This window comes from Lissotriton helveticus, chromosome 2_1, assembly GCF_964261635.1.
Source record: "Lissotriton helveticus chromosome 2_1, aLisHel1.1, whole genome shotgun sequence".
NCBI lineage: Eukaryota > Metazoa > Chordata > Amphibia > Caudata > Salamandridae > Lissotriton > Lissotriton helveticus.
Window position 1 is genome coordinate 2,111,370,658 of NC_136059.1, and position 986,129 is coordinate 2,112,356,786.

The window sequence follows — 986,129 nt, forward strand, 5'->3', positions numbered from 1 at the left end:
ATAAGACTAGGAAAATAAGGGGTCTATTTTGGGATAACCTCGCCAAAGGCTATGACATCCTTTTAGCTGAAAAAGACTGGCCACCGGAGTTTGTCAGGGAGTGCCCTCATGGCGAAGAAATGATTATGCCTGCCTTCTCAAATCACATTTCAATTCATAAAAAATATACATTTGCAAGAAAGTGGGCAGTAGCCCAAGCTCCTGCATTATATAAAAACCATGTTGGATGGGATGAGGACTCTCCTCCTCACAAAATCCAGTTAAAATCTCAACCAACTGCACATAGGCAGTACCCAATTAAGCAAGAAGCTAAAAAACAGCTCAGGGAGATCTTAGACCAACTTGAATACCAGGGGGTGATTGAAACATGCACCTCACAAATGAACAATCCTTTGTTTCCTGTCTCCAAACCAGACGAGTCATATCGTCTAGTTTTTTTTTTTTTGTAAAATTTTTATTTTCAGTTTGCAGAACACAATAGAAAACAATACAGAGAGCGACACCCCTGGATACAAACTACATACGGGTAGAGCACGGTAGTAGGAGGAGTCCCAACAGCAGTATAGCATAGACAATTCAAAGTAAAAATCTGATGTCCTGCCAAGGAGGGCAGCCGGAGCTGAAGCTAGCAGTCTTATGCACAAAGCGCTAAACCCTTCTAAAGGTGCAATGGATGTCGCCTAACAGGATCAACCCTAAAGAAAAAACCCCTCCCCCCATCCCTCCCATCCCACCCCCCCCGTGGTGATGACAGCCATTCATACATACAGACAGACTTCCCTAATTAAAGTTGAAAGAGGTGGAGCGCGCGCACAGAGGGAGGACAAACTGCTGAGGGCAATCCACGGGAAAGGAATCGGACTAGGGGGCCCCAGCGGAAGATGAAGCTCTTAAAGTTCCCCAGAAAGATGTCCGCCACTCGTTCCACACTCAGGAGTCTCCACAATCTCGCGTGCCAGAGGGAGATCGCTGGAGCAGCTGACTTCTTCCACGCCGCAGCAAGGGTGAGTTTAACTGCACCGAGGCAGAGCCAAAGAATCTGCTTGTCGGCTCTCGTCTGATGTTCAAGATCCGGGTCCCGGAGCCCGAGTAGGACATGTTCTAGTGAGGTAGATATCGGGTAGCCAAGTATGTCCTTGATGTGGGACAAAATCTCCTTCCAATAAGGGCGAATGATCGGACAGTCCCACCAGATGTGGCGGAAATCCCCCAGGAGGCCACAGCCTCTCCAGCAGCGGTCCGATGAGGACGGTGCAGTTTGGACGGATACAAGTACCAGTCCATCATTGTTTTGAGATGGGCTTCCCGCAGAGCCACAGAGCGATTGTGCGCCGTGATGTCCCGCCAGAGGCCTGTCCATTCGACATCGGTGATGTCTCTTCCGAGCGTTCCTTCCCAGTGCTCCATATAGCGTGGGCGGGGCGATGCCGCAGTAGTGAGCAGCAACTTGTAAAGAAAGGAGATGGCCCCCTTCATGGTGGTAGTGCGCAGGAGGAAGGCCTCGAAGGTGGACGGCGGTCTCGTAGCAGCATCGCTCCTCTCAGCGGAGGTAGCCCAGTGGAGGAGCTGGAGATGGTGATACCTTTCAGACGGGGGGACCCCATAGTCTCTCATGCAGTTAGCGAAGGTAAGCGGAACGGTACCGTGGAAAAGATGAGTAAGTGCTCGACAGCCTCCCTCGCGCCACAGTCGGAAGGGACCCTCATGCAACGCAGGGGGGAAAGCCGGGTTGAAAGGAATGGGGGTGAAGGGTGATGGGAACGTCGTCCACCGATCATCGCCAGAGACCGTGTCCCATACCTTCAGCACCGTGCTGGTGGGGGTACTGATATAGGCATTTCTGGGCCTATCTCCTTTAGGCTTCCAAGCTAGATCCCATATGGACCGACCCGCGACACTCCTGTCCGTGTGCAACCAGTGTTTTTCTGAGAGTTGTTGGGACCATTCCACTATGACTCGCAGTTGTGCCGCCTTATAATACAGGTGCATATCAGGAAGACCCACTCCCCCCTCCGACCGCAATCGATGTAATGTGAAAAAGGAGAAACGAGCGCGCCTGTCCTGCCAGATGAAGCGGAGCATCAAAGTTTTGAGGCGTCTAAAAAAGTCTATATCCAGCGGAATGGGAAGGGCCTGGAAAAGGTAGAGGAATCTAGGGAGGAGAACCATCTTAATGGCGTGTATTCTGCCTAGCCATGAGATGTATTTGGGCCTCCAGCGGGCTAAGTCAGCCCGTATGGACGTCAGCAGCGGGGGGAAATTTGCAGTGAATAGGCCCCCTACGGTAGGTGTCAAGTGGATCCCCAGATACAGGAGAGAGACGGTCGCCCAGGACAAGGGGGACAGAAGCCGTATTCGCTCCATTTCAGTCTGTGACAGCGTGAGGTTTAGGATGTACGATTTCCCAAAATTAACCTTAAATCCGGCTACCTCCTCAAAATCGGTCAGGACCTTCTGGACGTGTGGGAGCGAACGTGCAGGTTCCGCTAAAGACAGCAGAACATCATCTGCGAAGAGTGAAATCTTGTGTTGCTCTCCAGTGAAGGGGAGGCCCCGAATCCCCTCGTGCTCCCTCACCACCAACGCCAGTGGTTCAATGCTCAGCGCAAAGAGCAGAGGGGAAAGGGGACAGCCCTGCCTGGTTCCGCGGGAGTGGGCGAAAAAAGGGGACAAGTGGCCATTAACAGACACCCTGGATCGGGGAGTACTGTAGTTCGCCCGGATCATCGTGATGAATTTATCCGAAAATCCGAAGGCCACTAGGGTTCTGAACAAAAACCCTCAATCCACCCGATCGAAGGCCTTCTCCGCATCCAGACCCACTAGTACCGCCGGGATGCGGAATCTATTGGCTTTTTCGATCAAATGGATCACCCGATGAAAGTTATCGTGGGTCTGTCGTCCTGTGATAAAACCCGATTGATCTGGGTGGATGAGGGCTGGCATCAGGTCCTGGAGTCGGCGTGCAATAATAGCTGAATACAGTTTCGCGTAGATATTTAAAAGGGCAATCGGTCGGTAGGAAGAGCAACTAACGGGATCCTTCCCGGGTTTGGGGATGACCGAGATCACCGCCTCGGCCATGGAGCCAGAAATGCAGCCAGTCCCGGCCATCGCGTTGAAGAGATCAACTAGGTAGTCACAGATCTCGGCGGAGAAGGTCTGGTAAAAGAGGGCGGTATAACCATCTGGCCCCGGAGCCTTGTGGGGCTTCAGGGCTTTAATGGCGTCTAGAATTCCCTCCCGGGAGAAGGGGGCCGTTAAGAGCTCGTTCCGGTCAGCAGAGACTTGAGGTAGTGATAAGCCTGCCAGATAACGCCTCTGTGCTTCAGGATCGTGATCGTCGCCTCTATATAGGTCGACGTAAAAGCGACCAAACAAGGCCGCCTTTTCCTCGGCACGATGGAGTGGGTCCCCCGGTCCATCCCGCATGCTCCCAATGTTTTCTCTTTCTCGTTTATCTCGAAGCTGTCGGGCCAAATGTCTCCCCACCTTGTCTCCCTGTGCGTATGAAGCGTGGCTCAGTCGTAGTAGAGTAAATTCGGCCCTGTTGTTGTAGTGGGCCCTCAGCTTCCCCCTTACCGCCGTAAGAGGACGAAGGGTGAGGCGGGAGGGGTTCAATTTATGCGCCGATTCCAGGGAGGTCAGCTCAGCCTCCAGACTCTCCCGTTCCGCCCTCCGCAATCTGTTAAGGTTAGCGTTTAGGGCGAGGCATGTGCCTCTCAAGGAAGCCTTGCAGGCATCCCAAGTAGTGAAAATAGAGGTGTCCGAAACCGGGTTGAGGGCTCAGAAATCTCGGATGGCCGTCCGCAGTGCCTTACAGGAAGTGTCATCTCGGATTAAAGCAGCCGGAAAATACCATTTGCGTAATCCGTCCCCCCTCGCCGACCAGCGCAGCCCCAGGACCAGCAGGCTATGATCTGAGACCGAGAGTGGAAAGATGCTGGAGTTGCGGACATCGCCCCGGAGGGCCTGGCTTAGAAAGATATGGTCTAGCCGGGAATAGGAGCGGTGGACAGCAGAGAAGAAAGTGTAATCTCGTGAGTGGGGGTGCAGCGCGCGCCAACTATCAATCAGGCCCATTTCACCAATCTTATTCTGCGTGGCTGCAGAGAACGAGCCGGCCTCGGCTCTAAGAGTGCCAGAGCTATCCAGGCTTTTGTCCCACACCAGGTTAAAATCTCCGAGAAGGATCAAATGGCCCTCAACAAAATTATCAATTTTACGCAGCAGATCCTGGAGAAAGCCATTCTGCCCTGAATTAGGAGCATACACCACCACAAACGTACAAATCCTTTCATGCAGCAAACCTTTAACCATCAACCAGCGGCCTTCCCTGTCACTCTGCATCCCCATTGGTTGAAAATGAAGGGCCGCTCGAAACAGAAGGGCCACCCCTCTATGTTTGGTGGAGGCCGAAGACCTATAAATAAGAGGAAAGTGCCTATGCTTAAGACGGAGCTCATCCCTACGCGCTAAGTGGGTTTCCTGCAGGCCCACCACATCCAGCTGATGATCAGTCAGGTATTTCCAAATTTTTTGGCGCTTTTGTGGAGAGTTTAAGCCCTTTACATTCCAAGTAGCAATATTAAGTGGCATAGAGATAAATTAGATACACTCGCACTGCAATCATCACCTCTATTCGCCTCCCCGGACCAGCCAGCGTGCCAGCCCAATCCTGCAGTCTCCAGTTCCTATCCTCCCCCTCCCTCCAGGGGCCCCCCAAGAGCCTCCCACCGTCGTGGTCAGTAGAATCAAGAGACGATGTACAACCTCCGCAGTACCCCAATTCCTCGGACCCAGGGAAGGGTACCCCAGCAGAATCAGCACACACAACAATCCACGCATCCCTGTCATCACCACCCCTTCGAACAACCCAACTGACCACCCCATCCCCCAACCCCACCATCCCTTCAACAACCCCTCCCTCATTCAACCCTTTGAAACCCCAACAACCCTCAAAACGGACAACCAGACCCTGAGCCCAACAGTCCCCCCCCCTGCGGTAGCCCTCCAGGACTCACCCACCCCTCCCCTTCCCAACCCCAAACCAAAAACAAAAACAATGTACTTAGCAGTCCCAGCGGGGAACAGTTCGTAGTGGTCCTCTTGGGCTGGGGATGTGGTATCCAATATGGGACCCCACAGGCCACAGTACGGGGTGTCTTCTCCAAAAGTACACTGAAACCCACGGTACCTGGCAACAAGCGCCCCTCCGGCACTAGCCCACTGGCGGCTCAAGGGTCAAGCGGCACCGGAGCTTTGCTGGGACGACGCCAACGTCGCTGAGGCCACCGATGCCACTGCATTCCCTCTCTCTTGTAAGCTGGCTGCACGATCAGGCCGCCCACGCTCTGTGGCCGGGCCCACTCTCTGCCATGAGGAGGAACGTCGGCGTCGTCTCTGCGGTGATCTGCCAGACCCCTGTAAGGGAGTCTCATCATCCAAGGCCAACAGTTCTTTTGCCGCCTGGAGAGATCGAATCTGTGCAAGTCTGTTCTCCCACCGGAAGATGATGCGAAAGGGATGAACCCACGAATAGGAGATGTTGCGTTCCCGGAGGAAGGTGGTCACCGGGCGGAACTCCCGCCGCTTCTGAAGGGTCGTTGCCGCTAAGTCCTGGTACAGCTGCGGGTGATGTTCTCTGAATTGCAAGGAAGAGATAGTTCGCGCCTTCCATAAGATCCGCTCTTTTAGCTGGAAATCGTGCACACAGGCTAGGATGTCCGGGGGCGGCCCCCCACCCCGTCTAGGGAGACCGACCCTGTGTACTCTGTCCATTTTGATTTCCTGAACATCAGCGTCGTCTAGAACGTGCAAGAAAAGAGCTTGGACGTAACTCCGCAGATCGCCTGCCTCCCCGTCCCAGGGTACCGCCCGAATACGGATGTTGTTCCGGCGGGAACGGTTTTCCAGGTCCTCCGTATGGGCCTGAAGATCCAAGTTCTGCTCCGTGAGCCTAATTATATCTTGCTGCAGCTGATGGATATCGTTTGCCCGGTTTAGGTCATGGTCCTCCAGCGTTGCAACTCTCTCTCCGAGGTCGTCCACGTCTCTCCGCACTTCACGGAGGTCCGACGCTAGTTGTGCGCGAAGCTCAGAGATGTCTTCCTTGATAGAGGCAAAGAGCTCCATCATGAAGGCCTTGGTAGCAGGGGCCTCATCGTCCGAGGTCTTGGGCGAAACGCTTGGTCCAGGGGACGGTGGTTGTTGTGAATTCTTTGCTGCGCCATCCTTTCCGGGCTTCCCCTTGCGCAGCGTGGAGGACATTGCGACACCTCCGGGGAGGGTAGCCGTCACCACTCCGGTATTCACAAGGGCGCCTCAGCACCAGCGCCGGGGAAGCAGGACTTTTACCGGCCCTCTCACAGTCGGGGCTCACCAAAATGCAGGTCCCAGTCCGTAACCCAGGTGTCCGCCTCTGGCACTCCGCCCCTGGGGGTTGCGCTGTCGATATCACTGCTAGCGTCCCAAGGGCATGGCCTCCCCGGGCTCACGGTCCCGGCCTATGTCCGGCCTCGCCACGGCCAGCCACCGCCACACAGCGCGTGCCACTCACCACTCGAGTCACGTAGCTCTCTAGCCGGGCCCCCAATGAAGGGCACCTCCACGATGGTCCAGTACCACAGGGGGCACAGGCGTGACGCAATCAGGGGGACGCCGGGACCCCTCCGGAGGTCCCTTCCGGGCGCTCAAGTCTCAGGGGCCTGTTCTCCTGGATGGCAGTCCCAGCCTCCCTCGCACTTCAGGGACGAGGCCGGGGAAAGATAGCGCTGCTGCTGGAGCCCCCAGTGGCTGCTGATCCCTCTTTACGGACTTCCCTCTCCGGTTACCCTGCCCCTCCACCTTCCGCTCAGAGCTTCTCCCCAGAGCTGCGGGGGGTAGGCGCTAGCCCAGAGGACTGGAGACCCCTCTCTGCCGCTGCTCCACCTCCGCGTCCTCGTCCTTCACCTGCAGTGGCCAGAGCCCGAGCCCGTCAAGCTCCCAGGGCTCGGGGGCCCGAAATACAAGCAGCAAATGCTCCGGGGCCCTCTTCCAGGCCTCTTTCGATCGGGTGCGATCTCCGACGTCCCCCACTCCAATGCAGGGCGCGCTTCAGGAGTAGATGCAGAAGGGGAGATCGCGGCCGGGCTGCAGTGCCAGGTCCGCCGAAGCGTGGTCGGGGGGAGGGGAAGCAGCGAGGCCGCCGCACTCACCAGGGCCCACCGATCCTTCCTATCGGCGCCCCCCTCCAGTCGTCGCCTCCGGTGGGATGCAGGGGTAGTGCGCTGCGGGTCAAGGGCCGGCCGCCCCTCCTTGTCCCGTCTCCGTCAGTGCTGGCTCCGCGCCGCCGCGGACCGGAAGTCCGGTGCCCCTCTCTACGCAAGGCCGGGGATTGCAAGGCCGCAGACCGCCGCCGCGGCAATGTCCGCCCTTGGGTCTCCACGGCCACAACTGAAGCTCCGGGCCGGACCCCTCGACCCCAGGGATCACTGCAGTCCCAATCGGGTGAAAAAGCAGGCCGCCTCTGGTGCTATAACAATGCTTAGCTGGGCTTGGCGCCGGAGGGACTCGAAAAAGCGTCTCACTCCGTCGTCATCTTGGCCACGCCCCCATATCGTCTAGTTTTGGACTACAGACACCTTAACTCATGTTGCAAAACTTTTGCAGTACAAAACTCACACAGTGCAGCACTAATGAATAACATAGTGCGCAAAAAATACAAAACAAGATTAGATATCTCTAATGGATTCTTTTGTCAAAACATAGCACCTGAAAGCAGGTATTTGACCGCTTTCTCAATAATGGGCTCGCAGAAAAATTCTGTCGACTCCCACAGGGGTTCAAGAACAGCCCAGGATTATTCTCAGCAAGAGTAACAGAGTTAGTACAAATTTATGATGATGAGGCATTATCTTATGTCGATGACATCTATCTAACAGATGATGACTTGGATACTCACTTGAAAAGAGTGACACCATAATACTTGGGTTCGCAGCAGAGGGTTACAAATTCAACTTTAAAAAGTCACGAATTGCCCATCTAACGGTCCTGTTTTAGGATATGAATTATCAAGTGAAGGCAAAAGCCTGGCAGACAATTTCTTAGAAAAATGCGCTGTAATCCAAGCACCAAGAATGCTGAAAAACTTACAATAAATTCTAGGTTTCCGGAATTTCGGAAGAACTTACATTCTAAATTATGCAGAGAGGGTTAAACCGCTCTATGAACTAATAAAACCAGATTTTAAAACAATCAATTGGACTCAAAAACACACAGAAATTTTGAGATCATTGCAAACAGACATGTTAGCTAAAACAAAATTGCAAACTCGCGATAACACACGCAACCTTGTGATCCGGGTCATCCCAGGAAGATGCGGATTCACATACCTAACCTCTAATGAGGGAGAAACGGTACCAATAGCATACAAATCACATTTGTACACAAAAGCTCAAATGAAATTCAGCTCAATTGAAAAAATTCTAACTGCGGTAGCAAAAGAAAGAGCCCTTGCACAAGGTAAACGAATAATCATCGTTACACCAGTACCAGCTCTAGAAGCGGTAACAAAGGTAAGCATTCCAAATGCTAAAGCACTACATCCGAGATGAATACAATGGGTTAATTCTCTTGCTGTAACAGACGTGGTCTTGGAATTTGATCCTAATTTAAAAACACAAGAATTTCTCCAATATGAATTTGAATGTCCTCTGCCGACCAAAATCTTGCCTCTTGAACACTACGGCTGTATAATATATACAGACGGATCAGCACAGCCCGCAGTTGGGGGTAAACAAGCTTACAGTGCTGCGTGCGCGATTGTTAAAGGTCGTTGGCACGAAGGGAAATTTAGACCACTGGTCACTAAAACACAATCTCTAGGAGATTGTACAGCTCAGCGAGCTGAACTACTAGCATTTAAGATGGCGCTTGAAAATACCGATCGCGAATTCCCCACACTCATAGTGTGCGTTTCATATTATTGCGTTCAGTCTTATAATGAATACTTGCAAAATTGAGTTCAAAATGGTTTCAAAGATGCAAAGGGTGGCACAATCAAGCATAAGATGCTTTGGGAACAAGTAGTTCTTTTACAAAAGGAACTACAAAAGACTCACGTGATACATACACTGAGTCATCAACGTGATGGCGTTCACGTTGCAGGGAATTCATTGGCTGATGAGGCCGCGAAGGCAGCTGTGCAAACGGCTTCCGTAGCTGCTATCACCCGGTCAAAAACAAAAATAGACAGCGAGATATTGCAAGTTGTCAGCGCTACAGTAAAAAATGCGATGAAAACACTCCCGAAAGGCTTTCCAGTAAAGTACTCATACATAACTGATGCGAATAACGTTCCATTTGCTCGAATCCCTGGAGTGGGGGATAGGGCAATTCCAAACATAGAACCTAGATTAGGACTAATTATAGCGGCACACGAAGGGCTCGCCTCTGCACACGCTGGTGTCTCGGCCACAGTATCGTTATTAAAACAGAGATACTGGTGGCCACAAATGAGAAGACAAACTAGGAACTATGTTCTAGATTGTGAAATATGCCAAACAATGAAAGTTTCGACAGTGAAAAGACCAGCACAGACGCCCCTTCTAATCTCAGATAAACCATTAGCATGTATTTACCTGGACCACTGTGGTCCCTTACAAAGGGATGGTAACTATAAATATATCATGGTCGCAGTGGATTCATGCACGAGATTCATTTGGATGTGGCCCCAGCGCTCGGCTGACGCCAGAACTGTTATAAAAGATTTGCGAGTCTTTATCGGCACATACGCAATTGGCATGCTACATTCTGACCAGGGTCCTGCTTTTAGCTCTTGAGCTTATAAGGAGGCCATGACCAGCATGGGCATTGCATTGCGGTATTCTTGTCCCTTCCATCCTGAGGGAAACGGGCTTGTGGAAAGAAAAAACCGAGACATAAAGCAATCTATAACGGCGAAGGTATTAGGTTCGGGGGTTGGGTGGGTCAAACATTTAACAAGTGTCCAACGTAGTCTTAATAATCTGCCAAGAAATTCTCTAAAAGGTTTCAGTCCGTACGAACTATTGTTCGGGACTAGAATGCATATCCAGGATCTCGATAGTCTAACTTCAGTGGTAGAAGGAAAATGCTTTGATATCAAAGATCGTTTGGCTATTTTACAGGACTTAAATGAAACAAAAAAAAAGACCTGAGCAACATAAAGTTGAAACAACAGCCAACAGCCACTGAAGAGAAACCACCTGTCCCAGCAAGGCCTGTCTGGATTCCAAAGATTGGGGATCTGGTCAGAGAGAAAATCGCGGTGAAGAAGGAATTTGGGCCTTCTTACAGAAAAGCAGTACCTGTCTTAGCTGTCAACGGAACAAGATCAGTTGTACTACCGCCCCTTGCTGGTAAAAAGGAGAACCGAGTTGTATCCATCAACCTGGTTAAACCACAATCATGTGGCCAATAATAAGTAGTAGGCCAAGTGGACTCCCAAGAAATAGCAGAACACCAAAGTTTGCTACAAATCAAGAGGTTCAAACTGAGAGACTAATCACATTTGATAAACCTACAGTAAATCAACAAGGACTATGCAACAAAGCCATGAAACTTATGCCTCTTGAAACCCAAATTACAACAATTCGTCAAGAAACACCTGTCTACAACGATGTAGCCACAGACTATGCTAATGAAACAAAGAAAATTCCAAAAGCAAAGAAAAATCCAGAAGCAATTCCAACAATTGACAGAACTGCATCAGGCTACTTCATCAATTTCGATGACTTTTCTGAGGATCCTGAAGAACAGCCAACAACAAAAACTTTTAAAGACAAAGCTAAAGAACTCTTTCATCAACTACAAGAAACCTATCTGATTTCCCCATGGATTGAATTTTGGGTGGTGCTAGGTGTACTTTTCCTCCTGCTTTGGCTCATCATGGTACTATGCTTGGGACACTTCATTGAAGGAAAATATGTTACAATGGACACAGCAAGCCAGAATATCAACCTGGTCCTAAAGCCACACAAGTCTTCACACATCGAGAAAAGAGAACTTTCTTCAGTAAACTTCACAGCCAATCCGATACCCGGTGGGGTAGCATGGGACAAAACAGATCACGATATATATGGCCCGGTAGAGCTCTTGAAGTATCCTCATCAATTTAAGGTTTCATTAAGTGACTTTGTAAAACTGAGTACATTCTCTGATGATTGGGACTTTGAAAGTATTAATGATATGATGTCAGACTTAGTTATGTCAGCAAAATTTAAAGACCATGATTATTTACAAGGTTCATCAAATTATGAACAGATGTATTGCTACAACCACTATGCTAACCATTATTTGCATAAATCTGCTCAACCTAGAAATGTTTTAAAGTATAATCAATGGGAACATTGTGCAACTCCACCAAAAGGTAGTTCAAAAACATTTTATGAGAAATTCCCATACTTCCCAGGGTTTAACACAAGTGAAGCAGAAACATTTTATTTCAAACTGTTAAATAAGACAGGAATGAAAACCATGCTGACAAATACAAAATTAATCTATTCAGAAACATTTTTTGAAAAAATGAACACATTTGGTTTTGATTTTTGGAATAAAAACATTGAAACGAAAACGATCTGGGGTACCAGAGACTGGCAAGTCCAAGGTATAGAATCATTATTCAGAGCCTGCATGATCCCAGAACAAATTATATTTTTGAATGACACAATTCAACAAACAACCTGTTTTGGCCTAGCCAAAATTAAAGACTTAAACAAACCGTCTATTCCAAAGCCCAACACCTGACATTAATAGCACTACAGATGTTGAGATAGACGTATCCCATATTTTAAACCAAAACAGAACACATCCTGATTGGAAAAAATGGTTGATCTGGCCCACAGACACAAATAACTGTCAAGATAGATTCCTGAACAAATACAGGGGTTCAAATTGACCAGGCCAGACCCTAGATACTCCCAGCGACAACATCCAGGGATAGTAACAACATACAGTGTAGGAAAACTCTGCCTCGAATGGCTACATACATCCACACTGGCAGAAATTAAGCAACACTTAACTTTACTTAAGAAGGTGCTGACTTGCGTGATTTCATAATGGGACAGCGCAAACAACGTCAAAAACGTTTCGTAGCGGCCTCTATATATGCAGCTTATAACGAAGCTTGGAAAGTAACTCAAATTGAAACAGCAGAGAAAATACGGGAAATTGACCGTATCAATTTGGAAAAATCACTTTCTGTTGTGGACAATGGGTTAATGACTCTGTCTTCCAGAATATATTCACTGGACAGTATTGTATCATCTGCAATTGATATAATAGAGCAGGACTTACTAATGTTACAACATGGTCAGTCCCAATTGCGTTCTATTGTACAGCTTGGCTGGACGTTACAAAATCTGCGTTCAGGCTACGTGCCTTGGCGTTTAATCAACACAACGTCACTGTTCTCTATCTTTAACCTTACTGATATACAAATCTGCTTGGCACAAAAAGGAGCAGAGTATACAATTATGAGCATTGAAAAACTTGAGAGATTATCATTGACAATGTCAGAACGACCTGTCATTGAATGGATAATACACGGAATCATAAGTATTCCGATAACAACTTTCCAATTTCGATACTGCCAAAAGTGTATATACAGGCAGGCCAGTATGAAAGGTTGGGTAAAGGATACATTAAGTCATCATGGAAATTACCTTACACACACACATGTTATAGTGAACAAGGACAGAATGTATTTCTTAGTGGTGATAATTGTGAAAAATCACTAAGTGGTATACTTCTGTGTCAGGGTATAAATTTACATGGGGCCTGTGAGGGGACTTCAAATAACCTTTCATGTCACCAGCTTGGCACACCTGCAACTCAAATAGAGCCATTCTTTAGACGGCTTTCTAACGGGAGCTACATTCTAATTGTGGACCACAGATGTTGTGGCTTGGTGCCAGGAAAAGCTTATCTCGTAAGCGTTTCGTCCATGGTCACTTGTTGTATGCAAGTATTGTATCCGAACGACACTCCAGACAGGGAGGGTAGAATTTGGCCCAGTCTGAAAATCTCTTCTATTCGAATTGATACTTTAAGCAGAATAAAGTCTGTTCTTCTACAGACGCCTGTGCCCTTGACGTCATCGAAAGAAACGTATGATCTCCAAGTTGCAAGGACAACGACAGAGATACATGCATTATTATCAACAAATTGCCCCCTACACTTCGCAGAAATGCTAAACGAAATCTAAAACATTTCTGATACGAATGGTATCGCGAGTGTATTTAAGTCAATTTTTTCGGGACTGTTGACACCTTTCAAAGCAGTCCTGGGCATCTTTCCTAATTTTGTCCATTCAATTTTTGGTGGCCTTCCACTCCTGTTGGGACTCGTAGCAGGCATTTTATTTTTGATTCTCTTGCTTCGTTATGGCAAGCCAAAACGCAGACAAGACTCCTGCAACAATGGAAGAAACGATCCTAGCTATACGCTATCGGGACCGCATAACTAAAGTCCTTGGATTAGCCCGGCTAAGAGATCTGAATATGACCTGGTTTCTTTCATTCAGACCCATCTGGCAGAATTGTATCTTACCTGTGTTAAGATGTATGCTGTGCGGAGAAGAATGCGTGTTAGACGTATGTCTTATACTACAATCAGAAGTACCAATGGATACAGATACTTTGCTCAGTCCAGTAACGGCTCATGCATCGTGTTGTCCCCAGCGGTTACCCATCCTGATGACGGCATTCGTGGAAACTTCACCACTGCGATTAAAGGGTAGTGAAGTACAAGATGAGAGCAGCATCAACCAGGTACGACCTTCTGTGAGCAATGCTGATCAGTACATCGATTATAGCAATCATTCTCACGACTGCACAGTTGCGGCATTTTCCAACTTGGTCGAACTTTCACCTGAAGCGGTAAATTGCTTTTTTGAAAGTCTGTCTGAAATGATGTTTTCCCCCGAACAAAAATAATAACTTTAAGCATACGAGCACACAGCGTTCCCTGAACTCTGAAATTTGGCCTTCAGCTTTGAAAAACAAAAGCTTCTGAAAATATTTGGAACTATTTTGACTTTCTTCCCCTGAAGAACGAAATTGTTTTTTCCCCGAATCCAAAAATATTTACCTTTTTTTTGGCACTCATCCTCTGCTTAAAGTAGAACTATTCTTAGAGAACAGAGCTTCTATTTTTAGGAACTCTAGACACAATATATTACCTCAGCCTCTAGCATATTTACAAATACTGTATTTATATGTGATGGAATGGTCTCGCACTTTTCTTTTCTGTATTAAGAGCCATTTCATGTGTAGTTTTCGCAAATCATTCATGCTGATATATATATGCATCCTTTTAATGAATGATTACACTGCTTGAAAGCATACAGTACCTATACTCATTTTTCGTGTATTTCGCATATGCCATTTCAGATGCAAAACATGTATTTTGGGGTGGATCGGTATACACATGCTCCGTTAGATATGTTTACTATTGCTTAGTTTAGTAATTATGGACATGAATTCGTGGAGTGGGTATAGTGTGTTTATCGAGGTACCTGAATCGATATTCCTATTCTTTGCCCTTGTCTGGTTATAAATCAATAATATCCCTACAACGGCATAGAAACCCATTTCATAATTCGGTCATAGCGCATGCTGTCACATTAAGCAAGCCTATTCCTCCAGCCCCCTAGAAAGCACACCGAGTTCTTAAACAAATCCAAGCCTCCAGCAACCTGGGAAATCCCCGCTGCTTTGTTTTGATTTCGTCCGAGAACTCCTGTAAAGCACTGTAAGAACGACCAGTTCTTAGTGACATCTTTATTGACGTCTTATGTCCATCCTTACGTCAAACCCGGCACCTTTCAGGTATAAATATACCAACGTTGCCTTAAGCAAACACACGGTGGTAATCCTGGGGCAGAGCAGCTACTACTTCCGAAGAGCCCAGCTGATGCGAGAGCCCACGGACGCTGCTCCTCCCTTTTGACGTGCTGAGAAAGACGCTGTCTTTTCTCCTGCCGAGAAATCCAGCCTCCGGCGTTTCCAGCTTACCCTTGCGGGTGACTGGGATACCGAGTCCTGCGAGAGAGAGATACCAGCCCTCCTGCCTTCTATTACCCAGGTACTGAACTGACTAAACCCTTACAGAGAATTCTTGAGTCAGATTCTTGGCAAAACAAACTTAACTTAAACTGCTACTTACTTACTCCTTCCCACGTATTAGGCTTAGGTCAGGTACACCGGGGTAGGCGTAGTTAGAAGCACCAGTTGAGTACGATTAGTCAATGAATATATGTATGTATCTATTTTATCCATTTTAAAGTATCATATGGCTAAGAAACCATATCCATGCTTTTACAGTATTATTTCATAATCCTGCTTTTACTGTATGCACTTTACTTTACTACAAGTATTGCAATTGTAGCAATTCATTTCTCTTGTATGAGGAAAGAGACTGCTCAATAAATAACATCTTTTATTGAAAACGCCCGTCTCTCTTTTTCCCTGCAATCTGGTGAAACTAAGTACGCACCTTTGACTGAGTGAAATAGCTGTCTTTTGTTTTCACACGACTCTAGAGATACACTCTTATTCAGGGAGAGCAAAGTTGTCATGTTTTATGGTTGTCAGAAACTAAATCCCTTCTTGTCTATCCAGGGAGGTTAAACTCCTCCTCGCTTATTCGAGAAAGTTTCTAGTGAACTCTGAGCTAGCTGACAAAAACTTAAGTCTAATATAGTCAGCAGAGACCTAGATAACCTCAGTCCTACGTCTACACTACTGAAGATATTATTCCAATGCGCAGAGCCTATTGGGACTATAGGAACTACACTACAATATGAGAGAAGGATCTTCCACCTGCTTTGGCTCTGTGGATGCACGGTGTTTCGGTCAGTGTGAGGTTGGAAAATCAGAGGTTTCTTTTGGGTACGTGGAAGTTGATTCTGTCGTTGAGGTATTTGGGTTCATTGTTGTGTAGGCATTTGTAGGTGTGAGTGAGGATTTTGAAGGTGAATCTTTTCTCCACGGGGAGCCAGTGGAGTCTTCGTATGTGTTGGCTGATGTGTTTGTGTCAGGGGATGCCGAGTACAAGTCTGGCAGCTGTGTTTTGTATTGTCTGGAGTTTGCAGAGTAGGGACTTGTTGATGCCGGCATAGAGTGCTTTTCCAAAGTCCAGTCTGCTGGTGATGAGTGTGTGGGTGACTGTCTTCTGTGACTCAGGGGGGATCCATTTGAAGGTCTTGCCGAGGATGCAGAGGGTGTTGAAGCAGCCCGAGGTGATGCCGTTGGCCTGTTGGTTTATGGTGAGTGATGAGTCGAATACGATGCAGAGGTTTTTGGCATGGTGTGAGGGGGTAGGTAACCTTCCGAGGAAAGTCGGCCAATAGGTGTCGTTCCATGCTAAAGGGGTGGTTCCATGGACGAAGACTTCTGGCTTCTCTGTGTTGAGTTTCGGCAGCTGTTGGTCATCCGGACTGCGACGTCTTGCATTCCTTTCTGGAAGTTGAGTTGGGCTGTGGTGGGTCTTTGGTGAGGGAGAGGAAGAGCTGGATGTCGTCAGGGTAGGAGACGATGTTGAGGCCATGTTGTCCGACGATGGCTGTGAGGGGGCCATGTAGATGCTGAAGAGTGTTGGGCTCAGTGATGACCTCTGTGGGATTAAGCAGGTGATTTTCATGGGATCGGAGAGGAAGGGTGGCAGTCTGGTAATTTGGTTTCTTCCGGAGAGGGAGACACAGCTGAGATTTATGCCGTGTTAAGGCTCGGGGGGTCATTGCTACGTTTTTTAACTGTTTCTATATAATTTGAAAGCTTTTTAAACTAGCTTTTAAAATTTGTTATATTGTGTTTTGCCTGCCTCATACTTTGTGAGTACCTGCACTGACACTTTAACAGAGCTGTGTTATAGCTCCAGGGCGCCATTTTTCCTCTTTGGCACTGAGGTTAGCAGTCTATTCCTAAAGATGCTTCCGCTCTCGCCCAAGATAAAAAGGGCAGATGACGCGACCATGCAGCGGAAGCACGCTGCGGGCATGCCAAAGGCAAGTCCGTCTGCGCCCGTCAGCGTCCGGATCGCGGCCAGCACAAGCCATGCTGCCCGTTTCAGACAACGTGCCAGAGTAGCATGGTCGTATGAACAATTAATGGCCCTCAAGCCACGTAGATGTTCTCACCCATCCTGTATAGACTTCTGTATGGTAGGTCAAGAAGATATAGAATGGGAATTTGGCTGAATATTCTGCTCCTTCAAGTTGGATAAAGGACAAAAGGTAGCAGAAGAAAACAGGGGCACCCCTATAGTACTATCTTCCACTGCATGCACTGTGGAAAACCCATCTATATCTAATTCTACCTATAGGGCCTGCTTAGTCAACTGCAGGTCACTTCCCAAACATGCAGAAGACATCTGGCTTGCCCTTGAGTCTAACTGCTGGGATATAATGTTCTTGACCGAAACATGGTTAAGAGATAGTAATAACCCTGATATATCTTTGGTGATTACACAGGGCTACAGGATAGCCACGATTAAACGGGTGAAAAATAGACTGGGAGGTGGACTTGCTGTAATCTTGAGAGATGACTGGGAGATTACGCAAAAAAAAAGAGAATATAGGGTCAATTGAGGCCCTATTGTTTTGTATAAAAATCTCTCCTGCCTCCTCTATTACTGGAATGCTAGTCTATAGACCACCAGACTCCTCGGTGGCTCACTTGATAGATTTGTATGACATCATAGCAGACCTCTCACTGAGGCATGCCAATTTCTCAGTTTTAGGTGATTTTAATGTTAATATGGATAGTGACAAATGCCCCCTTGCCTCCTAAATGGCTGATACCTTTTTAGGGTTAAACTTAACCCAAAAGGTTGGTTCACCCACCCACGTGGCAGGGCATATACTTGACTTCATTTTTTACTAATGACCAAACTTTAAAAGTTGAGACCCCTCTACAGTTATCCTGGTCGGACCACCAGCTTATTCCATTTAACATGACCTTGATCTCTGGTCCTAATCAGAGCGGGTCAGTATATGAGGCCAGAAGAAACTGTACAAAGATTGTGCCTGAGTCCCTTGGACCGGAACTACAGAATACCTCTCCAGAGCTCACAGGTGATCCAAGCCAGAACGCCTCTGATTTCAATTGCTGGGTTACTACTGCGCTTGATAAACTTGCCCCTATTAAGCCCATGAAGTTGGCCAGGAATAAACCCTCGGCTCCCTTGTTTTCTTCAGAACTTCATTCAGAAAAAAGTGTATGTTAGAAGCTTGAGCGTCCATGGATAATATTATTAAGGCTAAATGCATATATAAAACTGCGTTAATATAATTTCAGAGACTTAAGCGTAATACCATTAGGAATTATATGGCAGAGCAAATTAAGTCCTCTGACAATTCTGCTAAAGAGATCTTTAATATAGTCCAGGGATTTATTAAACCGCTGGCATTGAAGAGCTCGATTGTCCCTTCAGCTACCCTCTGCGAGGAATTAGCCATTTTTTTTCCAAGGGAAAATCTAGGCAATTTACTGCTCCTTTTCCCTGACAGAGCCGTTAGATACGCCTCCACACACACCCCAATTCTCAGACAGTTGGTCAGAGATCTGCCCTTTTAGCCCTGAACCATCCGTGTTGGAATTAAGCAATATTAAATCAGGCTCACCGGCCGATCCATGCCCGGACAGGTTTTTTATGTTATTGGCCTCTTGGTTCAATCCTATACTCAACTCCATTTGGAACTCCTCTCTGAGATCAGGCTCCTTCCCTACCCCCTGGAAAACAGCTTATGTAAGGCCTATCCTCAAGAAGGAGGATGCTGACCCGGCAGAACTAAAACATTTTAGGCCAATCTCTCTTCTCCTAGCACCATCCAAAGTTCTAGAAAAAGAGGTCCAGAAACAATTGTCGGCCTTCCTGGAGTCCAATATTCTTCTACATGACTCCCAGTTAGGTTTCAGGGCAGGTTACAGCACTGAGACAGCTTTACTTGAGGTGGCAGAGACTGTACATGCTACTATGGACCAGGAAAACTGGCAATGCTGGTGCTGCTGGATCTCTCCGCAGCCTTTGATATGGTATCTCACCAGATCTTGTTAAAAAGGCTTGAGCTTATAGGAGTGACGGGAACCATCTTAGCCTGGTTCAAATAATTTCTTGAGGACCGGTCACAACAAGTGTCCCTCCATCCTTTCATCTCAACCACCAGACCTCTGCCATGCGGCGTTCCTCAAGCGTCGGCCTTGAGCCCCACCCTTTTTAATGTTTATCTCACCTCTATAGCCTTGCTAGCTGAACAATGGGGAGTGAAGGTTGTCTCTTATGCTGATGACACTCAGCTGGTGTTCTCCTTTAGGGAACATACTGAGACAGCCTTCACTAATTTCAAGCAGTGTCTTCTTAACATCTCATCTTGGATGACAGACAGCTGATGACACTCAGCTGGTGTTCTCCTTTAGGGAACATACTGAGACAGCCTTCACTAATTTCAAGCAGTGTCTTCTTAACATCTCATCTTGAATGGCAGACAGCTGTTGAAATTGAACACCGAAAAGACTGAGGGGGCATATTATCAAGTAAGGGCGTTACATTATCGCCGCTTTTATCGGCAGGAAACTGTCGATAAAGCGGCGATAATGGCCTTGATAATATGCTCTATGAATTCCAATCGAAGCCCATGTTAGATGTCTTCACATCTAACATGGGTTTCGATTGGAATGCATAGAGCATATTATCAAGCCTATTATCGCCGCTTTATCTGCAGTTTCCTGCCTATAAAAGCGGCGATAATATAACGCCCTTACTTGATAATATGCCCCCTTGTGTTGTTTTTTAATCAGTTGTATCCCCCACAGGCAGAACTTTTGTAGCCTGCAGAGCTAAATCCCCCTCCTCTACCAGTGGAGTCCGCAAGGAAACTGGGATTTAAATTCGATTCTAAGCTTACAGGTAGAGCCCAGATTTGTCATGTCTCCTCCCAGTGCTTTTGGAAACTAAAAGCTCTGCGAAGATTTCTTCATTTCCTCCAAATGGATTGTAGGAAAATGGTAGTTCATGCATTGGTCACATCACAATTAGACGACTATGCTAATAGTTAGTACTTGGGTTTCCCTGCATACCTGATCAAGAAATTGCAGATTATCCAAAATGCGGCAGCAAGGTTAATCAGAAATGTGCCGCTTCGTCATCACATCTCCCCCCCATTTATGGAGCCTTCACTGGCTGCCAGTAAGGAAAATAATAGAATAGAATAGTATCTTAGCCTACAGACCAATGAGGGAGAATGGTCCAAAGTACCTGAAAAAGGGACTACAGAAATACTCTCAGACTAGGGTCCAAAGATCTAACCAATAGGAATTGCTGGTGATTCCACAATCAAAAAGACAGAATTGGTGGGCGCTTGTTCTCAGTAAAAAGTGCTTCCTTATGGAACTCTATGCCTGTACATATTAGGAAGGCCAAGTCGGAACGACTATTTAGAAAAACACTGAAAACTTGGCTGGTCGGCCTAGCCTGAATCCCTTCATTTAGCCTTAAATCCTGGCTGTTGTTGCCATTGCTAGCGCCATCGGAGGTAGCCATGCACTCTATAAATGGTAATAAGAATAATAATAATAATGATCAGATCCATGCCAGGGCTGTTCCTTGTATGCCGACGTTGTGTAGTCTGGGGACTAGTGTGCGGTGGGAGACAGTATCAAAGGCCGCTTATAGGTCGAGTAGGATGAGGGCTGCAGAGTGGCCTTGATCAAGGAGGGTGCGGATGTCATCTGTGGCAGCAAGTAGGGTGGTCTCAGTGCGGTGGTTACTTCGGAATCCAGATTGGGACGGGTCAAGGATGCCGTTCTGAGGTTCCGTGAATCCTGAACCCATTTACAAAAGGTCATGGTTTCGCTACGAATTTGATATTAGCGAACCGTAACCAGTTAGTACGGCAAGCATGAGTGTTTTCGTCGCGTTACACTGATGGCTTCACTACGTATTTAGGGATTCGTTCTGAACCCTTGGGTTCCATTTTGTGTATGGCAGCCATTTTGTGGTTGCCCTCACATAGGCCGATGACTACGGCGAACGAGTCTTTAGCACACGTACACTTTAGCTGACTTCTGAATGACCTGAGCAAATTGACCCTCTTGCCTGAAGCCAAACTTGTTAGGCCAGTTCCTTTCCCAGTAGCTGATCAAGATTGAGGATCAAGGCTCAGGACATTATAAACCTTTATTGCACACAAATATGTCTTATCTTACTCACACCTGTTTCTGCTCCTTTCTTTATGGTCTATTTACGATGGGGATGTGCCCGTTTTTATTATGGGTTCGTTCGACTTGTCTGATGAAGAATGTTGGGTTCGACCAATAATTGATCATGGGCTGGGCAACTAAAAAGTGGGTTTTACCGTCATGAGATACCTCTGATCTGGATGCATGTGATTGGACAGTTTGTAAATGTAAGGTATTTGTCTGGAATGTGATTTTTGGCATAAAAAGGGATGACTTGCTTTGTAAAATTGAGCAGTCTCCTGAGAACTCATACCGTGTTGACTTCTAGGACTTCTGTTACTGGCTGCAGCCAATAAATTCGATCTTTGACGTCACCAAGAAGATTCCGTGTCTCTGTGTTTGAAGACAGGTGATACCCGAAGACTTTGGGTGTGCCCCTGACGCCGCCGGGTCTTAAATAACCCGGTTCTTCAGTTCTCTTCAATGAATTGTGTCAGTTCCCTGTTGACTGTTTTCTCTGCAACTTTGGCTGCGAACGGGAGGAGCGAGATGGGCCGGTAGTTCTTGAGGTCAGTGGGGTCAGCTGTGGGCTTCTTGAGGAGGGACCTGACTCCTGTGCGCTTCCAGTCATCTGGTAAGGTGCCTGTTTTGAAAGGGGTGTTGATGGTGCTTTGTAGTTCGGGTGCGATGGCGACCATGGCTCTGTGGTAGATGGGAAGAGGGCAGGGGTCGGTGGGGGCCCCCGAGAGGATGCCTTTCATGGTTGAGGCAGTGTCTTCGGTCGTGATCGGTGTCCAGATGGATATGTTGGGCTGGCTGGTGTCTGTGGGGGGCGGGGCCCGGCTGGGCGTCTGGTGCAATTCTAGCTCAGAAAGCACAGACTTAACTGTATTTACATCCCAATCGATTCGATTCAAAATCTTTATTCGGATTACAAGAAAAATCCATAAAAGTACAGTCTTAAAATAAAATTCAACATATTCAAAATTACAATTACCTAAGTGCAATAGATGTTTATACAGTGCATATGAGTACAGATAACAAGACATATTTCCAGTCTGGAGTACAAAAGAAGACCAATAGTCATAAAGAGTACAAATAAATAAATCAGGGGCATTCCATACTTCTACGAACATTAAAAATAACTCAAGGGAGATCAATAATCATAAGGAGTACAAATAAATCAAGGGCATCCCATACTTCTATGAACATGAAAAATAACTTCTAGGAAAGTGCTTGTGCGAAATATGGCTTTAAATTGCACAGTTAAAAAGATTAAGCATGCTTTACACAAACCTTTAGGCAACGCTGTAGGTAACAGTGTTCTAAAAGATCTAGTATTTACAATGCATGAAACTGTTATACGACGGTTTGGGACAATTAAAAGCCACTGAAAAAACTACTGCCATTACTTAAATGGGGTCCTTTGCCCACTGAATTGTTGTCAATGCCCCGGGGACTAGGGGAAAGCATGTAGAACGTCTTAGGATAAAAATCATATAGATTCCAAGTAGAAATAAGTCCATCGCCATTTTGAGATAGCCATGTCTGCATGTATGGCACAATGTGTCTGCTCCTAAATCGTATCAAGATCAAATCGCCCAAGATGTCTTTTTTAAGGGGTCCAAGCCAGCCCACCCTCCGGACACTTATTATTCGGCCATCAAGATGGTAGGGCAGGGGTCTGTTTTTGGACAGCCAGAACTTGACCTTGTTCATAAGTTCATATTGTCTCTCAGCTTTACCTTTCGCTAGTTCAGGAACTCCCGAGAGAACAATTACAAAAGGGGCAGCTTCTGGAGGTAGATGAATATGGGTGGTACGCACATGTTGAAATGGAATCTGACGTGCTGTTGACAATTTCGGTGGGGCTTTAGGAGTAGTAGGCAACAAGGAGGTTGGAGTTGGCAATTGAATAGGCACCTCTTCATACGGTGTGATCAAATTAGATGGGTTTGAAGGAGCAGTTGTCGGCGGGCATTGGGTTGTTGCAACATGGGTTGAGTGTTTCAGGAGACATTCAACAGAGTTCTCCAACCCCGTCAGCTTCTCCCCCAACGTAGTGATTTTGTCCATCAAGGGGTGTATTAAAGATGTGATCAGGTGCTCGATCATAGTCAGAAAATCCTGATGGGAGGATGGTGGTGAGTCGTCCAGGTTAGCAACAGGTGGCAAAATAAAGGATGAATTAATTAAAGATGGTATAGGACTTGAAGAAGGTTTGTCAAGTTTGGGTGTTTTAGGAAGACTCCCATTGACTTTGTCCCCAACGAACTTCCTTTTGGCAGGTGTAGCCCTGGGAGGTATTTGTTGAGTATCAGGAAAGGATTCCAGCTCCCTTAGACGTGGTGATAAGCTGCGGCATTTTAACGTGGGGGAAAGTACTGCTGGAACGTACTTAACCTTACACAGGCTATTTAAGTCCTCCAGCCATGAAAAACTGGAAGGAGAATGTGCAAATATGTCATACGGGATTTTATCGGACATATCCCCTGTTTTGGGCTTAAGCATAGTTGAAGAAAGTACAAGTTGGAAAATTACCTCTAAACTGACAAAGGGGGTGGCCCGTCCCCGTCCTCCTCAGTCCGATGAGGGCCGTAGAGGGCCCGCCCTTTGCCCGGGCTTCGCCCGGCGCTCCCGCGACGCGGGAAGAGTCTTGCGCTTTTAGCGCGTCCAGGCGCGGTTGTGGGCGTGGTCCCGCTGCACTCCTCTGGCCGGGAATGCTGGGATTTGTAGTTCCAGCCCCCTCTCGCACAGGTCCTAAGTGCGGTGGCGGTGAGGGTTCGATGCGGCAGCAGCGGGGCTTCCCTACCCAAGGTCAGTGCTCCCCCCACAGATAAGAAGCAGCGTGGTCTGTCCCCCGCTCCACCGGAAGAGTCTCGCGCTTTTAGCGCGTCCAGGCGCGGTTGTGGGCGTGGTCCCGCTGCACTCCTCTGGCCGGGAATGCTGGGATTTGTAGTTCCAGCCCCCTCTCGCACAGGTCCTAAGTGCGGTGGCGGCGAGGGTTCGATGCGGCAGCAGCGGGGCTTCCCTACCCAAGGTCAGTGCTCCCCCCACAGATAAGAAGCAGCGTGGTCTGTCCCCTGCTCCACCGGAAGAGTCTTGCGATTTTAGCGCCTCCAGGCGCGGTTGTGGGCGTGGTCCCGCTGCACTCCTCTGGCCGGGAATGCTGGGATTTGTAGTTCCAGCCCCCTCTCGCACAGGTCCTAAGTGCGGTGGCGGCGAGGGTTCGATGCGGCAGCAGCGGGGCTTCCCTACCCAAGGGCAGTGCTCCCCCCACAGATAAGAAGCAGCGTGGTCTGTCCCCCGCTCCACCGGAAGAGTCTCGCGCTTTTAGCGCGTCCAGGCGCGGTTGTGGGCGTGGTCCCGCTGCACTCCTCTGGCCGGTAATGCTGGGATTTGTAGTTCCAGCCCCCTCTCGCACAGGTCCTAAGTGCGGTGGCGGCGAGGGTTCGATGCGGCAGCAGCGGGGCATCCCTACCCAAGGTCAGTGCTCCCCCCCACAGATAAGAAGCAGCGTGGTACATCCCAATCATCAAACAAGCTGCCAGGGGTAAATGCACCACTCATTGAAATTATGAACACATACATGATCTGTAAAGTCTCTCCAAGCCCAAAAATATCAAATGGGACCTTATCACAAACAATGCCATCTGGTCCAGGTAGTGCAGAAATGTTCACAAGGGACAGATCTCTTCACACTGTATGTGATAAAGAATGAGGCTCCAATACCTCGGCGACCAGTTCAACAGCAGTAAGTTCTGGAAGACAATGTCCATTTAGGAACAAAAATAAAACTGTCACAAATTCAATCCAAATGAAAAGGAAAAGGAATGAAATGGCAATCCAAATATATATCCACTGTGGACTCAAGTAAGTCTGTTTTAGCCCAAAAATAAAATGCATGAATCCCATGCAATGGTATGTCAGACAAATGCGAAGAAAAGTCATCGTTGTCGGCAAAATGGCCAGAGGCAGTCAGTGCAAAAACAGGGATCTCACGGACAGTGAACAGGTTTACACCTCCAAACATGGATCATAATAAACAATGTTGTTGTTAGAAATGGTAGTCGAAGACTGAGTACACATATGGTGAGTGTACAGTATTAGCAGTAGTAACAGCAACAGTAACAGGAAGTAGTAAACACTTCCGTATCTGATATCCCCTTCTGGGGAATAGAAATTTCTCTATTATTCAATGCTTGTAGAGGGGTTTACTGTATGGTAGTAGGGGGAGACAGGTAACTACTCAGGAACCATCCCGGCCTACTGTGTAGGACTGGTCACATGGTGTGGTTTTATAAGATCAATTGAGACAAATCTTCTGCTTTAACAATGACCTGACTGCTTATCGACAATATTTTCTCGAACTAGATACCCAGTCATTGGAATCGAGACAGAAGTTGCTGGTTGCACCTTCACTTCTTCAGTGGCAGAACGCTTCAGTTGTTGATTAGAGCATCATCTTGGAAGTCTTTGAGTTTCTGTAAGAGAGCCAAAAGTTCATTGATGTCAAAATGCATATATGCCCCCACTGTAGCAAGATTATCAAGGTCTAGGTCGCACATCTCGATACCTTTCCACTATCGACTTTCCCTCAGTATTATAGGGGAGGAATAATGTACAGCCATATCCAGAGTGCCCATGGTGCCCTGGTAAGCCCTAGAGGCAAACGCTGGTCCCTGGTCTGAGTGGAATGCGGCAATTGCATCTGTCCAGATGAAAACTTGCAGATCTTTCCTAACAGTTCAACCATCAGCCAATGGTTGTGGCCGCACCCATAGTAATCTAGAACACAGGTCCATTACTAATAGAATGCATTTAAAGGAACCATCTGGGTTTAGTGGTACGCAGTGGTCGAGGTACATACAAGCCAAGGGCTTGTTTGAGACTAGGAGGGGTATCTGTGGAGGTCGTGCTCTGGTGCAAGCTTTTATTTCTTGGCAAATGTCACTGTTAAGGACATACTGTTTAGTCTGTTTGTATAGACCAGGCCACCAATAGCGTTGCTGTAGTGGTGAAACTGTAGTTCCCACACCTTCATGGGCAGAACCTAACCCCTCATGAGCAGCTATTAATAATTTTAGCCTGGGGGTCTGAATTTGGTATCACTCGACTCCGTGAAAATGCACAACAGTTATGTTATATTCCCAAGTTAGGCCCTTGTAGCGCAGCTACATTGTCCACACCAATAACATTTGCAGCTGTGACCATTTGCACATATATGCATGCATGACAAAGTTGGATTAGTTTCCCTGAACTACATTTTTTATTACATCTGGCTTCGCACATTATCACAACGCCCAGAACATCATGGACCAGGTCTCATTTTGCACTATGTACAAATGTCATCTCTATCTTCATCCATGGGCCGACAGGGCTAACCATATATCCATAACATCGCAAATCTAGACACACATCGCAAGGCTGCTTTCTATTACAAAAGATGAGCATCCCAATAGATTAGCAGAGGAGGGACTTCTGCAGACACTTTGGTCCTAGCATGCTGAGAAATCACCACACAGCAGTCTGACATCTTGTGAGGGGTGTCCAGTGTGTGACCAAGATAAAGTCCTTCATTCTATCCCATCAGGTAACTGTGGTGGATCATCCCTTGTGGGGATACTTGGCTCTACACCTACACACACTCTAGGTACACTTAGAATAGAGTTCACATCGCAGGAGCATCCTTGATTACTGCCATGTTTTATATGCCTGCAAATATACATTGTTTTAGCACCATGTGGGAACAATATCTACTATTTACACTTTTGGTGCTGGTAATCACGTTTATCTGCTTCTATCTATAAATAATTGTAGCACATATATTTTATGCAAGAATAACATTGGTTCAATAAATATTAATGAAATGTCCCACTGTGTATTATCTGTATATTTCTCGGAGAACAAGTGAGCACGAGTGACTGAGTGAAAGGTGCTGTACTGTTTCCACGATCCCTAAGGGGACAGGGTTGTGATTTTCAGTGGTTACCAGACACCATTTGCTCCCTGATAGGTTAGGGGGGCTTACAGTGGCACTGTGAGCTAGCTAGTCTATAGGTCAGCATATCCTGTGGTGGTGTCCGAATCAGTCTTGGCACGTAGCCCCTAGTTTATGTTGTTCAAACAATGCGCAGATCCCACTGATTAGTAGGGACTACATGACAGTAATAAGGAGTATTTTGCTGGATTTTTTTTAGGTACTGGAGTCCCACAGCACAGAGCGTCCACCTCCCCCCTTTCCGCTCCGAAGCCACCGAGAACATCTGTGGAGTACCCCAGAGCTCATCCCTCAACCCTCAACCCGACATTGTTCAACATCTACACGGCACAGCTCGCTCACGTCACCCAACTGCACAACCTGAACATCATCTCCTACGCCGATGACACCCAGCTGATCCTCTCCCTCACCAAGGACCCCCTCACTGCCAAAACCAACCTCCACGAAGGAATGAAAGCCATCGCCGAGTGGATGAAGAACAGCTGTCTGAAGCTAAACTCGGACAAGACTGAAGTCCACATCCTCGTCTCCACCCCCTCGGCCTGGGACGACTCCTGGTGGCCTACCGCACTAGGAACAGCACCTACACCCACCAACCAGGCATGCAATCTGGGGTTCATCCTTAACTCCACCCTCTCCATGACAAAGCAAGTCAATGCCGGCTTGTCCTCCTGCTTCAACACCCTTCGCATGCTCCACAAGATCTACAGGTGTATCCCCACCGAAAAAAGAACGGTCACCCAGGCCCTCGTCAGCAGCAGGTTAGACTATGGAAACACCCTCTACGCAGGAGCCTCAGTCAAACTCCTGAAATGACTACAACGCATTCAGAACGCCTCCACACGCCTGATCCTCGACATCCCTCGCCGCAGCCACATCACACCCTACCTGAGAGACCTGCACTGGCTTCCCGTCGACAAGAGGATCACCTTCAAGCTCCTCACCTACGCACACAAGGCACTCCACAACACCGGACCAGCATACCTCAACAGACGACTCACCTTCTACACCCCCAACTGCCAGCTCCGCTCCGCTGACCTCGCCCTCGCCACCATACCCCGCATCCAAAGAGCGATCTCCGGTGGCAGATCATGCTCCCACCTAGCTGCCAAGACCTGGAACACCCTCCCTACCCTCCTACTGCAGACCCAGGACCTGCTTACCGTCAGGAGACTACTCAAGACCTGGCTTTTCAATCAGTAGCAGCCCCCGCCCACCTCCCCCAGCGCCTTGAGACCCTTGCGGGTGAGCAGTGCATTTTACAAATGTTCTGATTGATTGATTGATTGAAAGCAGTGACAGCTACCATGATGTCTACATCCACTCTTGTATGGGAACAAGTAATTGTAGCTACAACAGCATTCTGTACTGCTCCCTTTGAGGATTCATCAACCAGTTAATTCTCAGCAACGTGTATTCTAACATGTTTGTGAATTATATGAGCATGTGGCAAAGATTGTTTTAAATATGCCACATTTCCCCCCAAAAATTTATGCTTTATGGCATTACCTTTTCACTCTCTGAATTCATTCAGTTTAAGTGCTCATTCAAAGACTGGATACAATAATAAAAATCACACAGTTCCAACTGCTGGCTGGGCTGAACCATCATAGTGATCAAGAGGCAACACATCATTGGGCACGGGTATTCTTGTTAATATTGTAGGAATTCTTGTGTTTCTATTCTAGGGTCAAAGAAATAGTCTACGTCAGTAGCTGTTAAGGAAGTGTCCCATCGCATCCATCTAGGATGTAAGGCTTTCTTTTTATGAATGCTGACCTTTGTGACAGTGTCTAAGGCTGGAATGAAATTAACCACAATTACGCTTTTTCCCAGAGCCACAGTTGTTTCCTTTATAAACTGCCGCCTGAACTGCAGTCAGTATTTTTTGAGTAGGTGCAAACCGCATTTCTATATTTGGATAAAAATGCAATTTATAGGTAATCTGTACTGTGTCACCTTCATTGAAAGTGAAATGTGTAACGTGTGGTTCCCGCAATAATGCAGCTCACCAAGTTTGTGGTGTGAACACGTGTGTGCAAATGTTTAGATGCAAGCATGTCAGTTTGCAGTGTTCTCAGAATCTGTGTATAATCCGGTGTCCAATGTATGCTTGAGAATTCAGGATCTATTAAAATATAAAACGTTTTCACTTGTTGTGCATAGTATAATATGTATATTCTACCAAAAATGAGAAAGCCCAAAAGTGATTGTTGCCTTTTTATTGTGTTTGGTGGTTGTAAGAGTGCATATTTCTCCAAGAAGTGTGGCGCTAAGCCTTCACCTTCATTGGATAACTCATATCCCAGGAAGAGGACACTGAGATAGACAATTTTTGTTTTTTGGAAGTTGAATTTGTAGCTATTTTCAGTAAATCCCACGACAATATGATCTTGTCAAGCTAGGTATGTGTTTTAATCATCATCCGTAAGGTATATGTCATCGACATAGGACAATGCTTCTGCGTCAATTTCTTATACTCCTGCGGGAGTCAGCAAAATCTTTTTTGTGACCCCCAACACAGTTAAATCCCTTCTTTCTGGTGCTGTGATTTGGTAGAAGAAGCCATTTGAAATGTCTAATGTTGATTTATATTTTTTACGCACAATTTTCATTAGTACTGCAGCTGTGTGCATTTTGTACTACAAATGTGCATGTATGACTGTTTAAATGTCTGTAGTAAAAGTTGGTTTGTAAAAGTCTGGTTTCGTTACTGTAAACAAAGGGTAGTTCATTAGTAAGACGCAGGGCTCATTTATGCCTTGATATTCAAATTGTGTTAGCATTTCTCTACTGGGCATTTAGCTTCATGTTTAATAAGGTATTGTGGTTGCACTTGTGGGCTGGACCTTATAGGTGTGACATGATAAGGTGAATATTGATCCCAGCCAACATGGTTACAGTATAATGCCAGGGCTTATGCAAGGGCCCACACCATGGCATACACATATTTTACTCCTTCAGGAATGAGGACGGATAAAGGTGGTGTTATTATTTCTTCCCTTTGAGGGACTTTCCGAACAAACTCAAGCGGCCAACCCCTTTCAACCAAGAGAATGTCATATGTAAGTGTTACATTTTCCCCAAAAACGACTTTAATGGTGTGGGGTACTTCCCCCTCAAATTGGATGTGCAGATTATAGAATCTAACTGTAGAAATAGCCCTCTGATCTGATGTTTCCATCTGTACAAAATCATTAGTTGCTCTCACCACCAGATACTCTTGAATATTCTAATGAACTATTGTGACCTCTGCTGTACTGTCTAGAAGTGTTAGTGCCCACTCCTCGTTCCGAAGCAGCATCCTGAATATGTGCGGTATATTTAAGGTAAATAACTTCCACTTTCTTCTTTTTGAATAGAGGTTATTGTTGTGGAAGTTTCTCTTTCTTTTTTATGATGATGTTAGATGAGCATTGTGGTTCCTTTTTCAGTTTCACATATTCTTCTGATCTGCTCTCTGATTGTCCCCGACATCTGAGCATTTTTCTGATGCTCCTGAAGAGAGTGAGAAGGACATGTATCAGTATGCTGATACCTATCAGGCTGTTTAATTGTTTCACGGTTACATATATTGAAGTGATTGTCAGTGGACTCTGGTTGTGGAGATCTACCCTGTGATTTTGTTGTTGCTTTATTTTTCTGTTTCTCCAAGCATTTTTAGAAGAGTCTGATGCCTGTCTCGAGTAATCCTTTTCAGAATTACCTTTAAGTTGTGGTTTATTTGGTCTGGCTGCTAAATTATCTCTACCTATGGATATATAGGTTTCAGTTATAATTTTTTGAAGCTCATGTTCCTGATCCGCTAATGGAACCTGCGCACGGCGTTGGCATACTGCCAAGGCTGCTGCTTCCCCTTTTATGTTACTTATAATAATTGAGGCAATTGTGATGTAGTTGCCAATTAGTTTCATCCCCAAATGCAAGGCACAGGCTGCCCCGTATTCATTTTGAATCTGCTTTAGCACATCAGGCAAAACAGCTATGGAATGTGTACCATGTGTTGCGGTATATATTGCAGCAAAAACGGTGCCCTAAGGGAGACATAAATCTACTGGGGCAACCTCTCCATGTGGTTGACATATTGTGAGAATTCTATGTTTATCTTGGGGTCCCGAGTAAGGAAATACTGCTTTAAGCTGGTTTGTTTTTTGTGATGTGATATACATTTTGTAAAGCGCAACAATCACCCTAAGGCATCAAGGCGCTGAAGACCAGCTGTCCAGAAGAGGATTGAAAATGAGATTACCCCAGATAGATGCTAGACCGAGAAAAGCCAGGTCTTAAGAGCCTTTCTGAATGGTAAAAGAAGTGGAATGGTCCTAACGGCAAGAAAAAGTGAGTTCCAGAGTTTGTTAGCAGCCACCGAGAATGCACTGTCCACCCATTTCCTGTTTTTGGGTCTTTGGTACCACCAGCCGCATTTGAAGTGAAGAGCAAAGGGGTCTACTGGGAGAGTGCCAGCTAAAAATTGCTTTTAATCTTGACGGGTAGGGAAGATAGAGTGGCTTGTGTAACATGCAGAGTGACTTAAAGCTAACACATTTTTTGATAGGGAGCCAGTGCAGGGATTCTAGTCCCTTCCTGGCAGATTGTTTTCTGGGGATGTCTAGAATGGAATTTCCTTCCATTTGGTGGGAACCTTACCCATAATTTCATTAATGGTTACTGGCCTAATTGCAGGCATTGCTAAATGTTGCCATACAGTTTGAACAGCCCTCACTTGTGTTGATGTTATTGTTTGCATGATGAACTGTGATAAATGTCTATTTAGTCTAACTAGACCTGTGTAAGGGGCCCAAAGCCCTACTACAGTGAATGGTCATAATGCTGGATATGATCTGTAGCCAGCTTGGACTGCCCATGCTGCCCCATTATTGCTGATGGTACCTAGTCGTACATTGTTTAGTGGATGTGGCAGGGTGCCTTGAAACTAATTTGTATCTTCCTGAAATATTAATGTTATTTCTAAATCTTGTATTGGCCTGGTATTACAGCTGCTGTGTATGCAAGAAAAGTTTGTATAATGGCATGTGCTACAGGAAAATTGGCCCTTGAATAGAATATCTATGTTTTATATGCTTCGTGGGCCTCTACCACTAGGGTAACGTCTCCCTTGAAGCAGAACATCTGTGTTACTGCATGTCTGCAATTTAGTGGTAAGCCCACTGGTACTGCATTCACCATATTTAATTAGCGGAATTCAGAGAAGGGAAAAACTATAGTGGGCTGATCCTTATTAAAGGTTCAAACTTGAACAATTTACAGAAAAAATAGGGGATGCCTATTTAGCTGGGGAGGATTCTTCCCTAACACCACAGACATTTCGGTATAAGGTGACTAGGGGCTTTGGGCACTCGTAAGAACTATTCAGGAGACCCATTAAAAAAGTACCTGACCTATAGTATTGGTCGTATGGTTCCTATTAATTAAGTGAGACTGTGATTCCGGACAACATAAACGTCAAAATATGGGCACTAAGTCCACTCATTTAATCATAGTATCTTGGCCCAATTCCTGACTACCTCAGATGGTGTCTGCAACCTTAGAGCATACCCACTCTGGCTCCTCGAAGGAAATCGTGGCAACAAATGCTTCTTGGGCAGCCTCACAGGTTACCACAAGAAATACATGAATTGGCATTTCAAACATTAATTGAAGCAAATGTATTCTTGTGGAAAAACATGAGCTTGAGCTGCAATTATTAGCAGAAGGAAATGAAGTATTGTTACCAGCATTACAAGAATGGTGAAGAAGATGAATAATTCAACCATAATAACTTTGCAGTGATGATATGAATATATGTCATACTGATACTCCTGCCTAACACTTCTTGTACTATAGAGATCACAGTGAGATTGTGTTCTGCAGTCTTTTTGTTTTTAAATTTTGGTTCCTCAGCCTCACAGTTTTTAAGCTTACAAGAATGTACTTGTCTGGGCCTCCAAATTAGAAGTAGCCATATAATAGATTGGGAAAATTCTGGATTTCGGGAGTTGAGGCACTTCGTCGTTCAGAATAGACTTATTACATGGCAAGAAGTGATGGCTAGAGCAAGTATTCTTGGGCGACCAACTTTTTTCAAATATTTACAAATCGTCCATTTTCTAAGAAAAGATGTAGGGGGCCTACTTGACTCTACAAGTGAGATGGTAACACTCTTGTATGGAGCCAAAACCAGCGGTATAGGGAACTGGTACAAGAGGGTCCATCGTCCTGGGCAATTAGCCATGATAGATCACCATCTAGACAAAATAAGCCGTTTTTACACAATGCAATTTAATGCGCAAAGACTGGCAAACCTTATGTTTGCTGGGCCATAAATCTTTGCGCGCCGCTAATTTTAAAAGGATGGCTTTTCTGTCTCACTGGTTAGCGTATTGGACTCCGGAGGCACTTGGGAAAAGGTTCCCCGAGGTTGAGAACAAGTGCTTCAGATGTTAAGCTGATGGCCAGGGTGGATGGCTTCAAATTTTTTTCACTTGTCCTCAGCTTAAACCCTTCTGGGAGGCCATTATTGCAGATATTGAGTTGGCTATAGGGAAAACACTTCTGCCCTCGGCCGAATTGGCCCTCTTCGGTATATGTAATGACAGAGGGTTGCTTAAAGAGGCTGAGGAAATGTTTGTATTTGTATCCTGCTCTGTTGCCCGCTCCCTAATACTCCAGAACTGGAAATCAAGAGAAGTTCCATCCCATTTGAAATGGCTTAATAAAATGAGGAGGTCATGGCATTTTGAAAAAGCTTATGCTTGTAGAGTGGGAGCAGTTAGGAGATTCGTCAGGAATTGGAAGTACTTTGAGAATCTTGAGGAAATAAGGAGGGGGTAATCAAGAATTTAAGATTGAATACTGTTACTATGTTTAAACCATTTTTAAGCAGTCATGAAGTGTTGTTAGGTTTAGTTAATAGCCATGAATGCACTTTTTTCTGCGGCACTAGCACTTTTATTCCTGTTGGATTGTATTGTACTGTATTGCACTTGCCCTTTATGCTTGAATATTGCGGATTTTGCACGTTGCTTTTACTCGAAGGAAAGGAAAGGGAAGGGGGGGAAGAAAAGAAGAGAAAAGAAAGAAATCACCCTTTTTTTCCAGGTTTTTATAGAAGAAGCGTTTAAACATTTTCTATACGTTTCCATTATCCAAACTGACTTTTGTATTTTGTATTGTTCTGTCCCTACCTATGCTCTGCTCAATAAAAATAAAAAAAATTAAAAAAAGAGATTGTGTTCTGCAAGATCACCTGAAGCAAACCTAACTCCTCATTACCTGTGTGTGAGGGATCAGAAAGCCAGCCTGGTGAAGAACAGGCCACCATCTTTTGCAGGCTAGGGATTGCAGTCTGCAGGGGATCCATCTCAGTCAAGGGTGATAGTTCCTGGATAATCCATCAAAGTGCTCCTCTGAGTAACTTGGCTCAGAGGCAGTTTAATACAAGCCTGGCTCTATTGGAACTGTGTCAGAGGTGCAATGCAGATGCTTTTATTTGTCTTTCCGTTTAGAGCTATCTCCAAATGGACGACAAAAATGCATGGACAGTGTGCTCAATGTTCTTGGACAGAATTTACAAGTGTTCTGATAAAATGCTTACAGAGAAATGTGTTTGCAAGCAGAACACTTTCTGAGTATGTTATCATGTAACTGCAAAGCATGTAAAAAGTCAATGTGTAAAAAGATTTTGGGGCATATTAGCAAGAACCTCGTTAAATTTATTGCCGTTTTAGTGGCAGGAAACTGCTGCTAAAATGGCGATATGGGCTTGCTAATATGCGTTATAGAATTCCAATAGAAGCCCAGGTTAGATGTCCTGCCCATCTAACCTGAGCTTCTAATGGAATTCTATAACGCATATTAGCAAGCCCATTATTGCCGTTTTAGCGTCCGTTTCCTGCCGCTAAAACGGCGATAATTTTAACGAGGTTCTTGCTAATATGCCCCGTCATTTTTAAATGTGTAAGTCAAGATGGACACTTTTGTGCCCAGGCCCTATTGAACCCAATAACAAGCGTTCCACAAGTCACCCGCAAGACAGCAAAATCCAAAATGTAGTGCTGTGATTGGTCGAGAGGCCCATTTTCCCTCTGAGCCTTCATATTCTCACAGGAGCAGGGCACACCTGTGAGTACAGCGAGAGCAAGTGGTCTAATTGGCTGGTTGTTGGAATGTTAGAAATGAAATGGCTGCCATTACTGTTTACTGTAAAAAAAATTGGAAGTGCTGTGGAAAGGAAGTATAACAGCTATATTAGAGGGAAGCAGAAAAGCATGATTTCAGTCTAGATTTAGAGAGGCGGTGTCTAAGGGATAACTAATGTGAAGAAAATAAATGTTTATTGTTTTTAACTCATATTTACAATCTCACGGGACCCTCACAGTATCACAAATAATAAAAAGGGGTAGATGAGTTCCCCATACACTCCATCAGTAGGAATACATATTGTGGTTGTTGTTTTAGAGAATACGTGTGTAAGAGATAAGTACTGTGATGAGTAGATGGTTAAATCTTATTTTTTTTAAGTCACTATTGCATGTTCTTGAAAAGTAGGAAAGAGTGGGTGATCTTTGAATACACTCTAATATGCACGCTTGTTACTGTAGGAAGGAGTTTTACTGGAGATGGTGTTTATCAGAGTGTACTATTACGTGCATTGGCTTTGTAAGAGTTGTGAGTAGAGTATAGTCTCTTCCCACACCCTACTATGCACACCCATTATCAGAGAGAGGGGTGTTAGCAGGAAGTACTGTCTTTTGACAGAGCATATTATGCACAAATGTACTCCAAAAGAGAGGTTTCAGTAGACAGGCCAGTCTTTCTCCAGATAGTTAAATACCCACATCTGCCATCTGAGACAGAGTTCTGACAGAAGACGCCAGTAGTCCATGTACACACCCTAATACATACACCTGTCATATGAGAGAGAAGACTTACTGGATAGGCCAGTGTTTCTCCATGCACCCTACGACACAACCTCATCATCTGACAGAGAGGTCTGGAAGGAGAGGGCAATCTATGTACACACCTCACTACACACTCCTGTTATCTGAGAGAGGTGTGGAAAGAGAGAGCATTCCCTGCAGACACCGTACTACGCACACCTCTCATGTAAGAGAGAGGCCAGTCTTTCCACAAACCCTTCTATGCACACCCAGCATCTGAGAGATAGGGACTAAGTGGAGAGGCCAGTCCCTCCCAACACCCTACCACACACACCTGTCATCTGAGAGACATGTCTGAAAGGAGAAGCCAGTCCCTCTCCTCATCCTACTATGCACTTCCATAATCTGAAAGAGAGATCTTAAAAGAGAGGCCAGTCCCTCCCCACACCCACCTACACCTACCCATCATGTGAGAGAGGGGTCTGAAAGCAGAGGCCAGGCCTTCCTCACACCCTACCACACACACACACACATCACTCGAGACAGAGGTCTCAGTGGAGAGGTCATCTCTCGCCACAAACCATTCTACGCACATCCGTCATCTGAGAGAAAGATCTTAGTGGAGAGGGCAGTCCCTCAACACTCTCTAATATGCACACCTGTCATTTGTGAAAGAGGGACGTGTGGAGAGGCTAGTCTCCCATAGGACCATTACCTCCTTACAACTCCCTCTTTCTAATTTTAATATCCCCTACTACTCCGCTAATAAAGGGATACCTGGAGTTGGAGGAGTAGTTTAACTATTTAAACCCCCTGGCCTATTTCTTTTAAGTGCTCCCTGAAATACGGCAAACACAACCTGACCTTTAGTAGTCAGTGTGAACCCAATGATGAAGTATGACACTACTAGAGTGTCAGAGGATTATTTAACAAAAAAGAATTGCTTCCTTCCCCACGCATGAGCAGTTGGAGCCCTGTGAATTGAGAATAGTGCCCGACTGTCTCTATACTAGGTGGGATACCATTGTGGACCAATAATTGAATTGGGAGGACCTATCCCCTCTAGGAACCCCTCTCTACCCTTTTGGCTCCGATGAAAGGATCTTCTCCTGTTGCCACAGTACAATAGAGGCTAGTCTCTCCCCACACCCCACTGCACACACCTGCCATGTAAGAGATGGGTCTCACAAGGAGGACACTCTGTCCTACATAATAGCATTCTCTACTATTTTGGCGCGATCTCGCAAGACTTTCGTGAGTGTAGTCCACATGATTCAGAGAGTGAAGCTTGCTTAATGGACACATGCGATCTCGCAAGAGGCTCGCGAAACCATATGGAAAGTTTCTGCACCTGCCACAAGGTGTTTTTATGATCATGCAAGAGTCCCACGAGATCGTAATGGGGAGAAGCAGAAAACAGGGCCAAGGCTCAACCACTAGTTACCTTTCTAATTACAAGGTTGAAGAAATGCAGTGATGTGATTTGGTGCAGAATTGGAGTTAGTTCACATTGCTCTTAGTTTTGGAGAAGAAGGAAGTCTGTTGGAGTTGTGCTCCACAGAAGTGAATGAATATGAAACTGAGACAGACTGGTTTCTTCAGTTGCATATAAGAAACTGCTCTAATTTCAGGTAATTAAAAATATCCTTTACGAACTGTGTTGAGAAGTGTCAGTAAATGCACTACTGTTGGTAAACTTATTCTACACAAGATTTAGTGAGTCAAAAGCTGTTTGTAAATGTGTATGTTTCTTAAAATTGGTTTTGATATATAGACTTTAGAATGCAGCGAGATATCACTAAGTATTGGACGTTGTGTTAAAAAAAGAAATGTTCAATCTGTATGTAGGTGGGCTGGGCAACAGGCTGCAGCCCAGGCAGCAGGTGATCAGTCAGGGTCACATCTGATCTATTGGGAGAATGACCTCCTTTACAGTGAGCCTAAGGTTGCTGAGCCTGGGTCAGCCCATGTGCTGGTGGTACCCCAGTGTGTCAGAGCCTTCCTACTGGGCTTGGCTCATGATGTGCCATTGGCCAGACATCTGGGGCAGACAAGACCTTCAGGAGGCTGGCTACCCACTTTCATTGACCCCAGATGCGCAGGAGCTCAGATGAGAGATTCAACCGGACCCTTAAGGGCATGGTTATAGGCCTAGAGGACCCCTTGAGGCATAAGTGGGACATCCTCTTGCCGTGCCTGCTGTTTGCTTTCTGTGAGGTACCACAGAAGTCCTTAGGGTTCAGTCCCTTTGAACTGCTCTATGGTCACCCGGTAAGAGGACCTCTGACTCTGGTCAAGGAAGGATGGGAGCAATCTCCCAGGAAACCTCCCCAGGATGTGTTTAGTTACATGCTGGCCTTCAGGAACGAGACTCGGCATTTCAGAAAACTTGCTGAGGCAAATCTGGAAGCAAGCCAGGAAGAGATGAAACGCTGGCACGATCAGAATGCCACTCCGATTGAGTTTCAGCCTGGTCAGAAGGTTTGAGTCATAGCCCCAGTGGAGCCCTGTGCGCTCCAGGATAAGTGGACCGGCCCCTTTGAGGTGGTGGAGCTCAAGAGTCCTGTTACCTACATGGTGGACTTGCAGTCTTCCAGGAATCGCTTGCGGGTCCTGCATGTTAACCGCCTTAAGCCCCACTTTGAGAGGTCTGAAGGGGGCATGCTTCTGGCCACAGATGCAGGAATGGAAGAGGAGGGTGAGCCTCTTCCTGACCTCTTGTGTGCAGAGGAACAAGATGGGTCAGTGGAGGGTGTGGCCCTCTCCACCACACTGACCCCTGAGCAGCAGAGCGATTGCCACCGATTGTTGGGGCAATTCAGTGATCTGTTCTCCTTGGTGCCTAGTGTCACTAATTGGTGCGTCCATGATGTAGACACTGGGGACAGTCCTCCTGTCAAGCACAAGGCTTACAGAGTGACTGATCGGGTCAGGGCATACCTTAAGGAGTAGGTCTCCAAAATGTTGGCTTTAGGGGTGATTGAGTACTCTAGCAGCCCTTGGTCCAGCCCTTGGTCCTGGTACCAAAAGCTGCAGTGCCTGGTGCCACCCCAGAACTTCGGTTCTGCATGGACTAACGAGGTCTCAGTTCAGTAACTAAGACTGACGCACACCCCATCCCCAGAGCTGATGAGCTCATAGATCATCTAGGGACTGCACGGTACCTCAGCACGTTTGATTTGATGTCTGGGTATTGGCAGATCACCTTGACTGATGGGGCAAAGGAGAGGTCTGCATTCTCCATACCAGATGGACACTACCAGTTCCGAGTGATGCCCTTTGGGATGAAGAAAGCCCCTGCCACCTTTCAGAGGTTGGTCAACACGGTGTTGGTTGGGCTGGAAGATATCAGTGTCGGCTACCTGGATGACATTGCAGTGTTTAGTTCCTCATGGGAGGACCACCTGCGTCACCTCTGGGAAGTGTTGATGGCCCTGCGAAAGGCAGGCCTCACAATCAAGGCAAGTGAGTGCCAGATTGGGCAGGGTTCTGTGGTGTACTTGGGATACCAGGTGGGGAGCAGCCAGGTGGCACCCCTACAGCCCAAGATTGAAACCATCCTGGCTTGGGAGCCCCCAAAGACCCATACACAGGTGAGAGCCTTTTTAGGACTCACAGGTTATTACAGGAGGTTTGTCAAGGGGTATGGCAACATTGTTGCACCCTTGACTAAGCGGACTTCTAAGAAGCAGCCAAAGATTGTGAACTGGACTGACACCTGTCAGAAAGCTTTTGACACCCTGAAGACCGATATGCGCAAGGCACTGGTCCTTCAGATGCCCAACTTTTTAAAAGAATTTGTTGTCAAGACAGACGCTTCCTAGCATGGTGTGGGGGCCGTTCTGTCACAGATCAATGAGGAGGGCCTAAACCAACCTGCAGTCTTCATTAGTAGGAGGTCACTTCCACGGGAACAGAGGTGGAGTGCAATTGAGCGTGAGGCATTCACTGTGGTCTGGGCACTGAAGAAGCTGAGACCATACTTGTTTGGGACTCACTTCCGGGTTCAGTCAGACCACAGGCCCTTCAGATGGTTGATGTAGATGAGGGGAGAGAATCCAAAGTTGTTGAGGTGGTCCATTCCCCTACAGGGTATGGACTTTTTGGTGGAACACCGCCCTGGTACAGAACACGCCAATGCTGATGGTCTGTCCAGATTTCCCCCCCTTAGTGATGAGAACTCCCAATTGGGTGAGAAGTTCTCCTCACATTTCAGCCTGAGGGGACGCGTGTTAGACCTGGCACCATTGGCGTTGGTCTCCCTTCCATTTTTCACTTTTGTCTCCTCTGTGTTTGCTGGTGTTAGATGCTCTGTTTGCTGGTGTTAGATGCTCTTACATCTGGAAGGCAGCAACACATCGAAAGTCATTAGGTAATAACAGCTGTTCTACAGTACTGTGTTCCTCTAAGACTACCCATAAAAATGGTACCTCACTTGTGTGGATAGGCCTAGTGCCCGCGAAAGGAAACGGCCCAAAACGTAGTGTGGGCACCCCACATTTTTACAGTGAAAACAGAATTATTTTTTGCAAAGTGTCTAGCTGTTGATTTTGAACCCTAGCTCTACCGGCACCGAGGAAAACCTAGCTAACCCATACATTTTTGAAAACTAGACACCCAGAGAAATCCAGGAGGGGATGACTTGTGTGGCTCTCACCAGATTCCGTTACCCAGAATTAAGCATGAGCGCAAAATCCGCTCCGATCGCGGATTTTGCGGATTTTCGGTGAATCCGCGGTCCGCGAACTCTCGCGAATTCACCGAAAATCCGCAATCCGCGATCGGAGCGGATTTTGCGGTCAAAAGTTCAAGCCTAATGCCTAATTTACGATGGCGCCGGCAAGCTGCCAGCGCCATCCTCAAATGGTTACTTAATTAGCTTCAACAGGAAGCTCTAACAGATAAGATAAAGCAGGGGCTCGAGCGCCTGCTTTATTTTATCAGTTGGAGCTTCCTGTTGAAGCTAATTAAGTAACTTTTGCAGGATGGCGCTGGCAGCTTGCCGGCGCCATCGTAAATTATTTACATGGGGAAAAACGGTGGTGTCTTCTTGAATAAATATGAAGGGCAGGGTTCATTCTGGCACGACGGTCCTGGCACAAAAAATAAACCTCAACAGGAAACACTTGCAGATATCAATAACGCATGTGCCCTAGTTGAAGCTTAAATTCAGTGACTCATTCATCAGCCCAAAAATAATCGTGAGCGTTGTGGAGGCTGGGCAGGTGTGCAGACCGCGGTGACGTTGAAAAGACCATGCAGGTCAACCCGGTCCCTGGTGGTGAGTTTGGTCTGTGTGCACACGAGTCACGAACACCATGACAATTTGAGTGGAACTGAAAGTACTGGTTTACTGAGATACACGAGGAAGCTGACAGCGTTCAGCAGCCCTAGATGAAGTGTACTCCCACTTATTATTCCCCATTTTGTAGGTTAAGCATAAATAGCCATACCTGTGGCTCAAAAACCAATGTAAACATCAGGGAGTGGGCAAGGATCATCCTTGGAGTGCCCCTCTCTCTATTTCTTATTCTTCTCATTTTTCCTTGCCAGTTTTCACTGGTTTAGTGTACAGGAGCCAAATCATTTTAATGGACCTGGCGCGTATATCCAAGTGTACCAGACAGTGCCAGAAACAAATATGACGCTTTTTTTCTCTTAAGCCACTGCGTACGCAGTAAACAGCAAAACACGAGATTACAACTGGCCCCCGGAGAGCTCCTAATCCTTCCAGCTCATCACGTTTCAAATAGCAACGGCCACATTAAATATGCAAAGGTTTTTCCACCTGTTCAATTGGAAAGTGGATAAAGTTCATCACAGGACAGCTGTTGCGTTGAAATTATAACAAGAGATTATGCATCCACTGACATTCAGCTCGTGCTCTAGATAGGCAGGTCAGTGTTAACGAGGGGCCGGTGAGGAAAGAAATTAAGCAATTATGTATGAAATTGGCAGTTTGACATCTGTACGCCACGTGACGTACAGGTCATATCAAAATAGTGCACTTCTGACAGTGCTTTCCCTTGTTTGTACATTACTGTTACACGATGAGATGCACTAATGCTTTGATGATCCGAACATATCTGGAGGTTTGTGCTGAATTATGATGTTGTGAGTAGGCTTCTTGGGAGACCTGTAGCCCAACAACATGTCAGGTTTAGGACGATGTCAAAAACTCGGGGTTAAACCAGTGGCTTTAATCTGCATTGCAAAGAGTAATATTGTCAGTATATGTCAAATTAATAGCTGTGGTGAGGTCCAAATAGTATAGAAGTCGGCTGTGGTTGTTAGATGTCATTGAGAGTTGTCTGTTATTGTCTAACAAACCTATATGTGAAGTTCCAGTGCTGGAGGAAGTGCAGGCCTGTTTTGTTGTAGAATAACAGCAGGCGCTTCCTTTTCAATAAGGCACTCACGAGCTGTTCCTGTGACCAGGGGCTTCTGTCTCTTAATCTGCTGCTCTGATCGGTCTCTGACCTTTTATACACACAAGCGGCATGCACGCTCGCATGGAAGCCCCGTCCGTTTGGCCCCGCCCACACACTTGAGGAAGCCCCGCCCCCAAATCCGCCGATCCGTGAATTCGCAAATTCGTGAATCGTGGATCCGCAAAATCCGCCCATGCCTACCCAGAATCCCTTGCAAATCTCAAACTTTGTAAAAAAAACTAATTTTCCTCACATTTCTGTGATGCAAAGTTCTGGAATCTGCATGGATCCACAAAATTCCACGCGCCCCACATTCCCCAAAGTCTTCCAATAAAAGTGGTACCTCACTTGTGTGGGTAGGCCTAGTGCCCTCAACAGGAAATGGCCCAAAACGCAACGTGGGCACACTACATTTTTACAGTGAAAACCGACCCTTTTTTTGCAAAGTGCCTAGTTGTGTAGCTTGAACCCTAGCTCTGTGGAATATCTGGATAATTTGATTTTTTTCAGCTTCATTTGAGGTTTGCAGGGGATTCTGGTCAGGAAAACATTGGGGATCCACGCAAGCCATACCTCCCTGGACTCCCCCGTGTGTCTAGCTTTCATAAACGTGTGGGTTTGTTAGGTTTCCCTAGATGGCTGCTGAGCCTGGATACAAAAACTCAGGTGCCCCCTTGCAAAACCAGGTCATTTTGTGATATGTCATTTTGACTTGGCCGATCCACATGCGTGAAGTACAATTTTTATCGGGAGACCTGGGGGAATGCTGGATGGTAGGAAATTTATATCACCCTGATGATCCCACAACTTTCCCACACAGAAATTTTAGAAAAAAATAGACCTTTTCAGCTAAATGTGAGATTAGCAGGGGATTCTGTGTAGGAAAATATTGATGGGTCCATGCAAGCTATACCTCCCTGGACTCCCTTGGGTGTCTAGTTTTCAGAAATGTGTAGGTTTGGTATGTTTCCCTAGAAGCCTGCGAGCCCAGGGCCCAAATCCCAGGTGACCCCCTTGCAAAACCAGGTTGTTTTGTGATAGGAAATTTTGATGTCTCCACAGTAAATTTTGGGGTGTTTCCTGTTGCGGGCACTAGGCCTACCCATATGAGTGAGGTAATATTTTTATCGGGAATTTGGGGAGAATGTTGGGTGGTAGGAAATTTGTGGCTGTTAGGTGATCCTACAACTTTCCCACACAGAAAAGTGAGGAAAACATGATTTGTTTAGCTTGATTTGAGGGTTACAGGGGATGCTGGGTAGGAAAATGTTGGGATATCCACACAACCCGCACTGCCCTGTACTCCTCTAGGTGTCTAGTTTTCAGAAATGTCTGGGAATGGTAGGTCTCCCTAGATGGCCACTGAGGCCGGGACCAAAACCTTTGGTGACACCCTTGAAAAACCAGGTTGTTTTGTGATAGATATGTGAACATCTGTTTTTTTGGTCCCAGGCTTGCAGACATCACATCTAAGGGAACCTAAAAAACCCAGACATTTCTGAAAACTAGACACCTGTGGGAGTCCAAGGAGGCATAGCTTGTGTTGATCTCTCAATATTTCCTTCTCAGAATCCACTGCAAACCTCAAATTTAGATAATAAGTCATGTTTTCCTCGAATATCTGTGTGGGAAAGTTGTGGGATCACTGCGCAGCACAACTTTCATACCATTCAGCTTTCCCCTGAGTCTCCCGATAAGAATGATACCTTACTTGTGTGGATGGGCCAAGTGTCTATGACATGAAAGGGAAAAAATGTGTAGAGATTGACTGGGGCCCAAGGAGTGTCCAAAAAGGCAGTTTTTTATATGTATTTGGGCTGACAATAATTTGGGCACCCACACAAGTAAGGTCTCATTTTTCTCGGCAGACCAAGGGTAACCCTGGGTGGTATGAAATTTGTGCCTGCGGGGTGATCTTACAACTTAACCACACAGAAATGTGAGGGAAAAGTGACTCTGTAAGTCAATTGGATGTTTGCAGGGGATTCTATGTAAGAAAACACTGGGGGATCTATGCAAGCCCCACCGCCAGCCAAGAGTCAGTAGACACACACCACGATCCACGCACACCAACAGCCAAGCACCATTTACGCATAGTGCCAGCGAAGCGCCATCCACGCACTCTACCAGCCAAGCGCCATCCACACACTTCGCCAGCCAAGCGCCATCCATGCACACTGTCAGCCAAGTGCGGGTCCACATACAGTGTCAGCCAAGTACCACTCCACACACACCACCAGATAAGCACCAATATACACACACAGTCATCAAGCACAAGTCCACACACAGCATTAGCCAAGTGCAAGTCCACACACACTGCCAGCAAAATGCCAGCCAAAAGTCCATCAGTCAAACTCCAGTTCACACACACAAAAACTCTCCCTGGTTTCTTGTAGTTTTTGGGCCCACTCAAAATAATACTGAAACAGCCAAAATGTGTGCCTAAAAAAGGGTAGTGACCTGTGTGGGGCTTCTTCCTGACATGCCCAGAAACATATCCCTGGTTCCTAGTGGGCTTTTCTCCCCCCCCCCCCCGGAGGGACAAATAAGGGGCTGAAATATAAGGGGCTATTGCCCTGATCTGTCTCCCGGGGAGACAAAAAGACTGTGGAATTCGGTGGGGAGCGCGGAACGACTGGAATTTGGGGAGCATTGGCATGCCCATTTTGGGCAGCCCCCACCCCTACAGGTGTAAAAAGCAAAACGAATCCCTGGTGCCTAGTGTGCTTTCTGCCCCCCTGTGGGACAGATTGGGGGCTATTGCCCCATCTGCCTTCCAGTGGGGCAGAAACACTGCGGAATTTGGGGGGTGGGGGCATTGGCATGCCCATTTTGGTCAGCCCCCATCCCTTAAGCGTAAATAGTAATAGAATCCCTGGTGCCTAGTGTGCTTTCTGCCCTCCCAGGGGGACAGATTGAGTGCTATTGCCCCCATCTATCTCCCAGGGGGGCAGAAAGACTGTCTGTGCCCAAAATAATGGGGGAGTAAAAGCCCTTGCCCAAGGGCTCTGCTCCCCCCTCCCTAGTGCCTAGTGGGTGGATCCCTACTAGGGGATCGCCCACTTGAGTCAATCCCCAAGCAGGGATCCACTAGGGACGGGTACCATTGCAAAGGGGTAATTCTTCCCTTTCCAATTATACCGCTCCCGCCTGCCTTGGTGACAGAGGGCTGAGATAGCCCCCTGAGCACTGAGGCAGTAAAACTGAAACTGAGTTTCAGTTTCTCTGAAATGACGTCAGTGCAACTTGCCTGCCAACCGTCATTTCGGAGAAATGATCAGAACACTGTCGGGAGCTGGGGAAGCCTTCCCCAGCTCCTGAGGGTGTTTTGACAAAAAGGAAATCCCTCTGGTGCCTGCACCAGAGGGATTGCCTGTGCCATTTGCGTGCCGTCCGAGGCACATGAGCACTGGTGCGTCAGACGGCTCACGGCCGTCCAACGCACCGAAAGGGTTAATGTATTTGTTGTTTGTAATTTTTTTTAATTGTTTTTTAAATAAAATGTTTAACGTTACTACAGATTTCTTTCCTTACTAGCTTTTAAAAATGTCAATATTATTACAGTCGTCATGAAATGTTAACTTAAAGTGACAGTTCCATATCCAAGAACTGTGACTGTTCTGCTGCATGTATACGTATGTTTAAGGCACTGCATATAGATTAGGGCTTCTTCCCACTGTAGTATAAAGATTTTTATACACAAAACATGTTTTGATGTTTTGGCACAGAGGCAAATGCATTTTCATAGTATACTACACACTGCTGTCGGCTGCTGGAGAGGGCAGTCCTTTTTCACATCTTAGAATATATGCTTGTCACTCCAGAGAGAAGTTTCAGCACAGAGGTCTGTCTCTGTGTACACTTTATTATACATATCTATCCCCATAAGGAGATGTCTGAGAGAGAGGTGTGTCCTTACATTCAAATATGCACACTGGTTGTCCAAAACATAGTTGTCAACAGACAGGATACTCCATTTTCTACTTTACTAATGACATTCAATATCATGAACAGAGGTATGAACAGAGATAGCTGCCCCTACCCACAGCCTATTTTGCGCATGTGTTACTCTGGCGAGATGTCTGGGCTCACCTAGCAGTCTCTCTATGACGTGGTCTGCATGCTTGTCATCCAAGAGAAACATCTGAGTAGAGATCTCATTTCTTCCCCACACCCTGGTTGTAGATCTGTCATTTGACAGATATATTTCAGCAGAGTGGCAGTCCCTCCCAATACCCCACTATGCATGCCCATGATCCAAGAGAGAGATCTAAGGATAGGGGCCAGTCCCTGCCCACACCCTACTTCACACACCCGTCATCCCAGAGAGAGGTCTAATCAGAGAGGCCAGTACCTCCCGACACCCTACTACACACACCTATAATCTAAGAGAGGTCCTAGTTTAGAGGCCAGTTCCTTCCTACATCCTAATACACATATCTTTCATCCAGGAGAGAATTCTTAGTGCTGAGGTTCGTCCTTCCGCACACTGTATTGCACATCCTTGTTATCCCGGAGAGTGGAATGGCCAGCCCCTATTTTACTGTATAATATAGAGTGGTTATCCTGTGGTGAAGTATTTTTGAAGAGTCCAGTCTCTTGTCACTCCCTACTAAATATACTGCTGCCATACTGAGGAAAGTTGGGACTGGAATGGTTGCATTTTCCAAAAGTCCTGGGAGAAGGAACTAAAAGTACTGTAATAAAGTGTACAATATGTGATTTGACAACATTCACGATCTTGTCAGAGTCTTTGGGGTAGAGCATGGAAAAAAGGTAGGGGGTGGTAGAGAAAAGATTTATAGAGAAAGGTGTCAGTGCACAGGCTTATGTGTTTGAATACTCTGCTATCCACACTTAAGGATACAGACATGTTATCCATGAGGAATACACTAAATTCTCAAGCTTGCAAGACTCTTGCGAGACACAGAGAAGGAGTCTTGTGGGATTGTATAAAAAATGGGGTAGCAAAAATCTTGAGCACATTCATTATACGTATTGCAACAGGATATGTTCAGTGAAATTGCAAATTCCAATATAAAAGTACGTTACTGTGAGAAGCTCACCAACGTAAAGCAGCAAGCACTACCCTGTGTTCGGAGGATTGTGTGCCAAGCTCTCACATGTGGCCCGCAAGAGTCAACCTTGCTACGTATGAGAGCATCATGGGTCTTTCGTGTCATCAAGAAGGAAAAAAAAACAGGGTAACAGTACAAACAACATAAATAATGATAGCTTAGGGCAGCTCTGAAAAGACCATTTTTAAATAACATCTTTTAACAACTGTATTTATCAACGTTTTTAACTTTTTTTGCATTTATTTTTTTAAAAGGGTACCACAAAAACAAAAAATTGGAAGTAAACAAAAACAACATCTCCTTCAAAATAAAGAGGAGAAAAACCTATGGGAAGTTTTATTTTTTTAAAACTACTGCCTAGGTAAGCATTTATGATCCTGGACTAGCTTGTCCCTGCAGCCCGCTTGTCTCAGAAGAAAACATGATTGGCTTGCTTGCATAAGCAGCAAGAAAGGGCTTTGTTCAAATAAGCAGAATTTGTATCTGCTTGAGCGGTGAGTACCTGGGCAGATACAGTGTCACCAGGTTGATAAGATGTGGAAGCCACTGATGTGTAATAAAGCTCTGCAACATGAGCTAATCCACCCCGAGCAAGGTGAGGTGTTGAAGGTGCATAGGCCCCAAATGTTGTCACATCTCAGTGGTACTCATGCTGTATTGCTTGTTCCAGCTGCCCCTACTGAACTACTTTTGTATATTTTACATATTATATATTTCACAGATACTTCTTTCTCACCTGGCCTCATTAAAAAAAAATTCATACACTAAGGACTCCTTGGATGGCAGAGGGGGTTAAGTTGTAGGAACAACAGTAGGGTTCTCGTCTGAATCTAAGAATTACATTCGGGCGACAGAAAATCAGCAATGTCATAGAGCTACCTCAAAAGGTCTAAACAAACCAAAACCCAATAGGTAAATGAAGCGGTGTGGCTCACTGGTTAGAGGCGGCAGACCCGAGAGCAGAGAACGGCCTGGGACCAGGGTTCGATTCCCGACGCGGCAGGGTCTTGGACCAGGATCAGCGGACTCGATAATTCTCGCCTCGGTGCCTACTCTAACCAGGGATCACACTCGGCAACTCTGGGCATTAAGCTTGCCTCATCTCCACAACGGCCCCTCACAAATGCCGGGGATGCCTGGTTTCACCTTGGAGACTCCCAGGAGGGACTATCTCACAGGGAAAGCCAGGACGGGTTCCCCAGCGGTCTATAGCGCTACGAGGCCTGCGGTGCGGGTAGACACACTATTTATTTGTTTATTAATTTATAAGCAACAAGAAAGGAATCTTTCGTTGTTAAATAAAGACATCCATATGAACCAATCCCTATCTCTCCTTGGGATGCCTTTCCTCTCCCAGGAATCTTGCGGGTGTCTCACGAGAGGCTCGCAAGATTGTAAAAAAAAAGAGAATTTCCTTAATATCATAAATGCAACAATATATCAACAGTTTTTCTACTATAGACAACACTTCTCATGTCTTACTTTCATCAAAATGACAAAAATACATTGCAATGAACTTAATTCCAAGTGTACGATCTTGCAAATGGATCTCGAGAGCCAGATGGTCATAACTGTGTAGAGGTATTGAATACGTTATAAATTTTGCATTCAAGCGTAACTCTATGTGCAGGTGACAGTTAACTTATATTCATTATACTTCACGCAACATTTTGTTTCTGCAGAAAACTTTTTCAACAGGAGAAAGATTCTACATAGTAGATACTAACTTTTATAAGGAGCCTTGTATTATTAGAGAGAATCGTGTCAGCTTGATAATTTTTACTACACATGAAAGCAGTGTGCGCACCAGGTACTAACCTATGTACGCATGCTTGTTTTTCTTAAGAAGAAGGACTGTTGATGTAGTTTTAATCACAGTATGAAAGGTGCAAGGAGTATGATCTCTAGCAACTTTGGATCGTAGATTCTTTTAGCAAATAGTCTCTTTTTTTATTATAGTTGCATAGAATGTACACTGGTTTAAATAGATTCTTTTGAATACATTTTAGTGTAGTTCTCATGAGATTTTCACTGTTTGCAAACAGGGTGGTATAGAATAATCTCTGTCCACATAGTAAGCACTGTGTAGAGGTACTCAGTTCTCTACTGATATCAACTTCATTTCTTAATGTAGGTTCGGTGTGTGTTAGAGGTTGATACAGATAAAAGATGTCTGTGGTAGGTCATTTGTTTTGGAATTGGCATTTACTATTTTAGCTTTTGCGGAACAGTTGTATACAAATTTAACACCGTACTCAATGAGGGTTTCCTGTATATCTGTGGTTGATTGTTAATGCAAACTATGCTAAGTGTAAAGCCTTAGCAATTTATACATCAATATGCAGGAAAAAGAAGCTTGGGCGATGTCATGAGTGATGCCATAGAACATGTCATGAGTGATGTCATATGTGAGGTGATAAGCAGTGCACAGGGGGGCACAAGTTAAAGTTAGTGCTGTTAACTGGTGAATTTCTGTATTTATTTTAGTTCAAATGTTAACGTTGTCACTGAGAAATTGGACCTAACTGTAACATTACTTTCACCTTTGTTTTTTTCAGTGAATTTCTTTTTACACCTAACTATAACGCTACTTTAACCTTTGTTTTTTTCAAAGGTTATGTGTATATATATATATATTCCAATCATTATATAATTAAATAAATATTTTTGTATGCACGCAAATTCTGTTTTCCATGTGTACAAAAATTAGTTTTTATCAATTTATATGTTATGTTATGTTAATAGGAATTTTTAAAGCGCACGGTCACCTAATGGTTTCATGGCGCTGATTAAGTTAGGCAGGAGGTCAGGGCAGAGAACGGTTAAACAAGTGCCTGTACGTACAGCCAGGTTTTTAACAGCCGTCTGAACTCTAGTAGATTGTTGTATTTCCGGATTGCCAATGGCTGGGAGTTCCAAAGTTTTGGAGCAAGATAAGAGAACCTACAGCCACCCTGGCATTTAAGCCGGAAAGTAGGGGTGGACAAAAGCTGAAGATGGGCGAAACGTAAGTCACGGGATGGGACGTGTCTTACTATCAGGCCATTGATGAATTTGGGGCTTTTCCCATGCAGGGCCTTGAAGATTATACACCCTGACTTGAAAGCCGCACGTTGGGCAATAGGAAGCCAATGAAGCTTATCCAGCAGGGGTCTGGCAGATATCTATTTCGGTTGCTTGTAGATGAGCCTGGCGGTCTGATTTTGTATCATTTGGAGACGTTTAAGTAGGAATGAAGGAAGGCCAAGATAGATTGAATTAGAAAAGTCGAGGCGGGAAAGCACTAAGGCAATAACTACCTGAGTGAGAGCTGAGTGGCTAAGAAGATGGGAGATTTTCCTTATCTTGCGTAGCTGAAATAGGCAGGAAGAGACCACTGTCCCTATCAGGCCACTGAGTGATAGGTCTGCATTAATAATGACCACAAGACTTCTCACAGATAGGGAAGGAACGGGAGGGGGCCCCAGTTCTGCCAGCCAGTAGTGTGGACCCCAAAAAAGTGCACTCTTCCCAGGCAAGACTAATTCAGTCTTGCCTGGGTTGAGCTGCAGATGATTGCGGTCCATCCTGCACTGGATATGCAACATAGTAGTTTGGAATTGATGAATAGAATCAGAAGAATTATCTAATGTAAAGATGAGCTGAAGGTCATCCGCATAATTATAGGTAGTTACCTTCAGCTCTTTGAGAGAATGAATCAAAGGTCGGAGATATAGATTGAAGAGGAGAGGGGAAAGAGAGGAGCCCTGAGGGACTCCGCAAGAAATAGCAATCTCAGGGGCGGTGAAAGGGGCAAGACGAACTGCTTGGGTTCTATCTTCAAGGAAGGATTTGATCCAAAAATAGGCAGGGCCCTGTATGCCAGTTTGTTTGACACGGTCAAGCAGGATTTCATGATCGACTGTGTCAAACACGGCCGATAAATCCAGTAACACCAAAGCCTGTGCGCCCCCTTTATCAGCATTGGCTCTGATGGTGTCAAGTAGGGCCAGGATCACTGACTCAATGGAATGGGAAGGCCGGAATCCTGCCTGGATTGGCTCCAAATATTCAGATTGTTCAATAAAATGAGATAAGCTTGTGGTAACATGGGCCTCCAAACTCTTAGCCAGGTAAGGGAGGAGAGAAATAGGCTGGTAGTTGGAAGGGTCTGTGGAGTCAGCCTCGGGTTTTTTGAGTAGAGGAACCACTACTGCATTCTTCAAGGCGCTAGGGACCTTCCCCTGTATAAGAGACTCGTTAAGAAAAGGTAGCACACTGTGAGGTAGGGTGGAAAAAATATCCCTCATAATGTAGGGGGGGCAAAGGTCGTTAGGAGAGCCAAATTTTACACGCATCAATAACTCCGCAAGAGTCAGAGGGCAAATAGTGGGAAAAAGATCAAAAGTAGATGCATTAGTAGCCAAAGTGTCCGAGGAATTCCTGATTGACGTGATGGCGATATTAGCTTTGATGGTAGATATTTTGTCTATAAAGAAATCGTTCAGGGAATTGCATAGGACTTGGGTGGGCAACTGACTTGGAAGAGTCCTGTTGATGTTACATAGGTCATTGACTATAGAGAAGATTTCCTTAGACTTATTTTGGGCAGCGCATATTCTATGAGAGAAATAAGCCTTTTTAGCTCCCAGGATAGCTATCTTGTATACTCTGCGAGCAAGAAGGAACTGAAGTCTGTCTTCAGGGGAATAGCGTACTCTCCATTTCCTTTCTTTTTGGCGAAGTTCAAGTTTCTGTTTTTTCAGTTCTGCTTGAGAACCATTTGTGAGCATCCGAATGACGGGAATGGGTAAATTTGTTAAGGGGGGCATGAACATTGCTGGCAGCTAGGAGCCATGTAGATAAGTTTGCTTCCATAAGATTGACATCAGGAATAGACAGAGGTGTTGATTTGGCCAATTTGTCGATGAAAGCTTGTTTGTCGAGGGCCCTCCACTTTCTCGACATTCCACCTTTAATGGGGGGGAGCTTAAATTTAAGAGGCAAGGAAATATTGAATTGTATTAAATGGTGATCTGACCATATGCAATGGGAAATAGTCAGACCGGATAACGCCATGTTGGTAGACCAGATTTGATCCAATGCGTGGCCCTTTATATGGGTAGCAGAGAAGACATATATATCTGTATAATTGTATACTATATATATTACATTGAGGATTAAACATTTATATAACATACTTAACATAGACTTTTCAAATATAATGCATAAATATATTATTTAAATATTTTCATATTTAACCAACATATGTATGCATCATATATGAAAATGGACATTAAGGGGCCCATTAGGATGGCGGGCGGATTGCCCCTGCCAGGCTGGCGGTAGCCACCACCGGCCTGGCGGGGGCATCCGCACTGAAATGACCCCCCCGCCACATTAGGATGGCTAGGCGGAAAAGGATTAATATGGTGGCGGTGTCTGTTAGACACCGCCAGCCATATTATGATGGGCCAAAACAGATGCCTTTCTGTAGCGGCATTGGCATGCGGTCTTCACTTCGCCGGAGTGAAGGAGAGGTGGGGGGTGCACACGGGGGGGGGGAGGTACCAGTGTTACCTCACTGCATTTGTATTAACAAAGCGGCAAGCACCCCGCGGTGCCTGCCGCTTTGTTAATGCAAATGCATTCGTGCATTTTTAGCATTGTGGCGGGCATTGCTGAGAGCACCGCCCGCCACAATGTTAAAAATGCAGGATGCGCCCGCCACAGTGGTGGGCGCATCCTAATACCCCCTACGGGACCCCCGCCCTTATGGCGGGCGGTCCCAATGACCGATAGGATAGCGGACGGACTAGGTACGCCCGTCATCCTAATAGGCCCCTAGGTAAGTGTGTATATATAATATACACATAAATATACAATTATTTATATTTTTACATTTAACTAAAAAATAATCACATATGGTTTCGTTAGACTTTGTTAATTGGGAGTACTTTTAGTCCAGATAGAGAGAGAGAGAGTAGGCTGTGAGGAGTGGACACCAAGTCCTGCCTGTTACTGGTATTTAAAAAAATCTTCTCAACGTTGATTGGGGAGTCCCCTATGGGAGTAGCAGCCAGCATGGGACCAGATATGCTTAGGCTTAGGTTGTATGAATTTATGTAGCACCAAGTAGCTGGGTCCTAGGAGACTGCACTACCAGGGCTAGTCACAGATTTAGTGCAGTATATTGCCCACCTCAGGTCAGACCCCCCTGGATATAGCGGCATGGATCAGCAAATTTAGCGGCACAAATATGGAAATTTAGCGGCAAAATATGGAAATTTAGCTGCATTTTTGCGGCACTTTATTTTACTCCGAATCAGTCATTTTCAGCATTATAACAATGGAAACTGTTTTAGTAGAGCATTCCACTTTGAAATAGGCCCTGATGTGAAGTCATTTCCTTTGATGTCCCTTCCACCACCCCTAGCATTTTAGTGAATTGACGCCCATGCTCTAGTTGGCCATGTTACCCCCTCACCTTCCATGTCCAATGTGCCTGTATTTAAAATATATCTTGATGCATTGAGACAACCCAGACTTTCATATATTAAAGCAACTTCTAAATTAGAAAGGTTTATTCAGTCCTACACGGAGAGACGAGCAGCTATGCTCAGGGTCGCCTTACTGGATGTGGCCTAAATGGGATTACTGAAATGACAGTAAAACCCTGTCTCTTGTTTTTAATTACACAACAAACAGCCGCCTTTTGACTCGGGTTGGCGGATTTCCCAACCCCCATGCTGGCAGACTTACTCCCTCTGACAAGGCTGCTGTTGAAAATTCACCTTATGAAGGATTAACCAGCAGTGCACAGGAGGGTTGTCCACCAAAGTTGTAGCATCCGCCATGGGAAGAAATACTTTGGTGGGTTTCATCCTAAATGTTTTATCACCAAAGTGGCTCCTCCCATGGGGGGTGCAGATACTCTGTTGAGTAACATCCAACGCTGAGGAGATTCCACCAGTAACATAGCATAAGTATTTGTAAAGCAGACGTTCACCCAAGGGCATCTTGACGCTGAATAACAGATGTTTATTGTTACCCAACTCTGTGGTTTCATTTTATCGACCTCAGAAAGATGAAAGGCTGAGTGGACCCACCGGGATTTGAACCTGTGACTATGAGGACCCGGCTTAACAATTACTCTTCCCATATATGAATTTAAACTTCATGCCACTGGTTCAAATTCTGCACCATCTGCCATAGCCTTAGAGGAAGACTAAATCAATTGCACCAATATCATTTTAGGACAATAGTACACCCACTGTGGCAATGAAAAGCAGTGTAACTGTGCATAGAGTGCTGATACCAGTCAACACCTGGACCATGCAGGAAAGTAGATTTCCCCTACAATGCAACTATTATAATTACAACAACCACTATAATTTGTTTTTTTTCAAACTGTTAATCTCCGTTGCTGGCATTGTCTCCGAGCATCTACAATTGCTGTACCATGCAGTTTTGGGCTACTCCTATGCTTTTCCAAGGCCTCCTCTGTGATGAATTTTACATTCCTGGTTATTAGGGTTCCAAATGTAAAGATGTTCCTAACGTCGTAGTAAATTAATGGAAAGAGTGCTGTTCCAAAGTTTAGAAGGACACACGCAGCACTGTAACAACTCCAACCCATCCATATTGCGATAATAAACACTGGCCTAACAGGCCATTAGTACATCAAAAGTTGACAGCATGCTGAAAACAAAGTGCACAAACGTCTTTTGTATGAGTCCAGGCATCCCAATATTCGCCCATGAGCCAAATGAGAAATTAGTGATTTTAAACAGATTAATGTGGTTGTGAGCTTCATAAGCTGTCCCATCTTCTACAGCCACAAAAGCAATACATTTGGGCTCCAGCACCAGATGAGTGTCTAATATGAGTCAGACAATAGAAATGAGGATCAAACCTGCAATAAGGGGAGATAGTTGATGACCATAATTGTGGATAACTTCGCCTTTAACTAGTCACTGTGGCCGGAAAATCCTGTCTGAGGTCCAATAGAAGGGGAGTCTGAAGGTATGTGGATTTCGTGGGCAATTAGAAAAGTGCCGATTTCGCGGGTACTTTTGTAAAAATCGCGCATTTTTACAAAAGTGCCGATTTTGCGGCACTTTTGTCAAAATCGCGGCATTTTAACAAAAGTGCCGATTTCGCCGCAAACCGCGAAATTGTCGAAATCCTGGAGGGACTGTCAAGTGGCCTGCTGCTAGTAGACCACAACAAATATCACAAGCTAGTTAGATGAGAGGCAACATATAAGAAACAAAGCAATGTGTAAGCATTCAACAAGACGACATATTCAAGTGCTGTTATTCGTCTTTTATTTTCAGCTGTGCAAAGTACGCAGATGATAAAACCAGCCAACGCATTTCACCCAAACATGGGCTTCTTAAGGGCAAAGAAAATATTTGGCGATGAGTAATCCTTCAAATGTAGTCAATATTGTGGCGAGAATTGTTACTTCTAATTCAAGAATAGAGAAGCTCTCGGGTAGGAAGGGGATTCTCTCTGTGTAAACCCGAATCCCATGCCAACCGCGACGTGTCAAAGGAGCCGTGTCCGGTGGCCGTCTTTAAGGCAGTAAAATGAGCGCGACAATTTTACTGCCTGAAAGACGGCCGCCATAATATTGATGTCTTCAATGTCTTCTTTTTCTTTCTTCTTTTCAGGACAACCAAAAAAGGTTAAGGCCCAGGACTGGAGAAAAGCAGCGAGGTGAACAAGGCCACAGCCACCTCCTCCACCATGCCTGAAGGCATGCTCCTAAATTTTTTACAATATTTTTCTTTGGTTTACCAAATATTTATCCCATCTCATCTCTTTCTATGGTTTCTTTACTTTATATGTTTCTATTTTTTTTACAAATATCTTCTAGCATCCCCCTTTATCTCTATTATTGTCCATTAAATTAACTCAGTACACCTCCTTGTCTTTACTTTAATATTCCTTTCTATTTCTTCTTTTTTTCCCTCCTGTCTCCTTCGGATTTTTCCTGTTCTTTTCCCCTATTTTCTTACTGTGATACAAATCTATTCTTTATCCCTCTGTTTAGTTTTCTCCACACCCTTCCCTTCTTTTCATTCCTTTTCATTATTGTCCTGATCCGTTCCCATCCATTTCGCCTATTTTAAAAACGTAATCTTGCATCATCTTTGTAGCTATTTGAAGTAGAATCAAGCCTTTACTAGGGTTAGGGGTGAAAGGAGCATGTGGCCTTTGGGATAGAGGGTGAATCAGATTTCTTACTCAATGAAAATGGCTGCATTTCGTAAGGCATTTCATCCTTGCCCCTAAACCAACCCACAACACTTATTCACTTAATATGTTTCTGTCCCTGCGCTCAGCCATTTAAATGAAGTTAAGAATAGGTGTGCCGGCCAATGGCCACTCACACCTACCAACACTCAAGTACTGTGCCATCATGGCATGTGCTACATTTCTCCTATGTCGACTTTCTAAGTCCCTTCCGCAACTGTCCCTTACACCAGTCCGTTTTCTACTTTCCATTTTCCATTTTTATTTACAGCCTACCCCGTCAATAGTCAAATATAACCCTAGCCCGCGTCTTTGCTTAAATTCAACAATAACTAACAGTAATTCTCACTTGTTTCCTAATCCAGGACCTGACTGAGAATATTCAACCATGTACTTGCAGTTGTACAATTCATTTATTTTTCTTCTTCCTTTTGACCATCCTGCTGCTCCCACTATAAGACAGCCCCAAGAGACAGAAGACCCCAAGAAAATGGCTCAGTGAGATTTATAAACTCAGCTGCGCCAGGGCAAAATTTAGGCCATAACTGTGGCCTTCCATCAGATGTAGGAGCTGAAGGAAGAGTAAGAGGAAGAGAAAAGCTGATCTTCACCACCCCTAACAACCCCAAGTAGCCAGTCACCCCTCCTTACACACATGGAGGTCTTTCTCCCCAAGGCCCTATAGGATCTAGAGAATCTGAGGCGGCAACAAGAAGATGACCTTATTATTATGGATGGGGTGGGTCAATTAAGGGGATAGTGTAATGGGAAAGTTGGGGAAGGAATAGTTCAGTGTAGGTTTGGTTAAGATTTATGGAAGAGGTGATTGTGTTGAGGGTGGTGTGGTTTGGGTGAGTTGGGGAAGGGGATGAGTACATTTCTCATTTTATGATTTATGGATTTAGGTAGATCTCTTATGTCTGGTTTGAGTGGCAGGGGATTCCCAATAAATATCTTTACGTTATACATAACAGTCTCTACCTTTAGCACTTTAGTGATTATATTCTTTTACAGTTTGTAAATCCATGGCATTCCTGGTAAAACATGGAAGATCCACTCAACTACCAAAAGACCCTAGCCTCAAACATGACCCATCAAATAAGTTCCAATAACTTCTCTCTAAGTCTCTCTATATATGGGCCATCTTGCCAGGTCACCCCAATGCAGCCTTCCCCTCTAGTAATCAGTGTTGAAAGTCTGACTTTTCCCAACCCATAATATCTTATTACTTGAGGTCCTTCCATTAGTAATATCTGTGAACACCTCTCATCTCTGCAATCACTACTAAGCAGTACTGCCCATAGAATCAATGTCACATTATGTTGCCAGCACCAAACCCAAACCACTCCCTCCTCCTCACCTGAGCAGGAATGCCCATGTCTCCTTCAGCTCCTGTGAGTACCAGTTGGTGCAGTGGATTTGCCAAAAGGACTAACAACTGGGGTCCTATAAGGTTTCCTATTCTGAATGCAGCAACTGAACTCGAAAAATGATTCTGCAACATGATTAAACTAAAAGAAGGCAGAGTACACATCCAAGACAGAGGCCATCATAAATCGCCACAGATTGTGTACAGAGTCATTTATTTAATCAAGTGTTATGTATTATAAATCTAAAGCTGCATACAAGTCAGGAAGAGGTTACTATGGCAGCTAGATTCTCTGTGGGGTAAAGATTATGAAATAGGTACATACTAGACGCCCAATGAGTATTATTTTCTGCAGCATGACTGCAAATGGCCACGGGAGCAGGATGGTGTGGGCAATTTTGTTTATGCTGCTACTGTAAAAGTTTAGCATTGCTTACTTCACATCCATCCCACCAAGGGAGAGATCTGTTGATGGTGGAACCAGATTACAGCACAATAGATCTCGCAATTTGAGGGAAGAGTGTTAGGAAATAAATGGACAGATATTACGTAGTATGGAAAAGCTGAGAAAGAAACATTCCTTCACAGCCATGTTCTATGAACACGGCACATCTGTCATGGAAGGAAGATGTCAGTTAAGTTAACCTACACAAACAATCTTTAGCAGCCCATAGATTCCAAGTTAGTTACCTAAGATGCGATGCAAAGCAGGGAGAACATACAGTCAAAAAGTTTATAATTGGTAAACAAAATTGATAGCGCATGAAAATGGTGCAACTGAATTCTGGCATTGACCATCTTGGGAACATGGCTGAAGAACAAAACATGTGTTCCATGGGGGTTCCTTCCAGAAGAGAAGACCTATGGAATGACATAAGACAATGATAATATTTAAGGTTTGCGGTAAGCCTATACAGCTTCGGTCAGGCATTCCATTAACTAAAGGCCAAACTAGTATCAATGTCAGACAACTGGCTGCATGTAACCTAAATTATTGATCATCAAACAATAAAATGTTTTGCTGTGCTCACCATGTCTACAACATTAATCATGTGAGATTTCCCACCTAAGCCACTAGCCTGTATTATAGTAAACAAATCACATCTTTCTATTCTGTAGATATAGGCCTATTTGAAGCTTTTCCCATGGATATATATAGGGTTGGGTTCTGCTTCTGGATGTTGTTGATGGGACCTATTGATCAAGAAATAGATAATAAATTGAGCCTTAGAGTCAAAGTATACTGTGAGGTATCAGAAGAAGCAAGAAATGTTAGTGTGCAGTTAACAAAAGCCCAATCAAGCATCAGTCCCAGAGGCACATAGCAAAAGCTCACCCAGAATTATGATCCAATAAAATAGCAAGTTTATCTAGGCCCCTCCCATCTGTCACATGAATAAGCATTTAGCATTTATTAATGTATGCAAGTTACCTGCTCCAAGTGAGTTGTCTATCGACCTATGCCTCTCTCTTCACAGCGAAGCAACATATTATGCAATGCATTCCTTCAAATCGTCATTGATAACAGACCGCAGGAAAGAATTATTAGGCATGTGAAGTACCTTTTTCTTTCAGAAAATATAAGTGTCCATTGCAAATTTAGAGATCAATGCTCATTGCAAAATCTACACTTGACCAAAAGGTTAAATTAGATTTCTTTCTTTATCACCTTGCCACTCAGTTTTCAGGCCAAAATGTATGTGTCCTGCTTGATTATCTGTCTGTGGCTTTCACACTAGTCCAGTTAGGTTTACATTTCTTAGCACGCCAAATATAAACTTGTCTTTTTATGCTTCTTTTTTGCAGTAGACATTTATTTTGTGTTACTAGTGTATTAAGTTTTAGTCCAGAATGTAGAGTTCATCTTCTTATTTAGGGACTTTGTCTGGGGGACGATCACTCCCCACACTAGATATGTCTGGAAATCACCCTCATCCACTTTTGTGACTTCTGAAACCATATAATTTCTGTTGTTGAAATTTTATTCATTTTGATCAATGTTAGTATCGCCATGTTTTCAAGAAACAGCTTGGACCCTCTTATCATGACAATTGTGCAAGCAGCATTGAACACCCTCCCATAGGATATAATGGCCACAGGGCAACCCAGATGTTTTTTGCTAGCTTGTCAAGTTCTAGTCACCATTCCTTTTTGGCTGCTGTTAGATCAATGGTTCTTGATGCTATTAGAATTCTGCGTCGTCAGACCTTGTTCTATGTCATTCTTGCCAAAGGGTATTTCATCACCTGCACTGTAGCACCTAATTAAACAGTGTGTGCGTCTGCATCTCTTTGTTCTGGTTTGAGTGGCAGGGTATTCGCAATAAATATATTTACGTTATACATAACAGTCTCTTCCTTTAGCAATTTAGTGGTTATATTCTTTTACAGTTTGTAAATCCATGGCATTCCTGGTGAAACATGGAAGATCCACTTAACTACCAAAAGTCCCTAGCCTCAAACATGACCCATCAAATAAGTTCCAATAACCTCTCTCTAACTCTCTATATATGAACTATCTTGCCAGGTCACCCCAATGCAGCCATACCCTCTTGTAATCAGTGTTGAAAGTCTGACTTTGCCCAACCCATAATGACTTATTACTTGAGGTACTTCCATTAGTAATATCTGTGAACAGTGACAAAATGCCTGTCAGCTAGGTAAGAAGTGGTGCAGAGAGACAGGGGCACCCCTGTAAAAAGAAAAATGCAGCAATCACTGCTGGGTAAGCACCAGCATCAGGAGTGTTTGCCCTGAGGTGAAATGTCCACAACTCATTCAAGTAGTCTTATATTATCTTCTCTGTTGCTATAGTTTTTTTATCATTGTTGTTTATGAGTTTCCTGTGCTGTCATAATTGATTTAAACCCTGGACCTGCCATGACCCAACCAATCACAGAGGATGGATTAAGTGATGCTGTTGCTGCTGCCCGTGTTGATTAAGTAGCAGGAGTCTGTTGAAATGGTGACTGTTTCCCCATTGGCATGTGCTGTTGCTACAGTTGTGGCATGCTTCTGCACTCTGAGCCTTCATTGAGCTTTCAAGAGGTTGGTGAAGACAGCTCTTCAGTTCATTTGTACCCTAGAAATTAAAATTTCTGATCTTACAGTGGACGCACTTTCTGGAAAATAAAATATTTCTAAATGGAGACGTTTTTTGCTGGAAATTGAATGGCAGGGGATAGCACGTGTTTGCAGAATGTATCCAGAATGGTGGCACAGATTTGCTCTTGTGAAGACACAATCTCTTGCCTGAGTTCTGTATTCAGTTTCTTCATTTTGTATTTGTATATGATTTTTCTACCTTAAGCAAATGGTCCTGCAGCAAGTGAAACAATGGGATGGCTTGGCTCATGGTATGATCCCTTTTGCAGACTTCCTTTTTCAAAATCTCAAAAGGCACTAGAAGTTTATCGGGCACTCTATTCGCCCCCTTTCGTTTACCACCATTGCCACTGCTTTGGCTGGTGCATGCATGTTCCATTGTAGCACATCATCATTTATAGGCCAGTTCCTCTCAAACAGTATGTAGAAGGTGGAGTTCCAAAGGAATGGGAATCCTGTAATAGTGCTTGTATGGGAACTCTATTAGCAGACTGAATGATCATCAAAAGGTTCTTGGCTGTGAAGGAATGGCAAAAATATGTCCAAATCCTGCGACAGGTGGCTAGTATTTTGAGGAGAATTTCTTCTTTTTTTTAGGAAGTTCTGTACAATTAGGTTGGTGCAATGAGCTAAACATAGTACTCTGGAATATCCTCCATTTGCCATGGCTTTTACAATATTACCACCATTGTTAGTTGCAACAAATCCAATGTTGAAACCTGTGGGTTGAAGACATTTGTAGACATTCTTATTGAATTCTTCCAGGGTGATGGCAACTTTGTGTGCATTCTCCATGGAGAACACTACAACTGTTGCACACCAAAGATTGCCTTAAATGTATGAGTAATGCTGCCACCAGCAGCTAGCTTTTGCTTAAGATGGATGGAATGCACAGCTTTCTTATTGAGTCAGTAACCATCCAGCACATCTTGGTGCATCTGTAGCACAATGACAGGGGAAAACAGGTCTGGCTTGGAACATTGCATTTTGGACAAAGGGCTTCTACGAGTTCTAGAAACCCCTCAACCCCGAGAAAAAGAAAGAGAGGAAGTCATGAATTAACATCCTGGCCTGTTTCCCATGGTATAAAAGGACGTGATTGTTCATTTGGGGACTCCTTGAAGATCATAGCCTTGATTGTGGGTTGTTGTGTTTGTTTGTTTGTGACAATCCAACCTTAAGTGATCTCTGTGGAGGAGGTAGGCTGCTTAGATGGTTTGCAGTGACTTTGGCACTACTCTTTTCTTCGAGCCATCTGAGGTTGCTACAAGTAAGGAGTACAGAATATCTCTGCCAAAAGAAATAATGCTTATTTACCATTGTGGTATAGCACTTGCTAAAAAGAAAACTGCAAGAATTCCATGCCACACCATGCATGTTGTTCAGGACGCAGCAACCATTTTATTTTATTTTGCTATTCAAGATGACAATGGTGGAGTGGCCAGGGAAGAAGGGAGTATATTAAATGCCAAGAGAAGGAGCAACAAAGGAGCTGGGGGGGGGGGTTGTAAATAAAAAAAAACAGCCAAGCAGGACCAGGGGATGCAGGCAAAACAGCCAACAAACTTTGATTGCGGGAGCAATACAGAGTGTGTGTTGGTGGAATGTGAAACAGGAAGCAACACATGGGAAGGGAGAGCAAGAAAATGCATGCACTCTCATGGAGTACTGAATAACAAATAAAATACCTAGTTCCCCAAACAGGAGCAATGGAAAGATACAAGTTATTCTGTCAAAAAGATGATAAAGAAACTAAGCTCCATGGGAGGGATGACACAAGAGAATGAAAAGTTGAATAAGAAGCAATCAAGACAAGACTGACAAGACCGCCATCCAATAGTAACCAATGGCCTGATCCAAAGCCCACTACAAATATGACTTGTCAACAATAATTCTTAAATAAAATACAGCAAAAGAATGTCTGTATGCAAAGCCTAAAAAGGGATCCAACCAAGCAAAAGGTTATTGATAAACCACATGTTAGAGGGAATTCTCCTCACAGGGTGTGATGTACAAATGTAGAGAGCAGGACAAGATGACAAGGGGAGCAGTGAGACACAAGGACTGATAAAGGAATGTAAGTAGAGATTGTGGTTTTGGAAGGAAGTTGCAGAGAGAGAGAGAAGATGAAGTAAGGTTGAGCGGTAGGAGGGGGAATAGTGTAGATGTTGAAAGGAGGTGGTGCACAGAGACTGGGACAGGACCAGTGATGAGGGGGTGAGTGGCAACATAGGAATGGAAGAAAAGATGGGCAGAATCTGTGGAAGGGATGCGTCAGACCGCTCTTACCTTGGATGTGGGGAGTGCTGGCCTGGTAGCCGCAGAGTTTTGCGCATTGTGTTTGGGGACCACGGAGGTGGAACGAGGACTCAGTGATGTTCCTGCGGACCTGGTCTCAAAAGAGTATGGACTCCATATTAGGCGCTGAGGGCTATTTCAGCCACACCTGGCAGTAATGCAGTGCTTGGAGTTCTGGCATCCCTGGCCTCATGCATTTTTTCACTTAAAAGATTTACAGTTATGGGCTTGGTTTCAGTTCCTCATCGGCTGCAATCTTTGGTACCGGGCATCCTCAGCCGCCCTTCATCTTTCCCGAACGGCTGCTTCTTGGCTCAATGGCCAGTTTTGTTTTCATCAGGATATCGGCAAAGAACAATGGGGACATCTCAGTATATAACAGGCGGTAACAGTATGTATACTTATCTGCTGAGTGTTTGTCATGGCGCACTACAGAACCCTGGCATAATGAGTGCCTCAACACTGATTAAACCTGCAAACAAAACAAACAAGAAGAGAAGTATTACTTTGGGACTTTCCCTATCGAAAAGTTGAGACTGTAATGCATTTTTGCTTATGCTAAGTGTTGTTACGACCTATAAAGGGTTGGGTTACTTATATTGTTTAGCTGAAGTGAGTGTCATTAACTCATATAAGTGTTCATGATAGGCCAACTGTGGCAAATACCTTTACAATTGCTCTGAGACTTTACCTATGTATTTTAATTTTGGTTTTATTTGGTAAAGAACTTGGTCTTCTGATTCCAAAGTACTTCACATATGCCTATGGTATGTGTATAGTTGTGTACCCTAAACTATCTATACACCTACTTGAATCTATGACTATATATAAATACATATTTACACTGAATGTCATCAGTTTCAGAAGTTCTCTTTGATGAATATTCCATAGACCTCTCCATATAGATGGGACAGAGGGAATTAACAGGTAGCTGTCTCTACCTCTGGGATAATTAGAGACAGCACCTGACACCACTGAGGGGTAACTCATATCTCTCATCTTCCTTCCAGGAGGCAAGAGCACAGAACCTGCCATAGGCTATTCAGAAGTTCAGAACTAGAGCAGTGTCTTTTTCTTTCAACCATTCCCTTTTCTCCCATGGAGCAGAGGTTGTCTAGATGTTACATAGTCTGGCTGCTGGTGCCTCTTGCTGCAAACTCTTCAGCTTACTCCTGCAGGATCCCAAGGTAAGTGCTTGACAGGAAGTCCCAAAAAGAGGAATGGAAATAAAGACTTTTAAGATACATATTGTGGCAGCATGCACTCTTTTGAATACTTCAGAGCTGTGTCAGGCACTGTAAACATGTAAACAGAAATGTCTAATTCAGATAACATGGATGATTTCAGCAAATAAAATGTGAATCAGTGCAGGAGCAAGGCTTCATGCTAACAGGGTGAATGATCTATAGATTAACCCTGGGCGGTGAACTCCACTCCACTAGCGGAGTTTGAAGAGTTTTCTGCACTCCGCATAAGATGGAGCTCATGGAGTTCCCAAAAACTCCGCTCGCTCACGCTCGTCAACATCAAGTTGGCGAGTGCAAGCTAGGAAAATCCACCGCCTGGCAATATTTTTCCACGTTCGCTATTGTCAATGTCAAGTTGGAGAGCCTGAGCGTGGAAAATCAACCTTCGGCGAGATTTCTCGACGCGGGTGGTCGGATTTCCCATTGCGAGTGGTCGCATGTGCTCGCGACCGCTCGCGTTGAAAAACCGTTCATTCACGTTGCGAATGTTCGCGTTGGTGAGAGGATGTGGTCTGACGGCTAGACTGCCGACTTTGGAAACCGAGCTTTGAGCCTCTGGGTTGGGTCCACATCCTGTGATTCTGGGTAAATCACTTAACCTCCCATGCCTACCAAAAAATAAATGTGTCCTTGTGTAACGTAACTGGTGCTCATGTAAAGTGCTCCAATACCTCTGAGTCGAATTCGCACTATTAAATTAGCAACAAAAAAATGCAGCCGCTTGGGTAAAAAATGTCCTCACGTGTCAGAAAGGAAGGAGCACCCGCTTGCGCTATGCATGGTGTAGTTTGCGATGATTGCATAGTGCGAACAAACACCTGGCACTGAAAATCACCTTGAACAGCATTTATCTAATGCACTCCGCCGCTTGCGGACCTCTGCGTTAGCGGCAGAGGTTTTTTTGCACTTCCTGGAGTTCCATGTAGCGGAACTCCACGAACTCTGCCGAGGCTTACTATAGATGCACTGTAGATTGACATATATTTACAAAAATTTTCAGCACTAAAGGCAATCAGTTCGATCTGATAACCTTCAAATATATAATGTAAGTGAATAAATGCCAAATTTATCTAAGACTTGCATCACCCTTGTGCCACGGAACGGGTGCAGGAGTGATGCAACTCATAAGTTAGATGTATCAAGCCACACAAGGCCACCTTGCGTGGCTTTAAAAGAGTGGAGTAACAACGAAGCGCAAATCGCTGCACTGCATTACTCTGCCCCAGGGAGGCATTACATGGGTGAAGCACGGGTGTTCCCATGCATTCAACCAATGGTTATTGGCGCATTCCCAGGTTTACCATTACTGGTAGACCTGGGAATAGGTAAAAATCCATTTTGCAGCACACACAGAAAGAGGAAAATGCTTCTCAGGATTGTTTTTGTGCAGGAAGGTGTTCCTTCCTGCACAAACAAAATCTAGCTTACAACGGGTGCCTTCATTGGCACTAGGCAGCACATTGTACCCCAGTGCACGGAAAAGACAGGAATGTGTCACATAATGTTATATATGGCGCATTCCTGCCCTCTTCCTATCATGCAGCTCAGCAAGGTGACTTGCAGCCCTGCATGATTTTTTAATAAATATGCCCCTATGTTTACATTTGTATGTACACACACACCAAGCCTTTTTGTTGAGCTGACAAAGAGTATACAATGCAACAAGTATGACTGCACTGATGGCTACATGGACCTGTGGCATAAGAACTCTTCATTTAAAATTAAGTGTGGTCCACCACTGGGCGCTATAGACTGATGAACTGTGTTCCACTACACATTAGTTGAATGTTTACTGGCCTCTTCTGGCTGCTGGTCTGTAGAGAAAGTGCTAAGAAATAACACTGTTCAACGGAATTAGGTAACATCATGGTAGCGGAGTTTGATAGGTGGGCAGATATGACAGCAAAGGAAATAGAGAAAGATTAATGATGAAATGATGAAAATAAGGGAAAACACAGAGAGAGGAACAGATTGAAAAAGTGAGCATGAGAGAGAAATGTAACAAAAAAGTATGTTTGAGAGACAAAAGATGATTAGAGAGAGGTAAGAAAAAAGGGATAAGATAGGATGGATGAAAGGAAGGAAGGAAACAAGGAAGAAAAGGCAAAAAGTAGGACGGAAGGGTTAAAGAATGAATGGTGGGAAAGGTAAAAAAAGATTGATGGATGATGAAAATATCAATAGTTCAAAGTTGTTGACCCTGATGCTGTTGTCCACCCATCAGATACTCACAACCCGGGTGACTGGTGTCCTCTGGCCTTGAAGCTTGTGCCCGTCCTAGAACTTCTCAGAGGAAGTACTGCACATCCGAAGCATGTCAGAGCAAGTGCTGCTGTTTCCACTGTTGTCTCCACCGTCACAGCTGTTGCATATGCCAAGTGTGCCTGACCAGTCTGCCCAATTGAAGCTGGGGGGAACGTTTTTTTTAAATGCATAATTAAATTAGTTAAAAGTCACATGTGTAATGTAATTGTGCAGTTTACACTGAACTGACCCAACATTAAAATGTGCAAAATGTAGTATGTAACTATATCTATTGGTACTAGGCCTCAAAAAGTTTAAACAAGCTTCATTTCACAAAGCAATTAAACTGAATGTGCTGAGACCTGCATACAATGCTTAAAATCCTGACATGTTTTTTATTAAAAAGCTTCACATCATATTGCAGAATGGTTCTGATTAATAATAACATTTTGAAATATTTTCTATAAATGCTTTATTGTTGAATACAATGAAATCTTTATTTCAAACCATGAATACAATGCTTGAATGGAAAATGTTGATCTTTTTACTTCATTTTCATCATTTTATAATAAAGAGACAATGTGGTACTGAATAATATTCTTCGCAGCTGATGTTTCTAATTTGCATAGTCTATTGTTTAGCTAACATACAATGTACAATGCATTTTATAAGAAGGCTGAGAATGTGATCATCCCCATGGGAAAGGAGGTCTAAGAATCAAGAAGGCCTCATACATTGAAATAGTTTAATAATGTTTCAGATTTTTTTTAGAATCTTTGTAATTGCTTTGTGTAAAATCATTAGAAAGAAGGAGAGCCTGTGCTCAGAAGAACTGAAAGCTGGTTGTACATGGGGAAAAGAAGATAAAAGTTCAACTACAACATTTCCTTTTGACAGTGTATATCACTGTGTGTTCCTATAGTAGGTTAACCCTTCTCCCACACACTTTTTCTCATCATGCTCTTACCCATACACCATATTCCTTCTAAAGCTGAATGCTAACAGCTTTCTGCTGAAGGCTGAATGCTGATTTGCTATCCTTCCTGATCTGTTTATGAAAACAGTTGCTGCTGCTACTGCATGATTATTTTGCTTCATTGCTTATTGAGTTGGTGAACCTCTATTTACCTGACAGTTAGCCATTATTGACTGATTGAATTTGAGCTTAATGCGCTATCATGCTCTTCCCTCTCGAACTCTTTATACATTTATGCTACCACCATTGTTGCCCTATTCGCTAGAACAGTGAAGTCTTTCCATTATGGTATACACCTGATGCATTATTGTTATGATTTGCTCTAACCATTTTTTATTGTCAATTCTGTAATTTGACTGATACTTAAACCAACCGAATAAAAAGAAAAAAAACGTACTAAAACCTTTTTAATGAAAATAAAACCCTTAAAACGTACATCTACCTCTCGTTATTGGCTGAACTTAGAAATAGGATTGTGATTTGGATTTATGTGATGCATATCTTCTGATCTTATTATAAACTAATGCAAAGGTCTGTCACAGAAAAAGGGGGAACATGCGAATGAGAATCAGCCCTGTTGGTGTGAAATAGAAGATGCTACACTGTTTCATTTAATTGATTCCTGCTCCACCAGTATCTGTTAGAAGAGAGACGGTATATCATCTTGAGAAGAGTAGGTATAAAATACTTGCCCTAGTCAGAGTAATGCCCAAATCCCAAAGCCCAGTGCCTAGAACTTGAAGGTGTAATTTTGGAAGGCGGTTGCTGTTTTGAAGGTGTGAGTATTAAAAGGGTAAATACGTGATTAATTGTTGTGTTTATTGAGAAAAAAATTGGAGTATATGAGTTGAATGGTTTGATACATTTATAAGTTCATTGTTTTTTATAAAGAAGTTGAAGCATTATCAGGCTCATCGAGCCTAAAATCCAAGGATATTGAGATAAGTGTAGAAAACACTGAACAGATATTGAGTTTCCTTGTCTGCTAAAGGTTTGTGGTGTACATCGAGAGGTACCGGTGACTAAAAAATGGAGATAGGGACATTCATAAACTGTTGTGATTGTAATAATATTGATTGATGTTGGCAGAACAGGAATGAGCAAAGGGTGAAATTATATTGATTAGGATGATTTTTCGCTTTTGAAGATCGCGCTTGCGAATATAAAAATCTTTTTGTGTTTAAAGTCGGAAGGTGTGAAAACCTTAATTTTCCAATTGGTGAATTATTTTTGATTTTCTTTAGTGGAGCAGACAAAGAATGTTTATATTTTTCTATTTAAATTTGTTGAATTGTACGTATGAGAGAAATTGTAAAGTAGGGTGAATTGCTGCAAGGAATTAAATCATACGCCATAGTGTGCTGCGCTGGGATACGTTGGTTAGTGTACTGTCACGCTGTGATTGGTAGATGATGACACAGTGTGTAACGCTGTGATAGGTCAGTTGGTTTGTGTGTATATTGCATTGAGATTCGATAAAAGGTCTTCAGGAATACAAACTGTGACAGGATTGAAGGGAAATATTTGACTTTTACATAACTTAATCACAACACTGAATTACATTGAATTTATTAAAATGATTATTCCTGAACTTTGCGAAAATTATAAAATGCTTTAAAGAATCTAAGAGTTTTGTGAAAGGTGATGTTACGATTCTGATACAGGAAGGTGAAGAGATGCCTCCCGAGCCTACACCGGCACATTATATGATGACCAAATTGGGATTACATACATGATTACGGCTTTGTCAATAGTTCAGGCTATTACCATTGAGAAGCCTGAGAAATCCCCCCAAAAAACTAAGACACAGGAAAGACAAAGGAAAATATGATATGGTGGATGAGACAGATGGTGATTCAGGGGGCGATATTTTGGAAGAAATGTTAGCTGAGGGTCCCACACTTTATGCAAACCTCACCTCTAGTATTGATATTAATGTAACTGCAAGTACTGCAGTGGCTACTGCCCCAGTTGACACAAGTATAATACAATGAGACAAAAGGACCAAAGCAGCAGACCAGGTCAAGCACAACGATTCGTTTAGTTCCTAGTTAATGGTGGTGCAGACTCTTCCAACATCCGCTGCCGTAGGATGCATAATTAATGAGAATATCGAGACAGAATAGAAGGTGCACTCCAAAAAAGTCAGTATCAGGGATTGTTTTTTATATAAATTCTTCTTTATTTTAGAAATTCTTTCAAACAGCATAGGCACAGCCAACGCGTTTCGTTCCTCTCTTTGCCTTTTGGAACTTCGTCAGGGCTGTAACAATTACAAACATATATATACATAAATATTTAATCGACATGGCCAACAAAGTATAAATAAAATTATATTTAACAAAAATTACATTACAAAACATTGCACATACCAAAACCCAAACAAACAGAGACTAAAATAATACCCAATATTTAAAAAAAAAAATTCCAGAGATAATGATGGTATTTTCTCTAGTACAGGAAAAACAGATGACTATAATAACTCACAGTGATTGAATTGTCATTAAAAAACATCATATAACCTAGAGGACAACTCAGAACAGTATCATGTTTACCATAGGTAATAGCATTTTGATGAATAAACAAGAAAGATATATTGTTATAAGGACTCAATCTTACTAGTGCATGAGAAATAACTAACTATAAAGACTCACAATGATAGAAATATCATATGAAACATCCTATAACTGAGAGGACAACTCCGAATAATATCATATTCACATAAGGTAATGCGAGTTTAATCAATAAGCAGAAAAGATAAGTTGTTATAAGAACTCAATCTTTGTGGTGGGGAACACCGTATTAATTCATGTTCTGCAGGAAATGGCTTGCGCAAAAGAAGATTGAAAATTCAGTACTTGGCCAATAATGGCCCTGATCAAAAGAGGGGTTATCCTAACGTTACCCTTTACCTAAAGGTCAATTAAAAACTAAATAGTTGGGGAAAAACCTAAACCAAAGGAATTTGTGAAAATTATATACATAGTACCCGCCAATAAAAAAGAGAAACCCAGAAAGTAAATAGTGCTTACCGATGAGTAATAAACTTGAAAGTCCGAAGAAATAAAGAAGATTCAAAATGAGATGCGGTTCAGCGTAGTGATCTGTACTGTGGAAAAGTCAGCCCATAACGCACCTGATGCCCAGGCTGCTGGCGCAGGACGCCTCTTAGTTCCCATCTTGAACAATTACCAAATAAAGAGACGGGCGCTGGAAGCAGGAAAACAAGAATAGAGTTTTATTTCTCATGAGGAGAGCCTGTCATTTCAGACACTCGCATAGTGTCTTCAGGAGGTGCTCTAAAAAGTGTCTCTGAGGCTTCGTCTTTTATACATATGTTTACGATGCACAAACATTCCTTATTGCAATAAAGACGCTTTGAAGTAGGAAAATCATGCTTGGAATCCAAGCTTCAGGCCTATTCCCATACCAGTCGCTCAGATGTCATCCTCCCCTCCTGAATGTAACAAGAGATCGTGATCTCTCAACCGGACATTCCTACAGGACACGAGGGCAGGAGGGGATGATCAGATCAAAGGTTGGGCAGGCGATATGATCGGGCACTTCGGTTGGTGTATCACGGTTTTGTTATGCTGGGCAGGGAAAGAGGGGGTGTATATCCACGAGGCTTGGTCTTAGGACTTGGGACTGGGTCGAAAGGCCAAGTGCAGCTGGGGGGGGGGGGGCTCGTCAGCAGAGGGGAAGGGTGTTCTTGGGAGGAAATGGGGGGGGTGTGGGTCAAGCAGGAGTGTTACTTCTAGAGCAGGGTCACGCAGAGGGAGAGGGTCTTATGGCCGATGCATGAGCAGTGCGCGCAGGGAGGGGTGACGGGGGTTTAACAAACGGGCAGAGAGGCCATGGAGCCTAAAATGGCTGTCGTGTACGTGTGTGCATGGGTCTATGCTGGCGGGATAATTCAGTCAGTGATTTGCGATATCCGTTCTGCTTACAACAAGGGGTACAGTGAACACAAATGAACGCCGCTTATGTGCATATACATCGCCATTTTCAACAGTCGCCGCTTTTTTACATAAGCTAGTTCATTTCTATACAGTCCATACTATTGGCGGAATGCAGTACATACGTTTTTACATTTGTTGGGTTATCCATACAAGTCTAAAGATCGGCATAGTACCTAGTTGGGGTTAATCAAGAAAAAGGTTCCGACACATTATAAAATCATGTTCTGACTTTCTCTCCGGTGACATCAATATACAGTGAAAAGTGCTCTGATACCTTCGGGTCTTGTCAGTGCTATATGAGACTTTTGGAAAACTAAATACATGAGTGACCGATGAAACACATTTTTTTGAAAGCAATAGGGAGGAATTAAGTTCTATACAAGCAATTTGTTAAGGGGTGGGTAGAAAGTTCAGGAAGGGGGGTCTTCGTCACAATGTCTTTTTAACAGAGTCCGTCTTCTTTTGTTGGCGCTGTTGAGCACCGGCGGTGGAGCTATAGGTCCAGCTCGCATTCATCCTTACGCGTTGCAGGGTGCGATCAGTCCTCTGCTGTTAGATCACAGTCCTGTTTCCTAACTCATCTTCTTAGGGGTGCCTCATGCTGGGCACCTGCGAGTCTTTCTTCTTCAGTGGCAAAACCTTATTCTATCTAAATGTTGCTCTTCTTTTCTGAGTCAAAAGTTATGCAAAAAGGGTGATGTTGTTGAATAATCGAGGGAAGAGAGGGCGGAGTGGGATCAGATCTTTGAACACACCAAGGGACCAAAGGAGCAAAGGATGACGAGCAGGCAGGCCCATCAGTCAGGCTCAAAAGGGACGGGGACTTCAGGCACGAGTGGGTCAGCAAATCGAGGGCTTCAAAGCAGCCCTTCATTCCTTCATCTGCCGAGTTTGAGAGAGGTGCCTCGTCCCGCGTCTGGTTGCTCTGCGACTCCACCTTTGGTCGAGGTCACACGTGCTTCATGATCTGTGGCCAGGCTGTGCGTCACGTCCAGCTCCTCTCCTCCGGTGATTGTATCTTTGAATGAGTACAAAACAAGTTTTAGAAAAACTGGCAGGAGAAGACATTTATACAGCTCAATTCCGTCCCCAATCCTAAGTAGGTGGGGGATATGTTCATTGATCACAGTCAGAAGTCATCACTTATGGAGTATGTAGGAGGGCATTCCCACTGAATTCGTAAGTCTATTTGGCGTCCATTTGTGACGTACGTGGAGAGAAATCGGACTCCTATCAACAGTGTATTATATCAAACTCGAAATCGAGTCCTTAGGTAGAGACTCGCCCTTTTTCTTTTTAACCCAAGTACTGACAATCTTACATTTCCCTTCGGGGTCGGCTAACTCTTGCAAGCAGGGGCGTTATCATCATGAGAGGGGGGCAGATGTTAAACATGCTTTTCTTGGGGAGTGACCGTTAATCAAAGTCATCAATTACGCTTCGGGGATAGCTGATATGGAGCTGGGGTCAATCGGGAGAAGCGAGGACGCTTTGGACAGGGAGCTGGGGTCAATCGGGAGAAGTGAGGACGCTTTGGACATCCGCACGTAAGTGCAGAGGGGTGAGGAAATCTGGGCATTTGGGAATTGCAGTTCTAACGAACTGAAAAACAGAAGACCATTGACGTTATAGTGCCCCTATAAAAAGGCCAGATTAGGGGACATCAGTCGTCTTACCTGTCCTTTCTTTCATTACCAACTCGGGTTCTATCGTTTTGCAGAAAGGAGAGGTAGTAATATGGCAAGTTACAATCGTTTTAGTTCCTGTCAATTTTGCCGAACACCTTTGTGTTCGAAGAGACCCAATTAGGTGTGTGCCGGTGGGGCACAACGTTACCACGCAAGGGAGGAGGGAACAGGGGGACCCTCAGAGAGAGAGAGAGAGAGTCGCCCGTACTCTAAACGAACCATTTGGTACACGTATGACATGGAGAGAGAGAGAGAGAGAGAGAGAGAGAGAGAGAGAGAGAGAGAGAGAGAGAGAGAGAAAGAAACGTGTACAATAATGGGCCATTCAGTGCGCACACAACACAGAACAGCAGGGGTTAAGTAATAGAAAAACACAGGCAGAGGGATGACGTAGATGCATACATTACGTACACACATACTCAGGTGAGGGAGACAGTACATGTATTATATACAAAAATTCAAGACAAAACATAGAACAGTTATTGGCCATAATGATTTCTTTCTGTATGCTGTGCATCCTTAGCATCCTAAGCCCTTTTTACCTTTTACTTCTCTCTTATCGTCGGCTGCCTTTACTGGTGGCTTTGGTTGTACACACTTACGCCTTTGGCAATTGGTCAAGAACTAACCTGATCGGGCTAATGTGTTTCCAGGCTGAGGCAACAGTGGGTGTCAGTTGGGAGAACAATGGGGTAGCTTTGAGTTTCATGCCTATGAGGGTGCGAAAAGGATGTAGTAAATTTAAATGTAAACCTCACCTCAAAATATTCCTTAAACTTTCCCTATTTAGTTAAATGTAGGATGCTTATTCATTAGTGCACGTCATTTTTGGTTGTACTATTCGGGGTGCCAAGCGAAGTCATATTTTGTAGTGTCCGCTTCAGGCTGTCCCCCCAAGCGCTAAGTTCAGGGAGAGAAATAGTCATTGTAGGCACCATAATCAAACCCCTTTTTCCCATCTCTTCGTCCGCTAGATCACCATTTTTTTCTTTCGTACTTTAATCGACGTTCCGATGTGACCTGCAGAAAGAAGGAAAAAGAAGGGGGGCGGGGGCAGCATTTAAAAACACATTAGCGCGCATAAACCCGAAAAGGCTTTTACTTACTACATACTCGGCCTATCTCCACGGAATGCAGTCCCTGCCAACTCGGCATTTAAGCCCAGGTGGACCGCTTAGTGTGGGAGAAATTATTATCGGAAGCCTGTAGATAGCATAGGTCGCCCAAGTGTGGTATTACGGACCGTGTGCAGGGGGGGGTCAGAACAAAGGGCAGTCGGTGTAAAGTGGGGGGCGAGCTCCTGCTCTCCTTTGAGGAAGAGGGATAACCTACAGTGGTACGGGGTCGTTGTCGTTCGTACTAGGGGGTCAGGTGGTACTCCTTCGGGGCGACTTAGGGGCATTTTAAAACAACTTTCCTGATACAGGTAGCATATAAAGTATAGGATAAATACCAGGATCTTTAGCGGTTGCTTTAGACTGTACAAAAATGAAAAACACATACAACAAAAACCTGGACCGTTCATATTTGCAATATTTCTGAGTACTATACTTTTTAACCCTTAACTAATCGAGCCGAGCCATTTCACCTGTATTTTAGTTATATCGGAAATAGTGGTCATTTTATTCGAAACTTACCAATCTACGCGTGACAACTATGTTTGCTTTTTCCAAAAATCTTTAATAAGAATGTCGGTGCACACATACGGGCCTACAACCCCGTGGGCCGGCCACGGAGCAGGCTGGAACTGTACATGTGGGGACACTTATTAGTGGACAACCTAATAGAGTCGGTGGTCGTTAATTTCATAATAAAAAGTGCGACAAGTGCAATAAAATCATATCAAAACTTCAGTGTGAGCGAGTATCATAAGTGTTGAAATTCGAACTTTCAATAATCATGATGCGTCAAAACTTAACAACAATTCATTGTCCGAATGTTCAATCAGTACCCATCCCATATTAATTCATTGTCCGAACACATAATCAGTACCCATCCCATATCAATTCATTGTCCGAACTGACAGTACACATCCCATATCAATTCATTGTCCGAACATATAATCAGTACACATCCTATATCAATCCATGTCCGAACATATAATCAGTTCACATCCTATATCAATCCATGTGTTTAAAAATTGCATACATATCTCATGACACCAAGGCTGAGCAATCGGGGTACAACAAGGAGTTGAAAGTTTCATCTGTACCAGCGCCATTTTGGGTGCAGCCAGGCAGATCCAGGCATAGTCAAAATCTCCACCAACTCGTGGTTGGCCCAGAGCCTCTTTCGGCAGTCCAAAAGTTCTGTTAAAGGGCAACAGAAAGGATCGGCGGTGTGAACCATCAGTCAAAAGGGGGAGGGAGGCAACAATTTTTTCTACCGGGTCATACTGGGTTTTCACCGGAACTGATCCGAACTGTAGTCTGCAGGATTTTAGTCATTCAAACTGAGGCCGGCGCCAGCATGGGAGCGCCAACATCTCGCGGCTACATTTTCATCGTTCCGCGGGCAATCATGGCAGTCATTCCCCATCGAGGGTGTCCGCGGAGGTCTGGGGCCCCCGTGGCTCTTACAGAATCTTCGAAGTCGAGGAGAACACTTATGATGGTGGGACTCACTTCTTAATCAACAAGCAACCGGGCCATCCCTTCACGCCGGGCCCGCTCCTGTAGGGTGGATCGCCATTTTACGAGTGGGCGAACCCTTGTCGGGTGAGTGGAGCGTTGGGGGTGCCACTGGGGGCCTCCACCTGGGGAGGTGGGAGAGGCTCGTTCGCGCCGCCTCTCCCTCCCAGTGCACTCCACGGCGTCTCGCTTGACATTTGTTATGGCCGGACCAGGCGATGAAGAAGAGGGGGGGGGTCGGAGGCATGTGCAAGACATCCCCCCCGTGTTGTCGCAGCCATTATTTAAGAAAGAAGAGGAAGGGGCGCCCAGTACGTTTCGGGCCGGGCCTCCGGTTGATGGCGGCCGGACGCTCTTCGCCACGGCCCCAGGAACGGGTCCCTTGGTTCATCCTGGGGATAGACCTTGGCGTGTGGTGCCGCCTCCGGGCTATTCGCGTAGTGGTCTCTCCATCCCCAGGCCTCTTATGGAAGCCCGACCAGGCGATTAAGAGGGGGGGGGGGTGTGGTTCTGAAAATCTGGACCCTATTGTTATCCCAATATCGAGGTCCAATACCCGTGTCACAAAATATCAACGTACCATGACCATTTTGGTGTCCATGAACCGATAATGATTAGGACATCATTCCTATGTATTTGCGTCACAATCGAGGGTTGCCAACACCCCTAAATCGTAGTTTCCGTCCCAATCCCTTAGACTCCATTTTGTGAACGGCATCCATCTTACGTCTTGCCCTCATGTTAAGTCAATTAAAGGTCGAGCTTGATCAAAAGGGACACGTCCACCTTCCCTGACTTCCCCCTGACCTGTCCCAACTGACTCCATGGCCTTAAGCCAAACCTGTTTGGGCAGCTCCTCGCCCAGTGGCCGAATACGATAGCATCAATGCATAACATTCCACAAACCATTCACCACATACAGACCATGCTTTCTGCAAACATGCACCTGTCCACGTTCCTTGTTTATGGCCAGTTTTATGACTAGGAGGTGCCCTTCTTTATTGAGGTTTCATCGATATCTGATGGGAGTCCCGGGCCTAACTGGGTAATCTATCACGAACTGGACATCTAAAATGTGGGCTTGCTTACATGACTCCGCACTTTGTATTATTGCAGAAATATGTTTATAGCCATATCATAAACTCAAGAATTCTTGCTCGAAGCCATTATATGTGTATATAAGGAGAAGGCTGGTTCTGTAAAAACGAACACGAACAGTCTCCTGAGAATACATGACCCGTGTTTGTCATGCTTCTAGGACACGTGTTACTTGGTAGCTACCAATAAAACCTGATCTCTGACTGCGACTAGAAGACTCATTGTTTCTGTGGTCCGGAACAAGGGAGAACTCAGAGGTCTTCGGGTGTTATCCCCTGGCACCACCGGGTTCCTAAAAACCCGGCACCTCAGTTGGCGCCCAACTCGGGGCGATATCAAGCGGCGACGGTCCAAGCCAGATGTTCGTGAGGAGCTTCGTGTGAAAATTCCGGAGGACGGCCAGCCACTTCAGCGACCCCTGTATGTCGACGTGGTTCCGAAGGTCTTTGCTGCGAGGTTCCCCGCGTCCCGACGGCTACGAAGGACTGCTGCCCTGACTATCGCCTTGTTTTGGACCCAGTGATCCTTGGTAGAGCGAAACGATAGACGAGTCTTCTAGCGACGTCACCGATCTTCAAATACTTCAGTTAAGTATAAGTGGAGCGTCTCCCAGTCCTTAGTTTGTCCTTAGTTTTTGGTATCCTTGAGATACGACTTGATTTGGTACTTGCAAGCCCCAAAGCCGAAGGACTCGTGTTTTCACGAGAAATATCGTAATAGATAAACCTTTGAAGTTTGAAGCTAGACTAGTGAGCGACGATGCCTGGTTTTAGCAGACTTGGAAACTTGTTTTGTCTTGGTTATAATAAGGACTCCCGATTAGAGGATTCTTGTCCGGTTCCTCCAATTGGAACTCCAACGTATGAGCTCTATGTAAAACATGGCGTAGGTCCTATCACATATAATGAAGTGTGGATAAAATACACCCGTAAGGATGGTGTTTTAAAATGGCCCCAATATGGTAGTTTCGACTCAGAAGTTTTAGATAACCTAGAGGTCAAACTGTTCAAGAAGAAAGCCCGACCGGCGATGTTTGACTCTTTTCGCTTATGGCGTAAAGAGGCCAAACAGAAGGAAATTAAATTAGAAAAGAAGAATAAGAGGGAAAGAGGTATTTCAGTAATGCAAGCCGCGATAAAATTTAAAGACAACGAAGAGGATCGAATAAGTGAGCAGTTGCACAGGCAACGTAAAATGGCAATAGGTAAATGCTATCCTGTTTTACCATCTCTTCAGCAAGAGACAGTAAAAGAGCGTGAAAAAGATCCATTAATGGCTCATTTGCTAAGTTCGCCACCACCCTATGCGCAAAATGCCACAGCACCTCCGCAACCTTTAGTTGCACCTCTGGTAGCTGTTATACCAGCTCCTCTACAGCACTCACCAGCTACTCTTCAGCTGGCTTCTATTTCTCTAGTGCAGCCTCACCAATCACATCTACTTCTCCTACTGTTCCTTCTACAACTTCGCCTAGCGCACCTTCTGTTTCTTCTGATACTAGTTCTGCGAATGCTTCTGTTTCTGCTTTGCGTGACTCTGTTCTGCCACCAGTTATTCCTCCGCCTTCACCTTTCGTCTGCCATAAAATGGCCAGCATTGTTACTAACATTCCTTCACCACTGTTTTGGTCGCCTAAAACGACCCCTAATACGGGACAAAGACAGTTACGAAGCCAAATGCCTGATTATCAAGAGAGGGAATCCCTGAATAAGTTAGCACGGAATTGGGCTCTGGATACAGCCAGATATGATGTAGAGTCCGTCATGAACGTTTTCCGTCAATGGGATGAACCGACGCAAAGATATGTTTTTGAACAGATGTGTGTTTTTCTGTGTGAGGATTTGGAAGATAATGGTCAAGAGAGCAACGCTCGAGAGTTGTGTAATGTACGATTTAAATTTGGGAAAGGCATGATTATAGGTCCCGATGTCGACAAAGCAGTTGAGGTATTATTATCATATCGAAGTACAGGTGATAACTCTGGGTCATCGTCTGAATATGGTACGTCTAGTAGGAAAAGAGCGAGACAGTACCCCATGAGAGAGGTTCCTCCAGTTTGGAGGGAAGGTGATGCGAATGCTAATCCACCAATTCTGCCCCATTTCCAGCGTGTATGGGTACATGTCCCATGGAAAAGATCGGAAGTATTAGCACTCAAGCAGTCACTACCTGACCCTCGTAAGAACCCAACTGGGTATTATAAGGAGTTATCGCAAACTGCAAGCTCATGTATAATGAATTTAGCGGATGTAGACATGTTATTTGGGAACTTTGTTCCACATCCTTTATGGAGCAAGATACGTCATACGGATCACGATCAGGAACTAGGTGACTCGTGGGCGAACATTGCGACCACAGATGCTAGACAAATCGGTGGTTTTAAACCTGAGCCGTTAATAGCCGAACTTCCCGGTAGAATTATAGCGTACATGAAGACAATAATGCCTGAAGTACGCGTAAATTGGGACAAGCTATCAGCGTGCAAGCAAAAGAAAGATGAGAATGTGTCTGACTTTTTCACGAGATCTGAGGAAACTTTCACCGACCACAGTGGTCAAGATATGGCTACCGAGGGTGGCCAAAGATTGTTTGTGGATAAGTTTGTACATAATTTGCTCCCTGAACTATGTAATAAACTAAAAGACTCTGAGAGTGCTTGGGCTGTCTCTACGTCAACGCAGATTTTAGCTACGGCCCAGTACTATGAAAATAGGCGTAGGGACGAGCTAGACAAGGCAGATAAAAAGACAAAAGATTTGAAAACTAAGGTTCTCCTCCAGCAGGCCTATCCGCCTCGCACGGCTAGTCAGCCCGACTATCAACCACGACAGCAGTATTCGAGGAACGCGCAAGGTAACGAGTTTTCCCATCAGCGTCCTACATATGGCCCGAATCAATGTGCGTATTGCAAGGAAGAGGGTCATTTTAAAGGTAATTGTCCGGCTCTTGCGCGACGTTTAAACGGTGCTCAAGGTGTAAGGGGAAGAGGTGTTCAGCATGCCCCTAGAGGTAGAGGCCGTGGAAATTTCACTCAGAATACAACTTCTTTTCCGCCTCAGAAGTCCATGAATAGCTTTGACCAACAGAATAATTCATCGTCTAAGTCAGCTCAGTACTATGCCGACGACTATTACGCCGAACACGAGAATGAGGGTAATGATTGCTAGGACAGCCATGGACAAAGAGAGGGAGTTGTTTCAGTTCCGGTAGATCAGAATGGACCTTATGTCGAGGTGATTACCTCAGGAGTGTCAGAGCCATTTCTGCTGGATACTGGTGCTACAAAAAGTTCTATTATGCACTCGAAACTTCCTGGCGCACCTTTGTCTGGCGAAATGAATGTCTCAGTAGGTTTCTCTGGCGCCCCTGTTAGAAACCCGATCTCTAGTCCTATATCCCTTTCTGTTGGCCCATGCGAATTAGAAGCACCCCTCATTTTGACAACAGGTTGTGGTGAAAATTTGTTAGGTTTGGATTTACTAAAAAGGTTATATGCGACCTTGTACTGTTTGATTGATAAAGACGTCATCGAAGAAACAACAGGAAATGTCTGTAACAGTCCGGTTTTGCCCGTCTTAAAACGCACTGATCCTTTACAACCGCCTGCATACAGATTCGTGATCGACCTCAGAGAAGTGAACAAGGTAGTTATTCCACAGTTTCCAGTCGTCCCCGACATTACTGCTTTATTGACAATGATTCCAGCTTCAGCAAATTGGTTCTCGGTGATTGACCTGAAGAACGCTTTCTTCAGCATCCCGATTGCTGAGGAAAGTAGAGACACTTTCGGCTTCAATTTAGGAGGACGAAGCTTCCGCTTCAAGTGCGCTCCTCAAGGCTACTGCGAAAGCCCATCAATATTCAGTCAGGCCCTGAAAACACAACTGGACACGATTATTCTACCAGATGGTTCGACTCTGATTCAGTACGTAGACGATCTGCTGATCGCCGCAGACACTGAAGAAATTTGCAAAAGAGCTACGTTGTCATTATTGCATCACTTATGTGACATGAAGCACAAAGTATCCCTTTCCAAACTACAATTTTGCCGACAAGAAGTAACCTACTTAGGTCACATCTTGTCGAAGGAGGGAAGGAGACTGACACCAGAAAGAATACAGGCAATTGCAGAACTGAGTGCCCCAAGGACACAGAGAGAAGTTCGAGCCTTTTTGGGCATTACATCGTACTGTAGACAATGGATACCAAATTTCTCACTACTAGCTAAACCCTTGCTGGCACTACTCCGTAAAGATACGCCCAATCCTATGCCCTGGTCTGAAGATTGTCAGACAAGTTTCCACAAGTTGCGTGATGCATTGTGTTCGGCTCCTGTGTTGGGAAACCCCAACTACAGTAAGCCTTTCACATTATATGTCCATGAGAAGGAAGGCTGTGCATTATCAGTCTTAACACAACACTTTGGGGACAAACAGCGCCCATGCGCGTATTTTTCGGCAACTCTAGATCCTGTGGCTAAGGCACTACCAAGTTGTCTGAGAGCCACCGCCGCAGCAGCTGTCTGCATTCGACAGTCTGCTGGATTAGTCATGAATAATACTCTGATTGTTATGGTTCCACATGCAGTAGACATTTTACTAAACAGGACAAAGACACAACACCTTACTAGCGCTCGACTATCCAGTTACGAACTTACACTGCTAGCAAGTCACATACACATAAAGAGGTGTGATACACTCAACCCTGCTACACTATTACCCATCCCGACAGAAACCGACACAGACAAGATTGATAAACATGACTGCTGCTTCAAGACAGAAGAAGAGACAAAAGGGAGAGTAGACTTACAGGACACTCCCCTTCCTGAATGCAACGATACTTTATGGGTTGATGGTTCATGTTTCAAGTTACCGAATGGTGATACGACTACCGCATATGCCGTAACAACATTACACACCATTATAGAGACCGCACGTATTTCCCACAACTCTGCACAAGCTGCGGAAATTATTGCACTTACCAGAGCATGCGTGTTAGCAAAAGGAAAGCGAGTGAATGTGTACACTGACAGCCAATACGCCTTTGGCGTGGCTCACAGTTTTGGGAGATTATGGCGTGAACGTGGGTTCCTTACATCACATGGTGCAAAGATACAACATGGTCAGCTAGTTAATGAGCTCCTTGAATCACTGACCATGCCACTACAAGTTGCCATTATAAAATGCAGTGCACACAAGAAAATTCAAGATGATGTTGGCCGCGGGAATGCATTTGCAGACGAGGTGGCGAAAGAGACCGCAAGGAACTCGATGAGTCGAATGTATGTAATGGGTCCCGCTAGATGTATTGCTTATGTGGGAATGAGTGAGGACACCATTGAAAGCGTGAAATCTATACAAGCTGAGGCAACTGAGAATGAGTTGAATGAGTGGAGAGAAAGTAAGGGTAGATTGGATGCGAATGGTTGTTGGGTCGAATTATCGGAACACCAGCGATGGCTGCTACCTAATGCATACGTACTTGCAGTAGTAACAATGGCTCACGGCATGGCACACATCAGTTCGAAAGGAATATGTAAGCTATTGGCCCCAGTATAGCAGAACAGCAATATCCCAAAATATGCAGAAAATGTGGTCAGAAACTGTATGATATGCCTGAAACACAATCCCGGTAAAGGAACTCCAACTCCAGCTGGTCATTTTGCGCCTCCTACGTATCCGTTCGAGGTTTTGCAGCTCGATTTCATCCACATGGAGAGGTGCAACAATCTAAAGTATGTGCTCGTTGTTGTTTGCGCCTTTTCAAGGTGGGTGGAAGCGTACCCCCTTAAGGACAATACCGCCTTGTCAACTGCCAAAGCCCTTGTCAAAGAGTTCTTCCCGAGATTCGGTATGCCTAGAATTGTCTGGAAGTGAATTCATAGGACGAGTGATGAAGAGAGTGTGTGAGTGTCTAGGCATACACCAGAAATTCCACGCTGCAAATCACCCCCAATCAGCTGGATTAGTAGAGTGCTACAATGGCACATTGAAACTCAAGCTAGCCAAGATCCAAGCCAGCACGGGTCTTAAATGGCCTGACGCCTTGCCCCTAGCACTCTTGTCAACTAGGATGACTGTCCATTCCAGATTAGGTCTTAGCCCTCACGAGATAGTGTTTGGCCGCCCAGCCAACGTCTGGGGCGTGCCAAGACCAAAGAAACTCAGTGACATAGAACACCCCGTACTGCTTGATTATTTGTGCGAATTGACAGCTAAATTGCGTGTTTTACACCAACAGGTTCACAGTTCCTCTCCGCCAGCCTCTGACGATCCAGGTCACACCATCGAACCCGGCACGTGGGTCTTGGTGCGGAACTTCCAGCGCACCAGCAACGGACAGCCGAGGTGGACCGGACCATATTTGGGGCTTCTTTCCACGAGGTCAGCGGTTCGGGTGGACGGCAAAAAGAACTGGGTACATGGGACCCATTGCAAACGGGTCCCTCTGCCCCTTCCATACGACCGGTGGGTCGATAAAGGACTTGCCAACTCTGAGACTGAATCCGTACCTCGTTTCATCCCTTTCAGCGATGCACGTTTAAAAGAGACTGGTACCGAAAAGGAGAGTGATCGTATTTTGCAAGGACTTGTGTCACCGTCTATGCAGTTGGACACTACCGAACCTGAGACATTGTTTAAAGACCACACCGTACCTGAGAAGCGACGGTACGACCTGAGATCTAGCCCCAGAGACTAATAAAACTTGATCTAATGTGATTTCCCTTTTTCCCCCCCAAGAACTATTTTTGATCTTTCAGCTCTCTCGTCCCAGGGAACTAGCTCATTTTTGATTTTCGAACCGCCATCCGGTTCCGCTGCTAGGGTCGCGGTTGAAGTGTAGGGAGTGCAACCAAGGAAGTTTTAGGTCCACGGTTCTGGTTGGTCCGAGGGAGTCACCCCGGACTGAACGGAGCGCACTCCCTGGCAGAATCAACCTACCACCGCGGGCAGCAAGTAGAGGATGGAGTTTCCAAGGGTAGAGAGACCTGTCAAACCTACGAACTTTGAAAAACAATTGTGTACTATACTGTCCAAGAGAAGATTTTTAATAATATGTGTTCTAATGCTGTGTAGCACTGTGATGCTTTTGATTGGTTATGCTCTATTCGTATTTCGAGTTTCCCTATTCTCAAATGACACTCTGCCAACGCCTCCTCCCACTCTCTCCCCACACTCTTTTCACCCTCTACCTGAACACAAGTCTGCCAGAAGACTTGAATTTGTAAATAACTCTTTCATCCAACTCCTACACCAACACCAGTCTATAATGAACACATCAAACTGTTGGATATGCGGACTCATGCCGCACACAACTGATAAGGGTATCCCATACTTCATCCTGCCATTTAGTTATTATGGTTCTCTGTGGGCCTTTCAGACCATGTTCCTATTCGCCCTAGAACCATACCCGACCCGTTCCACTGAGAGCGATTCCAGTAACAAGGCACTAATAGCAGGGATAAGAAATATGAGCAGGGATATCGACACATATCTGACTATCCCCAAAGATGAACTGACTCCATACACTCGTTGGAACGTAACCAAACATGGCGTTTACCTGATCAAGAGCCAAGCAGCAAAGAAATCCCGCCCAGTTTGGATAGTGCCCCACCGAGGTCACTTATGTTTACAAGGTATTGGTAGGGATCCCATAGCACAGTTAGGAAAGAGCATTTGCACAGAAACATATGTGTTCGCTTCCCGAACTTCCCCTATACTCTTAGCAGCCAAAGGCACGTATTTCGTCTGCCACGACCAAGCCTATACATGGTTACCCCCTGACTTCTCAGGCACGTGTTTTATCTCATTTCTGCTGCCTCCCACCTACACGGCCCGAGCAGATTACCATCGGACAAGGACAGCTAGAGGTGTTGTGAGTAAAGACGACACCGCGGGTCAGGAATTCGCTGACTTCACAAAAGGTTTTCTGCCATTTTGGGGGCCTATGGTGAACAGCAGGAATATTCGCCAGTTAGCAAGGATAGTTGAATCCGCCGTGACTGCGACGGCCGGTGCACTTGGCAATTTGACAACCGAGCTTCAGTCGGATCGACTTATGACCCTTCAGAACCGAATTGCCCTTGATATCATACACGCTGATCGTGGTGGTGTGTGTAGAGTCATCCAATCCAGTTGTTGCATATTCATCCCTGATAATGCGCCGACAGTATACCAGGCCATCTCTAAACTACATGAAATATCTGGTTCCCTTCACGTTGAGAAAGGGGATTGGTCCTTGCTAGGGTGGTTCTGGGAACTGATCACCGGCTGGTGATGGAAAGCACTGATCTTCATTGGGATGATCTTAACACTTCTGTTTATGTTCTGCCTGTGTGTACAGTGTGCTCCTGCACTCTGTGGCCTCTGTGCTACTTCATGTGTACGGAAGCCTGTGTCAAGGGACGAACTGAGCAACAGAATGATGTTACAGCAGCATCTCCACGAATTCCTTCATACAGATTTGGACTCGGATTAACATGAGTTATTGCCTTACATAAGGGCAAAAGGAGGGTCTGTGGTTCTGAAAATATGGACCCTATTGTTATCCCAATATCGAGGTCCAATACCCGTGTCACAAAATATCAACGTACCATGACGATTTTGGTGTCCATGAACCGATAATGATTAGGACATCATTCCTATGTATTTGCGTCACAATCGAGGGTTGCCAACACCCCTAAATCGTAGTTTCCGTCCCAATCCCTTAGACTCCATTTTGTGAACGGCATCCATCTTACGTCTTGCCCTCATGTTAAGTCAATTAAAGGTCGAGCTTGATCCAAAGGGACACGTCCACCTTCCCTGACTTCCCCCTGACCTGTCCCAACTGACTCCATGGCCTTAAGCCAAACCTGTTTGGGCAGCTCCTCGCCCAGTGGCCGAATACAATAGCATCAATGCATAACATTCCACAAACCATTCACCACATACAGACCATGCTTTCTGCAAACATGCACCTGTCCACGTTCCTTGTTTATGGCCAGTTTTATGACTAGGAGGTGCCCTTCTTTATTGAGGTTTCATCGATATCTGATGGGAGTCCCGGGCCTAACTGGGTAATCTATCACGAACTGGACATCTAAAATGTGGGCTTGCTTACATGACTCCGCACTTTGTATTATTGCAGAAATATGTTTATAGCCATATCATAAACTCAAGAATTCTTGCTCGAAGCCATTATATGTGTATATAAGGAGAAGGCTGGTTCTGTAAAAACGAACACGAACAGTCTCCTGAGAATACATGACCCGTGTTTGTCATGCTTCTAGGACACGTGTTACTTGGTAGCTACCAATAAAACCTGATCTCTGACTGCGACTAGAAGACTCATTGTTTCTGTGGTCCGGAACAAGGGAGAACTCAGAGGTCTTCGGGTGTTATCCCCTGGCACCACCGGGTTCCTAAAAACCCGGCACCTCAGGGGGTCGGAGGCATGCGCAAGACATCCCCCCCCGGTGTTGTCGTAGCCATTATTGAAGAAAGAAGAGGGGACGCCCGGATCCCGTCGGCCTTGGCTCCTTTTCTGGCCCACCTTACGCGTCGACCTCCGGCCGACGGCTGGCAGCAGGACTCGCCCTACACGTGTCGAAGATATCGTCTTCCGGATGGGCGTAGCTGCGAACCTGTTGCACTTCGGGAGTTTCCAGAAAGGGGGTAGGTATCTGCTTATTTGTATCTATCTCATGTTACCGTTGTTAGGGCGTGGCAGGCGGTGGGGCAGACATGTTTGGAGCAGTGAGGGGTGGCGAAGCCTAGTTGCCTCGTGGCTGCCGTGATGTCAAGCTTGGCTTCTCTCACCATTTTCATGTTTCTTATTACGGGCTTATTTCTAACGTTTCTTATTTCTAGCGAAATCATGTGTTTTATCGTGAGCTATTTCTAACGTTTTCTTATTTGTAGCGAAAATCAAAAAAACTCATCAGTGGCCTACTGACTTTACTTGATTCCTTTGGTTTTCCCTAACGATTTTTATATATATTTTTTTTATTTGCTAGCACGATACAGCGGCTAATCCGCATTTTTCTTAATATTTGTCCTTTTTATTAGGGGTGCCTTCCGGCCGAGCCGGATGACCTACCTCTAATAAATGGTCCGGGTGGAACTAGTTTACCAATCAGTGGGGAGTAGATAGGCATGACAGATTACAACGGGGGACAAAGGTCCGCATTACCTACCCTTCATTACTTGCAAAGACTAGACAGAATATTTCTATTCCACGTTATTTGCAAACAGAGAATACCTCAAAAGAACTATTCCTTGAACAATAAATGTCCAGACAATCAATCAATCAGTGGGGAGAAAAACAGGCATGAAGGATTACAACGGGGACAAAAATCTGCATTACCTATCCTTCACTATCTGCAAAGGGGGGCAGAATATTTCTATTCTTCCCTGTTTGTAGACAGGGAATATCTCAAAGAGCAATCTTCGATAAACATTGATAACAAACAATCAGTGGGGAGAAAGATAGGCATGACGGATTACAATGAGGGACAAACGTCTGCATTACCTATCCTTCACTATTTGCAAAGAGAGAGGAACGTTCCTATTCATCGCTGTTTGCAAATAGAGAATATCTCAAAGAGAACCAGTACTTTAAGTACAATCAATCAATCAATCAAATGGATAAAGCCATCCTACCATTCGGACGTAAAGACGTCCTACTTAACCTTACCCGGACCGGACCGTGTGGGCAATTCTTCGCCTTCCCCTTTCCAGCGCCCAATCGTTCTCTTTCTCCATGTTTTTACCGCAGCATTCCTGTGGGATTCCAGTCAGGACAGTAGGTCACTTGAGAGAGGTCCGTTCGGAATCGGTGAAGTTCATTCAATCGGCAGCCGGACGAGGGCCCTCTCAAGGCAGGTATACTCCAATCGTTTAGATGTTCACCCCATCGTCTGGACCTCTCTTACCGGACCTTATGTCGCTGATGGACCCCGCGTTGGGACACCAATTGTGGAAAAGTCAGCCCATAACGCACCTGATGCCCAGGCTGCTGGCGCGGGACGCCTCTTAGTTCCCATCTTGAACAATTACCAAATAAAGAGACGGGCGCTGGAGGCAGGAAAACAAGAATAGAGTTTTATTTCTCATGAGGAGAGCCTGTCATTTCAGACACTCGCATAGTGTCTTCAGGAGGTGCTCTAAAAAGTGTCTCTGAGGCTTCGTCTTTTATACATATGTTTACGATGCACAAACATTCCTTATTGCAATAAAGACGCTTTGAAGTAGGAAAAACATGCTTGGAATCCAAGCTTCAGGCCTATTCCCATACCAGTCGCTCAGATGTCATCCTCCCCTCCTGAATGTAACAAGAGATCGTGATCTCTCAACCGGACATTCCTACAGGACACGAGGGCAGGAGGGGATGATCAGATCAAAGGTTGGGCAGGCGATAAGATCGGGCACTTCGGTTGGTGTATCACGGTTTTGTTATGCTGGGCAGGGAAAGAGGGGGTGTATATCCACGAGGCTTGGTCTTAGGACTTGGGACCGGGTCGAAAGGCCAAGTGCAGCTGGGGGGGGGGGCTCGTCAGCAGAGGGGAAGGGTGTTCTTGGGAGGAAATGGGGGAGGGGTGTGGGTCAAGCAGGAGTGTTACTTCTAGAGCAGGGTCACGCAGAGGGAGAGGGTCTTATGGCCGATGCATGAGCAGTGCGCGCAGGGAGGGGTGACGGGGGTTTAACAAACGGGCAGAGAGGCCATGGAGCCTAAAATGGCTGTCGTGTACGTGTGTGCATGGGTCTATGCTGGCGGGATAATACAGTCAGTGATTTGCGATATCCGTTCTGCTTACAACAAGGGGTACAGTGAACACAAATGAACGCCGCTTATGTGCATATACATCGCCATTTTCAACAGTACCGGCCAGACGTACATTCTAAATGAAGAAATAGAAAAAGTGTATAATGGTTTTTGGATGATAATAAATCAATTAAGGGCCCATGAGGGTAAAACCCATAACCTAAATTATCTGACCTCGGTGTGGTGACACATATTTATGGTCACCTATTACATAACCTAAATTATCTGATCTTGGTGTGGTGACACATATTGATGGTCACCTATTACAATCATATTATTCAAAACATCCGACCATATTTAGTGAGATCCTGAGAAAGAGTTGAATTTTTTAACACTCTTATGCTGTTAAAATAATAAATAATAAACCAAGGCATAAACCTGTATTATATCTATATAGTTACTGATGCCCCCGCTAAGTGTTAATGTACCTTAATAGTTTAAGTAGCGTATATCGGCCTGTGGATTTCTGGAATAACCTTGTTTCTCACGTGGAAAATTCAAAATCCTGGAGGGGTCATAAACGGATCAGATGAATATATAAAGAAGAAAAGGAAATAATAAAAGAAACGCAATAAAACGGAAAATTGAGTCACCTGAAAAATATTAATGCTGTTAGTGTTAAAGAAAAATCTAAGTCAGGCCTCTTCTTTGTTTAATGCGAGTCTCATAGCAAGAAAGGCAATGAGTTAGACCGTGGCGGGAATTGTATCGTTATTATTAAGGTTTATGAAAAATATCTCATAGCGTAGACAAGCATGATGTAACATGAAGGAGTTCAATAATGTAAATAATTATAACGTGCAACCTTACCAATTCTAAAATTGGACCCGCCTTTAATCATACTCCAAACGTCGAGGTCCCCCGGAATGTAGTAACAGCCCAAGTGCTTGAGATCGTTGTAGAAAAAGGACAGTATAAAGTGCCGGACCTAGGGTAACGATTAGAAAGCCCAGTTAGAGTTCATAATTCCGAATGTCAATATGTGCCAACGAAATCCCTCCCGTGCCCCTGTCCATACGACATACCTATGATAGGGTATCGACTGCCAGACCCTCGGCGTGCGCGGCGTTCAGCAAGAAAGCCGTGTTTGCCGTCCTGATTATAAAGGGCAATGTAATGATTGAACACACCTGTTTCCCGGGTGAAATACACCCGCAGCACGTGACATGGTCCTATTCGACCTCAGACGGCGAGGAGCGCCATCTTGGAGTGGTAGTTTCAGCGTAATGGGCAAAATGATGAAAACATAAGGTTACTGCTTGACATTAGAGCGAAACATATCGGGATTAGGAATAAGATGCACAAAAAAAATGAATAACTGGACGTACTAATTCCTTATTTTCGTAAGTCCTATAGCAAAACAAGGCCGTCAATAGGTTCTCATCGGTTGCGATTTATATAGAATAAATCTCAAAAGCGTTTTTAGAAAAAATTAAAAATGAATGAGAAAATCATTTTATATTGTTTTAAAACGAATTATAAACATAATGTGATCTATTTTGCCTGCAGGAATTTGAAGGAAAAGTATATCCGGACCTGCCGAACAGTATGCTATAAGAGTAGAACAATAAAGCCATTTCACAAATGTAATAGGGCTGAGCCATGCATACTTCAACCACGAATTATACTATATTAAAAAATTGGTACATTAGGCAAATTAGCCAATAACATAGTGTGTATAGAAAAAGAGACCCTGTTCAAAGCCCCATGATAGAGATGGAGGTATCATACACAAACACATCAATAAAAACAAATGGAGCATATAGTGGCTGGAAGATATATATAGTGGGTGGCCATTTAGTATCTATATTAAGACTGGCACCATTTTGCAGATTTGGTGATGTCTATATATGTTCACCCTAAGAAACATGTTAGGTACACACAGCATTAGTCCAAGAAGAAATGAAGTTCCCTGTCAGTATTATGCCCCATCTGAGTGGCCTTAAGGCGACAAATCCATTTTGCCTCCCTTTGTCGTAATGCCAACTCACGGTCACCACCCCGAGTATCTTGTGGGATATGGTCAATTCCCAAAAACCAAAAGGTTGAATTATTTGGATGGTGGTCGTTGTAGTGTGTACTGACCGGATAGCGAATGTCCTTGTTAATAATCGCCCTACGATGTTCTTGAATTCTGATCTTTAACGGGCGTGCTGTGCTACCAACATATATTATATTGCAACTACAACCCAAAATGTATACCACATAGGGTGTGTTGCAATTGATGAAGGCATCGATCTTAAATGTTTTGGATGAATTGTGTGTAAACTCACTAGTTTTATGTCGGCCAAAGGGACATATGTTGCAAGTTCCACAAGTGAAGAAACCAAGAGGTTTCGGTGGGAACCATATTTTCTTATCATTTGTGACATAGCTTTTGCATAAAGTATCCCGTAGGGATCTTCCTCTGCGGTATGTTATCTGAGGTCGATCAGTGATAACACTAGATAAGCTATTGATATTTTTGAGGGTTGCCCAATTCTTTTTAAGAATGTTGTACACCTTCTTACTGTTGGTGTTGTACTGGGTGACAAATCTAACCGGGCAGTCCTTTTTTCGGGTTGACTTGGGATTTCTTCTTTTTGTACTAAGGGTGTCTTCCCTATCAAGGTTGATTGCTCTTTCGACTGCTGTCTGCACTATTTTCTTTCTGTAGCCCCTTCTAAGGAATCTGTTGTTTGCTTCCTGGATATTAGTAACAAAAGTATCCTCCTGGCTGCAATTTCTGCGTATCCGTACCATCTCCCCATAGGGGATATTATTAATCACCGACTGCGGATGGGCACTGTCGGCTCGTAATACAGCATTGCAGGCTGTTTCTTTTCTAAACAGTGTACTCTGGACACTATTATTTTCGATGTAAAAGTGAATGTCCAAAAAATCAATATTTTCTTTTCCCTGTTTCATTGTCAATTTGACATTGCAGTTGTTGTCGTTGAGGTAACAATGGAAAGCCTGCAATTGTTCATTTGTCCCGGACCATACGACTATGATGTCGTCTATATACCTCCCCCAGAACACGATGTGATCAGTCCAGGGGGAGGCATAGTTGCACCGTACATGTGACCGTTCGTACCAGCCCATGAATAAACAGGCATAAGACGGCGCAAATTTCGAACCCATGGCCGTCTCACAGGTTTGGTGGTACCAGGTACCGTCATGCAGAAAGAAGTTGTTGTCAAGAATGATATTTATCATTTCCAGGAGCATTTCATTAAAATCGTGCAATTCTGCTCTCTCTTTGTCTAAGAAAGATCGTACCGCAGTTATGCCAAATTTACTCTGGATGCAGGTGTACAAACTTTCCACGTCGAAAGTGACAAAGGACAGTTCTTCAGACCATTGTAAGCCATTAAATTTGGCTAGAATGTCCGTGCTATCACGAATGTAAGATGGGAGGTTAATGACGTACTTCTGTAAATTGAGGTCAACAAACTCTGAAATTTTTTCGGTCACCGATCCAATGCCAGAGATTATGGGGCGCCCTGGTGGAAAGGCGCCCCCTTTGTGAATTTTAGGTAACATATAGATACATGGGTATCTTGGTTTATCTACCCGTAAGTATCTAAATTCATCCTCTGAAATGAGGCAAGTCTCTCGCCACTCCGTAAGTTTGCCAGTAATCAAACTGCTGACCTTATTAACAGGGTTGGCAGATATACGTCGGTAGCAATTGGTGTCATTGAGTTGTCTCAGGATTTCGGCCATGTAATCGTGATGATCCATCACTACCACGTTTCCGCCTTTGTCGGCTTCCTTGATGACGATAGTATTGTCGGTTCTTAAGCTTTCAAGGGCAATTCTCTCCCTGGCAGTAATGTTGTGTGCAACAGAAGTATTACGTTGTACGGATGTTTCTAGTTTGTATAGATCACTAGTTACTTGATCGTAAAAAGTGTCAATACTAGGATGGTAATTATATGAGGGAGTGAATTTTGATCTCGGTTTAAGATGGCTATCAGTTCCAAGATCTTGTTGTATGCCCAATTCACTTAGTATTACCCCCATGTCATATGGGTCTTCGTCATCTAAGTTAAGCAGCAAATGTATGCCTCTGATATCGGCTATTGTGTGTGTCCCCACACCCTCCATTGTGACATTATCCTGGACTTTTGGTGTCTGGCGAGAGAAAAAATCCTTCAATTTTAAAATTCTTACAAATTTGTATAGATCTATATGTACATTCACAAGATCCCCTCCCTGAGTAGGACAAAAATTAAGGCCCTTGCTCAAGACAGAAATCTCATCATTGCTCAACATTTTATTAGACAAGTTGATGACCTTTAAATCAGAAGTACAATCCATTTCACAATTAGACAATTCAGTACAAACAGCATTCATTGTTTCGGTTTTGTCCCCATATTGGGTTTGCTTACCGTATTGTTCGCCTGGTTCTTTCCTGTACCTGTACCTGTACCTGCCCTTGCCCCTCCTCCCACCCCTCCTTGTTTTGTTTGATTTCCCTGGGGGTGAGTCATTTCTCTTTTTTGTTGCAGTCTGTTGCTCATACGTAGCTTGGCCAACTCCTTCTGAAAAGAAGTGGCCGCCTCGGCTAAAGGGATCTCCTGTGTTGTGTTTGAGGTTGTACTGCAGGAAGAGGCAGAAGCTATACTGCTTCCAGATCTTGCATCATCATTATCATCCCTCTCTTCCCGTTGTCTTTTTTTATTATCCTCATTGCCCTGGATATTATCAAATTTCTTGGCGAATGTATATATTCGACCATCCTGATAATCTCTATCGTCTCTTCTTATTTTTCTCATTTTTTTCTCTTTTAGATAAACCTGGTGTTCATTAATTACCTTTTTGAGGATTACAAAGTTTTTTTCAATCAGATCTTTCTGTTCCATCTCATTGATTTCGGAAATAAGGGCCTCAATTTCCTCTCGTAACTTATCTCCCTTTTCACGGGCATGTTTAATCAGTATTTGCATCATGATCTTCGATGCGTGTTCCAAATTGCCCTCCCATTCAGTGAGAAGGACATCATTTAAATCCTCGAATGTTGGAAAAATCAAGATTCTGAGTCCTCTTGGTACTTTCTTGTTATTTAGATATTGTTCTAGGACACCCCCCGCGCCGCACGGCCACCGGCTGCTGCGTGCACCTCCTGCCTGCCTGCCTCGTTGCTCCAGCTACCGCCGTCTGACCACGCCCCCTTCCCGAGCGGCGAGGTCTGTGCTCCTGTGCCCCGCTGTCCTGCCGTGTGCCCCTCTGCATTATTGTGTACTGCTGTTTAATTGTCATTGTTGTTAATTTGTTGTACCTGTAATAGTCTTTTTGTCCCTGTTCCAGTTTTCTCGCTCCCCCGTGTAATCCCTGCCCGCTCCCCGCTTCCCGCCACCGCCGCTGACCACGCCCCCTTTTTCTTTGTGTACCCTCCCCGCTCCCGCCTCCCAGCTGCTCCGCCCTCCCTCGCACTTGGCCATATATGGCGACCGTGCGACGCAGGTGAGTGTGACCTATTCTAGGACACCCCCCGCGCCGCACGGCCACCGGCTGCTGCGTGCACCTCCCGCCTGCCTGCCTCGTTGCTCCAGCTACCGCCGTCTGACCACGCCCCCTTCCCGAGCAGCGTGGTCTGTGCTCCTGTGCCCCGCTGTCCTGCCGTGTGCCCCTCTGCATTATTGTGTACTGCTGTTTAATTGTCATTGTTGTTAATTTGTTGTACCTGTAATAGTCTTTTTGTCCCTGTTCCAGTTTTCTCGCTCCCCCGTGTAATCCCTGCCCGCTCCCCGCTTCCCGCCACCGCCGCTGACCACGCCCCCTTTTTCTTTGTGTACCCTCCCCGCTCCCGCCTCCCAGCTGCTCCGCTCTCCCTCGCACTTGGCCATATATGGGGACCGTGCGACGCAGGTGAGTGTGACCTATTCTAGGACACCCCACGCGCCGCACGGCCACCGGCTGCTGCGTGCACCTCCCGCCTGCCTGCCTCGTTGCTCCAGCTACCGCCGTCTGACCATGCCCCCTTCCCGAGCGGCGTGGTCTGTGCTCCTGTGCCCCGCTGTCCTGCCGTGTGCCCCTCTGCATTATTGTGTACTGCTGTTTAATTGTCATTGTTGTTAATTTCTTGTACCTGTAATAGTCTTTTTGTCCCTGTTCCAGTTTTCTCGCTCCCCCGTGTAATCCCTGCCTTGCTCCCCGCTTCCCGCCACCGCCGCTGACCACGCCCCCTTTTTCTTTGTGTACCCTCCCCGCTCCCGCCTCCCAGCTGCTCCGCCCTCCCTCGCACTTCGCCATATATGGCGACCGTGCGAACGCGCAGCGGGCGCGCCGATTGTGCGCCGAAGGCGCGCCAAAGGTAAGCCCGTCTGCGCCCGTCCGCGCTTGGACCGCGCCCAGTGCCAGGACCCCTGGCCCCCACCGACGGAAGACGACCGACTGTCCTACAGCGCCACCGAACTCATCGCACTCAACACCGACGGAATCCCCGGATGCCACCAAGCCAACCCGAAGCACACCCACGGACCCTTCAGCTGCCACGCCTGCAAGTTCACCTGCATCCGGACCTGCCCTGCACCAGCACCCACCAAGCCGAACACCAGCAGCAACCACCTCAAGTGCATCCTGCTCAACACCCGCTCCGTCCACAGACACGCCATCGAACTCTGGAACCTCCTCGACACCACAGCCCCTGACGTCGCCTTCCTCACGGAGACCTGGATGAACGCCTCCTCAGCGCCCGACATCGCCATCGCCATCCCAGAGGGCTACAAGATCACCCGGAGGGACCGCACCGCCAACCAGATGGGAGGAGGCATCGCCATCATCCACAGGGACACCATCCGCATCACGACCAACACCGACGACACCCTAACCACCGCCGAACACCTGCACTTCCAGATCCACACCGACCCGAGGACCACCCTCAGAGGCACCCTGATCTACCGACCCCCGGGACCACGCACACAATTCAGCGAGGACATCGCCGACTTCATCAGCCCGCTGGCCCTCCCCTCCGCTGACTACATCCTCCTAGGGGACCTCAACTTCCACCTGGAGAACAACAGCGACCGCAACACCATCACCCTGCTCGCCAACCTCGCCAACCTCGGACTCAAGCAGCTGGTGTCCACCCCCACCCACCTAGCCGGACACACACTCGACGCCGTCTTCTCATCCAGCAAAGACATCGCCTTCAGCCACGCCACAGGACTCCACTGGACGGACCACAGCTGCGTCCACTTCACCTTCAAAAGAACGACGATCCACCACCACCAGCAACAGGTTGCCCGAAGAAGCTGGAACAAGATCACAGCCGACCAGCTCACCGCTTCCCTGTGCCAGCACCCTCCTGCCAGCTCAGCGAACCCCAGCCAGGCCACCGACAACCTCACGAAGTGGATCAGCAACTGCGCGGACGAACTCGCCCCTCTGAGGATCCCGCCCAGCAGACCCGGCAGCAAAAAAGCCCCATGGTTCACCGACGAACTCAAGAGCTCCAAGAAGAACTGCCGAGCCCTCGAGAAAGTCTGGAGAAGGGAACCAACACTGGACAACATGACCACCCTCAAGCTTGCCACCCGGAAGCACCACCAACTGATCCGCGCCACCAAGAAAACTGCATACAAGGACCGGCTGGACAACAACGCACACAACTGCAAGGAACTCTTCAACATCGTGAAAGAGCTCTCCAACCCCAACGCCGGAAACAACGACATCACCCCTTCGCAAGACCTCTGCAACTCCCTCGCCTCCTACTTCCACAACAAGATCGCGGACATACACAACAGTTTCAGCATCCAACCGACGCACGCCACGACCGCAGCAACGCCGCCCACCACCACCCTCCGCGCCTGGACTCCGATCAGCACCGAAGACACCGTCCGCACAATGAACTCCGTCCACTCCGGATCTCCGACCAACCCCTGCCCTCACCACGTCTTCAACAAGGCCGACGCTGTCATCGCACCCCACCTGCGGGACATTATCAACACCTCCTTCGACACCGCCACCTTCCCTGAGAGCTGGAAGCACGCCGAACTCAGCGCTCTACTCAAGAAACCTACAGCGGACCCCACCGAACTCAAGAATTACCGCCCCATCTCGCTCCTCCCGTTCCCGGCCAAAGTCATCGAGAAGACCGTCAACAAACAGCTGGCCGCCTTCCTCGAGACGAATGGATCCCTCGACCCCTCACAGTCTGGCTTCCGAGCCAACCACAGCACCGAGACCGCCCTCATCGCTGCCACCGACGACATCCGAGCCCTGATGGACAACGGAGAAACAGCGGCCCTCATCCTCCTAGACCTCTCCGCGGCATTCGACACTGTCTGCCACCGCACCCTAGTGCAACGCCTCAGCAACGTCGGAATCCAGGAGAAGGCACTGGAATGGATCACCTCCTTCCTCGACGGAAGAACACAGAGAGTCCGCCTACCACCGTACAAGTCAGAGGCCACCGAAGTCATCTGCGGCGCCCCTCAAGGATCCTCGCTGAGTCCCACCCTCTTCAACGTCTACATGAGCCCCCTCGCGGCCATCGCACGTCAACACAGCCTCAACATAATCTCCTACGCAGACGACACCCAGCTGATCCTCTCCCTGACCAACGACCCCGCCGCCGCCAGAGCCAACCTGCATGAAGGGATGAAAGATGTAGCCGAGTGGATGACGACCAGCCACCTGAAACTGAACTCAGACAAGACGGAGGTCCTCATCCTGGGCTCCTCGCCCTCCGCCTGGGACGACTCCTGGTGGCCCCCCGCCCTGGGCACCGCACCCAAACCGACGGACCACGCACGCAACCTGGGCTTCATTCTGGACTCCTCCCTCTCCATGACCAGACAAGTCAACGCCGTCTCCTCGTCATGCTTCAACATCCTGCGCATGCTACGGAAGATCTTCTGGTGGATCCCCACCGAGACCAGGAAGACTGTCACCCAGGCCCTCGTCACCAGCCGACTGGACTACGGCAACGCCCTCTACGCCGGAACCACCGCCAAGCTCCAGAAGAGACTCCAGCGGATCCAGAACGCCTCAGCCAGACTCATCCTCGACATCCCACGAAACAGCCACATCTCCGGACATCTGAGAGACCTGCATTGGCTCCCCGTCAACAAAAGAATCACCTACCGTCTCCTCACCCACGCACACAAAGCCCTACACGATCAAGGCCCGAGCTACCTCAACAACTGTATCAACTTCTACGCTCCCAAACGCCACCTCCGATCAGCCAGCCACGCCCTCGCCGCCGTCCCCCGCATCCGAAGAGCGACAACAGGAGGAAGGTCCTTCTCCTCCCTGGCCGCCAAGACCTGGAACTCCCTCCCGACCGACCTGCGCCTGACCCAAGACCACCTCTCCTTCAGGAAGAAGCTCAAGACCTGGCTGTTCGAGCAGTAACGGCACCCCCCCCCCCCCAAGCGCCTTGAGACCCTACGGGTAAGTAGTGCGCTCTATAAATGTCTATGATTGATTGATTGATTCTAAAGTGACCCCATCCCACCATCGGGACAGCTCAAGTTTTTTAAGGCGCTCTAGTTTTAAAAACAAAGCTTTTAAGCTAGGTTTGCCAGTATTGGTTTGTGATGTTGTATCTTTGGGTTTATTGGTGCCAAATAGATTGAGGGCCAGTTCCTCCTTCCCATCATCAAAAGAGGCCATATTTTTTTATATATACAGGTAAAGGAAAGAACCGGTGCAAGACGGTCAAATTTGAACAATGAGACAAAAGGACCAAAGCAGCAGACCAGGTCAAGCACAACGATTCGTTTAGTTCCTAGTTAATGGTGGTGCAGACTCTTCCAACATCCGCTGCCGTAGGATGCGTAATTAATGAGAATATCGAGACAGAATAGAAGGTGCACTCCAAAAAAGTCAGTACCAGGGATTGTTTTTTATATAAATTCTTCTTTATTTTAGAAATTCTTTCAAACAGCATAGGCACAGCCAACGCGTTTCGTTCCTCTCTTTGCCTTTTGGAACTTCGTCAGGGCTGTAACAATTACAAACATATATATACATAAATATTTAATCGACATGGCCAACAAAGTATAAATAAAATTATATTTAACAAAAATTACATTACAAAACATTGCACATACGAAAACCCAAACAAACAGAGACTAAAACAATACCCAATATTTAAAAAAAAAATTCCAAAGATAATGATGGTATTTTCTCTAGTACAGGAAAAACAGATGACTGTAATAACTCACAGTGATTGAATTGTCATTAAAAAACATCATATAACCTAGAGGACAACTCAGAACAGTATCATGTTTACCATAGGTAATAGCATTTTGATGAATAAACAAGAAAGATATATTGTTATAAGGACTCAATCTTACTAGTGCATGAGAAATAACTAACTATAAAGACTCACAATGATAGAAATATCATATGAAACATCCTATAACCGAGAGGACAACTCCGAATAATATCATATTCACATAAGGTAATGCGAGTTTAATCAATAAGCAGAAAAGATAAGTTGTTATAAGAACTCAATCTTTGTGGTGGGGAACACCGTATTAATTCATGTTCTGCAGGAAATGGCTTGCGCAAAAGAAGATTGAATTCAGTACTTGGCCAATAATGGCCCTGATCAAAAGAGGGGTTATCCTAACGTTACCCTTTACCTAAAGGTCAATTAAAAACTAAATAGTTGGGGAAAAACCTAAACCAAAGGAATTTGTGAAAATTATATACATAGTACCCGCCAATAAAAAAGAGAAACCCAGAAAGTAAATAGTGCTTACCGATGAGTAATAAACTTGAAAGTCCGAAGAAATAAAGAAGATTCAAAATTAGATGCGGTTCAGCGTAGTGATCTGTACCGGCCAGACGTACATTCTAAATGAAGAAATAGAAAAAGTGTATAATGGTTTTTGGATGATAATAAATCAATTAAGGGCCCATGAGGGTAAAACCCATAACCTAAATTATCTGACCTCGGTGTGGTGACACATATTTATGGTCACCTATTACATAACCTAAATTATCTGATCTTGGTGTGGTGACACATATTTATGGTCACCTATTACAATCATATTATTCAAAACATCCGACCATATTTAGTGAGATCCTGAGAAAGAGATGAATTTTTTAACACTCTTATGCTGTTAAAATAATAAATAATAAACCAAGGCATAAACCCGTATTATATCTATATAGTTACTGATGCCCCCGCTAAGTGTTAATGTACCTTAATAGTTTAAGTAGCGTATATCGGTCTGTGGATTTCTGGAATAACCTTGTTTCTCACGTGGAAAATTCAAAATCCTGGAGGGGTCATAAACGGATCAGATGAATATATAAAGAAGAAAAGGAAATAATAAAAGAAACGCAATAAAACGGAATATTGAGTCACCTGAAAAATATTAATGCTGTTAGTGTTAAAGAAAAATCTAAGTCAGGCCTCTTCTTTGTTTAATGCGAGTCTCATAGCAAGAAAGGCAATGAGTTAGACCGTGGCGGGAATTGTATCGTTATTATTAAGGTTTATGAAAAATATCTCATAGCGTAGACAAGCATGATGTAACATGAAGGAGTTCAATAATGTAAATAATTATAACGTGCAACCTTACCAATTCTAAAATTGGACCCGCCTTTAATCATACTCCAAATGTCGAGGTCCCCCGGAATGTAGTAACAGCCCAAGTGCTTGAGATCGTTGTAGAAAAAGGACAGTAAAAAAGTGCCGGACCTAGGGTAACGATTAGAAAGCCCAGTTAGAGTTCATAATTCCGAATGTCAATATGTGCCAACGAAATCCCTCGCATGCCCCTGTCCATACGACATACCTATGATAGGGTATCGACTGCCAGACCCTCGGCGTGCGCGGCGTTCAGCAAGAAAGCCGTGTTTGCCGTCCTGATTATAAAGGGCAATGTAATGATTGAACACACCTGTTTCCCGGGTGAAATACACCCGCAGCACGTGACATGGTCCTATTCGACCTCAGACGGCGAGGAGCGCCATCTTGGAGTGGTAGTTTCAGCGTAATGGGCAAAATGATGAAAACATAAGGTTACTGCCTGACATTAGAGCGAAACATATCGGGATTAGGAATAAGATGCACAAAAAAAATGAATAACTGGACGTACTAATTCCTTATTTTTGTAAGTCCTATAGCAAAACAAGGCCGACAATAGGTTCTCATCGGTTGCGATTTATATAGAATAAATCTCAAAAGCGTTTTTAGAAAAAATTTAAAATGAATGAGAAAATCATTTTATATTGTTTTAAAACGAATTATAAACATAATGAGATCTGTTTTGCCTGCAGGAATTTGAAGGAAAAGTATATCCGGACCTGCCGAACAGTATGCTATATGAGTAGAGCAATAAAGCCATTTCACAAATGAAATAGGGCTGAGCCATGCATACTTCAACCACGGATTATACTATATTAAAAAATTGGTACATTAGGCAAATTAGCCAATAACATAGTGTGTATAGAAAAAGAGACCCTGTTCAAAGCCCCATGATAGAGATGGAGGTATCATACACAAACACATCAATAAAAACAAATGGAGCATATAGTGGCTGGAAGATATATATAGTGGGTGGCCATTTAGTATCTATATTAAGACTGGCACCATTTTGCAGATTTGGTGATGTCTATATATGTTCACCCTAAGAAACATGTTAGGTACACACAGCATTAGTCCAAGAAGAAATGAAGTTCCCTGTCAGTATTATGCCCCATCTGAGTGGCCTTAAGGCGACAAATCCATTTTGCCTCCCTTTGTCGTAATGCCAACTCACGGTCACCACCCCGAGTATCTTGTGGGATATGGTCAATTCCCAAAAACCAAAAGGTTGAATCATTTGGATGGTGGTCGTTGTAGTGTGTACTGACCGGATAGCGAATGTCCTTGTTAATAATCGCCCTACGATGTTCTTGAATTCTGATCTTTAACGGGCGTGCTGTGCTACCAACATATATTATATTGCAACTACAACCCAAAATGTATACCACATAGGGTGTGTTGCAATTGATGAAGGCATCGATCTTAAATGTTTTGGATGAATTGTGTGTAAACTCACTAGTTTTATGTCGGCCAAAGGGACATATGTTGCAAGTTCCACAAGTGAAGAAACCAAGAGGTTTCGGTGGGAACCATATTTTCTTATCATTTGTGACATAGCTTTTGCATAAAGTATCCCGTAGGGATCTTCCTCTGCGGTATGTTATCTGAGGTCGATCAGTGATAACACTAGATAAGCTATTGATATTTTTGAGGGTTGCCCAATTCTTTTTAAGAATGTTGTACACCTTCTTACTGTTGGTGTTGTACTGGGTGACAAATCTAACCGGGCAGTCCTTTTTAATAATCGCCCTACGATGTTCTTGAACATACAGATTGAAAGATTTTTTCAAACACTGCAGATTGCCTCACTCCCTCTTGTTCAGACACCAACAGTTATCACACTTGGTGTTACTGCTTCTATTATGACGGTTCCAGTTCAATTTCCACAAATGGCAGATGTACAAACAATGCCTAGGTCTCCTGTGACTGCCCCGATTGTAAACGTCCCACATGTGATTGCCCCGATAAACATTGTGCTAACTCCAGAAGCTCATTAAGCTGTAGGAGGATTGGCTACATCAGGGTTTATCCTGACATTCCAAAATCCACAGATTGTTACTTGGAAACCACCACAAATTATTCAGTCATTGAGCGATAGGAGAACAATTGTGTTTACAAACAACAACATTTACAGGTAGAGGCAATTTGTTTGAGGACAGTATTTTTCCACCATGGTTTGAGGAAGCTGTAAGAAATCAGAAAGACAGAAAGTGCAGAATAATAAGTTACCCCAGAACCTGAAAAGGAGAGTCTACTAAATGTTACAAAATGAAAGGTTGAACTTGAAGAAATTATTAAGGGATATTTAGATCATGAACATTTAAACCAGTATCTGGAGAAAGAATCAATTTACCTGAGTAAGGAAAATACAAGACTTGCAACAATCACACATGATAAATTGACTGATATGGCCCGAAATTATGATGTTGACCTTTCAAAACTCCCAAAAAAATTCTTTGCAGAGAAAAAACAGGGTTCAATTAGATGATGGAGCAATTGAGACAATGAGTTCTTCAGGAATGCGGTTAGACGGAACTGAATTGGCTAAATGCCTTGCTAAATGGAGAGAGTTTGAGAGATTATAAACTAAATGATCTAAGAAGTATGGAAAGAAAACGAAACAATCAGAAGTAGATGGGGAAAATAAAAAGACATGGACTGGTTCACAAGATGTGGAAGACACTTCGGCTTAGCCTCTAAGATAGATAAAGGTTGTATTATATATCCATGTACCATAGAGCAGAAGTAATCTTACAACATTTACAAACAATTTTCCAAAACTGAGAGACAAAGCTCTGCAGTGGTACACACAGGTTAACAGATTTGTAAAAATGTCAAAGGTGCTGTGGATTACTTTGAACACATTCTTTTACACTGTGGTGCCAAATTCTTTGTGAGCTGAATGCAAGGTTGTTCTGCAATGGCCACGTAAAGAACCAACAAGAGAGGTACACACTAATGCGCCATCTACAATAGTTATGGAGAAGTATGAAGCAGTCATTACTTTCCTGAAAGGCAAGGTTCCTCCGAAATATCTTGATTGGGTAAAGATTACCAGAATTTCACAAGAGCAAAACAATCACGCCATCGCACCCATACTACAACGCACCACCAACACCACCTTTGAGACCGGCTCCTTCATCGACGACTGGAAACGCGCAGAAGTCAGGCCCCTTTTCAAAAAGCCCTCAGCAGACCCGACAGACCTCAAGAACTACTGGCTCATCTTGCTCCTACACTTTGTGGCGAAAGTAGCCGAAAAGGTAGTCAACGTAGAACTGACAAGTTTCATCGAAAACAACGCCATCCTTGACCCATCACAATCTGGATTCTGCAGCAACCACAGCACCGAGACCGCCCTACTCGCCGCTACCGATGACATCTGTGCCCTCCCCGACCAAGGCCACACTGCAGCCCTGATTCTACTTGACCTGTCAGCAGCATTCGACACCGTCTCCCACCGCACACTCGCAGTCAGACTACATGACGCCGGCATACAAAGGACCACCCTTGACTGGATCCGATCGTTCCTCACCGGCAGAAGCCAAAGAATCAGACTGCGACCCTTCGTCTCCGAACCCACGGAAAACATCTGTGGAGAGCCACAGGGATCATCACTCAGTCCAACCCTCTTCAACATCTACATGGCTCCCCTCGCCACCATTGTCTGAAAGCATGGCCACAGCATAGTCTCCTACGTCAACAACACCCAGCTCATCCTCTCCCTGATCAGGGACCCCACCACCACCACACTCAACTTCCAGAAAGGAATGCAGGACGTCGCAGCCTGGATGAGCAACAGCTGCCTAAAGCTCATCTCAGAGAGGACCTCCCCATCAGCATGGAACAACACCTGGTGGCCCATCGTCCTCGGCATCCCCCAACCCCCACGGACCTTGCCAAAAACCTTGGCTTCATACTCAACTCCTCCCTCTCCATGTACCGACAGATCAACGCCATCACTTCCAGCTGCTTCAACACCCTCCACATTCTCCGTAAGACTTTCAAATGGATCCCCCCGAGGCAAGGAAGACAGTCACTCATGCACTCATTACCAGCAGGTTGCATTACGGAAATGCCCTCTACGCTGGCATCAACAAGTCCCTACTCCACAAGCTCCAGACGATACAGAACACCTCCGCCAGACTTGTCCTCGGTATCCCTCAACACGAACACGATAGCCAACACCTAGACAAGCTCCCCTGGCTCCTCATCGGGAAAAGAGTCACTTTCTAGATTCTCACCCACGCCTACAAATGCCTACAGAACACCGGACCCCAATAACTCAATGACAGAATCACCCTCCACGTACCCAAAAGAAACCTCAGTTCCGCTGACCTCTTCCTCGCCGAAACCCATGCATACACTGAGCCAGAGCAGGAGGGAGATCCTTCTCCTACAGCACAGCCAAGAACTGGAACGAGCTCCAGACCGACATCAGATGTGCCCCTTCCCTGAACACCTTCAGGAAGGCTCTGAAGACATGGCTCTTCGACTGAACTGAACTGCTGAACCCCCTCCCCCCAGCACTTCGAGACCCTCACGGGCGAGTAGTGCACTTATAATTCCCCTGATTGATTGCTTGATTGATTACTTTGAGCAATTACTTCAGGTGTTTCAACAACACAGTGGTAGAGAATAACCTGATGTCAGTGATAGGGGAGTCATGTATCTCAGTTTGCTATTGGGTTAAGACCAGAGATCAGTAAGCATATACAATAATGTGTGGTTTCCTGTCAGAATAAGTCACTTGATGAGAACCAGAGGTACGCAAAATATTTTAGTGATGAAAAAAAAATTAAGCAGAGAAAGCTAAAAGAGAAATTCATGTTGGACCAGATGAAGTTTGCTCAGAGAGGGCTTCAGAACCATTTTTGTTCCCGGCATTTTATATAGCGCGAACTTTACCCAAAGGTATCAGGTATCAGAGCGCTTTACATGACCACCAGTTGCTTACACAAAGAAATATTCATTTTTGTTAGGCATGGGGAGATTAAGTGATTTGCCCAGAATCACAGGATGTTGAGCGTCATTGCCGAAACTCGAACCTGGTTCCCCAGATTTGAGATCGACCGCCAGTTGTTAGGCTAAATCCTCTCCCCAACTATTCTTTTACAAGAAATGAAGGTGGTATGCAAAGTGTTGGTGCACAATCAGGAGTGCAAGGTACACATGGAGGATTTGGTGTTCTCAGGGTAGAGGTGTTCCGGTTGATCTGAACTCTGGTATGGACGTTGCCACTTTGAAGAAAATGACACTTTGTCTCTATTGTAATAAAATCGGGCTTTGGAAGAGAGAGTCTAGGCTTAATCCTGAGAGAGTGCAAATGCAGGGAGGAAACCAAATGGAAATGCAAAATGTGCCAGTGCAGCAAAAGCAAATGCCAATGCAGAAACAAGGCCAGATGATGCAAGTTCTACAAGCCCAAATGATCCCACCAAGTATGGGAAATCCTATTTTTTATTTGAACCAGTTGCCTATGACAAACATAAAACCCTTCCAGAACCACAATCAAAACACATTTCAACCAGTTTCCTATATTTGATAATGATAGTTTTGGCTCTTACAATTCCAAATGACAGTGCCTGAGGGGGATGGAGATTGTGTGCTTAGCACAGTTTTAGAGGTAGCCCAGAGAGATCCATTAGTAGAAGGTGAGGTGAATGGCCAACCTGTAGCATCACTGATTGATACCGGTGCTACCAAATCCACTCTTAGAACAGCGGACATCACACACCTACTCCTCACAGAAAAGAAGAAAGAAGATACAAGTTGTAGGAGTTTCAAATAAACAGATTACAAATCCAGTTTCAGCAAAAGTTCCTGCAAAAATAGTTTCATTTGTGGAAAGTCATCAATGTGCTGTTTGTGACACATGTCCTGTAAACCTGCTTTGGAAGGATTTATTGTGCAAGCTAAATTGCACAATTTATTGCATACCGGATGGTGTTGAGTTCCAGACTCATGATGAAGATATTGAGTTTAAGATGGCCCAACAAAACTCAGCTATAGGGTTGTTTCCAGTGAGAACAATTGAAGAGTTGCTTTGTGATTTGAAATAAACAATGGACCCAGAAGTATGAGACTTCACAGGAAATGATATTGGACTAAAAAAAGAGGTAGAACCAGTGTGAGTTACACTAAAACAAAACGCAGTATATCCAAGAACACCACCATACAATTTGACACAGGAAACAGTTATAGGAATAACACCTGTAATTGAAGAAATGCTGAGCAAAGTGATTTTGAGGGAATTGGTTGGGAGTCAATGCAACTCTCCAATCAAGGGTTTACAGAAGCCCAATGATAAAGATTGCATTGTGCAGGATTTCCGAAAAAATAATCGCATTGTTGTTCCATGTTGTCCCACAGTTCTGAATCCAGCCACTATACTTTTCCAGACCCCGTGCACTGCAGAATAATTTACCATTATTGACTTTTGGCAAATCATTTTCTCAATGCCACTACATGAAGATAGTCTGCCTTTTTCCCTTTGTGTTTCAACAGAGAATTCTGGCATGATGGCGAGTCCCATAAGTCTATACAGAAAGTCCTTCCATCTTTAACGAGATCTTGAAAAAGAATCTGGAGTCACTGCAATCGCCCTACACGTCTGTACTTGTGCAGTATATTGACGATTTACTTGTGGCATCTGAGACACAAGAAGCCTGAAAGCAGGACACGACTGGTCACTTAAATCACCCGGCTGAAAATGGACACAAGGTGTCTCCAGGAAAATTTAAATACTGTCATAAAGACGTTCAGTATCTGGGACACATCACTAAAGAAGGTGCAAGAAAGGAGAAGGGGTGGCAGCAATTCTTCAGATGAGTCCACCTCAAACACAGAGAAAAGTCAGGATATTTTTGGGAATGGTTGGCTACTGTATACGGTGGATAACAAATGTTTCTCTGGTGGCAAAGCCTTTACTGAGGCTGACAAAAGAAGATGTGCCTGGTCCGACAACGATTGCTTGAAAACATTCCTAGAGAAGAGAGAAAGCCTCTGTCGTGCCCCATGTAGGAAGGTAGGATCCTTCTGCATGGTTACCCCCACTTCTTGCCTGGTACTATGCAGTTTCTGACTAGTCTGAATAGGATCCTGTTAATCAGGACCCCATTCTCTCTGCTTTCTCCCCTAAATTGTTATGGTACGTACTAAGGTACATGCCAGATTGGATGCGGGGGTACACTCATAAGTCCTAGTATATGGTACTATGGTCCCCAGGGCATAGGTACCCCATGGGTCACCAGGGGGCTGAAGCACATATTATGCCCATGGTAGACCATTTAAACTGACACTACACGCCTGCCATTGCAACCTGTGTAAGATGGTACTAACACCACTTATGAAAGATATAGATTCCCTATATCTAGGGTCACTGCACAAAAAACCTATAAGTCACCCCGAAAGCAAGCCTTTTAAATCCTGCAGGGAGGGTGCTTGGTTCTAAGTGTGAGGGTGCCCCTGCATGAGCAGGACACCCCTATAGCCTTTGGAGTCCATTCTCTCCGGACTCTAAGTGAGACAGCCATATCGAATGTAAACAAAACAAATTAGGAAAGTTGAGAATAATTTATGGACCTAAACAGCATACACAATATAATATACATACTCTAAGGCCTACCCAGTGCCGGATTCGTGGAAGGGAGCAGAGGTTGTAACCGTGTATAAGAAGGGGGCGAGAGATGACCTTGCCAACTACAGACCGATCAGTCTAATAGACGTGATCCAGAAGGTGGTGGGCAGGGTCATCATCTCCAGGGTGGGTGTCTGGATGGAAGAGGAGAATATTCTTTCCCATTTTCAAGCGGGTTTTAGACAAAAAGTGGGCACGATGGATCAGGTCTTCCGATTTTTTGCGATCTATTGGAAGGCAGTGACCATAGGTAAGGGCAGCCTGTACCTGGCATTTATAGATCTCAAAACAGCTTTTGATCTAGTTCCCCGTACCAGGCTGTGGGACATCCTAGAGAAGATGGGTTTCCCGGGGTCTCTCCTGGGTTTTATTGCGAAACTTCGCGAGGGGAATTATGCTAGGATCAGATGGGGCTCCCAGGGGCAACTGACAGAGAGGGTGCCTGTGAGGAGTGGAGTCCGCCAGGGATGTGTCATGGCACCGACCCTGTTCTCCCTCTTTGTGAATGGTGTAGTGGATCACCTGAGGGAGGAAGCGGCCGACGCCCCATCCCTGGCAGGGGAGAAAACACCTACCCTGCTCTTCGCGGACGACACCCTGCTGATCTCTAAAACCCCCATAGGCCTTCAAAAGCTCTTGGATTGTTTTAGTGTGTTCTGCAAGGATAGAGGCCTTACCATCAATACCTCCAAGACAAAGCTCATGGCCATCTCACCCTCCAAGAGATTCAGGAACAATGTTTCGCTCAATGGTGCCCCTTTGGAGTTGGTAGATTCATTCGACTATTTGGGGGTCAGGGTTAATAGTCGGATGAATTGGAAAGATCATTTGGCCAAAATGCTTTTAAATCACAAAAGAGTGTCAGGGGCTATTTTGAGGGAACAGCGGGAGTCAATGAGTAAACCGGTGGCACCAGCTCTCGCTGTGTATGAAGGCCAAGCAGTACCATCAGCAATATATGGATCCGAGCTGTGGGGGTTCGAGAACATAACTGATCTAGTTACATCTGAAAATAGGTTCTTGAGAGACCTGGTGTCCCTTCCAGGTTCCACCCTGCTAAATCCACTACGGCAAGACATGGGCAGACGCTCTTTAAAAGATGTAGTCCGCTTGCGGACGCTTCTTTTCTGGGTACGACTCAGAAGGACCCAGGAGCTCCATAACTACGCAGCAGTTCTAGACGAACTCCTTTTGCTCAACTCGGGGAATAAGATCAAGTGGTTGAGTAATTTGAGGCAGCTGGTTTTAAAATTGGGCCTGAGTGTATCATGGACGAGCCAAACACCCCCCTCTAAGCTAGTGATCAAGAAACTTTACTGGGATTGGGTTCAGGAGGAGGCCACATCTAGAGGTGCAGGGGGTCCCCTTACAGAGCAGTTCCTTGAGTTTAAATTGGCAAGGAAATTTGAACCTTTCCTAGATTTTATAGAAAAACCACTGGATTGATCACTCTATCTAAAACTCAGGTTTGGGACCCTCCCGGTGAATGTTCTCACCTCTGGGTGGAACAACCCAGGCAGTGTACCCAAACCCTGTCCTGGGTGTGCAGCCTCCAAAGAGTCTGTGGCCCATCTCCTTTTTGCTTGCCCGGCCTACAGGGGCGCAAGGAAGATATGGTTAAAACCATTATGCTTGGGGCTGGGCCTCAGGTGCCATAAAATGGCCTTGCGGGTCCTCAGCACCGATACGTCTTCCCTTGCCATGGTGTGTGGGGTAGCCACATTTTTGGGTAGTGCTTGGCAGACACGTATGCGGAGGGTAAAATCCACCCCCATAGCAACCTGATTTTTTTGATGGATGCATGTTAGGATGACTTAGACTGTCATGTATCTTTTTTTATTGTATATCTTGTTGCTTTTAGCATTGAGGTTTTAACTTGTTGATGTTTGTACACGAGGATTGGTGGGTTCTTGTTTTTTATTCTTTTAACTGTACAAGACTGTATACTTTTATGATGAAATTTTTTCGCAGAAATTCCTTTTACTACCACATATACATACACCCTATAGGATTGGGTATCAAAAACTCTTTTTTATTGTTATTTTATATTATTGCTGTGGACAGTTATATTTCTGTACAATTTAAAAAGAACATACTGAGAGGATGATGCCCTCTATAATCGAAAATACATTGTATTTATACATTATAATTCTGTTTCCTATCATACATCCTAACACCGCGCTATTAATCTCTTTCCTCTCACAGTGTCAACAGTAAATATTATTGTATATGGAATTATTTAAACATTCATCAAAAAATATACAAATCCTTATTTTATTTCATATAGAGGACATTCATTTCTGGCATGGCTCTGGAGATTCTAAATCCTACAGGCGTTTCCGCTGTACGCCTTCATCAGGAAGCCATGTACATAGGTCATGAAACCTAAACAGGGTGTATGTAAACAAAAAACATATATCAGTGTTGCGGATGTATGACATTACAACGCATGCTTTTACCACGCATGCCTTTACAACGCGGTTTTTACAACGCATGCCTTTACAACGCATAGCGCTTTGGGGTGCTGGATAGTGAATAGTTTAATTTACTATTCCAACTCCAGTCCCCGTGGACACTAGGGAAGGTGTTGGATAGTAAATTAAATCTATTCCCTATCCGAGAGCGCCCCCCAGCGCAATGCGTTGTAATGGTTTGCGTTGTAAAAGTTGCATCGTAAAGGCACTGCGTGGTAAAAGTTGCGTTGTAAAGGATGTTTCCCCAGGTTTGCATGAGGGTCCTATTTACATTATAAGCCCCAAAATGGGCTATACTCAAAGCTTCTACTAACCAAATACAAAAATTAAAACCACTAGTCATGAATCTGCACAAATACATTAAGATCCAAACATGTAGACCATAAATAGTGATCAAAATTAATTTATGTCACCTAAATTCCGTCACCAAGTGTTAGACTTAAGAAATAAAACATAAGAGTGAAAAACAAACTTATTATCTGGAATAACAAAAATCATATAATGGGCCCCCAGGGGGACTTAGCAAAGCAATGTCCCCCTGGGGTATTTCGCGCGAGGGACGACCTCACGCGTCCTGATTGGGTAGCGGGAGGGAGGGAGGGGTTGTAGGACAAGCGCGGGGAGGGGAGGGAGGTTACGTCACTCTGAGCGAGTGATTCACAGCGGTGGCGTCGCTTTTGAGGTGAAGAGCAGCTGAGGTGATTTTTGACAGCGCTGTCACACGTCGGAAAGCCGTTTTTCGACGAAACTGTTTAACGGCGGAAGAATGGCTGAGGAAGAGATTATATTAGAGGCGGTAAGAGCGCTGGTGGCGGTGGGCCGGTCAGACCTACTGCGGCCGGGAGCGGTGATGGACACTTCGGGGGCAGTGAAGCGCCCTCGTCGAGCGGCAGCGGAAGGAGTCGTGCGTGCTGTCGCTGCCTGCAGGTCGGTGCCATTTAGTATGTCTGAGGAGGCGGGAGCTGTTAAAGTTTCCACTGGGAGAGCTAGGAGAGCCCATTCTACAAGCAGAGGTGGCAGGGGTAAGAAGCCCATACCTCCGCGCTCAGCGTCGGCTCCTAATGTGGTGCAGGGTCAAAGACTGTCGGTCACCTCACAAGCCAGAAGACGCGCTGGTCGTCGGGGAGGCAGCGCAGGCGGAGTCTTTGACATGAGGTTGGCGCATATTCAGCTGGCGGACGGAGTAGATAGCGTGGTGTTAGCAGAGCGACTGGACATCACGCCGCATCAGTCAAGAGTAGAGATGGTGCAGGCCAGCATGTCTGGGCATAAGGATGGCCCTCACAGGTCAGAAAGTGCAGCGCTGCCCAGCTGTAGAATTGAAATTGCGCCGGACAATTCCTTGTCAAAGAAAAAACAGACCTTAGTGGATTATTCCAGCGATAGTGAGACTGAGGGATATGGACAAACACGAGTGGAGGAAGTAGAGGATGACAGGGGCAGTGTTCAAGAGTTAGATGAATTCATGCGGCAGGATGATTTTATGGACTGCCAAGACATTATTGTTCCTCAACCTAGAGGCCCGCCAAAACAACTTCTGGATGAAGGAGTTTATGGGGATGTACCTTATGACACATATTTTTCTCATGATGGTCAAATGATGGAGGGGGGGGTGTTTTGTAAACAACGATATGGGCAGTATCGGAGTGGGAGGCGGGGGGATTCGGGTGGCAGAGGTGGTGTGGGGCAACCAAAAGGTAATGGTTCTTTGTTTCCGGAATCTAGGCACCCGCCTAAGCAGACGCAGGTGGTTTTTGATTCAGGGTTTGAGGCTCAACAAGGCCAATGGGTGTGGGTGGAGAATGCGGAGCTGCCGGTAAAACAAAGGTCTGGTAATTCGGCTCTACGGGTGTCAGGTAGGTATGAGACAGTTCCTCGCTGGAGCGGCGAGTACCTTACGGAGGCTGCTGATTTGGTAACGGATGAGCAGTGCTTTTTGTCTCACAATGCGAAGCAAAGTGCGGCTTTGGGGGGTCGGGTTGGTACAACAGGCGAATCTGGTGCGGATTTTATTCCTGCGACTGGGCGCTTCACACGGAGGCTTGAGTCTGAGGTTCATGATCAGTTTCCTAACGTGACATCTGGCAATAGGCCGGATACAAGCTTCATAAGTTCAGAAATTGATAAACATCACGAAGGTGATAATGATGGGTCGGATAAAGAAAATGAGAACTATTCAAGAGGTGTTTTGTTTCCTGAGAGAAGGGTTGGTGTGGGTAAGGGGGTAGGACAATTAACTTCTGCCAGTGTGTTTCAGAGTTCTGGAGCGGTTCTCTCACCGGCACGTAGGAATCAGAACGGACATCATAAGCGTGATGGTCTAGAAGAATTTCGACAACGAGCTTCGCAGTTACCAGCAGGTAAGACAGACTGGTGGGCTGCTTGGACACGGCCGTTGGCAGGTGGTTCAGGTGTTGCGCCTGCAGAGGGGGGTCATGGGGTAAGGGCGGGGGGCGAGGAGTTGGGAACAAATGCAGTTGAAAATGTGCAATCAACAGCAGGGCAAGGAGGGAGGAAGGATAAAGAGGGAGGTGGGAGCCCTATTTCATCGGTAGCTAGTTCTGTACACAGTGACACACCGAGAATGAGTGGTACGAAACTGCCATTTATGGGGGTGTCAATGCCGTTGGGTACTCACTTGTCTCTTAGAATCAAGCAAAGGATTTGGAACCAGGAGTATGTGGATGTTTTCCGTCTACTGCATAGGGAGTTGCAAGCCAAAGAAGGGTCTAAGGAGGAAGAAGTGGAATTGTCTCGTCGTCCAAAAGTGCCAAAAACGATAGAAAATTGGACGGCGGCATTTCTTATTTATGCCAGTGTGTATTCCGAGCGTTACCCTGAAAGGGCGGTTTCGCTGTTTAAATATATTGATGTTATTAGAAGGGCGCATTTGCAGGCGGGCGGGTATGCGTGGTTGAATTACGACGAAGAGTTTCGGGCGAGGATGAGTTTATTTAAAGATAAACCCTGGGGAGAAGTGGATCAAGAGTTGTGGTTACAGTGGTTGTCAGGTCATTCGTCATCTAACACAATTCATACGGCAAGTGGTTTGCCAATACCTTATCGGCCCTTTTCCCAGCGTCCCGCCACAATGGGGGCGGGTGGTTTTGGAAGGGGTCAGTTGCCCACAACAGGAGCATGTTGGGGCTTCAACAGAGGTTCCTGCGCGCGTCAGTACTGTAAATTTAAGCATGAGTGTGCACAGTGTGGGGGCAGACATGCCGTATTTCAGTGCTTTCCCAACCAGCAATTCGGAGAACATGGGAGAGGTCAGAGGGGAAGGGGAGCCTTGCCACCCCTTATTCCGAAAGGCGCCTACTCCAATTAGATTACAAGCAATGTTGAGTTACCTGGAGATTTACACGGACAGGGAGGCGGCGGCTAAGTTGTTTTGGGGCTTTCGGTTGGGTTTTAGAATTGGCTACCAAGGTCCCAGAGTTTTGCGCTGGGCAGATAACCTCAGATCCACAAAAGAACGGCCTATGGTGGTGCGGATGAAGCTGCAGAAAGAATTGGATTTAGGCAGAATAGTTGGACCTTTTGTGAGCTGCCCCTTGCCAAATTTGATAGTGTCACCCCTTGGTGTGATTTCAAAGAAAGCGCAAGGTGAGTTTCGCTTAATTCATCATTTGTCTTGGCCGGAAGGTCAGTCTATAAATGACTTCATTTCCACTACTGATTCAGCGGTATCGTATTCGTCTGTGGATGATGCTCTGCAGATGGTGCGCAAGGTTGGGGTGGGAGCTGATCTTGCGAAATGCGATATTGAAGCAGCTTTCCGCCTTTTACCTATACATCCAGTGGATTTCGAGTTGCTGGGTATGTATTTTGAAGGAGAGTACTATGTAGACAGGGTTTTACCCATGGGTTGTGCTATTTCTTGTTCCTTGTTCGAAACTTTTAGTAAATTTTTGGAATGGTGTATTATACGGCGATCTGAACATGCGGAGGTATGTCACTACTTAGATGATTTTTTGTTTGTAGGAAAAGCTGGTACGGACCAATGTGCAAAAGTTTTGGCATGCTTTCGAGATATGGCTAATGAATTTGGTGTGCCTTTGGCGAAGGACAAGACGGAAGGTCCAACAAAAGCATTGACCTTTTTGGGTATAGAAATAGATACCACGGCAATGGTGGCTCGTTTGCCGTTGGCAAAAGTACAGGAGATCAGGGTTTTCCTTCAAGAAGTATTGGGAGCCAAAAAGGTGCAGCTGAGGCAGGTCCAGAGGCTTCTGGGGTACTTGACTTTCGCATGCAGAGTGGTCAGGGCAGGTAGGACATTTTGTAGGCGGCTTGGTTTTGCAATGGCAGGGGCATTTTTGCCTCATCATCACATAAGATTGACATCAAAAATTAAGGAAGACTTGAGGATATGGTTGAGATTTTTGGAAGATTTCAATGGCGTGTCTGTTAATTTTGTGGCTGAGAACACGGTATGGACAATACAAATTTTTTCAGATGCGGCTGGAGCTATGGGCTTTGGAGTATTCTGGGAAGGAAGATGGTGTGCGGAGCGGTGGCCGCCACTCTGGTTGCAGCAAAGACGTAGCATCGCTTTCCTAGAATTCTTCCCACTTTTGGTGGCACTGCAGGTTTGGGGAGAGGAATTCAGAGACCGCTGCGTGTTATTTCATATAGATAACATGGCAGTGGTGAGCCTGGTTAATGGTCAGAGGGCTAAGGATGTACGGGTGCTACAGTTGTTAAGGGAGTTCATGTTGAGGGTTCTGCAGTTAAATATTGTTTTTAGAGCTCAACACATTCCTGGAGTTAACAACACTATTGCCGACGCTTTATCTCGTTGTCAGTGGCAGAGGTTTCGGGAATTGGCACCGGGAGCAGACAGATGCAAGACACCGATCCCTGCGAACATGTGGGACCTGGGGAACTGAGAATGGCAGAGTTGGTTGAACAGTCATTAGCGGGCTCTACGAGACGCAGTTATCAGCTGGCATGGTCTGGGTTTTTAGGCTATGCTTCTCAGCGCGGCATGAACGGTACAGCGGTGCAAAATGAACAGTTTATGTGGGAGTTTGTTTTATATTTGATTGACAAAGGTTTATCGCACTCGACAATTACAGGCAAGTTGGCGGGTATTTCTTTTTACAGCCAATTGTTTTTGGGGTGTGAGGTCCGGATGGGCTTCCGTTTGCAAAAAATGTTAAAGGGTTTTGGAAGAAGCACTTGGCATGCGAAAAAATTGAGAGACCCTATTACTTTTGCTTTATTACAAAAACTGTTGGGTGTTCTGCCCGGCTGTTGCTATAATGAGTGGGAATGGTTGCGTTTCAAGTTATGTATGGTTTGGTTGTTTTTTTGGTGCATTTCGGATATCGGAGTTACTTGGGTTGCGAAATCAGGTGGGGATACAGTCATCAGACATTGAAGTCTTGGGAAAGGGATTGTTGCAGATTAAATTGAGGCAGTCAAAGACAGACCAGAGAGGGCGTGGGATGCTTGTGAGACTAGGAAGGAGTGGGGTGGGGGATTGTTGCCCGGTGGGGGAATGGGAATCATTTGTTCAGTCATCAGTATTTCAAAAAGGTGTAATATTTTGCCATAAGGATAACACACAGTTGAATTGTTTCCAATTTTTAGCTGTTTTGAGAAAGGCATTAGCATTGGTGGGAGAAAATCCAAAAAGTTTTGGGACGCACTCTTTTAGGATTGGTGCGGCTACCGAAGCAGCCAGGCTGGGATGGGGGAAAGAGGAATTGCAGCAAATAGGGAGATGGAAATCGGATTCTTGTTTTCAATATGTCAGGTTGTAACTGATGTTTTAAAAAAAAAAAAAAAAAAAAAAAGGGGGGGTTTCTGTTGGTATTAATATGAGTTTTTCCATCACAGGTCGAGTGGCGAATTTTCCTTGGAAAAAGAGGACCTGGATTGTTGGGCACTCAATATTAAAATGGGCAGCGAACTTTGCTGAACAGCAGCTGTGTGGGAGAGGTCTTGGTTTGTACAGTAATGACCATGAGGTGATTTGGAAGGGTTTAGGGGGGATGAAATGGAGGTAGCTATATCCTGTTTTAACAAAATTGGCCGCGGCATGGGGTACTCCTGATTTATTGATACTGCACTTGGGGGAAAACGACCTGGTGGAATTGTCTGGATTGGCTTTAATCAAGCAAATGAAACTGGACTTGGCAGTGATAAAGGACAAATGGGTGGGGACGCGGGAAGTATGGACAGAATTTTTATACAGGAGTCAATGGAAAGGTGCCAGGGTACATGCGGCTGTGGAAAGAGCTCGCCGCAAAGTTAATAGGGCTTTGAAAACATTTTGTATGGCAATGGGCATCACGGTAATTGCACATGAGCATTTCAACAACGAAATGCTGCATTTACTGAGGAGTGATGGAGTTCACCTTTCACCGATGGGTCAGTCATATTACTTAATGGAACTAAGAGACACGCTGGCTAATCTGTGGTGCGTTGACCTTTGGTGCTCACCAAGCAAAAACATATCAGCTGAACAATAACAAACAGGCACTGTTTTTTCCTTCAGCGAGACTATACACAAGTATTGGATGGTCCTCTTAGGAAGGGGGGTCTGGGTGGGGCAGGAAAACTCAGAGGGTTTTCCTGGGTGGCGTGTTGGGTTAGGATAATCTAGAACGGATTCATCCTTTCTCTAAGGGGGAGGGCTTGGGAGGGTAGGCGGGGGAAGAAAAAGAAAGAAGGAAAACATACTGATGGTATGAAAACAAGTTATGGTTTGTTTGGAAAATAAAGCATTGGGGAAAAAGTTATGTATTGGAAAGTTCAATGTTGCGGGTCTGTCTTTGGCTGTCCTGGTAATAAAAGTGACCTTTTATGCTATATTCAGAGTTGTGTGAGAGTCCTTATTTGCGCGATGGGCCCCCAGGGGGACTTAGCAAAGCAATGTCCCCCTGGGGTATTTCGCGCGAGTGACGACCTCACGCGTCCTGATTGGGTAGCGGGAGGGAGGGAGGGGTTGTAGGACAAGCGCGGGGAGGGGAGGGAGGTTACGTCACTCTGAGCGAGTGATTCACAGCGGTGGCGTCGCTTTTGACCCACCCTGGTTTTTGAAAAAGTCAAGGGTGTTGGTTGTCCAAATAGTCAGGTGTTTGTGTGTGCTGTTATAAAAAAAAAAAAAAAAAAACACAAAAGAGATGTCCAGGATGTCACCTCAGGGCACTACAGGCAGGCCTTTTTGTTGTTTTGTCGGCGTGTTGGGTTAGGATAATCTAGAGCGGATTCATCCTTTCTCTAAGGGGGAGGGCTTGGGAGGGTAGGCGGGGGAAGAAAAAGAAAGAAGGAAAACATACTGATGGTATGAAAACAAGTTATGGTTTGTTTGGAAAATAAAGCATTGGGGAAAAAGTTATGTATTGGAAAGTTCAATGTTGCGGGTCTGTCTTTGGCTGTCCTGGTAATAAAGGTGACCTTTTATGCTATATTCAGAGTTGTGTGAGAGTCCTTATTTGCGCGAATAGAATATAGCCGGATTTGTCTCCATTACCATTAAGCTCACACTTTATAAACTAGTAAAGTACTCTACTAGGGAAGATGGGAAAATGTTACCTTGTCGTGTGTACTGAGCGCTCTAGCCTCTAGAGAGTTCAGACATTATCGCCCCAGTACTAATGTAGTACAGTGGGTTCTGTAAAGAATCAAAGAGTAGTTTTTAGTTAATTTCATGGAATCGTCCTAAGGCGACGTATATATAAACCTTAATATTATCCATTTACCTCTCAAAGAGAAGGACGAAAAAGTCTGAAGGACGTTAGCGTTATAATTGCCGTTGTCCGAGATGGATCACTAATTAGTCCATAGAGTGTCTTGTAAACCCTACAGGTAATTTTAAGTGCCTGTCCTGTGTGGCGTGCCAGTTTGCAATTGAAACAAAGGTTTTTCCTTTAACAATGTCAATTTACAACTCAAGACATTAACAAATTGCAAAACATCCAATGTCATCTACCTACTCCTGTGCCGATGTAACAAAGGCTACATGGGTGAAACAGCACGCACTATGTCCACACGACTTATGGAACACAGGTCAGCTATCCGCACTCAGAAAATTCAAGCTCCATTAGTTAAACACTATATGGAAGCACAACACACTGTGGACGTCGTACGGTGGCTAATATTGGAAAAAATATGCATTAATTCTGGTACTTCAAGCACAAGTATACGCAAGTGCATAGAAGTATATTGGATTTTTTTCACATCCTGGTTGATAAGGCTATCTGTATTTAATTGTTTAGAAATTTCAGCCAACAAGGGTTTGTTGGTAGTTTTGAGGATCTATTAACAACGTTTGATCCATTTAGTCCTATACCATCATGTGAGTGTGTTCAACACCACGCCAGTTTTTTTACTTTAGTTTGTATTATTACACCATTTTTTCCTTTCCTGTCCCACACTAAGATGACCGCCAGATTCTAAAGTTGCTTTCGACACCCTGCCGAGTGGTGCCGTCCTGTATATGCTGGTGAATCAATTTCCGGTTCACACAGACCGCATCCGCCTATGTTTGGCGCGAGTATTCGCCACTAATGAGGGTTTATATAGCCCAGGTGGTTTGTTATCAGTACCTCCATCTTTTACATACGGCGTCTAAGATGTTAAACGTATTATTTCCAGCTCCGTGAACGAGAGCCTACATACAGACCTCCGGATTTTTATCAAGTTTCCGGTAGTCTGGAGGAGTTTTTTCGTGAGACTAACCCTATAAGACGGTAAGCTTAAATTCGGGAGTTAACATCACGTTTTTGCCACATGCAGCTACCGTCATCTAGATAGAAAGCATTTCCTTCCCTAATACACAGTGGTGAAAACGTTGTATCTTTTCCACCTTCAGGTTCTTGTAAATAGAGCCCATACACGGAACCAAGGACTACTACAGAGTCTCCGGTATTTTCCAAGTGTCGTCTTTTTAGACTCGTCTGAAAAGCTGGTAAGGAGACGTTGGGAGTTAACACTGGACATGATCAAATGCCGATATGTTCTTTGTATAGCAGGAGTGAATATTATCTTAATTTAGTTCACCCACAGCAACCATTGTGAATGCGCTTTGTTGTTTCATTTTCATCATCAGTGGTATACTAACTATCGTCGTTTATCGACATTGAGGTTTGACACAGCAGGTACTTTGCATTTATCTCACATTCTATACATTAGAACTGTGCTATATAAGTCAGTGTCGTCCTTATATCGGACACCAAGAGCTCAATATTCGAACTTCCCTTAGCGTTATGTCTGGGGACATGATCAACTTATTAGGTGGGGCTCACCATAGACCTTACATTAAGCCCTGATGCAAATATCTCTTTACATGCACCCCCTTTTAAACATTAGAGTGACATTTTTCATACATATTGTAGATTTAGATAGGTAGGTCACTGGATAGGTTTTTTACGCTTAGGGTCCCAATGTTGAGGGCTCATCATCACATCATGATTGTTGTTATGTTTTGTCATTGTGAATGAATTCAGATGTGCTGACTATTCAGGCAGACACTCTATGGACTAATTAGTGATCCATCTCGGACTACGGCAATTGAAACGCTAAAGTCCTTTAGACTTTTTCGTCCTTCTCTTTGAGGGGTAAATGGATAATATTAAGGTTTATATATACGTCGCCTTAGAATAGGTCTATCAAATTAACTAAAAACTACTCTTTGATTCTCTGCAGAAACCACTGTACTACATTAGTACTGGGGCGATAAAGTCTGAACTCTCTAGAGGCTAGGGCACTCAGTACACACAACAAGGTAAAATTTCACCTTCTTCCCTAGTAGAGTACTTTACTAGTTTATAAAATCCGGCTATATTCTATTTGTATGATTTGTGTTATTCCAGATAATAAGTTTGTTTTTCAGTCTTATATTTTATTTCTTAAGTCTAACACTTGGTGACGGAAATTAGGTGACATAAATTAATTGTGATCACTATTTATGGTCTGCATGTTTGGATCTTAATGTATTTGTGCAGATTCATGACTAGTGGTTTGAATTTTTCTATTTGTTTAGTAGAAGCTTTTAGAATAGCACATTCTGGGGCTTATAATGTAAATAGAACCCTCATGCAACACTGATATATGTTTTGTTGTTTACATACACCCTGTTTAGGTTTCATGACCTATGTACATGGCTTCCTGATGAGGGCGTACAGCCGAAACGCGTGTAGGATTTAGAACCTCCAGAGCCATGCCAGAAATGAATGTCCTCTTTATAAAATGAAATAAGGATTTGTATATTTTTTGATGAATGTTTAAATAATTCCATATACAATAATATTTACTGTTGACACTGTGAGAGGAAAGAGATTAATAGCGCAGTGTTAGGATGTATGATAGGAAACAGAATTATAATGTATAAATACAATGTATTTTAGATTATAGAAGGCATCATCCTCTCAGTATGTTCTTTTTAAATTGTACAGAAATATAACTGTCCATATCAATAATATAAAATAACAATAAAAAAATAATTTTTGATACCCAATCCTATAGGGTGTATGTATATTAAATGGTGTATGCTGTTTAGGTTTATTCTCAACTTTCCTAATTTGTTTTGTTTACATTCGATTAGCACACCCTGATTTAGGAAATTGTGCCGGTGTACCCCTATTCTTACAAACAGTGAGACAGCCATATAACATATAGAGGGGCATCGCGTCCTTACGCAATGACCATCTTGAAACTGGCTGTAACAAACCCTGTCATGTTTGGTATCAAACATGTTGTAATCATACCCCGCACCATAAGTAGTGTGAGAGGTATGATTCCAAGAACTGTAAAGGCCCTCCATTAAGCCCTCAGTGCTCCCGGTACCAGTTTTCTAGACTCGGACAGCACAACATGGCTGCTGCCGACCAGAGACATGATTCTGCCTTCCCGCTGCTAAGCCAAGGTCGAGCAGGGGAAAGCAGAACAATAGGTATCCTGTCACAAGAAGGTGTGACCACCTACCAGACAGGTTTTAGTGTATTGAGGCCGGGTGGGAGCACTTGCCAGCCCCACTGAGTCTGCTTGAAGGGCACATTTGGTGCCCTCCTTGCATAGTCCCGTTCAAACCAGCTCAGGGAGCCGTTGGTCCCGCTCTGGCATGAAACTGGACAAAGGACATTGGAGTATCCTTCCCACTGCCCAACCCCTCCCCTGGGAGGGAACCATGAATTGTCCCAACCCTTTCCTTAGGGTACTTAAGGGCTTACCTTAGGGTGGGTCCCTAGATTCATCGTGGGACATAATTCATTTCAGACCCCACTTCAACTTAGACATTTGGGAACTCTGGACATCGCTGGACTTTGCTCTGGGGACAAAGGCTGCAACCAGGAAGACTCCTGCTGCTGCGGATCTCTCTGCCCTGCTCGTCTGCTGCAATGTCCGCACCTGTGCTCCATACAGGAAACCTTCCAAGGCCTGAGGGCATCCAAGACACCTGAAGGATTCTCAGTTGAAGTGAAGGAGTCACTTCCCTGCATCTGCAGGCACTGCAACTAAGCTGACAGGTCTGCTGATTCTGGGCTCAAAAGGACTCCAAAAAGCTTAGCAACACAGGGGGTGGTTCTTCACATCCCCTGAGGCCTGCCCTGTCCTCCCACTAAGTTTGAGACCTGAATCCCTCGTCGGAGCTGCAGGAACTGAACCCCTGTGCACTGTGTTAACTTGCAGTTGCAAAGGCTTGTTGGCTTCCTTCCATCAAGATCTTCGGGCTCCACGTAGCCCTAACCTCAAGCATCCCCAGTGACCAGAATCTTTGACCAGACCGCATCGCTTGCACCGTGACCTGCATCTTTTGGTGAGCTGCTCAAGGTAATTTTGTGACTCCAGTGCCTCCGGCCTTAAAGTCTTTTTGAGGTTCACCTTTGAATTCTTTGGGCACCCCTGATTGCTTGGGCCTGCCCTGACTCCCCTGCTTGTGGTAAGTCACTTGTACCTTGCTTGTCCCGACACTGCACTTTCTTCGCTTTCCACATTGGTTGTAGTTGTCAACTCTCAACATCCGATGTGCAACAGCTCGTGACCGGCTCCTGGTCTTCCACAGCGTCGCCTGCTACTCACAGCTGCAGCTCCGAGGTCATCGTCATCTTTCCTGCAGCACCCGACATCGGTGGGCACTTCTCTTCTGGGCCCCCTGGTCACTCTTGAGTGATCTAGACTCTGTCCCCTCTGTTTGCAGGTGCTCTTCACCTCGAATCCATCTTTGGTTTCCACCAGACACGTTCTCCTTCTCCAGCAGCTGCATCTTCCTGAAGTCTCCTATTGAGTTCAACACTGGTTTCCGGCGCCACTTCACACCTATGCACCCGGCTTCCCTGGTGCATGTAACCTGGTTCCAACGTATCCACAGGTGGGGTGGCTTTCCAACCTCCTATTTTCCACAGGGTTTCTTCAGAGTCCACAAGGAAGGGTCCTCTTTCTTTAAATTTGCAACCGCGACTTACACGTTGATTTCTACGGAGAACGCAGTCATGTCTCCACACTGCGCACGACCTCCGTGGGGCTCCTAAATACTCACCTCGGGTGGTTCCTTGGGTCCCCAACACTTCTACATTTTCTGGGTATATGCTTGACTCGAGTCGTGGTTTGCGTACCACTATTTTAGTATATGATTTGGTCTCCCCCTGGGGACCACTGTGTATTCTGTGCTTTTTACGTATTACTATTGCAAAGTATTGTGTGCATTATGTATATCTCTGGGGAGGAGATATCTGTATGTGTTAGTGAGTGTCTTATAATAAATAAATATTTTTGTAAATACCTTGTTTGGTTATTTTTCATTTAATCTATACCTATAATACTATGTTGTGGTAAAACAAGCTGCTTTACACTCCTTCCGCTCTCCACAGCTAGCACTTAGCGAACTTTCCAAGGTTGTCCAAGACCACTAAAATCACCATATGGGTTGTCTGGATTAGTGCAAGGTGTCCACTTACTTAAGTGTACATCATATACTAAGCCAGCCTCCCACACCACAGCACTAGGAATGTTTGATTACAGTAAGTTGTTTAAACTATTTTGCAGTGAGAGGTAGGGTTGTGCTCTGTTAGTGCTTACTCAGACGCATAGAGATGCTGGAAAACCTGTTGCATACTTTGACAGCCCTTGGACTGCCTCGCTGCCTTAATTCAGTCACCACAGTGGGTGTTAGTATCCAGAGGAGTCAGGGCATAGTGATAGAACATCCTTTAACTGTAATAGTCCCACAATCTGTGGAAATTTTGCTGACCCAAACAAAAACCCTTTACATGACCCACAATATACTCACAAATTAGGAACAACAGATCCTCACTGCTAACAATGTGACTTTAAAACGTTGACAGATTTTGGAACCATCAAATGTGTTGCTACAACTGATTCATCTAGTAATGAGGTTTAACATGATTGTGTAGATGTCACAGATATATTCACAAAGCCAACACCTGGCATTAAAGATGAACTCCGGAATGAATCCTATCATATCATTTTTGCTGACAACTCATGTTTGAGAAATGACAAAGGTATCCTGAGAGCAGCTTACTCTGTTTGCACAATCAATGATGTTGTGGAAGCTTCATGGCTTCAAGGAATTACCTCCAAACAGGTTACGGAATTAATTACCCTTACAAGAGCTTGTATTTTGATGACCAAATTGAAAGTGACTATATTAACAGATAGTCATTATGGCTTTGGCATTGTCCATGATTTTGGGCAATTGTGCTCACAAAGAGGTTTCATGACCTCTTCTGGAAACCTGATTAGGAATGGGGAGCATCAGAAAAAAATCTTTTGGAAACTCTCCATTTGCCTGCCGAAATTGCTGTAGTTGTATGTGCAGCACACCAGAGCAGCAATGGTTACATTGTAGTTGGAAACAGATATGCAGATGAAGTTGCACTGTATTGTGCACCAGTAGCCTGCACATTAAATAAAACTTTCTCATGTGAATCTGAGGAGGACATTGTCTTTTCCATCTGGAAGTCAGTAGATGACACATAGGAAGAATTGAAAGGGGTACAAGAAAATGTTTCAGAAGAGGAACAGCAAGGTTGGATCACAGCAATATGTGAGAAAAATGCAGCCTATTGTCGTATCCATCTTCTGGTGATGGGTGGAGGCCTACTGAACCAGAAAAAATTCCAGCCTCCCTGTAGCACAACTGTTATTGCGAGAATTGATTCCACTGTATGGTATGCCGGTTTCTCTTGAATCAGATTGAGTGACACACTTTAATATCGACATACTAAGAATGATATGCCCAGCACTGCAACTTGAACAGAGATTGCATTGTAGCTATCGACCTGAAGCTTCTGGCATTGTAGAGCAGCTAAATGGCACCATTAGGTCTCAAATGACCAAGGTGTGTGCCTCACTTTCACTAAAATGGCCTGATGCTTTGCATTTGGTACTGATGAGTATGCAAATTATTCCAGATCGGATAACTGGCCTATCACCACACGAGATTCCCATGGGACGTGTCATGAGACTGCCAGCTGTACCTTTAAATGCACTTGTGAGCATCACAGATGATATTATACTTGATTACTGAAAGGAATTGGCTGATATGTTGTGTTCTGTCTCTCACCAGGTTGCAGCTGCTACACAAGATCCACATCGAGAACAATGCCACAATCTCAATTCATGGGACGGGAACGTGATCAAGAAGCACATTTGGAAGAGCTGCTTGAAACCAAGATGGCAAGGCCCCTTCCAAGTAATCCTGGTCACAAACACTGCTGTCAAGTGCGCCAGTGTTCCAAACTGGGTGCATGAATCACACACCAGAAAAGTGAGAAATCCATATAAAGAAATTGTGTTCTTTTAGCCTGAACGAAGAGCACTTGTGACTGCACCACCATAAGCTGAATCTCAATAAAGAGCAGTGATGCCAACCCAGAACAGAGAGAGCAGACATTCCCCCTCTCAAGACATCTGGGACAACAACATCATCTTCTTCCACAGCAAGTTCAAGGAGATCTACTACAGCTTCGCAATCCAAGACCCACCCACCCAACCTACTACCACCGCATCCAATGACTCCAGACCCCATCCGACCTTGCCCAACTGGACCACCCTCACCTCTGACGGACCTCAAGAACTACAGACACATCTCTCTGCTCCCCTTCCCAGCAAAAGTAATCAAGAAAGCCTTCAACGTCCAACTCCCAAAACAAACCACATCCTGTACCTCTCCCAATCAGGCTTCAGAAGCAACCACAGCATCGAGACCGCTCTCCTCACCACTACAGATGAGGTGAAACTGATGCCCTCATCCTCCGGCCCTTTCAGCCGCCTTCAATACCGTCTACCACCACACCCTCTGCACAAGACTCCACAATGCCGGTATCCACGACAAAACCGTAGAATAGATCCGCTCCTTCCTCACCAGCCGAACACAGAGAGTCAGATTCCACCGTTCACCTCAGAACCCACAGATATCTGCTGCGGAGTGCCTCAGGGATCCTCCCTGAGCCACACCCTCTTCAACATTTACATGGCCCCACTTGCAGCCATCTTCAGAAGCCACTGACTCAACAATGTTGCCTACGATGACGACACCCAGCTGATTCTCTCCCTCACAGTCGAACCAACAGCCACCAAGAGCAACTTCCACAATGGGATGAAAACCGTCTCCACCTGGATGAAGGACAGCGACCTCAAGCTTAACTAACACAAGACCGAAGTCCTCATCCTGGGCTCCACCTCCTCTGGCTTGGATGATTTCTGCTGGCCAGTAGCACTCTGAACCTCCCCCACACCTAGAGACACCGGCATCATCCTGGACTACTCGCTCTCAAGGAACTGCCAAATCAGCGATGCGTCGTCCTCCTACTTCCACACGCTCTGCCTGCTTCATAAGATCTTCAAGTGGATCCCCACCGAGTCCAGGAAAATGGTCACTAATGTGCTTGTCAGCAGCGGACTCGACTACAGCAACTCACTCTATGCTGGCACTGCCCATACATTCCAAATGAAACTGCAGAACACCCAGCCTCTGCCAGACTCATCCTGAACACCCCACACCACAGCTACATCACCAGCCACCTGAGAGACCTTCAGTGGCTATGTATCAACAAAAGAATTACCTTCACACTCCTAACAGATGCCTACAAAGCCCTCCGCAAGGCCAGACCTGCATACCTCATCCACTACCTCTCCTACTATCCCACCAGACATCTCCGCCCCACCCAACTGGGCCTGGCCACCATCCCACAGATCTGCAAGACCACAGCTGGAGGAAAAATCTTCTCCTACCTCGCTGCAAAGACCTGGAACTCCCTGCCTCTGAACTTTAGGCAACACCATCGCTGATGAAATTCAGGAAGGACTGAACTGCAGATTTACCCCCCCACTCAGCACCTTGAGACCCTCACAGGTGAGTAGTCATGCTTAATAACAACACTGATTGGTTGATTGATTGATTAATTGAGTGACACAGCTATCCTAACTACAGCAAAGAGAAAAAAGGGGTGAAAATCAGCACAAGTGCCTGTCATTTCACAGAGCTGCATTGAGGTGTCAGAAGAAGAAAAAAAGACCAAACCTCACCTTGAGAAAACTACTGAGACAGCATCAGTACAAATAGAAGATCTGGGTGAAGGAACAAGCGCTGTAACAAGAAGAGTCAACCATAAAGTTGAATGGCCATGGAGCAGTAATTGTCACAAACCTGTGTCCCCTGTGGAAAAGTAAATGTTGCTATGTTCTGTGTCCCTACGTGTCATCCATCATATATTATGTATGCATGATTAAATATGCCTATGCATTCCCCATGTTCGATTAATGACGCAATTACAGTTGTGTCCACCTCTAGTATGCCAGTTTCCAGTCCTCGTGAATACTACGAATATCAGGCCTATGTAAAGCTACGTTGCCACGTTTCTCAGTGTGCACGTTATTCTATTATAAAGTCCCCGTTTCTAGGCTTCAAAAGGGCCTGGACACCAGATTCAGCTCCTGTCTCCTGAAGCCTCGCTGAGGAGCGATACAGCCCCCACCTGTATCCTCGACCCTTCACTTACTTCCTGCCTCGCAGTGCCCGGCCCAGCCTGGCTCAGTCTCTGAGTCTGCCAAGAATATGTTATGATTCCAGTTATCAGTTCAGTCCTACTTCTCTGCATTCCTAAGCTACTGAACTGCATCAATAGTTTCCGTCATTGTCTAGCCTTCACGTCTCCACGTTAGAGAAATACTGCATTTAATGGTCATTTAATTTTCTTCATCACGCACTACATGTAGAATAATGCATGCTCCAGTCTTAGTGTCTGTTAGCCTTTCCCCTCTTGACTTCTGGTTTATATCAACATGTTTCCTAAACATCAGATACTAGATAGGGTTTAGGTACATGTCGCTCCGACCCTCCAGACTTCAGTCTCTGCTCCTAGCACAGAGTTCATAGCCCCCAGCTTCTCCTAGTAATACGTCATTGCCAGTTTGCGCGCACCATTAGGTTAGAGGTCCCGGCTCCTCAGGTAGCCCCCTCCATGGTTTCCGCCCCATTCATGACATATTCTGTTACGTTTGCATCACATGTCTATGTATACGCCCTGTTACACCTTCTTCTCACCCTTATCTTTCGCGACTGCTACGCGTCACACCTACTGCTCCACCCACTGCTACGCCCACTGCAATGTAATGCTATGTGTTTGCGTTATGTATATATGCTCATGTATTGTTATTAAAAGTTAGAGCTAGCCATTCCAGATCCGGTCCCCGGCAGCTGCCGGGCCACGCTAGTCCAATCCGGCCCCCCTGCTGGGCCCTGTCATCCTATTCCTATGCAGGTTGTCCTGTTCCTGTCCTTATGCTATATTAAACCTGAAAAACTCCTACTACCTCGAATCTTGACTCTTATTTATTGAGCTATCTGTTATGTTATATGTCTAGTCAAAAAGAGAGGTATTATTTATTTATTTACCACATAATGGCGCCCGAACAGGGACTTGCCCTTTCCCCACGCGTCGGTGAAGCCACGCCGACCCCCTGACCCTCTGCAGTCGTGACGGAACTCCTCTGCGCAGTGGCAGATATTTCTGCTCAAGTATCCCTCAGGCCCACGGAGGAGACGGAGGAGGCGGTCCAGCATCCAGACGAGACGGTGGAGGAACGCGGCGAGTCCCGACCAGAGCCCAAGCCAAGAGTCCAAGGTCCGAGGTATCCGGAGGTCCACCCGTAACTGAAGTCTGAAGTCCGAAGTTCGGCGTCCGTCGTCGTAGCAGTCCAGTCCAGTCCGAGGCCTTCTGTTCTTGCTGCCCGGTGAGTACCGTTACTGGGGTGGTATCTAGACAGGGTCAATTTAATTGACTCTGGTCCGTGGGTTGGTGGTACACAGTCCCACAAACGAAGTGTCCACTTCGGTGGATACGGGTCCTGACGTGTCTCTTTATGAGACCGGTAAGTTTCGTACTGTTTCAGCAGTGCATCTAGTTCCTGTTCTAGTCAGTTCTGTTCTCGAGAAAATTCATGTATTCTGTGTTCCGTATTCCAGGTAGTATTCTGTTCGAACTGTTATTTTAAATGTTCTTCATGTATTTCAATGTCGTGGTATGAATGGGGAATAAGTATCGTGTTCATTGTGTATTGTATTGTGTCTAGATTACAGTTCAGTCATGCCCATATTTTCCAAGTTACGTCAGTTGAAAACTAGAAAGGGTCTGCTGGAAGCAGCAGTTCCCGTCCCGCCCAGGGACAGTCCAGGTCACTTTATGTATCAGAAACATGGCATAAGTGCCATATTATATCTAGATTTATGGGTAGAGTATACCAAACAGTTAGAGGAAAAGTATAGATGGCCCGTATCGGGTACATGGGATGCCGAGTGCATCATGAGAGTAGAAGAGGCATTATGGAAAAAGAAAGCCAGACAATCACAGAAAGATGCCATTGAGTTATGGCGCAAAGAAGCTCATAAAAGAACCGAAAAAGAAATCAGAAAATCAGAATTAAGTAGAGAATCCCAAGAGCGAGCCCAAGAAAAAGAATTAATCGAGATAGGTGAACAAGTCAAAACTGAACAGAGAGACAGACAGAGGAATGCCCTTATTAAGGGTATGTACCCTCTTCTTGCCGAGGGCTTGCCAAAAGCGACCCCGGAGGCATCCAGTAATTTTCCGCCACCATTAGTTCCGACCAAGCTACGTCACAAACCGACCGCAGCTGATATTTTTATTTCGTCCTATCTGGACGACACAGTCCCTGAATATGCAAATCCTGTCCGCGCTCCGCCAGTCCCTGTAAATCAGGCACATCCTGCTCCTCCAGACACCGGGGCACCCCATGCAGTACCTACTACGGTACCCCCGGTCCAGCCAGCATTTCAATTTCCCGCTCCGCCACGAAGAATATCAGTCGACGATTCTAGTCTAGGGGCCACAGGAGGAGGTCCTCCTCAAACCCCGCCGCCACGCAAGCGTTTATCAGCACTCGAATTACATGCTCAAGCATCACAGCGTACTCCCAAGAGTAATAAGTCTGTTGCAGAAATCAGGCAAGCCCTTGGCGAATGTGCCTATGACCCAGTCCCAGGCGAGAATAATATGGTTTTATATTCAGTACGCGTAAGGAGGGTGACCGAGTATCTAGTCACCCTACCCAATATGAAAGAAGATCTAGACAGAATATATCGTTTCATCCGTACAGGGGATGATCCAGAAAGTATTAGTGATGCCATGTCTCAAAGGAAAGCTGAGATCCAGCGTATGATATTAAAGTTTTTAATTAACTGTCTAATAAGAGAACAAGATTACCCGTCTAAAGATCAGGCCGAAATGAAAATCCTGACAAAGTGGAGTGATAATATAGCCGAGGGTAAGCACAATACCATTAGTGCCATGGAGAGTATGTACAAGAAAATCCGTAGAGAAATAATAAAGATACACGAACAACGTAAAGCAGCACAAGTAAGTGAGAAAGAAAGTAACTCTGATCCTGAAGAGGAAGACGACGAGAATACCGCCAGGATAGCGTATGTAGGAAAATCTAGATTTCCAGATCGCCATTTACGCCTAGAACACAAGTCAATTTTCCATCATTCAGCACCAGAACAAGGTTCCCTAGAACAAGTGTTTCAAGCTACCGATCACATTCTGAAATCACGAATCGGTTACAGTGAGTTAAGTACTATGCATGAACAAGAAATAGTCCGATCAGCAGTCCGATGGATTACTGATTCTACCACTTTTCCAGACGAAATAGTGGCACAAATGTTTCTGAAATTGCCCCCAGCCGAGCAACGACTGGTGGGTATGTCTATGATCCAGCACCTCATTACTCTGTATGAGGGTCAGCACTCTGATCCAGGTCCGTTACATGATATCCTGAACGAGTTACTCCAGTATAGATGGAGAGGTCTAGGTACCGATCTGATTAGTGTTATTCTAGAACAGCGCCACAAATATAGAACGTTTCTGAACCCGCATTTTGTTCATGTCTCACCCCCAGAAAGTAAACCCTTTTACATAGAAAGACAGAACCCGTTACGAGAAGTGCATCCAGTTAAGACAGAGGACGGTGAAATGCAACGAGTGTTTGTTTACACCCCGATTACAAAGATGGAACTCCTCGAAATGAAGAAATTAATTCCCTGTCATGACAAAGATCCAGCAGGGTTCCATAGAGAATTAAAAGACATGCTCCGTATGGGAGAATACACTTACCCAGATATCATTAAAATGTTAAAGGTCCTGTTGCCCGCAGGGGTGTATGAAAAGCTAAAGGAAAAAGAATGGGAGGTGGGAGAGAAAAAGATAGATTGGGCAGTTCTAGAAGCAGAAGATAAGTCACGTGTACCAGGTACCGGTCTAGGAGAGAAATGTAAAGAATTACCAGAATTATTGATTCAAGTTTTACCCAGATTATTAACAACGAAAAAGGAAGACTGGGATGCAATCTCAGCCTGTAAACAGAAACAAGAAGAAGACATTAGTGATTTTTATTCTAGGTTTGAAAAATGCTTTAGCATCAATAGTGGTCTCAAGACAAGTAGCGAGTCATACCCTCATCTCTTTGTTACTAAATTAGTCGAGAATTCAAGTCTACAAGTTAAAAATCGAGTTCTGAAAGTCGAAAGTACCTGGCAAGCTAATACCCCGTCCCAGATGTTGCAGATGCTCCAGTACCACCAGAATAGAATCAGGGAAGAACAAGAACACGAGAGAAAACGTATGAAAGACACGAAAATGAAAGTATTAGTTGCACAATCCGTTCCTCAAGACAGTCAGAAGAGGGGTCCGAATCAAGTCAATCATCCTGCGGCTCCCGTTAAAGGGAACTGCAACTATTGTAAACAGCCAGGTCATTTTATAAACGAGTGTGCAGTTCTGAAACACAACATAGCTACCGGCAAAACAAAAGAAAGACCACGTCCGCCTAGACAAGAGCAAGTTTCACAGACTCCTCAGCCACAGAATGCACAACAGACAGTTACAGTACCGCAGCCTATTGCTGCAACACAGCATGTCACACAGCAGATGTACCAGTATGCACAGTCCGAGTATCCAGAGTATCAGCCATATTCATGAAACAGCCTAGAGAGGGAGGTAGGCTTGCCTCTCATCGAGATACCTGTAGATCAAGAGGGTCCCTATGTTCATAGTCAAGTATTAGGGAAAGACAGAAAGTTTTTGATTGATACAGGGGCAAGTAGGACCACAATTAGTCACGCCGAAGTTCCAGGGGCTCCGCTCTCAGGCTCTAGAAATGTTTCCCTTGGATTTTCAGGAAAGCCTATCGTAAATGAGATCTCAAAGCCAGTTACTCTAGAAGTAGGTCCATTGTCCCGTACTACTGATCTGTTACTTACTAAGTCATGTCCAGAAAATCTATTAGGCATTAAAACACTGAAAGAGTTAGGTGCAGTTATATGTTGTTCCCCAGAGGGAATACGTCTGTTCCTACGTGACTTTAAGGGTCACTATGTTTTACGAGATTTTGATCCCAGATTGTTTAATGTTCCGCAGCATTTATGGGCGCAAGGTCCAACTGATGTAGGGTACATGCAAATCACACCCCATCGTGTGACTCTCAAACCAGGTGTAGTGTTACCACGAATCAGACAGTACAGATTGCCACCTGAGGCTGTAGCAGCCTTATCCAAAATTATTGACGAGCTCATCGCTCAAGGAGTAGTTGTAGAAACTGACTCCAACGTATGCAATTCTCCGATCATTCCAGTCATGAAACGTACTGATCCAAATGCACCCCCAGTATATCGATTAGTGATCGACCTACGAGAGCTTAATAAGTGTATTATTCCGCAGTACCCAGTTGTTCCAGACATCTCTTCCCTATTGACAGCCATTGATTCCGAAGCCATGTTCTTTACTGTAATCGACCTCAAGAACGCATTTTTTAGTGTTCCAATTCATCCAGACAGCCAGTTTCTTTTCGGATTCTGTTTAAATGGAAGGAGCTATATGTTCACACGCGCTCCTCAAGGTTTCACAGAAAGTCCTAGTATTTACAGTCAAGCACTTAAGAGACAACTAGACAACATTCACATGCCAACTGACACTGCCCTGCTCCAGTATGTCGATGATCTACTGATCACAGCCCGTTCTGAACGTGCTTGCGAGCGAGCATCCCTGACAGTTTTGTATTTCCTAGCCGAGATGGGGCACAAGGTGTCCCCTTCGAAGCTTCAATTCTGTGTCCAGCAAGTAGTCTACTTAGGACACTTACTGTCCAAGAGGGGTAGGCAGTTGACACCAGACCGTATCCAGTTAATAGCGAGTCTTCCTCAGCCCAAGACCCAGAAGGAGGTACGTGCCTTTATCGGCCTTACTTCTTATTGTAGACAATGGATTCCTCAGTATGCATTTCTAGCCAAGCCACTGATACAGTTAACGACACAGGAGGCAGCCGCACCGACTGTCCTCCCTTGGACATCTGAACATACATTTAGTTTCAACGAGTTAAAGAAAGCTTTATGCCAGGCTCCAGTTCTAGCCACACCGAACTACAGTAAGCCTTTTACACTTTTCGTCACAGAACGTGAAGGTACAGCATTATCTGTTCTTACACAAGATCAAGCAGGACAAAACAAGCCCTGTGCTTATTTTTCGAGCACATTAGATCCAGTCGCCCAGGCGTTGCCTGCGTGCCTCAAGTCAGTTGCAGCCACAGCACTAGCTATTAGGCAAAGTGATTCCATAGTTTTAGGACACTCCCTGACAGTACAGGTTCCACACTCCGTAGAAGTTCTTCTGAACCGAACACAGACCCAGCACTTGACAATTGCACGTCTAACAGGTTATGAATTGACACTGTTCCAGCCACACATAGAAATCAGGCGCTGCAACGTCCTGAACCCTGCTACACTGTTACCATCCGCTAATTCAAATCCTGACACACATGACTGTGTGGAAGTAGTTAACATTACGACAAAACCAAGGCAAGATCTGACAGATATTCCATTACCAGACCCTGACCTGACACTTTATGTGGATGGTTCATGCATGAGAACAAGTACAGGAGATCTAGTCGCCGCGTATGCAGTGACTACTGACACTGACGTTATTAAGACACACCGTATTGACACGCTGTCCGCTCAAGCAGCAGAGCTAGTTGCTCTGACACAAGCCTGCATACACGCCAAGAACCTGAAAGTTAATGTTTACACAGATTCACGCTACGCATTCGGAGTCGTACACGACTTTGGAGTGCTCTGGCAGGAGAGAGGTTTCATGACTTCTCATGGAACCAAGATTCAGCATGGTCTCCTTATCCAAGCTCTATTAGATGCAATACATTTACCGACATCCATTGCCATCATGAAGTGCAAGGCACACACGAAAGTCACTGATATTATATCCCAGGGTAACGATCTAGCAGATCGCACAGCCAAGCTTACAGCCCAGACTCCAGACATTCCAGTTAACATGACACATACTCCAGATCCGATTACATGTATGACAGTTAAGGACCCTACTCAAGATATCATAGACATACAGTTACATGCTACTCCCGATGAAATCAAGAAATGGTACGAACAAGGAGGGGTCCAGACAGATCAAGGATGGTTAACAAAGGGTAGAACCGCATGGTTTCTCCCCGACTCTATGGTTCAAGTCATTATTAATACCGCACATAGTCCAGCACATTTAGGAGAAAAAGCTATGTTAGACAGTATCCAGAACATTTGGTTCAACAAGCATTTATGAGCTGCAGCCAAGCAGAAAGTCCGTACCTGTATGATATGTTGTCAGTTTAATCCAGGTAAAAGTGTCCCGGTGGAACAAGGTGGTTTCCAGCCCCCTGACCACCCTTTTGAAGTCCTCCAGATGGATTATATTCAGATGGAGCGATGTCGAGGTTTCAAGTATGTCCTTGTAGTTGTATGCGCTTTGTCCAGGTGGACAGAAGCATATCCAGTCCCAGATTACACAGCCACGACCACTGCCAAGCAGTTGGTTCGTGAATTCTTCCCTCGTTACGGACTCCCTAGAGTCGTATATTCTGATAACGGCCAGCCATTCTCCTCAGAGGTAATGAAGCACGTTTCCCTTTTGTTAGGGTACCAGTGGAAGTTCCATTGTGTACGCCATCCTGAAGCAGCCGGTCTCGTTGAGAGACATAATCAGACCCTGAAAATCCGCATCGCCAAAGTTTGTAAAGAAAAAGGTGTGGACTGGCTAGTAGCTCTGCCAGTCGCTCTGTTTTACATGCGCATGGTCGCACATTCCAGATCAGGTCTGTCCCCGTACGAGGTCGTTTTCGGCCGCCCCCCAAATATGTGGGGTACTCCTAGACCCCGAAGTATTACCGATGTTTCAAGTAATATGCTGACAGATTACCTAGCTTCCTTGATGTCTGCCCTCAACTCATGTCGTTCACAGGTTGCCGCCGCATTTCCAGACAATACCGAGGTGGCACCGCATGAAATCGTTCCAGGATCCATGGTGATGGTCCGCAACTTTGACAGATCAAGTCCGCTGGAGCCTCGTTGGAAAGAGCCCCGACAAGTCCTCCTCACCACCCGTACAGCCGTGAAGTTGGAAGGACGAAAAGGCTGGGTGCACCTTTCTCATATAAAACAATTTAATGGACTGAAACCCGTCTTTAAGAACATTTCCCAGGATTTGAAGGATTGCCAAAGCATTGTTCTCAAGGACTGTCCCGCAAATGACATTGATTCAAAACCCCCCCTGCTAGAGAAAACTCCGCAGCAGGAGTATAAACAGAAACTACGGTCTAGTAAAATAAGTCAGCCAGTTTGATTGTCTAAGTCCTCCCCTAGGTGAAACGGTTAGACTGTTTCTGACATGTATAAAATAGACCCCCATAGTGAGAGAGTCAGTCAAAACTCAATCCGATGTATCGTTTTTCTATGTTTCATATTGTTTCTCAGCATTCTGATTTCCTGCACTAGTTATGCATTTTATCTGTGTTTCTCAGTTTCACATGTAAATAAGTCTTCTAATGTTACAGCAGAGCACACGTTTAGTGATCTGCCTCCTCATGAACTCTCTTACCGCCTCGCTATGCGTAATAACTCCTTTATCCGTATGTTACATTATTCACACCAGACCAGCAATGCCACTAATTGTTGGGTGTGTGGTCGACTCCCCCCTTTCCAGACACCGAAGGGAGTTCTGCCACTCTTTCCTTATCCATTTTCACATAACGGTTCGTGTGGAGCATGGTCCACGTTAACGTCATCCTCAACAGATATGTCTTTTCTTAACAGTACATGTTTCCCAGACAAGCAAGGTCTTCCCCACAGAACCGGGTTAGATCTAGAAAATGAAGTGTACAATTTAGGTAATTATTCGTCGAATTTTATGGTCCTGAATGTTCAGTCTGATACTACTCCAGACTTACCCGCTATTTCAGTACTACCAGTCAAAGGCGAATTATGTGTCCGAAATAATGGTTCCGTACATATAGGACATAGTGATTGTACTACTATTGTCAAGTATAGTGACAGTGGGAAATCTATTTTCAAAGCTTCACGTCATTCATATTTTATTTGTGGTCAGACCGCATATGTTCGTCTGCCCCTCGATTGGGAGGGAACCTGTTACATTGCCTTCCTACTGCCACCTGTTTTTCTAGCCCCATCTGATTATCATAGAAACACACATCTAGTACACATTAGACATAGAAGGGAGATCGAGTCCCCGATTGTCGATTATACTGAGACTACTCTAGAACAATATACAGATTTCAATAAAGGTTTCTTCTTCTTTATAGGCCCTGTCCAGAATAGTAAGTTAATCCGTAGATTAACCAGAACCCTTGAAGCTGTAGTAAATGAGACTGCCTCTGCTCTAGGTAACCTAACCGAAGAGCAATCTGCTATGAGATTTGTCGTTTTACAGAATCGTCTCGTCCTTGACGTCATACTGGCCGATAGGGGCGGGGCTTGTAGAGTCATCGGATCCAGTTGCTGCATTTTTATTCCAAATAACGCGCCGTCTGTCTATTCCGCTATAACCAGACTCCATAAAATTGCCCATCTGTTACACCAAGATCCAGGCACCTGGACATGGTCCGGTTGGTTCTGGAATATAATTTCCGCCTGGGGATGGAAAGTCTTGTCCTTTCTAGGTATTGCAGTAGCGATCATATTCAGCTGCTGCCTCTGTATACAATGTGGCCCTGCGATTTGCGGCATGTGTGCTACATCCTGTATTCCTAGTATAACTCCTAGTCCCAAGTCCCGTTCTAAATCCCGTTCTAAGAGAATTCGAGATGAGCAAATGATACTGTATGAAATGATAGATGGTATCATGAATATTGATGTTTCCTGATGGAAACGTAGTGACAAGGAGGGAATGTGGAAAAGTAAATTTTGCTATGTTCTGTGTCCCTACGTGTCATCCATCATATATTATGTATGCATGATTAAATATGCCTATGCATTCCCCATGTTCGATTAATGACGCAATTACAGTTGTGTCCACCTCTAGTATGCCAGTTTCCAGTCCTCGTGAATACTACGAATATCAGGCCTATGTAAAGCTACGTTGCCACGTTTCTCAGTGTGCACGTTATTCTATTATAAAGTCCCCGTTTCTAGGCTTCAAAAGGGCCTGGACACCAGATTCAGCTCCTGTCTCCTGAAGCCTCGCTGAGGAGCGATACAGCCCCCACCTGTATCCTCGACCCTTCACTTACTTCCTGCCTCGCAGTGCCCGGCCCAGCCTGGCTCAGTCTCTGAGTCTGCCAAGAATATGTTATGATTCCAGTTATCAGTTCAGTCCTCCTTCTCTGCATTCCTAAGCTACTGAACTGCATCAATAGTTTCCGTCATTGTCTAGCCTTCACGTCTCCACGTTAGAGAAATACTGCATTTAATGGTCATTTAATTTTCTTCATCACGCACTACATGTAGAATAATGCATGCTCCAGTCTTAGTGTCTGTTAGCCTTTCCCCTCTTGACTTCTGGTTTATATCAACATGTTTCCTAAACATCAGATACTAGATAGGGTTTAGGTACATGTCGCTCCGACCCTCCAGACTTCAGTCTCTGCTCCTAGCACAGAGTTCATAGCCCCCAGCTTCTCCTAGTAATACGTCATTGCCAGTTTACGCGCACCATTAGGTTAGAGGTCCCGGCTCCTCAGGTAGCCCCCTCCATGGTTTCCGCCCCATTCATGACATATTCTGTTACGTTTGCATCACATGTCTATGTATACGCCCTGTTACACCTTCTTCTCACCCTTATCTTTCGCGACTGCTACGCGTCACACCTACTGCTCCACCCACTGCTACGCCCACTGCAATGTAATGCTATGTGTTTGCGTTATGTATATATGCTCATGTATTGTTATTAAAAGTTAGAGCTAGCCATTCCAGATCCGGTCCCCGGCAGCTGCCGGGCCACGCTAGTCCAATCCGGCCCCCCTGCTGGGCCCTGTCATCCTATTCCTATGCAGGTTGTCCTGTTCCTGTCCTTATGCTATATTAAACCTGAAAAACTCCTACTACCTCGAATCTTGACTCTTATTTATTGAGCTATCTGTTATGTTATATGTCTAGTCAAAAAGAGAGGTATTATTTATTTATTTACCACACCCCACACAATGGAGCAATATTAGAAAAGGTGGCCGCTCCTCTGTGTTGTTAAGATATATCACTTGGTTTGCATGGGAGGTGGCCCTCCTCCCTGGGAATAAAATGTACTGTTTTTCACTGTTGGACAGCCTTTGGCTTTTGATGGGCGTGGTATTAAATTGACAGTATTATCCCTCAAAAAAATCGTGAGGTCAAAAACAGGATAAAAGGCCATGCCCTATGGTACACCTCGGAACTTCGTGACCTTCGCAGAGAGTGTAAAAAGGCTGAGAGGCAGTGGAGGAAAGACTGGCTCCATAGTGACAAGGAGACAAGGAGACAAGGAGGCCAAGCTCCAACGTGCTCAGAACGCCGCGGCAAGGAGACTTACAATAGCTCGGTAAAAAGATACAAATCAGCCATCAAACTAGCTAAGGCCACATTCTATGACAATAGAATAAAAAATGCGACTAATTCTGCTAAAGAATCTTACCTTATAGTCAAGGAACTACTTAACATTCCTACAACATCGGCTGTTCTTCCCCATCCCCCGGATAGAAGCAAGGACCTAGCGGCTTACTTCAATTCCAAAATTTTGCGGATCTTGGATTCCCTCCCCCCAATCAGCCCGCTCATACAGGATGATACTGACACCTGCACTAACAGCCCGCGGTTGATCTCTTTTAGAACAGTCTCCCTCACAGAGGTCACCGCCACGATGGCCAAATTGAAAAGTGGTTCCCCCCTTGACCCGGCCCCTGTCAGACTCCTAAAAACTGTGTCACCAAGCATATCCCCCACCATCAGGGATCTTATTAACACCTCCTTTCAGCAAGGCTCGGTCCCTTCCAACTGGAAGAGCGCTGTCGTCAAGGCCCTGTTGAAAAAACCTCAAGCAGACCCGGGCGACATGGCTAATTACAGACCCATTTCGCTCCTTCCCTGTATCAGTAAGATGGCTGAGAAATTGGCTAACGTACAACTTTCCCAATTCCTTGAGACCAACAAAATTCTGCGGCAGTCTCAAACAGGATTTCGGCCGGGCCAGGGCACGGACACTGCCCTCCTCTCCGTCATCGAGGAGGCCAGATGTATCCTGGATTCAGGAGGATCAGTGGCAGTGATCCTCCTGGATCTCAGTGCCGCCTTCGACACGGTGGACCACCGTGTCCTACTCCATCGCCTGGCCAGGGCAGGAATTGGGGGAACAGCATATACATGGATTGAATCCTTTCTAGCCGGACGGTCATTTCAGGTGTGGGACGGCAATTTTCGCTCTGACCCCTTCCCTCTCACGTGTGGAGTTCCCCAGGGGTCCTCGCTTAGTCCCACCCTGTTTAATGTTTACATGGCCCCCTTGGAAGATGTCGTGACCCCTTACGGGATTAAAATAGTAAACTATGCTGACGACACACAACTCGTCGTCTCTCTTTCGCACCTTGACAAGCACCCAGATAATCTTTTGAACTGTCTGCAGGATATCCACACCTGGATGTGCGAATCCTCCCTTATGCTCAACGGTGCGAAAACCGAAATCATGCTCCTAGGCAACAAATGGTCTTCCATCCCCCCATCAGTGTGGCCGGAGGCCTTTGGGAACATCCCCACGCCAAAGAAAGAAATTAAAACACTAGGTTTCTGGCTGGAGCAGGACCTCTCCATGAAGACCCAGGCAGCAAAGACCGCTGGAACGTGCTTTGGCCTCATGAGGTCAATCCGTAAGATTCTCCCACTCCTTCCCCCCCCCATCAAGGAAACTATTGGTCCTGGGGCTGATACTTGCCCGGCTTGACTATGGGAACGCCGCCTACCTTGGAGCTCCTGATTTCACCTTGGCCAAGCTCCAACGTGCTCAGAACGCCGCGGCAAGGCTCATTCTGAACCTCCCGCCCAGAGCCTCGACCAAGCCGGCCCTCAAAGCTCTGCACTGGCTCCCTGTGCGCCAGCGTGTAGAGTTCAAGGCCCTGTGCACCACGCATAAACTTATAAACGGGGCTGGTCCAGCTGCCCTTAAAAACCTGATCATCCCCTACAAAGCCCCCAGAAATCTCCGTCTGACAGCGAACACCTGGCCATAGTTCCTAAATTCAAGAAGTCGCGTACTGGTGGCCGCCGCTTCTCGGTCAATGCCTCCGCAAAATGGAACGCTCTCCCTCGCAACTTGCGTCTGGAACCTTGTCTCCCACACTTCCGGAAAAAACTTAAAACCTTCCTCTTCCCTAAATAGTCCCCTCGGTCTTCCTCTCCAGGATCTCACAACTCGATAGCGCGGGGATGCCTTCTGGTCACCAGGCGCTCTACAAAACACAAAAATAAAATAAAAATAAGGGCCTGATGGCAAGTGGTAGGCACGAAGTATGTACTGTTTTACTATTGTGGTTTTATGCATGACACGCCTTTTCGTTTGCAGCCATGTGAGGCAATTGTGTCAACAATCAGCTGTGCCTTCACAGAACTGTGAACCATCACCACATGCTATGTAACAGAAGACATGAGCAGCAACAGTACTGAGCCACAACTTCCGAGTGTCTTTTCTGGTCTTTTTTGGGACAAGACTATTTAAGCAATACTGTCCCAGCATCATTGGCTTCAGTTCGTCTCGCTAATTACCTGGTCTCAAGTCCCACGTAGCAGCAGTCTCCAGTCAGCAGATTCTCCAGGCAACACGATTCTGTCATCGCTGGGTTCCCAACACGCCATCCATCTCCTGGGCAATGCAGCCCAACTCCTCTGCATCGTCTGGCGCTCACACTCCACTCACGTTATCTACAATAGAAAGAGAAGAAATAAGCAAAAAACAGGTATTCCTCTAATCCCCTGCACCCACATCTTGCGGCGACCAAAGCAGAAGATTATGGTAATTACCCTTTTTGCTACTAGTGCGCTGAAAACAAAGGTAATTGCAAATGCACAAGCAAGAGAGCAGTTTTATCAGCCATTACAGTGCATTATTGGCAGCGCTTGTGGAACAGCAACTAAGGCCACAGACAGGTGTACGAACCCATGTGGCCCTGGAACAATCAACGTTTAAAACGAAAGATTGAAGTGCACCAGTCACCAAACTGCCGGTTTTAAAGAACTGCTTATTAAGGACTTTTGGTTAAAGACTCGCAGACTGAGCTTTGACAACTTTGGGAGCACGTTTTTGTATGTAGTGCTTAATATAGGGAATTAGAGCATATTGTTTGGTTATCCAGCCTATCTTTTCTTGGCCATCGGATTGCTAGTTCTCATATTTTTTTAATTGTTCAAGAGGTCTTCCATATACTTAGGATGGTATGTCACAGAAGGCGACTGTCTTGTTCTTAGTTTGAGTACGATGTAATTAAGAATGATAGCTCATGTTTGTGTGTTTTGTATGCCACATTCAATTGTATGTGTTTGCCACAGCTAATTGTAGGTGTTTTCTAAGATTGCACTCAGTGTCTTTCTTTCCCCGAATGTTGACTGCGCACCTGATTTAAAAGCACAGCACATCCTGCTCTCTTGTACTCCTTCCGGACACACTCCACCCAATGACAAGATGTGACGTGGTCCAGTGCGTTTGTGTTCTCTTTTCTCCCTCCAACTCCCCTTCCCCTTGACACCTTGCTTGGTACAGTGTGATCACTCTTGCCATTGATACCACAGTTATGTCTCAGGGGGCGTTGGGTCCAATAGTAACCCACTCGGAACGACCTGGAGTTCAGGTGAGTGGCTTGTGTCAGTAATCACAGAAAATTAAAACCAAGTGTGTCTGTTGATCAAATACCACCAACTACAACTGAAGAGTTGGCGTTGAGCAGTCAAAGTGACGCAGAAGAAGATCAACAAAGACTAAGGAGATCAAAAAGAGCAAGAGTGCCTTGTCAAAGGTATCCTGCACCTGAATGGACTTACTATGTGAACAAGGTACTGAATGTATCATTGGATGAACTGTGTGGTGTGAAAACTGGACTGTTTGAACCTCCATGACATCACCCTAATGTCATTTTTGGATAAAGCTGTTTTGACAAAATCTTTTGAGAATAACTGAAAGACACTCAAGACACCAATAACTGCTTGAAAGTGCTAATAGACTAAAATGCAATATTTATTCTTTTTTTGTTTTAAGAAGACTTACCTAGGCCCAAGGTTGCAGTAGAAGAGATGGGATAAAATTTTAGAAGAACACAGAAAAGGGCTAAGCATAGTGTATATGAAGATTCTGGATTAAGAAGTCTTTGTGAAAAGAAACTGTTTGAAAAAATTTGAAAGAGGCATATTTGAAGAGAACTCCGAATTGAAATCTTAAAACTGTTGTTGTATACTTCGCTTGCAACTACCAGATTTTGGACAAACGTGTTGCCTTAGAAATAGATGAAAACTTATTGTGCTCAGTTTTTATAATATCAGTACTAATCATTATAATAGTGTTAGTAGGGTTCTATTACACATAGAGAAAGATGTTAGGTTTGAGCTTGAGTTACCACATTTGCACACACAACAGATGAGTAACAATTGAAAGCATTGTTTGCAAGATACAAGAGGGATGATTACACTACTAACGTTTATTCTAGGTTAGTGCAAGAATACACTCAAACTATTGACACAAAAGACTGCTATGTCTGTGCCCACTTACAGTCCTCAGAAGCAAAATACGTCACATACCAACACATTCCATTGTCATACGCAGTCCAAAGCAGTATATTGTTTACATTTGTGTATTGGTGAGCACATTTTGAATATTTTTATCCTAACTAGGATCTAATATTTTCCACAGTACCACTAGTACAAAGTATTAATTTACACCCACAGGCAAAAGAAATGGCCATAGATTGGCATTATTTTAGACCATCTATGCCCATAGATAGTGTTAAGGTTTATCAGAATAATCTAACCTCTTTAATGAGACAATTAGTCTTTATCATGGCATTAGAGGAAAGGAGCTCTGACAAATCACATAGTAAAGATAGACAGAATGATGTTTTTAAAAATGCCTGGGAAAAGGAAGAAGATGATTTTAAGAAGAAAATGGTTTACCTAGACCTGAAATTAAACAGATGACAGTAAGGGAACATTTATGTTTATAAAAGGAGAACAAACACAAGAACCAGACATGTGGTAATTAGTTGTCAAGTGAAGATAAACTTTATTCGGCAAAAGGCCATAAAAGCACACAAAAAAAGATCAAGCGGCATATTATCAAGGAACGGTGTTAAAATTATCGCCACTTTCACCAACAGGAAAACTGCCGCCAAAGCGGCGATAATGGGCTTGATAATATGCCCTTGAGAATTCCAATAGAAGTCCATGTTCTGGTGTTAACATGGGCTTCTATTGGAAATCTCTACGGCATATTATCAAGCCCATTATCGACATTTTAGCGGCAGTTTCCTGCCGCTAAAGCAGCGATAATTTTAACGCTGTTCCTTGATAATATGCCCCGAAATATTTATAAAAATAAGGTCAATAAAAATACATATTACTGAGCCAGGTAAAATCAAGGATATTCAGTAAAATTCATAACATTTCATGAGATTAAAAAGCTTTGCTGGTAACAAATGTATACAGAAACTGCATCTTTTAAGGTTCATAACCCCTCCTGATGTGAAATGCTGATTTTATAAAATTGAGTACTGCGCAGCAAACTTCGAAATAACCTAGTGCCTGCATAAACAGTAGCCCTTCCTTGCACTGTCTCACATTGGCCTTCCGTAAAAGGGGTGATGAGAAACAAAGTCTTGGCTCCTGGTACTATAAGTGGCAAAACAAAAATAAGTGCTGATACTTTGAGTTGAACTTTTGTCATACTTACAATAGGGTACTTCTTGAGGCCAGGCGCCCATTGCGGAAGAGACAAATTTAAAGTGCAAAGTGCTTAGTCTAAAAAGGATGAGCCAGTATGATAGGTAGAAGATATAATCCATCTCTGATAAGGCTCCAGGCCAGAGGTTGTTGTTACTTGGGCATGATTTACAATACTTCGCATCTTTTGGCCTGCATCTTAGAGGTTCTTTATGCAATGCTCAAGGTATGCTTTTTTAACACATGGCTTAAAATGTGTTCCAATTAAAAAAGGGGAATAGGAAAAATCGGACAGACCCAAGCATGCAAAAGAAACTTTCATGTACTTAAGCCATGGCGTTTAATCTGCCCCATCTAATAGCAGGCAGTCGAAGATACAAGATCTTGTTAGTCCAGCCTCTTGTGAAGACCACATTTTCATCCAGAGTAATAAGGTTGCTAACCCTGTCACATCTTTCAGAAACAGCATACCAAACTCTTTGTGACAAATTAGAGAGGGAGTGCTTCCCGGAACTGATATAGGTCTACGCATGAAATGATTCTCTATGCGTTGTAACGTTCATACGCTGATATGCCCCCAGAGGCCAGCACCATTAATGCACACTGGCATGCACATGCTCTTGTAAATATTCAGCATTGCTTCAATTGGTTTATTTTGAAGCTTGCTGGCAAATCTAAAAATTGTTTCAATATTACTCCTAAAAATCTGGCCTCTCAGTTTTATGAGTGATGACCAGCTTAAAGACTAATTAAACAAAATCCCCAGATAATTAAATGTTTTAACATTTGATAGGGTGGTATTGCCCATCTTAAAAGACTTTGATTTGGTGCCGGGGCTAACACGAATCATGATGTTGGACTTTGAATAATTAACCTTATGGTCGAGGTCTTCCATATATGTCAAAAACAAGTCTAAGAGGTGCTGGAGGCTATTTGGAGTTCAGGCTATTAGAACTGTGTCGTCCACATATAATAGGATGGGGAGAAGAGTATGGCCCATGCAGGGGACATCTTTACTATTCCTGTTCAAAAACTTGCTAATTCCATTTATGTACAGCAGGAAGATGAAAGGGGCCAAAACACAACTCTGCCTGACACCCCTGCTTGATCTAATGCTCAGCGAACATTCGCCTGAGGGGACAAAACAGATCTTTACTGTGCGGTCCTGATGAAGGTGCATTATAAGAGACAGTAAACCCTGTTCAACCCCCATTTTTCTCATAATCTCCCACAGCTTAGAGTGATGAACAAGGTCGAAAGCTCTCAATAAATAAATGAAAGAACCTGTAAAGATGAGGCGGAGGCAGGAACTTCAATTGGAGATTTATTCAGGAAAAGAGAGCCGTCCAGCATGAAGGGGAGACAGGGCAGCTGCAACTGCCAAACAGGGAACACTGGGAGAGAATGCCTAGTACATGAAGAACCCACAAGTGACATCAATGGAGTTCCAATAGGTATTGCATAATACAGCTCACCAGTATTGCGTAATACAGATCACTACACACCTCCCCCCTTTCTTAAAGGAAAAACAAGAAAAAATAAAAATGAAAGATGAATCAGATGTAGTCACGAAATCTGCTAGGTCTGACAGTCGACCTTGAGCTTCTTCTAGGACCATTGTCAATTGGAACATTCGGGTTAGGAACAGTTGCACGTGGAGCGCGAGAGGGATCTCTGGCAACACGAGAAGTGCTCCACCAATTACCATTAGACAATTTGACAGCATTTTTGCGAACTTCTACAACTTGTTGGGAATCAAGAAACTTGGAAAAGCCTTTTTTAACAGTGATAGGATTTTTGATCCTGACCCAATCACCAACATGAATACTGTGGAAAGACCTTTTAGAATGTCCCATGTCGCAAGGTAGAGAGTTGGAAGATTTTTTGTTGGCGCAATTCCATGCCATTTCCAAGTCACAGCCTTTGTGGAGACTCTTGACCATCCAAAAGGGAAGAGCTTGAGAAGAGGCTTTCCTTCCTCTCATCAATTCAAAAGGGGAAAAACCTGTCGCAACATGTGGAGAAATTCTATAAGACCATACAAGATCTTTTACAGCCTGAAAAATACAGCTATTGGATTTGAAGGCGGCCTGCACACATTCAGCAATAACTCTATTGAACCTTTCGGTTTTGCCATTACTCTGAGGGTGATACAAGGGAGTTCTGATATGTTTGATACAACAATTATTTAAGAAAACACTCATTTCCTTAGAGATGAATTGGACCCCATTGTCGGTGAGGATTTCTTCCGGACAACCTTCCCTTAGGAAAATTTTGGTTAGACAATCAATAACACTTTTTGAATTGGGAACATTGATAGGTTCAACTTCAACCCATCTGGAGAGGTGATCGACAAGAACCAAGAAGTACTTTGAGGTGTTGGGAAGAACATGGAATGGACCCAGAAAGTCCAGGCCAATTTTTTGCCAAGCCCTGGAGGGTGGGGGAACAACAGAATCACAAACACCTTCCAAAATAAGGACTTTGTCACTGGTGTTACAGCGTGTGCAAAGTTTGATAGCATCCACAATTTGATTGTCCATTCTTGGCCACCAGAAATTCGATCTGACATTTCTCTTAGTAATGGTGGCACCTAAATGGCCAGAATGAGCATCAGCAATAATCTTTTCCCGATAAACAGAGGGAGGAATGAATTTATTGCCCCTAACGATTTTGCCACTTTCCAATGAAAGTTCGGAATTGATTTTCCAATAAATTTGGAGTTCAGGAGAAAGGGATTTTTCTTTGGGCCAACCTTTCTGAATGAAGGAGACAACATCCTTAAGTACAGCATCATTCTCAACAGCATTAACCCAATCATTCTCAGCGAAAGAAATGGAAATTTGTGAAATGTTGGCTACGAAACACTCTTCAATTTCTGTTTCCCACTCATTTTCTTTAGGCTCTTGTATAGGTAACCTGGAAAGACAGTCAGCACGTCTGTTCTTGCCCCCAGGAATGTAGATAGCTTTAAAATTGAATTCTAACAGTTTGGTGGAGAGTCTAGCCAACCGTGCAGTTGTGCGTTTGACGTTTCTGCCGGATAGAATGTCAACAAGAGGTCGATGATCAGTTTGAAGGACAAATGGTCTGCCCCATAAGTAGGATTTAAACTTTTCAACACTCCAAGCACAGGCCAGCAGTTCCTTTTCAATAACAGAATACTTACGCTCGACAGGACGGAGAGTCCTGGAGGCAAACCCCACAGTAAATTCTTTACCATGGGCTGTTTGTGAGAGAACTGCCCCAAAGCCATATTCACAGGCGTCAACAGTGACAAATGTTTCTCTGTTCCCATTGAAAGGTTGGAGAGCGGGAGCTTTGGTGATGTGTTCTTTGATGAGTTGGAAACCTTTTTCACACTCATCAGACCAGCTGAAGGTGGCACCTTTTTTGAGTAGGAGTCTGAAGCATTCAGTGGTTTTGGCGTAGTCCCTCATGAATTTGGAGTAGAACTCACAAAGACCGAGAAAGGACAGAAGTTGTTCTTTGTTGGAGGGGGCAGGAGCTTCAATGATACTCTTGACTAGACCTGGTCTGGGTTTAATACCACATTCAGAAATGGTATGGCCAAGGTATTCTACTTCTCTGGTTTTGAACACACATTTATTCTTTTGAAGGGTTACACCTCTTTTTTCTAAGATGTTGAAAACTTTGTCAATGACCAAGTTGTGTTCATGTTCAGTTTGAGTGAAGATAAGGATGTCATCTTGGAAGACAACAACATTAGAGAGTTCCTCAAACATTTCAGACATGATACGCTGGAAAACAGCGGCGGCAGACGCCAATCCAAAGGGTAGACGGCGAAACTGAAAAACTCCATCAGGAGTTACAAAAGCTGTGAGATGACGAGAGAGGGGATGTAACTCTATTTGGTGGTAAGCCGCCTTTAAATCAAGTTTAGAAAACCAAGTGGATGAGCCCACTTTGGCTATCAAATCCTCAATGCGAGGAAGGGGAAAGCCATCGACCCAGATAGCTTCATTGAGACTGCGTAAGTCCACACACATCCTGAGATCGCCAGACCGTTTTCTGGCAAGAACAATGGGAGAAAGCCATAATGTGGATTCTACTTTTTCGATGATTCCTTGCTCGCATAATGACTTAAGGTGTTTGGACAAATCTTCTCTAATACTGAGAGGGACATTCCTAAGTTTGTGTTTAACAGGAGAAACACCATCTTTGACCTTGATGAAGTGTTGAAAATTGGTAATCTTGCCTAGGCGATCTTCAAAAATGTTTTTATATTTGTGCTCCCAGAATTCATTATTGAAGATGTTGTAAACTGGGGTAGTGGATGTAGGGGATTGAGGATTGCATCCTTCAATGAATACAGGGTTGGGTAAACCAGGTTTAATGGTGATACCAAATTCTGCCTGATGTATGAGTCCTAGGACATTGATACCACGTTTGGCAACATAGATCTTCCCCTTGATGGATTTGCCGAAAATTGAGATATCGGCTAAGAAATAACCTAGAAGGTTGATTCTGCTTCCTTCAAAGGCCACAGAAAGGACATCAGGAGGAAGTAAGCATTTATTTTGCCAAAGGTGAGAGTATTTCTCAAAGGAAACAATAGTGATGCGAGCACCTGTATCGACTAGTAGTAGGATATGGTGATTATTGATAGTGGCATCAACTTCAGGATCAGGAACAAGAAACGTAGTATCATTGTCTTTCACTACAACAATATATTCCTGATTGGTCACGTCACATTCAGGATGTTCAGAATGTTCAGACAAAAACTCAAGGGGGTTAGGATCTTGAGAGAAATCATTTTCACACATGACACTACGTACATTGCCTCTTCTACCCCTCATGCAGACTCTAGAAAAATGACCATTTTTTCCACACTGAGTACATTGTTGATTGGCAGCAGGACAATTCTTAAAATTGGAAGCATGGTAAGAGGAGCCACATCTATAACAGAAAGTATTTTGGCTGAATTGTCTATTAGGAGTAAGAGGTCTTCTAAAACTAGTGTTTCCCATTCTTTTGAAATAACCACGAGGGTCACGAGGAGTGAAATTAGGAGTCTTGGTGGGGGGAGGTAATCTAGTGGAAACAGCACCTGAAATGGAAGTGTTAGACAGAGAAACTTCTAATTGTTTGGAGTCTTCTAAAGATGTTTCAATACTTTTGGCTATATCGATAGCCTTGTCGAGAGAAGGATCTTTACAGGACAGTAATTTCCCTTGGATTTGTTTACAGGAACAGCGAGCAACAAGTTGATCTCTAATGAGTTGAGATGTGAAATTGTCAAATTCGCATTTAGACGCAAGTATTTTTAAAGCCGTAACGAATGTGTCAATGCTTTCTTCGGGTTTTTGAGCTCTGGTGAAAAATTTGTAGCGATGTACAACCATGTTTTTAGTTTTAACAAAGTACTTGTCTAATTTGGCTATGGCTATTTCAAATTCATCAGGAGTTTCTCCAGTGGGAGGGACATATATTGGGAGATGATCAAAAACATTTTGCCCTTCCACGCCAAGATGATAGTACATCAGACTCTTCTTCCTTTCAGCACCGTACCTAAGACCGTCAATTGCTCCTAGGTAGGCCATGAAAGATCTCAACCAAAGCTTCCATTCCAGGGGAGGATCTCCAGGAGTCTGAAGAAAAGGAGCAGGTGGAGATACGTTTTGCATGGCAAGATCTTCTATTTTTTCTTATGTAAGAAAAAAAGAAGCGGACAGTAAAATAATTGTGAAATTTTATGATAATCAGAAGAAAAAAATTCTTGTAAATATGGTAGTGTAGAAGTTAGTAGATGAATTTGTTAAGAACAAAAAAAATTAGTGAGTACATATGATGTGCTAAAGCTGTGCACATCAGCGAGTAGATGTAGTGCTGAAAAGCTGTGCACGTCAGCGAGTAGATACTGTGCACATCAGTATTTTGAGGAACAAATGTAAGCAGAAGCTGTGCACGTCAGCGTGCTGTGTACGTCAGCGTGCAGGGATTAAGTACTAGTATGATTTGGTATAGGCTGTGCGCATCAGCGCGAAAATGTAGATGTCTTTTTCTCTTTTTTTAATTTTTTTTTATTTTTTTATTTTTTTTTTTTTTGAAGAAAAATCAGTTGTGTGCTTGAGCTGTGCACATTAGTGTGAAAATGTAGATGTTCTTCTCTTCTTTATTTAGAAGAAAAATTAGCTGTGTGCTTGAGCTGTGCACATCAGCGTAGTGAAATGAAGAAGGAGCTGCGAGCGTCAAGCGGAAAATCTCAGAAGAAGCAGCTGGGATTGTAATTGACGTGAAGCCTCTGTGACGTAGAGCGCTGAAAATGCGGAAGAACGTCGTGATGGCACGGAGAAGGAGCGTTTCGACGTGCAGGTTGCTATGGGCAACAAAGTGCGTGCTGGCGCTGGGCGGAGATGAGAATTCGATTACGTCATCATTTCACGGCGTAGCTTGTGGGAGGAACAACAAGCGGTGAGTTGAAACGCCAAGGAGGTAATGGACGATCGTAGGCAGCGCTAGGGTGGTGAGAGCACACGCGGTGCAGGAAATGAAGAGTGAATCAATGCGCGGTGCTGGTAAGAGTAAAATCAGTCAGTGAAATAGAATTAAGTGAACAGTTTGATGGTGCGCTGCAAGGCACGTAGCAAAGCTCGAAACTGACGATGGCCGGCAAATTGTGTCAAAGGAGACCGGCAGCTGGAACGGCTCTCGGTAGATTGTAGATTTAGAAGAGAACAGCGCGTAGAAAATAAAGGTAAATGTACTCACATGAGAGTGGGTTGACGACAATGTTCATAATATCGAACTGCTTAGCTTGATGAAGTTGACGACAATGTTCATAAAATTGAACTGCTTAGCTTGATGAAGTTGAATTGTAGGTAGCGGTGACAGCTGAATAACAGCTGACCATCCTCAGTCGCCAATGTAAAGATGAGGCGGAGGCAGGAACTTCAATTGGAGATTTATTCAGGAAAAGAGAGCCGTCCAGCATGAAGGGGAGACAGGGCAGCTGCAACTGCCAAACAGGGAACACTGGGAGAGAATGCCTAGTACATGAAGAACCCACAAGTGACATCAATGGAGTTCCAATAGGTATTGCATAATACAGCTCACCAGTATTGCGTAATACAGATCACTACAGAACCCTTCTTGGCTTTCACATACTTTCCCAAATTAGATACAAATTCAGACATTGCTCAACTGTCCCAATACTCTGTCTGAACCCGAATTGCACATCTGACAAAATGTTTTTAGTAATGGCCCAATCTTGGAGGTGGGACAATAGGATATGGTCTAAAACCTCTATGACTAATCTCCTTTTTTAAATATCCGGACCACAATAGCAGACTTCTAAGATTTGGGGAAAGGCCCATGCACCAGTAATCTAAACACATTTGTAAGTAGAGAGGCACACAGTGGAATATTTGATGTTAAAAAGTCCGCTGTGACCACATCTAGTCCTGGTGCTTTACCTGTAATGCACGTGATTAGGGCAGTAATAACCTCCTGAACTTTGAAAGAACGTTGGGGATCATTTGCAAGAACAGGGGAAAGATTAATATCATAGCTAGGGGGGATATCTGCATGGGAAAAGATTTTTGTAAAGTGAGAGACCAGGCCTCCATTGGAATAACTGTGTTATTATTAGATGTATCATGCTTCTTAAAGAAAGGTGTATTGACCACCTCCGAAAACTTACCACTATCTTTCTTTTTACCAGCCTCCTGAAGGTCCTCCCAAGCTTTACTTCTGATTTCAGACTTCCTAGCTTCTAAGGTTAAACTTCAACGGCTACCCTAGGAAATGTTTTCAGTGCAACCATCAGAGTTCTGTGTGCAGTGGAGCATGCCGAGTTAAACCAGCAAAGGTGATGATACAGCCTGAGAAGGAATTAGTAGCTGTGCACACACATTTGAATTAATAGGAGGCCCATGGCACATTTTAAAAGCAGAAAAAACATAATTCCAGGAGTATCTTTTGTTTGTGGACAAGATGCTTATTTCCAGCTCCCTGTTGATTGAGAGGGTATTTGTTACTTAGCTATATTGTTTCTAAAACGGTATCATGAGTATAGCATAGACGCATTAACATTGACACCAGCACACAGACACACCCGTAGTACTGAAGATGGAACACAGTTAGTTGGAGATATTTTTGGTGCAATCATTCCACCTGTTGGAGTCATACTGAATGACAAAACGATTAGAAAACTGTCAACAATTGACGACAAGTTGGTAACTACTACTTCTGGGGCTTTATTTGTTGTGATCACTGAGGTTGTAGCAATTAGATCTATGGTTTTGCAAAATCGCTTAGCATCAGAGATCTTACTTGCAGAAAAAGGCAGAGTCTGGCAAATGCTGAAAACTCAGCATTGCTGCTCATACATACCCAAAGAGAGAGAGGAATTTCAAGAATGTGCAAAACATTTCAGACCTGACCCCTGAATTAGAGGAGTTAGAAACACCTAATATTTTAGAAAACATGGGAAAGGGAATACAAACAATTGGGAACTGGTTTGCAACTTCAGGAGGGGGAATCCTGAAAGCAATTTTGATGCCTATTCAAATTATAGGGCTTTGTTTACTTTTCCTTTGTGTGTTATTCACAGGCTGTAAATACTGCATTAATAGAAGAAGGAGTAGAGAAAAGAGCAAGAGAATGGAAAAAGAATGAGCTCTTTATTTATTTATTTATTTATTTTTTAAATTTCTAAAGCGCGCAAATACCTTTCGGTGTCTCGGCGCTGGAGTTTGCAGATTGCAGGGGTTCCACTGACGTCTTACTGGTTAAAGAGCCAGGTCTTGAGGTGTTTGCGAAATGAGAGTAATGATGATTGATTTTTAACAGAGGAGGGGATCTGATTCCATAGTTTTGATGCTGCCACTACAAAACGTCTGTCTCCCCAAGATACTTTTTTTGTGCATGGGATTTGGAGCTGTTGGGCCGAAGAAGAGCGTAATGTTCGACTGGGTTTGTACAGTTTGAATGCTCTTTTGAAGAAATCAGGTCCATTATTGTTTAAGGCCTTGAGAATGATACACATGGCCTTAAACTTTATCCGGCTTCTTATTGGTAACCAGTGGAGCTCACGAATTGTGGGAGAGATAGAAGCGTGCTTAGGTATACCCGTGAGAATTCTTGCAGCAGCGTTCTGGACAAGCTGTAATTTGCTCAGAACTTGCTCTTGTGCGTTAAGCAGTAGACCATTGCAATAATCCACCCTAGATAACACCAGGGAGGACATTAAGGTTTTACCTGCGGTTGGGGGAAGAAAAGGGAGCAGTTTCTTCACCATTCTCAGGGTAAAGAAGGAGGCTGACACCACCGCGTTGGCATGGCTTAAAAACGTAAGCTTATTATCAAAAAGCACGCCCAAGTTTTTCACCTTGGTCACAGGTGATGGGGGAGCTCCCAACTCCAAGGGCCACCAGACCGGAGACCAAGACGGAGTAAGTTCGCCAAAAACCATCACCTCCGTCTTGTCGGAATTTAGCTTTAAGCAATTCCGGTTCATCCATGAGCTAATGGCCTTCATGCCCTCCTGAAAGTTCGCTGCCACTGCTTCACCGTTTTTGTGTATCTCCAGGACCAGCTGTGTGTCGTCGAAATAAGATGTTAAGCCAATGCCGAACGACTTGATTACCCTCGCCAAGTCCGACACGTAGATATTAAAAAGTGTCGGACTTAGCGAGGAGCCCTGGGGAACACCACACGGGAGTGTGAAATCAGGAGAGCAGAAGCATCCCATCTTAACAGACTGTACTCGGTTGGCCAGGAAAGATGCTAGTGTTGTTCTTGCCCTGCCCTGAATGCCTAGGGCGGCGACACGGTCGATCAAGATGGTGTGATCGACCGTGTCGAAGGCCGCGGATAAATCTAGGAGTATCAGGATGGCTGCACCACCCTTATCCATGATTATCCTGACCTCCTCGGCAGCTTTTATCAAGGCAGTCTCCGTCCCGTGGCCCTTCCTGAAACCGAACTGCGTGTTGTCAAGTAGACCGTTCTGGTCAATAAAGGTCGACAGCTGTTGGTTCATGACCTTTTCAATTATTTTGGAAGGGTAAGGGAGAGAGGCGATAGGGCGGTAGTTTTTTGGCTCTGAAGGATTTAGAGGGTTTTTTTTTAAAAGAGGTGTCACAATAGCTTTTTTCCAGACAAGGGGAAAGACACCTGTCTGGAATACGGAAGAACAGATGTTGCTGAGTACTGGGGCTATTAGGTTGGGTACTAATTTAAGGATACGTGGGGGACATGGGTCCAGTGGCGAGCCTGATTTAACATTATTTATGAGATCCATCATGGACAGGGGTGGAGAGAAGACCTCAAGTTTAGGATTTGACGGCAGAAGAGGGGATTCCGGGATGGTAGGGTCAATGATCGTTATATTAGTAAAATTATTAAAAATATCCAGAACCTTGGCCTGAAAAAAATCTGCCACCTTGTTACAAAATATTTGGGATGGTTCGATTATGACCATCTGTTGGACCTGCGATGGGCAAGCCCAGCACAAAGGGGGTAGCTTGGCTCAAGTGACAAGGCAAGTGAAGGCTGTAGTGTTAAGCCGGCTCTGACCCAATAATAACTCCTTGTACATCCACACCAAAAAGAAGGACACCACACCACTGCTGTAGAAAAATACGATTCCTTTATATAAAAGTTCTTTGTTGTAAATAGGGTTGACTGGGAAAGCACATATACATTTCTTGTGGTCATACAGTTCTGGTAATAAATAGTATTAATAACTAGAATAATTTCAGGAATGAGTATCACAATAAATATCAGAATAAATATCAGAATAAATATTGGTTCATTTAAATAAACAACCACATGTTTCTTCTGGTATCCCTGCCACCAATTAAATACTTTAGAATCATTACATCTGCAATACGTTTCAAATGGGAAAGATAACTCTTACAGTTTATGCTGTTTTCAATGACCGGGTATACAGCTTCTCTGAGCACAAAATAAGGTTTGGGACTCTTTAATAATCACTCAAGGCGTATGCGCGTATATCTAGAAGGCAAGGAAACACAGTAAATACATCATTTGCACTCGGCGGTCACCGGATAGGATCTCTGCTTTGCCGGTGAAGTCTATGCGCGCCTACGGGCTTTAGCACCACTTGAGCACAGGCGGCACCAGTTCAAAGTCATTAGACTGACGAACGGGCTGCCGGAGAGGTCACACAACCTTCGCGCACAGTCAAATAAATGCCGGTTCACAGTTCCTTCACAACGCTGCATTCACTATGAGGAAACGGGCCCACCTCACATCGGCTGCAGTCAAGATACGATTCAGTCGGGCACAGCACTCCTCTCGTTAGCGACGGGGCTCTCAGGGGCTCCACGGACCTCCCTCCGACTTCCGCATACAGGGGGGTTCCCGCCCACAGCTACAGCTCCCGGGTCACTGGGGAGTGGCAGAGATGCTAGTCCCGCCCAACGAAGGCCGGCCTTTCCCCGCCCCGGCGCACCACCTCACCTTCAATCTGCGCAGGAAGCGCTCTACGCTGGTGGGGCTCGGAGACGTCCGAGCTCCCCTCTAGAGGCACCTGTCGCGAAGGGGGCACAGCTGACGGTCGCGGCGAACTTGCTCTCACCTCGCGACTCGATAAATCGATCACAGTTCACCACCGGGGGGGCGGGGAGGCACACGAATCTGGCCACAGTCTTTTGGGGGCAATGAGGTACTCGCTGGGCAGGCGCTGTAGGCGCTAGATCACTTCTCACGTAGCTGACTGGAACGCCAGTCAGACACAACGCCAGCAACCCTTTGCTGCTCTACTGCCTGCGCTACCAGCCACCTCAGGGGTCAACAGGGCAGGTGTCAATCTGGTGTCAAGTCTGAACAATCTTCATCTTCTTCTCAAATCTAATCAAATCAAATCTAATCTCCAAAATGGCCGCCAGGGACTGGGCCTTATATAGCCAGTGCCCAGGGGTACTGGCACGAGCCAGAAGGTTCTAGAACCTTCTCTGGCTGTGACAATGACAAGGCACTCTTGAGGGGTATTTAGGACACTCACAGCCACCGTACTGGGGTTCTAGAGCAGCCATTTTGTGTACCTGAGGAAAATAAAGGAATTCCTGTCAGAAATGCGCGCCAAACAAAGGGCGCCAAAACCTCAAAAGGCCAGGGTTCATGAAGGCTCCAATGGGAGTCACTTCACATGAGGAAAAAGGGTGTCCACCATTTTAGGTTCATTTATACAGGTTGACAATCCCAGTTTGTAATGCCACAGGTTTGGGCCAGGCGCCTTGTAAATAGGTGCCACAAACCTTGTGAGCAACTGGGCATCAAGGAACATCTAACCCCATGAGACAACACATAAAAAGTCCTGGTAGACAAATAAAAAGCGACAAATTTTGGGAGGTACAGGGGAACAAAAGAAATCATAGTGGTGAGGGGACTCTCAGAAGCAGACGGGTCTAACAAGCGTCCCCCCCAGCTGAAAGTGGGGAGAGCTACCCAACCCCTTGGGAGTCCTCAACACTAAGGCAGAAATACCTGGAGAGACCATCTGCATTGGCGTGGTCAACTCCGGGCCGGTGTTCCACCCGAAAGTCCATTCCCTGTAGGGAGATAGACCACCTCAACAGTTTGGGATTTTCCCCCTTCATTTGCATGAGCCAACGAAGGGGTCGGTGGTCTGTCTGAACAAGGAAGTGTGAACCAAACAAATATGGTCGCAGCTTCTTCAGTGCCCAGACTACCGCAAAGGCTTCCCGCTCGATGGTACTCCACCTCTGTTCCCGGGGAAGCAGTCTCCGTGACAGAAAGACCACGGGTTGATCCAGACCCTCTTCATTGAGTTGCGATAGCACCGCCCCAATGCCAATGTCGGATGCATCTGTCTGGACAATGAACTCTTTTGAAAAATCTGGAGCCTTCAGGACTGGAGCTTTACACAATGCTTGTTTCAGAGTGTCGAAGGCTCGCTGGCAAGCCTCCGTCCAAATGACTCTCCTGGGTTGCTTTTTGGCCGTGAGTTCTGTAAGGGGTGCCACGATAGTGCCATACCCCTTCACGAATCGTCTGTAGTAACCTGTGAGGCCCAGGAAGGCTCGGACCTCAGTCTGGGTCTTGGGGGGTTTCCAGGCCATGATTGCCTCAATCTTCGCCTGAAGGGGCTGCACCGTTCCCCGGCCCACCAAGTGTCCTAAGTACACTACCGACCCCTGTCCAATCTGACATTTGCTGGCCTTGATCGTCAAGCCAGCCCGTTCCAGGGCCTGGAGAACGGCTTGCAAGTGCTGCAAGTGATCCTCCCAGCTGCTACTGAAGACAGCTATGTCATCCAAGTAAGCAGCAGAGAATGACTCCATCCCGGTGAGCATCGTGTTCACCAGCCGCTGAAAAGTGGCAGGAGCGTTCTTGAGCCCAAAGGGCATGACGCAAAACTGGTAGTGTCCATCAGGTGTGGAGAAGGCTGACCTTTCCTTGGCTCCATTAGACATGGGAATCTGCCAGTACCCTGCAGTGAGGTCAATGGTACTGAGATATTGGGCAGCTCCCAACTGGTCAATCAATTCATCCGCCCGAGGGATCGGATGAGCATCCGTTTTGGTTACCGAATTTAGTCCTCGGTAGTCCACACAGAATCTCAATTCTGGTGTGGTACCAGGTGGAGCAGCTTTAGGAACTAACACCACCGGGCTAGACCAAGGGCTACTTGAAGGTTCGATGATTCCTAGCTCCAGCATCTTAGCTACTTCGCTTTGGATACTGGCCTTCACCTTATCAGACAGCCGGTAAGACTTTGACTTCACAGGTGGGCTGTCCCCTGTGTCCACGTCATGGGTGCACAGGTGGGTCTTACCCGGGACAAGGGAGAACAGAGGAGCGAATGACCCCAAGACCTGGCGACATTCCTCCTGCTGCTCAGGAGTCAGGGTTGGAAAAGAGCAAACAGGGTAGGAGGACGTCCCATTTCCTCCGCAGGCTTTCGGGTAGACTTCTGATCATACCCTTCAAGGTTTGGTTGAACCTTTCCACAAGACCATTGGTCTGTGGGTGATAAGGAGTGGTGAACCTGTAAGTCACTCCACACTCCTTCCACATGGCCCGCATATATGCTGACAGGAAGTTGGTCCCCCTGTCAGACACAACTTCCTTGGGGAATCCCACTCGGGTAAAGATCCCCATCAGGGCCTTGGCCACTACTGGTGCAGTAATGGTTCTCAGAGGAATTGCCTCTGGATACCTTGTGGCGTGATCCACCAGGACCAGGATAAACCTGTGACCGGATGATGTAGGTGGATCTAGGGGCCCAGCAATGTCGATGCCCACCCTTTCAAAGGGGGTGCCAACGACGGGAAGTGGTTCCAGGGGAGCCTTCAGCTTCGTCCCTGTTTTCCCACTGGCTTGGTGTGACACGCACGACCGACAGTATGTGTCGGACACCACCCTCATTCGAGGCCAATAAAAGTGGAGGACAAGCCGGGCAAAGGTCTTGTCCTGACCCAAGTGTCCTGCCAAGGGAATCTCATGAGCCAACTCTAATAGGAAGGCTCGGTAACACTGTGGGACTACCAGGGCCCGTGACAATCCGTGCACTGGCGCCCTGGGTTCACTGTAGAGGAGACCATCCTCCCAGTAAACACGATAGTTCCCAGACTCGTTACCTGCTGCCTGGGCTTCAGCCTGTTGCCTCAGATCCTCGAGGGTGGGACATTCCCTTTGTCCCTTGCTCAGTTCCTCCCTGGATGGTCCTCCTTCCACTCGCCACTCAGCAGGGATAGGCAAGTCCTCCAACGGAACCATGTCCTCCTCCGCGGACTCCGGGTCCACCTCCACAGGTGGCCTATCAGTCTCACGGGGCATGGACATCGAGGCAGGCTCTTCCTGTCCTCGAAATGTTCCCTCATCAGCAGCTGGGTGGGCCATTGTTCCAGGCTCCAACCCACGCGACTTCTCCTCCCGAGCAGCCGCAGACCTGGTACTCACACAGGCCCAATCAGGTGTACCCAGCATCTCAGTATGAGTCCGGTATTCCACCTCCTTCCAAGCATTGTGCTCCATATCATTGCCCAGCAGAGAATCGACTGGCACGGCGGGGCTTACGGCAACTCGAAGTGAACCTGCAACCCCTCCCCACTCAAAGGGAACCTCGGCCACAGGATAGTGGCCCATTCTGCCGTCAGCCATCGCGGCTGGATGAAGTACGCCTGGAATCACCTGCTCTGAGGACACCAGATGACTCCTTACCATAGTCATACTGGCTCCTGTATCTCTCAGAGCTTCCCCTCTATGGCCATTGATGGTGACCCATTGCCCATACTTGGTAGTATTTGAGGGCACCTGGATCTTTGGAACCACCTCCCGATCACCCAGGGACACTAAGGTGACACCCGCCCACTCCCCCCCCCTTAACTAAGGGCATCTCCTCCCCGAGCGCTACACTAGCGACTCCCGGGTCCTTTCCTCCAGTGGGAGGGGGTGGTCTCTTTGGGCATTTCACGTCTCCCTTATAATGTCCAATACCACCGCACTCATAGCAATGGATAACCCTTGGCTGCTGACTCTGGCCAGGATTAGGGTTCTTCTGCGGGTTAGCCTTAGAAGTGGAGAAGAAACTTTTCCCCTTAAAGGTATTTTGGGGGCCTTTGGAGAACTCCTGCTTCTTGTTATCTCCCCCCTCTTTCTTCTGGGGAGCGCCCTGTCCGGACTTCTGAGAATCTCCTCCCGTCCCCTTCGTGGACACTCGGGTACTTGCCCAAATGTCCGCCTCCTCAGCAAGCTTACGGGGGCAAGTAAGTTTGCTGTCTACCAGGTGTTGCCTCAGCTCGGGAAGACATTTCTCGAGTAGATGTTCCTTGAGTATCAGGTCGTACAACCCTCGATAGTCCTCCACCTCATTACCTTGTACCCACCCATCCAGGGCTTTCTTAGCAAAATCCAGGAAGTCAACCCAATTCTGTGAGCTCAGCTTGTGGCTGCCCCTAAACCTTTGCCGGTATTTCTCGGGGGTCAACCCAAACTTCCTGATGAGCGCCACCTTCATGGCGGGGTAATTAACCTGTTTCTCCCGGTCTAGGGCCAATAGGGCATCCCTACCTGTCGGAGGCATGTACCGGTATAATTCACCACCCCAATGCTTCTCATGGATCCCATGGGCTCTTAAGGAGACCTCATAGGCTGCCAGCCACTTGGCTATGTCGTCTCCAGCGGTATAACTGGCGACTACGTCTTTGGGTAAATGGGGCCTGGGCTCCCTGGCAAATTCCTTTGACTCGACACCCTTCGGAGTGATGTTAGGGGCCTGGAATTCGAGTCCTCGTAGCTTGAACTCGTGTTCCATCCTTTTCCTTTCCATCTCCAGCTTGGACTCATGTTCCAACCTCCTCCCCTCCCTCCTTTCTTCCAACTCCATTTTTGCTATTTCCCACCTTAACAGTCTTTCCTCTCTCCTGTCAGCTAACTCGGTTTCTGACAACCCTCTCGATGACACACTGCTGCCCTCCCGTGAGGTTGCCTTGGGGCTGATTGACATCTCACCCACCCCCGGGGGACATTCCGCAGTCCTATCAATGACAGTACCTCTGTCCGATTCCTCCTCCTCCACCGTTCCCTCCGTGTGTGCTTCCACCCATGCTCGCAGACTAGTACGGAGCTCCTCTCTTTTGGCCCCTCGCCTGACAAACACTCCCCTCTCCTGACAGAAATCCTTGAGCTGTGCCACAGTATAGGTCTCCAGCTCTGACATTTCGAATTCCATCTTGTCAGTGAAAAGTGTGGACAACCACCCCGAAGTAGGTGACCAGGATAAGAACTTTGAGGGTCACTTCCACCCACCTCCAGGAAAGAATTTGGAAAAAACAAAACGTTGAATTGGAGGGCCGCTAGGAGAAAACTCCGGGTGTGTACCTGTGGTGCACACTGAATTATTATGGGGTTCAAAACAAGCACGGCTCGCAATCCCACCCGCTGAGCACCAATTTTATGTTGGACCTGCGATGGGCAAGCCCAGCACAAAGGGGGTAGCTTGGCTCAAGTGACAAGGCAAGTGAAGGCTGTAGTGTTAAGCCGGCTCTGACCCAATAATAACTCCTTGTACATCCACACCAAAAAGAAGGACACCACACCACTGCTGTAGAAAAATACGATTCCTTTATATAAAAGTTCTTTGTTGTAAATAGGGTTGACTGGGAAAGCACATATACATTTCTTGTGGTCATACAGTTCTGGTAATAAATAGTATTAATAACTAGAATAACTTCAGGAATGAGTATCAGAATAAATATCAGAATAAATATCAGAATAAATATCAGAATAAATATTGGTTCATTTAAATAAACAACCACATGTTTCTTCTGGTATCGCTGCCACCAATTAAATACTTTAGAATCATTACATCTGCAATACGTTTCAAATGGGAAAGATAACTCTTACAGTTTATGCTGTTTTCAATGACCGGGTATACGGCTTCTCTGAGCACAAAATAAGGTTTGGGACTCTTAAATAATCACTCAAGGCGTATGCGCGTATATCTAGAAGGCAAGGAAACACAGTAAATACATCATTTGCACTCGGCTGTCACCGGGATAGGATCTCTGCTTTGCCGGTGAAGTCTATGCGCGCCTACGGGCTTTAGCACCACTTGAGCACAGGCGGCACCAGTTCAAAGTCATTAGACTGACGAACGGGCTGCCGGAGAGGTCACACAACCTTCGCGCACAGTCAAATAAATGCCGGTTCACAGTTCCTTCACAACGCTGCATTCACTATGAGGAAACGGGCCCACCTCACATCGGCTGCAGTCAAGATACGATTCAGTCGGGCACAGCACTCCTCTCGTTAGCGACGGGGCTCTCAGGGGCTCCACGGACCTCCCTCCGACTTCCGCATACAGGGGGGTTCCCGCCCACAGCTACAGCTCCCGGGTCACTGGGGAGTGGCAGAGACGCTAGTCCCGCCCAACGAAGGCCGGCCTTTCCCCGCCCCGGCGCACCACCTCACCTTCAATCTGCGCAGGAAGCGCTCTACGCTGGTGGGGCTCGGAGACGTCTGAGCTCCCCTCTAGAGGCACCTGTCGCGAAGGGGGCACAGCTGACGATCCCGGTCGCGGCGAACTTGCTCTCGCCTCGCGACTCGATAAATCGATCATAGTTCACCACCGGGGGGGCGGGGAGGCACACGAATCTGGCCACAGTCTTTTGGGGGCAATGAGGTACTCGCTGGGCAGGCGCTGTAGGCGCTAGATCACTTCTCACGTAGCTGACTGGAACGCCAGTCAGACACAACGCCAGCAACCCTTTGCTGCTCTACTGCCTGCGCTACCAGCCACCTCAGGGGTCAACAGGGCAGGTGTCAATCTGGTGTCAAGTCTGAACAATCTTCATCTTCTTCTCAAATCTAATCAAATCAAATCTAATCTCCAAAATGGCCACCAGGGACTGGGCCTTATATAGCCAGTGCCCTGGGGTACTGGCACGAGCCAGAAGGTTCTAGAACCTTCTCTGGCTGTGACAATGACAAGGCACTCTTGAGGGGTATTTAGGACACTCACAGCCACCGTACTGGGGTTCTAGAGCAGCCATTTTGTGTACCTGAGGAAAATAAAGGAATTCCTGTCAGAAATGCGCACCGAACAAAGGGCGCCAAAACCTCAAAAGGCCAGGGTTCATGAAGGCTCCAATGGGAGTCACTTCACATGAGGAAAAAGGGTGGCCACCATTTTAGGTTCATTTATACAGGTTGACAACCCCAGTTTGTAATGCCACAGGTTTGGGCCAGGCGCCTTGTAAATAGGTGCCACAAACCTTGTGAGCAACTGGGCATCAAGGAACATCTAACCCCATGAGACAACACATAAAAAGTCCTGGTAGACAAATAAAAAGCGACAAATTTTGGGAGGTACAGGGGAACAAAAGAAATCATAGTGGTGAGGGGACTCTCAGAAGCAGACGGGCCTAACACCATCTTAATGACAAGTATAGAAAATCATTACAATTTAAAAGATTAAAAAGAAAGAGACAAGACTCAAATGATGACAAGAGTTCCCTTTGAACAGAAGTTACAAGCGAAAAAGTGATGGTTAAGATAACCATCAGACTGGGGAATTGAGGAAAAGTTTTATTAAAATGCAAAATTAATTTTGTTAAAAGTCACATGTGTAATGTTAATGTGCAATTTACATTAAAGTGACACAACATAAATTGTGTGAAAAGTTGTATGTAACTATACCTATTAGTACTAAGACTCAAGATGTTTAAACAAGCTTCATTTTACAAAGCAATGTAACTGAATGTGCTGAGACATTCACATATAGAAAACAAAAATGATTTGTTTTGTTTTCTGTATGTAAATACCATGTCCCTGATTTGATTGTAAGGGCATCCCCCCTGTTGTTTTCTACTGAGACATTCACAACCTGCTTAAAAATTTACAATCACAGTGACAAGAGCAGTTAAAACAATTATCAGCATGTGGCGCTTATTGACAATGAGGCCAAATACTTTGCCAGTACCATCCTAGAGGAATTAACATCTTAGGCCTCTGACATGTTCATTATCCCGCTAAAACAGTCTGGATTTTGCAAACACATGGGAACCACAACTGAAATCCTGACCCTCTCCCTATTAATAGATGCAGCAAAAGGTGCAACCTTACTCTTGTACCTGTGCTTTATTGACTACCGGGCCGCCTTCGACAATATCGACTGAGGCAAACTGTGGATGAAATGAGTTATCTGGAATATCCCACCTGACCTCCTGAAGCTACTGATTCTGTTGCATACAGATATGTGGGTACAGGTTAAGTTGGAGACAGAGACACACCTCTCAAGCCGAATACCAACCACCAAAGACCTGAAGCAGGGCTACGTCCTCGCCCCTACTCTGTTTAAACTCTTCCTAGGTGACTTAACAACAAGACTGGACAGCTACAATTCTCATGCTTCGAAGCTGGGTGGAATGGTCCTCTGCAGTCTTCTCTACGCAGATGACCATGTGCTAATAAGTCACACTCCAGTTGGTCTACAGCACCTCCTAGATGCTACTCATGCCTACTCAATAGAAAATGCCCTAAAGAGCAACATTGAAATAACAAAAACAATGTCAGTAAAGAGCGTGAAAAAAAATTCACCAAGTCGGTATGTTGCCGACCAACATTTGGAGTCAGTTTTGGAATTCAAATATTTAGGAATCACTATAGATAAAAATGGAACATTTAAATCGCAGAAATAAAGAAAGAAGACCGCTGGATTCGGGACTAGGAGCAAGATGGCGGCCGAGTGAAAACTGCCGAAGTTGGCTTCCGCAGGGGTGATAATCATTGAAATGAAATAGGCAATAAGGTGATAAAACCCCCAGCACCCACATTGGGAAATGCAAGTTAATCGGAAGCGGAGAGATACCCGCATACCAGGCATCGTTGAGTGGGTTGCGGCGTTGACGGCGGCTGCAGAGGTTTTGATTGCTGGCTGCTCGGCGTTTGAGAGCGGTCTCTCGGAGGTGCTGCGGCGGGACCCAGCGCTTTCGAATCGTAGCATAATGCCGCCGAAAGGAGCAGCACGGGGCAGGGGGGGGTCAGTGCAAGCAGGCCCCCTCGGCTCTCCTGGGGGGTGGTGAGCAAGAGAAGACCCCAGTGGCAGTCCAGGAGAAGAAGCGAAAGCTCCGAACTGAGAATCCTGATGGGAAGGGGAGGGGCCCGGCCTTGCAGCCCCAGCAACAGCAGACTGTCATCGATCTACTCCGGCAAACAGGGAGAACAGAGGAGCAGAAAGGGGCTGGCGGCCAGAGAAGGAAGATTCTGGGTAAGCCACGATCAGGATCAGAGGAAGCGGGGCTTGAGGCTGACCCACTACAGGGGTCAATACCTGAGACTGTGCATATACCTGAAAGAGAGCAATTGGGGGACACGGGGCCTTTCAGTGAGCCAGAAGATCAGCGGGGCATAACAACTGGAAATGAAGGTCTCCCTATTAGAGTTGTCAACCCACTTACAGTCTTAACCTCCCCAACACTCATTAACATTCAGAACCCTGACAATTTAGTCCTGGCTGCTTCCAATGCAGAAAGTGAGGGGGGGAGGCCCCCTCAAGAGCCTGGAGATGAGCCTGACGCACAGATGGGTTCTATTAGCATGAGGGAGGCTCAAGAGGCTCAAGAGAAACCCAGGGGGGGGGGCGATTTACTAAATCCAGAACGGATCAGAGTACCCCCAATAGACATGAATCAATGGGCTACGGACCCCAGAAAGAAGCAGTGAAGGATCCCATTGGTCCAAAAAAAATACATAGGATCCCCGGGGAGAAGGATGCAGACTCCCAAGCAAACAACTTCTACTCCATGTCAGATGCTACCTGGTCGGGGTGGATTCAGAGTCAGGCTCCGAATTCGAATCTAGTGAGGACAGTGGGTCGGACAAAGGCTCCAGTGGCAGGCAAGCCTCTCAGGCCACTCGAAAGCTAAATAACAGAGCCCAAAGAGCCGACAACTCGAAATCAAAGGAATCACAGGAGTTAAGGTGGGATTATTCACTGGGGGATCAACTGGTAGGGGTCGAAAAAAGCTCAGAGAAACAACCTAAAAATACGGCGGCTGCTCTGGTTCCTCCTACTCTGGAATCTATCCTTCAGTGTGTCGTGGCGCACCGGGAAGAAGCCAGAATGGAGCAAACGCGCACAAAATGTTGCCAGAAAATTACAGAGGGCTGTGAGGAAAATTGGAAGAACCTGCAGCAACATTTGCGATCGGATGTCTGAAGTGGAAACTAGAACAGCAGCCCTCGAGGAGGATCTCACAGGATCAAAGGGGGTAGTTGAAGCACACGAGGCACAATTGGTAGATATCCAATGGAAGCTTGAGGAGAGCGAGAACCACCAAAGAAGGAATAACTTACAATTTTTGGGGGTACCGGAAGAAAAGAAGGGGCAAGATATGAGAGCATTCATGGTCCAGATGTTGCAATAAGCCTTTCCAGATTTAGAAGGGTGGAGGTAGTCCCATGAAGTTCAAAGGGCGCACCGAGCCCCATTTAATATTCGCCAACCAGTCCGCCCCATGCCAAACCTCGGGCAATTTTAGTCTATTTTGGGAACTTTTTTTTAAGGCAACTGATTTTCGAGAAGGCTAGACCAGATGCACAACGGGCAGTAGATGGGTTCTCCTTCTTCACATGGCCTGATTTCTGCCATCACTGTGGAACGAAGGTGGCGATTTCGTCAAATGATCTCTCAGTTTCAGGAGAAGGGAGCACAAGCCTTCCTATTAAACCCTGCCCGGCTTAAAATTATTTGGAAGGATCGGGTCAGAGTCTTCACATCGGAAATCAAGGCTAAAGAGTTCTTAGATGCTGGTTGTAAATGAATTATGATGGGGCTGGTGGTCAGGGGACAAGTGGTGGATAAGGGATAGTAAGACTGATCAGAATTTTTTTTCAGAATTTTTTGAATATTTTCTTTTTTGGACTTTAGACTGCTTAATACCATGGCCCTTCTGATCTGATGGGAAACCTCTCTATGTACTCGTTTTGCTACCTTCCCCTATTACCTTTGAGCTAAAACAATGGTGATCTAATCTGGAAGGGGTAGGTGTAGGTCTAGATCTGACGAGAGAGCCGGGGGAGGGGGTATCGTCTTTTTTTGTTTTTTTTGTTGTTATTTTTTCCCTTGTATAATGTCACCCTAGCGGGGGATCCACCGTTAACCATCACCCACAGACCAAGTCAGGTCTGTTGCTTCATGATGCGTGGGGGGTGGGGTGTGGGGGTGTGGGGTGTGGGAGAGGAAGGGACAAAAAAACAAAACATTTTCAGGAAAGTAAATCAGTGCATATTGGATAGCTGGGTGGTTAGAGTCGGGGCTCAATATAGCTGGATGGTATGGTACAGGAAGCAGAGCAGGCGAAGGGGGTACCAAGGTAGATTTAGGGATGGGTAAGCTAATTGTCAGTACGATTAACATTGGGGGGCTGAATGACCGAGCTAAGAGAGATAGGATGAGTGAAGCACTGTGAACGTTGGGTTTGGATGTCATTTGTCAGCAGGAGACCCACCTTCCGTGGCAGAAGAGAAGTCTCAACTTTGTCCCGGGCTTCACACAAGTAACCTGCTCTTCACAAACCTCAAATACGAGAGGGGTGGCATTACATGTTTCCAACCGGCTTCCGCCAAGAAATCGCAAACTATCCGATAAATGGGGCCGGTGGGCAATTGCTGTAATTCCCACCCTTGGTACACTCTGCACCATATACGGATCAAATCTAGATGATGCCGATTTATTGATAGAACTAGAGGTAGAGCTCGCCTCCTGGCCTACACCACTGATAATATGTGGAGATTTTAATATTCATATGGATTCAGGGGGGCTAGGGAGGGTCAGGTATCAAGTCAGGAAACCACGAGTTTTTTATGCAGTACAGGCACTGGCCGCAAGCCATGGGCTGGTAGATATTTGGTCTATAACAAAATCTGGGGATCCAGGCTATACATATTATTCGTGTCCACATAGAAAGTATGTTAGGCTGGATTATTTCTACATTTCGAATTCATTAGTAAACAAAGCTCAGATAAGGAAGTTACCCAAGGTTCTTTTGGACCATAACCCCCTTGTTCTGGAGATTGAGATCTCAGGGTATTTAAAACCCCCAGCAAGATGGACATTCGATAGGAAATTGCTAGCTACCAACGGGTTCACCGATCATATCAAACGTTGGACTATACAGTTTTTTGACAGTAATAGGTATAGTACTTCACGGGAGATGATGTGGGATGCATATAAATCCGGGCTTAGAGGGGAGGTATTTAGCTTTGCCGGGTTTCATAGGAAAAAACAACTAGAGCTTTTCAGATCACTGATGCTAGACCTGAGTAGATATGAGACAGAACATATGGCTACTATTGTCCAAAAACAGACTCAGCGGCAATCAGAGATTGAACTAAAAGTTCTTAGTACCAAAGCGAAGATAAATGGCTTGTTTAATCAATCTATAGCTGAAAGATTTCAAACTAGTAGACAGGATCACTATGAATACGGGGAAAAGACAGGCAAACATCTGGCACCAAGGATCAGACAAAAAACAGCGGCAAGTAGCATTGCAAAGCTAAAAAGGAAGGTCGGTACAATGTCCTCGGATCCTAACGAGATAGTAAATATCTTCCAAGACTTTTATCAAGATCTCTATAAGTCCAGGCATCAAACCATGGTTGATCCTGGGACTAGGTCTCCGCCTGTGATACAAGAACTAGAGGGAGACATCTTAATGGAAGAAGTTAACGAAGTATTGCTATCCATGGCCTCCGGAAAGGCGGCAGGCCCAGATGGCCTACCCATGGAGATCTACAAGATATTGCATAAGGAACTTGCCCCTTTGTTGTGGGATTTGTTCTTAGCAGTCCAGCAGAAAGGCACTCCTCCAAAGTCATGGGAGGAGACTAGTATAGTTATTTTTTTGAAAAAGGGGAAGCCGGCTGACGATCCGGCCTCTTATAGGCCCATTACGTTAATAAACACGGACGAGAAGCTTTATTCTAAAATCCTAGCAAGGAGGCTTTCAAAGGTCATAGATTTCTTAGTAAGTCCGTGGCAACACGGCTTCATACCTGGTTGTAGTACAACAGACCATATTAAAAGGGTAATCACATTATTTAACATCGATGAGAGCTCTGGGCAACAAATGTCATTAATATTATTAGATGCTCAAAAAGCGTTCGATCAAGTGGAATGGGGATAAGATCGAATGGCTTTGGACCCCGTATACTTACTGCCCTAAGAGCAATGTATGTACAGTCATACGCAAAAATACAACTGATGGGGCAGCATTCTGGACAGGTAAAGATTGCAAGGGGGACAAGGCAGGGCTGCCCATGCTCCCCAATCCTTTTTTCACTATACATAGATCCGTTATTAGAGCTATTTTAAACGATCCGGTGATTCCTCCGGTGGTGGTCAGGGGTTACTGTACCAAAGTGCTAGCATACGCAGATGACATCGCGGTTGTTACCCCTGACCCCCAGGTGACAGTTAGTAGAATAGAAGATCTTGCCCGGGAGTTTGGGGAGGAATCCGGGTATGGGTTAAACGCGGTTAAAACTAAAATCATCTGTTTAAGCTCATTCTGTGGCAGGATCCCAGGAGGGCAGAGGCAGCAACCTATTTAGGGGTCTCAATAGCAGCCGATATTGACATCATCTGGAATATTAATGTAGACCCTCTTTTGAGTAGAATAAGTGCAGATCTTAAGAGGATGAACAATCTACATTTATCTGTCATAGGTGGGGCAAATGTCATAAAAATGACAATGTTTCCGAAAATATTCTACTTACTCCATTGTATACCATTAGAACCCCCTAACTTCCTGTTTAAAAAAGTTGAAGCGATCTTTTCACAGTTTATCTGAGGATATGGGAAGGTAAGGAGATCCTTGAGATTTATGTCCCTCCCCCAAAACCGAGGGGGGTTGGCAGTGCCAAACATCCTATATTATTACTGGGCTATTATGCTGCAACAAATGACTATATTGTTTAGACCAATCCCGGTAATACACCAGACAGAGACCCCACCATCTGTCTTTGAATTAGCTATGGGTAACCAAGCTCCAGGACTATTATTTAGACAACTGGATAATAGCTATTGTAAAAGAACCCGCTTTAAACCTCTTAGAGCAGTTTGGAGGGTGTTGCAGAAAACCAGTAAATTGCTGAATATCCCTAAATTACATTGTTACCTTTTATTATGGCGGTCTTCATTTTTCCCAGATTTTCTATTTGATAGGATCGGTAGTAAGTGGGAACAGGCGGGAATTAATTCAGTAGGTGATATTATACATTTAACTGGTATTATGACATTTGCAGAGATTCAGGACCGATTTGAGATAGATCCTCGAAGCTTATTTAAGTACTTGCAACTAAGGGAATGCACTAAAACAGCTATGACTCACTCTACTTTTCATTTAAGCTTCCCGCTCTTGGACATTCTGGTTCGGAAACATCCCCAAGTGAAAGAAGTATATGCGATGATGATCGAAGCTAGCGAAGACGATATAGTCAAAGTAGAATGTGCTTGGGCTGCTAAGCTTGGAAACCAGGATGTGGACCTATGTAGGTCCCTTGAATTGTCCAACATGGTCCTTTTATCGGATAACTTAAAGGCACAACACTTCAAGACTATATATAGTCTATATTTTACACCGGCCAAACTTTGGACCTGGGGGAAGAGGGATTCAAACGAATGCCCAAGATGTGGTAAAGGCCCGGCCAACATGATCCATATGTTTGCGGAATGTTCAGAATTGGGGCTGGTTAAAGTGGGGATTGAATGCTTCCTTAGCAAGATTATGGGATGTTCTATCATACTAACTCCCACTCTAATAATGTTGGGATGGGACAAATCCCTGCAGCTAGAAATAACGTAGGTTTATTTTTGTTTCATGGTAACAGCAGCCCTCCGTATAATGATTGCTTCCAAATAGAAAGATAAGGACCCCCCAACATATTAGGCTTGGTATGCCAGACTGCTTCATATATTTAATTTGGAATCTGCGTTATACAAATGCAAGGGGAGCAGAGCGAGGAAAAAAGGGCAGCAAATCTGGGGACCCTTACTGGAGCTGCAGACACAGGGTTAGGAAGGGGGAGAGGAGTTGAGGCGAGGAGGCAGGGGGTGAGAGAGTGGATTGTGGGTATAATGAATTGTATATGTTTGGTTTTTTCTCTTCCTCTCCCTCTGTCTGGGTTCCAACTCCCTCCCTCTACGTGCTTTTGTTTCTTCCATTTTTCTGCTCCCTCTTTCTTTTTTTTCTCTCTCTCTTTTTCTTTTGGGCTCTCTCTTCTTCCGCTGTTCGTTTGGGAATTTTGTTGACCCAAATAATACTTCATTTATGTATTTTGTTGTTATTGTATATGGATCTTTACGTATGGTTATGTATCAGACGTACCTTTCCTGAAAATAATAAATAAAATAAAAAAATAATAAATAAATAAATCACAGAAAGAAGCTCTGAAGATGAAAGGCAATGCCCTAGCTTAAGCACTAACAAATCTGAAGACAAAGTGGCTAGCCTTACTGTCACCCCACTGCTCCAGGAAATAAACGAAAAACCGATACAGACAAAAACCTAACGGAGTAAGCCATTACGAGGAAGAGATGCACTAACTCTGTATGGGATCATTGTCAGAGCATATAGAATGATTTTTGGCCTCCCCAATTACACCTCCCCAGCTCTGATAAGGCTTGAGTTTAGCCTACAGAAACATTCGCTTTCCAGAAGATGCACGTTCATTAAATGCTGGCACAAAAACAAGAATGCAGAATCAAACACACTAAATTTGCATCTTTGGCTGGAACTGATGCAAGGAGTAGCTCTCCTACCAAGCCATACCTCAATTAATCAATAACACAACTTGGGAAACATCTGCAACCCATGCCAACTTTGAAAAACTGTTAAATAAAACTATCAAGCTGGCCTCGCTAATTGAGGACAAGGCAGCACTGGCAGGCAGAGCTTATGGCTGGTTTGTTCTACACAGTACAACATAGCAACACCGAAACCCTACTTCCATACGGGTTATTCCAACTCCATCAGAGAAATATTCTTGAGATATCGTCTCTGCATACTAACTTTGCTGCAACATCAACCACCTTAGAAGCGCAATCCAGCCATGAGTAGCTGCCGCCTGTGTAGAATGGGGAAAGAAGATGTGTTGCATTTAATATGTATTTTTAAGGAACGAATTGAAGAGCGAAGAGCAATGCTACATCCACTCTTCAATTACGGAGCATTCTGAATATGCAGGCAGGCAGTACTGGCATGTTTGACGCCCACAGATTTGCAACTAAATTGCCATTTTGTGAGGTTCTTAAACAAGGCAGAAAAGAAATTAACGGCAACTCACGGCGCCAACGCAGGTGCACAATGAAGAATCTGCTGAACACCTGCACAAATGGAAGTCAGGCAGAGGTTGACATCTGCATGCAGGGAACAGTAAAAAATGCCCCTCTGTACCGATAGTACCTATTCAGATGGTTTGACTACACTGCCCACATGATAGACAGACATGAAGTGGCCTGAACGGGACTCTTCCTTAAATCAAACTTGAATGGAAATATGCTCCTTATGAATGCTGCAGCCACTCTGCATGCTGGTTAGTTGATTGTTAGATTTGGGGGTCTCTGGTTGTCACAGGTAGGTACTTGTGACAAGTAGAGACCCTCTCCTCTAGTCAGGACAAGGGGATTACACACCTAAAATAATCACTGCTCACCCTCTAGGTTGCGTGGCGCGACCATCAAGGCTTATTTCAGAGGCGTTGTAAGTTAAGCAGTTGTGACCACATACAGTAACCCAGTGACAACACTACAAATGGACACCACACAGGTTTTATATAAAAAATAAGTAGACTTTATGTAGAGTTACCACAAGACCATAAAAGACAAAAATACACACTATGATTACTTTAAGATGGTAGATTTAAGCTTAGTTCAGTTCTTAGATGCGACACTCTGCGTCAATGTCCCTTGAGTTGCGTTGCGCTTCCACGTTGCGTTTCCACGACAAGCAATGTCGCATCGATGGGAAATTCGGCAAAGTCAGTTGCAAAGAAATAAAGACGTGAAGATCTTCCAGAATCGGCACGCTTCTCGGGGATGCAAGAAGCTCTCGGTCTGATGCGTGGACTGCAACAGCGACACCCTTACGATGCGACGGCAACAGCTCCAGCGGTGACGCTCTTCTCCCACAATGCGTAAGGCTTCCACTTGAAGCGACAACTACAGCGGCGACATCCAAGATGCGACGGCAGCAGCTCCGAAGGTGGCCCGTTTCTCGGGGATGAGAGGTGCTCTTGATCAATGCGGTGCAGTGAGACAGTTCCAGCGGCGACACCCTCCTTTCTCCGGAGTTGCGACGGCAGGCACATCGACGGCGACATGCTCCAACCTCGTTGTGAGATTCTTCTCCTGATGCGGACCAGTGCGACAACTACAGCGGCAACACCCTCCTTCTTCGGAGTTGCGACGGCAGCAGCAGTGACGGCGACACGCTTCCTCTTCGTTGCGGCACGCTTCTCTCTGATGCGGTGCAGTGCGGCAGTTCCAGCGGCGACACCCTCCTTTCTCCGGAGTTGCGACGGCAGGCACAGCGACGGTGACACGCTTCTTCTCGTTTAGTCGCGCTTCCAGCTCCTTGCGACACGCAGTTCCTCAGAAGGCCCAAAACAGCAACAGACACTTCCAAAAGAACTCTGGGGAGCTGGGGTGAAGTCTGTTGTCCCTGAGACTTCAGCAGGAGGCAAGCTCTTTTCCAAGCCCTTGGAGATCCTTCACAAGTTGAAAGCAAAGTACACAAAGTTCCTTTCTCCTTCCTTTGGTAGTAAGGCAACCACTGCAGGCCAATCCCCCTAACAGCACTTCAGATTGGGAATAGTCTCTCCTCAGTTTCTTCAGTTTCCTCTCCTCAGTAAAGGTTTCTTCTTGTAGTCCAAAAGTGATCTAATTTCATGGGATCAGGGTCCCAATATTTATACCCAGAAATCCTTTGTTATCTGTGAGGAGAGGGGCTTTTGCCCAGTCCAAACCAGTTCTGAAGCACTCTGTTTACCAGACTTCTCCTTTCCTTTCACAGTGCAGGGCAGAAACATCAGACGCCCCACAGGAGGTGGAGTCAGCATTGTGGAAGGCAAGTACAGTCCTGCAGCACTTTATTTACAGGAATCCTTCTCTTCTTTCAGTGTGCAGGGCAGAGACATCAGCCGCTCCCCAGGGGGTGGAGACAGCATTGTGGAAGGCAGGCACAGACCTATTCAAGGTTCAGGTGAACTCCTCCCTCCCATCTAGATGAAGATCTCTCTATTCACCACAGGGTGACTCAGCCTGTCTCCTGGAATTCCCCAGCTCTGTCACTCACAAAACCATACATAGGAATACACAAACTAGCAGAGGCCGGTTTGAATGGTTAGACAAGCAAATACCTACTTTCTAAAAGTGGTATTTTCAAACACAGAATATTAAAATAAACTTCACTAAAATATGTATTTTATTATTCTGAGTTCAGGCATACTAAACTTGAATTTCTACCATGTTCTCTGAGACAGTTAGGATTATAAAATGTAACAATTCTAACAGCCCATTCTGGCCCATGGAGAACAGGTAGCCTTGCAATAGTGAAAAACGAAAATGGCTGTAATTCACTATTAGGACATGCCACACACATCAGGGCTTGTCGTACCTTATACTTACAATGCACCCTGCCCTTGGGCCTACCATAAGGGTAACTGATATGAAGAAAAGGGAAGGTTTAGGGACTGGGAAGTGGGTGTACTTGCCCAGTCAGCATGACAGTACCAGACTGCACGCAGGCTCTGCAATGGCAGACCTTAGACACATTTTACAAGGCTGCTTCTGTGGGTGGCACGACCAGTGCTGCAGGCCCACTAGCAGCATTTGGATTACACGCCCTGGCACACACAGTGCACTAGACTAGGGTCTGACAAGCAAACCAAATAGCCAAACATGGAACCACTGATTAACACATCAATTTACAATAGGGAGCACTTGCACTGTGGCACTGGATAGCAGTGGCACAGTGCCCAAAGCATCTAACACCAGCAAAAACACATGAGGCAACAGCAAAAATGGAAGGGAGACCCACGCCAATGGTGCCAGGTCTAACATTGATCATATATTGTAATGTAAATAACTAACATAGGCGGACGGGGAAAGGTTCTCTCTTTTAACACTGTGCTATTTTGCACATAGGACACACTAACCTATACAGTAATGTCATTGTACTTTTTTAGATTCGTTTTAATATTTCTACTTTTGGAAGTAAAATAACACTTGCTTTGTCAATTTTTATGTCCACTTCTAGATTATGCTGGAATGCCAAACAAAGGTTCAAGTATAACACTTAAAATAATAAAGAAATACAAAATAACCAACCCAAAAGCGTATCTAAATTAGATAAAAGGTGAAGAAAAGAAAGAACACAGGCTTGGTGAAAAATACATTATAAAAGATGGAAAAAAGAGAAAGGAAAAGAATGCCGAGATGCTATTGGGCACAGGATGCCCATGTACAGACTGTTTCATTTATGTAGAAAATGTATTACACAAAATAAACAATCATCAGACAATAATGGCGCTGATTTGATTACACAAACAATACAAAAAGTATAATAGATACAATGTGTAATCAAACAAAGTTGCAGAGGAAAAAATGTACAAAGACAGGGTTCAGGAAGAAACAACAGAAACAACACACAGCAACGAATGCGTCCTCTTCAATTAGGGCCACATTGAGGCATTGACGGCGTTTCAACCAAAATGAACTTAGAAGGTCATCATCAGGACAAAGCAACGAACATAGGAGCACCCAAGCAATTTTCAAGAAAACATCTGTATCAAGTAATGAATCCTCAATAGTATAAAATGAAACTCAAAACACAGAGGGTGCAGAGCTTCAGTGCACAATGAAGAAGTCACACTTTGGTGACATATCAGGAAGCTTGTGGGGATGAATAACAAGCGTAGAGACTAAGGAAGAGAATCTGTTCAACCACAAACTAGCTGTTCCATTGATTTAAACGAAAAGCCCCACTGATATGTGACAATTCTAAGGGCTAGTAATTATGTGCCAGTCTGAAAGGATCTGAAAGATTGGTCCAGGAGAAAGAGCAAAATAAACGGTTATCCAAAGTGAACGGAGATATAAATAGGTCAAGCTGCGTTATTACGGCATAGGGGCCAAGCTGGTATTCGGGATCCAAGTCGGTTTGCTCACCTAGATGCCCTTCTCAAAGGCCGCCCGGTCCCACCAGCATAACAAGCAAAATCACATCCGGACTGTGGAAATGGTTTTACATGTTCAAGTACATACGTGGTTTTAATGATGCAAAGGTTTTAATAGCCATGCAAAATAAAGTAAACTTGAAACATAAAAATTGACCTTATCCTCACTTCTTTAATAAAAAGCTTCACACCATATTGCATAATGTTCCTGATTAATAATAACATTTTGAAATATTTTCTAGAAATACTTCATTGTTGAATAAAATGAAATCCTCATTTCACACACTGAATACAACCCATGTAAAGAAAATGTTGATCTTTTAACTAAATGTTCCTCATTTTATAATAAAGAGATTTGGTGCTGAATAACATTCTTCACAGCTGATGTTTCTAGTTCACATAGCCTATTGTTTAGCTAACATACAACTTATTTTATCAGAAGGTTAAGAATGTGATCATCTCCATGGGGACGGAGGTCTAAGAATAGATAAGGCCTGATACGTAGACATACTTTAATAATGTTTCATACATCATGATAAATCTTTGGAACCACTTTTGCAAGATTGTGAGAAAACAGGAGTGCCTTTTCTCAGAAGAACTGAAAGCTGATTGCACGCGAGAAGAAGGTACAAGTGGAACTACAACATTTCTTTTCACCAGTTTATATTAGTGCGTGTTCCTAGAGTAAGTTAATGCTTTTTCAACGCGTTTTTTCCATTTATGCTCTTACCCATACACCATACTGAACGCTAACGGCATTGGGGTCGATTCTGATTCCGGTCGGAAGGGCTCCGAACCATGTTCAGAGCCCTTCCGACCGAATCGGTCAGTGCCGGCTGGATTCCATTCCGACCGAGCCATTTTGAGGGGCTCGGAGAGCCCATCTGCCATCCGAAAATCCTTCAGTACTCCCCCGGTCGCCTCTTTACAACCGAGAGAGTACGATGGCAGTTTTTCACTGCCTTTTCATGCTGGTCTTTCCGGCACGAAAAGGCAGTCGGAAACTGTCTTTGGGGGCCCCCAGCAGAGCCCCCGTGGGTGCAAGGCTGCCGAATGGCAGCCTGGGGCCACCCATGGTGCCCCTCTGTGAATCCCTGCACCCCTGCTTTTCTCAATGCAGGCATGCATTCCTCTCGGAATGCATGCCTGCATTGTGAAGTATACGAGTGCGACTGAACCCTGTTTAGTCACATCGTATTAGCAGGGCAATAACCGACGACAGCAGATCGGTCGGTTACGGCTCCTGACCGATGTCAGAGGGACCTGAGTCCGTCTGACAACAGAACAGGCCCCTTAATGTTGATTTGCTATCCTGCCTACCGGATTGCTGAATGGAGTTGCTACTGAAACTGCATGATTATTTTGCTTCATTTCTGAGACTTATTGAGTTTGAAAACCTCTCTTTATGGGAAGTTTAGCCATTATTGACTGAATGCATTTAAGCCTTAAGCTCTATCTCACTCTTGCCTCTCAAACTTGCTAGCCCAGCATGGATCAAAGGTTTGCCAATGGACTACATTGCTCCAAAGTATGAAGCTGCTACCTTGAGGCACTCCATGCCAAAGCCATGCCTGCCTGCTATGGATGGTACCAGAGACTTACACACTCAATCGCACTTGGCTGTCATGACCCAAATTACCTCATGGACATTAAGTCAGCGCCGGAGCCCCACATCACACACTTTCTCTGCAAATCGGACCCAGAGGCATGTTTTAATGCTTAAAATAGCTGGACTAAGAAGCTGCTTGCACAAAGTACTGGAAAACTAAAATAGTAAAAAAAATCATGGTAGAAATCAGACGTCACTCATCTTCAGGAACCTTGGTAAAGAGAGGCAGAAGTGAAGCTCTGATCAACAGCCATGCAGTGACCATTCAGTGCATACCTGAATGTATAAAAACCTCACAAAACCTAAGTAGATTCACTTTCAAACCGAGCTAGTATACCACTGTTCTCAGCATGGCTCAGATCCTCTCATTGGAACTGCGGTGACAAAGCCAAAAAAGTGCACTCTGAAATGTGGTACCTGCATTTTAACAGAAGCTGGTACTGAAAGCAAGTCCCTTTACTTCAATGAAAGCAAATGGCAGCATGGAGCAACTGCACTTCAACTGGAGCACACAATAAAAAAAGGAGTACCTACGCTTCAACAGAAATTCTCACTGACGGCAAAACCCGGTGGTTCTATGGAACAAACAACAGCAGGCAGTAACTGCACTTTAACTGACATTTACGCTGACAGCAATTGCAAACACTTCATTGGAATCCTGCATCAACATTGTGTATCTACACTTCAGTGGAAGCATCACTGTATTGAATTCTTGCAATCCACTGAATGTACACACTACTGGTAGTACTTGCACTTTGAAGGATGCACTTCAGTGGAAACTCTGACAGCAAGTGACTGTGCATTGATGGAACCACACACTTACAAGGAGTACATTCATATTGATGGATGCACTCACTGACAACAAGTAATTGCATTGTGTTGGAAGCATACGCTGACTGGGAATTATTGAGTAGAGATTAAGAGGGATACCTGAGCTTTGATGGAAGCTAACACTGGAAGGGCGGAGCAGCTGTACTTCAAGGAAAGACATCAGTCAGTTGGTATCATTTTATAAGGAGCACAAAGTAAACTAAGGTATCAGCACTTTAAAGCAACACGGGCAAAACACAAACGCACTTCAAATGAGGCAGAATTAGCCACAGGAGTTTCCAGACCCAAGGGGGGACATACTGGCAGAGAGTTCCTGCGCTTCAAAGTAAGCAAACAGTAGCAGGAAGTGGTTTCACTTCAACAGAAGCACACAGTCATAAGATGTTCAGCATTTTAACAGGAGTACACAAAGAGGAGTGCCTGCACTTCAGAGGAAATACACAGTCAGATTGTATTTGTACATTTTTCCCATTTCAAGCTCTTTAATCAGCGACCACATACCGTTCTGGAGACAGACATTTTGTTTGTGATGCTACATATAACAATCAACAATATCTTAGATGGTATTGTTTAGTAGCCAATTTATAGGGGAGCACAACTTGCTGATATTAAAAAAGGAAGGGGGAGCAGGGAGACAAAAATAACGGGAGACATATGGTTGAGGAAAAAACTTTCATATATTTAGTCGTATATTCAAAAACACAGATCAATCAGGGAAGCACTGTGCTACATTGAACGTCTTGTAACCTGTGTTGTACTGTGCACAGGTGCTTGTGAAGGGGTGAACGGTGCAGGTGATACATGAAGGAGTAAATACAGCAGAAAGAAGGTGCAAGCAAAACAAAAAAAATTATGTATACAGTGTATATTCTTAGTGATGCCTATACAATGAATACAGTCAGTACAAAGTCGTTTTTGTGGGCAATCACGAGAGAGGGCTCAGCGTTGTCAATGACCCAACAAGTAAACGCCATCTCCTTCTTCAACACCCTCTGCATGCTCCGCAAGATCTACGGATGGATCCCCACCGGAACCAGAAGGATGGTCACCCAAGCCCTCGTTAGCAGCAGCTTGGACTACGGCAACGCTTTCTACACAGGAACCTCAGCCAAACTCCAGAAACGGGTACAACGCTTACAGAACACCTCTGCACGCCTCATCCTTGACATCCCCTACAAAGCCACATCACAGCGCACCTGAAAGTCCTGCACTGGCTCCCCGTCAACAAGAGGACCACCTTCAAACTCCTCACCCACGGTCATAAAGCACTCCACAACACCGGACAAGCGTACCTCAATGAACGACTCACCTTCTACACCCCGAACCGCCAGCTTCGCTCTGCTAACCTCACCCTCGCCACCGTCCCCCGCATCCGACGAACGACCCCCGGCGGCAGGTCATTCTCCCACCTCGCCGCAAAAACCTGGAACACCCTCCCCATTCGCCTGCAACAGACCCATGACCTGCTGGCCTTCAGGAGACTCCTCAAGACCTGGCTGTTCGAGCAGTAAGTAGCAACAACCCCAGCACCTTGAGATCCTCACGGGTGAGTAGTGCGCTCTACAAATGAATTGATCTATTGATTGATTAGTTTGGGGAGCAGTGCTGAGAGGTCAGAAGAAACAAGCCCCAGGGTGATGGGCACTGGAGAGAAGTCACACTACGTCAGGGGATTGCATTGGAATTGAAGGTGGAAACAATCCGGTTGAGGGTAAAAGGAAATCCAGACCGGAGAGGTTTCACGATCCATTCAGGTTCCGCTATTATGCGCAAATTGTGTGGGACGGCTTAGTCCAGAATTGTGGGGAGGCAACAGGGCAGTCTCGAGGACGCCTCAGTGGTTCCTGGAAGCCTGAGAAGCTTCAAGTGGCGTCCATTTGAATTTGAGGGACGTGTCCATGAGGGAAGGATTCATCGGCAGAGATCTGGGGGATTATATCCCTTGGCAGTGGACCGGGGGAGAAGAGAGAGGAAGAACTTGCTGCTCGACCAGCGTGAGTCTACAGCAGGGAACTTTGTCTACCAGAACCTCTTAATATCAAAATAAAAAGGGGAGGAGCTTCGCGCGCAACCAAGATGGTCGCGTGAGCACAGGGCTCCCGGACCCTCGCCACTTCCACCGACTATCCTGACTTTTATCCTGATTTGGACGACGGGTTGTTACTGGCACAGCCCCGCTGATCAATTATCCGTTTACAGACTTTGATTTGGACTTTGGGAGCCGAAGATATGGATCTCTGACTCTTTCAGGCCTGCTCCATGGCACTGCCCCGGGCTCTGTTTCTCTGCCAGCCAGACGGCAATTGAACAACGGACCACCCGAGTCATCTCGGCTCGGTCGTCTACTTTCGGTTTTGTTTCTCACCCAGGGGCCTCATTGACTCTGCCTGAGTGGCCTGTTCCGACTGCCTCCCACCTTATCACTTCTCGGAACGGTGCCTCTGGTTCATTTGGATCACTGCCTGGTAAGAGGCCCGTATTTCCTCCTTCTCATTGCTGCGGGCGACTTGGTTGTAGCCATTTTTACCCGGTATCAGGCTTCCCTCCGGGGCTCCAGATCTAAAATGGCCACCAAGCCTAAGGGTGAAAAACGCAAGACCAAGCCGGGTGTCCGGGGGAATTCCGTGCAACCGAATATCATGGATAGATACACCCTCACTAAGGGCTCTCCTGGAGGACCGACTAAATCCCCGACTATTGCTGCAGACGACTCCTCGATTGGTGAGGACCTGTCGCTACGGGACGTCATGGGCGCCATTTCTGCGATGAAGGCCACAGTGGGACAACAATATGAGGCCCTGTCCCACAAACTGGACACTGTCGCTATTGATGTTAACTTGATCAGGGCTGACCTTGCAAAGACCAATGAAAGGGTCAATTCCCTTGATCTTAAGACATCTAGCCTCACGACCGACGTCTCCGGTCTACAGGCTGAGGTCGGTAACCTACGGACTGCCCAGGCCTACTTTTCTCGACGCCTGGAGGATTTCGAGAGCAGGGCCCGGCGGAACAACGTCCGCCTGATTGGTGTCCCGGAAACGTTGGGGGCCTCTCCGGTGGACTTACTGGTGGAAGACGTTGTATTGAACCATCTAGCACCCAAGGGCCTTAGTAAGTTCTTTGCTGTGGAACGTGCGCATAGGATCCCTGGAGGCGCGCCTAAGTCGGGTGCCGCTCCGCGTCCCATCATCGCTCGGATTTTTAATTTTCGGGACAGGGACGCGATCCTGCAGGCGTCACGCCAGTCGGGTCCAACTGCTTTCGAGAATACTACAGTCAGTTTCTACCCGGACTTTACCCAGCAGGTCCAGAAACAGCGACTTGGTTTCCAGGGAGTGAAGAAGAGGCTGAGGGACAGAGATATGAAATATGCTATGCTTTTCCCGGCCCGTCTACGTGTGGTGTATAAAGAGCGGACATTTTTCTTCCACCATCCTGAGGCCGCAAGTGACTGGCTGGACTCCCTGCCTACGGGGCAGGAACATTCTGAGAACTTTGGACATTCCGGTGGTGCAGAAGGCGGCCCGGTGGAACAAGAATAGAGATCGAGATCGGCCCCCTTTCCATGGACTTGACTTTCAGCTGTGGTTTGATGCCACGATATTATTGCTTGCAAACGTTTCTTCCTTTTGGGGGTGGGCGGGGGGGTGGGTGACCCTTCCTCCTCTGGGGTTCTTTTTGTAGATTAGTTGGGTACTTGGGCGACAGGCACACTGCAAGTTGGGGTGGCTTTTTAGTCTCACGCAGGGGTGCGGGGAGGGGGTGAGATGTATGGGTTTTTTTGGGGGAAGGGGGTTTGAAGTTTAGGTTTCATGTTTATTCACAAGGCACAGTAATGTCGAGCTTTTCTTGTACAGCGTGGCGCTGGGTGTGGGATGTGGGCGGGGCTGCACACTGGGATGGGGGGTAGGGTACTTCGATTGTTGTGTTGGAACGTCAATTGGGTTGGGGGATAGGATTAAACGGGGAGTGGTGTTGCAACTGTTGAGACGTCTATCCCTGATGTTGTTCTGCTCCAGGAGACGCACTTGCTTGGTAATACGTGCCATGCGCTGAATAGGCGTGGCTATCGTCTCCTGGCGCACTCGGGTTTCACTTCTGGATCCAGGGGGGCGGGCATTCTGGTCCGGAACTCCCTCCCTCTTGCTGTTGATGAGACCATCCTTGACGATAGGGGACGATATGCCGCCATTGTTGGGCGTTGGGAGGGGAAGGTGATAACCCTGCTCTCTGTCTACGTACCACCGGGCCTCCAGACTACTACCTATGCTGACCTGGGAAGGGTTATCCTGGGAGTCCCAGAGGGTTTGTTGGTGGTGGGCGGGGACTTTAATTCTGTAGTTTCGGGGATGTGTGATCGCTATCCTCCCCGGGAACTTACGAAGGCTCAATCATGGTTAAGCGACTTCCTCGAGACTCTGGGGCTCACCGATTGTTGGCGATTGCTTCACCCGGGGACTTTGCAGTATACCTTTCATTCTGGGGCACACGGTAGTCTCTCGAGACTCGAATATGTTCTGATGCCCTCTGCCCAGGCCTCCGCAATACGGGAGGTAAAGCATCTTGCTAGAGGTATATCAGATCACTCCCCGATCTGGTTGGTGGTAGACGCGCAGCTGGGGACGGAGGGCCATTTGGCCCCGATTAACCCCTGGTACCACCGTGATCCCAAAGTTAGAGTAGAATTGATCAAGACGCTCGACCATTATTTTGCGGGGAGAATGTCGGATCTGTATCCTCCTCGGTTTCATTATGTGAGGCGTATAATGCTGTTATCCGGGGCCAGGCCCTCTCCCTGATTAGTAACGTTAAGAGGAGTAGTCGAGAGGACATCGTCCGTATTGAGGGTGAAATTACTGCTCTGGAGGGAGAACTGGAGTCCGAGGTCACCCCAGATGGATTACACCTATTGGGTCTTAAGCAATTTGAATATAGAGCGTTGGTCACGGATGCTGCGAAAGTGATGAGCAGGGAACAGCGGGGACGCCTGTATGATGTTGGTGATAAAGCGGGGAAGCTGCTTGCCTGGCTGGATAAAAGGGAGAGTGCGAGTCGAGTGGTTCCTGTTATTGTGGATGTGAATGGTGTGAGTCACACTGAGCCGGTTGCAATAGTTGAATGTTTTGCTGATTATTTCCGGGAAGTGTATTCCCCTGTGTCCGATAGACCTGAACAGGATTCCCGCTTGCTTTTGCGCAATATTGCGCTGCCCTGTCTGTCTGATCCCGAAAGGGAACTTCTTGATGCGCCGCCTATGGTGGAGGAGGTTGCGACTGCTATCCGCTCTGTTAGTTCCGGGAAAGCCGCAGGCCCCAACGGGCTTCCTATTGAGCTCTACAAACTCCGCCCAGATACGATAGCCCCACATTTACGCTCGATGTTTCTAGAATCACTAGAGACAGGTTCCCTCCCTCCTGACCAGAGACTGGCGTCTATAGTGGTGATTCCTAAGGAGGGTAAGCCTCGTGATCGCTGCGCCTCCTTCCGACCTATATCTTTGATCAACGCTGAACCGAAGATCCTGGCTAAATTGCTTGCTAATAGATTGGTCACTGTTATAAGCGACCTGGTTCATCCGGACCAATCGGCTTTATACCGCGTCGCAACACTGCGCTTAACCTCCGGCGATTGCATGGCGTTCTCGCGCGAGCGGGAACGTTGCGTGAACCGGCCATTTTGGCGTCTTTAGATGCCACTATGGCGTTTGATACGCTGGAATGGCCATACTTATGGGCGGTCCTTGCTAAATTTGGTTTCGGTTCGGCCTTCATTGACTGGGTGAAACTGCTTTACACCGACCCCTTGGCTCAAGTGGTTGTGAACGGTCGAGTCTCTGCTTCCTTTGCGCTTGGTAGGGGCACGCGCCAGGGCTGTCCTTTGTCTCCTCTTTTGTTTGCCCTTGCCTTGGAGCCACTGGCGGCCTGGTTGAGGTGGGAGCCATCCTTGAAGGGCATTAGATGGACTCCATAATTTGAAGATCGCATATCCCTATATGCGGATGATATTCTGCTATATCTTACTTCCCCGCGAAAATCTCTGTTAGTCCTCTTTGACGTTTTGACATCGTTTCGCAAGAACTCTGGCCTTGTCATTAACTGGTCGAAGTCTTGTGTCTATGTCCTTTCGGGAGACGCTCCTACTTTGCCCCGCGGCTGTCCCATTACAGTAGTGCGGGAGGGATTTAAATATCTGGGAATCTTTATTACCCTGGACCCAGGACTTCGATATGAACGCAATTTGCTACCTCCTCTCCAGCGCCTCCGTGCCGATGTCCTTGCTTGGGGTAGACTCCCTCTCTCTCCCCTCGGAAGGGCGGCATTGTTCAAGATGATGTCGCTACCCCGTTTCCTCTACGCGTTGCAGAATACATTAGACGCCGTGCCTGCTAGTTATTTCCGAGAGATTGAAAGTTTACAGAGACAATTGGTATGGGGGGGCCGCTCTCGTATTGCTATTGGGAAATTGACGCTTCCGTGGTACGATGGCGGTGTCGCACTCCCTGATATTCGCCGATACTACTGGGCGTCTCAGTTAGGGGCTATTAATCACTGTACCTATGCTCCTTCGCCGAATCCGGCCTTTGAGATGGATAAGTGGCTACTGCCTGGCGGAGATTACAATAGGGATCTCTATTCTAGATCTGCCGGTAGGACTCTCACGGGCCCGACTAGGACGGCAGTCCAGGTCTGGCATCGCGCTACGGTGGCTCTAGGTTGGGCTGATAGGTTGACCCGTGCGACTCCGTTGTACGCATCGGATAAGCTTGGGTCCCTTTGGCGGTCGAAGGGTTTTGACAGGTGGGATGTGATCGGTATTAGCAAGGTGAATGACGTGTGGACCAAGGGGAGAGTTAAGACGTTTGATGAGTTGAGAACTGAATATGATTTGAATGATAGGGAATTTTTTCGGTACTTGCAAATTCGACACGCGGTAATCTCAGTCTTTCCCTCGGGTACGGAAGTACCGGAGGCGTCCCCGCTCGAAGATAGGATACTGGATGGGTACGTTCCTGATAGCACAATCTCGCTTATATATAAAAAATTGATCAACTCCAGGGCTGATCTCTTATGCCACCTTCGAGAGGTGTGGACTAGCGATGGGCTGGAACTTGATGATGAAGATTGGCAGGCTGCGATCTCCTCCCCTAAGGAAGTGGCGATCCCGGCGCGTCTCCGGTTCGTCCAGCTTAAGATTCTACACAGGGTGTATGTGACCGGTCCTCGTCTAGTACGCATGGGCTTTTCTGTTGATGGACTGTGCAGGCGTGGCTGTGGTCTCGTGGGAACGTTTCTCCATATCATTTGGGAGTGTCCTGTAGTGATGCAATATTGGTCTCGTGTGCATGAAGTTATGAGTGAGGTTACGGGTGTGCGGTCGATGCCTGAGGCGAGGCGATGTTTGCTGAATGTTTGGGAACCGAATGATTATAGTGTGGCGCAAATTCGTTGGGTGACCTTAGGAAATATGATTGCCAAGAGAGACATTGCCCAACTATGGGGTGCCCAGAGATCGCCGACAGTTCAGCTCTGGAAACAGAACTTGGACTGGTGTATGTTCAGGGAAAAAACGGTGTATATCTCCCGGGGCACGCCCCGCAAATGGGGGAAGGTATGGACTCAATGGAATGTGTATCGTGGTGAGATATGTACCCCCCCCCCTTCCAGAGCTTGATATTGACCCGCCGTCTCCCCAACCCGATGTTTCCTCCACGCAGACTTAGACATATTTGATTGCTTCTGGTCCCTCTGCCCCCCGCACTTACGAAATGTCTCTACCTCCTCTTTGACATGTGCTTCCCCCCCCGCACGCTGTAACTCTGTGATGATAGTACTGCCTTGTGTTTGTTTTTTGTTTCTGTTTCTGTTTTTTGTACCTTTATATTTAATAAAAAGTTTTAATTAAAAAAAAATTAAAAAAATCAAAATAAAAGAAACATCAATAAAAAAGATGCTGTGAGCAGCTAAAGAATTTTTATAATAAATGGGAATGTCTGTTGTTACCAACAACAAAAAAAAGTGACCTCCGCACCATGGAAGAAAACTGTTAGGTCATTAGAACTTTGTTTTACAGAAAGCAAAACTCTTGCTCTGGAGTTTATTTTTGTGCAAGTTCATTTTTTTCTGAGTGGCCGCATGAAACAAGGCAGCTGCTCAGCAAACTTGTATTGCCTTCATAGAAGCCACAATGGCAGGGGCTCCTTTGACTGCACAGAGGTATATGACAGGCTGGTAAACATCTCTAAATAGGGTGGATGGTAGTCCATCATGGTGGCAGAGGTAAGGCCCTCTGACAGCAATGGATGGTGGGCCACCTGCACTACTATAAATGATGGCCTAAGACTATAAGGTGGCAATGGGAACCTGGCCTATGGCCTACGTGAAGTCGTTCCTCCCATCACTTGACAGTGACAGGACCAACTTGATCATTACTTTTCTTGCAGTGGGTTTGGTCCATGGCAATTTGAAAAATTCAATTATCATGCCTAGAAAAAAAATCAATGGCTGACCCTTTCATATTTCACATTTATTATCCAATATCCACTTTCATCCCCCAGAAAATTCCTAGAAGGAATCATGTCAGAACAGCAACACAAATACTTAGAACAAAACCACCTGCTCCATGGCCACCAGTCATGACTACCAATCATGAATCTGTCCTGTCAAATGTAAGAGAGGGTCTCTTTGTTTCTCTTGATGAATGGCCACAAACATATTTGATTCATTTTGACCTTTCTCCGTTCTATCACACTACTGACCACAATATTGAGGTATCCAGACTAAAGCATGAACTGGGCTAGCTGATCATTTGAAGTGGGTCCCCTCCTTTGTCCTTGATTGTAGCCATCCAGCCTGCATTGGATCTGCTGAATCCTTCAAGCGGGAGGCATCATGTGGAGGTTCCCCGGTGTGCTCCATTTCACCACTATTGTTTGCCAGCAACTGCACCCACCTGGTCAGCTGCTTCAATAGTACCAGGTGCACCGTGGGTGTATGCCAACAATACACACATCCGGTCAGGCTGATATCACCAGATGTCGAATCACATGCATAAATGGATAAGAGCAAGCTTCTCGTGCCTGAAATGAGCCACATGTGATCCAGCGACTTGGAATATGAGAGGCCACGGTTCTTCTGTTCATCCCACTCTATGCCCTGAGAGTTGTACTTGGTGTGCCACAGAAACGCGAGTACCTGTTACTTTAGATATGAATCTCCATTTAACTCTTAAATTTGTTCTATGATGAAAGATGTCATCATGCAGATCTCCAAACTCCAGAAAATCCTTCAACGCCTGAAAATCCTCAACAAGTACAAATGAAAAGATGCGTGGTTATGCCACACTTGGACTACTAGAGTGTGATCTATGCAGGCCTGTCCAAAAAAATGTAATAACAGGCTTCAGACTGTGAAACAGGTTGCCAGGATATGTTTGAACTTAAAGAATCATGGCCAGGTGTAACCAGCCCTGAACAATCCTCCATTGGCTCCCTGTTGAGTGCAGGATTAACTTTAATACACTATGAATATTTTAAACCTGTTGGAACATTGGCCATGGGTACCTGCAAAAGCTGGACTCTCAGGTTGAGCCCCTTTTCCTTGGCCCAACAAGGAACCTGTCAAACAACAGTGGTCCTCATAAGGACCTTCCGAACCGGCACCTCAAATGAAACATAACACGTGTATTTGTAAAGCGCACGTTCACACCTACGAGTATCTAGGCGCTGAATAACAGATGTTTAAAAAATAAATAAAGTGCCCCTGATCTAGGAGACTTCATGAAGACAATTGTTCAGCAAGGATAATGGATTTACTACACGTCGGTCAGGATGGACCCTAATTATATCCTGCTCAGTAATTGTCTCTTGTGGGCTTCTGTGTGCATCTTAGTGCTATGAAGTTGTGAAAGGTGACACGCAGCACCTTACAAAGCACTTACATAGGCAAAAGGTGTCAATGTGAACATGGCACGTATTGGGCAAGCACGCAGTAATGAATACGCTTTTCTTGGTGGTTGCTTCTATGAATGTGCTTATTGGTTTGTTCCTTGTTTACGTCCAAGCAGGCCCGGCTCCAGGAATTTTTATTTGGGTGGGTCAAGGGTGCATTTGGGTGGGCCACTGCGGGCTCGATTTGTCGCATATATGTCAGGACAGGCCTGCTTCAGGGTCCCCCTTTATCACTTCTTAGACTTACAAGGCCCAGTAAAATGCACTTTTCCAAATCTTTTTCTAAATATTCTCACTCTCAAAATGTGTTTTTTCCATGTAATGTTCCTTTGATTGGAAGAGGAGGTTTCTGAGGTGGTAGTATCAGGCAAGTGACACTTCTAGGGCTCCCTCTGTGCGAGCCTTCAGGGAGAATCCCTCTTCATTTCTACCTCCACCTAACCCCGGACTCTGCAACGTACTCCCTTACAGGCTTGATTATCCACTACTCCTCTCCAGTGCACCTTATCTCACAGCTAACCTTGGGCTCCAGCCCCATATCAGGCACCATCGGGCTCCACTTTCATTTTTCCCGGTAAAAACACTAGTAAGATCACCTTCAAACTTAAAACATTGAATATAGCAGTAGATATAATTAGCAAGCACTATAAAGTATGTTCCACAGTAGCCCTTATGACCCGACTGCTAATTAAATAAACAAAAACAGAAAGGCCATGACAGGGCCGGCTTTAGCGTGGAAAGTCTTTTTTGGCGCCACACCAATTACCTCTTTCTCCGTAAATACCTTTACTACCACCTTCCAACAGTGTCCCTCATCCCTCCATGGCCCCCCCTATTGACCTCCTCCTCTGATTCCCTCACTGCCACACGCCACAAGTACCTCTCACCTCCCCATAGCCCCTCCCCCTCATGACCTCCTCCTCAGATTCCCTCACTGCCACCCTCCACCAGTGCCCCTCATCTCTCTGTAGCCCCTCCCCCTCATGACTTCCTCCTCAGACTCCCTCACTACCACCCTCCATCAGTGCCCCTCATCTGTCCCTAGCTCCCCCTCCACCCCATGACCTCTTCCTCGGATTCCCTCACTGTCACCCTCCAACAGTGCCCATCCTTGCTCTATAGCCCCTCCACCTACCTCCTCCTCGGATTCCCTCACTGCCTCCCTCCACCAGCGCCCCTCATCTCTCTGTAGCCCCTCATTGACCTCCTTCTCAAACTCTCTCACTGCCACACTACAACAGTGCCCCTCATATCTCCGAAGCCCCTCCCCCTCATGACCTCCACCCCAGACTCCTTCACTACCACCCTCCTCCAGTGACCCTCATCTCTCCGTAGCCCCTACCCATTATGACCTCCTCTTCAGACTCCTTCACTCCCACCCTCTTCCAGCGCCACTCATCTGTCTGTAGCGCCACCCTCAAATGCATTTCATTTGTTGTATAGCGCTACTCATATCAGTGTAGGGTGTCACAGTACTTTACATCACGCACAAATTATACAGAGACAATCAATCATGCAGGTATGTAAATCAGTCTGCAGTGAATGTCACATAAGCCATTGAGGATTACAAGGTGTGGGAATCACATGTCATCCATACTGGTGGGCAGTATATTTTAAGAGGGCTTGGTCTGGGGAAACACAACCGTAGGATTTAAAGAGTATTTCATGGGGGTCAGCTTTACTGATAAAAATGTATATCTCCCCAAAAATACTCATTTTAGCAACATTAGAATAATGAAAGGCTGTGGAACTTCTAACTATATCACAAAACAAAAAAGCAAAGTTCTAACTCTACCATTTGTTTTGCATGCAGCTCTTTGGTGACTGTTCATTGGTCACTGTCCTATGTTAGGATTGTAACTCCTGAACTGCAAGTAACACAACGATCTCTGTGAAAAAGGCACTAACCCACTGAGCTTCCACATAAAATACAATTCATCTGCATTTAAAAACTACTAACAGACAAATGATTGCTCTCCAGCAGGATCATTAATCACCAGGGTTATCTGGGCATTTTGTATTGTCTTATTGTTGTCCTGCATCAGTCATGATAATGATAAAAACTGTTCAAATGAAGCACACACTTTGACTTTATTTATTAACTCTACAATTAATTAAAATCATTACAGTAAAAAACATATAAGCAAATAGCTAAAAATATAACCGCTGTAAAAAATATGAAGGCATCTAATAAAGTTTAGTTACTGTGCCATGTGTCCTGCTGGGCCTGTGCAGATTTAAAAAAAGAACAACAAATAGTAACACATTCCATAAAACAAACTTTGTGTCACAGCCTGATCTGATAAGCAGCTGCAGGGGTCAGGAAAGGTGAATAGGAATAAACAAACTTAGTTTTTCCTGCACCACATACAAAATGAAATATCTACACAGCAGAATAGTAGGCAAAGGTGACCGTTGTCAAAGAAAGGATGTGTCGCCTTTCGCCATGTGGAGATGAAGGGGTGAAAAAATAAACAAAGTCTCGTTAACATATCAATGGTCTTTTAAAGACCTGTGAAGTATTCGGGTGCGGCTGCGATCTTCTCAAAAACTGTCTGTGTGTGTGCGTCCGGGAAGCTGTCTCAGACCGGGCGCACACACACACACACACACAAACAGCCCTTTGAGCCCAATGCCATTGCGCGCCTGCCTTCAAGCCCTCACTGTGAGGGTCAAGGCTTCTGTGTGCCAGGTTTGGCTCATGTTTGGGTAGGCCTGGCCCACCCGCTAGAACCGGGCCTGAGTCTAAGCGGCACGGGCTATCCCGCAGCCCAAGTGACAGCATCCAGAATCATTTCTACCAGCAGCAGAGGGACAAACAACCTTTCAAACAATCCCTCAAACACACAGCAGCCATGCTAAGGTGAGGAAGGGAACACGGGGCAGCTCGAGCGCCTAGAACCACATAGGAAGGCAAGGCTGCGGAAGTCTGTAAAACTCTTTGACCCTGAATAGTTAGAGCTCCAATACAAGCGACAGTGAGCGGCATAGCAGGGCTACGGAAGCAGTGCGCTGCGCCGAGGAGGAACCAGGCGATGCATGAAGTACAACTCTGAAAGCAAGCTACGAGGCACCGCAGAACAGCGAGACGCGTCAAAGCACCGAAACACCCGCACCAAGCAGTACGTACTATCATGCCGAGACAGATCACGCCCTCGGCGCGACAGCGCCCTTAGTAAGGACCCTTAGTAAGCTCAAAGCACGTGCTAAGAGGTGCAGGGTTCTTTTTGACTGAATATAAAATGTATATCAGAAAAATGTGCTTACAAAGTAATCCGTCTCTGTTTTTCCGCTGTGTGTCACAAATTCACTTCACATCGTGAAAGTCAAAAATAAAGGGGGAGGGGTGCGCTCGTTAGCCCTTGTCGTTCGAATTGATGACCACCAGGTCAAGTTATACATGAAAGCCACTACCAATCAGAAAGCCGCACTCTGCTTCGGACCACCCGACTCACGGAGCACCCACCGTGCCCCACGTTGTTATGCAGCAGAGTCATGTTTATTATGCACCTGCGCTTCGGTTCACCTAGCAGAGATAAAAAAAATTGTTCAAGATTTGAACCCGATCGGGAGGCGAGTGGATAGAGGTCGAATCAAGTGAGATGTTCAATCAGAGCTCGCACTCGTTTGTGTTATTCGGTAGTTTTTCAATGGTGTCTTTGAAATAAGCTAGGTAATATTGGCAAGTTATGTTCTTGTGTCAAAAGCATGTGAAATATTCAGACATTGCTGTACACGAGGAGCAAGCACCATTTTTCTAATGTAAACCGTTGAGTCCAAAACACATCTCCTTCCTACCGAAATCAAAAGTGTCTAGAATTAAACCTAGGGGAAGATATTTTCAAAGAAATATATCAAATAAATCATAAAACAGACCCTGGCTCCAGTCTATTCTCCACAGTTCTTCATGATACATACTGCCCAATGCTTACAGTCACGAAAGTGGTGAGAACATGTGTAAACGTGTGTGACTGTTTAGCGCCTACAGTAGCGACAACAACAGCAAAGGCGCCTGTTCCCGTCACGCGCAAACCTGAAAAACAAGTGTGCCCACGCTTCGTTTCACAGTATCACTGCTCCACAGGGGGCACGGCACACCCAGAGTCCGACCCAATAAAACACAACGAAGAGCCCCTTACAAAATCCCGGGCAGTCTTCCATGGACCGCTGTGACGTGTAAACCCAGCAGGAGACATAGAATATTGTTGTACCTTGAAGTTTAGTTACAGCCTCATTCACGGGAGACCTAGGACTATCATTTAAAAAAAAAGCCTCTATCACTGGAGACGGGGGTGACCACATAACATGACAGTCTTTCTTCCACACGTACTTGCTGCACTGAGACTCCGGAAAAGCTACAAACAAAACTAACTTTGGCAAACACAATGGTCTTGGTCTGCTGGTGTGATGGTTATTATTATTATTATTTTGGAATTGAAAGCACATGCTGAAAAAATAAAAATTTAAAACAAAAATAAAACATAAAAAAGTCACTTCACCGTACAAGCCATATGTTTGCAATACAAATTCAAAGTTACAACCAAATAATCTCTGTATATAAGGTTAATAGCAGGATGTTCCGTTAGGGCCAGAGCTGCAGACTTTAAAGATGGGGAACAACTTGGTTCGAGTCTCGGCGTCACCTCAACATACTGTGATCCTGAGCAAATCACTAGTAGCTTTGAATTACTGTAACCTGGAGACATAGTTTAAAAAACAATTATGCCTACACAAACGAGAATAAAGAATTGAACGAAAAAAACGTTTTCAACATGTAGTATTGTCTCGAGGGGCCCGGCACTGAGTGTATGTCTTTTTGAGAAATAGGTTACTGTGTGATCGGGGAATATAAAAGCTGTCACTCAAAGTGCAAGAGAGCCAATGGCTGGAGTGTGCTGACCATTGTCCCATTGTTAACGCGTTGGTTGATAGAAGCAAAAGGTGTATGCATTTGACAGACCAATGGATGAAGAGGGCTGACCCAAAGCCCCCCGAGGTACGATATTTGTTTACGATTTTTGTTTTTGATTACACGAGAGTGGAGAGAGAGAAGTGTTTGTTACCTTATTTGAAACCAGGATGCTTGGAGTCTGATCTGTATTTGAAAATGGAGATCCCCGGCTTGTTCATTGTCAAATCTGGGATAACTAAACTGATTTCATGTTCGGTTTATCACAGCAGACACAGGCTAATTATCCTGTAAAAAAGAATGTACTCTTATTGTATACATATTCCGTATAGGTAAAGGAATATTTGAAATTTACTGAGAGTTTCAGAGAAGTAATTCTCGTAAACAGCTTTTCTAGAGATCACCGTCGAGACACCGTTGAAACACGGCTTTTCATTTTAGTAACAATGTGCATTACCACTGTAAGCGTAACTATTTTCGTTACGAATTTCACGCTTGCTAAAATTCTGATTTAAAATTCTATAGTTCTAAAATCCGGGTTTGATTAGATTCGAGGTGACAATTCGTGGTTCTTAAAATTCCGGTTTCAAAACAATCATTACTAAAATTTCAAGCTGGAGAAAATTCACTTTTGGAAAAAATATATTGTTTTATAACTACTAAAGTTCGTGTTTGTTACAATTCACGTTTGGAAAAACTCGCGTTTTAAATTAATAACAACTACAATTAATGAAATATTATTCAGGTTTATAATTTATGATTATAAAAATTCGTACATGAACGATATCATTGTACATTTTTTGCAGTTACTTATAAAGTGGCGGCCCCTCCCAGACTGTCCGCTAGCCCCGGATCCACTAGGAGAAACCTCACATGTTCCCGCTAAGCGGCCGACCGGAAACTTCCTTAAACCTCTCATTGAAACGCCTTCCCTCCATTGGACACAGCAGGCGAGGGGGTCCACGTAGAAACCCTCACAGACTTTCAGGATCGCCACTTGTGACACATTTACATACAAAGATTCTGAGTGGGAGTAATTTGCATACTCACGGTTCTCCCAATTGTCTGACAGGTCCTCGACCCTTGTGGACTGAAGTTGGACACCCCGGAAACATTTGTCGACATACTTTTGAACCTAGAATTGCTCTTCAACAGCCACGAAGGGGTAGGGTAGCAACCTGGCTCCAAGCCCTAAGAACACTAAGGGCCATAATAAATGGCCAAGTCACCCAGTGCAGCGCAGCAAGTAAAGTTTTCTAAATCTCGTTTTTAGGTCTCGCCTGTCGATGCGCATGCGCATCGAGCAAGGCGAGAGTATTGCGAGTTATCCACTCTTTATCTGCACTGCAAGGAATCGTGGCGATTCCTTGCAGTGCCCGTGACTTTTAAGGTCAATGCGCATGCGCATTAAGCTTATGCGCATGCGCATTGACCTTAAAAGTCACGGGCGCGTGCATGTCCGTCTTCCCGCCGTCTCGCATTTCCCCTGTCGCACTTCTCCTCCCCCCTCCCCTCTCTTCCCTCCAGCTTGTTTTTTGTTTATTTGACCCGCTCCGCCCCCTCCCCTTCCCGCCGTGTCGCATTTCTCCTCCCCCCTCCCCTCTCTTCCCTCCGGCTTTTTTTTTGTTTATTTTACCCGCCGTGTCGCCGTGTCTCCGATCCTTTCGCTCTCCTCCCCCCTCCCCTCTCTTCCCTCCGGCTTCTTTTTTGTTTATTTTTTCTCCTTAAAACGGGCACCAGGAATAATTTAATTAATCTGTCATATGGATGGGTTTGATTTTTGTTACAGAAGCAGGGGTTTGCCAAAAATTAGCCAGTTATTTACTTTCACCTAGCATCATAAAATTCACGCGTTTTTCAAACAGTCAACGTTTTCCTCCCACACTTACCTGTATGGTGGAATATTTTCTCGCAGCTGGCTGTGTTGTTTTGTCATCTTTTTTTTTTTTTCAATTAAACCGTATACACGTCATGCTTCCTATATTTTTTTTTTGCCACTTTGAAAATGAGGTCATTCCGATGCGCTTGAGCGACATGAGTGACAAATTAGTGTACTCGCGCACAAAAAAACGCATGTTTGCGACACCCCAAAAAAATCTCCTGCAACATTTTTAAAATGCAGGAAAGTGTTTTTGCGTTGAGAAAAATAGCTTGGGCAATATTAATAGTTTCGGTAAAGTACACGTTTTCCGGCGAACGCTTAAACGCACAGAACTTTTTATCTTTTTACCTATTTAAGACTTTTTGCCAAAACGCCACAAGCTTCCCAAAATAACGCACCCCTAGCCCGTGGCATCAGTCGAGGCGGAGAGTGAAATAGCAACTTGTGTTTTGGAAGAGGTGTAAACTGGCTTGTTTACAGTGTGCTGTGTATGTAACATGTTTGGACAACGCACTGTAGAAAACAACAATTGGCAATCCAAATTCTATATCACAATACATGTTACATATATCCAGACATAACGGCCAATCTACACAGGTCTTTAAATAGCCAAATCACAGACCACCAGACTTGCATCAGCGCTAACAAAGCACGTTGGTCTATAGAGGCCAGGACCTTTCATTCAAACAGAAATGCAGCTGCAACACTTGAAATATGCGAAATGACTCACGAGTCCCTTCAAAATACGGGTTTCATCATCATAAGTAGAACCCCTCGAATCACTACTCGGATTTACCATGGGCAGAGCCACTAGGATTATGCGGCAATGCAGGACTGAATCCAGCAGCGTGGTTATATACCTAATGTGCAAGAAGGTAAAATGTTGTGACATTTTGCAGCACATTCTCTGGCAGTATTATTTTGATCTAAGTTAGAACATGTTTTCTTTTTTTAGTTACCAATAATATGTTACGTTATGTGGCAAGTGTGGTCAATCCAAACCTACCATCTCACACGGTGCCCCAGTGTGTCACATGATTTCTGCTCCCTTCGCACAGTCACTGGGTGAGAAACAGAGAATATTCAGTTGCAGAGAAAACCCTCACTCACCCTCACCCACCCTCACCCTCACCCACCCTCACCCTCACTCACTCTCACTCACCCTCACCCACCCTCACCCACCCTCACTCACCCTCACTCACCCTCACTCACCCTCACCCTCACTCACCCTCACCCACCCTCACCCACCCTCACCCACACCCCACCCTCACCCACCCTCACCCTCACTCACCCACCCACCCTCACCCCACCCACCCCACCCCACCCTCACCCTCACCCTCACTCACCCTCACCCTCACTCACCCTCACTCACCACCCACCCTCACTCACCCTCACCCACTCACCCCTTCACCCTCACCCTCACCCCACCCCCACCCTCAACCCTCACCCTCCCTCACCCCTCACCCACCCTCACCCACCCTCCCCACCCTCCTCACTCACCCCACTCACCCTCACTCACCCTCACCCACCCTCACTCACCTACCTCACCCACCCTCACCCACCCTCACTCACCCTCACTCACCCTCCACCACTCACCCTCACCACCCCTCACACTCACCCACCTCACCCACCCTCACCCTCTCCACTCCTCACTCACCCTCTACTCACCCTCACTCCACTCACCCTCACCCACCCTCACCCACCCTCACCTCACCCTCCACCTCACTCACCCTCACCCTCACTCACTCTCACTCCCTACTCACACTCACCCACCCCCTCACCCTCCTCACCCCACCCTCCACCTCACCCACCCTCACTCTCACTCACCCTCACTCTCACCCACTCCCACTCACCCTCACCACCCTCACCTCACTCCCACTCACCCTCACTCCTTCCACCCTCACTCACCTCACCCTCACCCTCAACCCCTCACCCCTCCCTCACCCTCCCCACCCTCACCCTCACCTCACCCTCACTCCTACCCTCACTCACCCTCACCCCCCTCACCCTCCCTCACTCACCCTCACTCACCCTCACTCACCCTCACTCACCCTCACTCACCCTCACTCACCCTCACTCTCCCTCACTCACCCTCACTCACCCTCACTCACCCTCACTCACCCTCACTCTCTCACTCACTCTCACTCACCCTCACTCTCACTCACCCTCACTCTCTCACCCTCACCCTCACTCTCCCTCACTCACCCTCACTCACCCTCACTCACCCTCACTCACCCTCACTCTCACTCACTCTCACTCACCCTCACTCTCACTCACCCTCACTCTCACTCACCCTCACTCTCACCCTCACTCTCACTCACCCTCACCCTCACTCACCCTCACTCACCCTCAACGCCTCACCCTCACCCGCACTCACCCTCATTCTCACTCACCTTCACTCACCCTTAATACCTCACCAACACTCACCCTCAATGCCTCGCCCTCCCTCACCCTCAGCCTCACTCACTCTTACTCACCCTCACCCACCATCACGCTCATCCTCACTCACCCTCACTTACCCTCACTAACCCTCAGTCACACTCAGTCACCCTCAGTCACCCTCACTCAACCCCTCACCCTCACTCACACTCACTCAACCTCTCACTCAACACCTCACTCTCACTCACCCTCAACACCTCACTCACCCTCAATTTCACTCACCCTCAATTTCACTCACCCTCAATTTCACTCACCCTCACTCATCCTCAACACTTCCCCCACCCTCACTAGCCCTCAACACCTCACACACACACCCTCAACACTTCTCCTTCAACTCCTCACTCACCCTCACTCTCACTCAACACTTCAACACCTCAGCCTCAGCCTCACCCTCAACACCTCACTCACCCACAACACCTCATTCTCACTCACCCACACTCACCCTCATCCTCACTCACCCTCACTCACCCTCACCCTCACTCACCCTCACTCACCCTCACTCACCCTCACTCACCCTCACTCACCCTCACACAGTGCAATAGTTCTCAGACCATTTCAGTTAGAGCTTTTAGAAATGTTTATGGCTTTTTTTATTTGTAATACTTTCGCATTGGCTACAGGAAACAAAAATGCTAAACATTTACAAAAAAAACCCATAAACAATTCTAAAAGCACTAACTCTAATGGTGCGAGACCTATTGCATTTCCAATGCTTGTTTAAGTTGCGGCACTCTTGGACCACAGTCTGTGGGCAAGATCGAGGCAAAAGGGCTCATAAATTTGGTCCGTAGGGGAGCTATTTCCGAGCCACTTTGGCATTGCTCTTGCACCACACAACATGGAGTAAGGGCGATGCAAACCTGACGTGAGAGTCATAAAGCCAAGCAAGGCCACTTTGGGTGGCCCTGAGTGGCTCCATAAATCTGGAGTAAAGCATTGCTGTGCAAAACGCTTCATTGCCTTACTCTGCGCAAGGGAGGTGTTCCATGGGCATTCCATGGTTTTTGACGGAATGCACCAAAAAGATACACCTTCCCAGAAGAGGCATAATGAGGAGAAATAGCTTTATTTCTCCATGTTACTTCCGCTTTCAATGTGTGCTGAATTCTAAGGATTTTTTTTTGTGCTGGGAGGTTTCCCTTCCTTCACCAAAACAATCCTGCATGCAACGCAGGCACCCTTGCGCCATTGCGCAACGTTGACTGCGTTAGCGCTAGGTTGCAAAAAGGACGACAGCGCAGGTAGTGCAGTGCTTTAAATGGAAAAAAATAAGTGCAGGTACTCAGCAAATTGAGCTAGGGGTGTGGCTAGTGGACGGCTGTAGGCCGGGCTAGCAGTGGGACACGATGCAAAGGCACTTCTCCCATTTGTTGAGTATTCATTTTGCACGTGCATTGTCCTTGTTTGTACTTTCTACTTTCCCATATGTGCAGATTCCCTGTGAACATGTGGCAAAGCATATGAATACGTTAAACAACAAGAGAGAAAAGGAACAAGGCACTCTAATACCCCCTGTAAACTAGTATTAAACAACAAAAGAGTGACTAGGAGACAACAAAAAAGGGTGTTGCTCTAAACAGTTGAAGAGAAAAAGCACAACAAGTGTTTAAAAAGAACCCTCACTCGGCGACCTGGTCGGTGACATGCTTCCTCATAGGGTTCTACCAATGAAGCCGAATGCTTCCCTGGTATGCTTCCAGCATATGAATAGTCATTAGTAGTCAGGTTGCTGCTGAGACCCACTAAAATATGTATGAGCTCATTGCACTTAAAGTGATCTTGACCTATGCTGTGTGGTCTTTGGCCAGAATTGTGTGCACTTGGCTCAGCACTTTGTGTTTTAAAGTCATCCTTGTCTGATCTTGAGCCATTGCTGTGGTTTAGGCCAGCACTGAGTGATATTGGACCACCAATGTACTATCTTGTGCCAGTGATGTGGGGTCTTGGTTCACCCCTGTATGACTTTGCCTCTGCCATTTCATATCTTTGCTCAGTGCCTTGTTCCTCACAGAGGACACAGACTACGAAAAGATCAGGATGCGCTCATGAAGAGAAGCACTTAGGGGCATATTACCAAGCAATAGCGATAATTATCGCTATTGCTTGGTTAGAGACAAAAATTTACAGCTGAGCTGCGGCGATTTTTATCGCAAAAACACCTTGGTATTACCAAGGTTTATCGCAAATGCGATAAAAATCGGCCGCAATGCATGAATATCGCTGAAAAGTCTGCGATATTCATGCATTACTGAGCTAATGCTCTTAGCCATGTTATCCACCTCCCATTGGATAACATGGCTAAGAACTGCTCAGGGCAGGTGTTAGCTTTTGGAGATATTCGCGCTTAGCGCGTATATCTCCAAAATTTGGTAATAGGAGATAGCGATGTTAGCGACTGTTTCCAGTCGCTAACATCTTGGCACGCCCACTTTGCATGTCATTAGTGATAAATATCACTGACATGCAAAGTGGGGCCCAAGATGGTCGCTATCTCCTACTAGCGGTCGCTAACTGGTGTTAGTGACAGCTAGGTAATAGGGAGATAATTTTATCTCCGCTTTTTTGGCTTTTAAAGCCAAAAAAGCGGAGATAAACCCCCTTGATAATATGCCCCATAGTTCCTAATGGCATGCATGCAAAAACGTGCGAAGTAGGAAGGAGATTTTACCTTAAATTATACTTTAACTCTCTGACCCTTTTTTCCTTTATTCTCATGAAAGCTAACAGAAAATAAAATTGAAATGTATCTCTTTAACCCTACCCTTAGGTATTTCCAACATCTGCTATGTTTACTTTGGGGTCCGTAATGTAAGCGATCGTGGTCCTTCCACCTATCTTTACTACATGGAAGAAGATTGAGGGGGAGCTCCAGCACAGTAGCTTCAACATGCTCACTCACAGACTAGCGTTTTCCTATTGTTTTCTTTTTAACTAGGTAACACCAAACAGTATTTGTGCAGTACTGGGCACCCCTTGGCCCCTCCTTCAGCACAACAATTTCAAGAGATCCTCATTTAAAAGGCTTTTCTTCATTTTCTCTTCTAAGCAAAGGGCATATTCATACAGTCTATTCTATTTATATGCACTGGCCTGACAGACTATGAGAAAAATCCTCAGAACGACTTTGACAAATTAAAAACCGTGCACATTTGTCATCACTGTGGCTGATGTTAGGCCTGCACAGTGTATTTATAAGAGTCCCAGCTCTCAGGGATTTTGGGCATTGGTATTATAGTAGGTTAATTTGGGCCACTGCTGGGTAATGGACAAGCACTGTATCAAACTGAGTCTGCAACAGGTGAGTGGAACAGAGGGGAGGCAGTGATGGGTGTGACCTGCATTTACTTCATGGTTTTTAAGAGTGATGAAAACCAGTCAATGAAAAACGTGTTTAGGGTATGGAAGGGGGATGTCAAATATCTCAACTCTCGCTATTTATGTTCCCTGTACACACCAGGCCAGAGATGGTACAGTCAGGCACAAAGGCAGACGTGTAGCCATATCTATCATCCCATCCGGTCTTCTTGCATCCTTGTTAGTTTGAATCAGGAGGTGAGTAGGTAAATATTCTAAGGTATATCCTTTGAAACACCATAGAAGTCTTATAATCTGAGCTCGATTACTCCTCAAGATACCATCACAATCTATGAACAGTATTACTAGTCATGCATTCCTGTCGCCAGACTATAGAATACATATCTTCCACCCTCTGCTTGAACTCACGGACTTTATAGGACCTTCTAGGGTCCTGGTTTTAAGTATACTACATTACACATGGAAATATGCATGAGGCCTCAAATAACCAAGACTGACTGTGTCCTGATGTCTTCTGGCATGAAAGGAATCTCAGCACACAACCAACAAAATTCATTGTTTTCCAGCTTAGTGATTTAACCTGAGTGTGTTGCCCACAGAGAACTTACAGCCTAGGAAAATAACTCACTGGGTACAACGGACGGATTCTGCAAGTCTCCCTGCTGGCTGCATACGTCTTGGAAAAAACAATACTCAATTCATCCATTGCTCATCTTAAATATTCGTGTAATGACAACATAGAGAACACGATCCTTACCTTATAACCTAATGAACCCCTTAAACACAACCATGCCAGATTCTTTTATTTGCCATCGCCTCGTCCCGCCACACACATATATGCGGGAACTCTAATCCTACCTGAAAATGAGCCCCATCTACCCCTTTTTATTTTTAGGCCTGGTCAGAGACAGCTGTAGCTATCATATGAGCCTTAAGGAATCAAAATACAAGCAAAAATAAAAAATACATACATGGATAGGGAGGCTTGTACTCAACACTCTTCATCCACGGGTATGTTCAACTATCATTCATATTCTGCTTCCACTCGCCACAACATGTAGCATGGGTAGAGGGTCAGTCCTTTAGTCATTGGCCATTTTGCACTCTCATTGACGGCATTTTGTTCTGATTACTTGGGCAAATTTGTCTTAAAAAGTGCACTTCAATGCCTTGCTGGTGGGCCAATGCTTTACTTTGGCAATCCTTTTTGTTTCCACTTTTTATCAATTTTTTCAGTCATTGTGTGTGTTTAAACTAGGTCTTCAGGTTACAGTGGTTGATGGTGAATAGTAGCATTTCCTTCCTCTATTAAGAATCATACTTTTATTTGCTAAAAGCTGGCACTAAACCACATCTAAGTCACCTGTCTGAATAGGTGCACTGGTACTGTGAAATTATATGCAATGGTAAATCCTTTTCTTAATTTACATTTATTATTGTAAGCTTATGGTCCCCAGATATTGGAGGCATGTTTTCTTTCTTGCATCAAATGATTGCAATATTCTTTTTTGAATCAATGATTGCGCCAGCTTGACAAAGGCGACACCTAATGGCTTTGCCAATGCTTGTTTAACTAGTGCAGCTTCTTGATGCTATACTGTTCTTATTTGTTTGCATTGCTCTCAGTTCTCACATCCTTGCATGCTCACACAAACCCACAAAGGCGCAAGCACACAGGCACCTAAAAAGCAATCCACACATTACCTTCAAAAAACCCTCGGAGAGTGTCCAGATTCTCTCTCTTCCTCTTTCGTGTACACACAAACACAATAACACGCAGTCAAACACGCACACAAAAGGCTCACTCAGGATACAATAATTTTGTATTGACTCCTTACCTCCCATGGCTTCCTTAATTCCTGTTCTCAGTGGGTTAACTGGACGCCAGTGCGTGCAAGAATACACACGATAATGTGAATGTGATTGACAGACCATGCCTGAATGAGCACTGATCTGTCAAGCGCAGCCTGAAGGTGATATTCTGAACACCCGCACTGGCAGCTCCTCTGCTAAGGCAGAGGAGCGTTGCCCCACTGCTTTTAAGCAGTGTAACGAAAGAAAAAATAAAATGATAATAACTAAAAGTTATTGTCATATTATTTGTTCCTGCTGCTTTGCGTCAGGGGCTGCTCTGCATTCAGAACTGGGAAGGGGAGGAGTGGTTTGCCCACCCCAAGGACCCCATTCACAGAACTGACTTAAGACAAAATCCTAAACTTACTACTTTTGGTATTCACAGAAGGCATTTAGTAGTAGTAAAGGTAGTATTTTGTCTTAAGTTTGACTTAAGACAAACTGAAGACAGACTTAAGACAGACTTAAGACAGACTTAAGTTAGGATTTTGTCGTAAGTCTGTCTTCATTTTGTCTTAAGTCTGTCTTAAGTCTGTCTTAGGTCTGTCTTAATTTTGTCTTAAGTCTGTCTTAAGTTTGTCTTAAGTTTGTCTTAAGTCAAACTTAATACAAAATCCTAACTTTACTACTACTAAATGCCTTCTGTGAATACCAAAAGTAGTAAGTTTAGGATTTTGTCTTAAGTTAGTTCTGTGAAACGGCCCCCAAATGCGAATGAATGCTTGACCGGCCCTCTTGGGCAGGCAAAACAGTCATGCACACTTTGCATGCTCTGCACACAGGCTGCGTTACAGCCTAGGTGGAGAGCATGCCCAGGCCCCAATTACCTGGCTAATTAGTGAACTATGGGCGGAGACCAATCACAGTACTGTATTGCAGCATTTTAATTGGTCAGGGGAGTCTGGGTGCATCCTGGTTACTGTTTAGGCCGAGTCCTGCCACGGAGGAGAGACTGAAAATATGCAGCGGCGTTAAGGTACGTTTTATTTATTATTATTTATTCTAAATTACCCCCCCCAGAGCTGGCGGGGGCATTTTGCGCATTTCATCACAAGGACATTTTGAGCATGTAGCAGAGCTGGCGGGGGCATTTTACGCATTTCGCAGGGTCATTTTGCGCATGTAGCAGAGCTGGCGGGGGCATTTTACGCATTTCGCAGGGTCATTTTGCGCAAGCAGCAGAGCTGGCGCGGGTCATTAGGTCGAGCTGGCGTTGGAGCGCGAAGCGCTCCCGCCAGCGAGACTATAGTCACCTTCCTCCCTGTCAAGGGAGTAACAGCTGTGAACGAGCCCGATACAGACCTGGGTACGAGCCGACCCAGGTCTGTGAACGTGCTTCAAGGTTGAGCAGCTTGTGCACGTTTGTTGGACGTCAGGCGCTGCAAGCCCGCCAGACCAATTATCCCAGCATGAAACTCTACTTCTTGAGGCGCCACAAGAACAATTATCCCAGCAGGAGTCTCCACTTCCTCAGGCACCGCAACAATTATCACAGCATGAGACCCACTTATCACAGCATGTCAACAGGCGCCCCAGGCTGCTGGAGCACTCAACTATAATTAATGTGCAGTTGAGTGCTCCAGCAGCGTGGGGCGGCTCTCTGCATGCTGTGATAATGATCACTTTGGGGCCTCATGCTGTGATAATTAGGGCGGCATGCTCTATTTGCAGCACTGAACATTTTCAAAGAAGGCGAAGCAGTGACATTCATTGGAGACACTCACCCTCACGCCCTCACCCCCTCACCCCTCACACACCTCCTTACCCTCACACACCTCCTCACCCTCACACCCTCACCTTCACACCCCCTCACACACACCCTCACATACCCTTACCAGCACCGCAAAACACAACACAACACAGCACAGCACAGCAAAACACAGCACAGCACAACACAACACAGTGCAGCAAAACACAACACAGCACAGCACAGCAAAGCACAGCACAGCACAGCAAAACACAGCACAGCACAGCAAAACACAACACAGCACAGCAAAACACAACACAGCACAGCAAAACACAGCACAGCAAAACACAACACAACACAGCAAAACACAACACAACACAGCACAGCAAAACACAGCACAGCAAAGCAAAACACAGCACAGCACAGCAAAACACAACACAACACAGCACAGCACAGCAAAACACAACACAACACAGCACAACACAGCAACGCACAGCACAACACAGCACAGCACAGCAAAACACAGCACAGGACAGCACAGCACAGCAAAACACAGCAAAACACAGCAAAGCACAGCACAGCAAAACACAGCACAGCAAAACACAGCACAGCAAAACAAAACACAGCACAGCAAAACACAGCGCAGCAAAACACAGCGCAGCAAAACACAGCACAGCAAAACACAGCACAGCAAAACACAGCACAGCAAAACACAGCAAAACACAGCAAAACACAGCACAGCAAAACACAGCACAGCAAAACACAGCACAGCAAAACAGCACAGTAAAACACAGCACAGCAAAGCACAGCACAGCAAAGCACAGCAAAGCACAGCACAGCAAAACACAGCACAGCACAGCACAGCAAAACACAGCACAGCAAAACACAGCACAGCAAAACACAGCACAGCAAAGCACAGCACAGAAAAGCACAGCAAAGCACAGCACAGCAAGACACAGCACAGCAAAACACAGCACAGCAAAACACAGCACAGCACAGCAAAACACAGCACAGCAAAACACAGCACAGCAAAACACAGCACAGCAAAACACAGCACAGCAAAACACAGCACAGCAAAACACAGCAAAGCACGGCAAAACACAGCACAACACAGCCCAGCAAAACACAGCACAGCACAACCAAGCACAGCACAGCACAGCACAACCAAGCACAGCACAGCACAACCAAGCACAGCACAACCAAGCACAGCACAACCAAGCACAGCACAACCAAGCACAGCACAACCAAGCACAGCATAACCAAGCACAGCACAACCAAGCACAGCACAGCACAACCAAGCACAGCACAGCACAACCAAGCACAGCACAGCACAACCAAGCACAGCACAGCACAACCAAGCACAGCACAGCACAACCAAGCACAGCACAGCACAACCAAGCACAGCACAACCAAGCACAGCACAACCAAGCACAGCATAACCAAGCACAGCATAACCAAGCACAGCATAACCAAGCACAGCATAACCAAGCACAGCATAACCAAGCACAGCATAACCAAGCACAGCATAACCAAGCACAGCGTAATAAAGCACAACAAAACATAGCATAACAAAAAATAGCATAACAAAACACAACAAAACATAGCATAGCATAACAAAACACAGCATAGCATAACAAAACACAACATAGCATAGCATAACAAAACACAACATAGCATAGGATAGCAAAACTAAACAGAGCATAGCATAACAAAACAAAGCATAGGATAGCAAAACAAAACATGGCATAACAAAACATGGCATAACAAAACATGGCATAACAAAACATATAATAGCATAGCAAAACATAGCATATCAAACACAACAAAACATAGCATAGCAAAACAAAGCATAGCAAAACATAGCATAGCATAACAAAGCATAGCAAAGCACAGCATAACAAAACATAGCATAGCATAACAAAACATAGCATAGCATAACAAAACATAGCATAACAAAACATAGCATAACAAAACATAGCATAACAAAACATAGCATAACAAAACATAGCATAACAAAACATAGCATAGCAAAACAAAGCATAGCATAGCAAAACACAACACAACACAACACAACACAACACAGCATAGCATAGCATAACAAAGCATAGCATAACAAACACAACAAAGCATTGCATAGCATAACAAAACAAAGCATAGGATAGCAAAAAAACATAGCATAGCATAACAAAACAAAGCATAGAATAGCGAAACAAAACATTGCATAGCATAACAAAAATTAGCATAGCAAAACAAAACATATCATAGCCTAGCAAAACATAGTATACCAAACACAACAAAACATAGCATAACAAAACATAGAAAAACAAAGCATAACACACACAACCACACACACACACACAACCACGCACACATAACCACAACCACACACACAACCACAACCACACACAACTATCTATCTATCTATCGCCCTCACTCTATCTGTCTATCGATCTATCGCCCTCACTCTGTCTATCTATCGCCCTCACTCTATCTATTGCCCTCACTCTATCTATCGGCCTCAGTCTATCTGTCTATCTATCGCCCTCACTCTATCTATCTATCGCCCTCACTCTATCTATCTATCGCCTTCACTCTATCTTATCGCCCTCACTCTATCGCCCTCACTCTATCGCCCTCACTCTATCTATCGCCCTCACTCTATCTATCGCCCTCACTCTATCTATCGCCCTCACTCTATCTATCGCCCTCACTCTATCTATCGCCCTCACTCTATCTATCGCCCTCACTCTATCTATCGCCCTCACTCTATCTATCGCCCTCACTCTATCTATCGCCCTCACTCTATCTATCGCCCTCACTCTATCTATCGCCCTCACTCTATCTATCGCCCTCACTCTATCTATCTATTTATTGCCCTCACGCTATCTATCTGTCTAGCTATCTATCGCCCTCACTCCTATCTATCTATCTATCTATCTCGCTCACTCAATCTCTCTATCGCCCTCTATCTATCGCCCTCCCTCTATCTATCTATCGCCCTCACTCTATCTATCTATCCCACTCACTCTATCTATCGCATCACCACAGCATCACTAAGGGGCACAACAACATCACTATGCGCTACCACAGGATCATTGAATGCCATAGCATCACTAGTCGCCACCACAACATCTCTCAGCCCCACCACAGCATCAATCTGTGCAACCATTTACCAACAACTGGGTCAAATATGATCTCTCAATGTTTCAAGCTTTATTACAAATGTCACAAAAAGAGGTTAGTATTTCACTTCTGTTCTTCGATTTTCGTCACAATAAAATACACTGAACATATTCTTCACAAAAGTTATTTACAAAAGTTTAAGCTATTGCCATTATAAATTACAATAACTTTTATTTAAGTATTAATTATTTAAAAAATTCAAAGCCATTGTTATTTGTAATATCAATACATCTAAGTCACGTGAATACAACACATATTGCATTACAAATGCTATAGGTGTCACAAGTTATAACTATTGGCATTGTAAATGACAAAGCTATTATTTTTGCTATTTTCAAAACCAACACATATATAAAAAATGTGTCATATAAAATACCAATAGCTCAAACTTTCCTAATGCGAGACCTTATGCATTGCAAATGCTTGTTTTTACAAGGCTCCTACAAAGTGTCTACGTTCGCCGCAGATGCAAGTAAAGAAAGCATCCAAAAATAAACCCTTCCCCAGTAGATCTCGGTCCATCGCTTGACACCGCAGTCACAATTTAACAACATGCCAGCCAACATATTCACAGCATTTCTTTTTCATGAAGCTTTTCAATCTGCATGTAAAAGGAAAAGAAAGCATTGAGCATCCACGTTCTTCATACCCAGGCCGATCACAGCACTTCATAGCCAAAACTTTTCAGTTCTTTTGCAACACAAAAATAAAGCTCTGAGCACCAGACGTTCAAAACATTAAAACGACCCAGGACAGGGAGGAAGACGAAGATATATAGAACAGTGGGACAGAGAGATTGTGGGAAGGAGAAACACAAGAAAGAGGAAGATCGAGAGACAGTCAATGGACAGAGACAGAGACAGAGAAAGTCATGCAAAGAGAGATAGACATTACAGGGAAATAAGAGAAAGACAGGGAGAGGTATGTGAGAGAGCAACAGGGAAAGAGTGGGAAAGGTAAAGACAGAGAAAGTAATGGTAGGAAGAGAAAGAGAGAGAGACATGGAAAGAGAAACAGAAAGACCGGGGCAGACGTTGAAAGACAGGGAAAGCCAGCGGCAGAGAGAGAGAGACAGGAAAGGGCAGAGAAAGACCCATAGAGAAGGATAAAGACAGGGAAATGTAGAGAGATAGGGAAAACAGAGAGAGAGAGAGAGAGAGAGAGAGAGAGAGAGAGAAATAGAAGAGGAAAAGAAGTTAAACACAAGGAGAAACATAGAAAACCAAAACTATAGACAGAAATAGACAATGAGCGAGAGAGAGAGACGGGGAGAGAGAAAAAAAGATGGACAGAGAAAGCCCGGGATAGCCAGAGAATGACAGGGCGCGACAGTAAGAAATAGAGAGGGAGAGTGACGGGAGAGACAAAGGGCGAGCAATGGGTAGAAACAGAGAAAGACAGGGAGAAATAAAGATAAAGAGACAGGCAAAGAAACAGAAAGAGAGTATCAAGGAGAGAAAGAAACTTGAAGAGAAAGAGTGTGACACTTGTGAACACTTCTTTACATATGAGTGAAATAAAGCACGAATAATAAAAGAGAACACACTCCAACAGAGGACCTTGTTTTCCTATTTAGTTTGTATTTTATTATCACTCTGCCGTAAAGATTTGTTTTTTATTTGCCACTCATATTTGTACAAAAATTATACCGAATGTGTGTCACTCCAAAGTCTGTCTATGTCAGTGGCATTCAAACTTTTTAATGCCACTCCTCCCAATGGAAAAAAATCATTGGGCCCTCCACAGATTTATCACAATTATTCTATTAAATTGGCAATGTTTGAATAAGTCCAGACATAGTTAAACATTGCAGTTAAGTTCTGTTACCGTTTTAAAAATGCAATCAAATACATGATTGTCAAACATACTTATCTGGTCAGGCAGGCCTTACTAAGGCATAAAAGTATTCACAGTGTGATTATTAGAAATGGAGTTGGGAGTTTTGAAAAATACTTGGAGTCACTTCCCTTTTGACACATACTCCCAGCTAGGAAATTCATGACAAAAGATGTTAGTGATGGCCCATTATAGAGCGGCATACTGCCACTCATTCTCTCCCCCTTAAGATAAAGCTCTGCTATCAGCATTATGCTTCTTTTGGCCAGAGCCTGTTGGCCAAACCCCCCCTAGGGGTTTGAAGATCTCTGGTCTATGTGAATATTGCCACTTGAATACTGGCAACATTTCAACTCATGTATATTATTCCATCGGTCATCATCAGGGCAACAAAGGTACGAATAGCATCTACAATAGCTGTAGGACAAGGGCCTCTTAAGGTCCCTACACTTGTTTTCAATCAGATTGTGCTTCACATAGGCGGCTTATGGAAATAGTAGCATCTTTATTTGAGTGTTGGAGTAATGGACTCGCTTAGTAAAGTCAAATCAAAGCATACAGAAATGCTTGTAAACTGCTGAGCACAGTCTGCAGCATCCGTCGTCACTATTTGCACATTATTTTTTCCTTTATTTTTGATTCAAACAGGAACTGACATCATAGGAACAGGCTCTGGTTCATCTTTGATTGGGAACCTCGAATAACATCCTATGGTTATGAGACTTCTCAATGCCCCTTTGCAGAAAATCATGGCACCCTCGCAGTAAAAGAAAAAGAAGCCCAAGTTTGACATATTTCCTTCCACACAGGATTTCAAAGTCCCACCACAACCCCTTTTGCTTGGCACCAAAGATAGCTCACAGAATATTTCATGGAGTGACTGCAAGTGTGGAAGTGCCACAGTGGTCACTGTGGGCCAGATGCTCAGTCATGCTCTGAGCACAGTGTCTCGGAACAGGCTTCCCGGAAGTGTATATAACGCTTCTTTCTTCTTTATTCTTGAATGGGAATGGTCTTTGGTAAGTTCATGGCATTGCTGTTGGCAGGGAGCTAACACTTCCAAGAGCTATACTTCATTCACTTAATGCAGTTAGGATTTTGTCAATGCTGCATCACTTCAACAGCTTTTTCCTCTAAAACCACCGACAGTAGTTGACTTTTCCTAGTTCCAAGGATACAATGGATTCGATGGAAATGGGGGGGGGGGGGGGGGGACACCCTTAAAGCAGGAATTTAAAGAGCAGTATCATAGCAACTCCTGCATAAATTGACACATTCTTTGTGGGGCTTGGTTAAGTGAAGCCTCGCCTAATAACCCCGCCGTTCATCTCCATACCAGGCGGAAGGACTAAATAATCTTGAGATACTGATGTGGGGCACACGGAAGGTCGGGCCAGAGGGGGTTCAACACAGGCACCAATGCAGGGCTCATCCCACACATGGGCCACACGCAGCATTGATGTTAGATGTTTCTTTGTCCATCATGCACAGCTCCTTCGTCACAAGGCAGCTGGGCTGCAGGGCTGCTCTTGTATGCTGCTTCCTTTGACATGGATACATCGAATACTCCCTTCTCCAGTAAGGTGAGACTCCTTTCTTCAAGGCATTTCCAGGCAGTGTTTCCAGTAGGATTCCTGAGTCCCCCGCAGAGCTCCCAGTCTCCACAGGCAGCTGGGCAATATATCTTTAGAGGCAGACCCTCCTCAGAGGGATGTAATGAAGCGATTCCTTTCCTCAACCGGCAACCCTCCTTTCTCAAGTGTACATCACTCTGTGCAATTGTGTTGATGCAAATGTAATTCTCCAACTAGAGTGGATCTGGCAATCAGAGATTCCAGCCTTGCACCTCAATAGGTTTTTTCAGAGACACTGGGGTGTTACTCCTATCCCTAGTCTTGAGTGTTCCTGGCACTCTGAGCAGAACAACTGCTCAGTATTTAGGCACAGGCTAATAAATCAGCTCTGCGCAAATTTCACATTTTAGGAAACGCATGAACATGGACAGCGTCGGATTGGTAACGTGGGCACCTGGGCAATGCCTGAGGGGCCAGTGACTGAGCTCCAGCTGTGAGCTGCTTTTTTTAGCAGCCTGGGGGCCGATTTGCGCGGTGTCTGTGTTCAGATGCCGCAAGCGGCCCAGTGGGTGCCTGAGTGGCCTTTCTGGAGGCGGATGGGTGTCCATTACCTCCCTTTTATTAACAGGCAGAGGTGTCACTCCCTTTCTCTCGCTGGGGTCGGCCCATTAATGTATACATATTGAGCGGGGGAAGGGGGCCTGAGCAAAAATGGTGTCACTTGTTTTCAGGTGTGTTTCACCAGTGTAAACTAACCGATTAACCGGACGTTTAAATGAGTGGGAGGGGCCGCGTTGGCCAACGGAAGTGCGCAGCACTACTGAGGTAGTGCTCACGACGGCCGTTGGCCGCCGCGCGCAGCGAAGGGTCTAATCTGTGCATTTTTTTAACGCCCCCAACGACCTTTTTATAACATTTTGCCGAAGCAGTGTTGTGTGGGAAAGACAGTATGCAAATGTGGGCCACTTTGTTTTGCGTGCCTGGGCCGATTTTTAATCCCAATCCAACCCTGATCACGGCCTGCCAGTGGGTGAGGGGGGCTTCTATGGGAGCTCTTTCCAGGCTGGATTCAGGCAATTCCTGTCTTCTTGTTTATTTCACTTAGACCGGTCCAGTGTGGTCTCTGTTACAAAGATGCTGCAGCAAGAGAGGGTGGAGCTGAGAGGAATGCAGCATTTATGTCTGTCAGATACTGAAACTTATTACAGTAGAAGTCTTGGGGGAAGCGGAACAAACATTCTAGGAAGTCATACTGAAGAAGCCATCTTTGATTTTTGATACCAAATGTTGTAGCTTCAGGCCCTATTAGCTTAGCCTATATCTAAATCCTCCATCTTGGGTAGTTCTGCCCTTTCACAGATCAGAGAAATGCTGCCCTTGCATTTCTCTATGCCCAGACGAGATATGTGACACACCGCTTGCACAATATTCTTTTAGCAATAACAGATTTCACAACATCACTCGTCTCCTTGCTTATGTTGCAGTTTTGGATGGAAATATACCAAGCCATGACAGCTTGCATTTGATTGACTGACCCCAATACTGCCCATTCAGATCACATGGTTAGCTACAGTATGTATGTGTCGGACCTTACAAGGAGATTGCTTGTTACAGATCTTTGTCCATTGGCTGTAATAATCATGGTGGACGGTGCCACGTATAATAATTCTTGCTACGTATCATATGGGTGGTTTTTGTGGTTTATGTCTATAAAGTATTCCAAACACATCAACTCTTTGGACATTCAGACTTCTATGCTGATTGTCTCCCTGTCACACGCATTTGGTGCTTTGTTATTCTTTAATAAATCTACCATCTTCTGAGCTGACAAAGAACTGTGGTCGTGTTATTTCTATTGTTTATTATTTCTTGTATTACAGAGTTCACTTCTACAATACCAAACTACAACTGGGAGAATACGCCATCTCACTCCCAGATCCTGACGTCCATCCATCGTGAGTTCCAACCTACACAAAGGAATCCCCATGTGGATCAATGTTACCTGGCATCTCACACACATAGGCACCTCACTCACTCTTCCTTACACATGCAAAGTGTGCACACACTCTCCACCAATGCTCCCTCCCACGATAGTAGGCAAAGGACCCAGTTGAGATAGACAGGTGTGCCTGTTAACACGAAAACCAAGTAGGTGTCTCTCCTCTGAAGGTGACAAGTAAAACGTTGTGTATTTGCTATTAGAAATCAATGCTTTCACCACCGAAAAGTCTTCCTCAACCCCCTGTGAAAGGTACCTAGGGGGACCCTCTTGGCTTCAGAGCCATCCTCTGGTTCGCAGCCCAATTACACGGTTGTCCATCAGTGAACAAAACTACTGTGATGTTCACAGACAAAAATAAAGAAAAAACCTGTGTGGAATTCAGTGACTTTACCAACAATCGAACTTAGAACAAAAGGAACATGCTCTCTAGAACCAAACGGAGGAATTTCTGTCCCAACAACAACACAGTACTACACATAAACAATGCAGATAAACACAGTAAAAATACACATAGTTCTCTAAGTTCTCTGGCATTAGGATTCTTTGTTCAAACCTTAAACTAGGGTTATACAATATAGTAGTCACTACCTGTGGTTTCTGTCCAGGTTTTGTTATGATACACAGCCCATGCCTATTGTGTTTATCTTAGGGTTTGCTATTACCCAGTTCCTGCCTACTGTCTTTGACAATGTAGTTTTAATATAAAGACAACTGCCTACTGGGTTTTTAACAGGACTGGAATAAGAGAGATTTTTTTTGTTCAAGAGTTGCTCACAAGCGGAGTGTTGCCAATAACATGGCTGAATAGAAGTGCCTGTCGAAGCTCCAATGGCCCGATAATAATCCTGCTCATCATCATGCCTTCCTATAGCGCCATCAACATATGATTTGAGGGCGCAACACCACAGGGACTCATGAGGAACATTATCGGCTGAAACAGATACACGCCGGAGGTTCCTGAACATCGCGGCGAATCAGGGCCGGACTGGGAAACAAAACCGGCCCTGGCAAAGTGCTCGGCCGGCCCCCCACGCGGGAGGGGAGCGAGCACTTCGCCAGGGCCACTTTTCAGCCGATTTTGGTACAGGGCCGATTTTGCAGCTATGCTGCAAAAACGGCTCTGCAACAAAAACGGCCCCCAGGGCCCAAAACCGGCCCCCACCCTTGCGGCCGACCGGGGGATTGCCCGGTGCCCACAACGGCCAGTCCGGGCCTGCAGCGTATGTATCAGAATAGAAACAGTGGCGCCAGGGCTGGGGAGGTAAGCCGGGACGCCGGTGTCAAAACTGTCAATCCTGTCGCAGGTGAGGTATTGGGAGAAACTAGAATACTGATTATCTCCTCCTTGACGTGCGACCCAGCTGCCCCCCTGAGCTGCCCTGTCTTCAAAGCGGCGAAGTGAAGGGCCGCGTCCACAGGCTTGCGTAGGCAGGAGTGGCTGCGTAGCTGTATTGAACCACCGGGCAGTCCAGGCGATCGGGCCGCCCCAGTGAGCGACTGATAGTGGCGATCGCAGGCCGGGGGACGAGCGGATCGGCAGAGGCTGGGCCTCCGGATCAGAAGGAAGCCCATGAACTGCCTGCCGGACTGGGCAATCAGTGAGCGGCTCACAGTGGGAACGATCAGGTGTGCTCCCCTGCTGAGGGTGAGCGCCCAGTTCCCGCCGCTGATGCCAGGAACCGCAACTAAACCTCTGAAGGAAAGGAGAGCCCCAGGAGTCCCCTGAACAGTGAGTAGAGCAGAAAGCATTAGAGGCAGGGAAACGAGAGGGATAGCCCGGACAGACACATATTTTACGGGAAAGGCCCACCATATATTCAACAACAACAATCCCGTGAGGCCCGAACACTGCCAGCTGCTAACTTGAAAGCTCATAATAAACCCAGAAGAAGGGAAGTGGAGACGCTGTAGTGGCCAGAGAAAGCACCTTTGAGCTAGAGCCTGAAGCACCAAGCTTCACTGTGGTACCTTAGGATCTAGGTCCAAAAACCTCAAGTCAGACAAGTTCCACAGTCAGCACTCAGAGTGCTGTGAATGCAGTGCTGCCACGCCAGGACAGGAAGCAGACAGAAGGATAGGCCCTGAAACGAGCAGCCGGATGTGCCGGACGATAACAAACCAGTGTTAAGGTAATCTGGAAGTGGAAGGAACACAGCAGAAAATACAGAGAGTGTATCGAGGAGCAAAAGACTCTTGACATCAGAGAGGCTCCGGTGCACAGTGCTACACACGGTCCAAACTGAGCAACGGACCTCATCGGGCTGCTACCTGGGACGACAGAGAGACTACTGGATGCCGATCGGAAATGAGATCCCAGACTGGACGTGGCACAGAGACATAGCTATTAGGCCACAACACCTCTAGCTACCCATGGCCAGGGACAAGGAGCCTAAGCCACAGGGACAGGGGTAATTGGACAAATACACAAAAATCTCCCCCCCCCCATGGGAGCAGCGAGTGAAACAATACCCATGCCAGACAACAAAGCCCTCCTACAGGCAATACTGTCTTGCAGAGAAGTACTGGATGGGAAAATAGATGAAGTTTGCTTGGATGCTACACTATTGCGACAGGACCTACGCAACATATCAAAAAAAGTAGCTCAACGCCTATCAAAGGTCAAGGGCCTAACACATACATTACGTAAGGAGGTGACAACTGTAACAGCAACAATGAGAGAGATCGCTTGGAAAGTGGATGACGGCGAAAACCATGCATACAGGAACAACTTACGCTTCATAGGTTTCCCCATGAGAATCGAAGGCTCTGATGTGGGTACCTTTTTATACAAGTGGGTAAAGGACTCCCTCCCGAAAGCACAGTTCTAGCATTGTTTGATGATAGAAAGGGCGCACAGAATGCCAACCTCGAAACCACCAGCGGGGGTCCCCCCACGACCAATGATCCCCCGTTTCCTCAACTATCAGGACCAGGACCTAATACTTCGTGAGATGTGACACCCAGGGAGGATTCCCCTTGGCAACTCCAAGATAATGGTGTTTCCTGAATACGCGTGGGAAGTCCAGAAGCAGAGGAGAGCATTTGACTCTGTTAAAAACTACGAAAACTCCACATCCAATACATGAATGAAGGAATTAATGAATACGCACTAATATAGCGCATGGCTACCCATCGGGCATCCCAGCACATAAGGTAACCCCAATAATTCAACAGTGATAAGGCAAAAAGAAAGGTCTTCAATTGTTTCCTGAACCTAAGATGGTCAACTTTAAAGCGGATGGGTTCAGGAAGCTGTTTCCAAAACCTGGCCGCGTCATAGGAGAACAGCCGTCCTCCGGTCCGGGACCGTTTGAAGTAAAGTAAAGTAAAGTCCACATTTGTAAAGCGCACAATCACCCGTAAGGGTCTCTAGGCGCTGGGGGCCGTCGGGAAGATTAAGCGAGCTATTGCCCAGAGTCACATGGTGCTGGGCTAACCTGCCGCCGGAGCCGGGGATCGAACCGTGGTCCCCAGATTCCAGCGTCAGTCGCCCTGGCCGCGGCGCCACACCTTAACCTTCTGGACTAGCAGCAGTTGTTTATTGATAGATGTCAAAGTCCTCTTGGTGTCATATAAATGCACCAGGGGCTGCAGCAAGGCTGGGCCTTTCCCCAAGATGCACTTATGGACAATGCACATTGCCTTAAACCTGACCCTTTCTGCAACAGGAAGCCAATGCAGTTGTCTAAGTGGCAGCTTAACTGACTTATGCCTAGGGATACCCATCAATCGACGAGCCGCACAATTCTGTGCTATCTGAAGTTTCCCGATAGTTCCCAATGGCACACCCAGGTAGACTACATTAGCGTTGTCCAACTGTGATAAGACCAAAGATTGTACCACCATGCGCCTCGCATCAAATGGCAGAAGGGGAAGGATCATCCGCATCATCCTGAGTAGGCCATAGCAATTTGCGGCTACTTTGCCTGCCTGGGCTTTAATATTCAGTTTACAATCCAGCCTGACCCCAAGACTCTTAATTTGTATCTTAGGGACAGGCGGCGCACCAAGGCAGGTTGGCCACAGAGAGTCCAGATTGTGAGGAGCCTCATGACCAAGAATCATGATCTCAGTCTTTGTGCCATTAAGTTTGAGAAAAGATGCATCCATCCATTCAGAGACCTTCGCAAGGCAGGCCCCCAGGCCTGAGTTTGAATTGTCTTGCTGGTTAAGACCCACCACCAGCTGTGTGTCATCGGCATATGTAACAGTGTGAATCCCCCAGGGGAGTACCACCTCAGCCAATGGCCTCATATAGATATTAAATAAAGTGGGACTCAACGAAGAACCCTGAGGGACTCCACACTGCAACGGCCTCTCGTCGGAGAGAACACCCTCCTCAAAGACCACAAAAGACCTGTCAGAAAGAAAGGACTGTAACCATTCTAGTACAGCCCCTCCAACACCCACCTCCCTGAGTCTTTGGATCATTATATGATGGTTGACAGTATCGAAGGCTGCGCTGAGATCTAATAAAATAATTGCAGCGCAGCCTCCGCTATCCAAGATCTTCCTTGACTCTTCAAGAACCGTGAGAAGAGCAGTCTCCGTGCCTTGGCACCGCCTAAAGCCAGTCTGGGTCGGGTGGAGGTGATTATTCTCCTCAAGATAACTTGACAGTACTGAATTGACATGTCTTTCTGCCAGTTTACTCAGTCCGGGCATCAGAGAGATAGGCCAATAATTAGATCAGTCATCGGGGTCTAGATTACTTTTCTTAAGCAAGGCTTTAACTCTGGCTACATGCGTTTTTTCACAGAAAAACTAAAGGTAATCCTCCAGAGCAAAACACTCTTTTTCCAGAAACCAGAGGAGGCATGGAATTGGATAGAGGTGCACCACATCAATCAACAAAAACATGACCGTACCGGGACTCCCCGTACGCAACAGCAATCCAGTTCTGGACTCCAGCCACAAAGATTTAAAACCAAGCATGACTCATGACTGTAAAACAGAATACACCAATATACCCCCCTGAGAAGGGATAGGGATGCAGAGGAAAAAACCCACACATCAGACACTGATGACGGCCAAGCACGGCAACGCCTAAGAAGATGAATCCCAAAGGGAGACCGCAAAGGCAAGCCACCCCATACCTGTCGGTACAGGAACATTCAGTGGGAACAGATATCAACCATCCACTTCTACAAAAGATTACCAGACTGGAAGAACATTACTCTGACACTGTGACCCATGAGACGCTCTTACAAGATGTGCAAGAAAAGAACAAGGAAGGATGGGCTCATTGGAGTCTGAAGGGACAGTAAGACGGCACTTGGTGCCCTCTGAGACTATTACATTACACCTAGCACGCGTTTAGATTGTTAGTTCTTAGATACAATTCACATTAAGTTGGATATTTATTAAGGGGTGAAGGACATGGGGACACACAGACCCCTTAACTTAACCTACGACACAGCTGTCATGTTGACAGTTCAAGGGAAGTTCATGGGCAGTCGGAGAGAGTGGGGTGGTGGAGCGGAAATTGGGAGAACGCAATATAAGGATACATGGGGGATTACTTCAGGGGCAGTTACGGAACACAAAGGTATAGAATCTAAACACATTGAGATTGCTCCACAATCCAGACTCCCAACACACAGGAGTCAAGACATAAATACCGCCACATACACAGGGTGAGGGAGGATACACCATAATGACGTGGAACGTACACAGCCTTGGCCACAAAACTAAGAGGGGCTTGGGCACAAGTTATCTTAAAAGACTGAACCCAGACATAGTCCTCCTCCAGGAGACACATCTCTGTGGTACCCACTGCGCCATCGTGTGTAGAAGCATCTATACAACCCATGCCCATGAGGGGTTCCCCTCTGGCTCCCGGTGGGTTTCTATCCTCATCAGAAAGACATCGCCTTTCTATATACACGTTTGCCGCGGTACAAGGAACATAGGAGCAAAGGGAGCTAATGCTAATCAGTGTCTATGCCCCTCTGGGACTACAGCAACTAACCCTAGATAAAGTAGCGGTAATCCGCCTGGAAACGGACTCCTCTATACACATAGTGGGTGGTAGATTTAATGATGTAGCAGACCCCTATATGTACAAATACATGGAAGTGGGTAAATACACCACAGGCTGAATTCCTACAGACACTAGGCCTGGTAGATCTCTGGTGCAGACATCATCCCATCAAATGTGCCTACTCATACTTCTCTGGGGCACATAAGCTGTTCTCCAGGTTAGATTATCTCCTGACCCCAGCCGGGGGAATAGGGACGATAGCGCGGGTGGAGTATTTGGCACGGGGCTTATCAGATCACTCCCCCCAAGGCTCAAAAGAGAAGGACGCGCCAGTAGGCAACAGACTGGCTGGAGGCTTAATGCTTGGGATCTGAGGGGTACAGAAATTGGCAGAGAAATTAGAATTGACTCAGCGTTATACTTTCATGAGAACGAGGGCTCAGTGTCCTCAGCAGAGGTCCTTTGGGAGGCCTTCAAACCGGTCCTATGTGATAGGGCACAAAATATAATAGCATATAAAAGGAGGAAGGAGGCCCAGGAGAATGAAGGCCTGGAGAACAGACTCTTGCATTTAGAAAATTGGGTGGGCCCCAACTAAGATCAGCTCCTCCTTCGTCAGATCTCGGTCACACACACAGAATACATAGCACTGGCCCGTAAAGAGGCAAAATCCCTCCTCCTGGCTACGCAACACCGCCTCTACAAAACCGGAGATAGGGCTGGAAAGAGAGGGATATGAGATGGGTGAATGCCATAAAAAAGGAGAAAAGGAGATACCACGCTGACTACTGCACAGGAAATAGCAGATATCTTTGCAGATTACTGTGCAGATTTTTACAAGGCTAGGAGCATCACACCCATTTGAGAGCCACGCTGCAAAGGCTGGTGGAGCATGGATTGACCTTGCAACCATCAAAATGTTCGTTTTACCAAGGATTCATCGACTTCTTTGGGTACACATTCACCCGAGAGGGGCTGAAGGTCGACCCTAAAAAGGCTGAGGCGATCCGGACCGTGAGCACCCCGCGGAATCCCACTGAAGTGCGGAGCTTCCTCGGGATGGCCACCTATTCTGGCCGCTTCATCCCAAACCTGGCGGCCCTGGCAGAACCCCTGAGGGCGCTCACTCGACAAGATCACAAGTGGGAATGGACCGGTGCAGGAAATAAGGCATTCCAAGACAGTAAAGCAAGCCTTCTCGATAAGACTGTGATGGCATACTTCCAGCCGCGCTGGAAAACAGAACTGATTGTGGATGCCAGCCCGGTGGGCCTCGGAGCCGTGCTCCTCCAGGAATATGGCATGGATGAATGGAAGCCAGTCGCCTATGCAAGTAAGGCCCTGACCGACACCAAGACAATAAAGTGGGCGTGTCAACACTTCCACCTATATCTATGTGGACAAGAGTTCAGCGTGGTGACAGACCACAAACCTCTGCTGCCTCTGCTTACAGGGTCGTCCAGACTTGCGCCCCCACGGATCGAACGCTGGGCCGTTCAATTACAAGGATACAACTTCAAAATCCTGTTTCGGCCGGGGGCACACAACCCCGCTGATTACCTCTCCCGGCATCCGGACGTAACGAAGCCGGCTCATCCCCTTGCCGATGGGCCAGGTGTGGAGGAATTTGTTCACATGGTCTCGCAAGCCGCATGCCCTGACACGATGACACTGCAGGAGATTGGCGAAGCTACCGCCAAGGACGAGACGCTGTCCCGAGTCCGGCACGCTCTCGAGGGGAATCGCTGGGCGCACTTCCTGGATGGGGCCCAGAGCCTGCGGCCGGAAGTCAGCCATTCGCGGCAGCCACAATGGCAAGTCAGGAGTGAGCTGAGCGTGGGAGACGAAGGGGTCATACTCCGAGGGCATCTGATCATAGTGCCAGAAAGTCTTCAACGTCGGATGCTGGCGATCGCACATACCGGTCATCAGGGCATGGCCAAAACGAAAGCACGTCTGAGATGCAAGGTCTGGGTCCCGGCCATGGACAGCATGGTGGATGAGATGGTACGCTCCTGCCATGCCTGCACCATCACAGGCGGAGACCCGGCACCAGCACCGGTCATAACCGAAGATGCTCCCCAGACGCCGTGGACCCACCTTAGCATCGATTTTGGGAGCTTCCCGGATGGTAGACACACGCTCGTCTTGGTGGATTCATTCTCCAAGTTCCCAGTGGTGGAGGTGATTCAATCAGTTGCTTTTCCCCATGTCAAGAGGGCCCTGAACCGCATCTTCGCCACCATGGGTCTCCCTGAGGAGATCAAGTCAGACAATGGACCGCCCTTCCAAGGGAGAGAATTCCAAAGCTACTTAGAGAACCTCAGGATCAGACATCGGAAAATTACTCCGCTGTGGCCCCAAGCAAACGGGGAGGTCGAAAGACTAATGAGGACACTCAACAGAACTCTAAGGATTGCAGTAGACAGTGGAGAGGACCCTGAAGAAGCTCTGGACCAATTTCTTGGTGCCTATCGGCAGACGCCGCACAGCACCACCAAATGTGCCCCAGCGCACGTGCTGTTTAAGAAGGCGGCTCGGGACAGCATCCCGACTGACCGCACCTGGGCCCCTGAAGCAAGGGATGGTGCCGCTATCCAGGCCCGAAGACAAATTACCAATCAGAAAGCGAGTGAAGCCCGGCGTGCCCAACAACCATCATTACAAGAAGGAGACACTGTGGTGGTCCGAGATCGACACCCAGGCTGGAAATTTCGAACACCCTACGAGCCGGAGGTGTGGACTGTGGACAAGATTCAGGGGACCATGGTCACTGTCCGTATAGGCAGTCAAGTGGTGACACAAAACGTATCATGTTTCAAGAAGACGGGAGGGCCGGCCGCCCCCCCCGCAATGGCCAACGGTCCGGAGCAGGAAGAGGATTACACTCAAGACGTCGAAGGATCATCCTCAAACTCACTCCCACAGGGACAATTCGGAGGAGGCCCATCTGGAGAGGAAAGTCAAAACACCACACGTAACGTCAGTCAGTCGTGCCCTGCCTTCCCTGGAGTGAGTGAGGAGATAACCCCGGCTGGGGTTGCGACATCCCCGGTGGTCCGAAGTCGCCAGTACAACCTGAGACCCAACCCGGGTCCGAGCCAGAGACTAAGAGACTTTGCATGGACATCACCCTGATGGGCCCCCGGCCAGAAGGACAGACTAAATTGAAGGAGGGATGTAGAGAGCCATCCGGGCCTCTCTATACAATGTATCAGTCCCAGCACACGCATCCCTACACCCCCGGGGCGGCTCGCTCGGGGGTATAAAATAAAGAAGCGGAAGACCGCTCGAGGTCTCTTCCGGCACTACATAACTGGTGGTACCTGTGTCGTTACTTGTTGCGTCCTGACCACGTGCGAGGCCCTGTCCCCGCACTCCACAGGCACCAGGAAGCTATTGCAGGTCCTGATATTATGCGCTCAGCCATATTGATACGCTCATGCCGTTTATCTAGTCTCTGTTACATCTCGTCCATTCTGTTCATTAAAGAGTCAATTTTCAAGTCAATTATCTTCCGGCTGACATTCAGTTCCAGGAGCAAGGATATGAGACCCATTTAGGATAGAGGCGCTCTATTTGTGTTGTCTACAGGCTCGTTTTGCAGTGCCTCTTCTACAAGTGGATGTTATTTACTTTTCAAGGCTTTGAAGCAGAGTTGGGGCTGTTTTTCATTTGTTTTACCTATCTTGTCATGTTGTGGTATAATATACTGGGCACTGCACCCGGATGATTATGGTTTGCTTTGTTTCCTTCGCCGGTTTGTTTCGTTTACTATTCGTTTTAATGCACATTTAACCGTTTTTTTTACTGTCTCGCTAAACATCTGCTCTCCTATCCTGTATTAGACTCACCAGAGCACTTTACTTTCACACCAGTTTCAGCTTTACATCGGATCACGCATGCCTTATTTCACCCCCTTTCACTACTCTATGAACCTCGTGGTTGCGAGCTCCTTCCTGATATCAGTGTGTTTATTTTCAGATCAGTCGCTATCCCCTGATGAAGGGCCTAGCCCGAAATGCATAGGGATGATGTACCGATGTACGGATGTAATTAAAAAGTGAAATTCATTTCTACCTCGCAAGACCGTCACTATGATGTAATATGTGACTCCCTGATTAAATATACTTTCAAAAAGGATTACCATTGATCACGTTTATTCTACATTGCCAATATTTTTCTAAGAAAATACAATACAGGAGTCCATACTCCGATTGGAGTGCCATTGGAAACAGTGCAGGACGCCCCTGCACTCCCCCTTTGTTCAATACAATTACCAGTCCCCTACCGGCCGGAAGGGACTATTTCCTGGCACCCGAAAAATACGAATTTTGTTTACACCATTCACATTAGTGGATATTTTCTACCACGAGTGCCGCCACTTCTCTACTGATTTTGATAATATACTGTAACCACCAGACCTTCCTTATGCAGGGATGCCTCACAGTTCCTCACTTCACACTACTCTTAGCAGCTGTTTTAATTTGCTCCCACAGCGATACTTCACTCTGATTTCTTCAGGAGGTCAGCAACGGCAGGCGCCTAGATCAACTGCTGATCGCAATGGTGTTTTAGTGCCAGCGTATATTGGCGTAATATATGTTCCAGAAGCAGTTGTATGTCAGCTATGGTCCAAAAAGAAACTCCTTACATGCAGATGATTGAGGGACATCTAATATGAGCTTTTCGTACGGGCCTCAAAGCTCACCACCAGGCCTTGTCCTTCAGTTCCCGGGCCATGTGGCACTGCTGCTGCACAGCGCCCTTTCCAAAGGCCTCTTCTTTATGTAGCAGGGAGCTATTATTAATTTCCCCTTGCACACAAGCCCTCTTTGCAGGGGCGGTGCCTCATTAGGGCGGAGGAGCGTCGCCTCAATGCTTTCTTTCGGTGCAAGAAGCAGAAACATAAAATGGAATTTTAAATACCATTTTATGTTTCTGCTTCTCCCACTGCGAGAAAGCAGAAAGCAGGGTATGCTTGGTTGGGGGCAGGCAGGAGGGTATGCCTGGTTGGGAGCGGGCGGGGAGGAGTGGCTTGCCCAATGTTGTGGGCCTTGACTGTTTGGTCGGCCCTCTGGAGCCGACCAAAGCAGTCATGCACACTCTACATTTTCTCTATGTAGGGTGTATGCACCAATCACAACGCTGACATTGCAGCGTTGTGATTGGCTTATGGGAAGGGAGGGAGCATGCCTGTTCCTGTTCAGGAGCATGAAAAGTTGAAACGCGGGAACCGGTCCAGGAGCAGAGGTGGCACAGGACACGGTCAGGTAGTTTTTTTTTCTTTGACACCCACCCACCGCCACCCCCTCGCGCGAACCCCAGCTTGACCCCCATTACCTCCCCACCCGCGAGGACTGCGAGCCACAACGGCCTCTTTGCAAGACACCTCCACAAGGACAGACCTTTCCTGCCACTGTACTCACCTCGGAAGTCAAATAGCAGGGGCACAACCGCTGACCTCCTGTCGCCACTCAGGATCTGTGTCCTAACAGGCACAAAATCAGCACAGCAGAGATCTAGGTCTTCCTGGCCGAGTGCCACCTCATGCAGTGACTTACCATTCAGCCAAGGTTAGGTGGTATCCCTTGTTGCTTCTGACAATTCTACTAGCAACTCCAATGCGCTAGTGGAAAGCCAAGGACTACTTTTAATCCTGTCAGTGCCTCTGTCAGTTTGTGCTCACACTTGATGAGGGCCACACGCTCTTCAAACGTGCTCCTTCTCCAGTGTCAGGCCCTAATGTTCCTTGAGGCCACAAGACAGAATGTGCGTCCTCCGGTTAGCAGATGCTTTTGCAATCCTCAGGGCCAGGTTTTGTTATTGGCTGAGTCCCTGCAGCTTGCCAAGATTGATTTCAGGATCTTTAAAGATGGATGATTACTTGCTGATGGAGTGCTGCTCCAGTCTCTGCTCTAATTACCTGCCATCTTATTTCTTGCTCTCTGACCCCCCCACCCAACTATTCTGGATTCTAAGCAGTGAGAGGCACCCAAAATCAACAAGCCTAAACAGGAGAAGATCTCTTCTTCTACTTTTTTGAGGACAAGAAACTGCGTTCCTCTTAAAGTAGGGGACAACCTATGATACTCTCAACAACACAATACTTCTGAAGAAAAAGTGTACTCAGGGCAAGGATCTCAAGTCCAGCACCGCACTAGGTTAAATCATTCTCCAATAGTTACAGCTTAAAACTCAGAATTGGGTCCATCAAATCATCCACATGCCCAGTGATATGCATTGCTCCTTAGGGATGTTGACTCTCATGCCTTCTTTTTAACATCTAATTTCATGCCTTGGCTGTCATTCTTTGGAGGTCCCTGAGGAACCCTAAGAATATCAAACATACAAAAGTTGATGGGAGTAATGCATGGAACGGGTGACTTTTTGCACCCTCTTGCATGGGTGACTTTTGCACCTTGCATTAGGAACAGTGTTCCCTTTTTTGGTATACATTAGTAATGCATGGAAGCCAAAAAAGCCAAAAAGAGTTTTAAGTAACACTTCAGATTTTTTTTTAACACTTTTGAATAAAACATGTTTGAAGAAAATCATTGAAATGTCTCCCAAACACAGAAAGGGAGTTTGTCACATTTTGAGAAGAAAAATCCTTCCTTCACGGGCTGCCACTCTACTTGTAGCCACCACTGTGGAACTGAAGTCCTGAATTCTTGAAGAATGATGGAGCTGTGGAGGTTTGGAGATTTCTTGCTGAACATTTTCTAAGTGCCAACACAGAATGGGACTTCGTTATTTTTTGAAGGTTCTGGGAGCCTTGACCAGGATAAAGCTGAGGTTCAATCCAATACCCTGGAACTGCTGGTCAGATAGTTTTTCCCATTGGTCCTGCTGAAGCCCTGGAAGTTTTCAAAAGTTTCCACCCTTTCTTTTGGTTCCCAAACAGCCACATGAGCTCCTGAAAGGCACTTAGAGACAATCAGGGTGTCAGGCAGAGGCTATCTTCAAAGCTCAGTCCTGATCCAGTTGCCTGTGGTCAGCTGGGCACTTCATGAAACAGGCTTCTTGCAGCTTGTTGTGTCCCTGTAGCCACAAAGCAGGTCTCCAACCGACCCTTAGAGTTCACTTCTTTGTCGTCCTGGGTAAAAGTGGGAGCAGGCTTCGTTCTCAGTTCACTGGCAGCAGGTCCAGACCTCTTTGTATCTTCTGCAGGTCTAGTAAGCAGCTGCGGCCGGTAGTGGGAGTACCGGCCGGGCGGTAACAAAGGGAGGGGGAGGGGCAGGGGGGGTAGTAATGTATGAATTAAGGACTTTAACAGGTAAGTAAACATATAAATACATAAAATGAATTTCGTTGCGCGCACTGCATCGCATTTGGTGATGCAGTGCATGCAACGAAATTCGTTTTATTTATTTATATGTTTACTTACCTGTTAACCCGTTCAGCGCGGCGCGAATTTTCGCGCTGTGTTGAACGTTCTTAAAAACGGGTGTGGTCATGACGGAACGGTTCCGTCATGAGCACAGCTCAACCGACGCTCATGACGGAACCGCTCCGTCATGAGCACCGAAGGGGTTAAAGTGCGTAATCCAGACATTACTACCCCCCACCCTGCCCCTCCCCCTCACCACGTCACCGCCCGGCCGGTACTCCCACTACCGGCCGCGGCTGCTAGTAAGTGTTCTAAGAACCGTGCCTGGGGGTAACACATTTAAGCCTGGCACGCGCTAGTGGGTGGGGCTGACTCTGTGGTACTCCATCACCAGTGGGGTAAATGGTCCTAGTGAAACCCTACCCATTTTTTCGGCAGTTCTTTTTAGCCCTATTGCAACAATCCACAGTGCTCCTCACTCTCAAAACCCAAGATGGGGAAACCCTTCTCCTCTTGTCCAAAGTCAGTGTGCCCAACCAAAGGTGTAGCCAGGGTAATGACCAATCCCCTCCTCTTTGGTCCCTGAAACTCAATGCAGGCACCTTCCACTGGGTTTGGTGCCAGCCTGACTACGGGAACAAAGGCTGGACTTTTACCACTGTCACTAAACATTTGTTTGTGACATGGCAGGCCCCTTCGAAGTTAATGTCCTGGGTCTACCTTATCTAATCTTCCTGCAAGGGGAAGAAAAGACCTCTGATTCTCACAGTTCTGTACATCATGATACACGTTGCCATTGTCCAGCTACACAGGGTAGGCCTGAAGACATGTTTTCACTGTCACTGCAGTGAATGGCACAATAGGTGCTGCAGTCCACAGGTGGCATTTAACTTTCCATAACATGGGTGTATTTCTGCACCATATACTTTGACCTTATATGAAAGTTAGATATGTCAATTAGAAATATGACAATTTACCTATGTTTACAGGGGGAACATAGGCACTGTAGTAGCCCAGCACAGGACACTTTATTGGCACAGGCACTTTTTAAGCCCAGCAAAAACAGTACCCAAAAAAGGTGAGAAATCTTGGCTGACCACGCAGAAAAGGCAGATTTCCTACGCTGTACAATTGACGAACCTAGTGGCTTTGTTAAAACTTCTTCACAATAGATGTGTCCCCAGGAGGAACCCCTCTAACAACACTAGTGAGAATTACGAATCTAAGAAAGAAAATTATCTGGAACTGGTGCTAAAAAACAGAGTATACGCCAAACACAAAGCAGTGCATTAACATGCTGAATTGTCGTGCTTTCAGAGAATGAATTTATCATTTGTTCTTTGATAAGACTAGGATCTATTAACGACTTCACTACTAGAATAACATGTTCACTATGAACCTAAGAGAAATTAAAATCTGAGTCACTCTCCAGCATTAAACTGTTGAGCTTTTCATGTCAGAAGTATATTTCTGTAGAAGACATTAAGCCAAAAGCTATTTAAACAAGTCATGTGGCTCGTTTGTTAGAGGATTAAGGAATACACCACATCCACACAGAAGGCTGCGTCACCAATGTTCTGTACTTGATTCTGAAACACGACTCCTTCCTGTACTGTGTTCACGAGTCATAGAAAAAGAATGCAGGAGCTTAAGAAGTCTATAACTCCACCTCTCCAGCAGGAGATCATCAACGGAGCCAACACCAGAAATCGTACATACTAAGCACACCGCAAATGAAACTAGTCTGAGTTTCACTAATATCGACTTTCATTAACATCTGCAAGCTTGTGAGATGGAAGGGCCATACAGAATGACTTCAACGTTGAATTAAAAGACAGAATGGAAATTACAAGGCATGTAACTTTTATTCCCAAAATACACACTTTGTTATTACCTATTATTTAAATTGAAGCTACTGTATCTGTGTATTTAAAAAATGAAACTGAAAAGTTTATTTTTTATTTTTTAAATGCATTCCGTTTTCCTTTAAGGAAAACGGGCTGCATTAAAAAAAAATAACTACTCTATTTAAAAGCAGTCCCATACATGGTGGTCTGCTGACCCCAGCAGGCCACCATGCCTGGGAGTGCTAGCCATTCGCAATGGGGTCGTAAATTGCGACAGCCTCATTAAAAAGCATGAGCCATGCAATTTGCGACCTCTTTGGGAATCGCAAACAATGTCTGAGACACTGTTGTGCATCCCAAGTTGCGACTCGCAAATTGGTGGGGCATACATCTGGCTCCTAAATACTTTATAGTGCCTAAAAATGAAAAGCGCCAACTTGGAACATCTTGACCAGGACAAAGTCAAATTTTGAGGCTAACCGTGATGGAGCGCGGGTGGGATACACTGACTGGTAGGGCCCGGTCATTTTTTTACCTTTGGACTTAGTTGTTTTTCTGGAGCTTTTTCTCTCGATGTAGGGCAAGGCTGGGTTTTGAGTCGAGGACAGTGGCTTAGTTCACTGCAAGGCCTCAATGAAATCCTGGAAGTCTTGAGCTTCGGAGTTTTCAGCGGGACAAACCTGAAATCCAGTCCGGGTTGTGGTTCGATGTCGGTGGCTTGATTCTCGAAGAGGGGTTAGTCCAGCTTTTTACCAAAAATTCTCCAAACTTCTCCAAAACTTCTGGAACTTCTTCCAAAAGGTTCTTTTGGGGTTCAAAGGTATCCACAACACCAATCCAAGGTTCCAGAAGCTCTGAGCTGCGCCTTAGGTTGTTAGGACTACGTCCCCAACAATGCACCTGGCCAAATCCTTTAAAGTCCAGCTGAAGGTGGCCAGCTGGGTTTGTCTTGCTGGAGATGATGCAGGTGGAGCTCTTTTAACCTGTTGCTTTCAGGGAGGCCACTCCTTTAATTTTCAAAGCAAGCAAAGTCCTTTTTTGGGCTGCAGACCAACGTGTGCAGCAGGTGCAGTCTTCTAGTGCAGTCCAAGGGTCCAGCAGGGCAGTCCTTCTTCTTATAGTTTCAATGCAGGGGTCTGAGTTGCTGGGCAGCTCTCCCATATTTAAACAGTATTCTTGGGTGACAATCAGGAGGAGAATCCTGACCAATGGGGTACAGGGTGCCCCTCAGAAGTATGACAGCTGCCTTCAAGTGTAGCCTATTCTTGTCCCAGATTACATTGTTTGACAAAATCCAAAATGAAGAAACTCTATCCCAAAGCTTAAGATTTGGCTAAGCCAGCCCACTGGTGTGGCGGACATTGCCTAACACTACCCTTCCAACCCCTCTGCTAAGTCACTTACTGGGGCACCTGTCTGTCCAGGGTGAAGCAAGGTGGGGTGAGCCCGTGTCCTGTCCTGTCATTCCCAGTTTGGCTTCTCAACCACCATCCCACCTTGTTCTTTGCAGCTGCAGATTGCCTCCCACCAGATGTCCATTGCTCTTTGCAGGCCTCTTCACACCTCACCAGAGCAGTTTGGCTCTGTCTGTCAAAGGTTGGCCAATCAGGAGAGAGTGCTGCAAGGCTGGATCTTGGCACATCAGAAAAGCAAGTTCTATTACATTTTTCTGTAATAGTTATAAGACATATATAACTATGGCAAGTTGTTGGATTTATCATAACTATTCTTATAAGCCTTTATATTATTATTTTAGCTCACTCCTGTCAATCATTATACTTTATTAAAGTATTCCCAAGTTAGCCTATGGAGCTAACCCACTACAATTGGGACAAATGAAAGTGGCAGTTTTCCCCTCACCAGGGCTTATAAAACATCTTTTAAAATGTCCCTGCTTATAGTTACATTGCATTCTACCCCTGGAGTACCTAGGGGAGACCTTAGGGGTGACTTATATGTAAACATAAGGTAGTTTAAGACTTTGGAAGTACCTTTAATCCCAAAGTCGAATTTGCATATAATTTTATTTTAAAAGCAGCCTGCAAAGCAAGGCTGGCTTTTTAAATAACAGTAGCCCTCAGAGCAGTGCACACTTAAGTGCATTAATACTTCTGGGCCTCGAAACCTACATGCCCTACAATATACTAGGGGCTTACAAGTAGTCTGTCAGTAACAATTGTAATTATACCTATTTACCACACACTTTGGTTTGCAGAGTGTTGTGTGGATCCACGACAAAGTTGGGTCTCGCAGCTGAAGCAATACAGCAGTTCTGAGATACCGAGAGGCTGCGGTGCGTGGTCCTCTTTGCATCGACGTCAAGAATCCCGTTGACAAGGGCGTGCAGTCGGGGTGACACTTCATTTCCATAGAGCTACGAGGCTATGATGCAGAGTTCAGTGTCATCGGCAAGGCTGCCATCAAAGAGAGATATGAGGGCCTGCGCAGAGGATGAGTCACGCAGTAGAGGTTTCAAAGGTGATGCTGGCTGTGTCAGCAATGTGAGTCTTTGCGATGGGTTAAATCCACACAGCAGCAGAGATACAGTGGTTTTTCTCAGGGTTGCGCCATGCAGCAGAGGAGATGTGTTGGTTCCACTGGGCAAAGCACATTAAGCCCACTTCCAAGAGTGGAGCAACATCACTTGGTAGGGTACACTCACAGATGGCAGAGTCCAAGTGCAGATACACAGTTGTTGGAAGCCTGTTGTGACCCTGAGGCTTCAGATTTGGAGGACATCCAACTAACCCTTAGAGTCACTCTGGGTTCTGGGTTCAAGAGATGCAGGTCCATCTCACCGAAGCATTAGGGGTGCAGGCAGAAGGTTAGCATAGGAAAGTAGAAGTCCAGCAGAATGCAGTCCAGCTGAGTGACAGTCCGTAAACAGCATGGTAGTCCTTCTTCCTGGCAGAGTATCCACAGACCAGTGCAGCCTAATATTCTATCAACAATATAAATTACATTCTTGTGCAGGTCAGAGACAGAGCATTTAAGGGAGAAAATAATAATAGTTGAATTTTTAGTCTGAGTCAACAATTAATCTTGCAGAACGTGTGCCGGCCCTTGTAAAGGAGTGCATGTCTCTTCCTGCCTGGACATTAACTTATTCTCTGTATCGTTGGCTCTGAGTAACAGCAGCACTAATCAGGATACCATATAATTGCGATATACCTTTGAATGCATCAAGCAGCACAGTGACGCACTTCCTAAAAAGCAACAAAGGCTGTCTATTTGTTTGCCTGGTCAACACACAAGTGTTATAACGCAGGCTGAGAAGGACACAGTCCTTCGAGCACACGCCGCACAGTTCAGTTACTGGCCCTCAAGGTGTTTCTTTTTACCCTCTGTAGGGCCTGGTAGCAGCCACTCTGCAGTCCTGGTTGAGGTTACACCCAGTCCACGCCCTCTAGTGCTCAACTGTCAATCTAACCACACCCTCGGCTCCCTACAAACTACTTCTTGTGGCCGGTGCTGCCTTCATATAATTAATCAATGGCCTGCATTGTGGTAGAGTAGAGCTTCCACGCTACGGTGTATTTTTAAATCTATTGTAGCAACCAGGCAGCATTTGTTACTCAGGCTGCAGGCAAGCCTTTTACAGACAGATGCTCCATCCAACCCCTATAATTGAGCGCTTCACACTGGCGGGAATGGTGGAGAGCATGAAAATTGAGTGAAGAACGTTACGTTACAGCGCAAGACATAGAAGAACATGACCATTGACTGTATGACTTTCAACATAATAATCAATATGTGCTCCCCAACAAGTTTTCCAAATTAGTAATCCTGCAGAGTAGAAGCCTTGACAAGTTTGTGACTACAGACTTCACTCTCTCCCGGAGGAACCATGAAGCAATAACCATGAATGATTAATAACACAGTGAATTATTGGCAGATAGGTGGTATAAGTATACACATCTTCTAGTAGCATACATTTTCTAGACATTACCATCAAAGTTGAAGAAGAGAAGCTACATACAACACTCTATAGCAGTGGTTCCCAAACTTTTTTGACCCGTGGCTCCCTTGACCTAATTGGCAGTTGGCCGTGGCTCCCCACCATTTCTTTACCCGCGCACCGGGGTGCCGCAGCGCACCCTTTGGGAATCACTGGTCTACATGAAGAATCAAGTCTAGACGTGACGAAGGATTCAGAGAGTAGCCATCATTGTCATAAAACTTTATTTGCAATCACAAAGATCTTATAAAGTACATCTCAATGCATACAACACCATCATAGAGTAGTATAAAGCACTCCCACTAAAAGTAACCAGGCTAGAGAAAGGCTCAAGGAGCTCTTTGGCGTTACAAGAAGTTTACGTGAGGAAGTTTACGTGAGGTGGGCTCTGATCATGGGCATCCGCAGAAATGTTTTCGTGGGGGGGGGGGGCACATTTTAAACTTCATCACCATCCCCCTTGCATCCTTTAACCCTCTGCCTTACGCCCTTCTCCCCCTCCACCTTGCATTCTTCTCTCCCTCCCCCTTGTACCCTACTCCACCTCCGCCTTGCACCCTTTTCTACCTTGCACCCTTCTCCCCTCTGCCTTGCACCCTTCTCCCCTCTGCCTTGCACCCTTTTCCCCTCTGCCTTGCACCCTTCTCCCCTCTGCCTTGCACCCTTCTCCCCTCTGCCTTGCACCCTTCTCCCCTCTGCCTTGTACCCTTCTGCCCTCTGCCTTGCCCTCCTCTCTGCCTTGCACCCTTCTCTACCATGCACCCTTCTCCCCTCTGACTTGCACCCTTCTCCTCTCTGCCTTGCACCCTTCTCTACCTTGCACCCTTCTCCCCTCTGCCTTGCACCCTTCTCCCCTCTGCTTTGCACCCTTCTCCCCTCTGCCGTGCACCCTTCTGCCCTCTGCCTTGCACCCTTCTGCCCTCTGCCTTGCACCCTTCTGCCCTCTGCCTTGCACGCTTCTCCTCTCTGCCTTGCACCCTTCTCCCCTCTGACTTGCACCCTTCTCCTCTCTGCCTTGCTCGAGGGAGCAGAGCAGGAACACAAAACTGAAAGACAACACACCACACTCTCCAACATGCAGCAGTCACGAGTGACGACCCCTCAACGAGGAGTGAGGCAAAGACAGAAGCTGGCAGAGTGCGGCTGCATCAGGGCATAAGGCGCCCACCCAACGCTCTCCACCAGGCCTCTGACCCTCTACCCACCCAACGCTCTCTCCCAGGCCTCTGACCCTGCACCCACCCACCCAACGCTCTCCACCAGGCCTCTCACCCTGCACGCACCCAATGCTCTCCACCAGGCCCCTGACCCTGCACCCACCCAATGCTCTCCACCAGGCCCCTGACCCTGCACCCACCCAACGCTCTGCACCAGGCCCCTGACCCTGCACCCACCCACCCAAAGCTCTCCACCAGGCCCCCCCACCCTGCACTCACCTACCCAATGCTCTCCACCAGGCCCCTGACCCTGCACCCACCCACCCAATGCTCTCCACCAGGCCCCTGACCCTGCACCCACTCACCCAATGCTCTCCACCAGGACCTGACCCTGCACCCACCCACCCAACGCTTTCCACCAGGCCCCTGACCATGCACCCACACAATACATCAAATACAACAGCAAATCTCCAAAATAAATATCCAAAGCGATTAAGTTGAATGCACATAGTCGGGAAAAAAATGGAATTCGTCCTATAATAACCTTACTAAACTTACTAGTCTCTTACTAGTTAGAGTCCAGTTTCAAACAAGTTGCCACACAGAGTTAATCAGATAACAGTTAGTTCATCCAAAGAAATAATAATTCTCAACTCAGAATCTGAAGTATGATTCTGCACTGTAGGACGAAGCACCCAGGTCCGACATAGACATAATTGAATTGATGAGCATAACCATGAATTACCATTCAGATGTTTTTCAAAATCCTCCGTATCCGAACACATTTTTTTGATCCTCATGTACTGCGAGTACGGTAGGTTATTTTTTAGATTTTGTGGATGAAAACTTTGAAACAGTAATGAATTGTTGACATCAGTCTCTTTTCGATAAAGTTCAGTGTGAATTTTAGAGGTTTTGATGCTAACAGCTACATCCAGAAAGGAAATCTCTTTCTCACTGATCGTATGAGTGAATATGATTTGTTCAACACACTCATTTAATATCTCGATTTTTCTTTCCAAACTTTCTCTACTTCCAGACCATAGAATGAAGATATCGTCAATGAACCTTCGGTACACAATAGCTTGATCTTGCCAATCTTTGTCGCTGTAAATAAAGTCAGCCTCGAATTTTGCCAAAAAGGTGTTGGCGTACGCTGGAGCCCCAGCAAACCCCATAGATGTACCATTCTGTTGGAGAAAAAACTTTTCGTTCCACTGAAAATAACTATGGTATAAACAAAAATGAAGAAGTTCCAAAATAAAAACCTTCTCTGCTCTGATAGTAGGTTGGCTGTGGAATGGGCTCTGTACCACAGTACATGAGGATCAAAAGAATTTGTTCGGATACAGAGGATTTTGAAAAACATCTGAATTTTCAACACCAAAAATATGTGGAAAGAGGTTACCCACCGGAAATTTTGGATAAAGCAAAACATCGCATCTTGGCTTGTGACAGAGAGAACTTACTCAAACAAAAACCTAAGAGGATTTTGGAAAGACAAGTATTTGTGTCTACATTTTCTACAAGCACACAAAAGATCAAAAATATCGTGAACAGACATTGGGAATTGTTGCAAAACAAACCAGACTTTCAAGGAATTTTTTCTCAGAAACCCATCTTTGCTTTTACCAGGTCTAAGAACCTCAAAGAAATGCTGATGACACCACTTAGTAAGCATGATACAGTGCATAAAGGAATGAAAAGATGTGCGAATTGTGTACATTGCCACAATGTAATCACTGGGGCAAGTTTACATCACCCACGGACAGGAAAAACTATTCAATTACATTACGATTGTGACTGTAACTCCAATAATTTAATCTATTACATAAAGTGCCCATGTGGTAAACTATATGTAGGGAAAACGGAGATAAAACGTAAAATCCGCATTTCAGAACATAAAAGTACAATTAGGAACCTTAACATTAAGAGCAACTTGGCCAAACACTGGATTGACAATAAACATAACATAGCGCAGATCCAGTTTTCAGTTCTGGAAAAAGTTAAATTCCACGAAGGAGCGGATCTAACCAGATCCCTGCTTCAAAGAGAGATCTTTTGGATTAAGAGACTAGAAACACAGGAGCCCAGGGGGCTAAATGAGAAAGTAGACCTTATATGTTTTCTATAATCCAGAGATGTTATTTCTTACTCACCCATGTGTGCTGTGGGTAGATGTATAAACTCACCATGGAGCATTCAGAATCCTGTTAATATTGTAACTACATATCCCACCAGCCATGTCCACCCGTAAACACACCAATACACTAAAGCATATCTAGAGCACTCTTTCTTTAGTCTTCTTTTGTTTTCTTCCTTTCCTTTTCTTTCCTTCGTTTACGTTTTTATTTCTCTTTTTTTCTTTTACTTTGCCTCCTGTATCGAGTGTGCATCAGTGTCATTTTCGTGCATAGCAGTAGCGCCGAAGGTATTGTAGACAGGTTAAGCACCGGGCCAAGATGGTGCCCGTTTCCATATGAGCGAGTTGTCCATTGTTCATGTTGATTACTTGTGGAGATAGAAGGCGTGCGATATTGGATCGCTCACACAGAGTCTTTCGTGAGCGTAGAGGCTACTGGGCGAAGAGGCGGATTAAGGCGAGCGTTGGTGCAGAGAGATTTGCTTCCCTTGCTGAGGTACGGGTTAGTGTAGTGTGAACTTTGCGGGAAAAACGGTCACGCTCTTCACGATTGACTGACCCCAGGTTCTTGTTACTTTTTCTAAAGGAGCCAAGAGCAGTAAGGAAACGTCACGGTGACGGGTAGCAACTTCGGAAGAGTTTCTTTTCAGAAGAGGTATGGTTGAGCGCCGTTTGTTTAAAATCAAAGTATGCATGAATGAATGGTTTTTACCATAGCCCTCCTATGAGTATCCTCCTCACAGTTTATTGTAATTCCCATGAAGGTCGCGAAGAACCAGAGTCGGAACATACAGGGTAGAGTGGATAGCGAGGTGGACCGATAAAGAGGAGGTGAGCACAATGTTTGAGTTTTTTAAGGGTAGTCAGAGGGTTTGTTATAGGTTCATTTGCGCAAACTGAAGCCAGTTTTGTGTCCAGTTTCTTCATTAGGTTGTGACCGAACGTTTGGAGAGTGAGTATGTTACATGTTGAAACTTTGTGGCAACACACAAGCACTTTCTGGATGGGTGAAGGGCTTCATAAAGCATTAAACTTTCAATTCTTGGGCAGTTATCTGAATATGGTGGCGTTTTGAAGGTGTAACATGGCAGTAATTTTGTTCCCTTGCTAGGCTGTTTTTGGATAGTCCCTTTAGGAGTTCTTGAAAAAATGTGATTTCTCATGCAAATTTTATGTATATGTTAATGCATTGGGCGGGCAAGCTTTGAAGACATCAAGGAAATGCTATGGAAAAATATGTTTGCATAATTGATAATTTGTTTTGAAAATCAATCCTGATTTTTACGTTTTGTATCTAATTTTGTTGAACCAAATAAGAAGAAACTATTGATGTGCTTGTAACTTAAATGGTTTCTTATTGATGATGTGTGTTATTCTGTTGACCATTTCAAGAGTATGATTTTGTAAAAGTTCACTAATGCTAGTAAAGTTTGAGTTGTAAAATACGTGAGTAACAGTGCACAGAGGTCAAGGGCCATGTTCTCTTGATTAAGAAGGTATACAGAATGTAGTGACACACGTGAGCCTTTCTTGAACGGTATTCTGCTTATCCCTAGGTGTTAGAAGAAATTCCCTGTGGTTATACCACGCTCTTTTTTGTGCCTTCTTAAGGAGCCTTTGCTTTTGCCTTTGCGAAATGCATGCATGGGAGGTTCTGACATGATAAGGTCATCAGCAACCATATGCCAGTGTTTGTTAATCGGTTTTTTGATTTGGTTACTTTTGGTACAGAATGTAGTGACACATGTGAGCCTTTCTTGAGCCTTTCTTGTAGGTAGCGGTGTCAATAGCAATGGGCCTAAGGAAGAAATCAATGAATTTACATAGTGGTTCTAAAAGTGAGCCACATCCTGATATGATGGGTCTCCATGGTGGAGTTTCAATTAGTTTGTGGATTAAAATCCAAGAAATACACTTGTGCAATCCTTACTTTCATCCAAAAAGGCGAGCGCCCAGACACACCTTTGGAACATTACTTCCATCAAGGGTCATTACAAGTGTGGGAGCTGTAAGGCCTGTCCCATGACCAAAGAAATACAATCCTTCACCCAAAATAACTACACCTATATCCACAAAGAACACACCAACTGTAACTCCTCTGGAGTTATGTATGCCATCCAGTGTCCCTGTGATTTTCTAAACATAGGACAGACTACACAAAAAGTCAAGTGTCAGATTCTACAGCATTGTAGTAAAATCAGATGCGCCACACAAGGAGCACCTCTTGTCGAGCATTTTACGAAATTTGGACACACTGCAGAAAGCATGAGATGGTGGGTCATCGAGAGGGTACATACTAATCCTAGAGGAGGGTGTCTCTCACACAATTTGAACTATCGCAAATGTAAATGGATTCACATTTTCAACACTATACTCAAGGGATTAAACGAATATGAGGAAATTGCCCGGCAAGCAGCCAATCTGCGTATCTCCTAAAATAGGAATGTACCTTTACCCTCTGGAGATAGGCACACACGGGACCCTTTGGCCTTGCTTATAAGATCCCTTAGCTAACATAGGGCCCCTTCAGTTCACCAGTTATCCATTCCAACCATATAACTACCATGTAGACATATATATAGTGATTACCCCTTGCAATTATTCACCTTGATATTTGGCTTTGGTCCCCGCCTACATACACATGTACATTGAGCCATTCATATGGCCTTTCATAGTGTGACCTCTACTACATATGTGTAGTCATTAGCCATATGGTCTTTCATAGGGTGACTTCTACTACATATGTGTATTCATTAGCCATGCATATAGGATCCCATAGCCAGTGCATGGGTGCTTCTATAATTGTTTTTCATTATGTATATCATTATATATGGTACTTATTCCACCTATGTAATTATCATGTACATATGTATATATTGATGACCACTGGAGTTAATGTTACTATGTTCTTATTGTACACACCTTGTGTTCTATCATTACCTTACTTGTCACATGAATTGTATATATCGCGTCAGTATGTAAATGATGTCTCTGCAGTCATGTGCACTATATTTTGTACATACACCCGCCTTCCATGGCGGACATGAGGCACTCTTCGTACACAATTCTTATGTTATATGTAAGCTGTATATACACTCTCCTTGCAGACATGAGGGCGCATCTTCATAATCTGTTCTCGCTCCCCTCAGTCTGGAACCCGGTATAAAATCTGAGCCTCTGGGCTCTATGTACGGCAACGTGCACGTTGCGTACGTGACAGCACCCGGCTTAAATACCGGCGCATCACTTCCTTCACTCCTTGCCAGCACCTCCACGGAGCAGGATGGAGTGACGAGAGGCGCTTCGATTAAGGTAATTTCACCATCTGCCGCATCGCCTCTGGTTGGTACTGCGAGCGGCTTCCCTGAGTATCTGTGGTAATGTCTGGGGCTTTTTAGAAGAAGGCTCAATGCGGGGGATGCCGACTGAGATTAGCGCTTCAAGTTTGGGTAAATACTTGAATATTGGCAATCGATAATAAGTACATTAGAATCTCCTAGAGGTTTATACGCAGCCTTATCCCCGCTCGATAGTATTCTGTGGTAATATGCTACCGATCCAGCATAACAAGGGTGTCTGATATATGTACAATACTACAACTCCTCCTCCATGATAACGGGGGGTCTAGTCGACGCTTGCCTCTAGGATTGGGTGTACATTTACCAACTCGCTCTTTTGCCAACCCACCTTGTGATGTTTTACCTGACACTTAGGGGCCGATTAGGATGGCGGTGAATCCGCATCCTCCGGGCCGGCGGAAGCCACTGCCGGCCTGGAGGATGCGGATTCACCGCCGCGGACATTGGAAACACCCACCGCCACATTAGGATGGCGGTGGGATCAGCGGCAGACGGCAAGTCCGTCTGCCGCTGATCTGTGGTGTATGCAGTCAAATATGGTGGCGGTGTCTGCAAGACACCGCCAGCCATATTAGGATGCAGACTGAAACATGCTTTTCCACGGCGGCTTTTCCGCCGTGGAAAAGCATGTGGTCTTTTGTGTTTGGGGGCCTGTTGCGGGCCCCCAGGTTGTCGGGGGTGCACATTGGGGGTACCTATGGTACCCCCCTGCATTTATATGCACAAAGCGGCAGACACCGCGCGATGCCTGCCGCTTTGTGCATGTAAATGCAAAACATGCATTCTTAACCTTGCGGCGGGTGCCGCTTCAAGCAGCACCCGCCGCAAGGTTAAAGATACGGGATGTGACCGCCAGGATGGCGGTCACATCCTAATTGGCATGGAGGGACCGCCGCTGCCCCTGCGGACGGTCCCTCCATCTCGGGGTGGCGGACGGACGCAGGTCCGTCCGCCATCCTAATAGGCCTCTTAGTTTTTCATACCTGATAGGAAGGGGGCCTTTAACTTACATCATTCACGGATGAATTAACATACGGTGACGGATGTCCAATTAATTAACTGGAATGCTCGTACCCTTGGCGACAGTGGGCCCTGGATTCACTAATGGATCATATACCTGAGTAGCCAGGCTTGGCACCAGGTTTAGATCAGTAAGAACTGTATCACTTGACCTGTTTACATTCACCACACACACACACAGCGCCTCATCTAACCTAACATTCTCAACCATAGGTTGCCACCTTCTGTCCTGATGAAGACTCGCAGCTGAGGCCCCAAAGTTACCTCCTTGCATCAGCCGAGTCGAAACGTCGACGCTCGCCCTCTGAATAAGACCTGTACCTACATCCTATCTTGTTGTATCATGGAAAATACATTAAATGCACACTGTAATTTACAGAATACATGTAAATGAAAGTTATAACTTGGACAGGTCTGCAAAGTCTGGTCTTGGTTACCAGTGATCCTTAAATATTCTATTGTCTTTATCCTTATCTTCATGATTTGCACTTCCCACTACCCATCACCACTACCCTACTCCTTTTTTCTTTTATCGCACACAACCTATCAGGGGCGGTGGGTGACATTTAAAAGTGGTGGGCCGCAAAGTGATTTGCATACAGCACCGTAGCGAGCGAGCGCAGCGAGCGAGCCTGAACCCCAAAAGGCGGGTTTGGGGGGATAACCCCCCCCAAGAAAATTTTGGAAAAAAAGAAGAAAAATCGTGCATTTTCAAGCAAATTTGAGAAAGCAGGAAGGTTAATAAAGCAATTGTGAAAGTGCAGTTATTACATTAATAGATGGCATAACATAGGTAGCTGCTTATTCAGTATAACCACAGAGCTTCATACATTTCGTCCTATTACGCTCAGGTGCTGAATTCAGACTATAAGACTTTCATGAAAATCTCAGCTCTAAGAGTAGAAGAAGTTGCACAGCAGTTGGGAAACAGCCTTCACAAAGCATTGGGAACCACAGCCCACACAGCTCTCACAGCCCGCACAGCTCTCACAGCCCGCACAGCTCTCACAGCCCGCACAGCTCTCACAGCCCACACAGCTCTCACAGCCCACACAGCTCTCACAGCCCACACAGCTCTCTCAGCCCACACAGCTCTCTCAGCCCACACAGCTCTCTCAGCCCACACAGCTCTCTCAGCCCACACAGCTCTCTCAGCCCACACAGCTCTCTCAGCCCACACAGCTCTCTCAGCCCACACAGCTCTCACAGCCCACACAGCTCTCACAGCCCACACAGCTCTCACAGCCCACACAGCTCTCTCAGCCCACACATCTCTCTCAGCCCACGCAGCTCTCTCAGCCCACACAGCTCTCTCAGCCCACACTGCTCTCACAGCCCACACTGCTCTCACAGCCCACACTGCTCTCACAGCCCACACAGCTCTCTCAGCCCACACAGCTCTCAGCCCACACAGCTCTCTCAGCCCACACAGCTCTCAGCCCACACAGCTCTCTCAGCCCACACAGCTCTCTCAGCCCACACAGCTCTCTCAGCCCACACAGCTCTCTCAGCCCACACAGCTCTCTCAGCCCACACAGCCCACACAGCTCTCTCAGCCCACACAGCTCTCTCAGCCCACACAGCTCTCTCAGCCCACACGGCTCTCTCAGCCCACACAGCTCTCTCAGCCCACACAGCTCTCTCAGCCCACCCAGCTCTCACAGCCCACACAGTTCTCACAGCCCACACAGCTCTCTCAGCCCACACAGCTCTCTCAGCCCACACAGCTCTCTCAGCCCACACAGCCCTCACAGCCCTCACAGCTGTTTCGATTTTGAATAGAAGTCATTACAGATTACACAGAAAATCACGATGGGGTGCGTTTAAGAGGCGTCTTTTCTCTCATGCCTTTTATGACACCTAACTAAATTAAGGTATTTTAACATCATACATCTGGCATTGCTAACGTCAATTGAACCATGGTGCTGTGACCCCACTCTGCCTTGTGCTTCCCGAGTTTCTGTGTTAATGCTATTAAACCTTTAAGTAAGGGTAGAGCCAGTGGGGATCTGAATATCTATCTAACAAAGGCCATGCAATATCACAGGCCTATTTGGGCATATCACAGGGAAAGCAGTCTATTCTCTCCAGACTCCTACCGATAAGTATTTATCTCCAGTCTGACAGTACTATTAAAGCACATACTACAGCGCGCCTTGAAAGAACACTTCGCTCACTACTCAACAGGGAGAGAGATGACTGACCAGTCCTAACAGGGGATTTTAACCTTAACTTGAAATACAATTTGATGGATCATCCATGTCTTACATGCACTGACAATTTCTGGGGTATTCCCAGGACAATAGTTGCACCTCAAAGGCATGAACCCAGGGGTCTTAGACTTCTCAAGACATTACCTTCATTAAATTTTCCTTCTCTGAATGGAAGGTTCCCTGGCAACAGGCCGCTGAAACAGACACATTTCTTGGCACATTATCGAAATGCGGTGTTTGACTATACTTTTCTCCCAGCAGGGTTCTTTGAGATTGTTGATTCATTTGAAATTACACATCTTCTAGAAGAGTGGCTTCCGCAAACAACTTGTGACACTGTTTGTCCTGATCTTACAAAGTTCATGTTAACACTAGGCCCCAACATAGCCTGAAATGTACCTATGCATAGACCTCTTACCAGTAAAATATGGTACATGCAAAAATTGGAACAGCAGAAAATAGAGCTAAACAGGTTCTTGGGCCACACGAAGAAGTCACTATTGAATGCAAGTACGTCAAATTCAAATGTGGCACCAGGGGTGCTCAAAGGCATTCTGGCAATTTATAAATAACCTTAATTGCCAGCATTAAAAGGAACCAGGTAACTCAATTTCTGGTATAAATTGGATTGCCCGCATCACCAGGAGATTAGGCTTCCCCACAGATGCACATGCATTCTTAACCTTGCGGCGGGTGCCGCTTCAAGCAGCACCCGCCGCAAGGTTAAAGATACGGGATGTGACCGCCAGGATGGCGGTCACATCCTAATTGGCATGGAGGGACCGCCGCTGCCCCTGCGGACGGTCCCTCCATCTCGGGGTGGCGGACGGACGCAGGTCCGTCCGCCATCCTAATAGGCCTCTTAGTTTTTCATACCTGATAGGAAGGGGGCCTTTAACTTACATCATTCACGGATGAATTAACATACGGTGACGGATGTCCAATTAATTAACTGGAATGCTCGTACCCTTGGCGACAGTGGGCCCTGGATTCACTAATGGATCATATACCTGAGTAGCCAGGCTTGGCACCAGGTTTAGATCAGTAAGAACTGTATCACTTGACCTGTTTACATTCACCACACACACACACAGCGCCTCATCTAACCTAACATTCTCAACCATAGGTTGCCACCTTCTGTCCTGATGAAGACTCGCAGCTGAGGCCCCAAAGTTACCTCCTTGCATCAGCCGAGTCGAAACGTCGACGCTCGCCCTCTGAATAAGACCTGTACCTACATCCTATCTTGTTGTATCATGGAAAATACATTAAATGCACACTGTAATTTACAGAATACATGTAAATGAAAGTTATAACTTGGACAGGTCTGCAAAGTCTGGTCTTGGTTACCAGTGATCCTTAAATATTCTATTGTCTTTATCCTTATCTTCATGATTTGCACTTCCCACTACCCATCACCACTACCCTACTCCTTTTTTCTTTTATCGCACACAACCTATCAGGGGCGGTGGGTGACATTTAAAAGTGGTGGGCCGCAAAGTGATTTGCATACAGCACCGTAGCGAGCGAGCGCAGCGAGCGAGCCTGAACCCCAAAAGGCGGGTTTGGGGGGATAACCCCCCCCAAGAAAATTTTGGAAAAAAAGAAGAAAAATCGTGCATTTTCAAGCAAATTTGAGAAAGCAGGAAGGTTAATAAAGCAATTGTGAAAGTGCAGTTATTACATTAATAGATGGCATAACATAGGTAGCTGCTTATTCAGTATAACCACAGAGCTTCATACATTTCGTCCTATTACGCTCAGGTGCTGAATTCAGACTATAAGACTTTCATGAAAATCTCAGCTCTAAGAGTAGAAGAAGTTGCACAGCAGTTGGGAAACAGCCTTCACAAAGCATTGGGAACCACAGCCCACACAGCTCTCACAGCCCGCACAGCTCTCACAGCCCGCACAGCTCTCACAGCCCACACAGCTCTCACAGCCCACACAGCTCTCACAGCCCACACAGCTCTCACAGCCCACACAGCTCTCACAGCCCACACAGCTCTCTCAGCCCACACAGCTCTCTCAGCCCACACAGCTCTCTCAGCCCACACAGCTCTCTCAGCCCACACAGTTCTCTCAGCCCACACAGCTCTCTCAGCTCTCTCAGCCCACACAGCTCTCTCAGCCCACACAGCTCTCACAGCCCACACAGCTCTCACAGCCCACACAGCTCTCACAGCCCACACAGCTCTCTCAGCCCACACATCTCTCTCAGCCCACGCAGCTCTCTCAGCCCACACAGCTCTCTCAGCCCACACTGCTCTCACAGCCCACACTGCTCTCACAGCCCACACTGCTCTCACAGCCCACACAGCTCTCTCAGCCCACACAGCTCTCAGCCCACACAGCTCTCTCAGCCCACACAGCTCTCAGCCCACACAGCTCTCTCAGCCCACACAGCTCTCTCAGCCCACACAGCTCTCTCAGCCCACACAGCTCTCTCAGCCCACACAGCTCTCTCAGCCCACACAGCTCTCTCAGCCCACACAGCCCACACAGCTCTCTCAGCCCACACAGCTCTCTCAGCCCACACAGCTCTCTCAGCCCACACGGCTCTCTCAGCCCACACAGCTCTCTCAGCCCACACAGCTCTCTCAGCCCACCCAGCTCTCACAGCCCACACAGTTCTCACAGCCCACACAGCTCTCTCAGCCCACACAGCTCTCTCAGCCCACACAGCTCTCTCAGCCCACACAGCCCTCACAGCTGTTTCGATTTTGAATAGAAGTCATTACAGATTACACAGAAAATCACGATGGGGTGCGTTTAAGAGGCGTCTTTTCTCTCATGCCTTTTATGACACCTAACTAAATTAAGGTATTTTAACATCATACATCTGGCATTGCTAACGTCAATTGAACCATGGTGCTGTGACCCCACTCTGCCTTGTGCTTCCCGAGTTTCTGTGTTAATGCTATTAAACCTTTAAGTAAGGGTAGAGCCAGTGGGGATCTGAATATCTATCTAACAAAGGCCATGCAATATCACAGGCCTATTTGGGCATATCACAGGGAAAGCAGTCTATTCTCTCCAGACTCCTACCGATAAGTATTTATCTCCAGTCTGACAGTACTATTAAAGCACATACTACAGCGCGCCTTGAAAGAACACTTCGCTCACTACTCAACAGGGAGAGAGATGACTGACCAGTCCTAACAGGGGATTTTAACCTTAACTTGAAATACAATTTGATGGATCATCCATGTCTTACATGCACTGACAATTTCTGGGGTATTCCCAGGACAATAGTTGCACCTCAAAGGCATGAACCCAGGGGTCTTAGACTTCTCAAGACATTACCTTCATTAAATTTTCCTTCTCTGAATGGAAGGTTCCCTGGCAACAGGCCGCTGAAACAGACACATTTCTTGGCACATTATCGAAATGCGGTGTTTGACTATACTTTTCTCCCAGCAGGGTTCTTTGAGATTGTTGATTCATTTGAAATTACACATCTTCTAGAAGAGTGGCTTCCGCAAACAACTTGTGACACTGTTTGTCCTGATCTTACAAAGTTCATGTTAACACTAGGCCCCAACATAGCCTGAAATGTACCTATGCATAGACCTCTTACCAGTAAAATATGGTACATGCAAAAATTGGAACAGCAGAAAATAGAGCTAAACAGGTTCTTGGGCCACACGAAGAAGTCACTATTGAATGCAAGTACGTCAAATTCAAATGTGGCACCAGGGGTGCTCAAAGGCATTCTGGCAATTTATAAATAACCTTAATTGCCAGCATTAAAAGGAACCAGGTAACTCAATTTCTGGTATAAATTGGATTGCCCGCATCACCAGGAGATTAGGCTTCCCCACAGATGCTGAATTATCTTGTAGCCATGGTTCACATTATATTCTAAAAACTTCAAGACCAGACAGTTCACCAGGCCCCAATGGCCTCCCCACCGCCCTCTTCAAGTCTAATGTTGATTAATGGGTTCCTACCCTCTCACACTCTATAGCAGTGCATTTGAAACTCAAACAGTCCCTGTATTATGGCAATGATCAATTTTACATCCGATTTATTAAAAGAAAAAGGTGATGTTGGACTGGTCCCAAACTATAGACTGTTTAACAAGAGCTTAAAAAAGAGAAAAACATATGAAAGTTTCCACGTCACAGATAAACAAAGCTGCAAGGTATTTCTCCACAACTGTCATTACGTTTTATTAAAGCTTTGCTAGTTGTCTGACGTTGAAGAAGACTGTAAAGATATGTTTTACAGAAAGTAGGTTCATGGGAAACAACTCCCACAAAGTCTCACATTTAGTGGAAAAAGTTGCTTGCAAAAAAGCTTTTGTGGGAAAATTGTTCTGCAAAGAATGCTTGATGCAATGCTTTGTAACGCTGACAAGCTTCAAAGTGTGCACTTTCTGTCGACCTCATAAAAGTGTGGGGAAACATTCAGTTTTACACTGCCATGATTTTAAAGGGGATATGTCCAACATAGACCCTGTCTACAATTCTTTGTTATAGGGTTTTGCATCTAAAGGCATGCATGGTTGCAAGGGAATTCCCATGTCCCACCCACGTAATAACCCCTTGGTGCCAAGTAATGCAAAGCAGTGCTTACAATCAACCCCAGGAAGTTTGTGGATGTTGAATTGAATTATGTGAAGACGCAATAATCTCTGTAGGGAGGGTCGTCTTCTCGTTTCTGAATTGCATAAGAGCTGGAGCAGTTCTGATGCTGATGGGGTTGTTTTTCCAGGTCCTGGGAGCATAAGTGAAAAGGCATGTCTAGTGATGTCTTGAGGTAATTAATTTCTCTGCCAGATATGGAGAGATGCAGGTTCTGATGCCCATGTATTGCATCTAAAGGCATGCATGGTTGCAAGGGAATTCCCATGTCCCACCACGTAATAACCCCTTGGTGCTAAGTAATGCAAAGCAGTGCTTACAATCAACCCCAGGAAGTTTGTGGATGTTGAATTGAATTATGTGAAGACGCAATAATCTCTGTAGGGAGGGTTGTCTTCTCGTTTCTGAATTGCATAAGAGCTGGAACAGTTCTGATGCTGATGGGGTTGTTTTTCCAGGTCCTGGGAGCATAAGTGAAAAGGCATGTCTAGTAATGTCTTGGATTCTGCTGTGGTACTGTCCACTTGAGGTAATTAATTTCTCTGCCAGATATGGAGAGATGCAGGTTCTGATGCCCATGTATTTGAAAGACCAAACCTGTCAGCTTCATGCCATGCTTCGGTGCCCCTCCTTTCCTCCATGAGCATTATTCACAGATCGATGTTTGCAAACTTTGCAGCATAAAAGATGTCAGGCATGCAAAATGTACATCTCTGGACAGACGATCAGATTCCAAGCTGATTCATACAATTGTGAGGTCTGCAGCAAACTGCACACTTCAGGCACTATGCCAACCAAATATACAGTTTCTTTCCAAAACTAGAGAAAAACGAACAAACGGTTTCACATCAATCATGATAAAGTACAGAGAAGAACTTGGAACGGGCAATCATAGATGCACTTGGTAAGTACCACAACATGCAGTATTGGTATTCATTGGGAGTGGTACTATCACATAAAACAGCAGCCTGGGCCCTGGAATAGAGTCATATGTATCCACTAGGAATACAGAAGTGATGCCTAGACTTCTGTGCCCTTTGCACCACATTACAGTACGCTTTGAATGCCAGCCTCTGCGCATGGATTTACAGGATTCATGCACCACCTCCCTGCCAAGGATCCAAGGTCTGCTTGGAGTATTTAGATGTCCATTAATGCTTCTGCATGCATGCTCGATGTTATATTGAAAATAGATTTATGTCAAGAAATGCTGCCCGAGCAGAGATTAAACTGTAGCCGCCGCTCCCACAAACGCCCGTCCCTCACTAAATAACGTGACCGAGGCGGCCCAGCTTTCCATACAATAAATTGCAACGCAGAACAAGCAGCAGAGAAAGAAAAAAACACACACAAAGAAGCTGGAAGTTAATTAAACTGTACCACAGCTGATCAAAGAACTGCTTAAAATGTATTTTGTCCTTTAAAGTACCAATAATGCCACCTGTTTTTTTGTTTTTTGTAAACCTTGGGGAATCCGTACTGTAGCAAAGAGGGAATTATGCAAAATCATGACTGAAGCGCAAGTAATTAATAATTCTAAATCAATTATGTGGTGCAATTCATGCTAAAAAGGCTCGATTGGTGTGTGGCCTAGTCAATTGTCGCACACTTGTGTTAGGTTCTTGAGGAAAATGTATGGAGCTACGGGGCGACTATGTATAGGGATGTGCAACGTTTTTAGTACATAAGGGTTAATTTTTCGTTGTTGGCAATTATTCTCCTTTCAGTAGTTGCAGGTTCCTGCTTCCCCTTCACACATACGTACCCCAAGAAGAGCATAACCTTTTTTTCCACACTTTCGTGTCCTAGGGCGGTATCATGACCGTGTGTGCTGGCAGCGAGCAGGGCTGTGGGCAATATTTTGATTTCGAGTAATGCATATCAGGCCGAGGGCACTGAGCCGCAACCTCATGCCCCCCGGCGGCCGGCCTTGTTCAATTCTGCGAGCGGGTCCGAGTTGGGTTGCTGGAGGCCGGCCCTCGACGCAGGAAGTGGCCAGCATCCCAGGTACAAGATTTTAGAATTTTACCGTCGAATGTGTGAGCACGCAAGCTTGTGTGGAACAATATATTCCTCTTTAAATTACGCACCTGACAGTTTCACAGCTGATCATTATAGGCACACCACGCACCTGCTTCCAGATAATAATCCGTTAATTATAGGCGAAGATTGCCGTTTCTTGTGGCCATGCTGCACTGCTGTGCTTTGCTGCAGTTATTTTTTTCTTTTTAAATGTGACGATTTGGAGCAAGCAGACTAGCAGACGGAAAAGGCAGCCGGCTCTGCCGTGACCCTCACTGGCAGGGCCCGGTACCACAAGGCAGTGGAGCGAGGGAGCCTCACTTTACTCAGAAAGCGGAAACTCCGCACCTGCAGCCTGGCTCCAACAACAAGGAAGGGAGGGCGGTTTAGGCCAAGCAGGGGCTGGTGACAGCGCGCCAGCCCAACTGGGACACATTCGCCTGCATTGCGCAGTTTCCGGAGGGCAGGCTGTTGGCCTCTCAGGGCAATTTTGGGGCAGCCCGGACTGTGAACAAACCCAGGTGGAAGAGGTCATCACTCACCTCTTGTTGACGGGGTGCCGTATTCGGCCTAATGGGGCACTCATCCCGCCTGAGAGGAGTCTGGGGCAAAGGTCTGTCTGCAGGCCTCATTCAAGTGCTCTCAGCTTAAAAGCATTGCATTTTAAACAAAACTTGGATCTTCAAAGTGCCCGGACACATTTCTTTGTCAGAGAGAAAGGTAAAACTACAGCTTTTACATTAGCTGTCAACTTGCATGACCCACGCATGTTTGCATAACTATTTTTTCACGAGGATTAGCTGTGAGTACATTATGAAAACCTCACACATGGCAATCTGAAACCTTGGCAGCTATGCTCACCGTCTTTCTTCGGCAATCAGGAATCGGCATCTTGCTGGAAACTTTTCCCACGACGTCTGCCAGCGGCTCCTGCTGCTCCTCTCGCAGCCCCTCCAGGCCAGGGACGACTGCTCGCACAGAGAGGCTGGTGATGCTCACACGACCACTGACTCAGGTGACTCCACACACCACCACGAGGAGGGCCCAGAACCGGATCCTACGTCAGCAGCGCGGCATCCAATAATGGATTGCCCTGCCCTGCTGCACGGTGACCAGCCAATCCTGGCGCCAGGATTCGCCAGGATTGGCTCGGGGGGGCACACTAGCTGCTCGCCCTGTCGCCAGCGTAAACGCCGGGGCTCCTGCCTGGTTTAACCAGCACCCCCCTGTCACTAATTTCATGGGGGAACTATCATTGCGCACGCGCGGGCAAGTTTCAGCCCTACCGCAGCATATGCGCATTAGGTATGCCTGCAAGCCCTGACTCTGACGTAGACCTGGTCTGGACTGTCACTCACAGACCAGCCCCGCCGCCCGGCCCAGCCCCCTGCGCATCCCGTTTCAGTCGGGTGCTGCCCGGGCCGGATAATCACTGTAAAATAATTTTAAAAAAACACGACTGAGTTCAGTTCTTTCTGTTTTCACAATTATTAATATACTTGCAGCCGCGGCGGGTCCATGGGCTGGTGGGGCTACGCCCCTACGCCCCAATGGACGCACCGCTGCTGCAACCTATGACTAGTGAAAAAGCAATTCTTGATTAGTCCTAAATAAATATTATACTTTGAAAATTCACTTTACACTGTGGCGCCTTTTCATGTGTGGTCTCTTGACATATGTATGCATAAAAAGAGAGTATTGAATGCATTGAATATAATTTTTGTTTTTGTTTAATTATCAAATAACAGTGTTGTTTAAACTCAACACAACACCAACTGTTTAGATTTGAATTTAATTCGTTATAATATATGGTCACGGACCATTTTTTAATTGCCGTATTGTGCCCAGGTCCGGATTGACTTTTTGGATTACCCCATTATTATAGAATGGCTAGTGATCAGAGGATCGGCAGTTGGGAGTTGGAGTACTGCGATCAGGTAGGATTGAATTGGTTGTCTTTTTTGATTTTTGCTAGTGAAAGTCTTTTGCGCAAATGCCTTTGACAGGTAATGTGAGAATTTTTTCTCATCTTTTGGTGTTGGTATAAGAGTCTCTTAACGCTATTGTTAAGAAGTATTTGGTAAACATGCCTGTTTTGAGCACTCTTCGTGCACTATGTTGTTGTTGCAACAAAAATAATGGTTTAGAAGAAAGACAGCCATCGCCTTTAGAAGGCACTCCGAATTATGAAATGTACATTAAATATGGTATTTCTTCCATACTGTTTAGTGCATTATGGAATAAATATACAAAACCAGATGCTAGTTTACAGTGGCTACTTCATGGTACCTTTGATTCAAATACATTGCAATATAAAGAAGAGCAACTTTTAAAAAAGAAAAGTATGTTTGATGCTTTAGCATTAGCGAAAAAATATATTAATCAGAGACAGATTAAAGAAGACAAAGAAAGGAAGAAAGCTGAAGAGCAAACTATTGTGCACGAGATTAAAGAGTTACAATTAAAAATACACGAAGAAAGTGTAGAAAGTGATGAGAGACAATTTAAACTTCAATTGCAGAAAGCATATGTGGCTATGGAAGATTTAGTGTCTCAGGGTTTAGAAGAGTAGGACTCAGAACTAGAAGAAATGCTTTCCAGGCCAGCCCCGCCTCGTTATGCGCCAAACCCTGTCAGTAATAATGCAGTCCCGATGGCGCCTCCGCAGTTATCCACAGAAGTTCAAATGTATCCTCCATTGCCTGTCTCTGCTGCAACCCATGTCCTTGATAGAAAGATTGGAGCTCATACTCCCACAACTCTGAAACGACTTCATAGATCTACCCTTACAGAAGATGACAAAGTGATATTATTGGTTAAGGCTTGTGAATGGGTTCGGGATGACCATATACGATTAGATGAGGTTTCCACAACTTTAACACAATACCCATAAATGACTCAGCAGTATGTTGTAGGGGAAATGGCTAATGCACTGATAGAGGACTGGAGGACTAATATGGATAAGGAAGCCCCTTGTGAATTAATTAGGGTATGTAAAAGGACAAATGAAGGAGCGCTGAACGCTGCTCCTTTAAAACTTGCGGTAGAAGAGATATTTACTCAGAAAAGAAAACTCAGAGGCTCATGTAGCCCTCAGCTAAAGCTTTTCCTATGCGAGAAGCGACCCCTGTGTTTCAAGCAGCCGTAGGTGATGGTCACGGTGCTAACGTGGCTGGGTTCCGGTTCCAATGGATTTATTCCCCTTGGAAGTGATCGGACATATTGGCCCTTAAAAATTCTTTACCTGACCCTCCAAAAAACCTGAGTGCATTTTGTGAGGAATTGAATGCTGCCGTGTGTTATGACTTTAGTTAATATTGATATGTTTATTGGATTGATATTGCCCCCTGACCTTTGGCGTATGGTCCGCAAACAGGACCATGTGGCTTTTGGTAGTACTTGGGTGCATTTACAAGTGGTGGATATTGATAGGAATGCGGGGGAGAAACCACCACAGCTTATATTAGATTTACCGGGTCACATCATTACTTATTTGAAAGAGAAAGTGACATTTCATGATTACAGTGTTCAAGACACAACTTCTGATACAGGTCAACATTTATTTGTGGACAAATTTGTAGCTAACTTATTACCTGAGATTTCGCAGAAATTACAAATAGCTGAAAGTACGTGACCTTCCTCTACTCTGCCAAAGATTTTGGACATGGCCCAGTATTATGAGAATAAAGTAAATAATGAAAAAGAAAAGAAAGAGGGTAAAACTAAGGAATTAAAAACTAAAATGTTGGTGCAATAGGTTTATGGGTCACAGAGAGTTAGAGGTTGTGGAGTATTTAGAGCTGACCTCCCAAGGAGGACTAATCAAGACTTTCAGACGTTTAGTTCGTTGTGACGGAATCAATGTGTATATTGTAAACAGGACGGACATTGGCGATCCGACTGCCCATTGCTTCACGAACAAGGTAGAGGTACGGGACGGGGTGTGACAAGGGGCACTCAGCAGCGTCCTGGCCCTAGTGTTAGACAGAATTATTTTGACAATCCTGCACCAACGAAAGCCTATTATGCAGATGATTTTAATGCATCTGATATCGCGGGTGTGCATTTTAACTAGGACAGCGTAGGACGAGGGGAGGGATCGGTTTCCATACCGATAGATCAGACAGGCCCATATGTTACTGCTGAAATAGTGGGGACCTCGCAGAAGTTTCTAGTGGATACTGGGGCTACACGAAGTGTGCTTTCTAAAAAATTTATCCCTGGGACTCCCTCGTCTGGGCATAATAACCGGTCCATAGGCTTTGCTGGAAAGCCTACTATTAGTCCCATATCTATACCCCTGGATCTTGCTATTGAACTGTTTACTGTTAGTTCACCCTTCCCTCTTGCACCAAATTGTTCTTACAATTGGCTGGGTCTCGACTTACTCAAACATTTCCATGCATGCATCTATTGTTCTCCGGATGGTGTATATGTTATGTTTGGTAAGCAGATGCATAATAAGCAGTATGTTATTGATGAAGTCTAACATGCATTATCCACTGTACCGCCAACAGTTTGGTCTGAGGGCGATACTGACTTGGGTTTATTATCTATCGAACCGGTGCATATTCAGGTTAAACAAAATGCTGTTTGTAACAGACCTATTTTGCCTGTTTTGAAGCGTTCCATTTCTGAAGATCAAGAAAACGTTTATCGTTTTGTAATCAATTTGCGTGAAATCAATAAAATTGTTGTGCCACCTTTTCCTGTGGTTCCAGATATTACTACTTTATTGACATTGATTCCAGCCACGGCTTTTGTTTTCTCGGTAATTGACCGTTCTTTTCCATTCCCATGGCTCCCTCTAGCAGGTATTTGTTTGGTTTCTCTATTAAGGGGCGATTATTCCAAATCTGTTGTGCTCCCCAGGGGTATACAGAAAGTCCGAGCATTTATTGTCAGGCCCTTCAACGTCAACTTGATACCTTGCAGTTACCCCCGGGCACTTCATTGTTACAATATGTGGCTGATCTACTGATAGCAGCCGACACCACTGAACTTTGTATTGAGGCTACCCTGCTTTTACTGACTCACCTGGCGAAATTGGGCCACAAAGTATTGAGAAATAAGTTGCAGTTTTGTCGACCAGAGGTTATCTATTTAGGTAACCTATTGTCGAAGGAGGGAAGGACACTGACCAAAGAAAGAATTCTCAAATGCAAAAGGATGTTAGGGCATTGATTGTATGGCGTCCTATTGTCGTAATTTGATACCAAATTTTTCACTCATTATTAAAACCCTTCCTGCCCTTACGACCAAAGATACCCCGTTTCCCCTGCCTTGGTCTTTTCAGTGTCAAGATGCATATCAGCAACTCCAAACAGCATTATGTTCTACACCTGTATTGGGAACACCTGATTATACGAAACCATTTTCTCTTTATGTACATGAACGAAAAGGTTGTACATTGTCTGTCCTAACACAGTCACACGGAGACAAACAACCTCCATGGGCATGCTTTTCGGCAGTTCTGGACCCTGTGGCCACGGCACTCCCAGGTTGCCTGAAAGCTGTGGCAGCAACTGCCATTTTGATCAGACAATCAGCAGGACTTGTATTGGGCCACAAATGGATGGTTTTTGTTCCCCACTCTGTCGATGAATTATTGAATCAAACATAGACACTACATTAGACGACTGCTCGTCTTACCGGGTACGAACTCACTCTGTTAGCACCACACATTCCTCTTAAATGATGTCTAACCCTAAATCCTGCCACTTTGTTGCCATTGCCTTCTGAAAAGCCTAGTGATATACACAATTGTATTTTCACCACGGAAGAACAAACTAAGGGTCGGGTGGATCTTACCGATACTCCTTTGTCTGATGCCCAGGGTGATGCTTTAGATGGGTTATGCTTTAAATTGCCTGATGGCACAACGACTGCAACCTATGCTATTACAACGCTGCACACAATTGTGGAGACGGCTCGAATCCCATATAAGTGTGCACAAGCTGCCGAACGTATTGCATTCCTGAGAGCTTGTGAGCTTAGTCAAGGACTGTCTGTAAATATCTATACATACAGTCAGTATGCCTTTGGGGTTGCATATAACTTCGGACGCTTGTGGCAGGAAATGTCACACGGAACAAAGATGCAACATGGAGAATTAATTCAGAATTTATTGACTGCAGTAACGTTACCAAAGCAGGTGGCTATTTTTAAGTGTAGCGCACACCAGGAAGTAGTAGATGATGTGGACAGTACTGCAAAAGCAACAGCACAAAGCCAACAAGGAAAATTGTATGTAATGTATTCCTCTTCAGAAAAAATGTGGGATATCAATGAAGAGATTAGAGAGATTCAACAGATGGCAACAAAGGAGGAAAAAGAACAATGGGAAAAGACAGGAATATTGGACAGTGAAAATTGTTGGGGAAAAGGGCCAGATGGGGACAGGTGGAAATTGTCCAGTCCTTATGTATTGCCGTTTGACACTATGGCACATGGCCTAGCACATGTTACCGCAAAAAGTATAACCACACAGTTAGTGCAAGTATGGGAACATCCAGATATAAGAAAAACAGCTGCGCATCATGTTAGACACTGCATTATCTGTTTGCAACACAATCCTGGGAAAGGAGTGGCTACCCCAAAAGGAGGGTTTTCTCCACCTAGTGCAGCATTTGAAGTCCTGCAGATGGATTTCATTGAACTAGAAAGGTGCAATAAACTTAGGTATACCCTGGTTATTGTATGTGCCTTCAGTAAGTGAGTGGAGGCATATCCTACAAAAGATAATACTGCACTCACCACAGCTAAGATTCTTTTAAAAGAGTATTTCCATAGGTTTGAGATTTGTGGAATTTTATGGAGTGATAATGGACCTCAGTTTATTGCGCAAGTTATTAAATTAATTACTGAGAATTTGGGCATACATCGGAAATTTCATGCTGCTAATCATCCACAATCTGCAGGGTTGGTGGAACATTATAATGAGACTTTGAAGCTTAAATTAGCTAAAGTGCATGCCTCGACGGGGCTTAAGTGGCCTGATGCTTTGCCATTAGCCCTCATGCCCACACGAGCAGAGGCCCATAGCAAGTCAGGCCTTACACCCTATGAGGTGGTATTTGGAAGGCCAATGAATGTATGGGGTCCCCCACGTCCTAAGAAAATGAGAGAACTTGAGTATCCTATTTTGTTAGAGTTTCTAGCACTGATGAAGGGGGTCCTAATAAGAAAGTGAATACAGTATGTTATTCAGGCGATGATGGTAATCCGCAAGCAAGCAAGCAAGCATCGGAATGGGAAACTGAGGAATATCCTAGAGGTACCGCTGTCACGAGATATGTCTTCACAAGGACACAAACCAAATTAGGGAAAGGATTCCCTATTATAACAGTAACAGACACACAAGCTCCCCTATGTGTAAAAAGTTTTGGTCCCATTTCTGTAGGTAATAGTGATTGTAACACTGTATTGACTATAACAGGTCCGACTCGTAGTAGTTTTCTAGCATACCATAATACATATTTTATTTGTGGAAATAAGGGTTATTTTTATCCACCTCCAGGATGGTCAGGCATATTTTATGTATCTTTCCTCCTCCCTTCCATTTATTTAGCTCCAGCTACTTATCATAAGACTGGACTATCGTCTCTCAATCCTTTATTAACTCAGACCAAGAGAATGATAGATATCAAAGCATGGATCAGACTGACACCTCATTGCAAGAATATGTTGACATAAACTTGGGTATGTTTTTCTTCATTGGGCCACCCCTTAATAGTAGGAACATACAAAGAATCACTAGAGTAGTTGAGGCAGTAGTTAATCTGGCTACGACAGCTTTAGGTAACATCACTGAGGAAGTCCAGGCGGCAAGGCTTTTAGTTTTGCAGAACCGCATGGTTCTAGATGTTATTCTTGCAGATCGTAGAGGTGCATGCCGAATTATTGGTGCCAGTTGCTGTGTTTATACACCTGACAACGCACCTTCCGTTTATCAGGCCATTTCTAAATTACATAAGATAGAGGCCGAGATACACCAAGACACTGGAACATGGACCTGGTGTAGTTGGTTTTGGGGCATTGTTATGTCATGGGGATAGAAATTACTTATTATTTCAGCCTGTATAGTAGGTGCTATTCTAGGATGTTGCCTTTACATTTAATGTATGCCTATTATATGCCCCCTCTGTACTTCACACAGCTATCTAATCTGTTAGCCCACCAACACCTGTAACCTCCCTTGCCTATCAACAAAGATGACGTGGGTAGGGGTTTATCAGTATTCAACAGTTCAGCATGTAAGCATTGTATAAAGGGTTGCGTAAGGGGTTCTGTTAGCGTTTTGTAAAAATGCTAAAGAGAGTTATGTAAAGTGTGATGTAATCATGACAAAGCAAAAACAACGGTAGATAGTAGGTTATAAGCTTGCGCTCAATTGTCATATATAATTTTGGAACATGTAAGGCTGCTTCTAGGGATAAAGATGACGTCTATCAAACCGTCACCATTAGATGTAGAGATCCACATCAACAAATATACGCACGTTGTATACCGAGCAAATTAAACAGTGTATCATGCAAATTATGAGTCCAAAAGAGACATTATAGTCCACATGAGTGTTTATCTTCTTCATTAATGTTCAAAACAGCATCCTTATGAGTCCTCGCCGACACGTGTTTCGTATATTTAGCAGTATATGAATACAGACTTCATCAAGGCTAGAATATACAATAAAGACAATACTTACTGACTGAAGTATATATAGAAAACAACTAAAGTAGCAAAAGGAGAAAGCCAAGGCTAACCAAACCCAGTGACAACAGACGAAAAAGAAACAGGAGCACACCGTAGGGCCAACGGTTGTAACATGCGTACACCCAAAGAAATACAAGAATCAGAACCCCAGTGACAAGTACAAAGTGGAAAAAAGGAGCGCAAAAATAAAAATAAAATAAAAGTGGAAAGAAGAGTGAAAAAAGGTAAAAAGTAAAAACCACCACAGGGAACTAAGAGCATCAAGCTCAGAGCCAAAAAGTGAAACATAAGAAAATTATTCAACCAAATAGGTCCGCAAAAAAGCAGTAATCGTGAAAAACCAAAGTGACAAAGAATAATACAAACGCTCACCAACACATGTAGTGAGATCCTGGTATCACTGGTAACTACCAGTTCCTAAAGGCGCGTTTTGAAACTAGAACAAAGGTGAACAAACAGAGGTCCATCTTAGCACAAATATTAGAATGGTGGCCTTAAATTCATAAAGGTCAGAGCAGTAATCATGACATAGGGTTTTTTGGTGAAATCCTATGGGACCCAAAATGTATAAAAGGCAGGTCTCAGACTGTTCTAGTTTGTTCCCTCTCAGGCACTTGCAGTGTCTGTATGATGGAGCCATCTCATGAGATATAATAAACTTGTGATTGTCCCACTCCAGTGTCAATCCTTATTTATTGAAACCGTAGACAAGAGGGTGTCCCCGCACCAGTGAGATTGATAAGACTCTCGCTTCTACAAGGCTGGCCGCAGCAAAACACTAGTTCAGCCTAACATGCACACTTCACTTCTAGCCCTCGCCGGAGGCCTTCCTGCTGCCAGTTAAGCCCCACTTTATCCTTAAGCAGTAAGTTACAATTGGGGCTCCTCCGCTAAGGTGGAGAAGCCTGCCCCACTGCTCAAAGGAACACTAAAATGATAATACCATATTGTTGTTATCATTTTAGTTTTCCTATTGCAGTCAGTGGCTCTAGGGGTGGGGCGGGGCTGGCCAGAGCAGGGAGAGGAGTGGTTTGCACTCCCTAACTGCGTATGACTGCTTGGCTGGCCCTCTTGGGCCAACCAAACAGTCATGAGCACTTTGCATCTTCCCGACCAGGCTGTAATGCACAGCCTGGTGAGGAACATGCACAGCCTCCTATTCCCCATCTGAGTGTCAAACCACAGTGCTCAGACCAATCACAAAGCTGCATTGTAGCGTTGTGATTGGCTCAGGGGAGCCTGGGGGCTTCCTGCTACTGGGACCTGAGACAGAAAGAAGAGGACGGAGGAAAGGCAGCAGCTTGGGATCTCCCATTTACAAAATAAAACACATACCATAGGATCATAAATGTCCACAAAGAAACACACTTACAATTTTGTTCCTACCTGTACTGCATGTCAGCCACTTCCTTTACTGCATCAGCTAGTCAACAGATTGCAATGTAGTACAAAAAAATATTTATGACATATCAAATGGCTACAAGTTTTAGAAAAACATCAAATCAAAACATTTAATTTTTAGGAAGTCAGCAAAAACTTTGTATTTATGAGCAAGGTAGGTTTGTGCAAAAAACGAAGTAAACTTTGTACTTTAAAACATTGGACAACAATCTAAAGCCATTGGGTCCTTCACTACTATAAAAAACCATTAAAGACAAATAAATTATGAAATTAAATTGACATACACTACTTAAAATACTACTTAAAATATAGAAAATATCCATTAAAAACTAATGAAAGAAGGTTCTTATTTTTAACATATTCTAATTACCCACTTTTCAACAACATTACAAAAGAAACTTTAGTTTCACAAAAGCTGAAAGCTATTTTAATTTGACATTGATATAATGTTCCAAGATGTTTAAGTGGATAGTACCACTAGAGAGTGTGCCTAAAAATGCAGCAAACATTCTGTCCTTCTGTCTCGGTTTCCAATTATTTGTCTGCAGGCCTGCTAGTGACTAAATTTAAGCACCGGCCCAGGTGCAGACAAAGTGCGGAATGGATTTTCTCAGTCTGAGAGGGAGGATGTGGCTGAATGAAAAATAAACTGTGTGGTTTGGCAACCATAATTCAGGCAGGAGATTCATGATTTTTTCGGTACAAATGGCTTTAATTTGGCTGTCTCTCATCTTAAAGTGCCTTTGCTTCATTCGAAGTCAACGGAGGAAGTACATTCTAACAATTATATTTTTTAGTTCTCCCACTTTCCTCTTCTAAAATGTTGGCATGTATGTCAGTGACTTTTTATGCATACAGGTAAAGGATGTGTTTTATGTAACTTCCTTTCTCAGCCATCGAGTTCTTCTGTAGTAATTATAGAAGTATAGTTTGTGACTAGGAATGGGCTTACTCGTTGGTGGTTGGGTGCGTGTCCCACCCTACACCCCTTCATAGCCCTTCCTTAACCCACCCTTTCTTCTTCATTAACCCCTAACCCTTAGTGGTAAGCATTCCACTTTTTACAGCCACTCCTCCCTCTCCCTGCCTCATTTTCTACTAAAACATATACTTACGTATGCGGAGACTCCACAGTCATGGCATAGATCTCTGCATCAAAAAGTATAAGCAAAGGGATGCAGAGCCTCTGCATGCAGTTTTGTGAATAGCATTTTGTAGCATGTTAGTAGTACTACTAAATGTTCTACAAATTGCAGCTTGCAAATAGGCCCTTATGAAATTATCCTGAACACTGTACTCAGTACTGCATCAAATCTGTGAGCCATGGAAGCTTACAGAGGTACTTCCATGTGTACTGTGAATGTAAGAAATCATGTAGGACCCTGCATGAGCTTTTTCTGTTCGATGTATAAAAAATGCTTGCATTGCTGCAGCTGTTCTCTTCTAGTTCTGTGTGCTAGCAATACTTAGTACCACATTTGGCTATATCAAAGCAAACTTTCTAGAGTGTTGGGACAAGAATCTTTCCTGCATGGTGAATGGGTGTGTAGCCTTGACCTGAGTGCCTGCCCGTGTGTAAAACGGTTATTTTGGGCCTGCTACTATGCTAATCTAGCATCTGTGCTGAGGCCTAGCCCTATTTAAGACAAAGCAACATCCAAGACCTGTCCTGTGATGTGGAGGTCACAACAAGTATGCCCTTCAAGATACAGTGTGCTGCTGTCTCTGACTTGAGTCTATCACGCACATTGGTTGCAACTGCATACCCTTCTGTTGTGATTTACAGTTTCATCACACCCTTTTTTCTGTGTTTTTGAGAGTATGGTCTGTTAACGCCTCTCATGGAAAGTTCGGCTGTTATGTTATGTGAAATCCCAAATCTTGCGCTGACACCTGGAAAGTTCTGCTGTTATGTGATATCCAGAATCTCACGCTGACGTCTTGGGAGAAGGGTATGTGTGTCTTCGATACCCTTGGTTTAAAATGGCACAAGAAGGAGGATGAGGACATCTTACCCCGGGCAGTAGAACTGTATTGCCTGCATTCCTGTGGCTGGTGGGAGGAGAGCCAGACACTGAAATGAGGAGGATGTAGACAGAGCTATCTTTAGAAATTACAAGATTTTATTATCGAAGGGCTTCTGATTAACTCTTGCAGAGCACTGCCATTTGGTTAATGGTAGGGGTGATGAGTGGGACTGCAGTTTCTTTAGCTCAAGGTAAGAAAGTTTCTATGTCAGCCTTGCCCTTTTGCTGTCCCCGATTACTGCTTCATGAAGGCTTATTACAGCTAGGAGCAGGTGCTGCACATTTCGTTGTGTCCGTGTTTTCCACACTCCTCCCTTTAAACCAGACCCATTGACACTTGCTGTGAGAATTATCACTTTAGAGAAAGGCTGTGACAGGAAAGCACCCTGTCAATATCTGAAAAGGATCCAACCCAATCCGGTTCGGAAGGATGAGACAGTGTCACTACATCCTTTGTCTGAAAAATCTGCATAAAAGTGGGATCCAATCCACCACACTTGGTTCTAGTTCCAAGTCCTTTATGACCAATGAAGAGAGTACTCCATGGACAATGTTATGTCCAAGACTGTGACATTGGTATTATCTCCTGGAAGAGCTGAGGGCATGTCTAGGGCCTAGAAGGTGCTCTGCCTGCAGATAGACTTTGACTTGCAGGAAGAGCGACTGTCAAGGATGAACACCCAGAGAAAGAAGACTACTTGAAAAAGTAAAGCTAGGAGTGACCTGTTCTGTGAGTGGGTCTCCTTATCTGTTTCTATGGTTCCTGCTCAGAATTACACCCTAAATGACTGCACTGGTTCAGCACCCATTGCATCCTCCAGATATGTGCTGCACGCCGCGATATAGCACTGCAAATGGAGGAAAGAGCCACGCCACGACTGAGGTAGAGATTGTCATCCTGAGATGGCTGCAGCTGCCAGGAATACATCCAGCATGACCAAACGGCAGGTGGGGGCCATAACTGGCTTGCTTTAAGACCTGTCTGCAATCAGCCAGTGGAGGGCTACAGTGTCAAAGATGTGATCGCTACGACAGGACCCACTGCGCTGCCTTCACCCGTCACATCTTGTTCCTATGGGTGGCCACCATGGATGCTACAGTGGTGGGATGCACCTGACCTTCCCCCCACGACCACTGCAGAAGCAACAAGCAGATAACGTGGACCTCTGCCTGCGATCAGAACAGACATACTCTAATGGTCACCGAAAACTCAAGGGAGAGTACTTCAAACTTTTTTGACCACATCAATAAAAGGTGTTTGAACAAGCAAACTGATTAGGCATTGAACCTGTGGGAGTTAGTAGGTCAGGACAGAGTCATTTGCATCTGTTCCTAACTCATGCCTCTGCCACAGAATATTGAGAACTGTAAGTGAAAGAGTCATCAAGGTGGAGTTAGTACTGGGGAGTGTAGCACCCATGTGAGGTCGTACCCATAGATACCATCCTGTATTTGGTAATCAAATTGTAGTATTTAGTTATGTTGTGTAATTAAGTGTTTGTGTTTTCCTTGGTACAAACACTGGACAGGAAAATATGTTATTGTGTCTGTTGGCTGGCTGTTGAGTCTTAGCTCTTGTCCCCACACTAACTCTCTCAGAAGCTTGTGACTCTTTACCCTCACTACCCTGACTCTCAAGTGTGGAACAGGCTGTACTTGGTCCAGTTTGCAGAGCCATAGTAGGATGTGCCCCAGGACACCATTGACAAATCACAATCACAGTTGGGTCCCCCCCTCCCCCACCCCAAGAGGTCTGACGGATTAGGAAAGAGCTTTAGAAGTTGTATGCATGACCGCCAGCACGTCCATGGCCTTAATGAGTGGGCCATGAACAATTCTAACACAACAGTATATACAATTTACGAGAACTCTTCAAACTATGACAGAACAAATTACAATTACATTTGTATATAATAGGTTTTAAAGACTGAGGGGTATATTACCAACAACTAGCAATAGTTTTTGTCTCTAACTTGTTTAGAGACAAAAATTATCGCCGCAAACCGGCGATTTTTATCGCAGATAAACCTTGCTATTAGCAAGGTTTATCGCAAATGCGATAAAAAACGGCCGCAATGCATGAATATCGCTGAAAAGTCAGCGATATTCATGCATTATCGAGCAAATGCTCTTAGCCATGTTATCCACCTCCCATTGGATAACATGGCTAAGAACTGCTCAGGGCAGGTGTTAGCTTTTGGAGATATTCGCGCTTAGCGCGAATATCTCCAAAAGTTGGTAATAGGAGATAGCGATGTTAGCGACTGTTTCCAGTCGCTAACACCTTGGCACGCCCACTTTGCATGTCATTAGTGATAAATATCACTGACATGCAAAGTGTGGCCCATGATGGTCGCTATCTCCTATTAGCTGTCGCTAACTGGTGTTAGCGACAGCTTGGTAATAGGGAGATAATTTTATCTCCGCTTTCTTGGCTTTTAAAGCCAAAAAAGCAGAGATAAAACCCCTTGATAATGTACCCCTGAGTTCTAAAATTATGGGTCATAAGGAACATGTTTGTATAATGCATCAAGTTTGTCACTAGCATTTAAAACGTGCGACTGTTACCCAGTTCAACAATGGACAGACTGTCAGCAGTGGATAGACAATATAATTAGCATGTCCCTGGCACTAGTTACTGAGTTCTGTTATTCCCCAAAGTATGTGTTTTGGCGACACAGTGGCGTCCTGGCTTCCCAGGTTGTTGTACTGACAAACTGCAGTGATGCCAACATCCCGGAGTCTGCCAAAACGTCATTAATCATTTTAAATTAAATCCAACCTTCCTGTCTGACCATGGAAAGAAGAAAGTTGAGGTTCGCAAACACAAATAATCAGCTTTGAAAAGATGAAATGCCGTCGTCCTTTTTTGCATTCAACATGAAAGGGGAAAGCCTTGTATTCATAACATCACAAAACCACAACGTATTGATTGTTTAGTTTTCTCACTAAAGAATGCTCTGGTAGCATTTGGAAAATGTAAGATTACCTGGCAGTATTTTAAGAGAGGCTCGGGTATTCTATATATATATATATATATATATATATATATATATATATATATATATATATATATTACCTACTGGCGGTCGCCAGTAGGTATATATAGTTAGGATTTTTTCCCTATGGGTTTTTTGAAAATTCTATGTCTAATAACTTTGGCGTTTGTGGACGGAATTGGCTGAAATTTTCAGGAAAATGGCACATTTTGTTTCTGAGCAGCCCCTGAAAATTTGGGGGGGTTTCGTCAAGGGGGGGCCGAGAAAAAAGGGGGGTCCCAAAACGTGTTTTTAACATTGATTTTTCCATAGGGCGGTTAGCCTCACTTTTAGCCCGAACGGCTGAATAGATTTGCACGAAACTTGGCAAAATTGTAGGGACTGGTAGCCCGATGTGCCTTTTGTAGGTCTCAATATATGTGCTCCAGTGGATTTTGAGAAATTAACGTTTAAAAAAAGATATATATCTGTAGCAGCGGACCGGGAAGCGCTCTAGGACGCGTACTTTTCGCGCAACGGAGCTTTGTGAAGCGAAGCTGATTGGTTCTCTGGCGTCTGTCAACATTCCAAAAAGTCCGTAGCTGCCGCCATCTTGTCTCTCGGTAGGATCGAGAGGCAAGAGGAGGCCAAAACAAAGGGGCAAATAACCATAAGGGGGCATAGTAGATCCTCCCTGACCCCCTAGGTTTAATGTGGAGGCTTTAAAACGGCCCCGCGGGGCAAAAAAAAATAAATTTTTTTTTGTTTTTTTGCGTGGGTAGCGCCCGGTCCGGGAACCGGGAAGCTTTCTGGGCAGCGTACTGCAATGAAAAATGAATGATAGACTTTTATTTTTTAAGGATTGTTTATTGTGTTTAATAATTTATTAAACTTTCTAACGCGGCGCGTCATATGACGCATTACGCGACAACGCAGGTCCAGAATATAGTGAAAATGTCTCCACCAACCAGCGGACGGCACACAACCCCTTTCAGCAGGCTAAATAGTTCTGTTAAATGACAACAGAAGGGACAGGCAACAAGAACCATCAGTCAAAGAGGGGAGGGCAAGTTCTTCTCTACCGGGTCACGTTGGAGCGCTACCGGAACTGATCGAATTGGTAGTCTACAGTGTTTCTGGATGTTTCAGACTGAAGCTGGCGTTAGCATGAGAGCACCACCATTTCGTAGCTCCGTCGTGGCCATTCCACGAGCAATCATGCTAGGCGCTCCCCACCAGAAGCCTGCGGGAGTCGGGGGCCCCCCAAGACTTTTGTAGAATCTTCAAGGATGAGGGGACGCTTTCGAGAATGGAGCCCAAGCTCTAGCAGACAAGCGTCCGAGTTCCAAGGTGTCGCAGGCCCATTTTAGTGGACCACGCCCAAATCTGAAGAGATGGCCGCCATTTTGAGAGTCCTGTGGCAGCCGCCTATCGCTGCGCCGCAAGAGCGGGAGCAACTCAAGTACATGGTGAGCGAGACGCTGTAGTCGAAAGAGCGGGCGGTAAACAGCTGAATAGCGGAAGAGGCACAGTGTAGCAAAAGCGGGCTGAATGGCAAATGAAACGGAAAAGGGGTGCCCCACTACAGCGTGTCTTTAGGTGAAACGGATTGTGGGACAAGGTGAAGAATGGAAGAGTCACCAAAAGGAAAAAAGTTCCGCTTGACCCCGGGAGCCGGCCACCTATGTCGGGGGCGATCTCAGGCCACACCAGGGCAACACGACTTGGGGAGGGGGCCGGAGCCAAGCGCCCCCTCCGAGTCCGCGACATGACACCGTCCCTCGGGGGCCTCCGTCAAGCGGTTCAGGGTGGCACCGCATCACAACAGCCCCCACTTACTTTAAGAATAGTGAAGATGAAGCAATTGCAAATAGGCTTCAGACAATGTTACAAGCACTCCTCAAAACTTTGAACTTTCAGAGTGCATGAGTTGGGACAGCGAGGGGTGATTTGGTTTCTCGGATTTGGTTTCTCGGACTGTTTTTCTGGTCTCTCACCACTGGCATAGTTTAACGTTTTCTTGTTTCTAGGACATTAATAGGTTTTATCATTACGTTATGTTATCGTTTCTTTGTTTGTTGTTTAATAAAAGTTCATGTTCATCAGTGGCCTACTGATTTTCGTTTTCCTATTTTTTTCTTTCCAGGTTGTTTCATGGTAAAGTTTCTGTTAACAGGATACAGTGATCACTTCGTTATTATTGCATATGTCCTTTTCACTAGGGGTGCTCTCTGGTCGGGCCAGATGACGTATCTCTAGTAAATGGTCCGGGTGAAAAAGGTGCATCAATCAGTGGGGAGTAGATAGGCATGACAGATTACAACGGGGGAGAAAGGTCCGCATTACGTACCCTTTCACTACTTGCAAAGATTTTCCTACGTTTATATGCAAACAGGGAATACCTCCAAAAAGAACTAATTCCCAAACAGTCAATGTTCGGACAATCAATCAATCAATGAGGAATGAAATAGGTACGACGTGTTAAAGGCTTGCGTTACCTACCCTTCACTATCTGCAAAGGGAGAGAGAATATTCCTATTCTTCCTCGTTTGCAGGTAGAGAAGATCCTTAAGAGAATTAACTTCGAACAATTCAATGCTCGATTGAAACAATCAACAAGGGGTACTGTGAACACAAATGAACGCCGCTTATGTACATACGCATTGCTATTTTCAACAGGTTGTTCCTAATGTTTCTATTTTAGCGAGGTCAAAAAGAGATCCCATTAGTGGCCTACTGATTTTGCTCGATTCCTTTTGTTTTTTTACACGATTTTTCGCTATCTGCAAAGACTAAACAGAGTATTGCGACTCTGTGCTTGTTTGTAAATAGAGAATGAACCAAAGAGAACAATCAATCAAATGGAGAGAGAAGCAGGCACGACGTATTACAAAGGGGGCAAAGGGCTGCGTTAACTACCCTTCACTATCTGCAAAGAGAGAGTACTCCTAATAGAAATGAGGGGTGGGGGGCAGTATTCAAAGCAGATCAGTGTGCATAAACACGAAAATGTTTTTACTTACCACGTACTTGACATTCGACAGCTTATGATATTTGCTATTAAAAAACCATTGAAATTCACTGAAAAAACCATAGGTTATAGACTATATATAGTTAGGAATTAGCATTTACAAAACCTTGAAAATTCACTGAAAAAACCATAGGTTATACACCATATATAGTTAGGAATTAGCATTTAAAAAACCTTATTTTACTCACACAAAACCATTGAAATTCCATATATAGTTAGTTGCACTAACTATATATCGCGCACCCGCAATCCACTGCTGATCATGTCACATATTACATCATTCATGACATGGTCAGTGACATCACTGATGACATCACTGATGACATCTCAAATGACATCACTGATGACATCACTGATGACATCTCATTTGACATCATTCTTGTGCTAATACGATAAACCTCTTCAGACTCTAATATAACCTTAGATACACTCAGTGTAAACAGACACTCACACACTGCCACTCATCCATGGAGTTACTCACACACCCAGTCAGTCATGCAAAGAAACAATCTCACCTCCATTTCTTCAACTATACAGTTAAACACACCTTACTTATTGAAACATATACTAACACATATTTACTCTCTTATACAATCCCTGATACAAGTTGACAATGATCGATACAACCACTCACTCATTCAGTGGCTCTCATGCACAGTTATTTATATATGCCAACTCTCACATGTACTGTGTTTTACATATGTACTTACTATGACATGTAGCATTGAGATATCCATTCACTCATCAATACACTCATGCACACAGTCAACTGCCCATGTAGCTGTTTCCACATGCACTCTTGAACTCATACACCTAGTGAATAAACTGCTCACACATCTATGCATAGAGTCACACACCTTCCAGCCACCCCCACACAAACTCAATCTCCCATAGAAATACTTGGGCAACCAATTAATAACACATATAGCCTCTCGTATAGCTAATGATCAACACATGCAGCAGTTTACAGAACAACAGACATAATGATGCACAAATTAAGACACTTTAGTCACTAACCCATGCATTCAGTGAGACACATTTAATCACTCACTCATACAGTCAGTCATGCACCTACTAAATCCTTCATCCAGACACTTATACATCCACTCAAGACATATTTTAACTTTACAGAAAAATACAGTCACTGGATGTTGTCATCAGTGATGTCATTTGAGATGTCATCAGTGATGTCATCAGTGATGTCACTGACCATGTCATGAATGATGTAATATGTGACATGATCAGCAGTGGATTGCGGGTGCGCGATATATAGTTAGTGCAACTAACTATATATGGAATTTCAATGGTTTTGTGTGAGTAAAATAAGGTTTTTTAAATGCTAATTCCTAACTATATATGGTGTATAACCTATGGTTTTTTCAGTGAATTTTCAAGGTTTTGTAAATGCTAATTCCTAACTATATATAGTCTATAACCTATGGTTTTTTCAGTGAATATATATATATATATATATATATATAAAAATGTATACCATCTTTATTTTAATACAGAACTGTTTTAGAGAGTGGATTAAGTGGTAAACTGATCACGCATAAAGAAAACGTATATATCATTTCAATATGGTTTTCAGCTAACGTTTAACGTACAGATTAATACCGCTATTTGAGACTACAGTTTTCATATTATTGCTTTCAATCAAAATGAAAGCGTAATGCCCCTAAGGAGAAACAGGAAATCCTTCGCGTCTGTCCTTTGTCTCTCTAATTGTGTTTTCCCGGCGTGAGAGGAAGATTTTAGCAACGCTGGACAAAAACAAGATTGTTTAATTAGTTTCCATGCTTAGAGAAAAGTAAAACAGTGATTTAGTCGTTTACATGCAAAAGTGTCAAGTAAAAAACGTCTATTTTTAACGACCTTAATGAAGGTGAACTATTACAGGATGGTATTTGCTTGGCTGTTTTCATCAGTGCCCCGACCGTGCAGCTACAAATGTTTTTTTTATTCGTAATTCGTGGACAGCAATCCAGGCCCTCCCTGCCCACGACAAACTGAGGGTTGTTTATTTATTAATCATTCGGACCCACCTTACGAGCACACACCCCATTTTGAACTGAGGTAATAGTCATAGAGTTTCAAATGCCTGCGAAGGCATAACATACATTGTCCTGATCAGGAATGCATTTATTTGTGTTATATTATAGCATTGATATAGTGCTTCACACCCTCGATGCATCCATGGATGTTCGGCAGGAGCTGGGGGGTCCATAAAGTGTAAAGATACCCCTAACACATTGTGCAGTGGCGCTGCTGTGTGTGTGCATGTGTCACAAATAGCGTGAGAAAAGAAACATGCGGGCACCTATTTAGGTCTTAATATTGATATTCTGCAATGATTTAGAGCCCGATGTAGGTAAATGTCATTTATCGATTCTAGAATACCGAATTTTACCGATTTGGTATTCTAGATTCGGTAAATGAGATTTAGGAAATAATTTGTTAATTTTCACCGAATCAGTATGATTCGGTAATTACCGAATCGGTATTTACCGATTCGGTAATTGCCATTGATTCCTATGGGCCTTAAGGCCATAGGAATCAATGTCAATTACCGAATCGGTAAATACCGATTCGGTAAAATTACCGAATTGTCAAGGGGGACAGGGTGTCACTTTGACACCCTGTTGCACCCCTGATTCTGGCTTGTGTGCCATGTGACACACATACATGCCCTTAGGCACAAATGTGCATGTACACAGGAATTCGTTATTTACCACAAAATAGTTTTTGGTGGTAAATAACGAATTCTTAAGGGCTTGTGGCACTGTTTTCAGTGCCACCTACATCTAGATTTACAGATTCGGTATATTTACCAAATCAGTACATTTACCGAATCGGTAAATTTTAGGCCCCCTACATTTCAAAAACCAAATACCGGTCGGTAACGGACGAAATCGTCCGTTACGACCGGTATTTGGTGTCCTACATCGGGCCCTTAGGGTCCAAAAGAAGAGGCTGTGATGGTAATTTTTTTTAGATAATTCTTTTCCTCATGAAAAGAAAAAAAAAAAAATTCTCCAAGGTGGCATCCCATAGTGGCATGCCAGGTAGTGTCCTACTTCCTTCTCTGTGGGATTGCACACAATAAGCAACAGGGTGATAATGTGACATATGAAATTCTAGCATTCATAACAGCACTTCGGACATATTAAATAAAATAATTTGTGAGAACACTGCATGGTGGAGTAGCAAGTTATAGTTAGTGAACTCCGGCTAGTGAATGTAGAAATAATTATTACAGTTTCACTAGTTATAACTAAGCTTTAACCTTTGTATTTAGATTGAATTTGAATGGTTTATATTTTGTAAAATAAAAGTTTCAAATCATAGATTACAGTGTCGTTGAATGGAGTGTCATTGAGTGGACTGTCTTGGAGTGTCATTCAGTGGGTTGTCAGAGTATAGAAGAGTAGAGTGTTGTATAGAGTAGTGTCATACAATAGAGTGTTTCAGAATGGAGTAGAGTGGAGTGGCATAGAGTGGAAAAGCATACAGTGTAGTGTCATAGAGTGGAGTAGCGTAGAGTGCAATAGCATAGAGTGGAGTTGCGTACAGTAAAGTGGAATGGAGTGGCAAAGAGTCAAGCAGGGGAGTGGTGTGTCATAGAGTGGAAAAATAGAGTGGAACACCTTAGAGTGGAGTAGATAAGAGTGGAATATTGTAGAGTAGAGGGGCGTACTGTAGAATGGCATAGAGCGGAGTGGCATAGAGGCGACTGACGTAGAGTTTAATAGCATAGAGTTGAGTGGATTAAAGTGGAGTGTGTTAGAGTCGAATAGTGTACAATGGAGTGCCGTAGCGTGGCGTGGCATAGCATGGAGTGGCATAGAGTGGAGTGGCGTAGAGTGGAATGGCATTGAGTGGAGGGTCAAAAAGTGGAGTGGTGTATATTGCAGTGGCATAGCATGGAGTGGCATAGAGGGAAGTGGTGTACAGTGGAGTTGCGTTCAGTAAAATACCATACAGTGGAGTGGTGTAGAGTTAAGTGGCAATGAGTGTAACAACATGGAGTGAAGTGATGTACAATATGGTGGTGTAGAGGGGAGTGGCGTACAGTTGAACAGCATAGAGTAGAGCCGTATGGAGTAGTGTAGAGTACAATAGTGTAGAGTGGAGTGGCATATAGTCGAGTTGCATAGAGTGGAGTGGCATGGAGTGGAGTGGCGTAGAGTGGAATAGCATAGAGTGGAATAGCATAGAGGCATAGACTGGAGTTCCTTTAAGTGGAGTGGGGTAGAGTACAGTGGAGTGACATAGATCGAGTGGCGTAGAGTGCAATTTCGTAGAATGGAGCGGTGTAGAGTGGAGTTGCATACAGTGGTGTGGCATATGGTGGAGTGTCATTAGGGTATAGTGGCGTACAGTAGAATAGCGCAGAGTGAATTTCAGTAGAGTGTAATAGTGTACAGTGTGATGGTGTATACTGGAGTGGATTAGAGTGGAGTGGCATAGAGTTGAATAGCGTATTCTGATGTGACGTAGAGTGGAATAGCTTGCAGTGTCATGTCATACAGTGGCGTGGCGTAGAAGGGACTGGCATAGAATGGAGTGACATAGAGTGGAGTGGTGCACAGTGGAGTGATGTGGAATGCCTTAGAGCTGAGTGGCATAGAGTGGAATAGCACTCAGTGTTGGAGTGAAGCGAAGTGGGGTTACGCAGAGTGGGACAGCGTAGAGTGGAGTGACGTACATCGGAGAGGCATTGAGTGGCGTGGGATAGAGTGGTGTGACAAAGAGTGGAATAGTGTAGAGTGAAGTAGGGTAGAGTGGCATAAAGTCCAGTAGCATACAGTGGAATACCGTGGAGTAAGGTGGATAGGAGTGGCATACAATGGATTGGTGTACAGTGGAACAGCATGGACGTAGAGTGGAATGGCATAGAGTCAAATAGCATAGAGTGTGGTTGAGTGGCATGGAGTGGCAGAGTTGAAAAGCATAGTGTTGTGGCGTACAGTGGAGTTGCATAGAGTGGAATTGCGTTGCTTGGACGCAGAATGGTGTGTCATAGAATGGAGCAGTGTGCAGTGGCATACAGTGAAGTGGTGTACAGTGGAATGGGGTAAAGTGGAGTGGAATAGAGTGGAGTGCCATACAGTGGTGTGCCATAGAGTGGAGTGGCGTAGAGTGAAACAGGGTAGGGTGGCATACAGTGGTGTAGAGTACAGTGTCAAAGAGTGGAATGCTGTAGAGTGGACTGGTGTAGAGAGGAGTGGCAATCAGTTCCCTCCTTAATGAGGTTATAAAATCTGGGATATATCCTCAGTCTTGGAAAAAGGCCTGTATCAGGTCTATCCTGAAGGAAGTCAACTTTGATGCTACAGAGGTGAAAAACTACTACCCTATCTCCTGTCTCCCGTTTCCCTAAAATTTTAGAAAAAGCTATCAATTCAGAATTAATAGATAGCAATCGTATTCTTGATGACACCCAACATGGCTTTAGAGCCCGACATTCCACTGAGTCAGCACTTATCATGGCCGCCGAAGAGATTCATAAAGTGATGGTTGGTGGGGGAAGAGCCGTCTTCATCTTGCTTGACCTATCAGCCGCGTTCAATACTGTTAACCACGAGGTATTGACGCAACGGCCGAGGGCGGCAGGCATTGAGGGGTTGGCTCTAACCCTATTGACATATTTTTTAACACCTCCTGAACAACTGATAGATTGGGATGGTCTCAAGTCTGCAAAATTCGGCCTCCGGTGCGGCGTCCCACAGGGATCCGCGTTGTCTCCCACATTGTTTAACCTTTACGTTACCCCTCTGGTCAGACTAATAAGAGATCATGGTCTGATGCTTGTATTATACGCAGATGATATCCAGATTGTGGTATGAGTAACCCAAAGTGTGAATGAGACGGCAGCTAGGTTTAGGAACTGCCTAAAGAATGTTATGCAATGGATGAGATCTAATTTGTTAAAGCTCAACTCGGAAAAGTCAGAGGTGATTGAATTTGGGCAGAAGCCTTCAATTTGAAGCCAATTATGGTGGCCCACTGAGGCTGGGAACTGCCCCAGTCTCGTAACCAAGGTCAGGAACCTTGGCTTTATGTTTGACAGCAATCTAAAATTTGCGCAACAAACTAATCAGGTGTCATCTGCTTGTTTCTACACGCTGAAAAACCTGAACAAAATCCTTCCGTTCATTCCCTTAACCATGAGGAAAACCTTAATCGGGCGTTGATTCTTTCCAGAATCGATTATGGCAACACTCTTTACCTGGGAGCAGACAAGGGCCAGATTGCCAAACTACAGTCCATTCAGAACGAGGCAGCCCGGGTGCTTTATGGTCTTCCCAAACATCACCCTACTTCACCCACCATTAAACTGCTCCACTGGCTCCCGGGTTGACAGCGTGTGGATTTCACGGCTCTCTGTCTTGTACACAAAGCCTTGTATGGTGGTGGAGCTGTTGACGTGCAGCTGCTATTCTAACGGTACTCTCCTCAATGCTGTCACGGATCATCAAATACAGGTCTGTTCTTGATCCCCAAGATAAAAAAGTCAGATGGGAAGGCAAGGGTTTTCATACCAGTCTGCCAAGCTAAGGAACGCGGTCCCGCACAGCTCAGACTACAATCAAACAGGACCATTTTTAGGAAACAAATATAGACCTGACACTTTCCCAAACCGTCAGATTAATCAGTTTGTTTAGCATTCTTTCACTCAGCGCCAAGTTGCCTCGGCATTCGTGTGCTTAATAAATAAGTCAGTCAGTTGAGGGGCATAGAGTGCAGTGGCATAGAGTGGAAGGGTATACAGTGAAGTGGTGTGGAGTGGAATGGTGTACAGCTGAATACAATGGAGTTGCATAGAGAGGAGTGGCATGCAGTCTAGTGGTGTGGAGTGGCATGGCGTATGGTCCTCGACATTCCTCGCCATAGCCACATCACACCCCACCTTAGAGATCTGCACTAGCTCCCCGTCAACAAGAGAATAACCTTCAAGCTCCTCACCCACGCACACAAGGCACTGCACAACACCGGAACAGCATACCTCAACTCAGCTTCTACACCCCCACCCGCCAGCGCCGCTCCGCCGCCCTTGCCACAGTCCCGCGCATCTGTAGAGCGACCTCCGGTGGCAGATCATTCTCCCACCTTGACGCCAAGACCTGGAACACCCTCCCCACCCACCTACGACAGACCCAAGACCTGCTGGCCTTCAGAAGACTCCTCAAGACCTGGCTTTTCGAGCAGTAGCAGCATTCCACACCCCCCAGCGCCTTGAGACCCTCACGGGTAAGTAGTGCGCTTTACAAATGCTATGATTGATTGATTGATTGTAGTACACTGTTGTTTAAAGAGGTGTGCAGTGAAAGTGGCTGAACAGATGTAAATGAAACTTTTTAAAAAACATCATATTTTCCATTTGGTGCCGCGAGACTCCATTAAGTTATAAGAAACTGAAAATGCACGTAGTATACTGTATTTGTGAACTATAGTGTCAGTAGATTAGATATAGAATAGAATAGATTATGGAAAGCTTGCTCAGATGATTCAGTGGCTGCAATGCAGGATTCAGTAATCTGCAGGTAAGAATTGATATTATTTTCCATTTTCTGTAGGGTTTGATTAATTTGCAATGTAATGTGTTGACTTAAATTGCCTTTCTGATTTCTTTCATCTGGCTTTCACTTTTGTGAGGATTTCAATAAAAGGGAGGAGGTGTATCTTTTATGCATTTCATTGTCTATGTCCTAATGTTTGTTCAATGCAGGAGTTTGTTTCATCATGAAGATCCCAAAGCCCAAATCCATTATGAACGTATTAAGTTAGTTCGTCTGCCTCTTGCCTGTAATGACGGAGCCACCCGGCCCGTCCACGCACACATGCACGCACGCACACACACCCCTAAGGCCTGCTCGCCCGAAAGTATAAATAAAAGGGGCACGAGACCGCACGGGGTCTTCGGCCCAGAATAGTGAACGGAGTCAGTGTCTCTTATTAGAGTAGCAGTAGGCCCGAATCAGTGGCTTAGGTGTTCCCTTGCCTCCAGGTGACTCCAGTCATCACACTGGCGACGAGGGTGGGATCTTCCCCACGCCTCGCCACGCCTCGCCCCCGCGCACGTTAGCTCCTCAGCCTCGTGTCCGCGGTGCTCGCACTCCACGCGCTCGAGCTGTTGCTGTCAGGACAAGATCGCGGGTGCCTACCCCACATGCTGCTCACACCCGTCTGCCGTCGCGCCTGGACTGACGCTCAGATGAGGCCTCCTCGTGTGGAGGCGGTCAGCGGCGTGCGCTGCTGTTCCCTGCACCGCGCCGACCCCGCCTACGGGAGCTGCTCTTTCCTGCGGCCCGGCCGTGCTCGTGCCCACGTGTGCAGCTGGCGGGCAAAGAATGCGCCCAAATCAGCGCGTCTATTGCGTGCTCGCACAGGGGGACAGGGCCGGCCCCGCGAGCTGGGGCCCATGAGAAGCGCGCCCCCACCGCCCTCCATAAGGTGCCACTCTCCGAGCGACGGCCAGGCTCACCATCCGCATGCCGGCCTTCTCCACGTGTCTGCTGAGTGGAAGGCCAGAAGCTGCCCGCCCCATCTGCAGCACAGCTAGAGGGACGCCTGGAAAGGAGGGAGGAGAGGAGACAGCACACAGTCCCCTCCCCATCTCACAGCTTTGGGAGACGCCGGGGACACTTCACTGCATCAGGGGTGCTTAGTCCTGTGCAACGTTGTGAGGGCCCTGACCCACACCTAAGGGCAAGACCAGGCATAGGTGACCGCTGCCTCGGTCACAGGGTGCCTTGTGTACACGCACCCAATCGCATTGAGCCCCCCTCACTGTTGCGTGCCAGCTCATCTGCACCTGCCTGCGAGGAAAGACTGCGTGCTCCTACGCGCAGGGGGTCCCCGCAGCACTACGCGGACAGACACGCCCAGGAAAAATTAGTAACCCTGCCGCCACCGGGGGTGCCGCCCCTTCAACTGCGCCAGTTCCTCTGCAGGCGGCACTCCAGGGCCTTGCTCCTCACCAAGCTGCCGTTCAGGCCCCTGCTCCAGTCCAGGCTGTACCCCACGTTCCTGTCCCTCCTGGCCACCGAATTGCTGCCCCACTGCTGCCTTTTAGCGACTCTCGGACCCGTCCACCGCTGCGGCAAGATGGCGCTCCTGGATCCGTCGCCTCGATCACTATTTCATCGGCGTCAGGGAGACGGATGGGAAGGTAAAGAGGTCGCTCCTCATGTGCTATGGTGGAGCTGAACTTTATGACCTATTTGAGACGCTGCCAGACGGGGGCAACGATGATGACTACGTAGGGGTGGTGGCTGCTCTGAATCACCACTTTGATCTGCAAATCAACCCGGACTACGAATGGTTCAAACTGCGACGGGCGCGGCAAGGAGACACGGAGACCGTTGACGCCTACTACGCCCACTAAAGGAAGCTCGCCACCTCATGTGAACTACCAGATCAGAGACTGGAAATTCGTGCCCAGCTCATTCAAGGCTGCAGGTCCGTCCAGCTTAGGCGTCTCATTCTCCAGCAGCCTCATATTTCCCTTGACGACATACTTGTGCTCGCAAGGTCTCATGAACTGTCCAACGCACGAGCTGACGAGTTGGAGGCGGCCCTAAATTGTCCTGCGGAGGCAGCAAATACACCTGTGATCAAGGAAGAGAGGGTTGACGTGATCCGCAGACGGCCTCAACAGTCGAGGGAAGGTGCAAGGACTCTGCAGAACCCCATGTGCGGCAACTGCGGCATGGACCATCCTGCAGGAGGGAGATGCTCTGCGAAGGGAAAAACGTGCTCACAGTGCAGCAAACTTAACCACTTCGCGAAAGTGTGCCCGAGCAGTGGTGGACGACGCAACAATCCTAGCTCACGCGGGCTCACGCAGGGAGTGCGTCAGCTGATGTTAGAAGATCCAGGACCCTGCAGTGACACGGCACGATCGGCTTTCAATTTCGACGACGACGACGATGATGTGTTTTTTGTGTCGTTTGTTGGCAGGGAATGCTTCTGAAGGCGACCGCCACCAATGTGCGACATCACCGTTGCAGGTTCCCCGGTACATGCCCTGATAAACACCGGGGCCTCGGTCAATGCAATGGACAGTATTCAATACGACAAATTATCGCCTTCCCCCCCCCCCTTCTGCCGTCCAGAGCAAAGATATACACGTATGACAGCGACGAACCACTCCCTTTACGTGGAGTCATGGAGGTAGAAATTGCCAGCAATGGCCAGGTCATGAAAATAAGATTCCACGGAAGGAAAGAGGGGGACTCTCCTCAGCTGTCATACAGCGGAAGACTTCCAGCTAGTGTTCTTTGTGAACCAGATACACGAGCTACATGCGGAGGAAATGCTGAAGGACTTTCCCATGCTCTTTCAGGGTCTAAGCTGCCTCAAAGGAAAGACTTTCAAGCTACACGTGGACCATACAGTCAGGCCAACAGCATTGAGACATAGGAGAGTGCCGTTCCACCTGCGGCCGTAGGTAGAGGAGGAACTTCGAAAGCTGGAAGAATTGGGGGTCATCGAGAAAGTGTCAGGCTCCACACCGTGGGTTTCACCCCTCGTGGTCGCCCCAAAACCGAAGCAGCCAGGAGCCATTCGACTGTGAGTCGACATGCGCCTACCAAATAAGGCCGTGAAGCGAGAACGCCATCTTACGCCTACGATGGATGACATAGTCGCAGACTTAAACGGGGCCCGTGGTTCACCAAATTAGATCTCAACGCGGGATACCACCAACTGGAGCTCCACCCAGACAGCCGCACCATCACCACATTTTCTACACATGTTGGTCTGCGCCGCTACAAGAGGCTAAGCTTCGGGGTCTCTTCAGCAGCAGATGTTTTTCAAAACGCCATAAGGGAGACACTCTCTGGGCTATCAGGTGTAATCAACTTGAGCAATGACATTTTGGTCTTCTCTAAGACCCTTGAAGACCACCACATCCATCTCAGGGTCACTCTGCAGTGCCTGGCAGATCATGGACTCACCCTGCACCGAGCCAAGTGTTCCTTTTACCAAGAATCCGTAGACTTCTTTGGCTACATTTTCTCAAGGGACGGGCTCCGCGTTGACCCAAGAAAAGCAGAAGCCATCTGCTCAGCACCAAGGCTGACAACAGCAACTGAGGTTTCTTGGGGATGGCCACATACTGTGGCCGGTTCATCCCCAACCTCGCGGTTCTCTCCGAGCCCCTTCGGGACCTGACCAAAGCAGGACATGCAAGGGTGTGGTCAGCGAAAGAAGACGCAGCATTTCATGCGGTCAAAAGTGCCCTCATCGACGATAGGGTGATGGCGTACTTTCACCCGAACAAGCGCACGGAGGTCGTCATCGACGCAAGCCCCGTCAGCCTCGGAGCTGTTCTCATGCAGGAGACGGAATCAAGGGATTGGGTGCCCACTGCGTATGCCAGCAGGGCGCTGACCACCACGGAAATGCGCTATGCCTAGATGGAACAAGAGGCATTGGCGATAAAATGGGCATGCCAACACTTTAATCTACACCTCTATGGCCACGAATTACGGGTAATCACAGACCACAAGCCATTTGTGATGCTGTTTGCTGGGACGGCGAGACTTGCCCCTCCTTGGATAGAAAGGTGGGCTGTACAGTTGCAGACTTATCGCTTCGAAGTACACTTCCGACTGGGAGCAGACAATCCGGCGGATTTCCTGTCGCGCCACCCAAATGCAGCCCCACCAGCTCCCCTGCAAGACGAGGTCAAGGAGGTCAAAGAGTTCGTGCAAATGATATCGCAGGAGGCATGCCCTATTGCCCTCACGCTTGAAGACGTAGGAAAAGCCACAGAGTCGGACGAGTGTCTTCTTAAGGTGAAGAACACGCTGGCCAATCGGAGTTGGAAACACTTCCTTGATGGCGTCAGTTCTCTCACAGCAATGGAGCAAGCCTTTAGACAGCAAGTCTGGAGAGCTCAAAGCGAGCTCAGCGAAGGCCCCCATGGAGTAGTGCTACGAGGCACGTCGCTCATGATACCAACAAGTCTGCAAAAGGAGGTAATTCGGCTGGCGCATCAAGGCCACCAAGGTGCGTCCAAGACCAAGGCCCGATTAAGAAGCAAAGTGTGGTTCCCGGGATGGATGCCATGGTGGAGGAGGAGGTGCGTAACTGTCACTCGTGCACCATCACAGGCAATGATACGGGGCCACATCCTGTAATGACGGAAGAACCTTGCCTGGAGCCATGGTCCAAATTGAGCATTGACTTCGAATCATTCCCGGACGGCAGGAACACCCTTGTGCTCATAGACTCGCACTCACGATTCCCTGTAGTGGAGGTGGTACCCTCAACGGCATTCTCACTCATCAAAACGGTACTTGATCGGACATTCGCAATGATGGGTCTGCCGGAAGAGATCCGGTCGGATAACGGGCCACCATTCCAGGGAAAGGACTTTCAAGCTTATCTGACATCCCGAGGCGTCAAACACCGGAAGATCAACCCACAGTGGCCACAGGCAAATGGAGAAGTCGAGTGGTTCATGCGTATGTTGAACCGTGCACTTCGGGGTGAAAAAAGGAGATGATGCGGAAGAGTGTCTCTCTCAGTTCCTTAGTGCATGCCGGCAAACACCCCATTGCACCACCCGGTGTGCCCCGGCACACCTGCTAATCCAGAAAGTCCCCAGGGACTGTGTGCCGGCTGGCCCATCCTGGAGTCCCCTGGAACTCGAACAGAACTCCACCCAGAATAGGAGGAAACTGGCAAAAACCAAAGAAAGCCAAGCTCGAAGAGCCCGACCCATGTCCATCGTGGTTGGGGACACAGTGATACTAAAGGACCGGCATCCAAACTGGAAATACCGTACCACTTACGAGCCGGAGGTGTGGGAAGTAGTCAACATCCATGGAACCATGGTGTCGGTGGAAGGAGGCACCTGAGTGGTCACACGGAACACGTCATGGTTCAAGGGAGTCCCTAGAGAGCAGGGGACAGTAGAACAGCAAGCCGAAGATACCGATCACGGAGAAGGACCAGCCTCCGCTGAGACCTCCTAGTGCCAAAGTGAAGAAATGCAGACACAACCAAGGACCGAACTTGAGACAACAGCCGACCGAAGGAGCGCCGCGGAGAGTTAAAATGTCCCTGTGGAACATCCCGAAGAGTCGGAAGCAAGTGAAAATCCCCGGAGCCAGAGGTACAGTCTCCGGCAAAACCCGACCCCCAGTCAGAGACTAAAGCACTATGCTTGGCGCATGAACAAGATCTAAAGCTCACCCCACTTGGAACTATGTGTCTGTAAGATTGGAGGGATGAAATGACGGAGCCACCCGGCCCGTCCACACACGCGCGCAGGCACACACACCCCGAGGGCGGGCTCGCCCGAGGGTATAAATAAAAGGGGCGCGAGACCGCACAGGGTCTGCAGCCCAGAATAGTGAACGGAGTCAGTGTCTCTTATTACAGTAGCAGTAGGCCTGAATCAGTGGCATAGGTTTTCCCTTGCCCCCGGGCACTCCCGTCACCACATTGCCCATATGTTGCATGTTATTTCCTTTGCAGAACTCGTGACAGCGTCAAAACATCCACACAATGGCTTTGATCAAACTTCCAAGGTGAAATACGTCTGCTACAATTTTGCTGATATCTGCATTGCAAGGTCAGTTATGTATTTTGTCATACTGGTTATGTCTTGAACTAAGTGGAAAGTTCTCTAATGTAGGGTAAAATTCAATAGGCATCCCTATAACACCCCCATGAAGTTACCACTGATTAAAAGAGGTTTTTGTCCCAGGTTATTACGAGAGGACCTGCCAGACTACCGCAGGATGTAGTACACAATGCTGAAAACCAATACGTAGAGAAGCTGAGCCCAGCTGATATGTGTTTACATTCCAAGGAAACAGTTTCCCTCGGCTGAATCTGATAACCACAGTTTCTTTGCTTTGAACAGGAATGCATCGTGCTGCATCCCAAGAAACATTTTAGGCAAGTTATCTACTCTATGCTCTCATAGTGTAGCGCATAGAAGTAGTGTTATGGTGCTAGTCTGCCAAGACCATTGCAACCTTGTTAGAAATGTTGAAATTATTATAGCTGTTGGTGACATGCATTAGTGCTGTTTTAATTATATTCTGTGTGGTTATTACTTATGTACAACGCAACAGAATAAGACTGTTAGAAAACACACTTTTAAAGATATAGTCCCTTTTTCTTAATGCAGTAGTTGTGTGTGCTATTCTAAAGAACTTTGGGTTTGTATTATCACTACGTCCCTGATCCTGCACAGGACTGTTATTAACGCAGAAGACACAGACCCCACATCTACAAGTCTGCTAAGTGGGTTTGTGTGGGGCTACAATATCCTGGACTTTCACGCTCAAGTTCAAGCTTAGGTGTGCTGAATTAAATTCAAAGAGAAGGGAAGTGATTCTGTAAGGGAGTAGGTGGCAGGATCTGTAAATGATCAATACAAAAAGAGAGACCCCCATGCCAAGAATTGTGTAAGAGTTACTTAGGCTGCTTTACCATTCCACTCCTGCTCCTACAAATAAAACAGTTCCTATAACTTTTAAAATTATTTAGACTTCTTTCACACATATGTACCTGCATTAAAACTTATAGTGCGTACATTTAATTCAAAACATGACAAAGTGAACATCTAGTCTGATCACACAAGACTTATTGCATAGTCGCTGTGGTGTATTCACATTAATATTCAACACCGTGAAACAAATAAGTCCATAATCACACAAATGACTTAATGATCAAACATATAAGTTATGTATATACATAATTCACATCTATACATATTAACAAAAACAAGTGTCCAATATAAATGTTATCAACAGAGAGGATAAATCAGTTTCCTCTTTTTGTGTTGGCATGGATACAGCAAGTGGCCCTTTGTGGTTGGGGCACAATGATCTACCCTGAGTTGCTTGTATTTGAGGCTTAAGTCCTCTTGGTTACTAACCTCTGGCTTCTATTAGCCTTTGTAGGGGCGTGCCCTCCAAACACACATGGGTACCCAGATGAATTTCAATCTTCTCTGTAGGCCTGACACTTAATATGCGTAGGTCTTAATCAGGGCTTATGAAATTTTCATTGCGGACACTACATGTTGGACAAAAGATGAGAACTATATGTCACACCTTGGAGGGTAAACCTCTTTGCCATAGATACCTTTATATACAGTCGGTAGCCCTATTATGTTTATGTACCATATGATGTAGTGGGAAGGGGTAAAACAGGTAGTTAGGACCAGGGGGAAATTTTAAAGACCAAGCTCCAATAGGTTCCCTACAAGCTTACAACAACAAATATATCAGAGGGTCTAGCAAACTAAAGTGTACGCACAATGTGACCTAAAAAGGAAACCAGAATAACCTAAACGTGTATGTATCTATTCAGGGTCATCCCCACAGTGGTCATGAAAGGATGCCCATCAGTCACCACACGGAACCGCCCTTCATCATTTGGGGTTCTATCAAGACCACCACTGGGAGAGCCACTCAACTTTCACGATAGAGGGTCCAGATGTAAATAGGGGACTCCTCTGCCGATCAGATAGGTCTTACTGTGGTCTTGCTACTCAATCTTGAGGATCTTAACACACATGACAAAAAGCACTCCGTACTACTTGGGAAGAGTGAAGGAAACGATATGAACACCTAGCAATGTCAGGTGATTTCTGTATCTACCTTTGATTTTGAGCACTTTTCTTCATTATCACAATTTTGCAGTAGCTATCAATATATTTGGTCCTGAAGAAAGCAATGACAAACTGGTCATTAATTGCTGAAACATGTCGACCTTATGAAACATCTGGGCAGTCCATATTACAGTGACTGTCATTGACTACTTTTTAACATTGGACGAGTGGGTAGCACCTTAATAAAATTATTAGTAACCCCCATCCAATTTTATTATCACATTTGTTTATTTTTCACACTTTTTGTGCACTGCAGCGTCAGTCCCCCCTTTTTTTGTCATGTGTGTTAAGATCCTCAAGATTGAGTAGCAAGACCACAGTAAGACCTATCTGATCGGCAGAGGAGTCCCCTATTTACATCTGGACCCTCTATTGTGAAAGTCGAATGGCTCTCCCAGTGGTGGTCTTGATAGAACCCCAAATGATGAAGGGCGGTTTCGTGTGGTGACTGATGGGCATCCTTTCCTGACCACTGTGGGGATGACCCTGAATAGATACATACACGTTTAGGTTATTCTAGTTTCCTTTTTAGGCCATATGATGTAGTGTCATTTGAGGCAAAGGCACCAGCAATGAAAACATGACCATCACCCCATGCTCTGTGACAGACAAGTGAGGGACTCCGATGATTGGAAAAGGGGTTTAAGTGCACAGCATTAATTTGATGCCTCAATTTTCACGAGGCAATTGATGTTAAAGCGGGCACGATCATCTTACTTTTGAAATGTAGCTCACTTTATCACTCAGTTTAGTGGTAGATGGTCCTGGTGTAGAGACATGCATAGTGGTCCATTGCAAGTTGGCACTGTGAATTGTAGTCTCTTAAAAAATACACAAGGCATTTTCTTTTGTGAGGTTCATGTTTGGAAAGAGGAACCACTCTGCATGGTTGACGGTAAGTCCTACCTTATATGTGAACGATGGCAAGTGCTTTATATGTTGCCAGGCTCACAACACTTAGTTTCAAGGCTTTGGATCAGCCTCTGTGCATGAGGCGTAAAAAAATGAAGTCAGAAACTCCTTAGAAGGGTGTATTTGCTGGGATCGGCGCCCAAATGTGTGCTGCCTTATGGAGAGTTGAGCTGATCGGCTTAGCTCGAATTACGGTGCTTGCCAGTTGTGGCTGGTACACGGCAAGTTCGATTGCACGCTGGGCATCTGATTAATTGTGTCTTATTTTTTTTTCTTTATAAATCTTGTTATTGAAGAAGAAAAACAAACATATGACTGCGGATAATAAAGTGACATCGTGCAGAAGTACCATAACCATATAGATTCGTCAGTGTAGTCCAACATTACCATCACATTACATAACGTCAGTTACTACATTGTGACCAATAATTTCACTGAGTCATACAATCTTGTATAGCGGGATCAAGAAATGGTAGACATAACATTCCCCTCGCTTTGTTCCAGTGGCACTAACTTCTGGGGACAACTCCTCCCTTCATAGACCACCCTCTCCATTTGCATACACCAGTCCATATCGGTTTCCCATTCCCGGAGTTTGGGTACCTTGTCTCCCTTCCAAGTTCTGGCTATATTACGTTTCGCAACTACATTCCCAAGGAAGACTCAGATCCTGTCTTTAGCCGTTATGTCAGTTGCCTCCCATATGTTAAGGAGGCAAAGTCAGGGGGTACTTTTCCCACAAACATCCCACATCTGGGAGGTTACTTTCTTCCAGTACAGCAATATAGTTGGGCATTCTCACCACTTGTCTACAACCCCGGGGACACTGCGGGGAGTCCAAAATGCCCATCTTGGCTAATGCGACACTGGTATAATAAACTCTATGGAGGAGCCTAAGCTGGACCAGTTTAAATCTGCGGCGTATTGCGACTTCTCGAGGGGATGCCAGCTCTTCCTGCCACTCTTCATCGTCTAGATCTTCCACATCCTCCACCCATTTGGAAAGGATCTATCCTAAAGCATCGGGGGTATTATTTAAAATCTTTTGATATGCCTGGGAGATTACTTTGTTCTTCAGATAATCATCAAGATTTCTATCTTCCAGTGGCGAGGCTGCTGGAAGGTCATGCCCATATGTACAGCCTTTTATAATGCCCTACGGACCTGCAGGTATCGAAAGGTTTCTCTGAGGTTCAGGTCATAATCCCGTTGTAAGTCACTAAAGGGGACCACCTTGCCTCTCGCCCATAGGTCCCCCACTGTTGAAAATCCGATGAGATCCCACTTGCAAAACCCAGGGCTGTTATCCAAGAGCCCCAATCGATCAGACTCATAGAGGGGGGTGGCAAGGGTAATCTTGTTTTTCCAACCCAAGACGGAGGTTGCAGCGTGCCACAATGCAACTGTAGTAGCAGTTAGGTATACACCGGGGCATTCTACCGCCCTCCATGTAGGGCCCGTTGGTACGAACCAGTTATCATATTATATCTATCCATTCTATAAGCAGGTTCATCAACTGGCCATTGCACCCAGTGGTTAGTGACAGCTAGTTGGGAAGCCCAATAGTAACTCTTGATTGCCGGAAGAGCAATCCTACCATCATAGCAGCTCTTTGTGAGCTTAGTCAAGAAGATATGGCGATTTCCGGCGTTCCACAGAAGGGTCCTGACCTTCGACTCTACAGCTTGAAAGTATTTGGGCGGGACGGGGAAGGGCTTATTTTGTAATTAGTAAACCAATCGGGCTGAGCCATCATTTTATATAAAGCCGCCCTGCCCAATAGTGTGAGGGGCAGTGACTTCCAATGCTGGACACTGGCCTGTAGGCGGCGCAGAGGTGGAGCCAGATTGTTATCATAGAAGGCCACTTGGTCCATCGTAACATAGATTGCCAAATAGCAAAATCCCTCAGTGACAATTTTAGCACTACAATGTGTGGGCAGCCTAATATCTCCCCTAGAAATAATATATATAGAGACCTTATCCCAATTTATTGTGTAACCGGAATATTTCTGAAACATGGTGAATATGTGGAGTACTGGAAGAATTGAAGTGGGGGAGGGTCAAAAAGGGCAATTTTTTACGACCAAGGCTACTTAGGCCCCTATAATAGCAAAACAAACAGAAGAAACCTGGTCAAAGTCACTGTGAGTATGCCATGTTGAGTCTGAGACCATGAGTCCATTAATAACACTATAGTGATAACACTGGGCTAGAAAAAAATCCCATCAGCCCACCCATCTGGTGGAGTATCGTCACGTGGGAGATGTATCATAAATCCAATTCTTAAGGCACCTAGAATTGATGCAAAGATGGATTTTGTAGATTTATAGACCACAGTGGTTCACTAGTGATGCCAATGGAGTGCAGTGCGCGTGAAAAGTGAAAGTGAAAGATAAAATTGACTCAAAGAACCAAAAATCAGTTTATTTGGTATGGTGCTATGGTCAAAACTAAAAACAATGCCCCAATAGTTTTAAATAATAACTATACCAAGGCATGGTGTATTTTGGTCGACATGTTTCAGCTAGATGGACAACTGGTCCTAGCTTTCTTCAGGACCCGGTGAATACTGCGACTGCAAATTAACACAAATGAAAATATAATTCTAGTGCTGAATTTGTACACCAATAATGGATACATCCTACCAGTTGTTCTGAGCCCATATGTATACTGGTGATAATCCAATCATAACGTCTATCCCAGCGTTATGTGGGAAAATGCCTCACCTCACCCGGTCACCCACTCGGGAATAGGGAGGCCCCGCTCTGTCCGTCGGTACCCCTATACCAGCATCATTATTGGTGTACAAATTCAGCACTAGAATTATATTTTCATTTGTGTTAATTTGCAGTCGCAGTATTCACCGGGTCCTGAAGAAAGCTAGGACCAGTTGTCCATCTAGCTGAAACATGTCGACCAAAATACACCATGCCTTGGTATAGTTATTACTTAAAACTATTGGGGCATTGTTTTTAGTTTTGACCATAGCACCATACCAAATAAACTGATTTTTGGTTCTTTGAGTCAATTTTATCTTTCACTTTCACTTTTCACGCGCACTGCACTCCATTGGCATCACTAGTGAACCACTGTGGTCTATAAATCTACAAAATCCATCTTTGCATCAATTCTAGGTGCCTTAAGAATTGGATTTATGATACATCTCCCACGTGACGATACTCCACCAGATGGGTGGGCTGATGAATATGTGGAGTATTCTGTGGATGGAATGATAGGGCCGGGCTAAATACAGTAAAATATCATCTGCACAGAGGAAAATTCTATCTTCCGCATCCGGGAAATGTTTTTTTCCCAATCCGCCGTCCAGTTCAAGCCTCTGATGAGAGGTCTCCCCTGATCCAGATTGCCAATGGTTCATGGACCAAAGCAAATATCAGCGGAGAGAGCGGACAACCCTGCCGCGTTCTTCGGTGCAGGACGAAGGTCGCTGAGTGACCCCTGTTCACTGTCACTCTTGCCAGGAGTTACAAGTACAGCAGTCTCACCAAAGACAGAAACTTCAGGCCAAATCCCTACCGCTGTAGCGCTGCAAAGAGATAAGGGCATTCTATCAGATCAAACATCATTTTTGCATCTAAGGACATAATTACTGCATCTTCTAGTATAGTCTTCGCTCTACCCAAGACCCATGAAGCAATCGCAGATTGAGCGCCATATTTCTGCATGGCATAAAGCCTGACTGGTCGGGATGGATCAATTTATGGAGCAGGGGTATCAATTGTGTGGCCAAGATTTTAGCCACTATTTCCACTTCTGGGTTTAATAACGATATTGGCCAGTATGATCCGCACTGTTCTGGAGGCTTGCCCTGTTTATGAATCACCACCACATTCGCCAGTCTCTGTGCTTCAGGAAGGATACCCTCAACCACACTTTCTTCATACATATCTATTAAATATGGGGCAATGGTAGCCGCATTCATTTTAAACAATTTGATTGGAAGACCACAACGTCCCATCACCTTTCCCAATTGTAAGGCACCGATTCCCTTGGTGACCTAATCTTTGGTCAAGTCCAACTCAAGCTCCTCCCCCTCTGCGTCATCCAACATCGTGAGTCTAACGGTAGATAACAACTCTCTTGTCTCCTCCCCGAAATATACACATGAAGATTTGTATACTGTTTGGAAGTGTTCAGCAAAAGCCCCTGATATGCTTTTCCTGTCCCGGAGGCATTCCCCACCCTCCGTTACAATCTCAAAGACCCACCTAGAGGCCATCTTTTGACGGTCCAACCACGCCAGAAGCTTGCTCGCTTTATTCCCTATCTCATAGATACGACACTGCGTGGCTCAGTAGTGAGCCTTAGCTGCCTCTTCGGCAATATCCCTCTATTCCTTCTGCTTAAGGAGCAATTTATGTTGGAGTTGAGGGGATACTGAAGTCACTTGTTCTTTCTCCAATTGGGCTATTTCGTCGTCTAGGGCAAGTAACTGTTTCTGCTGTTCCTTCTTATGTCCAGTGATCATGGATACTCCCTGCCCCCTAACAACTGTTTTATACGCCACCCATAACAAGGAGGCTGAATCCACTGAGCCCACGTTTTCTTTGAAGTAGTTGTCTGTGGTTTCAATTAAACCTTCCTGAATTGTAGGGAGCCTCAGATGCCAGGGATTAAGCGGCAAGTCCTCTATACGGTCAGAGGGACCATCTCCATATGTAGCTATCACTGGGGCATGATCTGAGATGCCACTATGGAGGTGGCCCACCTCACTAAAGAGAGAGATCTGGTCTGCTCTACAAAATACGTATTCTGCACGAGACAAGCTCCCATGCACACCAGAATGGAAGGTGTATTGAAGGGAGGACGGATTGTATGCTCTCCATAGTTCAAACAGACCCATTGCTGTTAAAAATCCTCCCAGTGCCCTCCCAGCCAGCTCTTCCGGCCTCGCAGATTGTCTATTAATTTCTCAGTTCAATGCAGCATTACAATCACCCCCAAGCAACAACTCTCCTTTCTGTAAATTGAGTAGAAGTGCACCCAAGTCAGTAAGGGTCGGGAGGTGAAGCTGAGGTAGAATGTACAGTGAGGTGATGTTAAGTATTTTGCCCTCCCATGTACCAGTCAACGTCACAAATCTGCCCAGGTGGTCATGAGTGACAGATTGAACCTGAAGAATCGGGAAAGAATCCCCACCCCCTAGAGCCTTTAGTACAGCCTGCATGTGCAACGAACTTGTACATCCATCTGTTCAGGGCGCAGTATGAGGAACCTTGTATATGAGTTTCCTGCAGCAGGACCACATCAGGGGCCTGTCTCTTTAAGTATTGTAGGACTATCCCTCTCTTTATTCTATCCCCAAGTCCATTGACATTCCACATAAGCAGCTTAAGTCAGTCTGGTCGCAAAGGCCATTCCTGATTACTGCCCATTTATGAAATGTACTGGGAGGCTCCAGCCCCGGATACAACACTGATATAAAGTCGTCATGCCCCTCATTACTAGTGAAAAGATCAACAACATGGTCACATGGCATAATGCTGGACAGTCTGCTGTCAGAGTAGGTACCTCTCTTGCACTGTCAGAGAACATCATTGCAAACAAAACTAAACATTGAACGACATAAAAACAAACCCTTTGAGAACCACCCAATCCCTCCGTCCTCCCTGCCTCCCTGCAACGTGGACTCCAAACTACCCACTCCCCAAATGTGCAGAGCGCCTGTATGCCCAACCCCAGAAAACCTTGTAGAGGGAGCGTGGCCCTGTCAGCCCAATTATCGTATAGTACCCCATCTCAAACTTGAAAGCCTGTGTAGTAAGGTTTATAACCACCCCGGCAAGCAGCGGGCCATACCACGTGGTGAACAAAATTAAGCTATAGCACAATAACAATAAGAGTCTCATAGGTCCAACAATCAACAATGTGCCCCTCTTTCCCCGAGCAAATTTACTCAGTAAAGAGCATCTTCCCCGCTGAGCCTCAGGCGGTCTTTAACAACACACAGTCATGACTTCGGGAAGCAGCAATCGAGCAAGAATCTTCCACCCAGACAAACAACAGAAGTCGGCACAGGTCCTACCAAGGACCGCCTCTGGCATCGAGGGCATCACGTCAGTCATCCTGCCCTCATTCCCACGCATCCTCTGGCGACGAGAAGAACAAGACTTTCCCATCTGTCATCACTCTGAGTTTTGCTGGAAAAAGCATGGCATAATTGATATTCTTTTTCCGGACCGCCCTTTTTACTTCCAAGAAGGATCTCCTCATTTTCTGGACCTTGACTGTGAAATCCAGGAAGAATGTGATTGTAGAGTTTTCAAATTTCGTAGGGGGTGAGGAGCACGCAGTTTGAAGAATTACCTCTCTGTCCTTATGTTAAATATTCTAGCTAGGATAGGGCACGGAGGTGTGCCAGGTTTGGGGGGACCTCCTGGAACCCTGTGGGCCCTGTCCACCGAGAAGTAGCGGGAAAGTGAGTGGGGCTAAAGGTGATTCTGTAGTAGATCTTCCATGAAGAGGTCAGCCACTGGACCCTCTGCGCGTTCTGGCACGCCCAAATGCCGATATTTATTCTGCATGCCCTCCATTCATGGTCTTCCAGTCGAGCCTACATATCCCTCGTCGCGACTTGAAGTTTCTTCACCTCCTGTTCCAAGACTTTTACGGAGGATTGAAGATCTGAGACAGAGTTTTCAGCAGTTTTTATCCTCTCCCCCAGCGCTCGCAAGTCTGCATGCATTAAGGTCACTACTGACGTGACAGAGAATATCTTTTGTTCCAGCGCTGCGCGGACCCCCTGTATGGCTTCCATAATGTCCTGGAGGGTAAGGGAACCGTCATCCAACTGCTTCTTTGCGCCCTGATCTTCATTTCTGTCCTCTAGGCTCTCTGCTTTAGAGAGCGTGAACTTGTCCAGCTTGGTCTGGTGCGTTTGTCGAGACCCCTTCGACGTCACCATGTCACAACCGTCTCTACGGGCCTCCTCTGTCCCCTCTCTGGCTCACCCCTCACCAGGCCGCAGCGAGTATGGAGGTTGCGAATATACCTTATATCCGTGGAAGATGTTCGTCTCTCCAAGAGCTTGTCGCATCAACCATCCAATGCAGCCCTGTTAGTCCCCAGATTATAGCATCACCAGAGCAAGCACAGGACGCTATCAAACTCCTGTGGACCACGACTCCTTCACAGCTGGATCACCACTGGCCTCAGGGAGAAAATCTGGCACACTGAAGAAAGCCTAAACCTGGCTCTGCCTTGAATTCTGAGGATCAGGGGGAACCAACAAGATGTAGGTACGAGGGAAAAAGGCCCCAGGATCAAAGATGCCTATATTGAAGCAGGCAAATAGTCATATGGTATCTCCCTCTAATGGCCTGGGGCAATGCTGAACAAGGTTGTGGCACCCGACAGAGATGTCCGGTTCAGCAGCTCTCCGAGTCCCAGGCTGAGCCAGTGCCGCGTCTGCCATGTCCCCCAAATGGCTGCTGTGCCCTACGAAGCTCCAATCCGGAATGAGCAAGATGAAATGGAGACTCCCTCCGACAGTAGAAGGACCAGTGTACCAATGCTTACATTGGGCTTGTGGGGTCAGTCCTGGAGGGAGGGGGAAGATGAGCGGAATACCTCAGCGGGGTCCACTACAGGTGGCGACTCCCCAGGGACTGAGTTCAGGGATCGCACTCTGAGCCCTAATGGTCGCTTTGTCGCAGCTATGACTTCCCCAGGGCTCCCCACCACAGACGCTATTGATCCTAGGGCCGCCCGGTCCTCAATCATTCAGTTTCCGCTGGGTGGCAGTTGCACGGAAGACGCTCCAGCCGCCTCCCAATCGCTCTGGCTCCAACTTCACAGCAAAGGATCACCCCAGTGTTGAGCTACGCTGGTCCCCGGTTTCAGAGGTCCTCCTTCTACGGCGCTGCCCCCTCGCTGTGGCTTTGCTCCAGAAAGGCATTAGCTCGCCGCTCCCCGCTCGAGGCAGTCCGGAGTCCCGGAAGGTACAGGTACACAGTTATCAGGGGCTTTGATCAGATATTTGTGCGGATAGACAGGGTTTTAGGCCGGTGGGACGCGGAGTTCTACTCGAGCGTGGCCATCACAGTTGCCAGTCGGCCAGGCCCCCGCACTTGCATCTTTAAACCAACAATCTCATTTATTTAGGTGAATTCAATCAAAATTTGGACATACAAGGATGTGAGTGTTGGAAAAACCACATTGAAGAGAAAAGTATTTGGGGGACCGAATATTGGCAGGTTCAATGGTAAAGAAACCATATTCAGGGCATGTTTCATAGCCAACGAAATTATTTTTCTGAATTAAACTATCCAGCAGATAGAAATGGCGAGGTGTGGGGGTGACCCCCTGTAGTCAAACTTCGTTAAGGTGGGTACACCACTCAGGTTTTAAATCCTTTCACCTCCATCCTTCATGTTTTTTAATCTAGCCAGAAGACCCCGGAATACATTTGGCAGTGTGTACACATCTGAGCTAGTTTTAACTTTCACTGGCTGCACTTGTTCTTCGTTGATCCCAAGGCATTTCATTGTTTGTATTGTCTTCCCCTCCCTGTTGCTTCACCCCAGGTGTTGGTCTGCGCGGACTGTTCCCATGAGGCACAGGGTCAGACTGATTTGCATATGGCTATGTCTGAACTGGGGTGGCAGAGTGGGCTAAAAAACGGTGATGGATTAAACCCAGATCTGTTGACTGGGTGTGAGTGTTTGATTGGTTCAGATGCTCCGTCCATCACCACCCCCTTTTGTACCGCTTAGCTTGAAGGCAGGATGCACTGTACCCTATGTGTGGGCATATTAGCATGAGCAGATATGTCCCTACAATGTCCTGTCTATTCTGTGATGTTGTAAGCGAACAGGGAAGCCATAAAAAGTACATGGGCTGGATACTTGTCAATATGAGTTTCCTAGCTCCGTGATGGCTTTACTGATTTCTAAGATGTTTGGTACCAAATATCTTGTCTTAATAAATCCTCAATGATGCCAGTGTTGGATTTATGGATACATTCACACAGGAGACCTTTTTAGAGGGTGCCCTGAAACCTAACCAAACACTAGTGGGATCTCTGGCTGGTTTTCACCAGCCTGTGACTACCAGACATGTTTCTGACCTTGTGTGGAGAGAGCCACCGCTCTCAGAGGACAGAAATAATGCCTGCTCTGGACAGGGGTGTTTCACACTTCCTCCGGGTCAGGATGGCCTTCCCAGGCGTGAAGATTCAAAGGCAAGACCGCCTTTGAAATCAAACCCAAGAACCACCAGATAGTGGGGATAGGCCAGGCACCCTTTCCTGCTCCACTATTGACTGGAGTAAAGGCAGGAAAATTAATTACATGAGGAGGTAGTACCCCCCCCCACCAGCCTGTACCACCCCTAGGGTGGGGAAGATGAGGTGAACCGCTCGCCTGAAATTCCACCATCTTCAGATGATGAAAACCTCCAATAAGGGCTAGGATAATGCATTTTCCAACAGGAAGTGGTCACTAGAGGGTGTAGACACCCTTAAGGTAAGTAGCCCATTGGCTACTACCAGTCTCCCCTCGTAATGCCCATAAATTATTTATTTAGATGGTTCCCTGAGAACCGAATCGCAGATTCATCGGACCACAGAAGACCAGGACAAAAGAAGACCTGCTACGCGAGAACAGAAGCCCTGCTGCAGAAAGAAAAAGCACCAAACCCTGACAGCTGAGCAAGAAGGACTGAACATTCGCTACTGCTGTGTCGTCCTGAAACCTGCAAGGACCCCAAGAACCCCTGAGCACCTACAACCTTCACAAAATCACTGACAAACTCCCTTGGAGAGAAGGGATCACTCTCCTGCACGCCGGAAGCACCGATCCCGTGAAGTGCGATTTGTTGACTTGCTGTACCCTGACAACCTCGATGCAGCACTAAAGCAAAAAGAGGTACACCGGCTCAAGAGGGTCAGATCTGCCTCTCCGCCAAGTCTGGAGGCACCAGGACCTACTGGAGCCGTAGTATACCAATACCTGGGGTACCGAACCTAGTGGGAATAACCAAGAATAAGACCCTAAAGCACCAGAAGCAAGCACCATTTGAAGGACACTTGACACCCACGTTCTGAGTGGCCCAGCTGTACCAAGATCGCATCTTAAAGCTGTGCGCTTCTGACCGCGAGGCCTCTAAAGATGCACGATACCCGGCGGACCTGTTCGGTCTGCACCTGGCCCCACTGGCCCTAACACTGACTAACCAGCTCTGCTCTCGTAGTCCCTAGGCCCTTGCAACCCCCTCCCTCCAAGGAGACCCACCGAACGTACCTGTAAGTCCACCTGTGCCGTGCATTATCAAGTGGCCTCCCTTCGTCTTTGTGCTCCAGTTTCTAAGAACCTCAGAACTCTGCTCCCGCCCGATCCGGGATGCTCCCGAATTTCTGCTGCAACTTTGGACCTAGCCCTCACATCAATCTAAAATGAGAAAGTGAACTTTGTGATAGGTGTGCATAATTTTACATGCATTTTTCCTCTTTTTCCCCATTTATTTCTATGGTGCACAAAAGTGATATATTTTCAAAACTTTGAAAAATCCTAAGTCCAAAATACATACCTTAGAACTGTGTTCTTGATCTTAAAAAAAGAAATTTTTTATTTTGTTTCTCTTACAGAGCTGTATATAGCACGAGCTTGACCCAAATCAGGTATCAGAGCGCTTTACATAGCACCAGTTGCATTACATTAGGACACATTCATTTTTGTTAGGCACGGGGAGATTAACAGGTAGATTCTTCAACACAAATTGCGATCGCAATAGCTGCGAAACAGCTATTGCGATCGCAATTCCCTGGTCCACAATTCATGAAAAGAAAAGTAACCAAATTGCGAACTCGTAAAATATATTTTGCGTCTTCGCAAATAAAATCGCAGAATCAAGGTGGAACCCCCTTTGCAATTCTGTATTTGCGATTTCCCAATGATTCTGCGATTCCATTTGCGAAGTCGCATAATAATGGCAAATGAAATGCATGAAAAATCGCAATTAGAGAAAAAGCTGAAAATCGCTATTTGCGAGGCGCAATTTAAGGAGAACCCAAACCAGGTGGTAACCATAAAGTAAAAAAAACAAAAAAAAAAACAAAAAAAATCCTAACTAGCTACAGGTGCGGGCTGAACAAACACACTTAAGGAGACACAGAAGGAGCATGAGGACATTCACAATGCCAGGACTCTACATGGTGGTAAGGCGGCGAAGGCTCCAGGCTGCAGCAAGGAACAGACGCCGGATCCAGGAGCGAATTTTCCGCCAGCGGATCACACTCCTGGGCCAGACTGAGGAGGAAATCTACTCAAATTACAGGCTGAATGGGGCAATGATTACCAAGCTCATCCGGGACCTTGACTCCCTGATGCAGCACCCAACGAGGAGGACCAACGCCGTGCCCACCCATGTCCAGGTCTTGTGCTGCCTGCACCTCCTGGCCTCCGGAAGCTTCCAGGGGATAGTTGCAATTGCAGGGGGGATGTCCCAGAGCACACTGTCCCGCTGCCTAAGGAGTTTCCTGGAGGCCATGCTGACCCGGCTACACCATTACATAACATTCCCAACCACCCAACAGGACTTGGATCAAACCAAGCTACAATTTTACAACATTGCGCAATTCCCCCATGTAATTGGATGCATTGACTGTACCCACATCCACATCTGCCCACCCACTGAGACAGAATACATGTACCGGAACCGCCAGTCCTACCACTCACTGAACATCCAGATGGTCTGCAACGCAAAGACAATCATCACCGACATAGTGGCACAATACCCAGGGAGCAAGCATGATTCCTACATATTCCGGCACAGCGGCATGCACACACGCCTGGCCAGGGGACACTTTGGCGAAGGACACCTTCTAGGTAAGTACACATGCCAACAAACAGTACATCGAGACCATGTAGCTGCGCATAACAGGCACTCACCCTCTGCTCCTTTCATTCAGGTGACAGCGCCTACGGCCTCCGTGAGTACCTCCTCACCTCATACCTCAACCCTGCCATACCACAGCAACGGCGTTCCAATGCTGCACACATTCGCACTAGAATTTGCATTGAGCGGACATTTGGGCTTTTAAAGAGCAGATTCCGCATCCTACACAAGACTGGTGGGGCCCTCAAATTCCAGCCTGAGGTCTGCTGCCCCATCGTGGCCGTGTGTGCAATACTCCACAATATTGCTACCAAGCGGAGGATACCTGTGGAGATCTCTGGCAGTGATTCGGAAGGGGACAACCGCCCACCTGCACATGTGCATCATGCACGCGGGGGGAACCCTGCTGAAGGACACAGGCGCCGCAACCATATCACAATGAACTGTTTCTAGTGCACCCATTCTCCTCACACAACACTGCACTCATGAATGATGAATGAAATAATGACATGAGTCGGATTAACTTGTGACTATAAATTCTTATTGTTATTTTCACAATAATGTGTATTTCAATTTTTTTTCAATTTACATGAGAACTGTATTCCCTCATACAGCCCCGTGTTAGAGAAGAGGGCGTGCTTGTGTAATCAGCATGGCCCTGCTGATACAGTACATTAAGTCACTGGCACCTCTGGCCGGACGCACCCAGTCGCCTTTCAACGTCCTCCACGACACTATTGGCCCGTGATGCTGCAGTGGGCCTGGTGCTGCGGCGGCATTGGGTTACCAGCGGCAAGGACAGGCTGCTGTGACTCGAAGTGCCCTCACTGGCATCATCCCCCCCACTTGCTTGGCCATGGCCAGACGCCTGCAGACTCTGCACAGCTGTGGTGACTTGCTCAAGGGCCCTGGCAACGTCCTGGCAGCATTGCACCATCTGTATCTGCATCACAAGAGAGCGGCGCGAAAGTTGGGAGGTGGCATTTCCTATGAGATGGTTAGATCTCGTGTAGGCTGACAGGCGGGTCAGCAGCTGGCGGTGGTGGCGGCGGGTGATATCCTGCTGGGACACCAGGATCTGGCTGTTCTCACGGACAGCTGCTGTCATGATCTGCATGCATCCTGTGAGCTGGCCCACATTTCGCGCAGTTTTATTCAGCTGCAGGTGGATGGCTGCCAAGTGCCGTGCCTGCTTCTGGTGGACTGCAAGCATCCGGCGTTCTATGGCCAGCCCAGGATCCCGGACATGTACCCCCCTGCCGGCGCGTGTTGGGACGTCGCGCTGCTGCCTCATCAGTCCGCTGGACTGGGATCGCACAGTGGCTGTGCGCCGTGTCTGCCTCCTGGGTGGTGGTGGTGGTGGTGTGGCCTGTACCACTACCATGGGAGTGACATGGGGTGGTTGCTGGGCTCCTGTGGCTGCAGGGGTGGCCCTGTCCACATGGGGAGGTGGTGGTACTGCTGTTGCTGGCTGTGATGGTCCGGGTCATGGGGCAGAATGCCCCTCTCCCTCCGTGGTCCTCAGAGTTCTCCTCTATGTGTAGGGCCATTGCTGTCGGTGCTAAGATGTTCAGACGCACCTGTGATGTAAATGGGTGCATGATTAATGATATGTATCTTGCACATGGGATGTTGCTACATGCATGCAGGCTTGCATTCCCTGACTGGCTTTAGGAATAACTTTCGCTTGACAGATCTGGCTGTGTGTGGCTATCCGGTACTTGTGGTCACACTACAGGTCCCACAATGTAATAGGGCATTTCAGGTGTGCATGGCCTGCATTACTGGGGTTATCAAATAGCTAGCTCTGGAGTCATGGGCATTGTTAGGGGACGGGGTCACAGTCGCATAGCACTTACCTTGGGATTGTTGGGTGGGTCGGGAGGAGTCCAGCCGGGTGACCCCCACGCAGGCTGCAGGATTGAGGGTGTCCTCCACCAGGTCTTCCATTGGAGTGTTGGGTGCAACAGTGGGGTCTCCTCCTCCGGTGGCAAGTCTCTCCCCCAGCCACTCAGCAATGCGTTCTTTGGCACACCCTCTGAGGTCGTACCACCTCTTTTTTAGATCATCGATGGAGCACTGGGTCACTCCGACTGAGTTCACCTTTGCGCGGATGCGCAGCCAAATGCGCCGCTTGTCGGCCTCAGGCACCCTCCGGGACTCCTTTCCAAACAGGTGGTCATGGGCCTTTGAGACTCCCTCAATGAGGTACTCCAGTTCCTGCTCTGAGAATTTTATTTTCCTCTTTCTGCCTGGTGCACTGCTCCCTGCTGCTTCCTGTGACATTTTCAGTTGTTCTTTGTGTCCTGGTGTGGTGCTGCAGGTAGTCTGTTGTGGAGCTCAGGGCTGTGCTGCTTCCACTCTCAGGCTCTGTGTTCTGAATGAGGGAGGGTACTGCCTACTTCCTGGTTGTGATGTCATCATTGTGCTCGAAATGCGACTTCGCGTTTTTGCGATCTCGCAATTAGCGAGATCGCAATTTGCGATTTCGGTAATTGCGGGTTCGCAATTTCTACACGGAAAACGGACGATTCTGCGAATTTTATGTGATTTTGCAAAAATCGCAATCGGCAATTGCGGGCGATTGCGATTCGCTTTTTTAACTCGCTTTTCCTGATGCATCCCATTCTGCGAATTCTAAATTGCGATTCTGTATTTTTCGCAATTTAGAATTCGCAGAATATGGTCTTGATGCATCTGGGGGTTAGTGATTTTCCCAGAATCACAGGATGTTCTGCGTCATTGCTGAGTCTTCAATCCAGTTCCCCAGATTTGAGGTCAACCACCCTAGCCGTTAGGCCAACTCCTCATAAAAATCAACGTTATTTTTACAAATTGGTCTCGGATTTATTCTTGAGTGTGTGTCTCATTTATTGCCTCTGTGAGTACAACAAATGCTTAGCATTACCCTCTTATAAGCCTAACTGCTCACCCACACTACCACAAAAAGAGCATCAGAATTATTTGCTTTTACTTCTGTGTACCGTTTGGGGATTCTCTCTGACTCTCTACACAGAGTACATCTTTTTAGTACACTATATAGAGAGCCAGCTTCCTACACTTATGGACCCCAGTTCTCTGCTAAAGACCTAGCCGGTTGTTCTGGATGCAAAACCGATTTTTATGTTGCCTTTAGATCCACCCACCCCAATTTCAGATCAAGCCTCAGAGCCTTTTAAAATTCCTAAAACCAAAAACATTTTGGTCAAGGCCAAGTAGAAAGTTCAGGCCTGTTTCACTGATTACGCTCCTTGTGAGCCTCTGCCTCCTTCTCAATGGATGAGATATTTAGGTCTGATATTGATTTTATTTCAGTCACATGACATTGTCTACCATGATAAAGATGGCAACAGTGAGGCAAGCAACCTTCTTTCTTCTTCTAACACAGATGGGGTATTTATTTGTCCTTAAAAATGTACTCTTCACAAGAAGTGGCCATTATTGTCTTTCTCCCTGCCTGCAAAGAAACTGCCACCTTTACGGTAGTTCTTTCCAAGCCGGCTGTGGTCCAGGAGCTGCACTAAGCTATCGAGAAAGAGAAGGTTAATACATTTATGGAGATCTTAGAGCCGTAGTGCTCTTTCTGAGATTAATTTGTACTTGTCAGCAAGGTGCTCGTGGATCCCATCTTAGCCACCAAGTTGCATGCCACCATCATTCGCCTTGGGCAACACCAGCTTCTTGTCAGAATACCCTTAGCCTGGTGTTTCAAGCCTCTTCTTGTACCAAACTTAATCCCAACTCATTTCCCTTTGCTTCTCTTATCAGAGTCATAATGTATAGAGGCCATGGGCAAGAAAGAGAAAGGGCGGTCATCAGAAATCTGGCTATTCACACCTCTAAAACCACATGCTTTTTGGAATCATTACTCCATAAAACCACATGTGTTTTGGAATCCTCACTCCATGCCCTTCAGGAAATGGTTCAGTTGATGGTTCCTAATCTTGTAGACAATCTGCATTACTACTACCAGGGCATTCCAAAACCTTATGTTATCTTTGATGCACATATCAAGGAACAGCTCTTTCCAGAGAGCATTCTCCCGAACCCTCTTGGCTCTTGCCAATTCTATTTTATAGTTTGCCCTACAGAGCACAAGCTGGAGCCTATTTTTAGCTTTGGCTGCTGATAAAAGCTCTGTCTTAGCCACCCTACAAGCTTTGATGTACTACGGAACTTCTCTCTGAGTCTTAATAGCGTGCCTGTTATCAGGGGATCCTTTAGCGGCCAGTTGGTTAAAGTGTTCTGGACAGAAATGTAGTATTCTGTCAAGAAGGGTGTGGTTGCAGCCCCACTGTGTGGAGTCATTGCAGCTCTGGTGTTGAGCCAAGGCTCACAATATTTGGCTAACAGTTTATGATCTGGTAGGCAACCTGAAGGTGTGGGCCTCAGACGGCATCACCTTACGAACAATGAGTGATGTCTACATCCTGGGTGGGCACTCCTCCAGTGAATATTGAAAACACCAGTCGCGGCCGGCATGTTGTGTGGTGGGGTGGTTCGCGACGGGAGGGGGGGGTTTAATTAACAAATAGAAATTGACTTACCTTTCCGCCGGCCGGGTCCCACAGTCTTCTTGGCTCCTGCTCTTGCTCTCCTGCCTCCAGCAGGAACAGGAAGCAGGCAGCCAGGCTCCCTCCGGACCCTCCCCAAAGCCAATCACAATGCTGCAAGCAGCGCTATGATTGGTGGGGACGCTGCCCAGCCAGGGGCTTCTGGGGAGGCCATGTTCTCCATGCAGGCTGCATTGCAGCCTGCATGGAGAAGTTCTGAGTGCGCATTACTGGTTTGGGCGGTCCCCGAGGGACATCACACCACTCCTCCCCTGCCCTGACTGCATGCAGAGAAGTCCCGCCCGCCCACCCACCCACACACAACCAAACATAAAATGGTAATAACTTATGTTTCTGCTTCTCACACTGCGAGAAAGCAGTGGGGGCGATGATCCTCTGCTCTAGTGGAGGAGCCGCCCCTGGAAAACACTCACTGTCAGCTGTTCTGCATCCTTCAGTTTTCACTGTAAGGTGCTCTTGGAGATGCAGTCCACCCGAGATAGGAATCTTTTTTTCCCTGAATTTATATAGTGCGAACTTGACTCGACGGCATGGGGTATCAGAGCACTTTACATGAGCACCAGTTTCGTTACAGATGGAAACATTAATTTTCTTTAGGCGTTAAGTGATTTGCCCAGAATCACAGGATGTTGAGCTTCGTTGCCGAACTCTAACCCGTTTCCCCAGATTTGAGGTCGACCACCCTAGCCTTTAGGACGCACATCCTCTTCCCTTTTTGATAAATTCTTAGCCTCAATATGCATTTCCTACCAAAACACTCATTCCTGGTGCTCTGAGGAAGCTCCTCCAGGACCCAAGCGATGATGTCAATTGCGCTGAAATGACAGCACAGTGTGAAATTCAGTCCTGCTATGCCGATCTTTGTGCTCTCCCTTTCCTCTCCCTCTTCCACTTCCAATCAAGATGGATCTTCTCTTTCAGTGGAAGATCCTTCATTTGTTCCTCCAGAGCTACCACTTTCATGCCTGCTGTATGAGAGGGGGCAATCTAATTGCATTTTGTTATGCTCTCAGAAGTGATGGCCATTATCTTAGCTAGGTAAGAAATCGTGCTCTTTATACTTTTGACAGTCTATAACGGCACTGCAACAAATAAATTCTTAAAAAATAGCAAAAACTGTAATGTAAAATAAGACATAAACTTATTACACTTCACAAGTTAAAAAGAGTTCTGAACATACAATTGTTATACAATGCATACATCATATTTTTAACAAATGCTATCGGTTTACACAATAAATTTAAAATTGTTCATGAGAACAGTAGTCGACGCGGCGTTTCGGTTAAAAACCTTCTTCAGGACAGTTTCTCAGAAAGTATATCTTTATGGATATACCGCTCAGTTGTTCCTTCTGGGGTCATACGTTATACTAGTGTCCTGATTTTGGTACACACTCGAGACAACAGAATAACCCGCTTGATCAGACTGGGTATTCTTGTGTTTGATAATATCTTATGTTTAAATCTTTAAATACTGCGCTATGTCGGAGGGGCCACCGGTTCGTTTTGTGGTTGGTTTCCGCATTCAAGTATAATGATATACTTATCGCTGTAGCCGCGTGCTCGATATGCTTCGTCAGCTAGTTCTAGACATGGGGAAATCCTCACGATATCTAGAGCATCTGATTTAAAATAGTCGGCCTTCCTGCTCCTCCGAACACAGCGTCCCGGGGTTCTGTCTGTTTCAATTGAGGAGTAGGAAAAGGAAGAAGTGTATAGAAATCTTTATACAATATATACAATATATATAAAAACATAGAAGACAGTGGCACGTGTTCTCTGGGAAAAAACCGCCCTCCCTCACTTTGTTCGCCATAAGTTGGCAGGGTATGCTCAGACGTGAGTCCCTTGCTCACTTTGCCACTGGATTCAAGCAAGCCTGGCTGAAGATGGCTGAAATGCCAGAAACCGGTCCTAGGAGGCTTGTTTCCGGTTCAGGAAAGGCATGGCTTGGCAGTTCGGGCTGGACTGTTCCCATGAGGCACAGGGTCAGACTGATTTGCATATGGCCATGTCTGAACTGGGGTGGCAGAGTGGGCTAAAGAACGGTGATGGATTAAACCCAGATCTGTTGACTGTGTGTGAGTGTTTGATTGGTTCAGATGCTCCGTCCATCACCACCCCCTTTTGTACCGCTTTGTTCGCCATAAGTTGGCAGGGTATGCTCAGACGTGAGTCCCTTGCTGACTTTGCCATTGGATTCAAGCAAGCCTGGCTGAAGACGGCTGAAATGCCAGAAACCGGTCCTAGGAAGCTTGTTTCCGGTCCAGGGAAGGCATGGCTTGGCACTTCGGGCTGGACTGTTCCCATGAGGCAAAGGGTCAGACTGATTTGCATATGGCCATGTCTGAACTGGGGTGGCAGAGTGGGCTAAAGAACGGTGATGGATTAAACCCAGATCTATTGACTGGGTGTGAGTGTTTGATTGGTTCAGATGCTCCGTCTATCACCACCCCCTTTTGTACCGCTTTGTTCGCCATAAGTTGGCAGGGTATGCTCAGGCGTGAGTCCCTTGCTCACTTTGCCACTGGATTCAAGCAAGCCTGGCTGAAGATGGCTGAAATGCCAGAAACCAGTCCTAGGAAGCTTGTTTCCGGTCCAGGGAAGGCATGGCTTGGCAGTTCGGGCTGGACTGTTCCCATGAGGCACAGGGTCAGACTGATTTGCATATGTCTGAACTGGGGTGGCAGAGTGGGCTAAGGAACGGTGATGGATTGAACCCAGATCTGTTGACTGCGTGTGAGCGTTTGATTGGTACAGATGCTCAGTCCATCACCACCCCCTTTTGTACCGCTTCGAGCTCAAAGGCCTGCAGTTGAGGTGACTTACCTAGATTTTATGCAGTGAAGGAGGCCTGTGTACCATGTTGTCCCTTCAGATTTTCCTGCACCAAAACACACAGTTTGGAATGGCAGAGTGCAGAGCCTTAGTGAAGGGTCCCTGGGGTGGCGCAATCAGTGCTGCAGCCACAGAGGACCCACTTCAGTACCCATGCCCTATACACTAGGGAAACCATTTACTAGGGACTTATAGGGGTAACTGAAGTTGTGCCAATTGTGATATAGTTTTAGGGAGAGAACACTGGTACTGGGAACCTGATTAGCAGGCACCCAGTACACCTCAGTCACAGCTGCATCAAAAGCCAGGCAAAAAGTGGGGATACTGCAACATTCACCCAGTTTCTCACAATATGTGCCGCACCAGCAGCCGAGTTGGGGGAGTGACCACAGAGAGGAAGTGCCCACTTGCAGAGGCACAGTCAAAGGTCCTATAGTTGCTTTGGCGATGTGTAGGAGAAGCATATCAGTTTTTCCAGATCCAGTCAGGCACCTGGAGGAGATTCAAGAGGGGAGGAATCTGTAGGTATCCACCAGAAAGATGGTTACCCAAGGAAAAGCAACTTTTCCATTATCACTGTGTCATGGTCATGGAAACGAGAAATACACCACTCACAGTTAAAAGGGTTAATCGAGTTAAATGGCAATAGATTTTATTCTTTCACAGATAACTTGAATGTATTATGTCAGTGATGTTTATGTTTTTGCCTTAACATTATGTGCTGCATAATATGACTCTCTTGGAGGATTCGTTGATAGGACCTGGTGAACAAGCTTTGACTACTCCTGACAGCGGGGATTCAGAAAGGAAAATATTATATTTTCTTGCAAGAGAACATAATATAAAGCCATGTGTGGAATCGCACACAAAGTATTTGGAACTGTAGGATGGCATTTCGGCGAGATCCTCACTTCCTAAACTTTCCCGATCTGCACCTTTCAGTGTCAGAGATGTTTGGACTCTAGTTTCGTTTTCTGGAATAAGTGAACAAGGTACTTATCTTTGGTAATGCCTTATCTGATAGAGACTTTATCTAGCTGCAGATTACTTACCTTAGATTTATCCCCAGGAGTCAGACTGGTTCCGGAAACATTTTGTGAGGAGTACCCCTTCACGCCGATAGGTACGGTCTTTGGCATCATCTGTGCTGGAAGGGACATACTGCAGACGTCAGTTTCTTTTCGCAAGTGTCCACAACAGGAGCACGGAGCCACGAAGAGGTAAACACATGTGACGAAAAAGCATATGAGTGCAAAAGAAATGCAGGGTAAAATGCATTGTAAACGCCTGCAATGTTTTTACCTGTGGTATTCTGTCATATGACGGATAGAGTCTCCACCAGAGAAGGTGTTACCGAAGGCAATGTAACTTGTTCATCTGACAAAGACTTCTAGCCACAGATTCCTTATCTTAGAATAGATACCCAAGCAATAACTCCCCGGAGGTGGGTCTGCAAAACAATTCCATTCCAGAAAGTCCTGCAGGACTGAACATGCAAAGTGCCCATCCCAATGGACCGGACTGCCTAGGCAGTAGTGTTTTCAAAACGAGATGCCCACTTTACTTCATGGTAGATGTCCAGGAATGGGACTCGCTAACTCAGTGGTCGCAGCCTTGGCTCTGGTGGAAGGAGCATGCAAGCCATCGGGGATGGCTTGTTGGCCAGGCCATAGCAGATTTTAATGCAGAGCATGATCCAGCTGGAGATGGTCTGCTGGTACTGCCTACTTCCTGGTTGTGATGTCATCATTGTGCTCGAAATGCGACTTCGCGTTTTTGCGATCTCGCAATTAGCGAGATCGCAATTTGCGATTTCGGTAATTGCGGGTTCGCAATTTCTACATGGAAAACGGACGATTCTGCGAATTTTATGTCATTTTGCAAAAATCGCAATCGGCAATTGCGGGCGATTGCGATTCGCTTTTTTAACTCGCTTTTCCTGATGCATCCCATTCTGCGAATTCTAAATTGCGATTCTGTATTTTTCGCAATTTAGAATTCGCAGAATATGGTCTTGATGCATCTGGGGGTTAGTGATTTTCCCAGAATCACAGGATGTTCTGCGTCATTGCTGAGTCTTCAATCCAGTTCCCCAGATTTGAGGTCAACCACCCTAGCCATTAGGCCAACTCCTCATAAAAATCAACGTTATTTTTACAAATTGGTCTCGGATTTATTCTTGAGTGTGTGTCTCATTTATTGCCTCTGTGAGTACAACAAATGCTTAGCATTACCCTCTTATAAGCCTAACTGCTCACCCACACTACCACAAAAAGAGCATCAGAATTATTTGCTTTTACTTCTGTGTACCGTTTGGGGATTCTCTCTGACTCTCTACACAGAGTACATCTTTTTAGTACACTATATAGAGAGCCAGCTTCCTACACTTATGGACCCCAGTTCTCTGCTAAAGACCTAGAGGGTTGTCCTGGATGCAAAACCGATTTTTATGTTGCCTTTAGATCCACCCACCCCAATTTCAGATCAAGCCTCAGAGCCTTTTAAAATTCCTAAAACCAAAAACATTTTGGTCAAGGCCAAGTAGAAAGTTCAGGCCTGTTTCACTGATTACGCTCCTTGTGAGCCTCTGCCTCCTTCTCAATGGATGAGATATTTAGGTCTGATATTGATTTTATTTCAGTCACATGACATTGTCTACCATGATAAAGATGGCAACAGTGAGGCAAGCAACCTTCTTTCTTCTTCTAACACAGATGGGGTATTTATTTGTCCTTAAAAATATACTCTTCACAAGAAGTGGCCATTATTGTCTTTCTCCCTGCCTGCAAAGAAACTGCCACCTTTACGGTAGTTCTTTCCAAGCCGGCTGTGGTCCAGGAGCTGCACTAAGCTATCGAGAAAGAGAAGGTTAATACATTTATGGAGATCTTAGAGCCGTAGTGCTCTTTCTGAGATTAATTTGTACTTGTCAGCAAGGTGCTCGTGGATCCCATCTTAGCCACCAAGTTGCATGCCACCATCATTCGCCTTGGGCAACACCAGCTTCTTGTCAGAATACCCTTAGCCTGGTGTTTCAAGCCTCTTCTTGTACCAAACTTAATCCCAACTCATTTCCCTTTGCTTCTCTTATCAGAGTCATAATGTATAGAGGCCATGGGCAAGAAAGAGAAAGGGCGGTCATCAGAAATCTGGCTATTCACACCTCTAAAACCACATGCTTTTTGGAATCATTACTCCATAAAACCACATGTGTTTTGGAATCCTCACTCCATGCCCTTCAGGAAATGGTTCAGTTGATGGTTCCTAATCTTGTAGACCAGGGGTACTCAAAGTACGGCCCGCGGGCCAGTAGCGGCCCGGCAAGCCTTCAGTGGCGGCCCGCGGAGCTTTAGACATCGCACCTGTGTGTGTTTTTTTTTATCTTCAGCAAACACCCCGGGGAGCAGCAGTGCGAGTCAGAGACACTGCTCTGTGGGGGCCCGGGCGATTCCAGCCACAGTCAAGAGTGGAGCTGCAGGGGCGCTAAGAGGTGAACAAAGCCTCATTAACAAACAAATGGTCGTTTAAAGACCTGTTAAGTACTGGGGTGCCCGGGAGGCTGTGTCAGCCAGGCTGACGCACAGGGGAGTGGGGGTGGGAGGGGGAGGACAGCAGGAACTGAGAGCGTGGTGAGGTGGGAGGGCAGAGCAGAGCAGGAACTGAGAGCTGGGTGAGGCGGGAGGTCAGAGCAGGGAGTAAGAGCCGGGTGAGGGAGGTGGAGGGCAGAGCAGGGAGTGAGAGCCGGGTGAGGGAGGTGGAGGGCAGAGCAGGGAGTGAGAGCCCCGTGAGGGAGGTGGAGGGCAGAGCAGGAACTGAGAGCCGGGTGAGGTGGGAGGGCAGAGCAGGGAGTGAGAGCCGGGTGAGGGAGGTGGAGGGCAGAGCAGGGAGTGAGAGCCGGGTGAGGGAGGTGGAGGGTAGAGCAGGGAGTGAGAGCCCGGGTGAGGAAGGTGATGGGCAGCAGGGAGTGAGAGCCTGGGTGAGGGAGGTGGAGGGCAGAGCAGGAACTGAGAGCTGGGTGAGGTGGGAGGGCAGAGCAGGGAGTGAGAGACGGGTGAGGGAGGTGGAGGGCAGCAGGGAGTGAGAGCCCGGGTGAGGGAGGTGGAGGGCAGAGCAGGGAGTGAGAGCCCGGGTGAGGGAGGTGGAGGGCAGAGCAGGGAGTGAGAGCCCGGGTGAGGGAGGTGGAGGGCAGAGTAGGGAGTGAGAGCCCGGAGGTGGAAGGCAGAGCAGGGAGTGAGAGCCCGGGTGAGGGAGGTGGAGGGCAGAGCAGGCCGGGTGAGGGAGGTGGAGGGCAGAGCAGGGAGTGAGAGCCCGGGTGAGGGAGGTGGAGGGCAGAGCAGGGAGGGAGAGCCGGGTGAGGGAGATGGAGGGCAGCAGGGAGTGAGAGCCCGGGTGAGGGAGGTGGAGGGCAGAGCAGGGAGTGAGAGCCCGGGTGAGGGAGGTGGAGGGCAGAGCAGGGAGTGAGAGCCCGGGTGAGGGAGGTGGAGGGCAGAGTAGGGAGTGAGAGCCCGGGTGAGGGAGGTGGAAGGCAGAGCAGGGAGTGAGACAGAGGGAGAGAGGGAGACAGACATAGGAAGGGATGGAGACAGACTGAGAGAGAGACAGACAGAGGGAGACAGACAGAGGAAGAGAGGGAGACAGACAGACGGACAGAGGGAGACAGACAAAGGGAGGGAGACAGACAAAGGGAGGGAGACAGACAGACAGAGGGAGGGAGACAGACAGAGGGAGGGAGAGATGGAGGGAGACAGAGGAAGACAGAGACAGACAGACAGAGGGAGGGAGACAGACAGAGGGAGGGGGGCAGAAAGAGGGAGACAGACAGAGGGAGGGAGACAGACAGAGGGAGGGAGACAGACAGAGGGAGGGAGACAGACAGAGGGAGGTAGACAGAAAGACAGAGTGAGACAGACAGAGGAAGGGAGACAGACGGAGGGAGGGAGACAGACAGACAGAGGGAGGAAGGGAGACAGAGGGAGGGAGGGAAACAGAGGGATGGAGGGAGACAGAGGGAGGGATGGAGACAGACAGAGGGAGGGAGGGAGACAGACAGAGGGAGGGAGACAGAGGGAGAGAGGAAGGGAGACAGAGGGAGACAGACAGAGGGAGACTGAGACAGACAGACAGACAGACAGAGGGAGGGAGACGGACAGAGGGAGGGAGACGGACAGAGGGAGGGAGACGGACAGAGGGAGGGAGACAGACAGACAGAGGGAGGGAGACAGACAGACAGAGGGAGACAGACAGACAGAGGGAGGGAGACAGAAAGACAGAGGGAGACAGACAGAGGGAGGGAGACAGACAGAGGGAGGGAGACGGACAGAGGGAGGGAGACGGACAGAGGGAGGGAGACGGACAGACAGAGGGAGGGAGACAGACAGACAGAGGGAGGGAGACAGACAGACAGAGGGAGGGAGACAGACAGACAGAGGGAGGGAGACAGAAAGACAGAGGGAGACAGACAGAGGGAGGGAGACGGACAGAGTGAGGTAGACAAAGACAGAGTGAGACAGACGGAGGGAGGGAGAGAGACAGAGGGAGGGAGACAGACAGAGGGAGGAAGGGAGACAGGGAGGGAGGGAGGGAGACAGAGGGAGGGATGGAGACAAACAGAGGGAGGGAGGGAGACAGACAGAGGGCAGACGGAGGGAGGGAGACAGAGGGAGATGGACAGTGGGACACAGATAGAGGGAGACAGATGGAGGGAGACGGAGAGAGGGAAGGAAAGAGAGGGAGGGAGACAGAGAGAGAAAGAGAGGTAAGACAGAGAGAGACAGAGGCAGAGAGACAGAGGGAAACAGAGAGGGAAGGAGGGAGCGAGAGAGAGAGATAGAAGGAGGTAGACAGAGGGAGGGAGAGTTAGAGAGAGAGAGAGAGAAAGAGAGATGTGTGTGTATGCTGGTCTGTTGGCTCAGTGGATGAACGCGTCAGCTGCAGGGGCCTGTGTTCAACTTCATGGTCACAGTTTTTTTCTTTCTAGCCCGCCCCTTTCCCCACTGACCCCGCCCCCACCGGTCCGGCCCTCGGCCACAAACCACACTGTAAATTTGGCCCCCGAGAGAAAGTTTGTGAGTACCCATGTTGTAGACAATCTGCATTACTACTACCAGGGCATTCCAAAACCTTATGTTATCTTTGATGCACATATCAAGGAACAGCTCTTTCCAGAGAGCATTCTCCCGAACCCTCTTGGCTCTTGCCAATTCTATTTTATAGTTTGCCCTACAGAGCACAAGCTGGAGCCTATTTTTAGCTTTGGCTGCTGATAAAAGCTCTGTCTTAGCCACCCTACAAGCTTTGATGTACTACGGAACTTCTCTCTGAGTCTTAATAGCGTGCCTGTTATCGGGGGATCCTTTAGCGGCCAGTTGGTTAAAGTGTTCAGGACAGAAATGTAGTATTCTGTCAAGAAGGGTGTGGTTGCAGCCCCACTGTGTGGAGTCATTGCAGCTCTGGTGTTGAGCCAAGGCTCACAATATTTGGCTAACAGTTTATGATCTGGTAGGCAACCTGAAGGTGTGGGCCTCAGACGGCATCACCTTACGAACAATGAGTGATGTCTACATCCTGGGTGGGCACTCCTCCAGTGAATATTGAAAACACCAGTCGCGGCCGGCATGTTGTGTGGTGGGGTGGTTCGCGACGGGAGGGGGGGGGTTTAATTAACAAATAGAAATTGACTTACCTTTCCGCCGGCCGGGTCACACAGTCTTCTTGGCTCCTGCTCTTGCTCTCGTGCCTCCAGCAGGAACAGGAAGCAGGCAGCCAGGCTCCCTCCGGACCCTCCCCAAAGCCAATCACAATGCTGCAAGCAGCGCTATGATTGGTGGGGACGCTGCCCAGCCAGGGGCTTCTGGGGAGGCCATGTTCTCCATGCAGGCTGCATTGCAGCCTGCATGGAGAAGTTCTGAGTGCGCATTACTGGTTTGGGCGGTCCCCGAGGGACATCACACCACTCCTCCCCTGCCCTGACTGCATGCAGAGAAGTCCCGCCCGCCCACCCACCCACACACAACCAAACATAAAATGGTAATAACTTATGTTTCTGCTTCTCACACTGCGAGAAAGCAGTGGGGGCGATGATCCTCTGCTCTAGTGGAGGAGCCGCCCCTGGAAAACACTCACTGTCAGCTGTTCTGCATCCTTCAGTTTTCACTGTAAGGTGCTCTTGGAGATGCAGTCCACCCGAGATAGGAATCTTTTTTTCCCTGAATTTATATAGTGCGAACTTGACTCGACGGCATGGGGTATCAGAGCACTTTACATGAGCACCAGTTTCGTTACAGATGGAAACATTAATTTTCTTTAGGCGTTAAGTGATTTGCCCAGAATCACAGGATGTTGAGCTTCGTTGCCGAACTCTAACCCGTTTCCCCAGATTTGAGGTCGACCACCCTAGCCTTTAGGACGCACATCCTCTTCCCTTTTTGATAAATTCTTAGCCTCAATATGCATTTCCTACCAAAACACTCATTCCTGGTGCTCTGAGGAAGCTCCTCCAGGACCCAAGCGATGATGTCAATTGCGCTGAAATGACAGCACAGTGTGAAATTCAGTCCTGCTATGCCGATCTTTGTGCTCTCCCTTTCCTCTCCCTCTTCCACTTCCAATCAAGATGGATCTTCTCTTTCAGTGGAAGATTCTTCATTTGTTCCTCCAGAGCTACCACTTTCATGCCTGCTGTATGAGAGGGGGCAATCTAATTGCATTTTGTTATGCTCTCAGAAGTGATGGCCAATATCTTAGCTAGGTAAGAAATCGTGCTCTTTATACTTTTGACAGTCTATAACGGCACTGCAACAAATAAATTCTTAAAAAATAGCAAAAACTGTAATGTAAAATAAGACATAAACTTATTACACTTCACAAGTTAAAAAGAGTTCTGAACATACAATTGTTATACAATGCATACATCATATTTTTAACAAATGCTATCGGTTTACACAATAAATTTAAAATTGTTCATGAGAACAGTAGTCGACGCGGCGTTTCGGTTAAAAACCTTCTTCAGGACAGTTTCTCAGAAAGTATATCTTTATGGATATACCGCTCAGTTGTTCCTTCTGGGGTCATACGTTATACTAGTGTCCTGATTTTGGTACACACTCGAGACAACAGAATAACCCGCTTGATCAGACTGGGTATTCTTGTGTTTGATAATATCTTATGTTTAAATCTTTAAATACTGCGCTATGTCGGAGGGGCCACCGGTTCGTTTTGTGGTTGGTTTCCGCATTCAAGTATAATGATATACTTATCGCTGTAGCCGCGTGCTCGATATGCTTCGTCAGCTAGTTCTAGACATGGGGAAATCCTCACGATATCTAGAGCATCTGATTTAAAATAGTCGGCCTTCCTGCTCCTCCGAACACAGCGTCCCGGGGTTCTGTCTGTTTCAATTGAGGAGTAGGAAAAGGAAGAAGTGTATAGAAATCTGTATACAATATATACAATATATATAAAAACATAGAAGACAGTGGCACGTGTTCTCTGGGAAAAACCTGCCCTCACTCACTTTGTTCACCATAAGTTGGCAGGGTATGCTCAGACGTGAGTCCCTTGCTCACTTTGCCACTGGATTCAAGCAAGCCTGGCTGAAGATGGCTGAAATGCCAGAAACCGGTCCTAGGAGGCTTGTTTCCGGTTCAGGAAAGGCATGGCTTGGCAGTTCGGGCTGGACTGTTCCCATGAGGCACAGGGTCAGACTGATTTGCATATGGCCATGTCTGAACTGGGGTGGCAGAGTGGGCTAAAGCACGGTGATGGATTAAACCCAGATCTGTTGACTGTGTGTGAGTGTTTGATTGGTTCAGATGCTCCGTCCATCACCACCCCCTTTTGTACCGCTTTGTTCGCCATAAGTTGGCAGGGTATGCTCAGACGTGAGTCCCTTGCTGACTTTGCCATTGGATTCAAGCAAGCCTGGCTGAAGACGGCTGAAATGCCAGAAACCGGTCCTAGGAAGCTTGTTTCCGGTCCAGGGAAGGCATGGATTGGCACTTCGGGCTGGACTGTTCCCATGAGGCAAAGGGTCAGACTGATTTGCATATGGCCATGTCTGAACTGGGGTGGCAGAGTGGGCTAAAGAACGGTGATGGATTAAACCCAGATCTATTGACTGGGTGTGAGTGTTTGATTGCTTCAGATGCTCAGTCTATCACCACCCCCTTTTGTACCGCTTTGTTCGCCATAAGTTGGCAGGGTATGCTCAGGCGTGAGTCCCTTGCTCACTTTGCCACTGGATTCAAGCAAGCCTGGCTGAAGACGGCTGAAATGCCAGAAACCAGTCCTAGGAAGCTTGTTTCCGGTCCAGGGAAGGCATGGCTTGGCAGTTCGGGCTGGACTGTTCCCATGAGGCACAGGGTCAGACTGATTTGCATATGGCCATGTCTGAACTGGGGTGACAGAGTGGGCTAAAGAACGGTGATGGATTAAACCCAGATCTGTTGACTGCGTGTGAGCGTTTGATTGGTTCAGATGCTCCGTCCATCACCACCCCCTTTTGTACCGCTTCGAGCTCAAAGGCCTGCAGTTGAGGTGACTTACCTAGATTTTATGCAGTGAAGGAGGCCTGTGTACCATGTTGTCCCTTCAGATTTTCCTGCACCAAAACACACAGTTTGCAATGGCAGAGTGCAGAGCCTTAGTGAAGGGTCCCTGGGGTGGCGCAATCAGTGCTGCAGCCACAGAGGACCCACTTCAGTACCCATGCCCTATACACCAGGGAAACCATTTACTAGGAACTTATAGGGGTAACTGAAGTTGTGCCAATTGTGATATAGTTTTAGGGAGAGAACACTGGTACTGGGAACCTGATTAGCAGGCACCCAGTACACCTCAGTCACAGCTGCATCAAAAGCCAGGCAAAAAGTGGGGATACTGCAACATTCACCCAGTTTCTCACAATAAGTGCCGCACCAGCAGCCGAGTTGGGGGAGTGACCACAGAGAGGAAGTGCCCACTTGCAGAGGCACAGTCAAAGGTCCCATAGTTGCTTTGGTGATGTGTAGGAGAAGCATATCCGTTTTTCCAGATCCAGTCAGGCACCTGGAGGAGATTCAAGAGGGGAGAAATCTGTAGGTATCCACCAGAAAGATGGTTACCAAAGGAAAAGCAACTTTTCCATTATCACTGTGTCATGGTCATGGAAACGAGAAATACACCACTCACAGTTAAAAGGGTTAATCGAGTTAAATGGCAATAGATTCTATTCTTTCACAGATAACTTGAATGTATTATGTCAGTGATGTTTATGTTTTTGCCTTAACATTATGTGCTGCATAATATGACTCTCTTGGAGGATTCGTTGATAGGACCTGGTGAACAAGCTTTGACTACTCCTGACAGCGGGGATTCAGAAAGGAAAATATTATATTTTCTTGCAAGAGAACATAATATAAAGCCATGTGTGGAATCGCACACAAAGTATTTGGAACTGTAGGATGGCATTTCGGCGAGATCCTCACTTCCTAAACTTTCCCGATCTGCACCTTTCAGTGTCAGAGATGTTTGGACTCTAGTTTCGTTTTCTGGAATAAGTGAACAAGGTACTTATCTTTGGTAATGCCTTATCTGATAGAGACTTTATCTAGCTGCAGATTACTTACCTTAGATTTATCCCCAGGAGTCAGACTGGTTCCGGAAACATTTTGTGAGGAGTACCCCTTCACGCCGATAGGTACGGTCTTTGGCATCATCTGTGCTGGAAGGGACATACTGCAGATGTCAGTTTCTTTTCGCAAGTTTCCACACCAGGAGCACGGAGCCACGAAGAGGTAAACACATGTGACGAAAAAGCATATGAGTGCAAAAGAAATGCAGGGTAAAATGCATTGTAAACGCCTGCAATGTTTTTACCTGTGGTATTCTGTCATATGACGGATAGAGTCTCCACCAGAGAAGGTGTTACCGAAGGCAATGTAACTTGTTCATCTGACAAAGACTTCTAGCCACAGATTCCTTATCTTAGAATAGATACCCAAGCAATAACTCCCCGGAGGTGGGTCTGCAAAACAATTCCATTCCAGAAAGTCCTGCAGGACTGAACATGCAAAGTGCCCATCCCAATGGACCCGACTGCCTAGGCAGTAGTGTTTTCAAAACGAGATGCCCACTTTACTTCACGGTAGATGTCCAGGAATGGGACTCGCTAACTCAGTGGTCGCAGCCTTGGCTCTGGTGGCATGAGCATGCAAGCCATCGGGGATGGCTTGTTGGCCAGGCCATAGGAGATTTTAATGCAGAGCATGATCCAGCTGGAGATGGTCTGCTTCTGCACGGCCTTTCCATTCTTCTCTAAGACATACTCAATGAAGAGTTGGTCATCCAGCCGAAGTCTCTCTTGTGGTCCAGGAAGAATGACAAAGCTCTTTTTAGGTCGAGTTGGTGCAATCATTCCTCTTCTTTAGAGGGATGTGGTGGAGCATGAAAAGTAGGCAGGGTGATGGACTGGCCTACAGGAAAGGGAGGGATGACTTTCAGCTGAAAGGAAGCTCTAGTTCATAGAACCAGCTTGTCTGGGTAGATGTTAAAGTATGGAGACTTGGATGACAAAGCCTGAAACGCACTGAACCTCTGGGCAGAGGTTATTGCCACCAGGAAGAATGTCCTGATCGTAAGGAGCGTGAGAGGACAGTTGCACAAGGGATCAAAGAAAGTGCATATCAGGAATGAGGACTAGATTAAGGGCCCACTGAGGCATGATGATGGGAGGAGGAAATAGTTGTTGCAAACCTTTTAAGAAACTATGTACAACAGGGGATTTGAAGAGGGATGGCTGGTCAGGCAATCACAGGCTGATATAACAGAAAAGTAGCCCGGAGGAGAGCCCTTCTGGGCAAGGAAAAGAATAAAGAGAAGAACCTGAGACAGGGCAGCAGGTCTGGGGTCAATCTGTTTTTCTGCACACCTTGACACAAACCTGCCCCAATTGCAGGTGTTTACCATTTTGGTGGAGTGATGCCTGGGTGCCAGAATAACATTGCTATCTTTGCGTGGAAGATCAAAGGCTGTCAACTGTCACCGCTCAATCTCTATGCATGAAGGCGTAGAATTGGCAGGTTCGGGTGGAGAACCCACTCCTGACTGATGGCCAAGCTCATCATCTCAAGATACCAAACTCTCCAAGCCCAGGCCAATGCCACAAGAATGAATTGTGCCCAGTTGTTCCTGATCTTCTTGAGAATTCTGGGCAGGAGTGGGATGGGCGAAAAAGCGTACAGAAGGCCTAAGTTACACATTTATTTATTTATTTATAAAGACCAAAAGCATCTCCGAGCGACATCCACCCTGGAAACACCAGAGTTCAGAACTGCTGACATTGCACATTCTCAGCGGTGGCGAACAGGTCTAACCAAAGCTCTCTCCACTGCTGAAAGAGACTTTGCACCACCTCTGGATGCAGACGCCGTTCATGATCCGCTAGGAATCTTCGGCTGAGTTTGTCTGCTCTGACATTCGGAGAGCCCACCAGGTGTTGAACCTCCTGGGAAATGCCATGATGTCCTAGCCATGTCCAGAGACGCAGGGCATTCAGACAAAAGTTCCACAACCCCAACATGCCCGTCTTTTTTGTAATACCACTTGGTGGTGGTGTTGCCCTTAAAATCTGCACTAGTCTTCTCTTGATGGAGGATTTACATTTTACAATTTATAAAGGCTTTTAAAACCAGCCAGACCACCCAAAGCTCCAGAAGTCTGATGTGGAACCTGGATTCTGCTAGAGACCAGAGGCCTCTGATCTCCACCTACCCTAGATGGCTGCACCTTCCCAGGAGTGATGCATCTGTCACCCATCTGGTTGGGGAAGGGAGAGGGGTCTGTCATACACCCAATCGCGGTTTGCTAACCACCACTGCAGAACTTTTGCAGTTCCCTCCAAGATCTGGACAATGTAGGAAATATTCCCCTGATGATGCATCCACTGGAACTTCAGGTCCCACGGCACAGCACAAATTTGCCGAGAGGCATGTGTCACAAGCAGGAAGAAGGACACCATGGGGACATCACCCTCGAGTCGGTCTCACCAAAATCCAGGATAGAGGCTGAAACTCGGTATCATAACCTGATTATCCTGGACTCACCATTAGAGAGGATAAACCATAATTTGCAGTGCCCAGGACAGTTCAGAAGAAGGGGAGTGGCTTAGACGGAGTCTGGTGTGTCTTCGGCACATTGATAGTGAGCCCCAGCGAATACAGGAGGTCTGTCGTAATCTGGAGGTGGGGGTTGCCAGCATGGGGCAAGCCCTTCTTCAAAAACCAATTATCAAGATAAGGGAAGACTGGCACCCTTGATCTCCACAGATGAGCTGCAACCATCCCCATCACCTTGGTGAACACCTAAAGAGCGCTGATAAGGCCAAAATGGACTACTGTGAACTGAAAGTGTTTGTGGCCCACCGTGAACCATAGGTAATGCCTGTGGGGAGGCAGGATGGGAATGTGAAAGTATGCGTCCTGCAAGTCCAACACTACCATCCAGTCTACCAGTTCCAGGGCAGACAGGACTTGAGACAGCATAAGGATTTAAAACTTCTTCTTGAGGAAGAAATTGAGAGAGTGTAGGGCTAGGGTGGGGCGAATGCCTCCATCCTTCTTGGGTACCTGAATGTAGCGGGAATAGCAACCACGACCTACTTCTAGCATTGACACCCTTGCTATAGCTCCCTTGGCCAAGAAACCAATCACTTCCTTGCGGAGCAAGGTAAGATGGTCCTACACCAGCCATGTCGCCATCAGGTGGCATGGGTGGAGGGGGGTCATGGAGGGGAGGAAGTAGCTCCTTCAGACAATTGGTCTCATATTATAGACCTCCAGTTGAGCAGGTGATGGCATTTCCTGCCTCCCACTGGGTGCCCATGGTGGAAAGCAGTGCACAAAGGAAGGTATTGGATCCTACCACAGACTAGCCTGGACCTCAACAATTACTAAACAGAACAAAATGGCTAGTCAGGTTTGTTTTATAATGAATTAATACACACACAGCCAATTTGTGCTGCGTGAACCAGACGTTTTATATTACAAAAAAATTTATTTTCATTTATAATTGAGTTTCATTAATCCATCCATATGTCTTCAAAGGAAACTGCTGTCAAAACAGTTGAATCAATAACATACAATTGTGTGCGCGATATATACAAATGTAGAGGGGTTCACAGTGGATACTCAAAATTCATAACACCAAAAAAACTTTTTACATAACAATTACATTCAAAATAAATTGCAACATGAAAGACATTTCAACAAGAAAAACGGATACACATGAAGAACCAGTCCTTTCACTCAAATACCAGTGGACAGGCGGAAGTAAGGGTGGAATGGGACTGCCTGCCTATCTCACAACACCTGTGATGAATTATTGGTTTAAAGGATTAACAGCGGGTTCCTAAAAAAATTGTATTAGTTATTCCTAGCTGCACCCTTCTTTCTTGTCACAGGCTGGGGGTCAACGCGTTTCGAACCGTAGTGATTAAGGGTTCTCCTCAGGACGGGGACTGGGTATGATCCTCACTGCAAAGGAATTAAAGGTGGGTGTCAAACTCATAGTGCAACAACGTATGTAAGTGCACTCTCTAACTCAAAAAGAACAGAAAAGGTGATTGCAATTTACCTGCCCAACGCGCACAGGGGCTGCGGGAGCGGAGATTAACTGCACATCAAGTGAGTTCGTCTGGAAAAACAAGTGCGGTGGCATTCAGAACTAGTTGGTTTCAAAGGTCACAAAAAATGCAAATTGCAAAGGAAAAGACCCGTGTCATACCTGTACTTGGTTGTTGACGCGGGGTGACAAGCACTCGTGTGTCAAGGCGCCCGCGAAGCGGTGCGCAATCGATCAATGGAACGGCTCGACTTCTCTCATTTGCTAAATAAAGAGAAGCAGACAGCACTGTAGTGCACAGTGTCCCAACGATGGTACACAATCAAGACCACACAGTGTGACATGGAAGATTTTGTCATATCCTACCTTCGCATAAATGCAGATACTGTTTATATTCTTAAAACCTCTCGTTGTCCAAGTTCCATCGTACTTGAGGGACACCATGGACTTCATCAACAAAGTTGAAGGTCTCAAGTTCGATTCTACGTCCCAACTGCTGGCTACCATGGATGTGTCTTCTTTGTACACACAGATACCTCAGCAAGATGGTCTAGATGTCATTGAACTATACTTGGAAACCAGACCTCGCCCCCATAGGGTCCCTACTGATCTCATTGTCTCATTCGCATCTCTGGCTCTGAAAAAAAACTTTTTCACATTTGAGGATGAAATGTTTCTGCAAGTGAAAGGCTCAGCAATGGGCTGCCCGTTTGCGCCCGAAATGGCTATTCTGTACATGGGCCAATATGAAGAGAGGTTTGTGTTCAACAACAACCCCTATAGAGACCATATAGAGCAATGGAAGAGATATATAGACGACGTGTGGTGCGTCTGGAATGGGCCACCAGCCTTACTTGAGGAATTCCACGTCTGGCTTAGTAACAGAAGCCCCGACATCAAATTCAGCCTGAGCTATGATTCTAGATCTCTACCATTCTTGGATGTGGAGGTGTCTGCGACAGCTGATGGATTGTCTTGCTCTTTATATCAAAAGAAGACCGACAAAAACAATGCGCTACACTACAGGAGCTATCATCCCAAGAGTCTCAGGGACCACCTCCCCTACGGGCAATTTCTCCGTGTGCGGTGGAATTGTTCGTCGGTACAGAAGTTTGATTTACATGGACAGGCGTTAACTTCAAAACTGCAGGAAAGAGGCTATCCCCGCAAGCTGTTGAAGCATTCAATGAAAAGAGCCAGATGGACGCCTAGGGAGCATCTCCTGGAAAAAAGATCGAGATCTGCGACCCAAAGGATTGTATGTGTTTCCACTTTTGGTCCTCATACCAATCAGCTCCAAAAAACAATCAGAAAGTGTTGGCACATGGTTGAGGAAATTCTACCAGATGTGGGCCCTCCTTTGTTTGCCCTGAAAAAGAACCGGAGCATTGGCCAGATGATTACATCTACACGGCCCCCCGTCAAAAGAGACACCCAAAGCACCATCTTTGGGGCCACTCCTGTTAAGGGACATCGCAAATGCGGGACATGTACCGTCTGTGACCTCACAATGGAGGTTTCCCTCTTCACAGACGGTATCAAATTTTGGCGTCATGACGAACATACCAACTGCAAAACGAAATACACTGTCTAAGGTGTATATTGGAAAGACCACGCAGGAGGTGCGACAAAGAATCATCCAACATCGTTCAAGGATAAACAATAAGAACCTGACGGCACCACTGGTCTCCCATTTTCTACAACATAAACATTCCCCCAATGATATCAGATGGACTGTGCTTGCTGTTATCAGAGGTGGCAGTGGGGACCCAGATGCACGCCTTTCACAGAAAGAGGCGTACCTCATCCTCAAATTTGATACATCTAACTCTGGCCTCAATGAACTGTCTGAACTTGGGAATTTGTAGACCCCCCTTCTTCATATGCACTGTTTGTGTGCCCACCTCGACGCTGAGCTGTTATGGGCCATGCTGCTTATTCTGACAATGTTTGCAAATCCCCTTTAGGTTGATTTGTCATCATTTTCATAAACAAAAATTTCTCTTGTTCTTACTTTCACACAGCAATTTTTCGTTTGGATTAAATATGGGTGGTGGCAGGCTAGTTTCGCGTCTCTTAGTAAATATTTCATTCCTGATACCTTCCACATCCCTGGGCTTGTCGGTTGCACCTCCAGCCCTTACATTCCCTGGGCACTAACAACACCCACCTGGGCGGCAGTATTTACTTGTATTTACTTGTATTGGCATCGATAGACCCTCCGCTCTTTCAGGCGGAACCACAAGTACCAACAACACTAGCGCCGGACTTGTGTCCATCGTCGCTCTCCATGGCCCCCACCGGGCTTCCTGTTAAACAGCTTGGAGACGGCCCGCGCAGCTACACGCTCGATGTTCGTGGCTGTGTAATGGATTGAATCCAGGCTCCACACGAGTAAGTTTGCTTTTCCTTTGCTTGCAACCGAGTCCCCTTCTGAAAAACACCTTGTCCCTGTATGCATACTTAATGCTCTACGCTTCTTGCAGCGGTGTTTGTGCAGAATAGTCCCGCCCTCTGCAAAATCCAGGATTTTTCCCAGGTGCCGCCGCCTACTAGTATCTGCATTTATGCGCAGGTAGGATATGACAAAATCTTCCATGTCACACTGTGTGGTCTTGATTGTGTACCATCGTTGGGACACCGTGCACTACAGTGCTGTCTGCTTCTCTTTATTTAGCAAATGAGAGAAGTCGAGCCGTTCCATTGATCGATTGCGCACCGCTTCGCGGGCGCCTCGACACACGAGTGCTTGTCACCCCGCGTCAACAACCAAGTACAGGTATGACACGGGTCATTTCCCTTGCAATTTGCATTTTTTGTGACCTTTGAAACCAACTAGTTCTGAATGCCACCGCACTTGTTTTTCCAGACGAACTCACTTGATGTGCAGTTAATCTCCACTCCCGCAGCCCCTGTGCGCGGTGGGCAGGTAAATTGCAATCACCTTTTTTGTTCTTTTCGAGTTAGAGAGTGCACTTACATACGTTGTTGCACTATGAGTTTGACACCCACCTTTAATTCCTTTGCAGTGAGGATCATACCCAGTCCCCGTCCTGAGGAGAACCCTTAATCACTACGGTTCGAAACGCGTTGACCCCCAGCCTGTGACAAGAAAGAAGGGTGCAGTTAGGAATAACTAATACCATTTTTTTGGGAACCCGCTGTTAATCCTTTAAACCAATAATTCATCACAGGTGTTGTGAGATAGGCAGGCAGTCCCATTCCACCCTTACTTCCGCCTGTCCACTGGTATTTGAGTGAAAGGACTGGTTCTTCATGTGTATCAGTTTTTCTTGTTGAAATGTCTTTCATGTTGCAATTTATTTTGAATGTAATTGTTATGTAAAAAGTTATTTTGGTGTTATGAATTTTGAGTATCCACTGTGAACCCCTGTACATTTGTATATATCGCGCACACAATTGTATGTTATTGATTCGACTGTTTTGACAGCAGTTTCCTTTGAAGACATATGGATGGATTAATGAAACTCAATTATAAATGAAAATACATTTTTTTGTAATATAAAACGTCTGGTTCACGCAGCACAAATTGGCTGTGTGTGTATTAATTCATTATAAAACAAACCTGACTAGCCATGGTGGAAAGCCGGCACACTGAAAGGGTTTGGAGACTGCAGCTGCTAGGAGGTGGTAGACCCTCCCAACCTCTGGCTACCTGACCCATGAGATCTGTGGGTACAGCGTCCTTGGCCACACAGAGGCTGGTAAGCTTGAGTGCACATGCTAGGGGGGTATAAATAATGTGACTGGAAGCCCCTTCTGTGGCCACAAAAGGAGCAAAACGCAGATTGGGGTGGCTAGGGGCCCTGGAAAGGCCCAAGGACCTGGGTGTAGCCCTGCTCTTCTTGAAGTGCTTCAGCACTGAATCTGCCTTGTCTCTGCAAAGATGGGAACCATCAAAGGATATGTCCATAATAATCCTGGGCATAGTTCGCGTAGTAGCGCTAGGCTTAGCTACGCGAGATACACTGTGCAAAATGCTGTTCGCACTGATTGCACAGTGCCGGATGCTTGTCCGCACTGTGCAATCAGTGCAAACCGCATCTTGCACAGTGCAAGCGGTCGATTTCTGCCTACTCGAGAGGCAGCTTTCTCAATGCGGACTGGTAGTTTCTCATCGCGAGCGGTCGCGAGCATACACGACCACTCGCAATGAGAAACCTGACCTCCACGTGTTAAGAATCTCTCCGGGAGGTTTATTTTCAACGTTCGCAATCGGCAACTTGATGTTGCTGATTGCCAAGGAGGAAAAAGTCTAGCTGAGATGTCATTTTGCTTGCTCGCGGTCGCCAACTTGCCATTGAGGACCGCGAGCAAGCAAAAAATGACCGCTGCACTATGCTACGCATGTTTGCACTGTGCTACGTGCAATTCGCTTAGTGGGCAGTAGCGCAAACTTCGCAAACTATGCGAGCGTAGCGTAGTACTTCGCCCAGGGTTAGTCCATAAGTGATGCTCCGAAATCCCCTGAAAAGCCAGTTGTCCTCAACCCAGTATGGCACCCTAAGGTCACTGTTGATGAATTTTGCTGCATCTCACCTGTCCTGACCTGTCAGCAAAACCTGGAGGGTATGGCCGGTACTCCTCTTGAACCATGGACAGAATCTACACAACCGAATCCCATATAGCATGGGACCTACAGCCCAAAAGGTATGTGGATTTCTCTGACTACAGTGCCAGACTGGTGGAGCAAAACATCTTCTTCTCTAAGGTGTCCAGCTTCTTGGATTCCCTATCTAGAGGGGTGATAGAGAATGCACCAGGATTTAATTGGGAGGTAGAGGCATGGACCATCAAGCTCTCCGGGGTGGGGTGTTATGTGAGGAAATTGGGGTCCCCTGGGGTAGGGAAGTGGTGGCGGGCAATTGTCCTGTTCACAGGAGCCCCCCTGTGCAGATCTTGGATCAGGTCCCAAGCAGGACGTCATTAGGGGCTTCAATGAATTGGAGAAGCCGTTCTGAGGGGGTCACTCCCGTTCGTCTTGACTGCCACAGAGGGTAGGCTACGGACCAGGACCTTGGCCACCCTTCTCATCACCATTGCAAATGATGGTCCTTCTTCTGTAACCACGGTAGGGGGAGAAAGCATGCCAATATATGGGGAAGTCTCCAGTCTACTGGCCTCTGCAATTTGGGGGTCTAAAGTCTGGTATTCTTCAGGGTCCAGTGACCCCTCCCAATCCTCCCTGAGTCCTGTCCAGTCGGTGCCGAAGTCGGCGTTAGATAATGCCCCTCTGGCTCGGTGTCAGAGTAAGAGATACCAATGTGGATGCTGGCGCCGGCAGAGCAGGGAGCTTTGGGATCGGGACAGGCCTTGTGGAACGTCAAGGTGGTATGATCTGTGCTCGTCCAGATTCATCCTTTGATCCAAGGGCCCTCAATGGTGCAAGGGGTGAAGCCGCCAATGTGGAACCGGTAAGTGCCCCTCCCAAACCCACAGGGCCAAAAGGTGCTTAAGTGGGAGCAGGTCACTCACATGTAAGGCACTGTTGTAGAGCTTAAATATAGTCTCCATTTTAGCTTTCTTTTTTAAATTGCCATCTTTTTTCTAATGGTGGTTTGAACATGTTTTCCTCTGACACGAAAATGTGCCAAACACGCATTTATTCCAGGTAGACATTGTTTCCCTGTTGTCTGCACACTTAGTTCCAGGGTCACACTTATTAGAACGCAATGCCTTGTTTTATATTTGTTCATAGAAGAACATTCTTTATCCCTAGACAAATTACAGATGTTGTTCTGCACCTCTGGCACAGTACGTTAAGCTTGCTTTTTATTATTTAAATAGAGTCTATGCTGAAGTTGGTGAGAGGTACACTTTCCACAGGAGTCATCATGGAAGCTGCTGTGACGAAGGTGCAGCTCCGCAGTCCCCAACCTTCATCTTGAGAAGGAAGATAGCGTGCGAGAGAAGTGTGCAGAAGTGACCAGCTTCCTGACACATTATACCAAGGTATGGAGTTAGATCATTCCAAAAGGCCTGGCAAATAGATACTCCTGACATGCTCTCTTTAGCATGGAGGTATTAGTGCTAGATGGGAGTAATCTTAGTAAGATTATGAACAATTAACATGGCTGAATTATTTGTGTTTTTCACCATTCTAATAATGCTTATAACAATGACGTGTCTCATCTTTCTAATAGCAGTTCATGTTTTTTTTTTACAAAGATTAGAGTATTCAACAAACATTTGAAAATGCATTAACATAGCTTTTCTTTGTGACACTTTGGGCATGCAAAAGTGACAAACAAAAGTGTTATATCCGTTTCCACAAATTCTTTGAGAATCAGAATGGTCATGTTCGAGTTTACTGACAACATCTATAACTCTGGAAGATTAGGGGTTTAGATGTGGTACTGTGAGCTAGCCAAACAAATCAGTGTTTAATGATTATATGAAACTCGGTCTCTGTACTATGAAGGTCTGTTGATCTAAATTTGCAGTCCAACTAAATTTGTAGAACCATATAACATGGCAACACCAACATTTAAGGTTTGGTACCTATTTAACGGGTCTCCTGAATAGTTTTCTTGCATGTGCCCAAGGCTCCTTTATTACCTTCATATGGAGACATGAGTGGTGATAAGGGTTTATCCTCCACAACTTAACAGGAAGCACATATTAATAACTAAGTTAATCAAGCTTGATTTTTTTTAGATTTGATCCCTATAGTGTTTTCCTTTCTATAGCGCAACCAGTGATTATTCCTATTAGTTGCAGGCAAGCAATAACTGCTCACTTAACTAGATATGGGCTTGCCAACGGCAGTGGACGGAATGTTGCACATTGGCAAAACATTCACCCCCAGTCACAGATCTGGGTTTAATCCATCGTTATTTTGTTCACCATGCCACTCCAGTTCAGACATGGCCATATGCAAATCAGTCTTGACCCTATGCCTCATGGAAACAGTCCAACCCCAACTGCCAAGCCATGTCTTCCCTGGACCGGAATCAAGCATCCTAGGACCGGTTTCTGGCTATCAGCCGTTATCAGTCAGGATAGCTTGACTCCAGTGGTGTAGTGAGCATGGGACCCACGTCTGGGCATACCCTTCCCACATAGGACGAACAGCAAAACACACAAGATGATGCATGGAATGTTGCACATTGGCAAAGCATTCACCCCCAGTCACAGATCTGGGTTTAATCCATCGTTATTTTGCTCACCACGCCACCCCAGTTCTGAAATGGCCATATGCAAATCAGTCTTGACCCTGTGCCTCATGGGAACAGTCCAGCCCGATTCCAGTGCTCTCCATGCCACTGGAATCAAGCTATCCTGGCTGATGAGGGCTGAAAGCCCGAAACCGGTCCTAGGATGCCTTTTCCAGTCCAGGGATGACCTGGCTTGGCAGTTCGGGCTGGACTTTTCCCATGGGGCACAGGGTCAAGACTGATTTGCATATGGCTGGGTTCAAACTAGAATGATGTGGTGAGCAAAAAAACGATGGATTTAGGCCCACATCTCTGTACTGGGGTGAATGTATGACATTGTTCTGCATTCTGTCCATCAACTGTTGTTTTTGCATTTGTCACCCCGAGTGGGACGGGTATGCTCAGACGTGAGTCCCGTGCTCTCCATCACTGGAATCAAGCTATCCTGGCTAATGAGGACTGAAAGCCCGAAATCGGTTCGAGGATGCTTGTTTCCAGTCCAGGGATGACCTGGCTTGGCAGTTCGGGATGGACTGTTCCCATGGGGCACAGGGTCAAGACTGATTTGCATATGGCTGGGTTCAAACTGGAATGGCATGGTGAGCAAAAAACTATGGATTTAGGGCCAGATCTCTGTACTGGGGTAAATGTATGACATTGTTCTGCACTCTGTCCAGCAACTGTTGTTTTTACCTTCGTGACTGAGGCACACAAATTGAATTAATGTGAAGTTTTTTCGTTCCTGGGTTGGTGTTTCTGCAATTGAAGCGAATTCACAAACAATCACACATACATTGAGGCTGCAGTCAGGCTGCATATAGACCTCACAAATATTTAGAAATACCGTTAAATTTACCGGCAATATCATACCTAGTTCCAATTCGCCCTCCCACATACAGTTCAAAATGTTTGAATGGGCCCTCTCAGTAACGAAGGGGCAACCTGGCCAGTCTTATTAGGCTATACGCCGAAGGATTAAACCAGCATGATATGCTTGCTTTCTTGAACCATTTGTTTACTCTATATCGACACCTGATGGAGTATATTGTCTGAACATTAATTGCAGCCCCATCAAGGGCTCCTCAAGCTGGCCAGTCTCAGTTCGCTGTGCTTGCAATTAGTCCTATTAACACCATTATGAGTAAAGTTCCTAACAAATGTGATGACATTCTGTTTTGGATTGCACAAATAAAAATAATCCTGGTGCAGTGATTCTCCATACAGGACTCCAAGATAAATTTAGAATTCTCACTGTGTGTCTTCCATGTTCCCTCAGTTAAGGAACTTAACAAACACAGAAATATCTCCAGTATGAATAGGAATACCCCATGTCTGGTGACATTTTGCATCTAAATGAATGTGCTTTTATGGTCTATACAAATGATTCAGCCCAGCAGGCGGTTGTTACTATGTACAAGTACATGTGCTGTAGTGAAAGGTGTCATGAAAGATGGTGTATTTCATGCACAACAACATACACATAAACTTTAGGTGACTGTACTACTCAGCTGGCTGAATTGAAAGCTTGGATTGTGGCTTTGCAGAATAAAGATTCAGAATTCCCCACACTTATAGTGTGTGATTCCTATTATTGTATCCTAGCCTTTAATGATAATCTTCCATATCGGCCCTTGAATAGATTAACTGATCCTAAAGGAAAGGCCTCAAAGCATAAGCTTTTGTGGGGAAATTTGATGGCACTAAAGGGTGCTTTGCCACAGGCTCATGTAATTCACACATTGAGTCATCAATGTGTTAGTGTATACGCTGTAGGGAATTCATTGGCTGATGAGTGCCAAGTAGTCTGTTTTGGTAGCTGCGATTACTCGTTCACAGACAAGAATAAATGATGAAATAATGGCTGCAGTCACTGCTTCGATTACTGGTGAACGCTTACGCAAAGGCTATTCAGCAAAATGCTCCGATCTATCGAATCCACAAAATATTTCCTTTGCCCACATTTCCGGGGTGGGTGATCGAGTAACACCCCCCTGGTATCGCAGATTAGAGCTAATAATGGCTGTTTATGAGGGATTGGCTTCTGCCCATTCTGGTGTGACTGCTGCAGTTTCTATATTACAGAAACGTTACCGATGGCAGTGTTTTGTAAACGGACTAAATAACTTTCCTTAGTTGCGATATTGTCAACAACTTAAAAGTTCTACCATTGCACGCTCACAGCAGACCCCACTTTTAGTTTCCAATAAACTCTTACCATGTTTCTATTCAGATCAATGCAGACCATCCCCCACAGATGGTACCTTTAAATATATCTTAGTGGGTGTTGATGCTTGTTCTCAATTTTTATGAGTGTGACCGCTGCGATCAGATGGGATAGCTCTCTCCGGTTCTGTGCTGACTGGCGCAGAAATAAAAGAACTGATGTCAGCGTGCTGGGATGGCGCCTATATAGGCACTGCATACGTCACTTCAGGCACAGATGACATTGACGCCACGTGAAGCTAATAAAGGCCACCTCCTGGCGCATAGTTGTACTGCTCACAAAAAAGTTCCAGATCCAACCTGACACCTGGGGATAATTCTAAGGTAAGAAATCTGTGGCTAGACGTCTCTATCAGATTGTACACTTAAGTACCTTGGAATCCCTGACCTGTGTACTTTACGTATTGGTTTAGAAAGTAATTGAAAAGGTATGGGTTATGGTGTGTGAAAGAATGCTACAAGAATAATTTAAGGACTGATCCGAAGTTTTCACAGAAGATTTTTAGCATTTTTCGTATATAACACAAATAAAAGAAAAGTTATAGAGTTCATACATAAATTGGATCCATGCTTTCTGACTAATTACAAATGTAGTCAATAAAAAGGAAGCACCCAGCTAAAGCTCATCAGGAAAGGTCCGCAGGCACATTAAATTATGCAAACATTATTGCAGTTAACTGTTAAACTATGTGTACCTTTCCCTCTAAACAAGCAACCACAGGCAACCACGAATGTTATTTGTCCAGACCACATTTCTTGGGCCAGTTTTGCGCTTTCTCTCTGTCTCTCCTAAGTGTGTCCGCTTGTCCATCTGGTTGCCTCGGGAGCAGTTGAACAACTCTGGTGAGAGGGTTGGATTTAACAGAATCCTCCAATGGAATGTCTGCAAAGGTAAGGTAAACCTGAAAACAAGGGTTTCACTCAGTGAACCATGTTGCTGGTGCATCTCTAGCTTGCTTAACAGTAGTTATCCCATAAATGTGGCCAAAGATCTACTGACTGCGTTTTAGAGGCCTTGTCCCCTTAGGCATTCAAAACCAAGTGATGCAACTAATAGTGTAGGGGTAGAGCTATCACTTTGCACAGGTCTGGCAGGTTAAGGTTACAGAGTGCCTGGTACAATTGAAAAATATAGTTTTATTGTAGCATCTTTCACAATTGGTACCCGGCTATTCTATTACTAGTTGTTTAGTCAGAAATAGACTGTGATGGAGATAATTTTAAGTAATTTGCCTCATCAATGAGAAGTCAGATAGCCATGAATGAGTGGTTGTCTATGGATTATCTGCAAGATTCTCAAACAGTATATCTGTTTTACACTGCACCTGTGTATCAATAAATGTGGAATCAATTTACGCAATTATGTACTAAACAGCATTGCAACTTTGAACATCTGCTTATTTTGATCCAGGTTCAACATATAAGGGTTCGGAGACTCATAGAAAATAGCTAGAGTGAGTAAAAAACAGGAGCAAGCACAATGCATAGTGGAAATCTAAGACATGCAAGGCTAGATGATGCCAGACTACAAAGCATCTGTGCAAGACTTCACAGAATATTAAAGAAGGTTAATATAGCTCACAAGAAGGGAAGGATGCAGGGGCAGTGGAAAAATTAATAAGCGGCAACAGGATGCAATGCTTACCCCAAAGCCAATAAAGAGACAATGAAAATGATTATGTCCCCATCTGTATGGCATTAGATATGATAAATGTTGTTGGCATGCACATTTGTTTGGTAGTTAACTCCCACACATGAGTGCAAGGAAATCTCAAGGTTGTGTCGTAAATTGAAGGTGCAGGGGAAAGTATGAAAATACCTCTACGTCAAAGTCAAATTTGTGGCACGGAACATAGCAGTGGCGGGATCTTCCACCAATCATTTTATAATGGATTGCAGCCATTTAGTGTTGTCACTTAGGAGAGGTTGGCAATTGCTATTCACACTCAGCTGTCTAAAGGATCCAGTCCTTTATGCGGCAGTGTCTAGGATGAAAATTGCAGGTACGGCAGCTAAGGTTTCATGACTAGTTCATCATGCTGCTCATCCCCTCTTGTCATGCTGTGTGTGTGGCAGGGTGATGGTGGGGGCTACAGTGCCTGTTATTGCCTCCTTCTGCCTCAAACCTGCCCTATATGTCAGATTAAAAAAAGGTGGAGGAGGGACTTGAAAATATGGTATGGGGTAGCCCAAGGGGCTGCCAGCCACTGTTAGTTGGGTGGGAGGGCCGGAGTATTGTCCACCTTGTCTAACACCACCTCTTCTCTGTGGGCCAGAGAAACTGGAATCACTAGACCCAGAATCAGTCTCTACAGACCAATGTGTCTGAAAAAGGGTAGTTATGAGCTGTGATTGCAATCTTTGTATTCCTGTATTTTCTATTAAAAAAGGGTGGTGTGTATTCATCACTGGTGTAAGGATACACCTTTTCAAGAGTGAACAGGGCAAGGTGCTTCTTGAATTTCTTGACCTTTGCATCCAGGAGGGAGTCTTTATATTCTTTATTAGTTTTGTTGGTTTCTTCTATGAGTTTTTTATGCAAGGAAAACTATGAACTTCTGTTGGGCTGCAAGTATTTAGATCTCAACCAGGATTGCATCAGCAATCAGTTTGGCAGTCCTGACCAGTATAAGCCAGTCCTTGGAGCAATACCATGCACCAGTCCTTCCTGAACACTTTCTCACCAAGGAAGAGCCTTGGAGTATTGATGACCATCAAGCTCATCACAGAACAGCTACCCTGCAAAGTCTTGTTTCGCCACCATACAGCCCAGATTTACCAGATGCTTCTGTTAGCAGGATTGTTCTGTCAGACCCAGGAAACCCGGCAGTGCCAGTCGAGGCTGTAGCTCCAGGGGTAGCCCTGTTGCCTCCTCCAGGAAGCCCTAAATCACATCCCAGAAGTCTTGTATATGGGGACAGCTCCAAAGTGTATCCAAATGTGTGCCTTCCGACCCACAACCTCTGAGGTAGTTTGCATCTTCTGCTCTGCATATCCTACAGAGGAATGTACATGTGTGGTAGGCTCGGTCTATAATTTTGAGTTGAATCAAGCAAAAGTTCACTTTTACGGCCACCTCCGCTGAGAATCCCAGACCCTCCCAGCAGTCATCCTCATCACCCTCAGGTCTTGTTCCCATCTGTCCTGCAATCTCACCAGAGGAGGTGGAGTATTTCTTATTGCGATGCTATAGGTTATCTAGATCAGCTTCCTATCTACCCACCCACTAATAAGTCGTCCTTCCAGTGGGGAATCTTCTTGTGTCGCCTCCTCTAGTGACACACATTACCTGTGCGCATGTCTCAACTGACCATAAAGCAGCCACTGTGTCTCTGGCATCGGATATTCCTTCCTCAAGAAGGCAAATGGAACCGCCCCGGTCACATGACATACATCTGCCAGTGTGGAGATGATGTTATCCCATCCATGAAAACTGTGCAGCGCCACCAATGGGCATACTCTGGAGCCCTCCCACAACTGCTATGCCACCCCATCTCCCTGGTTAATCTCCTCCAGGTATCTACTACGGTCCCTGTTGCCTAGTTTCCTCCAGGCAGCAGTCTGCCCCAGTACAGCCAGTGCAGGTAGCTCCTCTCTCCCATGCCTATCACAATTTGACAGAATGCCGGGTCTGCCTAGTCTGCATATGCCCAATCATTCTTCACACTAGCCTGAACTCCCTCGTAATATTTCCGGATGCTTGGTAGAGCTATGCCTCCCTCGTTCCTAGATCTCTGAAGGACATTCATAGCAATACAGGACTGCCCCACCACGCAGAGTAATGTCCTGACTGGTGTGTCTACTCTAGCAAAGAAGGTGTCCAGGATCCTGTATGGGCTGTTCTGGCGTATGTACAAGAAACCAGGGAGTGCCACCATTTTAAACATCACTGCTCGTCCCAGCAGTGAAAGCGGTACTGACTGCCAGTGTTTAACATCTTATTCCAGCCTTGTTTATCATTGTAGGAGTCTGGATCTTTAGTAAATCAGATCCTCAGATATTTAAACTTTTCTGTTTCTACTCTCAGCGTCAAAGCGAGTGCCTCCCCCTGTTTCCAATCTCCTACTGGGAATAATAATGATTTATTGGAGTTTATGACAAACCCGGAGTGATTCCCGAATATGCGGAAGATGTTTTGCAGTCTGTCCAAAGCTTGGGCTACATTTGCCAGGTATAGTCCAATATCGTCAGCATGTAGTGATATGCACTCATCCTATCCGTTACCCCCCCCCCTACCCCCCCTCCACAATCCCCAGATCTGTGTATCTATCCGCACCCATTCTGCCAAGCCATCTATTGCTAATGTAAACACTATTGGCGATAGTGGACACTCTTGTTGCGTACCACTTCATACTCGAAATGCCAGGGAGTTGTGGCCATTAATCTGCACGCTTGCTTCCAGCCTGTCATATAGCAATCTGAGCCACCTGATGTATTTTGGTCCAAACTCATCTTGGCCAGCATCCCAAAGAGGTATATCCATTCCACAAGGTTAAAGGCTTTATTTGGGTCTAGCAATGCAATCACCAGTCCTGCAGGCGAACAAGTGATTATCAAGCAATCTCATGTTCAACCTGGTCAAGTGACCTGGTATAAAATCCTTCTGGCCCAGGTGTTTCAGCTTAGACACCACTGCCCGCAGACTGGTAGCCAGCAGCTTGGTCTGGCTGTTAAAAAGTGCGTTAAGCAGTGATATTGGCTGTTATGATTTGCACCTATTTCGGGGATTCCCAGCCTTTGGTATACAAACAACCGTCACTTGATGCATATCTTCCAGTACCTCTCCATCTCTAAAAGCCTTCTCGAAGGCCGCGTGGAGAGGGGCCCCCATCCACCTGGTCAATCACTGAAACAGTTCAACTGGGAACCCGTTTCCGCCCGGGGCCTTACCCGACTGCTTCAGACCGATGGCTAAGGAAACTTCCTCCAACATGATGTCTGACTCCAGGTCCCTCATATATTGCATATCCAGCAGTCTCATAGGGCAATCGTCTATAACGGCTAGTACCTCCTTTTCAAAGGGGCCTGCAAGTGCATATTATAAAAGGTCTCGAAGTGTCTGGCAAATTCCTTCGCTATCTCCCAACTATCTCTCACCATGGCACCTGATTCTACCATTGATTCTCTAATTGATATGCTTTCTGTAGGAAAGTAGGATCTGCTTTCATGGTTACTCCTGACTAGTCTAACTGGGATCCTGCTAATCAGGACCCCAGTCTCTGTGCTTTCTCCCCTAAAGTGGTTACAGTAAGTGCTTAGGTAAATCTAAGATTGTATACTGGTGTACCCTTATAGGTCCCTAGTATATGGTACTGAGGTACCCAGGAGTCTCCCATAGGCTAAAGAACGTATTATGCCATCCATGGGAGACCACTCAAACTGTAACTACAGACCTCTCATTTCGGCCTGTGTAAGCTGCTGCTAGCACCACTTACAACAGATGAACAAGTTACTTACCTTCGGTAACGCTTTTTCTGGTAGATACAATATCTGCCTGTGGATTCCTCACCTTGTGAATATCCCCCTTGCGTCAGCAACGTTCGGAAATTTTCTTCGTAGCACGCCGACGTGGACGACGTCACAGGAGTACGACCTCGCGCGTGACTCCGCCTGACGTCACCGACTCCTTATTAGGCCCACGCCGGCGTGATGACGTCAGTTCCGCCCTTTTTTCCGTGCCTTCGAGGCACACGGACGGACCAACGATAGCAAATATGCAAATATACAATGTACACAGTACATATAAAACAAAATCAATACAATAGCATAATCCATATATACAGAAAGACCAGGTATAGCAAAGTGGACAACGGGGAGGCGGGTGGGCATGTGAGGAATCCACAGGCAGATATTGTATCCACCAGAAAAAGCGTTACCGAAGGTAAGTAACTTGTTCTTCTGATAGATACATCTGCCGTGTGGATTCCTCACCTTGTGAATAGAGTCCCACAGCAGTCCCCACTCCCGGAGGAGGGTGTCCACTCCGCTACACCAGGAAATCTTGGAGAACAGAGCGCGCGAAGTGGCCGTCCCTCCTCACCTCGGTATCCAAGCAGTAATGCTTCGCGAAAGTGTGGAGGTCGCGGCTCTGCAAATGTCCTCAACAGGTACACCCCTAGACAAAGCAGATGTTGCAGACTTTGCTCTAGTTGAATGCGCTCTAATACCCTCAGGAGGGTCCTTACCCGCAAGGGAGTAGCAGATCTTGATGCACAGGATTATCCACCTGGAAAGTGTGCGCTTGTGCACCGCTCTGCCCTTCCGACAGCCAGCAAAACCAACAAACAGCTGGTCGTCCACCCGGAAATCTTTAGTCCTGTCCAGATAGAAAGACACCGCCCTCTTAGGGTCCAGACGGTGCAGTCTCTCTTCCTCCTTAGAAGGGTGAGGGGGAGGATAGAAGGTAGGAAGGGTAATGGACTGTCCAAGATGGAAGGGAGTTACCACCTTAGGCAGAAAAGCAGTCCTGGTCCTGAGAACCATCCTTTCAGCATGAATGGTCAGGAATGAGGGCTTGGAACTAAGAGCCTGAAGCTCACTTACCCTCCTTGCCGAGGTGATTGCAACGAGGAAGATCGTTTTAAAAGAAAGAAGCCTCAATGGACACTTGTGCAAGGGTTCAAAGGGAGAACCCATTAAGAAGGTCAGTACAAGATTCAAATCCCAATGAGGAACAACAAAAGGAGTAGGAGGGAACATATTTGTTAGACCCCTCAAGAACCTTAAAACCACCGGAGATTTAAAAAGAGAGGGTTGATCCGGCAAACAGAGAAAAGCCGATAAGGCCGAAAGATACCCCTTGACCGTGGCCACAGCAAAACCTTGCTGCGCCAGAGAAAGAGCAAATTGCAAAATGTCAGATAAATGAGCCTTCAAAGGGTCAACATCCTTCTCCCTGCACCAAGAAACAAATTTAGACCACCTATAGGAATAAATGGACTTAGTGGAGTCACGCCTGGCAGAAAGAATGACATCCACCACATCGTGAGGGAGAGAAAAAGAACTCAAGTTGCCCCGTTCAATCTCCAGGCATGAAGGTGTAATGTCTGGAGGTGGGGGTGTAGAAACTGCCCCTCCATCTGAGAGAGGAGGTCTGCCCTGTGAGGGAGACGGAGCGGCGGGTGAGAGGAGAGGTGGAGAAGGTCTGAGTACCACACCCTTCTTGGCCAATCCGGGGCGATCAATATGACTTGGGCCCGGTCTTGGCGAATCTTCCTCAGAACCCGAGGAATCAAGGGTATGGGAGGAAATGCGTAGAGGAGTTGATCTCCCCAACCCAACTGAAACGCGTCCCCCAAGGCTCCTTGCAACGGATACTGGAGACTGCAGAATGACGGGCAGTGAGCATTCTCGCGAGTGGCAAACAGGTCCACCCGAGGAGCCCCCCACATCCGAAAGATGTGAACCACCTCCGGGTGAAGCCTTCACTCGTGGTCAGCAGAGAACTGCCGACTGAGACTGTCTGCACGAACGTTCAGAACCCCGGCCAGATGATTTGCCATCAGACAAATCTGATGGTCCTGAACCCAGGACCAGAGACGCAGAGCCTCTCTGCAGAGACACTGCGACCCCACTCCTCCCTGCTTGTTGATGTACCACATCGCGGTCGTGTTGTCCGTCAGGACTTGAACCGACCGCGAAGGGAAGGGAGGAAAGCCTTGCGCGCCAAACGTATCGCCCGCAATTCCAGAAGGTTGATGTGAAGCAACCTTTCTTCTGGAGACCAAAGGCCCTTGACCTCCAGGTCCCCCAGATGAGCACCCCACCCGAGAGTGGATGCATCCGATATCACTGTGGCCACTGATGGAGGCAGTTGAAAAGGCTTCCCTTGAGACAGATTGCCTTCCACACCCCACCAAGACAGATCCGCTGCAGCTTCTCTGGAGATCCTCACTGACTCCCTGAGATCTCCGTTGTGTTGATACCACTGCCTGCGGAGGCACCACTGGAGTGCCCTCATGTGCCAGCGTGCATGACTGACCAACAGAATGCAAGAAGCCATCAGACCGAGCAGACGAAGGACCTTCAGGACTGGAACAACCGCTCCATTGAAAAATAAAGGAATCATTTCCTGTATGTCGCGAATCCTTTGAGGTGGAGGGAATGCACGACATACAGTAGTGTCCAGTACCGCCCCTATGAACAGGTTGCGCTGGGAGGGCACCAGGTGAGACTTGGGTACATTTATCGAAAAACCCAAGCTGTACAACAACTGGGTTGTCTCTTGCAGATGATGGAGCACTCTCTCTGACGACTCTGCTTTGATCAGCCAGTCGTCCAGATAGGGGAACACAGGTATCCCCGATCTCCTGAGATGCGCAGCCACCACTGCCATCACCTTGGTGAAAACTCGAGGCGCAGTAGTAAGTCCAAACGGAAGGACCGCAAACTGGTAGTGCTGCGATCCCACCGTAAAACGGAGATACTTTCTGTGCGACTTCAGAATGGGGATGTGAAAATACGCATCCTGCAAGTCGATCGACACCATCCAGTCTTCTTCCATCAGCGCTTGAAGAACCTGAGCAAGGGTGAGCATTTTGAACCTCTCCTGTTTGAGATAGAGGTTCAAAATCCTGAGATCCAGGATTGGCCGAAGCCTGCCATCCTTCTTGGGTATCAAGAAATACCGGGAGTAGCACCCTTGACCCCTCTCCTGCTCTGGAACCACCTCTATTGCACCTTTTCGGAACAGAGCCAGGACTTCTTCCTGCAGGAGCAGCAGGTGGTCCTCTGAACAATAACCTTGGCAAGGAGGGTAATTGGGAGGGAACTCCTGAAAAGGAAGCGCATACCCATTTTCCACGAGATTGAGAACCCAAAGATCTGATGTAACCGATTCCCAATCTCGTAGAAAATGAGTAAGCCGACCCCCTACTGGCCCCACATGATCCAGAATGGTGGATCTAGGGCTGCTTTGCTGATGCGGGTGGGGGTTGGGAATTATTGGAGGAAGTGGAGGAAGAGGAGACTTGACGCCCACGTCCACGACCCTTCTGTCTACCTCTATAGGACTTATACAGAGGGTTCTGCTGTTGCTGCTGTTGTTGTTGGCCTTGTCTGAAGGGACGAAAAGAGGATCTACCAAAGCCTCTAAACTTTCTAGTTGTCGACTCTCTCATCTGGAGACCCAAAGATCTTGCAGTAGCACGGCTATCTTTAAACCTTTCCAAGGCGACATCCACCTTTTTACCAAAAAGGCCAGTCCCTTCAAAAGGCAAGTCCAGCAACGTAGATTGCACATCCGCAGAGAAATCAGAGGATTTTAACCACGCGGCCCTCCTGGTCTCAATAGAAGAGCCCATAATCCTGGCAACAGAATCAACTGTGTCCATGCCGCTCTGAATAACCATGCGTGCAGCAGCCTGAGTGTCTGAGACCACCTCATTAAAGTTCTTTCTATCATCCTCAGGAAGCTTAGGTGATAACTGCTTCACAGAATCCATCAATGCATGGACATACCTTCCTAAAAGGCAAGTAGCATTAGTGGATTTAAGAGCCATGCTCCCTGAAGAGAAAGTCTTCTTTGCAGACTGATCCAACTTTTTTGAGTCTTTGTCCGCTGGTACTTGAGGGAAAGAGCCTGCAGCCCTGTTAGAACATGCCGCCTGCACTACAAGACTTTCAGGAGAGGGGTGAGAAGAGAGAAACTCAGGGTCACCAGGAGCCACCCTGTAGCACCTTGCAACAGATCTTGAAACCGCAGGAGCAGACAACGGTCTCTTCCAGATCTCCTTTATTGGATCCGATAAGGCATCAGTGAACGGCAATGTAGGTTCAACAATAGAAGAGGGAGAGTGCAAAACCTCTGTGAGGATGTTGGGCTTGTACTCAACCGTGGGCAGTTTCAAGTTGAGAAGATCTGCAGCCTTCCTAATAACGACGTGATAGGGTGCCACGTCCCTAGAAGGAGCATCAGAAGCTGAAGGTAAACCCCACTCAGGAGAGAGCTCCAGACCACTAGCATCATGTAGGTCTTCAAAGTCATCATCATGATCAAGAAGCTCACCCTCTTCCACATCTGAATCTTCACCTCTCCTTTCTTCCAGAAGACGCTGAGCCCTTCGTCTCGACCACTCCATTCGGACCGAAGTCGACGGATCCGGTAACGACTCCGACGGAGCCGGATTCGACGTCGAGCGAGGAGCCGGGGCAGCCGGAGGACGAGACTCACGGACAGGTGTGGAACCTCAATCCAAACTACGAGGTCGATCCGGAGTCGGCGAAGCCGCATGCGGAGTCAAAGACCTCGGCGGAGCCGTACCGAGCCAAGGTGTAATAGGCGCCGGCATAAAAGGCATAAATGGAGCTGGGGCGTACGACTGAGGAATGCCCAAATTATATGATAATGCACCCATGGCACCAACAGGTGCTCCAGCGGGCTACATCGCCCTGGAATACACTCCAAACATCGCATTGAGAAAATGCGAGGGGTCCTGACCAGGACCAGGAAAGGGAGGGTACGAACCTACCGGATGCTCTAAAGGAGGCCGTTCCGACACAGGTTCATTCTGACCTTCTTGGTCCACAGGAGTCTCCATCGGAGCCGGAGTTTGAGGAACTACCTCCTCTTCATCCTCATGGTCCGAAGAATGTAAAGATACCGGATCCGGTTCTGGAGTTGGGGAACCTCCGATGGATTGAGCAGGAGAAGGAGAAACGAAGTCCTTATGGTGTTTGCGAGACTTCTTCTTCGAATCTGAAGATTCCTTCCCTGAATGATGCTTTGAGCTGTGCTTTCTCCTCTTGTGCTTCCTCTTCGAGGAGCTCGAAGCATGACCCGAAGCCGACTTGGATCCAGATCTTGATCTCTCCCTGGACCTCGACCTCGCTCTGGATCTCGACCCCGCTCTGGACCTCGACCTCGACTTCGATCGAGACCTTTGCCTCGACTTCGAGCGTCTCGACGTCGACCTCGAAGATCTCCCAGCATCTCTTCCCTTTACCTTCGCGAGAAGTAGTTTTGCTTCACGCTCTCGAAGCGCCTTTGGGTTCATCTTAAAACAAGATCGACAGTTCTTAACGTCGTGGTCTGAACCCAGACACCACAAACAATCGCTATGTGGGTCGGTGATTGACATCATGCGGGCACAAGATCCGCATTGTTTAAATCCTGTCTTCCTCGACGACATCCTCGATGAAGAAATAAGTCGCAAGGGAGAAACAGTAATGATTAAATAATAGCCAGATACTAAGTATCGCAGAAGATCCCGAAAACCGTTAGCGTCGAAGACGCGGAAAAAAGGGAACGGACGTCATCACGCCGGCGTGGGCCTAATAAGGAGTCGGTGACGTCAGGCGGAGTCACGCGCGAGGTCGTACTCCTGTGACGTCGTCCACGTCGGCCTGCTACGAAGAAAATATTCAAACGTTGCTGACGCAAGGGGGATATTCACAAGGTGAGGAATCCACATGGCAGATGTATCTATCAGAAATAGGCTTACCTATATCTGAGGTCATTGCACTTAAAACATATACATCACCCCTAAAGCAGGTCTTTCAATCCTGAAGGCAGGGTGCTCAATTCTAAGTGTGAGGGTGCCCCAGTATGAGCGGGACACCGCTATAGCCTATGGAGTCCATTCTCCCAGGTTATAAGTGAGCCAGCCATATAACATATAGAGTGGCCATGCATCATTAAGCGATGACCATCTCTAGACTGGCTGTAACGAACCCTGTCATGTTTGGTACCAAACATGTTGAAATCATACCTCCCACACTGTAAATGATGAAGAAAGTATGATTCCATGCCCTCCAAAGGTCCTCCAGCAGGCCTTCAGTGCTCCTGGTGCCAGTCTTCCAGAACTGGACAGCAAGCTAAGGCTGCTGCCGACCAGAGACATGTTTCTGCCCTCCTTCTGCTGAGCTAAGTTTGAGCAGTAGAAGGCAGAACAAAAGATATCCTGTCACAGGGAGGTGTGACCAACTCCCAGACAGGATTTAGTGTTTTGGGGCAGGGAGGGGGGGCCACTTGCCAGTGCCTCCAAGTCTGCTTGAGGGGTACATTTGGAGCCCTCCTTATAGTCCAGTTCAAACTAGCTCAGACATGAAACTGGACAAAGGACAGGGGAGCATCCTCCCCACTGTCCAGCCTCTTCTCTGGGAGGGCACCCTGAATTGTCCCAACACTTTCCTTAGGGTACTTAAGGGCTTACCTGTGGGTGGGTCCCTAGATTCATTGGGGGACAAGATCCATATCAAGACACCACTTCATCTTCGACTGTCTGGTCACTCTGGAACTCTCTGGACCTGGCTCTGGGCTCCAAAACTGCAACTGGGAAGACTCCTGCTGCTCTTGGTCTAGTCGTTCTTCAAGTCTTCTGCAAAGTCTGTGCCCATGCTCTATACGGAAACCTTCCATGGCCTGTGGACATCCAAGACACATCTAGGAATCTTCTATGAAGTGAAGGAGTCACTTCCCTGCATCTGCAGGCACCGCAACAAAGCTGACTGGCCTGCTGATCCTCGGCTCCCATGGACTCCAAAAGGCTCAGCAACACGGGTGGTGGTTCTTCACCTCCCTCGAGGCCTGCCGTGGCCTCTCACCAAGTTGTGTCGCAGGAACCGAACCCCTGTGAACTGCGTCGACTTGCCATTGCAAAGGCTCAGTGGCTTCCTTCTCCCAAGATCTTCGGGCTCCAAGTGGTCCCAACCTCAAGCACCTCCTGTGATCATGACCATCATCCTCACCACATCGCTTGCACTGGGGGGCGTATCTTTGGTAAGCTGCTTGAGTTCCACTTGCGACTCCTGTGCCTCTGGCCTGTGGTTCCTCTTGAGGTTCTTCTTTGAATTCCACAGGCTCCCCTGATTGTTTGGGGCCTGCTTTGACTCCCCTGCTTGTGGCGAGTCACATGGACCTTGCTGGTCCCGACACTGCAGCCTTTTCGCTTTCCTCATTGGTTGCAGTTGCCAAGGATTATTGGTGGTCCCAACGGACCACGACCCCTCAACTCTCGATATCTGACATGGGACAGCCCATAAATGGCTCCTAGTCTTCCACAGCATGGCCTGGTCCATACAGCAGCCACTCCAAGGTCACCATCAACTCTCCTGCAACACCCGACATTGATTTTGCCTTTATCTTCAGTGCCTACTGGTCACTCCTGAGTGGCATAGACTCTGACCCCTCTACTTGCAGGTACTTCTCATCTTGAATCCAGCTTTGGTTTCCACCGGACACTTCCACCTCCTCCAGCAGCAGCATCTTCCTGAAGTCCTCCATTGAGTTTGACAGCGGTTTCCGATGCCAATTCACACCTATGCACCCGGCTTCCCTGGTGTAGGTATCCTTGTTCCTACGGTATCCACGGATGGGTTGGCTCTCCAACCTTCTGTCTTCCACAGGATTTCTTCAGGGTCCACTGGAAGAGTACTTCTTTTTTTAAATTGCAAACGCAACTTACCCATTGACTTGAATTGAGTGTGTGGTCGAGCTCCCACTCTGTACACGGCATTCGTGGGGTTCCTGGGTCCCCGGCACATCTACATCTTCTGGGTATAGTCTTGACTTGAGTCAGGGTTTGCATACAGCTATTTTAGTAAATGGATTGGTCTACTTCTGTGTATTGGTGCTACTTACATGCTTTTATTGCAAAGTATAGTGTGCATTGTGTATATCTCCGCGTAGGAGCGATTTGTATGTGTTAGAGACTGTCTTATAATAAATACATATTTTTTAGAAATACACTGTGCGGTTCTTTTTCACTTAATCTATTCCAATAATATTACGTTCTGTTAAACCAAGCTGCTTTACACTCCTTCTGGACTAAGCCTGAAGGCTGCTCTCCACAGCTACCACTTAGAGAGCTTTCTTAGGTTGTCTAAGACCACTAAAATCACCATAAGGGATGTCTGTTTTTGTTTTCCTCAAAGTAATGCTTGGGGGCTTTACCTAAACATTTAACCTCTTGGTCATTTGATAGGCACCATATCTCGATCTTTCACATCTCGCATGGTTTCTGGATATTAGTGGACAGTGTCAGTAGTAGGGGCAAGTGGACACTGATTTCCCGGGCTAGGTATGCAGCCTCACTAAACCAAAGAAAAATGAAGAATCAAGTGTATCTCGTATGCCCCTGATTAAATATGTAAACTCCAAACGTCGCACAACCCTAGTGCATGCGCAAGGCTCTCAAACTTCCCTCTAGTCATCTCCACCTCCACTCTCGAGCTCATTTTATACAGCTGTGCATCAGGTGCGACATGAAAGAACAAGTTACTTACCTTCGGTAACACATTATCTGGTAGAGACTATCTAGCTGCAGACTACCTCTGAATTTCCTAGGCATCAGGCTGGATCCAGAAACTTTTACTGAGCAATACCCCTTGAGCGCGCCGTCGGGTTGCTACATTCATCTCCACGTGACGGCGTTGGTAGCATCAGTTATGACGTCACGGTCACCTATATAGGTGCCACCCAGGCACATGGACGTAAGTACTTTTTGTTTTTTCCACCCCAGAAACGCAGACCCGCAAAAGTAACTGACGCAGTCTTGTGCAAAACTTGACTGTTCCGTTGAGCTAGCGCAAGGTGGGGGCAGCTTGAGACGCTAGACCAGAGACCTGGAGGCCCGGAAAGAAAGTAACAGAAAGGCGATATTAGCCCGGCACCCTGGCTGCAAAATGGCGGTCGAGCAGCCCTGAGACGGGCTGGTAAGCGACAAGAGACCCAGAGTCCCATCGGTACACTGGGGTGCAGCCGGAGGTTCGCGGAAGCCAGTGAGTGCGTGGTTGGCACAGAGTGGCTGGAGCAGGGATGCATGGCCTGCAGAGAAGTTAATAGCCACGCCTTGTCTCCCCAGTCTCCTGCATTGGAGCTGTTCCGCAGAATCCCTCGGGACCCAATTAACTGCCCCACAGCAAGCAGTGATCAATGGTGAGGCAAATCTGCGGCCCAGTGGCAGCTTGATAGCAGCCGATACTCGGAGTGACAATCTCCACATAGCGCTTAGGCCAGTCTGAACATCAGATGGCGGCCAGGCAGCCCCGAATCGAGCAGAGCGATGTGAGGAGATCCCAAGCCAGTGCTGGTGTACAGACACATCCGGATAAGACCGGGAACCCAGAGGGCGTCGGGGGATGCCCGGGTGGTGGTAGAGTGGAGTGAGAGGGTGTGTGGGGCAACAGAGCAGTTGCAGCCAGATATCGTACCCCCGCTCCCAGCACAGCAGTATGGTGAGAACCCTGGGGGTCACAGGACCACTAAGGCACCGGACGGCAGATTGAAGGCGAGGGCGGCCAGTCGATCAAGTGGCAGTCCTGTACTGGAGGACACAGACACTGGGGCACCTTTTTGCAGCCAGTCACAATCCTGGTGATGGGCAGCAGGACCTGAACATAGAGGACGCCAGATAAACGAGAGACCCCTAGGCCAGCGTGCCAATGAGTTGGAGAGCTACCGTTGGATGGATGGAGCCTGGGACGCTGCAGGCCCAAATTGACATAGCGTACGGAGCAAACCCTCGCTTGTCACAACTGAGAGGTGGGGAGGTACCAGATGACACTGAAGTGTACAGGAAAGGAGGTCAACATTGGGGATCATCAGGAACAGGTATACCGTGGAGTCCCCCCTTCTCACTCCTGGCTACTAACTGCCCTGGTCTGGGTAAAACAGGACTGGTGACGAGGGGAAATCTACCAACATTGAACACTAGTGCCCTACCGGAGTGTGGGCGAGGAGCCTCATCAGTCTGCTGGAAGCGAGGACAGAAGCATGTGACGGGAACACTCCTGAGTAAAGACGCCGAAGCAAGATACAATGACTTCAACCAGGCCCAAAAAGGATGCCACCATTAAAGACCTACTCGCCAAGATTTCTACCAACGGACGGAACCGACCTTGGACCTGGCCTCCCTGCACCATGCATGCCACCTCAGGCCCTCTGGAGAAACAAGATGGGAGTGAGGAGGCTCCAATCACTCGTTGATTTATGGAAGCCCTCTCCATCACACTGCTAGACAATATAGCGACCTTGAGGACGGAGGTGGCCAAAGAGGTTAAAGATTTGCATCATGCGATGGGCGAGCTGGAACGTGTCATGATTCTACCACGTCAGATTCTTGGTGCACCTTGTCTGGCACCTGTTTATTGGTTTTTATTGTCTTTGCCAATGCTTGTTGTGACTTTGCCACTTGTCTGTTCCAACGCTTGCTGCAGACTATGATGTTATCAAGGCCTTTTGTCCCTTCTCAGCTCCAGTAGTTTACCTGTGAGCTGGAATCAGGAAGCTAACAGGGACCACACCCTGTTCTAGAAGCTTCATCCTGAGCCCCTGTAAATAGGGGCGACACCCTGTTCTCATTGCTGGTTATTGAGAACCCTGAGTTTGAACAGCAGGTTTTCCTGTTCTCTGGTTGCTGAAAGAAAATTCTGGTTGCAGCAAGAAGACTTCTGTTTTCTTTTCCCAGGTTGTAGATCCTCTCTCAGCTACAATCAGTTAGGTTAGTTCCTTTCTTAACCAACAGCATCGCGAAAGGAACTTTGTGCTGTTTTTGTTATTTTGCATTTTGAAAGAAAGTTGCATATGGCGCTGAGGTGCTTTTGAGCATTTACATGTTTGATAATTTTTGCACTGTTGTACATTGCGCTGAAGAGCTCTTTAGTCATTTACATGTTTGGTCATTTTGGCACTGTTGTACATCGCGCTGAAGCGCTCTTTAGTCATATACATGTTTGGTGATTTAGGCACTGTTTTACATGTTTGGTGATTTTGGCAACTTGGCACATCACTTTGAAGCGCTCTTTGGACATTTACATATTGATGACTGGCATTTTGGGCACATCCCGCTGTAGCGCTCTTAGGGCATTTGCATACCTGATGACTTTGGAATTGTGTCACATCGCGCTGAAGCGCTTCCTGGACATTTGCATATTTTGAACTCTGATACATTAGCGCTGAAGTGCTCCATTGGGCGTTTGAATATTAATCTTCCTCATTAGCATATGTAACGTGTTGTGTATTGCAAAAGGGTTGTTGGAAGCACCACTGTGATATTTAACAGTGGTTAATGCACATCATTACGGAAACATGGTGTCTAAAGAACAAGTTGCTTGCAGTATCTGCCTGTGGATTCCTCACCTTGGGAATATCCCCTGCGCCAGCAGCATTCGGAAATTTTTCGTAGGTCTCCATGCCGACGAGGACAACGTCACAGAAGCATGGCTCCGCTCGCGGCTCCGCTGACGTCACTGGAGCCATAAGAGAGCCTCGTCGGCTTGATGACGTCAGTTCTGCCCTTTTTTTCCACGCCTTCGAGGCACAAGGACGGACTGACACAGATATATACATAATGCATAGTACACAGTATTCAAACCAACACACACAGTGTGAAATCAATGCCTTAAAGCAAAAAGAATAATACAATGCCATTAAAAGAAACAGATAGAAACTATCACCATTGCAGGTATAGAAGGGTGGACAAAGGGGAGGCGGGTGGGTCAGTGAGGAATCCACAGGCAGATACTGTATCCACCAGAGAAAGCTCTACCGAAGGTAAGTTACTTGTTCTTCTGATGGATACATCTGCCAGTGGATTCCTCACCTTGTGAATAGAGACCCACAGCACTCCCCACTCCCGGAGGAGGTTGTCCACCCTTCTATACCAAAAAGTCCTATAGGACGGGACGCGCAAAGTGACCGTCCCTCCTCACTTCGGAATCTCAGCAGTAATGCTTCGCAAAAGTGTGGAGGGACGTCCAAGTTGCCGCTCTACAAATGTCCTCCACAGGAACACCTCTAGATAAGGCAGATGTAGAAGACTTTGCCCTGGCAGAGTGAGCTCTTATACCCTCTGGAGGTTTCTTACCGGCCAAAGAGTAACAGATCTTGATGCATAAAATAAAGCAACTGGAAAGGGTGCGCTTGTGCACCGCTCTGCCTTTCCTGCAGCCAATGAAGCCCACGAAGAGCTGGTCATCCACTCGAAAGTCTTTAGTCCTATCGAGGTAAAAACTCACCACCCTTTTAGGGTCCAAACGGTGAAGCCGCTCCTCCTCCTTGGAAGGGTGAGGAGGAGAAATGAAGGTAGGAAGGGTAACGGACTGCCCCAGATGGAAGGGAGTTACCACCTTAGGAAGAAATGCAGCCCTGGTCCTGAGTACCATTCTATCAGCATGAATGGTCAAGAATGGGGGTTTCGAACTCAGAGCTTGAAGCTCACGTACCCTCCTTGCCGAGGTAATGGCAATAAGAAATACTGTTTTAAAAGACAATAGTCTCAAGGGACACTTGTGCAAGGGTTCAAAGGGAGAACCCATCAAGTAGGTTAAGACAAGATTTAAGTCCTATTGAGGTACAATAAAAGGAGTGGGCGGAAACTTGTTAGTAAGGCCCTTAATGAACCTTAACACAATGGGCGACTTGAACAAAGATGGCTGATCCGGCAAGCAAATGAACACCGACAAAGCCGATAAAGAGCCCTTCAGAGTAGCCACAGCAAAACCCTGCTGGGCTAGAGAATGAGCAAACTGAAGGATGTTGGATAAACGAGCCCTCAAAGGGTCAATAGAATTCTCCCCACACCAAATGACAAATGTAGACCACCTATAGGAATAGATAATTTGGTGGAGTGACGCCGGGCAGACAAAATAACGTCCACCACGTCAGGCGGGAGAGAAAAAAAATCAGATTGCCCTGTTGAATCTCCAGGCATGAAGGTGTAAGCTCTGGAGGTGAAGGTGTAAAACCAGCCCCTGCGACTACAAGAGGAGGTCTGCCCTGAGAGGGAGACGGAGCTGAGGGCACGAAGAGAGGTGGAGAAGATCTGTATACCACACCCTTCTTGGCCAATCCGGGCCGATCAAAATGACTTGGGCCCGGTCTTGGCGAATCTTTCTCAGAACCCGAGGAATCAAGGGTATGGGAGGAAACGCGTAAAGGAGTTGTGAGACCCATCTCAACTGAAACGCGTCCCCCAAAGCTCCCTGCATCAAATACTGGAGACTGCAGATTGACGGGTAGTGAGCGTTCTAGTAAGTGGCAAACAGGTCCACCCGAGGAGTTCCCCATGTCCGAAAGACGTGACGAACCACCTCCGGATGAAGCCTCCACTCGTGGTCAGCAGAGAACTGCAGACTGAGACTGTCTGCAGGCAAGTTCAGAACCCCGGCTAGCTGATTTGCCATCAGGCAAATCTAATGGTCCTGAACCCAGGACCAAAGATGCAGAGCCTCTCTGCAGAGAAAATGCGACCCCACTCCTCCATGCTTGTTGACATACCACATCGCGGCAGTGTTGTCCGTCAGGACTAGAATCGACTGACCGCGAAGGGAAGGGAGGAAGGCCTCGAGCGCCAAACGTATCGCCCTTAACTCCAGACGGCTGATGTGAAGCAACCTTTCCTCTGGAGACCAAAGACCCTTGATCTCCAGGTCCCCCAGATGAGCACCCCACCCTAAAGTGGATGCATCCATTATCACTGTGGCCACCGATGGAGGTAGATGGAAGGACTTCCCTTAAGAGAGATTGCCCTCAACGCTCCACCAAGACAGATCCGCTGCAGCTTCTCTGGAGATCCTCACAGACTCCCTGAGATCAGACAGACAGCCCAGAACCATCGAAAGGGAGGTCAAGTGTTGCCTGCACATCTGGAGAACTCCGACGACTTGAGCCAAGCACTTCTCTTTGTGGCAATTGAACAACCCATAATCCTGGCAACAGAGTCCGCAGTGTCCAAGCCACTCTGAATAACTTGACGTGCAGCTGCTTGAGTGTCCGACAAAACCTCATTAAAATTCTTTTAAAAAATTTTTTATTTGAGTTTTATATAGAGCTGGCTAGACCCGGAGGTATCAGAGCGCTTTACATCGGGTTCCACAAAGTTACAAAATTACATGAGTTACTAGAAAACATTTCAAGAGCGTAAAGACGAGATAAATGGAGCTTATGTGGGAGCGGGGGTAGGGTAAAGGGGTTGGAGGAAATAGGGTGGAGAGACGAGGGAGAGTCTGCCCAAAGTTCGGCTGGGTAGGTGACGGCCGAGGGGGAAGTCCACAGCCCATCTCCTCTATAGCTATCAGGCAGCTCCACCGGGCATCGGCCAAATAGCTAGGTCTCAACGGAAAAACATTTCAAAAGCATAGGGGATGAAACAAAATGGAGGATAGAGGGGAAAAGGGGGTTGGGTAAAGAGGTGGGAGAGAGAATGCGAAGGCGAGACGAAGGAAGGTCTGCCCAAAGTCCGGCTGGGTAGGTGACGGCCAAAGAGGGCCATCTCCTCTATAGCTATCAGGTAGCTCCACCTGGCATCAGCCAAAAAACTAGGTCTAGCGCTTAACATAAGGCAACGTCATGTTACAAATTATGAAAATAATCACATTAGTTACAGAGAGGTTACAAATTCAATACAGGAGTTATTAGCGATCATGAGAAACAAGATCCACAGAAAAAAAGAGGGGAAAAAAAGAAAAAGGTCAGGGACAGCAGGGAGTCCACAGGAGGGAGTCAGCAGCGGAGAAAGAAACAAGACATAAGTCCGAGGTCCCGCTGGGTAGGTGACGGTCATAGTGGTGTGCAGAGCCTGTCTCCCTTATAGCTGTCAGGGGCAGCTCCACTGGGAATCGGTCATACATTTTGGACTTCGCCGGATAAAGATGAGGGTCAGGAAGGGACCAAAAGTCTAGAGTCCAGAGACGGGCTGGTGGAGCTGGCGAGGGTGGTAGGTTAGGAAGGGGAGTGTAGCTTGGCAGCCATCTGAAGGTCAGGCAAATCGAGTCTGTTGATCTGTCTAGATCTTAGGGTTGTTTCCCATTCCAATTATATTGTATGAGTTCCTTCCTGCTTTTTTCAGCTCTCCTGGCATTTAAAAAAAAAAATATTTATTTAATTACCAACTAAACTTCTTACCCCAATAATGACTGGTCTGATAAAATAAGTCAAAGATCCCTAATGATTGGGCCCAGATAGTTAATTGGGTGGACCAAATCACCTAGACTCCTTGGCCTCGACACCGTTCCAATATGGCTTCTTATTTGCTCTAGCAGGAGATCACTTTCATGCAGTCCTGCTTTTGTTTCAGGCATTGTTGTTTGCAGGTCTTCTTTCACTTTCAATTAAATGTATGGCAGAGAATGAGGGTCTCTTTGTAAGTTAGGGAAATGGCCGAAGTTCGGGGAAAAAAATAAAGAAAATATATATATATTGGAGGAGAAAGCTCCCATTCTGGGGACATATCAAGGCCACTTGCCACCCTCAAATCTGCAAATAAGTCCTCTCACTCCTGAAGTTCACCTTCCTCCATTTCTTCCTCTGCACAATAACGCTGCTCCTCCAATATCTTCTGTGCCTCCCGCCTGGATCTTATCCTCGGAGCCGGCGTCGGCAGAGCCAGACATGACTCCGACGGATCCGGAGCCGGCGACGAACACGGATCCGGAGGCACAGCCTAAGTCGAACGAGGCCCGAGCTGACAGCGCCGGAGATGAAGGGAACGGCGCCAGGAAATGCCAGGACGGCGCCGCTGGAAGAAATGACATAAAGGGAGCCTGAGCATAAGCCTGAGGAATCCCCCAGATTAAAGGTCATAGGACCCATGGGAACCGAAGGAGCTCCAGAGGGGCACATAGCTCTTGCAAAGACTCCTTACATTGCATTTAAGTAATGTGATGGATCTTGACCCGGGCCAGGGAAAGGTGGGTAAGCGCCCGACATTGGCTCTGGCTGAGGCATTACCGAACTCAGGCCAATTGGCGCCAGCGGTGGAGCCAATGGAGTCGACGACTCATCAGGTACTGGAGCCTCTTCCACCGGAGTCGGAAAATGAACTGGTGTCGGAGATGGAGCCGGCGTCGGAGAATGCACCGGAGAAGCTGCAGGCGAAGCCGCACGAACAGGAGAACCCTGATTCGATCCAGAAGGAGGAGAGACATAGTCCTTATGATGCCGAGGAGCTGGAGAAGACGATTTCAGAGCCGTGTCCTTATCTGAATGGCGTAGAGAGCCGTGCCTCTTCTTCTTATGCTTCTTTGATTTTGAAGCATGACCCGACGTCGACTTCGAACTCTACCTCGACCTGGATCTCGACCTTGATCTTCTTCGACCTCTCTTCTCCTTCCTCATCTTCGCCATGAACAGCTTGACCTCTCTCTCCCTTAAAGCCTTCTGGTTCATCATGCGACAGCAAGCGCAACCCTCGATGTCGTGATCCAACAACAGGCACCAGACACAATCTTCGTGGGGATCCGTGATTGACATATGTCCTCCGCACTCCCTACAGGGCTTGAACCCTGATTTCCTCGACAAAATCTTCAAGAAAGAAACAAGAGAAGACCAGAAACACAATCCAGAAAAACAATGTAACAAGAAAACCACGGAGAGTACCAAAAAACGTTAGCGTCGAAGGCGCGGAAAAAAGGGAACTGACGTCATCACGCCGCAGAGGTTCTCTAATGGCTCCGGTGACGTCAGCGGACCCGGGAGCCCAGCCATGCTTCTGTGACGTCGTCCTCGTTGGTGTGGAGAGCTACGAAAAATTTCCGAATGCTGCTGGCGCAGGGGATATTCATAAGGTAAGGAATCCACTGACACATGTATCCATCAGAAATCCAGGTGCCTCTTTATATGAGTGTTTGCTTCGTTTTGAAACATGGCTGTTTAGCCATAACATGGTATGCTTAAGAATTATAGGAACAGAAATTGTTAGTGAAGCCTGAGAAGACGTACACAATGACTGTTCTATGCATAACCTGCTTTTCTTTTACAGGTATGTTGTTGTAATTGCATAACCCATATTAAATATAGTCAAAGAGTTTACAAAGCACAAAAGGAAAGTTAATCAAGGACAATGTCTCATTCCAGGTCTCCCTCCCTGCAGTACCCACCCTAATTCCCTTCCCCCCATCCAGCCACTTTGATACTCAGTGCAGTTAAGCTTGAGTCAAGGCTGCTGGAAGATGGGCTTCTTGAGGGTACTGCTCCTGAGGAACCCAACGGAATTTGACCGGTTCTGACACCACGGGTAGACTCTGTGGAAAAGTCTGGTGACACCAGAGAGAAAGAACTAGAGGAGTGTCGCAGGGAGATCCTAGAACTTAAAGATCGTAATGCAGACCTTAACTATCACCTGTAAGACCTGAAAAACATGTCCAACATCTGCATCAAGGGCGTCCTTTTACAGGTAGATGTGGGCTACCTGGAGGAGTACATTCTACGACTGTTCCACCACATTGTGCCTTCTACGACTGTTCCACCACATTGTGCCGGAACTGGAGGGGAAGGATCTCCCTCTGGACTGTACGCATAGGGCAGGTGGCCCCTCTCAAGCGCTCGGCTCCCCAAAAGACAATCTCCCATGCCTCCATGACGAACAACAAAAGAAGCTCATAATGACTGAGGTATGGGATCAATCCCACATATCCTGTGAACGGAACAAGGTCCGCCTATTCCAGGATTTGTACTCTATTACCCTACAGCAACGCGTACCACGAAGCCAGTCACGGAATGCTTAAGAGACAAGGGGGTGCGGTACAAGTGGGGACATCCCTTCCACATTGTCTTTTTCTGGGATGGAGAAACCCATGTGGTCTGCACACAGTCCGAGGCGGAGGCAATTCTGGGGTTGGAACTGGAACAAGGGGCTACGTTTCACCAGAAGAGCTCCCAGGTGGCCCCGCAGGACCCTTGCAACCAGAGGCGCTCCAAGACTCGAACAAAGCAACAATTGAGTAAACCAACTACCACGGATAGCATTAGAGATCAACATTATTGCAACACCTCACTTAGCAAGGTCAGTCTCCAGAACGAGAAGTCGAATGACTAATGTTGGGCTGAAATCCAGAACATAAGAGCTGATCGACACAGAATGCTGAACATTGTAGAGGTGGTGGTGCTGGCTCTTCGACTGGGCCCTCTGTGCCGGTGCTGGGGTGGGGGGGGCGGGTGCTCCCGGGTCTGCCTCCAACCAGATGATAAACCGCTGGCAGCGGCGGTGGCTACTGCCCTTCTTACACATTCCTGAGAACTGTCATGAATGACTGATGACATGGACCCGTAGCTACTAGTTTCACACCAATAGATGCTCTTTTTTTCTTGTTTTAATGTTTATACAGTTGTTATACATCACCATGCTCTAAACTCTGCCACGCTGTCACATCTCAACACATATAAAGGGTGAAGGGGCATTGTCTGCTCTGACCAGAGCCCAAGTAGCCGCCAGTTATTACATTGCTATATGGTGCGGATAATTAGCCTCCATGTGAGGGGCTTGAACTCACCAACTAAGAGAGTAGAATTACTGGCCCAACTCAAGACCGCCCGCTGCGACATATGTGTCCTACAAGAGACTCATCTCTTGAAAAAGGAATGGGGTCAAATGTGGTCTAAATGGTTTGACCGTTCGTTCTGGTCTGCAGGGCCGGGGAAAAAAGCAGGAGTGGCTATTCTTGTTGCCAACCACTTCCAGGGACGAGAACTCCAAACACACTCTGAAATCACGGGTCGAATGTTATCGGTGCACAATTCCCTATCCAATTACACTTTCACAGTTTCATGCATTTACGCACCTAATGACCACCAGGAGCTCTTTACCCATCAAGCAATCGGTACCACCCTCACTACGCCCAATGTAAAAATAGTGGGGGGAGGGCTTTAATTTGGTGACCGATGCTTCCATGAACTGGACTCCCCAATGGGCAGGGCCTACTGGGAACCTGCTTGCTAGCTGATCCAGGGATGGTTAACGTTTGGAAGACACTACACCCTTCCACACAGTCTTACTCCTTTTTCTCAGCCGCACATCAGTCCTAAGCCAGAATCTATTACTTTTCAATCTCAGCATCTCTACTCCCGGTGGTGACACAAGCAGACATCGATTTAGCATCCATTCTGGATCACGCCCCCATTCAGCTCATATTTTATTTGTTTGTTTGTTTGAGTTTTATATAGCACTGGCTAGACCCGGAGGTATCAGAGCGCTTTACATGAGGAGAGTTACATAGGTTACAAGTTACATGTTGTTACAGAAGGTACATCAATTACATGTTAGATCTGTTGGTTCATGGCGTGAAGAAGGGTAAAGGGGTAATGTAAACGGGTAACGGGGAGGGAAATTAAGCAGAGCATAGGCATAAGGATAAACAAAGCAGGCAGGGGAGAGAAATTCAGGAGGGAGAGGGAAGGAATAGGGGAGGTAGGCAAAGAATGAAGGAGGGAAGAGGTGGGGAGGGGGTAGGAGACACAGCGTTGGGACAAGTAAGTAACTGTGTCTGACGTCTGGCTGGGTGGGAGACGGTTCCCCGTGGAAAAGGGATCATTCCCAGACCTCCATTAAGTGTGAATCCTTTGTTGCGGTGGACTATCTCAGCGGTGTCGCTGAGACTCCAGGGCATAGATGCTGGATCCCTCTCCAACGAGGGGAGAGGAGTGTTTTGGTCACAGGAACACTCAGAAGAATGAAGGAGGGAAGAGGTGGGGAGGGGGTAGAAAACCCAGCGGTGAACATATTGCGTCTCCCGGCCTGGAACCAGGGCTCAAGGATGTGGCACCTTAACCCTAAATTGCTATCCTATGATCCTGTGGTTAAAGAGGTAGAAAGTACCATTTTAGACTTCCTTGCGATTAACGACAACCCACACACAGCAATAACTACATAATGGGACACTCTCAAATCAGTGGTGAGGGGAACATTCATTGCCATAGCAGCATGGCTCAATGGGGAGCGCAGGACAAAGAGCGCTGGGTTGGCAACGCAGGTGAGGGAGTTGGAGGAGTCACACAAATGGATAGGCTCCCATAACGGACGACAACAATTGACTATCACCAGGAAACAGCTCAAGGCCCTTGACATGGATGTGGTGGCACCTGCCCTACTCCACATGAGACAGAAATATTATGCAGGGGGAAATATGGCTGGGAAGTTACTGGCTCATAGATTGGGTGCCCAGACACACTCATGTTGCATGCACAGCTTGATAGACCAAGATCATAACTTAAGACGCAAGATGAGGACATTGAAGTGGAATTTGGCCAATTTTATGCTCAAATTTATGGAACGGACTAAGGGCTGCTCCTCCTACATGGAACAGATTCAGCTAACGAAATTACCAGAGCATACTGTAGCACCACAGAGGCTGACATAACAGAGCAGGAGGTTAGGGAGGCGATAGAGAGGATTTGTTGGAGAAGGCCCCTGGCCAAGATGGGTAAATAGCTGCTTTTTATAAGATATAAGCGGAACTTTTGTCCCCCATGCTGGCCCAGTTGTACAACTCCTTTAGCTACTCAGGAGCGCTTACAGAGTCCATGCGAACCACAATAATAACAGTCCTGCCAAAGCCTGGCAAGGACCCCTACTTCGGTGCATCCTACCATCCAATGTAGATGCTTGCTAATATTTTCACAGGGATCCTGGCGCATAGATTAGGGCAATATATGCTTGGGTTGATCAATCCTGACCAGTCAGGGTTTATACCTGGAAGTATCTGTAGGAGACAACACCAAGCGCCTTTTCCATTTGTTAGACAAGACTCAGCGGTCTCTGACACCAACACTGATCCTGTCAATAGATAACGAAAAGTCGTTCAACTGAGTACACTGGCTGTTCTTGCATATAGTTCTGGAAGCTTTTGATCTGGGCCTTCGTTTTCAGCAGTGGTTCTGGGCCAGTTACACGAACCCACTAGCGGTGGTCAGAGTTAATAATTCCCTATCCCCCACATTCCCTGCTCTAGGGGAACACGACAGGGATGTCCACTCTCTCCACTCCTGTTTGTGTTACATATGAAACCATTAGCGGAACACATTTGACGACATCCTCTCATTGAAGGAGTCTGGATGGGTGGGCAATCCCATAAGATAGCCCTATATGTAGACGATGTATTTCTGACTATCATTAAACCCTGACAGTCATTGCCCTCACTGATGGAGAAACTCGCAGCATTTGGTGGTCTCTGGCTTCAAGGTAAACAACACCAAATCCCAAGTACTTAATATCACCATCCCACAGGATGAACAAGCATGCCTTGCAACAGAATTTCATTTCACATGGGCTAGGCAGGGAATCCCAAACTTAGGCATAAACATACTCAATACCATGGACAAATCAGTGTTGCACAAGTACTCCAAATTATTGAATACGGTAAGATCCCTCATCCAGTCCTGGCCTTGGGACCCAATCTCTTGGATGGGACGAATAACAAAATCCTATATCTCATGCAGGTGATGCCACTACAACCACCCGCCTCTACGATCAAAAAGCTTCACTCAACTATAGAGTCCTTTCTCTGGGGCGGTAAACATGGCAGAAATGGCCAAGGATCGCACATATCTCCCGATAGCCATGGGGGGGCTGAGTATACCACACTTGGTACGTAACTACCAGGCTACTCATTTGCGGTTCCTCGTGGTGTGGCAACGCCCACTTACAGAGAAGCACTGGTGTTTTTTAGACCAGGCAGTGGCCGGAATCCATATATGGAAGGTACTGTGGCTCCCACGTAGAAATTGCCTGCCCGGGAGTGGATATCTCCCCAGTGGTTAGGGCCACAATAGGAGTTTGGGATAAGATCTGCACTCTTGAACAGCCCTCCACCTCAATCTGTTCCCTCACCCCGATCATGGGAAACACAGACTTGCCGCAGGCACTGCACAGACGGACATACTCACGATGGCAAGAAGTCAATTGTAAACACATTGGTGGCCTATTTGATGAGCAACGCCTGCTGGACTTTCTGAGGTAAAAGCAGGACGTCGGACTCCCGGACTCCGAGCATTGACACTACATTGTAGTACGACACTGGGTAACAATTCCATGGATACGGTCCCACTCGAGCAGGCCGCTAACTCCATTTGAACACTGGCTCCTGTCCAGACGAGACGATTGCTGCATGCTGTCAGACATATACACATTCCTAAACACCTTAGCAAACCCTTTAAAGCACACCCACTAGGAAACCATGGGAGACAGAATGCAAATGCCGATTCACGGACAAGGAACGGGCAGACATTATACACTGAGCTTGTGAGTCAGCTACCAGCGCTTCTGGAAAGGAAACACTGCTTAAAACTGTCCATTATTGGTATTACACTCTTGCTCGCCCAGCCCAGTGGCAAAGAGGGAGGGATGATAAATGCTGGCTTCATTGCAATCACTCAGGTACACACTTCCACCTGCTATGGAACTGCCCCAAGCTCCACCATTACTGGGCGGAAGTACTGGCAGATGTTGACCAGATGTTTGACACCAAACTACCCCGCTTCCCCAGTTATATTCTACTGGGGTTGCCAAATGCCCCAAAATACCCGCTGCGCTCCTCTAGGGGGAGGGCCATCACCCTGGCACTATGCACAGCAAAACAGGTTTTGCTATCAAAATGGGAAACGGACACAATCCAAACACATATGGACTGGTTGCACAAGATTTACTCGGCATGGAAAAGCTAACAGCGGTTACAAATCGCACCATACCAAAATTTGAGAAAATGTGGGGATCGTGCATAAAACACCTATCCACCACATTTCGTGAACTTTTCTGTCCAATATACATTTTGTGTCCTGCGCCTCACATCCAACATCCAGGCTGGTAATAAATGTGTTAACAGGTGTGGGAGAAGGATTGTTTTGTTTCCCTCCCCCCCCATGGTTTAATCTTGTCCCAAGCCCCCTCCTTCCCCCTGTTTTCTCCTTTTCTTACTGTCTCTTCACCGGCCAATGGATGTAGGCGAATGATGTTTTTACTTTAAAAACAATAACAAATTATACATTCCTAAAACTAGGGGCCTGAAAGGGGAGTAACCCTAATCCTACAATATTAGTCTTCAAGCGGAGAGGCATATGTGGGGCTGTTAGAAATCTGCAGCTAGATAGAGTGTCTACCAAATAATGAGTTACAGAAGGTAAGTAACTTGTTCATCTGATAGAGACTTCTAGCTGCAGATTCCTTACCTTTGAAATAGATAGTCTTTGCGGACCTGACCGTCCAGGCACTAGGGCTTTGCAAACGTGTGCAACAATGCCCACATTGCTGCCTGACAGATATCTTGGACTGGAACACCCTGAGCCAAGGCCGTAGTTGCAGCCTTTCCCCTGATGGTTGGACCCTTAATCCCTCAGGGGGTGGTTTCTTTGCCAGGGCATAGCAGATCTTAATGCAGGGAACAACCCAGCGAGAAATGGTCCTTTTCTGCACTGCCCTTCCCTTCTTTGCTCCCACATAGAGTTGGTTGTCCACCCGGAACTCTTTAGTGCGGGCAAGGTAGAATGCCAACTCTCTTTTTGGGTCCAGTCGGTGGAGACACTTCTCTTCCTTAGAGGGATGCGGAGGAGCAAAGAAGGTGAGCAAAGAAGGTGGGCAAAGTGATGGTTTGAACCAGATAGAATGGTGTCACAATTTCTGGCAAAAAAGAAGCCAGGGTCCGAATCACCACTTTGTACGGAAAGGACATTTATTAGGGAGACGATCGAGATAATGCCTGCAACTCACTCACCCTCCAGGCTGATGTAATCCCCAAAGAAGGCTTTTTGACGGTCATCAGCCGGAGAGGACAATTATATAAGGGCTCAAAGGGTGCACACATCAGGTAGGTGAGGACCAAATTAAGGTCCCACTGTGGCATAACAAAGGCCGTGGGTGGAAACAAGTGAGCCAGCCCTTTCAGAAATCTATGTACAATAGGAGATTCAAAGAGAGGGGGCTGGTGAAGCAGCTGCAAAAAAAAAAGGCAGACAGAGCAGGGATTGCATTTTTAGAGCACAACGGTTACCCTAAGGTGTCCTGGCGCTGTGCAATGCCTGCTGGTTAGCGGAGAAATTATGTTATTGCGTAAACAGCCATGTTTTCAGCCCCCTCCTAAAAGAAAGGAGATCTGCTGCATTCCTCAAATGGAACGGCAGAGCATTCCAGTCCTTAGATGCGCAGGTGATGAAACTCCTACCTCCCCAACTAACTTTTTTAAATGTGGGAACTTGGACTTGTTTTGCTCCTGTAGACCGAAGAGTCCTACCAGGAATATACCATTTAAATCTTTGCCTCAGATGGTCGGGGCCTATTCCATTGAAGGCTTTAAAGGTCGTACAGAGGGCCTTTAAACGTCCCCTTTCTTTCACAGAGAGCCAGTGTAGTTGGATTAGTTCATTTTTGACAGAGACAAATTTAGGTGTCCCTGACAACAACGTAGCCGCCGCGTGTTGTGTGATCTGAAAGCTGTTAATATGCTGTTTTGGGGCATTCAGATTGAGGCTGTTGTAGTAATACAAGCATGCCATAACAAGTACAGTGACTACTGTCCTGAGACTTCCTTCTGGAAGATAGGGCTTTATTTTCCTTATAATTCTAAGTATAATGAAGCAGGCTGACACGACCGTGCTTATGTGGTAACTGAATGTATGTTTGTTATCCACTGACACCCCCAGATTGTTTGCTTTTTGGGTGGGAGCGGGGCAAACCCCCAATTCTTCTGGCCATCAATCTGGTGTCCATAAGTGTGGGTTATTTCCTAATAAAGCTTGAATTTAATTTTAAGTAATTGGTTGACATCCATCCTGAAATAGCTTTCATACAGTTGTGAAAGCGTGCCCCAGTTTCCTTTTCCTCCCCATCTCTGATGGATAGCACAATTTGAGTGTCATCCGCATAGCAGGTGAATTGGAAACCAAAAGATCTATCAAACCTGCCAACGATATCACATACACATTAAAGAGTGTCAAGCTTAATGATGAGCCCTGAGGCACCCCACAAGGGAGAGAAAATGGTTTTGACTTATTGTTGTCCAAGTCTACTGTTTGTGTTCTTTCCGATAGAAAGGACTGCAGGAGGTTCCAGGCATCACCCTGTAGCCCTACTTCGGACAATCAGTCCATCAGAACTTCATGGTGGACCATGTCAAAGGCCGCTGACAGGTCTAACATAATCAGTATTGCCTTGCCTCCATAGTCCAAAGCCCCCCTCACTTCCTCTATGGATTTAATTAAGGCAAGCTCCGTGCTATGTTCCGCTCTAAACCCGTATTGAGACGGTCAAGTGTATTATTAACTCTGAGAAATGCACTGAGCTGGGTGTTCATTGCTTTTTCAGCAATTTTTGCGGGAAGAGGAAGCCGTGAGATTATCCTGTAACTGCTTGGGTCCTTAGGATCCAGAGTCAATTTTTTTAATAGTGGGGAGGATAAAGGCCTTCTTCCAGTCCCTGGCAAATATACCAGTGGTGAATATTTTATTAAGTAATGGGGTAAGAGCTGACCCTATGACTTCCTTAATTAGTTTCAATACAGACGCTGGACATGGGTCCATGGGAGATCCTGATCGAAAAGAGTTCAGATGTTTCATTGGTTCTGATGTTTCAAGCAGCGAGAATTTATCTAGAACTGGTAAAGGGTTGGGTATGTTAGGTTCTGTTGTAGGTGGCTGCATCCTTTCACCCTTCTGGCCTGAAGTAAATGTAGAGAAAAGTAATTCCACCTTTTGTTGAAAGAAAGTGGCCAGTTTTTCACATAGCTCTGGGCTACTTAAGCTCTTAGGGGCCATTGGCGAAGCAAGTTTGGTAATAGTTTAAAAAAGTTATTTGGTATTGGACTTAGCTTGAAGAATTTGTTCTGAGCAGTAGTTTTTTTTTTTTTAAAGTGCAAAACATTTATTTAGCATTGCCAGGAGTACACAGCGTCTCACCAACAACCCGGAGGCCGGACGCCATCAATGTATACAGAAATATAAATCATAGCAGATGTACATGAGTATGATAACAATCACGGCACCAGTACAATCAGAGCGGCAAATGCAGCGTCAGTACAGCGAGATCTAAGAGTCTTGCAATTTTTCAAATTTTACCTTAACCTAAATATGAACAGTAACATGTGCAATGACCATGCGAACCCAAGTAGGAGGGGGGGGGGGGGGGGAACAGGCACATCGGGCGTATCCAATCTTGAGGGGTACGTGGTCAGCAGAGCTACACCACCACAAGCCAATTGCGAGGCGGGTCATATTATCAGAGGCAGTAGGCCGTTCGAGACCTGCGGGAGGATGCCCCGGAGGCCGGGGGCCTTACATAAAGAAAACGTTGCAACGGGGTGACCGGGGGACACAAAGAGGGAGGATGCGGGGGGGGGGGCAGGGGCAAGGAGCAGCTCACCCAGCATGCCAGATACATCAGACCCGGAGTGTCAAGGTGAGATCAAGAAACAACAACCTCTCAATACTTCAATATCACAACCTCAATTGCTATCACCCTCGAGCGGGTCAGTCACCAAATAACATTGTAACGGGGCCCAGATGTCAGTAGGTCTAGAAGTGGGCGGCAGCAGCTCGGAATAGGTATGTAATTGCTCCTGGCAGTACACCATGTCACTCATCCAGTCCTTAAATTTTGGCGCCCTTCCCCTCCCCCATCTACAGGCCACCCTGCGTTTAGCCAGAAGCATAGCCAGCGCCACATATTTGCGGTGAGCCGCCTGGAGAGGTGCAACATACCCCAGAAGCGCTACCAACGGGGATGGATCAATCGTCATGTGTAACATTTTGGAGAGTGCCGCAAAAACCTGAGTCCAGTACAAGTTCACTGCGGCACACCCCCAGGCAAGGTGAAGGAAATCCGCCCCCGGGGCCCCACATCTGTCACATGTATCAGTAGGCCTAAGCTGGAACCTGTGGAGGTGCGCTGGAGTGTGATATAGCCTGTGCAGGAATTTATAATGAAGTATCCGATAACGGCTGTTAGAGGATATGCGCTCGGTTTGTTGCAGGCAAAAATCCCATTGAGTGTCTGTGAGGGTGAAGGCCAGATCATGTTCCCATTTACTCCTAGCGGGCAGATCAGTATAGGTCATGTTAGCCCTGACAGATTTATATAGTGTGGACACCAGTTTAATAGGGTTGTCAAGAAGCAACATATTTTGCAGGGGAGGAAGTACCGAGGGCTCACAAGGGAAGTCAGGCGTGATGGCTTGTAGCCCGTGCCGGAGTCTGACATAGTAAAACACGTCAAGAGGTGTGGGCTGTGTGCTCCCGTAAAACTGATCTCTAGTCCGGAAGACGCCATCCAGATACAGGTCTCCCCATGTATGGACGTTTAGTTTCCTAAGCAATTTTTGAAAGCCAGCCTCTTGCAGGAGTGGCAGTTGCGGGTGATAGGATAACGGCAGCCGCGGGGCATAGAGAAAATCCACGCCAAGCATAGTAACAATGGAGTGCCACGCCGTCACCGTGCTTGACACCGTGGAAGGAGTCTTGTCCCTACCCTCAACCCGGGAGTAGAGGGCACCTTCAATGGGGATCGGATGGGCCAACCAGTGTTCGGCCGCCAATTGCGGCATATACCTCTGCTGGCGTATCCAGAAATACGCATAATGGGCCTGAGCAGCTCGGTAATAAAGCTCAAAGTCCGGACTCCGAAACCTCCCTGGGAGAATGGTTGGATTAGAATATCCCACTTGAGCCTGGGTGACTTACCACCCCATACTAGGCGGAGCAATTCTGAACGCAGTAACCGAAAGAAATGGGATCCGGGGTGAAACGGAATGTTCATAAAGAGGTATAATAACTGAGGGAGTATAACCATTTTGATCAATGAGGCACGCCCCGCCATGGAGAGGGGGAGCGTGATCCATCTAGATATATTGTCTCGCATCTTGTCCATTACAGTGCCATAATTGGCACGAATCAGCTCCTCTCTACTCTTTTCTACATGTATGCCTAGGTATTTGAAATCTCCTGAGCACCATGCAAGTGGGAACTCCAGCGGAAACGGGCTTGTCGAGGCAGTAAGAGGGAAGATACATGACTTCCTCCAGTTAATCTGAATTCCCGAAAGGGCACCAAATCGTATGAACTCCCTAAGTATGGGATGTAGGTTATCGCTAGGGTGGCGAACATAAAGGGTGATGTCGTCTGCATACATAGAGACGAGTAACTGTCTCTGATAACAACGCAGTGCACTATCCCGATGCTTCTGCCTCAGTTTGGCAGCTAGTGGTTCAGTGGCTATGGCAAAGAGGAGGGGGGACAGGGGACAACCCTGCCTCGTCCCTCTGGAGATCGGGAAGGCTGACGACAATTTCCCATTTATGAGGACTCTGGCCTCTGGCTGGGTATATAGTAACCTAATCCAGGATATAAACACAAGCGGGAACCCCATTCGCTCAAGAACCCTGAACACATAATCCCATTCGAGCGAATCGAACGCCTTGGTGGCGTCCCAAAAAATAGCCGCCATTGGGAAGTCTTCATGAACGGAATCATACACAGAAAAAAAAGTGCGGAGATTGTGTGACGTGCCCTACCAGGCACAAACCCGGCCTGATCAGGTAGTATCAGGGTCGGCAGGAGGAGGCTGATGCGTGTTGCAACCAGCTTCGCAAGAATTTTAACGTCACAATTTAGCAGAGACAACGGTCGGTAGGAATCGCAGCTAGAGGCGGGCTTTCCAGGCTTAAGCAGTGACGTGATAAGGGCAATTCTCATGGAGGCCGGTAGGTGTCCCACCTCCAGCGCATCCTCATAAACCTCCCGCAGTACTGGCGCCATGAAGTCAATGAACGTTTTGTAGAACTCAATGGGAATGCCATCTAATCCAGTGGCCTTACCCGATTTCATGCCCATGATAGCCTCCCTGACCTCATCCAGCTCAAAGGGGGCGCTTAAGAATTGTCGCTGTGCATCGCTCAACCACCCTAAAGAGACATCAGTCAGATAGTCGTCGAGTGTGAGCCCGCCAGTACCGTTAGAGGTGTACAGCGTACCGTAATGCTGCACAAATTCATTCAGGATTTGGGTAGTGTCCCTGAGTACCAACCCCTCAGCCGTTTCAAGTTCTAGTATGACCGTCGGCGATCGCATCAGTTTGACCGTCGCCGCCAGAGCCTTCCCAGGCCTCTTGCCTTCCCCATATCGCCTGGCCACCCAGTACTTGTTCCTAAATTTCACCTCACGAGCAGCCTCCTCGGAGAACTCCGGCAACTTCACACGAATGGTAGCAAGGGTAGCACCATCAGGATCAGTCCTAAGGCGGCTCTCAGCACTGCGCAGGTCGTCCTCTATGGAGCGCAATTTAGCCAGTATACTCTTGAGTACTCCCGAGCCCTTTGAAATACACAAGCCCCGGAGCGTGGCCTTGAAGGCGTCCCAAATGGTTTCAACGTCTTGGACAGAGTCCTTATTTCGCTTAAAGAAATCAAGACATTCATCTCGGAGCTCCTCCTGGAATACCGAGTCCAATAGCATAGAGGGTTGCATACGCCACGCCGTTACTGGGGGGCCCAGCTCAGAGCCGGCCAATGTAATAAGAACAGGGGAGTGGTCGGAATATGTCCTAGGGAGGTGTGACGCGTGTGTAAGCGCCGTGTAGAGTTGTGAGGTTAGGAGGAAGTAGTCGAGCCGTGCCCACGACTTGGCCTGTGCCGTAAAGTGTGTACCCTCCTGTCTTGTCCCGCAGTGTGAGCGCCAGGCATCAATGAGATTATTATCGGCAATGGTCGCACTAAGGACTTCTCGCCCATTAGTATAATGGTGTGGGGCAGGGTGTGACCTGTCCAGAGGGGGGCGCAGGGTCATGTTAAAATCTCCCCCCCCAAATGAGGTGTTGTGGCCCCGTCTCAACTATCGCAGCCCATAAGGACGTGAAGAAGTGCGGGTCATCTGAATTGGGTCCATAGCAACATGCTAGTGTCACTGACATATGCCCCAGCCTGCCCCATAACAAACAATACCTCCCCTGCGGATCAGTCTTAGAGCCCAACTGCTGAAATGGTGTGGATCTCTTAACTAGGATGGCTGTACCTCTTGCATACGAGGAGTAATTAGCGAATACCGAGTGAGAGGCCCACCTATTCCCAAATGCGCATGCTCTGTGGGGCGCAAAGTGTGTTTCCTGGAGGAAAGCAATGTGGATGCTATGGCGATCAAGGTACCTCAATATGTGCCTCCTCTTCCTATGGTCCCCCAGCCCTCGCACATTCCAAGTGACAACATTCAGGCGTGTATCAGCCATGTAGGAGGGTAGATGAACAGCAGCAAGAATAGAGTGTGGAAACAGCTAAACAATCTACAGCAAACGACCTGCTATTGGCCAATAGGCCCAGATCAACGACACCCCACGAGATAGCAGAATGGAACAGCAACGAAGCGCCTCCATCTTCCGTGCCCCCCCCAGCCACAAACAACGCACAAACCCCCCACCCCACCCCCATAACCCCCAGCGCTGTCCAAGAAGCCCTCCATAGGGCAGACAATAGAGTTCAGACCATACCATGCACATGTCAAAACTTGAAACCCAACAACCTTCCCAGTATGTCACCCACCCCACCCCCCTCCCAACAGCCTCAACAGCCAGCCGCAGCCGGAAAAAGGACAAACATTTCTCAATACAGAACCACACAGTGCGAACGTCACCAGCTTCTCTAACAGATGCCGAATCTCGCCTATTGCAAGTTTGAGTCTTCCAATAAGTGTCCCACCACCCCCCGCCCACTGAAGCCACCCCAACCAGCCAGTACCGTAGTCCCGCCCCCCACCCACAAACAAAGAAAATACCAAAAACTATCCAATAAACATGAATCCAATTAAATGTCATTGGGGAACACCCAGTAGAGGTCATCAGAGGTGCACGATCCACCACCCCCAGCTATCCCACTCTGTACAAGTCCACCCTTGGAGTCTCCATCCGGAGCAGAGAGGGAAGAAGGGGGTGGGGGCCTGGCATACATTACCACCTGCAGTCCAACACCTGTCCGTGGCACCCCAGAGGCGGCCGCAGCCACCACCAAGGAGAATGAGTCCCCCTCAGCAGGGAGGGAAGTGAAGGCAAATCATTGAAATGCAAGAAGCGTAGCCTGAGCAAGCCAGCGGCGGCCTACTCAACATCAGATGCATTCAAGTCCGCAGCGTCTGCAGCTCTCCTGGGCCTTTTGGGCAAAGTCTTAAGGTAGTCCTCAACCTGTTGCGGGTTAAGAAAGAAGTGTTGCGTACCCTGATGTGTAACACGCAGCTTGGCTGGGTACAGGAGAGCATAGTCAATGTTCAAGTCTCGTAATTTCCTTTTGACCGCAAGAAATTTCCGTCGCTGCTCCTGGACCACCGGGGTAAAGTCTGGGTAAATGGAGAAGGGCACACCATCGTATGTTAGGTTCTGGTTTGCTCTGGCAGCCCTGAGTGCCGCATCCCGATCCCGGTAGTTGAGTAGGCGCGCTATGATGGGCCGCGGCGGGGCACCGGGTTTGGGCTGAGGACCAAGGGAACGATGTGCACGTTCCACAATAAATTGACTCGAGAGTGCGTCCGCCCCCACCGTCGCCGTCAGCAGTTTCTCGATGTAAAGCTCCATCTTCCCAGTGTTGGTCGATTCGGGAATGCCCGTGACGCGAACGTTGTTCCGCCGGCTCCTCGCCTCCAACTCCTCGTTCTTGGCGGCAATCACTCTCAGCACATTGTCCATCCTGGCCAGGCGAGTGTCATGCGCCGCAGTCAAGTCATCAGATACCGAGATCCTGCGCTCTGCCTCAGTTATGCGCTCTTCATGTACGTCCATCTTTTGGACTATGCCATCCATCCTAGATGTTAGCCGGTCTACTTTGTCGACCACCGTTGCGAAGCCCTGGCGCATCTCTTGCAGCATGGTGGCCATATCCGGGGTCAGCGGGGCCGATGTCGAGGCCCCCCGCAATCGGGCTTCTGAGTGGCGCCGCGTCCCCCGTGTGTCGCGTCGTCTTCTTCTGTGCCGCATTGTCAAACTGCAGCTTGGGTTGGCGACTGTCAGGCTTGCCCATCCTGCCAGCAAGGTATGTGAGCCCACTGCGACTATGCGCTGTTTTCACCGCCGCCGAAGGGGAGGTGGAAAGAGGGACAGCTCGCTCTGACTATGTGGCACAGCAGTGTGTGCTCCGCAGCCAAGTCGCCAGTCAATGCGGGGCGGCACAGCAATCCCCAGCGGGGCTGTCCGCAGCGATTAGGAGTGCAGGTCCGGATGAGAGAGCACCAACGCTACAGCGCGGGAAGCGCAGCTAGAGGCGTAGCGCCTAGAGGAGAAGAGGCAGTTTCTGCAACAGAGTCGGCTGCTCACCAGGATACCAGCACAGGCAGTGTCCGAGGCTTTAAAGTAGACGGGATAGCAGTCCCTTGACAGTGCCGACTCCCGCCAGCGTGTGCAGCCAGTCCACAATGGCGCCAAAACAGCGCGCCCAGAAAGGCAATCTCGGAGCGCTTAGGAGCGCGAGTCCAGTGGGAGGCTCACACCGCCTCCCCTCCCGCGCAGTAAGTAGTGTGCCTCACCAGTATCTCACAGCTGCCGCCTTTTGGCAGTCCCAGCGCCACAGCCGGCCGCGCCACCCACTCAGCGTCAGAGGCCTACCTGCCTCGTGGGGATCCCCGGGCTCGCGCACGTCCAAGCGCCGGCTGTAAGCTCCGTCGCAGCAAGGCTCGCGCCGGCCGGGGGGCTCCGCAGCCTGTAACTCCGGGGCACAATGGATTAGCTTCACAGAACTCGCACCGAGTGTGGAGAGTGGCCCGCCGCCCCTCCGTGGGGATTTTCGGGCAGGTGTGCGCAGGGAAAACAGGAGAAATTAAGGATCGTTATGCCAGGCAGCTGGAGCCTCACGTAGGTGCGGCCATTCAGCAAGTGCGCCCTCTAGCGCCCCCTGTTCTGAGCAGTAGTTCCTTATAACATCTGAGACTGTGCTTATAGACTTCTCTATCCTTGTTTTTGTACCCATTCCTCCATGCCAGTTCTAATCTTTTACAGGAAAGTTTCTGTATTTTTAAATCGTCTGAGTACCAGGGGGCGGAGGGTTGGGCCCGCTTGGGGGTCCATTGTTTAGTAGGAACAATTTTGTTGCATGCTCCGTCTATCCAATCTGTATAGGCCGATGTGGCTTTGTCCACCCCAGATGGGAGACGACACAAGGTTCTCTTCAGTGCCCCTTCTAATTCTAGGCCAACTACATCTTTCCAGGCTCTTTTAGTAATCTTCCTTAGGGGTTCCGGTATGGATTGAAGGCCTTTTGACTCCTTTAGTTAAAAAAGAATGGCACTATGATCAGACCATACCAGTGTTAGTATTGGAGTGCAGGTCAGATTTAGATTATTAGAGTAAATCCCATCTAACATATGTCCTTTAAGGTGTGTTGGACCTTCAACCAGCTGTTTGAGTTCCCCGACCTCCATCATTTGCTTTAGTATGATGGTGTCTGGATCAGAGGGGGCCTCAAGATAGAAATTGAAATCTCCTAGTACTGTAAAGGACTCTAAACATAGTCCTTCTTCAAGTAGATTACCTAACAACTCTAAGAACCCTTGAGAGTTCCCAAAGCAGAGACCTGTTGGGCAGGAGTTCAAATGAATAGGACAGTAGAAAGAGAAGCAGATAGAGGGTCAATAGACCTTTCTGTACAGTATAATACACATTTCTGCCAATGGCAGGCATATACAGTCTTAGTGGAGGGCTGCCTGGCTGCCAGAATGACATTACAAACTTCGGGAGGAAGGTCAAAAGCCATCAACTGCTGCCGCTCTATCTCCACGCATGGAGGCGCAGAGTTGACAGATTCGGGTGGAGGACCCTCCACTGTTGCTGCGAAAGAAGATCCTCCCCAAGAGGTAGCCTAATTGGAGGATAGATGCTAATTTTCAGAAGCTCTGGATACCAGATTCTCCTTGCCCAGTCCGAAGCCCCAAGAATGACTTAGGCCCGGTCGCTTCTGATCTTCTTCAGAACGCTGGGCAGGAGTGGTATGGGCGGAAAGGAGTACAGCAGGCCTGAGCTCCACTCGAGATAAAAAGCATTGTCTAGCAATAGCCGCCTTGGAAACTCCAGTGCACAGTATTGCTGGCATTGTGAGTTCTCTTCGGAGGTGAACAAATCTAACCAAAGTTCTCCCCACTGCTGAAAGAGACATTGCGCCCCCTCCGAATGAAGACGCCACTTGTGATCTGCTAGGCATTCGCCTTGGTGTTCAGAAAACCTGCCAGGTGTTGTTGAACCATCAGGGTTATGCCCTGCTGTTCCAGCCATATCCAGAGATGCAGGACCTCTCGACAAAGGGTCCACAACCCGACTCAGCGTTGCTTGTTGCAGTACCACTGTTGTCCATGAACACCTGCACTAGCTTCCCCTTGACAGAGGGAAGAAATGCCTTCAATGCCAATCGAATCGCTCGGGGTTCCAACCAATTTATGTGGCGCCCCGACTCCGCCGGAGACCAGTGTCCCCTGATCTCCACCTCTCCCAGATGGCCACCCCATCCCAGAAGTGACGCATCTGTCACTACTGTGAGCTCTGGTTGGGGAAGGGAGAGGGGTTTCCCGTTGACCCAAACGCGGTTCATCAACCACCACTGCAGATCTCTCGCAATTCCTTCCGAGATCTGGACAATGTCGATGAGATTTCCTAGATGCTGTTCCCACTGAAACTTTAAGTCCCACTGCAGATCCCGCATATGCCACCTGGCATGCTTTACTAACAGGATGCAGGAGGCCATGAGGCCCAACAGACTCAGAGTCAGTCTCACCGAAATCCAGGATAGAGGCTGAAACATCGGAATCATAACCTGAATATCCTAGACTCGCTGCTCTGGAGGATAGGCCCAAAACTGCACTGTGTCCAGAACAGCTCCGATGAAAGGGGGTGTCTGAGAAGAAGTCAGGTGTGACTTCGGCACGTTTATAGAGAACCCCAGTGAATGGAGGAGGTCTGCCGTAGTCTGAAGGTAGGAGACGACAGCCTGGGGCGAGGACGTCTTCAACAGCCAGTCGTTGAGGTAGGGGAAGACTTAAACCCCTAACCTGCGCAGATGAGCTGCGACCACCGCCATCACCTTGGTGAACACCCGAGGGGCACTGGTAAGGCTGAAGGGGAGAACGGTAAACTGAAAGTGCTCATGGCCTACCTTGAATCGCAAGTAAAGCCTGTGGCCCGGCAGGATGTGGATGTGAAAATACGTATCCTACAGGTCCAACGTTACCATCCAGTCTTCCTGGTTCAGGGCAGACCAGACGTGAGCTAGAGTTGGCATCATGAACTTCTCCTTCTTGAGGAAGAGATTGATGACCCGAAGATCTAAAATGGGCAGTAACCCTTTGTTCTTCTTCGGAACCAGAAAGTAGCGGGAATAATAACCACTGCCTACTTCTGAAACTGGGATCTTTTCTATAGCTCCCTTGACCAAGAGATTTTTAACTACCTCTTGGAGCAATTTCATATGATCCTCTGTCAACTGTTCCTGATTTTTGCAAAGTGTGAGGCGGAAAAGAAAGGAAAGGCAGAGAATAGCCCTCCTGAACAATCTGCAAGACTCACGTGTCCGATATTATGGATCACCAGAGGGGGAGAATATGTGGGGGAGAATATGTGGGGAGAGTATGATGAATTCTCCCACCAACTGGGGTGGCCTTGCAAGGTCAGTCTAGAATTGTTTGGAGGCTGATGCTGCCGGGGGCAGAGTAGCAACAGCTTCTGGCCTCCATTCCTGGATCGGAATGCACCATGTCTATGTCCCCACACTTCTTGTGAAATCTGTGCAGGACGTGGCTGGGATAGGGTTGGCGAGGCTCGAACCCCTATCACTGCCACAAAAGGAAGACTGGCCACAAAGGAGTAGAGGAAAGGCCCATGGATCTGGCCGTAGCTCGACAGTCCTTAAACTTGACCAGGGCCGAATCTGCCTTTTCGTCAAACAGACAGTTTCCATCAAAGAGCATGTCGATCAGATTTGCCTGTACATCGCTCGAGAAGCCAGGTGAGGTGTCTTAAGGCCACGGTCATTGAAATCCGTCTGTCTAGGCCACAACGAATGATGAATTTTGCTGCATCTCTCCCATCCTTGACTGCTTGAGAGAGCACAGCTTAGGCCTCCTCCGGGACTTGTGGCAGCACTTGCGCAACAGTCTCCAAAAGGGAGCAGGAGAAACGTCTCAATAAGCATGCCATATTCACCGACCACCATGCCAGGCTGGAGGAAGGAAACTGTGTCTTCCCAAATGCATCCAACCTCTTGGATTCCCTATCCAGAGGGGTTGAAGGGAACACGCCCTGGGAAGTAGAGGCCTGCACCACCCATCTTTCAGAGGTGGGGTGTTGGCTGAAGCCACTCGGATCCCCGGTGCAGGGCATGCCACTGTCCTATTCACAGAAGACCCTGTGCTAGGCTTGGACCGCATGCCTAGAAGGACATCTGTAAATGCTTCATTAAAGGGCAAAAAGGGGTTCGGAAGTAGAAGCCCCAGGTTATAGCACCTTGGTCAGGAGATTAATCCTGACCTGCACTAAGGGTAGTTCTAGTCCAAGGACTTCAGCTGCCCTTTTTACCACCATGTCATAGGATGCCCCCTCCTCTGTAGCCACTGTAGGCAGAGAGCAAGCCAGTGTCTGGAGAAGCATCCAGTCCACTGGCTTCTGCAAGTTCCCTATACCAGTCCAACTACTCCACAGAGTCTTCCTGGTGTTCCAGAGGATCCATATACTCTTCCCATTGCTCCCCTGAGCCTAGAACATCCTTAAAGTGGTTAGGCAACAACATAGACCCCTGGTCTCGGTTGACATCGGAATCAGCGTCAAGCGATGTTGTTCCAACTCCGTGTTGTTGGGATGAGGATGAGGCTGCCACCGCCGGTGGGCATCGGCCACACTGTATGCACTGACTTCGGGTCCGACGTCAAAGGAGGTCATGTTGGCACGAATGGCGTCAGCTTGGATCTGGGATCGGATCTACGATGCCCCACTGGCGCCGTGGCTGGAGCAGACAGCGCCAAACCTGATGGGACTTCTTCCGACCCCGCATTACTAGGGATGTCCCCGACTCTCCCTCGACTGGGCTGGCAGCCTGCAGGACGGAAAATTAAATGAAAACATTTTTTTATTGCCATTTTATTTATGTCCTTTGCCTCTGCTGTCTATCAGCAGGGGACAACGATGCTCCTCCGCCATAACTGAGGAGCCATCCCTGGTGGCTATGCCTTACCTCAGGCAGTCTCTAGCTAGTGAAAAAGCTCCATTGCCCCCCAAGACCTAGCTGCCCATGAGCATCTCTCTCTATTACCAATCCTTGCAATCAATTGGGTCTCTCCTACCCTAAATATTCAGGTGTACCAATATGCAGATGATAATCTTCTGTTTCGTGTTCTGTCTCTGTTAGGCCTGAGTTGCTGTCCTCTTCCTCTGTGACAAGGAATTTCCATCTATTGTTGATAAGGTTGTCACTGAATTGTTTGACCTCTTTAACTGTTTTCTCTTGCGCCACCTTCATCTGTTCTTTGGTTGGGGAGGTTGTGATGTTCTTGGTATTTCTGCGCCACAATGGCGCCAGTTTCCAGCCATCATCATTCCTTGTACCAGGTGGCAGGCCTGACCAGAGACCCTGGTTTTCAAGCCACAAGCAAGCCCTCTATGCCCTTGCCATGAAGTGAGTTTCCCCCGCTTATACTACAAGCACCTTTGTCGGGTAGAGGAGTGTGTACTTGAGATTCAGCTGGTGCAGTACTCTTTGGACCAGCACATTCACCCCTCTCTGTCTTTGAACTAGGTTAGTATAGTCCAATACACATTCACCTCCTGTCCACCAATGATTCAGTGACCGTGTTTTCATGTCACTTGGAGGATGACATCTCAGTCCCTGAAGTTCATCAGCCGCACTAATATCGGGTGCAGGCCCGCTCCAGGTGGTGGTGGGTATGCTGAGATCCTATGCGCATGTTCTACTGAGAAGAACCAGGAGTGATTCCCCTGCAGAACTGTCGTTTCCAGACCATCCTCCACGAATAGTACCATGTATGGGCCCTCCGATTTTTCTGCCACTCCAATCAGTCTGACATTGTGGGAGCAGGACCTGCCCTCCGCATCTTTCAGTCTGTTCGCCAGCAGCTTCACTTCCCTCTCCATGTCAGAGTATTTCTTGGTAAGGTCTTTTAGTTGCACGCAGGGTAACACCCAGTTGCTCTTCCGTCTCCTTGACACGGTCAGTTAGTTTTTGTGGTCTTCCCTTAGTAAACCGTGATAGCACTCTCCTGGAACAAGAGGGGCGACTCCCACATGCACTCAATTCAAGTTCAATCCTTTCTGTTTTGTAGAGTGAATTCTTCACACGATTTAAGTTTCAGGTAAATTGTTTATTTCTCAATTGTTTTAAAAAAATTCCAAAAGTTCAATCCAAAAACATTATTATTACTCCATGATAATGTAGAACAAACAATTCTTTATGCCCAATGCATTTCGGGTGGCAATGACCTTCATTAGGGGCTGTACACTGAAAAGTAGAGGAAACTGAATTATAGCACCCGGCATACAAATACACTGAAGGTCAAACAATGATGCAGATTGAATGTGCGAGGTTGAGTGAATCCTTATTCGGTGATGAATTGATGCCACATGCACAAGAGGTGATGAAAACGTGCTAGATAACATCATGCAGTCAACGTAAATGAGAAGCGAGAACATGTAACGAAGTAGAAATGTGGGAAGTGGGGACAAAAATGAAAAGTGCACAAAGTGTGACCGTGGTGAAGCATAACTACATGTGAGTGAAAATAACCTGGGTGATCAATGTACATGCTCTTAAGCCAAGCGCATAATTGAAAGCTCAAACGTTATCGGAACGTGGGCGCCACGCAGGTGATTTATAAAATTGTGCTTGTGCAGTGAATGCAAGTGTACTCGAAAGTACGAGCAGTCTAAAATACGACTGTGGTGAGACGAGGTTATAGGTGTACTAAAACAGTCAAGGCACCCGTGTAAATAGTATAAAAACGAGTGCGTGGTCGGACGCGTATACAGGTAAAGTTAAACCAAATTTCCAGAAAGTTTGTGCGTGATTATTATGAAATGCGCGTAACTTGTAAGTTCTGAGAGAAGTGTGAATGAACTACCAATACAACAAAAGAGAAAAAAAGACTCGTAGTTTTGGACAGTGGAATCGTGTAACACTTCCTCTCAATTTACAACTCAAAAGTTGATATTATTACAGGAATGTACATGTACGTCATCTGCTAGGTATTCGAGAATCCCCAGCACAACACATCAACTCAAAAGTTGCTGCAATAGTGAAAAACAAGTGACATGGACTCCTTAGTCTTCCTCTCCAGCAGCATCTTTCCTGAAGTCCTCCATTGTGGTCTACGGCGGTTTCTGACATCACTTGACACTTTTGCACCCGGCTTCCCCAGTGTAGGTATCCTGTTTCCTGGGGTATCCATGGGTGGGGCGACCTTCCATCTTCCACAGGATTTCTTCAGGGCACCCTCGGAACCGTCCTTTTCTAAAAATGCAACCACGACTTAACTATTGACTAACATTGAGCACAGAGTCATGTGCCTACTCTGCACACACCCTCCGTGGGGTTCCTAGATACCTTGGGTCCCTGGCTCTTCTACAACTTCTTCTTTACTCGAGTTGAGGTTAATATTCCACTATTTTAGTGTATGGTTTGGGCTCCCCTTGGAGATCACTGTGTATTTGTGCTACTTATGTGCTCTATTTCCTAAGTAGTGTGAGAATTGTTCTTCTATCTCCGGGTACGAGATAATACAATTGTGTTAGTGAGTCTTTGTAATAAAATACATATTTTTATAATTACACTGTGTGATTCTCTTTAACTTAACCTATATCATAAGATTACGTACTGGTAAAACAAGCTGCTTTACACTCCTTATGGACTAAGGCTGAAGGCTGCTCTCCATAGATACCACTTACAGAGCTTTCTAAGGTTGTCTAAAGCCACTAAAATCACCATAAGGGTTGTCTGGATTAGAGCAGGGTGCTACACTTACATAAATTAGCACCATATACTAAGCCAGCCTCTCACAGGCCTCTTTCAGTTAATTAGCCACTCTATGTGCCAAATGCACCGCTGCAGCATCTCGGTCAGGCTCACCTACACCCAGGGGCTTATCTCCAATGTCCTGGCAGGTGAATGTTCTTTTCAGAGGTTACTGCACAGAGTCTTGACTAGTGGCGCAGATGCGTCCCATACTCCCACAGTCTCTGCTCCATGTGGAACTCGCTCATCTGTTGCCTCATTGTGAAAGTCACCGGGCTGCCTACTGCTCAGCCACCTGGCATCACTCTTCGATGTGCCCTGGGCCAGCTCTGCCCCTCTTGCTCACTACCACAATTTTCTACAGGGTTCTCGCCTCTTCTTAAAGCGGGCCTAATCAACATGTTTTTTGTACCCCGTTTTCTCATTTCGTTGAAGGCCAGTAATTTTCAGTGCCGGGAGGTCTCCTTCAGAGCCGCTCAGACAGATTCACCACAGGCACTCAAAGCCTTTTTAGACTTCCAATGCCCCAGTTGGGCCCACCAAGCTCACCCACTGACTGGAGGACCCCGGGCGGTTCACAGCAAACTCTGTTCCTGTCGCCTACAACCGAGGGTTGCGACTGACTTTGACCAAGGGCCGAAATCACCTCCTCCCTGCTCACATCCACCCACTGGTTCCGGGCAGCTGTTTGTTGAGAGTCATCTTGGCTTCTCGGGCACCTCAGTCTGCTCGGCTGCAGTCAATTATTTACTGTCCAGGATGACTAAGTCTCTCCAGATTGCTGTCACTAAGCTCCGTAAGGAGCGTGCCCTGTCTTGTTGCGGGCCCGATCCATACGCTTCCTGGCACTCACTTGCCCTGTTTGCTAAGTGATGGCACTTTCAGTGCCAGGCAGTCTCTGTCTTGGCCGCCTGGTCCACTTCACCACAGGCTTTCAGAGCCCGTCCGGTTACCCAGCTGCAGAAGCCTAACGCTGTCACCAGTGGGCGCACTCCCAGACCCGATTGACCAGGGGTGTCAAGTTGTCTCTGGCTGCATCAGCCCTCTGACTAAGCAGCCGGCAGGGCTACGGTCACTGAGTATGTGGGGTGTTAGAACTGGGGGTCTCTAGTTGGCAGGGGTAGGTACCACTGTCCAAATAGGGACACTTGCTTCTAGTCAGGGCAAGGAGATACCCTCTGAGATGACCCCTGCTTACCCTCTAGGTAGCTTGGCACAAGCAGTCTAGGCTAACCAGAGGCAATGTGTAAAGTATTTGTACCTACACTCACAGTAACACAGTGAAAACACCACAAACTGATCCCACAACAGTTTAGAAAAATAAAGGTATTTAATCTAAACTACACAAGACCAAAACGACAAAAAATCCAACATACACAGTTCAAGAATATGGTTTCAAAAGAGTTCTTATGGTTTGCGATAAAGTTCTTTAGGTTGCGATAAAATAATCCACAGATGCGTGAAAGGTTCACAGTTGCGTCACGTTTACTCACAGTACCTTTTAGTTGCGACAAAGTTCCAAAAGCAGAAGCTGGTGCAGTGGAAAACAAGCGATGCGTTGCTCCTGAGACCCTGGGGAGGCGATGCGACAACCCTGCTGCAGCAGCGGGCGTGTTGCGACGAATCTGGTCTCAGTGGGGGGGAAGGCCACTTGTATGGATTCCGGTGCGTAGGTCCAGTAGGAAGTTTGTTCTCGCAAAGGCACGATGCGACGATCTTTAGAGTTGCGATGATTTCTGGGGCGACGATGCGCGGACCAGTGGTGATGTTCTCTCTCGCAGCTCCTCGACGCGATGGTTTCTGCGATGACACTCACAGTGACGTGATGCGGTCCGCAAGCAAGCGGTGCGGCGATCTCACCCAGCGACGACAGGCTCTGCGACGACACTCGCAGCGATGTTAGACTTTCCCGCACCGGTCTGGTGCGTCCCGCAAACGAAGGATGCGACGGCTCTGGCAGCGGCGTCAGGCTCTGCGACGATCTTGGCCTTCGTAGCGACGGGAATCTTCTCGCACTGTCGGGGATGCGCTCCGCAAGCGAGCGATGCAATATTTTTCAATTGCAAAAGTCTCTCAAGCTTAGTTTCAAGCTTTCCAGCACAGGTACAACTTCCAGGGGGCCCACAACTGGATCAAGCACTCTAGGAAGGACAGAACTCTCTCAGCAGAGTTCAGGGAAGCTGGGGGTGAACTCCTTTTGTTCCTGGGACTTCAGAACAGGGAGCCAGCTCTACTCAGGCCCTTGGAGATTCCTTCAAGACAGGGGACACAGCACAACAGCAAAGTCCTTCCCCTCTCCTTGGCAGCAAAGCAACAGGTCAGTCCAGCAGAGCAACAGCAGGACAGTCTTCCTTCTTCAGATTCAGCTTTCTCCTTGGTAGAGGTTCCTTCTTGATTCCAGGATGATCTAATTTTCTGTTGTCAGGGGTCCTGTACTTATACCCCTAAAAGTCTTTGTTCTCTTTGTGCAAGTGGGCCTGAGCCCGGTCTGAACCAGTTCTGGGTGTCTCCTGAGTACTTTGTTTTCCTGGCTGCTCCTTTCCTTTCAGAGTGAGGGGCAGGGTCGTCAGCCGCACAGCAGAAGGTGGAGCAGGCATTGTGGAAGGCAGGCACAGCCCTATTCAGGCCCAGGTGCCAAATCCTCCCACCACTCCAGTTGCAAATGCAGTCATTCAGCCTAGGGCTGACTCAGCCAGCCTCCTGGGGAATCCCCAGCCCCAGTAACTCTCAAACCAGACAGTCAATCCACAAACAGGCCAAGGCACACAGAAGGGTCAGACAAGAGAACAGCAACTTTCTAAAAGTGCTGTTCTCAAACACAGGATTTAAAAACAACCTTTCCTAAAAGATGTGTTATTAAATTCTGAGTTCAGGGATACTAGATACTTCTGTCCTATCTTGTTACTATGAGAAGAAATGCTGGACGCCACTGTAGCCAGCACCCCCCATGTTAATCTATGGAGCAAGATAGCCTTACAATAGTGAAAAACGAAAATGGCTGTAATTCACTACCAGAACATGTTACATGCTCTACCTTTCACATACACTGCACCCTGCCCAGGGGGGTACCTTGGGCCTTCCATAGGGGTGACTGATGTGCACAAAAAGGGAAGGGTTAGGCCTGGTCAGTGGGGACACTGACCAGGAGGACATGGCAGTTTCTAAACTGCACACAGGCACTGCAGTGGCAGGCCTGAGACACCATTTTAGGGCTACTCATGTGGGTGGCACAATCAGTGCTGCAGGCCCACTAGTAGCATTTGTCATCACCAGCCCTGGCACACCCAGTGCACTTTACTAGGGACTTCATGGTGATACAAATATGCCAAACAGGTATATCCAATCAGAATAGCAATTTCCATAGGGAGCACTTACACTCTGGCACTGATCAGCAGTGGCAAAAGCATCTAAACCAGCAAAAACAAAATCCAGCACAGCATAAAAAATACAGGAGGTAGAGGCAAAAAGATAGGGGAAAACAACGCCAAAGATGCCAGGTCTAACATGGGGCAACTAGGCTGCAGAAGCCCACTCAGTGGTACCAATTGCGAGTTCAGTGGGCAATTTTAATCAGTTTTAGTGGCTACGGGGACTTCCGGTGTGCACAGGAGCACCAACATGCACGCCCTACAACATGGCCAGTCAGGCCACGCCCCCGGAGTAGCAGATCTGAATGGTGATCACAATCCATTGGGAGATGGTTTTCTTCTGCACAGCACAACCTTTTTTCGCTCCAATAAACACCACAAAGAGCAGATCGTCCACAAGATGTTCTCCATAGATCATACCAAAGAAGCTCAGCGCTTTCCTGGGGTCCAAGCAATGGAGTCTCTCCTCCTCCTTAGAGGGGTGAGGTGGAGCTCAGAATGCTGGCGGGGTGATGGTTTGAATGACATGAAACCGCACCACAACTTTTGCCAGAAAGGATGCCGGAGTCTGCAGAACCAGCTTGTCTCCCTTTAAAAATCACATTACAACCATTGACTTAAACAAGGCGGGTTGATCAGATAACCATAAGCAGGTCGAATGATAACTCTTAACCGTGCCCAAAGCAAGTGTTTCGCCAACAGGAAGATTCCATGGCAGTTTAGCTATTTCCAGAGGTGTAGTGCCTCCTGGCACAGGGTCTGTGACCCCTAACCCCCGGTTTACTGTAGTACCACGTTAGTGGTGTTGCTCGCGAGCACCTGTCCCAGCCTCCTCTTGATGGATGGAAGGAAGGAAAGCTTTCAACACCAAACAGATGGCCTTCAGCTCCAAGGGGCTGAAATGAATTCCAGACTCTCCGCAGACCAAAGACCTCTGTTCTCCAGCTATTCCAGATGACCCTTCAACCCAGAGCTACGGTAACCATTGTCAGTTCTGGGTGGGGTCTGCCACTAACCCAATCCATCACTGCATATCTTTTGCAGTCTCCTCTGAAATCTGAACATGGTCATAGAGGTCCCCTTCATGTTGAGCCCACTCAGACTTCAGATCCCACTGCAGAGCCCACATATGCCACATGCCGTGCTCGACCACAAGGGTGCAGGAGACCATCAGCCCCCGTAGCCTCAGTCATCCTCACTGAAATTCAGGGCTGAGGCTAAAAGATCGATCAGGTTTAAAATCTGAATGTACTGGACACTTTCATGAGGTAAAGGCACAAAACAGAACTGTGTCCACAATGGCTCCAATGAAGATAAGCGTCTGCGAAGGAGTCCATTGTGACTTCAGCATGTTGATAGTGAACCCTAAAGATGACAGGAGGTTTGTCATATTTGGAGGTGGTTGACAACTGCCTGGGTGAACTTGCCTCCAACAGAGAGTCGCTGAGGTAGGGAGAAGACTAGCACCCCGAACTCCAAAGGTGTGCAGCCACCACTGCCATAACCTTTGTGAACACCCAAGGGGCACTGGCAACACCAAAGGGTGCAGATTGAAAGGAACATATTCCCGTCCCACCATGAGCTGAAGAATGTGCTGATTTGACAGGAAGACGGGTATATGGAAAATGGAGTCCAACATCTGATTTTGAATTTCTCCTTCCATTGTAAGGCGTTGAGAGTGCAAAAATGTAAAATAGAACAAAGACCTCGGTCCTTCTTGGGCACCAAGAAGTAGCTGGAATAACAGCCAAGGCCTACTTCTGGCATGGACACCCTCTTGATAGCCCCTTTAGCCAAACCGGCTTGAACTTCCTGCCGCAAAACAGTCGATGGGGGGGTCGGGTGGAAGGTGAGGAGGGGCAGAAAGGAAGGGTAGGATATAACCTTTCTCAAGCATCCACTGGAAACAGCCTTACAATGAGATTTGTACCTTGTGCCTTTACCACACAATTTTTAGCTTGCATATTTTTACCACGAATATGCATTTACAACGCATGCCAATACCACGCATTTAAGGTAAGTTGGGGGTGTGGGGTCCCCCCCACAAATACATTGTTTTTAAATATAAAAACAATGTGTGGTATTGGCATACGTTATAAATGCATATTAGCGGCAAAAACATGTGTGCTAAAAAATGCGTGGCAAATGCATGCGATGCGCCTACACCTGTACGATGTAATGCTTTACCAACCCAATAAGTATCATCTGATTCCGCCTCCCACTGAGTAGCCAAGTCCTGTAAGGGCACGCTAACTAGTTCTGCCAGGGGGGCCGCAGGAGGAGGGGTAGACTCGGCGGCCTGATGACAATGGGAAGGATAGGCATCAAGGCCTCGACTAAAAAACTGCAGGGTGGCAGTATGTTGTACCTGTGCCAAAGCCACAAAAGGGGCAGTTGAACGGATGCTGTTGGTGAGGTGGGTGGACAGTCCCATAGAGCGAGCCATAGCCCTGTCCCTACTTAAAGTGCTCCAGCACAGAATAAGGCTTGTCTAATAACAGGCAAATCCTGTCGAAGGGCATGCCCATTAGTGAGGACTGGACATCACCGGAGAACCCAGTCGATTGCAGTCCTGCATGGCAGTGAACGGCAACACTGGTGCCGATGGCCCGCCCAATGGAATAAGTGGTGTCCAAGCCACAACAAATTGTGATCTTGGCCACATCATGACCATCTTAAATCGCCTAAGCAAGAACAGGTCATAAATCATGAGGCACACAAGGGAGGACTAGTGCCACAGAGGCCGAAAGGGCATGAAAACAGCATCCTAAAAAGCAGCTGCCATTGAAAGATCAGAGTGCCAGATTTGTGGAAGAAAAGAGTAGCTTTCCAAATCTATCCATCTGCTTACATCCTCTATCTGGGGATATGGTAGGGAAAATATTAAGGCTAGAATAACTCGTGGAGACTTCAACCACTAAACTTTCCGGAGAAGGGTGGTATGACAAGAAAACAGGCTTGCTCAGAGTAGGACAATGGAACCTGACAATTTGAGGATTGACCAGAGGGCCAGAACAAGGTTTGGCCCAGGCCCACAATAAGGGTTCCGTCAGTGCCTCATTAAATGGGAGGTGGTCCTCAGAATATATTTGCCCCAGGTGCAGGACCTCTGTTAAGTCATTGGTCTTGACTTAGATCGTGCGGAGCTGGAGATCAAGCTCTTAAACCGCCCTATGCAGGACCATTTCATAAGAAGATCGTTCTTCTGTGGCTGGTCCAGTGGGAGAAGAAACCCGTTTCCGGAGAGATATCGAGACAGCTAGCGTTCTGCAAGTTTTCATTCCAGTTATCAACCTGGTAGGGTCGGGCAAACTCATCACTCAGTTCATAGTCATTATTGGAGTAAGTTCTGAAAAGAGAATGCAATGTATTGTGCCTTCCCTGAGGATGTGACAATGCAGGCGGGGGAAGGGGCACTTCAGGTAGCATCAGGTGCAACTTCAGTCGAGGTCAGACCACTGCCAGAGAGGACTACTGGGACCTCATCCTCTGGTGGAGTGTGGGGCCACCATCGGAAGCGGGTTCAGTAGTGAAGCCAGAGGAGAAATGGGCTCAGAGGGTCTTAGCGGCACTGAGGGTGAACCTAGAAAACACATTAAGATGATGGACGGAGCACTAAAACCTTTCAGACACTCACCACCAGTCACTATTAGATCTGGGTTAAATCCATCATCATTCTTCTGCTCACTTCACCACCCAGTTCAGATAGAGCCATATGCAAATCAGTCTTGCCCTTGTTTCTCATGGGAACAGTCTAGCCCGAACTACCAGAGCAGGTCTTTTCTGGACCAGTTACAAGCCTCCTGGGACCTGAGGTCGAACCGGTTTGCGGTAGTTTGGATATTAGGCATTTCGGCTCCTTGGTGCCAGAGAGAATTAGAAGGGATACGAAGAGCCAGAGCATACATGTGCAAAACTCTTCAATCTGCTTAGGTGTGGCTGACAGCCCCGGAAACTCAGGTTGTGCAAGTACCAGCAGTGGAATGGGCTCCAAAGTCGCCAACTTCGAGAGCGAGATCAGGAAGAATGATGCCGCCTCTTGACCTCTCAGGCGGATATGAATGTTGTGAAGGGACAAAATCCCGCTTAGATTTCTTGTGTTTTTTTTTAAACCTACTGGACAATTTTGATCCAGTCTCTGAAAGAACTACATCAGTTTCGAGAGCAAGACCAGAAGCAAACTTTTGCTTCACAACTTAAAGTTTCGCCTCACATTCCCTGATGGTCTTTGGGTTCATGGACATGCAGTCCTACGAGTAGTGACCCAAACCCAGACACCATAAACATACCTGATGGGGATGTTTCCAGACATTTGCTTCCGGCAGTCCCATGAGGATTTAAAACAGGTCATCTTTGGGGGTGACATCCCTTGCACAACAAACATTTGTAAAGGTAATCATCCGTGACAGGCAAGAGGAAGCTCTGGATATGCATTTAGAGGCACGGAGAAAACAAAGAATGGACTTTGTCAAACGGAGGTGCCTATATAGGCTCCACAGGTAATTTCCGGAGAAGAACTGCATCAGGGTGGAGCTGCATGGTGCCAGCTACTGGTGTGCAGAGGTACTGCTGAAAAGTTTCCAGAACCAGTCTGATGCCGGGAGAACATTCAAAAGGTGAGGAATCTGATTCTAAAAGTCTCTATCAGAAAAGATAAACACTGGAGGAGACTCTGCTATCACTTTTGGGCTAAGTAGCTTTATGGAAATTACCCCCACATGCATCAACCTATTTAGGAAGTGCAAACGGTGCGAATCGGTAAATTCGGCCGTTTGCACTTCCTAAATACGTTTTTGGGATGCATGAAACAATTCGCTATTTTTTGCATTTCTTAAAAATGCAAATGCAATTAAGGAATCGCATTTGTGCGATTCCTTAAATGCAATGCATCAATTTGTAAAAAATTAGTGAATTTTGAAATTGGAAGTGCAAATTAACACGAGGTTGACCCTCGTGTTAATTTGCGAAAATTTTTAAAAAAGCAAAAAAAATGCATTTTTTAAACTTGCATGTTACAGACACACATGTCCTTAGGACATGTGTGTGTGAAACATGCACTTGAAAATACATTTCAGGGGTGCAGGGGGGGGGTCCTTTGGACCCCCCTCTGCACCCTTGCAATGCATCAAAAAATTGCGAGTGCAAAAAAAAAAAATGCAAAACGGCATTGATTCCTATGGGCCTCTAGGCCCATAGGAATCAATGTAATGCCATTTCTTAATTGCGATTCGCAATTAAGGAATCGCAATTTCCGAAAATTAAGAAATCCTAAAAACTTTTAGGATTTCTTGATGCATAGGATTTTGCATTTCCTAAATAGCGATTCCTTAATTTTCGCTATTTAAGAAATGCAAAATCCTAGATTGATGCATGTGGGGGATAGTGCTCTAGACTAAAAGTTCAATGGCATACTGTCTCAGCGTCTGAACTGTTTGGCTGCAAAATTCTCATCTGCCTAAAGAATGTCTTTTGGTAAAAAAAAAAAATGCCCACTTGGACTCCTAAGATCAGATGTCATGGCATTCAGGAGGACCAGTGAAGACATCAAGAGTCAGTCTCAGGAGGATCTCAAGTGCATAGAAATATGGCTACCTCTATCATAACTCATTCTACAAGGCTGCACTCAGGCACTATCACCAGCAAATAAGAAACACCAAGCAAAAAGCACTAGTGGATAGAATCAAAGAAAGTTCCAACAGCTGCAAGGAGACCTTCTTGATTGTTAAAGAATTCATTTTGCCTTAGCCACTGTCACCAACATTGTTGTCTCCCATCAGCTCTACAACAACCTATTCAACTTCTTCCACAGCAATATTGCAAATATATACAGCAACTTCGCACACCAACCCAACCCCCCCCAAGAACTCGTTGCTAACCTATTCATCACCAAGCAGCAAACGAAACTGCAGCAATCATGCTGAAAATCCACTCAGGGGCCCCAATGGACCCATGCCCCACTACATACAACCTGGGAACATCACCAATCAGCACCACCCTGACAAACATCATCAGCACCTCCAACACGTCCACCACTTTCCTGTATGAATGGAAAATTGCAAAATTCAATGTCCTTCTCAAGATGCCCACTGTCGACCCGAATCAACTGAGCACCTTCTGACCCATCTACATGCTTCCCTATCTAGCCAAAGTGATTGAGAAGGCCATCAACAAGCAACTCATTACCCACCTTGAACTTCACCATCTTATTGACAATACTCAATCAGGATTCAGAAAGAACCACAGCCTGCAACAGCCCTCATCACTGCCACCGATGACATTTGAATCATCCTGGACCAAGAAGAAACAGTGTGCCTAATCCCACTCGACCTCTATGCAGCCTTCAACACTGTGTTCCATAACACCCTCATCAGAAGAGTCCAGGAGATTGGCATACCAGAATCTGCTCTCAAATTATTTTGTCCATTCTTCACGGGAAAAACCCAAAGGGTGAGGCAGCCACCTGTCACATTAAAGACCAAGAAATTGATATGCAGAGTGCCATCGGTATCGTCCATCAGCCCCACCCTTTTCAACATATACATAACACTGCTCACCAACATCATCCGATCATAAGATATCACAGTCCTATGCTGATAACACGCAACTCGTCTTCTGCCTGACAGACCAAACAACCACTCCCAGAATCATCTTCACCAAATTCATGACCATGGTAGCAGACTGGATGCCAACCAGCTGCTTGTAGACAAGACAGAAGAACTGGTCTTCGGCAACAAGACTTCCAAAAGAAACGCCACTTGGTGGCCCTTGGAGCTAGGACCAACACCCAAACCCAGGGATCATCATAGATCATCATAGACGAAAGGCTCAACATGACAGCTCAAGTCAAAGCAGGGTGTACCTTCAGCTTCCACATCCTACACGTGCAAAAAATGTTTTAATGGTTGTCTACGAAAACCAGAAGGACCATCACGTAAGCACTACTCACCAGCAGGCTGGACTACAGCAACACTCTTCACGCTGGACTCTCCAAAGAACTCCCACACAGAATTCAGAACAATCAGAACATCACTGCTAGACGCATACTCTACCTCCCACGCCGCACCCACATCACACCACACCTCAGCAAGCTCCCCATTTACAATCGTCGCCAATTCAAACTTCTCACGCACACATACAAAGCCCTAAGCAACACAGGACCAGAATACTAGAACAGCTGCATAGACTTTCACCAGTCCACCTACGCTTTGACTCTCTCTCACTCACAAACATTCCCCACATCTGCAAAACTGGAGGTCACTCATTCTCCTACATCGCGTCCAAGACATGGAACAATCTCCCTCCACACCAGAGCTGTCTCCTCACTTTTTGAGTTGCACATGAAACTGAATACCTGGCTCCTTGTATAGGAACCATGGAGACCACAAACCTACACACCTCCCCAAACACCTGAATACCCTCTCAGGTGACTAGTGCGCTACACAAATCAATATAACATAACATTCAGTCACCTCAAAGATTGGCCAAGGGGACCCTCTAAAGAAAGGTGTTGACGAAAAGAAACACGGATACTGAAGGTCAATGTAAAAGATGGGCAGGGCTGCAGCATGCATACCGTCAAGAGCAGATATGCTGTACAGACTCCCTTTGACGTAGAATTATCAGATAAAATCTACATCTAAGTACTCTATGTTGAAATAACTTAATGACGAATGGTACAAGGCTGTGCCAATGTTTGCAATGATTGATAGAATTGATGCATAAAATGAAGCAGTGAGTAGTCATGAACAGAACAGACTATGAATACCTTAGGGATTATTGTCTTTCACAACACAAAATTGTCTCCTGTGTTCTCTTTGTGTCACGTGTCACCAGTGCCTTCTTCTTCTACCCCTACCACTCAGGGTCTACCACCCCTTGCAGTTCCTCAGCCACCGCTTTCTCTGGCTCATCATCCTCTAACATCCCCGCCACCAACTTTACTGACTTTTCAACAACATGGAACACCTATAGTGCCATGAAGATCCATATCTCTTGAACCATCTTCTAGGCACTGTAGATTATCCACAGATATAAAAGATTCCTTGGAAGGAATTACAAGGGTTTTTCCTCTAACAAGGACACTGTCTCCTCCATGAGCACATCATGTAGTGCTCTCAAAGTAGATGAGCCCTCCATTTGAACCAACTCATAAAAGCAACTTTACAACAAATTTTCTAGGAAAGCAGCTTTCCATATAGCAGTCATGTCTGCAGACAGGATTAGTAAGATTGAGGCACTGTGCTGTAAGAACAAGTAACTTACCTTTAGTAACGCATTATCTGGTTGAATCTATCTATCTGCACATTCCTTACCTTTGAAATTCCCAGACGTCAGGCTGGATCTGGAAACTTTTGCTGAGAAAGACCCCTTGTACGCACAATCAGGTGGGTCCATTTGGCCCCGTGTGACGTCATCAGCATCTGTAGAAGCGGGTATGACATTGCAGTACTTATATAGGCGCTATCCAGGCACGCGGACACAAGTACTTTTCGTTTTTTCCATGCCAGAAGAGCAGAGCCAAGAAGTAACTGAAGTAGTCATGTGCAAAACTAGGGCCCTGAAAAGGGGAGTAACCCTAGCCCTAATATAAATCAGTCCGCAAAGCAGGGAGGCGTGGGTAGGACTGTAAGGAATCTGCAACTAGATAAAATCTCTACCAGATAATGTGTTACCAAAGGTAAGTAACTTGTTCATCCAAGCCGTACCAACCCGGCAGTGTGTTGCGGACCAATACCTTATACTAGGAAGTCCTGCAGGACCGAATGGGCAAAATGCCCGTCCCTAAGGACCTGACTGTCCAAGCAGTAGTGCTTGGCAAAAGTGTGCAAAGATGTCCACGTTGCCGCCTGACAGATGTCAAGGACTGGGACACCCCGAGCCAAGGCCGTAGTCACAGCCTTACCCCTGGTGGAATGGGCCCTTAATCCCTCAGGGGGCTGCTTCTTAGCCAGGGCATAGCAGATCTTAATTCAGAGAACAACCCAGCGAGAGACGGTCCTTTTCTGCACAGCCCGCCCCTTCTAAGCTCCCACGTACCCCAAATGTTAGTCATCCACCCGGAACTCTTTTGTGCGGTCAAGGTACAACCCTCTTTTTGGGTCAAGGCAGTAGAGACTCTCCTCTTCCTTAGAGGGATTCGGGGGAACTAAGAAGGTGGGCAGTGTGATGGTGTTAGACCCGGCACCTTGGTGTGAGTCTCCCTTCCACTTTTTGCTGATGTGCCTCAGATGTTTTGCTGGTATTCGATGCTCAGGGCACTGCGCCACGGCCAATTTGTGCCGCCGTGCAAGTGCTCCCAATGTAAAGTGTATCCGTAATTGATTTCCACGATTGGCTTATTTGGTTTACTGTCAGTCCCCAGTAAAGTGCACAAGGAGTGCCGGGGCTTGTAGATACTAATGCCGCTAGTGGGCATGCAGCGCTGGTTGCGCCACCCACAGAAGCGGTCTCGTAACATGTGTCTCGGATCCGCCATTGCAGACCCCGCGTGCAGTCTGGTACTGTCACGCTGACTACGCAAGTGCCCACACTTGCCAGTCCCTAAACCTTCCCTAACCTTCATATCAGTCACCCCTATGGTAGGCCTACGGGCAGGGTGCATTGTAAGCGTGAGGTAGGACAAGCCTAGAGTGTGAGGTGTATTTTAATATCCTGTGTTTGCAAACGCTACTTTTAGAAAGTTAGCCTTTGCTCGCCTAACTATTCGGCCCGCCTCTGCCAGGATGTGTATCTGTTGTCTGGTTTGTATGAGTGACAGGGCTGGGGAATTCATGGAGACAGTCTGGGCCTCCAGGTGGTAAATAGGGTGCTTACACCAGGATGGTTGGGCGGAGTAGTCATTGACTCTGGATAGGGTTGTGCTCCACCACCACAATGCTGGCCCCACCTCCTGCGGAGCGTCTGATGTCCCTGCCCTGCACCCTGAAAAAAGACGGCAGCTTCCTGTAAACAGAGTACTCCAAAACCGGGTTGAACTAGGCTCAGGCCCCCTGGCCTGAAAAGACAAAAGAATCGCCGTATAAATATAGGAGCTCTGCTCCTTACAAATCAGATCCACTTTTGACCCTGACGAACCTCTGCCTGACTAGAAGGACAAAGAGAAGCTGAAGGATGGAAACCATTCTGTATATTGTAAGACTGGCCTGCAGTGGTGCCTTGCTGAGAACGGAGAGGAAAGGACCAGAGAGGACTTTGTAGACTTGTGCCTGAAACGATCTCCAAGGGCTTGATTGCGAGCTTGCCCCCTTTACGGAACCCCAGGACCATTGGGTTCTATTCTGCTTGTGCCCGTCTGCTGTTGGGCCTTAGTTCTTATTCCCTCGCCGGAGTTGTGACTCGGGTGCCTTCACCCTCCAAGGTCGTGACAGCTCGGAGCCTGGTCGCCCCGCCGCAGAGAGCCCCGCTCATCCCCGAGTCGCTCTTCGCTTCAGTGCCGGGCCGCCTGCTCTCCTGACACCTCGCCTGCTACGGAGCGCGTTGTGCGCCTCTCATCTTCCCCAGCCGGAATCTGCAAGGAGCGCATGCCATAGCCTCGGACGGTCCGTACGTCGTAACGTACCTGACTGTCTCGCTTTGCCCTCCTGCATACCAAGGCTCGTGCCGCACCTCAAGAAAGGCTTCCCCGTACAGTGGTACCGGAAGCCCGGTGCTGCACCCGTCTGCCCGAGAACGCGACGCCCCTCACAGATCCACGAGTACGACCTGGCGTGCTAAGAAGTAGTACGCCCCGCAGGACTGAACGGCGCCTCGCCCCATGAGCTGCATCCGACCGCGGATCGCCACAACCCTCCACAGTCCTGCTCCCCCCACCTCGCACCTCGAGGGGGCTCTGAGCCGGAGATCCTCTGGAGAACCGTCGGCCTCGTCCCGGGTCCGCCCTCACCAGTAGCCGTGCCTGAAACGCCTCGGACATCCACAGCAAGGTACACTTGAACTCCGTCTCGAGTTCATATCGGATCCAGGGTCCGCAACGTTCTGTTTTCCCTGTCATCGTACCTTGCCGAACAACAAACATTGAAAGACTAAATTGCCTATTTAAATCTGGTGGCCTCAAATCGCTAAACGTTATATGGTCTTGTGATAACTCTGCAGCTGAAGTATTTTTACATAAAGTCTACGTATTTTTGATACAACCTTACGACTGGTGTCCATTTGTGGTGGGTCAGTGGGTTTACTGTGTATGATCATAAATGCTTAACTTACTATCGCCCTGAAGATTAGCCTTGTCTGCTCGCGCCACACTACCTAGAGGGTAAGCAGGGGTTATTCGAAGGAGTAGTTCCCTTGCCCTGACTAGAGGAGGAGGCCCCTGCTTGTCGCAAGTATGCACTTGTGCCAACCAGAGAGCCCCGAGTCTAACATTGGTGGCAGCAGTGAGGATTCCGAATATGCATTTATGGTTTATGTACAGTAAATTACTGATCACCACGTAGTGAGAGCAGACCTATAACCAAGCCACAGATTTATTGTCTTGCCGAGAGATCTCGTATCGCCGAAACATGCCTAGTTCACTCCCCGCGAGAGCACCCTCTGTCGTCTCCGGATTCGATGATGTTGACTGGGAAGGGCTGGAAAATTACAAAGCCGAGCAGCTGAAAGCCCTCTGCTCAAAGTTCTGAGTCACCCACACCGGGTGCAAAAACAAAACCCAGACCATGAAGGCCCTGAGAGCCTGGAAGGAATCAAGAGAGCCAGAGAACCAGCTGGTGGTGGATCCACCAGATAGTCTTGTCGACGAGGTGCCCCGGGGCCTGTCGTCAGAAGAGCTGGCGGACAGGGCCGCAACCAGAGCGCATGAAGTAGAGATGGCAAGATTGAATGGACAGATGGCGATGGAGGAGAAGAGACTCCAGATGGAGCATGAAATACGCATCAAAGAATTGGACCTGAAAGCAAAGAGCTTGGACTCAGCTCCTGGTGGCAGCACAACGCCAGCGCAGGTAGAGTCAAGGGTCTACGTACCGAAGGATGGGGTAAAGGAGTATTTTAAGGGGGATGACATAGGGCAGTGGTTTCGGGCCTACGAGGTAGCCATGTCCTCCCACCGGGTCCCTGAGAGATTGGGGAGCAGGGTTGTGGGGAAGGTTCCTGACCGAGGGGCGGGATACCCTGCTAGATCTTCCCTCTGAAGAATCTAACTCCTACCAGCACATGAAAGATGCCCTGATGTGCAGATTTGGGTTAACCCCTGAGATGTACCGACAGCGGTTTAGGAATCGGGTAAAGATTCCAGGGGGTACGTATGTGGAATATGTGACCTTTTTCTGCAGAGCGCTGGATGGTTGGGTGAAGGGCAGCAAGGTAAATGATCTTCAAGGGCTGCTTGATTTAATGGCATGGGAGCACTTGTCGCTTAATTGTTTTCCTGAGTTACGCCAGCACCTGATCGATAGCAAGCTGTCCAGCCCGAGGAAACTTGCTGAGGAAGCGGACCGCTGGCTCAGCACCAGGGTCCACAAAGGTCCAGTGGGAGACTCAGCCAAAGGTGGGCAGGGTCCCCTGCAGAAGAGTGGGGGGGACAGGGGAAACCAGAAAGGGTTCCACAAAGGCCCCCAAAGTAATCCCCAAGGGAACCAAGGGAAAGGTTCTCAGCCTCCTCCACCCTCGAAGCCGACCGGGACCCCGACAGGTAAACCTGTTCAGAGAGAGCCCATCACCTGTTTTAGGTGTGGCGACCAGGGTCACGTTGCCTCTGACCCTAAGTGTCGCCTCTTTGCAAAACCCGCACCCACTGGTGCTCCCCCGAGGCAAATAGCTAATGTTAATTTTGGGGAGGAAGTAGCCGTCCAAAAGGGTGGGGATCCCGTCCAGATGACCCTAGTCTCGCTAGGAGACAGTGAAATGGTCCCCGAAAACTACCTACCCAGTAACACTAAGAAATATAGGCAGGTAGTGACCATCAATGGAAAGAAGGCGGAGGCTCTTCGAGATACAGGAGCCAGTGTGACTGCAGTGAGGCAGCACCTGGTGTCTCAAGAGCAGGTAGTACCGCACGCCTACTGTAGGGTTGTCAATGCTGACAATTCTGAGAGCCAGTGTCCGATGGCTCAGGTTCCCTTCGAGTGGAGGGGGGGGGTCTCAGGAACTCTGCAAGTCGCTGTGAGGACCTCCATGCCTGTAGATTGTCTGCTAGGGAACGATTTGGAGAACTCCCCTTGGGAAAAGGTGGAGAAAACGACTCATCTGCGGATGGTGGGTCTACCCGACTGGGCGTGCGTGACCACGCGGTCCATGGCAGCCAGTAGGGGTGTTGAAGAAGTCCTGGAGCCTGAAGGAGAGGCCCAGGAACCGGCCTTAGAGAGAAGGCACGGGAGGCGCGGACAGCCGGCCCCCGAAGTTCCCACGGCCCAGGAGGAAGCAGACCTCGAGGGGGATGCCCTGGAGCCTACCGGGGAACAGATCGCCGAACTGGGAGACCTGCCTGAGCTGACCCAGTGGCAGCAAGAAGGAGGCCCCTCCAGGGAGGAATTCTGCAGGGAGCAGAAAGAATGCCCTTCTCTCGTGGGTATGCAGCAGCAGGCCGCAGACCAGGCCAATGGTGTTCAGTCCGGAAAACACTTGGTCTACTGGGAGAACGATCTCCTGTATTCAGAGCCTAAGGCTGCTGAACCTGGGTCAGCCCGTGCGCTGGTGGTACCCCAGAAGTTCAGAGCCTTCCTACTGGGGTTGGCTCATGATGTACCGTTAGCAGGACATTTGGGGATGGACAAGACCTATGACAGGCTTGTCACCCACTTTTATTGGCCCCAAATGCACAGGAGTTCAGATGCTCACTGTAGGACCTGCCAGACTTGCCAGGCAAGTGGTAGGTGTGGAGGGATGAACAAGGCTCCCCTCCAACCATTCCCCGTCGTCAGTACCCAATTCCAGCGAGTGGGAATTGACATTGTGGGGCCTCTGGACCCCAAGACAGCCCTGGGCAACAGGTTCATCCTGGTCTTGGTGGACCATGCCACCCGGTACCCTGAAGCCATCCCTCTGAGGACAGTGACAGCCCCCGTGGCGGGACGAGCTCTGATGGGAATTTTCTCCCGAGTGGGATTCCCTCTAGAGGTGGTGTCTGACCGGGGCACCAATTTCATATCCAAGTATATGAAGTCCTTTTGGCAAGAGTGTGGTGTAACCTACAAGTTCACCACCCCGTACCACCCCCAAGGAAACGGGTTGGTTGAGAGATTCAACCGAACCCTGAAAGGCATGATCATGGCCCTAGAAGGACCGATGAGGCGTAAGTGGGACGTCCTCTTCCCATGCCTACTCTTTGCGTACCGCGAGGTGCCACAGAAGTCGCTTGGGTTCAGTCCCTTCGAGCTTCTGTACGGTCACCCGGTCCGCGGACCTCTGAGTCTGGTTAGGGAAGGCTGGGAGCAATCTCCCAGGAAACCTCCCCAGTCAGTTACATGCTGGCCTTCCGAAACCAGACCAGGCAATTCAGGCAACTTGCTGAGGCAAACCTGGAAGCCAGCCAGGAGGAGACGAAGCGGTGGTACGACCAGAATGCCACTCTGGTAGAGCTTCAGCCTGGACAAAAGGTGTGGGTCTTGGCCCCAGTGGAGCCCTGTGCACTTCAGGATAAGTGGACGGGTCCATTTGAGGTTGTGGAGCGCAAGAGTCCTGTCACCTACCTGGTGAACTTGCAGACTCCCAGGAACCCTTTGAGGGTCCTACATGTTAACTGCCTTAAGCCCCACTTGGAGAGGTCCGAAGTGGGCATGCTGTTGGCCACCGATGACGGAATGGAGGAGGAGACCGAGCCTCTTCCGGACCTCTTTGTAGCCTCCGAGCGAGATGGGTCAGTGGACGGAGTTCACCTCTCACCCTCCCTGACCCCCGAGCAGCAGAATGATTGCCGCCAGTTGCTGGGGCAATTGTCTGACTTGTTCTCCCTGGTTCCTGGTGTCACAGATTGGTGCGTCCATGATGTGGACACGGTAGACAGTTTGCCGGTGAAGCACAAGGCTTACCGTGTGACTGACAGGGTACGAGCCTGCATCAAGGAGGAAGTCTCGAAGATGTTTGCTCTTGGGGTGATTGAGTCCTCCAGCAGTCCTTGGGCTAGCCCAGTGGTCTTGGTCCCGAAGGCTGCGACGCCGGGAGCCACACCCGAACTACGGTTCTGGGTGGACTATCGAGGACTCAATTCAGTCACGAAGACTGACGCGCACCCCATCTCCAGAGCTGACGAGCTCATCGATCGGTTGGGGGCTGCACGGTATCTCAGTACGTTTGACTTAACGTCTGGATACTGGCAGATCGCCTTAACTGATGGGGCCAAAGAGAGGTCAGCGTTTTCAACACCAGATTGGCATTACCAGTTCCGGGTCATGCCATTTGGGATGAAAAACGCCCCTGCCACCTTCCAGAGGTTGGTCAACCAGGTGTTGGTTGGACTGGACGCGTTCAGTGCCGCCTACCTTGACGACATCGCAGTGTTCAGCGGTACGAGGGAAGAACACTTGCGACACTTGTGGGAAGTGTTGACGGCACTGCACAAAGCAGGCCTCACGATCAAGGCAAGCAAGTGTCAGATCTGGCAGGGTTCCGTGGTGTATTTTGGACACCAAGTTGGGAGCGGCCAGGTGGCGCCCCTTCAGCCCAAAATTCAGACCATCCTGGCTTGGGAACCCCCCAAGACCCAAACGGAGGTGAGGGCCTTCCTCGGCCTCACCGGGTACTACAGGAGGTTCGTCAAGGGGTATGACAGCATTGTTGTCCCCTTGACAGAGCTGACTTCGAATAAGCAGCCCCGGAAAGTGATCTGGACTGACGCCTGTCAGGAAGCATTCGACACCCTGAAGACGGCCATGTGCACGGCGCCTGTGCTCCTGGCACCTGATTTCTCCATAGAGTTCTTAGTGCAGACAGACGCTTCAGAGCATGGGGTAGGGGCTGTCCTTTCACATATGACTGAGGAGGGCTGGGACCAGCCTGTAGCCTTCATCAGTCGGAGGTTACTTCCACGGGAACAAAGGTGGAGTGCGATCGAGAGAGAAGCTTTTGCTGTGGTCTGGGCCCTGAAGAAGCTAAGACCCTACTTGTGTGGGTCTCACTTCCGAGTTCAGACAGACCACAGGCCCCTCAGGTGGTTGATGCAAATGAGGGGTGAGAACCCAAAACTGTTGAGGTGGTCCATTTCTCTACAGAGTATGGACTTCACGGTGGAACACCGCCCTGGCATAGACCACGCCAATGCTGACGGTCTGTCAAGGTTTTTCCGCCTTAGTGATGAGGAATTCCCTGGGCAAGGGTAGTTCCCCCCACATTTCAGCTGGAGGGGACACGTGTTAGACCTGGCACCTTGGCGTGAGTCTCCCTTCATCTTTTTGCTGATGTGCCTCAGATGTTTTGCTGGTATTCGATGCTCAGGGCACTGCGCCACGGCCAATACGTGCCGCAGTGCAAGCGCTCCCAATGTAAAGTGTATCCTAATTGATTTCCACGATTGGCTTATTTGGTTACTGTCAGTCCCCAGTAAAGTGCACGAGGAGTGCCGGGGCTTGTAGATACAAATGCCGCTAGTGGGCCTGCAGCGCTGGTTGCGCCACCCACAGAAGCGGCCTCGTAACATGCGTCTCGGGTCCGCCATTGCAGACCCCGCGTGCAGTCTGGTACTGTCACGCTGACTACGCAAGTGCCCACACTTGCCAGTCCCTAAACCTTCCCTATCCTTCATATCAGTCACCCCTATGGTAGGCCTACGGGCAGGGTGCATTGTAAGCGTGAGGTAGGACAAGCCTAGAGTGTGGCATGTCCTAGTAGTGAATTACCGCCCTTTCTCGTTCTTCACTATTGAAGGGCTACCTGTTCTCTTAGGCCAAGATGGGCTGCCGGAACTATTACACGCTATAGTCCCGGCAGGCTCAGGGAACACGGTGGCACGTCGAGTTCAGTATGCCTGAACTCAGAATAATAAAATACTTCCTTTAGCAAGGTTTATTTTAATATCCTGTGTTTGCAAACTCTACTTTTAGAAAGTTATCCTTTACTCGCCTAACTATTCAGCCCGCCTATGCCAGGATGTGTATCTGCTGTCTGGTTTGTATGAGTGACAGGGTTGGGGAATTCCCGGAGACAGTCTGGGCCTCCAGGTGGTGAATAGTGTGCTTACACCAGGATGAGTGGGCGGAGTAGTCCTTGACTCTGGATAGGGTTGTGCTGCACCACCACAATGCTGGCTCCACCTCCTGCGGAGCGTCTGATGTCCCTGCCCTGCACACTGAAAGAAGACGGCAGCTTCCTGTACACAGAGTACTCCAAAACCGGGTTGAACTAGGCTCAGGCCCCCTGGCCTGCAAAGACAAAAGAATCGCCGTATAAATATAGGAGCTACGCTCCTTACAAATCAGATCCAGTTTTGACCACGACGAACCTCTGCCTGACTAGAAGGACCAAGAGAAGCTGAAGGACGGAAACCAGTCTGTATCCTGTAAGACTGGCCTGCAGTGGTGCCTTGCTGAGAACGGAGAGGAAAGGACCAGAGAGGACTTTGTAGACTTGTGCCTGAAACGATCTCCAAGGGCTTGGTTACAAGCTTGCCCCCTGAATGGAACCCCAGGACCATTGGGTTCTATTCTGCTTGTGCCCGTCTGCTGTTGGGCCTTAGTTCTTATTCCCTCGCCGGAGTTGTGACTCGGGTGCCTTCACCCTCCAAGGTCGTGACAGCTCGGAGCCTGTTCGCCCCGGCGCAGAGAGCCCCGCTCATCCCCGAGTCGCTCTTCGCTTCAGTGCCGGGCCGCCTGCTCTCCTGACACTCGCCTGCTACGGAGCGCGTTGTGCGCCTCTCATCTTCCCCAGCCGGAATCTGCACGGAGCGCATGCCATAGCCTCGGACGGTCCGTACGTCGTAACGTCTCGATTTGCCCTCCTGCATACCAAGGCTCGTGCTGCACCTCAAGAAAGGCTTCCCCGTACAGTGGTACCGGAAGCCTGGTGCTGCACCCGTCTGCCCGAGAACGCGACGCCCCTCACAGATCCACGAGTACGACCTGGTGTGCCAAGAAGTAGTACGCCCCGCAGGCCTGAACGGCGCCTCGCCCCGTGAGCTGCATCCGACCCCGGATCGTCGCAACCCTTTACAGTCCTGCTCCCGAGCCTCGCACCTCGAGGGGGCTCCGAGCCGGAGAGATCCTCAGGAGAACCGTCGGCCTCGTCCCGGGTCCGCCCTCACCAGTAGCCGCGCCTGAAACGCCGCGGACATCCACAGCAAGGTACACTTGAACTCCGTCTCGAGTTCATATCGGATCCAGGGTCCGCAACGTTCTGTTTTCCCTGTCATCGTACCTTGCCGAACAACGAACATTGAAAGACTAAATTGCCTATTTAAATCTGGTGGCCTCAAATCGCTAAACGTTATATGGTCTTGTGATAACTCTGCAGCTGAAGTATTTTTACATAAAGTCTACGTATTTTTGATACAACCTTACGACTGGTGTCCATTTGTGGTGGGTCAGTGGGTTTACTGTGTCTGATCATAAATGCTTAACTTACTATCGCCCTGAAGATTAGCCTTGTCTGCTCGCGCCACACTACCTAGAGGGTGAGCAGGGGTTATTCGAAGGAGTAGTTCCCTTCCCCTGACTAGAGGAGGAGGCCCCTGCTTGTCGCAAGTACGCACTTGTGCCAACCAGAGACCCCCGAGTCTAAAAGATGGATTGACTCAGATGGAATGGGGTCACAACCTTTGGCAAGAATGAAGCACAGGTGTGAAGCACCACTTTGTCTGGAAAAGACATCAGGTAGGGCGGCGTGAAAGATAAAACCTACAACTTACTCACCCTCCAGGCAGATGTAATAGCCACTAAAAAGGCTGTACTGATGGTAAGCAGCTGGAGGGACAGTTTTGGAAAGGCCCAAAGGGAGCACACATAAGATAAGTGAGGATGAAATGAAGGTCCCACTGCAGCATAACAAAGGGAGTGGGTGGAAACAAATGCGCCAGCCCCTTTAAAAACCTACAATCAGAGACCTAAAAAGAGAGGGTTGGTCTAGCAGCCGCAAAAAAGGAGCCAGAACAGAAAGATAACCCTTAAGAGTTCCCAAAGCAGCGCCCTGTTGGGCAAGGGCTAGAACGAATAGAAGAACAGTGGAGAGAGAAGCCGAAAGAGGGTCAATAGGCCCATCACTAAGACGGTATACGCCTGCTGTTGACAGAAATTTGTATTATACTGTACAGCAGGCGTATACCGTCTTAGTGATGGGCCGCCTGACTACCAAAATAACACACTTCGGGAGGAAGGTCAAAAACATCAACTGCTGCCGCTCAATCTCCACTAATGGGGGCGCAGAGTTAACCGTTACGGGTGGAGAACCCTTCCCTGCTGCTGCGATAGAAGATCCTCACGAATGGGCAGCCTGATCAGAGGATTGATGCTCAACTTCAGAATCTCTAAATACCAGACTCCTTGCCCAGTCTGGAGCCACAAGAATGACTTGGGCCCGGTCATTCCTGATATTCTTCAGAACCTTGGGCAGGAGTGGTATGGGCAGAAAGACGTACAACAGGCCTGAGCTCCACACGCGAAGAAAGGTATAGCAGAGCGATAGTTGCCTCGGAAATTCCAGCGCGCAGTATTGCTGACACTGCGCATTCTCTTCGCAGGTGAACAAATCTAACCAAGGTTTTGCCCACTGCCAAAAGAGACCTTGCACCACCTCCGACTGGAGACGGCATTCGTGATCTGCTAGGCATCGACGGCTGAGTTCCTCCACCCCGGCGTTCATGGAACCTGCAAGGTGTTGAGCATCAATGGTTATGCCCTGCTGTTCCAGCCATTTTCAGAGACACAGGGCCTCTCGACAAAGGGCCCACGACCGCACCGTGCCCTGCTTGTTGCAGTACCACATGGTGGTGGTGTTGTAAGTAAACATCTGCGCTAACTTCCCCTTGACAGAGGGAAAAAATGCTTTCAATGACAAACAAATCGCTCGAAGCTCCAACAAATTTATGTGGAGCCCCAACTTCACCTGAGACCAGTGTATCATGATCTCCACCTCTCGCAGATGGGCGTCCCATCCCAGAAGTGACACATTGGTCACAACTGTGAGCTCTGGTTGGGGAAGAGAGGAGCCTACCATTGACCAAATCGCGGTTTGACAACTACCACTGCAGATCTCTCGCAGTTCCTTCAGAGATCTGGACCATATCAGTGAGATTTCATCAATGCTGAACCCACTGGACCTTCAGGCCACACTGAAGAGCCTACATATGCCACCAGGCATGCTTTACCAAAAGGATGCAAGAGGCCATTAGGCACAACAGCCTCAGAGTCAGTCTCAGAGAAATCCATGATAGAAGCTGAAACTTCGGAACCATAACCCGAATATCCTATACTCCAGAACAGCTCAGATGAAAGGGATCATCTGTTAATGTTAATTTCTATTTGTATAGCGCAAAATCACCAGCAGATCTCTAAGCGCTTAGAACAAGACCCTGAACCTGGAGCCTAATATGCCCACTAAAGCTTGGCATGCTCAGATGGGCTTATCCAAATGCCTGAGTGAAAAGAAAGGTCTTGAGACCCTTCCTGAAAGGGAGTAAGGTGACTTCCCTGCGCAGGCTATCCGGAAGCTTATTCCAAAGACGGGGAATCACCACTGAAAAAGCTCAACCCCCAGAGTGTTTTTATCAAAGTGTGGGCATGGCAACTGGCTTGCCTCGGCTGATCGGAGGCATCTAACTGGCACATATTTCTTTAAACGGTGTTTGATCTAACCGAGTGCTGCTCCACAGAGGGCTTTATGTACAATGCACAGACCCTTGAACCTAACCATCTGCTCGATTGGGAGTCAGTGCAGTTGTAGCAGAGGTGTGGCACATGCTTTTCTTGGGAGTTTGAAAATCTGTCTTGACGCGTCATTCATAACCACCTGAAGTTTCCCTAATAGTTTGTCAGGTAGCCCTATGAATACTGCGTTACCGTAATCCAGGCGAGACACAATTAGTGCCGACACAACAGTACCCATGATGGAAAATGACAGAAAGGGTACGAGTCTCTGGAGTTGCCTCATAAGTCCCACATAACTACCCACTAAAGCGGTCACCTGATTATTCAATGTTAACTTGGTATCCAACCTGATGCCCAAGCTCTTCACAACTGGCACTGGAGTCGGGGTAGTACCTAGCTCTTATGGCCAGAAGGAATTAGACCAGGGGTTAGCCCCGACTGTGTCTTGTCAGGGTTTACTTTCAATGAATTGTTGGTCATCCAATTCATACTTAGCCAGAGAATATTTTGCACGTTGGACTGTGCCTGTGAGGAGCTATAAATACGCATGATTAACTGCGTGTCTTCGGCATAGTTGAAAACTTAACATTCCAGTTTTGCCAGAAGATAGATATTAAAAAGCAGGGGAGATAGCACTGAGCCTTGCGGGACCCAACATGGTAGATCATCCTTCCTGGACATACATTCCCCCAGTTGGACCCTTTGTGACCAGTCCTTCAGGAAGGATGCGATCCATTGGAAGACCACTCCAGTCACTCCCAACCGTCGAACATGGGCCATAAGGTGAGCATGGTTCACCATGTTGAACGCGGCTGAGAGATCCAAAAGGATCAGAGCGGACGATTCCTTCTTGTCTGCTGTGAGCCTCAACTCATCCAGCACTGAGAGCATCACCAGCTCTGTGTTGTTATGGGCCCTGAAGCCTGCTTGTCGGGCGTGTAGCAGCTGATGTTCCTCTAGGAAGGATGACAGTGTTCTGAGCACATGTTACTCAAGTATTTTAGCCAGAAATGGAAGTCTGGAAATAGGACGAAAATTCTTCAGGTTGTTAAAATCCGTCCCTGCCATCTTCAGCAGAGGGGTCACCATAGCTTCCTTGAAATTGAGAGGAATCTTCCCAGTTGTCAAGGAAAGGTTTAACAAGGACGGTGCCTCAGGCTCTACCATAGGGAGGACCATTTTGAACACCCTGGGATGGCAGGGGTACTCTGGTGATCCCGATTTAACTTTGGCCAAAATGTGCGCTAAACTGTTTGAGTCCAGAGTAGGAAACACTGCGAGGGTACTGTCCTGAAAGTCGGGTGGATCTGCCACTAAAAGAGGGCAAGGGCTTAAGCTAGGGTTGCCTATTTCTATGAGGATGTCTTTAACTTTGGCTTGAAAGAAGTCCTGCATTTTATTACAGTCATCCGAGTTGGCAGCCATCCTCTGTTCCTTTTTTTGACTCAGCTCCTTAAGCACAATGAAGGTCTCCTCCTGAGTATCAGTGGCCTCCCTAATCTTCTGCTCATAGTACGCAGATTTCGTTGTGATAATTAATGTTTTGTAGAGAGCTAGTTTTGCTTTATATTCCTACCGGGCTTTCGGATTGTATGATTTCCACCAGCGCCTTTCGCACTGGCAAAGGGCCTGTTTTTCCCTCTTAATTTCTCTGAATACTACGGGGCACCCTTCGCTCTATTCAATAACTTTTCCTTCCGGGCGGGAGCCAACTTGTCCTTGGCCATCCTCAAACGGCAGATACATTTCTCATACTCCACGTCCGGGTCCCCAGACTGTTTTCCTGGGAGCATTATCTCGTATGATGCCTCCCTCAAACTGACGTCTTCTATCTTGTGGCAGTTCCGTACCGTCCTCCACACTGGATCGGAGAAGGAGTCAGGTGTGACTTCTGCATGTTTATAGAGAACCCCAGCAAATGCAGGAGGTTTTCCGTACTCTGAAGGTGGGAGACGACAGCCTAAGGCGAGGTCGCCTTCAACAGCCAGTTGTAGAGGTAGGGGAAGACTGAAACTCCTAACCTGCGTAGATGATCTGCAACGACTGCCATCACCTTGGTGAACACCTGAGGGGCACTGGTATGGCTGAAGGGGCGCACGGTAAACTTAGAGTGCCCGCGGCCTACCTTGAACCGCAGGTAACTCCTCTGGCCCGGCAGGATGGGGATGTGAAAATACGCATCCTGCAAGTCAAACACTACCATCCAGCCTCCTTGGTCTAGAGCAGACAAGACTTCAGCTAGAGTAAGCATTTTGAACTTCTCCTTCTTGACGGTCCGAAGATCTAAGATGGATCGCAACCCATTGCTCTCCTTTGGAATCAGAAAGTGGCTGGAATAACAGCCGCTGCCTACTTCTGAAACCGGGACCCTTTCTGTAGCTCCCTTGGCCAAGAGAGCTGTAACTTCCTCCAGGAGCAATTTCAAATGATCCTCTGTCAGCCGTTCCTGATGTGGCAGAATGGGAGGAGGAAAGAATGAAAAGGCAGAGAATAGCCCTCCGGAATGATCTGCAGGACCCACTTGTCCGATGTTATGGACCTCCAGTGGGAGAGATGATGATGGATTCTTGCGCCAACTGGAGGGATGTGGTCTTGCAGACTCAGACTAGATCTGCTTGGAGGCTGCGGCTGCAGAGGGCAGGGTGGCCGACGACTTCTGGCTTCCATTCCTAGGTCAGAATGAATTGCATCCACGTCGCCGCACAGCTTGAGAAGCCTGTGGAGGACGGTGGCTGGGACATGGCTGACGTGAGTGGAAACCCCTTTCGTTGCCATGAAAGAGGCAAAAGGTATTTATTTATTTATTTACTTGCGTTTTATATAGCGCTGGCTAGACCCGGAGGTATCAGAGTGCTTTACATGAGGAGAGTTACATAGCTTACAAGTTACACGTTGTTACAAAAGGTACATCAATTACAAGTTACATCCGTTGGTACATGGCGTGAAGAAAGGTAAGGGGTTAATGTAAATGGGTAACGAGGATGGAGATTAAGCGGAGCATAGGCTTAAGGATAAACAAAGCAGGCAGGGGGAGAGAAATTCAGGGGAGAAAGGAAAGGAATAGGGGAGATAGGCAAAGAATGAAGGAGGGAAGAGGTGGGGAGGGGGTAGGAGACACATTGTGGGGACAAAAGTAACTGTGTCTGACATCTGGCTGGGTGGAAGACAGTTCCCCATGGTTAAGGGATCATTCCCAGACCTTCATTAAGTGTGAATCCCTTGTCGCAGTAGACTCTCTTAGCGGGGTCGCTGAGACTCTAGGGCATAGATGCTGGATCCCTCCCCAACAACGGGAGAGGAGTGCTTTGGTCACGGGCACACTCAGAAGAATGAAAGAGGCAAGAGGTAGGGGAGGGGGTAGAAAACCCCGCGTGAACACTGTGCCCGACGTCCAGCAGGGTAGGAGATGGTTCCCAGTGGGAAGGGGATCAATCCCAGGTCTCCACTATTTGTGACTCCTTTGTCACTGTGGACTCTCTCAGAAGGGTCTCTGAGACCCCAGGGCAAAAATGCTGGATCCATCCCCAACAAGGGGAGTAGGGGTGCTTTGGACGAGGGTAAACATAAGGGGGCCATTTTAGGGAGTCAGGCTGGTAGAGAAAGGTACTCGCTGTAGAAGGGGAAAAGAGATGCGCTGATTCTAGGAATCTGTAGATCCCGGTGACGCTGAGGCAGGACTTGCCACTGTGAGTACTGATTCTCTGTTAAGCCTCTTTTCAGAAGGTACGGCAGGACCCGAAAGCAGGGTCATCCTCTCTCTGTGGCAAATATGTCCCTGGCGGGCCCCATGTTGAGGTCAGGTGAGGCTATCCCTTTCGAAAATATCAAAGTTTTCCATGTGGGCCCAATTTGGGTACCCTCCGGTCCTCAGAACTACCACCACTTCAACACTGAAGATACTAAAGGGGGCCTCCCTTGGGGTGATTGCTTATGACCCCTGACAACAATCTTCAGCAGGCGCCATGTTGGGGTCAGGAGCTTTTAAAAAAAAGAAAAGGCTCTTGGATAATACTGATTTAAATGCCATAAGAGTCTAAGGGGGACAGTGTCGGGAGTCCCCATCCTCCCCAGCTTACCACTGGGACTCTCGGTGCTCCCAGTGATGTTTAAACAATGCCCCGGCTCACCGTGTTTATTCTCGCAGTGAGTGTCAGCAATGGCGGAGCAACAGCTCCGAGCGTCCATGATGGGGCTGGCTCCTCCTCCATGCGGAGCCGAATGGAGACACCCGAGGGCACGCGCAAGGGGTATTGATCAGCAAAAGTTTCCGGCTCTAGCCTGACGTCTGGGAACTTTAAAGGTAAGGAATCTGCACCTAGAAGTCTATCAGATTGAACCATATACGATTTTCCATTATAGGTCTCCCAAAAGGTAGCGTAAGACTGTCATACCAAACAGATTACTTACCTTTCAACCTTTTATTTCAGATGAGAGCTTTTTACAATATTTACGTGTTAAAAGGTTATTAAAGTTTTACCTCAAAAAGACTATGACCATTATTCATTTCTACTATGATTTTGTGTATTATGAGCCTATTCAGGATTAGTAACTTCAAAACGATCTATTTTTAAATGGATTGTTTCTTGCATTCTATTACTATTGTACGTTTAACAAAACTTTGTCTGGTAAGCCCATTTTACAAGGCTTAAAGTGGCTACCACTACATTGCTAAGGAAAGTTTGCATTACTAAAATAAAAAGCAACAAATGGAAGTCTATACGTTCCTTTAACACACACTTATCTTGACCCAGATTTAGAGGAAGAAGCCCAAGTTGCCCAAATATCTATAAGGAATCTTGTTGGGCAGTGTGGTACGTTCTACAACCTGGAATGGGTTTGCTACTCTTTTCAGTGCTTATGGCTATTAATGAAGATCCCCTGGAGGAGAAGGAATAGTGACTGACCTGTAATCTCAGTCTTCATGAAAGACATAAACAATCCTCCCTCTACGGAGAAGAGACAAGGAGATGGAGCAATATTTTCTCTGGGTTCTTAATTGCTGCAAAAGGAGAACTGACATGTCACTGACAAGCATGGTGGGATTCAAATGACGTGCTTTTACTTAAAGGAGCAGTACCAAGTTTCCAGCTTCTGTAGGATATTTAGGTGCAATGCCCCTCTTTTCTCTTGTGCTCCTTCTAAAAAAGGATTTGGAAAGAAGTTTCGTGTCACCTTTCATCAGAAGTGATATTGTCGGATTGCGACAGTGGTTCCTCCTTTTTTAAAGAAAGTTAGTGACAATCAGCCGACAAAAGATTGTTAAAATCTGTTTTGTACTTAAAAATTGGCTTTTCAAAAAGAAAAGTATGGTGTATATTTTTTGTAGTATGTGCTCAGGAATGCTGCACCTGGATGGAAGAATTCAATGCTTATGACTTTAATGACGAACCCCCCTGGAAGGAATTAGGATTAAAGGAAAGTTAAATGTTACATATATGTAAACAATTGGCATTCAACTTGTAGTACTGTAGATTTACATGGTGTGCACTTTCCTTCCTTCTGGTGTTGGGTGCAGACATCGCAAAGTTATTTTATATAGAGGAAAAAGTTTCAGGTTCGAGGGGACTTTATACCTCCACTGAAACCCAAAATATACAACAACAGACTCAACATTAGATTGTATTTTCCAAACAAGCAAGTGTAAGCAGATGCAGAGACGTGAAACTGTATAATCTGTGTTACTGGTAGATGAATACATCATTAGTAAGGCAGTGATTGTCAAATGTCATATCATGACCTCACATCTAGGGAGGTGGGATGGTACATGATTTTCTAGTACAACAAGCTGAAAACCTATTGTTAAAGAATTCTGTCCTTCATTTGTTTTTTGCTTTGTCGCCCTAAGTGAGAAGGGTATACCCAAATGGGAGTCCAGTGTTCACTGTGTCACTGGATTCAAGATAGCGTGGTGATGAGGCGTGATCCCGACACTGGACCCAAATGCTTGTTTCTGGCCCAGCGATGACCTTGGCCTGGCAGATCGGGATGGACGGTTCCCATGGGGAGGAGGATCACGACTGATTTGCAAATGGCTGGGTCTAAACTGGGGTGGCATGATGAGCAAAAACACTATGGATTAAGCCCAAATTTGTGACTGGAGGTGAATGTTTGATTTCTTCAGCATTCCATCCATTCTTTGTTCTTTTTGCTTTTGTCACCCTAAGTGGGATGGGTATGCCGAGATGTGGGTCCTGTGCTCACTGTCCCACAGAATTCAACCTAGCCTGACTGATGAGGGGTGATAACCTGAAACTGGTCCAAGGATGTTTGGTTCCAGTCCATGGAGGACCTGGCCAGGCAGTGTGGACTGGACTGTTCCCATGGAGAGCAGGGTCAAGACTAATTTGCATATGGCTGTGTCCAAACTGGGGTGGCGTGGTGAGCAAAAATAGATGGATTAAACCCAGATCTGTGACTGTGGGTGAATAACTTGTTCAGCATTCCGTCCGTCCATCATTTGTGCATCATTGCAGTTTGTGCTTAACACTGTGCTCCACTATCTCTTGTCAATGCTCAGTCACCTGTGACCATTGATGAATAAGGTACTCTGGTAGAGGGCACATGTGCAAATGTTTGTTCGGGACTAATGCAATGTGAAATGCTATCATTCCCATTGCTTGTTCATGCAACTTTAAAGTACAGTGCTAAAGAACAAAATATACATTATCTAGTTTTGACCAGAGCGCTTAGTAGTGAAGTTTTTTTAAACCAATATACCTGTTGAACAAGTTACTTACCTTCGGTAACGCTTTTTCTGGTAGATACAATATCTGCCTGTGGATTCCTCACCTTGTGAATATCCCCTTGCGTCAGCAACATTCGTCAGCAACATTCGGAAATTCTTTTTCGTAGCCTCGCGCCGACGTGGACTCTGACGTCATAGAGACACAACCTCGCTCGCGACTCCGCTGACGTCACCGACGCCTACAATAGGCCCACGCCGGCGTGATGACATCAGTTCCGCCCTTTTTTCCGTGCCATCGAGGCACACGGACGGACCAATGACAGTAGATATATACAAAGTATACACAGTACACAATAGTCAAGGCAAAACACACAGTGTTAAGCAAATGCAGGAAAGCAATTGAAACATTTCCCTGACAACAAAATATATATACATTACATTACAGTAACTCTGGCATAGAAGAGCGGACAACGGGGAGGCGAGTGGGTCAGTGAGGAATTCACAGGCAGATATTGTATCTACCAGAAAAAGCGTTACCGAAGGTAAGTAACTTGTTCTTCTGATAGATACATCTGCCGTGTGGATTCCTCACCTTGTGAATAGAGTCCCACAGCAGTCCCCACTCCCGGAGGAGGGTGTCCGCTCTCCTATACCAGAAAATCCTGAAGGACAGAGCGCGCAAAGTGACCCTCCCTCCTCACTTCGGAATCCAAGCAGTAATGCTTCGCGAAAGTGTGGAGGGAAGACCAAGTTGCCGCTCTAAAAATATCCCCAACAGGTACGCCTCTAGCCAATGCTGAGGTAGAAGACTTAGCCCTTGTAGAATGAGCCCTTATACCCTCTGGTGGTTCCTTACCGGCCAAAGAGTAGCAGATCTTTATGCAGAGGACGATCCATCTTGACAAGGTTCTTTTATGGACCGCTCTTCCTTTCTTGCAGCCAGCAAACCCAATGAAGAGCTGGTCTTCCAAACGAAAGTCCTTGGATCTGTCCAAGTAAAAGGACACCGCCCTCTTAGGGTCCAGACGGTGCAGTCTCTCTTCCTCCTTAGAAGGGTGAGGGGGAGGATAGAAGGAAGGTAGGGTAATGGACTGTCCTAGATGGAAGAGAGTTACCACCTTAGGCAGAAAAGCAGCCCTGGTCCTAAGAACCATTCGATCAGCATGAATGGTCAAGAAAGGAGGCTTGAAAGTAAGAGCTTGAAGCTCACTTACCCTCCTTGCCGAGGTTATTGCCACGAGGAAGACCGTTTTAAGGGTAAGAAGCCTCATGGGACATTTGTGGAGAGGCTCAAAAGGAGCACCCATCAAAAAGGTCAATACAAGATTCAAGTCCCACTGAGGCATAATAAAAGGAGTAGGAGGGAACTTATTTGTGAGGCCCTTCAAAAACCTTAAAACTACAGGCGATTTAAAAAGAGAGGGCTGGTCAGGCAAACAGATAAAAGCTGACAATGCAGAAAGATAACCCTTAACCGTGGCAACAGCAAGACCCTGTTGAGCCAGGGAAAGGGCAAACTGGAGAACGTCAGACAAATGGGCTCTCAAAGGGTCAATAGACTTTTCCCCACACCACGAGACAAATTTCGACCATCTATAAGAATAGATAGACTTAGTGGAGTCACGCCTGGCTGACAAGATGACATCCACAACGTCAGGTGGGAGGGAAAAGGAAATCAGGTTGCCCCGTTCAATCTCCAGGCATGAAGGTGCAATGTCTGGAGGTGGGGGTGTAGAACCTGCCCCTCCATCTGAGAGAGGAGGTCTGCCCTGAGAGGGAGACGGAGCGGCGGGTGAGAGGAGAGGTGGAGAAGATCTGTATACCACACCCTTCTTGGCCAGTCTGGAGCGACCAATATGACTTGGGCCCGGTCTTGGCGAATCTTCCTCAGAACCCGAAGAATCAAGGGTATGGGGGGAAACGCGTAAAGGAGTTGACGTCTCCAACTCAACTTAAACGCGTCCCCCAAGGCTCCTTGCATCGGATACTGGAGACTGCAGAATGACAGGCAGTGCGCATTCTCGTAAGTGGCGAACAGGTCCAACCGAGGAGTCCCCCACATCTGAAAGATGTCGTGAACCACCTCCGGGTGAAGCCTCCACTCGTGGTCGGCAGAGAACTGCCGACTGAGACTGTCTGCACGAACGTTCTGAACTCCGGCCAGATGATTCGCCATCAGACAAATCTGATGGTCCTGAACCCAGGACCAGAGACGCAGAGCCTCTCTGCAGAGACACTGCGACCCCACTCCTCCCTGCTTGTTGATGTACCACATCGCGGTCGTGTTGTCCGTCAGGACTTGGACCGAACGGCCACGAAGGGAAGGGACGAAGGCCTTGAGCGCCAAACGTATCGCCCGCAATTCTAGAAGGTTGATGTGCAGCAACCTTTCCTCTGGAGACCAAAGGCCCTTGACCTCCAGATCCCCCAGATGAGCACCCCACCTGAGAGTGGATGCATCTGTTATCACTGTGGCCACCGATGGAGGCAGTTGAAAAGGTTTTCCTTGAGACAGGTTGCCTTCCACGCCCCACCAAACCAGATCCGCCGCAGCTTCTCTGGAGATCCTCACTTACTCCCTGAGATCTCCGTTGTGCTGATACCACTGCCTGCGGAGGCACCACTGGAGCACCCTCATGTGCCAGCGTGCATGGCTGACCAACAGAATGCAAGAAGCCATCAGACCGAGCAGGCGAAGGACCTTCAGGACTGGAACGACCGCTCCATTGTAAAATAAAGGAATCATTTCCTGTATGTCGCAAATCCTTTGAGGGGGAGGGAATGCACGACATACAGTTGTGTCCAGTACAGCACCTATGAACAGGTTGCGCTGGTAGGGCACCAGGTGAGACTTGGGTACGTTTATCGAAAAACCCAACCTGTACAACAACTGGGTTGTCTCCTGCAGATGATGAAGCACTCTCTCTGACGACTCCGCTTTGATCAGCCAGTCGTCCAGATACGGGAATACAGGGATCCCCGATCTTCTGAGATGCGCCGCCACCACTGCCATCACCTTGGTGAAGACTCGAGGCGCAGTAGTGAGTCCAAACGGAAGGACCGCAAACTGGAAGTGCTGCGATCCTACCGTAAAACGGAGATACCTCCTCTGCGACTTCATGATTGGAATATGAAAATACGCATCCTGTAAGTCGAGCGACACCATCCAGTCTTCTTCCAGCAGAGCCTGAAGAACCTGTGCAAGGGTGAGCATCTTGAATTTCTCCTGCCTCAGATAAAAATTCAAGAGCCTGAGATCCAGGATTGGACGAAGCCTGCCATCCTTCTTGGGAATCAGGAAATACCGGGAGTAGCATCCATGACCCCTTTCCTGCTCTGGGACCACCTCTATCGCACCTTTTCTCAATAGAGTTTGGACCTCCTCCTGAAGGAGTAACAGATGTTCCTCTGAGCAATACCCCTGGCAAGGAGGGTAATTGGGAGGGAATTCCCGAAAGGGAAGGGCATACCCATTTTCTACGAGATTGAGAACCCAAGGATCTGATGTAACCGATTCCCAATCTCGTAGAAAGTGGGTAAGCCGACCCCCCACTGGACCTACATGATCCTGAATGGCGGATCTAGGGCTGCTTTTCTGTGGCTGGGGGGTAGGAGGAGGTGGAGGAGGAAGAGGCTTGACGCCCTCGGGGACGTGCCCTCTGTTTTCCCCTGTATGACCTATACAAGGTATTCTGCTGCTGCTGTGGTTGCTGCTGCTGACCTTGTCTATACGAACGAAAGGAAGAGCGGCCAAACCCTCTAAATTTCCTGGCCGTAGAACCTCTGACCTGAAGGCCAAGAGATCTAGCAGTTGCCCTGCTGTCCTTGAATCTCTCCAAGGCCGTGTCTGCTTTCTTTCCAAAAAGCCCCTCACCATCGAAAGGCAAATCCAATAAGGCAGACTGCACATCAGCTGAAAAATCAGACGACTTCAACCAGGCTGAACGCCTCGTGGCAACAGCCGTGCCCATGATCCTCGCCACAGAATCCGTAGTATCAAGCCCACTTTGGATGACCTGACGTGCTGCCGCCTGAGAACCAGACAAGGCTTCCTCAAAGTCTTTTCTGCTATCCTCAGGAACCTTAGGGATCAATGCACGCATAGAGTCCATAAGAGCATGAATATATCTTCCCATAAGGCAAGTGGCGTTAGAAGACTTCAAAGCCATACTAGCCGAAGAAAAAACCTTCTTTGCAACTTGATCTTGTTTCTTGGCCTCTTTGTCGCCAGGCACCTGCGGAAAAGCCCCAACTGACTTTTTAGAGCAAGCGGCCTGAATTACCAAGCTCTCAGGGGAAGGATGAGAAGACAAGAAAGCAGGATCCTCGGGAGCCACTCTATACCTCCTAGCCACACTTTTTGAAACCGCAGGAGCATAAAAGGGCTTCTTCCACACCTCCATTATGGGATCCTTTAAAGCATCATTAAATGGCAACAAAGGTTCCACTGACGAGCTTGGAGAATGGAGGACCTCTGTCAATAAATTCGACTTAAACTCGACAGAGGGCAAAACCAAACCCAAAAGTCCTGCCGCCTTCTTCATGACAACATGATAAGGTTGAACATCTCTGGAAGGAGCATCAGATCCTGAAGGCAAAGACCACTCCGGAGAAAACTCGAGACCACTAGCATCCGCCAGGTCTTCAAAATAACTCCCATCCAGTTCACCTTCCTCCACCTCAGAAGATGATTCATCAACCCTCTGTTCATCCAGAAGACGTTGAGCTTCTCTTCGAGATCTCATCTTAACTCGAAGTGCAGCCGAATCCGACACCAGAATTCGACGGCGCCGGAGCCGACTTCGGAATCGAATCCGAGGGCTTGGAAGGCTGCCCCATAGAATCCACAGGAGTCGGTGACGCCGGAACCGGAGTCGTCGACTTCGGTCGAACCGGAGTCGTCGACTTCGGTCGAGCCGGCGTCGACACCGGCGTCGACCTCGGTGGAGCTTGGTACTGCCACAGCGGAGTCGGAGCCGGCATATACGGCATGAAGGGTGCCGGAGCATATGAGTGAGGAACACCCAAATTAAACGCCATAGGACCCATGGGACCCGAAGGTGCTCCAGAGGGGTACCATGACCTCGAGAAAACACCATACCGCGCATTTAAAAACGCAGAGGGGTCCTGACCTGGAGTCGGCAATGGTGGATGCTCAGGCTGATCTCGAGGCAGGTTTGAATCTGTTTCCCCAACAGGATTCAAAGCCTCCTCCTCAACAGGAACTCCATCGGTGTCCTCTGGAGCCGGAGATGGAGCCGGAGATGGAGCCGGAGCCGGAGTCGGATCCGGAACCGGAGTCGGAGAATGGACCATCGACTCCGAAGGCGAAGCCTCACCTTCTCGATCCGACACTTGAGGAGGAATCACCTTCGACTTCATCCTCTTGGGAGACCTCGATCTAGAATGATGACGGGAACCATGTCTCCTTTCTTTATGCTTCTTGTGAGAACCGGAAGCGTGGCCGGACGAAGACTTCGAGGCAGACGCCTCCCGAGACCTCGACCTGGATCTCGACTTCAACCTCTTCGAATGCTTCGAGGATCTTTTAACCTTACTCGCCTTAAGCTTGGCCACAAGAAGCTTAGATTCTCTTTCACGAAGAGCTTTCGGATTCATCTTCTGATATGATGAACATCCATCGACGTCATGATCCGAACTTAAACACCAGATGCAGTCTTGGTGAGGGTCCGTAACGGACATCATATTCCCACATTCTCTACAAGGCTTAAACCTTGTTTTCTTTGTCGACATGACAACAGAACAAAATATCCGAGAATGGAGAATCGAGGAAATAAAGTAACAATGTACTAAAGCTACAGAGTATCCCGAAACCGTTAGCGTCGACGACGCGGAAAAAAGGGAACTGATGTCATCACGCCGGCGGGGCCTATTGTAGGCGTCGGTGACGTCAGCGGAGTCGCGAGCGAGGTCGTGTCTCTATGACGTCAGAGTCCACGTCGGCGCGAGGCTACGAAAAGAATTTCCGAATGTTGCTGACGAATGTTGCTGACGCAAGGGGATATTCACAAGGTGAGGAATCCACACGGCAGATGTATCTATCAGAAATATGGAAAGAAAGCAGACACGGCCTTGGAGAGATTCAAGGACAGCAGGAGTAATGATGTATTTTTATATATTTATAAAAAATTTATAAAAAAATAATTGTTTTTTTTAACCATTATACCTGTTATATCTATGCTATTTACAGAAGCATTGACGGTTGCACCTGAACCCTTCGGGGCATTGCAAAATAAGCAAGAATATAGCCATGGTTGGTTAGCTCCATCGAGGAAACATCCTGAGGAGCCTAAACTATTCCTTGATAGTGGACCTATGTACCACTAACAATGAAGCTAAGCTCAGTCCAAATATGATGGGCAATGCCAACAACTTACCTTGCATAAAGATGGATGCCCTTTGTTTCATGTCAGAAAGAAATGGGAGGTGGGAACTTTTTCCTAGGACATAATTCATCTCTTCTGTCCAGAAATAAACGTGCTAAATTTGAGGTAATAATAGTCCTGCGCCAGATTTAGTACCTACCCATAGGGATCCTCACACATTTGCAGTGATTGAGGAAGCAGCAAGTGAGTGAGTTAAATTAATTACTGCTAATTAGAAAGACTGAAGTCCAAATGCAAGCTTTTGTGACCAGGTGTCTTGCATACTCACTCCCTTACTCTCTTTTCTTCCGACCCCGGGGTTTGTATGAAGTACAGGCCAAAAGACCTTGACATCCTCTATAATTATATAGGATACCTGCACTGTCAATGAAAATGAGATTACAGAAGATAGCAATAGCAGACCATGGCCAAGAAGAAAGGGTGCTTTCTCCTATGTCTATACTTGGCTATGTAATTATGTAACCTGCAATTCGCTGATCCTCATGTAAAGTGCTCTGATACCTCCGGGTCTAGCCAGTGCTATATGCAACTTTGCAATTAAATAAATAAAGAATAAAATCCATATGAAAGCTGTATGTTTAGTGGTATGTGAAGCCCCTTCAACTTTGCTAAATGTTACTGAAAGAGTTTATCCATCTTGCAGTGCTGGAGGTGGGTTTGAGAGCGTCTTGTGCAAGGAAGCTGCTGTCCTCACGATAAACAAGAGAACTGCAGTTCTGAATGCCAAGCATGACTACCATTTATCACGACTGCGGTCTACAGACCAAAAATTAGAATCCTTCCTGCTCAGGCTATCTTCATGAGCTGTGACACCAATGAGAAAATGGTAAGATGGAAGAGGAGAATAGAGGTAAGACCGAACATAGGACACTCATTCTAATGTAACCTAGAAGGTTTTATGGGACTTGGTTGATTAGGTCCAGAACACAGCCAGATGAACTAACCCTCGTCACATTGATCCAAAGAAAATGGAAAGCCCAGTAGAAAGTGGTGGTCCAGGGGCTGATGCAAAGTAACTAGTCATGTACAGAGAAGCTAAACAGGTTGCTTTCTGCAGGGAGAGTTGGTGAGGTGCATCCAATCCCCTCAACTGAAAAAACGAACTTTGGACCCAGAAGGTTTAACTTAGCACAGACAGACTGTATCTAACACTGCAAATAACTACTTGGGCCTTCACGCTGTTTTGACCGATTGGACAGGTGATTTAAGTCCCTTCCCGTTTTAACAAGATGTCCTACTTCTTGAAGAATGGGGACGGAAACAGTTAAATGAAAGCATGGCACTCAAGAACTTGAAACTATAATGTTTAGGCCTAAATTTGCATAGCCCCTTTTCAAAGAATTTAATTTATTGAGGTTAAAATTAAGTGTCTGAGGATTTTCTTCAAAGGGTGGGGGGGGGAATGTTTTCTGAAATCCAAAGCGCAAACAATTTGCATTAAAAAAGCTGGAATTAATCAGTCTTCTGAATTTCAGATGCTAGGCTATTTTAAATCGTTCGAAATCAGGTGACAACATGACGCAACCGAAGAGGCATTACACAAATACCAACATTATATGTACGTCACAGAGTGGGAATCGACCCGATTCTACAAGTAATTACCAGGAGTGAGGGGTTTAGGTAGCAGAATGAGAAGTTCTTGACAAAATAAAAAATTATGGCTCGATTGTAATCAGACTAAAATGGCCTTTAAGCCAATTAGACCTAGTACTTCATCTTCGCTACCTCTACTTTTCACATCTGCATGAGAGCATTTCCCATTCTCTGCCTCTAACAGTCGAACTCTTAGTCAAGTAGCAAGCAAGCATGTATTTTAGTAGAGGCACCAATATTTATTTAGTTCTTTTATGAGGCGCTTGCATGCGACACAACCTGACTTTGTAGTGCTGCTACTATAATATACTATACTATAATTCTACCAACGCAAATAGTAATTAAGTATTGGGTCTAGCCTGAACTGAGAGAACACCAACCTTCTGTTACGTCCTTGTAGGCGAGTGCAAAATAGATTATTTTTAGCATAAACGCCTTTTATATCCAACTCCAAGAACCACTCCCCATGTCCATTTACTATGTTGAACAGGTCTTGACTGTTTAGAAATGTGGGTGTACCTAGTACTAATTGTCATTGCCCTCTGTCCCAATACATAAGCAACAAATGTAATCAACTATTCAGGTCTTATGAGATGACTTCTGTTTAGATGTTCCATTACCTAAGTACTTACTGGCCAATGTGGATATATAATACATTTGTAATAGGTTTCATGTTTCATTAGCTGGTTGGCCTAACGGTGACAAATGTTTCTACTGAGATAGTTCCAGAAGATGTTAGAATATGATGTTACATACAGATGCAATATCACCTGTTATGCAAGGATAACCGAAATATTGGCAAACGAAGAAGACAACAGTACATTAAGACAAAAACCTTGAATTAAAATTGTTGGTACCCCAGTACGTATTAGCTAAACAGTAGTAATCGGGACAAGAAATACTAGACTACAAAAGTCTAAAATGAAAACAGCACACAGCATTATAGAGAAAAAAAAACTTTTGTTAAAATACTTTACATTTTTAATAACTTTATATTATGATTATAAATCTCTTTAGTTAAATATTTACAAATTACATTGCATTTAAAAAAATGAACGGAATCGGTTTTTAAGCAAATCTAATGCTTAAAACCACCACCGTTCGTCAGCCCTAGATTTTTACAATGTCAGTTTAACAGTCTTAAACGGTTGTGTCAGTGTAATGGCACTAAGTGCAAACCATGATTATCAAAATTAAAGAAATAAATTCTGTCAAATATTTCAGTTTTTGTGATAAAATTAGTAAGAAAATGTAGAGCATACACAAACAATTATAGAGGTTAGAATGACCAGCACTAACATAACCCCAATATCTACAACACAAATACCTCCTTGAGTGGTTTTAGTTGTTCTATTCTATAAATGCTATTGTCTAGCAACTGTGCTTCTAGAGAGCAACATGACCAATAAGGTAGATGTTGTCATAAAGGTGCCCTACAAAATCTTCACTAATGTTCTGAGCTGCACGCCGTGTATTTCTGATAAACTCTCTCTTTGACATTTTGTTCTTCACATGAGGGCTGGCGAGATCGATGGAAAGAAGAATCAAAGAATAGCACAGTACATACACTGCATCTAAACAAAAACACAGAAATCCTGAAATTAATGACAAATCCCAAGAAAAAATGCACATTGGAGTTAAACTCCACAACATGAGTAAGAAAAATAAAAGCAGGGCTACAGTAAATGCGGACATAAGCGAACATGTAGGCACACAACATTCTGACAAACTTTGAAAATAAAGTTAAATACAAACATCTGCAATGAACCAAAGGAACCAAGTAAGATGCATTTATAATACACCACATTAAGGTAAATGTTTGCTTTTGTTGCGAGGAATCAGTTGATTTGAAGTTTGAATGCTGTCTAGAAGACATGTGGTCAACAGGAAAGGTAAATTGACGAGGAACAAGGAATATTGAATTTTACTCCTGGCTTCCCAAATTTACCAATTTTTGTGTTGCTTTGAGGATTTATGGGGATCTGGAGACTTTCACGTGCATAGTGGGAGGGGGTTGGACTGGGTTCTCAATCTTCAGACAAACTGTAAGCATTTGCTCAGGCTAGAGGGTTTGTCTTAGAATCCACTCCCTGTTGCATGTGGTGTTCTGTATGAGTCACCTCAAGCAACTATGCTGTTCAATTTGTTTTCAGAGTCACTCAGCTTCTTGATGGAAGAAACACACATAATGATCCAGCTATATGCAGACTGAACACATACTTACCTTACTTGACACTGAGAAAATGCCACTCTAAGCTACAAAACTGGATGCCCACAAATCTCCTCAAGCTGAATATGGAATGCATTAATATGCAACAACCTCAAGACTCAAAATCCAACACAAACTGTCTCACGGAGCTTCAAAAGGGTGGATTCACCCACTCTGGCCACTAGAAGTCAAATCATTGAGCATGTGTGTTTACTCACATTGGACCATGTCAGGACAGAAAGAACAGGGGACAGCAAAGGCCAGAGAGAGCCATGCTTCACACCACAAGGAACCCAAACTATTTCTCGGTTCAACTGACTTTCATCATGTAGCACATGCCTTGGTAATAGTCAAATTGACTATGGAATATTATCTTAGTAGATGCTCTGATGGCCTCTTTAACACCAGAGTTGTTCTTCACTCAGCAAAAAGGCCTATATCTGTCACAAGAAATTATGACCATATTTCGTAGATTCTAAAGGAATCTCTGAGGGCTCCCCTTTGAATCCAGAAAAAGGTTCAAACTGCTCATCCCTCAAGTTAACTTGATTCTAACTTGAACTTCATAAACCTAAGTCTAGAACCTAAAATGAATAAAAAAAATATAAATGTCAGCAGTAACTCACGCCTTACCTGGTGCTGACCCTTGCCTCTCAAACTCCCTCCCAATCTACTGGAGACAAGCAGAGACCCTAATGGTGGACTGAGAAAAAGCTGTAAACCCTTCTGTTTGAACTGAACATTGATTGAACAGCCGACCCTCAGAGCTTCTTTCTAGTTGACCTATAATTATATATCTTCTACTACTACTCTCTCTTTCTCCAATACCATCTCTTCTCCAACATGTACAGAGCTCTTACTCTTCTCTAATGTGCATATTTTTCTTCTGTTACAAATTGTTAAATCTACTTTATGGGCCTGATTCACAAAAGGCCTCCTGACTCGTTGTGGAGTCCCTGCAGTTGTGTTGGAGTCTCCACACTTGGGGCGGAATATCCACAATGAGAATTCTTTCATTCGTTTTACATTTCACTTTGTTCCTGTACAGAACACAGATGTTTTTTGGCTAAGCATTACTCTATACAAATGCAAACAAAAAAAAGAAAGGATAACTACTCCATAACTTCTGGGGGTCACAAAGGAGGTGGAGAAAACATATTTGCAACACATACCTTTACTCAAAGATGCTTCACAAAGAAGCTTGGCCCGCTTGGGAATCGGTTCAGATACCAAACCGATTTTCATAGTCCTGCTACTGGAATGTTTTTAAGAAGAGCCAAAGTGGCAACTTTGCAACTTGGTGAATAGGTCCTCTGCTTTTCTGACAGTGATAACACATTGTGATACAGGATCCTATTCACCTAGCAACAGACAGATTAGAAGTGGCCATTGTGGTGCAAATAGAACCTTGGCTGATAAATAATTGCTCAGCATTTGTAGAGCCCTGTCTAAGTAGTAAATCCAAACCCTTTTTGCAAGACTGCTGTATAAAGCCATTTCTTCTGGAAAATAATGATTGGAGAAACAAGCGCAGAGAGAGACAGCCTGATTGACATGGGAAACTTAAATAACGTTCGAGAGAAACGAGCAATGTAATTTGAAACTACCTTATTCTTACTGAAAACAGTGAATGTCTTGTTTGAGCAAACAAGTGGAATTTCACTAACAGTATGAGCAACAACTATCAAGAAAGACATTTTCGACGATCTATGCTTCTGAGTAGCATTGTGCAAGTGTGAAACTGAGATCTCTTAAGTTTTAGGGGGAACAATATTTAGAACCCTAAAAAAAACAGACCTCTTTATTGCAGGTTAATTCTTTTTAAGACCTTCCAAAAACTTTAAATACTGGAATGGTGAAAAGGTGGGACCTGGGAAAGTATTATGGTTTAGGGGAGCAATGTTTAAGTTACATGGACTTTATGTACCCTTATCTACTACCCATATATTAGAAGGTTGCTCTGGATGTTTTTGAGTGACTAGGAGTAGCTCTCACTACAAAAAATGCTAAAGACCCCTAGTGTAGGCTGTGATTGTTACTAGATTAATCTTTAGGACAGGAAACTGCAATTTGTATCTTTGCAGATGTAAAGGTCATTACAGTTCCATTTCTTGCACACTATTAGATAGATCAACGTCTCTAAACAGATGTAGAATCCCTTTCAGTTTAGGAAGGTCCTGTAGACTACTTTTATGATATCAACAAGTTAATACAAACTGTATTTAAAATCAATTGGCCATTTGTAGAATTGTAAGTGCCAGAGCAGCAGGTACAGCGATAACCAACTGAGGTGTAAGATATAACCTGATACTATAGATAAGAATGTTGCTACGACAATCACCTCTGTTATGGTTCTGCTAGGTAAAGCATATTTTTCATTTACCACTGTCAAGGTTACTACTAGGCAAGCAGTATGGATTTTGTCTGAGCTTGCTTCACTTTGATGACTACATCTGAGAGCAAGGGAAGTAGAGGAAAAAGCCCTTTGAAATGTCTTTGACCAGTTGATCAAGTATGCATTCCCCATGGGTCACAATAAGTATCTGGATATGATGCAAGAAATATGAAATGTAGCTTTGTATTTTATGTTAAGAGACTGTTATAATGTGTATAACAGCTATACATTAGCTGGCATATAATGTATATATTTCCTTTGCCTGTTGGAATGATCGTCCAACCCCGTTTGCTGCTGTCAAATAGAGCAATACAAGTGAAGCCCGAGTTAGAATGTTAAGGTATAATGCCAGTTGGTGAAGCGCAGTTGAGGAGAGTGGAGGAATAAAGAAGATCGTTTACCTCACTTATTTTCTGTGTATTTCTACAAATTTGAATACTGGCGATGATTGGGGCTGTTCAGTCATATCCCCTATTTCTACTCTCTCCTTTAGGATTCCCTTTGTCTGTACCGTTGATCAGCAGCTTTCTGAGAAGGAGATTGAATCAACTACTTTAGCTAGAAGTATATTTCATACACTCCTTTGGAGACGTTACTTCTTGGTTAATTGCTTCTGCAGGAGTTTGTGTTTCAGTAACACCGTAGCTAGAATTAGGCAAATAAAGGAAGAGCTTTAACTTCCATACTAATTCTGCATGAGGCGTGTAACAACATATCCGGTATTGGCTGTGGAAAAGGATTCGTCATCATAACTCTTCTGTGTGGTGAAGTTACTTATTTGCTGCAACGTTCTGCCAGAGGAAGCATTTCTTTAAGGCAAGGTTGAACTGCATTGGAGAGCTCATCGGAGCGATGTGTTGTTCACGCGCTCTTTCAGCTTCAGTATGCCTCAGGACAAAATCCATTGGAGCGTATCGGAGTGCTGTGTTGCTTCACAAGCTCGGTCAGCTCTGGTGTGCCTCAGGATAAGAGCTGATTGTGATCCTATTGCAGCCTTTCAGGACAAGAGGACACACCTTCCTTTCATTCTGTTTGTGGTGTATTCCCCCTTCAGCTGTGTGTCTCAATTTCAGCCCTTGAAGACATAGTGACACACACACCTCAAATTGCAGCCTTTTAGATGTGTGTCTCAATTTCAGCCTTTCAAGACATCGTGACACACACTTACTTTAAATCCAGTACTACAGTACTTTCAAATAGGTAAATCCTTACAGTGCAAGAACATATCCTGATATTATCTACTTTTCAGTATCAGTAACCTTATTTCCTATGTTCATGGTCACACACTCACCAGTAGTTAGTCCATTGGAGTCCTTGCTGATGACCTGTGATGTCACAGTGACACACACAACTTACAGATGATAGTGCTACTACTTTTCACCTGGTAGTTCACTTATTGAAACTGCACCTAAAAATATTCCTAAATATAATTATACAAGTGTAGGATGTTAATAGTGCTCAAGCAGTATTCATATGCAGATTGGGTATGTTGCATTTTGATTTCATATACAGATTAAGTATATTGCGTTCTGTTTATACCTGAAGTTAAGTATTACATTACTCTCCTTTTAAGTATTGTGTTCTGTGTATATGTGAGGATTGTTAACTGTATTCTAAATTATTTCAGTTTTCTACGTATTGCATTCCTATAACAAGGATGGCTGCTGCGAGGATGAACCAGCCTCTTTCCTTTTTTAATGAAATTGGTGAACCCGGCATCCATTTGAAAGATTGGACAAAATTATTTGATACCGATAGGAGGAGAAAGGTTCAGTGCGGAATGTAAGCAACACATACCTTTGCATAATTTAGGTGTACATGGGTGCAAAATGTATGAAACTACCAGAACCAGAGGATCAGGGAGAAGGTGAGCAGGAAGAATTAGATGTAACCTTTATGAAACTTTTTGGAGAAAAAAGAAATGCAGTTTTAAAACGTCATACATTTTCCAATAGAGTACAAGGTAAAAAGGAATCTATTACAAATTACACTGCAGCGTTAACAGGTTTAACAAAGTTATGTGATTTTGTAAATCTCACAGATTCCTTAATAATAGACCAAATAGTTAGATGTACAAATAATTCTCACATTCAAGAAAAGTTACCAAATAAAACCCCTTCAATCAGAGTTAGTGATCGATATAGCAAAATCTATACAACATACAGCACATTGTATCAAGAAAATGAAAATAACAAGTGAGATGGTTGTCCGTGTTCAAAAGGGAAGTTAGGAAATAAGGTTTGTAATGTTATGAATAAAGAAGGAAACAAAGATAGAATAATCAAAGAGGATAGTAAGTTGAAATGTTTTAGATGTGGTGGTAGAAACCACTTAGAAAACCACTTGCAGTGCCAAGTCAGGAATGCTACTTGCAAGAAGTGGAGTAGGAGAATACATTTTGCCAGAGTGTGTAGGGATGGAGAAAGTACTCAAGTTTAATGGACCAGAAGCGAAAAAGTACTTTTTTCAAATGAATGATACAGAGGATGATTACAAACCGAATTAACTAAAGCGTATGCTGATGGTAATCCGGTAATGATGTTTGCTGATTCATGTTCCCCTTTTACACTGTTAAACCAGGAAGAGTTTGACAAAATGTTGGGAAACAATAGGTTGGTACTTGAGAAACCAGATTTTTTGCCTTAGGGGTTATACGAAAGAACCTATACCACTAGTGGGTATGAAAGAAAACGCATGTGTGGTTTAAAGGTAGATCCAATGTCAGGAAAATATTTTTAGTAGAAACGGGCTCCAACCAATTAAGATGGCAACACCAAAAGGAACTAGGAATACCTCTAGATCTTAATCATAGGGAATACGTGCTCCTTATAGACAGAGATTTAGGTCATATGGATATTTGTGGTGGGTTTCCGCAGTAGTTTTCTGACAAACTTGGACAAACACGTGACTACCAACATAAAATTAAATTACGAGAGGGAGCTAAATGAACAAGTTACTTACCTTCGTTAAAACTTTTTCTGGTGGATACAGTATCTGCCGGTGGATTTCTCACCCTCTGAATTATCCCATGCGCAGCATTCCACAGAAACATTTCTCCGTAGCTCTCCCACATTGACGAGGACGTCACAATGGATCGGCTCCACACGCGACTCCGCGTGACGTAATCAGAGTCCTAAGATGACCTCCTCGGTGAGCTTACATCAGTTCCACCTATTTTATATGTGCCTTCGAGGCGAACTGGTTAACCGACAACATTTCACAAGTATACACAACCAATTAAAGCTGGAAATTCTAAAATATAGACATCTCCTAGTGACCAGTATCACAATAATAAAATACATAAATTACATGATAATAATTTCTCAGCATAAAAAGGCAGGAAATGGGGAGGCGGGTGGGTCAGTGAGGAATCCACAGGCAGATACTATATCGACCAGATAAAGCGTTACTGAAGGTAAGTATCTTGTGCTTCTGATGGATACATCTGCCTGTAGATTCCTCTCCTTTTGAAATAAATCCCCAAGCAGTTCCGCACCCGGTGAAGGGTGCCTGGCTACCTATACCAAAAAATCTTGTAGCACTAAACATGCAAAGTGTCAGTCCCTCCTCACCTACGAGTCTAAGCAATAATGCTTTGCGCATGTGTGGAGGCAGGCCAAGTTGCCGCCTTGCAGATATCCACAATAGGGACACCTCTAGGTAAAGACGAAGAAGAAGACTTGGCTCTGGTGGAATGAGCTTGAATACCTTAAGGAGGCTCCTTCTTGGCCAAGGCCTGGCAGATCTTGATGCATAGAATGATCCACCTGGATAGCATTCTTTTGTGGACAGCTCTGCCCTTCATCTTGCCCACTTATCCAATGAAGAGTTGATCGTCCAACCTGAAGGCTTTAGTCCTATCAAGGTAGAAGCTGACAGCCCTCTAAGGGTCCAGGCGGTGAAGTCTCTCCTCCATCTTAGAAGGGTGAGGGGGAGGATAGAAAGTGGGTAGAGTGATAGAGTGCCCTAGTGGAAAGGAGTGACCACCTTTGGCAGGAAAGCAGCTTTGGTCCGGAGAACCATCTTATCCGCATGAAGGCCGGCTAGGAGATAAGAACCTGCAGCTCACTCATCCTTCTAGCGGAAGTGATTGCAATCAGAAATATGATCTTAAACGCTAAGAATCTCAAGGGACAACTATGCAATGGTTCAAAAGCAGACCCCATCAAGAGAGTGAGAACTAAATTCAAATTTCACTGAAGCATGACAAAGGGAGTGGAAAGAAACCTATGGGTGAGACCCTCCTTAATGAATCTCATAACTATGGGAAATTTAAATAGCAAAACAGATAAAAGCCGACAAGCCAGACAAGTAGCATTTAACCGTAGCTACTGGACACACCTGTTGTTCTAGGGAAGAAGAGAAACTCAGGATATCAGACAAATGGGCTCGCAAGGGATCAACCGATCTCTCTCCACATCATTTTACAAACTTGGCCCACGTACCAGAATAGACAGATTTGGTGGAGTGTCTTCACGATGATAAAATAACATCCGCCACATCTGATGGGAGAGAGAAAGAACTCAGGCTGACTGGTTCAATCTCCAGGCATGAAGGTGCAGGCTCTTGAGGGGGGAGTGTTGAACCTGCCCCTGAGACTCGACAGGAGGTCTGCCCTGAGAGGGAGATGGACCAGCGGGTGCGACGAGAGGTAAATGAGATCTGTGTACCACACCCTTCTTAGCCAGTTCTGGGCGATCAATATGACTTGTCAAATCTTCCTCGGAACTCGAGGAATCAAGGTATGGGAGGAAGCACATAAAGAAGCTCTGAACCCAAATCTAACTGAAACGCGTTCCCCAACGCTCCCAGCATCGGATACTGGAGACTGCAGAACAATGTAGTACAAAGACACAGAAAAAACCTCTTATGACCTGAATATTATTCAGCACTATTAGCATTTAAGTCAATTATTTGTACATAGGATGCATTACATGACACAATAGACTTTTCACATATTTGTTATTTCTTTATATAGATTTATTCATCATTATACAAAAAATATATATACTTTTTTAAAATTTTCTACAGTTTTCTTTCACATAAAAAACATAATAAATATAACTAAATACCAGTTAACGTGCGTTTGTTGAGGTGCAACATATTAACTGAAGGTGTTATTCTAGATAGAACCCCTCATTGTTCATTTATGTACAAATATAAGCATTCATCCTAGCATCCATACTCACACTTACTCACATACAAACAACAGTGACAAAAATACATAAATGTTTCCAAACTTTGTGGTAATGTATTATCAGTGTCCAATACAAGACTCCTCGTAGTATGGTTTCAGTATATCTTAACTCATGGACCAATCTATATATTCTTGTTGTGAACTCGATTTATTTTCCAATTTAGTTCTTATGATCTATCAGTTCGTCCTGTTCGAGGGTCTTTGTATGCGTACGGGGTTCTATCTAGAATAACACCTTCAGTTAATATGTTGCACCTCAACAAACGCACGTTAACTGGTATTTAGTTATATTTATTATGTTTTTTATGTGAAAGAAAACTGTAGAAAAATTTAAAAAAGTATATATATTTTTTGTATAATGATGAATAAATCTATATAAAGAAATAACAAATATGTGAAAAGTCTATTGTGTCATGTAATGCATCCTATGTACAAATAATTGACTTAAATGCTAATAGTGCTGAATGATATTCAGGTCATTAGAGGTTTTTTCTGTGTCTTTGTACTACTTGTTACTCCCACCTCTTGACCACAAACATAATACGGAGTACCCCTGTTCTTATTGACTGCAGAACAATGGGCAGTGCACGTTTTTGTGAGTAGCAAACCGGTCCAACCGAAGAAACCCCACACATTCTGAAAATGCGATGGACAACCTCCGGAGGAAGACGCCACTTGTGATTGGCGAAGTACTGCCAACTGAGACTGCCCGCACGCACGCACATTCAGCACTCTGGCCAGATGATTCGCAATCACGCAAATCTGATGGTCCTGAGACCAGGACCAGAGTCGCAGACCCTCTCTGCAGAAAAAATAGGACCCTACTCCTCCAGGTTTGTTGATGTACCACATCACAGTAATGTTGTCCATCAGGACCTGAATCGACTGACTGCGAAAGAAGGGAAAAAAGGCCTTGAGAGCCAAACGTATCGCCCGCAATTCCAGAAGATTGATATGAAACAATCTTTCCTCTGGAGACAAAAGGCCTTTGACCTCCAGATCCCCCAGATGAACTCCCCTAGAGTGGAGGCGTCCGTTATCACTGTAGCCACCGGAGAAGGAGGTTGAAATGGTTTCCCTTGAGACTGGTTGTCGAAAACACTCCACCGTAACAGCTATGCTGCAGTATCTCTAGAGATTCTGACCACCTCCTTGAGATCTCCGTTGTGTTGAAACCATTGCCTGTGGAGGCACCACCGGAGGGCCCTCATGTGCCAGCATGTCAGGTTGACCAACAGGATGCAGGAAGCGAACAGACCGAGCAGGCATAAGACCTTCAGGACAAGAACAGCTGCTCATTTGTGAAAAAGTGGAATCATAGCATGGACGTCCTGAATCCTCTGATGAGGCGGGAAGGCCTGACCCACAGTAGCGTCCAGTACTGCACCTATGAACAGAATGCGCTGAAAGGGCACCAGGTGAAATTTGGTTATGCTTATTAAAAAACTCAATTCGAACAACAGACATATTGTCTCCTGCAAATGATGCAGCACCATCTCTGGAGACTTTGCTTTGAACAGCCAGTCGTCCAGATAGGAGAAAACAGGAACCTTCGACCTTCTGAGATGTGCTGCTATCACCGCCATCACCTTTGTGACGATCCGAGGTGCTGAAGTAAGACCAAACGGAAGGACTGCAAACAGGTTGTGTTGGGACCCCACGGTAAAACGGAGATACTTCCGATGCGATGGGAATGTGAAAATACACATCCTTCAAATCGATCGACACCATCCAGTTTTCCTGCTGCAAAGCCAGAAGAACCTGAGCTAGGGTTAGCATCTTGAACTTCTCCTGCTTGAGATAAAAATAGAGTAGCATCCCGGACCACTTTCCTGCTGCTGAACCACCTCTATCACACCTTTCTGCAGTAAAGACAGAACCTCCAGTTGTAATAGCAACAGGTGCTCCTCTGAGCACAAGCCCTGTCGGGGGGAAAGGAGGAGGAAACTCCTGCAAGGGAAGGGTACACCCATTTTCCATGAGAACCAACACCCAGAGATCCGAAGTAATAGACCTCTAACTTCATAGAAAATGAGACACCCTTCCTCCCTCTGGACTAACATGCTCTAGGATGGAGGATCTATAGCTGCTTCCCTGTGGTAACAGTTGGAGGGGCAAGAGAGGAAGAGAAGGAGGAGGAGGAGACATGACACAGAGCTGTGCCTAGCAGATGACTTCTACCTTTTCCTCTGTATGACCTATACAGAGGGTTTGTCTGCTGCTGCTGTTGTGACTGCTGCTGTTGTTTGGCTTGAAAGGAAGAAGTCCTATCAAACCTGTAAAATTGTCATTACCCAAAACCTCTGGGCTGGGACTGAAGACCCAACAACCTCGTTGTGGCTCTACGATCTTTAAAGCGGTGTAGCATTAAGTCCGCTTTGGCACCAAAAATACGAGAGCCGTCAAGTCCAATAGGGTGGCCTGTACATCAGGTGAATACCCTGAGCCCCTTAGCCAAGCGTGCCTGCTGGTTGCAACCGAAGAACCCCTTACTCTGGCGACAGAGTCTGCAGTATCAAGTCCTGATTGAATGACCTGAAGGGCGGTGACTTGGGTATCAGATAATACGTTTGTGAAATGGCCCTGAAAATGTCTTTGCCGATGGCTCCATTCTCTTGGAGTCTCGATCTACAGGTGTGGATGGGAAAGATCCTGCAGACTGTTTAGATGAGCATGATGCCTGGACCACTAAACTCTCAAGAGACGTGTGTGTGAAAGGAAAGCAGGATCTCCCGAGGCCACCTTATACCTCCTTGCTACCGATCTGGACATCCCAGGGGCAGATATCAGCTTCTGCCACACCTCTAAAAGATTCAGTCAAAGCGTCATTAAAAGGTAGCAGAGGTTCCGAAACAGAAGGGGAATGGAGCACTTCCGTCAAAATGTTGGATTTAAGCTTTGCCGTAGGTAACAGCAAATCCAGCAGATCTGCTGCCTTCCTTATTACATAGTGAAAGAGGAAACCTCCTGCGTTGGAAGGGCTTGTGGTAAAGATAGCTCCCATTCAGGTGATGTGTCCGGTCTGCTAGCCTCCTATAGGCCCTCAAACTCCAGCACAGGGTCAACAAGTTCACCCTCTTCAGCCTCCTCCTTCTGCTCCTGATATTCTTCATCCTCCAGTAGCCTTTGTGCTTCCCACCTAGATCTTATCCTTGGGGTCGGCCAAAGAGGTGCGCTCTGACTTCGGGACCTACCTCGATAGAGGCTCCACAGGAACAGTCGAAGACAAGGCTGATTCGGCACCGGAAAAGACCCATTCAACAACACTCTTCTCTCCAGGGATCGCACCGGTGTAGAGATCCTCGGCATTGGGAAAGGCCAACTCCCCGGAGCAATAGGCATTAAAGGCATGAAGGGTGCACATGAGACGTGAGGTGGCAAACCTTCCAGGGAGTAGGAAAGTAGTCCCATGGGGCCATCCGACACAGCAAGCAGCGTTAGCTGTTCTGGCGGACATGCCAAACATTGCATTCAGGAAATGCGACGGATCCGTACCTGGTGCTGGATAGGCTGAATATCCTGGATCTGGTACCGCCCGTTCAGAGACCGCTCGATAAGGCAGTCTAACTGGCTCCATTTGTGGTGCCAGAGACCCTGGAGCAAGGGGTGGAGTGGCCAAAGGTGAAGGCGTCTCCTCTCTGGGTGCCAGTGAGACTCTTGAAATAGGAGACTGAGCCGGAGTCACCTGAGGCGAAAGGGAAGAAGAGACCTCATCCTTGCGGTGACGTCAGAGTACCCAGACTTTGGTGTTTCATCCTTCGACAAACGACATCTGGATTTTTGGCACAGTGTCTTTTTATGCTTTCTTGATGACTTCAAAGTATTTGGAGTCGGCGACTTGGATCGTGACCTCCTCCAACCCCTTTTTTGCTTCTTCGCCTTGGCCAAAACCAGCTTGGCCTCCCTCTCTTTAAAGGCGTTCGGATTCATGCACCTGCATGGCGAACACCCCTCAATGCCGTGGTCCGATGAGAGGCCCCATAAACAATCCTCATGGGGGTCAGTAATCGACATATGACCCCCTACATTCCCTGCAAGGCTTAAAACTGGGCTACTTTGGGGTAGCCATGACACTGCTACAATTACAGGAAGAACCTTCAACAAAGAAACTCCCAAAAACGTTACACGCCAACGCACAGAAAAAAGGGAACTGATGTTAGCACGCCGACGAGGTCTTCTTATGGCTTCGTTGAAGTCACATGGAGTCGTGTGCAGAGATGTTCCATTGTGACATCCTCATCGACCAGGGAGATCTATGGAGAAAGGTTTCAGTGGAATGCTGCTCATGGGGTAATTCAAAAGGTGAGGAATCCACTGTATCCATCACAGCGTCCTGTACTCAAAATGATGAGAGCCTCGAGAGGAAGAATAAAATGAACTGTGAGAGATGGTGTTCATCCAATGCATACAATCCTCTGAGTGGTTAGCTCCCGTAGTTATTGCATCTAAAGTCAATGGAGAAGGAATTTGTTTATGTGTAGATTTGTGCAGTTTGAATAAGAATATCTGGGTGGAGTGGCGCCCAATTCCCCACATAAATGAGATGTTAGTACAATGGGGGAAGCAAAGTATTTCAGTGTCATCGATCCATCAATGGCTTACCACCACAATGATCTACACCCAGAGTTCAAACCCTTCACAGCAATCATTACACCAATTGAAGCTTTTATGTTCTCAAGAATGCAATTTGGATGTACATCTGCGGCTGCAGTTTTCCACAAAAGTATGCATCAAATTTTAAGAGGTGTAAAAAATACCTTATGTTTCTAAGATAATGGTTCATCCAGCAATGCGTATTGGCTGCTGTGACACGGGAGATGAAGAAGGAATAGGGGGTACCACACCACCCATTACTAAGACTTTGCCCTATGAAGTCACTTTATATGCGACTAGCAGCCCGCCCCGGCGTTGCCCGGGGCAGAAGGGGGCTGGGGGCAGCATTTTGGGCTTTGTGCAGTTCCAACCGGGCCCCCGCCAGCCCCCCCGCCCCGACATTGCCTATATCGCCCCCCCGCCCGACATTGCCTATGCCGCCCCCTGCCCGACATTCCATATACCGCCCCCCGCCTGCCTCCCGCCTCTGTCTTACCTCAGCCGCGCACAGGACTTCACCGCCATTCCCGGGCCCCCGCCCGCCCCGACATTGCCCGAACCGCCTCCCGCCTCGCCTTACCTGAGCCTCCTCGCCGCTCGGAGCCGCCGCGCCACTCCACGCCGCTCGTCACTGCTCCTCCCCGCCTGTCGTCATCACGCAGGTGTAGGTCGAGGTCAGCGCTACGTCGCGGCCGGCGCTAGTTTTGGGACTACTTTGTTTATAAATTTTATTTTTTTAATGTATCTTTTATTTTTATTTTAAGTCGCCTATGTCCATCTACACACCCTGAGGATTCCAACAATGTATTGGGTGTGTGGATTGGCGCTGTGGTTCCCGAGTTTACCTTGCCAAAAGGTTTCTGTTCTCTCTTTATACTAGTAGTATAGATAACATCGTACAAAACATTGGGATAATGGATTGATGGATTGTCTAACCCCGTTGAAGTACTAAGGGACGAAATACCACAGGCTAGTAACACCCCAAGGTGGCATACTCTGGAGTGGACACACCGTTTCAGAAGTGGCCTTCTTTGTGATGGCAAAACTTAGGAATTCTGGGACAGAATTATGCCCACATTTAACAGGAAGTGGCCATATAGGGGTGTAGTGACCCAAGAGTAAATTGCCCATTGGCTATTACCCTACACTCCCATAACACCCTGAAATTCAGTATTTAGAGGGGTCCTGGCATCAGAGAAACAGATCCTGCTGACCTGGAAGAAGAAGACAGAGGTGAAGAGTCGCAACTCCAAAAACAGAAGACCCAGTATCTTACTTAGCACCAACCCTGCTGGCCTGCCTGCTGACTTCGACAATTGTGCCAAAAGACAAATTGATTTTCAACTGCTAAGTCACCAAAGCACGAGAGACCTGCCAACACTTCATTCAGGAACTAAGACCTCCCAAGAAGTAGCAGATCTACTTCCTTGTATCCTGCAGGCAACCAAAGAGTGGACTTTGTGACCGTACATACTCGACACCTAAAGACACTACTACACCCGTGCTGAAGTGGGACAACAGTGTCATTGTGGCCCTCCAGAAACCGAGTCTACTGTGGTTTCTCCCCTAGTGAACTCTTTGATGTCGCCTGCAGCCTCTGCACGCAGTTCCCGTCTACCGCGACTACTCCCGGTTCAAAAACCCAACGCCTAAGCACACCTCTGCACCTGTCGCCCTGGTGCTGTGGAGAAGAGAACCAAAGGTGTCCCTACGTCCCCGTGCATCATGAGTTCTGAGCTCCTTTGTTGGTTCAATCCGACGGGCCTCCCAGTCTGAGTCTGCAGCCTCTTTATGCGACAACGATGCCCATAGAGTAACACTGAGCACCCAAAGCTGTTTTGCACACTTGCACAAGGCTGTCCTAGTGCTGCTGGTGGTGTTCTGCTGGTGGTTACTTGGATCTTGGCCACAACTCACCTTAACTTCTGGAGATTGGTCCCATAAGTAGCTGTACTGTACGTAAATGCTGCATTTGCTTTTCCTCTCATAGGATAACATTGCAGCTTCTTAAAATTGCACTAAATGTAAACTTTTTGAACTCAAAAGTATTTCTTTTGAAAATCGGACTTACCTGAAGAAATCGATTCTGGTGCCCAAACATATATAAAGATACCTGTTATTTTTATAAATTGGTGTGGATCTCCTTATTGAGTAGTGTGTATTACTTATTGACCACTGTGTGTATCTGCTGATGTCTTGCACTCCTCTATGATAAGCCTAAGGCTGCTTGACCAAACTACCCCAAGAAGAGCACCTTGGGATTGCTTGAGCAAGTTCCTGTCCCCTCATAAGGGAACCCCTGGACTCTTTACACGATATATCTCATTTTGACATATCATATGAAGAGCCAGCTTCCTACAGCTAGACAATAGTCTTTCCTCCAAAAGCCAGAAAAGTTACTTACTTGTAATCCTAGTTCTCATTCATGAGAATCTTCACGGAAGACATAAGCTTCAGGTATTAAACCTGAAACCAAATGCTAATAAACAGACTTCAGGTAGTCCTAAACGATGCCGCCAGACTCATCTTTAATCTCCCGAGGAGAGCACATGCCTCTCCATTACTAAAGAGTCTACACTGGCTGCCAATCGGGCAGAGGTCCGTCTTTAAAAGCCTCTGTATAGCCCATAAAGCCATCTACGGGCAGGCCCCGGCTTACATCAAGGAACGGATTGAGATATATAGACCGGAAAGAAAACTCAGGTCTTCAGACGCCCAACTCCTTGTATGCCCACGTTTCAAACTGGCCACAATGGGAGGGAGATCTTTCTCGGTCCTATTACCGAACCTTTGGAACGCCCTGCCTGAGGCACTCCGTAAGGAGGGTAATCTACTCCGCTTCAGGAAAGCCCTGAAAACCAACCTTTTCAGAACAGCACTCAGCTTAGCTTGAGTCCTGCCCCTTCCCTCCTCCCTTTTTTCAGTATGCCGGTTGTTATGTTCTGTGGTCAAAAGCGCCCTGAGACCTGCAGGTGATTCGGCGCTATATAAACCCGCAATAACAATAACAATAACAAGCTTAGAACTGTCCCACTTACTGAGAGGTTTTCACTATTATGCATGTAGTAACTTTCATCACTTGGTATGCTAGTCGGTTTTAGTTACCTTTTACCTGGTGCACGGTTAGGTGTTGTGCTATTCTTTTATGTAATCTGTTTGTGGGCTCTTATTTGATTTCTTGATATCTTGATGATTCTGCACTGCTGTACAATGACGTGATGGCATTTTGAGCTACTAGTAAACTTTAGGAGTAGGATCATATGGGGTATGGCTTCTGCAGGGGTACTGGGGTAGAGATGTTTGGTATGAAACTCACTGTCACACATTAAAATCTTAACAGAAAGATTTAAAAAAAAAATCAGGTTTGCAAAAAAATGTTTGGTTCAAAACAGCTGAATAAGGAGAGCATGTGCTCAAAGAAAAGAGAACTGAGGTAACTCCTACTGCAGACCGTGATGGGATACTGTTGCTGAAGGCGGACTTAAAGGAGGAGTATCAGGTTTTAGGCTTTTTAGGTTTCTGCCCTTCTGGCTACATTACCCCTTTACTCTCGTTGTTTCTTTAAGAGGGTTTGAGAAAGATCCTTTTGATCAATGGGCTTTACACTAGTGACCTTAGTTTCTTATTAAAAGAATAAATTAGGTTTTGCTGCTTTAGTCTGCAGATAGGTAACTAAAATTATTTTCATTCTAAATTATTGCTCCAAGGAAAGTGATACTCCGCATCTCAGATTTACAATAGAAGCACCAGTGTTTTGTTCTTGTTCTTTTTCCTCCTCAAACCAAGCTCTGATGAAATGAAGGCTTCTGATTTCTGATGTAGTTGGTGATGTTGTGGCAGATGTCAATAGCAGAACCAACTGTTGGTGGTTGTACAATCTCCCAGTCAATATGAAAATAGAGTTCTGTGATCATCTCGTTTTTTCAAATCCAGCTGTGTCTGACTCGGCTTTCCTCTTGCATCCTGAAAATTGTAAGCTGAATAGTGTCTTCACACTGAAGGGCAGGACATTTGATGGGTGACCATTGTCAAGGCATGCACATACATTATCAAAATCCATTCAATGCTAAGTTGGCCAAGTTTTAGAAGGAGCAAATAATCTATTTAGAAACCAACATTCCCTTGCCTAGGAACTCCTGGGCAGTCTTCCTAAGCAGCTCATCACAAATATTTGCAAATATTGACTTCAGTAACACTTTACACCATTCAAGAAGGGCATCGGCACTTGAAGGCAACATACAATTTGGTTGGATCTATTTCATCATTAAACCATTTCTCTATGAACTATAATTTAATTTTAAACCATCTTATCGTTTGACATTTTTTGTAAGTAATACAATGGCAAAGCATATACATAATATTCACAAAATATGCATTTAGGATAGGTATAGGATAATGGGTTACAGCAAAGGGCCAAGGGTGAAGGGTATAAAGGCAAAGAGTGAAGGGTTTAGTAGAAAGGATTTTAGGGCGAAGGGTTTATTGCTGATGGTGACTAGTTTGGGGTGAAAGTGAAGAATACGAGGTGACATATTTAGGGCCGAAGGACTAAAGGGTTATACTTTATAGGTAAAGGGTTGGAAGGCTAAAAGGTGAGGGTGAAGCATGAATAGTGAAGAAGTTAAGGGCAAATCGTTTAAGGGTGAAGGGCTTATAGGTGTAGGGTTAAGACATGATAGGAAAAAGGTGAAGGTTTGAGATGTGAAGAGCTAATGAGTTAGGAGGAAATGATAAAGGGTTTAGGGGTGAAGGGCTTAGAGATTGAAGACTTAGGGGTGAACAGTGAAGGATTTAAGGGTGTAGTTTGTAGGGGTGAAGGGTCTACGGGTGAGTGGTTTAGGAGGGAGATCTGAATGGCTTGGGGTGAAAGGTTTAAGGAGGAAGAGTTGAAGAGGGTTTAGGGGTAAATGGTCATGGGTTGAAGGACAAAGGTTTACGTTTTTGGTGTAAACAGTTTAGAGATTAAGGGTAAAGTGTTTAGGAGTGAAGGGTTTAAATGGAGGGGTATGTTGTGAGGGGCTAGTGGTAATGGGCTTAAAGGTAAAGTGAGGTTGGTGAGTGTTGGCTAAATGGCAACATCAACCAAAAACAAGTAAAAGGAAAAGTAACAACGTAAAAAAAAGGGGTAAGGTAAAAGTCACAAATGGGAAATGATGAGACGGTTACGATTAGGCAATAAAAACTGGATTACTGACAGAACAAAGGTGAAATGGCAAACAAGAACTTCGCTCACAAACATGGTAGACAAATAGCAGCTAAGGAAATAGCGTGTATCCAAACAGGATACTTTCATCGATTTGTAAAGTATGCTGCAGACTTCCATCCAGTCTTGTTAATTTCTTGACTTTTTTTCTCTGGTGGGGCAGTTACAGAACATCTATACAAGTATAGATCCCTCAGTATGATCCCTACTGAGTAAGGAACTAAAAATCCCAGGTCTTTGCCAGGTGGTCTGAACTAGCACTTCTGGCTGCAGCAGGATAAAGTCAAAATAGGGTCCTAAAGCACTGCGACCAGTAACATTAATGTGGTCTTTCAGGAACTCTGCGTTAAAGATTTAGCAATGACTAATGCTTTGCTCTAAGAGACGTCAAAAGCATGGTTAAGATGAAATACACTTCCAGGAATGGGCTTAGTTTGCCTGTTATCCAAAGTCAAAATATGAGTCAGGGAAACAAACTCAGTCATGCAAGTGAATGTTTGTGCCACAAGCAGTCTGATTTTGTGCGTGGTGCCTCCTTGGAATAGATGGAATATATTATCACAGTGATGTGTAGACCTCCAAGGAACCATTACTGTCCCTTGCTATTTATTTACGTATTATGTATCACCTTTTGGATGCTTTAGAGCACTGCAGGCCAGCTGAAATGACATTTCCTTGGACAGATGTACCTATGGAAGGAGTGCCTGCACTGACTCAGTTTTCTCCAACTATCTGGAGTCTTTGACTTCCTTATTTTTAGAATCTTTCCGGTAGTAGCTGTACAAACTCCTTTCCCTCCACTAGTTCTCTTCGGGCTGGGATTAAATGTAGATGGCTCTCGTCTTTTAGTTTTTGGAAGTGAATGAGGCGACCAGTCCAATATCAATAAGCAGAATATGGCTTGCCATCACTGGAGTTATTCCTCTTCACATTACTCATGATGGCAAATGATGCCTCTTTAATGTTGTTCTTTTTTAAGTTAATCTCCTCCATCTCAACTAGGTGTGGTCAAATACTGGGACTAGTACTTCTCTTTGCTTTTTATGCGCAACCCCCTTAGAGAGGTCGATGGTGGACGAGAGAGCTGAGCTGGAGGATGATGTATTTAAAGACAAGGTACACCCATAAGTTCATCCGGGACCTGGGATAATTTGGATATGAAGAAACAGAGGTCACATGCTTAATGTAGGTACATATGATCAGGCATAAGAAACAAAACATATTGCCGGGTACTAAAATGCAAGAAAGATGTTTATATATATATATGTAAACATGAACATTTCAATGTCAAAAACGTGCTTGTTACTCAAAAAGTAGCTTACACAATGCATTAACAAAGTTGAGGTGTAAAACAAGAGAAAATCCTAACAACGTAATTAGAATCAGATATTAGTTTCATACCAAATGTTTATAGCTTGTGAAACTACTATGAGCATATCACAATTAAGTTGGTTGCACACTGCGTTTCGACCAAACATGATATACAGGTCGTTATCAGGACTGGTGATTTAAAAGACAGCCTAAAACAAAGGCTATTGAAAAAAAGAAGAGTCAAATTAAACTAGTGCAGCAGTGAAAGAGAAGGAAAGGAATACTACGGCATGGCACATTTTCACATGGTTCGGTCATAGGTCCTAATTCCTAGCGAAGAGGGTATTGTATTGGATTTGTATTTATATAGTGCTTACTACCCCTGATGAGGCGTCAAAGCGCTATTCATTTTCTTAGTATTTAAATGTTGTGAGCAATAGCTTTGATGTGAGGCACTCAAGGAAAGATATATCCTCAAAACAGATGGACAGAGTTAAAGGGGCTACAAGAGCATAAAAGAGGCATCCAAAGTCAATGAACTGAGGTAAAACTAGGATTAGTTGACAACCATTTAAATATGCAGGAACACATCTACAATACCACCAAAGGAGCCAACTTTCAGCTGAGTATCTTAAGGAAACTTAAACCGTTCCTCCCACAGACTGATCTAAAAAATGGCGGTCCAAGCCCTAGTACTACCAAGACTGGACTATGGAAGCACCACTCTTTGTGGTCTTCCAAAATACAAACTAGCACCCATCAGGACATCGCTTAACGCTGCGGCCAGGCTGGTCTCTGGAATAAAAAGAAATAACCACATAACCCCGGCCCTGAAGGCTTTGAACTGGATACCATACGAGGCGAGAATACAACTAAAGATCGCCTGCATGACACATAAAGCCTTACATAGGAACACCCCCAGCTAATTACCACAAACGCTAGAGCGGTCGGGAGGTTGTAGACATTCTCGAAGCGCAAGCTCACTACTACTAAAACCTCAATCCTTCCACAAAAAGAGAACTGGGTGCAGACTTTCTCAGGTATCGCTCCGAAGATTTGGAACAACCTTCCCCCAGACTTACGCAGAATCTCTTCTTTTACCGCCTTTAAAAAGGAAGCAAAAATGTTTCTGATGAACAAATTAGCATCCTAAACCTTTAACTCTCTGAAGCCTACTTGCCACTGTCTTTAATCAAACAGCAATGTCTACCTCATTTGTATTATATGTGATTCCCAATTGTATGTATAACGTGATAATAATGTACTGTAAAGCGCTCTGATACCCCCGTGGGTCAGGACCGCGCTATATAAAACTTTATAAATAAATAAAATAAATTACTAGATGTGAGGCTGGCTACGATCACTTGAGTTGTCGATGGGTAGTGGTGGTTAGGATAAGTAAGGGGTTAAAGTTTGCTTATTACTGTATACATTAAACATGTTAGTACCTGGCAAAGTGCTTTCGTAATACTTTATGCCTCTTCATGTATCTATGCTACGTATGGTATTGCATTAATGACATGCTGTGATAGGTTTACGAGAAGAAATATATGGACTTAATATCACAAAAAAACAAAATGGGCAATAAACGTAGAGCCCAGGCCTCAGGATACACATTGCTCAGAGGAAAGATAATCTGAGGCACCTGCCTAAAAGACAGCATTGTTAGACAATGGGTTTAAAGGCAAAATGCTGTTTCCTCTTTTAATAAGGGTGTACTGTAGATTTGCCCACTTCACTTAATTTTTCTACTCCTAAAATAGATGTTTGTATTAAGGTTTAGTAAAAAAATGCCCGTTGATGGGCATAAATACAAAAGAAGATATTTCTCTTTTGTGAAAAAGTGTTTTAGGATTCTGCACGAACATAGGGAGATTAAGAGTTTATGAATATCTGTTAAGACTTACAAAGAAACGTTTTAATCCACTACCTTTCGAAACAAAAATCTAATTAGGGAAAAAAGTTTAACCTCTTAAGTACCCAATGTATATAGTATATATTACATGTTAAAGGCTTGAAGTTCCCTTGTCACATAATAAAACAATATGGGTGGTTATGCAGGGCAAAGTGAGAACATTTGCGTCTGTGCAAGTAACAGACATACTAACACCACTTATACATTTCTATCAATAACCAAGAAATATTGAACCTATACATATAAAGACGTGTGGATATGTTTTTATGCGTGGGTGAGTCATTTGTCTATGTAACTTAATGATCTACATAAACAAAAGCACACAGAGACGAACAAACCGAACCTGTGTACAAGTGTGCTTGCGTGGAAGGTAAAATACCTCACATATCTGTTACCATACACAAACCTACACACCTTAACAACCTCGTACACCTACTCTTAGTTGTAGAATAAATGTATGTAAATCTATACATTTATAGCTTCAGGAATTCCCAAACCCAAAGAAAAAATGTGTGCGTGTGTGCGTGCTAGACAAAACAAATATTGATACAAGCAAAACCTGCACGTTTTGCTATGTGTATGTAAATAACAAAGGCACTTTTAATTTACATTTGCCAAAAAGGTTATGAATCATGAAAAACATTCTACTAAACAATATGCCACGCCATGCTACTTACATGGAGGTTTCACAACCCTCTTTTGTAAACTTAAAGATCTCTGGTATCCATAAACTAATGAGTCTGTGTAGAATACATACCTGTACGAAGTTTCAATATAATGTTATCTTGCATAAGAGAAATATTGCAGAAATAAAAGTGATTTCGAATTGTGAAGCAAAAACACAAACTGCATTTACAGAGCATTTTCCTGCCATGAAATCAGAAGCGGAAGGTGAAAAGACTGGCCCACAATATTTGTCCTGCCTACATCTGGATACGTATTGTGCTCATTTCTCAAAAGAAAATAGGTATACAAACGACACAGCATGAAAAGAAAGATTAAGAGAAACATCTGTTATGTGCCAGTCAGTATAAGCCAGAATTGCAATACAATTTATAAGTCTTGTGCCCCTACAGTCACGAGGCACAAGACAATCACCATTAATATGAAAACAGAAACATTTCCAGAAGTACAGCGATCTTCAAACACCAACAGAATACACATGTACAAAATAAGAAATATGATATTTTTATAATGTTGACAGTCCTGAAAAATATTGGTCTCCTATGGAGCCTACACGGTTTCTTTGTGAAAGCACTTGCAAGTGACAGTTCTGTAATAGTGACAGTGGAGACTGCAATCATATTCAAAACATATAAGTAAAAGGTATTCCTGCTGTCCCGACATTCTCAATTAAGGGGCATTTCAACAGGAGGTCCTTCTGAAATGGCTTAGCTGTGTTCTATTTTAGCACACCTTCAGAACTCATTTTGTTTGCCTTGGATACTTGCACAAGTGCCACCATTGCCTACGTAACGTTTGTTCTTGTGCCTGAGTGTCTAGCATATATTGCAGTATTATACCTCTAATTGTACTTTGTTTTCTCTTGTAACCTGCACACTTGTCACTTTTTCCTCCTGTGCACTATTTGCTACCTCATGTGTTTGTTTGCTCACAATTGTCACTTTACCTTATGTAACTTAACGTCTGCTTTTGTAAATCTGTTCACGTGTAATGTTTCTCCTCATGTATCAGTTCTGTTCCTATTGTGAAGCGCTCTGACGCCTTCGGGTAAAATCTGCGCTATATAAAAATGCATAAATAAAAAAAATAAAAAAATACGTATAAAAACCAACACGTATGGATTCCCTAGAAACAGGAGACATATGGAAATAACTATGAGGTACACCTTCCCATTTGACATGTAACTCTGTCAAAGAAGCAAGGCAGAAACTATTGTTTTATAGAAACAGACACTTCTTATAAAACCCATCTTTCTCAAAACATGCTTCTTTGACAGGAGTTATGGGCGGCTCATTCATCTGGGGGTATGGCCAATGACCCATCTAATTCTTCTCCACCACTGAGGGCCTGAAGATGTGTGACCAGGTTTCAGATGTGGTGCAGCACATCTCCAGGCCATCAAAGAGAATAAGAGGGGGAAAAAAACTTTAAATATGAGATGGACTAGTGGGTCCACGCTCAGCCCATAATATATGTTCAACTTATATTGTTATGGAGCAAAGGTTATAGCTGTGTGTTATTGGTGGGGCATAAAACAGCAATCCTCACAGCTATATGCATCAGCATTCCAAAGCCAATGACATGCTTAGTGCCATACTTTTAGCATAATTGACACTGTTGGTAATAAAACCAATCACCAAGCCACTTGATCCTGCCATAGATCAATACTGATATAAATTGACCTCTGGCATTATGGCAGTAATTCATGGGATACTGGAAGTATCTGTGGCACAATAACTCTTGTCCACGACATAGTGATGGTGATTACCAGTGGGACTGGGAGAGAACTTCCTGGTATGGACAAAACTGCTGTAGGTATCCAACTGCTAGAGATCACATGGGGAAAACCATATCTACAAAGCACATGGCAAGACTAGGATTGGTTAGGGTTTCCCCTTATCCCCCCTGCTTTTTGCATTGGCCATGGAGCCCTTGGCCAACTATGCACGAACAGATCATAGCTATAGGCGCTTGAGTATTGGGGACCACCAACACTGGTTAGCACGGTATGCAGATGATTTAAAAAAAATCTCTGGGATGCAGGAGAGCAGACAGGCTGGAGAGATTTGGCCTGCTCTCTGGGCTGAAGGTAAATTGGCAGAGGCCCAGCCTCTTCTCTATAGCACTGAAGTGAACAGAGACTCGCCAGAGGGATTGAAGCACCTGTAGTGGGAGCCCTGTTGTTTAGCATACCTGCGAATCAAGGCATACCACGATCATGCTGACCTATTGGATGGCAATGTAGGACAGACTATCAGGCCCTTCCCATCTGCCGCAGATTTTTGTCATGCACTACCGCTCTCAGTAGCGGGCCATGTTGCTCTCCTGAAGATGGTGGTTCTGCCAAACCTCCATTACTTCTTCGGAACACTCCCGGTCTGGATCCCGCAAGAAATGTTTTGAGACTTCGATTCCCCAATTAACGCCTTTATATTAGCGACAGGCCGCAGATGAGTGGCACTAGCCACAGTGCAGTGCTCCACAGACGTATTATATAGCAGCACAGCTTAAATGGCTGGTCCAATGGCTGGTAAGCAGGAGAAACCCTGCCAGGACTATGAGCGTAATTTTGCTGATGTATTGGGATCTCACTAAGGTGTTATTCAGAGTGAGACGATCCCCTATTGGAGATACTTGGGAGTTCAGAGTGGTTGCTCACTGCTGGAATAGATGCTTGCAGAAAAAGCATAGCAACATCCCATACTCACCTGACTTGCCTCTGTCCATGTTAAAACCTCTGCCACATGGTGGATACTATATATTGACACTTGGACTGAAGCAGGGAGACAACGCTGGGGGACCTCTTTAGAGACTCAGAATCGCTGCAGTTTGAGGAGATCTGAGCAGAGTTCGACCCACGACAGGGTCATTTTCTTTCACACAGAGCACCTAAATAGCGCGAAGGAAGAACTGGGGTAGAGACTCTATGGAGCCACGTGCGCTCAAGAGCCGCGAATATGTGGCCCTAACAGCAGACACTATTGAAACAGTCTCCTGCCTATACAAAGCAATGAGCACTGATTACCAGTGACCGCTGTAGCACTTATGAACACAATGGGAGGAGGATTTGAGGATTCCTATCACTGCCAAGGATTGGGACACTATTCTGGAATGAGTGCAGAAAATCCCTATGAATGCATACTTCAAATGAATTAATTATTACATGCTGCATAGATCAAGGCTTACCCTAGAGAGAAATAGAAGATACTTCCACATAGCTGATGCAGCCTGTCTCAGATGCGGGGAGAGGTAACCACATATACATTTTGGGCGTGCCCTTTGCTGCACCCTTTTTTGGAGATCATGACTACAATCGCGACTGTCATTGAGACGGAGGTTCATTGTTCCTGGAGCCACTGCCTACTTGGGTGGCTCCCACATACACCTAAAACTACAAGCAAATTTCAAGACTTTACATATATCCTGGCTAAGCGTGAAATTGCACAAAATTAGTAGTCACCGGGAGGGCCCCGAATAACCACATGGAAAAGAGAAATGGAAAAGTGGGTGAACTGCAAGAGGAGACTCCTACTACAAGAGGCTAGACAGGGGATGGGCACAAAACAGGCAGGAAGGGCTTGGGAAGCACTGGTAGACAGCTTTACCACCCTGGAATCGGACATCTCCTTGGCCGTGGGTCACAGATCCTGAACACATGGTGGGATGCACTGAACCCATCGAGGGTCCCCTGATGCTTGCATGAACTGCCATGCACAGTCCAGAGAATAACACAAATTATTCAACATTTGTCCCTAGGGTACGCAGACATATCACTCTTTGCTACTGATTCTGTATTGATTAATGGGGAGGGGGGAAGGGCAGTGCTTGATGACTTTGGGCCCAGACACATTAGTGCATTATTGCTTTCTTGCCGTCATTTAACTATGTACACTGCACTACCGCGCTGTGATGCACGATTGGTAAAACCCTAATAAAGTTAGTTTAAAAATAAATGATGGTGATTCTCACAATACTTTGATCATACATACCACAACGGGATGCCTACCCTTGGTGGAATGCTTTGTCTGACATAAGGGTGGCAATTCTAAGCAAAATGTAGAAATTCATGCCAATACAGTGCCAAGTGCTTATCCTGAACAATGCTTACCCTGGCAGAAGAGAGTGATACATGGGCATGAAAGTCAGAATCTATCAAATGTGTGGCAATCCTTCATGAAAATAGAATGTTAGTGTTTCATTAAAATAAAACAGCTGTCTTGGCACAAAACAAGCATTGACTAAAAAGGAAGAGGTAGTATTTCAGGGCAGACATATTGATTTGTTTCCAAGCTTGTATTGGGAGGAATTCAGTTTATTTTTTCAAAATGGAATGCATGCATTTCAAAGCAAAAAGAACGCATTTTCATAAACTGTGAAAATGGGGTTTAAGGATAAATGCCTTACATTTAATAATATATTTCAAGCAGATATTTGAGCCGTAATAATTTCCGCAAACCAAGTCTGTACAACTGGTGTAGTAGCCTGTCCAATCCTGTGAAGTCTCCATAATATAAGTAATAGTACTCCTGTGAGAGCCTCTAAATACACCCACTTTTACATTCTAAGGTCTGGGACTGCGAGATATGTGTGAATATTTACTTTAAATCTGTTCCAAGGAGGTTTCCATTTCCAATATATTACGGAGATCTTTTTGGAAGTTCAGGGTTGAAAAATGAAAAGAGTTGAACTGTAGGACCAAAAAAAGAAGCTATACAAATTATACACTATGGGAAATTGTGTTTACTGCTTGTATATCCCATGGCCATATAGACACTTTTTAGGAACGTTATGCTGAAAAGTGATCTGTTTTGCTGTAAAATGCATTGTTAGGCCCAATTGGTTCAATTACCTCAGGTGCAATGTGGTGGGGAATATTGACACCTCACCACAATCAAAGATCACCAGCGGCTCCTTGCAGTAGTTCTAAACCTGTGGTCCAAGGAACCAAGAGGATCTGCAGGCCTACTCAGGGGATCCGCGACAGTTTGACAAAATATTACAATTATTAAAGTAAAATCAAAAAAGCATATACTAATAAATAAGCAAAACTGAAAATCTGAAAACTTTTCTATATTTGATTGTGAATTATACAAAATACTACAATATTTGAGCACTTGCGTTATGGTTGTTTTTGCGTATTTTTTCAATTTCAAATCACATTTTTTACCTCACTTTTTTTTTTTAGTACACATGCTTTTACAACGCATGCCATTACCACACATTATTTATGTTTATAAAAACAATGTATTTGCGGGGGGAAGATCCCCCACACCCTCCAACTTACCTTAAATGTGTTGTAAATGCATATATATGGGAAAATACGCGTGATAAAAAAATGTGTGGTAAAGGTACAACATGGTAAAAACCTTGTTGTAGAGGCCAATTTGCCATAGAAATTGCTTAGAACGAATGTACAAGGCATTTAATAACGACTCTGTTGGGGCACCAGGATTGCAGGATTTCAGTAATGATTCAACAGGGTCCACAGAAGTATCTGTTTACCACCAAAAGATTCTTCAGAGTTTACAATTGTTAAATAGTTGATTTTCAAATGGCTGTCAGGAAAGGAGAAGCATGCCAAGCATTGTACTTCATGTTTCTATTCTCTGGGAATTAAACTGCATGAACAGTCTCTTTATTAGTGCCTGTGTATACCCCAACTATATCGAAAAGTTACAGATTTATGGTCTGTATCCAGTATACTCAGGAGATGAACAAAGCACATACATTTTTTTTAAGAACAATATAAAATACTGCACAGTATTTTCAGGGATGTTATTCCAGACAGGGAACAAGAGGTTAGGACATGCGTGCGCCATAGATTCCTTGTTATTGTACTATATAACGGTTTATCTCAGTCACGAAATGGAAATTAACCATACCCAATTACTTTACGATAAGGTTAGATATTACACAAATGCTTAAACATGAACAAAGGTATTGCACCAATAAAGCCCTGTTTTTGCTTAAGAACGATGAACAGTTTTTAGTGTACTCAATTAAAATATCTGGTTAATTTAACAGAAATTATGTCATTAAGAACCCTGTAGGTGCAATAGTGATATTCATGATGAATTTGTATTCACAATCAAAACACAGAACGTGCAAAGGAGTCGAAAATGCAATCCAAAAAAGGTGACTAAAAGGATGCAAAGTAATAGGTATATATTTTTACTAAAAGAAAGGTTGAAAATCCTTAAAAAATATGTTTATAGACGTTAGCACAACAACTGTTTTAAATTACCATAACATATATTTGAGTTGGAACACTTAAAATGCATTTTAGCTCAAATTGCTACACACAATGTGTAACTATCATGACTTCCCAGAAACGCCTCCAAGAGGAGCTCACAATCAAAAATCAAAAAATACATATGAGCATCATAATAGAATGCACATCCTACTGTCCTCTGACCACGAGATAGCCAGAGAATACACTCCCCCTTAACACCTACCATACCAATCAAAAACATGGAGTGAATTATTTGGAAATTACTGTAGTCCTGTCTTAGCGACTGAATGTATAGTATGCAAGAGTATGTGTACAGAAACGAGGCAACATTCAAATCAACATTAGAAAAATGTTTTAAAGTCAAATTCAAATCCAATTATGTGGATTTGGCATAAGTGCCCATTTTTCTTACCGGGACTAAGGCCAAGATCTCTCGTCAGTCCTGGATTGCAAGCGCAGAATCTGTGTGAGAATTTTGTAATGAGAGTTTCGAGATACTCTCCACGTTCTTCAGGTGCATGAATATGCCGAAAAAAGTTTCTCAGTGCATTTGGCAAGAACTGATTGCTAAAGTTGTGCAACGTCACAAGTTCATCTAAAACATCTCTCCTTTAAAAACAAAAGAAAATAGTCACTTTTCAATATTATATTTTTGACGTCTCAAATGTAAACTGCAACAAAGCAAAATATATGTTCACACATGTACACATAAGCTTAAGAATAGATGGTTATCTACATTTTATAAAGGGGTGTGACATTTTTACTCCTCAAAATAACTCTAAAATGGGCATCCTTGATGCTTTCGCAAAAACGTATCTAATGCAAATCGACAAAGAAAGCCACAGTCTGAGGAATCAGGTAAAAATAACAGCCATTTACAGAGGAAATAAAATACAAACAAGTATAACATTTACTTACTGAAAAGTTAATATCCCCTCAAGAGCTGTCTGGGGTAAACTGCAATATGCCCCAGATTATCCCCTTTCTCACACCAAAGTCACCCCCCCTACCTCCAACTACAGCACCCGTTTAAAATAGTTATACCTGCATTCAATCCTTGCAAACCTTTTCAGGAAAGAGTTTTAACTTTGTCTTATGGAACTCACATTTCTCAGCATTCAAAGTTAAACCTGCATCAGGGAGCAAACAACACATTTGAACGAGAGAGCTTTATCATGCTCCTTATGTGGAGCTCTGAAAACCAATATGTCATCACTATAATTGAAAGCATTCATGACAGGATGTATGATACATTGAATGACATCTTGAAAAAGCTCTGCAGCTGCTGACACACTGAAATGCATTCTTTCATAACAGAACAGACCAATATGTGTAGAAAAGGTTCTCCTCGAGTTCCAACGGAAGATATCCTTTATTCAAATTAAGACGAGAGAAGACCTTTGTACCATTCAATTGTATTATGTCAACAATGTGCGGACCTGGATGTCGTTCTCTTTCAATCGCCTTGTTCGCTTAATGAATGTCAACGCAGATGAATACAGCTCCGGCATTGTCCTTTTTGGGTACTACCACTATTGGAGAAACACATGGCGTTGGACCAGTGGCTCCCTCAATGATATCAAGTTTGAGTAAGGATTCAAGTTCTTTTTCAACAGCTTCCTGTAAATGAAATGCAATTCATCTGTGTCTTTGAGCAATAGAACGGACGTCCTCAGTAATCTGTAATTGCACTTTAATAGTCCTGAGTTTTCCTAACCCATGAAACACTAAAGGGATCTGACTTACTATTTTGTGATGAGTATACACCTTATAGTTCATGGATATCAGTCCCACATCAGCAGCTGTGCTGAAGCAGAGTAGCTTGTACTTGACGCCATACCTTAAAGTACATGAATGGGTGCTTGTACTTTTGTATTCTTGTGTTTCATCATTGCTACAAATGAACCTTGACTTTTTACCGGCATCAATGCAGTTCATGTATACATGTTTTCGATGGCGTAAGTTGTGGCAATGGAGACAGTTCACTGTATTGCTCCTCAGGCATAAGTTTTATGCACCATTGTCAATATTAAAAGGTATTGAGCAACCATTTACTTTTAGTGTAATCTTCTGACAATGTTTGAATGACTTCGGTGCTTTTTCATGTCAACTTTTCTTTGACCTGTATTTTTCTTCACATGTGGCTAGTCCAACATGTACAAGAAGGCCGCGACTTTGTAACCATTTATGAGATTGGCTGACACTGAGGGTGGTGTTCTCTCCGACACTGCCTGCTGTCCACTAGAACCCGCTTCATCCATGCCATCTCTCAAGCCCTGTGCTGGGCTGGCCTTTGGGTCATCTTGGAAAGTCTGTGGAACCTTGACCCTACTCTTAGTCTCCATAGGAGCCAATTACTATTCTGGAAACCTTTGGAGTTGCTCTGAGCCGCCACCCGGCACATTTGGTGGGTGCCGCTTCGTGCATGGATGGCTACGCAAACACAACCCTGAGCACTTCTTCTAGGGCACTGTACCCAGAGCTGTGGTATTATGATTAACTTTACTCAGTTCTGGTAATGAGATGACCGTTTATTGTATTTGAATTACTGTGATTTGTACTATCTGACACCTGCTTGATCTGTACCTCACAGCACTTCTGTTCGCAGCGTTAACTTGCAATTTGCTGTCGCTTTTTGCTGCTCTTTCAAAACCTAGTTGTATTTGCTTTTAACGTTATCACTCGGTATGATGTATAGCTTTAACTTCTGGAGTAGTGATGTACCTCTCTTCACGGTCTTACCAGCAGGTTCGTGCCCAACGATGTGTAGACTTCTCAATGAGGTTTTAGTTATGTTCAAATGCTTCAAGCTGGCTGGAGTTTCGCTTTGACTCCACTTACGGCAAACTCTCTGGGAGAGCACTGTGGATCTTCGGCTTACTTATCTTCTACCTCGTAGCCAGTTGTAACGTTCTCCCGAGCCTGGGTACACGCCAATGACTATGCCACACACAGAGCTTAGTATTACACATCTTTATTCTAAACCTCCATTCACTTCACTACGCTCTAACACTTATCTCACAGTTCTACGGAGTCCATCAGGAGCCAAAAGGGTTCCGTCATTGCTAACTCACACAATACTACAGTGTCCAGATCACTAGCATCTGCCAGTTCCTCATACGAGTTATCTTCAGCCTCATCAAGAGGGCTGGTGTAACGATAAGGATCCTTAGAACCACTCCAAGCCTGTCAAGAAAAAGAGACACTGGACTCAGAAGGTCGCGTTCCGGCTAGTGCTGGAGTAGATGCCATGCAATGCTGATTCAGCGCCGTATTGAAGTCAAGTATGATTACTGGTGCTAGGAATGGCACCACTGGAACAGGCTCCAGGGAAGGTCGTGGGATTCAGAATGGACCTGTCCTACCATTCAGATGCAGACAGACAATTCCACCACCATGCACTACATAAATCGTCAGGGAAAAACTACATCAATCCCTCTGTCATTGCAGGCTCAGACAATATGGAATCAAGCCTTATCCAACAACCTACATTTATCAGCAATTAACATTCTAGGAAAAATGAATGTACAAGCAGATTTTCAAAGCTGGCACTACGAACAGCCCCACGAATGGGTAATGGACAACAAAGTCTTATGCAATATTTTCCAAGAATGGGGAATTCCTTTTGTGGATCTCTTAGCCACAAGAGAAATCAAAAAATGCAGAGACTTCACATACAGGATTCCAAAACATGGATCTCTAGGAAATGTTCCTTTTATTGCATGGTCAAAACCAATACTCTATGCCTTTCACCGATTCCATTAACAGAGTTTCTCAAACTTCAAAGAATTACATCAAAGATGTTTCTAATAGCTTTAGATTGGTTGAGAAAGTGGTGGTACCCGGATTGGTTACAAATGTCTATAAAACCATTGAAGAAGTTGCCATACGGTCTGGACCTATTAATGAGACAACAGGGCCAAATCCAACGCCCAACCCTTTCACAATTGAATCACTGTGATGCTATGCTTTGGATGGGGGCTTTGGAGGCGGGGTCAAGGCCAATAAGCGACGCAGTCTCAGCTCTTTGGTCCGTGCTTACAAGCGGCTCTGCAGGAGGCTGAGTGAGGGTGCGTGGTGTGGCGTGTAGCCCAGTAGCATCTGCTACTGAATGGGGGTGGTGAGTTGGGGGCAGGAAGGTGCATGGGTGAATAAAAAATAAAATAACGAGACTTCCCTAGGTACCGCCGGCCACCACCTCTCCTTCGATGTCTTCTCCACGCAGAAACAGGTAGCACACGGCCTCCCAGAATCCCCTGGCCAATCACAACACTACAATGCTGAATTGTGATTGGTTGGAGTGCCATGGTTCGGCGCTCAGACGGGGACAGGGAGGCTGTGCATGTTCCCTACCAGGCGGTGAAATGCATCCTGGTGGGGAATATGCAAAGTGTGCAGGACGGTTTGGCCGACCCAAGAGGGCCAGCCAAACCGTCCTGCACACTTTAGAGTGTGACTAACACTCATCCCCATGGCCCCAGCTCTGTGTAGCCCAGCTCCACCTGCCCATCCCTGCACCTAAGCAGGAAGGAAAACTAAAATGATAATAATGTTAGTTATTATCATTTTAGTTTTCACTTTTAAACTGCTCCCAGAGCAGAGAGGCAATGCTCCTCCGCCTTAGCAGAGGAGCTGCCGATGGTGTAGCCTAGCTTCCCTTCCCCTGGTTCTCCTGCTGTCAAAGTTTTTAGCCTGCCTTAACTGGAGTTGGTATTTATTTGCCCAGGCCTGCCTACGACTACCACTTCTGCAACCATAGCAGCAACCAGGGCCCAACAGGGTTTCAAATTTGGAGAGACCATCGGGGCTACGAAGAGACTATGGAAAGGGTCCAGAAAATCAGAGAAGAGCCATCTGTGGCAACAGCAATTTCAGAGAAACTACAAAGCAGCTGACAACAGCAGAATTGCAAAGCAGGAGGCCACAGGTTCGGAGAAAAGATGAGGTAAAGCTGTGCTGAGTTTGAGGGGTGTGATGGTTACCAACAGTGCGGTACCCGTCGGAGTGCAGAAGCTGACAGCTTAGTGGTGGGTGCGGCTTGCACCGGGAGCAGCCTGTTTTTACTCGCTCATGACCCTCCCCTTTACTCCACTCTCAAGTTACCTCCAATCTGCCCTGACTTCCCATTCTGTCTCATTTTCTCCTTGAATTGGCTTATTCGGCTGTGACTGATGCTAATGGGAGACGGAGACGCTGCAGAAGCACCTGTAAGCGCTCTTTTTTTAGGCCGGTGTCCCAACCATCGCTCACTGATGGTGGTGCAATTGGTGGACAGTGAACTCCTATTCGCCTATTGCCTGGGAAAGGTTTACCGTGCTTCACCGCCAGTCTTCCAGCAATGTGTGCAGCCCAAAAGATGGGTGCAGCGGATGGTGATACTGTGACTTGGTTAACTGTTCGTGAATTTGGGTAGTAAATCGACTCTTGTGCCATTGCTGGTAATTTCTGATCTTCTGTCTGGCTGCTTGTGGACTGTGCCGGGAGGGTGAGGGGGGGTTGTGAAGGGGACATGGCAGCTGGGTCTTGGGTAAGGGAAGGTTAGCCGTCTAAAGGAGGGTGAGTTTGCCAAAGCGGAGTACCTTGTCTGTTGGGAGCGTGGGGAGGCGGTGGTAGCATACAAAGGGATTTCTGGCGTGACCATAGGTAAATAGGTAATCACAAAGGGATTTTTGTAGTCACCATAGGTAATCACACAGCCCATGTTTAATGTACCTGACATTTTAAGGTGTCTTTGTTTTGTATCATCTAGATTCTGTTACTCCTTGAACTGGCTGTGTTTGGAGGCTGCAATTAGTGCTGGTTAAGGAAGCCGATTTGGCATAGACACATTATAAACTTGGCACCATTCACAACAGTAAGAACCGTATCTGATGAATTCTCGTCCTCCTTTTTCATTGTGTTCGCCCTTAGGTTAGGGCGGTTAATTGCACATAAGTACTTATGGTGTAGAAACTCAAACACAGTAGCACAACACGGAGGTCACGGGGACAAAGAAAAGTTAAAGCAGTTATGGCCCACTGTGCTTCTTCAGCTTTCTGGTGAACAGATTGACACGCCTCAGACCTCATTTGCTTGTGGGGGCTGTGACGGCAACAGTTGGAGAAAGACAGTGGAATGGGGGGATGGACTTTTTTAATAGGCTGTCTCCTAGGATTGCAGCTTTGCCCCCTCTATTTGCCTTTTCAAAACCTGTTTCTATCACGGAGCTCTACTCTCTTGGGGAGCCGAGAGGGTTTGGGCGTATGGATGGGCGGCTATGGAGGATTCATGTCAGTGGCCACGGCCACATATGCTTGCATCATAGTGAATATCCAAGTCACTTGGTTTGCCAGTGGTATTTTGAGGCTCTGTCTGTAAATAAAATTTTTGGCATGTGGTGGAGGCAGCAATCATTACCTGGGTCCAGGAAAAGGTGGCAAGTGCAGGCTGTCCACTATTGCAAGTTTGGATTTAGCAATATTTAATTTATCCCACTCAAAGTGGGAATGGAGAGCGAATCCACTTACTCCCCTCATTTGTTGCGCTCCAAACAAACATATACATTTGTGCAGTAACCACTAAGAGTGTGGAATTGGAGAAAGCCAGTCTGAGAAGCTGGCCTGGTATGAATGTATGATGTTATTCCGCGGGATAAAATCCTGCATACCATTACTCCGCATTTTTTATAACGCAAGTGCGTTTACAACTAAATACCACGACCCCGCAAACATTTACTCCGCATATGCCTTTACCACGCATGCCATCCCAACGCAAAGGCATTCGTGGTGAAGGTAGTACATTATTTAAATATATATATTTTACTTAATTTAAAAAAAACATTTTTTCATTTAAATTGAATTATTTATATATTAAATGTATATAATTGTAAATATATATATACTTTTTTATATATAAATATATATTTGTTTTAGAAATGACCCTGTACACCCTAAAAAATTCACACCTAGGTCCCTTTAAATACCCCTGCACCTCATAATCATAACCCACCCATACTCCTTAAAATACCCCAGCACCCTTAAACAGTAACCCATCCTGACCCTAAAAATACCCCTGTACCCCAAAACCCATACCTAGCCCTGAACCCTAAAAATACCCCTGTACCCCAAAACCCATACCTAGCCCTGAACCCTAAAAATACCCCTGTACCCCAAAACCCATACCTAGCCCTGAACCCTAAGAAAATACCCCTGTACCCCCAAACCTAGCCCTGAACCCTAAAAATACCCCTGTACCCCCAAACCTAGCCCTGAACCCTAAAAATACCCCTGTACCCCAAAACCCAAACCTAGCCGTGAACTCTAGAAATACCCCTGTACACCCAAACCTAGCCCTGAGCCCTAAAATACCACTGTACCCCAAAACCCAAACCTAGCCCTGAACCTTAAAAATACCCCTGCACCCAAAAAACCCAAATCTAGCCCTGAACCCTAAAAATACCCCTGTACCCCAAACCCCATACCTAGCCCTGAACCCTAAAAATACCCATGTACCCCAAAACCCAAACCTAGCCCTGAACCCTAAAAATACCCCTGTACCCCAAAACCCATACCTAGCCCTGAACCCCTAAAATACCCCTGCACCCCAAAACCCAAACCTAGCCCTGAAACCTAAAAATACCCCTGTACTCCAAAACACAAACCTAGCCCTGAACCCTAAAAATACCCCGTACCCTAAAACCAAACCTATAATTTAAAAATACCAAAATCTAAAAATACAGTGTGCACCCCATAACCCAAACCCACCCCTAAACCCCAAAAACATATACCCCAACACCCCCAAAAACCAACCATATACTTACCTTAAACTTGAATATTAAAAACATATACTTTTACCATTCATGCTTTAAAATGAATTTCGTTGTAAAAGCATGCGTGGTAAAAGCATAAAAGATATACTGGCATGCGTTATAAAAGTATTGCGGAGTAATGGTAGTTTAGTTGTAATGGTATGCGGAGGGAATGAATGCGGAAAAAAAGTTGCGTTATAAACATGTTTTACCGCCTGGTATATGCTGTCCACTAGTTAAAGTGGGCACCTTGCACCAGTCCAAATGACTTACTGATAATTAGGTCACAGACAACCTTTAAAGAAAACTATCCTAGTGGTAGCTGTGGAGAGCAGCATTCCGGCTAAGTCTCGAAGGAATGGCGGCTATGGTAGGTGGTGGCAGTACCTACTCGACCCCGTTTGTGTGCTGTGGCAGTCTGTGCATTTGACTCATTTTCCTTTTAACCTTTGCCTATTGCGGATGTTATTAATACTGTGTTCACAGGTTACATGCTAAGGCGCTTGCATTCATTGTTAAAACTAAATCTAAGTTGCACTTGCTAGCGACACCATTTACTTTTTGTTCCCCACTTACCTGTGAAGGAGGTGTGCTCCCCTTCCCCATTCCACCGCGGCTTGTTGTGCCGATTGAGTGGAGGGCAGGGCGCCATCTTGGTGGAAGTGCCGGATCCCGGCGGGACTGTTGGTTGCGGTCTAGCTGGGGGAGGGAGTTTTTACATAAATTGACAGGCTGCTCCCGGCGCTTTGCGGCTATGGTAGGTGGTGGCAGTACCTAATCGACCCCGTTTGTGTGCTGTGGCAGTCTGTGCATTTAACTCATTTTCCTTTTAACCTTTGCCTATTGCGGATGTTATTAATACTGTGTTCACAGGTTACATGCTAAGGCGCTTGCATTCATTTTTAAAACTAAATCTAAGTTGCACTTGCTAGCGACACCATTTACTTTTTGTTCCCCACTTACCTGTGAAGGAGGTGTGACTCCCCTTCCCCATTCCACCGCGGCTTGTTGTGCCGATTGAGTGGAGGGCAGGGCGCCATCTTGGTGGAAGTGCCGGATCCCGGCGGGACTGTTGGTTGCGGTCTAGCTGGGGGAGGGAGTTTTTACATAAATTGACAGGCTGCTCCCGGCGCTTTGCGGCTAGGGTAGGTCGTGGCAGTACCTACTCGACCCCGTTTGCGTGCTGTGGCAGTCTGTGCATTTGACTCATTTTACTTTTAACCTTTGCCTATTGCGGATGTTATTACTACTGTGTTCTCAGGTTACGCGCTAAGGCGATCACATTCATTTTTAAAACTAAATCCAAGTTGCACTTGCTAGAGACAGTATTTTCTTTTTGCTCCCCACTTACCCCGTTCCACCGCGGCCTGTTGTGCCGATTGAGTGGAGGGCAGGGTGCCATTTTGGAGGAAGTCCCGGATCCCGGTGGGACTGTTAGTTGCAGTCTAGCTGGGGGAGGGAATTTTTACATAAAATGCACACGTTATCCCGGACGCAATGCGGGCGCGCCGCCCCGGGAGCGTCCAGCGCCAGACATGCTGCCCGAGCCTCTGTCGAGATGCCTGGTGGCAAGAGGGTGTATAATCGCGAGGAACACATGCCGCTTAACGCCTCAGATTGAAAAGGAGGTATGCAGTGGGAAGTTTTGGACAGTCTTTCTAAGTCGTGTCCCTTCTGCAAATTCTGCCTTCAGCAAAGGCTCTCTGATCCCCCCCAACTAGCTATCAAAGAGACTAGGATTTTAGCGGCTCTTATCAACGCCTGTTCCATGGCTAAACATGCAGCAGATATTTAAGAGCTTCTCTCGGATGGTAAACTTGATGTTTTATTCATAACTGAGACGTGGCTGAATGATTCTTGTGCCCCGGTGGTGGAGTATGCTATTCCCAGGGGCTACAAAATCATCCGAGCCGATCGGAGAACCGGGAGAGGTGGGGGGAAGGAAGTGGTGTTCAGGGATACCTGGTCCTTTTCCAGTGAGGTGTCTGGTGAATTGGGGGAGGGCGAGGCCTTGCATTTTACCCTTATTTTATCCCTTCATTTTACGCTGGGAGGTACGTTGGTGTATCGCCCACCTGGCCCGCCCGGTGCTTTTTTAAAAGCTCTGGATGATGTCATCATTCCTCGCGCCCTTCGCTTCTCCAAGTTTTTACTCCTGGGGGATTTTAATATCCACCTGGATGCACATGAAGCCCCGGATTCTAGAGTCCTCCTGGATTCACTTAACCTGGCTCAGTTGACCCAGTGGGTCAAGATGCCGTCGCACTCAGGGGGCCATCTACTGGATCTAGTCTGTACCAATCTTGATCTGTCTATAAGTGAACCAAGGCAAGTTACCTGGTCTAACCACCATCTGATCAGGTTCTCCTGGTCCATGGGGAAGTCTCCTGGCACTTCTGTCATTTCTTCTGGTACCCGCCCCCCGAAGATTAATCTCCCGGCACTCTCCGAAGCTCTGCTTCAGGCCCGTCCGGCACTGGCTCTTGAACTTGCCGGGGCAGTGGATAGCTTTGACTCCTGGATTAGTCGAGGGGCCAGCTCGACTGCCAAACCAGCTGCTAGTGGGAAACAGCGTTTCCCACCTTCGAAGCCTTGGTTTTCGAACGCCGTAAAAGAGCTGAAACTGGGCTGCAAAAAACTGGAATGCAGCTGGCGTCAGGAGTACTGCCCTTCCGCCAAGTCTGCGCTCCGTACAGCCCAGAGGGAATATTACTCTGCTACTAGGAAAGCTAAAAGTAACTACTATGCTGGGGGGGATCATCAGAGCTAATAACAACAGTAAGGAGATTTTCTCTATTGTTAAGAGCTTCTTATCTCCCTGTCCAGAGCAAATGACGTTACCCACCTCTGCACAATGGTGCGAGGACTTGTCTTCCTTTTTTATTGATAAAATAGCTAAGATTCAGGACAGCTTGGGAACTCCCCTCTTTGAACAGAGGAGTGCTTCTTCAGCACTCCCGCCGACCCTTAGTTCTCCTACCGATCTGTTCATGCATTTTTTGCCGGTGGCTAAGCCCGATATTTTAGCTATCTTGAAATCACTGAAATCTGGCTCACCCACTGATCCGTGCCCGGCCCGAGTTCTAGCTGGGGTAGCAGACGTGGTTTGCTCAGAGGCAGCTGAGATCGTCAATCTCTCCCTTCAGACTGCCACCGTTCCTACGTGCTGGAATCAGGCCAAACTTTTACCCCTTCTCAAAAAACCTGGGTTAGATCCCTCTGTTCCATCAAATTATCGTCCCATCTCCCTTTTGCCAACACTGGCAAAAGTCTGTGAGAAGGTGGTATTCCGGCCAGCTGGAGGCCTTCGTGGAAACATCTAGTGCTCTGCACCCTGCTCAATCCGGGTTTCGAGCCTCCTGTAGTACTGCGCTGGTGGAAATGACTGAGGCGATTAGGGAGTGCTTAGATGGAGGCGGGAGGCGGCAGGGCGGCTCTAATTTTGTTGGACCTCTCCGTTGCCTTCGATACGGTGCCCCATCAACTTTTTCTTGCCCGGCTGTCATCTATTGGAATTGAAGGCTCTGCTCTGGAGTGGATAGAATCGTTTTTAGACAACTGTACTCAGCAGGTCTGGGTGCTCCCCCACTCGTCCTCCATGAGGAAACTCTCCACTGGAGCACCTCAGGGCTCCACGTTGAGCCCCCTGATTTTTTTAGCGGAGGAACTGGGTGCAAAAATTATAGCCTATGCGGATGACACCCAGCTGTTATTTACTTGGAGGGGTTCGGATCTGGACACCAAGATCGCTCAGACCTGCCTTTCATCGGTTTTCCGCTGGCTTCCACATGCCCAACTTAAGCGCAACGAGAAAAAAATCGGAGGTACTCCTGAATGGCCAGTCCCCCACCACCCTCCCCCCTTCAGAGAATCGCTGTGGCCTCCCAATGTTCCTTGCCCCAGCTCCGTGGGTGATCCGGTGAAAACTTGGGGGTATGGTTTGCGGAAGATCTACGGTTTGAAGAACACATTAAAAAACTTACAGGAGTCTGCTTCGGTACCCTCAAGGCCCTACGAAGGCTCTTTCCCCTGCTTCCGAGGGAGGCTAAAGAAATGGTAGCGCGTACCCTCATCCTCTCCCGCCTCGATTATGCCAATGCTCTCTTCATTGGTATTCCGGGCTATCTGGTCAAGAAACTCCAGATCATACAGAACGCCGTGGCCAGACTCCTGTTCAACATCCCTCGGAGATCTAGTGTCCGTCAACATTTGCGCGATCTGCATTGGTTACCGGTGGCCCAGTGTATCTTAGGAGACATTTTGTTCTGTATACGCCGAACCGCCCTCTACGATCAGTCACTTAGCGCCGGCTGGTCATCCCACGATTTCGTAGGGCACGTCTGGGTTGCCAGTCCCTCTCTGTTAAAGCAGCAGCTGCCTGGAATGCCCTCCCCGTGGAGCTACAACCTACACAGGACATGTCTTTTTTAAACAAAATTAAAAACCTATCTCTTTAAAATGGTTATTTAATTTTTCTGTCCGTTCTCCCACAGCCCGCGCAGGCGCCAGGACACTCTAGAGTGTTTGAGCGCGATACAAATCCTTATATAACATACCATAACATGTAAAGCAGCTTGTTTTACCAGAATAGAACCTCCTGAATAACCAAATGAAAGGAGAACCACACAAGCGATATATAGCTGTGGAGAGCAGCCTTCAGGCTAAGTCTCGAAGGAATGTAAAGCTGCTTGTTTTACCAGAATAGAAACTCTTGACTAACCAAATTAAAGGAGAACCACACAAGAGACATACAAAATATTTATATATATATAATATATATATTCACTAGACATAATGGACCCCTAACTGGAGGTCCAAACAGAAGTTCAAAATGGCTGTAACCAACCCCCTTCTGAGGAACCTCTCTGTAGGCAAAGAGAAGGCAGGGCAAAAGTATGTCTCATCTACATCTACGCCTGAGCTTTTTAGGGAGACCTTTAATCGTGCCCTTTAAGGTTTGGGCGAATCTCTCAAGTAACCCTTTGCATTGTGGGTGATAAGGGGTGGTACATTTTTAATTTACTCTACACTCCTTCCACAAAGCAGTCAAGTAACCAGACATAAAGTTTGTACCTCTGTCTGATACTACCTCTTTAGGAAAACCCACTCTGGAAAAGATTCCCAGCAGGGCTCCAGCCACAAGAGGAGCTGTGGTTGTCCTAAGAGGAATTGCCTCTGGATACCTAGTGGCATGGTTCACCACCACTAGTATAAATATGTGCCCAGATGCAGTTTGAGGATCCATGGGACCAACAATTTCAATCCCAACCCTCTCAAAGGGAATCCCCCACCACAGGTAGTGATATTAGGGGGGCCTTTGTAGTAGCACCTGCCTTACCACTGGCTTGGCAAGTGACACAGGAGCAACAAAACTCCTTTGTCTCCTCTGACATATAGGACCAATGAAAGTGAGGGACAAGCCTGTCCCAAGTCTTGTTTTGGCCTAAGTGACCTGCTAATGGGATATCATGTTCCAGTGTCAATAGGAAGCCCCTGAACTTCAGAGGTATAACCAATCTCCTCGTAGCACCAAGCTTGTGGTCTCTGCTCCTTGAGTACAAGAGTCCATCATCCTAATAGATCCTATGGGATCCACTGGCACTCTCAGCAGCAGCTTGCTGTCTGAGGGGTTCAAGAGAGGGGCAGTTCAGCTGCCCTTGACTCAGATCTACTCTGGAAGGGCCCCCTATCCCCAATAACTCAACCTGATCAGGTTCAAGCTCCTCAGGAACAGTTCCTTCTCCAAACTAAGATTATCTCCCTCAAGAAACTGATCTGTATTCTGATGCAGGGGGAAGACACTCCTTTACCCCTACTGCTCCTTCTCCTAGAAGGCACCTGGCCCATTATTCCAGTATCCAGGGCCTGTTCAGTGGAAGACACTTTTGCCTGTGACCTATCATTGCACAGACATCTGCAGGGATGCCCAACAATTATGCATGAGTCCTGAGCACCACTTCAGCCAAAGCTGAAGTTTCTAAATCATTGCCCAACAAGCATTCAACAGGGAGGTCTGCACTTACCACAACCTTATTCGGGCCAGTTACCCCACCCCAGGTACAATTCACAACTGCCAAGGAATGGTCTGTCCTGACATTGCTTGCATTGGTCACTTGGTACATCTCTCCAAGTATGATTTGCTCTGGGCCACAAGATCTTTTGTCACCATGGTGACACATGCACCTGTGTCCCTAAATGCAAGGGTCTCCTTGCCATTAATCAAAGGTTGTTGTCTGTATTTGCAGAGACTACTGGGAGTGACAAATAAGGAGGCAATGTCCATGCCTCCATCACAGACTAACACAGCCTGAGTTAAAATTCTGACTAGGCCAGAATCCATCTCAGATCGCAGGGTTAACCCTACTACACCTTTATTCCGAGTACCACCACTTTGGACTGAACTAGGGGGAACAGTTGCCTTAGGGGCAGTGGTGGCTGGAGTGGATTCCTTGGACTTGGTACAATCATTTGTCCAATTTTGTTTACAGATGGGACACCAAGGTTTCTTCATGCCTTTATTCTTGTTAGATTGTGACTCCCCACCAGATGAAGATCTTTGGGGCCCTTGGGAAGACTTCTGGTCTTTACCTTTCTCCCCACCCTTATCTGTGGATTTAGAATCCTGCTTCTTCGAGTCACCACCTTGGTTCTGAGCTTTCTGCTTCACCCTGGTTCTGACCCAGTAGTCTGCCTTCCTTCCCAGTTCTTGGGGAGAGGTCAGATCAGAGTCCACCAGGTACTGATGCAACAACTGGTTTTGACAATTATTAAGGATCTGCTCCCTCATAATTAAACTGTACAATCCTTCAAAATCCCACAAGTTACTGCCAAGTAACCAGCCTTAGTAGCACAATCTACAAAGTCAACCCAGTCCTGAGTCTGTGCCTTCTGAGTGGCTCCAAACTTAATCCTGTATTTATTCAGTAGTTAAGCCAAACCCATCTATGAGAGCACTTTTAAAGACTTTGTAATTATCAGCATCCTCATCTTTTACAGTGAGGAGCTTGTCTCTACCTTTGTCTGCAAATGAGAGCCACAAGATAGCTGCCCACTGCTCTTGAGGGACACTCTGTACTTTACAGGCACTCTCTAGTGCAGTTATCCATTTGTGGATATCATCCCCACTCTGTTACGGAGTGACTAACTTATTCAGGTTCCTATGATCATGAGTATACTCTCTAGGTCTAGGTGCTCTGTTGACGCCACCATGGGGCTCTAGCCCCAACCTTCTGGAAGCTCTCTGGAGCTCTAGGGATTCCCTGTCTAAGGCCAATTGCTCTCTCTTGATTCTGAGCTTAGCTCTCTCAAACTCAAACAGTTGGCACTTCTCATCATAAGAGGATTCTCTTTTATGAGAAGCAGAGGTCCCTACAGAAGTACCTGAATGATTAGATTCCCTGGAGGGAGATCTTTATCTTCTAGGTAATCTTTGTACCCTTTCTGGGGGAGTAAAGAGAGGGCCCCTGAAGCCTTCTCCTCCACAAAAAGGCAACATTGAATTGTCCAGGTTAGAATCATCTTTTTCATCCTGGCCAGTGGCTGAGTCCAGATCAAAGAAGAATTGTTCACTTCCTGCTCTGTCCTCATCCACTGCCCCAGCCCCTCTACCTAATTCATCAGACCCTGGAGTCTTTCTGAGATCATCTAGCATTAAGATTTCTATTAGGCGTGAAGTGCTGGGGCCTCTCCCTGTCCTCAGCGTCCTGGATGCACACGTTTCTCAATTCTTGGAATGAGATCAGGTCATACCTAGTAGGCAGAGAGCCACTGGTTTCTCCCTTAGAGGACATACTAGTGTTATGTGGTGTAGGCACCCATCTAACCTAGTGGGAACTAAATTCTCTTGAGTTGGAGAAAGGGTGTGCTTAACCCTTTACTACCCAACTCCAAGTTCAGTAGAACATATTTATTCTAGTCTTGATGTATATGTAACTGAATACCTTTAGTGGTTTTCAGTTAATTATCCAATGAGATTATCTGGTAAAACAGTAGCAAGCTTGAATCCCAACTGCTGCACACCAATGTGAGAAGTTGGCCTGGTATATTCTGTCCACTAGTTAAAGTAGGCACCTTGCACCAGTCAAACATCCCTTATTGATGATTAGGTCAAAGACAACCTTTAAAGAAAGCTAACCTAGTGGTAGCTGTGGAGAGCAACCTTCAGGCTAAGTCTCGAAGGAATGTAAAGCAGCTTGTTTTACCAGATTAGAACCTCCTGAATAACCAAATGAAAGGAGAGCCACACGAGATATATAAAATATATGTATTTATTACTAAACACTCTCTACTAACCTCTTTATGAGATTAGAGCACAAAGCACACAATATTAAATCAATACAGTGGGCTCCAGGGGGAGACCAAACCATATACTAAGAAAGTGGTAAAACAACCACGACTTAACTAGACACAGTGCCTAGAGCAGGTAGAATCGCTGGGACCCCAAGGAACCACCCAAAATAGTGACACAGGGGACCCACGGAGGACGGGTTCAGTGTGAGAACACAGACGCGAGCTCTGTACAGCACTTCGGAGAGGACTTCAAGCAAACCCTTCGGTACATAGAAGGTTCTAAGGCCAGCACACTTGTGAGTACTGGAGTACCTGTGTTACTTATCGCAGGGGAGCAGGGTGCATAGGTGTCAAGTGATGTCGGAAATCTTCGGCGTTTTCAATGGCGTGACTCAAAGAAGTGCGGCTGCCGGGAAGATGAAAAGTGTCCGGTGGGATCCAAGCTTGGATCCAAGCAGAGAAGAACCTGAAAGCAGAGGGGACAGAGTCTAGGTCACTTCAGGGTGACCAGGGGCTCAGTAGATGAAAGGCCACCGATGTCGGGAGCTTCAGGTGAGATGATGGGGAGCTTGACTCTGCAGCCACGGGGACCAGGAGACGTCAACCAAAATTCGGAGGTGAGCTGTCCCACAAAGGATGTCGAGTTCTGAGGGGTCCAGATTGAACACCAACAATCCTGGGCAAATGCAACCCTCGCGAGCAGAAGAAAGCATGCCTGGTGTGGACCAGCAAGGTCCAGGAGACTCTCTCCAAGCTAAGGGGAGTCAGGGCACATCTGGAGCAACCAGGGAAGCTCAATAGAAATCAAAGTTACCTTCCAAGGGACCCACAGGCCAACGGACCAGGGATCACAAAGGGACCTCGAGCTGAATCACAAAATACCAGCCCACGGAACACTCGTGGAGGGGAGGACGGAAATCTTCAGTGCAATTACTTGCTCGGGGTCAGGACTACACGTAGCCCAAAGCACAGCCTCAGGAAATGCCAAAAGTACACGGTGCACAGGGGTTTGGGTTGCACTGTCCCCACGAGGGATACTGGTCTCAGAATTGCTGAGAGGGCAGATCGACATCAGGGCGCTCAGGAACCCACCTCCGTTGTTGCCGAAATCTTCGGAGTCCTCAGGAGCTCGGGAGACGCAAACCAGTCAGATGCGTTAAAGGTGCCTGCTTCGCAGGGGAGTAACTCCTTTACTCCATGGGAGGTTCTTCAGTCATCCAGTGTAGGGTAGATCCTCAAAGTACTTGGTTTCTGCTTGCAGTGTTAAATTCTGGTAAAATCTAAAGTCCTGTAGTCAGGGTTCCTACTTTATACCCAAGGAAGGGGTGGGAGAAACTCTGGGGACCCAACTATGGGAGGGTCAGAACAGAGAGGTGGCTACATCTATGTCCTTTGTCCATTTTCACGCCAGAGCAAGAGCTGTTTGAACTGGACTATGCACAGGGACACCAAATGTGCCCCCAGTGCAGACTGCCAGGCACTCTCAGAGTGCACTCACCCAGCCCCAATACACTAAATCCTGCCTGGGAGGTGGTCACACCTCCCTGTGACAGGAAACCTATTGTCAAGCCTTCCCCTGCTCGAGCTCGACTCAGCAGCAGGAGGAGGCCAGACTCGTGTCTGTGGCTGGCAGCATCCATTTTGTGATACCCAGGTCGAGAAAGCTGGTACCGGGTGTACCGGTGTGTCGCATGTGCCCCTTTAGGAGGGTGGAATCATACCTCCCCTGCCAATTACTGGCCGGGAGGTATGATTCCAAGGTGCTTGACCCAAAAACAACATGTTTCCAAACAGCCGTTTTAAATTTAGCATTTACCGCAAGTTTACAATGCACTTTAATATATATGGTTGGCTGCATCACAAACAACCCCAGAAAATAGGTTCCAAATGCTGCAGAGCAGCTCTGCTCGTGCATGTGCACCCTCTCACATAAAACCCAGCACCATGCCTTCAGGATTGATAAGGCCTGCCATAGGGGTGACTGATAGGTTTATATGCGCAGTGATTTAGGATAGATATAGTGAACATATAACCCAGTAAGGAGCGCATGCACAGCCTTACACAGGCTGCAGTAGCAAACCTGTGGTGTCAGTTTGAATGGTCTGTCGGGGGTAGCACAGAATATGAGTAGACCCTGGGAGGCCTTTGGGATACCTATGCCCTGGGTACATAGTATACCATATACTAGGGACTGATAAGGATACCCCAGAATCCAATCTGGAGTGTACCTAAAGTACATGCAATAAATTTAGAGGAGAAAGCAGCTTGACTGGGGTCCTGGATAGTCTAAGTCGAAAACAGTGAAACAGCAGCAAAAAGTGGGGGTAAATGTAAGAAACAGATCCTACTCTCCTACAGCAAGTACAAATAATGATAAAATGGCTCAAGGGATGTCTACTACCGTCTGTGGAAAAAAGGAAGAAGTGTCTCAAAAGTCTCTCCTTCCTGATCTATCTCGAAGTTTATCACCAAACATTTTTAATGCAAAACCTAATTAAACTCAGGGGAATGATTTGGGCAAATTTTCAGGGGGTCATAAACTTACTCCATCTAGTGGAACCTTCGAGGAAAAGGATGAGCTCCCTTTCATAACAGATTTGTTTACCGAAAAGGGCCCCAGCTCATCTCCCATTTCTGTTTAAACATGTCTGTTTTTAATAGTTTGAACAGTGATTCCGCCGACCTTGATGTCAGAGGTAATCAGTCATCCCATATTCCAATTTCTACTTTTCAAATGGATCCTTCCCAAAATGAATTTCATCTAGAGCAGAATGTGCTTGTGCCACCCTCTAGATCATCTTTGATGAATGTCCACTTTACATCTACTTCATCATTGTTAGATTTTGTCTGTTAATGCAAAAACACTGCAGGGTATTTTAGAAGCCTTGGTTGTGGTAAATACTAATCAACAAAATCACACCAGTCTCCTTAACCCCTTCGATGCTCATGACGGAACGGTTCCGTCATGAGCTACGGTTGAGCTGTGCTCATGACGGAACCGTTCCGTCATGAGCCGGTAGGCTCATTAGAACCTTCAGCACAGCGCAGGAATCTGCGCCGCGCTGAAGGTGTTAAGAAAATCTCTGTAGATCTGGGGAAAGTGACCAATTGTCCACCAACATTAATTAGGCTGGTGGAGATACATTCTGTGTTAGTTCACTCTCCAAGTGATAAAACTGTGGTGTATGGCAGGAGGACCCACAGTCCTTCTCCACAGCCTATCCATTCCTCTAGCACAGAGTATATTTCCCGGCAACCAATGCGGGTAAAAAAAGGTATTTCAACAATGGCTGCTTAAAATTCTCATCATTTGATAATTTATCTGTTGATAGGGTAAATAGAAAACTATTATCCAAAAAGAATTGGCAAAGAAAGTGTAGTGCAAATTTGAGGCAGGGTACAAAAGAAATCTAACAAAAATCAAAACAGTGAGAACCCAATCCTTGGATAGTATTAGATCAGCTTGACCCAAAACAAGTTAACTTAAAAAAAAATGAGCAGTGTATTCGCTCTAAAAAACAAAAAGGGCAATTAAAGGCATGGGCTACTGATAATTTGATTAGGCAACCACAACTAAAAGAAGCATTTAATAAATCTTCTTTCTCTCCAGGTAATATGATCTCAGGAGGGTTAAGTGAACAGGGAAAAGCAGTTCACACTAATAGTCCTTTGCGTCAAAAGCTGCCAGGACATGAGAAAAGGGAAAAAGGCCACAAACTTGCATCCATCAAATAGATCAAGGAAGCTTTCGCTATTTAAACTTGGGATGAGGGGAGAGAATTAACAACAGTAAATGTTATCTCTCCCTGCTTGAAAATAGAGTGATGTGTGCCAATGAGGAAACTGTATCATTAGGAGCGAGTATTACTACCCCTCTAGAAGTAGAAAATAAAGAGTGCATTTGAAATGACACCTAAGCCTAACATGAAGGTCTTTTTTAGTATATACAGTGGTTCTGTCAGGTATGCAAGTTAATTACTTCACAAATGCATATACCTTCATTCCAAAGTCATTTCTTAGTTAAACACAAGTTATTTTCAATTACTTCGTACAGTCATTAAGAAACAAAGCTACTTCATAAACAAATCAAAAAGCAAATCCCATATCGAGGAAAAAAACAGAGTACTAATGTACTTTTTAATCTCTGAATTAATTTCATTCATGAATACTTTGTTTGTAATACAGGTAAATCAATTCGGACAATCCATCAATACTTGGTACGAAACGGCGCATATATACAAAAGTGCGTGCAATGTGACATATAGTGCACTCGTGAAAAAGTGAGTTATATACATCAAGTGAGTGAAAAGAAGGGGATTGTGTGAGGTTTCCTATACACACTCTTGCAGGTCAGTTTTCTATTTAATTCTAGAACATTCAATACGCCCTTTCATTTGGCCTTTGTGACTGAATGTCCCGGCCGGCAGGACGGGAATATGGAAATAAGCGTCCTGCAAGTCTAACGCTACCATCCAGTCTCCAGGGTCGAGAGCAGCCAGAACCTGAGCTAAACTCAGCATCTTGAACTTCTTCTTATGAGGAAGACGTTGATGCTCCTGAAGTCAAAGATAGGGCGCATGCCCCCTTTGCCCTTCTTGGGAACCAGAAAGTAGTGGGAGTAACAACCCCCCCTACTTCTGGGCCAGGAACGCGCTTGATGGCCCCATTGGCCAAAAGGGCCGTAACTTCCTCCTGCAGAAGTTGCAAGTGATCTCCCGACATGCGGTAGTACTGCAGTGGCAAGGCTGGAGGGGTCGTCTCGAAGGGGAGGGAGTAGCCCCTTTGGACAATTTGCAGCACCCACCTGTCCGAAGTGATGGTACGCCAGTGGAGCAGGTGATGGTGAACTCTGCCTCCCAGTGGCGTGGAATGGGCCTGAAAGCTCGGTCTAGGAAGGCTTTGAGGCAGATGCTGCGGGAGCGGATGCGGACTGACCGGCTCTCTGACCCCCTGTTCCGCCAAGGTGGAAGGCACGTCCGCGACCGCGCTGAGGCTGGGTCTGCGGCCTCTGGCTGGACGAACGTGCGGGTGGGCCCCTTCCGTGGCCACGAAAGGAGCGAAAGGCGGAAGTCTGCTGGCGCTGGGCAGACAGGCCCAAGGACTTGGCCATAGACCTGGAGTCCTTAAAGCGCTCCAGCGGGCTATCTGCCTTGTCGCCAAAGAGATCGTTCTACCCAGCGAGTCTGTGGTGTCCAGTCCACATCGAATGGAGTACCGTGCTGCATCTCGACCCTCAGCAAGAGCCTGGGCGAGCAGTGTCTAGACCTCCTCCGGACACTGGGGCAGCACGTCCGCCACCGTATCCCACAGAGAGTGGGTGTAACGGCCTAAAAGGCATGCGGTATTAATGGACCGCAGTCCTAGACTGACCGAGGAAAATAGTTTCTTGCCAAACTGTTCCAGCCTTTTGGATTCCCGGTCCGGGGGTGCGGTAGGGAATGCGGTTTGGGAAGTGGAGGCCTGGATAACCAGACTCTCAGGGGTGGGGTGGGTGGACAGAAAGCAGTGGTCTCCTGGAGCTGAGTGGTGGCGCCGGGCCACGTTCCAATCCACAGGAAGAACTGTGGTGGGCTTGGACCAAGTGCCCATCAGAACGTCAGTGAGGGCCTCATTAAACTGCAGTAGAGGTTCCGAAGAGCTTACTGGTGGTTGAAGCATCTCAGTGAGGAGGTTAGTCCTGGCGGGGAGGAGGGGGTAGGATTCCAAAGTGTTTGACAGCAAACACGACCTGTTGCCATGCAGCCATTCCAAAGTTAGCATTTACCGCGAGGTTACAATGCACTTGAGAGTATATGGTCTTGCTGCATCAAAGAACAGCTTCAGAGAATAGATTCCGAAAGCTGCAGAAGGGGTCTGCCTGTCTCACACGAAAACAAGCAACCTGCCTTCAGGATTGATAAGGCCTGCCATAGGGGTGACTGACAGGTTTCTATGTGCAGTGATTTAAGGTAGATATAGGTAACCTATATCTTAGTAAGGTGTGCATGCACCACCTTACCCAGGCTGCAGTAGAAGTCCTGCGGTGTCATTTTGGAAGGCTTTCCAGGGGTGGCATAATACATGCTGCAGCCCCTGGTAGGCCCCTCTGGGGTACCTATGCCCTTGGTACCTAGTGTACCATATACTAGGGACTCACAAGGGTACCCCAGTAACCAAACTGGAGAGTATCTATAGTACATGCAATTAATTTCGAGAGGAAGCAGCTGGGGTCCTGGATAGCAGGGCCCCAGCCAGACTAAAGTCGAAAAACTGTGAAACACCAGCAAAAAGTAGGGGTAACCATAGTAAGCAGATCCTACTCTCCTACAGCCTGCATCAAGGCCTTCTTTTTCCAGTCTTTATGTGTCAGACCTGCCAGGAGTTTAAAAAGCTACTTAGTCCTTCTCACCAAAGATGGTGCATATCCCTGGTGTCCTTTATGCTGACAAACCGCAGTGTACACTTCTCACTATTTATTGTAGAGACAATGCTTTTAAAATAAACCTTGAAAAGACAAGAATAATGATCATTGGGAGAAAGGTAATTAAACACAAATGGTTCTTGAATGAAAGGTGAATTGAGGTGGTTAATTCATATAAATATTAACGATTGCTATTTTCAGAATAACCTGAAATGGGTTGATCATATCAAAATAAAAAAAAGAGCAAAAGCCCCGTTACAAGCAGGGTGTTTAGTACATTTTAACTATACATATGGGGGATTATTATTTGTACCTCTTATGAAAGCCTTTGCAAGTAACATTCCGCCTTTGGTCTTGCGTGGAGCAGAGGTTCTATTGTTAGAAGGTGGGAATATTTAGGAGGCTGTAGAGAGCATAGGGTTAAAACGTATGTTGGGTTTATCTAAATGTTTCATGGCTGAAGGTATATGTCTAGAATTTACCCTCACTTCTTGGTATATCATGGCAGGCTCCTGTCTCCTACGTTTCCTTAATAAGTTGTCCTTTTGTGAAGAATTATCAAAAATGTCACAGTTATGTTGGAAAGAGATTCTTGCAAGTGAAAGGAAATGGTCCACTGGACTTATTAAAAGAGTCAATGCGATTAAGAATATGCATAGTACTCTTGGTATAATAAGTACATGGGTTTCATTCCCAAATAAATTCACTTTGAGAGAATCCTCCTTGATTGCCTCTCACGCTTTGGATATGGAATATGTTCTTACCCAACCTTTGAAAATGTTGACAGTTAAGAATCTTGGTCAGGCAGAGATTTTTCCCTACCGGGCAGATCTTCCAAATCCCCAAATAAGCTTGGCACTACTTAAAATGTAGCTTGACTATAATCCAGTTTTTCTTGATCTGAATGGTATAGTGGGATAAGGGAATATGCAAACGTTTTTTAAAAAAAATTAGATGTTCCATTTGCCATGTTCTTATTGACTGTCCTTATTATCTACTCGCCAGTAAAAAAAAGAGTACAACCTATCTTTTTAAATTATCAGATTTGTCCAAAGTCTGAGACAATCACATTTTTGGCAAATATGTATTTTTTATGTTGCCGTCAGTATTGCATGTTTTTTAATGCTTATTAAATATCAAGGGTGGGTTTTTAATGAGGTTAAGTAAGGATGATGATTTATGTGATTGTCATAAGTTTAAATGATCTTATTATTGATAGTTATGGACATAAGTCTTAATAAACATATTATAATCCTTTTATTATTTAATTAGCTGCATGGCTCCTGAGATCAGACAATATAGCCATCTGAATCGAATACCAGATTGTATAGAGATGTTAAAAGAAGCTGAGCTTCTGTCGCCAAGAGCAAGTTGTGTTGTTACGTGGAAAAGATTCTGTATTTGATGTCATCAGAAATGACAAAGTCCAATCACAAGTCAAGAAGATGTGTTACTTCCCTATTTATGAAAAAAATAAGCTAGAGGAAAACCACTAGTATGCTAGGTGCACTGCTGGATTAAAGTATAAACAGATCTTTGTACTAAACTATTAGTACAAAATATGCATCAAATGATTTGTACATGAAACAGGAATCTGGAGTCTGCTGTGCTTTGCACTAAACATGAATTACTCAGAACACAAAATGAAGAAAACTGTTTGTATTCAACTTGTCACACAAACATTGTGAAGTATTATAAATATTGTCAATCAAACATATGATTAAATCAATAAACAATACTGCTGCATGAATATTTCAAATGTACTACAAACTCAGTTATGCCCAATGCATTTCGGGAGATTTTCCCTTCTTCAGGGGCACTGTTGGAAAAAATGAAAGAAAAACATTGACATATTACTGCATAAAAGACACTGACAATAGAAAAAAATTGAATGAACATCAACAATGTCCAAATTTCAGTTACAGCATGCGGAGAAACTCCTGGTATGAATGTTTACTAGTCAATGAAGAAGACCACCATAGTTAGTTAGCTGAACCACCACCATGTGCAAAATAGACACACAGTCTACACTCCCGAATTCAAAATAAAAACGTTGCAGTAATGCAAGCAACCATGCAGACCATTCACCGAGAAAGTAGAAACAACTACCGTGCTGTGAAAACCAAGGTAAGCCGAGCAACTGTGGATACACGTGACGAAAAAACTCACTAGTGTACTGGGCTGAGTGAAAGAAACTGGATGTAGCATAAAGATCCGAAAACTGGGGACTGCCGAACAATTGTGTGGAATCTTCTGTTTATGACTCCACTTCACTGAAAAAAAAATGTACAGAAAAACTGTATATATGGAAACAAGATTGCGTGAAAAACAAAGACACTAATGCCCAGCCGAACTTACTGGGCCACTATGTGTGGGGCGTCTGGTGCTGATACAGAATACAATCAGGTACACGTGCACTGTAGAAGTAATGTAATGTAGAAATTATTGAGGTGTGATCTCCTGAGGGGACAGTTTTTTGTGTACAATGTGCCAAAAGGTTTACCTGAGAGTGAACAGTTTTGGAGTGCTCAAGCTAGCACAACCGTGCGCTTGGGCAAACAGCTAGGAGTGTTCGCTCAATTCAATAAGCCATCTGTAAGAAATAATTCATGCACAACGCGAAATGTAACAGGGTGTCAACAGAAGATACTGAAGACTAAACGTATAGAACGTAATGACCAATCTGCAACACTAAACTGACCTGATAGAAATCGCCAGCCTCCGTGAAAAACGTGACCGCTGTGCAAGACGCGAAGCGTGTGTTGCTCCCTCGTAGGGGCGGTTAATGGAGGACGCTATAGTAGACAGCGAAAGAGGACAACCGTGATCGCCATCTTTGGAAGTGCAAACGAAGGGATACTGTCTATCTGAACTACTACCAGTATCGGTATTGGTTGTGTGGATGTGAAAAAATGCAGAAGGAGGTGAAAAGCGGATGAATCAAGAAATTGGAAGAAGTGGAAGATATACAAGAGTTCACGCGAAGCGAAAACGAGTGAATGTGAAAAAGTGCCAGACCGTAGGAATAGAGATACTCCCATTGATTCTAATGTCACCCATGACATATAGATAAAAAGTGGTGTAATGAGAACGTGAATGGAAAGGTGTTAATTGAAGAAGGTAAAAAAGTGATGAAACAGAGATATTGACTAAGTAAAAATCACACGTACAGTCTACTAAGGACAAAGCCTGGTGACATCAAAGCTACAGTGTAGATAGAACATCTCTAAAGAAAACATAGTAGCTCTAATCTGCGGTTAATGTCTGCAGGTGCTTGATCCACCAAGCTTCCCTTTGTTATAAAAGTTTGTTGTTGTCCTGACCTACTTTGGCTACTATTGTTTCTAATATGGTAAATCGTAATGGAGCATTATAATGTTGATGTTCTGTCCAGTGTGTTGTAAAGTATATCTTGATGCTTTGATTACGAATTGTGCTTTTATGTTCCGTAATCATCACTTTGACTTTGCGTGTTGTTTTACCTACATACAATAGTCCGCAGGGACATTTAATGGTGTAAATCACATTATTGGAGTTACAGTCTCCATTGTGTCTGAGTGGGATGGTCTTGCCAGAATGTGGGTGTGGAATGACATTGCCTTCAATCACGTTGTTACAATGTACTCAATTGTAGCATTTGCGCATATGTCCTTGGTTTAGTTTGTGAAGCTGTCAGTATTTCTTTCAAATTTTTACTGCGAGTATATGCAAAAAGTGGTGGATCCATGAATAGTCCCTTAAAGTCTGGCTCTTGTTTCAGTACTTCCCATCTGCATTTGATAATGTTTTTGATGACATTTGATCTTGTCGAAAACTTGCTGACAAAAACATGCCTGGGCTTCTCACTCCTGTTTTTAGTTCTCAATAGGTTACTCCTGTCTTGTGACTCTGTTTTAGTAGTGGCCACCGATACTGCAGAGTGAGGATAACCTCGTTGTTTGAATTTGTTAGTCTGTTCACTCATGTTGACTGCAAGTTTGTCCGGATTAGAGGTAATCCGTTTAATCCTGAGCATCTGTGAGTATGGTAAATTTTGCAACACTTTTGGAGGGTGAAAACTGGAGAACAATAATAAATTGTTCTTGTCTGTAGGCTTCGTATAAACAGAAGTTTCAAAACCATCAATGCCTTTTTGTATCGAGACGTCTAGATAAAGAATACACTCATTACTCACAGTGTGTGTGAATTTAATCCTCTCATGTTTCATATTTAATTCAGAAAGAGTAACTCCAGAGATTCACGAGACTTCTTTCAAATCAGAAAAATGTCGTCGATAAACCCCACATAAAATGTCAGGTTGCGACTCCAACACTCTTCTTTGAAAATGTGTTCATTCTCGAAATGAGACATGAAGGTATTAGCAAATGAAGGGGCCCCAGACTTCCCTATTTATTACACTTCGCTCAATCTAAATTCAGTTTTTGTCAACTAAAGTACACCTGGCAGATGTTTTAGATGGATTGAAAAAAGTTTCTCCTGCGGTTCGACATCCCTCTCCACCTTAGGAGTTCAATACAGTACTCTAAATTAATGGGCACACCTTTCGAACCAATACATAAATCTACATGGCATCATTTATCATGGCAAACAGCTATAACTTCAGCTAGGAGAGTGGTTTACGATTCCTTTTCATATTAATGAAACCGTTCTTCCTGTCTGCTTTCCCAGTCCTTCAACACTTGTAGAAAGGGCACTTCACTCTTTAGATGTAAGTGTGGCTTTACGATTCTACCTTGATAGAACAAAAGGTTTGAGAAAAACAACAACTATTTATCAATTATGGTCCAATAAAACAAGGTTTTGTCACTTGTAAACAATCTATAGCTAAATGAATATTATCTTTCATCACACTATGTTATCAACTGGCAAACAAACCATTACCATGCAAACCTACGGTGCCCTCAACCAGAGGAAAAGCAGCTACTATTGGGAGGCTCAGAATTGTACCTATAGCTGAAAAATGTAAGCAACTACTTGGAAGTCCCTTCACACAGTCACACAACAGTGTTTAGATTATGATGCACAGGCTGATGCTAGGTGGGCCAAGAAACATTAAGAAACCTTTTTAAATAACCCTTTTTCCTGCTGCCCAACAGCTGCATTTGAGGCTTGGATAAACTTGCTTTTCTTTTCAGTGTTTATGAATATCAATGAAGAACCTAAGATGCAGAAGAAAAGGTTACTTACTTGTAGTCCTAGTTCTGAATCACAGGAATCTTCACTAAAGCCATAAACAACCCACTGACTCCTCTGCTTTATTGTTCAGCTTTAGGAATGCCACAAAAAAGAACCAGCTCTCTGAGGCAAAGAGCCAGCAGGGTGCACTGGGGGTAGAGAAGCCTTGTGTATTCTTAAGGGTAGTACTGGTTTCATCACTCTAAAATATAGGCCAATAAGACTGCATTTCTTTTTCCCTTCTTCAGACAATTCCAACTTGAGCAATAATGCTGCAATGCAGGTTTTAAACCGGTATTCAGAATAGTTGAATTTTCCCAGGTAAATAAGTTGAGTCTCTGATAAACTATCACAGGATGTGTTTACATCAAGAAATCAGATGGACATCAACCCCTAAAGGAATTTTAGGATGCATTGTATTAATAAAGAAGTGCTTTGAGGTCCACACAGCCAGCGTACAATTCCTACAATGGAGAACCAGGACTACAAGTTACCTTTTCTTTGAATCCATGTGTACACGTTGTTCCAACTTTTAAAAACGATGAATTAATGCAAGACCTTCACTATTAGTGTGATTTCGCTAAGAAAAAGAGTGTGCTCTGAGTTCAGCATGCATTATTGATAGGGATTCCAATACAAAAGTATGTATACATTTCCATAACGTAACAATTTGTGACGGTTTAGAGTGCTGCCTGAGTGCTCCTTGATTAAATACAAATACATGCATAAGAATGAAAGGAAGATTGGCGACTTCTTTTCAATATAAAATACACCCAAATAATAATTGCAAGTTTGAAAACAACATTGATGAAAGAGGATTGTACGCTACGTAGTCAAGGTTGTATCCATAGGTAGAAGTTTTTCAAATTTGCACGAATGGTTCATTAATGCAAAGTCTTTATTATTAGGATGAGACCACTAAGGAAATGCTGTGCGCTGCGCGTTCATTACTGAGAGTATTTCCAACATAAAAAAGTGTGCACGTTTACAAAAATTAACAATTTGAGGATACTTATTATGCTCCAATAATGCTACCCGATTATGTGCAATTTAACGCTTAAGCATAAAAACTAGATCAGGAATTCTTTTCTTTCAAAATATAATGTAGACAAAACTAAATTGCACCTTCAAAAAGAGTGTTTTGCTAAACTATTGCGCAACTTTTTTAAATGTAATTATTTTATTTTTCCTCCAAACCAGCAGGTACATAGCATATAATACAGTACATTTGATCAGATGTATTGTTGCACATGACACTTGTAAATACAATACAAACTATACACATACCATTGGTCACTTTCTCCATATCAGATCCGGCCAACAGCTAGTTAACTCCAGGTGACAGCTAAAGTCATCCTGTATTGTGTCTGCACTCGACCCATTCCGCCTAGCCCCTGTGTGTGCCACTGAGCCGAGTGGTGCGGTAGTGTCTTTGGTAATGTGAAGAAGTTCATGTCTCCGATTCCGTATGAGTCAGTGGGTCCCAGAAATCCCTGGGTCTTGAAGCTTGTGGGTGTCTTCTGCATAAGTCTCTAGGGTTTCTTTGCAATAAGTCATGTCCGTGATCCAGTCTTTAATCCTGGGTGGTCTTTTGCTTCCCCATCTCTTTGCTATGCGTCGTTTCGCAAGTAGTAGTGCTACCGCTAGGAATGTCCTGCGCCTGGCATGTTTGAGCTTCTTGACTCCTAAAATGCATGTCAAGGGAGTGTTAGGGATCTGTTCTGATAGCATATCAGTTAGTGTGGTAGTTACTTCACCCCAGTACGTCTGTAATTGTGGACATGCCCATGAGACATGTAAGAAGTCTGCTCCTGGTGCACCGCACCGCTGGCAAGCGTCTGTCTCCCTAAGACCAAGTTTGTGTAGTTTGGTCAGTGTCTAGTATATTTGGTGAATTAATTCGAAATGTATAATACGTAAGCTGTAATTAGACATGAGGAGCGTAAGTTGTGTGCAGCTGTATTGCCACTCTTGCTCTTCGATTGGCTCCCCCAATGTCTTTTCCCATCTGCCTAGTGCTGTTGTAGGTTTCATAGCCTGCTCATCCTGGGCCGCATTATATAATCGCGTTACCAGGTTTTTCCGAGTAGGGGACGTTAGTAATATTTGTAATGCATTCAATTGTTCAGGTACAGCTGGAAAGGTAGCGTATAGCGACCTGAGTGCTGTGCGTAGTCTTAAATACGCAAATTTCTTCAGGGGAAGTTGGTGCACGCATAGAGAGGGCTCTGTCCAGTTAATGAAAGTATTATGAGGGAATAGTTGTGCCATAGAGGTTAGCCCCATCTCCGTAAACAACGCTTGCATGTTTCTTTCTTGAGTTACTGTGAGCTTAGGGTGTCTCGCCGTTGGCAGCGCTCGTCCGTAGACTGGTAATTTATGTGCTCTATGTGCCTGCGCATACCAAGCCCTCGAGGTGAATTTGGCTGTGTGTATCTTGTCTCTAGGCGTATATCGTATTGGATCTGCTATTAGCGCCGTCAGAGGTAGGGGAGAAATGCGGTCTTTTTCCACTGCAATGTGAGGTATATACTAATGTGGTTTCGTCCAGTAGTGTGCATGTTGAGCTTGTGCACACAGAAAGTATAAATGAAAATCTGGTGCCCCAAAACCTCCCAGGTGGTATGGTTGTGCAAGTACTTTCCAACTGGTCCTATCCTGTTTGCCAGCTCATGTCAGTCTCTGCATGAGAGAGCGTAGTTTGTGGAAGAATGCCTTATTTAGCCATATTGGTATATTCCAGAACAGGTACAGGAACCTAGGCAATACTATCATTTTCTGTAGAGCTATTATGTCTGCCATCGAAAATGGCATTTTTATCCACCTGTCTATCTGTTCTTCTAACCTCGCCATAGCCTTTCCATAGTTCTCCCTGATAACTAGCTCTGGGTCTCGATGAATCCAGACCCCTAGATATTTGACTGGGTCCGTTCGCCACTGCAAAGGGAATTCCAGATTGGGTTCTAGTGTGTCTGCGGTGAGTGGAATCACAACAAATTTGTCCCAATTTATTCGAAGGCCAGCATATTGCTAATTTCTAACATATTCTCTAATGTGCGGGTTTAAGTTCCAAGCCGGGTGTGTGGTGTAGAGAACCATGTCATCAGCATATAATGCTATTCCAATTGGTCGGAGGCTAAATTGTAAGGCTGTGTCAGAGTGTTTCTTGCGGATCTTGCAGGCCAGCGGCTCCAGGATTATAGCAAAAAGCATTGGTGACAATGGGCAGCCCAGTCTAGTGCCTTGTGTGATTTCTATGGGGTTGGATGTGCAGCCATTTATCCTGATACGCGCCTTGGGTGCTGTAGACATTAGGGAGATCCACTTAAAAAAGGGTTCCGGGAATCCTATCTTTCGGAGGTGGCATACAAAGTCCCACTCCACAGGATCGAACGCCTTGGCAGCATCTAAGAGTGCCGCGGCCGCCGGCACCTCTGGGTCTATCTGGTGGAAGAGTGAAAAGATAGTGCATATATTGTGGGTGGTGGACCGTGTCGGCATAAAGCCTGCCTGATCCGGTAGCACCAGATTACAAAGAAGAGGCTGTATTCTATTCGCAATTATTTTAGCTAGGATTTTGGCATCTATATTTATCAGAGACAATGTCCTGTATGAGTCACACTCAGAAGGGTCCTTACCCGGTTTCGGAAGCGCAATCAAGAGTGCCTCGCACAGTGTAGACGGTAGGGCACCCTCCTCATAATCTTCCTCAAGCATTTCTGCGAAGTATGGGATCAGTATATCTCGGAATTCCTTGTAAAACTCTCCTGGGAGACCATCAAGCCCTGGAGCTTTATTGTTGGGAAGTGAATTAAAAGCGTCTATTATTTCATCCTTAGAGACAGGGAGACAGAAGTACTTTCAGTGAGTGTCCGACAGCCACGTCATCTCTATATCATTTAGGTAGCCTGTTATGTCTGGTATAGATGACTTCGACTGGGCAGTATACAGCTGGGAATAATACTTGATTAAGCATTCCAGTATGGCTGGGGTGTCGTGTACTGTTTTATGCTGATCAACCTGGATCTGCGTAATGTACGTCTTGGTGTGAGTCGGTCTGATTTTATATGACAGTGCTCTACCAGGTCTACCCCCTTCACCATAATTTCTAGCAGTGTATTTGCGTGATATGGATTTTACTTCGTCATCTGCAAATTCGTTATATTTATCAATTTGTTTCCTAATTTCAGCCAGTAGTGCGCCACTTTGGGTTCAAGCGAATTCGCGTTCTAATCTATTCATGTCAGCCTCAATTCTTTCCAGCTGTCCCTGTATATCTTCTAGTATGCCAGCGTGTTTACTTATGCAGTGCCCTCGTAGGGTGACTTTGAAAGCCTCCCAGAGAGTCCATGTACTCTGGACCGATCCGGTATTATGTTAAAAAAATCTATCTAGTATTGCCTGATGGAGCTCCTCCCTAAATACCTGGTCTTGTAGCGCCATTTGTCTGAGTCTCCATGTGAACTGCCTATGGGTGTGCGTCGGGATTTCTAAGTGGATTCGGACTGGGGCGTGGTAGGATAGTGTTTTGGGTAAGTGTGCCACACCAACAGTCCACGTGCAAACATCTTGTGATACCAACCAGTAGTCAAGTCTAGACCAAGTGAGGTGTGTGGCTGAGAAGCACATGCCTTCTCTGTTCCCTGGGTGCCTTTGTCTCCATACGTCCACTATATCCCAGTCAGCCATCCCTTCCCTCAGTGCTTTGGCCAACAGCTTACCATATCTGTCAGTTCAAGTTGATCTGTCCAGTGCGGGATCTAGGCAAGTGTTGAAATCCCCACCCCAAAGGTTGGAGAGCAGATAATTGCGCCCAGATTTGGGCATACAAAGAGGGATCATCGGCATTCGGGCCATATACATTCACTATTGTTAATACTGTGCCCCCAAAGCATCCCTGCAGTATCACATATTGTCCTTGGTCATCCCGCACAGACTTTATAAGCGTAACTGGTACAGTTCGCCTTACCCAAATCAGAACCCCCCCATGGGTATGAAGAGTAGGACGAAGTTAGTCTGAATGAGGCCCACTTTGCTCCCACTTGTTTCTCTCTAGTTTCAGTGAGGTGTGTCTCTTGCAGACAAGCCACATCTATCTTGTGTCTGTCTAAGTACGCTAATACCTTACGTATTTCTGTGGGCTGTGCAGCCCTCTAACGTTCCAGGAGAGGAGCGTTAACGATCTACGTTGTCTCAGAACGTCAGCCATCCGTAGAGTCTCCTTCATCTAGCCAATGTATGTGTCTATGGTGTTTGAAAGTGTCTGGTGCAATTCTACTTGCCATTAAGCGCCGGTCGTATTTTTCTGTTTACCCCTTATACCTCCCCCCTCCCACTCCACTGATCCCACACAGGTGGAGACATACCCAACAATAACTGTCAACATATCCCCAAATAAAACTAAAGAGAATACAAAAGTCGGTGTGGTACACACGCAGCGGTCAGAGCTGCCCTCCCGTTTCTTGCAGCATAAGCCACATGGGACAACGCCCTCCCACTTATGTCACAACTTCAACCCTTTATAACAGTACTGTTCAAGGTTATATGAGAGCCTTTCGCCCCGGCACGGGTGCAACCTCAATTTGTATTCAATACTCGTTAAATATGGTTCCACAGTGCGATTACAAGCAAAAAAACATATAACTGATCAACTGACAACTTATCTGAAGCCTGCCCATAATCGAGTTTGGTTGTCCTACGCTTCTCGAAAGAGAGAACTCTTCATAGATTGTGGGTAGGTCACAGCAGTGTCCAATACATGTCCATGAATTTAGCTCATTCAACATCGGATGTCGTGGATTGTTCCCCTTGTTCTCCTCTCGGCGATCTCCTCCGCGTGCCTAGCTGGCCCTTTTGCTGCAGAAGCTTCATGACTTCTGCTAGTTCAGCAAAGATCCACGTCTTGCAGTCGACGGTCATTTTGAGTCTGGCTGGGTATAGCATAGCGTATGGAATGTTCATTTCCCTCAGTTTCTATTTTGCCGTAGTGAACTTCTTCCGCGCTTCTTGCACCGAGAACGTGAAGTCTGGGTAGAGTGATATGTCCATGCCGTCATGTGATAGTTTCCCCATTTCTCTGGCCTTCCGAAGTGCTGCATCCCGGTCCCTGTAATTCAGGATTTTGGCAATAATCGGTCTCTGTCTGGACCCGGCAGGGGGCCTCGGCGCCAGTGATCTGTGGGCCCTTTCGACAATAAAAAACATCAGAGAAGGTGTACCGTCCCATCATGGATACTAGCAGCTTCTCCACGTATTGTTCTATTGGGCCTGTGTTTGTCGTTTCCGAAATCCCCATCAGGCGTATGTTGCATTTACGAGACTGGGCTTCTAAATCTTCGGTTTTCGCCGTCATTGCCGCCAGTTGCTTCTCCATCTTCGACTGTTTCACATCCAGCTGTACCTGTACGTCTTCTGCTTCGGATATTCTACGTTCCGCCATATCTATCCTTTCCGTATGTTTATCAAGTCTTTCGGACATCCTGTCAACCCTGTACGTCAGGGAGTCAATCTTCCCATCGATATTAGACAGTGAGGCTTGGATTGTAGTAAACATGGATTGTATGTCATCATTCAATACTACCCCTGTTGCTCCCGCCGGGGACTGTGACGTAGACTGGTCATCAGTGCATTGGTCTTGTTGCTTCTTCACCTGGTCAAAATTTAGTTTTGGTTGGGTGCGATCCGTTTTCCCCATGTTGCAGTGGTAGAGTTCACTGATTCACAGTTGTGAGTATCACATTGTCTCTGGATAGTCAGTGTCAAAGATCTTGCCTCTCCAGCAAAGTCCGCCCTCCCACGGGTATCTACTCTGCAGCCACAGACACTGCTACACCTACGCCCCCCTGATGCTGAGTCAGTATGATCCTAAGTCTCCGATGCAGTTGTCAGAATTACATCCACTCCAGGGGGCGCCAGAAATACCGCGCTGCAGCACACTCACTGCTAGGCTGGCGAATCCTCAGTATACTCTAGGCCAAATGGGCGCCTCGGCTTTATGGCACTACACTGGCGCTATACGTGGGCGCAGTTACACTTAGTGACCAGTGTTTTATCTTGCAGCTTGACTGCCCCCGCGCATCAGCGCCCAAAGCGTGTAGGCGCAACAGAAAGGAGCCAATTTATCTAGTGGCGCCTATATGTGCAGTAAAACAGAGCTTCCAGTAAGCCTCTCCTGCTGCACCAGATTACACCAGTCTGCAAATGGCTGTGCCACCAATATGTCTTCCCCCTGCAGAGAGCACCGCCTCAGGGTTGCTGCGGGGGCGTACAGCCAATGCAAGCTCTCTTCAAGGGCCCACGTTTTGTCACCGTTATCTTAAGAGAGGTCCAGGCGCCCCTCCTCACGCTCCCTGTCAATCACAGCTCTGTAGCCAAAGTGTACACACAGAGCTCCCTGCGGGTCGCTCACCACTCGAGAAGCAGGAAGGATCAGGGACCCAGATCTCAGCCCGTAGCGTAGTAGTTGCTACCAGATCATCCGCAGCACGCCGGAAGCACCCCCACTGCACTCCGCACCTTCAGCAGCTTATACGGGGATCATGCAGCCATTCTCCTTTGGTCGCGCTCCCGTCTGGTTTCGGTAGTCTTCCGAGGCACAGTTGCAGCGGGTCTACACAGCCTGCCCAGCCGCGCTGCATACCTCACGCCCCGGCCCGTCTCTCTACTGTGGCTTGCGGGTCTACTTTCACTTTCACTGCTTAAGGCCACTGTGAGACTTGGCCCTTTCCCCAAAATTTTTCGCCTTTTATTTCCCTTTCAAATCAGAATGCCCTCATGGTAACAACACTGTATAGACCTTGGGTGGTGGAGAATGCCCTGTGTAGTTTAAAACTAGTGTTAAAATGCAGGTGCCTGATACCCCTAATATGGCTGCCACAGACCCCTGCTGCTGCAGCGTGGTTTAGTGGGCGCATTCTAGTAGCCAGGGGCTGGCTGGAACCCTCAGGCAATGTATCCATATTAGCCTGCCAGCCTGTCCACAGGTAGAATGGTGGAACCTCCTGGAAGCCTCTGGAACCTTCTGGGAGAGGTGAGGTGACACCAACTGCCACTACCAACTGTCAACTGGCAGTATATAAGGAAAGGGAGGGAAACTTTCCTGAGGAGAGGGACTGAGGGAAGACCTGGGGAAGTACCTACGCAGGAGGATAGGCAGTGGGGGTCAGGGCAGGGTCTTATGATGCTGGAATGACAGGGCCTAGTGTGCTGCTTTACAAGTGTTGAGGTATCCTGTTCCCCCCCCACTGACCTAACCCCGCGGAAGGGAACCCCCAGGGATCACTTGAAGGGATTGGCTGAGAAGAACTTGGAACACCAGCCACCAATTTATTCCTCCTTCAAGGAACAAGAAACCAAGCAACTAAATCAAGGAACAAGTAACCAAGCAACTAAACTAAGGGCGCAAGAAACATCACGCCAAGAAGAAACTAAGCAACCACCGGACTTTTTGAGGAACTACCCAGGTATTGGCGCTGTGTCGCTCCCTGTGCCCCCCTGACGCCACCTGGGGTTCCTGCGTTAACCTGCCGCTGCTGTGTGGCTTGTCCTGTGAGCTGCCTCTATTTTAAAGCAACTACTGTTGAAGCGCCAACCTAGAAACTGCCTAAGCGCTACATTGCCCTCCAAGCGCTTGACTGGTGAAGAATTGCTGTGCCCTGTGGGAGCGCTGTGAATTGCCTGCAGGGCTGTGGAAGTTGCCCCCCCTGTAAAGCGCTGGGAAGTTGAGAGACTGTTGCCTGAAAAAGCGCTATAACCTGCCCCTTATCAGCGCTGAGAACTGTGTGTGAAAAGCGCTAGTAATTGCTCCCCTGCTGGGCCCACATTGGAGCGCTGTGAAGTGCTGACGAGCATGCCCTGTCAACTGGCCTGTGAAGCGCCATAACACCTCTCCTCAGAGCGCTTACCTTATTGCTTTAGGAGCGCTGTAACCCCCTGTCCTGTTGGGGATCTGTAGGCTGGTGTGACCCTGTGGCGCTGTGTGGCCAGCGCTGCTGTCGGAATTGCCGCTATTGCCCTGAGGCGCCGCGAAGTCCAAGGGCGGGATCTCTATCTGTAGCGCTGTGAAGGGGAGGAGTGCTGTGTGAGTGCCCCGACGCCGCCATGGAGCGGACCCGATCGCGTGCAGTGGCTGCAGCGGCCCCCGTAGTCTTGAGGAGGCCGCTCCGATTGCCTGGGAGCCTCCTGCCCTGTTTTGTATCCTGTTGCGGTGGCCCCCGGTGTGAGGAGGGAGCCGCCGGAGTTCCAGTCAGGCCGCGCTGGGCCTGACAAGCCTTGAAGCCTCTTAACTCGCGTCACGTGACGGGGGGGCGCCGGAAGAGATTCCGCCCCCCCCACACTGTGACTGGTTCCCCGGGTCCTGCCTCTAATGCGCCTTCCTGACGAGTGGTTTCCAGGCCCCAGACGTGCTTGAAAGCCTGGGGACCGGACACGATACTGCGGAGGGCTCCGAGGAGCAAAGGAGTCCCTCCCTGTTAGGCTGCAACCTCGGGCCAGGCCGTCTGTCAGTGCGGCCCCGCTAAGCCTGGCTGTGCCCTGTGGTCGCCCTCCCTGCAGTACCGGAGACACCTCGGAGGGCCCTGAGAAGAGCGAGGACCCTCCCTGACATCGGAAATCTCCGCAAGGGCCTTGAAAGGGCCGAAGATAAAAGGTAATCCCCCAGGGGAGGAGGGCGGAAGGCCGGTTAAGGCCCCGTGTTCGCCCCTCCCCTGGGGAAGATGTCACTGGGCCCCATTGGCCCCATATAAGGCCTAGAACTAGACAGAGCCCCAAAAGACACCTTGGGATCCCCAATGACAGAAAGTTAACCCCTGACTAGGGGAAGGGGAATTATTAAAGTAACCAGTTGGAATGTAATGTTGATCCTGGCATAAGGGATATGTTGGTTACCTGCTTTAGTGAACGTCTATTGAAAGGCTCATTTTAAAATGCTGTGTTGAATACCTAAAGAAAGGTTCATTTAAAGATGCTTTGAGTAATGCTCTAGGTAATGAAATGTAGCTGAAATGTTTATTCCTGAGAAAGGAAAGGTTTAACGTTGAAGAAATATTTTACTCCTATATAAGACACTATTTATTCCTTCCAGCTAGGAAAGGTTGTTGCTGTGTAAAGAAAAGCTATCTCTTTCCAGACAGGATTACTGAAATGTACTGATGGGAAGCTTTTAAGGAGATAGATATTCATGTTGAAATGTTTACCCCTACTTCACTAAAGGTGTTAATCCGGCTGAAGGAATGGCTAACGCAATGCCTATCCAGGGTTTCTGAAATGGGCATATTTACAATGAACAGGTTACGTCTATTGTTGAACTGCGTAATACCTACTCCTACTAGGGGTAATTCCTAAAATGGTTGTTCCTAATTAAGGAACTAGTTAAACCTGCACAAGGGATGGTTAATCTAGGAAAATGTTCACTCCTACTAGGAATAACTCATAGAATGGTTTAACCTACACAAGGGGTCATTTATTTATAATGAAATGTTTTGCCTCTTGAGTGCTACATTTGTTGAAGCCTAAAGTTATTTATTCACCTATTTATGGTTGGTAAGACATGGGTGAAATACCTGTAGGAACAAATGCCATGTTATTGGGTTGTCTCCTTATTACATTTTTTTGCAGGTGCTATCAAGAAGCAAGGCGGAGGATAGGCCTATGATTTTCTGAAAATGTATTTAACTGACATCTGATATTTATTGAATATTTACTATTTATCTAACTAATATTTATTGATCCAAATATTTAATATCTATTGAACCGTTATTGATTACAAGTTTTGAAACACATGTATTCCAGATGAATTTATGATTTCCCTGATCCTGCTCTATTTAATTATTTATCTTAATACAAATCACTTGTTTTTATACAAGCTCTGGAGTGGAGTCATTTATTGCGTGCCCAGGTTTCTGTCTCAGTGTGAGTTTGTGCTGCATGATCGCTTAACACATGTGCTTTCGGATGCCTACCCGCTCGTGCCATGCTACCCTAGGGGACTGGTGACCCCAGTTCCAACATATTGGTGTCGAGCGGTGGGATCCAGGACCTGTGACCATGCAGCACCCTCCATTGGGACAGGGTGCACAGCAATTGGGCTGCACAATTATTGTGTGTGCAAGCCTTAGTAATTGACCCCTCCACTGTCTAGCCTGTGAGTGTATCAGGGCCTGTTTGACCTATACTGTCACCCACATCCTAGAACCTTTTCCTGAATTATCTGAGTCCTCACCTGGCACTGGAGTGTTGTGTCAGGGGATGGGGGTGCCTGTTGGGCGGAGGGAAGAAGGAACTCCGTACCACTTTGGGGCACGGGTAGGAGCCCACCCAGAGGGGAGAGGGGATGGGGACAGGAGGGGCAGGTCACACCCAGGGAGGCGGTCACACCGGAGAACCTTGGAAGGGGGGGTGTGTCGTCAAAGAGGTTAGAGCAGAAAAGGGAGAGTGTGAGCCTTGCAATGAAGGAAGGGAAGCTGGTGCACAGGCTTCAGCTAACAGAGACAGAGCTGAAGACCTTGAAATCATGTGTGCCAGGTACTTCCATGGTGGCAGCGTACCCGAGGTTCGGGGTTTGGACCAGTCACGGGGTGTAGAACCTGGACTGGGGTTTCAGGTGCAGGGATTGCCTGACCTGGAGGGTGGGGTACCAGTAACTATGGACCCTACCAGTGTGACTTCCAGGGGTACCTATCCGGGGAGGAGGGTGCGGAACCCTAGAAGGGGGTGCAGAGGGAGGAAGGACTCTCCTCTGGCACTGGTCCAGCCACGGGGTTAAAGATCCTGGGTTGGGTGGCCAGGTTCAGGGGTTGCCTGACCTGGCGGGAGGAATCTCTGTATTCAGAGTTCCCCCGGTTGTGACTCTCAGGGGTACTACTCCAGGTGGGAGGGTGCGGAACCCTGGGAGGGGGTGCAGGGAGAGGTAGGTCTCGCCCCTGTCACCAATTCAACTTAAGGGTTTAGACCCTAGGTTGAGGAGGAGAGTGGAAAAAGGTACCACGGGCCTGGGGCGACTGCCCCCCACTCTGAGAGAGAGTAAGAGCCAGAGACATCTGGATTGGAGGTCTGTCCTGGCCGCATCCCACTAGGAACACCAGTGGGGTGGTTGGATTAGCGAGAATGTCATGGTGGTATTGGGCCTGCGTCCACCTTTTTCCGCCCCAAGCAGGGAAGCCCATCAAGGGAATGATCGGTCTACCCTGGCTTTTGGCTGGGGGGGAGATGTGTGAGACTTGGCCCTTTCCCCAAAATTCTTCGCCTTTTATTTCCCTTTCAAATCAGAATGCCCTCATGGTAACAACACTGTATAGACCTTGGGTGGTGGAGAATGCCCTGTGTAGTTTAAAACTAGTGTTAAAATGCAGGTGCCTGATACCCCTAATATGGCTGCCACAGACCCCTGCTGCTGCAGCGTGGTTTAGTGGGCGCATTCTAGTAGCCAGGGCTGGCTGGAACCCTCAGGCAATGTATCCATATTAGCCTGCCAGCCTGTCCACAGGTAGAATGGTGGAACCTCCTGGAAGCCTCTGGAACCTTCTGGGAGAGGTGAGGTGACACCAACTGCCACTACCAACTGTCAACTGGCAGTATATAAGGAAAGGGAGGGAAACTTTCCTGAGGAGAGGGACTGAGGGAAGACCTGGGGAAGTACCTACGCAGGAGGATAGGCAGTGGGGGTCAGGGCAGGGTCTTATGATGCTGGAATGACAGGGCCTAGTGTGCTGCTTTACAAGTGTTGAGGTATCCTGTTCCCCCCCCACTGACCTAACCCCGCGGAAGGGAACCCCCAGGGATCACTTGAAGGGATTGGCTGAGAAGAACTTGGAACACCAGCCACCAATTTATTCCCCCTTCAAGGAACAAGAAACCAAGCAACTAAATCAAGGAACAAGTAACCAAGCAACTAAACTAAGGGCGCAAGAAACATCACGCCAAGAAGAAACTAAGCAACCACCGGACTTTTTGAGGAACTACCCAGGTATTGGCGCTGTGTCGCTCCCTGTGCCCCCCTGACGCCACCTGGGGTTCCTGCGTTAACCTGCCGCTGCTGTGTGGCTTGTCCTGTGAGCTGCCTCTATTTTAAAGCAACTACTGTTGAAGCGCCAACCTAGAAACTGCCTAAGCGCTACATTGCCCTCCAAGCGCTTGACTGGTGAAGAATTGCTGTGCCCTGTGGGAGCGCTGTGAATTGCCTGCAGGGCTGTGGAAGTTGCCCCCCCTGTAAAGCGCTGGGAAGTTGAGACTGTTGCCTGAAAAAGCGCTATAACCTGCCCCTTATCAGCGCTGAGAACTGTGTGTGAAAAGCGCTAGTAATTGCTCCCCTGCTGGGCCCACATTGGAGCGCTGTGAAGTGCTGACGAGCATGCCCTGTCAACTGGCCTGTGAAGCGCCATAACACCTCTCCTCAGAGCGCTTACCTTATTGCTTTAGGAGCGCTGTAACCCCCTGTCCTGTTGGGGATCTGTAGGCTGGTGTGACCCTGTGGCGCTGTGTGGCCAGCGCTGCTGTCGGAATTGCCGCTATTGCCCTGAGGCGCCGCGAAGTCCAAGGGCGGGATCTCTATCTGTAGCGCTGTGAAGGGGAGGAGTGCTGTCTGAGTGCCCCGACGCTGCCATGGAGCGGACCCGATCGCGTGCAGTGGCTGCAGCGGCCCCCGTAGTCTTGAGGAGGCCGCTCCGATTGCCTGGGAGCCTCCTGCCCTGTTTTGTATCCTGCTGCGGTGGCCCCCGGTGTGAGGAGGGAGCCGCCGGAGTTCCAGTCAGGCCGCACTGGGCCTGACAAGCCTTGAAGCCTCTTAACTCGCGTCACGTGACGGGGGGGGGGCGCCGGAAGAGATTCCGCCCCCGCCACACTGTGACTGGTTCCCCGGGTCCTGCCTCTAATGCGCCTTCCTGACGAGTGGTTTCCAGGCCCCAGACGTGCTTGAAAGCCTGGGGACCGGACACGATACTGCGGAGGGCTCCGAGGAGCAAAGGAGTCCCTCCCTGTTAGGCTGCAACCTCGGGCCAGGCCGTCTGTCAGTGCGGCCCCGCTAAGCCTGGCTGTGCCCTGTGGTCGCCCTCCCTGCAGTACCGGAGACACCTCTGAGGGCCCTGAGAAGAGCGAGGACCCTCCCTGACATCGGAAATCTCCACAAGGGCCTTGAAAGGGCCGAAGATAAAAGGTAATCCCCCAGGGGAGGAGGGCGGAAGGCCGGTTAAGGCCCCGTGTTCGCCCCTCCCCTGGGGAAGATGTCACTGGGCCCCATTGGCCCCATATAAGGCCTAGAACTAGACAGAGCCCCAAAAGACACCTTGGGATCCCCAATGACAGAAAGTTAACCCCTGACTAGGGGAAGGGGAATTATTAAAGTAACCAGTTGGAATGTAATGTTGATCCTGGCATAAGGGATATGTTGGTTACCTGCTTTAGTGAACGTCTATTGAAAGGCTCATTTTAAAATGCTGTGTTGAATGCCTAAAGAAAGGTTCATTTAAAGATGCTTTGAGTAATGCTCTAGGTAATGAAATGTAGCTGAAATGTTTATTCCTGAGAAAGGAAAGGCTTAACGTTGAAGAAATATTTTACTCCTATATAAGACACTATTTATTCCTTCCAGCTAGGAAAGGTTGTTGCTGTGTAAAGAAACGCTATCTCTTTCCAGACAGGATTACTGAAATGTACTGATGGGAAGCTTTTAAGGAGATAGATATTCATGTTGAAATGTTTACCCCTACTTCACTAAAGGTGTTAATCCGGCTGAAGGAATGGCTAACGCAATGCCTATCCAGGGTTTCTGAAATGGGCATATTTACAATGAACAGGTTACGTCTATTGTTGAACTGCGTAATACCTACTCCTACTAGGGGTAATTCCTAAAATGGTTGTTCCTAATTAAGGAACTAGTTAAACCTGCACAAGGGATGGTTAATCTAGGAAAATGTTCACTCCTACTAGGAATAACTCATAGAATGGTTTAACCTACACAAGGGGTCATTTATTTATAATGAAATGTTTTGCCTCTTGAGTGCTACATTTGTTGAAGCCTAAAGTTATTTATTCACCTATTTATGGTTGGTAAGACATGGGTGAAATACCTGTAGGAACAAATGCCATGTTATTGGGTTGTCTCCTTATTACATTTTTTTGCAGGTGCTATCAAGAAGCAAGGCGGAGGATAGGCCTATGATTTTCTGAAAATGTATTTAACTGACATCTGATATTTATTGAATATTTACTATTTATCTAACTAATATTTATTGATCCAAATATTTAATATCTATTGAACCGTTATTGATTACAAGTTTTGAAACATGTATTCCAGATGAATTTATGATTTCCCTGATCCTGCTCTATTTAATTATTTATCTTAATACAAATCACTTGTTTTTATACAAGCTCTGGAGTGGAGTCATTTATTGCGTGCCCAGGTTTCTGTCTCAGTGTGAGTTTGTGCTGCATGATCGCTTAACACATGTGCTTTCGGATGCCTACCCGCTCGTGCCATGCTACCCTAGGGGACTGGTGACCCCAGTTCCAACAGCCACAAATCTCCGCTCTCTGTTCTGGGGCCCAGAGTTGCGTATAGGAGATCCTGGGCTCACCGCATCAGGCCCATCGCACTCGGTTCTTTCGCCTATGCAATCAGTTTGGGTTGTTATTAAGGATGGTTCTGCAGAATATTTGGGCGTTTTGCGAGGAGCTCGCTTAACAAGCGGCCATCTCGCTCTTCGGCTAGCTCCGCCCCCAACTATTGTGCAACTTTAAATACTATTTTTCTGAGGAAACATATTAAACATGTTTGATGCATGACAATATTTTTTAAAAAAACGATTAGTATTGGAGAATTTGTGTAAAACCATATTGGGCAACTTTATGAGTAATATGAAAATAAAATAGGAGCCAGATTCTTAAATAAAAAAAAAAGGAAACAAACAAAAAAAGACAAAAAAAGAGCACCTGCAGATATATATGCACTGGTGCAGATTTACGTCTTTGAGGTATTCACAAGAGTTTACAAAAATATGTCTAGCATCCGAAGTCCTCGCAAACTATTGTGACTTCCATATTCTTTTAACCAAATATACCCTAGTGGTGTGCTAAGTTGGCTAGTACTATTTATGTGGAGTACATGTAGTTCATGTGAGAACTACGAGTACTATTTGTATTTCATTTGAATATTGACTCATGCAAAAATCAGTGGTTCACAACATTTTTGGTTGCAAAGTGTGTTGCTTGACTGTTCACAACAAAAAAAAGGATGCGTCTGCCAATCAAAAATCTTAATCGGACAGAAGGCGGTGTTTGCACAACGCAAGTAGAGCATTTCTATTTTGCAGCGAATATATGACAAAAAAGGCCCCACAGACACCAGTTGAACGACGAAAAAGTAACTCATTTAAGTGAAAGAAAAATCCCAAAATACAGATAAACCGTGCATGGAGGTTTATACTAAAAAAAACGTGCGCAATATGAAACTACCCACAGCCCTTGATAAATATTTGCTCATATGAAAATATGGAATTCAATTGCAAATTTACTTTCCCTACACCACTTTTTTCTCACTATGGGGAAATTTGTAGTTCTACCTTTCTCAGGAGTAAACTTCAAACCTTTACCAGAATGGGATGAGATTGGTGGAATTGGTGAATACCCTTAAACATGTTAGTTTGTGGGCATACAGAGATTTGCAGCCCAGGAACTTCGTTTCACACCTACTTCCAGCACTTGGATGTAGATTTTCTGAAAGGCGACAAAATCAGAGCCATGCCACAATCCAAAGCCTGAGAGGCTATTTACAGAGCATGCTTCCATACTCGGTCATCTCACTGCATCATACCAAAATGGGGAAGTGGATTTGTTTATAGAAAAAGTAGATTTCTGAAGCACCCGGTCCTTTGGACAAGTAGAGATTTGAGAAATTTCCACACCCCTGAGAGTAAAAGAACATTCAATTCTCAAGCGAATGATGGTTTAAAAACTGGGGAATGTATGCGCAGTAGCCCATCAAAATTTCTTCTGAAAAGAAGAGCAACCATCCTCAGACTTACTTTGTGCACCTATTTTAAAAAGTGAAGCTCTACCAGCCACCACATGAATATCTGATTTTTGATATGGCGAGAACTGTATGAGGAGCAAGACTTTGATTCATTCTTTTAGTCAACTGCCCATTGATAAGAGGATATTCAGTTGCTTTTAGATTTACTACTTCAAAAATAATTGTCAATATTTCCCCAAGAAAGACCCAGGACCCCATAGGGAAAAGTCTCAGGTAGCTGGCAGGCAAGTTTATTAACAGACTGCAAGTTTGGAGAACAGAAAATTCTCTGCCAGCACTAGATCACAGAGCCAACATCTGATGGGCCACGTAGAAGCATTAGAAAGATCCTGTAAAAGGCTATACTGAAACATCATAGATCACATTTGGAAAACATGGGTTGCAGAGAAAATGACCATTGTTATGCGCTCAAAGGATAAACTTTCCCCTCTCCATTAAGCAAATGACAGGTTTTGTGCACTGCACAAATGGAAGAAGATTCACAAATGGTTCCCATGTGAAAGAGAGACACAATTTAGGTGTATCGTTACCTCCCTAAGAATTATATGTATTATATTTCCTGTTAACTACTGCCAGAAGCATATCACCATTTACAAGTTGCACACAGAAGTAACTAAACCAAGGTATCTGATGACAAAACTGTGCATATTATCAGGCCAAAACATACTTAGACAAAATCTAATTCAAGGTCCTTTGCCATGCTTGACTTTGACGGTTAAATTCATAGGCCTCTATAAACATCACAGGTTGATATCATAGGCCATAGCTTGATGTAATAAGGCACTTTGTACTCAGTGCATTGTGGCTCAATGTCAATTATCTTTCTCAAATGGCAGAAAATCTCTGAAGAACTTGGAAAGGGAAAAAACAAGTTAATTACCTGTACACTGTGGTTCTCCAGTATTGATATCTTTCATAGATTCACATGCTTGTATCTTCCCCGTTGTCATAGTGGGAATCTTGCGGTAGTTAGAAAAGTAGTACCATAAGAGTACATTATAAACCACCAAAGGGAAAGGAAAAACTTTAAATTTCGTCAGCATCTTTATGAAGGTCCAAACTTTGACAAATCAGAGCCGAGCCCTAGACCTCAACTCCCCAGCAGAGCCATCAGACCTTAGATTTCGTGCACAAGTGTGCTAAGGTTAAGAGCAGCATGAGGTAAGAAGTGGCAAGCCTAGACAGGGAGAGCTCCAATTCTTTGGGTTGGACATTGTTCCACCTAATGTTAGGGGAGGCGATCGACTGAGAAGACTCCGCAGGTTAGAGTCAAGGTATATCATAGACCTCTCCACGAAACACCCAGGGGGACTCAATAGTGGGGAAGAAATGTCATTCCACCTGGGTAAGTGAGATGAGAGTCGAACAACTATCTCACTACCTGGATACCTGCATGTGACCGCTTTCACTTGACAAGTGTCGGTTTTTGGTTTTGTGTTTAATACCTGTCGGATTTATGTTTAACACCTGTCTAATACCTGTTTGACATCTGTCTGATACCTGCCTGGTGGGATGCCATGATCTGTTTTCATTTTCATTTTTATTCTCATTTTCATCTCCAACTGTCATGGTAAATTTTGACTGCTATAAGAATATGTACATACGCACATATATTTTTGCACTTTCCTCTATCTAGTTGAAATTCCTTTCTTACCTTATCTCGTGCCCTGCATATATTTTCCACCTATACAGTTTTTTCAGGGCTCACAATTTATGGATATTTGTATATTTTGTAGATATGTGTATATGTATATGTGTAATTCTCACATTTGGTGATATATATAATTCACATCATTGCCATATTCTTCATACAATTGACTGCATTGCTGTTCTCGGTTTGAGTTTTATACAATAATCATGTCTAGACACTTTGTACATAGGACACCAGCCGATCCATGGCTCAATTTACTGTCACGATTTATTGACAATGTATAATTTCCAATACCTTCACATTGGATTTACACCATTCCAATATGGCGCCTATATTGGCGCAAGAGGGTTGAGTCCTATGTCAGTGTCATTGATTTTTCTAAAACTTTATTTAACATGCTGTGTTGTTGGTCACAAATGACACACTGACGAAGGCTCACGCCGAAACGCGTCTTGTGCTTTTTTCCCTGTAAAATAAATCACTGTGCATCCCTTTCCCTTGAGTGCTGCTGATCTTTTCTTCTGACCCGAGAGAAGTGTGAGCGCAATATATATATATATATATATATATATATATATATATATATATACATATAATGTGAACAAATAAATAAATAAATAAATAGACTGTACCTCAAGCGAACAGATGCTTCAGGATTGCTTGACCCACTGCTGCATCTTTCCATGCTGAATATAGGCAGTAGTGCTTGGTGAACGGATGCACATTGAACCATGTTGCGGCTCTACAAATGTCTGGAAGTGATAACCCAGCAAATAGGGCTGTAGAGGCTACCATCTTCCTTGTGGAGTGTGCAGACACCTTTGCGGACAGAGGCTTTCCAGCTTTATTATAGCAGAAAACGATTGCAGAATAGATCCAACGTGATATGCTGCTCCTTGAAAGTACCTGCCCTTTCCTCTGAGAAGTAAAAGATATAAAGAGCGGATCCAATTTCCTGAAAGTCTTTGTCCTATGGATGCAGAATTTGATGCATCTCTTTACTGCAACGGGTTGAAGGATTTCCAAAGTACGTTGTGAGCACTACCGGCTCATTCAAGTGAAAAGAAGTTGGGACCTTTGGTATAAAGTGAGGGTTTGTTCTCAAAATTACTTATTTCTGCTTGCACTGAAGAAAAGGTTCAGCCACAGTGAAAGGCTGAATCTCACTAATTCTTCTGGCCAATGTGAGGGCCAATAGAAGAGCCGTCTTCCACAAAACTTATTTTAAGTCAGCTCTGTGGATCGGCTCAAAGGGCGATTTCATCATTTGGGCTAGGACGGTGTTCAACTCCCAAAGAACTGCAGGGCGCTTTAAGGGTGAAAAAACTCTAAATAGGCCCTTCATTAACTGTTTAACAATTCTTGTTGACCACAGCAAGAGTTTCCCCGGTGTTCTGCGAAGCCTGGAAACTGCAGCCAGGTGTACTTTGATTGATGAATGAGCCAACTTGGACTTCGCTAAATGAAGTAGGTAAGGCAATACTTGTGGGGTCGAGAGTAAAGGATGTATTTCCTTTTGTAAACACCAGTGACATTTCTTCCATTTTGCAGCATATGCCCTATTAGTGGACAAAGCTCTAGCCTGCTGAAGGATGGACTTGCAATCTGGAGCGATGTCTAGATCTGTGAATTCATAGTTGTGAAGTTCCAAGCTGATAAACTCAGAGATTTTATCTGAGGATGAACAATCTGGCAGTTGTCCATGGACAGTGGGTTTGGCAATGGTTGAAAGAGACTGCTGAGATATCAAGCATAGGAGAAACTCTGGGAACCAAAATTGCCTTGACCATGCCGGAGCTATGAAAATGAGATGACATGGTTCTTTTTTCATTTTGCACCAGCCCCCTGGGATGAGTGTAAAAGGCAGGAAAGCATAGGCGAACATCCCCGCCCACTGCATCTGCAGAGCGTTTCCCCAAGAGTTGGCCTGAGGAAACCTGCTGGTGAACCTTTCGCACTTCCTGTTGCTTGCTGTCGCGAAGAGATCCAGCTCTGGAGTGCTCCACAGTTCGAACACTCGCCGCAGCTGCTTCCAATCTAACCCCCATTCGTGACACTGGGAATTCGTACAGCTTAAAGCATCCGCCCAGTCGTTGTCCACACCTGGAAAATGCTCTATCAGCAACGTTATATTGTGCTGAATTAGCCATCTCAAAATTTCCTGGGCCTGGTCCGATAATGTGAGAGACCTGGTGCCCCCTTGTTTGGAGAGATAGAACATTGTTGTGGTGTCGTCTGTTCCTACCAGAACAGAGGAGCCTTGGATCCTCGGAAGGAACGCTTACAGTCCCAGGAAAACTGCTTTCAATTCCAAGAGATTGATGTGCAGTTGTGTTTCTTGCATGGACCATTTTCCGTGGATTTGCAACTCCTGAAGATGAGCCCCCCAAACATCCATTGAGGCATCCGTGGTAATAACGGAACTGGGCTGTATTGTCTGAAACAAGAGACCTGGAGAGTTACTGCATTCTTTCTCCCACCATGACAGAGCCCGTTTCATTGCCGGAGAGATAAGGATGGTGTCTTCAAAGGAGCCCTGTGCCTGAATCTACGGCATGTCTAACTGCTCCTGGAAAGGCTTCATGTGCAGCCAACAATTCAGAATCAACGGGAAGTATGATGACGGCATCCCCAGTAAAGATTTGAACACTATCACAGAAGTGGACTCTCTTGCTCATAGAAGGGTTGCTAAATGTATTATTTTGTGTTTTTGTTCTGAAGTGGGAAACTCCTTTATCAGCCTGGTGTCCAGAATCACTCTGAGAAAAATATGTTTCTAACTTGGAACCAGGCATGACTTCTCTACGTTGAGCTGCAAGCCTAGAGACTTTAACAGTCGTAGACAAGCAGTGTAGATTTTCATGCAGAGTGGAAGGAAGGCCCTTTCACCAACCAATCGTCCGGGTAGGGATAAACCTGGTGGCCCTGCCTTCTCAGAAACGCCGCTACCAGAGCCATGCATTTCGTGAAAACTCTGTGGGCTGAACGAAGGCCGAAGGGCAGAAATTTGAACTGGTAGTTATCCCCAGCCACCTCGAACCACAGGAATTGGCAATGCTTTGCGTGACTCGGAATGTGCAGGTATGCATCCAGAGATTGAGGGACGCTAAAAAATCCCCTTTTTCCACCAATAAGAGAATCTCTTGCAGGGATAACATTTTGAATTATTGTTTTTTGATGTATTGTGCAGCTGCCTGAGGTCCATGACCTGTCTCCATTTCCCAAATGTTTTCTTTATGAGAAAGAAATTGGAATATAAGCCCTTACCTCATTGACTGAAAGGAACTCTTTCTACTGCCCCATTTTTTTAGCAAGGTCGAGATTTCTTGCTTTAACCTAAAGAGAACGCCGTCTCAGTATCCTTTTTGATACCTTGTAGCTCCTCATCCACGTGTTTCCTAAACAGGTTCTCTGTCGAACAGCATGTCTAAAACCTTTGACTTGACTTTAGCATGGAAGGACGTCGCTCTAAGCCAGCCCTGTCTGCACAGCACAGCGGCACCTGCCATCTGTCTGAACGCAATCGAAGACAAAACCATTGCTGCATCAATTACTTCCAAAGAAGCTCTAGTGCCTTCCTGTAGGAGGTCTTTTGCTTCCTTCTTTTTCTCTTTGGGTAGATATTCAAGAAGAGTTGCGAGATCTGACCATAACTAACGGTCGTATCGTCCTAAAATCGCCAAGGCGTTAGAGGCCTTGGCGGAAGTGGTGGCCATTGTAGCAAAACGCCTAACATTGTTGTCAAGCCGCTTGCCTTCTCTGCCTGGAGGCACCAAACAAGGGGATTGTGGATTCCTGGAGCACCTCTGTGCAGCTTACATTATAAACAAATCCATCCAAGGAAAACCAAACACGCCGGAGCAGATCCAGGTGCTTTGTACTTCTTTTCCATCCTCTGCAACACAGCTGGAACTGATGCCGGATTCCTCATAACCTTCAAACCTTTGTTTCATATATAATTCACAATAGGTATGGATCGAACCGATTTCTTAGCTGGGTCCTTAAAATCATAAAGGAAGCATTTAGTTTGCAAAACGGGCAAAGGCAAAACAAATCTTCTAGAGGACCTTTCCAGTAATTTGTGGAAGCCCTGATATCCCCCGGGAGGGAACTCGCTGGGGGAGGAGAAGGCGACGGCGAAGATGGAGCGACTAAGACATTCCATTCCTGGCCAAATAAGTCTGGATCCTGACTGATCTCACCTTCTTGAGGCTGAACATCAGCTTCACTCTCAATGTTATCGTCTTGAATAGTAATGCACCGAGGAGTCTGGTGGTGAAGTAACTTGAAGACCCTGGCCTGGAGAGCGAGAGTCTGGAAATCGTCTATAATAATCATTGAGCATGTGAAGAAAGTCGGTGACCAGGGAGGTCGGCACCAACATGGAATCCATTTGTACCTCTTGACGCTCCTCATAGGCTTCATATGGATAGTGTTCTTCAAAAGATTGTTGGGCCCTTGGACGACCCATGAAAGAATATTCCCCTTCCATATACTCTGAGGTGTCTTGCATATTGTCTCCTTTTCTTCGTCAGTGTCCTGACATTTAACCCGGAGTTGTGAAGGGCTCTAAGCTGGACCAAACAAACTTTCATCTCCTGATTCCTCCGTATCAAGAAGGTGAGAAGGAGGCAAAGGTGATATCTTGGATAAAGATGTCACACCTGGAGACTTTTTGATAAACTGGAGGCGTTTAATGTCCTCTTTCTGATCCGTCGATGACGGAAGATGTCTGATAGTGATCATCGTCGATATCGGTAGTCTAGAGGGAGATTTTAAAACCTTAGTCGACTGAGTGCCCGTAAACGGGGCCATAGACGTCGTCGTCCAAGGAGCTCCTGTCGACAGGGCCGAAGACGTAATTGTCAAGGAAGTGGTGGTCGTCGGTGCCGGCGACAATGCAGTCGACGAGGAAATCGTCGTCACCGTATTCGTCGACGAGGCCATCACCACAGCCGTCTTTGACGCGGTTGTCACCATAGACGTCAATGGGAACTTGGCTGATGTTCTCGACTAAGGGTCCATCGACTCAGCTTTTTTCGATGACTAAGCCAATTTTAAAGGTGTGACAGGCAGAGAAGCAGTAAGCAGTAGAATACTTCTTCAGGCCAGAGTCTAAAGGGCTAGTTTTTCGGCAGAAGATGATTTTTCGGTCTTCAATCTCTTGGAATCAGCCTTTCATGAGGTAGAGCCCTCATTTTTACCTTTCTTCCCAGCTGAAGATGGCCCAGGACTCTCTTCAACATCCGAACCAGAATCCAATTTGGATTTTTTCTTCTGCAGCCATAATGACAATCTTGCTTCTCTATCCTTTAGAGTTTTGGCTGAAGAAGTTCTGCAGTATATACAGTCCTTGGCTTTTCTGCTTGGGATAAAGGCAATAAAGACAATCCTTGAGGGGTCTTCAGAGAAAAGTCTTGCCTTCCCACAAGATCTGCAAGGTTTAAAAAGCATTTTCTTAGATCCCTCTGACATCTTAGAAGCAAAGAATGTAGAAAACCAGTACTTGGAGGTGAATTCTAGCAGGGTCAAAAGTTCACTCACTGACAAACTGAGCAGAGCTCAGGGAGACGGCCTTACATACGACGTGCGGTTAGAAATTTGAGGTCTGATGGCTCTGCTGGGGAGTTGAGGTCTAGGGCTCGTCTCTGATTGGTCAAAGTTTGGACCTACATAAAGATGCTGACGAATGCTAAAGTTTTTCCTTTCCCTTTGGTGGTTTATAATGTACTCTTAACGTACTACATTTCTAACTACCGCAAGACTCCCACCATGACAACGGGGAAGATACAAGCATGTGAATCTATGAAAGATTAAATACTGGAGAATCACAGAGTTCTAGGAGGACTTAAGCACATTTGTGTTTCATGCATTTCACTGGCCCCATGAAACTAATGGGAAAACATGTTGTTTTTGAAGGATCCTTGGCGCACTAGACTAGCAATGGCGATCAATGATTTCTAAACAAGCCAAGACACAAGCTTTCTCCACAAAAGAAAATCCCCCATTTGAACATATCAGTGCCAATATCGTAATTAAAACTACCACTACCACTCAAACCAGCTTCAAATAAATGAGAATATAAATTAAGTTGTTTGGGCAAAAACTTCACTGACACACACTAGCAAGTCAAAAGGGCTGGATCAATGTGAGCTTGGAGTTGAACGTACACTTCTTTTTGGATTATTTTACCAATGAAGTTATTGTTATTGTTGGGACAACAGTTGGCAAAATTATGAGAGTCTAGTGTAGGTTTCTTTGAAAGTGTGAGAACCTGGTCTGTTCTGACAGTTTCTTGGAAGATTCCAAGCATATGGGATGTGTTGCCAATGGCATTTGGCCATAGATTTGTCAGATGAAAGAATAGAGGAAACTGGTAAATGCTAGACGTGAATAGCCAGAAAAAAAGGCATTGAAAGAGATGACACAAAAGATCATAGCGTGGAGCAGAAAATCAGGTCGGGTAAGAATCAGATAAATAGGAGGAAGGAGAAGGAAGATATGAATAGATACTGAAAGAATAGTACAGGCATGGAAAAAATATAGACAAACGTTAGACTCCTCAAGGACAAACATAAGAGAAGACACTGAAAACACAGACAAGCACAAAATCCAGGTTGTCACAAAAAGAAGAGAGAGGGTATGGTAGATGGGATTTAATTACAAATAATAAAAAGGACAAATGAAGAAGTTAAAGTGAAATTCAAAAGTGGAAAAACAGGAAGAAAACAAGGAGAACTTGAAGGAATTCAAGAGGATGAAAGCATATAGCTTTCCTCTACAACACTTAGCCTGCATTAGGCATTGGAGAAAAAGAACAGGAAGGAGGGAGAGCGGCAGGGTTGACAATTTTGAATGGGGGAATTTATGGCAATGCAATTTATTGCAATTAGTAACACAAGGTAAATGGTTTTTCAGTTAGGGACATTTAGATCAGATGGCAGAGGATAGCTTGCATCACTTTGAGGCACTAGGTGTGTGGTTTGTGCTTCGTTTTTTTAACAAGTTTTATTAGGTTTTTCGTTGAAAAGTCAGGCAACAGCCCTACAGTGTCCTGGAGGAGAAAAAGGATTACCATCATGAAAATTCCAGCATGTTTACCAATTTTCAACACCAGCCAAACATGCGGGTGATACAAATACAACAAACTGCAGACAGTTTTTGACTGCAAGACACAACTACATAACATATTTGCATAGGGATCTGGTGACAGACAGTGCGAGAATGGCCAATCAGGGAGCACACAGGGATACGGTGCACCATTTAAGGGTCTGTGGGTGGCAGGGGGAGGGTAGCTCGAATCCTCGGTATGACGCACATCGAGTCCACATTTGCGGGGCATCCACGTGCTAGAAATACTGCAATCTCGGCCCTCATACTTCTATCAAGTTCAATCTTCCATTTGCCCAGGGTCGGGAGAGATGTCACCTTCCATAATTGTTCAATGTCCCTCTTTGCGAAAGTGAGCGCTAAAAACAATAAATGCTGGTTGTACTTATTACCCCCGATGTCGTCAGTGCTGAGGAAGAGGTGTGGGTCAAGAGGAAGCTCCCCTGAAAGTACCTCGCTAAGACAAGACCGAATTCTACGCCAAAAGGGTTGCAACGCTGTGCATAAATGTCCCCTCCACCCTGTCACACCGGAAACATGTAGGGGACTGGATGACACCTATCCGCCAGTCTGGTGCATGTGTAATAAGCCTGGTGTAGGTATTTAAACTGTATCAGGCGGTATTGTGTGGAGACCGCCGCGCCCCGCAGGTCTGGGATATCGGCCTGCCACGCCAGATGCGTCTTGTCGAGTGTCGTCAGTGTGTGAGTCGTCAGGGTCTGGTATATTTGCCTAACCTTATGGAGGCCGAGGTCACCCATTAGTAGGCGGCCCCCGCCAGAGGGTGTAATTCTGGGAGGGTCTCAAGTGTGTGGATCAAAGGAGTAAGTGCATGACGAAGTTGGAGAAATTTGTAAAATTTGTAAAATTGTGATTTGTGTAGGTCAAACCCCGCCTGAAGTTGTTGGAAGGATTTCAGTGTAACACCCCACATCACATCACATCACCCAGGGTCGAGATCTCTACTAGGTCCCATCCCTGGAACCCTCCCAGGGAGGCCACAGGGTGGAGGCATTTGCCCTGCCAGAGTGGAGTCGTCTGGGTATGCTTCCCATTCGAACCCATCTGTCGGACTTTAGCCCGCCACAGCTGTATCCCGACTTTACCAGCGGGAGGCATAAAATCAAAGCATCTGGCACTATAAAGGAGGCGGAGGAGAGGAGCTAGTTGCATTGCTGCATGCTCGATCGCATATGTAGGGGAGTTAGACCACCGTTCATTCACCACGAGTATATGTGATGCAACATAGCAAGAGTACACTGGAGCGATCCCCCAGCAGTATGTGCAACCCTCACCACGCCACCGTTCCAGAGGAATTTATTTTGTATGTCGTCAACCTGTGTGAATCAAGAGCGCGGAATAGGATAGGGGAAGTTTTGGAGGCAATACAAAATCCGGGGCAACGACCGCATCCTAAAGATGGCCGAGCGCCCATATAAGGACAAGGGAAGGGAGGACCATATTGCCGTTTCACTATTGAGACTCTCCAACAATGGAGTGATATTATGAGACTTGGGGGCATGGGGATACAAACACACCGAGATAATTACACCCTTCCGTCGCCCGGGACAGCTGCGAAGCCCAAGCATCGCGTTCCTGATGGCCGCATACGGTAAACAACACAGATTTTGCAGGGATCATGTGTAAGCCTGTAGTTTTCCCAAACACCCTGAGAATTTCCAATATCTGGGCCTCAGAGAACCAGAGGATGTAGTCCGCATATAACCCAATACGGTCCGATCGCGACAGAGACCAGTCAAAGTCGCGGAGCACCGGATCACTTCTAACCCACGCTGCTAGTGGCTCAACCACAAGAGCGAACAGTAGCGGGGACAGGGGACAGCCCTGTCTAATGCATCGATGGATAGGGAAGGGGTGGGAGCGGTGCCCAGCAACGAGCACTGACACAGTTAGCTTATTGTAAAGCAGGCGCATATAGGCAATGAAGCGCAGTCCAAAATTGACCGCCTCGAGCAATTGGAAACTCAATGAATCAAAAGCTTTGTCTATATCTGCCAATAGCGTGGCGGCCGGCCGCCCCCCAACGCTGGGTGCAGCTGTCATAGCGTTATGCAACCTCCTGATATTATTGGCGGGTGCCTCTGTGGGGCATGAATCCCAACTGGTCGAATGGGATGAATAAAGGACCTTCCCCAACAGTTTAGGCTCGAAACTGATGAGGGAAATGGGAAGATGGGAAGATACGAGGAAGGGTCATCTGGAGAGCAACCAGGACTGAGGAACAGCACTATCTCAGCATGGCGCCAGTCTTGGGGCAGTATGGTTTGTTCCTCGGCCTCTTGGATTGCCGCCAATAAATGGGGCCCTAAGAGATGTATGTTCGGCAGCAGGCATTCCATAGGGAATCCATGAGGACCTGGGGCGCGCCCCGGATGTATCGCGTTGAGGGAACCCGTCAGTTCGCCCACTGTAATTGGGGCCTCTAATTGCTCGGGTAGATGGTCCGAAAGCTTCCGTGGTGGTATATCTGTGAGGAATTCCGCTATTAGATCAGTTTGTGTTGTGCATATAGGGTCGGAAAGTGTTGTGCAAATGCCCCGGCAACGCCCTCTGGTGACGTGCATAAGGACCCATCAGCGCCGCAAATAGTGGGGACAATCGCCGGGGAGTTATCAGCCTGACATAGCCGATGGAGCATTTTGCGTGATTTGTCGCCCCATTGATAAACCGGATGTTAAGACACCTCTCAAATTGCCTTTGCCCCCCCCCCATTATATATTGCTGCAGTTCCTGTTGCACCTGCAGCAGGTTGCGCCCTATATTAGGGCTCAGGTCTAGGTTGAGCTGTGTAGCTAGGGCCGACTGGCGTGACTCCAAAGCCTCAAGTTGCTACCGTTGTCCACGTTTTTCTTTGGTGTGATAACTGATTTCAACACCCCGAATGGTAGGCTTGAGAGCCTCCCACAAGGTACAGAAGGATGGGGCCGAGGGGCCATTATCATCTAAGTATGTGGTAGTTGCAGAGTGAAACATATCCTGATAGTCCGGGCACCAAAGATGCCATGGAGACATGAGCCAGCGGAAGGGGGGCTTGCTAATAGTACATACCTCCAATATCTCCACACCCTCCACCCGACACTGCCATAAACTAGGAGTATCCGTCCCGGTGCGTGGACAACCAGTCCGTTAACCGGGGAACCCCGCGCTCCCACACCAAAGGCACCCTACCCACCCAGAAAACATGAAACAAGGGGGCCACAAAGAGTCTGTAGTTCGGCTATCCCATGGCCCTGCATTCACGCCTACCCAGAGGACGATTTATACAGAGAGTCTACACTGAGTAATGAACAATGTCAACTTGCTGTTTTGCTGTCAAAAGTGTGTCGAAGAGATCTAGGGGGCCGCTACGGGCTCGTGAACAGTCTGTCTGATACGGAACCATGCTGCCTCTTGGATTTGGGCCTCCTTGACCTAGGGGGCCATGAGCTACGTGATGAGTATGATTCCAATAATGGTACAAAAGGGGGTGGTGATGGACTGAGCATCTGAACCAATCAAACACTCACACCCAGTCAAAAGATCTGGGCTTGATCCGTCACTGTTCTTTTGCCCACTCTGCCACCCCAGTTCAGACATGGCTATATGCAAATCAGTCTGACCCTGTGCCTCATGGGAACAGTCCAGCCCGAACTGCCAAGCCATGCCTTCCCTGGACCGGAAGAACAAGTTACTTACCTTCGGTAACGCTTTTTCTGGTAGATACTATATCTGCCTGTGGATTCCTCACTTTGTGAATATCCCCTTGCGTCAGCAACATTCGGAAATTCTTTTTGTAGCTTCGCGCCGACGTGGATCCGGACGTCACAGAGGCACGGCACCGCTCGCGACTCCGCTGACGTCACCGACGCCTATAACAGGCCCACGCCGGCGTGATGACATCAGTTCCGCCCTTTTTTCCGTGCCTTCGAAGCACACGGACGGACCGATGACAGTAGACATATACACAGTATACGCAGTATAGAAATCAAGGTAACACACACAGTGTGAAGCAAATGCAATAAAACATTTGAAATAAACAACTCCTTGACTATAATAAAATAATACATTATATAAACACTGGTATAGAAGAATGGACAACGGGGAGGCGGGTGGGTCAGTGAGGAATCCACAGGCAGATATAGTATCTACCAGAAAAACCGTTACCGAAGGTAAGTAACTTGTTCTTCTGATAGATACATCTGCCGTGTGGATTCCTCACCTTGTGAATAGAGTCCCACAGCAGTCCCCACTCCCGGAGGAGGGTGTCCACTCTTCTAGACCAGGAAATCCTGAAGGACAAAGCGCGCAAAGTGACCGTCCCTCCTCACTTCGGAATCCAAGCAGTAATGCTTCGTGGAGGGAAGACCAAGTTGCCGCTCTACAAATATCCTCTACAGGCACACCTCTAGCCAATGCAGAGGTCGAAGATTTAGCTCTAGTAGAATTAGCCCTTATACCCTCTGGTGGTTCCTTACCGGCCAAAGAGTAGCAGATCTTAATGCAGAGGACAATCCATCTCGATAAAGTCCTCTTATGGACCGCTCTTCCTTTCTTGCAGCCAGCAAAGCCAATGAAGAGCTGGTCGTCCACTCGACAGTCTTTAGTCCTGTCCAAGTAAAAAGACACCGCCCTCTTGGGGTCAAGACGGTGTAATCTCTCCTCCTCCTTGGAAGGGTGAGGGGGAGGATAAAAGGTAGGAAGGGTAACGGATTGACCAAGATGGAAAGGAGTCACCACCTTTGGCAGAAAAGCAGCCCTGGTCCTAAGAACCATTCGTTCAGCATGAATGGTCAGGAATGGGGGCTTGGAACTAAGAGCTTGAAGCTCACTTACCCTCCTTGCCGAGGTTATTGCAACGAGGAAAACAGTTTTGAAAGTCAGAAGCCTCATGGGACATTTGTGAAGAGGCTCAAAAGGAGCACCCATTAAAAATGTCAAAACTAGATTCAAATCCCACTGAGGCACAATAAAAGGGGTAGGAGGGAACTTATTAGTGAGGCCCTTCAAAAACCTTAAAACAATAGGAGATTTAAAAAGAGAAGGCTGGTCAGGCAAACAGATAAAAGCCGACAGCGCAGAAAGATAACCCTTCACCGTGGCAACAGCAAGCCCCTGCTGAGCCAGAGAAAGGGCAAACTGAAGCACATCAGATAAATGGGCCCTCAAAGGGTCTATCGACTTCTCCCTGCACCAAGCAACAAATTTAGACCACCTATAGGAATAGATGGACTTAGTGGAGTCACGCCTGGCTGACAAAATGACATCCACCACATCATGAGGGAGAGAAAAAGAAATCAGGTTGCCCCGTTCAATCTCCAGGCATGAAGGTGTAAGGTCTGGAGGTGGGGGTGTAGAACCTGCCCCTCCATCTGAGAGAGGAGGTCTGCCCTGAGAGGGAGACGGAGCGGCGGGTGAGAGGAGAGGTGGAGAAGGTCTGAATACCACACCCTTCTTGGCCAATCCGGGGCGATCAATATGACTTGGGCCCGGTCTTGGCGAATCTTCCTCAGAACACGAGGAATCAAAGGTATGGGAGGAAACGCATAAAGGAGTTGATTTCCCCAACTCAACTGAAACGCGCCCCCCAAGGCTCCTTGCAACGGTAACTGGAGACTGCAGAATGACAGGCAGTGAGCGTTCTCGTGAGTGGCGAACAGGTCCACCCGAGGAGTCCCCCACATCTGAAAGATGTCGAGAACAACCTCCGGGTGAAGCCTCCACTCGTGATCGGCAGAGAACTGCCGACTGAGACTGTCTGCACGAACGTTCTGAACCCCGGCCAGATGATTTGCCATCAGACAAATCTGATGGTCCTGAACCCAGGACCAGAGACGCAGAGCCTCTCTGCATAGACACTGCGACCCTACTCCTCCCTGTTTGTTGATGTACCACATCGCGGTCGTGTTGTCCGTCAGGACCTGAACAGACTGACCGTGAAGGGAAGGGAGGAAGGCTTTGAGCGCCAGACGTATCGCCCGCAATTCTAAAAGGTTGATGTGAAACAACCTTTCCTCTGGAGACCAAAGACCCTTGACCTCCAGGTCCCCCAGATGAGCACCCCACCCGAGAGTGGATGCATCCGATATCACTGTGGCAACCGATGGAGGAATCTGAAAAGGCTTCCCTTGAGACAGATTGCCTTCCACGCTCCACCAAAACAGATCCGCTGCAGTTTCTCTGGAGATCCTCACTGACTCCCTGAGATCTCCGTTGTGCTGATATCACTGCCTGCGGAGGCACCACTGGAGCGCCCTCATGTGCCAGCGTGCATGGTTTACCAATAGAATGCAAGAAGCCATCAGACAGAGCAGGGGAAGGACCTTCAGGACTGGAACGACCGCTCCATTGTAAAACAAAGGAATCATCTCCTGTATGTCGCGAATCCTTTGAGGAGGAGGGAATGCACGACACACAGTAGTGTCCAGTACCGCACCTATGAACAGGTTGCGCTGAGAGGGCACCAGGTGAGACTTGGGTACGTTTATCGAAAAACCCAACCTGTGTAACAACTGAGTTGTCTCTTGCAGATGATGGAGCACCTTCTCCGGCGACTCCGCTTTGATCAGCCAGTCGTCTAGATACGGAAACACATGTATCCCCGTTCTCCTGAGATGAGCTGCCACCACTGCCATCACCTTGGTGAAGACTCGAGGCGCAGTAGTAAGACCAAACGGAAGGACCACAAACTGGTAGTGTTGTGACCCAACCGTAAAACAGAGATACTTTATGTGCGACTTCAAGATGGGAATATGAAAATACGCATCTTGCAAGTCGATCGACACCATACAGTCTTCTTTCAGCAGCGCTTGAAGAACCTGCGCAAGAGTGAGCATCTTGAACTTTTCCTGTTTTAGGTAAAGGTTCAAAATCCTGAGATCCAGGATTGGACGAAGCCTGCCATCTTTCTTGGGGATCAGGAAATACCGGGAGTAGCACCCCTGACCCCTCTCCTGCTCCTGAACCACCTCTATCGCACCTTTTCGGAACAAAGCCAGGACTTCTTCCTGTAGGAGAAGAAGGTGGTCCTCCAAACAATAACCATGGCAAGGAGGGTAATTGGGAGGGAATTCCTGAAAAGGAAGTGCATACCCATTCTCTACAAGATTGAGAACCCAAAGATCCGATGTTATTAATTCCCAATCTTGTAGAAAATGTGTAAGCTGACCCCCCACTGGGCCCACATGATCTGGAATGGCGGATCTAGGGCTGCTTTGCTGTGTTGGCTGGGGGTTGGGAAGGAGAGGAGGAGGAGGAGGAGGAGGAAGCTTGACGACCTCTAGGGCGGGATCTTTGTCTGCCCCTGTACGACTTGTACAGTGTATTCTGCTGCTGCTGAGGCTGCTGCTGGGATGGTCTGTATGAACGAAAGGAAGATCTTCCAAATCCCCTGAAGCGTCTTCCAGTAGTAGCCCTGGACTGAAGACCCAAAGATTTTGCAGTGGCCCTACTGTCCTTAAAACGTTCCAAGGCAGCATCAGCCTTCTTGCCAAACAATCCCGATCCATCAAAAGGCAAGTCCATCAGAACAGACTGGACGTCTGCAGAGAACTCCGACGATTTAAGCCAGGCAGCTCTCCTAGTGGCCACGGATGAACCCATGACCCTTGCCACCGAATCAGCAGTGTCCAGACCACTCTGAATGACCTGTCTCGCAGCTGCCTGAGTGTCCGAAATGACTTCTTGAAAATCCTTCCTGTCATCTTCAGGAATCTTCGGAATTAGCTGCTTGACAGAATCCATCAAGGCATGGATATATCTTCCCATCAGACATGTTGCGTTGGTTGATTTTATCGCCATACTGGCTGATGAGAAAACCTTCTTGGCACTATGGTCTTGTTTTCTGGATTCTTTATCTCCAAGAACTTGTGGAAAAGCACCGGCAGATTTCTTTGAGCAGGCAGCCTGCACCACCAAACTCTCAGGCAGAGGATGTGTTGATAAAAATGCAGGGTCCTGAGGAGCAACTCTATATCTCCTTGCCACTGTCCTAGAAACTGCAGGAGCAGATAAAGGTTTTTTCCAAACCTTATAGATGGGCTCAGATAAAGCTTCGTTGAAGGGTAACATAGGTTCAATAATAGATGAGGGTGAATGAAGCACCTCAGTCAAAATATTAGGCTTATAATCAGCAGTGGGCAGAGTAATATTCAATAAACTTGCTGCCTTCTTAATAACGGTGTGATAAGGCACCACCTCCTTCGAAGGTACATTTGACACTGAAGCCAATTCCCATTCAGGTGACAGTTCAAGCCCACTGGCCTCACACAAGTCTTCAAAAGGATCCTCAGAATCCTGTAACTCCCCTTCTTCAGTATCTGAATACCGATATCTTTCCTCTTCCATAAGTCTCTGGGCCTTTCTCCGAGATCTTTCCTTCACAATGGAAGCCAATGGATTCGGAATCGACTCCGACGGGGTCGGTGCCGGCGTCGAACCCGAAGTCGGATGAGGTTTTTCAACACGAGGTCGGGCAGAATCTTGCCTCGGAGTCGTAGGCATCGGTGTCGATGGGATCGGTGTCGACGGAATCGGCGTCGTGCGCTTCGGCGTCGACGACACCGGTGGTGTCGGAAAATGCCAATGCGGTGGTATAGCCGGCATAAAAGGCATGAAGGGCGCAGGGGCGTAAGCCTGGGGAACACCCAAATTAAAGGCCATCGGGCCCGTGGGACCAACAGGTGCACCAGACGGGAATATTGCCCTAGAATAGACACCAAACATGGCGTTCAGGAACTGAGAAGGATCCTGACCTGGAGTTGGAAATTCAGGATATGGACCTCTGGGATGTTCCTGAGGAGGCGGAGTCGATACGACGTCGACCTCTTCATCGAGTCCAGGAACCGGGGTCGACGAACCCGCAGGAACCGGAACCTCGACTTCACCAGCCCCCTGCTCCTCACCTTCATCCTCCTGACCAGAAGGATTGGATGGAACTGGAGAATGGACCTTCTTCAGAGATTCGGGTGAATCCGGACGTGAATCCTCACCATGCTCCGACTCCGAAATCTCCACTTCCTTGCTCAGAAGTTTGACCTGGGACTTTGGTCTCGAACTAGAGTCCTTTTCAGAGTGATGACGTGACTCATGGCTCCTCTTCTTATGTTTCTTTCTCGAAGACTTTGAAGCGTGAGCCGAAGACGACTCCGAGCGTGACATCGAACGAGACCTCGACCTCGAGCGACGAGGTCGAGACTTCGAAGATTTCTTAACCTTCTTACTTTTCAATTTTGCCACGAGGAGCTTCGTCTCTCTTTCTCTTAAAGCTTTCGGAGTCATTTTCTTGCAGCAAGGACAGTCCTCGACGTCATGGTCGGAGCTTAAACACCAAACACAGCATTCGTGAGGATCAGTGATAGACATAGTCTTGCCACATTCGCCGCAAGCTTTAAATCCAGTCTTCTTCGACGACATTTCGAAGAGTACAGAGATAGACACAATAGAATGATAATAGTAACAAAGTTACTGTAAAGCTACAGTACGATCCCTGAAAACCGTTAGCGTCGACGACGCGGAAAAAAGGGAACTGATGTCATCACGCCGGCGTGGGCCTGTTATAGGCGTCGGTGACGTCAGCGGAGGCGCGAGCGGTGCCGTGCCTCTGTGACGTCCGGATCCACGTCGGCGCGAAGCTACAAAAAGAATTTCCGAATGTTGCTGACGCAAGGGGATATTCACAAGGTGAGGAATCCACACAGCAGATGTATCTATCAGAAACAAGCTTCCGAGGACCGGTTTCTGGCATTACAGCCGTCTTCAGCCCGGCTTGCTTGAATCCAGTGGCAAAGTGAGCAAGGGACTCACGTCTGAGCATACCCCGCCACACTCATGGCGGCCAAAGCGGTACAAAAGGGGGTGGTGATGGACGGAGCATCTGAACCAATCAAACACTCACACCCAGTCAAAAGATCTGGGTTTGATCCGTCACCGTTCTTTAGCCCAATCTGCCACCCCAGTTCAGACATGGCTATATGCAAATCAGTCTGACCCTGTGCCTCATGGGAACAGTCCAGCCCGAACTGCCAAGCCATGCCTTCCCTGGACCGGAAACAAGCTTCCGAGGACCGGTTTCTGGCATTACAGCCGTCTTCAGCCCGGCTTGCTTGAATCCAGTGGCAAAGTGAGCAAGGAACTCATGTCTGAGCATATCCCGCCACACTCATGGCGGCCAAAGCGGTACAAAAGGGGGTGGTGATGGACGGAGCATCTGAACCAATCAAACACTCACACCCAGTCAAAAGATCTGGGTTTGATGAGTCTCCGTTCTTTAGCCCACTCTGCCACCCCAGTACAGACATGGCTATATGCAAATCAGTCTGACCCTGTGCCTTATGGGAACAGTCCAGCCCGAACTGCCAAGCCATGTCTTCCCTGGACCGGAAACAAGCTTCCGAGGACCGGTTTCTGGCATAACAGCCGTCTTCAGCCCGGCTTGCTTGAATCCAGTGGCAAAGTGAGCAAGGGACTCACGTCTGAGCATATCCGCCACACTCATGGCGGCCAAAGCGGTACAAAAGGGGGTGGTGATGGACGGAGCATCTGAACCAATCAAACACTCACACCCAGTCAAAAGATCTGGGTTTGATCCGTCACCGTTCTTTAGCCCACTCTGCCAACCCAGTTCAGACATGGCTATATGCAAATCAGTCTGACCCTGTGCCTCGTGGGAACAGTCCAGCCCGAACTGCCAAGCCATGCCTTCCCTGGACCGGAAACAAGCTTCCGAGGACCGGTTTCTGGCATTACAACTGTCTTCAGCTCGGCTTGCTTGAATCCAGTGGCAAAGTGAGCAAGGGACTCACGTCTGAGCATACCCGCCACACTCATGGCGGCCAAAGCGGTACAAAAGGGGGTGGTGATGGACGGAGCATCTGAACCAATCAAACACTCACACCCAGTCAAAAGATCTGGGTTTGATCCGTCACCGTTCTTTAGCCCACTCTGCCACCCCAGTTCAGACATGGCTATATGCAAATCAGTCTGACCCTGTGCCTCATGGAAACATTCCAGCCCGAACTGCCAAGCCATACCTTCCCTGGACCGGAAACAAGCTTCCGAGGACCGGTTTCTGGCATTACAGCCGTCTTCAGCCAGGCTTGCTTGAATCCAGTGGCAAAGTGAGCAAGGGACTCACGTCTGAGCATACCCCGCCACACTCATGGCGGCCAAAGCGGTACAAAATGGGGTGGTGATGGACGGAGCATCTGAACCAATCAAACACTCACACCCAGTCAAAAGATCTGGGTTTGATCCGTCACCGTTCTTTAGCCCACTCTGCCACCCCAGTTCAGACATGGCTATATGCAAATCAGTCTGACCCTGTGCCTCATGGGAACAGTCCAGCCCGAACTGCCAAGCCATGCCTTCCCTGGACCGGAAACAAGCTTCCGAGGACTGGTTTCTGGCATTACAGCCGTCTTCAGCCCGGCTTGCTTGAATCCAGTGGCAAAGTGAGCAAGGGACTCACGTCTGAGCATACCCCGCCACACTCATGGCGGCCAAAGCGGTACAAAAGGGGGTGGTGATGGACGGAGCATCTGAACCAATCAAACACTCACACCCAGTCAAAAGATCTGGGTTTGATGCGTCTCCGTTCTTTAGCCCACTCTGCCACCCCAGTTCAGACATGGCTATTTGCAAATCAGTCTGACCCTGTGCCTCATGGGAACAGTCCAGCCCGAACTGCCAAGCCATGCCTTCCTTGGACCGGAAACAAGCTTCCGAGGACCGGTTTCTGGCATTACAGCCGTTTTCAGCCCGGCTTGCTTGAATCCAGTGGCAAAGTGAGCAAGGGACTCACGTCTGAGCATACCCCGCCACACTCATGGCGGCCAAAGCGGTACAAAAGGGGGTGGTGATGGACGGAGCCCCCTTTTGTACCGCTATGATTCCAATAATGGCGGAGATCCTGGCCGAAGTTGGGGACGCTCGTCGGTCCAGGCAAATACAGCTTCCGGAGTGTCATATAAGAACGACTTGAAATTGTAGATCACACGCATCCTGGCAGAATATAAGAGCAAGTAAGTTCATGTCGCTCAACTTGCGTTTCGCAGCGGCGAAGGATTGGCGTTGCTGCTGGAACAGGTGCGTATAATCCAGGAACACCATGATGGACCGAGACTCATGTTGAAAGCAGTCTTTGTGTGTCGGGCATATCGCAATATTGCATCTCGGTCAGCATAGTTCTGAATTTTGGCAATCACTGGTCTAGGAGTCGCTCCCGGGGGAGGTTTTTTGAGTCAGGGCCTGGTGAGCCCGTTCCACCACAAAGGTTGAGGACAGGAGATCCCCTGGCATGAGGTCTGTGAGCCACCGAGTGATGAAGCTGATTATGGATGCTCCCTCACACCCTCTGGCATGCCCACAAAGCGTAAGTTGTTGCGTCTCGCACGGCCCTCTGCATCTTCCACCCTGGAGGCCAGTTCCCACGACACTAAAGCAAGTTTATTGACCGGTTTCTGAAGGATGGATACTGTTGAGACCCTCGTCTCCGCTTCTGTAATGCGATTCACGACCATGCCGAGATCCTGATGCAGGAATGAAACCTCCGACACCACTGCTACGATCTTGGCATCTAGCATATCCCTGGCACTGTTTATCGCCGCTAGGCTGGCCGCGGGTATCGAGCTGCTCCCTCGCCGCCTGTGGAGCTCCCCGTGGGCGCAGTGAACTGGTCTCTGGTGCCCTGCTTGGGGCCCGCCCTGCTGGGTTTATCCCTGCCCATCGTTGAAGAGGGCAAGATTACAGTAGTAACGCAAGAAATATGAGTTGGTGACACAGGGCCGTGTGCGCGCCTAGGAAGGTGTTGCTTCAGTGCAGGAGAAAAGTCCGTTAGGTAGTACAGGGATTGCCTCAAGGAAAGGACTCAGGATAGCTGCTTCTTGAGAATGAGGGCCGCTGGCCCGGCAGGGTACAATCGGTCAAGCTATCTGTCCACACACTTATCTCCATCGATGAGCGCCGACTAGGAATGGTGCGCTGCACCTCCTCTGCATGGGCCACGATGGGCGCACCTGGTAATATGGAAACCCAGGGAGGGCCACGAACCGTGCAGCACCGAGCACCTCGGCACCAGGGCGTGCCACGGAATGTGCCTCACTGTGGGGCCAGCTGAGCCCCCTACGGGCGGCCACCGGTTAAGCACAGCGCAGGCTGAGGCACCTCGTCCACACGGGCAGTAGCGAGTTCACAGACGCCGTCGTAATGCTCCCCCTCTGGCGTTTTCAGGAGGCGGGCTGGCGTTGTCAGGGAACCCCTGATTGGGAGTCTATGGAGGAGTCCAAATCCATTATTCCATCCCCAGGTTGGAAGGGGGGAGGAAGCACCTTGGTCCAGCAGGGATGGGGGGCCACGGGCAACAAAGCGGAGGACGTCAGGTAAATATGTGGGCCAGCGCCGCCGCGGATCGTTCACTTCTGGGGGCCGAGGCCCGCCCCCTGCTCTCCCCGATATGTCGTTCACCAAGAATCGAGTCCTGCCGGCAGATATCTAGGCCGCGCACCACATGCGGCCCACCCCGAATCCAGTGGCTGGGAGCCCACACGGCAATGGCGGCCCAGCGACGATCCTGAACTTTAGGCCTCAGCAGCGTAGCTCCGCGACAAGGACCCTGGCACGCCGGCTGCAGATGATGAATCACCGGGCGAGGGGAGGGGCTGGTTCGGTCCGTCGCAGGGTCCAGGCACCTCCGGCCGCCTGCGGGAAGAGGCACAGAGTGTCAAGCCATCCTCCTCCCCACCGCAACTCTCATAGCTAGGCCGGGACCCGCCCTCGAGCACCTCCTCGATGTCTTCGGAGTGCGACCGGGGCACGGAGGGGGAGTTCCGGCCAACGCCTCGCCAGCGCCCACTCTTTGGTAACTCTCCGTCTGCAGTGCGTCAGCCACTGTAGACAGGAACAGCCGGCTTCCTGCACAATCAGGGGCACTGGACGCATCTACAGAGCAACTCAGAGCAGGATTTAAAGCAGGATTGCTACAGGATTATGGCGTGGACGCGCGGAGCCTGATCAGGCTGCATCCGCCATGATGGCTCTCCAAGCCACACCCCCTGGTTTGTGCTTTAATATGAAATACAGCAACAACTAGCTAGAGAGGCATTCAGTGAATAGAGTATGTTAAAGCTGGCATCAGGGTTTCATTTTTAAAAGTAATAATGACAAATATTAGAAATACACTACGCTAGAGGCATTTTTCAGTTTCATAGAGCTGTCTGGAAAAGTTACTAACCTGTAATTTCAGGTCTCCAAAATTTGTATCTTTCATAGATTTACATGCTAGAATTTTCCCAGTTATCAGGCTGGGAATGCTTGGCAGTCAATTTTAACATAGTAGTTACAAATCACCAATGAAGTGAATGAACTCAGAGCACCAACTTCCCACAGAAGTCGAGCTGCTTTGATTTTCACAGCTAGTCAACATAACGCCCAGTAGAAAAGCCTCATAATCAGGGAGGTGGGAGGTTTGTGTGTGATTCTATGAAAGACACCAAAGTTAGATTACTGTATGTTACTAACTTTTTCTTCTCCAATACTGCATCTTTCAAATAATCATTTCCAAAGTGGTAACCATATAGTGCATATTATATGAGGCTTACCTTAATTAAAAAGGCTGTGCAGTACTGCTTGGCCTACTGGCATCTCAGATGTCTTCTGAACATCAAGCCTGAAATGCTTTGTTACAGTAAAGGTGTGCATTAAAAGACCAAATTACCACCTTAAATATGCCGGCAACTGGCATGCCAATAAAGAGTGTAACCATGGCCACCTTGCCTCTGATGGAGTGAGATCGCACGTTTCTTCCTAGATGTCTGCCACACTTATGACAGAAAACAATGTAAACAGGCTAAACTCTGCTTGTTTACACTGCTACATGACCGCTGAGCTGACATTCAGAAAATCTGTCCTGTCAATATAGGATTTTCTACAGTCTTTCAAGTCCAAAGAATGTAGTACCCTCACAGCCGTAGTGGGTGTCAACGGGAAGAAAGTTGGAGGATAAATGTTCTAGTCCAATGAAAAGATGATGATATTTTTTGCATGAAAAATGCATTTGTTTTGAGTCTAACCCTAGACTTTTCTAACTAAAATATGAAAGTTAAATTAATATAACTTGGATATTCCAACTCACCTTGTTTATGTAGTAGAGCAGCAATTTTCCATGACAACATTGCAGAGTGCCTGTGGAACAATATTTAATTCTCAGACAAGACTTATAATCACAAAAAAAAGTTCAAACAAACTTCTTTCAAACTCCTTTATCACTGTGGTGGAGAAAGCAATGGTGCAACACTTCCCAAGATTGCTGCCAAATGAACAAAGATAGAGGAATACTTCAGTACAGTCTGTGCCAAATTTATTAGACACAATCTTATGCGGGTGCACGATTGAAGGTGTTGGACTTTGATTTGGTGCCCCAAATACAGAAACTTTTACATTTCAAAGACTGCCTCTTTTTTCGTTGATCATGATCTTGTCACCTTTAGGATGTTTCAACAGTCAGGTGGGATGGTGAAAAATCCAGAATATACGTCTGCTGTAGCAATCAGTGAGATTGAGTGATTGAGGATTATGGTGCAGAACCTAACCGTGATCTTTGATCAGTAGATACAGGTCTACTCTGAATCAAATTGGGATGCTTATCAACATGACCCACCGATCTGTAAACCAAATCTGCCTGGCCCATACTAGAGCTAACAGGGTCAGCTTGCACACCTCTCTCATTAGTTTTTAGAGAACCCTTGAAATGAGAGAGCTAGAAGAAAAGCTTATGCATAAGTCCCTACTCTGGGTATTGAAAAACCTTCCCCTTGAGTCCATGGAAAGTGTTACTTGTTTGCATAAAGTGGGTATTTTTCATTGTCTAAAGTAGCAGACAGGTCAAGGGGGGTGCACTCATCCTTTTGAAGATTAGTTGCAGCTGTTTCATATCCAACTCTGGCAGTCCCAGTTGCGCCTGTTCTGGCCGATGTGATGTATAATGGAGAGTTGTTGGTTGTGCATAATAATGGTGTGGAAGTAGACAGTAACAGAAATTCCTCATTATTTCCTGAAAAGACTCCAGAAAGTCATCTGGTACCTGAAGCATAGAGGGCTGTGAATAAGGGGGGAGTCGCCATAGAATTGTAGACATTCACACATTTGCTCATTCTCAAAATCATTATGGAGAAGTGGATATACAGGTCATGAGGATTTGTAACTAGCTCATCATATTCATCACCAACATGAGAAGACTCTAAGCATATAATGGATTCCTCATGGTTGGTGACCAGTTCACAGACATCAGTTACCCCAGTGCTAGGTGGAGACTCCTCTAATGTTTGCTTGATAAACAGGCTGGAAGCCAAGGGACTCGGAGGGAACACTAGAAAAACAACTGGCGACCATGATACAATTAAGGAAGGGATCATTGACTGAGGAGCCATGAATATTAGGAAAGTCATTAAAGTCGCTGGCTATAGTCATTGACAAAGTTGAATCCATTGTCAACATTGCCAATGTAGTGGTCGTTGACTAAGTCAATGAGACTTTCAACAGCTGAGCAGACAATAACAGCTCTTTAATCATCAAAAGGTCAGGGCTGCAGCCAAGCGTGGAGGGTGAAGAAATTGATGAGTCATCAAAGGTCTTAGTATATTTCTTCCTGAAAGGAGCCTTGCTTGCAAAAGGACTTTGTCAACTGGGCCATCGACAGTGGAGGATAATCTTCGATGTAGAGGGCTGAGGGGAAGCTGGCAAAGTGTTAACACTTTAAAAAAAAAAACTTTTGTGGACGTCTGCATCTGAAAAACAGGCTCATAGGGCTTTGGAGCAGTGGATGGGAGTCTTCAAAGATGAGGCTCGGACCAGTTCCAATCTGCACTGTTTGGCTTGGAAGGAGACGCACTTCAGGCAGGTTAAAAAGCTTAGCAAAAGTTAATCCAAGAAGAAAAAAAGTTATTGTCCATCTGTCATTCAAAGTTTTAGGACTGACATTTAGGTACATTTTGCAACTTCGTGCCAATTGGCCACGAAAGAGCAGGACATTGTGGAGGAGGTCAACATGGTCCTGGCCCCACAGAATTGACAAGTTTAAGTAAGGCTCTAGCCACGAAAGGGTGTCAGCAAACTGAGAGAATTCCAAGGGATCAGCCAGCCAAATACCAAATGAATACAAATACTACTTACCTCCAATACATGGTGGTGAGAGGACTGCAAGTAACACAGTTGAACACTAAAATTAAGGCAAAAAACACAAACCGAAGAGAAGAGAAGAGAAGAGCAGAGCAATGACTGTTCCTTTCCTATCAGCTTGACTGCAATAGAAAACATTAGCTGCTCAGCCTGGAGTTGTAACTTTGAGCCCTACCTCCACACTGGACAGAGTTTAGGGAACATAATAAGGTGAATGGCTTTTTTACAGTCTAGGGCTCTTTATGGTTATCTGAAGTGTGTGAGACAGTGCTATGATAACATTGACTCCTGTGGATTCCAGGCCTAGTGACATAAAATATTCAAGCATGTGAATCTACGAAACATCAAATGTTGGTAATGCCAGTGAATGGATGGGCCCTTGAAGGATGGATGACTAAGCTTGCCAGATCAAAATGGATGTATGCAACACTGTTTAGTTCGAGTTATCAGGCTTGCAGAAATAGGGAAACACTGAAGACCAAGCAGGAGTTTTCCATCATGACATCTTACGAATTTTTACATCATCAACAGAAGCAAAAAGAAGACATGAGTGGTGGGGAGTAGATAGGCTAGGGAACTGAGCATGCTTGAGTGGGGAAAACTTGCTGTCTGAATACAAGAAGTCTATTCCTCCACCACAGAATCAGGGGTCCTTGTTTGTTCTTAGCTGCTGCTTCACAGAAGGTGTGAATACTGGTATATCGCATTGGTGCTGAAACTCCCAACATTTTCTTCAAGACATTTGAAAATTTGGATCTACAGCCTTAAGTTAACAGAAAATTGAGCCTATGAATTTCCCAAATCTGGAAGCTCTTCCGCATAATTGTTATGTTGTATTCTGCTATATGAAATTCTGAATGCATATTTTAGTAAAGAAAATTACAATTCCCAGATTGGAATCTAAATTGCTCGGTCGGGTGAGTCACTTGTGTATGAACCAGAGAAAGGTCAAAGCTCTTAAGTAATTCTTTGTTTTGTAAGTAGTGGAAGATTTGTGAGTTTGTGAAGTAACATCAGTGCAGTACTAATTCACATATTCTAATTTCCTTGTGAACAGACCCAATAAACGTCAAGATAACTCTAAATTAACGCTTTGGTTTTGGTTGCATCTCGGTTTAATGATCCCTCTTTCAGCTGACATGAAATCTACATTTCATACTTATCTGTATACAACAATATGTGGGCCATTCATGAATGCATGTTTGAGTACGAGTCTAGTGACTTGGTCCAGACAGATTGCAGAGTTTCAAGAGTATTTATTGTAGTAGTTACAAATCCGATAGTTCAGCCCCACCAGGACCAGCCAGCATGCTGCTCAACCCTTCTCAACTGTAGCCTCACACTCCCAACATTACATATTACATCATTCAGGGAGAATTCCACTAGCGCATACATTCTATATCACCTATATGCGGACGACACTCAACTATATATGAAAATCTCCTCACCAGATGATTTCCTCTCCCTCAACGCCATTCTTCATAATACCCAAAGTTGGCTCAATGGCAACCACCTCATGCTTAATACCAAGAAAACTGAGTTCCTCCTCATCTCACCTCCCAATCACACACCCAAGATAGACTTATGACTGAAACATCTTACTTCCTTTCACAGCCTTGTGGGGCGTGAGTATCTTGTGAACCTCCCTGCTGCCCCAGGAGGTTGGTGCTTGAAGGAGAGGATGTCCGTGAGTGCTGGTGGGTGAGATCAGGGCTCCCGCTGCTCACTACACTTCCCAATGACTGGATTGATTCTGTGGAGGATTATTCAGTAGTATATGAGGCCGATGGGGACACCTGTGGCAGTTGTAACGGTATGGTTAGCGTGCAGTACCCAAATCGGTGCGCCGTTCCTTATGCACCGGGGCATAATATACTTGAAGGTAGTGGCTCGCTTTGGTAGCAGGGCACACTGGGTTGCACAGCTGTATGTACATTGGTATTGCCAAATTAATACACATCCACCATAGTAAACCAGTGGTGGAGGTTTGGAAATTCGTCATGTATTCATGTGTAGGCTTCGATGGGCTATACAAGGAATTGGGGGATCCGAGATTGCAATGAGTGATGTGTCTTTTGGCGTGATGGCTTGAACAAAGTGGATGAAGTTTGGCAAAATAACGGAAATAATGTATAGAAAAAAATGTAAAGCGCTCTGATATCCTTCGGGATCAAGTTTGCGCTATATAAAACTTTATAGATAAAAAATCAAATAAATAGCATGAACCACATTAGAACCAGGATACTACATATCCTCCTGTCTTCCAAAAGGAAAACAGAAAAGAGAAAAGCAGAAACTGGACGAACAGAAGAGCGAACCAGAGACTATGAAGAGCAGTGGGATAAAAAAAAAGAAACAAAAAGAGTAATGTGATAAAACAGAAAAACAGAAACCAAAACCCATCCTCCTTCCTATATATAAACAAGGAGAAGAATGAAACAGAATAGAAGGAGAAACCACCAATAACTACCACCTGCACACCAACTGGCCAAACAGGTATGCGGGGAGGCAAATCAGAGGAGAAAGAAACAAGGATACAGAGAAGAAAAGAAATGCAATAGATTACTCACGCTTCTCCATCCTAGACATAAATGGAGACGTATCAGTGCAAGCTGTGCAGCGAAAACAAGCAGCATGTAGAAAAAGCGGGTTATTCTTCGCACAGATCTTCCCCCATAAAGTAAGTAGGCTGGGATGAAAGCTTGTAATTGGAGAAAGACTCCGAACACAGCAGGGCAAGGAAATCAGCTCTCCAAAGGCAAGAGGGCAGGGAGAGGGCAAGTCTAGAGGCAGCAGCGCAGACGGTAGAAGAACATCATGTAGGCAGTAGGCAGGCAGACAGCAAGGCATACCACAAATGGAAACAGCACTTTATAGACAAACTCTCCTAAAGTTGCAGGGCTTGGACAGCTGTCCCAAGGAGCAAGAGAGGTGGAAATGAATCCTTGCAGGTACTAACAAACACTTTGAGTGAGGGGTCTATCAAAGCTCAACACAACCAAGACAAAAGTCCTGTTATTTGTCAATAATAACAAACACGAAACAATACAAACCCGGATCAATGACATAAAGCGCAACAGCTTTGATCCCCATTTTTCACTGAAGGCTAAGTCACGTAAATTCACCCTGGACACCAACCTCACCCTCGAGGACCAAACTGCCACAAAAAAACCAACCAAGACTGCCTAGTGCCAACTGTCTCTTCCAAAGAATGCGAAACACTGTCTCAAAAAAACAACTTCAGAACCGTGGTTCAAGCCCTCGTAGCCTCCATCTGGATGGAGGTAATGCCCTGCTCCACACTATCCCAGATTCCTTAATGGGACCCCTTAAGGACATGCTGCATGTGTCACTCAGGGCAAGTAGAAATATGTTCACAGTGCACATACCAGGTGCCTCTCCTATCACTTTTTGCTTGTCTTTAACACTGTACAACTCCCCTGCCTTTTAGTTTCATATGGCCTATAAACATCCAACATACATATACACAAACGTCCACTTTCTGGGACAAATCTAAGAAAAGATGGTTATATGTTATTGCACAGCGTTTTAATTCCAATTACATAAAAAGTACTTTCTACGTTTTTATTACAGAATCAAGGTACAAAGCTTCTGGCTGCTAGACACAGGGGATATGATGGACTGTGTACATCATTAGCAAAAAGGCATCCACCTCATCAAGTAGGTCTGGAAGGGCTACACAATCAGGTGAACCTTGACTTAGCACTTCAACTATTCTGCATACCTAAACTCGCAGATTCTTGGTTATACCTTTGTTACTCGAGTTGAACCCTCCGAAGGAGCCTCTTGTAACAAGCTGGAAAATGCCTCTGTGAATTAAAGGCACACTGCTGAAATATGCTGGGGGCTGCAGGTCATAAGATCGAACCTAACCCTATTAGCATTCTGAAGTTGAGGAATAATCTTTCTCCTTTGGAAAAAAACACAATCCTCTTGAAAAGGTTTTATTTTAAACTGGTGGCGAAGTGCAGAGTGAGTGACGTTCACGTCACACACACATTCCTGCATGGCAAGCTGAACATTTAGCTCTTGGACAATAGCAATTATGATGATTTTCAGACTTGTGCAGCTCAAACTCTGGACGTTTACCTCCCAAAGTGCTACAAAAAGTCACTAAAGTTGTTAGCCTTGCTTACAATATACCTGAACAAATAGTCGAAGACTTGAGTACAGGCTTTCTTTTCTTATCAGCAACAAGTACATTACCTTTCATCAAGATAGAGTCGCAGTTTCTTCCAATTTAGTGTTCTTGTATAGAAAATAAACTTTGCAATTTCCTTTGGTGAGTCATCAAGTATACCTCTAGACATAAAGTATCCAATGCCCTGAAAGAAAAATTAATTTGCATAAATACTAGCACTCGTCTTTGTGTCTAATCATTTGTTTATTAAGTAATACAAAGTGTGTTTAAAAGATGTACTCCTTCATAGTTCTATACTTTGTAACAACAGGTCCCTTCATACTCTACTACAAATCTACACAGGTGTCTCAAAATCAATTAGAATACATTCTGTAAATACTTTGTCTACGCTCCTATCAGACAAATAATCAAACAAGAAAGCTTAGAGATCACATTAAAGAGCATGAGGCCAATTTAGCCCCCATGGCTGCAGAAAAAAAACAAATCAAAGACATTATTTAATTGTAAAAATATTTTAGCATGAATTAAAAAAGGAAGAGATGACATTAAACATCAAATGAAAAACAGCAGAATGAGCATTTCTACTCCCTCTAACCCCATCAGCCTTCAAAGCTGAGATGAAGTATATACAAAATATTCTGGCAGTTTTAATCCAATACTTTTGTTAACACACGTTTCACGAGAATTACATCTGATGATCCAGACTTCTCTCATAGTGTATCTGGAATGATTTACATTTTTAAGTTTAAATATTTAGATGTAGGCACTTGTAAAAAGATTGTTTATTTATTCTACATGTCCTCATATTTAATTAAATATTTGAAATCTGATCGAATTAGTGTTTTTATATGTGAAGTATGGTCTAGCAAAATATATACCAGTTCATAGTATATATATTTAATAAATTCAGCCCGCTAATCTTCAAACTTCTTCCATAGCGATTCAGTCCTCACGTTAAGCTTTATTTAACTGCTATATGACGATTATGCTCTATGCCGAGGTCCCAACGTCCTCCATGACCTCTGGAATTATCTAATCATTTAATATGTTTGCCAGTACAATGCTGTGAAGAAAGCGTGGATACTATAGCTTGAATTTAGTCCATTTACATTAGATTAAAAGTTAGTTACACATAGTAATAGTTTTAAATATTTGGCATCTTCATAAATGCCTAACACATATGATCACAAAGTGTTTCTAATAAGAGATTTTGGGTCTCATTAGGATGACTGTTGTGTGTAGGGACCGCCTGCCATAAGGGCGGGGGTCCCGTTGGGGGTATTAGGATGCGCCCGCCACATTGGCGGGAGCATCCTGTATCTTTAGCATTGCGGGCGGTGCTGAAAGCACCGCCCGCCACACTGCTAAAGATACATGTTGTGCATTACAAAGCACAACGTGACAGGAACAGTGTAGTGCCTGCCACGTTGTACTTTGCAATGCCCCCATATGCACCACCCCCCCCCCCCCCCCCCCCCCGAGTCCCCGCAGGGTGCATCCGCATGCCTTTCCGTGGCGGTATTGCTGCCATGGAAAGGCATTGGAAAATGCCCCTGCTAATATGGCTGGCAGTGTCTGATAGACACCACCACCATATGACACCTTTTCCGACCCAGCCGCAAGGCGACCGGGGCAGAAAAGCGGCAGACGGTCTTTCCGTCCGCCGCAGTCCCCCCGCCATACTAATATGGCGGGGGGTCATTCCGGGTAGGACGGCGGGCGGATCGCCCCCCCCCAGGACGGCGGTGGCTACCGCCAGCCTGGCGGGGGCGATCCGCCCGCCATCCTAATGGGCCCCTAAATCTCTGCTCAAAAATGTAAATACCATTACAGTTATGGTCTCTCCTTTTCTGCCTGTATGATTTTGCTGGATTTTGTCTGTGTGCTTATCCACTGTTAAACAGAAGCGAAGCAGCGTTGCTACCCCCAAAACGTGCTGTACACAGAAGTTCACTGTTTCGCCTATTTCCTGGAAATCCATTGTAAATGATGCTCAAACTGCATCTACGGCATAAAAGGTTAAATGTCGTATTTGGCCAGCAGTGTTTTTTAATATTCATGAGATCTTTAAAGTATGTCTTGTACGCTCGATATACAAAATAGGACATGCTACATATTCGGAATAGTGTGCTCCCACAGTGAAATGAAACCTAAAAGCAATTTCACAGTATAGGCTTTGCTGAATCTTTTCTAGAACAAGCATGTAGGGGAATACAATCTTTATTTGCTATCTCCACCGGAAAAATCCTTCAGCCATTTCTTCATTTCAAAATCTAATTCAATGGTGAAATCAGATTTTGAAAACTTTAGTGTAGCTTTATAAATATGTACTTTGTGCTCCATGAACCAAAACAGGACTAATGCCAGTTTTACCATTCAGCCCCTTCAGACCTTGAATACACATCTTTGGCTGGGGGAGTTAACAGCTTTGACTCAGAGGATAACAGCCTGTCTTTAAGCACAGGAGGAGCAGATGGGTTTTATCTGCCAACTGCTTTATAGAGATTATCCACCGGGAAGGGCATAGAGACCGTTCCAAAGCAACTGCAGCTTTAGCACTACCTCTTTCGAATTTAGCATGCCACGGAGGACTTCTCCTGCTCTTTCACCAGACCTTCTTAGGCAGTCAGACTCCAGTAACAGTAGGAGGGAGAATCAGGTTGAACTTAACATGCACTGCCTGTTGGTTGAGCCATAGCTACTAATGTTTTAGCAGAGATTCTTCCAGAACTGTGTTTGACCTAATCAGAGTGGATTTATCATGTTGGTAGGAATACCCTCTTGCAAATTAATAACCCCACTCCTTACAGTCACAATGTTCTATAATGTGAAGTATAATGAGGAGGAGAAATTTGCTAACTTTAAATGTAACAGGCATTTTCGGATTATGCGAACCACACCTTCCAGTTCGTGTTCGTCCAAAACATGAAAAACCTTGGTTCCATATTTGGCACTTAGGCAAGAAATTTCAGATTAGCTTGCTCAGTGGCGGTTTGCATTTCTGTATCTATTTGAAGGCTGTCTCTAAATGTTCTCATGATTTCAGAACCTGCAATAACTTTGATTCAATTTCATCCCGGATCTCAATTGGAGCTCAATATATAAAATTCTATGAATGTCTATCTTGTCATTGCTTGTTTAGCTTATGCTCATTTTGTTGTCACCTGGTCCTAGGATTTACAGATCTAGTTTTTTTTTGTTAATAAATATTTTTAGAATACAAACTGGTGAGTGGTCAGAATTTCTTTAACTCACCTGGTGTGTTATGCTGGAAGTGTCTATGCTTGACAAGAAACAAGGAGAGGAGCTGGACCGGACTCCTCACGAAGATCCCATGCCCTGTAGGCAAGAAGGAAGATTCTCCAGGGAGGAACTTAGGTGTAGGAATGGCCAGTGATCAAATCGGATATCGCCAATACACTTTGAAACTTTAGGACATTTGAAGTCTGATTTGGTTAACTGGCTGTAAAATTATTTTAAGAGAACTTTGAAAATTGTCATATGAGCAGGTGATGATGGGATAAATCGGTTTACATTGGTATCGGGATTGGACGGTGCCAGTATACTAGAAGTTAGAAAGGAGATGGTCTAAAGCAGCAAGCTCGAGAAAGGGTTCAGGAGGGTGCAAAGGAGTGTCCATAACACTAAGAACAGTACTTAGTGGATGAATGCATGAATGAAAGAGGGATGCTGATTCGGTTGCATTGGAACCTTTGTACGCCATGAAAGGCTGTGACGAAGAGATTTCAAAATGTAGAGGTGCAGCGGACAAGCGTGAAAGAACTTAAGAAAGGCAGAAGCTAACAAATGTTTTTTTCCTAATCTGGTATGAGGAAGCCAACATACTTAACCAAGAGTCTCAGATGTGGGGCGTAAAAGAAATCCAAGAGAGACTGAAATACTAAATTATCCACTAGAAGGACAGGTTTGGAACTTGCACCTACACTGCTCAGCTTCCTTCTTAGTTCTTTGAACAAATAACACCAGAAAAAAGGAGCTGGCAGAAGGACAGGAGAAGCAAGCCAGCAGAAGACGCCAGGGCTGCATCACAGGTAATGTCCGGAAGGAAGATGAGCAACACTAACAATTCTTCTGGCAGAAACGGCACCAGCAAATACTGTGCAGGTAGATGCAAAGGATGCAGCAAATAACGGCGCAATAAGCAAAGTACAACAGTAAAGCGCAGGATGCGCGAGACAAGAGACTGACTTCTTAACTTCAAACTCAACCTGTAAGGTTCGTTCTCACTCAGCACCCTACTGTTCTGATGCAGAATAGCGGTGTCTAGGGCGAGCAGCCAAACTATAACTTGCGAATGTCTGAGGTGCACAGCTGGGCAGAGAGTGAGAGGAATTTAAAGAAACCTCCAAACTATTTAAAATACAATTTTAACCAGCAATGTTGACAGTGGCAATTCTTAGGATGTCCCATTTCATCCCACATATGTCCTCCTGCCATAAGGAATGTCCTCCTGCCCTTGCAAGAGTAGCCTGGCTCCAAGGCTGTGTCACCATTTATGTCCATTAGTCCTTGCCTGACCTAGGGAATATCAAACAAAATTTTCACAATACTCGTGATAGCCCTCATAAATATGTGAAGAATTATGAACTGTATTTGAATGTTCGGATGTATGACGTTACAACGCATACTTTTACCACGCCTACCATTACCACGCATTTTTTACAACGCAGGATCCATGACAACGCATACCATTACCACGCATGTATTTACAACGCATATACCTTTACAACGCATACAATTACAACGTAAGTATTGGTAAGTATATAATATTTTTTAATATTTAATTTAATTAAAATTAATATAATGTAATTTAATTTAATTTAATTAATTTAATTTAATTTAATTTAATTAATTTAATCAATTTAATTTAATGTAATTTAAATTTAAACCCAAAACTGACCTTGAACCCAAAAAATACCCCTTTTACCCAAAAACTGAAAACTGACCCTGAACCCTAAAAATACCCCTTTACCCAAAAACTGAAAACTGACCCTAAACCCTAAAAATACCCCTTTACCCAAAAACTGAAAACTGACCCTGAACCCTAAAAATACCCCTTTACCCAAAAACCCAAAACTGACCCTGAACCCAAAAAATACCCCTTTACCCAAAAACTAAAAACTGACCCTGAACCCAAAAAATACCCCTTTACAAAAAAAAAACAAATAATATTTTTAATAAAATAATATACTTACCAATACTTACGTTGTAATGGTATGCGTTGTAAAAGTACCTGCGTTGTAAATACATGCGTGGTAATGGTATGCGTTGTCATGGATCCTGCGTTGTAAAAAATGCGTGGTAATGGTAGGTCGTGGTAAAAGTTGCGTTGTAAAGGTTGTATACCGAATGTTCTAATCCTAATTGGGATGATGTGAATAAACTGTCATATCTTATTGCGCCAAGTGAAACCAAAGATGGTTTGCTGGAAAAGAGTAACTGGCCTTGATAGGCCTTTGGTCATGCAGCGACTTTCATTGCAGTTAGGAGGCACTGGTAAATGTGGTCATGGATGTATGTCAGGTGAAGACTGAATGGACCAAAAGGAACAGTTGTGCACAGAATGAGGGTTACAGAAAGTGCTCAGGAACCTACTGTTTCTGCCTTGGTTCAAGGTATGCAGACCAACGTGCAAAGGCAGTTTTGCACTAATTGTAATGGGTGACAAACTAAGAGTCTTGTTGAATTAGTTTATGTTGCTAATAACTGTCACTGTACAAGAGAGAATTAATTAGTCACAGGAATCATACATGATGCCTTTACAAATGCAACTACTTAAGAAACTGCCAAAGGAAGGATTGGGGTGGGAAGAGAGGAGGGCAGTCAGTCTGAGTCAGGGAAGGGCTCAATGTGATTTGACTCCATCCAGTGGTTCCTCATGTGTCAACTCTGGGGAGCCAGCACAATGGAAACTAGATTGTCCAAATTGACAACACATTACCCATTGCCAACCTAAACACCTGATTTTACTAAAGCTTCCCAAAGTCAATACCCAAACGTTTAGACTAACCCATTTTTTGACCTACCAGAGAGGAAACAATTGTGGTGTAAATGTTATGATTCTTAGGCCGTAAATGTAATGTGTTTTTAATGTAAAGTCCACTCATAGCTTACTGACACTGTAGCTAAACATTTTCCTCTAAAAACCTCTGAATTATCCCCCTTACTTACCTCTCTCGCAAATATCCATTAAGGCACTTGACATTTCTGACATTGGATTCCCCCAACACAGCACTGATCAAGCATCAATAAGCATGTGCCCCACTACAGGCCTAAACACTTCTTTGGAACTGTGCTTAGTTCAAGCAATGGTGTTTATACAACTGTATCGACACACAATGAAGCAATAAGTTCTAGCAGTATTATTTGAAACCCAATAATGTACTGAAGGTGTTGGATGTAAAAATGTAATGCCAAAATCTATCACTGACATACTCGATCAAGTGATCTCTCCTTTACGGTGCAAACATGCAAATAATATAGGGTGTCTTAACTGCTGACCCAAAAAAGATTAAGGTAAATCCACTGAAGAAACTCTGAGGCATCCCTCATTACCCATTAATCCCGGAAGCGGGACTCCAACCAGTTATTGATGCTCTAATAAAACAAGTTGTTCTAGTGTTGCCCCTTACTTTAGCGCTCAAAAAGCCTGATAAAGACAGGTACAGATCTGACCAGGCCCAAGGTCAGACTGTGGCAGAAAATAGGCCTGGACACCAATGGGGTACCAATGTGAAAGTGGCCCCTATTAGCGAATCAGATAGCTAAGAAGGTGGTCAAAATGCACAAGTTGGCGTAAATTTGAACTTGTAAAAGTTCTGCAGGTGTTCAGCAAGATATGGAAGACTGTATGTATTATAGGCAATGTTTCGGGTAAGATCAACAAATTCAGCAGTAAAAGCTATTCCAGCAGACCATAAAACAGGCCCACAAAGAACCAAAAAACAGCACACACACACTTATCAGACCAACCACAGAGGGCACGACTAGATTGGCTATAGGTCAGTGAGACTCTACAAGACCTGCTACAATGTTATCTTATTTTACGGCCACTGCCAAATGGCTCACTGTGGTGGATACCTATTCTGCTTTATTTTCAATCCTAATACATCCTGACATTCAATACCTCTTTGCTTTCTCAATTTCGGGAAAACTTCTTACATGGACAAGCATGCCACAAGGCTTTACCAAATCGCCTTCCCTCTTATCCCAAGCGCTCAAGAAAGATCTGGGCATTCTCGTCTTCCCAAGTAGATAAAAATCCAGGTGGATAAACAGCTGCTGGCTGTCTCACGACTTTAAAAAATGCAAGATTGTGTCCCTCGGTCTCTTAGCTGAACCAGCAAAGAAAGGGGACACAGCTTCCAAAGAGGAATTACCATTCTGTTTTCCATCTGTTTGCTATCTCAATCATGAAATCTCAGTGGGTGAGAGGCATCTGTCCAAAGACAGCATTAACGTAATTTGTAAGTTGCCTTGACCAGTCACCGTCTCTAAGGCACTCACTGTGAAAGTCTTCCATCACCAAAAATACACTCATCAGCTTGAACTCAAACTTAAAGCCTTCCGAACCTTAACAGTTCCTCTTAGCTTTAGTAAGTTACACACATGGCATGATGTGCAATCATACATACAGAAGTAAGAGAACTGGAAGAATGCAAGGTATTATTCAAGGAGATGTTCTTCATGAACATGCGGGTCTTTATTTTATTAGTGACTTTGAAACAGCAAACCAACCACATCAGCACTAGTGGATGGGGTTGGCATGCAAGTATCAAGTTGTTAGTATTATGGAGTCATTTAATGTACTCAACCAATATTCCAGTAGAACCACCCCAAGTCAAAAACAGATAATAAAGGTACCTGTTTCAAAGCACGATATGTCCATTATGCTCTTCTAATACACCATGCCAGACTACCAGGCCATCTGAAGCAGATTATCCAAGACTGGGCTACCCCATCCCATAGTTTGAGAGATCAAGGCTATTTATAAAAATACTTTCTACAAAAATACAGAATGTGTTTCACTAAACACTAACTACTGTGTATGTGGTGGGTATTACCTATAAGTACCATTCTAAAGAAGTGATACAAAGTTACAGCAAAAATTGTTCCGCTATCTGCTTTTTCAATGGGTATTGGTTAGCTGAACTCAATACATCGGTCAGTGAATGAATGTACAGACTGTAAAATGGCTACTGTAGGCAACTGGACAACAAAGAGTGAGATGTCCAATAAGCAATGGGAGGATCATTTTTGTAGATTCTGTCTATCCTTGGTTTCGCAATATGTTATTATGGCTGTAAAATAATGACGTATTTGTTATTGCGTAATATAGATTTTATTTGTATTTACTCCAATTAAGAAATTGCTTGGACCCACTTGGCTAGCTCTCAGCGAAGGTGGCCCAATCCTATTTCAAACAGTGTAGTTAACCGTGGTCTTCAGACAAAACATTGAGTCAGTATATGGACTGACACAATTATCGAGTTAGAAATATCATGACACAGAAATTTCATGAGCAAGAATATCATGGACAAGAATATCGATTTTTAAAATGTAGAAGTCATTAATCTCGTTTGCAAAAATAGTTATTTAAAATATCGATTTTTGTAATCAGTGTTATGTATTTTAGTATATATTTTAAATGTATGGGATGCAATTTTTTTGTATAAGTATTGTTTATGTTTTTTAATATATGTGTCAAATATTTAGTAGTTATTACATTTAATTTAATAAAATGTTGCGTCTTTTAGTTCCATAGCGGGTTGTGGGTTTATAGGGGAATAGGGTGGGATGTTATTGAATTATAATAAATTAATGACTATTTTTTAATTATATTTATTTAATTCATATTTAATAGTGTTAATTGTTCTTTTAATTTTTTATGGTACATTTTATGTGTGGGTTGTAGGGTTTATGGGCGTAAAAGGTGAGAAGTAATTCATTGGTAACTAATAATTAGTTGTTAATTTATATTGATGATAATTATGGTAATGGTGTAATTCTTTTAGGTGCGGATTGTGGGGTTTATAGGCGCATAGGGTGGGAAGCAATATATTTTTAATTATTTATTAATTTGTTTAATATTAATTAATTGATAATTATAGTAATTGTGTAATGTGTTTTTAATTAATAATCAGTTGATAATTAATATTAATTAATTGGTAATAATGTTAATCGTTTAATTCCTTTATGCGGTGTGGGTTTTGGGTTTATAAGGGTGAAGGATGGGTAGTAATTTCACTTAATTAGTTGTTAAATACTACTAGTTATTTCATTGAAAATTAAATTTAGTTGTGTAATTAATGTTTCTAAAATTCACTTTGTGGTGTAGGTTGTGGGGATTATTGGGGTAAATGGTGGGAAGTAAATTTTGATGAATTATAACTTGGTTTGTCATAAATAATGTTTAACTGCTAATTTATTATGTTAATTGTGCAAATCAATTATTTTTACATTTTAGATGTGGGTTGTGTAGTGTATGGGGTGGGAAGAAAATCAGTTTTAAACAATTAATATTTTGTTTTACATTGATAATTAATTTAATAATTGTGTTGTGTGTTTTGTGGGGGTATATTGTGGAAGTACATTAATTATAAATATGTAATAATTAATACTTAATAAATGAAAATTAATTTGTTGATGAATATATTATTAGTGTTTTAGGTGCAGATTGTGAGTTTTATTGTGTTGTAAGATGGGAAGTAACTCGGTAAGTAACTAAACTACATTTATGTAATAGTTAATGTTTTTGTTAGTAAATAATTTCAAAATAAAAGTTATTTGTATGAAAATCATCTTTGTATTTTATTTATAATATTTGTAGTTATTTGTGTTCTGTATTTAACATTATAATTTCTTTCTTTTTTAATTTTGTTAATATTAATGATTTTCCCCCCAACATATTTATATATCTATATCTATATCTATATATATATTTTAGCCAAGTTTTGCAGATTAAGCACCACACGCACTCAGAAGACGTACAGCTAGTTGCGTTTATTTTCCAAAATAACGCTACGCGTTTCAACACCGAAGTGCCTTGCTCAACGTGTGAGCAAGGCACTTCGGTGTTGAAACGCGTAGCGTTATTTTGGAAAATAAACGCAACTAGCTGTACGTCTTCTGAGTGCGTGTGGTGCTTAATCTGCAAAACTTGGCTAAATTGAAATTTCTCGGCGGCGGGGGTGCCGAGATTTACACGCCACCTGACTACGGGAACCAGATCCCAGCAACCTACCCCGGTTCTGAACTTACTTATATATATATATATATATATATCACATAACTCCCCTCCAAACAAGAAAGGGCAGAGGCCAGAGGGGATTTCAAAGAAAAGCCGGCTTTATTAGGCAGACAATGCAATGCAGTAGTGGCGTATGCATTTCGGCGTTATGCCTTCCTCAGCGCCTTGCATCGCGTGAACCACCTTCGCTTGAATAGTCCCATTCCTGTGCCTTATTAGAGTTCAAAAGTCCGGTTGCTCCTCCCCCTAGCTGATTTGGCTCACCTGTTGGTTACCGTGGCAACATGGCTTTGAACGGACTCCAACTCCCAGAATGCACAGAGTGAGTGCATCTGGGTTGGCGGTGTGGGGAATGTTTGGTAGACTCACAGGAGCAGAAACCAGTTGGTGCAGGAGGGAAGTGAGGCTGTGCACCGGAATCTGCCAAAGTTCACCAGCTCCTCCTTGGGTCCCCTCGGTCCGCTGCTGCCTCGAAGTCCAGGTAGGCAATGTAGGCAGGGACAGCTGTAGGCTACAGCGTCCTGTTGGAGGTAATGTACCTCACTCCACCCGTGCTGTCCTGAACTGGGGGGCGGACACTGGAGCTCTCGGTACCCCGAGCAAAAACATCGCTGAGCCCAGCGACGGTGTGCCAGTAAATATCTCCAGGTCGCTTGCTGCTGCGGGGCCATCTGCAATGCTCCTCTGGCCGGAGCATAATATATCACATAACTCCCCTCCAAACAAGAAAGGGCAGAGGCCAGAGGGGATTTCAAAGAAAAGCCGGCTTTATTAGGCAGACAATGCAATGCAGTAGTGGCGTATGCATTTCGGCGTTATGCCTTCCTCAGCGCCTTGCATCGCGTGAACCACCTTCGCTTGAATAGTCCCATTCCTGTGCCTTATTAGAGTTCAAAAGTCCGGTTGCTCCTCCCCCTCGCTGATTTGGGTCACCTGTTGGTTACCGTGGCAACATGGCTTTGAACGGACTCCAACTCCCAGAATGCACAGAGTGAGTGCATCTGGGTTGGCGGTGTGGGGAATGTTTGGTAGACTCACAGGAGCAGAAAACACAGGAGCAGAAAACCAGTTGGTGTATATATATATTCCAAAGGAAATCCGGCAGCAAAGCAGACTCCGCTCTACTTGAAAACACGGACCCAAATTTTGTGCAAGGTGGTTTATTCGGTGTTTGTGCTCCCAGCCATCATGACGCGTTTCGCGCTACACAGAGCGCTTGATCACATGACATATATAGATATATATCCCAAATCGCATCCAAGCGTTTCCCTGTAAACGGAGCTCATGGCCCTTCAGGGCGGCCTCACGAAAGGGCACAGGGTAGCCCCCTATCACCTTCTTGGCAAAACAAACGAAGTGAGGCCCAGTGCAGTAGTAACAAGCTTTATTTCCAAAGTGATGAAAGCGCTTGCTTCTGAGAGTCCCTTAAGTCAACGTTTCGGCGTCATGCCTTTTTCACAGACTGGACTTGCAAGCGCCCAGGTGTATTCGAGCTCAATATAAATTGGTGTATCACGTGACTGCAATCACGAACTACTGCTCCCAGTGTGCATCGTGCATGTTGTGATAATGGCAAAGTTCAGTTTTTCAGCACAAGCACACGATCATGTGGATTTTCATTTCAAAACAGTCAGGTGAGGAAAAATTACAGCTGCTCTTGTAAAGATGTTAGGGCTCTGGAAATACCGTTTCCAACTGCAAGATCACGACAGGATGTGCTCCTGTCTGAATCCCTTCCACGCGCCGACAATTTTACCACAGTGGCATTCCTAGTTAGGTTTGAAGGCACGAGTGAGCCAGTCTCCTTATTAACATTTCCCAAATCGCATCCAAGCGTTTCCCTGTAAACGGAGCTCATGGCCCTTCAGGGCGGCCTCACGAAAGGGCACAGGGTAGCCCCCTATCACCTTCTTGGCAAAACAAATGAAGTGAGGCCCAGTGCAGTAGTAACAAGCTTTATTTCCAAAGTGATGAAAGCGCCTGCTTCTGAGAGTCCCTTAGGTCAACGTTTCGGCATCATGCCTTTTTCACAGACTGGACTTGCAAGCGCCCAGGTGTATTCGAGCTCAATATAAATTTGTGCATCACGTGACTGCAATCACGAACTACTGCTCCCAGTGTGCATTGTGCATGTTGTGATAATGGCAAAGTTCAGTTTTTCAGCACAAGCACACGATCATGTGGATTTTAATTTGAAAACAGTCAGGTGAGGAAAAATTACAGCTGCTCTAGTAAAGATGTTAGGGCTCTGGAAATGCCGTTTCCAACGGCAAGATCATGACAGGATGTGCTCCTGTCTGAATCCCTTCCACGCGCCGACAATTTTACCACAGTGGCATTCCTTGTTAGGTTTGAAGGCACGAGTGAGCCAGTCTCCTTATTAACATTTCCCAAATCACATCCAAGCGTTTCCCTGTAAACGGAGCTCATGACCCTTCAGGGCGGCCTCACGAAAGGGCACAGGGTAGCCCCCTATCACCTTCTTGGCAAAACAAACGAAGTGAGGCCCAGTGCAGTAGTAACAAGCTTTATTTCCAAAGTGATGAAAGCGCTTGCTTCTGAGAGTCCCTTAAGTCAACGTTTCGGCGTCATGCCTTTTTCACAGACTGGACTTGCAAGCGCCCAGGTGTATTCGAGCTCAATATAAATTGGTGCATCACGTGACTGCAATCACGAACTACTGCTCCCAGTGTGCATTGTGCATGTTGTGATAATGGCAAAGTTCTGTTTTTCAGCACAAGCACACGATCATGTGGATTTTCATTTCAAAACAGTCAGGTGAGGAAAAATGACCGCTGCTCTTGTAAAGATGTTAGGGCTCTGGAAATGCCGTAACATATACATTATTTTAAAAATATTTTTATTTTGTTGAAGGTATTTAGTTTTTAATGTTCATGTGACTGGAGTGGGAATAGTAATTTTTTCCCCTTTGCAATCAAACACTTTCCCTACTGTTGTACTGACGGGAGTGGGGATAGTAAATGTTACCCCTTCGTAATCCACCACTTTCCCGATTGTTGCACTGACTGGAGTGGGAATAGTCAATTTTACCCCTCCATAATCCAGCGCTTTCCCTACTGTTGCATTTATTGAAGTGAGAATAGTAAATGTTATCCCTCCACAATCCAGCGCTTTCCCTACAGTTGCCTTTATTGAAGTGGGAATAGTACATTTTATCCCTCCACAATACAACACTTTCCCTACTGTCGTACAGATTGGAGTTAGAACAGTAAATTTTAACCCTTTGCAAACCAACACTTTCCCTACTGTTGTAATGACTGGAGAGGAAATAATAGTAAAGTGTACCCCTCTGTAATCCAAAGCTTTCCCTACTGTTGCACGGACTGGATTTGGAATTGTAAATGTTACGCCTCCGCAATCCAGCGCTTTCCCTACCGTTCCACTGACTGGAGTGCGAATAGTAAATTTTACCCTCTGCAATCCAACACTTTCCCTACTGTTGCACTGAGTGAAGTGGGAATTGCTTTTTTTGTTAAAGTGTAGTGGGAATAGTGAATTGGAGTATATTGTGATATTTTATGTAATTTTATATTTATTGTAGTTACAATAGTAAATCTTATTTTTGTGTGGTGTAAAATATTTTGTTACTGTTGGATTTTGTTAGGTGGGAGTAATTATTTTTATATTTATTTAGTAGTAGAAAAATGTTTTCTTTTTAATTTGGTGGGAAACGTAGATGTCATTATTTTAATTTGTATTAATTTATTTTTTGTAATATATATTTAATTATGAATTTGACTATAATAATAATAATATTATACTTTGCAAAATTTATGCTTTTCACTTATTTGTAATTACAGTTTAAAATAAGTGTGTTGTTTAATTTCTATTGTTAATTAAATTGATTCCGTTTTTTAATATTTTATGTTTTTGGTATATTGAAATATGTTTACATATATTTTTGATAATATGCTATTCAAGGTTTTCTAAATTATATACATTAATTAAAATAGTGTATATATATGTATAATTATATATACTATATATATATATATATATATATATATGTGTTTACATTTTTCAAAGGAAGTTTATTTGTTGTATTTGTTTTATTCCATTTAATTATTTTTTATAAATTAAAGTTAGTATTTAATTTATGTTCATTTTAATATGTTAAATTATATATATTTTAATATCGATATTTAATACAACTATATTATTGTAAACAATATTTTTGTACTTACCTTTTTAAGTATAGGGAGTCGATATTTTTGTTTTCTATATTTTTACCTAGATATTTTTACAGCTATATTTCTGTGGTCAATATTCTGTCAGTGAACCCTTAAGCAGGCCCCCCTACAGGCTGCAGATGAAGGGCACTACTGTGTTAAGGTGTGCCAAGGAGAATCAGGGCTATAGATTCGGGGGTGTTAGGCAATCTGTAGAGGATAAACTAGATGAGCCAGTGGGCTGTTTGCAGAAAGAACAAAGAGGCCGCATCACGAGGTGTGTCAGATGTAGTTTCCATTATAGGTGAATGGAATATTTGCAGTGTCAAAGGGTGAATACAGTGCAATCAGGTAATCTAAGATATGTTGGAGGTTTTCACATGAACATGTTCGGGAATACAAGCATGGATCAATTCTGTAAGGCACTCCATAGGAAGCAGAGTCTTAGTTCTTGATATTTGTAGAGAAGAAACTGGAGAGTGAAGTGCTAAAAGGAGAACCAGTCATCTTAGTTGCTCCGATACAGACAAAGTATTTTAGCATAATTTGGCTTTACTGCTTCATTTATAAAAAGCTAGTCCGCTTGGGTGGGACTTCACATTGTGGACATAATACAAACATCTCTTAGGCTAACTGATAGGCAAAACCTGTAAGATATACATTAGATCTGTAAGATATACATTAGATATTTATCAAAAACTGAAAATATGACAGAACGGATAACAACATACCTCATTTGGGTTGGCATTGAAGGTAAGGCTGCCTTCATCCAGCCACATGTAAAGCTTTCTAAATGAAAAGCCTAGAGGTGGTCTCCTTTTGTAAATGGTACAGTGACCCCATGTTGATTTACATAACCTGTAAAATAAATGACACTGCACAACAATTCAAGAGAAGGTCACAATAGGCAATCTTCAATTAACATAATGACTATGTTTAATGCTAACAATGAAAAATTGCTGTACTTTGTCGTCTTCCATAATTAATGACATAAGTAAGATATGCTAATTTCAGTCAGGATAAAGAAAGCTGATGCAACCACACAATTCAAGCACGGAACTGGAACACCTGGTGGTGGCTTATATCATTTAACTTCCACAGTCCCAGGCATGTGGGAAACTGTAGTAAAGGGGACACGTTTGCTTTGGAGGGTCCTGGGCCAGCACCCTCATGCTCCCTTTAACACGTATTTTTTATTGTGCACAATTAACCAAAGGATTCATGGCCCCTATACACAACACTCACAGGACGCCAAGATGGAAGATGCTGGAGTACGAAAGAATCCACAAAGTTCTGGACTCCATTTGTCAACTGGTCACACTATAATGCTACGAAATGACACCATGGGAAACGTGGAATCCCCGAAAAAGCTACACAGTTCTCTCTTAGGGTTCCCCGATTACACAGAGCTAATCTTATCCTGGATTAGATCACACCATGTCGCCATGAGTATTGTTGTTAAGAAACAAATCAAAAGCAATTAGGGCTTGCTGTCTTGAGTCCGTATCTGGGTTCTCGTGGAAGAGCTAGCCCTATTAGACAACCAGGGCGTATAATCATTTTGGATATATCAGTTTAAGAAAGGGAAAGAGTAGAGAAAGTGCAATACAAAGATTTAAACAAACAGTAAAACATAGGTGCTGATTACTATGTCTTTAGGAAAGGTTCCGGATGGGATTAGGTATTTCAGAATCCGATTTGGAACCCTTATTTCTTACTGAATCGTACAGATTTCCCAACAACCGATTACGATGCCTGGAAACTGTACGGGCAGTCCGAATCGGTTTCTTAAGACAATGGGACAGTCCGAGACTTTCGGAGCCGAATCGTACAGCTCTATGGGCAAAGGTTTCCGGATAAACGATTATAATGACAGATTCGGACAGCCGTTCCGATTTGGGTTGCCCGAGATTAAACAACTGTCGAAATCTGTGTTTGAGGGCCCGTTGCGGGCCCCCCTTCACGTGAAGGCATACATATGTAGCCCGTGGGGGTACACAAGGGACCCCTCTTCCTAACCATGCACAATGTGGCAGGCAGCATGGGGTGCCCGCCACAGGATGCAAGATTTCCATCAACCACCCCTTTTTTCATTGGAAGCAGGTGATCGCGTTCGGAACACAGGCTCCCATTGAAGTCACAGCGAATCCGACCGAACGAAGCATCGTAATCGGCCGTCTGGTCTCGCAGGACCCAATTCGTTTGGAAACGAGTCCGGAACCAATTTGTTCAGGACAGTTTGCAAACAAGATCATATTCGGCCCCCTAGTAGTAGGGTTGGGGAGAGGATAATGGGTAGTTACCATGGCTTATAGTATGATATACACACGAGTCCACCCAAAATCTCACATACTCCAACACCCCAAGATGTTATTCAGTAAATAGGAATTGCTTTCCTTAGGATCACATCATGTTTCACTACGCTTAGTTCCCATGAAAGCTGAATACAGGGTAGTGCAGACAAGAAATTCCCATTTTAGATGTTTTGGGGCCAATTTATAAAGGCATTTAAGAGTATGTGCAGTAGTGCTACAGGAGCACTCCTCCACTATAGATTCGCCTAAATTATAAAAGACAATTCTCCCGACCTTGAAGACCCAGTTCACTGAAGTTAGGAACAAAGGACTTTGCCTGATTAGTCCGTAGTTCAAAAACATTCCACATTGGAGCCAGCCATCGTTAGGAATCAAACGCAATAGAAAACTAAACTGCATATAGAAAAAGATGGGTTGATCTCACATTTAATCTTAAAAGACTCTGCCTCTGGGCAGCCATTTTTCACAAGTTGTACTCGTTTGGTCATAGCGATTGCTTGCAAAATCACCACACAAAATGCCTCTAAGACAGAGTACCACCTAATTATACCCAGCAGCTGAATCTTGTTCTGAATAAAATGTAATTTAAAGAAACAAAAGCGCTTATGTAATGTAACTGATCTTTTTGGAAAGTTTCTGGCACCGATTGCGACTGGTTCACGCTATATGAAACTTAAACAAATAAATAAATCACCCACCACGGGATTCGCTGGACTGTCCTGTTTTAAATTATGTATCTTATTGTTTGCAGACCCGGTTGTAAAGGGTGAGCCGGGACCACCAAATTAACATCCCAGGCCCATCATAGGCCATTCAGAACTGGAAACCAGCTTTTGTTCTTTTTACCTAATGTTTCATGGAGGCCTGTAGCATTACAGGCTCTTCATAATCATTTAATTTTATGGATTAACACCATTGACTGTGAACTGCTTTCAGCCCTGGGGACTGGTTTGAAGTGACGTATGAAGATAGCTGAGTTGGTAACTACTATTCTGCATAAATGAACGTAAATCCTGCACATTTTCCCTATAATAAAAGAGGCTGCAAGTGTGCCCAGTTTAAGGTACTTCAGAGTCAAATACAGTGATATGATGTTGCCTTTCAAGAAAAGTAAATGAAAATGTTTATCTTCTTCCTGCTCTAGAGTCATTCCTGACTAGCAGCACTATATGAAAAACAAACTACTGGAAAAATCTAGCAAACAAAGTTGCATCCTATTATTCAGTTAAAAAAATAATATTCGATGCATCATTCCATTAATAACATTCATTTGTATGTAGATGGTTACTTTTTATAGAATGGTGCATTGTACAGTGACCTGTGTGTAACCTGTAGGACACATTTTGATTGCTAGCAGGGTGATGCAAGGATTTCATCCTCATGAGGACGATAAAAAAGGTGTCACCTGCTCAACTAATAGGAACATGCGTTGCTGATAGTGCTAGGAAATGGCAAATTATGCACTAACTGATTCCACATAAAAGATTGATTATATATGAATTCTGAAATAAAGAAACAAAGTTTCAATAGATGTTAAAGTTACATCTCCAGCCTCCTACAACACATAAGTAACAGAATCTAAACATTACTGAAAGATCAGTTGAGGTTCTTTTAAAAAGGAAAACACATTATAGCACTACAAATATACCTTCATTATTCTTAAATGATGCATGAATATTTCTTGTCATTGTGATTTTCATTCACAATCAGACATACATATTGTATACACTATTATAGCCTTATAGCCCGCCGTAGAGGGCTATACCGGCTATTAAAGGCCCTCTCCAGCATTAAAGGCCCCGAGCCGAAGGCGAGGGCCTTTAACAAGGGAGAGGGACTTTAATAGCGGTATAGCCCATCTACGAAGGGCTATAAGGCTATTAGAACATTCTGCCACTAGAGGACAGAATGTTCTAACAAAAAAAACAAAGCCTTTTGGAAGCGTGAGGGGATTGGAATCCCCTCAGGCTCCCTGAAGCCTTTGTTCACAGCCAGAGCTGTGAGCAAAGAAACATTGGAATGTTGGAGCTCTGAATAAAGATTCTTTTATTCTCAGTTCAGTTTGTCATTGTTATGTTTCCAACATCCCATTTTCTATTCCCTCAAAATACTTTAAGAAAATTAATGCTATCCTTTCTACTTTCTTATGGGGTCATAAAAAGTCACGTATGTCCTTGACAAAACTTATGCGTCCTAAGACGGAGGGTGGAGTGAACTTTCCTAATTTTTGTCTATATCATAACTCCTTCCTGCTACACCAAGCATCCAGGTGAATTTTGGATCCTACCTCCTCGTCTCCTCTTTGGTTGGATCTTGAACGTTCTTTCATCTCTCCCTTCTCTTTTAAAGAATATCTTCTGTTCTCCCGAAAACCGCAACTTATATCTACCCCTATTCTCAAGCATACATCCAAAATTCTTCCGTGTTTACCTATCTCATCCTTTTTTGAGCAACCTATATGGAACAATACTGCTATCTTAATCAATAATAGAACTATCTTTTGGAAGGCATGGAGATCTCACGGTCTTATATGGGTTCATCAATTATATCATCAAGGTCAATTCCTTTACTTTTCCTCAGCTGTCTCTTCCTTTCATTTTCCTTCTTTTTTTCGTTCCAAATATACCTTGTTAATCACTGCACTTCAAGAGGCCCAGGCTACATACCTTACTTCTCCTTCTCTTGTTTCCTCAGAACCTTCCAGTATGCCTTTATTATATTCTCTACTCCTCAAAAGAGCTTCAGCTTCCAAAATCTATACCTATCTTTTAACCTCCTCCTTCTCTCGCATTAAAACTAAGACGGAGGAGAAATGGGAAGAGGATTTACGTGTCTCTTGGCCCATTGATATTTGGGATAAAATTTGGTTGAAGTTGCGCAAGTCATCTAGAGCTGCTAATGCGACTCAGACACTAATTTTTATTTACAATCGCCTATTACTATCACCACTCTCTCTCAGCAAACAGTTTCCTGGTTCCACAGATTCATGCTGGTCTTGCTCAGCGCCACATGCAGATCTTTTCCACATGATTTTTGATTGCCCCCTGGTCCATACTTTTTGGGTGCGGGTATGGTCCCAATTAAATCGAATATTTTCCTCCACACATCCTTTCTCTGTTTCACACATTTTCTTGGGGAGCGTTTCTCCTATCTGGAGTCACTGCATAATGCGTACAAAGATAACTGATTTATTGTTAGCAGTAGCATTCCAACAAATCACCAAAAACTGGAAAGATTTTACAAAAATTTCGTATCAGGCTTGGTGGTATGCTGTCTGCTACAATCATAGATTGGACACGACCTTTGTCTATCCACTGACTCTGGCTACAAAACGAAAGGAATTGTGGGATCCTGTTACTTCCCTGTTTAATGATAGTGCCAGTCGCTCTTTGCCTCTATCTCACCGACAGCAAGAAGTCCCTAAACCTCCGTAAATGCCTCTTCATTAATCCACATTGCTTCATATGTTTCATATTTCATATTCTACTTGTGTATTTTACAAATTGTATATTTCATATTACAGTTTTCAACTTCCTAAATAGTTTATGTGTATACATTTTCAGATGTTTCAGTCATGCTCACAGTCTACTGCCTAAAGTCAGCTGTTTTTTATTTTTTAATTTATTTTCCCCTTTTCTTTTTCTTTCTAACTCCTACTTTTATCCAGTCTTATGATTTTTGCTATTGTATTATTGCTTGATCTTATGTAACATCTTTATTGATTTATTGTGCTTATTTTGTTTCAACCTACTTTAATAACATTTCTGAACTTAAAAAAAAAAAGTACCTTTTACACAATTACGAACTAAATAAAAAGCACCCAGCGGATTAAATACTAGCAGTTCAAGCACACTGTTACATCTTGCATTATTAAGGGGTTGATGGGAATACTAGAAGTGTCCCCACTAGAGGTAAGGCTACCAGAGGCTAGAATGGGCACAAAAAGCAATATATTGCTGACATATACTACCTTAATGCTCCACACACAAAAGGAACTGGAAGGCATCAAAGCTAGATATAGAAAGTCATAGGCCCAAAAGACAAGCATTTGCAATGCAATCGGTCTCACATTTGGGCACTTATATGTATTTAGCTATGAAGCACATTAGCCTGGATGTTAAAACATCTATTGTCCTTTAACATGGAGGGAAAGTAAGCACCAAACTGTGTGACACACCAGGTATGGGAACACATGGAGAGAAATATTGCCTTTCAGCGGGAAATGGTGTAGTCCAAAGCTCGGTTTTTAATATAAAATCAGGGCTTCGGTGGTCAGATCACTGAAAATACAAGATTTGAAAAAAAATATTATTGTCTATGGGTGCTCGTAGAAGGCAATTTCTATGGACTGGAATCTAGAGAATGTTAAAGTGATTCTGGTATTTTACTGACCTTAGCTGGTCGTTTTCTATCAAGAAAGTTAAAGGCAGTGCCAGAAAATTTTAAAAAAGATAGTCGCTCAGCAGAACGCAATTCAGGTATTTAACTGACCTCTACTTGTCGTTTTCTATAACAGTTAAATAGAGGCAGTTGAACAAGCAGAAAGCAATTCTGGTATTTTACTGACCTCTACTGGTTGTTTTCTAGCAAGACAGTTAAATAGAGGCAGTTGAATAGAAAAAAAAAGCCCGTAAGCGGAAGCAGACAAGTTCTAGGGTTGATCTCCAGAGCCTACAAAGTACATACACATATAAGTATATAGTAAAGTATATACAAGAAGTCTTGAATGCTCAACCTAAAAATGGGTTATGGTAGGAAGCATGTGCATACACCCCAAGACTGATCAGCAAGATATAATTTTCCCATTTGAAAATTTTCCATAGAACGAAGGGATCAGCTTTGGATATTTGTGTGACCCAATACCAAAATGTGCCTATGAGGTTGTGGCCAAAAGAGTACTTTTTTCCCCAGTTGCTCGATTATTGAATAATACTGGAAGTAAGTTGGTAGGAAGCTGGAGGGGACACTGGGGTTCTCCCAGCAAAGAGAGGTACAGCACTATGATGTGGCATTACCACCAGAGATTGAGTTATCTACACACAAAATGGACTGGTGTATGGCACCGGACAAGGTGGAATGTAAAAGGTAGAGGCTGTCCGAATATATTTAACAAAACAAAAAAAAAAGGAGGGCCTGAGAGGAACATGATGGATTTGGTTAAGTGAGGAGAGCAAGTCAAGTAGAACCGGTAGCAACGTATCTGAAATCAAGCTATCCTGGCTGATGAAGAGTGAAACCCCATAACCGGTCCTAGGATACTGGTTTCCAGTCCAATGAGAACATTCTACTGCTGCATAAGACCGTGATCACGCTGCACACTTTCTGTATCTTAAAGGTCTGACAGACAGTGCTCCTCCCCCTCATCAATGCCAGAACACTGCGGTGCGGGATTTCTCGCAACAGGGAACGCAAAGCATGTAGCTCATTGATGTCAGCATCTGAAATATCAGTTAACCGACACATTTTGTTGTATTCTTTGGATATTGCCACAGCCACTCATCTTCATGACTACTCATGTCCCACCTAGATCATAAATCCTGTTGCCGAGCCCGATTGCTACATTTGCACCAGTGCAAGCTTTCTGGTTAAAATGTGATCAAATAACCGCACCATCTGAGCAAACACCGATTCCCTCTGACTGCTAGTTGGAATTAAACACTGCCAGTCACCCACACTACTTACAACACTGCCACCCTCGCATCACCAGTACAGCACCCAAAAGACTGACTGATTCCTTTCAGTTTCTAGTTGCTCCGGTCACTCGCTGAGCTGGGGACGTTGTGGTCTGTTTACATTGTGGCAAACAAGGTGTGCCAGCAGTGGCCAAACCTAAACAGCTTGCATATACAGCTTTCATTCCTGCCACTAGATGGCAGTGTAACCACAATTTGGGAATAGGAGCAGTACACCATGCGTTAGCTAATTTGCCAGTAGTAAACCTTGAACTAAAAGATGCGCTATGGCTAGAGGTCAAGTTACGCAACAAACAAACAAAAACCTCAAGCCGAGCGCTCAAAGGGAATCTGCATTCGGAGTGCATACACAGCAGTGAGTTCTTAGTAACATCTTATCAGGCAGAAACGTACCCTTGCCAGAGTAGTTCATCATTAGCCAGGTCTTGCCACACACACGAAGCCAAGCATAGGTCAGTTGCATTGAGATATGACAAGATGGAAAAGCTCAGCTCAGGGGGCAGCATCTCCAGGTTGATGAATCCTTGTTTTACTTTAGATTTTCGTGCTTTCAGCAGCTGGTATAGATCTATTCCATTGTGCACTTGTTTGCAGTGGTTCAGGTTACTCTCGTTGTTACTACTAAACCTCCGATCGTTCTCTGCATTAAAATATCCGGTATCCATGTAACCTTCCTGTTGTAGCTGATGGTTCCTTGCCACTCTCCACAACGCCTGACCCATGTGAGAGCCTGAGGAAAGATTTCAATTGAAAATTAAAAACGATCAAGGCAGAGGTTCTTTCAATAATTGTGGGCATGGAATTCAGTTTCATTTCAGTACTAGGCAAGGCCTGCAATAGAAGCGGCTAAAGAATCTGGAAACAACAAGGTATCACAAATTCAGGTAAGTGGTGGTAATAGCAAACACATAAAACCCAACGCAGTCCCTTGACTCTGCAAAGTCATCAGGTTATCAGGATAAGTGACCGAAGTTATTTATATCACGGTTCAAAGTATGCACATTTATCTCACGAATATTCATGCTAAATATCTTTAGAAACGTGTCACCAGTCACGTCCTCTAGGCCAAGAGGTAGCTATCTGCTCCACTAGAAGGGTGTGAATGAAGGAAAACAAAGTGTAAATTATGTTACAGCACTAAAATGTAAACCTGTATTTCCGATATCATACTCCCCCTTTTCAGCTCCATGTGTGCAGAATTATTTGACTAACACTAAATTCTAGACGACTGGGAAAGACTGGAAGGCAACCGAAAACCAAACCTCTTTTTGAACAATCGGCAGAAAGAATGAGTTACAATGCTGTTCATATTCTGGCAACAAACCAAATACATGACTTACTCTCAGCAAAAATGGGGATGTGGCATAAATCAAATGAACATAATAGATAAAAACCCAACAGTTTTTTTTTTACACTTTTAAGCTGTGTAATGCCAGATACTAAGCCATTACAGAATGTTCGAATGCAAAAGTTATCTGCATGGTAATGGATGTGTACCCCTGTTCTGAGTGGCCAACTGTCATGTTGTCTGGCTCCCTAATACTGATAATTGTTGCCAGAGGCAAACACAGATCATGCATGTGTACCAAGACATAGGCCTGTCTCACGGATTGTGGTCTTGTTGAACCGGGAGGGGCACCCACAGCGCCACCCTCATAGTGGTTGAAGGCAACTACCTTCACCAGGATTTAAACAGTACGAGTGCAGTCGTAATAGCATACCAGTTAGTGATAAGTAAGACTGAAAAGGTCTTTTTAGCTTACGCCTGCAGAGCCCTTGCGCTGTGCTTGTGAAACCTATTGTATGTAATATAAATCTAAAAAAGGGGCTTACATCCCGCTCTTACTTTTCATTAATGTATGTGCTTGCCACTTACTTTTCCTACGTTCCTATTGCTTGTATCATACTATTTCATATTGTTCCCGATGTGTTTCTCTTATCAGTGTCCCATGGCCCAAGTACTCCTTGTAATCTGCTTTTGTTGAACTTTCTTTAGGTTTTGAATGCACAGCACTTGCACTGTGCTTACGATTTTTAACATATGCACCGCATCAGTTCGGAACTCAGCTCACAGGAACGGATGTGGCTCTTGCCCAGGATAACAGCACATGAAGCTATTGCTTTTGGTGCTTTTCTCAACCAGATGTAGTAACCAGCGGCTGGCAGGACAAGAGAGCTGTAGCGCCTGTTACCAGAAGGAGATGCATCTCTTATTAATTTTATGTGACAGAAAGTAGAGGAGAAGAGGCACAGTTATAATGATTGAAATTGAAGCAGTGCAATGTAAGTTTTTATAGTGGGGTGTTTTCTTAGGATGAATATATACTCTGAGCGTAGCGTGCATCTTTATTGTTCTCTCCCTCATGTATTTATTTCCCAAACCCCTCCCGCTGTTTGTTCTTTTATTTTTGCAATTTAATTCAAACTCAACCAAAAGGTATTGGAGTGCTTTTGATGAGCTCTAGTTGCTTTACAGTAAAAGACAAACTTCCAGATCGGCCGCTCTAGCCCATGCACCATATAAGAAAGCTGACACTCCTTTGGAATGCACAATTAAAAGGCATTTCCTTTATGCGTTCCACAGCAGCGCGAGCCATCTTAAATGTTGCTCTGTGACTGCATTATTTAGGTCGAGCATAGGCAGCACTTACCGCTGTCTCTTCAGGATATGTTGCAATTCTTTTGTGGGGCAACAGCCAGTCCCTGCTTTTCATTTGTTAGTGTCAGTGTCCTTTACAATTCCTTGCTTGTAAATCGTTAATCTTGTCTCTTTGTGCCACCTTTTAATCAATTGTTGACCCCCATGGAAAATGGCCCCAGTAATCCACTTGCCTCATTTTAGCATCTGTAAATGGGACTACTTTTTTCCTTGTCTAAGCCCACCTCACAGAAGTGCTGGATGTTTTCAGTTGCTTATGTCAGGCAGTCACATATTTCCCCTTTTTGTTTAGAGTTCATCAGGGGAGTTGTTTTCTCAGAATGAAAACCCTTTGCCAGAGAGAATCATGATCACAGCTATTTACATTAATTTCCACTTGGGTGCTGCCAAACCTCACAGACAATTGTTATCTTACGATTTTTTGACTAATGAATGTTTGCCCAATTTAAGATGGAGGCAGCACTTCAAGCGCAAGGACATCAGTAACATCATGTGTCATGACGAGGCCATCCCTCCCGCATTCACCCTCTTGTGCTCCATTGCTGATTACTGCTGCTCCTGGACCCCAGCTTTTAGGACGCTATGCTTTAGAGATATACAAGCAGAGCAATGATAATAAAACAGGCTTCCATTGTATTAATTCAGATTTAACCGCATGCGTGCGGGCGGAATTCCGTTCGTACGCTGAGATTTTTAAAAGCGCACTTTACGTGACGAGCTGGGCTCGTCATCAGCGTGCGAAGAGGCTACCTCATGACGAGCCCAGCTCGTCATCAGCGTGGAAGGGGTTAACCACAGTAGCGGCCGGCACAGGTAAGCACGGTGAGCGAGGCAGGGCGTGGCATAGGGGGAATTCCGACAGATGATGGAGTAGTTATTTATTTATTTATTTATTATACCTATTCCATCATCTGTCCACTCCCCCCACCCATCCCGCCCCTTGTCCCGCCCCATCTCGCTTACCTGTGCCGGCTGCCGCTGTTTAACCAACCTTGTCAGCGAAGTGTTTTGGATCTAAACGGAATGGCAAGGCAATCTCAGAGCTGAGTACTTGCGGGCCACCAGAGATAAGGTCACTAATTCTGAAAGATCAAAAGGCACTCCCACAATGAAAATGCAAAATGTGTAAATGAAGTGGCTGTAATTCTTGTTAGGTTATTTTATGCATTGCAGGGAGCTTTACATTACTCCTTTCAGATTGACACAGCAACTAGTGATGAGACGTGTGATGTGATGAGATGACATCAACAGCACATCTCCATGGTAACATGGCTGGGCCCAATTGTGCTGGACTCTCCAGGGGGGAGGAAGCAGGGAAGCTCTCACGTTTGCCTAATAAAGGTATTTTAGTCAGGCTGTGAAGTGTAGGTTCTCTAAGATTAAGAAGTGTTGCAAACTTTGTTAAAGGTGCACATGCTCCATCGTCAAACATTGCACCTGCTGTTCTCAGACAGGGACATGGCCTTTTCACTAACAACAATGTTTGTTTTGAGAGGAAGTCTGCTGGCCAAATCAGTTAGTATTGGAGATATTCATTCTTATAAAGTAGTTCACTGATGTCCTCAAAATCCCTCGGTTAAAACAGAGGGATGGTTGCATGTCAGTTGAACACGTTTTACATTTTTCAGAGAACTGTGCTGTATAGTGCTGCTGTGATGTGAAGGCACAATTATTACGTTTATTATTTCAGTTCTATATAGCACACATTTTGGCCAAGGACTATACGGTGAATTACATGATGCATTACACTTTTTTTTAGGCACTGGAAGTTTAAGTGGTTCTCCCAGAATGACAGGGTATTGAGCAGAGGCCGGTATTTGAACCTGGTTTGGCAGCACTTGCTGCTAAGCTACAACTTCTCTTGAATAGGGAGCAAAGCGTGCAAGAATTTTGGAGGATTCCCTTTCTAAAGGTGGTTGCTGGCAACAAGCGTCAGCTGCAGACGGGTAACATGTTTGAATCCCAACAAGTCCACATCAGTCTTTTATCTTTGCTAAGCCGATATATACACCTTTGATTATGATTGTTCAGTGCAGTGTTTATTAATAGTTCATATTGGTTTTATGAATAAATGTGATGTGACCAATTCTACCATGGATCTTAGTAGTTTACATATTATGTAGTGGTGTGTACTATAGGATTTAGCAGTTCAAGGGGTGAATTGCTTTAATTTGTCTGCTCAAAGGTGCCTGTGCTGCTGGACTTGATCATTGGACAGTTATATTGCTTTGATCTGTGCTAAAGTGCATATGCTCTCTGTCTAGATTGTATTGGTGATAGATTATCCATGATTGGTATAGTCGATTTACTGGTAAGTGCCTAATAAAGTGCGCTATGTGTGCCCAGGACCCGTAAATCAAATACTTCTAGTGGGTCTGCAGCACTGGTTGTGCCACCCACATGAGTAGCCCTGTAAACATGTCTCAGGTCTGCCATTGCACTGTCTATAGGTGCAGTTTTAAACTGCCATGTCGACCTGGCAAGTGCACCCACTTGCCAGACCCTAACCCTTCCTTTTACTACTTGTAAGGCACCGCTGAGGTAGGCAAAAGGTACCCATCATGGACAAGGTGCAGTGTATGTGAAAGGTTGGACATCTACTGATGTATTTTTATGTCCCGATAGTGACATTCTGCAGATTTCCTTTTTTACTATTGCAATGACTAGCTCTCCCATAGGGTATCATTGAAGCTGCCTTGTAACATTTTACAAGTGTAACTTTCAATTGCAAACAGCTAGAGATTTGGAGTGTGGGCTCCCTGAGCTCAGAATTTAAAAACACCACCACTTTTAAAAAGGGGGCATTTTTTTTAACCACCCTATGCCTCTTCCCACCTGTGGAATGAACATCTGGTTTACACTGACAGGGGCCTGTTTATGAATTCACTCTAGAGAGTCACACAAAGAGTGCCTTGCATATCCTGATGACCCATCACCGGGCTGATGAGTCTTCCTGGAGGTAGGAGGTGCTGTCACCTGCAGTTGAATAGGGCTGTGCCTGTCTTCTCGCAATGCTGTCTCCAAACCCTGGAGTGTGTTTGGAGCCAAGTCCAGGCTAGACAGGAACTTGTAAACTACAAAGACTTCAAAGGCTAAAAGGGGTAGAAGTATTTGTAGTGTTTTCACTGTGTGTGATGCACAAATGCTTTACACATTGTCTCTGAGATAAGCCTGACTACTCGTGGCAATAGACCAAGGGAGTGAGCAGGGGTTATCTGGGTGTGTAAATCCTTTACCCTGACTAGAAGGAAGGGTACCTACTTGGACAGGGCGCATACCACTGCCAACTATAGACCCCCCCATTTCTAACACTGCCCATCTCCTAACATTGATAAACTTCAGAGCCGCTCTAATTTTCTTTGATACTATTCGTCATGGCATGCGGGCGTCATGCCCTCTTTCTTGTGTTTGGCCTTCCCATAGCGCATGGACCAAGTACATGTCTCCTTACACTGCTCCCGGTTTGCAAAGCTATTTTTTTTTCTTTCTTTTCAAGCACTCCATAGGAGTACTTGTGTTTTCAGGCTATCTCCCTTATATCCATAGACACATACCACTAGAACGAATGCACTTATATGTAAACAAATGCATTTCTTAAAAACTTGTCAAAACACAATGTTCGTTTTTTTTGTTTCACGGTCTTCTGTGACCTCCCTTGTGTCCAACAAGCTTCTCCTTCATATCCCTACACTCCTTCCTTAAGTCCTTTTAACCTCCATTCAGGGCTTTTTATTTAATTATTTTTTGGCGCTTTCATGTAACGCAAACTCAACCCCAAGGCGCTGGAGTGCCTTACATGAGCACCACTTACATTAGACAGGGACACTGAATTATTGTTTTTATTATTTTATTGGGAGATTAAATGTTTTGCCCAGAAACACAGGATGTTGAGCAGACGCCGAGAGACTAAAACCAATTCCCCAGTAGCAAGGTCGGCATCTCTGACCTTAGTACTACATAATTTCACTGTTTTACTTGAAGCCATGTTTGACAGTGGCCCGCACTGCTATATAACACGTCTAAAAAACAATGAGAAAGCCAATAGATCTTGCACAGGCAAAATCTATTGCCTTTGCCAATGCTCGTTTAACTGTATTACTAGCATTAGGTCTACAGGCTCACTCGCCTTTTTAAAGTTCCGCTGCTGTGTGATTAACTCACCCTTGGCCCCTTTTTAATCTCGCCAGGAAATTTAGCACAGAACGTTTTAAAAATCGTACTTTGGGGGCTTTTCATTTTAGAACTAAGTGGGAATTTAATTGAGGCATTCTAACACCCTACACACGCTCTCTTTCCTTGCTACCACCGATTTAGACCATTTCAGGCGTCTGGCGGCGGTGGCCGTCATCTTGGGAGTAGCGGGGTCAGCGCTCTAGTCGCGCCGGACTCCCGCCCTCCCAGGATATTTAAAGAAGGTACTTTGGTGGCCGCACTGCCTTAGAAGCTCTCCCCAGTGATTGCTGCAGGGGCTGCGAGCTCATCGCTTGTCACCAGTATATTAGGACACAGAATCAGTATTTTAGAACCTTTTTAATCTCGCCAGGAAATTTAGCGCAGAACGTTTTAAAAATCGTACTTTGGGGGCTTTTCATTTTAGAACTAAGTGGGAATTTAATTGAGGCATTCTAACACCCTACACACGCTCTCTTTCCTTGCTACCACCGATTTAGACCATTTCAGGCGTCTGGCGGCGGTGGGCGTCATCTTGGGAGTAGCGGGGTCAGCGCTCTAGTCGCGCCGGACTCCCACCCTCCTCACCCTATAACATGTGTGTCATGGCCAGACTGTGCAGCGGGCTGGCGCAGCGGGCGCGCCGGGCGCGCGCCGAAGCCGCGCCTAAGCCAAGCTCGTCTGCGCCCGTCCGAGCCTTGACCGAGCCCAGGGCCACCCCCCCTGCACCTTTTTCAAGGTTGGTTTATTCATTTCATGATTTATATTCCTTAAACAACACCTTACATAAGGCACATGCCCCACCGGCGTGCATATACGCTGATCCTATCGGAGGTCCGTTTACTTGTACTTTATGCAAAAATGCCACTCAGGACATACCGACTCCTCACAAACTAATACAGGCAGCACTCGTGAATGTGCGTTCGCTTCCATGCCATAAAATCGATATATTAGAGCTGCTTCACAGTCATGCTATCGACCTCCTGTTTCTGACAGAAACGTGGGGAGACGACGCATCAGGACCAGACTTTAAAGCGGCCATGCCAGAAGACTACTGTGTCCATAGGCAGGATCGTACAGCAAAAAAAAAAAAAAAAGGTGGAGGTATCGCTATAATATATCGCAACAGCTTGCGAGTTAAAGCTATCGACCTAAAACATGCGAGTTGTGAGGCCTTGGCCTTCACTGTCACGCTCACCACCAATCAAACATTTACAGGTACTCTCTTATATCGACCTCCAGGCTCTCGCAACGTATTTCTGTCTCAAATTCATCAATTGAGTGAACTAGTTGCTGAGCACAAACATTTTACCATATTAGGTGATTTCAACTTTCATTTAGAATCATTGACGGATAAAGACACGGCTCAGCTTATTACGGATCTGTCTGCGGTAGAACTTGGACAACTGATAATGGCTCCAACACACGAGGCTGGACACACGCTTGAGGGTATTTTTACTAACAACCCTCATATCATTGTGAACAAAATACTACCCCTTACATGGTCTGACCATTCCGCTATCTTATTTGACATTAAGATCAAAATAACGGTATGTAAAGATACATCATACAATCCTTATCAAACTACCAGAGACTGGAGAAACATAGATTATATTCATCTAGATCAGATTCTCACTGATGCTTTCACGGATATAGATAGGGAAATGGACCCAAACATTGCTGCCACTACATATACTTCCATTCTGGAAGGGGCTTTTCATACACTGGCTCCCCCCAGAACATCCAAACGTAACAGAAAATCTCCATCGGCCCCTTGGTTCACCGAACAACTTAGGTTACAACGTCAATACTGTCGTAACCTAGAACGTCACTGGCGCAAATTCTATAACCCAGCAGATAAAACAACATATAAAGCTGCACTCCTTGACTATAAGAAGAAAATAGTCATAGGAAAAAAATCTATTATACCACCCAAATAAACGAGGCGAAATGCAGCACGAAAAAACTGTTTGAAGTAGTTAACCATCTCGCAGAACCTACAAAACCACCCATTGAATCCTCACAAACTCTATGCAACACATTAGCTGAGTTTTTCTCTGATAAGGTCACATCCATATTTAAGGACTTCACCCTTAACCCCAATGGCATTTCATCCACGAACACGCAAACAAATCTGAACTCATTAACCTTTACAGAATTCACCAAGGTACTTCCACAACGCATTCATAAGCTTATCTCGGAAATCAAATCGGGCTCCCCTATGGACCCTTGCCACCCCTCCATACTACACACGGTCCCAGTCACCATTACTTTACCTCTGACAAACATTTGTAACATCATGTTTTCAACTGGGTTATATCCCAACATCTGGAAAAACACCATAATTAAACCGCTTCTAAAAAAACCATCGCTTGATCCATCTATTTCCTCCAGCTACCGTCCTATTGCATCACTGCCATTTCCAGATAAGATTTTTGAATCTGTCATGAACGAACAACTGTCTGACTACATTCAAATTAATGACCTATTAGATGACACACAGTTCGGTTTCCGACAAGGTCATGGGACAGAAACTGCTCTGATCAAGGCCGCTGACGAAATAAGAACAATAATGGACAACGATGGACAGGCTGTTTTGATTCTGCTGGACTTATCGGCGGCTTTCGACACGGTCGATCACTCTACTCTGATCGGCCGTGTCGAGGCCATCGGTATCAAACACAAGGCCAGGGATCTCATTGCATCCTTCTTGGCCGATCGCAAACAGGCAGTTAAGCTGGGCTCATTCACCTCTCCGACGTTCATTCTCCCCTGCGGTGTCCCACAAGGTTCCTCGCTAAGTCCGACCCTCTTTAATATCTATGTTTCGGACTTAGCGAGGGTAATAAAAGCATATAACATCAACCTAACTACATATGCTGACGACACCCAGTTGGTACTATCCATACATAAAAACGGTTCCACCATAGCGGCAAATTTTAAGGATGGCATGCGGGCCATCAGCAGTTGGATGGCATCTAATTGTCTTAAACTGAACTCTTCAAAGACCGAGGTGATGTTGTTCGGTAAGGTTCAGCCTGTTTGGTCTCCCTTGTGGTGGCCGGAGGAAATGGGTACTCCACCTGAACCGGTCAGCAAAGTCAGAAATTTAGGAGTAATATTTGATGATAAACTCCTTTTTCATCACCATGTGAACTCTGTAGTTTCATCATCATTTAACATTTTGCGTAAAATTAAGAAACTTCTGCCATACCTTTCCACCACTATAGGCAAAACCCTAATTTCAACATTGGTGTTTTCTCGCACTGACTATTGTAATGCCCTTTTCCTCAATGCGCAAGAGAAGGTTATTTCCAAACTTCAAATGATTCAGAACGCCTCAGCTAGAGTTCTACTGGGCATTCCAAAATTTACCTCTGTTTCCAATTACCGGGCTCAACTGCACTGGCTTCCGGTTAGGAGTCGTACTAAGTTCGAGTCCTTATGCATTGTGTATAAGGCAGTAAATAACATAGGACCCAAATTTCTTAGAAACTCCCTCAAGCCTCTACCAGCCCCTAGAACGTTACGTTCTAACACTGCTCACCTGATTCAAATCCCCAGAACTAGGAAAGTTAACTGGGGAGACAGACGCTTTACTATTGCAGCTGCAAAACTATGGAACTCTCTTCCTCTTAACATAAAATCTAGTCCTACATTGATCATTTTTAGAAAGCAACTAAAGACATGGTTGTTTTCTCAATGACTTAATCAGCATCAGCAAACACAAAAATACTGCACTGGATCTCTAAGATACTGACACTAGACCAGCTCATAGCGCCGAGACACCCATGGGTATTTGCAGCGCTTTAAAAATTGCATAAATAAATAAATAAATAAATAAATAATACATCAGTTGATGTGAAGTTCTGCGCAATGCAGGGGAGGTGACTGCACTGGTTGTATGTGTGCCTGAGAATGGTACAGTACAGGGATTAAGCAGTTCTGTGCAGTGCCTGCATGGTGAGTGCATGTACCTGGTGTATGCATTTCTGTGAGAAGTACCTTAAATGAGATATGTAGTGCAGTGCAGTGCAGTGAGTGCATCTTGACTGCCTGTACAGGGTGTATATGTACATGTGCTATGTACAATACAAGAAGAGTGTAGTGTAGTGCAGTGCAGTGCAGTGCATGCAATGTGAATGTGTGTGCTGGCTGAATGTGTGCCTGCAAGTGCCACATTACACAAAGGCTACAGGACTAAACAGTGCATGCAGAGTGAATGTGTGTGCTGAATCTATGTATACCTGGGGTGGCACAATACATAGAGGTAACAGTACTGGACAGTGTCTGGGCTGTGTGCATACACTGAGTTCAGGTGTGCCTTAAATGGCACATTATATGGGAGGACCCTGGGTTCCATATTGGGAAGGCCAGGCGAAGACATGCAGAGGTAGAGGAATCCCCCTATACAGATTTGTGTATTGCTGCATTCCTGTGAGCTGAGTGTGACATATTGCAGGGTAAAGGGCAGGTAGGATAGGAGAGGAGAGGAGAGAGAGACTCTCCTTATACACTTCAAGGGGTGCTCTTTAATTCAGATAGGGATCACAAGGAAAGGGCCTGGACACACCCCAGGAAGGGTTTCCATCACCGATCGCACAGGAAGTTTCATCACTGACTTTCCCATCATCCATATGGACAAGAAGTGATATTACTGGTGTTAGACCTGGCTTCCTTGTCATGGTTTTCCCAGACTTTTTGATTCTACCTCCTGTGTTTTTGATGCTGTGCTGGATTTCGTTTTTGCTGGCTTAGATGCTTTGGGCACTTTGCCACTGCTGATCAGTGTCAAAGTGCAAGTGCTCCCTGTGTAAATTGTGAATGTGACTGGTTCTCCCGTATTGGCAAATTTGATTTACTGGTAGGTCCCTGGTAAAGTGCACTAAGTGTGCCAGGGCTAGAAAATCAAATACTACTAGTGGGCCTGCAGCACTGATTTTGCCACCCATATGAGTAGCCCTGAAAAGATGTCTCAGGACTGCCACCGCGGTGCCTGTGTGCCATGTTGACTTGCAAGTGCCCTCACTTGCCAGGCACTAACCTTCCCTTTTCTTACACATAGGACACCCCTATGGTAGGCCCGAGGTACCTCCCCTGGGCAGGGTGAAGTGTATGTGAAAGGTAGGACATGTATATGTGTGTATATGTGTGTAACGTGTCCCGAGAGTGAATTACCGCCAATTTAGTTTTTCACTGTTGCAAGGCTACCTGTTTTCATAGGACAGAATGGGGAGTTTGTTTATAATTTCTTATAAACATAACTGCCCCTAGGAAACAGGTAGGAAAATATTGTTTAGTATGCCTGAGCTTAGAATGTTAGAATGTTAGAATGTTAAGATGCATCTTTTAGTAAGGGTAATATTTACATTCTGTGTTTGAAAATACCACTTTTAGAAAGTAGGTATTTTCTTGTTCAACCATCCAGTGCGTTGGGGAGGACCCGTGGCTCCAGAGAGCCTGATGAGTCAGGGCTTGGCTGAACAGACCTGGGCTGCATTTAGAGTAGAGGAGAAGATTTCCTTTCACCTGAATGGGCCTGGTCTTCCTTCCACAATGCTGTCTCCATCTCCTGACAGGAAGCTGCACCAGAGAAAACAGAACTGGTTTGGGCTGGGTACACATCTTCTCTGCCACCAGAGAACAAAGGATTTTGTAGTATAAATATTGGGGCCCAAACCCCAGAACTTTAGATCATTCCTGGTATTCAAGCGGGCCCTTTGCCAAGGAGAAGAACTGGAGAAACTGAGGAGAGGTACTGCCCTTGCTGTGTGTCTTGGGTTGGCCTACAGGTGCGGTTTCTGCCAAGGAAAGGAGAAGGACATTGCTGTGTGCTGTGCCCCCTGCTTGAAGAAGATCTCCAAGGGCCTGTGTGTGCTGGCCTCCTGTTCTGAAGTCTCAGGGACACAAAGGCTTCACCCCAGCTCCCCTGAACTCTGCTGTTGTGAGTTCCGACCTGCCTAGAGGTGCCTGGGCTAGTTTTGGACCCTTGGCGGGTAATGCTGCTGTTTGGGAGCTGGAAGAAAGAAGAAACGCGAAGAACTGCTAAAATCGACGAATCCCACTTCTTGCAGCACTTTTCTCAACGCATCTCCACGGCGCGGGAAGGATTTCCATGCATCACCTTGATACTGCGAAAACCATCACAGCGCCTAACGCCGCTGCAAGAATGGACGCATTGAGGGATCGCGGCTGAAGAGGCCCAATGCAGTGCCGCTCGATACCGCCACAACGATCGCCGACGCAACCCAGATTTCCATGCATCGTACCTCTGCCGCCCGTTTTCCCAACGCATCGCCTGCGAACCGGAACCAACACGAACAATCAACGCATTACTCCCCATACAGGCCGGAACCAACGCAACGCATCTTTAGCAGGCCGCAGAACTGTCGCAGCACCTTTCCAAGGTCTCAGGAGTGTTGCAACCCTTTATTTTCCGAATTTGCGGCTGTTTGGCTTGGGAAATTTTCACGCATCTTCAGGTACTTTCGTGAAAAGTCAAGCATCCATAGTTTTCTATGGCACAAGTTCCTGAAACTTTTTTAAAGTCATATTTTTAACTGTGTATGTTGGATTTTTGTCGTTTTGGTCTTGTGTAGTTTAGATAAAGATACTTTATTTTTCTAAACTGGTGTGGTGTCCGTTTGTGGTGTTTTTACTGTGTTACTGTGAGTGTTGGCACAAAAACATGACTCATTGCCTTTGGGATAATCTTGTCTGCTCGTGCCAAGCTACCAAGGGGGTGAGCAGGGGTTATCTGAAGTGTTTCCCCCTTACCCAGACTAGAAGCAAGGGTCCCTGTTTGAACATACCTACCTCTGCCAACAAGAGACCCCCCCATTTCTAACATTGGTGGTCAGTAGTGAGGATTTGAACCTGTATTTGTACTTGACCCACAGTTATTAGTGTACACCACTAGTTTAGTGCAAACCACTATGCAACCACATACTGTGTTTTGTTTTTGGTTCCTTTTTTGAGTGACCCTTCAAGTATCCACGGATCATGTCTCAGAAGGGTAAACTAGCAAGTGAGATGGCAGAACTGGAGTTTGATATTAAGGTTTTGCATACCTAGAGTAGATAAGCTCAAGGAATTTTGCAAATATTTTGGATGCCCCACGAAGAGTAGCTCCAGGAAGGAGGAGCTACAGAAGGCCTTAAGGGCCTGGTGGGGGCCGAAGAGGCTGGGGAGACAGAGGGTGCAGAGGTGGATGAGGATGCACAAAAGGATGGTTTCAGGTCACAGGATTTGTCTGTGTCAAGAGCAGCCTTCAGGGCTGGCAGCAACCATTCCGCTAGGAGCTTTTCCCCAGAGGAGCTGGAGGAAAACCAAAGGGTCATAAATCATGAAGTTCAGCTCTTAAGCTTAAAGATGAAGCAATTGGAACTGGAGAACCAAAAGGCTGCCAAGATGGCAGGGGAGAGAAAGAACGCTCTCGCTTTGGAGGAAACTAAATTGATTTTGGCTCAGGAGTTGAGCATGAGGGTACTGGACATTAAGGCCAAGCAAGTGGAGTCCAGTTCAAATGGTGACAGCGTACAACCAGTGCAAGGGGGTACGTTTTACATACCCAAGGACCTAGTGCAGAATTACCAGAGGGGTGAAGATATTTATGCATGGTTTACGGCGTATGAGATAGCCTTGAGAATGAATGAAGTTCCGGAGAAGAATTGGGGGGCAGGCCTGTGGAAACACTGAGGCCTCTTGGAGGGACACCCTACCACCTTTGGAGCAGTCGGGTAACCCGACCTATCCCCATATGAAGACGGATTTAGGCCTCAGGTATGGGCACACACTAGAGCAGTACAGAGAGAAGTTCAGGAACTTTAAGAAGCTTGATTCTCATAATTGGGTTGAATTTGTTAACATGTATAACCGTGCACTGGAAGGTTGGGTAAAGGGCAGCAAGATAACAGATTACCAGGGGTTGTAGAACTTAATTGGTTGAGAGCACTTGAGTAGTCTGTGTGTTCCAGAGCTGCGCCAGATCTATTGGATAGTAAGCTAACTGACCCCAGGGAGCTTGCTAAGGAGGCAGACGGCTGGACTAGCACCAGGGTCCAAAAGGAGATTGTGGGTAACCCGCCATGGGTGGGGAGTGTCCCCAGCAGAAGAGTGGGGGGGACAAAGGTAACCAAAAGGAGTTCTCAAAGGGCCTCAAAACAGTTCCCAGGGTAAGGAATCCCACCCCCAAGTCTAAAGCGTCCTGCGACTTGACCACCTCAAGTCGCACTTTGAGAGGCCTGAAGTGACAATGCTCCTGGCTACATATGATGGAATGGAAGTGGAGAGTGAGCCTCTTCCTGACCTCCTGTCAGCCAAGGAACATGGGTCAGTGGATGGAGTGAACTGCTCTCCCACCCTGACCCCAGAGCAGCAAAGGGACTGTCGCCGGGTGCTGGGACAGTTCACCTTCCCTGTTCTCCCTGACACCAGGAGTCACCAATTGGTGCGTCCATGATGTGGACACTGAAGACAGTCTACCTGTGAAGCAGTAATTTTACAGGGTAGCTGACAAAGTCAGGGCCAGCATCAAGGAAGAAGTCTCTAAGATGTTGGCGTTCGGGGTGATAGAGTCCTCAAGCAGACCCTGGGTTAGCCCAGTGGTCTTAGTGCTAAAGGCTGCTGAACCCGGTGCCACTGCAGAACTTCGATCTGTGTGGACTACCTTGGGCTCAATGCAGTCACCAAGACTGACGTGCACCCCATCCCCCGAGCTGATGAGCTCGTTGATCGGTTAGGAGCTGCCCAGTACCTCAGTACATTTGATCTAATGTCTGGGTACTGGCAGAATGCCTTAACCGATGGGGACAAAGAGAGGTCAGCGTTTTCAACACCAGAGTGGCACTACCAGTTCCAGGTTATGCCCTATGGGTTGAAGGACGCCCCTGCCACCTTCCAGAGACTGGTCAACCAGGTACTGTCTGGGCTGGAGGATTCAGCACCGCTTACATGGATGACATTTTTGTATTCAGCTCAAGTTAGGAAGAACATTTGCATCACCTCTGTGAAGTGTTAACAGCTCTGGAAAAGGGCAGGCCTCACTATCGAGGCTAGTAAGTTCCAGATAGGGCAGGGGTTTGTAGTGTACTTGGGACTCTAGGTAGGGAGCATCCAGGTGGCACCCCTCAAGCAAACATTGACACCATTCTGGCAAGGGAGCCCCCACGACCCAGACAGAGGTGAGAGCCTTCCTAGGCCTCACCAGGTACTACAGACGGTTTGCCAAAGGGTATGGCACCATTGTTGCCCCCTTGACAGAGCTTACTTCAAGGAAGCAGCCCAGGAAGGTGATCTGGACTGATGCCTGCCAGACTGCTTTTGATGCCTTGAAATCTGTCATGTGCACGCACCCGTGCTCAAGGGACCGGACTTCTCCAAAGAATTTATTGTGCAGACAGATGCTTCAGAACATGATGTGGGAGCAGTACAGTACTCTAACAATTAAATGACGGGGACTTGGACCAACCTGTAGCTTTCATCAGTAGGAGGCTACTTCCCAGGGAACAGAGGTGGAGTGCAACTGAAAGGGAAGCTTTTGCTGTGGTCTGGGCACTGAAGAATCTAAGGCCCTACTTGTTTGGGACTCACTTCAGTGCACAGGTACATCGATGGGATTTTCGGGAGCACTGGCATACGCCAATATCATTATGGCTAAATTTGAAAATTACCATATACTTCACAACCCAGAATGGACCACAGGTATCGCGCAGTATACATGGTACATAGACAATATCTTCTTACTGTGGACAGAATCACAACAACTACAAAAACTCATTGACCAGCTTAACACTCGAGACCCCAGAATCAAGTTTACTAACACAATCAGTCATACACAAATCAACTACTTGGATGTTCTAATAAAAAGAGACATGGATAAGAGGGGTTTTCAAACTGAAGTTTACATCAAACCTACGGACAGAAACAGTTCACTATACGTTACCAGCTTTCATCCACGAAGTTTAATACACAATTTGCCCTATTCTCAATTCATCAGAATCAAAAGAATTTGCTCAGATCCAATAACCGCGACAGCTAAATCATTAGAATTTAAACAAAGGTTCATCGAAAGGGGTTACCCAGAAGAAATCGGGCAAAAGAATTTGGACAGAATGGCGGACAAAGATCGATCGTCATTATTGATAAAACCCAAATCAACTAAATCCAAAACCCCGACATAGGTATCGAAATATTCCACAAGCTCCAATCAATCAATCAATCAATCATAGCATTTGTATAGCGCACTACTCACTCGGGAGGGTCTCAAGGCGCTTGGGGGAAGGGGGCAGCTACTGCTAGAACAGCCAGGTCTTGAATTGTCTCCTGAAGGCGAGATGGTCTTGGGTCAGCTGAAGGTGGATGGGGAGGGAGTTCCATGTCTTGGCCGCCAGGTAGGATAAGGATCTTCCTCCGGCGGTGGCTCTTCGGATGCGTGGTACGGTGGTGAGGGCGAGGCTAGTGGATCGTAGCTGGCGGGTGGGCGTGTAGAAGGTCAGGCGGTCGTTGAGGTACTTGGGGCCCAGGTCGTGGAGAGACTTGTGTGCGTGGGTGAGGAGCCTGAACGTGATCCTCTTGTTGACGGGGAGCCAGTGCAGGTCCCTCAGGTGGCCGGAGATGTGGCTGCGTCGGGGGATGTTCAGGATGAGTCGGGCGGAAGCGTTCTGGATGCGCTGGAGTCTTTTCTGTAGCTTGGCTGTGGTGCCGGCGTAGAGGGTGTTTCCGTAGTCCAGTCGGCTGGTGACGAGTGCCTGGGTGACCGTCTTCCTGGTTTCGGTCGGGATCCATCGGAAGATCTTGCGGAGCATGCGTAGGGTGTGCAAGCATGATGAGGAGACGGCGTTGACTTGTCTGGTCATCGAGAGAGAGGAGTCCAGGATGAAGCCCAGGTTGCGTGCGTGGTCTGTCGGCTTGGTAGTGTTGCCCAGGGCGGGGGGCCACCAGGAGTCGTCCCAGGCGGAGGGTGATGATCCCAGGATGAGGATTTCCGTCTTGTCTGAGTTCAGTTTCAGGCGGCTGTTCTTCATCCACTCGGCGACGTCTTTCATCCCTTCGTGTAGGCTGGTTCTGGCGGTGTCGGGGTCTCTGGTGAGGGAGAGGATCAGCTGGGTGTCGTCGGCGTAGGAGATGATGTTGAGGTTGTGTTGGCGTGCGATGGCTGCAAGAGGTCTCATGTAGACGTTGAAGAGGGTGGGGCTGAGTGATGATCCTTGCGGTACGCCGCAGATGACTTCGGTGGCCTCGATCGAAACGGGGGGAGGCGGACTCTCAGTGTTCTTCCGGCGAGGAACGAGATGATCCACTCCAGTGCCTTCTCTTGGATGCCGGAGTTGCTGAGGCGTTGAACTAGGGTGCGGTGGCAGACAGTGACGAACGCTGCAGAGAGGTCCAGGAGGATGAGTGCTGCTGTTTCTCCGTTGTCGAGCAGGGCTCGGATGTCGTCGGTGGCTGCGATGAGGGCGGTCTCGGTGCTGTGGTTGGCTCTGAAACCGGACTGCGAGGGGTCGAGGGATCCGTTCGTCTCGAGGAAGGCGGCAAGCTGTCTGTTGACGATCTTCTCGATGACTTTAGCAGGAAAAGGGAGGAGCAAGATGGGGCGGAAGTTATTGAGGTCGGTGGGGTCCGATGTTGGTTTCTTCAAGAGGGCGCTGAGCTCGGCGTGCTTCCAGCTCTCCGGGAAGGTGGCGGTGTTGAAGGAGGTGTTGATGATGTTCCGGAGTTGGGGTGCGATGGTGGATTCGGCCTTGTTGAAGACGTGGTGGGGGCAGGGGTCGGTTGGTGATCCGGAGTGGATGGTGTTCATTGTGCAGGCTGTGTCTTCGGTGGTCACCGTGGTCCAGGTGCGGAGGGTGGCAGTGGGGGGCGTTGGTTCGACGGTTGGGTGAGTGGATGGCGCGCCGAAGCTGTTGTGGATGTCTGCGATCTTGCGGTGGAAGAACGAGGCGAGGGAGTCACAGAGGTCATGTGAAGGAGTGATGTCGTTGTTGCCGGTGCTGGGGTTGGAGAACTCCTTGACGATGCTGAAGAGTTCCTTGCTGTCGTGGGCGTTGTTGTCCAGTCGTTCCTTCAGTGATTTCTTTTTGGTGGTGCGCATAAGCTGGTGGTGCTTGCGGGTGGCGTGTTTGAGGGCAGTCATGTTGTCTGTGGTCTGGTCCCGGAGCCAGGCTCTCGAGGGTGCGGCAGTTCTTGTTGGAGTCCTTGAGTTCTTCGGTGAACCAGGAGGCCTTTTTGCTTCTGGGTCTGCTGGGAGGGTTCTTCAGTGGTGCGAGGTCGTCGGCGCTGGCGGCCAGCCACTGCGTGAAGTTGCGGGCTGCTTCGTTGGGGTCCGTTGTGCTGGCGGGTGGGTTCTGGCTGAGGGAGGTGGTGAGCTGGTCGGCGGTGATCTTGCTCCAGCTTCTGTGAGGGGCCTGTTGCGGGTGGTGATGGGACGTGGTTCTTCTGAAGCTGAAGTGGACGCAGCTGTGGTCAGTCCAGTGGAGTCCGGTGGAGTGGCTGAAGGTGATGTGCTTGCTGGATGAGAAGACGGGATCAAGCGTGTAGCCGGCGAGGTGGGTGGGCGTGTTGACCAGTTGCTTGAGTCCGAGGTTGGCGAGGTTGTCCAGCAGGGCGGTGGTGTTGCGGTCCTTGTTGTTCTCCAGGTGGAAGTTGAGGTCCCCTAGGAGGATGTTGTCGGCGGAGGGGAGGGCGTGCGGGCTGATGAAGTCCGTGATGTCTTCGCTGAATTGTGTGCGTGGTCCCGGGGGTCTGTAGATGAGGGTGCTTCTGAGGGTCGTCTTTGGGTCTGTGTGTATCTGGAAGTGGAGGTGCTCGGCGGCTGCGAAGGTGTCGTTGGAGTCGGTCGTGTTGCGGATGGTGTTCTTGTGGACGATGGCGATGCCTCCTCCAGTCTGGTTGACGCGGTCCCTTCTGATGATCTTGTACCCGTCCGGGATGGCGATGTCGGGGGCTGAGGAGGCGTTCATCCAGGTTTCCGTGAGGAAGGAGGCGTCTGGTGATGTTGTGTCGAGGAGGTTCCAGAGTTCCACGGCGAGTCTGTGGACGGAGCGGGTGTTGAGTAGGATGCACTTCAGGTGGTTGCTGCTTGTGCTCGGCTTGGGGGGTGCGGTGCAGGTCCGGGTGCAGGAGAACTTGCAGGATTGGCAGGTGAAGGGTCCGTGGGTGCGTTTCGGGGTGGCCCGGCAGCAAGCGGGGTTCCGGCCGGCATTGAGTGCGTTGAGGGCGTCGTCGTCGTCGTAGGTCCGTCGGATCGTCTTGCATCGGCGGGGGCCAGGGGTCCTGGCACTGGGCGCGGTCCTCCAGGTGGAACAAATACAACAAATTATAAGGAAAAGGTGGAAGTTACTTGAAGCGGAACCTGATTTTAAGGGGCTATTTCATGACAAGCCAACTTTTGGATATACTCGCGGAAAGTACAACACAAGGGTATGATCCGCTGTTAAAACTACATTCGCTGTAATAACATGATTGTTAGTCAATATTCAACTCATCCCCACTCAGGAAAGCAGATTAAGCTACACCATCCAGCTGACTGTAACACGTCAAATGTAGTTTACTGTTTAAAATGCCCTTGCGGCTTAACTTACGTTGGCAAAATTGAACGTAAATTCAAGCTGAGATTGACAGAGCACAAAAGTACGATTCGCACGCAAAACACAACTTCTAGTGTAGCCACACACTGGCATGAGGCTAAGCACAGCATTTCTTAAATACGAAGTCAGATAATTGAGGTAGTAAAACGTCTAGATGGAGTAGACAACCACAAGGGATTACTACAGAGGGAGGTTTATTGGATAGAATCCCTGGGCACTACATTTCCCAAAGGGTTAAATGACCGAGTTGATTACAGCTGTTTTCTGTAAGGGTTGCAGACATAGTTTTTCTGGATTTTTTGGAAAATTGCATTTGTGAAGCGTGTCTTTCATTATGTTTTTGACATGAATGCAATCAAAGTGTAATGTTATATTCAATTCCATGTGTTTCACGGATGTAGTATAATGAATGTACATGTGAGGTTTACTTCATTGCAATTCTCTAGGAACCTGATGTTTGTAACTGGTGCATGAGACATTTTTCACTTTACGAGACACAAACTTTATCATGCATTGTCCCTGGTCAGTGTTATGTGTTTTAACATATACTGTCAAACATGGAAATACCATCATCAGTGTTCTTCATTTACTATTTAATCTGGTTCACATGTCGATGATCTGTATCATCACGATACAACTCAACACCACTATATTTCCACTATTGCACAAACATGTATATATTTTCATTATTGGGCATATACGTGTGTAGGATTTAGAATTATATTGGGTATTATGAAAACTAGGATCACTTTGCGTTGCATTTGCACTTCTTGGAGCAGTCCTGTTTTTCATTTTCACTGTTCATTGCATCGCGCATTCACTTTGACCGTTGGTTCTAATTAGTCCTTTCTTGACATCTAAGACCGCCAGTCCTATTTCACTCACGATTTCACGTTACGTCGGTTTTTTCAGTTTTGAGCGTTCCAGTCGGGTGTTTTGATATTGTCGCAGCATTACCGGTAAGCATAAAACCCACGATACGGTCAACACACTATGCCACTAGCACGCGGGGAAATAATATATAATTGCGCGTGTTATTGTTTTCACAGTTTGCGGCTTGAGATTCCTTATCTGCTTGCACCCCATATTGACATATTAGGTTAGTGTTGGTTTGACCACGGAGAGATTTGTCTGGCGGCACGTAATATACGCTACATGAGAACTTTTGCTCCTTTTTCAGGAGTCCTTATTTAAACACATGGTCGATAAATAGGAGCGGTATATTTCGTGGTAAGAGCTGTTTTAACTTACACAATGGGTGATTTGTACAACTTTAGGCATGGATACACATATTAATATCTAGTATCTTGACTCGCAGAGACAACTTATTCGTAAGTGTGCTGCGGACCTGACTAAGACGGGGAGTTTTGTTGCATTCAACAGCAGGTGAATCACCACATGATTTGTACAGTACCTTCGGCACCTTTTTTGCGTATACAACACTATATTAGTCACTGGATATTTGTATTGTTTCACACTGAATCACTGCTGTACATATGTGTTTCGTGCACATGGATTTTCTTGTGTGAGGCATTGGCACTTAGGATTCTATTCACAGTTTTTCACCGCTGCATGAGCACATCAACATGATCAGATCACCAGCACTATGTGGTATTACCAGATCATATTTTGTTGTTGGGGCAGTTTCCTCCATTCATACATCATAATAGATTGAATTTATTTGCTTCTTTACAGATGCGCCCCTGACGAAAGGACCCCCATGTCCCGAAATGCATTGGGCTGATTTTCTACATGTCTGCTAAAATCTGGAAAAGCACAACAGATGTTGTATAATGTTCATGAAAATGTAGAAAATTTTGAAAAACTGGTTGGAGCTTAGATCCACTTAAATGTTTGTTTATATAGGATTTGCATCATAAGTTCATGTATAATTATTTTTTCTAAATGCTGTGAGGTAAACACAGATAACAGCAAAAAATATTTGTTGGTCTACCTTTATTACAAAATGTTTTTGATACAATTGGTTAATTGTTTGAACACTTTGGGCATTAATGCCTTTGGAACAGTGCTACCCACAGGGATTTATTCCTGTCTTAACACTATTGATTATAGCCTGCGGAGTCCTGACAGGTAGTGGGTACGCACCCCTTGTCAGAAATTATTGAGCACATGATGAGAAAGATTAAACTGACTACAAGGCAGTGCATCCCCGCCCTTATTCTTAGCAGGACAGTACTCTCACAATTAAATGATGAGGGCTTGGACCAACCTGTTGCTTTCATCAGTAGGAGGCTACTTCCCAGGGAACAGAGGTGGAGTGCAACTGAAAGGGAAGCTTTTGCTGTGGTCTGGGCACTGAAGAAGCTACGGCCCAACGTGTTTGGGACTCACTTCAGTGCTCAGACAGACCACAGGCCCTCAAGATGGTTGAAGCAGATGAGGGATGAGAATTGCGATTCTCAGATTAACATGACTAGAGAATCTGGATTTCATTAAAGACTCGGAGGCTGACATTATGCATTGTACCTTTAATGCAGACCCAAGCAGCCGCATACATCACAATATAAAATGTTCCAATTAGAATAAAGGCAACAGATAAAGGCCATGAGGCAACAACAATCAGCCTCTTTTAAATGAACAACAGAAAAGTTCTTAGGAACTTGATACGTCAAACTTCGGAATAGTCTTCAAAAGTAGAACAGAAGAAGGAAGAAGATGAAGGAATCCCTGAATTAAAATCCAACCAAGATGAGGTGGTAAAAACTCGCAATCAGGGATTATCTGAAAAGATAAGGAAATTAGTCCAAGGATAAAAAAAGGTAAAAAAATGCAAATATTCATAAATCCAAATTGATAAAAACACAGAATAAAGAGCATTACAATGAAATGTATAAGATAACAGTGTCAATGGGAGTGCCACCGGAGGTGGGGGGGGGGGGATAATGTCAGCCTCCGAGTCTTTAATAAAATCCAGATTATCTAGTCATGTTAACATGAGAATCACAATTTCATTACAAGACCGGAGGCTACATTATGCATGTTGGTAGCTCTCTAAAACAACATCAGACATGTGTTGAATAGGTTTACAATAGTGACGTGCGAAGGTACTGGCATTAGACCAGTCAGCAGCTTTCAGGTTGTCGTCCAACTTACCTCTAGACCAAAGGGATTTACTGGCCATAGCTCCTCTAAGGGAGTGAGCTTGAAATTTATTTAAATCAATACCAGCTAAGCTCATAGCAATCTTGATCCATCTAGCGACAGAAGAGGAACTAATTCCTTTGTGGAGTTTAACAAAGGAAATAAGCAATTGATTAACACCTTGAGGACGGAGATCAGACATTCGAAGATCATATTCTTTCATGCATTCAACAACGCAGAGGTTGGGACAAAGGACAAAGCGAGGATAAAATATAGAATCAGACATAGAGTTCGTTCTTTTATGGATGTCGAATTTGACACCAAACATATTGTAAGAACGGTTGGTAATATCTATAGCTCTGATATCAGAATATCTTCTGCAAGAAACAAGGCATAAGAGTGTAGCTAGTTTAATACAAAGATTCTTCCTGTTAAGGAGAGAATTGGGGGGCCAATTATTAAAGATATTAAAAATCAAATTAACATCCCAAAGCGTTTTATATCTGGGTTTAGGAGGCCTCTTTAGACGTATACTTTTCATGATTCTACAGATGCTGATATTTTTACCAATAGTCTTGCCGTTGACAAGGGTATGACCAGCAGAAATAGCAGATCTTAAACAGTTGATGGATCGGTGACTAAGTCCCCTTTCAAATTGTTCAACAAGGAAACTGTATATGTCAACAATAGGGGCCTCCAAGGAATCCAGGTCCCTTTCCAAGCACCAACCTACCCCAAAGTTTCCAGATTCTATTGTAACTGTAATGTGTGCCTGGTGCACAAGACTCCCTGAGGAGAGTTGAAGCAGTTTCCGAAAAGGCCTGAGATTTCGTTAGATCTCCTGACACTCTCTAGGCAAGAAGGGATAAACGCCTGTTCTGAATTAGAGGATGAATTTGACCGTCTAAGTCTGTAAGAAGATTCTCTAGGGAAGGAATCAAGAAGGGAATACTGCAAGTCAGTTCTAGAACGGTCGGGAACCACGCCTGGGAAGGCCAGAAGGGGGTTATCAAAAGGAGGAGACACTGTTCTAGTTTTACTTTCTGAAGGACCCTCTGAATCATTGCGAAAGGGGGAAAAGCATATTCTCGGATTTCTTTCCAGGACTGAAGGAAGGCATTGACTGCCAGAGCACCGGGGTCGGGCATCCAGCTGAAATAACTCTGGAGTTGGGAGGTCAGTCTGCTTGCGAAAAAATCTCCCTCCAGAGGTCTCCAAATGTTGTTCAGGGTGTTGAAAACGGAAGGATCCAGTTTCCAATCACTGAAATCTATGAGGAATCTCGAGTTCCAATCCGCAGAGGTGTTCACCGCTCCCGGAAGGTACTCCGCTTTGAGAGCAATTTTGTGCTCCAGACAAAACATCCAAAGCCTCTTTGCCAGATCTGAGTGGTCCGCAGATTTGGTGCCTCCTAGGCGGTTCATATAAGCCACCGCTGACATATTGTCCATCTTTAGAAGGACAGATCTCCCTTGAAGGGAATGTCTGAATCTCATGAGAGCTTAGAGGCCGGCAGTCAGTTCTAGGTAGTTTATATGGTGGAGAGATTCTTCCTGAGACCAGAGACCCCCAGTGTTCTGACCTAGAAGACAGGCACCCCAGCCATGAAGGCTGGCATCTGATTCCAAGACAAATTCTGGAATTGATCCAAAAATAGCTTTCCCATTCCATGCCTCTAGGTTGTTAAGCCACCAATTCAATTCTGAATGAGAATCTTGGTCTAGGCAAATACGATCCCTGTACCAAAGTCCGGATCTGAGAGCTCTTGCTTTGTATCTCTGAAGAGCTCGATAATTGAGGGGACCGGGAAAGATGGCTTGGATGGAAGAAGAGAAAAGGCCTAGGAGTCTGGCCAAGTCCCTGAGAGACAGGTCCTGACGGTTGAGAGCATGTTTTATTTTCTTTTTTTTCTTTGATATTTTCTTTTAGGGAAGAAGGAGGAGGCGAACGAACTGTGTCGACCGTGAAGTCCAGATATTCTAGAGACCTTGAGGGAATCAGGCATGATTTCTCCTTGTTTATGATGAAACCTAGACTCTCTAGGAGATTCACCGTAAAGTTCAGATCCTGGGTCAGTTGTGAGCAATCCTGGGCCATAATGAGAATATCGTCCAGATAAATGATTAGGCGAATGCCCTTTGACCTTAAATAAGAGACAACGGCTCTCATCACCATGGTGAAGCACCAAGGGGCGGAAGAGAGACCAAACGGAAGTGCCTGGAATTGGTACAGGTGACCTTTCCAAAGAAACTGAAGGAAGTGTTGATGGATTTCTGCCATAGGAATGGTAAAATAGGCGTCTTTCAGATCTAGTTTGACTAGCCAATCTCCTTCTAGGAGTAAGTCCCGGAGAAGATGGATGCCTTCCATCTTGAAATGTCTGTACATAAGAAATCTGTTTGATTCTCTCAGGTTTATGACCGGTCTCCAACCTTTGTCCTTTTTTTCGACTAGGTAAAGGTTGCTTATAAAGCCAAGTTGTTCGATAGGAACCTCGAAAATTGCACCTCTCTGAATCATTGATGAGATCTCCTCCTCTATGATACTTTGTTGTTCTGGTGACAGGGGAATTTCCTTTGGAAAGGATTCCTGGGTAGGTGTATGTGAAAAGTCTATTGTGAAGCTCTTTACTGTATTCAGGACCACACAGTCTTGAGTAATTAATTTCCAATTTTCTAGGAAATATTTGAGTCTGCCACCCACATTTAAGGGGAAAGAATGGGGAGGTGGGAGGGGAACACTAACCGAGGGATTGCTTTGATTATTGGATCAGCGCGATCTGAATCCCTTGCTTCGTTGACCTCTACCTCTTTGCGGGTAGAATTGTGGGTTATGGAATTGTTGATTGCCTCTGCCTAACCCACGTCCTCTGAAATTGGCCCTTTGGTTATATCGGCCGGAAGGTAGGCCTCGTCTTCCGGCCCTTCCAAAAAGGTTATCACCGGTGTTAAAGACCTTGCGCATGTTCTGTTGCGCCTTGTCAAGGGCAGTGAATGTGGAAACATATTTGCCCAGTGATTTTATTAGTTCTTCTCCAAAAAGTAGCCCTTTAGGGTTTTTTGAGGCTTTCTTATCAGCAAGGTCGTGGAGTTTAGGGTTGATCCTAGTGAGGACAACACTACGCCTTTCGGCGTTAATACTTGCATTTGCATTACCTAAAAGTATGATGTCCCTCTGGATCCATCCCCTTATCTCTGTATCAAGAAGAGTGCCCTGAGTATGGCTCTCTTCAGCCGAGGCAAGGATCCTTGTCAGAGGACCAAGGACATCAAGGAGACGATCCTGACAGCCTTTAAAGGATTTCTCCATCCCTTTCCTAGGGTCACTCCCTAGCTTAAAAAGGGATTTTATCAAATCGGGGTCGAGGTTTGGGGTGTAACAGGCCTTATCCCCAACAGTAGGTCTTGAACATTCTTCCCTCAGGATGTTGCGTGTTTTCCTTTCCGAAGGGTTCCTAATCCATTTTTTTTACAAACTTCGCAACATGTTCCTGCGGAGACCATTCTGAACTCCGAGGATGTTTGAGATCCTGAGGTGAGAGCATTTCTTCACCTAAGGGATTAAGGATCACGTCCTTTGAGGAAGATGGTGCATCCTCGAATGCATCTCTGAAATCTTCGTTTTCCTCGTTGAGATCGAGGACATATTCGTCTATGAATTCAGAATCGTTTGAATCGCCATCTTCAGTGCCATAATGAGCATTTCTTCCATGTGTGTCGCTTAGGACACCTGTATCTTTTGTGCCGCCAAGGACACCCATACGGTCGAGGTGCGAAGACCTCCGTCACTCCACAAGGTGCTAGGACCTCCTTTATTCAATGAGGTGCCAATACCTCCCATGCTCATGCTCTTGTCTCCATGTTTACTTTTCTTTAACCTCTTACCTCCTAAATTTGACTCATCTTGTAAAGGCTGTGTTAGGTCTTTGTCAGTGCGACGCTTATGAGACATAAAGTGAGAAAAGCTTTCCAACATACAAGATTTAATCTCTAGATGCAGCACTTTTTTGAATGAGTCATTATCTAACTTCGCGGTAGGGACAGAAGCCTCATCTGAGTCCGTGCTGGACATTGTGGGGAGGTAATGGTTAATAAAATATTAATTATAAAGTAGCCAGGTGAAAATGACTAATTAATAATATATTATTTATAAGGTAGTCAAGTAATCTTTGTCTCCTTTTTTTGTTGTATTATTTCATTTAAGGAGATTGCTAATTATTTCATTTAAGGAGATTGATAAGAAACAAAGCGGGGCTAATCGCTGGTCAACTGTCTCCTTAGCGCTGAGAAGCGCTGTGCTCGAGCGCAAAGCCTCCCGGTTGCTATAGAAACCCCCCTCCGGCCTCCGATCGGCTTAGCGAGGGCCGGAGGAGAGAAGAAAAGCACTTGGCAACAGGACGGCGTCACGCCGCCTCTGCCAGTTTACTTTCCTCTAACGGTTAGCTTCGGATTAAAGCGGAGATGAGGTTACCGAAGAGAGGTGCATGTCTCTTCAAACAGTAGCTTGAAACGTTATTAAATTAAACGTTAGTCTTTGGCAATACTTACTTGGGTTAAGCACTAAGCGTCAGATGGGCATACATCACAACGCGCTAAGGAAAAGACAGCAAAATCGCATTATGAAAAACAGATTAGACGCGCTAAGCGTGAGAAAGTAAAATCGGATGTCGGCACAGGAACACACCCAGACAAAGGATAGGGGAAAGTAAGGGGGATAAATCTCCATAAATTGGAGATCAGTAATGGGAAGGGGTTTGTGAGGGAAGGGGATGGAGGGGGGGGTCAAACCGCATAAAAAAACACACACTAAGGATAAAAGAATTAAAGCACATTAAATACAATATAAAACAAAGAAAGGAGATAAAGTAAAGTCCAACGTATCTGCTTGGGAGCCGCATTTAAAAGAGGCTGATTGTTGTTGCCTCATGGCCTTTATCTGTTACCTTTGTTTTAATTGGAACATTTTATATTGTGAAGTATGCGGCTGCTTGGGTCTGCATTAAAGTTACAATGCATATTGTAGCCTCCGGTCTTGTAATGAAATCCAAAACTATTGAGGAGGCCCATCTCCCTACAGGGAATGGACTTTATGATGGAACACTGCCCTGGTACAGAACACGCCAATGCTGATGGTCTGTACAGATTCTTCCACCTTAGTGATGAGAACTCCCAATAGGGTGGGTTGTTCTCCGTACTTTTCAGCTGGAGGGAAGACATGTTAGGCCTGGCTTCCTTGGCATGGTTTTCCCTGACTTTTTGCCTCTACTCCCTGTTTTTGATGCTGTGCTGGATTTTGTTTTTGCTAGCTTAGATGCTTTGGGCACTTTACCACTGCTGATCAGTGTCAAAGTGCAAGTGCTCCCTGTGATTGGTTCTCCCTGATTGGCATATTTGATTTACTGGTAGGTCCCTAGTAAAGTGCACCAAGTGTGCCAGGGCTGGTAAATCAAATGCTACTAGTGGGCCTGCAGCACTGATTGTGCCACCCACATGAGTAGCCCTGAAAAGATGTCTCAGGCCTGCCAACGCAGTGCCTCTGCGCAGTATGTTAACTGCTATGTCGACTTGGCAAGTGCCCCCACTTGTCAGGCCCTACCCTTCCCTTTTCTTACACATAAGACACCCCTATGGTAGGCCAGAGTTAACCCCCTGGGCAGGGTGCAGTGTATGTGAAAGGTAGGACATGTACTGATGTGTGTAACATGTCCTCACAGTAAATAACTGCCAATTTAGTTTTTCACTGTTGCAAGGCTACCTGTTCCTATAGGACAGAATGGGGAGTTTGTTCATAACGTCTTATAAACATAATGGCCCCTGGATAGAAGATAAGAAAATAAAGTTTAGTATGCCTGAGCTCAGAATATGTTAAGATGCATCTTTTAGTAAGGGTGATATATACATTCTGTGTTTGAAAATACCCACTTTTAGAAAGTGGGTATTTTCTTGCTCACCCATCCAGTGTGCTGGGGAGGAGCCATGGATCCAGAGAGCCTGATGAGTCAGGGCTGGGTTGAATAGACCTGGGCTGCATTTAGAGTACGGGGAGGAGATTTCCTTTCACCTGAATGAGCCTGGGCCTCCTTCTACAATGCGGTCTCCACCTCCTGCCAGGAAGCTGCACCAGAGAGGCCAGAACTGGTTTTGACTGGGTACATGTCTTCTCTGCCACCAGAGAACAAATGATTTTGTAGTATAAATACTGGGGCCCAAAGCCCAGAACTTGAGATCATTCCTGGACTTCAAGAGCCCCCTGAGCCAAGGAGAAGAGCTGGAAAAACTGAGAAGTACTGTTATTGCTGTGTGTCTGGGGTTTGGCCTGCAGGTGCTGTTTCTGAAGGACATTGCTGTGTGATGTGCCCTCTGCGTAAAGAAGATCTCCAAGGGCCTGCGTGTGCTGTCCTCCTGTTCTGAAGTCTCAGGGACACTAAGACTTCATCCCAAGCGCCCCTGAACTCTGCTGTTGTGAGTTTAGACCTGCCTAGAGGTGCCTGGACCAGTTTTGGATCCTTGGAGGTTGTTGCTGCTGTTTGGGAGCTAGAAGAAACGTGAAGAACTGCTAAAATCGACACCTTGCTCTTCTTGCGGCTGTTTCTCGACGCAGCTCAATGGCGCGAGAAGGATTTCCACGCATCGCCGTGCCGCTGCGCAAACCATCGCAGCGCCTATCGCTGCTGCAAGAATTGATGCATTGCGGCTGAATAGGACTGACTCAGCGCGGATTGACGCTGCCGCATCGATCGCCGCCGCATCCCTGATTTCCACGCATCGTACCTGTGCGGCACGTTTTCCCGACGCATCGCTTGCGTACAGGAACAGACACGAAGAATCAACGCATCACTCCCCATACAGACCGGAACTGACGCAACTCGTCCTCTGTGGGCCGCAGAACTGTTACAGCGCCTTCCCAAGGTCTCAGAAGTGTGGCATCCCTTTGTTTTCCGAATTTGTAGCCGTTTGGTTTGAGAACTTTTGCGCATCTAAAGGTATTTTGGTGAAAAGTCACGCAGCCATAGCTTTCTATGGTACAAGTTCTTGAAACCTTTTGAAAGTCATATTTTTAACTGTGTATGTTGGATTTGTGCGGTTTTGGTTTTGTTTAGTTTAGATAAATATACTTTATTTTTCTAAACTGATGTGGTGTCCGTTTGTGTGTTTTCACGGTGTTACTGTGAGTATTGGTACAAATACTTTTCACATTGCCTTTGGGATAAGTCTGTCTGCTCATGCCAAGCTACCAAGGGTGTGAGCATGGGTTATCTGAAGTGCATCCCCTTACCCTGACTAGAAGAAAGGATCCCTATTTGGACAAAGGTACCTACCTCTGCCAACTAGAGACCCCCATTTATAACTGGTTTCCTACCAAAGCAGTCTTGAAAACAAAATGCCAAGGAAGAGGACTTCATTTTCCATTACCCATCAGCACACAAAATGACATCACAACACCCTGTGCTCCTCTCCCCTCCGAGGATCTACGTAATAGCAGCTGCAACAAGGACATGCACCGGATGTGCCTAAGGCAAGCCAAAGGCAAGCCAGTCTGAACCCAGCCGTGCCTGGACCCCACCCAGCGCCAGGAACCCTAGTCATGTCACCACCCAGGGTTACTCCGCAGCACTACCTAGGTCGCTAGACCCTGGAGGCTATTCCCCCAACTGCTGCCGCACCTCACATCACAGTAGGAGCTTTCACCTGCACCCACTGCCAGTTCTACTGCAGCCACCCACACGCCCCACGCAAATGCTAACAAAACCTTCAACACCCCACCCAAAACATGAGCCACACAAGCACCAATAATGCCTCCAATACTCTCACCCTACAGCACATGCCACAGCAAACCCACACATCAACACTCACTTCCATGCATGCTTCTCAACACACTATTTCTCAGCAAATACAAATACGCAACCGAAAAATCGGATCTGCTGAGCAGCGATTTATCTTAGATCCTCTTCATCACAGAGACCGATCTTAACCCCTCATCGGCTCCCAAAATCGTAATGGCAGTCCAAGCGGGCAACAAGAATGTACGAAAGGATGGCCTTCACAAGCCAGGAGGAGGACTTGCTGTCATATATGAGGAATACATCAGATACACTACAGCCAGAGAAAAAGACACTCCATTCATGGAATACCTGCACTTAAAACTGTAAATCTCAAAAAACGTAACCCTGAATGGAAAGCTTGCCTACTGATCACTTGGACAACGAGTCACATTTACCAGCCTCATCACAAACTTAGTCTCCCCGCTCACCATCGATTCCGGAGCCTACATTCTCCTGGCGACCTTAACTTTCACCTGGTAGACAAAAACAACCCCTGTTCCACAGCACTCCTAAAATGTTTGAGCAACACTGGACTCACCCAGCTCGTCACAGAACCAACACACACCACAGGACACATACTGGACCCTATCTTTACCACAAGCGACAGCATCAAATACAACTCCACCATGCTACGCACATGGAATGATCAGTCCATCACCCAGTTCCAAATTAACACACCTACCAGGCTCAGAATTCCAAGCCACAGCTGGGAAAAAATATCACACAAGCAGAATGGCTCAGTGCCCTCAACATGGATCGATGTTGCCCCACAGACAGCCTCGACAAGGACATTAACAACTGGATCAAGAACTGTGTGGACTCCCTCGCACCAATCAAACCCAACAAGCATAGTAGATCAAAAAAGTAGGCCAGCTGGTACACAGATGAGACACCAAACACTATAAACAGCTAGAAAGGAAATGGAGAGCCAGACACAACATCACCGACAGAACTACTTACAATGCTGCTCTCAGATGCTATCAACGGCAAATAAGAGGATCAAGGAAAAAGCACTAATGGGCTGCAGCAAAGGGAGCTCCAACACCTGCAAGGAATTCTTCTCGATCAACAAAGATTTCACCTCACCCACGGCTACTGTCAAAAACATCACTGCTTCCCAATAACCCTGAAACAACCTATCCAACTTCTTTCACAGCAGAAGTGCAAAAATCTACTGCAACACTGCACACCAATCCAAACCCAAAGAACTAATCCCTAATCTACCCACCACCAACCAATATAGACACCTGACGGAATAGACAACCCTCACCAGACACACCACAATGGACATCATGCGGACCATCCACTCATGGGGCCCAACGGACCAATGCCTCCACCACATTTACAACCTGGGAACATCACCAATCAGCACCACCCTAACCCACATCATCAACACCTACATCACGTACCAGGGCTCGAAAATTCATAAAAATGTTACTAGATCTGCATGTCTAGTAACTTGAATAATCTACTTGACCAAACTGTAATGTACTTGACCTGTGAACTAGTCTGATTGTGTGAGCCTAGGCAAATATTTTGTCATATGGCACAACGCTTTCTTTATTATCACATAAGGGAGCACCTTCAAATATGAAAGTTCACTATTTCTGCTGTACAAAAAACCTTTTTATGTACTAGACTAAATGTTTGCTCCAGGTATAACAAGAATCGAGCCCATATATAGGGTACACATGATACCTGGCTTGCCTCATTAGGCCAGATGTACAACCGTTTTTTAAGGTTACATACGGGAAATCGGCCCGTTTGCGACCACAAAAAAGGGTGGTGGTACGAACAAACACTATTTTGCAAGTAGGTGACTTGTGAGTCATTATTAGGAAGGGCATGCCAAGGGCTTTCCTTCTAAGAGCAAGTCAGAATGGTATGTACCATTTTTTTGCGAACGCATTTGCGGTTGCAAAACACTCAAAGGTTACTGCCTACTTCAAGTAGGTGGTAAGCCACTCGCAAACAAGAGGGAGTCCCCATGGGACCCCTTCCCCCCTTGGTGAATGGGTGCAAAAATATTTTTAAGAGCAGGCAGTGGGTCCAGGGTCCACTGCTTGCCCTTAAAAGATATATATATATATATTTTTTTACTGTATTTTGTTTTTCTTTAAGGGACACGGCTTGCATTTGGAAAAAAAAGTTGTTTCATTTAAAAATCAAACACAGTCATGGGGGGCAGGCCACCATCCCTGTGATTGCAGGCCATTCCCAATGGGTCACAAATTGAGACCTGCCTCACGAATATTAATGAGGCAGATCCCTTGCGACCCATTTGAAAATCGCGAACAGTGTCTCAGACATGACTGTAAGTTTTATTTTGCGAGTTGCGACATTCGCAAAATGGAATCGTCGTACATCTGGCCCTTAGTTCACTAACAGCACTGTCATTTGGGCAGGAGCAATATTAATTCCCAGTTCATGTTTAAAAACGAACTTTTCATAAATATATTACTAAAGAATGATTAGGGCATTATCATTTACAAATAGCATATTTTCCATTGAAATGGCCACAAACCTTTCCCACTAAAATGTAGTTTCACTGATAATAGCGCATAAACAATGTTTGGAAATTGGGGTTCAACAAAAATATTTAAAATTTGCACATCACCAAGTAAAGTGTTCTAATTTGTTAATTTGTTTTGAGACTATAAAAATATTTTTTTACCACAGCATTACAAAAATGTGTCTTTATAACTAGTGAATATATATTTGAACTGTTTGAACAGTTGACTTAGCTATTTCAGTGTTGTATTAGAAAAAGGGTGACATCTCAAATGTTTTGCACTGGTCCATTTTAACACAGTTCACTTTTCAAAATCCTCTATCTTCAGTCACAGAAAGAAAAATCAATGTAGAAAGACAAACTGACTTTTGACCTCTGTCCAACAAGATATTTATTTTGATAACCAATTTTATTGATTTTATTACAAAAACAAAGGTAAAGCATAAGGCCAGCAATAAACCGAGACATTAATATACAGCAGCCATATGGCATTGTTGCAGCATCGAACATTCCCCTGGAAAAGGCATAAAAAGAAAGAGAGGACAAAGTGAACCCCTACAGTAAGGGTACAGATGTACAAGTGGAGTGTCAATCATCTAGCACCCCTACCCACTTCCCCCCTATTTTGCAATACTTCGCTGGACATCCCCTGGCCTCATACAAGGGGTTTTCCTGTGCTGCGCACCAGTCCACTCCTCTGCGTCATCGTGCCATGGTGGGCGCAGCCGTATTCAACCAGTTAGCCGCAATGTATCTCTTGGCCACCATCATGGCTGTGTTCAGAGAGACTTTGTCTGCTCTCGACCCATCCAACCCTTCGATGACCCCCAGGGGCACATTTAGTGGGTTGTGTGGAACTTCCCAGCCCAGAACCTCGGTGGGTTCCCTTACTATGGAATTCCAGTACCGTGTAATAACTGGGCAGAGCCATACCATGTGGAAGTGTCCGGTCTGAGCCCTGCGTGGTGAAGGTGCCTCGGTGTGAGGTAAGTAGCATGAACATAGTATATTTGGACTAGACGGATTCTCGCGGAGGCTGTGATCGTTTTGGGGGTCATTAGTGTGTCCCTCCAGTCTTCATTTTCCAGGGGTCCGAGCCAGCCCTCCCATTGATCCCTGAGTCGGTGTAGTGCGGTGAGAGTGTTATTCGTTAAGGAACGATAGATGCGTGAAATCACGTCACTGCGGGCAGGGTTCTGGGAATAGCCTCCCCATACAGAATCTGTATGGGGAGGCTATTCCCTGGAATTCAGACAGGCCCAGGGCTTGTAGCTCGACTGTACGCTGGGTCTGACCATCCACCGGTGAACAAGTCATGTATGGTGAGCAGTGGGTTTACCAAATAATATAGGTACAAGTTAGTCATTCCCAGTCCTCCATCAAAGGGAGGGATCCGACACTGGGCAAGAGCCAGACTGGACTTCCGAGTCCCTCAAAAGGAATTTAGTAGCCAGACTGTCCATCTCCCGGAACCAGGTGCGCGAGAAGAGGAAAGGTGCGTTTTGAAGTACATATAAGTACCTGGTTAGAATCATTATTTTGAACAGGGCTATTCTGCCCAAAGTGTTCAGCGGCAGCGCCTGCCATCTGTGGAGGTCAGGTCGGGCTCTTTTCACTAACAGGGTCACGTTAAGCGACCAGGCAAGGCCAGGGAGAAGGCCAAATCCAGATCCTGAGGTATTTAAAGGACTACCTCCGGATAGGTATCGGGGTCTGCCAGTCAAAGCAGTCTCTCAAAATATGGAGGTGGACTAGGACTTAGTAGAGTTCAAGCTCAGGCCAGAAGTTTCTTCAAAGAGACTTAACGCTCAGAGGCATCGGGGTCTGGACTGGGTCGGCTTGGCCAGAAAGAGCAGAACGTTGTCCGCGGAGAGAGAAATGTTGTCCTCGACCAGATCAGGCCATTTCTATCCCACTATCTGCTTGTCAGACCATATGAGGCAAGCCAAGGGCTCCATCGCTAAGGCGAATAGGAGTGGCGGCACCCCTGCCTCGTACCTCTCCTGATAGGAAAGGGCTTTGACAATGCCCATTGACCAGCACCCGAGCCTGCGGACCATTGTAAAGGACCTTAACCAACTTGCAGAAATGAAGGCCCAGCCCCAATTCCTCTAGCACCTCCCCGAGGTACTGCCAGTCTATGGAATCAAAGGCTTTCTCGAAGTCAATGAGAAGGAGCCCCAAGTACGGGGTTAACAACTGGCGGTTCGCTAGGGCTAGGTGAAGACGTCTGAGGCAGTGTCTGGTACCTCTGGCCAGCATGAAGCCGCACTGGTCAGGATGGACCAACTTGCCAGATGCGAGATAACAAGATTTAAAGGCATCTTTATTACTCTTTTGTTATGTGAGCAATAAAGATACCTTTAAATCGTATGTTGTCATATTTGCTCCAATTTCAGAGACATAGGTCAAATGTCAGTTTGTCTTCCACAGAAGTTAGAGGATTTTCAGTGCCAGAAAGAGCGAGTAGTCCCTAAATATAGCTCATCCCGATTAATTCTTGCTCGACAATGCGAGTGGATTTTAAGAGCCCTGTATACGTTACTTTCCCAGATGAATGGAAACTTACAGCAATCAACGTCCTCATTGAGAAGCCCAAAGACCATCAGAATCAACAGATCAACTTCCAACCCACCTGACTGCTCCCATCCCCAGACAAAGTGATCAAGAAGGCCATCAACAAGCAATTCACAACCCACTTTGCGCTTCAACATTTTCTAGAAAACACTCAATCAGGAGCCAGAAATAACCACAGCACCATACCAGTACTCCTCGCAGCCACTGACATTAGAACCATCCAAGACCAAGGAGAAACTGCAGCCCTCATCCCGCTCAACCTCTCTGCAGCCTTCGACACTGTCTCACACAACCTCCTCATCAGAAGACTCCACAAGATTGGCATACAAGGATTTGTTCTCAAACGGATCTATTTATTCCTCATAGGAAGAACCCAAAGGGTCAGACTGCCACCCTTCGTATCAGAGACCAAGAAACTGATATGTGGAGTCCCACAGGCATTGTCCATCAGACCCACCCTTTTCAAAATAAACATGACCCCGCTTGCCAATAACTAGCAGCCAGATGGGGTGTGGGATGAGAGGAAGCTTTACAAGACTTCTTCCTGTGACTAGGACTGGAAACCAAGGTCTGCTAGTCTCTGAGCTGGGTGAGGGGACATCACCCAGGGAAACCAAGACCACCTGGTCTGTAGCCTGCAACACCAGAGCCTGACAGCTTGCCTAGACCAGTGTTCTCTGTGACGAAGAGATGTACAGTGAGGAGCACTATTGAGAGCATCCTTGGTATGAGGTGATGGCGGCTGCACAGATCAGGTTGTTGCCAGTATGCAGATCTAAGTTGGCGACCCCCGTTCCCATATGACCGGAGCAGACAGCTGTGAAGAAAGCCATGAGCTGAGTGTTGTGAGTTGAGCTGAGAGTTATGCCTGCCCAGCATCGTTGTGGCGACCCTGTATGCAAGGAGGGGCTGCTTTAAAAGTTATTGCTGCAAAAGAGTGCTGAAGCATGTGCAGTACCTTAGCGGCGACCCCTTATTCCAGGAAGGACTGTCGCGGTACAGTCTGCCAGAGCCTCATTTGGAAGTGTTGCAGCAACCTCGTATGCCAGGAGGTGTTGCCGGAATGTAATGTGCTGTGAAGACTGGGCTGCCACCCGAAAATTGTAAAGTTGTGTGACCTTTGAATCAAAGGAAGCATAGAAGATTGTGACCGACCTGCTCCTGTTGACTAAGCGGGATGCCGTGGGTGCATCACCACATCGCTGGACGCACCAAATCAGGAGTATCAGAATCAATACCCCTCCCCTGTTGGTAGTGCAGGGCTTACCGTGCAGGAAGAGTACCAGAGTGCCTCTGATCACTGCTGGAACTGGCCACGTAATCTCATGGAGAGCCGGAGCATAGCAGGAGCTGCTGTGTCTCCTCCGTGCAGAACGACGCATGAGCAACACTGGAGCATTGCGAGTGATCATGAAAAAGGCACCCACTGGGAGCTGAAAGCTTACTCGCTGATGGAGCGGATAAGACTGGTTACAGGCCAACCAGGGAGGGAGATACTGAGTTAAGGCCTACTAGTGAGCATTCGATGGATGTGGCCACCTGTGAATAGGGAAGAACTCTAACCACATTATGAGGAGTGGGTGGGATAGAGATTGGCCGGTCAAACACTAAAGCCTTGGCCTCAAGGAGAATGGAGTTATTGCTTATGAATGTCAATCTTTCTTTGAATGTGTAGATTTAGAAATTAGAATACTTCTTTTTATTATAAAAATAGGTATGACTGGACATTGATTTATTGGTACTGCTGTGAGCTCTTTGAGTTATGTTTAATAATCTGGGTCTACACTACTGCCTCCACGACCCCTCACACCGATTCCGAGGGAACCCTCCACTACTCCTCCACAGATACCACAGAGAGTCAAGTACAAAAGGGGTACTTGGTCCAGATGCTGGGACATCAGGAGTATAGGGCCCCAATCACCATGTTGGGCTCCAGTAACCCCTGCAAGCCCAGTGACCCTCCGAAAGGGATTCGGAAACAACAACTTCATACAGTCAAGAAATATGTTATGTTATGTTATGTTAATTTCGATTTATATAGCGCCAAATCACCGACAGGTCTCTTAGCGCTTGCTTTGGGAACCCGTCCTGGCTTTCCCTGCGAGATAACCCCTACTGGGAATCCCCAAGGTGAAGACCAGGCATCCCATCACAGTAGGGTCGTAGTGGAGATTAAGCAAGCTATTGCCCAGAGTTGCAGAGTGTGAACCCATGATTCGAGTAGGCACCGAGGCGAGAATTATCGAGTCCATGGACATTTTGAGCTCAAGACCCTGCCGCGTCGGGAATTGAACTCTGGTCCTGGGTCTGACCTCTGCATCAGGGTCTGCCTCCTCTAACCAGTGAGCCACACTTCTCCACAGAAAAAAATAGCAGGAAACACAGGAAAAATACTAGAAGGCTTTCAGAACGCATCAGTTGCACGTTCCCATTTTTTTTGTCACACAGCCCCAAATATTGATCAAAATTCATTCAGAGTTGATGTTTTAATTGAGAGCACTATTCGGGCAACGTTTTGAACATCAAGTCCATTTTATGTATTTTGCAGAAGTGCCACAGTAGAGGGAGGCCACCAACTTCTTTTTATGTTGTAAAGACTCCTGGAGGGAAAGTATCGCTTGCTCTTTGTCTGCATTCTCTGCAGTATCATCGATCCCATGGACTTTGGGGGCTTATTTGAGAACATCGAATATGTTCAGTTCTCTGCAAATTTCTTTTTGAAATGGCTGAATATTGATAAAGGGTAAGCACCAACATTTTTTGTATATGTCATCATGAAGGGCCTGAAGTATGGTCTCTGGCATGCATGGCAGGACAATGTGGAAAGTATGGGACAAAGGGCCAGATGTAGTAAGCTATTCTATAGTCGCAAAGGCTCCCCTTTGCTAAACTGGAGCCTTTGAGATTGCAAAATACCTTTGGTATGTACCAAACCCAATAAGTTATTTGGTAACATGCTACCGAACCGCAATTTTTTTTATGGGTACATACTAAACCACTATTTGGAAGGGGTGTGATTAGGGAGTCAAATAGTGATTTGTAATGGTATGTATGAATGTTTTGCAACAGTAGGGAGGGGAGGAGGAGGGAACGAGAGAGAGAGACATTTTATAAATGTGCATTTTCTGCAACATTTAAAAAGTCTAAACTGGGATACTTATTGCCTGGGGCTGCTTGCATTAAAGGCGTTTTTACATTTCATTGTAATCAATTGTTTTCCTACTTTCCATGCTTCTCTGCTGCCCTGTCTAACTTATGTGGCCCTTATAGGGATTAAAGATATTATATTGCGTTCAAATGTAAGTGATTTTGTACATTTTAGCTGTGGCTTTACTGGTTGTATATGGGCTTGTCGATGGGCCTAACCACATTTTGGATATAGATCTGTGCAATCCTGGTCTGCAATTCCAGATGTCTTATAGGTGGCGAGGATAAAGGAGACAGGGGCTCAAGGGCATTCACACATTTAAAAACTGTTGGAAAAACAGATGTTGGAAATTTAGAATGAATAAGATCTTGAAGTTCTAGATACATTTAACACATTATAGTGTTTTAGAACACTGAAATCAGCACAGACTATGAATTTAAATAATGATGGTCATATATACCAGAATTGTGGCGCAGGGCAGTGCAGCATGTCAACTTGCTATGCAGCCCTGTGTTACAGTGAATTTCTGTCCTTTCCCCCTGTGTTGACGCTGTTTCTCTAGCCTAGCGCCAATGCGGACACCCTTGGACTATAGTGCAATGCGGACACCCTTGGACTGTGTTGTAGGCAGGGTTGTTTTTGTGCAGTAATGGATTTTCCTCTTTCTCTCAACTGGGAGGTGTAGCATTTTGATGCAATCCCAGGTGTGGAAAACAGTGCTTAATTTGAGAAGGTGCTTTCAGGTACCAAGCACCGGCACTTCTTTCACAATTTCTGACCCTGCAGGTGGTGCTCTCAATATTAATTGTTCAAATTCAAAATGAAAAGAATAACATACATTGGATGGTGACTGGCTGGTAAATGTTCATAGGCAGGCTGGCATACGCCTGTCCAGGCAGGCATGATTGTGTATCCCCAAGTTAGTGAAGATGTCATCACGCTGATCATAAATCCAAGAAGTCATCGACAAACTATGGCTTCCATTCTATTCCCCATGTCTGCTGCATCCTGCCACTGACTGAGCCTAAACCTCCCATTGGATAATTGTAGCTGGGGGCTGGCTCATAACGGAGTTGAGGCAAGGAAGCTGCAAGAGCGCATTTGGAACCTGGGAGTGAGTGAGGCTCTTGAGGAAGAATAAATGAAAGTAAGTGTGGACTTTCCACTTGTTGCGTAGCCAGAGTAGCATATCCGGCAGCCCTGCATTGCTGCTATGCTCAATGTGCATGATGCGGCTGTGGCCCAACACAACTTTTGGGCGCCATGGCGTCACCTGTAGAATCTGTGCACTGCACCCCAGCATGGTAATTGCTGAGCGTGAGTGAGTCCAGTAGGCACCATAGCCATACTTACCAGCATTGGCAGCAATACTGCTGGGGACAATGCCTGTGCTGTAGCAGGCAGGGTCACAGCAAGCTGAGTAGTGGATGCCGATGGCATGGCCATCCCTGGACCCACTAATTACAGGCAGCACTAGCAGTGACATGACCTGCTGTGCTCGAGCAGCCGCCTGTTCCGCAATAAACCCAGTCATACCACACTGACTAATATATGCAAAAAAGCATTTTTAATTGGTGTTTGTTAGACCTGTCTGACTTTTTGGCGAAGTCCCTCCTAATTTTTATTTATTTTGTCCCCTTTTTGCCCCTCATACCCTTATTAATTTTTGTGTCTACTGGATTTTTATAGGTGTTGGCCAGGGGGATAGGTGTTCCCTCTCCCCCTCATAGTTTTTTACCTCAGGTCCAGAGGCCTGTTCTGACAGGAAAGTTGGCACCACCTAAAATGGTGGCCACCAACTGCCCCAACTGTCACCAACAGAACCTGGCTATAGACCAACATAGGGCATTCCAGAACCTTCTGGTCCATTCTGGACCACTGAAGGGCAGCCTATATAAGGCGGAATGCGGGGCAGCCATTTTGTCTACCTGTGGAAGTCAGCTGGAGGACAGGTGGTGGCTAAGGGTGGGAGAAGGTTGGACTTTGGATTGACCTCCTGGACTTGGAAGCTGTCTATTTGGCCCAGCCCACAACTCCCCTGTTGGTTACTTGTCCTGGCCCCGCTGTGGGAAGTTACTGGAGACCCTGGGCGCCTAGCTAGCCCCTTGTCTAAAATTATACAGGGACAGCTTCAGGAGAAGGAGACTGCAGCGCTGCGGTGTGCAGTCCTCTGCCCAGCATAGGGAGTCCAGAGACTGGTAAATGGTTCTAGACTGACCCCTACTTTGTAAACCCCTGGAGAAGATTGAAAAGAAGGACTCTCCTACGGAGAAGGGCTGATCCTGGTGCCCTCCCCTTGTTCTGCTTGTACCCCAGTGCTGCCTATCTGCTGAGATCGCGCCCCCCCTGGTGCCAAACCCCTACCTGCGACCACCAGGGCTGGAGAAGCGGGGACCGCAGGACCACGAGTCGCTCTACACCTGGGTCGGTGTGGAAACGCTGAGGGAGCCGGACCGGTTGTTCAGTTGGCCGTGCTGTCCTTTCATCTGTGCGAGTGAGCGACGCGCTTGTGGAGCTGTGTCAAGGGCTGAGGTGAGGAGCGGAGCCAGGGAAGTCTTCGGCGGCGTGAGGAGTGAGCCGGGAGGAGAGAACAGCATCGGAAGTGCAGCGCGGCCTCCAGCGGCAAGACGCTGATCTTTCGCGCATGCTCTGTGGCGCCGCCGGGCTCCGTGAGGTGGAGCCGGATCGAGGAAGGCGGGAGCAACTGCGGAGGAGCGAGGAGCATTGCGCATGCCCCCCGTGATCAGCGCGTCTCCGACGAGGGAGTTTGAGGCTTCGTTTTCCCCCTTCGCTCAGGCGCTTCAGAAAGGAGCCAGCGCGAGCGGAAAGGGGGCCTTCCTGTGTGCGCTTCACTGATTCTCTGCCCCAGTGACGAGGAGGCGAGTGCGCTTCATTATCCCCCCCCCGCCCCAGCATTAAAAAGGCAGCTGGCTCGGCAGGAGGGTTTGAAGTGAGGCCGGTGGGACCTCGAAGGAGCCGTAACTGACAGTAAGGAGGTCATCTGGAGGGGGAAGGTGGCGCTAGAGCCTGTGATCATCTGGTAATCCGTTAATGGTTGTTGCTCCTCTCAGCTACTGCAGTTTATAAAGTGGTGGGAAGCCTGAGGAAACCCTCCTTGACTCTGGAGATTAGTTAACTGCACTATCAATGTTAAATTAACCTAATATCTCTGAAAGTGCCTGCTGGAGAGGGAAAGGGTGCATGTCCTCTTAGTGAGTTGAGGTTCAACTGTGGCAGAGGGGATTGTACCTACAAATCTGGAATACTAGAGCCTGTTCTAAAGTAAAGTGCTGGTATTATCTCGTTGAGGAGTCATAGGAAGCTATAATTTAACAGATTAAATAAGCACAGTGTTTGATGAGGTAAACTGTTAATCCTGCTGAATGTGGATTTGTTATAATTGAAAGGGTCATTATTGATTAATTGGAAAGTGTAATGCACCTTAGAAACTCTATTGATAAATTGTTTAGTAGCTTCTAAAGTAATTATTGATTCTAAGGTACAGGTTCTCCAAATGCAAAAGTGTGATAAGATTTCAGAAATACAGTGACTGTTAGTAATTGAAAAAGTGACAATCTGCTAGTAACGTACAAAGTGTAATTGTTGACCCTGAAAGTGATCTAAACTGCTTTGAACTATTTATATGTGAGCTACTAATAATTGACAACAAAGAGAATATTATTTTTACATAAAGCAGCACGTATTTTCACATAATTTTGGTGTAGTGTTTTTCTTTTTGAGTGCTATTGCGTGAAGTTACTTTTGGGTGGTCTGCAACCTTTACACTGTGCCTCTAGATGTTAGTCTTGCCCTAGGCCAGGCTACCTAATTCCAACATATTGGTGCCTAGCGGTGGGATTGCGGACTTGGTTGCAGCTACTTACTAGTAATTTGACGTAATACACCTAACCTACACCAGGAGTTTTCTCCTTGCGGCCCTCCCAATTAGTCCTTTTGTTTTTTCTAAATTTATTCCTGGTGGTGGGTGGAGTTGGTTTTAGGTTACCCTTACCCCTCTGAAATTTCTGGTGTGTATCCAGGTTTGCCAGACTCACAATGGAGTTTGCAGTGGAAAACCTGGAAGTCTATTCCGTGCCCCAATTGAGAATGTTCTGCCAACAAATGGGGGTCTTTTTCAAACAGGGTGCCAGGAAGGGGGAGCTCCAGACTAGCCTTAGGGCCTGGGTGGAGGCACACCAAGAGACAAAGGAGGAGGATGAAGAGGTTGACCAGGACATGCTGGGGGAGGTAGAAGAGTTATTCCGCGATAAGGGGGAAAACTTACTCACCAAACCAATGTCCTATTCCAGTAAGGGCAGTAGCATCTCTGGGAGAAGCCTAACAGAAGCCGAGCTCACCGATAGGAGAGAGAAAAGACAGCTAAAGTGGGAGTTGGCTAAGTTGGAGCAGGAGAAAGAGGAGAGGAGGATGGTCCACGAGTTTAGACTGAAGGAACTGGAGCTCCAAAGTCTGCGACGGGGGTCCTCTCCTGTTAGGAATGGTGGCAGCGAACCAAAAGAGTCAGCCAGGGAGACCAAACCCTATATCCCAAAGGACCTGATAGCGAGTTTCAGTCAGGGGGATGATGTAGCTAAGTGGCTGGCCGCTTATGAGGTTTCTTTGAAGGTTCATGGAGTGCAGGAGAAGCACTGGGGGGGTAGTTTGTACAAGTACATGCCTCCTGCTGGTCGGGACACCTTGCTGGCCCTGGATCCAGAGGAACAGACAAACTACCCCACCATGAAGTTGGCGTTATTGAGGAAGTTCGGGCTCACCCCAGAGAGGTACCGACAGAAGTTTAGGGGGAGTCACAAGATGGGCACTCAGAACTGGGTGGACTTCCTTGATTATGCCAGAAAGGCCTTAGAGGGTTGGGTCAAGGGCAGTGAGGTAAAGGATTATGAGGGGCTGTACAATCTATTTTTGAAAGAACACCTCCTCGAGAAATGTTTTCCCGAGCTGCGCCAACACCTGGTAGACAGCAAGCTGACCAATCCCCGGAAGCTTGCAGAGGAGGCGGACATCTGGACAAGTACTCGGGTGTCCTCCAAGGGGACTGGAGGGGAATCTCAAAAAGCCGGACAGGGCGCCCCCCAGAAGAAGGAAGGGGGGGGGGAGAAAAAGAAAGAGTTCTCTAAAGGTCCCCAAAATAACTTCCAAGGGAAGGGAGCAGGTTTCACCCCTAGGGCAAACCCGCCCCGGAACCCTTATCCTGGCCAAAGCCAGCAGCCCAGGGTTCCCCACTGTTTTGAATGCGGTGGCGTTGGACATTATAAGGGAGATGTCAGATGCCCAAAGAGACCACCCCCTCCCACCGGAGGAAAGTCACCGGGAGTAGCTAGTGTAGCGCTCGGGGAGGAGTTGCCCTTAGATAAGGGGGGTGAGTGGGCGGGTGTCACCTTAGTGTCCCTGGGAGAGCGGGAGATGGTGCCAAAGATCCAGGTGCCCCCAAATACTACAAAGTATGGGCAATGGGTTACCATCAATGGCCAGAGAGGGGAGGCTCTGAGGGATACAGGAGCCAGCATGACTATGGTGAGAAGTCAGCTGGTGTCCCCAGAGCAGGTTGTTCCTAATGTACTCCACCCCGCCGCGATGGCTGACGGCAGAATGGGCCACTATCCAGTGGCTGAGGTTCCCTTTGAGTGGGAGGGGGTTGCAGGTTCACTTCGAGTTGCCGTAAGCCCTGCCGTGCCAGTCGATTGTCTGTTGGGGAATGACATGGAACACAACACTTGGAGAGAGGTGGAATACCGGACGCATTCTGCGATGCTGGGTACACCTAACTGGGCCTGTGTCAGCACAAGGTCTGCGACTGCCCGGAGAGGGAGTTCGCCTGGGTTGGAGCCTGGAACAATGGCCCAACCCGCTGCTAAAAAGGGTCAGAAACGGAGACAGGGACAGCCTGCTCCTGCTTCCACGCCCCATGTGACAGATCGGCCACCTGCAGTGGTAGGCCAGGAGTCCGTGGAGGGGGAAGTAGACTCTCTGGAGGATTTGCCCATCCCTGCTGAATGGCATGTGGAGGGAGGCCCTACCAGAGAGGAATTCTGTAGGGGGCAGAGGGAGTGCCCTACCCTTGAGGGACTGAGGCGTCAGGCTGAAGCCCAGGCAGCAGGTGATGCTACGGGACACCACCATATTTACTGGGAGGATGGCCTCCTCTACAGTGAACCTAAGGTTCCTCTACCTGGCTCATCAAGGGCCTTGGTGGTCCCGCAGCAATACCGAGCCTTTCTGCTGGAATTGGCTCATGCGATACCACTGGCAGGACACTTAGGCCAGGACAAGACCTTTGCACGGCTTGTTCTCCACTTTTACTGGCCTCAGATGAAAGCGGCGTCCAACACATACTGTAGGACATGTGTATCCTGCCAGGCCAGTGGGAAGACAGGGGTGAAGCTAAAGGCTCCCCTGGAACCACTTCCTGTCGTTAGCACCCCCTTTGAAAGGGTGGGCATCGACATTGTAGGGCCATTGGATCCACCAACAACAGCTGGTCACAGGTTCATCCTGGTTCTGGTGGATCATGCCACACGGTACCCAGAGGCCATCCCTCTGAGGACTGTTACTGCACCTGTGGTGGCTAGGGCCCTGATGGGAATCTTTACTAGGGTAGGATTCCCAAAGGAGGTTGTGTCTGACAGGGGGACTAACTTCCTGTCTGCTTACATGCGGACTATGTGGAAGGAGTGTGGGGTGACCTACCGGTTCACCACTCCTTATCACCCCCAGTCCAATGGACTGGTTGAGAGGTTCAATAAGACCCTGAAGGGCATGATAAGAAGTCTGCCAGAGAGTTTACGGAGGAAGTGGGACATCCTCCTACCTTGCTTACTGTTCTCCTACAGAGAGGTGCCACAGAAAGGAGTGGGCTTCAGCCCATTTGAATTGTTGTATGGGCATCCAGTGCGTGGGCCTCTCAGCCTGGTGAAGGAAGGATGGGAGAAGTCTCCCAGAAAACCTCCCCAGGATGTGGTGAGCTACATGTTGGCCTTCAGAAGCCAGATGGCCAAGTTGTGGAAGCAGGCTGCTGACAACTTGGAGGCCAGTCAGGCAGTCATGAAGGAATGGTACGATCAGAATGCTCACCCGGTGGAGTTGGAGCCTGGCCAGAAAGTCTGGGTGATGGAACCTGGAGAGCTAAGTGCCCTTCAGGATCGTTGGACAGGCCCCTTTGAGGTGTTGGAGAAAAAGGGTAAGGCCACTTACTTGGTGGATCTTAAGACCCCGAGGCAGCCCCTACGGGTGCTGCATGCCAATCGCCTCAAACCCCACCATGAGAGGCCAGAGGTCATCCTGATGTTGGTGACTGATGGTGCTGAGGAAGCAGAAAGCGAGCCTCTCCCAGACCTCTTTTCATGTCAAGAGAAGGATGGGTCGGTGGAGGGAGTGATTCTCTCCCCGTCTCTCACTCCTGAGCAACGAGAGGACTGCCGACAGGTATTGGGGCAGTACTCTTCCCTGTTTTCCCTTGTCCCAGGCAGAACCCACCTGTGTACCCATGATGTGGACACAGGAGACAGCCCCCCAGTGAAATCCAAGACCTATAGGCTGTCGGACAAGGTGAAGGCTAGCATCCATGGCGAAGTTGCCAAGATGTTGGAGCTAGGAGTGATAGAACCGTCCAGCAGCCCTTGGTCCAGTCCGGTGGTGCTAGTCCCAAAAGCTGCCCCACCGGGCACCACACCAGAACTGAGGTTCTGTGTGGATTACCGAGGACTGAACTCAGTTACCAAAACTGATGCTCATCCCATCCCCAGGGCGGATGAGTTAATTGACCGGCTAGGAGCTGCCCAATACCTAAGTACCTTTGACCTCACTTCAGGGTACTGGCAGATCTCCTTGACAGATGGAGCAAGGGAAAGGTCAGCCTTCTCCACGCCTGAGGGACACTTCCAGTTCTGTGTGATGCCCTTTGGGCTCAAGAACGCCCCTGCCACATTTCAGCGACTGGTGAACCAGGTCCTCTCTGGAATGGAGGGTTTCTCGGCTGCTTACCTGGATGACATTGCTGTCTTCAGTAGCAGTTGGGAGGACCACTTGCAACATTTGCAAGCAGTTCTCCAGGCGCTGAAACAAGCTGGATTGACCATCAAAGCCAGCAAATGCCAGATTGGGCAGGGGTCGGTTGTGTACCTTGGACACTTGGTGGGTAGGGGGTCCGTGCAACCCCTACAGGCGAAGATTGAGGCAATCATGGCCTGGGAACCCCCCAAGACACAGACTGAGGTCCGAGCTTTCCTGGGCCTCACAGGTTACTACCGTCGCTTTGTGAAGGGGTATGGCACTATTGTAGCGCCCCTCACAGAGCTCACCTCCAAGAAACAACCTCGACGGGTAGTTTGGACAAAGGCTTGTCAGCAAGCCTTTGAAAAGTTGAAGCAGGCAATGTGCGAAGCACCGGTCCTGAAGGCTCCCAATTTCTCCAAGGAGTTTATTGTGCAAACAGATGCATCCGAACATGGCATTGGGGCAGTGTTATCGCAACTCAATGAAGAGGGCCTGGATCAACCTATAGTCTTCTTATCCAGGAGACTGCTTCCCCGGGAACAGAAGTGGAGTGCCATTGAGAGGGAAGCTTTTGCGGTGGTGTGGGCTCTGAAGAAGCTGCGGCCATACCTCTTTGGCTCGCACTTCCTGGTTCAGACCGACCACCGACCCCTTCGTTGGCTGATGCAAATGAAGGGGGAAAATCCCAAGTTGTTGAGGTGGTCCATCTCCCTACAGGGAATGGACTTCCGGGTGGAACATCGGCCTGGAGTGGACCACGCCAATGCAGACGGTCTCTCCAGGTATTTCCGCCTTAGTGATGAGGACTCCCAAGGGGTTGGGTAGTTCTCCCCACTTTCAGCTGGGGGGGACGCGTGTTAGACCTGTCTGACTTTTTGGCGAAGTCCCTCCTAATTTTTATTTATTTTGTCCCCTTTTTGCCCCTCATACCCTTATTAATTTTTGTGTCTACTGGATTTTTATAGGTGTTGGCCAGGGGGATAGGTGTTCCCTCTCCCCCTCATAGTTTTTTACCTCAGGTCCAGAGGCCTGTTCTGACAGGAAAGTTGGCACCACCTAAAATGGTGGCCACCAACTGCCCCAACTGTCACCAACAGAACCTGGCTATAGACCAACATAGGGCATTCCAGAACCTTCTGGTCCATTCTGGACCACTGAAGGGCAGCCTATATAAGGCGGAATGCGGGGCAGCCATTTTGTCTACCTGTGGAAGTCAGCTGGAGGACAGGTGGTGGCTAAGGGTGGGAGAAGGTTGGACTTTGGATTGACCTCCTGGACTTGGAAGCTGTCTATTTGGCCCAGCCCACAACTCCCCTGTTGGTTACTTGTCCTGGCCCCGCTGTGGGAAGTTACTGGAGACCCTGGGCGCCTAGCTAGCCCCTTGTCTAAAATTATACAGGGACAGCTTCAGGAGAAGGAGACTGCAGCGCTGCGGTGTGCAGTCCTCTGCCCAGCATAGGGAGTCCAGAGACTGGTAAATGGTTCTAGACTGACCCCTACTTTGTAAACCCCTGGAGAAGATTGAAAAGAAGGACTCTCCTACGGAGAAGGGCTGATCCTGGTGCCCTCCCCTTGTTCTGCTTGTACCCCAGTGCTGCCTATCTGCTGAGATCGCGCCCCCCCTGGTGCCAAACCCCTACCTGCGACCACCAGGGCTGGAGAAGCGGGGACCGCAGGACCACGAGTCGCTCTACACCTGGGTCGGTGTGGAAACGCTGAGGGAGCCGGACCGGTTGTTCAGTTGGCCGTGCTGTCCTTTCATCTGTGCGAGTGAGCGACGCGCTTGTGGAGCTGTGTCAAGGGCTGAGGTGAGGAGCGGAGCCAGGGAAGTCTTCGGCGGCGTGAGGAGTGAGCCGGGAGGAGAGAACAGCATCGGAAGTGCAGCGCGGCCTCCAGCGGCAAGACGCTGATCTTTCGCGCATGCTCTGTGGCGCCGCCGGGCTCCGTGAGGTGGAGCCGGATCGAGGAAGGCGGGAGCAACTGCGGAGGAGCGAGGAGCATTGCGCATGCCCCCCGTGATCAGCGCGTCTCCGACGAGGGAGTTTGAGGCTTCGTTTTCCCCCTTCGCTCAGGCGCTTCAGAAAGGAGCCAGCGCGAGCGGAAAGGGGGCCTTCCTGTGTGCGCTTCACTGATTCTCTGCCCCAGTGACGAGGAGGCGAGTGCGCTTCATTATCCCCCCCCCGCCCCAGCATTAAAAAGGCAGCTGGCTCGGCAGGAGGGTTTGAAGTGAGGCCGGTGGGACCTCGAAGGAGCCGTAACTGACAGTAAGGAGGTCATCTGGAGGGGGAAGGTGGCGCTAGAGCCTGTGATCATCTGGTAATCCGTTAATGGTTGTTGCTCCTCTCAGCTACTGCAGTTTATAAAGTGGTGGGAAGCCTGAGGAAACCCTCCTTGACTCTGGAGATTAGTTAACTGCACTATCAATGTTAAATTAACCTAATATCTCTGAAAGTGCCTGCTGGAGAGGGAAAGGGTGCATGTCCTCTTAGTGAGTTGAGGTTCAACTGTGGCAGAGGGGATTGTACCTACAAATCTGGAATACTAGAGCCTGTTCTAAAGTAAAGTGCTGGTATTATCTCGTTGAGGAGTCATAGGAAGCTATAATTTAACAGATTAAATAAGCACAGTGTTTGATGAGGTAAACTGTTAATCCTGCTGAATGTGGATTTGTTATAATTGAAAGGGTCATTATTGATTAATTGGAAAGTGTAATGCACCTTAGAAACTCTATTGATAAATTGTTTAGTAGCTTCTAAAGTAATTATTGATTCTAAGGTACAGGTTCTCCAAATGCAAAAGTGTGATAAGATTTCAGAAATACAGTGACTGTTAGTAATTGAAAAAGTGACAATCTGCTAGTAACGTACAAAGTGTAATTGTTGACCCTGAAAGTGATCTAAACTGCTTTGAACTATTTATATGTGAGCTACTAATAATTGACAACAAAGAGAATATTATTTTTACATAAAGCAGCACGTATTTTCACATAATTTTGGTGTAGTGTTTTTCTTTTTGAGTGCTATTGCGTGAAGTTACTTTTGGGTGGTCTGCAACCTTTACACTGTGCCTCTAGATGTTAGTCTTGCCCTAGGCCAGGCTACCTAATTCCAACAGTGTTCATTTCGTTTTTGCACTCAGTGTAGGTAAGAAAGTAAAGCACGTAATCTTCCGCTTCTTTGGGAATGACAACAGGAAAACGTAGAGTTCAAAATAGCAGGGACATCAATAGGCTGACAACGGGGGTCACAGGCAGCAGCAGTGTTAGAGATCAGAGACAGCAAGAGTAAAAAGGACAAGAAACAACAAGAGAGGAGAGAGATAAAAGGAGCAAAGTAGAAGAAATGGAGGAGAGCAAATCAGATACAAAGAGAAAGCAGCCATGATGTGAAGAAGAGAGCATTAAGAAGAGAGAAGATAGAATGAAAGGATTTGGAGGACAGGACAGAGGGGAAAAAAGCAGACAAATGATAAAACGAAGACACAGCTAATCACTGCTAGAGAGTGATAGTAAAGAGCCAAGATCGAGGGGAGAGACAGCAAAGCATGGATAAAAGTGAAGAGAAAAAAGGGCAGGGCTAAAATGAAAAGAGGGCAAATCAGAAATACAGGGTGTGACAAAGATGACAGAAAACAATTAGCGAGGTGAGAGGATAGACTCTTAGAGCAAAGACTTAGGGGACAGACAACAGATCAAGGTTAGAAGATAGAGACTGAGGCAGTGAGAGTGTTGGAAGTGGGGCTCACCGGAGGAAGAAGTGAGCAGTGGCCTCCTTGGCAAAATTTCCAGCACCTGCACTTCTTTTCTTTTTTCAAATTAAGCACTGTTGGAAAATCTGTAAATCCGTCAAAAAACGTGGGATTTGTATCAGAACACCCACTGCAACGCCCATGGAACCCTTCTTGTGCGCAGTGTAATGCGATGCAGCGATTTGAGCTGTATTGCATTACTCTATATTTATGAAGCCATTCAAATGCAACTTTGCATGGCTTCATGAATATGACTTGGGGCTTTGTGTTGTGCATGTACCACGTTGTAAGGTGCATGCATGACAAAAGGCCCTCTTAAATATGCCCCAGAGTTTGTCATTACAGAAGTGCTTTGTCTTTTTTAGGTCGAGGACCGAAGGCTGCGTTTGCGCAGTCTCCAGGAGGAGATTTAATGATTTGGAGTATGGGGGCTTAAACCCGCCTCTCCTCCTCTCCCCTACAGTGGCTGGCTTCCTAAACGGAGGCCAGCCATTGGAGGAGAAATGCGTCACTCCAATAAAGCCCCGTCTCTTTCGGATTCGGGGCGTGTTTTTTTGCGTTCTTTTGACTGTGACGTCACCCGTCACTCAGAACACCAAAACACGCCCCCGAATCCGAAAATGTTCGGAGCTTTGCGTCCGCCATTTTTTTCACTGTTTGTGCCGTTTTTTTCTTGTTTTCTTTCTTACAGGGGCGAAAGAAGGACCGAAAATGGCCGTTTCCGGGGGCATGAAGTGCGTCAAATACTTGTTTTGGGTGAGTTTAATTGTATTTAGGACAATGGGGGTTTCGAAAGGGGTTGTATGGGACTATAGGGTGTCTGTGCAGGTGCGAAGGGGACGTCTGTATATGTGACTGGGGCAAAGCTCTGTTTGATCCTGGGCGGGTCCATCCCACAGCCCCGCCGCCCGTAACGTCCCAAATAGCATTTTTGGGTGCCAAACTTGTGACTAATGCGAAGAATGCCTCACCCCTGGAGTGAGTCAGCTGGACTACAAAATGGAGTATGCGATTCCTCCCCTCCCTCTCACCAGACCAAACTCGGCGGGATAGCTTGGTGAGTTCAGTGCCAGCTGCGGGCGACTGTGCCGGGCCATCAGTCGCAACTTGAAATCCGGGCACCAGCGCTAGCTCAGCCTTGCCTCGTTCACGACGATTCACCCCCCCTCCCCCTCACCAGACCGAACTCGGCGGGATAGCTTGGTGAGTTCAGCGCCAGCTGCGGGCGCCTGTTCCGGGCCATCAGTCGCAACTTGAAATCCGGGCACCAGCGCTAGCTCAGCCTTGCCTCGTTCAAGACGATTCAACCCCCCTCCCCTCCCCTTCCCAACCCAATCCCCCTCCCCCTCACCAGACCGAACTCGGCGGGATAGCTTGGTGAGTTCAATGCCAGCTGTGGGCGCCTGTGCCGGGCCATCAGTCGCAACTTGAAATCCGGGCACCAGCGCTAGCTCAGCCTTGCCTCGTTCACGACGATTCACCACCCTCCCCTCCCCCTCATCAGACTGAACTCGGCGGGATAGCTTGGTGAGTTCAGCGCCAGCTGCGGGCCATCCGTCGCAACTTGAAATCCGGGCACCAGCGCTAGCTCAGCCTTGCCTCGTTCACGATGAGCTTAAACTGAGCACCATCGGGCAGGTGTCTAATTATACCGCTCCGAATCGGTCGGCCTGTGGGAGCAAGCGCTATAAAGCCATTTTTTATTATGATATGTACTAGTAGTATTTCTATTCAGTGCCAGGACAAGTACATCCCTTTTATTTGGCTTCTGGCCAAGGGCGCTAACACTGCTGGGCGCGCAAAGCTAGGCTCGCATTTCACTTGTCTAGACAAGTGAAAGGCGGTGTCTAGACAAGTGTGTAGGGGTACGGCGTAACCTAATTGCTTCTAGGCGCCTGATACAACTACTCCGGGCCTGGGGTCGTGATTGTGAACACTAGGGGCCTGGGGTCGTGATTGTGAACCTTGACCGGCTAGTGCCTAGCAGAAGTGACGGCGTTGAAGGGTCTGTAAAGACAGAGCCAGGGCCCGGGGGCGTCAGGGCGCTGGAGGGAGCTGAGTCCTGGAAGCCCAGCTAGAGGAACAGAGCCGGGCCGGACAGGGCCGAGAAGCACTTTCTAAATTTTATTAAACATCAAGGGTTACTTTTTAATGATCGTATTTGTCAGGACATTCTTGTAAACTGTCAGGCTGGCACACTTTCTGTTTTTGTCTGGCAGCGGCTTTTTCGTGTTTCTGCGCCTCAGAAAACACCCCAGGTGGTGGCATAAATAATTATATGTCTCTGTAAGAAGACGGAAAGGGGGGCGGGGTGAGTGAGGTACGAGGGGTGCGAATGCTCGGGTCAGGTAATTAAAAGTGTGTGCAGAGAACAGAAGACTGACCACTTTTATTCTATGTGAAGGCTAAATGCGCCGTGATGTGCCGCAGATCACAGAGCGTCGGAAGCCTCGCGGCGGATCATTAGGGTGATCCAGACCCTGGGTTGTCATCGGAGCCGCGCCATCATCCACGCTCGCTTCCTGACCCCAACCCCCGCTGGTGCATAGAAGCCCCATAATGCTCCTTTATTGTATCACAGGGCGGACCGGCACATGTCGAAATAATTGTTCTACTCCCACTCATTTTCACTCTGGAAAAAAACATGATTTTCCAACTCCTGATGCTCATCGACAGCGCATTCTACATTGAAACAGGTTTAGAAATCCCGCGGCTGCTGTTCCCTGCACTCCACTCCTTTCCAACCCGATTCTCCCAGTACAAAGTAAACCGACAGGATGGTCTGGGTGGGGGTCAAATCACCGCCACCGAAGAGGGTTGCACTGACCCTATCCTAGTGTTCAAGTGTGCGACCTCCTCGTTTCCAACCCTGCACCTTGACCCCGGGCTATTCGCGGCTCTCTGATCCGTTGGGATTACCGGGGCTAATGCTGCACACCTGTGGCTTTATCTCCTGCAGCGCGCGAACACCCTCAGAGCCTCCGTTCCACCTCTTTGCAGAGCACTCTGTCAAATGAGTGCTCTTTGTAAAGTTTTTGGCACTTTAGGTCTTGCCTGGTATCGACTGCTTCACACGCCCCTTCTACCCAACGCTGTCTCTATCCGGGGTAAAACTGCAACAGGGGCACAATACTTCATCCGCGCTTACCCATGTCTGGCCTTTTGAGTGCGCTGACTCCGGTACTGGTCCCTGGGTTCTGCGGAGCTTGTTTCGGTCGTGAGAGTGCAATAAAGACGCTGGAGTCCCGGACGGTACAAGCAACTCTCATACTTCAGCTCTCCCTTCAGACATCAGCAGTCTAGGCGGGTGAGGCTTCCCTGGACGTCCCTGCGACGTAGTCAGCCAGAAGACTTTACCTCAGCGCAAGTTTCTCTTTGGGAGACATAAACCTGTCAAATGCAATGTGCTTCCCCGACAGTCGGACTGTTTGGTAATGTTGCACCCGCCACGCCTATTCCACCCGTTCGTTTCTCTTAACATAAACCACTGTCACATAATCTATGTTTTCGAACTCTGGGGGTTCCGTTGAGTGTGAATACGAGGGGAGTGTTTTTTACGCCCACCCAAGTTTATGCTCGGATCACAAATAATTGTTGCTCGACGCGGGGCAGAGCAAGAGAAGGTAAACAGAGGAAACGACCCCACAACACCCACCGGCACCCCGAGTTCCAGAGATGGGCGCCCTGGCACCCCTGATCGGGTACAGAAAGCTGCCTTACCCCTCTCGCCCCTCCCCTTCGGATGTACAGTGAAGCAGGGCAGAGAGAAGAAATGCTGTTTAGAACACCAGCCCCAGCGCCCACCCGCACCACCGACACCCCCCTCAGCTGCAAACATGGAGCCCTGGCATCTACACGTATGTAGAAAGGGGCCTCGGTCCGACAGCCCCTCCCCTCCCCCTCTGCTCTCCAGTTAAGCTGGGCAGATGGAGAGAAGGAAAGCCACCTAGGAGAAGGCAAGCACCACCGGAGCCAGGGCACCTCGATCGCACGTTACAGACCCTATAAACTCTACAAATGAGGCAGAGCGAGCACAAGGAACGGGATCAGGCCACTGTACGAAGCAGCCAGCAGCTCCAGACCCAGAAGACTTGAAACTTCATACCATTGGAAACAGAGCGACAGAGAGGAGGCGGGAGCCAAGTACACAGACCCACCAAGCCCACACACTTAGCCCACTTTCCATTTACTTTCCCCCACTCACCCGATCTGACCCGTGCTGATGTTCTTGCAAACTATGCCCCATTCCTGACCCTATTAGTCCCTCCCCCACACAAAGAATCCTATTATTGACCCATCACTCACCCTATCCACACGTCACCGACCTTGATTAAGCTATGTATTCTCCTGCCGTAAGTCTAATGCAATGTCCCCCAAGCTATTACCATATCTGCCTTAACTGCTTCCACTCACTATAGTGTACTGACCCAAACCCCCGCTGGTGCATAGAAGCCCCATAATGCCCGTGAGAAGTCCGGGTGGGGCAGGCCGAGAGCAATCGGAAATTAGAGCTACTCTATTGTATCACAGGGCGGGCTTACTTCTCGTGTCCTGTGGCCTCTGTTCTGCAGACCCAAGTGTTCCTTTCAGAATCTAAATCTCATAACACCGGCGCCGACCAGTTGTGGGCTGAATCCAGGAGGTACTGTGGACTTGAATCTCAGAACCCAGTAACCTACAATTAGATTCAATAATTGAATGTGGCTCTGTGTGTGTGTGTGTGTGGGGCTCTGTGTTTGTGGGGCTCGGTGTGTGTGGGGCTCGGTGTGTGTGGGGCTCTGTGTGTGGGGGGCTCTGTGTGTGTTTGTGGGGCTCTATGTGTGTGTGTGGGGCTCTATGTTTGTGTGTGGGGCTCTGTGTCTGTGTGGGGCTCTCTGTGTGTGTGTGTGGGGGGGGCTCTGTGTTTGTGTGTGTGGGGCTCTGTGTGTGTGTGGGGGGGCTCTGTGTTTGGGGGGGGCTCTGTGTATGTGTGTGTGGGGCTCTGTGTGTGTGTGGGGGGCTCTGTGTGTGTGTGTGGGGCTCTGTGTGTCTGTGTGTGGGGGGGCTCTGTGTGTGTGTGGGGCTCTGTGTGTGTGGGGCTCTGTGTGTGTGGCTGGCTCTGTGTGTGGGGGGGGCTCTGTGTGTGTGTGTGGGGCTCTGTGTGTGTGTGTGTGGCTCTGTTTGATAGCTTTTTTTGTAGGTGGCTCTGTGTGGTTGGCTCTGTGTAGGTGGCTCTATGTGAATGACTGTGTGGGTGGCTCTGTATGTGTGTGTGGGTGGCTTTGTGTGTGTGGCTCTGTGTGGGTGTAAATGCAATAGGTCATGCATTTGCGAGCAATTAAGCTATTGGCATTGTAAATGACAATGCCATTTATTTAACGACTAAGCTATTGGCAATGTAAATGACAATGCCATTTCTTTATGGTTAAAAAAAAAAAATGTCACGAGCAATGCCATTAGCTCTACCTTTAAAAATGCCGAGACCATTGCATTGTAAATGCTTGTTATTTTCTTCTGTGAAGGTACGATGTCCAGGGCATGCATGAGATTTTTTCTTAAAAAGAACTGGTAATAAAAAAACATATTTTTGTTTCCCTTTCTTGATGATTTTGACATCTGCCTAAATACAATGTGCAATGGCCCTTTAATTTAAGATTAAAGTCTAAAATCATGTGTACTTTTGGCTACGTTACTACTAAGATGGCTAATAAAAATTCACCCAAATTAGCAGGTCTCACTTCATGGTCAATCTTGCCTTTGGAGTGAAGATAGTGAGGAATGTGTACAAGATACCCCCAAGATGGCGCCGCCATGTTACAGAAGGTAAGTTCCGTGAGAGTGCTACCATCTTAATAAGTAAACATTAATTTAAAATAAAAACGCTACTATTGAGAGATAATTTTAAACTCTCATTTATTAAGTAGAAATGAGTTTTCATTTCACCATTAAAGGTATCTAATTTATGAGGGATATGCAGAATACTTTAGACTAATGTTGAAAATGACACTTCCCAATACTTGCATAATACACTGAAGACTTAAACATGTCGCTTCTTGAAATGTCTGGCAAGTTTATTTAATAAAGCTATTCGAGCCTGCCTCTTACAAACGTATTTATGGAGTAATCACAATTAATATATGTCAGTCTTCAATTACTGTGTCAGCTGCTTAAAAACTAAAAGGGAATGTTTAATTGAGGTTTCTTTGGATTAGAGTATTATGTTCTTTATATGGAACTGAACAATATTTCTCAATAACGTCAACAGTGATAGTGAACATTCTGCTATTAGAATATGTGGTGAGTTGAAACATTAAAAATCAAACGATTTCCAAACAATCTGATGCCTGAACGTGTTTAGAATTAAAAATGATTACATGTAGAGATCCTTATCGAAGTAATTACATGAGATAATATTGCTCAAGAAATAGAGAAATACTTCCAATATCTAATGCAAATCTTGGCATAACAGTTGAGAGACTTGTCGCACACTCTACTGAAAAAATAATTACTGAGAAGGCATTATATATAGAATACATTTAATGCTAGTGAATGGTTTATATTTTAACGGATTACAAAGTTGAGATTAAATTCAATGTTTAGACTAAACATTTCCAAGTCATGAATTTTATGTGATGTCGCTCTATTCTAAAAATATGATTGGTAATTTTACCATCAACCTGAATATTTTTGTATTTTCCATGCCTCACAGACTTCTATTTACAGCGGGGGCCGATTACTACTTGTCATTTTGTTGTGGTTATGGGCTAATTTGCACAAACACAGAAACAGTGTTTAAAAAAGGCTAAGTGGATTGAAACTGAATAGCAATACTGGTGCTTTGGGCAGTGTTTGATATTTTCTATCATCCTACTTTGCACAAGAGTCTCAGTTTCAGTTCCATGAAAGGAAAAGGGCACTGTACTGGATTGCCCCATCCCTCACTAAAACATTCCTCATAATATCTTTGTACCTCTTTAGGTGTAGGTTTTGACATATTTCCAGCCACTCTGGCTCACACCACCAAGGTGCCCTCATTGCACTCAGAACCAGCAACACATTTGGGCTGTGGGCAACGGATCATATCCAAACTGAGTATATTTTATATCCTTACCTAGACCTTCTGGTCCACTGACTGAATGGAAATAAACAAACAATAAAGTGATTGTAAACCCTAAGGCAGCCAAAGCCCCAAATTACTCCCCCCTCCCACCATTGGATGCAGTGTTATACAAACCTAGGGGCCGATTAGGATGGAGGATTTTCCGCCTCCACCGGGCCGGCGGAAGCCACCTCCGGCCCGGAGGAGGCGGAAAATCCTCTGCCGAGTCACCAAAGACTCACCACCGCATTACGATGGCTGGTGGGTCTTGGTTTCTGTCCGCTGCTTTTCCGCCGCGGTCGGATTACAACCGCGGCGGAAAAGCTCTCATTTGGCTGGCAGTGTCTATCAAACACCGCCAGACAAATTAGGATGCATTTCTAAACATGCTTTTCCGCGGCGGTTTTTCCGCCGTGGAAAAGCATGTGTACTTTTGAATTTCCGGGGCCCGTTGCGGGCCCCCAGGGTGTAGGCGGGTGGGGGGTGCACATGGGGGGTACCTATGGTACCCCCCAGTATTTACATGCACAAAGCGGCAGGCACCGCGCGGTGCCTGCCGCTTTGTGCATGTAAATGTTAAACCTGCACTTTTAACATTGCGGCGGGTGCTGCTTGAAACAGCACCCGCCGCAATGTTAAATATCCAGGATGTGACCGCCAGGGTGGCGGTCACATCCTAATTTGCACGGAGGGACCGCCGCAGCCCATGCGGACGGTCCCTCCACCTCTGGGATGGCGGACGGACGCAAGTCCGTCCGCCATCCTAATCGGCCCCTAAGTGCGAAAACACCATATGAAGGGAGTTGGATTACACACTGAACCCTGTGTATGTTAGCAATGGCTATATTTTTTGTATATCCTTCCTAAATGTAAACTTCCTATTTTAATAACCTGCAAATAAATACCAATGTGTATAAATGACAGTGCTGCCAGTGCATTATTTTCTCTGGCATGCAATATCTAAATTTCTAATCCACTATCACCTCTTTGAGTAAACCTGACTGCTCGACTTTGGTACCACTGGATAGTCAGAGTGCCTAAAAATGCCGGCATTTGGAGGCAACACATGGAAATATTTCCTACATTTATATTGTCCAGTAACAACTGATTGCTCCTGGAAAATGAAAGACAAGTCTAGCACGAAATGAAACAAAAGCAATGGCTTGAATATTCACAAAGTCACCCTACTCCACCCATGGGGAAAACCATGCTCCTACCTGGCCACTGGTGGCTGAAAAAAATCTGATGTTCTTTCATACTTTGTATTGATCATAAGAGGACTTTGTCATCATAAAAATCTGCAAATCCGGAATTGACGAATAGGGCTTGATAATTCTGAACTGCAAATTTAGTTTAAATGCTTCAGCCTAGTCAGGTAGGTTTATCTCCATCTCCTCTTTTTTCTTTGCTTCAGCTTCTTCCTAGTCTTCCTTCTCCTCATTAACCATGACAAATATTCCTCACCCTGTCTTCAGTGCACATACCCCCCAATGTCATCTTAGGGTCCCCCTAAAGTACTGCTCTATTACGGACCTAAGTTCAGGCTTTCGTCATCTGCCACCATATTTAACTTACTATGGAAAACTCCTGTGGAAGAGATGGTTGAAACAAAAAGGCTTCAATAAATGATCTTTACATCTTCACTTGATAAGGTGGCCAATCTCATGGTAAGAAATTCAGCATTCATAACATCAACAATGTTTACAGCCATGAGGAATAGTACACATATAGCATGGTATAAAGCAAACACACAACCATCAAGTTAGCAATAAATGGATATGCTAAATTTTTAAGGTAATACTTTCAATTGATCTCACAGCACTGAATGATGCCAAACAGTGTATTTAAAAAAATATGCAAAAATAAGCGGTCTGGCTGAAAAAGAACTTCAAACTAAGATAGCAATTGATTAAGCTTTTAAAACGAGACTCGTCTTAAAACCACAATCCTAAAATGCATCTGATGAAGTAAGTGCCAAGAAGAAAAGTTAAGAAAAGACATCACGAGGAAAGAAATACTGCTCGTTTCGAAGTTTCCCGTTTCATGAATCAGAGGTTTAATCTCTACAAATGTTAACAAAACGGGAAAGCCATATAGTCCTCTTTTCTATTTCCTAATTTCTGTGTTAAGTTTGTGTTAAGTTTGGAACTGGTCTCAAATAACTTATTTACAAAAAATGAAATATTTTATATTCAGTCTCTGAGGTTTAAACAGATTGTACATTGCAGGGGAGGATAAGCCTAGAATTCTGTTACACTTCCTATTTAAAAAATGTAGCAATTTGCATGACATAAGTCACAATCAATTATAAATATCAATAATCAATACATATGAGCATCACATTGAGAAAAGCATACATACACCTATGGACCAACTCAAAATATGAATGCACTTTATTGAAGCAATGGCTGAAAGGGGCTGATTCAAATCTCTTTTAGATCACAGCTTGGCACTTGAAAGAATCTTCATCTAGGTAAGATCATGCAGAATTTAATCGAATATGTGCTAAGAAGGTTCTCCCTGAAGCCGGGGCCTCTCCAATGTATGGGGCTCGTTTGCAAGTTATGCCAACAATCGGCAAGCGGAAAAAAAGCACTTAATGGTTTTAGAAAATCGTTTCAAGATTCTAAACAACTCCTTTTTGACTGAAACTCACGGAAGCTTTTATATCAAATTGTGGATTGACTTGGAAATCTTCAGAAAGCTTAAAAAAGGCAAGAGTGAAAGTCGTGCAGGGCCAAAACACAATTATGCTCAACATAAACTCCTAAATAATTATTTGCATGCAAATAATAATAGGAAAACTAAAACCGAATCATGCTGCACACTTACAAAAAAAATCTATATTGGCATTATTAAAACACTAGTTCGATTTCTGAACTCTAAACATTATACATAATTGCAATAACATCAATGCAACAAAACCTATAAATAAGGCACATAAATCACGACATGTCTTCTACTATAAAGGCCTATGTTTGGGGTAAGAAACTCAAAGTATACATTATAACAAGGGATAAATATTCATTTAGGGCCCTTACTACAAATTTTAGGTAAAATGAGGGGGCATATTAAGCAATGTGGCGTAATTGCATAACTTCGGAAATTTCATAACAGGTGCAACATGAGTTTATCAAAAGTATATCAGATTATGCCAGCAGAACAAAAAATTCATCTCGGCCTTCTACAAAGCGGCCAGTGACTGTGTGAAGGTGAAACAAAAGATCTAGATGTACATCGGCTCAAAATCAACTTCAAATTTAAAAAATGCAACACATGTAAAATCAAAAGAGATTGATGCATCATACACATTCTTGATGAATTATGTACACGTTTAATACATTCTATTTTAATATGAGTGAAAAGTCTTCCGCTTTAAAAGCAAGCTTCTTTGAAACTTTTGCAACAAAAAAGGTCACACGAACCATGGTTCTTTTGAGGACATTTAAGACAGTTTATGTGTTACACTTAAACAATAATGTGGGAATATATGTTTGAAAGGGGAAAACAATGACATTGTTACACATCTAGCCTTTGATGCATCATTTATGACCGCTTTCTTCTGAAATGGAAAACATACCAAGACTCACAGATCGCTGATGCTAATTAAAACATTGATGAAAGCATGGGGTATACCGACGATCAGACCAGAGAACCTATACTGTAAATGTATTTCTGAGTTTAAGCAGGGCTTCATCTGTCTCTTGATGACTCGAGGCGAGGGGGGATTTAGGAGGCGGGAAGGGATTATTTTTCCATTAGTCAAGCCTTTCAGCACAGCAGTACGTCATGATGGGCAATAAGTACAGAATTTGTTAAGTAAAGAGCTCCACCGTGGACATGTGCTACTTACTACGGAGGAATACATCATCCCCACTTACATACAAATGTTACCGAGCAAGTTCTTAGGGCAGGGGGACAGTATTCTAAACAGCGATAAGAGCTACGCAGTGCAGGAATAGGGATATGGCCACATAACACAGCAAAGGGTGGCAGAGGCATCTAAATGAAAAGCAAAGGGGGTAGTGTAAAGACACTATCCTGGAATGTTTAAACATTTGGGTATAAAAGTAAAAGGAGGATATCTAACCCCCAAACTCCAAGACACCACAAGAGAACAAGCATTTACAATGCAATGGTCTCGGCATTATTAAAGGTAGAGCTATTGGCATTGCTCATGACTTTTTTTTTAAAATCATAAATAAATGGCTCTGCACTCTGCACTCTGCATCTGAAGAGAGCCACGCACACACAGACAGACAGAGCCACGCACACATAGGCACAGAAAAACCGGGATGACAAGAAGGGAACAGAGGCTCTGTCTTGATGGCAAAGGAAAGAGATCCCCATTGGCAAAGTCAAAGAGGCGAGCCGCGAGACCCATTGGCTTATTTTCCTTTCTTGTCGCAAATCTGTTCTATCTGCTTCATGCTGTCACAACTTTAGGACATTTACTGGTACAATGTCAAGTTTACCTGTATGCAGAAGGGCTGTTATCCATCGGTACTCCTGCAGGCAGGCTTTGCCCGTTCACTTTTGCATGCACTGGGCTACAGGGCAACAACTTTCAGCATCGTGTTTATAAAATGTCGACGTTGAATATCACACTAAACTCTCAAATTGTTTCCGTTTAGGATGATTCTGGTGTAGGTTACTGATAGAGCATCCCGGATTACGCACACTTCGTGTCAATTATTGCTTGCAGAACCAACTGCGAAAGTTGTTGAGTTTAATTAATTAATCATTTAATCTTATAATCGCCCTGCCTGCCCATAACTTTCCATTTCCTCAGCCCCAACAGGTTTGGGAGCCGGTGACTATTCCCAGTTCATTAACTGACTGACCTCTGCATTAACACCCCCTCGGCCTAAAAAGCACTAGCAGCAGGAAGCAGCAGGCTTTCATGCATGTCTGAAGCACTGCATCTGGGTTGTTTCTGCGATAAACAAGAAATACAAGATGTAAATGTAAATGTAAATGTAGTATACTTGTAAAGCGCACAGCTGCCCCAGCAACGGGGCGTCCCGGCGCTGTATAACTCTGGGGAACCCGTCCTGGCTTTCCCTGTGGGATGGTCCCTTGCTGGGAGTCCCCAAGGTGGAGCCAGGCATCCCCGGAATTGGTGGGGCCGTTGTGGAGATTAGGCAAGCTAATGCCCAGAGTTGCCGAGTGGAACCCCTGATTAGAGTAAGCACCGAAGCGAGAATTATCGAGTCCTCTGACCAAAGTCCACGACCCTGCCGCGTCGGGAATTGAACCCTGGTCCCGGGCTGACTTCTGCTCTCAGGCCTGCCGCCTCTAACCAGTGAGCCACACTACTCCACTAAGCAGTAGTTCTTCACTTATATATTCACAAACTCAAAGTGTGTTAGGTAACTGATCTACACTGCATTACCATCAGCTCACTAGACTCAGACAGTAAGAATCAGAAACATCCTATTTCTTATTTCACTGAAATCTATTTTTAGAGCTCCACCAAAGCCATGCCTTTTAAAAAGTGGTTAAAATCCATTGCTGTCTGAATTCTTCTTTCGACCATTTAGCAGTCGATAATTCACGATAGCAGTGCATTTCAGTCTGGCGCACTCACAACAGTATAAATCTCATAATTAGACAAATGAGATCAGAGCTCAATCCCGTGATGTCTACAGACACAAAATAAATACAAGTCCGGCCTCCACATGACAGCTCAACAAAGCGGCACTAAAACTTTCAGGCACTCCTTGAATCCTATCCGGAAACACTGTCCCTCTATACAGCTCTTGTAGGTCTGCATGGACTACATCAGGACAATCGTTGCACGGCAGAAAGGAGCTTCAAAGATGGGAGGGGGCGCTGGTATCCTTGTATTGCTTGCCCAGGACGGTGGGAGGGGGTTAAGCGCTCGGGTCATCGCGGAGCTGCACAATGGTGCTTCAACGCTGGCTTCGGCCGGAGGCGGGGTGGGGGGGCTCGCAAGGGAGCGTGACACATGTTTCCTAAAGAGTGACCGAGTGAGGCGGGCACCAATTTGGGGTGGGGGGGGATGTGGGGGAGGCAGGGAGCTAAGGCGGGTAGCGGGAGGAGATTGCCGGTCTGATGGACGGGGACGGGTTTGTGGTCGTGGGGGGGCACGGGGCATCTTTGGCGGCCTAAAAGAAATGCTGCAGGGAAAGCGAGGCTTGGGATGGCTGGTATCGCAAATAGAATAGGAAGTCCGCATATGGTGCGCCGAGCCAATGAAAGTTTTCGCTCCACTGGGGTTAACACCATGGTTTTTCTAAATACGCTATTTGTGGCTCCATATTTCAAAATGACTTTCGTTATGCAGGGCCAGCAGTTTAAATTGGCTTAGGACAAAACACACGTACACGATGCATTGATGGAAGGTTGCCGGTCTGGTGGATGGGGACTGGTGGTGGTCTTGGGGGGTACGGGGCATCATTGGCGGCCTAAAAGAACTGTTGCGGGGAAAGCGAGGCTCGGAAGATGGCAGGGGATGTGAGGTGCTGTCGGAGGCTGTCGGGGGAGAGCATTTTGTTTACGAAGTACGGGAAAGGCGGGCGATGGTCGCATGTTAGCACCACTTGGCACGGAGGTGCCAACTGAGTCCTGGGTTAGGGGCGTGGGGATGCTCGGGGTGCGGAGTGGGAGCCCGTGCGTGTGGGGTGGGCACGGGGACCACGCGGGGCGTGCGGCAGCTAGGCAGGACGTGGGCCGCACTTCAGCACAGTATGCGGTGGTCGGGTTTTTCGATTGTCACTTTTGTAATGCACCATTTCCTACCTCTTGTATTTGTTGGCTCACGATTGTCATTTTGTAATGCACCCTTGCTGCCTCTTGTAGTTTGTTGGCTCACGATTGTAATTTTGCTTCTTTAATGTAACGTTTGTTTTGGACTTTGCTCAGTTGATTGGTCTCATGTATCAGCCCTGTCCCTATTGTGAAGCGCTCTGACACCTTCGGGTAAAGTTCGCGCTATATAACATGGCATAAATAAATAAATAGATAAATAAATGGCACTGCGTGAGGAGAGCAAGGGGGAGGTAGAGAAAACGGCGCCAAGGGGAGGGGGAAGACAGGAGGGGGTCACCAACACGAGCAGCAAGAAAGTCGCTGCCTCCTCGCTATGCCTGGGGATGTCAGCTCGCCTAGGTCCCGCTCCACTCACTAGTCGGTGCTTTGTCTCCCTTGCAGTTGAAAATGGCGACCCCCTCCCGACCAAAAGCAGTTACTGTCTTTACCGAAGTGTGTTAACAGGAGCGGACAAATGGGGCTTTAGCTGTAGTTTAGTTGCAAGATAGGAGCGGAGGCGGAGGGCTACCACTAAATATCATTGGGAGAGAGATGAATAACAATTAGAGGCTCGTGAGAAGGAGGCTCGTGGAAGCAAGCAGATGGATGCAACGGCCGACGCGGTCAGGCCGAAATGGCTGCCTGCAAAGCTCCGAAATTTTCGGATTCGGGGGCGGCGTTTTGCTGTCCTGAGTGACGGACAACGTCACTGTCTAAAGAACAGAAAAACTTACGCCCCCAAATCCGAAAAAGACGGAGCTTCTTTGGAGGGACGGCTCTCTCCTCCAATGGCTGGCCTCCGTTTAGGAAACCAGCCAATGGAGGAGAGACGAAAAGAGAGGCGGGACTAATAGTCCATACTAAGCAACATTAAATCTCGGACTTCCGGTTCTGCCTTCGGCAGACCGGATATTACCTCGACCTAAAAACTGGGAACGCTCAGCAGTCCCAACTGTAGGTGGAGACTTCAACTTAGTCATGAGCACAAACGTAGACAGGACAACAGGACAGGGAGTTCACCAAAGGAGACAGATATGCCTGCCTAAGTCTGAAGAGGCTCTAGGCCTATTCAATGTATAGAGGGAGATGCATCAGGATGATGGACAATATTCACTCTATTCGAAAGCGCATAAATCATTTTCAAGATTAGACTATGTATTAACTCCCAAGATCGATTACTCAGGCCTCAGAGATTCAGAATTCCTCTCAAGAAATTTATCAGACCACTCACCATTACTGAGAAGAGTGGAACCTAAAAAGAGAAAATTAGAGGGGAGGGGGCGGGATTAGATGTCTGGGAGAAATAGGGAAAACTAGATTGCTTGTTGATAGACAGAAAATTCATTGACAGAAAATGGGGGCTAAGTCCAATCAACCCTCTCGACATGGAAAACATTTTAGAGAGTACTACAAGTAGGCAATATCAAGAAGAGAATGGAATAAGAAAGTAAAGTCACGGATACTACAGGGAACTGAAGCACAACTGGTAAAACTAGAAGACTAATTAGATAAGACAAAAAATATGGAAACAAGATAAATTGAGAGAATAATATCGAAATTCCACACAAAATGAAGCACAAACATATTTTCGTAATCTCTAATGTGGTTAGAAATGAAGCTAGCAAATTACTGGCCTGGCTGAGCATGAAGAAAAAAGGAGAAAGGTAGATAGCATGAATTAAACCAACGCAGGACTACTGATTGGCTACTATCATTCTCTACATAGTTTGATAACACAGGGGAAGGAGTTAGAAATAGTAGATTTTTTAAGTGTTGCACCCACCTCACACAACATAACAGACAGGGCGCTCTAGAAGGAGAAGTGACGGTAGGAGCGGTACAACAGACTATACTCCAACTGAAGGGAGAGAAAAGGATTAAATAGAATCCTTGCAGAATTCTACAATGTTCCAGAACAACAGCTTTACATGTTTGAGGAGGTTAGGAAGGTTAAATGCTTGCATCCTGCCCTACGAGCATTCCATCATCCCAATGTACAGCCTAACGTGGTTAGTGCAGGAGTCAATGTGGCTGCAAACTCTACCAACCGGTCACATTATAGTGTTACATACAAACAGTAACATAATAAGTAAATGCGTATTCCCTTTCCTTTCAAATGAGGTGCCTCCCATTTTGAGCTTCTTTCTCGACCTGCAGAGACGGTTCAACTTTCTCAGTCACTCCTACCAAAGTCTTTGTTCAATTCGACCTCTCATTTCTTCCAATCTGCTTACTCCTGGTCCCTTAGGGTGTCAAATTACTCCCCGAGAAGGAGGAACTCTTCTATGAAAGCAATACATTCACAAAACTGTTCTGACAAAAACTCCGCCTTTATTTTGCTGCAACAATACATAGACACATTATTCATCATCAAAGACCTTTCCCTTCATGAAGGCGTATCCCCCTTCCTATTGATCATTTCTCCCCGCCTTTACCTAAACTGCAACTGAGTTCCCACCACAAACACATGCTTCAGTCTTTTGGCTCCTGAGGCTAAACATACCTATTTCATTGTACTATTGTCCCCACCTCTCTTAAACTGGCTTGAAAGGTGCTATACAACGGTCATCCTAAAACTTTTGTTCAGGAGTGATGAGCAAGTTCAGCCCTTTTATAATTAGCAAATCTCACATCCTCAGTAATGAGCTAATTTCAAAGCAATCACAATTTAAAATTTCACCTTACCCCCACGATCCGGTTCCTTCCCCTCTCCAGATTGACCCTTGTCCTCCTGCTCCAAACCTGTGTTGGATTTCCTGTTCTCTTCAGGTCACCACCTGTAGCGAGAAAATAATTGCTTGAGCTCTTGCAATTCATATATTTCTACAGCCTATCGTCTTCTATCTGCCCCACCACATCTTCTTCCAAACGCTTATACAAAGCAGAGGCTGAAAATGTTAACACAGTAACTAATGTTTAATATTATAACTTGTTCATGTGTCAACTTTGCCAGAACCATATCAGAATGTTAGTATAACACTAAATTGAAAGGTATTCACTTTATTTATCATGTTCCCCTCTTTTATGCTGCTAGAACGGACTCCCCTTGATTGCTGAAGAGAAGACAGTTAAGGGGAATAAGTCATTTAAAACAGGCAACCCCCACAGAATTGAAGAAATGTGAATGAACAACCACAAAGCACACTGATTCTGACAAACCTGAACTACCGCCGTCGTATCAAATTCCTGGCTTCCAACTCCACATTTCCGGTCCATATTATAGTCATCCATGAGAACGTGGGATTACATTCTTCTTAACTTGTACAACCAATAACTTTCCTACTTCAATGGTATACTATGCAGGATCCCTCAACACAATTATAATCCAGTTCCTTCTGATTTTATTCACTGCATCGACCACCCCCTTTTTAATCTCCTTTTAGTTTATACTCAAGACCACTTTAAACTATACTACTCACACCTGACACTTCAAACCCACTATTTTCCGAGAGTTGCTTTCTTCTCATCTTCATTCTATTTCTGTGAAGCTAGTACTTTTCAAGGGGTGAAAAAGTGGTCCCCACTTCTAACCAATTGTATCGCAAGATATTTTCTTATACCTCCTTGCTTCTCTCCATTCGATTCTAAGCTAATTACTCTGATGTAACAGGCTTCTCTTCATCTCTCTCTATTATGCCTTTTCTCGAACTTTCATTTTTTTTCCAATTGGGATGATTTATTTCACTCGTGCTGATTCAAACAATATTAAAAAATAAAAGCCAAAAGGAATCTTGAGCATAACCGACACAGAAATGGTTTCATTCAGTAACTACAGAATTACTATGAATCAAGGCTCAAATATCTACAAATAAAATGGTTCATGTAGCCCAAAATCCAAAAGATAATTTCAGTTCGGAAAAAGATAGCCAACACATTGTGCCAAACATCATCAAGAATAAGGCGGGAGGATGCTCTTCCATACAAGGAGGGGTTCGCTAGGAATAAAACCAAAAATGAAATCTAATATAGTTATGTAGTATTTTTTTTTTGAGAAGGTAACCTAAAAGTCACTAGCATTTAAAAATAAAAAAAACACCTGAGTTTTAATATTTTTAACTAATATTTGAGAAGAGTACATAGGAGTGAACAACCAAAGCAGTTTCATCATATATATCAAACTTGCATTCAACATTGTACGCATTGGTTTTGACTTCTATCGGATTACCTCTATACATTCCACCTAGATGCCCTGGATACAGAAACATCCAGTCTTGGAAACAATAGGTCTGTGTGACTCCATCTAGTGAAAGCTCCAGCAACCACAATCACATTTGCTCTTGACTTTTGCAATATCAGTTTTCTAATCTAACAAAACCGAAGATTTCATTCATGGTTTTGGCCATTATGTTGGCATGAAGGAGAAGGAAAATTTATTTATTTGTAATCCTGGTTCTCCATTGCAGATGTCTTTGATGATCCCATAAATAGGTGGAGATATTTTGGGGCACAATGTGATATATAGTTTTGCAGAGTAAAGCATGAAAAATACACAGAGTAAAAGTTGATATAATCAAAACTTTATTGGTCCTACTCCAATTGGAACAGTCCTTCCCAAAGAGCCAGATCAAATACCCTCTGAATGAGAATATGAGAAAATCAAACCAGGTTACAGCATTGTTGGACCTCATTAGCGAGATGCAGCTTGGATCGTATGGCACAGTGAGCAGAGGACCTATATTAATGCATAAGTGTCACACTTATTGCGACACATAGAAACAACAAAGGAGATTGGTGGAATGTTTGTAAAAGACCCAGTCAGTGGAACTTGCTCTGGTTGCATTCTAATAATTGTTTTGGGTTTCCTGCACAATACTGGCAAAATCGCTTGTATCTTAAACTAAGGTCTTAAAAGGGGCTTAGAATATGCACATTACTTACTATTGGCTGGCTCTCATGGCTCCTACATCACTTTACTTACCACTGGCTGATTCCCATGTGGCTCCCACATTACTATCTTTTCCTTGCAAGTCAGTGGCTCCTCTTCGCCTCCGCTATTGTGCAGTGGAGCCTAGACCAAGTACTGCTACCGGTGGCCAGTGTCATTCCACTGGCTGCATGGTTCTGGAAGTATTTTGTTTTTTTAATTACACATCTGGAGTTTTTCCAAGCAGATCCGCATCTTCCATTGTCATTGTTGTTTACCAACCCTAAGAGCTGTGTGATGGCCGATCTGCCTGAGCATTATTTTATGGCCCTCTGCTCCTTTGTGACGCTCTTTAATAAACAGCAAACATGGCAGCTGTTTTTCTTCCAGGGCACCAGTTGAGTGGTTATCAGTATCGATCACAACAGTTTTGGAATTCTGACGGGACCAGAGAAATAGGCTTTTTGGCACATGGTCTGAAGTTGCTAGGAAATCACAGCTCCAGGCTGGTTTGTATTTTGTGTGTGTGTGTTTTTTACAGTCCTGAGCAGGACACAGATCAAAGATTCAAGGAAGCACTGTCTGAGGATTTACTTATTAAGTAATTATTAGTCATGACAGTCAGACAGACGTTTCTCATGAAGAGGATTTCTGAAACTGCTATTTACCCAAAAGTCTCTTCTTGTTCTTACTATCATTAAGACACATTTTAAATAACAACCCCAACTTTAACAAGCATTTACAATGCAATGGTTTCGCCTTTGGAAAAGTTAGAGCTATTGGCATTGCTCATGACATTTCTTTTTTTTTTAACTTATAAATAAATGGCATTGTTATTTACATTGCCAACAGCTCTCACAGCCCACACAGCTCTCTCAGCCCACACAGCCCACACAGCTCACATAGCCCACACAGCTCTCACAGCCCACACAGCTCTCACAGCCCACACAGCTCTCACAGCCCACACAGCTCTCACAGCCCACACAGCTCTCACAGCCCACACAGCTCTCACAGCCCACACAGCTCTCACAGCCCTCACAGCCCACACAGCCCACACAGCTCTCACAGCCCACACAGCTCTCACAGCCCACACAGCTCACACAGCTCTCACAGCCCACACAGCTCTCACAGCCCACACAGCTCTCACAGCCCACACAGCTCTCACAGCCCACACAGCCCACACAGCCCACACTATGCTGCTGTCTCTAAGAGAAGCCCTTCCCAAATTCAAAACAGATCTCAGTTTCAGAGATTCATTCCCCAAATGCAACTACAGACATGTGCTTTCCCAAGGAAATATACTGCAAAAATAAAACAAGCATTTACAAGTGGGGCCGGAGACACGGACAGCGGGAGGGGGGGCAGGAACGGGCACACGGACAGCGGGAGAAGCCAAATGCCACTGGAGCTAGGTGGCCAGAGCGCCTTTCAAAAGTGGCCCTGATTGGGAAATGTTTTGCGTCATTGCGTACAGAAGGGAGCTGTAGTGACGCTGCTGCGTAGAAGAGCCTTTTAACGCCAATGCTGGCAGCAACACTCCAGCACAAGCCGGCCGAATGGTATTTTGCTGCTTCATTGCATCCAGATGTATAATACAGCAAGTAACATTACACCTACAACAACCTAGGAATATTAGCTTTTTGTCAATGATTGTTAGTTGTATAAGAGCAATAAGCAACAACTACGGCTTTGTTGTATATATTATATTAAAAATACTTCAGTTCTGACATGAGACTGTGTAAGAACTATACATAGCCTCTCTGTAGTTACATCATATAGGCTTTAAGCAGTGATACTGCTGCAGAGTTAAGATTTTTATTCCACCCTGAGAGTGAAGACAAAACATGGGGAGCCCGATAGAGACAAGTCTCAGGACCTGTTTTTTGGAACCACCTGCAAGACCCGGCCCACTCAAAACACTGCCCCCCGCCCCCTTCCTCTCTACCACATCTCTTTTCTTGTAGCTTATAGTAGGCTGCCCGACAGTACGTCGGGGGTCCTTCACGCAGCTTTAAAACCCACAATCACAAATAAGCAAGCCAGTTTGCACAAAAACAGATACCGAAAGTGTCCTGTTTTTTATCACTCATTCACTTCGTTCCAATTTACCGAGTGGCCTGTGAATAAAAGACACACGTTTCCAAAGACAACTTTTAAATTTTAAAGCAAAAACCTTGCTTGTCTTGTGACTCGAGCTTCTAGCAGTTTTACAAATTGTTAATACAAATGCAATTCTGGAAATAGATATGCTAAATAAAGTTTTAGGCCAAAAAAATAGCGAGCGATATGACTTCAAAAAGAAAGTTTTGCGAAGTGGCAAAGTTCTGTCACCTTCACACAAAAAAATTGTGCAAGATAATTCTCCCAAGAAAACGAGGGTTCAGCAATGGTTTAAAAAAATGCCCCATGAAGTTGGCAATACAAGTTTTGTTTAAACTCCAACATATAAGTGAAATTATAACTACCACTTTTTATTCGACTAATAAAAGCCTCGATTTTATTGAATGGCCTGCTGCAAAGCTTCCTTGCAAAAGATTAAAAAGTGCTTTAGTTATATGTCATTTTTCGATTTTTTTCCAGATTGCACTACAGCGTGTTTTTACAAGTTCAAAAGTTCACCCGATATGCAAACGTGGGCCACTTTTTTAGGTGATTTGCTAATAGAGAGACCACTTTTATGTTGGTGCCCGAGGTATTTTCTTTCCCAGTCCAACCCTGTTAGCAAAGAGCCCAAACGAACTGAATGAAACTAAGCACAAACACTCCATCTTTCAGTGTCCATTAAATAGTCACATTCCACTGCACGACACACAGATTTTAATACACATTTAATCCTATTAACCTTTCTATGAGCATCGTCTCTGGCCTTAGGCTTACACGTGCTAGCAGGCATTCAAGCATGAGTGCATGTTTTTCGGTTCAAGTCTGAATAACCATGGAGATACTCGATGGACTGATTTACCCGCACTATTGGTGCCTGTACTACCCGGAGTGCAAGCATGGCAGACTCAGGTTAGAGAAGAGACCCCTATTTGTAAATTTCGAGCCACCACCCTTTTTGCCCATCATGTGTTGACCTGCCGGATCTATATCCACACCCTTGAGGAGTCCCTCCATCAGTCAGTCTACCTACTCAAGGCAGCCATATCTGTTGTTCACCGGAATATTACATTGGGGGAACCTAGTATGAGCATTCCTGCTTCTTTCTTGGAAAGCCCCTTGACATTTTAGTGGGAGTAAAGATGATACACAGCTTCTAGGATACGATTGAGGTTGTGGGTAGAAGAAATCCAGAGGAAGGAGGCTCATGGCTGTTGGTGGATTGTAGGAGTTCGGGGAGGTTTTAAATAAATTGGTGATAGTTTGAGGGTTGTTAAAATTAATGACTACACAGTCACCTAGTTCGCTCTTTCTGCGGTTACCTACCCACCCAACCCTTCTACCCATTAGTATCTCCCCTGCTCTGGCATAGTCAAAGTGCTTGCGACTAGCCAGCCAGAAGAGACATTTATTGCTCAGCTGGAATTGGGTTTCCGTAGAGTTCAATTCAGTTGGCGGGACATTGGTCAGAACAGCTACATACGGGGAACAGGGAGGGGGAAGATTTATATTTGGCAGGTCTACGCTTAAATGGGCCTGTCTACCCTCGGTGGGTTCTTGTACCTGCTGCCCTCTGACTTGTCTGTCACGTTGCCTATGGGGTGATGACCTATTTTTTGCCCTAAACTCGTGACTTGAACCCCTGCCTCTCTAGTGCGTATAGTCATTCTGCTCCCCCAATTTTTGACTGGTAAGTGAACCATCGTGATCATGTAACTCCGCCCAGGCCAAGATTTTGGGCCCACGCTATCTACCTGGCCGCCCATGTCAATACCTCTCCCTATCTTACTAGGGGAATAGTTGTCAGGGTAAGTTGATCTAGCTTCCCTTGTTGCCAGTGCTTTCTCCAGACTGTCTAAGCGCTTGATAAGGGGGGGGTCACTTCTTCTCTAATAATGGCCCTCAGATTATTTTGTAGATCGGTCGTCAGATTCAAAGCCCATGCCAGATAGGTTGAATCTAAGGTGTCTGTCAATACTCTACCTGGGGCTAGTTCATGCTCTTCCCCCTCCAGATGGACTAAGTTGCCCTCACAGCAGTTCTTTTTTGGGAAGACCTCCAGTGATGTTTGCGCTTTCCATTCTTAGGAATGTTCGTGGTGGTTTTGCGCTTATGCACTACTTTCTTGCAAGGGACAGCCAGTGAAGGAGAGGACAGGGGTTGAACGTCTGACTGAGACTGGGAAATGTCTGGTGGCATAGACACATCAGCTAGTGGAATACAAAAAGTCTGGTGTGAGTGAAAGCCGCCTTTCTGTAAGCGCGATTTCACTATCTACCACCCCTATTGCCCGCTGCAGCATTTTTTCTATAGCCGTTGGAGAAGGTGGTATTAGAGGTACACTAGTAGCTTTGGCTTTAGCTGGGCCTGCTCTCCTCCCCATTTTGTGGCCTCCTACTGGTCTAATACCCCAAGGCTCTCTGCCCTGGATCTAAGCAACAAGTGACTATTGTGTGGAACCTGTGACTAACTGTACCACTTAGGAGCAAAAGCCAGGAGAAAGCCAAAGGCCAATAACCAGATGGGACAAGAATGCAGACTACCCCAACAACATCTCCCTACTGTCATTCCCAGCCCAGTTGCTCGATAGATATGGTGTTAGTTCAGTCTGCTGGACCTTTCATTGACAAGTCTATCTCGTAATTCACCCCAAAATAGCAAGAAAAAATACACAACAAAACTTGCTTTAGTCAAAATGCATATAAACGAATATAAAAAAACAAGCATTACAATGCAATAGGTCTCGCAGCATTAAAGTTTGAGTTATTGGCATTATGTATGACAATGCGTTGCATAACTTTTTTAGCAAACTTTGAATTGGTGAGCAGTCAGAGTGTGTGCAAGAGTATGCTGTTCTTGCTGTTCATATAAAAGGCCTTCAAAATGCTCGGCTAAGTGTGTCGCTGAAAGAGCTAAAAGCATAACTCTTAAATCCTAAAAAATACTTTGCCATGTTAAGGGTCGGGGCAGGATAACTCTTAAATTTCACACATAAAATAACACAACGTCAAATTTAAATACTCAGAAAATATGAAATTGGTAATGCCTAAACACATCGAAAATGTGGCAGCGCCTCTCCCGAACACAAGATCACCTTTCAGCACCTAAATGACAAGGTCTATCCCGTCCTGGCGGCCAATCAGGGTCTCTTGGATCTTAAAGCACCATCCTACTCCACTGCCCTCTTTAGCATAGCCTCGGCCGACCGCTCCAACCCCTGCAGTGCCGCCATGGCCAGTACAGGAGAGAATCTGAGCTAAATGGGACCCCGCATGCCAGAGACAGCCCTCTCCGGCAGCGCTACCCACACAGGACTGTTTCAGGGCGCACCAGTAGTTAAGGATTTTAAATACAAACTCACTCTCCATCATGAGCAATATTCACCACACTTTTGATTTGTTTGGACAACTGCACCAAAGGAAAAAGGAAACGGACAACCAAACAGAAGGAAGAAAGTATTTACCGTGCCTCAGCCCATTTTATATTGCGTTCTAATTTTACACTAAAACAAATTAAAATAACTTTAATGTGCAGATCATTCTTGTATAATTGTGGCAATTACTAAACAAAAAAATGCAGACACTACGCTTCTAAAGACCCATCTCCTTGCTCATCCCGGTTTCATTCTCTTTCTACCGCCTCTTTCCCCTTTATTGTGTGCTTGCAGAGCAAAAGTGTCCACTTTTCAGCACTAGCCACGCAGACATTAGCTGCTAGGAAAACACAAAAACGTGTTTTTAAAATCCTACTAATAAGGCAAATAAATTGTACGTTCTGTATTCGGCATCCCATGCCATCACGCATGCTATGGCATTAGTAAAGCAAATGACAGAGACTTCTGGGGCAGTCATAAGCAGAGCATTGTTTTTGTGCGCACTCCTAATACACAAGAGATGCCTGTGTACAGAAGCTACAACCAATAGTGGAAGAGAAGCTGCGTCTGACAGAACTCTACCAGCCCCTCACGGAGCTGACAGCTGTAGGGGCGGGGCAGAGCAGGGCTATCGCCGTTTACTTTGATTTAATGTCTAGTTGTCCGTTGGACAAAATAGACATTAAATCTTCTTGCCCCTGACAGAAATCAACATGTCTCGGGCGTCGGGCGATATGAATTCCCCACCCCTGCGGACTCGAAACTACAATGGCTCCACGAGCCTCTCAGGGCTCGCTAAAACCGGTGCGCCGCTTGGGGCTTCTCACAGCTCTGGGACACGGTGGGGCAGCCCACTGCCATCCGGGGTCGCCCTGATTCTGCCTCCCGCCGGCACCCCTAGGCTTCTTCTGCTCCCATGGGGAGCGAAAACAGATATGCCCCACTCTGCCCGGCCCAGCCCTGACTCACCGACTGTTCGCGGCGGCTGGGGCTTCCTCTCTCCTGCTGCGGGGCTCTCCTTGCAGCACGGAGGCCTCGCGGCTCGGGCGGCCACACTTCTCTCTCTCCCCGGGGCTCTCCCTTCACTCAGGAGACCCGGGACGAACACGGCAGGGGGCTTCCTTCTTCCGGTGGCAGTGCGGGGCTCTCCACCCCACAACGGAGCCCCGCCTGCACCTCACCGCCTCTCTTCACCCGGGCCCCCCTCCTGGGAGCCGCAGGGCTTTTTCCACCGGCACCTCTGAGGCCGGGCAGCTTTTTCTTCTCGGCGGCGGCGGGAGGGACTTCTGGTCAGGCCACGCTGGGATTGGGCGGCCGGCCAACCACTTCCGGGTCGCAGCGGGCAGCGCGGCGGCCCTTCCCGGGCACGGCAGGCGGGGGATGACTTGACCGAGGGGTAGGCTCCCTCTGACAAAAATAAATCCAATAGGACACGCAGGCAGCGTGGACAGCCGGGGTAAACAGAGCCGCGCTCCCCCGCGCTTTGTGGAAATTTAAGAGCTCCCAGGCGCTATGGCAATAAAGCGCTCCCTAGCGCTATAGGGCCAGCAAAGGTCCAGAAGTAACCATAAAAACGCTCCCTGCACTATAGGAAGAAAAAGAAAGCGCTCCCAGCGCTAAAGGCACAAAAAGTCCAGCAACAAAGCCCTTCTTGACCTGCAGCAGTCCATCAGGTATCCAGGGGCTGGGCAGGGCCCAGGGAGGCAAGCCTTCCCCTGGGCCCAAGCAGCAGCGCGCCCCTGGCAGGATTCAAGTCCAAAAACAAGAACATCTTGTAAGGGGACACAGCCCCTTTTTATACTATAAAATCCTTTGTCTAGCAGGGTGCAGGCAGTGTGAGAACCAGCTACAACTGGTTATAGGGAACTCCTTTCAGTGTGAGGGGGAGAGGCGACAGCCGCCCAGCGGGAGGTGGAGCCGGCATTGTGGCAGGCAGGCACAGCCCTATTCACTCCCAGGTGCTATCTCCTCCCACTTCCCTAGTTGCAGATGCAGTCATTCAACCAAGGGCTGACTCAGACAACTTCCTGGGGGCTCCCCAGCCCCTGTCACCCTCAAACCAGACAGTCAATCCACAAGCAGTCCCAGGCACACTCCTGGAGCCAGGCGCCAGCCAATCCGTTGCCAGCAGACTCACTACACACGCACACCCATGTCTAGAAGTGGCACTTCCACACTAGACACATTCATGCCACATACATCATTATGCAGCATTCAATCTCACGAGTTCGCACATACCAAACTCGACCCTGCACTCCCCACACATCAGGAACTACCATGGTCACACATATTCCCCATGCATTCCTATGGGAGGGCAGGTCACTCACCACACATACACAGAGAGCTCACGCACTTTACACTGTACCACAGTGAAAAAGTGCGCAAAGGCCTAAAATCACCAACACCAGGTTCCAGAAACAGGCTAGGAAAAAGCAAAAAGTTTTGGGGTGAACCTGCCAAAAAGGGCCAGGTCCAACACACAGCATGTGCTATAGTGAAGGGTCGTACGCAGGATGGTAAGTTCCATCTCAGCAATATGACTACGCAATCTCTAGGAGATTGTACAGCACAGTTGGCAGAGCTGAAAGCCTTGATACTGCCACTACAGTAGACAGATCGGGAATTCCCCACACTAATTGTGTGTGATTAGTTTTACTGTGTGAAGTATTACTATGAATATCTTCATTACTGGGGCAGAATGGGTTTAGAGAGTTCAAGGGTTGCACAATTAAACATAAATTGTTATGGGAACAAGTGGTAAAGCTGAAAGTATGCCTGCCACGGTCTCAAGTTATTCACACCTTGAGTCACCAGCGTGTTGGCATACACTTTGAAGGGAATTCACTGGCTGATGAAGTCGCCAAGGCGACAGTGCGAACTGCTGCAATCACTCGTTCTAGAACGAGGATAGACGGAGACATGCTGATAGCTGTCAATGCCGCAAAGAACAGCTCTGCCATCCCAAAATGCTTTCCGCTCAAATATTCCTATACATTAGCTGCGCAAAACACACCGTATGCTCAAATTCCAGGAGTGGGCGATAGAGTTATACCAAACATGGATCGCAGATTTGGTTTAATACTAGCTGCACACAAGCGTCTACAGTTTTGTTACTGAGGCGGCGGCTCTGGTGGCCAAGTTTGTCTATACAAACAAAGACTTATGTCTTAAAGTGTGACATCTGTTAGCAGATAAATGGTTCCACCGAAGCACGCCCACCAAAAAAAATATTACTAATTTCAGGCAGACCTCTCGGGTGTGTCTATTTGGATCACTGTGGCCCCTTAAATTCAGACGGGGTTTACAAGTATTATTTTGGTTGCATTAGATTCATCCTCTAGATTTCAATGGGTTTTGACTCAGCGCTCGCTGATACTCAAACTGTTATAAAGGATTTGAGAGTCTTCATCTGGATATACGCAATTGGCACGTTACATTCAGACCGTGGCCCTGTGTTTAGCTCTCAGGCTTACAATGAAGCCATGGTAAGTATGGGCGTGGCCTGGTGGTACTCCTTCCCCCACCGAGCCGAGGAAAATTCGATGGAAGAGAGGAAAAACCGGGACCTAAAGCAATCCTTAACAGCAAGGGTGTTCGGTGTGGGCAGTAGCTGGGTCAATAACCTATATGGGGTCTAGAGGGCACTGAATAATATGCCAAGAAAATCCTTGGGAGGACGTACCCCCTATGAGATCCTGTTTGGGGCAAGAATGTGGGTACCGGACATCCAATGTGCCAGCACAGTTGCAGATGTAAAACCATTTGAATATAATGATCGTTCGACTGTTTTACAGGAACTCAATGAATTTCGGGCATTATAAAGCAGCATCCTAGTCAAACGCACAGCCACTGGGGAAGTGAACCCGCTTCTAGCAAGAAATGTCTGGGTCCTAAAGATTAGGGACCTGGTCAGAGAAAAGATCGTGGACATAAAGGAGTTTGGGTCATCCTATAGAACGCCTGTACCTGTCCTGGAAGTTCAAGGAACAAGAACAGTACTTCTTCTGCCTCTTGCTGGCCGAAAAGAAAAAAGATTTGTCTCCATTAATCTGATCAAACAACACTATGTGGCTGATTCTCAACAGCAGGCCACGTGGAGTCCTGAATAGCTGCAAATCTCCTCTCGTTACTATACAGGAAGTTCAGATGGAAAGGCTAATAACGTTTCAAGACTCCTCTGTGCAAGATGCCGGAGTAGCGAATAATGGAATACGAATTACACCTGTCGAAAGTTAAAAACATCTAAATGAAATTGAAAAGCAAATTTCAATTTGGCCCAACAATGAACTTTACATCCAGGTGCCTTTACAAAAAGCAACTGCCAGTTCTACAAACACAGCTGAGCTCCCAAAGATAGATCGAACTGAGTCTGGCTACTTCATCAACTTCGATGACTTTTCTTCAGATCATAGTGAACATGAACAAACGCCACCCATCTCTAAAAAAGAACAACTTTGACAATTCTATCTCTGGCTGAAAAAGACTTACTTCATGTCCCCCCTTGGCTGCATCTTTGGCTTGCATTAGGGATCCTGTTCCTGTTAATTTGGATTGGTATAGTAACTGTCTTTTTCCTACTACTAAATGGACATTACCTCCTACAATGCTCTGCAGTAAAACCTGTGAACTTGGTCTTGAAATCACATACATCATCATACAGTGAACAAAAAGACTTGTCCCTAGTGAGCATTACAGTAGTTCCAGTAGCGGATGGTATGGTTTGGGATAGGGTTTCATATTATGTATTTGGCACTACTGAACATTTGAAAAATCCTCACGCATTTAAAATTTCAATGAATGATTTCATTACCCCGAGTACACTCTCTGATGATTGAGACTGTAAATAGAAGGATGTGGAATTCCTATAGCCCGATGCCCAGGATGTATTGTTTGGGGTCAAGGGCAACAAGTTTTCATGTGCCTTTTGTCCTTGGGACAAGTAGACCCAAACCCTACAGCACAAACCCTCTGGCTGCCAGTTTAGAGTAACAGATTATGGACCAGCATTGTCAGCAGTTACGGTACTAATTGTATCCGTGTGTTAATGCTGTTCAGACTTGTATTTATGGATCATTAATGCAAACCTTTTATCATTAGGGTGAGCATTCTAAGTAAATGTTGTTAGTTTCGACTGCACTACTGACTGGTTCCAGTATAAACAAGCATTTGCAATGCAATAGGTCTCGCATTATGATAGTTTGAGCTATTGGTCTTGTAAATGACAATTTTTTTTTATTTCTGTGTTGGTTTTGAAAATAGCTAAATTAATAGCTTTGTCATTTACAATGCCAATAGTTATAATTTTCGCAAATGTGACACCTAAGCATTTGTAATGCAACATGTTTTGTATTTACGTGACTTAGATGTATTGATATTACAAATAACAATGGCTTTTAATTTTTTTAAATAATTAATACTTAAATAAAAGTGATTGTAATTTATAATGGCAATAGCTTAAACTTTTGTAAATAACTTTTGTGAAGAATATGTTCAGTGTATTTTATTGTGATGAAAATCCAAGAACAGAAGTGAAATATTAACATCTTTTTGTGACATTTGTAATAAAGCTTGAAACATTGAGAGAACATATTTGAACCAGTTGTTGTTGAATGGTTGCTCAGATTGATGCTGTGATGGCGCGGAGTGATGTTGTGGTGGCGCTGAGTGATGTTGTGGTGGCGCTGAGTGATGTTGTGGTGGCGCTGAGTGATGCTGTGGTGGCGCTGAGTGATGCTGGGGTTGCGCTGAGTGATGCTGGGGTTGCGCTGAGTGATGCTGTGGTGGTGCTGAGTGGTGCTCTGGTGGTGCTGAGTGATGCTGTGGTGGCGCTGAGTGATGCTGTGGTAGCGCTGAGGGATGCTGGGGTTGCGCTGAGTGATGCGGGGTTGCGCTGAGTGATGCGGGGTTGCGCTGAGTGATGCCGGGGTTGCGCTGAGTGATGCCGGGGTTGCGCTGAGTGATGCTGGGGTTGCGCTGAGTGATGCTGGGGTTGCGCTGAGTGATGCTGGGGTTGCGCTGAGTGATGCTGTGGTGGTGCTGAGTGGTGCTGTGGTGGTGCTGAGTGGTGCTGTGGTGGTGCTGAGTGATGCTGTGGTGGTGCTGAGTGATGCTGTGGTGGTGCTGAGTGGTGCTGTAGTGGTGCTGAGTGGTGCTGCTGAGTGATAATGTGGTGGCGCTGCTGAGTGGTGCTGTGGTGGTGCTGAGTGGTGCTGTGGTAGTGCTGAGTGGTGCTGTGGTAGTGCTGAGTGGTGCTACGGAGTGGTGCTGTGGTGGTGCTGAGTGATAATGTCATGGTGCTGAGTGATAATGTCGTGGTGCTGAGTGATGCTGGGGTGGCGCTGAGTGGTGCTGTGGTGGCGCTGAGTGGTGCTGTGGTTGTGCTGAGTGATGCTGTGGTTGTGCGGAGTGATGCTGTGGTGGTGCTGAGTGATGCTGTGGTGATGCTGTGGTGATGCTGTGGCGGTGCTGTGGCGGTGCTGTGGCGATGCTGTGGCGGTGCTGAGTGGTGCTGAGTGGTGCTGAGTGATGCTGTGGTGGTGCTGATGTGGTGCTGAGTGATAATGTGGTGGTGCTGAGTGGTGCTGTGGTGGTACTGAGTGGTGCTGTGGTGGTACTGAGTGGTGCTGTGGTGGTGCTGAGTGATAATGTCATTTCATTTCATTTCATAAAGCTTTATTCGGATCATTGAAAAACATGTCCATAAAAGCACAAATAATACAGACATTTCATTCAATTTCATAGACTAAGAATATACAGTACAAACCTCAAAGAATACCAATTACAAAAAGCATCCAGAGGGGGATGGAATAAATATTTAAAAATATACAAATATTTTAAAAACACATACTTTTCCTAGCGCTAATTGCTTTTAACAAAAAGGATGCAGTAAAAAAGCAAATGTCCGGATGGTTCAAATTAAAAATCAGTTTCATAGCCTCCTTTATGTTTCTCACTCCAAATCTGATGAATAATGGCTTCAGATAGAATTTCCGTAGCTCAATATACAAATCACATGTTAGCAAAAAGTGCTTAGTGCATTGTTCAGTTCTATTGTCACATTTACAGGGACCAATAGGGCGCATTTTAATGTTAGGACAAGCAACCAGATAATGTACTGTACCCATCCTCATTCTGGTTAGTACAAACTGGTGCGAAGTTCTTGTCACCTGAGATAAATATGGACTAAAACCAGTGAATTCATTCAAGCTTTTGTATAATTCACAAGTAGTTAACTTAGAATCCTCTAAGAAATGCTTTTCGTTACAGTGATAATGTCATGGTGCTGAGTGATAATGTCGTGGTGCTGAGTGATGCTGGGGTGGCGCTGAGTGGTGCTGTGGTGGCGCTGAGTGGTGCTGTGGTTGTCCTGAGTGATGCTGTGGTTGTGCTGAGTGATGCTGTGGTGATGCTGTGGTGGTGCTGAGTGATAATGTGGTGGTGCTGAGTGGTGCTGTGGTGGTGCTGAGTAGTGCTTTGGTGGTGTTGAGTGATGCTGTGGTGGTGCTGAGTGATGCTGTGGTGGTGCTGAGTGATGTTGTGGTGGTGCTGAGTGGTGATGTGGTGGTGCTGAGTGGTGCTCTAAACATGGAGTGCTGGCATCACAGTACTTAAGCAGAAGGTAGTGTGGAACAGTGTCAGAATAGCTCTGTGCATGCTCATACCTACTTATTTGGTGTTAATTATGACAAAGTAATTATAGATGTGTCCAAAACGTCTGATGGACAAGCTCCCATCTGCATAAAAAATGATTATAGCTATCCTAGAGTACTATACCCAGAAGCATTGCGCAGCTGGCTCTATGATTCACACAGAAACAAGTACTGAAGGATTGGAGAGCAGGTACAATAAATACAAAGCCAGCTTTAGCAGGTGCTGCAAGTGGCGTCTTCTAAATGATTTTGTCTCAAACAAAAACCTGTCCAGCACATTTGAAAAGTTGGGAATGGCATATTCGCCACGTGGTTGTATGAAAATAGGGCAAAAATCGTTTAAATTGGTTTGATAAGTTTATGGTGCAAATATATTTTGCTCCATTCTAATTACGCAAGCAGCAAAAATGGTACAAGTAGAGATTTCCTTAATTTCTGCCCCTTTATAACGTTTCTATAATGCGGCCGGTGGCATTTTCTTGGCGATGCATTTAAAAGGTCTGAAACTAGAGGCTGAAAAAATACCATTGAAACATTTAACTATCTAATTCTAAAATAATATTATGCTGTGTGGAAAAAGCTGCGACAAACTGCAGTTTACCCGAAAAAATAAGCTAGTCACGATTTGGTATCCGCTGTTTAATGTTTTATAAATCGCAACAGATGGAATGCTGCCCCAACAATGTTTAACCCGGCCTGGCCAGACAAAAAATAAAAAGTAATTAGCCAGGTATGCACACCTGAAAGCTCCGTTTGTCCCGCTGCAAGCGACCGATCATGAGGGCAATTTCTCTGACAGAAAAGGGCTCTTTGCTTTTTAACACGCCGGAGTATTACAGAGGAAGAGAAACAAGTTATTGTTTATCGCAGCTTGGGGAACAATGAATTTTCTATGCCATGAGCGTTGTCCACGTGCCAAGCCAAACTGCCTCTGAACAACGAATAGGACGGTGAAGAAAATAAGACTGCAGGAGCAGGATATTAAAATGAAACTAGTGGAATTTGCTCCCGAACTGCAGGTGGCAGGGTGGACGTCTGGGAGATATTCTTACTTGAAGGCAAAATGGCTGACCAGGTAATCTGGAGGAAGCTTCCACGTAAATTTGGCCAGCGAAAGGACTGTTTCTCTGACTAGACCAAGCCTACGTAAGACCCTGCTTCCGCCCTTTCACAAGCGGCTGGAAATGTCTCACTACAGGCGTCATTAATGAGGGACGGTAAGGAATATCATTTTTTTCTAACAACCAGATGGTGTAAATGGGGCTCTCGCAATGAAAAAAGATTGCAAAAGTTTAGATTTTCACGAGGAAGCCTCTTTCCTTAGCACACGGAAAACATGTTGTCCTAGTGAGCTTTATACACTCTACTCGAGAAAAACAAATAAGCAACATTCTCCAGCCTGGCCATTGGGTGGGTCTCTTAGGACCTGCTGGGCGAGGCAGGTTTTCTCAAACTGATCATTGAAACTCGGCATTGTGGGGGTGGGGGTGGGGGCGCATTCCTTTGAAGTGTGAAGCAGGGGGCGGGAGAGCGGATCCCTTTGAAGTGAAGCTCTCTGCGCGCTGGAGAAGCATGAGTCTGGTGGGGGGGCGGGATGCCAGCGAGTGGGAAGGAACGGGCCAAGCGCGTGCTCGAGAAGTCACGGATGAACAATTAACATGCATTGTAGGAAATCCGGCTGGTTTAAGAGACTTTGGTTCAGTAGTAATTGGTTCGAGTATAACTCGACCTAAAAACAAAAACTCAAGGAGTAAAAGGTAAAGGGTGAGGTACAGGAACAGAGTTTGAAGGGGTAAGCAGCAGAAAAAAATAGGATGAATAGTGGAATAAAACAAAAAACATACTTTATTTAGATATCTCTATGTAACAAACAATGAAAAGCAATAACACATACTAATATCCCTGAGGCCCCAGAAGGGATACACAAAACGAGAAAGATGGAACCTGCATACAAACGCAATAAAACAATTATACATATACACATTTCTTTGTTTCAAATTAAAATATCCATGATTTTGTAAAATCCTACATCAATATATAAAATTTGACAAAGAAGAGGAATACTGAGGAAGAAAGGGGCACAGGTGGGAGCCTCTGTAAAATATACTAATAAAAGACATTTGTAAATGAGGAAGAGTAGCATGAGGCAGAAGTAGGAGGTGGACAGTACAAAAACAATGCACAGACAGATCTGAAACAAGGAGGGCAAGAGAACAGGGTCCAGGAAAATCAAAAGAAGAATCAGTAGTTTGACAATAGGAAAGGAATTCTGAGAGTATCCTTTCTAATAAGAATAACAAATAAAATAGGAGTTTCAAAAGTAGCTGGGAAAACAAACCTGGTATTTTATTTCCACCATACAGAGCACTGAGTAAGTTAAAAATGTGAGGAAATTAGAATAGCAGAAAGGTTATGTCACAACCAGTTTGACCAGGCTTGTTTTTCTTCAAAATCACTTGAACTATTAATATTAAACAAGGGGACGGATGTAAGAGACATAAAATGTAATCTATAATAATGAGGCAGGCAGACAACATATTCTACAAACAAAACAAAAAAAGAATTTGAACACAATTATGTAAAACTCCTTTTCAGTGTCCAGGAAAGCAGCAGAGGTCTGAGCAATAAAGTGACATACAATCAAAGTTTTGGCAGCAAAAAATATTTGAAAAGTAGCCGGTTCTGGGGGTAAAACAGGTTATGTCTTCGATTGAGTCATATTACAGAAAGTTTCACCTTCAACAGACGATTAAAGTCCATCAGCAAGATAGGACAGAAGTTGGCAGTCTTTTGCATACTTTCCAAGTTTGAGAATTAACATAGTCACTGCCTCCGTCACTAATGCCAAAAGAAATTCATTTCAGTTAGCATTTCAACTGTTTTGTCATGCAAACTGCACAGTAATGTTCAAACAACTCTCCTGGCACCATGTCAGGCTCCAAAGCATTATTGTTTTATCTTAGCCCAAAGGGATCCACCTGAGGTGAAGCCATTGTTCATCTTCTGGAAAGCAAGATAATTAACACTTTGAAAAGAATTTGCCCATGAGATCTTCAGGTACAACAAGTGGTGTAATCAAGTCTGCCATCAGTTGGCAATTATCAAAGAGAGAACATGACTCATTTGCTGGCACATACACTTTATACAATATGCAAATCTACCTAATTGATTGAGTAAGATGCAACAAAGTTTGTACAGCTTTTACTTTGTCACAGAACAGTCATTCCTCTACAGACAATCCGATTAACTTTATATAAATGGCTGCCCGAGAACAGACGTTTTATTCAAAGTGCATTCTCTGCATTCTTTCGCCATCCTTTTTGATCGTCCCTCACTTTGTTTTAGTTGCTCATAATCATAATTTCTCTTGGAAGAGCCCTAAAGACATCATAGGACATGAGAACAAATGCTAAGTAGGGCATTTGTGATAAGCTCAAAGTTGTGGTAGCACTGTGAATGTTTATTTTGGATATTTATTTGAAGCATTATTTTAGATGTCTACTGTAAAATGTTGCATTGGAGTAAAGGTATTTCGCAAGCCCACTCACAAAAGTAAATGATTAAAATAGGCAACACTGATAGCAGAGAGAAATGATAAAATTTGAGATTCCCAGGCAGACTTGATAGAAAAGTTGGTGCTTAAACTTAAGATGTTGGGCTAATTAAAGCAACTTTAAAAGAAGTTTCAAAGTACCGGTCCCCTGCAGTCAGTGAGTTGCAGCTAAATGCATCAGCCAAGTATTTGCACTCATGTCAAATATGAACAAGCCCGTCACAACACAGCTTCTCTTCCGTTAACCAACAGAGGTGGGAAACGTCATCATGGCAGCCATGTTAGATTGGAGAGAACGTTTAAAACGCACAGTGTTACGACCGTGTACGAATGGGAAGGGCAATAAACAGAGTTGACATACTATCTTAAGAGGAGGCATATTGAATTGGAAATAATTCCAGAGATATTGGAATGGGCTAAAATGAATGCTCTCGTACATAAAGATGACAAACTCTTTAATAGATACTAAAATTTTTTAAACACCAACCATAACATGTAAATACGATTGCATATTTTTATCGAGACTGCGACATTCACGCCGTAGTCCTCCCGTTATTTTTGATAGCTGTTACCTCTCGTTTTACAATGAAAGTCATAGAAGTAAACCTAGGTCATTACATTTGCCGTCCCATCTGAGGTTAAAGAGGCTTGGAACGCACGCTTCACTGATGGTTCCTCCTTGTGACAGCGTGCGCCGGAAGCGCAACATTGGCAGTTGAAGTGTGTGCTGCTTGCAGCTTACACTCTCGGGAGAATGCCTGGGGCTGTGATGGCTGAGAGTCCGGTGAGCTTCCGGAAGATGCTGGAGCAGAGCGAGGAGCAAGAGCTGGAGGTAACGCAGGATTGTGACACGAGCTATTGGATTTGTTGTTGTAAGGGTAACTCTCGACGCGGGATCAGATGTAATCGTTGTGCGACACGAATAGACAATTGTGGCGAATTCAATCCAGGTTATTCACACGCATGTGTGCCTTTTTAAAATCAACGCCCTACTACATGGCGGAATATTATAGTTATTAAATAAATAGGCATACTTGCTTTCAAACACCTGGGACTTATTGTACAGCTCGCTGACATGCCGAAGGTGTTTACCCAAGATGTAGCGCTTTTACTGAGATGGAAAAGGTGGGGTTCTCAACAAGCTTTCTCCTGGAGCAGATAGGGGGTAGGGGAGGGAGTGAAAGCGCGCGATGCATGCATGCATTTCTCCTGTCCTGCATGCACGTAGACAGGGAGGGAGGGGGAGAGAGGGAGAGAGCTGAGCTCAACGGGGGGGTCGGAGGGGGAGGCAAACCGCGAAAGTGAAAGCGCACCATGCTCGCACCAGCCTCTCTAGGGACAGGCGATGTGCGTGTGGCTGGACGTGCGTGTCCACAGACCACAATCTGCGCGTGCCCCGGTCTGTCTCCCTTGGGAGGCATCACAACGACAAATAGGTCTCTCTGGCGAGACCTAAAAAGTGTACACACATTTTTAAAGTTTAGTAATATGAGGCTATGTATAATGCTCTCAGAATGCTCTCTGATAAGATGTTAATATTTGCAGAAGCATGAAAGCAAGATGGATGATTATTTGCTTTCAAAATAAAATATCCAAAAAAAATGCAAGTAGGAAAAAAAACAGTTAGCTAAAGTACAGTAAAGGTTTAGGCACCATTTCTTTGCAGACTCATTTAGTAAACTGTGTTGATGTATGCGAATATTCCCAGACATATTCTTAATGGAAAACAAGCATTGGTAAACCCATAGGTCTCAAATTTGTGGTCAGCTTTTTGGCGTTGTCAGTGTGTGACTTGTTTTCGCATGGTTTTTGTAAAGCATTATTGGTGTGGGAGCTGCTAGGCCCTCACCATTATAACAAACAGTGGCAAAAGCAAAAGTTGTTTTCTGTCTCAAAAAGCACACATTGCCACAGTAGATTCTGACACTGAACAAAACTAATTTGTGCGCGGATATGCTCCTTGTGAAAGAGCAGAAGGCTGTCAATCACAGTGAAGCCAGCCGATAGACCAAGAGAGTGATAGAATTTTAATAAACACTAAAGGTCATGGTTAACGTTAGACCAAATTAGGGGACCCATTAAAGGAAGTCTCAAAAATGCACCTATGGTATATACCCTTGTGTTAAGTGCAGATATACAGCTTTTATTAATTCACAGAAATTACATAAGTCAGCCAAGAAATTGTACTCCTAGAAAATATCTGTGTGCATTTTAGCATGAGCAAATATACACATGCAGATTTGCTAAAAAGTTAAATTTGCAAATTAACATTCTCTCCAACCACTTTTTTCCCAACCTGGATGAAGTTTTATGTCTGCCATTGTCCAGAGTTAATATCCAACCTTTCTCAGTATGGGAAAAGATTAGAGAAGAGTTGATAAACCCTTTGAACACGCAAGTTAGTAGTGTTGCACAGACTCAAAATGGCATTCCAACCTTCAAACTATTGCTTGCCACTACCTTCGGCCCGGTATGTAGATCTGCAGAAATGCAGCAACATAAGGCAATTGCTAGTATTCAAACCCTACTATGATATGAGCCCTAGCATAATCAGAGAGGCTATATCAGAGCTCCTATATAATGAGATGACTACAATTATTTGTCACGGCATTACATGGCACAAAAGGGACAAGTACAGGACAAGTAGATTTATGAAGCAACTTGCCCCTTGGACAAACAGATATTTTATTAAATTCCACACCCCTGAAATACTATGCTCTCAGATTTAGAACAATCTGCTGCATTTTCTTACAGGGAATTGTACAAAAATACACCGGACTTTGACAGTATGTATTGTTACCAGCACTATGGTCATCACTTTTTGCACAGAGCTAGTGTTCCATGCACTGTAAACACTTAACATCAATGGGAACATTGCCGGACACCACTGAAAGGTAGTATTGCCACATTTGCACAGACATTTGCATACTTTTCAGGGTTCAATACATCAGACCTAATGTCATATTACTATAAATTAGTACAGACAAATGCAGCTGTGAAGAAAATGATGCTGACAAACACCAATCTCATATATTCAGCACCTTTCATCTCCCAACTGTCTATACAAGGTTTCGACTACTGGAGGGACACAATAGACACAAAATCCATCTGGGGGTCGAAAGATTGGCAGGTTCAGGGAAAGGAGTCATTATTTAGAGCTTGCCTCATACCATTACAAATAATTTTCCTGAACGGAACAGTGCAACAAACTATCTGATAAGGGATTGCAAAAATGAAAGACCTGAAAACACCACACATCCCCTTACCCATACCGATTGAAGATATAGGGAATTAACCCCTTCGACGCTCATGACGAGCTGGGCTCGTCATGAGGTAGCCTCCTCGCACGCTCATGACGAGCCCAGCTCGTCATGAATAAAGGGATTTACAAATTCTCAGCGTACGGGGGGGAATCATGCCGCACGCATGCGGTTAAAAACTGATTAGTAAGGAGGTACTGGATACAATGATACAGAGTGGTACATATAATTGTTCAGGTCCCAATTGGAAAGGATGGTTGGTCTGGCCTATTGATACAAATAGGTGTCAAGCAAGATTCAAGGGTACCACCAGAGGGTTTAGTATCCACAGGCCTGACCCACGCTATGTACACACATATGACCCAAGGATAGCGACTTATTATAGTGTTGTGAAGTTGTGCCTAGAATGGCTAAAAACCTCAACGCTAGGTGAAACAACACTTGTCCCTTCTAGCTGACAACATGGATCCTAGGATTTCTTGTTAGGTTCCAAGAAACCGCATCAGAAACGCTTCTTGTATGCCTTCTACAATGAACTGTGGATAGTCTCCCAACAGGATGCTGCTGAGAGATTACGTGAAATCAATAGGATTAACCTAGAAAAGGCCTTGGCTGTGGTAGACAATGGTATGACCACACTTTCTTCATGTATGTATTCACTGGCAACACTGTGTCCTCTGCAATTGACATACTAGAACAACATTTGTTCTCCATTTACAATCTGATTGACAGACAGTTGACTATGGCACGCAGAGATGCAAAGTACACCATGCTGCTCAATGAAAAAATAAAAGAAGTTACCTTTCACAGTAGCCGAGTCACCATCTACTGAATGGTTAATTCATGGCTATAGCATACTGCCAATCACAACATTTCAGTTCCAATACTGCCTTAGATACATCCAAGCAGGCAAATATGAAGCGTTAGGTGAAGGGTACATACAGGAAATCTGGGAGTTACCGTATAGGTGCAGAAATAAGGACACTGTAGTTTTCTTAAGTGGTACTGACTACGGGAAGGTTTTGAGGGGGTCTTTAGTGAAGAAGTGTCGCTTCATGGAACGTGTAATGCGTCAAAAGCAAACTTACCTTGCTACTTGAAAGGCTCCCCAGCTGCCGTGATTCATCCGGTTTTTAAAGTATTTTCGAATGGAAGTTATTTAGTGCTGAATGATCAAGGCTGTTGTAGTATGGCGCCAGGCATCATATATCTAGTCATAGTAAACTTCAGGGTTGTAAGCAAGTATCGTTTCACCTGGCTCGCAGTTAGGGAGGCACCACTGTGGCCTTCATCAAATGTTTCCAGTATACAGTTTGATTCACTGAGCAGTCTGAAAGCAATAGTGTTTCAACAAAATGTGGTCTTAACTTCAGGCCGAGAGACTGTTGATCTCCAGGTTGTACGGTCTTCAGCAGAGATACAGGCCCTGGTCCATACTAACTTTCTGATCCATTTTGGAGAAATGGTTCATCATATCTTTAACATGTCTGATACGAGTGGGATCGTACACTTATTTAAGCTACTTGAAGCAGGTTTCTTAACTACCTTTCACACCATCTTTGGAGTAATTCCAGCCTTCAGACACTCCATACTTGGAAGCATTTTTAGAGGGCAACCTTTGGTCCTGCTTTCTGAAGTGGGCACCCTGATTTTGATCCTATTGCTTCGCAATGGACGTCGCAATCCCTCAAGAAATGGAGAGAGCACTGCTGGAACTACGTTGTTTTGAGTGTATTGTGTTCTACCTGACTACGCCTCAGCTTCAAGTGCTGAGTGAGCATTGGTTCCTGTCTTTCAGACCAGTCAGGATAGACTGTGTCCTGCCTGTGTTCCGTTGCCTCTTCTTTGGATTTGGCTGCTTGTTGTGACACTCATCGGTTGCGCCGCCAGACACAGAAGTGTTACTGGTGCCTTTGCAGGCCCACACGTGCATTTGCCCACAGAGTAATCCAATGTTGATGATGACATTTCTAGAGCCACCAAGGGATGCTTCCGCTCCTGTTAGAAGGGAAATCGACTTTGCTCCAGAGGTACAGGTATCGGTATCGGTATCAGGCGTGCAGGCATCTAATTCTTCCACAGCGGCTGCTGTGGGAACCAGAGATGAATATCTATGCCTCACACTCAACATGATATTGGAAGATTAGGAGGGACTGCCACCTGAAGATACGATGTTCAGCGATGTTGAGTCTTCAGCGCAAGATTCTTAAACAATCTGGTCTCTCCTGCACTGGGAACCATTTGTCAACTTTTTAAACATTTACTAAATTGAAGGTTGTTAGAAATGGGATTCCTGGTTGGCCGAGGCTTGCGCCAAAGCCAGGCAGAAACCACCACTCTAGTCAGGGTAAGGGGGAAACACACACTGTTGATAACCCCTGCTCACCCCCTTGGTAGCTTGGCACGAGCAGACAGGCTTATCCCCAAGGCAATGTGTAAAGAATTTGCACAAGCACCCACAATAACACCGTAGAACACCACAAATGGACAGTACACCAGTTATTATAAAAATATAAATATCTTTATATAGCTTAGGTCAGATTAAAACACCCAAAAATGCACATATATAAAATTACTCCTTCTTTTGTAATGTCTATTGGTGGGGTTCTAAGTCCACTGTAGAAATGATCCTGGTTATTAGCACGGTTCACTCTTATGATGTTCGTTTCATCCACCTAGTTCCTTCTTGTAATACTCTTTTGTTACAAACTCTGGCGTAAATGTCACCAATCCACCAATGTGAGAACTGGTCAACCCACGTAGAGATAGTGGAAGCCCTGGCTCCCTAAGCCCCTGAACAGATCTGTTAGTGCCAACAAAATGTCCAAAAATACAGTGAATACACAGAGGGCGTTCGTGTAAGCCCCGGTACTGCTGCTCCTCAGAGGCAAGTATGGGCCTCTCTACTATGGTGGGAGGCCAAGAACGAAGCCCTTCACTCTCACACCTCCTGCTAGATCAGTGCGGGCACGCGCTGGTCCCCTGCTGACGGGGTTTGCAGCCAGCCGCTCCTCAGACGCGGTTTCTCCCCCCGACCGGAGCCAGTTACGTTTTTGGAATGCGAGGCAGAGGAGGCCTTCACTCTGACTTCATTCCGGGGAGCGCAGCTCCACTTCGAAAAAGCGCCCCCGGCTTCAGATCCAGAGTTGCGGGCTGGATCAATCCCAGCGCGGCTCAGTCGGTCGAGCCTCTAGTTGCCGGGCAACTCTCTCTCTCGCTGGGCCAATCCCAGCGCGGCCTAGAGATGATGTCGTGGGGGTTCCGGGTCTGCGGCGGTGAATTCGGGCAAAGCTTCTCTGGTTTCCTAGCAGCCTCTGCTGCTGGGGCAAATCCTAGCGTGGCAAAACGATGACGTTGGCGGTCCCCGGGTCCGCTGTGGTGAGACTGGATTCAGTGATTCTGGGCCAGCGGCGGTGACCACAACCCTGCCACGACACCACAGGCAAGGCAGGGGCTGGCGAGAGCAAGGTGCCGGCCCCCCAAACTCCACGCTGGCACAATAATCACCGTGCACGTCAGGCAGGTGGCATGGAGGATTCACAAGCCCACAGCCCCGGCACAGGGACACGCGCCCGGTGCTAGCAGGATAGTTTCCTTGCACTGGCACAATAATCACCGTGCACGTCAGGCAGGCGGCACGAAGGATTCACAAGACCACAGCCCTGGCACAGGGACACGAACCCAGGGTTAGCAGTATAGTCTTCTTCTGGAAACTTTCATAACCCTGTGTTTCATAAACAGGAGGCCAGCTCTTCTCTGGCCCTTGGACACACTTTAAGACACAGCATACAGAAACGCCTTTTCCTCAAGCAGGTAGGGGGGGGGAGCACAGCACACAGCAAAGTTCCCTTTTCTCTCCTCCAGTGGAAACAGAAATCTGCAGGTCAGCCCCAGAACACACAGCAAGGGCAGTCTTCCTCAGTCTCTTCAGCAGATCTTCTTGGCAGAGATTCCTCTTGATTGAAGAAGTAGTCTAATTTACAGGGGTTTCAGGTCTTACTTTTATACCCCAAAAGTCTTTGTTCGCCATGTGTGAGGGGTCCAGGATCCAGTCCCAACCAGTTAAGGGTGCCCTCTGCCAGAGAAGGTCTTCTCCCTTTGTGAGTGTGGGCCAGGGCTGTTAGACGCACCACAGGAGGTGGAGCCAGCATCGTGGAAGGCAGGCACAGTCCTATTCAGGCCCAGGTGCAACTCCTCTCACCACTCTAAGTGTAGATAGGCCTATTCAGCATAAGGCTGACCCCCCCAACCTCCTGAAGCCACCCCTGTCACTCAGAAACCAGACAGTCAATACACAAACAGGCAGAGGCACACAGAAAAGTTGAACAGGAAAATGGCCACTTTCTAAATGTGCTATTTTCAAACACAGAATTTAAAAACCATCTTTCCTAAAAGATGCGTTATCAAATTCTGAGTTCAGGGATACCAGACTTCAGCTTCCCATCTTGCTCTAATGGGGAGATGTTAGATCTGGGGGTCTCTAGTTGGCAATGGTATTCACCTTTGTCCAAATAGGGACCCTTACTTCTAAGTCAGGATAAGGGGATTACACTCCTAAATAAACCCTGCTCACCCCCTTGGTAGCTTGGCACGAGCAGACAGGCTTATCTCAGAGGCAGTGTGTTGAGCATTTGTGAATATACACAGTAATACAGTGAAAACACTACAGATGGACACAACACAGGTTTTATAAAAATAAGTATTCCACAAACGACAAAAATCCACAATACCACACTTAAGATTGCTTTAAAGATGATAAAAGTTACTTAGTTCAAAGGCGAAACAGTTCTCAACAAAGTACGTGGATGCGTAACGCAAAGTAAACCAAACTCTTGCAAAAGAGGACATGTGTCGGTTCCCTGATCCGGGGGAGATGATGCATCGGGCCTCAATGCTTGTGCAGAGTAGGGGATGTGTTGTAATCCTTACCGGTGCGGAGGTGATGCGGAGGTGATGCGTAGATTCTCGGCCTGCGGGCCTGTTGCAGTGTGCTAGATGGCCCCTTGATGCAATGCAATGATCCGGTTGCGATGCGAGGAGATAGCGTCATTGATGCAGCGATGCGATGACGATGCGTAGACGCCCTGGCAGCCTTGCAACGACTTTGGAGCTGCGACAAGCCCTGCAACACACTTCTCCGGTGAGGCGATGGCGACTCTCTCAATGGCGTCACTCTTCTCCGGTGATGCGACAGCAGGCAGCTTCGATGAACACACGCTTCCAGGGAGATACAGCGAAGGCTCGCTTCTCCGGCAATGCGACGTTTTCAGCTGCAGCGGCGACACGCTTCTTCTCGATGCGTCGCGCTTCCAGCTCCCAGCGACACGCAAATGTCTGTAGATAGAATTCCCAGCAAGGAATTCACAGGGGAAGCTGGAGATGAAGGGCCATATGTATCAAGCTAATTAGCATTCGCAAAGGCCGAAATTCTGCGAATTTCGGCCTTTGCGAATGCTAATTTGACAAATGGTATGTATCAAACATATTTGATGCAAAATAAGGAATAGCAAAATTTGCAATTCCTTATTTTGCGATTGCACTTAAGGAATCGCAAATTTTGCGATTCCTTAAATGCAATGTATCAAACAAAAAATGTTCAAAAAATGCCATTAAGGATTCGCAAATTACCACCAACTTATAGTTGGTGGTAATTTGCGAATTCTTTTCAAAAATCATTTTTCCAAAAAACAAAAGGTGCCATATGACGCCCATACATGCCCTTAGGACATGTATGTGCGCCATATGCACCCAAATGTCTTTTTCAGGGGTGCAGCAGGGTGTTCTTGAGACACCCCTGCACCCTCGAAAAAATTCCTAATTTGTGATTAGCTAATTGCTAATTGCAAATTGCCCCTTCATTCCTATGGGCCTCCTGGCCGTTAGAAATGATTGGGTAATTTGCGATTAGCAATTTGCTAATCGCAAATTAGGAATGGTAAGAAATCGCTATTAAATAGCGATTTTGTACATACATACCGTTTTGCGAATTCCAAATAGCGATTCCTTAAAATTCGCTATTTGGAATTCGCAAAACGGAAGTATGATACATATGGCCCGAAGTCTTTTGTCCCTGAGACTTCAGCAGGAGGCAAGCACAGTTCAAGCCCTTGGAGAATATTCTGTAGATGATGAAAGTCCTTAAAAAGTTCCTTCTCCTTTCCTTGGCAATGAAGCAACCACTGCAGGCCAACCCAGCAAACTGCACACTGGCAGAGGGGCAGTAAGACTCCTGCAGCTTCCTTGGTTCTTCTCCTTGGCAAAAGATTTCTTGTTCCAGAAGTGATCTAAAGTTCTTAGCTCCAGCGCCCTAATCTAGTAATGAGTTACCAGCCTCCTCAACATTAAGCCCAACAAACTTAGCAGAGTAAATTGAATAGTGACTAGGACCACTCAACAACTGAGTTCTAGATCAATAAAGGTTAAAGAGTTGTATTACAAAACCTCAAAATAGGCTGTGCCAAGAAATTCAGTAATTATCATAAAAGCTAAGATACAAAGTGCATAGATAGGCCCTCATAACAATGGGGCCCAGTTGGTGGAGGTCCGCCCGACATCCGGGACAGCTGTCTCACCCCCGGATTACAATACTGGCGGTCAGAGCACAGTGGTAGGGGGGAAAGATAGCCACCGCCGACAGGCTCAAAGAACCCATTGGGGCGGCAGTCGGACTGTAATCCCTACAATGAAGGTGGCGCCTGCGCACGCACTGCTGTAGGGATTACGATGTCCCTTTCCCTCAGCCTTTACATGGTGATCCCACCGCCATATAAAGGCAGACAGAAAGGGACTTTGGGGGCCCCATGCAGGGCCCTTGTCCCTTGTGGGCCACTTCTCAGTGACCAGGGGGGAACATGTGGGGGGGCCCCCCCAAACATTCATGCACCCTGTGCCAGGCACCAAATGCCTGGTACACGGTGCATGGATGTTTAAAACCATGCCTTTTTCTACTGCAGGTTGTGCTGCAGCCCTTTTACGGGCACAAGCCACAATAGCAAAATGCAGTTACAGACCGCATACATAGAGGTCTCATCAAAATAAGGCAGGTGGGGCCGCCGACTACTTGTCAGGCGGGCTCAATCCTGCTGCAATGGCTGTCGGACACTCGTCCAACCGCCATCTTAATGAGGCCCAAAGTCAAAAATGATTCCAAGTCCTAGCAATATAAGAGATTCTCTACGATCTCACTATCAGTTTCATAAAGAACACGGACATCATTTCTAGGGAAAACAGGAAAGTCCCAGTCATAAATAGAAAGGACAGAATCCCTTTTAGAAATGAAAAAAACATCACCTAAATGGACAGAGTTGGTGCAGGAAATAAAAGTCTCTCTGGCTCTCCCCCAAATTCCACTGGTTTTTAATACACATTTTACACATAAACAATTAGCAAAACTGTAGATTAAGCATGGCATGACTAGCGATAGGGTGAACAACATGCTGGTAGGGGATCCCCACTTGCATGCCCCAGTTGCACTTCACTCCTGAACCTTAGGGTTCTACTTCAAACAGTTAAAAAATATTCCAAATACAATTCAGGCAATGATCAACATATATATCTGTGTTGCTTTTATTCACAACAATCAGTTATTTGTGAATTATTTTGGCCTTTATATAAATTCCAATCTCATTCATATATTTGAATGTCAAACATTTCAATATTCTTCGATATTCAATTCTGGTCCTGCTACCCAAAGCATTTCGGGTCTTGTGACCCTTCTTCAGGGGTCCTTCATCAAAAACATCAAAGCATGAATGTCTGTCAGCACCAAAGTCAGTTTCCCTCACATGCAGATTATAAATTCTGAATATTTGAAAAAGGTGCTGTGCCCAAGTGTGACTGATAGTGTTGAACATTCCTTACTTTCAAGTGATCAATGGTAAGCAATATGAATACCCATTAACAAACAGTGGGAATTAATGTGAATCCCACCTGCGCAACATAAGGATAATGAAAGACTGGGGAAAAACATAAACTTTCTAACCTGTATCATGCAGCTCTTTGAAGACAGTTCATAGAGATACAGAATATCCCCAATACAACGTGTCAAAGAATGCCAACTGCATTTACCACTTAGCCACAATGAGCGTGTAAGAAAGTGCGCGGATGCTCAACTGTATCAAACCCGACTTACCAATAGCAAACGACAAGCCCACGTATATCTCGGTCAAAGATTTAAAGGGGCCTAACATCAATTTACTGCACATGAACTCTTATAGGCACCATGCACAACATGAAACTATCGAGATTAATAACTAATACCTCAAGAAAAGTGCAGTGCTCTCATGTATCCAATGCTTTATATAACACAAAACAAACCAATATAAAGCAATGTGTATAATGACCGAGCCCTCCATATATGGAGTTCACTGACCTCAGAAAATATATATTCTGAATTAAACAAGCATTTACAATGCAATGGTCTCGGCATTGTTAAAGTTAGAGCCATTGGCCCAGTCCGACAACTCCGCTCAATGCCTTTCCTATTAACTTCCCTCATAGCTCACCCTGCCAAAACCACCCTCACCCGTCCTACAACTCCGCTCACAGCATGCCCCAGCCGCAGCCAGCCCTACCGACGCAACGCACGCACATTCTGTCCCGCAGGCCCCCTCCGAGCCTGCCATACCTGCACCCCATAACGCCCCCTACAGCTGCCTTCAGAACCTTCCATAAGAAATCATATATTTTGCTGTCAGCGCGCTACTGCTGCTGCTTTAATTTTAACTCGTGTGACGCCTCTGTTAACTTCGCGCTGCTTGTATTGCGCTGCATAGTTTGCATAGCCTACTGTTTAGCTTATTAATTCTTGCCTACGTTAGTGACGCTCTTCCTTAGGCCAGGGTTCAGCTAGGCTTACTGGCACTATAATTGGATCTCACCCGCATTCGGCGGGATATAGCTAGCATTAGCGGGTCCGACCGCCATCTTGGGTGGGTTTTGAGGCCAGGGGCACTTCGGGCGCCATCTTGCTTAGGGCAAGGGGCGCCGGAGGCGGACTTACGCACTTGGTGAGCTTATTTAAGCCACCGGGTCAGGTTTGGCTCAGATTTCGCTGTCAGCGCGCTACTGCTGCTGCTTTAATTTTAACTCGTGTGACGCCTCTTTTAACTTCGCGCTGCTTGTATTGCGCTGCATAGTTTGCATAGCCTACTGTTTAGCTTATTAATTCTTGCCTACCTTAGTGACGCTCTTCCTTAGGCCGGGGTTCAGCTAGGCTTACTGGCACTATAATTGGATCTCACCCGCATTCGGCGGGATATAGCTAGCATTAGCGGGTCCGACCGCCATCTTGGGTGGGTTTTGAGGCCAGGGGCACTTCGAGCGCCATCTTGCTTAGGGCAAGGGGCGCAGGAGGCAGACTTCCGCTCAGTGTAATACCATATAAAGATGGACGAGCAGGCGCGCAGCGTCTGCGCGCAGCGGGCGCGACGTAGGCGCGCCAGAGGTGCGCCAGAGGTAAGCCCGTTTGCGCCCGTTCGCGCAACGGGCGCGCTTAGGGCCGCTACCTCTGGCACTCCGTGCACATCCTGCATAGTCTATTCTCGAACTGACTTACTAGCCTTGAGAGCGCCTCAGGCGCCCCCTAGTCAGCAGGCCAGCTGTTCGCCTATACCCAGAAAGCTCTCCTGTGGTTTGCTTAACGTTCGGTCTCTTTGTAAGCACCACACGGAGATTGCATTTCTTATTCAGTCCATGGGGCTTGATGTGCTGTTCCTAACGGAAACCTGGACTCGGGCGGACTGTGAGGTCGAATTAGGCCTGGCCTGTCCTCCGGGTTTTAAAATCAACCATACTCCTCGCCTGCTGAACAGGGGCGGTGGAATTGGATTTATATACAGGGAGACGCTAGCTCTATCTCAGCTTAAGATCAGAGAGGTACCGGGCTTTGAGCTGATGGGGTTCTCTTTTAAAGGACTTGAGGGGATTTTATGCTCAGGTGTCCTGTGCTATCGACCGCCGGGCAATGCCCCCACCCTCCCTGATCTCATCGATCTGTTACATGATCTCTCTAATACTCACTCTCGGTTGATGGTCCTAGGGGACTTTAACCTGTGGCCGGGCGGACCGCAGGACAGTGCCTTTAACACCTTGTGCCAAGCGTGCAACGATATTCAGTTGCAGCAGCTTGTCCTCTCGGCCACGCACCGGCAGGGCCATGTCCTGGATTTAGTGTTTGCCGATGCACAACAAGTGACGGTGAACGATATCCTCTGCCAGTATTGGACGGATCATGCTTTAGTCGCTTCCTCTCTATGTCTGGGCATTAACGCTTCGGCGGATTCCGGTTCTAGACATGCTAAAATGGGCAGACCTTGGTCTCGACTGCTAAAATCTTCAGTTCTGCCTACTTTATTACCAGGAAATTTCATCCTGGGAGATAATGTGGAGGAGAGCTACACTTCGATGTGCCGGCCTATCTCGTACTCCTTGGATAAGGTGGCCCACCTTCGGAGGTCCAGGGAAAGATTGAATCGGGCATGCCTTTGGTACACGAACGATCTGCGGCAGATGAAGCTGTGCTGTAGACGAGCTGACAGAGCCTGGAGGAAGGACTATTCGGATATAGCGAAGGCCTCTTTCAGGCAGTCTCTCCAGGAATACAAAGCACAGATTAAGTGTGCGAAAGCGGCCTACCTGGAATCCGCCTTGAACCAGGCCCCTAACAAATCCCAGGCGCTGTTTAAAATCGTCAACGACCTGACGCATCCTACCTGCGTGGCAAATAATGTTCCCGCATCGCAGGCTTTATGTGAGTCTTTGGCAAGTGCCTTTGAAGAGAAGATTGCCACGATCTTGGAGGGACTAAAGCGCCCAGCACCGTCCTCCTCTGGTCTGGGAGCTCCGGACGTCTCGCCCAGTCGACCCCAGCAGAGTCACATGACTCTTTGCTTGGGAGTTCCGGACGTCTCGCCCAGTCGACCCCAGCTGGGTGGTCCTTCTCTCAGTCTGGGAGCTCCGGACGTTGCGCCCAGTCGACCCCAGCTGGGTGGTCCCTCTCTCAGTTTGGGAGTTCCGGACGCTGCACCTAGTCGATCCCAGCTGAGCTGTTGCTCTCCCAGCATGGAAGCCTTGGCGGTCTACTCCAGTCGACCCCAGCTCTGTTGCTTCCCCAGCCCGTCCTACGAGGAGTTCTGCAAATTGGCACTAACTGTGTCATCGGGTTCCCCCTTGGACCCACTGCCTCCTAAATTCTGGAAGGTGTTCCAAGATGAACTTTTCCAGCCCTTGCATTCCATCTGCCTCCAGTCCTTTGACACTGCAATCGTTCCCGAGTGCTGGAAGCTAGCAGTGGTGTCACCTCTTTTAAAGAAACCCACATTGGACCCTGCCTGCCTGTCTAATTATAGACCCATCTCCTTGCTGCCGTTCCCTATCAAAATCATGGAGAAGCTAGTGACCCGCGCCCTGTCCGGTTTCCTGGAAGAGAACACCTGGCTTGATGAGGCACAATTTGGCTTCCGTCCAGCGCATGGGACTGAATCTGCGCTGGTGGCCGTGTTGGACAACCTTCGTTCGCGGGTTGACATGGGTCGGGCAGCCTTCTTAGTGCTGCTCGACATGTCGGCCGCGTTCGACACGGTCTGCCACTCTACCCTCATCAGGAGACTGGAAGAGTGCGAGGTCACCGGGCTGGCAAGGGATTGGTTGGTCTCTTATTTGAACAACCGACGGCAGGTGGTGGCGCTGCCCCCATTTAGATCGGAGGTGAGGAATGTGGGGCAGGGGGTACCACAGGGCTCGGCCATCAGCCCCATACTTTTCAACCTTTACCTTCGCCCTCTGGTCCATCTGATAAGATAATTCGGTATCTCAGCATTCAATTATGCTGATGATACCCAATTGGTCTTTTCACTGGAAGGAAATAACTCGGTCCCGTTGGAAACATTCCAACGCTGTATGTCAGCTACAGCTGACTGGCTTCGATCTAGCTCCCTTCAGTTCAACAGCAAAAAAACAGAGGTGCTTTACTGTTCTTCTGATAAAATACCGCGTTCACTCCCCGACAACTTTTGGCCCTCGACCTTTCCTGAGACAGTGTCAGCCCCTGAGTCTGCACGTAACTTAGGGGTTACTTTTGGGCCTAACTTGCAGCTGGATATACATGTAAATAAGACCACGGCTACGTGCATGATGCTGTTGCGCATGCTCCGTAAAGTTTTGCCCCTTCTGCCTGAACAGTCTAGACCAGAAGTAGTGCGTGGGACCATCTTAAGTCGTTTAGACTATTGCAACGCTCTACTTCTGGAAGCCCCTAAAACGGTGCTATGGAAGCTGCAACGGGTGCAGAATATGGCGGCCAAGCTGGCCCTCTCTCGCCCTAACTTCAGCTCCTCCACCGCTGCTCTCCGGGACGTACATTGGTTGCCGGTCCATTTACGTGTTCAGTACAAAGCTGCCTGCCTGGTGTTCAGGGCTTTGCACGGACAGGGCCCGGTCCCACTGCAGAATATGTTTTCATGGTATTCGTCCACGCGATGTTTGCGCTCCTCTTCTGCGTGGCTGGTGGTGGTACCGAGATTCCAGAGAGTGAGGATGGGTGGACGCTCGTTTAGTGTCGCAGCGGCTAAACTCTGGAATTCTCTGCCACTCCTTTTACGAGGTCAAAGGGACCTTCTACCATTTAAAAAAGCGTTGAAGACCCACTTGTTCCCTAGGGCAGTGTAAGATGTTGTTTCTGTTTCTGACAGTGATCTCAAGCGCCAGGATGCCCTTGGGGTGACAGTAAAGCGCTATACAAATACACAATACATACATACATACATATACTAACCCCCTCGGGGTCTGTTTTGAGCTTCCTCGCATCTCCCTCCACCCGTCAGCAGCGGAGCAGGTGCAACGGACCCTGATGCATGAAAATAAAATAACCCCTTAACCGCTGGTGTTAACTAGTTCAATATAGTAATAAATAGGGTTCAGTGAGCACCTTAACTCTCTGGTGCCACTGCACCTGCTGCACCTTTGATAACTATGCCCCGCGAGCTGCCCCTGGATTCATAGCTGTTTATAAATGAGACAGTATTCTCTCCCGTGACAGGACAAAGCTCGGCTCTTAGCGACACCCTGCCGACCTGTCCCTTGGTCCACCAATGGACCCTTCGGTCTCCAGCCTTACCCGGCGCGCGCCTTCCTCTCGAGTCAGGGAGCGCAGTCAGTCCAGGGCGCACAGCAGCATCCTGCCGGGGTTCCGCTCCTGGAGTCCGGGGCTCAGTCAAGCCGCAGCCGGCGACGGGTGCCTCGGTGCTGGACAAAGGCTCTCTCTCTGTCCGCTGCGGGATGTCTAGGCTCCGCGGGCACCCAAGTGCCTGACCTGCGCCCGCCTCCCCGGGCGCTTTTACCCATAAGGGGCTGAGGTGCAGGACGTCCCCGCCCAGCAGGCCGGAATGCCAGATATGCTCTCAAACAGATAGGCCAGGTTAGAGGTTTCACCGGCAAGGATGGGTGCAAGGCGCTCTGTAATGAGGAAGCGACGCTCGCATTCCCAAAAGCCTTTTGTAAACAAATTAGCGCTCAATACGTTTCACACTAACAGGCACATATTTCCTTCAGCGTCCCCCTAAATCCGCGCGTGGCCAGCACTTGTCGCTCCCTCTCCCATTAGGAATGCTGGGCGCGTGCCCAGCTCTTGTCTCCTTTTTGGCGGCTTTGGCGGCTGACACGATTGCAATAGTTCTCTGCCGAGAACGTGCGTCTCTAGGCCAAGACCTAAAAAGCATTACAGAAAACACACATATTCTAATTCATCGTTCATCCCTGATGGATGCATAGTGTTCAGTTTTTTAATCCAATAAAATTCGAATTGAGACAGTCTTTTAGGATTGTCCATGTCGGTCTTAGTTGTTACAACTTCTAGAACTTGAAAACATAATTGTGCCACATCATGACCATCTTTTAACCAGTGCATGGCTTTGCTGGAAGTTTTTGTTTTATTCTGGATGTTACTTTAATGCTCAGTAATTTGGATTGGCATTTAACCCACATACATTCTTCTGCAAGGACATTTCAGTGCATATATAAAGTGTTTTGGTAGCATAATTAGCTGAATGTCTTAACTGAATGGTATTACCCATGGCGGGATGTACTATTGTGTTGCCTGCAATTACATTGTTACAATGTACACAATTCAAACGCCTTTGTGTTTCTTTATAATTTTCCTCCTTAATTTGTTTATCGGGGGTCATGATCTCTTTGCTGTTTTTTGATCTGCTGCATGCGAACAGGCGTTTGGCTGTGAATAATCCTTATAAGTCCTTGTATTTCAATATACATACCATTCTGTTTGTTTACTTTGTTTGTGTACTTGTCTATCCAACTGGTCCACTTGATTCAAGGACTGTTCTAGTGGGTATCCACATTGTTTGAATTTGGCTTTACATTTCTCAAAAATTCAACAAAGGGCTAATGTTCCTGAGAAGAACAGAGAGGAAGGCACAGTCACTCAAAAGGTGGAGAGTGCAAAGGTCGGAGTACTGGATAGGGACAGTAAGCCGTATTGGATAGGGACAGTCAGTCAGGACTGTTTATGTTCATCATACGGCAGCCTCTAAAAAGATCTCCGCCAAAGTGACCCTTCGGGGGACCCGTAGGGTACTGAAGCACTGGCCCGACAAGGAGCATCACCCTATGATGTAGCATGACATTCTCTTGGGGATGGGTATGGGCACCATAAACAGTCCTGCTGACTGCCCCTATCCAGTACTCTGACTTAGACATTCTACACCTTTGGAGTGACTGTGCCTTCCTCGCTCTCCTTCTAAGGAACATTTGCCCTTTAATGAATTTCTGTATCTGTTTAGCAGCACAGGCTTTTGGACCTCAAAATCAGGATCACTGATCCCCTGTACCCCTTTCTCTATCAAGGGGTCCTTCTTGATACATCATTAGCACAGCAGCCTAGCCGAGGGACACTATCTTTGATTCTCCTCTCCTTTCCTTGGATCACAAGAAGACACAGACCTTGACCTCAATCATGGCCTGAGCTATGTTGAAGATGTAGTTGCTAAAAAACTCTGAACCTCATCTTTTTTTAATGAAGATGACAGTACTCCTTCCAGTAACAACCAGGATGATTGAAATTCCATTAACCCCCTAAAGAAACAGCACATGAGGATAGCACTCCACAGGGCTATCATGATGGAGTATCTAAGGGTCAATGCAGCACCCAATGGCCTAATCGTGAACATAGCACCACAGTGTTTCTGGAGGATGTGATCTTCAGACGAGAATGGAGCAAGATAGCATGGAAGTGCACGCGGGACTGGCACAGCCTGATAATCGGCACAGCGAAGCGCCTCACAGAAGCCCTCGTAATCAAGATAAGCATTGCTGAAAATGCACTGACAATCAGTATCTCAGCCTATAAGACTTGCTTGACAGAGATCAACACTGAGCTCAACGAGCACAAGGACTATCTCATGCTGCAGAAGATACAAAAACTGCAGCAGGACATCCACAAGTTAGACAGGGAACATACTTTTCCCTACACAAAAGAGGATTATTAACCCTCTGGGAGCGACCAATCCTCAGGTGACAGCTCTTGCACTTTCCAACAGATCATACCAATCTTCACATGCAATTCCAGTAGCAATAGCCGCCACAACAGAGGCCGCCAGGGGTTAGTTCCAGCCCCCCAGATGTGCAGCTTCCACGGATCCCCATTCCAGCTGGCAACCTGATGTGGTTTCCGGGACCAGAACCGGCAGAGTCAGAACAAGCAGTCTGATGGAGTGACATAGTGTACCTCCCTGACCCGGCTGGATCCCGTTGAGGTTTAATATAACCACAGGATAAGGTACTCTCTGACCTTGTCAAGGAACAGCGCAACAACATGTTCTTTTGAATTCTTTTTTCACGTATAGAGACGTGAGAGGTCTCTATTCACCTGAGCACTGTGGTCCTGATGAAAGCCCCATCGACCTGCTGGCGACTTCAGGGCTGAAACATGTCGACCTACACCACGCAATTAATGTGAAAGAGTCATAATCGCTCTTATTCACTCAATTTAAATTTTTAATTTGGCCTCTAGAGACCAGAACCATTAAAACAATTGTCTGGTACAGAGAGCTATTTTTAATTTCATTATAATTTCACCATTTCACGTCACAATCACGATTTCTTATCACTACTGTTTTTAACAAGGGTATTGCCTCCTGGTTGGAGGTCGCATAAACCACTAAACCCTGTGATTATGCGAACACGTGTGAGGGATAGCGGAGAACCTAGATATACTGCTTAAACATCGTAATTTACCAACACGTGTATGAGGGTTTTTTATTGGGACTAGTAAGAACCATTCCCGGATACCCCTTGTTATGCAGGACAAGTGATCCTTTCTTTTTGATCAGAAGCATTATCATTATAGGAAACTGAATGGATCACGTATTCCTATCCTCCCCCTTTATTGATTTTGAACCTGATGTGGTACCCAGGATTCGCAGGGCAACAACCCTATCCACCATTATTCCAAAACCCTAGCCCTCAACCTTTTTGGGGCAGGGGTAGAGGCAGGGGAAGAAGGAGAGGAAACAACAAGCAGGTTCAATGGCAGGAAGCGGACAACCAGTGGAAAACATAGAGCCAAACGTCCAGACCAACCTGATTGCTAACCCATCAGAAAGGACACTGGACCAAGACGGGACAGAAGCACTGCAACTGGGCTTGGGCTTCATTCCTACTCCACAAGAGGAGTCCTTTCACCTCTCGAGTGAGTTACACTTGTTCCTCTGGAAAATCAGACTCCACTCTTTTTTCCAACATGAGCCCATTCCCACACCAACAGATACAGGCCTGAGACCCAAATCCACCCTTACTCCAACAACAGCCATGACTCCTAGTGAAATAATCACCTTTGAAAAAGCGGTCTTGAAGGACGTACAAATACTGAAAAGGAACAAGGAGTACAATAACCTCCCCACCAGACTGAAGGCAGCCATCAATACCCTCACCCAAGACAACACCGTCATCATAAAACCTGCTGAGAAGGGTGGAGCTACAGTCATCATGAACGTGGAAGATTACAACTGTGAATGCCAGCGACAGTTGACGAACACCACTTACTATACTGTCATAACCCAGGGGCTCTTTCCCAGAGGCGGAATGGCCAAAACCAAGAAAATGGGCAAGAGAGTGAGGTATAGTTCAATGTTCTTTATTTCGAAATGAGGGTAAAAAGAAATTGACACAAGGTCTGTTTGGATTGTCAGGGGTCCAAACTCCTGGTTGGGTAAAGGTGCCATCTTCACCAGGTCGTCCCCTGGACTTTGGGTGGTCACCTTCCCAGCGTTGATGGGATAGCGAGGGTAGATGGGGTTGGGACAGCAAAAGGAAAAAAATAGACTGGGGTGAAGCCAAACAAAACCGGTGTTTCTCTTTCAGGGAAAAGGAGTGAGGGGGAGATGTCACCTTCAACCAGCACCGAGTGAGCCCTGTTGTGACCTCCCTCCTCCCTCTATACCGTGTCCTTCCCCCTCCAGTGACCAGCAAGCCCCTGTAGAGGCGCCCGTACCTTGGTGAGCCACCCTCCTCCAGGGGGTGGCCGGGCAAAGCGTGGTACTATTGGTCTCCTGGCTTGACGTTTCTACACGCCGGCGTAGTGCTGGATTCGGGGTCTTCTCTGGCTCCATGTCTTCCTGCTTTGGTTCTGCCTCCGTTGCTCCATGCCACGACCTCTCCGGCTTCGGGGGAACCCGCGTCTGAGTCTCGGAGGAAGGACGGCCCTCTTGATTGCACCTGCTGTTCTTCAGATAGGCCACTGAGGAGTGATGTCACAGGCCCCGCCCTCGGAGATCCCGACTGAGAGATTACCTTAAAGGGGTCGTCTCCTTCCTGCACAGAGGGTGAAATGATGGTGTCAGATCCGAAGGGCAACAAAGTCCGCAGTCCATTATCGGACTCGTGACATATACCAAGATGGACACAGATCCCACAATCTCCAAAAAAGGATCCAGAATATAGCCCACTCAGCTGAGCTTCAAGGTTGGATATTCAAGAAAGAGACAGCCTTCTTGGTTAATGAGACACCAGTCACCCCGTACTTCTATGTACTACCCAACAATCAAAAAGTGACCCGCACGCCCGGTGTGACCGATCGTCTCAGAATCTGTTTTAGAACCACTCAGCCAGTTTTGCGCAGGGATGTGGAATTCCTATAGCCGGACGCCCAGGACTTTTTATTTGGGGTCAAGGGCAACAAGTTTTAATGTGTAGTTTGTTCTTGGGACAAGTAGGCCCAACCCTCTGCAGCACAAACCCTTTGGCTGCCAGTTTGCAGTAGCACATAGAGGGCCAGGGAAGGGCACTACCTGAAGTTAAGTTATTATTTGTGTGACTATGGTAATGCTGTTCGAACTTGTATTTATGGTTCATTAATTAAAAGCCTTTATTATTAGGGTGTGCGCTCTAAGTAAATATAAGTTCTGACTGCACTACTGACAGTGGTTAAGGTATAAAAATATGTACTCACGGTTTCAAAGTTTAGCAATATGAGGCTATCCAGAATGCTCCCGGAATGCTCTATGATTAGACGCAAATATTTGCAGAAGCTTGAGAGCAAGATTAATGACTCTTTGCTTTCAATAAAAAATGTTCCTAAAAAAATGAAAATAGAAAAAAAAACATTTTGCTAAACTACTGTGAAATTTAAGGTACCGTTTCTTTGCAGCATCATTTAGTAAAATGTGTTGATGCATGCTAGTATTTCGCAAAAATATTCATGTTGGAAAATCAGTGTAACCAGTTTCAATAAGATTATGAGAAACATAAAAATAAACAAGCATTGGCAAAGCCAGTAGGTCTGAAATTAGTGGTCAGCTTTTTTAGTTTTGCTAATACTTGACTTGTTTTGGCATGGTTTTTGTAAAGCCTTCTTGATGTGAGAGCTGCTTGGCCCTCACCATTATAACAAACACTGGCAAAAGCAAACAAAATAATTGAAAATTGGTCTAAAAAAAAAAGCACACACTGCCACATTAGTTACTGCCACAGAACAAAAACTACTTTGTGTGCCAATATACTCCTTGTGAAAGAGCTTAATGCCGTCACTCACAGTGAAGCCAGCCGATACAGAAAGAGGGAGAGAGAATTTTAATCAACACAAAAGGTTGTGGTTAATGCCAGACCAAATTAGGGCCCCTATTATTAAAGAAAGTCTCAACAGTGCACCCTTGGTATATGTCCTTGCATTAAGTGCAGATATATGGCTTTCGTGAATTTACAAGAATTTATAGTAGTAGAGCAAGAAATGTACTCCTGGTAAATATTTGTGCATGTGTAGATTTGCTCATGCGAAAACCCGAGTGTTTGCAAGGTCATTTTCCCATCAACCACTTTTTTCCCAACTCTGGAATAAGGTTTATGTCTGCCATTGTCAGGAGTAAATTTCCAACATTTCTCAGTATGGGAAAAGATTAGAGAAGAGTTGTTGAAAACCCTTAACCTCATGAGCGCTACCGCGTTTTCCCGCTGTGCGCTAAAAAAAAAAAAAAAAGGCTTGTTTATGACAAAGCCAGCTCGTCATCCGCGCAGCGCAGGTAACGCTGATGACGAGCTGGCTTTGTCATCAGCACCGAAGGGGTTAAAACATGCAAGTCAGAAGATTTGCACAGACTTAAAGGGCATTCCAACCCTGGAACTATTGCTTACCACTACCTTCAGTCCCAGTATGTAAATCCGCAGAAACGTGGCAACATAAAGGGATTGCTAGTATTCAAAAACTACTATGGTATGAGCCCTGGCATAATCAGAAAGGCTATATAAGAGCTCTTATATAATGAGATTGCTGCCATAATTTGTCGCCGAACCACATGGCACCAAAGGGACAAGTGGATTTTGTTACAGGACAAGTAGATTTATGAAGCAACGTACCCCATGGACAAGTAGATATTTTAATAAATTCCACAACCCTGTTTGCGACTACTTCCTTTGAACCCTGGTCCAGACCATCCCCTCTTACCTGATACCAAGGATGTACTGAACCTCATTGCCAACATTGAGAACCCAGGAGAGATGACCCTCATCATGAAGTTGGATGTGGAGGCACTTTATACCGACAGCCCCCAAGACGCCACACTGGAAGTGGTGGAGAGCCTCTCGAGAACGACCAACCTACCACTCCAGCAGAATTCATCACCGATTGTGCTACCATTGCGCTCAAAAACAATTTCTTCCAATAGAAGACACAGCTCTACCATCAGGTACAAGGACATCAATGGGGAGTACATTTGCCCCCAGTCAGGCCTGCCTGTATGTTGCAGATTTTGAAGCTAAACACATACTCTGTGCTACCAACCCGTTCATGACCAACATCCAGCTTTGGAAGAGGTATACTGACAAAGTCCTGGAATTTTGGAAGGGGGATAGAAATAGCTATGACTCCGTCACAAAGTGGATTAAACTTAAACCCCTATCTCAAGTTCACCAGCTCCATCTCCGCCACAGATATTCCATTCCTCGACTTACTGATCAGCCTAAACAAGGCCAGCTGGAAACCAAGACTTACGGGAAAGGCACTGACAGCAACAACCTCCTCTAATTTGTGAGTCACCATCCCAAGGTTCTCCGGGAGAATCTCCCATATGGACAGTTTCTCCGCCTCAAATGCAGCGACCTGACCAGCTACTGCACTCAAGCGAAGGAACTCAGCAATAATCTCCTTGAAAGGAAGTATGCACCGAAAGTAGTGAGACTGTCAGAGAAGAGGGCAGTGAACAACTATAGAGAGGCACTTCTGGAAGCTAACACACGCACCAAAGATGATGTTATGACATGTGTGACCTCCGTCACTCCCCTTTCCAACAAGTTGAAAACCATTATCTTAAGACATTGGAGGATCTTGAATTCTGGTAATCTAAGCTTGGAACGCCCCCATTTTGCATTCAAGAGGACGTCAAATGTGAGGGATCAATTGGTACACACCAGACCACGTGTAAACAAACCCAATACACAGGCCATCCTTTGTAATCTCACACTGGTCACAGGACAGCTGTACAGCATGCAGCTTCACTACCCACTCCACCGTCCTCCAGTTGGGCAACTTCCGGTGGATTCAAAAACAGCATATCAATGTAACACAAAACACTGTATTTATCGGATTTACCTACCCACACACCATGTACTATGTAGGCATGACTCCAAGACCAGTGAAGATCAGAATGGAAGAACACAGAAGCACCCTCAGATGTGGATGGAGTGCAACCTAAATGAGCAATCACCACAAGGAGGCAAACCACTTCACCACAGACCTGAAATGGACGGTTCTGGAAGCAGATCCATCCTGGAACGCTAACACTCTCTTCCGACGAAAACAAAGGTGGGTGTATCGCCTCGAGACCAACAAAAGCGGGCTCAATGATGAAATCTCCTGGACACAGGTCTAAACATCCTTACCCACCTGTAAAGTATCTCCTTCCCACCGTGACTGGATTGACACACAACGTGGTCTGGGACATTTTAGAACCTACACTTTTGATCGGAGCCCCTGGCTAAAGCAATACTGCACTCCTTGGGTAGGGTCTACACAGGGTTTGTTGTTGCTCCCAAGGCCACAATCAGGAACAACACCTTATTGGGCTGCACATATACCTGAAAAAAACAAGCAGTGCATGACCCCACATTAATGGTTCCTTGGCCAAGAGTGGCCTCTACGTCCACCAAGGCCATCACCACCACTCTATCCCCCTCCACGTCATGATCCTTTTACTAAAAAGGGCCACCTGTATTACTGGATGTGAGAGGATGCGCCCCGCCCGCGCCCTCATTGGCATCATACCACCATGAGTTAACTTATGACCCAATGACCATCTCTGTGAAACACCCTTTCCAGGAAATATACCTTTAGGGACCCTCTCTATGCTACCCTGGGAGGCCTTCACTACACATTACATATTTGAACAGATTAGCCTCACAAACATTTTTTAATCCATCCTGTAAGACTTGCATTACACATCCCCCCAGAGTACAACTCTGCCTCTCTGTTCCCATAGAATGTATCTTTTAATCCCTTTTGTGATTCGCGGCCACTCCAAGATGGCAGCTGGTCAATAGCGGTACCGCCACTATGACGGTTTAGCACTCTAGTGTTCCAACACTGGAACCAGTCATAACAAGCTCCTGCCCCCACCCGGATCATTCTCCCGGGGACGCGGACAAGGGTAGGTGCGGACATGTAGTCCGCACACCGAAACTGTAAGTACTCTGACCGATCCCCGGTTGGCCATCTTCTTTTCTACTCCCACTTCACCCTGTAACTTTCCAGCAGTAATACTGGACACATTTTACAGATAGCACGCTTCAACGTGGCTCCTCCACACCATTTGATGTTGTCATAATTTTGCCTAACTTAGGTAAGCGCCACATCCCAGGTCTCTCTGACCCAGTTTTTGATTTATAGTCGCAGCACTACAATGAATGACACCACACAGGTGTGATACGAGCACAGTGCCAAGGGACATAATTCTTATATGTCTTTGCTGCAAAAAAATAAAAATATATGTTCAACAACTGTCTGTCCATCAACTGCCAAGAGCATTTTGAGGCACGAGTATTCAGTATCACTTTTAAATGTTATACATGGGTTTTTGTATTGTATGTGGTTACGATGTCAGTTACCAGAGTCATGATGAAGATGGTAATTTCTTACCTAGAGCTCAACTGGGGCATGATGTTCTATGACAGGAGTCTGCTTGTGTGCCATATAATCCTGCTGTAACATGAAACCTGAAACTAAACATGTGTATATGTACTGTCTGTGTCTAGGATCTTGCCTTAGATACATATCCTTGATACTAAGGAGTGAGTTATTTGTTGACTGTGAGTACCAGGGTCACAGTGATAACGTCTCCTGCAGACATCACTTTGTCAGCTCAATTTTTTATATACATTTTATATGCTTTCTCTATGCCCTTTTTTTCATTCTACATGGCTGGGGTGCAACTCTATGGGTCCATGACTTAGGGACAACACTGGTAGATCACGGTCTAATCTACCAGGATTTTTAATCTTCCCTCTCACTTTGTTTTTTCCTCCCTACAGGTCGGACCTGGAACAACATACACTCAGCAGGTAGCACCTAGGGGGACCAACTCAATGTGGGGTAGTTTGTCTACTACATATGTTGATTTTGTTCTGACGAAGCGTCACAGATCCCTATGACTAGTGGAGGCACGAAACATGTCGACACATTTGTGAAGGAGTGACCGTAGCTAGGTCACTCCCCTGAGACAGTAGGAGACTCCCCTATCTAGTCTCAACACCCAGACTACCAGGATTTCATTCAAACCCTGAAGTAGTACTCACCTGCCATATGTTTTTATCCCTGGAAGGGCAATCCCCTAATTAAAGTACAGTGCAGGATCTCCCTTAACAGTTTTAATCCCTTATTCCACACCCTGCTACTTTGCGTCACAAATCACATCACCTGCACTGATCACACGGCAGCCTATAAAAAGATATCTGCCAAAATGACCCTTCGGGGGACCCATAGGGCATTGCTGCACCTGCGATGAGGAGCACTGCCATATGATGAAGCATGACATCAGCTAGGGGATGTGTGAGGGCACTGTAAACAGGTCTGCTGACTGTCCCTATCCAGGTCTCTGGCCTAGGAATTCTACACCTATTGGGTGATCGTGTCTTCCTCTCCCTCCTTCTCAGTAACATTAGCCCTTTGTTGAATTTTTTGAGAAATGTAAAGCCAGAATTTTCATATCTGTATAGGAGCACGGGATTTTGGACCTCCAAATCAGGCTCCTTGCCCCTCCCCCCGTATCCCCTTTTCTCTAGCAAGGGGTCCTTCTTGATACGTTTAAATTTCTCATTCAAGATGGAGAGATCCTGCGGGTCCAAGGCGATTCTTTCAAGTCTGATGAATTACAAGAAAGACAAATGATTTTTCAGAGGTGGCTGATGGAAACTTTGATAACCAAACTCATTACTCCTATCAATGGATTTGGTAAAGACACTCATTTAATTCCTGCTGGGGTTACCATGATTAACACATCTTAAAAGGAGATTTGATGTTTGTGCATTTGATGAGTGAATTCGATGTTATCATTCCTATGGTTCTGTATGGTGATGCTGTGCTCCAAAATTACTGGATTTCCTTTCTATATAAGAAAGATATAATCAATGAAGTGATTATACACAGTGAGATGTTGCTGCCTTGGTTTGTCCTGGAACACAAATTTATTTTCAAATTTTGAACTTGAAAATATTAGCGTACGAAGGGCCTCTGGGAAAACCCACTGATGTACACATTTTTTAAGACAGAAAGTATCTTGCCACTGAAAGTAACTGAGGAATAAAGCAAAGTGTAAAAGTAGGAAAAGATTGTGGTCTCTATTGCACTCACACATACAATGCATTAACATCAATCATACATAGCCACCAATCTGCTGTGTCATCTGTTGGTAACTAAAATGGTATTAAAAAAAAGATGTAGTGTCCTTGGAATAGGATTGCCATTGTTGGACAAAGGTCTGAGGAAATAATCCAAATAACAGCTGATAGGATTATGTATCGACCCACAGGCAGATAAAATGGGTCAAAAGGGAGGCTCTTTTGGGTGTTTATGGACTTTAGGCATCATGTAAACTAGAGGTCTCCAAGGATATTGAGTGAATAAATAGATTTTAGCTCTCTTATTCATTCCATGTCTGCCGCTTTCATCAAAATCTCTTTCAGAGGAGGTAGAAACATTGGCGTTGGATCGGCTTCCATTTGCCTATAGATATTTATTTGTTTATGTATTTAAATTTATAATGCGCAACAGCTACCCACAGTGGGTTTCCCGGCGCAAGGGATAGACTAAAGTAGAAAATAAGGACACAACAATAGTACCATAGACCAGCTAGAGCGGGAGATTATTGAAAAAGTAGGGTTTTGAGTTTTTTCCGGAAACAAAATAAATCGGTCTCTGATTTCAGAGCGATGGGCAGTGCGTTCCAGAATTTGGGGCCTAAATGGGAGAAGGACCGACCCCCCATCTTTACAAGTTTGAATCTTGGAACAACAAAATCGCAGTTGGCAGAGGATCTTAGTGTACGAGAAGGCTTGTAAGGTTGAACAAGACTCTGTAAGTATTTTGGGGCCGAGCCCTGTTTAATTTTGAAAAGATAACACAGGGCTTTAAATTTAATGCGACTAGGGACTCTAAGCCAGTGTAGGTCGCGAAGAGCCTGTGAGGCCGATGATCTCCTCCGGATGTTACGTAGGAGTCGGGCCGACGAGTTTTGTACAACCTGGAGTTTGTTAATGGTAGCAGCGTCGGCACCGAGATAGAGGACATTTCCGTAGTCCAGGCGAGAAGTTACTAGCGCCTGGACAACGGTTCTCCTGGTGGCATGGAGCAGCATCCATAGGATTTTCTGGAGCCATCTCAAGAAGGTGAAACAGATGGCGGCCACCTTGGTGGCCTGCTGCCTCATGGAGAGTTTGTCTATGAGAAATCCGAGGTTGCGAACCACAGTGGCTGGCTGGGGGAGGGGTCCCGTGTCACTGGGCCAGTGTTGCGGGCCCCAAAGATCTTTATGCGTCCCCAGAATGACAATCTCGGTCTTGTCACCGTTTAGCTTGAGGAGATGCCTCTGCATCCACTCGGCTACCCGTGACAATCCGGTCTTCAGGATCGATACACTGTTACACTCGCTGCTGGAAAGGGAGAAAACAATTTGGGTGTCGTCGGCGTATGAAAATATAGTCAGCCCGTATTGGCGTCATTTACATGAGAGTTGACTTTTTGAACATAATGTTCTGTGTCCATAACTACAGGGGAACCCCCTTTATCTGCTGGTTGAAATGTTCTTATCTGCATTTTGCGTCAGGACAGCAAGTTGCTCAACTCTTTGTTGGTTTCATTCTTGGACTGTCTGGCATCAAATTTCACTGATTTTTTAAAACATTCTTGACCAGTCTCTCAAATGAGACCAATGACTTGTGTGTTATCGGTGCTAGAAGTGTACTCTTAGATTTAAATTCCTTATATTCAGGTTATTCCTGAATTAGTGTGAATGGTTCAAGAGTACTGAAGAATAACTTCAAACGTATATATCTCATGAATTAAAAAAAATTATATCTGACTTTCTATGACATTACTTTGGTATATGGGTACAAAGGAAATCCCCTTGTTCAACCTTCAGTTGTGAGGCTTTCCTCAGAGGATACTGTAGTGGGATTTCTCAACCATCTTCCTTGAGAGTACACCTCTACCCAGGTGTAAACTTCATCCAGTTTATAGTCTTTAGTATCTCTTTTGAATATTTTTATTTTCTAGTTATGTGCCACCTTTGCGTAACTGACAAATTTCTGATTGATGTTATCTACAATGGTTTGCCAATCACCATCTGGAAATCTTTGTTTTGGTTAGTTCAGCTTTGACACCGTGCACATCTTCCTCCAATGCTTTCAGAACATTTAAAAGCTCTTCTACGATCAGTGAAATTAAAAGTCCAATAAGCATTTATTGAATAGTTTATTGTATTTGATTAACATGGTTCCCAAGACTATCCGTAAACCTCTTGGGATTCTTTTGACTATGTGATATTGGATTATGGTAGTTGCGTGTAATCTCTGATTAATCTCTCCCCGAGATAGACACTCCAATGTTCAAGAAGCTGTGTTGGAATGGCCGCTTTGGTGCTGAATTTTCTTGTGTCTTGAATTAATCCATACAGTTTGTTGGCTGCTTCAGTGGTGAAGCCAAGTGTTTCTGCTGTGTTAGTGGTTAATTAGGCTATGTCTTCAAGTGACTTTTTTATTTGGGTGCGTTTTGGTGTTTGAGACTAGAAAAATTTTTGGAACACAGTTCGATGACTAGCAATAGCACACATTGGACAAATCGGAAGCAAGATCATCGTTAAAAGGTTTATAACAATAATCCATTTCTAGGATAGTCAGAAATCTTCTATTAGTTTCCACAAAACAGCAGTATGGAGGTGAAAAATACAATATGAAACATTCTCAAAGACTCACACGCTAATGTGCAAGCAAGTCTCCATCCAGGGAGGCATCGATTGGAAGGGAAATGAGCAGGAGCAAGTTTAACAAAACACAAGGCACTGCCTCCATGTTAATAAAATGGTGTCTCTAAAAAAATGAGGCATAACTAAACTAAATTAATAATCACTTCAAAACATCAAAATCAAATTGTTTTAAGTACAACATCATTAATTTATAGGTTACAACCATTTTCATCATACAAATCATTAGCATGCACTTATTATTTATCCACCATTGCACATTAAACAATCTTCAACAACCTCATATGAACAGCTAATTAAAGTTCGATTATGGAACCTCACAGTTAGCTTCTCCCATGAATAAGGTAAAAGGAGGTGCAGATCTCAATTGTATTTGCCACTTTTTCTGTGTTTCTTGTGCTTAGCGGCACACAAGATCATGCACAGCTGACAGAAGGGGTCATTAAAACCCTCTACATGCAAAAACACTTATCACCTTCCACACCATCCCATACATTTTCACTGTCATGCTACACTGTTATCATTTAGTGCTTGAGCTGTGGAGTGGCAGAAAACCATTTCCCATAACCACAGTTGCATAACCAACAACATACTACCAAACATCAATATTTCTGACCTTTCTACAGCACTTCAACTACACACCATAGTAGCACAAGTGGGAAGGTCACAAGTCTGTTGGATACAAGGTGGTTAGCTGTGAGAACGAGCCATATTGTGTGTTATCACAAGTGTGCTAGAAAAGAGAGAAAAAGAGACCGTAAACCCATAAACGGGTCTGAAACTATACGTGTTATGACCAAATGCTCGGTCATCCATTTCTGCCAAATACCTTCAAGCTGTAAATAGGGGAGGAGATGCCACACCTAGTGGTCAAGGTACTCAGTCGCTAACAATGGTGCATCAGGATTCATCATTGGGGAGCCCGATTATTCCACTTGGGGAGTTTTATTAGGGAAAATGACTAATGAGTTTGGACCAGCAGCCTTTTTATATAAATTTGGAGCTCAAAGGTTCTTCAAAAAAGTAAGGTTGAAGGTCCTAAAAACAGCATTAACTCTTTGGGGTGCAGTGAGGAGGATGGTAAATATTGGGATTATTTGGAATTCGCACCGATCTGGGAATCCCCAGGGAATGTCTGAAGGATGGATTGAGCCTTCCCTTGAAGCAAGCAGGGGTGTCCAAGAGGGGCGACCTGATATCAGCAGGCGGGTTGCTTCCTTGGGAGGTGCTGAGAGCAAAAACTGGCAACAGATTGCCTAGACTTAAATATGTCCAGCTCACATCATGGTTCTCAACGGCCTCCCAGGAAACAGGTGGGTTATGGGACTTTGAGGTCCTCCTCCAGGATGTTAGTGCAAAAAGTAAAGAAGTCTCAAAGTAGTATGAGCAATCCCTGGAGACAGAGGAAAAGAAACTGGAGAATCCTTACGCGATCTGGCTGGCTACATTCCAGGAACAGAATCTACAACTGCTTTGGACAGACTCATTAAAATTATTATATTCAATAGTTACACCTGCAAACTATAAAAGTGGCTAAGTTCATGTTGCTAATATAAACAACAGTTCTGTCGGGTAAAAATTAGTTCAAGCTTTAGAAAATGAATCCAAACACTTTTTTCACAGATTACAGTATTAACTTGCTCTGATTATACAAAACAACAAAAATGCAAATCCAAAACAACAGATAGGGTATAAACAGATTATTTTATGAATTTAGTGTCATTCATAATTACCCTGTATTCAATACATACATTAGATAGTTTTACACAAAAACGGCGCATCAATATAATGTGATAGTGATATTTGAGTGCAGTGATTTATCGTGCAGTGGCGAGATAAAACCAGTGACTTATATACAGGTGAATGAAGGTTTGGGTAAAATGTTGGCCAAAGCTGTATTCACTTGGTGATATTCCTCTATGCCACTGCGGTTGGCGATTGCTATGGAATACTCTCTGTTGGTCCAATGGTTTCTTTGTCGACGTTTCAACCCTAGTGATGCCCGATTCGTTGGTCAGAGCGGATCTTCATCAGGACAGGGGAGGGAGTTGTGTTGCGAAGGGGGTGATGTCGCCTCTGGGGGGCCCGTGGGTTGAAAGAAGAGGGAGGGGGCGCGCACCCAGACTTCCACTGGATCTCAAAGGCTGAGTACTCAGGTTCCAGTGGGGAGGATCCTAATTCAGAATAGAATAATTCAGATTCTTCTTGCGTGACTCTTCTTATGTCATGCTGGAAATAACTCGAGCGCTGCCGCGTTTCGTTTCCTTCTTGCTGGCAGCTCAAGGCATCAATTATTTGGCTCTTTGCCTTGAGCTGTCAGCAAGAAGGAAATGAAATGCTGCAGCGCCAGAGTTATTTCCAGCATGACATAAGAAGAGACACGCAATTCTGAATTAGGATCCTCCCCACTGGAACCTGAGTACTCAGCCTTTGAGATCCAGTGGAAGTATGGGTGCGCGCCCCCTCCCTCTTCTTTCAACCCACGGGCCCCCCAGAGGCGACATCACCCCCTTCGCAACACAACCCTCTCCCCTGTCCTGATGAAGACCCGCTCTGACCCACGAATCGGGCATCACTAGGGTCAAAACGTCGACAAAGAAACCCTTGGACCAACAGAGAGTATTCCATAGCAATCGCCAACTGCAGTGGCATAGAGGAATATCTCCAAGTGAATACAGCTTTGGCCAACATTTTACCCCAACCTTCTTTCACCTGATTATAAGTCACTGGTTTAATCTCACCACTGCACGATAAATCACTGCACTCAAATATCACTATCACCTTATATTGATGCGCCGTTTGTGTGTAAAACTATCTAATGTATGTATTGAATACAGGGTAATTATGAATGACACTAAATTCATAAAATAATCTGTTTATACCCTATCTGTTGTTTTGGATTTGCATTTTTGTTGTTTTGTAGAATCAGACCAAGTTAATACTGTAATCTGTGAAAAAAGTGTTTGAATTCATTTTCTAAAGCTTGAACTAATTTTTACCCGACAGAACTATTGTTTATATTAGAAATATTGCCCAGGTTCTGAAGGATACTGAGTTACCCCATAGTAACTTACTAGTTCATATTGCAGCCAGTCCCCAGATGCAATAGATGCAATCTCCCAAAAGCCATTGATGTACACATTTTTTTCGCATGCCCAGCAGTAAAAGAATATTGGAAGGTTGCAGAAACCACCATAAGGGACATTTTTGGGGAACCCATAACATTGACAACGGCCTTAGTACTCCTTGGGGTGGATAATAATATGTATAACACTTTGAACAGTAAGCAAAGGGGCCCGATATTCTATCTATTACTTTTGGCCAGACGTGAGATATGTAAACATTTGATAGACCCTGTCTCCACATCCGACAGGGCGGCTAAAAGTGGTTAGGTGGACTAGCAAAATGGATACCGAATGTAACCCACGAAGGTCGGGGGAAATATGGGAGGACTTTATAAAGTGGGCAAGTTAGCACTATGGTACTAAGTAGGGCTGCGTCAGAATATAAAAAAATCTATCCATAGTCCTATGATTATACCAGATCATGGTAGCTTGGGAGGTTATTTCCCCCCTGGATGCAATCAGAGCTTAGGAAGCTCAGGCGAGTGAATGCAACGGACCACGAGATGAACCTAGGGTGCCAAATCGGTCCAAGACTTGTAAAACGATATGGTGATATGAGGACTAAAATTTGACGGAGAAAAAAAGCACTATCCTTCTCAATCCAAATAACAGACTAACATATACATCGCTCAAATTACTTTCATATTTCACTATACCAATTCACCAGTAATCCTTTATGGGTTCCAGAGTAGTGTGCTAGTAGCCGAAAAAGTTCTTTGACGCTTTGTTAGGAGTAGTAAGAGCTATAATTACAATCCAATACAATGTTGCAATGGACCTCGCAGATACCATTCGACTCCAGAACACCATTAACAATTCTGGGACTACCGTCCCTGTATAGCGACCCAACTAACGGTCAAAAGATTTCTAAAGTTGATATTAAAAAACTTTTCTTAAAACAAAAAAAGTTGTACTAAAGACATGAAAGTAACTGTAATAAATATATGGTAAAACTATATTCAGGGCTACCTTCCATCCCTTTTGATTCAAATTCTTATATGGTGTTTGTCACCAATATGCAACATCGCTTTATATTGGTGAGATTCTGGTTAAACCTTATCCAAAGTATGGTAGGCTACCCTACGGGAACCTATTCACCAAACGATCTGTCAGTCTGCCTGTGTGATGGAACCTCCCCGCAATCTATTCTACACTTAGGGGCAGATTTATGATGACTGGCGCATCCCGAGGGATGCGCCAGTCATTCTGCGCCGCTGCTCCGCCACCCATGGTGCGCCGCATTTACAATGCGGCGCACCATGGGGCAAAAACGGCACAGATGCGTGACGCATCTGTGCCGTAAAGGTGGCGCATTGCTGGAGCTGCGTCGCAAGCGCGACGCAGCTCCAGCAAGGCTCGGGGGTGCCCCATCTCCACAATGCTGCGTCAAGACCTACGCCTGCTTCAAGCAGGCGCAGGGTTTTGACGCAGCATTGTCCTGAAAGTGACAGAGGGAAATCTCATAGATTTCACTCAGCCACTTTTAGGAGGCGTTCCTGCGCAGGAACGCCTCCTTATGGCGCAGGGCTTTACAAAGTGACGCATCTCCTAGATGCGTCACATTGTAAATAGGGCGCATTGTTTGCGCCGCCGTTGCGTCAAATAAAGTGACAAACCGGCGGCGCAAGGCCTTCATAAATCTGCCCCATAATTTTCTTTGGTAAATTTTACTTGTCACACCGCAAAAAGTACATTCTTCCTCTTAAGCGAAAGCATACATTTACACAATGCCACCCTGCCTAGTATTTTTTACAAATGCGGTCTGAGAACCTAGTGTATTGTCTTGCATCTGTTCTTCAATAATGAGGAGGAGACTAAAAGATTCTTAATAATAATACTTATCAATTTAATTGTGTAATTTACTCTTTTTTGGCTATTTTATATAGAACTGTGTATTTTATATTAGGAATTGGGAATATTGTGGAGGTCTTTGTTATGGATGTTTTTTCTTATTTTTAAACAGCTGCGTTTTTATCCCCTCTATAATTGTTATTTGTGCATAATCCACTTTTTGTAAATTTTGCTCAGAAAAATGCTGTAAAATTTAATTAGATGCCTAGATATTTTGTAAGAATGCACTTTCTAATGTACTGTACTTTTATGATCTTATCTTAAGATCGAATACAGTTATTCGACTGACTGGCTTCAAGAACACGGAATGCACTTCAAGTATAAACGGCAACCTCGTGCACAGAGATTACACGAGTTAATATATCAGCACTGCGCCGCGAGGACGCTCAATACTACACCCTATGTATACTAACAATCTTGTTGTATATGAATTCCCATGCTTTTAACATCACTTTTTGTTTCATCTTCTTTAATAATGGATACTGCAAAACTTTCATTAGAACATCTAATCCCACAGGGCCTCCCGGTTTGTTGCCAGTCGCACGAACTGCACAGTACTGGCAAGCTGAAAAGGCCTAAGCGAACAAGGGCAGCGAGTATATGCTGAGCAGTGTGGTGAAACAAAACAAGACAGCTATTTGACAACATTGAACATGTCATGGTTACCGCGCATGCGCCAAAGAAGAGCGCGTGCGCAGTAACCGAAAATGACAGTGACGATTGGAAATTGTGACGTTCTCCTAACATCCCCTCCCCCTTCCGACCACCCTTTTCTGATTTGGCACCTATCTGTACACAGAAGCAGATACAAAATGATGTCACTCGTTACGGGGGTTGCTCTGGCATCTTAAACTGCATTACTTAAGTCTATTTGGAAAAGGGGACGCAAGGGTTTTAAAAAACCTTTCTCACCTGGATCAGCAACCCATCTATTTAGAATTTGCCCTGTTCTCAGTCTCATAGGGAACTGTCATGTGTCCTATGGGATCATCACACAACTAATTCTGGTCACACCGTACAAGACAGCCCACCTCTTAAAGACTTTACCCCGCCTCCCACCGTTGTCTGAGCCCCACTCACTTCTTCGCCGCCTCGTCCCACTGGACTCTACGCGCTATTGCTGCACCAAGTGCTTATGTCAGCCTTCCGTGTAAACCGAGTCTTCTGGGTTCTCTTTCGTTCTTGCTTTTCCCGTCCGCTGTTCTCGTTGCCGGCACACTCCCAAGATGGCGGCCCTAAATTCTCGCGAGGTTCATTGACAAGATGCGGTCTAGTTTAACGGTCTACACTGACAGACTCTCCAAGATGGATTCGTACATCTGCTTCTCTGCCGTTAAATCCAGAACCCTTTAACGTACCACCGCGACCCCGAGTACTTCATCTCGAAGACTCTCATCGATACACTCGCCCTGCGAGAGACTGGCGTTCAGGCCTAGTACCCACGTTTACTAGGGCTTCTACTTATTCCTGGTTTGTTCTTTTATTTGAAGTGCCTTTAAGTGTTTTACGTTGTTGCGTCTGCTACTAGGTAGAGAGTCCCAATTTCCACTCTGGTGCATTTAACCTATATTACATGGGATAATTCTCTGCTGCTTCAGTATTTTTATGGTGTTGATCCTTTAGACTTTTCTCTCTCCTGAATTACTTTTCACTGTAGCTCAAGCCCTTTAACTTTTGTACACGTGTATCCCTCTGTGACATATCAACCTTTTCGTTGGTGCCACTTGTAGCGTGTTTCTTATTCATCTGATTTAAAGACTCAAGGGAGTTAGTTGATCTTCGGCCTGTTAAGGAGCAGTATTTGTCATGCGCATTGTAAGTTTAACTATTAAAGTCTAGTATTGTTAGTGTTCTCGGGCCAACAAAAATGAGATTTCGAGTTTTTAAATTACCGATCAGCAGTGATGACCCCTCTGAAAAATATATAGCGTGAGATTTTGCTCGACAGTGACATTGGAGGAATCCTCTTGGCTTAACACCGCGACCGGGTCAAAATAAGAGGCACTAACAGTGGGACATCTGAATCGGATAGCATTGTATTGTACCTTTTGATATAGTGCTTCAAACCCCATTGCAGGATCGTAGTGCATTTGTGTGTGTGTGTAGGATGTGGTAAGGCTGTTTTAAATGTGTAGGTTATGTTTGATGTTTCATAAGAATGTTTACTATGTCATGCTTACCATGGGGAAGGTGCTGGGCTTATAGTGTTTTGAATGTTCTGGAGCAGTTAATCTGTGGGGCCTGGCCACAGCGGCCACTAGGTTTGATGCTACGTTAAACAATTTACAATCAAGATTCCAGTGTTTCTGGACCTTCATTACAACATAGCACACTAAGCCACGCAGAGTGCATGATTGTCTATCGTGGCTGGCACATTTTCAATTTGCTTACTGTGACCTTTCCATGGTTAATCTGCCTGTGTATGACATTTTAAGTGACAATTTATTGTGAGGGGAACAACACTGTTGTTCTCAGTCAGATAAAATGAATTCCTTTTCTGCAATGTGTTAAGACAAACGCTACCAGATAAGGAAGCATCATTTTATTGCATCAACCTCAGGAACACATCCTCCACTGAGCCAGCTACAGTCCAGCTGGCTCAGTGTTGCCAGGTAAGCCCTCAATGTTCCTATGATGCACTTAACACTGTAACAAGAACATCACTAATAAAGGGCAAGTTACAACACAATATAATAGTCTCAATGGACTTTAAAATGGTTGCCAAATTACTGAAGTGCTTAATGTGTATAAAATAAATGGTTATATGAAAGTCCAAGCAAAGTCTCTTTTCTTATTGGAATCTTCTCCAGTTCTTTAAATTAGTTTTTTCCTAAATAAAATTTTATTATGAAGCAAAGATACCCAAGTACAAAATGAAATCTAAGGCAGCTTAGAAGTAATCCAAACCTATACAAAGCAAAAAGTTCTGGTAAAAATGATTTTTTTTCCCCCGAAATTCAGAGCAATTATTGACTTCTTTATCAGGAAATTAATTTCAAATTTATAATTTCACAGTTCGTCAATTCATGGGAGCTCTTGAAGCAAAAATGTAAAATCTTTCAAATCAGTGTCTCTTTCTTCTGGCACAATTTTTGTCATATATGCTCATTCAGAAACTGTGTATTTCCTATTTGAAGCGCTGACTCTTGTTGATCTTGATGCAACGTCTACAGTTGACTTAGCCAATGATAATTTATTAATATTTTGTTCATTCTTTGTCATCACTCTCATTTGCAATTTCAGTAGATGACTTTTTTTTTTTTTTTTTTACAATGTATCCCATCCTTTTTGCAATGCTCTGCTTCTTTCTCTCTCGGTCCCAGGCAAGTCAGCTTGAATCAAGCTTATATCCTCTGTTTGATCTGCTTTAGTTTAGTCTTTTTTTTTTCTTGATTTGCACAGTTTGCAAGTAGTGGACTCTGATTTGCTCTTTGGGTTTTCAGAGTTCTTTTTTCGTCTTGTTTTTATACTCTTTGCTCTGCCCCTCTCTGGATACACACAGCAAACTTCAGTTTAGCTTTGTCAGTCAATAGTTTGTGTCTCCGATTCTCTTACTGTTCCATTTTGTATTTGTAGCACATACTCTTCTTTGTGTGAAATGCATGGATCAAATACGGCAAACCTCCACACTTCACAACTGTGCTTTTCACCTGTGTCACCTGATATAGTCCTCTACTGCATGGATCCAAATACACCTTCTTAAACTATTCTTCACGAGAACCCAGGTTCAAGGTTACGAAAAATGTCAGTACTTACAGAAGGTGTAGCAAGCTTCATCAAATGAGATAGAGTGTATGGATCACTTAAGCCTTTGCAGTAATACAAGACCAAACCATCAGTAATATTAACGAGCTGTTTCATGATCACCTCATGGGCACTCAACACAGTCTTCTTACTTGTAGTATATCTCATGCTAAGAAAAACCAAAGGAAGAAGATTTGGGTATTTCAGAGATGTTGAGGCATTCACCTTGGCTAATAGTACCTGTATGTTGTTATGTTCATTGTTCAGAACTTCATGATTTAATTCCTAAATGTGTACCTTTTGTCTGTCTCAATTGAAGTTTTCTGTACAAACCTTGGGATCCACTCCCTCATTAGCAATTTGACAACTGTCTGTGCATCATCACATTTTCGTGCTTTTGGATATGCTTTAATTTATTTTGAAAAAAGCAGACCATCACTAAAATATATTTTACCCAATTGAAGGGGGCATCTCTTCGAAATCTACCTGCAGACTTGGGAAAGGACCTGCTTTTTTGTCTACATGACTCATCTTCACACTGGTCCTTTTAACTATGTTGTGTTGTTAACATATTGTACATACTTTGCAGAAGTTTTCTGCCACATTTCTAAGATGAGGATTAACGTAATACTTTTTTTGAAAAGATACATCACCCCTTCTCTGCACCCCCCGCCACACACACACACACACTGTTGAGCCCTTTTTTGTCTGAGATAGTTAGTGCTTAGGGCTCCCTAACCTTTTTTACTACAGAAGGTATCCATGTCAAATTTGTGTCCTTGTTTTCCAGCACCCTGGGTATGCTAATTGTACCCATGATGTGTAGATTCCCCTGGAGGGGACCGAGAAAATAGGTAAAATATAGCAAAGTTTTGAGTTTATTGAGAAAAAATGGAGAAATAAAGTGCTCTGGATAATAGTGCCTTCCTTTTCCCCCTAAAAATGGCATCCATACACAATTTGCTGTAATAGTCACATCACAAACTTTGAGGAACACGCAGAGGTGAATCAGAAACCTAATTTTGAACCACAGTTTTGGCATTTTTCAAAGAGGTAGCCCATTTTTAGGTCGAGCCTGTAACAGTGGGCATGTGCTGTTCTGGCAAAGACTCATGTAGGGGATTTCAGAAATCGCTTCAGATGCTCACACACGCTGCGACTTTCCCTTTTATTTTTATTTTAGTTTTTAAAACCGAAATAAAAGGTATTGTCATTTACAATGCCAGTAGCTTAAACTCGCCTAAACACGAGACATATTGCATTGCAAATGCTTGTTCTTATTTATTGTGCTCTCATCTTACTTCCAGTTTGTGGTGGGAAGCAGTGTGAAACCCATGCGTGATCAAGGAGAGCTATAGATTTCTGAAAAGTAGACAAAATTACGATTCGGTATGGGGTCATATATGTCAATACCTCAAGGTTTCCTAAGGAAAATTACTATTGCAATAAAGAGATATTCAAAATGAGTAGGAAAAAATGATCATTTGTGACTGTTTTCATCTATAACTTTTTGTCATGTTGGCTGATTTACAAGAGCAATATACTATTACATCCGATAGACCTTTCTGGTTGCTGGGATATATAGGGTTTGTAGGTTCACCAAGAACCCAGGGGACCCAGAGCCAACAACTGAGCTTCACTGTACAAAGGTTTTTCATTTTGTATAGTCCAATTCATATGGTGAAATATTTAGAGTGATAAATGGGTATCAAGGAAACCTAAGTATATCTGATATGTACTTTAACAGCAGTTGTTATTTCTACATCTCTGAATTTGCGGGTACCCTTTCTAGCGTATAATTTATGGTTTAAATTTCTTTATTGTTTTTCAGTAACGACAGCAGGTGGTGAAACCACCGGCTGTAATAATTGCAACAATATAAGAGTCCCGCAACTCACCCACCCAAATAACCCGGACCTGGTTGCAAATACAAAAAGGTGAAAAGATAGAGCCGAATACTGCAACTCCCAACATAAATTAGCGGTTATGTGTTAGAGCTGTGCCAGACTCCGATAAGCGGAGGAAGCGTAAGTATTTAGGGCAAGTAAGTTCACGAAATTCTGTTGTGAGGAGGGTTAAGAAGGGCTTCCGGAGTTTGTGGAATGATGAGCTTTAATTCGTCATTGCGAGGGTGATTCGCTCCATCCCCATTTTTATACCAGAGTTTATGTAGCCAGCCTTGGTGAGTAGGAATATTTCTGGTGCCCCAGTGCATTAATATGTTCTGAAGGGCCGCCAGTAGCGCTAAACCTGTCTGTCTACCTTTGCGGGACTTTAGTGGGAAGGTGAGTGCGTTAGGAAGGCCAAGGGGGATACGTTCCTGGAATCTAGGGATTTCTGTGTCTAGGTGCCTGTCTATGTCTTTAAGGACCTGAGGACCTCAGTGTGGCTGCGGCCAAGCTCTGGAACTCTTTGCCCATTGAACCTAGGCAGATCAACGGCCTTCTTGCCTTTAGAAGGCAGTTAAAAACCTGGCTCTTTCCCCTCCTTCCCTAATCCTCAGCCTGTTAATAGCTGTCCTCCCTTCCTCCTCGAGTCTGCTAGCGCCAGGATGCCTCTCGAGGTGATAGTGCGCTTTATAAGTGAAATAAATAAATAAGCCCAATATGTAGCTAATTTCGGGCATTCCCATAGTATGTGTAATAGCGCTCCAGCGGGACCACATTGGCGTCTCCAGTCAGGTGATTTAGATGGTCTATGTTTATGTACTCTATTAGGGGTGAGGTAGCAGTATCTTGTGATTTCAGTGGCAATTTCAAAGCCTGGGATATTACGAGCTGTGTGTCGGGCACAGTAGTAGATTTCGTCCCATTCCTTCGTAGACAGATCCCTTCCTATCTCTGCCTCCCACCGCCGTTGACCTGCGGATTTCTCAATTGGGCGTTCAGGGGCCAGTAGCTTATATAGATGGGTAATAAGGCATGTGCTTGACGTGCTAGAGAGTAGCCAGCGTTCGTATGGGGTGAGATTACGGTGTGCCCCTGGCCAGACTGTGGGATGCATCACCCAGTAGCGGATCTGGGTGTAATGCCACTACTCTCTTTCGGGAAGTTCATATTCTTGTCGTAGGGAGTCGAACGGGATGGGACCCTCATCGTGAAACAGATTCCTCATCGATCTAAAACCTGCTTTGGTCCAGCGGTGGAACTGAGGATCCGTAACAGCCGGAATAAAGTAGGGGTTCCTTACAATAAGTGTTATGGGAAAGGAGGTGAGATGTCTACGAGCCGCTGCCTTGTCCCAGGCTGCCAGAGCTGGTTTGCTGATAGAAAATATATATAAATTAGAGGGACGTGCACTTTTTGGGCGAGAGGGAATCTTCTACAAGGCCTGCCCTGCAAGCACTTTTCCCATAAAGAGCCAGTGCTTTTCCGACTCCGCACGTGACCATTCAACACATATTCTAATCTGTGCTGCCTGGTAGCAATTTAGGAGGTCCGGAACCCCTAAGCTGCCCTCCGAAGGAGACCTGTAGGCTAAGTCTCTGCGAAGTCTGGGAAGTTTTATCCGCCCAGATGAAATGATTTACCTCACTCTGAAGTGATTGAATGGAACCCGGGGGTGGGTCTAATGGTAATACTTGGAAGAGATCTAAGATCCTGGGTGGGGTTGCCATTCTCACTGTAGCTGTCCTCCCAAGGCAGGAAAGAGTGTGTTGCTGCCAGCGGCGCAGATCAGTGTGAATCCGTTGTGTCGGTGCTCAATATCTGGAGTCCCAGGTATTGGATGTGTGAAGTGGCCCACTGGAGAGGAAAGGTTTGTGGAAGTGCAGTTAATGACTGTTGTGTCATTGTTAAGTTTAGGGCTTGTGACTTGTGGATATTTTTTTTAATACCTGCAACTTGGCCAAAGGCCAGCAAATATGAGGCCGGGTGCTCGAGCGTCGCCGTGACGTCACTGGCGTACAAGCTGGTCGTGTGGGAGTCACCGCCAAACTTAATTCCCTTAATTGTAGGGTGGTATCGAACTCTGTACTGGAACCTGGAACTCCCTCCCGACCGACCTGCGCCTGACCCAAGACCACCTCTCCTTCAGGAAGAAGCTCAAGACCTGGCTGTTCGAGCAGTAGCAGCACCCCCCCCCCCAAGCGCCTTGAGACCCTCCGGGTAAGTAGTGCGCTATATAAATGCCCATGATTGATTGATTGATTGATTGATGTGGGCCAAAGGCTCCATATATAGGGCAAAGAGTAACAGTGACAGCAGGCATCCTTGTCTGATGCCTCTATTAATTGTGAATGGGGTGGAAGAGTGGCCATTCATCCGAATGACTGCAGTAGGGCCATCGTAGATGCTAGAGATCCACCTCCTAAATCTGTCCCCCAGGCCGAAATGCTCTAAAGTGACCTCGAGGTAGGGGCAGTGAACTCTGTCGAATGCTTTCTGATCGTTGACCGATAAGAACATACATTCTTGGCCATGTCTCTAGGCCATGTCTATGAGGCGCAGGACCCTGCGGGTATTGTCCCCACATTGGCTTTGTGGGACAAACCCTGCCTGATCCGGGCCAATGAGACCAGGCAGTAAGGGATTGAGACTGGCCACTAAGATGCCTATGAATATTTTAAAATTGACGTTTAAATGGTAGATCGGTCTGTATGAAGAGTATTGAGTTTTGTCTTTCTCTGGATTGGGGATCACAGTAATGGAGGCCATTTTCATTGAAAGGGGGAGGGTCGCCGAGGTCCCATGGGCGTTAAAGAGTCGGATGAGGAGGGGTGCTAGAATAAGACAAAACATTTTATAAAAGATGGATGGGAAGCCGTCGGGGCCCAGGGGACCTAGATAGTCGGGCTATGCATGCAATGACTTCCACAATTTTGACCGGACAGTCCAGATCTTTGTTTTGTTCCAAAATGATGGTAGATGTATGTGCTTACTGGAGGTATGACGGAGTGTTTGGTAGTAGTCTCTAAATGCCTCTGCTATGAGGGGATCCTTGATCTGCGCCTTGCCCTCAGAGTCCATAACCTCCTAAATTTGCTGCTCTTGCCGCCGGATCCACAGCCTGTTAGTGAGGAGACGGCCTGCACTGTCGCCCGACATAAAATTGATGCTTTAAGCGGAATACTGCATATTCTGCCCAATATGTGTCAATACCGGCTAGTTGGGTTCTGGCGACCTCTAACTGCCTTCACACCTGGGGGGCTCCAGTACGTTTGTGAATGCGCTCGAGTTCCGCAACTTGTTGGGAGAGGTTGTCCCTCTTATCTCTACGAACTTTATTTTCAGCTGACGATATGGAAATCAGCTCAACTCTTACCACAGCATTCAATGCGTCCAAATTAATGGAAACTGCTGTTTCGTGGGTGTCTTTGATAGCCAGGTAATCTTTGATTGTTCTAGTAATTTGCTCTACATTACCGGGGCATTGCAAGAGACTATGTCGCTCGGATTTGGGCAGTGTTTTGGAATTTCTATTTTGACCACTATAGCAGCATGATCCAAAAGGAATCGGGATTTTGTGGTGTAATCCTGCACCTGATAGACCAAGCCGGTGTGTGCCCGGGAAATAATCTAGCCTGGCATATGTTTTCCTGGCATATGAATAGTATGTATAGTCTCGGGCCTGCGTATGTGTGTTCCTTCAGATATCGGCGAGGCTCCTATTGTTGAGCCAGGCCAGACCCTTCTTGGAAAGTGTGCCCGTCTGTCCCTGTCTTTGTGCAGAGAAGTCCATGTCGTTATCAAGGACAAGTTTAGGCCGCTCCCCACTAAGACTAGGCGGCCAGAGGATCCCATGATCTCTGTCACTGCTTGTTTCAAGAATGTCTCATGCCCTTCGTTAGGCGAGTATATAGAGGCTAATGTGATTATTTCAGTGCCTGCTTGTAGTGAGTACACTAAAAGCCTCCCCGTAACTCGGCCTCTTTGGCTATTGCATTGCCTGTGAAGTGTCGGGAGACTAAAATGGCCAACCCGCTGTTTTTTCCGAGAGGGATTACCAGTATTGGCGTGGGAAGTGTTTGAAGTGGAGCCTGTGCTTATCCTGGGGGGATAAGATGGGTCTCTTGTAGTAGGCATACATGGGCCCCTGAGTGTTCAAGGTAAGACAGGATGGAACTCCTTTTCAGGTGATGTTTGAGGCCTTTGACATTTAAAGTTAGAATTCTCAGTTGGACTAACTTTGAGCACATGTGTCGAGCGAGTGCCAAGCAAAGGCTTTTTGTGAGATGGCAGAGGGTTATACGTACAGTGCAGGCAGAGCTTAATGCAGTAGGGAGTGTAGAGGTCGATGGCTCCCGACGGTAATTCCCAGGTCCGTTCAATAGACAAAGTTCAAAACAAACCTAAGTCTTAATAAACAACAATAACAAAAAATTAGAACGGGTGTAAAGGAAATTAAGGTCCATTTCTGGTGTGTCCATTTAGTCATTAGTTGGGTCGTGGGTGTGGTCCCCTCTCCCCACCTAGACCCGGCCATCAACCGCCCCTGCTTTATGTCAAGGCAGAATTAGAGAGAAGAGAGAGCTGCAAGTGAAGGCGTAGGAACAGACAGGAGTCCCAAAAGAGAGGCCCCCTCTTGTCAAGGTGATGCTGGTCTCGAAGAGGCTGCGGATAATGTGCCTATGACTGCCTGCTTCTCTCTAGCTATTCTGTCAGGATCTGGTCGGTGACCAACCGGAAGAGTGTTGGAGCAAAGTAGACGCTATTTTTAATACAATCTCAAAGTCAGCTTTGCAACAAAACCAGGTAAATCCACCTGTCCCTAATGTACCACCCCCTTCTGTAGGGCACAATTCAATTGTGCATAAGAATGCATCTCCCACGTTTAAACCACCGGTCCTACAGAACCAGGACCTAGTCAATCTTCAAGAGAGGCCTTTCCACCGCACCAATGCTGCACATGACAGTAGGCATATAGCAACAGCAGGCCCACCTAATAAACATCAAACACAAAGTAACCATCATGTCTACACCAGGATTACATCACACCCTAAACCAAGGAAAACAAAATCTCTACTTCCCTGTATAGATCTGCCCCCAGCCTCCATCCTCTATGGCGTCATTCTAGCTGGTGTACCAGAGCTGGATTTAGGCTGAGGGGAGACACACTCTGAACTTAAATAAAACTATTTTCTGGTTAAGTAAATATAGGCCTCTCCCCTACCAAGAACAAAGTGAAATTCTATTAACATGCAGGGTCAGTTGGTTGAACTGGAGACGAAAGGACATTCCTGGAGATTGTGTTGTGATCAACTTTAGAGATATCCGGATGGTCCAACACATCTTGGATCGAGGCTACTCAAGGGAGCTAGGGGGTATTCTCTCTCTGCCTATGGGATAATTGTATCCCCCTAGGCCTATGTCTGACAAAGAGGAAATTATGTATAAGAACTGGGGATTAAGTGATCAGAATGGTGCCACGTCAAACATGGGCTGGGAAAGCCAAAAAACAATGACATATAACATCCCTGTTAATAGCAGATTCAGCTCTCTGGACCTGGAAGACTGACTAAACCCGACCAGCAAAAGGCCCATTTATATTAATAATAACAAGGACACACAGGGAAACACTCAGCAAGCTGATCCCCCAACGAATGGAGGGACGAAGTAGGGAAATAAAGCCCCAGAGAAGACTTGTGAGGCTATCACCACAACCTCTACTCTTAGTCCACCGAGCAACATATATTGGGCTAGTGAATGTAGCCAAAGGGGAGGGCCAGGGAACAATGATAAGGAGACGCAGCAAGTTCCACCACAGGAAAGTCGCACCCCCAGACCATGTCAGTTATCACAGATGGACCACAAAATACTCGGATCTTATCCTGGAACATAGCAGGCTCTGACTCGAAACTGGACTTCCCTGATTGGGGAGAATTTGTAGATAGATATGAGCTATGCCTGTTTCAGGAAACATGGTCAAGGACAGAACTATAGAGTGAGCTCCGCTACATACTGTATTCCAGCCGTCCAGGGGGCTAGGGGGAGACCCTCCGGGGTCAGGGGGGTTGGGGGGGGTCTATGCACTTGGGTTGGTGTACATTTGGGATCCAATGTTAAAAAGATAGACCTTTTCCCCTGACATCCTGTGCATTCTTCTTTACTTCTATAATTCCCTGAAGATTGCAATAATTAATGTTTATTCTCGACCAGTGAGTCGGGGACACACGTCCCAAACACTCGACTGCCTCGCCACATTTCTCTACACTGTACCAGAGAATTGTCACGTAATTATAGGCTGAGATTTTAACTGCCAATTCGAGCCCCTGAATGGCATCACTACAACTATTACAAGTGAGGAAGACTCGGTTCGGTTTGGTCAATCCCAGAAACTAATATTAAGCCAACACAGGCATGGACCCCCTCAGTTTTACAGATGAATTCAGTTATACTTAGTCACTCACCAAGGGCCTGCAACGGCCGATTCCCCTCCGACAGTCCAGGGAATTTTACTTTTAGGAAGCCAGGACAGGCATCTATAATAGATTACATATCGGTAAATGTCCAACTATGGTATAAGACTATGGATTTCCTGGTTAGCTCCAGACATGAAAGCGACCGTAACCCGCTGGCCCTAGAAATAGTCCTTCCGGTGCCTAAGGACCTCCAAAGCACAACACCATAAAAGAAGCCAGGTCCAATATAAAAAAATCACTGTTGGAGCAAAAACTAAATGGGAAATAGACAAATGGGAAGCAACAAAAATTGCCTTAGACAACCATGATATGCGAGGTTTTTGGAATCTAGTTAAGGCAGGGAAATATGAAGGTCAATAAGCCATTGGACCAAATTTGGGGGAAGAAGTTTGGAGATCCTGCTTTAAAACCTTATATTCGAGGTCTGTAGAAGAAGGCGAAGATTTAGCTACCCGAGAAGTAAATCCCCCAAATTTGAATGCTCCCCCCTGTACAACAAAGAAGATCACAGTGGCTCTGGGTAACCTACTTCCAGCTACAGCACCTGGGCTAGATAGGATCCCTGGTGATCCATTCAGATCTGAACAACCAGTCTGAGTACCTTACGTATAGTCATTATTGATGGCATTCTACAAGGCATTGTGCTGCCCCCGACCTGGGCAGGGGCAGAAATCATCCCTATTTAAAACAAATTAAAAAAACACCACTCAATCCAGCAAACTATTGCCAAGTAAGTCTCATAGATGTTACCCCAAATTTTTTGCCTGTGTACTTCTGGGCCGTCTGCAATCCTAGCTAGAAGAAAACAATGTACTAACACCTTTACAAGCCGGATTTAGGGCCAAGACCTAGACTATCGACCAGATCTTTAGATTGCAACTGATCCATTGGAAAATTGTGGTTTTAGAGGGTGGCAGCCTCTATCTCACATTTGTGGATCTTAAATCTGCATTTGATATGGTTCAGCGAGATCAGCTATGGGGCATACTCCTTGATATGGGAGTACCAGATTATCTTTGCCATCAGCTGAAACGTCTGCATGAAGACAACTATGCGAGAATAAGATATAGTAAAAAACGTGAATTGACCACCCTCTTTCACATAGAGAAAGGGGTGAGACAGGGATGTGTCCTAGCCCCGACACTGTTCTCCCTCTTTTTAAACTGCTTTATTGAAACCTTACTAGCCGGGAAAGACATAGATGCACCGAGGTTGGCGAACCGCAAAATTCCAGCACTTATGTTTGCGTATGGTATGCTGCTACTCTCTAATTCACCTATGGGTATGCAGCGGGTACTTGAGGAATTTAGTGTTTTTTGCAGGAAGAGGGGTTTGGAGATTAATCTTCGAAAAACAAAATACATGGTCTTCCATGCTAACACCACCAATTGCCCACACCCTCAATTGGATGGCAGGGCCCTAGAGAGGGTGTCCATTTTTGATTATCTGGGACTTACACTTAAAGATAAGATGGATTGTGGAACACAAGTAATAATATAATCTATATTTGTAAAGCGCACGATCACCCGTAAGGGCCTCTAGGCGCTGGGGGCCGTTGGGAAGATTAAGCAAGCTATTGCCCAGAGTCAGAAGGTGCTGGGCTAATCTTCCGCCGGTGCCGGGGATTGAACCGTGATCCCCAGATTCCGGAGTCAGTCGCCCTAGCCGCGGCGCCACAAGTAAAGAAAGATAGTTTAAAACTGATTCAGTCTACAGGGGACATTCTAAAAATACATAAAAATTGCTCTCAAAGTGATAGGTCCTTCAGAAATTTATAAAATACATGCGAGGGGGAGCTTCTTTATATGGGGTAGAACTATGGTGTCACTGTTCACCAACTCCACTATCTATGACAGATAATCTATTTCTCAGGCAATTTTTGGGCCTCCCCAAGAGTACTCCACTAACACCACTCAGGATGGACGTGGGGATTGGTCCCATAGCTGATGTAGTTGCCACTAGACCACTTCTATATTGGTGCCGCCTCTGGAGTACACAGGAGTTAGTTAACTACAGAGAGGAATTGAAGGATGTCATGACCCTTTTGGGAGCAGGGAACTTTCCATAGCTAGTCCATATTAGGAATGCCTGCCAGGCACTAGAGAGGGCAAGCTTGTGGTCAACACTCGAAGAGATCTGCACCACAATCCCCAAAAAGGCTTTACTTGCCTCCTACAGCGAACACTAATTGGACTAACTATGCCATAGGACCACTTTCAGTAGCTTGACCTCCAGGTTTCTGGATGAGTTGGTACTTGATAGTATTCAACCACTGTTCCTCCAATTTAGACACAAGGTGCTCCCGCTTTGAGCATTTACCAACAAATGGCAGGCAGCACTCAAGCTAGATTGCCCACGGTGTGATACAGTTAAAGAAACAGAACTCCATGTTCTTTTCTTCTGACCCGCCTATAGTAGGCCAACGTCTAAGTGGGTGCTTCAGCTCTGTAGAAATCCGGGGATCAGACACCATACTGAGGCTTATAGGCTCCTCAATATGAAACGGACTCACTACTCGCTATTTCTAGGTTTCTTTTTGCGATGTGGTGCACGCGTAGAGGCATTTAAAAAAAACTTTTTTAGAAAATCTTTAATCCAGATTGCCTATTAACCCCTTGTGTGCTCATGATGGCTCCACGCCGTCATGAGCCACAGGCGGCGTGTGCTCATGACGGAGTGGAGCTGTCATGCTGCCGCCACTCCTCCCCTCGCGGCACTAATTCCCCGCCTGTGCGGGCGAATTAATGAGCGGGCGTGTTTATGATGGAACCACGCCGTCATGAGCACACGCCGCCGTTGACTCATGACTGCGTGGAGCCGTCATGAGCACTGAAGCGCCACGCTCACCACCTAGCGCCCACCCCCCGCACCGTGCCGGAATTTGCGGCACAGGGAAGGGGTTAGATATGTTATGTTATGCCTGCATATCTCTAGAGCTTGAATATTGCTTCGTAAATTTCCATTTCTTGGGTTGTTTTGCTTTTTTTAAATGTTCTATATTCCAATAGATTTTAACGTGTTTTTTTAATATATGCCTTTCGGCCATCAGTTAAAGCTAGAAATTTTATTATGTATCAACTGATTGCCATTGCATTAATATATGAAAAGCTCAATCACTAATAACATGGGATATTGTAACCACGTTTGTTGTGATGTAGAATACCTACCCACTGTTTAATATTGCCTGCACTAATTGGCATCTCCACTCTAGGTGACATGCTTCACAAGGGTAAACTGCTGACGTTCGAGGAACTCCAGAAGGCACATGACTTGGCCCAATCTGAGGCTTTCCGCTATCTCGAAATCAAACACGCCATACTTGCCAACATCCCTGATCTTTCTTCTCTTCCACAATCCTCGCCCCTCGAGGATAGACTCTTATCGGAACCCCTCCAGGCCAAAGCAATATAGTACACCTACTGCAAATTATGTAATAATATGCCCAATGCCTTCCAACTTTTACTTGACAAATGGCAAAGCGACATCGGAGACTTAGACGAGACAGAATGGCAGGCGGCGCTGATGTCCCCGCGCGAATCAGCTATTAATCATAGATTTCGACTCATACAATTAAAGATACTACACAGAACATACATGTCCGCTCCCCTACTGGCCAAGATTGGTAGACACACATCTGACCTCTGTCTCCGTAACTGCGGTCTGATTGGTACCTTCTACCACATTCTCTGGGAATGCCCGGTGATCCAAGACCTATGGGAGCAAGCTGTTCGCAAAAGGATCGATGCTCTAGGGAAGCCCGTCCCTCTGACTCCCAGGTGCGCACTCCTCAATATATGGGACCCCACAGATCTAACTGCACTGGAGCAACAGTGGGCAGCTCTGGGCTTCCTCTTACTGAAAATGGAAATAGCAATGCAATGGGGCTCACCAGCTAAACCGCTTTTGATCAGATGGGTCGCTGCTATGGATGTGTGTATGTTGTCTGAAAAAACGGTCTATAAGATCAGGGGATGCCCTGGTGTCTGGGATACAAAATGGGGGTAATGGAACGTTTATAGAGGTGAACTGTGTACTTCCCCCTCTACTGAAATGTCATTGGCTAGATCTGGTTCCCCTCGAAATCGTGCTGGCGATACATTGCTGTAACATACGTATTATATGTCAAATATGTATTTTGTGACTGACTACTTGATACTACCTCTGCTTTTGTTCAATAAAATATTTAAAAAAATATATATATATTGCCTGCACTATTTTAGTAGTGGGAATTGTTAAGAGGGAGTGCAGCTAGTGCTTGAGCCAGAAAACCTTGCAGAATCTGGATTTGCACTCTTGGTTCTATGACGATATTTTAGGATAACATTAGCTTTTTTATTATTGTATAAATGTATTTGTATTTTATGTGCTTTTATGGCCATACAGCCGAAATAAAGCTTTCTTTGACTGACTGATATATATGTTTGTTTATTTGTGTATAATCCTCCGGTGTTTACAAACATCAGTTAAGATTAAGAGGTCTTGCAGGCAAAGTGTGTAAGGCAGGGGGAGTGAAGTAAAATTAAGGTGATTGCTTAATTTCTGAATTTTATGTCCGTTAGTGTTTGTACTGTAGCCACCGTTTAGTTAAGGGTATACAGATACATTAACTAGCTTCACCTTTATCTCCAGACTACATCGAAGGAGAGCCTAATAGTTACCCTCTCTAAGAGAGTACTCAATTCCACTGAAATGGGTATCCTTGAGAAGGGCTTGGGTTTTGTCAACTTCACGGAGATGTGTGAGATCAAACAACTTTTCCGCAAAGTACGTCTCAGGGCCTTTTTCCAAGACCAACCAGCAACTGACAAAACTGACACAGGGCTACGTAACCCCTCCACGTTCACCCCAACGGATGGGATGGTCCCACCCGAAGTGCTTACATTTGAGAGGGCAGTAATGAGGTCCCTGGAGAATAAACCACAGACCAGTAGTTTCAACAACCTGAGAAAAGCTGAAAGACAGGCAGTCTTAGCTTTGGGTAGTGACACCTCCATCGTCATTAAACAAGCCGATAAAGGGGGAGCCACGGTTATACAAGATGCCATTGACTATGACACAGAGTGCAAACGTCAACTTGCCAACACCACCCACTACAGACCCCTTCCGGCAGATCCGACCAGCAGGTTGACCACAGACATCTCTAGTCTGATTATTGAAGGCGAGACCAATGGCTGGATCTCGAAACACGAAGCAGATTTCCTCTTGACGACGGACCCAGTGGTCCCTTATTTCTACACCTTGCCTAAGATTCACAAGGGTACCAGTCCAGTCCCAGGGAGACCTATTGTCTCTGGCATTGGCTCACTATTGGAGCCACTGTCGAAATTCTGTGACGTATTCCTTCAGCCCATTGTGAAGAAAATACCCTCCTTCCTGCAGGACACAAGGGATGTCCTACGCCTGATTGACTCAATTGATGGTAGGGAAGAAGTGGACCTCCTCCTCACGCTTGATGTGGAAGCATTGTATACGAATATTCCCCAAGCAGCCACACTAGAAGCAGTGGAATCTGCCTTAATGCAGGATGAGTGGTCCTCCCCTACACCAATACCGTTCATCATGGCTTGCGCGAGCATCGCCCTGACAGAAAACTTTTTCCAATACGGATCCCAATTGTACCATCAAATCAGGGGCACGTCAATGGGTTCAACCTTTGCTCCTAGCATTGCCTGTATCTACATGGCAGCCTTCGAGAACCAAGCGATCTACCCAGAATCCAACCCTTTCAGAGAACATCTGACATTATGGCGTCGCTACATAGACGACATCCTGATACTATGGAAAGGTGACCGCGATAGCTGCACCCAATTCTGTACATGGATCAACCAACAGAATCCATACCTTAAATTCACAGGCTCCATGTCTGAGACGGCTCTCCCCTTTCTTGACCTCACGATACGGTTGGGCTCAGCTGGACTGAGCACTACTCTCTTCCGGAAGAATACAGACAGAAACAGTCTCCTCTTGTTCAATAGCCATCACCCGAGAGCACTACGCGAGAATCTACCCTTTGGCCAATTCCTGAGGGTACGAAGAAACTGCTCCTCTAGGGATGACTATAGACAAGAAGCTAATACCCTCCAACACAAACTGATGGATAGAGGGTACCCCACAAAATTGATACGCGACTCCAGTAAGAGAGCACTCAACAACCATAGGGAGGCCCTCCTTGAAGTACACCAGAAAGAGCGTGATGACCTGATTACCTGTGTCACCAGTTTTACCAGAAACTCCAACTCTATTAAAAAAACTGTGAACAAACACTGGGGCATCCTCAACTCAGGGGGCGCTGAGCTACCCAAACCGAGGTTCGCTTTTAAACGAACAGCCAACCTTAAAGACTCCCTGATACATACACGCCCTAAGAAACAACACAGCAGTGGGCAGCAGACACTATGGCACCTTCCTCCCGTTGTTGGACACTACCCTTGTGGCGGCTGTGCGGTATGTCCCCAGTCAAGACAATGTAAAGAAATCAAACTCACTGATTCCTTCACATGGAAACTCAACAGACACACCAACTGTCTCAGTACTAAATGTATCTACCTCCTGATCTGTCCTTGTGACATTTTATATAGGTATGACCATGAGACAAGTGAAGCTTAGAATAACGGAGCATAAAAGCAACATACGGTGCTCCAGGACCCACACGAGATTGTATGAACACTACCAACGTCACAACCATTCTGCAGACAGCATCCAGTGGTTAGTGCTCGAGTCCCAACCAGCCTTGTCCAGGCAGGCACTGTTTAGGCTGGAACAGAGATGGGTGCACCGCCTACAGCTCGACACAGCAGGGCTCAACGATGCAGTCCCCTGGGCCACCGTCTCTAGATGACTTCCGAGCTAGCTCTGGTACCCACTCAACCCATTCATTACAAACACCGGAGCTTGACTCAGGCCTTTGCATCATAGAGGGTCTTTGCCCTACCCGGGATGATTCCCTAACGAGTCATCTCAACACGATGTCCCTCCTATTACCTGACGGACCACTTCTTGTCTCTCTCTACTTTGAGCATAATATCTCAGTATGCATCAGGGAGGTCACGCTACCCCCGCGATTTGATACCGGTCAATCACCCTTACCACTATCCTCAACCACACACCCCAAACCCCCCCCCAAACAACACCACCCCCCTCCCCCCAATCCACCGCTTCCCTTAGCAGTCACGCAGCCCTGCCGCAAGAGAGGTTACCTTATTTGGGTCCAAAACCCGCATAATATCCAGCTTGAGCAATAACCCAGTGCAACACCTGCCCCCTAGCAGACTGCACATTCGACCTCTGCTAGCACCAGCGACCTTTCCAACATGGCCGCCACGGTTGCCATCATTGCCTTTCAACAGCCACAGTTCCTGGGCTCCCGGGGCGCATGCGCATGACACGCAACAAGCGCCACTGCACTCGCGGCGCCTGGGGGTACGATCGGCCAGCCTTCTTATAGATGGACACCACTGAGACTCACCACCAGTTGCTCCGCACCCTGACCAGGTGCCGCGAGCGTGAGGGGTAGGTGTCTCCGCCGTCCCAGCGTCCGCACTGAGGTAAGCTCTTTCCCTCTGCCCTCATTTTCTGAGGCTTGCCTCTAACGCTGTCAGCACTACAGCCCAGGGGGTTGCGGGGGTGGCCCTCAGCCCTGCCCGGGCTCCCCGCCCACTTGCCACATTGCGGCCGGCGGCTCGGAGGAGGTGGGGAGTGCCCTCCTGTCCCTGGTCCCACTTACGCTCCAGAGGCTGTACCCTGGGGGGGGTGTTTCTTGTGCGGTGCCCCGCTGCACCTCGGCGCAGTCTACACTAACGCCCACGGCTTCTGGGCGCACTGTGTTGCATGGTGCTGGGCGTGCGAGCTGTGCCCCGCTCTGGGAGCTCCCCTGATGTGCAGACTCCCCACACGGACAGAGGCTCCGTCTCCCGACCTACCAGATGACCGCACCCGTGTTACTAGGCATATTTACCGGGGAGGCGCACTGAGTGTCCATCCCTGTGCCCTCCACGCGGTTTTGCTCTGGCATGAGCCTGGTCTTCCCCCATTGGGGGAGCCTCTACTACCATGCACGAGGGTATTACCCTGTATTACCCTGTATCCTGCCTTACACTATTCATTCCTGCCCCTCCATACCCCGCAGGTACAACCATCAGACAGCGCTGGCCTCACGGGACCATACTGCGAGGCCTTTGTCACTCTCCCTTAGGGTAAGAACTTTCCTTTTTGCCTCCCAGGAATGGGTGCTGCATGGACAGATTCGGCTAGACACCTGAGATGAATGTTTTCACTGCATTCCTACTTCTCCATTGAGAGATTATAATCGTGCCATACTCAGACCGATTATGAATGTTCGGTATGAATGTTCTCCCTGCACGTCCCCTTCACAAACCCCACAGTGTGGAGAGCATTGACCTAAAAGTCACCCTACACTATCTCAATGTATAATCATAATTTCGAGATATGACTTGACTCGCTCTCTCTTAAGTTCTTTTTCCTCCTACTTTTAGGTCGCCTAACTAGAGCAGGACCCCCTGTCCCTCTTTTTACCCGACCCAGTGAGGTTGTATTTGCTTTTTACTTTTTGAATGAGCTTTATATCACCTTTCTTCACGTGTAGTACCTTCCTCTGGTCCTGACGAATCGCCGGATGGCGAGAAACATGTTGACCACACCAGGGGGTTGAGTTAGTTTTCTGTACCCTGACACAGTCTCTAGCTCCCCTCTCACCCCCTTTTAATTAGGGAATCAGCCACGTCAATAAAACCCATTGGGGACTGGTTACCCTGTTTTAATATTCACTCACTCTGCACCGACTACACTTCTTCTCTTTTTACTCACACACACCAATCGGCAAGGAACAAAAGAACTCCGCCAAAAGGGTGCCTCTCGGCACTCCGTCAGACATTGCAGCGCCGGTCTGACGAGGAGCAGTGAGCCGATGATGACACTGGACACCCTACAGTCAGGGTGTGTTTCACACCTAACGCTCTGGGTGTGTGAGGCTCTCTAGTTCCGACAAAGGAACCTTCCCAGTTCCTTGACTCTGCACATCTAATTCTCTCTCCACACTGTAACACTCTCCTCCCCGGGGAACTTTGTATCCTTCTGTGTGCGCTACATCGAAACAAGCACATATAATTAAAAAAAAATGTAATCCTGGAAAGCTATATTTAACAAGCAGTAACAGAACTTTAAACACAATAAATATTTCTGTTTTTAAATTGAATATGTACTCACCCAATTATCCTAATGTTGAATCGGTGTATTAATGGCATCTGCGTTCTTTTTGGAAGGAGTTGTAACACAGTTTGCACTTGGACTTTCCCTCTTTTATTGAGGTGCTTTTCAGTTTGCTGCATTAATACCCGAGTCCCCTTCCTTTAACGAGTTTTCCTATTTGACATAGAAGCGTTTGAAACAAGACATCATTTCACCGCTTAATCCGCACTTTTGCTATCAGGTTGTTATTTGTTTAGAACATCTATTGTTCCAGAAAAGGCTTAGATGTAACTTTTGATGTGTATATTGGTATCACAACATAAATATTTGGAAGCAAGGACCTTATATGAAGTGGTATACTCTTTTTTTTTTTTTTTTTTTTTTTTTTTTTTTATACAGTTTCGTTTTTAGATACATTACTTAAACATTTTAATCCCTTTTTTGTTTTGTTTAGTAGGTGAAGAAATCGAAACTTTTATAGCCATTTTTGGGAAAAAGGAAAATGGCAACCGGGGACATTAAGGGATGTTTACGGAAGTTAGAGCAAGGCCTTCGTTTGCTAAATTACCCCAGAGACGTGAATTATTCCGGGTAAGGAGCAATAAAAAACAGCATGTTTGGGGTATGGTCCTGGTTATTTTGAAGTGTATCTTTAAAATGTTTTTATTTATTTAACCTGGTCAAAATGCAAAATAAAACATTTGTAAAATAACATTTACAGTACATTTCCCTCAATCGAGGATGATGCATTCACTTTGTCCTTATGTTGTCCAAAGTCGCCGCAATTTCTTTAAGAGTCTGTCCAGACTATCATAATCAGCCGAGGGAAGGTTAAAAGTCCCAAGTGCCATCCTGATCCTTATTTTCTAATTCTGGCCCACCCTTTGTTTTCTTACACATGGGACCTTGTTACAAGTACCTTGATCCGTGCTCTACTTAATTTTATGTATGGCTCACCAGTAGCGTTCTAAAGTCTCATGAGTGATAGTTGCACCCAAAGTGGCACTTCTTTCATCCTGGGTGGCTTTGGTATGCAGGACTAGTCTGTGACACTGTCGGGGGTATATTTGGAGGTGTATACAGAGAGGACTGCTATAAACTTCACTCCTGTATGCAGTATCCCTTCCTTTTTGCTACAAATTATGAAGAAACGGCAGATGGAGGTACACAAGAATTTTAATTAATAATTTATGTATTTATTTATTTTAGTGAGCAACATAAATATTTACTGCAAGTTTAACACTTGTGAAGATGTTCTGCCAACAAATGTTATGTTACGTAAACAATTTGAAAGAAGTTGCTTATTCAAGACATGAAATGTCTTGTTGATAGATTAACAGGTATAGTTTTACATACATAATGAAGGTAACAAAGTAATTGTGAGATAGCAGACTTCTTTGTAAATAGCAGTTAATAAACACTTTCTTGAAAGATTAAAATGGGACAGAAAGATAAAGCATAATAGATGTCAATTGATTGCTGACAAATTAGCTACAAGTGTAATAATTGCCCTCAAATTAGAAACCTCTGTAACTCTACTCCATAGAAAATGTACAGCCTTCATTGCTCAAATCATGTATAATAATCCATCAAAATACCTAATCTGTTATGGTTAAACGAATGTTTAACTTGAATGTAAATGTAACATTTGAGTCTGAGGTTTCCAATACAAATGTAAGAGATTTTACCTGGCTTTGTATTTTATTTCCACCCACAAAGCGTTAGTCAGTTGTTTAGCCAGGTATGTTTGCAAAGAAATTGGAATAAAACATGTTTGACCATAGTTGTAGCCCATTACTTTCTAATGCAAAACCTCCATCTTAACTCACCAAAAGTATTTGTCATCATTGGTAACCTCAGTGCGAAAAACCTGTTGGTGGCTATGTTGTGTTAGAAAATGGCTGACCTTTAAAGGGTCAGACTGGGACAGAAAATAGGCCGGGCACCAAATAAAAAATTACCCCCATTAGTGAATCAAATAGCTAGAAAAGTGACCCGCATTTGCTAATTGGGACAGTTTTGAAGTTTTTTGCAAGGTAGCTGAGACTGCATGATTTTTTGAGTGCTACAGGCAATATTTGTGGGATTATCAGTGAAACCAACCTTAAAAATCGCCCACCAGACAATAGAACAGGCTCACAAACAGTGAACTACGTCCAACACACTGACCTGTCGGACCAGCCCATCCGGCACAACCCGATTGCCCTTTAGGCCAATCCGACACTGCACCCGATGCTATTAAAAACTGACATTCACTTTTCTCAGCGCTCAATTGCTCCTTGAATTGATGCTGTGGCACTGAAGCTTTATAATTTAAACAATTTCAAATCACCCTTGTAGGTAAAGTAAATGAAGACATTTTATATTTAATAGTGCACACTATCTGCCACAAAAAAATTAAAATGTTCAAATATTTACGGTATGATTGCTTCTTTATTATTCTATTTTTCAAACCACATTTTTAAGTTAAAAATTGAGGGTCAAGTCGTGTGTGAATATAGGGGAAAGCAACGTCCTTATCTGAGACAGAGCTCCACGATGTCACTTGTGCTCAACTCTGGGCACAGTTCTTAATTTGATACTAAAGTGAGAACAGCTTTGCATTGTCTCTATGTTTACCTTAATTTAGATGAGCAGTGCCTCATAGTTTAACTAAGAGCCTCCTTTTAATGCCCTTCGTATTCAGATGTGAAATTGCAATATTGCCCTTGTGTCTAAATCAAAGAAGGTGAATCAACCCACCGGCTCAGGTCCTAGAGACAAAAAAGTCCTCCCTCGTGTTTTCCAGTGTTTTTGATTTTCTGATGTCAATTTCCCTGAAATGTTGGTATCCTCATTTGTGTATTTCTATATATAAATATTTATTATTTAAATAACCTTTGTTTTTCATGTGTAAGTACTCGGTCTCTGATACGAACAGAATTAGCTAAAAACCAATGTACCTTCAGTCTGTTAGTTTACTATGAGAAATTCCAAATAACCATCCACTCTCTTAGTTAAATTTCTGCTCCCAAAACAATACCAGCTGCTCCTTGCTGGCTGGCTTGGAACATATATGCGTAGCCCCCACCTGGAATTTAGCTCTTGTCAATCTAAAGCAAATGGTGTTGCTTTTAGCCTTCATAGCCTACTATGAATCATCCAATTGAGCGTGAAAGAGGATTCTGCAGAGATTATTTCTAATCCATGAGCAGGCTTTGCATAGTGAGGAATTCATGTTTTACCACATCCTCTGGATAAGACTAAGGAATTAAGAATCATAATGGGTGCCAAATTGGTTGTATTACCTCCTCTTAATGTAGTTATCATTTCATCGTCCTCTTTAAGGTTTAATATATATGTACTTTAAATATATGAATAGTTTATCTGCAGCACACTAACACATCGTTTTTCAAATTACTCGAAGCCTAAATTCCCTACAATCTGCTTTTAAAATGTAAATGTTGAAAGACATTGATATTGCTGTTGCCAGTGATCTGTGTGCTTCACTGCTAGAAACGCAATTGCACCTCGACTAGTATTTTAATTGTTCCATGGTTTTAATCTAATGTTATTGTGTATTTTGTTTTCCAACAGCTTAATTAACGGTGATCCAGCAGCATCCTTGCCTATTATCAGTTATGCCTTCACATCTTACTCATCCAATATTGCAGAAATTCTGGTTGCTTCTGATGTAGAGCTTACCGCAAAAAGTGATCTGAGATTTATTGAAGCTGTTTATAAGGTAGTATACCTTGACAATCAAATGTTTTGTAAAGAGGCAAGGCCCTTTGCATTTATTCATTAAGTGCTTTTCTTGAATGCTCAGTTCACCCTATGAGCTCTTTCAGGAAAAATTATGTTTTAAAGTAGCAGAAAAAAATAATGTTATTTGTAGTTTCCCTTTGGAAGTATTACATGATGTGATCACATTATAACATACAATTTTTCTTTTAAACTGTTTCATTTTAGGGAGAGGTGTGGCGCCGCGGCCAGGGCGACTGACGCTGGAATCTGGGGATCAGGGTTCGATCCCCGGCTCCGGCGGCAGGTTAGCCCAGCACCATGTGACTCTGGGCAATAGCTTGCTTAATCTTCCCGACGGCCCCCAGCGCCTAGAGACCCTTACGGGTGATTGTGCGCTTTACAAATGTGGATTATTATTATTATTATTATTATTTTGAACAGATTGATTTATGATAAAATAGTAATAATGGGAGACCTCAGTCTTCATGTAGATGATGGTTCAGACAGCCATACTGCAGACTTTATTCAATATCTCGAGGGTCTTGGACTGTGTCAACTGATACAAGTCCGCAGTCCTATAAAAGATCTTACTTTGGATCCTATTTGGGATTCTTCTATGGGTGTCTGTATCATTGATGTAAAGTCATTAGCATGGTCAGACAGAGGCGCAACTAGAGCCAAATCTCAGGGGAGGAGGGGGGCTGAATCTTTAAGTAATAGGCAGAGTGGAGCTGCAGGTGCTCTTAGAAGGGGTGAAACAACAGCAAGGCCTCATTAACATGCATATGGTCTTTTAAAGACCTGTGAAGTCCTTGGGTGTGGCTGTGTGTGTGCCCGGGAAGCTGTCTCATCCCGGGCTGCCACACACGACTGGGGGGATGGGGCTGAAACCCTTTGAGCCAATGGGGGTTGCGCGCCTGTGGTCAGACCACTCTCTCACTTATTTTAGTTTACCCTTTAAGGGAAAGCCTTCTCGCGCCACAGCTATCCAACTCCTCGTAAATGAGCTTCCTTCAACATCGATATGATAACTGAGGTCCTCCTCGACCAGAGCAACAGGTTGTTTAAAGACTGTAATGCTGATAACATTTTATGCTCCCGGATGAACATGTGTAAGATCCTAAAGGAATTAATTCCAGTTAGGAAAACAATCCAGAGGACCCAGAAACCTTGTAATCTATGGTTTTCTTAATCCCTTAAAGCTCTTAAACTCAGTACGAGAAATGCTGAATGACAGTGGAGAAAGGGCAATTGAGCCGTAGATAAAACGATATGCAATGCGCAGAGGTTCTGGTATAATCTGACCTTTAAACAACCATTAAACAAGGTAAGGTTGATTTTTCTTGATGCGTCTCATTTGGTGAGTCATACCTTCAAAGTAATTTCTTCCCCTTCCAAACCGGTTTTCCGAAATAGTCACTATTCCACAATTCTAAGAATTTTGCAAATATCTGCTTCATTTATTCTTCATGTAAATATAGACAATTTACAACGGTATTAAGGTTAATCAACTTCCATTTGCCCTTTAATTTTCTGCTAATTTCAGAATACTGTAGAAAGTTTATGGTTGGACTTGAAGGTGTTACAGCCTTCAGGAACATTGGACCTTATTGATAAAGCTATGTCTGGCTTAAATTATACTCTTGCCATGTACAGGTGTCCCTGATGGTAAGCTTGAACAACTCCATCATTGAATTGTTCAATTTATGCATACAAACTGACACTGTGCCTAAACACAAGAAAACAAGGATATTGTCCTGTTTTTTAACAAAGCTACCGTGGAAAAAAATTACCTCCCAGCTACAGACCTATTATGCTCCTACCTGTTTTAACCAAAGTCCTGAAGTAAATTGTTGCTACCTAACTACCTACTTTTCTTGAAGACTATAACAGCCTTCACCAGTGACCGCAAGACGTCTGTCTGAGCCCCGGTATTGAACCTGCATTATTCTTGGCAATGGAAGAAACACGTTTGACAGAGAATGAAGAGGACACATCAGCCCAGATGGTACTGGATATGTCAGTCGCCTTTGCTATGGTCAACCACAATGTCCGAATATCATGCCTGGGTGAAGTAAGCATTCATGGCACTCTACTTGCTTAGCTGAGATCTCTTCCATCTAATCATATCTGGATGCTACCACTGGCTATGTTCTTCCTTAGGCAAGCTCTCATCTGCAGGCTGTATTGGAGTATGCACTTGAAGCCCCGCCCACTCTCAGCCCATATTTGTCATTGGCGTGTGTCCTTGTCCTTTATAAATGCTGGCTTCTGATTTGTAAATAGGCTTGTTAGTCCCTCCTTAGTCCCGCCTTGTCTTCATTTGTAACCTCCTATGCGGAATCCCCCCTTTTACATTTGTTGTTGCTCGGTAGACTTTAATTACAGCCCCCGAGCCCTATTTCGTTTAATGGCTTTTGCAGGCAGGACACGCTCTCTCTAAACAGCTGTATTACTTTTTTTTTATACATAACACGTCACATACAAAGGGGCCACACTCGAATCTCTTGGAAAATTTATTTATTACAAAGACAGCACTTGTAAAAACTGGAGCGCATTTATGATGTTGACACAGCCTTTGTCAACTATAAAGTGCATCGAGTGTTAGTCTCATTTAAATAATCTCCACAGATGTTGCCATTTCATGAACATGAAAGAGTTACTATTATGCTCCTGAATCTTTCTCGTTTAAAAAATCTCAGTGTTATCGTTTGGCATTCATTTGTTGAAAAATATTTTTTAAACGTTTTCTCTTCACTTCTTGCAGAATGCAAAACATAAAAAGCCATTTGCATCAATTCATTAATGGCATCTTCACGTAATCGTTAAAACCATCAGTGTTCTTAATTAACAAGTCTGTTTAAACGTTGGCTATCTTTCACAAATTAGTTTCCAGCATATCGGTAAGTATATAAATCATGTTCTCCCACCTAACTGCTGCCAACTATGCTTAAAGTCACAATGTGAAAACCTTCTTCAATTTCACAGTCCACGAAGTTACACAGCAGCGCTCACCTTGTTTTTGCTGTTCGGGCTGATGGAACTTGCATTTCGAATACATGCACTGTCAATTAGTGCTGAGGTCCCAAAGTTCCACTGCTCGGCATGTTCCTTTAGCTGTGCCCGGTTCCAAACACGTCCATAAATCAAATGAAAGGGCTCCCTGCAGAACTGGAGTCCCCACCAAGGGTTTCCTTTAGACTACCAGCGCTGAACTCGTGCTGTTACAAACATCCCGTCCATCCTAAGACCAAGGCTGTGCCAACAGCCGAAAAGTGTTCCAGTTGTAACAAGTGCTGTCTTTGTAATAAATTGATTTTACCAGAGATTCGAGTGCAGGCCTTTTCTAGATGGAGATATGGATGTCTTTAAATTTAATGAGGCATGTGTGGTATCACTGCTATCATGTACCACCGGCGATCTAGATTCACTCTAGCAATTCCACAAAAACCATATATATACTGGCGGTCGCCAGTAGGTAGTTCTAGTTAGGACCTACTTTCCATAGGAAATCCACAACATTCTATTTGGAATAACTTTGGCGTGGATGGACGAATCTTCGTGAATTTCTCCAAGAGAATGGCCTGCTCGGTTCCGCTCCTTCCCTGAAAGTTTGGGGTTGATTCGTCAAGTGGGGGCCAAGAAAAAAAGGGGGGGGGGTCCCAAAACGTGTTTTCCCCATGCAGTTTTCCATAGGAACCTTTAGCCAGGGCTACAGCACGAACGGCTGATCGGAATTACACCAAATTTGGCAGAGAGGTAGAGGTTGGTTCGCAGATTGTGCAAATCCGTTCAGTAGTTTCTGAGAAAATCATAGCGATATCTAGAGACAGAGTTCAACACGCGGACGGAGATCCGTTCAAATATGAGCGTGAGCTGCATGCTGATTGGCTGTGAACTGTCTGTCAACACTCGAAACCAGGAAGTGTTGGCGGCCATGTTGTGCCTCGGTAGAACCAAGTCACAAGAAAACAGTAAAACAAAGTTGCGAAATAAGGGAAGGGGGCAGGCTAGAAACATTCTGACCCTTTACACTTGCTCAGGGGGTAGTACATGGATGTTTAGGCTCTTTTTTTTTCTTTCAAAAAAGAAAAATCTCGGCGTACGGAAATATGTACAATTACGAGCAGGAGCTGCATGCTGATTGGTTGTCAATACTCCAAAACAGGAAATGTTGGCAGCCATCTTGGTTGTTGCGAGAGCCGAGTCACAAGAAAACAGTAAAACAAAGTTGGGAAATAAGTAAAGGGGGCAGGGTAGAAATATTCTGACCCTATAGTCTTGGTCAGGGGGTGGTACATAGATCTTTAGGCTCAATTTAAATTTTTTGTTAAATAAAAAATGGCGGGGTACTCGTGCAGTACTTGTACGCGGTGGAAAAGGAAAAGGTGAAAAAAAACAGAAGTCTGTTTTATTCATTAGGTCTCGGGGGGCAAATTCCGGGGGCAATTTTTAGAGCTCTATTTCCATGACAGTATGTAAAACGTTCCGTTTTCTTTTTTTCCTGCATCAGTTGTACTCTCTACGCATGCGCAGCCTTGTTTGCAAGTGCACTTTGTTTTCTTTTTCTTCAAATTTGCCGCTTTCTTTTCCAGGGTCATGTGTGTCATCCGGTGGTATACTTTTGTAATATTTTAATAAACATATTGTATGTATATTTATTTGAAATGTAGTGTCGAGGCACCAAACGTTGATTACATACTCCGTCCAACCGCCATTTTAGTAGTTTTCCTCCGTTATTTTTATTATACCTGTTACTTTCATTTTACCCTGCGCATATTTTCTCTGTGATCGATGAGATTTCGTGCCACAGATACCACAGTGTTTGTCCTTGGCCTCCGATCTTATCAGATTGGTCACACGTTTACCTAGAAACTAATTTAAAAGACGTAAGGCACAGGCATTACAACACGTGGTCAACAAAAAAACATTATTAAGATTATGCGTTTATCATGTATGGTAAATGCATACTAGTTGTAAAAGCATGTGTGGAAAAGCGATATGCGTGCTAATGGTTTTGTGGTGACGATCACGCGTGCTTATGAACCGGGTCTGGACGTGGTGGAGTCTAGGGTACCAGGCTGAGGGGCACGCAGCTGCACTCATACAATATAGAAGTAATATAGGATTTTTAAAACTTAAAAAAAAAAAGATTCCATAATTATCCTAGATTAGGTCTTCTGTTAGTATGTTCATTAAATACATAAATATATGTTTTTAAACAATTAAAAACATTTGCGTCTTTTTTGTACGGGGCGCTGTACATGACGTTACACGGAAGCTTTGATGCGACGTGTTACGTCAAAGGGTATTCGTAGCGTATGCTGAGCATAATTAGCAGTACAAACTATGGTGCGATCACTCTCTCACTGTCAGGGTGCGCTATGAGAATGGTTAGAAGTGGTCACTCATTGGAGATCCAATTCAGGTGTGTGGCTTATCCACAGTATCATAACGTTATTTTTTAACCTGGTTAAGTTTGAGGTTTGCATGAAATACTATGCTATAGGCTGATATGGATGTTTAGGGAGCGCTTATCTGCATGAAGCTTGGTTATTACCATTTACATATAGGTGTCTGAGGGAGGGAAAAGAAGTCTATGTGAATGGCGAGGATTGCACAATAGTACCAGATCACTCCTTAATTTGTAGACACATACAATTGCATGGCTCTTGTATACAAGATGTGCCTAATTTGGACTGAGTTTTGAAAGGTAGTCCGACACCTGCTATCATAACAACATTCAGTTTACTGGAAACGGGAGTTATTTACTTTGAAATAATGGAGATTGTTGTGCAATGTTAGCAGGCATCGCTTACATGATTACGGTAACTGAGCATGTGGTTTGATTAAAAAAAAAAGTTGTGTTAACTCCTCTGCATGGGAAGCTGGATGTTTCCATCTGGCTGTCAATGTCGACCTTGAAAGCAGAGTCAACCAAATGAGTCGTATAAGAGGGCTATTGTCTCAAAAAGAGGTCGCTATTATATCTGGTACAGAAACATTTGTCCTTCATGTAGCAAACACCTGCACAGAATGCATGATTTATTAAATACAGACGTGCTCTTGAATTTTGGGGAGTTAATTTAGAGTATCTTTAATGTGTCCTTGACTACGGGGTTACCTTACTTTTTTAAAGTTAGAAGCAGTGGCCTTGTGACTTCTGTTGAAAGTATATTTGGTGTCTTTTTTGGATTTTTTTCATTCGATTTTTTTTTTTCCAGCATCTTTGGTGGATTGCGCTTAATACTCGCATTAGTTGCCGGTGTGCTTTTATTAATTTGTTTACTTAAATATGGATGCGCGTTCTGCAGCAGAGGACAATATGTCCCGGCTGTTGATGGTTCGCAACCGAATGATTAGATATTTTGGAGCGCTGCCTTTGGCTACATTGAGTGCAGCTTATGGATTATGGTTTCAATTTTCCTTTTTTTTTTAAATGCGTTCAACCTGTGTTCCATTGCCTGAGCTGCGATTTCGACTGGGCCCTGGATTTGTGTCTCTGCAGTACAATGTCTCCCAACGCGGATTATGACCAGTTGATGAGCCCCTTAGTGGTTTATGACGTGCTCTGTTCTGGCTGCGGGATTATGGCCTCAGCAGCGACATATGGAATAATGGGACGTTTGAATGTTTTTGCAACGGCGCTTGAGTTCTTGGCACGCAGTTACATTGAAGATGACCCGATTTTTCCTCCGATGGTGATAGTCTCCGGTCATTGAGGAACATGTATGTTCATTCCCACTATTGAATTGGATGGCTGAAATGTTTTCAGATGAGAACAATGACTTCCTGTTGGAGGCTGTTGCTACATACTGCGCATACACGCTGTTGGATTAAGACTCTTTGATGTTTCTACGTATTTAATATTTAGCTTCTGATTTCTATCAAAGAGCGAATAACTTTTTTTTGGAAATGTGAACTTGACTCTGCTTTTTAGGCTTGTACTCTGCGTTCCTAATTCGCCCACGTTTATATCACATGCTTTGATCAAGAAAGGATGCCGTGGGGCTGAGCCTTACACTCACACCCTGTTAAGTTAGCATGGGTGTATTAGAAGCTTACACACAATTTTTGCTTTCCTGCTCTGCTTTGCACACGACACGTACTTGTGATATTGTTTAGAGAAGAAAGGCTCAGTATTTTGCTTTATATGAGAATAATTTGGTATGCTAGATTTGTAAACAGCCTCGCTAGTTGTGTGTGTATAGTGAGAGCATGGAACATCAAGGTTATATTGAAAACTGTGTCTGTTATTCAGAATGATCCTCGCACGTTTGAGCCATTGATTTGTAAACAGCCTCGCTAGTTGTGTGTGTATAGTGAGAGCATGGAACATCAAGGTTATATTGAAAACTGTGTCTGTTATTCAGAATGATCCTAGCACGTTTGAGCCACAATACATATGCAGCTGTGGCCACCTCTGATACTTGCGTGTTTCATAATGCATTGTGGAGGCACAGTTACACACAGTTGGAGAACATTCGTATCTTGACAGTTTGTGGAGCACTGAATGTGATCCACTACTGCTGAGTACCAGAGTTATGGGTCTGCATATGTAATCCTATGAGACTTTCTGTAGTTATAAACTAATCTACTAGGTAGGGAGGGTGAAATGTAGGTATATTTTAAATTTGTTTACCTTTAGCATTATAGGATGCTTTTTCCGTTTGTATTTTATTGAATAGTAACAATGCTGACAACCTTGTTTCTGATAATATGTTTGGTTGTATTTTCTAAGGCACTGTGCAGGAGATTATGGCATTAGAAATAAACATTACAAAGTTGCACGTGTCTTTATTTACATCTTGTTTTGGACTGGTGTAAGACTATATTGAAAGAGTGTTCTTGTTATCCACTTTACTTCATGTAATCTAAGTCGCATGTTCGGGGTTGACTAGTCATTGGTGTTTTTGCTCTAGGGCGAAGAACCAATGAGTCACTGTTTGCTAGTCTGGTAGGGGGTTTGTGTAGTAAGGTGGGTTTTGGTACACAGTAATTCACTGAGGTCCTAAGTCTTTATGCACAGTTCTGTGTATGAGCAGAATTTCTGGAACAGTAGTTACAACAAAGAGGCTCGATAAAGGGCTTGCACTTTGACTATGAATAGTTGATAATCACAGCTAATGAATGCAGCAATTAGATGTGTGTATGTGTGGATGATGTGTAGATTGAGTGGAAGATGAAAAATGTGAAAAATAAGAAAGGTTGGAGAGACGCAAACTACCCACTGCATTATCAGTGAAGTGGATCTTTGGATTTCCAGGTCATTACACAGATAGGGTGTTGGATTCCGCAGTGGGAGCAAGAGAAACTAGTACCACATCTAAGGAAGAAAGCTAGTGCATAAAGTACACACAGTTGGGCAGATTTACAAGGTCGGGGAAAAATTATTCAAAAGTGGCGCAAGGGCTTGTAAACCTGCCGCAGTGTGTAGTGAAAAGACGCAAGAAAGGACGAAAGTGTGCAAATTACCCACTGCTATTCACGGGTAGTAGTTACCAAGAAGGCTGAATAAAGTGCCTGACCTTTGAATTTGAATTAAAGAAGAATAATTGATAAGTTCAGGCAAGAATGGTAGCAAGTAGGTGTGTGTATTTGTGTTTGTTGTGTTGATTGAGTGAAAGATGACTAAGGTGAAAAACTAGAGAGGTTGCAGAGATGCAAACTTTCCATTTCTTTGTAAAGGAAGTGGGTATTTAGTTTTCCAGTGCATATATATATTCACTGAAAAAACCATAGGTTTCAGGCACGTTATAGTTAGGAATTAGCATTTAAAAAACCTTAGAAATTCACTGAACAAACCATAGGTTTCAGCCACGTTATAGTTAAGAATTAGCATTTAAAAAACCTTAGAAATTCACGGGTTTCACCCATGTTATAGTTAGCTGGACATTTCTCTCATACAAAACCATTGAAATTCCCCCGTTATAGTTAGTTCAGCTAACTATAACTCGCGCCCCCGCAATGCACTGCTGATGACGTCACATATTACATCACTCATCACATGGTCAGTGACATCACTGATGACATCACTGATGACATCATCCTTGTGAAAGAGTGGCAGACCTCCTCTCACCCTAATATAACATTTGATACACACATTCAAATATAGATACTAAAATTTTCAAAAAAATGGATATACCAATACCAATTATAACAACCTATTCAGTAATTCCAACATCTACATACACATCCACTCATCCACCAACAGTTATATATATTCACTTAAACACGTACTCACTCATCATGTGTACTCATACACCTATACATCCTGTTACACACCGATACTCATCCATACAGTTACTCACACACATAGTCACACATGCAAATAAACTATCAAACATCCATTTGTTTGCATATACAGCTATACACACACCACCATACTTACTTTTACAGAAACGTACACATACTTACTCTCTTAAACAATCAGTTGTAGAAACACATACTTATTTATACAGGAATTTTTTCAATCTGTCACTGTCATATATCCTTACTTATATACATCAATACTCACATATACTAGTTTAAAACATATGTACTTACTCATAAAGAGACTATTGAGGCAGTCATTCACTCACTAACACACCCATACACCCATTCATCCACCCGTACAGTCCTGCACACATGCGGTCTTCAAAACGCATACAAACAATGAGTCAGTCATTCATGCATCTGTGCCCTAAGTAATACCCGCCACCAAACCATACAGACACTCATTCTAATAATAAAAAAAACAACTAATAACCCATATAGACACTCGTCTAGCTACTCGCCAATCCATGCAGCCACTTATACACAAAGTGAGACACTGATACAGATATTTACATATTTAAACATTACTCGCTAATACATGTATTCATTAAGATACATTTAATAAGTCAGTTATACAATGAAATTTACGAAAAAACATCCATTTAAACACTTATTTACCCATTTATTCTTCTATAGACCTTTAGATATACATATATAAAAATATTTATTTTTCAGAAAGACACACATTCAGTGGTTGATGTCATCAGTGATGTCACTGACCATGTGATGAGTTATGTAATATGTGACGTCATCAGCAGTGCATTGCTGGCGCGCGAGTTATAGTTATCTGAACTAACTATAACGGGGGAATTTCAATGGTTTTATGTGAGAGAAATGTCCAGCTAACTAGAACATAGGTGTAACCTATGGTTTTTTCAGTGAATATATAATATATTCACTGAAAAAAAACAGGTTTCAGGTGCTTTCTTGTTAGGCTGACATTTCACTTGTACAAAACCATAGAAATTCAGCTGAACTAACATAACTCGTGCCCCCGCAACGCACTGCTGATGATGTCATATATTACATCACTCATGACCTTGCCAGTGACATCACTGATGACATCTCAAATGACATCACTGATGCATAACTGACTGTGTAAGTGAGTGATTATATATATATATCTCAGGGAATGTATGGGTGACTGACTAATCTGTGTGAATGTCTGTATCAGTAGATCAGTTGGTATGTAGGTGGCTGCATGGGTTGGTGAGTAGCTACATGGGTATCTCTATAGGTTATTGATTGGTTGCCTGCGTACATGTATGGGTGGCTGTGTGGGTGGGTGAGGGGGTGTGTGAGTCTCTGCATGGATGTGTGGGCTCGGTGATTCACTAGTTGTATGGGTTAATGACGGCATCTGCAAGAGGCTGTATGGGTGAGGGAGTGAGTGTATGACTTTGTTAAGTGAGCGGATGACTCTGTGGTATATGGGCGAGTAACTGCATATGTGTACAACAGTATATGTAAGTGTCAGAGTATATAAGTGACTGTATGTGAGATTGAGTGTTTGGGAGAACACTGGTATGGATGAGTGTGCTTGTGTCCAAAAGAGTAAGTATGTGTTAGTATCTGTATGAATAAGTGAGGTGGTGTGTGTGTATAATTATATAAGTGAGAAAATGGCAGTGTGATTTGACTCTTTGGGTCAGTGAACAGGTGTGTGAATAACTATGAGTGAGTGGCAGTGTGTGAGTGTCTATATAGGTGTATGAGTGCTTAGATCAGTGGCTGTATTGATGAGTGACACTTTGTATGAGTGACTATGGTTGAGTGAGTGCATGTGTGTGTAGACCTATTAATCAGTGAGTGGGTATTGGTGTGTCTATGGGTTTGAGAATGGTAGTCTGTATTTTAGAGTAGGTGTATGAAAGGTTATATTAGGGTGTGAGGAGGTGCATCAGAGTTTAAGTTAATGATGTCATCACTGATGTCATTTGAGATGTCCTCTGTGATGTCACTGACCAGGTCATGAGTAATGTTATATGTGACGTCATCAGCAGTGCATTGCGGGGGTGCGAGCTATAGTTAACTATAACGGCTGAATTTCTATGGTTTTGTACGAGTGAAATGCCAGCCTAACTATAACGTCCCTGAAACCTGTAGGTTTTTTTGTGAGTTTCTAATTATTTTTAAATGCTAATTTCTGACTATAACATCCCTGTAAAGAGGCAAGAGAAGTGCAGAAAGAGGAAGAAAGGTTCAGAAAGAGGCAAGAGGTGTAGAAAGAGGCGAGGGAGGTGCAGAAAGATGCAAGAGAGGTGCAGAAAGAGGCGAGAGGTGCAGAAAGAGGCGAGAGGTGCAGAAAGAGGCGAGAGGTGCAGAAAGAGGCATGAGAGTTGCAGAAAGAGGCATGAGAGTTGCAGAAAGAGGCAAGAGAAGTGCATAAGGGTGCAGAAAGAGGCAAGATACTTGAAAAAAGAGGAAGGAAGGTGCAGAAAGAGGAAGAAAGGCGCAGAAAGAAGAAAGAGGTGCAGAAAGAGGCAACTGAGGTACAGAAAGGTATGAGAAGTGTAGAAAGGAATAACGGTGCAGAAAAAGGACCAGGCATAGAAAGAGGAAGAAATAAGCAAGAGACTTGTAGAAAGAAGCAAGAAAGGTGCAGAAAGAAGCGAGCGAGGTACAGAAAGAAGCAAGCGAGGTGCAGAAAGAAGCGAGCGAGGTGCAGTAAGAAGCAAGAGGGGTGCGGAAAAGAAGCAAGAGAGATGCAGAAAGAGGAATAAAGGTGCAGAAAGAGGCAAGAAAGGAGCAGAAAGAAGCAAGAGAAGTGATTAAAGAAGCAAGAGGTGCAGAGAGAGGAAGACCGGTGCAGAGAGAGGAAGACCGGTGCAGAGAGAGGAAGACCGGTGCAGAGAGAGGAAGACCGGTGCAGAGAGAGGAAGACCGGTGCAGAGAGAGGAAGACCGGTGCAGAGAGAGGAAGACCGGTGCAGAGAGAGGAAGACCGGTGCAGAGAGAGGAAGACAGGTGCAGAAAGAGGAAGACAGGTGCAGAAAGAGGCAAGAAAAGTGCAGAAAAAGGCAAGAGGTGAGAAAAAGGCAAGAAAAATACAGAAAGAGGTAAGAGGTGCAGATGAAAGAAGCAAGAGAGGTGCAGAAAAAAAGGAGGTGCAAATAGAGGAAGAGATGTACAGAAAGAGGAATAATGGTGCAGGAAGAAGCAAGAGAGGTTTGTGCACCATTAGTACCAATTTAACACCCACATTTAGCAATAAGTAACATGTGAGTATGCCAGCTTTGCAAAGGGCCTTCCACCACGCTGTATAACGTCGCTGCATTTTTTGGTAACTTTGAACCTCTGTGAGCTAGAAACAAGTTTCTTTTGTTCAAATCTGCAGATTACGCGGTAGATGATGGATTATGTGGCAAATGCGGAAAATGTATAATTTTGTGAAAATCGGTGTGACCGAGCAGTCGCATAATTCCAGTGGCCCTGCTCATACCTCTAACTAGGTCCAGAAGTGCTCCTCTGTGCTTGCTTCTTTTTTTTGTCTCATTGAGTTTATAGTTTAGCTTCTATGGAAACGAGGAAGACTTAACCTGAGGTTACCACTCACAACACAGACTACCATACCACATAATTACACTCCATGAAACGTAATCCCACTCCACATAATTCCTATACACTAAATACTGCACTGTTTCTATCCAAATAATTTCACTGCACAACATACCACATAAGTCCACTACACACAACGTATATCCACTCCACTAAACATTAGTAAAACAAGTTTTACATTTACAGTGCCAATAGCTCTAACTCGCTCAAATGCCAGACCTATTGCATTGCAAATGCTTGTTTAACTAGTAATCGCGTTTGCAGAGTGGTAGAGAAAGAGGGCCCGCGCCTCCAACCAGTGCTCAGGAATTCTGCTGCGTATGACTTACAGGAGGGCTACTTGGCCCTCAAAGTCCCTCAGGAGTAAAGTGGACCTCATCCCCCAATCAGTTTGTGCCAGGAGGCGCGTTTGCAGAGTGGTGGAGAAAGGGGGTGTAGCCTCCGAAGACCTCCTAGCAATCCCAATGTGTGGGACTTACTGGCAGTAAGAGGAGGGGTAGTTGGCCCCCAAGGGCGTCCTTGAGGCCCAACTACCTTCATTGAGTCCCACACAACAGGATTGCTTAGTTCTTATATCAGGTCATGCCCCCTTTGCAAACACGCTTCCTGGATCGCTCTGGGTTGGGGGATAAAGTCTCCGTCGCTACCGATGGTCCGTGGGTGCCAACTACCCTTCCTGTTCCCTCCACTAAGCTCCACAAAGTTGAATTGCTGAGAAGTGGTAGCAGGACACACACCCTTTCTCTACCACTCTGCGCACAATCCTCCTGGCATCCTCTTGGTTGGGGGATGAAGTCCCCTTGCCTCTTGAGGGTCGCTGGGGGCCAACTAGCCCTCCTATTGCCTCCAGTAAGTCCCACACAGCTGGATTGCTGAGAGATAGTCAGAGGCCATGCCCCCTTTTTACACCACTCTGCAAACGCGCAGCTCTTTGTGTACTGCTGCTTGGGCGATGAAGTCCACTTAAGTCCTGAGGGCCTTAGGACACAAGGGGACATCATTGCCCCACCACCAGTGAGCCTAGAGGCACGTTTGCAGAGTGGTTTAAAAAGGGGCGTGGCCTCCAACCACTTCTCAGCAATCCCACTCTGTGGGGCTTACTGGAGGTATCTTGTGGGCTAGTTGGCACCCTCGGTAGCGACGGGGACTTTATCCCCCAACCCAGAGCATGCCAGGAGGCGCGTTTGCAGAGTAGGACAGAGAGGGGATGGCAAGTTTCCCACTTCGTTTTTTTTTCTATGTTAGGAAAGGGGCTGTGTGGCCCCCTTTCCCTTGATCCTTTTTGGACCCTGGGGAACCCATCCCCCAGAGTCTGACACAATTTGTTTTTAATCCAAAAAAGGAGAGGTTCCGCGTGGCCCCCCTCCTGAGGCCGATTTTGGCCCCGGTGAACCCATTCCGTGGGCATCTGTCATTTAAGGAAAAAAATTCAAAAAAGGGAGAGGGGCCCCCTTTTTTTCCGGCCCGCTTGACGAATCACACTGACAATTTCAACACAGCAACTGACCTGACCACCCCCTTAGTCTTGAAAATTTCACGAAGATTTGTCAAATGGCGCCAAAGATATTGGCAAATCAAAAAAAGCTTTTCCTATGGAAAATAGGTCCTAACTACAACTACCCATTGGCGACTGCCAGTTGGTCATATAGTTATAGATATATAGAATAAGATAGAGATATTTAGATAGATAGATAGAGATATAGAGCGATAGATGGAAATAGTTAGAGATAGATAGAGATAGATAGTGATAGAGAGATAGATAGAAATAGGTAGAGATAGATAGAGATATAGAGATAGATGGATAGAGATAGATAGATCGAGGTAGAGAGATAGATGGAGATAGATAGCTTGATAGATCAGAGATAGACGGATAGAGAGAATGATAGATATATAGAGATAGATATAGATGGCTATAGAGATAGATATGTTTCATCCTTCTTTGTGTGTGTGTGTGTGTGTGTGTGTGTGTGTGTGTGTGTATATATATATATATATATATATATATATATATATATATATATATATATATATTCACTGAAAAAAACATAGGTTTCACACCAGTTATAGTTAGCTGGAAATTTTACTCGCATTAAACCATTGAAATTCCCACGTTATAGTTAGTTGGACTCACTATAACTTGCGCGTGCAATGCACTGCTGATGACGTCACATATTACATCACTCATGACATGGTCGGTGACATCACTCATGACATCACTGATGACACCATCCAGTGAATGTGTGTCTTTATGAAAAATAAATGTTTTATATATGTATATGTATATGTAAAAAATTGATTGAAGAATAAATGTTTGAATAAGTGTTTACAGGGATGTTTTTTTTTTTAATTGATTGGTTAACTGGCTTATTAAGTGTATCTTAGTGAATACATATATTAGTGAGTAATGTTTAAATATTTAAATATATGTATTAGTGTTTCACTTTGTGTATAAGTGGTTGCATAGGTTGGTGAGTAGCTACATGTGTATGTATATGGGTTATTAGATATTTATTTTTGTAGTATCAGTATGAGTGTCTGTATGGTTTGGTGGGGGTATCACTTAGCACATAGATGCATGAATCACTGACTCTCTGTATGTGTTTTGAAGACAGCATATGTGCAGGACTGTATGGGTGAATGAGTGTGTATATGTGTGTGTTATTGAGTGAATGACTGTCTCACTAGTGTCTTTATCAGTAACTACATATGTTTTAATCTAGTATATGTGAATATTGTTGTATATAAGTGAGTATATGTGAGAGTAAGAGATTGTAGGAGTTCCTGTTTAAATAAGTATGTGTTTCTATAAGTGATTGTTTAAGAGAGTAAATATGTGTAAGTTTCCTTAGAAGTAAGGTGGTAGTGTATGTATAGCTGTATATGCAAATAAATGGATGTTCAATAGTTTATTTGCATGTGTGAGTATGTGTGTGAGTAACTTTTGGATGACTGTCGTTGTGTAACAGGATATATAGGTGTATCACTACATATGATGAGTGAGTATATGTATGAGTGACTATATAGAACTGTTGGTGGATGTGTATATACATGGTGGAATTACTGAATTGGTTGTTGTAACTGGTATGGGTATCTCAATTTTTTTGAAAATTTTAGTTTCTATTTTTGAATATGTGTTTCAAAGGTTACATTACAGTGAAAGAGAGGTCTGTCACTCTGTCACAAGGATGGTGTCATCAGTGATGTCATGAGTGATGTCCGGAGGCGCGTACCGATGCGCTTACCGGTAAGCGCAGTCTTGCCGCACCCCGGTTCGCGTACCGGTGAGCGTCCCGTTAGCGCTATTGCCGTGAACGAAAACAACATCGTGCCGTATTGCGTAGCCGCGACGCCGTGCGTCATAAGATGCGTATCGCGTAGCCGTGAGATGCGTCTTATGACGCACGGCGTAAGCGCACCCGGAAGCGCCCGAGCGCATACGATCACGCAACGTAAGCGCCCCGACGCGGTTACGGTACGCGCCCCAGGGCGCGTAGCGTAAGCGCGTCAAGCCATGTGACTTTAAAATAACACTTTTCATTGGTTAAGAACATTTTTTTCCCAAACATTGAGAAACCCACCCATTTCTCTCACTATTGCTTTGTACTTGGAGAGAGCAAGAGGTGTTCTGTGCATTATCTGCTTCTCAAAGTTTCCTGATCTACAGCAATGGCTGCAAGGGAGTCATCCAGCAGTGATTCTGATGGTTTTTTGCATGAGGACCCTCCTCACCACAAAACAAAGGACCACTTCATTTGGAAATCTTTTGACATCCCTGAAGGGAAAAAAAAAGGTTAATGCTGCTAAGGTAACCTGCAAGATATGTGGCACTATTTTATCCAGAGGCAATCCTAATAGGAAATATAGTTTTGGAAATGCCACTTTAATTAGGCATGTCCAGAGAATACACCCAAATAACTATGCCAGGGAGAGTGTCAGGGACCTGGCACGGAATTTACCAAGAGATGGCAGCAGCACCTCCACTGGTGGAGCAACACCTTCAGGAACACCACGTGGAAGAATGGTCCCTAACGTGCAGCAGGTCTTTGCAGGCATAAAATGTCTATGCGTGGACTGTGATGAACTGCTCTGTTATGGGGAGCAGAGCGTTGAACTCATTGCTAGTAAGAGACAGGAACACCGCTGCCCTCCCCGTTCCTAATTTTTCACAATTTTTTGCTCCTGTTGAGCAGTTTTGGAATCCCTGTTTTTGTTTTTCCCCTGAAAAAAATCGAAAAAAAATGTAAAATCGTTATAAAAAAGTATAAAAAAATATAAATCAACAAAAAGAATAAAAAAACAGTTCTTTTCAGAACTACCTACAATTTATAAAAAAATGCTAAATTTTTTTTAAACTCTGTCATTCTTATTTCTCCAGAGTACCCTCCCCGGTGCGCGTACTGGGCGCTCCCCCCCACATCAAACCTAGCGGGCCAGGGGGGGTCTACCCTGCCCTTTTTTGGTCATTTCCCCCTTTGTTTTTGCCACCTCCTGTGTCTCGATCCTACCGAGACACAAGATGGCGGCCGCTCCGGACTGTTTGGAATGTTAACAGACACCGAGAGCCAATCAGCTTTCCGCTCGCGAACTCGCATAGCGCGCTGGAGCGCGCCCCGGTGCGCGTACCGGGGCGTGCATATAGATATAAATATTTTTGGGAACCTAAATTACTCAAAATCCACTGGAGCACATATCTTGAGACATAGCAAAGGCACATCGGGCTACCAGTCCCTACAATTTTGCCAAGTTTGGTGGAAATCCATTCAGCCGTTCGGGCTAAAAGTCAGTCCAACCGCTCTATGGAAATTAACATGGGGAAAACACGTATTGGGATCCCCCTTTTATCTTGGCCCGCTTGACAAATCCCCCCCAAACTTGGATACTACTATTCTCAAAACCATAGACGCACCAATACCGGTTAGTACAGACCCACTCACTGATTCTCAGGTCTACACACACATCCACTCACTCACCGATATAGCGACTCATACACGCAGTCACTCACCAATACTGCCACTGATATATGCACTCATACACCTATACAGATACTCACACACCATCACTCACCCATAGTTACTCACACACCTAGTCAGTAACCCAAAGACTCCATCACAGTGCCATTAACTCACCAATACAGTTATACACACACCACCTCCCGTTTTCATATAGATACTAACACATACTTACTCTTTTATACAATCACTGACACAAGTACACACTCATCGATACAGCCACTCTCACATATAGTATGTTATATACTCCAACACTCGCATATACTGCCTTTCACATATGTAGTTGCTCACACAAACCACTGAGATGTCATTCCCTCACCAACACAGCTATCTGCACACCTACCCATAGAGCCCCTCGCAGAAGCACTCATGAACCCATATATCCACTGAATCACCCCCTCACACATCCATGCAGGAAGTTACACCCCCCACCCACCCAGGCTCTCAGGCACCCATACAGCTACTCAGACAACCAATCATTAACCCACATACTCACACACCCATACAACCTCTCAGAAACACACTCACTCGTCCATACTACCACTGACACAACCACTCACACACCTACAGACCTAGTCAGAATTCACTCACTCACCCATACAATCCCTTATACTGTCACTCGCACACACCCAGTCACACACTGATACAGACAGTTGCACACCCACTCAGATTACACATGTTAGAGAAAGTATCACTCAGTAGTAGTACAACTAGTATACTAATCTATTTTTTGTAGTAGGTTAGTATATATGTTTAACACCCACAAACTCTTGAAAACTCTTACGCTCACTTAATGATGCCATCAGCGTTGTCATCTTTTAAATTTATCTTGTTACATTTGCTGCGCCTCAAAGACAGAGGTCAAATGACAAATTGCTGCTTTTACCACATGGATTGGTGTTTGCGAATTGCTCTCGCTTTGCAGTCAGAAAAAGAAAAGTAAACTGAATTATACGACAATCGTACAGGGGTAGAGGGAGAGTGAAAGGAAAGAGTGTCATTTTTTTGTAACACACAACAACATGTAAATACCTGTAAATTAACTGTACACATTCAGCAATCATGAAAGTAAAAGTGAAGCACATTATGGTAATATTGGAGTGTGAAGGAAACAGGTTTTAATAGGATCAAAACAGATCATATCAAGACACTTTACTCGGGGATGCGCAAATGATAAATATTCACTGAAACCCCGATTGCTACTCTTTATCTTTTGTGCATTATATAGTTTTATTTATAAAACTGTGTCTGTAGTAAGCTGGGTTTCTGTTGCAGCGACCCCCCTACCCTCACACACACTTTTTGCCAGATTTCTGATGCACTTTGACTTGATGTGACCTGGGTCCCTGCCTATCTGGTTCCCAGGGCCTGTGTTCTTTCCGAAAACTGTACATTGGTGCCCCCAGTTGGCACTTCTCTGGCCACATGCAAGTCCTTTGTAAAAGGTACCATGGGTACCAAAGGCACTGTGACCAGGGAAGACCTCAAATGGCTACAGCACATATTGTGCCACCCTTAGCGGTCTTGTACTTTAACACACACAATGCCATTGCAGGCTGCGTGGTTAGGTGCAGAGAAAAGTGAATAGTCGACATGGCACACCCACTGCCTATGGTATAGGTAAGACACCCCTCTAGCAGGGTGCACTATACCACTGGTGAGGATACAGTTCTGTGAGCACTGTACTCCTACAGTGTCTAAGTCCATTCTTAGACATTGTAAGTGCAGTAAAGCCATAAAAGAGTATATGGTCTGGGAGCTTGTCATTATGAACTCCCCAGCATCATAATGGGTTTACTGAATTATGGGAAGTTTGGTATCAAACTTCACAGCATAATGAACCCACACTGATGTCGGTGTGGGATTTATTATATAGTGCTCTCCTAGGGCATCTTAGAGATGCCCCCTTAAAAATGAGCAGCCTCTGTTGGGTTCCATGACTGGTAAACACCAGCCTGCCATTACGAGACATAATTCTGGACACCTGGGGTGGGAGCCTTTGCTCCCTGAGCACAGAAACAAAGCCTTTCCTGGTCAGAGGTATTCACACCTCCCCAGGTCCGAAAGAGCCATCTGTGGCATGGAAGCTTTAACTCGACCCCTAGCTTCTACTATCAGAAGTAGGCCCCCTTCATGGCTCAACCCCTTTTCCGCGGGAAGACAGGCAGGAAAACTTAGAGTAGCCCAAGAGGTGTGCCTACTTCTACCAAACCCACCCCTCGGGTGGGGGAGGCGAGGTGAAGCTCACTCTTCAGGGCCTGCCATCTTGCAGATGGCAGACACTCTCCAATCGGGATTAAGGATTGTGCCCACTCCCCCATGTGGGGTGAGCACAACAAGGGTGTAGTCACCCTAAGGTTAGTAGCCCATTGGATACTGACCTCCAGACCCCTAAAACACCGGCTAAACACAGTATTTAGGGGGCAGCCCTCAACCAAGAAGGCAGATTCCCACAACCTATGAAGAACAAGGATGAAAGAAGACACCCAGCATGGGAGACTGCAGAGAAGAATTGACTTGGCCCCAGCCCTATCGGCCTGTCTGCAGTTTCCAGAGATCCTGCGCCAAAAGTCGCCTTGTCCTGCAGCCAGCAATCTCCAAAACCCTGGGGGGAACACCCAAGACATCTGAGCCTGCTGAGGACAAAGAAACCCAATGTCTGGAACCACCACTGCACCTGATTCCTTCGGCCCAAACCGAGAGGCCCATCGGTTTCAGCGAAGTACCTAGGTCCCCGAGTCCTCCAACTTACCTGCCCAGCTGTTGGTTCCTCCTGGAAGACTTCCTGGACCAAGCCTGCGGCTAAAAACCAAAACTGGCAATCCCCATTGAAAACATGGCACCTGGCTCTAAAACAGCACCCTGCTCACGGCCGCCCATGCACCGCTTTGGGTGCACCTTGAGTGCTAACTTGAGCCCTCCTTTGCCCTGAGCCTACCCTCCCTCAACCCTGTGGCCTGCTCATGAGCAGCCACCCACCGGAGTCCCCCTGTCCCCCATTGGGTAACAATGGGCCTCAGCATTCTGCATCCGGCTGCCCTAGTGACGCTGAGGGTGCTTTGCAAGTTCATCCTCGACCCTGGGGGAACCCTGGTTCTAAGCCCACAATACCAACATCAAAGTACTTACCGATAACACTGTTTTCTCCCATAGGACTGCTTTCTTGTGAAAATTGTTTTAAGTGTAGAGTTGGTTTGCATGACCCTATGAAACTGCAAATATACAAAAACTGACTCATTTACCTTGTCTGTAGGCAATGTCCCAGTGTGATATCAAGGCATATCACACTGAGTAGAAAAAGTAACTTAAAAAGTAATCTGTAAAGTAACTGACAAGTAATTGAAACTGCTTTACAAACAAATGACTTACCTGTAAGCAATCCAATTGCATTCCACTGCATTCAAACTGTATTTACCTGCATTATTTTTGCAAAGTGTTATTATACTGACTTGTACCAGGCCTGGCTTGGTTCTAGAAAATAAAATATAACTAAATTAATATTTTTATACAAACAAATTGTTCTGAGTTCAGTCTTTGAGTGTGTGACATCATTTCTTGCCTGAGTGCATAAAAGAAATGCTTAACACTTCCCTCTGATAAAGTCTTACTGCTCGCCCACACTACCACAAATAGAGAGTAAGGTTCTATCTAATTTTACCTCTGCCTACCTTTGGGGTTCCACAGTACCCTGCGCACACACCATCTCACTTTGGTATAGTATATACAGAGCCAGCTTCCTACAGTGTGTAGGCAAATGTAGTGGTCATTGTGAAGGAAAATGTGCTGTCTGTAAATGAAAGAGCGCTACCAAATGCTGCTTCAGATACATAAACAATGTGCCTGCCTCATGTCCATTAAAAAACTAGGCGGTCGCGAATGTTTGTCGTACTGAAAATTGGGTCGTGGTTCTAAAAAGTTTGGCAAACACTGAGGTTGTCCATTATGGAAGACGGTAATGGCCATATAGAGTGGGATGTTTCAGATGCATACAATCTGGTTTCCTGAGAAAATACAGCTTCTGGCCTCTTACAAAAAGTAAGTGACTTGGATGGATCTCCAGAAAAGGACATCTCGTCCCCTCCAGAAAAGGACATCTCGTCCCCTCTAGCCTTTCTTTTTCTTACCTTGACATACTTTGATATCTGTTTGCTAAGACTTTTCAGTTAGATGTCCTCTTCATTCTCCATTCCCCTTCGAACATTGTTGATTCTAACATATCAGTGAGGCTTTGAGTGGACTGCCTTGCTTTTTATAAACTATTTTGCTAGACAATAATATGTATTTTATTTATTTAATTTTTCAATTGCTCATTTTGTCAGTTGTAAGAATCGTGTAAATATTTGACATTTTATTTGACAATTTACTCCATCTCTCGAATGTAACATGCTAAATGTTTGTTTGTTAGGGTTAACCATATTTTATCGTCAGTTTGCTTTCTTCTCTTTGCCATAACCCAGATTGGATTTTTGTTGAATATCCCTATTATTTAAAACGTATATTGTTTTGCCTTTTACTGATTAATCCCTAATTTTTTATCAATTAACTACTATCTTTTTTGCAAACTATTTGTGTCACCTTCAATGAAGGTGAACATTTTATCATTCAAGTAATTACATTAATATTTTGATTAATAATTTTCATATTTAAATAAGGTTTGCAGTAACTATCATCTTACCAACGACAGAAAGCTATTCCTCCCACTTAAAAAATGTCTTTCACCTTCTAATGTTTTTAGGTTAAAGATGTAATTTTTTATTTCACCTATAACAGGTTCTTCGAGATCAATTCAATTACAAACCAGTGTTAACGAAACAACAGTTTCTTCAATGTGGGTTTGCTGAAAGGAAGATACACATTGTTTGTGACATCATCAACTTCGTTTTGAAAAAACACAAAGAGTTGACAAATCTAAATAAGGTACTTCTATATAGTAATGTAATGTGTATTTGAATAGTACACAGCTCACCCGGGAGAGAATCATGAAGCTGAAGGAAGAACTGAATGGGCAATCCTGGAACGGGGTTAGATGAAGAGCCAGGTCTTCAGTTTCTTGCTGATTTCAAGACCTGAGGTGGAGGCTCTGATGTGCAGAATCAGGTTGTTCAAGGCTTTAGGAGTGAGATAGGAGAAGGCATAACCTCCTGATCTGCTTCTGTGTATACCCGGTGTGTGCGCGCGCGAGTAGAAGTCCAGGTGAGGGGAGGTGTCTGGGAGGTTTGTGGACATTTGCACAGTAGTATATGTGGCTTAAATTAATGGTTTTCATTGTGTTAGCCAGCACCTTATTTAACAAATGTCTGCCATGATTATAAGCTTTCCGTATAGCTACCAAAGTTTGCCCTGCTTCCAAGATAACTTGCTCTCATTGAAATTCTCAAAAAGAAAAAGCTGGGGCATTTTGGTGAAAATCTAAATCCTGGAAACCATTACAATTGTACAGTAATAGTTAGCTATGCTAACAGGACACCCCCCAATTCACCTCTCGTATATTTAAAATGTATGTCCTTTATTTTCCCACATTCGGTCTTGTCGCAACTCTGAAGTGGCTTCACTTATGACCTAATGTGACATTACTGGACAATTAAAGGCTGCAATTCAGTTGACAACCAATTGATGACTTTACAGTCTAAAAAGGCTACTGTTAAAGATATCCTGACTGAGATTGAACGAAGAGTCATTCGCTGTGGAGGATGCAGCGTCTGTCCTCGATGCTACTTATGTAGTGCAAAAGATGTGGCAGTCACATCCTCCCACCTCGGTGTGGAGAAACCTCAGGTGCTGTTATTAGAGGCTTCTCCCTTTAAACTTCCCAGTAGGAGCTGTTGTAAAAGCCTTTCCATGCCAGTTCCCTGACCCTCCTGTCAAATAGGTGATGTTGTTGTGCCCTGGTTGCTAATATCTTCAGTGGAGGTCCAGTAGCCGCCAGAGCTGTTCATATCCAAAGGTTGTAAGGAGCATTTTTTCTCAGAGACCGTTCAGACAGTGATCAGGCTGGAGGACATAGCATTTAAAATAGGAAGCTCTCCACTTTCCAGGGGTACCTCTGCCAACTGGATTCCTACTTGGGGATTGCTGCACAGGAGAGCTATCACCAATAGTGGGTAGTGGACCCCCTGGAATTGGTATGTAATAAAGTGAGCAGCCTCACAGCCCCCTCTGTAGAGCAAAACATATAGGTGATTACCACAAATCTTCCCTTCTCATGGGAGCTGAGACACTAAAGAGAAGGGATATATTATGGAGCCTGATAAAACTCAAAAGGTGCGATCAGACATGGATTAGCACCCCACACCCTTTGCCATGTCTTTCCCCCAGTCCTCCCCCACCCCCCCCCCCCCCTGGAGAGTTGGGGGGCTTCAGAGGACTACTCCTCTGTAGGGCCTCCACTAAACATTAGAGATTATTTTCTTTTAATAAAATTATTGGTATTCAGGGACTGCCTCTTCATAGCATCCGGCCGCAACCCCCCCATCCTCAGGATGCCAGCATTCTTTCTTTCCCCCTTTGCCTGAATGCACTATTAGTAGCCAGAAGTTGTCATTTGTGGGGTGAGCATTTTCTGGAACAGACCTTCCTCCATTCAGACTCTCCTGCAGGTTTTCCAAGGGTCAATATCCTCTCGGTCTTATTTAACCCTTCCGTCCCCCCTGTAGGAAAGTCGAAAAGCAGTCCAGTTTAACTAGAGGAACATGTCTTTAGCATTTATGAGTACCAACATGGATGATAAGTGATTCAAGAGAAATACAACACAACTTTATTAAAATGGATTTTTCTTCATATCTTAATTCAGGAACCAAAATGAACGGAATAGCATGCATATAACCTGAGTTTTAGATTTTTGAAGCAATATTAAATCCGAGCAGGAAATTACATGCAAAAGATAACATTGCGGTCAATGGGGTAAAAACTACTAGTGACAATCGGTCACTTGCGTTACGAGGAACACTCACAGGGTCATGGTCATATGGGCCCCAGAACCAAGCCATGACAGTCAGATCAATTTTACCTAGCCTGTGGAGTCTGGGTGCAAAGCTGTCCCGGCTGTCCTTGGTGCTGAACGGGCGTCTCGCTGGTGCAGATTGTACCGCTTAGACTTGCTGCAAGACACAGAATGCAAAAACGCAACAGATACACAGCTGCTTACATCAGATGATGGTTGCACGATGTTCCCTGTAGATGCAGTATCAAGTGTGGAGGTCGGTTACCGGATTGGTGACCAACAAACCTTGGCAGCAGTAAGCACATCAAATAGGTACTGGAACTTCACTGGCTCCGGGGAAGTGAGATAGCGACCTGAAACTTCGGGACAGGCGAGACTGCAACTCCCACAATGCACTGACCACCAGGATTTGGGCAATCCTACGGATGTCAGATGGATAGCATTTCTTTGGATCCAGCGCGTGTGTTACCTACACTTTCCAGGGGACTAGTGCCACTATTCCAGGGGAGTCTGAGGGTGCTTCTGACTTCCACAGGGGTCCCTTTCAACTGGAGTGCCTAGTTTTAGCCAAGGATGAGGGTTGTTCACTCAGTTCCAAGACTGTTGCCACAGGGACAAAGTATCCCTCTTTTGCTTTAGTGCTGTGGGCAGAAACCTGTTGTCGGCGACACATGTCTCCCCTAGGTCCTCCCTTGATGCAAGTTGTTAAGATCCGAAGTTCTGGTGTCAGGGAAGTCCCTTAAAACCTAGATTTCAGGGGATTAGGGGTGTGGGAGTTAGTAGCCAAAGTGCAGCTAATCCTTTCTGCTAGTACGCCCTGGAGATGACCACCTCCGGGGGGGTGTAGGTCACCTTTTCTAACCAGAACCCTCTATCATGCCATTCCTAAAGATGACAAATCAAATTGTGGTGTACAGACCAGGCTGCTCACCCTGGGGTTAGGAACAGCCTTCTGAGGCTGTACACATCCGTGCATAGCCTAATTCCCACCTGCCCGGGTACAATTGTGCCTGGGGCAGGCAGATGGCTGTTTTCTCCACTGAGAGTCAGCCCTGAGGTATATCGGAGACGGTGCAGCCTTTAAAGCTCACTGCCTTGATGTTCCACTTCACTAGCCTGCTTGGGAGGAGGGAGGTGTGACTTCTAACATGCCCAAGCCTTTGTTCCTGACTCCTGGATGTGATCGCACTGCCTGGCAGGTGGTCATAATCCTGTCTAGTTGGCAGCAGGTGCAGGAAAGCGCAGGCTGGTCAGCCAGAACACAATGCAGTTGGAGAAACCAGTTGGACTACCTCTAAGGGGACACCTGGGTGCATGCCAGATTACACAGGGTACAAGATTTGTGACGGCTGAGAAGGCACATTGTTTGATACCAAAATTACATATTTCAGTGGTACCTTCATGGAGCTGCCAACCTCCAGAGTGCCCAGTTGGCTGTCCATGTTATCTTATTGGCCTCTAATACTTATAGTAGTTGCCAATAAAGGAACACCACTATAGGGACATATAGTCTTGCACTTGTATGTCCTCACCTTTAATATACTGCACCCTGCCTCGTGGGCTGAGGAGGCCTACTTTAGGGGTATCTGACATATAGTAAAGGTAGTGTATTTGACTGTGCCACACATGGTGAGGGCACAGTCTACCTCAAGCAGTTTTCACTGCTCCTGTAGTCTGAAATGGCAGGCCTGCTTTCAGTAGTTTTCTTTTGTCGCCCAGGGTGGCACAACACCATGCTGCAGCCCTGGGGACCCATTTACCACCTATGCCATGGTTACCCCTGGCACCATGCACTATGGACTTATGAGGGGGTAAATTCTCTGTCAATTTGGGATTACCAAGTCATAACAGTTTTGGGGAGAGCGCACTGGGACCTGGCAAACAGGCTCTAGTGCACCGTCAGACTGAAAAAACAGAATCTAGTAGTCCAACTGGGGAGGGGTGGGGCAAAAAGTGCGGGTCACCTGCACTGAGTCTGTTTTTCTTACACTCCCTACCCTAGTTTGCCGGGAGGTGGGGGGAGCAGTGCAAGTGAGATGGTGCATAAAAGGGAAAGGTCACAAGTAGCATCTGCTGGGATGCCTGGTTCTCAACTTCGTTTGCTTTCACTATCAAAAGAAAATAAACCATCTTTGTTTTGAAAGCATCTGTGGCTGTGAGGGTGGCTGATAAGTTGGTAACATCCCTGATCTGTCTTCCCATAGAAGTATGGAATGCAGATGCCCGAAAGTACGTGTGAGACATGCCTTATGACAGAAAACTAGGTTCTGCTCTCCATTTCTATCTATTTATTTGTGTTGCTTCATCAAAAAAGATCCTGATGTATTGGGTACATTTCTAACCCCAGTAAAGGCTAGAGCGAGACATGCCCTATAAATCTGTACATCTGTCTTCCCACTCTGTTTCCTTTTTGTTGCTTGACCAAAACCGATCGTCTGTGTCCAGGGCACATTTCAAGTCTTGAGTCTGGCATATAGCACATCATTTGCTACTCTTCTGCAGTGATACCACTTCTAAAAGTATTTCTATTAAGTACTGTGGAGAAACACAATCCTTGAACAAGCATATTTTAGGGGGCAGACCGTGAAAGGAATTTTGCATAGGGATTGTTGTGAGCTGCAGTCCCAGGGCGAAATTTCTTTTTGGTGAAGCCTTGTTAAAATGGGGGAAGAGATGTGGGATATTACTCACCATCTGCTACCTTGATGAGACCTGAAATGCTCCCTGGATTCAAGGTATCGTTTTTGGCCAAATGGAAAAACAGAAATAGAGTGGAAAGTTGACCTTTCTGGAGCAAGGCTTGCCTCTTCCCACCACTTGCATTTCAGGTACTCATAGAGAGCACACGAGATTTCCATCTGCCCGGCCTACACGATATCGTATATGGAGCCCACTATGTACAAGAGATCAATTTTTCTGTTAGGCAATAATTTACAAGACCTTATCACTAATGTGGTCTAGTGCCTAGGCCCTTTGTGTCGCTACCACACCTTCACCAACCCAAGTAATCTGAAATAATGTCAAAATAAAGGGTCACCATACCACAGTGGAGAGGACCACTCATAAACAAAATCCTTTTTTTTTTTTTGTCCTCATTTATGCAATCTTGATGTAAAAGCAACAGGGTCACCTCTCACTAAGCGCCCTCGGGGATGAGGTGGAAACCATGCCTTGATACCAACAGATTACCATCTTTACATGAGTTTATACGTCGCTGTCCCAGCCCCTATAAAACTCATAAGGTTCATGATCGCGTTGGTTCAAATCATTGGACATCCCTTCCTATCCTACCTATCCTACCGTCTATATGTGTGTCCCACAGACCCCAATACCTTCTGCGCTTACCTTCCTCTCTAAATCTGTCCAAGTTCCTGAATTTATCAACTGATCGAACCCAATCTTCTACCTTCGGGGGCGAGGGAAGAATCCAATTAATACAGATCTTGCGTCTGGCAATTAGTATAAGTGTAAACAAAAGGTGGTTCTTTGTTAAAATAGTGTTCAATCAATCAATCAGTCATGACATTTGTAAAGCGCACTACATACCCGTGAGGGTCTCAAGGTGGGGTGTGGGGTGGGGGTGCTGCTAGTGATCGAAGAGCCAGGTCTTGGGGAGTCTTCTGAAGGCCTGTAGGTTTTGGGTCTGCCGTAGGTTGGTGGGGAGGGTGTTCGACGTCTTGGCCGCGAGGTGGGAGAAGGATTTGCCGTCGACGGTCGTTCTTCGGATGCGGGGACATTGGCGAGGGTGAGGCTGGCGGAGGGGAGTTGGTGGGTGGGGGAGTAGAAGTTCCGTTTGTTGAGGTATGCTGGGCCGGTCTTGTGGAGAGCTTTGTGTGCGTGGATGAGGAGTTGGAAGGTTATGCTGTTGTTGACGGGGAGCCAGTGCAGGTCTCTCAGGTGGGGTGAAATGTGGCTGCGGCGGGGGATGTCGAGGATCAGACGTGTTGAGGCGTTCTGGATGCGTTGCAATCGGCTCAGGAGCTTGGCTGACGTTCCTGCGTAGAGGGCGATGTAGTCCAGCTTGCTGGTGACGAAGGCCTGGGTGACGGTTCTTCTCGTCTTGGTGGGGATCCACTTGAAGATCCTGCGGAGCATTCGGAGGGTATTTACGCAGGATGAGGAGACGGCGTTGACCTGTTTAGCCATGGAGAGGGTGGAGTCGAGGATGACCCCCAGGTTGCGTGCCTGGTCGTTGGGTGTCTGGGCTCTTCCTAGGGTTGTCGGCCACCAGGAGTCGTCCCAGGCTGAAGGGGTGGAGCCGAGGATGAGGACCTCCGTCTTGTCCGAGTTCAGCTTCAGCCGGCTGTTCCTCATCCATTCGGTGACGACCTTCATTCCTTCATGGAGATTGGTTTTGGCGGTGTGAGAGTCTTTGGTGAGGGAGATGATCAGCTGGGTGTCGGCATAGGAGATGATGTTGCGGTCCTGCTGTCGGGCGACGTGGGCGAGGGGTGCCATGTAGATGTTGAACAGCGTCGGGCTTAGGGAGGATCCCTGGAGTACGCCACAGATGATTTCGGTGGCAATGGAGCAGAAGGGGGGGGGGGTGGACGCTCTGTGTTCTGCCGGAGAGGAAGGATGTGGTCCAGTCCAGGGCCTTCTCTTGGATCCCGGCGTCGTGTAGGCGTGTTCGTAGTGTGCGGTGGCAGACTGTGTTGAAGGCGGCTGACAGGTCCAGGAGGATGAGGGCTGCTGTTTTTCCGTTGTCAATCAGGGTCCTGATGTCATCGGTGGCGGCGAGGAGGGCGGTTTCGGTGCTGTGGTTGCTGCGGTACCCGGATTGGGATGGGTCCAGGATGCTGTTCTCCTTGAGGAAGCGGGTCAGCTGTTTGTTGACGATTTTCTCGGTGACCTTCGCCAGGAACGGGATCAGGGAGATCGGTTAGAAGTTCTTGAGGTCCTTGGGTCTGCCTTGGGTTTCTTGAGTAAGGCGTTAATCTCGGCGTGCTTCCAGCTTTCCGGGAAGGTTGCTGTCTCGAAGGAGATGTTGAATACTTTCCGGAGATGGGGTGCGATGGCTGTGCTGGCTTTGTTGAAGATGTGCTGGGGGCATAGGTCTAGCGGTGATCCGGAGTGGATGGTGTTCGTGATCTCGCTGGTGTCCTCGTCGTTGATGCTTGCCATGAGAGCAGGCAGGTGGTGCAGGTGGTGGTCGTGGGGGTGATGGTTGTTGGGGCGGTCTCTGGGCCAGGGTAGTGGTTAGCTGGTCTTCTGTGACCTTGCTCTAGCAGCGTCGAGGCATCTGTTGGGTGCGTTGGTGCGCGGTGGACTTCCTGAAGGTGAGGTGGATGCAGTGGTGGTCGATCCAGTGGGGTTCCTTGGTGTGGTTGAAGGAGACGTGGCGGCTTGCGGTTTAAGATGGGGTCCAGCGTGTGGCCGGCGGCGTGTGTTGGTGTTGTCACAAACTGTCTGAGTCTGAGGTTGGCGAGGTTGGCGATCAGGGAGCTGGAGTTGGATTCATTGGTATCTAATATGCCAAAAATAACATTAAAGGTTCTTACCTTGATAGACTTGTTTAAACTTTCATCAATAATCTTACCAATTTCACTCCAAAATATGTCTAAGTGATGACATGAATGAAACATATGGATGTCATTGGCTTCCCTCTCGCCACATTTTGGACATTTCTTGATCACATGGGTATTCATTTTTGATAACTTTTCTTGTTGGGGGTCCAATAAGATCTGTGCAAAGTAAACAAATGATTTTTCCTAAGAGGTGTAGAAATTATAATATGCCATGAAAAAGTGCAGGATACTTGCCATGCTTGTTGCAAGTCTTGAGCTGGAAAGTCTTCCAATTAAGATCTGGGGTGTCATTTTCAGCTTCCTTCTTCTCCACTAAGTGCCAATACCACTTTGAAACTTCTTTATTCCCAGAGTCCTTATGAAGTTTGTGATCTAGAATCCCAAAGTAGTCTGGCCATGACGCTTGGTCTTTAGCCCAGCTAGACAACTGATGATAAAATTTAAACCTAGATAGTTCGTCCTTCGTCATCTCCACGAGTTCGTCCCATGATTTTAATTCACCAAATTCCAACAACTCTCCCCACTTAATAATTCCAGCCCTTTTCAAAGTAAGTGCTAATAAGTCACTCAGGCATTCGGGTGTTCCTGGAGAGTTCCATGTTGGTGCTTGGGGACTATAGTATTGATACTGCCATAGTTTCCTTATGTCTGAACATAGTTTGAAAGCTGCTCTTGGCATCTTTAACCTAATTTAAAAAAAAAAAAAAAACTTATGATGGCCAAACTTATATAAACAGTGGCTGTGTTTTGTCACTGCTTTCCAGTAGGGAGGGTCTGACTCATAGTCTCGAAAGAGATATCTTATGTTCTTAAACTGGAAGGCTTTGGTATAGGACATATGGTCTGGGCTAGCTATCCCGCCCTGATTCTTCTTCCGGCTCAGCTTCTTCCATGTTATCCTGGCACTTTTGGATGCCCAAATTAAAGAGTTTATTTCGCCCTGTATTTTTTTCAGACATCGTGAATCAAACTCCAGAGGGATCATATTAAAAACAAAAGTGAATTTCTGAAGGATGGCCATTTTTATTACATTGGCCTTCCCCATGAAGGTAAGAGATAAGCAACTCCAGGATTTAAATAATTTCCTCATCTCTTTAGCTTTTATTTCCAAGTTTGTCTGGGCTATATTGTCAATACCTTTCATGACTTTAATTCCAAGATATTTGATTTTTCTTTTGGAATCAATTCGTGGAGTTGGTATGTTCCAAATGACTCGTTTAGATTACTGGAATAAATCATCAAATCGTCCGCATATAGTGCCACCTTTAAATCCAAGCTATTAAAGCTAAAAGGAATAATCTCTTCCGATGTCCTAATCATAATAGCTAGCGGCTCTATATATAAATTAAAAAGGTGAGGGGAAAGGGGGCACCCATGCCTAGTGCCTCTTTTTTAATTTGGAAACTATTTGAGGTACTTCTGTTAATAAGTATTTTCCCTGTTGGTGCTGAGTAGATGTTAGCTATTAAACGTGCAAAATTCTGACCTAGGTTATTGTGTCAAATGACATTTTGTAGATATGCCCATATTAACACGGTCAAATGCCTTGGCCGCGTCAAAAGTAAATATTGCTAGGGGTACCTTCTCATATGTTGCTATGTCGATGGCTCTAATCAGTTGGTGTGTAAGATCATGTAGCTGCCTCCCTTTAATAAATCCCTTCTGGTCCTTATGAATAAGCTTGTCAGATAAAGAGCCTAATCTTTTTGCTAAGACCTGAGTGAAATTTTTATAATCTGTGTTGAGAAGTGAGATTGGTCTATAAGACTCGCAACGAAGAGGATCTTTGCCAAGTTGTAATATCAAGCTGATCATCGCCTCATTCCAGGATTTAGGAATTGGGAGGCCCTCCATAAAGATGACGTTAAAAAGATCAGTTAATCTTGGTGCGAGACAATCTTTCAAAACTACATAAAGCTCACTGGTATGGCATCAGGCCCTGCTGCTTTACTTCTTTTAAGATTGATGATTACCTCCAGGACCTCCTTTAAGGTAATGTCTGCATTTAAGTTTTTACATGAATCTACGTCTAACTTCATGACATGTGAGTTATCTAAATATGTGTCTATTGCTATGGGGGAGGGTGATAGATCTTCCTCGTATAAAGCCTGAAAGAAGTGTTCAAAAGCTTCTTCAATCCCTGCCTTGTCTTCTATTATTTGTTCATCGTTTTCCTTATGGATAGCAGTTATCTTGTTTCTATTTAAGTCAGTTTTAAGCTTCCAGGCTAACAATTTACGGCTGTTCTCCCCAAATTCATAGTTTGACAGGGTACTAGCTTGCCATCTCTTCCTTATTTTTTCCTCTTAATCTGAGACAAGTTCCTGTTTCAGGTTCATTATTTCGTCTTTTAGGTTATTATGGTCTTCTTCAGAGGTTGAAATTTCTAAAGTGCCTATCGCTATCCCTGCTAGTGTACCTCTAAGCACAGCTTTATAAGCGTCCCAGACTATCGTTTTACAAACTTCCCCTTCACCATTTTCCATTGTAGATCTTACTTCACTAATGATTTCTTGATCTGAAAGAAGTGTCCTGTCTATAGTCCATCTTCTCTCGCCCTGCCCTGACTCAAGCTTAATATTTAGTTGGACCGACGAGTGGTCCGATAGGTGTGCAGGCAGGTGTTGGGCTTTTTTAACATTATTACTTAGAAGTTTGTCTACTAAGAAATAATCTATTCTTGAGGCATAGCCGTATTTATAGTTTCTACAAGTGAATTTATTTGTTTGGTCCCCTTTTAGATTCGAAATATCAATTAGACCTAGATCGTTGTTAGATTTGGGGGTCTCTAATTGTCACAGGTAGGTACGTGTGATAAATAGGGACCCTCGCCTCTAGTCAGGATAAGGGGATTACACTCCTAAAATAACCCCTGCTCACCCCCTTGGTAGCTTGGCACGAGCAGACAGGCTTTATCTCAGAGACGTTGTGTGTTGAGCATTTGTGACCACATACAGTAACCCAGTGACAACACTACAAATGGACACCACACAGGTTTTATATAAAAAAATAAGTAGACTTTATATAGAGTTACCACAAGACCATAAACAACAAAAATACACAATACTGTTACTTTAAGATGGTAGATTAAGCTTAGTTCAGTTCAGTTCTTAGATGCGACACTTTGCGTCAATGTACCTTAGGTTGCGTTGCGCTTCTACGACAAGCAATGTCGCAGCGAGGGAAATGCGGCAAAGTTCAGATACAAAGAAATAAAGACGTGAAGATCTTCCAGATGCGGCATGCTTCTCGGGGATGCGAGAAGATCTCGGTTCGATACATGGACTGCAACGGCGACACCCTTACGATGCGACGGCAGCAGCTCCAGCAGCGACACTTCTCTCACGATGCATGAAGCTTCCGCTCGATGCGACAACTACAGCGGAGACATCAACGTTGCAATGGCAGCAGCTCCGACGGCGGCGCACTTCTCGGGTATGCAAGGTGCTCTCCTTCGATGTGGTGCAGTGCGAAAGTTCCAGCGGTGACACCCTCCTTCGGAGTTGCGACGGCGACACGCTCCAACCTCGTTGCGAGATTCTTCTCTTGGTGCAGTGCAACAGCTACAGCGACGACACCCTCCTTCGGAGTTGCGACGGCAGCAGCAGCGATGGCGACACGCTTCCTCTTCGTTGCGGCACGCTTCTCTCCGATGCGGTGCAGTGCGACAGTTCCAGCGGCGACACCCTCCTTTGGAGTTGCGATGGCAGGCACAGCAACGGCAACACGCCTCTTCTCGTTGAGTCGCGATTCCAGCTCCTTGCGACACGCTGTCCCTCAGAAGGCCCAAAACAGCAGCAGGCACTTCCAAAGAACTCTGGGGAGCTGGGGGTTGAGGTCTGTGTTCCCTGAGACTTCAGCAGGAAGCGAGCTCTTTTCCAAGCCCTTGGAGATCCTTCACAAGTTGAAAGCAAAGTACACAAAGTTCCTTTCTCCTTCCTTTGGCAGTAAGTTAACCACTGCAGGCCCATCCCCCAAGCAGCACTTCAGCTTGGGAATAATCTCTCCTCAGTTTCTTCAGGTTCCTCGCCTCAGTAAAGGTTTCTTCTTGTAGTCCAAAAATGATCTGCCCACAGCATCTAACACCAGCAAAAGTACCTGAGGCAACAGCAAAAATGGAAGGGAGACCCCCGCCAATGGTGCCAGGTCTAACAATCGTCTTTAAGCCTAATCAAGCACTCTTGCATCTTGGTGAAGTTTAGGACTCTGCCTGGGGGATGCCTATCTTTTTTAGGATCTAGTAAGATATTATAATCACCTCCTAATATAATTGGTGTAGAATGAAGTAATAACTGTGTATATAGCAATTGAAGAGGTGCGGGGTCATCTATGTTAGGGCATAGTATCCCACCACGGAGAAAGCAGTGTCTCTTATTTTTATGTTTGCTATGGCCCACCTTGTTCTTGAATCTACGAATTGTCCTACCAACATAAAAAACTGTGATTTTCTAATAATGATGGCTACACCCTTGATATTGCCATCTTGATTTGTGCAAACAGTTTCACCGATCCAATTCTCGTATTATATAGCTTCAGGCCATTCATCTCTTAGGAGATGTGTTTCTTGTAATATCATGACATCGCAGTTCTGCAATTTAAGATATACAAAATAAGTTGACGCCTCCCCCTGGTTCTTAGCCCATTCATATTTCCAAGTCATTATCTTCAGTTCGCCCATTAAGTTTCAAATCCTTCCTTCTGCTTATAATTCCTACCCTGTTTGCTATACAATTTACATATCGGACAAATATTTTTTTTGCTTTTTCTCCCAAATGCTCCCCACCCAAAAACATAACTAATGTGCATAAGAAATAAGGAAAGGAAACTTGTGCTTACCCCCACCCTGGAGAACCCTCCCCATTAAGATTGAGCAATCCTAACTGCCCAGTATGAGGACTGCAGTTGAATGGGAATTATTTTAAAGCAATGAGGCTCATTATGCTACTTAGCCTTATTTATCTTCATGTGTTCTAATAATAACTCCACTTCTTTCAGGTCTCTAAAGTTGTAGGTTTGATTACGCCACATTATGCGTAAGAGGGCTGGAAATCTCATTTGGACAGTGGCTCCTTCAGCCCTAAGGTCTTGCATATATTTTCCTAGGGCCCATTGCCTGTCGGCTGTTGCCTTGGATATATCTGAGTGGATTTTATAGTTGAATCCATCTCTTGTCAGGGTGCCAGCATTTAGGGCCTTGCTCAGTATTTGTTCTTTTATTGAGTAAGTCCTGAAATTAACTGGAACTCTACGTGGATTTTTCCTATCTCTATTGAGCCGAATTGGGTCTCTGCGGACTCTCTGTATATCTTCATCCAAGTTTTTTGCATCCATATCAGGAATGAACTCTTTTAAGAGACTCACTACGAAAGACCTTATATCTTCCCCTTCTTGGTCTTCAGGAAAGTTTAATAAACGTAAATGATTTCTCCTTGAGTTATTTTCTAAGATCTCAATTTTGTCCTTGAGTTCTCTGTCCGATGAAGCTAATTTCTCGATGTCGCTCTGACAGAGCCTCACTTCCTCCCTGACTTGCTCCATGGCTGTTTCAACCACCACCACCACTCTTTCTACAAGAGCGTTAAATTTGGTCTCCGAGGCCTCACACGAAGCCTGGATTTTTCGTGATTTTTCTCGGATTTGGCAAACTCAATTTTCATCTCTTTAAACAACAAGGCCTCTAAAACTCCTTTATTGCCCCTTATAGTAGTATTCATATCTTGCTTGCTACCTTGATCCTAAGCAAACTGTAGGTCATCCTCTATTTGTGGGGCACCTTCTGGGGTAGCTTCAATGGGGAGCTCGGTAGGATGTTCTTTGCCCTCCCCCAACTCATTTAACATGAGATCTTGGTATTTGTTTGGCGACTCCAATGTCTTCAGTGATGACTCAGACATTGCGTTGGTTGAAAGGTCTCTCTGTACTGGCCTCTCTTGGATCTTGAAAAAGGAGCGAAGTGAGGGGGTGACTTTTAAATTTGAGCCCTTCTTTAATTGCTCTTTTTTCGCTGTTTTTGCAGCTCTGGTAGATACCACTGCTGTCGTAACGCCTTTAGTTTTCAGAGCCCTCTGTTTCCTGGTTGTATATTTAACTGAACCAGAGTCCTGCTGTATGCTTGGATTATTGTTGGTCTCAATATCCCACAACATTGGCAAGGTCGAGGAGAACATGGCGGCCGGCTGAACGCTTGGTCACGAGCTTCGCGAGTGAATGGGTACGAGTGTGGGTAACGGATTTTAGAGGCTTAATTCAAAGTATTCTCTAACGCGTAGGTGTGAGGCAATTAAAGGCCCCCCTCCCTTGGACAAACCTGGGTGTGTTCAGCGACACGGAATCCTGCACGGGAGAGCGCTGGTAAATGGGACTCCTACGATCTGCCCCGAGTCTTTACGCGGCTGTGGAGACGTGCAGTGACCCCGCTCGGCTTCTCGCTACTCGGCGCAAGAAGGCTGCAAGACGAAGTCAGAGAAGGCTGCTGTGCTCGGCAGAAAGGGAAACTCCGGGTAGGTGCCGCCCCGGAGATCAGCGCTCTCAGAGGTACTCGATGGGACCGGGGGCAGGAGAGACATCCAGAGACATATCAGGCTCCACGCAGGGGGATCTGTGCAGCAGTAGCAGTGGCAGCCCTGTTAGAACACGGGATAAATTAGGGGACTTTTGGGCAGTTGGCTATACATTTTCAATATTTTAGTGGGGTCAAAGTTAGGCAAAATTTCAGAGGGCTCCTTATAACCCCTCACATCAACTCAAACCGCGGGGGTCACCAGGTGCCCCTATATTTTATGTGGAGCCCCCTTGTGGTCAGGCTGAAGCTAAGCTGTATAGATTAACTAAACTAAATAGGTTTAACAGACCAAATAACAGGGCTCAATCTGACTTTGATTCACGCAGCCATTTCTCTTATACAGATAATGAGGTAGAGTTTGCTGCATGTATGACTTCAAAGTCAAACAGGAAAAAGGGTCGAAGCAAGAAGAGGGGCCCCTCCCCACCACATTTACCCTTGTTTCCCATAGTGGGCGTAAATGATAATTACAACCCACAGCAGTTAACATCACTCTAGAAACCTCAGGTGATGAGCCGCAAAAGCCCCTTTTGGTGTGCCCAGCTGGAGAAGCTACAGCGCCGATAGGAAAGACTGTTGAATTGCTACAGGAACAAACAGGGCATATAGAAAATCCATAAACAAAATCCTTGTGTTGACAGTTCTGATTTAATTATTTCGTGTTAAAAAGCTAGTCACAAAGTAAAAGCTGCAAGCACCTTTGTAAACTTTCCACCTATAAAGAATATAATAGCAGCTGTCTCATTCCACTTCAGAAAACTTCGCTGTAGAATTCATTTGCAAACAAACACAAGTCTATGAAGGTGTGATTGTAGTGATAGAAAGTGCAAAACCTAGTCTTAAAAATGCCTGGCATGATCGGGAAGAGGGTTTCTCATCATCTTTAGAGGTAGTAATAAGCACACCTAAACCAGTTAATGGCTAACCGTCATTTTAGGACCACTAATTGCCTCATTCCAAGTGCATTTCTAAATCTGAGGCAGTATTTTGCATACTAAATTACTTGATCCTCTTGCAATTAGTCATTTTAGAATACTGAATTACTATTTAGTATGGAGCTGTTCCTTAGGCGCTGGAGAATTACGAGGTAAATTGATGTTAGTGTACTGATTCCTACATGTAGTTTCCCATTACCAATATGTTCCTGAAAACTTTAAAAAACAACAGACCAGTTAAAATGCTAACAACAGCATTGACTTCTTTGTGTTGGCTGTGCGATAAATTGTTGTACTACCACAAAACATAAGCGTCCAACAGGCCAATATCAGTCGGCTCTTGTACTTTACCCATGCATGCAAACTCATCGACTCAGATGTCCCTATTAAGCCCACCAAGTAATAGACAGCAGTCTCACTCAAGAACTCATCTGTACTCCCCCAGTCATGCATTCCACTGTATTCCACTCTAGGATAGCTCACAAACAAACTGCAGTGCTGACTCAAAAAACCTGATTGGCAAGCATACCCTATCAAACAAGAGGACAGATGATATCATGAGCTGTAATTTTGTGTAGAATTAAACCAGTATTTCTGTTATGTGCTACATGTCATATTTTCCTTTGTTCTGAAAGGTGAAGTCAAAACCAAAGAAGAAACCAAATCCTAATAAACTTTATATGGAGGCACAGCAAGAGCAGCTGTGTGAGGAGAATATTTCAGTTCAGTCAGGATGGACTTCTGCAAGTACTGTTCAGGTATACAAAATACATTTGGATTTTATTCATAAAATGTTTAGTCTTGATATGAGAAATTAACTCGTGATTTTTGAATAATTCTTTCCTTAGCTGTCTGAGTTTCCGGCTATACATAGATTGTTGCCCTGGCATCCTGTCTTTATTATGGTGGTAATGAGTTTAAAACTTTAGGGTTCACAATCTTTGTCACCTAACCGTTAAAGTAGTCCTACAGAATGAAAAATGTCCCAGCTATCTTAACGGAAAGTTTCAATTCTATTAAGGACATGTTATTTTATTTTTATTTCATATTTTTATAAAGCGCACCTCATCCTGGATGGTCTCAGCATGGTGTAGATAAGAACAACCCGAGGTTACATGATGACCTCTTCTAAAGAACCTACATGAATTCTATTGTAACACAAGAGACATAAAACAATGACTAGCTCTTCAAAGTCAAACCTATAGGTGTGGCTACATGGCATTCAGAAAAAATAGCTAAGTGTTGGTTCGGGGCCGCAAGGACGAAAAGAAGAAACAAAAGTGGGAAGAACAGCAAAGTTTGCTGGCGGGAATGAAGGTGGAGCTAAAGCTTTGAACTGTATAGAGAATGGTGTAAAACGTGATGCAAGGCTGAGGTGAAAAAAGAGTGGGAGGGAGGAATCAGTAAATAGAATGGATGTCGGGATCACTAGTGGGAGCCTAGGCAAAGGTGAGGACCGAGAAACAGAGGAAATAGGGAGAATTAAATGCTGATAAGTTACAACATGACAAAAAAGCAAAATATCAAGGGAAGCGAAGGTACAGGAAATTGGAGCCATGGGACTACGGTGAAGTGAAAGATGGCAATTAAAGATTAGGTAGAACTATAGGAGAAGATACTACAGGGCTATTAAAGAGATCGGAATTTTAGGAGGAGGTGAAATACTTTATCTGAACAAAACAGTTGCGACTAGAACAATTATTTAAATCAAAATGGGAGGAGTGGTTCTCTTAAAGGGCACAATGCCCATGGTTGTGCTTAATACTATCCCCTTTAGAGGAGCAAAAGGTTGATACTGGCACAAAGCCACCAGCTCATAAGGTAGAACAAGGCCGATATGTCTATAGGTGCAGACTATAGATTTACCTTCTGGTTCCTTTTTGAAGTTAGCTCCATCTGTTTCAGAGACTTTATTATTGAGCAAGGAAAAAATTGATAATGGACCAGTCTTAACCTGGTTAGTGTAGGGCACATCTGACACATCCAACTTCAAAACATCGCTGAATTCTAAATTTAAAAAATTGAAATCAAATTCCCTTGAAATGAGAAAAAACTCAACTCAACTCAACCTGCACTGGTTACTGCATCACTAGTAATGTGTATTTAAAGTATAAAAACAGTTCACTTCCAGAGACGTTGCAACACCATCAAACAAAGGAGGACATTTTAGAGTTTTTCTATGTCTGCCTTGGCAGTATAAGTGTGTAGCTTATTCTCTGAGAGGAACATAAGTTATGGGTGGGATCAACCAGAGCAACTGGGCCTGTCTAGATTTGTAGGGAGATGTATCTGTCTTCAAAAAACCTTATTCTTCTGGACGACTCCATCATTCTTGGCCTACTGTAAAAGTCTGGAGGGTGAGTGGCCAAGACAGTTGCAGGTGCACTGGTAGCCCAACCTGCTTTACTACAGAGTAGGGAAAATAATGGTCCCTTGTACAGCCTTGGCAACATCTGGGTGAGCACCTACATCTCACCACTGTGATTGTTGGGCTCTCCACAGAATGGAGGTTGCAACCTGCTAAAAAAATAACCTTGTGAAGAAAGTTTACAGAATCGTATAAGAGGTCTCGGCCATTAGATGCCTTCCAGGGCTACTGTCACCCACTAGATGTATTGTGCTCAAACTGTATTAGCACCTGGGCTTCTTTGCTTTCACTTTGCAGGCAGTAGTCACCACTGAGTCTCTCCAGCGACATTCAGTTCAACATTCTTGGCTGAAATAAATAACTGTTTGAAATTACAGTTAAGGCTGGATAAACCGCCCATCCCTCTACAAACCAAGTGTGCCAAATTGATCAGATTATTCCATCAATTTACACTGCCCACCATCATATAGTTGCCCTTGCAGATTGAGTCTCTGCCACCACAGATGCCAGCTCGATCGTATGTTTGCTTGAAGGCAGCCGACAAAACAAAACAAAACACACGTATTGCTTAGGGGAGGCGTTTACTCCTCTTGGGAGTGAAACTGCTGTTAGGTAACGTTACACGGCTCTAACAGGAGAAACATTGTGAAGAGTAGTTTAAATTAGGCTGAGCATCTGTTCTTACCATTAGTTTATTCAGCACAGGATCAGATGGCAAGATTTAAAGACTGGACATCTAGTGCTGCCACCCATCATAATGTAGGATGTATGTGGCCCTACCTTCTATTACAATGGCAAGTTTATTATTGCCTGTAAATCCAAGTCTATTGTATTCCCAGTGCATTTAAGAAAGTATGTAATTACCAGAATTATTTCACATATTTCACATTGGAGATCCGAATGTGGTTTGGAGATGTACTTTTTAAAGTGTAAAGGTAAAGACCTGAAGAAGACTTGTGCATCAAGATTTCATTTTCCAATAATTCTATTTGGTGTCTGTAAAAGAAGATTTTAGAACCTTCAATTGCTAAAAATATGTACTGTCAGGAAGTTCAAAATGAACGCTTCATTATTCCTAATATTTGTTTCTGTTACCTATAGATGAAACCTTTTGTACAGCGTCACACGGGTAGCGAAGTTGATTTGGAAGAGCCTCGTCCTTTGACTGAAGAGGAAGAGGAAGAATCTTGGTCCGCAGAAGAAGATATCGTCGAGGTCAGCTGTGAAAAAGAGGTAATCATTTTTAGTATATATATTTCTGAATGTGCCTTCTTGGTAAATTGATTTTATTCCCATTTTAGGTAATAGTTGTGAATGTGTTCTTAAATCTAGTGTTTCAAATGTCCTGGACTAGTTCGAAGAGTGTTATGCGAAACTATGTACGTATATTCAAAAGATACATATATAAGTGACTGTCTGTGCATCAGAGCGAAAAATACCCTCACTGCAAGAAGAACCTAATGTTAAAGGAAATTACTTGGCGACTACGTTGTCTCTACTTATCTATGCATTCAGTTTTCTGAAACATTTGACTTCTGAACTCAACTGGTGGTACCTATCTCAAATGATTTTTGCGGCATACTCCACGTTTTAAGCACAGCTATTTTGTATTTGTCAAACGAAACAGTCCCTATTAAAGTTTTCTTTCCTCTTCGACAATAAGCCCGCGATTAATATAAGTATTGCAACACCCTTGTTTAGCTTATTGAAACATACTGTGTGTTGGTTAGAGTGCTGAATCTTTTTTTTTCTTCTCTATTGTTCGTACGTAGCCCCAACTACCCCCCACGCCCCCTCCTCCCAGATGCCTGCTTGGTCTCCATACTTCTGCATGTGGGATTTGAACATTTCTCACCATATCACACATGGTTCTGCGTTGAAGGATCTTGATTGATAGTCTTAAACACTAACTAATGCGCACCTGTTGCGGAGATCCTAGAACATTTTATTATATACATTTACAAGATGTAAAATGTGCTATTTTTCATAATGCAGATAAACTCTGCAGTTTGGGCTAGATTTTCTTATTTATCAAATACAAAAAATTGAGAACAGATACTAATCTGTTGCACTACATTGTCCTATCACTTTTGCCAAGGAAAGTTAGGATAAAATTCGGGGGGAAATGAGAGAAGTTCGATAAGCATTCTAAAGTTCATGGCCTTGAAAACATGCACTGGTTTTCTTTAAGCAGCCTGTTGCTTCGAAATCCGGTCAAGCCTCCCAAGCCCTATTCGTTTTTGTCAGTCTGTTGGAGATGGAAACTAGGGCCTTTTTACCCTTTCCTGTAATGATTTTTTTTCTTTCGAAAATCTTGTATTTTTCCGATCTTCATAAAAACAAAAATTGTAAGCAATTCCTCATTTTTATACATCTGCCGTGGAAATGTTCCTTGTGTTTTGAGACGTGCCCCTCTTGTTGGTGCTCACACTGTGTGTGTGGTATGTTTAACATTAGCTGAAGCTGATTCATCCATCTTGAGAAGCTAAAGGATTTCAGAGCAGAGAAGACAGAAATAAAGAGACATGGTGGACAGGGAAGGTGGGACTGTGCCTTCAATATCTAAAGACTTCTTCAGTTGAGATATCTAAAGAGAGGTAGTAGTACCATCATCTCTGGTATTGCTGCTGTGTTCAAAGCTTCTGATCAGTGGTGAACCCAGTTGTCATGAGAACATAGTTTTTTTTTGTGGAAAACTTTATCATTTTCCGACATTTGCAAAGCTATGCAATATCCACAGTTTGTTCCTTCACAAACACATTAAGGATTCAACACATTTAGTACCAACGTGCTATGACACTCTCGAAAAGTAAATTACAAAGTGACACAAAATTATGTAATGTCTGACCAGTATCTGTTCATGTCTGCCTATGATGCCATAGTCAGAGGAGCGGACTAGTCCATGCTCAAAAGCATATCCAAAACCCATACACAATAAAGTGAAGAAGTCCACCTCCTTCAACCCACGCCTGTAGGTACCATACCATCAGGAGTCTGACTAGGAGCAACATGTTCTGTAGTAGGGGATCTCTGTGTATAGTCATAATCTAGTGAATAGTCCCGCCCATGTGCGAGGACCTCGGCAATCAAAAATAATCTCTTAAGTTGTCAGAAAATTGCAGAACTGCAAAGACACTTAAGAGAAAATTTAAAGACAAATAATGCAGCCTATATTCACAGGCTACACTGTCCAGTACTTCAACTAGAAAATTCCACCAAAAATCCACAAACAGCAAAGCCTGTCCAGATTTCCCTTGCTTTAACAGCAAACACCCTCAGAAATGATAGAGAGGAAGGCATGGACAGACAAGCCCCATAGGCTGCCATTATGTGGCTTAAATAGGATACTGTGCCTTTAAGAGAACTTTCCAGAACTTCTCCCAGTATCCCAGAATGCATAGCAGGTCCCTCTCACTTTCAGTTCTTTTTTCCGGCTCCTGCTTACAGGACCCTGTGCATTGAGCTCTCCCTTTTTCAAGGGTTTATTGGATTTTTAAAAGTGTTCTCATTTGATTCTTGATGTTTCCTTTTCACTTCTGTGTGTTTGTTCAGGCTTTTAGGGATCTAAAATGCCTGCTTTATTCGACAAGTGCCCAGCATGTGGAAGGAAGAAGGCCAAGACTGATCCACACGACGTCTGCATTCTTTGCCTCCCCGATGAGCATGTCCCTGAAGATTGTGACATCTGCCAGACCTTTTCTACAAGGACCCTGAGGGAAAGGCAGAAGATTAGGCTCCAAGGCCTGGAAGAGAGGCGACTGCAGGTGGGTCTGGGCAGGCTGGGAAGGCTCCCTCTGCCCCTGCTGAGGCCTCTGGGGGGGCTCCCCATAGGCAGGAAGACCAGCAAAAGGTCCCGGTCTCCGTCGACGTCGATAGCATCGACGACGACGTCGAGAGGGATGACGACGGTGTGTTCCCCTTCTCCCCGGGGCTCCGGGTCGAGACAGCGTGGAAGATCGACGTCGAGAGGCCTGGCTAGGCCGCCGTCGAAGTCACCGCCGACGTCGTCGTCGAAGTCGAGGCATCGCCGTCGACTAAGGCACCGGCGCTCGCCGTCGAAGCGACACCGTCGGTCGCCGTCGACCAGTTCGACGTCGAGGGGATCCTCGGCGTCGAGGACCGTGAGGAAACGGTCATCGAGGAGAAAGAGTCGACGCTCGCCGTCGAGGTCTGACCGCTCGTCGTCGAGGGGGCGACGATCGTCGTCGAGGAAGAAACACTCGACGTCGAGGAGACGGCGTTCGACGCCAGAGTCGAGGGATCGCCGTTCCACGCCTGAAAAACGACGCTCGACGTCGAGCAGGAAGAGATCAGCGTCACCGAGGATCTCAACCTCCTCTAAGAGGCGCAGGAGGGATTCTGGCGCCAAAAGTCACGCTGGATCTGGTGAAGGACGTCGGAGGCGTCGCTCACGCTCTGGTGGGTCTGGATCAGAGGCCCCTCCCTCGAAGAAGTCATCGGGCACGGTGTACTCGGTGGTATATCCACCGCCAAGGCCTATGACCCCTCCTCCTCTACCGAAGGAGGCTCCTCCGGCTAATCCGCCGCTCCCCTCCCTGCCTCCGCCGCCTCCTGCGGGGCAGCCTCCACCGCCGGTCCCTCCTCATAGGCCACCGAGGTCGGTGTCGCTGCCTCTGCTTCCGACACCTCCTAAGGGTACGCCTACCCGAAGCCCCAGGATAGGCCACGGAAGACGCCTCCACGGAAACCGGTGGAGCGCCCACGTGCTGGGAGGTCGCGCTCCCGCTCCAGGAGAAGGGAACGTTCACGTCACAGGTCTTCCACACGATCTAGACGGCGCCGCAGGAGACACAGGTCTCGTTCACGGACCCGGTCGTCTGGGACCAGGGACTACTCCCCGACCTTGTCAGATTCGCCGGACACGAGGGTTTCACCGGTCGACGATCTGGTGTCCTTCCAGGACGTGCTGTTACGGGGTGCGGCGAAATTGGGCATTACTTTGACGGTGCCCACTCCAAAGACTTCGGTCATCTTCGAGACGCTCCATCAGAAGCATTTGTCTCTGCCGTTACTACCACTAGTGCCGGGCCTGGAAGAACCGGCCCTGGATATTTTCCTCACTCCAGCGGTGACTAAGGCGGCACCTTCCAGACTGCAGAAGAAGTACCGGGCTTCGGACTCGGACCCGGCCTTTCTAAGGCTGGAGCCCCCTCCAGACTCGGTGATTGTGACGGCGGCGCGCAAACAGCATGCCACCACGCCTTCCTCCACAGTTTCGCCAGATAAGGAATCTAGGTGGTTGGATTCATCTGGGAGAAGAGTTTGTGGGACCTCGGCGACCTCAATGAAGGCAGCTAGTGCCACTGCCTTGTTGGGTCGGTATGACAGAGCCCTCTGGGAATCCCTTCAACAATTCGTGGAGCTCCTTCCGCAGGACAAGCGGGAAGACTTTCAAGAGGTGCTTAACGAAGGAATGTTGGTGGCGAATCAAGAATAAACCAGCGCCGGCATGCATGGCTCCCCCTTACGTCTATGAAACCGGACGCTCAGCAGAGGGTTGCCAATCTGCCATTCTCTGGCGAAACCCTGTTCGGGAAGCACGCTGATGATGAAATGGCCCGCATGAGGGCGGAAGCTGAAACGCTCACAGCGGTGGGTTTGGAGAAGCCCAAGGAGCCAAGAAGACGTACCGTCCGTTCCACCGCCGGTTCGGTGGTCAAGGCAGAGGGCGTGGCCAGTCTTCTGGACAATAGCAGCAACAACAACAGCAGCAGTTCAGAAGACCATTCCAGAAGCGCCAGAGGGGCAGAGGCGGCCATCAGTCGGCACCAGCGACTAAGGGCCAGGCCGGGTCTAGGCCCTGAGCACTTACTTCCCCGACAACTGTTACCCGCTCCGGTGGGGGGGAAGCATTCAATCTTTTCTGGCAGAGTGGAGAAAAATTACTCAGGACAAGTGGGTGCTGAATATTGTTTGCAATGGATACAGTCTTCGGTTCACCAGCCCTCCTCCATCGATTCCTCCGGTCGGCTCGCAGTATCAGCTGCGCGAGCTCCAGGCGGAGGCCGATATCCTGTTAAGGAAAAGGGCGATCAAAGTCGTACCTCTGTCTCAAAGAGGAAGAGGTCTGTACTCCCGGTTCTTTCTGGTTCGAAAAAAGGACAAGAACGAGTTCAGGCCCATTCTGGATTTGCGACAAGCAAACAAGTGGATTCGCAGAGAAAAGTTTTGCATGCTGTCGTTGCATCAGATTTATCCTCAGCTGCAACGGGGAGACTGGCTGTGTGCCATAGACCTCCAGGATGCTTACTTACATGTGCCCATTGCACACAAACACAGGAAGTTCCTGCGGTTCCAAGTCGGCGCCAATCACTATCAATACACAGTACTGCCATTCGGACTGAAGTCTGCGCCGAGAACATTCTCAAAGTGCATGGCGGTGGTAGCAGCACACCTAAGGAATAACAAGGTGTTTGTCTACCCGTACCTGGACGACTGGTTGATCAAGGCCTCCTCCTTCACGGAAGCGCAAGCACACTTCCAGAAGACGTGCGTTCTCTTGAACAAGCTGGGGTTGCACATCAACATGTCCAAGTCGGTTCCGACTCCAGTCCAGTGCATTCAGTACTTGGGAGCCTCCATCGATACGCTGTCAGCAAGCGTGTCTCCTTCGGAGGAGCGACGATTATCACTGCTTCGGAAGGCTCGGGCTCTCATGACCGCTCCATCCACGACAGTGAGGACGGTGTCTTCTCTACTGGGATCGATGGCCTCCTGTATCTTCCTGACGCCACATGCACGGCTGCACATGAGACTGTTGCAAGAGTGCTTGGAGGATCAGAGGAGAGGATCTTGGGACGACAAGATACGTCTATCTCTGCATGCTCTTCAGTCTCTGAAGTGGTGGTGTTCAGCGGAGAATCTCCTCAGAGGGGTTCCCTTCCACAAGGACATTCCCACTCAGGTTATCGTGACGGATGCTTCTCTCCAGGGCTGGGGAGCGCATTCCGGAGACCTACAGATTCAAGGGACGTGGTCCCCGACGGAGTCCACGTACCACATCAATTTCCTGGAACTCAGAGCTGTTCACTTGGCACTGAAGACCTTTCACCCGTCCTTCCAGACCGACTCTCTACTTGTGCAAACGGACAATACGACCACAATGTATTACCTCAACAAGCAGGGCGGATCGAGGTCATGCACCCTGTCGCAGGAGGCGCAGGCGATCTGGCGCTGGCTTCTGGCTCGAGGACTGACGATAACGGCTACCCATCTGCCAGGTGTGCAGAATGTTCAGGCAGACGCACTGAGCAGACTGATTCAGGAAAACCACGAAATGGTCATAAACGACGAAGTACTAGGAGAAGTCTTCGCAAGGTGGGGGACTCCAGACGTAGATCTGTTCGCCACAGCCGAAAACAGCAAATGCCGCGGCTTCGCCTCCAGGTACTACCAGCCGGGGACGCTGGGGAACGCGTTATGGATCGACTGGTCGAACAGCTTTCTGTACGCTTTTCCACCCATTCTCCTGATTCCGACGGTTCTCATCAAGCTGTCCCAGTCCAGGGCGCGGATGATACTGATTGCCCCGGAATGGCCCAGACAGTGGTGGTTCACGAACCTGCTTCACCGGTCTCTCCTTCCTCACATTCGGCTGCCGTGCAGGCCGGACCTTCTCACGAAGTTCGGGGGGCTGATGTTGCACCCCAACCTCTCGTCTTTGAGTTTGGCAGCATGGCTCCTGAGTTAGTGCAATATGGTCATCTGAATCTCCCTGCAGATTGTATGGACATACTGAAGGAGTCTAAGAGACCTTCCACTAGGACTTCCTATGCTTACAAGTGGAAGAGATTTTGTATCTGGTGCAAGTCTAAGAACTATGATCCGACGACTTGTAAGGAAGATGTCATCCTTCCTTATCTTCTACAGTTGGCGCAGTCTGGCCTTAATGTCCATTCTATTAAGGTTCATCTTGCTGCTTTGACTGCCTACAGGAAATGCCCTTCGCAGACTTCCTTCTTCCAGATCCCTGTGATTAAAGATTTTTTGGAAGGCTTGAAGAAAGTGTTCCCTCCTGTCAGGCTTCCTTCGCCTTCATGGGAATTGAATGTGGTGCTGTCCAGGTTGATGAAGGAGCCTTTTGAACCTATTCATAAGGCTTCGTTGCAGCACCTGTCCTGGAAGGCAGCCATCCTCGTGGCCATTACATCGGCCCGCAGGGTGAGTGAAATTCAGGCGTTGTGTTGCCAAGAACCTTATACTGTATTTCATGCTGCTAAGGTTGTTATGCGTACTCACCCTAAATTTCTTCCCAAGGTTATTTCTGATTTTCATGTCAACCAGACCATAACTTTGCCTACGTTTTTTCAGAATCCTTCATCTCCAGCGGAAAGGTCGTTACATTCCCTGGATGTTAGGAGGGTATTGAAATTTTATCTGGATAAGACCAAAGATATTCGTAGGTCTGACCAATTGTTTATCAATTATGGATCTGTCAGGACGGGTCTTGCGACCTCTAAGCAGTCTATCTCTAGGTGGATTGTGTCCTGCATACAGTTATGTTACCAAAAAGCTAATAAGACCGTAGGAGGTAAGCCTAAGGCTCATTCCACCAGGGGCAAAGCTGCCACGACAGCTTTGCTCCGTAATGTTCAGATTGCAGAAATCTGCAAGGCGGCCACTTGGAAGTCGGTTCATACCTTTGCTAAGCATTACTGCCTGGACACTGATGCCAGGGCAGACGCTCAGGTTGGGCAGGCTTTGCTGCGAAATCTGTTCGCACAATAGTGGCGTTAATTCTCTTTTCTCCACCGCCGCTTTGGTGTGGGGATGGGCTTGCCATTCTATTCACTAGATTATGACTATACACAGAGATCCCCTACTACAGAAGGAGTAGTTTCTGTCCTGTAACTCCAGTTCTGTAGTAGGGGTATCTCTGTTATAGTCATAAGCGCCCTCCCGCCTCCCCGGTGGAGAGAGATGTTCAGTTGAGGAATGCGACAGGTCTGGCGTGTTACGCCTTCAAAAAGAACTGAAAGTGAGAGGGACCTGCTATGCATTCTTGGATACTGAGAGAAGTTCTGGAAAGTTCTCTTAAAGGCACAGTATCCTATTTAAGCCACATAATGGCAGCCTATGGGGCTTGTCTGTCCATGCCTTCCTCTCTATCATTTCTGAGGGTGTTTGCTGTTAAAGCAAGGGAAATTTGGACAGGCTTTGCTGTTTGTGGATTTTTGGTGGAATTTTCTAGTTGAAGTACTGGACAGTGTAGCCTGTGAATATAGGCTGCATTATTTGTCTTTAAATTTTCTCTTAAGTGTCTTTGCAGTTCTGCAATTTTCTGACAACTTAAGAGATTCTTTTTGATTGCCGGGGTCCTCGCACATGGGCGGGACTATTCACTAGATTATGACTATAACAGAGATACCCCTACTAGAGAACTGGAGTTACAGGACAGAAACTACTCCTTCCAGGCTCTGTAAATATATCTTGAGCGGATCCCATACAGCTTTTGGACGAGACTTGGGAAGGAGCAATGTGGCATATAATTCGCAATTAGTGTTGCAATAGGGGAGACTAGCAAGTCATGCACTGGTGGTCGGGAGCAGTTTGCTACCCCATTTTAGTGCTATCTCCCGTTTAGACAGAAGCAGCACCAGTGCAATGAATGTACGTAGTGTTTTGGGCATATTATAAACATATCCCAGAAGGGCAACCTCAGGAGAGGAGTCTATTGCCAACGATGTCATTCAGGATATGAGTTCAAAAATGGGTGTCCAGAACTCCGCTATTTTGGGGCAAGTCCATGTTCAATGAAGAAAGTCATCGTAGGGACAATCGCATGTAGCTTAGCTGGTGTCATATACACTCTCCATTAGTATTTTAAATTAATTAACGTATGCCTTCTATTGAGGGAGACTTCACTGATCTGCGAACAACAGTACCCCCACTGGTCGTCCGTAATAGGATGGCCAAGATCTCGTTCCCATGCCGCACGAGTCTTGGTGTCCTGGCTTGGAATCAGAGTCATGCTGGCCTTGTATAGCCTAGAGATCAGTCGAGTCCCGTCCGAACTAGAGATTAAGAGGGATAATGGTGCAAAGGATTGAGGTTCCAGAGGATATCCTGCTATTTTAGCACGCAGAGCCCTACGCACCTTATTGAAAATAAACTGATCCATGAAAGTCACTTCGGCTCCATGATTCTCCCCAACACTGTCAAATATGTGTCCATTCGGGAACAAATCACCAAACTTTATCATGGAGTGGGATGGGAGCACCCGCAAAACTGATTTCTCTAAAGTGATAGGGAGCCATAGGTTGTGTGCTATGGGAATTTTGGAGGAGTATAAGGAGCTCCATCCAGTCACTAGCGACAGTTTGCGCCCGCCCAGCTCGAGGTAGACACTGTATGTCTCTAGGGTCCAGAGGGAAACCCTGGGGAAGAATGGTGTGAAGTGGAGTCCGTGCATCAGGTCTGATTCAGGTTTACTGTAGGGAATCCGCGCGTCTGGAAGGTACCACAAATGGGAGAAGCTGCATTATGCTACTAGGTAATACATTCTGAAGTCTGGGGCCCCCAGTCATCCTCGTTCCTATGGTAGGGTCATGGTTTCCCATCGCACCAAGGTCTTTTGCCACCCCACGTGAGTCTGATAAGATGAGATCTCTGGGTCTTGAAGAAACTATCTGGGAGCGGAATAGGAATATTATGAAACATGTATAGAAACTTCGGAAGAACTATCATCTTCATGAGTGAAATTCTGCTGGACATGGAAAATGGGAGTGTAATCCAACCTTCTACATGCGCCTCAAGATTATGTATGCAGTACCATAGTTTAGTCTCACCATCTGGTCTGCCTCTATAGATCTGGATCCCCAAATATCTGACTGAATCATGACACCATTTCAGAGGGAACTCACATTCTCATTCAGTGGTGCCCGCCGTTAAGAGGGAGAAGCTCGGACTCACTCCAGTTAATACCCAGTCCCGAGTATCCCCCAAAATGCAGAATTTCTCTGAGAAGATCCAAATTGTTCTGTAGCTGGCAGACATATAACACTGTCATCCGCATAAAGCGAGATAAGCAGAGGGCGTGTATTAAATTGTATACCTCTGTGGAGATGTTTCTCCCGAAAGTGGCATACCAAAGGGTCAAGCGCCAACATGAAGAGCAATGGCGATAAGGGGCAACCTTGCCTAGTGCCACTTGTGAGGGTAAACGGGGTAGGCAAAGTACCATTCAGACGGAGTCGTGCTGTAGGGGAGGCGTAAAGCAATGTTGTGAGTTCTATAAATCCTTTCTGGATGCCTAATTTCCTCATTACGGCCTGAATAAAAAGCTATTCCAAGGAGTCAAATGCCTTTTCTGAATCCAAGAGTACCGCCGCTGCCGGTACCTCCGGCACGATTCTATGGAGCACCGAAAATAATGTATGCAAATTTAGTGCATTGGACCTATGTGAAACGAAACCAACTGCACTGGGGAGATCTCAAAGCAATGATTTTGGCGAGGATTTTATAATCCAAGTTCAAAAGAGACAGCTGCCTATAGGAGCCGCTACTAAATGGGTCATTGCCCAGTTTGGGAAGCAAGACAGTTACTGCCTCGCGGAGTGTAGGAGGTAATATTTTATTTTCTAGAGCTTCATGTTATGTTATATGTTATGTTATGTTATATGGGACTTGTAACGCGCACAATTACTCATGAGTATCCTGGTGCAATATGGACTGCAGACTTGCGGAAGGAAAAAGATTAGAAAGCCTGATTAAAAAGATACGTTTTGAGAAGTTTCTTAAAACAACGGAAGTCCTGGGTGTGGCGCAGTGAGACAGGAAGACTATTCCAAAGAGTGGCTGCCTTAACTGAAAATGACAGACCCCCCCATCCTAGAGTGACGGAAGCGGGGGGTGGCCATCAGACGGTGGGAAGAAGATCGTAAGGATCGATGAGGGGTGTAAAAGGCCACCCGTTTCCTAATCTAGGAGGGTCCTGAATCATGCAGAGCTCTATGAGCTAAAGTAAGGGCCTTAAACTGCACCCGCTGGACCACGGGCAGCCAGTGAAGGTCGCACAAGTGTGACCTAATACTTTATCTCTTGGCGTAATCCAAACGGGACAGGATGAGTGCCTGAGCCACCATTTCCTTCGCCGGTTGAGGGAGCAGAGGGAAGAATCTGCTCAGTGACTTAACAGTACCAAAGCAGACACCCGTTCGGCTCTTGATGTGTTCAGAGAACCTGGGATCCTCCCCAAACCAGATTCCCAGGTTCTTAGCCGGACCACCCTCAGAGAGTGGGCGAGGGAAATCAGGGGGCCACAAGGCATCTGTGAAGAATGGTGGAAATTGACCATAGAGCAGTATTTCAGATTTCCCCTCGTTGCACTTGAGTTTAGCCTGTGCTAGCCATGTAAACACGGCAGCAAGGCACCTCTGTACAGTCCCTGTGCATAGGTCGGGCCATTCCAAGTGAATAGAAGTTGGGTGCCGTCAGCATAAGCCATGATTTTGGCACCCAGCTCTTCAGCCAGAGAGATCAGTGAAGTCAGATAGATATTAAAAAGCAAAGGGCTCAGAGTCGAGCCCTGAGGGACTCCAGTCAAGACCTCCCTGGCCGAGGATGAAAAGGGAGGCATCCAGACCTTCTGAGTACGGGCATCCAAAAAAGATTCTAGCCAGGCCCACACTGCACCAGAGAGGCCAATGGCAGATAGGCGGGAAAGAAGAAGCTGGTGAGGTACCGTGTCAAAGGCGGCAGAGAGGTCCAATAAAATCAGAGTCGCTCTGCCACCCCCATCCAGGCACTCTCTGATAGCCTCCGCCATCTCCACCAGCACTGTCTCTGTGCTGTAAGATGTTCTAAAGCCTGACTGAGCCTAATGCAGAGCCCCAGAGGTTTCCACAAAGGTTTCCAGTTGGCGAAAAGCCACCTTTTCGCAAACTTTGGCCAATGCTGGTAGTAAGGATATAGGGCGATAGTTGGCTGGTACAAAGGGGTCCGCCGTCGGTTGTTTGAGAAGCGGGAGAAGCTTAGGTTGCTTCCATTGTCCCGGTACAGTCGCCGACTGAAGTGACCAGTTGACAATGGTCGTGACTTCAGTACACACAGGATCTTCCACCCCTGCTAGGACTCTGGCCGGGCACGGATCCGAGGGAGAGCCTGACTTGAGAGATTTGAAAATAGTAAGGATGTCAGACTTCTCCAGCAGGGCAAACTGCGAAAGTAGTGAGTTAGGAAGGGTACAGAGAGGGGTTGCTAGGGGAGGGTTCTGCGGTGACACTGATAAAGCCAGGCTTTCTTGAATTAGTTGAATTTTATTGATAAAAAATGCTGAAAGCTCCTCACACCATCCAAGGGAGGCAGTGATGGCCTTATGCTCCGCGCAGGGCGACATAAAGCTTTTAACAATAGAGAAAATCTCTTTACTATTGTTATTGGCTTTCATTATTCTATCAGCATAGTACTCGCTTTTAGCTATCCTGACTGCTGTGTAGTAAATTCTCTGTGCCGAGCGCAGATCGGATTTAGCTGCTGGGCAGTAAGCAACCCGCCATTGGCGTTCCCGCTTCTTACAGCCCAGCTTCATCTCCTTTAACAAAAGGGAATACCAGGGCTGAGAGGGGGACGACCGGTGAGCCTTGATAGGCAGAGGTTTGCATGAGGATTCTACTCCCCGGCTAACCCAGGTGTTAAACCGGTCAACCGTGCCCTCAAGGTCAGCAGCAGGGTCTACCTGCGAGTGGTTAAGGGTCTCTATTAACCCAGGAATATTAATCTTGCGGGTGGGAAGTCCCAGTGGCAAAGATGCCCGATTTCCCCACGTCCCAAGAGAATGTAATCAGGGAATGATCAGACCAAGTAACAGGCAATGGTTCTTCGACATGCAGTTCAAAATTAGAACACACCAAATCAATCAAGTGGCCCCTTGAGTGGGTGGGCTTGGAGACCCACTGAGTCAGCTGAGTCAAGGCCAAAAGGTCCAGCAGAGCCGTGTAGTCAGGGGCCTCCGGGGTATCTAATTGGATGTTAAAATCACCCAGAAGGAGGAATTTGGGAAAGCGCAGAACACGTACAGCATAGGTCTCCCCCAGGGTCTTTAGGAAAGCACCAAGCTGGCCGGGGGGGGGCGATGCATCAGCGTGCCCCCTAACGTGAAATGGGGTGATAGAGTAAAGGAAAAATCAAGAGCCTCGCCCTCCAGCACATCCACACAGGTTTCGCATGCAAAGGCCCAGGTTTCCCTGAACACCACAGCGGTGCCCCCTCCTCTCCCAGTCGTGCGATCCGCACGTGCTAAATGGTACCCCCGGGGGTCAGCGAGCTCAACCACCAGCTCACACACTCCCTGACCCATATTTCAGTGATGAACAATACATCAAGTTTATTGTCCACAATTAGCTCAAATATATTTGCTGCATGTCTAACCATCAGCGTGCATTAATAAGGGCTGCCAGAACGCCAGACTCCTTCACAACTGTAGTACACACACTGGAGAAACTGGTGGCAAAGTGGAAGCTACAGCTAGGGCACCCCCCTGGCAGGATCTAAGATAGTATTGCAGCGTTTATGACCTGCACGAGTGACCAGATCCAGAGATAGCAATTCTGCTCGGCTGTAAGAGCGCCGACACCACCACAACACCTGGGTCACAACTGGCAGTACAACTGGCCCGGGTCGCGGACGGGCCCAGACGGGCTTGCCTTTGGCGCGCCGCCGGCGCGCCCGCTGCGCTCGTCCGCTGCGCGCTCGGACTGACATCTGTTTTTAAAGGGGGTGAGGAGGCGACTAGAACGCCAACCTCCACCTCCGTTAAACCTCGAGAAGATAGGGGTCAAGTATATCTTTGTAGTGCTTGTAAAATGCGCCAGTAAAGCCTCTGGAGCTGTATTACCATTTAAAGCATCTATGGTGCTGATAATTTATTCAATATAGAAAGGCTCCGCTAAGAAATTTTGCATAAAATCTTCCAACCAAACCATGGCAATTTCATTTATATAGGATCTAAACTCCCCGTCATCGTGCATTGCGCGTGTGGTATACAGATTTGTGTAATAACGATGGAACTGGTCTCTAATCCCAGCCGTGTCAGTGTGTATATATGCCCGTCATCAGCACGAATGGATGCAATGTATGCTTTCCCAACGCAGGGTTGCAATAGCTGTGTCAGTGTACGCCCAGGCTTGTCCCCTTCGCTGTATCGCCTGGCGGTGGCATATTTGCCCAGAAAGTTTGTTTAACTTTCAGTGGCTTTCCTGAACTCTGCAAGAAGCAACAAGCGTCTAGCCTATTTAGCTGGGTCTGGGTGCTTGAGTTTATCGTTTAGGGCTTTTACACTGTCCTCTATGCGAGCGAGCGTGCTTCTCAATGATTTAAGGACCCCTGAGTGTTTTGCTCTACATTCCCCCCTTATGTACGCCTTAAACGCCTCACATACTATCGCCCATGTCTTACGGAGCACACATTCAAGTCGTAATGGACTCCTGAATCTCAGTAGAGAATACTGTGTCCTGCAAAGCTTGTCCAGGGAACCTCCACTGCTTTTCACAACTTTCTGGTTGAGGAAGACGAATAGGCGTAATGACCGGAGAGTGGTCTGAATACGTCCTAGGTAAATGGGTCATTGACCAAAACCAGGGGGCCATTGTACGGGAGATCAGCCAAAAATCCAGTTGTGTCCAAGTGTCATCAGGAGCCGAATAGTGTGTTTAGATAGAGTTATCAGGAAAACGTATGCGCCATATGTCCACCCTGCCAATGGAGTCACAGATATCAGCGAGCACTCTACATGACTGGGGTTTCATGGCGGGGGAATCTGACGTACTGTCAAGTTCAGGCTGCATAAGAAGGTTAAAATCTCTCCCTAAGCATATGTAATCCGCGCCTAAGGGAAGCAACAAAGCATGCAGTGAATGGAAAAAATCAGTGTCGTCCACATTCGGCACATAGATGCGCATGAAAGCGATTCAGTAACCCATAAGTTTCGACCTTCACTAAAGTAAAACGACCTGCTCTATCGGTTTGGACGTGAATCAGTTGGAATGGCAGCCATTTATGTATAAATATGGCGGTTCCTCTGGAATATGTACTATAATTCGAAAACTAGAGATGTACCCCCAGCTGGTGGCAAACGTCGTTGGTGTAGTTGTAGACGAGTGAGTTTCCTGTAAAAAAACCAATGTCAGCCTTATGGCGCTGCAAATATTTCAACACGTTTCCCTTTCCTGGCATTATTCAACCCCGTACATTCTATGTAATGCAGTTGATTTCAGACACAGTAGACCACCTACTCACCATCATCACCAGTGGTCAGGACTGCCAAAGGCCTGTTAATGTCAAACTCTAGCACATGGATAACATTAGCAAATGAGTCAAATCAGGAACAAATGATACCATAGAATAAAAAAAACACCCCTTCTCCACCCTCCCACCCATCCCCTACTCCTAAATCTAGGGGAAGTCCCAACGTCCCATAATAATGTAAAGCAAGTATCAAAATAATCAAATAGAAACATTGCAAAAAGTGCGAACGCACATAGGGAGAGGCAACGCCTCGCCTTGTTCCCGGAAACCTAAACTAGACTGTAAATGAGTTACATATTGCCAGGGTTCGGAAACACTTGAACGACCTTGGAACATAGGAAATAAGGGGAAACAGGCCAATAACACTCTGTACTCAATCGGCTGCAATTTTAACGTCCTCAACTAGCTGAAAACTGTTCCTTGATGGTGCTAGTGTTTGGCAATGATAGCCAACGTTCAGGAGTGGGCGATTTCCTAGGCGGCTCAGCGTGAGTCCGGTTTTTGACCAAGTCCTGGGCCTCCGCTGTGGTTTAAAAAATTCTCGATCTGCCATCGACGTCCACTTTCAGTTGTGCAGAGTACAACATTCCGAACCAGAGTCCGGCTTTACGCAGCGCCTCCTTGACCGTTCCAAACTTTTGGCGAGCCTCCTGAACTATTGCGGTGAAGTATAGGGAAAATCAAATAGTCCACCCTGAGCACACTTTTATGTTTACTTAAATCTAATAAATTAGCTGAAGTCTTCAAATGTTGTTCTAAAAGTCCATATTCTTTATTTCAGATTATTCAGGTAGCATTACCACAGCTTGATGAGGTACAATTTTCACAAATGAAAAACAGCCAAAACGTGTTTCGTCATGCATGTTTTACACACAATTGACTTCTTCAGGACTGCGAACCCAAGGGAAAGTATATACAACATTAATAAACTGTACAGTCTCAAAATAAAGCAAATCAAGCCAACACCAGTGGTTAAGACCAAATGTAGACCATCACCCAGAGAGAAAAATATACAAGTAAAAAAGAGAGCAGATTCAACATCTCACCCAAGGACAAGTGAAAAAGTTAAGTCTGAACACAAGGATCTGCAAGATAACCTTGAACCCAAACTATTTGATTTTGTCATATGCCCTTTGTATGAGGATTTATGAGGTTGAATTGGTGACCGACCTCTCTCCCTTTGGAGCACCAATATTGATGCACGTTTGTATTACTACAACCTGATACGTCTGTTGAGTGTCCGTTCTCCTATTTCTATACCTGTTTACAATTAGTATTTTAGCTTTGAGTCAGGCTATAGGGAGATGGAGGAACCCTGCCAGTCCAATGATCCTCATTCTTGGACCATCCACAATGCAGTGTCTCTGTCCTTAAAGTTCAGAAGCCGCGCCATAATGGGGCGGGCGGATAGCCGGAGTTATTCCGCGGGCCGAGGGTTCTATGCGACCGCTCAACAACAAAGGTAGCTGTGAAGGACTCCCGCCCAAACACGTCTACCAGAAGGGTTTCAACAAACCCATCTAGCCGACCCGTATTCGTGGACTCGGGCACTCCCATAATGCAGATGTTGTTGCGTCTCCCTCTTGCTTCGAGATCTTCATTCTTTATGGCGATGCTCTTCAATAGGCCTTCCATCCTCTCCAACCGTTTAGCGGCCTGGGCCGAGTCATCCTCTAAGTCTGAGATTCTGCCCTCCACGGTGTCAAACCGCTTGATATGATGTTCGAGACTGGCCCCCATCTTGTCGAGCCATTTATCAAGGGCGTTGAAGCGAGTGTCCAGGGCTCAAAAGCCCACCTTAAGTTCGGCCATGAATGTTTCACTGCCCTGCACATGGGTCTGAGTTGGAGCAGTAGTCTGATTGCCACCCTCCGCCATCGTGGTAGTGGTAGTATCTGTCCCGCCACCGATCGTTTCAAAAGGCAGTTTCCGTTGCTTCGGAACTACTTTACCCATGGCCCTGGGAAGGGGTTGCTGGGAAAGGTGTCACAGCAAGGCCGGTGATGCAGAAGGGCTGGTCTGTACAGTTTGGACATTCAGCGGTCATTCCGTCAAGAGGCCGCATGTTATTCATTGTTATGAACCACCAGTTAAATCTCTCAGTCCCCTTATGCTTGGCGTCTTTCAATGTGGCTATTTTGTCATTTTTAACAGTTTCCGCTTGGCGGCCCCTGCCCTATCAGAAGGATCCAGTCCCAGTCTGGGCCTCATAGAACAAAAGATCATCTCAAACTGGCCTGAAACGTACATGCAGCGGCCCGTCGCACCACTGGGAGTAATAGTCATATCTGTGCCCTACAGCGAACAGGCCCATGAGGGCAAGATGGGCACCACAATGATAGGAGGGGGGTTCGGAGGGAGCAAAATAGCCAAGGAATTGGCACTGTTCAAGTTGGGCTGCCAGGGAGGCTTCAAGCTGTGATGTAAGGCAGCACTGGAGACTGGGAGCCAGGATGCAGGAACGGGACAGCCTCCTAATTTTTCAGGGCACCGCGGTAAAACTGGGACCTCTGCGAGGCCCGCTAATAGAAGGACACACCGTATCAGCTGTGTGCACGTCATTGCCGCACTTCTCTGCCCAATTGTGGCAGTGCCAAAGTGCTGAAGGTCCCGCCCCCGCTGACGTACGTGCCGAAATTGAGGCCGCAAAAGGTTGTTCGAAGCCCGGGAGCCATGCAGGTCACAGGTGAATCATAGCTGCATTGTGTAGCAGCGTGTGGACTCCGGGGTGGCCGTTGGTTTCCAGGGACTCGGCGGAGCTCCAAAACTATGCGGCATCATGGTCTGTGGTTTGGCCATGCCCCCGTCATAAGAACATATTTGACATAGAAAACCACTCCAGCCTCTGTTTATCTCATACTACTAGCTGCTCTCAACCTCACAATACGTGTGGTGTAATTCTGGTTGACGGTGCCCATACGGTGTCAAGGCAGTTGTTATTGTACCACTCGATGTCAAGGCAGCAGATGTCCCACCACTCAACGTCAACTATCTTTCAAGCTGCAAAGAAGCACTTGAGATTATTTCCATCTCTGCTGCCTCAGCTGCATTCAGTCTTGCAGTGATCACTGCCTGAATCCCTGTCCGTTTTTCCCTCCATCTCCTTCACAATTCCATTTACCACGAGCATTGGCGCTGTGGTTCTAGTATATCCTGATGGCATTCCTACGCTACTCGAGTTCAGAGCTCAGGGCATTGAATAAGCAACGCTTGGTTAAATTCCTGGTTAAACCCATGGCAATCTCTTCAGCACCCTTTTCTTTTAACTTAGACACAGAACATGCTAAAGTTGAACCCCATCCTTATCTTAATACAGCATTTGCAAACACAGCTGGGATTAAAGGGGCTGTGCAACATGGACCACCTAAACAATTAACAGGGCTCTATTTCAACCTACGGTCAATCCCTAAACATACTCTGGAGATATGAAGTCTGCTTGGCTGTGAAAAGCCTGATATACGTTTTATTGCTGAAACATGGCTTTGTGAAGCCACCCTCCCAGATATTGCTACTGCCTTTCCCTTGGAGTGCACATTGAGCAGTCGTGATCGGAAATAAGAAGAGAGGTTGGTGGCCTAGCAATTGTTTCCAGGGCCGATACCAAGATTAGCATATTGGAGATCTTTCTCTCGGAATGAGTTGAAATGGTCATCTTTAAAATAGGAAACTATACCAAGGGAAAATGGAGAGGCACCTTAGTCTACATGCCTCCTCTGATGTCTACTAAAATTTCTGTTACCGCCTGTCTCGACATGCAGTAATCACATTAGTGAACAGAAATGGAGTAGACCCTGGAAAAAATTCTATCTAAACACCCTTTTACCACACCTCAGCCTACAAATACACTGACAACATAAACCATGCATCTGAATCCTTGGAGAAGGCAATAACTCAGGCCCTTGACATCGTCGCACCCCTGACTAAGGTCACACTCAAACACAGAGTATCACCATGGTTTAATGAAGGCCTAGAATCTGATAAATTGTCTGCAGGAAAGCAGAGCGCAAATGGAGGAACACCAAAAACATTGAGGATAGGATGGAATTTTAACCTTGGAGACAGACATTATCTATTGAAGCAGATTCGGTCCAGTCCTTGTTTTCCAGATTGCACAGGCCAGCAAGCCACCAGTTTTGTGCGTGGAGCAAGGGGGACGCTGCTCCTTTACCTTAGCCCTTGTAGCAGCTGACAGCCAGGAGCAGGGGAGAGGTGAGCCGCGGTCGCGCTGCGGCTGGAGGAGAGCCGGGAGTGATCAGCCGTGGTCCCGCAAGCATTTTCCCCCTCCTTTGGTGCACGGCTGGGAGAGAGTTGGGGAGCGGGTACCGCGAGTGAAGTGTCCCGCAGGTATTTCTCCCCCCCCCCACCCCCCCCCCCCCCCATTTTGGTGCACAGCAGAAGCCACATTCCGCACTTTGCACTCATTTATTGCGTGGTGCTACGGCGGTTGTGAACCGTCCCATGCAAGTTCTGCCACTGCAGCTAACTAGCTGCGATCGAGACAGAGTGTGGAGGGGTGTGCTGGCCGTGAGAGGAGGCGAGGTGAGACGAGCAGCTGCGGGTGCCGCGAGTGAAGTGCGGCCCTGTGAGCCTTACTCCCCCTTTTGGTGTGTGTCGAGTGTCGTGAGGAGCACTTCTCACCCCACTGGCTCACGGTGCGCGGCAGACTTCACTAGTTCCTGCTATACTTACAGACTCAATTGCTTGTGAGTTGACCCAACCACTAGAGAGCAGCAGAGAACGGCAAACAGCAGGGAGTCTCAGAGAGATACGAGGGGAGGAGTGAAGGCGGCGGTCTGCTGATTGCTGACTGCCATTCGCTTGCTGCCTGCCAGATCGCCCACAAATTGCTACCAACTTGACCAAGCCAGGGGCAAGGGCGACAAAGGAGAAGCCAGGTGAGAGTCTCCAACCCTGGTCGATACAGGTGGAGGTGGGGGCGGTTGGATTGTGAAATGGTGGTGAATGGTGCCTAGTGCATGGTGGTGCATGGTGGTGCACAGGGTTATTTAACTCACACCAACGCACCTCCCACAGCCCACTCTCCCTGAGCACAGTGCAGAATAAAGACCAAGGAGGACAACTAGCAATTCAACTGTTCCCCCAAAAAAGGAAATGAGATCTGGCAGGGTCAGGGGGTGCCCGGCTAGAGCTAATAAGGTGACAAAAATGAGCAAGTGCAAAAGAGATTCTTCAACACTCAAGGACTGCACGGCCAAGCCACTCACCAAAACCAAATCTAGCGCAGGCGATTCATCCCCTGACATGGGTCCCACTACACGTGACATCAACCTGGAGGCAGACCTAACTCAGAATTGCTACAAATGGACACAGCCCAAGATTTATACAAAATGTCAGTTCCTGAAAGATCCGGGGAATGCCCTTTTATCAAGTTCAATTGCAGCACAATGTCTCAAAATTCCGATTTCACCACTCAAACTATCGGATATTGGGGAGAACAGGGCTCAAGCCAATGACCAAAGTGCAATAACTGGTATAAAAAGCATCCCCGGGTCAAACGACTCACTACACCAATCACCCAGTATATTGGCCTCAACACTAGCTTCACAAAGTAATACCAAACTGTTGCCACAAGGCTATCCAGAAGCTGAAATACCAAAAACAATCACACCAAGCAAACTAGAAACAACAAGTAAGCTGGTAGTGCCTCCTGGACAAGCTGGAAAAAAAATAGGGACAAGCAGGAAGAGAGAAGCTGCAGTGGGGGGAAAGGGAACAACTGTATTACAAACCAGGAATTGTCCATAATAGAGATAGGCACATCACCTATCACTATTAAAAAACCGAGGATCAGTTGGACCCCACCACCAAATCCCCCGTTTATTACTGTCAACGCCCCACACCACTGAACCGGTACTCGGACAAGAGTCGGAAAACATAAAGGAATTATATAAAATGGACGAGGGGGACTGGGATAACTTACTGACAAAACCCACACAACAAACTGCGGTGAAACCTAGGTTGAGCCCCCGAAACTCTTTCCTACCAGAGAACACCTCACTAGAGAACATAGAGTTGAAAGGGACTCAGGGCAGAGAGGCCCTTCCACTGACATCCGATTTAGGAAATTCAACCAATGTTCATCAAAAGCTGAACTCTGATAATGCCGGGTCCAGCTTACTCAAGACTCTACAACTCCTAGTGGAAGCCCTCCAGTATGAATCATATAAAATGGATACCCAATTAACCTTATTGAATACATTATAGAATAACAATGGTCCTCAAACCAATCCTTGATTAGAGTAAAATAAATTACATTGTTTTCATATTTCAGAGCTAATTATTTATCACGCTCTTTGAGTAGACAGCAAATCGTACAGGGAAAAAAGAAGAAACAAAGATGTGTGACAGCCAAAATGTACACGGAAAATGCTGAGTTTATTCCGTTGAATAGCAAAGTTATTCTCCTTAATTTCAAAACACACAATAACAATTTTATGAAAGCTTGCTTCAAGGGGAACGTGCAGAGGAGAGAGTGCTCGAAAAGTAGTGGATTGGAAAAATTATCCCAGGGTAAAGTGAAAAGGAGTTAGAAGTGTTAAAGGTGAGATTGATTAAACATATCAATCTTAATGAGCTGGCCCAGAGTATTTTACACGGTCTATTTACGTAATTTTTACAATCACAAATTGTTATCATGTGAGGCACGTCGGGAGTAGATGTTGTTAGGGTTCAGGTGAAGGGGTATATGTTTGTCGACGTTTCGACTTGTGGTACGTAGGACAGTTGTACCTTGGCCTGCGAGTCTTCCTCTGGACAGGGGGAGGCAACCAACTTGTGGTGTGCGATTTCTCATCCGCATTGCATCATGGCGGGGAGTAAGGTGATTCACTGGGCAGGAACAGCAGTTTCACTGCCAAGGTTATTGAATTCTACATCTGCCTCTCAAAAAGTCGGTCAACATTGCATCGAATGCATGGGGTCTGTGTAACGCGGGCTCGTCCTAAGGAGGACGAGCCCGCCTCTTCAGGCAATCACCAACTGAAAAATCTGACCTTTCAAATCAGACCTCTCCAGCGGAAATGTGCAAAATACAATCATGCACATTGCGTCCTGGGCAAGGGTTGGTTTCAAACTCCAATCAAAAGCCTGCCTTCAGGGGTTCCTTGCACCAACCATTATCAGAGGAAGAAGGAGGAACACGAACCCTTAAGGATCACAGGGAAGAAGTTGAATGTCAATTACTGCCATGTGGAATGAAACCAGAAGAAACCATCACACAGCGTCACGTTCCCAACAAAACATCTGCAGGACCCATGGTCAAAGACAACAAATTCTCTACAATTACCATCTCGGCTAATCAGCCAGATCACCGAGAAAGGGCGTTAAACTATCAGTCCATCCCTGCATACAATTTTGGAGGAGATGTACACATAGAGATCAAACATGGTAGTAAAAGAATTAAGTCAGCTCACATGGAATCCATGGAGCAGCTCTGCCCTGGGCCAGTTACAAACTTAATTCCGGGTGACCAGAGCAGGGCAGAAGTATTCATAAAATCATCCCAATTAAGCACAAACACCCACGAGCCCACCAACAGACCACAATTAGACAACCTAGGAAATGAACCCAACAGGAATGTGAAAACACTAGAGTTTTCACCAGGATATAGATCAAGAGGGGCTCACGACATATTAAATCGTGGGAACATTCTTCGCTTATTATCACATATACCCTCGCTAGCGGAGGTGAACTCAATGGACCTGGACTCAGTAGAGTTTATCAGCCAAAGGGACCTTTGGGGGGGTGAGGCCACACAGACAACTTTGAGGTCGGAAACCATTGCACAAAAAATATTACTGGAAAGTACGACATTTGAAAATTGAGGTATAAAAATAAAACCCATCATCTTACCCGGTTATCCAACGCCATTAATTCAGAGGCATGGGCACAGACTGATAACAGAACGGCCCAACGCCCTAAGTCAATATTGAGAGGGGCAAGGGGTCCCTCACCAGTCAGCATGAGGCAGCTACATGATACAGAGAGACCTCACCTGAATCATTTACACCAAGGTCTCTGCCACGAAGACTCAGGATGGCCCATGACTGTAGTTTCCAACCAAGAAATAAGCAAATGACAGAACAGCAGGTATAATTTGTCAGAAGGTGAAACAAACTTATTACGGATATGCTCATGGAACATCAACGGGCTGAACAGCAAGTTGTCAGACCACGCCTTTAAGAATTATCAAAAGTCATTGCTCTCCAGGAGACATGGATGACGGATCCACCAGTTACCTACATGGATATTTACGGTTCTATGCCCCAGCCCTTAAAAGAGCAAGATTTGGTCATCTGCAGGGAGGCCTGGTGATCTACATAAACAACACCTGCTCAAATTAAGTCCATTTAGTGGCCTTAACAACACCAGAATCCATTGTTATAAAAATCTCCACCATAAAGGGGCCATCAGGGAATAGGCACAAGGATATAGTAATAATAAACACATATATACATCCTAACAGGAAATCTAACAATACAAAGCAACTGGCCAACTTCGTAGTGTCTTGTATGAGCGAGGCCAATACACCAGATATGATCCTGACAGGAGACTTTGATTTGCATCTACTTGGCCCATCAAAAGCGGAGGAAGTTTCTATACTTAAACAGTTATGGAACATCCCGCAACAGGGTTCCAATTCATCAGCAGCTCCCTCGAAAAACGGTCAGTTTCTTATAGAGGATCTTGAAAATCTCATGCTTAGAACAGCAAATAGCAGAACTACGGGCGATACACCTCATGCATTCACTATCAATCATCAACAAAAAATTAAACGCTGGATTATACCTTTGTGTCACTAACTCTCTTTAAAGAAATGTTCCCATTTAGTATGGGCGACAAAGCTGATAGCGATCACCGGCCCCAGGAACTTATATTGCGCACAAATATGCCTAGATTAATGAAATGGAAGGTCCTACAGGGCACAACTACTACAATCAATTTTAGTAAAATAAAATTCATTCAAGCGACGCAAGATAACTTCCAGGAAGCTGCTAAACTTCTATTTGAATCACCGGAAGGGTACAACGAAATAGAGAAATGGACACATTATACACATGCCTTGGCAACATCTTTCTTCGCCCCAATTAAATCGAAATCACAGCAGGGTTATAGAGGACATACTAACTTCACAAAACCGCAAAAGAGCCAGATAAAATCCATGAAAAACAGCATCAACTACTCTTTGCAGCATGTGCGTCGTTCTCCAACCAACATCACAAAACTAGCTGAATTTCGACAGCAGAAAACACGACTAAAGCAAGTAATTTGTGAAGCAAGGCATGATAACGAGGATATCCTATGAGCGAAACTGCATGCGGATTCTAAGTTGAAAAACAGTGCGAGATTCTGGGAAACAATAAAAAGATTTACCCATCTGATGCATGAAGATCTGTCTTCAAATATATCCGAGGAAGTCTGGGCCACTTATCTTGGAAGCCACATTCACCAAGGAAAAACTGTGTTGCACATAGAAACTAGCATGGATTCCATACAGCGGCCTATCATTTTGAAGCATCAATCCAACGAGGGAAATGCAACTTAAGAGGAATGGCATGAAGGAGTATCGCCCGGACTCACTTAAACGATTACATAAAATCAATTAACAAATACATCAAGAAGGGAAGGCAAGAAGGGGCACCGGGTCCCAGTGGAATTCCACCCATGCTCTACAAACAAGACACAGAATATTGGGCGAAGGCACTTAGTCCTCTATTTAGGGAAATAAGAACAATAGGCATACTCCCTCCATACTGGCGGACTTCGATAATCTCACCAATTTTCAAATCAGGTGAAAAGTCTCAGCCTAAGAGCTGCCGGTTAGTTGCCCTCTTGGACAATGAGGCAAAATATTTTGCCGGCACGTTGCTGGATGAACTGCAACTCTGGGCGGAAGACAATTCAATCATCCCCCTAAATCAAACTGGCTTCTCTAAATTTGTTGGGACCACAACAAAAATAACAACAATAGCTCTGTTAATTGAAAAGGCCGAGATTACAAGAACACCACTACATTTGTGCTTCATCGACTACCGGGCAGCTTTCGATCATGTAAATCGTCTCAAACTCTGGTTGAAATTGGCAGGCTGAGGTTTTCCCCAGGCTTGACCGAACCTGTTAATTAATCTGCACACTAAGACCTGGGATCAAGTAAAGCTGGGTGACGGGTCAACCCTATCGAGGAAAATACCGACAACAAAAGGTCTCAAGCAAGGCTGCGTACTGGCCCGACGCGATTTAATCTGTTTCTTGCAGATCTGATCCCGCTATTAAATGCCGGCAATTCACATTCTCCAAAGATTGGGAACCTAGTATTACCATGCCTACTAAATGCTGATGACCTAGTATTGATCAGCCAAACGAAGGTGGGTCTATAGCGTCTTCTTGATATCAAGTTTGAATACTCGGAGGCCAATAACTTAGCTATTAACCTGGAAAAAAACAAAACCATGACAATCAAAAAGAACCATAAGAAAATACCTGTCTGGTTTTGGGATAAGACTCGAATAGACTCCGTTACAGAGTACAAATATTGCGGGCTGATCATTGACAAAAGTGGGCACTTTGTAACCCAAAAAGATACAATTAAAAGGAAGGGCATAGCCCTAGCCGCCTCAAAGAGAAACCTCAATTCCAAACTGACAGGCCCCTCACTTGCCCCACTGGTTATACGAACACAACTCAAACCCACAATAACTTACGGGAGCGAGGCACAGAGGGGAAGGGACTCGAAGCTCTTGGATGTTGTGGTTGCAAAAGTGTACAGAATAATTTTTTGGTTTACCAACATGAGTCTCTCTAGCACAAATTAGGCTTGAGTTTGGTGTTCAAAAACAGACCATTCCAAGAAAAGGTACGATAGTTATCTTTTGAAACAAAGTAAGGAAATGCAAATCGGGTATCCTGAATTGGCACTAGTGGTCTGAGCTACAACAGACAGAAGCATCACCAACGGCAAAATATTTAGCAACTAGCGTGTCCACTCTGAGTCTTACCGAACTTTGGATAACTTCTACAAGTCATTTCCTCCGCAAAAAAATAAACAAAGAAAATAGTAAAGAATCAATCTTGGATTGAAGATAATGCAGCCCTAACAATGAGGTCGCATGGCTGGATGATCTTGAGCCCCTATTCCTCCCTGGCCGCACAAAAGTATCTAGCTTCGGGTTTTGCCAAACATACAAAAAAATCAATTTTTAAAATACAGACTAGGCTTGTTGCCATGCACAAAGCACTTTCCATATTGGTTGAAAAACCAAACTGATCCTAATTGTCGTTTATTTGGTACACTGCAAGAAGATATGCTGCATCTCCTCTGCACATGCAAGGACCTAACAAAGGAAAGGAGATCGCTTTTAAAACCACGTTTTAACCAGACAGGTATTTGCACATGGAGACAGGCCTTGCTGGCATGTTTTGCATCAGAGGAAACGCAGCTTAACTGCCGCTTTGTAAAATTCTTAAGACAAGTAGAAAAGAAAATGCCTAGTCAGAACAGCAATACAGCTGACAAGGAAAAGACGGACACTGCTAAATAACTGCGTATTCCTTTACTGTACTGTAAACACTATTTGGTTATAATGTCTTTTAATTGCCAGTCTGAAAATCCAGCCTCAACTGACTGGGCTGACACACTTTCCGCCTTCTTTGAAGAAAAATTCAACACAATTTATAACCTCTTTCCCAATCCAACAACTGAATACCATGATAACTCACGCGCCAACCTATCTTAAATTACTTGACTGAGTTCGCAGAACTCATCCAGGAGGACGTCAGTCTGACTCTTTTCAAGATCAAATCAGACTCTCCGGCAGACCCTGTCTCCCCATATTATTTCCAACATTCCCCCTGCTCTCCTAAAAAGTTTAACCGATCTCTTTAAGTTATCTTTAAACTGTGCTACGGTTCCCTTAATCTAGAAAGCAGCCAGGGTCAAGCCCATCCCGAAGAAGCCTTCTATTGACCTTAATGAATCAAGCAACTATTGGCCAATTTCTCTCCTTCCCTACTTTGCGATAGTTCTAGTGTCCTTAGTCAACAAGCAACTTATAACATTCCTTGAAAGCAACAAATTGCTGGACCCCACTGTCGAAATTTAGGGCAGTCCACAGCACAGAAACATTGCTGATAGAGGTAGTTGACAATATTAGACTTGCCCAGGACAACGGGCAGTCTGCTATGCTTGTCCTACTTGATCTGTCAGCAGAGTTTAATCCCATCTCAAACGGAACTCAAATACATCGACTGTGGGAGATGGGTATCGGGGGAAACGTCCTAAATTGGCTCAGGAGCTATCTAACAGATCGAACTTCGAAAGTCCAAATCAGTTACCATGTCTCTCAAAGCTGGAAGGTGGATAAGGGAGTCCCCCAGTTATCTGTCTTGAGCCACACGCTTTTTAATCTTTATGTGGCACCCCTAGCAAGGATGATTAGATCCCATGGGTTTAACACAGTGTTGTATGCAGATGACACACAACTATTGATCACTCTGGGTGTAGATCCATCGGACACTAAACTCAGATTTATAAACTGCATGGCCCATAGCAGCACTTGGATGCAAACAAACCATCTTCAGCTCAACGCCAGCAAGACGGAGATTATCCACTTTGGGAAGGCCAATGAATACTGGTCCTTTCTGTTCCTGGGACCGCAGTGACTACTCATCTATTTATCACAAAACTGGATTACCAGCCATGAACATTTGCCTTCAAAAAGCCCCCGGCCGTTGGGCGAAACACGTGTCGGCTGTCTTTTGTACTAAGTGGGAAAGAAAGAATAAACACATCCTATATGAAACCAATCAATGATTTCTGGAAATCTTTCCAACTACGATACAAACTTACTAAAGAAGTCACAGTCCTCCACCAACTACCTAAACCTATATTTCTTAATGGCTCATGGGTGTAGCCATTTGTGAGGCACGTGGCATCATCCGTATTGGGCCCCACCTATTGTAGCATCAAAGCCCAGTTCTGCCACCCATCCCACTAACCTGTAATGAATACTGGCCAGTGACTGGTGGCCTCAGAATCTTGGCCCTGTCCTTCCCCTAAACTCGTAGTACGCGACCTAGGAATGATGATCGATAACAAATTGTCCATGAAAGACCATGTCAATCATGTAACATGCAATTGCTATGGACTATTGCGACACCTATGCAAGGTCTTCCAATGGATCCCGATTGAGTCAAGGAAACCGCTTGTGCAGGGTCTAATCATCAGCAGGCTCGATTATGGGAACGCACTGATGGCTTTGATCAATGAAGAGCGTCTCACTAAACTTCAGGTGCTACAAAATACCGCAGCCAGACTAGTAATAAATCTACCTTCTCGGTCCCCGTCGGCCCCAAGTTTGAGAGCTCTCCATTGGCTTCCCATCAGGAAAACAAATCCATTTTAAGATCCTTAGCCTGGTGCACAAAACCATTCACGGGAAAAGTTATCTGGCAAAAAACCTCAATTGGCACATGCCCAAGAGAACCCTTGGATCCTTACCACCAGGAATGGTGGCAAATCCTTCTCACATCTCTCATCTACTGTGTGGAATGCACTCCCCCTGCAGTTACATATGATCACTAACCACAGTAAGTTTCGAAAAAGGCTAAAAACGTAGCTCTTTTGATCCCTTCCTTTTTTTGCTATCGTCTCAGTGAGAAAGTGCCCTCTTTCTTGCATGGTATGCCCCCACTTATTGCTTAATTGCTGATGTTCTTTGACTGTGTGTGCCCTGTGCTCCTGCTAATCAGGTACCCAGGGCCTATGTTCCTTCCCCAAAACTGCATTGAAGCCTAAACCCAATTGGCATCTCTGGCCACATGTCAGCTCCTGGTAAATGGTACCACATGTACCCAGGGCACTGTGACCAGAGAAGGCCTCTAAGGGCTGCAGCACTTATTGTGCCACCCTTAGAGGCCCTGTACCCTGACACTCACACACTGCCTTTCCAGGTTGCGTGTCTTGATGCAGAACAAAGTGAAGAGTCGACATGGCACACATCCCTGTGTGCAATGCCCACAGACCACTGCCCTGACATACATCAGTCACCCCTCTAGCTGGGTGCCCTATGCCAGTGGTGAGGGTACAGGTGCATAAGCCCGGTACCCCTACAGTGCCAAGTCAATTCCTTGGCACTGTAAGTGCAGTGCTGCCATTAAGAGTATTTGGTGCTGGGAGTTTGTAATTACGAACTCCACAGCACCATAATAGCTACACTGAAGACAGGGAAGTTTGGTATCAAACTTCTCAGCACATTAAACCCACACTGATTCCAGTGTGGGTTTTAATGTAAAATTCACAACAGAGGGCATCTTAGAGATGCCCCTGAAACTCTTACCAACTCCGAATGACCTGACTGAGTGACTGCTTAGGCTACCACCACCAGACATGTTACTGGACCCTTGGATGGAGAGCTTGCTGCTCTCGGGGCCTGAAACAATGCACATCCTGGGATGAGGTCCCCAGCCTCCTCCCCCAGGATGGGCAGGGTTCACGAAGGAGAGGCTTCAAAGGCAAGCCGCCTTTGTGAACCTCTTCAGACCATTTGCTGCTTTCAGCAACTGGTCCCTACTGGTTCTACCCCCCACTTTGGAGGGGAGAACTGGTGTGAAAAACAAGTGAGGAAGAGAGGTGTGCCCACCTCTGCCAACTCCACCCCTAATGTGAGGGAGGCAAGGTGAAGGACATGCTTGAGTCCTTGCCATCTTGAGGATGGGGGGACCCAGCCAACCAGGGACATGCTCCTGCCCCCTCCCATTGGAGAGTGGCAGAATAGGGGGTGTACCCACTGACTTGGCCCCAGCCCTATAGGCTTGTCTTCCCTCGAACTTGCTCCTGCGAAATCCCAGTGTGTCCTGCAGCCAGCAACCTCAAAAACCCTGGAGGACCTGCCTGCCTTCACTTCAAAGACTGAACTCCTGTGAACACCAAACTTATTCAAACTGCAGCTTCTGGTGTCAACCAGAAACTGTGAATCCAGCCCACTCTGCACCCGCCACACCCGGCCTGAGCCTGAGTGGAAAAATACCATGCAGGGGTCCCCCCGGCGATCCTGACCCGAGATGCGGTAGACCCCTGACCTGCCTCAAGCCTCCAGACGACGCCTGCAGCCTCAATCGAGAGGACCCCCCCTACCGCGACCAGAACGGATAAGAGAATCCGACTTCCCAAGGCACCCCTGCACCAGACGCCCCACGGCCTTGTGTGCCCCAACCAACGGTGCGTAACTAACCCTCAACATCCCAATTTACCCCTCGAAGTAGTGGTCGCACCTGGAAGATCCTTGTCCCCGAGCCTGCAGTGTTCCTTTGTCCCGGAGGTTCTCCATTGGAAACAGGGCACCCGACCTCAAAACAGCACCCTGCACCCAGCCGCCCTAGTGCCGCTAAGGGTGCACCTTTGGTGCTACTTTGGTCCCCAACTTGCCCTGAGCTAAAGCCTAGGAGCTTTACTCCCACCGCCTCGTGGCCTGCTTGCCAGCAGCCACCAACCGGAGACCCCCTATCCTCCAAAGGATAACATTGGGCCTCAACACTCCGCACTCGGCTGCCCTAGTGCCACTGAGGGTGCAATTCCAGTGCATCACTAACCCTTGGAGACCCCTGAGTCTAACCGCAAACCTTAACTTCCACAGTCTTTAACTTACCTGCAAACCGATAACCTGTTTTTTCTCCATAGTTAACATTAACAATTTTCCCTCCAAAAGCGACCAAGTGTGGAGTTTTGAAAACTAAAGATATTCTTTAAAAATCGTACAACTAACCAAAACGTGTTTTCTCACCTGTTTGCAGGACATGTCCCAGTGCTAAATCTAGGCATCCAGCACTGAGTTAGAAAAAGTAACGTAAAAGTTACCTGCAATTTGTTGACAAAGCCTGTTCATTTCAATGTACAGCTCCAAAAAGTTTCAAAGTGTGGAGTTTTGACATCTGAAAATATTCTTTAAAAATCGCACGAATAACAAAAACGCATTTACTCATCTTTTTACAGGAAATGTCACAGTGCTGAATCTAGGCATCCAGCACTGAGTTAGAAAAAGTAACGTAAAAGTAACTTACCTGCAATTTATCGAAAAAGCCGATTCATTCCAATGTACTGTATTTGCTAAGTGTTACATACTACTGCTCCCCTGTAAATCAAACAAAGTACAATTTCGATTGCATTTTCTAATTGTTCGATATCCAGTAACTTATTACTGAAAAGTATTTAATGCTTACCTGTACCAGGCTTGCTTGGTTCTAGAAATAAAGAACAGTATATTTTCTTTATACAAATACAATTGGCCTAGAGTTCAGTTCTTGAGTTTGTGAATTCATTTGCTGACTGAGTGTGTACATCAAATGCTTAACACTGTCCTCAGATACTGCCTTACTGCTCAACCAAGCTACCACTATTAGAGAGTAAGGTTCTATCTAACTTTAGCCTCCGCCTACCTCTGGGGACACTTGGACTCCAAACATCTAGGAGAAATGTCTCCAGAGAAGATAGTATCTGTAGTTTGGTAGAGGTTACAGTGATTTCTGCCCACTTCTTCCCCAATAACTTTTCAAGTCCCATCCCTTATAGGTTCATTGGTGTCCTACATCTTTATTATTCCATATTAAAGCTCTGAGTTTCTGTAAGCTTCTTACTCAACAGCTTGTCAAGTGCCATCCCTTATGGTTTCAGTTGCATCCTACATCTTTATTATTCCAAATTCTAATGAGGCCCTTCAAACTGTCATCCGAAGATGAGTGGTCGAAATGGAAGGACGACTAGGACGGTAGGCTTGACATTTCATTTGCAGTAAACAATCTGTGCAATGGTCGTGGAATATGAAAAAGCTAATGAAAGGTAATCCATTACCATCAGATTTTCATTTCATAGACCACTGTAAAGGATGCCTACCTGATGCTTAGCTGCAGAACCTGACAGAGCAGAGCATGTGTTTAGAGATGAAGTTCCTCTTCAATATTAATATTCTGGAATTTAGAGCAGTATATCGATCTCAAGTTGTAGAATCTTTCATTTGATTGTAAACTTACTCACAATGCACAGCATAAGGGAAGATCATTTTTTTAGATTTGTTTTTGTAAATGGGAAGATAAATCGTATTGCCCCGAATGGCAAAGGTAGTGGCGGTGTCCAGAGATCCCTCATCTGTCTCTAAGACCACACAGGAGGCTTCCGAACATACTCTATTTGTTGCCAGGATGCATGGCCAACCTAACCATTCCAAGGTGACAGCCTTATGTTTGGCCGTCTTGGCGCCTTATTTTGTACAGTAAACTCACACAAGAGTGCATGGACATATTAAAAGAAATTAAAGGGCTATTGGCAGCCCACTGACTGCCGTTGTCGACAGCGGGTCTGAGGCGGATGGGCCCTTTGACTCCTTGTCTACTCTGGTGGGCGATACACTGAGGACCTGGAGGGCGATATGCCATGCGCCCTGACTCGCCTCCGCAGACTGAACAAACCGAGTGCTCTGTTTCGCGCCAGGATCCCTGACGGGACGGGATGACGGGTGGCTGAGGAGAGGCTGTTTGATGGGGGGGCTTAGAGGAGAGGGACGGCAGTCAGCCCCCAGCCCTACTCACAAGGAAACAGTGGGGGCTGTGGCCACAGCCAGACATCACTTGCAGAGCCAGTGAGTTCCACTTCAGGGTGAGGTAAGGCCTGGCCCTGAGACACCACCTCCAAACTTTGTTGGGGATGTCCCGCAGACCAGGGATGGAGGCTTAGGAGCCAACGAGGCCTTACACAGGAGGGTTAGTGGGGGGCCCTAGTGAAGAAGGCTGCTGGACGAAGAGGGGGAACCACTGTGGGAAGCGTGGGGCTCTGCCGGTTCTCCCTCCCCCCCCCCCCCCCGAGAATGCGTGAACACTAGGTGTGTGAAGTTCAAGGGGGGCGCATAGGAGAAGTGCCTGGCTGGGGGGGGAGACCTACTGCTAAATTAAAAACCTGGTGCATCCTAAAAGCTCTTGCTCTGTATTGGTTGCGCTGGAAACAAGTGAGGCTTTTACCCCTGGTTGTGTGGAGTGGTGCCACATGTGCAAGCCCGTCAAAAGCCTGAATTGTGCCTGGGGCCGAGTACTGGTCACTAGGGTTATGCATTGAACACGAAATATTCGCACAACCACACAGAAGGCGGGAGAAACGAGTGTGACAGTGCTGCCACGGACAATGGATAAAGACAGAACCCTCAGGGGTGCACAACAAATTAAGATAGACCCGTTTACCTCAGACTAGGGGTGCCATTCGATGGAAATGGGGGACTGCAGGACGCGCAAATCCTGACGGGCGCACGGATATTGGCAGCAATTGAAGCCTCCAGTGCGAACGTGCAGGCAAAGATTGAATCCATCGATCTGTACGTCAACTTGCTATGGGCAGATGTCGGTAAGGTGGCTGCAAGATCTGTAGTAACGGAACAGCAGGTATCTTAAATACAGGAGGCGACATCGATACTTAGATCCACGGTGGCTGCCCTCACAGCCCAACCATAGAGGCTAGAGATGCTTACAGAGGATGTGGAGGGCCGCTCCAGAAGATGTAATCGGCTGTTTGTTCTCCGAGAAGGCTGAAAGCAATGCACTGGAGCTGTTCCTGTAGGATTGGCCCAGAGAGACAATCATGGATGCACCCTGTCCCAGATGTTTGTGCTGGAGTGGGCTCACAGGTCCCTGGCCTCTCCACTGGCACTGGGATGACACCCCCCGCATCCCTAGCACTATTATTGCAAAGATCCTTAATTATAGGGACAGGGATACCAATTTGTAGGAGTTCTGTCAGAGGGGTGACTAAACTTTTGAGAATCCTGTCCTCCGCATATTCCCAGACTATACACAAAACGTTAACAGCAGAGGCAGACTTTAGTGGAGTCGAGCAAAAACTGAAAGCAATGGGCCTCAAATATGTTGCTCTACCCTACAAGATTGAAGATAATGCAAGAATGTCATTCACACTAATCCGGTAGACGTCTGGGGCTGGCTGGAGGTCAGGGCAGATGGCCAAGCCCCGGCCTCAGAGGGATTTTCGAATGGTCTCAAAGGAGACATCGGACAGGGTTAGCGATGAAGAAGACTAGCAGAAACCCATCAGCTGTAGGCGCAAGAATGATGGTACTCCAGAATGGCACGCTGGTTATGGAACAACAATGACAGGAAAGGGAGGAGGCCAGGGCCCTGGTGTAGACGGTCGTCTCCGCTGCATCTGCAGAAAGCGGATTAGACCCGATGGAAGACACGCTGATCCTTGAGACCATATAGAACTCTGACTAGCAACATGAGCCCTATTATTGACGCTAGATGGGCAACCTACTGTGGAGAGCGTGGATCCCCCCTCCCAAGATGGACATACAGCTGAAGAGGTACTGTACATTTGTCTGCAGTAGCCCAAACACACCGGGAGGGTCAGTTCAAATACTGGATATGGAATTCCACTTATGGGGACTACACTCCTTGAAGTGACGCCACAGGTGGCATTGGGTGGGAACTATAGGGCAGACATGGCCTGCAGCGCCCCCCCCCCACCCCCACTTCTTCTTATCTTTCTTTTCTATCTCTTACCTCTCATGTCTCTTAGGCTATTGTTTTCCTCCACTTCCCTTATACCCATTTCTTCACCTACGTTGGGGACTTCCCTCTTACCTTCTTCCTCTACACTGCGGTTGGAGGGGTGTGGAGCGAGAGTGACACCGGACCTGGTGGAGTTGTATGTGGGGAGGCAGTGTCTGTGTTGTATGAAGTATGTGTAGGGACAAATACAAGGGTTGGAGTGAGACTTTGGTTGCTTGTCCGCAATGAACCCTGTGTTACACCCCACCCCCAGGATAACTTCAGCTAGCTGAGGAAAGGGGAGTGGGTTCAGACACACAAAGGAACAGTCACAAATTTGTAGTAGTTACACTTAGTGGGGGGTGTTTACACAACATGGATGGGGAGGCACGGGTTCAGTGTGAATGTGTTTACCCGGGAAGGGGAGCGGAAAGGAGATTTCTGAACCAGGTTTGTTTTTTGGAGCACTCGGTGGCTCCTGAGACTCTTTGTGGCGGGGTGGCGAGTAGGCGATGGAAGGGGATGATGGGGTTGGATGCGGGGTGGGTTTAAAGGCTCACAGCGAATGATAGATCCTGTTGGAAGGACCCACACACTTCCTCATGTGGAATGTGAGGGGCCTGAATTACTTTATCAAAAGATATGCAGTACATACCTATTTAAGGTGGGTTGGGGTCCACACCGCGCTGTTACAGAAGACACACTTGATTGATGGAGAGACACATAAAAGATGGAGGGGGCAACTCTATCCGGATGGCACATGGGATCCTGTTTCAAATGTGCAGTTTCACGGTTGATATAGTGGGGAGATATGTGTGGCTACATAGCACACTAAATGGCGTAGAAATGTGCCTTCTTAACATATATGCTTTAAAAAAAATATGGTGGTGCTTTGAGGTGCTGGAAACTGAGCTCTTACCATATGTGGGGGTGCCATTAGTCTGGGTAGGGCACCTGGACAGACACCTGCCCACACGGGGACCAAAGCCGAACATAACTTCGAGACTACAGGTGATAATGACTAGGCTACATTGCGTTGACATGGAGCAAACTTAACCTGATAGTTCTGGAGTCTTGTTACACACCTGTGCAGGTAGCATATTAGATTAAATCGGTTTCTGTTATCTGGTGATGGGGCACTGGATGTCAGCACTGAATGTCCATGGGGTGCAATATCTGGTGCGCTTCCTGTCAGACCACGCCCCCTCTTACTAGAATGCAGTTTGCAGGGTCACTGGCCTAGCGTCCCTCTGTGGGGCTCTGGCCTGAATCTCTGGGGGACTCTTGAGTACCAAGCAAACATGCAAGCAGTTCAATAGGGATTTTTTGACAGCGTTTGGAACACTACGGAAAGCCGAGGAATGGAGTGGGGTGCCTTTAAAGTGCTAGTGAGAGGCAAAAGCCTCAGTAAGACTTATGGCACCAGGTGGAAACTAGACAGGATCTGCCAAAGGGAAATATCTGGCCCTCCTGCAGAGGCGAGTTGAAAGATGGGAGGCGAAGGAAGCAGCACTAATTGAAGAGCACCGAACAGTCTCAAACATGTGGGACAGGCTAGACTGCCACTCCAGATGATACTGCCAACAGGGAGGGAGAGAAGTCTGGGTGCTTACTGGCCTGGCTGCTTAAACAGGAGAGACCTCCCCCCGATGATTCTCTCCCTGAGTCGGCCTGACGGTGAAACGGTGGTGGGATAAGTTGCAATAAATCTGGTGCTTCGGGATCATCTGGCAAGAGTAAACGCTGCCCCCTTCAGCAGATGTGGAGGCATTTGTAAACTGAATGATGCTCCCCAGGCTCGTAGATGCTCTGAGGGAGGTCCAAGAGAAGATAAGACTGGAAGAACTCCAGGAAGCCCTCCAGGTAATGGCTTGAGAGAAGTACCTGGGACCAGATGACCTCCTGGTAGAGTATTACCAGATTTATTCAGCTAAACTGATCCTGACGCTACTAGAGACTCTCCAGGAAGCAAAATTGAGAGGCATATTACCGATACATATAACGTAGGCCTTAATTATTATTCCTTCAAAGCCAGACTAGGACCTTGGATATCTGAGATCCTACAGGCCACTATCCATGCTCAATGTCGATGTCAAACTACTTGCTCAAGTGCTCCCGATGCGGCTGTGCCGCATAGTCACACACTTGATGGACGACAACCAGTGTGGAATTATGAGAAGCGACCTGGATGAAACCTAAAGGCAGCTGCTGCCCATCCCACCTACCCTTCACCAGGTACTACTGTGTCTTGTGGTAGGTGCTGTGAAAGATGAGATAGCTGGACTGCTTGGACGGTGTCTGCTGCCCCGGATTACCCCGTTAAGCTAGATCCACAGTATGTACACACGCACACACACCCAGAACCAGGCTTGAGGTTGGCTGTATTTGACCACTTCGGGGATGCCTTGGGGATTGGCGAGAGACAATGCCGGAGGATTGTTCTTGGTTTTTGTTCTGAGATCAGTATACTGTAATTTTTTTATTGCATAATGTCAATAAAGAAAATTGTAAAGAAAAAAAAGGTTGACTTGACTGTAGGTAGAGCCTATAGGATAGGAATAGCATGTCTAAAAATCTTTTTGGACTGTTCCTGTTATTGAGGACTTTTTTAGAATAGTTAAAGTTTATTCTCATATTTGGCAGGTGTCTCTCCTGTTTCAGCTAAATTGATAGCTTTTGGTTTTGACGGTCACACACTTGGTTTGTTGTAGCACCTCCTATGGTTAGCAGTTTTTCTTCATGTCATCCGACCGGATTAACACACTGACTTCCATTCTAAAAGGGATGTGATGATGATTCTTCCTTCTTGCCCATAGTAGTTTCTGATTACCTTGACCTCCTTGCTGGTCTTTCCGAGTAAATTCTCTACTCCAGCAGAGAAATTCCGCACATTCCTTAAATATTAGGAGAGTTTGAAAATTTTATTTGGAGAACACTTTAACCTTGAGTCCCTATGAAGAGGGTTAGCCACATCATAATAACCCTGTCAAGGTAGGACATGTCATTTATTACTGTCATTTAGTCAACATGCCGTTAGCTAGCAAACCTGAGGGAACATGGCTGCTGTCACTTGCATGAGAAATGTCCCTTTTATGGCTATATGCACAGCAGATATGTAAATGTTGCGTTATACTTTGACTAGACATTGTCCTAAATGCTATACTAGTCTAGACACAGTAGTTGGTCAAGCTGCTTTGAGGAATCTGTTCTTTATAGTGGATGTTCCCTGATTTTTCTCTTTTTGACACGAGCATTTTTGGGGCAACTCTGTTTATCTTTTAAGAGTAGCCATGAAGAACCTAGGCTACCAAAGAGTAAGTTAGTTACTAATTCCTGTTTCTGTAATTTGTATGAAACAGGAGCCCTCTGTGACCTTGCTGAGGATGGTTAGGAAGGCATTGTTGGAGCTCTTATGATGAATAGCAGACCCACATCCCATTCCCCCACCAATCATTCCCAAATGGAAGCTAACCCTCGAGACAGCTTCCAGTTTGCAAATCTATTACCACTCGCTTTCAGCCCTTGGCAACTAATCCGTGGTTTCTGATGACCACTGTGGTCACAAACCATTTATCTATTTTATGCCAACTTGCAGTGGAGAGGACAACTACGTGCCCACTGTTTGTGTCACTGTACTGTTCCCAGCGACACCATATCCTCAGCCATGAGCATCTGCTGAATGAAGTAGTGCAGGCCAAGGGTGCGAACGAGCGAGTGCCTCCACACTAGTGCAGCAAAGTATACTCCCAGTACTTTGAAGTCTCCAACAAGTATAGGGCATGAAAGCCAATCGTGGACTTCAGGCCATTAAATCCCTATATGCTATCGGAGTAATCACACATGACCATGCTGGATATTTCCCCATTTCGCTGAAAAGGGGACTTCATGGTGGCCCTCACCTCAAGGACGCCTACTTCCAAGTCCTCATACATCTTCCAAAACCTCTCTCATTAAGGCCTTCGTGGAGGGCCTCAATGATGCCTCCAATGCCTGTATGAAACTTTTATGTAGTCCCCACTAGGCTTGTGGCCTTGCTTCTGAACCACTACGCTCCTGTGGCATGCAGATCTGATCATGTGAGGTGCATGTTGCAAGATAAATTGTAAGCAGGAAGCAGATTAGTAGTAGATGAATACATTATTTATTTAGATACTAATATTCCACATAGAGAATATGTTGCTCTTCCCTGGCCAGTTAATCCGCAACTGCCAGGGTCTAGAACCATGAACAACCACCTGGAATGTGGAACGCACTAGGCACAGTGCTCCACACTCCATAATGAACATAGACAACATCAGAAGATTATAACATATCCTCTTCTCTTATACAATTAAAAGAGGAAGGAAGTGGGAAGAGGGGTAGGATGGAAGTGGTGGAAAAACAGAAAATAATTGCTAAAACATATACTTAGAATACCAATAAGAATAAACTTGACATACTGATACTATAATACAAATGTCTCAAGTACAAATATAAATACAAATAACTCAAGTACAAATGTAATCTTTTAAGTAACCTGGAGGATGACGACCTCTATAAAGTCTTGCCTCCCTTGCTGGTTGGCGTATAACAGGAGAAGCAGAAGAAACAGGAGCAGGAGCATCACCTCCCCCTTGTACCACCCTTTGAGAAGCATTGTTCCCCTGAGAATTGTACGGTCATTGTCAGACATAGACAAAAAAATATTGCTAGAAGGAGCATCATGACAATTTGTTTCGACATCAACATTCATGTTTGCATTACCTTTCTGATACAGAGCTACCCGTCTATAATTCCATTTCTCACCATTGACTAAAACTACACAATAAGGTAAGGCAAGTTTGAATTTGTAAGGTCCTAAAAATTTTGAAAAGCGAATACCCGGTCTACCAGTACGTATTTTAACCCAGTCTCTAGAGCAAATTTTCTTTCTAATTTTTCTCTTGTTGCTCGCACCTTGTTGAATAGAAAAGGAAGCTGAATCAATGGGAATAGAATTTCTTGATACAACGCCATTTCCTTGCGGGTTATATAAAGAGGTACGAGTATGCTTAATGCCACAAGTAGACAAGAAATTCTTCATCTCAACTGACGTCAGTTGAGTGCCATTATCTGTTATAAGGACTGAAGGTATACCTTCTTCTCTCCAAATACTCTTCAAAATATTGCTTGTGGTTGAAGTTGTGATATCTCGAGTAAACCTAACTATTATCCACTTAGTGTGAACATCAACAACTACTAGACCAAAACGTAAACTTTCTTTAAGACTATTCATGGGCCCAATGAAGTCCTTGCATATGGTGTGCCAAGGTTGACCTGGATCACTGATATGACCTAAAGAGGCCTGAACACCAACTCTCAAACGTTTGTGTAGGAAGGTAGATCCCTGACTATGGTTGCCCCCAACTTTTTGCCTGGTGTTTTGCTGGTTTTCTGACTTAGTTGACCTGGGACCCTGCTATTCAGGGCCCCAGACCTACTGCTCTCTCTGTAAAATGGATTCCATGTACCTTAGGTACATATCTAAATTGGATACTGAGTCACCTTATCAGTCCCTGTACAGTGTACCTTAGGTACCCAGGGCATAGGTGTACCCAGGGCCTACCAGGGGCTGCAGCATGTATTATGCCACCCCTGGCTGGCCATCCAAAACTGACACAACTGGCTGCACGACAGCTGGGGCAAGGTGGTGTACTCACCCTTTGCTTTAGATATAGTATACCTATATCTAACCCTAAAATGGACACACAGATCTCCTATCAGTCACTCCTATGGCAGGCCTTAACAATCCTGGAGGCAGAGTGCTTGGAATCGTGTGAGATAGTGCTCTGGCATGAGCTGAGCCTGTCTGCGGCTTTCGGGATCTATCCCTTAGCCGTTTCCATGATATCGCATACCATATACTCTTAAGTGCATTATAATCCTCGCGGTTAAATGCCAATTCTGGTATCGCTTTATCAAAACATGTCGAGTAAGGTGTCATACGACTTGGAATACTAACCCCTCGCCAATTCTGGCGACGGGGTTAGCATTCCACCCTTCTAGAGGGACACGACATGTATGTAACCCCTAACCCCGGTTAAAGTCAAACAGAGCCTCCGCTCCACAAAATGGATGCTGCCACCGAGACACAAGTCTGCCCTCCTGCTGCTGGGAGTCCTCCCAGAGCAGGAGATAAGGACAAAGGGTTTCCTGCCAGTGGCGGTGCCAGCACCGTCCCCGACAGGATTTTGTGTATTGTAGGTAGGCAGGGCTACAGAGGAAGGTGACTGCACGTGGCACCCCGGTGCTCACTGTGCATAGGCTGGCTTGAACCAGTTCCAGGGACACTCCAGACCCTGTGCTGGGGAAAAGCCCGCCAAGGAAGTGGGTGTAACCACCCCCCTCCTGGTCCCACCCATAGGGCAGGACCTAGTCGCGTGCCAGCCCCCTTTTCCCAGATAAAGGTAGAGACTGGCCCCCTTCCAAATCAGATCATCTTTGGAATCAAGATACCACTTTCCACGAAAGGACTTCACGATTTCTTCCTCAAGATTCTCCCTTGTGACTAAGGAGTAGTCACCCTGCATCCGCAGGCACCATCTAAGAACACTGCGGTCTGCTGCACGTCCTTCCTCCGGAATTCGACTGCCCAGCTCGACGAGACCCGGCTTCCCTGGCACCTCTGACCTATACCCACCTCTACAGCACAGCTGAGACCCGTGGGTGCGACGAGACCTCGAGGGACCGGCCATCGCCAAGACTGCACGACTTCTGCACAGCAAGCCCACCGAGTAATTTCCTGGTGAGTGCTTTGGGGTCCGAGAAGCCCCCACCCTGAGCAGCTCCAGCACCGAAGAGCAGCCCCCCAGGGGCTGCAGCTGCATAGGTCTGAAAAGACGTCGGGAATCCTCGTGCCGGACCAGGAGCCTGGAAGAAGGAAGTTGCTGGCAGGCGACCAGTGAAGAAAAGTTCGATGGATCCAAGCCTGGATCAAGGAAGAAGAAAACCTGAAATCAGAGGGGACCAAGTTCTTGAATCACTAGCCAGTGATTAAGTGGGCACCAGGATGGCACCGGGCGAAGTCACCGCAGTCAGGTGAGTGGGCGCTGCTGGGCTCTGCAGTCTCTCGGACCAGGAGGCGTTGTCGGCGACCAGGATGGAGGTGCGAGCTGTCCCACGAAGGTTCTTGCTGTCGACGTCGCTGGACCCAGGATTGGGCAACAAGTCTTGGCAAATGCAAGGCCCACGCGGTGGACCTAAAATGGCGTCTTAGCCGGACCAGGAGGGTCCAGGGTACTTCTCCGATGGAGAGAAGCAAGGGCCAGTCTGGAGCAACCAGACCAGCAGCAGTGTTGTCGTCGGGCGTCGTTCGGAAGGCCACAAGCCAGCGGGCTAGTAGCCAAACAACGCGGTGAGCAGCAGAAAGCAGAAGGGCCCCACGCCGATCGTGGAGATGCTGGGGAGCTGCTCTTCGGTGCTGGAGCTGCTCAGGGTGGGGACTTCTCGGACCCCAAAGCACTCACCAGGAAATTACTCGGTGGGCTTGCTGTGCAGAAGTCGTGCAGTCTTGGCGATGGCCGGTCCCTCGAGGTCTCGTCGCACCCACGGGTCTCAGCTGTGCTGTAGAGGTGGGTATAGGTCAGAGGTGCCAGGGAAGCCGGGTCTCGTCGAGCTGGGCAGTCGAATTCCGGAGGAAGGACGTGCAGCAGACCGCAGTGTTCTTAGATGGTGCCTGCGGATGCAGGGTGACTACTCCTTAGTCACAAGGGAGAATCATGAGGAAGAAATCGTGAAGTCCTTTCGTGGAAAGTGGTATCTTGATTCCAAAGATGATCTGATTTGGAAGGGGGCCAGTCTCTACCTTTATCTGGGAAAAGGGGGCTGGCACGCGACTAGGTCCTGCCCTATGGGTGGGACCAGGAGGGGGGTGGTTACACCCACTTCCTTGGCGGGCTTTTCCCCAGCACAGGGTCTGGAGTGTCCCTGGAACTGGTTCAAGCCAGCCTATGCACAGTGAGCACCGGGGTGCCACGTGCAGTCACCTTCCTCTGTAGCCCTGCCTACCTACAATACACAAAATCCTGTCTGGGACGGTGCTGGCACCGCCACTGGCAGGAAACCCTTTGTCCTTATCTCCTGCTCTGGGAGGACTCCCAGCAGCAGGAGGGCAGACTTGTGTCTCGGTGGCAGCATCCATTTTGTAGAGCTGAGGCTCTGTTTGACTTTAACCGGGGTTAGGGGTTACATACATGTCGTGTCCCTCTAGAAGGGTGGAATGCTAACCCCGTCGCCAGAATTGGCGAGGGGTTAGTATTCCAAGTCGTATGACACCTTACTCGACATGTTTTGATAAAGCGATACCAGAGTTGGCATTTAACCGCGAGGATTATAATGCACTTAAGAGTATATGGTATGCGATATCATGGAAACGGCTACGGGATAGATCCCGAAAGCCGCAGACAGGCTCAGCTCATGCCAGAGCACTATCTCACACGATTCCAAGCACTCTGCCTCCAGGATTGTTAAGGCCTGCCATAGGAGTGACTGATAGGAGATCTGTGTGTCCATTTTAGGGTTAGATATAGGTATACTATATCTAAAGCAAAGGGTGAGTACACCACCTTGCCCCAGCTGTCGTGCAGCCAGTTGTGTCAGTTTTGGATGGCCAGCCAGGGGTGGCATAATACATGCTTGTTAGACGGACCGGGAGGGTCGGCCGAGGACAAGGGGAGAGGTCTCCGGGGAGAGCCGTCTCCAGCGAACCGTACAGACGAGTAACTTCCCCCCCACAGACGGACACCACACAATGATAAAGTTCAACGATACTTTATAGGCAATTCTTTAAGTACGGTAGAATGGTACAAGGAGGTCTGGACTCAGGGGTCCCCTCTATTCTGGTCTCTGTTTGGGAAAAGGGTAGCGGGACAGTCTTGTTACCAAAAAGATGGAAATAGCTCTCAATCCTCGAGCTCGGTGGTGTAGATGAACGGGCCGCGGCGGAGCCAGCAGGGCCCGAGATGGATGAAGGAAGACGACGGTCCGCGGCAGAGCCAGCAGGTCCCGATGAAGGTGGGGGTTACAAACGGTCCGCGGCCACGCCAGCAGGTCCCGACGACGATGAAGGATAGGATAGTTCCAAAAGCCGCGGCAGCGCCAGCAGGCAAGACGAAGGTGCACAAGACAGAGCTACGGCAGCGCCAGTAGTCCGTCAAGGATGAGTTCTTCTTTGCGTCTCTCGACTCCAAGATACAACTGCCGTCCTGCTCTGGAGCTGCCCCAGTTATAGGGCTGGTGTGCTTTGATGTCCGGACCCTCGCACTTGGAGGTCGGGAGGTCCGGGATGAGGGGGTTCAGACACCCAGCAGGGGGGTGGAGCCAGCGCCCGGGGAGGCGATGGGCGAGCGGTACTTGGCGGGGGAGAGCCATCGACACCTCTTGCTCCCATTGACTGACCAAGTAGCCCGCTCACCTCCTGGGTGGATGTTGGTGCCGGAATGTCTGAGGCCTGGCCAGGCCCAGGGTTGAGGTCGATCGGGGGCCAGGCGGCCTCGTGGTGGAGTGTCCAAGATGGCGCCCAGGATGGGCGCGCAGGCCGGTAGTGGGTCGGCCTACGTGGTCAACAGGTTCGAGTGTAGGGGTCCCTGCGGGGACGGTGGACGTGCAATGGTGGTGTGGGGTACTTGCGTGGCTGGTTTGGGCCTGGTTGGGCCGGGGGAGAGCGGCCCTTCATGTGGCCTGTCCAACATGCGTCCCCCCCAGCTGAAGGCGGGGAGAGTTACCCATTCTCTTGGGGACTCTTCTCGTCGAGGCGGAAGAACCGGGACAGGCCATCTGCGTTGGCGTGATCTGGCCCAGGCCGATGTTCAACTGTGAAGTCCATCCCTTGTAGGGAGATGGACCAGCGTAGTAACTTCGGGGTTTCCCCCCGCATCTGCATCAGCCACTGCAGGGGTCGGTGGTCGGTCTGTACCCGAAAGGGTGTGCCAAAAAGGTAGGGCCGGAGCTTCTTGAGGGCCCATACCACCGCGAAGGCCTCCCTCTCTATGGTGCTCCAGCGTTGTTCCCGTGGTAGGAGTCGCCGGCTGATGAAGGCCACCGGCTGATCACGGCCTTCGGTGTTCACTTGAGACAGGACTGCCCCAATGCCATGGTCGGAGGCATACGTCTGGACGATGAACTCCCGGCTGTAGTCGGGGGCCTGGAGCACAGGGGCGGAGCACATGGCGGCTTTCAATTGTTCAAATGCAGCTTGACACTCTGGGGTCCAGTTGACTTTCTGGGGCTGATTTTTTGACGTGAGCTCTGTGAGGGGCCTCACGATAGTACCATAGTTTTTCACGAACCTTCGGTAATAGCCCGTGAGGCCCAGGAAGGCTCGTACCTCGGTCTGGGTAATGGGGGGCTGCCAGGACTGGATGGCGGCAATTTTTAGCTGCAGAGGGGCCACCAGGCCGCTTCCCACCTGGTGCCCGAGGTAGGTTACAGACCCTTGCCCAATTTGACATTTGCTGGCCTTGATCGTGAGGCCAGCTTGCTGAAGGGCGTGCAGCACTGCTCGGAGGTGGTGGAGGTGCTCGGACCACTGGTTGCTGTATACAGCGATGTCGTCTAGGTAGGCGGCGCTGAATCCTTCGAGCCCCGCCAGGACCTGATTGACGAGCCGTTGGAAGGTTGCTGGGGCATTCTTCATGCCGAAGGGCATGACTGTGAAATGGTAATGGCCATCGGGAGTGGAAAAGGCAGAACGTTCTTGTGCCCGGGGTGTGAGGCCGATTTGCCAGTAGCCCGCCGTCAGGTCGAAGATACTGAGGTAGCGGGCAGCTCCCATGCGGTCGATTAGTTCATCTGCCCGGGGGATGGGATGTGCGTCTGTCCTGGTGACCGCATTCAAGCCCCGGTAGTCGACGCAGAACCGGAGTTCTGGTGTGGTGCCGGGGGCGGCTGCTTTGGGGACCAGTACTACCGGGCTGGCCCAGGGGCTGTCTGAGGGCTCGATGACCCCGAGCGTGAGCATCTTGGCTACTTCCTCCTGGATGCAGGCCCGTACCCGGTCTGGCACGCGGTAGGCCCGGTGGCGGATAGGGGGGCTGTCCCCCGTGTCCACATCGTGCGTACACCAGGAAGTGACACCTGGGGTGAGGGAGAACAGGCTGGCGAATTGTGACAGGAGAACTTGGCACTCCTGGTGTTGCTCTCGGGTGAGGGCCTCTGAGAGTCGGACCCCCTCTACGGAACCGTCTTTCTCCCGCGTTCGTAGGAGGTCCGGGAGGGGCTCGGAGTCCTCTTCAGCCCCATTGTCTGTGGCCATCAGGAGGCTGAGTTCTGTCCGTACAAAGTGCGGTTTCAGTCTGTTAGCGTGGAGGACCCGGAGGGGGTTCCGGGAAGATTCCAAGTCGATGAGATAGGTAGCCGGACCCTTGCGCTCGACCACTTTGAAGGGCCCTGTCCACTTGTCTTGTAGGGCGCAAGGTTCGGTGGGGGACATCACCCATACCTGTTGCCCAGGTTCAAATTCGATGGAGGAGGCATTCCGGTCATACCACCTTTTCATGTCCTCTTGACTGGCCTCTAGGTTGGCTTTTGCTAGTTCTCGGAATCGCCGGGTCTGGTTGCGGAGTGTTAGGAGGTAGCGGAAAACATCTGGTGGGTTCTTTAGAGGGGGCATCTCCCAGCCTTCCTTAACTAGGCTGAGCGGCCCGCGCACGGGGTGTCCATATAGCAGTTCAAATGGGCTGAAGCCCAGGGACTTCTGGGGAACCTCTCGATATGCGAAGAGGAGGCATGGCAGCAGCACATCCCACTGGCGACGGAGGGGCTCTTCCAACCCCCCGATCATCCCTTTGAGCGTGCGGTTGAACCGCTCAACGAGGCCGTTTCCTTGAGGGTGATAGGGGGTCGTGAACCGGTAGGTAACCCCGCACTGTTGCCAGAGAGATTTCATATATTTCGAAATAAAGTTCGTGCCTCTGTCACTGACGACCTCCCGGGGGAAGCCTACCCGGGAGAAGATCCCCATCAGAGCCCGGCCGACTACCGGGGCTGTCACAGTCCGTAGGGGAACAGCCTCCGGGTAGCGGGTGGCGTGGTCCACTAGCACCAGGATGAATCGATGGCCTTGTTTTGTGCGCGGGTCCAGGGGCCCTACGATATCGATTCCGACCCTCTCGAACGGGGTGGTGACCACGGGAAAAGGTTGCAGGGGGGCTTTCAGTTTGCGGCCGCTCTTCCCACTGGCTTGGCACGTGGGGCAAGATCGGCAATGCTGGTGTACATTGTCCCTCATTTTGGGCCAGAAGAAGTGGGTCACCAGGCGGCTATAGGTTTTGTCTTGACCCAAGTGTCCTGCCAGGGGGACATCGTGGGCCAGGTTGAGCAGAAAGTCTCTAAAACGGAGGGGTACCACTAGGACTCGGCTGGCCCCCAGCTCCGCGATTCTTTGCTCACTGTACAGCAGATCATTGTCCCAGTAGACCCAGTGAGTTCCGGAGGTATCCCCTGCGCTTTGGGCTAGCGCTTGCTGGCGGAGTCCCTCGAGGGAGGGACAGGTCTTTTGTTCTTGGCGGAATTGTTCTTGCGTGGGCCCCCCCTCTTGAGGCCACTGGTCGAGGTTAGCGAGGTCTGGAGGTTGAGCTGGTTCGGGGGGGACGTCACGGTCGGTGGTTTCGGCGGGGGCGACCGGAGGCGGTGGCGCCGGCCATTCGAGTTCCTCTGGGCGGGGGTTGGCACGGGCGGTCATGGACCGGGTGGTGACGCACGCCCAGTCCGGGACGCCCAGCATCCCCAGGTGCTCTTTTCGTTCGACTGCTGCCCAAGGAGAGCTTTCCAGGTCATTACCCAGGAGGCAGTCTACGGGGGCATCATCTCGGACCGTCACCTTCAACATGCCGGAGACCCCTCCCCAGTCGAAGGGGACGCAGGCCATCCGACACAGACTTTCTGAGTTATCGGCTGAACGTACAGGGCAGAGAATGTTTGGTAAGTATTGTTCGGGGGTCACCAGGTGACAGCGGACGGCTGTTACACTGGCCCCCGTGTCACGAAGGGCTTCAGCCCGGCGTCCATTGATGCCCACCCATTGGCTGTACTTCTGGGTATTAGCGGGTAGGGGGACCCGCGGGACCATGTCTCTCCCCCCTAGGCAGGCGAGAGCCATGGCGGCTGGCTCCCATTCTTGGTGTTCCTGTTCATATTCTTCTTGTTCCTCTGAGATCTGTTCCTCCCCCAGAGCAGCAGCGGCTACTTGGCGGGGTCTTGGGCTCTGGTACTGGGGGCAGTTTGGGTCGTTTGCATAGTGTCCGACTCGTTGGCATCGATGGCAGGTAACATTGGCTCGATGTCCCGGTCGCGCTGGGGTGCTGCCCCGGTTGGCCGGGGGGGTGGGGCTGGTAGTGGGGGTGACCGGAGCGTTGCTTCTTCCGCGTCCTTGGCCTCCACCTCCTCGGGGACGGTGCTGACCATTGTGGTTCCGGTTCTGTTCGGAGGACCCATTTCGACTCACTCTGGTGATCTCCCACCGGTCGGCTTCGGCTGCGAGCTGCCGGGGATCCGTTAACTTGCTGTCGAGGAGGTGCTGGCGAAGTTCAATGAAGCAATTGTTCGACAGATGCTCCCATACCATAAGGTTGAACAGTTGTTCGTAGGTTGTGACCTTGCTTCCTTTGATCCAGCCCTCGAAGGCTCGGCTAAAGTAATTGACATAGTCCACCCAAGTTGTACCTGGGATGCGGGTGCAGTCTCGGAACCTCTGACGGTACATCTCGGGTGTGAGGCCATAGCGGGTGAGGAGTGCAGCTTTCATATGGTCATAGGAGGTCATCTGTTGGTCCGGGAGTTGCAGCAGGGCGTCGCGGCCCTCATTGAGGAATCTCCCCCACAGACCGGCCCCCCAATCGCTCCTATCGATCCGGTGTGCAGTCATAGCGATTTCATAGGCCTTAAACCATTGCTGGATGTCGTCCTCTCGGAAGTATTCTCGAACGACATCCTTGGGGATGTGTACCTTCTTCTCTGTTGCCCCTGGAGTGTGGGGTTGCTCGGGCACCCCTGCTTCTTTATTCTGTTTGCGTAGGTCGATTTCAGCTAATTTCCGCTCATGTTCATATGCCAGTTTCTTTTCCTCGAGCTCCCTTTGTCTCTGTTTCTCCTCTCTTTCTTCTCGGAGACGCAGGTGCTCTAAGTTGATTTTCTGTTCGGCCAACTTTAGTTCAACGTCCATTTTGAGCCGGGCCATTTCCAGCTCGTGTAGTCGGGTTCTTTCTCGTTCCTGGATCTCGTCTGGCGAGAGACCCGTTCTTCGTTCTTCAGGGGCCATGGGGGTTTGTGCTGCGATGTCTTGATCGGGGGTTCCGGCAGCCCCGGTTTCTGCCCAAGATTCCAGGGCCTGCTTAAAGTCATCTTTGGTATTTAGTCCGGTGGTAGCGATACCTAATTCGATACAGAACTGTTTAAGTTCACGATGGCTGTACTCGTCCAATTTCTCCATCTGGAATTTCTCCGTTGATCCGCTGTCTTTAGTTGACATCGTGATTCGCCGTGGGGTGAGCTACTCTCTGTACGGTTTATGCGGTGATTCGGATCCCGTCGCTGGCCACCAATGTTAGACGGACCGGGAGGGTCGGCCGAGGACAAGGGGAGAGGTCTCCGGGGAGAGCCGTCTCCAGCGAACCGTACAGACGAGTAACTTCCCCCCCACAGACGGACACCACACAATGATAAAGTTCAACAATACTTTATAGGCAATTCTTTAAGTACGGTAGAATGGTACAAGGAGGTCTGGACTCAGGGGTCCCCTCTATTCTGGTCTCTGTTTGGGAAAAGGGTAGCGGGACAGTCTTGTTACCAAAAAGATGGAAATAGCTCTCAATCCTCGAGCTCGGTGGTGTAGATGAACGGGCCGCGGCGGAGCCAGCAGGGCCCGAGATGGATGAAGGAAGACGACGGTCCGCGGCAGAGCCAGCAGGTCCCGATGAAGGTGGGGGTTACAAACGGTCCGCGGCCACGCCAGCAGGTCCCGACGACGATGAAGGATAGGATAGTTCCAAAAGCCGCGGCAGCGCCAGCAGGCAAGACGAAGGTGCACAAGACAGAGCTACGGCAGCGCCAGTAGTCCGTCAAGGATGAGTTCTTCTTTGCGTCTCTCGACTCCAAGATACAACTGCCGTCCTGCTCTGGAGCTGCCCCAGTTATAGGGCTGGTGTGCTTTGATGTCCGGACCCTCGCACTTGGAGGTCGGGAGGTCCGGGATGAGGGGGTTCAGACACCCAGCAGGGGGGTGGAGCCAGCGCCCGGGGAGGCGATGGGCGAGCGGTACTTGGCGGGGGAGAGCCATCGACACCTCTTGCTCCCATTGACTGACCAAGTAGCCCGCTCACCTCCTGGGTGGATGTTGGTTCCGGAATGTCTGAGGCCTGGCCAGGCCCAGGGTTGAGGTCGATCGGGGGCCAGGCGGCCTCGTGGTGGAGTGTCCAAGATGGCGCCCAGGATGGGCGCGCAGGCCGGTAGTGGGTCGGCCTACGTGGTCAACAGGTTCGAGTGTAGGGGTCCCTGCGGGGACGGTGGACGTGCAATGGTGGTGTGGGGTACTTGCGTGGCTGGTTTGGGCCTGGTTGGGCCGGGGGAGAGCGGCCCTTCATGTGGCCTGTCCAACAATGCTGCAGCCCCTGGTAGGCCCTGGGTACACCTATGCCCTGGGTACCTAAGGTACACTGTACAGGGACTGATAAGGTGACTCAGTATCCAATTTAGATATGTACCTAAGGTACATGGAATCCATTTTACAGAGAGAGCAGTAGGCCTGGGGCCCTGAATAGCAGGGTCCCAGGTCAACTAAGTCAGAAAACCAGCAAAACACCAGGCAAAAAGTTGGGGGCAACCATAGTCAGGTATCTACCTTCCTACATAACCCCCCCCCCAAACGAAAGGAGATAAGGCTAGCCTTGCCAGGTAAGCCTATATTGCCTGAGTGGCCATATAAGGAAGTACCAGCACTGGCATGGTTACCCCCTATCTCATGGTCCACTAAGCAATCCCTCACCCTAAGGGTGTCTGAGGGTCTCCACCATAGGGAATCTCTACCTGTGGTGTGTTTTGGCAAAGTAAAAGGCTGGTGCTGAAATGGAGTACTGAAGTGAGGCTCCACTAATTTTGGGCTCAGCTTCCTCCAATCATTTTCCACCATAGAGGCCTTTCTTTCCAAGACTGAGTTGTTTTGGGCTCTCAGGGTCAACCTCTGGCTACCTACAGCTGGAGGTTGGGTCCCTCTGTTTGGCTTACTGGAGGGACAGGTCAGGTCTGGGGCCCTCAGGTCCCAAGTTTGGCTGTGCCCAACAGTGTCCATCTGTGGGAGGTCCCTAACTAATTTTAAGGGGGATCCCTCAGGAGTCTGTTTTATTTTCACTTGGCTAGGACTACTAGCTTCAGTGCCCTTAATCTGCTGATTGGGAAATTCTTTTGGACAGGGGGCCCCTTGGGGTCCAACACTGGCCTCCCTGACCTCTACAGCCCTGGGCTGACTGAGGCAGGGTAGAGAGGGGCAGGTTACCTGCTCCAGACTGGGTCCCACCTTGGAAGGGTCCACTGACATCAGGGGTTCTGCCAGGCTAGGCCTGACTACCTCTGTGGCAGTTTCTTCACAAGGGGTCAGATCAGTTCCCTGAGGAGGCTGATCTTTTCCTAAAGTCTGGTGGGAGGGAGATTTCTCTTCCTCCTCAATGCTCTCTGTCTGAGTGGAGTGATCCATAGTTTCAGGCTTCACAACACTATCATCTGTCTGAGTTTGAGCTGTGGCCATCACAACTCTCCCAACTTTTTCAGGAGGGGGCTTAGTTTGGGTGTGGGCTGTTACCATGACAGCCTTGACAACCTGTTCTGGGAAGGAAGTTGTCTGAGATTGGGTTGTGACTGACACAACCCTCCTGACCTGTTCAGGGAGGACATCTTGGACTGGGGCTGTGGCTACCACTGCCCCACTAACCTTACCATGGATGTTTACCATTTTAGAATGGGTTTCTTGCTCTACTTCAGCCCAGGCTGAGAGCTCTAAATCATTCCCCAGTAGGCAATCAACAGGCAAGTTTGGTGACACTGCCACTCTCTTGTGGCCAGTGACACCTCCCCAGCTGAGATTGACCACTGCCATGGGATGATCTCTCTGTACTCCATCAATATTGGTCACCTGGTATGTGGCACAAGGTAAAAGTTGCCTTGAGGGGACTAGACTCTCAGTCACCATGGTGATGCTAGCCCCTGTATCTCTATAGGCCTCAACTTTTATACCATTGATGAGGGGCTCCTGTCTGTACTTGCCCAAAGTGTTGGGACAAGTTGTGAAGTTGGCAAACCCCATGCCAGTCTCACAGACAAGAGTATCTAAGTCAGGGGACCTGGTTAGGCCAGAGTCCCCAGGAACTCCCAAAGTAAATGCACCCAAATTCTTGGGGGCACTCCCACCACCTGGGGGATTACTACTAGTAGTAACAGGAGGTTTGGGAATGTTACTTGGGGGTATGTTTTCCTTATTGTTATTCTTTGGGCAACTGCTGTCAGTTTTTAAATGACCCACCTGTTTACAGGGATAACAATAAGGTTTCTTCTGGTTATTGGAAGGATTCTGGGACCCACCCCCCTCAGAGGATTTTTGGGGCCCTGATGTGGTTTGATCTGGAGATTTATTCCCACCCTTCTCTTGAGGCTTGGTTGATTCCTTTTTCTGGTCACCACCCTGGTTCTTGGGCCTAATCCTGGTTCTGACCCATTTGTCTGCCCTCTTACCCAATTCTTGTGGAGAGGTCAGATCAGAGTCTACCAGGTGCTGGTGTAATAACTGGTTCTGACAATTATTTAAGACTTGCTCTCTCATAATTAGATTATACAATCCTTTGAAATCAGTAACCTTACTACCCAGTAGCCAGCCTTCCAAAGCCTTAGTGGCACAATCAACAAAGTCAGACCAGTCCTGAGACTGAGTTTTCTGGGTGTCTCTGAACACCAACCTGTACTGCTCAGTGGTTAAGCCAAACCCATCAACCAGTGCATTTTTCAGGACCTGGTAATCATTAGCATCCTCCACTCTTGTAGTGAGGAGCTTATCTCTACCTTTACCATCAAAGGAGAGCCACAGTATAGCTGCCCACTGACTCTGGGGAATGCACTGCACAGTACAGGCCCTCTCCAAAGCAGCCATCCATTTCTGGATTTCATCCCCTTGTTTAAAGGGGGGCACTATCTTAGTCAGGTATTTAGTATCTAAACCCTTCTCTTTTTCTCTTGGGAGATTGCTGCCACCAGTGGGAGCTAACCCACTCATCTGCTGCTCTCTTGCCAGGGCAAGCTTCTCTTTGGCCAGGGCAATTTCTTCCCTTTCAATCCTCAGTTCAGCTTGTCTCATCCTAGCTTCATGCTCCCTTCTCTGAGGGGAAGTAAATCTCCTCTGGGGAGGATTCCTTCTCCCCTGAGAAGAGGCATTAGAGTGCAGAGATCTATTGGAGTCCCTAGAAAGAGATCTATCTCTCCTAACTCCAAGGTTAGGCCCACTTCGGGTTAGTACTGGGGGTCCCCCAGATCCTAGCCCAAGTAAGTCTAAGTTGGCCCTGGTTAGCCTTCTGACTACCTCAAGACCTTTGTCTACCTCATCCCCAGAGAGTTCCTCCTGATCCTCCTCCTCCTCAACTGCAGTAGCAGTGTTGGGGAGGTCTGGATCCCCAGAGGTTCCCTCTAAGGCTGGCATGTTCTCATGTAACTGAGAAAGCTTTCTGGCATCATATGTCTCTAAGAGACCTATCAGAAAGGGAATGGTGGGGTTAGACCCCTGCTTCAGTTTTCTGGAGACACAGATCTGTCTCATCTCCTGGAAACTGAGAGCTGCATATCTTGAAGTGACCTGTGGAGGGTCAACACTGACCAGGGGAGTCTCAGTAGAATCTCCCTGGGTAGACATGCTTTTCTAGTGAGGTGTAAGTGGTGCACTTACCTACACTATATGTTTGCCTACTGATCCCTTGCTAGAGTTGTAGTTTAGGGTGTGCTAGGCCCTAGGAGCTACAACAGCTGGTTCAGTAGAACTCAGAGTATTCTAAGCTAAGTTATATGTACCTTTAGTACTTATGTGATCTTTCACAAGATATTCTTAGGGCATGTGTGGTAAAACAACAGCAAGCTCAAATCCCACCGCTGCCACCAATGTGAGAAGTTGGCCTGATGTGCAGTGCTCACTATTCTAGTGATCACTATATATCAGTCCAAACAACCCTTATTGATGATTGGTTGTAAGTCAACCTTATAGACCAGCTATCCTAGTAGCATGGATACGAGCAGTCTAAGGCTAAGACTCTAGAGGGCGTGTTAAGCCAGCTGTTTTACCATCACATTACCCCTTGAACACCCAGTGAAAGGACACCACACAAGTGTTATGAAAATAAACAGTGTATTTATTAGAATCACAACAACCCTGTACTCTTTATGAGGACAGGGTGCTAGGCACACAACAAAACTCTTACGAAAATACTTAAGTTAGCACAGTATATACAAATGCCCGAGGGGCACGAAAAACCATATACTCTCAAAGTGGAATGCGAAATTACTAGCAGGTAAGTACAGTACCAATAGGCTTTGGAATCGCTAGGACTTGACTAGGGAATCGTTAGATTACTTCTAGGAGGCCTAGGGGACTCGGGTGCAGAGTGTGCACTCTCACGCGGGATGCGGGACAAAGTCTATGGAAGCTAGTAAAGGCAAAGTTAGTGTTCACGGGCGAACCCGACCTGGTAGGGAGAAAACGACAGTGGATCCTGACCCTTGGATAGTGAGGCTATGCTGGGACACCGAAGTGCCGAAGTTACCTAGCCCAGGGGCTGCAGCTGCATAGGTCTGAAAAGACGTCGGGAATCCTCGTGCCGGACCAGGAGCCTGGAAGAAGGAAGTTGCTGGCAGGCGACCAGTGAAGAAAAGTTCGATGGATCCAAGCCTGGATCAAGGAAGAAGAAAACCTGAAAGCAGAGGGGACCAAGTTCTTGAATCACTAGCCAGTGATTAAGTGGGCACCAGGATGGCACCGGGCGAAGTCACCGCAGTCAGGTGAGTGGGCGCTGCTGGGCTCTGCAGTCTCTCGGACCAGGAGGCGTTGTCGGCGACCAGGATGGAGGTGCGAGCTGTCCCACGAAGGTTCTTGCTGTCGACGTCGCTGGACCCAGGATTGGGCAACAAGTCTTGGCAAATGCAAGGCCCACGCGGTGGACCTAAAATGGCGTCTTAGCCAGACCAGGAGGGTCCAGGGTACTTCTCCGATGGAGAGAAGCAAGGGCCAGTCTGGAGCAACCAGACCAGCAGCAGTGTTGTCGTCGGGCGTCGTTCGGAAGGCCACAAGCCAGCGGGCTAGTAGCCAAACAACGCAGTGAGCAGCAGAAAGCAGAAGGGCCCCACGCCGATCGTGGAGATGCTGGGGGCCTGCTCTTCGGTGCTGGAGCTGCTCATGGTAGCAAAGTTTGTCTCTCTCTTTGCAGACTTCACATTTTGTGACCCAAGAATCCACATCTGAGTCCATACCTGGCCAACACCAATTTGGTCTTAGTCATTGCTTTGATTTGGTTTGACCTAGATGTCCTTCATGGGCTTGTTTAATTAAATTATTCCTTAAAGCAGCAGGAGGAATAAATAGATCGCCTCTCATGATTACAATATCTTCGTAAACTGATAATTCATCTAAGATCTTTACAAACTGTCTAGGAGTGAGAGAAATAGTACTTTCTCTTTTACAACCTAGTTGTATTAAACTTTTAAGTTCCAACATCGAATTATCTGTAGACATTGAATTAATCCACTCAGTCTTTGTCAATGCTTGAGATTCACACACACTAAAAACACCTTGGCCAAAAGCAACTGCTCCTTCATTTTGTTTCTTCAGAACAGCTACTTTGTCAACTGTTTCCCAATCAAGTGATAATCTCGACAGGCAATCAGCCTATATATTTTTCCAACCTTGTATGTAAACTATGTTGTAACAAAACTGTGAGAAGTTGGCCTGGTAGGGGATGTTTCCAATTCTGGAACCACCTACTACCTGACCAAACAATCCCTTATGGTGTCTGGTTGTAAGTCAACCTTATTAGACAAGCTATCCTAGGGGTAGCATGGACTAAGCAGCCTAAAGGCTTAACTTAAGAGGTCGTGTTAAGCGAGCTGTTTTACCACATACAATCCTGTAATACCAAATGAAAGGACACCACACAAGTATATATTATAAAAATATATGTGTTTATTACTAAAAACAATCCCCAGTATTCTTTATGAATAAAGGGGCACAAGCGTTAAATCAAAAGCACTGTTTAAACATACAAGTTGCACAATTATGGATGAGGGCGGGTGGCCACTCAAACCATATACTAAACAAGTGGTATAAGAGAGGCCACTCGAACAGTGGTTAGGCCTAGGGCCTAGGGAATCGCTGGGAGCAGTCAGGACAAGCAATGCTGAAGTCGGGAATGGCCCTCGGGATTCGGGAGATGTGCGGAAAGCGCACGCATGCACCAATGTTAACCAATGGTGCGTAAAAGTCATAGAGTTAAAGTTTAAGGACACTTCCGCTGAACCTAGAGGAACAAAACTTAACACACAGACCCTAGAGGTGTGCACCAGTGTGGGAACACCGGCGGAGCAAAGTTACCTCACCCACAGGAAGTGGGTGCACAGGGTCGAAGTGGCGTCGGGTTTTGACACGCAGGCTCTTGGTGCTTGGAGCTGAAAGGGCTGCAGGCGGGTTAAAGATGAAGTGTCCGGTGGAGTCCAAGGGTGGACTTAAGTTGTAGAGTACCTGAAAGCAGAGGGGACAGAGTCTGGGTCACTCAGCAGTGACCAGGGTGGAACCAGGACGGAACCAGGCAATGTCGGGCGCAATCAGGTGGTCGTCGAGGAGCTTCTCTCCGCTGTCACGTGGGCTCTGGGGCATCTGCGACGTCCAGGAGCAGGTCACGATCTGTCCCACGCAGGCTCTCACCGTCGGTGCAGTCGGCTTCAAGTTTGGAGCAAACAAGCCTTGGTAAGAGCAATCCACGCGGGATCGGAAGATTGCTTCTCACTCGGACCAGGAAGGTCAGAGTCGGGGCTCCTTTTCAGGGGAGCTGGTGTGGATCTGGAGCAACCAGAATCACAAGTCTTCTTAGGTAGTTCGTCGGCACAGGGACCACAAGCCAGCTGGCAAGTGACCGGGCCAACGCGTTGAGCCAAATCGTGCCAAAGGGCCCCACGCAGCACTCGTCGAGTGTGGAGGGCTGAACTTCGGCTCAGGAGTAGCTCAGGGTGGGGGCTTCTCAAACCCCGGTGCACAGCTTCGAGGGTCACTCGTGGGCTGCACGGTCAGCGTCTCGTGGTCACTTCAAGATGGCGTGCCCCACGCTTCCGGTCGCCTCCACGGGTCTCAGCTTTGCAGGGACTGTGGATCGGGCTGTTAGAAGCTGGGCAGGCTTGATCTCGTCGATCTCAGTCGCTCGAGTTCCGGCGGGAACTGCAACTAAGTAGACGTCGAGGGCTGGATGGTGCCTGCTGCTGCAGGGTGGTCACTCCTTGACCACAAGGGAGATTCTTCGGGCTTCCACGTTGAGATGGAGGGCGAAGGGTCCAGAATATCGTTTCAAATGTTTCTTCCAGGAAATCTGATGTGCATTGGCACTGCTCCCACTCTTATTCCAATCTGGGGGGCGTGATTACCTGCTAGGTCCCCTCCTATGGGTGGGACCCAGGAAGTGGGTGGATACACCCCCTTCCTTTGATCCAGGCCGCCCTGGCACGAGGGCTGGAGTGCCCCAGAACCGGTTTGGCCGGATTATGCAAGGGGCAGCCTTGTGCGCCCCAGGCAGTGTCTGGTTTCTTTCAAGCCTCCCTGCTACAATACACTATCTCCTGTCTGGAGGGCGGTGACACCCTCCTGTGACAGGAAACCCTTTGTCCAGGACCCATTTGGTCGAGTTTCGGTCGACTGCAGGGGTCCAGACATTTGTCTGTGGCAGAGGCATCCATTTTGTGGATCTTAAGGCCTTTGGAGAAATCAACCGTATTAAAGTGAAGTAACATGTCTTACCCCTCTAGAGGGGTGGAATGCCATCCCCGTCGCCAGAACTGGCGAGGGGATGGTATTCCAAAGCGTATGACACCTTACACGACATGTTTTGATAAAGCCAAACCAAAGTTGCTAAATAACCGCGAGGATTATAAGGCACTTAATAGTATATGGTATGGCATTATCCTGAAACAGCTTAGGGATTTGTTCCCGACGGCTGCAGACAGGCTCAGCTCATGCTAGAGCTCCATCTCACATAAAACCATGCACCCAGCCTCCAGGATTGGTGAGGCCTGACTATAGGAGTGGCTCACAGGTTTACATGTGTCCAGATATAGGTTTAGACATAGGTATACTATATCTAAGCAAGGGGTGTGTACACCACCTTACCCCAGCTGAGTGATCAGCCAGTTGTGTCAATTTAAGAACCAGCCAGGGGTGGCAAAAGATATGCTGCAGCCCCTGGTAGGCCTTAGTGGCCCCTATGCCCTGGGCACCTATAGTGCATTATACAGGGGCTGACAAGGAGTCCATTTCCAATTGTGGTATGTACCTAGGGTACATGGAATCCATTTTACAGAGAGAGCAGATGGCCTGGGGCCCTGATTAGCAGGGAACCAGGTCAACTAAGTCAAAAAACCAGCTAAACACAGGCAAAAAATCTGGGGTAACCATAGTCAGGTAGCCACCTTCCTACATAACCCCCCCCCAAACGAAAGGAGATAAGGCTATCCTTGGCCAGGTAAGCCTATATTGCCTGAGTGGCCATATAAGGAAGTACCTGCACTAGCATGGGTACCCCCTGTCTCATGGTCCACTAAGCAGTCCCTCACCCTTTGGGTATTAGAGGGTCTCCACCATAGGGAATCACTACCTTGGGTGTGTTTATGCAAAGTTAAAGGCTGGTTTGGATATGGAGTATTGAAGTGAGACTCTACTAAATTAGGGCTTGGCTTCCTCCAATTATCTTCCACCATGTGTGCCTTTCTTTCTTTAACTGAGTTGCACTGTGCTCTCAGGGTCAACCTCTGGCTACCTAAAGCTGGAGGCTGGGTCCCTCTGTTTGGCTTGCTGGAGGGACAGTTCAGGTTTGGGCCCCTTGGGTCCCAGGTTTGGCTGTGCCCAACAGAATCCATCTGTGGGAGGTCCCTAACTGTTTTTAAGGGGGCTCCCTCAGGAGTTGTTAAAGTTTTCACCTTACTAGGGCTACTAGTTTTGGTGCACCTAATCTTTTGATGGGGGTGCTTTATTTGACAGGGGGCCCTCTGGGTCTCACTGTCCTTCTTGTCCTCTGCAGCCCTGGGCTGGCTAAGGCAAGGTAGAGAGGGGCAGGTTACCTGCTCCAGACTGGGTCCCACCTGAGAAGGGTCCACCGCCATCAGAGGCTCTGTCAGGCCAGGCCTAACAACCTCTGGGGCAGTTCCTTCATCAGGGGTAAGATCAGTTCCCTGAGGAGGCTGATCCTGTCCTAAAGTCTGGTGAGGGGGAGATTTCTCTTCCTCCTCCATGCTCTCAGTTTGTGTGGAGTTATCCATCATTTCAGGCTTCACAACACACATATCAGTTTGAGTTTGGGCTGTGGCCATCACAGCCCCACCAACCTTTTCAGGAGGAGACTCAGTTTGGGTTTCTGCTGTTATCATAACAGCTTTGCTATTCTGTTCAGGAAGAGCTTTTGCTAAAGATGGGGCAGAGAGTTTCTCAGCCCTACCAACCTTTTCAGGAAGGACATCTTGAATTGGGGCTGTAGCCATTACAGCCCCACTAACCTTTCCATTGGAATTCACCATTCTAGAATGGGTTTCCTGTTCAACCTCAGCCCAGGCTGAGATTTCCAAATCATTACCAAGTAGGCAGTCTACAGGCAAGTTTGGTGACACTGCCACTCTCTTTGGGCCAATGACACCTCCCCAGCTGAGACTTACTACTGCCATGGGATGATTTGTTTGGATTCCATCAATGTTTGTAACCTGGTATGTGGCACCAGGTAAAAGTTGCTTAGAGGGGACTATGCCATCAGCCACCATGGTGATGCTAGCCCCTGTGTCTCTAAAAGCTTCAACTTTCAAACCATTGATAATGGGTTCTTGTCTATACTTGCTCAAAGTATTTGGGCAAGCAGAGAAGTTGGCAAACCCCATGCCAGTCTCATAAACAAGATCATTGGGTGATGGGGACCTGGATAGGCCAGGGTCCACCTGAGCTCCAACAGTAAACCCACCCAGATTCCTGGGTGTGCTTCCACTTCCTGGGGGAGTACTGCTGACAGTAACAGGAGGTGTTGAAGCTGGCTTTGGAGGTATATTTTCTTTATTGTTATTCCTGGGACAACAGTTGTCTGTTTTGTAATGCCCCACCTGTTTACAGGCATAACAATAAGGCTTTTTCTCAGTTGAAGAAGTGTCTTGGGACCCACCCCCATCCTTGGAGTTTTGGGGCCCTGGGGAAGTCTTTTCTTTATTTTTATCCCCACCCTTATCTTGAGGCTTGGTAGACTCCTTCTTCTGGTTACTGTCCTGATTCTTAGGCCTAATCCTGGTTCTGACCCATTTGTCTGCCTTCTTTCCCAATTCTTGGGGAGAGGTCAGATCAGAGTCCACCAGGTGCTGGTGTAAGAGCTGGTTCTGACAATTACTTAGGATCTGCTCCCTCATAATCAAATTATACAATCCTGTAAAGTCATGTACTTTGCTGCCATGTAGCCAACCCTCCAGAGCCTTAGTTGCACAATCAACAAAATCAGTCCAGTCCTGAGTCTGTGTCTTCTGGGTGTCTCTGAACTTCAACCTGTACTCTTCAGTGGTTAAGCCAAACCCATCTATCAGAACACTCTTCAGGACTTTGTAATTGTTTGCATCCTCATGTCTGACAGTGAGGAGCTTATCTCTCCCTTTCTCTGAAAAGGAGTACCATAAGATTGCTGCCCACTGTTCCTCAGGAACCTGCTGTACCATGCAGGCTCTCTCAAGAGCAGTTATCCACTTGTGGATGTCATCCCCTTCCTTGTAGGGGGGCACAATCTTTGTCAGGTTTCTACTATCATAGGACCTGGGTTTCTCTTTAGGAATATTGCTGCCACCAGTGGCATCTAAGCCACACAATTTCTGCTCTCTTGCCAAGGCAAGTCTAGCTTGAGCCAAGGCTACCTCCTCCCTCTCTATCTGGAGTTTGACAGCCCTCATTCTGGCCCTATGCTCTAGCTTTTGAGAAGCATTCATGCCTCTCTGTGATTCTCTGGAGGCACTAGAAATATGAGAGTCCCCTGAGGGGGATCTCACTCTTCTGTTGCCTGGGAGAATAACATGTTGGGTTCTGGGGAGGTGCTGGCCCTCTCCATTCCCCAGTAGGTCCAAGTTGGCCTGGCTAAGCCTACCAACTGGAACCTGGCTACCCTGATCCTGTACTTCTAAGTCCTCAACATCTGAGTCCTCATCCAAGTCATCATCATCCTCCTCTTCAGGGGGATCAACTGCAGGGGGGTTCCCTCCAGTTCCTGTATCTAGGGAAGCTGCTTTTGCCTTTTCTAAGTCATCCTGTTCTAGGATTTCTACCAGGATTAGGCAGGTGGGGCTTCTGCCCCTTTTTAACCCTCTTGCTTTGCACAAGGCAATCAAGTCTCTGCGGGTTAGTTTGTCATATCCAAAAGTTGCCTGGGTAGGGTCAACTGTCACAGGACTAGACCCTGAGGCCTTTCCTGTGTCAGACATGGTTACTAGTGAGGTGTAAGTGGTGCACTTACCTACACTAAGTGTTTTCCTACTGGACCTTGCTAGTGAGTTGTAGTCAGGGGTGTGCTACTCCCTTCAACCTACAACTACTAAGTTCAGTAGAACTTAATATGCTAAGCTTTTGATTTTATATGTACCTAGAGGTACTTGATGTGATCTTTCAATTTGATATAAAGATTGCAATGGTAAAACAACAGCAAGCTCAAATCCGCACCGCTGCTCACCAATGTGCGAAGTTGGCCTGGTAGGGGATGTTTCCAATTCTGGAACCACCTACTACCTGACCAAACAATCCCTTATGGTGTCTGGTTGTAAGTCAACCTTATTAGACAAGCTATCCTAGGGGTAGCATGGACTAAGCAGCCTAAAGGCTTAACTTAAGAGGTCGTGTTAAGCGAGCTGTTTTACCACATACAATCCTGTAATACCAAATGAAAGGACACCACACAAGTATATATTATAAAAATATGTGTTTATTACTAAAAACAATCCCCGGTATTCTTTATGAATAAAGGGGCACAAGCGTTAAATCAAAAGCACTGTTTAAACATACAAGTTGCACAATTATGGATGAGGGCGGGTGGCCACTCAAACCATATACTAAACAAGTGGTATAAGAGAGGCCACTCGAACAGTGGTTAGGCCTAGGGCCTAGGGAATCGCTGGGAGCAGTCAGGACAAGCAATGCTGAAGTCGGGAATGGCCCTCGGGATTCGGGAGATGTGCGGAAAGCGCACGCATGCACCAATGTTAACCAATGGTGCGTAAAAGTCATAGAGTTAAAGTTTAAGGACACTTCCGCTGAACCTAGAGGAACAAAACTTAACACACAGACCCTAGAGGTGTGCACCAGTGTGGGAACACCGGCGGAGCAAAGTTACCTCACCCACAGGAAGTGGGTGCACAGGGTCGAAGTGGCGTCGGGTTTTGACACGCAGGCTCTTGGTGCTTGGAGCTGAAAGGGCTGCAGGCGGGTTAAAGATGAAGTGTCCGGTGGAGTCCAAGGGTGGACTCAAGTTGTAGAGTACCTGAAATCAGAGGGGACAGAGTCTGGGTCACTCAGCAGTGACCAGGGTGGAACCAGGACGGAACCAGGCAATGTCGGGCGCAATCAGGTGGTCGTCGAGGAGCTTCTCTCCGCTGTCACGTGGGCTCTGGGGCATCTGCGACGTCCAGGAGCAGGTCACGATCTGTCCCACGCAGGCTCTCACCGTCGGTGCAGTCGGCTTCAAGTTTGGAGCAAACAAGCCTTGGTAAGAGCAATCCACGCGGGATCGGAAGATTGCTTCTCACTCGGACCAGGAAGGTCAGAGTCGGGGCTCCTTTTCAGGGGAGCTGGTGTGGATCTGGAGCAACCAGAATCACAAGTCTTCTTAGGTAGTTCGTCGGCACAGGGACCACAAGCCAGCTGGCAAGTGACCGGGCCAACGCGTTGAGCCAAATCGTGCCAAAGGGCCCCACGCAGCACTCGTCGAGTGTGGAGGGCTGAACTTCGGCTCAGGAGTAGCTCAGGGTGGGGGCTTCTCAAACCCCGGTGCACAGCTTCGAGGGTCACTCGTGGGCTGCACGGTCAGCGTCTCGTGGTCACTTCAAGATGGCGTGCCCCACGCTTCCGGTCGCCTCCACGGGTCTCAGCTTTGCAGGGACTGTGGATCGGGCTGTTAGAAGCTGGGCAGGCTTGATCTCGTCGATCTCAGTCGCTCGAGTTCCGGCGGGAACTGCAACTAAGTAGACGTCGAGGGCTGGATGGTGCCTGCTGCTGCAGGGTGGTCACTCCTTGACCACAAGGGAGATTCTTCGGGCTTCCACGTTGAGATGGAGGGCGAAGGGTCCAGAATATCGTTTCAAATGTTTCTTCCAGGAAATCTGATGTGCATTGGCACTGCTCCCACTCTTATTCCAATCTGGGGGGCGTGATTACCTGCTAGGTCCCCTCCTATGGGTGGGACCCAGGAAGTGGGTGGATACACCCCCTTCCTTTGATCCAGGCCGCCCTGGCACGAGGGCTGGAGTGCCCCAGAACCGGTTTGGCCGGATTATGCAAGGGGCAGCCTTGTGCGCCCCAGGCAGTGTCTGGTTTCTTTCAAACCTCCCTGCTACAATACACTATCTCCTGTCTGGAGGGCGGTGACACCCTCCTGTGACAGGAAACCCTTTGTCCAGGACCCATTTGGTCGAGTTTCGGTCGACTGCAGGGGTCCAGACATTTGTCTGTGGCAGAGGCATCCATTTTGTGGATCTTAAGGCCTTTGGAGAAATCAACCGTATTAAAGTGAAGTAACATGTCTTACCCCTCTAGAGGGGTGGAATGCCATCCCCGTCGCCAGAACTGGCGAGGGGATGGTATTCCAAAGCGTATGACACCTTACACGACATGTTTTGATAAAGCCAAACCAAAGTTGCTAAATAACCGCGAGGATTATAAGGCACTTAATAGTATATGGTATGGCATTATCCTGAAACAGCTTAGGGATTTGTTCCCGACGGCTGCAGACAGGCTCAGCTCATGCTAGAGCTCCATCTCACATAAAACCATGCACCCAGCCTCCAGGATTGGTGAGGCCTGACTATAGGAGTGGCTCACAGGTTTACATGTGTCCAGATATAGGTTTAGACATAGGTATACTATATCTAAGCAAGGGGTGTGTACACCACCTTACCCCAGCTGAGTGATCAGCCAGTTGTGTCAATTTAAGAACCAGCCAGGGGTGGCAAAAGATATGCTGCAGCCCCTGGTAGGCCTTAGTGGCCCCTATGCCCTGGGCACCTATAGTGCATTATACAGGGGCTGACAAGGAGTCCATTTCCAATTGTGGTATGTACCTAGGGTACATGGAATCCATTTTACAGAGAGAGCAGATGGCCTGGGGCCCTGATTAGCAGGGAACCAGGTCAACTAAGTCAAAAAAAACAGCTAAACACAGGCAAAAAATCTGGGGTAACCATAGTCAGGTAGCCACCTTCCTACAAAAACTCTTGAAGGCGAGAGGCTAATCTAGCTAATCTCGCTGAACATTTTGTGTCACCTCGTGGTAGCAACACTCTAATGGGAGGTTTATGATCTGATTTAAGTGTGAACTTGGAACCCCAAAGATAGGTCCTAAAATATTCACAAGCCCAAGCAGCTGCTAAGGTTTCCTGTTCTATTACAGAATATTTTTTTTCTGAACAGGTTAACGTTCTGGATGCAAATGCCACAGTCTTTTCTTGACCATTATGTCTTTGAGCCAAGACAGCACTGAGGCCTGTGGCGCTGGCATCAACGGTGGGTACAGATTGATGCCTAGTGTCAAATGCTTTTTTTTATGTTTTCAAAACATGTTTGTTGTACAGTGCCCCATGAAAAACTAACGCCTTTCTTTAAGAGAGATCTTAAATCAGCGGGTTTAGTCGAAAAATCCTTGACAAATTTAGAATAGTATTCTATTAATCCTAAAAAAGACCTCAATTTATCTTTATCTGAAGGAACGGGAGCTAAACGAATGGCATCTAAAAGATTCTGTTTAGGCTTCACCCCAAGATTTGAAATTTCATACCCTAGGTAATCTACTTTATCTACTAAAAATTTACAGTTGTCTCGTCTAAGAGTGAATCCTGACTCTCTAGTTTTGAACAAGGCCTCACGGAGTGTGTGGTTATGTTGGTCAATAGTGTCTCCAAATATTAAAATATCATCTTGGAAGAAGACCATATTTTTCATGCCCTTAAAGAGCACATTCATCATTCTTTGAAATATGCTCGCCGCAGAGCAGAGACCAAAAAGTATTCTGATACATTGATAAATGCCTTAGATAGTGATAAAGGCCGTAAGGGGTTTGGATTTTGCATGTAACTTAATTTGGTGGTACGCATTTTTCAGATCTAGTTTGGAAAATAATTTCTCAATGCCATTATCAATTCATTAATGTTAGGGAGTGGGAAGGTGTCGACTACCACATTTTGGTAAGTGATCTAAGCCAATGCAGAACCTAAATTTTCTATCCGATTTTTCGGTAATGACCACTGGAGAAACCCACATTGTGCTCTCAACTGGTTCAATTACACCAGAAGTAAGCATTTCTTGCAGCATTTCCTTGACCGCTTCCCTAGCTATCAAAGGTGTTCTACGTACTTTGTACTGTAGTGGAACAGCATTGGGTTTCAAGAATATCTTATGCACGTACCCTTTAAAACAACCCGACTCATCTCTAAAGACGTCTTTAGCTTCCTCCAATATTTTTTCTAACGACGGATTATCAACGACAAGTATCTGAGGGGGAGCCCTGGGATATGATGGAAAGATCAAACTGATGCATCCATCCAATGGTAGGTGGGCCATCAGTGGCAACATACACTTTTCCTTCAACCGATCTACCACTGAATTCAATGAAAGATTTCATATAACCAATAAGGTCTATCGTTTCACCCCGATACCCTCCTGGATTGATGTCTTTAGGTTGTAATACAATATTGGGCAACAACTTGTCATAAATATATTTTGGTATAATGGTGTACATAGACCCACAATCAACCATTAATTGTACTACTTCGACATTCATTTTAAATTCAGCCTTAGGTCTGTTTCTCCTACCAATATGATCATTAGGATCATCAACACTCAAAATCATATCAGCCTGTAAAGGAATATCATTAGTGGTACAGGGTAAACCTGCATTTTGAGATCGAGTATCAGTATTATCATCTATCAAAGCTACTCTTTGAACGATTTCCTACTCCTAATTCAAAAGTGACCTTTGCGTCCGCATTTCAACAATTTTTGTCAATCGCAGCACATTTACGGTAATCCGCATTATGGTATGAGCTTCCACATCTATAGCATGACCTGAATTGTTGTCTGCCTCTTTGGAAGAACATTAGGTAAAGTTGCTATTGGTAGATATTTAAAAATGTGTTGTCCTTCTTTGCCAATATTATTCAACAACAATGCTTTCTTTCTAGCAGCACTAAATTTCGAACCATCCATGGCATCAATGTAATATTCGAACATGGGTAGCCAATTTTCCCATCATTCTATTGAAAGAGGACCAGGAGGAGCCAGGAAAATTGGGGGTGTTGCTATTGAGCTTTGATTCTCCATTGTGAGTTGAATAACAGTAAAAAATGAGAAGCTGTTTGATGAAAAGTATAATGCTGACTTAATGTCTATGTAAAAATATAATGCTATAAGCACTAAAATGATCACGTTGAAAGATAAATAGATTTTTAAACACCTTTGAATATTCTGTATAGATATTTTTTTTTGAAGAAATGCCAATCGAACAACTCACCGGAGTACTATTGTGATCTCGACCAATTGAAATGGGCATCGGACGTCGTATCTGCATGCTTTCAGTTGTTAGTTGAGCTTGTTACACCAACGTGATGAACGTGATGCTAGCACTGTTTTCTGTAGGCGATCGAGCATACACAGATTGTGCCGTGCTGTGAGCCCGAGACCGCACATGCGAACAGGCCGCCCGAGCATACGTTTTAAAAATAACGGCTCCTCCACTGCCCCCAAGCGAATGAAATAATGGATGAAAATCACTCACAAGGAACTGCAGACGTCTGTCCAAGGCTCCGGTTTCAGCTCTCGACTTTCAGCTCCAAGTCATAGGCAAATAAAGATATTTTTACTGCGCACACGTGAATTCCACCACCTCCACTCAGGGTTGCTGGCCAAAATGTTGCAAGATAAATTGTAAGCAGATTAGTAGTAGATGAATAAGTTATTTATGTAGATAATAATATTCCGAGAAGAGAATATGTGGCTCTTCCCTGGCCTGTTAATCCTCAACTGCCAGGGTCTAGAACGATGAGCAACTGCCTGGAATGTGGAACGCACTAGGCACAGTGCTCCACACTCCATAATGACCATAGAAAACATCAGAAGATTATAACATTGAACTTTGTGGGTCTTCTCTTGGACAGATCAGAGAGTTGCAGGCCATGATTGTAGAAGAACGTTTCATCCTGGTTCATAAAGATAGGGTAATCCTTAGAACGAACATAAAATTCCTACCAAAGGTGGTTTCCTGGTTTCATGTTAACTAAAGTATTGTGTTGCCACATCCAGATTCTGTAATGAAAAGGGCATTGCGTACATTAGCTGTTAAAAGTGACACTCATATAATACATTGATAGAACCCAACCCACCTGTAAAACCAATGAACTGTTTGTAGCTTTTTCCAATCGGACATGGGAAATGTATCAAATGTGCTAAGTCAAGGCCAAGCATATACTGTTTGTGACACCTTAAGCACATCCCACACTTAGGAAAGTAACCACTATAGATTTCTTCTGGAAATCTCCTATTAGGAGACCTCTGCAAATCTGCTACATTATCAGCACCACACGTTCACAAACCATTATTGTGTAGACATCAAAGCCTGCCAAACTATAGTTAGCTTAGCTATGTGAAGAACCTTGTTTGGACTCTCTGCTTCATCTGATCCTTAGTCACCACTTTGGGGAGGAACTGCTTTACAGTCTATTCAGACAGTGTTTGTCTACTTCCTTACATACAAGGAATGTCAAATTGTATTTATTCTGTAACTATCTGTTCATGGCGTGTAGTGCTGTAGATTAACATGCTCCCTCTTTCCTCCCAGAAGCCAGAAGTGATTGCTGATGTTTTTAACACCTTTCTATTAAACAAAACACAGTACTTAATATGTCATCAACACAACACTCCACTTACCCCTCCCACTCTCTGAGCAGAAAACAATCTGAGGTGAAATTTGTATCCTGCATTATGGACTACTGGTGTGTAGCGTGACACATATACTGAATACATCGCGCTGGGTTTCGCGCGATGTATATCCATTGTCAATCTCGTGCTGATGCGCGTTCCTTGTATGTTATTGTTCAAATGTGTGTTACTCGAGCATGGTGGGTTCGTTCCACGGGAGGCCGGTGTCACAGTTGGCTTTCCTGTGGATCGGACGCTTCATGATCGGGTGGAGCTATTCTTTCAAATAAACTACAATTCAACTTGATAAAGGATTCCTTCATTATTTATTTCCAACGCTACATTTGGCGACGATTGGGGAAACCACTCCACCCGCACCCACGCAGAAGATTATCCCATTTTAACATCCTCCCGATTTCGAGTCGGTCATACCTCCGGTTGATCCTTCAGTTGGTCCGAGTGGGAAATCCCGGTAGGACTGTTTCTGTTCTTCGGCACTTGGAGGAGGTATGTGTTGAAATTGTTATTCTGTCGTGAAGCGTGATTGGGAAGCCTGGTAGCCGTTCATTGGCTTTCAGTTTTAAAAAAAGGCGTGTCCGGAGATATCCTTAACTATGACTGGCTGTTTATCCTGATTCATGATATCTCTTTCACCATTGGCTCATGACATTTGCCCGTGACGTCAGAGCGTTACCTTTCATTCAAGCCGAGTGAAATTGATTAAAGTTTACATTTTACCAGCGTATTGTTACAGCGATACGCACGCTTTATTCTACCTGAATTTAATTGCCTGTGAGAGTTTCAATTTTCATTTCAAAGTTAACCTCACCACATTTAATATTGATTTTTCGATCGACAATCTTTCAAATCGTATCTCCCTAGCGATACGAACGCTCTTTGGTATCCTAGCAACATATTTCATTTGGCATTGCTCATCACAGCGACACGCACGCTACTCTACTTTTCTACAACATCTTTATTCAACGCGTGTCGTCTCTGTGATACACACACTTACACGAGATCCACTTAAATTATATTAAGAATGAACTCAAGTTATTGATGTTTAAATACCATTTTAATGCCTTTGTTTTAAATTGATTTTAGCTTATCCAAGTTAATAATTTAACATATTCATTGTGGTGTTTATCGAATTTACAGTGTATTATTAACCATTAATTTTTCACTGGTATATACTGAGAGTATTTCACAAAATTCATTATTTATTTTTTTATTTTGATTTTATGAGATTAGGAATTTTTGTCATGCTCTATGGCAAATAACCAGTGGCAACAGGTTACTCAACCACCTCCTTTTCTCAGTAAGCCAGGTACACCTGAAATCATTTGGCCCGAGTGGATTGGCCTTTTTGAGAACCATCTTGTTGCTATTGATGCCGTGGCATACACTCCTGAATGTAAATTTGCTATTCTTTTTGGGTTCCTTGGTCAAGCTGCCCAAAGAATATTCAACAGTGTTGCTCCTATTCCACCTCCTACTGCTCAATCTGGTGATGCTCAGTGGAACGTTTACCTTGAAGCTATAGCTCGTTTGAAGAAACAATTCTCCAAAGAGCCGAACATTATGTTAGAACGTCATAATTTCTATGCAAGGAAACAAAAGGAGGAAGAGAAAGTTGAAGAGTATATTTCTGCTCTTAGTGTTGTCCATTACATGTGACTTTGGTCCATCTTCCGATAATTATGTCAGAGACCAATTTGTTTTTAACTGTGCATCACGCAAAATTAAGCAAAGAATTTTGGGATGTAAAAATTCATCTTTGAACGAAGTGATTGATCTCGCCTTAAGTATTGAACGCTCTATATTGTCAAGTAAAGTAATGATGGAACCTGCAAAATGTGGAGTCAATGTGGTTGATCCTACAGATTGTGATCAAGATAAGACCATATGTGCAATTAACTCAAAAGCCAAACCATCATCTACTTCTAGACTGCCTCAAAAGAAACAATCCATAATCTGTTATAGATGCGGCTCGAAAAACCATATAGGCAATGCTCCAAATTGTCCAGCACTCAGAAGACGTTGTACAATTTGTAAAAAAGTGGGGCATTTTCAAGGGGTGTGCAGAAACGCTAGAAAACCTCCAAGTGTAAATTTTATTGAACATGATGTTGATGAATGTGTTAACTCTTGTAACAATATTGTAGTGACTTTAGATTGCAATGGGGGAGTCGACTCTATAAAAGGTCCTTTGTGTTCAGCAATAATCGATAAATATTCCTTTACAGGTGATGGCCGATTCAGGATCCCCATTCACAATTTTAAGAGAGTCAACTTTTTATGATTTGTGGAAAAGAAAAGTTGATTTGTTGGAATCTGATGTTAACCCTAATGCATTCGGTGAAAAAGATATTAATATGATTGGTTATTTTCCCGGTTTAGTTCAATGCCTTGGTAGGGAAACAATGACTAAGATTTACGTGGCTGAGATGGGAAAGAATATTGTGGGATGGAAAGATCTCACACGTCTGGGCCTGTATCTTGTTCCTGGGGATGACAACCCCATTAAGGTTGGTGATCTACCCAAGTCTAAGATTGGGGATCTCCCTGTGTCTAGCATTGATTGTTCTAACTCTACACCTGATTCTGGATGTATTCAAGAAATTCTTTCTGATTTCAAACCAGTTTTTAGCGATGTGGTCGGGAGTGTAAAAGGTTTCAAACACAAAATCTGGTTGATTCCCGGAGCTCAACCGGTTACCCATAAGGTCCGGTCAGTTCCTTTGAGTATGAGGAGCGAATTAAAAAAGACATTAAAAGATTTGTGTGGTCAGGGTATCATAGAATCTGTAGATTCCTCGCAATGGGTGGCTCCTATTGTAGTCGCGTGCAAGAAGTCCGGAGAGATTAGACTTTGTGCGGACTTGCACTCTCTAAATAAGAACATTATCGTAGACTGTCACCCTCTCCCTAAAATACACGAGCTACTTGCAAATATTGGCGACGCTAAATGGTTTTCGCTGTTTGATTTGAAATCAGCGTACCATCAAGTTTCATTGTCAAAAGAGTCCCAAGAATTAACATCTTTTATTACTCCTTTCGGAGCTTTTACATTTTTACGACTTCCTTTCGGCTTAGCCTCGGCCGGAAGCGTTTTCCAGAAGCTCATGGATTCTCTGTTCCAAGATGTAATAGGAGTACAGGCATATTTAGATGATATTCTAATTTTTGCAAAGTCATTGGATGAACACAATACAATGCTTAGACGTGTCCTTTCAATTTTAATGTAAAAAAACATGACTGTCAGTAGTGACAAGTGTAAATTTGCAGTCCACGAAATTGAATATTTAGGGCACACAGTTTCACATCAAGGTATCACACCAAAATTCTCTGTCATTAGAGCTATCGAGGATGCTAAACACCCCACAGATAAGGATGCTTTACGGTCTTTCCTTGGTTTGGCAGAATATTACGCCAGGTTCGTTCCTTCCTACTCTCAGTTAGTTGAACCTTTACGTTCACTATTAAGGAAAGGTACCAGTTTTGTATGGTCCACTGAACTGGACAAAACTTTCTGTGAGGTTAAGAAAATGATTGTTTCAGCAAAAGCCATCCATGCTTTTAGAGAGGATGCCACTTCTATTATCACAGTGGACGCTAGCATGTCCGGCCTTGGTGCAGTACTCACCCAGAAAATTGGAGGTCGTGAACCGACTGTCGCATTTGCCTCTAGGTCTCTGAAGTCGTTCGAACAAAAATATAGTACAATCGAGAGAGAGGCATTGGCATGTGCCTGGGCAGTGCATAAGTTCAGGATGTATATTTGGGGGAGAAATTCAAATTGGTCACTGATCACAAGCCGTTAATTTATATTTTTAACAAGACAAATTCGGCTTGTATGTCCGCAAGACTTATGAGACTAGTCTCCAAATTACAAGAGTTCCATTTTGTGGTGAGACATACCCAAGGGGGTAAGAATTTTCGGGCAGACTGTTTATCCAGGTTATCTATGACAAAGGATGATGAGGAAGACGTTTTGGTTGAGGATGTTGAATGTGTTACTCTGGTGGATGCAGTGAGCGAAATGAGTCCTATTATTTCCGAGGAGGAGTGGAAGTCCGCTTCCATGAATGATGTCACTTTACAAAAAGTTATTGATTACTCTACGCATTGTTGGCCTGAGCCCAGAGGTTTAGATGGGGATTTACGCAGGTTTGCACAAATTGCTGAGGAACTTTCCGTTGAGAATGGAATTGTTCGTAGAGGCGACAAATTCGTCCCTCCTTTCAAGATGCAATCTTCAATTATCAATAAGGCACATCAGGGTCATTTAGGAGTTACCAAGACTGTTATGCGAATCAAGCAACATTACTGGTGGCCAGCAATAGATAATCAAGTCAGAAATCTAATTGACTCTTGCCATGAATGTCTAATGTCAGACAAGCGTTGGCGTACTTTAAAGGTTCCCTTACACCCGACTGAATTCCCTGATTCCGCTTGGGAGAAGGTTGGCTTTGATTTTCCTGGCCCATATTCCATTTTGAATCAGGATAATAAATATGTCATCCTGTTAATCGATTATTTTTCAAAATGGATGTATTTCGAGTTTGTGAAATCTCCCGATTCTGATTCCACTATTTCATTTTTAAAAAGGATTTTTGATTTGGAAGGTGCCCCGAAAGTAATTGTCACAGATAACGGGACACATTTCATTTCCGAGAAAATGTGTAAATTTCTGAGTGAATTTGACATAAAGCAATTGAAAGTTGCTTTGTACTCACCTTCGTCCAATGGTCTGGTGGAGAGGGGGAACAAAGTAATTAAGGAAGGTGTACAAACGGCTGTGTCATGTAATCTCAATGTTGAGAGTTTCATCAAGCAACAAGTGTGGCATTATAACACCTCCCCTCATTGTATTACGGTGTGTCACCTTTTACTTTGTTGAGGGGCAGAGATAGTCGTTCTTTACTATTGCCCTCTTGGATACAACAAAAATCTGGCAATCCCAAGGTTGATCTAGACACTATCCGGAGGAATGTTGTGGGCAAACAAACACGGATGAAAACACATTTTGATAAAAATATGAATTCCCCTGTGACAGATGTTCTTGTGGGAGATTGGGTTTTGATTAAGAAACCTGAGAATGTCAGAAAAGGTCAATCTAAATTTTTTGAACCAGTTCAAGTGTTGAAAGTCAGTAAAGGTGCTGCATTTGTTGGCAGGAAAGGTTGGTGGAACAAACGCCAACTCGTAAAGGTATCTCACCATCAGGTTGAAATCATAAGCAAAAGACGTCAGTGTGACTATACTAATGGTTTGTATTGGAGTTTTTGGTTGAATGAATCAAATGGTAAGGTTTGTACATCTCGTTCTGAACCACTTCCTGTTTGCACAAGTGCCCAACACTGCACAAATGTTTCTAATGAATGTTCAAATGTTACACATAATCAAACTCATTAATCTTTCGGTAGGTCTATTAGAGCACCAAAAAAGTTCGATGAGTTTGTTAGGTTTTAGATTTGATGCAATGTATTCAATTATATTTTATGTCATTTTATTGCTTGTTTGTTGTAAGGGGGAAGGTGGTGGAGTGTGACACATATACCGAATACATCGTGCGGGGTTTCGCACGATGTATATCCATTGTCAATCTCGTGCTGATGCGCGTTCCTTGTATGTTATTGTTTAAATGTGTGTTTACTCGAGCATGGTGGGTTCGTTCCACGGGAGGCCGGTGTCGCAGTTGGCTTTCCTGTGGATTGGATGCTTCATGATCGGGTGGAGCTATTCTTTCAAATAAACTACAATTCAACTTGATAAAGGATTCCTTCATCATTTATTACCGACGCTACATGGTGATGTCACAACAGGTCTTGTGACTCGAAAACTACTGAAGAAAAAAAAACTTGCAAATGTCTGGGTCCAGAAGCAATCCATAACATGTGAATTTACTGCACTTCATACTACAAACAAATGGTTAAAGGGTAAGTAACATTTTCCTTTAGTCACCTCTGCTCCTCTCGCCACAATATCAATGTTGGTAACCTTTATGTGGTATGCTTTTCTTTACATTCCACTGCCTGCACTGTTCGTGTTATGTTTTGATTTAAAATGCTTCTCGTTCTATGTATCCTTTGTGACCCTGACTGCGAGTTCGCAGGCAGTTCTAGATTCTATGGTTAGGCAGGTGCCTGCCTGACATGGACTGAATGGGAGCTCTCCGTCTTCAACATCTGGAATAAAATCTCTTATTGAAACCAACCTACCTTCGTTTGTATGCCTCTATCCCACTTCTTACATTTTGGCACCAGGAGTGGGGTACAGATTTCCTGAGGAGGCTGATCCTGTCCTAAAGTCTGGTGAGGGGGAGATTTCTCTTCCTCCTCCATGCTCTCAGTTTGTGTGGAGTTATCCATCATTTCAGGCTTCACAACACACATATCAGTTTGAGTTTGGGCTGTGGCCATCACAGCCCCACCAACCTTTTCAGGAGGAGACTCAGTTTGGGTTTCTGCTGTTATCATAACAGCTTTGCTATTCTGTTCAGGAAGAGCTTTTGCTAAAGATGGGGCAGAGAGTTTCTCAGCCCTACCAACCTTTTCAGGAAGGACATCTTGAATTGGGGCTGTAGCCATTACAGCCCCACTAACCTTTCCATTGGAATTCACCATTCTAGAATGGGTTTCCTGTTCAACCTCAGCCCAGGCTGAGATTTCCAAATCATTACCAAGTAGGCAGTCTACAGGCAAGTTTGGTGACACTGCCACTCTCTTTGGGCCAATGACACCTCCCCAGCTGAGACTTACTACTGCCATGGGATGATTTGTTTGGATTCCATCAATGTTTGTAACCTGGTATGTGGCACCAGGTAAAAGTTGCTTAGAGGGGACTATGCCATCAGCCACCATGGTGATGCTAGCCCCTGTGTCTCTAAAAGCTTCAACTTTCAAACCATTGATAATGGGTTCTTGTCTATACTTGCTCAAAGTATTTGGGCAAGCAGAGAAGTTGGCAAACCCCATGCCAGTCTCATAAACAAGATCATTGGGTGATGGGGACCTGGATAGGCCAGGGTCCACCTGAGCTCCAACAGTAAACCCACCCAGATTCCTGGGTGTGCTTCCACTTCCTGGGGGAGTACTGCTGACAGTAACAGGAGGTGTTGAAGCTGGCTTTGGAGGTATATTTTCTTTATTGTTATTCCTGGGACAACAGTTGTCTGTTTTGTAATGCCCCACCTGTTTACAGGCATAACAATAAGGCTTTTTCTCAGTTGAAGAAGTGTCTTGGGACCCACCCCCATCCTTGGAGTTTTGGGGCCCTGGGGAAGTCTTTTCTTTATTTTTATCCCCACCCTTATCTTGAGGCTTGGTAGACTCCTTCTTCTGGTTACTGTCCTGATTCTTAGGCCTAATCCTGGTTCTGACCCATTTGTCTGCCTTCTTTCCCAATTCTTGGGGAGAGGTCAGATCAGAGTCCACCAGGTGCTGGTGTAAGAGCTGGTTCTGACAATTACTTAGGATCTGCTCCCTCATAATCAAATTATACAATCCTGTAAAGTCATGTACTTTGCTGCCATGTAGCCAACCCTCCAGAGCCTTAGTTGCACAATCAACAAAATCAGTCCAGTCCTGAGTCTGTGTCTTCTGGGTGTCTCTGAACTTCAACCTGTACTCTTCAGTGGTTAAGCCAAACCCATCTATCAGAACACTCTTCAGGACTTTGTAATTGTTTGCATCCTCATGTCTGACAGTGAGGAGCTTATCTCTCCCTTTCTCTGAAAAGGAGTACCATAAGATTGCTGCCCACTGTTCCTCAGGAACCTGCTGTACCATGCAGGCTCTCTCAAGAGCAGTTATCCACTTGTGGATGTCATCCCCTTCCTTGTAGGGGGGCACAATCTTTGTCAGGTTTCTACTATCATAGGACCTGGGTTTCTCTTTAGGAATATTGCTGCCACCAGTGGCATCTAAGCCACACAATTTCTGCTCTCTTGCCAAGGCAAGTCTAGCTTGAGCCAAGGCTACCTCCTCCCTCTCTATCTGGAGTTTGACAGCCCTCATTCTGGCCCTATGCTCTAGCTTTTGAGAAGCATTCATGCCTCTCTGTGATTCTCTGGAGGCACTAGAAATATGAGAGTCCCCTGAGGGGGATCTCACTCTTCTGTTGCCTGGGAGAATAACATGTTGGGTTCTGGGGAGGTGCTGGCCCTCTCCATTCCCCAGTAGGTCCAAGTTGGCCTGGCTAAGCCTACCAACTGGAACCTGGCTACCCTGATCCTGTACTTCTAAGTCCTCAACATCTGAGTCCTCATCCAAGTCATCATCATCCTCCTCTTCAGGGGGATCAACTGCAGGGGGGTTCCCTCCAGTTCCTGTATCTAGGGAAGCTGCTTTTGCCTTTTCTAAGTCATCCTGTTCTAGGATTTCTACCAGGATTAGGCAGGTGGGGCTTCTGCCCCTTTTTAACCCTCTTGCTTTGCACAAGGCAATCAAGTCTCTGCGGGTTAGTTTGTCATATCCAAAAGTTGCCTGGGTAGGGTCAACTGTCACAGGACTAGACCCTGAGGCCTTTCCTGTGTCAGACATGGTTACTAGTGAGGTGTAAGTGGTGCACTTACCTACACTAAGTGTTTTCCTACTGGACCTTGCTAGTGAGTTGTAGTCAGGGGTGTGCTACTCCCTTCAACCTACAACTACTAAGTTCAGTAGAACTTAATATGCTAAGCTTTTGATTTTATATGTACCTAGAGGTACTTGATGTGATCTTTCAATTTGATATAAAGATTGCAATGGTAAAACAACAGCAAGCTCAAATCCGCACCGCTGCTCACCAATGTGCGAAGTTGGCCTGGTAGGGGATGTTTCCAATTCTGGAACCACCTACTACCTGACCAAACAATCCCTTATGGTGTCTGGTTGTAAGTCAACCTTATTAGACAAGCTATCCTAGGGGTAGCATGGACTAAGCAGCCTAAAGGCTTAACTTAAGAGGTCGTGTTAAGCGAGCTGTTTTACCACATACAATCCTGTAATACCAAATGAAAGGACACCACACAAGTATATATTATAAAAATATGTGTTTATTACTAAAAACAATCCCCGGTATTCTTTATGAATAAAGGGGCACAAGCGTTAAATCAAAAGCACTGTTTAAACATACAAGTTGCACAATTATGGATGAGGGCGGGTGGCCACTCAAACCATATACTAAACAAGTGGTATAAGAGAGGCCACTCGAACAGTGGTTAGGCCTAGGGCCTAGGGAATCGCTGGGAGCAGTCAGGACAAGCAATGCTGAAGTCGGGAATGGCCCTCGGGATTCGGGAGATGTGCGGAAAGCGCACGCATGCACCAATGTTAACCAATGGTGCGTAAAAGTCATAGAGTTAAAGTTTAAGGACACTTCCGCTGAACCTAGAGGAACAAAACTTAACACACAGACCCTAGAGGTGTGCACCAGTGTGGGAACACCGGCGGAGCAAAGTTACCTCACCCACAGGAAGTGGGTGCACAGGGTCGAAGTGGCGTCGGGTTTTGACACGCAGGCTCTTGGTGCTTGGAGCTGAAAGGGCTGCAGGCGGGTTAAAGATGAAGTGTCCGGTGGAGTCCAAGGGTGGACTCAAGTTGTAGAGTACCTGAAATCAGAGGGGACAGAGTCTGGGTCACTCAGCAGTGACCAGGGTGGAACCAGGACGGAACCAGGCAATGTCGGGCGCAATCAGGTGGTCGTCGAGGAGCTTCTCTCCGCTGTCACGTGGGCTCTGGGGCATCTGCGACGTCCAGGAGCAGGTCACGATCTGTCCCACGCAGGCTCTCACCGTCGGTGCAGTCGGCTTCAAGTTTGGAGCAAACAAGCCTTGGTAAGAGCAATCCACGCGGGATCGGAAGATTGCTTCTCACTCGGACCAGGAAGGTCAGAGTCGGGGCTCCTTTTCAGGGGAGCTGGTGTGGATCTGGAGCAACCAGAATCACAAGTCTTCTTAGGTAGTTCGTCGGCACAGGGACCACAAGCCAGCTGGCAAGTGACCGGGCCAACGCGTTGAGCCAAATCGTGCCAAAGGGCCCCACGCAGCACTCGTCGAGTGTGGAGGGCTGAACTTCGGCTCAGGAGTAGCTCAGGGTGGGGGCTTCTCAAACCCCGGTGCACAGCTTCGAGGGTCACTCGTGGGCTGCACGGTCAGCGTCTCGTGGTCACTTCAAGATGGCGTGCCCCACGCTTCCGGTCGCCTCCACGGGTCTCAGCTTTGCAGGGACTGTGGATCGGGCTGTTAGAAGCTGGGCAGGCTTGATCTCGTCGATCTCAGTCGCTCGAGTTCCGGCGGGAACTGCAACTAAGTAGACGTCGAGGGCTGGATGGTGCCTGCTGCTGCAGGGTGGTCACTCCTTGACCACAAGGGAGATTCTTCGGGCTTCCACGTTGAGATGGAGGGCGAAGGGTCCAGAATATCGTTTCAAATGTTTCTTCCAGGAAATCTGATGTGCATTGGCACTGCTCCCACTCTTATTCCAATCTGGGGGGCGTGATTACCTGCTAGGTCCCCTCCTATGGGTGGGACCCAGGAAGTGGGTGGATACACCCCCTTCCTTTGATCCAGGCCGCCCTGGCACGAGGGCTGGAGTGCCCCAGAACCGGTTTGGCCGGATTATGCAAGGGGCAGCCTTGTGCGCCCCAGGCAGTGTCTGGTTTCTTTCAAACCTCCCTGCTACAATACACTATCTCCTGTCTGGAGGGCGGTGACACCCTCCTGTGACAGGAAACCCTTTGTCCAGGACCCATTTGGTCGAGTTTCGGTCGACTGCAGGGGTCCAGACATTTGTCTGTGGCAGAGGCATCCATTTTGTGGATCTTAAGGCCTTTGGAGAAATCAACCGTATTAAAGTGAAGTAACATGTCTTACCCCTCTAGAGGGGTGGAATGCCATCCCCGTCGCCAGAACTGGCGAGGGGATGGTATTCCAAAGCGTATGACACCTTACACGACATGTTTTGATAAAGCCAAACCAAAGTTGCTAAATAACCGCGAGGATTATAAGGCACTTAATAGTATATGGTATGGCATTATCCTGAAACAGCTTAGGGATTTGTTCCCGACGGCTGCAGACAGGCTCAGCTCATGCTAGAGCTCCATCTCACATAAAACCATGCACCCAGCCTCCAGGATTGGTGAGGCCTGACTATAGGAGTGGCTCACAGGTTTACATGTGTCCAGATATAGGTTTAGACATAGGTATACTATATCTAAGCAAGGGGTGTGTACACCACCTTACCCCAGCTGAGTGATCAGCCAGTTGTGTCAATTTAAGAACCAGCCAGGGGTGGCAAAAGATATGCTGCAGCCCCTGGTAGGCCTTAGTGGCCCCTATGCCCTGGGCACCTATAGTGCATTATACAGGGGCTGACAAGGAGTCCATTTCCAATTGTGGTATGTACCTAGGGTACATGGAATCCATTTTACAGAGAGAGCAGATGGCCTGGGGCCCTGATTAGCAGGGAACCAGGTCAACTAAGTCAAAAAAAACAGCTAAACACAGGCAAAAAATCTGGGGTAACCATAGTCAGGTAGCCACCTTCCTACAAAAACTCTTGAAGGCGAGAGGCTAATCTAGCTAATCTCGCTGAACATTTTGTGTCACCTCGTGGTAGCAACACTCTAATGGGAGGTTTATGATCTGATTTAAGTGTGAACTTGGAACCCCAAAGATAGGTCCTAAAATATTCACAAGCCCAAGCAGCTGCTAAGGTTTCCTGTTCTATTACAGAATATTTTTTTTCTGAACAGGTTAACGTTCTGGATGCAAATGCCACAGTCTTTTCTTGACCATTATGTCTTTGAGCCAAGACAGCACTGAGGCCTGTGGCGCTGGCATCAACGGTGGGTACAGATTGATGCCTAGTGTCAAATGCTTTTTTTTATGTTTTCAAAACATGTTTGTTGTACAGTGCCCCATGAAAAACTAACGCCTTTCTTTAAGAGAGATCTTAAATCAGCGGGTTTAGTCGAAAAATCCTTGACAAATTTAGAATAGTATTCTATTAATCCTAAAAAAGACCTCAATTTATCTTTATCTGAAGGAACGGGAGCTAAACGAATGGCATCTAAAAGATTCTGTTTAGGCTTCACCCCAAGATTTGAAATTTCATACCCTAGGTAATCTACTTTATCTACTAAAAATTTACAGTTGTCTCGTCTAAGAGTGAATCCTGACTCTCTAGTTTTGAACAAGGCCTCACGGAGTGTGTGGTTATGTTGGTCAATAGTGTCTCCAAATATTAAAATATCATCTTGGAAGAAGACCATATTTTTCATGCCCTTAAAGAGCACATTCATCATTCTTTGAAATATGCTCGCCGCAGAGCAGAGACCAAAAAGTATTCTGATACATTGATAAATGCCTTAGATAGTGATAAAGGCCGTAAGGGGTTTGGATTTTGCATGTAACTTAATTTGGTGGTACGCATTTTTCAGATCTAGTTTGGAAAATAATTTCTCAATGCCATTATCAATTCATTAATGTTAGGGAGTGGGAAGGTGTCGACTACCACATTTTGGTAAGTGATCTAAGCCAATGCAGAACCTAAATTTTCTATCCGATTTTTCGGTAATGACCACTGGAGAAACCCACATTGTGCTCTCAACTGGTTCAATTACACCAGAAGTAAGCATTTCTTGCAGCATTTCCTTGACCGCTTCCCTAGCTATCAAAGGTGTTCTACGTACTTTGTACTGTAGTGGAACAGCATTGGGTTTCAAGAATATCTTATGCACGTACCCTTTAAAACAACCCGACTCATCTCTAAAGACGTCTTTAGCTTCCTCCAATATTTTTTCTAACGACGGATTATCAACGACAAGTATCTGAGGGGGAGCCCTGGGATATGATGGAAAGATCAAACTGATGCATCCATCCAATGGTAGGTGGGCCATCAGTGGCAACATACACTTTTCCTTCAACCGATCTACCACTGAATTCAATGAAAGATTTCATATAACCAATAAGGTCTATCGTTTCACCCCGATACCCTCCTGGATTGATGTCTTTAGGTTGTAATACAATATTGGGCAACAACTTGTCATAAATATATTTTGGTATAATGGTGTACATAGACCCACAATCAACCATTAATTGTACTACTTCGACATTCATTTTAAATTCAGCCTTAGGTCTGTTTCTCCTACCAATATGATCATTAGGATCATCAACACTCAAAATCATATCAGCCTGTAAAGGAATATCATTAGTGGTACAGGGTAAACCTGCATTTTGAGATCGAGTATCAGTATTATCATCTATCAAAGCTACTCTTTGAACGATTTCCTACTCCTAATTCAAAAGTGACCTTTGCGTCCGCATTTCAACAATTTTTGTCAATCGCAGCACATTTACGGTAATCCGCATTATGGTATGAGCTTCCACATCTATAGCATGACCTGAATTGTTGTCTGCCTCTTTGGAAGAACATTAGGTAAAGTTGCTATTGGTAGATATTTAAAAATGTGTTGTCCTTCTTTGCCAATATTATTCAACAACAATGCTTTCTTTCTAGCAGCACTAAATTTCGAACCATCCATGGCATCAATGTAATATTCGAACATGGGTAGCCAATTTTCCCATCATTCTATTGAAAGAGGACCAGGAGGAGCCAGGAAAATTGGGGGTGTTGCTATTGAGCTTTGATTCTCCATTGTGAGTTGAATAACAGTAAAAAATGAGAAGCTGTTTGATGAAAAGTATAATGCTGACTTAATGTCTATGTAAAAATATAATGCTATAAGCACTAAAATGATCACGTTGAAAGATAAATAGATTTTTAAACACCTTTGAATATTCTGTATAGATATTTTTTTTTGAAGAAATGCCAATCGAACAACTCACCGGAGTACTATTGTGATCTCGACCAATTGAAATGGGCATCGGACGTCGTATCTGCATGCTTTCAGTTGTTAGTTGAGCTTGTTACACCAACGTGATGAACGTGATGCTAGCACTGTTTTCTGTAGGCGATCGAGCATACACAGATTGTGCCGTGCTGTGAGCCCGAGACCGCACATGCGAACAGGCCGCCCGAGCATACGTTTTAAAAATAACGGCTCCTCCACTGCCCCCAAGCGAATGAAATAATGGATGAAAATCACTCACAAGGAACTGCAGACGTCTGTCCAAGGCTCCGGTTTCAGCTCTCGACTTTCAGCTCCAAGTCATAGGCAAATAAAGATATTTTTACTGCGCACACGTGAATTCCACCACCTCCACTCAGGGTTGCTGGCCAAAATGTTGCAAGATAAATTGTAAGCAGATTAGTAGTAGATGAATAAGTTATTTATGTAGATAATAATATTCCGAGAAGAGAATATGTGGCTCTTCCCTGGCCTGTTAATCCTCAACTGCCAGGGTCTAGAACGATGAGCAACTGCCTGGAATGTGGAACGCACTAGGCACAGTGCTCCACACTCCATAATGACCATAGAAAACATCAGAAGATTATAACATTGAACTTTGTGGGTCTTCTCTTGGACAGATCAGAGAGTTGCAGGCCATGATTGTAGAAGAACGTTTCATCCTGGTTCATAAAGATAGGGTAATCCTTAGAACGAACATAAAATTCCTACCAAAGGTGGTTTCCTGGTTTCATGTTAACTAAAGTATTGTGTTGCCACATCCAGATTCTGTAATGAAAAGGGCATTGCGTACATTAGCTGTTAAAAGTGACACTCATATAATACATTGATAGAACCCAACCCACCTGTAAAACCAATGAACTGTTTGTAGCTTTTTCCAATCGGACATGGGAAATGTATCAAATGTGCTAAGTCAAGGCCAAGCATATACTGTTTGTGACACCTTAAGCACATCCCACACTTAGGAAAGTAACCACTATAGATTTCTTCTGGAAATCTCCTATTAGGAGACCTCTGCAAATCTGCTACATTATCAGCACCACACGTTCACAAACCATTATTGTGTAGACATCAAAGCCTGCCAAACTATAGTTAGCTTAGCTATGTGAAGAACCTTGTTTGGACTCTCTGCTTCATCTGATCCTTAGTCACCACTTTGGGGAGGAACTGCTTTACAGTCTATTCAGACAGTGTTTGTCTACTTCCTTACATACAAGGAATGTCAAATTGTATTTATTCTGTAACTATCTGTTCATGGCGTGTAGTGCTGTAGATTAACATGCTCCCTCTTTCCTCCCAGAAGCCAGAAGTGATTGCTGATGTTTTTAACACCTTTCTATTAAACAAAACACAGTACTTAATATGTCATCAACACAACACTCCACTTACCCCTCCCACTCTCTGAGCAGAAAACAATCTGAGGTGAAATTTGTATCCTGCATTATGGACTACTGGTGTGTAGCGTGACACATATACTGAATACATCGCGCTGGGTTTCGCGCGATGTATATCCATTGTCAATCTCGTGCTGATGCGCGTTCCTTGTATGTTATTGTTCAAATGTGTGTTACTCGAGCATGGTGGGTTCGTTCCACGGGAGGCCGGTGTCACAGTTGGCTTTCCTGTGGATCGGACGCTTCATGATCGGGTGGAGCTATTCTTTCAAATAAACTACAATTCAACTTGATAAAGGATTCCTTCATTATTTATTTCCAACGCTACATTTGGCGACGATTGGGGAAACCACTCCACCCGCACCCACGCAGAAGATTATCCCATTTTAACATCCTCCCGATTTCGAGTCGGTCATACCTCCGGTTGATCCTTCAGTTGGTCCGAGTGGGAAATCCCGGTAGGACTGTTTCTGTTCTTCGGCACTTGGAGGAGGTATGTGTTGAAATTGTTATTCTGTCGTGAAGCGTGATTGGGAAGCCTGGTAGCCGTTCATTGGCTTTCAGTTTTAAAAAAAGGCGTGTCCGGAGATATCCTTAACTATGACTGGCTGTTTATCCTGATTCATGATATCTCTTTCACCATTGGCTCATGACATTTGCCCGTGACGTCAGAGCGTTACCTTTCATTCAAGCCGAGTGAAATTGATTAAAGTTTACATTTTACCAGCGTATTGTTACAGCGATACGCACGCTTTATTCTACCTGAATTTAATTGCCTGTGAGAGTTTCAATTTTCATTTCAAAGTTAACCTCACCACATTTAATATTGATTTTTCGATCGACAATCTTTCAAATCGTATCTCCCTAGCGATACGAACGCTCTTTGGTATCCTAGCAACATATTTCATTTGGCATTGCTCATCACAGCGACACGCACGCTACTCTACTTTTCTACAACATCTTTATTCAACGCGTGTCGTCTCTGTGATACACACACTTACACGAGATCCACTTAAATTATATTAAGAATGAACTCAAGTTATTGATGTTTAAATACCATTTTAATGCCTTTGTTTTAAATTGATTTTAGCTTATCCAAGTTAATAATTTAACATATTCATTGTGGTGTTTATCGAATTTACAGTGTATTATTAACCATTAATTTTTCACTGGTATATACTGAGAGTATTTCACAAAATTCATTATTTATTTTTTTATTTTGATTTTATGAGATTAGGAATTTTTGTCATGCTCTATGGCAAATAACCAGTGGCAACAGGTTACTCAACCACCTCCTTTTCTCAGTAAGCCAGGTACACCTGAAATCATTTGGCCCGAGTGGATTGGCCTTTTTGAGAACCATCTTGTTGCTATTGATGCCGTGGCATACACTCCTGAATGTAAATTTGCTATTCTTTTTGGGTTCCTTGGTCAAGCTGCCCAAAGAATATTCAACAGTGTTGCTCCTATTCCACCTCCTACTGCTCAATCTGGTGATGCTCAGTGGAACGTTTACCTTGAAGCTATAGCTCGTTTGAAGAAACAATTCTCCAAAGAGCCGAACATTATGTTAGAACGTCATAATTTCTATGCAAGGAAACAAAAGGAGGAAGAGAAAGTTGAAGAGTATATTTCTGCTCTTAGTGTTGTCCATTACATGTGACTTTGGTCCATCTTCCGATAATTATGTCAGAGACCAATTTGTTTTTAACTGTGCATCACGCAAAATTAAGCAAAGAATTTTGGGATGTAAAAATTCATCTTTGAACGAAGTGATTGATCTCGCCTTAAGTATTGAACGCTCTATATTGTCAAGTAAAGTAATGATGGAACCTGCAAAATGTGGAGTCAATGTGGTTGATCCTACAGATTGTGATCAAGATAAGACCATATGTGCAATTAACTCAAAAGCCAAACCATCATCTACTTCTAGACTGCCTCAAAAGAAACAATCCATAATCTGTTATAGATGCGGCTCGAAAAACCATATAGGCAATGCTCCAAATTGTCCAGCACTCAGAAGACGTTGTACAATTTGTAAAAAAGTGGGGCATTTTCAAGGGGTGTGCAGAAACGCTAGAAAACCTCCAAGTGTAAATTTTATTGAACATGATGTTGATGAATGTGTTAACTCTTGTAACAATATTGTAGTGACTTTAGATTGCAATGGGGGAGTCGACTCTATAAAAGGTCCTTTGTGTTCAGCAATAATCGATAAATATTCCTTTACAGGTGATGGCCGATTCAGGATCCCCATTCACAATTTTAAGAGAGTCAACTTTTTATGATTTGTGGAAAAGAAAAGTTGATTTGTTGGAATCTGATGTTAACCCTAATGCATTCGGTGAAAAAGATATTAATATGATTGGTTATTTTCCCGGTTTAGTTCAATGCCTTGGTAGGGAAACAATGACTAAGATTTACGTGGCTGAGATGGGAAAGAATATTGTGGGATGGAAAGATCTCACACGTCTGGGCCTGTATCTTGTTCCTGGGGATGACAACCCCATTAAGGTTGGTGATCTACCCAAGTCTAAGATTGGGGATCTCCCTGTGTCTAGCATTGATTGTTCTAACTCTACACCTGATTCTGGATGTATTCAAGAAATTCTTTCTGATTTCAAACCAGTTTTTAGCGATGTGGTCGGGAGTGTAAAAGGTTTCAAACACAAAATCTGGTTGATTCCCGGAGCTCAACCGGTTACCCATAAGGTCCGGTCAGTTCCTTTGAGTATGAGGAGCGAATTAAAAAAGACATTAAAAGATTTGTGTGGTCAGGGTATCATAGAATCTGTAGATTCCTCGCAATGGGTGGCTCCTATTGTAGTCGCGTGCAAGAAGTCCGGAGAGATTAGACTTTGTGCGGACTTGCACTCTCTAAATAAGAACATTATCGTAGACTGTCACCCTCTCCCTAAAATACACGAGCTACTTGCAAATATTGGCGACGCTAAATGGTTTTCGCTGTTTGATTTGAAATCAGCGTACCATCAAGTTTCATTGTCAAAAGAGTCCCAAGAATTAACATCTTTTATTACTCCTTTCGGAGCTTTTACATTTTTACGACTTCCTTTCGGCTTAGCCTCGGCCGGAAGCGTTTTCCAGAAGCTCATGGATTCTCTGTTCCAAGATGTAATAGGAGTACAGGCATATTTAGATGATATTCTAATTTTTGCAAAGTCATTGGATGAACACAATACAATGCTTAGACGTGTCCTTTCAATTTTAATGTAAAAAAACATGACTGTCAGTAGTGACAAGTGTAAATTTGCAGTCCACGAAATTGAATATTTAGGGCACACAGTTTCACATCAAGGTATCACACCAAAATTCTCTGTCATTAGAGCTATCGAGGATGCTAAACACCCCACAGATAAGGATGCTTTACGGTCTTTCCTTGGTTTGGCAGAATATTACGCCAGGTTCGTTCCTTCCTACTCTCAGTTAGTTGAACCTTTACGTTCACTATTAAGGAAAGGTACCAGTTTTGTATGGTCCACTGAACTGGACAAAACTTTCTGTGAGGTTAAGAAAATGATTGTTTCAGCAAAAGCCATCCATGCTTTTAGAGAGGATGCCACTTCTATTATCACAGTGGACGCTAGCATGTCCGGCCTTGGTGCAGTACTCACCCAGAAAATTGGAGGTCGTGAACCGACTGTCGCATTTGCCTCTAGGTCTCTGAAGTCGTTCGAACAAAAATATAGTACAATCGAGAGAGAGGCATTGGCATGTGCCTGGGCAGTGCATAAGTTCAGGATGTATATTTGGGGGAGAAATTCAAATTGGTCACTGATCACAAGCCGTTAATTTATATTTTTAACAAGACAAATTCGGCTTGTATGTCCGCAAGACTTATGAGACTAGTCTCCAAATTACAAGAGTTCCATTTTGTGGTGAGACATACCCAAGGGGGTAAGAATTTTCGGGCAGACTGTTTATCCAGGTTATCTATGACAAAGGATGATGAGGAAGACGTTTTGGTTGAGGATGTTGAATGTGTTACTCTGGTGGATGCAGTGAGCGAAATGAGTCCTATTATTTCCGAGGAGGAGTGGAAGTCCGCTTCCATGAATGATGTCACTTTACAAAAAGTTATTGATTACTCTACGCATTGTTGGCCTGAGCCCAGAGGTTTAGATGGGGATTTACGCAGGTTTGCACAAATTGCTGAGGAACTTTCCGTTGAGAATGGAATTGTTCGTAGAGGCGACAAATTCGTCCCTCCTTTCAAGATGCAATCTTCAATTATCAATAAGGCACATCAGGGTCATTTAGGAGTTACCAAGACTGTTATGCGAATCAAGCAACATTACTGGTGGCCAGCAATAGATAATCAAGTCAGAAATCTAATTGACTCTTGCCATGAATGTCTAATGTCAGACAAGCGTTGGCGTACTTTAAAGGTTCCCTTACACCCGACTGAATTCCCTGATTCCGCTTGGGAGAAGGTTGGCTTTGATTTTCCTGGCCCATATTCCATTTTGAATCAGGATAATAAATATGTCATCCTGTTAATCGATTATTTTTCAAAATGGATGTATTTCGAGTTTGTGAAATCTCCCGATTCTGATTCCACTATTTCATTTTTAAAAAGGATTTTTGATTTGGAAGGTGCCCCGAAAGTAATTGTCACAGATAACGGGACACATTTCATTTCCGAGAAAATGTGTAAATTTCTGAGTGAATTTGACATAAAGCAATTGAAAGTTGCTTTGTACTCACCTTCGTCCAATGGTCTGGTGGAGAGGGGGAACAAAGTAATTAAGGAAGGTGTACAAACGGCTGTGTCATGTAATCTCAATGTTGAGAGTTTCATCAAGCAACAAGTGTGGCATTATAACACCTCCCCTCATTGTATTACGGTGTGTCACCTTTTACTTTGTTGAGGGGCAGAGATAGTCGTTCTTTACTATTGCCCTCTTGGATACAACAAAAATCTGGCAATCCCAAGGTTGATCTAGACACTATCCGGAGGAATGTTGTGGGCAAACAAACACGGATGAAAACACATTTTGATAAAAATATGAATTCCCCTGTGACAGATGTTCTTGTGGGAGATTGGGTTTTGATTAAGAAACCTGAGAATGTCAGAAAAGGTCAATCTAAATTTTTTGAACCAGTTCAAGTGTTGAAAGTCAGTAAAGGTGCTGCATTTGTTGGCAGGAAAGGTTGGTGGAACAAACGCCAACTCGTAAAGGTATCTCACCATCAGGTTGAAATCATAAGCAAAAGACGTCAGTGTGACTATACTAATGGTTTGTATTGGAGTTTTTGGTTGAATGAATCAAATGGTAAGGTTTGTACATCTCGTTCTGAACCACTTCCTGTTTGCACAAGTGCCCAACACTGCACAAATGTTTCTAATGAATGTTCAAATGTTACACATAATCAAACTCATTAATCTTTCGGTAGGTCTATTAGAGCACCAAAAAAGTTCGATGAGTTTGTTAGGTTTTAGATTTGATGCAATGTATTCAATTATATTTTATGTCATTTTATTGCTTGTTTGTTGTAAGGGGGAAGGTGGTGGAGTGTGACACATATACCGAATACATCGTGCGGGGTTTCGCACGATGTATATCCATTGTCAATCTCGTGCTGATGCGCGTTCCTTGTATGTTATTGTTTAAATGTGTGTTTACTCGAGCATGGTGGGTTCGTTCCACGGGAGGCCGGTGTCGCAGTTGGCTTTCCTGTGGATTGGATGCTTCATGATCGGGTGGAGCTATTCTTTCAAATAAACTACAATTCAACTTGATAAAGGATTCCTTCATCATTTATTACCGACGCTACATGGTGATGTCACAACAGGTCTTGTGACTCGAAAACTACTGAAGAAAAAAAAACTTGCAAATGTCTGGGTCCAGAAGCAATCCATAACATGTGAATTTACTGCACTTCATACTACAAACAAATGGTTAAAGGGTAAGTAACATTTTCCTTTAGTCACCTCTGCTCCTCTCGCCACAATATCAATGTTGGTAACCTTTATGTGGTATGCTTTTCTTTACATTCCACTGCCTGCACTGTTCGTGTTATGTTTTGATTTAAAATGCTTCTCGTTCTATGTATCCTTTGTGACCCTGACTGCGAGTTCGCAGGCAGTTCTAGATTCTATGGTTAGGCAGGTGCCTGCCTGACATGGACTGAATGGGAGCTCTCCGTCTTCAACATCTGGAATAAAATCTCTTATTGAAACCAACCTACCTTCGTTTGTATGCCTCTATCCCACTTCTTACATTTTGGCACCAGGAGTGGGGTACAGATTTCCTGGCCCACCGACCGCCTCTCCAACTTCTTCTTTCTTGCTGCGGCCAGGGCCTCTACTTCAAACGATGTCCTTTTGCTATTCACTACATTGCCATTTCTGCTGGAGCCTTTTGTGCCTTCATTGGGTCTTCTGCCGCTGCCTGTTGGGGCCTGGGTGAGTTTTTATATCGTTTTGAGCTGCGCATGAGAACTCTGTGTTGCTCGCATCTGGAATTAATTTCAAGCCTTGCTCTCGAGCTGCCTAGTTGCTTGGCCTTCGCATCCCAGTGGGACGTCGTCCTGTGACGGAGCTTCATGAGAGTGCAATCTGCTGCGTCTCGATCATCATACCTGACGTCAGGCAGTCACGTCAGCGTGCGGCCATCTTTATTCAGGTCAGCTGATTTACCAGCGTCTCCTTGCAGCCGACAACGCCTTCTTTCAGAAAGATCTTTGATTTGAGATCTTGTTTCCTGCCGAGCAAATTTTCTGTCAGCAACAAAGACTGTGACTACTTCTCTGAGATTAGGTTCTATGCTGCTTTGGGAGGCAACTTTTCTCTGATGATACACTGATCTCCCCATTCACTCTTGCTTTTAACAAAATGTTAGGAGTGCAATTGCCGCTTTTATCCTCCTTATACTGTCTTCTACTGTGTTGCTCTTCCATTCACATGCAAAAAGAACAACTGATTGACAGATTGCACAACAATGTCATACATTCACCCCAGTACAGAGATTTAGGCCTAAGTCCATTGTTTTTTTTGCTCACTATGCCATTCCAGTTTGGACGCAGCCATATGCAAATCAGTCTTGACTCTGCGCCCAATGTTAACATTCCAGCCCAAACTGCCAGGCCAGGTCCTCCCTGGACTGGAAACAAGCATCCTAGGACCTGTTTCAGGGTTCCACCCCTCTTCAGCCAGGATAGCTTGATTCCAGTGGCATGGAGAGCACAGGACTCACGCCTGAGCATACCCGTCCCACTCGGGGTGACAAATGCAAAAAGAACTATTAATGGACAGAATGCAGAACAATGTCATACATTTCCCCCAGTACAGAGATCCGGGCCTAAATCCATTGTTTTTTTACTCACCATTCCAGTTTGGACCCAGCCATATTTATGCAAATCAGTCTTGACCCTGCGCCCAATGGGAACAGTCCAGCCCGAACTGCCAGGCCAGGTCCTCCCTGGACTGGAAACAAGCATCCTAGGACCGGTTTCGGGGTTTCACCCCTCTTCAGCCAGGATAGCTTGATTCCAGTGGCATGGTGAGCAAGGGCGTACGTCTGAGCATACCCGTCCCACTCGGGGTGACAAATGCAAAAAGAACTATTGATGGACAGAATGCAGAACAATATCATACATTCACCCAAGTACAGAGATCTGGGCCTAATTCCATCGCTTCTTTGCTCACCATGCGTCCATCATCCCCTTTGGTTTTGCTTTGTTCGCCCTAAGTTGGCAGGGTATGCCCAGACGTGGGTCCCTTGCTCACTTTGCCACTGGATTCAAGATAGCCTAGCTGATGAGGGCTGTGAGCCCGAAACCGGTTCCGGGATGCTCTTTTCCGGTCAAGGGAAGGTATGGCTTGGCAGTTCAAGCTGGACTGTTCACCATGAGGCACATGGTCAGACTAATTTGCATATAGCCATGTCTGAACTGGGGTGGCGGAGTGAGCTAAAGAATGATGATGGATTAAACCCAGATCAGTTTACTAGGGTTGAGTTCTTGCAATGTTCAACACTCCGTCCATCATCCCCTTTGGTTTTGCAAAAATGTCAAACTTTTTAGCAGGTAATGGTTTAGCATCTGCAAGTTTGGTTCATTTGGTGTCCAAACTTCAAGCGCATCATATGGTTATCAAATATATCCAAGGGAGCAAAAATGTCCGAGTGTACTGTCAATCTCGTCTTCCTGTGGCTTCCACTAGTGACTTACTTTCCTGTTCAGACAAAGAGTGTGTAGAGGGACTTGTTGATGCTGTTTTTCCATGCCATAGATCCATCTCCCAACAAGAGTGAGATGAAGCTATGAAGGAAGACGTGAACTTGAGTAAGGTTGAGAGCTATACAAAATATAGGTGGCCATCTGAATAAACTCTTTCTACTGAAATGAGGTGTTACAATCAAGTTTCTGAAAACTATCTTTTGAGATCGGGATTTGTACTAGGAAGGGTCTTTTTGGTCCTCCCACTAAACTCCAACCCAATATTATAAGCATTGCTTACAAGGGAGACTTGGGGATTTCTGCACTTCCAAGAAGTTGAGTCAAGTCTATTCGTCGCCGGGTATGGATTCTCGAACAGTCAATGTGGTATTCGTGTCCCAAATGTGTAGTTTCCGACAAACATTGGAAGATGCTCAAGAAACCATCACATCCTGTTCCTTTTCCTGACAGGCTTTGGGGAAAAAATCGTATTAGACTTTTCTGGGCCGTTTATCTTGCTACCTGCTCACATGAAATATTTATTAGTAGCCATTGACTACTTATCGAAATGGATTTACTATTCTTTTGGCGAAACGGCGAACACCTTTTCTGTGATTTGTTTCCTTGAAAACATTTTTTAAGTGGAGTGTCCTCCATGATCTATCGTCACAGATAATGGTTTGCATTTCGTTTCGAGGCAGATGGAGGCCTTTTTGAAGAAATTTGATGTCAAACATTTGCAAGTTGCTCTTTAAATTTCAACTTCCAGTGGATTGGTTAAAAGGGCAACTTGATTTCTCAAAGAAGGCATCCAAACTGCTTTGGCTACCAGCCTCTGTGTGGCAGATTTCCTGCAAGATAAAGTCTGGGCTTATATTACTTCTCCCCATTCTACCACTGAAGTTACACCATTCAAGGGTCTCAGAGGGAGGTAGTCCAATTCTAGTCTCATGCCTGGTTGGTTTCTTACGTTTTCTGCCGGTCAGAACTTGGCCAAGAGTAGAAATATGGAGATCAATGCCCAACAGGTGAGAAACAGAGTGGCCACCAAACAGTTGGCTAAAAAACTATTACACGATAGTAGGCGCAAGGTAAGGGACACCCGCTTTGTCATCAATGATTGGGTGCTTATTAAAAAATGTATAAAGTCAGCAAAGGGGAGTCTTAAGTTTTCACTTCCTGTACGTGTCATAAGGGTATGCACACCTTCTGTTCTGCTTGAAAGGAAAGGATGGTGGAACAAGGATAATGTGATTTGCTTAAATAAACAGCAACTTGATATTACTCCAGTATTGGAACTTTCATAGATTCCCGTGCTTGTATCATCCCCGTCATCGGAAAGGGAGTCCCCAGTATACATAAAAAAGCATTAAAAACCATCACTAAAACAGAACCCAGGCCTAGGCCCGTTCCTGTTTTGCATCCTATCCACCTCTTTTTGTAAAAGAGACCAAAAAAATGGACAACCAATCAGATTGGACTCACCCCATAGAACCCTCCTGAGAGAAGCTCAGAACCTCAGATCTTTCTACCGCACATTGTGCTAGGGAGTCTCCACTGAGATCTGCTCAGTTTTATTCCTAGATCTTGGTTCTACAACTTTTTCTACAGTTTGTTCTTCAATGCCTTCAGGATGTTAGATAAAGAGAAGAAGGCCCTCTTTAAAGCTTGTGCTACCTGTTCTAAGAAGAGGATGTATATTGAAGATGTGATAAGTTACAACGGGGTAACCCAGTATCCCTCAGAACCTGGACAGTATTAGACAATATAAACAATGGTTCTGTCGGGTTTGGACTGATTGCTTCAAAGTTTTTAACAATTTGCTCAGTAATTCATTAATCCTCAATTGAGTCAATCAAAACAATAAACAGAAGAAAACAAGGTTGCAAATCCAGACCTTCTCAGGTATATTAAAGTATTTTTATGAGTTCATTGCATTCATACATACCCTATTTTTAATGATAACAAGTTAAGTACATCGCAAAACAGCGCATCAAATGTGATGGAGGTGATATTCAGTGCTCAGTGATATATTGTGCAAAGGTGAAGTATAAATTAGTGACTTTATGTACAGTGAGGGAAGGGAATGGGGAGAAATTTGGCCAGTGGGACACTATTATGCAGTTGTTTCTGTGGGCCACGTCCATTGGCTATGTCACAGAATACTTATAGCTGGTCCAAAGGACTGTACCATTGACGTTTCGACCCTAGAAATGCCCTTTTTGTGGGTCAATGCTGGTCTTCATCAGGACTGGGGGGCGGGAAAGGGGGGTGGGTGAACAGCCTGTTGAATAAGATTAGATTTCAGTCAGGTAAGGATTTGCGTGGGTAATGATTAAAGCATGTAGCAATGACATCAAAAAGATTATACGAAAGTATTGGAATCTTGTGGCAGGTGAGCTACAGACAGAGCAACAACCTTTGTTTGCATGGCGCTACTGCTACATCCTGATATCTGCCAATTAGGGTGTTTTTGACTTTGTTGACGGAGGAACCTTTGGGAGATAATGGAACTGGCAGGAATTGGGACCCTGCTGATTGGACCTCCTCAAGCACGTACACTGGGACACAACTATGAAAGTGCGTTAGACTCAAAGAGTTAAATGCACCCAGTCAATATAGGCTACAAAAGCCTATATTGCACCCTTGCACCATTATTATTTTACTTCAATGCCCTTGACTCAGCATTATCTCTAAGCATTAAGGATGTTCTTTAAATTTGGCCCGTCTGGTTCCTGTCTTTTTTTATGCTGCGATGTGGTCCTTATTGCTCGTACAGCCAACGGTTTACAGGCATTGCTAGTATCATTTAATGATTTCATGGAAAATCTAAACTTGAAAGTCAACCATTGGAAATCTTTAATTTTGACATGTTGGCCAAAAAATGCCTGATCGAAAAATATTTCTGTGGGGGTACACCAGTTGTCAAGGTTTCCAATTTTAATTATTTAGGTATCCTGTTTCATGCCAACCTGAATTGGGACAGACTAATTTCGCAGAGAGCCAAAAGGTTTGTGGCGGCATGTGAAGCGATCTGTGGCTATGCAAAAAAGCTAGGCCATAAGCCAAATAGAGAAATTATTCTGCTATATAAGAGCAAATGCTTTTCAGTGGGGACCTACGGCGCTGGTGTTTGGGGCTACGCTGGCTTGGGTAATTTGTAGTCCCTTGAAAATAAATTCTTGTGCAGGCTATTGGCCATCCCCAAATCCATGCCAAGTTGTATCTCCCTTCTAGAGCTAGGTTTGTGTTACCTGGAGGACCATGTGAGGATGGCCCCATTGCATTTGTGGCTAAAATTGTGGGGCACACCTGCGACTAGCTTTCCTTGTTTGGTATTAGATTGACTGCCTCAGATTAAATAATATGATTTCTATCCAGTGGCTTTCTTATGTTAAGGAAACCTTCCAAGTCCGTGGCTTGAGCACTTTTTTTTTTTAACTCACCAAGCAGTATTGACGTTCATTTTAAGGAGCAGGTAAAGCACAAGTGTTCCATTTCTAGGAAAAACGGCAGAATAGAAAGGTCCCTTGAAATGGTATCGTTTCTCCATAATGTACAAATTTCAACCTCAGAAGAGCTGAAAAAGTATTTATCCTGGGTAGCTAATCCCAAGGACAGATTCTACCTCACACACTTGAGATTACGTAATCTATTCTTAGTAGCCTTTCCATCAACAGGCTCTTGGTTTGCTTCACTACCTTCTTGTCCCGGTGATTCTGTTGATCCCCAATTTACGACGCACATTATACTCTATTGCACAATGTGTCACACTCCAAGATCTTTTTATGTCCATTATTACGCAAGATGAATTTTAGTGCTTATATGGATGCTTTATATTACTTACAGTGCTTAGACTCCGTATTGGGTTGTTAATCAGTTATTTCTACTACGCGTTAAAGATAAGAGGGAAGTATGCCTATTAAGTTGGCCAAATATTAGCTTTTTCTTCCTGACCTGATGTGTAGTACCCCATTTTAACATTGAACAATGTTTATAACAAAATGATAAACAGTTTTATTACGTGTGTGTTTGAACCATATCCTTTGACTCCATGATCCGGATTTTAGTTTTTCACACTATTGATTTACATTTTTATTGTTATTGTTTGTATATGAAACTTGTATAGGTTGTTCGTCAGAGAGAAAGTACCCAATGCTTTTCCGTTTAAAGTAGCGGGCCCTTAATTGAGGTTTTTGTTGTATGGATTACGTTTGGGCAGTATCCAGGTGTCTTTTTTTAAACAAGTGTGTGTTTTAGGTTTTGTTTTTACGGTACATCATATCATGAAAGTTGTTTTATAATTATTGTTTTATTATTGTGTTAAGATGTCTTTTTGATGACTTTTATGTCCTTGTATTGACCGAATAAAGAATTTACTTACTGACATTTAAAACCAAATCCATTATACGTACAGAGACTGTTTACAGATATCACATGTGGTTTAGATTTGTTTTCAGTATAACATGATACCCTTGTACCATTTTCAATATCCTCTATTGTGTGCGCTTTACAGGTGGACTGGTGTATATAATACATTGTTTGATTCATTTGTGTGTTTCTCACTGAATGTCATCTCGTTTGCAGAGCTAGTTATGTCCATCTCGGACATCCCAATCTCCTTATCCATTCATCATAGTCCACCCCCGAAACCTGAGTACCTGCAGGAGGGGGGAAATATCAGCATTTCGGTCTATTTCCTGTATTTTGCCTATTTTCTCTGACAACAGACGCAGATTCTGGCCAGAATCTGAGCCCAATGTGCATAGCAAAATGGCCAGTCAGAGCTAGTTTGACTGGAAGAGCATAAAAGCATGACTGGGCCTGGGAACTTTTGATATTGTGGGACCTAAGCAGAGAAGTTTAACTTACTTGCCTAGCAGCAAGTTGGGCTACACTTGTCAGGATGACCTGATCCTCTGGAGGACCTGCACTGTGCCTTCCTCACTTAACAACCTGCAAGTGTACACCCACAAGGTCTTCTCAGCCAGTTGCCAAGGAGGCAACTAAAACAAGCATTTACAATGCAATGGTCTTGGCATCATTAAAGGTAGAGCTATTGGCATTGCTCATGACATTTCTTTTTTTTTCTTTAAATCATAAATAAATGGCATTGTCATTTACATTGCCAATACACAGCACTCTGCACTCAACAGCACACAGCACTCTGCACTCAACAGCACACAGCACTCTAATCTCAACAGCACACAGCACTCTGCACTCAACAGCACACAGCACTCTGCACTCAACAGCACACACCACTCTGCACTCAACAGCACACACCACTCTGCACTCAACAGCACACACCACTCTGCACTCAACAGCACACACCACTCTGCACTCAACAGCACACACCACTCTGCACTCAACAGCACACACCACTCTGCACTCAACAGCACACACCACTCTGCACTCAACAGCACACACCACTCTGCACTCACTACTCTGCACTCACTACTCTGCACTCACTACTCTGCACTCACTACTCACTACTCTGCACTCACTACTCTGCACTCACTACTCTGCACTCACTACTCTGCACTCACTACTCACTACTCTGCACTCACTACTCACTACTGTGCACTCACTACTCACTACTCTGCACTCACTACTCTGCACTCACTACTCACTACTCTGCACTCACTACTCTGCACTCACTACTCTGCACTCACTACACACTACTCACTACTCAGCACTCACTACTCACTACTCTGCACTCACTACTATGCACTCACTACTCTGCACTCACTACTCACTACTCTGCACTCACTACTCACTACTCTGCACTCACTACTCACTACTCTGCACTCACTACTCTGCACTCACTACTCACGACTCTGCACTCACTACTCACGACTCTGCACTCACTACTCACTACTCTGCACTCACTACTCTGCACTCACTACTCACGACTCTGCACTCACTACTCACTACTCTGCACTCACTACTCTGCACTCACTACTCACTACTCTGCACTCCCTACTCTGCACTCACTACTCTGCAGTCCCTACTCTGCACTCACTACTCTGCACTCACTACTCTGCACTCACTACTCTGCACTCACTACTCTGCACTCACTACTCTGCACTCACTACTCTGCACTCACTACTCTGCACTCACTACTCTGCACTCACTACTCTGCACTCACTACTCACTACTCTGCACTCACTACTCTGCACTCACTACTCTGCACTCACTACTCACTACTCTGCACTCACTATTCTGCACTCACTACTCTGCACTCACTACTCACTACCTGCACTTACTACTCACTACTCTGCTCTCACTACTCACTACACTGCACTCACTACTCTGCACTCACTACTCACTACTCTGCACTCACTACTCTGCACTCACTACTCTGCACTCACTACTCACTACTCTGCACTCACTACTCTGCACTCACTACTCTGCACGCACTACTCTGCACGCACTACTCTGCACTCACTACTCTGCACTCACTACTCTGCACTCACTACTCACTACTCTGCACTCACTACTCACTACTCTGCACTCACTACTCTGCACTCACTACTCACTATTCACTACTCTGCACTCACTACTCTGCACTCACTACTCTGCACTCACTACTCTGCACTCACTACTCTGCACTCACTACTCACTACTCTGCACTCACTACTCTGCACTCACTACTCACTACTCTGCACTCACTACTCACTACTCTGCATTCACTACTCACTACTCTGCACTCACTACTCACTACTCTGCACTCACTACTCTGCACTCACTACTCTGCACTCACTACTCTGCACTCACTACTCTGCACTCACTACTCTGCACTCACTACTCTGCACTCACTACTCTGCACTCACTACTCACTACTCTGCACTCACTACTCTGCACTCACTACTCTGCACTCACTACTCTGCACTCACTACTCTGCACTCACTACTCACTACTCTGCACTCACTACTCTGCACTCACTCACTACTCTGCACTCACTCACTACTCTGCACTCACTCACTACTCTGCACTCACTCACTCACTACTCTGCACTCACTCACTACTCTGCACTCACTCACTACTCTGCACTCACTCACTACTCTGCACTCACTACTCTGCACTCACTACTCTGCACTCACTACTCTGCACTCACTACTCTGCACTCACTACTCACTACTCTGCACTCACTACTCACTACTCTGCACTCACTACTCACTACTCTGCACTCACTACTCACTACTCTGCACTCACTACTCTGCACTCACTACTCTGCACTCACTACTCAGCACACTCACTCTGCACTCTGGACTCACACTCTGCACTCACTACTCTGCACACTCACTACTCTCCACTCACTACTCTCCACTCACTACTCTCCACTCACTACTCTGCACACTCTCTCTGCAACTCTCTCTGCACACTCTGTCTGCACACTCACTACTCTGCACACTCACTCTGCACTCTGCAAACTCACTCTGCACTCACACTCTGCACTCACACTCTGCACTCACTACTCTGCACTCACTACTCTGCACTCACTACTCTGCACTCATGGAATCTTCCACCACACTTTCTAAAACTCTATAGTCCGAAGCATAATAGGCACAGGACCAAAAGAAGGGTAGACATTTGCTTAAAATAATCTTATTGTATTTATGAGAAGCAAAAGCGAGACTGTGAAATGTGCTGAATATCAGTTTGTTACGAATCAACAGAGTGGAGTTAGAGAACCAAGAAATAGTAATTTAGAATCCGGGTTAGAAGGAGTAGTAATCACAAGCTAAGGATCAACGGGCGCGAAACAGCGTGGTGGGCACGAAACGAGACGCAGCGTGGGCGGCGCGCACGAGACGCAGCGTGGGCGTGCACATCAGCTGAAGATCGCCGGAGAAGACACAGAGTCTGCCTGCTGCCATGACTGACCCGCTGCGGAGGGAAAGAGCCCGGTGAGTGGGGGTAGAGGGAGGGCGGCAGAGAGGGAGGGTGTGTGTGTGTGTGTGTGTGCGTGCGTTTGTGTGCGTGCGTGTGTCTGTCTGTCTGTCTATGTGTGTCTTTCGCGTGCCTGCCTGGGTGTGTGCGCGTCCACAGACCCTGGTCGGCTCGTGCACCGCTCTGTATTCCCTTGCGAGTGAACTCGGCGACAATAGATCGCGTTGCCGAGACCTAAAAAACTGAAAGTGGCATCATCAGGATCATGAATCCTCTCCAGTTTTCCAGACATTGAGCACTGTGAACCAGCACCATCTGTAACCCATCCCTTGCCTGTAAGGTGACTGCACCCCTCTTTCTGTCTTCCTTAGCACCAAAGGGACCAGACAGAAGTTAGCCTTCCCACACCTCATGCAGGGTCTATTTCCTCTGATTGATCCCATTGAATACTTGCTCAATAATACTTAGGGTACGAGACCAGGACTACCATTTTGGTCTATAACTGGTCGTGTAGCTCCAGTGACCAGACTTTTGAGGTTGTAACCCCCCTTACCAGGCATTGGTGACTGTATACTGAGGCCGCTGTGATGGAGCGAGATAGAAAACAAAATTTTGTTTAAACTCGTGAAGTCACATTTCCATAACATGAATAATAATATTAATGATTTGTGATATGTCATGCTAATACAACTTAGATTAAACTTTACACATGGGGGAACTAACATGTGTGCTCATAAACGTGCATAATTGTTGCATCTTTTTGTTCGTGCAAAATAATGAAATAATTTGTTTTCGTTTTTGTCACTACTAACTGCTGCAAACTTAAAAGAAGCATGTGCTTGTTTTGCTTTTCCTTGTCTGTGTGATGTCATTTCTACTATTCTAGGTGCACATAAGGTTTTATGGATTCATGAAGACTGGTAGATATAAAATGTTGCTTTATTTGTTTGCATTTGCTAGGTAACATTTGATTAATCGGGTGGGTTAATTAATTAGTAAATCCTGGGGTGAATACAGAATCTACATTATTTCTTACATTAATACTTTTCTTGTGTTTGTTTTATACTAGAAAGCATAAGTTGCCTGCTTTTGGGCCTAGTTTGCTCGAGTTAGTCCACTTTACACCTGTTTCAAGACACATTTTTCCAATTCTGTTTTTAATTGTTCCATTAATTTGTTCAACCACCCCAGATGCCTCTGGTCTGTATGCACAGTGTATTTTCTGCTCAATGCTCAAAGCTTCGCAAATTAATTTCATCAGTTTGTTATCAAAATGGCTTCCTCCATCACTCTCAATAGTGACTGGAAAACCGTACCTTGGGATGATTTCTCTGAGCATTAGTTTTGCTACTGTAATTGAATCACAATGTCGTGTAGGGAAAGCCTCTACCCATCTTGAAAATAAGCAAACAATTACAAGCACATATTTCAAACAATTGTGTAAAGGCATTTCGATGAAATCCATTTGTAACCTGGTAAAGGGACCACCCTCTCGACCAATTATTCCTGTCCCCACCACTGATTTTCTGTTTGGATTCATTTGTTGGCATGACAAACACCTTTGACAAAAAGATTCTGCAATAGTTCTGAACTTAGTATTGAACCATGTTTCTCTGAACGCTGGCAAATTAACATCAAGAAGAGGAGCAACTGAGACTCTGTCCTTGAGGAGAGACCTCTTTTAATGTGGCACTGGAGTATTCTTTACAAGTGCCATCTTTTATTCCAAGATCGTACTGAAGAAACAAAGTTGGGTTAAGAGCCCCAACATTTATATTTCTTACTCACATCAAAACCCTCTTGTGAATTTAACACTTGCTAAAAGGCTTGAGCACTTGTGAAGTTTCTCGCCTCCGTTTAATCGAGCTCTACAGAACAAAATCGCTCATGGTGCTAATAACGGAAATCTAGAGTTTCTGCTAAGGACCTGTAATCGGGATTTGGGGTTGTATTTTGGTCCCACAGGTGGTAGCATTTTAATATTAGCTTAACTATTTACTTACCTGTTCAAATAATTTTCCTGTTCGAAAGTAAAGCTGTCACTGGACATTTAGTTATTGAATGTTATTTACTGTGTCATAGTGAATCCAAATTTCTCTTCCCCTTTACCTCTTTGAATACATTTTGATTGCTCACCCTAATAATACTGAAAGAATTAATGGCCTGATTACGAGTTAGGCGGACAGGGTTACTCCATCATAAACGTGAAGGATATCCCGTCCGCTTTAGTACAGTTTCATTATATCCTGTGGAACTTATAATACGGCGGACGGGATATCCTTCACATTTGTAACAGAGAGCCCATCCCCCAAACTCCTATTCTGGCCCTAAGTGTCTAAAAGTATTAAACTAGTTATCCAGGTGGAGTTTGCCAGTATCTTGGCCCAAGGACACCTGTAGCCAGCGTAGGTCCCACACAGTATAGTGCTCAGTAATCACTGACACCCCTCCTCTCTGACCACTTATATCTTATATTATGAAAACATATGAAGCACACATACACCTAAGGGTTTCTTAGTTCTGTGACAACCAGGAGGGAAATAAAATGCAGCTCAGGCTAATCAAAAGCTTGCTTAAACAGCCAGGCCTTTAAAAGCTTCCTGAACTTCAGGAAGTTAGGTTCCAGCTTGACCGAGGAACGAAGAGAGTTCCATAAGACAGGGGTCAAGACAGACGCAGCTGCCCCCTGCTCTCTGTCGCTTGAAATGAGGGATCCTCAAGTGGTAGGCAAGAGAGGATCTGAGAGCTCGAGAAGGAACATATTTCTAAATTCTACTTGCTACAAAGGATAGAGCCTGGACTGAATGGATTTGGAAATAATACCAGCTGTTTAAAAAAAAGAGCTCTGTGTTCAATGGGCCTCCAGTGACAATTAAGGCAGTAGAGATATGCACAGGTCTATGCAATTTATATATTATCAATACTGCTGTATTTTGAATGATTTGTAGTTTGTGTAAAGAAGTTGGAGGGAGTTTGCATATTCTAAGCGGGACACAATTACTGCTGTTATAGCCGCTTTCAAAGCCTTGGGTGACAAAAGAGAGCAAACTTTCTAATGGATTTCAATAGGCCGAAACACTTTGCTGCTACTGCCTTGATCTGGAGGATCATGAACAATTAATTGTCTGCTGGGATAGGAGGCACATGGAGCTCAGAGGGACCGTAGATGTTGGCCCAGAGATCCGTTCTATGATTGAGAATAACCAAATCAGTCTTATCGGCATTTAGCTTGATGGAGTTAGGGCCCATCCAGTTCCGAATAAACATCCGGGTAGATTGAGTGGAATTTCAAAGACAAGACCGCACTCTGTTATTTTTTATTTTTTGTGTGTGTGTGTGTTTAACTTGTTCTATGTGGGGACATTGGAATGGTGCTGCCACCATATGTCCTGTACCTTCAAGTCGGTTTTATTACATATGTCATGTTATCATGGATGCTTAATTATGCTCATTATTGTCAATGATAAACTTTTCTCAATAAAGAAAAAGCACACGCCTGTACAATATTGAGCATGGCTCTAGCTTGCACATCTTTAAAGGGCATTGTACTCACACTTAGAAAAGAGAGGCAATAGCTCTACCTTGTTAATTGTATGCTAATCGACATATTATTTGGAAAAAGCACAACAGGTTTCGCTCTTGTAACAAAAATTAAACGTAAAGGCCATGCATACTCTGGAAATACCCAGCAAATGGTCCCGAAATCAACAGGGACAGTTTAACCTTGTTAGTGGTTGTGAAGTAATCAGATAATGGATTTCAAATCTCCAAGCACAGCTTTTAAACTCTGCTTATGACTTTCAGAATGTGATTCATTCTGATGATGAGGAAATTGATTCTTAAGGAGTATGATGATAATTTAGTGACTCTGGGATGACTTCTAAAGCAATCCTGTTTGACGTGCATGGTCTGTTTAAAGCAAAATGTAAAACAAAATTGCCACCTGGTCAAGAAATTATGATCAATTTGCACCTGGGCTTAACCCATAATTACCATTAGTTTGTCCAGATACATTATCTAGTCATGCCACAGAGATATTTATTATGGCTAAATGAACCACACATGAATTAGAGTTCTTATGGATGATATATTGGGGAAATTTATAGAATTTAATGGCATGTGTAAATAGCCTGAAATAAAGTAGTCTTCATTCAGTCAATCTACAAAACGTTTTCATGACATTCATTTATCTACTGTTGTCTCATTCAAGCAACTTGGGCAATGTCTGTGTATCAACATTGTTGGACTGTTATAGTGGGCCTTGTATTGTCCGTATTTTGGCGTTTTTGATTAGATTAACCTCAAGACTAGACAACGTGAAGATTAATTTCATAAATATGGACTAGTCTGCATATTTCTGAGGAGTCTATATGTACATTTAAGAGAATAACCCTAGAAATCTGTGAACTGATAACGTGTATTATTTTTAATGCAGCTGAAACACATTTCATAACTACAGTAAATACATTTTTATAATGGATTCTCTTTTATATTTGGTTGCATCTGTTAATTAAAGTTGGTGGTTTCCTTTTCAGAACTCTGAAGACACGAGTCAAGTGAAAATGTTACAGTTGCAACTTTTAGAATGTCAGGAAAAGCTTCAGAAACTAAATTGGATGGAGGAGAAACTTCTGACCTTAGAAGAAAAAATGAAAGGGAAAATAATCATTGAGGAAAAAGACTGGGACAATCTTTTGAGCAGAGTCCTCCTTGTTGAAACGGAGTTGCTACTCCGATCCAAAAAGGTGTGTATTTCAATGTGGCAATGCACATTGCTTATGAAGATGAGTGAGGTAGGTTTGGAAGCCATGTTTGCGATTTATCATCAATATGCTAATGTAATTCATGAAACCTCGTCATGAAGCAAAAATTGCACCTTTTGCTAAGTCCTCATTTTTTGTGTACGACCAAGTGATTTCAGTTTTAGATTTGATATGCTAACCTTAATTAATACGCTTGGAAATATTTTCATTAGTCATTAAAGTTTGTTGCAACAAATATGTTCTTTTCCTGAGTTGGTTGCCATGCAGAGAAGGTGTTGGCTGCTTTCATGTGAGTCAGAAGATCCTTCATCTGGTAGTGCTAATGTTCTATATGAACCTCAAGAATGCTGGGTTTTATCACAGTTGATGTGTAAAACTATCTCCTATACTGCAACCAAATACCACAGAAGTTTAAAAATATATATAGCTTTAATCCTGCCATGTAAGCAAGATAACGTATTTTCACAATTAAGATCTCATGTAATTTATTTGTATAAATACAGCATATATCTATAGATGTATCTATATCTATCTATCTATCTATCTATATATATATATATATATATATATATATATATATATATCAAGCTCCAGAGTTACCCACTCGTAGGAAGCACTCGGACTGCTGTTTGAAGTAACACTCCTTTATTGGTATGGACAGTGTTCATGCAGCAATTCTTTAAAGGCAGCTTAACCCTCTGCCTGACGCGTTTCGGAAAGAGGATAACTGCGTATCAATAAAGATTTTGAATTGACTACAATCAAGACATCTGGCTGATCAATAATTATGCTTGGGAAGTCGTTTCTGTTTGACATTTGTCTTTATTGCCAAACATTACTTGCACTACATTACTATCTATACAAAATTATGATTTTCTCGGGTGCAGGGTCAGTTTGGAATTCAGTAACGGTGGATGTTATCCGCCAAAGTGGGGTGTATATGGGTCACATCTCAAACCCAACGCACTGTGGTTATTTTCTGATGATATAGGCATACTGGGTAGTGTAGATTGGTGATGGAACTTTGTTAAAAGCTCTGACCCTTGTTCACAGTGACTATTGAAATGTTCAATGACCTCACTGATTACATATCAAATGACATCACTATTGACATCATTCACAGAGCTATCTGACTTGACTATAACTTACGTCCCCACAATGCACTGGTTATGACCTCACATATTACATCGCTCTTGAAATGTTCAGTGACATCACTAATTACATCATCCACAGAACCTCTCGCACACCCACTCATATACCCACACAAGCACTCTCACAACCACTCACAAAAACACTTGCAGAGCCATACAATCACTCACACACCCAGTCACACTTGTAAAACCATGCGCACAGCCACTCAGTCACCCATACAGCTAGTAACAGAGCTACTCAGTCAAACATACAGGTGCTCACATACCCATTCACTCATCCACACAATAATTCACATACCCATTCACACATCTATACAAGTACTCACACGCCCACTCACTCCCCTATCCAGCCACTCACACAGACACCTAGGGTATAATACAGCCACTTAATAATCCATGTACCCACTCAAACATCCAATAACTCACCAATACACCCACTTACACACCTAGTTACTCAGCGATCAAGCCATTCACACAGACACTCAGGCACTCCTATAACCACTCGCACACTCATAGAGGCACTCACATAGCCACTCAGTCACCAATACAGCCCAGCCGGTTAAGCACACCCTCACCCACCCATACAGCTACTCGCACAGAAACTCACCCACCCATATAGCAACTCTCAGAGCCACTAACAGTCACTCAGTCACCCATACAGCCACTCACCCACCCATACAGCCACTTACACAGTCAGTCATCCACCCATACAATCACTCACACACCCACCCACCCACCCACACAATCACTCACACACCCACCCACCAATATAACCACTCACACATGTACTCACTCGCCCACACAGTTACTCGCACACCCAATTATTCACCTATATATCCACTCACACACCCATACAGCCACTTACAGATTAACAGTCTCACAGCCACTCAGATGACTTATATTAGAAACACTATCATCTTTACACTTACTGGATGACATTATCAGTGATGTCATTGACCATGTCATGAGTGATGTAATATGTCTGGTCATAGCCAGTGCATTTCGGGGGCGTAAGTTATAGTTGTCTCATGTAAACTATAACTGCTGAATTTCACTGCTTCTGTATGAGAAAAATCTGAGCCTAACTATAACATCCCTGTAGCCTTTGGTTTTTACAGTGAACATACACACAAATATAATTATCAGAGAAAATAAAGTTTGTCATCTGCTTCTCACATCACAAGGTATCCATAGATTTTTCCAGTATTATATCTTTAATAGATTCACAATTTTGGATAATGTCCGAGGGGCCCAGAAACCTGCTTTTTAGGCCTTGCAAAACCTGTGAGAAATCCAAGCTATAGTCGGATCCCCACATTGAGTGCTTATACTGTCTGTACCCCCAACACAAGTCAAATCAATGCTAGTACTGCCGTACTTTTTCTGCGATGACTCTTAAAGACAGGAAGGCCAGACTACTTCTCTGGCTCCAGATAAAGAAGGCAGCTCATTCAGACTCGGACAGAGATGAAAGAGGACGTACATCCTCTCAAAAAAGGAACAAAAATGAGGACTCAGCCTCTTCTTCCACAGATCAAAAGAGGTCGAAATCCCATTCCAGGGAAGTAAATGCTGGGACGTCGGGTGACCAGGATCATCCTCAACCTTCTACTCCTCTCGGAAGGTCTCCATCTGCTCATGTGACACCATTCATAGAGCCAATAAGTCTGAAAATTCGCCCATCTACGGACGCTTCGACCACAACACTGTTGACTGCAGCTTTGTTGTTGAGATTGTAAACGATACAAACCGTCTCGACGCCAGTGACCACAGCGCCGTCAACGACGTGAACGTCAAAAACCACATTCCCCTCCTCGTCGAGGGCTCTGACCACAACTACAAAGTCAACAAGACCATTGACGACAGCCGCATAGTGCCAAAAAACCCTTAATCGTCGCCACCCAATATTCTGTCAATGAGGATTACATTGACCCCGTCGGCTGTACAGTCGACAACAACAAAAAAGACCATCCACATCTCTCACCAGGCGCATAGCTCTAAAATTTCACCATTAACTCCTGCAAAGCACTTCAAGTTTTAGGACTCTGGAAATGAAGGTCTGTTTGGCCCTATGTAAGGTCCTTCACAACTGAATGGGTAGTGCCAGAAAATGGAAGATGATGAGATTGACCAGGCTCTGACCACTTACCTTCCAGGTGAATATTCTTTCCGGAATATGATATGGGAGGTTGCCCGCAGGTATGATACCTCTGCGTATTCTCCCCTTCCTCAATGAATCTCTCGCACAGGGCAAGGTTCCTTGCACCTTTAAAAATGGAACGGTCGTCCCACTTATAAAAATACCTGGGGCAGACCCCTTGGACCCGTCCAATTATCGGCCCATCTCCCTTCTCCCCTTGATGGCCAAAATATTAGAGGCCCACGTGTCTAGACGTCTTTCAAATTTCATCGAACACTCTGACTATCTAGAACCTAACCAAGCTGGCTTCCGCCCGTCACACTCAATGGAAGCGGTGATCCTCGCAGTTCAGGATACTCTTAGAGTCCATGCGGACAAGGGCAACCACCAGGCCCTGGTGCTCCTGGATCTGTCGGCCGCGTTCGACACGGTTGACCATAACATACTGTTGAACCGTGTCGAACAGGCTGGCCTCAGGGGACCCACTCTCAGATGGATTGCTTCCTTCATTACTGAACGGACGCAATCAGTAAGACATGGAACCTTTACCGCCTGAGACTCTCTTCCCTCTGTGGGGTACCTCAGGGATCATCACTGTCGCCACTACTGTTTAATTTATACCTCAGACCCCTGATACACTCCCTAAAAAACTATAGATTACCATTTTCAATTACGCTGATGACCTGCAGCTGATAATACCTCTGAATTCCCCAGATTCAGGGCACAGTTCCGGGCAACCATGTCCCACATACGGAGTTGGATGGACCTGAACCATCCAAAACTCAATCCAGGCAAGACGGAACTAGCACTGCCTGGAAAGAGTGAGCTTAGTTGGGGCCCGCATTTCTGGCCGTCCGATATGGGCTCTTCCCCCATTGCTTCCCCTTCGGTAAAAAGCTTAGGGGTCATCCTCAATGCAGACCTGTCGCTTAAAGGACAGGTGGGAGCTGTCGTCTCCTCTAGCTTTTTCCAACTTCGGAAAATTAGGAAAATTGCATACCTGCTGACTCACTCTGCACTCATACAGGTAGTGGTAGCCCTGGTACTCTCGCGCCTGGACTTTTCGAACGCCCTATATCTTGGCCTGCCACTGGGCTTGCTAAAACGACTCCAGATGGTTCAAAATCAGGCGGCAAGACTCATTTGGAAACAGCCCAAATGACAGTCAGCTAGACCGGGTATGTCAAAACTTCACTGGCTACCGATGGCCCAAAGGGTCGCCTTTAAGACGGGTTGCATAGCTTTTAAGGCATTGCATGGCAAAGGCCCCAAATTTGTAAGAAACATGATTAACAACTACAAACCCCAGTGTAACCTACGCTCTGCCCATCTCCACTTGGTAACTATCCCGTCCTTCAAACGAAAATAGCAAGGAGGAAGCTGTTTCTCCTACCTAGCCGCCACTTTCTAAAACTCCCTCCCCTTGTCACTTAGGAACTGTGACAATCTCTTGGTCTTCAGGAAGTCCCTGAAGACGTGGCTGTTCGAGCAAACATACGCCTAGGGATTTGGTTACTTATCTTTGCAACAGCGCCATGAAACCTACGGGTGTACGTGCGCTCTACAAATGGTTATTAACGTAACATAACATATCACTACGAAGACCAAGAGGAGGAACATCATCTACAAGGCTCGTCTATAACAGTCCCTGTGTCTCTGGTACAGACCTGCGATTAATGATAAACGACTATTGCAAAAGATTTCCAGATGCTAACCCATCAGCTCTAAAAAAATTCGAGACGTAAGGATACTCTTGACTCTTCACCTTTTCAGAGAAGTCCTGCAGTATCCCTTCATAAAGAGAGACCTGTTTCCTTCCCCACCTATCACAATAAGGGACAGTCTTGTTAAAAGTAACAACGGACATCAACCAGAAGAGGGTGAAATTACGTTTGATTCAGCGATCGAAAGAACTGAATGGGATGAGTACATCGTCCCTCTACCTGCTTCACCGACTCCACGTCCATCCTACTTGCCACCCAGATATAAAAGTTGTTCTCACTACCTAGAGCTCACATTTAAGCTTTTTGACTTAGCACTTCCAACTAAGCACATGAAATGTTTATATTATGACTTTAAAGATGTGGTTTAACGCTCAGTGAGATCCATAACAATCGTGGACTATATTTGGCATGAGGGACTCAAGTTAATGAAGACTCCAGCATCTGCAGGAGCAGTGTTGCCAAAACTTGATAAAAAAAAATAGAGCACCAGAGAATTCACCAACTTGTCTTATTGGTCATTGGCTTCACTGATTTCTAAGGTGTATGGTACCAAACATCTTGCCTTAATAAATCCTCTTTGATGCCAGCGTTGGATTTATTAATAAATTCACACAAAAAAACCTTTTAGAGGATCCCCTGAAAACCTATCCGGCACTGATGTAGTTCCTGACTTGATTTCGCCAGCCTGCCACTATCAGGCATGTTTCTGACCTCATTGAATGAGAGCCAGCGCTCCCAGAGGACAAAGACAAAGCCTACTCTGTTCGGAGGTTTTTCACACCTCCTTCAGGACAGGATGGTCTTCCTGGGCAGGAAGCTTCAAAGGCAATGCTGCCTTTAAAATCCAACCCATGAACCTCCAGATAGTGGGGGTGGCCATGCCCCCTTTCCTGCTCCACTTTTGGTAGGAGAAAAGGTGGGAAAATGAGTTAGATTGGGAGAAGGGTCCCCACTAGCCTACACTACCGTTAGGTCTGGGGCAGGTGAAGTGAACCCCTCACCTGAAATTCGACCATCTTGCGATGGTGAGAAAACATCACATCAAGGCAAGGGTAGTGCCTCTTCCCACAGGAAGTGGTCACCAGTGGGTGTAGACACCCTAAAGCTAAGTAGTCAATTGGCTACTACCTGTCTCCCTTTGTGACACCCCTAAATTCAGTATTTAGGTGGCACCTCGAGACCTGAACATCGGGATATGCCGGACAAGAGAAGACCAGGACAAAGAAGACCCGCTGCTTGTGAACTAAAACCCTACTGCAGAAGAAAAAGGTGCCAAACCCTGCCCGCAACTCCCAGGCCTCTACAGTCGCTGTTGCTGTGTAGTCCTAAAAGCTGAAAGGGCTAAAGAGCCTCCGAGCACATCCAGCCCTCATGAAATTGCTGTGAAGGTATCACTTCCCTGCACACCGCAGGCACCGATCCTGTGAAGTCTGGTTTGTTGATGTGGTGCCCCAGATGACCTTGACACAGCACTGAAGCGAGAAAAGATACAACCGCTCCAGGGGGTCAGATCTGTCTCCCCACCAAGTTTGGAGACAAAAGTACCTACCGGAGCCACGGCGTACCAGTACCCGGTGTACTGGACCCCCAATGGCATACACCAAGAAGAAAAGTCCACTCTGGACTCTCGAAGCACCAGAAGCAAGCACCCGTCGATGCACGCAAGACCCACTGCCTGAGTGTCCCAGCTGTCCCGAAATCGCCTCTCCATGTTACCTGCTCCTGACCATGAGGACCTCAAGACATACGACATCTGGCTGGCCTGTTATCTCTGCTCTCCGAAAGTGCTTTGCCTTAAAACTGTATGTATGGTCTTAAAAATTATTTAAAAATCAACATTATTTTTACAAATTGGTATCCGATTTATTTGTGAGTGCGTCTCATTTATTACCTCTGCGAGTACAACAAATGCTTAATGCTACCCTCTGATAGGCCTAACTGCTCGCCCACACTACAACAAAAAGAGTTAGTTTTTTTCAGGTGATCTACGTTCTCTTTGTTACTTATGTTATCTGTGGTTCTCCATTTTCCAGCGTTTACCGTAAAAACTTCCATTGCAAGCCTGTCTTTACATAGCAGTATTTCCTCAAAGTCAAAAGACAAATTCATCCTTAAAACCCAAATAGGTGTATTTCCTCCGACAGTATAGATAAACACACCCAAACAAACCATCATGGCAGTTAATTTGAATCATTTCCTTGATATTTACATTTGGTGACCGGACATTGGGGAAGAAATATTTTTAAATGGTTTGTGCTAAAAGCATTAGATAATGTGTGTGGTATGCGCAGTTGAATTTCTGAACATTTTTATCTTTTCAGAATGACTTATCTGCAGAGTTTAGCAGTATGAGCGAAGAACGTACGTCTAGTAGAATCCTGAATCCTCTTTCTCCAGGTAGGTTTTGACGGTGCTCATTTTACTCAGAATGTCAGCTCGGACACTTTTGTAGTCCTTTCTCAGTGATAACACGTTTGCATTGCTTTTCTCCATATGGTACATATTCTCTTTTTTTAGTCTTCCCACAAGGCTAATATCGGAATTTGTAGGTTTTGTTTGATAACGCAGCTGTCTCCAAGAGATATTGTTACTGGTTCTTTAAAATATACATATCGTGGTCTTTTGACCCACATAAGAGTATTATTTACACCCCAGGCTATTGGCTGGTTGGTGTATTATTCTTTTTTCTTGGAAAGCCTCCCATTGGGATGCACGAGGGACTATCTTATAGTGATTATCATATTCAATTATTGATCTCCTATATCCATTCTATACAGAAAATAGTTATTTTTTGATTTTAGGCAATGACAGGCATAAATCTGTGTGAATGCAGTGCTTGTGAATAGCATTTCTGAATGCTTGTGTTTACATGTGCTGGCACATTAAAGCGAGGGCAGTTGGCTTTGAAGCGACCTCTGACCCTGCTCGCAGGCAGGTCGCTCCCCACGCCACCACACGGCCGCCAGCTGCCTCGTACCTGCTCCCTGCCACCCGCCTGTTTTCCCGTTGTTTCCCGCTACTTCCCGCCGCTGCGTCCCTGCGGCCCCACCCCCCTGCTCCCGATTGGACACCTCGCTCCCGCCTCTCAGCTGCTCCTCCCTCCATATCCCCCTCTTATGGAGGCCGCGCCAAAGGCGCGCTAAAGCCAAGCAATTTGGGCCCGTCCGCGCCTGGACCGCGCCCAGAGCCAGAACCCCTGGACCCCGCGAACGCCACAACACCAGACTCCGCTACGACGCCAGCACCCTCTACGCGCTCAACGCCGGCCGAAACCACACCTGCTTCCAACCCGCCCCAAATCGGACTCACTGACCTTTCTCCTGCCACACCTGCAGCTTCACCTGCGACAGAGCCACCCAAACCTCCTAGGACTGCACCCAATCACCTCCGCTGCATACTCCTCAACACCCGCTCCGCACGCAAACACGCCGTCGAGCTCTGGGATCTGCTCGACACCTCCGCTCCAGACGTGGCCTTCCTGACCAAGACCTGTTGGAACGACTCCTCGGCACCTGACATCGCCATAGCCATCCCAGACGGCTACAAGATCACCCACAGGGATCGCGCCAACGGAATCGGAGGAGGAATAGCCATCGTCCACAAGTCCACCCTCAAGGTCGCCACCCACACAGACGACACCCTCAACACTGCCGAACATCTGCACTTCCGGATCCACACCGACCCCAACACCACCCTCAGAGGAACACTCATCTACAGACCCCCCGGACCCCGAGCTCAATTCAGCAACTCCATCGCCGACCTCGCCAGCACCCACGCACTCGCCTCCACGGACTACATCCTCCTCGGGGACCTGAATTTCTACCTCGAGAATAACGACGACACCAACTCCGCCACCCTGATCGACAACCTCGCCAACCTCAGCCACCCACGCCACTGGCCACATGCTGGACCCAGTCTTCTCCACAGGCACCCACGTCACCTTCGACCACACCACCGAACTCCACTGGACCGACCACTGCTGCATCCATTTCACCTTCAATAAACAAACAACGCACCACCGCACCCAACAGCTACCTCGCCGCTGCTGGAGCAAAGTCACCGTAGACCAGCTGATCACCACCCTCGCCCAAACCCCACCCACCGACCCCACCAACCCAGACACCGCAGCCCACAACCTCAGACAGTGGATCGATGACTGCGCCAACACCCTCGCCCCACTCAAGAAACCCTCCAACAACCACGCCAGCAAGAGAGCCACCTGTTTCATGGACGAGCTGCAGACCTCCAAACACGCATGCCGGAAACTGGAGAAGATATGGCTCCACGAACGCACTCCGGACAGCCACGCATCCCACAAGGACGCCACCCGCAGACATCACCACCTCATCAGATTAGCCAAGAGATCCTCCATCAAAGACCGCCTGGATAACAACGCACACGACAGCAAAGAGCTTTTCAGCATCGTAAAGGAACTCTCCAACCCCAGCGCCAACGACATACCGCCCTCACAAGAACTGTGCAACTCACTGGCCATCTTCTTCCACCGCAAGATCGCTGACATCCATGACAGCTTCAACACCATGACCGCCTGGACTACGCCAGACCCCACCTCTCCTGTGAACACCACCAGCGCCAACCGCCTCACCTCCTGGTCCAACATCGACGACGACGAGACTCGCAGGGTCATAAACTCCATCCACTCAGGATCTCCGTCAGACCCGTGCACACACCACGTATTCAACAAAGCAGGCGCTGCCATTGCACCCAAACTACGGAAGGTCATCAACATCTCCTTCTGAACAGTGACATTCCAGGAAAGCTGGAAACACGCCGAAATCAGCGCCCTCCTCAAAAAGCCCAAGGGGGACTTCAAGAACTTCCGGCCCATCTCCCTGCTCCTGTTCCCAGCGAAGGTAATCGAGAAAATCGTCAACATGCAACTGGCCCACCACCTGGAAGACAACAACATCTTGGACCCATCCCAGTCCGGGTTCAGACGAAACCACAGCACTGAGACAGCCCTCATCGCTGCCACAAACGACACCAGGCGCCAACTAGACAACGGCGAAACATCAGCCCTTATCCTCCTGGACCTGTCAGCCGCCTTCGACACGGTCTGCCATCGCACTCTAAAGACACGCCTCCTAGAAGTTGGACTCCAAGAGAAGGCCCTTGACTGGACCACGTCCTTCCTCTCCGGCAGAACCCAGAGCGTCTGTCTCCCGCCCTTCTGATCCGAAGCCACTGACATCATATGCGGCGTCCCCCAGGGCTCATCCCTCAGCCAGACGCTGTTCAATGTCTACATGGCCCCCCTCGCACAAGTGGCCTGCCAACACGACCTTAATATCATCTCCTATGCTGACGACACCCAGCTCATCCTCTCCCTCACCAAGGACCCGCACACCGCCAAAACCAACCTCCACGAGGGAACGAAAGCCGTCGCCGACTGGATGAGGAACAGCTGTCTGAAGCTGAACTCGGACAAGACGGAGGTACTCCTCCTCGGACCCACCCCCTCAGCCTGGGACGACTCCTGGTGGCCGACCACACTGGGAACATCACTGACACCCACCGACGATGCACGCAACCTAGGATTCATCCTCGACTCCTCCCTCTCCATGTCTAAACAGGTCAACGCCGTCTCCTCCTCCTGCTACAACACCCTCTGCATGCTCCGCAGGATCTACAAGTAGATCCCGACCGAAACAAGAAGAACGGTGACACAGGCCCTTGTCAGCAGCAGACTGGACTACGGCAACGCACTCTACGCAGGAATCCCAGCCAAACACCTACGATGACTACATCGCATCCAAATCGCCTCCGCCCGACTGATCGTCAACGTCGCCCGCCGCAGCCACATCACCCCCCACCTGAGAGACCTACACTGGCTCCCGTCGACAAAAGGATCACCTTCAAGCTCCTCACCCACGCACACAAAGCACTCCACAACGCCGGACCAGCCTACCTGAACAGCAGACTCAACTTCTACACCCCCACCCACCAGCTCCGCTCCGCCAGCCTCGCCCTCGCGGCTGTGCCCCGCATCCAACGAACAACCTCCGGAGGCAGATCTTTCTCCACCTACGGCAGACCCAAGACCTACTCGCCTTCAGAAGACTCCTCAAGACCTGGCTCTTCAAGCAGTACCCCCCCCTCCCCTCAGCGCCTTGAGACTCTTGCGTGTAATTAGCGGCTTTACAAGTACTCTTGATTGATTGATTGATTGATTGATTTCCCAGCATTTGTTTACAGGAGGCATTGCCTAGGTTAAGATCACATACATGCTAAATGGAATCATGTGAGTAATACAATTTTAAATCAAACCATTCTTTACAGTAAGAATGATCCATAAGCAAGAATATCCTTTTTTTATTTCATTATCGATGTTTTCAACACCTGTTCATATTCAAGAACAACAACACATTTTGTTATGAAACAGAAAAGACATGAACAGTTGTGCAGACTAGCACTATAAATGGAGTCAAACACCACCAGTGTCTAAACCAAGGGTCTCCTATCTTTTCTGTAATGAGAGCTACTTCTGATCAGTGAAAATCGCTGTGAGCCATTGAAGGTCAAGTTACTGACGCATTGTTACCAGACACCCCTCGCCCAGGTTCATTGACTTTAAACCGGATGTTCTTGGAGCCTGATACTATGGTTTGAACAACATACTGTGACTAAGGGTGCTATGAAAGGACTGCCATGTGTGTCTGTGGGGATATATGAACGTGTGTGAATAAATGGGATATGTCTGTATGGGAGTTGAAGAGCCTTTGCCATATGTACTTGTGGCACAGGACATACCTTTTACCATATGTGTTACCATCACGCGTACAAGACAAACATACTTTTTTTTTTTCCAAATGGGTGAAATTTAAAGTGCAGAAAACTGTTCTGCCAAAATGTTTATAATAAGGAAAAACTATTCTGCACTTTAAATGTATTCCATTTAAAAAAATGGCTGTATTTTTCTGTTATAAATATGGCATTGTGTCTACCAGCCACTGGGAGTAAGATGCATGCTGTTTGTAAATGTGACACTTTGAAAAGGGAGAAAAGTGAAGAGTTAACTTAATCATTAAGTAACTCCCTGCTACCCCATGTCAACTGGAGAATGTGAATCACAATGTTGAGATTCTCTCCTGCTGGCTTAATATCGCGTTGGATAAGATAATACCCATCGTTCGCAAAACAGTAAAAAGGAAATTGTCCCAACCCTGGTATAATGAGAATCTGAGACTGTCAAGACAGGCATGTCGTCGACGGGAACAAAGATGGAGAAAAAACTATGGGGCAGGTGAGAAAATCCCATATAAAATCAAACTTGTAAGGCATCAAAAAGATATCATAGAAGCCAAAACAGAATACTTCACTAAGCACATAAAATATGCTTGCGACACTGATAAAACCCTTTTTTCGGTTATTAATAAGTTGGTCAAACCCAATAAGGCTAGTCATACGGAATCAAATCAAGACTTTTTTGATCTACTGGCCAATTTGTTTCAGGAGAAGGTGGTCAACATCTTTGACAAATTGCGAGTATCAACACTCAGATTAAACATACATCCAATACTAAGAAGATTAAACATACATCCAATACTAAGAAAAACATAAATAGCCTTCTTGAATTTAGGAATCCCTCGGAAGACCAACTAAAAGACCTTATCCTGTCAATTAAGTCTGGCTCCCCCTACGACCCCTGCCCGAGTAGATGAATGCATCTGATACCCAACCAATTGAAAGTGTATTTGGGGCAAACTTTTATCAAAGTGTTTTCCAGCTGAATTTTTCCCGCCCCATGGAAACGTACCTCAATTCTCCCACTCTTTAAAAAGGCAACCTGGACAGCACTAAACCCTGCAATTATCACTCCATTGAAAGACTCCCTTTTGCCGCCAAATGCATTGAAAAATTAATGAACAAGCAAATCACAGAACACATTGAAACAAATTCATTGCTAGATGAAACACAACATGGCTTCAGGAAGTATCATAAAACTGAATCTGCCCTAATAACAGCAACTGAGGATATCTGTGTAATTCTTGATGGAGGTTGATCGGCTGCACTGGTGCTGCTTGCCCTCTCGGAGGCCTTCGATACGGTCAGCCATGAGATCCTGGCTGACCGTCTTCAGGAGGCAGGAATAAAAGGCACAGCATTTGAGCTTCTAAAATCATTCTTAACAGATCGACAGCAAAATGTGTATCAATGGGGTCAGCAATTTCCAAGCAGTTCTCCCTACCATGTGGAGTTCCTCAGAGTTCATCCCTGAGCCCCACACTTTTTAACCTATATGTAGTGCCACTAGCCCTGATAATAAGAGGCAGGTTTTGCTTTAGCTTCTTATGCTGTCAACACACGAATTGAGGTGTCTCTGACAAATGGAGAAAAGAACTCGCGAGAGGCTTTTAGTGCGTGTATGAAGAATGTGAGTGACTGTATGGATAGAAACGTTCTGAAGTTGAATGCATCAAAAACAGAGGTTATCATCTTTGGTAACAAACCCTCCCTCTGGACGCAGGACTAGATTCGCTGCCCACACCCTCTACCAAAACAATGGACTTGGGCATCATCATAGACAAAGAACTCCAATTCAAAGAACAAATCAGCAAAGTCACATCGTTTTCCTTTTGTGCCATAAGACTAATTAATTCAATTAAAAAATACATCCCAGGGGAACTCTTAAAAACAGTTACCCTGGCTTTGGTCCTCTCACGTATAGATTACTGCAATAGCCTTTATCTCACCATCAACTCAGGTCTGGTCAACAGGCTCCAGATCGTACAAAATGCAGCAGCACGTCTCATTTCAAAGATCCCCAAAAATGTATCAGCAAGAGAAGCTAAAAAAAAAACTGCACTGACTACCGGTTAGGCAGAGATGTAAGTTCAAACTCCTCTGTCTGGCTTTTAAATCTTTACACGATTAAGGGCCAGTACAGTACAGGAACAAACTACAGTGGTATGTCCCTTACAGAACCTTACGGTCAGGAATGGCCAGGAACATGGTAGTTATCCCCTTCAAGAAGGCCACCTGGGGAGGTAGTAGCCTCTTCAGATCAACAGCAATGCTTTGGAACAAACTACCTATCACCCTAAAGACAGCTTCATCCCTGCTGAGTTTCAGGAAAAGCTTGAAAATGTGGCTATTTACACAGACTGCCTGAATTAAGTAATCCTTTCCTCTGCCTGTAGCCAGCACTAATGTCCCTTCTGTCCTCAGTCATTATAGTGCCAAGACGCCTTTGGGCAGTAGCTGTGCTTTATAAATCCCATTTCAATTCAACTCTTTACATTTTAATTTTGTCTCATTTAAAAGCATTCAGAAACATAATTTTGTTCTCATGCTCCACTATTGAGTTGGGAACGACATTTAATTTAGAGTTTAATTCCTCAGTGCTTCAGTTCCTAACCTCTGGGACCCACATGAGTCATAAATCTGAGTGGAGCACTGATCAGTCTCAGGCTCTTCTATCTGCAGCATGATGATAATGAAATATAAACATAGCCTTTCCTTAACTTTTAAAAGAAAAACACAATGCTCATTTATTGCAGTTCTTAGTTGAAAATGTCTTCAAGGCTGGGAGCTACTCTGAAGGCTTCAGGAGCTACTGTGAAAGCTTCTGGAGCTACTCCGAAAGCTTCTGGAGCTACTAGTAGCTTGCGATCGACTGGTTGGAGAAATAGTACTCATAAGCTTTCAACCGATGCACTGATCACTCGATAATTCTCCACTAATGCAAACACATCCTCAAGTAAGGGCTCACCCTCTTCGGTTTCTCACCCCTTCTCCATCAACAAGAAACCCAGCGTAAAGTGCAGTAACCAGTAGCATATGAACAGTGTAACAAGGATAGGTGTAACTGCAGCAATCGGAAGATAACTTGAGTCAGGTGATGGGATCAGTGTGTAAACTGTTCCAGCAAGTTCCCCATTAGCATGCTGAGGGATCAACATGAAATGTCCCCGCCCCCCGTATTGCCTCAAATTGCAGTAATCTATCATTCACGTTGTAAATCATCCTGCGTCCAACATGTCCCTGTTAGAACTGGCTATTTCTGGTAGGCTAAGGCTGACGCCAAAGCCAGGCAGAAACCACCATTCTAATCAGGGCAAGGAAGTCACACGCCAAGATAACCCCTGCTCACCCCCTTGGTAGCTTGGCACGAGCAGTAAGGCTAAACTCGGAGGCAATGTGTAAAGTATTTGCGCCAGCACACAACAGCAACAACATCCTAGGCACACCACAAAAAGGAACTCCACACAAGGTTATATAAAAATAACTTCTGTAATGTCAAAACATATCAGATAGAATCACACATGTACATTGTGCCAACTGGCACGGGCAATATTCACAAGGGATTATTCACAAGACAGCGCCACATGGGCCACTTTCATAATCAACACTTTGTGGAAATAGAAATACTGTCAGAAATTAGAATAAAAGGATATAAAATCACTGTAGCACAAAAAAAGTTATAAATCACAACCAGTATCTACTGGTAACAGGTAAGTACCCCCTACGCAACCCTAACCTCCTTAGGAGAATGTCACGCAGGGGACCAGGACCTCACTAGGACCACCTGTACTAAAAAGAACAACCACATAAGTATCACACAGCATTTAGGGGTATAAGCACAACACATTAGACATGATGCATGAAAACACATTCAGCGGTGTAGTAAAGGGAAACACATGATGCCTAGAAACATTCAGAGGTGTACGGACAACCATCTAAGTATCACACAGCGTTTAGGGGTCTAGGACAGAACACATTACCCATGATGCATAAATATACATTCAGAGGAGTAGTAAAGGGAAACACATGATGCATAAACCTACACATTCAGCGGTGTTAAGAACAAAGCACATGATGCATCACAAACACATTCAGAGGTGCAGCGCTAGGAGACACATGACGCCTAAAACATTCAGAGGTGCAGCGCAGGGAAAGAAAGACACAACTCAATAGCGCAAAGACACATGATACCTGAAACATTCAGAGGTGCAAGGAAAAACCACACAATTGCGCCAAACCTAACATAAGCCACCACCTGTGGCAGCCCCTAGGCCAACTGGCCTTGTAGGACGCCCTGTGTCTCAATGTCAGGGGCCTAAACGGTGCAGGTGCCCACTACTTGCTGGGCACCTGGGAACAGTCACAAGACCTAAGCGGTGCAGCTGCCCACTAATTGCTGGGCAGCTGGACATCAACAAAACTGCGCCAGGGCCCTCACTGACCCTTAGGCGCAAACTGCGCCACTGCTGGAGCCACACAGGCTCTGAACTGCGCACTTGGAGCCACACAGGATCTTAAACAATTATAGGCCCCTGGAGCCCTCAGGCTCTGAAAACAATGGTGACCCCTAGAGCCTCACTGGACTCTAAACCTAGCACTCGCAGGCAGGAGGGGGCGGGCACCGGCAATGTGCCCCGGCGCCCCCTCTAACTAAAAACAATGGCCCCAGAGCATTCTCAGGGTTCTCCAAACGTTGGGGCAACCCACTGCCAACCGGGGCCGCCCTTGAAGCCCTCGTGGCTTCACACTGACCATAAGCGCGAGCTCGCGCAACTGGGGGGGGGGGGGGGGGCGGACACCGACAATGTGTCCCGGCGCCCCTCCCTTTCTTCTGCCTCACTCACCGGTTTGCCAGACGATCAGCGGCTCTCCTCACTCGGGGCTCTCCCTCCATTCGGGGAGCCTCGCGCCGGACTTCTCTCTCTCTCTCCGGGGCTCCCTCAGCACACGGGAGCCCCAGCAGCAAGCCACGCTTCCTCCTCTCTTCCCGGGGCTCCCTCCTCCTCACGGGAGCCCCGTGAGCACCATCACCACTCTCCGCCTCTTCTTCTCCTCCTGGCCGGGGTACCGGCCAATCAGTGCGCGGCGGCAGGGACTTCCTCCGAAAACCGGAAGTCCCGCCCCGCTTCAGGCCCTGCGATGCCTGACTCCCTGATGGCGGCGCGAGAGGGCCTGGGCGGTGATTTCAAGGGCCAAAATGAGGGGTGGGCACCCTCTGTATCACAAATAAAAGCAGAAACGGGGTGAGCACCCGTTAATTAATTAAATAAACGGGGTGGCACCCGTAAAATAAACATAACACGAATCGGGCGCCAAGCAGGGTAGGCACCTGCCAAACCTCACGCAAAATGCGTGATAGCGACACGCTCGCTATGGGTCAAAAATAAAGCGCTCTCCCAGCGCTATAAGCACTAAAGCAGCCCCCATGAGTGAAGGGGGCAGGAGAGCCAGGCAAAGGGGTCCCCAAAAGTCCTGGGCAGCAAAGTCCAGTAAAAAGTCCTTCAGGTGTCCAGCCAGGGGCTGGGCAAGGCCCAGGGATTCCCCCGGGCCCAAGCAGCAGCACGCCCCTGGCAGATTCAAGTTAGAAACAAGAACATTTTGGAAGGGGACACAGCCCCTTCTTATACAGAAAAAAGTCTTTGAAGTCTTTGTGTAGGCAGTGTGAGAACCAGCTAGAACTGGTTATAGGGAAGTCCTTCCAGTATCAGGGACAGAGGTGACAGTCGCCCAGCGGGGAGGTGGGGCCAGCAGCCCCTGTCACACTCAAACCAGACAGTCAATCCACAAGCAGGCCCAGGCACTCCTGGGCCAGGCTCACCAGCCAATCACACGCCAACAGACTCACTACACAATTATGCCAACTTCTAAAAGTGGCACTTCTAGACTAGACACAACCATGCCGCATACACCATTACGCAGCATTCAATCTCACGAGTTCACACATATCAAACTCGACCCTGCACTCCCCACACATCAGGAACTACCATGGGCATACACATTCCCCATTATTCCTATGGGAGGGCAGGTCACTCACCACACATACACAGAGAGCTCACGCACTTTACACTGTACCACAGTGAAAAAGTGCGCCGAGGCCTAAAATCACCAACCCAGGTTTCAGAAACAGGCTAGAAAAAGCAAAAAGTTTCGGGGTGAACCTGCCAAAAGGGCCAGGTCCAACAGTCCCCCAACCACATTTGAGGAGTAGGGACTTTATCGATATTGCATAGATGAAATACACTAATCTACGTAGCCCTTAGTGCTGTGGACACCTATCTGAATAGGAGGCAGGCAAGTTTGCATAATTCTAAACTATCTTACAATAGTGCCAATCAGGGTGTCAGCTTCTGCGGTGTGGGCAGTGTGAGAGACGTGATTCTGCACTTCACTCCAGTACATCTGTATCAACGTGCATTCCCAGCGCATGTGTACTTTATCACTACCTACCATTCAGCAGAACCTTCACCTGAAAGGCAGCCTACGTTTCGCTTTGTGCAATTTATCTTGCGACCTTTGCCAACTGTGAAGAACTTTAAAGACTGACTACGCATCACTGCTTGAGACTGCTTTTTGCACATTACATACTGCTATTTGGACAAATTGCTGGGGGGAATCAGATGTTTTTAGAATTTTAAGTGCTTTTTGTAAACATATTGTACCTAACACTAGAGGGCTTGTGTTTTTTGGCCCTTTGGGTGTGCCATAATTTCCACGTCCACGCCTTTTAGAGCGAAACGTTTGTGTCGGCCATCTTGGTGAGCGCTCTAGTCTTCCTCCTAAGAAAACTACATAAGGACGGGGCTAGCCTGTCTGTGCCCATCCGCACACTGATCGTGCACAGCGCTAGCCACGCTACCCTTCTATTCCAAGGGCTTTGGCGTCCCCGTCCCCCCCCCCCACCCTGCTCCCTTCCTTCCTCTACTTCCTCCAGGATTCAATACACTGGAGTAAAGGTCTTCAATCTGTGGGGCGCTCCCACTAAGGGGGCCGTGGAGTCCTGAGAAGGGGGTCGCGCTCTTCGGTTGCTAAAAGAAAAGGTTCCAGACAGGGCAGTTAAAATGCCTTCCCTGGAGCGTAATTCTGGGACTCTCCTGTGCTGGGAACCCGAAGCCAGGCAGACAGCTAAACACACCTTTTTACCAGTGTTGCTCACTTGAAAGAAATGCAAATGTACACTGTTGGAACCGGAGGTCTCTGGTTGGCACCTGTGACCAGCAGGGACCCTCACTTCCAGTCAGGGCAAGGGAACTACTCCTTCGGATAACCCCTGCTCACCCTATAGGTAGTGTGGCGCGAGCTGACAAGGCTAATCCTCAGGGCGATAGTAAGTTAAGCAATTATGATCACACACAGTAAACCCACTGACCCACCACAAATGGACACCAGTCGTATGGTTGTATAAAAAATACGTATACTTTATATAAAAGATAGATTCAAGCAGGATTATCACAAGACCATATAACGTTTAGCGATTTGAGGCCACCAGATTACGATAGGCAATTTAGTCTTTAAATGTTCGTTGTTCAGCAAGGTACGATGACAGGGAAATAAGAACGTTGCGGACCCTGGATCCGATATGAACTCGAGACGGAGTTCAAGTGTACCTTGCTTGTGGAAGTCCGAGGCGTTTCAGGCGCGGCTACTGGTGAGGGCGGACCCGGGAAGAGGCCGACGGTTCTCCAGAGGATCACTCCGGCTCGGTCCCCCTCGAGGAGCGAGGCGGGGGAGCAGGACTGTGGAGGGTTGCGGCGATCCGGGGTCGATGCAGCTCGCGGGGCGAGGCGCCGTTCAGGCCTGCGGGACGTACTACTTCTTAGCATGCCGGGTCGTACTCTTGGATCTGTGAGGGGCGTCGCGTTCTCGGGCAGACGGGTGCAGCACCAGGCTTCCGGTACCACTGTACGGGGAGGCCTTTCTTGAGGTGCGGCACGAGCCTTGGTATGCAGGAGGCAAAGCGAGACAGTTGGGTACGTTACGACGTACGGACCGCCGAGGCTATGGAATGCGCTCCGTGCAGATTCCGGCTGGAGAAGATGAGAGGCGCACAAAGCGCTCCGTTAGTGGCGAGGTGACAGGAGAGCGAGCGGCCCGGCACTGAAGTGGACAGCGACTCTGGGATGAGTGGGGCTCTCTGCGGCGGGGCGACCAGGCTCCGAGCTGTCACGACCTGGGAGGAGGCGAAGGCACCCGAGTCAAAACTCTGGCGAGGGAATAAGAACTAAAGCCCAACATCAGACGGGCACAAGCAGAATAGAACCCAATGGTCCTTGGGTTCCGTTCAGGGGGCAACCTCTTGATCAAGCCCTTGGAGATCGTTTCAGGCACAAGTCTACAAAGTCCTCTCTGGTCCTTTCCTCTTCGTTCTCAGCAAGGCACCACTGCAGGCCAGTCTTACAGGATACAGACTGGTTTCCTTCCTTCAGCTTCTCTTGGCCCTTCTAGTCAGGCAGAGGTTCGTCGTGGTCAAAACTGGATCTGATTTGTAAGGAGCGGAGCTCCTATATTTATACAGCAATTCTTTTGTCTTTGCAAGCCAGGGGGCCTGAGCCTAGTTCAACCCGGTTTTGGAGTACTCTGTTGACAGGACGCTGCCGTCTTCTTTCAGGGCGCAGGGCAGAGACATCAGACGCTCCGCAGGAGGTGGAGCCAGCATTGTGGTGGTGGAGCACAACCCTATTTAGAGTCAAGGACTACTCTGCCCGCCCATCCTGGAGTAAGCACCCTATTCACCACCTGGAGCCCCCGACTGTCCCCGGGAATCTCCCAGCCCTGTCACTCGCACAAACCCAGACAGCAGATACACATCCTGGCAGAGGCGGGCTGAAACAGTTAGGCCAGCAAAGGCTAACTTTCTAAAAGTAGCATTTGCAAACACAGGATAATAAAATAAACCTTACTAAAGGAAGTATTTTATTATTCTGAGTTCAGGCATACTAAACTCGACGTGCTACCGTGTTCCCTGAGCCTGCCGGGACTATAGCGTGGAATAGTTCCGGCAGCCCATCTTGGCCTAAGAGAACAGGTAGCCCTTCAATAGTGAAGAACGTAAAGGGCGATAATTCACTACTAGGACATGCCACACTCTAGGCTTGTGCTACCTTACGCTTACAATGCAGCCTGCCCGTAGGCCTACCATAGGGGTGACTGATATGAAGGTTAGGGAAGGTTCAGGGACTGGCAAGTGTGGGCACTTGCGCAGTCAGCGTGACAGTAAGAGACAGTACGCGGGTCTGCAATGGCGGACCAGAGACACATCTTACGAGGCCGCTTCTGTGGGTGGCGCAACCAGCGCTGCAGGCCCACTAGCAGCATTTGTATCTACAAGCCCCGGCACTCCTCGTGCACCTTACTGGGGACTGACAGTAAACCAAGTAAGCCAATCGTGGAAATCAATTACATATACACTTCACATTGGGAGCACTTGCACTGCGGCACGGATTGGCCGTGGCGCAGTGCCCTGAGAATCGAATACCAGCAAAACATCTGAGGCACATCAGCAAAAAGTGGAAGGGAGACTCACGCCAAGGTGCCACGTCTAACACGTGTCCCCTCCAGCTGAAACGTGAGGAGAACTACCCTTCCCCAGGGAGTTCCTCATCACTAAGGCGGAAAAACCTTGACAGACCGTCAGCATTGGCGTGGTCTATGCCATACTCTGTAGAGAAATGGACCACCTCAACAGTTTCGGGTTCTCACCCCTCATTTGCATCAACCGTCTGAGGGGCCTGTGGTCTGTCTGAACTCGGAAGTGAGACCCAACCAAGTAGGGTCTTAGCTTCTTCAGGGTCCAGACCACAGCAAAAGCTTCTCGCTCAATCGTACTCCACTTCTGTTCCCGTGGAAGTAACCTCCGACTGATGAAGGCCACAGGTTGATCCCAGCCCTCATCAGTCGTCTGTGAAAGGATAGCCCCTATCCCATGCTCTGAAGCGTCTGTCTGCACTAAGAGCTCTTTGGAGAAATCAGGAGCACGGGCGCCGTGCACATGACCGTTTTAGGGTGTCAAATGCTACCTGACAGGCGTCAGTCCAGATCACTTTCCGGGGCTGCTTCTTCGAAGTCAGCTCTGTCAAGGGGGCAACGATGGTGCCGTATCCCTTGATGAACCTCCTGTAATACCAGGTGAGTCCGAGGAAGGCCCTCACCTCCGTTTGGGTCTTGGGGGCTTCCCAAGCCAGGATGGTCTGAATTTTGGGTTGAAGGGGCGCCACCTGGCCGCTCCCAACTTGGTGTCCCAAATACACCACCGAACCCTGCCCTATCTGGCACTTGCTTGCCTTGATCGTGAGGCCTTCCTTGCGCAGAGCCGCCAACACTTCCCACAGGTGTCGCAAGTGTTCTTCCCACGTACCGCTGAACACTGCGATGTCGTCCAGGTAGGCGGCACTGAACGCGTCCAGTCCAAACAACATCTGGTTGACCAACCTCTGGAAGGTGGCAGGGGTGTTTTTCATCCCGAAGGGCATGACCCGGAATTAGTAGTGCCCCTCTGGGGTTGAAAACGCTGACCTCTCTTTGGCCCCATCAGGTAAGGCGATCTGCCAGTACCCAGACGTTAAGTCAAACGTACTGAGGTACCGGGCAGCCCCCAACCGATCGATGAGCTCATCCGCTCTGGAGATGGGGTGTGCGTCAGTCTTCGTGACCGAATTGAGTCCTCGATAGTCCACACAGAACTGTAGTTCGCGTGTGGCTCCCGGCGTTGCAGCCTTTGGGACCAAGACCACTGGGCTGGCCCAAGGACTGCTGGAGGACTCAATCACCCCAAGAGCAAACATCTTCGAGACGTCCTCCTTGATGCAGGCTCGTACCCTGTCAGTCACACGGTAAGCCTTGTGCTTCACCGGCAAACTGTCTCCCGTGTCCACATCATGGACGCACCAATCTGTGACACCCGGAACCAGGGAGAACAAGTCAGAGAACTGCCCCAGCAGCTGGCGGCAATCACTCTGCTGCTCAGGGGTCAGGGAGGGTGAGAGGTTAACTCCATCCACTGACCCGTCTCGCTCGGAGGCCACCAAGAGGTCCGGAAGAGCCTCTGTCTCCTCCTCTATTCCGTCATCGGTTGCCAACAGCATGCCCACTTCGGACCTCTCCAAATGGGGCTTAAGGCGGGTAACGTGTAGGACCCTCAAAGGGTTCCTGGGAGTTTGCAAGTTCACCAGGTAGGTGACAGGACTCTTGCGCTCCACAACCTCGAATGGACCCGTCCACTTATCCTGAAGTGCACAGGGCTCCACTGGGGCCAAGACCCACACCTTTTGTCCAGGTTGAAGCTCCACCAGAGTGGCATTCTGGTCGTACCACCGCTTCATCTCTTCCTGGCTGGCTTCCAGGTTTGCCTCAGCAAGTTGCCTGAATCGCCTGGTCTGGTTTCGGAAGGCCAGCATGTAACTGTATACATTCTGGGGAGGTTTCCTGGGAGATTGCTCCCAGCCTTCCCTAACCAGACTCAGAGTTCCTCGGACTGGGTGACCGTACAGAAGCTCGAAGGGACTGAACCCGAGCGACTTCTGCGGCACCTCTCGGTACGCAAACAGTAGGCATGGTAAGCGGACGTCCCACTTACGCTTCATTGGTCCTTCTAGGCCCATGATCATGCCTTTCAAGGTTCGGTTGAATCTCTCAACCAACCCGTTTCCTTGGGGGTGGTAAGGGGTGGTGAACTTGTACGTTACACCACACTCTTTCCAAAGGGACTTCATATATTTTGATATGAAATTGGTGCCCCTGTCGGACACCACCTCTAGAGGGAATCCCACTCGTGAGAAAATTCCCATCAGTGCTCGTCCCACCACGGGGGCCGTCACTGTTCTCAGAGGGATGGCTTCAGGGTACCGGGTGGCATGGTCCACCAAGACCAGGATGAACCTGTTGCCCATGGCTGTCTTGGGGTCCAGAGGCCCCACAATGTCAATTCCCACTCGCTGGAATGGGGTACTGATGACGGGGAATGGTTGGAGGGGAGCCTTGTTCTTCCCTCTGCACTTACCACTTGCCTGGCAGGTCCTACAGTGAGCGTCTGAGCTCCTGTGCATTTGGGGCCAATACAAGTGGGCGACAAGCCTGTCATAGGTCTTGTCCATCCCCTAATGTCCTGCTAAAGACACATCGTGAGCCAAACCCAGTAGGAAGGCTCTGTACTTCTGGGGTACCACCAGCGCACGGGCTGACCCAGGTTCAGCAGCCTTAGGCTCTGAATACAGGAGATCGTTCTCCCAGTAGACCAACTGTTTTCCGGACTTAACACCATTGGCCTGGTCTGCAGCCTGCTGCCGCATACCCACGAGAGAAGGGCATTCTTTCTGCTCCCTGCAGAATTCCTCCCTGGAGGGGCCTCCTTCTTGCTGCCACTGGGTCAGCTCAGGCAGGTCTCCCAGTTCGGCGATCTGTTCCCCGGTAGGCTCCAGGGCATCCCCCTCGAGGTCTGCTTCCTTCTGGGCCGTGGGAACTTCGGGGGCCGGCTGTCCGCGCCTCCCGTGCCTTCTCTCTAAGGCTGGTTCCTGGGCCTCTCCTTCGAGCTCCAGGACTTCAACACCCCTACTGGCTGCCATGGACCGCGTGGTCACGCACGCCCAGTCGGGTAGACCCACCATCCGCAGATGAGTCGTTTTCTCCACCTTTCCCCAAGGGGAGTTCTCCAAATCAATCCCTAGCAGACCATCTACAGGCATGGAGGTCCTCACAGCGACTTGCAGAGTACCAGAGACCCCCCCCCACTCAAGGGGAACCTGAGCCATTGGACATTGACTCTCAGAATTGTCAGCATTGACAACCCTACAGTAGGCGTGCGGTACTACCTGCTCTTGAGACACCAGGTGCTGCCTCACTGCAGTCACACTGGCTCCTGTATCTCGAAGAGCCTCCGCCTTCTTACCGTTGATGGTCACTTCCTGCCCATTTTTCTTAGTGTTACTGGGTAGGTAGTTCTCGGGGACCATCTCACTGTCTCCTAGCGAGACTAGGGTCATCTGTACGGGATCCCCACCCATTTGGCCAGCTACTTCCTCCCCAAAATTAACACTAGCTATTTGCCGGGGTGGAGCACCAGTGGGTGCGGGTGTTGCGAACAAGCGACACTTAGGGTCAGAGGCAACGTGACCCAGGTCGCCACACCTAAAGCAGGTGATGGGCCCTTTTTGAACAGGTTTACCTATCGGGCCCCGGTCGGTTTCGGGGGTGGAGGAGGCTGAGAACCTTTCCCTTGGTTCCCTTGGGGATTACTTTGGGGGCCTTTGTGGAACCCTTTCTGTTTTCCCCTGTCCCCCCCCCCCACTCTTCTGCTGGGTACCCTGCCCATCTTTGGCTGAGTCTCCCACTGGACCCTTGTGGACCCAGGTGCTGAGCCAGCGGTCCGCTTCCTAAGCAAGCTTCCTCGGGTCGGACAGCTTGCTATCGATCAGGTGCTGGCGTAACTCAGGAAAACAATTAAGCGACAAGTGCTCCCATGCCATTAAATGAAGCAGCCCTTGAAAATCATTTACCTTGCTGCCCTTCACCCAACCATCCAGCGCTCTGCAGAAAAAGGTCACATACTCCACATACGTACCCCCTTGAATCTTCACACAATTACTAAACCGCTGTCGGTACGTTTCAGGGGTTAACCCAAATCGATTCATCAGGGCATCTTTCATGTGCGGGTAGAGTTGGACTCTTCAGAAGGAAGATCTAGCAGGGTATCCCGCCCCTCGGTCAGGAACCGTCCCCACAACCCCGCTCCCCAATCTCGCTCAGGGACCCGGTGGGAGGACATGGCTACCTCGTAGGCCCGGAACCACTGCCCTACGTCATTCCCCTTAAAATACTCCTTAACCACATCCTTCGGTACGTAGACCCTTGACTCTACCTGGGCTGGGGTTGTGCTGCCACAGGGAGCTGCGTCCAAGCTCTTTGCTTTCAGCTCCATTTCTTTAATCTCATGCTCTAGCTGGAGCTTCTTCTCCGCCATCGCCATCTGTCCTTTCAATCTGGCCATTTCCACCTCATGCGGTCTGGTTGCGGCCCTGTCCGCCAGCTCTTCTGACGACTGGCCTCCCTGCACCTCGACAAGGCTATTTGGTGGATCTACTACCACCCAATTTTCTGGTTCTCTCGACTCTTTCCAGGCTCTCAGTGCCTTGATGTTCTGGGTTTTGGTTTTGCACCCGACGTGGGTGACTAGGAACTTTACGCAGAGGGCTTTCACTTGCTCCATTTTGTATTTTTGAAGCCCTTCCCAGTCAACATCATCGATTCCAGAGATAACAGAGGGTGCTCTTTCGGGGAGTGAATCAGGCATGGTTTGGAGATTGGAGATCTCTCTGCCAGAACGTAAATCTGTGGCTTCGTTATAGGTCTGCTCTCACTACGTGGTGATCAGTAATTCACTGTACATGAATCATAAATGCAAATCCGAAATCCTCACCGCTGGTACCAATGTTGGAACCGGAGGTCTCTGGTTGGCACAGGTATGCACTTGTGACAAGCAGGGACCCTCACTTCCAGTCAGGGCAAGGGAACTACTCCTTCGAATAACCCCTGCTCACCCTCTAGGTAGTGTGGCGCGAGCAGACAAGGCTAATCCTCAGGGCGATAGTCAAGTCAAGTCAATTTTTATTGTATACAATTATTAAAAATGATTACAAAATGCATTTTGGTCATCGTTGAAAAAAATTAAAAACACATGTGTAACTATTAACTTTTAGAATCTGTTGGCCACATGAAGAATAAAATGTCATATATTTCAGTTTGGTGCTATAATTCCCTGTTCAGCTTGCTGTAGGAGAGATTGTGCTTTCATCATATATTTAACCCCCCTGCAAGCCAACATAGGAGATGATCCATCTAACCATCGAATTACGGCTTGCCTACATGTCCGAATATTCAATTTATTAAAAATGTTCTTTAAAAGCCGTCTCCTCAAATCCTTAAGCGCCGGGCAAATACATAGTAAGTGAGTTAATGATTCATTTTGATATCCACATAGACGACAATGAGGGTCAATGTGACCATTTTGCCAGGATGGTAACAAATCCTTTGAAAACTGTAGGCCTAATCAATGTTTTATATATCTTTGTTTTAGGAACCTATTAAAGTGACTTTCCAGATAAGTCTGTGGCTTTATCCCGGAATATGAGTGTATCACGGCTCATCCTTGTCGTCGTTTTGCAGTACATGTTTTATCTTCCAGATAGGATTCCCATTAGACCGCGTTGTTTGCTATTTTGTCGAAGGTATTTCTATTTGGCATTGAGTCCCAAGTTTCTTCAATTCCTATATTGTTCAAGGATTGGGACAAGAAATCTCCCCAACTGTTTGTCACGTGTTGTTTCTGCTGGTTAGCGATTTCTTCCCAACACAGGTTGTTCAGTGAGCCTTCTTCTGACATGCGTATTTTATGGCAGAGTTTCACAAAGGTTCCCATGCTGCGAAACTTCTGATTCAGTATGCCAAATTCTAGACGAACCTGCGCCGGTGCTGCCGATTTTGGGAGGTTTAGGGCTGCTTTGTATATCTTTGTTTGTAAGCTATTTAACAGCCCCGCTTCTTTGCCACACCAGGTGACCAATGCATATGACGAAGAGGGTAGGGTTTGTGCTTTTATCACTTTCAGCAGATGTGTATAATTTGGGCAGCTTAGTTTTTTTTGTAATTGCCGGTATGCGTAGATCAAGGACTGTGCTTTTGCTTTTAGATCTGTTTTGTGTTCTTTGTTCGTTTGGCATCACCCCAGTTTCAGACCTAGGTACTTGTATGATGCTTCCTCCTTTATCGGGGTGCTATTTGCGTACCATTTGAATGTTGGCTTTTTCGGACCCACGAAACCACTTTGGTTTTGTCTTTATTCAGTTCCAAGCATTCGTGTTCCAAATAAGTTACCAAGTTGTTGATCATCCTTTGCAGGCCTATTGGCATTTGACTCAAAACGACAATGTCATCCGTGTACTGCAGGAAGGGGATTAGGATCTTTGACAGATAGGGTGGATGGCCTTCCCCAACCTCCATGTGACTGACAATGTCTGCCATATAAAGGTTGAATAAGCTTGGGGCCAGTACACAGCCTTGTTTTAGGCCCTGTTGTGTTGTAATTTCGGCCGTGACGCTACTACCGTCTCCCAATTTAATTTGAGCCCAGGTGTTACTATTCAAGCTTATAATTGCCTCCAGTAGCTTCTTCGGGAGGCCCCATGATCTTAGTTTTTTCCATAGTCTGGTTCTGTTCACCCTGTCGAAGGCTGCTCGCAGGTCTATAAAACACGCGTACAGTCTTGTCTTCCTTTTTTCTGCTTTTTCCTTCAGGAGAGCCAGGGTTATCAAGTTCGCTAGTCTACCGGTCCTTGGCCGGAAACCCGTTTGGAACATTGGTATTATATTCGTGTTTTCCATCCAGTCTTGAAGGTAGTAAGTTAAGCATTTATGATCACACACAGTAAACCCACTGACCCACCACAAATGGACACCAGTCGTATGGTTGTATCAAAAATACGTATACTTTATATAGAAGATAGATTCAAGCAGGATTATCACAAGACCATATACCGTTTAGCGATTTGAGGCCACCAGATTACGATAGGCAATTTAGTCTTTAAATGTTCGTTGTTCAGCAAGGTACAATGACAGGGAAATAAGAACGTTGCGGACCCTGGATCCGATATGAACTCGAGACAGAGTTCAAGTGTACCTTGCTTGTTGAAGTCCGAGGCGTTTCAGGCGTGGCTACTGGTGAGGGCGGACCCGGGACGAGGCCGACCTGTTCTCCAGAGGATCTCTCCGGCTCGGTCCCCCTCGAGGAGCGAGGCGGGGGAGCAGGACTGTGGCGGGTTGCGGTGATCCGGGGTCGATGCAGCTCACGGGGCGAGGTGCCGTTCAGGACTGCGGGACGTACTACTTCTTAGCACGCCGGGTCGTACTCGTGGATCTGTGAGGGGCGTCGCGTTCTCGGGCAGACGGGTGCAGCACCAGGATTCCGGTACCACTGTATGGGGAAGCCTTTCTTGAGGTGCGGCACGAGCCTTGGTATGCAGGAGGCAAAGCGAGACAGTTGGGTACGTTACGACGTACGGACCGTCCGAGGCTATGGAATGCGCTCCGTGCAGATTCCGGCTGGAGAAGATGAGAGGCGCACAACGCGCTCCGTTAGCGGCGAGGTGACAGGAGAGCGGGCGGCCCGGCACTGGAGCGGAGAACGACTCGGGGATGAGCGGGGCTCTCTGCGGCGGGGCGACCAGGCTCCGAGCTGTCACGACCTGGGAGGGGGCGAAGGCACCCGAGTCACAACTCTGGCGAGGGAATAAGAACTAAGGCCCAACAGCAGACGGGCACAAGCAGAATAGAACCCAATGTTCCTGGGGTTCCGTTCAGGGGGCAAGCTCTTGATCAAGCCCTTGGAGATCGTTTCAGGCACAAGTCTACAAAGTCCTCTCTGGTCCTTTCCTCTCCGTTCTCAGCAAGGCACCACTGCAGGCCAGTCTTACAGGATACAGACTGGTTTCCGTCCTTCAGCTTCTCTTGGTCCTTCTAGTCAGGCAGAGGTTCGTCGTGGTCAAAACTGGATCTGATTTGTAAGGAGCGGAGCTCCTATATTTATACAGCAATTCTTTTGTCTTTGCACTTTACTGGGGACTGACAGTAAACCAAATAAGTCAATCGTGGAAATCAATTACATATACACTTTACATTGGGAGCACTTGCACTCCGGCACGGATTGACCGTGGCGCAGTGCTCTGAGCATCGAAAATCAGCAAAACATCTGAGGCACATCAGCAAAAAGTGGAAGGGAGACTCACGCCAAGGTGCCAGGTCTAACATGCACAATGAGTTAATCTACAAATGTAAAGGATTTGCAGATTAACTCGTTGTGCACATTTGCATTTCTTTCAGGCCAGCAGCATACTGGCAGAAAGGTGTGTTTAACTGTCTGCCTGGCTTTGATTTCTCAGGGAAGGAGAGTGCTGGTGCAGTTAATTTATTGAATCACTTGAAACTTTTTGAGTGATAGTACACAGAGTTAACTGAGCTGTGAATTGCTTGCTTTTAATTGTCATAGTATTTACATAGCTTTTACTATCCCTAAGAATGTGTTGAATGGACAGTTATGAAAAAAAATATGCATCACATAGGGTCTATATATTACTAAAATCTATGGGCCTCATTTACAATGAAATGGTGTAGGGCAGCTCCGCAAGTATTTTTTTTGCGCTGTCCTATGCCAATTCAAAAGGGCAGGATTGGACTGCATTTATAAGATATAATGCATTTCTGTCCTTACTGCCACTACAAAGTTTGGTGCCTAGTGCCAACGCAGGCACCCTTGCACCATAGTGCAAGGGTGTCTGGATTGTTTTTGTGCAAGAAGGCACGCCTTTTTGCGCAAAAACAACCCATGGAGGCTTTTTCCTCTTTTTATGTGCGTGACACATAGAAAGAGGAAAGAATTGAGGAGAAGTAAATCTATTTCTCCTCGTTATGCATCCCCTGGGGAGTGTAGAGTTTTGACGCATCCTCTGGTTTACCGATGTTTGTAAATCTGGGAATGTGTCAAAGCCCATGAGCAAACCCACCGCAACGCCCATGGAATGCCCCCCCCTTTCCGACTAGGCAACGTATCAACTTGCACAGCGTTGCCTTGCACCATATGTAGGAGGCCATGAAATGCAACGCAAAGTGACTTTGCGTGGCCTTGTAGAAATAGGTCTATGCAACCAGATAGTCATAAAAAATTATGGAGCTTAAGGGGCTTATAAAGCCCCTATATTTTGAAAGCAGCCCATATTTTTTGGAAGCACCATTTTATCGTAAAACATTTTGTGCATTTTCTAGCGGTCTATCTTATACAGTGTGTAATGCAAGTATAAAATAAAGACTTACGTATCCACAATGCTTTCTGTCACAGGCTGTGAACTCATAACACTAAAAATGCACAAGTCATTATTTTCCACTACACCAACCATGATTTAATTCTGTGTCTCTCTAGTTTCACACATACCTTTGCAGTGCATGAACTAATAGAGTTTCATAATGTATTATAGTGTATTTCCCACTGAGTAACAACTTTTTAAAATGTATTCATTATTTATTGAAGCTCACCGTTATTTTATATGTAGCTACCGAACGGTGAAAGACCTTAAAAAATGTATGTATGTTTTAATTATGATGAATGATGTTCAGCTACCTCCAGTTACATGCAGCTGTAAATGCCAAGCTGTCAGCATCCGATGAAATATAACATGGTTTTCCTCTAATGCCGTGCAATAACGTTGCAGCCCATGCATTAGAGCTATTATACCAAGGGCCACTGGAATTATGTGATTGGAGGTCGCAGCGATTTTAGCATAACTATAGATGTGTCGCATTTGCCACGTAATCCATCATCTGCCACATAATCTGCAGATTTTAACCCAAAAAATGTATTCATTCAAATGGTTCAAAAGTTACTAAAAAGCAGCAACAGGTGTTGACGCTTAGTAGAAGGCCATTTGCAAAGCTGCGCTGGTCACCTTTTTGTGGCTTATTGTTATATTTGGGTGTTAAATTGGTTCTAAAGAGGTGCAACTACAGATTGACCTTGGAGAACATTAATGGTTGTCAATGATAAGGAGTACCAAGTTCTAGACATTTTTGTCGGGTCCTTATGCCTAAAAAATGTTGATGGGGGGGTCTCAACATCAAAAAGTTTGAAGACCACTTCACTAGAGAGAAACTGCTAAACATTTGTAAGCAGTGTGAAACCTCACCAGAGGTTAATACTGGAAAGATAAGCATTGAGACTCTTACAGACAATATGGAACCTATGAGTATGAGGTGCGGTTTAGTGACTACAAGGTCGCTTGTGAAACCTAGCACCAAAATAGTACATTTACTCGAGGGTAGACAGGGATGCTCTCTTTATTAGAGAGACCTGGACCACCCCAGAGTCAACAGTAGATCTGGGCCTGGCATGCCCTCTGGGGTTCATTGCCTTCCATAAGCCCAGAGTCAATTAAATGGGAGGAGGAGTTGGAATCATCTATAATGAAAAATGGTACCTCTCGCCCCTCCCGCTTGACAAAATAGAAGGCTCAGAAACCCTTGGCTTTACCTTAAGAACAAATAGAAGTAGCACCTTCTATGGGGCCTTTTGCCAAAGACCTCCAGGGCTCCCAAGCTCCTTCCTAAATCCCCTGATAGAGGTACTCTCCAAATTGGCACTGACACACTCTAATTTCTTTAACCTAAGGGACTTTTGAGATGAAGGGGATCTTCACCCCCAACCCCTCATTTTAAGGAACTGTTGAGATCATGCAAGGTATTAGGCCTTTAACAACAGATGTGCAGCCCCGCCCATCAGGCAGGGCACACTTTAGACCTCATGTTTGCCCCCAATTGATTGATTTCAATAAATGATATCCTTCTATTTAGCTGGACGTATTATGCCCTGATTTCATTCCAGATAAGGGTAAAGGTACCCTGTTTCCCGAAACCAGCCCCTCCGCCATCAAGGACTGGTAGGGCGTGGCAAAAATTGAGAAGGACAGATGGGGTGCCCTTCTTTGACCCCCTGCCCCCAATCAGTATCGACCCTGAGAACTCCTCTATGTATGAGCAGGGGATCCTAATACCTTGGATAGAATAATCCTTGTGACTAATTCTAATCCTCTGCATAGACTTTCTGCACCTTGGTACAATAATTCTTTGAAAGTACTCAAACTGGCTTGTAAGAAGCTCAAAAGGAACTGGCAGATGGGGTTACACCGAAGCTGACAAGAAGTGCTTAAAGATCACGGTATACAATTGCAAAAGAGAGGCCAGTTAAAGTAAAGCAGATTACTTCACCAATGAAATTCTGGTAGCCTCAAATGCTCAAAAGGTTTTTGCGATCCTCCGGGAACTATCTAATCCCGATTGTATTAAAAAAAGACAGTCACCCCTTCGCAGGAATTATGTGATAATCTTGCAGATTTCTTCGATAAAAAGACCCGTAACATATTGGAATATATCGGTAGCCCCACTCAAACTGCTCCTAACATAGTCCTTAGGAGTCTAAAGGCACCGGAGAGTCCTGCACATAGGTTAGACCTTTTTTAACCTATGTCGATGGAGTGGTTCCGACTCATTGCAAGATCAACCACCTCTGGATCAATACTGTATTCCCTACTCCATAAGGTATGGAAAGAGTTGGAACATGAGCTGGCTCTCATAACTCTGCGGCTATGTAATCAGTCCCTTGAGTCAGGGACTGTGCCATCTGTCCCGAAGAAGGCAAAAGTTACTCCTCTTATAAAGAAACCCACATCAGATCCACTGATCCTAAGTAACTGCAGACCTGTATCGCTCCTTCTCTTCCCACTGAAAATAGTAGAGCGATATGTGAGCAGGAAATTATCCCACTTCCTGGAGACCCGTTCCCTCCTCGAGGATGGACAGTTCGGGTTCTGACCGGGGAATGGAGTTGAGTTGGCTCTAATTATAGCACTGAATGTGCTGCAGATGAGGGTGGATAGAGGTCAGTCGACAATCTTGATAATGCTTGATCTGTCGTCTGCCCTGGACACAGTCAACAGTCAGGCTTTTGCTTTGCCGCCATACAGAGTTGAATACAAATGCCTGTGTCAGGGAGTACCGCAGGGATCAGCACTTTGCCCTGTCCTGTTAAATGTCTTTATGAACCCCTTACAAAACTCATTAAGGAACTTGGCATGAAGTTGGTTAACTATACGGATGATACACAACTGATATTTTCCCTCACCAACAACCCGGAGGAGACACACTCAGTCTTTCAAAGAGGCATGACAGAAATCTCTGAGTGGATGTACACTAACTCTTTCAAGCTAAATTGTCACAAAAGTGAGTACCTAAGCTGCTCAACAGGTAGGATTCCCATGACACTTCCTCATAGTTTCTTGTCCCTCTCAACAGAGGCCCCCCGACCCTCAGACAAAGTTCGCTATCTTGGGGTTGTGTTTGACAATAAACTATCCCTAGAGAACCACTTGACTAAAGTAGCAGGCACGTGCTTTGCACTACTCAGTGGACTAAGGAAAGTGCTCCCACAGCTGCCCTCACATTCCAAACCCCTGGAGGTGTGGCGTGTTCTACTCAGTAGACTAAATTATTGCAATGCTCTACTTCTTGGAGCACCTGACTATTTGATTAAGCGTCTGTACAAAGTGAAAGTGGCAGCGGCAAAGCTGTCACTAAACAGACCCTTTAGGTCTTCAGTGCAGGACGCCCTGAAGGAACTGCACTGGCTCCCTCTAAAGCAAAGGATCATGTTCAAAGTCATGCGCATTTATTATAGGCCTTAAAGCAGAAATGTCCTGTGCCACTGCAACATAGATATAAAAGATATTCCTACAAGACTTACCAGAGGTCCAGGCTTGGGGGTCGGCCTTCTCAGTCAAGGCAGCCCAGATGTGGAACGAGCTTTCTTACTCAACAAGGGCTTCAACTGAGTTGTTGCAATTTAGAAAGGCTTTGAAGATGTGGCATTTCCCGAAATAACCTGGCCATGGCCGGACGCGGTGTATGTGCATCTTCAGCAAGTCAGTTTTCCCTGTCCGCTGGTGCCAGGATACCAGTTTGGTGACACTCTATCTCTATAAATGCCACAAACAAATAAAAGAAAGTAACTAAATTTCATATGTGATTCTCGAAGCCCAGAATTTTGTTCCCTTACAATAGAGTTACACTCATCGTCTGGGAATTGCGTTTGCAATCTGTGTGCCCACCACTGACTGAGCGGTACAAAAGGAGATGGTGATGGACGGAGCATCTGAATCAATCAAACACTCACACCCAGTCAAAAGATCTGGGTTTAATCCATCACCGTTCTTTAGCCCACTCTCCCACCCCAGTTCAGACATGGCTATATGCAAATCAGTCTGACCCTGTGCCTCATGGGAACAGTCCAGCCCGAACTGCCAAGCCATGTCTTCCCTGGACCAGAAACAAGCTTCCGAGGACCGGTTTCTGGCATTCCAGCCGTCTTCAGCCCGGCTTGCTTGAATCCAGTGGCAAAGTGAGCAAGGGACTCACGTCTGAGCATACCCTGCCACACTTATGGCGGCCAAAAGCGGTACAAAAGGGGGTGGTGATGGAGGGAGCATCTGAATCAATCACTCACACCCAGTCAAAAGATCTGCGTTTAATCCATCACCGTTCTTTAGCCCACTCTGCCACCCCAGTTCAGACATGGCTATATGCAAATCAGTCTGACCCTGTGCCTCATGGGAACAGTCCAGCCCGAACAGCCAAGCAATTTTCACCCCGAGTGGGCTGGGTATGCTCAGACGTGAGTCCCAGGCTCTCCACACCACTGGAGTCAAGCTATCCAGACTGAAGAAGGCTGATAGCCAGAAACCGGTCCTTGGATGCTTGATTCCGGTCTAGGAAAGACATGGCTTGGTAGTTCGGGCTGGACTGTTCCCATGAGGCACAGGGTCAAGGCTGATTTGCATATAGCCATTGTCTGACCTAGGGTGGTGTGGAGTGCAAAAAAACGATGGATTTAGGCCCAGATCTTTGTACTGGGGTGAATGTAAGACATTGTTCTACATTCTGTCCATCAACTGTGTTTTTTGCAATTTTTACCACTGACTGAGAGCAGTTAGGATCCCTAATTGAAGATGGGCATATAATCCAGAAAGTCTCCCTTTGAAATCCTTCCACATATGTCAGTAATGGACTATAGGCAAGATGCCCAGTGCTGTGGAAGTTCTGCCTAACTTATCTTTGAGTGTGTGTGTTGGCTGAGTGGACTGCCATTTCTGATCTTGTGGCAGATCAAATTTCCGCCTGATTCTCAAATGTCATCGAGGCATCCCTGGTAAGCATATCATCAATTGTAACTATATTCTGTCCGTCTCATACTGACCAACTCATTGCCAATCTTAATAGCTGCATTGTGCCACAATGGAGTCCTAGTATGAATTGCATTGCCTTGTGTACACTTGTAACTTGTGGGCCCATGGCCAGGCATATTGAGAGAAGGCTATGATTGGGTTAGTAAATAAATAAATAAATAATAAATAAATAATCCACATTTGTAAAGCGCACAATCACCCGTTAGGGTCTCTAGGCGCTGGGGGCCGTCGGGAAGATTAAAGCGAGCTATTGCCCAGAGTCACATGGTGCTGGGCTAACCTGCCGCCGGAGCCGGGGGATCGAACCCTGATCCCCAGGTCCAGCGTCAGTCGCCCTGGCCGCGGCGCCACACCTTTCCCACTTAGACGTAGAGACGTTCAAACCATCTTGGGACATGTAATACACTGCAGAATCATGTTTCACCTTAGCAACATGCCGTTCTATGTGGACCCATAAAGTATCGATGGAATGGGACAACTAATATGTTTTCTCATAAGGTAAGTGCAATTTCGAACTCTGCAATCTCGGTTTGGCCCGCCAATACACCTTTAAAAACACTTGTTATCTGGTTACACATGTTCGTGCCACTAAAAACAGCAGAAAAAAGTGTTTTTCCTGTGTTTATGGAACCTTTTGCTTTTATTATTGCTTGCTTTCTGCACTGATAGATCATAGTATACAGACAGTATACGTATAGTGTATATGAGGTCCAAGTAGATTTTTGCAAATTAAACTTATTATAGTATACCTTACAATACTTATTTAGTGAGTCTTTGGTCATGTGCGCTTGCTCTTTCCTTCCCATGTAAACTTCTGTGAAAAGGCCCTTTCAACATTGGCACTTGAGACGGGCAACGCCAAAACAGCCAGTACACAATTTGTTACCTCTGACCACTGACATAGCTTTCCATGCCAATACTGGTGTACTTGAAGATTGCAATTCTCAGGGCAGGTTGTGCAACATTTGCATTGATCTGGGCGCTTATGCCCTCAGATATATTGAAGCGGTCAAAAATGAAGCAGCACTTTTGAACCTATGGAGGAAATTCCCCTTTACTGAACGGATCTAGAACTCGTACAGAGTACCACAGTGATATTTCATTGACTTCAAATGCCATTGGTGGTCAAGGGACATTTCTATGCATCATTGCAAGCCATTTCTCATACATTGTAAAATAAACGTTCCTGAATTTCTCTTTAACATTGCTTTGCTTACCAAGCGGCAAACTCTCGAACGTTGAAACATGTTGCAGTTCCAAAGGCAGTAAAGGTGTCGCCCAGCCTACTCTTAAGGAAATGTTTCACATCTACACCAATTATGCTGAGCACTTGGCAGACAAGGGTTTTTTCAGACTCTAGTTTTTTTATTATATCCACTACAGCAGTTATGTTTTCCTGTAAAAATCTGATAATGCAGTAGAGTGTACTTTTTTCACATCATTATCAACCAAAGATCCTCACATTTCTTGCCTTTGTCATTATCACTTGGCAGAAATTCTGTAAACGGTTGCCCCATGGATAATATAGCATTCATAGCCCTTTGGACTGAGAACCATCAGCTAAGGGACACAGTTGGGATGACTCTTTCTTTGATGCCACACAAAGCACAAAATGATAAATATTTGTGTTTTATTTCCTGTGCATAAGAAAACAGTGCACCAGAATTGACTAAAAAGTCAAAAGCATCCCTCATTAACACTGAAGATTGTAAAGATGCTTTCAGCATACCATCTAACAAGTGGCAAGGATCTCCTACAGGGAATAACTTCAGCTCGGGTAGCAATTTTGACAGGTCATTTATTTATTTATTTTATAGCACTTATAAGGCGCGCAGCTACCCACAAAGGGTTTCCCGGCGCCGAACTAGCCAAGCACAAAACACAACTCAAGAGAGAACAATCAAAAGGCACTTATTTATCGAACAACCAGGTTTTCACGCTTTTCCTGAATCTCATATAGTTTTCTTCCTTGCGTATATGAATGGGCAATGTGTTCCAAAGAGTTGGACCCAAATAAGCAAAGGATCTCCCGCCCATTCTAGCCCGTTTGTACCTTGGCACCGCAAAATTCGCTGCTGTGCATGAACGGAGATTGCGATTGGGGAGGTAGGGCTTGGCAAGGTCTTGTAGGTACTTGGGGGCAGTACCAGCTTTGATTTTAAACAGATAGTTCAGGGTTTTAAAACAAATCCGGTTTTCAACCCTGAGCCAGTGCAGATCCCTAAGATGTTTGGTGATCCTGGCGTATTTGGGGATTTTGCGAAGCAGTCTGGCAGCAGCGTTTTGCATGAGTTGCAAGCGTCTTATTACTTCTTTGTTTGAGCCCAGGTACAAGATGTTACCGTAATCAAGCCGAGATGTCACTAAGGCATTGACTACGGTCTTCTGGGTAGTAGATGGTAACATCCAGACAATTTTGCGTAGCCATCTAAGAATGGTAAAGCATATGCCTGCCACTTTGTTGGCTTGTTGTGTCATAGATAAGCTGTCATCTATGATGACCCCTAGGTTTCTGACCTGAGAAACTGGTGGCGGGAGCTTACCTAACGACGACGGCCAATGGGGATCACTCCAAAGATCTTTACTATTCCCTAAGAGGAGGATCTCGGTTTTCTCCCCATTTAATTTAAGTTGGTTGGCCGACATCCAATTAAATATTTTGTGAAGTTTCATCACACAACTTTTTCATATACGTAACTGAATCACTGCAAATACAAACAATATCACTCCAATCTTTGTTGAACTTGGAAGCAACCTTTTTTCCCAGTGCATTCCAAGTGACACTACGTTCCATGTTTTCCAAAAGTCTGGTCTCATGTTTTCACCACTATCCCAGATGCTTGGTGATAGCGCTCTTTATACATATACTTGTCACTATACCTTGCATTGAATGTTTAAAGCCTGAGGTGTTGGCAATTCTCCTACTATCAATACTGACCCACTAGAACTGTGGGCTGATGCATTAAGGGTTTTTACCCATTCTCTGTGGGTAAATGTGATGACACATATTAGGAAAGATTCTTATAAAACTTGCAATTTTACCTATCAGTGAAAGAATCAAACGCATCCAAAATATCACATACGATTTTGATATTTCCTAATTCTCTACAGTTTATAAAATAATTAAACAAGACCTAAAACGTGCTTCTAAACCCTGCATCTTCAGACCAAAGACCACAAAACTGAAAAAAGAAAAAGGTTGAAGAAACAATATTTTAGTGGCATCCCTAAACAACAAAACTCAAGCAGAATAATGTTAGCCCAGTCTTTCTTACTGCTAGCTTGTATAACAAAGTTACATTTTATTGGCCCCTTCAGGAAGAAAACAAATGACTTTCACTCTTTTTCCTTACTTTGAATGGCATTTAGTTTGTGGTTGTGCAGGTGTTTTTTCAGTGTTTAAATGTTTTCACTATTGAGGGCTATTTCTCATTCAGTGGGGTTTTATCAGTTATTATAGGTGTAAACCTAAAACCCCACAGCCTATGCAGAGGGTAGCTGTAGTCTAACAAACAACAGGGCAACCCAATATACCTCAAGGGACTGGGTATGATCAATATCATTTATGCATATGTACCTTGAGGGTTTATTCAACCTCACATTCAATTTTTTAATTAGTCATAGGAATGAACAATGAAACATATCAACAAAGGGATACATTCATAAATGTTGTATTTGAAAAATGATTTTGAATCAAATCAACTGCCTAGCAACACTGTCACTACTAAAATTCTTTTACATTTCCATTAGCAGTGCGACACCCTCTTGCAACCATAGCTGAGTCACAATTTGCAGGTATTTGTCACTCAACACCTTAGCATAGTTATGACAATTGTATACATGTAAATGTCACACAAAATCTGGCAAACATATACAAGACGGGTGTAAGAAAGTCGACGTTTCGGTCTTTAGTAGGTCGGTCCAATCCATAAGACCATCCTCAGGACACAGCTTTGCTTAGTTTCCAACTCTCCCTATACAGAATAAAACACAACTATGAATATCTCTGGGTTCTAACCGTGTAGTCTGCTCACACCACAGTCAAACTGCAGCAACTTGGCCACCAAAAGTGTCAACAAATGTAACAGTCTCTGGCACCTCAGATGTTTAGTGACAAGGTTTCCCATCTGCGACGCCTGCTGCACAGGAGATGGCTCTGCGTGACGACCCCAGTGACACTGTACCTGGACTCAGATAAGCATTGTGAGTGGTAAGCTGGGTTTCGACACTACTGTGAAAACGAGAGACAATGGTGCATGATCATGGCTCAAAGAACTCTGATTCATGGCTATGACTTCTATCCTAATGTCGGGCTATACACCCCTGATTAGCCTTTAAGGTCATGATGGACATGTTATTTTATTTTGTAAATTAGATAGGATGGGCTAGACGGCCACTCGAGTGACTAGGTCACCCGGGGAACCGGCTGGCAGCTTTCGCCTCCGTATATATACCAAATTTTCTTGCCCTTAGGTCTGGGACTGGGTAGGGGTGGGGGACACTGTTCTATGTTAGCTGAGTTTGTCTTCACCATGTTCGGGATGGTGATGTGGAAGGGGTGTGATCCAAGGAATAAGTTTAGTAAAATGGTCAGTTCAGATAAGCCAACTGCTGCATACCACATGACTCATACGTACATGCTATGCAGCCTTGTAAACCCTACCACACGCATTGAAAATGGCTAATGGCACTAGACGTGAAGAAATTGACACTCCTGACTTGGAATGTACGAGGGTTGAATAATCCCCAGAAGATCAGGAAAGTCTTTGCATACTTGGACTGGCACACTGTAGATGTGGCCTGCCTTCAGAGACTCACCTCACCCGTGACACCGAATGCAGAATAGGATGTAGATGGGTTACATACAGATTAGCATCCTCCTACTCCACTTATGCCAGTGGAGTAATGCTTCTAGTTAAGCGCAATATACCGTTCACACTACTCCTCTCTCACTCGGAATATCAGGGAATGTATCTTATTGTACAGGGAGATTTTGGGGGTACAACCATACCCATTGTTACAGCCTACGACCGAACGAATACTTTGAGCATAATGAGGGAATCAGTGGACAGTGCCAAGGTGCTATGGGAAGCATTCAAGGTAACAATCCGCGGATTCTGTATTCGTAAACATGCAGGTATCCTTAAAGATATCTGCAGACCGCTATCCATGGTAGAGGTGTACATTACATGATTAGAGCTCAGATACGCTACCATCCTTGATCCTAAGATCCTGGCTGACATTAGCGGGAAAATAGACACATATCCTGAATTTGCGGACAGCGAACTTAAATACATCTCAAAGAAATACACAGCGCATGTTTACGGTGAGGGAGGCAGGCCTACATCGTCATATATTACCCAGATTGTGGACCACCAGGCCACACCTCGATATGGTACTCCCTCCATTTCGCGGTGCTTCCTGGATTATTATGCTCGGCTGTATACGGCAGGGACCACACCTGACCCCACTGAACTGAATCAGTATTTTGACGACATAGCGCTGGCGTGGTTGTCTGGCGCACATCGCGAATACTTTAGTCATCACATAACCGAGGATGAGCTCCGTGAAGCCATCAACTCCCTCCCAAATAACAAGGCTCTGGGCATAGATGGACTGCCCCAGCAAGTTTTATAAGGAATGCAAAGATTTGTTGATACCACATCTAGCAGCCATGTACGGGGAGGCATATGTAGATGGCATGTTGTCCCCATCAGTACGCGAGGCGCTATTGATTGCTCTTTTTAAACCTGATAAGGATACGACCCACTCTGATCTTATAGACCTTTATCGCTCATCACCATGGATGCTAAGATTCTAGCCATAGTCATAGCCCTTAAATTAAAACCGCTGATGCATAAGCTGTTCCTGCCAGATCAGGCAGGATTTATCCCGTCCCGTTCCACCACGCAAAATTTAAGGACTATATTCGACATGTTCCATCATATTAATCTAGAATTGCCGGCTGCTGCTGCCTTATTGGACGCTGCGAAGGCGTTTGTATTTGTGGAGTGGCCTTATATGTTTTATGTCCTAAGGCGAATGGGTTACCCGGAAAGATTTCTGAAATGGATTCCATTATTATATACAGCACCCTGTGCTAGGCTGAGAATTAATGGTATCACATCTGACCCCTTTAGCATTTACAGGGGGACGAGACAGGTCTGCCCTCTGTCGCCTTTGCTTTTCACGCTGGCATGCAAGATACGCCACAGACTCGCAGCTACGGTGTTACCTTTTCAGCTTCGCTCAGTTAGCATATCACCCAGATATTAATTTAAATGTGCTTATCCGAGAATGTATTAGGTTTGCATATCTATCGGGCCTTTGTATTAACTGGGACAAACCGGTGGTCATCCTGCTTATCCCGGTGACGACTAAACCGTCCCTTGATTACCCATTGCAGTGGCAGACTGATCCAGTTAAATATCTGGGTATCTGGATACACCGGGACTCAAACAGTTATACGCGAAAATATGGCAAAGCAATAGCTAAACTGGAAGACCAAGTGACTAGATGGATCTGCCTGCCCCTGTCGCTGGCTGACAGAATTGCGTTACAGAAAATGGTAGTGCTACCACGGTTTTTATATTTATGTATGAATATACTGATTTGGCTCGCCCGGGCCCTGTTCACCCGACTAAACACTGCGCAACTTCGTCTGACATGGGCAGGGAAAGATGCAAGGATAGGTTGGAAGGAACTGACAAGACCATACATTCAAGGTGGTTTTAGTGCCCCCAACCTCTAATTATGCTATTATTGCGCACTGGCACAACATGCACACAATTGGCTATAGCCACATGGACACGTGGCGCAAATTGCGGTGGAACACGAAAGTAAGCACCCCACCCCCTTCTCCTCCTCCAGACAATATGCCTCCAATGTGAAGATACACCCACCGATCTGCACCTCAAGTGCCTGGCACACACTGTCGAAGCGGGCACACAAACTTCTGTCATACACACCAGCACTACCCCTTCAGCATCATCCACAACTCATGGTGACCCAGGAGCAGAAAATGGCGCAGGAACTACATGAGATGGGACTCCAAACTATGGGGGACGTTTTCCCAAACAAGGAATACATATCACGGGATGACGCGGCCTTGAGTGCATATCTAACTCCCTTAAAAGTTTTCGCATATCTGCAATTGCGTATGGCGGTCAATGCCCTGTATCCCTTTTTCCCGGCTGAACCACCAATGCATAATGCACTGCAGACACTCCTGACATCCACCACGCGGCAACGCCTAGTTACTAAACGAAACACGACGTCACAACATGAACAGTTCAGCGCACTGGACAGACCCCTAGCTAGATGGGAGGCAACACTGGGTACAAATATTCCTCAAGAAGACTGGGATTACGGGTGTACGCAACTACAGCTCCTCACATCTAAATGCAACTTGAAAATCATACATTTTAAGTTCATACACCAGGTATACTATACACCCAAGCAATTGCATGCATAAGGGCTGAGAGCTAACGACCGGTGCCACAGATGCCAAGCCCCCAACGCAGACTTCTTACACACGGCCTGGGCGTGCACAAAACTCCAATCATACTGGCAGGAGGTCACTGACACTCTCACACATATGTTGGGGGAGCGTGTTCAAAATGCACCCCTGAAGTGCCTTTTGGGTATATCTAAGATCAAACTGGCACGTAGACGTAAGTTCTTGGCGGTGGCACTAATCCTGGCTGAGAGAGGAATAGCATTGAAAAGGGGCAGCAAACAGAGACCGAAGCGCACAGACTGGATCAGGCACATGTCAAATTGTAAAACACAATTAGACACGTATGCTGAAGACATACCCCAACCCTCTCGGCCACGTGATTTCTGGGACCTGCTAGTGCAATATCTTCTCTCCATTTACACAGAAGACGGTTTATAATCATGGTCTAGCTCGCAGTCATGTTAGGATGCGGGGGCGCATGACCCATTGACTCCTACGGATGGGCAATAGCATGGACCATATGCACATATATGTACAAGATGTCGGCCCAGTGCTCTCTAATTATTTGTTTCATGATGGTACGGGTGTGGTGTTTTTATTAAGTATGGAAGCGGTTAGACCTATAATACAATGTCCCTGAAGGCGGCAATGTGATACATTTTTTTTTCTTTTTTTTTTTAAGGTAAGAAATATTGTTTTTGTAAATATCGAAATTAGTAACATCGATAGCAAAAATATCAATGTTACTAATATCGATATTTATATTAGTGTTTTTTTTTAAAAACTTTATTGATCAAGTTTTACAGGTTACATCTCCAGCACAGTAAATCCAACCAGGTACAATCTTACATTGTAAGTGTTCTCGTCATAAAGAGAGAAAGAAAAAAGAAAAGAAGACATCACAGCAATATTATCAAGCAGTCAGTTGCATAAAAGGTATGAGGGTAGTGTGGTCCCCAGCAGTCCCTGGTGTAGTCACCGTGTCGTTGCCTGCCGCATAGGCTGAATTGAACCCCATTTAAACTCCCTGAACCCCCCCCCTCCCATACCCACCCAACCCCTCAACTTCAACCCGTCCCCATCCCCCCCCTGCCGAGATTTAAACCCTCCCCTGTGTGGTCTGCGTTCCTTACTTTTGATTCAACAGGAATAATTAAAAACAGTTTTTTCTAAAAACTTTAACCTCGGGTCCCTGCAACTAGGTCTTCATCGTGGGTCACCTGGTGTCGCAATGTCTTGAGGTCGAATCTCTTCGCAGCTCAAATCTACCAGTTCCGGGCTATTTTGCGTCAGAGGGGTATCCAATCCCACCAGCTCATGGATCATGACCCCCCAAGCTTGGAGAACCTCAGGCAGCTTCCCATCCCTCCTTGTGCGACTTATATGGTCCTCCTCTGCTAGCGCCCATTCCCTCAAGTCAGTCTTCCATTTCTGCAGCATCGGACCCTGTGGGGACAACCAGTGTATTGCAATGCGGCGTCGAGCCGTAACCAGGCCCTAAACCAAAAACCGTCTGCTCACCTTTCGTTTGGGGTCCCGAGGGAGTCTAACTCTACTACCCATCCCGACACCTTCACCAAAACCTCCAGGACTGACACCCAGTATGTTTGGAGAACCGGACCCATATGCACAAAGTCTGCCAGGGGGCTGTGGCATCTCGGGCAGTGCGCATCCCTGGTGTTGTCTATGGTCTGGAGGCGCCTAGGATAAAGGTAGGTCATGTGTATAATATTGTACTGGATTAATTTGAATCGGTTGCTAACTGACACCTTCCGCACACTTTCATGAATTTTTTCCCAACCACGGGAGGTGATCTCTTGTGAACACGCCTACTGCCACCTATCCTCTATTGTCAAGGGCCGCAATGTTTTATCCTCCCTTAAGGCCCTATAAAGGTGAGTTAGCAACTTCCGACCCCCTGCCATCGCCAACATTGTGACCAGTACACGAGTGTGCGCCGGGAATGTTGGGCAGAGGTGCCGCGCGGTCGCCACTATTTTTGCGTATTGGAGGAATTGTCCCGGGCCAAGTGCAAAGGAGGTGACTGCCTCCTGATAGGTTATTAATTGGTCCGCTAGCATCAGGCACCCTCCCCCTGTCCATTTATCTATGGACATGACCCGCGCAATCCGGGCAAAGGGTGGCAATAACCACAGATCTAAGTCCGGGGCGAAGGGTTTGCTGTGAAGGAGGCGTCGAGTCACCCGATCCCAGACTGCAGCCATCAACCGCGCCAGCGGGGGGGCATGATCCCGCTGTCCCCCCAACCACCAAAGCATCGTCCCCAGTTGCTCATTTCCATACGTCCCCTCCAGTAAGGAACGTTCCCACGAGGGGTCCGTATCCAGCCATGCGATCGCGTGTTGTATTTGTGAGGCGTAATAATACATCTCCAGGTCGGGAACTTCCAAACTACCAGCTCCCCATCTGCGTTTGAGGACCTCCAAACTCACCCTGCATCTCTTCCCATTCCATAATAGTAGGACGAGGAGAGAGTCCAGCTCTCGAAAAACCCGATGTGGTATCTCATAAAAGGACCCCTGCATAGTGTATAGACAACGTGGGAGGATCACCATTTTAATTTGGGCTATCTTTCCAATCAGGGAGAGCTTAAGGGTGTTCCAGAAGGCGATCCTTCCCTTTAGACCTCGGATTATCCGTCCCATCTTATGGTGGAAAAATGTGGCTGGATTTCGGCTTATCCATACCCCCAGGTAGCGCAGTGTGCCGTCCACCCATGGGAGTCCAATTTCTGGGAGCTGAACCCCCTCCCACTCTGCCTGCTCCCCAATCGCATACAACTGGGAATTTGCTTTGTTGACTGCTAAGCCAGAGGCAGCTGCAAACTGCGTTAGTGCGGCCATCAGGATCGGCAGTGAGTGCGTCGGCTGACGTAGGTAGATCAATGCGTCATCCGCGTATAGGGACACCACGTGTTCCGTCGCCCCTACTCGTATGCCCTGGTCCCTAAGTACCGAGCGGAGGTGACACGCCAGCGGCTCCATTGCCAGGGCAAAGAGTAGGGGGGAGAGAGGGCACCCCTGACGAGTACCCCTCAATATGGGTATCTCATCTGAGACACATCTGCCCGTACAGACTCTGGCCACTGGTCTGATATATAACAGTTGGACCCATCGTACGAATCCTTCTCCCAAACCTAGGTTTAAAAGCACCTTCCATAAATAGGGCCAAAGAACCGAATCGAAGGCTTATTCGATGTCCAGGAAATTTAATTTAATTTAAAGCCATTTGTAAAGCGCCTGGTTACTCAAGAACAGAGTGTCCCCGCTCTGAAAACTGCATAAACGCTAGAGAAGGGAGAGCCGACTGAGGGGCGAATGGTTAAGTGCGTGGAAATAAGAGAGTTTTCAGTTTTCCCCGAAACCTGGTTTCAGAGGGCTCCATACGGATCTCAAGTGGGAGCTCGTTCCAGCACTTAGAAGCCAGATATCCAAACGAGCAGCCACCCCTCCTGGCTCTGGTGACTTAGGAAAACTAGTGTATTCTGCCCAGCCTGACCCTCCAAGGTCTGCATAACATGGGCCAGGCAGCGGATATTCCGCAAGGTGTTTCGGCCCGGAATAAACCCATATTGGTCATCATTGACCAGGCGTCGAAGATATGGAAGGAGTCTAGAGGCGAGGACCTGACTGATGATTTTTAAATCCACATTTAACATGAATATGGTTCTATAGGATCCTGGGAGGAGGGGATCCTTCCCAGGTTTGGGTATCGTAACTGTCGTTGCCGCTCTCATGGAGTCTGGGAGCAAGCCCCGATCGTACGCCCCCGGTGCCACCTCCAGGAGCTTCGGGACCAAAACGTCATTGAAATCTTTATAGAGTTAAGCCGCGAGGCCGTCCAACGCTGGGGATTTAGCCGTCTGCATATGGGCTATCGCTGCACGTATTTCCTCCACTCGGAGTGGCCCACCTAAGTCCTCTTAACTCTCAGCTTCGATACCTGGTAGTTGTATCCCCCCAGATACAGTTCCATGTCCTCTATGCCCGCCAGGGGTGGTAATTCCGAGTACGTTCGAGATAGATGGGATCGGAACACCTCATTGATCGCTTGCTGAGTATATACCAGCCGGCCCAGGTCATCTCTCAATGCCAAGATCGGGTGAGGTTGAGTTTCCGCTCAAATCAAACGTGCCAATAATCTCCCAGCCTTGTCGCCCTCTGTGTACCAACGCTTCCTACTGGCAGTCCTGTTAAATTTGCCAAGGGAGGCCCAAGTGTCTCCTAGGTGCTGTCGCGTGGCCGTCCATTCCGGCCTTTGCTCCTTATCCGTGGGGAAGTTCCTCTCTAGTTCTGCCAGACAGTCCTCATCTCGCCTCAGCTCCCTTTCTAATACCCACTTGACCCCCACTTCTGTGGAGAGGCAAATGCCCCAGACAACCACCTTCATGGCGTCCCATTCAATCGCCCTGGTACTGGCCGACCCCCAGTTCACATCTAAATACGCCTCGATTCCCTGCGAGATAGCCTCCCTGTATACAGGATCAGCTAAAGCCTCAATGTTAAGCCTCCAGAGCGGGACCTTGGGCCGGGGTCCACCCACCAGGTATGTAAGCAAAAGCGGAGAGTGGTCCGATAGGTAGCGTGCCAAATGGTGAATGTCCTCCAACCGCCCGGTGACCGTGCCCTGGAGGAAGAAATAGTCCAGTCTACTGTGGGTGTTGGCAGCAGGCGCGTAGCACGAGTATACCCGACTAACCGGGTTACGATGCCTCCAAACATCCAACAGGTCATAGCTACGGAGCATCTGGGTCAGTGCTTCTCTCATTTTAGGCTTCGCGTCTAATTTGGGGGGGGCACCTATCTAAATCACCATCCAGTGCACAATTAAAATCTCCAGCTATAAGGAGCTCCATGTCAGGGTCTATATCCAACTGTCCCAACACTCGACCTAAGAACTCACCATCATCCACATTTGGGGCGTACACATTCACCAGGCATACATCACGGCCATCCAGAGTGCCCACTACTATAACAAATCTGCCCTCTGGATCCATCTGTGAGCGAACAGCTTTAAAAGGGACCCCCGGAGCCACCCAAATAAGGGCCCCCCTGGCAAACCCTGAGTAAGAAGTAGCAAAGAACTGGCCCCTCCACCTACGCTGGACATATTTAAGGCAGTCCCCCCAGAGATGCGTTTTCTGGAGGAAAGCAATACTGACACTATAACGGCGAAGATAGGTGGCCACCCTCATTTGCTTGACTGGGTATTGAGCCCTCTGACATTCCATGTGATGAGCTTATATTTACAGGCGTCACCTGTCATGATAGCTGAGTGTTTGACAGAACGACCCCCAGCGGGAGGCCCTCTCGGCCCCTACCTCAGTACGACATGACTCCACAATAGTTGGACCTTTGAGGCATTCCAGAGCAGACGATCCTCAGTTAGGTAAACATCCCTGACATTGGAACACAGGGTCATAGGAAGTCTCGGCAGCACCCCTCCCTAACCCACAACATGAAACTTCAGAAACACCCACCCTCAGGCGGTAGCGTCTCATCTCCCAATCCGGATCTGGTCAGGAGACCGCGAACCCCGCCCTTAAAGCAATACCCCCCCCAGATCCCCCTTCAACTTGAAATTATTGAATTAAACAAGCTTATCACAACAATTAAGTACTTAGTAGTTCTGAAGTGTCCCTTACAGTTGTATCATCAGCCGACTGCCTGGTACCACGCAGCCCTGCCCGGCCGAGGCCTAGCTGGTCATTGTGGCACACTACAATTGGCCACGTAAGTGGAAGTTGGCACAATAGTAAAGTCATTGTATAGGAACAGGTGTATCGCCCCCATCCCCCCAGCCTTCCTATCCCATCATTTCGTAAGTGGGCCTCCGCGCCGCTCTGTCAGACTGCAGCGTCCCCTCCAGAATAAGATAGGAAAGTACTTACAGTGTCCAAGACCCCCCCGTCTTACAGTTAGATCACCTGATGTATCTGTCAATCGTTCTGCGAATGTGCAACTGCTGGACTCGTTGCTCCCCCTGAGTCCGACTGGGTTTCCTGTACCAGGCATAATGGGGAAAATTGGTTCTGGGTCGGTACCGCCGGTAGTTCCGTCTGAAGGGTGCCATCCGGTCCCACCGTGATGCGTCCACTTTCCACGATGGCTTGCTCCCTCGGGGGCTGATTGCTCTCACTCCTTCGCCGTTTCCGCCGTCGTGCACCTCACCGCCGCGGTTCCTGCCACCCCTGTGTGTGGTCGTGGCCCGTCAGTCCCAGTGCGTCCATCCGCGTCCGAAGGGTGGTCGAAGAAGTGCGTCCTATCGTCCTGTTGCACTCGGAGCCGGGCTGGGAACAGCAGACTGTACTTGACGTTGTGGGCTTGCAATCGCCTTTTGACCAGCAAGAAGTCATTTCGGAAGTCCTGTACCTTTCTAGTATAGTCTGGAAAGATGTGAATGTCCTGGTTTTCGAACCTGGGTGGGCCAGTCCTGCGGATATGTTGGAGAATCAGATCACGGTCCCTGAAATTAAAGAATCTGGCTATTATGGCCTTAGGTGGAGAGCCCGGTTTCCGGGGCGGTCCCAGGGTTCTATGGGCCCTCTCAATTGTGAATAGCTTGGATAAGCGTAGGTTCGGGAAGACTTTGCCTATCCAGTCCTCAAGAAACAGGTCTGCCACCGGGTGTTCAGCCCGCTCCAGGAAACCCAAAAAACGGAGATTGTTCCTTCGGGACCGCCCTTCTGCATCCTCCGCCCGTTCCTCTAACCGGGCCGTATGGTCCTGGAGGGCTGCGATCGTGACCTTCATCTGTTGGACTTCGGTTTGGAGTGCCGTTAGGTCTCCCTCTGTGGTGGTGACCCTGTCTGCCACCTTTCTAAGGTCCAGGCGCAGGTGGTTGATGTCCATAGCCATTCCGTCCATCTTACCCTGGAGTCGCGGATCGCCGCCAGGACATCTGCCTTGTCTTGTGCCCCCACCGCTTTGTGGGCCTCCATCCCCCGATCTATTCCAGGGCGTTCCGCCGCAGTGGGCCCCGGGACTGTATACTGGACGATCTTGTTAGCTTGCGCACCCCTCGTTGTCGGTCGGTCCTTCCCCATAATACTGTGTACTCCTAGGGTAGTCCGTCGGGCCTCTCCCTGGGGGGTGCCACCCGGTCGTTTCCACCGCCGGAGCGTCAGCAGCACTCTGGGACCCCGATCAGGACTGGGGCGTGGGAGGAAAAATCAGATTTCCCCCGAGGTGGCCCGATCTCTGCAGTCCCCCCCTCCGGCGGCCGGCTCCTCAGTGGCGCAGGGCCTCACTGCCGCAGCCACCCTTTCCTCGCGTTCCCTCGCCGGCGTCACTGTGCGGAGTCCACCCTCCGCCTGGTCCGTTTTTACTGTAGGGGCACCAACCAAGTTCATGGGCCTCAACCAGGATGAGGGGGGGGGGAGAAAACACCCCAGGGAACCCAGACTCCACACGCACCCCAAGATGGCAGACCGCAGGGCCCTCCGGCTGGTATGAGGGGCCTCCCCGCCCCAGCCGCTCTTACTTGTAGGTCCCTCGCCGGGTCACCGCACGGCCCCCGACGCCCTTTTTGCTCCGCTTTTGCCGTTTTTCTTTATTATTTGTTCCGTTTGGTTTTTTGCTTTGTTTTGCGTCCCCCTGGGGTCCAGGAGATCGCGGCAGTTCACCCAGCACCTCCGGGAGGCCGGGCCGCTCCTGGTAGGCCGGCTCACCTCACCAGTGTCCCCCGTCCAGATTCGCCGCCGGACCGGGGGGGGGGGGGGGAAGAGAAACATCCCCAAGGGTCTGCAGGGCCCTCCCCAGCCCTTCCGATGGTACCTGGGGGCCGAGGAGTGCTCCGCACGCGAGGGATGATGCTGCTGGGTCGGCGGCGGCACCACACACCGAAGATGTTAAAGGAGCGAGAAGCAAAGCTTTACATGGCCAAAGCCAGAAAAGAAAAGAAGAGTCGAAAAAGGTCAAAATCTAGTTCTTCGACGTCACACGACTACAAGAAGAAACACAAGAAGAAGAGGAGACATACTTTCGAAGTCGGTGTCGAGGTCGCCTTCTCCGGCTCCTCGACATCGAGAGAAGGACTTTGTTTCTTCTTCACCTTCAGTGTCTCCTCATATGACTCCGGCTCATTCTCCTTCCTATAAGGGGACTCCAGAGCAGGCTACGGCGCCGAGATTCTCACCGTCGAATCGGTTGATGATGAGGTTCCCTCGGCTCCGGTTGATCGCCTGTGGCTCCAGCAGCTCCGATTCTAGAGGTACATCGTTCGGATCCAGGACCGGCTTCTTACCTACAGTTTCCGACGTCGGGTTCTGATCCCTCGCATTTTTTAAATGCAATGTATGGTGTTTTCACCAGGGCTTCGTACCACTCTGGAGCACCTTCTGGTCCCATGGGACCTTTGGCATTTAATTTGGGTGTGTCTCACCAGTATCCTCAGGCCCCCTTCATGCCGTTCATGCCAGCGACGTTGTCCTGGTCTTTTCCAACTCCGAGGATGTCAACGCCGTCTGGGCATTCTCCGGCTCCATCCCGTGTAACTTCTCAGGTTCGAAGTGTGCCGATAATGGATCCACATTTGACGCCGCTTCCGGAGCCGTCAATGCCGTGTGTGGTGCCGCCGAAGCCTAAGATGCGTTCGAGGAGAGAGGCGCAGAGGTTATTGGAAGAGGAGCAGCACAGGGATGAAGAGAGGGAGGAGGAAGGTGTATGATACAGAGGATGTTTTTGAAGGCTTGTGTGAAGCAAGTGGGCTTGACACTTTTCCAGAGTGGGTCTTTCTTTCTCAGAAAGCTTCTCCCTCTAAGGATGTTGCTCCAGATCACACAGTTATTAGGAAGGCTGCTGAACCTTTGGACTTTCAGCTTCCTGTGGCGGAGTATAAGCCTAATCTTCTTACTGAAGTGCTTCATTCTCCTTCTGTGGTTGAGCCACTCTTGCCATTTAATGATGCTCTTACTGAGCCTATACTTGATGTGTGGCGCAATCCTCTTTCGGCTCCTACAGTCTCAAGATCAGTTTCAAGAAGGTATAGACCTACTCCTGGAGATCCGGTGTTTCTTTCCTCTCATCCCTCTCCTGAAAGTCTGGTTGTGCAAGCTTCATGCTTGAAGCAGTCATCAGGAGCGTTTTCGCAGGCTCTGCCAGACAGGGACTCTAAGAAGTTGGAGCAGTTTGCAAAAAGGGTATTTTCTTCCGCCAGTATGGCTTTAAAGTCGACCAATCCCACTTGTCTCTTGGGCAGGTACATTCATGCTTTGATGGACTCTGCGAAACCGCTTCTCCCTAAGTTATCTGAGGAGGATAAGGAAAACCTGAGTGAGGTGTTGGTGGATGTTCAAGCAGCTGCTCGCCAGGTTATCCAGTCTGGCCTGGATACAGCGGATTCTGTTGCCAGAGTCATGGGCTAGTCTATTGCAGCAAGGAGGCATGCATGGTTGAAATCTTTGAAAGTCTCACCTGACGTGCAGGCTGTTGATTTGCCATTTGATGGTTCCAAGCTTTTTGGTGAAAAGGCAGACTCTGCCCTGCAGAAATTTAAGGACCGTAAGGCAACTGCAAGGTCTTTGGGTCTGCAGACTCAATCAAGAGACTATGGATATAAAAGATACCGTGCCTTTGGGAAGTCTTTCTTTCGTGGGTCCAGGCAGCCTCAGCAGCAGCAACAGCAGCAAAGCCCCTTGTATAAAAGCTACAGAAGTAAAGGCGGAGGTCGCCTAGGTGGAGCCGGACGTCATCCCTTCTCCTCCTCCTCCTCTACCTCCTCAACCCCCACCCCTCCTGGTGATGCAGGAAAGCAGCCCTAGATCCGCCCTCCTGGATCATTTGTGTCCTGTGAGAAGCCGGCTTACCCATTTTCTACAAGATTGGAAATTAGACATTTCGGACCTTTGGGTTTTAGATCATGTGGAAAATGGGTACCCCCTTCCCTTCAAGGAATTCCCTCCTCCTTACCCTCCTTGTCAGGGGTTTTGCACGGAAGATCATTTGCTTCTCCTTCAGAAGGAGGTTCTTACCCAATTACAGAAAGGTGCGATAGAGGTGGTTCCGGAGCAGGAAAGGGGTCAGGATTGCTATTCCCGGTATTTCCTGATCCCCAAGAAGGATGGCAGGTTACATCCTATCCTGGACCTCAGAATCTTGAATCTGTTTCTCAAGCAGGAGAGGTTCAAGATGCTCACTCTAGCACAGGTTCTTCAGGCGCTGCAACAAGAGGACTGGATGGCGTTCATCGACTTGCAGGATGCGTATTTCCACATCTCAGCCCTGAAGTCGCTCAGGAAGTATCTCCGTTTTACGGTTGGGTCGCAACACTACCAGTTTGTGGTTCTTCCGTTTGGTCTTAGTACTGTAGTGTAGTTCCTATATTCCCAATAGGCTCTGCGCATTGGAATAACATAAACGATAGTTTAGACGTAGGAATGAGGTCATCTAGGTCTCTACTGAATACGTTAGACTTAATTAGGTATGCCAGCTAGCTCAGAGGTCACTAGAAACTTTCTCGAGTGAACAGCAAGGGGTTAACTTTCCTGAATAGACAAGAAGGGATTAGGTTCTGACAACCGCATAAACATGACAACTTTGCTCCCCCCAGAATAAGGAGTATATCTCCAGAGTCGCGGAAAACAATAGACAGCTATTTCACTCAGTCAATCGTGCAATCTTAGGTTCGAGGCATGTGGGCTGCTGAATTCATATCTATTGCATTAGATCGCCGCCTAGTGTTCGGTCCGGATGATTGCACATTGTTGTCCTGGAGAAGTCTTCGAAGTATCACGGGATAGGTGGCTCCTCCTTTGGACTACAGTGCGCATGGGCATCCTCTCCATCCTCAGATTGTTTTTTTCCGCCATTGGGTTGGGATGTTCAAATCTTAGCTCAAGTTAGGAAACTTTTTCTCAAAGCCAAAAGGCTTTCGCGAGCGTCGGTATCGTTTCGATCGGTATCCATAACATTTATCTACAGGAAATCGACTATCGGACGGCTTCATTCACCTCTCGCATCGAGTTTCATCGATGATGGAGAGTCGAGGCCTTTTCAAAACGCAAAATATGCACACAACGACGTCCACCCTGTGTGCAACAAATGCTTGTCACCAGACCACAATGAAGACCAATGTATGGCCTGTGCCCGGTTCAGATCAAAGAAGACTCTTCGGACCCGACGCGCGGCTCGATTGCAATCGAATAGGCCTGCGCCGGAACCAGATAATATCTTCGGGACCGGAGACGAAGAAGTCGTCGAGATACCGGACCGAGATGAATCATCGGAGCAGGGATCCGTGCATGGATCCGACTATGAGGCCGATGGAGAGGAGTATCTGGAAGACGAGGAGACTTATGAAGTCGTCGACGAGGTAGGAGACGTCGACGTTCAGGCCCTTGGGGCCGAGGAAGATAGCTCAGAGGAGCTAGGTCCAACCGTCGATATGGGGGCCGATGGCCATAATATCAATACAGCTCAGGTCGAGGGATCGCCACAAGGCCTTACCCAAGATCTACCTTCGAGTTCAACAGCCCCGCAACAAGGCCCGGCTTCGAACATTATCATTGAGCCATCGGTTTCGAAACCAACTTTGGTTGATCTCAGCAAAACGAAACCGAAGCCAGCACAGTCGAAATCGAAACCGAAAGTGCAACTGGCTCTAGTTGGCGCCAAGGCCTCAAAACCCTCGGGGCCGACGAAACAAATGAGGGACTTCGATGCGGGGAGCTTCCAGAAGGCCCTCGAGTGGCGGGGCGCCAAAGCCCACGGTGAAGATCTTCGAGTCGAAGACGTCGGCGCCGAAGGGAGCCGCTACGCAGCTCGAATCGAGACACAGCTCCAATCCACGATCAATGACGGGACCGGGGACGAACGTCGGTTCAAAGTCAGATGCAGACGCGGCGCATGCGGAGCATAAGGCCCAAGACATGGCCCTACACGTCGGGGAGTCGATTCAAAGAATCAGAGACAAGGCTTTGTCGGCGGGACCAAAGAAAGTCACAACTACCAAGTTGGTCACCGCGCTCGCTACGTCGGCGCTAATAAAATACGGTTTATCACCGCCAGTGAGGCCGAAGATGTTCGAGCCAAAACAGAGCATTGACCCCTTAAAAAGACCTGGATTGACCCACAGGCCTGCACACGAGACAGAGGAACAAGAACCGAGGAAGTTCATCGACTCGGAAACAGGGAGACTGACTATCTACAAAAGGATAATAGTCCCAGAAAAACCCATGGAGTCTTTCAGGATTCCTTTAAAGAAAAAGAGGGGATCACCTGCGTCACCAGTGATGGTCGAACACTTGCAAACATATGAGCAGAAGCCTCAATCCTTTTCCCCTACATACTCGGATGCAGGGGCATGTGACGATAATAATGATGCTGATGACGATGTGATGGACACTGGTCGTGATGATCAGAACCACCCATGGTCAGACCCTGCTGACCCAGGCAACCCGCAACATGACCCTGATACTACGGTCTACAATGTCAAAACATCACCAACTGAAGACACTACAGCTTTCAACGCTCTGATTGAAAGAGCTGCGTTAAATCATGACGTTGATATTCATAGTGATACTGTGGAAGTGGACTTCCTTCTGGACACGTTCTCAACTTCCGAAAAAAGTGTAAAGACACTACCAATGCTCATGGGCGTTCTTAAACACGCCAAGGACATTTTCAAAGAAAATACTAGAGCAAGGGTAGATAACCCGAGGATAGAAAAAAAGTATAGGCCGGCCCCCGTGGATCCTACCTATATTAAAGGTCAATTGCCTTTGGACTCTATGGTGGTTGCAAATGCAAGAAAGAGGGCAAACTCGCAGACAACGGGAGATGCGCCTCTGCCTGATAAAGAGTCAAAGATACTGGAAACATCTGGCAAACGAGTGGCAGCACAGGCTGCAAACATCTGGCGTATTGCTAATACTCAGGCGCTTCTGGCCAGATATGATAGGTCACACTACGATACTCTGGAGACATTATTACAGCACCTCCCAGAACAATTCAAGGAAGGAGCAGAGCTGTTGGTTCAGGAGGGGAAGCTGATCTCCAATGCTTCCATCAAGTGTGCACTAGACACAGCTGACACTGCAGCTAGGGCTATAAACACTAGCGTCATGCTAAGGCGACATGCTTGGTTGAGGATATCTGGTTTCAAACCAGAAATACAGACCACCATTCTTAATCAGCCAGTTAACACTGACTTCTTGTTTGGCCCTGAAGTTGATGCCACCCTAGAAAAAATGAAAAAGGACACGGAAACTGCTAAATCCATGGGAGCTCTGCAGTCGCAGCAGTTTCGGGGTGGTTCCTTTCGTCGCTCCAATAACAGAGGACCCTCAAGGGGCCAAAACACCCAACAAACGCAGTATAACAAGGGAGGTACACAATCCACCTACAATAAAACTCCCAGGGGTGGATATAGAGGAAATAACATCAAGGGCAGAGGAAGAGGAAACAACAACTCCAGATCCTCTGCCAATACCAAACAGTGACGCCTTGTCACTGCCCCCCGACCATCTAACACCTGTCGGGGGGAGACTACAACAGTTCCTGTCTGTATGGAAATCCATCACCACAGACAGGTGGGTACGAGATATTGTACAGCACAGGTATTGTCTAGTGCTTACAGCCACTCCACCCGACATTCCACCAAGACACCGTCCTATGTCCGCAGAGCACTTACACTTATTGCAGCAAGAGGTCGTCAGTATGCTGCAAAAAGGAGCCATAGAGCTCGTGCCTCTAGCGGAGCAAGGATCAGGGGTGTACTCTCTGTACTTCTTGATTCCAAAAAAGGACGGGTCTCTCAGGCCCATACTCGACCTACGGCCTCTGAACCAATACATTCTGTCAGAGCACTTTCACATGCTCACCTTACAGCAAGTTCTACCGCTTTTAAGTCAGGGAGATTTCCTCGCAACACTGGATCTCAAAGATGCGTACTTCCACATTCCCATGCACCCTTCCCACAGAAACTATCTCAGGTTCACCATTCAGGATCAACACTACCAGTTCAAAGTCCTCCCCTTCGGAGTGACGACGGCACCCAGAGTATTCACCAAGTGTCTGGCGACAGTGGCGGCACACCTAAGGAGACAGCACATACATGTCTACCCTTATCTGGACGACTGGCTTATTCAAGCAAAGTCGGCCCAGCTGTGTGCCAGCCACGTGTCCCACACCATTCACCTCCTTCACGATCTGGGATTCTCACTGAATTACCCCAAGTCACATCTTCAACCCGCCCGCGTACGGCAGTACCTGGGCGCAACAATAGACACTCTGGCAGCCAAAGCTAAGCCAAATTCAGTGCGGATACACAGCATGCAATTGCTGATACAAAAATTCAGACCTCAACACTCGCTTCAGGCAAAAGTGTTCATGCAGTTGATAGGCATGATGGCCTCCTGCATCTTCATAGTCCCGCATGCGAGACTACATAGGCCTTAGAAGCTCTCCCCGAGACAGCTGCAGGGGCTGCGAGCTAATACTGCTTCATTAGTATTCTAGGACAAGGAACTTGCTTTTTAGGTTTCGTAACCTGGCGAGGGGCGAAGCCACTCCCAGATCGAAATCTGTTGTTTCTAATAGTGAGGTTAGGACAGCCTCTGTTTCCAATTGGCTAGCTCCATAAATGGAGGCTAGCCATTGGGAGGCAGAGGCTGTCAATCGCGCTTTCTCCTGAAAACGCGATTCGGGGGCGTTTCTGGTGCTTTTTTTAAGCCCCGCCCCTTTGTCCTGGGCCGCGCTGCCATTGGCTGCCGGCCCGGGACACCCCCGTGACGTCATTCCCGGGCCGCGCTGTGATTGGCTGCCGGCCCGGGACACCCCCGTGACGTCAGCCAATCACAGCACGGCCCGGGACCTGACTTGTTTTATTATTCTCTCAGTAACATCAATTCCAGCCGGCGTAGCAAAAACGTAAGTAAATGAATACAAAAAACACGCTGAACTTATCATTTTGTTGGGCCCCCACTAACTTCTTTCAAGGTACATAAAGGAACATTATTGAAACGTTTAAAAAATACTAAGCGGGAAAACCACGAATACTGCTGTTCTTTTATATTGTTAAATATAAATTAACAAGAGAACTTAAAAAAACACGACAGCCTAAACCCAAGGAGGTTTTCCATGCATTAGTGCATTTAACAAGGAATGAATCGTAGCAATGCAGACTGTCCCTAAACATGGCATCCAATTTCGCCAGCTGTTCACTACATATTCCGTCCCCTCACGCATCCCAAGGCACTCGCGCACACTTGTCACTCATCAATTGCCTGGCTGCTCCCGCCCCAAATTATTGAAAAGACCAGGTCACTCGGGGTCTTCTTTCCCAGAAGGGAACAACTGCAGTGCAAGGAGACAGTAGGCAGGACTGTTCCAGGCCCTCTTCACCATGGCCAAGCTGCCCAGTGAGATGAGCCCCGACCTGCACCGCAAGGTGTCCGTCCAGTACTGCGACATCCTGCACAAGAAGTCCATGAAAAGCAAGAAGATCAAAGATGGCGGCGACGCCTACGGCATAGTGGCCCCCTTCGCCAGGCGGCCCAGCGTCCACAGCGACCTCATGTACATTCGCGAGAAGGCCATCGGGGGTGGCCAGGCCAAAGACAAGGAGAGGTGTGTCATCAGCTAGATGTTGTCTTATTACCACCAACGATGTGTTCAGATTTGAGGTGGATCCGGTGAGGCATGACCGTGTGGGGGCGAGAGATGCCCCCCATGCCTCCTGGGAGCTGGCGAGGCCCTCCAGGCTGACCCACAGGAGACTTTGGGCAAGGAGAAGTTGGCCTTGGAGTGACGGAGAGGTTGTTAAGTCGCAATGCAGAACTCGAGCAGAAAGCACACTGGCCTTGTAGCAGGCAGAAGTGTATAAAACATAAGAACTACTGAGAACAGTTAATGGTGCTGTGCACTCTTTTCAGAGACTTTACAGGCGAGAGCCAAGAAGGACTGCGCAGAAGGCTTCTTGCAGTCTTTTTGTTGACTCAAGACAAGTGTTGTGTCTGAAACCACGACCGTGCGGCCCAATGCCGTGTGAACCATGACTCACGAGACTTTGTTGTTTACATCAGTCTGTTGTTGCAACCGCAGAGATGCACTTTATATATCGTGGTACTGTTGTGATGACATGATCAAAACCATGTGTTTTCTATTTTGTGCTGCTCACAAATAAATGTGTCGATTTTATTTTGTTTGATACATAATAAAACCTTGAAATGAACCTTTCTCTCTTTCGTAATTTCTCGGTGGGGCGATGGGCAGGGGAGGGGATGGGAGTCCCATCAGGGGACAGGGGTCGCTCTGACATCATGAAAGCATTTAGCATTTCTCCTGCACAATGTGCACAAATCACTCCTAGCGCTACGAAGTCTGCAACATCATCGGGAAATGCACGATCACATCTGCTGCCTTTGCACATTAACTCCTCCTAGGCACACATGGAGGCAGCACCTTGGCATAAATAGGTCACATGCGCTGAGTGAGAGGTGTAAAATATAAACTTTTATTGCATTAATAGCGGGCAATGCTCATACTGCGCTATAAAGCTACTTTAAAAACTCTTGTCACGAGTGACCACTATCAAACCCAATACTAAATCAGTAGTGTTCATTTTACATGCTGCGCGCAATAACATGCAGTGTACCCACCGAGCTGTCCTAAGTACACAGCCCGAGTTGCAAAAGAGGCCGGCGAGCAATAAAACCATATAACAACGCTTTCCCGCATAATTACCCACTCATAAAACCGTGTTCATTCTCTATTCTCAACTACTCCGACAGAACTCTACATACTGGAGCCGTCATTGTGTGTCCGCCAATGCCCCCTTGTGGACAGCGCCGGAAAGTTCATTAGCACGTTGTAGACCTGTCCATTGTGTTCCATCCACCTTGATAAAACGCTCTGCACGCGCAGTTGGCGGCGTAAAATAAAAAATGGCATTGGAACAATACTATACAGGTAACTCCCCACGGTTCTCACCTCCCACAAGCTGGTGACGGGTACCGAACATGGCAACAGGCGCTTCATGGCTCTGGAAAGGCGCTTGATCGCTCGATTATCCCTCTGCCCCTGCCCATCCCTTTATAATAAGGTTCTCAGATCTCTGCAGGGCAGTGATTTCGCTCTTATAAATAATGCGTGCGCTGTAGTTTGATTAAAGAAAGGAAAATAAACCTTTAACTCCCAGAAAGCACTGATTTGGTAAATGAGTACCCTGGAGTGGAAACCTAGGTTCATGCTGGCAAAACTGAATTGCAATACCATAGAATCATATTTCATTTAGTAATTTTACACTAAAATACAGTTTGCAGACGCACAGTGTGCTCCTGCACACACACCATCCCAGCCAACTTTCACAAGTCCATGCGTGATAGTCTGGTTCAGTCCGGGTTTTTTCCTTACATTCCGGGACTTTTACTCCATTATAACACATTACCACAAGTCCCAGAATTCGAAAGAAAAGACCTGGACTGGAGTCATTAATCACGCATGGACGCGGGAAACAGTGCAGCTGTGCCACCCCACTAACTACTTCACATGTATTTCCACCAGAGCTCCCTTCTTTCCCAGGTCCATGCTTGGGAGCGCTCACCTTGGATAAACCTTCGCTTTCTTGTATGTGTAATCCCGAGAGCATAATGGAATTAAGGGAACTTCAAGTACCAGAATGCAAAGCAAGCCGCAGACTGGGCAATCTGTTCTCACGTGGACCTAGGAGTCTGCAGAGCTCAGTTCCCGGCAGGTGGCTCATTAATGCAGTGTCCGACGTGCGCGGCCACTGAGCGACAATGCACGTCAGTGTATAACAACGGCTGCCATGGTGGGTGGTCGCCCTCAGCCAGTGTCTAAAGACCAGAGAGTTATTGAAAGTAAAAGCCGTACTTAGGCGGGTATAGTAGGGCAGCCAGGTTGCCATTGCCCCTGGTGCAAGCTAGCCAAAATGCCCCCTCTGTCTGCTCCTGTGCCTTGAAGTACAGCAACTTCCAGGGTTCAATTGGTCCCTACGGGCTGTGTGCCCCGGTGCCACTGCACCTACTGCACAACGGATAGCTACGTCACTGGGCGGTGATTTTTTTTAACAGGGAGCACAAGGATGGGCCAACAGATTCCGACGGCGCTGGTAGTAAACATGGCGGGAGAGGTACCACCTGTGTGCACAACACTGGCAGATAGCTGTACTCAGCCCTCACCCCCCCCCCCTGCAGTTATATGCATTGGTGTTTGACACCTATTCTTAGCCCAGGCCCCACCTTGGCTCCACTGGCCCCAGCATAACAACGAGGGACATACAATTGGGGCCACATTTATGGCATAGTCACAGGAGAAGTGCATGAATGTGGCTTATTTGAAAGAATATGGTGCATTCGTGCTTTGGTTCCTATGCTGGCGCCATTTTGGCTGCTTAGCACCAACACAGGCACCATGGTGCAATTGTCTTGCGCCACGGTGCAAGGGCCCCTGCGTTGTAAGGAGGGTTGTTTTGTGCCGGAAGGGGCACCTTCCAGCACAAAAACGATCCCTTGAGGCTTTTTCCTCTTTCTATATGTGCTGCAGGAAATAAATAGTAGATATTTCTCGTCACTACGCCACACCTGGAACGGCATAGCATTTTGGCGCATTCCCAGGTCTACCACTTTTGGTAAATATGAGAAAGCATCAAAATCCACAGATGTCCCTTAGGAACACCTACGCAAAACCCATGGAACGCCTCCCTTGCGCTGAGTAACGCAACACAGCAATTTATGCTGTGTTGCATTACTCTGGATTATGGATCCCCTCAGGGCCATACAGAAGCTTTGTATGGCTTCATAAATTGCATATTGGGCTTGCGTCTCTCAATGACCACGTTGCGTGGTGCAACCACACCGCAGCCCCACTCACAATTATGCCCCTCATTGTGATCTAATTTTCAAAGATATGACGCTGCTTGCTGCCATCTCTTTGCTGGCTCTCAACCAGGCTGCTTGGAGCCATGCTCATGCATTTATACTATATCACAAATATTCAAGGACACTGCAAATATGAGGCATGGGAGTACTAAATTATGCGGCAGAGTTGACTAAATTGTGTGGCAAATTATGCGACATAATGCAGCACACATGGATGTAGCAGATGGTCATAATTTAATAATTGTTTATGTGCCAGAAGGGACACCTCCTTGTACATAAACAATCTTTCATAGCATTTTTCTCTTTCAATGTGTGCTGCACAATGCAGGACACATAGAAAAAGCAAAACAAGGAGAAATAAAAGTATTGTTCCTCGTATCAGCATTTTAATGCCTGCTCTTGCATAGCGTTAGTTTTTGGCACTGCCTCAGATTCACAAATCTGTGTAAATCTGGGGCAGCGTCAAAAAGGAATGGGTGTTGCCCTAGAACACCCACAGCAACACCCACTGCATGCCTCTTTCATGCTGATACCTGCATGTAAGGGTACCATATTTACAAAGCGGCATTAAGCCACAAAAAATGGCTTTGTGCCATTTTAAAAATGTGAAGTAGGGCATTGAGCCACAGGAACGTTGCTAAAGGTGATGTTCCTATGGTGCAATGCCCTTGTAAATATGCCTCTCTGTTCCACCACGTCAGGAAGAGGTACGAGAAAGAGCGACTTCCTGTTCTGGAGCGGTAGATATGGGGTCTGTGGGCATGCAGGACGGAATGCAAATTAAGCTGTCTAGAAGTAAAATGGAAGTGGATTTTTATGGATTAATTAACAGTTTATAACAAGCATTTACAATGCAACGGTTTTGCCTTTGGAAAATTTTGAGCTATTGGCATTGTAAATGACAAAATTTGTATTTATGTGTTGGTTTTGAAAACAGATAAATAAATGGCATTGTCATTTACAATGGCAATAGCTCTAACTTTTCCAAAGGCGAAACCGTTGCATTGTAAATGCTTGTTTTAATCGTTTTTATCACAGACAGTAAAATTGTTCGAGCGCAATTTTAAATTGTACTTTGGGGGGCTCACAACGAGAATTAAGTGGGAATTTTAATGGAGGCACACTGACACTCTTATCACGCTCCCTTTTCCAGCCACCACCGACGCAGACGATTCCAGGCGTCGACCGGCGGTGGGCGCCATCTTAGGAGTAGCGGGGTCAGCGCTCTAGTCGCGCAGGACTCCCACCCTCCTTATACTATAATATGTGTGTTATAGCCAGACGGCGCAGCGGGCGCGCCGGGCGCGCGCCGAAGCCGCGCCAAAGCCAAGCCCGTCTGCGCCCGTCCGAGCCTGGACCGAGCCCAGGGCCACCCCCCCTGCATCACCAAGAGCCCCAAGGTTGGTGTATTCCTCCTATGATTTACATGCATTGAACAACACCTTCCATAACACACATGATCCACCGGTGTGTATCTATGTAGATCCTACTGGAGGTCCTTTCATGTGTACCTTGTGTAAAAACATCATACAAAACACACAGATACCTCCCAAACCAATACAGGCAGCACTAGTGAACGCGCGCTCACTACCTTGCCACAAGATTGAAATACTGGAACTGCTTGCCAGTCATGCTATCGACCTCTTGTTTCTGACTGAAACTTGGGGAGATGAAGCCTCAGGACCAGATTTTAAAGCCGCTATGCCAGAGGACTATTGTGTCTATAGACAAGACCGCAAGGCACCAAAAAAAGGTGGTGGTATCGCAATAATTTATCGCAACACCCTGCGAGTAAAAGCTATTGACCTTAAACATGCGACATGTGAGGCCCTGGTATTTACTGTTTTGCTCAATACCAATCAATCATTCACTGGCACACTACTCTACCGTCCCCCAGGTTCTCGCAATGCTTTTTTGTCCCAACTTCATCAAATAAGTGAACTAGTTGCCGAACATAAATACTTCACTATATTGGGTGATTTTAACTTTCATTTAGAATCTCAGACGGACAAAGATACGGCCCAGCTCATCGTGGACCTATCTGCTGTAGAATTAGAACAACTGATAATGACTCCCACACATAAGGCAGGACACACGCTTGACGGTATTTTTTCCAACAACCCTCTTATTAACGTGAACAAAGTACTACCTCTTATTTGGTCTGACCACTCCGTTATACTTTTTGATATCAAAATCAAACCAAAGTCAGGTAAAAATGCTTCACATAACTCTTTTAACCACCAGAGACTGGCGAAATTTGGACTATAACCATCTTGATCTGATTCTCACCGATGCGTTTGTACACGCAGAGGGGGAAACAGACCCAAATATTGCGGCCGCCACTTACACTTCTATTCTGGAAAGGACGTTTCAAACTCTAGCTCCGCCCAGAATCTCCAAACGTAACAGAAAAACTCCTTCGGCTCCATGGTTCACAGAACAACTTAGGCTACAACGACAATACTGCCGCAACTTAGAGCGTAACTGGCGCAAACATTACAAAACACCAGATAAAACAACTTATAAAGCTGCACTCCTTGATTATAAGCAAAAAATAGCCAGGGAAAAAAATATCTATTACACCACCCAAATAGACCAGGCGAAATGCAGCACGAAAAAGCTCTATGATGTAGTGAACCATCTTGCAGAACCAGCTCACCCTCCTACTGAAACTTCACAAAGTTTATGTAACAAATTAGCTGACTATTTTTCAGATAAGGTTACATCTATATTTAAGGACTTCACTCCCAACTCAAACATTATGTCATCTATGAACACTCAACCAGAGCTGAACCCAGCTAATTTCATGGAATTCACTCAGGTACATTCTTATCGTATCCACAAACTCATCTTGTCTACCAAATCAGGTTCTCCTCTGGACCCTTGTCATCCCTCTGTACTTCATTCCATTCCAGACACCATTGTCTCACCATTGACTCACATCTGCAATACTATGTTCTCATCTGGCACATATCCTAATATTTGGAAAAATACTATAATAAAACCGTTACTTAAAAAGCCATCTCTTGATCCATCTGAGTCCTCCAGCTACCGTCCCATCGCTTCATTGCCTTTCCCAGCTAAGATCTTCGAATCTGTCATGAACGAACAACTATCTGATTACATTCAAACCAATGACTTATTAGATGACACTCAGTTCGGTTTTCGACAGGGTCATGGGACTGAAACGGCTCTGATCAAGGCAGCTGATGAAATTAGAACTACTATGGACAACGATGGTCAGGCTATTTTGATACTGTTAGACCTATCAGCGGCTTTCGACACGGTCGATCACTCTACTTTGATCGGCCGTGTCGAAGCCATCGGTATCAAACACAAGGCGAAGGACCTCATAGCTTCCTTCCTGGCTGATCGTAAACAGGCAGTGAAGATGGGTCCATTTACCTCACCAACATTCAAGCTCCCTTGCGGTGTTCCTCAGGGCTCCTCGCTAAGTCCGACCCTTTTCAACATTTATGTGTCGGACTTGGCGAGGGTAATAAAAGCGCATAACATCAGCCTGACTACATACGCCGATGATACTCAGTTGGTATTATCTATTCACAAAAACGGACCGACGATAGCGGCCAACTTTAAAGACGGTATGCGAGCCATTAGCAGTTGGATGGCTTCCAACTGCTTAAAACTTAACTCTGCTAAGACCGAAGTAATGTTGTTCGGTAAGGTCCAGCCTGCCTGGTCCCCATCTTGGTGGCCGGAAGAGATGGGCACTCCACCTGAACCGGTGGGCAAAGTGAGGAATTTGGGAGTTACATTCGATGATAAACTTCTTTTTCATCACCATGTGAATTCTGTTGTTTCGTCGTCATTCTACATCCTGCGAAAAATTAAGAAGCTTTTGTCATACCTCCCTACTACAACAGGCAAAACTCTTATTTCAACTTTGGTGTTTTCTCGCACCGATTATTGTAATGCCCTCTTCCTCAATGCGCAGGAAAAAGTCATCTCCAAATTACAAATGATCCAGAACGCCTCTGCCAGAGTTCTACTTGGCCTTCCAAAATTTGCCTCTGTTACAAAACATTTGGCCCAACTACACTGGCTCCCGGTCAGAAGCCGTACTAAGTTTAAATCCTTGTGTATCGTGTACAAGGCATTACACAACATGGGACCCAAATTTCTCAGAAATTCTTTAAAGCCCCTTCCAACTCGCAGAACGCTTCGTTCTAATACGACCTACCTGCTTCAAACCCCCAGAACAAGGAAAGTTAACTGGGGAGACAGACGCTTTACTGTTGCAGCAGCAAGATTATGGAACTCCCTTCCTTTCATTATAAAATCTAGCCCTACATTGCTCACTTTCCGAAAGCAACTTAAGACTTCGTTGTTTTCTCAATGAGCCCTCAGTCCTTTAGACTCAGAATTTACTTGTCCTTAGGATACTGGTAGCATATACAGCTCCTAGCGCCGAGACACCCTTGGGTAATTGTAGCGCTCTAAAAGTTACATAAATAAATAAATAAATAAATAAATATGCGACCGCTTCAGGAGTGCTTGGCACGTCAGTGGAACCAGGCTCAAAGGCAGTTAAAAGACCTAGTGTTGGTGAGCGGTCCGGCATACAACTCTCTGAATTGGTGGAATCCACAAAACCTTTGCAAGGGCCGGCCGTTCCAAGAGCCTGTGCCACAGATCATTCTGACAACGGACGCATCTCTCCAGGGATGGGGAGCTCATGTACTCCATTACACAGTGCAGGGACTATGGACGACACAGCAGAAGAAGATGCACATCAACCTTCTAGAGCTGATGGCAATCTTCATGGCACTGAAAGCCTTCAAAGTACATCTGTGCAACAAAGTCGTGTTGATCCGGACGGACAACATGACTGCCATGTACTACATACAGAAGCAGGGAGGAACACACTCTCCACAGTTGTCTCACCTGGCTCAGAGCATGTGGAAGTGGGCCATTCAGAGGAACATGTTCCTCATGGCGGAACACCTCCTAGGCAAGGACAACCAAATGGCGGACCTGCTCAGCAGGCACAGCCACCAGATGCACGAGTGGGAGATACATCCATCAGTACTCCAGCCGTACTTCCATCAGTGGGGTCATCCAGAGATAGACCTATTCGCCACAAGGGAAAACGCAAAATGCCGAAGCTTCGCCGCCAGGTTCCCACATCCGAGTCGCAGGGCAATGCGATATGGATGAACTGGTCAGGCAAGTTTGCGTACGCTTTTCCCCCAGCGCCATTGATTCCGCTAGTGGCACGCAAACTGAGGCAACACTCGATGATACTCATCCTGGTTGCTCCAACGTGGGCACGCCAACCATGGTACACCACGCTCGTGGAACTTTCCGTGGTGCCTCATCAAAGGCTGCAACTAACACCCAGACTTTTGACGCAGAGCCATGGCGAAATTCAGCACCCAGATCCGCAACAGCTCAACCTAGCGATCTGGCTCCTGAGGTCCTAGAATTTGGATACCTCAACTTGCCTACAGACTGCATGAATATCATAAAGGAAGCAAGAAGACCCACGACTAGAGCATGTTATGCGGCGAAATGGAAAAGGTTTGTCATATACTACAACAATAATGAAATTAACCCACTAGATGCATCTATTCAGAACATTATTTTTTATCTGTTGCATTTATACAGATGTAATCTGGCTTACAGTTCCATCCGCATACATCTATCCGCAGTAGCGGCCTACCTGCAAAACAGGCAGCACCTATCCCTATTCAGAGTACCTGCAATTAAAGCCTTTCTTGAGGGACTCAAGAGAGTAATCCCTCCAAGACTTCCACCTTCACCAGTCTGGAACCTCAACCTGGTTCTCACACGACTCATGGGGCCTCTACATTCATGTGAGATTCAATTTTTAACTTGGAAAGTGGCTTTCCTAGTAGCCATTACCTCACTCAGAAGAGTTAGTGAACTCCAGGCGCTAACCATTCAAGAGCCATTCATACAGGTTCACCCAAACAGAGTTGTTTTACGTACAAACCCCACTTTTATGCCTAAGGTGATTTCGCAGTTCCACATGAACCAAACCATAGAACTGCCGGTTTTCTACCCAAATCCAGAAAATGTTGCAGAGAGATGCCTACACACATTAGATGTGAAAAGGGCACTCATGTATTATATAGACAGAACTAAAGATTTCAGAAAAACGAAACAACTTGTAGTGTAGTTCCTATTATCCCAATAGGCTCTGCGCATTGGAATAATATCTTCAATAGTATAGACTTAGGACTGGGGTTAACTAGGTCTTCTACTGACGATATTAGACTTAAAGTTTATGTGTGCCAGCTAGCTCAGAGTTCACTAGAAACTTTCTCGAATAGGCAAGGAGGAGTTTAACCTCCCTGGATAGACAAGAAGGGATTTAGTTTCTGACAACCATAGAACATGACAACTTTGCTCTCCCCTAATCAAGAGTATATCTCTAGAGTCGTGTTAAAACAAAAGACAACTTATTTTACTCAGTCAGTACGTGCATTCTTAGTTTCACCAGATTGTAGAGAAAAGGAAGAGACGGGCGTGTTCAATAAAAAGGTGTTATTTATTGATCAGTCTCTTTTCTCATACAAGAGAAATGAATCGCTATTATTGCAATACTTATAGTTAAGTAAAGTGCATACAGTAAAAGCAGAATTATAAAATAATACTGTAAAAGCATTGATATGGTTTCTTAGCCATATGATACTTTAAAATGGATAAAATAGATACATACATATATACATTGACTAATCGTACTCAACTGGTGCTTCTAACTACGCCTACCCCGGTGTACCTGACCTAAGCCTAATACGTGGGCGGGAGTAGATAAGTAGCAGTTTAAGTTAAGTTTGCTTTGCCAAGGGTCTGACTCAAGAATTCTCTGTAAGGGGTTATTCAGTTCTGTACCTGGGATTTAGAAGGCTGGAGGGCTGGTATCTCTATCTCAGGACAAGATATCCCAGCTGCCTGCGAGGGCGGCTGGAAACGCCGGAGCTGGATTTCTCGGCAAGAGAAAAGGCAGCGTCTCTCTCTCAGCGCGTCAAAAGGGAGGGGCAGCGTCCGTGGGCTTTCTGCATCAGCTGGGCTCCCCGGCAAGTCGCGCTGCTCCAATCTCGTCACCACCACCGTGTGTTGCTTAGGGCAATGTCGGTAATATTTATACCTGAAAGGTGCCGAGATTGACGTAAGGATGGACATAAATACGTCAATGAGGATGTCATAAGAACTGGTCGTTCTTACATTCTTTACTGGAGTTCTTAGCTAAATCAAAACAATAGCTGCGGGGGATTTCCCAGGTTGCTGGAGGTTTGATTTGTTTTGAGAACTCGGTATGCTTTCTAGGGGGGCTGGAGGAATAGTGCTTGCCTAATGTGATAGCATGCGCTATGACCTAATCAGAAAACGGGTTTCTGTGCCGTTGTATGGCCACTATTGATTTATTAACCGGACAAGGGTCAGAAACAGGAATATCGATACAGTTCCCATAGTAAATGCATCACAAACTGTTCGTCGCCTTCGCTCCACAGCATAAAGGCAATCCCATTTCAAAATCAGGAATAGCCAGATGGATCGTTAAGTGTATACATATTTGCTATGAAAAAGCTAAACGCACTTTAACGATTCCTCCACGTGCACACTCCACACGCAAGTTAGGAGCATCCATGGCTTTCCTAGGGAACATTCCACTAGAGGAGATATGTAGAGCAGCCACATGGTCCACTATTCATACATTTACGAAACACTACTGCGTAGATGTACACTCTAGACAGCAGGCGGCTGTAGGACAGGCTGTTCTCAAAACCCTTTTTCAGACTGCTGCAGCTGGCACAGGCGGCCGCCGCTAATGGAGGGACTGCTATGTATTCTATGCAATAGATATGAATTCAGCAGCCCACATGCCTCAAACCGAATATGCTACTTACCAGTATGCATCTGTTCTTGGCATGTAGGGCTGCTGACATTCATATCGCCCACCCTCCTCCCCGGCGCCTGTTGCAGCTGTAGCATTCAGAATTTCTATTTAGCATGGACATCACTCACTGTATTACACTCCATCTCTGCCACAATGGCGAAAAACAATCTGAGGATGGAGAGGATGCCCATGCGCACTGTAGTCCAAAGGAGGAGCCACCTATCCCGTGATACTTCGAAGACTTCTCCAGGACAACAATGTGCAATCATCCGGACCCAACACTAGGCGGCGATCTAATGCAATAGATATTAATGTCAGCAGCCCTACATGCCAAGAACAGATGCATACTGGTAAGTAGCATTTTCGTTTCACCAGGAGTGCAGAGAAATAGAGAGACGAGCGTTTTCAATAAAAGTTATTATTTATTGAGAAGTCCTCTTTCTCATGCAAGAGAAGTGAATTGCCACAATTGCAATACTTGTCATAAAGTAAAGTGCGTACAGTAAAAGGAGTATTATAAAATAATACTTTAAAAGCATTGATATGGTTTCTTAGCCATATGATACTTTAAAACTGATAAAATATATACATACATAAAATCATTGACTAAACGTACTCAACTGGTGCTTCTAAGATACGCCTACCCGGGTGTACCTAACCTAAGCCTAGTACGTGGGAAGGAGTAAGTAAGTTGCAGTTTAAGTTAAGTGAGTTTTTGCCAAGAATCTGAATCAAGAATTCTCTAAGGATCTAATCAGCTCCGTACCTTGGTTATAGAATGAAGGAGGTCTTGTATCTCTTTCGCAGGACTCAATCTCCCAGCAACCCGCAAGGGTGACTGGAATCACTGGAGCTGGATTTCTCTGCAGGAGAAAAGACAGCGTCTCTCTCAGTGCGTCAATGGGAGGATCGGCTTCCTTCAGCACTCGCATCAGCTGGGCGTCGGGCAAGTAGATAGCCGATCTGCTCCAAACCACCGTGTGTTTGCTTAAGGCAAACGTTGGTATATTTATACCTGGAAGGTGCCGAGTTTGACGTAAGGTTGGGCATAAGACGTCACTAAGAACTTACAGTTCTTTCTGGACTCCATGAGTTCTTGTACAAATCAAAACAAAAGAAGGGGGAATTCCCGGGCTGCGGGAGGCTTGGTTTGTTTAAAGAACACGTTGTACTTTCTAGGAGTCTATGGGAGTAGCCTTGCCGTATTTGGACTGCATTGTCTATGACTAAATATGGATATGATTCTTATGCCTTTATAAGGGTATGATTTGATTATAACCACATAAGGGCATGAATCGGGAATATTTTAATAGGGTCCTAGATACGTTCACAACACCCACTCCACGTATAATGTCCATCATTACTAAATACTAAGCAATACTAAACATATAACGATGCATGTGTTTTCCAACCCACCCCAAAATACATAAATTGCATTTGAAATTGTATATGGTATATACACGAAAATGAGTATTTATACTGTACGTTTTTCAAGCAGTGGTATCATTCAGATAATGCATATACGAATATTCGCTGAATGAATTGCGAAAATTACATTTATGAAATGTCTCTTAATACAGAAAAGGAGGTCGAGACCATTTCATCACATATTTATACAATACTGTACATGTGCTAGAGGCTGAGTTAAAATATTGTCTCCAGAGTTTCTAAAAATAGAAGTTCTGTTGTCTAAGAATAGTTCTACTTTAAGCAGAGTACCATGTGCTAGAAAAAAGGTAAATATTTTGGAAATGGAAAAAATTATTTCGCTTTCAGGGGAAAAAATTGTTCCAATTGTTTTCAGTAGTGTTGTTTATCAAAAACTGAAGGCCGAATTTAGAGTTCAGGGATTGCTGTGTGCTCGTTGTTTCAAAAGTTATTCTCGTTGTTAGGAGAGAACATCAAATCAGACAGGCTTGCGAAAAATTGGTCTACAACAGTAGGTGAAAGTTCGAACAAGTTTGAAAAAGCTGAAATAGTGCATATGTGAAAATCATTGCCATCATCGATGTCTGGATCAGCAATACTCACAGAAGGTTGTACCTGTGTGGTGCTGCTTTCATCTCGTACTTCACCGCCACCTAATCGTAATGGTGAAGTCTCAACGAATGCCGCCATCAGAATAGGTAGCCGCTGGGGACAACACGTTGCATGAGCCATTACCGAACCAAGCAAAGTATCGATATCGAGGTACTGCTGATGGTAGTGTAAGACAGACGTCCAACACGCATTCTTCTCCGCATAGCAGACATCGAAGCACAGGTAAGATGCAATCTTGCCAGATTGGTCTGAATGAAACAAACCAGGTAGTACTCAGATCTCTTAGCCGGGCAAAGCCGAGGACTTTAGTGATCCATTCTCGGTATCGTATAGCCAGGATCGTTTCTTTCATTGTAGCCTGAGTTTTGTCTGTGGCTTGACTTGCCATATGGGAGCAGAAAGAACAAAAATAAAATTCCTGCTACGAGTCCCAAAAGAAGAGGCAGGCCACCGAAGACAGGGTGCACGAAATTCGGGAAGATGCCCAGAACTGTTTCAAAGGGTGCTAACAGTCCCGAAACAATTGTCTTATATACATGTGCGATGCCACTGGTATCAGACATGTTTAAGATTTGGCTTAACATTTCTACGAAATGCACGGGGCAATATGTCGATAATAGGGTATGTATCTCTGCCGCTGTCCTTGCAACTTGCAGATCATACGTCTCTTTGGACGAGGTTAAAGGCACAGTTGTCTGTAAAAGAATAGACTTCATTCTGGTTAAAGTATCAATTCGAATAGAAGAGGTATTCAGAGAAGGCCATATTGCTGCCTCCTTGTCTGGTTTGCTGTTTGGATACAATACTTGCATACAGCAAATGACCCTGGAAGTAACGCTCATGAGATAGGCTATTCCTGGCACCATGCCACAACAGCTGTGGTCACTTATTATAACATAGCTGCCGTTGGAAAGCTGTCTGAAAAAAGGCTCTATCTGTGTTGCAGGGGTGCCATGCAGGTGACATGAAAGGTTATTTGATGAACCTTCGCAGGCTCCGTGCAAGTTAATACCTTGACACAGAAGTGTACCGCTTAGTGAATTTTTACAGTTGTTGCCACTAAGAAATACTTATTTTTTCCCTTCACTATAACATTTATGTGTATAAGGTAAATTCCAGGTTGACTTGATGTATCCTTTACCCAACCTTTCACACAGGCCTGCTGGTATATACTTTTGGCAATACTGAAACTGAAAAGTTTTTATCGGAATTGTAATTGTACCATGTATTATCCATTCAATTACAGGTCTCTCTGACATTGTCAATGGTAATCTCTCAAGTTTTTCAATGCTCAGAATCGTATAGTCTACTCCTTTTTGTGCCAAACTGATTTGTTTATCAGTAAGGTTAGATAGAAAATAATGATGTTATGTTGATTAGACGCCATGGCACGTAGCCTGAACGCAGATTTTGTAACGTCCAGCCTAGCTGTACAATAGAACGCAATTGGGACTGGCCATGTTGTAACATTAGCAAGTCCTGCTCTATTATATCAATAGCAGATGATACAGTGCTGTCCAGTGAATAAATTCTGGAGGACAGAGTCGTTAACCCATTGTCCACTACAGACAGTGATTTTTCCAAATTAATACAATCAATTTCTCGTATTTTTTCAGCAGTTTCAATTCGCATTACTTTCCAAGCATCGTTGTAAGCAGCGTATATACCGGCGTATATGAAACATTTTTGACGCTGTTTGCGAGGTCCCAATATGAAATCTCGCAAGTCAATACCTTCTTTACGTAAAGTCAAGTGTTGCTTAATTTCAGGCAGTGTGGATTTCTGTAGCCATTCGAGGCATAGTTTCCCTACACTGTATGTTGTAATTATCCCTGGATGTTGTCTAAGGGAATATCTTGGGTCTGGCCTGTTCTGTTTGAACCCCTGTATTTTGTTCAGGAATCTATCTTGACAGTTATTAGTGTGTGGGGGCCAGAACAATCATTTTTTCCAATCAGGATTTGTTCTGTTTTGGTGTAAAATATGGGATACGTCTATCTCCACATCTGTAGTGCTATTACTATCAGGTATGGGCTTTGTAATAGACGGTTTGTTTAAGTCTTTAATCTTGGCTAAGCCAAGACAGGTTGTTTGTTGAATGGTGTCATTCAGGAATATTATTTGTTCTGGGATCATGCAGGCTCTAAATAATGATTCTAAACCTTGTACCTGCCAGTCTTTTGTACCCCAGATGGTTTTTGTCTCAATGTTGTTTTTCCAAAATTCAAAACCAAATGTAGACATTTTTTCATAAAAATGTTCCGAATAAATCAATTTAGTGTTTGTCAACATGTTTTTCATTCCTGTCTTATTTAGCATTTTAAAATAAAACGTTTCTGGGTCACTGGTATTAAAACCTGAGAAGTATGGGAATTTCTCATAAAATGTTTTTGAACTGCCTTTTGGCGGTGTTGGACAATGTTCCCTTTGGTTATAAGTAAAATCATTTCTAGGATTAGCAGGTTTATGCAAATAGTGATGACCATAATGATTAAAACAGTACATTTCTTCATAATTTGATGAACCCTGCAAATAATCATGTTCTGTGAATTTTGCTGACATTTGTAAATCTGACATCATATTATTAATATTTTTAAAGTCCCAATCATCAGAGAAAGTACTTGGTGATACAAAGTCACTTAATGAAACCTTGAACTGGTGTGGATATTTCAAGAGCTCAATCGGGCCATAGATGTCGTAATCCGTTGTGTCCCATGCTACACCACCTGGTATAGGATTGGCTGTGATGTTCACTGATGACAGTTCTCTTTTTTCGATGTGAGAGGATCTGTGAGTCTTTAGGACCAAGTTGATGTTCTGACTTGCTATGTCCATTGTAATATGTTTTCCATCAATAAATCTACCCAAACATAAAACCAAAATCAGCCAGAGCAGGAGGAAAAGTACACCTAACACAATCCATAATTCAATCCATGGTGAAATCAGATATGTTTCTTGAGTTGATTAAAGTGTTCATTCATTTTTTCTTTAAAAGTTTTTGTTGCTGGCGTTTCTTCAGGTTCGCTTGGATCATCAGAAAAGTCATCGAAATTGATGAAGTAGCCGGATGCAGTTCTGTCAATTGTTGGAATTGCTTCTGGATTTTCATTAGTCTTTGGATCTTTCTTTGTTACATTAGTATAGTCTGAGGCTACATCGTTTGTAGACAGGTGTTTCTTGACGAACTGTTGCAATTTTGGTTTCAAGAGGCACACGTTCCATGGCTTTGTTGCATAGTCCTTTTTTATTCACTGCAGGTTTATCAAATGTGATTAGTCTCTCAGTTTGAACCTCTTGATTGTAGCAAGGTTTGGTCTTCTACTACTTCTTGGGAGTCCACTGGGCCTACTACTTATTATTGGCCACATGATTGTGGTTTTACCAGGTCGATTGATACAACTCTGTTCTCCTTTTTACCAGCAAGGGGCGGTAGAACTACTGATCTTGTTCCGCTGACAGCTAAGACAGGTACTGCTTTTCTGTAAGAAGGCCCAAATTCCTTCTTCACCGTGATCTTTTCTCTGACTAGATCCCCAATCTTTGGAATCCAGACAGGTCTTGCTGGGACAGGTGGTTTTTCTTCAGTGGTCGTTGGCTTTAGCTTTGTGTTACTTAGACTTCTTCTTGTTTCATTTAAGTCCTGTAAAACAGCCAAACGATCTTTGATATCAACGGTTTTTGTTTCACCACTGAAGTCTGACAATCTAGATCCTGGATGATCATTCTAGTACCAAACAAAAGTTCGTACGGAGTGATACCTCCTAGAGAAATTCTTGGCAGATTATTAAGACTACGTTGGACACTTGTTAGATGTTTGACCCACCCGTCACCCGAACCTAATACCCTCGCTGTTATAGATTGCTCTATGTCACGTTTTTTTCTCTCCACTACCGCATTTCCCTCAGGATTGAATGGACTAGAGTACCGCAGTGCAATGCCCATGCTGGCCATGGCCTCCTTGTAAGCTCGAGAGCTAAACGCAGGACCCTGGTCAGAATGTAGCATGCCAATTGCGTATGTGCCGATAAAGACTCGCAAATCTTTTATAACAGTTTTGGCGTCAGCTGAGCACGGGGCCACATCTAAATGAATCTCGTCTTAATAATTATGGGATCGCATTTCTCCGTCTGGATTTCTGCGTATAGATAGCCTAATGCTTTCTAATAAAGGTGTCCTAGCAATTGTCTGGTCCGGTTCACAACTGCGATTTCTATAGCAGTTCTGACAATCCATTGCAAAGTTATAAATTTGCACGCTCATCCCCGGCCACCAGTATTGTGATTATAATTCTATTAGAGATTTCAAGATCTCTTGGTGCCTCAGACCCATTCCCATGTGTGCTTCTTGAATCAAGTAAGCTCTCCGGTTCGTGTTTGGAATTACTCTATCCCCCACTCCAGGGATTTGAGCAAAAGGAACAGAGTTCGCATCAATTATGTATTTATTTCCGAGAGGATAATTTAGAGGTAACGCTGCATAGTTCCCTTTCATTGAGGTTTTTACTGCTAGTAGCGTTTCACCGTCTATTTGTTTTTTAGTACGCTTTTTTGTAGCTACGGAAGCCGGTTTGACCGCTGCAGCTGTGGCTCTGTTAGCCAATGAATTCCCTGCAACGTGAACGCCATCACGTTGATGAGTCACTGTATGTATCACATGAGTCTTTCGTAGTTCTTTCTGCAAAAGAACTACCTGTTCCCAAAGTTTTTTATGCTTTATTGTGGTGCCAGTCTCATCTTTGTAACAGTTTTTGATCCATGTCTGCATGTCATTATTGTAAGACTGGACGCAATAATGCGAATCACACACTATTAGTGTGGGGAATTCGCGATAGCCATTTTCAAGCGCCATCTTTAAAGAACTTATTTCAGCTCGCTGAGCTGTACAGTTTCTGAGTGATTCCGTTTTTGTGATTAGCGGTCTGAATTTACCTAAGCGCCAGCGACCTTTAACAATCGCGCACGCTGCATTGTAAGATTTTTTTATCCACAACGTAGTGTTGTGCAAATCTGTCTGTGTAGATTACACAGGTGAATTGTTCTAGAGGTACAATTTCGATTGGCAGAGGATATTCACGTTCGTATTCTAGATTTTCTAGTTTTTTCATTTTCGGATCAAAAGCATGTTTCACGTCTGTTGCAGCAAGAGAATTTTCCCATTGTATCCATTTTGGATCTAATGCCACAGCATTTGGTCTTGTTACTGCCTCAAGGGCTGATACTGCTCTTAGTATAGATATGCTCTTGCCTTGGGCTAGGGCTCTTTCTTTTGCTACAGCAGTTTGAACCGCTGTTAGTATTTTTTCAGTTGAACTGAATTTCATTTCAGCTTGTGTGTACAAGTGTGATTTATAAGCTATTGGTACCGTTTCTCCCTCATTAGAGGTCAGGTATGTGAATCCGCATCTTCCTGGGATGACTCTGATAACAAGGTTGCGTTCATTTGCGCGTGTTTGCAGTTTTGTTTTAGTTAACATGTCTGTTTGTAATGATCTTAAAATTTCTGTGTATTTCTGAGTCCAATTAATTGGTTTGAAATCAGGTTTTATTAATTCGTAGAGAGGTTTAACCCTCTCTGCGTAATTTAGAATGTATGTTCTTCCGAAATTCAGGAAACCTAGTATTGATTGTAAGTTCTTCAGCGTTTTTGGAGCTTGGAGTACTGCACACTTCTCTAAGAAGTTGTCTGCTAGGCTTTTGCCTTCACTTGATAATTCATATCCTAAAAAACAGGACCGTGAGGTGGGCAATTCGTGATTTTTTAAAGTTGAATTTGTACCCTTCAGCTGCGAACCCAAGTATTATGGTGTTCACTCTTTTCAAGTGTGTCTCCAGGTAGTCGTCTGTAAGATAGACGTCATCGACATAAGATAATTCCTCATCATCGTACATTTGTAGTAACTCTGTTACCCTAGCTGAGAATAATCCTGGGCTATTCTTGAATCCCTGTGGGAGTCGGGAAAATTGTTTATGTGCTCCCATTGTTGAGAAAGCGGTCAAATACCTGCTTTCAGGTGCAATGTTTTGACAAAAGAAACCATTTGAAATTTCTAATGTTGTTTTATATTTTTTGCGCACAATGTTATTCATTAGTGCTGCACTGTGTGTGTTTTGTACTGCAAATGTTTGCAGCAAGAGTTTAGGTGTCTGTAGTCCAAAACTAGACGATATGAATCGTCTGGCTTTTAGACAGGAAACAAAGGATTGTTCATTTGCGAGGTGCATGTTTCAATCACCCCCTGATATTCAAGTTGATCTAAGATCTCCCTGACTTGCTTTTTAGCTTCTTGCTTAACAGGATACTGCCTCTGTGCAGTTGGTTGATTTTTTAACTGGATTTTATGGTGAGGAGAATTCTCATCCCATCCTATGTGATTTTTATATAATACAGGGTCTTGGGCTACTGCCCATTTTCTTGCAAATGTGTATTTTTTATGAATTGGAATTTGATTTGAGAAGGCAGGCATAATCATTTCTTCGCCTTGTGGGCACTCCCTGACAAACTCTGGTGGCCAGTCTTTTTCTGCTAGAAGGATATCATAGCCTTTAGATAAGTTATCCCAAAAGAGACCTCTTATTTTCCTAGTTTTGTCCCCCTCTATATACAATGTTATTTCATATAATTTATGGGGTATGCTAACTCTGGTGTCTGCAGTTTCCACCTGAATGTATTCATTCGTGTCCACTGTCTCCAGAAGATTCATCAGGATCTTGCGAGCTATGGTCGCTTCTGCTGCGCTGTCTAGCATTGTCTGGGCCCACTCTCCGTTTTTCAGTTGTGTCCTAAGAATCCTCGGCATGTTTTATTTTAATACTAGCTACCTTCTTTTTGGGATATTGTAACTTTTTTACTTTGATGAGCAGGTTCCTTGTCTTTGGACTTGACTTGCTCTTCTTTGTGTTCTGACCATCCTCTTCTTTCCGATTTCTGTGAGGAATTCTGAAAAGATCGAGAGGAACGTGTATCAATATCTTGAAATTGGAAGTATTTCACTATCAGAGCATTTCACCCACACTAGTACATGCTCTACCTTTCACCTACACGGACCCTGCCCATCGGGGTACCTTGGGCCTTCCAGAGGGATGTCCAGTGTGTACAGAAAGGGAAGGGAAGGGTTAGGCCTGGCCAGTGGGGACACAGGGCAGGTCAGCAGGACAGTTGGCAACTGCAATCAGGCACTGTGGTGGCAGGCCTGAGACAACATTTTAGGGCTACTCATGTGGGTGGAACAATCAGTGCTGCAGGCCCACTAGTAGCATTTGAATCACCAGCCCTGACACACTCAGTGCACTTTACTAGGGGACCTACTGGTACAACAAATATGCCAATCATGGATAACCAATCACAATAACAATTTATACAGAGAGCATATGCACTTTAGCACTGATCAGCAGTGGTAAAGTGCCCAGAGTCCTATAGCCAACAACCACAGGTCAGGAAAAATAAAGGAGGAAGAAGCAAAAAGTTTGGGGATAACCCTGCAAAAAGGACCATTTCCAACAATGGCTCTTCCCACTCAACGGTTGAGGAGAACGTACATTACTCCGCACCACGCCTCTCCATGTTTCCGGGAGCTGGTGCGTTGATGGCCCAGATGAGGAAATAGTATGATTCTTTGCACCTTCTTTGGGATCCCATCTCCCTCTGGAGTGCCTTTAGGCCCCAAGGAGGTGTGGGGCACTGTCGGAGGGTTTGTCCTCTATGACGGTTGGGCCATTGGAGACACTGGTTGAAGCCTACCAGCTCGCTTTGCCGTAGGTTCACAGTCCTTCAAGATCTTTGCCTACGACGGCGGTGCCGCGCCTCCCACAGTCTACATCTTGACGACACAGTTTCTGCATCGTGCGGCGTCTGATGTGGAGTCCTCTATACAACCTGAGGTGAATGTACAGTTTGTGATCCCTTTTCAGGAAGAGGGTTCACGAGGTCCACCTGTGTCAACTGAGGCAGTTCTTCTTCAGCCAATTTTTCAGAACCAAAGTGTTTCAGGTGGAGGAGAGCTCGTTGACAGCCTTGGGTTTGCTTTCTCCCCCTAGTCTTGCCACATTAGAAAGTTCCTCCTTTGCTGACATACTGAGAAAAGTGGCTGCAATATTAGACTTGTCACTGCCCATGGTGCAGAGGTCTACAGACCCTCTGATTGAGGTACTTTACCAGGGACAGACTGGGGAAGAGCCTGTTCTTCCATATAGTGAGGCCTTATTTGACATTTTGTTAGGTGCGTGGGCCAAGCCGTAGTCGGGGGTCTCAGTGGACCGTGATATTGCCCGCAGACATCTTCCTGCACCTAGGGACCCAGTGTGTTTACATAGACATCGTTCCACTCATGGCCTGATGACTCAGGCTGCAACGTCTTCACAGGATGAAGATTCTACACCTAAGACTCCAATAGGTAAGGATTCTAGGGGTTGTGGTGCTTGTAGTTAGCACAAATGTGCTTCAGCCAGCTTTGCATTGATAGCCACCAACACTTCTTGTGTGCTGGGGTGTTTTTCCCATGCTTAATGGGATTCTTTACTGAACATGCTCCCATCTCTTCCAGATAACCTCTGTGCTGAGGTTGGTAACTTGATTAGAGATGTTCAATAGGCTGCTAGGCTTACCATAAGATGTGGCATGGATACAACAGATTCTGTGGGTTGGCCCATGGCATCTGCAGTGGTGCTAAGGCGTCGGGCTTGATTGGCAACTTCAGTTTTTTCTGAGGCTGTCCAGTCGCCTTTGGCCGACATGCTATTTGATGGTGCCCATCTTTTTGGGTGTCAGGCAGATGCGGCGTTAAGAGGCTTCCATGGTAGGCAGAGAACTACAAAGTTGTAGTTCTACATCTTCTGTTACTGTGTTGTTTAGCTTGTCCCTAAGTTTAGAATATATGCTTTTCTTAGTCAAGGATTAGCCGTCTAGGTCATTGTATATGTCCAGTTTCAGTTTCAGTTCTACCAGGTGTGCTCCTGTGAGGAGCAGTGATTATAACCTCAGTACCATTTTCTTTTTTTATTTGGTATTGATTTAGATGGCTGAGGGAGATTCCCTTTGTACCCTTGCCTCTGATGATGAGCTTTCTGCTCAAGAGGCTATCATTAACCACATCGATGCTATGCATTTTCCCCTCCTGTGCTGAGTTTTTCTCAATCCCATTGTTTCATGACGAGCTGGGCTCGTCATGAGCGTGCGAGGAGGCTACCTCATGACGAGCCCAGCTCGTCATGAGCGTGGAAGGGGTTAAGAGAAGGGACTTCCTGTATAGCAGCAGATCTGTTGCATGCTTCTTAGAAGCAGTTCAATATGCAAGTTGCATGGTTTTAGTCTTCAGTGTTTCTTTTAGAGACATTGTTATGCCAGTTGTAAGACTAGTGTATAGGGACTTGTTGGTTTCTACTCTTGGAGTAATCAGTATTATTTTCGCTACTTTGGCCAAAATGAATTTGAAGGCTTGTCCTTGACCTCAGACAATATGACCTAGGTGTCGGTGCATTTTGGTGTCCGACACGTCCACCGAACATCCATAAAGGTATGAGAATTAATAACCTGTTTTAATAAACAGTGAGACTGGCTTTATAGAAAGCTTTTATTTTTATGTTCCTGTGATGTTTTTGGTATACGTGGTTCTGACTCAGTGTCAGTCAGTCAGTCAAAGCTCTTTATTTCGATTAATTAAAATCATAAAAGACAATGCAGAAAACTTACATCCACAGATTATTAAAATAGTTAAAAATATAAATAAGCATCCGTTTGTTACAATTTATACGTGCACTATTTACAATACAAAAGTCAATCATTGAATATGTTGTATACAGTTTGCTTAAAGTACCCTTTACCCAGTAAGGAAAGAGATTCAAGGGTACGTTGCGTATGATTTAAAATGCATCAATGGATTGTTCAAATAAAACCATGAGCCCCCTGATGGTCCTACTATATAGTTACATACAAATAGATCTCTTATTGTGTATCCGGGCCGCAGCCACCAGGAAGCTTGCTACGCTATAAGTGACACGCAGACTACTAAGCATTTGCAAATATAGAAGGGCAGGCCTCACTTGTACAAATCCAGCTTCTCGTAATGTTGGGTTTAAAAAATGTTTACGCGCCTCTGAGAAATGCTCACAGAACATAACAAGATGAAGAGTGTTTTGTGTAGAGAACATATCACAAGAACATGGTGCGGCATTTTCCGGTTTCCACCATTTGGGAAATGTACCCAAAGTAAGATGGATTAGATTGAACCGGAATCTAACCAACAGAAAGCGGTGAAATGGCTTGGTAACAGTCTTTAGATACGGTTCAATAGAAGGGGAAGTTAATAAACCATAATTGCTTCTCACACCTGGTTTCCTCAACTCCTGCTCCTCCCTTTCCAACTCCAGCAAGTTCCGGAAGTTATATTTAATCCAACCTATATCCTCTTTCTTTATACCCTCAGGAGATGTATATATTTCCGGTCGTCCTAGTCTGGCGCACGCAGCTCTAACGTACGTCAACCATGGGACCCTATCTGCCTTCTCGAGGGCTACACAGTCTTTTAGGATCAGGTGATTAAGGGTAATTTCCTCATTTAGCCATGTTTTCGCCCAGCAAATCAATGGGGCCATTTTTGGGTGGTCTGAAATATAACCCAAGCCTAATTCAGTATGTAGGGAATATGTCGGGGTCGACTGGGGTAGTGACAGAAGAGATCTAAGAAACCTGTTTTCTACAACTTGTATTTTACTCAGAGGTACGTAGCCCCAAATGGCTGCCCCATAGGAGGCGATCGCTAGGCACTTAGATTTATATATCTTTAACATAGCCTCCATGGGCCTTGCTCCCAACCTCTTAGAGAAGCTCAAGAGGGCTGTTGTTGATCTTGCTACAAAGTGGTTGTTCAGTGGTCCCTGAAGGATGGGGAGCACACCCGCGGAGCAGCGTTGAGGGGAAGGCAGGCATTCGGTCCTTGCAGTCATCGTTGCTGACTGGGCAATGAGGAGTGATACCCCCAATACTACGCTAAGGCTCATGGGGCCATCCGCATTTTGAACTTAAATATTTCATACGCCAATTGGGCGCAACGAGCATACCATCACTTAAAACATTGATAGGTATATTACACATTGTTTTTATAAAAATATTTTTTTGAACACTTTCACATCTCATGTGAGTAAGGTGAGGATCATAGTGCATATCCTCGTCCTGAAGAAGGAGTCTTGTACTCCGAAACATGTTGACACTGTTGTTGGTTGATATACCCTAGCACGTATTTTTTCAACCAGTCTTTGCACTTTTTACTAATACCAGCCAGGGACTGAATAAATATTTCCTTTTTCCTTAGTGCCAGGTATTTTTTATTCATTTTTTATTCACTTTTTCACCTCACCTCACTCACATCACGTCAATACACACCCTCACATAGTTCACTGCCAAGTGCTCCTGCGTAGTCGTTCTGTTGTAGCACGCCGCATCCCGTAGAGGGGTGCGAAGGCCCCGATGATGAAGCATGACACCAAGGGGCCTGTTGGTGTGTGAGGGGCATTTAAAAAATACGGTGTGCTCCCCATCCTTCAGGGACCACTGAACAACCACTTTGTGGATTCTATTTTGTTTATTCATGACGCTCAGGGAGACTGAATCCACTTTTCTCTCTCTCCCCCCTATTGTTGTTTTTCCGTTGATCTTGCTACCACATTGCTCTTCAGCTTCTGCTGGGGCCCCCAATTACCCTTCTCATCAAAGAGGACCCCCAGGTAGGTGAAAAGCGGAACCTTTGTTAATTCTGCGCCATTGCACATAAAGGTTTTTACCTTACTATTCTTGCTTCGTACTCCGGCCACCATTACATGAGATTTTTTCATATTTACTTTTAAGTCAAGGGACTCCATGAAGCCGCCAAAGTGATCTAACAGCCTTTGTAGGACCAGTCCTGTGCGTGCAAGTAATACAGCGTCTTCCGCGTACAGGCAAACCGGGATCCCCGATCCCCCTATACGCGGAATGTCCAAAGTAGCCACACCCAGGGACTTATCTAGGGCGTTAATATAGATCGTAAAAAGAAGTGGGGCCAGAATACATTCTTGTCTGACCCCCCTCCTAGAACTAAAATGACCTGAACACCGGCCTTCCCGAGTAACCCTGACAGAGGCAGAGAGGTCCTGGTGAAGGTCGCTTACAAAATTAACCAAAGATGCATCTATACCTATTTCCCGCAAGATTTGCCATAGTTTTGAACGATTAACTAAGTCGAACGCAGAAGATGGGTCCATGAAACCCAAGTACAAAAGTCCCTCCTTGGCAACTGTATATTTGCTTATGAGGTGTAAATTTAAACATTGGTCCATGGTACTCCTGTGTTCTCTAAAACCATACTGGAGGTTAGAGAGCACCCCCCTGCCCGACAGCCAATCCCCGAGTTTCTGAAGAATAACTCTGCCCAAGATTTTTACTGCCGAGTCTAACAGGGAGATTGGCCTATAGCAGGCGGGGTCCCCTCTATTCCCCTTTTTAAAAATAGGGACTATGACCGAGGTGGCCCATGAGGGTGGGAAACCTACGATGGATGAGGCGTGAAAAACATTGTTCAAGATCTTCGCCCAAAAGTTTGGATACAGGATATATAAGTCAGCAGGTACCCCATCGGGCCTGGGGACTTGTGTGTGGACATATCTCTAATAGCCCTTTCTACCTCAGCTAACTCGAACTTGACAGGATGAGCATACCGAGCAGTAGCTGTAATAACTGTCGGTGACACCATTTGCTCCTTATCGTAAATATTCTTAAAGTGTTGGAGCCAGCTATCATCAGGAATTACACAATCCGTGTCTAAGTTCTCCTGTTCCGAGAAGAACGGCTAGTTTATGGTAGACCAGAATTTCCTGCTATCCCTTAGCACGTCAATGGATTGGAGATTGTCCCACGCCTCCTCTTTAATTTCGCGTTTGCGTATACCGATGGCAATTTTATACTCCTTACCGAGGGAAGCGACTAGGGCTCTGTCCCTCTGCCTTTTTTTAAGTGCCATGAGTAGAGCCCCATGAGCCCTCGAACAGTTACTGTCAAACCATTTGTGGGCCTTTCTTGTGTGCGCTCTACTATCTTCCTCTAAATTCTTGGCAATCTGCCTACACACCGCTACATATGCTTCTATAATTTCAGCGCCCGAAGCAGAACAATCAAGGCAGGTAGCAAAATTAGCCTCGGCTATGATGGCAAGGTACTCGAAGAAAGCTTCCGGGACAACCCTATGCAATTTAATCCGTCTTTGTAGATAAGTTCATGTGAACCCCCCGCCCATTCCCCCCCCCCCCTCCCATGATTCATTATGGTCATTCAAAACCCCGAGGTTAACTTCCAGCAAAACCGGGTTATGGTCACTGAACGTTGACGTCACCACTCTATATGCTAGTGTTTTGGCCAAAACTACAGGAGATAAAAAAATGTAGTCAATGACTGAATTTGATCCCCGTCCTATAAAGGTGGATGCCCTCTCCTCCCCTTCTTCAATACCAGGTTCAAATAAGTTCATATTGGAGAGTAGGTCCTCAAGAGCTTCTCCCTGTTTGCTATGCTCGAAATGGGGAACCCCCCCGCTCAGTGACTCACCATGTTCACCTCGGTAACAGTCCCAAATACAAGGATGTATGTTAAAATCTCCCAGAAGGAGCACTTCTGGTACAAAAATCTGATTGAGTTTATAAGCTGACAAAAATTGATCCAAGGCACTAAAATGCTCATTCTGCTGTGAGCCTTCCTTGAAGTTATATAAATGTATTATCAAATATTTCTGCTGCTCAGAAACGGTCCATTCAATTATTAAAAAATTACCAGAATCCGCCTAGAGTTTTTTAAAGGCGCCAGCAAGATTAAGCGAGAAAAGAAAGAGTAAGCCCCCCTTTGGTCTCCCCACAATCCCTGGGACAGCTGGGATGGCAAAACTAAGGTAACCGTCCAATATAAAACTAGACACTATGTCCCAGGTTTCCTGTAGGGCAAGGATGTCGTACTGCCTTACAAACTCCAGCCATATAGGATCCGTACTCTTAGATCTAATACCTGCCACGTTCCAGCTCAAAAATGTACATGAGGCTGTCTGATTTTGACCACCAACCACATCCCTATGCCCTACAGGTCTGGCGGGTAGTCAGTCATTCGACTCCATCTGAGACAGAGGAGAAAAACGATTTGAAAGACCTATCTCCACCCTAGATTGATGACGGGCGGGGAAACTGGTGTTGTGGATGTAGGAGCCCTTTCCGCCCTCCATGACAACCCCCGTACTGGTCTAAACTGAGCTGTCATTAGCCCGGTAAAGTGTCGTTTGCAAACTGGTTCGAGCGGGCCGTTCCCAGTTAGACATCAGATGATTTCCGTTTGGCCTGACTGGGGGATAGAAGAAACCTAAAGGGAGTGGTCTAATGCCCTTATTATCCAATTCTGAGGCATCCCAGAATAATCTTTCAGGAATGGCCCGATTATTAAAGTTTACTACCACACAATCCCCCAGGATGTTTTTTGGACAGCGCCCAACCCAACTGACCCTCCTTGCCATGATAACAGATCTTGTAATATCGGCTCCTCCACTACTAAACTGTAGATACCACTGCCTGGCTAACTTCATAAGGCCGTGGGTTGTTTAGTTTGTACCAACCCTGGCTGGGGGGACCCCTGTGAAAACAGCCACCAGAGGCGCAGCCTCCGGGGGTAACTCCAGATATCTGCCCTGCTGTGAGTCCTGCCTCACAGCAGGGCAGATATCCTCTGGTGCGGATCTTCTCGTATTGCTGTCTCCACATTTGATGCTCCCTAACCCATCCCTCTTAGAAGCATGCCCGACAGTATCTGAAGCCTTGTCAGAACTTTTCTCCCTGATAGCCTGGTGTTCCATATTCACATCGTCAACCATAGACCTATTAGCAATTAAAACTTGAGGCTGAACAGAACACCCCTTTTGACCTGTATGCTGTTTGATAAATAAATCAATTTTTTCACATTTACTGAACAGGCCTGCTACACAGTTATTGAGTGTGTCCACAATGTCTTTAGCAATTGCCACAAGTGCGGGTTCCAGTCGCGTTGTGAAAAGTTCCTCTACAATTTTCCCAACATAATCCCTAGAACTAGGGTCCATTGGATTAGCCTCCACCAAGGGTTTTTTCCTCCTAGATGATTTTTTAGGTAACTTAAACGCTTACAGAGAGGCTTCTGAAGGGGAGCATAGTAGGTTATGTCCTTCTGAACGCCGGGTGCCTCCCATGGGCTTGACAGGGCTGACTGGGGCTCAACTACAGAGGGGGGTTTTATGATCACGATGTTTGGCTCCAGGGGTATAATCGGGCTTTGATCTAGTACTGATGCCGGGTCAACGTTAGCGGGTCCCAAACCCAGTTCTTTCTCAGCGTTCGCAATTTCTTTAGATAAAACCCCCACCGCTGAGGTTAAATACGTAATTATGGATTCCGATTTCCTGGGAACCTTAGCTTGTTTCCCCTCGTGCTCCCCAAGGCATAGCTGTTTTCTCTTACCCATTGTGGATGTCAGGGGGGTGGCCCGGCCCGGCCTGTTCTGGCCACAGACGGCCCGCCCTTAGGCAATATCCGGTAGAAGGGGGCGGGGCTGAGTAGCGCTGGTGCCTCTCGTGCTGTTTCCCCTGCCGCTCCTCTCAGGGGTCCTTGGTGTTTCCCCGAGTGCTGGACACTGGACGCTGCGTCTCCCGCGTTTACAGCCAACACCTTCTTCAGATATTTCATTCCCACTTTAACATATTGTCATCCGAGTCTTTTTCTTCTGTCCGAGGGACGACGGCGGCCGAGGCTCACCTAAGCGACTGAAGTGGAAGACTCTGGGTCTTTTCCTTCTGTCCGAGAGACAACGGCAGCCGAGGCACACCTAAGGGACTGAAGAAGAAGACCCTGTGCGAGTTATCGGGAACGATGCAGGGGGCAGACCCAAACCAGCCACATGTGGAGATCAATGACAAATACTGAAGAATTAACAGAGCTTCCAAGCTGGTGACCATTACTTAATTGACCCTAAGTAATGTGCTTACTTCTGGGCTTCACTCCATCTGCAGCAATAACGCTCTGGGGTTTAATGTGGGGCCTGTGCTCCCTGCTGAGCCCGAGGCCAAGACTGAACCATGAACGCGGGCTTAACTGCGCATGCGCTGAGGACAGACACTGCCTCGAGCCACGGTGTTATTACCTGTCTTCTAGAGGGGGTGTACCTATTATTTTCTACATTTCTCAGTTCATGAGAATCTTGACTGTGGTTTCTTGTGGGGTATATATGATATTAGGATATATGTCAGTTTTTCATGATGCCTTTTGGCCGACAGCATTTTCTTACGGCATGTCACCTACGGTGTTTCGGTAGTGGAGTACCCTTTCTTCACTGGTTTGCGTATTTCTGATGAACTTCTCTAATCTGATTGGCTTTTTATATACGTAGTATACATAACAAAACATGCTGCTGTGTTATGGGAGGAACTATAGCTCAATGGTAAGTCTTGTGTTATGTTGCTACAGGTTTTCAAAGGCCAAGAGTTTTGAAGACCTTGCGGGCGTGGTTTTAAGCTCCTTTGAGTCAGGCCGTCGACACCAGCAAGCATACTAGGTTTTTCTGCCCTCTTGAAGTCTCTGATGTTATTCCGGATACATATGCATGTATGTCCTTACATACAAGGGGTGTGTATGGTTGTTGGACCTGGCCCTTTTGGCAGGTTCACCCCAAAACTTTTTTGCTTTTTCCTAGCCTGTTTCTGGACCCTGCTGGTAGTGATTTTAGGCCTCTGCGCACTTTTTCACTGTGGTACAGTGTAAAGTGCGCGTGCTCTCTGTGTATGTGTGGTGAGTGACCTGCCCTCCCATAGGAATGAATGGGGAATATGTATGCCCATGGTAGTTCCGTGATGTGTGGGGAGTGCAGGGTCGAGTTTGATATGTGCGAACTCGTGAGATTGAATGCTGCGTAATGGTGTATGCGGCATGGTTGTGTCTAGTCTAGAAGTGACACTTTGAGAAGTTGGCATATTTGTGTAATTTGTGCCTGGCGTGTGATTGGCTGGTGAGCCTGGCCCAGAGTGCCTGGGCCTGCTTGTGGATTGACAGTCTGGTTTGAGGGTGACAGGGCTGCAGAGCCCCAGGAGGTTGTCTGAGTCAGCCCGTGGATGAAAGGCAGCATCTGCTGCCAAGGAAGTGGGTGGAGATAGCACCTGAGAGTGAATGAGGCTGTGCCTGCCTGCCACAATGCTGGCTCCACCTCCCCGCTGGGCGACTGTTACCTCTGTCCCTGATACTGAAAGGACTTCCCTATAACCAGTTTTAGCTGGTTCTCACACTGCCTGCACAAAGACTTCAAAGACTTTTCTCTGTATAAGAAGGGGCTGTGTCCCCTTTCAAAATGTTCTTGTTTCCAGCTTGAATCAACCAGAGGCGTGCTGCTGCTTGGGCTCAGGGGAAGGCTTGCCTCCCTGAGCCCTGCCCCACCCCTGGACTCCTGATGGACTTTCCCTGCTGGGAGCTGTGTTACTCCATCTTTATTCTGCCAGGACTGCTAAGGGACCTCTTTGCTGGACCTGCATGGATATTCTAGCGCCTGGGAGCGCTGTACCGTCCTCAAAGCGCCAGGGAGCGCTTTACTTTCCTTCCCAGCGCCTGTGAGCGCTTCATTCCTGCCCTAGCGCTGAGAGCGCTTTGCTTTTACTGGTTGCGCTTGGGAGCGCTTTTATTGCCGAGCCGGTGCCCACCCGGCATTTGCCCCGCGGCCATGCCGCTAGTATTAACTTTTTAATTCACCTCGAGGGAGCCCACCCCTCGGTGAAGTGATTCCCCGCCTGCCTGCCTAAGCGGGGCCGCTGCGCTGCCCGCAGCGACCCGGAAGTGGTTGGCCGGCCGGCCAATCCTGGCGCGACCGGCCGGAAGTCCCGCCCCGCAGCCCGGGGAGAGAGGAGAAGTACGGGGGAGATGGCGTGGGGCCCCCGTGAGTCTGGGAGAGCCCCGCACTGCCACCGGAAGAAGGAGCCGAGCCGCCTTGCCCAGCCGCCCAGGAGGAGGAGCCCCTGTGAAGGGGGGGCTCCACAACGCGGCAGCGAGGACAGGCAGCACCAGAGCGGGACCGGAGCAACGAGAGGACTTCCCAACCGCACTCCCCACCCCGCACTCTCCCCCCCACCCCCCCCCCCCCCCCGCGGAAGCCGGTGAGTCAAAGCCGGCTGCTGGGGAGAGGGAGTGAGGAGGCACTTGTTGATTTGAGTCCCCCAGAGTGGGGGGCTCCACCGAAGGCACCAGCGTCCGTTAGAGAGCCCCGAGGGTCCCCCGTGAGGGACCCCACCGCCAGTAAGGCTGCTTCCTGGTGATTGGAGCCCTGAGAGGTTCCGGGGGCATTTTTCCTTTACTGAGAGCCTAAGAGGGCTCGGGGGCATTGCGTGTTTTAGAGCCCCATAGGCTCTCTCGATGGTCCTTGTCCCGCCCTCTGTCTAGGGGGGCATAGTTGGTGCAGCAGGGCGGCCCCGGTTGGCAGCGGGTCGCCCCAATGTTGAGTAGAGCCCAGAGAGGCTCTGAAGGGGCATTTGTTTTAGGACCCAGAGAGGCTCGTGGGCATATGTGATGGTTTAAGGAGCCCGTGGGCTCCTGGGGCACAGCGGATTTTAGAGCCAGATGGCTCCAACGCCCCTAAGTTGTTTTCAGAGCCTGTGTGGCTCCGTGTGGCGCTGTTTTATGTTCAAGGGCTACTGAGAGCCCATGCCACAGATTTGACTTCTCAGCTGCCCAGCAATTAGTGGGCAGCTGCACCATTTAGGTCTTGGGATTGTCCACAGGTGCCCAGCAAGTAGTGGGCACCTGCACCGTTTAGGCCCCTGACATTGAGACACAGGGCGTCTTAGCCCCAACAAGGCCAGTTGGCCTAGGGACTGCCACAGGTGGTGGCTTATGTAGGTTTTGCGCAATTGTATGGTTATTGCACCTCTGAATGTGTTTTCTTGTATCATGTGTTATTCCTGAACCTCTGAATGTTTTAGGCATCATGTGTCTTCTTGCGCTGCACCTCTGAATGTATTTTATTGCATCATGTGCTTTGTTCTTAACACCGCTGAATGTGTAGGTTTATGCATCGTGTGTTTCCCTTTACTACTCCTCTGAATGTATATGTATGCATCATGGGTAATGTGTTCTTTCCTAGACCCCTAAATGCTGTGTGATACTTAGGTGGTTGTCCGTACACCTCTGAATGTTTTTAGGCATCATGTGTTTTCCTTTACTACTCCTCTGAATGTGTTTCATGCATCATGGGTAATGTGTTCTTGTTTATACCCCTAAATGTATTTTATTCTTAGGTGGTTGTTCTTTCTAGTACAGGTGGTCCTAGTGAGGTCCTGGTCCCCTGCGTGACATTCTCCTAAGGTGGTTAGGGTTGCGTAGGTGGTACTTACCTGTTCTAGTAGTTACTGGATGTGATTTATAACTGTTATTTTGTTTTATATCTTATTTTCTATGATCTACAAAGTACTATTTCTAAATGTGTTGATTCTGACAGTGACCCATGTGGCCCTGTCTTGTAAATAATCCCTTATGAATATTGCCCGTGCCAGTTGGCACAATGTACATGTGTGATTTTTATCTGATGTGTTTTGACAATACAAAAGTTATTTTAATATAACCTTGTGTGGAGTTCCTTTTGTGGTGTGCCTTCAATGTTGTTGCTGTTGTGTGCTGGCGCAAATGCTTTACACATTGCCTCCGAGTTTAGCCTTACTGCTCGTGCCAAGCTACCAAGGGGGTGAGCAGGGGTTATCTTGGCATGTGACTTCCTTGCCCTGACTAGAATGGTGGTTTCTGCCTGGCTTTGGCGTCAGCCTTAGCCTACCAGAAATAGCCAGTTCTAACAATGGTTATGTAGTATTGAGTGCGATCTATATAGGAGTTTATATAGTTCTGAATTGCAGCATAATTGGCTGTAACAGGATTCTAATTAGTATGGCTTTGCCATTTCATCTTTTGTAATGCTTTAGATATCCTTTGGACAATGATTTTGTCCAAAAGAGGTACTTGTATTGGTGATGGACTATTGTTCATCATTTTTTTTGATGCATGGATTGTATTCCCACACCTTGCATTGATAATTTTTTCGTCTTGGTTATATTGGGGTGAGATTTAGAAGTCCTTCTTTCTGGTTTTTGTCAGGATTGTTCTTTTCTCATATTTGTTTCATGTTGTGAAGAAGTCGGGCACATAGCATTCATTTTGTCCTTGGCTCTTTGGTCCAGGAGTTCTATACCTATCTGAGGGCTAAATAATACTGCCAAACTGTTGTTAGATGTTGGTTTGGGATTTTATCCCTGCCTTTTGAAGCTTGATTCGCTGGTGCCTGCATGACTGTTTTTATTCCCATTGAATGTGGTACTGACCGAGGGTTTGTTAAGAGCGAACTTCTTTTTCTGCTAATCCTTCGCATGTTTGGTTGGTTGTTAGTCATGGCCAACTAGCTCTCTTTGAGAACTTTGTAGGGTTCATTCGCAGACCCTCCTCCAGTTGGGTATAGCTATGGTATTTAATTCAAAGTTAAGGAATCTGCGGCTAGATGTCTCTCAGATGTAAAAGTTACTGACCTTCGGTAAAGTAAAATCTGATAAAGACACAGTCTAGCGGCAGATTCCTTAACACCCTGCCCATCCTCCCCACTCTGCGAACGACCTTTGAGGTAAGGGTTATACCCTTTTTCAGTACTGGTTTTATATTCCGGTGATAGTCTCGCTCTTCTAATGTTGGGACTCAACAGACCACTTGGTCTTGCCTCATAGGTTTTGTTTAGATGTTGCCATACCATCCATTTCAAAATGTGAGTAGTCAGTAGGGTGGGAGGTGTGTTAACTTTCACAGTCGATTAGTCTCCAGTTAACAGTGTTTATTGAACAGTATTGATTTATTTGTTCCTTCTTTGAAAGACTTTGTTTGGTATCATCATACCTTGTATTGGCATAATCACTATGTCCCGTTTTAATGTGATTCATCAAACAGCTTGGTGTTGTTTTTTTATTGGTTTTGTTTTGCTATTACCATGCCATTCATTACTATTGATTAATAGTCTATAGTGTGTACGGTTTTCCTCTCTTACATGGTGGCTATTCACCAGGGTGCGAGGTTTCATGTAGCCCTGTGCTTTGTTGATTCTTTTTGGGGTTTCCTTTAAAATCCATGTCTGGTTTTAACATGCCATTTGATATTTCTTCTTTATTAATGTTTCACATTTTGATCTTTTTGACACACTGTTTCCACAACCAGCTTCTGTAGTGACTCTGTGTTCTGGCGTGGAAGGTCTCACAGAAGAAACTGACGTCCGCTTGCCAGAGGGGACCTGTATGGCTCCACTGACGTTTTTTCCGGAGTCGAAGTCTTCATGGAGCCTAATGATGCAGTCTCCTGGCGGGCAGAGGTACTGCTGAAAAATTTCTGGATCCAGACTGGCGCCTGGGGAGAATTCAAAATTAAGGAATCTGCGGCTAGACTGTGTCTCAACAAGCTATTACTTTACCGAAGGAAGTAACTTTTACAACACTGGCCCCTCATTCCAGTAGGTTGCCCAAACTCCTTTCACCCACTCACCAGGCAATGAGTAGTTTTGCCCTCTAAAAGGGGACCATATTTATAAAGAAAAAAGGAAAAACATCTCCTGAGGGCAGCCCTCTGCTATTGACTTCTGTCTACATTGTAAGGGTGCCTGGTGGAAATCCCCTCTAGATGTATTTATACAACAACACATCGGCAAAAGGATAAGACGCTGGATTTACATATTTTGATTAGCATTTGTGCAAACCTGATGGGTAAGATTCAGTGCGCTTGTTGAGCTACTAAAACGAGAGCATGCATTTGTATGCTATTTCCGAATGCCAGCTATTTGTGTTTTCCAGTTGCTCTACCCAGTTTTCTTTTCTGGATCCACAAGCCGTAATTGGGGGGCCTAAGCTACACTTTGGGGGCAAGTCGAGTGTCCTACCTGCTGGCCCGGAGTCTCCCGCACTTGTCTCCAGCTTCCCTCCCTCCCGCCGCCGCAGCCCACAGCCACCAGCGGCCCCAGTGCGGAGGGGGGGATCACTTCCGGACAACTGGTCCCAGACGCCCCAGCGGCAGCGGAAGCCGAAACACGCACTCTTCGCGCCAGGAGGCGCACTAAAAAGGGACGCAGCCCCCGCGTCGCGGGACCGCGCACGGGCGTGCGCCGGGCTAAGCCCGTGCAAAGGGCGGGCTGTCTGTGGCCGTCTGTGGCCGTCTGTGGCCGTCTGTGGCCGTCTGTGGCCGTCTGTGGCCGTCTGTGGCCGTCTGTGGCCGTCTGTGGCCGTCCGGGGCAGACCGAGGCAGGGCAGGGCCACGGACTTTGGATTTTGGACCCCCACATTTTACAGTGAGACTTTGTTAATAATTTTGCCTCAGCATATTATTATTGTGTGTTTATATAATATTCGTTTTTGTGCCACTAGTTGGTGGATTATTCTATTTTGGACAATTCGTGATAGCTTACACGGTCTTTTTAACCCCTACCTGAATATTTTATTCTCATAAATATGTCTAAAAATAAGATAGCACCAGCATCAGCCACATTGGACAACTATCTAGTCAAGGTTGTACATAAAATTAATAGTGAGAGGTGATCGTCGCTAGGATTAAATAGCCCTCCTTTACCCTCTGCATTGTGCATTTCTCCTGCCCCGCTAGTAATGGATGATACTTGTAAACCCAATAACCTGGACGTATCTGTCGAGGTAGTGTCTGAGCAGTCAGTCCCCATCCAAACCGAAATGGATGATTCCATATGCACATCAGTACAGCGTTCCCCGACCCCTGCCACTAGAGCGGTTAGAGCGTGTCGAAAAGTCCTGCCTAAACGAGGGGGTACCCGTACAATTAGAAAAAGAGCAGTTACCCCCCTTATAGAACCTGTTAAGGATAATGATGCTATGACTAATGATGACAGTGTAAAATTGGATGCTGAACAACTTAATCTTCTAGTCAGCATCATTGACCTAAAGATAAAGGGTATTATTAAACCTCTAGTGGACAAACTTGACCAGATGTCTGCGGAGGTAAATAGATTAGGAGGACTTCTGAACAAGTATATGGATGATGCAGGTAGTTTAATCACCCCTGCACAGAGTGGTAATATTAACCAAGACGTTCACCCTGGGAGGGGGGCATGTGTTAGGGAGACTGCTGTTCAGAATCCAGCCCCCCCAGTATGCCAAGGTATCCAGGCTGTAACAACAGCAGTAAGGAAGGAGGAGGGATGGACTGAGGTAAGGCGAAGGCACTCTATTAACCTCCCCCCTGAGTGTGCACCATACGTCGTAGTTTTAACTAATGTACCTGAAATTGGGAATGAGAGCCACCAGGAAACCCATGATTCCTTAAAAAACAAAACGGTATCTTGGTTAAACAGACAATGTGGTTTTTCCACTGCATTCTCTGATCAAATTTTAACTACCAGAAGGGTTGACTGGATAGGGAGTGCTAGGAAGAGCTGCAGGGGAGACTGTGTCATTGTAAATTTCAAACACCCACAACACGCAGCCACAGTTCTTCTTAGAGCAGCCTCCTTGCCGATCACTGACTACAATGTGTGTGCCCGCTCGCTTGGTTTTTGCCTATAGCCACCTTAATACTACACTTAATGATACTAAAAGAAGTAGACCCTATTCACCTATTCACAGGCCACTTCTTGATATCACTATGCCAAATCGTTTTCAGGCCTTAAGCACTTTGGATGTAAATGATTGACTTAAACAGAATGGTCAGCCGCAACCCCAGGTTACTACCTGTACCAGTATGGACAATATCGAAGTTAATACTGTGGTTTCTGAGTTAAATGCCACACCTGGGCCCGAACCGGTGGCTGATCCAAGTGTGATTATGGAGTATCGGGACACAAGTACTAGCCCTCAGAAAAATGGATTGGGTCAAAAACAGTGTTTAATGTCTGATAGTGTTGGCATAAGTGATAAAGACACCACGTTTGTCAGCTGGAATGTGGCAGGATTAAAATCCAAGGAGAGGGATCCGGGCTGGCCAAATTTTATTAATATCTATGACATTTTATGTTTCCAAGAAACATGGTGCAGGGACGAAGTTAGCTATGAGGGATTTGTCTCCTATAATTTACCGGCTCAGGGTATGGGACCAGGCAGAGCGAAAGGGGGCCTATTTACTCTAGTATCTATTTCACGCCCAATTGTGGTTAGAAAGTACCTACCCGTGGGCGATCACGGGCAGATTCTTTGGCTTGTTGAGGACAAAGATCGTAACATCCTATTGATTAATTATTATAATAATATTTTTGACAAACCAGGGCTAAAGTAGTTACAGACTTAGCTGGTGCTATCGAAAATCTATGTTTAGATAGGAATGTTATATTTGATTTTATATGGATAGGGGATTTTAATATTAATCTATGTGAACTGTCATCGCTAAAGGTCTGTGGGGTCACTAACAACGCCGGATGGGATGTCTTGCATTTCGGGCATAACAGCTACGGGGAAGAATTGCGTAAGCTTATGGGCTGTTATGACCTGGAAATTCTAGAGTATAGTAAAGACTTAGATGGTCTACCCATCCCTACTTTTAAAAACCGGCATACCAGTTCTATAATTGATCATGTGATTGTGTCCTCTAATATTATCTCCCGCTGTGCTCCCCCCAGAATTATTGTAACTACATTAAGTGACCATAATTGCATTATTTTGGATACTACTTTTGGGCTGGTAGCACAGTTAATGTAGGTTTGACGGTCACTAATGTAGAACCCCACAGGACCAATGGTGTCAGACTAAGATGGGCAGGAGAAAGGCCCACAAATTGACTAGTTCCATTGTTAAGGAGAATAGTTCCATTGTTAAGGAGAATTTAGTGGATATTGTATCCATTTTAGAAAATAGAAATGACCATGAGAAGCTTTTGTTCTCTTTTAATGAAATCAACAAAGTTATTAATGCTAAGTTCACTGGACGTAGTAATGCCCACCAAAGGAAGGAACCGGGCTGGTTCAATCATCATTGCACTGCCACTTTAAACGACCTGAAGCAGGCTTTAGTTAAAAAGCCCAGGGACAATGATCTAATTATTAAATCAAGATTGCAATATAAATGCGCACTTAAACAGAGGAAGAGGGAATTGCAGCAACAGGCGTGGGATTCCCTCAATCAAGCAGCAGAGCTATCAAATAGTACTTTGTTTTGGGCCACGGTTAACTCTTCTTTCCTTAAGGATGAAAAGACACCTGAGTTAACCTCTAATGTCTCGAGTGATGGTTGGACAGCCCATTTTTCTAATATCTTTGATTCTAATAGATCTGTGGATATTGATCCCAATGGATGGGATGTCTTGTTGTTGAACATTTCACCTAACAAGGTTGAACAATGTATACGTACCAGTAAGGGAGGGAAGACCCAGGGCCCAGATGGGGTGCCAATTGATGTATACTAAGCAGCACCAGAGATCTGGGGGCCTCTTTTGGCCTCCGTCTTTAATCCAGCCGTGTGCTCTAAGACACCTGTAACCTGGGGCGAATCCATCATTGTGCCAATCTATAAAAAAGGAAGTAGGTCTGGTGCAAAAAATTATCGCCCCATCTCTCTTCTTGACTCGTCGGTCAAGATTATGAGTCGAGTCATGCTTGTCAGATTAGAGGAATAGGCCGAACAGGAGGGCATTCTGGCTGACAGCCAGTATGGATTTAGGAAGGGCCGGGGCACACTTGATCAGTGCATCAATCTTGATCTACTGATCGGGAAATACACCAAAGCGAAACCCGGCTCCCTCTACCTCTGCTTTGCGGACCTTAAGTAGCGCTCTCGACATGGTAGACCATTCCATCTTATGGTCAACCTTGTTGATGCTAGGAGCTCCTGATGGCATAATTTTCTTCCTGGCAAGGCTGTACGAGAAACTGCAAACTAGCGTACGCTTTGGAACCAGAGGAGAATGCACTCCGAAATTTAATGTTAAAAGGGGAATTAGGCAGGGCTTTGTCCTGGCCCCACTCCTTTTTATATTATTTATTAATGGAATTGACGCTATTTTAAAAAAAGTTAATGCAGATGCTCCTCAGATTAAAGGTGCCCCAGTACCGGTGTATGCCGATGACGGTGTACTGTTATCAAGAACCCCTGTGGGATTACAGCGACTAATGGATAGTTTTTCTTCCATTATCAAATACAGAAAATTAGTAATCAATAAAGGGAAAACAAATACAATGACCTGTGGGGCCAAAAGCAAATTTTTGAATGCCTTTTTTATTGACCGTGAAAAGGTGCAACAGGTTGAAAAATGTTGTTATCTAGGTATTACCTTCTCCAAGGACAGGAAATGGACTAGCGAATTTATCAATATACGGAATAAAATGGCCAAGAATGCCCATGGTGTCTTCAGATTTGCTGCGAAGGTTGGGGAAAGGCGCACACTGGATATGCTTAAGATTTACCAGGCTAGATGTGTGTCCATAGCATTATATGGGGTGGGAGTATGGGGCCACAGCTGCAATTATAGTCTGCAGCTGGAAGAAAATCACTTCTTAAAAAAGCTCCTGTGTTTGCCAACATCTGCCCCAACTGAATGAATCCACCGAGAATTAGTCATCAACTACTTAACCGATCTGTTATCCCTTAGACCACTGATGGTGTGGCGCTCTATCTGGCTTAAGGATGAGAAATCATTTAACCCCTTCCGTGCGGCCGCGATTCTGCGCCTGTGCGGCAGAATCGCGAACGGGCGGGGTTATGACGGCCCCCAGCCCGTCATCGGCATGCGAGCCCCGTAGTGCATTACGGCTGGGGGCCGTCATCAGCATGGAAGGGGTTAACAGATCTATAATCGAGGATTGTTTATTATTGGACAAAAATATCTTGAGATTCCTTGGGTTAAATATGTTGTTGTCTGTTTCTCGAACATATTCGAGTTGAATATTTTAACTGATCCTAGTGCAGCATCGAAGATCCCAAAAGCTGAGATGAAAAGTAAATTCTTGCCATTTGTAGGGAAGAAGCGAGCATTTGCCTCTGGATTGTTGTCCATTGTCAAGTTTTACAACAGATACAGCTTGGGGGAAGGATTTCATTTTTACTTAACCATGGTGACTAGGCAGTCACATAAATTTGTGCTCACTAGACTTAGACTTGGTATGGCACATTACCTAGTGGCCCACCCGAACATCAAGAAACACCCGACAGGGCCATGTATGTGTGATGGCGTGTCTACCCAGAGCACTTTGCACTTTCTGCTGTTTTGCAAACTGTAAATGAACTTTCGTACTACCTTCCTGAAACCCATGTTTGTCAAGTATGGTGTACGTACAGTTAAACAGGCTATGGACTTAATTTTTAACCTACAATCTGCGGATGTCTGTTTTTATACTGCAACATTTTTAAATAAGTGCATTAATTCCAGGAAAAGTATGTGCTTCAATGAACCTTGATTGTTAATGTTATCTGTAATATTTCTTACTTTTAATACTTCTTATGAATTACTGTATATTTTATGCTTGTGCTTTTATGGTCATTCATTTGTACCGAATAAAGCTTCATGAATTGAAAAAAAAAAGCCGTAATTGAGAGGAAAGACTGAAAAAGCATTGCTAAAGCCAATAGGTCTGCATAGAAACATAGCACAAGGATATTAAAGCCAGACAAATGAAAGTAATGAAAACTGGTCTCTGTTGAAAGCTCCCTTATCTTCACTACAAACATGTCTTTGCTTCTATGTGAAGGCTACCTTGCCAGGTTGCATTCTCTTCTCCGTGTTAACATCATGGTCTAGGAGAAACATATCCTGTGCTACCAGTGCTGGGAGATTTTGTAACAACATACTTTTAAAAATAATATATTGTAATTAATACAGTTCAATGTTTGACAGCTACTGCGAATAAGCTGAAAGATAAAAGTAAATACGAATACTGTTTCAGCAGATAATGGGACAAAAGAAGAGATGCCCGAGAGTTTTAATCGTCACTCGTCTGGCTACAGCTCACTACTATCCGCAGACTCTTCTCCCAAAGACATGGCCATTAATTATGCGCGCTTGACTGCAGTTTCAAAGGTAAGGACAACTGTCACATGCTTTGCTGAATTACTTATTAAAGGTCAACATAACACGTTTTCTCTTGGTGTTGAAACTCCTTACAACAATTAAACTAAATGTGTTTGTAAAATCCTTCAAATTCGCGTAAACAGTGCTGTTTTTGTTTTTATTTTTAAAATATACTGTCATGTGGTCCTTCACAAACCATGGCCTTTTCAAAACTGAACTTAAGAAATCTGTATGAAATTTGGAATTCCTTGTGATATCTTTATTATTGGTTTTATTATAGAAAACAACCAGAGAGAGAATGGAACGAATAAACAAAATGTAAGTAATAGTAATCTACATTGTCTGTCCAGCCTTGTGCTTAGCTTGATAATAGGATACTTTATTGTTTTCCCAAAAAACCTTACCCTTAGACGATTAAAAATAGCAATTATAGCTACAAAACATTATTTTCAAACTGCTAAAATACATACACAGCACAAAACATCAACTTTAATATAAACTACCCTTGGTATCTAAAACCAGCAATGGTTTGATCCAGGAACAAGTTCAAGGAGACCATCCTAAATAATTAACTTGCTGGTTGCAATAGATGGCTTCCGGTTTAGCTCCTTCTCAGAGTAAGCCATGCAGACCAGATAATCAGCTACAGAAGAGTATATTGTATCATCCATTCTATTGCAAAAGGTTAATGAATAAGTGCACGATGTGACACGAAAGGATTTATATAATGGAACAAGCAATTTATGAGGCGCAGACCGCTTCTTTGTGCAAAAAACATAAAGTTCATCGCCGTGTCTCTTCCCTCATTACAATTGCAAAGATCTGAGAGAGACTTCTAGCTCCAGATTCCTTAACTTTGAGTTTCCCAGGCATCAGGCTGGACCTGGAAACTTTTGCTCGAGCAATACCCCTTGCGGGTGATCGGTTGGCTCCATTCGGCTCTGCTTGGCATTGTTGTTGGCGTTGGTTATGACGTCGCGGTCAACTGTACAGGCGCCACCCAGGCGCGAGGACGTCTGTTTTTTCTTTAGCGCCCGTTAAGTGCAGATCTCGTAAGAGCTACCCCTCTGTTGCTTTTTGACAGGCCTTTTCAACTTTTTGTCCGCATTGGAATGCTTTTCCATTGTGTGCGAGGATGTCTTCGAGGAAGACTAGGTTTAAACCGTGCAGTGCCTGTCACTGCATGATGTTGGTTACCAACCCCCACCTCGTCTGTCTCTGGTGTCTCGAGCTATGGCTCCTGGAGCCCCAAGTTCTCTTCGTCCCATTAAAGGTCATCGGAATCCTCTGGGAAGAGGCACAAAAAGATGTCTAAGTGGACTTAATCTTCAGCTCGACTGTCGTCCGTCGACTAAGTAAGGAGCACCAACGCTCTAGGCATGGTTCCTCCTCCCAAATCAAGAACGGCTGGCGGAGGATCATTTAAAATTGCTCCAAAACGAAGTTACAGCTGTCCTGGCCAGGGGAGATATAGAGGGGGTCCCGGATTCAGAAGTATGCAGTGGCTGTTATTGCTGCTACTTTCTAATTCCATAAAAGAACAAAGGTTTGCGGCTCATTTTAGATCTTCGGACTGTCGATCTCTTCCTCAAGAAGCAGAAGTTCAAGATGATTACTTTAGCTCAGACCTGGTCTGCCCTAGACCAAGAAGAATGGATGGTGGCGTTTGACCTGCAGAATGCATATTTTAACATCCCCATCCTGCTGAGCAACAGACGTTACCTGTGGTTCAAGGTAGGCCTCAAACTCTTTCAGTTTACCGTGCTCCCCTTTGGCCTTACCTGTGCTCCTCGGGTGTTCACCAAGGTGATGGTGATGGTGATGGTCGCAGCTCATCTGCAGGTATGGGGTATCCGTCTTCCCCTACCTCGATGAGTGGCTGTTGAAGGCGTCCTTGCCCCAGGCTGTCGCCTCCCACCTTCAGACTGGTGAACCTCCAGCATTTGCTGGAGTTCTCTATAGACGTGCCGAAGTCACATCGGACTCCTTCTCAGACACTCCCTTTCATCGGGGGTGTTCTGGACACAGTGCAGTTTCGGGCCTATCCTTCCGAGCAGTTATACCAGGATATTCAGGTTATGATTCCGATGTTTCAGCCTTTATCCTGGATTTCGGTGAGACTGACTCTGAGGCTGTTAGGCCTCATGGCCTCCTGAATACTGTTGATAAAGCATGCCAGGAGGCATATGGAGGTTCTGCAGTAGGACCGGAAGTTCCAGTGGGCACATCATCTGGGAAACCTCACCAATGTGGTCCAGATCTCAGATAGAAGTGCAAGAGATCTGCAGTGGTGGTTGACGAATCTTGATTGGGTCAACGGCAGACCTCTCTCCCTTCCCCAACCAGATCTCACAATTGTGACAGGAGCGTCACTTCTGGGATGGGGCGGCCACTTGGGAGAGGGGGAGATCAGGGGACACTGGGCTCCAGCGGAGTCCGGGCTCCACATCAATTTGTTGAAGCTTCGAGCGATTCGATTGGCATTGAAGGCATTTCTTCCCTCCGTCAAAGGGAAGTTAGTTCAGGTGTTCACGGAAAAAACCACTGCCATGTAGTACTGCAACAAGCAGGGCAGGGTGGGGTCGTGGACCGTTTGTCCGCGAGCCCCAGTGTCTATGGACATGGATGGAACAGCAGGACATAACCCTGGTGGTTCAACACCTGGCAGGCTCTCTAAACGCCATGGCAGACAAGCCAACTGTCTGTGCGTAGCGGATCATGAATGGCGTCCCCAGGCGGAGGTGATGCAAGGTCTCTTTCAGCACTGGGGAGATGCTTGGTTAGATCTGTTGGCCTCTGAAGAGAACGCGCAGTGTCAGCAATACTGTGCACTGGCGTTTCCAAGTTGGCTATCGCTCGGCGATGCCTTTTGTCGCAAATGGAGCTCATGCTTGCTGTACACCTTTCCGCATATATCACTACTGCTCAGTGTTCTGAAGAAGATCAGGAACGACCGGGCCCAAGTCATTCTCATGGCGCCGGACTGGACAGGGAGAGTGTGGTATCCAGAGCTTCTGAAAATGAGCATCGATCCTCCGATCAGGCTGCCCCCTTGGGAGGATCTTCTATCGCAGCTTCAGGGGAGGGCTCTCCACCATAACCTGTCAACACTTCACTTCTATGCATGCAGATTGAGCGGCAGCAGTTGATGGCTTTAGACCTTCCTCCAGAAGTATGCAACTTTATTTTGACGGCCAGGCAGCCCTCCACTAAGATGGTATATGCCTGCAGTTGGCCGAAATTTGTGTTATACTGTACAGAAAGTTTTATTGACACCCTTTCTGCTTCTTTTTCTTCTGTTCATCCTTTTATTCTTACCCTTGACCAGCAGTGGGACCTTTACACAACTGTCCCCTCCGGTTGCTTACTATCAAGACAGCCTTTCTGGTGGTGATAACATCTGCCCGGAGGGTGAGTGAGTTTTAGGCGCTATATTGTATGCCGCCCTACATGATGTCCTTTCCAAATAAAGTGGTGCTTTGCTCCCGTGCTTCATTCTGCTCCTCCGAATCCCACTAAGGAAGAGGAGCATCTCCACCGCCTGGACCCAAAAAAGAGCGTTATCATTTTACCTTGATCGCACTAAAGATTATCTGGGTGGATGACTAACTCTGTGTGGGGTATGTGGGAGCTAACAAGGGGCGGGCAGTGCAGAAAAGGACCATTTCTTTTTGGTTGTTCTCTTTATTAAGATCTGATATGCCCTGGTTAAGGAGCAGCCCCCTGAGGGATTAAGGGCCCATTCTACCAGGCGAAAGTCTGCGACTACGGGCTTGGCTCGGGGTGTCTTTGTTCTGGACATCTGTCAGGCAGCAGCAATAGCATCTATGCACATGTTTGCTAAGCACTAATGCCTCAAAACTCAGGTCCACAACCCACTGTCGGGACAGTATTGCTTGGGTATCTAATTCAAAGGTAAGAAATCTGCAGCAAAAAGGTCTCTATCAGATGAATATGTTACTTGCTTTCGGTAACGCATTATCTGGTAGATACATAATCAAGCTGCAGAATGCTCACAGGCCCACCCATGCCTCCCCGCATTGCGGACTGATTTTGTTGCACACCTTTTCAGAGCCCTAATTTTGCATACGATTCGGTCAGTTACTTCGTGGCTCTGCGCTTCTGGTGTGGAAAAAAAGTAAAAGTACTGACTTCCGCATGCCTAGGTGTCACCTATATAAGTGACCACGATGTCATAACCAACGCTAACGACGTCATGCAGAGAGGAATGGAGCCACCTGACGGCGTGCGCAAGGGGTATTGCACGAGCAAAAGTTTTCAGATCCAGCCTGACCCCTGGGAAATTCAAAGGTAAGGAATCTACAGCTAGATAGTCTCTACCAGATAACGCGCTACTGCAGGTAAGTATCTTGCTCATCATTGATCATGGCGGACAACCTATTCCATTTAGCCAAGCTGGTTGCAGTTTTGCAGTTGGAGTGTACCTAGTCTAAACTTGATATATAAAGTGCTTCATGTTTCTTCCTGTATGTAATTAATGTAATGTTCAAACCCCACTATTTGCTTTATTGATAGATAATTATCTGTCAGCGTGGCTGGTCTCTCGGTGACAATCATGCTTTTTGGTTTTCGTGAATATTCCTCTTCCTTAATTAGTTTGATTGTATCTGGACAGATGGAGGCAGGATCATTCTAAAAAAGTCTGAGCCCCAAATCTATAAGGATAGATGTATGATGTGCTGCCCAACAATGGTTGATACCTCCCTTATGGATAACATTTTCCAGTATATATTTTAAGTATGTTCCTTCATGGTAATTTCTGTTCAGTCATAGCCAGTACAACACAGGACATAAAGCAAAAATGTCAGAAAAATGCTTGATTCCTATCTACATATACAAAGGTGGTAAGGGGTATTAGGGCCTAGCTTAAGTAAGGATCGTAGGAGACTGGTGCTTTAATTGATGCAACTTCTGCTTTTTGTCTGTACACCTATGTTAAAGGCTTGGCTTCTAGTCTTATCTTTAAATCACAGTGCAGAATTAGTTGTCCGCTGAAGTACAGTTGAGGCCTTACCTATTTGTGGATGTCAGTTCAGTTTTTGGTTGAAGCATATATACTAAGATAATGAAAGCTAGTTATATACAAGATACTGAGCATTCACTGTAAATTGTCTTTTCAAATTTGGGGCTGGTTTTGTTAGCATTTCTTAGGAATATTGATAGTCGGTTTTTCTCCTTGCATAGCATTTTCGGTCAAAGAGGCAAAACTACGTCTTCTGCAAAATTAAATATAGGTATCTTGCTGTCTTTCTTGTATTGCTTCCACTTCCTGCCCTGGTCCACCGCGACTGTAGTGCCAATTGAGCGGAGAGCAGAGGTCGGGCTGCTAATTTTACTTCCACCCCATCACACCTCGGGCGGCAAGCACTCCACTGTTCCCTCGCTCTCCTATTTAACCTGGCTCAGATGCGGATGCGCTGCAGGGGTGCCAATGGCATGCATAAGGCAAGGCCGTCTGCCCTGTCCGCGTCCGGCAGGGGTCAGCATCCCTGGTCTTTTTTCAACTAGCTCCCAATGTCTCTATTTCTCTGGCCCTTAAAAATCTCAGGCCCACACCGAATGCACTTTGTCATACTCTTGATCTGTAGGGTCCTAAATCCTACTGCTCTCACTGTCAATTTAAATGGATTGGTAATTCCCTGCCTAAATCTGTTTTACCTCCTCTGCTAAGGAGACCTCCTCTCAACCTATGGTTAAGGGCCGGGCTGATCTTTCCCAGCCTAAAAACCTCAGATGGATCAGCTTAAACTGTCGCTCCCTCCCAAAGAATCAGGTACATTTATTTAACTTTCTTCTTGTTGCTGACCCGGATGTGCTCCTTTTAACAGAAACTTGGCTCCACAACGGCTCCTCGCCTGACATCATTTCTGCGCTTGCTGCCAACTTTGCCCTCGTAGGGATGAACAGACCACATAGAATAGGAGGAGGCATTGCTATTATTTATAAAAAAGGATTACAAATGCAATGTTAAGGACCTACAGAGTCCTAATTGTGAAGCTTTATTCTTTTCCATTTTCTTTTCCCTAAAATTCACTCTCTCAGGGGCATTGATTTGTCGCCCCCTAGGCTTTCTAGCAGCTAGTGGTCTACATTGCCTGACTATCTAGCTCCTCCTGTTTTACAGGCAGCCAATTTTACTTTGCTTGGTGATATTAGCCTACACCTTGAGGATCCCAAGAACAAACCAACCTTGACCTTCATAGATGACTTGAGCTCATTGAACCTTTACCTTCTTAATTTTGCCGCCACCCACATTGAGGGCCACCTCTTAGACCCCATTTTCTCCAACCTCTCCACTCTTCTTGTTGATTCTCTCATCCAACTTTGTTGGACTTATCATTTTGCAGTACCGATTAATAGTCCGGTCCCTTGCTTCCTTGTTGCTTGGCCAGCACCACGACTTACAAATAGACACTGGGCTAAACTGGATATGCCTGAGCTCAATAAACGTCTTCCTAATACTATTCCTACCCTTAATGTCAATCTTCATGCTAATCAAATCGCTGTGCATCATTAGCTTAGGGATGCCACTGACGCAATTTTGCCTTTAACACCTGTAACGTAACGAAGAATGCTTCCCCCTGCCCCATGGTTCAGTGAAGTCCTTTGATATAAAACAAAACCGTGGAAAGGGGCTGGCGGAAACCCTATGCACCTGAGGCCAAAGCAGATTATACGGATGCTTTGAAAAAATACCTTGTCTCCTGGAAACTTGCTCGAGCATCCTATTACACTAAGAAGATCTCCAGCGCCCATTACTGCCAAAAGACTTTGTTTAGAGTGAAAAACAAGCATTTGCAATGCAATAGGTCTCGCAGCATTCAAGTTTGAGTTATTGGCCTTGTATATGACAATGTGTTGCATGAATTCTTTTGCAAACTCTATATTGGCTGGTGGTGTTTGTGCCCGGTGAAAGCGTACACTGACGGATGGTGGTGTTTGTGCCCGGTGAAAGCATGCACTAACAACTTATGGTGTCTGTGCCTGGTGAAAGTGTGCACTGACGGCTGGTGGTGTGTGCCTGGTGAAAGGGTGCACTGGCGGCTGGTGGTGTGTGCCTGGTGAAAGGGTGCACTGGCGGCTGGTGGTGTTTGTGCCCGGTGAAAGCGTGCACTGACGGTTGGTGGTGTTTGTGCCTGTTGAAAGTGTGCACTGACGGCCGGTGGTGTGTATGCCTGATGAAAGCGTGCACTGATGGCTGGTGGTGTGTGTGCATGGTGGAAAAGCGTGCACTGACATGTTTAAAAGTGCTACAATAGTTAATTGTGGATGTGTTAACAATTGATGCGTGCACTGATGGCTGGTGGTGTGTGTGCCTGTAGAAAATGTGCCCGGCGCATTCAGAAAACAGTTGTGGCCACATCAAAGGGCTGCCGCTGGCTCCGATCAGCTGGGAGCCTAGAGCGCCACATAACCCCTAGCTAGCGCATTTTAAAATTTGTATATTCCTCTTCAGCTATCCAAGAGGTGGCAGGTTCACCAACAATGTATTAAAAATGGTTGTGGGGCTGCAGGAGCATGTCAGTCACACAGGAGACCCACTGAAGTTTTTTATTATTGATGTATTTGATTGTGTCAATCAAAACCGAGGTATTTGATTATGTCAAAGGTGACCTGAAAAGTAATATCACCCGTAATATGACAGATTATTTCGGTTTTTATGTCATCGGTGATTTAATAAGTGAGGTCATGAGCAGTGTAATGAATGGTTATGATTGTGGTGATATAAAGGCTAATGAACATTAGGTATATTTTTTGTAATGTCAGTTACATACTGATGTTAGTAGACACGCTGAAAGACTGTTTCTTTTCTTGCACTACAACTACCAGAAGCCCCTGCCTGAAGAACACTGCGGGTGGGTCTACACCACTTGCAAGGATGCTTTCTTCTACCGTAGGGCAGGACATGCTGAAAAGCTGTTTCTGTGCCACTACGGCTACTGGAGGACACTGTGGCTAGAGTGTTTAAAAGGGTGCTTCCTTCTCCAGCCACGCAGGACACTCTGAAAGATCGTGCATGTGCTTACTACAGCTTCCAGAAACCCTTGCCTGAAGGATACTGGGGGCAGAGATACAGTGCTTGAAAGGGGACTTTCTTCTCCTTCTAGGGTCTCATCTTGGTCTGTGGCCTGACTATTCCTTACCAGCATAGGTAAGCATGAAGCCACATCTAACATCATTCCTAATTCTGCTTGCAACAGCACTATCTTTTTTTTTTATTATTATTTTTTTTAGATTTTTTTTTTTTTAAGCAACTCTGATAATACAAACAAATAAAAAGAAACAATACGAATACAAATCTTAAATTTAACCAAGATTTGCATAAAGTCATATTAACAAATCAAACATTCCATATACTTATTATAAACCTACAACAGCACTACCACTGCTATCAGCAGCATCCTTAAGCGGGCCATAGGGGTTGCCACTAAAGAGATTGTGCTCATGGAAAGTATACTTTCACTAAAGTCCAAGGGCATATTTATTTATCAAGCTAAATTGGACCTAACTGAGACTGGTCCTGCCTGTTGCTGTGTTGGGTCGGATCCTTGTGAGCCCACAAAACTGAGCTGTGCCTCTAAATGCTCATTCCGTATTGCACTGGTCACTAAAAACAGAACAAAAGGGGCCGCTAAACCAGTAACCGCAAACAGACATCTGGGGCTGCTTTTACTGAGGCTGCTCCCACCTCTGCTTCAGATACCACAGAATCATGCTTTTTAAAGTGTGTTGTGATAAATTCAGTACGATTCTGAAAGATAATTTGCGACTGATTATAAAGCGTTTGGGTCATATTGAGTAATTTCTAATTGCTGCCAGATTCTTAAAGTCTCATGAGTTTAATGCTTCAGCGCATCAGGTGGAAAAACGCAACAGACAGTTCCCCCCCTAACAGAGAAAGTGGCCTCTGGTTGAATCCGCCAGCCTTGCCGCACACTGTCGCTTCACACAACACATCTCCCTGTAAAGATAAATCATGCTCATAATACACCAAATCAAAGTCATACAGGAGGAGTGCATACACCGGCCTGCCTCGTCAGCAAACGCAAAGTACCTTTAATAGGCAAGACGTTATCACCATTGGAGCGCCTGGCACAAGGGACTGTCCCAAGAAGCATCTATTGTGTAAAAACGAGCAACACTCGGTACTAGCCACCGCTCCGCGCCCGTATTTAGAACTACAAAGTGATGTCAGCAATATGGCGTCTGTAGTCTTTGTACAGAAGCAACGTGCGGCATGTGTATCTAGGAAACTTCAAAAGGCGAGACAACCTGAGCCCAAAAAGTCTCTGTCAGTCAAAACCGTACCTCCACAAACGAGTGTAGGGATTTAAAATCCGAATGCTCCCCAGATGCGCCGCAATGTCCTGATGTGTGATGAACTACAAAATGACGTCATAGCGTAGACGTTTGTAGTTTGCACTCCGGAAGCCCGCGCACGCGCCCTCGGATGGCCAGAGAAGCAGTGCTGGTGACGCGGGGCTCCCATGCCCGAGGGAGAGCCCCGCGGAGTCTGCAGAAGTCAACAAAGCCGGTAAGTGGGGCTTAGTTGGAGGGGGAGGGGGGGCGCGCTTGTGTGTGCAGCGGTGGGGGGGTCTCTGTATGTGTGTGTGTGTAGGTGCGCTCGTGTGTGTTTGTCTCTGTTTGTGCGCATGCGTGCAGGGGGAGGTGTGCCTGTGTATGTTTGCGCTTCCCAGGAGACAGCCACGGCGAGCGCGTTCGCGCGCGCGTCACCTGCGCCGATCGCCTTTTGGGAGATGCGCGCGGCCAGGTACTGTCTCCTGGGAAGCAGACCCAGTGACAAAAGATCTCTGGCGAGACAGCGCTTACGCGCTGTTAACGCCACGAGACCTAATGAACTCTCTGCAGCGAGCACATTTACACCGCAACCCTCTCTCTCTCTCAACAACAGTGTGACGAACTAGCCACCTTTTACCTAAGCAAAGTTGAGCTTATCCATTAGGAATTAGCAGTAGATGCTCCCATGCTTGTGAATGCCCCTTTCGCTGCCACCCAGGTGCTTGGATATCCGGCCTTGAATCCTCTTGCTCACAAGTCCAACGATAAGCTTGAAGAACACCGGAAAATCAAGGCATGGCTACTTTTGGATTTAGCATTGTTGCATATTTTACTATTCACCATCAAATCTGGCTCTGCGCTAGATGCCCTTCCCCTGTCTAAACTTAGATTGATTGATGATGCTGCCCTTACAGTAATTTTTGATCTCCTCAACTCCTCCTTTAGTACGGGCCATGTCCCCCAGAATTGGAAACATACCGTAGTGCTCCCTTTTCTCAAGAAGGATGGCCTTGATCCTCTTTGCTGGTCCAATTTTCGGCCTATCTCCCTCCTCCCTGTTTTCTCTAAGATTCTTGAAAAACATATCAACATTAAACTTTCCTCTTTCATTACTTCTTGCAATTTGCTCCATCCATCTCAGTCTGGTTTTAGGGCAGGCTATAGGAGGGAATCCGCCTTACTGGGACACACAGAGCTCCTCAGGCAAGAACTTTTCTCCGGAGGGACTGTCGCCTTTATCCTTTTGGATTTCAATGCGGCCTTTGACACAGGTCTTCATTCCATTCTGCTGGACAGATTGGAGGCGCTAGGTATTGTAGACTCGTCCCCAAAAAGGATGTCCTCTTTTCTGAAAGATCGTACTTTTCAAGTCTCATCAGCTGATTCCATCCAAGACCCTCTTGCTGCGCTCGGGGCTTAACGCAGGGCTCGATTTTAAGTTTCCTGCTTCTTAACATTTACCTTCGCCCTCTGATGGACGTAATTGAGGAGTCTGGTCCCACTCTGTTTTCCTATGCTGATGATTCTCAGATAATTTTTTCACTTTCTAAGGCTCAGAAACTAGATCCTTCTCCAATTAGGCAAGGGCTGACTAATGACGCCCGTTGGATGAACAGAAATGTGTTAAAGCTTAATGGCAATAAAACTGAAGTTATGATTCTGGACAACAATCCTGAACTCTGGGGAGTTAATCACTGGCCCGTCTCTTTGGGACCCTTACCAACGCAGGTTGATGAAGTCAAGAATCTTGGCTTTATTATTGATACAAATCTTTTGCTTAAGCCGCAGATCACCAAACACACAGCCTCTTGTTTTTCCATTCTCAAATGGCTAAAAAAATCCTTTGGCTGATTCCTTTGAATACCCAAAGAACGGTTGTGCAGGCCTTGGTAATTTTCAGATTGGACTCTGGGAATTTTCTGTACCTGGGCGCAGACAGATCAGTGATCCACTGTTTATAGATCATCCATATCGCGGCTGCCCACCTTCTCTTTCGGTTGCCTAGACATACTTCTGTCTATCCCTTGCTCCACAAGCTGGCTCAAGGTCGATAAGCATATTATATTCAAGGCCTTATGCTATATGTTCTGAGCAAGGCACAGCCTTGCCCCTACATACATCCAAAGTCTGGTGCTACCTTATGTCTCCACCCGACCGTTGAGATCAACTAACCTCACCCTATGCACCATGCCTAGGTTTCGCCCAGCCCCCATGAAGGGCTGCTCCTTTACATACTTAGGCCCTAAAATTTGGAACTCTTTTCCTTTGGCTCTCAAACTGCCATTCTCTACTCACATTCTGAAAGAATTTGAAGACTTTGCTCTTCATCTGCCCTTATTGAGCTTAGTGGCTTCTGCTGCAGGCTTATGCACCATGTTGTTGTTTGCTCTAGCGCCTGGAGACCCTTTTGGGTAGCTGCGTGCTCTACAAGACCTTTAAATAAATAAAGAAATATATGTATAGTAATGGTTTATCAACTATTTATATTACTCTCAACACTTTTGTTGTAATGTACAATGTTCATTCCTCACAATAAACCAGCTTTGGTATTTTTATTTAACTTACAGAAAATGGGCAAAAGCCATTAGTATAGGTAGAGTTTGTATGCAGCGTTCTGTGTAGAAGCCTCACCCCCCTCAGGTATGTGATTGACATTTCAATGGCCTGTATCTGACTTAAGAGGAACCTCCAGTGCCTTCTTGTGGAACTGCAGTTTTCCAAAGAATGTTTCTACTTACATCACAGCATTGGTGGTTGCAACACTTTTTTTTTTTCTTTTTAACCGTGTCAGGAACTTGTGTCACACTTAAAAATAAACAGGCCAAATGAGTTATCTAAACACAGTTGAACATAACAGTGAATAAAAGTTCCTATATATAGTAGGGTTTAATCACAAACTTTAATAAAAATCTAGAAATGTATTGAAATCGGTAACTTTGACTCATTATTATGAACCAGCTTTGGCAAATAAGCCTATTGAAAACAAGCACTTATGATTAAAATAGGAAAAGGTGTATGCACATTGTATATTAAAGCCACACTCCTCAGCTTGGTGCAGATCACTTGAAGCAGTGGCATCTGAATCTAGTGGGGACCTCTGTTAACAAGTGGAACTGCAGCTTCATGAGAATATTTCAGTGCTTTTGCAATTGACTCGTCAGATAAACCTAGTAAAAAGTTGTGGAAGTGCACCTTCATGTAAGAATTTAATGCTCTTTCATTTGACTTGTGAGAGACACATGGTTATGACTTGTGGAACTGCAGCTTCATTTAAGAATTTCAAACTAGCAGAACTGCATATTCATGTAAGCACAACAATGCTTAAATGATTTTGCATTTGACATGGCAGGGGCAACTTGTGACTCTACAGCCTCACGTAAGAATTTCAGAGATCTGAAAGAAACCGGTTAGTATTAAATTCCTTACCTTAGAATATCTTCAGGCGTCAGACTGGATCCGGAAAGTTTTCGTCACAGTACCCTTGCGCGTCGGTAGGCGTCGTCTGCGGCTCTGCGTCCATTGTCGGCGTCGTGATCGCCGGGATGGCGTCATCGGAGAACTTAGACGCCGCCCTTGTGCGCTGACATCAGTTCTTCTTTTTTCCGTGCCAGTAAGCGCAGATCCGGAAGAGCAGTTACCCAAGTAATTTTTTGACTAACTTTTTGGCCTATTTTGGCTATTCTTTTCGAGTTATCTACTCCTGGTGCCCGGGTTCAAGCTGTGCGACGCCTGTCACCGCCTGATGTCTGTGTCTCTACTGCCTCGGGGACGTGCCCCGACCGCCGGGCCTTGACCTCGAAAGCTAGGCGGGAGCGGTCCCGTAAGCTCCTCGACATCCGGCAGTCGGCTCCGTGCCGCTCGAGGTCCCGTTGATGAGGAAGTCGAGGGATCGGTCACGGAGCCGCAGCCATCAACGCTCGTCGAGTCACCACCATTCGTCGGGCTCGAAGACCTCTGGTAAGTTGAGGAAAAAGAAGTCGAAAAGGCGTCATCGCTCTTCTGACTCCCATCGCCGGTCGCACAACGCGGCTGAGGGTTCGGGTGACACCTCCCGCGCGGCTCCGTCAGAGCAGCGGCCGTCGCTTCCAGTCCCATACCCTCCGGTCCCTGGACTGCATGCGACGCCGGAGCAGATGCGTGACTTCCTCGTGGCCATGAGGACTCACTTCCCTCCGTTGAGGCCTGCCGGTGCGCCTTCGAGCCCCGCAGACCAGACTTCGGGCTTAAGCGGGCCGGGGGTTTTGGCCCTGGCGCCATCGTCTACTTCGGTCCCGACGCCGCAAGGCCCAGGGGTATCCAGGCCTGAATCCTGGTCGACCTTACGACTCCTCCGCCAGCGCCGACCCCATTGGTGTCACTCCCGGCGCTGTCTTCGGACGCCGACGCCCCCAGTTTCAGTCCGGCGTCAGAGCGGCGCTGCTCTGCGCCGTCTCCGCCACCGGTGGGTGAGCAATTCACCTATGACCCGGCTCCGTCATTTCTGCCTGTTTATCAGGGCACGGATGAAGGAGAGGACTGGGAGGGGTCAGAGGACCCTTTGGCACAATAGTGCCAGTTAAGTCAGGACCCGGCAGATGAGTTGGGGGAGGCCAGTGGTCTGGACACATCGCCCAACACTGGATTCATCTCTCCTCCCTCCGTAGCTACAGAGGAGGGTGTAACTTATGGTATGGTGTTGCGCAGGACAGCCAAGGCCTTGGCTCTTGAGCTCCCTGCTGGGGCCATGAGGACTAATCTTCTCACTGAGGTGCTTCAGCCGCCAGTAAGCTCTTCGGAGCCTATGCTGCCGTTTAATGAAGCCCTCACGGACGTTCTGATGGGCACTTGGTCCAAGCCCTCCACAGTGCCCCCTGTGGATAGGAACGTGGCCTGACTCCACCGCCCTGCTCCGGTTGACCCCCACTTTCTGTCCGTTCACCCCACACTGAGAGCCTGGTTATCCAGGCCTCTACATCCCAGACCGCATTCCTGACTGCCCCTCCAGATCGGGAATCCAAAAGGTTTGATCAGTTTGTGAAGAAACTGTTCTCCTCATTGAATTTGGGGTTGCGGTCTATCAACACCGCTTGCCTTTTGGGCCTTTACACCCACTCTTTGTGGGACACGGTTGCGGATGTGCTGCCCCAGTGTCCGGAGGAGGCCCATACACGGCTCGCCCAGGCACTTGCCGAGGAGCAGGATGCAGCACACTTCTCCATCAGATGTGGACTTAATACCACGGACTCGCTGGGCAGAGCGATTTCCACGACGGTGGCGATCTGTCGCCACGCCTGGCTGAGGATCGCCAATTTTTCAGGGGATGCCCAGGCCACGCTCATGGACATGCCCTTTGATGCGCGTCGCCTTTTTGGCGATAAAGCAGACAGTGCGCATGAGCGTTTCAAGGACTCCAGGGCTACAGCCAAGTCCTTGGGCCTGTCGGGTCAGCTCCAGCAGACTTATGCTTTTTGCCCATTTCTTGGCCAAGGAAGGGGCGCCCCCACGCATTCGTACAGCCACAGGCCGCAGAACCAGCCTCAACGCGGTCGCGGATGTGGTAACCGCTGTGGTGGTGCCGGGTGACAATGGCAAGGTCAGTCCACATCCACTCCTGCAGCATCTGCCTCAAAGCCTTCCTAGTCCGAGCTTTCAGGCCCATTCGAAGCCAGTGGGGGGCAAGGTCCGCCATCACCTCCTCCACTGGCGCTCCATCACGTCGGACAGGTGGGTGCTGCAAATCGTCCGAAGGGGCTACTCCCTCCCCTTCGAGGCGACCCCTCCAGCCATGTCACCGCAGTACCACAGCATATCGGGGGATCACTTGCAACTTCTACAGGAGGAAGTTATGGCCCTCTTGGCCAAGGGGGCCTTTGAGCGCTTTCCTGGGCCAGAAGTAGGACGTGGCTGCTACTCCCACTACTTTCTGGTACCCAAGAAGGGCAAAGGGATCCTACGCCCTATCTTGGACCTCCAGAGCGTCAACGGCTTCCTCTGGAAGGAGAAGTTCAAGATGCTGACTTTGGCTCAGGTCCTTGCTGCCCTTGACCCCGGAGACTGGATGGTAGCGTTGGACTTGCAGGACGCATATTTCCTCACCCCCTTCCTGCCGGCCCACCGGCGCTACCTGTGGTTCACGGTAGGCCACGATCACTTTCAGTTTACCATGCTCCCCTTCGGTCTCACCAGTGCCCCTCGGGTGTTCACTAAAGTGATGGGGGTGGTCGCGGCTCATCTGCGCAGATCAGGGGTTTCAGTCTTCCCCTATCTCGACGACTGGTTGTGAAGGTGGGCTCGCCCCAGGCTGTCGTCTCCCACCTCTAGACTACCGCCGACCTCCTGCACTTGCTGGGGTTCTCCATCAACGTGCCGAAGTCACACTTGTGCCCCTCTCAGAAGCTCCTTTTCATCGCAGCGGTTCTGGACTCTGTGCAGTTTCGGGTTTATCCTCCCGAACAGCGGGTTCGGGATATTAAGGCTCTGATTCCGATCTTTCAGCCTTTATCCCGAGTTTCAGTTAGGTTGATGCTGCGGCTCCTAAGGCTGATGGCCTCCTGCATCCTACTGGTGCATCACGCCAGGTGGCGGATGCGGGCTCTGCAGTGGGACCTGAAGGTTCAGTTGGCACAGCATCAGGGCAACTTGTCCGACCACGTCCTGATCTCGGAGGGCACTGCGAGTCAGTTGCAGTGGTGGCTCACGAACCGCGATTGGGTCAGCGGCAGATCCCTCTCCCTACCCCAACCGGAGCACGTAGTAGTGAATGAAGCCTCCCTTCTGTGATGGGGGGAGGGCCACATGGGAGAGGCGGAGATCAGAGGCCCTTGGTCTCCTGCGGAGTCCCGGCTCCATATCAAACTTCTGGAGCTGCGGGCGATCCGACTTGCACTGAAGGCATTCCTTCCCTCTGTCCGGGGAAGTGTAATGCAGGTGTTCATGGACAACACCACCGCCATGTGGTACTGCAACAAACAGTTCAGTTCTGGACATGGCTGGAACACCAGGGCGTCACCCTGGTGGTTTAACACCTGGCAGGTTCCCTAAACGCCAGGGCCGACTAACTCAGCCGCCGGTGCATGATGGATCGCGAATGGCGTCCGAACTCGGACGTGGCGCAAGGTCTCTTTCAGCAGTGGGGAGAGCCTTAGTTAGATCTATTCGCCACCGAAGAGAACGCACAATGTCATCAGTTCTGCGCGTTGGAATTTCCAAGGCGGCACTCGCTCGGAGACGTTTTTCGTCGCGAGTGGAGCTGCGGTCTGTTGTACGCCTTTCTGCTTATACCACTTCTGCCCAGAGTGCTGAAGAAGATCAGACGAGACGGGGCCCAAGTCATCCTTGTGGCTCCGGACTGGGCATGAACATACTGGTATCCCGAGCTATTCAGCATGTCAGTCGATACCCCGATTCGTCTGCCTCTTCAGGAGGACCTTCTTTCGCAGCAGCAGTGGACGGTCCTCCACCCAAACCTGTACAGTCTCCACCTATATGCGTGGAGATTGAGCGGCGACAGTTGATGCCATTTGACTTGCCTCCTGAAGTCTGTGATGTGATTCTGGCAGCCAGGCGTCCCTCCACAAAAACAGTATACGCCTGCCGGTGGAACAAATTTGTGGCATGGTGCACAGCAAAGGCTGTGGATCCACTTTCTGCCCCCCTTTCAGAGGTTCTCCTCTTCCTTCTTTCTCTTGCCCAGCAGGGCTTTGCTCTGGGCACTATCAAAGGCTATCTCTCGGCCATTTCAGACCTCTTAAGGCTTCCTGATCAGCATTCTCTTTTCAAGTCCCCTGTTGTAAATAGATTCTTTAAAGGTATCACCCACATGTTTCCTCCTGTTCACTTCGTGATGCCTCAGTGGGACTTGAGCTTTGTACTGACTTATCTGATGTGCGCTCCCTTTGAGCCACTTCATAACTGTCCTCTTTGTCTTCTGACTCTTAAAACTGCATTCCTGGTTGCCATCACCTCTACCAGGAGAGTGAGTGAGCTCCAGGCTCTGTCTTCTAAGTCTCCTTTCCTCTCGGTCCATCCGGACAAGGTTGTTCTGAGGACTCGTCCTTCTTTCCTGCCCAAGGTGTTTACAACCTTTCATATCGGGCAGTCCATCACCTTGCCCATCTTCTTTCCGCCTCCACATCCCTCGAAGGAGGAAGAGAGGCTCCACCGTCTGGACACAAAATGTGCGCTCTCCTTCTATCTAGACCGCACACGCCAGTTCCGGGTGGACGACCAGCTCTTTGTTGGTTACGTGGGCGCTAAGAAGGGACAGGCGGTGCACAAGCAGACCATCTCTCAGTGGGTCGTTTTGTGCATCAAGGTCTGCTACTCCTTGGCGAAAAAGGTGCCTCCGGTGGGGCTGCGCACCCATTCCACTCTGGCTACGGCGGTTACTACTGCCCTCGGTCAGGGAGTCCCCTTGCAAGCCATCTGTCAGGCAGCCAAGTGGGCCTTGCTACACACGTTTGCTAGGCACTACTGCCTGGACAGCCAAGTCCGGAGAGATTGCTTTTTCGGCCGTTCCGTTCTCCGGGACTTTCTGGTGTGATTTTGGTTCGCAGACCCACCACCGGGGTTGGTATTGCTGGGGTATCTATTCTAAGGTAAGGAAGCTAACACTAACCTGTTTCTTTAAGATGCACAAGTTACTTACCTTTGGTAACGATAGATCTGTAAGAAACAGTAGTTAGTATTAGATTCCTTACCGCCCCACCCATCCTCCCCGTTCTGCAAACCAATATCTAGGGTTAGGGTATCTCCCTTTGAGGGCCCTAGTTTCATGGCACCAGTGTCTGTATCTTGCATGGCTCTGTGTTTCTGGAGCGTAAAGCTATGTACAGAACTGACGTCCCCGAGAGGGCAGCGTCTAAGTAATCAGACGACGTCATTCCAGCGATTAAGATGCCGACGATGGACGTGGAGCCGCAGACGACGCCTACCGACGCTCAAGGGTACTGCTGACGAAAACTATCCAGATCCAGTCTGACGCCTGGGGATATTCTAAGGTAAGGAATCGAACACTAGCTACTGTTTCTTATAGATATATCGTTACCAAAGGTAAGTAACTTGTTCGTTTGTGCATTTGACTTGTGAGGGACACCTAGTAACAACTTATTTAATTCAGCTTCTAATAATCACTTGAGGAACTGCAGCTTCGTGTAAGAATTTCAATGCTTTTGCAATTTTTTCGGGTCTGGTGGCTTAGTGCACTAATTTGTCCACTGTTTGGGCCTGCGTTCACCTCAAGGTCACAGGTTCAAATCTTGGCGTGTCCACTCGGCCTTTCCTCCTCTGAGGTCGATAAAGTGAGTACCATTGACTTGGGTAAGAATAACAGACACCTCCCTCAGACAATAGGTTTCATTATCTCACATCAAATATTGTGAAGCAGTCGAGGGTTCACAGGGCATTTTATGAAAGCACTTTTAATCTATCCTTTTTTCATAAGATGGTTCAACACCAGTGGGAACATTTGTTCTTTATATAATAGTTACAATTTCAGCAAAAACAATTCAAGCTTTCCCTCCTCTGGGGACAGGTACACCTATGGTAGCTGCAGCACAAGCTTTCCCCATCACAGGATACCTACAAATCGGACAGCAGCAATGCAAGCTTTACCTCCAGACAGAACATGTGCAGCATGGCAGAAGCAAAGCAAGATTCCTTCTCTCGTAGAAGACTTGGAATTAAATATTCCATTCTCCCTAGAAGGGTTCAGCAGAGCAGACAAGTACATGCTTTTGTAGCTCATAGAACATGTACAGTTAGGGCATGAATGACACTGGTAATAGATAGACTGGTAATAGATTCTGGAGTGGGCAGGCACTTTCCTCATTGAGATAAATGTATAGGTGGATGAGTTAGTGAATATGCAACCATTCTCGCTAAGGTGATAATCCACATGGGCACAAAGAAAGTTCTGATGCTATCACTCGGAGCCCTACTGTTTGCAGGGCACAAGTCGGGGGTACAAGCAGGTACATGGCGTCCACCCACTCTTTTCACACGCCGTCCCACCTGCCAAGAGGTCGGGTCCCACAGAAATATGCTGAACTTGTCCCAGTGTAATTTTCAGACACTGGGAAGTGTTCAGCCGCGCCTGCACTTTGTCTGCTTTTTATTCCCAGCAGCAACGTGCAGGCAGGAAGGGGTTTTTCACCTCCAGCTGGGTTGTAGTTAAGGGGCAATCAGGCCTCCTTTGGTTTGACTATCCTGACTGGAGGCAGCCTGGAAACTCACAACGAAATGTAAATGCCATGGAGAGGAAACAAACACACAGCCTATTTCTCCAGTATTAGGGTGTCTTTCATAGATTCACATGCCTGAATCATTCCCCGTCGTCGGAGTGGGAGTCCCACGGTACATAAAAAAACAATAATATGCAATAATATCCTTGGAAAAACTTGGTAATAACCAACCAGGAAGTAATGTAGCCCAAGCTACAAGAGTAAAAACTTCCACACTCATGACTATCCTAGTCATTTTGTATAGTCCAAACTGCAGCCAATCAGGCGACAGCCCCCACCAGAATGTTCTCCCCAGAGGCTCAGGCTCTCAGATTTTCTCGCACAGGAGTGAAGCTAAAAACTTCCTAGCCAAGAGCCTCTGAGGGGAGGTGGGCAGGTTGCATGTGAATCTATGAAAGACACCAATTCTGGAGAACTACAGATTACAGGTAAGTAACTATTGTTCTTCTCCAGTATTAGGGTGTCTTTCATAGATTCACATGCCTGAATCAGAATAGATAGCAGTACCGAAATAATGCTTGGAAGACGCCATTTGTAACATAGTTTGTACATAGCAAGTATATACATTTACATTATAAAATGCCAACGTTTCATATATGCATGTAAAAACTTGCAATCACATGAGAATGCACCCAATATAGGCATGGAATAAGAGTCTAGAAAGTAGTACAGAGGAGGAGGGAAAACAAAGGCTCATCTATCTGAAAAGATTGCGTAGAACCGTTGACCCACTGACGTATCAACCTAGCTGGCAGCATCCAAACAATAATGCTTGGTGAAAGTATGTCTGCTGGACCAAGTCGCTGCTCTGCAGATTTGCTGACGAGGAACTCCAGCGAAAATAGCAGTCGAGGAAGAAACAGCTCTTGTAGAGTGAGCTCTTGGAGTTATCTGTAAAGGTCTTCCAAATTGTAGATGGCAAAAGTCAATAGCTGCAGAAATCCATCTAGCTATGGTTTGTTTAGACACTGCTTGTCCTTGCCGTATCTTTCCATAGGCAACAAACAGTTGATCAGATTTGCGAATGGCAGAGGTCCTTTGTAAATAGAATTTTAAAACATCTTCTGATGTCAAGGGCATGTAATGCCCTCTCCGCAGGGGATTGTGGATTAGGAAAAAACATCTTTAAAATGACACCAATACTGGAGAACCACAGATTACAGGTAAGTAACTATTGTTCTTCTTCACAGGTACTTAAGAGAGGCATGCTTTTGCATGTGTTCAGTCCTTGTATACAAGAGCTGCATGCACTGTAAGAATGTTGTGTGTGTTGGTCTGTCCCTGTATTTACACAAATAACAATTTCAATAGCACTATTTGTTTTTATAGCGCTATGCAGGATGTCAGTGCTTTTTTACATAACATACACATTATACATGGACAGTAACTCATGTACATGTGTAAGTCAGTGTACAAGATGAGTTACATGAGACAGTGAGGGTTACAAGGTGTAGGAGTCATGTCCTTCATACCTCACTGTGGTCTTTTAGAAGGATTACAATTTATAAACTGCTGGTAACAATAGGATCTCTGTGTTAAAAGCAGTAACTCACTTTACTATCTACATAAAATAAAAATCTGTCATCTGCGTGTTAGTTGGTGTGCTTTGTATGAGACACATATACCTTCTCTACTATTTTGATTCAAATCTGAGACTTTACAAAACACAGATCTCTCCAGCAAGTGCATTAACCACCAGAGTTATCTCACCATATTCCCTGAGATTTACTGGGCACCTTCACAGCAGATGCCTTAACCCAATCAAATATTTTTTTTGCAACCAATTAAGCAGAACATATCTACTACCATGGTTCTCCTGGTTACAAAATTCTTTGTGGCACGGTTTAAAACAATAAATGTATCAGTTAAGGTCCAGATTTTGTGTCAAGATTGTGCTGCTATTTTGGCACAACCCAAACACCAAATATCATTTGTTAAATCTCATAATGCACCTAAATGTACTCATGATATTCCTGATAGACATGTGTGAGGTCTTAATATCTGATGTCACTTCTTGTGATGTCACTTCTTGTGATGTCACTTCTTGTGATGTCACATGCAATGTCACATGCGCTGTGATGGCATGTGTCATGATTTCACTTGCATACTGCCTAACCTTGTTAGTCTCCCCACTTCTCGTGCATATTATTCCTTTTCAAAGCAAGGGACTAGCCAAGGAAAGAATGGAGATTTCATGTTATCTCATGTAACACAAAAGCAGCTCATTCAGTCTAATTTTCTTTGCATCTTGACACCCATAGTTCTGCATTTATAATAGTAATAGAAAACTACAAGTAATAGAAAGCAATGGAATATAACCGGACTCGATAAGCTTTAATTTGTGTTTTTCTAAAGGAGAGAGAGAAAGGTGGTTTAGAAATGCCCATTGTAATTATTTTCAGAGCCCATATTCCAACGTGGTGTATGTAAAATGGTGCTAACATAATATAGGAAATCCTACAGGTGAAAGCAGCCCATCTCCCATGTTATGATAAACGCAATAGGTCATGGTCAACGCCAGATCAAATTAGGGGCCCAAGTATTAAACAAAGTCTCAAAAGTGCATTCATGGTATATGTCCTTGTATTAAGTGCAGCTATACAGCGTTCGTGAATTTCCAAGAATTTATTTACAGAAGTAGGACAAGAAATAGTACTCCTAGGAAATATTTGTAAACTGCATTGCAGCATGAGCAAATATGCGTGTGTAGATTTGCTCATGCGAAAATCTGAGTATTTGCAAGTTCACTTTCCCTTTTACCACTTTTTCCCCAACTATGTCTGCCATTGTCGGGAGTAAATTTCCAACATTCCTCAGTATGGGAAACGATTAGAGTAGAATTGTTCAAAACCCTTCAAATGTGCAAGTTCATAGGTTTGCACATACTCAAAAGGGTGTTCTAACCCTGGACCTATTGCTGACCACTACCTTCAGCCCCAGTATGTAGATCTGTTCAAACGTGGCAACATAAGAGAATTGCAAGTATTCAAACACTACTACAGTTTGAGCCCTGGCATAATCAGAGCGGCTATATCAGAGTTCTTATATAATGAGATTGCTGCCATAATTTTTCGGCGCACTACATGGCACCAAAGGGACAAGTGGATTTTGTTACAGTTCAAGTAAATTTATGAAGCAACCTGCCCCACGGACAAGTTATGTTATGTTATGTTATGTTACTGGGGGTTTTGTAAAGCGCTCAGCTGCTCCGAAGAGCGTCCCGGCGCTGTAGATCATTACACAAATACCAGCAACTAACAAGACAGCCAAAGCGGCACTAAAAAATCCACAAGAACAACTTACAGGGCAAAAAGATGAGTTTTAAGTCCCTTTCTAAAGGTAGACAAATTGGAGCACGTTCGCAACGTCAGGGGCAGAGTGTTCCAAAGACGGGGGCACTGCAACAGAAAACAAATTACAGATAAGGAAGCAGGTGCCAGACTGGATTTTTAAAACAGTGACACATTAATAAATCAACCCCAAATTAATTCATGTCAGTTGAAGCAGGGCAGGTGTACTTGCTTTTCCCCCCCATAATCTACAGTTATGATGATGAACCAGAGGGTGGCATTGATGTACCAGAGGGTGGCATGGGTGAAACAGAGGGTGGCAGTGTTGAAACAGAGGGTGCTGTGAACCATTGATGATGAACCAGACGTAGAAACAACATAGTCGCGACGGTTGCGTGCCGACAAGTAAGTTCGCAATTGCGAACTGGTACAAAATCCTCGCGAACTGGTAGAAACCCTTGCGAACACTATAAAAACAAAAAAATCTGCGAGAATTCGCGGATTTTGTGGATTGCGAGTTCGCAAATACGCAAATTTGCGAACGCCAGATTCGCAAAATTCGCCCATGCTTACACCCCATCCACTTTTACAGCACCTCCTGTTTGCCTTGCTTCAAACTATCCTATAGTGCACTCTTCTAAAGGAAATCCATGAGGGCACGGGCATCTTATGCATGTGGGCCTGCAGAAGGGTATGTTCAGGCAAATTAACAGCACCCTCCTCCTCAGCTACACTAAACTGGTTCTGGGACCAGCTCACTCCCACTGGGCTGGTGCCCAACTGTCGGCAGAAGGTCGACAGAACAAAGGCCTTCCCTTCCTTGGGTCTCCCCTACATTTAACTGTGAATGGGCCGGCCTCACCATAGGTCCTTTGAAATAGATTAAAGTCTTTGACCCTCCCAGCTAATTTTCCTGAGCTGATAGATGTAACATACCTCACCCCCAGCCCTGCAGAACTAAGACATTGTCCTGCTCTGGGAGCAGTTTCCACGCCTCATTGAGGTCAAGCACTAGCAGCTGCTGGCAGGCTAAACTTTCTTAAATGTAATTTTGCTAAATATTGGTCAAAAATCCAACAGCTCTATTGAGAAATATTAAAAATAATGATTTGATCAATCAACAGGTCTCTAGACGCTGACGGTGCACTCCTTCGTGTACCCAAAGTTGTAAATCGCAGACAAGTAGCTCATAAAATTGGTGCTCAAAGGGAGAGAAAAGAGGCCACCTGCACTTTTAAATAAACCGCCCAGATTCCTTTAATAAACAAAAAAACACTCCAGCACAACCTGAGTTGTAGAAAATTCAATAATCAAGTCCTTTAATAATCTTGAATTATTTATTGTAATTTCCAGAGCAGATCCATAGGCTTTTTGTAACTACGATCCCACATCACTTCATTTTCACATTGAGCCAATACGTATTTCGTCATAACAGCAAATCCGCCTTTTGACTTCAATTGAGCTATTTTAAAATGTGAAACCCATCCATGTATTACATCTATAATGAAATTCCATCTGAGTGTATCACAAAAAGTGTAGCAATAATTGTCACATTAAGTCCCATGAGAGGAAGCATGTTCAAGTATTATTGGCAATGTTTTTTCATAAAAAAGAATTGTACCGGAGGTAGAGATCTACAACAGTTCAGATTGCCTCGACTTCCATGGCATCGGGGAGAAACTCCAGAACATTGCTGCACTTTGAACGGTCTCAATTCATCCTCACAATCAATAAATAATCCACTAGAACATTCGCTCCCAAAGCTTCAACTGGCATTAAGAGCATTTTGATATGTTTCTCGGTCTGAAACGTGCGCTCACTTTCAGAATACCCCCTCCCTCCAGTGAGAGTCCGGTTGAAGGCACAGTGATGAAGGATGTTTACTGGACATTAACGCCCTGCTAGAAGTTATGGTGAGATTAGGCCCTTTGACCTACTTGTTGATTTTGTCAAATCTTGTTACCTCCTAGGAGGAACTATTTCCTTGTTTCCCCATTTAGGATACTGTGCCTTCTTATATTGACAAGTAATTTGCAACTCGGTTCTAATGAGTGTTACTCGACCCTTTTGAGTGTTGTCCTTTCGCCAGAAAACCTTAATTTTACAGGGTTTTACTGAATGTTATTACTTGTCAGTTTCAGTCTTTCTGAACGTAGCTCCTAATTGGACACTGGGCCACCACTGTGGGTTTGTTTGGGATGCAGTGTTTGACAATACAGTTTCTGTCTCATCTAATGTGTTTTTGCTGCCAGCTCTATCTGCTGTTTATATAGTCCTGTGACCACTGGTCAAAGTTTTTTAGGGCTCGCCTGCTGATGCGCTTCAGCGCATAGCTGGCGAAGCTCTATAGGGGCTTATCCAGTGTTTATCCACTGGCGATTCCACTGGCGATTCCTTCAAGTGCATGTGCTTTTTAGGTCATTGCGCTTGCGCAAGCCCTAAAAAGCGCGTGCACAATGCCACCAGCCGCCTGCCTGCCTGCCTCGCATTACCACATCAAAGGCAGCCCTCCGAGCGCATTTCTCACCCCCTAATTATTCACGGCCGGCCGGCAGGCACATCAAAGGCTGCTGCTGCCGTGACTCGCATTTCTCCTCCCTCCTCCCCTATCACTGCCCAGGCCGGCCGTACTTTCTCTTTACAAGGGCCCCCATTCCTGAATCACTTGAAATCTCTCCACATTATTTGCATTTTGTTAATTAAAAAAATTAACTTCAACACAGCGTTGCACATTTTTCTCGACTTCGGAAGGATGAGTCCCAATCTCATTTGTACAAAGTGTTGTAATGGGATTATTGGAGAGTTAGAGAAACGTGCTCACAAGTTACATTTTTATGCATATCATCTGAGTAAATAAACAATAGCATGGTGCCGTTTGCGTCCTTGACTTGATCTGGTTTTTATTTTTATTTTGCTATTATTCTCACAAAGGCTAAGAAGGTCTGCCTACTTTAGTATTAAGTGCTATACGTCGCATAAGCAACAGCTAACCATTCACTCACCCACGCAACGCCACTCACCCATGCAACGCCACTCACCCACGCAACGCCACTCACCCACGCAACGCCACTCACCCACGCAACGCCACTCACCCACGCAACACCACTCACACACGCAACGCCACACACACATGCAACGCCACACACACATGCAACGCCACTCACACACGCAACGCCACACACGCAACGCCACACACACACGCAACGCCACACACACACGCAACGCCACACACACACGCAACGCCACACACACATGCAACGCCACTCACACATGCAACGCCACTCACACATGCAACGCCACTCACACATGCAACGCCACTCAACCACGCAACGCCACTCACACACGCAACGCCACTCAACCACGCAACGCCACTCACCCACGCAACGCCACTCAGCCACGCAACGCCACTCAGCCACGCAACGCCACTCAGCCACGCAACGCCACTCAGCCACGCAACGCCACTCAGCCACGCAACGCCACTCACACACGCAACGCCACTCACACACGCAACGCCACACACACACGCAACGCCACACACACACGCAACGCCACACACACACGCAACGCCACTCACACACGCAACGCCACTCACACACGCAACGCCACTCACACACGCAACGCCACTCACACATGCAACGCCACTCACACATGCAACGCCACTCACACACGCAACGCCACTCAACCACGCAACGCCACTCAACCACGCAACGCCACCCACCCACGCAACGCCACTCACCCACGCAACGCCACTCACCCACGCAACGCCACTCACCCACGCAACGCCACTCACCCACGCAACGCCACTCACCCACGCAACGCCACTCAGCCACGCAACGCCACACAGCCACGCAACGCCACACACACACGCAACGCCACACACACACGCAACGCCACACACACACGCAACGCCACACACACACGCAACGCCACTCACACATGTTACGCCACTCACACATGCAACGCCACTCACACATGCAACGCCACTCACACACGCAACGCCACTCACACACGCAACGCCACTCACACACGCAACGCCACTCACACACGCAACGCCACTCACCCACGCAACGCCACTCACCCACGCAACGCCACTCACCCACGCAACGCCACTCACCCACGCAACGCCACTCACCCACGCAACGCCACTCACCCACGCAACGCCGCTCAGCCACGCAACGCCGCTCAGCCACGCAACGCCGCTCATCCACGCAACGCCGCTCACCCACGCAACGCCGCTCACCCACGCAACGCCACTCACCCACGCAACGCCACTCACCCACGCAACGCCACTCATCCACGCAACGCCACTCATCCACGCAACGCCACTCATCTATATGCAAAACGAAAAATGTCAAACTCTTCTATTGCGAGACCTATTGCATTTTCAATGCTTGTTACCTATTGCTGGTGTCTGGAGCTACATCTTAGTTTCTTGTGTCTGCCAATTTTAATTTCTTTCTCTTTAAAAAGAAAGCAGGCAATTTTAATTTAGAGAATTCAGTTCAGGAGAAATCCTTTCACACACCTTATTTTAAAGAAAATGTGAGAAAGAGAGGGGAATGAAGCTAGATAGGCTGTAAAACTAGCACTGCTTCTTTAAGGGGTCACACTCCACCTGTTTCCTATCGTTCCCGGTCAATGACAGTAGCTCCAGTTCTTTTTCCCCAGTTCCTAGAAACAAAATACTGGCGCACTGAGTTCTGTTTCTTTTGGGGGGGTTTTCCGGTCGAAAAATCTTTCCAAACCTTCTCTAATAAAAGTTTTTCACTCGATGTCTGTGTATGTCAGGCGTATGTATTTTCTGTTTACTGACAGAAAAGATTGTTCTTTTCACAGGGAAATACAAAGTATCTTTGTGAAATAACCTTCCTGTGATGGGTAGAAGCTGACTGACCCTCACAACACTTTTGTAGTCTGTCTCTCAGGCTCCCATTGTTTGGAAACGTGTCCTCATTGTCAAAAGCTATCAAATATGACCTTTATGGACAGGAAGAATGTTCACCTCCCTGGACTTCAAGAAGACCAGCACAGGTGACAAGAGTTAATGTCCTAGAGGTCTGAGGGGCATGGAGAGGGGGCTTCTACCAGAGCTCACTTTTCCTAAGGGAAAGCAGACAAAAGTCCAGGTATGAAAAATGTAATTGTTCCTTGTCAACATTAATGATTGGGAAATTGCCACCTGTTCGTCAAGTTGTTAGGAGTAAGCAAGGGAAACCCATATGTATCAAGAGACATGGGGTAACTACTGTCGTTGAGGAACAAAGGTCTCTAGAAAAGTCATATAGCAACTCGTATACTGGGGAAACAAATTATACCCAGATATTTTGTTTCAATGACGAACAAATAAAAAAATTTATTTTATATATAAATATCGTTAAAAAAAACTCGAAGTGAGCAACAAGTGAAGGAAAGTGACTCAAGCATGTAGACTGGCAAAAGTTAAAAGAATATTAAGTCACAAAAGTACAAAACAAGTAATTTCTGCATGTATAGTCTATTGTACATTTTAAATAGGGTGAGTGTGTCAAAGTTGATGAAGTTTCTCTCCGTATTAGATTACAGGATCATCATCAGACATTCAAAATCATGCCTTAGATGTAATGCACAATAATTACTGGGAGTCACCTAAAGCAAGGGGAGAAAAGAAGGGAAAGGGAGAGAAAAGGAGAAAGAAAGTGTAGTGGGGCGGTCTAGCTCCACGCAGTCACGTGACCCAGGGCACGGTATCGCGATAGGACGTGGCGCGGGGGGAGCATTGAGATGGCTGACACAGCAGCAAGTGCATCGGCTCTCCCCATATATGGTTATAAGTAAATAAAGTAACCTTATACTCGCCCCCAGTCTCTGTGCATTCCTTCCGTGGGGCGCACTTTCACCTCCCCACAGAAAGAGGTGAACAAATAATAAATAAATGGCCACTACGAAATGTACGATGGTGTGGTCATGCTAACAGTGAACAAGCGAACACATCCCTCTATATTGCTGGGACTGATCAAACGTGCCTAGGGTCTAGCCAAGACTACAGCAGTGATGGAGCCGGCAGAGTGCACACCTATAGGGGGCATGGCCCTCCTCCGCAGAGAGGGAAATCATCCTAAGTCAAGGGAGGTCCCCAGTGGATGGATTTTTATAAGTATTAAAACCATGTCGGAGGAGTCGAAGTTGAATGATGTGCAGCCTCAAATTAGTCTGTAGCGAGCACTGCCAACGATGTAGGGCTTTATACAAGCAAGGGGTTGCATTCCAAGCAGAGGGTGGACTCCTTAAACATGTACATGAATAATAACGCCCTAGCTACAACGTTATATGTTTTATGAAACAGACTGTCATATGAAAGAAAAATGCTACAAGAAAGACACAGCAATCATACAGATTTTCATTTTGTTCAATTAGTAGTATTTTGCAAACAGGGTTTCACTATGGCTATAGCATCATTATTTCATACAACATAAACCATCAAATTGTGTGAAGCCATGTAAATATCACTAGCGAACAGACAGTTAACACTGAAGCATTGATGATGAATGGAAAGTGTGAACACATCCCACTAATGCACAAAGAGCATTGCCTATGTTTTTTTAATAAATCCATCCAAATTAACCCCTTTCACGCTGATGACGAGCTGGGCTCGTCATGAGGTAGCCTCCTGCTACGCTGATGACGAGCCCAGCTCGTCACGTAACATGCGCTTTTAAAAATCTCCGCGTACGAGCGGAATTCCGCCCGCACGCATGCGGTTAAAGACGGTATCTGAAAGAAACAGGTTAGTGTTAGATTCCTTACCGTAGTATATCCCCAGGCGTCAGACTGGATCCGGAAAGTTTTGTGTAGCCGTACCCCTGCGAGTTGGTAGGAGTCGTCTGCGGCTCCACGTCCGTCGTCGGCGTCATGATCGCCGGGATGACGTTGGAGTACTTAGACGCCACCCTCGCGCGCTGACGTCCGTTCTTGTACATAGCTTTCAGCGCCAGGAATGCAGAGCCATGCCAGAGGCCGACACTGGTGCCAAGAAACTAGGGGCCTCAAAGGGAGATACCTTAACCCTAGATATTGGTTCGCAGAATGGGGAGGATGGGTTGGGCGTTAAGGAATCTAACACTAACTACTGTTTCTTACAGATATATGGTTACCGAAGGTGAGTAACTTGTGCTTTGTAGCTTATTGAGCTGTACTGCAGACATGCACCAAAGCTATTCGTATAGTACACGGTGAACTGAAACATCTCAAAGTAGAAGCACTTGAGGGCAGCAGCGAGTACTTCAAATGTTGTTTTGACATCTGATGCAACTTCCTATCGACCACCGAAAGAGTCCAGACGAGTCCAGCATATTGTGCTGCCAAATATCAAAGGTCCCATGCAAACAATCTTGTCGGAGCTGCTGGGCGGAAAATATCCGTATTTCATATCGGTTATAATTTCTGAGAAATATCCTGTTCGAAGGTCACACCTAAATATGACCTTATGCCTCATATCAAATTGAAAACAGTAAAGCATGTTTTGAAAATAAAACCGTAAACAAGCACTTGGCAAATTGTGCTCGTCCGATGAAATAAATGTTTAACTTCCCTCCTATATTGCAACCATACATTATACAGCTGATTTCAAACAGGAAAAATATTTTTTTCAGCTAGCCAGAAGCAATCCCTTACCACTCAATAAAAGCCCGTGACGATCTGGAAGTCCACAGGTGACATCCACTTGTGACACGCATGTTCAAGATGGGTGACATGGAATACCTCCAACATTTTCTATTGCGATGCTAGTTTCATCAGTCGCTTAAGAGGGCAACTAACTGTTTGTGGAACCATTTAAGAGGCAGACTTGCCCCATCTTAAGTACTTTGATGGATCATTTTCCTAAGATAACTATATGACTGGCAGGATTCCTCAGAGAAATATCAAAACAAAGAAAAGTCAGTCTTAAGATGACAACGGGAGAATTGAAAAGCTCAGAAACGTGGAGTCTTGGCCCTTTAAGACCAAAAATACTTGTAAAGGGCGAGGTGACCAAGGTTAATAAAAACTCCCCTTGCGTAATCCTACAGGTGGGCTGCTCACTATACGAACCACCACTGGGACTTGGACGATTACAGCACGGCCTGCCATTTACTGTTTTAGCCCTCAGTTCCGTTAAAAAGGGAGGGAAGAACTCGTGAATGGGGGAAATAGACATCAATTAGGGGTTCTCGAACCCGGAAAAAATTAGCTAATTCTGTTTGGTCGAATAATAATGATTTTCAATAAGCGTTTTTTGCTTTGCATTTCAAGAAGTTGACACTTCTCGCACTTGAAATGCTCTTCAAGACTATGGCACTGCTTAACTTTGGCACAGTGCACTTACTAATAAAAATCGCTCTTTTTTTACTACTGTTTTGATACTTTAGTAAATTATGTTTTTAAAACTTATTTTATGCTGATACCTTGAAAGGTGGCTATCAAAGGCTGGGCAGAGAAGCACTGGAACATCCTAAAGGATATGTATTAGCATTTCTCTGTGTTAAGTGTGAGGCTTATATTTTTACAATTACAATTTACAAAATATCCTGTTCGAAGGTCACACCTAAATATGACCTTATGCCTCATATCAAATTGAAAACAGTAAAGCATGTTTTGAAAATAAAACCGTAAACAAGCACTTGGCAAATTGTGCTCGTCCGATGAAATAAATGTTTAACTTCCCTCCTATATTGCAACCATACATTATACAGCTGATTTCAAACAGGAAAAATATTTTTTTCAGCTAGCCAGAAGCAATCCCTTACCACTCAATAAAAGCCCGTGACGATCTGGAAGTCCACAGGTGACATCCACTTGTGACACGCATGTTCAAGATGGGTGACATGGAATACCTCCAACATTTTCTATTGCGATGCTAGTTTCATCAGTCGCTTAAGAGGGCAACTAACTGTTTGTGGAACCATTTAAGAGGCAGACTTGCCCCATCTTAAGTACTTTGATGGATCATTTTCCTAAGATAACTATATGACTGGCAGGATTCCTCAGAGAAATATCAAAACAAAGAAAAGTCAGTCTTAAGATGACAACGGGAGAATTGAAAAGCTCAGAAACGTGGAGGCTTGGCCCTTTAAGACCAAAAATACTTGTAAAGGGCGAGGTGACCAAGGTTAATAAAAACTCCCCTTGCGTAATCCTACAGGTGGGCTGCTCACTATACGAACCACCACTGGGACTTGGACGATTACAGCACGGCCTGCCATTTACTGTTTTAGCCCTCAGTTCCGTTAAAAAGGGAGGGAAGAACTCGTGAATGGGGGAAATAGACATCAATTAGGGGTTCTCGAACCCGGAAAAAATTAGCTAATTCTGTTTGGTCGAATAATAATGATTTTCAATAAGCGTGTTTTGCTTTGCATTTCAAGAAGTTGACACTTCTCGCACTTGAAATGCTCTTCAAGACTATGGCACTGCTTAACTTTGGCACAGTGCACTTACACTTACTAATAAAAATCGCTCTTTTTTTACTACTGTTTTGATACTTTAGTAAATTATGTTTTTAAAACTTATTTTATGCTGATACCTTGAAAGGTGGCTATCAAAGGCTGGGCAGAGAAGCACTGGAACATCCTAAAGGATATGTATTAGCATTTCTCTGTGTTAAGTGTGATGCTTATATTTTTACAATTTCATTTATTTTTTTAGGAAGATTTACAATTGGTCTTTAAGCTGAATATATTTTGTGTTAAAAATTGTAATTCTGATTCGTTGTTAAAAACATAAAATGCTTTTTACTTATGGCATTTTTACTGTGAGATTATTATAACAATGCACATTTTTATATGACTTGTTCTAGAATTTTTGATTTTAAACATACTCCTAACGGAGACCTAGGATTATTGAAGGCTGGGCAGTTTATAGTTTTTATAATATTGTGGTTTGTATTACATTGTGTACTGTCAGAATGTGTGCTAATTAATCATTCATGTACATTTCTATTTTTAGGATTGAAGAAACATCAGATTTATTGAAATATTCCAATCATCCCTCTTAAAATTTCGGAAAATGACCTTTTCTGGTTTTTTTGTAAATCTGTAGATGTAAAATTATGAGATTGTGGTGTTGATCTGGTTTGTGCTTAATGTTACCTTTATTTTACCAAAATAAATCTATTTTAAATACGTTTATATTTAAATACTAATTATCCCTCTTTATGCAGGTTTTCGTTTGAGGCACACTTTTGCTATTTAAGCAATTATTTAAGCAACCTTTAATCATTTAGTGCGACACAATATGGCAGCTGTTTTTTAACCTCAGCCATAACACCTCACCTGTGTCCAGAGTATGTTGCCCCGAATTCTTTAAAGTAAACGTAGATAGGGCTGCAGAGAAGAATTACTTTCTGTCCACATGCTATTTGATGTTTTGTATATCATTCCTTCTACAGTCTAGTGTTTGCATTGCATTATAATGCTTTTGACATGGTATTATACATCTGACGAATGCTCATTACATATGTAATTTCTCATTCATGCATTATATGTAGAAAGCAATAATCTTTCTTTAAATGAAGTCTGTATTTGAGTGCGAAACTGACCTTTAGATGTCTACTTTTTTCACACAGGTGTTCTTTTTAGGTCATTACCATCAGCCTTAGTACATCTGCTATTACATTAGTCATCATTGTTGTTAACTATGGAGCTACTGCCATTATTACTGCCCCGTTACCACTATCAACACCATTAGTATCACCATTAGTATCATCACCATCAATATCACCACCATCACTATTACCATTACAACCACCGCTACCATTATGACTACTGCCACCACTAACAAAGTGAATAGGTCGTGCTTAATGAGCTACCATGAAAATACAGACATGAATGTATGCTGCTTGCATGTACTTGCTTGTTCTATCCAGAGCTATTGGCTTTGCCAGTGCTTGGCTTTTGATGGCATTGTTAAAAAAAAAACTTGTTTGAAAGGCCAATTGGTTTCAGTAGTATTACGTTAATTAAAAAAAAATCTCAATGTAAAGGAGAAGTATGACTGCACAATATAAAGGTCTCAAAATATTTATATAGTGTTTCCGTGTTTGGGGAGACCTTTGTGAAAGATGACGGAGAACCGATTTTTTTGCACTACATGCACATATACGTTGTCTCCATCAAAATACATTTGCTGCTTTCCTATCTTTATAAATATGCAGCATCGGTGCATAATTCAGGAACTAATAAAAAGACAAATTTGAACTATAATAAATGGACTCTAAAGAGAACAAACGAATGAAGAAGTTGGTATTACAGCATGGCTGCATTCATTGGACTTGAGCATTTGTAGTGTTGTGCCAGCAGGGTGTCCGTTCATGGAGTCCCAAGACTTATCTCACGTGGTCCACTTGTGATAACCTTGACAACACAGGCACTCGTATTACAAACGTTTTTATAAATCTCGTGGCACTGCGACAGCCCATGAGCTAGCAGAATATCTGTCAGAGTTGGCAATGGTGTGTCTCGAGGGGAGTCACAAGCCATTCCTGGCATCTCCCATTGCCTGCAAAGAAATCTCACAAGCTATAGATTCCCTCAGTGTAACTCACGGCCCTGGGTCGGATGGCTTTGCGGGGGACTTTTATAAAGCTTCCAAAACAATCAGTCCCACATTTACTAGAGGTCTTTGCTGAATCTCTTGAACAGGTAATTATTTCTCCCACGCTGCAAGAGGCATTTATAACACTCCTGCTTAAGCCAGGTAAACCCCCTCACAACAGCACCTCATACGGACCACTTAGCATTACTTAACCATGATAATAAAATATTAGTTAAAATTATCTTTACGCGCCTCTTTATTAATGGATAGTATAGTCTCTCCCCTGAAGTCGGGATACGTCCCTTATCATTCCACTTCTGTGAATCTTCGTAGTGTTTGTCATTCTTAGATCTCCCCAGACATCCCGGCTGTTGATATATTGCTGGACACTGAGAAGGCGTTTGACTCCCTTAAGTGGCCCATTCCACTTGTCCTGGAGTGCACAAGGCTTCACTGGGTCTATGACCCACATTTTCTAGCCAGGCTGAAACTCGATCAGGGTTGCATTCTGATCGTACCACCGCTTCAGCTCTTCCTGGCTCGCTTCCAGATTCGCCTGAGCAAGTTGCCTGAAGTGCTTAGTCTGGTTCCTGTAAGTAGGTAGGTAGGTAGGTATGTGTGTATGTATGCATGTATGTGTGTGTATATATATATATATATATATATATATATATATATATATATATATATATATATATTTATATTTATATATAAAAGAGCACTCCTGTTCCGTCAATGACCGGCGGAACCCAACAGGTCTGGACCTCCAAAAGCCCCTCTCAAATGCAGCGAATATTTGAACAAAGAAATATATATAACAAAGTGTATGCACAGTGCTGCGGAACCGCCATGGGAGTTTCCTACTCTCCAAGCTATGCTAACCTCATGATGGGGTGGTGGGAGAGGAGCGTAGCTTGGAGAGAAGAAAACGACCGACACATGGCAAATGTGGCATTGTGGCTGCGCTTTATTGATGACCTTTTTCTCTTATGGAAGGGCACGGAATCGGAATTTTTAACATTCTTCACCACATTAAATAACAATGATGTAGGGCTTAAATTCACATACAGCATAAGTGCCAAAGAAATAGAATTCCTGGACACCAAGGTGTATGTTAGGGACAATAAAATACAAACAACTGTCCACAGAAAGAAAACTGCTACGAACAGTCTGTTACACGGTCAAAGCTTCCACCCAAAAAAACTCAAAAAGAGCATACCATATGGGTAACTCTTAAGAATGAAGAGGAATTGCTCAGAAATGTTTGAAATGGAGAAAAAGTTCACAGAATCAAAAATGCGGTTTACGCAACGTGGGTACAAACAAACTGACATCAACAGAGGTGAGGTGGAAGCAAGGAAGAAAACCAGAGCAGAAACACTATTAACCAAAGAAGGGAAGGATAAAGAAACAAAACAAGGTCTTGACAGAACAGATACAAAGGAAGTCAACACAACACAAAAAAAGGAGGAACAACCGCGCATGATAATGACGTTCAACAAAGAAAGTTATAAAATTCAGAAAATCATGACAAAATATTGGCACGTACTTAAAAAAGACCCTAACATTGGCAATAACATAGGTGAACGACCACTAACGACTTACAGGAGAGCACAGAATCTCTCGGATCACCTAGTACGGAGCCATTTTGAAACCAAGAAATCTGGAAATTGGCTCGAAACGAGATCAAAGGGTTTCACTAAGTGCCAAACATGTAAGGCCTGCAAAATTGGCAAAAATCTAAAGAATCTCGAAGACCCGGCCGGAAAAAACTTTGAAATCAGGGAGAACATCACCTGTGAGTCCTCATTTGTGGTTTATATGCTCCAATGTTGCTGTGGTAAACAGTATATCGGGAGCACAATATGCCCCCTAAAAAAATGCATCTTGGAGCATGTACGTGCTATACAAAATGGAGACTACACATATGCAGTGGCTAAACATATCACTTGCCACGCTGGAAAAACATGGCTGGACATTAAATATTCTGTACTAGCAATCATTCCACAACACGAACGAGGTGGGAACAGAAAGCTCAAATTGAGAAGGCTAGAGTCCAAGCTCATTATGAGATTCAAAACGAAGCAACCATTGGCCTTAACGGGGACGAAGAACTGTATGTTCACTTATAAAACAATATCAGCCAGGGAAAGTCCTGTGACAGGAAAGAAGAAGATATGGCACCAAATGACTTGATTCAACTAACGGAAAGACCTTTGAATGATAGAACTTATGTATCGTCCATGCTTCTGAATGTTTTTGTTTGTTTTTGTAGAAAGCAATCATTAGACTAAGGGCCACTATTGGTATATGTAAATTACGATATAATCTGAATATCACAAGGCTATTGTACAGCGGTGGAAAGGGCACTCAGCCCTAGAAACGAGAAACACTATACAAACGATTTCACAAATGCTAAATTAATCGATCATACACATACGGGCTATGGCCCGAGGCACAACCATGTTACAACCCAAGAATAGGGAAATGTGCATTTTAGTATAGTGGGGAACACCGCTAAGCCACTGAACCAATAGCATGACACATAGAAATATGGCCGACTCCATGCATATAACTATGGCATGAGCAGGTTACACTGGGCCTCAGACACACAATACAGATACAGGGACCGCACAATAGGACAGAAAAGACATCAGAGGTACAATAGTGAGTGGTGGTAAGGGCACTCAGCCCTAGGAATTAGAGCAAAAGCAATGAGATGATACACATGACCCCAGGTAAACCCGCTAAGCGGTAACCAGGTGGTTTGGATCGCTACCACGGAGCATGTCGAAATTCCTCAATAATCGGACAGACACATATTGCAATGCTATCGCACACCACCGTGACACTGCATTACCCCAACAAGATATGTTTATTTGCAAATAGAAATGTTTAAATAAAGTTGCAGACAATATATTGTGTGAACCATAAGCCCCATAATACATTGCAATGTATAGCACTATAAATACAGAAAGCAAAAAGGGACAAACTGTATGATACTGCCGTGAAAAGGAACTACAGGTTCGAAACGCGTAGGCCATCACAGTTTTGAAATAAATATTCTTGAAAACTACCAAGCGGAGTGCAGCGAGTACATTCTTTGTGTGGGATATAAAGCGAAACACTGCCCTGGTCTTGGTGTTGGCACCGACTTGAGTGCGCTCTCTCTGCGACAGGGCAATTGGTGGGGAAAAAAATAATAATATATATATATGTATATATACATATATATATATATCTTATACAGGAGCTCAAAGCAACTGAGCCCTAAGGGCTTCCCTGCCAGCAAACAGGCTCTTTAGGGTACCGTTGAATCTCAAGCAGCCCATTTCCTTGGGGGTAGTAAGGAGTGGTGAACTTATAGGTTCCACTGCACTCCTACCACAGGGATTTCATATACCTAGATATGAAATTGGTCCCCTAGTCAGACACCACCTTTCTGGGGAATCCCACATGGGAGAAGATCCCCATCAATACCTGACCTACCAAGGGGGGCTGTCACAGTCCGGAGAAGGATGGCTTCGGGGTACCGGGTGGCATGGTCCCCAAGGCCAGTATGAACCTGTTGCCCATGGCTGTCTTTGTGTCCAGAGGCCTCACAATGTCAATGCCCACCCTCTTAAAGGGGTTGCTGACGACCGGGAAATGTTAGAGAGGAGCCTTGCACTTCCTCCCACTTACCTTGCAAGTCCTGCAGTGAGTGTCAGAATCATTGCACATTTGGGGCCAGTGAAAGTGGGTGACAAGCCTTTCAAAGGTCTTGTCCTACCCCAAATGTGCTTCTTAGAGGCACATCGTGGGGTGGACCCAGTAGGAATGCTCTGAAGCGCCAGGATACCACCAGCATACTGGCTGACCCAGGTTCAGCAACCTTAGGCTCACTATACTGGAGACCATTCTCCAGGTAAATCCACACTGATGGTTTGCAGCAGCAGGCTGCAAGCAAACAAGAGAAAGGCATTCCTACTGCTCCTTACAGATTTCCTCCTTGGAGGGTCCCTCTTCCTGCTGCCAATGTGTCAGCTCAGGCAGGTCCCCCAGTTCGGACACCTACTCCTCTGTAGGCTCCAGGGCATCCCCCTCAAGGTTTGCCTCTGCCTGGACCATGGGAACTTTGGGGGCCCATTCCCCGCGTCCCCTACCTCCTCTCTCTTTGGTAGGCACCTGGGCCATTCTTCCAGGCTCGAGGTACTCTTGATTGACCTTACCGGCTGCCATAGACCGAGTGGTCACAAGCACCCACTCATGCAGACCCAACATCTCCAAACGAGACCTGGGTTTCACCGTCTCCCAAGGGGAACTCTCCAGATCATTACCTAGCTGACAGTCAACAGGCATGTCTGGCTTCACAAATATTCTCAAGGTACCTAAGACACCCCCAGCACCACAACTCAAAGGGAACCTGTGCCCTTTGCAGAGGCACTCTGAGTTGTCAGCTGCAACTACTGGGTAATATATGTTGGGGATCACCTGCTCTTCAGACACTAGCCGACAGCTGTTACACTAGCTCCAGTGCCTCTCAGAGCCTGCACCCTATGGCCATTGATGGTCACCCACTGCCCATATTTCTTAGTGTTAGCGGGCAGTCGGGTCCTTCGGACTGTGAGACCAGGGTCAATTTTGCTACTTCACACCCCACCTGGGAACCCAACTCCTCCCAAAGGCTACACTAGTCAACCCATGGGATGGGCCACCTGTGGGTGCAGTGGTGGTTTTTTGGGGACACTTAGGAATGAAGTGACCCACTTGACAACAAGCAAAGCATTAGCTGGGACCCTTCTCATTGTTTATCATCACTAGGGGCCTGGGAACCTTTCCCATGGGAATTACTTTGGGGACTTTTTTTTAACTATACAACAAACTACTTAGGGGGGGTCAAAGGGCTGGTTTACCGACTCAGACTAGATACATGCCCCTATCAGGATCATGAGTGTACAACAAAGGGTATCTAGGAGTCTAAAAGAAGTGAAATCTAATCACAAACCAACATTGACATGAAAAAATAAGAGACAGGTGGAAACTACATTCATCAATTGCATCACGTGACAAGATGACAACACATTCACGTGAGGCACATATTCTAGGTGGAAATTTTCCCATCAGTTGTCTAACTGTGCCGCCACTATCACAACATTTGGGTTCTCCTTACCCAGGAGTGTGTACCTTCACAATCACACCAAACACAATGGAGGATTATGAAAATAAAGAGACCCTCCAGATATTATCTGTTAGGCGAACACAGTAGCAAAAAGCAGTGCAAAAGAAGTGACTAGTGATAATATAAAATTAGGTAAAACTGAGTAGAAAATGATTTTTAATAGTTTCTCTCAGCTTCCTAACTCTAAAAAAAAAGGGTGTACAAGGCAGATTTAACAGAATATCTGCTCAGCGAGTGGTCAACATGTTTCTGCATCTTAAGGAAGTACCCATGCATTCATCAGGACCTAGTTGGTGCTACTGCTGGAAAAATAGTGATAAGTTTTAAAAGGAAAAATGTCCTCCCCAGTTTAGCGCAGAGGAACGCCTGGAGACACCGACGGAGAGAGAGGTGCTCCTCATTTACCTGAGCTGCAGCCAGGTGAGGTGAGGCGCTAACCCCACACTAATTGGATTGTGGTGGAGCATTTGAACCTGAAAACCAGGTGACATTTTTCCTTGTACACCCTTTTTTTAGAGTTAGGAAGCTGAGAGAAACTATTAAAAATCATTTTCTACTCAGTTTTACCTAATTTTATATTATCACTAGTCACTTCTTTTGCACTGCTTTTTGCTACTGTGTTCGCCTAACAGATAATATCTGGAGGGTCTCTTTATTTTCATAATCCTCCATTGTGTTTGGTGTGATTGTGAAGGTACACACTCCTGGGTAAGGAGAACCCAAATGATGTGATAGTGGCGGCACAGTTAGACAACTGATGGGAAAATTTCCACCTAGAATATGTGCCTCACGTGAATGTGTTGTCATCTTGTCACGTGATGCAATTGATGAATGTAGTTTCCACCTGTCTCTTATTTTTTCATGTCAATGTTGGTTTGTGATTAGATTTCACTTCTTTTAGACTCCTAGATACCCTTTGTTGTACACTCATGACTTTTTTTTAACTCCTTCCGTTTACCCTTGTACCCCTTACTCTTCTGCTGGGGACCCTGCCCACTCTTGGCAGTCTCTCTCACAGGACCTTTCCGGACCCTGATACTGACCCAGCGGTCCAACTCCACAGCAAGCTTCCTGGGGTCAGTCAACCTACTGTCAATCAAATGCTGGAGTAGCTCTGGAAAGCAACTAGCAGCCAAGTGCTCCCATGCAACCAAATCATAGAGCCCCGGAAAATAATGTACCTTGCTCCCTTCACCCAACCATCCAGTGCTCTGCAAAAATAGGAAACCTACTCCACCCAAGTGCTTGACTCCAGCATCTTACAGGTCCTAAACTTCTGCCTGTTCAGTTCTGGTGTTAAGTCATATCTCCTGATCAAGGCTTCCTTCATAGGAGCATAAGACATCTGCTCCTTGCCTGGTAAGGCTAGCAGAGTTTTCCTCCCTTCTGTTAGGAAGCGGTTCCACTACCCCGCTCCCCAGTCTTTCTCAGGGATTCTTTGGGACCTCATTACTGTCTCATACCTCTTAAACCACTGACCAATGTCATCACTCTTCACATAATCCTTGATAACTTCCTTGGGGATGTACACCCTCCCTTCTCCAAGCACTGATGACAAGCTGCTACAGTTGGAACTGGACTCTGCACTCTTAACCTTTATGTCCAGCTCCTTCAAACCTCTTTCATGCTCTAAGATCATCCTCTTTTCCTCTAGAGCCAATTTCTGCCTTCCAACTCAAATTCCTTATCCTCCTTCCCCAGCCGGAGCTTAGCAAGCTCCCTCTCATGTAGTCTATTTCTCTCTCTGTCTTCCAGCTCCTCTGTAGACAGACCTCTTGAAGACACACTGCTGCCCTCTCTGGAAAGTACCCTACCCCTTTCAGACTCAACAGCCTCTCCTGGAGCCCATCCAAATTCTCCACCTTCACCAGAGGATCCTCATCCTGCCCATTGGCATTTATGGATTCCAACAAGGCCCTCAGCTCCTTTTGTTATTGCTCCTTTCTGGTGAGGCCTTTTACAGGGATTTTACATTTCATGCAGATGGCTTTTAGTTGAGTCACAGTATAACTTTCCACCCTATCTTCTTCAAATTCAATGTAAATAGATGCAATAGATGCTGCCTTGGTCATGTTGAGCACATTGGCAGTTGTCAAGTTGCAGAAAATTCCAAAAGAAAAGTTCACCAATAGTATTTCGGTAATGGTTTGCACTATACTAGTAATGTACACCAATTAATGTATGTAAGGCACAGATGCAAGTCTAGATCCTCACTACTGACCACCAATGTTAGAAATGGGGGTCTATAGTTGGAAATGCTTGCATCTTTTTTCAACAAAATGGGGGTGCACCAGGTAATGAAGTTCAGTAGTCCGCTAGTAGTGTCAAGAAAGTTCTTTATTTCAAATATACAAATCAAATCAGAAATACGAAAAGCTCAGTCAACGTGTTTCATTCCCTCAAGGGGAACTTCAGGGCTGAAAGAATGATATACAACATGACATAAGTAAACCACAATAGACATGTATAAAAGCCACTACACGCTAATATATTAAAACCAATGCACAGGGCTCCCGTGACAGGACTACACCCATTGACACATAAACTTACACATTGTGACATACAAAGACAAAGTGACATGAAAAAACACAATAAAAAATAAAAAAAATACATATAAATTAAAATTATACAAGGAGGAAACACAGGGTTTATAACACTGGTGAAATGAAAATGTCAAATGCTCATATATGATACAAAAGTTGGCATCAGAACGACATGAAAATCCCAAAACACGTTTGGGGGCATGGGCGGTGTACATATAGTTTAAACTTACCCAGGAGTTGGTCCCTTCTGAACAGATGAGAAGCAACATAGTGATGCATACATAAGAAAGAGCGCGCATGTAACCAGAGGGTCTCTATGTTAGGGGGCAATGGTGGCCATGAAATTCTAAAGTTTATGCCTACCTTAATACATGTTTTAAGAGAGCGCACGTTTGACCAGAGGGTCTCTTAGATAGGGGGCAACGGCGGCCATGTAATTCAATAACAATGTGATAGTTCAATTAGAATTCAGAGGATCAAATAGCCAATTCAGGGGTTCAGTCTCGGCACGTAGTGTGGAAACTCCCCCGTATATTTGCAGAATAGGAAAGCTTGTGCTCAGACACCTAATAAATGTAATGACTCAGTGTACATAATAAAAAATAGTAGAGCAAGTTGACACCAGTTTTATCTATATACCAAATATTAATAAGATCGAAAGTCGGTCCACCACTATGCTCCGCCTGAGCCATTCCTTAATCATTAAAAGCACAAATCAAAACTAGTGGCCTGTAGCCAAGCGGCTTGTGAGGTCAATTAAAAGCTGGCCCCAAAATGTATATACTGTATAATTGTTCATGCGTACCTTTTGTGTCAACAGTAACAGTGATCAGAAGTTCAAGTGGTCAATACGAGTATTCTAATCCTTTGTGTTGTTCTGGGACAATCTGGAGTGCTTGCAGGTGTGATAAATCCTGCATAAGAAGACCTAAAGGGTATTTGAGAGCCATTGTAGGAAGTGAAACCCAGCAGGGCAACATATAGTGTTGCACATATAGAGAGAACCACAGTATAGTATGACACAGTGTATGGATTGCAAATGAAACTAGTTCAATGGAGGCAATACTCCATCTAGTCACCAGAATCTCACAATATTAAAAGTGCACTATAATTTGAATGCAGTACGCCATCCAATCCCCAAACACCCATTATCTTGAAAGTGCGCTAAGAATAAACGCACAGTTATGGAGCCCATAAGGCTCCTAGTCTGCCTGCGCCCATCCTTGTGCGGTCTAGCGCACCAAAACAAAGGGGATCAAATGACATCCCATACCTTTATTGCCATACGAGACCGTAATCAATGCCTCAAGCATATATGTGCGATCTAGCACATCAAGAAGTATTAAAAGACATCCCATCCCTTCATTGCTATTCGAGATGTCACCAATGCCTCACACTTGAACAAATACCCAATAGTCCACAGAGGGTTCTAGGAAATCATGTACAAATCGTCATTAGTAAACCGTAACATGAGGGAGAACAGCACCGTATCCAATATATTAAAAACCATATTAACCGCATGCGTGCGGCCGCGATTTTCGCGCTGTGCGGCAATTTGAAAAAAACAGCGTTACATGACGTTCTGAGCTCGTCATGAGCGGCGCAACTCATGACGAGCTCAGCTCGTCATGAGCATGGAAGGGGTTAACATTGTTTCACATTCTTAAAAATGGCTGTGGGCACACACGCTCCACATACCTGCAGTTTCTTTCAACATCATTTGACACTGGTAGTCTGCGCAGGTGTATTACCAGGCCCGCAGCCCCCAGGCAGAGTATAAGTCCCCGCATACCTCACAACAAACTCAACCCAAGTGCTCCGCTCTATCAAGGCCTAGGTAGACCAAAGATTACAAGCCTGTAAGCCCATATCGCGAGACTCTAATCTCGCGATGAGTCAACCCCTGAGATCTAAATAATCTTTCAACCTAGGAAGCAGGAATACGCAATCTCCTTCCGTAGCACATGTACGTCCGGTCATCACTCCATACGTAAAAGAGTGCGTCTCGCCGACCATTCAAATACCGTAGGCTCCTCCCCCTTGAGTTGATGGCGACCAATCAACTAATGGAAAGCATGAGAACGTGATGATGCCATGAGATAATTGATGGGGAGCAAAGGTAGAAGGAAATGTAGCCGCCATATTGGAATGGTTAACCAAGATATCCAAATGCTGTAAATCCCATCAGCCAGTGGGACACCACGTCCCCTAGATTGCGAAAAGTGCAAAATGTTCAGATGTTTCCCCTTGAGTTCATAACGATCAATAAGCTAGTGGGAAGGTGATGCCCACTCGAGACCGTTGAAGGGGGGGCAAAGATGGAGTAAAAGTGGCCGCCATATTGGAATGGTAATACAGGATATCTGAAAGAGACACGTTAGTGATAGATTCCTTACCTCAGAATATCCCCAGGCTTCAGAGTGGATACAGAAAGGTTTTGCTTAGCAGTACCCCTGCGCGTCAGTAAGTGGCGTCCTGCAGCTCTGCGTCCATCACTGGCGTCGTCAGCGTCGAGATGAAGTCACGTAGAGTACTTAGGTGCCATCCATGCGCGCTGACGTCAGTTCTTTCTTTTTCCGCGCCAGTAAGCGCAGATTCAGATTGAGAACGTACCTTGTTCACTTTTTGACTGCTATTTTGGGACTTTTGTCTCTCCACTCCACGTAGGGATGCCCGGCTTTAAGTCTTGTGGGGCCTGTCACCTAAATATGTCGGTGGCTGACCCCCACGATGTTTGCCTCTACTGCCTGGAGACTGATCACGACTCCCTAGACTGCGTTGACTGTCGTGCCATGGCCCCCAAGGCCTTGCAGGAGCGGTGCCAAAAGTTGCTGGAGGCCTAGCATTCGCCACAATGCTGCTCCGGGTCTAGGGGCCGTTCCCGGGACCGCTCGCGGTACCGGAGTCGTCGCTCCTTGGACTCCAAGTCTTCACCTTCGGATTCTGGTAAGCGTTGCCATAAAAAGAAGTCGAAGAAGCGTGTTCGCTCTCAGACATCCCCCATCGCTCCTCGGAGGCCTACCGCCATACCTGGGTCCGTCGGCAACTCCCGAACAAATGCAAGAGTTCCTTGCTGCCTTGCACCGCCTTTCCAGGTCTCTGGCTCCCGCCGGCGCGCCTTTGGGCCCCGTGGTCTCGTGTCCAGATCCTGTTGGCCCAGCGGCTCCGCCACCAGCTCCAGCCCTGGAGCTACAGGATCCTGCGCCGCTGGCTCCAGCCCCGGCACCACAAGGTGCGGCGTTGCTGACCCTGGCGCCACCCTCGGCTCCATCCCTGGCAACACCCTCTGCTCCACCCCTTGCGCCGCACTGGGTACCGTTTATCCCACCTTTGCCCGGTTTCTGGACCATTTTGTTCCCACCTAGGATCCACATTGGGAGCCGGTCCGGCCCCGGCCGGCGCGGACCCCTCCGCCTTTCTCGAATCCGTTCGTCCCCTCTCCGGCTCCGGCTATACCGCCGCAACCGGCCTCCTCTACCTCAGAGGCGGACGACATATGGCAAGGGTCCGAGGACCCGCTTGGTCGGCAATGTGACTCCGAGCAAGATTGGGTGGACGACTTGTAGGATGCAGGTGACCTCGATGTCTCCTCTGACCAGGGGTTCACCTCTCCCCCGCCAGCGATGGAGGAGGGTGCCTCCTACACAATGGTACTCCGTCAGGCTGCTGAGGCCCTCAAGACCAACCTCCTCACTGAGGTGCTCCAGCCGGCGTCTACTTCGTTGGAGCCGCTGCTTCCCTTTAATGACGCCCTTGCAGAGGTCCTCTTGAGCACTTCGTCGAGACCAGCCACGGGGCCCCGGTGGATAAGAACGTCGCCAGACACCACCGACCGGCGCTCGGTGTCCCCGCTTTCTTGACCACTCACCCAACGCCTGAGAGCCTGGTCATTCAGGCCTCAACGTCGCAGAATGCTTTTTCCACGGCCCCGCCGGATAAGGACTCTAAAAGGCTCGACCAGTTTGGGAAGCGGTTGTTCTCTTCAGTCAGCCTCGGGCTGCGGTCGATGAACACCGCCTGCTTGTTGGGCCGCTACTCCCACGTGGTGTGGAATGCAGTTGCTCAGGTGTTGCCTCAGTGTCCTGAGGAGGTGCAGGCTGCTCTTTCTCAGGTGATTGCTGAGGGTAAGGATGCGGCTAAGTTCGCCATTCGGTGTGGGTTGGACACCGCCGATTCATTGGGTAGGGCGATTTCTACGAGTTGGTGTTGCGGCGCCACAACAGGTTGCGTTCACCTGTGTTCTCGCCCGATGTCCAGAGCTCACTCATGGACATGCCTTTTGATGGCACCCGCCTGTTTGCCAACAAGGCTGACAGTGCACTGGAGTACTTTAAGGACTCGTGGGCTACGGCGAAGTAATTGGGTCTTACTATTAGGAACCCGGCCACTCCTGGTTTTCATTCCTTTCGTGGCCAGGGGAGAGCACCCATGCATGCCTTTCCACCAGGTCTGTGCAGAGCTAGCCTCAGCGCGGCTGAAGTTTCCGCAGGGGCGGGTCGGGGAACCAGCGTGCGGGCCCGTCCACCTCCACCCTTGCTGCTTCCACCTCCAAACCTTCCTAATATGAGATTCGGGGAGCACCCCACGCCGGTGGGTGGCAGGATCCACTACCACCTCCCCCACTGGCGCACGATTACTTCAGACAAGTGGGTGCTGCAGATAATCTGCCAAGGTTACTCCCTTCCCTTTTAGTCCTAGCCTCCTGCCATGCCACCGCACGTCGGGAGATCATTTGGTTCTTCTCCGACAGGAAGTCGCGGCCCTCCTGGCCAAGGGGGCCATCGAGTGCGTTCCTGGGCCAGAAGTAGGGAGTGGTAGTTATTCCCACTACTTTCTGGTCCCCAAGAAGGAAAAAGGGGGTCTGTATCCTATCTTGGACCTCCGGGACATCAATCGCTTCCTCCGGAAGGAGAAGTTCAAGATGCTGTCCCTGGCCCAGGTCTTGGCTGCCCTCGACCCTGGAGACTGAATGGTAGCGTTGGACTTGCAGGACGCATATTTTCACATCCCCGCCCTGACGGCCCACCGGCGTTACCTGCGGTTCATGGTAGGACAGGAGCATTTTCAGTTTACCGTGCTCCCCTTCGGCCTTACCAGCACCCCTCGGGTGTTCACGAAAGTGATGGATGTGGTCGCAGCTCATCTGCGCAGGTCAGGGGTATCAGTCTTCCCCTACCTATACGACTGGTTGTTGACGGCGGGCTCGCCCCAGGCTGTCGTCACCCACCTTCAGACTACGGCCAACCTCCTGCACTTGCTGGGGTTCTCCCTCAACGTGCCGAAGTCGCACCTGAGTCCCTCTCAGAAGCTCCCCTTCATCGGAGAGGTTCTGGATTAGACGCAGTTTCGGGTCTATCCTCCCGAGCAATGAGTCCGGGATATTCATGCTATGATTCCGATCTTTCAGCCTCTATCCCGGGTCTGTCAGGATGACCGTCCGGCTCTTGGGCTGATGGCCTCCTGCATCCTGTTAGTGCAACATGCCAGATGGCATATGCAGGCTCTGCAGCGGCACCTGAAGTTCCAGTGGGCACAGCATCAGGGCAACCTGTCCGATCATGTCCAAATCTCGGAGGGCACTGCACGACACTTGCAGTGGTGGCTCATGAATTGCTATTGGGTCAATGGCAGATCCCTCTCCCTACCCCAACCGGAGCACACAGTAGTGACGAATGCGTGCCTCATGAGATGGGGAGGCCACTTGGGAGAGGCGGAGAGCAGAGGCCTCTGGTCTCCGGCGGAGTACCAGCTCCATATCAGACTTGCACTGAAGGCATTCCTTCCCTCTGTCCAACGGGGTGTAGTGCAAGTGTTCACGGACAACACCACTGCCATGTGGTATTGCAACAAACGGGGTGGGGTGGGGTCCTGGATCCAATGTCAGGACGCTCTGTGCATCTGGACATGGCTGGAATATCAAGGCATTACCTTGGTGGTTCAACACCTGGCAGGTTCTCTGAACGCCAGGGCGTACAAACTCAGCCGCCAGTGCTTGATGGATCACGAATGGCGTCTGAACTCTGACGTGGTGCAAGGTCTCTTTCAGCAGTGGGGAGAGTCTTGGTTAGATCTATTTGCCACTTAAGAGAACGCGCAATGTCATCAGTTCTGCACGTTGGAATTTCCAAGGTGGCACTCGCTCGGCAACGCTTTTAATCGCGAATGGAGTTGCTGTCTGTTGTGCGCCTATACCACTTCTTCCCAGAGTGCTGAAGATCAGGTGCGACCGGGTCCAAGTTATTCAAGTGGCTCCGAACTGAGCCCGAAGAGTATGGTATCCCGAGCTACTCAGTATGAGCATCGATCCAACTGCCTCTTTGGGAGGATCTTCTGTCGCAGCTGCAGGGGTCGGTACTCCACCTGAACCTGTCCAGCCTCCACCTCCATGCCGGGAGATTGAGCGGCGACAGTTGACGGCTTTCGACCTTCCTCCTGAAATCTGTAGTATCATTCTGGCTGCCAGGCGTCCCTCCACTAAAACGGTATACACCTGCAGGTGTAACAAATTTGTGGCATGGTGCACAGCAAAGGCTGTGGACCCCCTTTCGGCCCCTCTTACTGAGGTTCTTCTGTTTCTATTATCTATGGCCCAGTAGGGCTCTGCTCAGGACACTATCAAAGACTATCTTTCTGCCATCTCCGCCTTTCTGAGGCTTCCTGATCAGCCTTCTATTTTTAAGTCTCCGCTTGTTAACCGTTTCCTCAAAGGCATTACACACACGTTTCCTCCCGTGCCTTCCATAATGCCCAAGTGGGACTTGAATCTTGTTCTGACTTACCTGATGTGCGCTCCCTTGCAGCCCCTTCATAACTGTCCCTTACGTCTTCTCACCTTAAAGACGGCTTTCCTGGTATCTATCACTGCTGCCAGAAGAGTGAGTGAGCTTCAGGCCCTTACTTCTAAACCTCCTTTCCTCTCTGTTCATCTGGACAAGGTGGTTTTAAGGACCCGTCCTTCCTTCATGCCAAAGGTTGTCATGCCCTTCCACAATGGGCAGACCATCACTTTGCCCACCTTCTTTCCGCATCCGCATCCTTTCAGGGAAGAGGAGAGGCACCACCATCTGGACCCAAAACGTGCACTTGCTTCTATCTGCAGCGTACACAACAGTTCCGGGTGGATGATCAACTCTTTGTTGGCTATGTGGGCGCCAAAAAAGGTCAGGCTGTGCAGCAAACGGACCATTTCACGGTGGTCGTTCTGTGCATTAAAGCATGCTACTGCTTGGCCAAGAAGGAGCCTCCTGTGGGGCTGCATGCCCATTCGACCAGGGCCACAGCAGCCACTACTGCCTTTGGACGAGGCGTTCCCTTGCAGGACATTTATCAAGCAGCTACGTGGGCCTCCGTGCTCATGTTTACAAAGCACTACTGCCTTGACAGTCTGGTCTGGAGAGACGGCTTCTTTGGCCGTTCTGTGCTCCGTGTCTTTCTGGTGTAGTCCTGTTTGCAGACCCACCTCCAGGTTTGGTATTGCTTGGGTATCTATTCTAAGGTAAGGAATCTCTTTCTAATGTGTCTCTATCAGATGCACAAGTTACTACATGTGTAACGATATATCTGTAAGAGATATTAGTTAGTGATAGATTCCTTACCGCCCCACCCATCCTCCCGTTCTGCGGACTGACTACTAGGGTTAAGGTCATCCCTTTCAGGTCCCTAGTTTCATGCACCAATGGTCAGTATCTTGCATGTCTCTTCGTTCCTGGCGCCCAAAGCCGAGTACAGAACTGACGTCAGCGCGCATGGGTTGCGCCTAAGTACTCTCCGTGATGTCATCTCTGACGACACCCGTGACGGACACGGAGCCGCAGGACGCCACCTACTAATGGGCAGGGGTACTGCTAAGCAAAAACTTTCGGATCCAGTCTGACGCCTGGGGATATTCTAAGTTAAGGAATCTCACTAACTAATGTCTCTTACAGTTATATATCGTTACACAAGTAGTAACTTGCGCATCCCAATGCTGTAAATCACATTAGCCAGTGGTACAACACGTCCCCTAAATTTTGAAAGATAAGTTGTTGGGGTGTTCAAAAATACTTAATCCTAGTAAGGTTACCCTCTATCTAAAGTGTTGATCAGGCTGTTGGGTCCCTCTGCGATAATACCCAAATAGCGTTGATGGAAGTAGGAGAGCCTACCATTCCCAAACTCCTACTCAAGGGTGCTGTATGTCCAGTCATATATCCGACAGTGTGCTAAGGAATTCCGTCAAGGAGGATGAAGTATTATTAAACTGGCTAGTTAAATCCTTGACTGGTGGTTCTTAGCTTGCAGATCCATTTGGATTCACATTGCCTCAAGTAAAGTTCTCTGTCACCACCCTTGGCTCCCACATCCACATGGTCGATACCATGGAACCAGAAGCTGGATCATCCTGGTGGCTTGTGCCATAGTGTTCGGTCATCTGATATCTTAAGTCACCCTTAATGATTGCCCTTCTATGTTCTTGAATCCGTAGTTTCAAACTCCTTTTAGTGCTACCAACATATATCTTTTTGCAAGGAAGTGGGCATACAATCGCTCTGGGAGGAGCTGAATATAAGTGAGAACCTTACGGGGGTATTGGTCTGCGACCCAAATACAAATTCACCCCCACCACATACCACCGTAACATTGACCTCTTCAGTCAAAGAGAAAGTAAAGGACTGTACAAAATGGAAACACCAAGCAGATTCAAATGCAAACCACAGCACAATCTAACACCAGGAGAGAGAAGAGCATTAACCAGGCTGAGATGTGACAAGGGAATTGTGATAAGGGAGGCGCACAAGGGTGGTAACGTCGTGGTCATGAATACATCAGATATGAGGATCGGCTCCAGTCCCATCTGAGACCATTATAATCAATTGGGTGACCCAGTATATGTCAAAGGTCCTGGGTATCGATCGGTAAAGGAAACAGTGGTCCTAGACAATTCTTATTCAAACATATCACTTAGTGACATTCAGAAGGCACACAAGAAAAGGTAAGGCAACTTTGTTCAAATCAAAAATCTTAAAAAGGGAGACCATTTTCTGTTGAAGATATCGCTGGGTCCCTTCCATTTGAATTGATCGAATTATCTCCCTTGTGAAATCCTTTCACTCTCCTTTCATTCTCCTCACTCGAGCACAATTTTTCTCACAACTCTTTTCTTTCTCCTTGTGATAACCGTCTAGTACATGTATAACTGCATATTGTGCGCTTGAACTTTTTGATTTGAACAAAGTTTTGATTATTATGACAAAAATAAATGAAATATAATTGATCACTTTATAGTGGCCTGCTGCCTTACCTTTTCTTGTGTGCCTTCTAAATGTCACTAAGTGATGTGTTTGAATAAGAATGGTCTAGGACCACTGTTTACTTTCCCGACCAATCCCATCTGGGAGCTGGCCTCGGCCTTCAATCTCAAACTAACTGAGTGGAGGGATGTTTGTCGGTTGAATGAGTAGGAGTACAGGTACCTCAAGGTTGACAATCCAAGGTTTCCATGCATCTAAAGCCTCCCTACGGTGCACAAGAAAGGGGATTTCCCCCCAGGTAGACCAATTATATCTGGGTTCATTGATATAAACATGACATGACTTACTGTCCTACATCCAAGATAGCAAAGATATACTGTCTAAATTCAAAGACCTGGCTTGGTCTGAGGAACTAACGTTTGTGACATTGGACGCAACAAGACTGTACACCTGCATACAACATGAGTTTGCACTCGTGGCCTCTAGATTCTACCTAGACAGAGAAGGGGCTGACTGCTATGAACATAATAAAATGATCCTTGAAATGATGGAACTGGTCCTCACAAGGAACTACTACCTTCATGATGGGACCTGGTACCACCAAAAGAGGGGTACCGCCGTGGGCTTCAAGTTTGCTCCCTCTTATGCGTGCCTCTTTATGGGGTGGTACGAAAGGGAGTATGCGTCGACCAGACGTGCCTCCCCCTGGATTGAACACATTGTGTTTTGGGGGAGGTACATCGATGCCTGCATCTGTCTGTGGTCGGGGACGGCAATTCCCTCATGGAATACTTCCCCAATATCTGAATGCCAAAACTCATATCATTTGAGGCTGTCCATCGAATACCACAGAAAGAAAATCAATTTTGTAGATTTACACTTCTATGTAAGCAACGGCATAGTACAGAGCACGCTATATCGCAAGAAGACTGCTTGCAATGTGGTGCTGCATGCCATTAGTGCACATGCAGCTCTGTTATCAAGAACATCAACAACGGGTAGTTGGTCCACATCAGGCGCAATTGCAGTGAGGACAGCTTTTCAAGTAACATTCTAAATGTCAAAAGGAGATACTTGGCTAGAGGGTATAACGGGTGGTTCTAGACGCAGCAGATAGAAGAGTACAGACACTTATGAGAGATACCACCCTGACGGACAGTAGAATGACTAACAACAGGGGAGAAGAAAGCCCAATGGACATGTGGTAAGGTGATTATCTGACGGTGGTCGATGTTTCCCTTCACAAAGTGTCACACTTTGATTGTACTTTCAGGGTAATGTTCTCCCAAAAATCAAAAGAAGTAGCTTCCTCGCCGTGACAGGCAGAACAATGAGACTTTAATGGGATGGGAAACAACACGTACCTTCTAACATGCATGCCCTTATTACAAGGCATTAATCGCCAGGGCATGCGTGAACAGAACCCATACAAAGCACCCAAACAGAACTAAGCAGATACTACTCCCCATCATGAGTTGTTGGTGTATTTTTACTGAGTGTGCTCAACAAGCGAAGCCTTTCCAAACTGAAAACTAGATCCCGCTTTTTGCCCATTTTCGAAGGCCTGCTATTTCACTCTCCTGTTGGCCAAGTAAAGCAGCAGCAGGGTCCTCCTTGGGGATTCCGTTCCCCACCTCACTGAGCTGAAAACACATCTAGCTGCCAACATAGAAAATGGACTTTAATAGCTTGCTGTCTGCCACAGAAAATGATGGGGCAGAAAACAATATCGGAATACCTTTAGATGGACATGTTCCCCCAGTTGTAAAAATAATCCGGTGTCCAGCAGCATGGCGTTTATTTTGCAAATGCTGGGAAATGCTGTGTTTGTGTCAGAGGGTGGTCAAAGGGCGGAAATAGCATTGGGCCTTAGCAATATTTAAAAAAAATAAAAAAACTTCTGAAAACAATAGATGAAGAAAGTTAATGTAAGTAGACTGTGCTTGGCCGATGCTCCTAATCCTTGACCGAAAGTGATGTATCTGCTGCTTTAATGACTTAAGAGGCAGCAAAGAAGAGTGCTGGAGGAGGGAACTAATGGTAAGCACAGGCGGGAATAAAGTGGTTTTGTTGACTGCAAGAGATCTTGCATGCGTGCTGATGCTCGACCTTAAAACTGAAGACTAACATTTTGTCTACGGCAACCCTGGCTGCACTTCCTCGTCTGCGGCAGTAAAAGTAAAAATTCACTGTAAAAAGTCAGTAGATCTCTCAGTGGCGGATCTGATAATATCTCGCCTGTCGAAGACAGAGACCATGACATCGACAACTAAATCTGCAAAGGTTCCTTCCACAACTGAGCCATTGGTGACCCCATCAACAGTGCTCGAGTTCATGACCCAGATATTACCGACTATGAAGTCCACTACTTCTTTACACCTGGAACACACTTCTTCGAGCAAGGTACCACCACATCCTCTGAGAAAAGGTCTGGAAAAGGATAAGAGGAGTAAATTAGACTAAGGAAAATTATTCTCTTTGCCATTGCTCATAGTCTAATCCAAAGTCCCATAAAATTTCAGGAAAGAGAAGAGCTGGAATAGTCTCCAAAGTACCATCAACAAGAATCCTACTGTTCACAATACACACTCCAACATTGGGATGACAGAGAATGTTATGATCGCCATTACACCCCGTATAAGTCTGCATATTAAAATATGTCTCATGATGCGGGTACCATTAGACCTGGTTTCTAATCTCGGACTTATAATGAGGTTCTACTACATACTTTTAACACCTTCGCCGCTCTGCACATTCCCCTGCTGTGCTGGGGGTATGGGGGATTCAGTGCATTCATGACGAGCTGGGCTCGTCATGAGCGTGTGAGCGCCCTGCTTCATGACGAGCCCAGCTCGTCATGAGCGTCGAAGGGGTTAACTACCGACCCTATACAAATAGCATTGTCTGTTAACATGCGAAACGTCTCCTTCTATACCATCTCCACCTCAAGGAGAAAAAAAACCCCACCGCAAAATCTGCACCCAGAACATTTATTGAACACTGCACAACTACCTGTCCAGGTGGGTGCCTTGGATAATGACAACCAATACACTCATGTAGAGCAAGAGAAACAAGCATTGGCATAGCCAATAGGTCTTGCCTTTGGGACCTTAGTAGTGTTTACCCATGCATCAGTTGATTTTGTTGCACCAAGGATATTGTGCTGCATAACTAAGTACAATAGGTGAGACCTATTGTCTATGCCAATGCTTTGTTTTTATTGCTGTCAGTACATGAACGCCTTTCGCATACAGAAAAAATATATAATATTTTCAGGAAATATCAACTTAATTGTTCATGCACGCTCAAAAGCGAATAACACTAAACAGCTAGTGATAAACAGATTGGGGGAAATAGCTAATATTTTAACTGCACAAAATAAGTTTCAGCTTTACATGCACATATTTTTTAAAAGGTTACCTTTATATTTAAATATTAATTAATAGTTTATGTTTTTCCGTTTAGGGTGTCGCTCGTGGGTAAAATTGAGATCTACGTTTATATTGGAAAGCAGAGAATGTGTCGCTGCGCTTGATGCATAGAAGCTGAAGTACTCTTATGAACAAGCAGTCTGAGGCCTTACTACCACCACCACCCACACTCCAACCACAAAAAAAAACACAACCGGCGGGGGTGCAGGCACTAGAACAGTGAAGAAATTGTGTTTGAACACCGATGTGATCCCGGGTCTTCATTTCACTGAAGATGCGGTGTAATCTTGTGCAGTACAGAATGTACAGCTGTCATTTTCTTCACGTTTAGAAAACTCACAGCCAGCGGGTGTAGATTCACTTTTTTTTCTACATTTAATTTACACTTATTTGACAAGAGCCCTTTTCCAAGCTATCTCCCGTTGGCTGTCTTGTTCTAGTGAACTCTGTAGCTATGGATTATCAGTTGACACAAAATAGCTTTTAAAAAAGTATTTCAAAGAGACCACAATTTCTGAAACGGTGCACATGCGTCCAGTATGTGCAACTCCCTTAATCCAGTTTTACCCCACTGCATTCTGGCCCTTGTAGTCAAAGAGAAAAAGAAACTCCAGGTACCACAAAGTAAAGATTTCATTAAAATAAAAAAACATGAGGA

At 46.1% G+C, this 986,129-nt stretch overlaps 2 protein-coding genes across 4 annotated transcripts; one reads left to right on the forward strand and one right to left on the reverse strand.

Moving 5' to 3' along the window:
• Window positions 1-412,348: 412,348 nt before the first annotated feature.
• On the reverse strand, window positions 412,349-661,534 carry FBXO8 (F-box protein 8). Its single transcript, XM_078677080.1, has 7 exons — window positions 661,387-661,534; window positions 606,248-606,339; window positions 538,768-539,104; window positions 531,098-531,224; window positions 515,972-516,090; window positions 441,560-441,756; window positions 412,349-412,982 (listed from the first exon to the last, which is right to left on the reverse strand). Exons 3-7 carry the CDS (start codon window positions 539,094-539,096, stop codon window positions 412,795-412,797), a joined length of 960 nt encoding a protein of 319 aa, XP_078533206.1. The 5' UTR covers window positions 539,097-539,104; window positions 606,248-606,339; window positions 661,387-661,534; the 3' UTR covers window positions 412,349-412,794.
• Window positions 661,535-661,586: 52 nt separating this feature from the next.
• On the forward strand, window positions 661,587-963,709 carry CEP44 (centrosomal protein 44). Of its 3 annotated transcripts, none has more exons than XM_078677077.1 (11): window positions 661,587-661,776; window positions 682,068-682,204; window positions 685,190-685,337; window positions 707,991-708,137; window positions 723,821-723,943; window positions 726,655-726,786; window positions 830,634-830,843; window positions 838,198-838,273; window positions 930,604-930,737; window positions 931,009-931,046; window positions 963,520-963,709. In XM_078677077.1, exons 2-11 carry the CDS (start codon window positions 682,116-682,118, stop codon window positions 963,566-963,568), a joined length of 1,146 nt encoding a protein of 381 aa, XP_078533203.1. In that variant the 5' UTR covers window positions 661,587-661,776; window positions 682,068-682,115; the 3' UTR covers window positions 963,569-963,709. The 3 variants fall into 3 exon arrangements, with proteins under 3 accessions (XP_078533203.1, XP_078533205.1, XP_078533204.1); XM_078677079.1 differs by having other exon boundaries at window positions 661,590-661,776; window positions 930,607-930,737; XM_078677078.1 differs by having other exon boundaries at window positions 661,594-661,776; window positions 682,071-682,204.
• The last annotated feature ends 22,420 nt before the right edge of the window (window positions 963,710-986,129 follow it).

Bases quoted from the DNA above. Each gene is read 5' to 3' on its own strand.
- FBXO8 (XM_078677080.1), bottom strand. From the start codon at position 539,096: ATGGGTCAGGCGTTGTGGAGAGTGGCAAGGAACCATCAGCTACAACAG. The intron at 516,091-531,097 runs GTATGTTGTTAT...TTTTTCTTTCAG, and splicing joins TCAATGCCAACCCAAATGAG to GGCATTGGATACTTTATGTC. The intron at 441,757-515,971 runs GTAATGTACTTG...TTGTTTTTAAAG, and splicing joins CGACTCTATCTTGATGAAAG to GAGAGATGTTTTAGATGAAC.
- CEP44 (XM_078677077.1), top strand. From the start codon at position 682,116: ATGGCAACCGGGGACATTAAGGGATGTTTACGGAAGTTAGAGCAAGGC. The intron at 726,787-830,633 runs GTAATCATTTTT...TTTCCTTTTCAG, and splicing joins AGGTCAGCTGTGAAAAAGAG to AACTCTGAAGACACGAGTCA. The intron at 830,844-838,197 runs GTGTGTATTTCA...TTATCTTTTCAG, and splicing joins TGCTACTCCGATCCAAAAAG to AATGACTTATCTGCAGAGTT.